At 42.5% G+C, this 1,086,594-nt stretch overlaps 2 protein-coding genes and 1 pseudogene across 7 annotated transcripts; 1 reads left to right on the forward strand and 2 right to left on the reverse strand.

Moving 5' to 3' along the window:
- Positions 1–13,482: 13,482 nt before the first annotated feature.
- On the forward strand, positions 13,483–76,296 carry GPR143 (G protein-coupled receptor 143). The gene is made up of 9 exons (XM_033948360.1): positions 13,483–13,803; positions 17,482–17,591; positions 19,619–19,713; positions 39,027–39,119; positions 41,165–41,274; positions 49,615–49,723; positions 55,616–55,733; positions 60,074–60,326; positions 75,260–76,296. The coding sequence occupies exons 1-9, from the start codon at positions 13,545–13,547 to the stop codon at positions 75,385–75,387; spliced, it is 1,275 nt and encodes a 424-aa protein (XP_033804251.1). The 5' UTR covers positions 13,483–13,544; the 3' UTR covers positions 75,388–76,296.
- Positions 76,297–90,272: 13,976 nt separating this feature from the next.
- TBL1X (transducin beta like 1 X-linked) lies at positions 90,273–589,971 on the reverse strand. Of its 6 annotated transcripts, XM_033949448.1 has the most exons (19): positions 589,510–589,971; positions 434,549–434,626; positions 395,944–396,032; positions 369,445–369,604; positions 283,019–283,071; positions 210,856–210,963; positions 162,734–162,879; positions 151,094–151,349; positions 150,569–150,701; positions 135,551–135,692; positions 134,674–134,737; positions 128,720–128,817; positions 125,257–125,317; positions 116,941–117,062; positions 110,246–110,320; positions 104,758–104,885; positions 96,215–96,380; positions 92,938–93,039; positions 90,273–91,403 (listed from the first exon to the last, which is right to left on the reverse strand). In XM_033949448.1, exons 6-19 carry the CDS (start codon positions 210,911–210,913, stop codon positions 91,377–91,379), a joined length of 1,578 nt encoding a protein of 525 aa, XP_033805339.1. In that variant the 5' UTR covers positions 210,914–210,963; positions 283,019–283,071; positions 369,445–369,604; positions 395,944–396,032; positions 434,549–434,626; positions 589,510–589,971; the 3' UTR covers positions 90,273–91,376. The 6 variants fall into 6 exon arrangements, with proteins under 6 accessions (XP_033805339.1, XP_033805338.1, XP_033805337.1 ...); XM_033949447.1 differs by lacking the exons at positions 369,445–369,604; positions 395,944–396,032 and adding an exon at positions 477,931–478,062; XM_033949446.1 differs by lacking the exons at positions 369,445–369,604; positions 395,944–396,032.
- A 189,589-nt stretch (positions 589,972–779,560) lies between these two features.
- On the reverse strand, positions 779,561–781,483 carry LOC117362925 (annotated as a pseudogene).
- Between the last annotated feature and the right edge of the window lie 305,111 nt (positions 781,484–1,086,594).

Here is a 1,086,594-nt window from a genome sequence, read left to right on the forward strand (position 1 = left end):
CTTCGGGGGGTGCAGACCTTCAAGGGGGGGACAGGCAGGCAGGCCTTCAAGGGGGGGACAGGCCTACAAGGGGAAGGGAAGGCCTTCAAGGGGGGTGCAGGCCTTCAAGGTGGGACAGGCAGACCTTTAAGGGGGGACAGGCCTTTGGGGGGGGGGGACCATGATTTAGAAGTACACGGAGGGAAGGGGGTGTTCAAAGAGACATGCATATGCCAAACTTTGGGGGGGGAAGAAATAATGGGTCTGAAAATAGAGGAGAGGGAGAGAGATGATGGACCATGGGATTTAGGGAGGGAAGGAACAGAAAGGGAGAGAAATTGGACACAAGGGATGGTGTGGAGGAGGGATAGAGATACTGGATAGGAGGGTAATTAGGAAAAGAAACGGAGAGATGGTGGACTCTGGGATGGTGGGGAAGGAGGGAGAGATGCCGGATGAAAGGGTATTTAAGAAAAGGTGGATCTGTGGAGGGAGATGAAAAAAAGGAAAGATACCAGACTTCCTGGGAAGGGAAGGGAAATGGAAAGGGAGGACAGAGTTGGCAGATGGATGGTTAGCATGCAGAAAGAAGGAGACCCTGGCAAGCAAGTTATCAGAAGAAAACCAGAGCCTTGGACCAACAAGATTTGAAATATAACCAGACAACAAAAGGTAGAAAAATTAATTTTATTTTCTGTTTTGTGATTATAACATGTCAGATTTGAAATGTGTATCCTGCCAGAGCTGGTGTTGGACTGCAAACGTGAGCTAGGATTTAACAGAAAGAGGAAAAGTCCTTTTTGTTTCTTTATTTTATTTACACCTCAGCGCCAGTGTGGTTAGGAGAAGCCAAAGGGGGTGAAAAAGCTATAAAACCCACCAGGAGTTTTGAAAAAAATCACCCAACTGGGCAGGAAAATCGAATTGAAAAACCAATTCAATAGGGCTGAATCGAATCAAAATTTTTTTTTCCTGTATCTGGCAGCATTAGTTTGCGCTACTGTCTTAGACTTTAGGACCTGGGATTGGGGAGAGATGGCATCCTCAGTACTTTATAATGCAAGTGAAACGAGGATTTGGTCAGACTTTTGAAGGGTCTGCAGAAAAAAAATATTGTATAGGCCGGGGACATGAGACAGCAGGAAATGGGAACTTTTCTTCCTTCTATTTTTGTGAATGGAAAGGCTGAGGATGTCAGAGAGGTCAGTTAAAATATGTGCTTTATAAGAAAATATAATAATGTGTTTTATAAAGTTTATAGCATAGCTGGCCTACCCAGTGAGGTGTTCCTAGTGGTGATGGTGGCAGCGTGTCAATGTGTTGAGAGGAAGAGGTGGTCTGGGAAATTCTGCTGAGCAAACTCCGGGCCCATTTCCACCCCCCAGTTAGTCCACTCCACTCAACTGATTCACACACTGAGTGGGTCTTTGGGTGTTGTTTTGGGATCTCTTCCAGTGGTTTATCTCCTTCTGGTCCAAGGAAGGAAACTTTGTTATCCTTAGCATTGACCTACAGAATATGTTTGTAACAGCGCTGCTTGTGTGGCATTAGGCTATGTAGTGATCGAAAGAAAAAAACAGACCTTTGCACATTTTTGCACTATATGGTGGGTGTATGAGGAGATTCACATTTCCTGCACAGCTAAGTCCATGTGAAGTTACCTTGTGCTGTATTTGACATCTAGCAAGGTTTGAAAGGAAAGATCTAAACTTAAAAATAAAGTGGCCAGAAGTTATGGTAAAAGCAGATAGTGTAGCTGGTTTTAAGAAAGATTTGGACAAATTCCTGGAGGAAAAGTCCATAATCTGTTATTAAGACATGGGGGAAGTGTCTGCTTGCCCTGGATCGGTAGCATGGAATGTTGCTACTCTTTGGGTTTTGACCAGGTATTAGTGTCCTGGATTGGCTACCATGAGAATGGGCTACTGGGCATGATGGACCATTGGTCTGACCCAGTTAGGCTATTCTTATGTTATGTTCTCATCTGTAGGGGCCTTTGTTTTCACTTCTTATTTTAATGTATTTTTTTTCTGGGAACTTATCAGTGTTTTTTATAATGGGAACAAAAATGGAAGAGAATTAATGTGTGTGGAATGGGGGGTAACTAATTTCTTCAGCTAAATAATTCAATCCACTTCAAACAGACATAGGAGAACTTGTGCACCATTCACACACCCTCCAACCAAAAACGTCAAAAGAAAAAAACTGTTCGACAACCTCCTAGCCATTCGAGCTGCAACACTCGACCCCCAACTCTACAACCAATTGATATCAACCACAGACTGCAAAACCTTCAAAAAGAAATAAAAACCCTTCTATTCAAAAAACACATAAAACCGAACTAACACAATCAGAACTGTCCCAAGCATCACCTGCAACTACTCCATATGTACTTCTAATGTCATGACAATTTAGACATAATTTATGTTATGTTATGTTTGGAATAATGGTTACATATATGAGGTTCAATAAAAGAAAATTTTCACTGCCTGTTTCTATTCTGACCATTTATTCCATTTCATGGTTATTGCAAAAAAAAAAAAAAAAAAAATTTTTTTTACATGGGGGGGGGGGGGAGGTGTCAAAAAATGATGGGCCCCGGGTGCCACATACCCTAGGTACGCCACTGCTCCCATCTCCAAGAATTTATTAAGTAAATCTTTAAGAGGACCTACCAGAACCTCACTGAGCTCCCTCATTTTGCTAGGCTGGATCTCATCTGGTCCCACATCTTTGTCCACTTTCAGTTTTTCAAGTTGTAGTGATAGGAGGGATGTAAATTGTGTTCTGAGGGTGTTAGATAGATCAAAAGAGGCAGGTAATTCTATTGGCTGGGAGAGAAAAAAGCCTCAAAGAGAATTGGACTCACTGGGACTTGTGGACCTCTGGAGAGAGCAGAATGAAGGACTGAGGATTTTTTCCCCCTGCAGAACATGAGTCCTACTCTAGATTGTTTGTCCTGGCTACATTGGTACCCCATAAGGAGGAAGTAGCCATTCACCCAATCTTGGTTTTGAATCATAGGATGGTCTCAGAATATTGGGTTGCACAGAGGTAGGGTTACCAGACGTCTGGAGAAACCCGGATATGTCATCTTTTTAGAGGACTGTCCGGGGTCCTGGATGGACTTTCTAAAACTGGCAGTTTGTCTGGGTTTTGGAAAGCCCCAAAAAGCTCCGGGTGCATATAGAGGGCGCTGAGCATGTGCGGATGACATCACACACATCAGCGCATGCTCCAGGCCCTCCAGATGCAGTCAGACCTTGTCAGGAAAGAAGCGAGGGGGTTGGAGGCTGAACTGTGAGGGGCAGAAAGAGGCAGCGTTGAAGGCAGAACTGGGTGGGTCCAGGGCGGAACAGGGCCATGTGTCTGGATTTTTGCAGGCCCGAAAAATAGTAACCCTATACAGAGGGGCAGTAGGCAGCAAAATACATAAATAGTGAGCTAATGTGAGCTTATTGCTGTGGCCATACATCTAGGAACTTTTGCAAAAATAACGACAGCAGTATATTTGTATTATTGATAATGGGGAAGTAGGACTGGAATATGTTTGGAACACAGGGAAGGCCTTCACGTGGAGTGTGCTCACCAAATTAGGCATGAAGGCAAAAGGAACTGAGAGCATCAGAAAGCCTAGTTTCTGACAGAAATTCATCCCTTTCATTCCAGGCCCTTCATGAGGCTAAAGGCAGCTGCAGGCCCAAAGAAGAAAACTAGGGGCTCCTTTTACGAAGGTGTGCACAAAATTACCAATCTACTGCTTCCTAAAAAGGAGGCGGTAGTGGCTATCACGCTCGGGTAGCGCTCTCGCGCTCAGGTAGCGCCCTTGGATAGTGGCTAGCGTGCTCGGGAATTTAACGTGCGCTATTGTGCGCGTTAAGGCCCTAGTGTACCTTTATAAAAGGAGCCCTAGATCTTAGACCAGTGTTTCTCAACTTCTTCAAGCCAAGTAAACCCTAAGCCTAACAAATATCAACTGAGTATCCCACCCAAGCTCCGCCTCCAGACCTGCTCAAGCTCTGCCCCTGACTCCACCCCCATAATTGTAATGCAATTTCTTCTATCCGTTTTTCATATACACACAATATAATCTTATTAATACATAATAGTAACCATAAAATTATAAAAAACACAAAGCACACTGTACACAGAGAAAATGTTAATTATAATTTATATTCTTTTTATTTCAAAGAGGTCAAGGCAGATGACTTTAAAATATGCAGTCACCTCAGTAATAACTATAGAAAAATAGACAAATATATTGCAAAATATAGACAGCAGATATAAATTCTCAAAACTGACATATTTCGATCACTAAATTGAAAATAAAATCATTTTTCCTACCTTTGCAGTCTGGTGATTTCATGAATCTCTGGTTGCACTTCCCTTTGACTGTGCATCCAATATTTCTTTCTTTCTGCCTCCTGCATGCTTCCTCTCCTCCAGACCTCATTACATTTCCCAACCAACATCTCTGTCCCTCCATGAGTTCAACTTTTTTCTTCCTCTCTTCTCTGCCCCCATTGGCAACATGTCTCCCTCTCTCTCTATCATTCCCTCTCCTGCTGCAAAGAGAGTAGGGAAAGAAAGAGAGAGATATCCAGGGTGCATCTCTCCCATTCCCTCTACTGCCACATCCAACATTTTCCCTCCTTTCCACCAGTCAAACATCTCTTTCTGTCTGCCTCCTGCATGCTTCCTCTCTTCCAGTCCTCATTCCCTCCCCCAATCAAAATCTCTCTACCTCCATGAGTTCAACTTTTTACTCTCTACCTTCTTCCCCTGAGTGTGACATTTCTCCTTCCCTCTCTCCCTCCCCATCCATCTCTCTCTTTCCATGAGTCCAACACTTTCTGCCTCTTGCATGCTTCTTCTCCTCCGGACCTCATTCCCTTCCGCAACCTTCCCTCCATGAGTTCAACTTTTCTTTATCTCTCCTCCACCCCTATTGGCCACAAATCTCCCTCTCTCTCTCTCACTGTCTATCTGTCTTGACAGATCCAGGCATCTCTCCCACCTCTTCTACTATCACATCCAACATTTCTCACTCTCATCTCTCAGATCATGTGCAGCATTTTTCACCACTGCCCATGAGCCCCATGCCCATTTCTCCTTCTATCACCCTTCTCCAGCACAATGCCACATCTCTCCCTCCATTACTATGTCCAACATTCCTCCCCTTTGCATCCCCTTCAATCTGTCCAAATTCAGGATTTCTCCCTTACTCCTTTCTACCTCTGTTGCATCTCTCCCTTTTTCTCCTCCACCCCATGTCCAACAATTCTTCCTCTCTCCTCTCCTCTTTCCTTCCATGTGCAGCTTTCCATCCCTCACATCCCCTAATCAGCAACTTTTCATCCCTCCATTCCATCATGCAGCAGATTTCCATCTCTCCTATTCCCCTGTGCAGCACTTCTAGACTGACCTTTCCTCCTTCGGGCCTCCTAAAATAGCAGAAGCGGTGGCAGTGGCCAGCTGGCAGATGCAGCACGGTGAACAGACTGTTCGCACACTGCCTTGCCAGGGCTTCACTGACACAGTAGAGGGTAGGCCCCAGCAGGGCAGGCCACGAGAAGCCTGTTCAGAGTGCTGCTTCTGCTGGCTGGCCACCACCATTGCTGCTGCTGCTTTAGGAGGCATGTGAGGACTCACTGAATTGGTGAGTCTGATTTTTTTTTTTTAGGAAACAAATCGATTCAAATTGGCAAATCAGGCAGCACTAGCTAATACATGCCAATATAGGCTAGTACATGACAGAGGCTATAAGGCCTTGAAAAGGACTGTACCAGATTGTCAAGGTTAATGTTAGACTATGAAACCTACTTGAGGAGATTCTGGAAATTGGGGGACAGGGGGAGAGAAGAGAAGGAAAACTGGGGGTGATGGCAGGTGGGTAACATTGTATCATTTTCAACTGAGGGGAAGAATTCAATAGGTATTATACTAAATCATGTTTAGGGATCCTTTTTCATGATGATATAACAGCTGTGTTGATTATCAGCTGCCTTTCTAAATAACTAATAAAGGCCCCATTTTATCAAACTGCACTAGGGTTTTTATTGACAGCCACTGCGGTAAAAGCTTTGATGCTCATAGAAATCCTATGAGTATTGGAGCTTTTACCGCAGTGGCCGGAGATTTATTTTAAAAAACCCTAACATGGCTTGATTAAAAGGGGGGTCTAAAAGAAATATTTTTTCCCAGCCCATTGTCTTCAACACATTGGCTTTCTTTTTGGATTTTCTCTTTCTCTCGTAGTGATTCTTCCTTTTTTTATATATATAAATTTATTAATTTGTTAGAAAATAACAACTTAGGCAATAAACAAATTCAAGAAGAATGCATCAAACTAAAAAAAAATTATTTTATCAAGTCATCGTTATTATGGGGGCTGATTGTCCTGTAGGAGTCTCCAAGAAAATAAGGAAAAAAGAAATAAGAAACAATATCTCATAACCTCCTAGGTCAGGCTGATAAACATTCTAATTTCACTCAATCTCAACCTCTGTATTCTTTACAGGCAATATGTCTAATTTAGGTTTATCTTGAAGAAAAGTTTCTAAATGAGCTGGATCAACAAAAATATATCTAGTATTCTGATATATCACCAAGCACTTACATGGGAACTTAAGAAAAAAAATAAAGCTCCCACAGCTAAGACGCGAGTCTTAAGTTGCAGAAACTGCTTTCTGCTATACTGTGTCTGTTTAGAGATGTCTGGAAAAATATTAATCTGTTGACCACAAAACAAGACATTTTTGTTTATAAAATACAATTTAAGAATAGCTTGTTTTTCTATTTCAGTCTTAAAGGTGACCAATAATGTTGCTCTCTTGGCTATAAAGTCTTTCGATGACTCTAAGAATTGAGAAATATTTAAACTTATCAGGTGACACCAATAGATCTTTTCCCCCCTCTTCTGAAAGCATTTTGGAACCACTAGGTATATAGTACAGATTATCCGAAGAAAAAGTTTCTAACTCAGTATAATAAAGTATATTCTTCAAATACAGTTTTAGTAATTCCAAAGGAGAAAGATAATGAGATATAGGAAAATTCAGAAATCTGAGGTTCCTAGACCTTATAGCATTTTCCATTTTCTCCATCAGTAAATTTAATTGAAACGTTTGCATGCCACTATAGTTTTTCTTCAAGAAACACATTTGCTTTCCAAACATGAATATCTGATGCACAATTCTAGATTTCCTACTATGTTTTTTGCTTCTAATGTGCGTGATGGGAAGAAAACTAGAGGGGTGGGTATTTTGCTCGCCTCTTCATTTCCTGGAGAGGTTCAAACAGTTATTCGGGACCCTGAAGGGCGTTATTTGCTATTAACTGTTTTAATGTGCGGGAAGGTTTATACTGTACGTTGTTGAATATTTACGCCCCTAATGTGGGTCAGGGCTCTTTTTTTGTAGGATTGAGTGATCTGTTGGGCCGCGTAGCAACGGGTCTCCTTCTGATAGGGAGGAATTTTAATGTTACTTTGGATGCGTCCTTGAACAACTCCTCTGTTCACAGGGAGAGGGAATATTTGCGGTCTCTGATTGCTAAATGGGGTTTGATCGACTTGTGGAGACAAACTCACACTGGAGATCAGGAGTATACTTATTGCTCTTCTTCCTGGGACAGTAGCTCTCGGATTGATATGTGGCTAGGTGACCGTTTTTGGTTAGCCCGCTTAGCCTCTTGCTCCATCCAATCTAGCTCGCTTTCTGATCATATGCCTGTTCGGGTTTCTTTGTGGGGCTTGTTGTCACACCCTCCTTGGAGCCCTTGGCGTTTCTCAGAGGCTTTATTATTGGAACCGGCCCATGGGGAAGTGATAGCTAATGCTATCACTTCCCCATGATATCTTGATTTTAATGATATCTTGATTTTAATGATATCGATAATGTTGCACCTTGTGTGCTATGGGAGGATCTTAAAGCTGTTTTAAGGGGCAGAATTATATCTTTACAGGCATATGTTCATAAATTGCAAAAGGCTCAGGAACAACAGTTGCGTAGTCAATTGGATGAGTTAGAATGGATGGAGCAGCGTTCCTTGGGCTCTGAGAGCTATCGGTCCCGGATTGCTCTCAAAGATTTGGAATTGGCAACGCTTAATATTGAGCTTCAGACGGTACAGCAGGAATACTATGAGTTTAATAATAAAGCTAGTCGACTTTTGGCGAATAAATTACGGAAGCAGAGGACACGGAATTATATTTCTCAGATTGTGACTCCGGATGGGCGGGATTGTCATACTATTGATGATATTGGGGAGGCTTTTCAAGAGTACTATCGGATTTTATATACGTCCCCCACTGGAGTTGATGGTTCTATCAGGCGACTTATTTATCTTTGCTTTCCCTGCCTACTCTGTCTGTGGGAGACTTGGGATTACTCTCTAGCCCTATTACTCAGCAAGAAATTTTGGATGTTATCAAAGGTATTCCCTTACTTACGGCCCCGGGACTTGATGGCTATACCAACAAGTTTTATAAGGCTTTTGGCCATCTTTTGGCCCCTCTGTTGGAGAGGGTATTTGCAACTTTGGATTCAGGGGCTCCTTTGCTGGAGTCTTGGCGGCTTGCAGCAGTCACTTTGATCCCCAAGCCGGGTAAGACGCCGACCTGTTGTAGTTCCTATCGTCCCATTTCATTGTTAAACACGGATTATAAGATCTTTACGAAGATTTTGGCTACTAGATTGCAGTTAGTTATTGATAAATTAATCCATGCTGATCAGGCTGGGTACATACATGATAGACAAACCTTTGATAATATTAAAGCAGCACTAAATTTGATGTGGTATGCTCAATGGGAGGGTTCCCCTACTTTGCTTGTGTCCCTTGATGCTAATAAGGCATTTGATAGGGTGGATTGGACTTTTCTTTTTCAGGTGATGGCTTACATGGGCTTTCAGGGTCGTTTTTTGCGTTGGGTTCAAGCTTTATATCGTTCCCCCTTAGCACGATTGAAAGTAAATGGGACTTATTTGGCGCCGTTGGAATTACATAGGGGTGTGCTTTATCTCCTTTATTATTTGCTTTCTCTATTGAACCGTTAGCCTATGCTAGCCATGCTCACGGTAATATCCGGGGTATTCCTATGGGCCCTCATGAATACAAATTGTTGCTCTATTGTGCTGCTGTTTTTGCAGAGTTCTGAGGTGTCTTTACGAGTGGTATCCCATTGTCTCCAATGGTATGGTAAAATGTCGGGTTTTATAGTTAGCATGGTTAAGTCTGAGATTCTTAATATTAATGTTCCTTCAGACACGGTTTTGGTGCTCCGTCGTGATTTTCCTTATCGTTGGGTTACTTCTTCGCTTAAATATTTGGGAGTGCGGCTTACGATTCATACTTCTCAGCTGTTTGCGGCTAATTTTCCTGAGCTTTTAAGTACTCATTTTAGAGATATGGATGGTTGGGAGGGGCTTACTTTAAGCTGGACTGGTCAGATAGCTGCGATGATACTTTTGCCATGATTGTTGTATTTGTTTATGGCTCTTCCGATTTGTTTTCCAGATTCTTTTTTTCGCCGCCTTAACCGTAAGGTTTTTGCCTTTATTTGGAATAAACATCCTACGAGGGTGCGGTGGACTGTTCTTTATCAATCTAAATTTTCTGGTGGGATGGGGGTCCCATATTTTTTGGGGTATTATCAGGCTGCACGGTTGCAAGAAATTGCCGCTTGGTGTTCCTATTTGGACCGCCCTTGGATTCGGATTGTTCAGTATAGTTTGCCTACTATTTCCTTATGGAAATTACCTTGGGCTCCCATGGTAATCTTATGGGGTAATATTTCAGATCCTAATCCATATTTGTATGGCACTTTACGGACTTGGTATCAGGTTTGGCGACAGTTGTTCCCAGAGCGGCTATTTTTTCATCAGACTCCTATATGCTTGACTCCAGGGTTTTTTCCCGGTGGTGCGGAACATTTTCGCAAGCTTTGGCCTCATACGGGCCTTTGCACATTGGGGCAAGTGTGGTTGGAGACTTATATGTGTTCTTTTGATCATTTAGAAGAGGAGTTTGGGCTTTTGGTGGTTGACTCTTTTCTCTATACACAATTGCGTTCCTTTCTTCTTAAACATGCTTTTTGGGATTTAAGTTTGAGTGAGACTAAGTTGGAACGGGCTCTTCGCATTGGCACAGGGTGGGGAGGAATTTCTCGATTATACCAGGCCCTGTTAGTGCGGTTCCCCCTGGATGATCCTTATAAACATTCGTGAGAGATTGATTTTGGGGAGTCTCTGCCTCCAAAAACTTGGCAACAGTGGCGTATCTAGCATATGTGACACACGGGGCCCATCATATTTTGGCACCCCCCTCCATCTGTACGAAAAACATGATTTTTAGTAACAAGCCACACGTCACACATGAGTACCTAGGAAAAGGCAGCATCTTACATATGCAGTGAGCAAGACAACATCAATACACCCATTTTAAAACTAAACAAGCCAGACTAGTACAGATCAATCCTACACCGTCAATCCTAACAGAAAACCATGTCTTTCGAATACACAGAACACAGAAAATACCTTTGCCTAGTATGGAATATGTCATCACAAATTAACCTCTCCCCCTTTTACAAAACTGTTGTGTGGATTTTAGCCACGGTGGTAACAGCTCTGACACTCATAGAATTCTGAGCATCAGAGCTGCTACCACCACGGCTGGCGCTAAAAAACGCTCCACAGTTTTGTAAAAGGGGGGATAAAATAGAAATACATAGACAAAGGTTAAATTGAACCAGCAAGAAGCTGAACTCTGCATACAATGCAACACCACAGAAACAGTGACACATGTCTCCTAAAGCAATAAATAAATAGAAAATTTTTGTTCTACCTTTGTCTTCTCTGGTTTCTGCTTTCCTCATCTTCTTGTTACTCTCTTCCTTCCATCCACTGTCTGCCATCTCTCTGGCATCTTCTCTCCTTCTATGCCCCTTCCAGAAACTGTATGCTTCCCCCTTCTATCTCTCCTTTCACCCCCATTGGTCTGGCATCTCTCTCTTCTCCTTCCCTCTCCCACACCTCCCTTCTGAAATCTCTTTCTTCCCTCATTTTCCTTTTCAATTTATTTTCTGCATCCATCTAGATTACATTCTTACTACCCTCTCATCAATTTCCTTTTTTACTGTCTACCTACAGCTCGCCACCTCTTTCCCTCACCCCCTCCAGTATTTCCCTAACTCAATCCTTTTCCCCCATCATGTGCCCTCCTTTTATTTATCCCCTCCTTCCATCATCTGCCCTCTTCTCTCTCTCCCTTCTCTCCACTTCCATCATCTGCCCCTTCTCTCTCTTTCACCCACTTCCATCATCTGCCCTCTTCTCTCTCCCCACTTCAATCATCTGCCCCTTCTCCCCACTTCCATCATCTGCCCCTTCTCTCTCTTCCCCCCTACTTCCATCATCTGTCCTCTTCTCTCTTCCTCTTTTCTCCACTTCCATCATCTTCCCCTTCTCTGTCTTCCCCCCCACTTCCATCATCTGCCCTCTTCTCTCTACCCCTTTTCTCCACTTCCATCATCTTCCTCTTCTCTCTCTTTCCCCTCCTTCCATCATCTGCCCCTTCTCCCCACTTCCATCATCTGCCCTCTTCTCTCTCCCCCTTCTCTCCACTTCCATCACCTGCCCCTTCTCTCTCTTCCCCCACTTCCATCATCTGCCCTCTTCTCTCTCCCCACTTCCATCATCTGCCCCTTCTCCCCACTTCCATCATCTGCCCCTTCTCTCTCTTTCCCCCACTTCCATCATCTGCCCTCTTCTCTCTCCCCCTTTTCTCCACTTCCATCATCTGCCCCTTCTCTCTCTTTCTCCCCACTTCCATCATCTGTCCCCTTCTCTCAATCTCTCCATCCACCACAGACCCATCTTTCTCCCTTCCTCACCTTTCCGATTTTGGCAACAAGATTGGCAAGGCCCCCCCCCCCCGTGACGGCACTGAGCGGCATCAGTGCCCTCCCCCTCTGCGACGGCACTGAGCGGCATCAGCGCCCCCCCCTCCACGATGGCACTGAGCGGCATCGGCGCCCTCCCTCTGCAACGGCACTCAGCGGCATCAGCGCCCCCCCTGCTCCGCGATAGCACTCAAGTTAGGCCTCCTTCTCCCGGCATCAACAGAACTTCAGATCAGCAACAGGTGCTCAGTCAAAAGCTTCCCCTGACTGAACTGCCTGGGCGAAAACAGGAAGCTGAATCAGGGGAAGCTTTTGATTGAGCACCTGTTGCCGATCTGAAGTTCTGCTGATGCTGGGAGAAGGAGGCCGAACTTGAGTGCTGTCGCAGGGCGGGGGGGCGCCGATGCCATTGAGTGCCGTTGCAGAGGGGGGGGGGCGCCAATGCTGCTGAGTGCCGTTGCGGAGGGGGGGCGCCGATGCCGCTGAGTGCCATCGCAGCCCAGGAATTTTCCGGACCTGTCCGGCTGTGCACCCCCCCTAAGGCTGCACTTGGGGCGGACCGCCCCCCTCTTGGTACGCCACTGCTTGGCAATATCTGTATAAGTGTTTGTTTACTACTGCTTTCCTAGAAAATAGCTACAAAATTTATTATCGTTGGTACTATACGCCGGTTAAATTGTACCAGATTTATAAGTCCAGTTCTGCGCTTTGTTGGTGTGGTTGTGGGCAGCGGGGTGATTTTGGCCATGTGTGGTGGGGTTGTCTTGCTGTGGTGTTATATCGGAGGGAGGTTGGTAAGCTTTTGGTTACTATATTGCGTAAACATTGCCCACTTCTGATGGCCTGTTTGTTGAACGCCCCTGTTCCGGGTTTTACGAAACCGGAACACAGATTTGCTATTTTTTTGTTTTCAGCTGCCCGTATTGAGTTGGCTGCTTGTTGGAAGAAGAAGTATTTGCCAGCTATGAGGCGCATCTGTATCCGCTTGGACTATTTGCATTTAATGTCGTCATACTTTGCCTTTCTATCATAAGGTTTGGGATGCTTATTTAACTTGGAAACAGTCAGTTTGAACGAACACCTTTTTTTTTTTTCTTAGGCTTTGTTTATACCTGAGAGTCCTTTCTTTTGCTTCTATTGTTCATCTGTGTGGGGGGGATGGGGGTGGGGGAGTAGCTCTGTAGGGGATTAGATTGTGATCACTTCACATGGGGGGGGGGGGGGTTCTTTTGTGCAGATATTTGGTGATTAGCTGTTTGGTGTGCTGTATTGTGACTTAATAATAAAATATATATATATATATAATATGCGGTGGATTTGCTTCTTACATTTTGACAGAAACAGGACTTGATCTCTTTGCATGTGGGATCGTTGCAATTCCTCCACTTCCCTTGCCGGAGAGCTCAAATGAATAAAATGGGAGGGGGGGGGATCAAGGTAAAGACCAGATCACCCGGATTTCATGTCTTTGCCCAATAGTAGAAAATGATCCACTCTTTTGCTCTGTGCGCTCCCTTCTCCACACTTAGAAGTAGGGCAGGAACAGTTTAGCTGGAGGGGATTTCGAGGCACATGATCAGCAGCCGCCCCGTGATCACACTGAAAGAATGTGAAAAGAGAGTCTCTTTTGCAGGCTCCCCACTGTCCTCTCTTCCCCAGCCCGGGCATGGCTTCGCCGAGGCTGGAGACCTTCTGCTGTCTTAACAGCGACAAGGTCACCCACTTTGTGCTGAGCTTCGAGCCGTGGCTCTTCAATGCCCTGTGTCTGGCCAGCGCCTCGCTCGGTCTGCTGCTCACCGTCTTGCAGCTGTGGCCCAAGAAGAGAGAGAGCTACAGGAAAGCGGGGTTGACCCCCTTCCCGAAACCTTCCTCCTCCTCCCGGATCCTGCTCATAATCTGCGCTTGCGACCTCCTGGGCTGCCTGGGTAAGATGCAAAACCCTCTTCTGCACAGGGTAACCCTGGTCGGGGATTAAAATTGCACTTAACTCTGGCTAAAGTTAGTCCATTTTGGAATAAAACAAACAAGGCATCATATTATTTTCCATTTTTAAAAAATCTATTACACTTAATTTGGGGGAAGGGGGAATTTAGCAACAGGGTCCAAGAAGGAAAGGGGGGGATATAATTTTGGGATTTGGTTTCATTGGTTCTTGAGAAAGATATTGGAAAAGGAGAAATGGGTGATTTTGCAGATTTTTTTTTTTTTTTAAATTTGATTTGATTCAGATGTGATTACATTGAAAAAATAATGAAAATAGACAATGCAAAAAAGAACTGGTGTTATACAATGCAAGACTGGTGGGCTGCAAGATTGAAACTTTGTATTTTAAAAAGTCAGCTTTATTGGAATCAATCTGTTTTTTTTTTATGTTTTCATTCTATTTGATATAATGCCCTTCTCCCTAACAACCAAATTAAAGCAGTTTATCCAAATGGTCCATCTTTAAATTAAAATGCACCAGTACATATAGATACTTATAAAACACACAAAAATGTTCCAATAATCCTAACTGCATTGCTTGAAACCTCTTTATGATCCTGAAAAATTTATCTAAGAAAGTAGCTTTTAAATCCCTCTTTTAAAAAGTGTTTCAATCGTATCTTGGGCAGCAAATCACGGGAAAATATTTCCACAATGGCGAAGCCTTAGAGCCTCTTTTACAAAGCCATGTAGCACGGGCTGCTGTGGTAACGACCCCGAAGCCCATAGAGATTTAAAGGGCTTTGGGGCTGTTGCTGTGTGGCTTTGTAAAAGAGGCCCTTAGTCTTACTAGTCCAGCTAATTACCCCCTCCTCCCCTTTTGCTAAACTGCCATAGCGGTTATTAGCGCAGGGAGCCGCGCTGAATGCTCCGCGCTGCTCCCATGCTCATGGAGCATTCAGTGCGATTCCCTGCGCTAATAACCGCTATGGCAGTTTAGTAAAAGGGGGGGAACTTTTAAAATATTTTATGTCGTTTGTAAAAAGACTGAAAGATATGTGCTCTTTTTTAATTTATGATCTGAATTGTGATTTTCCAAATTCCCATAATGAGACCACACTTTCTTTGCTGAAGTTGTAGCTGATGGTATGCTGAAACTCCCAACATACTTTTCTGTAGGGTGACAGGTGTGGTTAGTTGGATGAGTGTTTAATATCAATACTGTCTCCTCAGGAGTAAACTAAAAGTCAGAACAAACCAGTCAAGCAAAGAATGAGGAAGCATGGGGATGAGAAGGAGCCGGTGTGGGTTTATGAGGATTATGCTTGTGGCTGGACCCCCAATACTTTGGTTTGTACTCATTTGGAATGAAAAGGAAGGGGGATGGTTTCAATCAAAGTGGGTTACATAACATATACTTTAAATTGGGACTGGCCAACTACACTATGACAGCTCTATGATCATGCCTAAAGGTAGATGCACATTAATACCTTTTATATACGAGGGTCATTTCATAAATAATGCACACTATTTTAAAAAATTTCCTTTTTTTTTTTCCAAGTATTTCTTTACAATCCTTCAATATAGTCCCCCCTGCTTTGCAATGACCGAGTCACAACGTCCAGGAAGCTTCATTATTCCATCCAAAACACCGTTTTGTTCAGTTGCTGAATGGCTCGGGTACCGGTGGAAGAAAGCTCTTCCAGAGATGCAAAACGATGTCCATGTATAGGTTGCTTTGGAAAAAGGGCAAAGTCTGGTGGACTCATGTCTGGATTGTAGGGAGCATGAGGTAACACCTCCCAGCCGTATTCGCGTAGTTTTTCAATGACAAGTGGAGGGCTCTATCTTCTCCATGACCCAAAAAATTTTGATGAGCTCAATCAAAAGTCAAACAAAAGATGATTTTTGTTTATGATCATGAAGGCATCATCATCACAGACAAAGTTCCATGTGGAAGAAGTGTCACAGCAGTGTATTATCGTGAATTTTTTGCAAAAAATGCACAAAACCTGACCTCAGTTGCTCTTAGCTGGACCACTCATTCTTCACAACAATGCTCGCCTGCACATAGGGAATGTCATTGAAAAACTACACAAAAACGGCTGGGAGGTGTTACCTCATGCTCCCTACAGTCCAGACATGAGACCATCAGTCTTTGACCTTTATCCAAAGTTGAAACAACCTATGCGTGGACATTGTTTTACATCACTGGAAGAGCTTTCTTCTGCCGGTACCCAAGCCATTCGGCAACTGAATAAAACGGTGTCTTGGATGGAATAATGAAGCTTCCTGGATGTTGGGACTCGGTCATTGTAAAGCATGGAGACTATACCAATGCCCAGGTCAAAAAATGCTTTTACACCCTCTGGAAACTCCACACATTAAACATTACTTCGACTTCCCCTCCTTCAGACTGCTGGTCTAATCCCTAATCTTAAGAACCCTGGATTACTGTAATATCATATATTTGGGCTCCTACAAGAAAACCATCAAACGTCTGAGATTCATTCAAAATACCGCCGTCCGCCTCATCTATGGCCTCACAAAGTCAAACCATATCAGCCCTTACTACAGAAAACTTCACTGGTTGCCAATAGAAGTGAGAGTCATCTTCAAATTCACCTGCCTCTGCTTCAAAACTTTAACTGGCTTATCCCTGACATATCTGTCTCACCACTTTGCGTTCTCACCACTCGCATGCGCAATGCCTATCTGTTTACCTATCCATCCCCAAAGGGATGCACCTACAAAAAATTTCTTAATAGAACTCTCTCATTCCAAGCTGGCAGATGGACAGATTGCCTGACCACCCTCATCTCATCTGCCCCATCTTACTCATCCTTCAGGAAATCTCTAAAATCTTACCTCTATGATAAATTTCTCAAACTCCTCCCCTCCCAATAACCAAACTCTACCACCTCTCCTCTCCCCGATCTCTCCTTTCCTCCCCCTCAATCCAATACTTCCATCCTTCTTACTTACCCCTCCCCTCTCGGCACCCTCCCGTAATTGATACTTGTCATTTACCATTCTTTATCCTCGCTATATAGGTAACTATCTTTGCATAGTAAACCGCTTCAACCGCATTATACAGTCTCTTGCATTGTATCTTGCTCTATAAGTCTCTCGCACTGTATTTTCACTGTATAAATATCTCTGCTGTATATGTACAGTTTCTTGCATTGTAAATCTGCATTGTTTTTTCGCTGTATAAACACCTATGCTGAATATGTACAGTCCCCTGCACTGTAAACTGCTCTCAATTACATAGTACATTCCCTTACATTGTATCTTCGCTGTATATGTACAGTCTCTTACATTGTAAACCGCTCTGAACTGTTTATGGTATTGCATTATACAAAAATAAAGTTATTATTATTATTATATTGAAGGATTGTAAAGAAATACTTGGAAAAAACCCAACATGTAAAAAAAAAAAAAAAAATAGTGTGCATTATTTATGAAATGATCTTCATATTTTATCCAATGTTCCAATTGTTCGAAAGCATGAAAAGGAGATATTAAGTTGCTTTGGACCTAGCTTAACCATAAACTGATTTGTGTTTAAAAAAGTGTTGATAGTGTTTTGATGCCTCCCTTTTTCTTATTCAGCAGCTTTCATAGGACAAGACTGGAGTCGTGTGCTGCCATGTAAGACTGTGTTTGTTTCATTCTAGGTATAATTACACGATCTTCTGTGTGGCTAGGGGCCCCAGGCTTCACTAGCAACATCTCAGCTTCAAATGGGACAGACATGTGGCCTACCGTGTTTTGTGTGGGAAGTACGGTAGGTATAGTCATGTTCTTTCAATTTTCTGGTTTGTTGACCTCATGATAATGGCACCGAGAAGAGGCGGGAGAGTATAATACCTTTAATTCCAACCTCTTCTCTCTTCTTTTCCTTCTGTTGCTAATTGCTATGTATGAAGGGGTGATGAAAAGTTCTCAGCTCAGCCAAGAAGAGAATGACATGGATATGATTCAATAGTGATCTGAAACAATGTCAAAACATAGAATTTCATTTCTGCAAATTGGCACTTAATGAAATAAGATAACACTCTTTTCAGTTACAGTGGTAAAATAACTGCTGAGAGGATAGAATAGTTCTTTGTGGAGAGTATTGTACTAGAAGACTGTATAAGAAAGAAAGAAGGCCACTTGATAATATTTGATGGGAGAGAATGTTATATTTGAAGGGAATACGATAAGAAATGGGAAGGATGTGCTCTGCCTTAGGAAGAGGTGTGACACGATCAAATTTTGAACGACAATGAAGTAACTTGACTGCAGTGTTTTGAACTAATTGTAACCTATGTAGTTGATATTTTGGAGATCAATAAGGATGGAACTACAATAATTGAGCTTAGATAACACCATGGAATGTATGAAAATGCAAAGGGAGCTTTGATGGAGGAATGAACAAATAGATCGAATTTGACGTAGGACATAGAAGGAGGAAGATTAAAAATGTGAGAATGAAAGCTTAGGGTATTATTTATTACAACACCAAAAATTTTAATTGTTGATGAGAATTTCAGTGGGACTCTCTTCATGCTGAAAGTTAAAGGTTCTACTAGTGAATTTCTTGAAGAAAAAAGCATCACTGCAAGTTTTTGTGAGTTGACTTTAAGTTTATTGAGTGCAAGCCAATCTGCAATTTTATCCAGTTTTGCAGAAACAGATAAGTAAGTTGATAATGAGTGAGAATCAAGTGGTAAAATTAGCTGGATGTCGTCTGCATAGATAAAAATGTGAACCCTAAAGACTGTAAAAGAAGAGTAAGGGGTGCGAGGAAGATATTGAAAAGTATTGGTCCTAAAATGGAACCCTGTGGTACTCCCGACTGAAGTGGATGAGAACTTGAAAAAGTATTAGTGATTAACAGAATATTTACGTTCTGACAAATATGATTGGAACCATTGATGAGCATATTCTGATGTTTATTTTTTCCAAGCGGTCAAGAAGAATTTTGTGATCCACCAGATTGAAAGCTGCAGACGTGTCAAGAGAAAAAAGAACATTGCTATTCCTATCCAATATCTGCCTCGTATGATTTAGTAAACCTAGTAAAGTATGTTCAATAGAGTGGTGTGGACAAAATCCAGTCTGGTGAGGATGTAATACATTTGTTTTTGTTAGAAAATCTGATTATCTGATAATTGAATAGCTAGCTCCATAACTGCCATAAATGCATGTGCCTAAGCATATATGCATATCATATATACCTGGTTGCACTAGTGTTCTGTAATGAAAAATAGGTGTCTCTTTCCTTTATAGAATAGAGGCCCAATATTCAGGGGTGCCAGGTAGCTTGAAGTCCACCTGATGCCAGCGTTCAATGCTGGGCCATTTCTGATATCTGGCATTGAATATCCAATTTTCTTTTGGCTAGGTCTAACTTAATTGGCTAAGCAAATATTCAGCGCTGGCTGGTTAAGACAATAGCGGGCAAAGATAGGACAATTATTTATGAGGTCCTATTTGCCTGCTAAACTTAGCTACCCAGCACTTGAATATTTGCTGCTGGCCTCTAATCACAAACGATCAGTGGAGATGACCAGCTATTTCCCATTGACTATTAGCCAACCAAATGCTATTTAACTGGCCAGGAGCTGCCTTGGGTGAATCTCCTCATAAAAGCGGTAATAAATCCTAAGAAAGCAAGCTGAAAATTAGGGGGAAAGTAGGTGCCTAAGTATCGGTGTACATGTAAAGGAGTTGTGTGTTGGATATTTCATTGTTTGTTGCATACAGTAGCACTAATATATAACAACATATAATACCTTGAGGGTAACAATTTATTTTCTTTTGCAGGTGTGGATCCAATTGTTCTATAGTGCCAGTTTCTGGTGGCTGTTCTGTTATGCTATTGATGCCTATTTGGTGGTTCGAAGATCAGCAGGGTTAAGGTACAGTACCGATGTGGAAAATGCCCCTTCTTTCTTTTTTTCCCCATCTATGCATTTTTCCCTAGTTAAGATCTGATCGTAAACTTTTCTTTCTGAGAATGGTATGTGCTTTAACAATCACTGGTGATTAATCAGCTCTGCATTATTTGTAGCTGAAGCTGTTCACCAGGAAAGCTACGTATACATATTCCATCTCACCCTGGCAGACTAAACCCCTCATTTAATGTTATTCCTGCTGTGGGCAGCCATCTTAGAATAGGGAGACTAGGTGCAGAGTTGGATTACCAGCTTGGTTTTCCTGGTCCTCAGATATTCTGTGGCAAGAGATTCTGCAGAGGCTGCATTCAGTAAGGATGGGCTCTCATTTGAAATGACTATCATTTACCAATAATAACACACACTACTTGCAAATAGTGCTCTCTCTTTAATGAAAGTACACACTGTTGCCATGATTCTATACCTAGTGCACCCAGTTTTACACTTAGATGCTCGTTTCAAAGCAGGACACCTCAAAATGACCAACAAACCCCCTCCCCATCCATCTGCCGAAAATGTTCAAAAGTTGGAAAAACTGTGCGAGTTGAAGTTTTTCATAAGAAGAACATAAGAATAGCCTTACTGGGTCAGACCAATGGTCCATCAAGACCAATTGGTCCAGTAGCCCGTTCTCACGGTGGCCAATCCAGGTCCCTAGTACCTGGCCAAAACCCAAAGAGTAGCAACATTCCAGCATCTCAAAGAATAGCAAGATTCCAGAACACAAATGAGAGCAACATTCCAGAGCTGAGATTGTGATGTCATAATGCCTCAGTCCACAGTGCCTCAGAGCCAACCTCATCAGTGATGTTACAATGGCTTTATTGTCCTATGCTTACATAAGAACATAAGAATAGCCTTACTGGGTCAGACCAATGGTCCATCAAGCCCAGTAGCCCGTTCTCACGGTGGCCAATCCAGGTCACTAGTACCTGGCCAAAACCCAAGGTGTAGCAATATTCCATGCTACCAATGAATTTGATTGATTGTGCTTGATCAGAAAATAATTTTATAAAAATTTTGTATAGCCCATCTTGGGGTCGCTCAAAGCCACTGATTTACATAAAGCTCAGTTTTTCTTAAAACTTGCTATTGTTTTTGCTTAATGGAACAAATTTCTTGCCCCCCCCCTCCATTTTACAAAGCTGCACTAGCTGCTGCGTGGTCAAAGCCCTTTAAATCCCTATGGGCTTTAGGGCAATTACCGCAGCGGCCCTTGCTGTCGGACTTTGTGAAAGAGGGATTGGTATTATAGGTATAATTTTTTTTTGTTTTCATACTCAGCAATGAAATCTAGCAGTATTTTATTAAATGAACTTTCAATATCTACACTTTATTGTGGAAAATAACAGAAATGTAACAGATTTTACTAATAGCGAAACACGTACACTTTGGTTTAGTTATCTTCCATTGGTGTTCCAAAACACCCAAAAGAAGAAAGAAAGAAGACAAAAACTTGCCTTGAGAAAAAGTGAAATTATAGAACAAAAGAGGCAAGCAAGATGTCTAAACAACCACAACAGTTACATTTATTGTATTCAAGTCCATAAAATCCAGATATAATTGCTGAATTGGAAAACCAGTCTTTTGAAAACATGCATTGTTTTGTGGTGTCGTGAACGGTTGGTAAATTGCTACGTTTCCCCTGAGTAGCTCATTGAAGCAGCGAAACAGGATAACCTTTGTAGAACGCAAGTCTGGGAGAAGTATACCAGCTTATGAGATGAACATTTGAAGAATCAATTAAAATAAGTAAATCTTGTTAGTACACATTGGAAAATTCCTTATGAGAGTTTTTGGAGAATACTGCCACTTAGGGAGTTTTTTTTATTGTTCAGTCCTTCACATTTAGTTTATCATTGTGAACGTGTATTGGAGAATTATAAACCACACACTGAAGAAAAACACATTTGAATGTTGATTTTTCATTTTATGTGGAGTTTTTTTTTTTTTTTTTTTTTTACAGACCTATGATGATACAGGGTCTAAAGCAGGGATCTCAAAGTCCCTCCTTGAGGGCCGCAATCCAGTCGGGTTTTCAGGATTTCCCCATGAGATCTATGTGCATGCACTGCTTTCAATGCATATTCATTGGGGAAATCCTGAAAACTCGACTGGATTGCGGCCCTCAAGGAGGGACTTTGAGATCCCTGCTCTAAAGGATGCCTTATGAGTCCAGGAGCCAAGTTGAGGTCTGTTTTCCTCCACTTTTTGCATTATTATTTCTGTGTCTCAGTTGTGTATGCATGAATGGTGGTCCCAATAATACTTATACGGCAGCACGTTCATACTAAATAGACAAGATTCTAAACTGTCAGGGTGACAACTGAGTGGGATAATTTGGAGGAGATAGCTGGGTGCTGAAGCTGTCTCTGATTTTTAAAGGTGCAATTTGGTTAATTTTTATGAGGAGTAATTTTGTGATAGTTTAAATAGGGGTCCGCAGTGTGACTTGACCCTGGTTGTATGTCTGAGTTGATTTTGGTGTTTTTGTTCACTTTATATTTTGAGAGTCCTTTTACTAAGACATGCTAGCCGATTTAGCACACACGTAATATTTAGCATGCGCTAAATCGGCTAGTGTGTCTTAGTAAAAGAGGGGATTGGTGTAATGAACTCAGATATTACTGCAAAAGTAAATTGCTTAGATCAGGGGTGTCCAAAGTCCCTCCTCGAGGGCCGAATCCAGTCGGGTTTTCGGGATTTCCCCCAATGAATATGCATGAGATCTATGTGCATGTACTGCTTTCAATGCATATTCATTGGGGAAATCCCAAAAACCCGACTGGATTCGGTCCTCGAGGAGGGACTTTGGACACCTCTGGCTTAGATAGACACATTAAAGCAGGGATCTCAAAGTCCCTCCTTGAGGGCCGCAATCCAGTCGGGTTTTCAGGATTTCCCCAATGAATATGCATTGAAAGCAGTGTATGCACATAGATCTCATGCATATATTCATTGGGGAAATCCTGAAAACCTGATTGGATTGCGGCCCTCAAGGAGGGACTTTGAGATCCCTGCATTAAAGCCAGTCTGTTTATCTTTTGGTTACCACCAGTTCTTTGAATTGGATTAATGTGAGAAACTTGTAATTTTAATTATAGATGTTTCTTTCTGGTTTTAGACAGTAAAAGAGTAACCGCAGTATCAGATCTTATAGAGGAATTTCATTATAATTTCTCTTTATCCTCCAAATGCTGTGAAGCTGAAAATTGGAATTGACACTTATCTGCTGTTGCTGTCAACTGATGCTCTCAGCTCAATTTATTCTTTTGAAATTGAAGCTATTTTTAGCCATGGTAGCCAGTGCCTTACTTCAGGTTATTGTTGCTCAGAAGTTGATTAAAATTTATTAAAGTTCTATCAGGACAATATTAAGTTCTGTGGAGTGTAGTTTAAAGTTTAAACTATGGATTAATTTCATGGTTTGTATTAAAGTGTGGGATAGTTTTAGTTAGGGCTTCATCAATTATTCTTTCTTTTGGGGTAGCAGGTCACGGGAAAAAAAATTAACTTGTTGAGTTTTTAAAGTCAGGTCAGTAGGTAATTTAATAGATCTTCAATCAAGAGCAAGCTAATAAGGTACCCAATGAGCTGAGGAAGAGAACAGGAGAAGAAAAGGAAGAAAATCATACTTACCCTGGTTTCGTTGAGAGAAGGTCCTGGTGCATCTGTAAGACCCCCCCCCCCCCCACACACACACACACACACAAAGAATCAAAACTTGATAAAAGACTTGCGCTTAAACTTGACTTTAAATGTGTTTTTTTTAGTAAAGACTCAAAAAAGTTACACTTATCTGATAAGTCTTCTAGGGAATGGGTTGGATGTTGTAACTGTGAATATAAGGAAATTTAGAGAGGAAGAAAAAAAATCTTTGGTTAATTCTCTTATGCTACATTGAATGTGAAATTGTAAGAAAAGAACTAGCTTATGTTAAATGTTTCATATTTGAATGAAACAGTGAAGACCTTAAATTAGTGTTCAAAATAGATAATCCTAAAATAAACAAATGATGTAGAGGGTCTGTTTTCTTTCATTTTATGTTTAAATCTGTTTTTATTAACAAGAACAAACCGCACACCAACAAATGCAAAATGGCAGACAAGAATTAAAGTAAATAAGACAGGGCCTCCCCCCCCCAAGAGGACTGGACTCTGATGTCCTCCTAGGTTACAAAGCGCCCCAATCCCCCCTCCCCCAAGTAGACACCCCACACATCTCCACCCCCCCAACCCCTCCCTCCCCCTCCCCCCAAATCCAAGAACAAAATAAACCCAACAAGGTCAGACAGGTGGGGTAAGATACAATTGCAGCCTGTTCAAAATGCAACTATGAGTCCTTAATTCACCCTATTATTTGGGTGAGGTAAATTTTTATGTTAATCTGGCCTCCTCTTGAGGGGAATTATCATTAAAGAACCCTCGACTTCACGAGTACTAAGAAACAGGAATTCTACCAGATTTCATTTACATTTAAGTGCCGGATACAAGTCACTGCAATCTCAAGAGCAAGTCCTAAGGAAATCCTAAAAACTAAGGGGTAAAATATTCAGTTGGTGGTGATGAGCGATTTTTACCACTGGCTTTATGCCTGGATATTTAGGCCCCGATTCTGCAAAGTGCGCCTATCTGTAGGCATGCTTTAGGCTTCTTTTATATTTAGGTGCCATATAGGCGTCATATGGGCGTCCCCAATAATAGACGCGATTTTTTCTGTTCTAGGCGCCGGATAGATGTCCCTGCAATGTATTTAGTTATATGTAAAAATGTGTTTTTCTCTGATTTTTTTTTCTTCATTATTTCACAATTGTAAGCTTTAACATAATAAAAACAAAAAAAGTACCACAGTATGCCATAAGAACATAAGCAGTGCCTCTGCTGGGTCAGACCAGAGGTCCATCATGCCCAGCAGTCCACTCACGCGGCGGCCCATCAGGTCCAGGACCTGTATAGTAATCCTCTATCTATCCCCTTCTATCCCCTTTTCCTTCAGGAAATCATCTAATCCCTTCTTGAACCCCAATACCGTACTCTGTCCTATCATACCCTCTGGAAGCGCATTCCAGGTGTCCACCACCCTTTGGGTGAAGAAGAACTTCCTAGCATTGGTTCTGAATCTGTCCCCTCTTAATTTTTCCGAATGCCTTCTCATTCTTGTAGTTTTCAAAAGTTTGAAGAATCTATCCCTCTCCACTTTATCTATGCCCTTCATGATCTTGTAAGTCTCTATCATGTCCCCTCTAAGTCTTCGCCTTTCCAGGGAAAAGAGCCCCAGTTTCTCTAATCTTTCAGCATATGAAAGGTTTTCCATACCTTTTATTAATCGCATCTTCAAAAGGATATTTATGATATTTTTCTTTCAGTGAGAGGTACTGACTGGGAGTTGACAGTGTGGATCTTAAGTATCCTATATAATAAAACCCTAAGCGCACATGCGCACTTAGGATTTCGTGTTCCCTGCCGCTGTGGTGTGTGATCCATGGCCGTGTTCCAACCCAGCGGCAGGGAACATTCTGGCCACTCCCCTCCTCCCGCCCTCACTCACCAACCGTTGGAAGAAGCAGGCAAGCTCTCTCCCTGCCCGCCTCCCTGTCACTCCTCACACACGCATGTTTTTTTTTTGGGGGGGCATACCTTCTTTACCTGAGGCCTGGCGCACAGCTCCACCCGTGCAAGCACTCCTCCCCTCACTCACTAAGCGGCAGCATCCTCGCTCCGGGACCCACTGACATCATCAGTGACGCTTCACTGGCAGGAGAAAGCCGCGAAGCAGCCTGTTTAGCTTGCTGCTGCTGCCAACGCTGGAGGGAGGTTAGTTGTTAAGGTTATCTCGCTGGGAGGGTCGCATGGGAGGGAGAGATAGCAGGGTCAGCGGAGGTTGGGCTGGGAGGGGAGAGAAGCGCCGAAGCGGTCTGCCTCGGGTGCTTCAAGGCCTGGCTTCTTCGGGCAGCAGCAGCGTTTACAATTCGCTGCTGTTGCCGGCTTCAGGCCTTCCTCTCTGACGGGTCCTGCCTACTTCCTTTTTTCATGAAGACAGGACCCGATAGAGAGGAAGGCTTGAAGCCAGCAACAGCAATGAATTGTGAATGCTGCTGCCCAATGAAGTTCAAGGAGGAAAAGGAGCAGAGGGGGAGAGAATGGCTTGGAGGGAAGAAGAGATGGCAGGGCATGGAGGGAAGGAGGAAGGTATGCCAGACCAAGGGGAAAAGGAAAAGGGAAAGGAAGGAGGACATGCCATATGGAACAGAGAGAGAGAGGGAAGACACTGGATGGAAAGAGAAGAGAGGGCAGTGAATGGAAGGGGCAAGACAGAGGATGAAAAGTACACGGAAGGGGGAGAGAGAGAGGGAGAGAGACACTGAATGGAAGTCCGAGGGACAGGGGGAGCAGACATTGGAAGGAAGTGGGGAGGAGAAAGAAAAAAGGGCACATGCAGGATTGAGGGAAGAGGATAGAGATAGAAATAAAGATAGACAGACAGGGGGCCAGGGAGAGACACAGACAGAAAGAATGACAGACAGACAGCGTCCAAGAGAGAGAGACAAATAAAAAAAAACCCAGACAGACAGACATCGACGCTAGCACCCGTTATTGTAACGGGCTAAAACACTAGTGGTTGAATAAATGTGACACGGAGTCAAATACTGCTGTTTATATCAATTGCAAACTCAACTTTTGTAATGTATTGTTTCTAGTATTGCTAATGTTGTGCTATTTGAGATGGAAATTAGATTGGATTGGTCTGTAGTTTGTAATATTTATTAAAATGAGTATTGTGTGAGCTGAAGTACACCAACATTACATGCTAACCATTATTCTAACTGCTGTGCTACAGAATGAGCTATAAAATAATACTAATTCAGCTTTTATTATACTCTTCTGTGTGGGCATCATTATGGCTGTAGCATAGGTGTTCTTGCTGTGCCATATCGGAGCCCTATATTCCTTTTCTTCACTATTTCAAGATTGTAAGCTTTAACATAATAATTAAAAAAAACCTAATATACTATGCCATCTTTAAAAGGATATTTAAAATATTTTAGTTTTATTGAGATGCACTAACTGGGAGTTGAACTGGGAACATCAGTATAGAAGGGTGGAAGTTTAACCTATGTGCTACACAGGAAGCTGTATAGCAGTTGAAAAATTAGCTCCTACAAGGAATGTTTGAGCATTGTTTGGGTTTTAGATAGATGTGGTTTGGGCTTCAGAAAGACGTTAGTCTGATAGATGTGAGTTCTATGGATGGTATTTAGACAACCAAGTAAGTAAGTAAGCCCCCTGGTACCTTCCATATCACAGGGAACTAAAACAGAATTGTCGAGCCCTGGAACGGAAATGGAAAAAATCGAAATCCCCCTCAGACAAACAATCCTGACGAGACAACATCAAGTGCTATAACACAATACTAAAAAAAGCAAGAAAGAATTTCTATGGAGATAAAATCACCAGATCAAAAAATCAAAATAGTACTCTGTTTTACATCTGGCGAAACTTAACCTCAAAAAACGACTCCACCTCTCCCCTCTCCCCTCCTTCCGCAAACGACTTAGCCAAATTTTTCAATGAAAAGATTTCCACCATAAGGAGCTCTTTCCCCTCAGCAGTCTCTTACAATTCTCTTCCTCCCAATGACTCAAACCCTGGATCCTGGATGACATTTGAACCCATATCTGAACCCCAGATCTCTAAACTCTGTCTCAGACTGAAATCCTGCAAATGCATCTTAGATCCTTTCCCATCCCACCTTTATGAAAACATTCCTGCACAGGCCATCTCCTCCCTTACGAGGCTCATTAACTCTGCTCTACTATCAGGCTTGTTCTCCACAAAAATGGGCCACATTGCCTTGTTACCTATTCTGAAAAAAGCCGATCTCGACCCCTCCCTACCATCAAACTACCGTCCCATAGCAAATATCCCTCTACTTACCAAACTTCTAGAAACCATAGTTGCTACCCAGCTCTCCTCCTATCTCGAAAGATTCTCTATTCTTCACCCCTACCAACATGGCTTCAGACCCTGCTTTAGCACTGAATCCCTCCTAGTTTCCCTAATTTCAAAGGTACAACAACTACACTCACTTAACAAATTCGCTGTCCTACTACAATTCGATCTTTCCGCTGCTTTTGATGTCGTCCATCACGACATACTACTTTACCAACTTTCCGAGATTGGAATCGACTCCACCGTCCTAATGTGGTTCTCAAACTTCTTACGCTCCCGTTCCTACACCGTCAACACAAATGGCACCATGTCCACTCCTTGGACTCCATCTTGCGGTGTCCCTCAAGGATCACCCCTTTCCCCTATTCTCTTTAACATCTACATGTCCTCCCTGAAACTCTTTCAACTATCCCCCCTGGAAACAATCTACACTTATGCAGATAACATCCATGTCCTCCTTGAGACTGACTAGGACCTCACCAACCTCCACGAAAACATTACAGCTTGCATAATGAGACTCCGTGCTTGGTCCCTCTCGGTACAGATGAAACTAAACGAATCTAAAACAAAACTACTCTGGCTCGGCCCAAAATTCGAACACCTGCCCACACTTTTCATACTACCCACAGGCGATACACTACAGCTCGAGTTCTCATGCAAGGTCCTTGGTATCACTATCGATTCCTCTCTCTCCCTCAGTGACCACCTCAACTCCTTGGCAAAATCATGCTTTTTCAGCCTTCACATGCTGAGGAAAGCTAGATCCTACTTCAGCCAACAACACTTTGCCATCCTTGTCCAATCCATCATCCTCTCCAAACTAGATTACTGCAACGCCATCTACTTAAATCTATCAAAAAAAAGTATTCTAAGACTCCAGCTAATCCAGAATACTGCAGCCAAACTGATCTTTTCAAAACGCAAGTCTGACCATGCCTCCCCACTCCTTGCCAAACTTCATTGGCTCCCAATAATCTCCAGAATCCATTTCAAATGTTCCTGCCTGGCTTTCAAGATCATTCACGGAATCCTGCCTCCTCTTATCCCACTGTCTTTCAACTCCTCCAGTCCCGACTCCTCCAGAACTACCCAAAGGCTTAAACTAGCCTTCCCCTCTCCACGCGGCATCCACTATTCAGGCAAACTGGGAAAATCCCTTCTCTTCAAAATCACAGGTCTTTGGAACGACCTCACCACCCCGCTGCGGAACCTGAGCACCCTTCAGTTATTCCGCAAACTACTGAAAACCTGGCTTTTCAGCAAATTGTAGCTCTATCTTTCCCCCCTTTCTCTCCCCCCTTCTACACATAAGTTCATGTAATCCTTTTTCTTCTTCTCTACTCACTATTTTAAGTTCTTGTAAACCGTGTCGAGCTCCATTCTCATGGAGATGATGCGGTATATAAACTTAAGGTTTAGATTAGATTAGATTGTTTGGGCATCAGATAGACGTTATTTGATACATGTTTCTTTGAATGGGATTTAGGCAGATTTGGGACCTTTCCAAAGTGAACTTCAGGGATTTTATTTAGTGATCCAGCCACCATATAAACAGGACAGAGATCCTTATAAGCATATTGAATTTAAAACTGGCTAAAAAGCAATATTATTAGCTAATTACAGCACATGAAAATCACAGCTTTAGGGTTTCTTGCTCCAAATAACACTTTCTTTCTCACTAAACATTGCTCCAACTAGCTCATTCATCAAAGCAAAAAAAGCCCATAACTTCATTTGGCAAAGCTTAAAAACAGAATAAAACACATTACAGACCTGAATGTGGCTTCTAGTTCATTGCAAATGAAGGTGTCTAGTTGCACAATGATGATCTCATTGTGAGTTCATCAAGGTGCACCTGCAAGGTACAATGCCACAATTAAAAGATGGGCTTGGAGTTAAACTCACAACCTCTGCAAGATCAGCACACAGCTTTTACACATTGAGCTACATCAGCTTCCAACTAGGTGGCTCTGACTGCCCTGTCATATCATAGCTTACTGACCTGCCTATGTATCATCTGCTTAGGAATGATATCACAGTCACCACAAAGAAAGGATTTCTAGCTCACCAGATTAATGCACCTCCTGTATCCTCTCCAGGTCACCGGTTCAAATCCCACAGTCATCTTCACTAATTTTAACAACTTCTTAACAACTGGCTATTAGCTCTCTTAAGAGAGTCTGGAATTAGAACTTTTGTAATTTATTGTTTCTAGTATTGCAATGTTGTGATGTTTGAGATGAAAATTATATTCTTTGAGTTAAAATGAGTACTGTCTGAACTGAAGTACATGAGGGAGTTGAACCCATACTAGGCTTACACGCTAACCTTCATTGTAACCGCTGTGTTGGATAATGAGCCATAAAATAATAGTAATTCAGCTTTTATAATACTGTTCAGCATAAGCGTCGTTATGGCTGTAGGATCGGCACCGTATCCAAGCATGCCTAAAGGACTGCAGTTAATTCTGCTAGAATACATGCTAGGAGACAACCCAAGGTGGATCTCACTGCCCTGTAATATTATAGCTTACTGAGTCTAGATGGTGAACTTTGCCATTTTTCATCAGTACATTTCCCTTTCCAGGCAAACTTATTCTCACCTTTCACATGGCTAGTACATCCTAACCTGTCATAGTAGGAAACGTCTCCCCTGACTGAAAGAAGCCATTTCTGGTTCACCAAGTTAAGGCACCTTTGTCCATCTTCTTCGGCTCTCTGGTTGAAATCCCACCTTATTTACTTTCATATAATGCCATTTTCTCAAATATGCTGTTTGGAGGCTGTGAGGTAGTTTAGATATCTCATTGGACATCCTAGAAACATGTTTCTTTGAGTGTCATTAGTGTTTCTGCTTTTGAAGCTGATTGGGTGTACTTTGGATATAGTTTTATTAAAGTATTCACATGCAACAATGCTCCTAGAAGAAAATCAGATTTTATCTCAGCAGAGTGGTGGCAGACCACAGCATTATGAAAGCAGGGATGGTGGCCACAGGCTGTGTTCCTTAACCACTTCCTCAACTGATAGCTCCATACAACTAAAATGGGAGACATGCCAATCCATGCTGCCCCCCCCCAAATAAAACAAAACAAAACATAGCACAACATCCATGTTAACTTCTGTTGTCCCCATAACACACAGGGTTAGGGTTATCGCACTATTGTATCTGAATGGGCCCTGGCCTGCCTTTTATAAATAAGCACAAGGTCAAAAATGGTTTAAGATTTTTATTGTAGAATGTCATGTAACGTGCTAGCCACTCAAATCAAGAATTCTTGCACAATCCAGGAAAGCAGCATGAAAGTATAACACAATGCAACTGTAGTTTGCAGAGAGGGATCACAGATACACAAGTATGCAGAGTAAGCCACTCCTAGGTCTAAATCAAGTGCCAGCCTACAGGAGGAAGGGGAAAATTGTTAATGTGGAATATGAGCACAAAACTGTCCCCTCTTTTACACAAGCGCATTAAGTGAATGCACATGCTAACTGCTAAGGCGAACATAGGATAACATGCACGCAGTAACAAATAAGGCGTCCATATGCACGCAGTAACTGCTAAGGCATCCATAAGATAACATGCATGCAGTAACTGCTAAGGCGCCCATAGGATAACATGCACGCGCTAACTGCTAAGGCGTCCATAGGATAACATGCACGTGCTAACTGCTAAGGCGTCCATAGGATACAAGAACGCAGTAACAGATAAGGCATCCATAGGATAACACGCACTCAGTAATAGATAAGGTGTCCATAGGATAACATGCACGCAGTAACTGCTAAGGCGCCCATAGGATAACATGTACATGCTAAATGCTAAAGCGCCCATAGGATAACATGCACGCGCTAACTGCTAAGGCGTCCATAGGATAACATGCACGCAGTAACAGATAAGGTGTCCATAGGATAAAATGCACGCAATAACAGACCAAAACCAGAATCCATAGAAAACCTGACTAAAAAGACAATGCAGACAACTAGAAAGAAAATGGAGGAAAAACAGTCAAGACTCCACAAAAACAGCATTGAGAAAACTGAACCAAAAATACAAGCAAAAATTAATAGAAAAATGAAAAATATACTACACAAAGCAAATAGGAGAAGAATCCCTAGACATAAAAAAAACTATTCCAACTACTAAAAGAACTCACAGACACCAAACTCTATCAGACAAGCAACAACGCCCCCACAGCCACCCTCTTAGCGACATTCTTCAAAGACAAACTCACAATTATAAGATCCACCTTCTATGGAACACCTACGCACTTAGAAGAGATCACAACACCCTCCACAGAAGAAGAAGCAGTTGCAGTAGACAGAACATGGTCCCACTTCTCACCAATACAATGGTCAGACTTCAACAAACTCTACAACAAATACAGCCACGCATCTTGCGACCTTAACCACTGCCCCCCATACCTATTGAAAGCCTCCAGTACACTTGTACACATACCTATTGAAAGCCTCCAGTACACTTGTATTGGGAGCCAATCTGAGTCATGGTATGCCTCTGTGATGTGGCCGAATTTCTTCAGTGAGTAGACCACCCTACTCTTGCAATGGATACAAACCCTACTCACTGACGGCCTTTTCCCACAAGACCTCAGCAAAATCATCATCACTCCAATCCTGAAAGACCCCAAAGGAGAAATAGACCAACCATCCAACTACAGACCCATAACCTCAATACCACTTTATGTCAAGCTAATGGAAGGCCTCGTAGCCAAAGTCCTAAACTCATACCTAGAAAACCACAGCCTATTCTACTCAACACAATCAGGCTTCAGAACCAACCACAGCACTGAGATCCTACTAGGCGCACTCATGGACACCGCCAGACAACACCTCAGCATAGGCAAAAAAATGCTAATTATCCAACTTGATCTCTTGCAGCTTTTGACCTAGTAGATCATAACATCCTTCTAAAGATACTGGACTCAATAGGAGTCAGTGGTAAGGTACTATCATGGTTTAAACGGATTCCTACAATCCAGAACATACAGAGTTAAAACAAAGAAAAATCTGAGCCTTGGTCTAACCCCTGCGGAGTACCTCAAGGATCACCTCTTTCTCCCACACTCTTCAACCTATACATTGCCTCCCTCGGCTCCTACCTAGACAAACAAGATCTAACCTCTTACAGTTATGCAGACAACATCACCATTCTTCCTTTCGATCAACCAGCACCATCCATGGCAGACACAATACACAGAACACTTGAAACAGTGGCAGCATGGATGAAATTCCACAAATTGAAACTGAATCAGGACAAAACAAACTTCATCCTACTCGAAAATAACAAAACCCCAACCGTAACAAACCTTGTCATAAACTCTACAACATACCTCATACAACCCACTTTAAAACTCCTGGGAGTGCTAATAGACAGAGGCTGTACAATGCAGCCACAAATCAACAAAACAATAAAAAAATCATTCACAGTCATGAGAAACCTGAGGCAAGTCAGAAAATTCTTTGACAGAAAACAATTCCAACTCTTGGTTCAATCCTTAATCCTAGGTCTCATAGACTACTGCAACATACTATATCTCCCCTGCACAGCAACCATGATAAAACAACTACAAACAATACAAAACACAGCCCTAAGACTGGTCTACTCACTGAAGAAATTCGGCCACATCACAGAGACATACCATGACTCAGATTGGCTCCCAATACAAGTGAGAGTACACTTCAAATTTTACTGCCTACTATTTAAAGCAATAAACGGAGATAGCCCAGCTTATTGGAACAATCGATTAATTCAATACACCTCAATCAGACATAGGAGAACCCACGCACTATTCACACACCCTCCAACCAAAAACGTCAAAAGAAAAAAACTGTACAACAATCTCCTAGCCACTCAAGCTGCAACACTCTACCTCCAACTCTACAACCTGTTGACCTCAACCACAGACTATAAAACCTTCAAAAAAAAAATAAAAACCCTTCTATTTAAAAAACACATAAAACCGAACTAACTCAATGAGAAATGTCCCAAGCATCACCTGCAACTATTCCGTATGTACTTCTTTTTTTTTGAAAATATGTTTATTAAAGAATCAATGCATACGAGAAAATACAAAGTATGACCATACAAGAAGGACATCATGTACAATAATCAAGGGTGCAGATAAAGAATAAACAAACATAGATAAATCCACAGCATATCATCCCCCATGCAGATCCAATTTTTGAATGAAACCCTCCCCTCCACCCCCTCCCCCCCACCCTGTGCACCCATGATCTCTAACCAGCCCTAAAAGGAACTCCAATAATCCAAATAGGTCCTAGATTTCCAACTCGTAGCCCCCCGGCGATGCTGCCGCTCCCACCCAGCCATCAGAGACATATTAGCCCGCCACTGTTGCACTGTTGGCCGCGTGGTACCAACCCAGTGGCGAAGAATTAGTTTCTTTGTGATTCCTAAGGCCACTAAAAGAAAGCGCCTTCCAGGATCGCTAACACCCGCTTCCACCAGGGGACCTGTGACACCCAACAGCAACGTCTTATAAGACCAATCTATAGATAATCCTATAACGTTCTCCAGCTCCCAAAGCACAAAAATCCACAGGGGCCCTACCTGGGAACACTCCAAAAAGTGATGTACCAAGGTGTCCCGACGAGCCGGACAACGGGGGCAGCAGTCATCAGGCCATAACCCCATCGTTTGTCCCTTACTTCTCGTTAAATAAGATTGGTGCAGAATCTGCAGGTGTACTTCCCGCAAACTCACATTAGGGGAGGCTGAGGCGCATTCCTGAAAACACAAAACTAATTCATCAGCAGTGACCTGCTCTCCCAAAGCCGAAGTCCAATCCGTTGCCATAGCATCAAGAAACCTGTCAGATCGTCTTTCCCTCCCCACTCTATACCACTCCGAGAGCGTGTTAAGTTCCGATGGGGCGGACAAAAACTGTTGATCTAAGGAAGTGAAAGTGGGCAAGCTGCCTTCCGACGAACGGAGCGCCAAACAATAGCTACGCATCTGCAGGTACGCAAACATAGACCCTGCGGTCCAACCCCAGCGATCCCGACATGCCAGAAAAGAGGGGACCGATCCCGACCCCACCTCAACAACCTGCACCACAAAATGGCACCCAGACGTCCGGACTGAGGCAAAAAAGGCATGTAACGAACTAGCAGGAAACTTAGGGTTACCCACCAATTCCGTAAAAGGCGAAGGACCCACCGCGCCCCCCAAGGAAGACCACCACCAGCACCAGGCCATTCGTAAGGGTCGAAGCATAGAAGGGCAGGGTCCTGCCCCCTGCCACAGGAGGTTAAAAACTGACACCGGAGCTGAAAAAGGTACCAGAATCCAACCGGGGCGAACCTGGCAACTCCCGTATATAATTCATGCACCCATCTCAACAGTGCAGCAACATTGTAAAGACGCAAATCGGGCAAGTTCACACCTCCGTGCTCGCGCCCCCTAATCAGTTTGTTATAGCCAATTTTCACCCGACGAGAGCGCCATACAAAGGAGGAAACGACCCCCTATAAGCCTGCACATCTTTCTGTTTGATCCAAATGGGCACCATTTGTAGTGGATACAGGAGCTTCGGCAAGAGGACCATTTTAATAAGGGCAACGCGTCCCAGGAGCGAAAGGGGGAACTCCATCCACTTCTTACACAGAGCTCGGACTGCATCTAATTTATCAAGTACGTTCTTCCGGTAGACCACCCCCGGATCTGCATGCAGATATATTCCCAGATATTTGAGCGTGCCCTTAGACCATTGCAGCGGAAAGGAAGGATCATGCCATAGAGTACACGGGGGGCGGACCGCCAGAGCCTCTGACTTATCAAAGTTAATTCGCAACCCAGAAAAGGCTCCAAATCTCTGTATAAGATCTATTAATCGAGGAACCCCCTCTTCAGCATCTCCCAGAAAGATGAGCATGTCATCCGCAAACAAATTAATTTTAAATTCCTGGGAACCCAACCAGATACCATGCAAGTCGGTGCTCTGACGGAGCTTAGCCGCAAGAGGCTCTAGAGCCAAGACAAAAAGCATCGGGGAGAGGGGACAGCCCTGGCGCGTCCCCCTCTCGAGTTCAAAAGAAGAGGTAAGCTCTCCGTTAATCAGGATTTGGGCCGTAGGATGAGTGTATAATGATCGAATCCCAGTCAGAAAGCTCCCCATAATACCGAATTGTGGAAGAACCCAAAAAAGATAATCCCATAACACTTTATCGAATGCTTTTTCCGCGTCTAGACTAACTATAAGAGCGTTCTACTGTCCTGGGTGTTGCCCAACAAGTCCAGGATTCTGAAGCACCGAAAGCGCCCTCAGCACATTTGCAGACGAATAGCGGCCCGGCACAAAACCTGCCTGGTCCAAATGAATTAAATTGGGCAAAACCTGACCCAGGCGAGCCGCCATAATAGCAGCAAACAACTTGATATCTTGATTGAGCAGAGAAATAGGTCTATAGGATCCCAGCTGATCTTCCGCTCGACCCGGTTTCGGTAGAACCACAATATTGGCATGAGTTAGTCTATGCGGAGGCAGTTCACCTCTACTAAGAGCCCCGCATAGGGCTTGAAATGGGCCCACCACTCGTACCCCCAACAACTTATAATATTCAGAACCCAGTCCGTCAGGTCCAGGGGCTTTAGCCAATTTTAAGGCCCGAATAGCTTGTTGAATTTCCAACCCTCGCACCGGGGCATTTAACACCTCCCGCTGCTCATGTCCCAGGGACGGAAGCTGTAGGTCTTGGAAGAAAGTCGTCCTGTGACACAGGTCCCCTTATCATATAGCGCCCTATAGTAGTTAACAAAACTCTGCTGTATCCCAGCTTGGGCAGTTACCTCTCTACCATCAGGCGCCCGAATCCTTGAGATAATGCGCTTCGGAGCCCTTGAGGCAACCAAAGATGCAAGCAGTTTCCCGGCTTTGTTACCCCAGCGATGGAGGCGATATTTATACAATCTGATATCTCTAAGGGCTCTTTCTGCCAATAAATCATTAATTTGCCTACGAAGGTCAAAATATTGAGATCGAGCTGTCGTGACACCCGGAGCATGTAAACTCCCACGCAGCGCGGCCAGACGTTGTGTCAAATCCAACAGTGTCTTATCTTGGGCTCTGCGCTTGCGGGTAGTATACTCAATAATTTTACCACGCAAGACCGCCTTGCTCGCCTCCCAAAACACCACCTCTGATACATCAGAAGCAGGGTTTTCGTTCACAAAGAAATCCCATTGTTGTTCCAGGAAATCCTTAAACTCATCATCTTCGTATAGCGTGGGATTCATACGCCAACTAGTAGTCGACCCCTGGGACCCCGGCCTATCAATGAGCTCCAGCCAAACCAAGTGGTGATCTGACAAAACACCATCTTCAATCACCACTCGTGGAATACCCGCCAGCAGAGAAGGAGCCACCAGCAGGTAGTCCAAGCGACTGTGAACATCATGCACTTGAGAGTGAAAAGTGAAGTCAGATTCAGTAGGATGCAGTGTGCGCCAGACATCAATCAGACCCAGTTGGTGCAACACAAAGTTCACCCCCTTGTGATCGCCTCCTTTCAATCGAGGCTTAGGCGGCTTGCAATCAACAAGTGGGTCTGCAGTGATGTTAAAGTCCCCACCTAGTACCAATTGGTATTCAGAAAAAGGCGTCAAAGCCGCTACCAATACAGAAAAGAATCTATGAGAGTATACATTAGGTGCATAATGAGAACAAAACACATATTTCTTCCCCAAGAAAACTCCTGCCCAGATCACATATCTTGAATGTGAGAGAGAGTATTTTGAATGTGATCCGATGGGATAAAGGCAACCAGTGGGCCTTTTTCAGGCACTTACCCCCATTCATTAACAGATTGATAACTCCATATACAACCACCAGAACACTTCAGTCATCTTATCAATATCTCTTTGCACTTCCTTCTATTTGACAGTTATTGTACGATATGACTCGTAAAACAATTTTCTCAGTGGTAGCTCCCACTTTGTGGAACTCACTCCCTTCTAACCTGAGGCAAGAAACCGACTCAGCAAAATTCAAATCTGACCTAAAAACTTTTCTTTTCAAAGATTTAGACCTGGAGCCTGATTTAAGTAATTCAAGTTATTCCACATGCCCTTTTGTTTTTTTCCTCCCCCATTAATATTTTTTTAAAATTTTTAGCAATGTAATCCTATTCGTCTCCCTTTTGTATCTTGTGAAGTTATATCATATGTTCAATTTTATATTTTAATTGTATATGGCATATCAAGCTCAAATAAAACTTGAAAAAATAAATAAATAATAAAACTTGAAATAATAAATATTGATGATGTTCTTTTGGTACAAGAGTCCATGACCATTTTAGGTGTTAAGCTTGATTCTGGCCTAACAATGAAGTTGCAAGTAACCAAGACCATACAAGTATGTTTTGCATAAATGCATTTGTTATATTGATTAAAACCAATGTTAGCGCCATATGATTTCCGTACTGTAGTCCAGGCTATGGTTTTGTCAAGACTTGATTACTGCAATGCCCTGTACCTTGGAATAACAAAAGAAAAGTATAGAAAATTGCAGGTTATACAAAATGAAGCAGGAAGATTGATAATGCTAAAAATGCTACCGCAGCTTAGTAAAAGGATCCCAGTTATTTGTACATGCTTTTCTCTAGCCAATAAATATTCTCTCTGGCAGAGTGGATGATCTTTATTATGCAAAGCTACGGTTTTATTTTGTAGTCAAGATTTCTGAGGATTGTTTGTATGTTTATTTTATCATGTTTGTTTTAAAATTATGTATGCAAATTATGGGCTCCTTTAGCACACGCACCTTTTTAGCGTGCTAATCCTCGCGCTAGCCGAAAAACTACCGCCTGCTCAAGAGGAGGCGGTAGTGGCTAGCGCGGCCGGAAAATTAGCGTGCGCTATTACGCGCATTAAACCGCTAATGCGGCTTCATAAAAGGAGCCCTATGTAAACCGTTTAGTTTTAAACGATATAGAAAATTTTAAAATAAATAAATCAGTCAATAAAATAGTAGTAGTACTGGTTAAAGAGAATATTCCATGGCCTATCTGAATATCCCTGGATAGCTAGCACAATCAATTTAATTAGACAGGAGCTTCTCCTACCTGGTTAAAATTGCTTTAAATTTTGACTTCTAAATTTCAAACCTTAAAATTAATCATTTGTTCTATAGACAACCAGTGCAGTGCGCTTAAAACAAGACATATATGTAGGTATAGTTCGGGGCGGGCATGGGTGGGTGGTGCCCCTCCAAATGTTGCAGGTGCTAATGTTGAAACTCTGATACAATATTGTAGAAGATATTTATGCTTTATCTTTATTCTTTTGGTTCAGTACCATTGTGCTTTATCACATGATGACATGGGGTCTGACTATCCTGCTTTGTATGGAAGGTGTCGCTTTGCTTTACTACCCTTCAGTTTCCAAGTGAGTAGGAAGAATGAGAAATGTGATGTGTGATTAATTCAAGAATACTTACATGGGTACCACATAGATATTGTTCAGTAAATAAAATTGGTTACAGTTATGCCTTTTTTATACCGCTAATTCCTGTCAATGGTTCTAAGTGGATTACAAACAAGAAGACTAGATTCACGGGCCAACACTCATTTTGGCGCCTCAAATGTTAGACCTGTTTCTGGGTACATTTGACTTGCTGATTCCAAAAATGACACCGCTTTTCTCCTATCATCTCTAGTTTATGAGAGCAGAACATGTGCTATTATTTTATTTATTTATTTCGATTTCTATCCCGTTCTCCCAGAAGCTCAGAACAGGTTACAAGTAGACATTCACAATAGTTTGAAAACAGACTAGTCATATATCATATACCACTCTTCATTCTGTCACCCATTGAAAAGTCAGGATTTTTTTTTTTTTTACTTTATTTAGTTTTTAATGCCAACAAAAAGTGCTTAATGTAATGTTTAAATTAATATATTTTAAGCTTGAAGAAAACATATTAAACTCTACCATTATTCCAATCATTTATCCAAGGTATATAATGGAATTAGCATTTGCTAAATGCTAAGAAGCCTATAGGTATGAAATGGGCTTCTTAGCATGTAACGTGTGCTAAGCTTTAGTAAAAAGGCCCCTTAGTGAGTACAAAACCAGAGGACATAATTTGAGGTTGAGGGATGGTAGATTCAAGAGCAATGTTAGGAAATTCTACTTTACGGAGAGGGTTGGGGATGCCTGGAATGCACTCCCAAGAGAAATGGTGGAGAAGAAAATGATGACGGAGTTCAAAGAAGCGTGGGATAAACACAGAGGATCTAGAATCAGAAAATAATATTAAATATTGAACTAAGGCCAGTACTGGGCAAACTTGCACGGTCTGTATATGGCCATTTGGGGGAGGTTGGGCTGGTATAGATGGACTGGAGTAGGTTTTGACGGAGATTGTGGCAGTTGGAATCCAAGCACAGTACCAGGCAGAGCTTTGGATTCTTGCCCAGAAATAGCTAAGAAGAAAAAATAAAAAAAATTTAAATTGAATCAGATTGGGTAGACTGGATGGACCATTTGGGTCTTTATCTGCCGTCATCTACTACTATGAGAATTATGCTCATACAATTGATCTACACACACTAAAAAGTTCTGAGCCTTAATGTGTTTATTAAACCAAAGGTGTGAATCAAATGCAAAACTTTGAATATTGTATGCTATTAAAGTGCCCTGAACTGAAAATTAAAACAAAACCAATCCCACAATATGGGAAACTAAACCAGACTGTTCTATGTAGGCATCCATCACAGGAAACCAGAATGTTGAGCAGGCCTCAAACTCATTTACTTTTGATTTGTGTGTTGCCTCATTCAGAAGCAACACACAATAATTTTAAAAAAATAAAATAAAATGGTGAGTTTGATATTTAGAAGCACTTATCTGTATAGCAGCAGTATAAACAAGCACTTTATCTGCTAATATTCTGCAGCATTATCTGGATATTCTTAAAGACCTGGATAGTATCAAGTGGAACAAGACTAGGCCGTGGGCATTTCTTTTAACTCTAAGGTTAGCTGCTGACACTCATCCACTATCTGCAAGCTATGCAAATACAGTTAAGCCAGCAAAAAGGCTGTCCTAATTTAAACCACAAGGCTGAATGTTGCTTCTGTTCATAGATTAAGTACCAGACACTGCTAAATATGTATTTTCAGTGCCATTCACTGGGTAGTGATGCAGAGTAAATGGAAAAGATTTATATATCGTAGCTGACGTTTAAAATCACGTTGACCACAGCATGTGAATACCGATCCTGGTGTTTCTTCACTTGATAAAGCAACATAGGCCCAAGGTTTAGTTTAAGGCAGAATATATTCTCTGCCTTGATATGTTCAAAATAAGCCGTTCCCTATAATTCCTGATGCAAGACAGCAACATTGTACTAAAGTCATCACTGGCTGAGTTTTGCATGTCCTTTTTGAACAGGTTTATCTTTATATGTGTTTCTTTTGATGTTCTAGCTGTGAAGAAGGACTGGAGCATGCGATTCCACATTATGTCACAACCTATGCACCACTTCTACTAGTGCTGCTAGTCAATCCAGTCTTATTTAGGAGGACAGTAACAGCAGGTAGGAGACCATACAAAATTACCTTTTCAGTAAGTGGGAAACCCTCTCGCCCCCACCCCTACCCCTTAAATACATAAAACTGCTTAAGTCAGCCACAGCCTGATGTGCAGCCTAGTTCGTTCAAATGGCAAAAAAAGTCCTACTTTAGCTTAATGCTTCATTGCTGATCAAATGAAGGAAATGTTACATTACATTACTGATTTCTATTCCGCCTCAACCTTGCAGTTCTGGGCGGATTGCAAAAGAGACAACTGGACATTTCCAGGATAATTACAGAGAGAATTCTGGTCATTTCCAGGAGAAGTTACAAGAATAATGGAGCTGTATATTTCAAGAGCTACAAGATGCTGTACAAAGGGGAAATAGTGCAGATCCAGTATATATACCGTTAGGGAAGCAGTTGACATGCTTGAGGCTAAAGAGAAGGGAACTGGTGAAGGGGGGAGGAAGGGGGAATTGCGTTGAGGGGGGTCTGTTTGGGGTTAAGCCATCTGTATAAATTTTTTGAATAGGTGGGTTTTGATTTCTTTGTGAAAATATTTTGCACAATAGTCTAATAGTGTTTGGGGTAATTTTATATAGCATTTCCCACATGTAAAACATGAATTTATATGTGGGAAATGTTGGTTTAAAAAAAAAAAATTGCATGTTACCAGTATACATTCCAGTAAGAGCAAGTGTACTTTTAGGAAGACCATCAATGGGTGCTCCTAGAGCTGCAGCATACATATTTTGGTTTTTGATGCTAAAAATAAATAAATAAATTAAACCGTAAACCTGGAAATGCAGTGCCAGGTCATGGCCAGGTACCAGCATTGAATTTCTGGGTTTACGTAGGGTTACCATATGGCTCCAGAAAAAAGAAGAACAGATTGAGACATCTAATACCATTTAGTACAAAGCGATTTGCATCAAAGAGAAGCCGTAATAATTCTGTGGGAAAATACAATTCCTTGGATAAAAAGATGTCCTTATAATTCTTTAACTAAGGCCCTCTTTTACTAAGGCGCGCTAATCAATTTAATGGGCGCTAAACGCTAACACGTGCATGTTAGTCTATGGATGTGTTAGCATTTAACGTGCGTTAATTTGATTAGTACGCGCTAATCGATTAGCGCACCTTAGTTAAATTTGGGGTACAAGTATTGACTTTACATTTTATCTTATAAAAATGTTTTCAACAATCTATGAAATTTCCAGTAACTAACTTCTGGCCTTATTTGTATAGGTAAATTTATTTATTTATTTTTTAAATTTCTATAAATCATTTCAAATAACAATAGCAGCATATATAAAAGAAGATGTTTAATATGTATACCTCTAAAAGGGGATGACTGCAATAAAAATGTATTACTCAATCTATTAGATAAATAATGCAAATCTGAAAAGAACAAAGTGAAATGATTGGAAGCCTCTGCCTGTATAATATGTTGAATCAGACAGTTTTAAACTCTATGGGGCTCATAATCAAAAGAGAAAAACATCCAAAAACCGGCCTAAGTCGGCACTTGGACGAACATTTCACAGAAACGTCCAAGCGCCGATAATAAAACCGGGTATTGGACGTATTTAAAAAAGACCTAGGCCTTCATTGTGCCGCTCAACGTCCAAAGCTAAACAGGGCGTTTAAGGAGGTGTGTCGAAGGTGGGAGTTAGGTGGGACGTGGGCCGGCTTAGACTTAGTCGTACAGCATGTAAGACCGAAAGTTTTACAACAGAGCTTAGATGGAACTTGGACATTGTGACTTAGACCATGCAAAACATGGTCTAAGTCACAAAAACCCACCTAAACTCACCAGATAAGCACTTCAAACACATAACACAGACCCCCACACACTACCCCAGTGATCACCAAACCCCCCACCCCCATAAAAATTTTATTCACAACTTTAAATTTCAGCCTCCAGACCATCATCACCTGGCTGCCTGGTATAGGAAAGCCTAGTCGTCCAGCCCAGAGGCAGCTTAAGTCATCTTGGGAGTGGCTTAGGGACCCATAGAGAAGAGGACCCATGCCCATAATCCCCTATAATGACTACATTGATACTTAAACATGTGCCCTGCCCTATACACCTCCAAAACCCTTTTCTACTGGCATATAAGTGGCTCCTGAAGCCATACGGGCTATTGGGGTTGTAGATAAGTGGGTCTAGGGGATTCTGGAGATGGTTTGGGGGGCTCACCGTGACCTATAAGGGAGCTGTAGGGAGGAGAAGCCATGGCACCCTTTTTGTGAAGTTCACAGCAGAGCCCTATTTAGGTGGCATGTCTGGGTGTGCAGTCCATCACTTTGCAGACCCCTCCCACGTCCAATAGGGCTTGTTCTAGGCATTTTGGACTTGGATGGAAATGTGGTATAAAGATGGATGATTTAGCGGCTTGAACGATCAGATCGGCAGAACTTATAATTAGATGATTTTTGAAAGTAAAAAAAGTTGGACGTCTCTTTCAAAAATGTGTCTTAGGCTCTTTTTAACTTCGGACGACTTGCGAGATGGACGTAAATGGACTTAGACATCCCTTTCAATTATGCCCCTCTATATGTTTCTCTATAGGTAGCCAATGAAGTTTTTTAAAATAAAATATAGAAACCCTATTGTATCTCTTCAGACCATATATCAACCTCACTGCAGTATTTTGAATCAGTTGCAATTTTTTTTTTATACCATTTTTGAGTTTAAGATCAAATACAAAGAATTACAATAATCGAGTTGTGATAATATCAACATCTGAACCAACAATGTAAAATGATGTTAAAAAATGTAAGATTTCACCAATCTCAATTGTCTTATTACATAAATGGTTTTCTTCCATAAATTTGCGATATGATCCTTGTATGTCAAGGAGAGGTCCAAAATAATCCCTAATACTTTGGTTGTTTTTTCAACTTTAAGAGAAGTTCCAGATTTCAATGTGATCGATATAGGGACCAAAGATAACTGATTATTAAACCATAAAACTTATTTGTATTTAGTTTTAGTTTACAGGACACAGCCCATCTTTCAAGTTTTCCAATACAATCCCTGATCTTAATATTGACATTTCCAAAATCCCTGTCCACTAGAATTAACCCAAAATATCAGCAGCTTAAGAGTAAAAGACCTTCACCAAAACCAATGTCTGCACAGAACTCATAAAAATATTTAAAAGTACAGGAGGAATGGAAGAACAAAAATAGTTCCTCAAAGAGAGTTCTAACTTTTAGAGAACTCCATCCTTGATCACACAATAACTCAGATTTGTATGAAATTCCTTAAATCATTTAATAACTGATCCACAAAATAGAAGTAAAACCCATTCTCCATCCTCCATTTTCTGGAGCCATATGGTAACTCTAGGTTTACAGAGCTGGCTAACACATAGCCTGTTAAGTGTGATATTCACTTCCCCTCATTTTTGCTTTCCATCCTTTCACCCACACTCCTCTGTCCCTTTATCTTACTGTCCATCTGTCTCTTCTTTCTTTCCTCCACCCTCTCACCCCTCCTCTCCTATTGTCATACTCCTTCGCTTCCTATCCTTAACCCACCCCACACTCCCCTATCTAACCAATCCCTTCACTTTTCCTTCTTGTGTCCTTAACTTTCCTCATTCTGTGCATCACCTCTCATTCTCCTCTTTGTACCACACTTCCTTCTCTCTTTCCATTCTGCCTCAAACTAACTCAATCTCTCTTCCCCTTTTGCCACACTAAATTCTACACTTTGTACCCCCTTTTGCCTCTTTCCTTCTATCTTACCTTTCTAAGACCCAGCCCCACCCTGAACGCATCTCTTTATGCACTACTGCTCCAATCCCTTCTGTCTTTTTCATTTTGCTTCCTAAGCAATCTTCTCTATGCTTCCAACCTGAACAAGCAAAAAGAAAAAAAAAAAAAAAAAAAGGCGCATTGGACTTCTCCTACCCCCAACCTCTCATTATCTTCCTTGAATGACCTATGGAGGGGCTGGAGAAGGGGGGATGGAAGACTGTAAGGGAAATGCCTCCTGCTCAGTGGTGTAGTGAGGGTGAGAGATGTTTGGGGCGGTGGCGCCCCTCTCCCCCCCGCTCATTCCCCGATCCTTTCCTCATATATAGTGGTAGCACCAGGGAGGCAAGTAAAAAGGGAGGGGAGTGTGGTGCAGTGGTTAAAGCTACAGCCTCAGCACCCTGAGGGTGGTGGGATCAAACCCATGCTGTTCCTTGTGACCCTGGGCAAGTCACTTAATCTCCCCCATTGCCCCAGGTACATTAGATAGATTATGAGCCCACTGCAACAAATAGGGAAAATGTTTGAGTTCCTGAATACATTCATGTAAACCGTTCTGAGCTCCCCTGGGAGAACAGTATAGAAAATTGAATGAATGAATAAATAAATAAAACAATATTTTTGCGTAACCCTCTTTCCCCCTCCCGCCACACTTTTAAATTAGCATTATTATTGATGGTGTCATTCAAAAAATTTGGTATGGGAGTAAAGTCTGGATTCTCTACGCCCCATTTCTTTATCACAAACTTCATATATGATTTTACCCCCATCCTTCCTTTCTCTCACCCTCTAGTCCTTTTTACCTCTAATCTCCCTTTCTTCTCTCCAGAAATCTCATAGCTCCATCTGTCTTTATCCTTCCCCAACTTGCTATCCCACCTCTATCTTTCACCCACTTCCTAGGTCCCCTATTCCCAATCTCTTTAGTTACCCTCTCAGCCCTTAACTGCCCTCCACTGCCAATCATTCCCTCATCAGTCCCAGTTCCATGCCCATCTTGACTTTCTTCCTAGGCCTTCAGACCAATTCTGCCTCTTACCTTTTATCTCATTTCCCATTGCCTCTATTTGATTACATTAATTCCATTTTCATCCTCACTCAACCCCTTCAGATTACCCCCAAGTCCCGTTCCTCTGACGTCCTAGCTAGCGTTTCTCCATTCAAGGAGTATGTTCTGCATGGATTTCCGCTGCCGAGATGCATGACCTCGGCAGCGGAAATCCATGCAGAACATACTCCTTGAATGGAGAAACGCTAGCTAGGACGTCAGAGGAACGGGACTTGGGGGTAATCATCAGTGCAGACATGAAAGCTGCTAAACAAGTAGAGAAGGCCTCATCTAAGGCAAGGCAAATGATGGGATGTATCAATCGAAGCTTTGTCAGCCGCAAACCTGAAGTCATAATGCCACTCTACAGAACCATGGTGAGACCTCATCTGGAATACTGTGTGCAATTCTGGAGGCCACATTACCGGAAAGACGTGCTTCGAGCTGAATCGGTCCAGCGGATGGCCACCAGGATGGTCGCCGGACTCAAGGGTCTCTCATACGAAGAAAGACTGGGCAAACTGCAGCTCTATACCCTGGAGGAGCGCAGAGAACGGGGTGACATGATTGAGACATTTAAGTACGTCACTGGTCGCGTCGAGATGGAAAACGATATATTCTTTCCCAAGGGACCCTCGGTCACAAGGGGGCACCCCCTCAAACTCAGAGGGGGGAAATTTAGTGGTGACACAAGGAAGTATTTCTTCACGGAAAGGGTGGTAGATCACTGGAACAAACTTCCGGTGCAGGTGATCAAAGCCACCAGCGTGCTTGATTTTAAGAATAAATGGGACATACACGTGGGATCCCTACGAGGGTCAAGTTAAGGAACTGGGTCACTAGCACTCAATGGGGTGGGTCAATAGAGTGGGCAGACTTGATGGGCTGTAGCCCTTTTCTGCCGTCATCTTTCTATGTTTCTATGTTTCTATCTATACCTATCTCTTTCCTCTCTCATACTCTTCCTACACCTCATCCTGGTCTCAGTCACACATGCAGAACATAGATAACCCCTCTTCAAATACAGGTTAGGCAACCATGGACTAAAAGTACAGTCTTGAATTCCTGTTCAAAAGATATAGTCTTAACTGACAAAGCAGTTAAGTCTATATCTTTTGAACAGGAATTCAAGGCTGTGATAAACCACTTGCATTTGGGATACAGGAGTGTTCTCTGGACATTGGCTGTATGTATTTATGAGTAGCAACAATCACTGTAGTATGTTAATTATTTTATAAATTTAAGTATATTAAATTTTCACTATAAAAAATTTTGTGAGTTTACATTTTTACACAGACTGGTGTTGACAGAGAATTTGAGAAAGACTTTCCATGCAGGGCAGGATTAACCAATAGGCCAAGTAGGCACGTGCCTAGGGCCCGAAATGGTCAGGGGGGCCCGATGAAGGAGGGCATCAACATTGTTTTTTCCAAAAGGCAATGGGCCCCTCCAGCATTGATTGGCAACGCGGGCTCCCCCGATCTGCAACACGGGCCCCACCCCATCGACGGAAAGTAAAACAATCAAGCAACATGGGTAAGAAAGGCAACAGGAATTGTAATTGTAATTGTGCTTGCCCAAAGTTTCCCTCTGACGCAGCTTCCTGTTTCCGGCTGGGCACATGGTGGGATGGGGCGGGGCAGGGGGCCCAGTGTACTTGTGTGCCTAGGGCCCTCTACGAATTAATCCTGCCCTGTTTCCATGTTCTTGATTCTTGTTAAGACAGTTAATAGAACTGATTAACATAAGCAAATGCTTTTTTTTGTCATCAACACAACAATCCTCTGATGTGTTGATGACAAAAAAAAAGCGCATCCATTTATGTTAATTGGTTCTATTAACTGTCTTCACAAGAATCAAGAACATGGAAAATTTCTCTCTCAAATTCTCTGTCAATGCCAGTCTGTGTTTCGCTAAACAGTGTCTTCAGAAGTAGAGGACTAAGCAGGAGATTCTCAGGAACAAACTTAACCTTCCTAAAACATCAGATTAATTTGAATTAGTCAAATCTAGTTCAATTCTCTTTAAATATATTTTAAATAAATTTAATTTAACCAAATGTCACTAGAATACATTTAAATTATCAAAATCTCGTAGCTGTTTCTTATACATTATAAGCCACATGAAGACTGCAGCAAAGTGGGTTACAAAATCCAGATCAATTCACATAGTACATCAAAGACAAACCTATACACTTAGGACTAGATTCACTAAAGGATAGTGAGTCAATTGCAGTTGGCTGATTTTAAAACAGCGATTGATTCACTATCACGTTTGCATGCAAATCATTTGCATGCAAACTTCGACTCAAAAGCGATTGAGTCAGGGCAGAGCCCTGACAGTAGTGACAGGAGAAGCAGCATCCTGTCACTGCTGTCAGGGCTTCTGCTGGCTTAAAATTTTTTTTTTTTTAATCGGGCAGATATTTTGCATGTATTACACCACAAAACAACTGCTTGATTAAAAAAATGTAAAAAGCCCCCCCTCCGACAAAGTGCTTCCTTCCTCCCCGAACCCTCCAAAATGCCCCTCCACACACAAACGCGGCCCCACCATTGGGGCCGAAGCTGCCCACCCCTTCCACGCGTGCACACATAAATGAATATGGCAGGAGGGATGCCAGCTCCCTCATGGCATCGCATACCCGGCCGGGCCGGGCCCACCTCCCTCTCTATACCTTTAAAAAGTTGGGAGCAGGAGGGGTGCTCAGTCCCTCCTGCTCCAGGCCTCCTCCTCCGATGAACTAAGGCCGCAGTTTATAAGAGGAGGAGGCCTGGAGCAGGAGGGACTGAGCACCTCTCCTGCTCCCAACTTTTTAAAGGTAAGGGGAGAGGGTGGGCCCAGCCTGGTCATGCCGGGTTTGCAATGGCAGGAGGGAGTTTGCATCACTCCTGCCATATTCATTCGTGTGTGCAAATACGGGGAGGGGTTGGGTGGGCAGCGGCAGGCCCGATAGCGGTGGCGGGCATCAGTGCGGGGTGGGGGGGCATATTTTTGGGTTCGGGGAGGGGGGGAGCACTGTCGGGTTAAAACCACAGGCTTGCAATGTGTTTTGCAGAATATTTAAAAAAGGAAAAATTCCTTTTTTATATATTCTGCTAAAAGCATTGCGAGCCCCTGGTTTTAAAGGACAGAAGAGTCAGCAAGGATAGAAGCGACTGGTCTTCAATAGTCGCTTCTTTTCTGATCGGCAAGTCCAATCAGTGTTCCAGAAATTGTTTAGTGAATCGCTGCCTTCCAAAATTTGCATGCCATTTCCCTTATTTGCATGCGCTCATCGGATCGGGAGAAAAGTTAGTGATTTGGGTTGGGGAATAATCGGGCCTCAAAGTGGTCGGGACATGATCGGTGTCCTTTGTGAATCAAGCCCTTAAAAACCAAATATTTCTACACCTGATGGAACCACTGATTAAGTTTATATTCTTTATGATACTCACCATTGACTCATATTTTGTTTTGACTTCATTAGCTCACACGTTGGAATGAAGTTTATTCTTGCAAAGGAAAGGCATAATTACTCACCAGTCTATTCTGTGCTTTTCAGTTGCCACACTGCTCAAAGGAAGACAAGGGATCTATACAGAGAATGAAAGAAGGCTTGGGACTGAAATCCAAATTCGCTTTTTCAAGATCATGCTGGTGTTCTTTATTTGGTAACTTGTATTTGAGTGCATGTTTGAAAGTATGAGAGCAGAAGATGAAAACCCACTTGGGAGCATATATGTGTACATACATGTATCTGTTAGGGATGTGGATACATTTGAAAGAGCATTTACTATTTCATGTCATTTTTAACCAAAAGGACAGGTAGAAACCCAACAAATTTCTACAATTTTGTGTCATGTATTATAAAGGTCAATGCTTCTAATGCTCACAGGTTATCCATAGAGCGGAGTACTGCCAAATATTGCATACTGTTTATTAATAAGCACACTAGGGTACACTATGACACTGCCCCTGAAATGAAAGAAAAATGCAGGGAAACTCAACAAAACGAGCTTGGTCAATATTCAAAACAATTTAATCAACCAGAAACAGCCGTTGACCAGTTAAATCATTTATCCACTAATTTTCAGTGACACTTAACCGGCTATCACTGATGAAAATTAGCAATTAGGTCCATGTTTTCTAAACAGTGCCTTAGTTAAGTGAAAATACGCCATTTAAAATGGACTTGCAAGGAAATTCAAGGTGCTTACCAGCACCTAAAAAAATGGCACCAGAATCATACCTACATAGGTGCTTTCTGGCACCTAATGCCACTGTAGGCATGGGTCATGCCGGAAGTGGCATTAGGCATTAGAAAGCACCTCTGTAGATGTGATTCCCGCAAAGGTAGGCATCAGAAATGTAGGCCTTGAAAACTCATTGGCCTCCTCATTAGACCCGTAAATTTTAATTAATCAATTATTCAAAAGTGCTCAGTGCTCTATATTATATCAATTTCATTAAATAGCTATAATAAAAAGCTAAAACTTATCTTTTGTTTGTTGTTTTGTTCATATCGGGAAGGGACCTGTCACTTCGATCTGTTTCACCCGAAGGCTGTTTCAAGAAAAGTCCCCCTTCTATATTTTCTCTGCACCAAGAAGTAATAATTAACTCTTAGTTAGCCCACAATATTGGGAGATCAAGAAAAGAAATCAACTTCCAATCATTACTAAATAAACTATATTAGAGTAATGGCATTAGATACCCCGTCCTACAGCCGGATGGAAGGTCATATTTCATTAGACATGGTTACCAAACCTTCTTTTGACTCAATAGGATCGCTGACGTGTGTCTTATATTGCTGGTTCTTCCTCTAGAACAGGGGTGTCAAAGTCCCTCCTTGAAGGCCGCAATCCAGTCGGGTTTTTAGGATTTCCCCAATGAATATGCATGAGATCTATTAGCATACAATGAAAGCAGTGCATGCAAATAGATCTCATGCATATTCATTGGGGAAATCCTGAAAACCTGACTGGATTGTGGCCCTCGAGGAGGGACTTTGACACCTGTGCTCTAGAACTAAGACAAATAACATTTTTGTATTTAGGAAACAGCTTAAGACCTGCCTATTCCAATTACCATTTAGGGCTCCTTTTGCAAAGCCGCGCTAGGGTCTTAACGCGCGGAATAGCGCGTGCTAGATTGCCACACGTGCTAGCCGCTACCGCCTCCTTTTAAGCAGGCAGTAGATTTCCGGCTAGCGCACGTGCGATAAAACTGCTAGCGCGGCTTTGTAAAAGGACCCCTTAATGTTGATAGTATATTTATGAATCTGTACCGTGATTAAATCAGCTACTTGATGTTCTGCGATAAAAGACTTATTTTATGAATCTGAGATTTTTTTTATAGTTAGATTGCCAAAAAATGCAAAGTTATGCACCTGGGCAGCCAGAATCCATGCAAGTCTTATACCCTTAATGGCGAGATCCTAGCAAAAACGGTAGCAGAACGAGACTTGGGGGTAATCGTCAGTGAGGACATGAAGTCTGCCAATCAAGTGGAGCAGGCTTCGTCCAAGGCAAGACAAATCATGGGCTGCATACGAAGGGGTTTCGTCAGTCGTAAGTCATTATACCATTGTATAGATCCATGGTGAGGCCCCACCTGGAATACTGTGTGCAATTCTGGAGGCCGCATTATCGCAAGGATGTGCTGAGACTGGAGTCGGTGCAAAGAATGGCCACCCGGATGGTCTCGGAACTCAAGGATCTACCATACGAAAAACGGCTTGACAAATTACAGCTATACTCGCTCGAGGAGCGCAGAGAGAGGGGGGACATGATCGAGACGTTCAAGTATCTTACGGGCCGCATCGAGGCGGAGGAAGATATCTTCTTTTTCAAGGGTCCCACGACAACAAGAGGGCATCCGTTGAAAATCAGGGGCGGGAAACTACGAGGTGACACCAGGAAATTCTTTTTCACTGAAAGAGTGGTTGATCGCTGGAATAGTCTTCCACTACAGGTGATTGAGGCCAGCAGCGTGCCTGATTTTAAGGCCAAATGGGATCGGCACATGGGATCTATTCACAGGGCAAAGGTAGGGGAGGGACATTAAGATGGGCAGACTAGATGGGCCGTGGGCCCTTATCTGCCGTCTATTGCTATGTTTCTATGATTGTTTGCTTGTTTTTTAAACTTTTATTAGTTACATGTTTGTTATAGTTTTTAAGATTGCGAGTACATCACTTTCATAGGTAAATTTTCATAAGTAAATTATGGTATATTAGTTGTTTTTTGTAGTTTTAAGACTATGAGTGTTTTATTGTAACCCACTTAGATTTTTACATAATGTTGGCTATAAATATGATTGATAAATAAATGAGATCCTATTCTAAAAAGGCATCTGGGCACCAAAATTCCATTATAGAATACTAGGTATAATCTGGCATCCAGCATGCCTTACATTTACACACCCACAGTTATATCAGCCATAGACTAGGCATGACTGTGGTTGTGTAAATGCAGCAGGGGTGTGCATAGCTTACAGTAGCTTGTAAATTACATGCATAAGTGGAAGACATACCCATGCTACACTCACTTGTATTTTCATGCTATACTATTATGTGTGTTTTACAGCATAGTGTGTACTGTAAATATTAGGGTGACATATACATGGGTGGAACATGGGCAGAGCATTTAACTGTGAAAGTGTTAGTATTCCGTAAACTTATGCATGCAAGGGGCACATAATTGCGGACACCAAGTCATAGAATTACCCTTCACTGGACTAATATATACCCTACCATGGTCAGCTTTTATTTAAAACACTCGTTGAGGTAAGTTTTTTATGCCCAGATATTCAAAACTGGGTTACTCAAATTCCAGTGCTAAATATTCAGGTGTAAAGTGGCTGCTGGCACTTATCTGGGTGTTGGTGATATTCAGATATATAGCCTTTAAGCTTCCCTAACTTTATCTAGATAATTACTCATTTGCCCTCCTTGTACAAAGCCGTGGTATTGGCTGCCACCCGGCAAATGCTCCAATGCCCACTAAATCCCTATGGGCAATGGAATGATTACCGCAGCTTTGTGAAAGGAGCCTTTATTTATGTACTCACTCCCCTTTAACAAAGCTGCTGCTGCTGCTGTGCAGCAAATGCTCTGTCACTCCATTAAATCCCTATAGATGTCAGAGCAATTATCACAGAAGGAGCCACTACCATGCCTTTGTAAAAGAAACCATCAATTATTTAGCCCATCTTCCTGACAGTGCCCAGAGCAGGTTACATAATAACATTCATAATCATAAAAAATGAACAATTATCATAAGAACAAACAACATAATAACAATACAAAAAACATAAAACAGTTATAGCCTAATAATTTTGGATCAAAGTCAAAATACAAAATTGAAATAAATACGGTTTCACAGCTTTGTGGCATCCCAGCAGATCATTTATTGATCTCACAGAGAGAGAATTCCCATTCCACAATATTACATTGGTGTCTTCTATCCTGCCAATACCTTTCAGCTCTAGGCAGTTTATAAAAGAATTGGTCTGGGCTTTTCCAGGGAGATTACAAGGTTGATAGTTGGAAAATGCATTAGAATCTGGGGAGTCGAGAAGGTTTAGTTAGATCAGTTGACAAATTTCTTAAATAGCATGGTTTTCAATTCTTTCCTGAAGGTTTTGTAGTTGGGCATTGTGGTCATCAGACTGGAGAAGTGGTGATCTAGTCTTGCTGCTTGGGTTGCTAGTAGTAAGAACATAAGAAGTTGCCTTTGATGGGGCAGACCAGAGGTCCATCCTGCCCAGCGGTCCGCTCCCGCAATGGCCCATCAGGCCCACTGCCTGAACAGTGGTCTCTGACTAATTTTATAATTTACCTCTAATCCTGTCATATAGGTTTTTTTTTGCTTTGTATGCCTTTGACTGGGGGGTGGATAAAGTGTGCCTGTGTACTTGGTCTGAATGTGTTGTTCCTGATTAGGCGATTGTTTAGATAGACAGTCAAAACAGATCATTTATTGGTCTCTCAAAGGGAGAAATCCCATTCCACAACAGTCAAAACAGTTGAGAGTGAGCACATTCCAACAAAATAAATCTAACAGACGGCATGGGAAACATTGACGGCATGGGTTAAAGACTGGCTCAGCGGCAGACTTCAGAGGGTGGTGGTAAATGGTACTCCCTCCAAAACGTCAGAAGTGATCAGTGGAGTGCCGCAGGGCTCGGTTTTGGGTCCCATCCTATTTAATATCTTTGTATAGGACCTGCCTCACGGACTTCGAGGTAAAATTGCATTATTTGCCGACGATGCTATATATAGTGGGCAAAAGCACAATGCCCGACAGTATGACGCAAGACCTACTCTTACTGGAACAATGGCCCGCAACTTGGCAACTGAATTTTAATGCCAAAAAATGTAAGGTTATGCACCTTGGCAGCAGAAATCCATGCAGTACTTACACTTTGAATGGTGAGACCTTAACAAGAACTGCTGCAGAACGGGACCTAGAAGTAATCATTAGTGAAGATATGAAGACTGCCAATCAAATAGAGAAAGCTTTATCCAAGGCTAGGCAAATGTTGGGATGCATTCGAAGAAGTTTTGTCAGCCGGAAGCCCGAAGTTGTAATGCCATGGTACAGGTCCATGGTGAGACATCATCTTGAATATTGTGTTCAATTTTGGAGGCCACATTATCAAAAGGATGTGCTGAGAGTGGAGTCGGTTCAGCGAATGGCCACCAGGATGGTCTCGGGACTCAAGTATCTCCCATATGAAAAACGTCTAGGTAAGTTGCAGCTATATTCTCTCAAGGAACGCAGAGAGAGGGGAGATATGATAGAGACGTTCAAATATGTTACTGGCCATATTGAGGTAGAAGAAGATATCTTTTTCTTTACAGGACCTATGGCAACAAGAGGGCATCCGTTGAAACTCAGGGGTGGGAGATTTCATAGCAACACTAGGAAGTATTTCTTCACCTAAAGGGTAGTTGATCGTTGGAATGATCTTCCACTTCAGGAAACTGAGGCAAGCAACGTGCTTGATTTTAAGAAAAAATGGGATAAGCATGTGGGTTTACTTCGAGGAAGTGCTTATGGGGGAAGGGTCCTTAGAGTGGGCAGACTTGTTGGGCCGGTGGCCCTTTTCTGCCGTCATATTCTATGTTTCTAATATCACCACTAATCAGATAACTCCCAGCTCTGCCTTAACTCTGCTCATGGACTACATTGGAACTATCCAGATAGAACCAGGGTGGTCAGTAATGGTCTTCAGTAGCATTATCCATTTAATACTGCTGAAAATTACCAATTGGCCCTTGGTGGTTTTCAGCCACTGTTTTTATTTTATCCATTTAATACTGCTGAAAATTACCAGTTGTCTTCTTGGTGCTTTTCAGCCACTGTTTTTATTTTGGTATACATAATGAACCCAGGGTTTCTTACTGTTTCTGGCATGTGCTTAAAGCTTGTGAATTAGTGAGTTGTTTGATTTTATCATAAATAGTCCAATGACTAATAAGCCCTACTGTTGTAATACTGTTGTATTACTGGTAAAGGAGTCTAATTCTTTGAATCTATATGTCCCCTCTGCAACAGCTGGTCCTCAAACATCATCAATGAGGTCCTTTTGTTCTACCTTGAGCTGCAGCCACATATTACTGGTCAGGTCCTGAAAAATGTCAAGAATGCTGCGCTGATTACATGGTTCATAATGGTAAGTTAAGTTGGTCAACCATAAACCTACAACCCAACAGTTTGACCCTGGGCTTTATAAACTAGTCATTCATTCTCATGTGAAGTCTTGCATGTAATAACTATAGTAAGTTTATGTAATGACTTTCTGTCTGCAAATTTAAGATGATCAACTAAATAAGTTGGCACAAGATCAATGTCTTATAACAAATACAGCCAATTTAAAAAAGTATCCTTGCTTCAATTGGAAGCCAATGTAACATCCTATAATGTTTTGTCACATGATCAGATTTTTTCAAGTTAAAAATTAATCGAATTGCTGTGTTCTGAATGAGCTGTAAACTATTAATATTCTTATAAGAAGCTAAATAAATAATATTACAGTAATCTAGAAGACTTAGAATCAATGATTGTACAAGAAATCTGAAAGCTGAAAAATTAAAATGTGATTTGCTCGTCTGAAGACTCCATAACATAAAATAATTTTTCTTAACTAAAGCATTAATTTGTACATTGAATGATAAGTTATGATCCAAGTGGGCTCCTAAAATTTTAATAACAGAAATAATGGGATAAGTAATCCCATTCAGTTTTAGTGTGTCTTGTTTTTATCATATGGTGAGGCTAGAAAAAATTTAGTTTTTTCTGTGTAAGTTTCAATTTAAAATCTCTTATCCATGATTCTACAGTCTGTATTATTGTTGTTAAAAATTGCAAAGTGTCTAATGATATTGATGAAATAGGAACAAATAATATTTATATCATCTGCATAACTAGAACTGAATTCTGAAAGGAGCTAATCTATTTCCTGTAAGCAAGATTTAAATAAATACTCTGTACATGACAAATGGCATAATGAGGTGAGAAAGATATTTCTTTGAATTTACAGTATATTATCTAACGATGTTGATGTTGATAATATATGGAGCTTTAAGGAACTGGTTCAAAACCAGCCAACCATAACAGTGGATATTGTAGATGTGAGTTAAACTACTTGTAAAAGTAGTTCATATTTAAATATGTTCCTTTTGTATAAGCTTACCACAACTTCCCTCCCCCCACAAAACACAAAGAGAAACAAAAAGTATGTTTAGGTAAAAAAAGAACATTTCCCTGCATATGGTCATTAGTATCCAAAAACTGTAAGTCTCTCTTAGGTTGGTTCACAGTGTATTGACTCCAAAGACATAAAATACAGAGGGAATATTCAAATGCACTTATCAGGGTTGAAGTGCCGCCTACCCAGAGGTGAAAGGGATATTCAGTGGCTCCTATCAGTATTAGTGCTGGAGAGAGATAATCAGTGACTTTCAAGCAGATAGGTGCTGGTGAAAGGAACAGTGCTACTTGGATATGTGCCAGTGAGAGGGATATTCAGTGACACTAAGGCCTTACTGGCACCTAACTTAAGCTGAAAATGTCGTTTAAAAAGAAAAAAAGCATTTAAAAGAAAAAAAATGTAGGCACAAAAATGGTGCTAGAATTGCACCTACAGAGAAGCTTTATGTTGCAGCTTCTATCCCTCCCTTCCTCCCATCCCTTGTGCAGCAAAATCCTTGCAGATTCTATCCCTCCCTCATATCCCTCCCCTTGTAGCATCTTTCTATCCCCCCCACCAACCCATCTCTCCCTTTCATCTGAACTGTGAGACCAAAATAAATACCTTATAACAAACTGGCAGTGTCAGCAGCAATCTAGACAGCCTTCTTCGCGGCCTTCTATCACCCGGGGTTCCTCTGCTGTGTTGCTATGATGTAATCAGCAATGCGGCAGAGGAACCCTGAGTGATAGAAGGCCGCGAAGCTGCCTGTCTAGATTGCTGCCAATGCTGGTGGTTTGTTATAAGGTATTTATTTTGGTCTCGCAGTTCGGATGGGAGGGAGAAATGGGTCGGGGGTATACGCTGCCGGCGACTAGAGATTATTTTCGGGGGTAGAGCTTATATTAAGACCTACCCTGAAAATCATACTAGGGCTTATTTTCAGGGTAGGTCTTATTTTTGGGGAAACACAGTATAAAAGGTTCAAAGAGCAGCAGAAGGACCAAATTCTACATATGGTGGTGAAAAAAGTGAGCACTAAGTACGATTCTATAAACGGCTCTCTAAGTTGGGTACTGTGTATAGAACAGCTCCTAGTGCTAGAATCCATGCCTAACTTTTAGGCACAGGGATTTTCACTAACTGAACTCTGGTGTAAATTCCCACGCTCATCTGCCATATTCCATAACACTGTGTGCATATTTGTGGAATACCCCAACCCATACCCCTCCCATGCCCCTCCCATGGCCACACCCCCTTTTCAGATCCACACAAGAATTTACAGTATGTGCACATTTTTATCGAATAGCAGCTAGCAAGATGTGCACATCAATACTAATTATTGCTAAGTAGCACCAATAATTGATTATCAGCATCCAATTATTAGTGCTAATTGGTTCATTACTCAATTAACTTATGCACACACCTAAATTTGCATGGCAATTTTGTGCGCCATATATAAAATCCAGGGGTTAGTATAGAATACAATTAACTAGACTCTTGAAGTGCAGCTGACTGTTTTACATTATTTGCAATGGTAGCAATTAATATGCAGTAAAGATCTCCATGTTAAATGCAAGTCAAAATCGCCACACCTTCCCCCGAATACAGATTTTCACAGTTTTACATGGCTGTTGATGTTCTCTAACAGTTAATGTGGTGCTGCATTGTTTGCACACATGTAACCACTTTGGGCTGAAGTGGATCATAAGATGTTTAGGACTTTACTGAAGGCTTCTTTTTATGTGTTAGCCTATGGCCTCTGGGTCTATGAGCTTTAGGAGAGAAGGTTGCTGGACAGAAATGGCTGAGTGTGTAATATACATGGGGCTATGATATAATTTGATTGTGACAAATGCATAGTTGTGCTTTTGTCTGTCTATAGATAGTGAATGAATTTACTCTATGATAACTTAGGACAACATGGAGCTCTTTTAAAAAAAAAACCAAAAACCTGTCCAAAAAGTGGCATAAAGGGGCAGATAGACATTTTTTCGTCAAACCCAATTCACTATTTTTGAAACCTATTTTCTAGACGGATATCTATATTGTTTACAGTTTGTCTAAATCTGGTGGGATTAGGGTGAGTTTATGGCCTGGATGTTTTTCTGCCATCAAACTAACCAGATGACCACTAGAGGCATGTAAGCATGACTCACTCCTCACTCCCCCAGTGGTCACTGACCCCCCTCACTCCGCAAAGATGTAAATGAAACAGTACATACCTATCTGTATGCCAGCTGAAGATGTTATGGCAAGTCCTAGTAAAGCAACAAGCAGGTCTCCGGAGTAGCGTGGTGGTCAGTGCAGTGGACTGTAGAGAAGGGGACCCAGGCTCATATCCCACTCTAACTTCTACACTTGTGGTGGAGCATGTGAGCCAACTAAAATCTAATAGACCAGGGGTAGGCAATTCCGGTCCTCGAGAGCCACAGGCAGGTCAGGTTTTCAGAATATATACAATAAATATGCATGAGATAGATTTGCATCTCAAGGAGGCAGTGCATGCAAATCCATCTCATACATATTCATGGTGGATATCCTGAAAACCTGACCTTGCTCCGGCTCTCGAAGACCGGAATTGTCTACCCCTGTACTAGACCATCATATACAGTAGGTGACATCTTCAGGCGTATGGCTGTTATGGTGTACAGCTGAGTCCAGTATGGTTTGGAAGCCTCACAATACAATATAAGGGGGTTATGGTGAGATGTGTACCTGGGACCTTTTATGTGAAGTTCACTGCAGTGCTCCTTGTGGTGCCCCACTGCTCTCCTGGGAAGTCTGTATGGCCAGCCTACTACAAATGCTGGCCCCTCCTACATCTCAGTGGCTTGTTTTTTGCATTTTTCATTTGGACATGTTTTTTTTTCCCCAAAAATGGTTCAAAAAGATAGATGCATAGCTGAAAAATGGGCATTTTTGAAAAAAACAAGATGCACATTTTGCAGTTTTGAATATGGGCTTGTTTGGTACTGGATTTTTGTGCATCTTCTGCAAAACATCCAAACTTGGATTTGGATATATCAAAAATGGCCCTCCACATTCACTTATATCTGAAGCTTGAATGTGTGAGTTTAGGTCTTTCCTTATGTTTGTTGAAGTTCTTTTCCTTCTGCTTTTATTTATTTTGTAAACCACTTCAACATTATATATAAAGACTGTTGATAAAATGAAGTCCCAATAAACCATAAATCCATGTTAAACCCCTAACAAAGCTTAGTAATAGGTCACAAATGGTCTTAATAAATAGGGTTCCCAGAGAGATAAATTTTTCTATATAGGAAAGGATTTAAAATTGATCTCTTTGATTCTCCCTCCAGGGAATACTGAATCCAATGCAGGGTTTCCTGTTTACGTTAGCTTTCTATGGCTGGACAGGATGTGATGTAGACCTGAACCTCTGGAGGAGCGAAAGCCCATATGAATCTATTTCCACCTCAGCCTCTCCTGAAAACATCTACACATCACCAAATGAGTCTTCCCTTAACTATCCAAGCTACATGCAGGATGCCAAGAAGGCAGAGATTGGGAATAGCCAGCAGACCGATGAGGCCTTGAGTATTCTATCTGAAGGTAAAAGAGACATTGCTGCTTTGAATATAAGTAGGAACTCCCCTGTCTACCAAGGTTGGTAGTTTGCAGAATTGTACTGTGTAGCTACTCAGCCCTTATTTGTTAATGACTGTATCAAAACGACAATGATTAATTTAATGACCTATCTTTTTGGACCAGAAAACCCAGTATCATATTTGCTTACTATAAGATAAGCAAGGATTATAAGTGGAATGTAGTGCCTCTCCCTTTAAAGAAATAAATTATTTTCAAATTTCTAAAATGTGTCATGCATTTTATAGGTCAGTGCTTCTGGGGCTTACAGGTCAATGATTCCTTTCAGTGTGTCCACACCCTTTTCAATCCATGCAGAATATTTTGTGATGCAATCTGGTGCTGGCTTGTGGTTCTCTGTTATCTTTGCCTTATGTAACTGACAAGCCTAATTCCAAGACAGGAAGATAAAAGCTGGAAGCTATCTGAATGCCTGTTCTTCAAAAACAAAAAGATCAGATGCCTAGAGTTAATTAGTGCCAGGTGTTGTAGATGGTAATAGTACATTTTGTGATGTTGGTTACATATTCCTTGACTCTAAATTGAGACGCGGCAATAGAGGAACTTAAGGGGAATTTCCTTGACATAGCTTCAGTGAAACATAGTTCTATGTCGGAACATGATTCCCCTAGCCGCGTTGATACTAAAGATGAGTATTAACTCAAACTAATTTAAATTTATTAAATTATTAATAAAGTTTAAATATTTGAAGAGATTATAAAATATATTTGAAACTACAAGACCGATGACACAACTGGGTGTGAAAGTTAAATACACACAGCGGTTCACTTAAGGTATTAGTTTCTAGAGTTAATTAGTGCTAGGTGTTGTAGATGGTAATAGTTTATTTTGTGATGTTGGGTACATAGTTATCACAAAAATGTTCCAACAAAGCTGGTAAATCCAAAACAAAACAGAGAGGAACAAAAGTGTCTGGATGTAACAGGAACCGTTGGTAAATAAAAGGTTTATTCAAATTAGATATCCAAATATAAAAACATATATAATCATCAAAAGTCCATGTATTTAAAGTGAACACAAACCACTAATTGCTCATATAAATGGAAACATGTAAACATATATCTCAGCGTCTTTAGGAGCTTCACTACCTACACCCAAATATCTTGGTATTATCAGACAAGTCACTACCCACACCTAAACTTGGCTGTTCATCAGTTTCATCACAAGTCACTCTTTTTAACACCCATTTATTACACTCAATTGCTTGACGTTGGAATTTCAGTCATAATCAGGACCCCTGACGAAGGCAAACACGCCGAAATACGGACTGTTATGAGCAATTAGTGGTTTGTGTTCACTTTTGATACATAGTCTTTTGATGATTACATATGTTTTTATATTTGGATATCTAATTTAATAAATCTTTTATTTACCAACACTTCCTGTTACATCTAGATACTTTTGTTCCATTCTACTTTGTTTTGGGTACATAGTCATACCATGTAAATATGCATTCTGAAAATATTGTATAAGTAACAATACTTTTGCCACATGTTTATGAAAATCACCCTTTTGTCTCATAGGTATCCAGGACATTTGCACTTCCTTATATGTTTTTGATATTGAGATAATCTGTGAGATCATTGTTGAATCAGATACAATATCATTCCTAAGTATTTCCTAAGTATGGTTTGCCTGCTTAGTTTGAGGAAACAAGGGGAGGGACAGAGCCAGTAAAAGGATGGTGGGTGCACTAGGCCAGTGTTTCTCAACATGTGGTATATGCGACGCCGGATGATGTGTATCTCCCAACTTCCTTCTGCCGTCAGATATATGTGGCGCTGGTACTGTATGTCTATATTCCTTATGCCTTCACGTATCTCCTGCCTTCCTTGATTTCTCTCCATAGCCTCCCTCCCCCAAAAAGAGGAAGTTGCATCATTGGAGGTGGGCCGGCCTGATGGAATTGCCAGCTCAGAAGTACCTCTCCTCTCCCTAGTGGCAGTTCACTGCTTGCTTTTAACTTCCCCACACAGCTGCCACTAGCATCAGTTTAGCTGTGGTTCCATCAGGCAGCCTTGGGGCCTTTGCTAGGCCGGACCACCTCTGATAAAAGAGGGTTGCATCATCGGAGGCGGGCTGGCCTAGCAGAGGTCCCGAGGCTGCCTGATGGAACCGCGGCTAAACTAATGCTAGCAGCAGCTATGTGGGGAAGTTAAAAGCATGCAGTGAGCTGCCACTAGGGAGAAGAGAGGTACTGCTGGACAGGGAGAAGAGGTACTACTGGACATGGGGAAGGACTGTGGGAAGGGAGAAGGGGTATAGCTAGAAATGGGGAGAGGGAGAGGTCCTGCTGGCTAAGGGGGAGGGAAAGGGTAGGGAAAGAGGTGCTGCTGGACCTAGTAGAAGGGGAGGAAAATGGAAAGGTGCTGCTAGACTTGAAGGGGAAAGGAAAGGTGTTGCATGCTTGAGGGGAGGATGAGATGGTGCATGGGGAGAGAGCATATTAGTTGTGAGTGGGGTTAGGGGAGGGAAGGAAGGAAAATTGTTTCAGGATGAGTGAGAGAGGGAGAAATGGACATGGTGTGGAGGAGAGAGAGAAATGGGGCATGGGGAGAAAACATGTAAGTGGAGATGGAGAGATGGACGGGGAGGGCAGAAACAAGGGAAGGAGAAATGCTGCACTCAGGAGAAAGGGGGAGAGGGCAGAGAGTAAAAAAATTGGACTTATGGAGGGAGTAAGAGATGTTAGTTGAGGAACGAAATGACTGGAGAAGAGAAAGCGTGCAGGAAGGAGAGAGAAAGAAATGGGGCGCAGCATAGTTATATGGGGTGGCCTATATAAAAAATTTTAATCATCCCCCCACCCCTGGTACCCTTTTTCGGAGCCCCCTGGATGGTGGACAGCGAATCTCCAGCGGTTCAGGGCAGCCGCAATCTCTTCGGCATCCAGCCTGCCCTCGTACCGTTTGCTGAGTGACTAACGTCAGTTCTCACAAGTCCCACAAGAGCTGACGTTGGCCATTCAGCAGGCGGTGCAGAGGCAGGCCAGATGCTGAAGAGATCGCGGCTGCCCTGCACCACTGGAGATTCACTGTCCGCCGTCCAGGGGGGTCCGAAAAAGGTACTGGGGGGTGGGAGGGAACATTTTAAAAGGCAGAGGAGGTACCGGAAGATAAGCCGCAGCTAATTCCATGGGGCAGCTTATCTTCTGGTTTTCAAACATAGGCTGCCCTTTTCTACAGCCTATACATGGGTGTGGCTTATGCAGAGGGTGGCCTATATGCGGGGAAATACGGTAATCTACAGGGTCGGTTATTCCTGTTTCTTCTCTTTTATGTTTTATTCATGTATAGTATGGATATTAGCTTAATTTGCTCTTAATTGGAATTGATTTTGTGGTTTATTTATATAATCATATATGTATTTATTTTATTTGTGCTTTTTTTAATTAATATACTTATACTTTTGCTTTTTTAATTAATATACAGTATATACTTATATATTGTAAGTCAGGGGTGCCCACACTTTTTGGCTTGCGAGCTACTTTGAAAATAACCAAGTCAAAATGACCTACCAACAATAAAATTATCATTTATATTCGGGGGTGGGAGGGGGTTCCAAAGAGGTCAAGGTAGATGACTTTAAAATATGCAATGTTACCTCAGTAACAAATATACAAAAATGGACAAATATAACCCCTCCCCTTTTACTAAACTGCAATAGCGGTTTTTAGTACAGGGAGCTGCACTGAATGCCCCGTACTGTTCCCGACACTCATAGGCTCCTTGCGCTAAAAAAATCGCTATTGCGGTTTAGTAAAAGGGGGCTATAGTGGAAAATATAGACAGCAGATATAAATTCGGACACATTTTGATCACTAAATTTAAAATAAAATCATTTTTCCTACCTTTGCTGTCTGGTGATTTCATGATGCTGTCTGCTTTTCCTTCTTCTGACTGTAAATCCAATATTTCTTTCTTTCTTTCTGCCTCCTGCATGCTTCCTCTCCTCCAGACCTCATTCCATTCTCCAACCAACATCTCTTTCTGTCCCTCCATGAGTCCAACTTTTTCTTCCTCTCTCCCTGCCCCTTCCCTTTCTGTCTTTCTCTCTCCCTGTCCCAAGCCACCGCCGCCAATTTAAACCTGCTTCCCTGACGCTGCAAAAGCCAAGCCTGTGCAAGTGCTGGGCCCACAAGCCTTCCCCCTCCCCCTCACATTCTGACGCTAGAGAGGAAGTTCCGGACCAGCCAATCGCTGCCTGGCTGGCTCGGAACTTCCTCTCGGACGTCAGAATTGATGCTTGTGCACACCTGGCCTGGCGTTGGGGGAAGCAGGAAGAACAGAACGCAAAGGCAACACAAGTCTATCACAGAGCCCGGGATGGGCTCCGTGATTGACTCACGTTGCCTTTGCGATCTACTGGTCGATTGTGATCAACCTTTTGGCACCCCTGTTGTAAGTGATATCTGCTCTTTTATATATTTAATTATTTTTTGATGTTATGATTTTTATGTATTTTATTGTTAATGCTATGATCATTATTTTAATTTGTTATTAAATCTATATTTCATGTTATTTCCATGATACTGTTTTATTTGTATGTAGATATTATGATTCCTGATGCAAGCTTATGGTAGACATTGAGGGCCATATTCTGTAAACAGCACCGTAGGTTAGGCAGCAGTAGGCTTTAATTGCTTTAATTGGTACAGTAATTGACTGTACTGTTTAAAAGTCAATTAAAAATCCATTAAAAAAAGTAGGTACTGGCAAGTGCCTACCCTGATAGGCACCAGAGCCGCAGTTAAGTCATGGCATCTTAAGTTCAAAAGTAGGCATGGTTATGGCCTTAGGTTCCATTAGGAGTGACTCATTTTCAAATGTAGGTGCCGGTGGTTGAGCAGAGTACGATTTTGGGTTTCAAAAAGGAATTGGACGAGTTCCTGAAGGGAAAGGGGATCCAGGGGTATAATTAGAGGATTACTATACAATACAAAATGCCCTTGAGTAATAGATCACTACAGGTCCTTGACCTGGGGGGCCAGCGCGGGAGCGGACTGCTGGGCGTGATGGACCTATGGTCTGACTCGGCAGAGGCAATGCTTATGTTCTTATGTTCTATTTATTTATTTATATAATTTTCTATCATTTTCTCCCCCAAAGAGCTCAGAATAGGATAACAATAGGGGCTCCTTTTACAAAGGTGCACTAGCGGTTTTAGCGCACACGCTAAGCGCTACCGCCTCCTTTTAAGCAGGCAGTAATTTTTCAGCTAGTGCGCACTATAGCGCACGCTAATCTTGTGCGTGCCCTAAAAACGCTAGCGTACCTTTATAAAAGGAGCCCTAGGTTAACGTACATAACTTACAGTTAACAGGTTACAATTTTCAATATATGCTTTTATCCTAATTCAACATTTTCGAATAATTCCAATATACGTGGAGGGGCATAATCAAAAGATAGTCTAAGTCTGATTTGGACATAAGCCGTTAGTCGCCCAAAGTCGGCAGCAGCAAAATGTCCATTCTCAAAGTACATCCAAAATATTTTTTTTTCCCAAAATCATCTATCTGTATGTCCAGACGTTTGATTGTTCAGACCGCCACTACATCTATCTTTATACCACATTCTCGATCAAAAATTTGTCCAATCCCTAATGCCCCGAACAAAACCTTTTGGATGTGGGAGGGGCCAGCATTGTGATGGACTGGCCACCCAGACATGGGAACAGAGCAGTGGGGCACCTTTACAGGGCACTGCTGTGAACTTCACAAAAAGGGTGCCACATAAACATCTCACCAGAACGCCCATATAAGATATGGTGATTCCCCCAAAACCCACTATATCCACCTGTCTACAACCCTAAAAGCCCTTATGGCTGCAGGTGGCACCTATATAGCTGTAAACTGTTTGGGGGATTTCACATTTTCTACCTTGAATGTAGAGGATAGAGTGGCTTATGGGCCTGGGTCCTCCTCTCTATGGTTTACTATCTCACTCCCCATACTACTTAAGCCATCTCTGTGCAGCTCTACTAGGCTTTCCTATGCCAAGTGTTGATGTCCTAGAGGCAGGTATGTATGTTTTTATTCTGAACTTTGTGGGGGTGCGACGGGGTCAGTGAACATGGGGTGTGTGTGTGTGTGTCTTTACTTTGTCCCTGCAGTGGTTATCTGGTCACTTATACATGTCTTTACATCATCTAACTCACAACGTATAAGTTTCATCTAGACAGTCTTGTCAAACATTCAGTTATCACTGCAGGATGACTAAGTCCAGGTTGGCTCACATCCCGCCCTAACCACTCCTCCAAAAATGCCACTTTCACTTCTGGGCGCACAGTGGGATTCAGAGGCCTAAAATGTTCATAGCTACAGTACAAGATTTTTCAATACAACTTTTTATCTTAATGCGACACATACTGAGGATTTTGTATCAATATACTGTACATTTCTTTGGAATCTATTGGTTGTGGGCAGGGGAATTAGGTGAAGAGGTATGTTTTTATTGCTTTCCTACTGTTGAGGAGTCCTTCAAGGGATCTAATCTGTGGGTGCAATTGATTCCAGTGGCTTGCTATAAAGTGGGAGTAGGAATGTTGTTTGGCAGTATGCAGTTGAAGGGCACAACCAGAGGGTGTTTTGAGGCGTATTTCATCCTGGGAATGGAGGGACCTGTTCGGCATATACAGAGGAAGCTTGTTAGCTTGTTTGTCTTGTAGCTTGGCACCATGTCATGCAAGGATTTGAACAGGTGGCCATATCCAAAGGACGCTACTCCATCCTCATTCTCCTTGATCTATCTGCAGAACTTGATACCGTAGATCACCACCTACTCATTGAAATGCTGTCCTCACTTGGGTATCAGGGTTCTGTTATTTCATGGTTTTCTTCCTATCTCACCTTTAGCCTAAACTCTGAAGGATGCTCATCTGCTGCCATTCCACTATCGGTCAGCATACCTCAGGGATCTGTCCTGGGACCTCTTCTTTTCTCCATCTATACTTATTCTCTTGGTGCTCTAATCTTATCCCAAAGGTTCCAGAATCACCTCTATGCTGATGACTCACAAATCTAATCTAATCTTCTATTTTTGCGTTGCTCATACCTAGGCAGGCTCAAGACGACTTATAGAGAGGGGCAAGGATGGAGAAGGGGGGAGGAGGGAAGAGAGGATACAGGAGGGGGGTAGGGAGAGGGGTGGAGGGGGAAGGAGAGGTGATTAAGTGCCAAATAGATGAGTTTTCAGTTTCTTCCGGAATATGGCATGGTTAGATTCTGTTCTGGTCATTTCTGTAAGGTCATTCCAACTTTTTACTCCTAGAAAGCTGAGCATGGAGTGGAAAACATGTTTGTATTGAAGATTTTTTGTGGAAGAGATATTTAAAAGTATTCTGTTGAGGGTTCTGTGGGAAGTAGGCCATGCCTTGGAGAAGAGCTGGATGAGAGGAGCCGTGGAGTTTCCGTAAAGGTTGAGGTGAATGATGCATGAAGTTTTTGAAGGTTATTCGTGATGGGATGGGTAGCCAGTGCAGTTGCCTCTCCACACCTGAAATTTCTAGGGGAATCCAGGCCCAAGTCTTAGCCTGCTTCTCTGACATTGCTACCTGGATATGAACAAAAGATTGAAGCTGGTCCCTAGGCTTGCACTTCCAGTTCATTAACATGCCTTAAAATTAGTAAGCACAAATTGATTTAGCACACTTTAATCTAGAAATTAAAGCCCACAAACTCCATTTCCACATGTTTAATTTTATTTGTAAATAAAACTTTTTACCCCAAAGAATAGAAAAAATAGTCAAATATCAGAGGGAAAAAAGTCCAAAATGACTGTAAATTAACTCCCCGCCCCCCCTCCCATTTAAACAAAACTGTGCAAGTTTTTTTAGCGCTGGCTGGCACGCTGAATGCTGTGTGCTGCTCCGACGGTCATAGAGCTCCTATGAGCATCAGAGCAGGGCAGAGCATTCATTGCGATAGCCGGCGCTAAATAAACTCTTGTACGGCTTTTTAAAGGGGAGGGGTTTAAATTGTCTCTCTGTGTACATCCCTGCTTCATAAGAGCTCCAAGAAAAAGAGCAGAAACGGGTTGATTACGCTCATGTCTAGTATGTGCCAGGCACATCATCTGTGGTTAATTTTTATTTACACAAATTTGGAGCTCTGTAAGTAGTCAAATAGTTAACTAATGATTCGAGCAGTCAGGATAAAATGTTGGATTCATGTCCTAGTTCTTATACTGTCTGCTATTGCTTAAGTTACTACAAAAATGCACTTCAGTAATATTGTCATTGATCCTTTTCATCTGAGGAAGATTTTGCAGCTGAGCGCTGGCCTCTTCCCCTCAGGCAAGAAATGGTTTATGCTCCAGTGTTTGCATTGGAGGATTTGCCTCATGAGAACCATTTTGTGTAGCACTGGTAGACAACCATGTAGCAAATTTTAAAGAACAGGGAGGGAGAGTATGGCACTGTGGTTATAGCTACAGCCTTGGCACCCTGAGGTTGTGGGTTCAATCCCACGCTGTTCCTTGTGACCCCAGGGAAGTCACTTAATCTCCCCATTGCCCCAGGCACATTAGATAGATTGTGCCAGGACAGACAGGAAAAAATTCATGAGTACCCAAATAAATTCTGAGCTCCCCTGGAAGAACAGTTTTGAAAATTGAAATAATAAATAAACAAACAACTGTTTTCTACCAATCTTTCTGCAACTCCGACTTCCTGTTCTCCCTTCTTTGTCTAATCCTCCCCCCCTTTTTTTATCAAGCCGCATTAGGGTTTTTTATTGCCAGTCACTAAGGTAAAATCTCAAACACTCATAGGAATTCTGTGAGCGTCTGAGCTTTTACCAAAGCGACCAGCAATAGAAAACCCTAATGCAACTTGATAAAAGGGGGGGGGGGATTAGTTTTCTCTTATTTTTACTCATTCTACAGCTCTACATTTCTCCAATCTTTTTAATGTATTGTTAGACATTATGGCCGAAGCAGCTTTTGAGAATCGCACACGAGCATCCTATACAGAATTGCGCATAAGCCCGCCTAAAAAAAAAACAAAAACCCTGATTCTCTAACTGACGTCAATGTTACAGAATTAGAGAATCGGGTTGCTGCTGAGCTTATTGTAGCAAGGGATCTATCTGCCGTGATGTTTAGTGGCAACCCATTCCCACCCCCCACGAAGACTACCGGCAGGAGCGATGCCCAATTCCTCCTGCCAGGAACCCCCCCATACATCGCCAACAGGAGGGATGCCCAATCTCTACCGGATACCTCTCACCCCTCTGCAGGACCATATAGCCCACCCCCCCGGACCCACGTGAACTCCCCCACCCCCCAGAGGGATGCATTGTGGAATGCACCGTGGAGGGGCCTATGGCCTGATTGGCCCAGTCGCCTAAGCCCCACCCATAGAAAGGGCCTTAAGCACATGGGCCAACCTAAGATTCCGGTTGGCCCAGGTGCCTAAGGCCCTGCCCCAGTGCATCCCACAATGCACCTGGAAGGGACAGGCCGGAGGGAGCACCCGTCCATCCATCAAAAAAAGGTTAGAGGGGGTAAGAGGTGACCGGGGGAGGGGGGAGGATGTCCGGCAGGAGGAATTGGGCATTTCTCCTGCCAGCGATCTATCCGGGGGGGCGGGGGGGGGGAGGGGGGCGTTTCTGGCAGGAGGGATTAGGTGTTTTGTTGTTTGTTGTTATGATATGATAACATTCTAAATATCTTTTTATTTGTTAGGTGGTTTATAGGGCAACCAAACCTGAGTCAGCAGCTGAAATTTGCTGCTTGGTTTTGGCTGAAACTGAAAATGGCATTTCTCTCTCACCCCCTAGAAGAGAGAATGAGTCACCTAGGCTGCCACTCCCAATCCACAGCAAAGAGAGCAAGTCTACTGGGCCAAACCCTTCCTTCCCACTATCCAATGGCCCTCCCCAGGCCTACCTGATGGTTACGTGGTCTAGTGACCTCTTCCAGACAGAAGCTATCCCTGTCACTCCTGCCACCTCTGATTCCTCGGTCAAAATGGTTGCCAAGACTGCTGTGGGAAGTCCCAGCAGCCATTTTGAAAGTAGAACAAGCATGGGCAGGAGCAATTGGGCAGCTAGAACTAGCATGGGCAGCTCAATTATTGTCTTCAAGGCTGTTGCAGGGAGTCACAGCAACCATTTTGACTGAAGAACTAGTGGGGGCAGGAGCAACTTTGAATTATTCCTACCCAGTAAAGGCCACTAGACCACCAAGGAATTTAAAAGTAGGCCCAGGGAGGAATTTTAGGGTGATGGGAGGGTGGAGATGTTCTGGTCAGGGTGGCTAGCCCAGAACGGCGGGACCTGCTATCTGATGGTGATTATAAGTGGTGATGGTTGGGGGCAGGCAAAGAGTGGCTATGGGGGCAGGGTGTTCAATTTCAGACAAAAATATACTGACAAACTGAAGAATGACGAATTGGGCCAGTTTCAGTGCTGATGAGAAAACCAAAACTGAACCCCAAATTCAGTCAACCTCTAAGTTGGTTGGTTAGTTATGCAGGGATTTTTTTTTTTTAATTACTTCAAAATGTTCAGCAGTGGATAGAGTTTAGGTTGATTTTACTGAATTTACAAAGGGAGACTGCCTGGATGAAGAGAAGAAATACAAGGGATCAGTCCGAAGTTAGATTCTCTTCCCTGTGACCTTAGACTTAAGAGAATCTCTGAAAATTGAGTTTTCCTCGCTAATATTGGGTATTGTTATTGATTCATGTCTTACATTTAAGGATCGGCTAAATTCTCTTGTTAAAAAGTATTTCTTTAGCCCTCGTATCCTGAGAAGAGTGAGAACGCTCTTTCATCAGCATTCAGTCAATTATCTTATCAAGGTTGGATTATTGCAACTCAATGTACCTGGGTCTCTCAAAGGTCAGTCTGCACAGACTTCAATTGATATAGAGTACCGCTGCCAAGCTCATTTTTGGTAAGAGTAAATTCGATCACATAACCCCATTGCTCAAGGAATTACATTGACTTCCAATGTATCTTAGAATTCAATTTAAGTGTGTTTGTATTGCATTTAAAATTCTATTTGGCATTTTTATTACTTTGGCTCCTTTAGATTGGAATGCACACAGATCTTATCTTGTAGGAATTCAAATAAATTAAAACTTACATTTCCTTCCCTTAGGGGTAAAAATAGAACTTTCAGGAGATTCAGCCACTCTTTCATTTTCAAACTAACTGAGCTCTGGAATGAGCTACAGCTTTCACTTAGAAGTCTAGGCCCCTTCATTGCATTTTGGAAAGCTCTGAAAACGTTCTTGTTTACTAAACACTTTGGAAACTAAGCCATTCTAGATTGCATTCTTCTTCTATATTTATGTACTATCCTTGCATTATTGTAAACTGAGTTGAGCACCTTTTTGGTTGAAGAACCAGTCTATAAAATTAAAATTTAGTTTAGAAAGGCTGGATGGATAGTGTGAAGCCAGAAAAAAGGAAGACATTTGATATAAAGAGGGAAGAAAGGAGAAATGCTAGCTAGAAGGGAGAGAGAAAATGGAGGGTGGCTGGTGAGATCCTGCACTGCACAAAAAAAAGGTGAAGAAAGAGGGAGAGAGAGATGCCTGGGGAGGGGAAGGAGAGAGATGTTGGATGATAAAGGAAAGAGAGGAGAAATGCTGACTGGAAAGGAAATAACAGGGCAAGACAGTGGCTTGAAAAGGTAGGGGGAAAGGGGGATGCTGGAAGGAAAGGAGAGATGCTTCCTGGAAGGGGAGGAGAAGGTAGATGCTGGATGGAAGGAGAGAAAGAAAGAGGCAATACCAGATGGATTGGGAAGAGGTAAATTACTTTGGAAAAGAGAGGAAATGTCAGATGAAAGGAGGAAGAGAGGAGGAAATGGAAGAAAGAGGGGGGAATGCTTGGTGGGAGGGGATAGAGAGTGGGAGATGCCAGATGGAAACAATATAGAGAAAAGAATGGAAACACTGGATGAAGGAGGAGAGGACAGAGTTAATGTAAGACTGGGGAATAAGAGAAAGAGGAATCGGAGAGTTGGAGTGAAGGAAAAAGATGATAAATTGGTGGTAAATGTAAAAAGAGGCAGTCTTCGATAGTAAGGATGAATGAAATATGGACAGAGGCAGAAAAATAAATGGGACAAAAGCCAAATCCTAGTTCTGGTTGACCTCCAAGGTCTGCCAGTTATGTTCCTGTACCCAATCTGTGGCATGCCATTGGCTGACTTCATACACTTCAAATTCATGTTGCTCTCTTGCTTGCAAAAGAAGACTATTACACCTATTTAACTGATTTCATCAGATTCAACCCTTGCCATCTCTTTGCCACGCTCAACTCTCTACTAAAATTGCCCTTACCTCCAACTCCTACTTTGCTTTCTCACCAGACCGTGACTGAGTACTTCCTTGACTACGCCCACAAAATTACCCTCAAGTTCTTGACCAATCCGTCTCCACTTCCCCCTCCGGCCTGCCCTGCAAACCCTCCATCATCCCCTGCTGCCTTTTTCTCCTTCCCAGAAATCATTGAAGAGGAAATCGCATATCTTCTTTTCTCCTCCAAACTCACTACCTGTTCCTCAGATCCCATTCCCACCCATCTACTACTCACCATCTCCCCTATCTGCCACATCCTCAACTTATCACTCTCTATCTCAACTATACTCAATGCCTTCAAACATGCTGTAGTTACGCAGCTCCTGAAAAGGCTATCGCTGGACCCTACCTGCCCCTCCAATTATCACCCTATCTCCTTTCTACTACTAGAATGAGCTATCCACCACTGTCTTCTTGACTTCCTTTTGGCTCAAGCTGTCCTCGACCCTTCAATCAGGCTTCTGCCCCCTTCACTCCACGGAAACTGCCTTTGCTAAATGACCTGCTCCTGGCCAAATCTAAAGGACACTACTCCATCCTCATCCTCCTTGATCTATCTGCAGCATTTGACACTCATTGAAATGCTGTACTCATTTGGGTATCAAGGCTCTGTTATTTCATGTTTTTCTTCCTATCTTTCTTGTACCTTTAGCATAAGCTCTCAAGGATCCTCCTCTGCTGCCATTCTGCAATCAGTCAGCATACCTTAGGGATCTGACCTGGGACCTCTTCTTTTCTCCATTTACTCTTCTCTTGGTGTTCTAATCTCATCCCAAAGGTTCCAGTACCACCTCTATGCTGATGACTTGCAAATCTACCTCTCCACACCTGAAATTTCTACGGGAATCCAGGCCCGAGTCTCAGCCTGCCTCTCTGACATTGCTACCTGGATGTTTTGCCGCCATCTAAAATTAAAAATGGCCAAGACTGAACTCCTTATTTTTCCTATTAAACCTGCCTCTCCCCTTCCCTCAGTCTTTCCTATATTTCTGGAAAACACCCTCATCCTCTCTGTCTCGTTGGCTCACATCCTTGGGGTCATCTTTGACTCGTCGCTCTCCTTCTCCTCTCATATCCAACATTTTAGCATTATTATAGAGAAAGAAATGACAAGTTTTAGCAAGTTTAGCTAAAACTTGTCATTTCTTTCTCTATAATAATACTAAATAAAATCCATCCTTTCCTTTCTGAGCATGCTGCCAAGACCCTCATCCTTGCCTTTGTCACCTCTCGTCTGGATTACTGCAGTGTGCTTCTCACTGGTCTACAGCTAAGCCATATCTCTCCCCTTCAATCTGTTCAAAATACTGCTGTACGCCTCATATTCTGCCAGGGTTATTATAACCACATTATTCCTCGCAGGTCGCTTCACTAGCTCCCTGTCTGTACTGCATACAATTCAAACAACTCTTATTGACATTCAAGTGTACTTATTCTGCAGCTCCTCCTCTCTTGTTACTCCCTTCCAGAAACGCCACTCATCAGACAAGTCACTCCTGTTGGTATTCTTCTCCTCTACCACCAACTCCTATATCTGTCCTTTCTACCTTGCTGCACCACATGCTTGGAACAACCTTCCTGGCTCACTACATAAGGCTCCATCTCTGGCAGTATTCAAAGCCAGACTGAAAGCTCACTTATTTGAAACTGCATTTACATACTAACCCAACCAACATATCTTGTCCAATAGTGCCCTGCCACCAATGAAAAGGAAAGGAATTCCTGTCATGAGAGCTATGAGAAGACGTGAAAACAGAAACTAGACATGGATCCACACAATTAGAAAAATTAAATGGCAAGAGAACAACGGTAGAAAAAATGTTATTTTGAATGAAGTAGTATGGTAGTGGTGTTAGTTTTATTTATTAATCTTTAGAGATTAAAGCAAAGCCTGAAAACTGTGTAGTTATGTCCCCTCAAAATGGAAAGTAAAGAACAGTACAGAGAGGAAATAGCATATTTCTTTAGGAAAGACTATCCAGCTGTAAAAAGAAATTACAAATCTGTTAACTCGCATAAATTAGCACACAAATATCATGGAAGCATTTAGCTTTGGTTAAACAAATTTGTTTCCACTGTGCTCCAACATGCTCAACAGTTTAACATTGTTTGAAAAGACTTCTGTTTAGAAGTCATCTGGTGAAGTCCTAAGTCATGAGCTATCATGTGATGGGGCATACTTCATTCCTTTAAAAGAAAGAGGTTGCATTAATTATGCTGCTGTTTATTCTACTGAAGAACATACAAAAAAAGCCTTAAATACAAATACAAGAAATGTAAGAGAACTGCCAACTAGAAAATGGACATTCAGCTGGTAGAGTTTCACCAAAGTGGATCATAGTTTGTCAATAGCTGAGATGAAAAGGGAAATATATATGGTTTGAAAAATGCTGAAGTAGCCAGATAGGCGAGTCTGGCCAGTTGAGTCTTTTCCAGTGTCCATCTACTTAGGCAACAGAGGACAACTGAGAAGGTCCAGTTAGTTATGAAGGCCACTAGCAGCTTTATCATGACTTTGTTTCTGCTGAGAGTAACGTAACGTTGTTTCTCTTTTGCTTTCGTAGGTTCTGAAGGTAGCATACTTGAAACCCATACTTCCAGTGAGATGCATGACTTAGATGACATAGAAGCCAATATTGAAACTCTGGAAAATTGTAAAAGACCTAAAAGCACTGTTGAGATGAGCGGTTAGAGCGACAGAAGGATATATGGAAGCTGACTGCATGTTCTAAGTTATACAAGTCCACCCCTTTTCCTCAAAAATGCCTTAGAACTGAAATTTTTAGTTTTCTAACATTCCGTTTTGAAGTTTGCCTTTGTGTCCACTTCACAGATGTTGAACTACACATACTTCTTCAAAGCATTATACCAAAACAAACTTTTCAGCTAGCCAGTCACATATTGGTATCAACAGTAATTTGCGTATAGAAGGAAAAGAAAGTTGAGACCATCAGAATTTGATATGAGCCAACTTCAGACTCCTCGATTAATGGATTTTAGTGACTTCCCACAAATTAGGTAGATTATAAATATGAAATGATTGTGGGGAAAAGGCGGGGCAGTAGAGTGTTGGGTTGGTAAACTGAGTGGAGGAGCATGAGTGCTAGGTTATATAGCTGGATGGGCTGAGGAGGGTACATTAAAAAGTTAAAGCTTAGTAGGTGAGGAGTATGCAGGGGTGGGTTAAGATAATCCCTGAACCAGAAACAATAGAGTTATCTGTCTTAAGGACCAGGCCTTGGGTCTTTCAGAACTGGAAGTCCATAACTGGGTCCCCATCTATGTTCCCTCATATATTCTTGGAGTGTCACTCACAGATTTTACATGGTTGTTCATAAAAATACTTGAAAATCTGGAAAATTGTTGGGTTTTAGAATTTGTTGCTCGCACTAAAAAAAATTTTTGGGAACTTGTTGCTCACATGAGAAACACCCAGCTAATCCTTAGAGGAAGCATTGTTCCACTTGGGGAGCCCAGCTTTAGTAGGCAAAAATACATAAGAACATAAGAATTGCCGCTGCAGGGTCAGACCAGTGGTCCATCATGCCCAGGTCCGCACCCGCAGCGGCCCTTAGGTCAAAGACCAGTGCCGTAACTGAGCCTAGCCTTACCTGCGTACGTTCTGGTTTAGCAGGAACTTGTCTAACTTTTTCTTGAATCCCTGGAGGGTGTTTTCCCCTTTAACAGCCTCCGGAAGAGCATACCAGTTTTCCACCACTCTCTTGAGTGAAGAACTTCCTTATATTTGTACGGAATCTATCCCCTTTTAACTTTAGAGAGTGCCATCTCATTCTCCCTGCCTTGGAAAGGGTGAACAACCTGCCTTTATCTACTAAGTCTATTCCCTTCATTATCTTGAATGTTTCGATCCTCTTTTCAAATGAGAAGAGGCCCAGTTTCTCTAACCTCTCACGGTACGGTGACTCCTCTAGCCCCTTAACCATTTTAGTCTCTCTTCTCTATCTAACCAACTAAACAAACATCAATAGGTCACAGGAAAAATCAGAACAAAACAAAAGGCAGGTTAAAAAGACTCCTAATACTAACTCACATTACAGGCAAGACATACTATGATAGAACACCATGGAGTCAGCTGTCAAAAAACATAAGAAAAGCAATACTGAGACAGACCAGTGATCCATCTAGCTCAGTATCCTGCTTCTAGTAGTGGCCACAAATACCTGGAAGAATCAAAGATAGTAGCAAGATTCCGTTCTGATCCCAGGGACAGCAGTGGCTTTCCCCATTTGCATTAGAAGAACCTTCTTACACTGGAGAACCATTGTATGCAAATGTGTCATACATATATATTAAATGTGGCTAGCCTGAAAACCCAAATGACTACAGGATTACGTGGACTTGGAAGCCCTTTGTTAGGGACTGTCTTTTACATGTTTTGTGTACATCTGTAGCACTATAGAAATGCTAAGTAGTAGTTGTTTTCTTTTATATTTAGTCTTTTCCAAATGCTTGTTTTGTTTTTTTATCTCTGGGGTGTGGTGTTTTAATTTTATTTTTAATTATCATGAACAAGAAAAGCATAAAAAACACACAGTGGTCAGAGTTTTCTAATATCAAAATATAGCAATTTATTCAAGACACTGAATATGATCTGTTGATTCCCTCCTTGAAACAAATGAGCTACAGCACAATGTGATTTAAGAGAGGGGGTTGGGGTGGAGAGCAGAGGAGAAATTTTTTTAAAAAAGTCAGATGTTAACCTTAAACTGAATTTTGGAGATGCGGATGTGTGAACCAAGTCTGGCTGCAAGTCTGACACAGACAATAAAAACCTCAATAGCCAGAATTTATAACATCAGTGAACAGCTAAAGGACATTTCTGCAACTAACAAAGAAACGCAATTTAAAGTAAAAAGGCAAAACAAGGACAAAATACAAGGGCCCCTCACCACCCCCTCCAAAAAAAACCTACATATCCTTATGTTTGACAAAGTGCACTTCACTTGGTTCTAAAAATTAGCAATTAAAAGTTCAAGAAAGAAAATGCAAACATGAAACATGGGGTTAATGCTTTTAAAACCCTGTACATATGTCAGGACCTTTGACGTTCCATGTGGGTTCCAGCATTCGTTAAATTAAAGATGCAGTATCCTGCTGCCAAGACAGCATCTGAAACAAATTTCTGTCAGCTCATAATGGTTCACGCAAACAATTTTGGTGGTGAAGTTGTACAAATGCTATGTTGTTTTTTTTTTTGGAAGCTGTCTTCTTTCCAAAGGGTTGCCACCAAAAATTTGGAACAAAGCACTCTACAGTGATATGAAAAAGTTAATCCACCCTTGATTTCCCCTATTATTGCTCATATGTCACACTGAATGGTTCCTGATCAATATTATACAAAGGGAACCCTTATAAACATATAACATAATTTTAAAATTATTTTGTCATTTATTTAAGGAACAAAGTTATCAAACATCCATTCCTATGTGAAAAAGTAGCTACTACCATAGTCAATCAACCAACTGACCAAATTTAATTGATAATTATATTCATTGCAGTCAGCCCTGTTGATTCTGAATCTAAGTCTCGTTATATATTGAATCTAACCATAAGACTGAAGTAGTCTCCACAATGTTTCCATGAACATACTATGCTACGATCAAAGAAAATTCCAGAAGAGATGAGAGTCTGGTAAAGGTTACAGCCATTTTCTAAGCTCTGGGACTCCACTGAACCACAGTGAGAGACATTATCTCCAAATAGAAAAGATCTGGAACAGTGGTAAATCTTCCCAAGAGCGGCTTGGCCTATCAAAATTACTCCAAGTGTGCAGTAATAACTCATATGGAAAGTAAAAAAAGAAAAAAAGCTTCCCAACACATTATCTAAAAATCAGCAGGCCTCTCTATCTTCAGCTAACTTGAATGCTCATAACTCTACACTAACCCCCTCTTCTACGAAACTGCGATAGCAGTTTGTAGCGCAGTGAGCCGCGCTGAATGGCCTGCGCAGCTCCCGATGCTCATAGAGTTCCTATGAGCATTGGGAGCAGCGCAGTCCATTCAGCGTAGCTCTCTGCTCTACAAACTGCTAGCGCAGTTTAATAGAAGAAGAGGTAAGAAAGAGACTAGGCAAAAATACTCTTTTGTCCAAGAGTAACATCAATGCTCATCTCACTGCTGCAAAACGCACACACACACAGATGATCCCTAAAGCTTTTTGGGATAATGTTCTATGGACAAACAAGTCAAAAGTGAAATTCTTTGGATAACATAGGTCCCATTATGTTTAATATAAGGCAAAATACATTGTACAAAATGGTGGCAAGTAGCAAGATGGTGGGGGGGATGCTTTGCTGCCTCAGTAACTGGAAAACGTCTGATCATCTGTTTGTGAACTGAAGCTGAACTGTAATTGGGTTATGCAACAAGGCAATGATCCAAAACACAAAGGCCTAGATGCACTAAAGTCAGCGATTGTCTAACAATTGCCATTAAACCGGTTTTGACTGGATTAGAAATGATCACATTTGCCGACCTGATGCAGAAAATGGCTCACCGCATGGTTTTCTGCACGATCGCTCATCCTTCGATCTGGCCATGCAAATAAGGTCATTTATTTTGAAATGCCATGTAAACTAGCTGAGCGATTGATGCTCTAACATCACTTTGCAAAGCACAAAAAAAACCCCAAACACTTAGCAATCAAGTCTACATCTAAATGACTGAGAAGAAAGCAAATTAGAGTTTTGGAATGGCCCAACAGAGATATGGCAGGATATGAAACAAACATCTCAAGCATTAAAACACATGAATATCTCCGAATTAGAGCAGTTTTGCAAGGAAGAGTGAGCTAAGATTCCTCAACAGCTATGTAAAAGACTGGCATCTGGTAACAATTACTGCTGCTAAAGGTGGTTCAACCAGTAATTAAGCTTAGGGGGTACTAATTTATTCATATGAGTGATATTGGTGTTAGATAACTATGGAGCTATGTACTAAAGCTTAGCCTGTGCCAACGGAATTAGCATGCACTAAATGCTAAGAATCCCAGTTTATACCTATTGGCTTCTTAGCATTTAGTATGTGCTAATTCTGTTAGCGTGAACTAAGCACTTTTTTTTAGTTCAATAATTTTTCACTACGTTTCAAACCTCAGCATCTATACATACAAATTACACAGGACAGCATAACCTTCCTCCCCCTGCAGTAAAAGAGATGAACAGTAAATAGTAACCATAGAAGTGATCACCCTACAGTCTTAACATATTCATGTTGCAATCAGTCCTTTCTGCAAAGATTTAATTATATTTATAAATCATGCACAGTGTATTCCACCCAAAAGTCAAAATCAAAAAGCTTTGGTAAAATGGCCTTTATATTCCTTAAATAAATGAAGTAACAATTCAAAAAAAATGTGGCACATGTTTACTGAGGATCTCTTGGTGTAATATAACATTTTGTTTAAGGATCAGATACCATTCAGTGTGATATACTGTATAAACAATAATAGGGGAAATGAGGAGTAAACTGTTTTACATCACTGTATGTAATCTTGCTTATTAATGCCTGGTATGTATGTGTCTCTGCTTTCTTTATGCTAGAACCTATCCTTTTGGTTGAATGGATCGATTCATATTGTGATAGGCACGTAGGATCTCTTAAGAGAGAGGAAGAGATAATGGTTACTATGGATGGGCAGATTGGATGGACCATTTGACCTTTATCTGCCATCATGTTTCTATAATTATTCTTCAGAAGCAAAAAAAAAAAATCAATTAAAAAAACATTTAGAATGAAATTTTTGGGGTCACAACTTTTTGGAAAGGAAAACTGCCTCCAAAATATAATAGATCATTATATCATTCATACGATACATCGCTCACTCAGACTGTATTCACTAGGAAAGCTTGTGGCATCCAATTTTGTACATTGTCATTGTGTAAAGTGTTTTGAGTTCGTGTGTCTATGGGGCCCTTTTACTAAAAGGTTTGATCAAGCTTTGCATTTATCGTATATTCAATGCAAAAAAATAACACATAAGAACAAAGCTGGTGTGCTAGAGGTGTTTCAGACAGGGAATGGGACAATTCAGCATGGCCAGTTCAGCACAGCCATTTCAGTGCCACCAGTTCATCACGGCCCTTTCAGCGTGGGCTGTTTCATCTCTTAATATTGACACCCTCTTAAAGTCAACCTTTTACCCCAGAAGTCTTCCCTCTGGACAACTTTCTGTTCCAATATAAAGGGAAACCTTATGATGCACCTGATTGATCTGTGATAATGCCCCCCACTTCAAACCTTGAAGTCACTAGATGATGCAGAGGCAGGAGAAGACCACAGGTGAAGGGAAGTGAAAGAAGCACCAGTGTGGGGCAAAGGGGGGGCTATGACCCCCTCTTTCAAACCTTGAAGTTACCAGATGATGTGGAGGCAGAAGACCGCAGGTGGGTGAAGGGAAAGGAAAGAACCACCAATGGGGTAAGGGGGGTTGTTCCCCCCCTCTTTCAAACCTCGCAGCTTCAACAAGGTAAGCGCTCACCATTACAACAGCCATAATGAAACAGCTGTGGTTAAACACCCATGCTGAACCGGCCATGATGGACTGTCCTGTGCTGAAACGGCCGTGCTGAACTGGTGTGGGGAATTCTATAAATGCTGCTCAAAAATTGGCACTGGGAAAAAAACGCAGTAAGTGTGATTTTTATAAGCCCTTTATAGGATCACACTTAGCACCAACTCCTGCATTTAACGTTTGGTACCAGACTCCTGCTGAAACCTGGTATATATGCTGGCACCCAGGTTAGGTGTGCTGTGGAAGTATTCTTAAGAACACCTCGGAAACATCCATGCCTCATCATGGCCAAAGCTCCTTTTGAGTTACATGCTATCAGAGTTAGGCACTATGACCCAGATTCTATAAATGGCGCCGGAGGTTAGGCACCTAGATCAGCACGCCTAGCCCATCTAGGCACTTAATTTTTAAAAAAAAATTGGCTTAATCAGCGCTGATAATTGAAAGCGCCTTTAAAGAAAATTGAAAAATTAGCCAGTAGGCGCCTACCACTTTGAGGTTGGAATCTACATCAAGGCACCTACCATCAAGTAGGTGTGATTACGGACAGATTCAGGCGGAGTTTGGACGTGGATTGGCTTAGGTGCCGGTAGGTACCTAACTTAGATGCACTCGTTCAGGCCAAGAAAAGCCTGGCCTAAATGGCAGTGTGCCTAAAGATTCAATGCCTACTGGTGTCAAAGAATGCTTAGGCATGATTCTATAAAGGACACTTAGCAGTTGATTGACAACCTCCAAACAGCACCTAGGAGTTAGATGCCGTTTATAAAATCAGGGCCTAGACCTTTATAGAATAACACAGCCAAATGTGCACATAAATTTTAAAGGCTACCAATTAATATCAATAATTGGTTGGTAACACTCAATTGATGTTAATCGGCTTTTAGGCTTTGATTCTATAGCATTAGGCTTAATCAGGCTTAAGCATTGGCACTCAACGCCTCACAGTCAGCTTTAATTGAACTTAATTTAAAGTTAGGCAGCTAACGCAAAAAACTCAATTTCATAAAAGTAGGCGTCTAGCCCAAAGCACCTACACTACAAGTGGGCATTATTAGGGGTGGATCATGGGTGTGTTTTCAAGTTAGCTATCTCTTTGTGAATCAGGTGCCATTAGGCTCTGATATTGATGCCTAACTTTAGGCATAGAAAACCCTTGCCTAAATTGGGGATGCCTAAATGTTAAGATGCTGAGCGCCACCTAGGCATGCTTAGGCAACACTAAGCGTGATTTTATAATGGGTGCCTAAGTTTTAAAGTTTTATAACTTTAGGCAGGCTTTATAGAATCAGGGCCTGAATCTGCGCATCTTGGGAATGTGACCCAATTTTGGTTCTCAAATCTAGGTATCATAAACAGAATCTGGGGTTATTGCACCGGAATTTTATTTTATTTTTTAATGCATCTTAAGTGTACTCGCAGTGCAGATGCATTCACTGCTTCCAATTTAAGACATAAGGGCATCCACGCTAACTGCAGTAATTACAGCGCATGATATAATACCATGCGCTAACTGAAATGCGCAGGCCATGCCCATTCCCCACCCCTGTTATCCCATGAGTGTGCTGTTATCCCAGAGCGATAATAGCATACTCATGGGCTGTTACTTCCTGTTAATTCATATATTTACCGTATTTTCTCACATATAACGCGCGCGTTATACGTGGTTCTTACAAACCGCGCATACCCTTGCGCGTTATACGCATGAGCGCGTTGTACAAAATTTTTTTTACAATAGTTCACCCCCCCCCCCCGATTCATCACCCGGAAAGAGCGCTCGCACTCCCACCCTGAAGGACCGCTCGCACCCCCACCCGAAGGACCACTCGCACCCCCACAGCCTCCCCCCCTCCCCCAAGGAGAAGCTGTCTACCTTGTTTCCGGATGCCAGCCCAGCTGCTTCCTCTGCCGGCGGTCCTGCCCCTTCTCAGAGCCCTGTGGTGCGCTGCTTCCTCTTCAGGCGGTCCCGCCCTTTCTCTGATGTCAGAGAAAGGGCGGGACCGCCGGAAGAAAAAGCAGTGCAGCAGGGCTCAGAGAAGGGGCGGGACCGCCGGCAGAGGAAACAGCTGGGCTCGCTGGCATCCGGAAACAAGGTAGACAGCTTCTCCATGGGGGGGGAGGCTGTGGGGGTGCGAGCGGTCCTTCGGGTGGGGATGCGAGCGGTCCTTCGGGGTGGGAGTGCGAGCGGTCCTTCGGGGTGGGGGTGCGAGCGGTCCTTCAGGTTGGGGGTGCAGGTGCGTGCGAGTGTTCCTTCGGGGTGGGGGTGCGAGCGGTCCTGCGGGGGGGGGGGTGAATCGGACATCGGGGGGGGGGCATCAGGCTTTCAGGGTAGGGACAGGACTTCAAGGGGGAAAGGAGAGTCGGAGCGGGCGAAAAGAGAGTCGGGGTCTCCAGAGGAGAGTTGGGGCGGGCGAAAGGAGAGTTGGGCAGCATGCGCGGTATACGAGTGTGCGTGGTATATAAAAATTTCTGTACATAAATTTGTGTTTTTCGCGCGCTATACCCGTGTGCGCTTTTTACACGGGTGCGCGTTATCTATGTGAAAATACGGTACTTAACGCACTTTGGTAAAAAGACCATTAAGAGTTGACTGCTCTCATACTGGCGTAAATGCAATGGATAGAAAATAATTCTAGGTAATTTGATTTGCAGTGTTCACCCCGATAGCCATTAACTGATCACCTTTACCATTTTGATTTGAATTTAACTCCTGAGCAGCTACTACTATTTAAATTTTAGGAAGTATGAGTAAGTTGACTGGTATGTTGCTGCATTAATCTTAAGGCCCATATGCAGATAGCAGGCTGACACATGAAAACTAAATAGAGCATTATGAAATGAACAGCAGCCTTTACAAAGGCATTTTTCCCCATAAGCACAGAAGAGGAAGATCAAAAATAAATTATATTAAGACAAACATAAAAACAAAACAAAACTAATCCCGAAGAAAAACCTAGAACCAAGACTCGATGATGATGCAGTAAGCTCAACAAACCAGTATAGATTTTCTGAGGAATCTAATCAGTCCTGTTGAAACAAATATTTTTTACAGAATTTCCCAAATAACGAATATTTCTAAATTCAGATTTTTTGACCTCTAAAATTACCATACAGATTGAGTTGTATTGCACCCTTAATTGACATGAAGGCTGGACAATGAGGAGCAATGATGTTAATGTTATGAGTGACAGGTGTCAGCTCAAGTAAATTGCTGACATCTGCCTTATAGTAACCCCCCAAAAAAAAATTATTTCACTTGCCATACCTCAGGGAAACATCAAGCTGGGACTATTTTTCTTGCAACTTAAGTGGGTAGTGAGGCTGGCGTATGACAATTTTAGGAAAGAAGACTGCATTTAAGCCTTTAAGCCCAACCGGCAAAGCAGTGGAGGCCCTCACAGCATTAGCACAGGACTGTCTCTCTGACACATGACATGAGCAATGAGCCACTGAAGCAGGGTCTATACAGCAGCAGCATTTTGTTCAGGTCCTGGAAGTTCAGGCCCTCCAACTGAAAGGACTAAACCCTGTGTATCATGCTGTAGTATACAGGTCATATGCACACAACATCTCCTTAAACAATATAGTTTAAGGCTATTTTCAGGGATGGACGAGAGGGAGCATGAGAGAACTAAGGGGTAGAATCACAAACTTACTTTATTTAGTCCGTTCCTTTCCTTAATCAGTTTATGTGAATAAATTATTGTAACCAATCTTCATGTCCTTCCATAACAATAGCTATTAATCTTAAAATGTGTTGTGCCCTCCTCCCCCAAATATGAATCTATTCAACCTTGCCATCCCCAGCACTATCCTTCCCCTAACCTTTCCACCTTCCTACCTACAGGCACAAGGAAATCAACCTTACCTCATTATCTCCTGTGCCAACTTCAACAGGTAGCCTGAACCACACCAGGTTTGTGGGTTCCTCACAGCTATAGGTCTCTGCTCGGTTTAGACTTCAGACTGAAGCCAGCAGACGAGAAATCAGACACAGGTCAAAAAACACAGCTTTCTTCCTGGCTGCATCAATCTACATCCCACTCCCCCTACCCTCCCTAGGACAGTCCTATGGCTTCATTCTTAAAGGATGGCAGGAGGACAGAAATTTGCAGGTAGACTACAAAGACTAGACAGAGGACATAAGGAAAGAGTTGTCTAGTCTTTGTCTAAATTAAGCATAAACTAGAAATTGGAACCTCTTTACTTCTCTAAAATAAGAGAAAGGGTCAATTTGCTTTGTGTTATCTGTGAACAGATGCATAAAAAGCTTAAACAATTTGTAAAGTGCACACTTAAGGACTAAATTCTATAAATGTGTCGCAATCTAAGAAAAGGTACCAAGTCCTAGGGCTCCTTTTACTAATCTGCGGTAGCGTTTTAAACCCGCGCTGCAGATTAGCGTGCGCTAACCCCTGCGCTACACAGAAAGACTAATGCCAGCTCAATAGAGGCATTAGCTTCTAGCGCGCACGCGCGCTAAAACCGCTAGAACAGCTTTGTAAAAGGAGCCCTTAGTGCACGCTTACTTGAAAAACGAGGCAACAGTGTCAGTTGAGTTCTTTTTATCAGATACAACAATTTGCTAATTAAAACGGTATATCTCTGGCAAATGAAATGATAGAAAGATGTGGCTTCTTGCATTTGAATCAGCATCTTCTTGATTACTTAGCCAGCTGAATAACTCAATTTCTAAGACTTGGTCCCTCTTTTTGGATTATAACAAAAATGGTGCCTAAAAAAAAAAAAAATAGCGGACCGCTATTCTGTAAAGAACACTTAAAGTTAAGTGCCGTTTACAGAATAGCATTTAGCTTCAGGAACCATGCCTAACTTTAGGAGTGGTAATTTACACCCACTGAAACATGATGTAAATCAGGGAACTCAAAGTCCCTCCTTGAGGGTCGCAATCCAGTTGGGTTTTCAGGATTTCCCCAATGAATATGCATTGAAAGTAGTGCATGCACATAGATCTCATGCATATTCATTGGGAAAATCCTGAAAACCCGACTGGATTGCGGCCCTCAAGGAGGGACTTTGAGACCCCTGATGTAAATCCTCACACTTAAATTAGGCATGAAGCTCCCTCCCCCCCTTATTCAATAACTGTGTGCATAAATTGCAGCGGTTCCCAAACCACAAACCATGGACATCTGCACTGAATACTGACCAATTGTGTGAAGCTTGGGGGATAACATCATAAGCCATTTAACAGTATATCAGCAGATGAAAAGCCAAAGCAAGCTGAGACCTCTGGACAGAAAGTCATATGCCTTTCAACTCTCTCTGTCAGACTTCTCCTTTGTACAAATTATGGGCTCCTTTTACAAAGGTGCGTTAAGGCCTTAACGCATGGTAAAATGCCACTCGCGCTAGTCGCTACCGCCTCCTCTTCAGCAGGCAGTAGTTTTTTTAGGTAGCGCATGCTAATCCGGTGCATGTGCTAAAAACGCTAACGCACCTTTGTAAAAGGAGCCCTATATCTTTATTGGAACTTTATGGAAAGGCTGTAATTGTATTTAATTGGCTTTTAATATACAGCATATTGAATAAATAGTTTCAATTGAAAATGATTATAATTGTACAATTTCTTGATTTGGGGTATCCTTGTTGGGCAAGGGGTTCCAGCCTCACAATTATAATATGCGTGAGAGAAATCTGCACACAGTGAAAGCAGTGCACATAACTCAATCTCGTGAATATTCACTGCAGATATCCTGAATCCCTGACTAGCTGGGATTCCCTCAGGACAGAGTTGGGAGCCACTGCTATAACAGAATCTGGGCGCCCAGATGCCATTGTAGAATTTACGCTCAGTGCTCTGCGTTCTAGCACTCAAATTTAGGCACCCTTTATAGAATTATGCTGTCTGGGGGTAATTCTCTAGGTTCCAGGTTGATGTGCTAACCCCAAATTCTATAGTAACAGTTATGTGCACAGCTGCCATCATAGAATATTAGCCTAAGTCCACATTTATGCACCTAACTTTAGTGATAAGCAGTTAGGGGCTAGCTAATTCTATAAATACCCTTAATAATCTCAATAATTGGTAAAAAATTTTTAATTTTTTTTTGAGCAATAGGCACCTATCCAATTCTATAAAAGATAGGTGCCTATTGCATGGCGCTTAACGGTGCCTAAAACCTAAGTGGGTGTTTCTATGGACGGAGCATAACTTAGGCACCACTAAGTGTGATTCTCCCAAAACCTAGGCACCTAGGATTTAAACAGTATTTTAAAGCACTCCGAGGGGGGGGGGGGTTTGGGCGGGGAACCCCCATCCCACTTTACTAAGAACTGTTGGTGCTTCTGATGTGGGGGGTGTTGGAGGAGAACACCCCATTATAAAGGAAACAGCCTTTTTCCTCTGTAATGGGGCGTTTCCCCCCAACGCCCCCTCGGAGTGCTTTAAAATACTGTTTAAATCCAGCGTGCAGGAGTCCTGCTTATGATTGTCAGTGCTCCAATGTCCATGCGGCTTTGTCTCACACAGTTTTGACCCGTCACCCTATCCCATTAAGTGTCACTGAAAATGCCCAGTTAACATCCAACAAGTGATTTAAACAGCCAAGAGCCCATATTTTCTTCCCTCTCTTTGTATTTCCAGCTCAATCAGAATAGCACCGAGAGCCTTCATTTGTAATCTCCAGGGATTTTCCTCCTGCTTTTATTAAAATCACCCCAGTCATCACAGCAACAATCTTTGGTGAAAGGTCAAAAACTGTGTCTCTCCCTCCAGAACCTGTTAATGTAGACCTTCTCACCACTAGTGTTGCCAATAAGTATCAGCAGAATCTCCCTTCCTCCAGCTGGGCTACAAATACCTCTCTGTAGTTTCCCCAGTCTCTGGATGGCTCATGGAGCGCATCATTTGTGCCCCAGTTCCAGCAGAACTTCCTTAACCTTTTCCTATCGTAATAAATTTTACGTTACGCTGGTTCCAATCGTAATTATTTTAGCTAAGTTTTGTATTATTCACCGTTATAATTTACGGCTATTGTAAACATAATGTAAATAAGTCATAAGTCTGTAAATTCAAATATTTTGTGTTCCTGGCTCTTTATTGGTCCATACAGACTGTTTATCCACGATGGCAACATTTTTGGAATGTCCCGTCATCCGGGACACACGATAGGAAAAGGTTAAGCCCAAGTGAAGATATTTGACTTCCTGCAGCAGTTTGAGCTAAGGACAGTAGCATCATAATGCCCAGATCCATTATATTATTCATTCTGATCATGCCAATGTATGGGGCACACAAAAACACCTTCTTTTTGTCAGTAGAACATGGAAATTGCAAAATAATCTGAATGCTTTAGATATGTGACACTGCTTCAAAACCCAGGAGCCACTTGCTTAGCACATAGTCATCTAGGCCCAATTATATAAGGTGCTAGCTCCGCAGTATTTCAAATGCTGAAACAATATTCCCAACTGTTCAAAATTTATATTTATACAAAGACTTCTTGGCACCACACAAATTGATTACATCTATAACATCTGTGGGAGCAGTTCAAAACTCCCACAGATGTTATAGGTCCCCTCGACCCTGAAGAAAGTTTCTTTTAAACATGCATGTCGGGAGAGGTGGTAATTTGAAGATTTAATGCACCTGAAAAAAATTGCATAAGGTAAGTGATGCAGATGTTTTAATTTTTGCACAAAGAAAAGGAAATACACTTCTCCCTCGGTATTCACGGGGGATAGGGGCAGAGCTGGACCGCAAATTGAGAAAAAACACAAATATCTTCTCGTCCAGCTCTGACCCACTCCGCCTCCCTCCCAGCATCCCGGCCTTACCTGGTGGTCTAGCAGGCTTTCGGGGCAGGAGCGATCTTCCTACGCTCCTGCCCCATGCAGATCGCCAATAGGAAATGACTGCTGTGAGTTCCCGTAGTCTCTTGAGACTATGACGGGACCTCACGGCAGCCATTTCCTATTGGCAATCTACACGGGGCAGGAGCGTAGGAAGATCGCTCCTGCCCCGGAATCCTGCTAGACCACCAGGTAAGGCCGGGATGCCAGGAGGAAGGCTGGAGAGAGGCAGGAACGTGGTAAACTATGGGTTTCCCCACCAAAAAAAAATTGCGAATATGTGAAACCGTGAGTGTGGAAACCGCGAATGGGGAGGGGGAAATGTATATGTATAAAAAGAAAAAATTGTGATTAATAAGCACATTAATGGGATTGATGGAGACTAAAGCAATTGGGAGTATTTTATCCACGAAGGCGTTCTGAAGATCCGTACAAAAATTTAATAAATTTATGTGTGGTGCCAAGAAGCCTTTGTATAAATATACATTTTGAACAGTTGGGAATATTGTTTCAGCATTTGAAATACTGCAGAGCTAGCACCTTATATAATTGGACTTAGATATGTGACAATCATCCCTGTCAACTTCACAGCTCAGGACCTCAAACAGTTTTTCATGCATTTCATCCAAAGACTTTTTTTTAAACAGATGCATAAAATAATGGTATAAACTTGGCTTCTAAAGGCATGATTTAAAGACTGGGCAATCTCCCCATTCCCCCTTAAAAACCAGCCCCTCTCAGTAGCGAGTAATTTGTGAACTCTGCATATAAATTAAGGGCTCTTTTTCACGAAGGCGAGTTAGGGCCTTAACGCACAGAACAGCACGCGCTAAAATGCCGTGCATGCTAGCCGCAACCGCCTCCTCTTGAGCAGGCGGTAGTTTTTCGGCTAGCGCGCGCTAATCCGGTGTGTGCGCTAAAAATGCTAGCGCACCTTCGTAAAAAGAGCCCTAAATGTTGAAATTCTAAAATTAAAATAAAAACAATATCTGCAAAGCCTGCACAAATTTGACCTTGAGCATTTTTGGCAATGGTATAAATTTGGACCCCGGCAAGAAAAATGTTACATGAAAATAGAAGTATAAAAATCTATCCTTGAATCTATTCTAGCATTGACTTTTCTAGCAAGATAGGTTCATGCATCACAGATGTCGTTTCTGCTTTAGATACATTCACTCATTCCTATCTTCATTCTCCCCTTATGAGACTAAAAATGGAAAAAAAAGGTACAAGGATACTGCATCTTTAATGTAATGTACCTCACAAACCCCTCTGTCACAATTCTAACAATGCAGTCTCTGTTTGTCAGCCTTTACAGGCTTTTAGAATTGTGTTCTAAAATAAAAAATATTTTTTCCAAAAATACACTGGGTTCTCTCTCTGAATAATCATCTTTCTCTTGTAAAAATTGTCCCCGGCACATTAATCTTCTGTAAAGCATTTCTTGTTATGCCATTTACCAAACACGCTCTATAGATTCTAAGAAGCAAGAAAATTAGGGCAGGGGAGGCGGGGGGAGGGGGGAGGGAGAAAATTCTGGGAAAAGAGGAAAGAGAAAAGAGAAAAGAAAGACATGGAAGCAGTCAGTTTCTGTGGTTGTGACATCCACTCAGCTGCATCTATTGTGGACAGAAAACAAAACAAACAACCAAAAAAAAGAACAAAAAAAAAAAAACCCACAAAAAATAAAATTGAAAAGGAAAACGTTCCAAATCTATGTTTCTGATCCTCCAGGCTGTTTATAAGTCCAGCTGATAGGAAAAAAGTCATACTCTAAAAAATAGAAGGTACTGATTACAAATATGCACATTATCGTTACAAACTGGTCTTTGAACGTCCTTTGGGAGATCATTTGTAGTGTCCAAATTGGGAGGAAAATAAACTCAGACGGCAAGAGGAGTTTCGTTTTTCCTTTTGGTTCTAGCACAGCATTTGCTTTCTTTTACCATTTTTGTTTTGGCAAAACTGCTTCATCCGTCATGATAGGATGCCAGATGCAAAATCAAACAGTGCAGCATCTGAAGCAGAGGGCTTCGTGCTTCTAAGGCTGAAAAAAGAAAAGGTCAAGGTGGGAACCATCCCCTCTCTTTCTTTAATGTGGCATATTGTGTGTATTTCTTTCTTTTTTTTTTTTCTTGAAGGCTCCTTCATAAAGGCTGCAGAAAATACTTGGATCCCATGACCAGGGTCAAGTTGGTTTCTACATACTCACTTGATTCAGGCTCGTACAGTTTTGCTGTTCTTATTTTCATTCTAAGAACACTTAACCGAGCAGAAACACCACAGGTCCATTTAAAACTTTGTTTTTTTTTTGTCCCCAAGAAATATATTTTACTTCCGCAGATCTAGAACACAAACCTGAAGAAGAGAAGAAAGAAAAGTTAACTGGTCCATAAAACTGCTGGAATGGAAATCATGTGCCCTAAAGCCTAGCTTGAATATGGGCTTTTGATTTAAAAAATGAAAACTCTTTTATATGGAAAAAATTCATATTTTGTTTTATTAATTTTGATATAGAATTTTAGTTGTTTTTTTTTTATATGGTTGTTATTATTGATATTAGTCTTTGTAAATTCCCCTTATTTGTAAGGGTTTCTTTTTGTAAATCACCTTGAACCATTTTTAGTATTGGTATGATTAATAAATTGCACACTGGATTACCATATTTTCACGCATATAATGCGCGCGTTATACACGATTTTACTAACCGTGCATAACCATGCACGTTATACGTGTGAGCGCGTTGTACAAATTTTTTTTTTCATTCTGATCCGGCATTCCCCCTGCGAACCGGCATCCTCCCCCCCGCTCGCGTCACCCCCCCTCCCCCGCGATCCTACATCCCCCCCCCAGCACCGCAAAGACAACTCTTACCCGTTGGGCACCGGCACCGGCACCAGCACCAATGCACAGGATGTGCCAGTGCCCGAAGATCCTCCCTCGTTGGGTTGGGTTGGGCTGGGCTGGGCGGTGCGAGAGAGATCCTCCTTCTTCCTGTGCCGGGCTGGACTAGGCTTTGAGCATGACCAGCATGCGCAAATGCTCAAAGCCTAGTCCAGCCCGGCACAGGAAGAAAGAGGATCTCTCTCGCACCGCCCAGCCCAGCCCAGCCCAACCCAACGAGGGAGGATCTTCGGGCACTGGCACATGCTGTGCATTGGTGCTGGTGCCGGTGCCCAATCGGGTAAGAGTTGTCTTTGCGGTGCTGGGGGGGGGATGTAGGATCGCCGGGGGGGGGGAGAGGATGCTGGTTCGCAGGGGGAATGCCGGATCAGATTATCTCGGATCAGAGGGGGAGGGGGGGTGACGCGAGCGGGGGGGAGGATGCCGGTTCGGAGTAGGCGGGAGGAGGTTTTAGCATGCGCGGTATACGCGTGTGCGCGCTATATTTAAATTTTATTACATAAATTTCTGTTCCCCGCGCGCTATACCCGTGTGCGCGTTTTAGATGGGTGCGCGGTATATGATGAAAATACGGTAGATATCAAGGACATGGCTACTGCTGAAATTACTTCAGTGTACAAAATTGCCTCAAGGAGTACAAACTTAAATACAAAAACAACTCCTTACATGAAAAAAAGACTTCTTGGATTAGAAACAAGTCAAAAATTAGGCAGTGGTCATGAATTAAGCACAAATGCTCCATGCATTTGTGTATAATTCTTGACCACTACCTAATTTTTGACCATTTTGTTTAATCTAAGAAGTCTTTTTTTCAATATCTTTCTTATGCACTATTTAGTACTCAGGTAAAGAGTTGTTTTTGTACTGCTGAAATCAAACAGAGCACCCTCCATTTTCCTTCTGAATGAATTCATCTGTGATAATACAAAGTTCCTTTTACACAGCATGTCAAAGGTATCAATATCTAATTTTGACCGCCAATACTTACAGATCCATCTGATGCACTTGCCCCCACTTTGTCGCCTCTGGCATTCCAACAAACCTCAAAGATTCCCCCGGTGCCTCGATAGCTATGTACTAGAGCCCCATTCTGGAAAGAGAAGAGGTTTGGAAATAGAGGTTGACACAATTTCCATTTTGATTTTTTTTCCCTATTTGGTCACCTCTTCTTCCCAAGTGCTGGGCACACAAATGTTCTACTTGATTATGGAAGATTGAAGCTTTTAGCCAAATTTGTCTTTTAATGCCAAAAACAACAGGTGATATTTGCTTAAAGATAACCAGATAACTCATCTGGTTCTTGTTAAGTGATTGTGTAGATGACATATTTAGTAAAGTTAGACTGCTGAATTTTAAGCTAATAAGTTAAGAACATAATTGTTATACTGGGACAGACTGAAGGTCCATCAAGCCCAGTATCCTTTTTCCAAGCGTGGCCAACCCAGGTCAGAAGTACCTGGCAAGATCCCAAGGAGTAAAACAGATTTTATGCTGCTTATCCTAGGAATAAGCAGTGGATTTCCTCAAGTCCATCTTAATAATGGCTTATGGACTGTTTTTAATAAAGGAAATTATCCAACCCTTTTTAAAACCCTGCTAAGCTAACTGCTTTCATCACATTCTCTGGCAACAAATTTCAGAGTTTAATTATACGTTGAACTAAGAAATATTTTCTCCAGTTTTAAATTTACTACTTAGTAACTTAATTGCATGCCCCCTAGTCCTAGTATTTTGGGAAAGAATAAACAAGTGATTCACATCTACCTATTCCACTCCACTCAGTATTTTATCTATCATATCTCCACTGAACCATCTCTTCTCCAGGCTGAAGAGCCCTACCTGCTTTAGCATTTCCTCATAGGGAAGTTCTCCCATCCTTTTTATAATTTTTGTCACCCTTCTCTATATCTATCTAACTTTAGGACAGCTCTCTCTGTGGTCCTACTTAAATTTAACTTTAGCCCACACCCTTGCTCCTCCAAGACCTAAGCAGTTACATTTCAACCAGATAATGAACTGGATATGGTTTAAATGCTCACTGGCAGCTCATTAAAAAAAAAAAAAAAAAAAAAGTACACAGTTAATTCTTGAAGATAAGGAGGCCATTCTATGATTTGGTGCCTCAATTTAGACCAGTTCTATAACAGCTCTTAGGGTTGCCTAAGATACCCTAGCATACAAGCGTATATCTATATTGATGCATCAAAACTTTGTCACAATCCTTTTACACCATGTCAATAGCAGGTGTTAAGTGGTCCTGTCTAAATATGCCAAGTACTATGTGTGACCGAAAACGTGTGTTACATGCTCCTCTAATGTTTATACCAGCCGAGTTATAGGCTCTACTTTACAGAACAGAGCTTAGTGCACTTGTATCAAAGACTCCTTTAGTTAGCCTTTTTGGGCTTGATTCTCCAAACGTGCGTTCCAATTGCAGGTGGCGGTACACTGTAGGCATTTCTCACTGTAGGCATTTCTCACTGGTCTAGGAAGATGCCTAGGAACACTTAAGCTCGCCCAAGGTGGCACATGGGCGTGGCTTTGCCTAGAAGTGGCCTTGGGCAAATTTAAATGCCCTTACACGTCTATCTCAAGCCACGACAGGTCTGCAAAATACTGGCCTACATTTCAATTGGAAAAGTAGACGTGGCCGGCTGAGCTGATCGTGGCACAGGAATCCCTGATCAGCTGAGCTGCAAAGACTCCCCAAAAACGTGGCTTCGGGGAGTCTTGCAGGCTCAGCTGATCGTGGGGAAAATACCCCCTGCCACTCCTTTGGTATCTGGGCCAATCGGCATCTTAGGCCAATTCCAGTGCATCCCATGATGCACCGTGAATGAGGCCTAAAGCTCTGACTGACCCAGGTGCCTAAGGCCCAAACTATGGGAGATGTCTTAGGTATCTAGGCCAATCAGAGCTTTAGGCCACCTCCTCGAAGGGGAAATCCTGCTATTTTGGAAGAGGAGGACCTTCAGCGATCTTCTAAAGGTACTGGAGAGCGAGGGGGTCATTGGGTGAGGTGTCGGGGTATGGGTTTAGGGTGTTGGGGGATCAAGGGGGTCCAGCAGCAGAAGGGATTGGGCATCCTTCCTCCCAATCGCAGAGGAGAGTGTGTCAGGCAGGAGGGAGTGGGCATTCCTACTGTTTATTACAGATATTGGGAGGTGGGTGTTGGGGGCTCATCTGCCGCAGCCAGCTCAGCTAATTGTGGCAGGGGTATGTACCCCCAGTCAGCTGAGCTGGCAGAACTCCCTGAAGCCGCAGTTTGGGGGAGTCCTGCCAGCTTAGCTGATCAGGGATTCCCGTGCCACGATCAGCTGATAGCAAGGGATCCCTTGGCAAAAATAGGTGGCTAAGTTGCCTATCTTTGCGATCACGCAGGTGCAATTCTCTAACTGGCACTGGTTGACATGGGTGCCAGTTACAGAATCAGAGGGGGGGGGGGGTTAAGACGTCTATTCTTTAAGACAGATGCAATTCTGCATAGGACGCCAGTGTGCAATTCTCAGCCGCTTCTTAGGCGGCCACTGAGACCGGCGTTCTACACAGAATCAGGCCCTTTGTGCAAATGTAGTTCTAGGTATGAGATTAGAGAATTGACTTTAATTGCACCACTCTTCTGAAGATCAATCCCATCATGATTACTCTTTTTTAATTAAGGCTTTTATTAAAAATCAGCAATACGCCAGGAAAACAACAATAATTCAGCAAAGTACAAACCATTGATCTTATGGAAATCATGTGTATGAACAGCCAATCAAATAACAGCATCTGTAACCTCCGTTTTCATATAAATCAAAGTTTAGACAATTTAACACTAAGAACTTACCTTATCCACTATTCTGACCCCCCACTCAAACTACTCTTACACAGCAACCCCCAAACCCTCCCTCAGTCATCAGCACTAACCCCTAATCCTTCCCCCCTCGACAATCCCAAGCTGGTTCACACAAACAAAATTGTGATTTTTCAATGAACTTCAAACCTTTTCCCACTGTGGCAATGACTTTCGGTGAACGGCTGGCAATTTTTCCATGTGATAAATGTAACTCAACTTAGTTCACCAAAGCAGTAGTGAGGGAACTCCAAACGCCTTCCAAATGGCAGTCAAACAGTGCCTCACCAATTTAATTTGAGCCTGTTTCATGCCTGGAAGGTCTCTACTAAACAGTAACCCCAGTGTGATTAAACATTTGGATCTCCTTCCTGGTTTATCCTTGGGGTGTGTTCTGAAACTACTCTTATGAGCTTTAGCTGTAGCTTACCTGAGTGTTCCATATATGAACACATTTATCAAATGACCCACTGGCCAAATATTTTCCATCGGGGCTAAAGGCTACACTGTAAACAGGCTCCTGATGTTTGGTTAATGTATGGATACAAACACCTCGCTCCACATCCCAAAGCCGAACAGTAGAATCAAATGAAGCACTATGAAAACACCATAAGAAAATGCAATTAGATCAACGAACACACATTTATCCAGGTCCTTTTCATCTACCTCAAATTTTATGAGCTATTACTGTATATACTTGAATATAAGCCTATTCGAGTATAAGCCAAGTTAACAACTTTTCATTAAAAAAGGGGGAGAAACTTGAGTATAAGCCAGGACCGTTTATATTCAAGTATACTATAATTCTTCCTTCCCTGTAGTGTCCCTCATTTCTCCCTTTTCCATGGTGTACAGCATTTTTGCCCTCTTCCCACCACGCCTGCACTGCCTGAACTTGCTCCTCTCCCCCTGCAGCGACTGGCATCAGTGGTTTAACCTCAGGTCGGCCCAGGCCCACCCAGTAGCAACATACCTCTGATGTAGCTGGAGGGGATCCCCAGGCCTTTCCAGCTAAAACCTTCCATAAACCTCTGCCTCCCACTGTCCCCCATGGAGACTGGCACTTCAGTCTCTTTCCCCTTGTTCTGATCTTCGCTGGCAGTGAGCAGTGTGACTGATACACTGCTCATGCCGATCCTACAGCCCTTCCTTCTAATGCAACTTCCTGTTTCCGCATAGGTAGAGTACATCAGAAGGAAGGGTTATATGGCCTGTGCAAGCAGTATATTACTGCTAATAATCATTTCTTTTGAGCTACTAGGCACATGCAATACAATAGGCTTCCAATGGAAATGAGAATATATTTTAAACTGTATTTTTTGGTTTCTAAATACTTCAAGAGCTTGCCCTTCCTTATATAATCAGCCTTATTACAACTCTGGATTTAGGGCCTGTTTTACAAAGCTGCGCTAGTGGTAACGGTCCCGAAGCCCATAGAGATTTAAAGTACTTCGGGGCTGTTGCCGTGCGGCTTTGTAAAACAGGCCCTTAAGGTGTAGAATGAAGAACACACAGAAATTATTAACTTCATCTTGTAAGGGCTTAAAGTCTCTTAAAACTTTTTCTACTAATTTCTAAATTGTAGAATAGTTTATCTTCTTATGTATTCCGTCTGGGTAATTATGCTGCTTTTTGCACTGTAATTAAGACCATTTTATTTAAAATATATAAATTTTCTAAACAATAGGTTCGAATAATTTTTTAATGTCTACTTTGTTGTACTGTGCTTTTGTACTTCCTAATATATTGTTCTAGATTTCTTAATCTGCCTCAAATCCATTTTGGTATAGGCAGAATAAAAGTACTGGTTAATGCAATGTAACTCCACCTATTTCTAGTGGCTCTAGGCAGCATATGTTAAAACATAAGAAATAATAATCAAATATATCACAACTTATATAACAATACAAAATAGGTACAATGTACCACCGATTTTTGTTGTTCAGATAGTTTTTTGTGGAAAATACGTGTCAGTTCCCTTGGAAGATACAGGGGAAGGAGGGGAAAACAGGGAGGGGGGGCTTTGTGTATTGAATTCTAACATTGTAAAACAAAAAATTATTACTAACGCCGCTTTATACTTGGTTTATTATTGAAATTGCATAAATAAAACTTTTTTTTTTTAAATCATGTGTTGCTTTGAAAATCTAATTGACAAAGTCATACACTCCAAACAAGGAACAGCTCCCCCTACCTGCAGTTAAAATTCCCTGCACTGTGGAACAGCTTGCATATTTGTAGGCGGATGAAGGAGGGCAGTGTTCAGATGAGTGTTATTTCTTTAAGAGATTCATGATTCAGCAACAAAAGAAATTAGAATTGTGTGTGTGTGTGTGTGGGGGGGGGTGTTAGCTCAAGATCTGGGTGTACATCAAGGGCTCCTTTTACGAAGGTGCGTTAGGGCCTTAACGCGTGGAATATTGCACGCTAAAATGCCACGCATGCTACCCGCTACCGCCTCCTCTTGGACAGGCGGTAGTTTTTCGGCTAGTGCGTGCTAAAAATGCTAGTGCACTTTTTAAAAAGGAGCCCCTAAGTTTCAAATTTATTTAAAATTTTTTATACCGCCTAATCAGGCTTCTAAGCGCTGTACAATAATCATAAAAAAACATACATTGACTAAAAATACAGACTTAAAATTACAACTAGTACATTCAAAGACGTTTGAAACTTGGACAAACAGGAACAGAAGGAAAAAAGGGGAGAACTACAATATTCTGAGAAAAAGGAGACAGATAAGGGAAGTACATTAGGAAGGGTTGATTTGGACAAAAACTGCATGGGTTTGCCCTTATAAGGGCAGTTAGGTTTCAAAGGCATCAAAAAATAAAAATGTTTTTAGTTTTGGTTTAAATTGAATTAGCGATGATTCTTTGCGTAAATAAGTAGGGATAGAGGCCCATAAAGTGGGAGCAGTCACTGTAAAGATGATTGATCTCATTGTGTTGATGTGCTTCAATGACGGAATTGACAGAAGGTTCTGAGTCAAGGATCGACAAGTCTTGGTGGGGTTATATGGAATAAGAAAACTGTCAATGAATTTAGGTTGATTATTCTGTCTGGTTTTGAATGTTAGTAAAAGAGTTTTATAGCTGATTCTGTATTCTACCGGTAACCAGGGTTCTTTGTACATTATTACAAGTAGTACCTGTGCAGTAGTTTTCTTTCTATTTGGGGGTTTTTCCCTCTTATGTTCAAGTTTCTTTATCAAACCAAACTAATGACTCGGTAGTGCTGGCAATCTAATGGAAATTTAGGTGACCTTAAGTATATGATATATGATTGGCCAAATATTTAACCATTTTGGAGATCAGTATGGAAAACCATATGCACTATACTTCCTATTTCCTCTCAATTATCTTTTGATATTGTTCTCTTTCGATCTCTTGCTTTGTCTGATGTACTGGACAAATGGCATTCTAAGTTACTCGACACTCTTATGGCTATTACTTTGCAAATGATTCTCTCACACTGGAAGTCAGCTCAATTATTAAACACCTCTTTTTGGTGGGCTACGGTGGCGGCGAAAAGGGCAAACAGAATGCTAGGAATGATTAAGAAGGGGATCATGAATAGATCAGAGAAGGTTATCATGACGCTGTACCGGGCCATGGTGCGCCCTCACCTGGAGTACTGTGTCCAGCACTGGTCGCCATACATAATGAAAGACACGATACTACTCAAAAGGGTCCAGAGAAGAGTGACTAAAATGGTTAAGGGGCTGGAGGAGTTGCCGTACAGTGAGAGATTGGAGAAACTGGGCCTCTTCTACCTTGAAAACAGGAGACTGAGAGGGGACATGATCGAAACATTCAAAATACTAAAGGGAATAGACTTAGTAGAGAAAGACAGATTGTTCACCCTCTGCAAGGTAGGGAGAACGAAAGGGCACTCTCTAAAGTTGAAAGGGGGTAGATTCCATACAAACGTAAGGAAGTTCTTCTTCTGGACTCTGTTATAGGGGAAAACACCCTCCACGGATTCAAGACAAAGTTGGACAAGTTCCTGCTAAACTGGAGCTTACGCAGGTGAGGCTGGACTCATTTAGAGCACTGGTCTTTGACCAGGGGGTCACTGCGTGAGCACGATGGACCACTTGTCTGACCCAGCAGTGGCAATTCTTATGATGATTCATAAATATGAATGCAAAGCCAATTTCCTTACTAACAAGAGTTTTAAAACTAACAAAATATGGTCTTCAATAACAAAAGTGTCTTCTCACTCTTAAAGGAAATTGATACATTTCAGCTGGTAACTTTGGGTATAATTTCTTATCCTAGTGTTTTACCTATCGCTAGTTTTGCTAAATTTACTAAAGTGAGTTCTAATCTAATCTAATCGTTTGGTCTATATCTAATCATATGGCTACATATGTATATTTAAAGTATTCTACATAGATGCTCTGTAGTCTTCTCTGCATCTATGATTTGCATGTATAAACCATTTGTTCTGTAAAATCTCCTTGTATTTTATTTAATCACTTGTTATATGTTAAACTTATATAAAAAAAATAAATGAAAGTAGTTCTCTTTGTTTTGTAGTAGTTCCCCTCCCAGGTCTTTAAGTACAGATGACATATTTATTTCCCTAAAGATTTTACTAATTTAAGGTGCAGGAGGGGGGGGGGGGGATTTTATGATTACATGCTTTTTATGATAATGGAATATATGGGAAGGAGGGTTGGGATAGGGGAGGGGATAAGTATTTATGAAATGTATCAATGATTGTTTGTAAGTGATGTATTTATTGTTAATGTGAATGAGTATATTTTAACACTTAATGTAATCTTGAAAATGAATAAAGAATATTAAAAAAAAAAAAAAAGATTTTACAGTTCCAATGATTTTATCTCAGGAATCTGGTAGGAATTTTGAGGAACCTGCCTGTCTACTTGGTGGGAACATGAATAAGCGATAGTGTGGTATAACTTATCTCCGTGTCTCTCAAACTTTTTCAGCTCCGGGACACTAAACAGAGCAAATGCTTTTTTTTTTTTGGCAGCACATTAGAATTTTCAGCTCTCACAGAAATGATATCGACAAAAAGAGAACGACTGCCATTATCCATCAGACATTGTATCATGCTTCTCCAAAGATTTTACAAGAATTCTTTGAAATTTATAAACTGAAAAGAGAGCTTAGATCTGTAAATGGGATGAAATTAAGTTTAGAGGGAAGAATATTGATTATGCATGTTAGGATTGGAGCATCAATGATGGCTGTGGCTGGTGTATAATTGTGGAATGCCCTGCCTTGTATTCTAAAATTCTGTATTAGGAGGAAAAATTTTAAGAAAATGCTGAGAAAACACAATTATTTGCTAATGCCTTTCTATACTAATGCTTATTCCACCTGAAAATATCTTCTTCAGAATGCGCTGACAGTAATGTATAATTTAAAGCTTGTTTGCATTCTTGAATTATTGGAATTTGACTTGTTTTGCCTGTATATGTGGATTGGTTTTGTTACCTACCTTGAAATGGATCGTTTGATCTAATGCATTTTTGCTTTCTTAATTGTTGAAATTTGATTTAACTTGGTACACTGATATTTTATATTGGGGGGATATTAATAATGTTGTCTAGTTATGTCTGTTATATGTGGAAATCGCAGGGAAATAAGATTTTATGTATGTGATATGTAAACCACATAGTTGTATGTGGTATATAAATTTTTAAATACATAAATAATAAAAATAAATTAAATGTGTTTGCTTGTTGACTATCAAGCCGCATTTTGAGTTAATTTGCACTGAAAAACAAGCTCATCCATTGCATTGATTAGCAATTCTATTCTATCTACTTTAGTTTCACCATTGTTACAGTTACACATACATAGCTTAAAGAACTTTAAATAAATAACTCTCAAATTTTTTTAGTGGTTTTGCAATTGTATAATTTCAGTTATAATGTGCCACAAAAAACATTTGCTCCATTTAGTGTGCCAGAGCGAAAAAAAAAAGTTTGAGACACTGTTACACATGAATATCAGTGATTGATTGGTTACCAAACCTCTATTAATGTTCTGCATAGAGCAATTTTTAGCTTTATGGTGGTCTTTCCATGATGAATAGCACTGTCAGGGCTTCCATTCAACCTTAGGAAGGGCAAAGGGATCTCTAATTTCTAGTGAGACCTAGTGGAATTGTATCAACTTGGGTCATTCCTTCTGAGAAACAGCAATTTGTCTGAAATGTTGGGGAAGCCTTGATCCAGTCATCAAAGCAATCCATGGGTTGGGTTTAACCTTTGCATGGGATCAATAACAAAAGATATTTCTTGTTTTCACTTTTCCCTCCTTGCTCTGGTTTCTAGCAAGTTCTTTTATCTTTTCCATTACAACTTGGACTCTGTTCCATTTCAGATGACACAAAGGGTTTTTCATCCCTTTTATTGACTGCATTTAAGAAAAGAGACAGCAGATATTGGTATGTGGGGTCAAGAAATGAGTGCCACAAACTGTTTTGCATTCCTACAACAGAGCTATTGCTTGCAATTTGTTTCCTGACCTTTATTTCTTTGTGAAGTACAGCTGAGAATTTCGTAGAGCAGACGTGTCAAAACATAAGAGGTTACCATCCCTTCCTCTTAGATTTCCAACTGAAGAAGTTTGAACATTATAAGAAGCATGATTTTACACTGCTGTACAAAAACCTGGATGCATTTTAGAGAAGGTGGGGTTGCAATCTTAATAGCTTTTTTTTTTTTTTTTTAAATACTGGCAAACCTGCAGGGAAGCTGATGCTCAGAGCTTGGCAGTGGGAGACTAGTTTACAAGAGTTAAGGTAAAAATTTCCGAAAGCCCAAATGTCAGGCACCAGAATTCTCACTGCTCATGCACTTTCTATTCAGGAGAATCACTTGACAGGATGGGAAACTATGTAGGTACTGTGCTTTGGAGAGGCTTGAAATCAGGGCCAAGGTTAGGCGAAGTGCAACCAGGACAGTTGACCTGGGCCTCCCTTGAAAGAGTGGTTTCCAAAGAGAACAATGCTGCTCTACAGTCCTGTGTATTAATTGTGATTTGTACAATTCACCACAAGGGGGAGCCTGAAGACAATAAAGTCAAGGTCTTGGAACTTGCTCTCAGAAGCCTTATGTATACTGCAAAGTCGAGAATGACACGGGGAAAAAATTTATCACCGTTTCAGCCCTGTCCCCACGAGCTCAGTCCCCGTCCCTGTCCTGTCCCCATGAGCTCAGTCCCTATCCCCGCAAGCTCGGTACCCGTCCCTGCCCTGCAAACTGACAGATCCCACCCCATAAGCCTCGAATAGTTATGATTTTATACCAAACTTATTTTATTAAAGTATAAAAAGAGACTATTCTGTACAGTTGTCATTTTATAAATACAAATAATACAGAGCAAGGATCAACAAAACCCCTGTCTCCCCTCCCTTTCACAAATATCCCCTCCACTATTGTGAAAACTGAACAAACCAAATTACTACAGAATGCTGCATAGAAAAATCAAGCTAACAAAATACTTTAGTCACACATGGCAGGAATAGTGTTAGGTGGAGTACAACTAAGGCAACTGCCCCCTAATTAGAGAGAGCCCTAAGCCACCTGGAAGCTGAAGAAGCACAGCCTGGGCTTTGCAGTCTCCAGTTATGTCTAATACCAGCTCTAGCAGGATACATATTTCAATTCTGAAATATTCTAATCACAAAATATAAATTTTTGTTTCTATCTTTTGTTGTCTGTTAATTTTATTCTTCAAATCACATTGGTCTCAGGCTTTGGTTTTGGGTACCTTCTGTCTTCATCGTGGCATGGCTGGCTTCTGAAGGTAATATAGGCGCAAGAAGAGCTGGGGAGGAGTCTGACATGGGCACAATTTTTTTACCACAGGAGCAAGACTTTTCACCACTTCCACAGGGCAGTGAAAGGTCTTGTCCCCATTACTGCAGTATACCAGTCGCAAATGTCCCCATTCCTGCGGATTTACTGCAGTGACCACGGTTTACTGCAGTCGGTCCCCATGTCATTCTCTACTGTAAAGGTAAGACTTCACTAGGCCATTGTGCTATACATTTTGCCATCTAATCCATTTTTTTAATTACAGGGCAAAGCTGAATTAAAGACTACCTAAAAATGAAGACGACACAGCTTGTTAACTGGATTTGGACTCTTTGCATATGTTATGTTATTTGTGGTTTTATATCTCACCAAATCCTCCTAAGTGAAGATCGAAGAGTGTTACAATATTAGAACATTCATCAATGTAGTATGAATACTAAACTTGGTATTCATCCATCATTGCAGTTAATAATAATCGGTGTAGTAATAATAGGAAATCCATCAATGTAACAACATAGCGGTAGGACAGTGTAACAACACAATTATTGGACAATCAATGTAGCATCATCATTGTTTAAAGCAGCAATAATACTGGTCAGTGTAATATCAGTAGTACGGTATTAATTGTTATTATACATGTTTAAGTGTACACTGTGAGAATCAAGTTTGCTCTAGCATTTATTTCTGGTATGGTTGTTCACATCATAGTCGTGAGCGTCTCGTTCAGATTTGGATCTGGCTAGGCCAGGGGTAGGCAATTCCGGTCCTCGAGAGCCGGAGCCAGGTCAGGTTTTCAGGATATCCACAATAAATATGCATGAGATAGATTTGCATCTCAAGGAGGCAGTGCATGCAAATCCATCTCACACATATTCATTGTGGATATCCTGAAAATCTGACCTGGCTCCGGCTCTCGAGGACCGCAATTGCCTACCCCTGGGCTAGGCATATCTAACACTGGCCTGTACGAGACATGGGCTGCTGGCTAAGAGACACCGATGCTGCTACTTTGCTAGCTATCATTACAGCGCCCCTGACCATGCATTAAGCACAATGACAACTGTTCTGAGAAGGTTGCCAATGAGTGGTTGCTTCTAGAGCGTTGAAACCCCACAAAGCTTTTCCAGGTGTCTGTCAGCTTTCCTAAGGAGATACTCATTCTGTTTTAATACCTTGCTAACATGATGCTAGAATTTGGGTTACTGGTGCCAGGTCCTGTGGGGCTCCACTTGATGGTATAAATCTCTTTGCTGTGGGCCTGAAGGTCATGCACACACGTGTCTTGTTTCATACTCCAAATCTAGGGAAAATCAAGAAAGAAAAATAAGCACAGTCAGTAATTGCGCAGTTTCTTCCTTCGCCTAATGAATGAATGTAAGATAACCAATTGAACTAATTCAGAAACATGGCAGAATTCTAATAGCGATGACCACAATATGGGCTGGTAGCAGGAGGTTATTTCTATAAAGAGGCATCTAAATTTAGGCACTAGAAAAGTGCCTGTATGGAGCCTATTTTATAAAGAAAAACATGCACTTACTTTTCTGTACAGAATTCTAGACTAAGTCACTTCCTCTGGATTCTATACATGGTGCCCAGATTTGGGTGCCCTAATTTCAACATGGATTGAAGAAACAGGCATAAATTAATTAGCTAACAAGCCGTTAGCTAGCAATAAACTGATGTCATCAATTGTTGCAGTTGACAGATTTTGCCCGCACATATTTCTGCGTGCCTAAATCACCTAGCGCACAACTTAGATGAGGCATGGCCAGGGGGTGTTCCAAAAATTTGCACACAGAGTTGTAGAATACTACCATTCTCACGCCCAAATACAATGAGTTGGGCACCAGCATTTACACCAGGTTTCAGTTGGTGCCCAAATTTGGGTGCGGGAACGGGCTCTAAACGCTCTTCTATACAGCATGCTCAACTCAGGGGGCTCTTTACAGACTACACTCCATAACGATTTCTTCCAGTGCCCAAATCTGGGAATCATTTATTGAATCTTGTCCTTTGTGCACACCTGCTTTGCAGGCACTGTTTACATTAGCCACAGAGTCAGTAAATATACTCATGCCTAGACTGCAAAAGAACATACAAAGATATGATTTTATAGTTTACACGTATGTGTCCCATCCACATTCCACCCATGTGAATGCCTATCTGCAAAGCTCATATCATACATATTTCCAAAACACTGCATAGCTGGAAAATGGTCATTTATGCTTGTGTGTGCATACTGTGATAGGGGAAAAATGGGAAACCAGACAAATCCCTAGGTTTCAGCACAAGAATAAGAGAACCTGCCCATTGATGTAGTAAGGAGGGAGGGGCGGACCAGCCGGGGCAACATCTTGGAGGGGGCACTGGCACCTCTCCGTCCCCCCTGCCATGCTCGTGCCCTCCCCCCTCCCCCCAGTACCTCATTAAAATCTTCACCAGTGCAAGCAACTACTCTAGCCTGCTGCTCGTGCCGGCCTGGCTCCCTGTGAAATCATTTCTGGGTTGCGGGGCCAGGAAATGATATCAGAAGGAAAGCCAATGCTAGTGTGAGCAGAAGGCTGGAGAAGTTGCTCGCGATGATGAAGATTTACAGAGGTACAGGGGTGGGAACGGAGGCTGCAAGTGTGGTACGGAGGTGCGGAAGGAGCAGGGGGGTGCCACCGCCCCGGGTGTCTCCCACCCTAGCAAAACCACTGAACCTGCCCTGTCACACTAAAGTCAGTAGCAAACAGCTAAAACCAAAAGCTACAGGAAATAAAAGTATTTCTGCACCACATGATTATTCATCCTTGTCTGAGAATTCTGACAGTGTGAGACGGTTTCAGCAAAGGCAGATCTTGTCTGACGAACTTGCTGCACTTTTTCGAGGGAGTAAACAGGCAGATAGACAAGGGCGACCCGGTTGACATTGTATATCTGAATTTTCAGAAGGCGTTTGACAAGGTTCCGCATGAACGACTACTTCGGAAAATTGCGAATCATGGAATCGAGGGTGAAATACTCACGTGGATCAAACACTGGCTGGAGTGGGGGTAAATGGACAATACTCGGACTGGAAGAGCGTCACCAGTGGGGTGCCGCAGGGTGTTTGGACCAGTGCTCTTCAACATCTTAATAAATGATCTGGACATTGGTACGACAAGTGAGGTGATTAAATTTGCGGACGATATGAAGTTATTCAGAGTAGTAAAGACACAGGAGGATTGTAAAGATCTGCAACGTGACATAATCAAGCTTGAGAAATGGGCATCGACATGGCAAATGAGGTTCAACATGGATAAGTGATGCATGTTGGGAACAAAAACCTCATGCACGAATACAGGATGTCCGGGGCGGTACTTGGAGAGACCTCACAGGAAAGAAACTTCGGAGTCAATGAAGCCGTCTGCATAATGCGTGGTGGCGGCGGCATAAAGGGAAAACAGAATGCTAGGAATGATTAAGAAGGGGATCACAAACAGATCAGAGAAGGTTATCATGCCGCTGTACCGGGCCATGGTATGCCCTCACCTGGAATACTGGGTCCAGCACTGGTTGCCGTACATGAAGAAGGACATGGTACTCCTCGAAAGGGTCCAGAGAAGAGCGACTAAAATGGTTAAGGGGCTGGAGGAGTTGCCGTACAGTGAGAGATTGGAGAAACTGGGCCTCTTCTCCCTTGAAAAGAGGAGACTGAGAGGGGACTTGATCGAAACGTTAAAAATACTGAAGGGAATAGACTTAGTAGAGAAAGACAGACTGTTCACCCTCTCCAAGGTAGGGAGAATGAGAGGGCACTCTCTAAAGTTGAAAGGGGATAGATTCCGTACAAACATAAGGAAATTCTTATTCACTCAGAGAATGGTAGAAAGCTGGAACACCCTCCAGGGATTCAAGACAAAGTTGGACAAGTTCATGCTAAACTGGAATGTACGCAGGTGAGGCTGGACTCATTTAGAGCACTGGTCTTTGACCTGAAGGCCACCGCGTGAGCGGACTGCTGAGCAGGATGGACCACTGGTCTGACCCAGCAGCAGCATTTCTTATGTTCATATTCCACATTTCCTGCTCTAGCTAGAGAGAAGAGAGGGGGTAGGGTGGAGAAAGCATCCAAGGCAAAGCAACGGCAGAATGCTTTGAGACAGGCAGGCAAACAACCTTCAGCACCTTTCCCAAAGTGATGGTGGTGGTCACGCCATTGGATGGAACCACCTGGCTTCAAATTTGAAAAGAAGGCAGCTCCATTGCCACTGGAAGCTGCCTTGGTCTTGAAACTTTGGCGACCGGGAGCAGAGTAGCAGGCCGGCATGGGAGAATTGCTCTGCCCCCGAAGCTCTTTCAGCAACGTGCAATTGAATGGTGACCATCTGGCTCCAAATTTGAAAAACGTTTAGGAGTCTTAAACCTACATTTAGAAATACATGATGACCCCCAAACCTATAGCTTTAAAAACCTACTGGAACAACTCAACTTTACTACTTTTCCATGTGACCCTACCCATAACGGTGGGCACAGACTAGACTTATTAGCTGGTAAATCTAAAAATCCAAATTTTCCCTTGATAGACCATGTTACATGGGAACCCTTTATCTGGTCAGATTACTACCTATTAAATTTCTTCCTGAAACTGCCTATAACACATATACTGGAACCTTTGGTAGACACATCTAAGGTAAAGTGTGGCAAGATCCCAAGAGAAGAGTTCTGGAGTGCAATTAAGAACCATAGGCACAAACTTACCACATCAGTTTTAGAGGTATTAAATCAAAACGGAAAAGCAACCCATGGTTTTCAGAATCGCTAGCAGACTTAAGAACCAAAATAAGAAGACTAGAAAGGCTTTGGAGGAAAAATCAAACACAGGAGCACTATACTCCCTGGAGAAGGGAAATAAAACAATAAAAGCTTGCCACAACAGAACCAAAAGAGCATTATTACGATAACTTGATAGCTAGTTCAGGAAACACATCCAAGAACCTTTTTAAGGTTTTCACATCCTTGATCTCTATCAAAGATGTAACATCTAATACCAACTTACTTGAAACTGATGAAACCAATCTAGCAAAAGAAAAGATCAGGATAATAAGAGAGACATTTACCCACTCTCTGGTCAATAGTGTTGAACTGGAATGTCAATAAAGAAGAAAGAATAACAGTTGACAAATTGGAATGAATTCTCCCGTTAACCCTCCAAATATTTCAGATTTACTGAGACGCAACCAGTACATGAATTCATGGCTGAGAAGTCCATCCACGTCTATTTTTAGCAAAACTGAGGGGTTCTGAGGCAGAAAAGAAGTTGAAAAAAGGATCGATAAAAATCCAAGTTGGTCGCCGCTAGCAAAAATCGCACCAAAAAAAGCCCTTAGAGACTATTACAAAAAAATATAGGGGGCTCTGTGTTCCTCTGCTATATGGGAGGAACTGAAAACAATGTGCATGGTTTTCTGCAACACCCAGTTCGCGGGTACAGATGGAACACCTAGCTTACAGACTCCGGAGTGGATGTAACAGAATCTACTTTATAATGGGCATACTTTTTCAGGAAGTGAAGCTTGTCTTGATAAGAACGGTTTCCTACTCCTGTCTTTAGCCTTTTCTCTCCTTCTGCACTGTTTCTTCAAGTAAAGTATGCAGCTTCTACAGTCAGAAGGGCCTCCCGATCGCCCTCATTCATCTGTTTTTAGCCATATTCTGCTATTACTATATATAATTTCTGTAGTACTGCTAGACGAATGCAGTGCTATGCATTAACTAGTTCAAATCTAGGCACTCTTATTTTAGCTCAGAATTTACCTCTTTACCAACTTATATACCAACTATATTAGCAATATATACTCTTTATCCCATTAGCAAATATACTAATCTTCCAGAACCTCAGCGACACCACTTAAGGCTCAAGCTCGTCAGATCGTCATTGGTTCTAAACATTGGTGTTCATACTTTTTTAGATATATATTAGTTGACTTCTTAATATTTTATTTTATACTATTTTTATGTACTTAACTTTGTGGTTACGTGATCAGGAAATTCCCTGATCACGAAACATATAAGTTGGTGCTCTGCATTAAGACATTCAGGAGACAGTCCCTGCTCAGTATTTTATGAGAATTTTCCTTGTAAGTCTCTCTTTTTATGTACCACTGTGTTACCAGCTGAATATTTTACAGCTGCGAAAGGGATGCAGATCCTCTGCTGGACAGAAACTGAAGACGGCAAGTTTTGCCTTTCCATTCCCCATCGTGTCCTTGAGCAGCAGGCAGGTAACCAGTCATTCTGAGACTGAGCAGATAGTAGCATGAAATGTGGAGGAGTCCAGTTAGCTTTTTAAGTTGTAAAGCCATGGTGCTGTTGCTATGTTCTTATTGCATATGTTTAATAAATTAATATTCAAAAAAATGAACATTGATGAGCTATAAAAATACAACTACATGTTTAGCACACAGATGTGACAAAATAACCTGATGAGGCAGTGCGGGAACTAACTAGTCAAAACATGGCCTTTACACCTGAAATTGACTGAAAAGCAGATAAATTAGATTTCAGTGCAAAAGATAAGACTGCAGTGTCAAGTCATCAGCTCAAAGTGGATTTTTTCTTTTTTATTGGATGTAAACTGCCTATAAGTATGATATGGCGGTATAACAAATCTTTTAATAAACAATAAATGATTACCTTCAGTGTCATGTCATCAGAACAGGATGCTAGCAGCATACCAGAAGGGTCCCACTTAATTGCATTTACTTCATTCTGAAAAACAAAGATTTGTTTGCATACAGTTTGTATATGAATCCCTTGCAATATCTCTCATGCCCAGCAGGGGGCACTTGGATTTTACTTTTCTGTTATGACAGATTTAACAGACAAGAACAGGAGGTCTGTTTGCAGGTTATCCAGAAGCAAAAAGCCACTGGCAAAATATGCAAATAAATTTGTAAGAAAAAATGAATGTAGTAATTGAAGTATTACAGTGACCACAAATCTAAATCCTTGATTATATTACATTACATTACATTAGTGATTTCTATTCCGCCTGTGCCTTGCAGTTCTAAGCAGATTACAAAATTAGAAGAAATATGGACATTTCCAGGAAGTTTACATATCAAGTTTACATATCAGGTAAGAAGAGCAATACATTCAGGTTATAGAAGATTATTACATAACGTTGAGAGAAGAAATATTCTGGTTACAGATGGAGGTTGCTTGTTTAGGTTTCAGAATATAATTTTGGGGATATGGCTTGAAGAATTGGCTAGGAGATACTATAGGGGTGGTATTCATGAAGGAGTATGCGTGTGCGAGTAGGATGGAGGTTAGAATGATGGGAGGTGTTTTTTGAATAGAAGAGTTTTGATTTATTTTCGGAACACTTTAATGTCTGTTGTTTTGGTCAGCAGTTTGGAGACGGTTGGGTCAATTTTCGCTGCCTGTGTGGCCAGAAGGTTGTCGTAAAGTTTCTTGTGTCGAGTACCATTGAGAGGTGGGTAGGTGAATAGGCTTTGAGTTTTCCTTATTCTGTGTGTGAGGTTGCGGTATAGGCGGTTGTTTAGGTAACTTGGTGCAGCTCCATGGGTTACTTTAAATAGTAGACAGTAGAATTTGAATTGTGTTCTTGCTTTTATCGGTAGCCAGTGAGAGTCTAAGTATGCATTGGTGATGTGGTCAAATTTGCTAAGCGAGTAGATGAGTCTGAGGGCTGTGTTCTGAACGGTCTGTAGTTGTTTTATCATGTTGTTTGGGCATGGTAGGTAGAGGCTGTTGCTGTAGTCTACAATACTAAGCACAAGGGATTGGACAATGATTCTGTATTGATCTTTGTTAAAGAATTTTCTTATTTTTCTTAAGTTTCGTATGGTGAAGAAAGCTTTTTGGATGATTTTGTGGATTTGTGTCTGCATTGTGCAGCATCTGTCTAGTTGTATTCCCAGAATTTTGAGGGTGCTCTGTATTGGGTACTTGATTGCGTTTACTTCCAGTTCTGTAAAGGATGGTATTTTTTTCCTTCTCTAGTAGTAGGAATTTAGTTTTATCCGAGTTTAGCTTCAACTTATGGTTGGTCATCCAGTTTTCTACTGTTACCAGTGTTGTTTTCAGGCGGTCTGTGGAGATGGGGTCTTGGATGTCGAAGGGGAGGAGGATGGTTATGTCGTCCGCGTAGCTGAATGAGGTTATATTTAGGGCATCTAGAGTTGTGCCTAGGAAAGCTATGAAGAGGTTGAATAGTATGGGCGATAGTGGTGATCCTTGTGGTACTCCGCAGGGGTTAGACCATGAGTCGGATATAATATCTTTTGACTTAACTCTGTATGATCTTGTTTTAAGGAAACCTTGAAACCAATTATGAACTCTACCTGAGATTCCTATGGGTGGGAACTGACCTTCACTGAGAGCAGTTTGCAACCATAGCGTGAGATTAGCTTTGAATTTTGTGGATGCTGTAGCTAGTAGGTAAGGAGGACAGTTGTTCAAATCGCAAGAAGATTTGCTATATTTTTTGTAAAGTCGATCCAGGTCTGACCATTGTATTGTTGGGAAGTTTGTCCAGATCATATCTGCTGAGATGGCTTCGTCTATTGTGGAATTTATTAGTATCTCTTCTATGTTGTTTCGTGAGTTATTGAATGTGGATCTGATTGTGATGATTTAATGTTTGAAATGATCCGCTAATTGGTGAGCTGTTGGGGACTGGTTTCCTTGGGTGGCTAGGAAAGGTTTGGTATCAGTGAGATTTCTTACGAGGTTGAAAAGTTTTTTTGTGTCTGGTTTTTCGGTACCAATGAGTTTGGAGTAGTATTCTTTTCGTTTTTCCTTCAGTTTGATTTTGTATTGTTTGATTTGGATTCTCCATTCTGTTTTGGTGTGGTCTTGTTTCTGTTTTTTTCCATTATACGCATTTTACAGTTGAACACTTTTTGATTTTTATTCCTACAGCATGACGCAGATTGAATATTTTTCTATTTCAAGAAAATGATGGCGTTGCAGTGCTAGCAACAAAAAAGTAAATGGACAATCCAGTTGTAGTTAAGAAAACAATAACAATTTGATTTGCCAGCACTCTTTTTCAGACCTCAGTCTAGTTGACGGGATTTCTTCTGTGCTGATTGTAACCAGACCCTTAACCAGACTTCACAGTCCTGTGAAGAAAACTCAGATACCACACAAACAGCTTTACAGTACAACCCAGGAGAAAAGTTTCTAAAATAGAAAGCGTGGTCAAAATTAAAGAACATCCCTTCTTCCCCCTTCTCTCATCCCCGAGACAGTGCAAAAACATAACAGATATTTGCAGAATAGGACAGAGGAGAAAGAATATGAGCAAAAGAAGCCACCACTGAGGGAAAGTATGTATTCAGCCAGTACTGCCACTATACAATAACTGCAATACAGGATCTTATAAAAGTCTTCACACCCTTGTACTTTTTTCACATTCTGATGCCTAAAAAATACAATTCAAAATGCTTTAAAAGTACTCTGTATCACTGAGCCACACACTATATTCCACTCTTTAAAGGTAAAAGAACAATTGATTTGCACGAGTTTTCACATCCTTAGTCACAGCAAACCAAAGTGTTCTGTGTCTTGAGACATCGGAATCATCACTGTACAGTGGAAACCTTATGGCACTGCCAAGACACTCCTTTGATCAGGTTGACTCTCACAAGTCAGTAGCCAAGGAAAGTTGCTACGAGGCCTAAGATTTTAGAAGAACTACACTGGCTTTTGACTAAGAATGGGGAAAATGCTGACTGTTCAACGGGCTCAATATTCTTTCACACACATGGCCTATCTCGGTAGATGGCAAAAAGGAAGCCACTGCTATAGAAAAGCAAAATAATATGCTTCACTGGAACTTGCAAGCAAACATTTAGAAGACACTGCGCCGTGTGGGAGAACATTTTATGGCCTAATGATATCAAAATGGAACTTTCGGTTTCACTGCTAAGCAATAAGCATTGTTAAAACAAAACACAGCCTGCCATCCTGATAATGCCATCCCTACAGTGAAGCCTGGTAGTGGCAGAATTATGTTGTGGTAGGGTTACCAGACATCCGGATTTCCACAGATGGCTTTTCAAAACCTGGCACTCTGTCTGGGTTTTGAAAAGCTTCCAGCCTGCAGCAATGTCGGAACGGCATCTGCGTATGCAACGTGATGACATCCCATGCATGCGCGCATGTGTGTGATGTCATTGCATAACACCAGCATACGTGCAGATGCCCTCCCGACAAGCGAACAGGTTGAGGGGCAGGGCTGGGGGGGCGGAACAGGGCATGACTCGGGCAGAACTGGGCAGGCCTGTGGCCATGGGTCTGGATTTTCATTCCGGAAAATTTGGTAACCCTATGTTGTGGGGATTCTTTGCAGCATGAGGAAGATGGATGGTGCAAGGTACAGGTAGACTCTGGAGGAAAACCCGTTCGAGTCTGCCATGACCTGACATTGGGGAGAAGATTTACCTTCCAGCTGAAGGGTGATCTAAGTGCAAAGCAAAAAGCAGCAATGCAGTGGCTCATCAGTAAGAAAGTGAATGTTTTCAGCCAGCCAAATCAAAGCCCAGACCTTCTATCCAATAGGAAGAGTCTGAGCTATTCTGCCAAGAAGAATGAGCAAAACTGTCCCAGCTCTACTGTGCAAAGTTGGTAGTCACTTATTCTAAATGACTCATTGCTTTTATTGCTGAGAGGAAGGGGGAGGGTCCACTAAGAACTGGGATGTGAAATCAAGACTTTTTCATATTATTTAATTGCTTTCTGCTCTCAGATTTACACGCTAACTCACTTGTTCTTTCATAATGAATTTACAGAGCACGTTCAGTAGATCGATGAGTCAAACTACTACTTTAATGCATTTTGAATTATATCTTTAGTTAGAATATGAAAACCTATAGGAATGAATTCTACATACTGGCTCAGATTCTATAAATTGTGCCTGAAGTTAGATACCTAGATTGGCACACCTAATGTATTTAAGAAGCTTAATCAAAGCAATAACAAACAATTAGCAACTCATAATTGGCACAAATTCAAATGAATTGGATGGTAGGCACCTAACTTGGAAGACGCTTACCACTTTCAGGTAGGCGCTTAGGGCTAGATTCTCAAAACTTTGCTATACAAACCGAAGGCTGCTGTCGCAGCAGTTATTGTAGGGATTTCAAAAAAGCAAGTTATTCTCAAAAAAATGCACATTCAAATGAGGTTGGTGGAGAGTAGCAAAGGTTCGCGAAATTTACATGAGATGAGTTACTAGTGATAGTGATTGGCACATGCGCAGAATAAACCATGAAAGAGGTTTAAATGTGTGCATCGGACGAAAAGCAATGCCATATGCGGTGTGTCAATCATAGGCGAGCCAGAGCTATTGGATGAAGGGAAGGGAAGGGAGATGCAACGTTGGCTTTCAACAAGCGCGCATAGGACATGCCTTTTCTCCCCCCAAAAACTACTATAATTCATGTAAATGTTGTAATTTGTTTTAATGTCAAATTTTATCATGAACCACAGCCAGAAATACATAAGACACGGCTATAATATATGCGCTCAAGATGCGTGCTTTTGTCCAAATCCCCCCCACACCCCCAAATAAAAAGACTACAATTTATGTGAATCACACAATTTTTTTTTTCATGAGCCACAGTCAAAATATATGCTAGAGATGTGCTTTTCACAGTACCGGCACCCCCGGAGCAGTTGGTGATTTTTGGTCACCAAAAGCCAACAACACACTTGGAGACTCATTTGGCAAGGATGAAGAATGGCCTGGAGTGCTCATTTAAATATTCATGAGCCCATTTGCATGGCAGAATCGGAGATTGCTAGGAAGCTCAGAAAAGGTCACGGTAAGCCATTTCCATAATCCGCCGCTAAAATACATGCACGCTAAACCGTCTGGAACCGGTTTAGCGACTGTGTTAAAGGCAACCTTAAGTTTTGAGAATCTTCCCCTTAGTCTAAGGTGCCTACCAGAAAGTGGGCATGGTTGTGAGCAGTGTGTTGGCATGCTTTGTGTGTAGGCGCTTAAATTGGACTTAGGTGCTGGTATTTAGGCCAAGAAAACCCTGGATAAACAGGGGACGCTTAAGGTTTTGACACCTACCGGTGACTATGTCCAATTTAGTTGCCGCTAGGCGTAATTCTGTGGAGAGTGACTAACTTAATCTTGACATGCGCTATGCGACGCGTTCCTCGGCACCTATTTTTTTTAGGCGCCATTTATAGAATCAGGATCAATGTGCCTAAAAACCTCGCCATCCTTACATTAGGCACGTTTATAGGAGCCAAAGCTAATTTTAGGTGCAACCCTTTGCACAATGGAAATGTGGTGCAAAGCCTCGTGTCTAAATTTAGGTGCCAATGCCCCTTATTCTATAATTATGCGCATAACTTTGAGGAACGCCTCTGATCTGCCCACGACCCCTCCCATTCCTGCGTCCCCTTTTTGGCACCGCGTGTAAATTTTAGGCATGAATCCTGCACCTAAATTTATGAACATTCATTTATATTAAATCCAATTAATGCCAATAATTGCATGTTAAGAAACCAGCTATCAGTGCTAATTGGTTCATTATTCAATTAAGTTGCATGCACAAATTAGGCACGTACCCATATTTGCGTGCACAACTCAAAGTGCCATTTATAGAATTTGGGTGATACCATATATGCTATAACTGTACTATGGCTGACATTATAAGCCGTTCTTCTGGCCCTCTATTTTGCTCTTAAAGCCTCTCATTGAGCGTTTATTCACATTCATTATTTATCATTACAGAGACTGAATGATGTATGGGGCAGGACTTATTAAGGTTTTTTTAAACCTGGTGCAGGTCACCTATGAGCTTTCTCCTCTGGGCCATAAAAAGTTATTAATGTATTAAACTTAGGCCCGTACTGAAGTGGCTCATGTTTATTCATTCTTATTTATTTATAGCCAGTTGATGTTCTTTGAGAGCTCAATACAGGGCACTGCCAATGCCTTTTTGTTTTGTTATATTATAATTTTGGCAGGGTTTTGGTTTTTTTTTTTTTTTTTAAAGAGTTTTTGGTTGACATTATAAGTGCCAGAACTATATGAGAAAGATCGTGCAAGATGTGTTAAATAAAAACCCTTTCGTCCTCGCTCCCAAAAAACCCAAAAAGTTTAACTCAAACTGCTGGAAGGTATTTATTATTGAAGATGTACACACTGTTTTTAAATAAAGCTACCAGTCTTTTCTTAAAGGTAGAACCATGAAAAACTCTCTTCATCTAAAGCAGGTCCCTAACATTTTACGGTTGGTGGCTAAAATCCTTCCACTCATCCTGGAACCATGACAAAGCAACCTGTTGCTGGCAATAACCTGCTCTACCTGAAGCCGGGCACAGTGACTTACTGTGTGTCCTTGAAATGTTTTGACTGGGCGATCACAGCCGAGCCTGCACACGTGGATGCACATGTCAGTGCTACAGGAAGCAAACGTGGTATTGTTCTGCCAGTCTACATCCAGAGCAGGAGCTGTGAGGTAAGAATGGCAAGAAAAGGTCACATGAATTGTTATACAGCCGTCAACATACTATAATCCACCCTTTCGGGACCACAAAAAATGGATCACATTTGCCTGAGCTCACACTTGTTGTATGCTGCCATTATGGCCGACTGTATGTTAAAAGCAGAAATTTCAGAGACTCAGAGAGTTGCGACAGCAACTCAGAAGATATTCTACTCTGCTTTCTACATAAAGACAAGGCTGTTCACCCACCAACAGTAAAGGACTTTCATATAAGGTGTAAGGCACTACTACTACTAATTATTCCCATAGTGCTACTGGACATATGCAGCACTGTACAGAGTCACAAAAAAAGAAGACAGTCCCTGATCGAAAGAGCTTACAATCTGAACAGCCAAGACAGACAAACTGGATGTCATGGATACAGTTAAAGGGAACGGTTAATCAGCTGGCTAGATTGGAGGACAGAGGGAGTACAGGACAATCAAGCCATTTTGACATCACTGATGAGGTTGGCTCTTATTGGTGGAATGAGACATTATGACATCACAGTCTTAGCTCTGCTTCCCAAAGACTGAAACTCTTCACACTACTACTACTATGAATTATTTCTATAGTGCTACTGGACATACGCAGCGCTGTACAGAGTCACAAAAAAGAAGATAGTCCCTGCTCCAAAGAGCTTACAATCTACACGGTCAAGAAAGACAAACAGGATGTCATGGATACAGTAAAGGGGAACGGTTAATCAGTAAAGTGGGTTGCCAACCTGTTACCTTACACTCAGGCCTATTCTGCATGCATGAAAACCTCAAATTTCACATTTTACTTAGTCTTTGGAGTTTACACTTTCATTATTGTCTTCTACAGTGTTAGAGAACCCCATACCCAACCGGTGTAAGAAAATATGTTTCATTAGTCTCTGGATCCATTCTTTTGGTCACATGCCCAAGAATACCTTTTTTTTTTTTAGATGTCTTCCAGAAAAAGAGGGGTATATATAGCTAGTGTAGGAACTGTGAACGCAAGTGTTTTAAAGCAGCTAAATTATGCCAATTAATATATCTCATGGGGGAAATCCTGAAAACCAGGCATTTGCAGCATCTGCGGCCAGAGGTTTACTATTTTTGACCTAGAAAGACCAAGGGCTCCTTTTACAAAGGCGTGCTAGTGTTTTTAGTACGTGCTTAATGGGCGCTAAAATGCCCCATGCTCTATCCACTACCGCCTCCTCTTGAGCAGGTGGTAGTTTTTCAGGTAGCGTGCGCTAATCCGGTGCGTGCGCTAAAAACACTAGCGCACCTTTGTAAAAGGGGCCCAAGTACCCCCCCAAGGACACTAAAGAAATGTTGACTCAAGTCCTGTTTTTCTTGCAGGTTGCAGTCTTATTTTATCACAGCAAGGAAAAACTTAAAGCAATGGAATACTTTGAGATAAGTTAAACAAAAATAAAACCAAAAGATCAAGTAGTCAAGCTCAATCTGTCTCCATGAGCTCTAAACTTTGAAGGGGATCAACCCAAACGCACTTCCAACCACAACAACCTACAGATAACCCATGAGGTGAGATCGTACTTTTCTTCCACTTGCACACATACCCCCAAATTCTATATATGGTGCCCACATTTGGGTCCGCTGCTGAGATATGCAAACAAATTAATCGGTTAACAAGCTCTTAACCATCAATAATCGGGTGCCAAAAAACCCCAATTATTGAGGTTAATTGGCACTCTTTAAAATATGCATATGCATCTGATCGTGTGCTATTCTATAAGGCAGGGCAGCTAATGCCCATAGCACATATCTCAAAGAGGGTGTGGCCATTGGACGGGCATGAGCATGTTAGGAACATTCTGAAAACTTATGCTCACACTTACAAAATACTAAGTAAGCATGTCATGTTTCAGCAGGCATAAGTGTGGCGCCAAAAGTTAGGTGCAGTAATCAGAGCTATGTGCTTTACTAGAAAGGACACACGTCTTACAGACTAGCACCAATTTTTTTCAGTGCCCGTTTTATAGAATTTCCTCCACTTTTTAAGGGGTATTTTTATAAGGAACTGCCCCAGAAAGGTGTGTAAATAGCCCTATTCTAGTCAAGTGGCAACCTATGTACATACAAAACCTAAATAAAATATTCTGTACAAGACTGAGAAACCTTTAAAAACTGAACTCTTAGTTTCAGCAGGGGGAGGTCTTGTCTTCTCTAACACATGCATTTGTGCGTTAGGATGGCAACATCTCTCAAGGGGAACTTTGTTCTTCTGTCTCAGAGAAAATGCCCCCAATCTGTTTTGGGTTTTTTTTGTTCGTCTTTTTCGTTGTTTGTTTTGCCCTGTGCTATATGATTAGTGTTCTTCTCTATTTTGTATAACTTTTCTTCCTATCAGTGTGTATGAGAGCATACGCTAACCCTGAATAAAAGAGAGAAAAGAGAAAAAGGAAATTGAGTCTGTGCACAGATATGGTATGAGTGAGTTTTTTGGTATTGGGTGCATACGAAGTAATTGTTTGGGCATTTTTTTTCCTTTGGAGGATACTTTAGGTCCAAACATGTGCAACTCAAAAGGGGTGTGTGTACTTCAAAAGTCTACACATCCATAGCTAACAGTGAACGAGAAGGAAAGAACAAATTAGTGTTCAGAAATGGACAGCTCTTCTTGAAAACTTCTTACTTTTTTATTTCTATTTACAGAACTTGATTGTTGTACATTTGTCCACATTTAATAGAAAAATGATAATTTGGTCTTTAGGTCGATAACAAGGAATGGTTTCCAAGTCAGTCAATTTAGATATACAGAAATATAGGATCAACAATAAAGGTTGTAGGTGACATCTTTTTGTGGGTTTATCATCATAATTTGTAATTTGATCTTAAAAAGGCATTATTTGGGATAAAATGTGCAGGGGGAGAGGTCACAATGAAATACAGTGGTGCCTCGCATAACGGACGCCTCGCACAGCGAACGCTGCGCACAACGAACTTTATGTCTTGATCCGTACAACGAACTTCGTTTCACACAACGAAGTCGCCCGAGCTGCATCCTTCCGCGCAGGCACTGCGCTTAACTGCCCTCTCTCCGCCTGGTTCCCTCTTGCCCCCCCCCCCCCGACTCCCCGACACGATCGGGGCAAAAAGGATCCCAAGCCCTCTTGCCCCGCCGATTCCCCAACTCCCCACACAATATCGGGCCAGGAGGGAGCCCAAGTCCTCCTGGCCACGGCGACCCCCTAACCCCACCCTGCACTACATTACGGGCAGGAGGGATCCCAGGCCCTCCTGCCCTCGACGCAAACCCCCCCCCCCCAACGACCGCCCCCCCCCCAAGAACCTCCGACCGCCCCCCCAGCCGACCCGCGACCCCCCTGGCCGACCCCCACGACACCCCCAACCCCCTTCCCCGTACCTTTCTGTAGTTGGCCGGACAGACGGGAGCCAAACCCGCCTGTCCGGCAGGCAGCCAACGATGGAATGAGGCCGGATTGGCCCATCCGTCCCAAAGCTCCGCCTACTGGTGGGGCCTAAGGCGCCTGGGCCAATCAGAATAGGCCCGGGAGCCTTAGGTCCCTCCTGGGGGCGGGGCCTGAGGCACATGGGCCCAACCCGACCATGTGCCTCAGGCCCTGTCCCCAGGAGGGACCTAAGGCTCCCGGGCCTATTCTGATTGGCCCAGGCGCCTTAGGCCCCACCAGTAGGCGGAGCTTTGGGACGGATGGGCCAATCCGGCCTCATTCCGTCGATGGCTGCCTGCCGGACAGGCGGGTTTGGCTCCCGTCTGTCCGGCCAACTACAGAAAGGTACGGGGAAGGGGGTTGGGGGTGTCGTGGGGGTCGGCCAGGGGGGTCGCGGGTCGGCTGGGGGGGCGATCGGAGGTTCTTGGGGGGGGCGGTCGTTGGGGGGAGGGGGGGTTTGCGTCGAGGGCAGGAGGGCCTGGGATCCCTCCTGCCCGTAATGTAGTGCAGGGTGGGGTTAGGGGGTCGCCGTGGCCAGGAGGACTTGGGCTCCCTCCTGGCCCGATATTGTCGGGGAGTTGGGGAATCGGCGGGGCAAGAGGGCTTGGGCTCCCTTTTGCCCCGATCGTGTCGGGGAGTCGGGGGGGCAAGAGGGCTTGAGCTCCCTTTTGCCCCGATAGTGTCGAGGAGTCGGGGGGGCAAGACGGCTTGAGCTTCCTCTTGCCCCGATCGTGTCGGGGAGTCGGGGGGGCAAGAGGGCTTGAGCTCCCTCTTGCCCCGATCGTGTCGGGGAGTCGGGGGGGGGGGCAAGAGGGCTTGAGCTCCCTCTTGCCCCGATCGTGTCGGGGAGTCGGGGGGGGGGGCAAGAGGGCTTGAGCTCCCTCTTGCCCCGATCGTGTCGGGGAGTCGGGGGGGCAAGAGGGCTTGAGCTCCCTCTTGCCCCGATCGTGTCGGGGAGTCGGGGGGGCAAGAGGGCTTGAGCTCCCTCTTGCCCCGATCGTGTCGGGAGTGCCAGGGACCACACGGAGTCACCCACCGTACCACCCGATTCGGGTAAGCGCAGGTATCGGTGGGTGGCTTATTTGCGGGGGGTGCCTTATTTTACATTTTTTTCTAAAAAGGGGGGGCTGTCTTATTTGATGGCCCTGCCTTATCATCGGGGAAACACGGTAGAAAAAAAAAAAAAAAATGAACAGTTAAGTCCCAGTTTTTGCCGCTGAGACTCTGCCCTCTCACTGTAAAATTAGACTCTACTTAGTCTGTCTTTAAATTTAAAAAATGTGTGTTGTTTTAAAAAACAATTATGTTTTTAGATGTATCTAAATAAAAATAATAACCAAAAATTTATCTTTTTTTATGTCATCTTAGCATATTTTATGCTACAGAACGAATTATTTTTTTTAACATGTATTGTTATGGGAAAACGCGTTTCACACAACGAACGTTTCACATAACAAACTTGCTCCTGGAACGGATTAAGTTCGTTGTGTGAGGCACCACTGTACATGCATAAGCAAAATCACATACATTACAACAGATTAAACATCAATAAAACATCATAATAATAATAATGTAAAGCCTCGTAAAATTACAAAGAGGCTACCAGCGCCTCATATCAAAAAACTTGAAGGAAAGGTTGAAGGAAAGGGAAGAAAATGTGGCTTCAGACTCTAGTACAGGTTTGTCCAAGTCTGGTCCTTGAGATCTACTGGTAGGCCAGGTTTTCAGGATATCCACAATGAATATGCATGAGAGAGATTTGCCTGCACTGCCTTCTTGGTATGCAAATCTCTCTCATGCATATTCATTGTGAATATCCCAGTGGCGAACCAAGGGGGGGGGAGCGGGCCGCCCTGGGTGCAGTCTTAGGGGGGGTGCACAGCCGGCAAGGTCCAGAAAATTCCTGGGCTGCAACGGCGACGGCACTCAGTGGCATCGGTGCCTTTCCCCCTGGCGACGGCATCAATGGCATGAGCGTCCCCCCCTCCACGACGACACTCAGCGGCATCGGCGCCCCCCACAACAGCACTCAAGTTCGGCCTCCTTCTCCCGGCATCAACAGAACTTCAGATCGACAACAGGTGCTCAGTCAAAAACTTCCCCTGACTCATCTTCCTGTTTCCACCCAGGCAGTTCAGTCAGAGGGAAGCTTTGAATGAGCACCTGTTGCTGATCTGAAATTCTGTTGATGCCGGGAGAAGGAGGCTGAACTTGAGTGCTGTCATGGGGAGGGGGGTTGCCGATGCCGCTGAGTGTTGTCGTGGAGAGGGGTGGACCTTGCCGATCTTGTTGCCAAAATCAGAAAGGTGAGGAAGAGAGAAAGATGGGCCTGTGGTGGATGGAGAGATTGAGAGAAGGGGCAGATGATGGAAGTGGGGAGAGAAAAGAGGGCAAATGATGGAAGTGGGGGGAAAGAGAGAAGGATCAGATGATGGAAGTGGAGAGAAGGGGGAGAGAGAAGAGGGCAGATGATGGAAATGGGGGAAGAGAGAGAAGGGGCAGAGAATGGAAGTGGGGAGAAGGGGCAGGTGATGGAAGTGGGGAGAAGGGGCAGATGATGGAAGTGGGGAGAAGGGGCAGATAATGGAAGTGGGGAGAAGGGGCAGATGATGGAAGTGGGGAGAGAGAAGACGGCAGATGATGGAAGTGGGGAGAGAGAAGAGGGCAAATGATGGAAGTGGGGAGAAGGGAGAGCAAATGCTGAATGGAGGTGGAGAAAGAGAACACATACTGGATGGAAGGAGGGATAAAGAAAAAGGACATATGCTGGATGGGGGAAGAAGATAGAGTTAGTGAGATAGTGGAGGGGTGAAGGAAAAGGGGTGGCATGCAGTGGGTAGACATAGTGAAAAGAGGGAATTTGAGGACTGCATAGTAAGAACAAATTTAATTTAGATGGACACAGAAAATAAAGAAGGAAGACCAGAGAAGGAAAGGGGAGAGACACATAAGGGGGAAGGATACTGGATGGAATTGGATTGGAGGGAAAGAAAGGGAGCAGATGCTGATTGAAGAGGGGTGGATGGAGAGAGAAAGGGCAAACACTGGATGGTAGTGTGGCGGGTAGAGGGGGAGCCTATGCTGGATGGAAGTGCAGATGGGAGAGATAAGGGAGCAAATGCAGGAAGGAAATGGGAGGAGAGAAAGAGGGGAGCATACGATGGAAGTTGGCAGAGAGAGAAGGTACTAGATGGAAGGGGTAGAGAAAGAGGGCACATGATGGAAGGAGGGGATAAATAAAAGGAGGGCACATGATGGGGGAAAAGGACTGAGTTAGGAAAATCCTGGAGGGGGTGAGGGAAAGAGGTGGCGAGCTGTAGGTAGACAGTAAAAAAGGAAATTGATGAGAGGGTCTGGCATCTCTCTCCTCTCCTTCCCTCTCCCACACCTCTCTTCTGCAATCCCTTTCTTCCCTCATTTTCCTTTTCAATTTATTTTCTGCATCCATCTAACATAGAAACATAGAAATAGACGGCAGATAAGGTCCACGGCCCATCTAGTCTGCCCACCCCAATGACCCTCCCCTACCTTTCTCTGTGAATAGATCCCACGTGTCTATCCCATTTTAAGGCCAAATGGGATAGACACGTGGGATCTATTCACAGAGAAAGGTAGGGGAGGGTCATTGGGGTGGGCAGACTAGATGGGCCGTGGCCCTTATCTGCCGTCTATTTCTATGTTTCTATGTTAGATGGATGCAGAAAATAAATTGAAAAGGAAAACGAGGAAAGAAAGGGATTGCATAAGAGAGGTGTGGGAGAGGGAAGGAGAGGAGAGAGTTGCCAGACCAACGGGGGTGAAAGGAGAGATGGAAGGGGGAGGCATACAGTTTCTGGAAGGGGCATAGAAGGAGAAAAGATGCCATATAGGGGGCAGAGAGATGGCAGACAGTGGATGGAAGGAAGAGAGTAACAAGAAGATGAGGAAAGCAGAAACCAGAGAAGACAAAGGTATAAAAAAATTTTCTATTTATTTATTGCTTTAGGAGACATGTGTCACTGTTTCTGTGGTGTTGCATTGTATGCAGAGTCCAGCTTCTTGCTGGTTCAATTTAACCTTTGTCTATGTATTTCTATTTTATCCCCCCTTTTATAAAACTGTGGAGCTTTTTTTAGCGCCAGCCGTGGTGGTAGCAGCTCTAATGCTCAGAATTATATGAGAATCAGAGCTGTTACCACCATGGCTAAAATCCACACCACAATTTTGTAAAAGGGGGAGGGGTTAGTTTGTGATGACATATTCCATACTAGGCAAAGGTGTTTTCTGTGTTCTATGTATTCGAAAGACATGGCTTTCTGTTAGGATTGACGGTGTAGGATTGATCTGTACTAGTCTGGCTTGTTTAGTTTTACAGTGGGTGTATTGATGTTGTACTGCTCACTGCATATGTAAGATGCTGCCTTTTCCTAGGTACTCATGTGTGATGTGTGGCTTGTTACTAAAAATCATGTTTTTCGTACAGATGGGGGGGGGGGTTGCCGAAAAATGATGAGCCCCGGGTGTCACATATGCTAGGTACGCCACTGGAATATCCTGAAAACTTGGCCTGCCAGTAGATCTCGAGGACTGGACTTGGGCAGTCCTGTTCTAGTAGATAGGCTGGTGTGCAAACAACAGACATCATTTGCAACTTGTTGATCTTTACTTCTGTCTGTCTATAGCTGGAGATCTCTATAATTCAGATCTTTGATGAGTGCTTCATTCAAAATGTGCTATTCACAAAACATGTATTTTTTATCAGTTATAATTACCTGAGTGGAAAGGAAACTGCTGCTTGGCTTCTCCAGTATGAGCATCCCAGATTATTGTTGTCTAAGAATGGAAATAATTAAAGAAAAGTAACTTAATGTTGCAGTCTGACTGCAGCAAAACATAGGTGCCTGCTTCGGTGCTAGAGAATGACACAGGGACAAATTTTCCCGTCCCCGCAGGTTTTGTCGCTGTCTCTGCCCCCATTCCTTTAAGCTCTGCCTTAACCGCACAAACCTCAAACGCTTATGATTTTAAAGTGTTTGAGGCTTATGCAGATGAGGACAGAGCTTGCCGGGACGGGGCGGGGAAATGAGATTCCGTGGGGATGGGGAAAAATTTGTCCCTGTGTCATTCTCTACTCTGTGCCATGATAAAGAAAGCTCCCGTAGTCTCTCATAGAAATCTATACCTGTTCAGAAGGTACAGATGTGTGCGTGTACTCTCTGTGTGTACACATAAAGGGCAATTTTATAAAAGGTACCTAAAGTGAGGCACCTAGATAGGCGTGCCTGGTCGATCCAAGTTCTTAACTTATTTAATAGGCTTAATCGGCACCAATAACAAGCTTAATTGGCGTCTAGATTGGCGTGCCTGGTCGATCCAAGTTCTTAACTTATTTAATAGGCTTAATCGGCACCAATAACAAGCTTAATTGGCGCCTAGATTGGCGTGCCTGGTCGATCCAAGTTCTTAACTTATTTAATAGGCTTAATCGGCACCAATAACAAGCTTAATTGGCGCCTAGATTGGCGTGCCTGGTCGATCTAAGTTCTTAACTTATTTAATAGGCTTAATCGGCACCAATAACAAGCTTAATTGGCGCCTAGATTGGCGTGCCTGGTCAATCCAAGTTCTTAACTTATTTAATAGGCTTAATCGGCACCAATAACAAGCTTAATTGGCGCCTAGATTGGCGTGCCTGGTCGATCCAAGTTCTTAACTTATTTAATAGGCTTAATCGGCACCAATAACAAGCTTAATTGGCGCCTAGATTGGCGTGCCTGGTCGATCCAAGTTCTTAACTTATTTAATAGGCTTAACGGCACCAATAACAAGCTTAATTGGCCTAATTGGTAATAATTGGCTTAAGTTAAAATTAATTGCTTTCTAATTGCCTAACTCGGTAGGCATCTACCACTTTCAGCTAGGCGCCTAGTCTAAGGTGCCTACCAGAAAGTAGATGGTGAATTGTGGGCATAGTTTGTGTGTAGGCGCCGGTATTTTGGCCAAGAAAACCCTGACATAAAGAGGGGGCACCTAAGGTTTTGGCACCTAAGTCCAATTTAGGCGCTGCAAGGCACAATTCTATAAACGGTGCCTAACTCAAGATTGACCGGCCTATGTGCCACATTCCTCAACGCCTGCCTATGTTTTAGGCACTGTTTATAGAATTGGGGCCCAAGAGCATGGGTATGCTACAGATTAATAGCATTTATGTACATCAGACGCACCAGTAACTGGCAGTCACGTGAGTAAATGCTAGTTACTATTTTATAATATAGCTAAAATACTATCAGTTCCATATAGAGCATGATGTGCTTAGGTGTGCAAACTTACATAGTAACATAGTAAATGACGGCAGATAAACCTGCATGGTCCATCCAGTTTGCCCAACCATACTTGCTCCATAAATTAATTTAATTGAAATGGTTCTTTTTCTTAGATATTTCTGGCCAAAAACATCCAGAGCCCTGCCCGTTAGTGTGCTTAGGTTCTATCTACTGGAGTCTCCATCAAAGCCCATCTTACTCCAGCCCATCTTAACCAAGCCAGCCACTGACGCCCTCCCCAGCCCGTCATCAACTGAATGGCCCTATATGGGACACAGACCATGCAAGCCTTAGTTCCTTCAATGTATACCCATCATTTTCTGATTAAGAGATCCTCTGTGTTCATCCCACACTTGTTTACACCAGCCATTGACCCCTCAAATGGATGAAGATGGCTATGATGATTTGTTTTTGATGTTTGCACTTTTTTAAACATTTGTTAAGGACTTTCATTTATAGGGTATCCAGAGGAGGGATGAGTTCTCCCACAAAGAGAAGACTAAGCTACAAAGAAAGAGACTTAACAAGTGCCCGATTTCTGGCAAGGACTGTCCATAGCTGAGTACTGCAGCCTAACGTGGATTAATACAACGCACCAGGACTTTTCTTCATTGGCTACCGCAAAAGGACTGACTGCCCGATTTACTATTGCCACCAGGATCATCGGCCTAAAACGGACTTTGAAGTTTTAGTTTGATTTGTTTTGTTTTCTTTGCGTTAGTATTCGGTAACTTAGGTGAACCCTGAAGCCATTAAAGAATTGACGCTAAGGGTTCCTTTTACTAAGCTGCGCTAGCGTTTTTAGTGCGCGCTGCAGATTAGCACGTGCTGCCCCCCCCGCGCTGCGCATAAAAACTAACGCCAGCTCAACGGTGGCGTTAGCGTCTAGCATGCGCGGCAATGCAGCGCACACTAAAACCGCTAGCACAGCTTAGTAAAAGGAGCCCTTAGTGTGCCCCCCATTGTTGCACTTATATCTTGGCACCAAGTTCTAGTGCAGTGGTCTCAAACACGTGGCCCGGGGGCCACATGCGGCCCGCCAGGTACTATTTTGAGGCCCTCGGTATGTTTATCATAATCACAAAAGTAAAATTTAACAGTTTCTTGATCATATGTCTCTTTAGCTATAAATTACAATATTATTATTAAGACTTAGCCAAAAGGAAAGATTTATAAACCAAAAAGAGTTTTACCTCATGCAAAATTGTCATTTCTTTAATAAGACATTAAATATTTTTTTTTCTGCGGCCCTCCAAGTACCTACAAATCCAAAATATGGCCCCGCAAAGGGTTTAAGTTTGAGACCACTGTTCTAGTGCCTCAGTTATTTTATAACATGAGGGTATATTGCAGCTTTACCTCAACTCCACCCACACACCTCCAGGAATGCCTATGCACAGATCGAGTAAAAGGAGGCTCAGCCATTTGGTGCACCTACTTTTTATTGATATATAGCCCCCCCCCCCACACACAAAATTTTAGAAGATCCCTTTCACGTGGAATTTTTATAAAATTACCCTTTAGTTGTGCTGTGTTCTGTTATTTCTATTTTCAGGCAAACATGAGCCATTCCCATTCCTGTGGTCGCTGAAAAAAAAATATATATATACGGGTTCCAAAATCATAACCTTCTGTGGTCTTTACAAAATGTTCATTTCCAGTAGGCGGAGAAATGCAAACATTGCAGCTGGACTTCCAGGAAGGCTGCCAATTAGCTGTATGTAAATTTTCGATTTATTTGTTGATGCTGAATCACATAGTGAGAACAGATTTGTCTAGCAAGATCCAAGACCTCATGACCTCGGTAATCAAATTCACAGTAGCAATATCACTTCCAGGACCTGAAATAGTACAGTTTAATCTTCTAGAGAATTTCTACTGTCTAGAGAATTTCTACTTCCCCAATACTTACTTTATCAACACCGGCGCTCAGAATGTAATTCCCCTTCTTGTTCCATTTCAGAGCAAAGATGGGCCCCTTATGCTGACCTAAGGTGCTTGCAAGATTCCCTGTAACATGAAAATATGTATTGTAAATCACAAAATAAATCTTTATTTTCTGCTGCTCTTTTTATTCTACCCAGAGAAAAATGATCTATTTACCCACCTAATTAGGGTGGGCAGGTGGATAACTAACAGAGCTACTTGGATTATTTAAAAAAATAAAAATAAAAAAAAATCATCATCATCATTCAAAAACAGTCACACTTCTTCATCTTCAATGTCCCCACCCCAACTTGAAGGAGCTTTTCCATCTGATTACATAATATCCCTATTTAACATAAGTTACACTGTACCTCATGAAACAGCAAACACTAGCCACAGTTCTTACAGCTCAGAAATGAAACAAAGCCAAATAGGAAATGGAACTTCTTAATAATTTAGATTTATTCTAATTGCCTGATAAATTATTAAAAAATAAAATCCTGCTGGCAGTGCGATTGCTATAAAGGGATATTATTAGGTATAAATAGACAATTTTCTTAAAATTATTTTCTTGTAAAATACTGTATACTTTGCTCTTTAAAAAAAAAAAAAAAAAAAAATTATAAATATTTTCCCTTCCCACAGATGGCATATTAGGATGTCCAGTTTAGGGAGGCCAGGGGTGGACTCGGAGAGGGAAGCAAACATCTCTTCTCCCCGCCCCTTCCCCAGCTTCCCCCTCTCATCTTTGTTGGTAGTGAGGATGGCCAAGCCCTGCCAGCCGAAGAGATTTGCTGGCTGAGCCCCCGCCCATGCTGCCTCAGCTGCAAAGTTATCAATGGGATACTTCAGCTGCAGATGCCAGTACTTCCGTGCATTAAATACATTCCGTAAATAAATATCCGGGAAACACCGGGTGATCAGCTAGTCTGCTATATATGTAGGTATTTCTCCATAATATAAAGACTTTATAAATAAAAAACTCAAACTTTAAAAATATAAACTACCTTCAACTGGGAACCAATGTAATCTTAAGTTCCAAATTTTTATTAGAATTTGAATAAACAATAGCAAATCCAATAAGAGAAAATATATACTCCAGATTAGAGAATATATAGATAACAAAGGGATTTTTCCCCCTTTTTTTCTATATAGCTTCAGAAGGACGCCTCAGCCCCACCACTCCACCGCTAGATATCTCAAAATCGCAGGAAGAATTACATGGTGCCTCATCATTGGCTGCATGGGGAGGCTTGGGAAAGGGGGTACCTCTAGACACCAGGGGGTCGGGCTGGGAAGGAGGATGATAGTAGACACCAGAATATTTTTCTAATGTTGGGGGGAGAGAGGGAATCAGTCATGTTAAGGAATGGGGGTACACCAGACAGCAAATAAGGTTGTTGGGAGTTTTTTTAAGTTTGGTTATGGGGAGGGAGGGAGGCAGAGGAGCTACTAGACATTGGGGAATATATATTTTTAAAAATATCAAGCAGGGGGGTGGAAGTCAAGGTTTGGTGGGTGCCAGCCATGCAGTCATCGGTTTGGCGAGGGGGGGAGGATTGCTGCAGGAATATAACTTCTCTCTCTCCTCCCTCAGCTACCTAGGTATTCTGTAGGTGAACTCACTAGCTGGGACTTTGGGGGATGCAGGGGGCTTCAACTGATGCCAACTTTAATGGAGGCTCAACGTTCTTCTTACCTGACTTAATTTTATTGCATTTGGAGGGTAATGTGCAAGGTGAAGGGGATTGATTTAATTCACCAAATGAAGAGAAACTTTATGATTCCTGCTAACTTATTTCCTTGCACCCAGTTGGTATGGTCCCAGATTATTTCCCCGACTAGTTTGGCGGGAGGACAGAAACAGTAAGGGCATGGAGTGACTGCATAAGTATCTAAGTTTGTGCGCTATTTGGGGGTTTGGTATTGAATCATCACTTGTTAACAATTGATTACCACAGACTTTACTGTTCGGATGATGGTATTTATTTATCTGATATTGGTTTGGATATTTTCTTAAATACTATCCAGGACTCGTCAGAATCCATGTGGGAGTCCTGGTGGCCCACAGCTGAGTTTTTTGGGGATTGGTGATAAGCTTAGGCTGTCACCGCTGTGGCGGAAAAGGGGTTCTTCCAGATGGCCATTAATATAGTTCTGGTTGAAAAAGTATTTATGGATGCGATATACTTATGAGGCCAGGCAAGAATTTGGCTTAATATTGAGTGTGAAGAGAGTTGCTGGATTGGGATAGGCAGCTAGGTTGCTACGACTAGCTGAGAGAGTATGGGGTTGGAAGAGGACGCTCTGGAAGAATGGGAATAGTAAAGTTTAATTTCAATTTGTTGCAATTGATATTTGGTTGGAAGTGTTTAATAAAGCTACGACCAAAATTGTTTTATCCACATTTAAATTGTTGGTAATGTTATTAGAGGTGTGGCTGCTTATTCCATACAAGGCAAGTGTGCATCTGTGTTTTGTGTGTATGAAAAGAACATGGTTTTCTGTTCACATTGACTGTGCAGGATCGATCTTTATTAATCTGGCTTGTTTAGTTTTACAATAAAAATTGATTCAGCCTTAAACTTAAAAAGTGAATCGAATAAAAAAAAATAATCGATTCAATAGGTCAAATTGAATATAATAAATTTTCTCTGAATTGGGTAGCTCTAGTGTGAGGAAGTGTATAGAAGGTTACCAGTTCCAATTAACAACAGAGCTACTTTAAAGGGCACGGTCCAGGAAAGACTGAGCAGGGAAGGTATGGTTCTCTCGTGAACAGCGTTCACAGGCTCAAATCCCAGACTACCACCTAATTTTCTTTTTATTCTGTATATTAATATTCTTTCTATTCTTTAATAACTTTCTTAAAAATTCTCCATTATTTTAAAAAGGTAAGTAGTCCGGTCTTCTCATTAATCCACCAGCTGACTGTGCAAGTGGTAAGATCACCTCAAAAAATGTTTTGACCAGAATCGGCAACCATGACGCGGCCTGCATTTCGTGGGGCCGTATCTTCTCCCGCTGCGTCAGGGAACTCAGGCAAAGGTCTGTTGTGCTGGCTGTGCTAATTAAGCATGCCGATTCTGTCTAAACAGTAGGAGTGTCTTTCAGGTAGGCAGTTTTATCTTGGACTTTGAAAACACTACATAACCAATAAGTGTAACTTTCTAATTGCTCATGCCTAAAAAGTATAGAAAATGTCTTGTTATTTTCATAAAACTTTGCTTTTGCAATTTACCTATTTAAAACGTGAAAACACCAACGTCATCTTTCATTCTTATAACGTCATAAAAAGCAACATATGAATCATAATTAACATGTATTTATATTGAAGCTATACAAAGATTTGTGATTATATTGTAAGTCACTTTCACAAATCAGCCCCAGATGTCGTCTCCCATCATGTTCTCATTATATTGTCTTTGGTAGCGGTGTTCGAAGTCCAGTATATCCTGGTGGGCGTGCTTACCTTGCTCCCTTGAGTATTCTCAATAACAACCCCCTGACAAAGGAGTGTTTTCCAAAACGTGAACTGTGATGGGTCCTGTCTTTTAACAAATAAGAGCCACCATTTGGATAACAGTTTTTTATTAACTCCAATAAAGTTCTTGTGCCTTGTCCATCATCTCTGCAGGCCTTCCTTTTGTTTTTGTTGTACGATATTTCCTGCGGACTTGTTGGATTTTTTCTTTGTTTTGATTTTCCCTTGAGAATGATCCCATTTTCTCCTTGAATGTCTCAAGATGAGCATCAAGGACATGGACTTTGAGAGAGATGTTACAGACCATTTTATTGTAATTTTTCACCAGATTTTCAACCAACTCCACGTAATTTTCAGTCTTGTGATTGCCTAGAAAGACCCAAACCACTGTGACAAAGCTGTTCCAAACCGCTTTCTCCTTCTTAATTAATTTATTGGGAAATTCCTTACACTCCTCAATCTTCTTTATCTGTGATCCAAAAAAGACACCAGCTTTGACCTTTGCCTCAGACTGATTAGCAAAGATGTCTTGAAAGTACTTGAAGACTACTGATTCCTTTTCTAAAGTTCTGATAAATTGTTTTATTAGGCCCAATTTGATGTGCAGTAGTGGCACCTTCTGGGGGGGGGGTCTCCCAGTGGTTCCCATTTGATGTTGTTTCTTCCCACAGAGAACTCGGCTCTCTGTGGCCAGTTCTGCCTTTGTGTCCCTGCTGTCCCAAATGCAGAAATAAGGAAAATTGGTAAAACCGCCTTGAAGACCCATTAGGAATGCTACCATTTTGAAGTCTCTGATGGCCTCCCAGCCTAACTCATCATACTAATAAGGTCTTGATGCTGTTATAATCCTCTTTGAGGTGCCCTGAGTAAGCCAGTGGAAGAGACCGATACTTGTTCCCATTATGGAGCAGCACAACTTTAATGCTCCTGGATGAGCTGCCAATGAAGAGATGCCATTCTTTTGGGTTACAGGTGATTCTAACTGCCTTAGGCTGGCCACAAAGCCCATCTTGATGGGTGAAGAAGGTGGAACAAGCTTGGTGACATTTTCTCTGATCTGTGGCTTGCACAATTTCATCCAACAAGTTCCACTGTTTGAAGATAGACGTTAAAAGGGCCCCTAAGTTTACTCTGCTTGGAATCAATCTGGAATGTTCTGCAAAATGGTACATTTCAAAATATCAAGGTCATGGTCACAAAAGCAATGTTTGAGGGGAATGATAGCCATAATAACATAGTAACATAGTAGATGACGGCAGATAAAGACCCGAATGGACCATCCAGTCTGCCCAACCTGATTCAATTTAAATTTTTTTTTTATTTTTTTTATTTTTTTTCTTCTTAGCTATTTCTGGGCGAGAATCCAAAGCTTTACCCGGTACTATGCTTGGGTTCCAACTGCCGAAATCTCTGTTAAGACTTACTCCAGCCCATCTACACCCTCCCAGCCATTGAAGCCCTCCCCTGCCCATCCTCCACCAAACGGCCATACACAGACACTTTCTATACTTATCACCCAGGAACAAAAAATAAATAAAATTTTGTTACCTAGTGAAATAACTAATCCTTGAGCTTTAGACATAATCAGCCCTGCTTTTAGTTACTTGGGGAAACGAGTACACACCGAGACTGAATTCCCAAGAGGCTGTGACCCTTAATTTAATTATGCTGGAGAAAGGAACAGGTTTTACATTTCTGTTTGCACAAATAAAGTGTTTCTGTTTTACTTGAAACTGCCTGCGTGGCTTTGTTTGTTGAGGCGCTAGGCCTGGTTGCCACCCATGCTACCACAGCAAGTTTTTTTTTAGTTCATGCTGCATTAACATGAAAGTAAATTCAAATTTAATTTACCACTATCAGTGCTATACAAAACTAAGCAAACCTTTAACACAGTGTACTGCATTGGGAGTATTTCTATGTGTAGAGTCTATTTGAAGTAAGATTAGCTCATCAGTTTACTTTTGGCTTAGTGATGATTTTTTTGTCCTCTCCCTGCTAAATGGGAAGTAATTATACTTAATAAAACAATCCTCGCTTTGCTCTACTAGGTGTAATCCACTTCACTGAGTTTAGTGCAGAATATTATGTTGGCCTGAGCAGTAATAAAAATTTATTAGCAATTCATTTAGGAAGACGGACATTTTAAGCATGTGACTTTAGCTTTGTCACAAGTCAGTTATTTTATATTTTATGGATACAATCGCTTGCAAAACTTTCACTTTTATACTTTTTTCACATTATGTCGCCTAGGAAAATATAATTCAAAACGAATTAAGGGGTAGACTCTGTACAAGTTGCCTAAAGGACACTAATCATGAAACATGAATTCTATATCAGCAAATAAGTGTGTAATTACCGGTATACAATACAATATATAGGCCAGCATTTACACGCCAACAGTTTTAAGTGTGGCCACTTGCACCATGTCAATGGCTTGTGTTAATGTCATAACTCACCATCTTCTGTCCATATTCTAGCAAACCCATCATATGAGCCCGTGGCCAATAGCGTACCTTCACTCTGTGGAAGGCAAAAGGAGAATAAAACTGAGTCCAAGACTGTATTAAAGCAATCTGTTACTATATTTTTCAGTCAGAACTTCTCAGTCTATGAAGAAATATCACAAGGTTCAGTCAAAACAACGGAAGTGTTAATATCGCAAAACGCTAGGAGGTAATTTTTTTTATCATCAGCTTTAACATCTAAATTAATACATATACAGTATTCAAATGGCACCAAATTCATGGAAAATTCTATATGCGATGCCCTACCGGTGCCTAAGTTAAGAGAGAAAAGCCATTGGGTTATGCTCCTGCTTAGCACAATTTAACAAGAGACTTTTCCATGTGCGATGCCCAGGTTTAACGTGGCACTGTTTAGAATTTTATTTGTAGTTCATGAGCTAATATTGTCATTAGCATGAGAGCTGAAAAAAATGAACCTAGGAGCACCTAATGCTCCGGTGTTAAGTCTGCGTTGTCCGGTTAGCACAAGCTATTCATAATGCAGGAAATCCAGCACCAGCTGGATAAGGCAGGAAATGTCCACGCTCTGCCCCATGATATGCTCCCTTCCCAAAATAATTTTTTTAAAAAAGTTAACGTGTGGTTAGCAAAATTACCGCAAAATACTTTAACATGTTTTGAGATGAGCCTTTTCTTGCATGCTAAGCCGCATATTATGATTTAACGTCCTTTAGTAAAAAAGCACCTTTGTTAACCTTTATTTTTCATTGAACATAAAAAATGCCACTCTCTAATTTCAAATAATTTACTGTGTAATCAAAACTGAGCATTCAGAAGAAGCACATTATATGAAGTGGTGACCGCTTACATTCCAGTCTAATGAAGTCACATCCTTATTGCTGGGAACATCTTGTCCTCCTTCCCTTATACAGTGCCTTAGAACTAGTTGGGTGGAACTTCCATTGTTGTTTTCATTTAGATTCCAAATTCTTGCTGTAGAATCTCCAGAGCTATATATATATATATAAAAAAAAAAAAAGACAGACACACCAATGATGTCTTACTAAAAAAAAAAGTTAACTGCAGACAGAAGATGAAAGTTAAGAGTACAAAGATGTTATTCTTATGTATGGTTTTGTCTACTATACTTGAACTTCTTTCCATATCAAGCACAATCTTGTTTAAGTTCTGAAACCAAGTTCATAGAAAAAGTCTTTTTAAGCCTTCTTAAGCACGGCACCAAATTTTTTGCTGTGTTATTTAACACAACAATTTTGCAAATAGTGAAGCTTTTTCATATGTTATTCTGCCCTCCCCCCACCACACACAAAATTCAAAAGATTTAGGGGTTATTTTACAAAGATGCAGGAAAAAGTGGCCTTAGCATGCCCTTATGTAAGTCTTCCCTGTGCGCTAAGGTAATTTCTTTCCACAGTTAGAAAATGGTCACTTTCTGGAAATAATAGCCACTTATTAATGTTGACATTAGCCAATGGCCACTAAAAAAGATTAACGCATGGGTTCTTACTGACACCTATTTTTGTAGGCAATTAGGGCTTATGTGCTAATAACTGTAGAAAAGCCCACTCTCCACTTTCAACCATTTTTGCAGTGTATTTGTGTGCGTACAGAGTATAAAATTACCATGGGACACCCTCATCGCATCCCAAGGTAAGCTCTTTGAGGGTTCAGTGAACACACGTGGTAGCGCTTATTGTAACTTAGTAAAAAGGACCCCTTAATAGGTTTCCAAAACCTGCTGTGCTGCACCAATTCATAAGTACTCTCATGACGTACAACTTCACATAAGAAATTGAATTCCCCTGTATAATATGGTTAGATCATTTTGAGAGAGGACATATTTTATTTACTGCATTTTGGGGTACATTTACTAAGCTGTGGCACAAAGTGACTTCAATATGCCCTTGCATGAGTATGCCCATTAAAAAAAAAAAAAAGGGTATTTCCTTTAAACATATTTGTATATAGGATGTATTAAAATGATAAATAAATAAATTAAAAAAAAAATAATAATAAAAAAAGGCATGCCGGGACCTCGCCCCCACACACCCCAAATTAAAAAAAAAAATAAAAAAAATCAGCAGGAGGGATGTCCACTAGAGAGTTGCGCGTCCCCACCCGTCCCCGTCAAAGTCCCACCCGTCCCCGTGAGGAATCCCTCCATCCTCACCCGTCCCCACGAGGAATCTCCTCCGTCCCTGCCCATCCCTATAAACTTCAGAAATAGTTATTTCATTTAATTATGCTACTGAATTAAAGGCTCTGGTAGAAACCCATTTACAAATAAGCAAAGAGACTTTATTAATTTGGAAATATTAATTGGGAAGAATACAAACTTTGTAAATGGGTTTCTACCAGAGCCTCTAATGTTTATAAATTTTTATGAACACAACTAATATACTACTTTATCCTGAAGCAAAAAAAAAAAAGAAATATATTTTTTTTCTTACCTTTGTTGCCTGGTTTCTGCTTTCCTCATGTTCTCATTCAATTCCTTCCATCCACTATCTCTCTTCTCTCTGCGTCTTCCATTTGCTCTGTTACTGTGCCTCTCCCTTTCTCCCCCCTTCCAAATTGGTCTGGCACCCATCTCTTCCCTCCGCTCCCCCCATAGTCTGGCATCTCCGTCTTCTTCCCTGCCAGCGTCTTCGCCCCACTCTCTCTTCCCCATTTCCCTTCAGCGTGTTCTCCCCACTCTCTCTTCCCCATTTCCCTTAAGCATCTTCTCCCCACTCTCTCTTCCCCATTTCCTTTCAGCGTCCTTCTCCCCCATCTTCCCCATGTCCTGTCAGCATCCTTCTCCTCCCTCTGTCTTCCCCATGTGCTTTCAGTATCCTTCTCCCCCTCTGTCTTCCCCATGTCCTTTCAGCGTCCTTCCCCTCCGTCTTCCCCATGTCCTTTCAGCATCCTTCGCCCCACTCTGATCTCCCCATGTTCTTTCAGCGTCCTTCTCCCCCCTCTGTCTTCCCCAGTGCTTTCAACATCCTTCTCCTCCCTCAGTTTTACCCATTTCCCTTAAGCGTCTTTTCCTCTCCACTCCACCTTTCCTCCCTCTCTGCCCCTTATCTTCGTGGATCTTCCCCGCCCAACCGACAACAGAGCAGGCCTGGTCCGACAAACCTCCCTGCCCTGAATCCAGCTGCTGTAAGAAGGTAATTTAGATTTGCGGCTACAGGGCAGGGAGTTTTGTTGGACCGGGCCTGTTGTCGGTCGGTCGGGGGAAAGCGCCACGAAGGCAAGGGGATCTGGCCGGCTCTGCACACCCCCTAAGGCTGCCCCGGGGCGGACTGCCCCCCCTTGGTACGCCACTGCCTTGAATTTATCCTACCTGCCCTGCCGCAGCACACAGCCGACCGGAAGTCTTCCCAATGTCAGCGCTGACGTCGGAGGGAGGGAGGGCTTTGCTTAAGCCCTCCCTCTGACGTCAGCACTGACATCGTGGAAGACTTCTGGGTCGGCTGTGTGCTGCGGCAGGGCAGGTAGGGAAAAGAAGACGAGCCTCGCGGCTCGAGTGCATCCAACCTCTCAGGAACCCCGCGACCCTAGGGGGCATCCCCACGGGATCCCCACGACCCTAGGGGAGTCCTCATGGGATCCCCGCGACCCTAGGGGGCATCTTCACGGGATCCCCGTCATCCCCGTTCCCGGGCAGCTCTCTAATGTCCACTCCTTCCTGCCTTGGTCACCTGGACCCTCCCCCCAACTGACCTGCCCCTCCCTCATAACTTATTTAGACGACTAGCAGGAGGGATGTCCACTTCTGCCTCTTCAAAATGGCAGGCCTTCCCCTTCCTGGTGCATCCTGGATTGCACTGGGAGGGGCCTAAGATTGGTTTAGGAGTCTAAGATCAGCTCAGCTCAGCTGTTCAGCACTTTTTTAACACTATCAGAACCTCCAGACCTTTTAGTGATTTCGGAGCATTAAATCAAGCACTTCATTTTGTGCATCACCAAGACATTGCTCTGAGTGCTCGTTTAATATTAATGACCTCATTATATAATATTTGCATAGCAGAGTCATAAGCTGCTAGGAAGTATGGAAAAGACTGTGGGGAGCCATTATGTGCATCAGTAGGTAAAATACTTTGATGCTAAAACGGTTAAAACTGGGTTAGCATTGATCATTAAAGGCACGGTGAGTTTTTAGCGCACATACAAATAAATATATATACAAACACACACATGGATAGATAGAGATATAAAATTGGATAGTAACGGAATTTGTTACAGTTTTAGGGTGGAAGAGATACACCACAATCTCATCCGATTATTGTTTAAAAGTTCCTCCACTGTTAGCAAGCAAGAAATGAAGGTGACAGTAAAACAGTTGATTACAGGAAATTAACTCCATGACTTAATTTACTCTAGATGTGTCATGAATGCAATAATAGGGCATCAAGCCATATTAGGTTGGCTGAATCCTTAATGACCTTGTGTTCTATTTGGCACAATATGAAGTTTTATACTTTCATTCCCAAGGTCATAAAATACTAGAAAACCCACCCTGTCCAGCTGTATTTACACAGTTAAAGAAGGAGTTTGTCCCTGGCTGATGTACTTGGCTTTATGTTGCTATTTTCATCACCACTCGTAAGAACAGCTTAATTTTGGTGTCTGATTTGCGAATGGGGACAGTGGCACAAGAAAATGTGCAGGGGTTCTCGCTTCTGGGTCGAATTTGACAAGAGTTTAATTTTAGGATTGTGACACAAATAACTTGGGGTATCTTATCATTAATGAGTGGGTTAGAAATGTATAAATTCAACATAGTTGCCAAAGGATGTGTTAAGAGTGGTTAATGTAGCTGGTTTAAAAAAAGGTTTGGACAAGTTCTTGGAGGAAAAGTCCATAGTCTGCTGTTGAGACAGACAAACCACTTCTTGATCAGATCAGTGGCCCAGAATGCTGCTACTATTTGGGTTTTTGCCAGGTACTTGTGACTTGGATTGGCCTCTGTGAAGACGAATATTGGGCTAGATGGACCATTGGTCTGATTCAGTAAGGCTATTCTTATAGTAATAGATGGTAGATAAAGACCAGCATGGCTCATCTTGTTTGTCCAGTAAGGTAGCTAGATTTGTACCTGGCACTACATGCAGGTTATTCCCTTTTCACCTTTGATTAAGGTTGTATCTTCTGCTAAGTGCAGGTTACATCCTTCAACACCTTTTTTGAAGTGTGAAACATATTTAAGTTTTGCTTTGATTGTCTTCTCTTGCTATATAGGGATCTTATATAAGGGTGAAGGTCACATCTGTAGTAACATAACAAACAACAGCAGATGAAGACCAGCACTTGGGTCGAGTCAGGCGCTTGTTTATTAGGTTTTTATGTACTGCCTATCAAGGTTATCTAAGCAGTTTTACAATCAAGGTACTCGAGCATTTTCCCTATTTGTCCCGGTGGGCTCACAATCTAATGTATCTGGAGCTGTGGAGGACTGAGTGACTTGCCCAGGGTCACAAGGAGCAGCGTGGGGTTTGAACCCACAACCACAGGGTGCTGAGGCTGTAGCTCCAACCACTGCACCACTGTTGCTTGCTTAATAAATGCCATCTTGGATTACTTAGGTCTGCATCTTGGATTCTATACCCGTGGATCTTGCAGACAGACTGGCTGCATGGACTAAATCCATGATGACAGACACCCTTTGTATACAACCATGAGTAGTTAATCTATACATAGAGAAGCCAGGAGCAGCAGAAAGGAGGCAGACCCATGCAACAGGAAATCAGTGGTGACCGTAACTCCATCTCGTATTAGTCTGTAGTGCCACAGAGGCCTATAGAATAGGCCTTGTCCAGGAAACTCTGGGTTTCAGGATGGCATAGGATGGCTGGAAGAAAATCGCTTTGCTTCATGGAGAAAAGCAACATTTTTTGCATGGACTCATACTTATTGCCTTGATAAGTTTCTAAAAACAAAGGGGTCAATATTCAAAGCAATTTAACCGGCTTGTTGGATTGCTTATGTGAGGTATATCCACTGATGTTCAATGACACTTAACTAAATATCCCCACAGACCACTAAAGTAGAAACCAGCTATTTTGTGGGAAGTCCAGAGACGAGGCCGACACTTATGAGGTTAAGTGCCAATATTCGGCACTAAGGGCCACATTCCATAAACAGCATCTAGCAATGCCTATAGTGCTTAGGCATACTTAGGCATCCTGGAGGTAGGTGCCAGTATATTAGGCCAAGTTTTACAAGGACTAATTTATCGGTGCCTAACTCGAACACCTAGTGATGCCCAAGTCAACTATGCCTATTCTCCGCCCCCCTAACCATGCTTACGTTTTAGATATGTGTGTGTTTGTGGGGGGGGGGGGGTGAGGGGGCGCCTTGACTTAGGCATCGCTAAGGGTCCTAAGAGTTCAGCGCCAAACTGGCGCAGTCAATCATCATGCCAATTTTAAAAAAGGTTACGCTTGGATTCCTAAGTTAGGTATCGCTAGGCATCTTTGATTAGGGCACCTAACGGTGCCTAATGTAAGCGTCCTATATCTGACCCTAACTGCCTAAGTTAAACAGCCATATTGGACCACATAAAAGTCAATGCTATTTTCAGGTGGTACTGTTTAGGCGGTTAAGTGTTGAATATCACACATAACCATGTAAGAGAAAGCCAAGTGCTGGTGCCCGGATATGGTCTGGCTAAATTTTAAAAAACTATCCAAAGTAGCTCTGAAGCCCGGAAAAATGTGATAGTTTCCTAATGGACAAGCACGCTGAAAGTTGTAGCAGGGCACCTGAAGCGCATTGGCAAAGGATGGACTTGGTTGAAGAGTTTAAAAACAACCCCAAGGGTCCTCAAGTGATGTTGGTGTCTTTTTCTGCAGGCAGTGTGTTAGCTTAAACTTGATTGGCGGAAAACACCTATTTTTATTGCATATGCGCTGGAAACCTGCATTGGAAGGCCAAGCCTGTGACCGCATTTATTGGGGAGGACAGTTCGAGGATGTTGTGCTCCATAGGTTTGGGCGTGAGGGGACAGTTGAAGAAAAGTTTTCAGCACTGCAGGTGAAGGAGAAAGAATTGGCCTCACATAAGAGAGAATTTACTATAGGGACACGAAGAGACAATGGAGAGAGAAGAAAGCTGCATGTAATTATAAACAATGAAATGTCTGAAAAGTTCCAGGAAGTATTCATAGAATAGTAGAAAGCTTTTTATGCTGACAAAGGACAATAATGAAACATTTTTCAGTGGTTTGATTGTTGTCCCCTCTCTTCTTATAAGAGGTGAAAGCAGGCAGGATTACCTGCAAAAAGGGGATGTTTTCACAGTACATGTACATTTAAAACGTGTCCTCTTAAAATGTGTGTGCGCTGTGGATATAGAGATGGAAATAACAGCTTTTCTAAAATCAGAACAAGTGCCTGCCCATTTACACATAAATGATTTAAACATCCTTAGAATATAGATCAACATTAAATTATAGCACTGGACACTGACAGAACTGCCGCCGCCACTCGCTCCATTTAATTATCCCCCGCTTGCCACTGCTGCTCGCCGCCCACTCCATTTAATTATCCCCTGCCGCAACTCCGATAAGGGAAGGGGCAGGCGGCCCACAAGCCTTCCCCCCCGACTTCAATTCTGACGTTGGAGAGAAGGTCCAGGCCAACCATTCGCTGCTTGGCTGGCCCAGACCTTCTCTCAGAACTAATGTCGGGGGGAAGGCTTGTGGACCGCCTGGCCCTTCCCTTCCCGTCCGGAGTTGCAGCGGGGGATAATTAAATGCAGATGGCGGGGGTAGACCAGGAGGGAGAAGGAATCGGTGGCCCTCACTGCCTATGTCCCGAGTTCGTGCCCAGAAGGGAAAGCCCTCACTACCTTCCAGCCTTTGTCCTCCCTCCTTCCCTGCCGCGCCGAAGCCTGTCATTTTCAGATGGGCAGGTTAGCCACTTCATTCAAACAAAGATCTAAATGTAAAACTTCTTAAAAACATTTGTTTTTGTCTTTTCCTTAGAATACAGCCTTCAGTCAAGTAAACATCAATTAGCCAAGCGCTCTGCTTGCTAAACCAGTAATCAGCATGTCTCAGCTTTCAGAGTCTTCTATACTCAAAGGCAAACCAGGCTCCTCTGTTGTAATCCCAACAGTTAAAGATTCCTTTGGGAGTGTTGTCTTTAGCTTTCCAGACCACTTTGATGAGCTCCTCACCCATCTTTCCTTTCTCAAGTAGTCTGCAATCTACTTCGATCATTCCTCGGCTCTCCTTTGATGATTCTGATCCTCCTTTAGGAAGTGCTTGGTTGAGTTCTTTGCCCACTTCTATCCCAGTATTCTGCTCCATGGAACAATGGATTTATCCATTGGGTTTCTTGCTGGCCCAATAAACACATATTCTCCTTGTGTGCTCCACTACAAACTTTGACCAGTATTCATGGACTATAACATTGCTTGGAGATGATTTATCTTTATTTGGATCTTGTGGCCTTTCCAAAATATACCGTTATAAAATTTCCCTGAATTTTAACACAACAGCTTAATATTTTTATGGTGCTACTAATTCTAGGAGCCATTTCCAGGCTCTGCTTATTCAGTCACACTCCTCTCACTTCCAAGCTTCAACCCTTCTAGCTGCAGGCCATGAACTAACATCCCTAATAGAATGCCTCTCTCACGTACACTCTCCCTTTATCAGTACATCAAGAGATTTGAAAGCAACTCCAGGCTCCAATTGCAAGTTGTTGATCAATGATAGATGCTACAAATAGTAAGGGATTCTCTTCTTCCATGAATAGCAGATTATCTTTACATAGCAATAGCTTTTATTGAGCCAAAATGTTATAATGCATGAATTTGAACATCTCAAGAAGGGACTTTTGTGACTTGGGGTACCCCTAGTTATTACTTCATCTCTGGCTAATTCTTATTTATTTACACAGAATTTCATTTTCTATAGGATTAGGAGTGAGAACTCTCTGTGGATTCTGCAATGGCTGACTCCACAGATTTCCTGGACTATTCAGGCATTGGACATTGACTACACTCAGGCTGCTAGCTCAGCCCATCCACTTAGTAGAGCGTAATGTTGCTACTGACAGAGCATCTGGATGCCTGAAAATCTTCACACACTGTCTCTCAGGTTTGTCTGTGATGTAGGAACTCAATTTCCAAAGTCATTGAGACAAGTAGAATGCTGACAAGTGGTTTTACAGTTCATTTATCAACCACATAATTGAGATCAAGAATGTCTTCCTGACTGAAGGAGGAGAAGTGAGTAGGTTGTGCTGTGCCATGCTGACAATGGTTCATAGACAACGGTGCGAAAGACAAAGGCGCGCCCGGACAATTGAGCGCAGCGCGGAGGCGCACGCCACTCAAAATTACTGTTTTTAGGGGCTCCGACGGGGGTTTTTGTTGGGGAACCCCCCCACTTTACTTAATAGACATCGCGCCGGCGTTATGGGGGGGTTTGGGGGGTTGAAACCTCCAAATTTTACTGTAAACTTAACTTTTCCCCTAAAAACAGGGAAAAAGTGAAGTTTTCAGTAAAATGTGGGGGGTTACAACCCACCACAACGCCCCCACAACGCGGCGCGATGTCTATTAAGTAAAGTGGGGGGTTCCCCCCCCACAACCCCCCCGTCAGAGCCCTAAAAAGAGTAATTTTGAGCGGCGCGCGCCTCCGCGCTGTGCTCAATTGTCTGGGCGTGCCTTTGTCCCGGCGCACTTTTGACCTGACACCCATGACAATGCATGATCAGAAAGGGACTGGCGATGGTCCTGGAAAGCTTGTGCCTTGCCAGCCAATAAAGTTCAGGCATTTTAATACTTCATCTGAAACCTGCTTGTTAGCTCAGCCGAATATGCCTTTTCAAATTCCTTTGCTCTCACAGAAAGTCTTTACGTTTTACCTCTCAGGAATTCAGGGACATTTTTCTGAGACTGTTTTCCATCACCACTTTTTAGTACTTAAAACGGCATTTCAGGAACGACTTCAAAAACACTGCTCAGGCCTGGGCCTGCATTTTGCATTCAGTACACCACTCGACGGAGAGGTCTGGGCAGAGAGTAGCTTACTTCACCATACCAGATTGAAAGATGTCTCTTTTCTTTTACATTGATATGAGGGAATGCCAGCAGCGCCCACTTTTTATTATTCTAAATGATGCAGATAAATTTAGCAGATCAGAGGAAGGTTTTAGGCTGGCAGGTCCATAAGAGCAAGCAACAGCTATCTGCCTTTCCAAAATTTCTCCCCGCCTCCTTTCCTCCGTAAAGCAGATCTAGGCAATAACATCTGCACTGACATTTGTATGGTTTCCCATTCTGCTCATATTTTATAAAATGTTACAATTTCTGGAAAAAAGGTGAATAAAGAGACTCCAGAAACACACAAAAAAATGAGGTTTTAATGAATTCTGCTAAAGAAAACAACTTGAAATACACTTCTCCCTCCGTATTCGCTGTGATGGGGGATTAACAGACCCATGAATACAGAAAACCCGCAAATAACTTTTTCATGTGTTATTCGCTGTTTTCTATTAAAAAACCATCGTGAATATGGTGAAACCACAAACAACATGGTGGGAGACCTGGCCTGTTCCTGAAGGAGAGGCAAAACACAGTGAAGAAAGTGCTGGGAATCAGCAATTTTTCTCTGTAAAGGCTTGGAATTGGCGATTTCTCTATACTAGCTGAAGTAAACTAAAAACCGTGAATAATCAAAACCACGAATGCTGAAACCGTGAATACAGAGGGAGAAGTGTACAAGTCTAAAAAAACAAAAACCATCCTTGTATGTGAAAAAATAAATAAGTTATAGAAGTTCAAACTAGAGAGTTGCACGGGGACAGAAATCAAGCCCGTCCCTGCCCATCCCCAGTGGAATCAAATCTGTCCCTTCTGGAATTGAATCTGTCCCCCCCTGTCCTTATAAACTTCAGAAGTAGTTATTTCATTTAAGTATGCTACTGAATTAAAGGCTTTCGTAGAGATCCATTTACAAATAAGCAAAGACACTTTATTAATTTGGAAATATTAATTGGGAAGAATACATACTTTGTAAACGGGTCTCTGCCAGAGCCTCTAATGTAAATATAAATACTTCAGCTGATGAGGACCCCCATGTTAGGTCAGCTGAGGACTTCCTCTGCAGGTGTTGTTCCCTTTTGCCAAGCTTGGCAGACAGCAGTAGCGTCCCTTGAGTCACAGATGATGGTACCTCAGTGGCTCAGGGATGCTGCCAGTGACTGCTTTGCTTGGTGGAGGGGAGTTTTGGCTGTCTTTGGAGGAAGTTCCCAGCGGGTGGTGCTTGGGGATCCCCACCAGCCACAGCAAAAGTCAGCAAGTGTTTCAGCACTGTAGAAATGAAAACAAAAATGCATTTCTTTTCTTTTGAACATAGTATATAGACATCTGCTATACACATTTCCCAAAGCTAACATATTTCTGTCAATAAATTCCTTTTACCTTTGTTGTCTGGAGACTTATTTTTCCATCAAGTTGGTCCCAGTTTCTCTTTTTTCAAATTTCCTATCTTCTACAAATTCTTCTGTTGCTGTCCATTGGTTCCTCCTACCATAGTCCAGCATTTATCCCTCTCTCTCTTTCCTTCCTCCCATTGTATAGCATCCTTCTTCCTTTCTGTCCTGGATCAATCTCCCTCTTTTTTCCCCTCCTCACTCCTGCACAGCATTTCTTCCTCTCTCTTCCACCCCCATATGTAACATGTCATTCTCTCTCTCTTAATGTTCAACATCTCTCTTTCTCTCCCTTGCTGCAAAGGGAGCTGGGAAAGAGAGAGAAGGATCCAGGGTGCATCTCTCCCATCCCCTCTACTGCCTCATCCAACATTTTTCCCTATCTCATTCCCTGGACCATGTACAGCATCTTTCGTCCCTACCCACCAGCCCCATGTCCAACATTTCTCCTTCTAACACCCCTCTCCAGCACCATGGAACATCTCTCCCTCCACCACTATGTCCAACATTCCTCCATCTTGCATCCCTTTCAATCTGTTCCACTGTTCCATCTCTACCACATTTCTCCCTCTCATCTTTCTCTTCCCTATATATCTACACCTCACGCCTCTCGCTATGATCAAAAATTATCCTCTTTCTTCCATTCCCCGTGTACACCATCTCTCTTTCCCTCTCACTTACACACTCGCACCCAACAATTCTCCCTTTCTATTCCCTCCTCCACCTCAGCATCTCTTTCTATCCCTTCCTTCATCCTATGTCCTAAGTTCGTGCACCCCTTTTTCTCTCCCTTCTCTGTCCCAAGTTCATGCCCTCTTTATGTGTCCAGACGTGTTCCTACCCTCCCTTCTGTGTCCCAGGTTTGGGCCCCACCCATGTCCCAACACACTCCCTTCTTTGTCCCAAGTTCATGTCCCCTCTTTCTCCCTTCCTTGGTTCAACGCGCATGCGTGCACGCTTCTTCCCTCCTTTTATGTCCCCCTCCCGCAAGACTGTATCGGAACCGTCCAGGTTGGTTGCCTTCTTCCTGCCTTCCAGCTGCACTTTTTTGCAGGACCACAGGCCCTGCATGCTGCACATAGCTGACCGGAAGCTTTCCCTCCGACATCAGCTCTGATATCGGAGGGAAGGCTTCCTGGTTGACTATGGGTGGTGTGCTGGGAGCACTGCACACTTCTTTGTAGAGGAGCAAGTGCGGATGGAGGGCAGGAAAAGGAGGCGCACCAAGGTATTCGAGCCCCTTGAGCTGCCTCCAACATCGTGGGATCCCCACGAGGGGGTCCCCATGGGATCCCCGCAACACCAGGGGGAACCCCAAGGGATCCCCGCGGAATTCCTGTTGTCATCATTCCTGTGCAGCTCTCTAGTTCAAACATGAAACTTTTTGAAGACTACTTATGGACCCAAGACATGAAAAAATCAGCCATTCTCAACATTTTGGATCCGAGTCTTTAGTTACCTTTTCCCAGATACAGTCACAAACACATGCAAAACTCTGTCCCAAGCAGTGGCATAATAAGGGGGGGGGAGCGCGTCTTGCCCCCAGGAGCCATTTTCACTTGGGGGGGGGGGTCGTTTGCACCTCTCCTCCTTCTTTTCCCCCCTACCCCCACCCCAGCATACTTCTTGAAATCTTTGGGGCACAAGCAGCATCTTCCACTTGTTGCTTTCGCCGACCTCAGTTTTCTTCTGACCTCACGACCAGGATGTGACATCAGAAGGGAACCAAAGCCAGAATGAGCAGCAAGTGGAAGAAGCTGCTTGTGCCGGCAAACATTTCAAGAGATACATGGGTTGGGGGGGATGCACGGCACAGTGGGAAAGAGTGGGAGGCACATGACACGGTGATGTAGGGCAACTCTGCCCTGGGTGCCAACCTCCTTCGCTACGCCACTGGTCCCAGGAAACACCCACATGTATCACATAAAAGTAGGTGCTATACATATACAGTAACTAACTTTCCATGTATTTTCAAGTGTGTATTCACCAGACCAACTCTACCTGAGCACGTGAACTGCTGTCCTATGAGCTTAGATTGCATATATGATTAACCCCTCACAGTACAGGGTAAAGGCACTCTTTTAATACCCTTTACGTGCTCAAAACATACTGTCTCAGTACACAGAACATCCTCCTTAGTGCCTGAAGCTCCACACTGCTTGCCATTTAACTTGTAAACTAGGTAAAAGGTCAAACCTCCAAAAACTTGACTAAGAAGGATAATAGTGCACATTAAAGAGCATATATGTGAATTATTTACTCCTAACACATGCTTTTTGGCAGTGCAATAAACACATAATGATCAAAACGCCCCATTATAATGCATTTAACTTCATTAAATTCCATCGCATGATTTTCAACTGCAATCCAGTCTTGCCTTGGAGCTTCCTGATACATAGTATTTCAAGTCGACTTCCTGTTGGAAATTACTTTTTATGGGGTTGACCCCAAAATCTGGAATTCCCTTTCTAGGGATATAAGGAAAATTATGTAATGTTTTGGAAGAATTTGAAGACCTAGATGTTTGGTTAGACAGATGATTATTTATACATATGATTTGTTGTTTTATGGATGGTTTTATATAATTTTATGATTGTCACTGTCTGCTATATGAAAATTTCATCGTTGTAATCCATCTTGTACTAGTTTACCAGTTAGGACGAATTTAAGTGCAATATTAAGTTAAATGAAATTAAATTATTCCTGGAATAACAACACTAACTTTGAGCTGGTGCTATTTTTCCTCCCCAGGAGCACTGGGTTGCTAAGTATGCTCTGATGCTCCCAGTTAAAATATTAAAAAGACAAAGACTAATCATAATCACCCTAATACTTCCCCTGACATGGAAAGGCAAATACTCCAACTTCCCCACAGCAATCCTCCCCTAAACCTACTGGAGTTTCCATGGTTTCCAATAGGTGGAGCAGTAGCAATACCCTGTTGGTCTGCTCCATCAGGCACCTGGGTTCAGAATGACCCCGGTTGACCTCTTGCTGTACAGTGACTAGTGGTCAAGCTGCCAAATAAAGACTATATACTTAAAGCATGGGAAAGTTACCCCCATTGGTAGGTTTCTGGGGCAGAGTGGCAACACATGTATACTCTATAAAACACCAAGCAGATGAAGCTGGGTGATCCAATATACAAAGACCTTTATTGGGACCAAAAATAAATTATTAAACAAATAAAGAAAATAAAAGATATCCAGACTTGACACGGCCGTGTTTCGGCACTGTTGTTTCCATCAGGAGTCCTTTTGAAAGTATGTCGTTTTTACACTAGACTCTCACTTATCTGCATTTGAAAAGCAGCAAGAAGGTCTCTACAGTACATCTTGGGGAATGACATTGTATGTATTATAAGATCACCCAGCTTTGTCTGCTTGGTCGTTCCAACTATTATTTTTGTCCTTTCTGTCTTGTGGGATTATATTTGGTTTTCTCCTTTTTTTTATCATGTACTCTATAAAACATACACAAAGTTGCATAAAATAGAGTGGGAAACTTGTGCGTGGGTCAGAGCAGGTGTAAATGTCTGTGTCTGCCTTTGAGGGGTAATTTTATAAAGACACAAAGGTACCTATATTGCATTTATAAAATAGGCAAAACCCAGGCACCTCAGGTACAATTTATAAGATTAGCCCACTTGGGGAGAAATAACTTGTGTATCTGTTTTATTAATGAATTGAAAACTTGGTGGTGACAGTTTCACAAGTCGGGGGAAGCTCCTTGACACAGCGAGTAGCGAAACATGGATTCAGGACAGAACCCCTGAGCATTCTATTAAGATGAGTACTGACTTAAGTTTAATGGTTTGATAATAAAACTGATAGTTGATCAAAAAGGAACTATTAAATCTGAGTTAGACCGATGAGGAGGCAGTCTACAACATTTCAAGACTTAAGTTGTTGACAGTTTTGAATGTAGCTACTGAGGTCTTACCAGAAATCTATATGCGAGTGCTATAAGAATTTTATGAATGATGACTACTGCTTAAGTGAATAATAATGAAGAATTGACTGCAGAAATATTGTGGTGAAGCAGTTTGAAAGTTTTTGTGTTACTATTGGCTTCATCAGTGCTATTTAAATTAGCCACTCTAAGGGCTCCTTTCATAAAGGAGCGTTAGGGCCTTAACGCGCGGAATAGCGCACGCTAAAATACCGCACGCGCTAGCCGCTACCGCCTCCTCTTGAGCAGGCGGTAGTTTTTTGGGTAGCGCACACTAATCCGGTGCGTGCGCTAAAAACGCTAGCGCACCTTTGTAAAAGGAGCCCAAAGAATGATATCGGAAATAGTGAGCCACCATAAAGTTAGCAGCATGCACACAATAAAGATCAAGAATCAGTTTATATATATATATATATACACACACACACATAGATATTAATTCTACTCCAAAGTTTAAAAGTGTGCTGCCATGTCCTTACCCAGAAGCTAGTAGATCACTGACAGGATTCCAGGCACAAATGAACACCTCAGATTCATGACCTCTCAATACCGTTGCTTTGTTGGATGGAATGTCAACTTCTCCATCAACTTCCATGGGTTCTGAATGATTATCTACAAGAGACATCAGATAGTACAAGATCCTAGCTGCACCAACAAAACCCAGGTGTAATAGAGTCAGTAAATTGCTCTCTAGACCAACAAGTCTCAAAATATTTGCCACAAACGTAGTTTTACAAAATCAGTGAACTCCAACATCAGCTGCTCTATCCTCATGATGAGAACATTGCATCATCCTTCAAAATAAATGAAGGCAGATTACATGCAGTCTTTTTTTTTTTAACGTAACATTTTAAATGTTCACCCAATATCCCAGGCAAACTCTTTGGATGGCATAGGACTCTATGCACCCTTTAATTTTAGCATATAATAGAAATTTCGGATTAGTTAATATCATACAAATGAATATAAAATCTTTGTGAAAAAGATTTGCCAGGTCAGCGTACTTATAGGATGTGCTCCATTCTCCTCGCCATTCACAGTGGCTTCTCCATTCTTTGGTGTGTTCTGCTGTGATGCTGTCACTGGTACAGCCGCTGCTGGGACAGGAGTCACCGATGGTGCTGCTGGGGCTGCTGCACTGGCCTGCTGCTGCGCTAATTTTTCTCTGAATGCCTGCTGTCGTGTCTGGACAACATCAGGCATCACAGCATCTATCAGGGATAGTGATTCTATAGGTCTTCCATCAAATACCGTGCCATCCTAATGAAGAGAACAACCAAGAATGAACTGCTAGAGTATTTGGAGCTACAACAAGACAATGTTTTACTCTACTGTGGTGTGTGCCAAGCACTACAAAAGACCATCTCATGCTAGAAAACATGCCAAGATGATGACTGAATCCAAACATGTGATAATAAATTTACAAAAGCATATGGGCAATATCTGAAATAACTTTAACGAAAGCATATAACCAAATATAAACCAACCCAAATATAAATCGAGGTAACATTTTTTTTCTCCCCAAAAAGGGGAAGAAAAGGTTGCCTCAAATATAAATTGAGGGGGGGGGGAAGAGTTGTATTCAAGTGCCCTACCTTGCACCCAGTCCTCCTTTCCTGATGGTCCAGTGGTGAGCAGAGACAGGAGTGATCCTTTCCGCATCCTGTCCCAGCAGACTCTACACCACACCGCCTTCCTCCCATCTGCCTGATCTCTCTAGACCTTACCTTTAAAGCAGTGAGGCAGAGCAGGAGTGATCTTTCTACAATCTTGCCTCGTGATGAGCAATGATAAAATATGGCTGCAGTGAGTTCCCATAGCAGTATCTCAAGACTGCGGGAACTCATGAGACTGCTGTGGGAACTCGCGGCTCTTCATGGGGCAGGAGCATAGGAAGATCGCTCCACTTCACTGCTAGACCACCACGACTTTAAAGGTAAGGTCTAGACTAGGGTCGGGGAAGTAGGGTGGTTTAGAGTCAGCTGGGACAGGACACAGGAAGGATTGCTCCTGTCCCTGCTCACTGCTGGAAAACCAGGGTTTATGGAAGGCCTGTGGAAGGCCTGCAACGGGTCCAGGTTGGGGGGGGCACAGACCAATGGACTCGAATAAAAACAAAGACCTCCATTTTTGGGCCATTTTTTTGGACAAAGATCTGTCTATATTTGAATATATGCTCCCATAGTCCATTACTTTACCTACAATGGAGTGATAGGAGATGGAGTCAAACATGGCAGGTACAAATGGAAGGAGGATACCCAGTTATCCACAACTCAAGTTCTGATGGAGCATGAGGGGATACCAGTTAACCTTCTTATTCTACTGAGACGCTGATAATTTCTGATTTCACCCAAGCAAAAGAAAAATCTGAGGCTTCAGGTCACTTCAAATTTGGAACTTCATAATAGCTTGGGTCCAAGAAAGGTGGCCCTGCCCAGACCCAATAGAGGCCACTACAAAGGGCCAAAAGCCGACAATCGGTGAAGGGAGAGATGAAGAGAAAAATTATCTGGATTATGGTGAAGAATTGGTAATGAAGCTAGAGGCAGTGCAAGAGAGGTAAAGGCTGAAGGGAAAACTCAAGGGAAAGGAAGAGGAATGGTAAAATACAAAAGTAAATGTTAAAAAAAGCCAAAATTAAGAAAAGATCACAGTAGTGCGGTTCCCCCAAATGTTCATAAATCACAAAATTACAAACAGTCAAACACTGAGTCTATGGGAAATAGAGGTTAGGTTCCAGCAATACACCTTGTGCCTTACAACTGCATAACTGCAGAAAATGAACAATACCAGATCCTGTAGTAGGAAATAAGAGAGATAAGTAGCAAAATATGATTTTAAATTTTGTTTGTGCTTTTACCCCCTCCCCTTTTTACTAAACCGAGATTGCGGTTATTAGCGTAGGGATTCATGCTGTATGCTCCGAAGTGCTCCAGACGCTCATAGAGTTTCTATGAGCAGGTTGACTATCATGTGCCTGGACCAAAATTTATAACGTTTTCAGGCCAGTGTCCAAGGCTCATGCACCATCTTCCATAGTTGAAACCCTGTGCTCTAATTCAGTTGTGGGCTTCGTATTTTTAGCTTGCCAGGTCTCCAGATGTTTAATTTGGGTGTACATCTGATCGATCTCCAGACCCCGTGCTTGAACCACTGCTGTTTTTAACTCACTCAGTGCTACTTCAGTAAATTGGGAGATAGCTCAATGCACTGGCTCAGCCATTTTGTCATCCCCCAAGCTTAGCGCGTTAGTGATCTTTTTTTGGTAGTTTTAGAAGTGGCCATGTCTGTGGTACATGAAAGGACCTGGAAAATAGGTCCCGCAGAGAAGATCTACAACTTATGGGAACTCTGAGATGATTTCATTTGTGCATTTGCTGGCAGAGGAGCGATGGTTAGCAGAGGAGCTGCCATTAAAAGCACCATTGGGTCCCACATGTTTAGAATGTGAATATTGAATGGGTCCAAAGGCAGCTCGAAACCAGCGGTCTCATGATCACTAAGCTTAACAATTACCTCCATAAAGTGGAATAACTGGGCCAGCATTAAGGCAAATGAGATACCCTTCACTATGATGGCCACCTGGTTCATATCAGTCAGGATTATTCAAGCAACATTAATGGAGAGGCGCAGAAAATTCTATTCCATCTGCTCCTCATTGGTAGAACGCAAGCTGTAATTTATGTTCCTGTATCCTGCAGTGCTAAAGATCAATGTGGAAAACAAGTAGAAAAATTTTTATATGGCTGCAGCAGCTGGAGACTTTCTTAATACATAAGTCTCACCTACCCAGTCCTTTACCTAATGCTGTAGCTGGATACAAATTATGTTTTTTGTACTGTATTACTCCCATTCATTTGTACTTATACAGGCATACTATTTATATTTCTAGTGTAAATGCTTTATGTACATTGTGGACTGGAGGTGGAAACCCCGAGGCATCAAATGGTGATCCGCTGCCTATCTTTCCTTCACAGAAGAAAATGGCTACATTCAAAGGGATCAAAGAGGGAAGGGGGAGGTGGGGTTCTGGATGAGTGGCAGGGTTTTTCAGGGGATTGCAACTGATTGGTATGTTATTTCTTGACCTGTTGGTATAACTAATAAAACATGGTAAAAAGCAAGTGTCACGCATCCCAGGATGGGGGCTGGGCATCCAGGGATTTAAGTACAAGAAATATAAAATGTGCTACTATTTGGGTTTTTGCCAGGTACTAGTGACCTGGATTGACCACCGTGAGGATGGGCAACTAGGGTCAATAGCATGGAATGTTGTTACTTTTTGGGGTTTTGTCAGGTACTAGTAACCTGGATTGGTCACTGTGAGGATGGGCTTCTGGGCTGGAAAGTCTGATCCAGTAAGGCTATTCTTATGTTGTTACAATAAATCTTATTATAGATAGGTAGTAAACCTATACATATTATACCTTGGAATGTATCAGGTATAAAACGCACAAAAATATTGTTCCTCTTGAAACATTGCCAGGCAGATCTGGCATTTTACAGAAACTAAGCTCACAGATGCTGACCATGCCAAGCGTCACCGTGGTTGGGTAGGAGAGCCTTATATTCTTCAGCATCACATAAGAGTGTGGGGGGTGATGCTCCTGGCTTACCTGCATTGTGTTTTATCCAGGAATTCCCAAGGGCATATTTGCATGTTAATCTGCAGGGGACAGAATCTAATTTGTTGATAGTCTATACTCCTAACGTCTATGATCATAAGTTTTTCCACTCCTTGGTACAGTTGGCAGTCAAGGACTTAACCATTCCTTTAATATTGGCAGGTGATTTAAACCAAATCCTCATTCCAGAAATTGACAGATTAGCCCAGGTGCCTAGACCAGAGCTCAACCTGACTGGGGGGGGGGGTCCCTTATTTGTGTGAAGCCCTAGGCCTCCTTGATCCATGGCACATCCTGCATCTGGCAGAGCAAGATTACATTCATCAGTCTAGTGCAGTGTTTCTCAACTCAGTCCTGGAGTACTCCCTTGCTAGTCAGGTTTTCAGGATATCTACAATGAATACAATAAACTTGATTTGCATATATTCCATTATATGCATTATATGCAAATTTCTTTCATGCATTTTCGTTTGAGAGTACTGGAGATAATTGATGTTTATTTTCTGGATTGGTTCTAATTAAGCAGAAATCACTAGCGTTACTATTGAATCAGGATGTTAAGCATCAATGGATGGGCTAGTTTCCCTTGATATGGGCATCAGGCTCTCTAACTTATTTGGGAGTAAAATCCCCCAAGACATCTCTTTATTGTATACCATTAATATAGACCCTTATTGACTGTTACTCTAAATAAGCTGAAGGTATGGAGGACAATTGCATTATATAATTCGATGGTAGTGATGCAGTGGCCTTATGTGTTCTAGATGTTAAAAATTCTCTTATATGTTGAGTACGAAAGAGAACATCAAATTCTATATCTACGCAGATGACATCACCATAGTTCTTCCCCTCACAAACCTAACTTCAGAGGCAAAGAATCACCTGGCATTTGTCCAAAACAAATTGAATTATGGATGACAGAATTCAAACTGAAACTCAACTCAGATAAAACCAAATTTTTTCTCGCAACCCCTAACGATAAAATCAAAGATTCTAAAATCTCCTTGAAGGGTCAGGACTTTGATCATGTAACTCTCCTTCTTAGGAAGGCGCACTGGCTACCTGTATCTCACCGGAAAACATACAAATTATGCTTACTTACTTACAAATCCCTACTTTATAAAACCCCAGCATTTATTTTTAAATTATTAATTCCTTATACTTCTAACCGAACGTTACGATCGAATGAACAGCACTTGTTGACGATTCCATCCCTTAAGATCATTAATACAAGACGACAATTTATTTTTTCTGTTACGGCCCCTCAAGTCTGGAACTCTCTTCCTATCTATTTGAGAGAAGAGTGCAACCTTGATAAATTTAAGAGTAATTTAAAAACCTTTCTTTTCAAAGATGCTTTTGATAATTAATTATTTTGATAATTAATTATTTCTTTTTGATTTACTCTGTCTGTTGATTATGATTATGGAATATTTAGATCCCCTGCCTTATGTTTTTTCCTTGATTGTTCACTCCCCTTTTCCTTATATTTACTTGTTTGTTAAGTTTGTTAATAGTCCTTTCTGGACTTAATTTTTTGTTAAGTATTGCATTACTCCCTTAATACTGTAATTTTATTATTATGTTCATCGCTTTGAAATATGATTAAGCGATTAGTCAAAACATTATTAAACTTGAAATTTGAAACTATTGTCGATTCCATAAAAATTCTGGGAGTGACTCTCGACCGATACCTTACTTTAGACACTCACACGGATTTATTGACTAAAAAATGCTTCTCGACATTATGGAAACTAAGAACCATCAGAAAATACTTTGATGCAGCATCATTCCGTTTACTGGTGCAATCTTCTATTCTATGCATACTGGACTATTGCAACATCATCTATTTGGGAACTTTCAAGAAAACCCTTCACAGACTTCGAATTATTCAAAATTCGGCAGTACGCCTGATTTTCGATTTAAAAAAATGGGAACACATAAGTCCCTATTATCAAAAACTCCACTGGCTGCCCCTCGAAGCAAGAGTTTTGTTTAAATTTTCTTGTCTCTGCTTCAAATCAATCTTTGGTTTGGCCCCTTCATACCTGGTTTTCCACTTTAATCTGGGTTATACTACCAGGCCCACACGCAGAATCCATACATTTACCCACCCAACAATAAAGGCCTGCCGTTACAAAAGATTCCTGGACAGAACTCTAGCTTTTGAGGCAGGCAAACTGAACGATTGGCTGGGAAACATTATCACCCACTCCTCATCCTATTTTAGTTTTAGAAAATTAGTAAAAACGAAACTGTTCAACCGATTTGTTACCTAAGAATTTTGTCCGTTCACCATCTCTCCTTTTCTGTACACTGATAGTCATTGTAACCTTGTCACTGATTGTCCAGCTTTTTCTTATTGTATTTGCATTCTTTGTACTTGTATTCATTGATTCTTCATTGTAACTATGTCGCTGATTGTCCAGCTCTTCTTACTGTAAACCGCCTAGAACAGTGGTTCTTAACCTTGTTGGAGGTACTGAACCCCACCAGTTTCATATGCATGTTCACCGAACCCTTCTTTATTGGAAAAATAAAATATGATTTTTATAAATTCAAAACATAGGTATACAGTGAGGGAAAAAATAATATCAATTTTGAAAACAAAAAAGTTCTCCTATATTTCGAATAATAATAACATAACAATGAAATTTACTGCAAATCAGTGTGACTTCTGCTGTTGATTGATAGATCAAGAAACCGAGTACACGATCAGTCTTGATCAAAATCACTGAATAACTGATAGATGATTGAACGTGACCGAAGCGCTATTTGAGTCGGAGGTGTGTTTTGACCTCCGCCGAACCCGCGAGACTGACTCACCGAACCCCTGAGGTTCGGTCGAACCCAGGTTAAGAACCACTGGCCTAGAACTTCCATGGCTTTGGCGGTATATAAGAAATAAAATTATTATTATTATTAACATAAGAATAGCCTTACTGGGTCAGACCAGTGAGGCTATTTAGCCCAGTATCCCATCTTCACGGAGGCCAATCCAAGTCACAAATACCTGGCAAAACCCCAAATATTAGCAGCATTATGTAAGAACTTACTCAAATATTTGTGAAATGGTAGGAAAGCGAGACTTCTTCTTACTGCTGCTCTGCTCCCCAGGATTCTTTAAGTATTAGGCAGCTTGCACAAGCTTGCCAGATGAGACATATTAATGATTTGTTTCACTGTACTATTTAGTTTTCAGCTCCAGAAGTAGAAAAATTCATTTTTTTTTCTCCATACCATTTTAGTTACAAATAATATACTAAGAAAGTGCCTGAGGGGTTGACTGGCCTTAGGGAGGAGTTTGTAAATTATTTAAATTATCCTCTAAAAGTATCCCCATATTCGCCAATACATGGTAATAAAGATTTTTTTTGTCTGGCCACATTCATAAAACCTTTCATGACTGGTTGCTGAGAGGTTTGAATTATCTCTTTCAAGTAAGATGAAATCTTTTATAGACTTACAAACGAAGGAAGGCTTGACCCCCAAAAACAGGTATAGCTATCTTCAATTGCACTACTTTGTTTCATCTTTATCATCTTGTTCTCTAGCAGAGATTACACAGGAGATATTTATTGATGTTTTTTTGCCTGACAGCACAGGTGCAGACACCACTGCGATACTACCATAAATTTCTGCAGCAGTAGATAGGTGAGATAAATAAAAATGGGATGGGCCCCAAATGGGCACATGACTTACCATATTTTTCGCTTCATAAGATGCACTTTTTTCCACCCAAAATTGGGTGGAAATTTTGGTGCGTCTTATGAAGAGAAGATAACTTTTTTTTTAAAACACCCCCACCTACCCTGTCATACCTTTTTAAAATGTCCCACTCTTTGGATTTATCCTGATGTTAATAAAGAGACACAAGAGGGGAGAAAGCTGTTTCTTCTAATGAGACAAGAAACAAAAGATCTCGGAGCCATTTTCCAATTGACTTATCCCTGTAAATGTCTTATAAAATATTTAGGGACAAAATATACCTTTTTTGTTCCAGAACACCTCAGGAACTTTCTAGACTTGAAGAAGATCGTCAGGGAATAATGGGTATTGCAGTATGGGAGGAGTTATTCCGTAAAGCCAATTCTTGTTACTTTGCTTTATGAGTTAATTATAGAAGTCCTATAGTTTTGACAGACACTCACTGCCCTTTTGATTTTGGGGTCTAAGAAGAAGATGTCTCTGTATTTAACACTTCTTTATGAAATGATATTATTATTGTATAATTTTCTTCGTGTTTCCTAACCAAGTGTAAACTGCTTGATATTATTTTCAAAATGAATTAAAATGAAAAAAAAAAAGTCCCACTCGTTGGGGGTACGCGGGCTGACTGTTGCCCATCCCCGCCGCTACTCCCCGCCTGCCTGCCTATTTCACTGCACTTGATCACCGCCGTTGCTCCCTGCTCGCCGCCAGTTCTGACGTCAGGGGAAGGCTGACGACGACGACGACGACGTGTAATCGCTGCATGCTGGCCCTTCCCTTCCCAGAGTTGGGGCGCAGCAGTGGCGGTGGCAGACCAGAGGCAGAGGAGGAATTGGTGGCGGGTAGGCAGGCTTCGGTGAAGCAGGGAGGGAGGGAGGAAGGCAGGCTCCGGCATGGCAGGGAGGACGAAGGACAAAGGCTGGAAAGCAGTGAGGGGGAGGGGGCATGAACTTGGGACATGGGAGGGAGATAATAGAAAGGGATAATTGTTGGACCTGAATGAAGAAAGAAAGGAAGGAGACTCATGAAATCACCAGACAACAATGGTAGGAAAAATTATTTTATTTTCAATTTAGTGATCAAAATGTTTCCGTTTTGAGAATTTATATCTGCTGTGTGTATATGAAAAATGAAAGGAATAGCCTGGCAGGGAAGGGGAGACAGGGTGCAGAGCCTAGCAAGGAGTGTGGGGTTGGGTGCAGAGCCTGGCAGGGAGTGAGGGGGGCTGGGTGCAGAGCCTGGTATATCAGTACACAATTTGGTTCAGAATGTTTTTTTTCTTGTTCCTACTCTAAATCTAGGGTGCGTCTTATGGAGCGAAAAATAAGTTTGCAAAATACAGGGGGATGTACTTAACACTTGGAATGTTTCAGTATCAAAAACTTTCTCCCAATACTATAGATTATGAGATGAATTATACTGTAAATTTAACCTGTTCGTGCCTATAAGGAGAACATTTGTACTTCAGTATCAATGTCTTAAATGTCTCCAGCCTCATGTAACTCTTCGACATTTATTTTGGACATGTCCCAAGATTCGGTCGTTTTGGATGGCAATCTGCACCCATGTTTCAGCTATTTGGAGATGTGAATTGCACCTTCAACCTTGGTTACTATTTCTGGCTGTGTCTTTTGATCAACTAGTGCCAAAGGGAATTAGCACATGCTAATGTCTAAGTCCCATTTTATACCTATGGGCTTTTAGGAACTGATTCTATAAGTGGTGCCTAGAAAAATGGCATCTGCCCTGTTCCAATCATGTTCAGGTGACACTTTTACAAAGGTGTGCTAGCGTTTTTAGCGCGTGCTAGCCGAAAAACTACCGCCTGCTCAAGAGGAGGCAGTAGCGGCTAGCACGCGTGGCATTTTAGTGCACGCTATTCCGCGCGTTAAGGCCCTAACGCGCCTTCGTAAAAGGAGCCCTTAGAGAATCTTGGCTACCGATGCCTAATGATTCACTGGTAATGTAGGCCAGGGTTTTAAAGGCCTACATTTCCGGTGCCTAAGTTCATTGTAGAATGGTGGATAGCGGCGTTTAGCGATGCCTAAGGCCGACTCCACCCCTAAACACACCTACTTAGGTGTGTGGCACCACTGAGCGCCTGGGTGTTAGCTATCAGTCCTAGAAGGCACCTAGGTTTGTTTGGTTTTTTTTAAATTGGCTTTTAATGGCACAATCAATTATTGAGCCACTTAAGGCCAAGTAAAACAATTAAGTTGGGCGCCGGCAGGTGAGATCTAGGTGCCTACCGGCATCTAACTTTTTGACGGCTCTTACCAGAATTTCCCTCTTCGTGTATAACGCATGTTAACTGCCCCTATTTACCGAGCTGCAGCAGTGATGCTGCCGTGGTAAATGCCCCCGCCGATCAGATCCCTCGAAGGACTCCTCAGCCTTAGAAAAGCCATAAAATCATACCTCCTCACCTAAACCCCTACCCTTGACCAATAGACTACAAAGAGATGTACACTTTCCCCTCCCCATTCGCGGTTTCTGCACTCGTGATTTCACATAATCGCAATTTTTTTTCTGGGGAGGGGGAAAATTTAAAAAAACATATTTTTTACCTCCCTGCCTCCTTCCCGGCCTTACCTGGTGGTCTAGCAGGCTTTCGGGGCAGGAGCAATCTTCCTACGCTCCTGCCCCGTGCAGATCGCCATGAGGAAATGGCTGTGGGAGTTCCCGTCGTAGTCTCGAGAGACTACGGGAACTCACAGCAGCCATTTCCTCATGACGATATGCACGGGGCAGGAGCGTAGGAAGATCGCTCCTGCACCGAAAGCCTTCTAGACCACCAGGTAAGGCTGGGAAGGTGGCAGGGAAGTGGGGTGGGTCAGAGCCGGATAATCGCGGTTTTTCACCATTCGCAGTCTGGCTCTGCCCGAATCCCCCGCGAATAACGAGGGAGAAGTGTATACTGGTACCAGAACCAGTATGTGTCACATAAGGATAACTTGTATCTTATAACTGTAACTTTCTGTGTGTCAAATTAGGTATAACTGTTACTGGAAACTTTACATCATAAGGACAACCATAGCAAATTGTAACCAGTAAACTGGATTAGCCCCTAGCATGTATCAAGATAGGATAAAAACTTGTGTAGAAAACTTATACAGAAATTATGTATGTTAAACCTGTAACCCGTTCTGAGCTCTTTGGGGACAATGAGCTAGAAAACGAATTAAATAAATCAATAAAATAAGTTTTTATACTTTTGAAATACCAATGATAAAGTACGTGTAGTTAAATGTTTCCCACAACACTAATCAAAACATTTTGAGGAGCGATAAAAAGTTTACTTTTTTTCTTGGAAATTAGGCAGTTCTCGTTCTAGTTTTAAACCGGTTTGAGTCACTTTCATGATGTTATTTTCCGACTAGAGTTCCTTGTCACCAGTTTCATACAAAAGACTTATTCAAAATCTTTCTCCTATATACAGTATGCAAGGTCCAACCTGGACTGCATTTCAGGAGACAACCCCTGCTCCAGGGATCAACCAATCACGCTGATAAAAGAGAAACAGACATGACGCTTCCAAAATGGTGTTATTACAGCTTTAAATATTCATTCTGAAAGCATCCTTTGGAACTAGAACGTACGCAGGTAGGTCTAGTCTCAGTTAGGGAGCTGATCTTTGACCAGAGGGCCGCCACGTGAGCAGACTTGCTGTGCACGATGGACCCCGGGTCTGACCCAGCAGTGGCAATTCTTATGTTCTTATGGCTGGAACCGGCATAATGCATTGAATTTCTGGGTTTGTGAAGCTGGCTAAAAAATATCCAGTTAAATATGATAATCAGCACTTATCCGGCTAAGGAGCACCACATAAAGATTATCCTGGCCAAAGAAGTGCTGAATTTCAGCACTTAACTGGCCAAGTGCTGGCTGTACTCTAAAATAGCCAATTTAGCCATAGGCACTAACTGGAAATTTTCTGCAATACTAATCAGTTAAATACCATTGAAATTGACTATTTAGCCTTGAACAGGCTATTTAACTGGCCAAGAGCCAATCCTGGCTGGTTAAATCGCTTTAAACATTTGACTTGAACTTTTTTTTTTTTTTTTTTAGGAAAATGCTTTTGGATTTTCTACAGTAATTTAACAAAATCCTTTGGAGTCTTCAAAATAATCAGCCAACCTGGTGGTATCAACAAAGCTTCCTCCATTTTTATTTGCCATAGGAGCCAGCTTTGTTGATCCTAGTGGGTGCCGAGCACCCCTAATATCGGAAGGGGTAATTTGTACTGTGTTTGGCACCCCCGCTATTTTAGAACATTGGCAGCTATGGTGGCTACAAGGTACGTACTTCATTGATGCTGATCTCGGCCTCTACGTACTGTAGGCCTTTCTGGAGAATGGAAATCAGGGCAGCAGGTGGCACTAGTGTTCCGTTGATGTTGGACTGGCTGATGTGACTTTCAATACCGAATGTAAAGGCAGAATGAGTGAAACCTGGAAAACAAGAAGAGAGGCAGCCATGGATAGATACCTAGACTCTTATATTCTCAGCACCCATGTTAAATCAAGTGAGACCCAGATTGTAAGACCGGACCTTTTGTTCCATTTTTCGTTCTGTTTAAATATATAAATTTGATATACCGGAAATGCAGGGTAATTCAAATATTCCAATAGCACGGTAGGAAACTGAAAACATTTAAAAGATAATGATTATATTAAATCACACTTTTTCCCTTCTTTTCTTCCAAGTCCATACCCAGCTTTCCCAATGTTTAGCATTAGCCCTGCAAACATCCAGCACCCAACTCACATGTTGGCATTTGCAAAAGCAAATGAGGGGAGGGGGCAATTTTTAGTAGCCCATCTAAACACAGAGGGCAAGATTCCTAAAAGTTTAATGCTGTCGCTAAACTGTTTTCCGGCGGTTTAGCCTGTACGCAGCTTAGTGGTGGATTATCAAAATGGATTATCTCTGTCTTTAGCGAGGTTTCTAGCAGTCTCTGACACTGACATGCAAATGGGCTCGTCAACATTGAAATGAGCCTTCTGGTGGATTTTTTTAAAAAGCCGAGCCATTTTCAAAAAGCATATCAGCTTTTGGCGAGAAAAAAAGCGACTGGTCCAGGGTTACCGGTCAGTGTCAGAGACTGCTAGAAAGCCCTATGTTGTGATGGAGTGGGAGTGATGCCCACTCTTTCCTGCTTTACTAAATAAAAAAAAATCTAGCCACGACCTGACCCAAACACAGCCCCTCCCCTCCACCGGCAGCAGGAGAGATGCCCACCCTCTGTGGGCCTTAAACAACATGGGTCAATCAGAGCCTCAGGCCCCTCCCCGGATGCATTGGGAAGGGTCCTAAGGCTCTGATTGGACCTGATATCTAAGGCCCTGCCTATTGGGTATCTGGGCTAATAAGAGCCCTAGGACCCTACCCGATGCATCCGAGGAGGGGCCTGAGGCTCTGATTGGCCCAAGTTGTTTAAGGCCCTTCCCATAGGAGGAGCCTTAAACACCCTGGGCCAATCAGAACCTCAAGTCCCTTCCTAGTGCATCCCAAAATGCACTGGGGAGGGGAATACTCATTTTAGAAGTTGACCCAGCAACTGCGATGAGGATGTCCACCTCTGTCCGGCTCATCTGTTAAGTAAGGGGGAGGGGTGCGGTGGAGATGGGGTAGGGGGGTCACTACTAGTGGGGGAGCCGTTGGATCGGGTCGCAGAGAGTAGTTTAGTGCATCATGAGAGAGTGGAAATCTCTCCTGCTGCCAGTGGAGGGGGGGGGGGCCTGGTCGCAGCCGGATATTTTAATTTAGTGCAGCAAGAGAGACTGGGCACCTCTCTTGCTGCTGGAGGGGTGGTCAGGTCAGGTAATGTGCAGTAGGAGAGAGAGTGGGTATCTCTCCTGCTGCGGGTGGGGGGTGGTCAGTTTAGGGCAGGATTTCTTTTATTTAGTGCAGCAGGAGAGAGTGGGCATCAGCGATGGGCATATGCAAATGTAGGAAATCTTTGCTGCTGTCCGCCGATCTTATTTGCATGCATGATTTTTTAAGAATGATTTGACCATGTTTCCCCGCTTCTGTCAAAACTTCACTGGCTTTCAGTGATTTCTAGGATTCACTTTAAATGTACCTGCCTAATATTCAAGATCCTACATGGCATTCTTCCTCCCCTAATTCCACTATCCTGGAATTCTTCGAGACCTGACACTACCAGATACGCCCACAAACTCAAACTATCTTTCCCCTCGTTAAAGGCGTCATGTATGCAGGTAAATTAGGGAAATCCCTTTTCTTCAAATTCACTGAGATTTGGAATAACCTTCCTGCCCCGCTGCGGAACCTAGGCTCATTCCAATTATTCCGAAAGCATCAGAAAGCCTGGCTTTTCTCCAAAACGTAAAGCTATCTATTTAAAATGTAAAGCTAGCTATCCTCTTCATAACCTCTAATTTCATATTATGTCCTGCCCTCATTTATTGAATTTAATGTAAACTGTGCCAAGCTCTAACTTTATGGAGATGATGCGGTATACAAACTTAAGGTTTAGTTTAGTTTAGTTTAATGTCTCGGGTTTTTAGATTCGGTATCAAAACATCTGCATTAGCAGACCATCACTTTTTAATGTGGGTTTTTCCAAAATCCTGGCCAGAGTTTTCTGGTACTTTTGTGGCCACACACCAGTAGACTATTTTCAAAGGTTCAAAGAAAAATGACCAAAATGATAAAGGGAATAGAATTCCTCTTATTTGAGGAGAGACTAAAGAGGTTAGGGCTCTTCAACTTGAAAAAGAGGCAACTGAGGGGAAATGATTGAGGTCTGCAAAATTCTGAGTGGTATGGAATGGGTAAAAGTGAATTGATAATAACTTAACGATTATAACTTATACATCCAAGGGGTGGGAGGAAGGGGGGTTTCTTTGAGTTTTGCAGAAGTTAACGGGGGGGGGGGGAGGTTATTGATGGAATTTATAGTTAGTTATTTGGGTGGAAGGACGGGAGGGGTAAAAATGATTGCTTATGGTTTATCGAAAGTTGAAAGTGTTTTATCTGGATTTATCATATGTCCGTGTAATTGTAAATGCACTGTTGATAGTTTGGAAAAGCAATAATAAAGATATATATATATATATATATATCTTAAATAATAAAATGCTAGCCCGCGCATGTGCACTCGCGACGCGTGTTCCCTGATTCCTTTTCTGTCGGGATGTGGCCGCACGAGTGCGCATGCGCGCGTATTACCTCACAACAGCCTCCCTGCTCTCCACCTAGCGCTGCTTTCAAAGGGCCCGGTAAAGGTCAGAGAAGGCGGCGAGCACTGACACCAACAGCAGCGCCACTGCACACCCGCCGCCACCCCCTCCGGCAGCTCGCACGGCAGCTCCAGCTCCAAAATCCCCGATGATCCGTGTAGCCGCCCGCCTCACGTGCTCTGTTCAGCATTCGCCCTGCCCCCGCGAAGGGAGCCACCTCTCCATGAAGCATGCTGGGCACCTGGTAGCGGGGACGGCCGGGCTTACCTCCTCAAGGGGTGGATAGGGGTAGCGCCGCCTCTCACTCACCCACCGTTTCCCTTGAGCAAGGGTCTCCTGAAGCTCTTCGTTCCGCGCGGGAATTCCAGGCGCCCCGAGCAACGGCCGTGTCCATCGCGAGCCTTTAACCAGTGCGGGAGAGGTGCGAGTGCAGCCCCGCCCACCCCAGTGCCGCGAGGGACCTTACCCCCCTCTGCTCGTGCTGCGTGAGGTGATGGACGGCGTGGCTTTCGCTGAAAGGGGACCAGCAGCGGCTCAGGTAACGGAACGCGGGGTGTGGCATGGATCTCCACCCACTAACACCCCCCCCCCCTTCAATCCTTTGACTGACAGCTGAAGAATCCTCTCTGGACCCAGGGCAGTTGGTGGTACTCTTCCAACCACTAATATTGACAATCTTGCACATACTCAGTTCATGTACAGGGGCTGTCAGCATTGGTGGCTAGAAAGGTGCTACATTGCTACCAACTGCCCTAGGCCTGAAACAGTTCACTGTGGGCTGCTTACTCCATCCTCACACACAAAAAACACCTGTCTGCACAGACTGAACAGACATGTGGCTAATTAACTTAACTGTGTGAGGGAGAGAGGACAGGGAAGAACATGTGTCTCTTAATATCCAGGATGGCGTGGCTTTCACTGAAAGGGGACCAGCAGCGGATCAGATAACGGAACGCGAATGTGTGGGGGTGGGGGAGGGGGGATGGTCTCTCGAGGCCAGAGACCTTTCAAGGATGCCATTTCTTCTGGGTTGGTGCATTGGCTCTGGCTCAGGCTACGAATGACTCGGGGAACCGATTGTTTTTTTAAAAATTATTTTTATTACATTAGCAATAATGTATCATATCCACAGAAAACTTAAAAGGCCAGGCATAAGGTGCTTCTTTACTATGATCATCTGTTGCTATAGATCAGTGGTCTCAAACTCGCGACCCACCAGGTCTATTTTGAGGCTCTGTCTTTCTTTCTGTCTCTTTCCCTGGTCCCCTGTCTGTCTTTCTTTCTATTGCTCTCCCTTCCTTTCTTTCTTTCTCTCTCTCCCCCTGTATGTCTTTCTTTCTGTTGCTGCACTGACCGTGTGGAGCGTCCTAAGGAGTAGCACTACTGTACTACGTGAAAAGAGAAGAAAAAAATATTTTGCAAGAACTTCTAATACCAAAAATAGGAGAAGCATAGAAACTATTGTTTTGAAACAGTGGAAGAAAGACAGACAGGGGGCCAGGGAAAGAGACAGAAAGAAAGAAAGAAAGAAATGCCTAAGTCTACACATTTATTCTAGCACCCGTTAATGTAACGGGCTAAAAAACTAGTATATATATAAAAGTACAAAGACTAAGGGACACTTAATGAAGTTATTTTTATTTATTTTAAATATTTCTATACTGCTTTATATCAAAACGGTTTACAAAATGATTACTTAATGTTAAAACAAATCAGGACAATTAGAAACAGACAGAATTAATTCTTAATATGTATTTTTAAAACAAATAGGATTGTTTTTCACTTAACAAAGCTCTGAATTTTATTGCCAGAGGAAGTGGTAACAGTGGTTAGTGTAGCTGAGTTTAAAAAAAAGATTTGAACAAGTTCCTGGAGGAAGAGTCCATAGTCTCCTATTGAGATAAACATGAGGGAAGCCATTGCTTGCCTTGGGATTGATAGCATGGATGTTACTACTATTTGGGTTTTTGCCAGGTACTTGTGACCTGGATTGGCCACTATTGAAAACAGGATGCTGTGAGTATGGGGGTGGGGGGGAGACATAGGAGATGCAGATTAACTGAGAGTCATGCTTTTATTTAAATGGTCTCTGCTATAATGGAGTAGACTACAACAGAAGTATTTTCAACACAAACATATGTTATGTACGAGTGAAAATGAGTTAATTCTTGGTGCTACCAGTCCAGCTTTTCCTGCAAGTTTACCTATATGCCTGGGGTTTATGTTCCCCCTCTTTCTTTCTGCTTTCACTGTCCTGTTTGAACTACAATCTCTTCATCACAACCTTTAGTGACCCCCCTGCTGCATCTAAATAGGCCATTAAAGGAAGATGGTACTGTAGATTGTATGATCAAACTGCTCCAGAAGCATTAGAGGTTAAAAATAGCAACAGCAAAAGCAAACATTTTGTGGGTCAAAGAACAGGCAAACAAAAAGTAGCAACAGCAAAATTATTTCTTTAAGATCTATTTATTTCTCTTTCACCCATTCACAGCAATTGGTTATGTTATGATCACTTCATTTAAGAGATTATTGTCAAGATAGTATTTCGTCTTACAACTATATTTAAAACATGAGAGAAGGTACAATTATCCCTTACCTAATAACAACTGTTCCTTGAGTCCTGCCAGTGGGAATATAGCCTCCCTCCAGCATGGGAAGGCATGACAAATTCTTGCTCCATCCATTATACAGTATGTACTGGCACAGTATTACACTTTCCATGGCAAAGCCTTTTGTCTATTGTTGACATACAAACATTCCTTTTTTTATTCTAGAAAGTTATGCAACTTCTGTTCTCTTGGTCTCTCTCTCAAGAAATTTCTCAAGTGTGGTCTGAAGGGAATATATAGGCATTACCATACTGGGACAGATAAAAGGTCAATCAAGCTCAGTATTCTGTTTTCCAGCAATTGCCAATTGAGGTCACAAGTACCTGGCAAGATCCCAAAACAGTAATAGACAGTATTGCTTATCCTTGGAATAAGCAGTGGATTTCCCCCAATGATTTATAGACTTTTCTTCCAGGAATTTGTCCAAACTGTTTGTAAACGCTTCTACCACATTCTTTGGAAAAAAAATTCCAGAGCTTAGTTATATTTAAGTAGGCTTATGATAGGTCCAGGATGATTAAGAACTTTCCTGGCCAGACAGGCATCATAATTGAAACTTCAGAATGCTGACAGAAACATGAACTTTATTCAAGTCCAAGATGTGCTGAGAGGAGTCCTCCATGATATACAGGGAATATCTCCCCCTTCTTCTTTTGGACTCTGGCACTATTGCATGCAAATTGCAGAGACAAAAGGAGGGCCACCTGTGGTACTGCTACTTTTTCTGGAGTATTGCAGTGGGAAGCCAAGAACACTTTGTAGATTTGGGCCAACAGCTCAGAGGCATATTATTGGTCTCCAAAAATGTGAGGAAAGACCGAAGAAAACTGCCCGGATAACAGTCAACTGGCCCCAACATAAGCCCACTAGGGAGAGAGAATCTGGTTTTGGATCACTTTACTAAGTCACAAAAGAATTGTCCCCTTTCAAGGTATCTGCTTCTCTCTATGGGACTATTTGTCCCTGAGCATCCAAGATTGTTTTCTGGACTTTCCATCTGGCTCCCAGGATGTGCTGCCTAAGCCCTCTCAAGCCTTAAAATGTACTGGTATAAGTTTTTAACACCCATCCACCAATCGGCATCTTAGCCAAAGATCCTTCATCCAGTGACCACTTAGGCCATAATTCTGGCCACTAATGGAATTTGATCATATTGAGCATCTGTGGAAAATGCTACTACTGATTCCAGCTTGGGTCCTTATGAGAATCCTCTGGCCAGAGCCTGCTGAAATCAATGCTGCAGAACCCAGGCAATATAGTCTCCACAAATAGTTTGGTGGAAGTCAAGGCTTGTCTCCTCAATGATTGGTGACCATTTTAAAGCCTGTCTTCTATCATGAATATCCCTGAATATCTAGAGCAATGGTTACCAACTAGTGAAAGAAAATATTTTGTTGGTCGAGAAATGCTGACCAGAATGGGATTCTTCTGTCATAGAGATTCCTGTTTGTGCTTAAACAACCTCAGTATGGTCATCATTAACTTATTAATAAGATCATAGAACTCTTTTTTCCTCACGAGTCTAACTGAATAGTTGCCTTTCTTCTCCCTGTCATCACCAAGACCAGTTCCTCACTGTCAGCATTTGGCTTATCCTCATTGGTGCCAGAGGCCAGCTGAAAGGAGTTTGTTTGATTAGGGATGATTGCTGAGCTCCTTGTACAGCTGAAGCTGATTATGCCTTGGTCCCTGATCCCAAGACTGATAAGCCTGATATAGTCACATCAGGAAATCAGGAGAAACAAACCCCAAAGGAGATACTTCCACCATCAGAGCCACTTCGCCTCTCCATGGCCCAGAGTATTCCATAACATGGGACAGAAGATCCTGGAAAATCACCTTCCCACTGAATCCAAACTTCTCAAGTGGAAGGAGATAGCTGTTGACCCAGAGGCTGAGCTGGCAACAGTTCACCAGAGGTGACTAAGTCCTGAAAATCTACCTCAATCAAATGACGCTCACCACTAGGCTCTGTTTTCTGTCATCACAACTGGAACAGTGCCTGCTACTCTTGGAGTCTGGACATAAGATCTAGATATTGTTCATCTATGGCCCTGCCCAGTTTTGGTCATAGTTCAGGGAGACTAATGCTTGCAGTCAATCCTTCCCATTTCATTTTCTGACTTTTTTTCTGCAAAGCATCCCTCCTTAAGCCTTAATGCATGATAAGAAAAAGAGTGCATACTATCTACTCAGATATGCATGTCCTGAAAATAGTGCACATTAAACAATGCAGCATACATGAAGTGGAATACTTTGTGTTACGTACCAAGAGCAACACTGCTAAAGAAAACAAACAACTTGCCTGAGCATATACCCCTCAACATGGTATTACTGAAAAAAAACTTTCCTTAGGTGGTGCTTCTGGCCTGCCCATAAGCTTTTGTTCCAGGAAGGAGAGAGAGTAAGAGAGAAAAGCACCGACCAAGGGTTGTACAATTCACTTGCAATGTTGAGCGATCAGGGTAGAATCTGGCATCTTTCTCTGCCTTCAGTGAGGGGGAAGGTTGACGATAAGGAGCAGACTCTTGGGGGTCACTAGAGCTGCATCAGAATCTCTATGTGCTGCTTTCTTCCATTGCTTGTTTGTTTGTTTTCATGGCCCTGTCAAAAATTACAAAGACTAGGGAATAGTCAAAGAAGTTACAGGGAAATACTTTTAAAACTAATTGGGGGAAATTTTTTTTCACTCGGAGAATAGTTAAGCTCTGGAACGTGTTGCCAGAGGATATGGTAAGAGCGGATAGCGTAGCTGGTTTTAAGAAAGGTTTGGACAAGTTCCTGGAGGAAAAGTCCATAGTCTGTTATTGAGAAAGAGACGGGGGAAGCCACTGCTTGCCCTGTATCGGTAGCATGGAATATTGCTACAACTTGGGTTTTGGCCAGGTACTAATGACCTGGATTGGCCACTGTGAGAATGGGCTACTGGGCTTGATGGACCATTGGTCTGATCCAGTAAGGCTATTCTTATGCTCTTACGTTCTTAATTAATTTTAAATAAACATTACTACAAAGCCACTCTAGCCAAGAAGTCCTCAAAAAGGAAATTCTCGACAGGCCTAAAGGACATCCTCCAAAACTGGAGCAGGAAAACCAAGATTCCGATCCCACTGATATCAAATCACTTAATCCTATACTGTCTCAGATACAAAAGCTTAGATTGTAAGCCCTCCAGGGACAAGAAAATACCTAGTGCAGCTGAGCGTAACTCACTTTGAGATACAACTGAAAAAGGTATGCGCTAAATCCAAAAATCCCTTCCCTCTTCCCTTCCTCTCATCTCAAGCCTTTTTGAATTCCGTTACTGTTTTCATTCCCACCACCTTCAATGGGAACACATTCTAGGCATCCATTACCCTATCCATGAAAATGTTTCCCTCATTGCAATTTTATTTCATGTCCTCTCACTGTATAGCAGTGGTCTCAAACTCAAACCCTTTGCAGGGCCACATTTTGGATTTGTAGGTACTTGGAGGGCCTCAGAAAAATATAATTAATGTCTTATTAAAGAAATGAAACTTTTTGCATGAGGTAAAACTCTTTATAGTTTATAAATCTTTCTTTTCGGCTAAGTCTTAATAATAATATTGTCATTTATAGCTAAAGAGACATATGATCAAGAAACTTTTATTTTACTTTTGTGATTATGATAAACATACCGAGGGCCTCAAAATAGTACCTGTATGTGATCCCCGGGCCACGAGTTTGAGACCACTGCTGAATAGCTTCCTTTTTTTTTTGTTTTTTTTGTTAAGTTAAATAAATTTTTATTGAGTATTTTGAAAAATACAAAGAGCAATTCAAATACATAAGAATAAGATAACGTTTTGTATATATATATGTTCTATAAATATAAAATTAATTATAAAGGACCATAGTATTAAGAAAAGCTCAGAGTAATGGAGTTGTTTGTGAAGACTGTATGAGAAAAAGAAGACAGAGTAAAAATAAAAAGAGAAAGGAAAGAAAGAGGAAAGGTGGAGAAAAGGAAGGGAAGACAGGAGTGTCTACAAAGCAGAGCATACATATGAATCTAAAAATGACCAGGGTGATTTCTTGCTTTTTAAATTCATGGAGATTCGGAGTGTGATTTTACTCTCATATGCATATGATTCAAGTCTATGATACATACATAGTGAGTTCCACCAAAACGTATAATCTAATAACGAAAATGATTTCCAATTTTTTAGAATGTGCATGAGAGCAGTCACAATCATGGTATCAATGAGTTTAGGAGGACATTTTGATTGCGCGAAGCAGGGATGTTGAGATCGAAGGATTATAATGTCCATAGAAATTTCTTCTGAGCAGTTAGTGATAGATTGTATGGTATTCCAAATTTGGGTCCACAAAGAGCGGACTAAAGTACAATGAAAAAACATATGATCAAGAGTTCCCTCCTCTTTCAAGCAGTTCCAGCAAATAGAGTCAAGTTTTAAGTTGGCTTTCCACATGCGAAATGGGGTCCATATTGCATTCCACATAATAAAGAACATTGATTGTGAAACTCTAGAAGATCGAAGTGGGCGGTTTGTTGAAGACCAAATGAGTTCCCAATCAATGTCATATAGCGGAATGGTGAGTGTATTATCCCAGTGTTTCATAGATTGATATGAAAAAGTGAATAAATGATCTCTCAGAATATTATAGAAAAAAGATATAGCTTTTCCTTTTGATAGAGACCATAAAGACCAATGGTAGATAGTGTTTTTGGAAGACATGAAGTCATACCGTATATGCACAGAAGACAGCACTTCAATAAGTGAGATCCACTGTGAATAGGCAGAGGAAGGCAACAGGTATTTGGAGCAGAGTATATCAAAAGGAATTGACATAGTGAGAGTAGACAATTGATGAGCAAACCATATACCTGCTCGCTGCCACCGTTTCCATGAAAGGGATTTGCCATGGTTTTGGATTTTGGGATTATTCCAAAGAGACATGAGTGGGCTTACGCTAATTGAGATCTCAGCTATATTATCTAAATGATGGAGAGCATGCTGCGTTGAATTCAACAGAGAATACTTTCTCAAATGTCTAGGTATTGATATCGTTAGTAAGCAGGAGATGTGTAGAGGTTTGCATAGAAAACACTCCATTTCAAACCAAGTAGGAGGGTCTTAAGAAAAGGAGTCATTAACCCAGTAGGCTCCATATTTAGCTAATGAAGCAATATAATAATGATAGAAATCCGGGAAGTTAAGACCACCGTTAATTTTAGAGGCCTTCAGCTTGGCTAGAGCAATTCGAGGTTTTTTCTTGTTCCATATAAATTCAGATAGCTTCCTATTTAGCCAATGGAAAAATGATTTCTGGCATAAAAGAGGAAGCATAGAGAGAATGTAATTAATTTGAGGTGCTAGGGTCATTTTGATGGATGCTATCCTACCCCACCAAGACAAATAAAGTGGAGACCACCGAGATGTAGTGTTAAGAATTAAATTTTTGATTTTAGATATATTAAGATCTTGAGCGAGGACCGGATCCTTGTGTATTAAAATCCCCAAGTATTTCACAGCTTCATTAGACCATGTGAATGGAAAGTTAGCCAAATCTGATTGAAGAATGTTATTATTCAGAGGAAAGATTTCTGATTTCTCCCAATTGACAGAATATCCGTAAAATCGGGAGTATTGTTTGATGATATGTATAAGATGAGGAAGAGAAGATTGAGGGTTCCTAAGAAAAATTAAGACATCATCAGCATAGGCTGCTAATTTAAAGTTTCGATCAAAGGAGGGAATACCGTTAATTAAGGGGTTTTGTCGAATAGCAGAGAGAAGAGGCTGTATAGCTTCCTCATCTTTGAAAAAGATTCATAAATGCCTTTTAATAATCTTTATCATATCTCCTATCTGTTGGACCCCTTGAGACATGCTTTGACCAAAACACGGTCCATGTTGGGTCTGATTAATAAAATTTGATGAGTGTATGTTGGTTTCACCTCCAATGTTCTATGTACCAAAAAACTAACCCATAACCCCACCACCTTCACCCACTGCCCCACCCCATAACTACCATACTGCCCCCCCCCAAAATCAGCAACTACCCACCAACCCCACAAATCACCCTAATCCCTAACATCCCCATACAACTGTTTCACCAATTTACAAAATGATGCTCCTCCCCAAGAAAAAAAATAAACCCTACCCCAACTGTCCTACCATCCTACAATCTGTCCCCTCACCAAAAATATACCAATTGGTGCTTCCCTATCCCCAAAACTATTCCCCACACCATATGTTTGCACATGCCAGGGGGTTAGATAAAATTCCATAAGCTCTGTATGTGTACTGGATCTCCTGGCCTTGGGGAAATAGCTGGACCCTTGGAGAAATAGGAGACCCTTAAACTTGCAACAGATAGGGTATAGGACACAAAATATTGCTGAAGGTATGTTTAAAGTCACTGTACCACCAGGCTAGTATCCAACATCAAGTAAACAGGAACAAGATTCAGGTACCCAGTGGCATACCTAGGATATGTAACACCCGGGGCCCATCATTTTTTGACCCCCGCCCTTGGTACGCCACTGAATCAGGCTGGCCTTATATGGCTCTGCACAGATCTGAAATTATCTTTTTCTAGACAAAGGAAAAAAAAAAAGAGGGAGACTTGCTATATCAATAATAAACGAACACTGTTTTCTGCAAGCAAAATAACCAAGTAGTAGCAGTATCAACACAGATTGTACAGACCTGCCTTCTTTTTCACCCCAGACTTGGTCGAACGATTAAGAACAGATCAAAAATGTGTTTGCTTTTCCTGGAATATTTCTTGAATGTATCAGTTAAAGGAAGAAAATAAATTTGCAAAACATGCACATACACCCACAATAAGAAAAAAAAACAACCCAAACCTTTTAAAGTGAAAGAACTGCTTAGGGTTTCACGGTTTTCCCTGTTGCACCTGCCCCACCCCTTTTGGGAGGAAGGGGAGGGGGAGACAATGTTACTGCGATCACATGGCAGCTGTCAAACTCTACTATAAGTTACTCTGATTTTTACCATGTACGCCAGGGAGGCAAAACCAGGTCTTTTAGCGCCTGGCTCCTGCCAAACCCCTTCACCATTTTGACCGGTAAAGGACCTATTTTAACCTATTACAAGCTAAAGGGGGGAAGACAGTCAGTCTGAGATCAATACGACAACCGCCTCCCTCCCGCAACGGAAGCAGCATTTCAATCCTTCCCCTGCACTGGCCTCACCTGGCCGAGAACGCCGGTCCTTTGACGTCAGCCCCACTGGTAACCAATGGCTGAGAACGCTGTCCGGTGGTGTCACGAAGGGGGTGGGACAGAGCCAGATTGGGAGGGCGTTCCTTAAAGGGCACTTTCGCCACTCCCGCCAGCTTTTTAGCCTTTTTCTTGGCCGCAGAGGTGGACTGGCAGCCATGCTGAGGTGCAGGTCCCAGGAGGTTCCGGACCCTACTGGCTGTGCACCCCCCTAGGGCATACACTCGGGGCGGTCCATCCTTCCCCCCACCGGTACGCCACCTCAGATACCAAAGGTTGTCAGCTACTAGAATCCAGAGGCAAGCAGAAGCAAGGTAACTCTGGGTACAGATGGAGAAGCACAAGACACCAGATGACAAATCAGGAGCAGCAAGCCAAAACAACGACCCAGTGGAGGATAAGCCAAGGGGCAGTACATAAATACCAAAAGAACCAGATCTGATCAGAATCAAAACAGAGATCACAACTATTATAACCACTGTTAATGGAGAAAAAGACCTCAGAAACCCTTAGTGTAGAAGCTGAATTATACTTCACTCACAATCTTTAGGGTCCAAGTCTTTTTCATTGGTCTCAAAAACCTCTAATCTTGCATAATATATTTCTTTTTTAATGATCTCTTTTTCTTTCATATGCTTGTGTTGTTCAAGGATGTAACAAATTTCAACATGCATGCACTGACATTTGCAATAAGAACGCCATTTTTAGGATCCATGGTTCAGCGAGTAAATGCTGCAGAGCTGGGATTAGGTAAGATTCTAACAGTTGCTTTGGGGCTTTGTTTCCACTAAGATTTTACAGAATGACTTTTCTAGATGAAGAATGATTGCTGTTGCGCATCTGAACCACCCCTCCCTCCTCCCAAGAAGTTCTAGAAATATGGTCATACTAGGGCTTGGAGAGAGCAACATTTGAAAGAAGACAAAAAAAGCAATTCAATTATAGTGATAAGAATGTAGCATGGAGGTTTTTGAGACCAAAGAAAGAGAACTTGAACCCTAAAGATTGTGAGTGAAGTATAATTATTTTAGCTTCCTCACTAAGGATCTTCAAGATCTTTTCCTCCATTAACAATGGTTATAACGGTAGTTGTGATCTCCGATTTGTTTCTGTTCAGGTTCTTTTGAAAGTTGTAACATTGATCCCACTGGGCCAATCAAAGAACAAAGATGAGACTGACAGACGTACATACAGTACCTCTGTTACTGGGCTTACTGGACCTATACTGCCCTATATTCAGACTGTGGGAGACAGTCGGTTTTCTCCCATGGTCCGTGGCAAACCCAAAAATTCAATGCTGGCGTCGTATATGTAATGTAATGTAATGTAATTTATTTCTTGTATGGTGACCAGCATTGAATTTCCAGTCTTTTTGGGCCAACCAAGCCAACTGTCCATTGGCTGGCTTGTTAAGCCAGCATTTATTAGCTGGCCAGCTAAATCATAAAGGCCAATAATGGACCTGTTTTTAGGTGGATCTATTTATTTATTTATTTATAGTATTTATATACTACTTATAGCCTAAGTGGTTTACATTCAGGTACTCAAGCATTTTTCCCTATCTGTCCCAGTGGGCTCACGCTCTATCTCAGTGATTCCCAACCCTGTCCTGGAGGAACACCAGGCCAATCGGGTTTTCAGGCTAGCCCTAATGAATATGCATGAGAGAGATTTGCATATGATGGAAGTGATAGGCATGCAAATTTGCTTCATGCATATTCATTAGGGCTAGCCTGAAAACCCAATTGGCCTGGTGTTCCTCCAGGACAGGGTTGGGAACCACTGCTCTATCTAATATATCTGGGGCAATGGGGGATTGTGACTTGCCCAGGGTCATAAGGAGCAGCATGGGATTTTAACCCACAACCTCATGGTGCTGAGGCTGTAACTCTAGCCATTGTGCCACACACTCCCCTACCAACCTAAGTGGAACTAGTTTGAGAACCCCCTTCCACCCACGTTGACACATGCTTTCCACACTCTTTAGGGGTAATAAAGGTCACAAACTTATTACCTTGAAAAAGTGATGGCTCATTAAAATGACTCCTGCATTCTCCATGCCACAGCTCAACAGATCACATGCTCGTATAAGAGCTCCAGCACTGAAATTACATTTTACAGCACCAGACTATTCACTACATCTTATATAGATAGTTATATTGCAGATGGCACTGAGATCATCATCTATTCAGCAATTACAGCAATTGAGAAACATAACAGAACCACCTCTAGGTGCACGTCAATGCACATTACAATTTCTGAAGTAAGATTAAGAATCATAGTTCCCAAAAACTTTGAAACAAGAATCCGAAGAATGCTAAAAATGAATATAATTATTGTTACCCCGATTCTAGCTGGATAAACTAAAGTGTCTGAAGGCAAAGTAATTTGCCCAAAGGCTGTAGGGAGGCAGAACCATTGTTCATGGGCCCCGAGAGTTATCCAAGCCCACGCTGCTCTACCTGCTGGAAGAGGTTTTCTCTCCATCAATTCTTTTGACAGTGTTCTGAAGTAATTGTCATTATCTCTGACAGTCTGAAGATATTTTAACATGATCCTTTCATCTTTAGGATTGGCACAGTTCCTGACACTTGTAACTTGGCTAGTTCTCTTGCTAGCATACAATCTAAGGGCATACGGATGGGGACAAGAAGAAACTGCCTTTATTTTCCTTAAAAGGGCTCCCATAGAGATCTCAGGAGGGGGAGGAGAGACATTTGGCACAAGTGAACACATTCTTCTGAATTATGAGTTAGCTGAAAGAAAGTGGCATTCAAGAATATAAGGCAGTTCTCCACCCCCCACCAACCACCCACCAGAGCCCATCTGCAGCCATGCCATTTCACTGAACAATTTCAGCACTGCCAACACAACTGCTTAAATAGTCTGACAAAGAGCCAGATGCTGCTGCTGCTGGAAAAATATCTCCCACAGTTGACATCTGGATCTTAGGCTTCTATCTAGAGAGGAAGGGAAAGAAGAATGGTGTGATGTGATGTTTGCAACTGAATGGAGCCATGCCAGCCTACTGCAGTCACACACAAGATTAATAAACAGCATTTTTAAAAAGGTAGAACTCAGCTTCAATTCACAGTGAGGGATGGTCAGGCAGACATGCAGCTAAGAGGCCTTTTTACTAAAGCTTCGTTATGTGCTAATTCTGTAAGTGCATGCTAAATGCTAAGAAGCCCATAAGTATAAAACAGGCTTCTTAATATTTACCATGCACTAATTCTGTTAGTGTGTGCTATACTTTAGTAAAAGGTCCCTTAAGTCTTTCCACTTTTGAACTAGTGAGGGCTTTGAACAGGACCAGGAAGTGAGGTCAGAAGGGAGCCGAGGCCGGCGCAAGCAGTAAGTGGAAGATGCTGCTCGCACCAGAGAACATTTAAAGAGGTATGCGGAGGCAGAGAGGAGGAGAGGCGCTGGTGTCGGCACCCCTGCAAAGATGGTGCCTGGGGTGGTCCACCCCTCCCCGACAATGGAGGGCAGACAATTCAGCGCAAGACACCAGCACGCCGTGGGAAAACTTAGTTTTAAAGAGCTCCGAAGTGGGGTGTGAGTGGGGAACTCCCCCACTTTACTGCATAGTGTTCGAGCTGCTGTTGGGGGGGGGGGGGTTGGAACCCTCCATTATAGAGAAAACTGAACTTTTTCCAATTTTTTTCAGGAAAAGTTCCATTTTCTCTATAATGGGGGGTTGCACTCCCATACCCCCCAACGGCAGCGAACGGCAGCGCAAACAATATGCAGTAAAAGTGGGGGGTTCCCCCACACCCCCTGTCACAGCTCTTTAAAACTAAGTTTTCCCATGGCGCGCTTGTGTCTTGCGCTGAATTGTCAGCGCTCGAATGTCGGCGGGCTGGTGTCTGGCGCGCGATTGTCCCGTCACCTTATTATGCCACTGGGTGGCTGGGAGCAAAACAACTTTCAGAAAATTTAAAATTTAACAGAATGGGATTAAAGTCACATTTGGGAAAAACTGGTATAAAGACACATCAAATTTAAAAAAAGGGTAAAATTGAACAGGGGGGTTCCAGAGAAATAAGTTCCTCCCAAAATGGCCCAATTGATTTTTATAGGAGGCAGCTTTCCAACATCTATAACATCTATACAACCTGTTCTGCCCCCTTTTTATGTGGGCATTCACTCAGTTTCTTGTATAAGAACTATATTACATTACATTAGTGATTTCTATTCCGCCATTACCTTGCGGTTCAAGGCGGATTACAAAAGAGTTGTCAGGAAGTTACAAGAATTGTAACATTACATAAGAATTGTCGTAAGCATTACATAAGAATTGTCGAGAACTTAAGAATTACTTAAGAATTGTCGAGAACTCAAGGAGCAACATGTTGGGTAATAAGAAACATTTTAGATTAGATATGGGTGGAGTGTGTGGTAGGTGGAGTTAGGGAAGGAACTGGGCATGTTAAACAGGTTTTATGTGTTTTTGAAGAGTAGGGTTTTAGTTTCTTTTTTTAAAGGTTTTGTAGTCTAGGGTCGTAGATAGCAGATTGGTGATTTGGCTGTCTAGTTTAGTTGCTTTGGTGGCCATTAGGTTGTCATATAGTTTTCCTCTTTTGACATTTTTGGTTGGTGGGTGTGTGAGTGGGTTCTCCTGTGCCTGGTTGAGGTGGATTGGGTTAGTCGGTTGTTCCAGTAGGTTGGGCTTTCTCCATTAATAGCTTTGTATAGTAGTAGGCAGTCGAATTTGAAGTGTACTCTTGCTTGTATTGGGAGCCAGTGTGAGTCGTGGTATGCTTCTGTGTTGTGATCATATTTTGATCATAGTATAAGTGATTACGTTGAGATGTATAAGCAACGTATGGTCCGTGGACTTAAATCTCCAGAGAGCTTTGCTGCATCCATAGAGCTTAAGACCACCCTTCTTCTTCTGTCTGAGAGAGAATAGTTGCTATATTTGTAGACTGCATGGCTGTATGAGAATCTGAGTTTAGCATTGTTCTCCCACCAGGTTTTCATCCCTTATTTCTAGCACAGTTTAGTTTTATATTGAAGTGTGGAGAACAGTGTTATTTCCACAAGGTGTGGACACACTCCAAGCTACCTTTTTGGATACGGAAAGCTGGTAAAGTGAGAAGATTCTGTGACAGAGTTGAATTACCTTGAAGTCATCAATTGTGAGTGTTTATTCTTTACTTCATGTTATTAAAGAAAGTTGCTCAAGAACCACAGTCTGGCTGATAACACTGAGATTACAGAAGTAAGGGTTAACTGAATATGATGAGCCTCTTACAACTGCTAATATAACTCAGAGGAGCCCTTGCTTTCAGTACAAGGCCTGAGGAGACTTCAAAGTGAGGAAATCTACAAAGACTGTACAGTAAAACTGTAGCTGTATAGTGAGCTATAGTCAGCACACAACCCCCTAAAAGGAGGGGTTGCTAAGAAACTGGGGAGGGAGGATATCTTTGGTCACAGGAGTTTTAAAAGCAGATTTTCTGTGTCTGTATTGCACTGAGAAAATAAGAGAGGTTCTGACTGTCATTTTGGCTGAGCAGCAGCCTCTGCAGTAGAAACATATAATAAAGTTCATAAATGTTACATGGCTGCGCTGAGCAGAGAGAGAGGTGGACAGCACTTTGTTTTAATTATTCACCAAGAGACAAACAAACAGGTGAATGGAAGCTCTTTTACACATTTTGAGAAGATTAATTCAATGAAGGGAATACAGTTTCTGGGAATAAATGATGTACACACACTGACTGGAGAGAGATAGATCACAAGAGGGGACCTGGAAAACCTGCTCCCCATGAGTTTAAGAGAGAGGGAGATGGGTGAGCATCCTAGAGTTTTGAGTTCACTATAGGTGAACAGTATGACTCCTGCTGAGCCATATCTGATGGTTCTGGCAGAGATAGGAGATGGCCCTCTAGTGGGGAAACCCTTTTACTGGTGGCTGCAAAGCTATTATAAGGGCTGGTAATTCTGAGCTCCAACAGGTGAGTACTCTTAGAGACTCTGCTGAAGATAAGAGGAGCAGCAGCAGCCCTTGGGAGAACTGCTCAAGGCACAAAGGCTTTTGGGAGCAGCACAGCAGAATGTGAGCAGCTCAGAGCAGAAGGAAAAATGGCCTGCAGGGGCCCTATCAGTGCCTAGAGCTGGGGAGAACAGAAGTAGCCCACAAGTGGGGAACTTTGTCACTGGTGGTTGCAGAGCCATGCTAGGGCTGGTTATCCTAAGCCCCAGCAGGGAAATACTCAAGAGACTCCTCTTGAAAACCCAGCGAGGGACAAGACCTCCGGAGTGCTATCAACACTAGAGACCCCATAATGGAAAAAGCCTCTAGGGCAGTGATTCCCAACCCTGTCCTGGAGGAACACCAGGCCAATCGGGTTTTCAGGCTAGCCCTAATGAATATGCATGAGAGAGATTTGCATATGATGGAAGTGATAGGCATGCAAATTTGCTTCATGCATATTCATTAGGGCTAGCCTGAAAACCCAATTGGCCTGGTGTTCCTCCAGGACAGGGTTGGGAACCACTGCTCTAGGGTGCAATCAGTACTAGACATCTAGCAAAGGATAAGGCTCCCTAGGTATAACCAGTGAAGGAGGATAGCTCTTGTGAGGACAGTGGTCCTCAGAGCTCAGGGAAAGCTTCCAGGCGATTGCAGCAGAAATAGACCTAGCCAGCACAGAAATCCAGCCATCACCTGCCCAAGAGAACTCTGTCAGAGATCTGGAGACTGGGTAAGGGTGGAAAAGCAAGAGGCAGTGAAACCTAGACATTCAGCCACTCCAACTCACTGACTTAGCTAAGCAGCTAGGAGGAGCTTACAGTCACTACTTTGGAAATCAGTATTGAAATGATTTGGAAGAGGAAAAGGACTATAAGTTACTGCTTCTGAGTTACAGACTGACACTAGCAGTTTAAGTGTAAAATGTCTTGTTTAAGAGATTAAATACCAATACTACTGGAAATTATTTATGGAAACTAATTTAATGTGACAAGAGGTTCTAAATCCTTAGGTACATGAAAAAGCCTATGTATACAGTTTAAAAAAACCTGTTTAATTTATTAGCCCATCTTGTTCACAGCAGTCTTTTTTGATTTTTCCTGGAGGGAGAAAAAGGGTAATCCCACCTGCTCAGGGGTGATATGATAGAGGTCTGGAAGTGGAGTGGAAAGTGTAGATATGAATTGGTTGTTTACTCTTTCCAAAAATACTAGAACTAAGAGGCATGTGATGCAGCTACTAAGTAGTAGATTTTTAAAACAGATTGGAGAAAATATTTCTTCATACAACATAATTAAGCTCTGCAATTTGTTGCCGGAGAAAGTTGTGAATTCAGTTAGCAGGGCTTAAAAAAGGTATGGATAATTTCCTAAAAGAAAAGTCTATAGGTCATTATTGAGATGGCCTGGGGAAATCCACTGCTTATTCCTACGATAAGCTGCATAAAATCTGTTTTACTACTTGGGATCTAGCTAGGTGCTTGGGACCTGGGTTAGCCACTGCAGGGCTTGATGGATCTTTGGTCTGGCCCACTATGGCAATTCTTATGTTCTTGTATTCTAATCCCTCTTTTCCCCAGTTGGAGGCATTGAGTGCCAAATGAGTAAGGGACCAACAGAAACTGCTTTTGGGGAATTCCAGTCAGATTGGGTTTCAGACCCAGAGACGCCATAGGGGAGCATTATACATACAATGAAACAGCAGTTAGGGAATTCCTCCTTACAAACCGCTAGTGCTGCCCGATTCACGATTCGAATCAATTCACCGATTCACTTCGGGTGAATTGATTCAAATGGAATTAAAAAAAAAAAAAAAAATCGGCCTCCCGATTTGGTGTCTGACCCTTCCCCCTCGCCCCCTAAAGCAGGCTCGGCAGCGCTGCCTCTTGCTGGCCAGCCGCTGCCACTCTTGCTTTAGAGGGCAAGGGGAGGGTCAGTCAGGAAGTGCTGGTGTCCGGCTTCCCCCCTGGCCTCTTGCTGGTATCTATTTACCTAATTCCAGCAACAGAGCAGCCTGCAGAGAGGATCGCCGGTACTTTAGTGATCCTTGCAGGTTGCCATCAGCCTCTGGAGCTGTTTCCTCTGCCGCAATCCTGCCTCTGACATCAGAGGAGGAGCGGGACTGTGGCAGAGGGACGACAGCTCCAAATGCCTATGGCAACTTGCAAGGATCGCTAAAGTATCGGCGATCTTCTCTGCAAGCTGTTCCGCTGCTGGAATTAGGTAAATGGATTGGGGGGGAACACGCAGGCCTTCCGGGGGGGAGGGACAGGCCTTCGGGGGATGCAGTCCTTCGGGGGTGGTGGTACAGACCTTCAGGGGGGGAGGCAGGCCTTCAGGATAGGGTACAGGCCTTCAGGGGGGACAGGCCTTCAGGGAGGTGGTGCAGGACTTAGGAGGGGGGACAGGCCTTCAAGGGGTGGGGTGCAGGCCTTCAGGGGGGTGCAGTCCTTCAGGGGTGGTGGTGCAGGCTTTCAGGGAGGACAGGCAGGCTTTCAGGGGTGGGGTGCGGGCTTCAGGGGTGGGGGTGCAGGTCTTCGGGGGAGGGGGCCCTGGTGTGGAAGTACACGTAGGGAGGGAAAGGGGAGGTTCAAAAAGATGTGCATATGCCAGACTTTGGGGGGGGGGAAGAAATAATGGGTCTAAAAACAGAGGAGAGGAAGAGAGATGGTGGACAATGGGATTTAGAGAGGGAAGGAACAGAAAGGGAGAGATGTTGGACACAAGGGATGGTGTGGAGGGGGGTTAGAGATACTGGATAGGAGGGTAGTTGGGAAGAGAAAGGGAGCGATGGTAGATCCTGGGGTGGTGGAGAAGGAGGGATAGATACTGGTAGTTGAGAAAAGGTGGTTCTGGGGATGGAGATGAAAAAAAGGAAAGATGCCAGACCTCTAGAGGAGGGAAGGAAAACGGAAGGGGAGGACAGAGATAGGAGATGGATGGTTAACATGGAGAAAGAAGAAAGAAGGAGACCCTGGCAAGCAAATTATCAGAAGACAACCAGAGCCTGGGACCAAAAAGATCTGAATAATGACCAGACAACAAAAGGTAGAAAAATTAATTTTATGTTCTATTTTGTGATTACAATATGTCAGATTTGAAACGTGTATCCTGCCAGAGCTAGTGTTAGACCGCAAACGTGAGCTAGGATTTAACAGAGAGAGGATAAGTATTTTTTGTTTGTTTATTTTGTTTACATCACAGCATTAGTGTGGTTAGAAGAGGGCAAAGGGGGTGAAGAGGCTATAAAATAAACCCACCAGGATATTTGAAAAACACCCAATTGAGCAGGAAAATCAAATCAAATCAAATTTTTTTTCCTGAATCGGGCAGCACTACAAACTTCCTCTTCCTATTCTTAACTCTCCCAACCCCTCTGTACTGCCCCACCTCTAAAAACTCTTCCCCCACCAAAAAAATATACCTACTGCAACTGCACCACAAGCCCCATTTACCCCCTCCCCCCCATCAAATGCAACACAGAAACACCACACAGATACACGCACAGAGATGGTAAACAATTCCCTATTTTTAAAGTGCTTTTCAGTCATTCTGATCTATATTTCATTTTTCTTTGTCTTAATTCTATTGTGAAAATTACTCTCCAAATCAATCAGTTTTCTTATTAGTTGCTATGTGAACTGTCAACTAATAACTGTTATGTGGGCAAACTATGCACATACCTAGGGTTCAAAATCTTTGGGACCCTGTTAGAGATGCTCAGGAGGGGAGTGTAGCCTAGTGGTTACAGCCCGAGTTTGATCCCAGCCTGCTCCTAGTGATTCTGGACTTAAGTGTGATTGACACACGGCCGGCGCTATTTTTCTAGACACTAGCCAATTTAGGCACCGTTTATAGAATCAGACCCATACTGTTTCAAAATACACATACTTTTCCCCACCAAATAGAGGGCCATTTTTAATCCAATAAATTTTACCCAGTCAAGAAGCCGCACAGCGGTGAGCAGCGCATTGCTGCTCAGCAGCAGCAGAAACCGGATCTCGCGGCAGCCACCACTGACTGGGTTAGCAGTGTGACAGGAGCGTGGAAAACTTGCTCCTGCCTGCTGCACCTCTGGATCACCAGGGATCAGCAGAGGAGGTAGGAGGACATGGCAGGGAGGGGGCACTGGGTGCAGAGCCAGGGAGGGAGGGGAGCTGGGTGCAGAGTCTGATAGGGGAGGGAGGAATGGGGCTGGGTGAAGAGCCTGACAGGGGTTGGGAGGGAAAGGGGCTAGGTGCAATGCCTGACAGGGGAGGGAGGGAAGGGGGCTGGGTGCAGTGCCTGACAGGGGTTGGGAGGGAGGGGAGCTGGGTGCAGAGTCTGACAGGGGAGGGAGGAATGGGGCTGGGTGAAGAGCCTGACAGGGGTTGGGAGGGAAGGGGGCTGGGTGCAATGACCGACAGGGGAGTGAGTGAGTGAAGGAGGGAGGGAAGGTGGCTGGGTGCACTGCCTGACAGGGGAGGGAGGGAAGGGGGCTGGGTGTAGTCTGACAAGGAACGGCACTTGAATACTAAGCTGCCTAATATATTTGAGTCAACCATTTTTCTTCCTTTTGGGGGGGAAAATGAGGGTCTCAACTTATATTCGGATCGACTTATATTTGAGTATATACAGCATATAAAGGGCATCAAATATCAGTAGTGTAGAGCAGTAGTTTTAGTCAAAAAATGTTTTCAGGAAATCAGATCATCATCTGCTCTGAAATTAAGACTACTGTATCTTTACTATTTTATTTTTAATCTTAAATGGCTCTTTTTACAAAGCCGCGGTAGCAGCTTTAACGTGCGTGATTTTTCATCACTTGCTAACCCCTACGCTAGCCGGAAAACTACCACCTGCTCAAAAGGAGGCGGTAGCGAGTAGCACGGCCGGCGGTTTAGCGCGCGCTATTACGCACGTTAAACCGCTACCGTGCCTTCGTAAAAGAAGCCCAATGTCTTAGGAAATTTATTTATTTATTTAAAAATTTATAACCCTCAGAATTCCAAAATTCTGTGCAGGCTACATAAGAATACGCATAATAAAATTATAACAAACAGTTATCACAAAGAACATACAATAAAATAAAACTTCTATAAAATTCTCACTTAACTATTAATTTCTTGACAAAAAAAAAGCTTACATATATTCTCTCTCAAACAGCATTGTTTTTACACTTTTCTTAAATTGTAACACATTAGAGGCCCGCTTAATGTCCCCCACAACTGTGTTTCTCAACCCTCTTGTGGAGGAACATTTACCCAGTCAGGTTTTCAGCATTACCACAATGAATATGCATGATACAAATGTATATATATTAGAGACCAATTTTATGCAAGCATATCGCAAACTGTGTGTCATGGCAGATTTCAAATGTGCCGCGTGACACCGGCGAACAGGAGAGGCGCTGACACCTGCTTACAGGACGTGCCTTTCCTGTGTCGGACCTCTCTTCCTCTTCCTGCACCTCTCCTCCATCAGTACCCCCTACCAGCATAGAAATAGATTCATGGCTGCAGCTGATATGCGCAGATATCGACGTAATGACATCACATATGCGCATGATATTAGGATATACTCTTTTACAGAAAGAGTGGTAGATGCGTGGAACAGTCTCCCGGTAGAGGTGGTGGAGACAGAGATTGTGTCTGATTTCAAGAAAGCCTGGGATAGGCACATGGGATCTCACAGAGAGAAGAAGAAAAAATGGTTATTGCACATGGGCAGATTGGCTGGGCCATTTGGCCTTTATCTGTCATCATGTTTCTATCTTGTTTGCTTTTAAGCTGCCACTGCAAATTGGGCAGAAGTTTTCATCATATTGTCTACAATGACACCCAGATCTTTTTCTTGGGTGCTAACTCCCAAGGTGGACCCTAGCATCTGGTAATTGTGATTTGGGTTATTCTTCCCAATATGCATCACTTTACATTTGTCCACATTAAATTTCATCTGCCACTTGGACGCCCAGACTTCCAATTTCCTAAGGCCTGCCTGCAATGTTTTCACAATCTGCATGCATTTTAACAACTTTGAACAATTTAGTGTCATCTGCAAATTTAATCACCTCATTCGTTGTTTCCAGATCATTTATAAATAAGTTAAATAGCACCAGTCCCATATTTATTATTGCAATTCTGAAACCGTGACCGGCTAGGTGTGCCTCGAGGAAAGGATTGAGCAACATTGCCCTACAGTCACTGGAGAATCAGAGGAAAGAGCACTACATTACAAAGCTATGTTGGCTCCCCAAATTATAATATAGACCGCCATCTCATGAGTTTCTGGAAGCAATTACTTTACAAACTGTCAAGGTTCCACCCTTTTCCAGGACAACCGAACTGCATATTATGTGCCAAAAATTCAGATTCCATTTCTGCTGTCCAAAATTATGTTCCAATCTGGCAAAAAATAATTTTGACAAGAAGCTTTTTTTTTTTTTCCACTAAGGAAATAGAACATGCATTGAGAATGATTAACAAGCTGTAAGCTGGCTTGTGGCTTCATGGCCTCCAAGTTTCCAGTGGTTTTCAACTTAGTGTTCGAACACAATACACAGCGTAGATTGATTTTTCCTAACTGGGTTGATGCCAGCAGCTTCTTAGCGGCCAGGGCACCAAAAAGTCACCAGTTTTACTAGTTGTTTAGATAATTGCAAACTATGGACACACATTTGTTAATGTACATTTAGGGGGTCTTTTACTAAGATGTGCTAGCCGATTTAGGTCCATCATATTCTATGGATGCGTTAGCATTTAGCGCACGCTAAATCGGCTAGTGTGCCTTAGTAAAAGACCCCCTTAGTTCTTTAGTATACCTTTAAAAATATTAGTATGCAGTAAAGTGATACTCCTGGGGAAATTCTGCACAACTGTACGATGCAAAATTTGTGCAGAATCCCCCACCTGTGCAAAAAATACAGAATTCTGTACTTCCCATGCGGAATTCTGCACAGGCAGCTGTAACAGCTTGGCAGTGTGGCATGACTCAGCTTCTCTCACTGCCTTCCTCCCCAACGTGTTCAAGAAGAGATGGTGCACAGCTGTACATCAAGTCATTTCCTCCGCCTCTGCCCGCTTGTCTCCAACTGTTCCTCTAAACTGTGCAGCTGTATGGAAGTTCAAAAGGAACACAGGAACAGTCAGACCAGTGGTCTAGCAAAGGTGGATGGCACCCCCTGCCTTCTTCTCTAATCCCTGCTCCTTCCCCGCCCCTGTGCACACCCCTTCCCTTCCCCCGTATCTCTTTAACTTCCCCGATGCAAGCAGCATCTCCAACTTGTTGCCTGCTCAGGCCTTGGGTCTCCTTCTGATGTCACTTCCTGGATGCAGGACCAGGAAGTGATGTCAGAGGGAGAGCGAGGCTGGCATGAGCAGCAAGTTGCAGCTCACACCGGCAAACATCTAGAGGTATTGGGGGGGGAGTGAAGGTGCGCGCATGGTGGGGCAGGGGGGTATAGAGGAGGGGAGGTGCTGATGCCCCTACAAGGATAGCACACAGGGCGGTGTGCCCCCCTGCCTCCCTTTAATATACCACTGAGTCAGGCCATAGTCAATAAAAGAGGAGAACATGGTCTAATGTGCAGTTGTTCAGCTCCTACTCTTGTTGCACTGTCAAGGAGGGAAGAGTGACTGAATGAAAGAGGATGAGTGATGTGTGCTAAAGAATGTTGGAGAAAGATGAATGATGTGTGTATGTTCAATGGGAGGGAGTGGAGGGTTGGTGAAAAGATGGATGAGGTGCAGTGTACCATGGGAGGTGGGTAGTGGGGTGTGCCATGGTGGCTGGAGATAGTGGATGGGTTGGTGTGTATCATGGAGGGTTAGAGAAAGATGGATGGGGTAATGTGTGCTTTTGGGGGCCTAGAGAAAGGTGGATGAGATGAGAGTGTGTGTGTGTACCATTGAAGGGGATAGAGGGCTGCAGAAAGGTGAACAGGGTTATATATGCCATAAGCTGAGGTTCAGAGGGGGGGCTGGATCAACTTGGATGGCATGGTCTGTGCCATGGGGGAAGGGGCTGGGAAAAGGGACATGAGGTCCCTGTGTGTGTCATGGGAGTGGAAAGCCTAGATAAAAATAGGTGGAGTGGGACATGCCATGGGAGGCAATAGGGCTGGTGAAAGATTGATGGGTGAGAGCACCGTGGGCATTGGGGCTGAGAAAAGTAAAGTGGGGGTTTGCCTGGGGGAGGGGGAAAAGACCTTGAGGGTGGAGAGCTCTTGCTGGAAGTTAGGGAGAGAGAGCAGAGAGGGCAGTGAATACTGAGTAGTGTGAACTGTAGAAGGCAGAGGGATGCTAAATGGTAGAGAACAAGTGATCAAAAAGGGGATGAAGAGGATAGAAAATGGGAGGTGTTCACCCTGGAGAAGGAACATAGAATTCCTAGGAGCGTAGAAGCATTTACCTTGCCAGCCTGTGCTAAAAACCTCTAGCACACCTTGACAAAAGAGGGGGTTATGATGATAAAGAATATGAAAAAAAAAAACAATCAACAGAAATAGACATCTATAAGAAAGAATTCCTACAAGCAGTTAAGCTTTTTTTTATATATATATATAAATCTTTATTGATTTTCAAGTAGTAACAGTACAATACATATGAATCTGAATGTATAACAAATCAAGAAAAGCACTTTGAACTTATAAATATTTGAAAGTAATCTTTTCCCCCACCCCCTTTACTTAATCAATAATATAAATGCAATTATCCTTCCAATAACCCACTCTTATTTAAAGTAGTAATACATTTCCACCCTGGATGTGTAAGGAAATCAGACAAAAATTAAAGAGAAATGACAACTATACAGAAGCAATAAAACTTTTATAGCTGGCATGTGTCATTTGGTGCACTAGACAGGCCAACTGCCATCATCAAGTATGTTACTTTACGATGTAGTTGAACTTCTGGAATGACAGCCCAGCTCTAGCAAAAGTCACAAATTCCTATAGACAGTCATTTTTTTAAACAGGTCACCTAAGTAAAAGTGCAAATAGGTGCTTATGCTGGTGCCAACTTAGAATACAACATAAGCACTTTTGTCTCTTTATAAAATAGCGTCACAAAAATCATAGGGAAGTGCACCCACATACATTTATACCTGCACAGGAGACAGCATAAATTTATTAGTATAAAGTACTTTATCAAATGTGTGTGTATGTTGCACGTCCACTTATATACCACCCCAAATCCTCTCTAAACATGTTAACCCTCAGACTGCATAAAAGTTATGTGAACATCTTCCATGTCTACGTTATATGAGTTTAACATCTGGAGTAACTGTATAGCAGTCCTTCTCTTTGGGGAAAAATTGGATTTACCCATTAATTATCATCAGTGCCCACATAACTGCCAGCTCCCCCCCCTCCCACTTTGCCCATAGACCACCCCAGCATTAACTTCACAGTACAGCAGTGATCAAAGGGGATATTCAGTGACACTATGTAATTAAGTGCCATTGAATATCCAGGGATGGTCTATTGACTGAAGTGGGTATGAGCCTCTTCTGCCCACTTAAACCACATTAAATATCAACCACTTTGCTATTGATCTTGGTTGTGTTACTGGATTGTAGAACAATGATAGTGTTAGATTTGCCTTATTATGCTATTTGTAATGCTGATAGTTCTTCTAACTCAGTTATCTGGGGGATAAGCAAGTAGGGCACCATGCTTTAAGTCCTCAGCAATGTAGTTGGTCTAGAGAATGAGATTAGATGCTTAATTTCCCAGTGGTAGGAAAGACTTCTGTTTTGAATTGCTTTACAAGACTATATTTAAATGCAAGATCAGATAGAAGTCTTAGTTGATGTTTGACTTTTTGAAGACACAGAGGCCTGATATATATTTTATGTTACAAAAAAATGGCATACTGATACTGATCAGCTCTGTCCTCCATGGTACAGATAGGAACATCAGACAATTAATCAAAAGGGTGGAGGGTTGTGCTACTATTCAGCAAATTATTTGTTTGACATAAACTTTCACAATTCAATTGCAGTTTGGAGGAGACAATAATTCAGTTTGCTCATCCTTCCTCTTTTGTATCATCTCTTCGTGCAGAGACAGTTCAGAACAACTGTTTAACCGGCAGGGGTGTCAAAGTCCCTCCTCGAGGGCCGGAATCCAGTCGGGTTTTCAGGATTTCCCCAATGACTATGCATTGAAAGCAGTGCATGCAAATAGATCTCATGCAGATTCATTGGGGAAATCTTGAAAACCCGACTGGATTCTGGCCCTCGAGGACCGACTTTGACACCTGTTAACGGATGCTTTAAAAAAAAAAAATTCATTTAAAAAGAATGAACGTAAACCATTATGACCCTGTTTTTAAAACTGAAAATTAGGAGCATTTTCAGAGGTTGTCAACTTTTTGTACTTATTGCCATCAAGTTCTGGAGTAAAGAGGTTAGTTTCCCCAGATACAAAGATTAATGGTAGTGTAATTCTGTCTGCTGAATGGTCAGCACAGTTTTTTCAACAGATGATCTTAGGGCTGAATTCCCAGATGTTATCTCAACTGACCTGGTGCTTATTGCCCTCTGCCCCCAGACACTCACTTGCGTTGGGGTGATTTGGTTTCTCTTGATGAAATGTCATTGACTTTGTCAAATGTCCCAAGTACGAAATAATGGTTGTTGCCTTTCAAGTGATGCAAGAAATACCACCAGCCATACCAAGAGCTATCCAAAAGCTGTGCAGGTAAGAAGCAGCCACTAAAAAACTGCTCTCAAATTATACCACAGCTGGTCATCATGTTGACTCTTCGTTCCACTAGTTTCTAAACCAGTCAATCACTTTAGGCCTCATACCAAGGGTGTTCAGATTATTTATATCACCAATATGACTATGGGACACTCGATGAAGTTACAGGGAAATACTTTTAAAACCAATTGGAGGAAATTTTTTTCACTCAGAGAATAGTTAAGCTCTGGAACGCATTGCCAGAGGATGTGGTAAGAGCGGATAGCGTAGCTGTTTTTAAGAAAGGTTTGGACAAGTTCCTGGAGGAAAAGTCCATAGTCTGTTATTGAGAAAGATATGGGGGAAGCCACTGTATTGGTAGCATGAAATATTGCTACACCTTGGGTTTTGGTCAGATATTAGGGACCTAGATTGGCCACCGTGAGAACAGGCTACTGGGCTTGATGGACCACTGGCCTGACCCAGTAAGGCTATTCTTATGTTCTTATGAAAGACTATCTAATTGCATGATATTTGGAAACACATTCTCAATTCCAGGGCAAAAAAAGTGTGCAAGTATCAAATTGTAGAATAAAGAAATTTCTACCTGCATCATTCTTTTCTATGACGTAGTGCAACAGGCATATATTGAAGGACATTTCCTTAACTTCCAGCTGACGGGCAAAGGTTAAATCAAAATCCAGGCCACTGACTAGACTATTACCCTCTAGACTCTAGTCAGCTTCCAAACCAAACTTCCTTAAAGCTAGAAGACAGCCATTTGACATACTTTCTTTCTAGACTATTCTCATTTTTTCCGTTAAATATTTTCCACAGTTCCTTTACAGTAATCTTCTCCCAGATGCAGAGGAATCCATGCCTCTTGCAGATTACTTCTAATCTAAAGAGGAGACGCATTTGCTGTGTGCAGGATATGATTCCCTAATAGAGTCCCTAATCCATTTGGCTAAGGCTAAAACATGTCTTAAGCTCCTCTTCTCTATATGCTGAAAGTATAAATAATGATTCTGACTTCACAAACAATTGCATGCTATTAAGACATATTTCTGGACTCTACATGGTCCTAAGTTTCCTCTTTTTCAGGACACTAGTATTGTAATGATCTGGCAGGTGTGAAACCAAGAAAACACTTTTGAAAAACAAAGCAGCCTACATAGAGCATTCTCATGAGAAAAGAAAATACAGATATGATGCTGCTGCTAATTAGTCTACTAGTCTATTAGTCTCATTCCTACTTCGTTTCCCCCCCTGTTAGAGGTTGTAAACTGAAAAAAACACCATGAACACCTTCTTTCACATCAAGCAGCATTGTGGGGTAAAGACCTAGATCAACTGCTTTCGCCCACTACTTATGAGGAATTCAGAAAACGTCAAAAAACTCAACTGTTCCTAAAGTATCTAGACAACTGACCCACTCATCTTCTTTCTCCTCCATAGTGATTCCTCTGTCCTATTAATCTCTTTCTCCTCGACAACGCATTTCCGGTCCTATTAACTCTCCTCTTCCCCTCTTTTAAATTCAATCAATTTGTACCTCGCTTAATCTATTGTAATCCGCATAGAACTTAACGGTATTGCGGTATATAAACTGTTATTATTATTATTATTATAGTCTACTCTCATAACTGAATATACCAGGTAAAATGGCCATAAAGAAAGGGCTGAAATGCATTTTGGCTTGAAGTAATTTTGGGGTCCTTTCACCAAGGCCCGCAAGCTGTTTTAGCACGCGCTAAATGCCAACACGTCCATAGGATATAATGGACGCGTTAGTGTTTAGCGTGCGCTAAAACGGCTAGCACGCCTTAGTGACAGGACCCCTTAGAGACAAATTTACATGTCAATGATCTTTTGCTTTTTCCTTCAGTTTTGTACTTTTTGGGACTTAGTTTCACACATTTTGACGCACACAAATCAGCTCTATACATGTGAATTCATAGACTAACGTACACTAAAATTTTTAAGGGATGCTAACATATGGGCATTCCTTCAAGAGAAAGCTTTCAAGATAAAAAATAACATCTTTGTAAGTTAACTGAAGGGAACAACTGTATGTTAATTTAAAATGATCAAATTGTAGGCCAACTTTGACCCGCTGTATGTGTCAAACCAAGACGACCTAAGACTACCATACACATGTAGATTCACGATCTGTCTGCCTACGCATTATGTATGTTAATTTTGTAACCTGTTGGAGAGGACGGGGTAAAAAACGAATCAACCAAACCAACCATACCATACCCTTTCTGATACCCTATAGCAGGGGTGTCCAACCTTTTGGCTTCCCTGGGCCGCATTGGCTGAAAAAACTGTTTCTGGGGCCGCACAAACACGCAAACGCTGCAACAAGACAGAGGAGGGGGCTGGCAAGATGGTAAACACCCAGGGGCAGCAGAGGAAAACACTGCATCGCCTTTGACTGGGGCCGCACAAAATACTTCACAGGGCCGCATGCGGCCCTCGGGCCACAGGTTGGACACCCCTGCCCTAGAGGAATCATTTCATTCTTAGGCAGATTCATTAAGGTCTTTTCCACATAATTGGACATTTACCAACCGCCTTCCTGAAGCAAAGGTTCAGCTCAAGGCAATGCACAAAAATGATATACTGTACATGAAACAACACATACACACACACATAAAACCAAGACAGACAAAACTCAGCATAGCACTCTAATTTCATTATTAATGATTCACCACAGTTTTTTCACACCTATCACACTCCTAAATATTCCTCCTACTCCATCCACTCTGAGGGAACAGCCATGTTTTTGTCTATTTTGTTTATTTTTACTGAATTATCTTCTTGTCACACCTCTAACATCAGTGCTAGATTGCTGGGCTCTAGGCAAACGTATATTTCTGGGCCTTTCTATCATGAGAACATAAGAATAGCCTTACTGAGTCAGATCAATGGTCCATTAAGCCCAGTAGCCCATTCTCATGGTGGCCAATCCAGGTCACTAGTACCTGGCCAAAACCCAAGGAGTAGCAATATTCCATGCTACCGATACAGGGTAAGCAGTGGCTTCCCCCATGTCTTTCTTAATAAGAGACTATGGACTTTTCCTCCAGGAACTTGTCCAAACCTTTCTTAAACCAGCTATGCCATCCACTCTTACCACATCCTCTGGCAATACGTTCCAGAGCTTAACTATTCTCTGAGTGAAAAAAAATTTCCTCCTATTGGTTTTAAGAGTATTTCCCTATAACTTCATCGAGTGTCCTCTAGTCTTTCTAATTTTTGACTGAGTGAAAAATCGATCCACTTGTACTCATTCTACTCCACTCAGGATTTTGTAGATTTCAATCATATCTCCCTATGTATTTGTTTTCTCCCCTTCTCCCTCCTTACTATGGCTCTCTTCAGAGCTCTGTGCTGAACTCAATGCCTTTGTAACACAGTTTCTCCTTCCGATGGCTGGTGTAGTCTTCCAATTGACTAGACTCTACCAAAGTCTCTCCACAGGAGGGGAGAAAGATTGGAAGGTTATACAGAAAAAATTCTGAATAATATCTAGACACTTTAGCCATCCTTCTGGCTGCAACACAGTTAATTTAAAATCTGTAGAACTGTGCAAAAATCTTATCTCTTGGTTCCTGTGCACATTTGACAGGACCCCCAAGCCTTCTTTGCCTTAATTTAGCCCACTCTTTAACTAGTTTAGAACGCTCCACAGGAGATCCCATGGAAAAAGCCCCATACCCCCTTTGGTTTCTTACATCTGGCCCTGACAGCATCAGCTCGCATATTGGTGGGCGATTCTCCTAATTATACCTCGAAGCATATTCTCCTAATTATACCTCTTGAAGTATAAGTTTTTTTCTGGCAATAACTCTGCTTGCAAGCTTGAGCACAAATAGTGACAGTTTTAAGCCAGTGGCCATATAGCAGTACTCCTTATGGCCCCTGTGATCACAAGCAATGACGCTAGCCACCTAGAAAATGGCTATAACTGCCTCCTTCTTTGGGTTATGAATGTTGCTTTTACAGAATCCCCAGCACTTCGGGAGTAAAAGACTCGGGAATCAGACTGAAAGCTATCAATATGGCATTCACCAACACTGTGGGCAATGCCAATGGTGTGCCCAGGCACTAGTAGGCCCTGAATGGACTCACCCTGGTACTAATAAAACCTTTAAGTCGAAGATGAATACCTCCTGCACTAGTACTCATGTGATTTATGCGATTCAATGTCCGTGCGACTTGGTATATATAGGTAGGACAAGTCGGAAAATAATGATAAGACTTACTGAGCATAAATCTAAAATAAATACCGGGAGCCTCGAAGCACCTCTTGTGCAACACTGGCAAACTCAGAAACATAAAATCACTGATCTTAAATGGAGAATTATCGATCATGTTAATATAGGGTGGGAAGGGGGGAACTATAACGAACGTTTGAATTTCAAGGAACAACGAATGATCTATACTTTAAATACTGTTAAACCTAATGGTTTGAATGCAGAAGTAGAATGGATGACACTGGTTTAAATGACCCGGGGCTGATTCTGGAAGCTGATTGGGTACGTGTATACGAGATCATGACGTTTTATTTTGCATAAAAAACGCCGCGGCCATATTGTTCTGCCTAAACTAAACTACAATGATGGCAGTACGTGTGGAATCGGCATAACAAAGGTATTTACCAATTTTTAAGATATAACTGTAAACTTTTTTCAACTGCTCTATATGGGCTAGAAATGATACCCCTAGGAGCTGCTGATAAGAATTGTTGAATAGCTTTTTTAGACTAATAACTATGACATATTATCTCTCTCTCTTTTTTATCAGGGGATTACCTTGATAAAGCCCTAGCGGCGAAACATAGCCTATGTCGGTGAAGAACCCCTGCTATGCTCTGATAAAGAGATGAGTAACCTTTTCTAATCTATTTGAATAATAAACTAAAAAAATATATATAAAGTAAATAAATAAGATAGACCGATGAAGATTTTAGTACATACTATACTGTAAATGAAAATCTTCTCACAGTTTGTACTACTGAGGTCATAAAAGATAAAAGATAAAAGACTATGGAAACTATATAATTAAGGCTGTATGGAGTGAAGTTTTCTGATATCTAGCCTTAAAAAAAATCTTTACATTACCGCCTTTTATATTTGTCTATTTGTACAAAAAAAGAAATGGCAACTACTAAAGATCCCTTTGAGGGATACTCTGATGAGAAATTCCAACAGATTTTGCAACGGCCATGTCTGTTGGATGATATTGAAGATAATATACCTTCTACCTCCTGGTCAGATCTGGAATTAGCCTGGAAGAGATTGATTCGAGCTGAGTTACATGAAAGCACGTTGGTTCAGTACCTTAAACGAGCTATGATCCCTAGAGGCCTAAGAATCTTAAAAGAACCAAAGACTTTCTGTATGGATAAGTCTTTCATGGAAAAATGGACAGCTATTCTAAACAGATGTAGCCGCGATCTAATGATCCTGCTTGTAGAAACCACGGCAAACGTGGAAAATGAAATCAAGGAGCAAATTAAAACAATAGATAGTACAATCTCTCATGAACAACAGACAGCTGAAGATAACATACTAAAAAGAAAAACTCTGGATGACAACATCGCTAAATATAAAGAAACTCTAAAAATAGGCAAAATTAAGAAATTTAAGCGCGATGAACGCGATTACCAGCAAGATAGAGTTTATACTTGGATGAAAAAAACCATGAGTAAGACTGCCCCTTCTAAAGAGAAATGGACTGAAAAACCAATGAATAAACAAGTAGCTTTTGAAGAATCGTCAGGGACTTCTGATATAAGTAGTGAAGATGGGAGTGATTCATTACGGCCTCAAGGATCTATAGAAAATTTAAACAGTGTACAACGACAAGGAGAACAATCAAAAGGAAGAGGGAGACAGATGCAGAAACCAAAAGAGCCCCATGGACCAAATGTGCGAACGCGAACGAACCAGCGATACCAACAATAGTAATAAACATTTCATCTACTTCTCTTTCTATATCCCAGACCCAGGTCTTGCAGTATGGCCTAGGATTTATTCCCACTACTACATACGACCCGTTCCGTATGCGAATTGCTTTCTATAAATTCTTTCGAAAATTACAACTGAAAGTCTTTTTTGCTGAAAACCCTTCTACTATTGATACCTCAATTTTGAAAAATGAGTCTAGATGGTGTCCTCCGGGACCGATGCCGTCTTTCCTAACTACCTATCGAGATCTAGTGCTAAAAGATTTAGAACTAATGGAAAAAACCTACTATTCTACATATAGAGAATTTAATCTTTCAAAAAAAGAAGCTACTGCTCTAAAGGAATTACAAAACAATTCGGATATAATGATATTACGAGCAGACAAAGGAGGTGCGATTACTATCTGGGATCGATCTGACTACCATAGAGAAGCTATGAGACAATTAGATGATAATATAGCCTATTTAAAATCAAATGGGAATCCAGCTAATCATCTGAAAATGGAGATTAAAGAGATAGTGGAGGAAGGCTTGGAAAGAAAAATAATTACGAAGAAAGAAGCTCAGTTTCTTGTTGAACCCTACCCTTCTACTCCGAAGCTATATCTTCTCCCTAAAATCCATAAAGATATCTCTAGACCTCCAGGACGCCCGATTGTTTCTACTCGCCACTCTATTTTAGAACCATTATCTAAATTTGTAGATTATTTTTTGAAGTCAGAGGTAAAGAAAGCTCCCTCCTATTTAAAAGACTCAGCTCATTTACTGAGAATTTTAGATACAGTAACTAATGCTTCTGAAATTACATATATAGTGACGCTTGACATCGCCTCTCTATATACTCAAATCCCTCAAACTGCTGCACTACTGATAGTAGAGGAAACTCTAACTAATATGAATTTGGGTAGATTTAAGAAAGATTGGCTTATTAAACTCGCTACGCTGGTGGTTAAATCTAACTACTTTTGGTATCATGGTGATTTCTACTATCAAACGCAAGGGGTTGCGATGGGGGCGACTATGGCCCCCTCTGTAGCTAACTTATACGTCTCCAAGTTTGAAGCAGACTATATTTATCCATCAATGCACTTCCATAATGTTAAACTGTGGAAACGATACTTGGATGACATCTTGTTCTTTTGGGGCGGATCGTATGATGATTTGGAAAGTTTCCTTGGATGGATCAATACCCTAGACCCACACCTTACCTTCACCATGACAGCCCACCCCAGTAAGAATGTATATCTAGACCTGACGATAATGAAAGATCAATCCATCACAACCACTTTATACAGAAAAGATGTTGAACGAAATAATTTCTTACATTTTGCAAGCTATCATCCATATTTTCTGAAATTTAACATACCTGTGAGCCAGTTCCTGAGGATTCGACGGATCTGTTCAGACCATGAAGAATTTACAAAACAGGCAAAAATAATGTCCCAGAGGTTTTATGAAAAGCACTATCCTAAAAAATCTATTAAGAAAGCATACCTCCGTGCTAAGTATGCCCAACGATCTCTCTTGATTCAAGAAAAAAGAGCTACAGATATAGATGAAACTATGATATGTGTGCTTCCTTTTACTGACCTCAGCAGTAGATTGTTTCAAACTATTAAAATACACTGGTCAGTAGTTCAGCTCCATTCTTGTTTTGATGAATATCCTACTGTATCATATAAGAGAGGACAAACTATAGGGGAATTTCTATCCCTATATAAATTTGAGGATAAAAATAAAACTGCTGATACTGACCAACAATTTACTCATGAAACCTGTGGGCAATGCCAATGGTGTGCCCAGGCACTAGTAGGCCCTGAATGGACTCACCCTGGTACTAATAAAACCTTTAAGTCGAAGATGAATACCTCCTGCACTAGTACTCATGTGATTTATGCGATTCAATGTCCGTGCGACTTGGTATATATAGGTAGGACAAGTCGGAAAATAATGATAAGACTTACTGAGCATAAATCTAAAATAAATACCGGGAGCCTCGAAGCACCTCTTGTGCAACACTGGCAAACTCAGAAACATAAAATCACTGATCTTAAATGGAGAATTATCGATCATGTTAATATAGGGTGGGAAGGGGGGAACTATAACGAACGTTTGAATTTCAAGGAACAACGAATGATCTATACTTTAAATACTGTTAAACCTAATGGTTTGAATGCAGAAGTAGAATGGATGACACTGGTTTAAATGACCCGGGGCTGATTCTGGAAGCTGATTGGGTACGTGTATACGAGATCATGACGTTTTATTTTGCATAAAAAACGCCGCGGCCATATTGTTCTGCCTAAACTAAACTACAATGATGGCAGTACGTGTGGAATCGGCATAACAAAGGTATTTACCAATTTTTAAGATATAACTGTAAACTTTTTTCAACTGCTCTATATGGGCTAGAAATGATACCCCTAGGAGCTGCTGATAAGAATTGTTGAATAGCTTTTTTAGACTAATAACTATGACATATTATCTCTCTCTCTTTTTTATCAGGGGATTACCTTGATAAAGCCCTAGCGGCGAAACATAGCCTATGTCGGTGAAGAACCCCTGCTATGCTCTGATAAAGAGATGAGTAACCTTTTCTAATCTATTTGAATAATAAACTAAAAAAATATATATAAAGTAAATAAATAAGATAGACCGATGAAGATTTTAGTACATACTATACTGTAAATGAAAATCTTCTCACAGTTTGTACTACTGAGGTCATAAAAGATAAAAGATAAAAGACTATGGAAACTATATAATTAAGGCTGTATGGAGTGAAGTATTCACCAACACTGCCATCGAGCAACCAGGTCCATGAAAAACATATGTATATAATAAAGATTATTCTTCATGCCCTTTAAAAAAAAAAAAAAAAAAATTAACATATTGATAACAGAACAATATAAAGCAAATGGCACAGCCACAAATGCTAGGCTGCAAGTGATTTCTTTAATGCACCCCTTACAAAGCAGCTCAACAAAGGTTACTCAGAATAATGATCAACAACGTCCCTTCCCCCGCCTCACTCCCTCCTCCATTACAAACCCACCACCCCCAACCTCCTGCCCTTCCCCGTGTCCAAGAAATGAAGAAGAGCAAAAGAAGAGGTGATGATCAGAATGCACTCACAAGGCTAGAAGACACGAAGCAGATCAAATAGATTGAGAAGTGTGTGATTTATTAAACATAAACCCAACGTGGCCACTCAGTCACTAAGGGGAAGATTCTCAAAATCCACTGTGCCTTTAAGGATGGTCGCTATGGAAATAATAGATATGTTTTTACAGATCCTACTCATTTAGATACTTTTCTTTTGGATAAATCTGTTCTTTAAGATAATGTTACTTAGTAGTTTCTTCTGTGTTTTGGAGAAATAAAAGTACTTAGATATAAATAAAATCCTTGTTATAATTTTCCTTAATTCTTTTCTGAATCTCAAGTTTGGTTTTCAAATATGATCCCGAGATGTGGACTAAATGATTTACATTTTTCATTATGCAAAAGACCATTTTTCTCCTATATGATATTTGGATTGTTCTTGCAATAAGTTTTTCAGAAATTTTATAAAATAAAATAATAAAAACTTTAACAATATTTAGGGAGGAATTCATCAACGGGCGCTATGTAATTTGGCGCACGCTTAGGGCTCCTTTTACGAAGGTACGCTAGAGTTTTTATCGCACGCACCGGATTAGCGCGCGCTAGCCGAAAATCTACCGCCTGCTCAAAAGGAGGCGGTAGCGGCTAGCGCACGCGGCAATTTAGCACGCGCTATTCCGTGCATTAAGCCCCTGGCGCACCTTCGTAAAAGGAGCCCTTAGTGTTATAAGATGGCCATAAAAATGTTCATTGACAATGAAAAGTCAAATATTGATGACAATACAGCCAGGCTACATGCAGTTATGAATGTTGTTTAGGTTGAAACCGATGCTGCAGGATTATGATTTTCATACTGTAGTGCTGACGCTAATTTTAAGTAAGGTGGATTATTATAACACACTGTATTTGGGGACTGTGAAGGTGAAGATGAGGGCGTTGCAATTACTTTTTGAATCAGCAGTGTGCCTAGAATAGCTCATATAACACCGATTTTTAAACAACTGCACTGGCTACCGATTCGGCACAGAGTGCAATACAAAGTATTGTCAATAATGCATCAGGTATTATACCATGCTTCTCTCCCATTTTACTGCAGGGGTTGTTTGAAATTTATCGCCCACGAAGAAGTTTGCGGTCTGAAACAAGTATGAAATTAAATTTCAATAGGAATAGGTCAATTACACACTCTAGGATTAGGGATGCTATGTTGTTGGTAGGGGATGTGAAACTCTGGAACACTTTGGGCTCCTTTTACAAAGGTGAGTTAGGGCCTTAATGTGCGGAATAGCGCGCGCTAAATTGCCACACACGCTAGACCTTAACGCCAGCATTGAGCTGGTGTTATTCTAGAAGAATACCGCGCGGTAATTTCGTGCGTGCGCTAAAAACGCTAGTGCATCTTAGTAAAAGGAGCCCTTTGACTGGAGCCTTGCAGTTATGTGTATCCAGATCAGGCTTTAAAAAATTACTACAGGCCTATTTGTTTGTGAACGCATTGATGTAATCTGCTAAATTTGAGGTCACACAAAACATCATGGAGAAAACTAAACCAACAATACAAGCAAAAGCTAAAAGAAAAGAGAAGGACATACTACACCAACCAAATAGGCATAGAGGTTCAAAACACAAAAAAACTATTCCAATTACTAAAAGAACTCAGACACTAAACCCTTCCTGGCCAATAACATAACTCCACCCCCTTCAGCCACCCTTCTAGCCGAACACTTTAGAAACAAAATTACAATAGCCAGGACAACCTTCGCAGGAACCCCAATCCACCTTGATGAGATCACAAAGCTCCCCACAGAAAAAGAATCAGCTGCAGCAGACAGAACCTGGTCCAACTTCAACACAATACAATGGTCCGACCTAAACAGACTCTACAAAAAATACAGCCTTGCAGCCTGCGACCTCAACCATTGCCTTCCATACCTGTTAAAAGCCTCCAGCCCATAATTCTGCACTCTCCTCATACAATGGATACAATCCTTGCTCACAGAAGGCCTTTTCCCTCAAGACCTCAGTGAAATCATCATCACCCTGATCATAAAAGACCCAAAAGTAACAACAGATCTACAGACCCATAGCCTCAATACCATTATATGTCAAGATAATGGAAGGCCTCGTAGCTAAACACCTCACCAACTACCTAAAAAACCACAATTTACTCCACCCTACACAGTCTGGTTTCAGAACCAACTACTACTAGGGTCCCTCCTGGACACAGCAAAACACCTCAGCACAGGCAAAAAAATGCTGGTCATACAACTAGATCTCACCGCAGCATTTCAGCTGGTAGACCATGATACAAATCTACTACAAATACTAGAAGATGGGGGTGGTGTATGTAGAGACCACCCCCGGCAAAAGAAAAGATGTGATAGTAGTAAAGGCTGCAACAAAAGCAATATCAGCAACTCATTTCTTAGTATTGCAGCGGAAAGTGAAACGACACAAAAATCCATACGAAAAAGGAGATTATCGCTGAAAAATAGCTGGAAAGCGATGACCACAAATGCTCGCAGTCTAAGCAACAAAGTTCATGATCTGCAAGCCCTAATATTAGAGGCAGATCTAGATATTGTTGCTATCACAGAGACATGGTTCAGTGAATCACATGGATGGGATGCAAACATACCGGGATATAATCTTTTTAGGAAGGACAGAGATGGTCATAAAGGTGGAGGAGTAGCTCTCTATGTAAAGATCAATATCCAAGCGACCGAAATGCAAGGGACCTGGGGAGAGGAAGAAGCGATATGGATTGCTCTGAAAAGAGAAGATGGAACTTCTATCTACGTGGGTGTAGTCTACAGACCTCCGACTCAATCGCAGCAAATTGATAAGGATCTGATTGTGGATATCCAAAAGTTTGGAAGGAAAGAGGAGGTTCTGCTGTTGGGAGATTTCAACCTGCCGGATGCGGACTGGAATGTTCCGACTGCGGAATCGGAAAGAAGTAGGGAGATTGTGGATGCCTTTCAAGAGGCTCTGCTCAGACAAATGGTGACGGAACCCACAAGGGAAAAAGCGATATTGGATCTGGTCCTCACAAATGGAGAGAGTATATCTAATGTTCGAGTGGGTGCTCACCTGGGTAGTAGCGATCATCAAACGGTTTGGTTTGATATAACGGCTAAAGTGGAGAGCGGCCGCACGATACTTAAAGTCCTAGATTTCAAACGTACGGACTTTAATGCAATGGGAAAGTACCTGAAGAAAGAGCTGTTAGGATGGGAGGACATAAGAGAAGTGGAAAGACAGTGGTCTAAGCTGAAAGGAGCGATAAAAATGGCTACGGACCTTTATGTGAAGAAAATCAATAAAAACAAGAGAAAAAGGAAGCCGATATGGTTCTCCAACCTAGTGGCTGAGAAAATAAAGGCGAAAGAGTTGGCGTTCATGAAATATAAAAAAACCCAAGAAGAGGAGAGCAGAAAGGACTACAGGGTGAAACTGAAAGAAGCCAAGAGAGAGATACGTTTAGCGAAGGCACAGGCGGAAGAACAAATGGCTAAAAATGTAAAAAAGGGAGATAAAAATTTTTTCAGATATATTAGTGAAAGGAGGAAGATAAAAAATGGAATTGCTAGGCTAAAAGATGCTGGGAACAAATATGTGGAGAGTGATGAGGAGAAAGCAAATGTGCTAAACAAATACTTCTGTTCTGTGTTCACAGAAGAAAATCCTGGAGAAGGACCGAGATTGTCCGGCAAAGTTACACGAGAAAATGGAGTAGATTCTGCGCCGTTCACGGAGGAGGGTGTTTATGAGCAACTTGAAAAACTGAAGGTGGACAAAGCGATGGGACCAGACGGGATCCATCCCAGGATACTAAGGGAACTCAGAGAGGTTCTGGCGAGTCCTATTAAAGACTTGTTCAACAAATCTCTGGAGACGGGAGTGATTCCTGGGGATTGGAGGAGAGCGGATGTGGTCCCTATTCATAAAAGTGGTCACAGGGATGAAGCAGGAAACTACAGGCCGGTGAGCCTCACTTCAGTTGTTGGAAAAATAATGGAAGTGTTGCTGAAAGAAAGGATAGTGTATTTCCTTGAATCTAATGGGTTACAGGATCCGAGGCAACATGGCTTTACAAAAGGTAAATCGTGCCAAACGAACCTGATTGAATTTTTTGATTGGGTGACCAGAGAGCTGGATCAAGGACATATGCTAGATGTAATTTACTTGGATTTCAGCAAAGCCTTTGATACAGTTCCTCATAGGAGGCTGTTGAACAAACTTGAAGGGCTGAAGTTAGGACCCAAAGTGGTGAACTGGGTCAGAAACTGGCTATCGGACAGACGCCAGAGGGTGGTGGTTAATGGAAGTCGCTCGAAGGAAGGAAAGGTGACTAGTGGAGTCCCTCAGGGTTCGGTGCTGGGGCCAATCCTGTTCAATATGTATGTAAGTGACATTGCTGAAGGGCTAGAAGGAAAAGTGTGCCTTTTTGCAGATGATACCAAGATTTGTAACAGAGTAGACACCGAAGAGGGAGTGGAAAATATGAAAAAGGATCTGCAAAAGTTAGAGGAATGGTCTAATGCCTGGCAACTAAAATTCAATGCAAAGAAATGCAGAGTAATGCATTTGGGGATTAATAATAGGAAGGAACCGTATATGCTGGGAGGAGAGAAGCTGATATGCACGGACGGAGAGAGGGACCTTGGGGTGATAGTGTCCGAAGATCTAAAGGTGAAAAAACAGTGTGATAAGGCAGTGGCTGCTGCCAGAAGGATTCTGGGCTGTATAAAGAGAGGCGTAGTCAGTAGAAGGAAGAAGGTGTTGATGCCCCTGTACAGGTCATTGGTGAGGCCCCACTTGGAGTATTGTGTTCAGTTTTGGAGACCGTATCTGGCGAAAGACGTAAGAAGACTTGAGGCGGTCCAGAGGAGGGCGACGAAAATGATAGGAGGCTTGCGCCAGAAGACGTATGAGGAGAGACTGGAAGACCTGAATATGTATACCCTAGAGGAAAGGAGAGACAGGGGAGATATGATTCAGACGTTCAAATACTTAAAGGGTATTAACGTAGAACAAAATCTTTTCCAGAGAAAGGAAAATGGTAAAACCAGAGGACATAATTTGAGGTTGAGGGGTGGTAGATTCAGGGGCAATGTTAGGAAATTCTACTTTACGGAGAGGGTGGTGGATGCCTGGAATGCGCTCCCGAGAGAGGTGGTGGAGAGTAAAACTGTGACTGAGTTCAAAGAAGCGTGGGATGAACACAGAGGATTTAGAATCAGAAAATAATATTAAATATTGAACTAGGCCAGTAACTGGGCAGACTTGCACGGTCTGTGTCTGTGTATGGCCGTTTGGTGGAGGATGGGCTGGGGAGGGCTTCAATGGCTGGGAGGGTGTAGATGGGCTGGAGTGGGTCTTGACGGAGATTTTGGCAGTTGGAACTCAGGCACAGTACCGGGTAGAGCTTTGGATTCTCGCCCAGAAATAGCTAAGAAGGAAAAAAAAAAAAAAATTTAAATTGAATCAGGTTGGGCAGACTGGATGGACCATTCGGGTCTTTATCTGCCGTCATCTACTATGTTATGTTACTAGAAACAATAGAAATTACAGGAAAGGTGCACACCTGGTTTCAAGGATTCCTACAATCCAGGACCTACAGAGTAAAGACAAACAAAGAAAAATCAGAACCATGGTCCAACCCCTGCGGCGTACCCCAAGGGTCGCCTTTATCCCCAACCCTCTTCAATCTCTACATTGCATCCCTTGGCACCTGCCTAGACAAATTAGGCTTAACCTCTTATAGCTATGCAGATGACATCACCATCCTCCTTCTTTTTGACCAACCAACACAAACAAAATCTGAACCCAGACAAAACAAAATTTATACTTCACGAAAAAAAACAAAACCTCAACCATAACAAACTTAGTAATAAACTCAATCACATACCCCATTCAACCCACCCTATGACTTAGGGAAGACTTCTGGGAGTCATGATAGACAGAAGCTGTACCATGCAACCACAAATCAACAAAACAATACAGAAATCATTCGTGGTCATACGAAACTTAAGGCAAATCTGAAAATTCTTTGACAGAAATCAATTCCAGCTTGTGGTCCAATCCCTAGTCCTAGGACTTCTAGACTACTGCAACATCCTCTATCTCTCCTGCCCCGCAGTCATGATAAAACAAATACAAACAGTACAAAACACAGCCCTGAGACTGAGCTATTCGCTGAAGAAATACGACCACATCACCGCTGCATACCTCGACTCACACTGGCTCCCAATACAAGCAAGAATACAATTCAAATTTTACTGTCTACTGTTTAAAGCAATAAATGGAGACAGCCCAGCCTACTTCAACAACCGCCTTATCCAAACTGCCACAACCAGGCTAAGGAGAGCCCAGACACCATTCACGTACCCCCCAATCAGAAACATCAAACGCAAACAAATGTACGATGGCCTACTGGCCACGCAGGAAGCGAAACTTGACCACCAACAATCCAATCTACTGATCACGACACCAGATTGCACAACTTTCAGAAAAGAAATAAAAACCCTGCTATTCAAGAAATCCATCAAGAAAACTAACTCTACAGGAAGCAATCCCCCCAAATATCCTGCTCAACTATGTAACTCTTGTGGAATTGTCCAGATAACATCTTTTGTAATCCGCCTTGAACTGCAAGGTAATGGCGGAATAAAAGTCACTAATGTAATGTAATGATGTGAAGCTTTGTGACAATTTAGTGATTTGGATTTGTACATTCCGATGTTCTTATAATACTATGTAGAATTAGGTTTTATATAATTATGTTTGCACTGTCAAGTTTTTACGATGTTTCTATGTAAACCGCTTAGGTTGTATGCAGTATATAAATTTTTTAAATAAAAAAAAATAATGAGCATCTTAGCATTTAGCACGAGCTAAATTGTTTAGCATCATTTGATGAATTCCCCCTTAATGGTTGGGAAGGTTTTACACGCAGGGGATGGGTGGCTATTAGTTTGTTAGGCATTTTTGCTGTTTCTGGTTCTTCTAGAATTATTCATTTGTATTTCAAGTTTCCAAGTTTATTAGTTATATATATACTGCCTGTCAATGGAGTTTGTCTAAGCGGTTTTTATATTCATGTACTCAAGTGTTTCCCTATCTGTGCCAGTAGGTTCACAAATCTACCTAACGTACCTGGGGCAATGGAGAGTTAATTGACTTGCCCAGGGTCACAAGGGGCGAGCTTGAATCCACAGCCTTAGGATGCTGAGGCTATAGTTCTAACCACTAGGCCACTCCTACCAATATTATTCCTTTAAATAATTTTTTTTTTTTTAAAGGAGGTTATTGTACTCGTTATGTTCCCTATTTGATTTTCTTTCCTTTTTCTTTCTTTTTTACTACCTTTAAGTCAGGGGTCTCAAAGTCCCTCCTTGAGGGCCACAATCCAGTCGGGTTTTCAGGATTTCCCCAATGAATATGCATAAGATCTGTGTGCAAGCACTGCTTTCAATGCATATTCATCGTGGAAATCCTGAAAACCCGACTGGATTGCGGCCCTCGAGGAGGGACTTTGAGATCCCTGCTTTAAGTAGTATATTAATTTTATTTTGTTAGTATCTAAACATTTTTCAGTAAACACAGGGCCTGATGGTCAAAGCAATTTAACTGATTGGTTAAATCACATCTGACTGCTTAAGTGTAAAAATAGGTAAACCGTTTAGGTTTAAACGGTATAGAAATTTTTTAAATAAATAAATAATATTTAGTGGCAATGAATATCACCACAGACTGCTCTTGCACTGTGTTGTTAGTACCAGTGTGGTTGGTAGACAGAGCATGGGCGGAGCATGGGAGGAGTCGGGGCCTAACCGATTAGAAGTCTGGATATGTACACAAAGCTAATCGGGAACTGGTCTAAGTATTGGCTGGTGCCCAGTTAGCATTCAGATTGCAGTACTAGTTGTCCTACTGCTCTCTTCCCTCCCCTGTGACCCTTTCCCGCTCCCTCCTACTCTGTACATATTTAAGGGCTGACTGAAGCCTCATCACCATAGGCTCCTTCTAGGCCTACTTGTAAATACTTGGTGATCCAAAGGGGACATATAGGTAAGAACGATGCTCACTTCCTCCTGCCTGTCATGGCAGCCAGCATAAAATGCAAGCAGCGTGGTACTATCCCTTAAATATGTGTGGGGTGGAATGGAAGAAGGATTAGGGTCATGGGGAGGGAGGGTGGATTCATAGAAGCAGAGGGCACCTTATGCAGGTCCTTGATGCAAAGACACAGCAGCTTCCTTAAATTTATTTAGCTCAAGATATGACCCAGCATTCAATACCCAAGGTTAAATCTGCCCACAGCAGTCAGTGTTTAAAAAAAACGCTGATCTCCAAGGGCTGAATATTAGCCAGATATAATAATAAAAATGTACAGTAGAATCTCAGTTATCCGGCACTATGGGGCTTGGTGGGTGCCGGATAACTGTTTTTCTGGTTGATTGAGAGTGCTGTGTTAGAAACCTTGTCTAAACCAGATCTCAATTCCCCCCTCCTGCCCCGAAGCACCAGCCTGGCAGCAGTCTTGAGCTGCAAAGTCCAGAAGCAACCGAAGCAGGCAGTGGCCTTGAGCCTCAAACTCCTTGCTCCCTCCCTTCCTTACCCGACGCTAGTCAGCAGAAGGCAGCACTCAAAACAGGCTGCTCATGGCCAGTCCCGGCAGGGCCTTTCCTCTGACATGTCACTTCAGACATGTCAGAAGAAAAGCCCTGCTGAGGCTGGCCATGAGCAGCCTTTTTGTTTTTTTTAGTGCTGCCTCCTGCTGGCTGGCTGCTGTTTCAGGTAAGGAAGGGAGGGAGGGAGCGAGTGATGGGGTTTGTAGCCCAGGACCGCCACCTGCTTCTGCTACTTTGGAGCTTGAGGGAGGGAGGGAGAGGGAATTTACGGCTCAGGACCGCTGCCTTGCTGCTGCTTCAGGTCAGGAGGGAGGTGGAGTTTGCAGCTCAGGACTGCTGCCGCTTCTACTGCTTCAGGGCTTGAGGGAGGGAGGGGGGTTTGTGGCTCAGGACCTCTGCCACTGGTGCTTCGGGGGATGTTTTTTTCCCCAGTGATTTTTTTGCCGGTTGGGTGAGAGTGCCAGTTAACTAAATGCTGGTTAACTGAGATTCTACTGTACAGTGATACAAAAGAGGGCCTTGCTTCCCCTCTCAGGTAATGAAACCTAAATTCTGTTCAGGAAGGTGAGAGAGAAGCGAGATGGAAAAAAACGTCAGTATATCTCTGACAAACAAATGCATCTTTTGGTAGCTTAATAGGAATTTTCCCTCAGCTGTGAGTTGCACAATATTGTAGTGTCTGTGACATTTTGTTTGCAGCTAACTATAAAATTTTCACACAGCTTGACTTCACAGATAAGTGAACACAGTGCCCAGAGCTTACTGTGCGATAACGCTGTAAATACTCGCTAGCAGTTTGCATTCCAATTAAATAAGTAGTCTGTTGTCAGTTTCTCTCAAATCCCAAGTCCTCTTCAAAGATGCACATCTTAGTGATGAGGTACAACATAGCTTTTGTTAAGCAGCTATGAAATCACTAGATATTTTTTATACAACTGACGCATAGATGCCCCCTTTCATCCCTTGTTCTCATTTGCTGATAAGTCAGAAGAAAAGGAATAATTTACCTGACTCCTGGAGATAGCGATATACCAAGAAATTCACCTCGTCACTGGTTATGCTCATCTTAGCCCCACCTCAAAATGATGAGGTCTGCAAGAAGTGCAATTCCCACTCTGTACAGAAAAAAAAAAAAAAAAAAGATGTTGCGGATCAAAGGTTGAAACTGGGATTAGTCACTGCACATTGTTTTATGACTTCCAACATAGCGATCAAAGCAATTTTACATTATACAGAGTTTCATTCAGCAACTTATGAATGGCTTACAATTGTGATAAAGCGCTGTTCACTATTTGTCTTGTCTAAATAAGAGTTTTACTGCAGCACTTATGGGTCCTACCCTCTTGGGAACGTAAAAGGTACTTTAAGTTATTATAGACGAAAGTCAAAATGGAAATAAAACAAATCATTTCCTCCACACTATGACGTGTACTTCAATAGACACGAAGCAGAGGTCAACTGTTTTGAGACGACAGCCCAAGTGACTCATACAAACCAAGAATGCCTATTGCCCACAGGAGCAAAGCATGGAACACGTTTTGATTGGAGCAGCCAAATAAACCAGTCTCCAGGCCCAGGATGGGGCAAGTTATTTTGTAAAAATAATATATTACAGGTTTGTTTTAGTTACTTTTTTAAATTCTTGGATATATTTCCTGGGGCAAGTTATTTTGTAAAAATAATATATTGCAGGTTACTTTTAGTTACTTTCTAAATTCTTGGATATAAACAGTTGTTTTGACATTACATAAAATTAATTCTAGCAATTGGAAATTCATCCATTATGAAAAAATCATTTAAACAGAAAATGTTCAAGTCCTCAAATATAGAAATCCAATACAATTACATGATACAACATATTATAAACAACGTTGGTGATCTCAATAGAGTCATGCTTTAAATCCAAAGTATATTCTCTCTCTCTTTTTCATATAATTTTTTCATATAGGGGTCCTTTTACTAAGGTGCGCTAGCCGTTTTAGCGCACGCTACACGCTAACGCATCCATAGACTATAATGAGCGCGTGAGCTAAAATGAATAGTGTGCCTTAGTAAAAGTACACCATAATTTGTTATATGCTGTCATTACATATGGTAATTTTTTAATTTTAAAATTGTACTAATTTTAAAATTTTACGTCTCCAAAAAACTTTTTCAGAAGTACAAATGTCAAAACTTTTAAGAGTACTTTTGCCAAAATACATTCATATATATGTGTAATGTGTGGTCTGAAACATTTTTTTGCTGTCTTTAAAGATCTAAGTGGATATTGTTCTTTAATTTATGATCTATAAATGTATGTGTTCTCTAAGGATGTATGAAAATATTAATAATCCAAATCACTGCAATTTAAAGTAATGCTGGACATTCATTCATTAATAACCAAATATCTAACTTGTTCCACTTAGAACCCAGTAGTTAAGAACGTCAGCTAGATCCTCAGATGCACCACTCCACGTTCAAACAACTTTCATAACGTTAAACCACGTTTTGGTTACGTCCCACTCAGCTGTCCCGCTCTGGAAGTAATATAAAAGGGGAGTGTTATCAAACCGCCACCATCTTTATTCACATAGAAGCAGTGGTCGAGATTATGGTGTACAACGATTAGGTAAATACATTTTAAATCTTTACATACGCACTCTTGTTTTTGATTTAAAGTGTAAGATATTTTAGGCGATGTGTATTTGGTCTAAAATATGGTTGCTTTTGTATAGGGACCCAGCCTTGAAAAAGCTGGCTACAGAAAGTCCCTAGAAAAATGAGACCACGAACGTAAAAAGATAATTTATTATGTTGAATATAAAAGGTTGAAAATATTAGAAAAAAGAAAGTAAGAAAAAAAGAATTAAATTAAATAGAGTATTCATTAGAGTGATCTGGTGAAGATAATGTACAACAAGTTTAACGTTATGAAAGTTGTTTGAACGTGGAGTGGTGCATCTGAGGATCTAGCTGACGTTCTTAACTACTTGGTTTTAAGTGGAACAAGTTAGATATTTGAAAATATTAATAGTCATGTGTTTGCCATCATATTTATTTTGGTTTTTATTTTATTATTATATTTTCTCAACATTCCTAGGTCTCTATTATAATGGATGTTATAGATATTTTCAAATTAGTGTTTTATATTGATGTTCCATATCATGTATATTGATGGTGTGCATTATTTATGTAATTTTGAATTTTAAATATTTCTATATATACTTATGTTATTTTAATTATAGACTCCAGAGCAGGCCTTTTGGTGAAACACGTTTGTGTCATGTCACGACAAATATAGTAAAGAAATTGAACAACCCAGGTCATCTTTGCTGTATTTCTTGCCTTTCTATCTTGGGAAGGTGGTATCCCCTGTTTCTTTGTGGGGTCACCATGTTAGGACCTCATATGAATCAGAATGGATCAACCATACTAAGAGAGAAATGAATGTCTCCTTGACAAATAGTACAAAACAATCATCAGAGAAAGTCAGGAAAAGCACAATGCCTCAATCAGAAATGTTGAAGGAAAATTCTTCATTTTTGAATCACAACATTGAACTCTGGATTCAACATGGCCAGTGTTTCAGCACCAAGGCCCTGATTATGTAAACTGTGCCTAACTTTAGGTGTGGTTTAGTGAAACGACCAGGCCCCAATTTGTATTAGCCTGGTTCTGCTGTCCTGACTACAGATGCATCCGGGGACAGAAAACATACACACACGCACACACATGCAAATAGCCAAAGAGATGTGTTTTTTATTCAGAACAACTACACATAATTATAGTCCCCCCTTTTGTACATGCGCTAATAATGGGTGTAGCTTATAAGGAAAAATAAGTTTCGTTTCTCATGAAAACAGGGAGGGGGGTGGGAAATTCCACAGCCAGTAGTCATAGTTACAGATTACAAAAAGAGACAATGTTTTTGTGATTTCTGCATAGCAAAATAAACTTATAAAGAATATACCCTTACATTTAGGTGTTTGATTTAAGTGGTTAACGAACGATTTAGGGGTCTTAACAAGTGTTAATTGGGACTTAGACAGAGTTAGGCATCAGGTAGGCATTGTCAGGAGATAGACGCTAGGTACATTAGATAGATTGTGAGCCCACCGTGACAGACAAGGAAAAATTCTTGAGTACCTGAATAAATTCATGTAAACCGTTCTGAGCTCCCTTGGGAGAATGGTATAGAAAAATTGAATAAATAAATAGACGCGAGTTTTTGAAAAAGTCACGTCTAAGTATGTATACGTGGGCATAACGAGGGCGTAACCTGGGTGTGGTTAAGGATAGGCACCAGATAGACGCTAGTTGAGTGGCAGACCGTGTCTAAACATCGTGGAAATTGTAGACGAATGAAAAGCTGGTCTAAGTGTGGTTTCTGCTTGGGTTGAACTCGGGTTTCTATGGGTGGAACATAGACGTGCTTTGGGCTTCCGAAATGATATTTTCTGCATAGACTTCAGGAATCATTTTTTTCCTCTTTTTCCCCTCCTAATAGATTTAATAAGCCACCATATCAATAGGGATCATCAATATAAACATTAGCATGGAAAACATAGTACTTTTCTGCCTAAACAGTAATATTACATTATATTACATTACAGAATTCTATTCCGCCATTACCTTCCGGTTCAAAGCGGATTACAAAAAGAGTTATGGAAGAAGGGTTACAACGTTAGATCAGAGAAGGTTTCCAAGAGAGAGAAAAGTAGGATCTGGGGTTAGGGAGGGGATGGTAAGAGGAGGGTTAAGCTTTATCATGGTATTAAGCTTTATTAAGGGATTTTAATATTAATATGATTTACTCATTACACCACCTTTGGCTTTCCTGCTTAAAAAGAACCCCCTTTTTTCTCACCAAAAGTGCTGCAATCAGCTTTCTTGAGAGCAAAGAAAGAACATGAAAAAGATATCATTATTGCATACATTACTTAATTTCTCAGTGTTTAAAAATAGAAAAACCAGATACAGACCTTTACATGCATTTTCCTTCCTTGAAAATGGAGGTGTGCAACTGCACAAAGCTGACCTCATTGTGAGATCATCAAGGTGCACATGTGCTGGGTGTTGAACTCACAACCTCTGTATGATCAGCACAGGATTTTAACACATTGAGCTACATCAGCTTCTACTCAGGTGGATCTCACTGCCCTGTCATATCAGAGTTGACTGATCTGCCTATGTATCATATGCTTAGGAATGATATCACAGTCACCACAAAGAAAGCATTTGTGGTTCACCAAGTTAATGCGCCTTGTTGCACCTTGTTGCTCACTGGTTCAAGTCCCACCTTTACTAATTTTAACAGCTTCCTATTAGCTGTCATAAGAGGGTCTAGATGGTGGAATTTGCCATTTTATCAGCACGTTTCCCTATCCAGGCAAACATTTTCACCTGCCCATGGCTAGGACATCCTAAGCTGTCATGGGAGGAATCTTCTCCTCTGACAGAGCAAAGCCATTTGTGGCTCACCAAGTTAAAGTGCCTTGTTGCATCTTGTCTATCCTCTCCAGTTTACCGGTTCAAATCCTTCAGTAGTTATTGATGATTTTCTGAGAGAACAGGCAACTGGTGAGTTTTAGGCTCTCTTTTACAAAGGTGCGCTAAATCAACGCACACACACATTAACATTTACCACGCACTTAAAGCGGTGCCATTTAGAGTGCCATTAGCGTGTGCTAAATGTTAACACTTGCATATTGTCCTATGGACGCGTCAATAGTTAGCGCATGTATTGATTTAGCGCACTTTTGTAAAAGAGAGCCTAAAACTCACCAATAAACTCTTAATTTGTCTCAATCCATTTTCCTTTTTCTACAGCTTGCCTTCTCCTACCAGGAGCAGATTATGGGACCTTAACAATTATACCACAGTAACAACTTGGACCTAGGAGTGTCATTCATCTCATTGAACTACAATTGCCTGATATTACACTTGCATGCTGCTTTCCTAGACTGTGCAATAAAAATCTTAAACCATGATGTTTGCCCAAGGCGTCTTTTTCAACATAAAGTTTGTAGATCAAAGGATTCAGGCACTGCACACTGCACATAAAATCAATATAAAAAGCTTATCCTTCCGGCTTCCTGATGTAGCTTAGCGAAACACAGACTGTGTTGGAGCCGTGAACTGACCTTTTCAGATAAGTGGTCTACTGTTAAATAGCTTTTATAGAGCCATAACATTTGCCACTCCAGTAGAAGCAAGATTCCTTGCTCCATGCAATGTGTTATGATTAAAATTCAAGCACCTTTCCAGCGACGTTGTACCGCTGCTGTGGCGCCTTGCTGAAGAGCTTAAGAGCACATTTAAATATTTAAAAGCCTTTAAATGTTACATGATGTTATTATTTGAGAAACTTGCCCAGTATTGATGAGAGGGGGGTCTTTTGTGTTTTGTTCTATAAAGATGGATATAGGGCAGAAAGTGAAAAAGAAGAGAAAAACAGCAAATGGATAAGGTGGACCTGGAAACACAGATAAGAGCACAGACAGAAGGAAGTGCAACCAGAGACTGGGAAATGATAATTAGAAAAATAAAATCAACGGACAAAAAAAGGTAGGAAAAATTATTTTATTTTAGTGATTGAAATGTGTCAGTTTTGAGAAGTTATATCTGCTGTTTATATTTTGCACTGTTCAGGAAGAAAATTTATTTCTGTTTCTCTGGTGTTATACTGCATGTGGAGTATAGAATCTTAGTGATTAATTTGTGTATATTAGTACTTTTACTTTGTGGTCCTGTATTTGCATAGGGGTTATCTGTATTCTGCATATATGACCAAGACCAGATGTTCTGGTAGGAATGAATGTTGAGACAACTTCAAATCTCATACGTTCTGGATTAAAGTTAAAGCGGAATATCCAAGAGATCACCACAAAAACACTGAAAACCATGCTTCCATTTCCGACTTCCTATCTTTGTGAAGTGGGATTTTCTGCAGTGAAAGGAACCAAAATGAGATTATGGAATAGACTGAACATAAGGAACACACTTCGAGTGTCACCGTCTCCCATCACATTCCACTATCTAGTTGCAGGGAAACAAGGTCAGAGCTCCCACTGATTTTGCACTATGGTGAGTTGACCGTGCCATTAAAAATGCATTAATAAACAATTTTTTAAATTGATGATTTAGGTTGTGCCTGGATATCCAAGTGGTGCCTAGCGACACATAAATTGAGGTGCCCTCCAACTCCTACCTGAAAAGTAGGCATGGTTAGGGGCAGAGAATAGGCCTGGTAAACTTAGGCATTACTACTGTGTTTCCCCAAAAATAAGACCTAGTGCGTTTATTGGGCCCAAAATTAATATAAGATAGTGTCTTATTTTCGCGGGTAGGTCTTATTTTTTTCATGTACAATGATCATCTCTCCCTTCCTCTCCTCCACCCCAATTTTTCTTCTTTCCTTTCTCTCCCCCCACATGTGCAGCATCTTTTCTCCCCTCTCCTCTTGTGCCTTCCCTCTGCAGAATATTTCTATCCTTACCTCCTTCCCATCCCCCATGCAGAACCTTTGCACAGCATCTTTCTATCCTTCCCTCCCATCCCTTATACAGCACAACCCTTGTACAGCTTCTATCCCTCCCTTTCTCCCATTCCCCTGTGCAGCATCTTTCTATCCCTCCCTCCCATCTCACCCCCACCGTGCAGCCCGCTGACCCTTCCATCTCTCCCTCCTATCCGAAACCCGCCAATTGCGAGACCGACATACCTTCTTCCAAATGGCAGCATCGGTAGTACTCTAAACAGGCTGCTTTGTGGCCTTCTCCTGTCGGGACGTTCCATGTACCACGCTGCTGATGACATCATCAGTGATGCGGCAGAGAAATGCCCCAGCGAGAGAAGGCTGTGAAACAGCCACCGACACTGCCGTTTGGAAGGTGTGTTGGTCTCATGGTTGGCAGAGTTTGGATGGGAGGGAGAGATGGAAGGGTCAGCAGGGGTTCGGCACGTGGTGGGGGATGGGGGAAGCACTGCTGCCAGCGAATCCAGCACTGCTGCTGGCAAATTCAGTGCTTCAACTAGGGCTTATTTTTGCGGTAGGGCTTATATTAAGACCTATCCTGAAAATCACGCTAGGGCTTATTTTCAGGGAAACACCGTAGGTGTCTGTAGTAGATGCCAGCAAAATAGGCCAGGGAAAACCTGGCCCAATATACCGGCACCTACTTCTAGGACGCCTAGTAACACCTAAGTCTGCTTAGGCACCACTAGGCATGATTCTATAAACGGTGCCATGCGGTTGATTGATAACTACGCCGACTGGCACCTAGAAGTTAGATGCGGTTAGGCGCCGTTCATAAAATCAGGTCCCTTGAGTTATGGAATAACAGTCCGCCAGATGCGCGCGTAAATCCTAATTGGTGTCAATTAACATCAATAACTGGCAGGCAGCTAATTATTGCTTGTTAACAACTCATTAGCCAATTAAATTGTAAGCGCATTTCAGGCTCATACCCAAATCTGGGTACCATATACAGAATCAGGGGATAGCAACTACTGTAGCTGCAAACTACACTACTCTGCACAGCAACCCTTAAGAATGTTATATGGTCAACCACTATAATTTACAAAACAGAAAATGAAATAATCATCTGAATCCCGTAAGTGTAACTAGCAAGGACAGAGATGTAAGTTTCTATGCTGCAGAAGCTAGTGCTCCCCTGCGAATTTGCGGTCCAGGTCATTCGCGGTATTTTCTGACCGCGAATGACCGGGCAAGAGAGGGCAACCGGAAAGGTAGGAGAGGGCAGCCGGAGTGCCGGCGAGTGAAATAAATCACTCGCATATGCTCCAACCGCCTCTTCCTGTACTAAAGTCAGGCCTCATCAATCAGGAGCTGCTTTGACACGCAGCTCCAGATTGGTGAGGCCCGACTTTAGTACAGGAAGAGGCGATCGGAGCATACCGCGAGTGATTGTCTTTACTCGCCGACGCTCCAGCTACCCTCTCCTGTCTCTCCCTGCTAAAAACCATATTTGCGGTGTTTTAACATTCGCGGGGGTTCCTGGAACCGTGAATATCAGGGGAGTACTGTACATTGTGATTCTTTTAATAGTTTAAGTCTCTGGAACTCTTAGGGCTCCTTTTACTAAGGTGCACTAGCGTTTTTAGCGCACGTACAAAATTACTGCACGCTAAACCACGTGGTACACTTCTAGAATAATGCCAGCTCAATGCTGGCGTTAAGGTCTAGCACGCGCTATTCTGTGCGTTAAGGCCCTAATGCAGCTTAGTAAAAGGAGTCCTTAGTTTGAACCAGCTCATTTCAACTTTGATGTGTTTTATTTTTTCAACAGCTTTTACCCATGCCAAATTTTGATTCCGTTCTGTTAAAATTTTTGGAGAGTTATTTTCCAGACAGACAGACATTCTTGAACCCTCATGTATAAATTTTTTTTTTTAACATTTTGTTAGGTTTGGCAGAATACAAAGCAGATACTGAAATGCCTATATATAGCAAATACATATATTTTGCAAAAAAGCACAGTTACTTACCGTAACAGGTGTTATCCAGGGACAGCAGGCAGATATTCTTAACGTATGGGTGACGTCGCCGACGGAGCCCCGGTACGGACCTTTTTAACTAGAAAGTTCTAGTTGGCCGCACCGCGCATGCGCGAGTGCCTTCCCGCCCGACGGAGGAGTGCGTGGTCTCCAGTTAAGATAAGCCAGCTAAGAAGCCAACCCGGGGAGGTGGGAGGGTCGTAAGAATATCTGCCTGCTGTCCCTGGATAACACCTGTTACGGTAAGTAACTGTGCTTTATCCCAGGACAAGCAGGCAGCATATTCTTAACGTATGGGTGACCTCTAAGCTAACAGAGAGGGAGGAGGGATGGTTGGCCATTAGGAAAATAAATTTTGTAACACAGATTGACCAAAGTGTCCATCCCGTCTGGAGAAGGCATCCAGACAGTAGTGAGTAGTGAATGTGTGAACTGAAGACCAAGTGGCCGCCTTGCAGATTTCCTCAATAGGGGTGGAACGGAGGAAAGCCACAGAAGCAGCCATAGCTCTGACCCTGTGGGCCGTGACAGGTCCTTCCAGTGAGAGGCCGGCCCGAGCATAACAGAACGCAATACAGGCAGCAAGCCAATTGGACAGCGTTCGTTTAGATATAGGATGACCCAAACGATTAGGATCGAAGGTCAGAAAGAGTTGAGGAGAGGAGCGGTGAGCCCTGGTACGGTCGAGGTAGTACGCCAGGGCACGCTTACAATCCAGCGTGTGAAGAGCCTGTTCCCCAGGATGAGAATGGGGTTTAGGGACGAAAACAGGCAGCACTATGGACTGGTTGAGGTGAAAGGCTGAAACCACCTTAGGAAGGAATTTAGGATGGGTACGCAGAACCACCTTGTCATGGTGAAAAACAGTGAATGGTGGGTCGGCGACCAGTGCATGCAGCTCGCTAACCCTCCTGGCAGAGGTGATGGCAATGAGGAAAAGCACCTTCCATGTGAGAAGTTTGAGCGAGGTAGAAGCCAGAGGCTCAAAAGGAGGTTTCATGAGGGCTGACAAAACCACGTTGAGGTCCCAGACGACTGGGGGAGGCTGAAGAGGTGGTTTGATATTGAAGAGGCCCCTCATGAACCGGGAAACCAGGGGATGAGCCGTGAGGGGTTTTCCAAGGATAGGCTCATGAAACGCAGTGATGGCACTGAGGTGGACTCTGATTGAGGTCGATTTGAGGCCAGCGTCGGAGAGAGAGAGCAAATAGTCCAGTACGGTTTCCACCGCCAGAGAGGTGGGATTGTGATGATGAAGGAGACACCAAGTAGAGAACCGGGTCCACTTCTGATGGTAACATTGGAGTGTGGAGGGTTTCCTGGAGGCATCCAAAATGCGACGGACTGGCTGAGACAGGTTTTCAGGAGAAGTCAGCCCGAGAGAAACCAAGCTGTCAGGTGGAGCGAAGACAGATTGGGATGTAGTAGAGACTGCTGTTGCTGTGTAAGAAGAGTAGGAAACACAGGTAGAGGAATGGGATCCCTGGAGCTGAGCTGAAGCAGGAGGGAGAACCAATGTTGTCTGGGCCACCAAGGGGCGATGAGAATCATGGTGGCCCTGTCCTTGCGGAGCTTGAACAGAGTCCGCAACATCAAAGGAAGTGGAGGGAAGGCATAGAGGAACCGATCCGTCCAGTCTAGTAGGAAGGCATCCGGGGTCAGACGGTGTGGAGAGTAGAGTCTGGAGCAGAACTGGGGCAGCTGATGGTTGTGAGGAGCTGCAAAGAGGTCCACCTGAGGAGTGCCCCATTGAGCAAAGATGGAGTGGAGAGTGGGAGGATCCAGGGTCCACTCGTGAGGCTGAAGGATGCGGCTGAGTTGGTCGGCCAGGGAGTTCTGTTCGCCCTGGATATAGACCGCTTTGAGAAAAAGATTGTGGTCCGTGGCCCAGGTCCAGATTCGGAGGGCCTCCTGACAGAGGGGACGAGATCCAGTGCCGCCCTGCTTGTTGATGTAGTACATGGCGACCTGGTTGTCCGTGCATAGGAGGAGAACCTGAGGGCAGAGAAGGTGTTGGAAGGCCTTGAGAGCATAGAACATGGCTCTGAGCTCCAGGAAATTGATGTGATGTTGACGCTCCTGAGGGGTCCAAAGTCCCTGGGTGCGCAGATCCCCAACGTGAGCCCCCCATGCATAGGGGGAGGCGTCCGTGGTGATGATCATGGAATGAGGAGGTGGATGCAAAAGGAGGCCCCTGGAAAGATTTGCAGAGTTCAACCACCATTGAAGAGATTGTTGAAGAGATGATGTCACAGAGATGGGATGAGAAAGAGGGTCCCTGGTCTGTGACCATTGGTTGGCGAGGGTCCATTGCGGTATCCTGAGGTGGAGTCGCGCCAGAGGAACCACATGGACTGTGGAGGCCATGTGACCCAGAAGAATCATCATCTGGCGAGCTGGGATGGATGGTCGGAGGAGCACCTGCCGACAAAGGTGAAGTAGTGTCCGGTGCCGGTCGGCTGGAAGGAACGCTCTCATGGAGTTGGTATCGAGAAGTGCTCCGATGAACTGAAGGCGTTGTGTGGGAAGCAGATGCGACTTGGGATAATTGATCTCGAACCCCAAGAGATGGAGGAGAGAGATGGTGTGGTGAGTTGATTGTAGCACAAGAGGAGATGTTGCTGCTGTCACCAACCAGTCGTCTAAGTAGGGGAACACTTGTAGGTTGTGGGACCTGAGACAGGCCGCTACCACAATCAGGCACTTGGTGAACACCCTGGGTGATGATGCGAGACCAAAGGGTAGCACTTTGTACTGATAGTGGAGATTCAGTATCTGGAATCGGAGGTAGCGACGTGAAGCCTGATGAATTGGAATGTGAGTGTAGGCCTCCTTGAGGTCCAGGGAACATAGCCAGTCGTGTTGAGACAGAAGAGGATAAAGCGTGGCAAGGGAGAGCATCCTGAACTTTTCCTTGACCAAACATTTGTTGAGGTTCCTGAGGTCGAGGATAGGACGAAGATCCCCCGTTTTCTTGGGTACCAGGAAGTAGCGGGAGTAAAATCCCTGACCTCTTTGGTCTGGTGGAACTTCTTCGATGGCATTGAGAAGGAGGAGGGATTGGACCTCCCTGAGGAGGAGTGGAGTTTGGGAGGAGTGAGAAGCAGACTCTACGGGAGGATGATCTGCAGGAAGAGTCTGGAACCTTAGTGAGTATCCGTGACGGATGATGTTTAGAACCCACAGGTCTGATGTGATGGCCTCCCAGCGTTGTATGAAGATGGTGAGGCGGCCTCCTATAGGTTGAGGCAGAGGCAGCGAGGGTTGGAGACTGGCTATGCCCTGGAGAAAGGAGTCAAAAGGGCTGGGGAGGCTTGGTTTGAGGAAGAGGCTTAGCTGTCTGATGAGATTGTGAGCGAGCCTGGGAGTGTTGTTGTTGCTGTTGGCGAGGCCGACGAGATTGCTGTTGAGGCGGGTTAAGTGGCCTAGCAGAGAAACGACGCTGATAAGAAGACTGAGGTCTGTATGGGCGTGACGGCGGAGTCTTCTTCTTAGGCTTAATGAGGGTGTCCCATCTTGTCTCATGAGCCGAAAGTTTTTGGGTGGTGGTATCAAGAGACTCCCCAAAAAGTTCATCACCAAGACAGGGTGCGTTGGCAAGGCGGTCTTGGTGGTTCACATCCAGATCAGATACCCTCAGCCAGGCCAGGCGTCGCATGGCAATTGCCAGAGCGGAGGCTCGAGAAGAGAGCTCGAAGGAGTCATAGATTGAGCGCACCATGAACTTCCTAAGCTGAAGGAGAGTGGAAATTTGTTGCTGAAACAACGGAACCTTGCGTTCAGGAATGTACTTCTGCAGAGCTGAGAGTTGTTGTACCAGATGTTTCATGTAAAAGGAGAAATGAAAAGAGTAGTTGTTGGCTCTGCTAGCCAGCATGGCATTCTGGTACAGGCGTTTTCCAAATTTATCCATTGTCTTACCTTCTCTGCCAGGAGGGGTGGAGGCATAGACACTGGAACCATGAGATTTTTTGAGAGTGGACTCTACCAGTAGGCTCTCATGTGGCAACTGGGGTTTATCGAATCCCGGGATAGGGATAACGCGGTATAAACTGTCCAGTTTTTTAGGGGCACCTGGCACAGTAAGGGGGTTCTCTAAGTTCTTATAAAATGTCTCCCGTAGAATATCATGAACGGGGAGTTTGAGAAATTCCTTGGGAGGTTGATCGAAGTCCAAGGCTTCTAAAAATGCCTGGGACTTCTTGGAGTCGGACTCAAGTGGGATGGAAAGAGCCCCAGACATCTCCCTAAGGAATTTTGTAAATGAGGACTGCTCTGGTTTGGCGGTGGATTCAGCCATAGAGGGTTCCTCATCAGTGGAAGAGGCATCCTCCTCGGTACCGAGAGGGGATTGCTCCCATAGGTCAGGGTCTCTGACAGCCGGTTCCGCATGACGGGTCTTAGACAGGGATTTACCAGATCTCATTGATACGGTGCCGGGGGATGAAGACCGGTGCCGATCTCCATCCCTGGGGGAGTGGTGCCGATCCCGGTCCCGAGACGATCGGTGTCGATCCTGGGGTCGGGATGGGTCCTCAGCCGCGCAGGTTTGGAGCGTAGGCTGTGCCGATAAGACCGGCATCGAAGTATTCATCGGTACCGAGGGGGTGGCCACTGGCGTAGTGGTGCGGGGCTCGGGCCGGACCGGTACCGGAAGGAGCGGTGCCAGCAGGGTTGGAAGCAGTTCCTTAAGTTGGTGCTGGAGCTGTTCGTGTAATTTAGTCTGGAGGATGGCCGAGATACGGTCCTCCAATGGGGGCACCGGTACCGTTTTACTTTTCTTCGGTACCATCGGTGCTGCTCTACGCTCCGGTGATGAGGAGGCCGATGAAGAGGCACTCACCGATATCGGAGCGGAGCGTTTTCGAGATTTGCGGGACACCGGAAGGACTGGTGTCACCGCTGTAGCTGGAGGGCGCTCGAGGGAAGTGGGAGGCTTCTTAGCCGGCTTACCTGGCGCCATCGACCCCGTAGAAAGGTCAGGAGGTGTTGATGTTGACGGTGCCGATTTCGGCGGTGCCGTTGACGCCGGGGTCGGGTCCATAGCGGAAGCGGTGCCGAAGAGGAGATTCTGCTGTATTTGTCTGTTTTTAAGGGTGCGTTTTTTAAGAGTCGCGCAGCGGGTGCAGGTGTCAGCCCGATGTTCCGGACCCAAGCACTGTAGGCACCAATTGTGCGGGTCCGAAAGGGAAATCGGGCGTGCACACCGCTGGCACTTCTTAAAACCCGGCTGAGGGGGCATGAAGGGAAATACGGCCTCAGCGAAATCAAAGCCGGAGGCTTGTATGATGGCAACAGGCCCCGCCGGGGCCTGCTGAAAAATAAAGGAAAAAAGAAAGTTTTTTTTTTTTTTTTTTTTTGGATTAGAAAGAAAACAATAAACCCGAAGGAAAAAATAGAAATAAGTAAAAATAACGCGAGCGGGAAGGCAGAAAAGGAGTTTTCAACAGCCGTTGAAACCACATGCGTCTTCTTCGCTCCGCGGAAACGAAAAAAACTGGAGACCACGCACTCCTCCGTCGGGCGGGAAGGCACTCGCGCATGCGCGGTGCGGCCAACTAGAACTTTCTAGTTAAAAAGGTCCGTACCGGGGCTCCGTCGGCGACGTCACCCATACGTTAAGAATATGCTGCCTGCTTGTCCTGGGATAACTACATATATGGGAAACATACGAACATATGTAAAAACTTATATATAACAATATAAAAAGCAGAGGATTGAATAATTAGATAAGCTTCATTCTACAATTGCACTCCTACACATTCTGCATATATTAAATGAAAGCTGCCAGTTTTGTTATTAGAGAGGAAAAAAGATAAGATAATTTCTACATGAAGATTCAATTCAATTCTGTGCAGACATTCCTCCCACTATCCTTTGGTTTGGGGTCCATCAGAACAAAAATACTTCAGAATAATTCTAAATTTCTTTACACTTTTTTGCATTTGGGGATGTAGTTATCAACTTGGACACCACCAGTCCTAAGTAATGGGACCTGGTATAATTGAGCTGCATTTCAATTAAAATTTTAATTGTGATTAATTGTGTGATTAAAGATATGTTATTTTTTTTTTCCACTGCAGCTCCTTGTGATTCTGGGTAAGTCATTTAACCCTCCAATGCCCAGAGTCATTAAAAAAATGCAATGAGAAAACAATATATACTCTTAATTGTGCAATTAAAATTTTAATTGAAATGCATCCCTAAAATATTTGAGGATAAAAAGATAAGAAATTAAAAATCTAAAACAACATGTTGAATAGCTATAAACAGTCTTATAGTTTTTCACAGCCTACTTCAGAAAAGTAAGATATAACACTTAACAGTAGTCCATGCTAATAACTATGCTCTCAAATGCAAAATTAAAAAACAAAAAGATCACAAACATTCAAAAATCATCTAGGTTTCCATAAACTTGTTAAAAAAGTAGTGTTTTACATAGAATGGAAAAGACTGAGGGGGGGGGGCAGGTTATCACATACAAGTGGGGGAAGGAAAGCTCCAATGGATTATTAGAAAATACTATTTAATTGAGAGTGTGGTGGACCTTTTGGAACAGACTTTCAGTTATTAGGAGCCAAAACAATGGCAGAATTCAAGTTTTCAAGGGACACGTACAATGAGACCTTAGAGCAGTGGTCCCCTACCCTGTCCTGGTGGACCACCAGGCCAATCGGGTTTTCAGGCTACCCCTAATGAATGTGCATGGAGCAGATTTGCATGCCTGTCACTTCCATTAAATGCAAATCTCTCTCATGCATATTCATTAGGGCTAGCCTGAAAATCCAATTGGCCTGGTGGTCCCTCCAGGACAGGGTTGGGGGTCACTGTCTTAGAGGTAGCATGAATCAGCAGACCACAGATTAAGACCTGGGACAGCAGAGTGATCTGGAACAAACAGGCACACTCGATTGACTAAGTGGTTCTTTTTCTATTGATGTCTTCTAGTTTTCTCTATCTCATCATGCCCTTTATCGCCAAACATCTTGAGTGGATGCTTTCTTCAGTAAGGGTATAGAAAATTACAAGGAAAGCAAAATATAAATGATATGGGCTAGGAAACATGACAAGAGAGAGCCTGTGTTTGATGATAAATGAAAAAGAAGGTCTATAGAGCAAAAGATTGTGAGAAAGAAGCCATTATTCTAACCTGTCACTCTTTCATAGATTATAACACTTCATTTTAGGCTAGAATTCAAATGGAGTAATATCACTAATGGAGGTTATCATTCATGACAGATAGTTTAGAAACTGGTGCTTCAAAAACACTGCATAAACCCATCTGCTAAAAGAAACTATTATTTAAAGTACTAATTAAAATAATATTCTGCCAGCCCTAATTTTTGGGCTCAGAGGTTGCCACAACTCCTCCTCCATTTATCCAACGTAGTCTTTCACTGTTCAGGGTATTGAGCCCCACTTTCTATTCCTCTCCCTTCTTTATGTTAACTATCACGGTGTCAGTCCTTGGACCGGGATCCAACCACAATGCTCTTCAGAAAGGATGATTTGTTTATATTTATTTGTATTCTGCTTTAACCAAAGCAGATTACAAAAGTATAATATGCATAAATTAAAACTAATTTACCACACAGCACTGACTTTTATAATTGGATATTTATGCGAGGATCATCAACCAATATCCCACCAAATGTGCACCAGAATCAGTACAAATCGCCAACTCCTTACATTCAATATGTGCTACCCAGCTCCTCAGAAGTACCACCTGGACTCAACAATCTTCATTGCCCTAGGCTTTATGTACTACCTCCTCACTGCAGCCAATATCAAATTTTTATATTAAACTTTAATTATTATTAATTTAACACCCTCTCTAGCATACTTTATTCTTGAGGGTACTTAGCTTTTATTTGTGGTTTTCCTTTCAGGGATATAGGAGCCAACATGTTTCACCCATAGAAGGTTTTTTCAAGGCTTATCATCCCTTAACAAGCTTACACCATCATATCTGACCACTGAATGACGGTGTAAGCTTGTTAGTACATAAAGCCTAGGGCAGGGGTCCCCAGAATCCCTCCTTGAAGGCCGAATCCAGTCGGGTTTTCAGGATTTCCCCAATGAATATGCATTGAAAGCAGTGCATGCACATAGATCTCATGCATATTCATTGGGGAAATCCTGAAAACCCGACTGGATTCGGCCCTCAAGGAGGGACTTTGGGGACCCCTGGCCTAGGGCAATGAAGATTGTTGAGCCCAGATGGTATTTCTGAGGAGCTGGGTAGCACATATTGAATGTGAGGAGCTGGAGATTTGTACTGATTCCGGTGCACATTTGGTGAGATATAAATTAAAACCAAAACATAAATCTCCCTTTTACAAAACTGCACAAGAGGTTTTTAGCGCTGGCCGGCACGCTGAATACTCTGTGTTGCTCTGGCGGTCATAGAGTTCCTATGAGCGTCAGAGCAGCGCAGAGCATTCAGTTCACTGGCTGGTTCTAAAATCCTCTTGCACGGTTTTGTAAAAAGGGAGGGGGGGAATAAGATGTACATTTATCACAACACTTCTGTCATAATACCTTAATAATTTTCATACACTTCCCCTTGTGTTTTTAAAGATCCATTTAAAAAAAAAGAAATCTCAACCAGTCTCACTATCCACTGTGTTTTCCTGGGATAAATAGCATAAAATCTATTTTACTTTTTAGGGATCCTGCCAAGTATTTGTGATCTGATTTGGCCACTGCTGGAAACAGGGTACTTGGCTTGACGGGCCTTTGGTCTGTCCCAGTATGGAGATGCTTATGTACTTACGCAATAGAAAAGCTTAGTTCAGCAAAACTAACAGCAAAGTTTACATGCCAAAATCTGTTCTAAACAAATGGCACGATCCCTCTCTGGAAAAAATAAAAAAGAGAAAGAAAAACAAAAGAAAATTGCTTTTAAGATTTTTAAGTGCTTTGTGCACAGTTTTATCCTATTTTATGGGTTGAAGCTGTGCCCATCAAGAGTTTAGCTAAATGAATGTTTCTTCACAATTTGCAAAGGAAAGAAGTTTGGCCCCCTTTTATCAAGCCGTGTTAGGGTTTTCTATTGCCAGCCGCTGAGGTAAAAGCGCCGACGCTCATAGAATTCTATGTCTTCCATGCTGTTTCGTCATGCACGCTTGCCTTACCATTTTTGACAAGTCATGTCATACTATGTTAGCCATGTTTTCTAATATCATGTTTGCTGTGCAATGTTTTGCTATATATACTATGCTCCCTGATATGTCTCACCATACCATGTTTTGACATATTATGTTTTACCAGGCTTTGTTAACTATGTTTCGCCATCCCTGTCAGACAATGTTTGCCATGCTATCTTCTACCATTCTATGTCTGAGAGCGTGGCACAAGGGGGTTAGAGCTACAACTTCAACACCCTGAGGTTGAGGGTTCAAACCCATACTGCTCCTTGTGACCCCTGGGCATGTCAGAGCAGCCCCATTGCCCCAGGCATTTTAGATAGATTGCGAGCCCTCCGAGACAGACAGGGAAAAATGCTTGAATACCTGAATAAATCTATTGTAAACCATTCTGAGCTCCCTTGGGAGAACAGTATAGAAAATTAAATAAATAAATACTGCCCCTTTAAAGCACAAATTTATTTTGCATTTTAGTTGTATTTTTATCAAGTTCACAATGACCCTCTATGTTCCCCTCTCCCACTATGGAGGTATGCAGCAATTAGTGAGATCTGTACTATATGAGCCTATGAGGATATATTCATTTCTATTTTTTTCTATTTGTAAGACCTATCTGGGCCTTACAAGTGGGCCTTACAAGTTTTTCTATTTATTAATAGCCTGCTTTTGTGTGGTGTTTATGAGGTCTGCACAATAGGATCCTTACAAGCTGTACAGTATATAGTTAGGAAAAAGAGAAGGAAGGGATCCTCACGCAGGCATTGATATTGTCGAAACAATATGTGTGGCCATTAGACAATGCAAAAATAAAGCTATATTAGTTCAAGCCTTCATTGTGTATACTGTGATCAAGCTGTACATAGCAACAAAACTCCCTTGAGGTCTGTATCATATGACCCTCTGATTTCTAGTTTGTTTCTTTAGTGATATTGTAACTCTACTTAGAAATGTATGGATTTTAATGTTATCTTCCCTTCTAGCTCTGGCCGGCATTGGGAGCAGAACTCCAGTCTGAAAATCACAAGCTAGCCCATTTATGAACTTCAAATCAAAGGAAAACAAAAACCCAGGAAGTGCAAAAGTACTAATACTCCAGGTACCTCAGTACACAGGTAAGGCTAGTCTCAGTTAGGGCACTGGTCTTTGACCTAAGGACCGCCGCGCGTGAGTGGACTGCTGGCACGACAGACCACTGGTCTGACCCAGCAGCGACAATTCTTATGTTCACTTATATAATGCTGAGTAAGATTCAAAAGTTTTGTTAGGTTTCCCAATAGTCAGAGCCACCGGTTGATACCCATATAAACAAAGCACTGGGAACAGGGCCAAATATGAGATTCAACTACTGAATGACTGATTCCGCCAACCCACCTCCAACTACATTTATTGACTCAGAGAATGACATGGTGACAGAATTCATCACCATTCCTGTCCCCGCGGGAAACCATCCCATGCCATTTCTTAGTGTCTATCTCAACCTCAGTCCTTCTACACCAGCATTCTTCAATGCAAGGCTTGAGGGTCAGTGGTTGTGCCCATTCATACTCTGATTCTTCCTTCTCACCTTAAAGAATGACATGGGGATAGTTTCCCACGGTTATACGTGGGGATGGGAACAGTGATGAATTCTGTCATCGTGTTATTCTTTACAGGAAGTGAGTGAAGCCCATGGTTCCTCCAGATGTAAGACAGTTTTTAAAGGCCTGGAATCCTTAAATATAAGAGAAGTTTTATTTTAAGGCATTTTATTAGAATGGATGATCTTTGGAAAAGATTTGTGTGGCAGATTCCTTGCATTGTAGCCTTACTTCTTGTTTAAAGGATAGTTTGGCAGCTAACTATTCTGTAGTAGTTTTAATGTTTGTAATGTACTGATGTTTTATTGATATGATAAGTTATGTATGTTTTATTGTAATCCATTAAGATTTTAAGCAGAACAGAAAATTTTAAAATAAAAATAAATAAATAATGATGGCACTTGGAACTGCCGTGTATTATGTTACGTCTTGACTGACTCCAGAAGTGGTAGTAGGGAGAGTATGGGGGAGGGAGGGGTTGGAATCATTTGGGTGGTTGTAAGAACCAAGGCAACCTGAAGCAATAGATTTGGATATACAGTACTCCTCCAAAATTCGCAGGGGTTCCGTTTCAGGAACCCCCACAAATTTTGAAAAACCGTGAATATGGTTTTTCAGCTGATCAAAGGCAGGAGAGGGCAGCTGGGGCGCCAGTGGGTGCTTAATTTGTACTTATGAAGCCGGGCTTATTTTCTGACTGCCTCTTCCTGTTACTAAAATCATGGTTACACCAATCAGGAGCTGCTTTGATACCCTAGGTAGCGTGTCAAAGCAGCTCCTGATTGGTGTAACCATGACTTTAATACCAGGAAGAAAAGGTCGAAAAATACCGTGAATTACTGAGTCCACGATTTGTGAACCGCGAATTCACGGGGGGGTTTACTGTATTCTGAAATGTGATAGGACTGGGATAGGAGGAAGTGAGGGTTTTGGTTAAGGTGAGGGTTATTTCATCTTGTAAAAAATGTATTGCTTGTTTATATAGACCTGTACTATTCTCTTCTCTAAACGTGTACAAAATAGTTAGAGTGAGATATAAGAATAGAGAACCTTGGCAGACAGAGCAGCATCAGAAGAGTAAGATTGGTTACACCTGCATCAGAAGAACCTCTGCCTGTAGCCCTGGAAGAATCTCTGCTATGTGGAACTGGAATATAGTCAAAATCATCTAGAACCAGGAAAAGAAGAGCATCCTGAGCATCTAGAGGTTCTGGGCCTACTATCAGGCAGGGTAACTCGGCCAATGGTCCATCACACAAAACATGAGATCATCCAGGCCTTTCCAAGGAATAGGCGCCCCTATAAAGGGAGTCTAGCAGGAGTAGCTGTAGAGGTGGATCATCAGCCCATTGTTTGAACCAGAAAACTGTATTTTTTGCTCCATAAGACGCACCTGACCATAAGATGCACCCTAGATTTAGAGGAGGAAAATAAGGAAAAAAAACCCATTCTGAACCAAATTCTCCCTGCCAGGCTCTGCACCCAACCCCACACTCTTTGCCAGGCTTGTACCCTGTCCCCCCTCCCTGCCAGGCTCTGTATTCTGTCCCCCTCTGGTGGTCTTGTGGTAGGCCAGGACAGAGCACAGGGCGAGCAGGGACAGGGCACAGATGTCAAGGCAGATGACTTTTTAAAATATGCAATGTCACCTCAGTAATAGCTATAGAAAAATAGACAAATATAGTGCAAAATATAAATTCTCAAAACTGACACATTTTGATCACTAAATTGAAAATAAAATCATTTTTCCTACCTCTACTGTCTGGTTCTTTCTTTCCTTAGGCCCAACAATTGTCCCTTCCTCCCTCCCTCCTTCCTGTGTCCCCCTCAATGTCTTCCAGCTTTTGTCCTCTTCCTTCCCCTGTTGTCTGGTGATTTCTTTTTTTCTTTCCTTCCTCAGGCCTAACAATTGTCCCCCTTCCTCCCTCCCTCCCATGTTCTCCTCACTGCCTTCCAGCCTTTGTCTTCTCCCCCCCTCCCAGAACTCAGGCCCAACAATTGTCCCTTCCTCCCTTGTTACCCTCACTGCCTTCTAGCCTCTGTCCTCTTCCGCCCCCCCAAGCCTGCCTGCCTGATTTAATTACCTCCCACTGCTACCGCTGTGATGACACGTCAATGAAGCACCAGCGGGGGGGGGGAGGGGCAACGGGACTCCTGGCTCAGCAGCATGGCACCGGAACGGAAGAAATTGCTGGGAAAGGCCAGGTGGGTGCAGCGATTGCAGGCCGCCGGTCCGGAAGTCTTACCCCCAACGTCAATTCTGATGTCGGACAGAAGGTCCAGGCCTGCCAATGCAATTACTACACCCGCCTGGCCTTTCCCTTCCTGTACTTTCGGTGACAGCGAGCGAGCATCCAGCAGTAGCAGCGGCGGCGGGCAGTGATCTAAATAACGTAACGGGGGGGATTGGGGTATTCGCTCCATAGGACGCACCCTTTTATCACTCACTTTTTTGGGGGAAAAAGTGCGTCTTATGGAGCAAAAAATATGGTAATCTATAACAGAGTAAGATGTAAGAATAGAGAGGAATTATTGATTAATGATACAAGATGTTGTATGTGCATGGGGATTCTCCTACTTAGCAAAAGATATACAAAAGATAATTTGGACCGATTGGCACATTTTGGAGAACTAAAGCAAAGGGAAAAGGGTCCGCCGCACACAAACCGCCGCAGGCTCCAGTACCAACGTCAGGTTCACTGGTCTATAATTTTCTACACCATCTCCGGAACTCTTTTTTAAAAGCTGGAATTAAATTGGCCACCCTCCAATTTTCCAGTACCGTACTTGATTTTATATAATAGCCCTGCAACTTCATTTTTTAGTGCTATGAGTATTTTGGGATGTATACCATCTGGTCCAGGTGACTTGCTACTCTTTATTTTGGCAAATTGTCCCATTGCATCTTCCTCTGACCCATTATCATTAAATACAATTTCTGACACTGGTATTTCCCCCATATCTTTCTCAGTGAAGACTGAAGCAAAAAATTCATTTAGGGCTCCTTTTACTAAGGTGCACTAGCATTTTTAGCACACGCAGGATATTACCGCGCGCTACGCAGCTAGAACTAACACCAGCTCAATGCTGGCGTTAGCGTCTAGCGCGCGCGGCAATGTAGCACGTGCTAACCCCTGCGGCAAGCCAAAAAACTAACACCTCATCAATGGAGGCATTAGTGACTAGCGCGGCATGCGGTTGAACGCGCGGTATTCCGCGCGTTAACCACCTACAGCACCTTGATAAAAGGAGCCCTAAATTTACAGTATGCTGAGGTGAAGGGCCCGTTACAAGAGATTTGAATTTATGCTGGATATTTCATATGCAAGCACCAACTTGGATTTTATCCATCACAAAGAGGCAAGTTCATCTCTCCAAGCACAACCATGTAATTGAACTGCTTCATTCTTGAATCTTACATGAAATATTTTGGGCTGTAATGTAAAATAATGGAAGAAAATATCTTCATTTTACAGTGCATCTCAAATTGCAGAGCTGCCAAATTACCAGGTTCCATGTGAATTTCAACCACAAATCTTTTTCTGAGACATATGATAGGATAAAAAGATAAGGTTTCGGGGGGGAGCATGACAGTGATAAACATATGTATTTTAAACATACAAATTAATTTCTTCTAGTGAGCACCTTTGTAAAGTTTAAGGCTCCTTTTACTAAGGTGCGCTTGCGTTTTTAGCTCACGCAGATTAGCGCACGCTACGCGGCTAGAACTAACGCCAGCTCAATGCTGGCATTAGCATGTAGCGCACGCTATTCCGCGCGTTAATGCCCTAACGCAGCTTAGTAAAACGAGCCCTTAGTCTATAGTATTTCAAAGCTAACAAGTGTTCAACTCAAAGATCAAAATCCTGGTTGCCACCTCCTCCAGGAGAAACAGACGACTGTTCTTCTTAGAACACTACTAAGACACAACAGCAAAACTGAGTGGGGAATATTGTACAATAAACACAGTTACCGTAAGTAGTGTTGTTCTATGGAAAAAAAAAGGAGGTCTTTAATTCACTGCTTTAAAAAATTCTGGAATGCTATATCATTCAGTTATTTTTGAAGTCTTTAATTAGTAGATGTTTTTGATCTTTAATCTTTGGATTGTCAAACTAATAGACTTTCTTTGTTTTGAGAACTACACAAGATGAATCTTTGGAATCTAGGAAACAACTAAGCTCCTTTTGCAACAGCGGAGTTCAAAACGGATGCAATTATATGAAACCTTTCATCTTCTTTTGCCTGCATAAAATCTTTTTAATGTCAGTATCCTCCCTCCCCTTTTACAAATCGTGCTAGTGGCCTGTCGCAGGGCAATGGCACCAAAGCCCATTTATTCCCAATGGGCTTTGGTGCAATTACCGCAGGCCAAAGTGGTAATCGGCTTTCCCTCTCCTTTACAAAGCCGCGCTAGCGTTTTTAGCGCCAGCTGCCAGGGTAACAGCTCCGATGCTCAAAGAATTCCTATGAGCGACTGAGCTGTTACCACTGTGGCAGGCACTAAAAACACTAGCGCAGCTTTCTAGAGGGGGGTTTGTAAAAGAGGGCCTACATTTGTTTAAAAAAAAATACAAGAGAAAGATTTTGTTTTGCAGGATTTAAAAAATTTAAATGGTCCAAGCTAAAATGGCAGCTATATGTTTCTTCTTGCCAAGTGATATATGATAAGGCTTGTAGTCATATTAATAGCAGCAGTAGCCAACTTTTATTAATATTTATTTATTTGGGTTTCTTAACTGCCTTTACATGAAGAGATTCAACCAAAGCAGTTTGCAATACATTGAGTAGTAATCAGGTACTCGTAAGTATTTACCCTATCTGGCCCAGCAGATTCATAATCTAACTGTGGTATCTGGGGCAATGAAGTGCTAAGTACAGAGTCACAAGGAGCAGCTTGGAATCAAACTCAGAACCTCAGGGTGCTGAGGCAGCTCTAACCACTAGGCCACTCCTCCACTCTACTTGAAAACAGTGAACCCTCTTGTTTAATACTGAATCTATCCTCAAATATTTCCTGAGTGGTATAGAACAAGTACAAGTGAATCAATTTTTTTACTACAGCAAAAATTGCAAAGACTAGGGGGGGGCACTCAAATTTACAGGAAAACATTTTTAAAACTAATAGGAAGAAATATTTTTTCACTCAGAGAATAGTTAAGCTCTGCTATTGAGACAGACATAGGGGAAACCACTGCTTGCCCTGAGATCAGTAGCATAGAATGTTGCTACTATTTGGGTTTCTGCCAGGTACTTGTGACCTGGATTAGCCACTGTAGAAACAGGATACTGGACTAGATGGACTGCTGAGTCTGACACAGTATGGCAATTCTTATTTTTTACAGTCTCAAAAATTGTGCTGGTAGTAATTTTCTGCCAGGTGGCCGACTCCAAATCTCTTGCAACTGCACCCAATTTGTTTCTTGTATATTTGCTGTAGTTTAAGGCTCTAGTGGCAACTGAGAATTTTCAGGTGCAAAGCCTACTGAGCATTCATGAGAAACCTCTGGCTGCTGATCTCGTGCATCATGAGATCAACAGACACCAAGATGCCAACCCACAAGTTGGCACTGGTGAGTAAACTCTTCATCTGACTCTTTGGATGCCTGATATATAGCAAGTACAGTCACTTCACCAAGGGTCCACTGCCACAATTTGCATAGCTGGTTTAAAGAAAGGTTTGGACAAGTTCCTGGAGGAAAAAATCCATAGTCTGTTATTGAGAAAGACATGGGGGAAGCCACTGCTTGCCCTGTATCAGTAGCATGGAATATTGCTACTCCTTGGGTTTTGGCCAGGTACTAGTGACCTGGATTGGCCACCATGAGAACGGGCTTCTGGGCTTGATAGACTATTGGTCTGACCCAGTAAGGCTATTCTTATGTTCTTATATTCTTATTAAGGACAATTTGATGAAGAAAGCCTCCACAAAAAGCACTCTTAACTACAGAAAAAAAACACCTAAAAATGCTTGCAGCTGGTAAAACCCATCCTGCAGGCAGCTGAAGAAGACAGGAGACCCATGACAACTGGCAAAACCTGTATCACCAGCTGCCAAAAAGTGAAGGTGGTGCCCTATGGTATCCAGCAGAGCCTGTTCTATTAGACAGTACAGGAGGAATCCCATATGTCATTGTAGTTACTTGGGAGGGTAGACTATCCCTAGTTTATGATGATGAAATATATCTTTATCTACCTTTTGCATTGTCAATTCTTTTTTTAAAATTAATAATCATTTCATCTTTTACCTTTGAAACCACGCAGTTAATTATTCATTTGGCAAGCTGCAGAAATCATACATGTTAAGGCTATCTTCAAAATAAAGAACCTTCACACAAAAAAAGTCAAAAATCAACCAAAAAGTATACACTGACACCCGTGGGCACTTGAGGTCCGTTCTCCCCTGATCTGCTAATCTTTTGAAAATTTGATCATTTGAAAATTTGGATGTTATTCACATTTGCATTGCTTAGGTGTATGCATGTTAATGCTGACATTGAAGCATTGTGACCTCAAATCTGAAAATTGTCATTTACTTCTACTACTATTTATCATTTCTATAGCACTGAAAAACCTATGCTATGCTCTACAATCAACATGCAATAGACAGTGCCTGCTCGGAAGAGCTTACAATCTAACTGGACAGACAGACAGGACATATAGGGTTGGGGAGTTTCTTGCAGAGAATAATAGGATGGACATAGGGAATTTTATGGTGAGTGAGACTTAGGAGTTGAAGGCAGCATCGAAAAGTGTGCATTTAGCTTGGATTTGAACACTGCCAGAGATGATGCCTGACATAATAACACAGGCAGTTTGCTCCATGCATTCAGCGCAGCAAGATAGAAGGGACAGCTTCCTAGTAGTTACAGAATAACATCTCTCAAGATCCATTCATGACCTACCCAGAGATCATGCCTTAGTAAATAAAGGGCACCAGTTTCTCGCTCCCACATAACCCGCATTTATCAAAATCCCACTATCTGAATATACTGGAAAAGCAGTATTTTTACCATTACTCAGCCATCTGAAAAGGATATCCCTTTCTTTTCTACAGATAGAAATATCCTTGTGCTTTATTCCAGGGAATTAAGTTTCATCTTCACAGAATGAACATATCACAAACCAGGGATCAGTAGAACTGTTAAATTATGTTATTCACAATATTCTCTAGGTCAATGCCTCCACTGACATAAGAACGTGTCTGCACAAAGCACACAAGTCATGCACTTATTTCAAACCATCTGCTGTATGGAAGACACATTGTTCCCTTATGGCCTTTATGAATGCCTCTGATTCTATCGGGCCTGAGACTGGAGATAAAACTATATCAAGCAGAAAGGAAAAACAAGACGAAGGACAAAATTTTGGGGTTTTCAAAGATAAACAGTCAAGAAATACCACTCCTCTCTAGCGTGGCAAGTTTCTCATACCTATAGTTCATTGATTTATATCCTGCTTTATACAAAGCGGGTTCCAAAACGTACATACAGAATATTATCACATCACATACAATTAACAAATCTAACGAACAAAAGATTTCAACGACCAGCGCCTACAAATATATTAAAGCTTCAATTCCCATATTTCATCTTACAAAACAAATACTTTTTTCAGTAATTTCTTAAAATTGCATAAATTTCCCTGCTCCCGGATGTATAGAAGGATCTCATTCCATGCCTGTGGGCCTCTACACGAAAACATACCTGCCCTCGACACCTGAAAACGCAAGTGTTTAACAGGCGGAACAAACAAATTATCATGTTCCACAGAACGGAGATTTGGAAGGGGAACATATGGCAGAAAACTATCTACCAGATACCTTGGTGCTAGCCCACGTACACATAAGTATACCATAACCAGCAACTTGTAACTTATCCGGTAATCTAATTTCAGCCAATATAATTTAATATAGTATTCCGACACATGTTCCCACTTACTAAGTCTAAAAAGCGTCCGCACAACCAAATTTTGTGCAACCTGCAAAGCAGATAACGTCGAGGCTGGCATTCCCAAAAATACAAGGTTGCAATAATCAAAGTAGGGCAAAACTACGGTTTGACATATGGTCTATACTTGTATACTATACTACTACTCATCTATGAAGTCTACTGGTTGATAATGGATGAATGGATGGACGGACTTCGACTCATTCTGCCAGAATAAACTACCTTGCTATAAATAAAGTAAGCAGAATAAACTTTATGGGAATACAATGGTACCTTGGTTTGCGAGCATAATTCGTTCCAGGAGCATGTTTGTAATCCAAAGTACTCGTATATCAAAGCACATTTCCCCAAAGAAAACAATGGAAGCTCAGAAGATTCGTTCCACATCCCCAAAACTTGTACTGGTAGTAAGTAGACGCAGAAGATGGAGGGTTAAGTGACTTTGCCCAGAGTCACAAGGAGCTGCAGAGGAAATTAAACCCAATTCCTTAGCCAAGCCAAAAGGAGCCGGAACAAACGAGAAGACCGACTACTGTACCTCCCTCATCGCACAGCTCACCTTCTCCAGCATCGGGAGCACCACTATCACCTGTGAAGTCCTCCATCAAGAGTCACCCACTAGCATCTGCCTCTAACATCCACAGGTCCTCCAGCGGGGTCCTTTCTAGTCAGTGGTCACCTTTTTAGCAACCCAACGCCCGCCTGAGTTCGGGAAAACGAGTCGAGCGGAGGATTGCCCTTTTTATGGTGAAATGGTAGCAGCCCCGAGCTCGGTTTCAGTTGCTGGTGCCCCGCAGTTGGGCAGGAAGCGGAAGAATGGGCGTTCTCAGACTTCAGCGATGTTTGAGTTGGCAGCAGAGGCGGATGTGGTGCTGGTGTCTCCGCGTATACAGCCTTTGCCTTCTGTGCCCTGGTAGCGCAGCCTCGGGCTGGAGTTGCTGCAGACATAGAAAGGAAGAGAGACACCAATCGGCAGAGGCTTACAGGCGGCGCGGAAGTGCTCGTTTAACCGAGACAACACTCGGTTTGCAAGTCACAGTTTACTGGAGTGTTTTGCTCATCTTGCAAAACACTCGCAAACCGCGTTACTCACAAACCGAGGTTTGACTGTAATTTTATAAAGTCCCCTCCAAAAGTAAAGCATATTTTACATGAGGAAGATGGTTCTTCAAAAATTGTAGGGAAATGTACATATGTAAAAAGTGCACACATACATGAAGACTGCACATCTGTTTATGTGATCTATGCATAGGTATTTCTGCATGTGCAGTTAAAGTAAAGCTGTGATGTAAGCATGTAGGCCTGGATTCCCTAAACGGAGCTATTGTTGGTGGCTACATTAAAAGCGGCCGCCGATCGCGCGTCAATCACGTGACGGCGCTGTTTAGAATTGCGCCTTCGGGAAAGGTAGCCGCTGGAAATGTAGGCCAGGGTTTTCAAGGCCTACATTTCTGCTGCCTACCTGTGACATGAATCGTACCTATGGAGGCGCCTATTGGTACCTAACGCCACTTCTGGTGTTAGCCAAGCCTACAGTGGTGTTAGGCACTAGCAAGCGCCTCTGGAGGCTCGATTCTGGCAACATTTTTTTTAGATGCCAGTAGGCACCTGGAAATATCTTTTAAAAGACCTTTTAAACAGTGTTTCCCTCTTAATTTAGGCGCTAGTAATGTAATGTAATGTAATTTATTTCTTATATACCGCTAAACTCAGTTAGGATTCTAAGCGGTTTACAGAAAAATAGACAATAGGGTGCATTAAAATTATAAGTAAAATAGGTACTTAGAAATTCCCTTACTGTCCCGAAGGCTCACAATCTAACTAAAGTACCTGGAAAAATGACAATTAGTAGAGTAATGAAGAAATAAAATAGAGAATAGATGAGAAAAATAAGAAAATAAACATTCTAATAAGACTACAATGATCTAAAGGACTTTGAAAGGTTGAAAAAAGAGGGGAGATAAGAATAGATGCAGAGGGAGAACCGTTGAAGCAATAGAATTCTGGGGAAATTTAAATGAAATTTGAATGATAAAATAAAACAAAATAAGTGGTAAAACAATAAGTGAGATTAAAAAATATATCATAAACTAAAAAGAATTGAAAATAAAATCAAAACAGTCAAAACTGAAGTCCAGCTTGAATGGGCCCCCGAGCCAACCGTTGGTCCGATGGCCGGACTGCAGCCCTCCTCTGTCAGCTCTCCCCTGCTGGAATGAGGGAGGAGCGAAGACAGTGTCGGGTACCCCGCTGGAACGGGCCCCCAAGCCGACCGTTGGACCGATGGCCGGACTGCAGCCCTCCTCCGTCGGCTCTCCCCTGCTGGAATGGGGGAGGAGCGAAGACAGTGTCGGGTACCCCGCTGGAACGGGCCCCCAAGCCGACCGTTGGTCCGATGGCCAGACTGCAGCCCTCCTCCGTTGGCTCTCCCCTGCTGGAATGGGGGAGGAGCGAAGACTGTGTCGGGTGCCCCGCTGGAACGGGCCCCCAAGCCGACCATTGGACCGATGGCCGGACTGCAGCCCTCCTCCGTCGGCTCTCCCCTGCTGGAATGGGAGAGGAGCGAAAACAATGTCGGGTGCCCCACTGGAATGGGCCCCCGAGCCGACCGTTGATCCGATGGCCGGACTGCAGCCCTCCTCCGTCGTCCCTCCCCTGCTGGAATGGGGGAGGAGCGAAGACAGTGTCGGGTGCCCCACTGGAACGGGCCCCCGAGCCAACCGTTGGTCCAATGGCTGGACTGCAGCCCTCCTCCGTCGGCTCTCCCCTGCTGGAATGGGGGAGGAGCGAAGACAGTGTCGGGTGCCCCCCTGGAACGGGCCCCCGAGCCGACCGTTGGTCCGATGGCCGGACTGCAGCCCTCCTCCGTCGGCTCTCCCCTGCTGGAATGGGGGAGGAGCAAAAGACAGTGTCGGGTGCCCCGCTGGAACGGGCCCCCGAGCCGACCGTTGGTCCGATGGCCGGACTGCAGCCCTCCTCCGTCGGCTCTCCCCTGCTGGAATGGTGTTAGATGGTGTTACAGGGTTTGGTTTTGTTCTTTTACTTTTCCCATCTGTAGCAAATACAGTATCCAATGTAAGTTGTTTTCCTGAAGCCATTTGAAATCACTTTAGTTAAACTGAAGGGATTAAATAGTTATAAAATCTTTAGTGAGAATGTCCAGAGAGAGGAGCTCTGCACTCAAACTAGTAAAGTGCTGTTTATAGAATGTGGGCCATACTTTATAAAATATGAATGGGGATCATTTTAAAAATAATTATTTATGTATAAATCCTTTTATTTGGCATTGTTGCTCCGAAGCAACATGTGTCTTCTATGGCTCTTATGGGAGATCTGCATCTCCGAATGCCTGTTTACTTGCCACTGTTGCTCTCGTTCAACATCAAGTTACATAAGGCAGATGTTTCACCATTTGCCAATTAAAGGGTTAAATTCCAAACTATGAGACTTCATCATAAATATATATATGGGTAAAATACTGTTTTTCTTAGCAGATTGATTGGTTTTCTAAACGCTCAGAGATATGAAACTCTAATATGGAGCCGAAGCCCCCGAGGAGTTCACCTTCCAGTCAGTGTCATAAATTTTGTAATCAATCTCCGAGATAAAATAGTATATTCCCTATTTTTATTTTTCTTTACTTATACTTTTTTCTTTAACTTATGCATCTTCTTAATTCTTCTTACTCAATTGAAGTTGTAAGGTTATAAAAAATCAGATGATGATCATTAATCAAATTCAAATTCTCAACTTAACTTGAGTATAAAGGGTTAAAGCAACCCAAGGGTAGAGATATTTCAAGGAGAAATTTGGGTGGCATATGTGTAGTGTCATTAAGCCACATGCACATTTAGACTAGCTCCCAAGGGATGTGCCAGACACAAAAAAACATCCTCATACAAGTGGTGAATTTTTTTTTTTTCCATTAAAATACTATAAAAACCAAGCAAATAAAATAATTTATTAGCTGGAGCACTAAGAAAAAATAGTATTATAATGCTAGAAATAATACTTAAAAAGTATTTTTCCTTAAAGTAACCTTAACCATTGTTCTAGTGGAAGAAATATCACATGTAAATAAAATTGGCTACAAAAACAAAGAAACCATAGAATAAGAGTTCAACTTTTTCAAGCAGCAAAATATTGATTACATGATCACCAACTCTTTTACACTGTGTTTAATGGAAATGCAATTTTGTCTTGACATCAGAGAATTATGCTCAGGTCTTAGGAGACACCCGGCCAGTCAGGTTTTCTGGCTATTCACAATGAATATGCATGAGACAGCTTTGCATCTAACAGAGGCAGTGCATTCAAATCTCTCTTGTGTATATTTATTGTGGATTTCCAGTAAACCTGATTGGCTGGGTGTGTCCGAAGAAGTGGGTTATTTTTTATTATGTTTCATTTTTATCTTTCCCCTTAACTATAGATGTGGAGGGGCATTTTGAATATGACTTCTAAATCCAATTTTGGACATTCTTGGAAAAACAGAGAAAAAATCCAGTAGAGAAAATGGCCATTTTCAAAACAAAAAAGGTCCAACTTTTTGTTTCAGAAATGGCCATTTCCTAGATATGTTTGCATCTATCTCTTTGAAACATTTTCTGACCCCCCCCCCAAAAAAAAAAAAACCCCACCCACATGAAAAATGTAGAAAACCACGCATTGGGATGTAGGAGGGGGCCAGCATTCTTAGCAGACTGGCCACACAGTGAACTAGTTAGAATGGGATATGGGCCTGGGTCTCCTTCTCTGCAGTCCACTGTACTAACCACTAGGCTACTCCAGAGTATTGATCATAATATCAGAAGTGTTATATACTGTTTCACTCACATCTTTAGGGGTGGGAGATAGTCAGGGGGAAAGGGGGACTATGCCTCAGACTTCCAGTGGTCATCTGGTTAGTTTGGCAACCTTATGGGCACTTATTCATTATTGAAACAGGTCTACTACTACTACTACTACTATTTATCATTTCTATAGCGTTGAAGGTCTAGCCTCAAATGTCCAAGTTTTGCCCTGGACGTTTTCTGCAAATGTTCCATTATTGCAGAAAAATGTCCAAAACATAAATCTACCCTAATCCCGCCCAAAATAAACCCCAATATGCCCCCTTGAGATTTAGACGCACTGCAGTCAAACAGCATAGAAAACCATCTATAAAATGTATTTTAAAAATGGCAATTTGGACGTTTTAGCAAAAAAACAAACAAAAACAAAACACATCTAAATGGCTGCTGAGAGTTCCTGCTGTAGTCTCATGAGACCAAGAGAACTCACGGCAGCCATTTTTGTTGATGGCTCTGCACGAGGCAGAAGCATAGGAAGATCATTCCTGCCCCACTTTACCGCTAGGCCACCAAGTACAGTGAAGAGAGGTCTGGGAGGTAGGAGGGAGGCAGATTGGGTCAGAGTCAGCCCTAAGTTATTCACGATTTTTTCATATTCGCAAGGCGGCTATGCCCTTAACCCCCGTGAATATGGAGGGAGAAGTGTAAATTTAAAACAAAATGGATAAAATATTTCTTCACTCAGCATGTAATTAAATTCTGGAGAATGTGGTAAAAGCAGTTAGCTTAGCAAGGTTTAAAAAAGGTTTGGAGAATTTCCTAAAACAGAAGTCTATAAGTCTTTATTAAGTTGGACTTTGGGAAATCCACTGCTTATTCCTAGAATAAGCAACATAAAATCTGTTTTAGTCCTTGGGATCTTGCCAGGTAATTGTGATCTGGATTGGCACTGTTGGAAACATGATACTGGACTTGATGGACCTTTGGTCTATTGTAATATGGTAACTCATGTTCTCTTTTGAAAATGAGCCTCATAGTCACACATTATCACAAGGATGGGTACAAATGGAATGTTCTTTTAAAAACAAAAAGTCTATATCATTACTCATTTACTTAAGCCTTAGAGAAGTGGTCTCAAACTCGGGGCCCAGGGGCCCCATGTGGCCCTCCAGGTACTATTTTGAGGCCCTCGGAATGTTTATCATAATCCCAAAAGTAAAATAAAACAGTTTCTTGATCATATGTCTCTTTAGCTATAAATGACATTATTATTATTAAGACTTAGCCAAAAGGGAAGATTTATAAACTATAAAGAGTTTTACCTCATGCAAAATTGTCATTTCTTTAATAAGACATTTACTATTTTTTTCTGAGGCCCTCCAAGTACCTTCAAATCCAAAATGTGGCCCTGCAAAGGGTTTGAGTTTGAGACCACTGCCTTAGAGAGACCAACAGTTTTACAGTTTTAGAAAAAAAACAAAAACCCACAACCTTGTTCTTTCCCCAAGACTTTGCAAAATATAAAAAGGTTGCTTAAATATTATCCTAGCTTCCTATAGGTAAAGTAGACATATAATTTGTCCATTCTTGGCAATTAATGGGTTTTGCCCCCACCCCTACTCACACACACATTAGCTTTTGAGTTGTCCATCTAATTGTATTTAAAACTGTGTCACAAACGGAAAATTATTCAATGACTCTGAATCAAGCTTTTCATGAACTTGTGACAGCCTTCAACATTGAGAGTCCCTTCGTTCACTACAGTGAATAAAAAAAAAAAATGAGGCAGTTCAATTCAATGTGTGCACACTACTATGTCACCGATCATTTTCAAAGCTGCCTTGTCAAGTTAGGGCTTACACATGTGAAGTATATCAGCAGAATTATTCCTAGGAAATCATTCGCTTGTTTTTGATCTGCAGGTTCATTGGGTTTATAAATAGTTTTTCTTTCACCTTTTATGTAATTGCCAGATGGTTGACATTGCACATTCTTAAAGTCGGTTCTTGCCTATGATTAGCTGCTGGCACCATTTCTGGCCTAGTTTGCAACAGAAAAAAACCAACCCCTATTTAAATTGGGTATTGATTAGGAAAACAGAGAAAAACAAATTCTGTACAAATGAAGAAACGTTGGCATCAAGAAAATATGAACCTCTCCTGTTTGCTTGGCTAAAGAACAGTTGTCAGTTGCGAGGACAGTTAATGTGTGTGTGTTTTCATGTATAAAATTGGCAGGCTCATACTTTGAAGGACTATAGATACCATCATGCATTGCTGTGGAAATAGAAGGAGGGTGGGGGCAAAAATAAATCAAATAGGCCTAGAAAGTGAATGGTAACCAGATGAAGACCGAGTAATGAAATGGCTCAGTTATACCAGAAGGGTACTCCCACAACACCAATCCCTGAGGACAAACAGAAAAGGATGAATTGCACCATGCTAGTTTACATGCATTTCTGAAACACACAGCTTGCTCAAGTCCAAGCAACCTAATAGGATAAATGTTGTGGTATAAATAGATATAGAAAATTATAGCATCAGCAAAACTAGCCATTATATAAACACAGCTGGGAAGTAATGTTCAAGTTCCTTCAGTGCATAAACACAGTGATAGAAGATGATAACATTCAAAAACAAGATCTGTAATTAAAGTATCACAATGGGTCTTCTACCCTCCAGGAGGTATTTCATGCCTGAAACCCCCTTTATATAAATTTAACTTTAGGTTGCTTCTGAATTTAAAAGGTTCTCTAGGCCATACTGATCTCAAAATGGGAATGAAAGGCAGTGGAAAAAGTTGGTGCGTAGTGGCAAAATAACCGTTTGAGTCTTGCACCATGGACTAGGGCCTAGAAAACAACAAAGCTATTGGCTAACAAGATCCAACGCAGAGAAAATGAGAGCAGCAAGTCAAAAAGATACAAACTTATCTTTATTCAGTTACAGTATCTTGCTCCAGGATGTTATGAACAGATGTCTGACAAGGCCATGTTTCACCCAGGACTGATTCAGGGGTATTATAAAATACCAATTGGTGCTAAAGTCCAATTCTAATCAGCATCTCCAACCAGGGCTGTATGTAAAATCAAACAGCCATGGTGAAAGACATCCAGTTTTGTATTCTGGCTGAATTTACGAACATGGTGACGATAATGGATGCCATTCTATATACTACACTTAAATTCATTTACCATAATCACTAATGCAACAAATCATGCATATGTAGGAGATGCTTTGTTTTTCCAAACTTATTCAAATGGCTTCTGCGGCTGGCATCATGGTTGTTGCAGTTGCCCAGGTCTTGCCATGTCTGAATAGATAAAACCGATGTTTCAGCCATCCTACTATGGCTTTCTTCAGGGTGTGCTATGAGGTCTGCAGTTTGTCTTCATATATAGTGGGTCTTCAAACATGATTGGCTGGGGCTTGAGGTAATTGAGGCAGGGCCAATCAGGCACCTTCCCGTGCACTCTGGGATGACTAGAAGGGGCCTAATTTTCCCCTAATTTTATAACGCAGCATCTAGGTAGGAAAGGCACATAGATATTGTGCTTATTTTTATAAACACAGCATAGCTGCCCATGCGGATTTACAGAATTTCCATATCATTTAACACTGTTACAACAACCGAAGTAAAGCAAATAGTGAACAGACTATCTAATACAGGTTGCAATTAGATCTATGTCCACCCTATTTATATCAGTGCATGACAGATGATATACCAGAATGGCTGATGGATCTAATTAATACCACACTACTTCAAGATTGATTCTCAAAAGAGTTTGGCGAAATACTACACACAACCATCCCCAAAAGTGCAAACTTAGATCTATACCAAGCAGCAAACTACATACCGGTAGCCAGCATACCTTTCATGACAAACTGATGCATCCGTGGTCACCTCCCAGCTAAAAGATGCATTTCCACTCCTCTACTTATTCTAGGTATTAGATCTACTAGACATGTTTCTGTGCTGTGTGAGTTCCTAAATCCATGCTGTGAGGGTAGTAATTAAATCACAAAATGGAATCTATTACAATTTAATGTCTCAGCAGCATTTGACACAGTAATCCATAACCTATTACTATACAAGCTATCTAGGAATTTCAGGACTTGTATTACCATAGTTCCAAGACTTCCTAAGAAACAGATGATACCAAAGGATAACACAAAGACTACTGGTCCCTGCCATGTGGAGTACCCCAAGGATCCCCCATCTTGCCAATACTATATAACATCTATATGACCACATTAACCTCAATAGACTTGAATCCTGGAGAACGGCTCTCCTCCTATGTCGACAATGTCTTTCTACTAATCCCCGACGACCCAAACAGAAAAATCATGACCACCAAAAAAACTAGAGCAGGGATTTCAAAGTTCCTCCTCGAGGGCCGGAATCCAGTCGGGTTTTCAGGATCTCCCCCTGCTTTCATTGTATGCTAATAGATCTCATGCATATTCATTGGGGAAATCCTGAAAACCCAACTGGATTGCGGCCCTCGAGGAGGGACTTTGACACCCCTGAACTAGAGCAATAACTTGCTTTTGTGTGATTTTCATGTGGATGTCTTTATATTCGAGAATGGCTAAAAAAGATAGACATACTAAGGACCAAAATGTCTATACAGGTCATTTGAATAAATAAATAAATAAATAAATTGACGTCTTGCTGTTTTGAGAATGGACATTTTCTCTACTAGATTTCTGGACGTCTTTCCCAAAACATCCAAACTCAGATGTCCTTTTGAAAATGCCCCTTGAATGCATCTATGGCAACAATTGTAACCCGCCTAGAACTCCACTAAGTGAGGATTTAGCATGATATAAGTCCATACATAACTTATCAAAAAGTAAGCACAGGCATTTACACTTGCTGCAAAGTAGGCTTATTTGGGTATATGTGTCAGTAAGAATATATGACTAAGTGCAATTCCACTCCTGGTCCACCTATATTCTCTGTCTCTGCTATGTTTTTGTGCACCTGTATTATATGAGCAAAGATTCTTGTAAAGCCTTATACGAGACTACTTGTATGTGTGATATGCTATTATACACGCTCAAGCCCTTTATAAAATTACTGCCTTAATACTTAAGTGATTTGCATGTTAGCAATACAAGCCATTAATGCAAGACAACAAAAGTACTAATGCAGGTTTTTTGTGAGGGGGAGGTAACACAGGAAGTTACCAAGAGGATCTGCTGTTCCATTAGTAAGAAGCAGGTTGGAGCGATTAGCGAGGCCTGCCACAAAAGGAGGGGTCTCCTGGGTTGGGAAGGGAGGAGGAGCGGAGGGGAAGGAAGGAGCCAATAGAGAAGGAAGGGGGATGGGGCAAGGCGAGTGGCGGGCCTCATTCAAAGTGGGTCATCACCCAGCGCAGCCATCTTGTCAGCAGCGCACCGGGAAGAAGAGGACCCCGGAGGCCAAGCACCCGGGGAGGGGGGGGGGGTAGAGCATCAGGGCCACCGGGCATCAGGAAGATCGCAGCCAGGCTGGTTCCCCAGGGGACGGAGAGCTGCAACAGGAGTCATGGTTGTATGACTAATTATACCAAATGACAGTAAGAAGAAAGATTAGCACTTTCTGGAATTCAAAGAGGGTTGGTAGATTCAGTGGTGTAGTAAGGGGGAGGGGGTGATCCACCCTGGGCGCCTTCTTCCTCAGGGCGCTGGCACCCCTCCTCCTCTCTGCCCCCCTTTCCACTCCTTCCTCTGCCGTGCAAGTGCCCCTTCCTGTCTCCTATACCTTTTTTTTTTTTTTTTTTTTTTAAACTTAGGCGTGAGCAGCCACTGACTTACTGCCTGCGTCAGCTTCGGCACTCTCTCTGATGTCGATTCTGGGACTCAAGCCTAGGAAGTGACACCAGAGAGAGTGCCGAAGCTGACTCAGGCAGCAAGTCAGTGGCTGCACTCGCCCTAGTTAAAAAGGTATGGGGAAGGGGTGCATGGCAGTAGGGTGAGGGATGGGTGCCACTCACCCTCGCTACGCCACTGGGTAGATTTTTTATATTTGGGGGGATATCGCTCCAAAGCTTTGGACTTATGTACCGAAAATGAACAATTCATTTAACATAGACTTTTTAAAACAGAAAAGTTTTCTGTTGCTTATGAAACAAGAGTTATCTTAGATCCAAATATCCATAAGTAACAGATTCCACTATTTGGTAGAGTGATAAGAAAACCAAGTAGATTATATTGACTTGTATATTGTATTGTATTATATTTGATATACCGCTTGTACATGAGTATTAAGCAGTTTACAAAACTGGCATTTTGGACTTCACTCTCTGTCCCAAATGGGCTCACAATCTAAACCTATACTATTTCCCTTCAATTTGGATAGTTAAAAAATCTTGAATTCTCTTGAATGTAACACTGAGTTTCTGGAAGAGGGTGAGGGAGTGGTTAAAGTGACTAATTCTGATCCTTTGCCTGTTTGGAAATACTGGGCACTGGTTCCTTGCTTTTTGCTGTCATCTTTCTCATTCACAGCTTTGAATACTTCTGGATGAAAGTGCTATAAATGTATTTTTAGACTGCAAGTTCTCATAGTAGCACTTTTATCACTGCCTGATGTGCTGATCTTGGCTTCACAGCACTGGTCATCATCTGGGTCCGGTTTCAAACTGACACACAAAATATTTTCCAACTTGAGTTATGGTGAAATGTTCAAATATTGCAGACTTAATGAGAAGCTTCTTTGACGTTATGAATTTGTATTAAAAAATAAAGATTGTCAAACAAAATTTCAAACAAGTTTCCTTCCCTTTCTTTCAGTTACAAGTTGAAGAAACTAACAACAGACTGAGGTAGGTGAAGGTCTTAAATATCAGCCTTCAACCAATCAGAATGCATGTCACATTAAGTTTGTGCATTCCAATTGGTTAACAGTCCTGGAAAAAGTGAACTGACATTAGGTCTTAGGACCCTCTTTTACCAAACCGCGGTAGAGATTTCTAATGTGGCCCAGAGCATTAAATTCTATGAGCATCAGAGTAGTGTCAGAGCATATTGCGTTCCGTGCTGCGGTAGAAATCTCTACCATGGCTTAGTAAAAGGAGGGGAGGAGGTAAATTTTTTGTCTGGGATCTAAAGTAATCGTAAATATATCATTTTTACCAGTACTTCAAATCCAGGAAAAAAAAGGAATACCAAATGATAAATTTACTGTATAAGGTAAGTTTTTATTTTGAAGCTGGAGTTGGTACATTTATACTGACTCCAATTCCACCCAAAATTGCTTCTGACTCCGATTCTGACTCTACACCGGATGGCGAAACTGGAGGACTGATATCAAGCCTTGTTCCGCCAGCACCATTGGAGAATATAACACCCATTCATATATAGTTAGCACTAGATTTTTTCCCAAGGCAAGCATATTGTCAACTGAAACACAAATTAGATCACATTTTTTTCCACAGCTCATCGAAGCAAATTTTTAAAATGACTGCTCTGGATAATTGAATACACCCAGCTGTGACTGAAGAAAAATGGGGGGGGGAAAAAAAGCAAAACAGATTGTTTTAACTTTGCTTAATCAAGACTATACAGTCATATTAGAAGGGCTCACAAAATTGATTGTTCTGTGTATTAGGGCAGCAACGAGAATAGATCAAAAAGGAAATTAATTTGGACTTCAGCATGCATCAGCTGAACTGAGCTTATTTAAACTGATTTAGGACAACTATAAACACAAGCCATGTTTACAGTTTATTCTTGCCTTTTTTAATTCCCTGTTGGATATGTGATAATTGTAGTATGAACTTTTCCCCGCATTAACCCTGAAGCGAGTAATATAGCACATGCGGTGAAGGGGCTTATTGCTGATTCTTAGGGTAAACTGTTTGCACCGAAAAGCAGATGGCTGAAATAATGAGGATGAGGCTCATTATTCCCAGTGCTCTTGTCTCATCAAAAAACATGGTCTTTTCTATTACAGGTCCCTCACATTTCCTTGGTTCTCTGCATTGTTCAAGTGCTCCGAATCCTATTTCAGCCATTGTCCCTTATAAAACTATTGTCATCCCTTTGAGAAAGCTGCAGTTTTCCATGGAAATGGATTGGCACACACACACATAGGAGGGAATTCAGTAAATGGCTCCAAAAATCTTGTACTCTGAAAAACTCGAGTGCAAAATCCTATTCTATAACGGGAACAAACGAACATAAGAGTTGCCATACTGGGACATACCAAAGGTCCATTAAGTCCAGTATCCTGTTTTCCAATAGTGGCCAAACCAGGATAACAAGTACCCGGCAATATCCCAAAAGAGTAAAACAGATTTTATGCTGCTTATCCTAAAAATAATCAGTGGATTTTCCCAAGTCCATCTTAATAATAGCTTATGGACTTTTGTGTTTTCATCACATTCTCTGTCAACCAATTTCACAGTTTAATCACACATTGAGTGAATAAATATTTTCTCCAGTTTGTTTTAAATTTACTACTTAGTAGCACATTGCATGCCCCCTAGTCCTTGTATTTTTGGAAGGAGAACACAAACGATTCTACTCCACTCAGTATTTTATAGACGTCTATCATATCTCCCCTGAGCCGCCTCTTTTCCAAGCTGAAGAGCCCTAGCCACTTTAGTTTTTTTCTCATAGGGAAGTCATTTTCATTGCCCTTCTCTGTACCTTTTCTAAATCCCCCTATATCTTTTTTGAGATGCGGTGACCAGAGTTGCACACAGTATTCAAGGTGCGGCTGCACCATGGAGAGATACAAAAGCATTATAACATACCCATCTGTTTTCCATTCTTTTCCTGATACTTCCTGACATTCTATTTGCTTTCTTAGACGCTGCCGTTTCAACATATCACCAACGATGATACCTAAATTCTTTTCCTGGGTGGTGACCCCCTAACACAGAACTGTGCATCATGATATGATCAATGGCCACTGCTAGTTCTTGCCCTTACCGCTGCCCATAAAATATACTCGCCTATAAGAACCTTATGTCAATTCTTTCTGCCGTTAGCTGGGGCTTATAGCCAAGCTTACCTGCAATCGGTGCTAAGGAACTCACAAGCTTTCCCCTCCTACTCAGGCGCAGTTATACCTAAAGTGTATCTTGGCGCTACTGTTTCATATTCTTACTTTTCTTAGGAAAACTGAACACAGATGTTCATACATTAAGGTTTAGTCTGTCCAGATAAAGGGGATCAATTTGAAAGACTTATCACCAAGCAAATTAAATAAGAAAGTAACAGTTGATTACTAATGCCAACAGGACTCAAAGCAAAATGTAAAGCCTGTTGTGCCTCTGTTGAAAGCATTTGATTAATCAGGCCCAGAGGGTAAGACATGTGACAAATCTAATAACAAATGTCTCTATTGCATCCTATATTAACCAACATTTTACGTATTATCCTTTTGCAAATTAAAGAAGACTTCTACTTGCCAGGTTTCCCTCAAGGTTTCAAAAACAAAGTTGTAAGACGGAAGTAATAGCCTTATCAGATGATAAGCACATCATCTGAAGAAAGGTTTGTTAGTCAACCATAAATAGGAATCCTAAGGATGTTATTCAGGAATGTTATTTATTTATTCATTCATTCAGTTTTCTATGCCGTTCTCCCAGGGGAGCTCAGAATGGTTTACTTGAATTTATTCAGGTACTCAAACATTTTACCTTGTCTATCCCATCAGGCTCACAATCTAACTAATATACTTGGGGCAATGAGGGATTAACTTACTTGCCCAGGGTCACAAGGAGCAGCGTGGGTTTGAACCTACAACCTCAGGGTGCTGACGCTGTAGCTTTAACCACTGCGCCACAGAATAAGCAGCTGGGCATTCATTGGCCAACATCATCAGTCGTCATCTGGCAAAATTTATATCTGGTTTTCAACGCCTGGCTCTACTCATAAACCTTTAATACATGTGATGACTGACTACCCACATACTCTACACCTGGATTAGCTTGCTGCACACTCTATAACTTAGACCAGATGCTTGTGTCTTATTCAATTTGCCTCCAATCTAGCCAATTACCTAATTATCCTAATGATTTTATCCTATCCAGCTTGTCTGTCTATATGTCTGTGTCTCTACTGTATTTTCCTCTTCAGCTGCCCATTAAGATGTTTCATTGTATTGTACAAAAAGCATTAGCAGCATATCTATGTTCTTTGAATGTTCTAATGCAGGGATTCCCAAGTCAGTCCTGGAGTATCCTTTTTGCCAATCAGGTTTTCAGAATACCCTCAATGAATATACATCAGGGGTATCCAACCTTTTACATTACATTACATTATATTAGTGATTTTTATTCCGCTTGTACCTTGCGGTTCAAAGCGGATTACATAAGAAGAGAACTGGACATTTCCAGGAGGGTACATGACATTGGAGAATACAGGTTGAGGGTATAGACTTAATAACAGAATGAGTGTATAGACATAATAACATTGGAAGATAAAACAGGTTACATTACATTACATAGCAGATTGTCTGTTTCCATATGTTGGTAGGTAATCGGTTTCGGTAGGATGATTTAGGTTCCAGGTAGGTTTTATTTATTTATTTATTTATTTTATTGGTCGATTGAGGGTATGGTGCCAGGGGGTGCGCAGAACCTGGTCGGTGTAAGTGGAAGAGGAGAGGGAGATTAGGAAGATTGTAATGGTATTGAACAGTAGTGTTTTGATTTCTAGGGGAAGAGGAGAGGGAGATTAGGTAGATTGTATATACTTTTTGAATAGCAGCGTTTTGATTTCTTTACGGAATGCTTTGAAGTCAGATGTTGAGGTTAATAGTCTGGTGATGGAGGGTTCGAGTTTTGCTGCATGCGTTGCTATGAGGTTGTCATAGAGCTTTTTACGATGAGTGCCATTGAGTGGTGGGTATGAGAATGGTGTCAGAGTTCTTCTTGTTCTGGGTGGAAGGTTACAGTTTAGGCGATCGTTTAGATAGGCAGGTGCAGTACCGTTGATTACTTTGAAGATTAGACAGTATAGTTTGAATTGAATTCTGGCTCGAATCGGTAGCCAATGTGAGTCTAGGTAGGCATTGGTGATGTGATCAAATTTTCCGAGGGAGTAGATTAGTCTGAGGGCTGTGTTCTGAACGGTCTGTAGTTTTTTGATCATGTTTGTAGGGCATGGTAGATATAGGATATTGCAGTAGTCCACAAGACCTAGTACCAGGGATTGTACAATGATTCTGTAGTGTTCTTTGTCAAAGTATTTCCTTATTTTTCTTAAGTTGCGCATTATGAAGAATGCTTTTTGGGTAGTTTTGTTGATTTGAGTCTGCATAGTGCAGCATCTGTCTATCAGCACTCCCAGGATTTTGAGGGAGGTTTGGATTGGGTATTTGATTGCTTTAATTTCCAGGTCTGTTATGGATGGGTTTTTGTCCGTTTCAAGCATTAAGAATTTGGTTTTGTCCGAGTTTAGTTTTAATTTGTGGTTTGTCATCCATTTTTCTACTTCATCCAGTATTGTTTCCAGGTGTCCTGTTGAGGTGTGGTCTTGGGATTCGAGGGGGAAGAGAATAGTTATGTCGTCTGCGTAGCTGAATGATGTTACATTTAGGTTGTCTAGGGTGGTACCGAGGGAGGAGATGTAGAGATTGAATAGAATGGGTGAAAGTGGAGATCCCTGCGGGACTCTGCATGGATTTGACCATGGGTTAGATTTTGTATCATTTATCTTAACTCTGTATGTTCTTGTTTTAAGGAATTCTTGGAACCAGTTGTAAACCACCCCTGAGATCCCTATTGCATCAAGTATCTGGAGTAGTATGGTATGATCAACTAGATCGAAGGCGGCGGAAAGATCTAGTTGGATAATTAGGATCCGGTGTCCTTTACTGAGGTATTGTCGGGCTATGTCCAGTAGTGTTGCTAGTAGTGTTTCCGTGCTGTGGTAAGATCTAAATCCTGATTGAGATGAGTGAAGTATATTGTGGTCAGCTAGGTAGTTGGTGAGGTATTGAGCCACCAATCCTTCAATCAGCTTGACGTATAATGGGATCGAAGCGATAAGTCTATAGTTAGTAGGTGTGTCTATAGGACCTTTTTGGTCTTTCAGTAGAGGTGTGATTATAATCTCTCCAAGATGTTGCGGGAATTGGCCATCTATGAGAGTGCTTTGTATCCATTGCGTGAGGCTGGTTTTGAATTTAGGGGAGGCATTTGTATGTAGATACGATGGGCAGTAGTTCAAGTCGCATGAGGTGTGGCTGTATTTTTTGTATAGTCGGTTCAAGTCAGGCCATTGTAGAGTTGGGAAGGTGGACCATGTTCTGTCTGCAGTTATGGCTTCTTCCGTTGTGGGGGTTGTTATTAACTCATCGAGTGTGGTAGTTGAGTTGTTGAAGGTAGTTCTGATTTTGATGATCTTGTGTTTGAAATGGTCTGCTAGTTGGGAAGCTGTTGGTGTTTTATTGCCTTGAGTGGCAAGGAATGGGTTTGTGTCCGTAAGTTTTTTTACTAAGTTGAAGAGTGTTTTTGTGTCGGAGGTGTTTGTGCCAATTAGCTTAGTGTAGTATGTTTTGCGCTTTTCCTTGAGTTTGATGTTATATAGTTTGATTTGGGTTCTCCAAGCGGATTTGGTTTGGTCATTTCTCTTTTTACTCCAAGATCTTTCAAGTTGTCTGCAATGCCTTTTTAGTAGGAGGAGTTCGGAGTCGAACCATTTGTCTGAGGGTCTGCAGGTTCTGTGTTTGGTTTTTTCTGGGGCTAGCTCGTTCAAGGTTGTTTCACTCAGGGTGCGCCAGTGTTTTACGAAGTCTGTGTGGTCAGTGGGGACGATTGCAGGGTTCACTTTGTCCCGGAATGTGGCTGGTTCAATTTTCTGTCTAGATTTGAAGGTTGTTTTTTGTGGCTTAGATTTTATGTTATTTTGAGGCCAGTTGATTGTGAAAGTGTATTTGTGGTGGTCTGACCAAAGAGAGGGATGCCAGGTACCGTTGGCGATGTGAATATTTGGGGTGTGGAGGTTGTGAGACGTGAATGCTGCTATATCAAGTTGGTGGCCTTTTTCATGCGTGGGTTCAGGATTGAGGATCTGGGCCGCATAGGCCCAAAAAAATGTTTCTGGGGCCGAACAAATACGCAAATACTGCAGCAAGACACAGGAGGGAGCCGGCAAGACGGTAAACACCCGGGGGCAGTAGAGGAAAACACTGCATCGTCTTTGACCGGGGCCGCACAAAATACTTCATGGGGCCGCATGCGGCCCTCGGGCCACAGGTTGGACACCCCTGATATATATGAAAGAGATTTGCATACAATGGCAGCAGTGCATGCAAATCAATCTCATTGTGTATATCCTGAAGAGTACTCCAGGACAGACTTGGGAAACACCATTTATAATGCGTGCTTATTAAAGGTCTTTCATTTGCACTGTGCTGACATGTTTATCATATCTCTGTTACACAAATGTCCTTTCCATGCTGCCTATTATGGTATCATTTGAACCCCACTGATATTATATTTCTATTAAATGATTATTTTATTGTGCTGTTTAATGTGTTTATTTCTGACACTATGGGACTCATTTTCAAAAAAAGAAAAATATCTAAAATGTGACACAAAGGGGCAGATGGAGATTTTTCCTGCCAAACCTTTCCAATTTGCTATTTTTGAAAGCTGATTTCTAGACGGATTTCTATGGTGCTTGCCTACAGTGCATCTAAAGCTTAAGGAGGCGTGATTTATGCAGTGCTAGAGTAGGCTTATGTTTTGGACGTTTTTCTACAATAACACAAGGCCACAAAAAAAATTTCTAAATCAGTTTTCCACGCTGATTTCAGTTAAATTATTAGTTTTTTTTCAATCACGTAAACTTTTAAAGTTATGACTAATTTTAGTTTATAGCGTTTTAGCATATAGGGTTTTAAGAAATGCAGCCTCAACTTAGACATGTTGCAGTATCTTCGGTCAAATAAGCATAGCATAATTAGTGACTGTGTCACTTAGCAACCAATATTTCTTTAAAAATGCTTAGAGTATGATTTCTTTTTGTGAGTTGTGTCTGGATTGTCACGGCACAACATCCAGCAGTAGTCGACCCTCATACTCTCATTCCAGAAACCTTGGTAGCGATGCTTTATTAACTGGATGTCCTGGTGAAAACGTTCTCCTTGCTCATCACTCACCATACCAAGATTTTCCAGGGAAAAGTCACGATGTGAGTACAAAAAGTGTATTTTTAATGACATGTGACAACCAAGTTTCTGACATGAGTCAAAGAGATTCTCAACTCCATTGTTGTATGAAGGAGACTTATGGTTGCCCAGAAAGTTTTCCACAAACCACTTAAATGCCTCCCAAGCTTCAAGCTCAGCTGCTGAGAGCGACTACTTAAAATCTTCATCCTGCATAACGGACTTGATCTGTGGGCCTATAAATATCCCTTCCTTCAGTGTGCATCAGAGGGAAGGCTTCCAGATCAGCTGGCCGATCGCGGCTTCGCAAAGACCAGTGGACCTTGTGCAGAAGCCACTGCTCGTGGCTTTGCCAAGAGAAGTGCGGTTGGGAAGATGGAGCCGGCCAGAGGAGGTAAACACCCATGGGAGGCACAAATTTGGTATGCGGAATGGAGGGGGACAACGAGGGGCGAATTGAGACACGGAAGGGAAGAGGTGGGTCGCATTGGGCCAGGAAGGGAGGAAGAAGGGGCGACTGGCACAAGAAGGGAGAGGTAGTACCCTGGTTTATAAATACACGTTCGACGTAAGTCGTGCATTCTTAAAACCGGGGACTACTTGTACTACTATTTATTATTTCTACAGCAGTACTAGACACACAGTGCTGTACATAAAACACACAAGAGACAATCCCTGCTTGAAAGTGCTTACAATCTAATTATGAAAGACACACTGGACAAAAATGGTGAATCAATATATGCTGCTCAGGTTACATGTAACTCAGTTTGGGATAAGGTGTAATCTGAACCTCCCCTGGGTATCTTCTATATCAAAAATGCTTGTGAAGTGAATTCTGCAGGCCCTCGGAGGTGCCACCAGAAGCTCAATATACTTTCATGGCAACTGGCTTTATGCCCCCTATCGTCATCGGGTCACTGGTCTTTTCTAGTATAAGATGTGCTTAGCTCATAAATTTTTATATTTTTAATAAATAATTTAAATAGTTATAAATAAAGTGCTTAACTTAGCTTGGGTGGTTTAGCCAAGAGGGACAGAGCACGCCAACATGTTTCACCCTGTTCAGGTTTCCTCAGGGCACAATCCCTACGACAAAAAGCTAACTTTAATACTTAATATTATATAAAATCGCATGACATCAAACTACATTAACTAATGTCAATTGCTTACCTCAAAACTATGTTACTCTTTACGACGTGGCCACCCGAAATGTAATCTAAGATGGCCGCGGCGTGTACTGTAGCTCATTAAATATTCTACAGCCCAGGTGAGACTAACGTCATCGGGCCAACCCGGAAGTGCGGAGATAACTGCAGTCCCGGTAAAGCACCGCGCTGGAAAAACCTAGTGTGAAGCTATAAACACTCCTGTAGATATTGGAAAATTTTTGAAACAAATGTAGATACATGGGGATACAGTGAGACTTCACCAAAGGGATTGCCATTCAAGTTCCAAATTCAACCCGTGAGGTACTACTGTATTGAGTTGGTATTCAGGTGGCATATTATAGATACCATCGATAGCCAGGAAGCCGAAGGAAATTTGGAAGCGAAGTTAAACTTTCTTGAACAGAGGTGGATTTACCAACTCAATACAGTAGTACCTCACGGGTTGAATTTGGAACTTGAATGGCAATCCCTTTGGTGAGGTCTCACTGTATCCCCATGTATCTACATTTGTTTCAAAAATTTTCCAATATCTACAGGAGTGTTTATAGCTTCACACTAGGTTATTCCAGCGCGGTGCTTTACCGGGACTGCGGTTATCTCCGCACTTCCGGGTTGGCCCGATGACGTTAGTCTCAGCTGGGCTGTAGAATATTTAATGAGCTACAGTACACGCCGCGGCCATCTTAGATTACATTTCGGGTGGCCACGTCGTGAAGAGTAACATAGTTTTGAGGTAAGCAATTGACATTAGTTAATGTAGTTTGATGTCATGCGATTTTATATAATATTAAGTATTAAAGTTAGCTTTTTGTCGTAGGGATTGTGCCCTGAGGAAACCTGAACAGGGTGAAACATGTTGGCGTACTCTGTCCCTCTTGGCTAAACCACCCAAGCTAAGTTAAGCACTTTATTTATAACTATTTAAATTATTTATTAAAAATATAAAAATTTATGAGCTAAGCACATCTTATACTAGAAAAGACCAGTGACCCGATGACGATAGGGGGCATAAAGCCAGTTGCCATGAAAGTATATTGAGCTTCTGGTGGCACCTCTGAGAGCCTGCAGAATTCACTTCACAAGCATTTTTGATATAGAAGATACCCAGGGGAGGTTCAGATTACACCTTATCCCAAACGGAGTTATAGTTACAGTTTCTTCTATAAGTATTTTCATATTTGAGCCTTATACACGACGCTTAGGTTACATGTGCATTATAAAAATTCTAGGTCTGTTCCTTCTACTAGGAAGTACCTGTACTTCTGTGCAAACTTTTCAGAAGTTCAGGGTATTTGCTACCCCTGAATGTCAAACACTTCCATAAAGTAGTCTGATGTTCTTATGATCATTTTCAAACCAAGGACACATTAGTGGTATTCAAGACACTTCCTGAATTCTACATTTCTTGGGGAAAGTGATTAACAACTAACTTAAGAATGCTAGAACTGGCCCAATTTGGTTAAACAGAATAAAGAATCAATCACAGCTCTCCTGCCTGTTAGCACAGACCTCTGCTATGAATATATTGGGCAGTTTCAGCTACAAATAATATGAGAATGTAATTGTCATCTTTGCTCAATAACAGCCAACTTTTCATAGCCTTCATAACATTTTAAAGCAAGTGCTTTTCTGAATTATTCCTCTATTTTCACAAGCATTGGTATAAACAGAAACACACACACATACACAATTAAGTTACCTATTCTGAACTGCAACAGGAGACATATTTTGATCCTTTCCCTATGTTAAACTTCGTTTTTTTTGTTTTTAATAATGATTTTCTAGTAGGTTGAAGTAATGGCTTTAACTATCATCCGTACATAAAGGTCAGTCATTTATCAATTTATTATTTGCTGACAGACTTAATCTCACAAAATATAGCAGAAAAGGTAATGAATTCATGGGAGTTATTGCTATTGTTAAGAAAGCCAACCCTGTGGATAGGAGCATGAGGCAAACCAGCCTGAGTGAGGCCCCTTAACATTTTAATATCATTAAAAAGCCTATAACATTTTTTATAAACCTCTCCCCATACATGGGCTCCTTCTGTCACCTCACACTTATACAATGTTGAGAAACTCGCGCCTCAGCTGAAGAAGTTTATGAAATGCTGTGAATGTGGCTTTTGCGCTGACAGCATTTCATAAACTTCTTCAGATGAGACTCGAGTTTCTCAACATTGAACACCAGCGAACAACTCGATTGTTAAACACAGTGACATCAAAATTGAAATTTATTACAATGGTTTTATATGGTTATGGTTTATTTATTTATAATCTGCCTTTTTCTCAAGGCGAAGTACAACAGCACACACATAATAGCACTTCACAGACATCTTTCAAAAACAAAAAAAAAAAGATAAAAATATACATCATTTTCAGCATAAAATCAAAATCAAATATCTGCCTGACAATAATAGCAATACCAATCACTTTTCCTATACCAAGAATCAATCTCAAGCAACCTAATACAACTCAGATTTTCACCGACCAACATCTCATACTGTGTATTTCAACAAAACAGATGTCTTTTCAATGTGTTTCTTAAAGGCAACCACATTTTTTTGTTGTTTAATGTAAAAAGGGAGTCTATTCCACTCTTTTGGACCACAACATGAAAATGCCCCCACTCTCCCAGTCTGAAGGCTCAGCTCTTTTCTTGATGGAATCGCCAGGTCATGTTGCGTTGCCGAGCGCAGCTTTTGCAACCCGATGTAAGGAAATATACTGTCCATCAGATATCGCGGGGCACACCCTTTTATACTCAGGTAAACCAGTAGCACTAGTTTATACTTAATTCTGAACTCAATTTTCAGCCAAAAAAGCTTAATATAGTAATCTGTTACATGTTCATTTTTCTGGATCCGGAATAACACAATGCTAACAGAATTCTGTGCTATCTGTAACGATTTCAACATCACCCCCTGGAACACCTAACAGTACCACATTACAGTAATCAAATACAGACACTAGCACCTGAAGTATACTTTTGAAATCCCCCCATGACACATAATGGTACCGCTTATTTACTAAGTGCCACCACACAGATTATTGATTGTCTGTGATACATTTTAATTATCACTTTTCAATCAGACTCCTGAGACGGGTCTTTCAAGGCTGAAACACAATTGTGGGGCGTCATATAATACAATAAAGTGATTGAGCACCGAGGGTCTCCTTCGTTATGTCTTACTTTATATTCACTAACATCTGTTTCAAATGTTAAAATGGAGTTACACTGTATTAAAGTTTGGGAAAGACGGTCCTGAAAAAAAGCCCCAATTCTTACAGTTTAACTGCGGGGAAAAAACCTGCATAGTTTGTTCAAATTCAACCAATCCTTGAATAGCAAATAATGCCCATGGCTAGGTGGTCCACAAAATTATAGGTTAAAAAGTGATCCTTCAAAAGCAAAAGGACCAGATGATTTGGATGTTATTCCTTGCATAGATCATTTTTTTCCCATCCCACTGCCAATCAGAAAATGGCATAGGTTTAATTCATTCATTATTTCACAGCTCCATATGTGTAGTTCAGAATGCTTATTACATACTCGGAAATATGTCAGGCTGCTATTTGGTACAAATGTCACTGCAATGCATCACTGCCAGGCTTATAAATAGTTTTCTTAAAATATTCCCATTAGCTAAACAGACCCACTCACAGGTGATTTATCCCTTCATTTTTTAAAAAGCATGTTCATAAATCTTATTTAAAATAACAGCAACATAATTTTGGTATTTCTGTTCTTTTTAAAATTTTTGTAAGCAATATTGCTGAAGGCCTGTCAGGTAAGATTTGCTTTCGTCTGGATGATACAAAAATCTGCAATAGAGTAGACATCCCTGATGTTGTGAATTATATGAGAAAGGACCTAGCAAAGCTTGAAGAATGGCAGCTAAGATTTAATGCTAAGAAATGCAAGGTCATGAATTTAGGCTGCAGAAACCCGAGGGAACAGTTCAGTTTAGAGGGTGAAGGACTTTTTGTGCATGAAAGAGGAATATGACTTGGGTGTGATAGTATGTGATGATCTAAAGGTGGCCAAACAGTTTGAAAAGGCAATGGCATAAGCTAGAAGGATGCTAGGGTGCATAGGGAGAATAATGGCCTGTTGGAAAAAGGAGGTATTGATGTCCCTGTATAAGACTTTGGTGAGACCTCATTTAGAATATTGTGTCCAATTCTGGAGACCACATCTTTGAAATGGATGGAATTGGTCCAAAGGAAGATTACTAAAATGGTTGGTGGTCTTCATCTTAAGACATATGGGGACAGATATAAATATCTCAATATTACTTACCAGAGGTGAATTACACTCCAGAGATAAAGCACAGTTACTTACCGTAACAGGTGTTATCCAGGGACAGCAGGCATATATTCTCACATGTGGGTGACGTCATCTACGGAGCCCCGGCGCGGACAGCTTTTCAAGCAAACTTGCTAGAAGTTTCAAGTTTGCACACTGCACCACGCATGTGCGTGCCTTCTGCCCACTAGAGGGCGCATCCCACCTCGTGGTCCTCAGTTCCATAACTAGCTTAGAAGCCATCCCCGGGGAGGTGGGCGGGTTGTGAGAATATATGCCTGCTGTCCCTGGATAACACCTGTTACGGTAAGTAACTGTGCTTTATCCCAGGACAAGCAGGCATGATATTCTCACATGTGGGTGACCTCCAAGCCAAACCAAAAAGGGCAGGTGGGAGGATGGCACATTTAAGAAAACAGATTTTGTAAAACTGACTGGCCAAACCGGCCGTCATTCCTGGACAGAGTGTCCAGACAGTAGTGAGAGGTGAATGTATGAACCGAAGACCAAGTGGCAGCCTTACATATGTCTTCCATCGGGGTGGAACGGAGGAAGGCTATCGAAGCTGCCATTGCTCGGACCTTGTGCCCCGTGACTCGACCCGGGGGAGGAAGGCCAGCCTGAGTATAGCAAAGGGAAATGCACGCCGCCAACCAGTTAGACAGAGTGCGCTTGGAAACTGGGTGCCCTAATCGATTGGGATCGAAGGACAAGAATAATTGCGGGACCTTCCGATGGGACTTGGTGCGTTGAAGGTAAAATGCCAACGCCCTCTTACAGTCAAGCGTGTGAAGCGCCGTCTCGCCAGGATGGGAGTGGGGCTTAGGGAAGAACACAGGAAGGACAATGGACTGATTGAGGTGGAAATCAGAAACAACCTTCGGGACGAACTTAGGATGGGTGCGGAGGACCACCTTGTCATGATGGAATACGGTGAAGGGTGGGTCCGCAACCAAGGCTTGTAGTTCCCCAATCCGCCTAGCGGAGGTGAGGGCAATCAGAAACACCACCTTCCAAGTCAGAAATTTCAAGAGGGACTTGTTGAGTGGCTCAAAGGGTGGTTTCATCAGTTGAGCTAAAACCACATTCAAATTCCATACGACTGGGGGAGGTTTGAGCGGGGGACAAACCCTGAGTAATCCTTTCATGAAGCGTGTCACCAAGGGATGGAGAGACAGAGGGCGTCCATCCAGGTGTTGGTGGAAGGCGGAAATCGCACTAAGATGGACACGCACCGAAGTGGTTTTCAGGCCAGAGCGCGACAAATGGAATAAGTAGTCCAGAACCGAGGGTACCGGGGCCGATACCGGGTCCAGGAGGAAAGATGAGCACCAGGTGGAAAACCTGGTCCATTTCTGCGAATAGCAAAGCCTCGTCGAGATCTTGCGGGAGGCTTCCAGCACTTCCCTCACTGATTGAGACAGGTCCGGAGGGGTCAGGGAACAAGAAACCAAGCTGTCAGGTGCAATGACTGCAGATTGGGATGTAACATGGATCCTTGATTCTGAGATAGCAGAGAAGGACAGACAGGCAGAAGAAGGGGTTCCCTGGCGCTGAGTTGGAGCAGTAGGGAGAACCAGTTCTGACGCGGCCACCGAGGAGCTATGAGAATCATCGTGGCCGTGGACGATCTGAGATGTACCAACGTTCGCATGATCAGAGGGAAAGGAGGGAATGCATAGAGGAACTTCCCGTCCCAATCGAGAAGGAAGGCATCCGCCTCCAGACGATCCCGCGAGTACATCCGAGAGCAATACAGTGGTAGTTTGTGTGTCTCCGGAGAGGCGAACAGATCTACCTGTGGCGTTCCCCAGCGAGCGAAGACCTCGTGCAGAACTGCTGAGTGTAGAGTCCACTCGTGGGGTTGCAGGAGTCGACTGAGTTTGTCCGCCAGACAATTCAGTTCCCCCTGGATGTAGACCGCCCGGAGGAAGATGTTCCGGGAGGCCGCCCACTCCCAGAGGCGAAGGGCCTCGGAGCAGAGGGGCCACGACCCCGTTCCCCCCTGTTTGTTCACATAGTACATTGCTACTTGGTTGTCCGTGCGGACGAGGACCACCTGGTCCTGTACTACGTGAACGAAGGCTCGAAGTGCTAGGAAGATGGCCCGAAGCTCTAGCACGTTGATGTGACAGCGACGGTCCTCTGCCGACCACAGGCCCTGTGTGCGAAGACCGTCGAGGTGGGCTCCCCACGCGTAGTCCGAGGAGTCCGTGGTCAGAACCTTGCGAAATGGGGGAGTGCGAAACATTAGTCCCGTGGACAGATTTGAAGAGTCTGTCCACCAACTTAGCGATTTCCGCAAAAGCGGAGTCACCGAAATGAGGCGCGACTCCGGATCGCACTCCTGGCGCCATTGTGATGCGAGTGTATACTGAGGGATCCTCAGATGCAGCCTCGCAAATGGCGTGACGTGTACCGTCGAGGCCATATGGCCGAGCAGCATCATCATGCGCTTGGCCGACACCCTTGGTAGTTGAGAGACCTGGCGGCTCATCCGTACCAAGACTTCCAACCGTTGGGTCGGAAGGTAGGAGCGCAGGCGCACCGTGTCCAGCACCGCACCTATGAATTGAAGAGACTGAGCCGGCCTCAACTGAGACTTTGGAAAGTTTATCTCGAATCCGAGGGTTTGCAGGAAGGCAATAGACTGTCGGGTCGCTGAGATAACCTCCTCCCTGGTCGGGGCTTTGATGAGCCAGTCGTCCAGGTAAGGGAACACATGGAGCCCGCGAGACCTCAGGGCTGCCGCCACTACTACCATGCACTTCGTGAATACTCGTGGGGACGCGGCCAGGCCGAAGGGCAGGACTCTGTACTGGAGGTGTAGGTCTCCCACCTGGAATCGTAAGAATTTTCGGCAGGTGGGGTGCACCGGGACATGGGTATATGCTTCCTTCAAGTCGAGGGAGCACATCCAGTCCCCTTCCTCCAAAAGAGGATACAAGACCGGGAGAGATAGCATTCGAAATTTCTCCCTGGCCAGGCATTTGTTGAGCTTCCTGAGGTCGAGTATGGGGCGCATGTCCCCGGTCTTTTTTGGGACCAAAAAGTAACGGGAGTAAAATCCCGTCCCCCACTGGTCCTTGGGGACCGGCTCGACCGCCCGAAGCTTCAGGAGAGCTTTGGCTTCGGTCAGAAGGGTCGGTAGTTGCGACCGGTTGCACAAGGCTAAATTTGGGGGACTGTCCGGTGGCGAGGACACAAAATTGAGCGAGTAGCCTTCGGAGACGATCCGGAGCACCCAAGCGTCTGAGGTAATCGCGGTCCATGCCTTCCGGAAGGACCGAAGACGCCCCCCGATGGGAAGGGGTTCTGGTGAAGGTGCGGAGGGGAACCCGCCCCGTCCGCTCAGCCCGTCAAAAGGAAGGCGCGGGCTTAGAAGGGCCCTGCGCCGGGGCTTGGGTTTGTCCCCCTCTGCCTCGTTGAGACGGACGTCTCGGAGGCGGTCTTGAGAAAGACGGGGTCGACTTCTGGGGGTACCGGCGCGGCGGAGGCCGGAAAGGTTTCTGCGGCGGGGGCCTAGGTTTGGGGCGGACCAGGGATGCTAAAGAGCGTTCCTGTTCCGACAACCGCTTGGTCGCCGCCTCCAAAGACTCGTCAAATAACTCGGACCCCACACAGGGCAGGTCTGCAAGACGTTCCTGCAGGTTTGGGTCCATGTCGAGGGTGCGAAGCCAGGCCAAGCGGCGCATGGCCACTGCGAGGGCCGACACCCTCGAAACCAGCTCAAAGGTGTCGTACACTGAATGGAATAGGTACAACCGCAATTGAGACAGGTTGGACATAAACTTATCGAATCCTGCTCTTTGGGAGTCCGGTAACGAGTTCCGATATTGAGGAAGGTCCTTCACCATCCCACGCAAGTAGGAGGAAAAGGTGAAGGAGTAATTTAGAACTCTGGTGGCCATCAGAGTGTTTGAATAGAGGCGACGGCCAAACTTGTCCAGGGTCCGCCCCTCCCTGCCGGGTGGAACCGCCGCAGAAACCCGTGAGGGCTGTGATTTTTTAAGGGCAGATTCCACCAGGAGGGACTGGTGGGAGAGCTGCGCCTTATCAAACCCTTTCGGGGGAATCGTCCTATACTTTGATTCCATTTTTGACGGGACAGACGTGCCTGTAAGAGGGCTCGACAAGTTCTTCAGCCAGGTCTGCAGGAGGACACTGTTGAGAGGGAGTTTAGGTACCTCTCTAGGGGGAGTGGGAAGGTCCTGTTCCTCTAGAAATTCCTTGGAATATTTGGAACCTACCATCAGGTCAATCCCCAGGGCTTGGGCCATGTCCTGGACAAAAGATGAGAAGGAGGACGGCCTAGCCTGGGGGGACGGGGTTCTCGACCGTCCCGCCGAGGAGCGGGGGGAGGCCTCATGGGAATACTGAGGATTCCTAACCGATCCTGAATCCCAGGATCCTCTCTCCACGGCCCTCGAGGGGGAGGGTGAAATCATCCTCCTAGGGGAGTCCCTGGGGGAGGATCCCGGGGTCCGTGGGGTCCTCTCCCGTTTCCTCGGCGAGGCGGCACGGGAAGACTTTCCCCGGGGTGAGCGGAGGAGCCTCGGATTATCGAGGCGCAACTCCGACACCTGCAGCGCCTCGCCCCCGAACGACGAGGAACGATCGCGCCGAGGCGAGCCTCGGGGTCGCTTAGGCTTCCTCGATCGGCGCCTCGTCCGAGGTCGCCTCGAGGGCGAGGCGTCCGGGGAAGATCCCGAAGCCGAGGAGGAAAGTCGGCGCACTCTGCGGAACTTTTCTTTTGGGCGGACACTGCGCTCAGGAGGCTCCCCCGAGGTCGAGGTCCGGGGCGGGGCCGAGGCCGAGGTGGACGGGGCCGCAATACCCGAGACCGAGGTCGCCGAGGCCGGGGCTCCCGAGGTCGAGGGAGCCGAGACCGGGGCCTCCGAGGCCGGGGGCGCCCCGGCCGAGGTCGACGCCGCCGGGCCCGCAGCACGCTGCAGCACTTCCAGGGCTCCCGACAGCTCCGATGAGATCAAGGCTCGAAGGAGATCCTGGAAGGCCGGAATCCCCACGAAGGTGGGGAGTTCCGAGTCCGGGGCACACTCCCTGGAGGGCGACCTCGGTCTCGAGTATTCCCTCGGGGTGTGCGGAGTCGAGGTCCGATGCGGGGTCGGGGTCGACCCACCCGCTTTGGCCTGACTCGAGGATGGCTTCTTTGCTGAAGGGGATGGAACAGAGGACTTACCCGAAGTTGGCTTCGATGACGACGGCTTCGAAGATGAGGGCCGAGGCGACGCCGAGGCCCCCGAGGACGCCGAGGCCGAGGTCAAGGCCGGGGCCGAAGCCGAGGCCGACGTCGAGGCCTTGGGCGGTGCGTCGACGGCGAACAATTCCGCCATTCTGGCCTTACGGCGACGGAGGGCCCTGTTCTGGAAGGTAGCACAGCGATCACACGAGGCTGTTGGATGTTCGGGCCCAAGACAGACAATGCACCACCGGTGAGGGTCGGTGATGGAGAGTAGTCTCTCACACCGGCTGCATTTCTTGAATCCCGTAACAGGACGGGACATCGACGAGAAAAAGAAGAAGGCCGGGAACGACCGACGTTCCCCGGCTCAGGCTTCCGGGAGCCCCCGGAGCCCAACGAAAAACAATTATTATTATTTTTTTTTTTTTTTTTTTTTGTAAAACGGACGAAAAATAAAGCAGCACCGCGATTAATCCGATCAATAAACAAACTAAACGCGGCAGCTAGAAGGCAAAAACACTGGAGCTCAGATCCACAGGGCTTTCTTGCTCCGCGGAAAAATTTGAACTGAGGACCACGAGGTGGGATGCGCCCTCTAGTGGGCAGAAGGCACGCACATGCGTGGTGCAGTGTGCAAACTTGAAACTTCTAGCAAGTTTGCTTGAAAAGCTGTCCGCGCCGGGGCTCCGTAGATGACGTCACCCACATGTGAGAATATCATGCCTGCTTGTCCTGGGATAAGCATTAAATTAAAAAAGTGGAAAAAAAAGTCTCAATAACCTTTGTAAGGCAGCAATCAGAACTGATTTTAAGCTGCACACTATATCCTCATTAGCAAAAAAACTCCAACAGATTATGTACTTATCAACTCGACGTACCATCCACCACTGTGCACAGGGTATAAAACTCTCAAATAGATCAAAAAAGACAACTTAGCTTAAATATATGGCTTGATCTGAGTCCAAAGCCATTTTTCTTCAAGTGCACTGTTCTATTATGATGATTCCAACGACTCAGAGAAAACTGTAATCACAATCAACAAGCCAAATAACAAAAGGCTTTGTTTCACCGAAAGTCAGCTGCATTAGGGATTTAAAGAAGCTGAAGTTTCTAAACCTGGGCCAACCGGAGTCTTAGGCCTCTTTCCTAGTGTATTCTGGGATGCACTGGGAGTAACCTAAGACTCCGATTGGTCCAATTGTACAATGCTTTAATCTATAGATATATGCATGTACAAGCAATTTCCACACACTTTAAATTTTTAGGCAACCACTGCCCAGTGTGCCCTCATGATTATACATCCTTTGCAAACACTAAGAAAATGTGACAGGCATCTATGATCTAGGTGCTAACATTTGTGTGTCCATTGTATATGTAAATGTTTAGAAGACTATTTTATATATATATATATATATATATATGTATATATATATATATATATATATATATATAGTACACATACTTAGCAATATGCGACCTATATGCTATTCTGCAAATACTGGCTTAACTTTCAGAGCGTGTATTTGCAAGGAAGAGGGGTTACATAGTAACAAAGCACAGGCAAGTCCATAGGCAGGTCTCCCAGAATACTGTGGTTCATGCTCTGTGGCTCATATAAATGTTGTCATCTAAATGTTAAGTGAATCAATACCAGGTTACAACAGCATTCTGCAACAGAAGCTAGGAGCTTACGTTTTGTTACAGAACAGGATCCCAAAGGCTGCTCAAATGAAGGTGCTCAGAGATCATTATTATTATTATTGGGATATGTCAAACTTAACATCTTAGGTCCCCTATACAAGGTTTGATTCATAAGTAAAGGCAACTATTTTTTTTCTCTCAAAAATGCACCAACAGAGGAAATTTAAAATATACATTTGAAAGTGTGTGACATGAACTTCTTAATGTTGTCACCAGATGAAATATGAGTGCAGCGGTTTTGATTTGATTACAGCTCCAATGTAAATCTTCTGGTGACAGTGGTGCATAATGGAAGTAACTAAAGACAAACAACGTTCTTACGTCAAGATAGCATTTTAACAGCATTTTGGTGAGAGGTGGTACACATTAGCGAATCTAATGCAGCTGATGGTATTCACTGCCCCCTCGATGGCAACGAACTATGGACAACTAAGTTCATGTTGTATACTGTGTGCCATAATAAAATGATGATTTCAAAAGTCAAGATTTTTGCTTCTCCCCTACGTCTGCACTCATCTGTCTGTTCGCAACATAGAGTCAAATTTAACATCAATGTGGGCTGATGTCAGAAGCCAACAAAGAGATTGCAACAGTGGTATAGCTCTGTCAAATATGCATTTATAAAGATTTATCCTAGCTACCTTATTTTGAAGTAATTGTATTCTAGTCAATGAAGTCTTAGGAAGCCCCAAATACAAAGAATTACAGTAGTCCAATTGAGAAAAAATCATAGCCTAGGCGATTTACTTCATCATCCAAGGAAAAAATAAAATTTTATTTGACATAAATATGCAATTTAGAAATATGAAGGTTGATTCATAAGTCATGGCAACTATTTTTTTCTTTAGAAAATGCCCCAACACTGGAAATCTAATATACAGTATACCTTGCCAACAAACAGATGAGTGCAGACGTAGGGGAGAAGCAAAAATCTTGACTTTTGAAATCATCATTTGTGCCTGTGTCCATTCATACTCTGATTCTTCCCTCTCTCCTTAAAGAATAACATGGGGTTGGTTTCCAGCAGTTATCCACAGGGACATAGACAAATTCTGCCACCGTGATGCAAGATGAAGAATATTTATGTGCCTGGAGAGTTCTCAACCAACAAAAAAAACAATCAAAGAAACAACCCAAAACCAGAATCAGTGCCTATAAGCAAATAATATTACAATGCCAAAAGGAAGGATCTGAGTGAGAGCGAGAATACTAGAGTACTGGTGGGATCCTCCATCATCTTCAGAAAACTATGAGCACCACTTCCATGCACATAAATGATAGAGATTCCAGAGAGGTGAGGCAGCTTCAATGCAATGCCTCTGGAATGCACTTTTCAATTTGTTTCTTACTGAATTCATGGCTCCCAGTTTTCTTCCCTTTTGATTCCCTATTTCTGAACTGATATGAATATGATTTTTTTTTTATTATTATAATATAGGGGGCCTTTTATTACAGGGCAACAAGACCTTAACATGGTATTAGAATGAGAAAACAGTTCTCCTGACCTATTAACTATTTTTGAAAAGTATTTTTGTAGAGGGGGGCATGTCATGGGCAGAGTTAGGTATTCTTGTGCTATCCAGCTTGTGCATTCTGATTAGCGTGTATTACCCTGTTAACACAGGGTAATACACGCTAATGCCGTTTACAGAAGTTAGACAGTTCAAAGTATAATAGATGCTGGCAATTGTCATCTTGAAGTAGGGACACTGGATCATTTGTTGTTCTATTGTCCTTTGATACTCATCTTTTGGAAATCAATATGGAGACAAATTAATTTGATTTTGGAGTCTATGATTCTGTTATCGTATGAGGTGGTTATTTTTGGTACATTGTTATCACCTAAGCCTCCTTTAGACAAGTATAAAAGTAGATTATTTTCCATTATGACTGGGATAGCCATGCAAATAGTTACCAAAAACTGGAAAAACTGGGAGCGACTTAATTTCTCCTTTTGGTGGACTCTTTATGTTTATGCTACAAATATGAGAAAATGAATTCAGAATTGTTGTGTAATAATAAGTTATTTAAATTAACATGGAGTCTATTGACAAATTTTGTTAACAATGATTAGCTGGATTATTCTCCTGATTTCTTATTTGATTTACACATCCAGGGAGGGTGGGTGGGTGGGCGGAGGGGGTATTATATTTTGATGTTATCACTGTTCAATAAGTTCAATATGATTTTCATTATATGTCTGAAATAATGCATTTTGGGCTCCTTTTACAAAGGTACGTTAGGGCCTTAACACGCGGAATAGTGCGCACTAAAATGCCACGCATGCTAGCCGCTACCGCCTCCTCTTGAGCAGGCAACAGTTTTTCGGGTAGCGCATGCTAATCCGGTGCATGCGCTAAAAACGCTAGCGCACCTTTGTAAAAGGAGACCTTTGTTTTTGATCTTGTATTGGGGTAGGAGGGAGGGGGAAATGTTTTTGCAGTATTTCTTTGATTGATGTAAATGCAATTTTGAAGTTAATTATATGTATATTTAAATGCATTGGTTTTTAATGAAAAATTAATAAAGATTAAAAAAAACAAAAACATGGAAGCAATGAGAACTAGATTTTGTAATTGGTGCGCAGACATTCAATACTATTCTATAATGAGCACTCAAAGATGAATGCCAATTAAAGAATAGCACAGAATGCCAATTTGGGTGCTAGGACTTATGCCTACTGAAACATGCAATTCCTAATGCCCAATTTGGGTGCACATCTCCGGTATACTGTAAAACTGCACAAATTTTAGGAATGCCCCCTATCCACACCTCCTTATCCGCTTTGTGCTATGGGATTTGGGCACACATTTTTACAGAACAATGCTTAGCAAGATATGCACAAAAATTCAAACTGGTGCTAATTGGCTTGTAAGTCAAATTTAGTTGGGTGCACATCTTGAATCAGCACCCAAATATCAGTGTCCAATTTTGGGTGTTGATAGAATCCCAATTTTGGGTGCATATAGAATCCAGGGGTTAGAGTTCTTTCTAAATTGGAGGTGGCAAATGCTCCCACATTAATTTTTTCCAGGACTTGTGCACTTATAGCAACATTAGCCAGGATTTGCAAATTTTAAAAATGATCAAAACACAAAAACAAAACTAAACTAAAAAACCTTAAAAAGTGCCATGTTACATTTGTTTTTAGTGTTGGAAAATCTCGCAATTAGAATGCATTAAGACTAGATTATACGCACTTTAATAAAAAGGGCCTCATAGCTCACTCTTATTGTATTCTCTTGGACACTTTCATTGTCAAGATATGCAGAATGTGTTTTTATTTAAATGCATATGGAATATAGGTTGATATTTATTTATATGGACATTTATTACCAGCATCTGCGCTTTAACCAAACTCAGACTGTTGATGACAGATTTTAGAAAGGAAGCACAAATCAGAATTGAAATGTCCAGATCAGAACATGTCAGTTTCCATTAGCATTTTAGAATTGGTCTGTCAACACAGGAACGGATATCTGTGCACCAGTTATTTGAGGTGGGAGCATCCATTTCACAATATCAGTAGGATCAACACAGCAACATACACATCTGTGAGCCGAAACACAGGCGTTTTAGAAACCTATACATCTGTTTCACCAAGCTGTCACATTGCCAGATACCATTTGCAAGTATTGCTTGGTGGAAGAAGTCAAAAATATGGGGAGATTAAAATGGTGACTGCCCCATTCCCTCCAGTGGAATGCTGGACAAAATGAGCAATTTCCTATAACTTAGATGTCTTCAGGAGCAGATGTTTATGTTTACTGGTATTTGATTTATGAGGTCTGTTCAAAAAGTTCCAGGACAGTATGAATTGCACGCCAATGGGAAGTTCTTTTCAGATGCGTTAAATGGTGTTGAGTAGCTTGAAACCTCAAGAGTAACCTCCTTTTTTCCATTTGTTGATATCTGTTTTCATCTCCGAGCTTCAGCAGTTGTGAAAGTGTGTTTTCATGATCAGCTAATTTTCATCATGTGCGACCTCAATGAGCAGCACTACATTGGGTAAGACCAATGCAGAAACTTATGAAATGTTGAAAGTGGCTTATGGGGAACATGTCATGAATCATGGAAGGTATTTTGGAAGGTATTCATGCTTCAAAAGTGGTCATGTATCAGTGGAAGATGATTTCACAAACTGGAAGACCATCAACATCAACTGATGATGATCATGTTGATTAAGTGAGGGTTCTTGTGAGTGCTACTCGGCAATTAACTTTTAGAGAATTGGCAGAGGAAAGCAACATCTCCATCAACATTCTGACAGAGAAGTTGGGAATGTCTCACATTATGGCAAAATTTGTTCTACGGTTGATGACCGAGAACCAGAAGAACAACCGCAAAAAATGCGATGACAGTTCTTCCCCAGCCACCTTACTCTCCTGACTTGGCCCCTGTTGATTTCTTGTTTCCTAAACTTAAATCCATGTTGAAAAGAAAGCGACTCGACACCATTGAGGACATAAAGTAAAATTAGATGCAGCAACATCTGGCGATTCCTGAAGATGTGTTTCTGGACTGTTTCCAGAAGTGGAAACGACATTAGGAAAAGTGTATAGGTAGAGAAGGGGAGTACTTTGAAGGGGACCCAATGGAATAAGTTGTAAGATTATTTAATACATTTTTATAAAATCAATCTTGGAACTTTTTGAACAGACTTCATACTGCCCTAAGTTGGAAAAGGTTCAGGGCAATGTATAGTTTTTTCTATCAGGCAATCTAAGTAAATCCTAATGCTGATATTAGTGGAAATAAACATGCCTTCCTCTTCTGAAATGGGCAATGCACATGTATCTTTTCACCCCCAACTCTAGTCCCATTCAAAACATATCGACTATGCTCCTTTTTCCATATGCAAACAAACAATACATACATATAAATGGTGGCTTATGCATGTCAAACATGAATAGGGCTTCTAAAATGATCACCTTCACGTCTCCAACACCACTTATATACAGCACAGTAGATTCTCAGATTTGTGATGTCATCCATAGCAGGTTCAACATTTTTCAAATCAAAAGATATGAATATGACCAGAGAGACACAGTAAATGAAGATTTTGATTTTGCAAAGGTAGGAGCCTGACTTGGATTTTCAACTATTGGCATCATGCTTCTACTGCTGGCAGCAGAATTATCCAAGAAATGTGGAAACTACCATGCTGATGCGCTCACCAGCTTATGAACAGTTCCAGCAGCTCTGAGGCTCAATTTAAATGCCATCATAAATGTTCTTTTAAAGCTATGGATTTACTGCTGTTAGGACTATGTTTAGCAGTTTTTAGCCCATTTTAGCTTTGTTTATATCATTTTATTCGGCCTTCACAGCTTTGTATGGCCACCTAGAAACCTTTTTAAGGTGCAAAATATAAATGTCAAATTAAATTACAAATAAGCCTTGCAAAATAAAAGTTCATGTTTATGCTGAGCCTAGTTATTGCTATTGTAAGCTTAACATAAAGCGAAGTCTGTGGGTAGTCAATAAATACTTTATGAGATGCTGGAATTTCCATTTTTGGAAGTTTTTAAGTTTCTATTTCAGATTGCTGTAAGCAGATTCTACCTGTAGGTATAGTGTTTGATTAGATTGTAAGCTCCACTGAGCAGGGATTGTCTCTTGAATGTTTTAATGTACAGCGCTATATACTTCTAGCAGAGCTATAGAAATGATAAGTAGGTAATTGGTAATTAGACATTATCTTTTTTCTTTATTTTGTTTTCTCACTCATGATTGCATCTTAGATCTCTATATTTGGGACTTTAAAATGATTAAGTGAATAATTTTGCATCTAATTATTATTTTTCCTTTGGTTTATATCAATGATGTCTTAATCATATTCTGTACAAGAAGTTTATTCTTGATAATTTGTTTAAATAAAAATAAATAATAATAAAAAAAATAAAAGAATGATAAGTAGGAAAAGGAGGAGGGGCTTCCTTGTAAGAAAGGAGAAGGGCTAGAACAGTGGTTCTTAACCTGGTTCTCAAGGACCATTTGATCCTGGTTTTCAGACACCTACAATCAATATCAATATACAAGAAATACATTTGCATACAGTGGAGGCAGGGTTCACAAACATTCATCATCACTAACATTTATTCTAAACAGGGACAGGGACAGCATTGGTATAAGTTTCCCATATTACTCTATCCTGGACGGGTGACCATTTATAGAGGTAGCGGGTAATTTTCTATTCTTGGTCATCTGCTACAAGAACTCAATTCCCTATCAACATTAACAATTAAATGCAAATTGGAGAAGGGTACACATAAAGAGCAACTGTAAAAGCCAGGTGCCTAAGCATTTTCCTGCAAATATCTACTAAATTTACATACCGTGCATTTTCAAGGAGGCTCAGCATGGGTGGGATATGAGCAGAGCTCCCAATTACGTATCTAATTTGCAGAATACAATAAGTTATATGTATCTTTGCCTTTACTTTCACCGAGTCCTTGGTTGATGTAACTATGGGCAAGTAAATGTTAGGTGCTGATACTGGGTTACGCTTGCATTAAGAACATAAGAAGTTGCCTCCGCTGGGTCAGACCAAGAGGTCCATCGCGCCCAGCGGTCCGCTCCCACGGTGGCCCACCAGGTCCATGACCTTTAAGGAGATCCTTGTCTACACCCTTGTATCCCCTTTATCCTTACCCTTTTCATAAGCTGTCCCTACCTTTATCTGTATCCCTCAATCCCTGTATCCTTCAGGAATTTGTCCAATCCTTCTTTGAAGCCCCTTAGTGTACTCTGTCCTATCACAACCTCTGGAAGTGCATTCCAGGTGTCCACCACCCTCTGAGTGAGGGATGCCCAGGTTCTATTAAAGAATGGTTTCCTACTGCATGCCCCTAGACACCTAAATGGAGGCACCCGGTTGTAGAATTGCCCCATTCGAGCACTGCACAAAGTGAAAGGTTTCATAGTCTTTGTTTTAGGCCACAGTTCCCCTCTTCTTGCCAAATAAGGGATGGTCCTGTTCTCTCAGCACATGTGACCAAAATTTAGCAGGATTGTTAGCATCTCTGTAAAAGACTCTGCTAGCAAATTTCAGCTAAATCCACTCACAGAAAGGCAGACTAATAAGGACAGACAGACATGGCATCAACAATGGGCATTTTGAACAAAAAAAATCCACAGCGAAGAAAAAAGAAAAATTTAATGTGGAATCCAGTTAGGGGTTAGAACAGCGTCTCTCAAACTTTCTTTTAGTTCTGGCACACTAAACGAAGCAAATGTTTTTTGTGGCATATTTTACCGTAATTGAAATTATAAAATTGCAAAACCAACACATATTTAAATTTGAGAGTTATTTATTTAAAGATCTTTAAGCTATGTAACAACGGTGAAACTAAAGTAGATGGAATAGAATTGCTAATGAATGCAATGGATGTGCTTGTCTTTGAATGCAAATGAACTCAAAATGCAGCTCGATAGTCGACAAGCAAACACGCATTTCATCATCCACCATCTGCAGTTGTTCTCTTTTTTTCAATTTAATTTCTGTCAGAGCTGAAAATCCAAGTTTGCAAAGGTAAGAATATCTAAACGGTAACAAAGCTTTGATTGCTTTGTGCTCGAGTTAGGATAACTACTGCATAAAAAAATAAAAATAAAATTACTTGCTGTTCGTTTTCAAGGACTGATTACATCAAAGAATGATGCTTGTCTGGGAAGTTGTATCATAACATTGATAGAGTTTTACGCATAACATATGCAATGTACGTCAGCTATTCTAGTGTATACTTATGAAGGGAATTTTTAAAAATAAAGTAAAATTCTGGAATCTCTCATGGTACACCACTGTGTCATAGCACACAGTTTGAGATACACTGGGGTAGAATTTAACCCCTCATTCATTTGTAAATGCTCAGGCCTCTCTTCACCACCCCGCTCCTCATTAACATTACATTACATTAGTGACTTCTATTCCGCCTATACCTTGCAGTTCAAGGTAGATTACAAAAGAGCTAACTGGACATTTCCAGTAACGTTACAATTGTTTTTTGGTTACAAAAGAGGTAAGATAGCTGGATAATTTCCAGGAGAACTTGCAAATTGGATAGTAAAATGACTGGACATTTCTAGGTAATATTACAAATAAGTTACAAATAAGATTACATTACATTTTAGGGATTTGTATTCTTGGTTGGTATTTTGAGGAGGAAGAGATTACCAGAGTGGAGGCTTTGGGAGGGGAATTTACCAGGGAGGAGAGGGAAGAGGGGGAGGGTTCCTTAACTTGAATTGGAGCCACTTACACTGATATACAATCACCATCTCCAACCATGATTAATGCCACCCTCTCCAAGATTCATATTCTCTTCTCTTTTTTTTTTCCACCCGCTCCCCCAAGGAAAATTACACAAAATCTGTATGTATATCCAAATCTAGACAAAAGATTTCTCAATCTGAAAAAGCACATATCCATTAATTCTAAAGCTTGTGAATTCAGTTAGTCATTAGTAAGGCGTCTTTGAATAGGAAAGGTTCTGTTTCTTCCCATGCTAAGTTTCTCTGCTTTGAGATTCGGTAACAATTTATTTATTTATTCAAACATAAGAGTACTATACTGCCATGTGAGGTTACTGGACAGAAATACGGTAAATACCTGCCATAGAATGAATGTGCATGCTGGGACACAGATTAGGCTTAAAATCCCTGAACTGAGCATAATTCATTATTTCACCTGTTGTGTTTTGGAGTTTCCTTCCATTTTTATGGGAATCTTAATCCTCCTAATTTGGTTAGAGTACAAATGGTTTGTGTTTCCAGTGGCAGGCCATACATCTTTGATTGACGGTAGTAAAAAGACTTTGAAATATAAAGAATCTGTATCAAGACAGGGCGAGTTCTTTGGTTCCCCTCCCCAGAGAGATACGTTTATGAGCTAGAGACCACTTTTCACTTTTACTTTCTTCAGCTATTTGGAAAGGAGACAACTTGATGACGTGGGAATTATGCTTATATACATAATTAACTAGAACATCAAGCAATCTGCATGAATGCTTGCTCAGTTAAGCAAGGGAAGGAAAAACCTGGACTGGCTCAATCTGTCTTTCATGACCTGAAACCATTTGGAAACCATCTTAACTCAATTAAGTACATTCTAAATACAAGCCTTATGCTACTTAATAATGCAGCAAAGCCCCCCTAGCTTGTTATAGAACCATGGGGTGGAAGGAGACGTACATAGATGGATCAGAAACTGGTTGGCGGGTAGGAAACAGAGGGTAGGAGTGAAGGGCCACTACTCAGACTGGAGAAGGGTCACGAGTGGTGTTCCGCAGGGCTCGGTGCTTGGACCGCTGCTATTTAATTTAATATATTTATAAATGATCTAGAAACAGGGACGAAGTGCGAGATAATAAAATTTGCGGACGACACAAAATTATTTAGTGGAGCTCGGACTAAAGAGGACTGCGAAGAATTGCAAAGGGACTTGAACAAACTAGGAGAATGGGCGATGAGATGGCAGATTAAGTTCAACGTTGAAAAATGTAAAGTATTAAATGTGGGAAGCAGAAACTCGAGGTACAACTATACGATGAGAGGGATGTTATTGAATGAGAGTACCCAAGAAAGGGACTTGGGGGTAATGGTGGACATGACAATGAAGCCGATGGCACAGTGCGCAGCGGCCGCTAAGAGAGCGAATAGAATGCTAGGTATAATCAAGAAGGGTATTACAACCAGAACGAAAGAAGTTATCCTGCCGTTGTATCGGGCGATGGTGCGTCCGCATCTGGAGTACTGCGTCCAATATTGGTCGCCGTACCTTAAGAAGGATATGGCGTTACTCAAGAGCGTTCAGAGGAGAGCAACACGTCTGATAAGAGGGATGGAAAACCTTTCATATGCTGAGAGATTGGAGAAACTGGGTCTCTTTTCCCTGGAGAAGAGGAGACTTAGAGGGGATATGATAGAGACTTACAAGATCATGAAGGGCATAGAGAGAGTAGAGAGGGACAGATTCTTCATACTTTCAAAAAATAAAAGAACAAGAGGGCATTCGGAAAAGTTGAAAGGGGAAAGATTCAAAACGAATGCTAGGAAGTTCTTCTTTACCCAACGTGTGGTGGACACTTGGAATGCGCTTCCAGAGGACGTAATATGGCAGAGTACGGTACTGGGGTTTAAGAAAGGATTGGACAATTTCCTGCTGGAAAAGGGGATAGAGGGGTATAGATAGAGGATTACTGCACAGGTCCTGGACCTGTTTGGGCCGCCGCGTGAGCGGACTGCTGGGCGCGATGGACCTCGAGTCTGACCCAGTGGAGGCATTGCTTATGTTCTTATGTTCACTGGGTCCCCTCCATCATGCTGTAAATTTGTGGGAAGCATTGGGTATCAGAACAAGCACTTTCTCCCCTGATTGCAGAATTCTCCTGCGCATGGCCTGGTCATAGTAAAGCTTCTGCTTCTTTTGACTCTCTTGACAGGCGTTCTAACTTAGGCTAACAATTCCCCTTAATCTCCCCCTCATTTTGAGCATGACTTCTGGAGCATTCCACTTCTTCTGAACAACTTGACCCCTCAGCATCATCAGATTCACTTCCATCATCAGAACTTACAGATTTCTGCAGTTCTTCCAACCCTGACTAAATGAATTTCCTTTTCTTTGGCTTCATGCCTTTCAGCTCGGATACATTAGAGCGTGTTCGACCATTGCTTGAGTGCGGTGATACCATCTTGCTGGAAGATGCCTGCATACCTTTCAGAACAGAATCTTCTAAGCGTTCAGACATCTCGAGGTACTGATGTTGGTACTCAGGATTAGTGAAGCAATGTTTTGGCTCCGAATGTTTTTCCACTGTTCCCTCTGTGACCACTTTGGTCAATCTATATTCAACCTCAACCCGAAGAGACGAGGCTTGCTGGAGGAATGGGGCAGGGCTGGGGGCAGAACGAGGTGGGCCATGTGTCTGTCCTCTTTTTCCAGATGCATAATCTGGTAACCCTAGGTCTGGGGCCTACATAATACCAGCAGAGTCCAAGTTCAGAACAAAAGAAAAACTATTTATATCAACAAAAAATGTGCCTGGCTTAGCTTGCAGGCTCAAAACAGATGTATACGCATGCTGACTCCTTAGCGTTCCAGATAGGAACTTCCTGGAAACTCCCTTCTGGACCTAAATTATGATGCTCCTTTTCTGGGCCCACCCTTGCCTCTGGTCAACCTATGGCCTTGTTAAGATGAGCTGGATTTAAGGAAACATAGAATCTCTAATCCATAGACTCTTTCACATCCTTGTGCATGGCCCACAGCTCATTGTTGCTGCAGTGACTAAAGTGAGTTTAGAAAGGGATGTTAAAAAAAAAACACTGGTTCCTTAAAAACAAGAGCTCGTGGTGCTAGACTTCCTGTTAAGTACTGCTGAATATACCAGATAGTCCTGTCCTGTATTTTTTTCTCTTTATAACAAATTTTTTCTAATTTTATATTTTCCTATCATTTTCCTTGCCTTCATGGCCTTCTTTCTCTCTTTAGGAAGAAGGTGAAGAGATATTTGTTCTATCATGCATTCGGTACCAGCTAAGTATAAATGATGATGTGTTTATCAGATGACTGATAAAAGGAGATTGACATGACATGATAGATATGACTATCTTGATCCTGATTCTATGTTTTAATTGTTTTTATGTATGTTTATTGTACTCCATCTAGAACTGTGAATCATAGGCTATATTTTTAAAAATAAATTAAATAACCAGTCCGTCTATCATTTCTAAGCTCTCAATTCCTCCCCACAGGCCATCTCTGCCTATCACTACCTCTCATCTCCCACTTTCTCTTGCACTCTTCCCTTATCCATGTGACCATCTTTGGGAAAACACAATTAAAGTCACCAGAAACAGAACATGAGGTTTCAGTGAATTTTATTAGAGCAAACAATTTGTAATACAACAGTCCAAACCCCACTTGCGCAGAGTTACATCTTAGTTCAGACCCCTGATGAAGACAGTATTGTCAAAACACAGACCATGTTGGGTCCATATCCCCCAACGCCTTGAGTACTAGATATTTTTATGCGGATTATTAACCTGTGATTTTAATAAAGCCTTCGTAAAGGGGACCTATTTCTAAAAACAAACCATATACAATTAGTAAAGCAAAAATTAAAACAAGTAAACAGCTATATTCATTCAGGAAATGCATGAATAAAAAAAAAAAAAAGACCTGTGTAGTCGTCTCAAAAGCCTGCCCAACGGGGAAAGTCTAGACTAGCTTTTCATAAATTTATGCAGTGATGGTTCCTGAAAGAGATCTAGGGCCAAGGAGGTCTACCAGACTGGTATTAAGAGGAGGAGGGCCTGAGCAGAAACTTCAGCTCATCTACATTTGAGGATGGGGGAGGAGACAAAGGAAGAGAAATGTCAATGATAATTTTCATAGGGAAAGCACATGCATATTTTCTCTTTGAAAATCTGATACAAGGTTATGACTGTAGACCTTGCACCAGGACAAGTAGTTTGAAAACTCCCATGCTCCACCATGCATCTTGCAGATATAAAAACTGAAACTGTCAGTCTGCCATGGCCTACGTTGAACCCGGAAGTAACTTGAAAAGATTAGATGTGTTTTAGATTTCTTATCTGCTCTTATATTTTATGCTCCTACTGTTGCCTTAAAAGTACGCCAATCTAATTACTTCAATCATTCTTAGAGGTAATAAAAGTGCTTACACAACTACAGTACTTATACGTTCATTTCAGCTAAAATGGCTTCTTTGCAGTTCATCTCTTCCCTAAAACAGCAAGGCCACAGAGGTGTTACTTAGAGTGGTAAATCACAAACATAAAAGCAAGCCCCATGCCTTCCCCAAAATAATAATAATTTTAAAAAAGAATAATTAAAAAATAGCACTAATTGCTGGTTCTTTGATATCTTTCTACATTCTTTGGTTTCATATCATTACGTATAATCTTGGCTTGCATTAGATGTTGTCAAGCTTAACCTGCTTTAACAAGGAATGGTGTCTCCTTAAAAACAGATCTGAACTGAGATTTAGTTAAAATATTTGCTGTTGGCTCTTGTAGTGCAGAAAACATTACAGAGCCAGGAGCTGCTGAACCAGGAAATGGATCAGAGGCTAGCTAAAATGCCTGCTCATGTATTGATTTCCTCTCTCTCTCTGTTATGCCAGCTTCCTAGAATCCATCCAGTACAAAACATGAAAGGGTAATGAGTTTCTGAACACGCAGTCTAATGATGCATACTGCACCAAAGCTTTCAGTGGTTGCTTGGATGCTGCTTCCCAGCAGTACTAAACAACTTAAATATAATTAGTTAGAAGCCCTCTGGGCTACAGTGCCCCAATGGAACACCTCTTTCACTAATCCATTTATCAGGCTGACAGATGACTGAATCATTGGTACCGGGGGTCCCATTCCATTAATATTTCTGCAGTCAAAATGTCAGAGTGCTCCTGATACTGTAATCTTTAGAGAAAATTTGCATTTGGAAAAGGTGTGGCCACAGGCAATGTTCTCGTTATCAACATCGAAAAAATAAACATAGCATAGTTGATTGACTGGGAGGGTTGCATTCAATCTTTTTACTGCCTTGGTCTGAACAAAATTAGCAACAAGAAATTATTAGCTTTGAATTTTTATGTGCAAAGCTATAAGTGCAGCACTGCTGTTCACAAAAATGAGCATGTTATAAAAACAATTTAAGCCAATTGTTCAATAAACTCACCTATCGATTAAATAAATGAGCCTTTAGTCCTTAACCATGGCGGTCACAGTAATCTGAAATTTAAACAGAGACAATTGTGTCAAATGTTTTGTAAAATACTAGAATATTCTGCCAATATGTGACGAGGAATATGTTTATCATCGAAAGATTATGAGTCACCATCATAATGTTCTTTGTCCCTTCAAAAAAGCTGTAATTTCCATGTGAGAAGCTACTGCTACCTGCAACCTGCCAAATGTGATTAATCTATACATTTTAAATAGTAGGTTATATTCATCATATTTTATAATAATGAAAACAGACACAAAAAATAAAACAGATAAAGATCTCTTTTCCCCCTCTTCTACTAAGGCACGCTAGCTGATTCTGTGCGTACTAAACGCTAACGCGTCCACAGAATATAATGGACGCTTTAGCATTTAGCGCACACTAAATCTTCTAGAGCAGTGGTTCCCAACCCTGTCCTGGAGGACCACCAGGCCAATCGGGTTTTCAGGATCGTCCTAATGAATATGCATGGAGCAGATTTGCATATCTGTCACTTCCATTATATGCAAATCTCTCTCATGCATATTCATTAGGGCTAGCCTGAAAACTCGATTGGCCTGGTGGTCCTCCAGGACAGGGTTGGGAACCACTGTTCTAGAGCACCTTAGTAAAAGGATCCCTTTATTTGACAAATCTTTCAAAGGCTAGAACCTTCTTCTTCACCTAAGCCTTCAAAAGCTAGTCAAAAAATGAATTTAGTACAATAAAAATATATCTTTAAAAATATATATTTATTAAACAAATATCTATTCTGCACTATCGCTACAAGTTCTAGGCAGAGTACAAATAATTACATACATAATAAAATCGAACAAACATGATAAAAATGCAACACATAAAACAAACAATTAAAAATAACATAATCACACCACTCCTCAAAAAAAAATCTACCACCAACTCTGATTTAACTCACATTAATCAGGCTTATCAGCATTATTTACAGTCTCCACAGTTCCACCATAAAAATCTTCATTACTAAGGCCTAGATTCACTAACCTTCCGATCCTATCCAATCCGTGGGCGATCCATGGCAGGCCGACTGATCCACAACGCATCCTCATGCAAATGGGGGCAATCAGAGGCATGCCCCCCAACTGACAGCATGGATTGCTAGAGAGCGATCCTGATGCATGCATAGACCATCTTCTTTGCCTGTAGATGGTCTGCGCTTGCTATCCGTGCAAGGAAGAGCTGGAATTTTTTTTTAACAGAGCTGGAAACTTTACTTTTTCGTGAGCCCGTGGCTTTAACCCGGGGGTTTAAAGCGGGGCTGCGCTGCGACGTGTTCTGGAACTTAACAGAACATGCCTTAGTGCAGCCCTGCTTTAAACCCGTCGGTTAAAAACATGGAGTCGGGGCGGCAAGAGCAGGAGAGTTGGGGCAGAGAGTAGGGTTTTTGCACATGCTCAGCAGTTGCTTGTTTTTGGGTCAGCCAGCCCAGTCGGTGTGCCAGCATTTGTTTAGTGAATCGAGGCCCTTCCTACTTTGTATGCCGTTTCCCTTCATTTGCATGTGCAGATTGGATCAGAGGATGATCGACCACGAAGTTAGCAAATCGGGTCAGTACACGATCGCAAACACAATCGGTGGGCTTAGTGAATCTAGCCCTAAATCCCTTCATATGCTTGAACAAATAAGAGTTTTTAGTTCTCCTTTGAGCTCTCCAACGTTTTCCATTTGTTAATTTCAATAGGAAATGTCTTCTTTTATTTATATTTACTATCTTTAAGATGAATACAGCAAGCACACTATTTTACCCATAATAATGAAAGAAATAGTACAGATATAATCAGAACAAAGCACATCACAAAATTAAAAAAAACACACACAAATAAAAGTAAAATAAGGAGGCCTAAGCAGAAGCAAGAAATTTCACAAATAAAGGGCTCCTTTTACTAAGTGCGATAGCAGTTAGCCGCGTAGTACGGGTTTAGCGCGCACAGCAATTCAGCGCGCGCTAAAAACGCTATCGCGGTTTAGTAAAAGGAGCCCTAAAAGAACCTCAGTGTCAAAGATGCATATGTTATGTGGAAATCAAAACAGCAGCTCAGTCAAAATATAGTAACCAAGGACGGTTTACTGTAATGCAGACATAAAACACATATAAAAACCCGACAGCCACACTAAGGCCCAAATTCTGTAATTGGCGCCTAATGTTAGGCACCTATTTTGGAGGTGCCCAACTAAATAAGCACCTATCTAAATAGAATAACAAGCTCAAGTAAGCTTTTTAATCAGCAATAATTGAACCTTTGGCGCCTATCAAGAAAGAGCGATTCTGTAACAAGGCGCCTCTATAAATTTTAGGCAGCCTTCAAAAAAATAGGTGCTATGCTTGATAGGCGTGGGCGTGGCTTTATGTTAGGTGCCTTGTTGACCTGTACAATTCTTACTCCAAAAGAACTGTTAATCTATACGGTTCATAGACAAAACCGCCGAAGACAAAGGCGCGCGCCGACAACTGAGCGAAGAAGGAAGCGCGCGCCGAAGAAAAAGAGTGTTTATAGGGGCTCCAACGGGGGGTTTGTTGGGGAACCCCCCCCCCACTTTACTTAATACAGATCGCGGCGGCGTTGTGGGGGGTTGTAACCGCCCTCATTATACTGGAAACTTAACTGTTTCCCTGTTTTTTAGGAAAAAAGTGAAGTTTTCAGTAAAATGTGGGGGGTTACAACCCCCCAAACCCCCCCCAACGCCCCTACAACGCAGCGCAATCTGTATAAAGTAAAGTGGGGAGATTCCCCCACACACACACCCCGTCGAAGCCCTTTAAAACATTTTCTTTGGCGCGCACCTCCGCATTGCGCTCAGTTGTCTGCGCGCGCCTTTGTCCCGGTGCGCTTTTGACCTGACACAAATCTATACCTGTTAATCACTAGCTCTTAACTAGAGAGTTGCGCGGGGACAGAAATCCCACCCGTCCCCGCCAAAGTCCCACCCGTCCCCACCCGTCCCCGTGAGGACTCCCACCCGTCCCCACCCGTCCCCGCGAGGAATCCCTCCGTCCCCACCCGTCCCCGCCCGTCCCCACGAGGAATCCCCTACGTCCCCACCTGTCCCTATAAACTACAGAAATAGTTATTTCATTTAATTATGCTACTGAATTAAAGGCTCTGGTAGAAACCCATTTAAAAATAAGCAAAAAGACTTTATTAATTTGGAAATATTAATTGGGAAGAATACATACTTTATAAACGGGTTTCTACCAGAGCCTCTAATGTTTATAAATTTTTATCAACACAACTAATATACTACTTTATCCTTAAGCAAAAAAAAAAAAATAATAATAATAATTTTTTTCCTACCTTTATTGCCTGGTTTCTGCTTTCTTCATGTTCTCATTCAATTCCTTCCATCCACTGCCTCTCTTCTCTCTGTGTCTTCCATTTGCTCTATTACTGTGCCTCTCCCTTTCTCCCCCCTCCCAAATTGGTCTGGCACCCATCTTTTTCCCTCCGGTCCCCCCATAGTCTGGCACCTCTGTCTTCTTCCCTGCCAGCGTCTTCTTCCCATTCCCTCTTCCCCATTTCCTTTCAGTGTCCTTCTCCCCCACCATCTTCCCCATGTCCTGTCAGGCAGCATCCTTCTCCCCTCTCTGCCTTCCCCATGTCCTTTCAGCGGCCTTCTCCCCCCTCTGTCTTCCCCATGTCCTTTCAGTGGCATTCTCCACCCCTTTGTCTTCCCCAGTGCTTTCAGGGTCCTTCCCCCCCCTTCCTCCCGTTTACCCCATGTCCTTTCAGCGGCCTTCTCCACCCCTGTTTTCCCCATGTCCTTTCAGTGGCATTCTCCACCCCTTTGTCTTCCCCAGTGCTTTCAGGGTCCTTCCCCCCCCCTCATCTCCCGTTTACCCCATGTCCTTTCAGCGTTCTTTTCCACCCCTTTGTCTTCCCCAGTGCTTTCAGTGGCCTCTCCCCCCTTAAGCGTCTTTTCTTCTCCACTCCACCTTTCCTCCCTCCCTGCCTCCACCTTTGTGGCGCTTTTGCACCCGACCGACAACAGAACAGGCCCGGTCGGACAAATCTCCCTGTCCTGTAGCCGCGAATCTAAATTACCTTCTTACAGCAGCTGGAGTAGTGAAGCTGCTGTAAGAGGTAATTTAGATTTGAGGCTACAGGGCAGGGAGATTTGTCGGCCGGGCCTGTTGTCGGTCGATCGGGGGACCTGACCGGCTGTGCACATTCTTCGGGGCGGACCGCCCCCTCCCCCCTCTTTCGTTCGCCATTGCCTTCTCCCTACCTGCCCTGCCGCACACAGCCGACCGGAAGTCTTCCTGATGTCAGCGCTGACGTCGGAGGAAGGGAGGGCTTTGCTTAAGCCCTCCCTCCGACGTCAGCGCTGACATCGGGAAGATTTCCGTTCGGCTGTGTGCTGCGACAGGGCAGGTAAGGAGAAGGAGACTACCCTCGCGGCTCGACCAACCCCGCTGCGATCCAACCCCGCAGGAACCCCGCGACCCTCGGAGGCGTCCCCACGGGATCCCCGCGACCCTAGGGGGCGTCCCCATGGGATCCCCGTGACCCAAAGGGGGAACCCGCGGGATCCCCGCGGGTCCCGCGGGATTCCCGTCATCCCCGTTCCCGTGCAGCTCTCTACTCTTAACTCTGTTTATTCCACTCAAGTTGTGCCATCTTTTAATCATTGTAAACCGCATAGAACTTCACGGTCCTGCGGTATATAAATTGTTATTATTATTATTATTATTATTAAGTGTGCTTAAGCGCTCGCACGTCCGCCTAACTTTTAATTGTGCCTAGAGCTGACCTATTTATTGGGCGCCTCCAAAATAGGTGCCGCTCAGCGTGATTCACTAAACAGCACCCAATTTTATTTGACTCGCGCTGAACGGTGCTTATTTCGGCGGCCTAACCTTTGGGGCGTTTCTTATAGAATTTGCCCCTAAGGGCTGTATCAGGGGTTAGTAGAACTATAAAACAACAACAAAGTAGAATGATTGAAAAATAAAAAAAGAGCACAATTTAAACCAAATCAAAATTAAATGCAATTGTTCAAACCAAAATAATAAAGATCATATATGTAAAAGAAACATAGGGAGTACAACTAAAAGAGGACCATATAATGTGTAAAATGTGCACATAAAAACTACAATTAAAACATATTTAGAATAAAGGAGCAGGCATCTAAACATATTGATAGGCTAGCTGTGATAAAAATGATTCTTGCAAAGCAAAACAGCAACAAACCAAAGCCGGTAAAGTGGAGTTGATGAACTGGAAACTTCAAGGTACACTTCCTCCTCCCCATTCGCGATTTTCTTTTCTTGGGAGGGGGAAAATAAAAAAAAATGTAACAAAAATCCATCTTTTTTTCCTCCCTGCCGCCTTCCCGGCCTTACCTGGTGGTCTAGAGGGCTTTCGGGGCAGGAGCGATCTTTCTACGCTCCTGCTCCGTGCAGATCGCCATGAGGAAATGGCTGCTGGGAGTTCCCGTAGTCTCTCGAAACTACGTTGGGAACTCCCTACAGCCATTTCCTGATGGCGATCTGCACGTGGCAGGAGTGTAGGAAGATCGCTCCTGCCCCGAAAGCCCTCTAGACCACCAGGTAAGGCCGGGAAGGCAGCAGGGAGGTGGGGGAGGGTCAGAGCCGGATAATCGCGGTTTTTCGACATTCGCGGTCCAGCTCTGCCCTTATCCCCCGCGAATGACAAGGGAGAAGTGTATACTGATAACATAAAATACATAAACCAATAAAAACAGTTTCAGTTGGCAATGACAAGGCTGTGCTGCAAAGGGGTTGTGGTTACAACCAGAGCTTGATTCTGCTTGGGAGCCAGAATTGGGTGGTGCAGAAGATTGGAGCGGGAGCTAAGAGAAACATGACTGGTGAGAAAACCTTTAGCTAATGCAGCCCTACACAACATACAGCTCTCACTCCGCTCTCCTGCCTGTGTGTTCTCCCTAGCGTCTTTTAGATTCCTCATAGGCCTCCAAAACTAAGGGCTCCTTTTACAAAGGTGCATTAGGGCTTTAACACGCGGAATAGCGCACGCTCAATAGCTGCGCGCACTAGACCTTTATGCCAGCACTGAGCTAGCGTTAGTTCTAGAAGCGTAGCACGGGTTTAGCACGCGCTAAAATCCTGCATGCGCTAAAAACACTAGCGCACCTTAGTAAAAGGAGCCCTAAATATACAAACAAAAATAAGCAATACATTACATGAAAAAGACAGCAAATAAATTTGGAGCATGCAAAAGGCAAATCAAATCAATTTCCCTTAATTGCACCAAGGGGGGGTGGAGGAAAAGGACAAACATAAGAGATGATATATGCAAAAATAAATTTCATTTCTATACAAAGACATAGAGGAAATAGCCAAGTAAAGAATCTTTGTCAAATTTTTCATAAACTGGGTAATTCTATAAATCAGCATTCTCAGTCTGGGTAGCCTAATGCCATTCTCCGAGCATCAATTTTGTTACACTTCTCCCTCCGGATTCACGGGGGATAGGGGCAGAGCCAGACTGCGAATGGTGAAATACCGCGAATATCTTCTGGTCCGGCTCTGACCCACCCCCGCATCCCTCCTGCCTTCCCCCAGGCATCCTGGCCTTACCTGGTGGTCTAGCGGGCTTTCGGGGCAGGAGCGATCTTCCTACGCTCTTGCCCTGTGTAGATCGCCAATAGGAAATAGCTGCCATGAATTCCCGCAGTCTCTCGAGACTACGACGGGAACTCCCCACAGCCATTTCCTATTGGCGATCTACATGGGGCAGGAGTGTAGGAAGATCGCTCCTGCCCCGAAAGCCCGCTAGACCACCAGATAAGGCCGGGACGCCAGGGGGAAGCTAAACTGTGGGTTTTTTTCTTTTTTTCCCCTCCCCAAAAAATCGCGAATATGTGAAATCGCGATTGCCGAAACCGCGAACGGGGAGGGGGAAGTGTACTGTCATCTGGGTGCCAAGATTCTGTAATAGAATACAGTAAAAGCTTGGTTTGCAAACATAATTTGTTCTGGAAACATACTTGTAATCCAAAGCACTCGTATATCAAAGCGAATTTCCCCATAAAAAATAATGGAAACTCAAGACTATTCATTCCACATCCCAAAAACTTTAATAGAAAATACTGTACTGTAGTACATTTTAAACAGTCACTACACTCCCACGTCAGAGAAAGAAGAACTATCGGCTCAGTTGTGATGTGCGGATACAGTGTGTACTTGTATTGCAAAACCTTGCAGTGTCTTTGGCTCAGTTGTGATGACATGCCGAGACATATATGTGCTTGTATTATAAGACATCACTTGTAATATCACGCTCTTTCTGCTTCTGTCTCTCCCTTCCTTCCTATCCGCTTTAATAGTTCCTTTTTATCTGGGATAGATGGGCTGAGTTTTACTCGATGGGGAATGAAGGGCATTCATTATTTACTTCACTTGGTTGATGATGATGGGAACCCTAAATCCTTCGCTCGGCTGCGAGAAGAATTTGATCTTCCACAACAAGATTATTTTGCTTACATGCAAGTGCATCATTACATTTCTTCCCTGCCCTCTAATTCTTTAACAGCCTCCTGCCAGGATACATTGTCTATGGCTTTTACCATTGGTTCCCCCTTAAGTTCCATCATCGCCATTTGAAGGATGAGTCCCCTTTATTTGACCATTCTAAACGAGATGCTTGGTCTCGTGACCTTGCTGTTGAGATGCCCACTGATGTTCTTTTGTAGGCTGTCCATCGACTTCCTGCCTTTCGTAAATACACCACCTTTTGGGAACAACATTTTAAGTTGATTTTTCGTTTGTATATTTCTCCTAAGAGGGCCTATTTGTCACACTTCTGTGAGACTGCTGCTTGTCCTCGCTGTCAGGCTCCGGAAGCGGGCTTGGGACACATGTTCTGGTCTTGCCCCAATGTTCAAACCTTCTGGACTGCAATTTTTGTTTTTGTGGAGCGTATTTGGAACATTACTATTCGACGTTCCCCCTTGCTCTTATTTGGAACTGTTCCTCACTACTTCCCTCGGACGAAGGGAGCTGCAGCTTTTCTCAAGTGGACTATCCTGATTGCTTTGAAATGCATTTTGCTAAAATGGCTTGAGGCTGAGGCTCCGGATTATTCTCTTTGGCGTTGCCGTATGATTATTCTCCTACTGTGGGAAAGGAGGGACGTGACGGATCTTTCTTCTCTCCCAGGCCGCATCTTTCAGAGTACCTGGGAACCTTTTTGGACAACATTGACCCCTTTGGCTCGCAGCCGGGTGCTTAATTGTTGATTTTGTTTTGTGACTCACTTTGTATAAAATGGCATACCTCTTTTTGTTGTATTCTTGGTACTATATATTTGGATGGAGGACCGGGGTAGGGGGGGGGGGGTTGTCTGGGATGGTTTGGGGTGGGGAGGGGATGTTATTTTCAAACTTGTTGAGCTGCTTTGTATTTGTTACCTCTGATTTGTTGCTGTTTTGTTTGCTCAATAAAATATATTTGACTATAAGACATCACTCGTTTATCAAGTTAAAATTTAACAAAACATTTTGCTCATCTTGCAAAACACTCGCACACCAAGTTACTTGCAATCCAAGATTTTACTGTACTAGCATAAGTAGGTATTTAGGGGTGTGCGCTTTCGCCATGCCATGTCAATGGGAACATAAGTTGGAGTGTCTAGGTGTGCCAAGACACTAGGTGTGGTGTAGTGTCTAAGTGTGGTGTAGTAGTTAGAACTACATCCTCAGCACCCTGTGGTTGTGGGTTCAAATCCCTCACTTTTGCTTGTGACCCTGGGCAAGTCACTTAATACCCCATTGCCCTAGGTATTAAAATTAGGTAGAGCGTGAGACCACCAGGGCAGATAGGGAAAAATGCTTAAGTACCTGAATGAAAATGTAAATTGTAATTCCATCTATCTAAGTCTAACCAAGAAAAATCTTCAAAGACTTCAGTGGATCTAGAACACTGCGGCTAGGTTGATCTTCGCAAAAAGCAAATTCGATCATGTTTCCCCACTTCTGTCAAAACTTCACTGGATTCCGGTGATTTCTAGGATTCACTTTAAATGTACCTGCCTAATTTTCAAGATCCTGCATGGCATTCTTCCTCCCCTAATCCCACTATCATGGAATTATTCGAGACCTGACACTACCAGATCTGCCCACATACTCAAACTATCTTTCCCCTCATTAAAAGGTGTCACGTATGCAGGTAAATTAGGGAAATCCCTTTTCTTCAAATTCCCTCCCTGCCCCGCTGCGGAACCTAGGCTCATTCCAATTATTCTAAAAGCATCTGAAAACCTGGCTTTTCTCCAAAACGTAAAGCTATCTATTTAAAATGTAAAGCTAACTATCCTCTTTATAACCTCTAATTTCTTATTATGTCCTACCCTCATTTATTGAACTACCTGTAAACCGTGTTGAGCTCTATCTTTATGGAAATGATGCGGTATACAAACTTAAGGTTTTGTTTAGTTTAGTTTAAATCAATTAGGGCTATAAGTGGTAAATAAATACTAAATAAATGCGTAATGTAGTATTCTATAAACTACGCAAGTAATGGGGAAACACAATTATGGCCCACCTGTCCTCCACCCCCCTTGAATTAGGTTGGTTTGAACCAGGAAGGGAAAACGATGAAAAGAAAAATTCCACAAAAGAATCTTTCAGGGCCTGCAATTCTTGAATTTGAGATTTATCTGTAAACTTTACCAATCAGTAAGATAGCATCTGTATGCAAACATATGGCATAATCTCTTTGAGAGAGCCCAAAAACCAATTTCTCATTCAGGCACTTCTTGAAATGATTGAAATTAGAAACCATATTTCTTATAAAATTCTCTCCTCTTCCCTGGCCGCCTTCCCCCTAATTTGCCTCAGCTTTCACACACAGACAGGATTGAGAGCTGTACTATAGTGATTACTGCATGCAATGACCAAGTGAAGGGATATTATCAGAAACCATACTCAGTGTGCTGAAATTGTTCATATATTTCCAATGATAATTGCTGGTCCGCTGGTTTGTGAGAGATTAAGAAAAAGGAGACATTTAGGCATCTCTCCTGGGAGGGCTGGTAGAGTTTAGATATACAAAAAAACTCTTCTATTATGTAATAATGAACATGGCTACCACATGAATCATCTAAATTATGATGATAATTATTGTAATGACTACATGCACATACGCCAATGCACCACTATAAATGGGGAGGAAAAAAACCTCAGATGCCCACCTCCACCCTATAATTTTTTTATGGGTGGTAGGCATACAGGGTAAGGAGCCTCATAGGCATAAATAAAACCTCTCCCACCACAAAACGGTATAATGGCTCTGTGTGATGTGACTAGAGGATTGGAAACAAGTAAGCAAAGAGACGTCATTTTTTATTACATTACATTAGAGATTTTTATTCCGCCTGTGCCTTTCGGTTCTAAGCGGATGCTGTTGTAAAGGTCCAAGTGGAGAGTCTACACCCTGATGCAGCAGAAATTGTGAAACACTGGCCATCGGTAAGACGGACCTTTAGGATGAGATAAGCATTTCTGACATTTTTGTTTCCAATCCTCTAGCCGCATCGCACAGAGCCATTATACCGTTTTGTGGTGGGAAAGTAATTTATCTCTATGAGGTTCCCTTACCCTGTTATTTGGAATGACTAAGAAGGCTGGTACTGAGTAGGGATTGATGCCCCCAGCTGTAAACTATATTAATATTAGACCCTAGTATGTATCAAGTTAAGATAAAAACTTGTATTGTAAGTGGATAGCATTGCTGGTTTTAAGAAAGGTTTGGACAATTTCCTGGAGGAAAAGTCCATAGTCTGTCATTGTGAAAGACATGGGGAAAGCCATTGCTTGCCCTGGATCGGTAGCATGGAATGTTGCTACTCCTTGGGTTTTGGCCATGTATTAGGGATCTGGATTGGCCACCATGAGAACCATTGGGCTGATCCAGTAAGGCTATTCTTATGAAATGATGTATGTTTAACCTGTAGCCCATTCTGAGCTCTTGTAGAACAACGGGATAGAAAATGAATGAATTAAATAAATAAATGGATATAAGGAGTTTGTTGGGGACTGCTGAGAGATTGAATATTGGAAATGTTTAGTATTTAATTTTATGGCATTGTTAAAATAAAATGCATTACAAAATTAACAAGATGTGGGCAAAAAAAGTCTGTATCCAAGGCCACACATCTCAGAAAAGTTACTCTACCATGGTTTATTTTTAGCTCAAATTCATAATATACCTACTACAGGACAGCAGATGTGTTTGCTGTTGGAGATGAAACTAGAATCAGAAGTTTGGTACAACTCTTTCTGGCAGAATTGAAAGACAAAACTCTTTTATCAAAGAATGCCTAATGGAACGTTATCAGTCTGGATTGTAAATATGAGGAAGTGGATGCTATTAAGAGATGTAACATTCAACAGTTTAAAAGGGTGCGAGCATCATTGGATGCTTTTGGCCAACTTGTTGGGGTTTTTTTTAGTTCAATCTTTATTAAGTTTTAACATCTTACAAAGAAATGCAACACAAATATATTATAAACAAATGTAAACATATAGCAGTAAATTTTAACAGAGTCATGTCATTATCTATCCATCCCTGCCCCCACCCTACCACCTTCCCATTTGTCTGGCAGGTCAATCATACGACCACATATACTACTTAACAAAACCTTCTAATGGGCTCCAAATATCCTTATATGAGCCATATTCCCAGACCTTTCAGCTAAGTTCACTTCATATCTATAAAATAGACATACTGCCTCCCACCAAAAATAAAAATTCAAAAGTGTGAAGTCTTTCCAGTTCTTAACTATTGATTGTATTGCCTCTCCAGACAGTATCAAGAACAGCTTATTTTTATTAGCTGTCAGTAAAGTCCCTGAAGTAGCACATGTTCCACCTATTGCTATATCCAAAAAATCAAGAAAAGGATGCCCAAAATAAATCACAAAAAATTGCACCCTCCAAAATACAGGACAAAAAAGTCACCTTTCTTTACAAAAAGGGAGAAAAGACCTCAGTGTCTAATAGGGGCTCTTTAAGCTTCCCATATAGACAGGCTAGTTTTAAACAGAATTTAATCCTAGCAGACACATCCTTGGTCAGAAAAACTCCCAATTAGTAAGTGAACCTCTATTCTAATTTTCTAATAGTTTTATATATTTTCTTATAGTTTTATATATTTTTTAAAACTTTTCTTCAAACAACAATTATCAAAAATAGAAGTCACTTATCTGAGCACTTCGATATTCAGGTGTAGTCCTGGAGTAAAGCAAGCAGGAAAAACTGCTCTATGGAAAAAAGCTATCAGTCAAAACATTCTTCCAAAATATCCAACAGGGGCCCCTGTTTCGCAACAAAATGCTTCGTCAGGGATTTGCTGTAAAACATGAAAGACACATTGTAGAAAGTTTTCAAAGAACTTGAGAAAACAAGCAGAAAAAGGATAGCTATACCCACAGCGATCACACACCCGCTTCCACTCCTGTCATAAAATGGCCCCTCAGCGTTCTCCTTAAATAGGCACCTCCCAGTGACACCACGTCAAAGTGTGATGACATCATCTTTATGCAAATCATGCAAAAAACGTGGTGACATCATATTACTGCAATTCTTATTGTTCTCATTGCAGACTATCAAAACCAGGCTTTCCAATCCACCCCACTATTCAAACGTTCCCTTGGATTATATAGTGCCCTAGTATAGGCATTCTTCACACATTTCTCAGAGTACCCTCTGGCATATAGTTTTTGTTTTAACACCACTGACTGGCGCTTGAATTCATCCTTAGTCGAACAGATTCATCTATACCTCAAAAATTGAGAATGGGGTAAACTTTCTTTTAAATGTGTGGGATTTAAAAGAAAGTTTACCCCATTCTCAATTTTTGAGGTATAGACGAATCTGTTCGACTAAGGATGAATTCAAGCGCCAGTCAGTGGTGTTAAAACAAAAACTATATGCCAGAGGGTACTCTGAGAAATGTGTGAAGAATGCCTATACTAGGGCACTATATAATCCAAGGGAACGTCTGTTAGAATACTCTAAATCTAAAGATCTGGAATCTAAGATTACCTGTGTACTACCCTATTCCCAGCAGGGGAGTGCTTATGGTCGCAGTTTGAAGAAATATTGGGAGTGCTTGTCAGTGCACCCCTGTTTTCGTGACTGTACTATGATGTTTTCTTACTCACGAAACAAATCCATCCAACAGGAGCTTTGTCCCACGAGTAGTGTGGCAATTGTACCTGTGAATGAATGCACGAATGGGAGTATGGACATTGGACATGATAAATGTGGACATTGCTCTGTCTGTGATATTATGGAGGTGTGCACATCCTTTGTGAATCCAGCAAATCGTAAAGTGTATTATCTACATCATTTCTCTGATTGTGCCACTAGTGGAGTTATATATATTATCAAGTGCCCGTGTCAGCAATTGTATGTGGGTCAGACTTCAAGGGCTTTGAAAACACGCCTTATTGAACATCGCTCGTGCCTTGCACGAGAAAGGCTTGAGGCTCCCATGGTACAGCACTGTATGGACTGTAAACATGTTTTTGAAGATTTGCGCTGCTGGGTTTTGGAGAGAGTGTCACCGTCTGCACGGGGTGGTGATTTTAAACAAGTTTTATTGAAAAGGGAACAACGCTGGATATTTTCTTTGCAAACTTTTACCCCTATGGGTTTGAATAGTGGGGTGGATTGGAAAGCCTGGTTTTGATAGTCTGCAATGAGAACAATAAGAATTGCAGTAATATGATGTCACCACGTTTTTTGCATGATTTGCATAAAGATGATGTCATCACACTTTGACGTGGTGTCACTGGGAGGTGCCTATTTAAGGAGAACGCTGAGGGGCCATTTTATGACAGGAGTGGAAGCGGGTGTGTGATCGCTGTGGGTATAGCTATCCTTTTTCTGCTTGTTTTCTCAAGTTCTTTGAAAACTTTCTACAATGTGTCTTTCATGTTTTACAGCAAATCCCTGACGAAGCATTTTGTTGCGAAACAGGAGCCCCTGTTGGATATTTTGGAAGAATGTTTTGACTGATAGCTTTTTTCCATAGAACAGTTTTTCCTGCTTGCTTTACTCCAGGACTACACCTGAATATCGAAGTGCTCAGATAAGTGACTTCTATTTTTGACAATTGTTGTTTGAAGAAAAGTTTAAAAAAATATATAAAACTATAAGAAAATATATAAAACTATTAGAAAATTAGAATAGAGGTTCACTTACTAATTGGGAGTTTTTCTGACCAAGGATGTGTCTGCTAGGATTAAATTCTGTTTAAAACTAGCCTGTCTATATGGGAAGCTTAAAGAGCCCCTATTAGACACTGAGGTCTTTTCTCCCTTTTTGTAAAAGAAAGGTGACTTTTTTGTCCTGTATTTTGGAGGGTGCAATTTTTTGCCACCTATTGCTATGCCATATGAAAAAGGTATACAAATTTCCAATATATTCTGTATTTTATTCCACTCTTCTTTCCAGAATGTTTGAACCAGTGGGCAATAAAATGAAAGATGGTCAAATGTACCCACTTCCTAGCAGACATCCCCACAGACTTTTATTGTTCTAGGGACTTACTATAAATTCTACATGTATTGTGCTGGCTTATCCACAGACCCACACACATTCTTATCTCCACATCCATTCGCACACACACTATCCAAGACTATTTCACTATCCACATCAGAATCCACTTGCACACACACTATCAAAGCCTCAATTTCCAAATACCCCCTTCACTTTATGACTGGAGCATTGAACTGGACCTGCTCTCAGCCCCCATTGCCTTGGAAAGTATGGTGATACAGGCATAGACGGTCTGTATATGAGGCTTGGGGAGGATAAGCCTCACTATACCCAACCACTAATTTTCTCTTCCTGCCCGAGTCCATGGCAGGAAGAACAAACAGAAAAGGTAATATTCCCTTCCTTGCCGCTGTCTCTCCAACTCTGGAGGCTGCAAAGAAAATTAAATCATGTGAAAGGGGCAGAGCACTGTGCACACTGCTGTTGACTTTGCATGTCTCCCTCCTTCTCCTTCTCCTGTGATGTTAACTTCCTGTTTTGGGAAGGGAGGAGAAGGAAGGAGATGAGCAGAGTTGGCAGTGGCACCTACAGGGCTCTGCCTCTAAGCATGATTTATTTTTCTTTGCAGCTCTGGAATAGGAAAAGGAATATTACCCTGCCTATTTGTTCTCATCTTCGTTGAGTTCATACCTGCCTGAGTTAGTGAAAGAGTGAGGGAATGAAATGGGATAATGTTGAGGATTGGGACTCATGAGAAGAAAGAAAGGACTATTGAGGGGGGAGAAAAAGGAACAATGCACCCATACGATTTTAACTTGGGCCACCATACTCCATATCACGATGCCCTAGCCCCATCCCAGTCCATCATGTTTCTATGAGATAGTGGTTGTTGCGGATGGGCAGACTGGATGGGCCATTTGGCCTTTATCTGCCATCATGTTTCTATGACATAGGTGTTGCTGCGGATGGGCAGACTGGATGGGCCATTTGGCCTTTATCTGCCATCATGTTTCTATGTTTCCTGCTTTAACTTCCCCAAAAATAGTTACCAACTGCATCTATGGATTATAGAGGTCCATCTTAATCTTTCCCCTTGGGCTTGATTCACTCCTAGCTACATTACTATCTTTGAATTTTACACAGATGAAGTCAGTTGCAACATTAGACACAAAATAGATACCAAATAAGCAAATGACTTAAATGATTACTAGGCAATTACAATATATTATTATTTACATATACCATTCTATTAGTGCACTTCATATTAGAGGACTGAATACAAACAAATTATCACAGTTTATCTGAGTTGTAAACAGAATACCAACATAAAACAAAAAATAAAAAAGTTACATGAGAAAATGTAATATACAGCTTGGTTTACGAGAATAGTTTGTTCCAAAGCATGCTTGTAATCTAAAGCACTGGTTCCCAACCCTGTCCTGGAGGACCACCAGGCCAATCGGGTTTTCAGGCTAGCCCTAATGAATATGCATGAGAGAGATATGCATATAATGTAAGTGAGAGGCATGCAAATCTGCTCCATGCATATTCATTAGGGCTAGCCTGAAAACCCGATTGGCTTGATGGTCCTCCAGGACAGGGTTGGGAATCACTGATCTAAAGCACTCGTATATCAACGCAAATTTCTCCATAGAAAATAATGGAAACTCGGACGATTTGTGTAAAATCTTCTCATTAACTGGTCAAATTAATTACATTTTAGTGCAGGCTTTTAATACAACTGTTGATATGAAATAAATATTAAATAAGAAAAGAAAGAAAAACAAAACGAAAAAAAGAAAAAGAAACGAGGAGTTGAAATCAGTCATTAAGGTAGCTCAGCCACCATAACAGGACACAACCTTTGCAAGCAAGGGAAGGCGCCGTTGCCCAGCTCCAGGAGCAACCAAAAACAGCAGAGTCAGAAGGGAGAAGGCTGTCTGTCGGTTCATTAAAGCACAAGTCACAAAGCCAAAGGAAGCGGTCCGTGACAGAAGGCAGCAGGCCAAGGAGAGAAGGCAGGGCACAGAAGATCCATCGAGGCGAACCCACCACTGGCGATCACAGCTCCGGCATCCGCCCCAGATCCCCAACGCACAACCAGACTCCGAAGGCGTACCATAGCACCATCAATAAGCAGAGACGCCACGCCGAACCAATAAGCTGAGCCCCACCAATAAGCAGAGACACCACACCGATCTTGGAGTCCCGCAGCTGCCATTGAGGGAAAAGAGCCCCAAAGTCTATCACCCTCATCAGGGCAGATCCGGAATACAGCAGGTAGGAAGCGCACATTACCAATTAAGGCTAGGATCAAGTTTATGTGCTCATACTACAAGACAATGCTGGTTTTGCAAGTTACAATTTGCAGGAGTATTTTGCTTGCCTTGTAAAACACTCGCAAACCGAGGTTTGACTGCACTTGAAATAATAATTTTTAAAAACCTAGTACCATTTAATGAAAAAAATAGGTAACAATGAATTTTAAATGGAGTAATTGATTGCTGAAAAAAAAACAATTGCAGAGGTTGATTATTTCCTTAATAATTACTCTGTAATAATGATGCTAGTGTAGGGTCATGAAATGGTTAACTGTTGTTTAAAATATTGCTCTGGTCTACATAGCTGAAAACAGTGTATAATCTATTGACTTCATCTGCCTAAAATGTATGTCCCTACCTTACCACATTGTAAGCTGAATAGATAAGAGTTTGAGCCATGATGTACCCTGCCCTTCTGTACATTTAACTGTAAGAGTTAGATAAGTGTCCTGCTAGTGACCTGCTAGTGTGAGCTTAGAACCAATGAGTGTTAAGAAAAGTAACACGTGAAAAGCTTTTTCTAGAATTCAGTTGTATAGCCAGAAAAATGAATAAATATCTCTGTAACTTCCTGGTTTTGGCACTTCTGAGCCAGCTTGGAGCTCAGGGGTCCAGCATGCATGCTGTGAATAAAACTTGTACTTTCTTCACGCCTCTGACATTGTGTGTCCAAGTGACCTTTCACTAGGAAACACAATATAAAAGCAGAACTGGAAGTTCAGAAACCCAGGTGCAGATATTCAAAGTTTTTAAGAATGCAGAAAAGGCTTCTGCCCACTTACCCAATCCAGTGCCGCTGTATATCTCCTCCGACTACCACAGCACTGTCCGGTAAGTGTTGGGCGGTCTGGGGGCAGGCTATGATAGAAGCCAGCTGAAATTTTACGCTTACCGTATTTTCACTCATATACCGTGCACCCGTGTAAAACGCGCACATGGGTATAGCGTGCGGGAAACTGTAATTTATGTAAATAAATTTTTATATACCGCGCACATCAGTATACCGCGCATGCCGCCCCGATTCTCCCATCGCCACCCGACTCTCCTCTGGCCACCCCGACTCTCCTTTCGCCCGCCCCGACTCTCCTCTCCCCCTTGAAGTCCTGTCCCCACCCTGAAAGCCTGATGCCCCCCCCGACGTCCGATTCACCCCCCCCACAGGACCGCTCGCACCCCCACCCCGAAGGACCACTCGCACGCACTCGCACCTGCACCCCCACCCCGAAGGACTGCTCACACGCTCTCGCACCCGCACCCCCACCCCGAAGGACCGCTCGCACCCCCACAGCCTCCCGACCCCCCCCCCATCATGGAGAAGCTCCTACTGTTGTCCTGCTGCTTCCTCTGCCGGCGGTCCCGGCCCTTCTGTGAGCCCTGCGTCTGCCCTTTGGGGCGGGACCGCCGGAAGAGGAAGCAGCGCAGACGCAGGGCTCACAGAAGGGCCGGGACCGCCGGCAGAGGAAGCAGCAGGACAACAGTAGGAGCTTCTCCATGATGAGGGGGGTCGGGAGGCTGTGGGGGTGCGGGTGCGTGCGAGCGTTCCTTCAGGGTGGGGGTGCGAGCGGTCCTGCGGGGTGAATCGGAGGGAGGGGGGAGGGGAACTATGTAAAAAAAAAGTTGTAAAACGCGCTCACGCGTATAACGCGCATGGTTATGCACGGTTTGTAAAATCGTGTATAATGCGCGCGTTATATGCGTGAAAATACGGTACATTCGAGACACACCCTCCATGCTCTTCCCATATGTGCACCCCTTGTACTTAGACTGCTACTACTAATCATTTCTATAGTGCTATTATTTATTTATTTAAAAATTTATATACCGCATACAAACTATGCAGTTTACAAAATTACATGCATACATATTAAAATGCTAAACATGTTTAAACAAGACAAACGCAATAAACATTAGCTAACGATATTGTTATTAAAACCTTCTTTCAAATTCATCCTACAAGGTGGAAAGACAAAATCCCATAAAAACATTTACAGGACGGGAAAAGCATCAACAGAAAATAGCATTAGCACATAAAGGCATTGACAAATAATTGCGTTTTCAACATTTTCTTAAAGTTCAGTCTCCCATCACAGAATACCAGGCAGCGCATTCCAGAGCTACGCACCAACAGCAATGTTGCCCCAATCTTAACATGAGAGGCTAACATCTTACCTTCCAAACTCAACTTCATACTATTTTCAGATCTCAAACATATTCTGCAGCACTGTACATCAAAACATAGAAGAGACAGTCCTTGCTCCAAAGAGCTTACAAACAAATCAGACAGACATACTGGACACAGGTGGGGGAATTACACAGACAGATATTAATGCTTAGCAGGTAGAGCAGTGTGTTGCAAACTTTTTCCACCAAGGCATACTAAACTCAGGGCTCCCTCTACAGGTGTGTGGACATCGATCGGCGATGTCACCTGCATATGCGTGATGTCATCATGTCGACATCTACATATGCTCAGAGGCCCTCCAGACGCAGCCCTAAGCTTGGGGACTTTCCAAAACCTGGACAAACTGCCGGGTTTTGGAAATCCCTCCAGAAGGGCAGAGAGGAGGAGAGGCACTGGCGCCTGTGCTGGCAGTGACAGGCTCCTGGCTTACTGCAACACACCCAGAATCTCGCCACAACACACAACACACTGAAGTAGAGGCATTACCCCTTGCAGTTATAGGCTAAAGCAGTTATGCACTACCTTATAGAAAAGTGCATAGTTCACTTGTACACACAAACTATAACACACACACACCCAGTATCCATTTTGTTTAAACCCTCCCACCCCCCATTACTTACCGTATTTTCTCGCATATAACGCGCGCGTTAAACGTGGTTTTTACAAACCGCGCATAACCTTGCGCATTATACGCGTGAGCGCGTTGTACAAAATTTTTTTTACATAGTTTCCCCCCCCCCCCCCGACGCCCGATTCATCACCCGGAAGGAGCGCTCGCACTCCCACCCCGAAGGACCGCTCGCACCCCCACAGCCTCCCCCCTCCCCCATGGAGAAGCTGTCTACCTTGTTTCCGGATGCCAGCCCAGCTGCTTCCTCTGCCGGCGGTCCTGCCCCTTCTCAGAGCCCTGTGCTGCGCTGCTTCCTCTTCAGGTGGTCCCGCCCTTTCTCTGACATCAGAGAAAGGGCGGGACCGCCGGAAGAGGAAGCAGTGCAGCAGGGCTCAGAGAAGGGGCGGGACCGCCGGCAGAGGAAACAGCTGGGCTCGCTGGCATCCGGAAACAAGGTAGACAGCTTCTCCATGGGGGAGGGGGGGAGGCTGTGGAGGTGCGAGTGGTCCTTCGGGTGGGGGTGCGAGCGGTCCTTTGGGGTGGGATTGTGAGCGGTCCTTCGGGGTGGGGGTGCGAGCGGTCCTTCGGGGTGGGGGTGCGGGTGCGTACGAGCGGTCCTTCAGGGTTGGGGTGCGAGCGGTCCTGCGGGGGGGTGAATCGGACGTCGGGGGGCATCAGGCTTTCAGGGTAGGGACAGGACTTCAAGGGGGAAAGGAGAATCGGGGCGGGCGAAAAGAGTGTCGGGGTCTCCAGAGGAGAGTCGGGGCGGGCGAAAGGAGAGTCGGGCAGCATGCGCGGTATATAAAAATTTCTGTACATAAATTTGTGTTTTCCGCGCGCTATACCCGTGTGCGCGTTTTACACGGGTGCGCGTTATCTACGTGAAAATACGGTATATCCCCAAATACAAAAAATTGCACATTCGGCATTAACTTCTAACTAACCCGAATCCCACATGATTTGAAACCGACCAATCACACAAGTCTGATCATTTATGAAGTCCATTAATTCCACTACTACCATGCCATCTTACCTGATTACAAGTGGACTAAATACACTGAATCCTACAAGCGTATCAAAATGTCATATACCAATGCTTAGGATCCTACTAAAGTACTGTGATGTTTTGCAGTTACTGTATGTTTAAATTCCAACAGTAATATACAGAAATTACAAAATCTGTGTTTTAAATATTGGGGCCACCTATTAAGGTATTGTTAACTGCTCTTTGCTTTCTACCACGATAAAAAAAATTGTTGTGGGGAGAGTGTGGCACAGTGGCTAAAACTATAGCCTCAGCACCCTGAGGTTGTGGGTTCAAACCCACACTGCTCCTTGTGACCCTGGGCAAGTCACTTATTCCCCCTATTGCCCCAAGTACATTAGATAGACAGACAGTGCTGGGATAGATAGAAATGCTTGAGTGCCTGAATAAATTCATGTAAACCGTTCTGAGCTCCCCTGAGAGAATGGTATAGAAAATTGAATGAATAAAGACTTATAAAATCATGAAGGGCATAGAGAAGGTGGAGAGGGGCAGATTCTTTAGACTAGCAGGGACAACTAAAACAAGAGGTCATTCAGAAAAATTGAGAGGAGACAGATTCATAACGAATGCAAGGAAGTTCTTCTTCACTCAGCGGGTGGTAGACACCTGGAACGCACTTCCCGGAGAGGTGATAAGACAGAGTCCAATTCTGGGTTTCAAAAAGGGACTGGATGACTTCCTGGAAGCGAAGGGGATAACAGGGTACAGATAGAGGTTTACCTTACAGGACATTGAGCGAATAGGGTATGGACATTTTAAGTTAGGTAGGGAACACTTTCAGGTCATGGACCTGGAGGGCCGCCGCGGGAGCGGACTGCCGGGCGCGATGGACCCCTGGTCTGACACGGCAGAGGCCATTCTTATGTTCTTATGTTAAATAAATAAATTTCCACACATTATCCTTAAGGCACAGTATCCATTTGCTGCCCATTCTCCACCTTGTTCCATGTCACTATGCTGTTAGTCTTTGCAAATCTTTGTAAACAGGGCCCTTAGTTAAGCAAAATAATAATATGAATTCATTCTGAAGGAAGATGACAGTATGTTACACTTAAAATTATTTCAATATTCACTGCATTTGAGTAATTCTTCTTACTTCTGGTGACATAAACTTGCAATTTATCTATTTTGGTGTCTGAATGTTGTACTTTTACTGCATTTGTTATGCTGCTTTGCGAGTCCACCAGTTTTGCTGACTTCCATGCATAAGGGTCATGTACTAAAGGTCAGTGAATGCTAATGGTATTAGCTCACATGCTTTCTGCCAAAGTGCCTGTTTTACTTATGATTGTGACCTTTTGTCAACTGATGATTCTGCTATTAAATTATATTGGCTACCTATTACAGCCCAAACTTTGTATAATTAGAGGTTCATGATCCTTTATCCGAAATACTCGGGACCAAAGACATTTCGGATTTTAGAATTTTTCGGTCTTTGGAATGGTGTTACCAGTGGTTGTAGCGATTTATATTTGTTGCCTGCTGCAGTCCTGAAGTCTTCTCTCTGTCACCTCCTGCCTTGCTGACATCATTTCCTTTTTCCTTCCTGGTTGGACATGACAGAGAGAAGTATGCGGAGCCGCTGTAGGCAACAAATATGAATCACTGCGGCCACCAGCAACACCTCAGCTCACTAGCGTGAGGTAAAAGGAAACAAAATCTGAAAGTGAAGTTTTAAAGTGATTTTTGATGCTAAAAGTAATCTTTTTGTACAAATTAGTAAAGTAACAATGTTACAAAAAGAATTTTGGTTTTTAGAGCTTTTCAGTTTTTAGAATTTCAGATAAAGGATCTTGTAGTGTACCTGTATTTATAAAATATTGTGTGGTCTTCTTGCACACCTCTACGTGTTACCTTTTATCAATCTTCCATTGTGTAGAAATGCTTCTCTTCAAAACCAAACTTTTTATTTCAACTTCCTAATGTGAGGAATGTTAGAGTATTTAGGCAACTGTCATCCTCTATTCTACCAGGATTTATTTGTAATTTTCTGCCTATTTACATTAGTACGACAAAGGATTATAGGCAAATTAGGAACAGACTAAAGACTTACCTTTTTAGGACGTTTCTCTTACAATAATTCAAATTGTCAAACTATCTACTATAATAAAACCCTAAGTGCGCATGCGCACGCCCACCTGTGTGTTCCGTTTTCCGTGATCAGTAGGTCCCTGGAAGATAGGAGTGCGCATGTGCGCCTAGCTGTGCCAGTGGCCTCCCTGCTCTCCACCTCGCGCAGTCCTCCATTCCGGAAATACGGGCCTACAGCCCGAAATTTATTTTCAAGTCAAAAGATGCTGCGACGGCTCCTCCCACGAGCCGCTCCAGCGTCAGAGAAGGCTTCTGACACATGCGGCGATCGTGAGAGAAGCCGCCCGGCACCCTCAAACTCAAAAATAAACTCCGACCTAGGAAAGTTAAATGTATCAATGGGACAACGGGAAGAGAAGGGGGAGGGGGGGCGGCAAAGGACTAAGGGAGCTACGGCGCTATCCTGTCAGCTCCCAGACACAACCTACTCCTCCTGCGGCCTGGAACAACAACCCCGGACACTGAGCTCCACAGACGCAGTGTGGGCAAACCAGCTCCCCATGGCCCAGCAGAGGCCCCGCGCCAGAATGAGTTGGCAACCGATACACAAGTCAGCTCCCCCGGAGCCCAAATCCCACCAGCACCAGATGGAAATAGATAAAATGGGAAATGGGAGCCTGAATATGGTTAGGTAAAAGGAAGGGAGAAGGGCTACTGCTGGACAGGGAGAGCAGGGAAAGGGTACCACTGGACAGGGGGAGGTAAAAGCAAGGGAGAAGGGCTACTGCTGGATAGTGGGAGCAGGGAGAGGGTACTACTGGACAGGGGGAGGTAAAAGCAAGGGAGAAGGGCTACTGCTGGACAGGAAGAGAAGGGAAAGGGTACTACTGGACAGGGGGGAGATAAAAGCAATGGAGAAGGGCTAATGCTGGACATGGGGAGAAGAGAAGGGGTGCTGCTGGACGGTGGGGAGGAGACAGAAAAAAAAAGAAAAGAAAAGCCTGTCTACACATCTATTCTAGCACCCGTTAATGTAACGGCTAAAAAACTAGTATTTAATATAATACATTGTAATTCTTAGGTTATGGCTTAATTTCTTCTATTATTATCCACAGTGAACTTTATAGGTATCTTCAAAATATATGTTCTTAGGACTAAATTCTATACATGACATCCAAATTTGGGCACCGATAAAAATCAATGCTAGCACTATTCTATAAATGAGCACCATTTATAGGACAGAGTTTAGTGTCAGGGTCTGTGCCCAAATTGGATGCAAGTACTTATAATAACTGAACGCAGATGTAAATTCTCATGCATAATGCTGATTATTATAAAGCTGCACCCTCTCTTCTGATACATTTTACACACAGATCCCAATGCTTAAAAGGTACACGTATAAATTTAAATTAATTCCAATCAGTGCCAATATAGGGGAGATCGGGTGTGTATTACTACTCCATGAGAAGATCATCCCATTTGATTTTGACGGGTTTACGAATAGCATATTGCTAGTGAGCCATTGGTTCATCTTTTCAAGTTTTGGTCGGTGAGGTTGATTGGATGTAGTAGTTGAATGTCGTCAGCGTAAGTGTATATGGTGAACCCAACTGATTGTGCGAATGTAAGAAGTGGGGAGGTGAAGATATTGAAAAGAAGAGGGGAAGAGTATCAATCCTTGAGGCATACCATAGTCTTGTTTAAAGCACTCTGATGAAGATTGTCCGACAATGACTCTGGAATTACAGTTTGAAAAGAATGACAAAAATGTCTGTTATTCCTAATGCAGGCAAGTCTATTGAGAAGAAGTTGATGATCTATGATATCGAAGGCAGCTGAAAGGTCAAGTGATACCGCTAGAATGGTTTTCCTTTGGTCTAAGAAATTAAGGATTGATGTTGTAAGGCCTATCAGAGAGTGTTCTGTAGAGTATTATCTTTTAAACCCAGTTTGGTTAGGGTGAATAATGTTTGGGTTTTCTATGAAATCATAGAGTTGATTAAATACTATTTTTTCTGTGAGTTCAGCCAAGAAGGGGAAGTTTGTGATTGGGCAATAATTGGAGCATTCTGAGCTTGATAACTTGTAATCTTTGATCTTTGGATAAATTATTGCTGATTTCCAGTTGTCTGGTAATGAATCTTTCTCAACCTTATGCTTTCCCCCATATCTCTACTATTGTCTCCATTTGATACTAGGGCCAAGTTTTCTGTAGGCATGCTCAAGCTGGAAGTAATATCTACCTCCCTTGTCCCAGGTATTGGCATAAATATCCTGTACTAGTTTAAGCATGCCTTCATTCTCAGATCCTTCTATGATTTGTAAGATATTTCTTCTTAAGTGCTAGATTCCAAGTCAATTACATGCATATTAAGCTTTTGCAATTCCTAGGCCTTTTATTATATGCAAATGTCCGCATACACAATATTCTTCCACCTTAGTTACTGTTCTGTTTCTCCCAACACCCAATTGGCTTTTTGACAATCACTTTTCAACATAGTTGTTATCTTATTTTTAATATCTCCCTTGTCTAAGGGAATACTTTGATACATTTTTAATAATCTTTTTCTGTAACAAACCTTTTCATGTCCTGGGGCCTCCATACATTGCCATCTTGGCTTTTCAAACAGGCCAATCTGTCATCTTAGAACTTCTTGAATGTGTTCTCAGCCTCATGCCATATAGATACTATCACACATTATTCAGTTTTGTTTACTAAACTGTACCATCAGTTCTTTTGCTTCAAACAATGGCCAATCCATGCAACAGAAACCTGGAAGAAACCCAAGTAGTAGCAACATTCCATGCTACCAATCCCAGGGCAAGCAGTCCAAACCATTTTTAAACCCATCTATACTAATAATAATAATAATAATAATAATTTTATTCTTATATACCGCCATACCCGGAGAGTTCTAGGCGGTTTACATCAGTTACAGTAGTATCTGCGTTAACACGCAGGTTTACAAACAGTTTGAACAATTTTAAACAATTTATCAGCAGTACACAATTTATCAGGTAGAAACAAATGTAAGAGCGGGGTTTACAGCATTTTATCATGTAAAGACAATTTATCCGATGTAAATAGTTTATCGGATATAAGCAGTGTTAATCGAACTTAACAGAGGATGACTGGCGGAGGGGAGATGGGGGAGAGGGGAGCAATTAAGGGGGGGAAGAGCGGGGGTGGGTGGGGGGGGTGTAGTAATGTAAGCGGGGGGGGGGGGTTGTTAGGGGTCTTGTTTGCCGAATAGGTGGGTTTTGAGTGATTTTCTGAAGCCGAGGTAAGTGGGGGCCTCGAGTATCATTTGTGCAAGCCATGGGTTGAGCTTAGCTGCTTGGAAGGCGAAGGTTTTGTCTAGGAATCTTTTAAGGTGGCAGAGTTTTAGAGACGGGAAGGCGAACAGCTGAATTCTACGGGATTTCTTGTTTGTGTTGTAGAGGTTAAAGTGAGAATTGATGTAACTAGGTGCTGAACCATTTATCGATTTGTAGCAGAAGCATGCGAATTTAAAGAGGACTCTAGATTCAAATGGCAGCCAGTGAAGTTGGTGGTAGAAGGGGGTGATGTGTTCCCATTTCTTAAGGCCGAAGATGAGACGCACCGCGGTATTTTGGATTATTTTTAGTCTCATGGTGGTTTTCTTTGTGGCGTTGAGGTATATGATGTTGCAGTAGTCAAGGATGCTGAGGATGGAGGATTGTACAAGTAGGCGAAAAGAGGTGTCGTCAAAGTATTTTTTTATGGTGCGGAGTTTCCACAGTACGGAGAAGCTTTTCCTGACCATGAGATCGGTGTGGTTTTCTAAGGATAGATTTTTGTCCAGAGTGACTCCCAGTATCTTTAGCGTGGGCTCGAGGGGGAAAGTTTGTCCTTTTAGTTGAATTGAAGTGTCCTTGATTTTGTCCTTGGGGGTGGCTAGGAAGAATTTTGATTTGTCGGGATTGAGTTTCAGTCTAAAAGATAACATCCAGAGTTCGATCTGGTTGAGAATGTTTGTAATGTAGTTGAGTCGTTCTTGTGAGAAATTGGTTAGTGGGATGGCTATTGTGATGTCGTCTGCATAGATGAAAGATTTAAGTTTGAGGTTGTGTAGAAGGTTCCCTAGGGAGGCTAGGTAGATATTGAACAGGGTGGGTGACAGGGGGGAGCCCTGAGGGACCCCGCAGGTATTGTCCCAACTATATGAGAACAAGTTGTTCTTGAGCACCGTGTAGGATCTATTTCTTAGGAACCCCTGGAACCAGTTGAGGACCTGGTCGGAGATGCCGATGTGGGCCAGGCATTCAAGGAGAATGGAGTGGTCGACCAGGTCGAAGGCACTGCTCAGATCAAGTTGTATAATCAGGGCGCTTGAGCCCTGGCTAAAGAGGGTGTGGAGGTGGTCGAGAAGGGAGGCTATGATGGTTTCAGTGCTGTGGTCTGCGCGGAAACCTGATTGATTGTCGCTTAGGATGTTGAATTTTTCAAGATATGCAACGAGTTCCGCCTTTACCATCCCTTCTGCTATTTTGGTAAATAGGGGGATGCTAGCAATTGGTCTATAATTAGCAGGGGAGTTTGATGGTTCTTTCGCGTTTTTTATAATTGGGGTGATCATAATATGACCATGCTCTAACGGGAAGTTTCCTGTAGATAAAAGTGAATTGACCCAGATCATCATGTTTGCTTTGAAGTGGGGCGGGGCGGCTTTCATGATGTTTGGTGGGCATGTGTCCAGTTTGCAAAAGGAGTGTGTGTATTTGTTGTAGTAGGTATTAAATGTATGCCAGTCGATTGTTGCGAATTGTTTCCAGCTTAGGTCTGTTCTAGTTCCTGTGTCTGGGTTTGATATGTCCGGGTCCAGGAGAATGGGGAACAACTCGAGTGGGTTGGGCCTGGTAGGTAGTGTTAATCTTAATTTTTGAATCTTGGTGTTGAAGAAGTCGGCAAGGGTGTTGGCGGTTAAAGTGGATTCTTCTTGTGTGTTTGTGAAGGTCTCGATGTTATATAGGTCATTAACCAATTTAAAGAGGTTACTACTGTTGGTTTTTATGTTACCAATTTTGTGGGAGTAGAAGTTTTTTCTTTTTTCATTGATGAGGTTTTTGTAATTTTTTAGTTTTAGTCTCCAGGCCAGTCTGTGTTCTAGGGTACCAGATTTTTGCCATACTCTTTCTGCTTTTCTGAGGTCCTTCTTTAATAGCTGCAGTTCTGAGTCGAACCAGCCCTCTTTGTTTGAGGTTCTTATTCTGCGTGTTTTAATGGGGGCGATCTCGTTTAATATGTTGGTACTATCCTTGATCCAGGAGCTCATGAGCTGGTCCGTTTCTTCTGTTGGGTTGGTGTTGATTTCAAAACGGGACCAAAATTCAGTTGGGTCAATCTTTCCTCTGGTAGTGTGGGATATGGTAGCTCTGGTTTTGCTGTTTTGGGGGGGTTTATGTTGGCATCCTATGGTGAAGGTACATAGACGGTGGTCAGACCAAAGCGAGTCTGACCAGTTGCCTTGTTTCCAGTAGAAAGTGGGGTTGGTCTGATCCTTAGATGAGAGAGTCACCAGGTCTAACTGATGACCTCTTTGGTGGGTTTTGATGGGGGGGTGTTTGTCATAGCCTAGTTGGGTGAGGAGTGACCAAAAATCTAAGATTTCTGGTTGATCGGGTTGCTCGAGATGGATGTTAATGGGGAATGGGGCAATGGGGAATGGGCAATGGGGAATTAAGTGACTTGCCCAGGGTCAAAAGGAGCAGCGTGGGTTTAAACCCACAACCTCGGGATGCTGAGCATGTAGCTTTAACCACTGCGCCACACCCTCCCCACACAGAACTTCTCAGATTCTCCATTGATATTTTTCTTCTACATTGTTGGTTTCCTTTACAGACTTGCCACATTTTCTCCACTTAAGTTCTTACCTGCTCTCGCCCATTAAGATTTCAGCTTAGCTTAATCTATTCAGTGAGCATTCACAGTTCCAAGCTTCAGTATTAGGTGCTGTGTTCCTGTATCACATTGCTTGCCTCTGAATTAAAAGTCTGCATGGGAACGGGGATTGTGGGAATCCCACGGATCCCATGGGGACCCCTCAGGGATTCCCCCAGGTCTACGGGACTCCTAGAGGGAACCCCCAAGATCTATGAGACTCCTACGGGGATCCCCCCCAGGCTCACAAGACTCCCAAGGCCTGGAAAGAGAATTAGTAGAAGATAGACAAAAGCAGAAACTAGGACCAAGATGATGGAAAAACAAAATGTCCCACCAGCTATAGCAAGGAAGATGTTCAATTTGAGGGGGGCTAAGCTCAAAATGGGAGGCCCAGCCCCCTCTCATGGTTATGCCATCAATTGTGTTTACAAAATGAAGTACTTTCTGAGTTTGTTTTGGGGTTCCAGTTCAGTTTTGGCACATTTTTCTTATGCAACCATTGTCCTGAAAAGTGCCTCTCTCAATTCTGCTTTAAATGATTTTGATGCTGTATTGTTTGATTCTTTACTCACTGCTGCATTAAAAACCATTTGTGGATCTTGGAAGGGCCTCTCACAAGTTACCTAAGACAGATGGTGGAACCAAATTTTTTTTGCTCTACAGTTATGAGCTTTATATTGCCAAAAAATCCAACTCTTATTTCTTTTAACATGAAATGGTCGACCCTACAGTCACGTGACCTAATATCTATTCTAATTCTTTCCGGTGAGGTATGCATCTCTTATTTCTGTTCACTGTTATTTGTTTATATTGTATTTTATTGTTGGTTTAAATAAACTAAGACTTAAAAAAAATAAAATCAAAACTATCAGAAGTAATGGCTGCTTTTTATGGGGACAAGTAACTTTTATGGCGGAGACAGAGGGGATTCTTCGCGGGGATGGGCAAGGACAGGGAGGAGATTCTGGCGGAGACAGGCAGGATACTGGTGGGGACGGGCAGGATTTCTGTCCCCACTCAGCTCTTTTCTCTGAATCACCATTGCAAACATTTCTCACCTACCATTCTCACTCAGAAGAAACATTTTACAGGCCTCTGCAGTGTTGGATTTTCACCATTTCTTCTACAGCAGTTACAGCTGGTCCACACTTGTTCACAGGTCCTTCGTTAGTACTTCCCCTGCTTTGCTTACAGCCTCAGAGGCTCAGGCAACTCTTACAGCTGAATCTTCCCTATTTTAAAAATTGGAGTGAGAACCAATGATGTCATTTTATTTTCTCTACTCCCGTTTCAAAGTTTATATTTTAAATTTGTTAGTGCTTTGGAATAGGGAGAGTCTTGATTAAATTAGCTATTTTTCTAACAGCTTGTTGTGGAGGGTGGGATAAAATTTGCATCTTGAACAAATTCCAGAGAACTAGTTTGCCATGTGCACACACATAAATCAAAATCACTGGAACAATTCATTGTATTGAACAATAAAGACCTGTGTCATATTATGCAACAGTAATTTTAATTATTTTGCTCCATTTCTAAACAAGAACTTAAGAGGGAAGGGGCAACTGTGCCTAGCCCCCTAGCAGTGGCACCCCATTTTGGTGAGGGCTCCACCCCCCCACGCCGTGCATGTGTGCCCCGCCACTTCCCTTCCCCCGTACCTCTGTAACATTCCTTGCACGAGCAGCAACCCCTAACCTGCTGTCGCCCCAACATCAGTTCTTCCTCTGACATCACATCCTGGACCCGTGCCTAGAAAGTGACATCAGAGGAAGACCTGGTATGACAACAGCTTGGGGGGGTTGCTGTTCATGCCAGGAATGTTACAGAGGTACAGGGGAAGGGAAGCGGTGTGAGCTTTAAGGCGCTATTTTCTAAACACACTCTCAGTTGCATGTAGCATAAGAAATACCAATGGGAACCGTTTCGCCAATTAGGCTTCTTAAAAGTAGGTGCCAATAGGGTTCCTGTCGACACTTCCTTTTCTGCTTATACCTGAAGCAGAAACCATCGAAAATTGAAATTTTTCAAAAGGCAGAATTTGGACATTTAGTTCTGCAGTAAGGCCAAATACCAAAGGTGACTTGTTGGGGGGGAGGGTTTGGGGGGACTAGGGTAGGCCCAAATTAGGATGTTTTTCATTGTGATAGTAGAATAGAAAGAAATATCCAAAGCAACAAAGAAGGATGCTTTTATCTAGACCTACTTCAATCAACTCCAGGGTATAAAAAGGTGCCCTGATTGATCAGCTGACTACTAGAGGAAAGAAGGCACAAGTCTTCCTTAATCTCCCATTAGTTACTGATCTTTCCCACCCCCTAAGATGTGAAAATGATAGTGGATACTAGGCTTTATGACAGCTTCAGATATTATAGCCATTTGTAAAAGAACAAACAAGTGTAAGGAATAGCCTAGTGGACTTGATTGGACTAAATGTGTTAACACATCGTCTTCTACCATAATTTCAAGGTAGTCTACAATAAAACAATCATTTATGAAATACAATACATATGCTGCCAAAAATAATTCTTCAAACTGAAACTACATAAAATCAATAAACGAAAGCACGTGTTAATAAGAACTTTGAGAAAGCTACGTTTCCAGAACCTTGCAAAGTAATATGTAGAAATAAAACAAAACCATAAAGGAAAAAGAAATGCTTCTTATCGAGAGATGGAAATAGGGGAGACGAAAGAGGGAGGAGATGGTACACATGAATCGATGGGAAGGGAAGACATGGAAAAGTAGATAGATTTTGAGAAGAAAGCAGAAAAATGGAAGAAAGTTGAAAGTTAAAAGTTAATGCTAAAGTTGGATGTATGTTTGATCCAAACAGACCGGGGATTTTAAATTACAGTCCACTTGAGGGGGCAATACTTTCAAAATAGAACAACACATAAAAGACCCCCTCTCATCAATACTGGGCAAGTTTCTCAAATAATATGATCATACAACATTTAAAGGCTTTTAAATATTTAAATGTGCTCATAAGCTCTTTAGCAGCGGTACAATATCACTGGAAAGGTGCTTGAATTTTAATCATAACACATTGCATGGAGCAAGGATTCTCGCTTCTACTGGAGTGGCAAATGTTATGGCTCTACAAAAGTTGTTTAACAGTAGACCACTTATCTGAAAAGGTCAGTTTATGGCTCCAACACAGTCTGTGTTTCGCTACGCTACATCAGGAAGCCTGAAAGATGAGCTTTTTATATTGTTTTTATTTGTAGTGTGCAGTGCCTGAGCCCTTTGGTCTACACACTTTTTTGAAAGATGGATGTATGGCAGAAAGTGAAGGAGAGAAAAACAGCAAATGGATAAGGTGGCTCTGGATACACAGATAAGAGCACAGACAGAAGGAAGTGCAGCCATAGACTGGTAAAAGAAGGTTTGAAAACCAAAATCATCAGACACCAAAGGTATGGGAAATGATTTTATTTTCAATTTAGTGACTGAATTGTGTCAATTTTGAGAATTTACATCTGTTGTCTGTATTTTGCACTGTACAGGAAGAAATGCATTTGTTTCTATTTCTCAGGGGTTGTACTGCATGCAGAGTCTTGAATCTTAGGGTTTCCTTTGTATATATTAGTACTTTTAGTTTGTGGTCCCGTATTTGCATAGGGGTTATCTGTGTTCTGGTAGGAATGAATGTTGAGAAGCATACAGTGTGCTTTGTGTAGTTTAATTTTGTGGTTAACCATTATGTGTTGTTAATAAGATTATATTGTATATATATATATATGAAAAATGAATGGAAAAAATTGTATTACAATTAGTACTATTATGGGGGTGGGGTCTGGGGCAAAGATTGGGTAGGCCTGCAACATAGCCTGTGTTTTAGATTTCAGCCCTTTAATGTGACACCAGCTGCAACAAGTCATAAAAGACTCAAAGGTTTGTAAATAATAGGCTCCTCTTGCCAGCGGGGGAAGGCGCAGTAATAAAACTCATAGACTAAACGTCAATTGAGAAAAACCTGTACTACATCTGGAGACAGAGCAAAATAACGTTCTAAAGTTTCAAGTGACACACAGTGCACACTAAACGTAGGGAGAAGGAAAGCCTAAGGTCCTAATTAGCTCAGATGCCTAAAGCCCTCCTAGGAGGGCAGGTCTTAGGCATCTGAGCCAATGAGAGCCTTAGGCTCCTCCTTCTGTAATCCCAGGATGCACTGGAAAGGAGAAGGCCAGCCATGGCATCCCTCCTGCTATCAAATTTCAATTTACAGGGGAGGTTCGGGGGGGGGGGCATCAGGTGGCAGGAGGGACAGGGCATCCCTCCTGCCAATTTTTTTTTTTTTTATGAAGGGGAGCGGGAAAGAGGAGGGGATGATTCAGGGGGTCCTGGCATGGGGGGCAGCATCCAATGGTAGGATGGAGTGGGCATCCCTCCTACTAATTTTGGCTGGTGCGGGGGGGGGGGGGGTTTGCAGTGGCATGAGGAAGTGGGCATCACTCCTGCCGATTTTGACTGGTGCGGCATGTTCTTTTTTTCCACCTTGGATCATCGGAGAGGGCCATCAGGTATGGTATTTTTTTATGGGACAGACATTGTGCAAGTGTTACACACATACAACATCTATGCCCATAAAAAAATGGAAAAAAACCCAACAACCCCAAAACAAAAAACAGGCAGATCTGTCATTTTTTTCAGATCACTAGAGGTGATCGCTTTTTTTCTGCATGGCTGACCGATGTTAGAACATTGATCAGTAAGCTACTTTGCATGGCATTTTAATATTAACAACCTTATTGCATGGCCGGATTGGAAAATGAGCGATCGCGCGGAAAAGCATGTGGTGAGTCGTTTTGTGCATCGGGTCAGCAAATACGATCAGTCACTAAACTGGTCAAACTGGTTTAGCGACAATTGGAGGCTTTTTGTTCTTCTAGCTTGGAGTTCAGAGATACAAGGTAGCAGAAGTCAGGATTCTACAAGTAGGTCTCCTATGAGAAGGAGCTTTTAAAAAAATATCCAGGCTTTCTTCCCACAGAGTCCCTCTTCACACAAAGAACTGGCCATTTTGATCATATGTGTAGGATGTGTCTTTTCATCATAAACAAGGTATTTGCTCTTTGACAGTTTGATATCAGAAAGTGAACTGGGCATGAAACAGTTTTCTGTAATGATTAACCCTGTAACAGATGGTCCTGTTTTTCCATGTAAGCACACAGAACCATGGTAAGGTTCTCACCTCTTTAATAAAGCAGTAGTAATTTTTAACCTCCTGAAATTCCATTTCTGTCATAATGTACTTTATTACTTATGTTTCTAGAGAGTTTGTTGAATAAAAACAGATATCTATCTTTCATTGTCGTCCCCCCCCCCCCAATGCACACATAGTCTCAACTGATTTGAAATAAGCTTAAAAGATGGAGATCATCCTTTAGCAGTTCATTGTCATTTTCATATGCTATGTTTTGCAGCGGTGAAGGTATGAACAGGGGAACCAAATCCACAAACTCAAAGACGCAAAATAAGGGGTGTAATTGGACACAATCTATTACATAAATGTCCTTTTATTCATCCAATAACTCAATGACTCTTTTATTCATCCAATAATTCTATGACTCGACATGCACATGTTTTGGCCAAAAAGGCCTGCTTCAGGAGTCTTGAAAGTCTTCAGGGCAATATCAAATAATGTTTTTAAACGATTGAGTCTTCTGAAAGAAGTACAGGAGCCAAAAGGTGTCCTGGGCGTTCTTATTAATCAATGGAAGTGGCGCATACACGCGGTGGGGGAGAGGGGGGACAGAGAGTAAGATGTGTGCCTGCGCCCTCACCAAGGAAGCGCCCGGACAGATCGCCCCTCGCCGCCCCCCCCTTTACTATGCCAATGCCTTTGTTAAAAACGCCATCCAAATAGCATTTTTAATTGAGATTTGAGGCACATACTGGTGCCTAGAAAATCAGCACTGGCTTCAAACCTATGTAGGCGCTTTAGGCCGCCGAACACCAAAGTAGGCATGGCCAATGCTGGAAGTGGCGTTAGGCAGCCTAGATAGTCAAAAATCTCACAAAGATAGTCGCTGGAATTGTAGGCCTGGAAAACCCTGGCCTACATTTTTGGAGCCTATCGTTTGCGTTGGTGCAATCCGGAAACCAACACCAATGCATGATTGACACTGATCGGCAGCCGCCAATATCAACATCAGTTCAAGAATCCGGGCCTAACTGCAAAGTTAAATCCTCACCAATTCTCCACCCCTAACAGTGTTTAACATGGCAGTTTGCGTGTGGTATCAATTAATGCACCGTGATAAAGCCATGTTAAACATTTACTACTGTTTAGTAAACATGCCACACTGCTAGCTACAGATATCTGTAATACTTGCTACAATTTCCTCAGTAAAATTCAGTTGCTACCACAGCATTGCTAAATGTGCCTTTATTTAACTAAACCAACAGAGTCTCCTGATACAAACAAGAAATGATTTCCAAGGTCCTTGAAAAGCCTCCAAACCCAAATATGTGCTATGGAGAAACTCTCTCACATTGGGTTTCTTTTACTGAAGCATAAGAAGTAATAAATAGCTAACAAATTACTACCCACAGCAACATTTTGAAATAACTTTAAAAGGGGTTGATTATTTTGGACAGAAGGGAAATACAGAGTCCGTCCAGCTGCCTTTATTTTTGTAAAACTGAATTCTTTACTCACTGTATATCGTGTTTAATGAACATTCACTTAGGAGAAATCTCTATCATGGTTGACGTACTGAAATCTGTACCTATTCAGTGGATGCGATTGCTGCTATTATGTTTTATTTATTTATTTCATTAATGCTTTTTAGAGTATACTTCAAATATAACTAAGAATATAGAACTCAAAACAATTAAATAAACCAAAAATAAGGGAAAGAAAATTATATAGTTCAATATAGTTTGCAAGCAGAAGGACAAAGAAACCCAATACTGTATTAAGAACATAAGAATAGCCTTACTGGGTCAGACCAATGGTCCATCTAGTCCAATATCCCGTCTTTATGGTGACCAAGCCAGGTCACGAGTACCTGGCCAAAATTCAAATAGTAGCAAAATCCATGCTACCAATCCAGGGCAAGCAGTAGCATCCCCTATGTCTGTCTCAATAGCAGACTATGAGCTTTTCTTCTAGCAACTTGTCCAAACCCTTTTTAAAACCAGCTATGTTTACTGTTCTTACCACATCCTCCTCAGGCAATGTGTTCCAGAGCTTAACTATTCTCTGAGTGAAAAAATATTTCCTCCTATTGAATTTAAAAGTATTTCCCTATAACTTCATCCAGTGTCCCCCTAGGCTTTGTAATTTTTGATGGCGTAAAAAAAAAAATTAATGCACTTGTACCTATTCCACACCACTCAGGATTTTGTAGACTTCAATCATATATCCCTTCAGCCATCTCTTTTCCAAGTTGAAGAGCCCTAACTTCTTTATTCTTTCCTCATAAGAGAGGAGTTCCATCCCCTTTAGCATCTTGGTCGCTCTTTTTTGAACCTTTCCTAGTTCTGCTATATCTTTTTTGAGAATTGACTAGAATTGAACGCAATACTCAAGGTGAAGTCACATCATGGAACAATCCAGAGGCATTATAACATACTTAGTCTTGTTTACCATCCCTTTTCTAATAATTCCTAGCATTTTGTTTGCTTTTTTGCAAGCCGCCACACATTGGGCAGAAAGTAGATGAGTGGAATAGTCTTCCGGCAGAGGTGATGGAGATAAAGACTGTGTCTGAATTCAAGAAAACGTGGGACAGGATCTCTTAGGGAGAGGAGAAGATAGTGGATATTGTGGATGTGCAGACTGAATGGGCCATTTGCCCTTTATCTGCCATCATATTTCTGTTTCTAATGACCCCCAAGGTGGACCCTAGCATCTGGTAAGAAGAAGGTATAAAAAAAGATGAAATTAATAGCAAGAAGTGGCCTAATTGTTATGCCTTAACTAACAGAAGTGACTCAGTTTCCATATCTAGTAGATCCTTTACCTTCCAGGAAAAATTACAATTGAGAAGGTTCATAAAAGATGTATGAATGGTTATCAAAAAGAATCACACGTTTGCAGGAATATCTTAATTGGAACTTCACACCTACTTCCAAAACCTGTTGCCGGAGGTTAAGGAACTGCTTTTATCTACCTACATCAGGAAATATGGAAATCTTTCCTTCAAGAAAAGTAGAATCCTTTGATCTTTAAAGCATCTTTATCTTGATGAAAGATTAAAAAATCAGTACAAGAGTATCCTTGAAACAACCTCCTCTGAAGATTTTTTAAGAATACCAGTCAGTTTCAAGCTATCAGAAAAAAACTTGAACAACAGATTGATCTTTCAGAAAGATAAAATATCTTTGGGGGGCCTTCTTTATTATATTTGAACCCTTCTCTTAAAAATGTATAGAATAAATCTTTTGGTGTAGATATTGAGAACTTAAGGAAATTCAAAGTCACAAATTCAGTTGCCTAGTATTCTCCATTTTTCTATCTTGCATCATAGAAATATGAGACTGCTGTAATTGAACAGAATTTTCTTCAGCCTTTGTCCCATAAGACGCTAACATTGCCTCTAGTTTTTTAATTTTTAAAGCATTTTCTCCAGTAATCAATAGTATCAAGGAACAAAGGCCCAGATTCAATAAAGATAGGGAGTCAATCGTTGTTGGCCGATTTTAAAACAGCGATTGATTCACTATCTTCTTTGCATGCAAATGATTAGTACGGAGGTACAAATCCCCGACTCAAACCGATTGAGTCGGGGCAGAGCCCTGACAGTAGTGACAGGAGAAGAAGCCTCCTGTCACTGCTGTCAGGGCTTTGACGGATTTTATTTATTTATTTTTTTTAATCGGGCAGATATTTTGCATGTATTACACACGCAAAATATCAGCCCAATTTAAATTTTTTTTAAAAAAAGCCTCCCACCTCCTCTCAACAAGTGCCCCTTCCTCCCTCCCCAAACAAAAATAAAGTGCCCCTCCCCCATTATGGCAGGATGAAGTCCCACTCCCTCCTGCCATCGGTCCCACTCCTGACTTCCCCTCCCCAAAAAACAAACAAACGGCAGGAGGGATGCCAACTCCCTCCTGCCACCCACCGGACGCCCCCTCCCCGTTCACTTCAGATTGGCAAGCCCAATCAGTGTTTCTTCTTCTGTTTATTGAATCGAGGGCTTCCTACTTTTGCATGCCATTTCCCCTCATTTGCATGTGCGGATTGGATCAGATCGGAGATTGATCGTACCGCTGTTTAGTGAATCGGGTCGGGAAACGATCGCAAAACCATCGGTACACAATCAGTAAGTTTTGTGAATCTAGCCCAAACTTTATATAACGATTCCAAAGCTGATCATATGGAGTCTGCTGTTATATTTTAAAACAATAAAGGGTGTAACAATTTCAATCTAGCTTTATTAGTTACCTTAACCACTGCATATTGTTTTCACTATTGCTACAGAACCAAAATAAATAATTAAGCTCTGAAACTCGTTGTCAGAGGATATGGTAACAGCAGTTAACATATCTAAGTCTAAAAAGGTTTGGACAAGTTCCTGATGGAAAATTCCATAGCCTTCTATTGAGACAGATATGGGGGAAGCCACTGCTTGCCCTGGAATCTGTAGCATGGAATGTTGTACTATTTGGGTTTCTGCCAGGTACTTGTTACCTAGATTGGCCACTTTTGGAAGCAGGATACTGGGCTAGATGGACCACTGGTCTGACCCACTGATTTCTAGCACGTGATTTTCTATATGTGACAATATGCACATATAAAATGTTATAAAATTATCTCCCACATACAAGTATGCACAGTGGCAAGGTCAGGGAAAGATTAAGGAATAGGAAAACTAGGCCAAACATTTAGGAAGGGCCTTCTTGGATGTCTTAATTCAATGACTCCCAAGGTAAATTTTTCCTCTGTTAAGGCAGCTGCTGGCAAAAATGAGAATGAAGGGGGAAACCGTGCTACAAAATCCAAAAAAAGAATACTATTCTAAGCTAATTAATTCATCACAGAATCTTTTAAAACAACTGTTTAATCTTTATACTAGGTTTACACACTGGGGATCTCTCCCCATGAAGGTGACTCCGTCAGCAGATGTTTTGAGATAATATTTTTTTGAGAAAATTATTAAATTGGAATAATCATTTCCAGCCTTACAATATATTTTTTCTTCTGTTACATCACCTAAACGTTCAGGTCTGTATGGTCACAGTTCAATCTTAAGTCACTGAAAAAGCTAATCTCACCAGAGAACTTTGTTCCTCCATGTACAGATCAAGTTCCTCCCAACTGGTTAAATGTTTCCTCGTTAGGTCTCTCGCCAGAGGCTCTGCAAATAATCTCCCTCAGGTTCAGTACTAGTAACAGGGAAAACTGCATCTGACAGGCTTTTTTTTTTTTTTAAAACCTTCACATTACATCTTTCTCGATTAATTATCATCCAGTTTCTACTATTCCTTTACTCTCTAAAATGACAGAAAAAATGTTTTCAACAACTTGCTCATGTTGAGGCCATGCGCAACTTAGTGCTCCTTTTACAAAGGTGCGCTAATGTTTTTGACGCACGCACAAGATTGTGCGCACTAGCCAAAAAATTACCGCCTGATTCAAAGGAGGCGGTGGTGGCTAGCGCACACTAAAACCGCTAGCGCACCTTTGTAAAAGGAGCCCTCAGAGAATGACAAAGAGACAAATTTTTCCCCGCCCCAGAGGAACTCAATTTTCCCGTCCCGTCCCCGTGAGTTTTGTTGCTGTCCCTGTCCCATTCCTGTAAGTTCTGCATTAACCACACAAGCCATGAACTCTTATGATTTCAAAGTGTTTGAAGCTTGTGCAGATGAGGATGGAGCTTGCAGGAATGGGGCAGGGACAAGAAAAGAACTCACTGGGACGGGAAAATGAGTTCCCGTGGGGGCGGAGAAAAATTTATCCCTGTGTCTTTCTCTAGCGCACCTTATATCCAAGACAATAAGGATTCCATATAGGACATGGTACAGAGACTATTCTCACCTCCCTGTGAGTGAAATTCACAGAAATTTGGATAAAGATTCCGTTACCCTTCTGGTCTCATCAGATTTGTCAGCAGCTTTCGACTTAACCATTCTCTTTTACTCCAGAAACTGTCCAAGCTTAGTTATTTCTTTACTTCTTAACAAATGTTTACAGTAATACATGCAAGTGCAACATCTTCAGCATTTTCTCTCATGTATGGTTTCCCTCAAGGGTCTATTCTGTCCCTTTTTACTATTTAATATTTTCTTAAGTTCATTGGCAACCTTTATCCAGTCCTTTAATATCTCTACTTATATCTATGTGCATGACCTTCTTTTGGTGTATTACAATGATCCTACAGCTACTACCCTTAAATCCTTACAACTTTGTCTAGAGCAGGGGTGTCAAAGTCCCTCCTCGAGGGCCGCAATCCAGTCAGGTTTTCAGGATTTCCCCAATGAATATGCATGAGATCTATTAACATACAATGAAAGCAGTACATACAAATAGATCTCATGCATATTTATTGGGGAAATCCTGAAAAGCCGACTGGATTGTGGCCCTCGAGGAGGGACTTTGACACCCCTGGTCTAGAGGCTGTGGTCGGAAGACTTCGTGACAATCGTTCTGTTATTTCTATTCTTTTTGGTATACGCTAGCCACCAGCAAATTCTTTCAGGTATCTGGGAGTTATATTGACTCATGTTTGACCTCCGCTAAACAAATTTCCTCTGTTCTACGATCCGGTTTCCTTACACTGCATCGAGCTTTATTATATTCATCTTTGTCTTACGCTTCAGATTCTTTTTTTAAAAAAAAATTCTCTCTTGATTTTCCAACTATCAACAGTGCAATAAACAAGTAGATGTACATATAATAATTCAAGAAAAGCACATTCATCTTGCAGAAATACATGAGCAATCATTTTTACTCCTCCCACTCACCCAAATGACCCAATTTAAATTAATGGTATATCCCCACCCTGGATGTGTATACTCAAAGGGCTAAAATTAAAATCAATAGCCACTCCTTACAGAATTTTGTCAATGGTTCCCAGACAACCTTAAATTTCTTATAATGTCCCTTTTGTAGTGCATTCATACGTTCCAGTTTAAAAGCGTGGCATAAAGATGCCCACCAGAAATTATAATTTAAGCGGTCCCAGTTTTTCCTGTTCTTCAAAATAAGTTGTATGGCAATACCTGTCATGATAAAGAGAAGTTTGTTGTTATGGGAAGTTATTGGGCTTTTAGCCATTAATAACGTGCCAAATAGCACTGCATCATGTGTCAATTTCAATGGGACGTCCAGTATTCTATTAATTTGACCCCCAAATGGATCGCCAAAATCTAAGTATCAAGGGACAAAAGAAGAGCAGATGATCCAGTGTCCCTATATCGAGATGGCATTGCCAGCATCTATTTGCTTAGAACTATCTAATTTTTGAAATCTAACAGGGGGGGTCAAAAACTTCTATGCAACAAAAAAAAAAAAAGTTTTGCCTCATAGATGCTGATGCTGTACATCTCATCCTCCAAGTCCAAATCCGTGGCCATTGAGACTAAGAAATCTGTTGCTTAGTCTCAATGCTCCAAATGTCTTTAAGACCAGTTTTTGGTTTCCTATTCAAAAATTCAGATATTAATTTATACCATTTGGCTGCCTGATGCCTCAGGAAATCTGTCTGGAAGCACAGGCCCGGCAAGCTATATTGAGTTTTTAAGTTTTTCCATTCAGGAAACCCCTTCTGATGGCCTGCTTCAACTGCAACCACATATAACAGTGGTTCCCAAACCTGTCCTGGGGGACCCCCAGCCAGTCAGGTTTTCAAGATATCCCTAATATGCATGAGAGAGATTTGCATACCTGTCACTTCCATTATATGCAAATCTCTCTAATGCATATTCATTAGGGATATCTTGAAAACCTGACTGGCTGGGGGGTCCCCCAGGACAGGTTTGGGAACCACTGACTTATAACTTTGAGATTTAGCAATACCAAATGTTTGCTGCAGTCGTGAAAATTCAAGCAGTTTTCCATCTGATACTACATCATCCAGAGTACGTATGCCCGCCTGCAACTAATGCTTCCAGAGGATCTTAGACTCGCCAATTTGAATCTTGGGACTGACACATGGATTTATGAATCGGAATAGGGGTTAAATTATTAATAAATTTTAATGTCTGCCATGTGTCTAATAAAATTCTATTGTCCTTATACATCCTAGGTAACTTGATACTTAAAATGCGACACACTCTCAATGGAGACAGGAGTTGCCATTTCAACCTTAACCAGTCCGAAAGATTTTCCATGAGCTCGGGGAGGATCCAATACATACCCTGACGTATATAGTCCTGATGGTACCTATAAAAATTGGGAAAATTTACCCCACTCATCACAATTGGTTTTTGTAAAGATACTAAAGCAATTCAAGCAGCTTTAACCAGCCAAATAAATTTGGTGAAAATACTATTTAATTTCTTATAAAAAGACCCCTGAAAATAAACTGGCAACATACCCATTTAGTAGCAAACCACAGGCAAAATCATCATTTTAAACATTTGAACTCTCCCCCACCAAGACAGATGTAAAATGGGTTCCAGTGCTAACACATTTTTGAGACCTTTAGCAATAAGGATTTTTTGAATCCAAATACCTAAATATTTTATACTCTCTTCTTTCCAAAGAAAAGGGAATGAGTCAAATAATCCTTTTAGACAGTGTACATTTAGCGGAAGAACCTCCGATTTACTCCAATTTATTTTGTATTTAGATAATTTTCCAAATCTGTCAATCAAGTCTAGTAAATGCAGGATGATAGATTCAAGATTTCTCAAATAAAGCAAAATGCCATCTGCATAAGCAGAGACCTTATATTCCCGACCTGCATAAGGAATATCCTGAATCTCCTCTGCCTGTTGATTAGCCAATAGCAAGGGTTCAAGAACAATATCAAAAAGTAGAGGAGATAATGGACACCCTTGTCTAACTCCCCTCTCCAGACGAAAACGTTCTGAAAAAGTATTATTAATATATAATCTGGCAGAAGGGGAACTATACAAGGTTTGAATCATTTGTATAAATCCGGAACCAATACCAAACCAATCCATTCTACCCGATCAAAGGCCTTCTCTGCATCTAAACATACAGAGAAAGCTGGATCTTCCATGGCTTTTGTTAAATTTAACATATGAAAGGCCAGTCTGGTGTTGTTTGAAGAATGTCTTTGAGCAACGAAACCCATTTGGTGCTTACCAATAATATAAGGGAGAGCCTTGGCCAAGCGTAAAGCCAATAACTTAGCCAGAAGTTTTCCAACTACATTAATCAAAGAAATAGGCCTGTAATTTGAAACCAACATGGGATCTTTATTTGGTTTCGGTAAAACAATAGTTAAAGATTCTGCCATAGTACCTGAAATGCAACCCTTGGTTAGTTGAGCCTGATATAGATTTAAAAGATATGGTAATAATGTACGCTTCAGATACTTTACATACGCTCTGTCATGCTTTTGTGATCTTGTGTTTGGATTATTGCAATGTGATTTAATGCAGGATTACACCAATCAGCTATAAAGACTACAATTACTTCAAAATACTGCCTTACCCTTTCTTTCTTTTTTTTTTTTTTTATTTATTTATTTATTTGATTATTCATTACAATATCTTAGTAACAAACATTCATGCATGAATACAAAAACAAATGCAAATGCAAATTCCATACAAGGAACTACAAAATAACATTAAGAAATCAGTCAACCATATCCTAGTCCACATTATCGCTGATCGCCAGTGTTTTAAACTATAAACATCAAATCAAATCTATCTATCCACATTCTAAGAACAGGCAAATGGCCTTTATATATTTTTACACATCAACCTCCAAAAGTAAAATTAGTATTTGAAATTAAACTTTCAACAAAGGTTTTCCTTTAATAAAATCTTCCAACTGGACTGGATCAAAAAACACATATTTATCACTTTCATACGAAATCAGGCATTTGCATGGAAATTTCAAAAAGAAAGTGGCTCCAACTGCCAAAACCTTAGGCTTTAGCTGGAGGAACTGCTTCCTTTTAAATTGGGTTTGTCTAGAGACATCTGGGAAAATTATCACCCGTTGACCACAAAACATCTCTTGTTTTTTTAAGAAATATAATTTTAAGACATCTTGTTTTTCAAGCTCTGTCTTAAAGGTCACAAGGAGAGTTGCTCGCTTATCAATTATGTCTTTAGATGATTCCAAAAACTGTGATACATTCAAACTATCAGGTAACACTATTCTATCCATTCCACCTTCATTAACCCTTTCCTTATGGTCTCTTGAGATGTAATATAAATTATCAACCTCAAAGGTCTCCACTTTAGTATAATGTAATATCTCCTTCATATACATTCTCAAGAGCTCCATCGGGGAAAGGTAATGTGTGATTGGAAAATTTAACAAGCGAAGATTTTTAACTCTGATAGAATTTTCCAATTTTTCTAGTTTAGCATGTATCATCATACTATCCTTTATATTGGAAACAGCACTGGCTTGTAGAGTACCTACTGCCTGTTCTAACTTTTCAACCTTAACATCTGTTTCTCTATTTTTAATATCTTGTTATTTAATTTTCACAGTTACATCAGATGAAAATTGACACAAATTCAAAACGGTTTTTTGTAATGATGACTCTATTCTATTAATGCTAAGCCAAACATCATTTAAAGTGATCACTTTATCCCTGGGGAGAACGTCCGGACCTTGCCCAGTAACCATCTGTACCGGAGTTAGTTCTTTAGTTTGCCCCAAGGATTGACCTGAAACCTCCAGTCCAGACAATAAGGATAATTGAGGGGAAGAAGAAATTATTCCTTCCTTAAAAGGGGAAGGAGATTCTTCTAACCGTGAGGTATATAATGGTTGAGGAGGTGGTGTTGGTTCCCCAGAGGATAGAGAGACAGCTTGAATATTAGGAGTTACCTGTTCCTCAGCATGTGGCAAGATGGGAGCCATAAGATGGCGATCCATCGGGCCCGTTGTTCCAGCAGGTGGCGTTGCTTTGGCCTTCCTCTTGCCCATATTGAGGATTGATAGCCCTACTCCCTACTCCTCTTGGGCTCCGAAGGGGCTCAAAAGGGGCAAGCCCCTTTAGCCACGCCCCTTCAGCTCGCGACCCGAGGCTCACGACCGCGGGCCGCGTACCGCGGCTGGACTGCTGTTTAAAGGATCTCTTTGAAGGACCCTCTCAGCTGGTGAAAGTCGGGCAGCAGCGGGACTGCCTGTCCCGGTGGAAAACAGTGCTAAACAGCACTGGCGACAGCGCCTTACCCTTTCTTTATAATGTTATACATCATGATCACATTAATTCTCTGGAGTTCTTTTACTAAGGCGCACTAATCCACTTAGCGTGTGCTGATTTAATACGTGCTAACGATTAGCGCGTGCTAAATACTAAGGCGCCCATAGAAAATAATGGGTGCCTTAGTATTTAGCATGCGCTAATCTTTAGCATGCGCTAAATCGATTAGCGCGCCTTAGTAAAAGTACCCCTCTGTTTCCCTACTTGCACTAGCTACCTGCTTTCTTTAGAATACAGCTCAAACTCCTGCTCTGAACTTTTAGGTCTTTCCATGAAGGAGTTCCAGCCTAGTGTTATACTCATCTGCTCCAGTATGTTTCCTAAATCTTTGGGAGATTTACCAACCACCCCGTACACTGAGATCTGAGGGAGGGATGCGGCTGATTAATGTCAAGGAAAATAGAATACATTAGGTGAAAAACGAAGCATTCCATGGTTTCTATTGTTAAAGTAAAACCTTGGAATTTTCTTCCTGGGGCTCCGAGATTGTGTGAAAATTGTATGTGGCTTAAGAAACAATTATTTGTAGATGATTTTATGTGATGTTTATAGGGTTGTTGCTGCTTTTTCTTTTGGTTTGTTCTCTAGGGTTGAGAGACGCTGAGGATTAGCAGTATGTGATTATAATACTTTTAGGTTCAGTTGATGTTTTGTGAACTGCTATTTGTTTAAAATATTATGTAAGTTCCTTCTGTTCACCGCTTAGATTTTAAGTGGTTTATACATTTTTTAAATAAATATTTGTAAAATACTACTATACCTTATGTCCTCTCGCAGTTATTACATTCACTTGATAACCACCAATTTGTTCTCCCTTCCCTGTCATGCGTACATTGGGATTCCACATGAGCTAGTGCTTACTTTTCTCTAGCTCCATTTTTGGGGAATAAACTGCCCCTGGAGTTTCACTCTGGTATTTCCTATAAACATTTTAAACTAGGCCTCAAAATACTTTTTATTTTCAGTGGCGTTTAGTCCTTCCCAAATTAGTGCTGAGAGATAGAAAACTGGAGTGACCACTACATCTATTCCCCTTTCCTTCATGTTGAATTTGGTTTCTTCTCTTTGTTTAAATGAAATTATTTCCTATTTTTAACAGAGTTCCTTTCAGGTGGCTTTATGATTTTTTAATCTTTACATTGTTGAGATCTGGGGCTCCTTTTACTAAGCTGCTTTAGGGCTTTAACGTGCGGAATAGCGCGCACTACACTGCCGCACGCTCTAGACTAGGGGTGTCCAACCTGCAGCCCGAGGGCCACATGCGGCCCAGTGAAGTATTTTGTGCAGCTCCGGTCGAGGGCGATGCAGTGTTTTCCTCCGCTGCCCCCGGGTGTTTACCATCTTGCCGGCTCCCTCCTCTCTCTTGCTGCAGCGTTTTCGCATTTATGCGGCCCCAGAAACCTTTTTTTCGGCCAATGCGGCCCAGGGAAGCCAAAAGGTTGGACACCCCTGCTCTAGACCTTAACGCCAGCATTGAGCTGGCATTAGTTCTAGAAGCGTAGCGCGCTGTAATTTCCTGCGTGCGCTAAAAACGCTAGCGCACCTTAGTAAAAGGAGCCCTTGGCTAGTCCAAAAACTGGAAATCCATCAAGTATCGTAAGTAAACTAAAAAACACACAGCCACTATCACTCACTGAGGCCTGTATGGTCTCCTCACCCACCTGTGCATGTCCTACAGTGGGCAGGAGGAGTTAACAAGTAATGCTTTTTATTTGCCATTTTCTCCTCTGCCAGTTTTACTTTTCCATCAGGATCATTTGGGGGAGTTGTAGCATGAGTTTATATTTTGATGGGATCACAATGCATTTTTTTTGTTTGTTTGTATCTAGTATGAATGACTTTCCTATTATTAATTGGCTTTCTTTTATTAATCTGAGAGTATATTATGATTACAATTTATACCGCTTAGACCTCTGCTAGATTAGGTGGTACAGAACATTTTTAGTAAATATATAAAAGGGTTAATCCTGCCATAGACAAGGTCATTAGTACTCTATGTGCATCTGCCTCCTGAGCCACTGTAAATGTCTATCGCTTCACTTTAGATGCTTTACAGGGCAGTTTTAGGAAGACACATATGAGGAGGGCAGGATTAATTCGTCGAGGGTCCCTAGGCACACAAGTACACTAGCCCCTTGGCCCCGCCCCGCCCCACCATGCGCCCAGGCGGAAACAGGAAGCTGTGTCAGAGGGAAGCTTTGGGCAAGCAGCACCGCTTGCACAATTACAGTTCCCGTTGCCTTTCTTACCTGCGTTGCTTGCTTGTCTTACTTTCCGTTGATGGGGGGGCTGCGTTGCTGATGCTGGAGGGGTTCATCGCCGTTTGGAAAAAACAATGTTGATGCCCTCCATCATCAGGCCCCCCTGATCATTTCGGCCCCTAGGCACGTGCCTACTTGGCCTATTGGTTAATCCCGCCCTACATATGAGCCTCATAAAGCTGGCCCAAAATAGGTGCACACTTGACCTCTCAATCCAGGCGACCTGTTTTAAAATCGGAATTCATTGTGGTCATTTCAACACGGGAAGTTTCATGTCAAACAGCAGTGGTTGAGGTCTACTGGGGGGGAGGGGTTCCATTTTGTGTACGAATCACAGCTCCCTAACTCACGGCCACCATCACTTCCTCTCAGCCTCTGCCTTCTCCTTTGTATTAAGGTACATTAACTTTGGCATTTAAAGTACTACACAGTGGGCAACCTGGTTAACTTGCAAAATTGTTTGTTCAATATAAACCTAATTTACGTTCATCAACTACCAACAGATTAGCATTGCCACCAATTCATCTAGTTAAAGTCCACGTGTAATTCTGCCTTTTTTGCACCTGTTCTAAGGGCTCCTTTTACTAAGGTGTGTTAGGGCATTAACGTGCGGAATAGCGCGCGTTGAATTGCTGCGTGCGCTAGACCTTAACACCAGCATTGAGCTGGCGTTAGTTCTAGCTGCGTAGCACGCGGTAATATCCTGCGTGTGCTAAAAACGCTAGCGTACCTTAGTAAAAGGAGCCCTAAATCTATGGAACTCCCTTCCAAATGAGTTATGCTGCGAGCTTACAAATTCAAAATTTAGAGCCTCCTTAAAAGACTAACCTTTTTTGATTGGCATTTTTACAAATTTTTTTAGTGATTTTAGATTTTTATGTGATTTTGAATCTTACATTTCTTAATTTTAGGGTAACAAACTACACTGCGACTAAGACTATTAACTTTTTTTCTTATCTATTCTTTAAATATTGGCGTTTTTCTCCTTTTTAAATTGCTGTAAACCGCACTGATGTTGTAATGAAGAGCGGTATGTAAATACTAATAAACAAAGATTTAGCGCTGAGTATCGGCTAAGCGATTATTGGCTAGCCATCTTTTAAACACAGATATTCAATGCTTGTCTCTGTAAATGGCCCAGCACTAAATATGCATGGTTAACACCAGCAGTGGGCTTTAAGTGCGCTGCCCACTGCCCCTTAGTGTCCTGGTATCTACACGCTTAGTAAAATGGCCTCTTGGTGTTTTGAATTTCCTTTTTGATGTGATGGCTCAGATATTTTTTGATGGGATATATCCCCCCACTGTGTAATGTTAATAAATCTGTAGCCTATTGGCAATCTAAGACAGCCTCTATATTAATTTGTTTTAAGAGGGGGTGGAGCACAAATACCTTCATTTTATTATTTAGGTCTTGAGAAGGGGGAGGGGAAAGTCTTCAAATGGATATTATACTTGTTTTCACATATTCTCTCGGTTCTGAAGCTATTCTTTATGCCCACACTGCACTCTTTCCTGAAGGCTGTGTTTGTAAAGAAGCACCAGATCTTGTGTGAATGAAAATGAAAAAGTACATGTTACTGCTAGCACTGGAACCTTAAATAAACACTACCTCCAACCAGCAAAATTAATCATCTATAAAGTGGGAGGATCAAAAACCACATGTTCCACTTCCTTTCTGTTATGCCCTGGCTACTCAAGAGTCTCCTTAACCACGTGCAAGCAGCAGTCTGCAGCAAGACACACAAGTGGAAGAAAGACACCAGAGTTCAGACAGTGAGTTAATTTAACAGGAAGTTTTAATAGAATGGATGTCATCAGTTAAGTGGGCAGAAAGGAAGTGGATAGCATGGACAAACATAATCTAATCTAATCTCCTATTTCTGTGTCGCACTTACCTAATCAGGCTCAAGGCGACTTACAAAGAGAAGTGAGAGGAAGCGGAGAGAGGCAGGGAGAGAAGGGGAGGAGATATGGGGGAAACATTAGGGCAGGGGAAGATCTGAGATGTTCAAGTGTCAAACAGGTAGGTTTTCATATGAAAGGGGAGGGGATTTGATATACTGCCTTTCTGTGGTTACAAAATGGTTTACATATTATACAGGTACTTAATTTGTACCCAGGACAACGGAGGGTTAAGTGACTCGCCCAGAGTCACAAGGAGATGCAGTTCTCAAGCCGCTGCACTATTCATTAGGCTATTTCTCCACGCCAAAATACATTCAACAGTGCATAGTTATTCATTGTAGCCAGAAAAAAAAAAGATTCAGTCATACTAATTGATAGTAAACTAGTAGTAGGTGCACAGGGACAATCACCTTGTTTGTGGGCAAGCATTATGCAGAGAGAAGGGCAAAGTGGATTTGGGAAAAATTCCATCATAGGGCCACTACGACAGTAGAGAAAAATGCAAGAATTCTTGTACGCTGAAAAGCATCCAAGTGGGGCATAATTTCCTTACAACAGAGAGATAATCAAAAGGTGGGGGGGGGGGGATATATTTACACTATACAGCTATATCAACTACAGCCAAACCAAACAGAGACCCAGAAGCATGATGGCAAATAAAGGCCAAATGGCCATCCAGTCTGCCCAAATACAGGAACTATCCATTCAGACTGAGAAAGCAAATTGTTTCACATTTTAAAATTGGTGAATTCACAGACCAGTTTGCCCCCCAAAATAATCACAGCTCCAGCACAGTGATTTTTGGTTTGAAGGACAGCTACGATGAATAACACATAAAATAGTTATGCCTGCCCTATCTACTGATAGCAAAAACACAACTTGGATGCGGCACTAATCATAGTGACAAAAAGATTTGTAACACATTTAAATGCACATATATACTTGAGTGCTCAGAGAAATAGTTGTCAGACTGCAGGTCAAACCCGCGTGGTGGAGCATCTGAAGTGGTAATCTCTAATCATGGCATATAAAAAGTACATGGTGTATATATTTTTTTTATATTTTTATAACAATGCAAATCCAAAAAGTAACAAACTTATCTGAGAGATGAGCCTTAAGGGGTTCAGAAACACGTTTTAGGTTCTGATGTGTTTCGCCAAGGCTGCATCAAAGAACCCATACTGCAGCGCTCAGATGCAATTCTGCCGTGAACAGTTCTTTTAGTTAGTTTTTCAGCATCGTTGCACCTCTTATCTAATTTCTATATCTGCATTTCCCCAGCGTTTTGACTTTGCCAGTACTCCTGCCGGGTTTTGCTGTCCCTCATTCAGGGCAGAATTACATCTGAGCGCTGCAGTTCTTTGATAACAGCCTTGGTGAAACGCGTCAGAACCTAAAACGTATTTCTGAACCCCTTAAGGCTCACCTCTCAGATAAGTTTAGAATATTCAGTTCCAAACACTTTCCACATCCATTCTCTATCCATGCCCTGTTTACTTTCACACCCTTCCAAAAAAAAAAAAAAAAAGGCCTGTAACACGTTACTTATTGCCTGCTAACTGTAAATATACTGTGTTGGCTGTTAATGCACGCCAAACCAGGTATTAACAGCTTAATGCAATTTAGTAAAAGGGCTCCTTTGTTTATACAAACCTTACTTATGATCAAAACATTGCATCTGACCCATTTCAAAACCTGTTTTTTGTGTTTTGGTATGGGGAGGGATTTAAAGGAAAGAAGACCATGATCAAACTATAAAACCTATTCATAATTTTGCAGTAAATTACCTAAGCCCATACTCTTTTTTTTTTTTTTTTTTTTGTCTAGTTCTTGAACATTGAGACCAGGAATTACCCCATTCAGGGCTTATGAGAGAGAGCTTCTCTCTGGTTTGAATATGATTCATTTCTATACATGCATTCTGGATTTTTTTTTTTCTCTATAGTCTATTTTGGTTCCTGAGACAGAAACCTGTAAATTGAATTGAAGATCTGTCTCTTGAAAAAGCTTCTACAAACTCTTTCTACTCCTTTTCTGCATACTACTCACTAAAAGCTGCCTTGCTACATTATGCTAAAGCAAAATCATGGCCTATCTGGTTACTGGTTCACCTTCTCAGCTCTTTGTAACCAAAGAAAACTAGACTCATTTTTCATTCACAGTGAAACACTTGCTCTCATGACCTAAACATTTACTTGACAAAGTGGTGGACACGATACTTGTCCTGCAGAGTCGAGCACGCAGGAATGATTTTCGTAAGCACCAGTCTGTAGCTTATGATTTACAGTCATGCCACACGGTTTCCCTCCCTCCCAGTTTCTGCTAATGGACCTGTATTTCTGTGGACAAGCTTTTAGATTCCAAGTTTGTTCTCAGAAAAATAGATATTTCATAACATTCTGGTGTTCTGAAATCTACTTTTCATTACCAGATTTCTTTATTCTTGTTTTGGGTACAGGGTTAGAGTGCTGTTCCTCATTGGAAGTTTAATCTATTTTCATCTACACTTTTGTCTTTTTTTTATTCTTTCCAATCCAACAAAAGTTGGAAAGAATTATACAAAAAAGTTGAGAATTTCTGTCCATCTGGAGATCAAATAACTTATTTATAAATTAAAACAGGGACCCAAACAAGATTAGAAAAAATATATACTATGATGGAGAAAAAGACCTCAGTAAATCTTCATGGGTCAGAAAATACTACAATATAAATATCTCACTCACCAGAGATGGGTTACACACTCCCGATAAACATTTCATCAAAAAGTGGAGAAAAAGCCTCAAAATCGATATCAGCAGCCAACCATCTAAGAATTGATATATGTTCAAATCTGCTTTATTTACTATCATAGGCAAAATCTCCACCACCACCAAAATGTATTTATCAAAAGAGTGAAAAACCCATCACTGTGTACAGGAAAAGAAAAACTGAAAAGTTTAACTTAGCTTAGGATCCATGGTCACAACGCCGTGGCTGGAAACGTCTGGCCAGACAAACTGAAACACGGTGTTGACGAGATGAATAGTCCAAAGACCATGTCACCAATCCCAACAAGTGCCTTGTTTCACCCCAAAGGGGCTTCCTCAGGGAATAAATATCAACCGAAATGTTTTTGAGTTAATTTTTCACTCTGAATTCTTTATTTGTCTTTACTTGTCAGAAAATACTTCACCATATCCATCTCATTTATCCACATAGTATCAAGAAATGTTAATGTTCTTCAGCAGGGTTCATTCACTGTGTTCATAACAAGCAAAGACAAATGCAAACATTCTATGATCAGGCCGAGTGGTCATTATCCGTCACTTCTCCATCCCCAGACATTTCTGGTGTTTCATCCTTCTTAACTTCTTCAGGCTCTGTTAAAACAACACATACACATCATTCAAACATTTCTAAAAAACATGACCAGGTCCCTCCAGGCCCTTCCAATTCATCACTGGGTCCTTCCTAACCCTTCATTATTCTCCAGGTCTTTGAGCAGCTTCCGGTACCATTTACTGGTCTCTCCGCCGGTTGCCACTGGCCCTGGTCACTCGCCAGTTACCTCTGGCCAATGCTCTCAGGATCTACAGGCTGCTTCCTCTTGGGTCTACTGTCAGCTCCTGGAACCATTACTGGTCTCTCTGCCAGTCGACACTGGTCCTGCCAATCACTCACCAGTCCCCATCAGCTTTGGACCGCAAACTCCTCCAGCTCTTCTAGTTGCTTGTGGGGCCACCGCCGGTTCTCTGATCCCTGGCATTTTGGGTCTCCACAGGTCCTGGACATTTTTCACTGTTTCTCCGCTGGTTGTCAAACTTAAGCATCCTCTGGACTCCATGCTCTACCAGGCCCTCCAGCTACACCTTCTCCCAAGCACACTCCCAGTCCCTCAGTTGTCTTTTCCCAGATGCATGTCCTGAGGATTGCAGGTGCTCAGTATTCACTCTCTAAGGACTCATTCCAGTCCCTCAGTCACTCTCTGTGAGGACACTTCCAGTCACTCACTCTCCTTGTCACTACACCTTCTCCACCATGCTCTCTGTTGGTAATAAAGCTTGAGCTCCCTTTGGACTCCAAACTCTACCAGGCAGGCTGGTCTATCAGGCTTACCAAGGGTTAGGCTGAAGCCAGCATTCTTCCCATTGAGTGTTGCCTGGCTCCTAAAGAAGCTCCTGTTCTTCTCAGCACTCTGTGCTGGACCTCTCCTTTTCAGCAACCTACATCACTCAGAGTGAGTGGACTGCTCCCAGCAGCCTTTGCAAACTCTCTATGCAAATGTGTTCCACACACCACTCTTCAAGCTCCTTAATGACAGGAACTTCACCCTGTCACACATTCATATATTTTAAAGAAGAACTTAATCCATTTCAAAAGAACTTTAAGCCTTCATGCTTTGTCTCCCATAAAGGGTTACCACACCTTCTTCCTATTATTTGTAGTATGATCAAATAACTCCACATTCTATTTAAATTTTTGGAATGAAATATGACTTTTGCTAAAAATTAGTAAAAGGGCATACAGAGTTCAAAAATGTGCCAAATTGGACCAGAAGTAAGCTCTCCCCAAAGTTGCACAATATATTTCTATGGAAAATGGAGCTCCACCATCAACAACAGTGAAACAGATTAAAATGTAGCAGTTAGAGATCAGGAAATGGCAGCTGAAAAGATGTAATTCACTACTCTTCCAAATCCCCAATGTGCCACTCCCCCCTACACACCAAAAACTAACCTGTCTCACAATTGTCTCATTCCCAAACTGCACACACAGTCCACAAATACTACCACATACACCATCACACCACCCTGCAAACTACCCTTAACACCCCCAAAAAACAGCCCCTGCAAATGCTACACCACAACAACCCATGCAACTCCTTAAAACTATCTCCTGCAAATTACTCCAATCCAAAAAGCTACCTCAACTGCCCCACCACCCTGTAAACTGCCACACCCACCCCACTTGCCCCTGAAAAAATTAACACTCTATAAAAGTACCTTCCACCCAGAAAGAGCTCTAACTGCAACAGACAAAACTATTCCATTACAAATGACCTACCACTCCACAGAAAGACCCACCCCTAAAACTAGTCCTCTGTAACAAGACATATATAGTCTAAACCAGTGTTTTTCAACCTTTTTACACCTATGGACCGGCAGAAATAAAATATTTATTCTGCGGACCGGCATCAGTCCGTGGACCGGCGGTTGAAGAACATGGGGCTAAGTCATGGGCCAGACCCCGCCCATCTCTACCCAATCTCCACCCCAGACCCCGCCCCCCATAATAGTACTAATTGCACCTTCCACGTCCCGTGCCTCATCTGGAAGCCTTCCCTCTAACGTTGCAATGTCAGAGAGAAGACTTCCGGTTCAGGCGCAGGATGCCCGTAGAAGCCACTGCCCATGGCTTTGTGCACTGAATCAGTTAGGAAGAGGGAGCTGGCTCGAAGATAACACCGCATCAATCGCACTGTGGACCGGCGGTTAAAGAACACTGTTTTGGGCCTGATGCACGTGCTGGCCCTGTGGACCAGCAGGAAATTTCTGTGGACCGGCACTGGTCCATGGACCGATGGTTGAAGAACACTGGTCTAAAATACCCCCCTCTGCCTCAATCTTACCAACCCACATGTGTTCCCCTCTCAACTGCAGCTACATCCATCACAGGCAAAACACATTCCCAGCACACACACATATACCGTATTTTCGCGGATATAACGCGCGCGTTATACGTGATTTTACGTACCGCGCATACCCCTCGCGCGTTATATGCCTGAGCGCGGTATAGAAAAGTTTTTAAACATTTTCCCACCCCGCCCGACGCCCGATTCACCCCCCCAGCAGGACCGCTCGCACCCCCACCCCGAACGACCGCTCGCACGCGCTCCCACCCGCACCCGCATCCACGATCGGAGCAAGAGGGAGCCCAAGCCCTCTTGCCCGGCCGACTCCCCGACGTCCGATACATCCCCCCCCGGCAGGACCACTCGCACCCTCACCCCGAAGGACCGCCGACTCCCCAACAATATCGGGCCAGGAGGGAGCCCAAACCCTCCTGGCCACGGCGACCCCCTAACCCCACCCCGCACTACATTACGGGCAGGAGGGATCCCAGGCCCTCCTGCCCTCGACGCAAACCCCCTCCCCCCAACGACCGCCCCCCCCCAAGAACATCCGCCCGTCCCCCAGCCGACCCGCGACCCCCCTGGCCGACCCCCACGACACCCCCACCCGCCTTCCCCGTACCTTTGTGTAGTTGGGCCAGAAGGGAGCCCAAACCCTCCTGGCCACGGCGACCCCCTAACCCCACCCCGCACTACATTACGGGCAGGAGGGATCCCAGGCCCTCCTGCCCTCGACGCAAACCCCCCTCCCCCCCAGCCGACCCGCGACCCCCCTGGCCGACCCCCACGACCCCCCCACCCCCCTTCCCCGTACCGTTGGAAGTTGGCCGGACAGACGGGAGCCAAACCCGCCTGTCCAGCAGGCAGCCAACGAAGGAATGAGGCCGGATTGGCCCATCCGTCCTAAAGCTCCGCCTACTGGTGGGGCCTAAGGCGCGTGGGCCAATCAGAATAGGCCCTGGAGCCTTAGGTCCCACCTGGGGGCGAGGCCTGAGACACATGGTCGGGTTTGGCCCATGTGCCTCAGGCCGCGCCCCCAGGTGGGACCTAAGGCTCCAGGGCCTATTCTGATTGGCCCACGCGCCTTAGGCCCCACCAGTAGGCGGAGCTTTAGGACGGATGGGCCAATCCGGCCTCATTCCTTCGTTGGCTGCCTGCCGGACAGGCGGGTTTGGCTCCCGTCTGTCCGGCCAACTTCCAAAGGTACGGGGAAGGGGGGTGGGGGGGTCGTGGGGGTCGGCCAGGGGGGTCGCGGGTCGGCTGGGGGGGAGAGGGGTTTGCGTCGAGGGCAGGAGGGCCTGGGATCCCTCCTGCCTGTAATGTAGTGCGGGGTGGGGTTAGGGGGTCGCCGTGGCCAGGAGGGTTTGGGCTCCCTTCTGGCCCAACTACACAAAGGTACGGGGAAGGCGGGTGGGGGTGTCGTGGGGGTCGGCCAGGGGGGGGGCGGGTCGGCTGGGGGACGGGCGGATGTTCTTGGGGGGGGGCGGTCGTTGGGGGGAGGGGGTTTGCGTCGAGGGCAGGAGGGCCTGGGATCCCTCCTGCCCGTAATGTAGTGCGGGGTGGGGTTAGGGGGTCGCCGTGGCCAGGAGGGTTTGGGCTCCCTCCTGGCCCGATATTGTTGGGGAGTCGGCGGTCCTTCGGGGTGAGGGTGCGAGTGGTCCTGCCGGGGGGGGATGTATCGGACATCGGGGGGGGCATCAGGCTTTCAGGATGGGGACAGACCTTCAAGGGGGGACAGGACTTCAAGGGAGGACAGTGCACGGAAAGTCAGGGGGGGTGAACGGAGAGTCGGGACAGCGCACGGAAAGTCAGGGCGGGCGAAAGGAGAGTCGGGCAGCATGCGCGTTATATGCCTGAGCGCGGTATAGAAAAGTTTTTGTACATATCATTGTGATTTCTGCGCGCTATACCCCTGTGCGCGTTTTACAATGGTGCGCGTTATATCCGCGAAAATACGGTACATTTATTTATTTAATTTTCTATACTGTTCTCCCAGGGGAGCTCAAAATAGTTTACATGAATTTATTCAGGTACTCAAGCATTTTTCCCTGTCTCAGCGGGCTCACATTCTATCTAATGTACCTGGGGCAATGGGGGGATTAAGTGACTTGCCCAGGGTCACAAGGAGCAGCATGGGTTTGATCCCACAACTTTAGGGTGCTGAGGCTATAGCTTTAACCACTGTGCCACACTCTCCCAACACAGAGATATAAATGCATACACAAATACATGCACACAGTCCCTGCAGATGTGCACAGAGGCCTCTTTTTACTACAGAGAGCTAAGGTTTTATACTTCCTATGTGCTAGTAGACCAAACTACAGCATAGGAAGTGCAATGCCACTCTGGTAAATGCAGGGGGCATGCCCAGCATCTGTCCTACATTTACCACAGCCACAGCATAGGCTCTGTGACCACATGTGACATGGGAGCAGGCCAAGAAAGTAAAATAACAGCAAGCAGCCATTTCTGCAGCAAAGCACCTCCTCAACATCCACCAATGTTTCAAAAGTCGATCCCCAGCACCCCCTCCACATTCTGATCCCCACCTTCTCCAGACCCTCCTACCATGTCCTAATTCTGAATTCTATAGTATCCCCATATCCTCACCCCACTCTGTAATAAAAATCCTGCCCATTGATCCCCCCTCCACTACCTCCCTGCCCCCCACCCCGCCATGCCTGAGCCTGAACCTCCTGCTTCCATTATAACTAGTAGCAGAGACTATGTAGGATCCAGCCAGTGGGAAGGCAATGGATATAAAGGACCAGAAGGCAGCTCTGTCCACAGGAAGGGAGGAGGTGATATAGTTTATCTGCTCTAGAAGTGACATTTCAGCATTTGGCAGGAGGCAGAATATAAATGAACCCTCTTCAAAATAAAGCCATAATTAATTTCTATGTGAGAAGCAAGCCCAACATCTGCAGTATACGTAACATAGGAAGAACTGTACTATTCAAACTGCCTTCCGCTCTCATTTCTTCTCCTGATCATAGACTTACAGAAAGCATACACTCACACCCCAGCATACAAGCAGAGACATATAGCCTCACACACACCCATGTCCACCAATCCCACCAGTACACATGCATTTATATGCAGAGGGGTTGGCAAGAATTCCAAGGGCCATGCTATGCATGTTTTCCCCACTTGTTATTTTAAAATATTTATTTTGCAGAGGAGCAGCCTATAATTTTTAGGCTCTGCACTGTTTCCACACTGCCAAAACTAGGACCTGGACACTGATATTATGCCTGCATCCTCCTGCGTTTTGCAGCTGGCTGTTAAAACTGCAACCAAATTTTCCTCCTCTATCACATGCAAATACAGAAAGGGAAATTACAAGGCCAAGGTTTAATCATCCAAGTTTGTAAAGGAGCCTTCCAAACAAGTAACACTTTTCCTCCAGCAGATGTTTTATATTTATTTTGCATACATCCCTGAAAAGAGATGCCTTAGTCCTGACAGATGTCAGGCATCATCAAAGAACCATGACCTCTCTGTGGAATCTCTAGAAGGGTAAACTGTGCAAAGATTTATGAAGCAGTCTGATTGTAAGCATGAGAATCAGAAACCCTGAGGGAAAAAAAATGTTCTGCTAAGCACTGCTTGTCCTGCTTTGACCTGAAGAACATCCTTCACTTAAGCATACAGAAGTATGCACACAACCACTGCCCTTATAACACCTCCACTGTAACAAAATCAGAGCTTATATGAACTCATCTCGATGCCCTGGCTCATTAAACAGATTCCATGCTGGTGCACTTTAATTTTGCGTGTGTGTATGTGTCTGTGTGTTCTTAAAGACAGACTGCTACGTGACAGTTCAATGACCTCACCAGACTAACAGCAGTTTACAGATTATTTTGGCAGCTATGACTAGGCAGTGGCTGACCACAATAATAATTTCTAAAAACAGTTCAGGATGAATCCACATAAAATATTCCCACTATTATACAGCTAACATGTTCTTCTCCCTACAACCTTTTTATGTTGTACCTTTCATGATTTTTGACACTCTGTAAATCCGTCTTAACTGTATCCATGACATCTTGTTTGTCTGTCTTGCCTGTTTAGATTGTAAGCTCTTTCGAGCAGGGACTGTTTTCTTACTCTCTTTGTGACTCTGTACAGCGCTGCGTGCGTCTGGTAGCGCTATAGGAAATAATTAATAATAGTAGTAGTAGATAATCCAAGGAGGGAGTCTATATATTTACATCTATTTTCATGGTTTTTTTTAAACTTTGCATGTTGCCTAAATCTCTCATGGAACCAGGCAACAAGAAATATATAGTACTAGCTGATGCCCCGGCGTTGCACGGGTATTTAATTATAGCAATAACACTGTAAATGGATTCAAATAAAGATACTTTATAGTGGTGAATGAAATTATTTTTTTACAGCTTAATAAAAAGTACAATATTCAAATTATAATGTGAAATATTTGACAAAATGAATACAATACAACTAACGCAAAACGTGATTATAAACAACATTTTTAGTTTCACCTCCAGGAGCAAGAACATATAAATTGTTGGGTGAACCCACCCTTGAGCAAGCAACATAGAGTTGTGGGCCGCGAGACCCCCAGAACATATCACCCCAGGTAGTGAGGGATCTGCATACCAAGTTTCGTTCAAATCGGTCAAGCCGTTTTTGAATTACTGTGAGAATGGCAGCTTTTTACTTTTTTTCCATTGACATGAATGGGTGAAATCTGATGTTCTGTTTGTAGTTCCGCCCACGTGTGCAGGTGGGCTGCGAGACCCCCAGAACATATCACCCCAGGTAGTTGGAATTACTGTGAGAATGGCAGCTTTTTACATTTTTTTCCATTGACATGAATGGGTGAAATCTAATGTTCTGTTTGTAGCTCCGCCCACGTGTGCAGGTGGGCCGTGAGACCCCCCAGAACATATCACCCCAGGTAGTGAGGGATCTGCATACCAAGGTTCGTTCAAATCGGTCAAGCCGTTTTTGAATTACTGTGAGAATGGCAGCTTTTTACATTTTTTCAATTGACATGAATAGGTGAAATCTGATGTTCTGTTTGTAGCTCCGCCCACGTGTGCAGGTGGGCCGCGAGACCCGCAGAACATATCACCCCAGGTAGTGAGGGATCTGCATACCAAGGTAGGTTCAAATCGGTCAAGCCGTTTTTGAATTACTGTGAGAATGGCAGTTTTTTACATTTTTTCCATTGACATGAATGGGTGAAATCTGATGTTCTGTTTGTAGCTCCGCCCACGTGTACAGGTGGGCTGCGAGACCCCCAGAACATATCATCCCAGGTAGTGAGGGATCTGCATACCAAGTTTCGTTCAAATCGGTCAAGCCGTTTTTGCGTGATCGCGGCACATACACACACATACATACACACATACATACCTCCGATTTTATAAATATAGATAAAGAGTTTTACCTCATGCAAAATTGTCATTTCTTTAATAAGACATTAACTATTGTAGAAAGATTTATGGATGACTAATCAGTTACATAAACAAATATGTGCCTGTTTTAGTCAGATGCTAGGGAAAACCATAATCTCCTTACCCAAGGTTCATTATTTTGCCGGTTTATACTAGGAATAGAGACCAAGGATATGTGAAATACTTTTATTAGAAATAAAATATAATTCATAAGCCAGCATTAAATAATAAACTAATTATTTGTTCACAATTTCTCTGAATACATATATATATATATCTCATTACATAATTATCACACCACACTTGCTAGACAAATGAGTAAAACTAATTCTTACACTCTAAACCAGGGGTGCCCACACTTTTTGGGCTTGTGAGCTACTTTTAAAATGACCAAGTCAAAATGATCTACCAACAATAAAATTAAAAAACCCACAAAGCACACTGTACACTGAGAAAATGTTAATTATCATTCCTATTCCGGGGGTTTTTCAAAGAAGTCAAGGCAGATGACTTTATGCACTGTCACCTCAGTAACAACCATACAAAAATAGACAAATATATCCCCCCCCCCCTTTTTACTAAACCACAATAGCAGCTTTTAGCGCAGGGAGCTGCACTGAATGCCCAGCGCTGCTCTCAACGCTCATAGGCTCCCTGCGCTAAAAACCGCTATTGCGGTTTAGTAAAAGGGGGCCATAGTGAAAAATATAGACAGAAGATATAAATTCAGACACATTTTGATCACTAAATTTAAAATAAAATAATTTTTCCTACCTTGTTGTCTGGTGTTCATGAGTCTCTGGTTGCACTTTCTTCTTATGACTGTGCATCCAATCTTTCTTCCCTTCTTTCAGCCTGTATGATTCCTCTCCTCCAGACCTCATTCCCTCCCCCAACTTTTTCTTCCTCTCTCCCTTCCCTTTCTTTCTCCCTGCCTCCCTTTTTTTTCTCTCTTCATGCCCCATTTCTTTTTTTCTGTTTCCCTTCTTTCCTTCTGTCTCCCTGCCCTCCCCCAAACCACAGGGCACAGGGAAGGCAGGCAGACCTAGTGACAGGCAGGCCCCATACCCCTCTCGTACCCTAAACCATCCCCCTACATACCCCCAGTACCTTTTTTAATCATACCCCCTGTACTTTTTAAAATCCCTCCTTCCCTCCCTAGACGGCTAACCTGGTATTTTAAACATCTCCTCACCCTCAGTACCTTTTAAAATCCCTCCCTAGATGGCTATCCTGATATTTTAAACATCCCCTCACCCCCGGTACCTTGATGCAATCCTGGCGGTCCTGCGCTGCATCGGCAGCCTTCCCTGCTGGACAGCCGCCCAAGTCTCCATCTGCAGCGGCAGTAATAGGCAGGTGTGAGCCCCGAGCGTGCCTGCCTGGTCTCGTGCTGCCCGAATGGTGTCAGCTCGGCAGGCTCCCCCATCTGTGCCGGAAGTGAAATCCAGACGCGAGCCCCGAGCGCGTCTGCCTGGTCCTGCACCGCCGCTCGAATGGTGCAGTCAACTCCCGCGAGTCTCGCAAGAACCAACAGCACCATTTGGGCAGCGGCACAGACTAGGCAGGCGCGAGCCCCGAGCGCGGATTCGGGGAAAAGGAAGGGCAGGAGGACCCGGATCTGGCCGGCTGTGCACCCGGGGTGGACCGCCCCCCTCTTGGTACGCCACCGACCTTCACCCCGCCCTTCCAGCACTCTGATTGGCTGGCGTTCTTCAAGAGGCAGGCCAGTCAGGAGGAGATAAAAGAGAAGGAAAGAAAGGAACCCGCTCTGCGATCGACTGGGGTCACCTGAGCGAGCGACCTGTCGATCGCGATCAACGTATTGGGCACCCCTGCTCTAAACAATCTATATATATATAAAATCGTAGATATGTATGTGTGTATGTGTGTGTGTGTGTGTATGTGCCGCGATCACGCAAAACCGGCTTGACCGATTTGAACGAAACTTGGTATGCAGATCCCTCACTACCTGGGATGATATGTTCTGGGGGACTCGCGGCCCACCTGCACACGTGGGCGGAGCTACAAACAGAACATCAGATTTCACCCATTCACGTCAATGGAAAAAAAGTAAAAAGCTGCCATTCTCACAGTAATTCAAAAATGGCTTGACCGATTTGAACGAAACTTGGTATGCAGATCCCTCACTACCTGGGGTGATATGTTCTGGGGGTCTCGCGGCCCACCTGCACACGTGGGCGGAGCTACAAACAGAAAATCAGATTTCACCCATTCATGTCAATGGAAAAAATGTAAACAGCTGCCATTCTCACAGTACATCAAAAACGGCTTGACCGATTTGAACGAAACTTGGTATGCAGATCCCTCACTACCTGGGGTGATATGTTCTGGGGGTCTCTCGGCCCACAACTCTATGTTGCTTGCTCAAGGGTGGGTTCACCCAACAATTTATATGTTCTTGCTCCTGGAGGTGAAACTAAAAATGTTGTTTATAAACACGTTTTGCGTTAGTTGTATTGTATTCATTTTGTCAAATATTTCACATTATAATTTGAATATTGTACTTTTTATTAAGCTGTAAAAAAATAATTTCATTCACCACTATAAAGTATCTTTATTTGAATCCATTTACAGTGTAAGAATTTATATGTTCTTACTCCAGGAGGTGAAACTAAAATTGTTGTTTATAATCACGTTTTGCGTTAGTTGTATTGTATTCGTTTTGTCAAATATTTCACATTATAATTTGAATATTGTACTTTTTATTAAGCTGTAAAAAAATAATTTCATTCACCACTATAAAGTATCTTTATTTGAATCCATTTACAGTGTCATTGCTATAATTAAATACCCGTGCAACGCCGGGGCATCAGCTAGTTCCTTATAATAATAATTCCTGATTAGAAGCAATCTATTACAGTTTATCACCAAGAGTAACTTCACTTCCTTGTCCCAAAGACAATCGAATTATCTCTAACTCAGCTGAAAAGACATATAATTCCTTATTCTCACCATCCAATTAGGCCGTAGCACAGAATCAGGTGAAATGGAAGACGTCTTTCCTCCGCTTAGCAGATATAGAAATTCTTTTGTTTAGGAACAGTCCGTCAGCAATTGTAGAAGCTGTAAATTAGATTGACAGCAAAGGTTTCCTTTATGTGATGGAATCCAGATGTATAAAAATTCCGGTTCTCTCTCTCAGGCAGAGAGTCACAAGAGGTAACTTTTCAGGTCTTAATTATAGAAGATGTGCAGAAAACACCTATGATAAGATGCGAGCTCCATCACATCCTAACACAGACCAAATTAATAATTAGGCACATTCCACATGGTTCATCAGATGACCTCTCCGGACCAATCCAGAAACATAACTTAGATGAATAGCCTTTCTGTATAGAGTCTCGCTCAGGCCGTGAAACAGAGGTGCCTTCGTTAGATAAGACCAGCACATGAGCCATGACTCCCCCAAGAGTCACACAAGCTGAGCATGTAGGCATAGCTGGATGTCCTTGACTAGAATACACTTCTGGTTTATACCCAGAATGCATCAGGCATTATAATAGCAAAGATGTTTTCTTCTTTCTCTTCTTGCATGGTTCAGGCTGGAATGATTGCTTGCAAACAATGGTTCAGGCTTTATGACGTCAGAGAGGCTTAACCTTCAGATGCAAATAAGGAAACACCCCTACACTATTTTTTCTGAGGCCCTCCAACCACTGACAAATCCAAAATGTGGCCCTGCAAAGAGGGAGTGCCTAGCATTTCATGTGCAGGACTCATTTTAAAATACCCATCAAAATGTGGTACTCTGGTTGTAATTATTGTAGCGCAGTGGTTAAAGCCACAGCCTCAACACCCTGAGATTGTGGATTCAAACCCCATTCTGCTCCCTGTGACCCTGGGCAAGTCACTTAATCATCCAATGCCCCAGGCACGTTACATAGATTGTGAGGCCACTAGGACAGATAGGGAAAATGCTTTTGAAGTACAGTGCCTGTATGTAAACCGCTTTGAGTGTGGTTATATAACTACAAAAAGGTGATATACAAGTCCCAATCCCTACCCCTGGATCCACTATTGAGGTAGTGCTAAGTAGACTCACTCTAACTGCAGAATTGTTGTTAAGCACAGAGTGGAGTAGAGGAGGAGCCTAATGGTTAGTGCTGTGGATCTGAGAACGACTATTGTACTACTATTTATCACTTATATAGCACTGAAAGGCATACGCAGTGCTGTACATTTTGACATTTAATAGAAGGTCCCTTCTCAGAAGAGCTTACAATCTAACTTGGATAGACAAACACGACATATAGGGTTACGGATGCAGAACCCAAGGTGAGAGGAGTTAGGAGTTAAAAGCAGGTCAAAGAGGTGGGCTTTGTGACTCTGGGCATGTTACTGAACCCTCCATTCCCTCAGGCACAAATTAGTACCTGTATTTAATATGTAAATTGCTTTGACAGTAACCACAGAAAGGTGAGATATCAAATCCCATCTCCCTGCCCCTACCAGATGCTTGTAATACAGTTTGTCCACCCATGCCCCTAGTTACGCTCCTGACATAAAATGCCCTTAACGCTCAAATGAGCGCATGCTAATTTTAAAAATACTGCAAAAGCAGTTACTGTGTTTGTGAAGTGGAAGTCAACATGCACTAACTCATGCATTTCACTAAAGCTTAGTGCGTACTGCAGCCCTTATTCTATAAATAGTGTCTAATTGTAGGCTCAAAACAAACCAAAATAGAACAATATTCTCTGGATGTCACAGGAACCATTGGCCAATGGAAAGTTTATTTGAATCAAATATCCAAATACGAAATATCAAAATTAAATGTATCTGAAATACAAAAGATACCAATTGCTCATGAGAATAGCAACATATATCATGAAGGTAGAAACATATCTCAGACCCAACATGGTCTGTAATTTGGTGGGGGGGGTTTGCCTTCATCAGGGGTCCAATGCCACTGGGAGCACCATCACAAATTTTAAGTTGTTTAATATCTTCATTGCAGGCTACACTCCCTAGCATTCATAGTGCAATATCAGTGTGCAATTCAGTCACATTTCAGTCATATTGCACATTGTTTGCATCACAAGTCATACTTCATAGCATGATGTTTTCATTTTTGAATATTTGATTCAAATAAACTTTCTATTGACCAACGGCTCCTGTGACATCCAGAGAATATTGTTCCATTTTGTTTTGTTTTGGATTCACCAGTGTTCTTGGAACATAGGTCCTTTCTTTTGTGGTGTTGTTGCTTGTCTAACTGTAGGCGGTATTCAGCACAGCTGTTGATCATCAGCTAGACGCAGTCTACAGAATCACATCTAGCGGCGGCTAAGTGGTCTTAGGCGCCATAGGCTTTAAATCCTTAGGCACACCGCCATTTAGGCCAGGGTTTTCTTAGCCTACATAAGGGCACTTAAGGTAAGGAAAGGGATTAGGACTTGGATACCGCCTTTTTGTAGTTTTGCAACCACAGGTACTTCAAGTATTTTCCCTATCTGTCCCAGTGGGCTCACAATCCATGTACCTGGGACAGTGAAGGATTAAGAGTCTTGCTCAGGTTCTCAAGGAGCAGCACAGTGTTTGAACCCACAACCTCAGGGTGCAGAGGCTGTAGCTTTTAAGTAGGCGCCTAAGTCAAAGCATGACCAAAATCTACCTCAAATCCACCCCAAACCATTCCTGCTTTCTCATAGGCACCTTGGTGTAGATGCCTACCTGGAGGTTGTAGGTAACGTCGAGTTACGTACCCAGCAGAAATTTTTTTTTTTTTTTAATATCATTTTTATTGTAGAGGCAACAAGAGAAACAGGCAAAATCTAATTGGTTTTTAATGGCACTGTTCAATTATCAACACTGATTAAGCCACTTAAAAAAATTAAATTAGGTGCCTAACTTTAGGCATCTTTTATAGAATCATGGCCTAAATGCTAAGAACCCCATTTTATACCCAATTTTAGTATGCACTATTCTTCCATGTCATTAGCAAACAATTTTACCCAAGTTAAAACACTTATGGTGAAGTGATAAATTATAAAACTTCAACCATACCCCAAACACAAAAACAATATTTCAACTTTAAATTTTCAATTAGTGCATAAGTGGTCATATGTAAAAAGCTCCAACTCATCATCGGTCTCTCATCTTCACCGAGTTATTTAAATATTTTGAAAAACTTTTATAATTTTGCAATTTTCTTAATTTTAAAGAACACAAAACTTAGCTTAAATAAGTATGCTGTAATTAAACGGACTCTATGCTGATGCAGGAGGCGAAACACTGGTCGTGTCGGCAGTGGTCCGGTGATGTGGCAGTTATTTAAGCTAACCCCTCTTTTCTATTAAACTGCGCTAACAGTTTTTAGCGCAGAGAGTCGCACTGAATGGCCCGCGCTGCTCCTGACGCTCATAGGAACTCTATGAGCGTCGGGAGCAGCGCAGCTCCCCGCACTAGAAGCTGCTAGCGCAGTTTCGTAACAGGAGGCCTAAGTTTTGTGCTCTTTAAAATGAAGAAAATTACAAAACGATAAAAGTTTTTCAAAATATTTAAATAACTCGGTGAAGATGAGAGACCGATGATGAGTTGGGTCGTGGAGCTTTTTACAGCGGTTCCATATGACCAATGCAGAGGATCTCTAATCGCCATATCACTTATGTACTAACTGAACATTTAAAGTTAAAATATTGGTTTTGTTTTGGGGGTATGGTTGAAGCTCTGTTCTTCCATGTAGCATGAGTGCTGGGCAGCAATTATCTAAACCTGGTGGTACATATACACTTAAAAGGGTTTATAGCTTAATGCTGCTATAAACCCTGTATTTGAACTTTTTAGGAACAGTCAGACCTCAGTCTTTGCCACTGCCTTGCTTGTGCGATTGCCTGGGTAATTGTCTCTAAACATATGAGTGCATCATAAAACTAGATCCCCATTACAACCCACGTACTGTATACTGAATACAACTACACCACATGCTATATACACAGAGCTACGTTTGGAAAAGGAATCCTTTCTATATCACAGCAGTCACTTTTTAAAGTTCACGGCCAACTGCAAATGAGGAAAACAACTAGGTTGCAAAGACCAATTTAATGGCTGTCTACTTTGACACAAAGCCATTGTTACCCGTTAGGTTGCTTAGTTGCACATAACCCACAATTTACAAATTACTAAACGTGAAATACTGCACAGAGAATTCATAAACCTGCAGGTTTATTGCTTGGTGCCGAGTGTGGCTAACAGTTTCCTTATGTTTCTGAAGCAGCTTAGGGCAGGTCACTCTCCTGCAAACAATAGAAACCAATTTATCAAACACTCCCCTGGAATACAAAGTAGAAATTGATATTTCAAAGCCATTTAATGAAAAATGGTTTCTTCCATAGCTTCTAGCATGGTATTTCATATGGCCCAAAGGGAGACACTGACCCTGATTTTGTAGTGATAGTATTAGGTCTGTATTGATCTGGCAAAACTGGAAGCCATGGGTGGCCAGACACTTAATCAAGCCAGCATATCCATCAAGACACTATACAGAAAAGGCGCAGAGATGTAGGAGGCTGAATGTTTAGGGACGAGTCTCACTGCATCTAGCAACTGGGTTATTATAGATCTTGGTGGTTAAGACAAGGGGGTGGGGTTGGATAGTGGATTATACTAGGTAAATGATAGCAGATAAAGACTGTATGGTCCATGAAAGCAGCCAAAATTATACCTGCTGCTCTGTGCAGCAGAGGTGTAGCCAGAACTCATTTTGGGGAAGAGCCCGGGGGTGGCCAGGTGGAGTCAAATGATTCCTCTTATCCCCCCAGACCCCCTTGTGGTTGCACCACTGCTGTATAGCATACACCCCTCTATGCCAAATTTAAGGAATGCTCTTTCTATATAGGGACTCTATTTATCCCTAGACATTTTTGAATTTGGCCACTGTTTTTGTCCCCACCACCTCCCATGGAAGTATAATAGTAACATAGTAAATGATCTTTGATGTAAACCACCTAAATGTGTTCTTGTGCCTGAAGAGCAGTTAATCAAAATGTCATAAATAAGCATATTGTCACACATACAAGACGGTCGAGTCACGTCATTATGATCATCACCTACCTCTGACGTCAGGGATGTACAGTCAATGAACGAATGAACGTGTCACGCACAGACTTTGGGGATATATAAGATGGGATGTCAGTAAGTTGCCAATATAGCAACCATGGCAGTCATGGGGAAAAAGAGCGATTTATCAGATATTGAAAAAGGCATGATCATTGGCTACCGGGCCATGGGCGGTGGTGTCAGGCATGAAACCACCAAGAACAAACACCCAACAACCATTGTTGGATGTACACGAGCTGGTGGTGGCAGCGTTATAGTCTGGGGAATGTTCTCTTGGTATGGTCTGGTTCCCTTGATACCTCTGGAAGGCACACTCAACCGATATGGGTATCTCTCCATCCTTACCGATCAAGTACACCCATACATGTTGACAGTCTACCCTATGGCCGATGGAATCTTTCAGCAGAACAATTGTTTGCGAGTGGTTCGCAGAGTACAACCAAGACTTCCAGCTACTTCCCTTGCCTCCGAATTCCCCAGACCTTAACTCAATTGAGCACATTTGGGACCATCTCAATTGACATGTTGGATGACTGGATCCACCACCACCATGCACCCATCAGCAACTGTCGGACACACTACAGGCTGAATGGCTCCAGATACCTCTAGCTACCATCCAGCATCTTATTGAGTCACTCCCTTAGCATCTGGCTGCCGTCCATGCTCTCAGAGCCAGTTATTCTGGATATTAGCAGGTGGTCATAATAATGTGACTCAACCGTGTATAAACTAGGCACCCAATTGGTGCCAAAATTTAAGTGCCAGCTCATTGAATTGACTTTCACCTGTTCTCTAGGCAATGGGCAAACTTCTAAATACAAACCTGATGTGCTTGAGTGATACTCAGACTGCTACTTGCTTTTGAATTGCTAGCATGCTTTAAACTTGCATAGGTATAATCCATTATTGATGCTTTCTTTTTTCTAGTGAATGTTAATGCTCACAAAACATGCCAGATGGGAAGCATTGAAAACACAAGTTCTCTGGTTATCCTTAGAGCAAATAGCACTTGGGGGTAAAGGTGGCGCAGGCTTCTCCGTGTTGTTTTGCTACTAAATCTCAAGCATGTTCTAGAATGGCCATCATTTAGCAGTGAGAGCATGATTTCATTTTCCCTGGTCACTCTAGAATTGCTATACAATCGTTGGCCTCTCCGCTAAGGATGACAAGTGTTACTTGTTCCAAATATGCTTAAGGGAGTTGTGTGGCTTATTGTATGTTAAAAAGATTATTTTAAAGTAATACAGTAGGCAAAACACAAAACCAGTGAAACCTCTCTTTTCAGATGCTTATTTTTTTAAAAAGTGTAAGATTTTGAAAAAAAAAAAAAGCTGATTTGTAACAATTCAAGTTGCGCTTTATCCACTGTCATAATTCGTTTTTTTGCATTCCATCCACGTTTTGATAAATACTTCTGGTCATACAATTTGTGGTCTATGAACCAACAAACGTAACAAGACAGTGTTCTGTCCTTTTCATGGAAAGTATCCGGTTGCTAAGGAGTAAAGGTGATAACTTTTCTATTTAACTCTAAAGCACCTTCCTTATGGCTCAGTATTAAGGACTAGTGATCATATCATTAAGAGATCCAAGTTTATTAATTTCTTGTTATATCGTCTATCCCGACTATTCTAGATGGTTTACAGTAGATTAAGTAAAACAATAAAATATAATCTAATACATTGAGAAGGGGAGACAAACAGACATGACTGACAAAAGTCCAGGAGGGAAGCTGGGGGAGGGAGAGAGGGAGGGAGGTAAAATTACAATAAAAATTTGCTTTAGAAAAGGGTGTCAGGGAGGGAGAGTACAGTAGGTGAGGGAATCTCTTTATTGAGGTACTTTAAGCATACCGTAACATCACACTGGCTTCATCTGAGAATGGGGCAGAAAGAATCTAGTACATTAGATTTTACCACATTAGCGAATCATTAGATTATACCACATTGTATATACTATAGTATAGTGGCGCTTCTAATTGCAATCATTGACAGTTATGTGTAAAAGTGCTAGGTGCTAGAAACAGTCTGGCTGATGTTCAAAATAATTTATCTGGCCAAACACAGTCGCTGACTGGTTAACTCACTTATTGAGAGCTATCTGTTAATTTTCAGCAGAAGTGCTCAAGTGGTTAGTTGAAATTTTAAATTCTACTCGATGCAAGGATGGTTCTCAGAGGCATTTGGCGAATCTTACACCCAATCCAAAAGGAACAGACTTAGATCCATCTCAAGCTGCCATTTATAGGCCGATAGCAAGCATACCTTTTATGAAAAACTTGATAGAGTTTGTTGTTGCTTCCCAACGAAATATTATATGTTGAAATCTGTTGTTACCCTCCTAACATGGGTTCAGAAATTCACACAGCACAGAGACATGCTTAATCGATCTGGTGTCCAGAGTAAGACGGTCAGTCTAGAGGAGGTATGTAGGCAGATTGATATGCTTAAGAGCGATAAATCCCCGGGACAGGATAGCATCCATCCGAGGGTCATCAAGGAACTGAAAGGGACTATAGCTGGACCTCTTCAACTAAAAGCCAATCTGTCGATCAAATCAGGAAAGATTCTGGAAGACTGGAAGGTGGTGAATGTAACGCCGATCTTCAAGAAAAGTTCGAAGGGAGATCCGGGAAACTGACCTCAGTACCTGGAAAGATGGTAGAGGCGCTGATAAAGGACCGCATCATTGATCACCTTGATGGACACAGGCTGATGAGGACCAGTCAACACGGTTTCAGCAAAGGCAGATCATGTTTGACGAACTTGCTGCACTTCTTTGAGGGAGTAAACAGGCAGATAGTCAAGAGCGATCCGGTCGACATTGTATATCTGGATTTTCAGAAGGCATTTGACAAGGTTCCATATGAACAACTACTTCGGAAAATTGCAAGACATGGAATCAAGGGTGAAATACTCACGTGGATTAAAAACTGGCTGGAGCATAGGAAACAAAGAGTGGGGGTAAATGGACAATACTAGGACTGGAAGAGTGTCACCAGTGGGGTGCCGCAGGGCTCAGTGCTTGGACCCGTGCTCTTCAACATCTTTATAAATGATCTGGATATTGCCCCTGAATCTACCACCCCTCAACCCCAGAGGACATAATTTGAGGTTGAGGGGTGGTAGATTAAGGGGCAATGCTAGGAAATTCTACTTTACGGAGAGGGTAGTGGATGCCTGGAATGAGCTCCCGAGAGAGGTGGTGGAGAGTAAAACTGTGACTGAGTTCAAAGAAGCGTGGGATGAACACAGAGGATTTAGAATCAGAAAATAATATTAAATATTGAACTAAGGCCAGTACTGGGCAGACTTGAACGGTCTGTGTCTGTATATGGCCGTTTGGTGGAGGATGGGTTGGGGAGGGCTTCAATGGCTGGGATGGTGTAGATGGGCTGGAGTAAGTCTTAACAGAGATTTCGGCAGTTGGAACCCAAGCACAGTATAGGGTAAAGCTTTGGATTCTTGCCCAGAAATAGCTAAGAAGAAAAAATTAAAAAATTTAAATTGAATCAGGTTGGGCAGACTGGATGGACCATTCGGGTCTTTATCTGCCGTCATCTACTATGTTACTATGATGAGTGAGATGATTAAATTTGCAGACGATAGGAAGTTATTCAGAGTAGTGAAGACACAGTGGGATTGCGAAGATCTGCAACGTGACATAATCAAACTTGAGAAATGGGCATTGACATGGCAAATGAGGTTCAATATGGATAAGTGTAAAGTGATGCATGTCGGTAACAAAAATCTCATGCACGAATATAGGATGTCCGGAACGGTACTTGGAGAGACCTCCCAGGAAAGAGACTTGGGAGTTCTGATCGACAAGTCGATGAAGTTGTCTGCGCAATGCGGTGCAGTGAAAAAGGCAAACAGAATGCTAGGAATGATAAAGAAGGGGATCACAAACAGATTGGAAAAGGTTATCATGCCGCTGTACCGGGCCATGGTGCGCCCTCACCTAGAGTACTGCATCCAGCACTGGTCGCCGTACATGAAGAAGGACACGGTACTACTTGAAAGGTTCCAGAGAAGAGCGACTAAAATGGTTAAAGGGCTGCAGGAGTTGCCGTACAGTGAGTTATTGGAGAAACTGGGCCTCTTCTCCCTTGAAAAGAGGAGACTGAGAGGGGACATGATTGAAACATTCAAGATACTTAAGGGACTAGACTTAGTAGATAAAGGCAGACTGTTCACCCTCTCCAAGGTAGGGAGAACGAGAGGGCACTCCCTAAAGCTGAAAGGGGATAGATTCCGTACAAAACGTAAGGAAGTTCTTCTTCACCAGAGAGTGGTAGATAACAGGAACGCTCTTCTGGAGTCTGTTATAGAGGAAAACACCCTCCAGGGATTCAAGACAAAGTTGGACAAGTTCCTGCTAAACTGGAACGTACGCAGGTGAGGCTGGACTCATTTAGAGCACTGGTCTTTGACCTAGGGGCTGCCGCGTAAGCTGACTGCTGGTCAAGATGGACCACTGGTCTGACCCAGCAGCGGCAATTCTTGTGTTCTTATGTTCTTATTACAATTCGATGTCTCTGTGGCATTCGACACAGTAAATTATACTCTGTTAATAAATAGATTATCTGAACTAAGAATTTCAGGACTTGATCTATAATGGTTTCAAGGTTTCCTTGCAAATAGACAATACAACGTATTGAAAGACAAAGTCTACTCTGATCATTGGACCCTGCTATGCGGAGTACTGCAAGTACCTCTTATTGCATTGTTCCTATACAACATCTTTATGAACACTCTAAATTCAATTATCCTAAACCCTAGGGAATGGCTATTCTCATACACAGATGGTATTTTTCTCTTATTCCTGTGGATTTCAATTTAACAAATCTGTCTATGAAGCTGTCTAGAGTTCGAATTAGAGTGCAAGAAAGGTTGACAAAGCACCATCTTAAATTAAACACTGAAAAAAACTAAATTATGGTTCAGGCTACAGACACACTTGATTCTATCCGGTATCATACTGCCAAAAAAAAAAAAAAAAATGGAACTAGCTTCAATATGGAGATATCCTCCAGGGTTTTGGGAGTCAGTCTAGACAGCTGAGATTTGAAAATCATGTAAACAACTTAGTCCACAAGTCTTTTGTTGCATTACAACAGTTAAGAAGGGTTAGACCATTTTTTTTAATAAACAATATAAGATACTGGTCCAATCGACTATTCTGTCACTACTAGACTACTGTAATGCACTATGGGCAGACTAAATGGGCCATTTGGCCTTTATCTGCCATCATGTTTCTATGTTTTTTCAGGAATTTTGGTGAAATTAATGAAAAAAATCCCAGCTGATACAGAACACTGCAGCAAGACTTATATTTTATAAATCAAGATTTGATCACGTTGCACCATTGTTTATTGAGTTACATTGGCTCCCGGTAGACAAGTTGGTAGAATTTAAGTTATGCTGTTATTAAAGATCTTATATGGAGAGACTCCTGACAGTTTCCCCAGATTTAATGAACTACTAGATAGATCTGTTGAATATCGTAACTCAGATTATTTGATATTATCTGTTCAATCTCTGAAAGGTGTAAAATATAAAATGATTCACTGCAATTCATTTAATTATCAAACTGCAAGAGTTTGCAATTTACTATCCATAGAGATTCGTATTACTACTATGTATGCCAGGGGTCTCAAAGTTCCTCCGTGAGGGCCGCAATCCAGTCGGGTTTTCAGAATTTCCTCAATGAATATGCATGAGATCTATGTGCATGCACTGCTTTCAATGCATATTCATTGGGGAAATCCTGAAAACCCGACTGGATTGCGGCCCTCAAGGAGGGACTTTGAGATCCCTGATGTATGCTATATTTTGAAAAAAAATCTGAAAACATGGCTCTTCCAGAAATCTTGGTTAGGGGTTTAGCTTGAACCCGCTTTTGCACTGTGGCCCTGATTCTCCAAAAGTGCGTCCCGATTTTAGGCTGCTGTAGGCGTCCTACAGCTGTCTAATCAGCCAATCGGGATGCACGTTTTTTAAAAAAAAATGCTCCCCAGGCAGGCCTGAAGGCGCCTCCATGAGCCTAGGGAGACCCGCAAGACGCCTAAGCTCGCCTAAGGGCCTTAGGCGAACCTAGGTGGCCCTAGTAGAGGAAGAAACGCTTACAATGTAGGCCAGCAAAATGCTGGTCTACATTGTAAGTAGACGCAGCCGCTATACTTATTGCGGCAAGGGATCTCTCTGCCCTCCCCGGCGCTAACAACCCCCAAACTAACCTGTTCTTCAGGCCAGATGGTTCTTGCCTGTCCAGCTGGTAGGCCCGTCTCGTCGAAATGAGGCAGGCTCGCCCCTTCCCTGCCCATCCCGCCGAAGCCTAAGGCCTGATTGGCCCAGGCTCTAGAAGCCTGGACCAATCAGGCCTTAGACTTAGTGGGGATGGGCGGACCCGCTATGCCTAAGGCCTGATTGGTCCAGGCTTCTAGAGCCTGGGCCAATCAGGCCTTAGGCTTCAGCGGGATGGGCCGGGAAGGGGCGAGCCCGCCTCATTTCAACGAGGCAGGCCTACCAGCTGGACGGGCAAGAACCGTCTGGCCTGAAGAACAGGTTAGTTTGGGAGTTGTTAGCGCCGGGGGGGGGTGGGTGCGTCTTCGGGCAGGAGGGATTGGGCACCCTCCTGCCTGCGATCCATATTGTCGGGGGGGTGCGTCTTCAGGCAGGAGGGATTGGGCACCCTCCTGCCTGCGATCCATATTGTCGGGGGGGCATCTTCTGGCAGGAGGGAGATTGGCAATGTCGGGGGGGGGCGGTTGGTAGTGTCGGGGGGGGCGGTCGGTAGTGTCGGAGGGGGGGCATCCAATCGGACACGCCGCGGCCCGCTATACTTATAGCGGCAGAGAGATCCCTTGCCGTGATAAGTGTAGCGGGCCGTGTCTAATCTAACCCGATTCTCTAACCAGCGTCTGTAACATGGACGCCGGTTACAGATTCGGGGTTTTGGTGTAGGCCGATTCTGAATAGGACGCCTCTCCCGGGCGTCCTATACAGAATCAGGGCCCCAGGCAGGCCTTCAATATAGGCGGCCTGCCTGGGGAGCATTTAAAAAAAAAAAAGTGCATCCCGATTGGCTGATTAGACAGCTGTAGGACGCCTACAGCTGCCTAAAATCGGGACGCACTTTTGGAGAATCAGGGCCTGTATGTCTACCTTAGTAAAGTGAAAATGTTTTTTGTAAGCCACTGTATCAGAAGTCTTTGTTAGGAGTTTAATCTGATTCTAATCTGCACTGTATGTTTATTTCTGTATAGTGATAATGCTGTTGTAACCCTCCTCGAACTCCGCTTCGGAGGATTTGGCGGGATATAAGATCACATATAACATAGCATAACTTAAGCAGTTATCCACTGAAAATTGCAGTTAGTGACTAAGTGAAAACTGGCTATTTGGGGGGGCGTTTCAAGAGCAGAGTCAGCGCTTGGCCAGTTAAGTGCCAAGGTAATCAAATAAATAGGACCGCATAAAACACAGTCCCATCTCTATTTGGCAACCCGTGGCCATTTAAATTCTGAATATTCACTTAAGTGGCCATGTGTTTGCTGGCATGGACTAAACCGGATATTTAGTGCTAAAGTCCAGACACAGCCCAGTATTGAATATCTGGGAATAACACCAGCAGTAGTCAGTAACACATTCATAACTTCCAGCTGGATATTTATCCCAGTGTGCCTATCTCACTTAGCGCAGAACTGTAAGGGGATGTACATGGGGAGCAGGTCGTAGGTTTGTCCTACCTGTGTCGACGTGTGATGCGCAAAACTACGAGAATACTGTCAGTTGCTCTACGAACACCTACTTACACCAGCCATTGACCTGTTGTAAGTAGGTGCAGTTAACTTTAGCATGCTAATGTGGCTTTGCAGTAGCATTTTGTAACAACTTAGACTCAGTGTTAAGTCATTATAGAACTGGTAGCAAGCACTCCCCCTTGTGCCACCAATTTATAGAATTGCTACCACTGCAAATTAAGTATATAGAAAGAAGGAAAGGTCCCCACAGACTCAAACATAGTAGTTTTGTATTAACCTATTTGTCTGACACACCACAACCGAATTCCTCAGTGCATAACCAACTCAGAGGCTAGCAACCCTCCAATTTACTTTTCTTTTTCCAATTTTAAAATGCTAATGTGGCTACAAACAGATGAACCTATGCTGGCCATTAATATCATGGACACCCTCCAGATAATGGAATCACATCTATGGATTCCTTTCCAAAGTAGCAAAGTGAATATGCTTGTTTCACCTCAATAAAACACAGGACTTTCAAATAACCAGTTACCGTATTTTCACGCATATAACGCATGCGTTATACACGATTTTTACAAACCGTGCGCGTTATAGGTATGAGCGCGTTTTACAACTTTTTTTTTTCATTCTGATCCGGCATCCCCCCCTGCAAACCGGCATCCTCCCCCCGCTCGCGCCACTCCCCCTCCCCCGCCATCCTACAACCCCCCCAGCACCGCAAAACATCTCTTACCCGATTAGGCACCGGCACCAGCACCAATGCACAGAACGTGCCAGTGCCAGAAGATCCTCCCTCGTTGGGCTGGGCTGGGCTGTGCGGTGCAGGGAGATCCTCCTTCTTCCCTGTGCCGGGCTGGACTGGGCTTTGAGCATTTGCGCATGCTCAAAGCCTTCTGGTCTCGCTCTCTCCGAGATTCTCATGAGAATCTCGGAGAGAGCGAGACCAGAAGGCTTTGAGCATGCGCAAATGCTCAAAGCCCAGTCCAGCCCAGCACAGGGAAGAAGGAGGATCTCTCTGCACCGCACAGCCCAGCCCAGCCCAGCACAACGAGGGAGGATCATCGGGCACTGGCACGTCCTGTGCATTGGTGCTGGTGCCCAATCAGGTAAGAGATATTTTGCGGTGCTGGGGGGGTTGTAGGATCGCGGATGAGGGGGGGTGACGCGAGCAGGGGGGAGAAGGCGGTATACGCGCATGCGTGCTATATAAAAATTTTTTTACAGACATGCTTTGGACCCGCGCGCTATACGAGTATGCATGTTATACACGCATGCGCGTTATATGCATGAAAATACAGTAATTCTTTTGGTTGATTTGTAGGGACAAACAACCAGCTGCAATGATCTGCCAACATGAAGGTCAGTGTAATGCACTTTCAACTGATTGCACTGGACAACAAAGCTTTTGCTTCTTCAGCATTTGCGAGTGTGTCTTGCAGATTTTTGGCTGCTGATCATGAAAATCAAGTTTAAAATTACATATCACGTGCCGTACCATTTTAACAAAAAAGTACATTTTTACAATTTCTTGTTATACTTTCAGGCTAATGCAATTAAGAATTAATAACTGATGCCAAGATTAAGGAAGGCATTTTTTGTCAGTCCACAGATCATACACGTCATTAATTATGAGACATTTAAAGATCTGGTAGTCAGGCCCGAGAAAATTGTCTGGAAAGCATTCAAGGATGTCGTTGAGAATTTTCTTGGCAGTTACAGAGCACCAAACTATAAGTCAACTAGTTGACAAACTTTTTAGAGCATACAAAACTATGAAGTTCAACATGTCATGAAGATGCACTTTCTACATTCACACTTGGACTTCTTCCAAAATGATATACCGTATTTTCACGCATATAACGCGCGCGTTATACGCGTTTTTACCTACCGCGCATACCCCTCGCGCGTTATATGCGTGAGCGCGGTATACCAAAGTTTTAAAACATAGTTCCCACCCCGCCCGACGCCCGATTCACCCCCCCAGCAGGACCGCTCGCACCCCCACCCCGAACGACCGCTCGCACGCGCTCCCATCCGCACCCGCATCCACGATCGGAGCAAGAGGGAGCCCAAGCCCTCTTGCCCGGCCGACTCCCCGACGTCCGATACATCCCCCCCCCCCGGCAGGACCACTCGCACCCCCACCCCGAACGACCCGCTCGCACGCGCTCCCACCCACACCCGCATCCACGATCGGAGCAAGAGGGAGCCCAAGCCCTCTTGCCCGGCCGACTCCCCGACGTCCGATACATCCCCCCCCCCCCCGGCAGGACCACTCGCACCCCCACCCCGAACGACCGCCGACTTCCCGACAATATCGGGCCAGAAGGGAGCCCAAACCCTCCTGGCCACGGCGACCCCCTAACCCCACACCGCACTACATTACGGGCAGGAGGGATCCCAGGCCCTCCTGCCCTCGACGCAAACCCCCCTCCCCCCCAAGAACCTCCGACCGCCTCCCAGCCGACCCGCGATCCCCCTGGCGACCCCCACGACCCCCCCACCCCCCTTCCCCGTACCTTTGGTAGTTGGGCCAGAAGGGAGCCCAAACCCTCCTGGCCACGGCGACCCCCTAACCCCACCCCGCACTACATTACGGGCAGGAGGGATCCCAGGCCCTCCTGCCCTCGACGCAAACCCCCCTCCCCCCCCAAGAACCTCCGACCGCCCCCCAGCCGACCCGCGATCCCCCTGGCGACCCCCACGACCCCCCCACCCCCCAACCCAACCCGACCATGTGCCTCAGGCCGCGCCCCCAGGTGGGACCTAAGGCTCCAGGGCCTATTCTGATTGGCCCACGCGCCTTAGGCCCCACCAGTAGGCGGAGCTTTAGAATGGATGGGCCAATCCGGCCTCATTCCTTCGTTGGCTGCCTGCCGGACAGGCGGGTTTGGCTCCCGTCTGTCCGGCCAACTACTAAAGGTACGGGGAAGGGGGGTGGGGGGGTCGTGGGGGTCGCCAGGGGGATCGCGGGTCGGCTGGGGGGCGGTCGGAGGTTCTTGGGGGGGAGGGGGGTTTGCGTCGAGGGCAGGAGGGCCTGGGATCCCTCCTGCCCGTAATGTAGTGCGGGGTGGGGTTAGGGGGTCGCCGTGGCCAGGAGGATTTGGGCTCCCTCCTGGCCCGATATTGTTGGGGAGTCGGCGGTCCTTCGGGGGGGGGGGAGGGATGTATCGGACGTCGGGGGGGGGGGGCATCAGGCTTTCAGGATGGGGACAGACCTTCAAGGGGGGGCAGTGCACGGAAGTCAGGGGGGGTGAACGGAGAGTCGGGACAGCGCACGGAAAGTCAGGGCGGGCGAAAGGAGCGTCGGGCAGCATGCGCGGTATACCCGTGAGCGCGGTATATCAAAGTTTTTGTGCAAATCATCGTGATTTCTGCGCGCTATATCCGTGTGCGCGTTTTATACGGGTGCGTGTTATTTGCGTGAAAATACGGTAGTCAATTAAAAGATACCATCATGTTTCTCAAAATTCCTACATGATACAGTCAGTGGAAAATTATATTTATGTTTATTTTAAATAGGTCTATCATAATCACCAGTTTGTTTAAAGGAAGCAAAACTTTTGGAAAAATTTGTTGTCCAGTGTTATCTGGAAACATTCCCAATAAATTAAGAATTCACTGCCTTAAACACTATTCACTAATAAATTCCCCTGGATATTTTATGCATAATAAACTGCAATAATTATTTTTTTTAAACCAAAAACGTGGTCAGATCCTTTTAACACCTTTTTTATGGCATATGTTAAAATGTTCCTGCACCTTGAAAAATAAAATATAAAACATAACTAATACATGACAAATTTCCCTGCCAGTGCAAGACAATACAGTACAAATGCATAGATATTAAAAGTATTTGTGTGCGTGCGTGCAAGATAGTACAAATGCATAGATATTAAAAGTATGTGTGTACATGCAAAATAGTACAGTACAAATGCATAGATATTAAAAGTATTTGTGTGCGTGCGTGCAAGATAGTACAAATGCATAGATATTAAAAGTATGTGTGTACATGCAAAATAGTACAGTACAAATGCATAGATATTAAAAGTATTTGTGTGCGTGCGTGCAAGATAGTACAGTACAAATGCATAGATATTAAAAGTATATGGGTGTGTGCGTGCAAGATAGTACAAATGCATAGATATTAAAAGTATGTGTGTGTGCGTGCCAGACAGTACAGTACAAATGCATAAGTATTAAGTGTGTGTGCGTGCAAGACAATACAAATGCATAGATATTAAAAGTGTGTGTGTGCAAAATAGTACAAATGCATAGATATTAAAAGTATGTGTGTGCAAAATAGTACAAATGCATAGATATTAAAAGTATGTGTGTGTGTGCGCAAGACATTACAGTACAAATGAATAGATATTAAAAGTGTGTGTGTGTGTCTGTCTGTTTGTATGTCAAAAGTTTGAAATCAGATTGAAGTGTGAATGCAAACTAATCAACCATGCTATAAAACAACAAAACATAACTCCTGAGTTTGTAAAACCAACTCAGGAAGTAGAAAATGTTATCTTTCCATTACTGCAAAATACAGCTCAACTCTTAAAAGCTGCTATTCTGCACCTTGACAGAATGAAAGGACCTCTCCTGCAAAGGTCACAATTAGTTCTGTTCAGCACAGACACAGGGGATGTAGCTTTCATTTTCTTCAGGAATGCAACGTTGTCATTTTGAAGGAGATAGAGAAAGCTGACACTGCCAAACTACTTTCCAGATTCCAATCTAAAATTTGAATATTGGTTGTACAGTGCAGTGCCGCATGAACTGGTAAGCTTCGCCTGCATCATTACCTCCATCTATACACTTTAAGAGCCACAGATTAGTTTATCGTGCATTTGCTATAGAGAAACAGATTGCAAATCACAATGTCTTAACACACTCATGTACAACTCACACAAGCTTGCTAAGTCAGACTATCACAACAGCCTTCTTTGAATTTGAAAGTTTTGGAATTTGCTACAGCCACGCATCCCAATGCTGTAAAAGTGAATCTCTATGTCTCTCAACCTTTTCTAACTAAAGGCAAAGAATACGTTGCCAGTGTCCATGCATAAGGCAAAGAAGTTGAAGATCACATTTTGCTTTCAGGAAACAGTAGATAAAGCTGACCAGTGCATGAACATGAACAGCCATTTTGTAAGCACACTATAATTTTCTTTACCTTTCTCCTTCCCTATTTTGTTTGCTTTATCACCTACCTTTCAAAAGAACAGAATGATAATTTACTAATTTAAATAACCACATAGCACCATGTGGAGAAAATTAAATGAAAAAATAATAGGACATTTCAAGGGACATGGATTGGACGAGAAAGCACAGTTACTTACCTGTAATGGGTGTTATCTGATGAAGGCAGGCAAATAGTCTCATGTGTGGGTGACATCATCCGAAAGAACCCGGCACAGACAGTCCAAAGTGCTCTCTAACTTATTAAAAAAAAAGTCCTGAAACTGCTCGAACCGTGCGTGCATCCGTGCCCTCATATCCGCTGTTGGCCTGCAGGGCCCTCAGTTTGGTAGCAAGCTAAGAAGCCAATCCAGGGAGGTAGGAGGGTTGTGAGAATATCTGCCTGCTGTCTTTGGATAACATTCGTTACAGGTAAGTAACTGTGTTTTATCCCAGGACAAGCAGGCAGTATATTCTCATGTGTTGTCTCCCTAGCTGCTAGGATCATGCCTTTAAAAGGAGGGTTAGAGAAAAGTACCATGAGCCTGACAAAACACAGAGGGGTTGGAGGGAGAGTGAAGACTAAATTTTGAAGTGCTGCTTGGCCAAACCAACTATCTTGGCTGGAATACTTCTCCAGGCAATAGTGGTTTGTGAAGGTATGGACTGAAGACCAGGTGGCTACTTTGCAAATGCCTCAGAGTGAAATGTATATGAGCTACTCTGGTTGCCATGGCCTGGACCTTAAGTACTTTGACATGGCCTTCCAGCGACAGTCCAAACTCAGACAAATTGAGATGGTTCTTTTGGTGACAGAAGCTCTCAGTCTTTTTGAACTGAAGGATAGGAACAAGTGAGAGGAGGTTCTGTGAGCTTTGGTGGTGAGTTGTAGGAGGAGAGGGAATCATGGTTGACATGGCCATCGAGGTGCTATGAGGATCGTGGCAACTTGCTATTGGTGAAGTTTGAGTAGTTTTCCTGAGTAGAGGTATTGGAGAGAAAGTATACAGGAACTTGTTCCGCAAATTCAGGAGGGAGTATAGATCCTGGACCGGAAGAGTGGAAGTTTATGATTATAGGAGGAAGCTAAAAGATCTAATTCTAGGATCACCCAATCCGCAAAGACCCGATGGTGGAACTGAGTGACATTGGGAAAAATAATCTAAATCATAGTGACCTGATGCTAGGGTCCACCTTTGGAGTCAGCACCATGAAAAAGATTTAGGAATCCTCCTTTAGTATTCCTTTTGCCTCTTGATCATCCAACAGTCCCATAGATTCCCTCACAGGATTTCTGCTTCTGATGTATCTGAAAAAGCTGTTACTATGAGTTTTTGCCTCTTTGTCAAGTTTTTCTTTATATATATTTTTAGCTTTCTTTATCAATGCTTTGCATCTAACTTGGCAGTGCTTATGTCACTTCTTATTTTCTTAATTTGGATTATTTTTTCTTTTTTTTTTAAGGATGCTCTTTTGCCTTTAATAGCCTCTTTCACTTCACCTTTTAACCATAACAGCTCTCGTCTGGTTACCATATGTCAAAAAAGATAGAGCAGAATTAGAAAAGGTTCAAAGAAGAGTGACCAAAATGATAAAGGGGATGGCACTCCTCTCTTATGAGGAAAGGCTAGAGAGGTTAGGGCTCTTCAGCTTGGAGAAGAGATTGCCGAGGAGTGATATGACTGAGGTGTACAAAATCTTGAGCGATATACAATGGGTAAAAATGTCTGTCCTAGTATGGCAATACTTATGCACTTAGGACTGAGGTATCAAAAGCCCATTTGTAGCTTCTGAAACTACCACTGTGCCCTAACGAGTCATTTCTGCCCAATCACACACAGCCTCACAGCTTCACTCAATCATCTATTTGTTAACAGCAGACTTTAGTCTAAGTCAGGGGTGCCCACACTTTATGGGCTTGCGAGCTACTTTTATAATAACTACGGTAAGTCAAAATGATCTACCAACAATAAAATTTAAAAAAAACACAAAGCACACTGAAAGGCAGAGAAAATGTTAATTATTCATATTCCGGGTTTTTTCAAAGAGGTCACGGCAGATGACTCTATGCAATGTCACCTCAGTAACAAAATACAAAAATAGACAAATACACCCCCTCCCTTTTTACTAAACCACAATAGTAGGTTTTAGCACAGGGAGTTACGCTGAATGCCTCGTGCTGCTCTCAATGCTCATAGGCTCCCTGCGCTAAAAAACGCTATTGCGGTTTAGTAAAAGGGAGCCATAGTGCAAAATATAGACAGCAGATAAAAATTCTCAAAACCGACACATTTTGATCACTAAATTGAAAATAAAATCATTTTTCCTACCTTTGCTGTTTGGTGATTTCATGAGTCTCTGGTTGCACTTTCTTCTTCTGACTGTGCATCCAATCTTTCTTCCTTTCTTTCAGCCTCCTGTATGTTTCCTCTCCTCCAGACCTCATTCTCTCCCCCAACTTTTTCTTTCTGTCTCCCTGTTCCCCCTTCTTTCTGTCTCCCTGTCTGCCCCCTTTCTTTCTTTCTCCGTGCCCTCCCCCAAGCCACTCGGTTTGCTGCCACTGCCATCGGGGAACAGCCCCCAAGCCACCGCCGTCCCAAGCTTTCCCTGCAGAAGCGTCGCACTGACCAGCATTCCGCTCCCTGCCATCAATTCTGACGTAGGAGAGGAAGTTCCGGCCCAACAAGGCATTTCTCCTCATTCCATCCAGCCTGAGCCCCATCTCTCCTTGATCCAGCATTTCCCTTCTGTGTCTGTCAGAATTACCATTCCACTTATTTTCCAGTATCACCCTTCTTTGTGTCCATCTCACCTATATCCCTATCTCACCACTTTTTCAGAATCTTCATTTGTCTCTGTCCTTGTCTTTACCCCATGTTCACCATTTGCCCTTTCAGTGTCTTTATCTCCCCCCCCCCCCAACACTTTTTTATCATTACTTCTATGTCTCTATTTCACCTCCTCTTCGTGTCCCCTCTGTATCTCTATCCTTATTCAGTAGGTCCTGCTTACTCTTTCTCTTCTTTGTGTCACTATCTCCATTTTCAGCTTTCCCCCCTTTTCCTTTGTTAATGCACCCTGTAGCCAGAATCTTTCCACCCTCCCTCCACTCCGCACAGCCCAGTATGAAATATTTCCTTTTGTTTCCCTCCCCTCTCTCTTTCTCTCTCTCTTCTGCTCCCTCACCCGCGAGTCCTGCATCTGGCCCTCTCCCTTCTACCTGCACCTGGCAAAACCCCCCTGCTCCGCGGCTCTCTTAAGCAACTCGTCAGCAGCGGTGATCAAGACAAGCTGCCGCCATCGAGGCCTTCCCTCTACGAGTCCCGCCTTTGTGGAAAATGGAAGTTGAAACAAGCGTGACTCGCAGAGGGTAGGCCCCGACGTCAGAAGCTTGTGTCAATCGCTGCTGCTGAGTTGCCGAAGAGAGCCGCGGAGCAGGGGGTGTGGCCGGAAGCAGGTAGAAGGGAGAGGGCTGCTGGAAGAGGTAGAAGTTCCGGAGTATGACACCGACCCGGGCCAGGATGATTTCTTTTTCAGGCTGTTGCTGCTGCTGCCGCCGCCACGCCACCACGCCCCCCCCCCCCCCCCCCGAAATGACAAAAACAGCCTAATGCCCGTCGTCGGCGTCTTTGACGTCGGGGAGAGGAAGGCTGATAGGCCCAGTAGATCGGGACGGCAACACGAGTCTATCACAGAGCCCGGGATGGGCTCTGCGATCGACTCACGTTGCCTTCCTGAGCTATCGGTCGATCGCGATCGACGCGTTGGGCACCCCTGGTCTAAGTCTTCTCGATACTATACTAAACATTGCTCTGAAACTGAATCTTAAATATTTAACAGGCTGTTTATACCCAAACAGATTATTGATAAGTAGTTGATAATATCGGAGGCACTCTGATAGCTACAGCCAAATCAATACACAACAGGTTTGTTTTGTTTACAATTGTAATTTTAAAAAAACCCCAAACAGAATATCATATGAATAGCTATTAGATGCCGCATTAATTCTTACGAGAGGATAATTTTCCATAATCTATTTATTTATATATTTAAAACATTTATATACTGCCTAGAATCTAGGCAGTTTTCAGTATCAAAACATTCATAAAATTCTATAAAATCAACAAAGACAACATTCAATATCTGCATATCTGTAAAATCCAACAACATTCACTATTATTACTACTACTATTTATTATTATTTCTATAGTACTGAAAGGAGTACGCAGAGTTGTACATTATAACTTATAGTAGACAGTCCTTGCTCAGAAGAGCTTACATTTAGACAGGACACTATCTCTAGCCACATGACCAAATAAAAAATAGTAAGTATTCCTACATCTTACATATAGGCATCAACAAACAGTTGTGTCTTCAGTAATTTCTTGAAAGTGGCACTTTCTGTGCATAATCTCAAATGTCCAGGCAGATTGTTCCACTGATGTACACCAGCAAAACCAGGAAACTGGAAGGAAAAGACCTGCTCTCAATTCTGGGAACTATCTTAAACCAGCGAAACAAAACATTTTCGTTTTAGAAGTCACATATCGCACTTCCGTTTCCTTAATTGTTGTTAATCTCATCCCCCCTCCCCCCTCTGATCTTAGTGTTCTTCCAAGTTTATAGATCTCCCACAATGCATCAAAACATGCCAGGGCTGACCTATATAAAACCTTTGCCATATGTGATTTATGGAAATCCCAGCTTCTTAGCCAGCCAGAATAAAACATTTGTCTAATAGAAAACCAATATGCATGTCTACATGCACATGTCATATGGTATATGATATACATGGGGGTCAATTTGCAAGATAACGGATTAATGCATTTCTTAATCAGGCGAAATCCATCCTTATTTTCACAAAACTAGAACATGAAAAAGCTCTGTATCTAGTCCTTCCTTTAAACTGGAAGTCTTAAACAGTCTGGAAAAAACAGAATTAGAGAAACATTGAAAGCATATTTATAAATGCTAAATGGTGTGGCAAAACCAGTTTAAGATTTCTCAGGCATTAGCTCCTCATTTTCTCTTGCATGGTCATCTGAAGACAGCTTTGCAAAAACAAGGCAGCCATTTTCTCTCAAACTGTTACACTCAGCACATCCAGACTGAAGTGTTTGATAAACCGACCAGGGTTTCTCTAGTGTGCCGGCAGCAATCTATAGTTTAAGAAGGAGGGTTGGAAACAACCCGCAACCACAAACAGAGGACCATACTCATATCTACCTTTAAATGATGTATGACTCATATCTCCAAAACAGATTAGGCAAGGAGGAGTTCACTACAGTATACAAGAGCTGGGGAAGCCGTGGTATAATATAAATATGAGCACTCATGCATAACGCACTTTGCCAATTTTACACTTTATTCCTTCCAATAAGAATGCCTGAAAAGAAAAAAAAAAGTGAGGGCTTCGCCACTTTTAATGATTATAAACTAGAAATATATAATCCTTCTTAATGCATGCCTGTGTGCTTGCCCTCATTCTTTGTACAAATCTATACATACATATCCTCACATAAATTACTGTCCATTGTACAGACTATTATTAGTAGCATACATAAACCTTAAAAGGGTTTTTTTTTTTCACAGTAGAATTCTTTTCAGTTGTGCTTTGACTTTGCTGTAGATTAATAAAGCACAGCTGAAGGCTGTAATAATGAGCACATTACCAGTTTTACTGTTGTAACCACTAGTTACTGCAGGATAGCAGCATAAAATAATTCAGCTTCCCACCCCCCTAGCCTTTTGCACAAATACTTTCTAAACCTCGTGTCTAGACCACACAAACATTCCATAACGCTTCTTTTCCTGGAATGTTAGAAAGCAGAGGTCTAAACAGTACCAAGCCTCCAAATTACCACTGTTGCAGTATGTCAGACCACAGCTCCAGCAACCGTATCATACATACTGAAAATACATCAAGGAGCTTAAACAAGTAGGAAAAGCATGTGGAGCACAGCTCAGGGAATTTTTTTTTTTTTTTGCCAATCTCTCTTTTCATGGGTGTGGGTGTGTTCCATCAGAGGCAGCATTTCCAAGTGTGGGCATAGTAACTCCTGTGTTAAAAGAATAACACAATTTACAATCATGGCATAAGTTACATTATTCAGCTCCCTGGGAGCTGCTGGGTGTTGCTAATGCACAGTTAATGCCCCCAGAAATCCCTTCTCAAAGGGGCAAGTACTGTATTATAAAATTTTTTAAAAAGCATGGTCTATGTGTCCCACCTTCCACCCCCAGCAGAGGCATTCCCCAAAACATATCCAATACCCCCCCCCAACCAATACCCAGACTTTAGGCTCCAACATTTCAAAATAATTAGGGGGTGTCAAACACAATACAAGTTATCCCCCACTGCACCCAATGAAGGAGCTTGCTCAATACTGTGAATACTCAGTACCCAAAGTCACATTTGGTGTGCAGTGTTCAAACCCCCCACTGCCCTCCCCCTAAATGACCCCCCCCCAAAAAAAAAAACCAAAAACAAACCTACCCTACAGGCTTCATGCAAGCAGTGTTATTCTAGGGGTCAAAATAGTACCCACAATCCCTAGCAGTAATCTCACAGTACCACCACCACCGTCAGGTTGTTTGGGGATGAGCTAGCGAGTATTTTTGGAGGGAAGACGGGGACCCAGATTGCTTTAATTTTACAGTGCTAGAAAGGGCTCCCAGGCAAGAAAAACACACCAGCTCTTGAGTTGGTTTTATTTTTCCTGGAATTTATAGCTGTATTATTTGATTTACATCTTAGTTATGTATTATTTGATTTGCATCTCAGTTATGTAGCCCACAGTACCTTCTCTACATTGACTGGCTTTTTATTCAATGGATGCACTGAACTGGACTTCTCCATCTCATAACCAGGTCCATAGGACCCTTCTCCAATCTAGTAAGGACAAAGGATCCAACAAGCAGATGGTACTACCATATCATACAATGATGGATTACTACTTTTTCCATATGACATTAGTGAAATAGACTATCATAGTTAAGAACTGTGCTCTGATAAAACTTACAGATGCCAGAGGGTGGTGGTGAATGGAATTTGCTCAGAGGAAGGAAAGGCGAGTAGTGAAGTGCCTCAAGTATCGGTGCTGGAGCCAATTCTATTTAATTCAATATGTTTGTGAGTGACATTGCTTAAGGGTTAGAAAGTAAGGTTTGCCTTTTTTTGCGGTTGATACCAAGATTTGTAACAGAGTGGACACCCCCAGAGGATCTGCAAATGTTGGAAGAATGGTCTAATGTCTGGCAACTAAAATTCAATGCAAAGAAGTGCAGAGTGATGTATTTGAGGAATAGAAATCCAAGGGAGCCATAAGTGCTAGGAGGCAAGAGGCTCATATGCACAGATGGGGAGAAGGACTTTGGGATAGTGTCTGAGGATCTGAAGGTGACGAAACAGTGTGACAAGGCAGTGGCTGTAGCCAAAATGATGCTAGGCTGTATAGAGAGAGGCATAACCAGCAGAAGAAAGGTGGTGTTGATGCCTCGTACATATCATTGCTGAAGCACCACTTGAAATATGGTGTTTAGTTTTGGAGGTTGTCAAGCAGTCAAGAGGAAGACGACAAAAATAGTAGGGGTGTTGAAACAAAAGACATACAAAAAGAGACTGGAAGACCTAAACATGTATACTCTAGAGGAGGGGAGGGACAAAGGAAATGTGATACAAATGTTTAAATACTTGAAAAGTATTAACATAGAACCAAATCTTTTCCAGAAAAGGGAAACTGGTAAAACTAGAGAGCATACCTAATTTTAATCAGACCTTACATATAGATCGTAATCTTCTTTACCTTCTCCTCTAGGCTTAGCCATTTTTTCAAGATTATTCTTTGTTACACTCCAGATGTTTTTTCCCTAAATGTTTCTTTATTTTCTTTAATGACTGTAGTTCATCTCCCTCTCCTTTTGTATCGGTAATTATTTGTACGTATATACTGTACGTTTATTTGTATAAAATTGTTTTATTTTTTTGTCCCCTATTTTTAAATTGTCATACGCATTGAAGTACTTGACATTGCTTATACAACAAATTTTTAATAAACTTGAAACTTGAGCATAAATTGAGATTGTGGAGTGGTAGACTTAGGAATAATGTTAGGAACTTATTTTTTTCATGGAAAGGCTAGTGGATACCTGGAATGCCCTCCCAAGGGAAGTGGTGGAGAGGAAGGTAGTGACGGAATTCAAAAAAACGTAGTATGAACACAAAAGAACTCTAATTAGAATATGAATGGTATAAATTGAAGACTTGCACAGTCTGTGTCAGCATATGGCAATTTGGTTTAGGATGGGCTGGGGATGGCTTCAAAGGGAACACCAGCAATTTGGAACATAAGGATGGTGCTGGGCAGACTTTCACAGTCTGAATCTCACAAATGACGAGATGGTTTGCATAGGCTAGAGTTAGCTTCAACGGCAACTCCAGTACTTGGAACGAGAGAATGACACAAGGGACACATTTGATCCTGTCTCTACAGGATCTGTCTCCATCCCTGCCTGTTCCCATTCCTGCAAACTCTGTCCTCATCTGCACAAGTCTTAAATACTTTTAAAATAATGAGTTCAAGGCTTGGGCAGATGAAGACAGAGCTTGCAGGAATGGGACAGAACTCATGGGGACAGGATGGAAAAGGAAATAGATCTTGCAGGAATGGGGCAAATCTGTCCCCATGTCATTCTCTAGGTGGAACATAAGAATGGTACTGAGTGGACTGCTAAGGTCTATGGCCCAGAAATAACAGAAAAAAGACAATTTAATTTAATCATGAATTTGTAATGTGTGTAAATATAAGACAGACTGGAAGAACCATTCAGGTCTTTAACTGCTGTCATTTACTATGTTACCCACAATATCGCCAGAACATGGGCAATGATTTGGGCTGTGAACCATACTGACGTCTTTTGGGAAGTCTTGCACAGTTTCATTTGACTATAAAAATATCCAAAGGCAGTCAGCAATTCAACTTTGTAGGGAGGCTAAGGAGGGAAAGGGCTAAGGCAGGGTAGGATGATATGGTGGTGCAAGTTATAACCCTTATGGTAGAGAGGGGGGTCAATATCTATGTCAGTAGTAAAAGGACAGTAGAGGCAAAGTATCTTGAGGGGAGTATTGTCCAAATTCAGATCCAGAATTAGACTCCAGTCCTCCGAGTCTCTTTTGTGCATGATAAAGTATATGGAGTATCTGCCTAAGCCTGATTCTTTGTCCGGGACAGGCTCTATGGCTGCTGGATCTAGTTGCCTCTACTATTGCTTGGACTCTGATCGTTTTCTCTGGCTTTCCTGCTGGAGAATCCACAAAGAGGTCTGGAAGGGGCCAAAAGAACTAGAGCTTGTACCCCTCCTTTATAATTTCCAGTACCCATTGGTCTGAAACTATCCTTGCCCACATTTCCCAATAAGCCAACAGCCTCCCTCCTATCCTTGGAGGTACGGCTCTTGACCTAGCATCTTAACTGATTCTTGGAGGTTGCTGTGGGGTGAGATCCTGAGGACTGGGGATGCTTAGCACCCCCAAATCTCTGTCTTGAGCCTTGAAATAATCTCTGGACTGAAGTTCCCCCCCCCCCCCCGAGTATTGGCAAAAGTTTCTATAGCTATGAAAATTACCTTGACCTAACCCCCTAGGGGCCCTTGGCCTGCTGTCAGGTAAAGACTTTGGTTTACAATCCTGCATGTTGGCCATAAGATTGTCAAGCCCCTTACCAAAGAACAATTGACCTTTAAAAGGCAATTTGCTCAAAGTAGCCTTAGAGGATGAAACTCCCATCCATTGTCTGATCCAAATCATTCTAAAGGGAGAAATAGCATATGCAGAACCCATGCTCAGAAAACAGAACAGATCGTACAGAGCATATGCCACATATGCTGAGAAAAGAAATTGGGGATCCACATTGGCATCTGATCCCGGAGCATGATGTAACCTAAAGTGGCAAGCACGTGCGGTGAATGATGTCGCTGCCTTCAACCCCAATGCCGTGGCTTCAGTTTGCCTCCTAAGGACAAAATCAAGCCTAAGGTCCTGTGTATCTTTCAACACCGCTCCACCTACACTGAGGAGGGAGATACGCTTGGTAACCTGCACCACCAGGGAATTCACCTTTAGTGGAATAAACAGCTGATGAAAATCAGTGTCCATTGGGCAAAGCTTTGTCATGATCTTGGCCACCTGAAGGGGCCATTTCTCAGCTCCAGCCAGGATTTTTGACCTGGAACTCGTCATCTGGGACCTTATACCAGCAAAGGGCATAGAGGAGACTAAGCCAGGGGTTCCCCCTCCCTCTTCACATACCATATGGCACGTGGGAAACGGACGGGCCTCGGCCAGCCAGCCAGTAATCCTCAGTATCCTGACCTGAGGAGTTCATCTAGACCAATTGTGAGCCCTCTAGGTGTTTTGAGGCAGACAGAGGCTTTTATTCCAAGATCGGGAAATCCAAGATGGCCACCACAGCAGTGATTTTAGCATACAAAACGGCCCATGTGAGCAAAATAAGGGGTCAAATAATTTGATGAATAGGATTTTAGAGGCGGGGGGACCCTGTCTAGGTCCAGAAACTTTCAAAAACTACTTTTAGAGAAAACCTTCCACCCCACACACACACAATTTCTGTCATAGGCTATTACAGCCTGTACTCATTGTGCCATACAGATGCTAGGAGCTGCTTAGGCTGAAACTGTAGCCAGAGAACTTCTGCCTCAGACAAGCCTGGAAACCTGGATAGACTGATTCTATAGACTGCTCCTCAGTCCCAACAGCCAAACCGAGACCTCAAACCCTCACAGGAACTCGCACACGAAGTCAGGGGGAGGAAACACAGTCAGCACCCCATCCTGATGAAAAGCCGCCACGGGGCCACTCAACCTGTACTCAAGTTCTCTGCAGATAAAACCTGGAGCGAGCCTTGCTCTCAAGGGAACAGTCCCTGAGCTCCTGAACTAATGGTGCAGGCTGGCCAAGCATGTTCCCTGCAAAGCAGGCTGCCTCTTAGATTCTCTTGCAGCCAGAGATGTCTCGTAACTGGGATTCTCTTCAGCACCGAAAAGATGACCGGATAAAAATCCCAAAATTAAAGAAAAAATAAGTATGAGCAGAACAGACAGGCTCCTACCATCTCATGTGTAAAGACAGGACAGCCCAGATAGGAGGCGGAGCAGAATAATGTGAATGAGGATCTCTACACCAGATCTTACATCAGAGGTACACAACCCACAGGTTCAACAATGATGTGCCTACTGCACTAGAAGCTCGATTCTATAAACGATGCATAATTTTGGATGCATTTTATAGAATCACGCTAAGTGCCATCCTTTTCAGCGCTATATATAGAATATGGCTCAAAGTGTAAAATCAAAGACTAGAACTCAGAAGTCATAGAAAGCTGCACATGTATGATTGATAAAGCGACAACTGGCACAAGTGATGTATGTGATTAAATTTAAGTATCAGTTTTCATTTTTTATTATAGAACATGAAAAAAGCACTATTGTCTATAGCTCAGCATTGTATCAGAGTTCATTATAAGAAGATTAAATGTGCATTGAGGGTTATGCAGATTATTTTATCTACTACAGTGTGCTGATGAATAAAGAACCAAATCTAATTTTAGTAAGCAAACCAATACATCTCAGTATTCTAGTACTGAAAGGCGATACTAGGCTACATTTTATGGCATGCTGGGGAGGGGGGAAATCCACTGTCAGATGAGCGTGTTCCTGTTCTGGGGAAATTGGAAATATGATTGTTCTGCTGCGAAGAACTTGACATTTTCCATGCACTGAAAAGTCATACAGTTCAAGTAAATAATGTCCAAGCTCCCATTATCGATGCAAAACCTATTTAGTAGAAAAACGTAATTTAATGAGCCAACACACTTTCAACACACAACAATGGAGTCGTGAGGATAAGCCGTCAAGTAATCAGCTACGAGTATATCGTTTATAAAGTCACTTTATTGAAAAATATGCTACAAAAGCTCATAGACTTGACACTGGCAGTGTTTCAGCATCTGTGCCTTTATCAAGAGTCTGCCTTGAAGGTCTGGCACGTTGCACACGGTGAAACGTCTGTAGAAGCAACAAAATAAAAAGTGTCCAAAGCGAAGTCTTAAGGTTTGTCTGAATTTCTTCATATGTAATCTGCACTGAATTAAAAGGTTGCTGCAGAATATTAGAGCTCATCTGTATCAGTATGTGAATCACTTTGATTATAACCACTGAGAAGCGTCATATCAAATCCCATCCCCTTGTTTGTACTGCGTAAATGAGGAGCAAGAGTGAACACATTTACGGATAAAAGTTCCATTTCTCTCTCTCTACTTCTTTGCCCAATCTTGTATCCCTGTGTTTTGGGTTCTTCCCGTTCCCCTAAGATTTTATTGAAGATAGACATTTTTCTGCTAGGTCTCAGTTTAAATAATTATTTCAAAATTTTTTTGATACATTCAGTTTTATACCACCCATTTCAAGAGACTCAAGATGAATCCTAGGTTAATTCAATTTAAGATATCACAACCTGCAAACAAGTTTTATGAAACACCAATATGGCTCTTAAGCAGATACCCCCGGAAATAAACTGGGGGTGGCAAAACATGGCTGAGCTGCCCTAAACTGTCGGTGGTTGAAGAGGGACTTGGCAGCAAAAGGGGAGAAGGAGCGCGGGAAGCCACCTTTTTGATATAGCCTTCAATCCATAACCCTACTCTCCACTGCCGACCAACCCAGCCAGCAGATTAACCGTTCCCCTTAACTGTATCCATGACATCCTGTTTGTCTGTTTAGAATATAAGTTTTTTCAAGCAGGGACTGTCTTCTTTGTGACTCTGTACAGCATTGTGTACATCTGGTAGTACTATAGGGACTTAGTTGTGAGATGGAGAGAAAGGAAAAGGAACAGCTTAGCAGAGAAGGAAGCATAGGTACTAATTTCTGATTGGGGCTTAGAGTTCTAGGCACCAATCAGAAGGGCTCTGGGGAATTTGGAGCAGGAACTTTGGCAGGCTTAAGGGTCTTTTTACTAAGGCACGCTAGCCGATAAATGCTAACACGTCCATAGACTATAATGGATGCGTTAGCGTTTAGCGCATGCTAATATTTAGCATGCGCTAAATTGGCTAGCATGCCTTAGTAAAAGGACCCCTTAGTTTTCTTCAGGAGTCCAAGTGGTGAGGAGTTTTTCATCCCACCCACCTGATTATTTTAGCTTAACACGTGCTGGGGTGTTAGGTTGGGAGGGAAAGGAACTGTCCCCTACTTTAAGGCTGAATACTAGAATTCCTGATGGGATGAAAAATCTTAGCAATGGAGCAAGGGAACAGTTCATGTGCAGTATTGTCATAGACCTTGGATAAAAGGGGCATGGTTTGGCGTTATCACAGATGATGTTGGGATATATTATGTTTATGTTTATTAGTATTTATTGACCATTGTTCGATACGTCATCATAGCGGTTTACATAGTATAAAAGAAAAGAACTATCAACAATAGGAAAGTAAATATTCAGAAAAAAAAATAATGAATTACAGAATAAGATCCTAATTAAAATAAAAAAGAATTATTAAATAATTAAAATAATTATAAAAGCAGCAACTGCAAATCTCTCCCTCAATGTTCCTACCGATATGATACTAAGGGCTCCTTTTATCAAGCTGTGCTAGTGGGGTTAACGTTTGTGACTTTTCATCACGCACAGGCCAAAAACTACTGCGTAGTGGTTAGTGCAGCCGGCGGTTTAACGCACGTTATTACGAAATGGCTGCTGTGAGTTCCCGTAGTCTCTCGAGACTACGACGGGAACTCCCTACAGCTATTTCCTAATGGCGATCTGCACGGGGCAGGAGCGTAGGAAGATCACTCCTGCCCCAAAAGCCCGCTAGACCACCAGGTAAGGCCGAGATGCCGGGGGGAAGACTTAACGATGGGTTTTTTTTTCTTTTTTTCCCCTCCCCCAAAAATCGCGAATATGTGAAATTGCGATTAACGAAACCGCGAATGGGGAGGGGGAAGTGTATAGAAAATGATGTACACACATTCTGTAACAAAAAATCAAAACTATGCAAGAGGATGAAAGATTTGTAGATGCACATGATTTTATAAAGAAGGTGGTAGCAGAAGTGTAAACAGCATATGGGACAAATGTGTCAAATCTATGTGGGCTTAAATCAAATGCAGTTCTTGCTTTTTACAAATTATTTATTTAATTCGTTTTGTATCCAGTCTTCAAACTTTCAAAAACTACAAGAACGAGAGGGCATTTGGTAAAATTAGGAGGGGACAGATTCAGAACCAATACTAGGAAGTTCTTCTTCACCCAAAGGGTAGTGGACACCTGGAATGCGCTTCCGGAGGGTGTGATAGGACAGAGTACGGTATTCGGGTTCAAGAAGGGATTAGATAATTTCCTGAAGGAAAAGGGGATAGAAAGGTATAGATAGAGGATTGCTATACAGGTCCTGGACCTGATGGGCCACCGCGTGAGCGGACTGCTGGGCATGATGGACTTCTGGTCTGACCCAGCAAAGGCACTGCTTATGTTCTTAAGTTTTTATCCTAACTTGACACATACTAAGGGTTAATATCATCAATATACATAATATACAGTTTACAGGTTAAATTCGCCATAATTACATTGCAAGATTTTTTTAATACAATATTTATGCAAAGATCTCACACTAACCCCACCCCCTTTATTAAGTGTCGGAGTATTTACTACGCCAGCTTGTACTACATACCTTACATTATATTAGTGTTTTCTATCCCGCCAATACCTTTCAGTTCTAGGCGGTTTACCAAAAGGGTTGGCCTGGGCATTCCCAGGGAGCTTACAGAGTTGGTATAGAGTGAGCTTACACGAATTGAAGACTAGCATGGGCGATGGGTTTTGGGGGAGGGTTTATACAGTTTTTGATTAGCGCATTTGACAAATTTTTTTTGAAAAGTATAGTTTTCAGTTCTTTCCCGAATGCTCTGTAGTTGGTCGTCTTGGTTAGTAGCTTGGAGAGGTGGCAGTCTATTTTCGCTGCTCTGGTGGCTAGTAGTTCGTCATATAGTTTTTTGCTTTATATGCCTTTTGCTGGAGGATGGGTGAAGAGTGCCTGTGTTCTCCTTGGTTTTGATGTGTTATTTTTGATCAGGTGTTTGTTTAGGTAACTGGGACCAGGTCCATTTAGGGCTCTGAAGAGGGTGCAAAAAGAATTTATATTGTATGCATGCTTGTATTGGGAGCCAGTGTGAGTCTTGATAAGCAGAGGTAATGTGATCGTATTTTTTTCAATGAGTATATCAATCTGAGAGCTGTGTTTTGCACCATTTGTAATTGTTTTAAGGTATATGCGGGGCATGGCAGGTATAGGCTGTTACAGTAGTCCAGGAAACCCAGGATTAGCGCTTGGACCATGAGTCTGAATTGTTCTTTGTTGAAATATTTTCTGATTTTTCTTAGATTGTACATGGTTGCGAATGCCTTCTGGACTGTTTTGTTAATTTGAAGTTGCATGGTGCAGCTCTTGTCTATTATTATTCCCAGCAGTTTTAAGTTGGGTTGTTGGGGGTATAGGATGGAGTTTAATTCTAGATTTGTTATGGAGAGTGTTTTGTTTTTTTCTAGAAGTAGGAATTTGGTTTTGTCTTGGTTCAACTTTAGTTTGTGGTCTCTCATCCATTGTGATATTGTTTCTAGTGTTGTATGTATTTTGATTGTTGTGTCATTGGTGGATTGGTCAAAAGGCATGATGATGGTGATATCATCTGCGTATCTGTATGAGGTTATGTCTAATTTGTCTAGGCATGTGCCAAGTGTGGCTATGTAAAAGTTGAAGAGTGTTGGGGATAGTGGTGATAAGGACAGATTGTTCACCCTCTCCAAGGTGGGAAGAACGAGAGGGCACTCTCTAAAGTTAAAAGAGGATAGATTCCGTACAAACGTAAGGAAGTTCTTCTTCACCCAGAGAGTGGAGAACTGGAATGTTCTTCCGGAGTCTGTTATAGGGGAAAACACCCTCCAGGGATTCTAGACAAGGCTAGACAAGTTCTACTGAACCGGAATGTACACAGGTGAAGCTGGTCTTGGTTAGGGCACTGGTGTTTGACCTGGGGGCCACCGCGTGAGCGGACCATTGGGCGCGATGGACCACTGGTCTGACCCAGCAGCGGCAATTATTATGTTCTTATGTTCCTTGGGGAACTCTGCAGGGGTTGTTTCAGGTTTCAGATTGTTCTTTCTTTATTTTGACTCTGTATTCCCTTGAGCGGAGGAATCCTTTAAACCAGTTGTAGACTCTGCCTGTGATTCCTATTGCCTCCAGTGTTTGTAATAAGATGTCTACCAGGTCAAATGCTGTGGTGAGGTCTAGTTGAATGAGCAGCATTTTTTTTGCATTTGCTTAGGTGTTGTTTGGCTGTGTCTAGGAGAGAGAGTAGTAATGTTTCTGTACTGTGTTGGCCTCTGAAGCCTGATTGTGAGGGGTGGAGTAAATTGTGGTTTTTCTAGGTATTTGGAGAGGAATTTTGCTATGAAGCCTTCCATTATCTTGACGTATAGTGGTATTGAGGCCATGGGTCTGTAATTGGATGGTTGATCTGTGGCTCTCTTAGGGGCCCTAAATAAGCAAAAAATTCATTCCTAAAAAGCAAGGAATATGTGAAAACTGTATTGCAGCTTATTTGTCTTTTTGTGGTACTATATAGAAATAGATTTTTTTTAAAAAAAAGGAAATAAGGTATTACCTTTTTTTTTTGGGGGGGGGGACTAACAATGCATTTTATGATGAACTTTCGAAGGAAACCCTTCTTCTTCAGTGAAGAAGGGTTACCTTCGAAAGCTCATAATAAAATGCATCGAGTTAGGCCCAATAAAAAAGGTATTACCTTATTTCCCTTATTTTATCACTACACCATACTGTATGTCTCTTTGTGAAAGCTAAAACATGTGAAGGTGATGACAAGGGGGGCAAAAGGACTGCCACTGCTTTCTTGCTTTGCCCTTTGAACCCTGCCAGTATACCAGCAGGCTGACTGCTGATCCACAGGTCATCTGGTCTTCCTGTCAGTGCTGCATCAGCAGTTTGACCTGGCATCCAAGAAGATTCTCTCTCCGCCCTACTCAGTTCTCAGTCATTGATGAAAATGCAATTTAAAGTGATGTTTTTACATTCAGAAGATGTGTCTTTATTCTGTGAACAGCTGAAAAAATATGTACCCGTATTGACACTAGACTTGTTTTAATATACGCAGGCAAATCAAAAGTTAATGGCAATTGTTAAATTAAGTGATAACCGGAACAGAGTTAGTGAAATGCAACATATGTACTCTAGTCATGTGACAGCCATGAAGTCAGAAACATAGATGCTCTATTGCAAGATTGCACCATCGAGGAACAACATGAAACCTGTGAAAATTTACCATTAGATATTGACTCAGTATGGACATAGAATCATGAATCAACAAAAGATTTATGAGTGGGTAAAAAGGTTTAAAGCGGGAAGAACGGGTATAACCGACGAAGGTCGTTTTGATTGTCCATCAACATTGCACACACAAAAGCACATTCACAGGGCAGATGCTTTGATCAGAGATGACTGACGGAAAATGGTATCTCAACTGGCTGCAAATTTGGATTTTCAGCTGTGGATCTGCATTTGCTATAATGTATGATGACTTGGAATATAGGAAAATGTGCACACGATGAGTTCCCAAACAGCTTACCGATCTGTACAAGCAACAGTGTGTGGAGGCTGTGACCCAGTTCCTGAGATAGCATGATGAAGATCTGAGTATTCTGGAGAGAATTGTCACTAGTGATGAGACATGAATGCATCACTGCAACCCAAAGAGTGGAAGACAAAGCATGATGATGTAATGGAAGTGGTGCTCATCTGGCTTCAGGAGCAGCTGAAAACCTTCTTCTCTGTAGGATGCAGAAGCTAGTTGAATGATACAACAAATACATCATCTTGCATGGGAACTATGTAGAAAAGTGATTTTTTCAATTGCTCACAATTCTATTAAAGCCGGTAAATGGTTTTTGTCTTTACTTTTTGATTTACCCTCATATTTTTTTATATCTATGATGTTCTAAATCTGCAACTGTACAAGGAACCTGTCTTGAGTTTAGCCACCAATCTGTTTATCCCAACTGACTCTGTACTAACCATCTTGTCCCCTTCTATATATCTTGGCCTTTGGCTACATATTAACCTGTGTTATAGAAAAGCATTACCATCAAATCTGTTATTTGAATGTTTTATGTCTTCTTATTAAGTGTTTCATAAGTATTATTCTGCCATCATATTTTTTTGGGTCATTTTATAAATAATGCACACAATTTTTTTAAATTTACATGTTTGGCTAGGGAAAACTGCGAGAGTTGCTCTAGTATCTTTACAAAGACCAATTGCGGAGGATGGGGTAAATTTTCCCAACTTTTATAGGTACCATCAAGCCTATATCATGCACCAGGGTATGTATTGGATCCTCCCCGAGCTCATGGAAAATCTCCCGGACTGGTTATATTTAGAATGGAGATTGATGTCCCCAATGCGACTGTCTCATGTGTTAAGTATCAAGTTGCCTAGATGGGTTAAGGTCAATAGTATTATATTGGACACCTGGAAAACTTTGAAATTTATTAATAAATTAACAGATGTTCCAGTAGAGAATTCTACTTATCAGTCCCTTATGGTTAAACTTCAAGATTCAAATAGGCAGATCTCGGATAGTCTGGAAGCAATGGATGAAAGCAGGGATTCAAACACTTGATGATGTTATCTCAAATGTGAAAATGTTTGCGTTTTCACGACTACAACAAACATTTGGTATTGCTAATTCTCAAAATTATAAATGGTTGCAGTTGAAGCAGGCCATTCAGAAGGGGTTCCCTGACTGGCGAAATCTAAAAAATTATTATAGTTTGCAGATTCTTTCGTTCCAGATAGATTCGCTAGGACATCAGGCCACCTGATGGTATAAATTAATATCAGAGTTCTTGAATAAAAAACCCCAAAAATGGTCTTCATGACATTTGGAGCATCGAGATAAAGCAGTATATTGCTGCATCTCAATAGCCACGAATTTGGACTGGGAGATTGAAGACTAGGAGACACTTGATGAAGTTACAGAGTAATACTTTTAAAACCAATAGGAGGAAATATTTTTTCACTCAGAGAATAGTTATGCTCTGGAATGCATTACCAGAGGATGTGGTAAGAGCAGCTAATATAGCTGGTTTAAAAAAAAAGGTATGGACAAATTCCTGGAGGAAAAGTCCATAAACTGCTGTTGAGACAGACATAGGAGAAGCCACTGCTTGCCCTGGATCGGTAGTATGGATTGCTGCTATTATTTCGGTTTTTGCCAGGTACTTGTGACTTGGATACTGGGCTAGATGGACAATTGGTCTGATCCAGTAAGGCTATTATATGTTTAACAGCCCTACAGCCATTTTCCATTCCCTGGGAGTCCTCAGCAAAGCACCGACAAGAAAAAAACTCTAATACTCCATGCTGCCTGCTTTTCAGGTCTTCGAGCTTGTAGGGACCACAAGAACACAGAGTATACGCAGTGTTGCTGGTCTCCATGACCCCTTGCCCTCTGCTGTTGCACTTCCTGTTTTAAAGTGGAAGTAGGAGGTGTGTCATGAAGATCAGCAGCAGTACGCAAGCTCCGAATCTCCTTGGCCTACGCTGCTGGTTATGCTTATCAATGAAGGAGGAGGGAGAGAGATAGGAAAGAGGGGAAGAACAGAGATGAAATGATAAGAAAGGAATAAAAAAAGATGGAGAAATGAAGATGAGGCAGACAGCAATGGAAAAAGGGGAAAGCTAGGAGAGGAGAAGAAAGATAGGGATCAATCACAAAGGGTAGAAAGGCAAAAAGGGAAGATGTGAGCAGGGATGGGAAAAGACAACGGAAAAGAGATGAAAGGGAGAGTTGTTAAGGGAGGAAAGGAAAGAGCTGAAGAGTGAGATGAGAGAGTGATAAAGGAGAAAGAGGACAGTAAGCATTGACTCCCAGAGTGCAAAAGACCAACAGGACAGGTAAGAGAAGAGAGTAGCCTAATGATGTGTGTGCTAGGACAGTGTTTTCCAAGTCAGTCCTGGAGTAAATTTTCAGGATATCCACAATGAATATGCATGACAGAGATTTGCATATGATGGAGGCAGTGTATACAAACCAATTTCATACATATTCATTGTAGATATCCTATAAAACTTGACTGGCAAGGGGGTACCCCAGGACCGATTTGAAAAACATTGTGCTAGGAAAGGGGTAACAGAGACAGGAGGGAGAGAGTGGGCAGAGACAAAGAAAAAAGCACAGTACTGATGTTATCTTTCCTACTGGGGCTACTTCTGCAATTATTAAACATTTGGAGGCCTTGGTGACAGCACAGAGCACTTTATTTACTGAATGTCTAATACTGAAGGTTTTCTTTGATAGAGAGCATATTAAAAAAAAATTATTTTTTTAAAAAAAAGCCTATCTAAGCTTCCCGAAGCACTTTGCCTCATTACCCATAAGAAACCCAGCCAGATTCAAGATCTGGGAATCCATTAGGCTTATTTGTACGCAGCAGTTTGGGACAGCTCATCCCCATTTGAAAACTAAGAAGAGTATTTAATCTTTCCTCCCTCTGTTATCCAATTAATGCTAAGAAAGGGATAGTTTTAGAGATACTATCCCGTAAACTTTAATTTTCCTCCCCATTTGCCATTTTATAGCTGCTCATATACTTAAACAACAGACTGATGAAATGTCATGAGATATGCTAACACTATAAAGCTGACCTCTGGAAACTGGGGAACCGCAGGGAGTTTATTAAATAGAAAGGGGGGCAGGGGGGTGAGAGTCAGAAAATATTTGTCACTATTTAGAGCAAGGGTGTCAAAGTCGGTCCTCGAGGGCCGCAATCCAGTCTGGTTTTCAAGATTTCCCAAATGAATATGCATGAGATCTATTTGCATGCACTGTTTTCATTGTATGCTAATAGATCTCACGCATATTCAATGGAGAAATCCTGAAAACCCGACTAGATTGTAGCCCTCGAGGACCGACTTTGACACCTGTGATTTAGAGCAATGCACTTCTGCCCATTAGCTTATCAAGCATGAACTGGAAATTGGAGCATAGATGGCCTCACCCCCCTGGCACTGGACTAACAGAGAGCTACCACCTTCCAGTGGTGGCACTCCAGTTCCATCTTTAAGCCTTTTGAGACCACATTATTTTCTCAGCCTCCCTCCACCAAAACACTGATCCTGCTGCACGCTGACCCTGCTCTATAGAATAAGCACACTTATAATTTAGCTGTTTATTTTCCAGCTAATTAGGGATTCTATGAGAGTGCAAAAATGAATGTGGCTCAGATACTGTTGCTGGATATTTCATCCAGTCTAATTAAATACATACAAATTGTGCCAGCTGAGGAGTCATCAGTATAGAAAAGGTATAAGAACAGAGTGGAGGATCTAAGACAGCCAAGGCGGGGGGGGGGGGTTTGAGAGAAGATTTTTATTTTATATTGATCATTCAAGCATAACATTAGCTTTAACATCAGTGTATTGTAGAGGAAATACAGTATATACTTGAATATAAACCAAGGTAAACCTTTTTCTCCCAAAAAGTGGGAAAAAAAGGTTAACTTGAATATAAACCAAGGGTTTATATTCAAGTATAGGTAATCCTCTCTCTCTTTCCTCCCCTTCTCTGATTTTCACATTCCTGCCTTCCCTGAGGTGTGATGTCCTGTCCAGCCTGTGCCTGTCCTTCATGTCTCTGCACCCAGTCCCCTCCCTCTCGATGATCATTGCAAGCGTCTTTCTTGGCCTACCCTTAAATATTAAATCTTGGTGGTCCAGTGGTGAGCCGGGTCAGACGCAATCTCTTTTTGTCCTGTCCCAGCTAGCTTAACATCCAACCGCCCCTTCCTGGACCCATTGCCGGCCTTCCCCGGTCCTTCCTTGAGTCCGGTGGTCCAGCGGTGAGCCAGGATAGGAGCACCCTCTCCCTTGTCCTGTCCTAGCTGGCTCTGCATCACCCCACCTCCTGAACCTCACCTTTAACCTCCTTTAACGTCCTGCCTTTAACGTCCTGGTGGTCCAGCAGTGAATCGGGGCAGAAGCAATTCTCCTATACTCCTGCCCTGTGCAGACATGCTGTTGGAAATGGCTGCCAGAACTCCCACAGCAACTTCATGAGTGTGTGGTAATGTGAGCAAGGGCAGGCCTGAAGCCAGGGTAAACTGAAGTCACACAGCAGGTGTGACTAAAAGAAAATGTTATTTAAGTATCAAGTAGAGGTCCTGCTCCATTGATGGGAAGGGGAGAGAAAAACACAAAACTAGTCTGCTCTTGCAGGTCCACATTGAACCTCATTGTCCCCCTGTCTAGAAGAACGCTGCCCTGATTTCCCAGAGTTACCAATATAGTTTCTAGCAGTTACTTGGGTCAAAATCCAAAGTGGCAAGATTCCACATTGAACTTGGCCTACCTGGCTGTAGCAGTTGCAGTTTACATATAGGTTGTGGAGACAAATGCAGTTGGGTGTCACTGCTTCTCTTTGGGCCTTCCTAACCTAAATGTGTTCTGGGCTTTTATACATCCTGGATTATGCCCTCCTGGTTCCATCCCTTCCATGTCACCTTCCCCTTGGGGGGGGGGGGGGGGTAGAAGAATACAGGTGATGCAACATCTGTTTCCTCCCTCCATCCCATTGTTCTGCATCTCTCCCTCACTCAAAAATTTTCCCTTTCTCTTCCCCTTCTCCATCTTATCCCCAGGTCTACAATTCTCTCTTTTTCTTCCAGACTGCCCTCTCATCCAGTATTTTTCTCTCTCTCCATCATCCCAGGGTCTACCATTTCTCTCCCTTTCTTTTCCCAACTGCCCTCCCATCCCATATCATTTTTTCCCCACCATGTCTCCCTTTTTCTTCCCAACTGCCCTCCCATCCATTTATTCTAACCTCCCTCCCTCCAACTTCTCTCCCTTTCTTTTCCCTCTCTCCATCCTATTGTTCACCATCTATCTGTTTCGAGGCCCATTATTTTTTTCCATTCACCTACACACCTCCGTCTGGCATTTCCTTCCTCCCCATCTATTTCCAAAACAGCTACTCCAGGGGGACCCCATGTGCCAGCATACTTTCCCCTTGTCTCCACCCCATCCAATGCCCTCCATACCTTCCCTGTCTCTCATATGTACTTATGCTTCACAGAGAATTGCTGGTGATGCAGTAATTCTGACATGGCCTCCGCTGCGGTCCGCCCCAACTCTGACAACTTTCTGTTTCTGCCTGGGTGGACCACAGCGGAAGGAGGCCAGGGGCAGCCTGTTAGAATTGCTGCAGCACCGGTGATCCTCTGCAAAGCATAAGTACATTTGAAAGTTAGACCGGAAGGTAAGGGGGATGCTGGACAGGGTTATAAACAGGGGAAAGACATGCTGGCACACAGGGGCCCCCTAAAGCCACAGGGCCCAGGTCAACTGCTCTGTTTGACAACCACCCAAAACCGGACCTGGCCATATACATAGCATTAACTGAGGGTATCTAAATGCGACAAATGCACAAGCATATTATACCGTAAGTTGTGTGTGTATCTAAGAACCCGCCTATGCACCATCCATATATATATGCCTCCTTGTAAATACGCTAATGCACTTACATGCACCATTAAAGAATAGTGCTTGAGTATTTATGCATGCAAATGCACTAATATGAGCACCTACAGTAGTTATAGGACAGCCTTTCAGGGCCAAATGTGTCCATGATTTGCATACTTTCTATCACCATAAAACTGTAAAAAAAACAAGAAGAGAAATGGAATTGAGTTTCATTTAAATTAAAAATACCTGGTTTTGTGGAACTGACAGCAACATCAGTATGAAATGCAACAGTGAAATTTGAAGCATTTAGGTTAAACTTTGTTCCCCCTATGTATCCGCTATGGGGAATTGTATAAATGATGCTCAAAATTTGGTGCCAGAAAATAATTAGTACTAAGGTATGGATTCTATAAACAGCACCAGTATCGGCGGCTGCCTACAAATGGCTGCCAATCATGTGTCAATCATGCATCAGCAACATTTATAGAATCACAGCTGTTTTAAATATAGGCCAGCATTTTACAAGCCTAAATTTAAGGTGCCTGCCTTGTACCTAGGTAAGTACCTAGGGTCACCTAAGGCCATTTCCGGTGTAAACCATACCCACGCCAGCCTCAGGAGTCCTTAAGTATGCCTAGACACTTCTGAGGGCATGCAAACAGCGCCTTCAACGTAGGTGCCATATGCCTCATCGATTTTTTTAAAACACGTGCCTATAGCCACGACACTGTCACTAGAATCCAGGCCTAAGTGTTATTCTGTAAAAGGCGTGCACCCTTTAGATCAGTGTTTCTCAACTTGCGGTACACATACCTTAGGGACAGTACGGGCCGCCTGTTGGGGAGGGTATGTGAGCTGGCCACCGGGGATATCTCCCAGCCTCTCCCACATCCCCGCAACCGACCCCGCCATCCGACACACTCCCCCCCCTCCCAACGCTGACACAACACAAGCAGCTGGCCGACAAGCCTTCCTCCCTCCCCCCCCCCCCCCGACGTCAAATCTAATGTCAGAGAGGAAGTTCAGGGCCAACCAAATGCTGCATGGCTGGCCCAGAACTTCCTCTCCGATGTCAGAATTGATGTCAAGGGGAAGGCTTTTGGGCCGGCCGCTTATGCAGTTGCTGCGCACGCCTGCTGCGTTGGCATCGGGGGGAATGGAGTGGGGCGGGTGGGACGGGGAAGCAGGGAGAAATCAGCAGCGGTGGTGGTTTCAGGGGAGGGGGCAGGCAGGGAGAGAGGAAGGAAAAGTTTAAAGTTGGGGCAGGGAATAGAGTGTGTTGGATGGCAGGGGCAAGAAGGGAGAGAGGAAGAAAAAAGTTGGAGGGAATGGAGTATGGCAGGGGGCAGGCAGGGAGAGAAGAAGAAAAAGTTGGACTCATGGAGGGACAGAGAGAGATGTTGGTTGGGGAATGGAATTAGGGCTGGAGGAGAGGAAGCATACAGGAGGAAGAAAGAAAGAAAGAAATATTGGATGCACAGTCAGGAGGAAGTGCAACCAGAGACTCATGAAATCACTAGACAGCAAAGGTAGGAAAAATTATTTTATTTTCAATTTAGTGATCAAAATGTATCAGTTTTGAGAATTTATATCCGTCTTATGTTTTGCACTATATTTGACTATTTTTCTATAATTGTTACTGAGGTGACATTGCATATTTTAAAGTCATCTGTCTTTGACCTCTTTGAAAAAAACTCAAATATAAATAATAATTAACATTTTCTGTGCATACAGTGTGCTTTGTGTTTTTTTTAATTTTGTGGTTACCATTATGTATTAACTAGTCTTTAAGCCCGTTACATTAACGGGTGCTAGAATAGATGTGTCTGTCTGTGTTTCTTTATCTCTCTCTCCTTGGCGGCTGTCTGTATCGTTCTGTCTCCCCCTCCCCCCCCGAGCAAAGCTGTCTGTCCCCAGCACACCTCCCCCCAAAACAGCCCTCTTTCCCTATCTCTCCATGGCCCCTTCTGTCTCTCCCCCCAGCACACCCCTCCCCCAAAAGCAGCCCCCTTTCCCTCTCCCTGTCTCTCCATGGCCCCTTCTGTCTTCCCCCCCAGAGCAAAGCTGTTTGCCTCAAGCACACCCCTCCCCCCAAAGCAGCCCCCTTTTCCTCTCCCGCTGACTCTTTCTCTGGCCCCCTTTCTCTGTCTGTCTTTCTGGCCCTCTCCCTGCCCCTGTCTTTCTTTCTTTCTGTCTCCCTCCCTCCCGCTGTCTGTCTGTCTGTCATTTTTCCCCATTTCCCTGTGCAGCAGCATTTCCATCCCACTTCCCTATGCCGCAGCAACAGCATTTCCCTCCTATCTCCCCCCCCTTTCCTGTGCAGAAACAGTAGCAGCATTTTCCCCCATCCCCCTTTCCCTTCTCTTACCTTCTCTTCCCTGCTCCGTTCAGCCCCTCCCCCTTCTTTTACTGCCTTGTCCTGCTCGATCTGGCCTGCTCCTGCTCTCCCACCGCCGACAAACCTCAAGGCTCCAGCCGCGTAGGCAGCACTTTAAACACGCTGCTCTACGGCCTTCTACTGCCGATTTCCTCTGCCGCGTCTGTCTCCGATGATGTCATCAGAGACGACGGCAGAGGAAATCGGCAGTAGAAGGGCGAAGCAGCGTGTTTATAATGCTGCCTATGCCGCTGGAGCCGGGAAGTTTGTGGAGGGCCGCTGGAACCAGGTTTGGAGAGCACAGTCGCGCGCCTTCAGCCCCCACATGCGCCCTGAGGTTTAGAATGTTGCCACAGAAGCACACCTCAGGGCGCCAGCACTCACGAATTTTTAAGAGCGCATGCGCCTCTAGCTTTTTATTATTATTGATAAGATTATATTGTGTGCATATGATAAATGGATGGAAGAAATTGCATTACAATTAGTACTATTATTAGAGGGGTGTAGTCAGGGGCGGAGATTGGTTGGGTCTGGGGCGGAGCTTGGGTGGGGGTACTCGGTTGGTATTTGTTAGGTTTAGGGAGTACTTGGCTTGAAAAGGTTGAGAAATACTGCTTTAGATCACAGTGTTTAGAGTAGATTTTTATACCAGACTTATGCCTGGTAACCTAGGCACCCAAGTTGAGCGCAGATCCTGTTTAGTAATAAAGAGTGCAAAGAGGCCTATAGACAGTTAAGAAGGAAGAACGATAAAGAGGAACATTAATATGATGGGGTTTGAAGGCTATCATTAGAATCTTATGATCAATGCAGAATTTAATGGGTAACCAATGTTGGGCCTTCAGCAAGGGGAGTTGTATGATCACATTACAGAGCCTGGGTAAGTAATTGAACAGCAGTATTCCATACTAGTTGTAATTTCTTCAGGGCAAATAGGACAAGCCCTGTGTATATAACATTATAATAGTTCAGTTTTGATATGACCAAAGAGTAAAAGAGAATAGCATAGCATGTGTCACTAGTATATGGATGGATTGACCGGATTAAGCTAAGTGAATAGAAACAAACATAGAATCATGACAGCAGATAAATAATAATAACTGTTCTTCTATACCACCATAATCTGACGACTTCTAGGTGGTTCACACTGAAGAGAGCTGGACAGTCAACGAGTTACAAAATGCAAGTAGTGAAAGTACAACATGTTACTCAGAAAATCGACAGAATAAAATTATAAAGTTTAGTGTGACTTCTGTTTAGGGATAAATCTGTCAAACAGTACAGTTTTTATTTCTTTCCGAAAGGCGCCATAGGTCAGCCTGGCACCATTGATGTAGTTATCTAACCAAGATTGCTGTTTACTTGCTTGAAACTTAAAAGACCTATCCAAAAGGGAATTGTATTTACAACCAGTGATTCTTGGGTATGCAAATAAATTACAATTTCTGGTTGCCCTTGTAGGGCTATATAGCACGAAATGATGTAGAAGATAGGTAGAAGCTAGTCCCCAAATGCAACTAAAAACAAATGCAAGAAAATTTAAACATTATTCGTGTCTCCATTGGCAACCAGTACAGCAGTCTAGAGTAGGGATTAACATGGTTGCTTTTCTTCAATCCTAATATCAGGCGGATATCCATATTCTGTACTATTCTTAATTTTCTCAGTTTTTTTATGTATGCCCAAATAAACGATATTACAGTAGTCCAATGTTGATAGAACCAAATACTGTACCAATAATCTAAAACAGGTATGTCTAACCTGTGGCCCAAGGGCTGCATGCGGCCCCATGAAGTATTTTGTGTGGCCCGGTCGAGGGCAATGCAGTGTTTTCCTCTACTGCCCCCGGGTGTTTACCGTCTTGCCGGCTCCCTCCCCTGTCTTGCTGCAGTGTTTGCGCGGCCCCAGAAACATTTTTTTCAGCCAATGCGACCCAGGAAGCCAAAAAGTTGGACACCCCTGATCTAAAAGATAAAGGATCAAATTATTTTTTAATTGTCTTTAATTTCCATAGTGCATAAAAGCACTTCTTCACCACTATATTCATGTGTTCAACCATAGCCAAATGGCCCATCTAGTCTGCCCATCCACAGTAACCATTATCTCTTTCTCTCTCTGAGAGATCCTACGTGCCTATCCCAGGCCCTCTTGAGGGCAGAAAATAAATACAGTATCAATCAAGCATAGCATCCTATTCAATATAACCCTACCATCATGCTTTGGAAACCCCAAGTTTTCTCAAGTGTAAAACTGAATACAGAGGTCACCACCACTATTCAGTTGTTTTCTATATTATACTCTAATCTAATCTAATATTTGTGCTCCACGCAATCCATAAACAGGATAAGGCCACTTGCAGTGGGAAAAGGGTATCTTGGGGGCATAGAGGGAAGGAAGAGAAAAAGGAGAAAAAGAAAACAGGCCTAATTATACTAAGCATAAAAATTTGAAAGGTACATATAGTGAACATGTAGATATCAGTTATCAAAGAGTAAGGTTTTCAGTTTTTTCATATAAACTTGGGGCATGAATGATTCCTGTAATAATTATTAATTTTCCATGGGTCTGAATGACAATGAGTTCGGTCTGTGTTCGAAAGTGCTTTCTCTTTGTTCTACTTCCCAGAAGGCAAAAGACATTAGAATGCAAATCCTTCTCTCATCTGACTGACAAAGATCTGCAAACCAAATTTTATTTTGGTTCCATTTTCCAAACCAATCAATGATGCACTGAGGCAAAAGAAACTATACACTTTGGATACAGAAGCATGGAAAAATTCCTCTGTTGCTGAAAATTCAGTGACCCAGGTCACCTTCAATTGCATTCTGAGAAATGGGTATGATAAGAGATTTTGCTTGATTGTTTTATAATATGCATTATTGACAGGTTAATACTACTTTTAGAACCTATGTAATTTTATGATGACTTGAACAATTACAGGTGAGAATCAAATATTTCATTTTCTTTCCGTGAATGGGTTCTAAACGCTATTAATATTGTCAAAATCAAAAACAATCAAAGACTTCCACTGATTCAGTATGTTCATATATGTATATATACAGTATGTTCTTCATAACATGAGGCTAATGTATTAATGTGATCTACATTGGGCAGTTAATAACCAGTAATTGGCTCATGCTAAGGTCACATGCTAATGATATGCAAACTACTTTGACAATATTTTCCTGCATTATAGTTAATTGATGCAAATTAAATCTAAACTACACCTGCACAAAATGGTATTAAATTTCTTGGATTAAAAAAGTCTACATTAATATTTGCATGTTTTAATGGACATCATTGAAATATGAATTCACAGGAAATAATACAAGTCTCAGATTCAAGGACACATTCAAGCAGAACCTTAAAAGTGCAAGGTAAGTTTCAATAGTTGGGACATGTCCTTTGACAATGACAAGGAGAGGCAGAGTTGCCACTACTCCCCCAAAGACTGAAGTTAACTACAAGGATTTTTTTCTGCTGCATCACAAGTGGTCTCACTTGTGGGTCATGGATTGGACTTATATCACATCAACAGACTCGAACTTAAGTCAAAGGAAGTTGCTGAAAATACATGCACCTTCACTGAGACTCCTTCTTAGGTAATGAACTCATTTGCATACTTTTGCAAAACAATACTTATTTGTGTGTAAATTTTGCACTGGTGTTGCCAGGATTTACACTAGGTTTCACTAAAGAATATTAACTGTTTAAAACACTATTTATACCCGTTAGCATCTACTACTATTTATCATATTTATAGCAATACTATAGCATGGAGACTTTGCCTCTTTACTGTTGACACATGACCACTGTTTGCGCTTTGTGATGATTTGCATCGATATCTCAGGTGCATTCGATCCCCTTAATCACGCCACCCTCCAACACTGGTTTCCTTCCTTTGGTATCTCTGGTACTGTATTCTCATGGTTCTCTTCCTAACTTTCCAATCAAATGCCAGTAGATTTGTCTGGTTAGTTCCGACTCAACTCTTCCTACCTTACCAATGTGATTCCACAGAGATCTGTAGTATACTGTCTGCTTTGCTCATAAGAACATAAGAGAAGAGACAGGAGTGATATGATAGAGGTCTATAAATACTGAGCAGAATAGAAAGGGTAGATGTGTATTGCTTATTTACTCTTTCCAAAAATAAGAGGACTAGGAGGCTTGCATGAAGCATTAGTAGATTCAAAACAAATTGGAGAAAATATTTCTTCACTCAACACATAATTCAACTTTATACTTCATTGCTGGAAAATGTGGTGAAAGCAGTTTGAAGGGTTTAAAAAAAACCAAACGGTTTGGATAATTTCTAAAATAAAAGTCCATAAGCCATTATTGAGATGGCTTGGGGAAATCCACTGCTTATTCCTAGAATAAGCAGCTTAAAATCTCTTTTACTCCTTGGGATATTGCTAGGTACTTGGGACCTAGATTGGCTACTGTTGGTGACAGGATACTGAGCCTGATGGACCTTTGGTCTATCCCAGTATGGCAAATAGGTTATCTGATGAGTGGAGTGCAAAGGGGGGAGTGTGGAGAGAAATGAGAGAATAGAGATACTGAGGAGCTATGGAGCGAATACACTTGTAGGTCAGTAAGAGGAGTTTGTGGAAATTGTATAGGGAGCCAATGAAGTCACTTGAGGAGAGGGGTAATGTGGGCATAGCGACATGAGGCATGCAGCAGAGTTCTGAACAGATTGAAGGGGAGAGAAATGATTTAGTGGAAGGACAGTGAGAACCGGGTTGCAGTAGTCTAGGCGAAAGGCAATGAGGTCTTTCGGATATTTCTTCAAATCCTAGTTCTTACCAAACTGATTAATGTGCCTTCTCAGTCTTCCTCAGAAGTTGAGGGCAGTACAGCTTTTGCAAGATGTCTTTGCACGGATGTTGACAGTGATCCTTGCACCAATCATATCTCACTTTATCTTAGCTTCCTCATTGACTAGCTGTGAGTTAATGGATCAGATTTAAGAAACTAGTCTTAATACAAGGGCTGTACAATTAATGTGTTAATAAATTAACACAGTTAAAAAAATTTTTAACATGATTAATGCACCCGTCCCTCCTGCTCATGATCTGCATCTTTCTCTCTCTCTTATTTCTATGAGCGCCTCTTTATAATTCACCATGCACTCCAGCAGCTCCCTCTTTCCTGCCACTACTCTGAGCCTCTTGCAGCCATGGGAACTTGCTTCGATGAAGCAGTACCGAAGGCAGGCTGACGCTTTTTGTCCCGACGCCTTTCTCTCTCTCTCTCGTGTCAGAAATGGGAAGTTCTGCGAGGAGAGGAGATATCCATGGAGAGGAGATGAAGATACCCATGGAGAGGAAAGGATGGGAAGAGACGATGCCCATAGAGAGGAGAGGAAGGAAATTTGAATACATGGTATCCATGAAGGGAAGGGAAGGGAAATGGGAACAGATGGTGTCTAAGGGAAGGGGAGATAATTATAAAATAAAATAAATTTAGAATGAACAGCCCTACTAAAAATAGGGCTGTACATGCTAAATTTATTTCAACTCTTTTACATAGTGGATGCTGTGGATGGGCAGAATGGATGGGCCACATTGAGCCTTTATCTGCCTTCATGTTTTTCTGTTTCAATTTGGATCATGTGATTGTTCGTGTGATTAAAAATATTAATCAGCGTACAGAGCTACTTAATGCATAAGGCTCTGCAGCATGATGCACTCCATTATCTATCCTCTGTCCTACAAAAATACTGACCTCCCAGAGCGCTTGAGACTTTCTATGGCATCTCTTGCTATGGTCCACTTTGAAGAAAATAGATGATTTACATTCTCTACTGCCGGCTCCTACAAGTGAAACAGGCAGAAGCTGCTGAAGGTGTGGCTCTTTTGCAAACATTTAGGGCATATTTTACTAAGGCGCGCTAGCCGATTTAGCGCACTTTAAATGTTAACACGCCCATTATATTTTATGGACGCGTTAGCATTTAGCATGCGCTAAATCAGCTAGCATGCCTTAGTAAAAGACCCCCTCAGTGACTAGACAAAAATAGAGGTATAGTCAGCCTTCAAAATCATCCAGGAAACAAAACTTATTACAAAGATCAGAGCATGCTTGAAGGAGAAATCCAGTTCAGGAAACAAAATCCTAAGAGTACTACTAAATTAGCAAAAGAAAAGAGCTTTTGGATCGTCAATACTCTCTCCTTCATGTAATTCTAAGGAATTATTTGCTGTTGTCTCTAGAATGGTTTCAGGTCCTTCACTTTCACCAGTTGACTTGCTTATCTGTCAACAATTTGCTGATGGGTTTCAATAAAAGGTTTTTCCTACAGTAACATCATTTGACCCTTCTGTTTTGTCGAAAGTTAATGCTGATTTTGATGCAGATGGCAAATGGGATAGTTTTTCTAGTTTCAGTCTGTCAACTCTCTAAGGTACGAAGTTGTTGAATAATTCATCATGCATTTTAAATGTCTGTTGCACTGCAGTTATAAAATCACTTACAGAGGATATTTCTCCTTTAATTGCTATTCTTGCTAATAGTCATTTTGCAAATATATGTTGCCACCCTCTTTGAAACAAGCTATAGTTAAGGCCACAGTAAATTGGAACCAGGGAACCCAGATAATTATAGGCCCATTTCTTCTTTGCATTTTTAGTAAAGGTTATTGAGATGTTAGCACTGTCTCAGTTGCCAATATTTGAGGAAAAAGGTTTTAACAAATGTCAATTTGGTTTCCATTAGAAGTACAATATAGATACTTTGTTGATTTCTGTTTTGGATTCCATACACTGAGGCTTTGATCAGGAAGTCAAATTTCTTTTAGGTTAACCCTAGATATTTCTGTTGCTTTTAGTGCCATTAACAATTAACTATTGTTGAAGCATTTATTCATCTGTGAGGGAGTCTACCATAGTGCTGCCCGATTCGCCGATTCACTTCAGTTAATCGATTCGAATCGATTCATTCTGCAAAAAAAAAAAAAATCTGGCTCACCGATTCAGCGAGTAAGAGGGAGAAATCCTGAATATGGTAGAGAGGAGGGATACATGCATGGAGAAGAGAGGGAAATGTTAGAGATAGGGTGGAGGTCAGGGAGAGATGGTGCATGGGAAGAAAGGAAGAAATGTTGCACGTGATAATGGAGAGAAGGAGAGATGCTGCATGGGGAATAGAGAGTTTTGACCAAAGGTGAGAGAGAGCGAGATGGTAGACAATGAGAATAAAACAGAAATGTTGGATATGACAGTGGAAGGGAATGTACAGAGATGGTAGATGGATGGTAAGGGTGCAGGACACTTTGGCAAGCGAGTTAACAGAAGACAAACAGAGACCAGAGTCTGGGACCAACATGATTTGAATAATAAAATGATCAGACAATAAAAGGTAGAAAAAATAAATTTTATTTTCTATTTTGTGATTACGATGTCAGATTTGAAATGTGTATCCTACCAGAGCTGCTGTTAGATAGTGAGCATGAGCTAGGACCTAAAAGAGAGGAAAAGTCTATCTTGTTGGTTTATTTTGTTTACACCACAGTGCCGGCTTAGGATTGGTAAGGGCAAGGGTTGGGGAGAATGAAGAGGATACATAATAAACCTGCCAGGATGTTTAAAAAAAAAAAATTAAAAAAAAAAAAGTCCAATTGAGCGGGAAAAGCAAATCGAATCAAAAAATTGATTGAATAGACCAAATAGAATCAAATAATTATTTCCCTAAATCGGGCAGCACTAGTCTACAGCAGTTTTCTCAACATGCGGTACACATACCCTTGGGAGTACGCAAGCCGCTTGTTGGGGGGTACGCTGCACTGGCCACCGCCAAGGATATTGCCTGCCTGCCCGTCCACCGAAGCCACTCCTTCCTTCCTTCCTGCCCATCCATCCGCAGAAGCCACCCCCGGGGATCCCTCCCTCCTACCCGCCCCCTCTACTGAAGCTGCTGCCAGGGATCCCTCCTTCCTGCCCGCCCCCCTCCGCTGAAGCTACTGCCAGGGATCCCTCCTTCCTGCCCGCCCCCCTCCGCTGAAGCTACTGCCAGGGATCCCTACTTCCTGCCCATCAGATGAAAGCCTTATGGGTCAGCGGTGTGTGTGTGTGTGTGTCACCAGTTATCTCTTTCAGTGGCACTTGATGGGAGAGATACGCATGAAGTGGTTCATACGCTGCACGTAGCTGACCCAAAAATCTTCTCTCTAACGTCAGAACTAAAAGACAGGTCGTCCAAGTGCTGATAATCAAACCTATTTTTTGGACATATACAGTGACCTTTTAAGCCTCCGAATGCTTCTGTGCGCCCAGAGCTAAAAGGGGCATATCTGGAGAAGTGGTTAAGGCACAATGAGGGGGCCGACCTAGACTTAGTTGTCCTGCAGGGATAATTGAAGGTTTTATGAGACTTCCTGGACTGAACTTATATGTTGTGACTTAGACAATGTAAAAACTGGTATAAGTGCCCAAAAGGTATCCAAAGCGACCAGACAACCACTGCAGAGACAAAGTAAATACTCCCACACAATCCCTTAGTATTCACTGACCCCCTCACAACCCCGCAAAGATCGGAATAAAAACATACATACCTATCTCCAGAACATCAGCACCTAGTATAGGAAAGTCTAGTAGAACTGAACATAGGTCTCTTAAATAGCCTGGAGGTGGGCTAGTGGACCATAGGAGGACCCAGGCTCATAAGCCATTCTAACCACTACATTCATGGTGGAAAATGCGAACCCACCAATTCCCTCCCCCCCCAAAAAAAAACCCCTACTGTACTGCCATTTAGGTGCCACCTGCAGCCATAAGGGCTATTGGAGTTGTACTGTAGATAAATAGGTATAGTGTGTTTGGGAGGGCTCACATTCCATAAGGGAGTTCTGGCGAGATGTTTATGTAGCACCTTTTTAATGAAGTTCACAGCAGTGCCCCACTGCTTTGTTGCAATGTCTGGGTGGTCAGTCTATCACAATGCTGCCCCCCCCCCCCATGTTCAAATGGTCTTGTTTTGGGCGTTTGGGACTTAGATGATTTTTTGATCAAAAAAGTAGTATAAAGATAGGCGCATTGGCAGTCTGGACATCCAGATAGATGATTTTCGAGAAAAAAAAAATATATTTTCTAGACATATTTTTCTAGAATGGACATTTTACCACTGCCAACTTTGGGCATCTAGCGCTATACGTCCGAATCGGATTTAGACGTTTTTTTGATTAGGCCCCTCCACGTTATAAAGGACAAATAGGTTGTTTTTGGGGTTTTGTTTTTTTTTTTAACAAAATAAAAACATTCGGAAGCATTTGCATAAAACTGTTATAAAAATTAGCCCCTTATTCAAACCGATATCTCAAATTCAAGTTTGGCCATTATTCAGTATTATGCAAATGCTGCCTATCGAGTTGTATCAGGTTTTTTTTTTTGTACAGAAGCACTGAGACATATGTAACAGTAGATCAGAAAGATTACAGACTGTTACATCATCTTGGTCTGTCATGTATTCTTCCCTGCAGTTGACATGCCACACCCACACCTACATGGATGCTATGCTTTTTTGAACAAGAGATCTAGTTACATGATTTTTTTTATTTATTTTTTTTAATCTGTCAGATTTGAGAAATGATTGTGTGCTATCCTGTCCTTTAATGGTATTCTTTTCTTTTCTCTAGTCTATGTTAATTATTTGATATTATTATTACTTTGAATGCCGCTTTAACCTGTTTTCCAGAAATGGTGCTATATCAAGCGTTTCAATAAACATTAATTGGATTATAACACTGAGTTGACCATGACTCATGGCAACACACTCAGTGAGGAATCCACCCTGTGGTTTTTCATGACAGAGTACAGGAGTGGTTTACCATTGCCTTCTCCGTGCAGTATGTGGCTCCACTATGTCGCTGCTGCCGAATATACGGCCCCTCAGCTTACAGCACCTGGTATTCCCAACTGGTCTCCAATCCAAGTACTAGCCAGACCTGACACTGCTTAGCTTCCGATAGTAAGAACAGGCCTACTCAGGGCAGCCAGGCAAAGACATAATTATGATTCTCTTTTTTTTTTTTCTTTCCGTTAGATTCCTTTACACATCCAGGGAGGGTGGGAGGGTGCGGAGTGGAATATTTATTTGGAAGAGTAAAATTAATTCTTTTTTATTATATTGATAGTATAATATATAATTTTATTGTTTTTAATTAGGATAAGAAGGGGATAAAAATTGTTTAATGTAATAATTGTGATGATTACAATGTATTTTCATACAGGTTTTTTCTGATTCTTCAATTGTATACATTATAAAGTTTGAAATGTCAATAAAGATTTATAAAAGAAAAGAAAAGGCATATGGAACTGATATTATCCTAGGACAGGGGTCGGCAACCTGCGGCTCGCGAGCCACATGCGGCTCTTTCGCCACGTGGATGCGGCTCAGAACAGTGCTTCTGACGACCTCACACTGTTCAAAATTCCTCTTATTTTTTCACATCTTCCAGAATGACGCTGCTGCTTCCGACGTGGTACGCTCGGCTGAGGCGCGTGCTGTTGGCTGTGCAGGTCCTCTGCCCCCCTCTTAAGTCAATTCCTGTTCCGGGGCAGAGGACCAGCACAGCCAACAGCGCATGTCTCAGCAGCACGGTATCGCGCTGAAAGCAGCAGCGTCTTACTGGAAGATGTGAAAAATAAGAGGGATCTTGAACAGTGGGAGATATGGTTCAGAGTGTTGCAACTAAGAAACCAGTGATAGTTTTGTGCATCGGCCGCTTGAGGAGAAAGAAGGGCTGGGAAGAGCAAAACGGAGGTTTCCTGAGCCATTGGAGGCTTCTTCTGGATTGGGAAGAGCAGATAAGAAAGGCCCCAGCTCTGCCTGAGCTTGGGACCGGATTGGGCAACATCCGCTGACATCATCATATCTCAAACCCCCTTGTCTACCCATTGCGGCTCTTTGTAAATCTTGGGTCAAACATTTAGGAAAAAATGGCTCTTTGCTTTAAAAAGGTTGCTGACCCCTGTCCTAGGACAAGCAGGCAGCATATCCTCATATGTGGGTGATGTCATTCATGGAGCCCAGTATGGACAGTGAAAAGTGCACCCTCACTTTAAGCTTTGCGAAGCTTCAAGACTGCCCGCACCGCACATGCATGAGTGCCTTCCTGCCCGACATCGGCTCGCAGTTCCTCAGTTCTTCATTTTCCGTGGAGCAAAGAAGTTGGGTCAGACCAGTGGTCCATCGTGCCCAGCAGTCCGCTCCCGCAGCGGCTCTTAGGTCAAAGACCAGTGCCCTAACTGAGACTAGTCTTACCTGCATACATTCTGGTTCAGCAGGAACTTGTCTAACTTTGTCTTGAATCCCTGGAGGGTGTTTTCCCCTATAACAGCTTCTGGAAGAGCGTTCCATTTTTCTACCACTCTCTGGGTGAAGAAGAACTTCCTTGCGTTTGTACGGAATCTATCCCATTTTAACTTTAGAGAGTGCCCTCTCGTTCTCTCTACCTTGCCTTCCCATCAACGTTTCTTTTTGCCTTTTGGCTTTCTTTATCTCTTGTTTATAAGTTCTTCTTCGGTCTGGACAAACTAAAAACATATACATACATTTTTTTTAATTTTTGCTCCTCAGTCGGGCCTTCAGGCCCCTTTCTTCCTATCACTAGTTTTCCATCCTTGTTGTCCAGTCATTGAGTTTTTTGACTTCACCTCCAAAGTCTTCGAACAACTTCAAGAAATGATGTTGGTGCCAGCGGCCTATTTCCATCACTGACCCGCACAGCTGGAGTATGCAGTGTTTAGGGCCTGAGCATCAACTCCCTTGGTATAGGCAGCCTGAGCTTAGCACATCAAGGCCACTTGGTACCAAATTATTTCATTTCTCACTTCCTTTTCATCAATAGAAAATTAACCCTACGCAAGCTTACAACATTTGCATTGCCTTCAATTAAAGGTTGCGTCTATAAATGCTTTTTCCAAAGAATTTTAGCCTACCAGGTTGCATTATGGGAAAGGAATTTTGGTAAACTAATACAGGATTCTAGTTCTTATCAGGATTTTAGAAAGGCATTGAAGACTTATTTGTTTGATAAACTTTATAAATCAGTTTATAATCTGTTATGCCTGTATAACTTTCTTATATTGTAAACATTACATTACATTACATTACATTACATTAGTGATTTCTATTCCGCTTGTGCCTTGCGGTTCTAAGCGGATTACATTAGAAGATGGCTGGTCATTTCCAGGCGATGACATTACAATTATTTGTATAACTTTACAAACTTTGCATACCTAACTTTACATAACTTTTCGTACATAACTTTACATAACTTTACGTGGAGTTACTTTGCGTTACTTTACATTATCCTTACCGTGCTTGCATAACTTGCATTAAGTTTACATAATTTATCTTACATAATTTATCTTACATAACTTTACAAGACTTTACGTAGGGTTACTTTGTGTTATTTTACCTTATTATTCCAGTACATTGCATAACTTACATTACATAATATTACAAAGCATAACCTTATGTTATATTACAAAGCATAACCTTATGTTACATTACATAATATTACAAAGCATAATCTTATGTTACCAAAAAATCGTCTGTTCCTAGGTTGTTATATCTGATTTTTCGGTATTTGGGGAAACAGTGTTTCTGGATATGAGTTGGCTTATCGCCCGTTGCAACTAGATTAGATGTTGCCTATGGGGACGAAATTGCAGTTGGGTGTGAGTTGCAGGAGGTTATGAAGGGTGAGAAGATGAGGGTAGATTATAATATTGGGATGTGTTTTTTGAATAGTATAGTTTTTATATCTTTTCAAAACGCTTTGTAGTCCGTAGTTGTGGTCAGTAGCTTGGATATGATGGGGTCAATTTTCGCGGCCTGTGTAGCAAGTAGGTTGTCATATAGCTTTTTGCGTTTTGTGCCTTTGAGTGAGGGGTAGGTGAATGGGGTCTGGGTTCTCCTTACTCTAGTTGAGAGGTTTCGGATTAGGCGGCTGTTTAGGTAGAGAGGTGCTGTTCCGTTTAGTGCTTTGAATAATAGACAGTATAGTTTGAATTGAGTTCTTGCTTGTATTGGTAGCCAGTGTGAGTCGAGATAGGCATTAGTGATGTGATCGTATTTTCCTAGCGAGTAGATAAGTCTGAGTGCTGTGTTCTGTACTGTCTGTAATTGTTTGGTCATGTAAGCGGGGCAGGGTAGATAGAGGCTGTTGCAGTAGTCTACAAGTCCTAGTACAAGTGATTGGACTAAGATCCTGTATTGTAATTTGTCAAAGAATTTTCTTATTTTTCGCAGGTTGCGCATGGTGTAGAAGGCTTTTTGGATGGTTTTGTTAGTATGAGTCTGCATTGTGCATCTCCTGTCTATCGTTACTCCCAGGATTTTGAGTGCTGGCTGTATTGGGTATGTGATTGCATTTGTCATCAGATCAGTTAAGGTAGGTTCTTTTGTCTTTTTCTAGCAGCAGGAATTTGGTTTTATCCGTGTTCAGTTTCAGTTTGTGGTTGGTCATCCATGTTTCTACCGTTTCCAGAGTTTTTTTCAGTCGTCCTGATGAATTGGGGTCTTGGGTATTGAACTGACATAAGTGTATTTTTATGTTATGTTATCAGTACAGCAATGCTCTGCATTGAAGCATCGATGGATGTTGACATTCATGGTACCTATGCCCCCTCTTCTAGATCCAAGTGAGTATCACACAGTACCAGCTCTCCTTCCTTTCAATGTTGCTCAAGATCTACTCATTCTCAACGGTATAGACATTGTCAAAGGAGCACTTCTCGGCATTCTCATAGTCATTGAACTCCTCAATCCAGAAAACAGCCTTCCTCTCTGTCCTTCAGAGAATCTCCTGTGGTGCCAGATGTTGATACTGACCTATCTCAACACAATACTGATACTGACAATGAACCTATATTATCTGCTCCAGAGTCATATAGCATCCCTTCAAATCCATCTCCTCCTCCTACCAGACAAAGATCTTCTCCAGGCAGGCAGAAGGAAAAAGCTCTGCCTGTCAAATTGGAGTCAGACACTGAGCCCAGAGCATAGCTCCTTGAGGCTTTAGATTTTGATGAATCTTCTAAGGAGTTTCTTAAGTTGCCTCTTCACAATCTGCTTAAGGATGCTCTCTTTAAGAACTGGGAGATACCTCTCTCTACTACAATAGATCCTAGAAAGATTGACTCTCTTTACCGAATACAGTCTTGTCCTGGATTTGATAAACCACAATTGTCATATCAGTCTTTGCTGGTTGAATCCATTCTTAAGAAATCCTCCAGCTCCAGGGTCTATGCTACTGCACCATTAGGACATGAGGGCTGTACTATGGATAAGTTTGAGCACTGCCTTTACTAGAACTCTGTTAGCCAACAGAGTTCTCAATTAGAACTTATATGTTCTTTTATCTCAACCAGCTCAAAGATGTTGACTGATTTCGAGCAGTATATTCCATCTGACTGCCTGCTAGAGTTTCAGATTACTCATGCTGTACTTCAAATACAAAAGTTTATGGCAAGATCGGCATTTGATGTAACATCCAGAGTATCAGCAATGTCTATTGCTATGAGACGTTTTGCATGGCTGAGAGTCTCAGACATGGACATAAATGTTCAAGATCGTTTGCCAAACATCCCTTGTCTTGGTGAAGAACTCTTCAGAGACAAGGTTGAGGATGCCATTCAAAAACGTACCCGGCTAAGGCTCAATCATCTAAGCCTTCTCAAAGACCTACTTCTTTTTTGTACACGAGGCATTATCCAACAACATCCTCCTCTTCCAAACCTCCACCACAGAAAAGGCAGAAACAGCAGAAACCTCAGAAGCCTCAGACTTCAGCTCCTCAGAAACCAGCTGTCTTTTTGACATGATTAGAGAGCATAGCCCAAATACACCCATCTCAGCCTTCTCTCCAACCCATCAGAGGCTGACTTCTATTCTATCATCAGGGCTGGACTCTCATCACCACAGACAATCGGGTTCTCAAAGTCATATGTTAGCCAATATGGAGATCTAAGATAAATGAGTACAAAAGAATTACTAAGGAAAAATGGCGTACCTTCTACTCTAACAAAATAGGATCCTCCACAACTAATAGCAAAGAACTCTTCAGATTAATTAACACCCTATTTGAGATAGACCACCTCAAAAGATCCTCCTCCACCCAATTACCATCTTCAGAGAACTTTGCCTCTTACTTCAAAACAAAAGTCCTCAAACTTAGAACCGCTTTCCAAAATTCCCCACTAAACTACCCCCTATTGGCCATACCCATACACACAGAAACAACCCCAGCCATATAGCAGGGGCATTATAGGAAATTTAAGGATGTTTGGGAGCCATTAACAAAATTCTGTAAGGAATGATTATTATTATGTTTTCCCTTTGAACATACACGTCCAAGGTGGATGAGGGGTGGGGGCGGTAAATATTTTAATTTACTTATGGTTGAGTGCAACTGTTGGGTATATAGATGAGGGGGTTGATACATATATTTGATATTAAATATAATTTGATAACATTTAAGTGCTGTTAAAGTGTAAAATGTTGATATATTATGTTGCACTTATTGTTAGTTTTTTTTCTTTTACATTTTTTATTGATTTTCAAACTACAAATGTGTTTTAAATGAATGTACATTGTATAATAAGTGTTGCAAACTTTCAAATATTACTGCAACAAAGAAATTTCCCCCTCCCTACCAGCTAATATACAAACAAATAAATCAAACCTTCATGAAACCATTCATAAAATTCCATTCCCTTCCCTACCCGACTCCCCCAGGATGTGTACATTTGCTTGCTTATAAAATAAAATAAATTAATTATTCCTCTTTACAATATTTAGTCAATGGTTCCCACACCTCTATAAAATTCTTCAATCTTCCCTGCTGTATGGCCATACAACGCTCTATTTTATATGTATAACACATGTATGTATGCATATTGTTAGTTTTAAACTGAATAAAGATTTACAAAAAAAAGAAACAACCCCAGCAGACAGGTACTGGAATCACTTCGAAAACCCCAACTGGTTCCAATTTCTCAAGCTTTATAAAAATTATGTCAGTTCTTACTGCCTCCTAGACAACTGCCCACCCATAATCGTGAAATCAGCCCCCAGATCCTTCAAGGCCATGCTTTTTGACTGGATTTCACTTCTAATGTCTAACGGTGAATTTCCGACCGACCTAGGCCACATCCTCATCACACCCATCGTAAAAAAACATAAAAGATCCCATATTAACAATCATCAACTACAGACTCATAGCCAACATCCCCTTCTTTACCAAATTGATGGAAGGGCTGATTAACACTGATCTGACGACCTATCTGGAAAAATTCTCAATACTGCACGAATATCAATCAGGATTCCGTACACACTACAGCACCGAAACAGCCATAGCCTCCATTGTGGATTACATTTCCCACGTACTCAGCTCCGGGAATTTTGCACTAGTTCTCCAATTCGACCTGAGCAGTGCATTCAACCTAGTAAACCACGACATACTACTTAAACTGTCTAGATGCCATAGGCATCTCTGGTCATATGTTAAACTGGTTCAAAGGCTTCCTGAAAAACCGATCCTACCAAGTCATCAGTGAATAAGTCTACTCCCAATCATGGACCAACTCTTGTGGTGTCCCACAAGGCTCCCCACTATCACCAACCCTGTTCAATCTATACATGTCTTCACTAAGCCATGAACTATCCAAACTAAATCTCCAAATATACATATACATTGATGACATCACAATCATCATCCCCCTCCAGATAAGTAGATTTCTGATTTTTCCTAGTTTTCGGGTTTGACTTTCTTGTGTTGGGTACTTTCTTTTTCTGTGTTCTTGCTTGTAGAATCTCCTACTCCCTATCTATAAACAACCAAAAGGAAAGAAACCTCCCTCAAACTGAGCATAAATATTTCCCTAAACTAAACTAAACTTTTTTTTTTTTTTAAGATAATTCAATTTCCCTAAAACCAATCCCACCCACTTTTTATCAAACCAAGGTTTAATTAAAATGTAATACAATTTCTTTACAGGATCTATAAATATCCAATAGCAGTACACAGCCCTGCCAGAACTAGTGCCCAGTTCTATTTAGAATCTTCTACTCAAAACAGGTTTTCTTTATGAAGGCTTCAATCACATCAAACAATTTTTTTAAGTATCTTAAACAAAAAAGTGGCAAGTACAGCTCAAAATTCTTAAAGCTACAGGAACACCTTTTTTATTTTATTTATAACCTTGGTTACTCAGTACAAACCATTATAGCTGCTTCCAGAAAGCCTTCTACTCAGCAATGCTATCAACACAAGTGGGCATACTTCATTTCATAGCGTAAACTCCATAACCTGGATGCTTTCTCTTCTTCTCTTCCTTCAGTGTTGGACTATCTTCTCCATTTATCCAACTCTGGACTTAAGACTACTTCGGTCAGAGTTCACCTGAGTGCTATCAGTGCTTTCCATGCTCTTTTCAACAGTAAACCTCTAGCCACTCATCCGCTTGTTTCCTGATTTATGAAAGGACTTTTTAACTCCAAACCTCAGCTCAAGATACCTCCAGTTGTCTGGGATCTTAATGTGGTCCTAGCCAGTCTGATGAAGCTACCATTTGAACAACTAGCAACTACTCATCTTAAGTTTCTCACTTGGAAAGTGGTCTTCTTGATCTCTGTCACTTCTGCTCGAGTGACCCACCTTTTACAGTATTTCATCATGACAAGATGGTTCTCGGGACTCAACCTAAATTCCTCCCTAAAGTAGTCACAGGACTTTCACCTAAATCAGTGGTTCCCCAAACCCTGTCCTGGGGGATCCCCAGCCATTCGGGTTTTCAAGATATCCCTAATGAATATGCATGAGAGAGATTTGCATATAATGGAAGTGACAGGTATGCAAATCTCTCATGCATATTCATTAGGGATATCTTGAAAACCTGACTGGCTGGGGGTCCCCCAGGACAGGGTTTGGGAACCACTGACCTAAATCAATCCATTATGCTTCTAGTATTTTTCCCAAAGCCTCACTCTCACCCTGGAGAAATGTTCAGCTCTTCACACTTTGGACTGTAAACATGCCTTGGCTTACTATATACAAAGAACTAAGCCACACAAGTCTTCACTTCAACTGTCCATCTCCTTTGACCCTAATAGACTGGGCAAAACTTAAAGTGACGGTGCACTTTTCACTGTCTGTGCTGGGCTCCATGGATGACGTCACCCACATGTGAGAATATCTACCTGCTGTCCCCAGATAACACCTGCTACGGAAAGTAACTGCTTTTTTTCGTGTTTAAATAGTGTTATGTTTAGTTAATATAGACCAAATTCTGACTGTATAACATCTTCAGGAGATAAACAGGTAGAACAGAAAACATTCAGTTCTACAACCGGTTTGGTGGATGGCATTCAGTGTTTCAGTTTGTTATCCCTGTTCTTGGATGGTTACGTGATCATAAGCCCATTTGGCCAAACACTGTAGAGGCTTGCTGCTGTTTAGTGCAGCCCACAGCACTGTGGTCTTCTCTGGTGGTTTCCTCATCCGGGCCCTAGCCAGGCCTCACCCTGTTTAGCTTCTGAGAGCTAACAAGTTTGAGCTCTCCTGGGTCTGTGTTGTTAGAAGGCAGTATACGGGGAGGGGAGGGATGCAGAAGGTTGGTATTTCAATTTTTATGGGACATTTGTTCTCTCCTAAAACCATAGAATTGTCAGCTCAGATTTTGTACACACCTGACCATCACATGAATGTTCTCTCCCACTTCCAGGGCTCTGAAGTGCTGAAGGTGCCCATTTGCACAAAAGAGAAACTATTTAAATAGTCATCTGACCTTCCTTGTGATTATAAATGCCACACCAAACAGTTTTCTATATCTTTAAAAGAAATTACCAGTTCAATTACACTTCACCAGAAATTTTCAAATCCCTCACTGCCAAGTGCCTTCACTGCATCCTGCCACTGACAGACCATCTTTATTCCTGAACAGTAGGACCGTTGTTTTTATTAAAGTGTGTGTTTCTGTGAGATATCAACAGAGCCTTTTTCAATTCCCCTGTTCCGTACACTCCTCCTCCCAGGGCCAGCTTTAAGATTTATTTTTCATTTGACCTAGAAAATGCAAATGGTTATTCACGTTTGTGCACGTGCCCATGTATTACAAATTCTGTGCCTGAAAATCTAGTAACCACCAACTGCTAGAACTAAATGCGTTAGTAGCCAATTAGACAAGAGTTTTGGCAGCTCTGGTTACAATTGCGTAGGGTTTAATCATTACACCAAGAGAGAAGCCAAAGATTCCCTCTGAGGCCATGCTGCTAACTGCTTCTGTTTTATTGCCAGTTACTGAAAGAGCTGCTCATTGAAGATGGTTGCTAACTAGCAAATAGCCAAACACAAGAGGTCTGGCAGCTCCTCTCCCCCAAGCCCACTCATTCTCCCTTTTGCCTAAAATGTGCTGTGATTTTAAGATGGCAGAGAAACAACAGTAGTTGATATCTAGTTTCCTATTGTTTCCCACCTAAAATGGCACCCCCCCACACACATGTTGTTTTATATTTGCCCTTTTAGTGTAAACTAAAGTTATTTAACACACTTTAAACCATATGAAATGAAATATCTCTGCATAAATGTGTAGTAAGTGACCCTGGGTACAAAAACTTTAGACTATAATAATAATAATTTTATTTTTATATACAGTGTTCCCTCGGTGGTTCGCGGTCTCGGTCATTTGCGGTATTTTCTGACCGCGAACCGCCGACAAGGAGAGGGCAGCGGGAGAGGCAGGGGAGTGCAGGAAATCACTCGCAGTATGCTCCGACCGCCTTTTCCTGCACTAAGTCGGGCCTTATCTAATCAGGAGCTGCTTTGACACACAGCTCCTGATTGGATAAGGCCCGACTTCGTGCAGGAAGAGGCAGTCGGAGCGTACCGCGAATGATTTCCTGCACTCGTGGTGCTCTGGCTGCTCTCCTGCTGCCCTCTTCAGGCTCCCCCATGAAAAACCGTATTCGTGGTTTTTCGAGATTCACGGGGGTTCCTAGTACGGAACCCCTGCGAATCTCAGGGGAGTACTGTACCGCAATACCACAAACAGTTCATAGTGGAGAAGGAACTTGTATGTCATATGTAAACCACTTTGGTTAGACCACGTGACCTACCCTGAAAAAAAGCCTCTGCCTCAAAGCCAGTAGTGTTGGATTTTTCAGGGAGTCATGGAGATTTTATGCAAGTGGATAGAAGGGAGTAGTGGGTGGAGTTGGAAGCCACGCCCCCACCCTCTTCTCTACCCCCATGCCGTGCGCATGCACCCCTTTCCTTCCCCCCCCCCACCTCTTTAACTTTCCGAGCGCGAGCAGCATCACCAACCTGTTGCCCACGTCGGCTCTCCCTCCGACGTCGCTTCCTAGGCGTGGGACCCAGAAGTGATTTCAGAGGGAGAGCCGACGCGGGCGCGAGCAGCAGGCTGAAATAGCCACTCGTGCCAGGGAAGAGCTAGAGGTATGGTGGGGAGGAAGTGAAGGCATGTGTGCGTGCATGCGCACAGTGGGGGGAGGAGGGGTGCTGATGCCCCAAACCAAAGCGGTACCCAAGGCAAACCGCCTCCCCTCACCTTCTTACTACACCACTGGGAGGGGGGATGATATAAAAGGGAATGTGAGAGCAGATTCCTGGCTTCTGGGTATCCTATTCTCCTGCCAGAGCCCCGATGCTGAGGGAGACTCCTAGAGTACTGATTATCTGTGGGAAGAAAGGGAAGGGAAAAAGATTTTTACATACTACTTGGACAAGGTGCATTAAATGGTTTACAATTGGGTACTCAAACATGTTTCCCTATCTGTCCCAGTGGGCTCACAGTGGAGGATTAAGTGACTTACCTAGGGTCACAAGGAGTAGTGTGGGATTTGAGCCCACAACTTCAGGGTCCTAATCAGTGTTCCCGCTAAGCTGCGCTGGCGTGCGCTGGCACACAAAATATTACATCGCAGCGCACAAGTTTCACGTCACAGCGCACACTCGAGCGGAGGTGAGAGGAAGCGGCGGCGGTCTGCCCTGATCGCCTAAGATGCAGCAGCGGCGGCATCCCCGTAATTTACGGGGATCATGAAAGGAGCCGCCGCTGCTGCATCTTAGGCGATCAGAGCAGACCGCCGCTGCTTCCTCTCACCTCCGCTCGAGTGTGCGCTGTGACGTGAAACTTGTGCGCTGCGATGTAATATTTTGTGCGCCAGCGCACGCCAGCGCAGCTTAGCGGGAACACTGATAGAGTTTGCAGCAGAGGAAACAGCAAGGGAGAGGAGGAAAAGGGAACCTAAGAAGGTTCACAGCTGAAGAGATTGTTTTGGACTTTATACTCTGCCAGGGGATCCCAGGGGAGGACAGAGACTAAGAGAGACTGAGAGGTACAACTATCGTGAACTGAATGTGACTGGTGATTATTGAGAGGATGAAAGAGAAAGAACCTTTGAACCCGATGACTGCCAACACTAAGGGAAATTGTAAATAGTTGAATTTGACATCTGCAATCAAGTTAAATAAAGAGTTTCCAGTTTGTTTTAGTTACACCTTGGCTTCTGCCTGATTCTTTAAACCAAATTGGGGAGAGGCTGAGTGCAGTGACTGACCCCAGAATTGCCATCCTCCAGCCTACTGAATTTTTCCAGCCCCGGCCTAAGCACCAAGCTCAAGCGAGAGACTGTAAAACTGTGACCTATATAATCTGCTTACATCTTTTTGTGAGCCCTGGTCATGAGGCACCCAATCCCGAGGAGCTGGCCAGAGCAAGGGCTACACACAGAAAGGTGGTATATCAAGAATCGAACAGAGCCCGATATTCAAAAAATGCCCTCATTGCCACCTATTTTTTATGCTCCTAAATTTAAAAGTTTAGTGAAATTTAAAATGTATGCACTCAGCCCTAGCAAAGTTTTAAAGAGGCCAATTGATGAGCTTAACTTCGAATATCGGGACTACACTGTCTGCTTAGGATAGCTCTGTATACAAATCACCTCATATTTCTGTTTCCAGAAGACAATTAAGACATATTTCTTTTCCTTATAACTCTAGCCATCACATCTATCACTACTGATCTCTCTCACCTCATTCAACATTCCTAGCTGCATTCACGTTAGGAGCAGCACAGAGCATTCAGCACGCCAGCCTGTGCTAAAAAATGCTTTCGCGGTTTTGTAAAAGGGGGGTTTAATAATTTTCCAGTTTCCTACCAGAAGAGATGTCTCTTGTTATTCCTCTCTCTCACTCTTCTACCACATCCATGTCTTCGGGTCTAGTCTCCCAGGGTAAAGTACCGTATTTCCCCATGTATAGGCCGCCCCATGTATAGGCCACAGGAAATGCAAATTTAGGTTTTAAAACTCTTAGATAAGCTGCCCCATGTTACTAGTCGTGGCTTATCTAAGAAGTTTTAAACCTACATTGGCCGATACAATGGGGCGGCCTATACATCGTCCCCCCCCCTTAAATACCTCCCTCGCTGCCCTAACTGCCGGTAAATACCTCCTGGACAGCTGCCTCCTGCTTTGCAGGGCAGGAGCGATGTTTGCGATCTCAAGCCTTGCCCCGCACTACTTCCTGATTAGCTGCCTCAGTTCTCACGATGGCAGTCATTAAGGAAGCAGTACGGGGTGAGGCTTGAGATCGCAAACATCACTCCTGCCCTGAACAGCATGATTGGAGGAAGCAGCGCCTGCCAGCAGAGATGTCTTTGGAGTCGAACAGTGGCGCACGCAGAGGGGCCCGGGCCTAAGCTTGGCCACAACCTGACTCCAAGTGATGGGTCCGCGCCTTCCACCAGCATCCACAGTTTGATCAGGTATTTAAGGGGGATGATTTCTTCCACAGTTTGCTCAGGTATTTAAGGGGGATGATTTTTTAAAAAACGTTTAATTACGGTACTCCTCTAATGAGGCGGCTTATCTAACAGCAAGTTTTAATGTCTTTAGATAAGCTGCCCCATTTAAGCAAGCTGCACCCACTGCACAGATTTGTAAAACCCATGTATAGGCCGTGGCCTATACATGGGGAAATACAGTAGTTCTCTCCCTTTCTCTTTTCTCTTAGCAGTAATACTGGCAGCGGATGCAGCAAACAGGGCAAAGACAAAAACAAGTAGTTTGCAACCACTCCATGTCTGCTTCTGCTCTGCACCATTGTTGTCACTTCTTCCTGCTCCCAGAGCATGCTGGGAAAGCAAAGGGCACTGAAGCTCTGACACTGTTACATCATGGTATGACTTAAGATGGCTTTGGGAGGAAGTAGGCTGTAGCATCTTATTCTAAAGATATTTGCTCCTCTTCCCATGGACAAAAATTTAAAAAAAAAAAAAATTCTGTAGAGAATACTGGGAGCCATAATGGTGATTTGCAAAGGTTGCCTTTGCAGCTCCTAGTTCTAAAACTTTCAATTCTGTTGTACGTATTATTAGTATCTTTCAGATATGTAAATATCTATTGTATCTCCTGTCTTTTCTCACTTCTAAAAAATATATATTAGGATATTCAAGTACAATACCATATATTAAAATGTCTTGTATTCCACAAATACCTGTTGCAGCTCTCTGCAGATCACAAAAAAGTAGCTAGGTAGGCCTAGGAATTGTATAATAGATAAATAAATATAAGAAAGAATAAACATATCACTGATTCATAAGAAGCGCCATCTTCGGATCAGACGTTCGGTCTATCAAGTCCGGCGATCTGCACACGCGGAGGCCCAGCCAGGTGTACACCTGGCGTAATTTTTAGTCACCCATATCTCTCTATGCCTCTCGTAAGGAGATGTGCATCTAGTTTGCTTTTAAATCCTAGAATAGTGGATTCCGAAATAACCTCTCTGGGAGAGCAATCCAGGCTGCACCTGGGGCGGACCTCCCCCTTGATACGCCACTGGGTGTGAGCCTCCTAGGAGATTTAAACTGCAGAAATTTGGGGTGGGGCTTATACTTCATGGCATGGGGGAAGAATGTCGATGTATTCTTACACTTCCTGTTTTGACAGGCACATGCACACAGGAATTTTGCAGTAACCTCAACCCTTGCACTCATGCATCAGCATTGTTCCTCCCTCTTGCTTTCGCTTCACTAGAGCACATAAAATTTACAGCCCATTTGCTTTGGGCACTGTTGGGCTAGTTTTCTGTGCCATTCTGCTGTGGGATATGTGATCTTACCTCTAACGCCGGAGATCTGAACATCAAGCCCACTGACTTTCACGTCCTCCTTTTCAAAATAAGAATGCCAAAGAAATGCTACTATTTAATAGACTTGATAAGGTAAAACGCATAATATTCTTTTTAAGCAACTGCCACCCTTCATTTCTACTGTAACATCCAAATATTTAATTTAAAGTCCAGCAAGGCAGTGATAACCTACATCTTTTTAAGTAGAGATCAACCCAAGGAATTATTCACACTCTAAAGTACAGTATATCTTCAAATAGATAACTTCTGATTTAGGCAGCTGTATAAGGATTTAATTTTATGTGGGGTTGAACGATTCATATTTAGTCTGCCTTGGAGGATTTCCTTGTGCTACATCCATTCATTAGATATGGGAGATAAGCGCACTGATTTTGTTAAACGCAAGTCCTTTTGTAAAATAGATTTAGCTGTCCAGAAACAATTGGGAATGCTATTAACTATCACAAGCCAGTTTTATCTGATATAAAAGAAAAAAAGGTGGGCAATAAAGCCAGACTAGATAATGTTGTAATTAGTTTATTCAGCAGTCTGGATTGGCGAAAACCTAATTGATTTCACAGACCAAAAGCTTTGCAGGACAGATAAGAACTGACACATTTATTTATTTATTTATGTAAGCATTTCCTATACCGCTAAATCTGAGCAGGGAGAACTAAGCAGTTTACAGGCTAAAACAAAAGGAGAAAAGGAACGCCATCAAAATGATAGGAGAGATCTACAAGGAACAAAGGAAAAAACTGCAGGAATGGTGTACAAGACGCCAAGTCTTTAATGAATACACATTAAAAATGAACATCCAAAAAGGTTAGAGAACCCGGACCTGAAACGGTCCCGTGTTTCGAAGAAACACTCCTTCCTCAGGGGTCCAAAAAAGTGTGTCATGTACTGGGGAACCTTATGGATAACAACCGGAGACAACAATGTCTTAAAAAAACAGTGCAACTTTGACTGTCCTCACAGTGCAATTTTGACTGAATGAATGAGGAGGCAAATCCAGCGAACAACGGCGTGCAGAAGATAAACAATTGAGAACTGAGACAGATAAGAAGATTGGGCACTGAACATAGTGTTTTATTGAAGGGATGAACTTTTTATGAATTTTAACTTATTTAATGTGTTGGATAGAGTGGGAGGGCTTCACTGTTTGGGAGAATGATTGTGTGTATGTATTGTATGAAATAATGGTATAATATGGTTTAAAGATATATAATTATAATAAATGATGAATTATTTATAAGCACATAAAATAATGTGAGGTATAGCTCTTGTTTATGTATTTTGTTTATGCATATTCATTGGGGATATCTTGAAAACCCAACTGACTGGGGGGTCCCCCAGGACAGGGTTGGGAACCACTGGTTTACACAATCAAAGAGGTTTACATATTTTAGACAGGCACTTATTTTGTACCTGGGACAATGCAGTGTTAAGTGAATTGCCCAAATTCAAATTAGATGAGAAAATACTAGTAATCGACAGCCATCCTAATAGAGGGGTTGTGTTATAGAGTAACAAGGTGGAGTCAGACTAAACCGATGCTGGAGAATTAATCTCATGACTTAAGTTATAGGCCCGGGCAAAAAATATCCTTGAAAGAAGAGATGGTACGAATAAAGGGAGGTTGTTCCAGGTAGGTGGTGCTAGAAAATAGTCATGTACAATCACTAGGCCCACCAATACACACAATGGAAGCATGACCTGTGCGAATGTTCTGCCATATCGTACGAATGTTTAACAGCAAATATTCATATTCCACATTACGGGGTTAACTTTCTAATAGGGCATCAAGTTATAGAAGTAAAGACTTTAAGTATTTCTAACCTACAGTATTTTATGAAGGCAAAGGCACCTAAGCGTCTTTATAAACTACTAGCACAAATCCTGCAGAAATTGTGCTTAGATTGAAGGTGCAAACAGTTTATTAAAAGCATGATAAATCACCTATAAGTGGGAATTTATAAGCAGTGCACTATATTAAAAAAAACATAAGAGGAAGGAACTCCATTATAATACTGACCTTTGATACTGTTGATCACCACCTACTCCTCAACACGCTGTCCTCGTTGGGATTCCAGAATTCTATTCTCTCCTAGTTTTCTTCCTATCCTTCCCATTGTACTTTCAGTGTATGTTACAGTGGATCCTCCTCCACTGCCATCCCACTGTCTATCTCTGTCTTGGGCCCTCTCCTCTTCTCCATATATACCCACTCTCTCAGTACACTGATCTCCTCCCATAATTTTCAATATCACCTCTATGCTGATGACTCCCAGATCTACCTCTCCACACCAGATATCTCTATAGGAATTCAGGCCCAAATCTCAGCCTGCCTGTCCGACATTGCCGTCACCTCCTTCTCTATAATATTACCAAAATAAGATCTCTCCTCTGAGCACACTACCAAAACTCTTATCCATGCTCTCATCACCTCACGCTTAGACTACTGCAACACACTTCTCTCAGGTCTCCTGCTCATCCATTTCTCGCCCCTTCAATCCATTCAAAATGCTGCTGCACGACTCATATTCCATGAGATCTGCTCCTCTCCTCAAGTCACTTCATTGGCTCCCCATCCATTTCCGAATACAGTTCACACTTCTCTTACTGACTTACAAGTGAATTTACTCTATAGTCCCTCAATATCTCTCCTCACTTAACTACCCCTATGCTCCCCATCCCCCCAAACTCCTTTAATCGGGTTAAGTCCCTCTTATCTGTACCCTTCTCCTCTACCGCCAACTGCAGACTCAGTCCATTCTTTCTTGCTGTCCTGTATGCCTGGAACAGGCTACCAGAGTCAATACATCATGATCCATCTCTAGCAGTATTCAAATACAAGCAAAAAACCCGCTTTTTTGAAGCTGCTTTCAACTCTTAACTCCCACTCACTGTCAGATACTTTTACCCACTGTATCATTCCTTCTACCAGAAACTTCCCCAACCCTGAGATGTCCTGTCTGTCTGTCCAAATTAGATTGTAAGCTCTTCTGAGCAGGGACCGTCTATTGAATGTTAAATGTACAGTGCTGCATATGCCTTTCAGTGTCATAGAAATGATAAACAGTAGTAGTAGCAACATATAAGAAAGAGAAAACAAAAGAGAGAGAGAGAGAAATATCAATAACTAAAAGACAATAACCAGAACCAGCATTGTCATCAGCCAGTCTATTCCAGGCAAATTACTTTAGGGGGAGAAAGTGTTGGTAAATTTTTTAAAAAGTTTAAAATTTAGTCTTTTTTAAAAAAACTTTATTTAGTTTTTAATGCCAACAAAAAGTGCAATACAATTTATATACAAATAATGATAACCAACCAAGCACTTATAATCAATCAGTATCTATACAAAAGATAAAAATTCCCTCCCCCATCCATCATTACCATCAGGAATAATATCAAAACAAAAGATATAGCCCCATCCCGCTCCCACCTCCTCTGGAAGTGTGGGCGAAAAACAACGAAAAATAAAGATAAAGGACAAGTATAGCAAATCTACAAACGACGTCAATGGACCCCCAAATTAATTTGAATATCTTATTATGCCCCAGCATGTCAGCATTCATTTTCTCATATTTATAAGTTAAACATAAGCTCGCCCACCAAAAAGGAAAACTAAGGTGATCTCAATTCTTCCAATTTAGTTTTGAAATTTATTAGGGACTGTTCCAACCTGAGGTGAGGTAAGGCTTTCCATAAAGTGAAACAAATGACACTGAAAATTCTAGTAAGGATGAAGTTATAACAACGTTGTCAAAATGAAGGCCCAACTGATAAGTTTGCTTGGAAGGACCAGAGGGTTCTGGAAGGACAGTATGGAATGAGTGCTCAGAAAAGGTATAGAGAGGTTCCAGAATGATAAAATTTATACGCTATTGTCATGCCACATTCCAATACACATCCCAGAACATGCTAACACCATACATATATACTGTATTCTTTATACATGAGGTAGGTTTATAAAGATGCATTATATGCACGAAAATGACTTCAGAAAACTATCCACAATACGAAGGGGTGCTGAAAAGTTCTCAGTCCAACCAACTTCCTAAATTCTGAGTGCTATTTTGCCACTGTAGCTGAAAAGAGTGTTATTTTATTTTGCAAAATTGTAATGCTATGCGTTGACATTATTTCAGACCATTGAATGAATCATATCAATGAAAAGTGTAGAATTTTCAAGTGTAAAACTAACTCCAAGCCGTTATAAAGTTCCTATTCCTGCAGAAGAAATCTCCAAAAGAAATCCATGAATGTATGATGCATTGAGTGACAAATCCCCCATCATACTCCACAGTGAAGAAGTGGTGGGCAAACTTGTTGACCATGTCCATGACTTGATTTTGGCAGATCAGCAAATATCAGCTAAAATAATTTCTGAGACACTACAGATATCCAGGGAACGTGCTACGAGCAGCTGGGTATACAGACGCTGTCAGCCAAGTGGGTGTCCAAATGTTTGAATTCTGATGAGAAATGGCATTGAGTGGATACTTTAAAGTTGATTTTGCAGCATTTTCAGCGAGTTGGTGCCAACCTTTTGGAACTATTAGTTGCTGTTGAAGAAATTTGGTTACACCACTATGATCCTGAGACAAAACAGCAGTCCATGCAATGGGAGCACTCAGGTTTTCCAAGGCCAAGGCAATTCAAGACCATTGAAAGAAAAGGAAGCTCTGGAAAGGAGTTCTCTTTTTGCAAGACAATGTACCTGTTTCTTAAGGCTGGCAAAATGATGGATGTTTTGTTGCAGTTGGGGTTTCAGTGCATAGACCATCCAACCCTACTTATCACATCTTGTTCCATCTGACTATTTTCCGTTTCCAAACCTTAAAGAGAGTTTGAAACAGTGGCAATTTTTGAGTGATTCGGAAGTAAATGCAGCAGCAGAGCAGTATTTCAGGGACCAGACATTAGAGTATTTTTTTGGAAGGGTTAAGAAACTTCAGACACAATGTGCCAAGTGTGTTGAAAGTAGGGGTAAATATGTGGAATTACTTATAAGTTTCATGGTTCCATGTCATTCCCTTCTTGGTTGTGCTGAGAACTTTCCAACACCCCCTCGTATATGAGGATTATACTGTACATAGAGTCAAGAAGGAATCAGAGGTAAACCTATGGCGAGTTTGCTCTGGTACCAGCAGCAACTGCTCTCTATTTGCGCTGGTTTCACCAGCAGCAGGTTCCAAAGCTCAGGCCTCAGGATGAAAAAAGAGAGCATCAAATAATATCATGAAAAGAGGGAAAGAGAAGTTCTGCCTTTTTCTTCCCTCTCCCCTCCTCCCAATCATCAACAGAAGGTGCTAAAAACATGCAAAGGTATTATTTGTCTATGTGAGATTTTAATAGCCAAATTAAACATTACCTGTGGGAATAAAATGCATGAACAGAAGGTAGGTTAGAGATGGGAGCTGTGGGGGAGGAGTCGTCTACAAGCAAGTAATAAGCATGCATGTCTGTGCAATGTGTATGGATCTGAAAATGTGACTGCCTGGATAGTGAGTTATTGTGAGTTAGTATGCATCACTCTACTCCCGTTCCACCCTATTCTTCTTCTCATCTTCCCTGCTTCCCTCCCTTCCTTTCTTGGCTTGCTAATCCCTTCAGTCACATCAGGTACACAGTCACCAATACCCATGTTTCAATAGCATGACCTTTTAGTTTCAAAAACATATGTGCTTTTGAAACAAACTTCAAATGCAGAGAAGCAGATGATCATTGGCAAGCAGCCCTCATTCTAAGTGGCACATGCCTAAAATAGGACATCAGGCACAAAGGTTAATCCTATTATTGCAACCTGTGAGATGAATGTGGCCAGAGCCATCCCAGCCTTTTTTCCTTGGCTTCCTCTTTTTACAGACAAGCCATGCATTAGCAGGAAACATCAGAGCTGCAGAGAAACAAACTACTGTGTTCTTAAAGCAGACAGAGGAGAGCAGAGGTAGCTGACTCAAGAGGGAAGCCAGACTAAGACAGGGGGGGGAGGGGGGATACATTGGTTTGTATCTGTATCAATGAGAGAAGAACAGCTGGTGAAACCTGACTCAGCAGTTTAACCCCTACGGTAATTTTAAACCATGCTGTAATGTCTTATTTGTCTTTGGATAAAGTTCTGTGGTAGCCTTGTTAGCCCATTTTAAAGGCAATAAATAAAAATAAAACAAAAGCGGAAAATAAAGATAATACAGTACCTCAATAAAAATGGCTATTGCCTTATTTTGTTTTATATGCATTTATTATTCTCTTTGCTTAAGAAACATCAAAATCCCATTGAAATGGCAAATATTCTATTAGAAATACTCTACCAAGGACGTCTTCACTTCCATTTCATTCAGCAATCAAATATTATTGGCTGTAAATTAGTTTCTCAAGTCAGTATAAAATACACAGAGTTTCCATTATCTTCTCTTAACAGATACAGAATTCAGTTGACAGCCTGTTTTAGGAGGGTCTTCAATCCAGGTGTGGAGAAACACTGATAGCGGGGGAAGGGGGGAGGGGGAATGTCTTCTTGCTGAAACAAGGGGGCTCTCAAGTTTAGTCACAAATAGGTCATGTTTTCATAGTAACCCAGTTGTGCAGATTAACTTTGCTAATGAGACCCCCCTGGGTATTTGTTTCCATTAAAGGGGAAGCAACCAAAAATGTCTCTCTTCTATTGTATTATATATTCCATAGCTTTCAGAATTAATACTTTTTCTTGGCTACCATTTTCTCCATTTTGGCACTAATGCTGCCTAAAATCACACCAGGACGCCTTGTAGGAAGAGCTACAGTTCTGCAGGAAACAGATTCGCTATAACTAGGTCAGCGTGTTTAAGCAATCAGCAGTGCTGTCAACATTACTCCTGTGAACATATGATCATTTTGATCTAGCTTCAGCTCATTTTATTCTGCAGAACAAAAGCAGAATACACTGGAGTGAGAGCCAGTTAAGCAGAACCAGCTGGCTTTCTTTTCCTATTCTTTCCAACCCCACGGTTGCTGGAAATAAATCACACACAAGAGATTGAGTCTGTCTGGAGCAAAACAACTCTTCAAAAATTAACAGAACAAATCTGGTGTGTGGGGAAAGCTGGCAAGAAGAAAAATCAAGAATGGGCCAAAGTAGATGGGGGGGGGGGGGGCAGAGTTCAGAAAAATAAAAAAAAGTCACCCTTCCCCTCAGCTTAATGAATATAGTATCTATGGGAGAAGCAGCATTTAGGGAATTCTTTCATTCTTCTTCCCTTCTCTACAACTGCACACAAACGAGAGAGAGAAGAGAAAGTGAGAGAAAGAAAATTATTCTATCAGACATGCTCTCCTTGTTTTCCCTACTGTAGCACACCCCAATCCCTGCTAGACTTCCTCTGCGTGATTCAGATGTATATTTAATTTTTTTTGTTGTAAATTCTACTGTAAACCTGGTAACTGAATTGTACTTTTTTTTTTATTCTTTATTGATTTTTAATCAAAAAACAATGTCATACAAATGAAAGAACAATAGGTATTACATACATTACACTATTATCCGTATTGGTAACATAAATATCATTCAATAATTTCAATTTCTTACATATAATAATAGTAGAATAATCCTAATATCTAATATAAATGAAGACTAAAGTTATCCAAATGTCGCTATCAATATTTATTCCGTACCTTCCAATCCTCCACCCCCCTCCCTCTGGATGTGTAAAAATAAATGAACCAAAGAAAAGATATGATAAATATATATCATTATTACATTACATTACATTAGTGACTTCTATTCCACCTGTACCTTGCAGTTCTAGGCGGATTATTATATTTTTACAAATTGTACTTTTTTTAATAGTGGTGGAGTAGCATGGCAATATCACTTGCCAAGGCTAGAGTCGCTTTATTTTTAAACTGTAAAATCCATCCTTTGAAATCTAATGGTTTGATATATTATCACTCTTGGTATCATCTTTTTATTATTTTAAAAACCAATAGACTATTTGGGAACTGCCACCTTCTAATTGCTCCTTCCCTGTCCTCTCCAAATCTGGAAAACATATAACACAGACACATGCTGGAAAGAATTACATGAGTTCCCCTTGCCCTAAAGTCCTCAAGGGCTCCAAACAGACTGAGCTTTCAGGATACCTCTAATAAATATGAGATGCAATAGAAGTACTATTCATTTATTAACTCATTCATTCAATTTTCTACATTGTTCTTTCAGGAGAGCTCAGAACGGTATACATGAATTTATTCAAACATAGAAACATGATGGCAGATAAAGGCCAAATGGCCCATCTATTCTGCCCATCCACAGTAACCATTATCTCTTTCTTTCTCTCTGAGAGATCCCACGTGCCTATCCCAGGCCTTCTTGAATTCAGACAGTCTCTGTCTCCACCACCTCTTCTGGGAGACTGTTCCATGCATCTACCACCCTTTCTGTAAAAAAGTATTTGCTTAGATTACAATGGAGCCTATCACCTCTTAACTTCATCCTATGCGCTCTCATTGCAGTTTCCTTTCAAATGAAAGAGACTCGACTCATGCGCATTTACATTACGTAGGTATTTAAACGTCTCTATCATATCTCCTTTTCTCCCGCCTTTCCTCCAAAGTATACAGATTGAGATCTTTAAGTCTGTCCCTATATGCTAGGGATCTCAAAGTCCCTCCTTGAGGGCCGCAATCCAGTTGGGTTTTCAGGATTTCCCCAATGAATATGCATTGAAAGCAGTGCATGTACATAAATCTCATGCATATTCATTGGGGAAATCCTGAAAACCCGACTGGATTGCGGCCCTCAAGGAGGGACTTTGAGATCCCTGCTATATGCCTTATGATGAAGACCACCCACCATTTTAGTAGTCTTCTTCTGGACCGACTCCATCCTTTTTATATCTTTTTGAAGATGCGGCCTCCAGAATTGTACACAATATTCTAAATGAGGTCTCACCAGAGTCTTCTACATGGGCATCAACACCTCTTTTTTCCTACTTGTCATACCTCTCCCTATGCAGCCTAGCATCCTTCTAGCTTTCGCCGTCACCTTTTCAACCTGTTTGGCCCCCTTAAGATCATCACATACAATCACACCCAAGTCCCTCTCTTCTGTTGTGCACATAAGTTCTTCACCCCTAAACTGTACCGTTTTTGCAGCCCAAATGCATGACCTGGAATTTCTTAACATTAAATTTTAGCTGCCAAACTTCAGACCATTCTTCAAGCTTCGCCAGATCTTTCTTCTTGTTATTCACACCATCTGGTGTCATCTGCAAAGAGGCAAATCTTACCCGACATCTCAAGCATTTTTCCCTGTCTGTCTCGGTGGGCTCACAATCTATCTAATGCAACTGGGGCAATGGGGGGGATTAAGTGACTTGCCCAGGGTCACAAGGAGCAGTGTGGGTTTGAACCCACAACCTCAGGGTGCTGAGGCTATAGCTTTGACCACTGTGCCACACTCTCCCCTTCCCCTGCAGGAGCACATAGATCCCCAGGCAAAAACTTACACCTGCTCTAAAAGTATAGGCAGATACAATACCTTTACATTTGAGTGTAGATCAGTAAGATGCTGCGGGTGGCCTGGGGTATTATCAAGCAGGAGGATAATTTTAAAGGAAACACCCTTTTCCAGACAATAATGCTTGATCAAGGGTATAAAGCAGTTGATAAACTAATCCTCAAATAAAGCTTGCATCATCCATGCCTTGTTATTTGCATTATAGTAAATGGGCAACATGTGCTTACTAACCTGCTTCCATGCACGTGGGTTCTCAGAGCGATAGATGAGGAAAGGCTTTAATTTGAACCCAGAAAAATTTCCTCCCAACAACGTGACCCTGTCCTTAAAAGCCTTGAAACCGGACATTGTTTTAGCTTCTCTGTGTATAGATGTAGGACCTTTATGGCATTTTATTCCCCCCAAAAAGACTGGTTTCATTCACATTGAAGCCACCTCTCTCTTTCTCTCCCTTGCCCCCCCCCCCCCCCCCAGTGGGATTGTCAATCTCAATTCATTTCAATTAAGAAATGATTGGGTAAAACGGACTGACATTATGGAAAATTACTCTACAGCTTACCAGAGTTAGGCCAGTCCTGGCCCAGCGACCAGCTTGAAATTGAGAGACCAATGTTACACTTAGGGAAAACCTCTACAATGTCACGAAGCTACTACTGCAGTCAGAACAGACACACACACAAACAAACCCTCACAGCACAAATTGGTACTGTGGTACTTTTATATAGAAAGAAAAGTATGGAGACATCTAAAATAGGTGAGCCTGCTTAGCAACTCTGTTTCATATTATGTCTCTAAGGTCGCAGGAACATTTTTTTGATCCAGCGCTCCACACAGGCGCTATCCAGGTGTTTATAGTAATTGCGAAGCTTGTAAAAGCACAAGAGCATATGATGCAGCCCTACAAGAAAAATCCATAATAGGAAAGGCCAGTAAATTCCCCTAGGACTCAAAAGGCAGAAAACTCATAAGAAAAGCCATACTGGATCCATCTAGCTCAGTATCCTGTTTCCAACAGTGGCCAATCCCAAACCTAAACAGTAGCAACATTCCATGCTACTGATCCCAGGACAAGCAATGGCTTCCTCCATGTCTGTCTCAATGGCAAATTATGGAATTTTCCTTCAGGAACTTGTCCAAACCCAGACACACTAACTGCTGTTACTACATTCTCTGGCAACAAGGGCCAGAGCTCAACTATTCTTTGAGTGAAAAAAATCGAGTGTCCCCATGCCTTTGTAATTTTTGACAGAGTATAAAATATCAATTCACTTGTATCTCAATCACATCTACCCTCAGCCATCTCTTCTCCAAGCTGAAGAGCCCTAACCTCTTTAACCTTTCCTCATACATAAGGTGACCATACGTCCCGTTTGGGGACGGGACTGACAATTAATAGATGTCCCCTTTTGATGAAAAAAATTAATGGTCACGTTACTCATACAAGATGAGTTCAATCCACTTTTATCATATTGGTTGCTCCAAGCTGATGCCCATGGCCAAGAAAAGAAGGGTAAATTAAATGAATGGGAGACAAGGGGAATCCTTTTTAACAGTAAATATTTGTTATTTACCACAGGGTGAATCATATGCAAGGGCCCTCATGGTAGTGGCATTTATACATATTAAGTCAGTAAACGATCCCTTAAATATCACAAATGAGACCAAAATCAATATGAAATGCTAAGAAATAAGCCAGAAGTATAAAAGGAAGGATTGAGCTTAAATTTAAAAGTATTATTTTACTTAAAAAAAAAAAGTATTATTTTAAAAAATTTCCCCCCCCCCATCCCCCGTTATTCGTTGTTATTTAACGGCTAATATTCAGTGGGACATAGTTGGTTATCACCGCTGAATATTCTAGCCACTAAAGGGGAAATTCTTGAATATGCGCCGAAGGTTAGCCGGTGGCAGGGCACCGTACTGTTGGCTAACCAACCAATCCAGAAGAACGTTTTCTAAAAAAATAAATAATAGAGGCGCGAACAGCACCTTCATTTACGGCACCTGTGTTGCGTTTACATAAGTGCTTAGGGGCACGTAAGGACGCCTAAGGCTGGCGTAGGCATCGGAAGTGGCCTTCGGCATCCTTAGGCACTCCTAGGTGCTCCCTTAAGCGTGACACTGGCACCTTAAATGTAGGCTTCTAAAATGCTGCCCTACATTTAAGGCTCCGGTGTGAAAAACCAAAAAGCGAAATTCTATAATCGGAGCTAGTTCGTGATCGACACGCTCCGCTTCTAGGTGGCCACCTATATCAGCATCGATTATAGAATCCCCCCCCCCTCAAACTGGCTATGTTGCATGACTTAGCCGACTAGCTGCAAATATTTCTGGTCAGGAAATTTAGCCATGTAAATAGAAGTCCTATCTTTGCCCGCTATTAACTTAACCGGCCAGTGTTGAATATTCACTTAGTCGGTTAAGTTAGAACCAGCCAAAACACCCCCAGATGTTAAATGCTGTTCACCAGAAATAGCCCAGCATTAAATATCCCGGTTGAGTGCTGGCATTGGGCAGATTGCACGCTGCCTAGCGCTGACTGAAAATTGCCTGGTTTGAGTTTTATACCATCTAGTTTACATGAAGTCACAAATTGTAAATATTACGAGAAAGTGTTGAGTAAAAACCAGTCACTTCCAAGTCAGTAGGCTTTCTGCAGAGCAGACGTTTTTGCATTTTCTGTGCCACTGAGTCATAAGGCAGGTGCATGTGAGAAAGAGAAAACCCTTAAGTAGGTCAGAGTAAAACATTACTTGGCACATGGCTCAAAAGGTTCACAGAATGCAAACTTGGAATATGGCTTTGTTCAAAATAATGTGGATTTAGCTATCCTCTCAGCTCTCTCCATTAAAAGAAAAGCCTGCAATCTATACTTGTTTATTAGAATTTATTTACTGCCTTTTTGAAGAAGAAATCCATCCAAGGCAGTGTACAGTTTAAAGTGCCAAGCTCACAGAGAATTTGTTCTTTCACATTCTGAGATGTGAAGCAGTCTCAGAAATTGGGGTACAGGAGGCAGAGAGGCTTCAGAATGGCAAAATGTGGAACGTGTGCTTTAGGCTATGTCCAGGCAAGTATACTGGGGTGGGCAATACAAATTAGGGGGGGGGGGGTGGAGATATCCCTAGGAAGTTGTGAATAGAATCTCATGGCATCATATCCCATTCCTGATTCCAAAAGTGTTGGCAGCCTAAAGGGAACAGGAGGAAGAACATTATCTCATTGAGACAACTAATCCACAGGTGTTGATTTCTTTGCTCCTCGGTCTTTCTTCAAAGACAGCATATCCTCTAGTAACACTGAAAATGCAATGCTTGCTTAAAATGTTGCCACAGAATTCAGTTTGCAAGTGGAGAAGTAAAATTTACCCAATGTGAAACTGTATCAGTCCTTAGGAATCTAGACCAGAAAACCAGCAGGCACCTTTCCAAGTCAGTACTAATGAAAATAACTATTGCAAACTGGAATGAAAAGAAATTGCATGGTACTTTAGAGAATGATTGTAATCAAGGATGAGCTGCTTTTGCGTCTTACATTCCCAAAATATAATCCCTTTTAAGTAGTGAAGAAATGGTGCAGCCATTTGAAAGACCTTTGAGAACCTAGGTAGCATGAAAAAATGGAAGCAGCATTGTGGGCAATGTAACTGACAGTACATATGGCTCCTTGCCTTCATTATCAAAATACTTCCTTATGCATTCTTCTAGAATTAGAAACTCAATAAAAAGGCAAACAATTGTGATTAGAGAAGGAACAATTCCTGGATTGTGATGCCTGTGTTCTAAGCAGGGAGGTTTTGGGGTTCACCGCTTTGTTGCTTGTTTGATTGTGAACTGGCAAATGCAATATAAAATCACTCACATACAGTCAAAGTCAATTGTATAGAATCATCATCAACTTATATTGAAGCTTATGCTCAGAGACATGAAGGTAACAAACAAGGGACGAACCCCAAGACTGTCACCTCACCATCCAACCATTGCATGCTCAAGATAGTTTTGTTGATATCAAAAAATACTCAATGTGCTGTGTATCCACAGTCTACCACGTTTTGATGAGGTGAAAGGTTAAAAAATACAAAATTACAAACTTATCTTAGCTTGTAGGTTCCGACATGGCACGTTTCGATCCTGCGCCAGGGAACCGAAGGATAATTGAAAAAGTTGTAACTTGGCGGTGTAGTCTCAAAAAACAAGTTACAGAGCATTCCAGAACATGTAACCCACAGGTTTACTTCCTTTCCTTTGCTTTGCTTGCTTTGCTCTTTTTGGAGTATTGAACTTTAAGTCCCCATTGATCTACTTGTCTGATTGTGAACGGCAGTTAAGTGAATCTTTTAAGAAACTCAATTTGCCACAGAAGAATCTTGTATTAATACCAACAGAATGCAGTCAGATTTAGAGGTTACCATCTCAAAAGTGGGCCCCCTAGTGATGAGCTGTCGGCAGCACTATGTAACTCAGAGTGTCAGCAGTTTCGGCAGTAAGATGCTTTCAATTGAAAGGAAGTCAGCACCTCCAGTAGCTCAAAGCCACAATAGAGCTCAATGCTTTGCAAAACAACAACCAATGAAAACCACCAGCCCTATAAATAAAACTTTGCTACCATTGTATTTCAATGTTATGCTAATGAGAAGATGTACCAATTAGGTCAAGTATCAACTGCATAACCTGAAGACACAATATACACACATAGAAACAGCAGTTCCTAAATGGAAGCCCCCATTTATAGAGTTCTGAGGGTGCCCAGATTTCATCACACGATACTACAGTAATCCAGTATCAGCATGCCTTATATTTGGACGGTCACAATAGATCTACTGTACTTGTGGGCACATAAATAAATGCATTGAAGCAAAGATGTGTGATTATTCTTTAAGTTATATGTGTAACTGAAAGCCCCAAGCATGCTTGCATTTATATGCTATGTAAGTTACATGCACCCTTCCAGAATAGCGCTGGCACTTTTGTGGTTAAGTTTATACATATGCATATAAGTGTTAGTATTCTATACATTTGTGTGTGCAAGGGGTGAATTAATACGGGTACCTAGTTTACAGAATTGCTAAATCACAAGATCAGTTGGTTCATCCGGTCTGTCTAGCTATTCTTGTTAACATTGCTTAAAATACATTCCAACTTTCAGCCATACCACCTGCAGGATAGTCCTTCTCATTCAAGAGATTTTGTTGTTTTCTTGTATTGTACTCAGCCATTCTAACTAGTAGAGCATTCAACATTTCCTTTCTAAATTAAATTTTGTTCTTCCCTCCATTTCTAACAAGGTCCCACAAGAATCCAGCCACCCGAAAAAGCACAGCTAATCTCTAAATGCTCAGCCTCCTAAATTCTTGCAACTTTTCTAGACAATGCCCTACCCACTTGCTGCACCAATCCGATCTGCACAAACAGCCTGCAAGAGCGAGCCAGGCATGGAGGCACCTGCATTTCTACCAGGCCTTCTAGTTTCTACTGCACTTGGAAAAAAAAAAACCTAGACAGAATCTTTTGCACAACACAATAATCCCTTACCTGTCCTGGGGAAGCCCTCACAGTCAAATTTTCAGCCTATGCACAACAGTGGCGTAGCGAGGCTGACCGGCACCCGGGGTGGTGGCACTTCTCTCCTCACCACCCCCACCCCCACGCATGTGCCTGCACCCTTCCCCTTATCTTTTTAACTTCGGTGTGAGCAGTGAAGAACTTGCTGCCCGTGTCGGTTTCAGAGCTCCGACGTCACTTCCTCCCAGAAGTGACATCAGAGACAGTTCCGAAGCCAGCACAAGCAGCAAGTTCTTCGCTGCTGCTCGTGCCAAAGCTAAAAAGGGGAAGGCGCGCGGGCGAGGAAGGGGGAGAAGAGTGGGAAGGGGGGCGAAGAGAAGGAGGGGTGCCGGCGCCCCAAGGAAGACCAAACCCGGGCAGGATTGTCTCCCTCACAACCCCCCCCCCCCTTTACTGCGCCACTGATCCACAATGAGTATTCATGACATTGATTTGCGTGCACTGCTTAGTCAGGGTGGCTATTCAGAAACCCCAGGACAGGTTTGGGAACCACTATGTTAACATCAAAAAGCCCAAGGACTGCCGACTAGCTCCACATCACAAAGGACAGACTAAGTCAGACCAAGACTAAAAATGAAAGGACTTAATTTACTTAGGCCCACGTTACCTCTTGAGGGCTAAATTTTCAAAAGATGTAAAATTTGTAATTAGAGGGCTATAAACATATTTTGAGCTCCAGTTCTGCATTTACTTAGAGATGTTTATCTGAGATAGCCAGGTGACCAAAGTAGAGGTCTGCACGGGAACAGGGATCGCGGGAATCCTCCCCTAACCCACAGGACTCCCACGGGGACCCCCTCTAGCCAACGGGACTCCCACGGGAATGGAAGGCTTTGGAAGCAGGGTTCGTCCTTATAATATAATGGACACATCAGCCTTAGTAAAAGAGGGGGTTTATAAGTTAATTACCTGAACATAAAACAAAAAAAGGGTTCCACCAAAGAGATTACACAAGGAAAACAGCAGCGCAAACACAAAAGAAACTGTGGAATTGATGATCCTGTCAGAAGTAATTGCTGCTTTTTATGGGGACGGGCGGGGATGGAAATAATTCCTTGCAGGGATGGGTGGGGACAGAGAGGATCCTGATGGGGACGGGTGAGGACGGAAAGGATCCTGGCAGGGACAGGTGGGGATGGGTGGGATTTCTGTCTTCGTGCAACTCTCTAGACCAGAGTTATGACTTGACCTCAGCTATCCAGGTACAAGTTTGGAAAAGTTGAAAGTGTAAACATAAAGCTAGCTGTACATCTAATCCTGTATCAAGTGTTAAATGTATTATTTATTTTAAAAATTTCACACACTTAAAAACCTAAGCGGCACACATCATCATATTCATAATAAATCATAACACAAAATACATTTTAAAAAACCAATCAATAGCACATCAATATGCTTCCTGCTCAAAGATACATAAAATAGGCAGGAGGAGCTTCAGAGGGTGAACAAAACAGAACGCAAAGCCAAACCAGCTGTAGAATGCATAGTGGTAGACAAGTTAATTATGGGCCATTTTTAGGCTTTATTTTACATTAGGGGGTACTTTTATATAGGATGTCTATACGAGAAGGGAAGAAAGGGAAGGGGAATGGGACTTGTATAACACATTCAAAAAGTTTACATATATACAGGTACTTTTTTTGTACCTGGGGCAATGAAGGATTAAGGGCTAGATTCACAAAGCTTACCGATCATGTGCCGATCGGTTTGCGACCCCTTTGCAACCCCTACACGATTCACTAATCTCGTGGCCGATCCGATTCTGATCCATGCATGCAAATGAGGGAAAACGGCATGCAAAGCAGGAAGGGAGCAATTCACTAAACTTTTTCAGGAACACCTACTGGGCTGGCCGATCAAAAAAGAAGCGACTGGTGGGGACCAGTCGCTCACAACCTTTCCTGCTCTCTGCCAACCTGGCTTCTTCTGCCTTGCCGCCCTGCTCTCTGCCTCAAATCTGTCTTGCCGCCCCCAACTCTCCTGCCGTTACCCCGCAGTGTTTTTAACCCATGGGTATAAAGCGGGTTAAAACCATGGGCTCACAAGTATTAAAAAAGGAAAAAAAAGCAGCTCGCAGCTCTGTAAGCATGCGCAGACCATCTACCGAAAAAGAAGATGGTCTGCGCATGCTTCAGGATCACTCACTAGCGATCCGTGTGGTCGGTGGGGGTTCCTCCAATCGCCCCCATTTGCATGTTAACCCTTGGTGAATTTGTCGGCCTGCCGCAGATCGCCCACAGATCAGGCACGATCAGGCAGGTTAGTGATTCTAGCCCTAAGTGACTTGCCCAGGGTCACAAGGAGCAGCCCTGGGATTCGATCCCACAACCTTAGGGTGCTGAGGCAGCAGTACTACTACTACTACTAGGCCATTCCTAAGAAGTCCATTATAAGCACCTAATTCCATTTATAAACTAAGCACCCCAAACTACCCCATTGTATTTATTTACACCTATGCCAAATACATAAATTTCTGTGTGTACTCTTATCCATGCACCAGCATAGTTCATAAAATGTATGCATACAATTCAGAACATGACCATTCACTTAAAATATTCTCTGACTAAATATGACAGGGTCTCTCCTTTGTATTAAAATCTGATTGGCTTATAATTGAGGCTAGAGTAAAATTTAAGATGTGCTGGCTTAGATTTAAAATTCTCAAAGGGATGGCTTCTTTTTATATGAATGATTTGATAACATAACACAAGAACATAAGAAGCATTTTTCCCCCTTAGTATCTTCGCGGGATATCTTCTTCCGAATCGTTAACTCTTGGTCGACTGTCGGCTTTCCCCTTCTACTTAGTTTAAAGCCTGTTCTATTCCTCTCATGACGTTGTTAGCTAGAAGTCTAGTTCCCGCCGCACTCAGGTGCAGTCTATCTCTCCTGAAGAGCTTGCTCTTCAACCAAAACGTTGTCCAGTTCCTCACGAAGTGGAACCCCTCTTCTTCACACCATCTCCTCATCCATGCATTTATTGATTGTAGTTCCGTCTGCCTCTTCACATCTGCCCTCGGTACTGGTAGGATCTCTGAGAATGTTATCTTCTGGGTCCTCATCTTCAACTTCCTTCCCAGGATCTTGAACTGTTCTATCAGTGCACTTCTTCTGTAGTCTCTCCTGCCGACATCATTTGTCCCGATGTGGATCATTACTGCAGTCTCTGCCGTCTCTGCTCCTTCCAGGATCTCTCTAATTTTGTCCACGATGTCCTTTGTTCTCACTCCTGGGAGACAAGTCACTAGTCGATCCTCTCTCCCACCTGTTATATGGCTGTCTACATTCCTTAGGATTGAGTCTCCCACTAGGATCGCAGACTTTCCCTTCTTCAAGTCAAACTGATAAAAGGTCTTCTAGAAATCAGATAAAACTGACCTTTCCAAATCCAAGAATTAGGAGATATTTGAAGTTTTTTGCCTCTTACTTTTCATATCTGGCAGCAAAAACATGGAATGCTCTGTCTATGAAAATAATTTCTTGTACAAGTTATTTACTTTTTAGGAAGGAATTAAAAACAATTTTGATTCTGTAATGTAAAATTAAAAAAATATAATGATTTGTATTGGGTCTTTGAATTTGTCTTGCAGTTTCAAGGTAAATAGAAACATAGAAACATAGAAATAGACGGCAGATAAGGACCCACGGCCCATCTAGTCTGCCCACCTTAATGTCCCTCCCCTACCTTTGCCCTGTGAATAGATCCCATGTGCCGATCCCATTTGGCCTTAAAATCAGGCACGCTGCTGGCCTCAATCACCTGTAGTGGAAGACTATTCCAGCGATCAACCACTCTTTCAGTGAAAAAGAATTTCCTGGTGTCACCTCGTAGTTTCCCGCCTCTGATTTTCAACAGATGCCCTCTTGTTGTCGTGGGACCCTTGAAAAAGAAGATATCTTCCTCCGCCTCGATGCGGCCCGTAAGATACTTGAACGTCTCGATCATGTCCCCCCTCTTTCTGCGCTCCTCGAGCGAGTATAGCTGTAATTTGTCAAGCCGTTTTTCGTATGGTAGATCCTTGAGTCCCGAGACCATCTGGGTGGCCATTCTTTGCACCGACTCCAGTCTCAGCACATCCTTGCGATAATGCGGCCTCCAGAATTGCACACAGTATTCCAGGTGAGACCTCACCATGGATCTATACAATGGCATAATGACTTCCGCCTTACGACTGACGAAACCCCTTCGTATGCAGCCCATGATTTGTCTTGCCTTGGACGAAGCCTGCTCCACTTGATTGGCAGACTTCATGTCCTCACTGACGATTACCCCCAAGTCTCGTTCTGCTACCGTTTTTGCTAGGATCTCGCCATTAAGGGTATAAGACTTGCATGGATTCTGGCTGCCCAGGTGCATAACTTTGCATTTTTTGGCATTGAAGTTGAGTTGCCATGTCCTAGACCATCGCTCCAGCAGGAGTAGGTCGTGCATCATGTTGTCGGGCACTGAATCTTCGTCTGTTGTGCATTTGCCCACTACATTACTCAGTTTGGCGTCATTGGCGAATAATGTTATTTTACCTCGAAGCCCTTCTGCCAAGTCTCTTATAAAGATGTTGAATAGGATTGGGCCCAAGACTGAGCCCTGTGGTACTCCACTAATCACCTCCGTCATTTTGGAGGGGGTGCCGTTCACCACCACCCTTTGGAGCCTACCTCCAAGCCAGCTCCCAACCCATTTCGTCAATGTGTTACCTAATCCTATAGACCTTGCCGTTTTAGTCTGTGATCCACATTGAACTAGTTTATAGGTATATGTGGAATATACAAATTATATATTACTATTATTATTATTTAACTTGGCCCCTACTCCAAACTACACCTTGGAACATTTATGTGCAGTCAACAGAAATGCTTATGTTGTCTTTCAGCATATATGATTTTTATATTATGTATATGCAATTATAAGACCCGTATACTAAGTGTAAAACATTCCTTAGGCACTGAAAGCCATCCATAAAATTTCCCCATGTCTAAAATTCAAAGAAAACTTTGTGCAATTAAAATATTTGTCTCTTGAGTAATCATTACAGCTTCCACTGCATGAGCACACACACATAAAGGCACGTTCACAGTTAGTTCACACAAACTGAAATTTAAGCATTTACTTACACAGGACGAATGTAGTCAAAACCCTGGATTACCCCAGATTTTCTCTTCAGGCCAGGTCATTTTTTATTCCTCCGTCACCTTTAACAAGACACAAAAGACAAAGTTCATATAAGGTGATAAATATTATCACTTTGTCCCACACTTCCCTCCCCCCTTCTGACTCCTTCCCAATGAAACAAATTTGTGAGAAACAAACCATCAATACTAAAAATTCACAGGCATGTGCTATAATGCACTTCTTCTTTCAGAAAGGACTAAGGGCTAGATGTATAAAGCTCTGACACCATGGTCAAAAAAATACCGAGATGAGAACAATTTTTTTTTTTTTTTTGCTGGTGATGCTCAGCACAAATAGCAGGCAAATTATATGCATGCTATTCGTGCGGAGCAGCACCGGTTGAAGGGGGAGGAATGTGCCTGGCACCTGCTCTGAAGAACAATCGCTAGGCACAGCAACTCCCTCATCCCTCCTGTTAAAGTTTTTTGCTGCTGTCCCTTCTGGCCAATCAGCTGAGCCAGCAAGTTTCCCCCAATGCCGCCAATTGGCCCGAGCCACTTAAGAAATGCACACTGCTGCTTTAAGTGAAAGGCCGCAATTTTAAAGGAAAGCTCATTCTGAACTGGTTGGGGAGGACGAGATATATAACGAACCAAATAAATAAATAATAGTTACTCTATGCTAAAATATTAAGCAGGCTGGTGTAGCTATGTTAGTACATAAACGAGTTCCTTTAAAATGTGTCAATTTGACCCAGAAGGCAGGTATGACATAGTGAAATAGCATTATGCATGCCCCCAATGATTATGAACATAGGTTCTTGACCAAGCCAGTGAAAAATCTATATATCAATAAAAAGATACTCCAATGATACTATCACAAAGTAGATGTCACAGATTGAGAAACAGTAAATGCATTCCTTATTTGTTTAAGCATTTAGAGCCTGATTTGATATACGGTATGCTTTTCTTTCCTATCCAAGGCGATTTTGGGTGAGCACCTGAATGGCTACAGATGGTATTGACTGGGGTAAAAGAATGGATGGACTTTTACTTTTCTTTTAAATATTGTAGCTCGTCCCGCTTTCCTCCTGTTTTATTGTGCGTTATGTTTGTACGGTTTGTCTTACTGAATGGTTTGTTTGTATTGCTTTAATTTGACTCTGGATTGTTTCCCTGATTTAATGTAAAACGCTTAGAAGCCAAGATTGGCGTTTTATCAAAATTGTAATAAACTTGGAAACTTGGACTTTAATAGGTTAAAATTGAATGTCCAGAAGACAAAGGTGATGTGTTTTATGAGGAGTTTGGGGAATGATGTTCCTGACTCTATTGACCTTTAAGGAACACCCATAAAGATTTCAACTGAGATTAAGTGGATTCTCGGTTGACTTTTAGGGGGTATGTTCAAGCGATGGTCAGAAAGATATTTTTAAAGTTATGCCTATTAAACCAGTGGTTCCCAACCCAGTCCTGGAGGACCACCAGGCCAATCGGGTTTTCAGGCTAGCCCTAATGAATACGCATGGAGCAGATTTGCATGCCTGTCACTTCCATTATCTGTAAATCTCTCTCATGCGTATTCATTAGGGCTAGCCTGAAAACCCGATTGGCCTGGTGGTCCTCCAGGACTGGGTTGGGAACCACTGGTTTAAACAATCTCAGACCATATTTGTCAGGGAGTCATTTTAAGACTATTTTGCAGATAGTGGTTTTATCAAGCCTTGATTATTTTAATCTGGTCTTTTTGGGCATATCTGCGATGGCTATGTGTGCTTTGCAGGTTGCACAAAATTCAATTATTAGGACACTTTTTAAAGTGGGGAAGCGTGAACATGTGTCAGAATGCTACATAAAATTGTATTGGCTTAAACTGGAGTACAGGATATGTTACAAACTATTGCTGTGTGAATCAAATGGCACCAAGATACTTGGTGGATAGTATTCTGCCATACGTTCCGCTTCTAAAGTTGCATTTTGTTGATCGTGTTGATCTATATAATTCCACCAGTGAAACAGCTAAAGCTAAAAGTAACCAAAGCAAGCATGTTTTCCTGTACAGGTCCTCAAGAATGGACTGCAATTCCGCTGTCCATATGCCAGTAGAAAAATTTGAGTAATTTCAAATGATTATTAAAAAGGTACTTATTCTGCAGGATGAAATATGGGGCCTTGCTTGTTCTATCCTATAATTATTGTATTTCAATCCCTGTTCCCATTGTATCATGTTGGTCCATTTTGTGGTCTGATATATGTTATTAATTTGTAATATTGTACCCCAAATATTTAACTGTACATCACTTAGAAGTATTATAAGCGATACAAACAAGTTTTAAATAAACCTGAAAACCTGAAATCTGACCCGACTCTCCTGTTGTTTACTTGAGCGCTGGACACCAAGCGTTGCTCTTATCTGCTATTATATTATTGTGTATGTATTGTTGTTTTATTGTGTATGTATTTGTTGTGATCTGCTTTGTATTAGAGGTCTGCACGGGAACATGGATCGCGGGAATCCCGCGGAGAAACTTTAACTAGGACTTCAGCAGAACAAGATTTAGGAGTAATCATCAGTGCAGACATGAAAACTGCCAATCAAGTGGAGAAGGCTTCATCTAAGGCAAGGCAGATATTGGGTTGTATCAATAGAAGTTTCGTCAGCCGAAAGCCTGAAGTCATAATGCCGTTGTACAGGGCCATGGTGAGACCTCATCTGGAGTACTGTGTGCAATTCTGGAGGCCACATTACAGTAAAGATGTGCGCAGAATTGAATCGGTTCAACGGACGGCCACCAGGATGATCTCGGGGCTCAAGGGTCTCTCGTACGAAGAGAGACTGAACAAATTGCAGCTCTACACTCTTGAGGAACGTAGGAAGAGGGGAGACATGATCGAAACATTTAAGTACCTCACGGGACGTGTCGAAGTGGAAGATGATATTTTCTTTCTCAAGGGACCCTCGGCCACAAGAGGGCACCCGCTCAAACTCAGGGGCGGAAAATTTCATGGCGACACCAGAAAGTATTTCTTCACAGAGAGAGTGGTTGATCATTGGAACAAGCTTCCAGTGCAGGTGATCGAGGCAGACAGCGTGCCAGACTTTAAGAATAAATGGGATACCCATGTGGGATCCCTACGAGGGTCAAGATAAGGAAATTGGGTCATTAGGGCATAGACAGGGGGTGGGTAAGCAGAGTGGGCAGACTTGATGGGCTGTAGCCCTTTTCTGCCATCATCTTCTATGTTTCTATGTTTATGTCCCGCGGGGGTCCTGCAGAAATCCCCCCTAACCCACAGGACTCCCACGGGGACCCCCCCCTCTAGCCAATGGGACTCCCACGGGAATAGAAGGCTTTGGAAGCAGGGTTCGTCCATATAATATAATGGACACGTCAGCCTTAGTAAAAGAGGGGGTTTATAAGTTAATTACAAAAAAAGGGTTCCACCAAAGAGATTCCACAAGGAAAACAGCAGCGCAAACACAAAAGAAACTGTGGAATTGATGATCCTGTCAGAAGTAATTGCTGTTTTCTATGGGGACGGGCGGGGATGAGGTAATTCCTTGTGGGGATGGGTGGGGACGGAGAGGATCCTGACGGGGACGGGTGGGGACGGAGAGGATCCTGGCGGGGATGGGTGAGGACGGAGAGGATCCTGGCGGGGACGGGCAGGGATGGGTGGGATTTCTGTCCCCGTGTAACTCTCTACTTTGTATAAAGTGGGATACAAATGAATAAACTATGTTTCCTAAAAAAATCATTGCAGATTAGTGTGGCACTAGGCGCTCTGTATAGAATCACGCTTAGTGCCACCTAGGTGGCATTAGGCGTCACTATGCGTACTAACTTTTAGGCACATCCTATTTATGGCTTTCTTGGCTTAAATGCATGTGCCTAAGTTGTGAACAAAACGATGCTTATCAAAAACAGGTGCACAGCCGGAAAATATGCCCATGATACATCCCTGAACATGCCCACTTTTAGGCAGGTGCTTTGGACTAGACCAGGGGTAGGCAATTCTGGGCCTTGAGAACCGGAGCCAGGTCAGGTTTTCAGGATATCCACAATAAATATGCATGAGATAGATTTTCATCTCAAGGAGGCAGTGCATGCAAATCCATCTCATACATATTCATTGTGGATATCCTGAAAACCTGACCTGGCTCTGGCTCTCGCGAACCGGAATTGCCTTCCCCTGGACTAGACGCATACCACTTTGTGCTATGAGTCTGCCAAGCTGTGTGCCTAACTTTCAGTCAACGACAATCACAAGGGGTTAACTGCCAATTATTGGCGCTAATAAAGCCTATTCATTAAGTTAGATGCCTACATCGGCTCTGTATGAAATACTCTACATCTCCTAAGAGAATTTACATGTCTCTCCAGAGCACACTCTTCACAATTAAAATATCAATTATGTTCTCCTTTCAGAGAGTGCCTGTCTAGGACAGTGGTCTGTATCGCATGACCCCACATGCAGTCAAGTCCTCCATTGCGGCCCTCGAACAGTTGGCTGAAATGCTCTTTAAATCCTGTAAATCTGCTCAATTCAATCTTGACTACTTGATACAGTAACTGCAAGCAATCTTAAGTGCATTATTTGGGTGTCTCATTTATGAAATTTTCTACTGTTGATAATCCAAAATAAAGAAAGTTTTTAAAATATATCCTTGAAGTATTGTAGAATTAATATTAGTATTAATTTTTTATGCTTAATACCCTGTCTGAATAAGCAGGTCAAGTGGTTTACAATTTAGTAGTATGATAGGGGAATTTAGTATGTAGGATATGTGGGAGTGTGTGATGCAGTGGTTAGAGCTATAGCCTTGGCACCCTGAGGTTGTGGGTTCAAATCTCACACTGCTCCTTGTGACCCTGGGCAAATCATTTAATTCTCATTGCCCCAGGTACATTAGATGGAGTGGGAGCTCACAGGGACAGTTATGGGGAAAATGCTTGAGTATCTGAATAATTTGTAATCCGCATAGAATTGTAGGATATGTGGAATATAAATTATAAAAATAAATGTGTAAGTGTGAAATCTTTTGGTGGCCTTCAGAGCTTTCTCGTATTCACACTGTGGCCCTTTCAATGAAAAAGGCTGAAGACTGGGAGAGAGGAGAGTACTATGTGATAGCAGTGAGAGGGCTCTGAGGGAGAAAGTACATGACTGGAGCTTACTCCAGAATAGAACAGCTGAGTGACATCACTGAAGTTGAGTTCAAGAACAAATACTGTGAATGGTGCATGGTCATTGGAGCATGACCTAAGGGGCATTTCTTTAAACCTTGAGGATCGACTTTTATGAACTCTCCCTTGAGGTCTGCTTTTTTTAAAATTTGACTAAGGGTAAGTGGAAAGCTATGCTATGTAATATTCCAATCTCCTCATCCAAAGTATTAGACCCCCATGGATAAACATGTGATGGCATTAGCAGAGATTGTATCAAATTCCCCATTGTCTTCCCCAGAGCCCAGCCCTTCCCCGAATCCAGGGGGTAGATCCATTCTGCCTCAGACCGTGGTTACCCAGTCCTGGTTCAATATAGCTTTAGAGAATGGGAGTAACTTAGAATCCCTGGTGAAAGGATCCAAACTCAACTTGCAGTCCTCACAGTCTGGGTCTGCAGTACTGCCATTGCCTCAGCTCATTTCTTTTCCAAATACTAAAATTGCAGCTAAACAGTTAGACTCATATCTTTTTATGAGATTTATGAACCGTAGTTATCAGAAACGTATCTATCTGGAGCGGAACAGTCGAACAGTTGAGTTCTTTCATCAAGGTTACTGCAGATAAATTGGAAGAAATAGAGGTGAAGATTTCTCAGTTGGAAAAATCTATAGTATCTATAAACACTTGGATTAAAAAAAAAACTTTGAGCTCTACTGATGTGACTGCTATTAAAAGACAGTTTAGTAAATCACAGGAAACTTGAATCAATGGAAAATGCTCTCAGACCTAAAAATCTCAGATTTCTAAATTTTCCTATTACACACATTTTATCACCTGAGATTTTGCTTAGAAAATATTTATCTGAAATCTTGAAACCTCCAAATCTAAAGACATTGCTTTATCGAAGATATTTTATCTTCCTACTAATGTGTTACAGTTTGCTACAACAGAAGGGGCCACTGATATTTTAAGTGCCCCTGATAGGCCTAGTCTAACTGCATTTTTAGAAGATTCGAAGGATATCATCTCTTAGCGAGCATCATTGTTGGTGACATTCGTAGCAGATGAGGTTAAGAGCATTGTTATGAAATCATATTTCCAACATAAAGATTCTTCCTTTTTTGGGCCAAATGATTCAACTCTTTCCAGAAGTAACTCGTGCCGCACAGCTGAGACGGAAGGCCTTTTATCCTTGAAATCTTGACTTGTGGCATTGGGTGGAACTTTTTATTTGAAGTTCCCATGTAGATGTTTGGTTACTTTAGCAGGAAAGAATTATGTGCTCTTTGAGCCATCACAATGGGAAGATTTTATTTTTTATATTATTATTATTTATTTTTGGGGGGTAAATCTTCATTAATTTTCAAAACTGATACAAAGTGCAAACAATATACTTTCAGATAAAACATAAAACAGCACTTATAGTCGAACAAATATTAAAACAAAGTACCCTTCGCCCCCCCCTCTCTGGATGTGTGTAAAAATCATCTAGGAATTAGGGGTTTAATCAATTAGTCAGTCTTTTGTTTAACAAATTCCTCTAATGGACCCCATATTTCTTTAAACCTTTTATTAGTTCCCATTTGCTCTGCATTCATTCTTTTACTAAGTTGCGATAGCGATACCTGAATTGCCCCGCGTGCTAGACCTTAATGCCAGCATTGAGCTGACGTTAGTTCTGGCCGCGTAGTGTGGATTTAGCACGTACTAAAATCCTGCGTGCGCTAAAAACGCTATCGCAGCTTAGTAAAAGGAGCCCAAAGTGTTTCCCACCCAAAATAAAAATTTAAATTATCCCAGTTCTTCCAGTTTCTGGTTATCATTTGCATGGCCACCCCCGTCATAATCAGAAGAAGTCTATATTTATGTGTATCAATTGGACTCTTAGGGCCTGTTTTATAAAGCTGTGCTAGCGGCTGCGGCGCGGTAACGGCCCCGAAGCCCATAGAGATTTAAAGGGCTTCGGGGCTGTTGCCGCGCAGCAGTCGCTAGCATGGCTTTGTAAAACAGGCCCTAAGAGTCCAATTGATACACATAAATATAGACTTCTTCTGATTATGACGGGGGTGGCCATGCAAATGGCCCTCGTAGAATCGTACCTAGCATCACCTACACATCACTAAGCATCCCAACATTTAGGCACACCCTATTTGTGCCAGGGTTTACTTGTCCTAAATACTCGTGCCTAATTTGTGCACACAATGGCGCCTAACTCAAAACATGCCCATGATCCACCCCTAATCACACCCACTTTTAACTACACGCTTTGGACTACGAACATACTTTTTACCGAATTGCACTTTATGAGCTGTATACCTTTCAATTAAGTCCAATTAATTTCAATTGAGTTAATTGCCAATTATCTGTGCCAATTAAGCCCATTAATAATTAAGTTAGACATGCCAATATAGGTGCCCAACATTAGGTGGATTCATGCAGGACCCAGCAATGGCGTAGTAAGGGAAGTGGTAACCCCCCTGTAACCCCTGCACCTCCACTCCTTACCAACCCCCAATCCGCACTTGTGCTCTTCCTCCCTACTCACACATACCTCTAAATCACCAGCATGAGTGGCTTCGGCAGCATGCTCCTCACACCAGCGTTGGACTTCCCTCTGATGTCACTTCCTGGCTCCGTGACCCGGAAGTGACTCAGAGGGGAACCAGGCTGGTACGAGCAACAGGCAGAAGTTGCACGCACTAGCAAAGATAATAGAGAAGTACGGGGTGGGGGAGGAGGGATGGCAGTCTGAACAGCCTCCCTCCCCCACACTCCCTTATTATGCCACTGGGCCCCAGATACAAATGGCTGTTGCTTATACCTTTCCTCAGAGCAGGCAAAAAGTTATTTTCCAAAGAATGTATTATCATTGCAAATTTGGAAGTATACATACATAAATTTTCAGTCCCCTCTTATTTTTCATTCTGCCTGCAGAAAATGAGATGCAAGCAACCAAGCACACTGTGTACTCATAGCAAGTTCAAAGCAGAAGTATGTGCATACTTTTGGTACAGAGCCCACAGGTAGAAAGCACATGCAGTCTTTGTCCCAATAGAGTAAAATAAAAAAGAGACCAGTATTATTTTCAAAAGACTTTACTTAAAAAAAAAAAAAAAAAACAACTGAGTAAAATTAGGAGAAAGAACAAGACAATATCTTGAAAAGTTAATGGGAAGCAGGGAACACAGCCAGGACCACAGATGTGCAAACAGAGTTAAAAATAGCTGAGGCAGTCAAGCAGGGTGACAAGACATTTCAGATATGCTAGTGAAAGAAGGAAGTACAGAGTTGGGAACATAAGACAGAAAAAAAAAAAGCAAATGTGGAGAGCAACATTATAAAGCAAAAATACTAACCAAATACCATGTTTCCCCCCAAATAAGACAGTGTCTTTTATTAATTTGGGGACAAAAAATTGCTCTAGGGCTTATTTTTGGGGTAGGTCATCTCTCCCTTCCTCACCTTCACCCCAATTCTTCCTCTTTCCTTTCTCTACCCCACATGTGCAACATCTTTCCTCCCTTCTCACCCATCCCCTTGTGCCTTCCCTCTGCAGCATCTTTCCATCCCTCCCTCCCATCCCATCCCTCGTGCAACAGAACACTTGAGTAGCCCCCTGCCACGCAACCAAACCCCCGCTGACCCTTGCATCCTTCCATTTCTCCCTCCCATCCAAACCTGCTGACCGTGAGACCTACATACCTCCCCTCCAAAGAGCAGCATCAGCAGCACTCTAAACTGGTTGCTTCGCAGCCTTCTCCCGCCAGGGCCTTCCATGCGCCACGTTACTAATGACATCATCAGTGATGCGGCAGAGGGAATGCCCCGGAGGGAGAAGGCTGCGAAGCAGCCTATTTGAAGTGCTGCCGACGCTACTCTTTGTAGGTCTCGGGGTTGGAGGATCGACTGTGTGGCAGGGGCAAGGGGGGAAACGCTGCTGCCGGCGAATCCAGGAACATTTGGGCTTCCGGGGACTAGGGCTTACCTTTGGGGTAAGGGTAGGCCTCGCATGATTTTCGGGGTAGGTCTTTTTTCAGAGAAACATAGCACAGTGGAACCTTGGTTTACGAGCATAATTTGTTCCAGAAGCATGCTCGTAAACCAAAATGCTCGTATATTAAAGCGAGTTTCCCCATAGGAAATAAGGGAAACTCGCTTGATTCGTTCCCTCTCCCCCCCACCCCACCACCCCCGAGGCCACCGGCGCTGCTCCACCTCACCCCCCGGCCACGCTCCACCTCACCCTCTACCACCGAGGCCACTGGCGCGCTTCCATCCCCCCCCCCCCGAGAACCAGCACCACCCCCCACTCACTAATGCCCTTCCCCCCACGTAAACCGGCATCCCTCTGCCCGCCCAAACACAAGCCTTCGGGCACCGGCATGCAGCACCAACCCACAGGACGTGCCAGTGCCCGAAGATCCTGCCTCTTGCCTGGGCTGGGCCTTGAGCATTTGCGCATGCTCAAGGCCTTCTGGCTCTCTTGACAGCAGAAGCCAGAAGGCCTTGAGCATGCGCAGATGATCAAGGCCCAGCCCAGGCAAGAGGCAGAATCTTCGGGCACCGGCACGTCCTGTGGGTTAGTGCTGCGTGCTGGTGCCAGATCGGGGTAAGGGTTTATGTTTGGCCAGGAGATGCCAGTTAGCGAGCAGGGGAGGGGGGTGCGTTAGCGAGCGGGGGGTGATGCCGGTTCGCACGGGGGGGGGGGGGGGAGACTCGCAAATTGAGTCAATGCTCGGTTTGCGAGGCATGATTTGCTCGAGTGTTTTGCTCATCTTGCAAAACACTCACAAACCGCATTACTCGCAAACCAAGGTTTGACTGTACTTGTGTTTGGAGGCCAGCAAAGATGACACTGAAGGTGGTGTATAGGTAAATGGGTACTTATGATACTAAGATATGAATCAGAATGGACACTCCAGATGGAGTACAAAATGATGAGGGATCTAAGGAATCTTGAGAAATGGTCATGAGTTCTGCAACTATAATTCAATGAAAAAAAATACAGTAAATATATTTGTGGTGTAGAAAATCAACACAGGAATAAAGTGAAGGAATAGTTTAAGTTAGTACTGATTGGTAGTTTAAGTTAGTACTACTTGGTACTGAGAATTTATGCACCTAACTTTCTAAGCATATTCTATAAAGCAGTGTTTGTAAATTCTAGTGAGTGGACCTCAAAAGGGGTGTGGCCAGGGGAAGAGTGTGGGTGGGTCATGGATGTTACTAAAAATACACCCAATCCACGCACAACTTTGGTGCAGGCATTTAGACTTGGTTTTCAATGGCATGAATGCCTGCGCCTAAAGGTTAGTCACTTAGATGGAGATGGGCCTTACATGCGATTCTTTAAACTATGCTAAACTCCGGAGATGGTTTATAGAATAGTGTCAAGCACCAACTTTTTGGACTGATTTTTTTGGGCAACGTATATAGAATTTACTCCATAGTGCACAAAATTGTTCGCATAGGCTATAGAATATCTACACATACAATTTGACAGATTAGTCGCTAATTGGTGCTAACAACCAATTTTTAGCCAGATTTGGTGTTGAAGCTAAAGGATACTAATTCGCAGTTATGAGCACAACTGCACTTAGGGCTAGATTCACTAAGCAAACCGATCGTGTATGGGCTCTGCTTCTGCCATAATGTGACTACCCTGTGGCAATTGGAATCACCTGTAACCCAAAAGAGTGGTATCTCCTCATTGACAGCTCATCCAGGAGTATCCAAGCCATGCTGCTCCATAATGGGGACAAGTACCCATCTCTTTCACTAGATCACTCAGTGCACCTCAAAGAGGATTACAACAGCATGAAGACCTTACTAGGCACCTTGTAGTATGTCGAGTACAGTTGGAAGGTGTTCAGAGACTTCAAAATGGTGGCATTCTCAAAGGCGGTTTTACTATGTTTCCCTGCTATCTCTGCCTTTGGGACAGCAGGGACAGAAAGGTGCATTACTAACTCATACAATCTTAGTCCTCAACAAATGATTTCTAGAACTGTTAATTACTAAGTCTGAACTTTGTTTATTCCACTCAATCAGGAACATCTTTAATCTTTGTAAACCGCATAGAACTTCATGGTCCTGCGATATATATATTGTTATTATTATTATTATTATTATTAAAGGCAGGACTAGCCACTGTGAACCAAGTTCTCTGTGGGGAGAAACAATGTCAAATGGGAACCACTGGTGCTGATGTTACCACTGCACATCTAATTGGGCCTAATGACACAATCTGTCAGATCTCTATCTAAGGAGTCAGCAGCCTTCAAGTACCTGTCTGAGGCAAAAGCCAAAACTGGCATCTTCGTCAGACCACAGATAAAGAAGTTCCTGGAGTGCAAGGAATTTCCCAAGAAGCTAATTAGGAAAGAGAAAGTGGCTTGGAACAGCTTTGTTGCTGTGGTTCGGGGGTTCATAGGCAATCACAAGGCTAAAAACTATGTGGAGTTTTTGTTGAGAATCTGATGAATTGCAGTAAAATGGGCTTTAGGATGTCTATCAAAGTCCATGTCCGTGATGCTCATCTTCAGACATTTAAGGAGAACATGGGAGCATAATCAGAGGAATAAGGTGAGCGCTTCCACCAGGACATACTGGACTTCAAACATTACTACCAAAGACAATATAATGAGAACATGATGGGAGATGATATCTGGGGGCTGATTTGTGAATGTGACTTACAATATAATTGCAAATCTAGAAAAACTACTCACTTCTAAATCTTTTGTGGTCATCTTTGAATAGCTTCAATATAATTATGATCCTTATGTTGCTTTTTCTGACTTTTTAAGAATGAAAAGATGAAAATTTGGCGTTTTCACACTTTAAATCAGGGGTGTCAAAGTCCCTCCTTGAGGGCCGCAATCCCCAATAAATATGCATGAGATCTATTTGCATGCACTGCTTTCATTGTATGCCAATAGATCTCAGGCATATTCATTGGGGAAATCCTGAAAACCCAACTGGATTGCGGCCCTCAAGGGGAGACTTTAACACCACTGCTTTAAATAGATAAATTTTAAAAATCTGACTATCCTGGTCACAGCAGCAAAATTTTATGGAAATAACAGGCATTTTCTATACTTTTCAGGCATGATCATTTAGGAAATTACACTTACTGTCCAGGAACAAAAATCATGTTATATAGTGTTATGACTGTGTCTCAACACATTTTGAGCCTTCAGTGATGTTGTCATCAGGGCAGCCAAAAAACCAGCATCAGTGACATAGTAACATAGTAACATAGTAGATGACAGCAGATAAAGACCCGAATGGTCCATCCAGTCTGCCCAACCTGATTCAATTTAAATTTTTTTTCTTAGCTATTTCTGGGCAAGAATCCAAAGCTCTACCCAGTACTGTGCTTGGGTTCCTACTGCCGAAATCTCTGTTAAGACTTACTCCAGCCCATCTGCACCCTCCCAGCCATTGAAGCCCTCCCCAGCCCATCCTCCACCAAACGGCCATATACAGACACAGACCGTGCAAGGCTGCCCAGTACAATATTTAATATTATTTTCTGATTCTAGATCCTCTGTGTTCATTCCACGCTTCTTTGAACTCAGTCACAGTTTACTCTCCACCATCTCTCTCGGTAGCGCATTCCAGGCATCCACCACCCTCTCCGTAAAGTAGAACTTCCTAACATTGCCTTTGAATCTACCACCCCTCAACCTCAAATTATGTCCTCTGATTTTACCATTTTCCTTTCTCTGGAAAAGATTTTGTTCTATGTTAATACCCTTCAAGTATTTGAACGTCTGAATCATATCTCCCCTGTCCCTCCTTTCCTCTAGGGTATACATATTCAGGGCTTCCAGTCTCTCCTCATACGTCTTCTGGTGCAAGCCTCCTATCATTTTCGTCGCCCTCCTCTGGACTGCCTCAAGTCTTCTTATGTCCTTCACCAGATACGGTCTCCAAAACTGAACACAATACTCCAAGTGGGGCCTCAACACCTTCTTCCTTCTACTGACTATGCCTCTCTTTATACAGCCCAGCATCCTTCTGGCAGCAGCCACTGCCTTGTCACACTGTTTTTTCGCCTTTAGATCTCCGCAGTATCTCTTAATGAGCCATAATCTGCCCCAGATCCTATTTCATTTCATGGGAAGATTATGGCTCTCTCAACTTCAAAATACAGTTTTGAAAATTTTATTGTACTCATACTGGCCATCTGTAGAAATATGGGCTGTCTTCCAAGACAAAGAGCTCCTATTACAAAGCCACGTTAGTGGGTTTAATGCGTGTGACTCTTCATCACGCGCTAACCCCCGCGCTGGCCGAAAAACTACCGCCTGCTCAAGAGGAGGCGGTAGCAGCTAGCACGACCGGTGGTTTAGCGTGCGCTATTACGCATTAAACCGTTAGCGCGGCTTTGTAAAAGGAGCCCAGTCTCTCCTTTTAGTGCCTCATGATCCTCAGGAGACTGGCCGCTGTGTTGGGCAGCCAGTTTTTACTCTCTGCAGCCAAAATCCTTGATCTTTTCTTGCACACAAACTTACTAGAACACTGCTGCCTTAGGAGAGGCCAAGAAGATTCTCTCTAAATTGTTTTGATTGCCCAGTTCAAACTCTAGACCTTTCCAACAAGAAAGGGGATCTCTCAACATGGATCCACAGGACTTACCACTAAACAACCATAGGTTACACAACTTCTCCCTTCCAATACATACCATCATAGACACAGGAGAGGAATATGCTCCTCCTCCACTCTTTAGACTCAACAGCTGCACTGGTTTCATATTTTCCCCATTTCACAATCGCTGATGCAAGGCCTTGACAGTGACGTACAGGTAAATTGATATCCTAAATGGAATCTTGTATGTATTTTTCCATCTCAAGCATACAGTACTGGCAGCTACTGTGACTGACTACTGTACATTAGCTTGTGTACATTATGTAATGAAGACAGAGTGCTTACAAAATCCAGCCTACTGTATCATTGTCAGGCTCAACCAAGCAACTTTAATACGCAGTCTTGCAAAGAAATCTATGGCACTATAAATCTAACACAAAACACCACAGTCAGAGCAGCTCTACTTCTCAAATTCTGACATGCAAATGAGACTTAAAATCATGATTTGCATTACATCTGAATAGGAGTATTTTAGGTATATTTTGCAAAAAAAGGTTAGAAAGCCTATGGTTGAGAGCTCATCTGGCTGTCAGTTTAACCTCCCCCACCCCACCCCACACACAAATGTTTGCCCTAAGGTTACCAGATCTCCAGGAAAACCAAGAGATGTCTTCTTTTTCGAGGACTGTCCGGGTGCCTGGACAATTTTTTTTAAAAATGGGGGAGTGTAGGGTGTTTCCTTATTCACACCTGAAGGTTAGGCCTCTCTGATATCAAGCCTGAACCATTATTTGCAAGAAATCATTCCAACCTGAACCTAGCAAGAAGAGAAAGAAGAACACATCTTTGCTGTTTCTGCCTGATGCATTCTGGGTATGTACCAGAATTGTATTCTAGTCAAGGACATCCATCTATGCCTTCATGCTTAGCCTGTGTGAATCTTGGGGGAGGAATTGCTCCTATGTTTCTTATCTAACGTAGGCGCCTCTGTCTCCCAGATTGTACGAGACTCTATACAGAAAGGCTATTCATCTAAGTTCTGTTTCTGGATTGGTCCGGAGAGGTCATCTGACGAGATTCAAGTGAAAAGGTGCTAATTATAATTTAGTCTGTGTTAGGATGTGGGTGAACTCACATCTTATCATAGGTGTTCTCCATGCACTTCTTTTATAATAATTAAGACCTGAAAAGTTACCTCTTGTGATTAGCTCTCTTCCAGGGAGTGAAGGAACAGGACTTTTATCCAGACCTGGTTTTCATATCACTTAAGGAACTTTGCTGCCAACCTAAGTTACAGCTTCTCTGGTGGCTGACGAACTCTTGTTCTGGTACCAAAATAATTCTTATCTTCAGTGCTGAGTAGAAGACGTCTTCCCTTTCACCCGATATTGTGTCAAGGCCTAATTGGATGGTGAGAATACAGAATTCTATTATCTTATCAGCTGGGGTTAGATAAATGAATCCTATTGTGGTTCGGGATAAGGAGAAGTGAAGCTACTCTTGGTGATAATCTGTAATAGTTGCTGCTAATCAGGAATTATTATTATAAGGAATTATTTAGAGTGTAAGAATTAGTTTACTTTAAATTTAGGGTCTGCCCAAGTTTAGCTGGATTTCCCAACTCATCCCCCTACCTTCTCCCTGCTGTAATTGAATCCTCAGGCAGCCATCAGTGACAATGAGGTAAGCCTACCGCCGGCCTGCCCTGAAGCAGCCTCTCTACAGCAACTTCCTGTTCCTGCCTGTTCCTGAGTAGGTGAGATCTGCAGAGAGGCAGCTTTTCCAGGGCAGGCCGGAAGCAGCAGGCTTAAATCATTGTCGCTGTCAGCTGACCAAAGATTAAATTACAGTAGCCAGGCCCATGGAAGAGATAGGTGGGAGATTTGGGAGCTAGAGAGGTTGTGACCTGAAGAAGTATCAGAGGAGGGGAGAGGAGGACTAGAATGGAGGGAGGCTGGAGAAGATGCAAGAAGGGAGGGAAGGAGCTGGAGAAACAACAAGAAGGGAGAGTGAGGGGGCTGGAGAAACAGCATGGAAGAAGGAGGGAGGGGGCTGGAGAAACAGCATGGAGGGAGTGAAGGAGGATTGGAGAAACAGCATGGAAAAAGGAAGAGAGGGAGAAACAGCACTGAGGGAGGAAGGAGGGCTGGAGAAGCATTATGGAAAGGAGAAAGTGCTGGAGAAAAGAGCATGAAGTAGGGTAGTGCTGGATGGAAGGGGAAAGACAAACAGCAGGAGAGGAGATTGGAGGAAAGAGAGTGGCACCCAAGGGGGGGGGAAGGAGAAAGAAAGAAAGAAATCCACAGGAGAGGGGGTTGGAAGGAGAGCAACAGAGAAGCATCCATGGGGAGGAGTTCTGGAAGAAGTGAGAAAGAAAAAGAAAGAGAAAGAGAGAGAAAGAGAGAGAGAGAGAAGCACTAAAAGGGTACAGAAGATGGGAAGAGGGACCAGGGAAATGGGTGGGGCTATGGGTGGAGCTTATGGGAGGGGTTCTAATGTATAATGGGATATGATTTTGGATTAGTAGTGAGTTATTGTGATCGCTCCTGTTTATTTTTGGTAACTGAAATCACCCATTATTATACTACTGCTCAATTTGCCAGCTTTCCTATTGCCACAATACTTAGTTTTCAGCAGAGCAGTATTTGTAATGAGAAAACAGAGTATTTTTGGGAAGGGTTATAGAAACTTCACAATATGTGCCTAGAATATGTAGAATAATGTAATGTATGTAATGTAATGTATGTAATGTAATGTAATGTAATGTAGAATAATGTAATGTGAATATGTAGAATAACTTGTAAGTTTCAGGGCCCCACATTATTCCCTTCTTGGTTGGGCTGAGAACATTTCAGCACCCCCTCATATACCACCACCATGCTTTAGATTGAAGGCCTATGAGTGAGGTTTTTCTCATGGGACACAGCCATGTCGGACACCAATTCTGACAGATGCACATTCCAAAAACTGACAATGTAATCAATCAATAGAAATAAAATTCCTTTTTATCTTTGTTATCTGGTTCCAGTCTCTGGTTCCCGTTTTCCTTTGTCTTCTCAACTTCTTGTCTATTTGACATTTTTTCTCTTTGTCCATCATTTATCTTCCTCTGCATCTCTATCAGCTCTGTACAGCATCTCCCTCTGTATCCCTGCCCCTATCTTCTTGCCATGTTGAGCATCTTCCCTCTGTGCCATATTCCTCCTTCCGTTATCACCCTTCTGTGTTTCTATCCCACTCCTGTGTGCAGCATTGCCCCTATGTGTTTGTATCCCTCCTCCCCAACTTCAACATTGACCTTCCTGTCCAGCTTCTCTCCTCACCCTGGTCTTCCTCACACACAGCCCACCCCTCTTCCCAGGGCCAGCATCTGTTCATCTTTATCTTCCCTCCTCTCCCCATAATCAACGTCCATTTCTATTCTTTTCCTCCTGTTCACTTGCCCAAGGCCATCATTTCTCTTTCTTCCTTCCTGTCCCCCCCCCACTCTAGGCCAACATCTCTCCCTCTCTCTCTTCCCTTCCTCCTGGCTGCTTTCCCTGGGGAGTCCCTTAAGTGTCCCTTTCTCTTTCTTCCCTCATCCCAGTCCTTCCCAGTGGGTTCAAACTACCACCTTGTTCTCTTCCTGAAAGCCCTCCCACCCCGCCCCCCACACACACACATTTAGGGCTCCTTTTACAAAGGTACGCTAGCAGTTTTAGTGCACACAAAAATGCCGCGCGCGCAAGCCGCTACCGCCTCCTTTTAAGCAGGCGGTAATTTTTCACCTAGTGCATGCTATAGCACACTTTAATCTTGTGTGTGCGCTAAAAACGCTAGCACACCTTAGTAAAAGGAGCCCTTAGTGTTCTTATAACAGAATTTGTGCTTTTCTTGACTTTTAGGCAGATTGCCTAAAAGACTCTTTTTAATCTATCTTTTAACCTCTTCAGATAGGGCACTATGTTTTTAAAGTCATTCTTCTTTTTTACCCATCATTCCTTCAAAACATACAAAATTCCCCTAGGCAGACATCCATACATCAATTCAAATGAGAAGATCCCTTAAGAAGGCCCGATTGTTTTCCATGCATGCATACAAGACAAAACAAAGGAGCTGGTCTCAATCGTCACACTCCTTTAAGCCCTTCCTTAGCAAAGGTTTAGAATTTAGTTAAATTTCTTGACTAGTCCATTAGTCTAGGGATTCTAGACCAAAGTACATATGTGTTTTAAATCAAATGACTCCCATATCTGCTTTAAGGGGGGTCCAACATTAACAAGATATTTAAGTTTATTCAAGATTCAAGTTTATTAGGTTTTTATACACCGCCTATCAAGGTTATCTAAGTGATTTTACAATCAGGTACTCGATTATTTTTCCTGACAGGGGGATTTTATTTAAGGAAACCTATTTTACAAAACAATTTAACTCCCCGGCAATCACTTTAGAAGACATGCTTCTGAGAGGAAATGATAGGGAATTGGGTAGCTTGATCAGGAATAACAAGAATACAGTATACAAAAATCCCATGTTTGTTTTCAGCAGGAGTCCTGTGATATTCATGGCCAACACAGTAGCCAATATTTTTGTTGTTGGTGTTGAGTTTCTCTTTTTTTTTTTTTAATAACTGGCAAAGGTACTAAGTATGCCCGGGCCAGAAAGGTAGTGGCATTCTGGCAATGATATTTTGAACCATCTTAATGACCTGCCAATAGATGGTTACAAGTCATTTTCAATACAGTAGACCTAAAAGCTTAGAAGTTAACCAATTTTTTAAATTCCTGTTGCTATTAAGATATTTCAACAGTCATATTCTGGAAGATTGTAATAAGGTTCCTCTTGCCTGGATTACCCACTTGTCTCCCTACTGGCCTATTTCCTGTTTTTATATGTCTGTTGCTTAGCTTTACTACCTTGGATTATTGGTATGAAATAGTTGCTTTTCTTTTCATTTTTTAGTTCTTTATGGATTTATTTTAGAATGTACACCACTTTGTCAACTAACAGCAGTATAGTAAGTCTCAAATAAGTAAATGCAGCAGACCCTCAATATTCACGGGGGTTAGGGGCAGAGCCAGCCCGCGAATAGGGAAAACTGCGAATAATTTTTTTGGGCCGGCTCTGAGCCATCCCCGCCTCCCTCCTGCATCCCCGACCTTACCTGGTGATCTAGCGGTGAATTACATATCCAGAGGGATTACTTATTCTTCCAAAACAATTTCTATAAACAAAGACAAGGTGTAGCTATGGGAGCTTCTCTAGCCACTTCAATCGCAACATTGTATGTGACTGAATTTGAAGATAAATATATTTATGGACCCTATCTTATCATTCCATCATTTTCTAGAACAGATATTTAGATGATATCTTGTTTATATGGGCAGACATAGAAGATTAATTATGCCAAATTTTTTTGAATTGATAAATACATTGGACAGTCATTTTCAATTTACAATTACATATAATGAGACCTACATAGACTTCTTGGATGTACTACATCTAATTTGTGGTGATAATAAATTAATTTCTACATTGCTTCAGAAACCTGTAGCACAAATTCTTATCTACATTTTGCAAGTTTTCACCCATATCACCTGAGAGTTTGCCCATTAGTCAATTTTTGTGCATACAGCATATTTGTCCAACCTTGTAAGATTTAAGCACCATGCTCATCAACTACTATCGGATACATTTTTGAAATGGGGGGGTGGTTTCCTCCCCCCCCCCCCCGCAATTTGGCTAGTTAAAAAAAATTGGGGAAAGAGCTCTAGAAATGGCCAATGTTATGTATCCTGGGGTACCCCTCAAACCAAAACAAGTAGACAAAACACAGACCACAGGGCATAGACAAAACACAAAACACTAATTTTTCTTCCATCTGTCAAGTGTTCAGGGCTGAACTTATCTCTGGAAATAAACACATTGTTATAGAAAAACAAAACAGAGATGAAATGCATATCATAGCCATCTCATATTTAGAAAAGCTAATGTCTCTTTGGATCGTCTTTATCTCTGCAGTGACAAAGAGGATCCCTGGAAAACACCAGAAATATCCTAGTGCCAAAACTGGGATGGGCATGCATACATCCGAACCGCTGCTAAGAAAAAGAAAAGAAAAACACATTTTAATTTTGCAACATCCTAATTTCAGCTAAAACAATAGGAAGGAATTTTTTCCATTCACAAATCTGCCAGCTGTGGCTTTCCAGATTTTATCTTTAATAGTTCTGTTCATGCGTTCGACAATACCGAAACTCTGTGGGTGATATGGGAGATGAAATTTCCACTCAATGCGGAATGCGATAGCTAAATCTTTGCATACTCTGGCAGTGAAAGCAGGACCATTATCTGTTGATGTGTGTGGGACATCCCCACCTAGGGATGATTTCGCGAAGTAAAATGTTCACCATAGTCTGAGCAGTTTCATTTGTAGTGGGAAAAAACTTCAGGTTATCGGGAGAACATGTCAACAATAACAAGGGCAGCTGGTATACAGGGTTTCCCCTCTTTGCACCAAAGTCCGTCCGAAGGGCGGCTTTGGGCACCGGCCAGATGGGCATTGATTAAGCCAGTGACCAGGGTCTCCGCAATTAAAACATCCAGTACTTCTAGATGGATTATTACCATCTCAATCGGAGACAGGGGCCCGCCCGCTACGAAACCCGTGATCCCTTCTTCCGCGGGGAGCGGACAGGCGCGGTCCCCAGGTAGGTAGCTGGCCCTAATAATGCAGGATTTCCCAAGGCTTAGAGATCTCAAAGCGTAGGAGAGTGTTGCGTAGTGGTTAGCGCTACAGCCTAAGGAACCTGAGGCTTGGGGGTTCAAACCCTTCACTGCTCCTTTTTTCAATCTGAAATTATGCACGAGAACTAGTGGGCCATTCTGAGATCATTTGTTTGACCAGAATCTGCAAAGGAGAACGGAGGTTAGAAAGGAAAGTCTGAATAAGTAGGGAATCCATATTTGCATGGGCACTAAGACTCATTAAGCCTCTTCCACACCTATCAAGCTCTGTCTGCAATCCTAATCGAATCACTTTGGATTCCTGTTACTCATCGCATTACCTTTAAAATCCTACTTTTAGTTTTTAAAACACTGTCTTTGAATGAACCCCAATTCATTAATAACTATTTACTCCCCATAGTATATCACGTTCTTTAAGATCCATTAATCAAAAACTCTTAACAATTCCATCACTGAAAGTAAAATAGGTAGGTAAATTCATTCTGAATTAGTTCTCCCACTGAATTAGCTCTTGGCACCTGGCACTTTGGTCTGTAGGAAAATTTCTGTTTAGTTTCTGGACTTCCCTTCTATCTCAGGGGTGAGTGTGCCACTTTTCTCACCAAGATATAAACTTGTAGGATTAGAAACAATTATAAAAAATTATTGAAGAAGAAAATGACCTAAACCATTTTAAAAGCAATCTGAAGAGCTTCCTTTTTAAAGACGCCTTTAATTTATTTATTCCCTATTCCTATTGCCCTCACCATTCACGTCTTCCCTTGTGTTCTATTAATACAATTGTAGTTCTGCCCTTTCTTCCTTATGCATCTGTTAGTTTGTATGTCAATATGTCAGGCTCATGTAATTTACTATAAATAAGCATATGTGTACACCTTTTGTTTTTTTATGATCATATTAGCACTATAATTAAATCTACATTTTACAGATTACGTAGGATACGATCTATTGCAAAATTCCTATGTCCTAAATCAATAAACATTCTTATCCATTCTTTAGTGATTTCTAAATTGGACTATTGTAATGCCCTATTTAAGGGGATATCGCTAAACGAAATTAAGCGACTTCAAATTATTCAGAACATATCCATTAAACTCATCACTAAGTCTAGAAAATATGACCATGTTACACCCCTTTTGATAGATGCACATTGGCTTCCAGTTAATTTTGGATAACGTACAAACTCTGTCTGCTTGTTTTTAAATCTCTTCTTCATAAGACCCCAGCATTCATATTTAAACATTTAATTCCTTATCATTCAAACAGAACCCTGAGGTCTAATGAGCAAAACTTATTAACCATTTTATCACTTAAAATTATTAACACTAGACGTCAATTTATTTATTTTTATTTTTTTTTTTTTTTTCTGTAACTGCTCCTCAAACTTGGAACGATCTTCCCATTTATCTGCGGAATGAGCAGGATTTAGGAAAATTTATTTTACCCAATGTTATTATTTAAAGTTTGTTTTTGTATTGTATTGTCCTTATTTGACTATAGAATTTGATTAAGCGATTAATCAAGAAAAATAATAAACCTGAAACTTGAAACTTGATTTGTAAATCGCTTAGCAAATTAAATTAAGCTATTCAATAAGTTAAAAATAAACTTGAAATTTGAATCTCACAAATTTCCATATTTTTCTTGCTCTATCTGTAAAACTAATTCTGGCCCCTGTATTAATTAAAGTTAATTTATCCTGACCCTCTTTAAGACAATTGCCTCCAAATTATTCAGAATACTGCCATTAAAATCATTTCACCTTAAAAGCTCAAAAATTTGATCATGTCACACTACTTTTGATTAACTCCCATTGGCTTCCCATAGATCATTGATTTACTGATACATAAAACCATAGCTTCCGGTCTACCTGATTTCATCAACAGGTTATTAATCTCCCACAACCTGCATCGCACATTACATTCTTCTTATCAAAACCTGTTATCCATTCCCTCTTTAAAACACCTTGGCACCGTGCATACTAATAAAGTTCATCACTTGATAAATTTAAAACTAGCTTGAAGGCCTTTCTTTTTAAAGACGCATTTGGAGTATAATAGTCCTTTTAAGGACTGTAATGGGACTTTGCTCCTTGCTTTTCTTATTCACTTTAATCTTTTCCACAAAGTGCTAGACCATCTATTTCCTTGTTTCCTCCCCTTTGTTTCCATCCTTGCTTTTCTTTTTCATTATAATTTGCTCTGCTTTGCTTTTAAATATATGCCTTTCTGACTGTCCGTTTTAACAATTACACAAATGTATTTTCTACCCTTTTTCATTTTGTTTCGGTAAGTTCCCCAAACAAACCTGAAACCTACTGGCCTACAAACAGTGCTGAAAACTAGTCAGCCTGCTTGTCACTACAACAAAGGACAAAGACTGCCACAGAATCAGCTCTAGGACACCCACTGCAAAAACCAAACCTGATCCAATACATATTGTGACAGGGAAGTGCCTGTCAGCAGTTTAAACCCGGTTTTAAACCCTGCCTTGCAAAGGGCTGTCCCTATTCCTAAGCCCAGGAAACTGCCTAGTAACCCTGTGCCCATCACCAAGAGCCAACAGGTAGGGCAAGGCAGAGAGGCAAGGATAGAAACCATAGCGTTCTTTCTCCCTTAGTCTAACTGTGAACTAGTATGAATAAATTACTTAGAGCCTGAGAGGAAGAAGGAGGTGAGAACCTGTAATTAACCTCTCCCGAAAGCTTGCACGGAACTTAGAGTCCCGAGAATTCTTAACCCTTAAGAGCAGTCTGAAATGGTTGGGTAATAAAGTTCCCTAACCCCACCCTGGGAGCCCGGGGCAGTGGGGGCATTGGGCTTCAGGTGGGACAGTGCCAAAGTTTCCCAAAGATCTTTCAAACAGAAAAAGCAAAATCAGGAGAAAACGTTTTTGGTTTTATTTTTTGGCTTTTCTGCCTGGACAGCAGGCTGGACTGTATGAAAGTATGCTTTTGTCCAAGTCTCCTCAACACAGAGGGACTGCTGGAACCCCAGTGCTGCAAACTGAGGGAAATAAAGAAAAGCTGAACTTTACCACTAACGCAGCCTCCACTAATTATTTCACTGTTTCCCAGTGGGAATCCTCCTGGGAGCGCCTGGTCCCCACGCCTGGGGCGGGAGCTGGGTTGCCAGCGCTAGGCTTAACCCCGGCCCCGCCACAATATATGCAGACGACATCTCCATCCTAACAGCATAACAAATGAAATCTCAAAATACATTACTCATATAATGACTGAAATAGAACATTGGACAAGCAACTTCAAACTGAAACTTAACACAGAAAAAACAAAAATCTTCCTTGCAAGCCCAACGGATAAAATTACCAATTCAACGCTACATATAAAAGACCATGATTACCCAATTACCAACTATTGTAATATCGTTTATTTGGGTATCATTCAGAACTCAGCTGTCCGCTTGATATATGGATTAAAAAAGAATGACCATGTCATCTCCCATCACAAACCACTGCACTGGCTGTCAGTCGAGGCAAGAATATTATTCAAGTTCTCCTGCATATGTTTCTACAAACCCAAGCATAACCAATTGTAAATACAAAACCTTTCTGGACAGAACCTTCATGCTCCAAGCAAATAAACCACAGCATTGGCTAGACAGTCACATTAATAAAGCCGAACTGACCTACAATGCCTTTAGAAAACTCATAAAAACTACCCTATTTGACAGATACATCACCTAAACAGAACCTCACCAAGTACTCTTTTTTTTTTTTTTTTTTTTTCTTAGGAAAGCTGTGATTTTTCTTTACAGGTCAGCTCCGAAATTCTTAGCAAACATTATATTTTGTAATTTTGATTCCTAATAGTCTGTGTACTCTGTACTCCCTCTACATTTTGTAAATCGCTGAATGTTCAGCTCTCTTAAATGCAAACCGCCCAGAGTCGCAAGATTGTGGCGGTATAGAAGAACAAAGCCATTACCATTATTATTATTATTACTGAAGCGAACAAAGTCTCATCTGTCTAGGAGGTGGAAAATCCTAAGTGTCTTTATGACCCATTAGAAAAACAATATCACAATGCAGGAATTTTTTCAATAAAAAAAACAATGTAACAATGCAGAAATTTTCGCTTACCTTACCTTATAAGCGAGGTACATTAATAATATACAATATAATCTTATACTCTATAAAATCTTATCTAAGCAATAGACGAGAAAGCGCATGCAAAGAATAGCACAGATGACAGAATGCGCAGACGTTTCTATAAATCCACAATAGAGACTTTCCAAAAGTCTTCACTTAATTTCATTCTTCCCGAAAGAATGGATTTTCACGGCGGGAATTTACCGAAAACTCCACATTAATATTTGTCCTTACCAAAAAGACAATAACCGCGGCGGGTTTACCGAAAACCCTGCAATTTAAATAAAGGGTTGGAACGTGATGCCAATACCTGTGAGTATTAAAGAACAGAATTCAAAATTCAGAAATACTCACAAAATATTGGTAATGTCAAGTCCATCCCGGACGTAGCCCCCAAATTGAAACGGACAAGATTCGTTTCTAGGTCCCGAAATAACATTCTGTCATCTGGAGGCAATTCCCCCCAGAAAGAAAGATAGATAGCCAGTATTCTGAAGAGATTTTTGCCTGATTTATTATGAGTCTGCAAAACATTTATATATCTGTTACATATCAGTGGTAACCATCACAAGAAAAGGGGGATGGACAAGAGAGGGGAGGGGGTGCGTGAGCAGGATATGTACTTCATTGTTTAAATCTTAAAGGTGTTAAGAGCTGTGGGGGGTTGAGCCTTCCTGTCTCAGACAACTAACCTAGTTAACATAAATTAAATGACCTCTTCCCAAACCATTTAAGAGAGTAAGCACCCAACATTCTACATTTGATTACTTCCAAAATGGACAGAGACAGAAAACTTAAAATGTGTCCTTTCATAGACAGAGACAGAAAATCTATCCTTTCATTACACCCCCCGAGAAATTAAGAAAGCCTATGAGCTAGGTTTGCTAACAGGAAATTACTTCTTAACTACTTCATGATGATAAATTGGTGGCAATTTTTTCCAACTGTGCTAGGAGTTCATTGATCACATCTATAATCATTGGTCCATTTTCTTGATTTATGAGGAACCGAAAATTCCTCCTCCATTGGAATAAAACGTTAGGTAAAATTTTTATTTTTAAGCACTTGGATTACCTGAATGAAGAAATCCAATTAACTGGACATGCTAAATGTCAATGGTGTGAGGTACTAACAGTAGGATTCTTTTGAAAACTAATATTACATGTACATCAAGAAATGTGAGCTACGTGATAGCATGTCCATGTATGAAATTAAATATAAACAACCACACTCTCAAAATATTTGCAGCATAGTAGACACACACACCACGTGAATGCTAAGGAGTAATCCACAAATAGTCTCCCAAGAACCTGAGTAGAAACAAAATGGGGATTGGCAAGCACTAACCAACCGGCTTAATACTGTGAAAATTATCACGAGGTAGGAAAAAGCCTCATATCCCCTCCTCCAACCCAACAATATGTTAAAATTGTAGATAAATAGGAGGCTTTATGGGGGTTAATGTAATCACTGGCATAAAAAACCTCCTCTCTAATATTTCACTATGTAGAAGCCTTGTGCAATGCAATAGAATCCCTAAGTTGTTTATGCTGCATTGAGAGACTACAGAAATTATTAAGCAGCTAATGCTTCATCAGAGCAATACTGGTTATGTCTGAAAGAGACATACCACCCGTCGACGACGGCCAGTGTTTCGCTTCAAAAAAGCTGCCTCAGGACGTACAGGTAACCAATCTCTTAGTGAAGCTCCGAGTCAAAAAACATGGTGGCTTCACAGTATTAAGCCGGTTGGTTAGTGCTTGCCAATCCCCATTTTGTTTCTACTCAGGTTCTTGGGAGACTATTTGTGGATTACTCTTTAGCATTCACATGGTGTGTGTGTCTACTATGCTGCAAATATTTTGAGAGTGTGGTTGTTTGTGATTGTCTAATTTTTTCTCATATAGGCTTGTGTGTGTTGGGCTGAAATTAAATATAGGCATATCTACACGTCCAATTAAAACTTTATAGGCAAGAGTCTCTCTTCATAACTAGTCATCTAGGAGCCAACAAAAATTATTATTTATTACCGAATTTGACTACTAAACATCATACCCAACTTCCTTTCAGTTGTTGTTGTGGTGGGGGGAGACAAATATTTTAATGTCACATTCTCCAGACCTATTTCCCATATATTACAAAGTACTGCTTGCCAAAACAAAAACTGTGCAGCACAGCCTAAAAAACACCCAAGGTCAAACTATAATAAATCTAAAGACCTGCTTTCTTCATCCCCTTTAGGCTTAGACAGCCTTCTGACTCATTAAATGAGTGCAATAACATTAGGATGCAGAACTACACATCCCATTGTGTTCATGACCTGCTGATCTAAGCAGCTGCAGGGATAGATATATAACTAGCTTTTCAAGTTCCAAAATATGAAGGGATTTATGCATAAATGCACATAAGGACCTGTGAAAATCATGCTGTTTGAACTCGAGAGTCAGGCCCACTCTGCATGTACATTACTTGCCATAAGTCAAGAACTGAATCATTAGTTTTCTATGGAAAACCATCCTGTCTAAAGAAGAATTAAAATGTGGTAGTGCAAGATAACAACAACATTTAGGAACAGCATAATTCTGGAAGTTAAATAATGGCCTGTAACAAGAGCTGTGTTGGGAAATTGTGCTGCAGTGCCATGAAAAGCTGTTAAGAACTTGCTCCATTTAAAATTTCTACTGTTATAGTCTTGTACTAATTAATGAATTTTCAGTAATACTCTACTTTTTCAAGGCAAATTGTACCTCTCTCTTGGGATTATGTATAAAGCTACTGAACATCTACAATTAGGGTCATATGGCTCCAAATAAAGGAGGACGGATTGAGACATTCATATTTTACTTCCATTGAAAGTAATGGAAGTAAAACTCAGATGTCTCAATCCATCTTCATTTTTCTGGAGACATATGATAACCCTATCTACAGTATATACTCTTCCAAAGACTATTGGCAAATATTCAGAAAATACTGGGCTCCTAAATTTGTGACCTATTTTCAGCTGAAAGTTCATCTTAAATTTAGGAGCTTAAAGTTATGTTTATAAATTAGACCTTTAAGTCAATGATGTCTTCACCAACATCAAATTAAATTATATTAGTCCATATACACTCTGATAAGTTGTAATGATTATTCAATTGTGTGGACTTTCTGTCTGTAACTAGCTCCCACATACGTTTACCTCGACCCTGAAGAAAAGTTTCAATTTGAAACATGCATGTCAGGAGAGGTGAAAGAGGAACTGATCGCTACTAAGTTAAGTGACGCTCTTCTACTAGATAGTGTCAATATTAGAATTGGAAAATTATTATGTTCAAGAAGATAAATTGATAAAATATATAAATAAATAAAACTCACTAGAGATATTTTATTTTAAAAAAAAACACTTTAATAAAGATTGGACTGATGAAGAGTTTAGCAACCGGCAATATGGTGCCCGGATGCAGTCAGAAAGTCTACACAATTGAATAATCATTACAACTTATCAGAGTGTATATGGACTAATATAATTTAATTTGCTGTTGGTGAAGACATCATAGACTTAAAGCAACATAGCTGTTTGAGAAAACAACAGTTGACTTATACATTTGATTTCTATAAATTAGACCAGCCATACATCACCCTAGATTTATTAATCAAATTTATTAAAAATGTTTTATATCGCTCAATGAAATTTCTGAGCGGTGTACCAATAAGTACTAATAAGGAACAGACAATACAAACTTACATAAATGAACCTCATGGTGAATTTAACAAGACAAGTAATACACGAACTTTAAATGAATAGGAACAAGAGGAAGAAAAAAGGAAGGAACTACAATGGTTAAAGTAAAGTGAGCATAAAAGGTAAGGTACGATAGGAAGGTGATTTAAAAAATAAAACAAAATAAAATTTGGCCCTAATAAGGATAGTTAGGTGTCAAAGGCGTCTTGAAATAAGAATGTTTTTAACTTAATTTTAAATTGAGGAAGAGATATTTCTGAACGGAGATGATTAGAGGTAGAATTCCAAAGAGAAGAGGCGGTTACCGCAAAGTTATTGGATCTAATGGTGTTGATGTGCTTTAAAGAAGGGATCGTTAAGAAATTTTGAAATGTAGAACGAAGGGCTTCAGATGGACAGTAAGGTATGATTAGACTGTTGATAAATTCGGGTTGGTTGCTTAAACGGGTTTTAAAAAGTCAATAAAATAATTTTATAATTTATTCTGTGGTCAACAAGGAGCCAATGAGCTTTTTGAAGAAGGGGTGATATATGATCATATTTTTTGGTATTGAATATGGTTTTTACGGCAGTGTTCTGTATGATTTGTAGTTGCCTAATTTCCTTTTTTGTTATGCCCTTAAACAGAACGTTACAGTAATCTATACAAGATATTACTAGGGAGTGAATTAGAGCCTTTAAAGAAGCAGGTTCCAGGAGTTTGGATAACAATCTAATCATTCTTAGGTGATGGAAACAACGTTGAACTACCATGCTAATGTTTAAATGGTATGTAAATTTGCTGTCAAAAGTGACCTCTAACAGCATTAAAGAGCTAACAATTTTAATTGACAGAGAATTGAGTTTCAATGGCACCTGAATAGTTAAACCTTCCTTATATGGGAAAATCGTTAATTTTGATTTATCAACGTTTAATAATATCTGTTGTCATCTAGCCAGGATTTTATTTTTCTCTAATTTCAAGTTTATATAAGAAACTTCAGCTGGATTACTAAGATCTATTGGGTGGATTAATTGAACGTCATCCGCGTATGCGAATATCGTGAAACCTATAGTTTGTAAGCCTAATGCTGAAAATCAGTGCTAAATCTCTTAATTTCTTTTCCCTGGCCTAAATCTGCCCATTGACACCTACATTTTATGTTCCTAAATTTAAGTTTAGTGAAATTTTGAGTAAAGGTTTATATAATCAGCCCTAGTAAATTTTCAAAGCGGACCAATTTATGAGCACAACTCAGTCAGAAGAATTAATCCTTTGAAAAATCAGGCCCTATATTTATAATCTGAAGATCTACTTGTACTGATATATCTTTGCCAAGGAACCGAAAAAAAAAAAAAAGAACACAGCAAAATGGTTTTTGTTGCATCTTCCACAGAACTCAGCCGATTCTTATGAAATTTAGTGTGTCGTGTCCTAATAAGTTTATGTAAAATGTAAAATGTCCCACTGCACCTCAACACTACCTTATGAAAATGAATTGTTACTATGGGATGCGCGCAGAGGCAGATGATAGTTTGTAAATAGACTCTGTATTAAAATGGTTTTCACTGCAGAAGACCGAATTCTGATAAAGAACTTGGGCCCTGATTCACTAAAGTTAGCCATTGTTGCCAGGTTTAACGATCATCGTCAAGTTTAGCGACAATCGCTGCTAACTGACCCGATTCACAAAATGGCCCACCGCATGTTTTTACCCATTACCCATTTTCCAATTCAGCCATGCAAATTTGTAAAACCCTATGCAAAATAGCCAAGCGATTGATTCACTAACATTTGCTTGGCTATTTTGCATCGGGTTTTACAATCCTAAAACCCAATTGCTGTAGACCTGTCGGTAACTGTGTTACCAACAGGTCTGCCGGTTTTTTGTTTGAAAATCGGCCAGAGAAATGGCCAACAGTGATTGAGTCATTATTTTTAGTGAATCTGGGCCTTGGTACTGCTAAAAGATTACAGCAGTCAATGATTGTTTTAAAGAGTTCCCACAGAAGGATTATAACAAAAATGGCCTTGATGTGCTGCTATGCAAGATCCAAGCAATGGGCACTGTGGATCATAATCCAGGCAGCAGACGACTGCAATCGATTCACACTCAAGAGCACATTGACATTGTACACAATCTTGTACCAAGCCAGGAGGATGCACCGCAAACACACCAAACAACTCGACACATAGCAAGAGAAGCTGGAATAAGCCAGACAACTGTGGTTAGGATAATTCATGATATGAAATTAAAGTGTATAAAAAGTGTCGTGCCCAAGAGTTAACTTTACACAACAAAGACACATGCCTGAAACAGTGCAAGTAGCTTTTGACCAAGTACCCAGAACACAGCATCAGCTTCATCTGGTTTACAGATGAAAAAATATTTACAGTTGCTCCACCGATTAACACACAGAATGATCACCTGTACATGACTTCACCAACACTGAACGTCAAGAGAACCCAAAAACAAGGGAGAATACTAGTCAGGTAGAAAGGGCAGATCTCCCCAGCCCCCAAAAAAGAAAGGGTGAGGGGAAGAGACAGCCCCACTGCAAGCTGTGTAACTGAGGGCTTCCCTTTCACTTCCAACTAATTTTGTGTGGTAGTCCATTGTTTAGGCTGTCTCTTCCCCTCACCCCTTCTTTTTGGGGGACTGAGGAGATCTGCTCTTTCAACAACACTGAAGCATTAGGTTAATGCCAAACGCCTACTACGGACCTTCCCAATTAGCCAATTAGTCATAGTCTCAGTTGCATTCTCAAAACTCAGATTCACATCTCTGCTCTTTATCGATCTTGGGGTTAAGATCAACAATACATACTACCTGGAAATCCTCTTGATAAGGAAGCTGTCGTAAGTGATCCATCGCATGTCAAGAGACTACATTATCTTCCAACAGGACAATGCCCCAGCACATCAGGCAAAGGACACTGTAGAACTGCTACATCAAGAGACCCTAGATCAGGGCTGCCCAAGTCCAGTCCTCAAGAGCTACTGTCAGGCCAGGTTTTCAGGATATCCACAATGAACATGCATGAGAGAGATTTTCTAACCAAGAAGGCAGTGCAGGCAAATCTCTCTTACGCATATTCATTGTGGATATCCTGAAAACCTGGCCTGCCAGTAAATCTCGAGGACCGGACTTGGGCAGCCCTGCCCTAGACTTTATGAGTCCAGACCTCTGGCCTGCGAATTCACAAGACCAGTAATATCTGATGTTGAAAACTTTAAACAGTGCCTCATCTTTGTTTGAGCTGAGCTGAAGCAGTGTGTCATTAACAAGTCCATTGGGTCAGTGGTGGTCAAGGCTGAGGGCGTGCCTTCGTGCAAAGGGAGTGCACTGCTTAATTGAAACATTACTTTTTGACTTTACATTTTTCTGCAAGATACTCCATAAAACTTGATGTTTTTTTATTCAGTTCACAATTCATTTTCACAAGGTAATGCTGTGGTGCGGTGGGAAATATTTACATTTTACATCAACTTCATTCAGGACACAAATTGGCCAAGTTCTGTAGAAAATACGACAAAAAACACATTTGGGTTTTTTTTTTGTTCAGTGTGTGTGTATATACTGTATGTTCATTGCAGTGACATTTCTGGGCAGGGGACATGAGTTCTGGAAGGAGTCTGGTGCATGCAGCCCAGACCTGTCACCGCAATAACATTCTAATTATGTTTTTTTTGGGGGGTTGAATATAAAGTATGAGAAAAATTCCTCAGTAAGCTCATGACAATAAATCCCACCTCTGACTCCAAATGGACTAGAAATACATAAGTGGAGGGGGTCACGTGATGGCGGGTTCCTAAGCGGACGTCCGTGTGCAGAGCTCCGCTCCAACTTCCCGGCTTCTCCCCCCTAATCGCCGCCCATGCCGGGTGCACACTTCAACTTTTAAACGCCAGTGCAGGCGCTAGTACAGGGGCACTGTTTTGAGGTCCGGGGAGGCGCAGAATGCAGTTTTGGCCGCGGGGCATGCCGCCGAAAGTTTCTCGGCCGGCTAAGCAGTGTGGGAGCCCAGCGTGCAAGATGGCCGGCACGCAAACCGACGTCCCGACCGAGCGCTCCGACGATGTGCTGCAGGTGTCCATGAGGCATTTGTCGCAGTTGCTAGATGACAAACTAGCTAAACTGCATGCCTCCATGGATGAGCTGAAGGACACCATGGCGGGACAAGCTGCCCAGCTACAGCACGTGGAGCAGAGGATGTCGGCCCAGGAGGATCGTGCTGGGGTAGCAGACGGGAGGTTTGCTCTGCTGGAAACCCAAGTTGGTCAGCTCATGGAGAAAGTTGAAGATCAGGAAAATAGAGCCCGACGGAAGAATCTCCGGCTCATTGGAATTCCTGAGTCTGTTAAGGATCCTGAGCTCCTCCATATTGTGGAGCAGTGGCTGCCGAAGGAGCTGGGCCTCCCGGAGCATGTGGGCCCTGTGGTGGTGGAACGAGCCCACCGGGTGGGACAGCGACGGGAGCACGAGAGCGCTGGTAGACCGAGAGCTGTGCTGGCCCGATTTCATAATTATGCTATCAAAGCCCGTCTGCTTGAGCTATTTAAGAAGTCCCGACGTCTGGAATATGAGGGTGCCAAGATTTTGATTTTTCAAGATTTCTCTATTAAGGTGGCTGAACAGCGCAGAACCTTCACACCATATTGTTCGCAGCTGGTCGCAAGGGGAATCAAATTTGCTTTCTTATATCCTGCTAAGGTGCGTCTGACCCATGAAAATCGCACCTTCACTGTGTCCCAGGCGGAGGAACTTAAACGCTTCAACGAGAGCCTCCCCGCCCAGTAGGCCTCTTTTGAAGATCCCACTGATCCTTACTTGATAGATGACCTGGACCCGATAGAACTGCGTTGTTCCCTCTTCTTCTTTCAGTTCTACCTCGAGGGGAGGGGCCCCTTGGGGTCCCTGATGATGTCTCCAGGTTCCTGTGCGTGGGACTACTTGTGAGAGACTGTGTTTTTTCTTTCTTTTTTATTCTGTTTTTGGTTAGAGGGGTCCTTTCGGGGAGCATTAGTACCGGGGATTTATGCGGTAGGACTGCCTCCCCTCCCCGGGAACTTATTTTGGTTCTGAAGATGGCTATGTTGCTGTCCTTCCAGGTCTGCAGTTATATGTTTATAGTTCTTTGTCCATGCACATATTCTTGGGTTGTTTGTTCTTTTTCTCTCTTTGCAGGTTCTGGATAGTTTTGGTATAGGTTTCATGGTTATGGGGGTGGATGGGGGGGAGGGGGAGCTTTGGGGAGGGGAGTGAGAGTATCTGTGTTTGTTTGCTGCGGGGGTTGGTGTTATGAGTGAGTGGACGAGAGTGTGGCTATGGGATGGGGAGGAGTTACGGAAAGGGGGTCTGGATAAGGGGAATTTCTGGGGGGGTGGGGGGTTTATCTGAAGGAACAGGAAGTTTTGTTGGGGGAGGGGTGGGGGGGTGAGCTGTATAATGGGGGCACCCGGGGGTCTATGACCAGCTATGTTCTGATGATTCAGTGGGTGGCGTGCCGGTTTGGCTGGGAGGCCGGCGCTGCTGCCCCACAGGTCTGTTGTCTCGGGGGGACCTTCCTTCTTACTAACTGCTATAGTGAATTCTGTTAAGATTGCCAGCTTTAACATTGATGGCTTGCATTCCCCGGTGAAGCGCAACAAATTATTCCAATACTGTAAGAAATTAAAAGTTGATGTTTTGATGCTTCAGGAGACGCATCTCAGTGTGACAGAACATGTTAAGCTGAAGAGGGAGTGGGTAGGGGAAGTAGCTTTTGCTTCCTATAACTCCAGACAGCGAGGTGTTGCTCTACTCTTTCATAAAAAACATCCTTGTACTATGCACAAAATAATACAAGACCCTGAGGGGCGATATGTGATCTGGGCGGGTGATTTTCTGGGGAAGAAATATGTGTTCTGTTCTCTTTATGCACCTAATGTATACTCTCATAGATTTTTTTCTGTATTAGTAGCGGCTTTGACGCCTTTTTCTGAATACCAACTGGTACTAGGTGGGGACTTTAACATCACTGCAGACCCGCTTGTTGATTGCAAGCCGCCTAAGCCTCGAGTGAAAGGAGGCGAGCATAAGGGAGTGAACTTTGTGATGCACCAACTGGGTCTGCTAGATGTCTGGCGCACGCTGCATCCTACTGAATCTGACTTCACTTTTCACTCTCAAGCGCATGATGTTCATAGTCGTCTGGACTAGCTGTTGGTGGCTCCTTCTCTGCTGGCGGGTATTCCACGAGTGGTGATTGAAGACGGTGTTTTGTCAGATCACCACTTGGTTTGGCTGGAGCTCATTGATAGGCCGGGGCCCCGGGGGTCGACTACTAGGTGGCGTATGAATCCCACGTTATATGAAGATGCTGAGTTTAAGGATTTCCTGGAACAACAATGGGATTTCTTTGTGAACGAAAACCCTGCTTCTGATGTATCAGAGGTGGTGTTCTGGGAGGCGAGCAAAGCGGTCCTACGTGGTAAAATCATAGAGTACACTGCCCGCAAGCGCAGAGCCCAAGATAAGACACTGTTGGACTTAACACAACGTTTGGCCGTGATGCGTGGGAGTTTACATGCTCCGGGTGCCACGGCAGATCGATCACAATATTTTGATCTTCGTAGGCAAATTAATGATTTGTTGGCTGACAGAGCCCTTAGAGATATTAGATTGTACAAATATCGCCTCCACTGCTGGGGTAACAAAGCGGGGAAACTGCTTGCATCTCTGGTTACCTCCAGGGCTCCGAAGCAAATAATTTCAAAGATTCGGGCGCCTGATGGTAGAGAGATTACTGCCCAAGCTGGGATACAGCAGAGTTTTGTTGACTACTATAGGGCGCTATATGATAAGGGGACCTGTGACACGGAACAGAGGACGACTTTCTTTACGGACCTACAGCTTCCGTCCCTGGGTCCTGAGCAGCGGGAGGTGTTGAATGCCCCGGTGCGAGGGTTAGAGATCCAACAAGCTATTCGGGCCTTAAAATTGGCTAAAGCCCCTGGGCCTGACGGACTGGGTTCGGAATATTATAAGTTGTTGGGGATACGAGTGGTGGGCCCCTTTCAGGCCCTGTGTGGGGCTCTTAGCAGAGGTGAACTGCCTCCGCATAGACTAACTCATGCTAGTATTGTGGTTCTACCGAAACCAGGACGAGCGGAAGATCAGCTGGGATCTTATAGACCTATTTCTCTGCTCAATCAAGATATCAAGTTGTTTGCTGCTATTATGGCGGCTCGCCTGGATCAGGTTTTGCCCAATTTAATTCATTCGGACCAGGCAGGTTTTGTGCCGGGCCGCTATTCTTCTGCCAATGTGCTGAGGGCGCTTTCGGTGCTCCAGAATCCTGAACTTGTTGGGCAGCACCCGGGACAGAAGAATGCTCTTATAGTCAGTCTAGACGCGGAAAAAGCGTTCGATAAAGTGCTATGGGACTATCTTTTTTGGGTTCTTCCTCAGTTCGGCATTATGGGGAGCTTTCTGAATGGGATCCGATCGCTATACGCTCATCCTACGGCCCAAATCCTGATAAATGGGGAGCTTACCTCTTCTTTTGAACTCGAGAGGGGGACGCGACAGGGCTGTCCCCTCTCTCCGATGCTTTTTGTCTTGGCTCTAGAGCCTCTTGCGGCTAAGCTCCGTCAGAGCCCCGACTTGCGTGGCATTCGGTTGGGTTCTGAAGAATTTAAAATTAACTTGTTTGCAGATGACATGCTCATCTTTCTGGGCGATGCAGAAGAGGGGGTTCCTCGTTTAATTGATTTTATAAGGAGATTTGGAGCCTTTTCTGGGTTACGAATTAACTTTGATAAATCAGAGGCTCTGGCGGTACGTCCCCCGTGTGTTTTGCAGCATGATCCTTCCTTTAAGTTGCAATGGTCTAAGGGTACGCTCAAATATCTGGGAATTTATCTGAACGCGGACCCGGGGGTGGTATATCGGAAGAATGTACTTGATAAGTTAGATGCAGTCCGAGCTCTCTGTAGGAGATGGATGGAATTTCCCTTCTCGCCTCTGGGACGTGTTGCCCTTATTAAGATGGTCCTCTTGCCGAAACTCCTGTATCCACTACAAATGGTGCCCCTTTGGGTTAAACAAAAAGATGTGCAGACTTACAAGGGGGTTGTATCATCCTTTGTATGGCGCTCCCGTCGGGTAAAAATTGGCTATCACAAATTGGTTAGGGGGCGAGAGCAGGGTGGTGTGAACTTGCCCGACTTGCGTCTTTACAATGTGGCTGCTTTGATGAGATGGGTGCATGAATTATATACGGGAGTTGCCAGGTTTGCCCCGGCTGGATTCTGGTACATTTTGTCGGCTCCGGTGTCAGTTTTTAACCTCCTGTGGCATGGGGCGGGACCCTGCCCTTCGATGCTTAGACCCTTACGAATGGCCTGGAGCTGGTGGCGGTCTTCCTTGGGGGGCGCGGTGGGTCCTTCACCTTTTACAGAGCTGGTGGGTAACCCTAAATTTCCTGCTGGTTCGTTGCATGCATTTTTTGCCTCAGTGCGGGCGTCTGGGTGTCGCTTTGTGGGGCAGGTGGTTGAAGTAGGGTCAGGATCGGTTCCCTCCTTTTTGGCATGTCAGGACCGCTGGGGTTGGACCGCAGGGTCTATGCTAGCATACCTGCAGATGCGTAGTTATTGCCTGGCGCTCCGTTCGTCGGGGGGCGGCCTGCCCACTTTCACACCCTCGGACCGCCAGTTTTTGTCCACCCCAGCTGACCTTAACACGCTCTCGGAGTGGTATAAAATGGGGAGGGACAGACGGTCTGATAGGTTCATTGATGCCATGGCCACGGATTGGACTACAGCATTGGGAGAGCTTGGTGCGGTGTTTCCAGGAATGCGCCTCAGCCTCCCCCAATGTGAGCTTGAGGGAAGTGCATCTGCAGATTCTGCACCAATCTTATTTAACGAGATGTAAGGGACGGAGGATGGGGCTATGGTCGGATGACTGTTGCCCCAGATGTCCGGCTCGTCGGGACACCTTGGTACATCACTTTTTGGAATGCTCATATGTAGGGCCCCTGTGGATTTCAGTACTGCGGGAGCTGGAAAACGTTATAGGACTATCAATAGACTGGTCTTACAAGACGTTACTGTTGGGTGTCACAGGTCCCCTGGGGGAGGCGGGCGTTAGCGACCCTGAACGGCGCTTCCTTTTGGTGGCCCTGGGAATCACAAAGAAACTGATTCTTCGCCACTGGATTGGTACAACGCGACCAACGGTGCAACAGTGGAGAGCTCATATGTCTCTGATGGCTGGGTGGGAACGGCAGCATCGTAAGGGGGCAGCGAGCTGGAAATCTAGAACCTATTTGGATTATTGGAACTCCTATTAAGGCTGGTTAAGGATCCCGGGTGCGCGGGGTGGGGGGGGGAGGGGTGGGGAGGGGAGGTTTCATTTTAAAATTGGATCTGCATGGGAGTTGATATGTTGTGGATTCATTCATGTTTGTTTATTCTCTGCCTGCACCTTTGCTTATTGTACATGATGTCCCTATTGTATGGTCATGTTCTGTACATTCTCGTATGCTTTGATCCTTTAATAAACATATTTTCAAAAAAAAAGAAATACATAAGTGGAAGAAAGACTGATGAGACACGATAAAACAAATAGGGACTTTATTCTGTATATCTAGGAACTGTAGATGACAGTTATTTGCATATAATTCCTATTCACAATATTTTCCCCCTTCAGGCTATTTTATATTAGTATTTGTTATTACATTTATATTAACATCTTTCTAATATTTTGTAAACTGCTTTGATGATATAATACAAAAGAATCCATCACATATAATAAACCATTAAAAAGTTGGGTAGTTGGAAAAGGTGGCTTCTAGGTTCACAAACCCCGTAGAGAAGCAAGGGTTAATTTGTAAGCTAAAAGGTCTTTAAATATATTTATGTTTATTAAAATATTTGATATCCTGCCATTATAAAAAGATCAAAGTTGCTTACAATATAATATAAAATACTAATATTAATCAGATAAAGAATGCCAAATATTGATAAGAAAGAGAAAAAAATTATTCATTGCAAAGCCAAACATTCGATAAAACTTAGGGCTTTTACTAAGCTGCGCATTGCTTCCAGTTTAAATCAGCAGAGAACCAAAACTTAAAGAGTATAGAGTAGTTGTCGAGTGGTTAACCCTTTCAGGACCATAAGGATCGTAGGCCAATTTTTGTGGTTTTGACGACATTTTTATGGTAAAAAGGGCTTGCAGATGCCAAAAAATTGATTTTTTTTTTTAAATATCATTATTTTTATTTAAAAAAAATCACACTTCTGGCTTATGGACAGTGTGGCAAGTGAATCTTCTCGTCAATCTAGCAACGACGCTAATGAATGAATGTCGGAACCAGTTTGTTTACATAAAGGCAGTATCATATGGAATCCGTACATATCAAATTTAGAACTGTAGACTATCCCAATCAAAATTTATAGGATTTTAAAGTTATGGGACAAATATGTCCCTTGGTCCTGAAAGGGTTAAAGCACCTAGTTGACAACCGGGGAGACCACGTTCAAATCCTGCTGCTCTCCTTGTAATCTTGGGCAAGGCACCTAACCCTCCATTGCCTCAGGTACAAAATTAATTGAGCTAAATATCTAATTGAAATAACAAACTTCTATTTATAATGACAGGGGTTGCCATACAGCTCATTTTAAGGAATTGGAAGAATTGGGATCGATTAAGTTACAATTTTTGGTGGGAATCTCTGTGTTATATTTTTAAAATGGAACGTTTTATGGCCATACAGCAAGGGCGGTACAGAAAGTTTATGGATGTTTGGGAGCCATTGGCTAAATTTTGAAAGGAAGAATAATCGATTTTATTTTATAGACTTGTAAACATACACATCCAGGGTGGATTGGGGGGTGGGGGAAGGGAGTTGCATTGGAACTTGATTCAAGGTATATATTTTTTTTATTTACTTATTTTTTTTATTTATTCAATTTTCTATACCGTTCTCCCAGGGGAGCTCAGAACGGTTTACATGCATTTATTCAGGTACTCAAGCAGTTATCCCTCCATGTCCCAGCGGCCTCACAATCTATCTAACGTACCTGGGGCAATGGAGGGATTAAGTGACTTGCCCAGGGTCACAAGGAGCAGCGTGGGTTTGAACCCACAACCTCGCGGTGCTGAGGCTGTAGCTTTAACCACTGTGCCACACTCGCCCCATGGATAGTTTCTTGTGTGTTTTATTTTATTTGAGTATTGGGTGGGAGGGTGGGGAAAAATTTAATTGTCTATTAATATCTGAAAGTTCATTGTGCTTGTCTTGTGATATTTTATGTATTGAATTACTTGTTGCACAATTGTAGTTTGAAAATCTAATAAAGATATATTTTAAAAAATTAATTGTAAATCATGCTGAAGACAAGAAAATGCCTGAATGAGCAACTTCTTAAAAAAAAAATAAAAAAGGGGTGAGCTAAATGCAAATACAATAAATTACATTAAAAAGGAGGAAATTGTATATGTTATAGGAAGAGCAGTGTTGTACCTTTTCGCATGTCATGCGTGTGGTGTCATTGCATGACACCGGCGCATGATTGGAGGCCCTCCAAACATGGCTCTGAGCTCAAGGAGAAGAGGTTTGGGTGCAGGGCTGGGGCAGAACAGGGTATGACTCGGGAACAGGGCTGGGTAGAAGTGGGCGGAGCTGCAGTGGGATTTTACTGTTGTAAAATCTGGTATCCTTACCTACGCGATGTTGAGAGTGCAGTGCTTTTTGTCTGAAATACATGAAACTCAAGACTGTGTGTGCATTAGAGCCCACATGGGGACTTTGCCCTTGGTGTCTATATGCGTTACAACATGCAAATTAATAAAGATGGAAAATTTCAACTGGCAATATGTTTAAATCTGTTTTTTTAAAAATTTTGGGCTGGAAACCCAAAACAGCAAAAATAAATTGAAAACCTACTACTACCCCCAAAAAATCTAAAGGCACCATTTTAACACAGTTGTGTTTGTCTGCTTTTTGATTTGATTTGCTGAAAAAAACATGGTTTTACTAATTTTCTCTGTAAATTTTCTTCCCATCAGCCATGCCTTTTATTTTCACATATGCCTCAGGCAGGCCTCCTGCCATCAACTAAAAAAAAACCCACTGGCTGTTACTGGGTGGAAAGCGGGAGAAAAAAACACTGATTTGGCCTCTAACACCTACTAACAGCAAAGCACTGATTCACTCCCCTTGAACCATGGCAATGACTCAGACTGAGGCAGTGAGAAAAGAGTGCAGCAGACTGAAGACAATGCCAGTGGCAAAAGAAATGAATACTTACGTAGAAACAAGCCTCAATAAAACACAACCTTAAAGCTAGCGTATGCATTCAGTTTTGAATCTCAACAATGGCTTTTACAACAGATGAAAGCAGTCACTGATTTAAGAACCTAATCTCTCTTGTAGATAATACTCTGTCAGTTTGTAGAGTGATGGCAGGAATAAAAGGAGCCGCTGCCTCTTTAAACGTGGACTGGCATGACTCTAGAAAGCTTTGCCTTTCCTCCCTCCGTGTGGGTTACCAGCTGCTTTCCTTGTGACCTTAACTTGCTAATTTCGGAGCCACACTTCTTCCTGCTGTACTTTGACAGGAAGTAGCTATGTCAGAAATGCACTACAGACACACCAGCAAGTTTGCAAAAACTGTCAGTTATCTAAGGACTCAAAAAATCAAAGGGCAGCTGTGTGTGTGTGTATATGTACATATGTACATTTCATGGTGTCATCCTACACATTTCTGCTGCATGCCTACTCCCCACCCACCTTCTAAGTCTAAAATGTCACCAGGGAAAGCCTCCACAAATCATGCACATTTCATTCCTTTCTTTTAAAAGGGATATAACCAAGAAGAATAAGATGACATACCTACAAATTATATTGACGTATTCTTCTAGTTTTGTGGAATAGAATCATGCATTTCCTGTGCCTGCATTTCTCCCTTTATTTACATATTCAAAATTCTTGTATTCTCACAGGACTGACGGCAGCCATTCACGGAGCAAGACCAGGCAGGAATGCGAAAAACTTGTGACTGCCTCATGCTCCGCTCTGACACTACCACAAGAGTTTTGGAGTCAGCTGAGGGACGGGCAGGTGCGCTGAAAGCTCCTGCCGTACTGCACTGGATGGCAAGATTTTAAAAAGTGCTCCCCTCTGACGCTACCACAAGAGTTCGGGAGTCAGCTTGGAGGGAAGGGCAGGAGCGCTGAAAGTTCCTGCCATACAGCGCTGGATGGCAGAATTTTTAAAAATTGCTTGCCTCAGGGTGTGGGGCCCTATCTGCCAGCCACTAGCCCTGCCTGCCCTGTCCCTGCCTGCCAGCTACTAGTCCTGTCTGCCCTGTGCCCTGCTTGCCAGCTACTAGCCCTGCCTGCCCTGTGCCCTGTCTGCCAGCCACTAGCCCTGCCTGCCAGCCTCCCTCGGGGTGGGGGAGGCCCTGTCTGCCAGCCACTAGCCCTGTCTGCCAGCTACTAGCCCTGCCTGCCCTGTATTCTGCTTGATAGCTATTAGCCCTGCCTGCCCTGTGACCTGTCACTGCCTGCCAGCTACTAGCCCTGCCTGCCTGCCAGCCACTAGGCCTGCCTGCCCTGACCCTGCCTGCCAGCTACAAGCCCTGCCTGCCCTGTATCCTGCTTGACAGCTATTAGCCCTGCCTGCCCTGTGACCTGTCACTGCCTGTCAGCTACTAGCCCTGCCTGCCTGCCAGCCACTAGGCCTGCCAGCCTTTTGCCCTGTCCCGGCCTACCACTAGACCCCATCTAGTGTGGGGTTGGGTACAGAGCCTAGCAGGGAGAATTTGGTTCAGAATGGTTTTTTTCTTGTTTTCCTCCTCTAAATGTAGGGTGCGTCTTATGGTCAGGTAAGTCTTATGGAGTGAAAAATAAGGTAATAATCAGTTTACATACCGCAAGGTAATAAAGTTCTATGCAGTTTACAATAGTTAAAAAAAACAATAAAAGAAGTTGAATAGAACAAAAAAAAGAGTTAAAAGCCAATAATTAGAGACACTAAAATGATCAAAATAGTTCGTAATAAATTTTTTATAAATTAGCCACCTAAATACTTTGAAAACAGTTATGTTTTTAGATGTCTCCTAAATTCCCCATAAATGTCAGTAAACAAAAGCAATTGTTCTAAATCCTTACCCCATAACGCTGTTTGATATGAAAAAAAGATTTTGATGATGTTTTTTAAGTTTACATCCTCTAACAGGCGGAAAACCAAAATTCAGATGTGAGTTTCTCTTATGTCTGTTGGTTGCAAAAGAGAAAAGCTCAATTATATATTTGGGAGCTAAACCAAACAAAGCCTTAAAATATTAATAATAGCTTTATTTATATCCCGTCATACCTTTTCAGTTCAAGATGGTATACAGTAATGGAGAGATACAAAGTGAATATTGTAGGAACAGGTATCAATCTAGGTAAAGGGAGGGGGAGGGTTAATGGGAGAGAGAAGGGGGTGGAAAGGGAAGAGGAATGGGTGGGGAAGAGAAGCGGGAAGTAAAGGGAGGTGGAAAAAGGAGGAGTGGTAAGTGAGTTAGGGGTTTGGAAGCGTTGGCGATTCTCGGCGCATCGGATATTTTGGTTTATGATAGTTTATTCTACATTTTTTGTGGCATATTTCTCAATCCTTTTTTACCACGGACCCCTGACGAAGGTTTGTCCGAAACACGGACCGCGTTGGATCCCTTGTTTGGTAAAAAGGTTTTTATACATATATTCATATTTGTCACAATAAATTTTGCCTGCATCTTGTTCACATCTGCAGTTCGTTTTGTTTGTTCACAGTTATCATGAAGACCTCAATGACTGGAAAGAAGTTTTTCTCTAAGGCGGTGAAAGCAACTATGTAATATCCTCTCTGAGTATGTAGAGAAAAAAAAAACCCCATTACTCTTTAAAGCCATGCCAAACTACAAACCCAAAATGACAGCTGTATTCACGGCAGAACACCCTCCCTTCAGCAATTAATCTTTGTTTGGTGTACGTGAGTTAGTTTATTCTTTATTATAAAGTGACATGTTGCCCCCCGCAAATTGGTTGTTCTAGTGAAATGATTACCTTTTCACTTGACATATTAGAGAACTGTTAGTCACAATGTAAACTGGCTTCTGGCCAATAAAAAATGTACAACAAGACTAAACAGGAGCAAGAATCATCTGCAGAAATGCAAATTTGAAGTTGGCCATCATCCTGTTGCAAAAAAAAAAAAAAAAGTTAATCAAAATGATCTTCGGCAATGCGACCTACTAGATAAAGCACAGCCAAGGGCTTGATGCTCAGCTGGTTCAACTTGTATCTAAAGTAAGGCAGCAATGCTTAACTTTATTTGTATATTATGTAATCCGCCTTGAACCGCAAGGTAATGGCGGAATATAAATCACTAATGTAATGTATATTAGCAGAGCTAGGGTTACCAGACGTCCAGATTTTCCTGGCCATGTCCTCTTTTTACAGGACTGTCTGGATGACCGGATGGGTTTTCAAAACCAGGCAGTTTTGTCTGGGTTTTGAAAAACGACGGGAGCTCAGGGACGTGTTTCGAGGGCGTCTGCGCGGATATGACGCAATGACGTCACACGCCTGCACGCGACATTTTCGCATTGCATCTGCGCATGTGCGGATGCCCTCTTGACATGGCCCCCAAAGAGACAAAGTTTGTCTGGAACCAGGGTTGGGGGGCAGGAACGGAGCAGGGTCTGTGGGCAGTCCGGGGTGGGGCCACGTGTCCTCTTTTTGAGACGTAGAAATCTGTTAACCCCTTTTTGAGACACAGAAATCTGTTAACCCCTTTTTGAGACACAGAAATCTGTTAACCCTAAGCAGAGCACAGTTGAATGGTGACCCGTCAAATGCACGTAGGACAATAGCGCGCCAACAATCGCGCACTGGACATTTGCACGCCAGCACATACTGCACTGAGACCCAACAATTTTTTATTTTTGAGGGTTGCAAAGTAACCCCCCCCCCCCCCGCCACTACACTTAAATGTTTTATGTGTAGTGGTCGGGTCTCAGTGCGTGCTGGCACGCAAATGTCTGGCGCACCATTGACATATATACAGTTAGTCCCCGGATTAAGATTTCTTTTTGTGTACCAATCTTAAGACTTATGTGTACCATCTCACATCACTCAGATGGTGTCCACAACCATCCACGCCAGGTTTCGTACAATACTGTCACCACCTCCTATTCTCACCTCTTAATTGCATCATATCACCGACACCTTAGACCAGTGGTCTCAAACTCAAACCCTTTCCAGAGCCACATTTTGGATTTGTAGGTACTTGGAGGGCCTCAGAAAAAAAAAGTTAATGTTTTATTAAAGAAATGACAATTTTGCATGAGATAAAACTCTTTATAGTTTATAAATCTTTCCTTTTGGCTAAGTCTTAATAATAATATTGTCATTTATAGCTAAAGAGACATTTGATCAAGAAACTGCTTTATTTTACATTTGTGATTATGATCAACATACCGAGAGCCTCAAAATAGTACCTGCATGTGGCCCCTGGGCCGCGAGTTTGAGACCTTAAGATGGTGTCCACAATTATACTTTAGTATTGACGTCATACTTTGCATAGAGCAACAGAACCAAAAGAAGGGAGATCCAACCTCGTCTGCAGTAAAAAAAAACCAGCCAGGAACAAACAAACCAAAACTGCAGATATGTACAACGATGTAGGCGAATTTTATTGTGACAAGCAAACTATATATTAAAACCTTTTTACCAAACGGGGGACCCAACACGGTCCGTGTTTCGGACAACCTTCTAGCGATTTTTACTATTTGCAGAGACTCTCGGCATGACACATCATCTGTTTGGTTTTATATTATCTTTTTCAATATTTGTTGTGACATATGTTTTTTCCTTTATCTACCATGGACCCCTGATGAAGGTTGTCCTAAACACAGACCGTGTTGGGTCCCCCGTTTGGTAAAAAGGTTTTAATATATAGTTTGCTTGTCACAATAAAATTTGCCTACATCGTTGTACATATCTGCAGTTTTGGTTTGTTTGTCATACTTTGCATATACATTCATATCAGCACTATTGCGACATGGAGCATATCCTTTATGCACACTTCTTTTCCACACATTACATCAATTCAACATGTAATACTTCCTCTTTTCGCACTGGGACTCCTGAGGTAGATGTTTTAATCGAAATACGGACTGTGTTGGGTCCCAGTTTCTCTAGAACAAAGGTAGGATCATTTATAAAACAACATTTGATTGACTCAATAAAGTGCCTGCATCAAGTACATCTGTTCTGCAGTCTTCTTTTTGGTTTTCGTTTCTAGCAGCCAAATATCATCACTAAGTAGCAATTCGATTAAGTGGGTATCTTTTTGGCACTTCAATCTGTACAGTAAGAGGGGATGGTTGAAGGGGAAGGGGGTAGTGCATTAGTGTTAACTATGAACAAAATAGGGTCGCAATTTTGAAGCCCAGAATATCAGTTATGGACTTAGTATATTCTCAGAAATTTTCCAGCTCAAAAACTTAAGAGCTATTTTGACAACTTTCTGGTCCTCGCTCGTGTTTCCACCACAGTATCAGGAAATAAGGGGCATCTCCTCTGAGTTCTGCCAAAGCTCAATATGATATGACTTACTAAGGCTGTTTTCCCATTCTGTGTGAAAATAAACGTAGTAAATCCAGTCTTTAATGTGTATAATGCTGGCAAAAATCTCTATCCTTCATCCCCAAAGAATCCCATCAGCAATATACAATCCTCTCTAATAGCTGACCTGAGATGTTTGACTCATGCCTGACCTTGGCCCATTCCTCATCAGTGTGTCTGTAAGCCATGAGAGAGAAAAACACTGCCTTCAGTCAATCTCTCTCTCTCATTCATCACTGCTATCCCCCCAACCCTCTTCTCCCCCCTTCTTATCCAGCTCATCCCCAGCAATCTCAACCCCTTCATCCAGTCTGCATCTCACTAACCACCTGTTCCCATCCAGGTCATTTCCAGACGTCTCAACCCTTTCAGTCATTCTGCCTCTCTCTGTCTCATCCAATCTTCATTCAGCTTACCAGTTGCTCCCATTCAACCAGTTTTCCCTCCCCTCCTCTTCCCTTTACTTAGCTGTTTTGTTTTGTCAATCCTGGCTGAAGCCTTACCTACAGAAATGGCCTTTTCTTGCACCTACATTGTGCCAACGCTCAGCTGTCAGTGACTTTACAGATTATGGTTCGTTATACTTGATATATTGCCCTTCCTAGGATACATAAAATGATGTTTTACATACAAATGCTTTAAAGTCAGAAAGGAATGCCAGGCAGAATGATAGGAAAGAAAAGACAAAGAGCAGAATATTATTTATATTTATACAGGCAGTGGTTTGATGCCTTCAGACCACCACAGTGGACATAATCGAGAATCTGGGTGGACTCATCATCCGAGCATTGATTAGGGTAAACCATTTTAAAAACAAAAGTCTTCTAGGCCAATTTGAATTTGGAAAGGACTCTTCCATTGGAAGAGAAGTAGGCACTGAATTCCAACTGCCCAAAGGCTTAAATTAGCCTTCCCCTCTCCACGCGGCATCCACTATTCAGGCAAACTGGGAAAATCCCTTCTCTTCAAAATCACAGGTCTTTGGAACAACCTCACCACCCCGCTGCGGAACCTGAGCTCCCTTCAGTTATTCCGCAAACAACTGAAAACCTGGCTTTTCAGCAAATTGTAGCTTCCCCCCTTTCTCTTCCCCCTTCTACACATAAGTTCATGTAATCCTTTTTCTTCTTCTCTACCCACTATTTTAAGTTCTTGTAAACCGTGTCGAGCTCCATTCTCATGGAGATGATGCGGAATATAAACTTAAGGTTTAGATTAGATTAGATGCGTTAAACCTACATGAACCCGTTGGACTTGTGGTAAATAAAGACAACTGTCATGTAATGTTGTAATGATTGTAATGTTCTCTCTGAGAAGTACATGGAACAATCAATGAAGAGAGAAAGAAGAGAGTACTACTATATAAAACTATGGCCCTGATGCTCTAAACTTACTGTGCTTTTAACATTCAACATTATGTTCCAACCAGTTTAGCGTACAAGCATTTTAGCTTCCGATGAATAAAATGGCTCTGCGAGGTCTTTTCCATGCGTCGTTGCAGCCTCTGAGAATTGTATTACAATGAGCTCATTAATATTAAAATGAGCACTCCGGGTGATGCCCAGACATTGCAGGGTGATGCACGAAATGAAGTGCTGACTTTTAACATTTTTAGAATTGTAAACCAGCACTTTGGTTTTTAGTGGTTAAGTATTAAAATCAACTCAAAATTACCGTCAGGTCTGGAAGTCCCGGTAACATTGAACACAACATACATGTGTGCTGAAAGGGTGTCTCGGGTGCATGTGTTAAAAGGCGTGTCTCATGTGCGTTCGTTAAAAGTGTATACCCGCCAAAAGCAGTGTAGAAATAAAAGCATGGTTTGTTGGTAGTTCTCCACCCTCCCCCAACCCCCTTCATCTATGATGCATTACAATAAGACATGCTTATGATTCATGTTCATGCATATCTACAACATTGCTTTTCCTGGTGCATGTACATAGTTATTATACCTCTTTTCCATGAACTATTCTACACATGTGTCAGCTGCTTTCTCCAGTGACTGATCTGAAGGAATTTCCAGTAATTTCCCTGAACCTCATTTGCATGCAAATTTTAGAGCATTGCTCATCGTTTAGAACAGGGGTCTCAAAGTCCCTCCTTGAGGGCCGCAATCCGGTCGGGTTTTCAGGATTTCCCAATGAATCTGCATGAGATCTATGTGCATGCACTGCTTTCAATGCATATTCATTGGGGAAATCCTGAAAATCCGACTGGATTGCGGCCCTCAAGGAGGGACTTTGAGATCCCTGGTTTAGAAAATCATATATAGGCACTACAACGGCTCACAGGATTTTTATGGCAACTTTAGAGCAGGTGAGTTCGAGTGTAAGAATCTTATACTGAATTCAAACTGATAGTCAAGGATGTTCAATCAGAACTCATATTTCTTAGTGTGGCTTAAGATCTTATTTTATTATGCTTCTTACATCCCGCAACTACTTTTTCCAGGTTCTGTGTGGGTAGCAAACAAGAGAATTTGGACATTACCAAGGAAGTACAGCAAAATCTTTGCAAATCATAAACTAAAATGTAGCAATCACAAATACTTATAAACTAGATACATGAAACCTCTAAATTAAAACAGATATTTAAAATGTTCCTATAAAATGCATAATGATGCATCCTCCTCATCTCAAATGGAAGTGAATGCCGTACCACAGCTGAATGATATGAAAAGATTTTTAATGCTACGTTTTGAACTTCCTGCAGATAGAGCAGCAGTCCTGTGTAGACAATGTTACAGTAGTCAGTGGCAGTGCTCCTTCTAAGGATTGGTCGGGTGTATCCACATTTTTTCTCATGTGAACAACAAGTTCTAAAAACAAACAATTTTCCAGATTTGCAGGCGAGTGACCCATGTAAAATCTGTGAGCGACGCTCTTAGAATGTATGAGCTTAGAGCAGGGATCTCAAAGTCCCTCCTTGAGGGCCGCAATCCAGTCGGGTTTTCAGGATTTCCCCAATGAATATGCATTGAAAGCAGGGCATGCAAATAAATCTCATGCATATTCATTGGGGAAATCCTGAAAACCCGACTGGATTGCGGCCCTCAAGGAGGGACTTTGAGACCCCTGGCTTAGAGGGAACAAAGGTCAGGGGGCCACTAAGAGCATATAGTAAGTTTACCTGTAAGGGCAAGCCAAGATAAAAAAATATATATATCGAGTGAGAATGATGGAGAGCCCAGAAACATTTTTTCATTAGTACTAAAATCCAGACTACGAATTCAGTTGGCAATAAGTCAGAGTACACAAATATTTGAACTGAGTAACTTAAGCTCAGAGGATTGCCATTTATCACTGGGAGCAAAGTGGGATAGATCTGCCTATCAGTAAATCATATAGCAATTGTTTTAGTAGGGTTTAACGCAAGATGGCTTTCCAAAAGCCAAGTAGCCATGGCAATAATGCAAGACGGTTTTCCAAAAGCCAAGTATAAATGGCAATGAGGCAGTTTTGAAAGTTTGTTAAAAAAAATCAATCCGAGAGACTCAAAGTATAAGAACAATAAATCACCATCAGTATAATAAAAAAACAGAAATATTGTGACCATGAATGAGAACAGAAAGGGGACTCAAGTCTCATGATATTTGAAACCATAAGAATCGATCACCTCTTCCAGCACCGCACAGCTTGAATTCATTGAGAGCCCAGCTGTATAGTGTTGATCACAGCCTGTTTCTGTGAGGGAGGCAGCCAGAACTGGAGAACACAAAGTCTTGGGCACCAGAGTCTAATTTCTAGGCCCCCATGGCACCCAAGATTTGTTGAATTTCTGCTCTGCAGTCTTTAAATTGGCTAGAATAGATCACTGTTGACTCAATTTGGTCAACTATTGAAGCTCTATATAAGCTGTGTTCTGCCTTTAAAACTGTTTCATCGGGAACATATTTTCTATTAAATATCTGAATGCAAAGATGGAGACTTGGACGTCAAAGAAGATGAAAATAGAATCTACCAACTCCCAGAATAAAGATATTAGAGCAAATATGTCTCAAGATAGACTGGTTATTCCTCACAAGACTGAGAATTTTTTGCAAATTATGCTAGAAATCTGAACTTGAGTGTCAAGAGTATTTACCTCTCTGGCCCATGGTACAAACCTCTACCACGGCTTTGTAAGAGGAGCTCTAAATTTGCTCTATTACAGTATATTCTAAGTCTAAGACTAAAGATATTTTATGAGGTTAAAAAAAAAAAATACACCTTCAAAAATAAAGGCACACTAAATCCTTGCAAATATGCTTTAAGGGCCACAACAAAACTGTTTATCATAAAAGCTCCCTGACAATATTTTTTGATGGGCACCGAGGGAAAAAAAATCACCATACTCATCTGAAAAGAAAGTAAATAGGTAAAAAAAAAAAAAACAACATGGCTCACAATAATGGAGTAAATTAGGGAGCTCTGAATGGGTAAAGTCAACAACTCTTCCCTTCAAAAGTAGCATCAAAGCCCTGATTGAGCAAATAATTATTTAGTCTACTGTACATTCTACAGAAATCCAGGCTTTCTTTGTATTCCTACCAGCCCGCATTTATGTGGGTCAGATAAACAATGCACTGAATCTCCAATTTCATTTTATTCCCCCAGTGGAGATGAGAGAAACAGGAAGCAACCATTTACATGAAAGGACTTCATTCAAATCCACATTTCTGAAAGGTCAGATGAGCTGGTCAAATCCTTTGACCCACTTTTTCCTAAATTTTGCTATAAGACTTTAGTTTTAATTCACTCATGAAAAATTAGTTCACTCGTGAAAAAGATATTATATTAAAGTATGACAAGAACAAATAAAATTCCACCAAATTTTACTGACTCCACAGCAAAATTAGCTGCTTGGATATTATGCAGGACAGCGAAGGCTGGCTTCTGGTTTCTCTATCCCCCAAATGGAGAACATTTTTTTCCAATGAAAGCTTCTTAATAGGAGTGTTTTTAGAAGTTTGCAAATAAAATGTTAGTTCTCAGTAGTTCTTTCCTTCACCAGCAGCTTAAATAAAAGGGAAAGGTAAATATTAGAGTGTAAGCTCTTGTGAGCAGAGACGGTATATTGCATGTTGATTGTACAGTGCGGTGTACACTTTTCAGGGTTACAGATATGATAAGTAGTAGTAAGTAAGCAAGAGATGCATTTTCTTTACATTTTTGGATAGTTTTCTTATGCTAAAGGTTATAAGAGTAATTTTATACAGTAGGTTCTAGGGGCATTATTTTCTTTTTATTTCCTATTTATTTTCTCTTTTACAGTCTTTGGATGGTTCCTTTATGTTTTCAACGCAATGTTATTGTTGAATTTACTAGGTTCAAGACATTTGTGATTTTAATGTAATGTTTTTAGTATCGTTAACAGGCCTTGATGTGTGTTTATTCAGTACATATGTTTTATATTTTATGTATATGGTTTATGCATATTGAATTTATTTCTTTATGCAATTTGTCATTTGTAATTGGCTTATAGATTCCCTTTGGCCGAAACACATATATGTCGAGTTTTTACTACAATAAAAATACTGTATTGTGCATCACCTGGTCGCCTTCTCTGTTTCTTTGCATTAAAATCATGAGAACATTATTTAAAAGCTAAACATGCATATTGCCAACTTTGAAAATTCTTAACTGATGCCTTAAGACAGGGGTGTCCAATGTCGGTCCTCGAGGGCCGCAATCCAGTCGGGTTTTCAGGATTTCCCCAATGAATATGTATGAGATCTATTAGCATACAATGAAAGCAGTGCATGCAAATAGATCTCATGCATATTCATTGGGGAAATCCTGAAAACCCGACTGGATTGCGGCCCTCGAGGACTGACATTGGACACCCCTGCCTTAAGAAGATGAAAAATAAAAGATGGGATCTCAAAAAACAGCAACAGTTGGGTGCAATCAGAAGAAAAGCATTTTTGTAAGCAGCAATGAAGTGCCATTTTGTTAAAACTGAAAAATACAGAAATTATTTCTAAAGCGTAATTTAAGGATCCTTTTACTAAGGTGCGCTAGCCGTTTTTAGCGCGCACTAAATATTAGTGTGCACTAAATGCTAACGCGTCCATTATAGTCTATGGACACGTTAGCATTTATAGCACGCTAAAACGGCTAGTGCAAATTAGTAAAAGGACCCCTTACTTTCTTAGGGAAAAAAGAAGGGAGGCCTCTGGTAATTTCGTTTTCTTTAAATCTGTACATTCAAAAATGGAAATTTTGAATCTAAAGTTTCTCTGCTTCAAAAAAAAAAAAAAAAAGGACATTTTCTTACTAGAATGAGGGAAACAGAACTATAGATTTACAATTTACACCTGAATAATTTCTGAAAGGAAAAACTATATTGGTAAGGGATGGAAAAATCTCAAGAACTAGTGCCTTAAATTCAGTGTCTGGTACTCCATGAGGGAGGTGTGAGCAGGGCCTGAGCTAGAGAAGGGAAATCACAGCAGCAGCTGTCACAGCTTAGCCCAATTATTAGGGTTTCAGGAAAGAAAAATGGTGGAAGGAGGAAAAAAACAGGGGTGCGTAAGAATGACTGGAGTAAGGGAATGAGGATGAGGCTCAAGGACGTGTATAGATGGAAAATGGGCTACAGGTGTCTGGAGGGACAAATAAGTACAAATCAAAAGTAGTAAAGAAAATAGAGAAAAAAGAATAAAAAAGAATTATTTTTGGCTGGTGCCTACTTTTCTAAATAATGACCCTTTTGATCAAGCTGCGGGAGAGTGTTTTACTACGGGCCGGTGAAATAAATGCTCCAACACTCATAGAAATTGAATGAGCATCAGAGGGTTTACCTCGCCGGCCCGCAATAAGACGCTCTACCACAGCTTAATAAAAAGGGGCCAATATTTCTACCACTGGACAATGGAATGCCATCAGTAAAATAATGGTTCAGATTTGGATGAGAAGTCTTATTAGTAAAATTCTGACAGAATCTTATGCTCATCTCTGAGGGATCAGATATGATTTTTTTCCCCTAATATTCCCATGAATACCTATGTCTGTAGGAAAAAAACATTCTTCAATGTAGACAAGAGATTTTGGATCTGAGTAAACTAATCTGAACTTTCTTAAAAGTCTAAAATCAGATATCATGTTATGCAATATTCTTTTCTTTGGCACTGACGTATTGGCTGCTTATATCGGGGTTAAAACGTACTTGCTAATAGAAAGATTCACTTTTAGTTTAGGAAGTAGCACCAAAGTAATTTATTTTTTTATATACCACCTGCAAGCCTGAAATCAATCAAAGCGGTGTACATTCAGGTACAGTAGGTATTTTTCCATCATTGGAGCGCTCATAATCTGAGTTTGTAACTGAGGCAACGAAGAGTTAAGTGACGGCCAAGGTCACAAGCAGCTGCAGTGGGATTTGAACAGGGCTCCTCAGGTTCTCAGCCCCACTGCTCTAACCTTGAGACTGAAAAACTCAGAAAAATAAAAGGATAGGCTAAGCAACTGCAAAAATAATAGACTATTATATAATGGCATTTAAACAAATATTTGAAAGTCATTTTGACGGAATGTCAAGGAAAAGATGATTATCTTAAAACCATCTTGCTATCAGTTCTCCCAGAAAATGACATTTGTGTTCACTGCATTGATATTTCAATTACTACTGTATCAAACTACATTGTTCACTTGAAAAACAAGTTCAAAAAAAAGAAAGCAAACAAATCTCAGATTTCCACAACAGCTACGAGGTAGATTCCGCAGCAAGAGAAAACTGTGACAATTCTGCAACACATTTACGTATTGAATAAATCTGGGATCATTTTACTAAGGGCTCCTTTTACTAAGGTGTGCTAGCGTTTTAAGTGCACGCAGGATTTTAATGCGCGCTAAACCCATGCTATGCAGCTAGAACTAACACCAGCTCAATGCTGGCCTTAAGGTCTAGCGCGCGTGGCAATTCAGTGCACGCTATTCCACGCGTTAAAGCCCTAACACAGCTTTGTAAAAGGAGCCCTAAGTTGTGGTAAAAAGTGGCCTTAGTGCGACCTTGTACTAAGGCCATTTTCTATATTGGTGGCCATGCACTAATATTGCCAAAGTGAGATCCAAAGAAGGATTCCCGAGGAGACAAATTCTTAAAAACAGTCTCACTTTATTCTAAATGGTCAACAATATCAATCTCTTATTGTTCCAGAGAATGGAAATCTACATGCAAGCATCGGGAAGTGTGACTCGACATTAGAGCTGTCCAGAAAAACCTGAAGTTGGAGAAACTTTACTAATTGAAGTTTTTCCCATAAATTTTTGTATGTGCTTGATCACAAAATATTTTTGTTCAATTTTTAAGGTCCATCCTGGGGTTGCTCAAAGCCAATGAACATAAGCACCACCAAAATCCATTTCTTTCCCTTAAAATCAGCTGATAATTATGCACTAAAGAGGTGATAAACTATCCTTATGCTATGGATGTAGATCAAATGTGTAAATATACTTGTAAGTAAATCTGACATTAGACATATGTGAAAGAATTTCTGGGTTATAAAGAAATCAAACAGACATTCATAGAACAACTAAGGGCTCCTTTTACTAAGGTACGCTAGTGTTTTTAGCGCGCACACAAGATTAGCGCATGCTATATAGCGCGCGCTAGCTGAAAAACTACTGCCTGCTTAAAAGGAGGCGGTAGCAGCTAGTTTGCCTTTGTAAAAGGAGCCCTAAATGTTTGACTGTCACATGGCTGATTGGGCTTGTCCAGGCAAGTATGACATGAGCAGCTGATCTGCTGCCTGAAAAATGCTTACGAGCACCACCACCTTTACTCAAATATCAGTTGGTTCTACATTAGTTCTAGGCATGTTCTAAGCTTGTGTGGGCAAGAATGACTTGCTGCATCTAGTGCTAGCACCTATATAAACCCCATCACGAATTGAAACTCAACCCAGACAAAACAAAATTCATCCTCCTCGAAAATAACAAAGTCTCAACCATAACCAACATAGAAATCAACTACCCCATTCAAACCACCCTAAAACTACTAGGAATGACTATAGACAGATGCTGCACCATGCAGCCACAAATAGACAAAACAATACAGAAATCTTTCGCAGTTATGAGAAATTTAAGACAAGTACGAAAATTCTTCGAAAGACCACAATTCCAGCTCATAGTTCAATCCCTAATCCTAGGTCTACTGGATTACTGCTACATCCTCTACCTCCCTTGCCCTGCAACAATGACTAAACAACTACAAACAATACAAAATACAGCTCTGAGACTCATCTACTCACTGAAGAAACACGACCATATTACAGAGGCATACATCGACTCACACTACTAATTCAAGAAAGAATACTATTTAAATTCTACTGCACGCTATTTAAATCTTTAAACGGAGACAGCCCAATCTACCTAAACAAACGCCTCAACCAAACTATGTCAACCAGACATAGAAAAACACCCCCCCCCCAATCAAAAAAGTCAAATGGAAAAAACTGTATGACGGCCTCCTAGCAACACAAGCAGCAAAACTAGGTAACCAAATCTCCAACCTACTGATAACCACCCCCGACTACAAGATATTCAGAAAAGAAATAAAAACGATACTCTTCAAGAAATCACTGAAACACTCTTAACATCACAAATACCTTCCCTCCTCCCACCTTCTTCCCGCCCCACAGATACTACCTGTTCTTCTCCTTAATCTTCTCTTGAATTCACCAATGATCTTCCATTGTAACCCACCATTTATAACTCTTTTGTAATCCGCCTTGAACTGCAAGGTAATGGTGGAATAGAAATCTCTAATGTAATGTATTATCGGATAAGTGTATGTTCACTTTTATTGAAAGTAGTGTTTGAGTTTTGCTGTAGTACAGTGGTATATTTTTAAGTTTCTAAATGCATTAGTACATTTCATTATTAGCTGAGCATGCCAACTAGAAGTGGAAAAAACCTACAAAGCTAAAGCTGAATGTTCCTGATTTAGCAAGTCCATCATCTGAGAAATCTTCAAGGCCAGTTCCTAGAGCACTGAGTGAATTTTGGCTCACTGGACACTCATCATCTTTGATTACAGGGTCTAAGTTGTCTACCTGCAGACAAGTCATGAAGTATTTTTTGCATCTCCACCATGATTAGGAAAATATAAAAAAGAGCATGTCAAATGAAGAAATCGCATACAGTGTTGCTGACACTTTCATTCTATTTTGGCAAATGGCCTGCATCAAGACAAAGAACACCAGAATGGCTTACAGAGAAAAAATTGCTGAAGGTGTTATTGCCACTGTATGAGAGAAACCTCCACGCTATGCTGCTCTTCACTGGGATGGTAACGTGATTAGCAAACATCTCGTAGAGTCTTACGAACAACTTGCTGTGCTTGTAACCGGTGCTCCAGAATACACAGAAAGTAAACTACTGGGTGTGACTAACTTATCTGATGCTATAGGCATATCACAAGCAGAACCATCTTACAAGTTACTTGAACTATAGAAGCTGGTTGACATAGTGGCATTGGTCTTTGATACTACTGCTAGCAACAGTGACGTTAAGAAAAGTAAAGCAAAACTACTGGAAGACAAAATTGGTAAGAAGCTTCAAAATTTGGCCTGCAGGCATCATATCTTTGAAGTAGTTATTGGGGCAGTATGGAAGGGTCTGTTTGGTAAAGATAAAGGCCTAGAAAATGAACTGTTGTCAGATTTCAAGAAACTGTGGGACTAACTAGACAAGCAGGATGTGAAACTCTAACACTGAAAGTTGATGAACCTTAGGCCCCTCCCCAGATGCATCAGAGAGGAGTCTAAGGCTCTGATTAGCCCAGATGCCTAAGGCCGCCCATAGGAAAAGCCTTAAACAACCTGGGTCAATCAGAGCCTCGGGCCTCTCCCAAGTATATCTGAGGAGGGGCTTGAGGCTATGATTGCTCCAGATTTTTAAGGCCCCTCCTTAAGCAATCTGGGCCAAGCAGAACCTCAGGCCCCTCTCTAGAGCATCCGAGGATGCACTGGGGATACGCAGGCCCATTTTGAAGAGACAGGCTAGCTGGCCAGAGGGAGTAGGCATCCCTCCGGCCAGCCATCTAAAGAAAGTCATTGGAGGCATGGGGTCATTGAGTGTAGCATGATGGTGGGAGACCGTGGACATCTCTCCCACTGCCGAGGAGAGTTGGGGGGGTTGTATCCGTTGGCAGTGGAAGAGATTGGGCATCTCTCCCGCTGCAGGAGGGTTATGTCAGTTGGCAGCAGGAGAGAGTGGGCATCTTTCCCGCTGCTGAGGGGGGCTAGAATGCACTCGCTCAAGAAGTGTGCTTTTACTACTCCCACTAAAAAAAATTTTTAAAAACCTGTAATTTTTATTTTTTGTCATTAGCCACAGTTAAAATACACACTTAACAGAGCTGGCACTATACCAGCACCCCCGGACCAGTTGCTGATTTTTGTCGCTAAAAGTCGATGCCGTTCTTGGAGAATGGTTCAGCAATATTTAAGAATCCACCGGAGTGCTCGTTTGAATACTGAAAAGCCCATTTGCATGGCAGTGTTGGAGACTGCTAGAAAGTTTGCAAAAGATCCCATAATACAAAAGCTTCATGAAAATAAAAGTTTTAAGCATAGTCTTAAATGCTTTAAATTTTACTTCCAATCTCAAATCCCTCAGTAGAGGATTCCATAATAGTGGAGCACAAAAAAATAGAATGCTTTATTTCTAGTTGATTCCCATCTTGCCCTACTTGCTGAAAAAAGGACTACCGGTAGTCTGTTATCTTGGATTGATCTCAATGTTCTAACCAGCATATATGGAATTGTTGAAGTATGCAAATAATTTGGTTGTCAAAGATAAAACGTGTACGAATTACCCCCTTTTTCAAGAAGAACACCAGATTCATCTGGTGTGATATAACATTAGCTGAGCTGATGTCACCGGCTGGTAATATTTATTGAATGATGATGTGGGTAAAATGAGAGGGGGGACAGAGGGTAAGGGGAATATATGAGATGTTATCAAGGGTCTGTAGAATAAGGATTGACAATTTTATAAGAGGAAGTAAGAAAGGGTTAATAGACAGAGCTTGTAAGAAAGAAAAATGATTAGGGAGGTTTCTAAGGTGATGGGGTGGAGCAGTCACGTGATTGGTTGGATGTTGTGGCAGACTGGAGTGAACTCTGTGAGGAAGAGTAGTCTCTTCAGGAAAAGATTATCCCTCCCTCCCTCCCATTTGTGCTGGTGTTATGTTTTGTGTTAGTGTTGTGGGGTGGGGTGGGGGGTGTACATGTTATATGTCGACTTGGGTGGATTTGGTGAAGCTTATGGGGTTGGGGGAGGTGGTCGCAGCTTTGGGTGGGGCGGAAAATGGGGTTTGGCCCAGTTGGATCTGGGAGATGAGCAGTTAATAAATAAATAAATGTAACACTTGTATGCGATACCGCTGCGAGGGGAAGCATGGCCTTGCGTCACCGTGGATCATGTTTGGGGGGAGGAGAAGCATGACCTTGCGTCACCGTGGGTCATGTTTGGGGGGAGGGAGGGGAAGCATGGCCTTGCGTCACCATGGGCCATGTTTGTGGGAATGTTATAAATTTAAAGACTTAACGGGAGCTAGTTTCGACACCGAATAGCTCCCTGGGGATGTGTGAAATATGCATTGGGGGTTTGTTGGTTTTTGGACAGATTGTATTGTAAGTGAAGATAATATTCAGACAGATAATAAAGCTGCGGCCAAATATTTATTCCAATAAAACTGAGTTGTGTGATTATTGATTGATGGTGATTAGCTTTCAGTTGCAGGTGACGGGAATGCTAATGTTATGAATGCATAGCGCGGGTTTTAGCGCCGGCAGTGGCGGTAACTGCTCCCACGCTCAGTGTCGGAGCAGTTACAGCCGCTGCCGGCACTAAAACCCGCCCTATGCGCTCGTAAAAGAGGGGGGGGGGTTAGTGCTTTAAATAGAATTCTGTAAAAAAACAAAACAAAATTGGCAACCAATGAAATTGTAAATAGGGTCTTTCGCAGAGTAATCCTAAAAGATTACAAACTGTTCAAAATGTTGCTATTAAACTACTAGGATATAAAAGGAAATCAGAAAGACCCATATTAAGGCATGGCTTTCACTCCAATGTATAATCCAGCCTCAAGGAAAAGAGGAAACACTAGAGAAATCTCAGTAAGGAATCCTGAACTAATACATAGCCTTAAACCCTAATCTTCTTATAAAAGCTAATATTAGAATTGTAAGCTAGGAGTTCTTTTGGAAGCTGTCCAACTAGAAATTTAACATGAAATTACCGTGAAGAATGCCCGTATAAGAAAAGATTTTGCTTTTCCTATGAAATGCATTCCATTTCCCAAAGTTATTCTTTTTGAAAAGGCAACAACTATATTTAAAATGCCTTTGTTTCATTTCGATTAATTATATTTGGCACAAAGGTATTAATACAATACAATACTCATTGTCCAACATAATATATGCACATTATCATGACATCTAAAGCAGTGTTCTTCAACCGCCAGTCTGCAGAGTGGGGCCGGTCTGCAGAAATTTCCTGCCGGTCTACGGCCAGCATGTCCCTTGGGCCCAAGGAGATCAGTGCACAAAGCTGCGGGCGGCGGCTCCTACACGCGTCCTGCGCCTGAACCAGCAGCCTTCTCTCTGATGTCGCAACATCAGAGGGAAGTCTTCCGGATGAGGCGCGAGGAGTTGCCGCGCATAGCTTTGTGCAAACTGCGGCTTTGAGGAAGAGGGAGCCGGCCGCGGGCAGCATAAAACGGTCAGGTGGGAACACTGGTATGTTTACTGCAGAGGGGGAGGAAGGCAAGAGTGACACTTAGCCTCACCCAACTGCTGTGATAAAGGAATGGCACGTTGACAAGGAGGTCAGAGAACAGATGCGTGCAGAGGGAGGCATCTAATTGAGGCACAGCATGGAGTAAGGGAAGACAACAAAGGTAGGGGGAATTATTTTATTTTCAATTTAGTGATTGAATTGTGTCAGTTTTGAGAATTTTCATCTGCTATCTATATTTTGCACTGTTCAGGAAGAAATGCATTTGTTTCTTTTTCTCTGGGGTTGTACATTACATTACATTAGTGATTTCTATTCCGCCTTTACCTTGCAGTTCAAGGCGGATTACATACGATTGTCATGATAATACAGAATACATAAAGTGGATTCCATGAGAATTGTCAAGATAATTAGGAGATACATAAGGAGTGGTTTGAACATTTTTGATTTGCTAAGAAGTAGATTGTAACGTAGGTGATTCTTGGGAGGATCTGTGTTTGTTATATAGGTTTTATGTGTTTTTTGAAGAGTAGGGTTTTTGTTTCTGTTTTGAAGGTTTTGTAGTCTGTGTTTGAAAATAGCAGATCGGTGAACTGTCCAGTTTTGCTTCTCTGGTGGCGAGTAGGTTGTCATACATTTTTCTTCATTTGACATTTTTGGTTGGCGGGTGTATGAATGGTGTGTGGGTTCTCCTGTGGCTGGTTGAGGTGGATTGAGTTGGTCAGTTGTTCCAGTAGGTTGGACTGTCTCCGTTTATGGCTTTAAATAGTAGGCAGTGGAATTTGAAGTGTACTCTTGCTTGTATAGGGAGCCAATGAGAGTCGTGGCATGCCTCTCTGATGTGGTTGAATTTTTTCAGCAAGTAGATGAGTCTTAAGGCTGTGTTTTGTATTGTTTGCAGAGTCTTGAATCTTAGGGTTTCGTTTGAATATATTAGTAATTTTAGTTTGTGGTCCTGTATTTGCATAGGGGTAATATGTTCCGATAGGAATGAATGTTGAGAAGCATACAGTGTACTTTGTGTAATTTAATTTTGTGGTTAACCATTATGTGTTGTTAATAAGATTATATTGTGTGTCTATATATGAAAAATGAATGGAAGAAATAGTGTAACAATTAGTACTATTATGGGGCCGGAACTGGGGCAGAGATGGGCGGGGTCTGGCCCACATCTTAGCTCAGTGCTCTTCAACCGCTGGTCTGTGGACCGGTGCCGGTCCACAAAATAATTATTTTATTTCCGCCGGACCATAGGTGTAAAAAGGTTGAAGAACACTGATCTAAAGCAGTGGTTCCCAACCCTGTCCTGGAGGACCACCAGGCCAATCGGGTTTTCAGGCTAGCCCTAATGAATATGCATGAAGCATATTTGCATGCCTGTCACTTCCATTATATGCAAATCTCTCTCATGCATATTCATTAGGGCTAGCCTGAAAACCCGATTGGCCTGGTGGTCCTCCAGGACAGGGTTGGGAACCACTGATCTAAAGCAATAACCATCTCAAAAAACCTCTCAGCCTCTCACCATATTCTACCACCTATTCTAAAAGAACTCGTATCCCTTACTCCTGGGGGAATTCTCCACAAAGAGTTTTAACATTTTGCATTGTTTATCTGTAAATGTTTATGCACTGAACTTCCCCATCATAAGGCCTGAAATCCCCTCCTCCTTTCTCCTCAGTTCTATCTCCCAATCCAGCTGCAGTTCTCTATCCACATAAATCTCAGCATGATCCCTGAATTCTGTCTGCCCTCAAAATCCTCTCTCAGCCCCTCCCCCCAACACCTAGTACTGTATCTCTCCCCCATCCCGGCACATCTTCAACGTTGATCCTCCCCATACACCAATGGCACACACTCAGCTTGCTCCGACCTTACCCTTGAACCCCATAGCACACTCAGCTTACTCTGACTCCCCACTCCTCACGATATATGCGCACATTGTTCTGCCTCACACAATTCACCCAGCACACTTTCTTATTGCTCTTCCCCCTCCCCCAAAAAATTTATTCCTAAAACAAAATCTAAAATATTCAGAATTCTTTCTGATCTAGCTCCTTCAGATCTATACTGAGATCTGGTACTGTGAGCTTTCAATCACATTACATTACATTAGTGATTTCTATTCTGCCATTACCTTGCAGTTCAAGGCAGATTACATAAGATTACATTGTCGATAAATTAAGGTAATACATGTTGGGTATTTTGAACATTTTAGATTTGATAGGAGTAGACAGTGTGGTAGGTGGAGATTGGGAAGGAACTGGTCGTGTTAAATAGGTTTTATGTATTTTTTGAAGAGTAGAGTTTTTCTTTTTTGAAGGTTTTGTAGTCAGTGGTTGAAGACAGCAGATTGGTGATTTGTCTGTCTAGTTTTGCTGCTCTAGTGGCCATTAGGTTGTCATATCGTTTTCTTCGTTTGACATTTTTGGTTGGCGAGTGTATGAATAGTGAGTGGGTTCTTCTGTGTCTGGTTGAGGTGGCTTGAATTAGTCGGTTGTTCCAGTAGGTTGGGCTGTCTCCGTTAATAGCTTTGAATAGTAAGCAATAGAATTTGAAGTGTACTCTTGCTTGTATTGGGAGCCAGTGTGAGTCGTGGTATGTCTCTGTGATGTGGTCATATTTTTTCAATGAGTAGATGAGTCTTAGGGCTGTATTTTGTATTGTTTGTAGTTGCTTTATCATAGCCGCTGGCCAGGAGAGGTACAACATGTTGCAGTAGTCTATTAGTCTAAGGATAAGAGATTGTACCAAAAGTTGGAATTGTTTCCTGTCGAAGAATTTTCAAATTTGTCTTAGGTTTCTCATAGTTGCGAATGATGCTTTTATTATTTTGTTGATTTGTGGTTGCATGGTACACCCTCTATCAATCAGTACTCCAAGAAGTTTTAGCGTGGGAATATTTTCCCCTGTTTTTACATTACATCCTTCCCCTTTACCTCCCCCCCTCCAAAGCATGCTCAGCTTGGCCATTACAGAGGCCATCCGAGGCTGGGAAGCACGTAGCCTAGCTCACTTCAAAATCTTACAACCCAGCTCCGGCAATCTCTATGTCACATCCAAGAAATGATCATAAATCTCTCACCTCCAAATCTCCCCTTGCCCCCAAGAGCTACACTGAGAACTGCTTGTGCAATTTAACTGAGAGCCAGTTAGTACCAATAACTGGGGCTTAATTGGGATTCATTTAAATTTACATGTGCATATTTATAAGACTCCAGAAAGGGGGCAGGGCATGGGAGGGTCACAGTGGATCAGGGGCATTCCTGCAATTTATGTGCGCTGTTATAGAATAAGGGAAATCCACACCTTGAGTATTACATTCAGTTCTGGTTCCCTTATCTCAAAAAAAAAAAATAGCGGCATCAGAAAAGGTTTAAAGGACAGCGAACAAGATGATAAAGGGGATGAAATGTCTCTCGTATGAGGAAAGACGGCTCCTTTTACAAAGGTGCGTTAGAGCCTTAACGCGCGGAATACCGCGTGCTAGACCTTAACGCCAGCATTGAGCTGGCATTAGTTCTAGAAGCGTAGCATGGGTTTAGCACGCACTAAAATGCTGCGTGCACTAAAAACGCTAGCGCATCTTTGTAAAAGGAGCCCCAGAAGTTAGGGTTCTTCAGCTTGGAAAAGTGAGGGCTGAGGGAGATATGATTGAAGTCTACAAAATCCTGAATGGAGTAGAACGGGTACAAGTGGATCGATTTTTTATTGCATCAAGATTTACAAAACTAGGAAACACTCGAAGTTACAGAGTAATACTTTTAAAACCAATAGGAGGAAATATTTTTTTTTTCACTCAGAGAATAGTTAAGCTCTGGAACGGGTTGTCAGAGGATGTGGCAAGAGTAGTTCATGTAGCTGGTTTTTAAAAAAAGGTTTGGACAAGTTCCTGGAGGAAAAGTCCATAGTCCGGCTGTTGAGTCAGACATGGGTCGGTAGCTACTATTTAGGTTTTTGCCAGATACTTGCGACTTGGATTGGCCTCCGTGAAGATGAGATTCTGGGCTAGATGGACCATTGGTCTGACCCAGTAAGCAAAAAAAAAAAATTTAGACACAAGGATTTACACCAGGGTTCAGTTAGTGTAAATCCTCGCAGCCATTCTATAAGCAGTGCCTAACTTTGAATGCCATTTATAAAATAGTGCTTAGAACTATTTTGGGGGGCACCATTTACAGAATTTGATCCACAATGCCTCTGCCTCATCCTCAGTCCAGCCAACCCAGGAATCAAACAGGAACCCTACATGTGGTAGGTGCACAGCATTTGTCTTCTAGGCCACGCTGCCAGCCCATTTTCTCAGTAATTCTATGAACCTTGTGAGGGCAAGAAATGGTTAAATTACTTAAGCCATAGATGGCAGAAAGATCACTGTACGTCTTTTAACACATGATTTATTGAGATTAAGTGTGTGGGAGGCATGCAAAGCGGCATTAAAACCACTTAAGCTTTTTTTTTTTTTTTAACAGCTATTTTGAAAGGATGTTATAAACAGAGTTTAATACAACGGAACAAAATTTAACTTCTACAAAAGGATTTCACTTTCATCAAAGAACCAACATTTCCTGAAGCCAATATTGTTTGTCATACGATTAGCGCATGACCTTTACTAAAAATTAGCGCTTAAGCACCTTTCTGCCACCTATTTTGTAGGAGGTAAGGGCTCATGCATTGCCATGCTAGGTTTTGCCATACTATGCTCGTGCTCACCATGCTATGTCTCACCATACCACGCTTTGTCATATGTTTAACCATGATTTGTTAACTATGCCCCTCTTTTACAAAACAAAACCGCAATAGTGTTTTTTAGCACAGGTCGGCGTGCTAAATGCTCTGTAACAGCACCCACAGCATGGAACTCTTTACCTCCACATCTTCGTGAAGAAAGGAAAAACGCCCTATCCCCCACGTGGGGTGGGCGGCAGCAGTAAAATGGCTGAGGCCATGCTGACCCAAGGGGGGGTGTGGGTAGGCCAATGAGAAGCGGGAGGGGCGGGCGTGAGGAACAGCCGAGTGGAGGGCTCCTTCCCATGACTCCCTCTTTCGGCGAGCGCGGGTGGTCGCATTGCGATTACCTCTCCGTTTTCCTCCCCGGCAGGCTTCAGGTATACGCAGCCCGAGAGCGGCGGTTTGCCCCGCGGCAGGTTGCCCAGACTCTCGTGGGAGCAGTGCCATCGTGCTAGAAGTCATGCCATCGTGCCCCGTCTAGCCGAAACGTCCAGAGTCAGCTGTCCAATGAGAGCTGGAGGGACAGCGTGAGCAGCGTCGGTACAGCGTGGTGAGCAGTATCTGGTAAGCCTCATCGGCGTTAGCAACCCGGAGTACTCTCAGCGTGCAGTAAGCGGGGAGTGCTGCTACAGCACACAGCAGAGAGTGTAGCAGGGGGGAAAGGGCCTCAAGTGCCAGCATTCCAAAAGGCCGCGAGGGACGAGCGGAACCACGTGGTAGGGTTGGGTTGGAGGGGAGCATTCAGCATGCCAGCCTGCACTAAAAAATTATTTTTTCCGTAACAGCAGCCACAGCATAGAACTCTTTACCTCCACATCTTCGGGAAGAATTATCTTTGGATAAATCTAGAGTGAATCTAAAGACCTTTCTCTTTAAAGACGCCTATGACAAGTAAATATCAGGCCTTAGGAGAAGGAAGAGCTACTCTCCCCCCCCCTCCTCATGTACTAACCATTTGTCTCCCTTTCCTATCATAGAATGTACTTCTCCCCTTATCATTATGTTTCTATATGTCATTAACGTCTCTTAGTTTTAATGTTATCCCCTTGTTTTTAATAGTTATCACACTGTACACTCAGACAGTTTTTTTAAGCGGTATATCAAATTTTAAAAACTTGAAAACTTGTACGTCTTGCCATCTCTGTCGGACAATGTTTGCCACACCATCTTCTACCATACTATGTCAGAGTGCGGCGCAGGTGTTAGAGCCACAGCCTCAACACACTGAGGTTGAGGGTTCAAGTCCAAATTGCTCCTTGGGACCCTGGGCAAGTCACTTGGTCCCCCCATCGCCTGAGGTATATTAAATAGATTGTGAGCCCACTAGGACAGACAAGGGAAAATACTTGAGTACCTGAATAAATCCATGTAAACCATTCTGAGCTTCCCTGGGAGAGCGGTATAGAAAATTAAAATAAATGAATCGATACAATTAAACTGAATATTTAAACCAGATAAGCAATAGTGTGCTCATGATTTCAGAGTACTACTGACATTTCCAATCACAAACCTGAATCTCCCCGAGATAAAAATCAAAAAGTTGCATCCCTGATAGGATCTATAACAGCGGACCTATCACCTATCACCTCCCGGTCAAAGTAATTACAATTATTCTTACATTGGGTAATTTTCAGGAGTAAACTTCAGGATGCAAACCTAGAGATAAGAGAGCAGGTCTCTCTTTTATTTTTTTTAGGACCTATACTGTGGTGACCCCTCTCACGTGGGAACTCCAACCATTTGTGTTTTTTTTCAAGAGAAACTTTGCAGGTCATTCTTCCATCACAAAAGAGACCTGTTCTCTTATTCTAGATATGCACCCTGAAGTTTACTCCTGAGAATTACCCAATGTAAGAATAAGTGGGTTTAAATGATTCGTATAATTATGCACTAAAACACTATTTATCTCATTTATATTTTTTTGCACTATGAATTTGAGGTAATTTAACAAAATTGAACCGGAAGGTATTGAATGATGTTTGCGGGAAAACCCTATGGTGTACTCTGGGGTGCATGTAAATAGTGGATATATCCTGGTGAACCTTTAAATCAAGTAAAGCCACAGACTGAAAAAAACCTCCCGGTCAAAGTAATTACAATTATTCTTAAATTGGGTAATTTTCAGGAGTAAACTTCAGGATGCAAACCTAGAGATAAGAGAGCAGGTCTCTTTTTTTTTTTAGGACCTATACTGTGGTGACCCCTTTCAATTAGCACTAGCCTTTAACAAATTTTTTTATTCTTCCATCACAACCAGTGTGACCATAACAAACATCCAGCCTTTGAGGTCCTTTGCATAGGCCACCAGACCCAAATATGAGTATCTGTATTTTCACCAGGTTCACATTTTTTTGCAGGACTTGCAGCCTGCCAGTCAATGCTAGTCATCTGAAAACCTCCGTTATTGCTAAAATGTTGAACAACTTTGCCATACATTCTAGCAGTTCCAAGACAAATTGTTGCGTCAAGAAAGTACATGGCTATAAAGACTTGAAAACATGCTGCTAGGTCACACTTTCTGCTGTTCACTTTGAGAAACTAATGGTCCCTTGCGTTTACCCCATGCCTGTTTAGTTTTATGCTTTTATACCCTTCCAGTGAAAAAATATTTCCTCACATTGCTCCTCACTCCAATCTTTCAGATCATCATCTTATAGGAAAATCTTACAAACACAATTTAAGTCTTTTCTCAAATAATTCAGACAACACTTTTTCTTCCTTTGATTGCAGTAATAGTATATTAATTCCTCGACAGAGCATCAAATTATTCAATCCAAACTCCTTTTTCAAAGATGAATAACAGAAGGCATTCAAAGAACAGGCCTGTAACAGCCATCATTTGAACCAAATTACTCCCATATTACAGAAGTCTTTCAATTAATTCTTATGCTGTACGTATGTGACATTTTCAGTAACATTAAGTAGAAAGACGCCTACAGTTATTAACAAAAGCCCCTAGCAAGGAAGAACAACATATGCAGGGTCATTTTTAACTATGAAGAACTGCACTAAATTCTCCTTATTCGCCACCGAGAAAGAAAGGAACTATAAATTCTTATTGAGAGCTTACTGTGCACCAAACAGAGCTTTCCGGATGAAACTTTGTGCTGGAGACCGTTGTGTTAAATGTTATCAATCGCGGGACCATCTTGGCCATATGTTCTAGAATTGCCCTTTCATTCTCAGTTCTGGACACAACTTATGACCTATGTAGTGAACCTCTGGGACTGTTCTTGGCACCTTCACCCTAGTTTTCTTTTCATTCTGCAAGTCCAATTCCATCCTATTCGACCTGGTTGTACAGTATTCATTAGACGGACCGTGCTGATGGGACGGAAAAGCATCTTGATAGCTTGGCTCTCTATGGAACCTCCAACAATTTCTCACTGGAGATCTTTAATGATAAATCAAACATTTTTAGAGCGACGAGATGTTGCAGACTTGACCACTCATGCAGGCCAGCTATTCACGCAGTGTTGGACACCCTTCAGCACTACTCTAGCTCTTTTTCTTAGAGATAAACTTTAAAATTATGGTTGCTGACTCTGTATTTATGGTCATTTCACAGTGGACCATTGTGGTCAGTTGTAATGCCGCTGTTTCTCAGGGTGGGTGGTTGGGTGGGTGATGGGGGGAAGGGGGCTTGGTAGGGTTGGTAGATGTTGTTCCAGTTTAGCATTGAGGATGTATAAGTGATGCAAAGCATTGCTGTTTCTTGTTTGTGTGGAAACCTCAATAAAAATGATTTCAACATAAATTCTCCTTGTTCATCAATGTAGACAACAGAGTTAGAAACAATAAAACAGTGGTGTTCCCATTTTCCTTATGGTTGCTTTTGGTCTAAATAATCACTTCTGCTGTGACAAAGTAACTGCCAATAGAAAGTGCCACTTGAATAACCTTGAAAAAACCCCAACCCAAAACACCACCACTTTATCTGCTTATGTTAGCTTGCACAGACCCCCCCCAATCCAGTGGTGTAGCAAGGGTGAGAGGCACCTGGGGCAGTTACATCCCACCCCCTACTGCCATATGCGCCCCTTACCTTTCCCTGTACCTCTTTTAAAGTTCCTGGCATGAGCAGCAACCTCAACCTGCTGCTTGCACCAGTGTTGACTCTTCATCTGACATTACTTCCTAGGTGTGGGTCCAGGAAGTGATGTCAGAAGAAGTGCCAACACTGGCGCGAGCTGCTGCATGGACTGGGGGTGGAAAGGGAGGGAGAGAGAGAGGCTGCTGCATGAACTGGGGGGTGGGAGAGGAGGGAGAGAGAGGCTGCTGCATGGATTGGGGGGTGGGAAGGGAGGGAGGGGGAGAGAGAGGCTGCTGCATGGACTGGGGGGTTGGAAGGGAGGGAGGGAGGAGAGAGAAGCTGATACATGGACTGGGATGGGTAGGAAGGGAGGGAGGGGGAAAGAGAGGCTGCTGCATGAGTTAGAGCTTTATTGGCCTACATTGCAGACGTCTGCATTTTTTAGTGAATCATGCCTAATGGCACCTAAGTCCCATTCCGACCCTTACCACACCCACATTGTAGATGCCTCCTGGCGCCTACTTTTTTTAACGAGTTTTTAATCTGCTTTAAACAACGCAATCAATTCCCATACCGATTAAAGCCAATTAAAAGAATTAAGTTAAGTCGCGTTAGGGCATCTACTGTCGCCTAACTTACGTCGCCATCCATTTTGCAATTGCTAATAAATATAAATGCAAAAAAAAAAAAGAATATGGTCCTTAATACACAAGACAAACAGCTTCATACAAGACAGCATAGACTTCCTGAACAGATTTTTTTAAAACATCAAGCAGCTACCACTAGGTGTAAATCTAGTCACAATGGATGTAAAATACTATATGGCAACATCCCCCATGAAGATGGCATAGTTGCATGCGATAAATTCCTAAAACATCCACCCTAGACCACCAATACTCTGCGATGGGCACCAGGATGGCATCACAATATGCTAACCTCTTCTTGGCAGAACTGGAAGAGTCATTTTTTAAAAAATATCAGACTATACCCCTAAAATACTTAAGGTATACTGATGACATTTTTATGAATTGGACTGACTGAGGGAGAAGATACAAACACTTTTTCAGTTCTTTCAGTGCTTATCCTACAATCAAGTTCAAAATTGACTATTCCTCAGAAAAAAAGGCAACTTTCTAGACATAAGAACATAAGAATTGCCACTGCTGGGTCAGACCGGTGGTCCATCGCACCCAACAGTCCACTCATGTGGCGGCCCTCAGGTCAAAGACCAGTGCCCTAACCAAGACCAGCCTCACCAGCATACATTCTAATACAGCAGAAACTTGTCTAGCCTTGTCTTGAATCCCTGGAGGGTGTTTTCCCCTATAACAGACTACAGAAGAGCGTTCCAGTTCTCCACCACTATCTGGGTGAAGAAGAACTTCCTTACGTTTGTACGGAATCTATCCCCTTTTAACTTTAGAGAGTGCCCTCTGGTTTTCCCCACTTTGGAGAGGATGAACAACCTGTCCTTATCTATTCCCTTCATTATCTTGAATGTCTCGATCATGTCCCCTCTCAATCTCCTCTTTTCAAGGGAGAAGAGGCCCAGTTTACTAAATTTAAGAAGTATTTGCCCTCTTTCAAATGGTATAGAAGTTAAAAAAAGGGACAGGCGTTAATGAAGTCATTAGGTTCATTCTAGCCATTTATTTCTGCATGAATTTAAACAACTAAAAAAAAAGATAAATATAGCTCATCCAGTCATACAAGAAATGGCTCTACAGCAGGGGTGCCCACACTTTTTGGGCTTGCGAGCTAATTTTAAAATGACCAAGTCAAAATGATCTACCACAATAAAATTTTTTAAAAAACCACAAAGCACACTGTATGCAGAGAAAATGTTAATTATCATTTATATTCCGCGGGTTTTCAAAGAGGTCAAGTCAGACGATTCTATGCAATGTCACCTCAGGAACAACTATACAAAAATAGACAAATATACACCCTCCCTTTTTACTAAATCGCAATAGCGGTTTTTAGAACAGGGAGATGCACTGAATTCCCTGTACTGCTCTCGATGCTCATAGGCTCCCTGCGCTAAAAACCGCTATTGCAGATATAAATTCTCTAAACAGATATAAATTCTCTAAACATTTTGATCACTAAACTGAAAATAAAATCATTTTTCCTACCTTTTTGTCTGGTGATTTCATGAGTCTCTGTTTGCACTTCCTTCTTCTGACTATAAATCCAATATTTTTTCTTTCTGCCCCTCCCCTTTTCTTTCTGTCTCTCTTTCTTTCTTTCTCCCCCTGCCCCCCCCCCAAGCCATCGCGCCAATTTCTCCACTTCCCTGATTCTTTCCCTACCCTCTAAGCCACCATGCCGATTTCTCCCTGCTTCCACGAGCCAGGCCAGGAATGTACAAGCGCCGGACTCACAAGACTTCACCTCTGATGTCAATTCTAACGACGGAGAGGAAGTTCCAGGCCAGCCAGGCAGCGATTGGCTGGCCCAGAACTTCCTCTCTGACGTCAGAATTGACGTCGGAAGTGAAGTCTTGTGAGTCTGGCGCTTCTATGCGCCTGGCCTGGCTCAGGGAGGCAGGAAGAAAAAGATTGCCAAGGCAACGCGATCGACTCACATTGCCTTTGCGATCTACTGGTCAATCGCACTCGACCATTTGGGCACCCCTGCTGTTATGGTATCCTGTCCTGACCTGAGGAAAGGGGTTTAGTCCCCAAAAAACTGCCTTATTTCCATTTCCTATTTATAAACTTTAATCAATAGATACAATACTACTTGATTCTACGTAAAGCAACAAAACAATTTTTTCTACCTTTTGTCGTTTTTGCTTTAATCATCTTGTCTTCACTCTTCTTTCTAGCCAGCATCTGTCCTCTCTGTCTTCCATACAGCATCCACCCCTTCCATCCACTGTCCGCCCTCTCCCCGTTCCATATGGCATCTTCCCTCTTTTTATGCTCCTTCAATAAACTGTCTATCCTGTGCCCCTTCTCTTCTCCTTTGTACATGATTGATTTCAGCTCTGCCACCTCTCCATTTTTCTCTCTCTGTCACCACCCCGTCCCCTATGCTCTGGCATCTCTCTCTTCTCCTTTCTTTCCTTCGCACCCCACAGTCTGGTATCTTCCCTTCCCTGATTCTCTAGCATCTCACTCCTTTCCTTTTCTTCCATCTCTCCCTCCCCCTCCATGCTCTGACATCTCCTCCTTCCTTTCCCCCTTCCTTTTCCCTTGGTCTGGCATACTTCCCTCCATGCCCTGGCATCTCTTCCTCCCTCCCTTCCTTCCCTCCAATCCCTGGCATCTCATTTCATTCCCTCCCTCATCTTCTTTCTTCCTCCAGTTGGGTGCAGCAAGTCTCTCCCCTCTGCTCCCTTTCCTCCTACTGTCACCCATGACCTGGTGTCATGAACTTCTTCAGGCAGCAGCATTTACAATTTGCTGCTGTTGCCAGCTTCGGGCCTTCTTCTCTGTCGGGTCCTGCCTTCCTGGAAACAGAAGTAGGCAGGACCCGGCAGAGAGGAAGGCCTGAAGCTGGCAATAGCAGTGAATTGTAAATGCTGTTGCTAGCCGAAGAAGTTCATGACGCCAGGTCGAACACCCGGGGCAGACTGCTACTCTCCCCCCCACGACCCTCCTATCTCTCCCTCCCTCCCATCATGAGACTCTAAACAGCACTGCTCTACTCTAAGCAGGCTGCTTCAGGGCTTTCTCCTGCCGTGATTCCCTCTGGCACGTCACTGATGAGGGAAGGAGGGAGAGATAAGAGGGTTGGATCGGGTTGGGGGTCGCCCGGGATGATGATGAGGCTGCTGCTGCCAGTGAATCCAGCAAGGGTGAGGCCCCAAAGCACAGCACTGGAAGCCCCCCCTGACTATTTCGGGCCCTAGGCCTGTGCCTACTGGGCCTATCATTTAATCTGGCCCTGATTCCCCCCCCCCCCATAAGCTCTGACATCTCTCTCTTCCACTCCATGGTATGGTATCTCCTTTCCCTCCCTCCCATGGTCTTTGCATCTCTTTCCTCCTTTTCCTGATCTTCCTTCTCCCTCCTTCCCTCTCTCTCCCCAATTGGGTGCAGCAGTATTTCTCTTCCCCCTCCCCCCACTGGGTACAGCAGTATCATCAGCATTTCTCTTTCCCCCACCCCAATTGGATACAGCAGAAGCAGCATTTCTCTTCCCCCTTCTCCCTAATTGGGTGCAGCAGCATTACTCCTCCCATTCCCCCCCCCCCGTCTCACACACCCGGCAGATTCGCTACAGACAAAGGCAAGTTGCAAGTTTCCCTTGGTCGCTGATCTATCTCCCAAAGGGCAGCGACAGAGGGAAGTTTACAACTTGTTGCTCTTGCTTACTTCGGGCCTTTCTCGTTGCAGGGTCCTGCCTTCACGGAAACAGAAAGTAGGCAGGACCCGGCAGCGAGAAAGGCCCGAAGTAAGCAAGAGCAAGTAAGCTTCCCTCCGTGCCTGGCCTATCTCCCGCATGCTCCGGGGCTCTAATGGTCCGTGCCGGCTTCTCTTCTCTACCCCCCTCCCCCCCCCCCAACGTAACTTCCGGTTTCGGAGGGAAGCCAGGTTCAAGTCGCTTGCTGGGGGTTTTTTTTGTTTAAAGTCCGGCGGGTTTTTCGGCGGCTCTTCAGGCTGCGCATTAAGCAGTGGCGGCAGCAGGATTCGGCAGATGACAGCCGGGCAGGCATCTAAATTTGCAGGGCGTTGCACCCGGCTGAAAAGCGCTGGGGAGAACACTGGGGAGCCCGGGCCCCCTGTCAGCTCCGGGCCCCTGAATGCAGGACTGGTAGTACTGCCCTGATGGCAGCCCTGATGGCAACTCCTCCAGCCCCTTAACCATTTTAGTCACTCTTCTCTGGACCCTTTCGAGTAGTACTGTGTCTTTCTTCATGTATGGCAACCAGTGCAGGACGCAGTATTCCAAGTGAGGGCGTACCATGGCCCGGTATAGCGGCATGACAATCTTCTCTGATCTGTTCTTGATCCCCTTCTTAATCGTTCCTAGCATTCTGTTCGCCCTTTTCGCCGCTGCCGCACATTGTGCAGACGGCTTCATTGACTTGTCAACCAGTACTCCCAAATCTCTTTCCTGGGGGGTCTCTCCAAGTACCGCCCCGGACATCTTGTATTCGTGTGTGAGATACTTGTTACCCACATGCATCACCTTACACTTACCCACGTTGAACCTCATTTGCCATGTCGCTGCCCATTTCCCGAGCATGGTTATGTCGTGTTGCAGATCTTCACAATCCCCCTGTGTCTTCACTACTCTAAATAACTTTGCATCGTCTGCAAATTTAATCACCTCACTTGTCGTACCAATTTCCAGATCGTTTATGAATATGTTGAAGAGCACCACAGTTTCCATCAACAATGGCTATATACAAGCATCTATATACAGGAAAACTACAGACAGATGCAGCTACTTCCACAACTCCAGCTTCCACCCTTCACATTAACAAAAAAAAAAAAAACCCATTATACATTGCCAAGCCATTGCATCTGCTCTGACCCAAGAGACAGAAAAACATCATCAAACCCTAACTGAATACTTCAAACAAAAAGGATACAACCCCCAAATAATCGCCAATAATATTGCCTCCTCCCTTGAAATACCCAGGGAAAATCTACTGTAGTACATAGACATGAAAACCATAGAGAGAATCCCCCTGGTAGTGACATACAAGAGAAAAACTATAAAAGGTCTACAGCTACTACTCCAGGAGGATGAATTACTGAAATATTTTCAGCTTCACCTTTGCTAGCTTTCCTACAGCCAACTAATCTGAAACACAGACTAGTTAAAACCAAACTCCCAACAGAAGCTCACAAAGAAGAGAATGATATGCATCCTTGAAAAATACCAAGCTGCAAACTGTGCCAACACATTTCACAGGATCATACATTTAGGGCTACCATGTGTCCGGATCTCCCCGGACATGTCCTCCTTTTGAGGACATGTCCGGGGGCTCGTCCGGGTTTTGAAAAGTGTTGCAATGCACAAACAAGTTAAGGAGGCATAAAGTAGAGGCCAACCAATTTTTGGTTCACTGCCAAGACTAGCTCGAAATCCATATTCAGCTTTATTTCAGCTTTGGCCAAAAATGCTTCTGCATTCTCAGCTAGAACTGAAACTCGGAAAAAAGCCCCACTCCTTCCTGACTCCATCTCTTCCCAAATAAAAAAAGATACCTCCTCCTGATTTTCCCCCTCCCCCCCAAGCAGTAGACCCCTCTCAAACTCACCTTCTGCCAGCAGCCTCTTTTCATTGGTTGGTAGTGGGTGCAGGAGCTTTCCCTGCTCACATGGTCGGCTCTAGGTCAAATTACTTCCAGGCTGCCAGGGCCTCCAATGGCAATTTTGAGACTGGAACTGCCCGTTCAAGTTCCAGTTCAAAATGGCTGCTAGGACCTCCATCGTTCCTACCCGTATGATTTTTGCTGGAAGTCCTGGAAGCCATTTTGACCTGGAGCCAGCCATGCAAAGGAGTGGGGACACTCATGTTCCCACTACTCACCAATGACAAGACAGGCACAGGAGCGGGCTGCTGTCAGTGTGGTAGGTTTGGGGGGGAGGGGAGGACACACATTTTTGACTTTGGTTTCTGCTGAAATCAAGCAGCCCATTTTGATCACAGATTCTGTTTGGGCTAGGTTCCGACATCTGACAGTGTGAATTAAATTACCATACACTAACTAAAATGTGCAGTCCACAACCTGCCTAGTCACTATCCCATGTCAAGCTAAGCAGTTAGCACAAGATTTTTACCACATGGGTTGTTTTAGTACTTAGTAACCATTAGAGCAAGCTTGTGCTAGCAACATGCACTAAACCCACGCTAACGGCTTAATGTGCTTTAGAATGTTTATCAGACATATCTGGTAACTTGATTTCTTTTTTTTTAATCTGCATATTTTTCATTATTCCTGAAAAATCAGATAAGCGTCAGCCCTCCTAGACAGAATTTTTACACTCCGTCAAAAATGAAAAATGCAAAAAATATGAATGTCTTCCAAATACTGAGAAAAGATAGCTGTAGAAAAAAAAAAAAAAAAAAAATCAAAGTCCCTGAATGTTTCCAGCAGACATCTCAACAAAAATATCGATGTCTATTAGGCCATACAGTAATAGCAAATATATTTGAAATGAACTAAAATAGGCTTTAATATTGTGAAGTGAGCTCCATCTTGCACTTTCTCAAAAATAAGCATCAAAAGGTCTGGTTATATTTATTGCCACATACAGAATATGATTCAAATTCCTCTTACATAACCACTCTTCCAGTAAATGGACCTAAATGGAAGTGTGTTCACAATCACTGTAATATCCAAAAGAGTCTTTACGATGCGAGATTAATAACAGCATGTCTCAAAGATGGTACATTATCTAACTCTGTTAATGTCAACAAGCATTCAACACACGAACACAACAAAAGTGGCCTAATGCGGGACATGCCGCATTCTGAGTTAGGTCTGCCATCTGCATGTGCTACGAGAGTGCATGGTACTTTTTTTTCTTGGAGATGCCATGTAAGGAGCAGAGAATGAGTGTGAAATCACTAATCGGCAAATGCACAGACAACAGTGTGTCTATTACACAGGAACCCTTAGTGCCTCCTAGAAAGGAGGCAGTAAGAGGCAGATTCTGTATAAGATGCTGGACTCAGCGGCTGGCTAAGAGGTGTCTGAGATTCACACATTGGCGAACTATAGAGAATTGTGTCTGACCTAACCCCATGATTCTCTAACTGGCACCCATGTCACCGACACCAGTTAGAGAATCACGCCTGCCTGATTGAGGGATCCGCTGCATTCAGCTGATCGTGGTAAAGGAATCCCCAATCAGCTGAGTTGGTAGACTATGGCTTCGGGGAGGCCTGCTGGCTCAGCTGATCGGGGGAAAAGCACCCCTGCCGCTATCAGCTGAGCTTCCAATAGACAGGGAAAATGTAGCAAAAAGAGTCAGAAAAGAAGCTGAGCTGTAATTAAGAGACTGACTCAAGTCAATTAAACCAGCATATGAGAAGGACTCGTTATACTGTAACGTAGCTCAGAGACATATAACTCTGAAGGGGGGGAGGTAACCCCCTCTTAGGTTAAGAGTTTTTCATCCAATCATAGCATGATATTTAGTAAAAACGAGTCCAGCTCTTGAAGGTATAAGTTAATTAATAACTGTATTCAATACTTGAAATAAAACTGCTTGCAAAACTTTTAAAGAATACAAAAAAGTGATTGCATTCAGGTTGTACTGAAGGTGTGAAAATGTACTTAGCTGAGATACAACTTCTCAGGGTCCCGACGCGGCCCCGTTTCGGCGTCTGCTTCAGGAGACCCCGCCGAAGCAGACGCCGAAACGGGGCCGCGTCGGGACCCTGAGAAGTTGTATCTCAGCTAAGTACATTTTCACACCTTCAGTACAACCTGAATGCAATCACTTTTTTGTATTCTTTAAAAGTTTTGCAAGCAGTTTTATTTCAAGTATTGAATACAGTTATTAATTAACTTATACCTTCAAGAGTTGGACTCGTTTTTACTAAATATCATGCTATGATTGGATGAAAAACTCTTAACCTAAGAGGGGGTTACCTCCCCCCTTCAGAGTTATATGTCTCTGAGCTACGTTACAGTATAACGAGTCCTTCTCATATGCTGGTTTAATTGATTTGAGTCAGTCTCTTAATTACAGCTATCAGCTGAGCGGCTGAAGCAGGGAACCCCCAACATGTACAGCAAAATCAGCAGGAGGGATGCCCACTCCCTCCTGCCACCGACCACCCCCCTGAAGCGGGAGGAAGCAGGAGGCAGTGGGCATCCATTCTGCCATGCTGTTTTGGGGGGTGTCGGAGGTTTGGGGGTGTGGCAGCATGAGGTTGTGGGCATCCCTCCTGCTGGGCTGCTTCAGGGGAGATGTCGCCACTTCAAGGGGTGGAGGGGGCTCAGCGGCAGGAGGGAGTGGGCACTCCTCCTGACGATTTCACCATGTGTATCAGGGTTCCCCTGCCACATCTCAGCTGATCGAGGTAGGGGTATTCCCCCCCTCCCCCCGATCAGCTGAGCCAGCAGGTCTCCCCAAAGCTGTGGCTTCAGTAAGGCCTGCCAGCTCAGCTGATTGGTTGATTCCCTTGCCTGTAATCAGTTCAGTGGCCGCGTCTATTTGAAATGTAGGCCAGCATTTTTCCTCAGGTATCTGTGGCGGCCCCATGGAGATGCCTTGGGCCTCTCTTAAGCTCGCCCAAAGTCTGGTCATTTTGCTTTTTGTCCATTTTCTCTTTCTGATTTTGTCTATCTTCTAATTCTCTTTCCAATGTCTGCTGTCCATTTTTTTTCTCCTCTTCTCTCTTGCTCCAACATATTGAATTTTCCCTTTCAACTTTTCTCCTTTTTTCTTTTCTGCCTCTGTCCACTCAAATCTCGCCCTCTTTCTCATCCTTCTCCTTTTTAAATTTTCAGCTACCTATCAATTTTCCATCTCCAGATCCAACTTCTCTCCCTTTCTCTTCCCAACTGCCCCCATCCCATCTCTCCCCCTGTCTACCTGCCTCCCTCCCACCCCCCAGGTCCACCATGTCTCCCTTTCTCTTCCCCACAGTTCTCCCTTCAAGTATCTTTTCCCTCTTTCTCAATACTACCCCAGGTCCAACCTCTCTCCATTCATCTTACTCTCTTAACAGCCCAGCATGCTTTTCCCTCCAGCGCCGATCCCTCTCTCCTCACAGCCTGGCATCTTTCCCTCCACGCCGATCCGATGTCACCAAGCCAAGGAGTCTGCTGGCCTCAGCAATTCAGCAGTGTTGTAAATGGCTCCCCCTCCTGCTTTCACCAGCCACCTGTCTCCAATGAGGCGCAACTTCCTGTTTCCACCCAGGTTGGCCGCGGTGGACGGAAGGCAGGAGGGTGAGCCACGGATAACGCTGCCGAAGCCAGCAGACTTTCTGGTGCGATGACGATGTTGGACCGGCGCAGGAGGGAAGACACGCTGGACTGTGAGAAGGGGAAGTTTGGGAGCATTGCCGCGGGCCACATAAAAAGGCCAGGTGGGCCGGATTCACCCTTGTGTTTGACACATGTGATCTATAGGGATTTTTTCCTCCAGTGTTCTTGTCTTCATCATCACTACTATCTTCATGCATTTCTTTATTTAACACCAATTCAGCAATCTTGCCCTCACTGAAGGAATGCACAACAGGTGCATCTGTGTCAATATTCAGAACTTCATTAATATCAGCTGCCTCTAAACTTATTAACATTTTCAGATGATAGACTTCTGGCATAAGCAATGGGGTTTGATAGCATCACAGTTTCATCACTGACTTGGAAACCTTCAAAGTCTTCCTCTACAAATTAATTTTAATTGAATATTGTTGACGGTCAAAGTTTATGCCAAGCATTTTGTAATGATCTAGTTATATCTTTTCCAGGCATTGGCAAGTGCATAAATGGTATCCTTACGACGACTGAATTCCTTGAGAAAGTCTTGAATGCTTATGCCTCTGTTAATTGCATCAAGCATGCAATTTAGAAAACAGTCTTTATACTTGGTCTTCAAGGAAGGTAAAATTCCTTGGTCACAAGGCTGTAGTAAGAATGTCACATTGGATGGGAGGTAAATGGCAGAAACATTATTTTTCACAAGATGTTCTTGAAGTGGATATGCAGAGCAGTTGTCTAGAACAGTGTTTTTCAACCTTTTTTGGGCAAAGGCACACTTGTTTCATGAAAAAAATCACGAGGCACACCACCATTAGAAAATGTTAAAAAATTTAACTCTGTGCCTATATTGACTATATATAAAGTAATTCACTTGAGTGCCACCGCCGCCATCGGGAACAGGCCAGCGCCAAGTTCTCCCTGCTTCTCTTCCCCGCGGGGCCGACCAACTCTCGCCACCCGTCGTCAATTCTAACGTCGGAGAGGACGTTCTAGGCCAGCCAGGCAGCGATTGGCTGGCCCAGAACGTCCTCTCCGACGTCAGAATTGACGCGAGTGGCGAGAGTTGGCCAGCCCCACAGGGAAAAGCAGGGAGAACTTGGCACCGGCCTGTTCCCGATGGCGGCGGTGGCACTCAAGTGGCTAAAGAGCCGCAGTTTGCCGGCCTAGGGACAACACTGGAGGGTGGCCAGCTGTGCACCCCCTTGGGACGTAAACCCGGGGTGGGGCAGACCGCCCCCCCCACCCTGGTATGCCACTATCTGTACCTCACTCCCTCCCTATGACCAAAAATTCTCCTTTCTTCTATTCCCCGTGTACACAACCATCTCTTTCCCTCCCTTCCTCTCTCCAAAGTCCATGCCTTCTGTGTCCAAAAACGCATTCCTTCCCCCACCTCAGCATCTCTTTCCCTCCCTTCCTCTCTCCCAAGTCCATTTCTTCTGTGTCCAAAAACGCATTCCCTCCCCCACCTCAGCATCTCTTTCCCTCCCTTCCTCTCTCCCAAGTCCATGCCTTCTGTGTCCAAAAACCCATTCCCTCCCCCACCTCAGCATCTCTTTCCCTCCCTTCCTCTCTCCCAAGTTCATGCCTTGTGTCCAAAATGCACTCCCTCCCCCCTTTTGTGTTCCGTGTTTGCCTCCCAGCCCATCTTTGCAACTTTCTCAGCAAAACGAAGCTCAAGCCGCGAGGCTCGTCTTCTGCTTCCTGCCTGCCCTGCCGCGCACAAATAGCCGAACGGAAGTATTCTCCGACGTCAGCGCTGACGTCGGAGGGCAGGCTTTGCTTAAGCCCTCCCTCCGACTTCAGCGCTGACATCGGGGAACGCTTGCAATCGGCTATATGTTAGCTGCAGGGCAGGCAGGAACAGAAGACGAGCCTCGCGGCTCGAGATGTATTGAACTCCGCGGGTCCCCCGTCCAGCTCTCTCCTGTCCACGTGGGGCGGATCGCCCCTCTCCCTAGACTGTGGCCTAGGACCCTGGGGGAGCCCGGGCCCCCTGTCAGCTCCAGGCCCCTGAATGCAGGACTGGTGGTACTGCCCTGATGGCGGCCCTGACCATACGGCACACCAGGCAACATCTCGCGGCACACTAGTGTGTCGCGGAACAGCGGTTGAAAAACACTGCTCTAGAGCCAGTAAAACTTCACAGTTCTCTTCCAGTTCAGCCTCTCTACAATGAGCTCTTGCTACTACCACATCGTGGATGTTGGCTTTTTCCAATCACTGCTAACTTTAATTTTGTGTGCCTGCAGCATTGGTACATGCAAGAGCAGTTACCCTATCCTTGTATTCTTAAAACCAGATGGTGCTCTCCACTTTCCAGCTCTCTGAGCCTTGGAATCTGCAACTCTCTACTTTCCAGTCACTTACAAGTCCTCTGACCTTTTCTGCTTCTCACTGCTACCCTGGAATCAGCAAGTTTCAGGTTTCAGGTTTATTTAAAAATTTGATATACTGCCACTTTTCAGCACTCCAGCCTAAATTGTGTAGAGATCAGTAGAAATGCATGCACCTGCGTTAGTTTTAGTGTGTGTCACATCAGGAAAATTGACTACTTCTGGTTGAGTTACTCCTTACTTAATGACATAAGAACATAAGCAGTGCCTCCGCCGGGTCAGACCATAGGTCCATCCTGCCCAGCAGTCCGCTCCTGCGGCGGCCCAAACAGATCACGACCTGTCTGAATCACTAGAAGGGGCCCCCTTGCCACCTTGGTTTCCCATTGAGTCCTATCTTCCCATCGAAGTCCTAACCCTCCGGTCTTGCACATGCACGACCTGGTTGGGTTTCTATACTTATTACCTGGTTAGCTTTCTATACCTGTGTTACATCCCAGCACCTCTCTCAGTATCCCACGATCCCTTTATCCCTCAGGAATCCGTCCAATCCCTATTTGAATCCCTGTACCGTACTCTGCCTGATCACTTCCTCAGGTAGCGCATTCCAGGTGTCCACGACCCTTTGGGTGAAAAAAAACTTCCTTGCATTTGTTTTGTACCTATCTCCCTTCAGTTTCTCCGAATGCCCCCTCGTACCTGTTGTCCCTTTCAGCCTGAAGAATCTGTCTCTATCCACCCTCTCTATGCCCCTCATGATCCTGAAGGTCTCTATCATATCTCCCCTGAGCCTCCTTTTTTCCAGAGAGAAGAGCCCCAGCCTATCCAACCTCTCGGCATATGGGCAGTGTTCCAGCCCTCTTACCAGTTTCGTTGCTCTCCTTTGGACTCTCTCAAGTACTGCCATGTCCTTCTTGAGGTACGGCGACCAATATTGAACGCAGTATTCCAGATGTGGACGCACCATCGCTCGATACAATGGCATGATGACTTCCCGCGTCCTGGTTGTTATGCCCCTCTTTATGATGCCCAGCATCCTGTTGGCTTTTTTCAAGGCTGCTGCGCACTGCGCAGATGGCTTCAGTGATGCATCCACCAGCACACCCAAGTCTCTCTCTAGACTGCTGTCTCCCAGCAATCCCCCCCCCAATTTGTAGTTGAACAACGGGTTCTTTTTCCTTATATGCATGACCTTGCATTTTTCCACGTTAAAGCGCATTTGCCATTTGTTTGCCCAGTCTTCCAGCTTGTCCAGGTCCCTTTGCAGGTCCTCACACTCCTCCCTGGATCTAACTCTGCCGCACAGTTTGGTATCGTCTGCAAATTTTATAACCTCGCAGTTTGCCACCTTTTCCAGGTCATTGATAAATATGTTGAAGAGTAACGGCCCCAGCACCGATCCCTGTGGCACACCGCTCGTGACTCCCCGCCAGTCAGAATATTGTCCCTTTACTCCGACCCTCTGCAGTCTACCCGACAACCAGTGCTTGATCCATCTGTGCACATCCCCTCCCACCCCGTGGTTCCACAGCTTCCTAAGCAGCCTTTCATGTGGCACCTTGTCGAAAGCCTTTTGAAAATCGAGGTAAATGATGTCTATGGGTTCCCCATTGTCCACCTGACTGCTTATTCCCTCAAAGAAGTACAAAAGGTTCGTTAAGCATGACCTTCCCTTACAGAATCCGTGCTGGCTTGTTCTCAGTAGGCCATTTCTCTCGATGTGCTCGCAAATACCATCCTTGATCATAGCTTCCACCATCTTCCCTATAATTGAAGTCAGGCTCACCAGCCTGTAGTTCCCGGGGTCACCCCTCGATCCCTTCCTGAAGATAGGTGTGACCTATCTGTATAACGACCTTCTTGAAGATAGGTGTGACCTATCTGTATAACAACCGCCCGACCAGATCTCTGACCAGTGGCAAGCAGGGTAAGAGTGATCTTTCTACAGTCCTGCCTGTGAAAGCCGTGATTAAAAATGATTGTCATGAGTTCCCGCAGTCTCACAAGACTGCTGTAGGATCTTGCAGCAGCCATTTTTAATAATGGCTTTCACTAGTGCTGCCCGATTCAGGAAAAAAAATTTGATTCGATTCAGCCTATTGAATTGATTTTTCGATTCAATTTTCCTGCCCAAGTGGGTGTTTTTTTCAAACATCCTGGTGGGTTTATTTTATAGACTCTTCACCCCCTTTGCCCTCTCCTTCCCACACTGGCGCTGTGGTGTAAACAAAATAAACAAACAAAAAAGATTTTTCCTCTTTCTGTTAAATCCTAAGCTCAAGTTCACAGTCTATCACCACCTCTAGCAGAATATACATTTCAAATCTGACATATTATAATCAAAAAATAGAAAATAAAATTATTTTGTTGTCTGGCTATTATTCAAATCATTTTGGTCCCAGGCTCTGGTTGTCTTCTGATAACTTGCTTGCCAGGGTCTCCTGCCCATTTCTCGTTTTCTTCTTTCTCCGTGCTAACCATCCATCTCTGTCCTCCACTTCCGTTTCCCTTCCCTCCCACGGATGACTGGCATCTTTCCTTTTTTTCATCTCCATCCCCAGATCCACCTATTCTCAACTACCCTTTCATCCTTCATCTCTCCATCCAGACCCCAGAGTCTACCATCTCTCCCTTTCTCTTCCCACCTACCCTCCTATCCAGTACCTCTATCCCCCTCCACCCCTCCACACCATCCCTTGTGTCCAACTTCTCTCCCTTTCTGTTCATTCCCTCCCTAAATCCCATTTTCCACCATCTCTCTTCCACTCCTCTGTTTTTAGACCCATTATTTCTTCCCCCCCCCAAAGTCCGGCATATGCACATCTCTTTGAACCCCCTTCCCTCCATGTACTTCTACACCAGGGCCCCCCTCCCCGAAGGCCTGCACTGTCCCCCCTGAAGGCCTGTACCCAACCCTGAAGACATGTCCCCCCTGAAGGCCTGCACTAACCCTGAAGGCCTCTCTGTCCCCCCCTGAAGGCCTGCACCACCCCCCTCCCGGGGTGTAAGGTTTGGGGGGACAGAAGTGATTTTCAGACATGCTCACTTAACGACCAATTCACTTAATGACCTGGTTGTATGAACGGAACTCAATTTTCAGAAGTCAATTTTTGGTTGTTAAGTGAGACGTAGCTGTAGTAACTTATTTTGGTGACAGTCCATCTGTGTTCTGCCTGTGGGAATAAAGCCAGATGTTTTGTTAGCATGAAGTTTCTATGTAGGGCTGGCGTTAAGAAGATACAACTAGGGCAAATCATGGAATTACCCCCACTTCTTCAGGGCCATTTAAACAGTGAAAACATCTCGGAAGTGATCTCTGCCTCTTGCCAGTGCAACAGCGCATGCAAACTTGGTAGCGCATCGATCGCTGTTCCAAAATCGGCCTGGAATACCCGAGTGTGTTCATCAAGCCCCTACCCTTCCCTTGTTTAAAAGCAGACTAAAAAACCACCTTTTTGATATAGCTTTCAATCCTTAACCCTACTCTGCTGCCCTCCAATGCAGCCTGCTGATTACCGTTTCCTTTAACTGTATCCATGGCATCCTGTTTGTCTGTCTTGCCTGTTTAGATTGTAAGCTCTTTTGAGAAGGGAGTGTTTTCTTATTCTTTGTGACTCTGTGCAGCACTGCGTGCATCTGGTAGCGCTACAGAAATAATAGTAGTAGTAGTAGTAGAATTGGCCAACAGCAATCCAGTCGGTATCACCGACTGATTTTAGTGCATCTAGCCCAGGGGTGCCCACACTTTTTTGGCTTGCGAGCTACTTTTAAAATGACCAAGTCAAAATGATCTACCAACAATAAAAATACTAAATATATACCCCCTCTTTTACTATGGTGCACTAGCTGATTTAGCGCGCGCTAAGTGCGCCCATTATATTCTATGGACGCACCAGCTTTAGCGCACACTAAATCAGCTAGCGTGCCTTAGTAAAAGACCCCCATATTTATTTATATATATATATATATATATACACCGAGTGCACCTCTTCTGTCCTCCAGACATCGTTCCATTCCCCAACCAACATGTCTGTCCTTCCAGGAGTCCAGTTTTTCTTCCTCCCTCCTTCACCCCTACTGGCAACATGTCTCCCTCTCTCTCCCTCCTCTGTTATGATCTTCCATGTCTCTGTTCTTCCTCAGGGGCTCTCCCCCTCTGTCTCTTCTGTCTGCACCTCCCATAGTCCAACATCTGCCCCCCTCTCTTCTGCCTCCCCTTTGTTTCAGGTTTCTTCCTCTCTCTATCTTCCGTCTGCTAACATTTTGAGTCCTCCCTCCTTTGATTCAGGTCTTTGTCTCTCTAACTCTCTTTGTCTTCCCCCTCCCCAGGGCCTGGCATCTCTCTCTCCTCGGTTCAAGGTGTTTCCCCTCTTAAACCCCTCTAGTAGTCCAGGATCTGCCCTGTCTCTTCCTCCCCCCCCCAGATCCAGCGTCTCTAAGTAACCCCCATGCTATCGGGGCCCGTGTGACGGGCACAGTCTTACCCCAACGTGCGGGCCTACCTCCGCTACTTCCTGCACACAGTGACTGTCAGGACCTCAGATTGGATCATCATGCAGGATTGCAACTCAGTTCTCACCTCTGTTCTTCCCTCTGGGCCTAACTACCACATTTCAAAGTAATTACGGCAGCCTGCAGAGAAAATGTAGCAGGCTGCCATCGGTCTCTGTAGCATGTTCCCTCTGCCGTGGTCCCGCACCTCATCTGACATCAGGGGCGGGACCGCGGCAGAGGGAACGTGCTACAGAGGCTGATGGCAGCCTGCTACGTTCGCTCTGCAGGCTGCCGTAATTACTTTAAAGGTGAGACAGTGACCATGGGGGAATGCTAAAGATGCTGGGGAGAACACTGGCTCTGTGATCTACCGGCGTTGCCTGTGCGATCGACCGGTAGATCGCGATCGACCGTTTTGGGCACCCCTAATCTAGCCCTTAGTGCACACTAACAAATTAGTATGTGTTAAATGCCATGAAGCCTACAGGTATATAATGGGCTGCACAGCATTTAACTATGATAAATCCATTAGCACACTGTAGTAAAAGGATTCCTAAAGCCTCCTGTTTTTTATTTTGAGTGTTTGCTTTTTTTAATTTGTTGCTTTTCCTGTATGTTTCACTAGTTAAGGAGTAATTTTATAAAAATACGCTTAGGTGTGCATTTGAAATGAATGTGCATAAAACCACAAAGAAATTTAAAAAAACAAAACAAAAAACATACAAAACTCATTTTAAAAAATGTTTAAAACAAAGACCAACTATGACTCTAGACATCCCTAATATTTTTTACACTGCAACCTATGAAATAACTTGGCAGACTCAATGGATGGGATGGTCTTTCTGCCACTATCTACTATGCAAGAGTGGGGTCAATTTTCAAAGAGATTATCGTGTATCCCTTTAAAATTGACAAATCCTCTCCAGCTCTTATTACAACAGTGCTGCTAAATCCCCTTCACATTCAGGAGGTGAGAATTTGAATTTGTAGATGAAAACAATGCAGTGTGTATTTAATCGATTATATTTCTTTATTTTTGGTCCTGCAGTTTCCTCTCATTTCTTTGAGCTTCCAAATCAATTAGAACAAGGGCTGGGATCTGGCGCCAGGCACCTTCACGCACATCCTGGATTAAGCCGGGCCCAAGCTGCCAATATTACACAAGGATTGGGAGTTTCTTCCCACAGGGACTGTGAACCCCGTCTCCACAATATCATTAGCCCCCAGTAGATTCAGGGAACAGAGTCCAGGGCAATGTGCAGCACTGCCTCTGGATCTTCCATATTAGTCAGAAATAACCGAAATAGTTAAACATATATACTGTACATACACACCAGTTACTATTCTGAATCTTTAAAATCCTACTGCCAAGTTAATACACAAGAATGCTGAACATTGCCAATAATTTCTTGAAAGACAATTTGAGAACAGTAGTCCACCTTGTGATGTGGGCTGGCATAAAAACATGTTTGTACTATGAACTATGAAATTAAAAAAAGAACATAAACAAATGTGACCATGTTTTTAAATTTTATTCACAGAGGATTGACCCTGCAAAATATGCAGTTCCTACCAGCCACACACCAGCTGTTCTACTGCTGGGTAGGCCTGTGGCCACCCATGGCTATGCCTCTGGTATATGGGAATGTATACAGAACCAATGAATAAGGTTACATATTTGGCGATGGAAAAACCCAGATGCATGGCCCTGCCCTGTTCTACCTCCAGCCTTACCTTGTTCTGCCTTCAACCCTCCCCATTCTGCCTCCAGCCCCAGCCTCTCTCTTTTTTTTCCTGACCTCCAGGCCGCATCTGGAGTGCCTCCGGTATGTGCAGATGCGCATGACATCATCCATGCATGTTTGCTGAAGGCCCTCCAGATGCAGCCAGAGCTTAGGGCTTTCCAAAACCCGGAAATGTTTGGGTTTTCCCAGATGTCTGGTACCCCTACCATAAAGTAATTTCAGAAGAGTTGTCTCTTGAAGATACCCTAGTATGTGGAATTGGCAGCAATTTTTTATTATTATTATTATTATTATATTGTATAATGTTATCCTAGATTTGAGATCCAAAATCATTAGTTCAGATATACTGTAGAACAGAGCATATTTTGGAAAGTACAGTGCATTTTATCACTTAAAATGATGTTTTCTGAAGCATAATAAAATTTGTTCTACATAAAAATCAGACCACACAATATAATTCATATTCTGGTAGACAGAATGAGGCAACTACTTGTTTCCAAATCCATTTTCTTCTTTAACATCCACACACAAAGTCACCTCTAATGTGTTCCCCAAACTAGACACTGCTTTTCAGACTACCTAGAATGAATATTTACGAGATAGATAAGCATTATGTTAACCCACTATATTAATGTCTCTCTCATGTATGTGTGTCGTGGCTATCAAGAACATCCAAAAGATTAAGTTTATGTCTAGGAATGGGTGACCAACACTGTATTAATATAACTAGATAACCTGGACTTAAAAGCCTTTCTTTTTTCAATTTCTCAGTGGATTTCCCCAGGCCATCTTAATAATGGCTTCTCTTTTAGGAAATTAGCCAAGCCTTTTTAAAACCCAGCTAAGCTAACCGATTTCACCACATTTTTTGACAACGAATTCTAGAGTTTAATTCACTACATTTTACAATTGTGCTGAATTTTGATCCAGCTTTCCACAATGGCCCCCTAGGTCCGTCCAGCCCAATGTATGATATTCTACCACTACTTAGGTAACTAATGCACTGTTCAGTGAAAACTGGATTGGCTAGAAGAACTCTGCATCAGTTTATCTTGCCATTCTGAATGCTTAACCAATATCTAACCATCCCAAAAAGCATAAGGCTTCTTTGATTGGGAAACAATGCTTTTTATTACAATAGATATAGGCTGATCCTCCAACGCTAACTCAGTGGCACAACCACATGCACAAACTTCTATGAATGGAAAGATTGTTCATGGAGTTCCACGGTGGTAAAACAAAGAGGAGATTTCTTAAGTTGTGGACTCCATATATACATACTTTCTCATCTAGAGTGTGTTCTGCCGGTGACCCGTCAAAAACGTGATGGACATTGGCACGCCGACAGTTGCGCACAAGACGAATGTGTGCCGCCAGTCCTGCCGCTTTAAAGCCTTACCATTACCGCTGTGAGGGAGGGTGTGGGGGGAACCTAACAATATTTCAGTGACAGACATAAGAATAGCCTTACTGGGTCAGACCAATGGTCCATCGAGCCCATAGCCCATCTTCATGGTGGCCAATCCAGGTCACTAGTACCTGGCAAAAAACCAAATAGTAGCACAATGATTTTGGGTGCCAATGTTGCGGATACTACTTGATTTGGAGTTGTCAACACAGGGAGTTAAGATGGGTAGGATTTTGGAAGGGTAAAAAAAATCTGTTCAGAGCAGACATATTCAATTTTAAAGCCTAATGACTTTGTCCTTTGGTACTGTCTTATTTTATTTATTTGATTTTAAATCCTGTCCTCCCAAGGGAGCTCAAAATGGGTTACAAGTTTGGGCTAGATTCACTAACCTGACTTCCGTGGCCGATTCCAGAAGGCCCGACCAATTCACAACAGGACAAAATTCAAATGAGGGCGATTGGAGGAACGACCCCCCTCCATCCGCACGGATCGCTAGTGTGCGATCCTGACGCATGCGCAGACCATCTGCTTTCCCTGCAGATGGTCTGCGCATGCGTTTGATGCCCATGGTTTGTTTTTGTTTCTTTCGGGAGCCTGACGTCACGCTGGGCACAAGCTGCGAACTTCTACGCAGTTCGGTTCTCCTCCATCCCCTGCAACATGGAGTCAGCAGCACTCGCAAACTGGCATCTAATCCCGATGCTGTCCCTTCCCTTTTGCCTAAAAGAGTAGCGTGAAGCGCGGGCGAGGAGTCGGCTGCAACAAGTTCTCATCAGTGTGCAATATCACCTTATTGCAAAGCCCCGTGAAGTGGTCTGGGGCAAGAGACTTGGGGCAGAGATCGGGCCAGGAGAGTCCCCTTCGCCGACACAAGTTTACTGCCCTGGTGAGTCGCTGCCGTGAAGAGCCACAGCAGCTGTGGATTTTTAAAAGCAGGCAATTCTTCTCTCCTGCTCTCTGCCGCCCTTCCCCACAGTGCAGCTCCGTTTTAAAACCATGGGTTCGCATTGCGGGGAAGGACGGTAGAGAGCAGGAGAGTCAGGGCGGCAAGAGCAGGGCTCAGCTGGAAAGGGCAGACAGCAGAGATGGGCTGCAGGCTGTAGGAAGATATAGGGGAAGACTCACCGGATCACAGGCAAGACAGACCAAAAGGGACACAAGAGGGAAGGAAATGTAAGAAAGGAACAGGCCGCAAACTCAAGTGTATGTACATGAACGCAAGGAGCCTAAGGAATAAGATGGGTGAATTAGAAGCTATGGCACATAAAGATAACATCGACAACATCGGAATCATGGAAACATGGTGGACTGAGGAAAACGTCTGGGACACTGTGCTACCGGGATACAAGCTAAACCGCAGAGGCAGAGTGGCTCAAAAAAGTGGGGGCATTGCCATATACATCAAGGAAGGAGCTGAATCTACTAGAGAAAGCACACCACAACTGATGGATAAGTTAGAGTCCTTATGGGTCAAAATTCTGGGAACAAATGGACTAAAAATGAAGATCGGCATCTACTACCGACCCCCAGGTCAGTCTGAAGAAATTCATGGCGAAATGACAGACGAGATTAAACGCAACTGCAAGGGAGGCAACGCAGTTATCATGGGTGACTTCAACTATTCGGGGATAGACTGGAACCTATGCACGTCTGGCTGCACTAGGGAGACCAAGTTCCTGGATGCTGTAGGTGATTGCTTCCTGGAACAACCTGTAAAGAAAAATACAAGAGGAAATGCAATTCTGGACTTAATTCTGAATGGACTGCGAGGACCGGCACAATGTGTAGAAGTAGAGGGGACGCTGGGAAGCAGCGATCACAATATGATCCGCTTCGACCTGGACGCAGGGGAGAAACACCGGTCCAAAACAACAGCCATGGCGCTGAACTTCCGAAAGGGAAATTACGAAGGATGAGACTCATGGTAGGAAAGAAGATTAAGAAGAGGATAAGCACTGTAAAAACACTAGAGCAAGCTTGATCCCTTTCCAAGGACACAGTCACTGAGGCGCAAAATCTACATATACTGCATATCAACAAAGGATCCAAGAGGAAAAAGAATAAAGAATCGGCGTGGCTCACTGTAGAGGTGAAAGAAGCAGAGACAAGAAAACTTCATCTAAGGAATGGAAAAAGTCAAAACCGGACAAAAACTGGAATAAGCACAAACAACATCAATGCAGGTGTCATAAGGCAGTAAAAGGGGCCAAAAGAGACTACGAGGAAAAAATAGCCAAGGAGAAAAACTTGAAGCCGTTCTTTCGATACATTAAGGGGAAACGACCCACAAAGGAAGGTGGGACCGCTGGATGACCGCGGAATAAAGGGAGTGCTAAAGGAAGATAAAGAAATCGCCGACAAATTGAACACATTTTTTGCATCTGTATTTACCGAAGAGGATATACACAGCATACAGAATCCAACCGGCTCTATGCTGGAAATGAAGACGGGAAGCTGACAGGGCTGACAGTCAGTCTAGAAGAGGTATACAGACAGATTGATAGGCTAAAGAGCGATAAATCCACGGGACAGAATGGCATCCATCCGAGGGTCATCAAGGAACTGAAAGGGACTATAGCTGAACTGCTTCAACTAATAACCAATCTGTCAATCAAATCGGGAAAGATTCCGGAGGACTGGAAGATGGTGAATGTTACGCCGATCTTCAAAAAAAGGCTCAAGGGGAGATCCGGGAAACTACAGACTGGTGAATCTGACCTCAGTCCCGGGAAAGATGGTCGAGGCGCTGATAAAGGAATGCATCATTGATCACCTTGACAGACACGGTCTGATGAGGACCAGCCAGCACGGTTTCAGCAAAGGCAGATCTTGTCTGACGAACTTGCTGCACTTCTTCGAGGGAGTAAATAGGCAGATAGACAAGGGTGACACGGTCAACACTGTATATCTGGATTTTCAGAAGGCGTTCGACAAGGTTCCACATGAATGACTACTTCGGAAAATTGCGAGCCATGGAATCAAGGGTGAAATACTCACGTGGATTAAAAACTGGCTGATGCATAGGAAACAGAGAGTGGGGGTGAATGGACAATACTTGGACTGGAAGAGCGTCACCAGTGGGGTGCCACAGGGCTCGGTGCTTGGACCTGTGCTTTTCAACATCTTTATAAACAATCTGGACATAGGTATGACAAGTGAAGTGATTAAATTTGCGGACGATACAAAGTTATTCAGAATAGTAAAGACACAGGGGGATTGCGAAGATCTGCAACGTGACATAATCAGGCTCGAGGAATGGGCATAGACATGGCAGATGAGGTTCAACGTGGATAAGTGTAAAGTGATGCATTTTGGTAACAAAAATCTCATGCACGAATACAGGATGTCCGGGGCGGTATTTGGAGAGACCTCCCAGGAAAGAGACTTGAGAGTTCTGATCGACAAGTCGATGAAGCCGTCCGCGCAATGTGCTGTGGCGGCAAAAAGGGCGAACAGAATGCTAGGAATGATAAAGAAGGGGATCACAAACAGATCAGAGAAGGTTATCATGCTGTTGTACCGGGCCATGGTGTGCCCCCACCTGGAGTACTGTGTCCAGCAATGGTCGCTGTACATGAAGAAAGACACGGTACTACTCAAAAGGGTCCAGAGAAGAGCGACTAAGATGGTTAAGGGGCTGGAGGAGTTATCGTACAGTGAAAGATTAGAAAAACTGGGCCTCTTCTCCCTCGAACAGAGGAGATTGAGAGGGGACATGATCGAAACATTCAAGGTACTGCAGAGAATATACTTAGTAGATAAAGACTGGTTGTTCACCCTCTCCAAGGTAGAGAGAATGAGAGGGCATTCTCTAAAATTGAAAGGGGATAGATTCCATACGAACATTAGGAAGTTCTTCTTCACCCAGAGAGTGATAGAGAACTGGAACGCTCCACCGGAGTTTGTCATAGGGAAAACACCCTCCAGGGATGCGACAAAGTTAGAAAATTTCCTGCAGAAACGGAACGTACGCAGGTAGGGCTAGTCTCAGTTAGGGCACTAGTCTTTGACCTAAGGGCCGTCGCATGAGCTGACTGCTGGGCACGATGTACCACTGGTCTGATCCAACAGCGGCAGTTCTTATGTTCTTATTTCAGGCCAAGGACAGTCGGAAACTGGTCCCAGTTGCAACTGGTCCCAGTCACTTCTTGTGTTGATCGGCCAGCCCAGTCGGTTCCCAAGGTTTCTTTAGTGAATCGCGTCCCTGCCTACTTTGCATGCCATTCCCCTCATTTGCATGCACAGATTGGAATCAGATCGGAACAGAGGTAAGTGAATTGGGCCAGAGTAAAATCGGGTCACAAATCGATCAGTACACGATCGGTTTGCTTAGTGAATCTAGCCCTTTATCTTTTTCTCTGTTAATTATATATATTGTTGCATGGTGTTGTGTGTGACAAAGAATGTGGTTTTATTTTGAGTTGAAAATCTCAATAGAAATAATTACACAAACACCTAAAAGTCAAGGATAATAACTGAAGTGTCCACAATGTAATAGGAGATTTACTTTAGTCATCTAGTACATTGTTTTTCAACCGCTGTTCCGCGGCACAACGGTCAGGGCCGCCATCAGGGCAGTTCCACCAGTCTAGGGAGAGGGGCGGTCCGCCCCACGTGGACATGAGAGAGCTGGACGGGGGACTCGCGGAGTTCAATACATCTCGAGCCGCGAGGCTCGTCTTCTGTTCCTGCCTGCCTTGCAGCTAACATATAGCCGATCGCAAGCGTTCCCCGATGTCAGCGCTGACGTCGGAGGGAGGGCTTAAGCAAAGCCTGCCCTCCGACGTCAGCGCTGACGTCGGAGAATACTTCCGTTTGGCTATTTGTGCGCGGCAGGGCAGGCAGGAAGCAGAAGACAAGCCTCGCGGCTTGAGCTTCATTTTGCTGAGAAAGTTGCAAAGATGGGCTGGGAGGCAAACACGGAACACAAAAGGGGGGGGGAAGTGCGTTTTGGACACAAGGCATGAACTTGGGAGAGAGGAAGGGAGGGAAAGAGATGCTGAGGTGGGGGAGGGAATGCGTTTTTGGACACAGAAGAAATGGACTTGGGAGAGAGGAAGGGAGGGAAAGAGATGCTGAGGTGGGGGAGGGAATGCGTTTTTGGACACAGAAGAAATGGACTTGGGAGAGAGGAAGGGAGGGAAAGAGATGATGAGGTGGGGGAGGGAATAAGTGTTTGGACACAGAAGGCATGGACTTTGGAGAGAGGAAGGGAGGGAAAGAGATGGTTGTGTACACGGGGAATAGAAGAAAGGAGAATTTTTGGTCATAGGGAGGGAGTGAGGTACAGATAGTGGCATACCAGGGTGGGGGGGGGGCGGTCTGCCCCACCCCGGGTTTACGTCCCAAGGGGGTGCACAGCTGGCCACCCTCCAGTGTTGTCCCTAGGCCGGCAAACTGCGGCTCTTTAGCCACTTGAGTGCCACCGCCGCCATCGGGAACAGGCCGGTGCCAAGTTCTCCCTGCTTTTCCCTGTGGGGCCGGCCAACTCTCGCCACTCGCGTCAATTCTGACGTCGGAGAGGACGTTCTGGGCCAGCCAATCGCTGCCTGGCTGGCCTAGAACGTCCTCTCCGACGTTAGAATTGATGACGGGTGGCGAGAGTTGGTCGGCCCTGCGGGGAAGAGAAGCAGGGAGAACTCGGTGCCGGCCTGTTCCCGATGGCGGCAGTGGCAGCCTATTCTCCAGTGGCGGTGGCAGCATTATAAAATACTTTCTTTGTGTTTATTTGATTCCTATATATTTATATATAGTCAATATAGGCACAGCTAAATTTTTTAACTTTTTCTAATGGTGGTGTGCCTCGTGATTTTTTTCATGAAACAAGTGTGCCTTTGCCCAAAAAAGGTTGAAAAACACTGATCTAGTAGACCAAAATATCTATTCTGGAAAATGTATTGAAAGGGGGTATTTAACAGAGGAGATAAACTTTAAAAAATCTGTGTATATTCACTAACAAGATTTATTGTATTCAGTGTGTGGGGGGGAGGGGGTTAAGAGTTGTTGGCAGTCAATCTGATGCCGTCTTTCTCTATTTTAGTACAACTTTTAATCTGATACGCCAAGTAAAACACAATTTTCAAAATTAGAAAAGATAGAGGTTTAGATGTTTGCACATTAATAATAAAGTGACTAAAGAGTTAGAAATGGTTATTATGGCACATACCTCGTACTGTATTTCAATTTGAGCAAGCTATCAAAAGGTGTCTAAAGAAGTCTGCACTAGGCTATTTAATATTTTATTAATGATCCAGAACAAGGAGGGAACAGCTTTTTTCTTTCATGGCATCCTCTTCCTCACACTGAATTGTTGAGAGGATTCTACACATCCTAAGAGAAAGTACAGAAGGATCCAGTGCAAGCTAATAGCACCTCTGCAGGTACAAGTCTCATGCATTATGAACAAGTATCCTGCGATCAGAAGGCATCTCATTCTCAGAACAGTGAGCACCTCTTATGCCCTGAAGCCAAACTCTAATCTACTGTGCAACAGGGCAGAGTGTTTGAAAGGGAGAGGCAACAGTTTTTACCAGTTTCTAATACAGGTCATCTTCACATCCAACCGTATATGCCTCAGTTGCAAGTTTCTCGATTCCTGGAGCAGGTTCTCCAGCTGAAACACAGCTCGTGCCAAGTCATAGTCAAGTCTTTACTACTACACTTCCCCCTCCATATTCGCAAATTCCATATCTACGGATTCGCTTATTCGCAGTTTTAAACCAAAAAAATGTATTTAAATTTTTCAGGCTATTTTAAGCCCTGTAAGCCCCCCTTAAGCCTTATCTGGTGGTCTAGTGGTTTTTCGGGGAAGGAGCGATTTTCCCACGCTCCTGCCCCGTGCAGATCGCTCACAGGAAATGGCTCAAGAGACTACAGGAGCTCAAGGCAGCCATTTCCTGTGAGTAATCTGTTTTGTTTATTATTATTAATTACCTTATGGTGTACGATTTAAAAGCAGATTTCACATCTACACCAAGCATTTTTGGGCTCAGCTGTTGGAAAAAATCCCAAAAGTTATACAGTGCACCGGTTTGCGAGTGTTTTGCAAGACGAGCAAAACACTCAGCAAACTTTTGTCTCGTAAACCGAGCACTGCCCCGATAAACGAGCACTCAGCAATGGTGGCCCAGGGGTGAGTACTGCAGCGATTCCAAAATGGTGCCTTCCTTCCCTCGGGGTCCCCGTGCGGCTGTCCTCCCGCTTCAGCCAATGCCTCTGCCGTCGGTCAGCGCCTCCCGGCTCCCATCTAAGCCAGCCGCCATCCTGAATGATACTGTGATCTGTATATATGTCAAGTCTGGGTCTCACATTACTCCCGCTCTCTCCATCCCCTCTACCTCCAGGTCCAACATTGCTCCCTTTCTCTCTCTGTTTCCTAGAAGCATCTCTCCTGCCTGTCCCAGAGCCCGCAGCTTCACAGATTTCAACAGAGTCAGATCAGACTTAAAGCCAGAAGGAAACAGCTAAATTAAAATCATCAGATTTCAGTATATGAGGATTATACGAGTATATTTATCCTTCGCTGATCAGTCTCTCACACTAAACTTTAGTAGGTTCATTATAGCAAAATGTGTTTTCACAATTACTCATCCTTCCTATCCACAGAGAATGATTTATTCAGGTATAACTATTTCTCAGCACCCATACGCTCCCATTTTCTTTCACCAAAAATTAAAAAAGCAAACTGAATTTCACTCACCAATTCTTGCCACACATTTCAGCTAAACTTCCTCTTTGAATCTACTGCTTGAGTCATCAGCCAATCAAATGTGTTTTAGTTGTCACCTGAGAACTGTCATACAAACTTCCCTGCAGGTGTGCCCTCATCTCAATCTACATGATCAGCACAAACTTTCAACTAGCTAGAATATTTACAGATTTTAAACAATCACTATTATTTATATTTTTCACACACCAATTTCACTTGCCCATCTTCTCCAAACCTCATGTCTTTAAGTTGTACATTGTACAAGTTCACCCTGAATAAAGAGTTCTTCCCACATCAGGGACATATATAGTACTGGCTGTGTGCTCTCAAGCAACTTCAACACAGCCAGAGTCTGTGTACCATACTTGCAGAACTGGTGAGTTTTATCATATTTCTATACAACATATAGAAATAATCTCTTTTGGAGTCTATGGTGGAGTAATTTTTCTAGCCTTGTACTATGATTACTTATTTCTATAGCGCTGCTAAATATATACAGCGCTGTACATTAAAACATTCATGAGAAAGTCCCTGCTCAGTAGAGCTTACAATCTAAACAGACAACAGAACAACTAGGGGGCTAGGGAGTTTCTCAGACAAGGTTACTTTACAATGAGTGGGAGGCATTTGTGTAATAATATTTTTCATTTATTTTTCATACTTTTTTTCTGTTCTGTCAGCCCTGAAAGCTTAACTGCCTGTTCATAGTCTAAACAGTAAACTAAAATGCAAAAGCAGGGGGGGGGAAAGGTGGATAAATACAAATGGAAAACATTAAGGCCCCCCTTTTATCAAGCCACGTTAGGGTTTTTTTAATTTTCAATCAAATATCACAGCTCTAAATATTTAAATTATTCAATAAATAAATTAAATAATTGTGTAAAGTGCTCAGACCCTACAATCAAACCTGTTCAGTGTAATCACTAAACTATGGTTGCCAATGGGACCATCATTGCCTTTATTTTCCAATTCAAACACTACTGAATACAAGTAACTTATCTGAAATTGTGAACTGGAGGCCTCTTGATGGACGTAACGGCAGCCATTGAATAAAACCATGAAAGTGCTGGTGCTCCGTAAGTGCTTATGCTTAAAAACAGCTGAATACCATAATGAGAAACTGAGCCCCCCCCCCCCCACCCCGACTCGAGTTTCTCACACTCTTCCTCAGGAGGGGCTAAGCCAAGAGAAGTGATTCTCATTTGACCAATGATTGGGGCAGTATCTAGTGGTCATTGGAAATCCAATATATTGGGGTATTGAAGTTGTTCTTAGATTTGTTACCCCCCCCCCCTCCCACACACACACACGCACTTATTTATTTATTTATTGTCCTGTGCTGGACATATTAATAGGGAACTGGGCAACAAAATATGTTGAGCATGATTTTTGGTATTTGAAATTGCCATTACAGTATTGCCAAATTTGTTAGCTTCCCAAATTTCTTGACTAATCTTGACATGCTAATGTAATTTGAAAGTCTTTTTTGTAACATGTATACAGTCTCTTCCTCTGTAAACCACTCTGAACTGCTTGTTGTATTGCGGTATACAAAAATAAAATTATTATTATTATTAATATTTCATTAGCTGTTTGTTTTGGCTAGGTGGACAATTTTATATATCCCTTTGCTTGGGACCTGGGCTGGCCACTGTTTGAAACAGGATACTGGGCTTGACGGACTGTGGTCTGTCCCAGTATGACAGCTTTTATGCTCTTATGTACCACACCTGGAATTCCCCCAAAAGTAGTTTCAACATGAAGACTCTAACAGAGTTACTTAGGAGGAAGAGGTTCCAGAAAGAGCCAAAATAGATTATATAATAAGGAAACACACAATAACCTACATTTTAAGAGCTGGTGTATGCCGGTAAGGAGAACAGGGTGCGGTCAAACTAGAATCTGTGCTTGATAAAAGGTAAACATGAGGGTAGCCTGCTGAACGAGCAAAGGAATCGACATGGAATTAAACAAATTAATACAAAACAGAGAAATCATAATATTTGTGATTTTAACTACAGTGTAAAAGAATTGGCTAGTACCTTTGTAACCTTCTCATAGAGACAGTCCTTACAGCACATCCAGGCCATCTACTTTTCAGGATAGCCACAGTGGCTACACACGACACAAATAAGCATGAAGGCCTGGATTCTCTATACAGCGCCAATAATCAACAGCCAGCTAAAAAGTGGCTGCTGATCGTGTGTCAATCACGTGAATGCACCGTAGAGAGAAACGCATATCCGGGACAGATATGCACCGGAAACATAGGCCTACAATTCCTGCGCCTATCTACGCCATGAATCGTGCCTACGTAGTTGCTTTATGGCACCTAAACGCCACTTCCAGCATTAGCCACGCCCATAGTGGTGTTAAGCGCCTATACTGGCACGATTCTGGTGCCTTTTGTTTAGGCTTCGGTAGGTACTTTATTTTTACTATTTTTCAAAGTTTTAAACTGTTTCTCAATTAACTTAAGTGCCAGAATATCCCCTGAGCTGCCTCCACTGTACAGTATACAAACCCAGCTCATCCATAAGGATATTCTGGAAACTAGATTGTCTGATGTGTTGGGTTCAGAATCACTGTCCTAGGCATTTAAAAAAAAAAAAAAAAGAATTAAAACAGAGAAAGGGAAAGAGGATAAAAAGACAGAGTCTGAAGTTTTAGCAGACAAACCACACCCACTACTTTTGTAACACTTTAGCACTGCATGAGACTTCAAACATAAAAGCGATGATTGTGCCAAAAGCTTCACCCAAAGGCAGTTATAACCCAGAAAAAGTATTTGTGTTTTATTTAATGGAAACATTTGTATAGCCAAGAAAAATCTCTTTCTTTCTTTGCTTGTCTTCTTTCAAATCATTCTACCCTTTCAATAGCTTTAATATTTATGAATTCAGGCATCAGATTGTAATCGGAATCTTTTTAACTTCAATGCAAAATTTTTCCAGAACAGATAATAAAATGTTCAGAATAAGCCTCTATATTACAGAAGTTCTGCAATTCCTCTTTGACACCCAACAAGCTGCATAATTTATTACAAAGTGTACCGGGCATGAACAAGCTTTTGTGGTGCTGCCCGGCGCCGAGCCACTCGCTGAAAGGCTACCGCAAGTTCTCACGAGTCCAGCGGGAAAGCCTTTCAGCGAGTGGCTCAACACCAGGCAGAAGCGTGAAAGCTTGCTCATGCCCGGTACACTGGGCCACAAGAACTGAAGGTGGACATTCGGGGAGGGGCTCAGCATGGGGCAGGAGCACAGAAAGCACGCTCCTGCCCAGTACACTGCTGGACCACCAAGGATTCAAAAATGTATGTTGGGGGAGGCGGGAGGGAGTTTAAAAAAAAAAATTGGAAGAGTCGGCTGACAGGAGGGATCCCTCCTGTTCCGGCCCACCAGGTCATATGGTAGGCTCGGTGGAGAAAGGGAGGACAGGGACAGGGCAAAGGGGAGGGGGGCTGGGTGCAGAGCATGGCAGAGAGGAAGAGGGGAAAGGGTGGAGAGCCTGGCAGGACAGGGTGCAGATCCTAGTAGGGAGGGAGGGAGGGAGGATGACTGCAGAGCCTGGCAGGGGAGGGAGGAGGGGGCAACCTTTTTTCCTCATTTTTTTGGGGAAAAAGGGTACCTCATCTTATACTTGGATCGACTTATATTCAAGTATATACGGTAATATGATTAAACTTATTTTTCCCAGTTACCAAGCGTGCTGCAATATTCTTCACTATCTGAAGCATTTTTAGGCTGACCATGGTCAGCCACAGTCATTAGACAAAGTAGCCAGCCCCTGGGCAAGGGCATATCCCCTGAAAGGATGTGGACAGCCACTGAAGATATAAGAATAGCCTTACTGGGTCAGACCAATGGTCCATCAAGCCCAGTAGACCGTTCTCAGAGTGGCCGATCCAGGTCCCTAGTACCTAGCCAAAACCAAAAGAGTAGCAACATGCTACCGATCCAGGGCAAGCAGTGGCTTCCCCCATGTCTTTCACAATAACAGACCATTTGTTCTCATTCCGTGAGAATGGCAGCCAATCAGAGAGTGGCGCGGGGCTGAGCAGGGAGCACAAATAGCTCGGTCCTGTGGGGTGCGCCGCGACATCGGAGGCAGCGGCTCAGCATGGCGCAGGAACGCAGAAAGATCGCTCCTGCCCCATACATCGCTGAACCACCAGGGATTAAAACCGGCAAAAAAGGTATGCGCGTGTGGGCAGACAGGCGGGGGGGGGGGGGGGGGAGTTAAAAAAATTGTTAGGTGGCCGGGACAGATGAGTGATCCCTCTTGTTCCGGCCTACCAGAAGCCTGCATGAAATCCGGGAGGGGGTTGGGTGATGACCCAAATATAGGACGAGACCCCCATTTTTGGCCCATTTTTCAGTCCAAAAATCTTGTCCTGTATTCGAGTATATATGGTATTTCTCTGTAACTTCATCGAGTGTCCCCTAGTCTTTCTAATTTTTGACGGAGTGAAAAAATCAATCCACTTGTACCTGTTCTACTCCACTCAGGATTTTGTAGACGTCAATCATATCTCCCCTCAGCAAGCTGAAAAGCCCTAACCGTTTTAGTCTTTCTTCATATAAGAGGAGTTCCATCTCCTTTATCATCTTGGTCGCTCTTTTCTTAACCTTTTCTAGTGCCACTATATCTTTCTTGAGCTAAGGATACCAGAATTGAACGCAATACTCCAAGTGAGGTTGCACCATGGAACGATACAGGAGCATTATAACATTCTTAGTCTTGTTAACCATCACTTTTTTAATAATTCCTAACATCCTATTTACTTTTTTGGATGCCGCTGCACATTGAGCAGAAGGTTTCATTGTATTGTCTACATCGATGACACCCAGACCCTTTTCTAGGTGGTCCCTAGCATCTGGTAATTGTGATTTGGGTTATTCTTTCCAATGTGCATTACTTTGCATTTGTCCACATTAAATGTCATCTGCCACCCTGGACGCCCAGTCTTCCAGTGTCTAAAGTATGCCTTATAACCAAATTTTTCACAATCTGCATGCATTTTGACAACTTTGAACAGTTTAGTGTCATCTGCAAATTTAATCACCTCACTCATTATTCCAATTTCCAGATCGTTTATAAATAAGTTAAATAACACTGGTTACTTTACAGATTCCTTCGGCACTCCACTGTTTACTCTCCTCCATTGAGAAAAATGACCATGTAACCCTACCCTCTGTTTTCTATCCGATAACCAGTTTCTAATCCACAATTGAACTCTGCCAACTATCCCATGACTCTTCAATTTTCTCAGGAGCCTCTCATGAGGAACTTTGTCAAAAGCTTTCTGAAAATCTAGATACACTACTAGAGAATGACACGGGGAAAAAATCTGTCCCCGTCACCGCCCCGTCACCGTCCCACCATCCTCTGCACCGCCCCGTCACCGCCGTTCCCTTCACCGCCCCGTCACCGTCACCGCCATCCCTTTCACCGCCACTGCCATCCCATTCACCGCCCCGTCACCGTCCCCGCTGCATCCATATAAGCCTTAGTACTGTAATATTTAGCTTATTCCTTTCTTATAAATCAAAGTTCCTGCTGCTGAACTAGAGAAAGAGATGTTCAGCTGGCAGGGCTTTGTTTATAAATTTTTATCAACACAACTAATATACTATTTTATCCTAAAGCAAAAAATAAATAAATATAATTTTTTTTTCTACCTTTGTTGTCTGGTTTCTGCTTTCCACATCTTCTCATTGAATTCCTTCCATCCACTGTGTGTCTTCTCTCTGCGTCTTCCATTTGCTGTTACTGTGCCTCTCCCTTAAACCCCCCCCCCCCCAATTGGTCTAGCACCCATCTTCTTCCCTCCGTTCCCCCATAGTCTGGCATCTGTCTTCTTCCCATTCTGTCTTCCACATTTCCCTTCGGGGTCTGTTCCTCTCCACCCTCCTTCAATGTCTGTCCTATTCCTTTCCACCACCACCCTTCCCTCCCTCCTTTACCATCTGTTCCTTTCTACCACCCTTCAGCTTCTCTCGCGTGGCCTATCTATCTACCTTCCTCCCTCTTATTTTCATGGCACGTTACAATGTAATTTGTGCAAGCCACTGGAGCCTGCGAGCTCGGTCCCTGTCCCATCCCCACAAACCATCTCGCTTCTGTGCTCCTATTTTCCCCATTTCTAATATCTCCCATATGTATCTGCCATTGCCCCCCCGTGTCCATATACCATCCCCATGGCATGTCCCCTTTATGTCTCTGTCCCTATGCCCCATGCACATAATTTCCCCTCTTTCTAAAGTTCAAATATTTTTATTATATTTTCAATAAATGACAACCAAAATAGTAACAATAAGATCAGGCTTACATAAGGTAATGCATCTAGATATGAGTGATTGGAGAAATAAATTCTGAGTTCAGACATTGCATTACAACTAAGAGGAGTAATATGAAAGGAAACTAACATAAATAGTAAATCAATAGTAAAGAGAGAGAAATGAGAAAGAGAAAAAGAGAGAAAGAATGACTGCTTGGTTAGAATTCATAGGTATGAGGCATAGAATATATATCTTATAGTAAACAACATCACATCAATCGGAGCAATAGTCCAATAATGGTTTCCATATATTTTGTGTTTTGTACAGCGATCCTCTACGTTCAGCAGCAGCCAGTTCAATTCTTTCTGTTACCTTCCTGTGTCCAGATTTCCCCTATCTTCCTCTTCCATACCAGTGTGTCTCTTCTTTTCAACCCCATCTAGCTTTTTTCCCTCTTTCTTTCCCCCCCCCCCTGCTTCTAGCATCTGGCTCACCTGCCAGTCCTTCCCTTTCTTTCCTGCTGTGGGTTTTTCTTTCCGACTTCATCCCCTTTCCCTTTCACTCCCTCCTTCCAATTTGAGCCGGGAACACTAGCGATCGCACGGTCCCCGCAGCTCACACCCGCCTGCCCAATCGATTCTAGTGTTTAGCCAGCTCTCTCCCTTCTCCTCACCTTAGTTTGTAGATTTTCTTTTTCGGCGACCCGCACGCTATCAGAGAGCCTCGCACTCGCGGCTGCTCAGTGTTCAATCTTCTGCTCTGCTGCAACTTCCTGTTTCCGGTTGCGTCAGAGCAGAAGATTGAACACTGAGCAGCCGCGCGTGCGCGGCTCTCTGATAGCGTGCGGGTCGCCGAAAAAGAAAATCTACAAACTAAGGTGAGGAGAAGGGAGAGAGCTGGCTAAACACTAGAATCGATTGGGCAGGCGGGTGTGAGCTGCGGGGACCGCGCGATCCTTCATGCCTCACTGCGGGGACAAGACCATTCACCGCCCCGCGGGCGGTGAATGGCCTTGTCCCTGTCGCCGCAGCGACTGCTAGTTTTCTTCCCCGTTTTCGGCGGGTGACCCGCGGCTAAAATGCGGTGGCCGCGGGTAAACCGCCACCGTGTCATTCTCTATACACTACATCAACCTGCTCACCTTTATCTACATGTTTATTCACACCTTCAAAGAAGTCAAGCATATTGGTGAGGCAAGATCTCTATTGGCTGAACCCATGCTGACTCAGTCTCATTAAATCATGTTTGTTTACGTGTTCCACAATTTTATTTTTTTATTATAGTTTCCACTATTTTGCCCAGCACTGAAGTCAGGCTTACCGGTCTGTAATTTCCCGGATCTCTCCCTCGAATCCTTTTTTAAAAAAATTGGCGTAACATTGGCCACCCTCCAATCTTCAGGTACTACAGACGATTTTAGCGACAGGTTACAGATCACTAACAGCAGGCCAGCAATTTCATGTTTGAGTTCTTTTAGTACCCTGGGATGTATACCATCCAGTCCGGGTGAATTGTACATCTTCCAGATTCACAGAGATTTCTTTCAATTCTTCTGCATCATCACATTCAGAGCAACTCAGCTTTCCCACATTTATCAACACTTTGCTCTCTCTCTCTCTTTCTCCTCCAGCCTATCTCCGACAAAACAGTCTCTACTAGAGAGCTGCACGGGAACAGGGATGACGGGGATCCCGCGGGTTCCCCCTTTGGGTCACGGGGATCCCGTGGGGACGCCCCCTAGGGTCACGGGGATCCCGTGGGGACGCCTCCGAGGGTCACGGGGTTCCTGCGGGGTTGGATCGCAGCGGGGTTGGTCGAGCCGCGAGGGTAGTCTCCTTCTCCTTACCTGCCCTGTCGCAGCACACAGCCGAACGGAAATCTTCCCGATGTCAGCGCTGACGTCGGAGGGAGGGCTTAAGCAAAGCCCTCCCTTCCTCCGACGTCAGCGCTGACATCGGGAAAACTTCCGGTCGGCTGTGTGCGGCAGAGCAGGTAGGAAGAAGGCAATGGCGTACGAAAGAGGGGGGAGGGGGCGGACCGCCCCGGAGAATGTGCACAGCCGGTCAGATCCCCCGATCGACCGACAACAGGCCCGGCCGACAAATCTCCCTGCCCTGTAGCCGCGAATCTAAATTACCTCTTACAGCAGCTTCACTACTCCAGCTGCTGTAAGAAGGTAATTTAGATTCGCGGCTACAGGGCAGGGAGATTTGTCCGACCGGGCCTGTTCTGTTGTCGGTCGGGTGCAAAAGCGCCACAAAGGTGGAGGCAGGGAGGGAGGAAAGGTGGAGTGGAGAAGAAAAGACGCTTAAGGGGGGAGAAGGCCGCTGAAAGTACTGGGGAAGACAAAGGGGTGGAAAAGAACGCTGAAAGGACATGGGGTAAATGGGAGAAAGGGGGGGGAAGGACCCTGAAAGCACTGGGGAAGACAAAGGGGTGGAGAATGCCACTGAAAGGACATGGAGAAGACAGAGAGGGGAGAAGGATGCTGCCTGACAGGACATGGGAAAGATGGTGGGGGAGAAGGACACTGAAAGGAAATGGGGAAGAGGGAATGGGAAGAAGACGCTGGCAGGGAAGAAGACAGAGGTGCCAGACTATGGGGGGAGCGGAGGGAAAAAGATGGGTGCCAGACCAATTTGGGAGGGGGGAGAAAGGGAGAGGCACAGTAACAGAGCAAATGGAAGACACAGAGAGAAGAGAGGCAGTGGATGGAAGGAATTGAATGAGAACATGAAGAAAGCAGAAACCAGGCAATAAAGGTAGGAAAAAAATTATTATTATTTTTTTTTTTTGCTTAAGGATAAAGTAGTATATTAGTTGTGTTGATAAAAATTTATAAACATTAGAGGCTCTGGTAGAAACCCGTTTACAAAGTATGTATTCTTCCCAATTAATATTTCCAAATTAATAAAGTCTTTTTGCTTATTTTTAAATGGGTTTCTACCAGAGCCTTTAATTCAGTAGCATAATTAAATGAAATAACTATTTCTGTAGTTTATAGGGACAGGCGGGGACGTAGGGGATTCCTCGCGGGGACGGGTGGGGACGGAGGGGATTCCTCGCGGGGACGGGTGGGGACGGAGGGATTCCTCGCGGGGACGGGTGGGGACGGGTGGGAGTCCTCACGGGGACGGGTGGGGACGGGTGGGACTTTGGCAGGGACGGGTGGGGACGGGTGGGATTTCTGTCCCCGCGCAACTCTCTAGTCTCTACCCCTTACATTCAACATCAGGAACCCTCTAGTCCTCAAGGTCCTCAACCCAACCTGGTTTACAGGATTGTCACAAAAAATATGTAAGAGATTTGCATGCAATGGAAGTAATGAATACAAATAGATCTCATACATACTCTGTGAAAATCCTGAAAACCAAGTTGGGCTGTGAACCTAGAGGATTAGATTTGAGGATTTCTGCTCTACGCTAACCCTGCCACATCCTCAATCTCCACCCTCCTTTTTCCACACCATCCCTCCAAGCTGCCCTCTCCCCCTCCCTCCAAACTTCTCTGAAGACTTGCTGCAGGCATCACTTCCAGAAGAGTTGTTTTGTTTTCAAATTCCTGCACTGCCTCACGAAAAGAGTGAGAGGTCAGGCGTCGGGCAGTTCAAACTGCACTACAAGCAAAACTGAACAGAATGCATACCTTGAGGAAGAGAGCTAGGGAGTGTCACTTAGGTTCAATGGAAGCAAATAGCTGCCAGATCATGCAGTGCTGGACACTGTGCTAACTTGTCTGTTGATAAGGAACACCAAGATATTTTAATTTAGTCTTAGAGTAAGCTCCAGATCTTTGCAGGTATTCCACCATCAGTGGCCTTCAATCAGCTATTAACTAAAACAAATTTTCCAAGTTACTCAGATAAAATTCCATTTTGAGGCTTTTGATAGACAAACCCTGAAAACATACTTGGCAAACCTCATCATATTTTGCAGAAAACATGCCTGTTAATTTCAATTACTTGTTAACCAAAATGGAAAAAGATCATCAAGCACTAAAATCTTGAATTATTTCAGTCGCAGCTCTGAACCTGGGAATAAACACCCACCAGTTCCTCTACTCATTTTGGGCTAGATTCACTAAGCAAACTGATCATGTACCGATCGGTTTGCGAGCCCTTTACGACCAGATTTCCCTCCTGCACTATTCACTAACGCCCATAGCGATCCGATCTCGATCGTGCCATGCAAATTAGTCAAGCGACTGATTCACTAACAATTGCTTGGCTATTTTGAGTCGGGTTTTACTACTGACAAACCCGAGTGCTGCAGACTTGTCGGTAACTGTGTTACCGTCAGGTCTGCAGGCTTTTTGACAGGCCTGCCTGTTTTTTTATTCATTTTTTTCTATGACACAGATATTTTGCGTGTGTTACACACGCAAAATATCTGCCCCATTAAAAAAAAAAAAAATTAGGAACTTCCTAAGGCTCAGCCCTAAGGAAGTCCCTGATTGGCTCAGGCGTCCCAGGCCCCTCCCAAGGTGGGAGCCTGAGCCAATCAGGGCCTTAGGCTCCTCCCCGTGCATCACATGATGCAATGGGGCGGGGCCTAAGGTCTCAGAGTCATCGCTGGAATCATTGGAGCAGGAGGGGTTGAGCATCCCTCCTGCTCCGTTAAAAGTACAGGGAGGGGGTGTGGAATGGGTAGGGGGTGTCGGGGGGGGGGGCAGGAGGGAGTTGGCATCCCTCCTGGAGTTTGTTTATTGGTGGGTGGGCCCGGCCCGGCGGCCTGACTTTTGATTTTGAAACAGGGAGGAAGGTGGGCCCGGCCAGACCAGACCAGGGGGGGTAACATGGCAGGAGGGAGTTGGCAACCCTCCTGTCTTTTGTGGGGCATCGGCGCATGGGGGGGGGGGGCATCGTGACTTTAAAAAAAAATAAAAAAATTCTTTTTTTTTACTTTTTTGTCAGGCAGGGAGCCTGTGGTTTTAACCTGCTTTAATCAGCGAGTTAAAACCACGGGCTCCCAGTGCGCGAAGGGCAGGAGAGATTCAGGGCGAGAGCAGGGTGGCAGGAGAAATTCGGGGCACAGTTTTGAAGTTGTGAGTTTGATACCAGCCTGCTCGTTGTGACTCTGGACAAGTACTTAACTCGTGACGTACCAAGGGGGGGGGAGGTCCTCCCCGGGTGCACAGCTTGGGGGGGTGCACAGCCGGCCAGGTCCGGGTCCTCCTGCTCTTCCTTTCCCCCAGCCGCGCCGCTACAATCCTACCTTCCCCCGCCGACAAGAAGTCTTTGCGACGTCAATTCTGACGTCAGAGAGGATGTTCCGGGCCAGCCAGACGAGAGAAAGGGCAGACATTGGATGGTAGTGGGGAGCCTATGCTGGATGGAAGTGCAGATGGGAGAGATAAGGGAGCAAATGCAGGAAGGAAATGGGAGGAAAGAAAGGGGAGCAGATGCTGGATGGAAGTGGACAAAGAGAAGAGAAGGTACTAGATGGAAGGGTTGGAGAAAGAGGGTACATGATGGAAGGAGGGGATAAATAAAAGGAGGGCACATGATGGGGAGAAAAGGACTGAGTTAAGGAAACACTGGAGGGGTGAGGGAAAGAGGTGACAAGCTTTAGGTAGACAGTAAAAAAGGACATTGATCAGAGGGTAGTAAGAACGTAATCTAGACAGATGCAGAAAATAAATTGAAAAGGAAAATGAGGGAAAAAAGGGAAAGGGATTTCAGAGGAGAGGTGTGGGAGAGGGAAGGAGAAGAGAGAGATGCCAGACCAATGGGGGTGAAAGGAGAGATGGAAGGGGGAGGCATACAGTTTCTGGAAAGGGCATAGAAGGAGGGAAGATGCCATGTGGTGAAGAGAGACGGCAGATAGTGGAGGAAGGAAGAGAGTTACAAGATGAGGAAAGCAGAAACCACAGAAGACAAAGGTAGACAAAAATTTTCTATTTATTTATTGCTTTAGGAGACATGTGCACTGTATGCAGAGTCCAGCTTCTTACTGGTTCAATTTAACCTTTGTCTATGTATTTCTATTTTATCCCCCTTATACAAAACTGTGGAGCATTTTTGAGCGCCAGCCGTGGTGGTAGCAGCTCTGATGCTCTGAATTCTATGAGCATCAGAGTTGTTACCACCATGGCTAAAATTCACACTACAGTTTTGTAAAAGGGGGAAGGGTTAGTTTGTGATGACATATTCCATACTAGGTGAAGGTGTTTTATGTGTTCTGTGTGTTCGAAAGACATGTTTTTTTGTTAGGATTGACTGTAGGATTGATCTGTACTAGTCTGGCTTGTTTAGTTTTACAATGGGTGTATTGATGTTGTACTGCTCACTGCAGTATGTAAGATGCTGCCTTTTCCTAGGTACTCATGTGTGACATGTGGCTTGTTACTAAAAATCATGTTTTTTGTACAGATGGGGGGAGGGGTCAAAAAATGATGGGCCCCGGGTGTCACATATGCTAGGTACGCCACTGCTTAACTCACCATTGCCCCAGGCACTACAGTTAGATTGCGAGTCTGTCGGGACAGAGAGAGGGGAAATACCTAAGAGTACCCGATTATTATTCAATGTGTTGTAAACCGCTTTGGGTGAATCTCTTCAGGAAAAGGTGGTTAACAAATCCCAATAGACAAATACAGTACATGGAAACAGCTATTGGTGGCAAAGCATTTGCATGGTTCAAATCCTATCTATCAGGCAGACAACAATAAATTCTGTACTGCAGCAGCTTATCACCTTGGGCAATGAATTATGGGGTCACCTCAAGGATCCTACAGTCACCTCTAGGTGAGCTGCTTCAGTTGTATGGACATAAAATTCTATATCAATGCCAATGTTAAGCAGCTACTCAGACCCACTGAATCAGCTTCACCCACAGCTTTCAGTAAATTGACTTCGTAACAGCAACTCAGGAATGAGCAAAAAAAATAAAAACTCTGCCCAAACCCAAGTTAAAACAGAAATTCTGTAGATTCTTAAACACAAATTCTTAAAACACACAGAGCTTCAAAATCCTATTTGGGAAGTATGAACTCCCCCTAAAATCACAGGTCAAGAATTTTGGGATACTTCTAGGCATCACTTACTTTGATCACACAAATTCAAGTCACCTTTAAAAAATGAATTTATCACCTACAGAAGCTATGAAATCTCTTGATATATTGAAAAGACAATACATGATGGAGCCAGAAAGTATCCGAGACGTTACAGTTCAATTAGACAAAGAAGCTATCCCAGCCCCCCATGAGGAGAATATTAAATGGAATAGTGTTGTTTGATTGGTCCTTGATGAGAGAGCACCAGTACAGGAGAGAAAGATTCCTAGATCCTCAAATCCATTTCTCAGGTCCACAAACCAACCCAATTGTGCAGACTCCTTGAAAGAATTTGGTTAAAAAAAAAACCAAAACATGGAAACAACAAGCTAGAAAAAAATGCAGGTCACAAATTAGAAGCTATAAAAATATAATAAAGAAGGAGAAGCAAAAATATTATTCAGAGAAGACATTATTAAGTCCTCACGAGTCCTTTATCAATTAGTTAAATCATGGATGAAACTTCCTCAATTGGCAGCTGAAGCTATATTAACTTCAGATGTATTTGCTAGCTACTTTCAGTCTAAGCTAGTATTTATGGTCTATGAAGCATAGAGTCCCACAGAGTTCACCACTTTCCCCCATACTTTTTAACTTCTATATCAGGGTCATGGGAAAGGTTTTAGAATCTTTTGAAATTAGATATGTTTCTCTTATGCAGGTGATGTTCTCTTGGAATAATCTAATGTCAACCTGTGAACTACTGTCTGCCTCTGCCCACCCACCCTCCCCACAGTGAGGAAAGCAAAGATGCAAATGGAAGAAAAAAATAGCTGACACGGTAAAACGAGGAGACAAGGAATTTTTTTTTTTTTTAGATATATTAGTGATAGGAAGAAGTGCAAAAGTGGCATTGTGAGACTCAAAGGTGAAGGGGAGTAATATCTAGAAGCTGATAAAGAAAAGGCTGAATTGCTTAACAAATATTTCTGTTCTGTGTTCACAGCTGAAGCACCGGGAATGGGACCGCAGAAGACAAACGTGAATAGGAAGTGGTAGACCCAGATCGATTTTCAGAGGGTTGTCTTTGTGAGGAATTAGTTAAAATAAACATAGACAAAGCGATGTGGCCAGATGGTGCACATCCGAGGGTGCTGAAGGAACTTAGGGAGGTTCTGGTGGTTCCATTGACTGACCTTTTCAATCAGTCTCTAGAGTCAGGAATAGTAGTAGAGGATTGAAGAAGGGCGGATGTGGTCTCTCTCCACAAAAGTGGAAGTAAGGAAGAAGTAGGGAATTACAGGCCAGTAAGTCTGACTTCTGTGGTATTCAAATTAATGGAAACACTTTTAAAACAGAATGGTGAAGTTTCTGGATTCCTGTGGATTACAGGACCGGAGGCAACATGGATTCACTAGAGATAGGTCTTGTCAGCCAAATCTGATCAATTTCTTTGACTGGTGACCAGAGAATTGAATAGAGGGAGTACGCTAGATGTGATGCATTTAGATTTTAGCAAAGCCTTTGACAGTGTTCCACACAGACATCTAATAAATAAACTGAGTGCCTTCGGGATGGATCCCAAAGTGACGGGCTAGGCCAAGAACTGGTTGAGTGGAAAGTGACAGAGGGTAGTGATCATTGGAGATTGCTCTGAGGAAAGGGATGTTACCAATGGTGTGTGTTCTTGGGCCTGTTCTTTTTAACATTTTTATAAACGATATTGCTGAAGGGCTGTTGGGTAAGATTTGCCTCTTTGCAGATGATACCAAAATCTGAATAGAGTAGACACGCAGGATGGTGTGAATAACATGAAGAAAGATCTGGTGAAGATAGAAGAATGGTCTGAAATTTAGCAGCTAAAATTTAATGTTAAGAAATGCAAAGTCATGCATTTGGGCTGCAAAAATCTGAGGGAACAGTACAGTTTAGTGGGTGATGGGTATGATTGTATGTGATGATCTTAAGGTGGTCAAACAGGTTGAAAAGTTGACTGTGAAAGCTAGTAGGATGCTAGGGTGTATAGGGAGAGGTATGGCCAGTAGGAAAAAGGAGGAAGTCTACCACAATGGTACATCATAAGGAATATGGGGACAGACTTAAAGATCTCAATGTGTATACTTTGGAGGAAAGGCTGGAGAGGGGAGATATGATAGAGACATTTAAATACCTATGTGATGTAAATACACATTGCATTACATCACATTTATAGACTGCAAAACCTCACGAATCAATGCGGTTCACAAAAGACAAAATACTGGACATTTCCAGTGAACTACAGAATAATCGTTAATCATTTTAGTTCTCTAAAAATTTTGTGAATAAGAATGATTTTAATAACTTTCTGAAATGTGTGTAAGAGCAAGACCTTCCGAATAAAATGTGCATGAGTTGAGTCTTTTTCATTTGAAAGGAAGCCCTGGAATGAGAGGGTATAGGATGAAGTTAAGAGGTGACAGACTCAGGAGTAATCTAAGGCAGTGGTTCCCAACCCTGTCCTGGAGGAACACCAGGCCAATTGGGTTTTCAGGCTAGCCCTAATGAATATGCATGAAGCAAATTTGCATGCCTATCACTTCCATCATATGCAAATCTCTCTCATGCATATTCATTAGGGCTAGCCTGAAAACTCGATTGGCCTGGTGTTCCTCCAGGACAGGGTTGGGAATCACTGATCTAAGGAAATGCTTTTTTTACAGAAAGGGTGGCAGATGCATGGAATAGTCTCCCGGAAGAGGTGGTGGAGACAAAGACTGTCTGATTTCAAGAAAGCCTGGAATAGTCACGTTGAATCTCTTAGAGAGAGGAAAAGATAATGGTTACTGTAGATGGGCAGACTGGATGGGCCATTTGGCCTTTATCTGCCACCATGTTTCTATGTTTCAATTTACTCTCTTATTAAAGCGGGTTTTGATGTTCTCTCTGCTTGGTTTTGCTCCTTTAATTTGAAAATAAAACCGGATAAGACAAATATATTGTGGGTATGTATGCTTCACAAAGTATACTGAAATTACTCCCTAAGGCCCCCTTTTAAAAAAGTGACACTAGCCCCAAAACCCTTTAAATCCCTATGAACTTCGAGGCATTTACCACACTGGCCTGCGCGAAAACACTTTGTTTAGCCTAAGGGGGAGCCTAAGTTAGCAGAAGTTTAGCTACCTCTCAAGAAGGAAATCAAGTTATTCGGGGTTTGAATAGATTCAAGTATGTCAATGCTATCACAAATTATATCAACCAAAGAGGGTTCTTAGATCATTAAACGATAATAGAGCGATAATCCCTGCTGGATCGGTATGTCGCTTGAAAGAGACATTTAATACAACTATACTCGGAAGAAGAACTGAACTTTGGAATTCTTTACCTCTTGGAATTAGGACAACTATATGAGATTTTAACGATCAGTGAAAACTTGACTTTTTAAAAAATATTTAGGACACCGATTTTGTCCTTGAGAATTGAAATTTATTTCTTTTAATGTTATAAACTGAATTAATTGTATTTGGATTATGCAGAAATCTCAAGATTTGTTTTTTTTTTAGAATGATTGTTCTCTGCCTTGAACTCGATGGTAACGCGGATTATAAATGTTTAAATTAAAGTCATAGCTAGATTACTGTAATACACTGCCACAAAGAGTATGCACTAGAGTCTCCAACTAATTCAGGGTCCATATCGCACCCTTCCTGCAAAAACTGCAACAGCTACCAATAACTTACCCTGCACCCTCCTACCCTAGGAATCCCACCTATGTTCTTTTAAGCAGGAACTGTTTCTTCTGTGTTTTGATGTACAAAGCTGCGTTATGTCTAGTAGCACTATAGAAATAAGTAATAGTAGTTGTAAATTAAAACTCTATGTCTGGTTTTCAATGCCTTGTTTAGATCTGGGAGTTAAAAGTGATAAATAAAGACTATGTTTTCCATATGTTCTGCTTCTCTTCTGTTCTCCATTTCAGACAAAATAGGCCAGAGTACTTAAAGAATAAGTTGGCCTTCTTGATCCTCTCAAGGTATACCCTGGTCAAAGGGGAATAAAAAAAAGAATCACACAACGTAATACCCACCAGTAAATCTTCTCAGGAATAGCTTCCACACTCCTAGAAGGACTACACCATTCTCAAAGAGCACCTCTACTTTCAGGAAACATGTGAAAGCCTGGCTCTTGTCTTAAGCTATGGTTGTGATGACTGGCTGCTATCTATTCACTCGTCACCTGGACTAGCTTGTGGCCCTTCCTGTAACCAAGACCAATTCCACTTACCGTATATACTCTAATATCAACAGAGATTTTGGACAAAAAAGTGGCCCCAAAATCAGGGTCTCAGTTTATATTCCCATCCAGTCCCCCACCCCCACCCATTCAAACACACTGCAGGCCTTTCCCCAGGCTTATTTTACTGCCCTAGTGGTACAATGAACTGGAGTCTCCCTCCTCCCCCGACCTTCCTTCCTTGCAGTGTCCTGCCTGATAGCTCACCCCATCCCCAGGTCACCTTACTGCTAGCAGTGATGAACTGGGGCAGGAATGAACCTTCTATGCTCCTGTCTGTGCAGTCTCTGTAATAAAAAAAAATGACTGCTGTGAATTTTCAGTCTAACGAGCTGGCCATGGGAACTCTTGGTGGCCATTTTTTTTTTACTACAGAGACTGCATGGGCAGGAGCATAAAAGGATTGCTCCTGGCCCAGCTCACCGCTTGACCACCAAGGCAGTATTGTAGGCAGTAAGGTACGAATGTAAGGAAGTTCTTCTTCACTCAGAGAGTGGTAGAAAACTGGAACGCTCTTCCGGAGTCTTTCGTAGGGGAAAACACCCTCCAGGGTGATGGGACCTGGAAGGAAGAAGGGCGGGCGGATTGGCTGGCTGCAGAGCTGGCACACAGGACACCTCGGGGAAGGGAGGGATCACTCCTGCCCTAGTCCCTGAATACAAACCATCGATTTATATTAGAGTTAACATTTTCCCCCTAAAAAGAAGGGGAGGATGTTATCTCAGTTTCTATTCAGATGGTTTTATATTTAAGTAATACCGTACCTTATTCAACTGTACATAGGAACATAGGACCCAATATTTAACACATAAAAAGCGGAGCTCCTAAATTTATTCTCCTAGATTACACCCTTAAATTTGTGCCCTTTCCCAGCCAACCTGAGAACAAACTTTCAACTGAAACTTCATCTTAATTTAGGAGCTTAAAAGTTATGCTTATAATATTTAGGCCTGCCATTCAATTGCCTTGATTTAGGAGCCTAATTTAAGAAGCAAGTGCTGAAAATCAACACAGAGCTCCTTTTTACTCCCCATCCTAAATCCACCACTGTTGCCACCGACATTTTACAAGGTTCAGGGTTCAAAGATCTATTTTATGCAAGCAGCATAGGCACCTACAGACCTTTATAAAGTAAGTTCTTAGAACTATCCCTAAATAGTACACAGCTTAAAACCTGCCCTGAAGGAAAAATCAAACAGGTACATGCTCTTTCTGTGTATACACCTCTCCCTCCAAATCCGCAAGGGTTAGGGGCAGAGCCGACCCGCGCATAAAGAAAATCGCGGATAACTTTTAGGGCCGATTGACCCACCCCACCTCCCTCCTGCGTCCCGGACCTCCCAGACCTTACCTGGTAGTCTAGTGGTGGCACGGGGCAGGAGCAATCTTCCTATGCTCCTGCCCCATGCAGAGCTGTCTTCAGAAATGGCTGCCGTGAATTCCTGTTGTCTCATGAGACCACGGGAACTCACGGCAGCCATTTTTGATGATAGCTTTGCATGGGGCAGGAGCGTAGGAAGATTGCTTCTGCCCTGTGTCACTGCTAGACCACCAGGTAAGATCTGGGGAGGTCCGAGATGCAGTGATTCAATCTTTAAAACCTAGGGAGAGGTCCGGGCAAAAAATTGTGAATAATCGAATTTGCAGGTACTAAACCCGCGGATTTGGAGGGAGAAGTGTATGTGTATTTCATAAAATATACATGTCTATGGACTGATCATAAGAAAGTACATGGGAACTTGTTAATGAATAGGGGTCTTAGCTTATATTTGAGTCCCAAATATAAGCTAACTCTGCAACAGCAATTTTCCCATGTGTAAAATAAGCTTAAACAAAGAAAACATTTGTGATCACCTCTGGGAAAAGGTGATTAAAATAGTTGATCTTTTATGTCGTACATCCAGAAGCACTCTGAAAAGTTTAAAATATTTGAAATTCTGTAACTTTTCATATTTTCACAACAAAGGACGGGATTTGGACAAATTGTTTCCTTTAACAGAATTCATCAAAATCTCACTTTTTGTTTCTGGTGACTTTAGTCACTTCTATATAAAACTATACTTCTTAAAAATTCATAAAGAGCAGCAGGGGTAAACGGAGGATAACCATTAAAAAAAAAAAATCCTTGGCAAGTCTGTAAATCAGCAACTCAACAGCAGCAAGGCAGAAGCAGGAGGTCACAGAAAATCACTGAAGCACTGTCTCTGCAGAAATGCCTACCACCAATGAATGGTCTGCAAAGAGGGCCTCCGTGTCAATGGGTCCTAGCAGTAGAGAGGAAGAAAGACAAACAAGCTAGAAGAAGGCACCATGCAAGTATGGAAACTGCTCAGAACAGACCTCCTGTATACTCTTGATTACTGGCCTGTTCTAGAGACCTTAGGGAAATTCTTGCAAAATACAGAAAATTCCTCCCAGACTAAAACTCAACAGTCCACTGTACAAGCTCCATCTACTTTCTTTCATTTAGGACACTGTACAGTGGCTGAAGTCAATAACCTCCCCACAAAAAAATACATAAAGTGGTATCTTTATTTAAAGCTTAACCATTTCTTAACAATGTTTTGGGAATGAGACGTCCTTCATCAGGATAAACCTGATGAAGAGAAGATAGCCAAGAAAATCATTTAACCCAATGATTTCTTATTGATATAAGTGCTCTAGGGCAGTGTTCTTCAACCGCCGGTCCACGGACCGGTGCCGGTCCGCAGAAAATTCCTGCTGGTCCGCGCAGGGCGGGCGAGATTGGATTAGTTAAGTAGTATCTGGCGTGTCCCCAAACTTTACACTAGCTGTTCATTTAAGTGCTAAACTCTTACAAACATGCACTGTCTGTCAATTCTATCAACCAATTACAGTTAAGGGGGTGCAGATGAGCCTGTTCTTGCCACGTCTCCTCCTCCCCTTCCCAGTCTTTTGAGCTTTGAATCTAAAAGGAGCGACACGCTTACTTAAGCACAGCGTCTGCCTAGCCTGTCAGCCAGTCAAGGTAGAGGGGAGGGGCGGGTAAGCCTGTTCTTGCCACGCCTTTTCCTCCTCCTGGCATTTCGTAGCTATGACGTTATACACGTTGAGGTTTGAAGGACTGAATGTCGGGTACGTCAGACGGCCAAGATGGCGACCACCGGTGGGACTTGCAACTCGGCCGAAATGAAGAAGACTCATTTTGGGCATCTCCGAGGCGGTGTTTGTGGTGAGTGTGCTATGAGGGGACGTTCTTCTGGAAGGCTCAGTTGTCGGCCACCCCTCGCTCTCTCCCTTCCCCCCCCCCAGTCTGCCCTGGGGGTGGTAACCGCGTGGTTATCGAATGCCTTCATAAATAGCAGTTAGTTGCTGTGGCTCGGGCTGCTCGTGCGAGAGCTTAGATGCATTTGATAGACATTTCTCTTCTCTTCCTAAATGCGTCCCTGGCTCTGAGCACTTCCCATCTCCGGGAAATAGTATGTCCCACTTTGGCAGGTTGGGCAGGGAGTTGAGTGTTATTAAAAAAAATAAAAAATAAAAAAGCGGTCACTGAGAGGAAAGCTTGTGTCGTTTGTCCCCGTTAGTACGGCTGAGGTCGTAATTTCGATTGTCCTGGGATCTTTCAGCTTTGTAATTTAAAAAAAAAAAAGTATAAAGAAAACTAGTTCCTTCTAACGAGTGTAGTGTTTTGTTTCGCTTGTTCTCAGTTTACGTTTAATTTGCGAGAACCGAGCACACGGAGACGGGGCGGATATGGGGTTTTTTAAATTTCAGTCTTAGTAGTTTGCCGGTCCACAAAATAATTCTTTTATTTCTGCCGGTCCATGGGTGTAAAAAAGGTTGAAAAGCACTGCTCTAGGGCACTGGACGTTTGAATTTTAGCAGTTGAAAGCAGAACTGCTAAAAGGAAGATAAATAAAGGACAAAATGCAAAGAAAAAAAAAAAAAGTCACTTTCAACTTTGAATCCAATTTGCTTAGTTGGCCAGACACAGTGATCATGTTGCAACTTGGTCTATCATCCTTGTCAAAGCAGAAATGTTGGCAGGCAGGAATTTCAAGGTAGGAGATGCCACTTTCACATGGCATTTGCATAAACTCGTTTTGAAAAATAAAACATTGTTACACATGGATGACTCCCAGGTGTCATGTGTTAATTAGGAGTTTCCTCAGCTTCTGTAGAGAACAAAATCAAAATCCCAACCCATTTTGGCAAAAAGTCACAGCTATCATTCTGCTGCAAGACTGCAAGGATTACTAGACCAATGTTACACTATTTACAAGTCTTAAATCTCCCTAACTCGCACATAAAGCACCAGTTCAGCCTGCACTAGCCAAGTAGAAGGCAGCTGGTTAGGTTTAAATGCATAAAATAACCTACCAACCTCCAGCAATACAAGTAAAGATAGTACAAACAAAATCTCAAAACTTTTTTCATCAAATAAGGAAAAAGCCCCAGAGTCCTTACCGGACATAATTATTAAATACTGACATGGCTCAAAAACCTTCCAAATACCAGATTCAGTTTTAATGAATACTAAGTGCTAATATTCAAAATGATTTAAACAGCCAGGAGAGGCTCTAGGCTGTTTAAGGTACCTAACCAAGGTAAATCAGGCAAGTTCAGTGGCATTTAGCCATATAGTGCCACTGAAAATGCCCGGTTAGCGCCTAAGCTGAAACTAGCTGTTTTGCATAAAACTAGCATAAAAAGTGGTCCTATCTTTATGCAGTTGAATATCGCACTTAACCAGCTTTGAGTTAGCCAGCTCTCTGGACCCAGAAATTCAATGCCAGAGCCCAGACAAGGCCCCAGCACTGAATGTCTGTGTTTAACACCAGCGGCAAGCAGCAAAAACACTGAGGCTAAAAACGGTGCCTAACTTAATCGTTTAAGTGCCAATAATGAGTGATAATGAGCTCATAATTGGCAAACATTAAAATTGGGTGGTATGTGCCTACTGCTTTTGGGAAGGTGTCTACCAGAAAGTGGGCATGGTTAGGGGCGGATCTTGGGTGTGTTTTGCATGTAGGTGCCTAGATTGGACTTAGGCGCTATTATTTAGGCCAATAAAACCCTGGTTTTGGCGCTTACCTGTGCCTATGTTCAATTTAGACGCCACTAAGAACGATTCTTTTGTTTTTGTTTTGTTTTTTTATCTTTATTGATTTTTAATCTAAAAACAGTGCCAAACAAATAAAAGAATAGTAGATATTACATACATTGCACTATTATCTGTAGAGGTAACATATATATCATTCCAGATTTTCAGATTTCCTACATTTAATAATAACATAATATATAATATAAATGAAGAATAAAGTTACCTAAATGTCACCATCAAAATTTATTTCCCTCCCTCCAACCCCCTCCCCCATGGATGTGTAAAAGTACATGAACAGAAAGAAAGATAAAATAAATATACGTTATTATGATTCCACAAATTTAGTAAATGGGCTCCAAACTTTATTAAACACACCACTAAATCCCCTACATTCTGCATTAATTCTTTCATATCTATGTAGTGCATACATTCACCCACCAAAAAGTGTAACTTATTCTGTCTGGTTTTTCCAGTTACTCGTGATCAATTGAATGGCTATGCCTGTCATTATCATAAAAAGACGGCTCTTATATTTATCTAAAGATTCTATAAACAGCATTTAACTCATGACTGACATATGCTATGCGCTGCATTCCTCAGTGCCTATCTTTTAGATGCCATTTATAGAATCAGATCCCGATTGCCACCGGATGAATATCGAGCCTTAAATATTAAGTGAAAAAGTGTGAAAAATAAAATATAATAAAGGTTTCAAAAAAAAAACCAAAAACCAGCACCTAGCTTCAAAAAAACTTCTTGATACAGTTATCACAGTCCCATTGACTGCAATGCGATGCTTCAGGGATTCAGGACTGCCAAGTTTGAACATAAGAAGTTGCCTCCACTGGGTCAGACCAGAGGTCCATCTCGCCCAGCGGTCCGCTCCCGCGGCGGCCCATCAGGTCTGTGGCCTGTGAAGTGGTCTCTGACCACTTCTATAACCTACCTCAAGTTCTATTTGTACCCCTCTATCCCCTTATCCTCTAGGAACCTATCCAAACCCTCCTTGAACCCCTGTACAGAGTTCTGTCCTATCACATCCTCCGGAAGCGCGTTCCATGTGTCCACCACCCTCTGTGTAAAAAAGAACTTCCTAGCATTTGTTCTAAACCTATCCCCTTTCAATTTCTCCGAGTGACCCCTAGTGTTTGCATTTCTATAAAGATACAAACTGAATTTGGAAGGTATTTTGAGCCTGTGAATATTCCTCATGTCAATGTTTAAGAACTTGTATTCATAAATTGGTCACAAAATATGCTCAGAGACATGAAGGCTGAAGCGAGGGGCGAACCCCAAGCTAAAATGCCTCACCACCCAATCACTGCATATTATTAGACTTCTTTGTGAAAAACATTTTCTCTTCGCTACTTAAGCAGTCTAAACGATTAATAACTTGAAAAAAAATCCAAAACACTTATCTCGACGTGGCCCGTTTCGTTCCTGCGTCAGGGAACCAATATGCATATTTTAAAAGGTGGCGTCTGTCTCACAAAAACTTTAAACTGCTTCTTCAAAGAATGTCGGCTACTTTCTCCACACTAAAAACTTCAGTCTTCGCTTCAGCCTTCATGTCTCTGAGCATATTTTGTGACCAATTTATGAATATATATCCATTATTTAAAGAAGTTTAAATGTTTGCATAGGAGAGTGATTTTGATTTTCATACTTCCTTCCTTTTTTTACTCCCAGTGATTTTTTTACCAAGATTTTAGTTTCCCCATTTTTGTTTTGACAATGTTTAAGAACTAAACAGACCAGGGATTTTAAATTACAGTCCACTTGAGGGGGCAATACTTTCAACATCAAGTGTGTAGACCAAAGGACTCAGGCACTGCACACTGCAAATAAAATCAATATAAAAAGCTTATCCTTTTGGCTTCCTGATGTAGCATAGCGAAACACAGACTGTGTTGGAGCCATGAACTGACCTTTTCAGATAAGTGGGCTACTGTTAAACAACTTTTGTAGAATCATAACATGTGCCACTCCAGTAGAAGCAAGTATCCTTGCTCCATCCAATGTGTTATGATTAAAATTCAAGCACCTTTCCAGCGACAGTACCGCTGCTGTGGCGCCTTGCTGAAGAGCTTATGAGCACATTTAAATATTTAAAAGCCTTTAAATGTTATATGAAGATACTATTTGAGAAACTTGCCCAGTATTGATGAGAGGGTTTTTTTATGTTTTGTTCTATTTTAATGTTTAAGAATCTGAGACGCTCTCTTTCCTTGATGAAAAACGTTTCGATTTTGTTTCATGCTGTGTATTGTTGGAGTTTGGTAGGTTATTTTGTGTTTGATACTCCATTTTCCTGTTCTGTAGGTATAGGTTTAAATGCTTCCAAATGTATATCTTTCATAATTTTCTATGTGGTGTATTTTCAGGAATTATTTCTTCACTCTTCTACTGCTGTCCATAAAGCATGTACAACGGTCAGGTTTCCATGGCTGGTGGAAAGGTTATTAGGCAACTTAAGCAAAGTTTGGCTTTGTACCAACTCCCTCAACTATCAACTAGCTCCCTTTCCTTGTGACAGTTTAACTCAATGATGATCAACACAATGCCAATTTTCCAAGAATGATCTTGTAAAAAACCAGGGCTGTGGAGTCAAGTTGGAAGCAATTTGGGGTGCTGTCGGAGTCAGTAGAAATGTGCCAACTCTCACTCCATTATAATATACCAGTATGTCAATTTATTATTTTGTACTTACATATTATTTTGTCTTGGACCTAAAATATTGGTAAATATAAGTTAAATCCTGAAATTATTAAAGATGTTGCCCAGGAGTTACTGCTTTACCACCAACCCAACTCTGCTCTGAGAACAATTAGATCAGATTTGAGGGTATCAAAGGAGGAGGATTATTTTTTCAGAGGCAAAATTCTTCAAAGATTTATTTAGAATATTACAGGATCTTTTTAATAAAGTGTGCTAATGGATTTAGAGCAGGGATCTCAAAGCCCCTCCTTGAGGGCCGCAATCCAGTCAGGTTTTCAGGATTTCCCCAATGAATATGCATTGAAAGCAGTGCATGCGCTTAGAGCTCATGCATATTCATTGGGGAAATCCTGAAAACCTGACTGGATTGCGGCCCTCAAGGAGGGGCTTTGAGATCCCTGCTCTAAATCCATTAGCACATTTTGAGATCCTTGATTTAGAGCACGCCAATGATTACCACATCCTAAATGCCATGCAGCCCTTAGGAATGTAACGGGCTGCATGGAATTTAGCAGGCCTTTGTAAAGAGGACCCATAACCGTGCAACAGTGTATTGCATATTTTCATTTGACAGCAGTTTTTTTCAGGTTCATTGCAAATAAATATATTTTGTGGTCTATTATGTACATAAAGAAATATCCTACATTTTTTTAATATATATAATTAATCCAATTTCTGCCTAATTTAACACACACAGTAGGAGTAGAAACAGTATGGTAGTGTTTACATAGATCCTTATGTAATGTAATGTAATTTATTTCTTATATATCGCTACATCTGTTAGGTTCTAAGCGGTTTACAGAAAATATACATTAAGATTAGAAAGGTACTTGAAAAATTCCCTTACTGTCCCGAAGGCTCACAATCTAACTAAAGTACCTTATGTGCTGCACTTCCAACCGCCCACCCACCCCCAAGACCTTACCATATTTTACCCCTTCTTTACTGGCCAGTCACACTTCCTATCTTCTTCATGCACTTTATGCAACAAAGGAGCTAAAACAAATTTTTATAGTAGCAGGAATTGAAAATATTTTATATGCTATTGCAGAAACCTACACACTCAGGGGTACTACAGAACCCTTAACAGTTATGTAAGCTACAACTGTTCTCATTCCTTCTTGAACTCTCCTACTAGTGAAAGACAAACATCTACCAGCCTAAACTCAAAAGGCACATCCGAAATAGAAGCTGCTGCTAATCAAGGGGTGAGCAACCTTTTTACATGGAGGGCAGAATGTTTATGTGTTTATTGGCATTTGATATACTACCTTATCTTAGAGTAGTTCAAGGCAGTGTACATTTTTTTGTTCTATCAGGTACTCTTAAGTATTTTCCTTGTGTTCTTAGCAGTTAACTTTGTGTCGATGACATCCAGATTGTCTACTATAAGGCCATCTGGATCGCACACCATGCCTCCTTCCATCCTACTGAGATAGACTTTGGAAAGCCACTGCTTGTTCCTGGGATTGGTAGCATGGAATCTCGCTACTATTTGAGATTTTGCCAGGTACTAGAGACCTGGATCAGGCACTGTTGGAAGCAGGATACTGAGCTTGATGGACCTTTGGTCTAACCCAGCGGCACAGTGAGGGTGAGTGGTGCCCTCCTCCCCTGTCCTCTTCTCCGCCCCTCCATGTGTGCTCCTTCCCCGGCATGAACAGCATCTCCAACTTGCCACTCACGCCAGCCTTGGCTCTTCCTCTGACATCACTTTCCGCTCCCGTGGCTTGGAAGTGACGTCAGAGGGAGATCCAAGGCCGGTGTATGCACCAGGTTGGAGGTGCCGCTCGCGCTGGCGAAGAACTAGAGGTAAGGGATGGGGAAGTGAAGTTGCATGTGTGGTGGGGGAGGGGTGGGAAGGAGCAGGGGCGGTGCCAGCATCCCCACCAAGATGGTGCCCGAGGTGGTCCACCTTGCTTCACCCCCCCTCCCCACACAAGCAACAGGTTGCAGATGCTTCTCACACCAGCAAAGAGCTAGAGGTACTGGGAAGGGAAGGGAAGGTGCGCGGCAGGAAGGAGTAGGAGGAGTGGAGAAGTGCCAGCGCCCCCATCAATATGCCTGGGGTGATTCACATCCCCCCCTTTATTATGCCTTTGGTCTGATCCAATATGGCTATTCTTATGGGATTCGGATTGCTGGAAATGGATCTTTGTTTCTTTTCTCTTTAGCATGCTCGCTGTATGCCTTTCCCTTTATATTGCTGTTTACTGAGACTGTAACAAGGGCCAAAAGGTGGTATATTAAATGACCTAATAAACGTAACTAAATTTAGGAAGCGAGACCTTTCTAATAGCTTCATTGATTCAGACTCTAGCGAAGGTGGAAGGTTTGAAATTGAAAATTTTCTTATTTGCAGTCAGTAATCTTAGACTTAAATATAGCACATAAACAACACTCTTTGGTAAATACTTTCATAAAAAGGAATTAAGGGCTCCTTTTACGAAGTGGGGCAAAGCGCTAGCGCGTGCTTACCGCAGGTTAAAATGGCTTACTGTGAGACGCACTTAGGCATCCGGCAATACGTTTTGGATCTGCATGCACAAACCATGTGCTAATAAAACAGGTTTCTAATTTCTCAAGGGGGGGGGAGCATATCGAGGGAGGAGAGCGAATGTTTCTGTGCTAATCAGCACATCTACATTACTGCATGCTGACTAGCACAGGCTTTGTACATGAACCCTAACGCCCCGATTCTATAAATGATGCCTAAAACATAAGCGCTGAGGAACAAGGCACACAGCACATATCGATCTTAAGTTAGGTGCTGTTTATAGCATTGTGCCTAGCGGCGTCTGTTTTGGACTTAGGCGCACCTTAGGCAAACCTTAAGCACATCCTATTTTTTCAATTTACAATTAAGGAAAAAAATTTTCTTTATAATAAGTCCTGCTAATTTAATAGAAACATAGAAACATAGAAATAGACGGCAGATAAGAGCCAAGGCCCATCCAGTCTGCCCACCCTAATGAGCCTCCCCTGCCTTTACCCTATGAATAGATCCCACGTGTCGATCCCATTTGGCCTTAAAATCAGGCACGCTGCTGGCCTCAATCACTTGAAGTGGAAGACCATTCCAGCGATCAACCACCCTTTCAATGAAAAAGAATTTCCTGGTGTCCCCGTACAGTTTCCCGCCTCTGATTTTCCACGGATGCCCTCTTGTTGCCGTGGGACCCTTGAAAAAGAAGATATCCTCCTCCGCTTCGATGCGGCCCGTGAGATACTTGAACATCTCGATCATGTTTCCCCTCTCTCTGCGCTCCTCAAGCGAGTATAGCTGTAATTTATCTAACCGTTCTTCGTACATCCTTAAGGTAATGCGGCCTCCAGAATATAAATGTCAATTAATTATCTTCCACCATATGGTAAAAAGAGAGCTCAGCACCTTAAAATTCTCACACTGCAAACCAAAAGGATTCAGGAACCATCCTCGCAAAGCTTTTGTTCCTGTGCCACCACCACCAATACAATAAATATAAATGTCACTTATCTCATAGGAGGTCATAGACGCTTATTCAGTTATTTTCAAATCCACTTGCCAAGCCAAATTTTCTTATTTTTTTAACCTTTTTAAATATTTCAGCACAGTGAAATAATACCTATAATCTACTGATCATGGCTCCCTCAACTCAGATCTGGGTTTCGCCATTAAAGGCATCATCAGGAAAAGAAACCTTTACCCCTTCCACACTCAAACCCCCCCCCCCCAAAGGTGAACCCCTTTCACACTAAAAAAAAAAAAACCCCAGGGGTTTTTTTGGCTTAAATACTGGGGCCTAAGTCCAAAACAGGCACCTACACAAATAACATGCCCATGATCCACTCCTAATCATGTCTACTTTCTTGTAGGTACTTTGGATTAGGCACCCACCATACAATTTTAATTTTAGCCACTTATGAGATGCTAATTGCTTGTTATTAGCACCAGTTAAACTTTTTAAGTAATTAAGTTAGGCATCTAGATTGGCTAGGGGTACTGATCTAAACACCTAACTTTAGGTGGCTTTTATAGAATCTGCCAGTTACTGCCTAAAAATAGGTGTCAGTATGAGCTAACATCAGTGGGTAGTGAGGAGGGGCATACCACCCCGGGCGCTGTCTTGATGGGGATGCTGGCACTTCCTCTACTCCTTCCCACCCCTCCCCCACCACGTGCAAACTTTCACTTCCCCATCCTGTACCTCTAGTTCTTCGCCAGCACGAGCAGCACCTCCAACCTGATGCTCGCACTGGCCTTGGATCTCCCTCCAACATCACTTCCTGTCATGGGATCAGGAAGTGACATCAGAGGGAGAACTTAGGCTGGCATGTGCAGCAAGATGGAGATGCTGCTCATACCTGGGAAGTTAAACACATATGGGGGAAGAAGCAGGGAGGCGGAGAAGAGACCAGGGGTACCAGCGCTCCGGGCGCTTCCCACCCTCGCCACGCCACTGGCTAACATGCAAATTTTTTTTAATGGCCATGTGCTCTTGGTCATTAATTCAAAAAAAGGGAAAATCAGGCTAACGTGCAAATTTTTTTAATGTCATTAATTCAAAAAAAGGGAAAAATTAGCTATTTTCCAACAGTGCTAAAAAGCTTCCTTATTTTCCACACGCTATTTTATTACAGTTTACGAAAAGGTACCCTAAGAGCTGTGAAAATTTATGTTTATTCGGTGTCAGCAGCTGAACTTTTAAAATATGTGCTGGAAGGCCTACAGATTTCACCTTTCATTAAGGTTTATTTTATTCCTTAAAAAAATATCTGAAGTGCTATAATCCAATTTGGCTTAGCTAATGAGAATTTACTACAAGTATCTGTTTCAATGAATGAAAGATCTATATTGCCTTGCTCTGGAGTCTGACCAAAAGTAGATGTTGTAGAAATTGGTTCAGGGCCTAGTGTGGACCCTGTCCCCTGCACACCCTATCTTCAATATACGGTACTCTCCCGATATTCGTGGGGGTTCCGCTCCAGGAACCCCCGCGAATGTTGAAAAACCGCGAAAACAATTCTTAGCAGGGGAGACAGGAGAGGGCAGCCGGAGAGCCGGCGAGTGAAGGAAATCACTCATGGTATGCTCCAACCGCATCTTCCTATACTAAAGTCGGGCCTCACCAATCAGGTGCTGTGTGTCAAAGCAGCTCCAGATTGGTGAGGCCCGACTTTAGTACAGGAAGAGGCAGTCAGAGCATACTGCAAGTGATTTCCTTCACTCGCTGGCACTCCGGCTGATCTCTCCTGCCTCTCTAGCTGCCCTCTCCTGCCCAGTCATTCGTGGTCAGAAAATACCACGAATGCTTGGGACCGCGAATCATGGACCGCGAATTCGCGGGGGAGCACTGTATTTTAAAGAGAGGTCATGCTATTTGGTACAGTTCCTGATGGTTTCTTCTGGTCAGGGGGACGTAAATAGTTTCAGAGTCCTTGGGGACAGGATTCACGGTCACTTGACAAATCATTCTTCACACCAGGTATGTTCCAACAAAAAATAACTCTTAATGAAAAACTTGCTCAAGGGTAACACAGTGCACCTTTTCGGGGCATAAATCCATATAGTCATAAAGTAACAAAGCTTCAATTTGCTCTTAAAAATCCCCTGTTCGCACCAACAGTAAATTATTTCATTTTTAAACCTTTTTTATTAAATTTTCATAAAACCATACAAACAGAAAAAGAAGTAACTGATCATGAAACCGTAAATCATTGAGAAATGGACTCCAGGGATTCCTCTTTATGTAGGATTCCCTTGGGATCTGATTTCAACCATTTTAACCTCACAGACTTTTTGAATTCTCATTAGGCTACCTTTTCTCACTTCTCTTCCCCGGCAGCACCCAAGAGATACTTGCTTTTTAATCCCTTTGAGATTCAGCACCTGGGAAGTTCCAAGATGTCACCTGCAGAAGTCAACAAACTCCTTCTCTGCAAAATGTAGCAGAACATTTATATGGAAGCCAGTTCCAGGAAAATATTAAAAAGCTTGGTTTTATGAATCAGGTATGAAACCCAAGGGAGAGAAAACTGAAGGCTGTCCAATAAGATAAGCCTTTTCAATACACCCATGGCATAAAACTTAAAAAGAGAGCAAAGAGCTTGTTCTCTCTCTTGCTATACATATGTATGAAGAGAGATAGTAGAGGTCCATGGTCCACTACTGCCTCCAGAATTCTCTAGAAGCCAGTATGTCTTTATGAAGAGATTCACCCAATGCGGTGTACAGCAGGTATAATTCAACAAAAATTTACAATTTTGTTAACAGCATAACATAGGTAGAAAGACCAAATATAAATACAAAGAATGAGGTAAAGTTAAATTCAGTAAATTGAAAATACTGTAATAGGACTACCATGAAATAGTTTCAAAAATATACAGTACTTATTAACTGCACTGAAATTCAAATGAGAGAGATATAATACATACTAAAAGGGAGATGTAATACTTACAAAGCATCTAATAAGCACAAATCAGAACATTCAAATAATATAGATATGACACTAGTGCTTTTCTATAATACAACTTATCCTATAGCCAAGGGGTCGAATGAAGATGTTAGATTTGGACAAGATGGGTGGTACAGAGTGCGCTGGGATAAACAGATGGGAGACTAAAATCAAGGCAACTTGTTTATACAGTTAAACAAGGTATAAGGAACTGATTTAGTTAGTGTGGCTTGCTAGTCTCGGTACAGAATGAGTGTATAGTCAATCACACTATGTATTAAAGGCTTGGATGAAGTAGAGGTAGTCTGGAATAAGATGGGGCTGGTGGGCATCATAAACACCAGCGAGCCTTCTCATGCTACCCCATCACTTTTTTTTTGATGAAGGTACAGATAGTGATGCTCCTTGAGAGGACCTCAGAGGTCTCAACGGTGTATAAAGGGCTAGCTTGTCCTTTAAGTATTCTGACCCATTTTGTCCGAGGACCTTGACAATTAAACATAGAGATTTAAATTTAGCCCTATAAAAGTACTGGCAGCCAGTAAAGTTTGTGCACAAAGGGTGTGATGTGGTCACGCCTCTTGCAGCCTATCAGTCGTGCTGCAGCATTCTGAATTAGTTGCAGCTGATGCAAACTCTTTCTATTCTATAAAAGGTGCTCACAATTAAGTGCTGTTTACCGAATAGTACTTTGCGCCAGGATCTGAACCTAACTTAAGGCATAGAACCCCCTTATTCTATAAAAGCGTGCATAAATTGTAGGAATGTCCCGGATCCTCCCATGCCTGTGCCCCCTTTTGGGGAGGGCCGCACATCAAATTTACACACAGATCCCGGCGTATAAATTTTAATCAATGCCAGTTAGCACCAGTAGATGGAACTAAGCACACTACCGGGCAGGGCTCTGGGTTTCTGGCCCAAAAATATCTAAGAAAAAGGACCATTTAAACTAAATACAGTGGAACCTCGGTTTGCGAGTAACCCGGTTTGCGAGTGTTTTGCAAGATGAGCAAAACACTCAGCAAACTTTTGCCTCGCAAACCGAGCATGTTCTGGTGTACGAGCACCTCCACCCCGCTCTAAACGGCATCGCACCCCCCCGAACCGGCATCGCAACCCCCCCCCACAAGAACGCCCCCCGCGAGAACCACAAAGCACTCCCATGCTGAAAGCGGCATCCGCCCGCCCTTCCTCCCAAGCACGGTCCTTACCCCTTCTGCTCGTTGTAAGGGTGAATGCGAGCTCCCGCCTCTTGCCTGGGCTGGGCCTTGAGCATCTGCGCATGCTCAAGGCCTTCTGGCTCTCGTTCTCTCTGAGATCTCGCATTCACCCTTACAACGAGCAGAAGGGGTAAGGACCGTGCTCGGGAGGAAGGGCGGGCGGATGCCGCTTTCAGCACGGGGGTGCTTTGCGGTTCTTGGGGGGGGATTGCGAGGCCGGTTCGGGGGGGTGCGATGCTGGTTAGAGCGGGGGAAGGGGTGATGGAGCAGCGCCGGTAGCCTCGGGGGGGGGGGTTTGGTGGAACAAATTGTTCAAGTTTCCATTATTTTCTTTGGGGAAAGTTGCTTTGATATACGAGTGTTTTGGTTTAAGAGCATGCTTCTGGAACGAATTATGCTCTTAAACCAAAGTACCACTGTAATTAATTTATAGAGCATGTATGGTTGGGCAGACTGGATGGACCATTCGGGTCTTTATCTGCCATCATTTACTATGTTAGCACACAATTTCTGGTGCTATTTGGCTTGTTATTCAATTAAATTGTGCCTGTAAATTAGGCACACATCCAAATTCCGACATGCAATTTTTAGCACCATATATAGAATTAGGTCATTGGTCTCCTGGTAAGAATTTTGTGTTTCCTTTCACCAGACCTCTTTCTGGTTGCAATATTAGTCTCTGTCCAGGTGGCACCTATACTTTTCAGGAGAGGACATACGAGGGATGACCAAAAATTAAAGGCAATTGTTAAATTACATAACATCTGGAACAGAGCTAGCAAAATGCAACATCATTGCCTGTTGGATAATTCGTCCACACACAGTGCAGTGCTCATCCTTTAGTCGTGTGGCAGCCATGAGGTCGGAAACATGGATGCTCCATTGCAAGATTGTACAATCGAAGAGCAACATGCAGTAGTGCACTTTCTTTGGGCAGAGGGAGTGAAACCTGTGGAAATTCACCGTTGGATATTGACTCGGTATGTATAAATCAATGAAAGGTTTATGAGTGGGTAAAAAGGTTTAAAGTGGGAAGAACAGGTGTAACCGATGAAGGTCATTCTGGTCGTCCATCATCATCATGCACACATGAGAACATCGACAGGGCGGATGGATGCCTTAATTAGAGAAGACCGATGGATAACGGTGTCTCAGTTGGCTGCCAAGTTGGATATCAGCTATGGGTCTGCATTTGCCATAATGCATGATGACTTGGGATACAGGAAAATCTACGCACAATGGGTTCCCAAACAGCTTACTGATCTGCACAAGGAATAGTGTGTGGAGGTTGTAACCCAGTTCCTGAGATGGTATGAAAAAGATAAGAGTATCCTGGAGAGAATTTTCACTGGCAACGAGACATGGATGCATCACTGCAACCCGGAGAGCAAAAGGCAAAGCTTGATGAAGTAAAGGAAGTGGTGCTCACCTTGGCTTCAGGAATAGCCGAAAAACGTCTTCTCTGCAGGAATGCAGAAGCTAGTTGAACAATACAACAAATGCGTCATCTTGCATGGGGACAATATGGAAAAGTGATATATATGTTCAATTGCTCAGTTACTTCTATTAAAGCCATTACCGTATTTTTCAATCCATAAGACACACTTTTTCCAACCCCAAAAAGGGGGTGAAAAAGTAGGTGCGTCTTATGAAGCGAATATACCTCCCCCCATCCCAGGTACCTTTTTTTTTAACAGGCGGTGGTCCAGCGTGGTCTCCTGCTGGGCGGCTGCCTTTCAGTTGCAAAGTGGCAAACAATGCAGGAGTACGACCGTTGCACTTCCTGCCTAGTCCTGCACCGCTCTATGATTGGCTGCAGTCAGTTCTCGCAACGACAGTGGGTGGGTGGGTGTTTTAAAAGGTATGGCTACGGTGGCTACGGCAGGTGGTGGGCGTTTTAAAAGGTGAGGCAGCGGGGTGTTTAAAACGGTGCAGCGGGGGGGTTCAAAATTATACCTTTGCTCAATAAGATGAACCGAGATTTCCACCCACTTTTGGGTGGAAAAAAGTGCATCTTATGGAGCGAAAAATACAGTACATACATCCAAACTTCAATGGAATCAATGTCATCAATGTGTGAAAGTCTCTCTTTTCATATTACTAGAACTTTAAGGAAGACCCCTGCACCCTACTCCTAGTCCAAAGTTCAGAGGGTCTCCTCCATTCCCTCACCCCATGCCCTTTAGGCCAGTGTTCATCAACCTTTTGACACCTATGGACCGGCGGAAATAAAATAATTATTTTGTGGACCGGCACTAGTCCGTGGACCGGCAGTTGAAGAACACTGGGCTAAGTCACGCCCATCTCCACCCCAGACCCTGCCCCCATAATAGTACTAATTGTAACACCATTTTTTCCATTCATTTTTCATATATACACACAATATAATTGTATTAACAACACATAATGGCTAACCACAAAATTAAAATACACAAAGCACACTGTATGCTTCTCAACATTCATTCCTACCAGAAAACAGATAACCCCATACAAATGCAGGACCAAAAAACTAAAAGTACTAATATTTACAAACAAACCCTAACTCTGCAAGAAGTACATCCCCAGAGGAATAGAAACAAATGCATTTCTTCCTGAACAGACAGCAGATGAAAATCAATCACTGAATAAAAAAAAATAAAAGCATTCCCCCTACCGTTGTTGTCTCTCTCCCTCCATGCTGTGCTTTGCCTTCTGGCCTGCTCCCCCCCGGCCTCCCCCCTCCGGTGTTATCTTTGGGCCGGTCCACGGTGCGATCAATGCGGCGTCTTTGGGCCAGCTCCCTGAGTGCTGCATTGCATAAAGCTGTGAGCAGCGTCCCACACCTCATCTGGAAGCCTTCCCTCTGATGTTGTGACGTCAGAGAGAAGGCTTCCGGTTCAGGCGCAGGACGCGGGTAGGAGCCTTTTCCCACGGCTTTGTGCACTGCAGCAGTCAAGGAGCCGGCCCGAAGACGCCATGTTGCTCGCACCGTGGACCGGCGGCTGAAGAACGCTGTCTTGAGCCCGATGGACTTGCCAGCCCTGTGGAATGGCACCGGTACATGGGCCGGCGGTTGAAGAACACTAATCTGGGCGCATGTCCCAACATAGGGATCCAGAGCACGATGGGGAAGAGAAATCAATAAACCACCACAGACTGAATTACATTACATTACATTAGTGATTTCTATTCCGCCATTACCTTGCGGTTCAAGGCGGATTACATCCAAACTAAAAACAAGAATTACATTTCAACTTTGAAGTAATAGAATAAACGATGAGATAAATTGAACCAGTTCAAGCACCAGCACCAGCAAATATTTAAAGAAATAAAACATTAACATCCCTAATGCCATTATTCAGAATGGGGTTTGTTTGTTTTTTAATGGAGTTTGGTGATGGTTTACACAAATTTTTATTTTTTATGAACGGTTATGTACTACAATTTAGATTTCTCCCCCCCCCAAAAAAAAAAAATAAAACCTACTGTATATGTTTCACTGAATCCTTAAGGGAATAGAAGCTGGCATAACATCGTTGTGCACATTTTAATACATAATCATTATCTGTAGTCTTTTACATAATCAGAATGCAAAAACTGTGAATATGGCAGGTACAAAAGTTTGGACACCTTTCCGGTTAGTACTGTGCAATATTCCCTCTGGCAGAAAATAACAGCTTTCAAAAGCTTTTCAAAGCAAGCTATGAGTGTTTTGTTCTTGCTTTTAGAATTTTCCCCCACTTAACCTTGTAGAACTGTTTCCACTCAGAAACAGTCATGTCTCCTCACATGAACTGCAAGCTCGAGCTTTAACTGCCCACCACCACCACCTCCAGTTTGTTCAACAATATTAAAGTCTGGGGAATGTAAAAATTATTCCAAAACGTTCCTTTTATTTCACAATTGATTTTAGGATGTGTTTCAACAAGAAAGCAGTCCAAAACATCCAGCCTCTTTTCGGCTTTAATTTCTTCACCATATTCTATGATAAACTAAAATCACCTAAATATCAATGCTTCTACCCACACAGTACTTCCGGTGCTACTGGTTGCCAAACAACCCCAAAGCATCATAGGTTTACTGTCATGCTTTACAGCTAACAAAATGTTCCATTCCTTAAATGCTGCAGGGTTTTTTTTCTCCAAAATATATCTTGTGCAGTGGCTGCTACACAATTCAATTTTCATCAGTCTAAAGTACTTTACTCCAACACATGAATTGAACTAGAATATATGCAGCTGTTTGCTTCTGGTTTTGTGCCGATTTTGAGTGAACTACATTTGCTTTCAACCTCGCAAGTGATGTAGCACAGTGTTTTCTCAACCTTTTCAAGCCAAGCACCCCCTAAACCTAACAAATATCAACCGAGTACCCCCACCCAAACTCCGCCCCCGACTCCACCCCCTTAATAATAATACTAATTGTAATGCAATTTCTTCCATCCATTTTTCATATACACACAATATAATCTTATTAATACATAACTAGTCTTATAGCCCGTTACATTAACGGGTTCTAGAATGTGTGTGTGTGTCTCTCTTTATTTCTTTCTCTCTCTCTCCTTAGCCGCTTTCTTTCTTTCTGTCTTTTTTTTTTCCTTGGCTGTCCATCACCACCCCTTGCCTGCTCGCCCTGTCCATTCTCCCTTCCTTTTACCTCCCCTGTGTCCACCACCACCCCTTCACTGCTCTCCTTATGCAGCAGCAGCCCTTCTCCCTTTGTTTTACCTCCCCCCTGTCCATCAGCACCTCTTTCCTTCTCCCCCTGTCCAGCAGTAGACGTCCCTTCCTTTTTCTCCCACCCTCCTCCTTCTTATCCCTATGATACACTTACCTTGCTCTGCTCCTGATCAGAGGTTCCCGACAGTCGCCCAGTTGCACCCATTGGAAAAGTTCCTTCTGCCGCATCCCGCACCCCTCCTGACACGACTCCCGCTGTCTTTCTTTCTGTCTGTCTCTGTCCCTGGCCCCCTTTGTCTGTTTGTCTTTCTGTATATCTCCCTGCCCCTGTGTCTTTCTTCTTTTCTTTCTGTCTCCCTTCCTCCCTCTGTCTGTCTGTCCAAAGCAGCATTCCCTCCCCCTCCATTTCCCTTCCCCCACACCAGTTCCCTGTGCACCTGCCCCTGTGTCTTCTTTTCTTTCTCCCTTCCTCTGTCTGTCTGTCCGAAGCAGCATTCCCTCCCCCTCCATTTCCCTCCCCCCACACCAGTTCCCTGTGCACCTGCCCCTGTGTCTTTCTTCTTTTCTTTCTGTCTCCCTTCCTCCCTCTGTCTGTCTGTCCAAAGCAGCATTCCCTCCCACCACACCAGTTCCCTGTGCCTGCATTAGCGTTTCCTCTACCCCCTTTCCCTTCCCACATTCGCGACTACAAACGCGGGCCCGAGTCCTTTGCCGCCCCCCCCTTCCCTTCCCGCAGGCCCGACTACACATGGCGATTCAAGCAGCATGTGCAGCAGTCTTCACATGCTGCTTCAGGTGCTTCTACTGCCCTGATTTACTCTGGCACGTCCGGAGCAAATCAGGGCAGTAGAAGGGTCCGAAGCAGCGTGTGAAGACTGCTGGACACGCTGCTTAAATCACCAGTCGGGCCCGCGGTAAGGGAAGAGGGGGGGGCGGCAAATGAGTCGAGTCCCGGGCAGTGGAAAGTTGCTAGGCTCCTCGGTGGGGGCGCTGAGTGGCCGCGATCCCTCTCCTCCCAGACACCCCCCCCCCTCCGCTGGAGGAACGGATATCGGCGGTTACAGCCGCTGGCTTCGGCGTCTTCTATCCACTGCGGCCAACCCTAGCAGAAAGAGGAAGAAGTCAGAGAGGGCGGACAGAAGACAGCAAAGCCAGCATTCTCTTCATTTAAAAGCGGGTGAGCCGGCGAGAAGGAGGAGGTGGTGGTTTTGGCAGTGAGTGAGGGCGGGAAGGGGGAGTCGCCGGCTGTACTGTGCTTTCCTGATCGCAGTGGCACTGCTGTTGGTGTCAGAGCTCGCCGCCTTGGTGGAGAGTAGGGAGGCTGTTGTGAGGTAATACGCGCGCATGCGCACTCGTGGCGGCCACATCCCGACAGAAAAGAGATCAAGGAACACACTTGTCGCGAGTGCGCATGCGCGGGCTAGCATTTTATTATATAGATGGTAACCACAAAATTAAAAAAAAAACATAAAGCACACTGTACGCAGAGAAAATGTTAATTATCATTTATATTTGGGTGGGGTTTCAAAGATGTCAGGGCAGATGACTTTAAAATATGCAATGTCACCTCAGTAACAACTATAGAAAAATAAACAAATATAGACAGCAGATAAAAATTCTCAAAACTGACACATTTTGATCACTACACTGAAAATAAAATCATTCTTCCTACCTTTGTTGTCTAGTGATTTCATGAGTCTCTGGTTGCTCTTTCTGCTGACTGTGCATCCAATATTTCTTTATTTCTTTCTTTCTGCCTCCTACACGCATCCTCTCCTCCAGACCTCATTCCATTCCCCAGACAACATCTCTCTCTGTCCCTCCAGGAGTCCAACTTTTCTTCCTCTCTCATCCCACAGAGATCATGTGAAGCATTTTTCACCACTGCCCACCAGCCTCATGCCCATGTCTCCTTCTATCACCCCTTTCCAACACCATGCCACATCTCTCCCTCCATCACTATGCTCAACATTCCTCCCCTTTGCATCCCATTCAATCTATCCTTCTGTTCCCTCTCCACCACCATATCCAACATTTCTCCCTCTCATCCTTCTATTCCCCATGCATCCCTACCTCACTCCTCTCTATGCACAATTTTCCTCTTCCTTTCCCCATGTGCACCATCTCTTTCCCTCTCACTCACACACTCAGGCCCAACAATTGTCCAGTTCTATTCTCTCCCTCCCTCCTTCTTATTTCCCAAGTTAGTGCCCTCTTCCTCCCTGCCTTTTGTAAAATGGCCGCATTTACTGTTTTTCCTATTAATGCCCCCTCCCTTCCTTCTGTCCTATTAATGCCCCCCTTCCTTCTGTGTCCCGAGTTCGTGCCCCTATTAATGCTCCCTCCCTTCCCCTGTCCTATTAATGCCCCCTCCTTTCCTTCTGTGTCCCGAGTTCATGCCTCCTCCCCCTCACTGTCTTCCAGCTTTTGTCCCACCCCCTTCCTTCCTCCCAGCGATTGGCTGGCCTGGATCCTTCTCTCCAATGTCAGAATTAACATCAGGGGGGGAAGGCTTGTGGGCCGGTGGCGTGCAATCGCTGCACACACCTGGCTCTTCCCTGCCTGGAGTTGTGGCAGCGGCGAGTGATAATTAAATGGAGCTGGCGGGCGGCAGCAGGGAGGAAACAGCAGTCAGCCTACATACCCCCAGCATGCGGTCCATGTACCCTTCCACAAGTTGAAAAACGCTGATGTAGCACACACAACATCAGTGCTAAACATGACCTAAACTGCTGCACAATTACGTCAGTCTGTAAAGTGCAAAAGCAAACAAAATCAATGTAAAAGGATTTGGGAGGATGGAGTAGTATATATCTGGGCAAAGAGCAGGAATCTGGAAACATGAGATGGGATAGAGCAGCAAAACATATTGTAGCAATCATAAGGAATAAGGCCTGGAGCACTAAAGATAGTCGGTAATACTGACTGGATTGCTGTTGACTGATTCTCTGGCCGATTTTGAACTAGCGATCAATGCACTACCAAGTTTGCATCACGTGCTCAGTGAGCAATTGATACATGCGCAGAGCCCTAACAACAGCGACAGAGGAACCAGCCTCCTGTCACTGCTGAGACCCCCACCCCCCCATGGCAGTGAAAATGGCAGGAGAGAAGCTTACTCCTTCCTGCCAATTCGAGTCCACCCCCTCCCCCCGGCGGCAGCGATATGGCAGGAGGGATGCCCACTCCCTTATGCCAATGTGACTCCCCTCACGGCAGCAATATGGCAGGAGGGATGCCCATTCCCTCCTGCCACGGAAGGCCCACTCTCGCGCCAGGCCCACTCACTCCCACTTCCCCCCCACAACAAAAAAGGCAGGAGAGATGCCAACTCCCTCCCGGCCCCGCCATCCCTTGGCACCCCTGAATCCCCCCCCTTACCATCTCAGAGACAGAGCAGGACGGAAGCTGAGACCATTCTGCTCGTAGGCTTACCACTTCCGCATGGCAGGGCATTCCCTCCCTGGTACATCATGTGATGCAAGGAGAGGGGCCTAAGGTCCTGATTGGCTCAGATGTCTAAAGACCCTGCCCCTTTGGAGGGGGCCTTAGGCTCCTCCCTCTGTATCCCAGGATATAAGGGGAAGGAATCTAAGCCAATAAGGGGGGAGTTGCATTGGCAGGAGGGAGCGGACATCGCTCCTGCCAATTTTTTTACGAGGGGGGTTCAGCATGGCAGGAGGAAATAGGCATTCCTCCTGCCGTTTTCGCTAGCATGAGAGGCTATTTTGCGGTGCCAGTTTGTCCGAGAGGGCTGTTATTGGCGTGTGGTGAGATATTTTGCATATGTAACGCACAAAAAATATCTGTGCCATTGGAAAAAAACAAACAAAAAAAAAACCAGGCTGATCTGCGATATTGGTGCATCAATTGCTTGGCTACTTTGCATGGGGTTTTCGCTAATTTGCATGGCCGGATCAGAAAATGGGTGATTGAGGGGAAAAATATACAGTGAGCTGTTTTTTTGAATCGGGTTAGTAATAGCAATCATCCCTAAAGCTGTGAAAACAGATTTAGCAACGATTGCTGACTTTCGTGCATCTAGCCCTAAGTTTCTGAATGCACCCTTTATTTGTTTTGTTTGGAGGTTTGTTTGTTTTTTTAAGTTCAAAGATTTTTATTGGTTTTGTACAAAAATACAGCACACAAATGATAAGACATGATACAATGTTATTGTATAGGGAATGGGAGTAGTCATCTATAAAGTTATTGCTCCATAAATAACACAATAAGTTGAGCAATATCTATCTTATAACGAAAGAAACAAAAAAAAAACAGCACAAGTCCCAGCAATAAAGTCTAAATACAGTGTAGTGAAGTATAATAAATATGATATTTTGTTTGTTTAATTTATAATCTGCCTTTCACAAAGAAAGCAAAATATAATATATATAATAAAATCATCATACAACAATTAAAAGTTGCACATAGTCATATAACATAAAAATAAAGGCATAACAACAAATATTATACAGGTGTCAATCTTTCCTTACCAAAGCCTACCACATTGATCACATGGCAAAACAACTCCACTCCAACCACTCACTCAGCTCATATATTTCATAATACAGAGCATTTTAACAGTTTCTTAAAAGCACCCAAAAAGTTCTGCTTCCATTTTGCAAGCCCTTGAATACCAACTTTCCTTAATCATGACTCCTCTCCCTAAATTACCCTTGTGTATTTTGTGTACTATTCTGTAGGAATGCCACAAAGGAAACACACACACACAGTCTTAGAATCGGGATGGAGGCGCCCCAAATGAATGGTCTCTCCCCCTTTTATTGAGAATCATAGCTCCATTAATTACTTAGCTAAAGCTCTACAAGGTTATAATTTCATAATGCATTTACAGTGAGGATTAGACCAAGGTAACTTATTGTTTACCTATTTCATGTGCTTCTCAAAGCTACTATCACATTTGAACTTCGTTTCCCTCCCAGTTAGAAAATGTAAACTAAAAAAAACACCATGAATACCTTCTCTCACATCAGGCAGCATTATGGGGTAAAGATCTAGAACAATTGCTTATGCCCACTACTTATGAGGAATTCAGGAAGAGCCTAAAAACACATCTGTTCCTGAAGTATCTAGACAACTGACCCATACATCTCTCTCTCCTCAATAACGGTTCTCTTGACCTATCAACCACTTGCTTTCACCTCTTTTAAGTTCAATCAATTTGTACCTTCTTTTATTCTTTTGTAAACCGCATAGAACTGTATATAAACTGTTATTATTATTATTATTACTAGCTGATGACCCGGCGTTGCACGGGTATTTAATTATAGCAATAACACTGTAAATGGATTCAAATAAAGATACTTTATAGTGGTGAATGAAATTTTTTTTTTACAGCTTTATAAAAAGTACAATATTCAAATTATAATGTGAAATATTTGACAAAATGAATACAATACAACTAACACAAAACTTGATTAGAAACAACATTTTTAGTTTCACCTCCAGGAGCAAGAACATATAAATTCTTGGGTGAAGAGACCCCCAGAACATAGCACCCCAGGTAGTGAGGGATCTGCATACCAAGTTTCGTTCAAATCGGTCAAGCCGTTTTTGATGTACTGTGAGAATGGCAGCTGTTTACATTTTTTGCATTGACATGAATGGGTGAAATCTGATTTTCTGTTTGTAGCTCCGCCCACGTATGTAAGTGGGCCGCGAGACCCCCAGAACATATCACCCCAGGTAGTGAGAGATCTGCATACCAAGTTTCGTTCAAAGCGGTCAAGCCGTTTTTGAATTACTGAGAGAATGGCAGCTTTTTACTTTTTTTCCATTGACATGAATGGGTGAAATCTGATGTTCTGTTTGTAGCTCCGCCCACATGTGCAGGTGGGCCGCGAGACCCCCAGAACATATCACCCCAGGTAGTTGGAATTACTGTGAGAATGGCAGCTTTTTACATTTTTTCCATTGACATGAATGGGTGAAATCTGATTTTCTGTTTGTAGCTCCGCCCACGTGTGCAGGTGGGCCGCGAGACCCCCAGAACATATCACCCCAGGTAGTGAGGGATCTGCATACCAAGGTTCGTTCAAATCGGTCAAGCCGTTTTTGAATTACTGTGAGAATGGCAGCTTTTTACATTTTTTCCATTGACATGAATGGTTGAAATCTGATGTTATGTTTGTAGCTCCGCCCACGTGTGCAGGTGGGCCGCGAGACCCCCAGAACATATCACCCCAGGTAGTGAGGGATCAGCATACCAAGTTTCGTTCAAATCGGTCAAGCCGTTTTTGAATTAATGTGAGAATGGCAGCTTTTTACATTTTTTCCATTGACATGAATGGGTGAAATCTGATGTTCTGTTTGAAGCTCCGCCCACATGTGCAGGTGGGCCGCGAGACCCCCAGAACATATCACCCCAGGTAGTGAGGGATCTGCATACCAAGTTTCGTTCAAATCTGTCAAGCCGTTTTTGCGTGATCGCGGCACATACACACACACATACATACATACCTCCGATTTTATATATATAGAAGATTACTATCTGACGTGACATATGAATACATAATAAGTTACAATAAAGTGATTCCCAATGTGTACATTTCTGATATGTCTCAAATCTTACTATAGCATATGACAGTCCAATAGTTATAATGCATGCTTCTTAAGCTCTCTTGATTAGCCTTAAATCAGGGCCTGCTCAGGCAAAGTCTGACTGTTGCCCAAATAAGAGATGCTTAAACAAGATAAAAGATAAGGGTAAACCTGTATCAGGTTAATATGTGGCAAGAGTCTTGTGACAAAAGGTAGGGGGGAATGCCTCAGCATTCTGTCTCAAAGTGCAAACCTTTTCCCTTGCTTTTACAAGAGGGAAAGAGAAAGAATTCATACTTCTACACAAGGCCTCACAGGGCCTAGATCCGCACACAGAGCCTAGATCAGTGTGTCGACCTGGCCTGGTTCAGAACTGCCTGTGTGCTGACCTTGCCTGTGTTCTGATGCCCTGGATCAGAACTTATAAGATCTTCATCCCTACACTATTCTAGCTAAAAACAAACAAAACATATTTACATGCTCATTGCACTAAAGCAGGGTTGTCCAACGTCAGTACTCAAGGGCCGCAATCCAGTCGGGTTTTCAAGATTTAATTAGATTGTGAGTCTGTTCGGGACAAAGAGGGTAGCTCAAAATGCCAATGTATTAGTATTGCAAACCATTTAATACTTATGTTCAAGCGGTATATCAATTGCAATAAATCCAAGATTTCCACAGTGAATTTGCACTGCTTCTATTGCATGCAAATAGATAATTTGGGAAATTCTGAAAACCTGACCTGGCAAGGGCCAAGGTTGGACGCCCCTGCTTGATTAAAGAATCAATACTGCAATTGCGTTTTATCAGTTTTAGTAACTATGGTGATAAATCCAGAAGAGGAGCCAGGTTTTGATGTCAGGGGGAGCAAACCTTTTCTAATAGATGCTGGTGCAAGGCTACAGGCCTAATTTAGCCAGGATTTTATTTATATTTTAGCTGTTTGACTCCTGAATATGTGGTCTTCTTTTAAGGTCTTGTTTCTTATTTTGTCTTGATGTATTTAATTGTCACACTGGTTTGGAGTTTGTTTCTTGGATTTTTTTGCTTACTTATACTTCACCCCCATCGTGACTGCATGAGATTCCAATAATGATTATTACTGCAGCCCTTGATTAGCTTACACTTTTTTCATTAAGGTTATCCTGAAAAAAATCAAACCTGTTTGAGAGCCCGAAGCAGTGTAGCTGTGTATTCCTGGTTTAAACCTGTTATTCTCAAACTTGCCCACAGTGGAAATATTTTATTTATTTATTTGACTTTTTGAAGAAATTCATCCAAGGCAGCTTATAGCAAGAATAATCTAGACCAGGGGTGTCCAACCTTTTAGCTTCCCTGGGCCGCATTGGCTGGAAAAAATGTTTCTGGGGCCACACAAACGCGCAAACGTCGCAGCAAGACAGAGGAGGGAGCCAGCAAGACGGTAAACACCCAGGGGCAGCAGAGAAAAACACTTCATCGCCCTCAACTGGGGCCGCACAAAATAATTCACTGAGCCGCATGCCCTGATCTAGAAAGAGGCAATAGACAACTACAGTAGAAAAAAATATATATATCCCACAATATTTTTGTACAAATTGGGCCAATATTCTATATACGATACCTAAAAAAAATCTGTGCCAAAAAGGATGGTGCTTAGCGCAATTGTTTAAAACACTTTCAAAAGCACAGCACCCATCCACATGATTAACATTTAGGCAGAATCATTTATGCCAATGACAACCAGGCCTAAATATCTATGCTTAAGCTGTGCACAGATCAAGCATATTCTATAACAGTTTTAAGTTTTAGGAATGCCCACGACTTGCCTGTGCTTCTCCCCTGGTCACACCCCTTTTGAAATCCACACCCTAGAATTTACATGCGTCATTTTATAGAATACACTGAGAAAGTTGTGCGCATAAATTCTAATTAGGGCCAATTATTACTTGTTAATTGCCAATTATAGGTACCGAATGGCTTGTTAAACAAGTTGCACATGCAAATCAGCAATGCACACAGATTTGCACCTGCAACTTTGGTCATACTATACAGAATCTGACCTGTTGCCTTTAATGCATAAGAGATATGCATATTCATTGCAAACTAAAAGCAAAAAAAAGCACTCTGGAAAAGATGTTCCTGATACAGTAGTTTATTCGATCAATAAAATGTAACAATGGTATATCCAAAAAACAGAATCCACATATGAATGACATGAAGCGGACCCGACACACCTTCTTCAGGGGTCTGAGGTGATAAACTAATGTGGATGTAGCCTAAATAAATGGAACAAACTTATGGTGGAATATATGAGCCTTCCACAACCCATCCCAAATCCTACTGTATCTACATATAAGTGACATCTGCAGGTGTAAGGGCTATTGGTATGGTGTACCATTGGGTTCAGTAGGTTTTGGTTGATCAAGGTCACTGATCAAGGTCAAAGCAGTTAAGTACTCTAAGGGCTCCTTTTACAGGCGTGTTAGGGCCTTAACGCACGGAATAGCACGCGCTAAAAGGCTGCACGCGTTAGACGCTACCACCTCCTCTTGAGCAGGTGGTAGTTTTTCGACTAGCACGCACTAATCCAGTACATGCGCTAAAAACGCTAGCGCACCTTTGTAAAAGGAACCCTAAGTATATCCTTATCCATCCAGTGGACTCACAATCTGGTGTCAAAATGTGGAATGCCCTGGTGGGTCAATCGCGACTATGTGTAAACCGGTTTCAATTTAAGAAGCAGTTGAAAACTCAACTGTTTGTTAACTGGATGTTTGTGATTTATTAGTTGGCTTTTGAAGAAAAGAATCTGTTTTACCATGTTTGTTAGTATACTCGTGATTTTTTTAGTTGACATTTAAAGAGAAGAAATTGTAGATTTTATAATACGGTTTGTTTTTATCTTATGTATGTTTTAATTGATGTAAACCGTTTCAATTTTTGTAGATCATATAAAAAAACATTTTAAATAAAGAAATCTATAATGAGAGATGTGCACCTGGGACTTTTTATATGACGTTCACTGTAATGTCCCCTAGGATGCCCCACTGCTCGGCTGGGATGTCTATATGACCAGTCTACTAAAAATGATGCACCCCTACCTCCCGCCTACATTTTCTGCAAATTTCTTTTGGATGTTCAGTTTTCGAAAATGGTTCAAAAAAGATTGATGCACAGAGCACAAACTAATTACTAAATGGACATTTTCGAAAACCAAAAGATAAGATGTTTGGGGGGGGGGTTTCTGTTTTGAAAATGATCATGCTCGCTACTAGATTTTTGTGCGTGTTCCGCAAAATGTCCAATTTCAGATTTAGATGTCATAAAGAAAACGCTTCTCTACATGAGGCAAAAAAAGAGCCTTTCTAAAAATAAAAGTATTTGACAACTTGAGGTTGTCCCAGGATTATGAGAGGTGAAGGAAATGATGAGAAGGATATTAATCTGTAGAGATTATGTTGTACTTTGTGATAAATAATGATCACAGTAGTGGTATAAGATAGCATGAATTTAGTAGCCTTCCTTTGGGTGCTGATGGATTTTTCTTCTCCCTTTTAACTTATGTCAGTTTTGGTGTAGTGCTTCTAGAACTGCTACAGCTGTTTTGGCATTTTCTACTCCTAGCTGAACAAGCTTGCCTTTTTATTAACAAGTGCCTAGCTCAGGGGTAGGCAATTCCGGCCCTCGAGAGCCGGAGCCAGGTCAGGTTTTTAGGATAGCCACAATAAATGTGCATGAGATAGATTTGCATCTCCAGGAGGCAGTGCATGCAAATCCATCTCATACATATTCATTGTGGCTATCCTGAAAACCTGACCTAGCTCCGGCTCTCGAGGTCTGGAATTGCCTACCCCTGGCTAGCTCTTTGAAATTCTTCATGCAGAAAGTATTTTTGAGTGCACAAGCTCCTGTAATGACCTTAGGGCTAGTTAGACAGTAATTCTTACAGAATGCTATAAATAGTGAAAGGGGGGGGGACTAGATTGCACAATTATGGGTATGAATCAAAAATAGATATAGAAAACTGTTGGACACATCTAAATACACATACACTAAAAAATAAAAGAACGTATGTAAATTTCCCATACTTGGACCGAAGGCCCATCAAGACGAGTATCCTTGTTTACAAGTGTCCAATCCAGTAATTAGCAAGATCTCAAAAGAGTAAAACAGATTTTATGCTGCTTATCTTAAAAATAAGCAGTGGATTTTTCCAAGTCCATCTTAATAATGACTTTATGGACATTTCTTCTAGGAAATTATCCAAACCTTTTTTTTTTTTTTTAACTCTACTAAGCTGACTGCTTTTATCACATTCTCTGAAACAAATGCCAGAGTTAGCTTACATATAAAGTGAAGAAATATTTTCTACGATTTGTCTGTTTTAAATTTACTGCTTAGTAGCTTCATTGTGTGCCCCATAATCCTTGTATTTTTGGAAAGAGTAAACATGGAATTCACGTCAACCCATTCCACCCCACTCAGTATGATCTCTATCATACCTCCCCTTGGATCAAACTGAATCAAATAAGCAAGAATGATGGAGTAGAGGTAATTACTTAGGAGGGAATTAATCGATGAGCGCTAAGCAATTTAGTAAGCGCATTGATGAAGTCCCACCACCACAACCTTAAGGACCCTTTAGATAAGCTGCTTTAAAAAAGTGGCCTTAGCATGCACTTATGCAGGTTTGTCCTGTATTCTAAGGTAATTTTTACTGCAGCAATTGGCTCACGGTTATCAGAAAAATATTACCGTGTGAGCACTTAGTCCTAGATCAGGGATCTCAAAGTCCCTCCTTGAGGGCCGCAATCCAGTCGGGTTTTCAGGATTTCCCCAATGAATATGCATTGAAAGCAGTGCATGCACATAGATCTCATGCATATTCATTGGGGAAAACCTGAAAACTCGACTGGATTGCGGCCCTCAAGGAGGGACTTTTGAGACCCCTGTCCTAGATTATATGAACAGTATATAAATTGGCTGGCGCCTAGAAAAATGGTGCCAGCCACGTGCCAATTATGCTTAAGCGCCATTTAAAGAATCACACCTACCAGACGCCAGAGGCCAGTGAGTTAAAGGCCTAAATTTCAGGCACCTAAGGTTTTTGGAGAATTGTGCTTAGGGGCGCCTAAGACACACTCTCCCCATAAAAACAGCCACTAAGGCGTTAGGTGCCGCTAAGTGCCATGTGATAAGGCACCTACCTTTTATAGAATCAGGTAGTCACCTATCGCCCAATTCAATTTTTTTCCCCCAATTTGAACCTATTAAGAGGATTTTGCCAATTAACATCCCCCCCCTTCCTATTTTTTTTTTCCCTAAGCCACAGTAGAGGTTTCTACCACAGCCCAGGGCACTAAATGTTCCGATGTTGCTCCAGCGCTCACAGTAAAAGGGGTGGGTAAGTTAGGCGCCCTTTAGAGAATCTGGGTTCTTACCATCACCTGTTTTGTACGCAGTTAAGGGCTCGTAGTCGTATGTTAATCCTGCGCTATCAGTGTGCGGTAATGTAGATACACTGATTACTGTAAAAGCACCCACTGTACACCCTCATACATGCCCCCCCACTGTGCTAAAAATTAAATGTTTTTAGCACGTGGCTTGTGCATATAGCTTCAAAGGTTTACTAAAGAAGCTCTCCCCTTTTCTTTGCTCATGGTGAGTTGTATGTGATGCGCTAAGTATTTACCTATTGTACCTCCAGAGAGCTTTACAATCTAAGGGCCCCATTTACTAGTGTTCTTAATGTGCATTCAATTTGTGTGTCTTAGAAAAAATAAATAGTCTGCACTAAATTGATTTAACATACTTTGCCATTTTCCTCGAGGGTGACTAATTTATTTTTTGACTTACAATGTCAAAGCAATACACATTAAAACATCTTAATATATAGCAGAGTATATAAGCAGAGGTGCATATAGGGGCCCTTTCACTAAAGCTTAATATAAAGTGGAACACCGATTATCCTGACTAACCTCAGCAGAAGGTAGTCCAGATAATCAAAAATCCAGATGATTGGACATTAAGTTTTTTCTTTTGTTTTTAATAATTGTTATTTTAAAAAAATACCATCAGCGCACCCCCCACCCACCCCTGACAAGAAAAGGCAGCATTGCCTCTCCCTCCCTGAACAAGCACCATAAATCCCCTCCTGGACCCAGAGGAAAGACCCCCAGGCCTACCTTGTTTCCCTGGTGGTCTAGCGGCGCGCTGGGACAGGAGCGATACTACTCGCTCCTGCCCATGCTTTGTCAGCGACGAAAATAGCTGCCGAGACTTCCAGCGGCAGTTTCACGAGGTTATGATTGTGGCTGGAAAACTGCAAAAAGGCGGTACAGTAACCCCCCCCCCCCCCAATATTCACGGAGGTTCCAGTCCAGGAACCCCAGCAAATGTGAAAAATTGCAAATACGTTTTTTAGCAGGGGAGACAGGAGAGGGTAGCTGGAGCATTGGCGAGTGAAGGAAATCCACTCGCGGAATGCTCCGACCGCCTCTTCCTGTACTAAAGTCGGGCCTCACCAATCAGGAGCTGCGTGTCAAAGCAGCTCCTGATTGGTGAGGCCCGACTTTAGTGCAGGAAGAGGCGGTCAGAGCATACCGTGAGTGATTTCCTTCACTCGCCGGTGCTCCAGCTGCCCTCTGCTGCCCGGTCATTCGCGGTCAGAAAATACCGTGAATGACCGGGACTGCGAATCGCCGACCGCAAATGACCAAGGGAGCACTGTATACCAGTCTCACTCCTTTTCTCTTTAGTTTCACCTCCAGGTTCACCCTATCCTATAATATCTATTAAGATGTTTTAACGTGCATTAATTAACCCCCTCCTTTACAAAACCGTACTAGCGTTTTTTGCACCGGCCACGGAGGTAACAGCTCCAACACTCATAGAATTCCTATAAGCGCTGTTACCGACGCGGCCAGCGCTAAAAACACTAGCGCAACTTTGTAAAGGAGGGGGTAAGTTAACATTTTAAGTAGCATACTATGTTCATATAATGATTCAAAATGTTGTGTGATCGTGGCCCTCGTATAATTTGTTAACAAAGTAGCATACTATGCCATAATGTGTACAGTGGTGCCTCACACAACGGACGCCTCGCACAGCGCACGCTGCGCAGAACGAACTTTATGTCTTGATTCGTACAACGAACTTCGTTTCACACAACGAAGTCGCCCGAGCTGCATCCTTCCGCGCAGGCACTGCGCTTAACTGCCCTCTCTCCGCCTGGCTCCCTCTTGCCCCCCCGACTCCCCGACACGATCGGGGCAAAAAGGAGCCCAAGCCCTCTTGCCCCACCGATTCCCCAACTCCCCGACAATATCGGGCCAGGAGGGAGCCCAAGTCCTCCTGGCCACTGCGACCCCCTATCCCCACCCTGCACTACATTACGGGCAGGAGGGATCCCAGGCCCTCCTGCCCTCGACGCAAACCTCCCCTCCCCCCAACGACCGCCCCCCCCAAGAACCTCCGACCGCCCCCCCAGCCGACCCGCGACCCCCCTGGCCGACCCCCACGACACCCCCAACCCCCTTCCCCGTACCTTTCTGTAGTTGGCCGGACAGACGGGAGCCAAACCCGCCTGTCCGGCAGGCAGCCAACGACGGAATGGGCCGGATTGGCCCATCCGTCCCAAAGCTCCGCCTACTGGTGGGGCCTAAGGCGCCTGGGCCAATCAGAATAGGCCCAACCCGACCATGTGCCTCAGGCCCTGCCCCCAGGAGGGACCTAAGGCTCCCGGGCCTATTCTGATTGGCCCAGGCGCCTTAGGCCCCACCAGTAGGCGGAGCTTTGGGACGGATGGGCCAATCCGGCCTCATCCGACGATGGCTGCCTGCCGGACAGGCGGGTTTGGCTCCCGTCTGTCCGGCCAACTACAGAAAGGTACGGGGAAGGGGGTTGGGGGTGTCGTGGGGGTCGGCCAGGGGGGTCGCGGGTCGGCTGGGGGGGCGGTCGGAGGTTCTTGGGGGGGGCGGTCGTTGGGGGGAGGGGGGTTTGCATCGAGGGCAGGAGGGCCTGGGATCCCTCCTGCCCGTAATGTAGTGCAGGGTGGGGTTAGGGGGTCGCCGTGGCCAGGAGGACTTGGGCTCCCTCCTGGCCCGATATTGTCGGGGAGTTGGGGAATCGGCGGGGCAAGAGGGCTTGGGCTCCCTTTTGCCCCGATCGTGTCGGGGAGTCGGGGGGGGCAAGAGGGCTTGAGCTCCCTTTTGCCCCGATCGTGTCGGGGAGTCGGGGGGGCAAGAGGGCTTGAGCTCCCTCTTGCCCCGATCGTGTCGGGGAGTCGGGGGGGCAAGAGGGCTTGAGCTCCCTCTTGCCCCGATCGTGTCGGGGGTGCCAGGGACCACACGGAGTCACCCACCGTACCACCCGATTCGGGTAAGCGCAGGTATCGGTGGGTGGCTTATTTGCGGGGGGGGTGCCTTATTTTACATTTTTTTCTAAAAAGGGGGGGCTGTCTTATTTGATGGCCCTGCCTTATCATCGGGGAAACACGGTAGAAAAAAAAAAAAATGAACAGTTAAGTCCCAGTTTTTGCCGCTGAGACTCTGCCCTCTCTCACTGTAAAATTAGACTCTACTTAGTCTGTCTTTAAATTTAAAAAATGTGTGTTGTTTTAAAAAACAATTATGTTTTTAGATGTATCTAAATAAAAATAATAACCAAAAATTTATCTTTTTTTATGTCATCTTAGCATATTTTATGCTACAGAACGAATTATTTTTTTTAACATGTATTGTTATGGGAAAACGCGTTTCACATAACGAACTTTTCGCATAACAAACTTGCTCCTGGAACGAATTAAGTTCGTTGTGTGAGGCACCACTGTATTTGAATAGTGGTGCCTCACACAACGAACTTAATTGGTTCCAGGAGCAAGTTTGTTATGCGAAAAGTTCGTTATGTGAAACGCGTTTTCCCATAACAATACATGTTAAAAAAAATAATTCGTTCTGTAGCATAAAATATGCTAAGATGACATAAAAAAAGATAAATTTTTGGTTATTATTTTTATTTAGATACATCTAAAAACATACATCTCCCTGTCCTTTTACTTCCACTATCTTCCTATCCCATCTCTATTCCCTTTTGTCCCTCTCCCTATGATCAATCATCTCACCACCTCTCTCTTCCCTCACCCTCAGGGTTCAAGATTGCTTCCACTCTTTTTCCTGTTGTTCTCTCTGCCTGTCACCCTATGATTTAGCATCCCTTCTGCCCTTGTCCAATATTTCCCCTTCTCTCCCTCCCTCTCATCCCCTGCTCCAACATACCGTATTTCGACTGCCCTTCCATCCCCAGGCCTGCCAACTTCCACTCATTTACTGCTTTCTCCCACCTCTGCCAAAGCCCGCCCCCCCCCCCCCCCCGCAGTGATCGGCAACACCAGGCACCCCCCCTCAATCGGTGAAACAGGGCCCCCCCTCGATCGGCGAAACAGGGCCCCCCCTCGATCGGCGAAACAGGGCCCCCCCTCGATCGGCGAAACAGGGCCCCCCCCTCGATCGGCGAAACAGGGCCGGCGACTGCTTTCTCCCGCTGCTGTTGAAGTCTGTAAACAACTTTAACACAAGCCACGGGGCTCTAACAGTGCGTATGCTGCCAACGGCTTCCTTCCTCCTTCCTCTCCCCTCATGATGTAACTTCCCATTTGGTTGATGGAGGAGGAGGATGGTAGCCGGTAGCGTCACGCACACTGCGCGGAAGGATGCAGCTCGGGCGACTTCGTTGTGTGAAACGAAGTCCGTTGTACGAATCAAGACAAGAAGTTCGTTGTGCGCAGCGTTCGCTGTGCGAGGCGTCCGTTATGCGAGGCACCACTGTATTTTTTTCCGCTGTAATTTTCTTTTGCCAACATCTGGATTATTCTTGCTAAACATTTTCTTGGGTGAATTTCCTAAAAAGACAGTAATTACATCCTAATAAAATAATCAACTTAGCATGCCTTAATTTCTTAAAAGCATATTAAAGTTTAGTGTGCATGTGCACTAAAACCTCCCTATTTAAAACAAATGTTGAAATTGGAAAAACACCCAAAAATTAGAAATAATGTGTGGAAAAAAATAGGCCTCACTGAGAATACCAGAGCTTATATTATCTATTCTGCATTATTAAGATGCATCTACACCAATGGTCTCAAACTCGTAGGCTGGGGGCCACATGCGGCCCGCCAGGTACTATTTTGCGGCCCACAGTCTGTATTAGTGCTGTCTGTACTAGTGCTGCCCACTCTTTGCAGCATCCTCCAGCTTCCCCCCTGGCCTCCCGCTCTTACCTTCAGATAATTACCGCAACCTGCAGAGAGATTCGTCGGTGCTGTAGCGATCCTTGCAGGCTGCCGTCGTTCTCAGCAGCATGTTCCCTCTGCCGCGATCCTGACCCTGAAGTCAGAAGAGAGGCAGGACCGCGGCAGAGGGAATGTGCTGCGGAGGCCAATGGCAGCTTGCAAGGAACGTTACAGCACCGGCAATCTTCTCTGCAGGCTGCGGTAATTAGCTGAAACTAAGACCGGGAGGCCAGGGGGGAAGCTGGAGGACGCTGCAAAGAAGGGAGGAACATGCAGGCCTTCGGGGAGGGGGGAAGATTTATAAACTATAAAATTTTACCGCATGCAAAATTGTCATTTCTTTAATAAGACATTAACTATTTTTTCTGCGGCCCTCCAAGTACCTACAAATTCAAAATGTGGCCCTGCAAAGGGTTTGAGTTTGAGACCACTGATCTACACATATCAGCGAATAAGGATCTAAGTAAACCAGCAGCAATGGAGAGTAAACTAACTTGTCCAATGTTGTCAGAAGCATCCTCAGGATTCCAACCCTGGTTTCCTGATTCTCAGAATATCCATTACAGAATGGAAAACAAACTAGGCTTTGCCAAAATAATGGGGGGGAAAAACAACCCCTTTGAAAAAATAAAATGGAACATGGCAAAAATCACAACTTTTTAAAACAGCTCAAAGAAGACAACAGGCCTCAGAATGACAAGGTAGCCAAGAAGACAAAGCAGAGAGCTATGAATAAACCAACTTCTTAGGGGTAAACGTCTTGCCCAAAATTTCTCAAACACTGCCAGGCTAGGCCTAGAATATTATAACTGGATAAGAGTGCTCACCTCCAGGTACAAAGGTGGTTTTTCGATTTGGATTTAATTTATGTCTTTTGCAGTAGCAGGTGAATTACACTCATGTGCATTACACTCCTATCCCTGGAGGGCGCACAGTCTTATAGGCCGTTACCGCAACTTACTAAGCACTAAAGCGTGCTTACCGCAGGTTAAAAAGGCACTTCTGTGGGACACCCTCAAGTGTCCTGCAGTAGCTTCCCACATGCTATAAAATAGATTTCATTTTTTAGAATGGAGGGAGTGTTGGGGGCACAGAGTAGGTTTGCCCTGCGCTAATCCGTTAGCACAGCTACATTGCTGTGTGCTAACCAATTAGCATGTGGTTCATGCAAAAGTCCTGACCACCTAGAAAATAGGTCGCAGTAAGGTCTCATGAGCTAATGGCATAAGAACATAAGAATGGTCACACTGGGTCAGCCCAACAGTAGTCAGTCCAGGTCATAAGTATCTGGCAGAAATCCAAACAGTTGCAACATTCCATGCTACCAATCCCAAGACAAGCAGTGGCTTCCCCCAGACGTGGCTATAGTGGAGAGATAAGACCGATATTTATATCTCAGCGACAACAAGAGTGGCTTGTTTGTGGGTAAGGTCATTTGTGAGTGTCTGGCCACTACTCTGGGTTCTTCTCAGCCAGCAGGCACAAGAGGTTGGTCAGGAAAGCATGGGCTTCCTGCTTAGATCATCTGGCCACAGGATTGCCAGTTAGGCCTATCTTTTACCATATTTATTTATTTATCTATTTAATTCATTTTCCATCCCGTTTTCCCCAAAGAGCTGAGAACAGGTTACAGGTTAAACATACATAATTAACAGGTTATGATGCGACGGATTCAGTACTAAATTTACGATACAAGTTTTTATCCTAACTTGACACATACTAGGGATCTAATACCCATACACTTCTCCCTCCCGATTCGCGGTTTTAGGACTTGTGATTTCGATTATTCGCAATTTCCTAAAACCGGAATCACCCCCACCTCCCTCCCACCTCACCTGGTGGTCTAGCGGTCTTTCAGGACAGAAGCAATCTTCCTACACTCCTGCCCCGTGGAGATCACTCATACAAAATGGCTGCCGTGAGTTTTCGAGAGACTATGGGAACTCACGGCAGCCATTTTGTATGAGTGATCTGCACGGAGCAGGAGTGCAGGATGTTTGCTCCTGCCCCGAAAGACCGCTAGACCACCAGGTAAGGTCTGGGATGCCGGAGGGAAGGTGGGAGGGAGGCGGGGGTGTCAGAGCCGGCCCAAAAGTTATTCACGGGCCGGCTCTGCCCCTAAGCCCCGTAAATATTGAGGGAGGAGTGTATACAGTTCACAGGTTAAATTTTCCATAGTTAACAGTGCAAGATTTTTAATTACAACATGTTGTAAGATCTCACACTAAGCCCCCCCCCCCCCAATCTATTTATAAATTATTATGGTGATGTTTTTGTGACCACATTTAGGGCCACAACCAACAGTTTGGAAAACTGTTTAACTAAGTTACTACCTCATTCAAATAGCACCCATCTGATTCTTTAACACTCCTTGTCCTGTAATCGGGCCATTATTTAGAAATAAGCAACAGTAACTACTTGAAGCGCCAAATATCTGGAAGTATGGCCTGCTTCCATTTATTTTAGAGTTATGAGTGGATGTCGACATAGCATTCCGGCTCTAGAACCCCACTGTATGATTCTAATACTGGATACTATCATAGGGGAAAACACCCTTCAGGGATTCAAGACAAAGTTAGACAAATTCCTGCTGAACCAGAATGTACAGGTAGGGCTAGTCTCAGGGCACTGGTTTTTGACCAGAGGGCCCCCGCGTGAGTGGACTGCTGGGCATAATGGACCACTGGTCTGACCCAGCAGCGGCAATTCTTATGTTCTTAAAATCCTATCCTGCTTATAACCTGTTGTGTCTTTAAACCCTATTCTTATGACTTGGTCAACCACTCATTTCAACAATAACATACAGGAGAAATAACCTACACACCTTTGTATCTTGTACATACTCCTAGTAAATGCAATGAAAATTTCGGCCAGCCATATAAGTTTTCCTCAGTGTAGGGTTACCATATGGCTCCAGAAAGAGGACAGACAAATTGAGAGATCTGGATTTTACTTCCATTGAAAGCAACGGAAGTAAAACCCAGATATCTCAATCCACCCTCCTTTTTCTGGAGCCCTACGGTAACACTACCTCAATGTTACCCCCACATAGATCACAAAATCCTTAGCTGTAAGCAACTTATATATTAATAATACACACATAAATTGCATTGTCATACTACAGAAAGGCAGTATATGAAATCCATGACCTCTACCTTCAGACCTACAAGTGTGCCACGTTTTAAAAGCACGTGGTACATGTGAACAGCCACATATGAAAACCTGTGCATTTTTGTAAGGAGGGAGGCCCCTTTTCCAAGTCTGAAAAAAATAAAACAGAGATATTATTTTTCCGCCAAACACCTGACACACAGGAGAGATTTAACTAGAATGGCCATCTTCCAATAGGATGCTTTTGGATATTAAAACCTCCCCCTTCCCCCCATGTGACAAAAGATCTTGCAATTAAGGAGGCCAAACAGCATCAGCTGATTAGTGCCGCAATTACTAGTTAAGTGGGATAAAATCATATTCTAAAGAACTTAAATCAATATTAAATACTGTAACGACAAAAACATGAGAATTAAACTAACTGCATAATCTATCTGTTCTTGTAGCACACCACATCTGTGCCAAACACACTAGCTTTCTCTGACTCAGTTCTAGCACATGGTTTTTCTCATATTTATCTATATAGATATAGACATAAATATGTACATTCAAAAGTCCAGTAATGTTGTCTTATAGATTAATGCATTTAATGGAAACCACAATCTACCTCATGTTTTTAGTGCCTAAGAAGACTGTAAACTAAACATTATCCAATATAGCAGACAAAAGCAAAGCTACTATGTGCATAACCAAAACTTTTTGACAAGTGATTTCGGGGAGCCCCTGTAACTCTCAGTGTATCATATGGATGGATGAATGGGCTTCCCCTCCCCCACCCCTCTGGCTTGTGGAAACTTCACACTATTTGCAGCAAGAATGCCTGACATTTTTCCTCCCAGTTTTTCATTGCAAAACGAGGCGCTTTGGGCTAAAGTAGCCACTCAGTAGCCCCTCCAGTAAATACACAACGGGGGGGGGGATTTAAGCTGTTAAAAGAGAGATAAACATACATGCTCCTTGGTGGAAGCCGACACTTTGTGTTCTCATGCAGTTTCACAGAACCTTTGCCCGGCCCCTCCCCCCATCTAAATATAATTTTAAAACACAAATCCAGAAATCTCTCAATCCAACTCAGAAAGGTGGGAAGCATTAAGTCGCTCCCTGTAACATAACACTTGCAAAGTAGGAGCAAAAAACAAAAACAGAGACAAATCAAGCCAGCCATGATGATACTGGAGAGAGAGAGACCCACATACAAGGAAGTTTGTCCCAGCCGCCCGCAGGCCCTGCTTACAACTAAAGCCACAAGTGTCTGGAGTGGGGGAGGGGAAGAGAGAATCTCTCCCCCCCCCCCCCGGCTCCCAGGACACATACGACGTGTGTACAGCTCTGTACTCACCCCCACACTCCGCGTGGATTCAAGGCACAGCTTGTGCTGGGGAAAAATAGCCTCTTGCAGGAAACACACACATGCAACACACGAGGTGGGGGAGGGGGAAGGCACTTTCTTTTTCACTTGCGGTGCATGGCAGCTCTTCTCTCCTATATCCTTGGCCGACAACAACCAACAGGAGCCTTTACGAAAAGCTGTTAATGGCTATCCGTGATATCTTTGTCCCCTCCCCCAACAAACAAATTTTTTTTTAAAAAAATGCAAAATCCTGAAAAGTCCCACGGGTGGCCGGAAGAAGATGGAAAGTTTTGGTGTGGAATGGCGATCAGGAGGTGCCACTAACTAGTTCATTAGCAGAGTTAGCATATACGTGTATGAGAGTGAAGCTCCCAGAGACAGAAGCAGCAGCTGAGAAAGAAAGAGATCCACATACACACACACACACACACACACACACATACAGACCGAGACAGTCAGTGACCTCCTAGGGGAAAAAAGCAGCTACCGGCCAGAAATAAGAACGATCGCTTCTGGCTTTTTTTTCCCCTTTCCCCGACCCATCCCCCACCACTGCAAACTAAAATATCACATACATCATAACGAGCCTCGGTTACGCTCAGGGGTAAACATTTCAGCAACCTATTATTATGCACAGCTTTGTGATTTCGGTTTTTTGTTGTTGCTCTTTTGCTTTGGGAAATCCACTCTAAAACTCTCTGATTAACCTCATGGGATTCATATAACACTAGCGAGCATCCTAATAAAACAGATTATGACTATGGAGCTTTAGCGCTACTCTAAAAGTTTACATTAAAAAAATAAAATCCAGATCAATATCATCGCCAAGTTTTAGGCTGGAAAAATGTTTTCTAGGTCATCATCGCATATCCAAATCTATCAGTATAGACATAATAACCTTCATAAGCGTTTTCAAAGGGTGAATTAAAAAGGACAATTTACATTCCACTGTTTACTGTATTTGTCACAAGGCCACCTGAATGAACACACCCTGCAGGAAATGATATGATTATATTATTTAGGTAAACCACATCATTATATAAGCACCCGTTGTATATGGTGGTTTTTTTGTATAAGAATCCCAAACTTTTCCAATTAAACATTTATTGTAATTAAATACAATTGTAAATATGTTTATACGTGTGTGCATTTCTACATAATACACACTACTGCAATTACCTGAATACGACTGTGCTACATTATACCACTTTCAAAAACAAAACATTGAGTATGATCACTGACTGAAAACCACGAAACCTGTCCAAACTATACCCAAAATGTAAAACGACCCCCAACGCTCCTTGTAATACAAATCAAGCACTGATGAGTTCAGGCATTTCTAAAACAGTTTTAGTATACATAGCAAAAAAAAAAAAAAAAAAAGACTTACAGGATCTCCATAATTATGAATCAGCAGAATGGATTACACTGTGTCACTTTCAATTCAGTTCAGTACCATCATATTTTGACGCTGAGCATTCAGGACCCTACCCCCTTTTATCATTTTTTTCTCACTTGTTTTGCACGGATTAAATAATGCTGAAGTATTATATTTCGATCGAGGAAAAAAAAAGACGTCAAGAATGCAGAATACAAACCCTGTCTAAACAAATGATGCAACATTGCCCTGGTTCCATGTGCTTCCCTTCCCCCATCGCTTGCTGGTGGGAGTGCTGGGTTTTTTTCCGCCTGTAGGGTCACATTGCGGTTGATTGATTCTCCTTTCGCCTTGCTCAGTCATTCAGATTTGGAAAGTAAATAACAAGTTGACATCATTACAGCTCTCTGCATTACTGTGATACATTTCTGGGTTACCACGCTGCTTCTACTAGCTGCGCACTTTAAAAACCTTGCTATTATGTGTGGGGGTTGTGCTGCTAGCCAATTGTTAATAGCACATTCTTTTTTGGCTGGATAAATTAGCATTAAGAAACTAAATGGCATATGATATGAGCCTTAAGAATTTAAATTAATATGCCCCAGAGGAGAGTAAAGAAGGGGGTGCACATGGGGAGGGGGGTAGAGAGAAAGATGATAAATTTGTATGTCACACCTTTTATTAGTAGCTCAAGGTGAATTTCAGCACTTGTGCATTAATCCTACTGGACACACATGCGCACAAGGCTTTGCGCCAAGGGCAGTTAGTAATGTGTGCATGTCCAAGCAAAAATGTCTCACATAAAATTTTGGCAATGCTGATTTTTTTTTAACGCACAGAACAACATTCCAATACATTAGGGATCTCAAAGTCCCTCCTTGAGGGCCGCAATCCAGTCAGGTTTTCCCCAATGAATATAAGAACATAAGCAGTGCTTCTGCTGGGTCAGACCAGAGGTCCATCACGCCCAGCAGTCCGCTCATGCGGTGGCCCATCAGGTCCAGGACCTGTATAGTAATCCTCTCTATCTATACCCTTCTATCCCCTTTTCCTTCAGAAAATTGTCCAATCCCTTCTTGAACTCCAATACCGTACCCTGTCCTATCACGCCCTATGGAAGCGCATTCCAGGTGTCCACCACCCGTTGGGTGAGGAAGGACTTCCTGGCATTGGTTCTGAATCTGTCCCCTTTTAATTTTTCCGAATGCCCTCTCGTTCCTGTAGTTTTCGAAAGTTTGAAGAATCTGTCCCTCTCCACTTTCTCTATGCCCTTCATGATCTTGTAAGTGTCTATCATATCCCCTCTAAGTCTCCACTTCTCCAGGAAAAAGAGCCCCAGTTTCTCCAATCTTTCCAGCGTATGAAAGGTTTCCCATACCTTTTATCAAACGTGTTGCTCTCTGAACGTTCTCAAGTATCGCCATATCCTTCTTTAGGTACGGCGACCAATATTGGACGCAGTACTCCAGATGCAGGCACACCATCGCCCGATACAACAGCAGGATAACTTATTTCGTTCTGGTTGTAAAACTCTTCTTGATTATACCTAGCATTCTATTTGCTTTCTTACCAGCCGCTGCGCACTGTGCCGACGGCTTCATTGTCTTGTCCACTATTATCTCCAAGTCCCTTTCTTGGGTACTCTCACTCAATGACAGCCCTCCCATCGTGTAGCTGTACCTCGGGTTTTTATTTCCTACGTGCAAGACTTTACATTTCTCTACATTAAACTTCATCTGCCATCTCATCACCCATTCCCCTAGTTTGTTCAAGTCCCTTTGTAAATCTTCACAGTCTTCTTTAGTCCTAGCCCCATTAATTAGTTTGGTATCATCTGCAAATTTTATTACTACGCACTTCATCCCTGTTTCTAGATCATTTATAAATACATTGAATAGCAGCGGTCCAAGCACTGACCTCTGCCGAACACCACTCGTGACCCTCCTCCAGTCCGAGTAGTGGCCCTTCATTCCTACTGTCTGCTTCCTACACGCCAACCAATTCCGGATCCATCTGTGTACGTCCCCTTCCACCCCATGGTTCTTCAGTTTCCGAAGTAGGCGTTCATGGGGTACCTTGTCAAAGGCTTTTTGGAAGTCTAAGTATACGATGTCTATGGGGTCCCCTTTGTCCATCCGTTTGTTAATTCCTTCGAAGAAGTGCAATAAGTTCGTCAGGCACGATCTTCCCTTGCAGAAGCCATGTTGGCTTGTTATCATAAGTTTATTCCTTTCTAGATGCTCCTCGATGCTATCTTTTATCAGCGCTTCTGCCATTTTCCCCGTAACCGAGGTCAGACTCACCGGTCTGTAGTTCCCCGGGTCACCTCTTGATCCCTTTTTAAAGATGGGCGTAACATTGGCTATCTTCCAATCGTCTGGGATCACGCCTGTTTTCAGGGATAGATTACAGACTTGCTGTAGTAGTTCTGCTATTTCCTCCTTCAGTTCTTTCAGTACCCTAGGGTGGATTCCGTCCGGGCCCGGTGATTTGTCAGATTTTAATTTTTCTATCCGCCTGTGTATGTCTTCGAGGCTTAATGGATGTTAATTTTTCTGCTTGGTCTCCTTTGAAGATTTGTTCAGGTTCCGGTATGTTGGATGTGTCCTCTTTTGTAAATACTGACGAAAAGAACATGTTTAGTCTTTCCGCCATTTCTTTCTCCTCCTTCACCACTCCCTTCCTATCTCTGTCACATCCAGCGGTCCCACCTCCTCCCTAGCCAGCTACTTCCCTTTAACATATCTGAAGAACGGTTTGAAATTTCATGCTTCCCTGGCTAGCCTCTCTTCATATTCTCTTTTTGCTTTTCTAACCACGAGGTGACATTCTTTTTGATACTTCCTGTGTTCTTTCCAGTTCTCCTCGGTTTTGCCCTTTTTCCATTTCTTGAATGAATTCTTCTTATCACTTATCGTTTTCTTCACTTCTTTAGTTATCCACATCGGATCTTTTGTTTGGCTCTTTTTGCACCCTTTTTTGAATCTAGGGATATACCGGTACAGATTTTGTGCCTCGCTCACAGTGTCCTTGAATAAAGACCAGGCTTGCTCTACAGTCTGCCATTTCTTTGAGCTGTTTCTAAGTTTCTTCCTTACCATTTCCCTCATCGCTTTGTAGTTTCCTTTTTTGAAGTTAAAAGTTGTCACTGTGATTCTCTTTCCCTCTTTTCGCTATCTTTAGTGAATCTGGGCCAAAGTCTGGAATTGGCAGTGGAGGAGAAGGCCTTGTAAAGATAAAAACAGCTTATCTGAAGAATGGAGTTTTGGGGGAGGCGTATAAGGAGAGATACTGAGGGGCTGCGGCATGACCACACTTATAGGTTAGTGATTAGAGTTTGAACAGTATGTGGAAGCAGATAGGGAACCAGTGGAGTGAGATGAGTGTAGTGAGGTTGGCAGAAGATGTCATGCAGCTGAGTTTTCACCACTTGCATGGGGAAGAGGCGGTTCAGTGGGAGACCTGTTAGAAATAAATTGCAGTAGTCTAAGCATGAAGTTAAGAGAGTGTGTACAAGGGGAAGTGTGCTTAGAGGGGAAGGGGCAAATTTTGGTGTGTTGTAGAGATAAAAGCAACAGGCTTTAGTAGTCTGTTGGATGTGCATAGAAAATGAGAGGTCAGAGTCGAAGATGACTCCAGGGTTGCAAGCAGAGGAGACTGGAACGATAATAGTATCATTTACAGATATGGAGAACAGAGGGAGAGGAGCGGAGGGCTTAGGAGGAAAGAGAAGCAGCTCAATCTTGGATATGTTTAGTTTCAGATAGCAGCGAGACATCCACGCAGCAATGTCAGCCAAACAGGCTCCTTTTTATTGGTTTTTAGGTGAAATTTCAGTTGTAGAGAGGTAGATCTGGGAGTCATCAGCATATACTGTAGGTGACACTGGAAGCCATGGGAGGAGATCTAGGCCCCGAGAGAAGAGGTATAGTGAGAGAAAAGAAGAGGTCCTACTGTTCCCTCTAAGCTGAGCAGGTGTCCTCCAGCTGCATTGCTACCACTAGGGGGTGGAATATTTTCAGTCGCTAAGGACAGGTATGTTCCCTGGAGTCCTGCAGAACTTGCCTGTCCCTCACAATTGAAAAATGTGACAGTAAAACAGCACCCTCTATTGGTGAGACTGTGGGTGGAGGACTCCTGCTCAGCTTAGAGGGAACAGTGATTACAGTTGGAGTACACCAACTGCTAGCAGGATAGCGGTAGAGGAGGAACTGCCAATGTATACACTAAAGGTGCAATGGGAAAAGTATGAGGCAAATTAGGAAAGGACAGATTAGCAGAATCCAAGCGAGGAGAGCGTATCAAGAAGTAAGCAGTGATTAACAGTATCAAAGGCAGCAGACAGGTCAAGAAGGATGAGGAGGCTCATAAATAAACTTCATGGGCTCAAGTTATGGCCCAAAGTGGTGAACTGGATTAGAAACTGGTTGACAGTCAGATACCAGAGGGTAGTGGTAAATGGAATTTGCTCAGAGAAGGGGCAAGTGAGTAGTGCAATGCCTCAAGGATCGGTGCTGGGGCCGATTCTGTTCAATATGTTCGTGAGCGACATTACTGAAGGGTTAGAAGGTAAGGTAAGCCTTTTGCATATGATACCAAGATTTGTAACAGAGTGGACACCCCGGAGGGAGTAGAAAACATGAAAAAGAATCTGCAAAAGTTAGAAGAATGATCTAGCGTCTGGCAACTGAAATTCAATGCAAAGAAGTGCAGAGTGATGCATTTGGGGGGGGGGGGGGGGTAGAAATTCGAGGGAACCATATGTGCTGGGAGATGAGAGGCTGATAAGCACAGATGGAGAAAGAGACCTTGGGGTTATTGTGTCTGAGGATCTAAAGGCATTTAAACAGTGTGATAAGGCAGTGGCTGTAGCCAGAAGGATGCTAGACTGTATAGAAAGGGAGTAACCAGCAGAAGAAGGGAGGTGTTGATGCCCCTATATAGTATAGTTCATTGGTGAGGCCACACTTGAAATATTGTGTTCAGTTTTGGAGGCCATATCTGATGAAGGATATAAAAAGACTTGAAGTGGTCCAGAGGAAGGTGATGAAAAGGGTAAAGGGCTTGAACAAAAAGAAGTATAAGAAAAGACTCCGACAAGTTGACAGCCACATAGCGGGATGTAGACAGGATCGGCTGGTGACCTGCCTACCGGGAGTCAAAATAGAAAACATAGTGAGCCGCATCAAAAGGATCATCGACAGCGTGGAAGAGGAAGATACGGCGGTGGTGATCCACGGGGGGCCAAACAACGTGAGCAACAGGAACTACAGCAGGGAAGGACTGAAGGATCAGTTCCAGATGCTAGGAAGGAAATTGAAGACCAGAACACCGAGGGTAGCATCCTGCCATTACCCAGGGCCAATGAGAAGAGGCAGATGGAGCTGCAAGCAGTCAATGCATGGATGAGGCGCTGGTGTGAGGAAGAAGGATTCCACTTCGTGCGCAACTGGATGACGTTCTGGGGGAAGAGCAAGCTATACAGGAAGGATGGACTCCACCTCAGCGGAGACGAAACGAGGCTACTTGCAAGCAACATCAAGAGAGAAATTGAGAAGTTTAAAACTAGGAAGAAGGGGAAAGCCGACAGTTGACCATAAGTTGATAGTTCGGGAACCGGTATACCCAGAGGATACCATGCAGGAAGATAGCTGGGAAGACTCACCGGATCATAGGCAAGACAGAAATCCTGACGGATAGAAAGGGACACAAGAGGGAAGGAAATGCAAGGAAGTAAAAGGCCGCAAACTCAAGTGTATGTACATGAACGCAAGGAGCCTAAGGAATAAGATGGGGGAACTGGAAGCTATGAAACAAAAGGATAACCTTGACATCATTGGCATCATCACATCACGGAAACATGTTGGAACAAGGAACATGTCTGGGATACTGCTACCGGGATACAAGCTATACCGCAGGGTCAAAATTCTGGGAACAAATGGAATGGAAACGAAGATCAGCATATACTACCAACCCCCAGGGCAGTCCGAAGAAATTGATGGAGAAATGACGGACAAGATTAAACGCAACTGCAAGGGAGGCAACATAATTATCATGGGTGATTTCAATTATCTGGGGATAGACTGGAACCTAGGCACCTCCGGCTGCAGTAGGGAGACCAAGTTTCTGGATGCTGTAGGCGATTGATTCCTGGAACAACTTGTCAAGGAAAATGCGAGAGGAAATGCAATTCTGGACTTAATTCTAAATGGACTACGAGGACCGGCGCAAGGTGTAGAAGTAGAAGAGATGCTGGGAACTAGTGATCACAATATGATCCGCTTCAACCTGAACACAGGGGCAAAACATTGATTCAAAACGATGGCCATGGCACTGAACTTCCGAAAAGGGAATTACGAAGGGATGAGACTCATGGTGGGGAAGAAGATTAAGAAGAGGATAAGCACTCTCGAGAAATGGACCGTGACATGGCAAATGAGGTTCAACTTGGATAAGTGTAAGGTGATGCATATTGGTAACAAAAACCTTACACACGAATACAGGATGTCCGGTGTGGTACTTGGAGAGACTCCCCAGGAAAGAGACTTGGGAGTACTGGTTGACAAGTCGATGAAGCTGTCCGCTCAATGTGCGGCGATGGCGAAAAGGGCGAACAGAATGCTAGGAATGATTAAGAAGGGGATCACGAACAGATCGGAGAAGGTTATCATGCCACTGTACTGGGCCATGGTACACCCTTACCTGGAATATTGCGTGCAGCACTGGTTGCTGTAGGACATAGTACTACTCGAAAGGGTCCAGAGACAAGCAACTAAAATGGTTAAGGGGCTGGAGGAATTGCCGTACAGTGAGAGGGCACTGAGAGGGGACATGATCGAAATATTCAAGATAATGAAGGGAATAGACTTAGTAGATAAAGACAGGTTGTTCACCCTCTCCAAGGTAGAGAGAAAGAGAGGGCACTCTCTAAAGTTAAAAGGGGATAGATTCCATACAAACGTAAGGATATTCTTCTTCACCCAGAGAATGGTAGAAAACTGGAATGCTCTTCCGGAGGCTGTTATAGGGGAAAATACCCTCCAGGGATTCAAGATAAAGTTAGACAAGTTCCTGCTGAACCAGAACATACGCAGGTAAGGCTAATTTCAGTTAGGGCACTGGTCTTTGATCTAAGGGCTGCCGCATGAGCGGACTGCAGGGCACGATGGACCATTGGTCTAACCCAGCAGTGGCAATTCTTATGCTCTTATATTCTTATGTTCTCTGGAGGAGAGGAGTGACAAGGGACATATGATACAGATATTTAAATACTTGAAAGGTGTTAATATATAGAATCAAATATTTTGCAGAGAAGAAAAAATGGTAAAACTAGAGACCATAATTTGTGGTTACAGGGAGGAAGACTTAGGAGCAATATTAGGAAATTCTTCTTCATGGAGAGGGTGGTAGATGCCTGGAATGCCCTCCCAAGGGAAGTGGTGGAGAGGAAAACGGTGAAGGAATTCAAAAAAGCGTGGAATAAAAATAGAGGATCTCTAATTAGAAAACAAAGTATGTAAATTAAAGAAGTAAGGCCGGTATTGGACAGACTGTGTTCCATATATGGTGATTCTGTGTAGGATGGGCTGGGGTGAGCATTAATGGGAACTCCACTAACTTGGAACATGAGGATATTACTGGATAGACTTTACAGTAGATATCCTTTAAGCAATGGGATAGTTGGATAAGCTGGAGTGAGCTTGGACTACAACTTCAGCATTTGGAACCTAGGACAATACCAGACTTTACAGTTTATGGCCCAGAAATATCAAAGAAGAGACAAGCTAATTTAATCATGTATTTTTTAAGGGGTATAGTTTATGAACAGACTGGATGAACCGTTCACATCTGCCATCATTTACTTTGTTACTATATATATGTTACTATTAGTAAAGGCCCTTAGATCTGGTCAGAAATAGGTCACTACAGACTTTGGTGAGGGCAGTCTCTGTGGAGTGTTGAGGGTGAAAGACAGCTTGTAGAGGATTAAGAGTCTGTTGAGATGAAAGGAAGTCAAGGTAGTGATGGAGGATATCACGCTCGATTAGTTTGGATAGAAATGAAAGAAGGGAGACAGGGTGATGTTTGGATGGGCAGGAGGGGTACAGCAAGGTTTTTTTGAGAAAAAGCTTAACAGCTATTGGGGACAGTTGTAGTGGAAATGGATAGGATGAGGATATGGCAGTTGGGAGGAAATATGGGGGTCAAGTAGAAGGGTGGGAATAGGGTCTGAAAGATATGTAGTAGGCTTGGCTGAGGACAGAAGTTGTGCATTTTCTTCCTATGTGATTTCAGAGAAGGAAGAAAAGTCAGCGGTAGTTGAAGGAGGGTCAAGAGGGTGGGACCAGGCAAGGGGAGGATGTGCGGATGCATCTTGAGTTGTTTGGTCGAAGGAAGAAAGGATAGTGTGAGCATGAAGGTCAGGAGAGTGGTTGGTGGAAAGGGGAGAAGGATATGACTTTGCAACAAATTCAAGGTTGATCTTGTGAACTTTGTCATGGAAGTATTCAGCCATCTTCTGGGGAGAGAGAGATGGAGGGGTTGGAGGTGAGAGAACTTTGAGAAGGGAATTCAGCGTGACAAAGAAACGACAGGGGCTGGAAAAAAGGGAGTTAGTTAGCTGGATGTAGCAGTCTAGCTTGACCAGCAAAAGAGCAAAATTAAAGGAGGTCAGCATAAATTTAAAGTGAAAGAAATCAGCATGTATGCAAGATTTTAGCCAAGCACTCGGAAGAGTGGGTACAGGAACGTAAGTAGCAGATACAGGGAGTGAGCTGAGATTGAGGTTTGGTATGCCTGACATAGTGGGGAAGATGGGGAGCAAGGGGGTCCTGAGCAGAGGAGGGAATAGAGTTATATGATGAGACAGCCTCGTGGTCATACTTGGATAATATAGTGGAGGTGAGGATAAGTGAAAGTGGCTGAGAGTGTGGAAACATCAAGGGCTTGAAGATTTTGAAACCTGATGGTGATGACTGGGCGTGGCTGGGGGGGGAGTAATTGTGAAGGTTATTAGATGATGACCAAAGATGGGGAGCAATGAGGTAGAGAAGTTAGAGAGAGACAGCAGCTAGAGAAGAAGACAATATCAAGGCAGTGGCCATACCAGTGAGTGGAGGTAGTTGAGCATAGCTGGAGGTCAATTGAAGAGGTTAAGGCAAGAAACTTAATAATAATAATAATAACTTTATTTTTGTATACCGCAATACCGCAAACAGTTCAGAGCGGTTTACAATGCAAGAGACTGTACATATACAGCGAAGATACAATGCAAGAGAATGTACAGTGAAGATACAATGCAAGAGAATGTACAATGCAGTTGTGGGCAGTTTACAGTGTAAGAGACTGTACATATACAACGAAGATACAATGCATGAGAAAGTACAGTGCAGTTGAGAGCAGTTTACAATGCAAGAGACTGTACATATACAGCGAGGATACAATGTCAGAGAATGTACCATGCAGTTGAGAGCAGGCACTAAAGAAATGTATCAAAGAGGTAAGATTTGAGATATTTCCTGAAGGATGAGTAGGATGGAGCAGATGAGATGAGGGTAGTCAGGCAGTCAGTCCATCTGCCAGCTTGGAATGAGAAAGTTTTGTTAAGGAATTTTTTGTAGGTGTATCCCTTTGGGGATGGGTAGGTAAACAGATAGGCATTGCATGTGCGATTGGTACCTGGGAACGCAAAGTGATGTGACAGGCATATCGGGGACGAGCTGGTTAAGGTTTTGAAGCAGAGGCAGGCGAATATGAAGATGACTCTCGCTTCTATTGGTAACCAGTGAAGTTTTCTATAGTAAGGGCTAATATGGTCTGACTTTTTGAGGCCATAGATGAGGCAGACGGCGGCGTTTTGAATGAGTCTCAGACGTTTAATGGATTAGGGATTGGACTGCTGGTCCAATCCCTAATCTTAAGCACCCTTGATTACTGCAACCTCATGTTTTCTTGTAGGAGCCCAAATATATGAGGTTGCAGTAATCAAGGGTGCTTAAGATTAGGGATTGGACCAGCAGTCTGAAGGAGGGGAAGTCGAAGTAATGTTTGATGGTACGGAGTTTCCAGAGGGTGTAAAAACATTTAGAAGCATAAGTGTCAGAGGGACCGTCAGCATGAATGTTAAAATCCCCAAGAAGGAGGGAAAAGATGAATCAAGGAAGCCGGAAAGCCAGGAGTTAAATTTGGTGAGAAAGGAGGAAAGGGACTTGGCAGGAACATTCTCTCTCCCCTCACCCCACCCACTTTCTCTCCTACTCTCAGAATATAAGAATGGCCTTACTGGGTCAGACCAATGGTCCATCAAGCCCAGTAGCCCGTTCTAACAGTGGCAAATCCAGGTCCCTAGTACCTGGCCAAAACCCAAGGAGTATCGGTAGTAATATTCCACGCTACCGATCCAGGGTAAGCAGTGGCTTCCCCCATGTCTTTGCCTGGTTTTATCTGCAGCTCTCCCTTGGCCACCATGGACTGATTAAGCTATAGTGACTTTCTTCTGCATCCTACTGTTGCTGGCCTTGGTCTTCCAGATTCAGATTTCTCTATAAGGCATTCAGTTCTTTATCTTTAGTGGAAGCTTCTACACCGGTACGAATGACCGGGGAGTCAATTCAGAGCGGCTTTCAAAGACAGCTGTAACCGATTTTAAATACAGATGCAGATGGATTCCACTGTGATTGTTGTCGGCCTCCTAGCTGCTTGACTAAGGTATCATGTTTGTATTTGTATTGTTACACTATTATGTATGTACAGTATGATATGTTTACACAAGATTACAGTTAACCATTCTAACTTAGGGCTCCTTTTACTAAGCTGCGATAGCGGTTTTAGCGTGCGCTGAAAAATCCGCGCATGCTAGACCTTAATGCCAGCATTGAGCTGGTGTTAGTACTAGCCGTTTAGCACGTGCTAAAATCCTGCGTGCGCTAAAAACTCTATTGCAGCTTAGTAAAAAGAGTCCTTAGTATGCTATATTTATACCCTCCTAAATAGGTTAACCATTAGAATTAAGTAATCTATATTTACATGCATCCTAAATAGCTTTAGCAATGTGTACTATATTTGTCCATTTACTCTCATCCTGACCTAGATAATTCTAGTTAAACTCATCCTAATTTATTTTAGGTCTGTTTACTATATTCATCATATGTTAAACATTTCTGGAAAGATCTACTACGTGCATACATGTCATGTCATGTCCTCCTATCATTTTCCATATGTGTGTGGGGGGGGGGAGAAGCCTGCTATTTTCCTCTATTTCATTTTCTCCTTCTGTCGGCTCACAGTTTCAGTTGAAGTAGTCTGAGAAAAGGATAGTCTTTATTCCTTTCTTGAATTTTCTGGTGTCCTTTTCTAGCTTTAATTCCTTTGGTAGGGCATTCCAGCACATTGGAGCCATTACAGTGAACATTCTTACCCTTATGCTTTTGTAACTGATGCTTTTCAAAGAGGGTATTTGTAGTAGAGACCCTTGGCTCAAGCGTAGGGCGCGTGGTGGAGTATGGCTATGCAGTCTGGCCGCAAGATATTGCAGTTCTGAGAGGTGAATGGTTTTGCGTGTTAGCAATAAGATCTTGCATTTCACCCTGCTTTCAATTGGGAGCTAGTGTAACTCTTTCAGAAGTGGGGTGGCACTCGTCTGTCGTGATTTTCCTAGCAGAAACCCTTGCTGCAGCGTTCTGCACTGTTTGCATAGGCCTGATCATGTATTTCGGTAAACCCAGCAGGGTTGAATTGCAGTTCTGCCGCAGTAGGCTAAATGCTGCCGGAAGACAGGTCCAGGGAGCTCCAATGGCATGCATATGAAGTCCACACTGGGGTCCTTGTACTAAGGTGCGCTAACCAATTTAGCATGCACTAAAGATTAGCGCACGCTAAGGCACCCATAGAATATAATGGGCGCCATAGCATTTAGCGTGTGCTAAATCGGTTAGTGCACCGTAGAAAAGGACCCCTCTGTGACTGAAGATGCAGCGATGAAGTCAAAAAACTAAGGGGTCCTTTTGCTAAGGCGCGCTAACTGATTTAGCACATGCTAATCGTTAGCACGCACTACAATCGGTTAGCGCACACTAAATCAGTTAGCGTGCCTTAGTAAAAGAGGGGATAAGTGTGGGGCCTCATTGAATTCATGCCCCTTCTTTGGCACAAACCTCCTGTGTTAGTAACAGAAACTGTGCCAAAGGAGAGGATGGGAAGTTGTCAGGCAGATAATATGGCTAATTTTTTTTTTAACTTTATTGCTACATACTGAGCTGCTGGGGTTCTTCTTGCCTACATTCACGTTAATGTGAGGAGAGATGACAAAAAAGAAAGATAAGCTAGTATGAAAGAAGAATCCTTGTGTTGTCCTTGTCCTATAATCCATCCTGTTGTCTTTGCGTCCTTCTGACTGCATGGCACCCATGTATAGCCAGTATCTTCCTTCCAAACTGTGTGATTCTTGAGTGGGCCTGAATCCAACCTGGGTGGGCCAAAGCCCACTCAGCCCAACATATGGTTTTGCCTGAGGTTCAGTACCATTTTATTGTATCCATTTATTTATTTAAAAGACTTATAGCTCGCTTACACCTAATCAAATTCCAAAGGTCATACAAAATTATAACAAAACATAATTAAAACACATTAAAAAAAACATTAAAAGATACATCCTGCATTTTTTTCATCTCTTAACTGCTACTCCTTATAGAACTTAAAAAAAAAAGCATCTATGAAGAGATGTTTTTAGAAACTTCTTAAACTGTTGTACATCATTAATTAATAATAATAATAATAATTTTATTCTTATATACCGCCTTACCCAACGAGTTCTAGGCGGTTCACATCAATTATATTAGGATCCGCGTTTGCATGCAGATTTACAACAATATGTCAGAATTTACAACAAATTTAACCGAACTAATCAGATGAAGAAGGAAGAGGGTAGAAGTCTCAGCTGTCCAACCAAATTATTCCACAATTGCACCCTGCTACTGTCCCTAGTACTAGCATATTTTATGTGCTGTATTCCATCCATAGACAATCGCATTGCCCCCTCTGATCTCAAGGATCAACACGGATGATATAAGGTCATGGCATTTGACAAATACCATGATTCTCCTTGATGAATAGCATGAAAAATCGTACCAATACCTTAAATGTTCTACGAGATCTATTAAGTAACCGATGTAGCTGACGTAACAGAGGGGTAAAATGTTGAAACTTACTACCACCACAAATTAGACGTGCAGCGGCATTTTGATTTACCCGCAACTCTCTACATTTGGACGAGACCATCCCCAAATGTAGAGCATTACAGTTGTCCAACCTCTGCAACACCACACTTTGGACTACAAGCAGAAAATCGTAAGGTGTTAAAATCACCATTCATTCTTGGAAGCCTTTCCAGACATCCATCACCCTATCCACTAAAAAAAAAAAAATATTTCCTGTTACTGTTCTTGAATCTATCTCCTCAGAGCTGATATCATGACCTCTAGTTTTTACATCTTCTTTTCAACTGAGTAATATTTGCTCAATGTCAATGGAGTAGAGAAGTAGCCTAGTGATTAGAGCACTGGGCTAGTAACCGGGGAAGCCCAGTTCAAATACCACTGCTATTCCTCATGATCCAAGGCGACCTTTCACTGCCACCTTTTCACTGCCAACTTAAAGGTAGATGTGAAAAAGCTAGTGAGGGACCAAGTGCACAGTTCACAAGACATCTGTATGGAATTATATAGCTGCACAATGCAGAGAACTGTTTCACACAGAAGATAACACTGCACAAAGCAATGCATAGGAAACTGTCACACACTATATTAAAATCAATTCTAATAAGGTCATTAGCTATTTGGCCTTAATACAGAGAAGTATGCAGAAGACTTTAGAGTGAATTGACCAAACAGCACAATAGTTCAAGTTAAATTTTCTGTGAGAGTATAGCCCAAACTTCAGATTGGAAGGGTGTATATTCTCTTACCCCTCCTATCTCTCTTCACAGTAAACAGTGGCCAGGTACAGCGGTGTTAAGCTATAAAATGGGATATGGTGCCTTGATAAAACCCCTTCGGGTGAAACATGTTGGCAATATAAATCCCTGAAAGCATGACCACAAGTCTTAAGCTAAGTATTTAAACTATTTATACACTCACGGTGGAAAAAGTATTTATAAATTTAATAGCAAAGTATGGAAGATCCGGTGAGGAAGTAGTACATAAAGCCTGACACAATGAATTTGTATGAGTGCTAGGTGGTACTTCCGAGGATCTATAAACGTTGTATTATTTACTGTGAAGAGAGTTAGGAGGGGTAAGAGAATATACCCCCTTCCAATCTGAAGTGAAGACTTTAGGATGAGCATAACACTAGAACTTGGATGTCAGGTCTCACAAGGCGTAGGAGGGTCACAGTACAGTTCTCCCTCCATATCCGCGGTTTCTGTATCTGTGGATTCGCTTATTCGCGATTTTTTCAATGCAACTCAGCCCCCCCCAAATTATGTCATGATTAGTTTCTTTTCTTAATCAGAGAGCAATTAAAGAAAAAAACAGTGCCTTTTGGAGGGCTCACCTGACAGCAATAAGCGCATCATCTCCTCCGCCGGCCTCTCTCGCCTCTCACATCACAGAACTGAAGAAGACAGCACAGGCAACACAAGTGCCGAGCGCTTTGAAAACTGACACGCCCTTCACGCAGGCCCCCGCCCCCTCTCGTTGAGATACGGAAGCAGAGCCTGCATGAAGCCCAGCCAGCCCAACCAACGAGATCGAGAGAGATCGAGAGAGAGAGAGCTGCTCACGTACCAGGTATCTTTAGCTGCACAGTCTCTAGTTATTCGCGGTTTCAATAGCAAAAACACTGGCTGTTAAAAATAAAATGCGAATAACATATAAAAAGTTATTTGTGGATTTTCCGTAATCGCACCTATGGTCCGCCCGTATCCCCCGCGAATATGGAGGGATAAGTGTAGTTCATTTTCCTGCAGTAGGGTTTAATTTGACAATACCATGGTTTTCTCTTTACTGCAAGCATAGAAGCATCCACAACTTTTAAGACAAAAAGGGAGGTGATAAGAGCGGATAACATAAAGTCATGGGGGAAACCACTGCTTGCCCTGGATCGGTAGCATGGAAAGTTGCTACTCCTTGGGTTTTGGCCACGTACTAGTGACCTGGATTGGCCACCATGAGAACAGGCAACTGGGCTTGATGGACCATTGGTCTGACCCAGTAAGGTTTTTCTTATGTGATGGTTCTGTGCACAGGACTGAGCAGAAAAAAAAATGTTCTTATGTATGCAGTGACATAGCTAGGACTAAATGGGCCGCCTATAATACCATTGTTCCCATAGTAATGGGGACGGGATGGGTGGGGTGGGAGGATACACATTTGTCAAAGCTAACATAGTACAGTAGAAAAACTTTAATTGAAATGAACCACGTTTCGCCAAAGGCTGTGTCAGAGGCAAATAAAACTGAAAGGCAGAATAAACTCCAAATCATATTCTATGCAATTAAAATAATATACATACATAAGAACTTAAATAACAATGTCATATTTAAAACATCCATATGTAATATACTGAGTAAAAATTCATGTAACTCCTTCTTCATGTAATCTGCCACGTAGTATTCTAAAGAAGATAAAACATAAAAACATAAGAATAGCCTTACTGGGTCAGACCAATGGTCCATCAAGCCCAGTAGCCCGTTCTCACGGTGGCCAATCCAGGTTACTAGTACCTGGCCAAAACCCAAGGAGTAGCAATATTCCATGCTACCGATACAGGGCAAGCAGTGACTTCCCCTGTGTCTTTCTCAATAACAGACTATGGACTTTTCCTCCAGGAACTTGTCCAAACCTTTATTAAAACCAGCTACGCTATCCGCTCTTACCATATCTTCTGGCAAAGCATTCCAGAGCTTAACTATTCTCTGAGTGAAAATAAATTTCCTCCAATTGGTTTTAAAAGTATTTCCATGTAACTTCATCGAGGGTCCACTAGTCTTTGTAATTTTTGACGGAGAGAAAAATCGATCCACTTGTACCCATTCTACTCCACTCAGAATTTTGTAGACTTCAATCATATCTTCCCTCAGCCATCTCTTTTCCAAGCTGAAGAACCCTAACTGTTTTAGTCTTTCCTCATACGAGAGGAGTTCCATCCCCTTTACCATCTTGGTCGCTCTTCTTTGAACCTTTTCTAGCACCATTTTATTGAATCCTAATTAGAGGGGGGGGGGTTCTTTTACAGAGGCTACAGTAGCAGTGTTGTTTAATGGAGGTAACGATCCATTAGTTCAAAATTACAGACCTCTTTCCATTATTAATGTTGATGCAAAGAAGCTAAACTTCTGGCTAACAGCCTACAAAAAAATACTACCAAAGTTAATCTCTAAGGATCAAAATGGTTTAATGACTGGCAGAATCTCAAATGACAACACAAGACTATTCATTGATGTATTACATTCTGAAACAAATGAAAGTAAAACACATATTGCAATGGGATTAGGTACAGAAAAAGCATTTGATCGTGTTGAATGGCCCTTTCTCTTTCAAACTTCTGTGGTTTGGCTTCTTTCAGGGTGCTATCAACATGACAAATGCTCTTTACTCCACACGCTACAAGGATGCACATTAACAACAAATTTCCAGCACCTTTTTTCCCATACAGAGGTACAAGACAAGGGGGCCCAGTTTCACCGTTACTGTTCATTAATGCATCGGAACCATTGCTATTCGCATCTATACAAGGAGAGAGCTGTGGTGATAAAATTGCTACATATTCTGCTTGTACTGTATACAGTACTCCCCCGAAATTCGAGGGGGTTCCTGAATCTTGAAAAACCGCGAATATAGTTTTTTGTGGGGGAGACAGGAGAGGCAGGAGAGAGCAGCCGGAGCGCCGGCAAGTGAAGGAAATCACTCGCTGTATGCTCCTACCGCCTCTTCCTGCACTAAAGTCAGGCCTTACCAATCAGGAGCTGAGTGTCAAAGCAGTTCCTTATTGGTAAGGCCCGACTTTGGTGCAGGAAGAGGCGGTAGGAACATACAGCAAGTGATTTCCTTCACTCTCCGACACTCCGGCTGCTCTCTCCTGCTTCTCCAGCTGTCCTCTTCTGGTTGGCGGTCGAGGTCAGAAAATACCGCAAATGACTGGGACCCTGAACCGCCAACCGTGAATGACCAGGAGAACACTGTATAGAATTGCGCCTTCAGGAAAAGGAGGCACCGGAAATGTAGGAGAGAGATTTCAAGACCTACATTTCCGGCGCCTACCTGTCACATGAATTGCACCTGTGGAGGTGCTTTACAACGCCTAATACCACTTTTAGCATTAGCCATGCCTACAGTAACATTAGACATTGTAACACACCTCCATAGGCACGATGTAGGTACTGATTTTATGGGCACTAGTAGGCACCTAGATTTTTTTTAAAACCCATTTTAAATGGTGTTTTGCACTTAACTTAGGTACCAGTAGAGCACCAACCAGAATATGTGCCTTAATCAGAGTGGTGTAGTGGTTGGAGCTAAAGCCTTAGTACCCTGAGGTTGTGGGTTCAAATCCCATGCTGCTCCTTGTGACCCTGGGCAAGTCACATAATCCACCGTTGCCCCAGGTATATTAGATAGAGTGTGAGCCCACTGGGACAGATAGGAAAAACTCACAGATAAACAAAGGGAGCAATTTTGGATTTCCATCCTTAAATCATCTGCAATCAATATACTTCCTCCTCCACAAGGCAGTTTGGACTCCATATAAGCACTCAAAAATCAAATCTAATGAAAAAGGCTTACGTTAGTCATGTAATATAAAGAGAGGCGTAACCAGTAGAAGAATGAAGGTGTTGATGCCCCTGTACAGGTCATTGGTGAGACCCCACTTGGAGTATTGTGCTCAGTTTTTGAAGCCGTATCTGGCAAAGGATACAAAAAGGCTGGAAGCGGTCCAGAGGAGGGCGACGAAAATGATAGGAGGTTTGCACCAAAAGACATAAGAGGAGAGACTGGAAGCCCTGAATATATATACTATAGAGCAGGGATGTCAAAGTCCCGCCTCGAGAGCCGCAATCCAGTCGGGTTTTCAGGATTTCCCCAATGAATATGCATGAGATCTATTAGCATACAATGAAAGCAATGCATGAAAATAGATCTCATGTATATTCATTGGGGAAATCCTGAAAACCTGACTGGATTGCGGCCTTCAAGGAGGGACTTTGACACTCCTGCCTTAGAGGAAAGGAGGGACAGGGGAATATGATTCAGACGTTCAAATACTTGAAAGGTATTAACAAAATCTTTTCCAGAGAAAGGAATCTTTTCCAGAGAAAGGAAAATGGTAAAACAAAGAGGACATACTTTGAGGTTGAGGGGTAGTAGACTCAAGAGAAATGTAAGGAAATTCTTCTTTACGGAAAGGATGGTGGATGCCTGAAATCCGCTCACAAGAGAGGATTTTTTTATTTATTTTTTTTCTCTCCTTCTCTTCTCTCTCCTTCTCTCTTCTGTTCCTCTCTTATTTAACCAACCACTTTAAAAAAGCGACCCCACCCAATATGTTTTACCCCACTCCCACTTTCTCCTTCTCTTCTCAAAACATGTAATTTTTCCCCTCCTTTCCCTTTTACCCTCACTTTCATGTCTGTCCAGTTAATGTTTTTGATGTTCACTCTCATCATTTTTAAATATCTATGATTTTTTTTTCTCTTTTTAAAATTTTATTGTTAACCAGCCAGATACTTGTTGATGGTCGGTATATTAAAAAGATAATAAACTTGAAACTTAAACTTGTGGTGGAGATGAAAACAGTGACGGAGTTCAAAAAGTGTGGGATGAACACAGAGGATCTAGAATCAGAAAATAATTGTAAATATTGAAGAACTAAGGCCAGTACTGCACAGACTTGCACGGTCTATGTCTGTATAGGGTCATTTGGTGGAGGTGGGCTGGGGAGGGCTTCAATGGCTGGGAGGGTGTAGATGGACTGGATGAGCTTTGACGGAGACTTAAGTAGTTGGAACCTAAGAACAGTACTGGGCAGAGCCCAGAAATATATGAGAAGAAAAACAAACAAACAAATTTTTAGATTGAATCAGGTTGGGCAAACTAGATGGACCATTCGGGTCTTTATCTGCCGTCATCTACTATGTTACTATGTAATATGGATATCGGTAACTCGTATACTCACCCACTTGTTGTTTGTGTGCACAAATCTACAAGTATTTTGGCAGAAGATATGGCCCACTATTTGTTCTCTTCTGAAACATAAATAAATCTTTTACATTTCGAATAATCATATTGGGAGAATATGGTTTAAACAGTTTGCTCTCTGATAATAATGCTAAATTACTGAGGATTTTACTGAATTTGGCTTTTAAAACTCTTCTCTGTAAACGGAAAGGTACTTCAGCTATTGAGTATATTGCCTGGTGGAATACTGTTTGCACTACAGCCAAATTTGCAAGGGATGCAGCTGAAAGAAATAAAAGCCTTAATTCATTCAATAAAATATGGGAAACACTTTCACCATATATCTCAAAGGCCCTATTAACCGCTCATGTGACATTCAAATTAATTCACATGTTACAACTTGTTTTGTACATCCATGCTATTGCTGTTAATGTTATATGAAGTTAATTATACTTCTTATATTTTTATACAATGATTATTGTATCAATGACATCTTTATTACTGTATTATAATTAAATAAAAACTATTGAACATTAAAACAGGCATAAGGAGACCATGCATAAAAACAACCATGCATGCATAAAAACAACATGCATAAAAACAACCATGCATGCATAAAACCAACATGCATAAAAACAACCATGCATAAAAACAACATGCATAAAAACAACCATGCATAAAAACAACCATGCATAAAAACAACAAACAGAATGCAAACAAATTAATGTATTCATCTTATCCATGATCAGTGTGACAGAGTTGTATAAAGAAGTGGGCAGAATGTGGCATAATATGAAACTCAGCAGGGTAGTTTATCCACAGTGTTTCTATGCCCAAAATGCTTTAATAAATACATGCCCAGAGAGATCTAATTTTAAAAACGACCTCTCTCAATAGCAGTCAAAATTTGCCACCATTTTAAGGGCCCCTTTTATCAAGCTGTGCTAGAGGTTTTGAGCGCGAGTTGACGCGGTTAATGCTCAAGTTTATTAGGATTTTATATACCGCCTATCAAGGTTATCTAAGCGGTTTTTACAATCAGGTACTCAAGCATTTTTCCCTCTCTGTCCCGGTGGGCTCACAATCTATCTAACATACCTGGGGTTATGGAGGATTAAGTGACTTGCCCAGGGTCACAAGGAGCAGCGCGGGGTTTGAACCCACAACCCCAGGGTGCTGAGGCTGTAGATCCAACCACTGCGCCACACACGCCTCCAATGCTCCTAGAATTCCTATGAGCTTCAGAATAGAGAGTGACACGGGGACAGATTTGTCCCCGTCTCCATCCCCGTAGGAACTCAATTTCCCCGTCCCGGTGAGTTTTGTTGCTGTCCCTGTTCCATTCCTGTAAGCTCTGCCTTAACTGCACAAGTCTTGAACACTTATGATTTTTCACTTTCAATAAATAAACAATTACAAAAAAATAATAATAATAAAGTGTTTGAGGCTTGTGCAGATGAGGACAGAGCTTGCAGCGATGCAGCAGGGACAGGAAAAGAACTCGCAGGGATGGGAAAATGAGCTCCTGCAGGGACAGGGACACATTTGTCCCCCAGGTCATTCTCTACTTCAGAGCACTTACCTCGCCAGTCTATGCTAAAAACCTCTAGTGTAGAGAGTTGCGCGGGGACAGAAATCCCACCCACCCCCGCCCATCCCCGCCAGGATCCTCTCCATTCCCACCCGTCCCCATCAGGATCCTCTCCGTCCCCACCCATCCCCGCAAGGAATTACCTCCATCCCTGCCCGTCCCCCAAAAAAGCAGCAATTACTTCTGACAGGATCATCAATTCCACAATTTCTTTTGCTGTTTTCCTTGTGGAATCTCTTTGGTGGAACCCTTTTTTTGTTTTCTGTTCAGGTAATTAACTTATAAACCCCATCTTTTACTAAGGCTGATGTGTCCATTATATTATATGGACGAACCCTGCTTCCAAAGCCTTCCATCCCCGCGGGAGTCCCGTTGGCTAGAGGAGGGTCCCCGTGGGAGTCCCGTGGGCCAGAGGGGGATCCCCGTGGGAGTCCCGTGGGTTAGGGGGGATTCCCGCGGGAACCCTGCGGGACCCGTGGGATTCCCGCGATTCCCGTTCCTGTGCAGACCTCTACTCTAGTGTAGCTTGTAAAAAGGGGGTGAGGTGGGGGGGGGTTTGAAGTAAGGTAAGGTAATTCTAAAAACAGGCAACAAAAACCATTAGTCATTAGATACCAAAACTATGCAATAAGATCTTTATTTAAACCAGTGTGTGAGTAATTTAAACCTGTTTGTGAGTAAAGTACTTTGGAGTATGTCTCTCTAGGACTTGTTATTTTTAATATTGATTACTACAATTGATTTTTTAGGTTTGCCTTTGCTTTGTTAGTCCAGAGAGAAGTGAGTGTTGAACCTTTACCTTTCTGGGTATGTAGAATTGTTTGTTTTTCCCAAAACATCCAAAATCAGATTTAGATATCATAATGAAAATGTCCCTCCATATCAACACATTTTTGCAAGGAAAATGAAACACTAAAGACACTTGAGCTACACATTCCTTGTGCATAGTCAGAAATGTCTTTCTAGTACTAATATATACACAGACAAATTCACTGTTTGTACCTGTCAGTTATGTAAACACAGGTCATGAATTAAGCCCTGATCTTAAGAGAACACTGTATAGGTCTTTCAGTCTCATCCATTACAGATATACTGTAATATTAGTTTCCGCGGAGCTAAGAAGACGCGTTTTTCAACGGCCGTTGAAAATTTTTCTCCACGCCTTCCCGCTCGCGAAAACCCCCTTGGCTCTATTGCCTCTTTTCTTTTCTTTTTGTTAAAAAAAACAAAACTTGTATTTTTTCTTCATTTTTGGTTTTTCCCCGGCGGGGCCTTCTGCCACCATCGAGGCCTCGGCCTTCGATTTGGCGGAAGCTGTTTTTCCTTTCATGCCCCCTCAGCCAGGGTTCAAGAAGTGCCAGCGGTGTGCACGGCCTATCTCCCTTACGGACCCGCACAACTGGTGCCTAAGCTCCATTGGCTCCCAGTAATCCCCAGGATCCACTTCAAATGTGCGTGTCTGGCCTACAAGATCTTACATGGCATCCTTCCTGCCGTTATCCCTCTATCCTGGAACTCCCCAACCCCTACTTCCTCCAGATCCTCCCAAATTTTTAAACTATCCTTCCCTTCCATAAAAGGTATTTCCCATGTAGGCAAACTTGGGTCATCCCTCCCCTTTAGAATCACTGAGATCTGGAATAACCTCACCCTACCTCCCCTCTCCGAACCTCAAGCTCCCTCCAACTCTTCCGCAAACACCTAAAAATCTGGCTATTCTCAAAACTGTAACACTTCCCCCCTCTTAGGCCTCTCACCTTCCCCCTTTACACCTAACTCTTTAATCTCTCCACTGTAGTTCCTCTCTCATCTTTCTTCCTGTAAACCGTGCCGAGCTCCGCATTCGTGGAGATGGTGCGGTATATAAACCCAAGGTTTAGTTTAGTTTAGTATATAAAAACTAAGGGCCAGATTCTCAATGCTTTAACGCCATTGTTAAACTGCTTCTGACTGTTTAGCCCAGTGGTCTCAAACTCAGACCCTTTGCAGGGCCACATTTTGGATTTGTAGATACTTGGAGGGCCTGAGAAAAAATAGTTAATGTCTTATTAAAGAAATGACAATTTTGCATGAGGCAAAAAACTCTTTATAGTTTATAAATCTTTCCTTTTGGCTAAGTCTTAATAATAATATTGTAATTTATAGCTAAAGAGACATATGATCAAGAAACTTTTTTATTTTACTTTTGTGATTATGATAAACATACCGAGGGCATCAAAATAGTACCTGGCGGGCCACTTGTGGCCCCCAGGCCATGAGTATGAGACCACTGGTTAGCCTACACACATTTCAGCGTTAGATTATCAAAATGGATTCTAATCTAATCTAATTTCATTTAATCTTTGATTTTCTATACCGATTCATCCAAACAGGAGGGCTTGACTAAAATTATACAAGCGATTAGAACAGAAACTATCCCCCTCTTTTACAAAGGCGCATTAGCTGTTTTAGTGCGCGCTAATTGCTAACATGTCCATAGACTTATAATGGAATAAAAACATACATACCTGCCTCCAGAATATCAGCACCTGGCATAGCAAAGCCTAGTACAGCAGCACAGAGGTGGCTTAAGTAGTGTAGGGGTGGGCTACTGAACCATCGAAAGGAGGATCCAAGCCTATAAGCCACTCTAACCACTGTATTTATGGTGGAACATGTGCGCCCCCCAATACCTCCCCAAACCTTATTGTACTTCCATATGGGTGCCACCTGCAGCCGTTAGGACTATTGGGGTTGTAGACAGGTGGGTTTAGTAGGTTTTGGGGGGCTCACCATGACCTATAAGGGAGTTGTGGTGAGATGTGTATATGGCACCATTTTTGTGAAGTTCGCAGCAGTGCCCTTTAAGGTGCCCCACTACTGTGTTGCCATGTCTGGGTGTCCAGTCCATCACTTTGATGGCCCCTCCCACGTCCAAAAGGTCTTGTTCTAGCTGTTTCTGACTTGGACAAATTTTTGGACAAGAATGGGGTATAAAGATAGATGACTTAGTTGTCTGGGTGATCAAACGGCTGGACGTACAGTTAGATGATTCTCAAAAAAAAAAAAATTTGGATGTATTTTTCGAGAATGGACTTTAGGCACTGCCAACTTTGGGCAACTAGCGACTTAGGCCCAAAACGGACTTAGATGTTTCTTTCAATTATGCCCCTCTAATTATAGAAGGATTATCTCTATCTTTAGCGAGCTTTCTAGCAATCTGCGACAATGATATGCAAATAGTTTCTTCAACATTGAAATGAGCACTCTGGTGGATTATTGAAAATCGCCGAGCCATTTTCTAAGAGCGGCATTAGCTTCTGGTGATAAAAATCAGCGACTAGTCTGGGGGTGCCAGTACAGTGCCAGCACTGTTAAAAGTGCATCTTGTGGCGTGTGTTTTACATTGGCTAATGAAAAAAAAAAAAAAAAAGTTACATGATTCTCATAAACTGTAGTTATTTATTTTTTTTCGTGGGAGAGGTAATAACATTTTTCTTGAGCTCTTTTATGATACCCACGTCTTATGTGTTTCTGGCTGTGGTTCATAATAAAATTTTGCACTAAAAACAGATTACAAGATTTACCTGAATTATAGTAGTTTGTATGTGTGCTTGTTCAAAGCCGACGTTGCTTCTCTCCCCCTCTCCCTTCCTTTCTTGCTTTATTTTCACGATTGGCTTTGCAACATGAACTGCTCATGCTGTGGTTATTGCGTTGCATTGCTTTCCCGGCACATGCGCATTCTTTCGTGCACAGGAAAAGAAACAAAGTTGGGATAGAACAGCTGAAGCAATCGGACGGTAACTTTGCGGAATCAGATTCTGCCAAGGCAGAGCTACTAAACGAATACTTCTGTTCAGTCTTCACCTGTGAAGCGCCGGGAGCTGGTCCACAGCTTCAGACGGGAGATAACCTGGAAGACCCATTTCAAGATTTCGAGTTTACGCCCAGTAGCGTCTACGACGAACTATCAAGACTCAAAGTAAACAAAGCCATGGGATCGGACAACCTACACCCCAGGGTGCTCAAGGAGTTAAGTGAAGTCCTGGCAGAACCATTATCTGTGCTTTTCAATCTTTCCCTACGCACAGGAAGAGTCCCCTTGGACTGGAAAACCGCCAACGTAATCCCACTCCACAAAAAGGGCTGCAGGACAGAGACAGCAAACTACAGACCAGTGAGTCTCACATCTATAGTGTGTAAACTCATGGAAACACTGATCAAACGGAACCTTGACACAATTCTAGACGAGGAAAACCTACGTGACCCCCACCAACATGGGTTCACCCAGGGTAGATCCTGCCAATCTAATCTGATTAGCTTTTTTGTCTGGGTTACTAGACAACTGGATGCCGGAGAATCACTGGACGTGGTATATTTGGACTTCAGTAAAGCATTTGATAGCGTCCCACACCGAAGGCTTTTGAACAAGTTGAAATCGATAGGATTAGGAGACACTCTAACTGCATGGGTTGGGGATTGGCTGAGCGGTAGACTTCAGAAGGTGGTGGTGAACGGTACCCCATCTGAGCCGTCGGACGTAATCAGTGGGGTGCCACAGGGCTCAGTCCTGGGCCCGATTCTATTCAATTTATTCATAAGGGATATGACGCAAGGGCTTAAAGGAAGGGTAGCACTGTTCGCTGACGACGCCAAACTTTGCAACATAGTAGGCAAAAACTTATTACCTGATAATATGACACACGATCTACTGCTGCTGGAAAGATGGTCAACTACTTGGCAGCTAGGCTTCAATGCTAAAAAATGCAAGTTAATACACCTGGGTAGGAGAAAACCGCGTAGAACTTATGTTCTGAATGGTGAGACCTTGGTTAAGACCACGGCAGAAAGCGATCTAGGGGTGATCATTAGTGAGGACATGAAAGCTGCCAATCAAGTGGAGAAGGCTTCCTCCAGGGCAAGACAAATGATGGGTTGTATCCGTAGAGGTTTTGTCAGCAGGAGACCTGAAGTCATGCTGCCGTTGTACAGATCCATGGTGAGGCCTCACTTGGAGTACTGTGTTCAGTTCTGGAGACCACACTACCGTAAGGACATACTGAGGATCGAGTCAGTTCAGCGAATGGCGACCAGGATGGTCTTGGGGCTCAAGGATCTCACGTATGAAGAAAGACTAAAAAAACTGCGGCTGTACTCACTTGAGGAAAGAAGAGAACGGGGGGACATGATTGAAACGTATAAGTACATCACGGGACGTATTGAGTCGGAAGATGATATCTTCTGTCTCATGGGACCCTCAACCACCAGAGGGCATCCGCTGAAAATCAGGGGAGGAAAATTTCATAGCAACTCCAGAAAGTACTTCTTCACCGAGAGAGTGGTGGATCGATGGAACGGACTCCCACTGCAGGTGACTGAGGCCAGCAGCGTGACGGATTTTAAGAGGAAATGGGATACTCACATGGGATCTCTAAGGGTGTGAACTCTGGGGGGCGGGCACTTGGAATCGGCAGACTTGGTGGGCTATAGCCCTTTTCTGCCGTCATTTTCTATGTTTCTATGTTTCTATGTGCCAATCAGCAGCGACTTGCATGTACATTTAGCAAATTTTCGCTACTTTCTGCCAACCTCATTTACACGCGTGATTTTTTGAGAATGACTCGCACTTTTGAATTTGCTACAAGAACACCTGTGACAGCGCCCCGTCACCAGTTTTAACGCGTTTTTTTGAGAATCCTGTCCTAAGAGAAATCCAAACATTAATTAGCACCCATCACTAGGCCACAGACTCAGTTTACCAGTTGGAACAAGAAAAGGCCTATTAACTGGGAGCAATGCTTCTTCTGAAATGTTCAGAATTTCCTGTATTCAATTTTTGAAATCTACTGCAGCAAGCAAATAAATTGAAATGTCTCACAATGTTCTTCAAATTTTCAGCTGTGCTGCAGGAGGCTATTGTGCTCTGAATTAAGGTCATCTGAAGCTATGGAAATTTGGCTAGTACATTGCTTGAATCTTTCAACTTTTTTTTTTTTTTTTGTCTGAACAGACAGATTAATTTCCTGTGCCTGCATCTGATTATTTATATCAGTATTAATAGCTGCAAAAGAAGCAACACGTTCTTGCAATAAGGCTAAAACTTCCCAGAGGGATTATTGAGAGGGGGAGGGGGGAGTGAAGGACTTGCTAGTTGCCATCACTATGAAGCATTTCTTACTCCATAGGCAGAGCCATCACTTCATTCACTCAGCACCACCTCCAGGCCTCCTCCTGCTGCTCTGTCTCTGCAGACTGCAGGAACTCTTGACATAGGCAAGGTCTCAAGTCTCACAGGCAATGATGCTGGCATATCCAGGGTTTCATTTATGTTTACTATGGTCCCTAAGTTGTAATATTAAAGGAGCCCCCCCCCCCCCACACCTCGATTATGTAGGAAGTACATTTTTGGTTTAATAGTTTTCCATGCTGGCCTCTTATAATGTAAGGCCTTAAACTATAGCTTGTGTAGCTTATATATAAATCTGACCCTGCCTCCACCTGATCTCCTGAAAGCTATTGGCATGTTCATGCTTCCATCAGAGGTGCCAGAACAAGAATAATAAGAGGAGTGTGTGTGCAGTGGTTAAAATAAAGCCTCAGCACCCTCAGGTTGTGGGTTTAAACCCACACTGATCCTTGTGACCCTGGGCAAGTCACTTATTCCCCCCATTACTCCAGGTACATTGGATAGAATGTGAGCCTGCCAGGACAGATGGGAAAAAATGCTTGAGTACCTGAATAAATTCATATAACAAACCATTCTGAGCTCCCCTGGGAGAACAATATAGAAAATTGAATAAATAAATAACAATTCTATCAATGGAACCTGCAGATGTTTTGCCTTATAAGGAAATTGCAGGCAGTATACAAATATTTTCATACAACTGTGTTTGCAATTATAGTTCAATCACTTATATTTTCTTTGATGGATTATTGTAATATACAGTAGTATACCTGGGATGTGCAAAGGAGCTGTTGAAGAGACTACAGGCAGTATAGAGTACTGCAGTCAGGGTGATCTTTTTGATCTCTAAATATGACAGAATTACATCATATAGTATTAAATTACATTGGTTGTCAAGAATCAATTTTAAGCTTCGTGCGGCGGTCTTCAATATTTTATATGGTGAAGGACAATCATATCTGCTGGAATTAGTCTCTTTCCCCTCCTTTTTCAAAGCCGTGCTATTGGCTACCGCGCGGCAAAAGCCCCAAAGTCCTTGAAATCTCTATGAGTTTTGGGACAGTTACCGCAGCGGCAGCCGTTAGCATGGCTTTGTAAAAGAGGAGGTTTATTAGTGGGTAGATCAGGACATGCTTTAAGGAAGCAGTTTATCTTCAATTTCCTTTCCCAAAACAAATTGCATCAGTTACGGAATAGAATGCACCTTTTTATTATCAGACACCTCTAATTTGGAATGAATTGCCATTTTTAATTAGATCAGAAGTTTGTTGTATGGTTTTTAGGAAGCTTTAAAAATCATTTTCATTTAAGGAATTTTGATCTTGAAATTTATTATGATTTGTGTTTATTGTATTATATGGAAATTGGTATTATATTATGTTTAATTGGGCTTGTTTCCAGTATCTGAATTTATTGTAATCTACCATGAACTCATAAGGGATTTGGTGGAATACAAATAGTAGTGAATGTAATTAGACCACTGTCACTCCAACGACTTGCATCAAGAAATCCCAAGAGATATACCGTATATATTCGAATATAAACCGAGATTGTTAGGCAAAAAAATTGGCCGGTTTATATTCAGGTCAATGCCCCCTCCCAGAAATTTTTAAGGCTGCCGCCACCAGGCTCTGCCCCCCTCCTCCTCCCTGCCCTATCATACCTCTGACGATCCCTGGTGGAGGTGCAGCGGGTCTTCTGCCGATCGCTGGTGGAGGTGCAGCGAGCAGGAGCAAGCTTTCCAAACTCCTGCCCCGCTGCTAACCGGCTGCGCGATCCAATTTCTTCATCTGAGCTGCCTGAGCAGCAGCGCAATTTGGTGCTGCTTTTCAGCGCTGAGTGGCTTCTTTACTGGCTCCCGTGAAGTCTTGACATTTTTCCTCCTTATTGGGGGGGAAAGGGGGTCTTGAATTATATTCGGAATGACTTATAATCGAGTATATACAGTAAGCAATTTTAACAAACTGTCCATATGCATCACAGTGTTTTAGGATAATTTTCATGTGCTCATAGAGCTGTTATTCACTGGGCAACCATGCGGTAAATTCTCCTTTACTAGTGGTACAACTGATATTCTAACCACAGCGCATAGGCTTCACATACAAATACTGACATTGTTGAACAACTCTGCTATTAATACGTGTTTGCATTTATAAGAAAAATGACTTTAAACACTTATCTTGTTCCAAGTAGACTCCGGCCTTGACACGAGTCGTGTTTTGCAATTGCTACTTCAGGAAGCCACTCATAACATTATTTTTTCAAAGTTGCCTTAATTCCTTTGACTTGCCAGCTTAAAAAAAGTATACAAGTGAAAAGATGCCTAAAACATTGTGATGCATTCGGACAGTTTGTGAAAATTGCTTATATCTCTGGGGATTTCTTGATGTAAGGTTATTATCTTTCCCTCATTGATGTTTACATTTATTCAGTAATTCCCCTTTTGGTTTTGGAATATTCCGGTGACCTGAGCAGCATCACTTCTGTATGGGTCAGTTCTATTACTGGGTGCTGGTAGAAGTGTGACCTTTATCTTCTGTCATGTTTCTCTGTTTCCGTGTTTATTCTATAAAGCAGTGGTGTCCAAGGCAAGGCTCAGAGGCAAGTGGCAGCCCCCAGAGACCTCCATTGTGGCCCCCATTGGATTTCTGGGCTTCTTTTGCTACTCTGTCTCTCTACCTAGGCTCAGGACAGAGAGGGGAAGAGCCGCATTCTTGAAGGACAAGGCATTTCTCAATAAATAAAAGAGAATGCATTTGGAAATGCTCACAACCTCCAGAATACCCCCCCACCCACCCACCCACCCATGAAGTTTGAAGGTGGGTTGGTGAGGATGGATGTCAATAACACATATTGGTCAGCAGAGTCATGGCCCTTCACGGGAAGATATTTGGTGGCTCTCCTTCAGCTCATTAGAATCCAAAGTGGCCCCAACTTAAAAATGAATGAAAACCACTGCTATAAAGGAATGTAGGCACCTACTTTCCTTTATAGAAAACTAGCCTGAGTATGAACACACCAAACATTTAGATGCAATCACTCACGACAGCTATAGAACTGGTGTAAATGTTAGCCCTTCTGAGTTGAGGGGCTCTACAGAGGTCAGGAAATATCTTACCTGTGGTATGAGTGTGCAATGAGCACTACATACTTGTGTTGTTTTACAAGATTAACCCCCTCTTTTACTAAGGTGCGATATGTTTTGTAGCACACGCTAAACATGCGCTAAACGCTACCGCGTGCATGTTATCCTATGGATGCATTAGCGGTTAGCGCACATGTTGATTTAGCGCTCGCTAAACGCGCACTACAATGCTTAACGCACCTTAGTAAAAGAAGACCTAAGTTTACATTACAAAAAAAGGATAAAATGTATTCCATGTAAGTATCAGATCTAAAAAAAAAAAAAAAAGAAATATAATTGCTCTAATTTAAAAGCATAACAAGACAGTTATCTGGTCTTTTACTGGTAGCTATTTTCACTTGGAAGATATTAGCCATTGATTTAGCGTAGTCTGTAAATTAAGTGGAACATTTACTGATCTGTTTTCAGATGGTGTTACTACAAGCTGGAAAGATTCATTACCACGACACTTCCTGAAGAAAAGGAAATGGGCTGACTAAGAACGTTATGATCTTTGGGTGTTTAAAAAAAAAAAAAGATTTCATAAGGGTGACAGTAAGGTCATACAGCCCTGGGGACCTAATTGGAACCTTCAGTTCTGTGCAATCCTGAACTGTATACTAGACTGAATATAAGGATATATTTAACCTTTGAAATCTGATTTTAAATGTATAAACCCCCCACCCAATATATAATCAGTCTGACTTGTAGGAAATACTTTATGACTCTATAGTGAACAAAAAGAAATGATGGTTACAAAAATAATATAAGGGAAATTTATTTTAGTGTGCTGAAATAAACTACTTTTATTTTTACAATTTTCAGAGTACATATATATTTTCTGACATTTTTTGTAGTTTAGAAGATTCTGACTTCTTGTAACATATGTATTCACTTCTCTATAAATTATTTTGTGCAGGTCCAAACAGCTCCTCACTGGGCTAAATGGCACTCTGGGCAGTCACTCTGCTGTTGTAACTAGCCTAGGGCAAGGAAGGTATGTTGCCCTTGTGCAGCCTACTAGCTCTATTCTGAAAATGTGGCTGCATGGGAGTGGTCACGCATTGGATTACCGTTAAAGCTATAGTGGCAGTGAACCAGTCTGGCATACTAGACATGTACCTGTTTTGGTGGTGACGTGTTCTGCTGGGCTCCATAATAGCACTAGTGCCACCTAGTAGTAGTCTTCTAGAACTACCACTAGGGTCATCTTTCCATATAAAGGGTGAGGTCTTGATGGTAGGGAGGGATTGCATGGGGAACTAGGTGCTGCACCCTTTAAAAGACAGGCCAGAAGCATCAGGCTGCGGCTTGGCAGCCTGATGTTCTCAGGTGGTATAATTTTATCATAATTTATGAGTCATAATGTTATTTGTGATGGGCAGTGCTATTCACCACAAGTTGTGTTATATAATATAAATAGTAATTAGCTGCACTGGCATGTTTTTGCATCTCATTGCTATGTAATCTGTAGTGTCTTAAATTTTCATGAACACACAAGTGGAATGCCTAAATAATACTAATCCACCAACAGCATTCAAAATTTCTATAAAAGATACACAGGGAAAAAGAAAAGGATAGACTTCCAGTGGAGAAAAGATCTCAGTGTCTCTCAGGATACCACAAATTGAGTCTCCTAAGGACTTAACCTGCCTTCAAACTATTCAATTTGAAGGCAGGAGGCACATCCTTGGTCATAAAAACTCCACTGCATAGACCCCAATTCAAAATTTTCAGTTACAGTTATTGTATTCAAGTCCATAAGCAAAAATATATCAAAATAAAATCCAAATATAATTGCTCGATTGGAAAGCCAGTCTTTTCTGTTGAAGTCCCAACACCATTACTGAAGCCCAGGTATTGTAACATCTTTGCACCTCAGGTATAGTAACACTATTATCAAAGCTCATGAATCGTAATACCATTATAAAAGCTTATACATACCGCTCTGAATTGACTATCTAGTCATTAGTAGCAGTATAGAAGCTTTCAATAAACAATATTAGGCTTGCTAATAATAGATTACACTAGTATTCTATAAAAGAATCTGGGTGCCCAGATGCCATTTTAGAATAGGCTTTCATTGTGTGTCCTTGGAACACTCAAAAGTTGGTAGCCACTTATAGAATTGCCTCATTTGTGGGGGATGTTGCAGACAGTTTCTTCTCTCACATTATGTTTCAGAAGCATTGTTCTGTGGGATAGACATTACTGCAGACTACAGTTACGGCACCCAAATTTAAGGTTTTTTTATTGACATAGAGGTGCCTATTTATCTTTAAGTGTTTCCAGTTTTCCCTGAACTGTTGCCACAAGGCATTTCTGCTTCACAATATTCCCAGTTTTCTTACACACTTCCAATTAGGTGTAATCACTGTTATAAAAATTATTATTAAATGGATGGAACTTAACCAATAGAAAAATAAAAACTTGATGTCAGATAAAGGCCAAATGGCCCATCTAGTCTGCCCATCCACAGTAACCATTATCTCTTTCTCTCTCTGAGAGATCCCACATGCTTATCCCAGGCCCTTTTGAATTCAGACACAGTGTCTCTACCAACTCTTCTGGGAGACTGTTCCATGCATCTACCACTCTTTCTGTAAAAAAGTATTTCTGTAGATTACTCCTGAGCCTATCACCTCTTAAACTTCATCTTATGCCCTCTTATTTCAGAGTTTCCTTTCAAATTAAAGAGATTCGACTTGTGCACATTTACATTACGTAGATATTTAAACGTCTCTACACATCCCTCTCTGGCTTAGAGAAATATGTATTATAAAGAACTATTAATTTGGGGAAAGTTAGCTCGCTTGGTTAAAATTTAGCTCATTAAATATCAAGAACTAAGACCCAGAACATTTATAAGCAAACTGAAAATTTATTTAATGCATTTTTTTTGCTACTTCAGCTTGTCTGCGGTGTTCTTTGCTCACATGTTTAAAGACAATAGACTGTTTTCAGTCCAATTCTTTATATGTGAGGTTGCAAACCATTGGACCCCTGAGGAAGGCGTGTTCGCCGAAACATGGACCTTGTAGGGTCTGGTTGGATTTTTATCACAATATTATTTATCATTGTACTTTTTTAATTGAATTTTCATGGTTTTATATGTCAGTGTTTAATCATGGTTTTATATGTCAGTGTTTAATAAATTATCTCCAGAACATCTGTATCCACAGTTTTTTTTTTTTTATCATCGGTGGATTGTTTTCACTGTGGATCATTGGGTCTCCCCATTTTTCTTTGTTGTGCTGCTCTGTATCTCAATAACATCAAAGCGTAATCCCTAGGAATCTTCCATTTTGTTATTCTACAACTTGCCTTAATCACCTCACCTCAAAAGGATGAAATCTTGGGGCAGCTTTTTCATATATAGTATGGCTGGATGTGTTTTTGCATACAGTTCCCTCCAGCTCACATCTGGACCTTTATATTGCATAGTATGACCATGCAGTGGGTCAACAAGCACCCTGAGGCTGTGGGTTCAAATTCCATGTTGCTCCTTGTGACCCTGGGCAAGTAACTTAATCCTCCATTGCCCCAGGACAGATAGGGAAAAATGCTTGAGTACCTGAATGTGAACCACTTAGGCTATAAGTTGTATATAAATACTAAAATAAATAACTAATTTTGGATTTAAGCTCATACCTTTTTCAGTAGTAGCTCAAGTTACCTTTAGAAACAGTAGTTTCTTTCCTGTCCCTGAAGAGCTCACACTCTAAGGGCTCCTTTTACACATCTGCGGTAGTAGTTTCTACTGTGGGTCAGTGAGGTAAATGCTCCGACGCTCATAGGAATTGAGCGTCAGAGCATTTACCTCGCCAGCTTGCGGTAAAAACTTCTACTTTGGCTTTGTAAAAGTGGCCATAAAGTGAAAAGATATGTAAATGCACCACATCACAATGCCTAAACACACCTAAATCAAAGTGAATGCTATACCAACAACCATCACAGAAACACTCTAACTCTGTATTATAACACCTTTACAGAAGCTCATGTACTGTAACATCTGTGTGGAAGCTCATGAATTGTAACATCTGTGCAGAAGCTCATGAATTGTAACATCTGTGCAGAAGCTCATGTAGACAGCCTGAATTGACTTACCCAGTCATTAGTAGCAGTATAAAAACTTTTAATAAACAATAAGTTTATACCTGAGGCAATATGGAGTGACTTGTCCAAAATGACACACAGCAACAGGTCTTAAACTACTGCTGTGCTATTGCTTTAAGAGTGATATGCGTATCAAATGCTTGTAATGAATAGAGGTTCTAACCACTGACTTTGTAATGTTAAATTGAAAAGAGGGAATCTCTGAGCCTAAGTAAAAAAAAAAAAAAAAATCACAATTTTTTCTATTCTGTGTCCAGAGCCGGAAAGTTGATTTAAAATAGCTCTGTGTTCAATATCTCCTTTGAAAGATGGCCACCAATTGCTGTAGTCACCTTGTTATGCTATCCTGGGCATGAGACCAAGCCTTATGCTAAAACATTAACAACAGTGAAAAATCTGCAAAGTCTTTCGGAGAAAAAACAATATATATAAACAGTGCTTGTCAAAAAAAAATGAGAAAAAGCGGGGGGGGGGGGGGTAAAATATTCTTTTAGGAAAAGTACTATAAAATCAAATCCATCAAGAATGAACTAAATTGCTTTAAAAATAATCTGCAAAATGTCTGGTTCTGGTTAATTTTCCATGGTCTGTTTCCAGTAAACTTTTTTTTTTTTTTTTTTACAGTAGACACATTCTTTGGATTTCCTCTTGCTTGATAGTAAAGCCAGCAGTAATATAAATAGTGTGTTTACAGGAGACGAATCATCCTGGTTCAAAGCCAGATACAAGAAGGGAAGAGCTTTAACTCAATAGTTTATTTTAACTTCAGTCTGTTCGTATATGGCTTTACTACACAATGTTCAATGCTAGAAAATATGCTTGCATATTTGGTATGGTAGTCAATAGTTGCATTATGTACATTTGGGAGCAATGTTTATAAATGTTTGTCTGCAGGTAATCTGACAATTCTTAAAAGTGAACCCAAGACAAATCAACAAAATACCAAGTTTCCAGTGATGTGAAATATACTATTTAATGGGGTGTCAGAAAGACCTCTTGAAGTAAACAATACCTCAAAGATTCTTAAGATCTTCATTCATCCCCTATGGCTTTATAAATAGTCAATTAGATAATTTTTCACTCATTGATAATAAGTTATGTAGAAAAGATAATAACTTAGCTTTTTTTCATTTTTTTCTTTTTCTTTGTCTATTAATTATATTGCATCTGCTTTCTCTAGCTTTCTTAGAAGCCGCTGAATATAAAAGTTAGGAACATTTAATGATTCAGACCCCATGCCTTGACAAAGATAGGCGAAACGCGTCGGCAGGGGAGCGATTTATGCTGACCGCTAGAGAAAGCAGATGCAATATAATTAATAGACAAAGAAAAAGAAAAAAATGAAAAAAAGCTACGTTATTATCTTTTCTACATAACTTATTATCAATGAGTGAAAAATTATCTAATTGACTATTTATAAAGCCATAGGGGATGAATGAAGATCTTAAGAATCTTTGAGGTATTGTTTACTTCAAGAGGTCTTTCTGACACCCCATTAAATAGTATATTTCACATCACTGGAAACTTGGTATTTTGTCTGCAGGTAAAGCATATTTTGTACATAGAAACAGTTTCTTATAAGATTACATGAGTATACTGTACATGGGTTTTGTTTGTTTCTCACCCGCCCTTATCCAGGGCGAGTTACATATTAACATACAAAAAAAAAGATTTACATTTATCTTACAAAACACTTCAGAGACACACTATAACAAATTACATACCGACACATCAAATCAAACCACATATAGCATACAAGTCGTATCAACGACTTGTACACAAGCTTCATGTATGAGGGGTGCTGAAAAGTTCTAGCCTAACCAACCAACCTCCTAAATTCTGAGCGTTGTTTTGCCACGGTAGCGGAAAAGAGTGTTATCTTATTTCGTTAAGTGCTGATTTGCAGAAACAAAATTCTTGGTTTTGACATTGTTCCATATCATCGATTGAACCAAGTCATTCTCTTTTTGGCTGGGCTGAGAACTTTTAAGCACCTCCCTTGTAGGCATTCCCTGGGCTGTAATATATTATAAAATATGAATGTAATATGTTATAAAATATGAATGTATGGTATATAATTAGGGTTCACAGTCATAAGCACGCCGGACAAATGTGTGCCGACATTACAGAGCAGACAATTGAGTGCAAGATTTCAGTGCGCCGCCGTAAAAGTTTATTTTAAAGAGCTCCGAAGGGGGCTGTGAGGGAGGAACCCCTCAGTTTACTTAATAGTGTTCATGCTGCCGTGGGGGGAGGGGGGGTTGTGGGTTGGAACCCCCCATTATAGAGGAAACTTAACTATTTCCTATTTTTATAATGTGGGAGGTTATTCCCCCCACACTCCCCCAACAGCAGCACGAACACTATTAAGTAAAATCACTCCCCTCAGAGCTCTTTAAAATAAACTTTTACGGCAGCGCGTTACAGTCTTGCATTCAATTTTCTCCTCTGCAATGTCGGCGTGCCTATGTCCGGCGCGCTTTTGTCCTGTCATCCATAATTAGGAGATCATTTTATAAGAGGTCACTCAATTTGAATCAACATAAGAACATAAGAATAGCCTTACCGGGTCAGACCAATGGTCCATCAAGCCCAGTAGCCTATTCTTACGGTGGCCAATCCAGATCCCTAGTACCTGGCCAAAACCCAAAAAGTAGCAACATTTCATGTTACCGATCCAGGGCAAGCAGTGACTTTCTCCATGTCTCTCTCAATAACAAACTATGGACTTTTCCTCCAGGAAATTGTCCAAACCTTTCTTAAATTCAGCTACACTGGTTCCTCCTATAACTTCATTGAGTGTCCCATAGTCTTTGTAATTTTTGACAGAGTGAAAAATCGATCCACTTGTACCCGTTCTATTCCACTCATGATTTTGTAGACTCCAATCATATCTCCCCTCAGCCATCTCTTTTCTAAGCTGAAGAGCCCTAACCTCTCTAGTCTTTCCTCATTTTTCTTCCTTGCCCCAACCCTTTGGAATTCCTTACCATTTGTGCTATGTGCAGAACTCTCTTATGATGTTTTCAGTGGGCTACGGAGTAGCTAAGGTTTGTTGGATCTGATTGGAATACCTTCCCTTTTCCATATTTCTCTTTCTCTAACTCTTCCTGTCCTATAATGCAATTAGAGATCCGTTCTACCTGTATTTAGCCTATAAACCACCTTTCTGTAGCAATACCAAAGGCAGCATAGCAAGTTCTCAATAAGTTCTCAATAAAAGTTATTGGAGGGTGAACATAGAAGTCATCCGTCAGTCTTATCATTTTATTATTTTGTGTTATTTTATAATTTGTATTGTTTTAATTTTAACTTTGACAATGTATGTTATAAAATAAATCATAAATCCACTTCAACTAGCTAATATAAACAGTCCCTTAGAAACAGTAGGTCTTTATAAAAAAAAAAAAAATAATAATAATAAAGCCCCTTCACAGTTCTGCCTCTATTGAAAAAGTTTAAGCATCTCAAAAAGGAATTTTTACCTCTTCCGGGACCTCAGCGATGCCACCCTCAGCGACTTAAAACTTCATTGTCACCAGCCCTATCAGGTAGGGGACCTTCCTACCAGATTTGGGTTAATTGAAGATATTAATTGGATTCCACCTATCATAAGCAAGTTTCATTTAATTAATATCCCAAAATATCACATCATATAAGAAGAATTGAAGAAATGTGTGGAAGTTGTTAAAATAGCTATTATGAGGCTGGTGAAGAACTGGTGTTTAAATCTCCGGTGACGAAGAAATTTTGAGTGGCTGAGGGTGGCATCACTGAGGTCCTGGAAGAGATAAAAATTATTTTTTGAGATGATTAAACTTATTGAGGCAGAACAGTGAAGAGGCTTTCTTTTTTAAGAAAATAAATCAAAACCATATGGTGGTATTTTAGTCATTAGCATGCAGTGTTCGCATGAATAGCCTCTGATAGAATCCTAACCAGTGTAAAATATACACATTAACATGACAGGGGTATAATGTAATAGTGGGTGTGCTTATGGGCAAAGTTTGGACAGAGCATGGGCAGAACTCACAAGTACGCTTATAGATTACAAAACAAGGTAATTTATATGCCTTCATGTTTGAAGTACATTTATTTTATTTAAAAAATGTATATACCACCTAAAGTCTAGGCAGTTTAGAAAACAACATGCAAAATAAATAATAACAACACAGATTAAAATGCAATAAAATAAATAAAATACAACATAGGGCTCCTTTTACTAAGCTGTGATAATGGTTTTAGCGTGCACTTAGTGCACGCTAGACGCTAACGCCTCCATTGAGCTGGCATTAGTTTTTATTCATAGCGGGTTAGCGCGTGCTAAAAATGCTACCACAGCATAGTAAAAGGAGCCTATAGACTCATAGGGCTCCTTTTATCAAGCCGTGTTAGAGCCTTAACGCACGGAGTGCCATGTGTTACGGCCACGTTACATGGTGCGTGCGGCAAAATAGGCAGTAGTGTGCGGTATTCTAGCGTAGGCGCCTAGGTGTGCTAATTTCTTTAGCGCACCTTGATAAAAGGAGCCCATAGACTCTCCTACATCCTCCACTACAAACACACACATTTAATTCACATAAATGCATTGCCCTATAACTAAGGCCCTCTTTTACTAAGATGCACTAACCGATTAGCGCATGTGAATCGATTTAGCATGTGGTAAATGCATGTTAGTCTATGGACGCATTTAGTGTGTGCTAATTTGATTAGTGCACCTTATTAAGAGAGGAAGTAAATCTTCATGAGTTTTTAAAAGTATCACAGAAATTCTTACTAAATTTTTGTTCACATAAATACATCGACAAATATCTGTGTCTTCAAAAGTTTCTTAAAAGTATCTCTAGGTTTACATAATCGTAACTGACCAGTCAATGAGTTCCAAAATTTCATCCCTACTATTGAAAACATAGAATTACTGACCCTGGTATGTATCACATTTTTCTCTTTCATCAATGACAACCTCATTTCCTGTGCAGATCTTAATACCCTTCTTGGACAATACAACTCTAACAAATCTTTAAAAAATTCAGGGGCTGTATGATATAAAACCTGATGTACAATCAAGAGCACTTTATATTGGACTCTCTGTTATACAGGAAGCCAATGCAACTGCTTCAGAATTGGCATAATATGGTCAGGGCCGGATTTTCCTTTAGGCTAACTAGGCTTCAGCCTAGGGCCTCAAGATCAAGAGGGGCCTACATTCAAATTGTTAGCAAAATTAAAATTACACTATTCTAAAAACAGTGAACACTAAAACAATGAACCGAAAATAAGGAGAAATTCTACGCTTCAGGATCGGAACCGGCTCCGGCCGCAACGGGGTGCCGACTCGGCTTCTCCCTTTCTTTTTCTCGCCCTGGGAGGAGGATCGGGGAGGGAAAGACGTCAGTCCGGAAACAGCTGGGCAAAGCCCAGCCCCGCGGGGAGAGAGGCAAAACGTGGATCCGTCAGGAGAGGGCGGCCCAGACTGGCGTTGGGGGTGGGGTGGGGTGGGGGTTTCAGTGGAAGCGGGATGGGAGGCAGGCAGGCTGGCATCAAAGGGGAGTTGGGGGGTTTAATGGAAGCAGGCAGGCAAGATGGCATGGGGGGTGTTCAATGGAAGGGGGATGGGAGGCAGGCGGGCATCGGAGGGGGGGTGAGGTGAGGAAGGACGCACTGGGGGCACTATGGACATAGGAAGGGGCAATGTTGTGTGTTATGTTTGATTAGTTATTTTTACAAGTACTATATATGGTGCTGAGAATAAATGTCCAAATAAGTGTTCTCGACTTTTTTTTATTTGTTATCCGTGTCACATTTTTTATAAAGGTTAGTACCAATAACAACATGTTTCCTTTAACATATTGATATATATCACAGTAATGATGTATTTTATTATCTCTCATGTAATTTACAAACTTCAAAATGGGAGGTGAAAGGGCCTCATAAGTGGAATAGTTTAGGGCCTCTTTTCATCTAAATCCGGCCCTGAATATGGGCCATCTGTGAAGCAAACACAATCAATCTAGTAGCAGAATTCATCAAAACTTGCAATGCCCTACTTTTCGTTTTCACCATCCCCAAACAAAACACATTACAATAATCTAACCTTCCTAATATTAATGCTTGCATCACCGTACGAAAATCAAAAGGCATTAACATTGGCTTCAACCTGTGCAACTGCACATATCCCAATTGTATAGTTTCAATAACTGTTGTCCCAAAGCTAATGCTGAATCCAGCCAAACCCCCAACACCAACATCTCTTTTTTAAGTGGAAATGAACCTCCCCCCTCAATACATTTACACACTCAAAGTCTCTCTTCTCCTTATCATTCTCTACAATCATCACCTCTGTTTTGTTCACATTCAACTGCATTCCATGCAAAATCATCCATCTCATTATGTTCTCCATATAAATATTCAAACACTTCTCCGCTCCTTTATCATCTTTGCCTTGCTCGTGAGCAGGCATATTCTCTGACATTTACACCAGTACTCGTATAAAGAGAAGATGCCTACTCATCTATTTTTCTTTATAAAATACTCTATTTATTTTTTAAATTTATATCCCACATATACCCAGGCGGGTTACAGAATAAAACGTACATAAATCATCAATACATAGGCATAGTCTAAAAATGACAATGTTCCAAATCCACATTCATCATCTTAAATCAGAATAATATAAACGATGAAACCTTACCTAATAGTTGTGCTGCTTGGTCTTAATACATACACTGTTTGGCAGCTTATTCTGTAATCTTATAATATTTCTAATTTTGATTAGTTAATTTAGCATAACAAAAGCCTATATAAATAAATGAGTTTTAAGAATTCTATGAAACTGTTCAATGTTCTTACACAATCGTATGCTACCTGGTAACTTATTCCATAGACCCGCAGCAACCACTGAGAATGCAGAATAACTTGTTACAGCAAATCCAATAGAAAAAGAGCAGAGCGCGCCTTGTCTTTAAACCCACTTTATTAGCAATCAATAGTAAAATCCTTCCGCAAAGCAGTCTTATTGAACATAGATCATGAACGCATGTATTAAAGCAAGAACTTGACACAGTTCAAGTTTTGGCTAGATAGGCTGCATCAGGAGTCCCATTTAGATCAATGACAAACCAAATAGTGAGAATCAAATCCGTGAAGGTACAGCGTTGAAAATACCGCACTGTTTAGTGTTCCTAGTGGTTGAATAAAAACAAAAAACAAAAATGCAGTGGAGAAGATGATGTTCAAGATGCAGACTTTATTAAAAGTATCTAATATAATAAAAGACTAAGCCGCGCATGCGCACTCCCAACTGCATGCGTCCGTTTTCCGTGAGATGTAGGGCACCTCACATAGGAGTGCGCATGCGTGCGAATCTCTCTCTCCTGCCAAGGCGAACAGTAGGAGCAGCTAAGTTTTTAAAGTCGTGAAAAGCCGTAGGCCATGAAGTATGTAGGCGGCATACTTCACGACCGACGGCTTTTCAAACCCCCCCAGCACCGCCGTTGCTAAACCTTTGAAAACCCTCCACCCCCACCAGCACTGCCGGCTGCGGTTAAGGCGAGAGAGAAAATAAGAAAAGGTATGATAAGTCTTCTGTTGGTCACAAGACAAAGGGAAAGAGTTACCGAATCCTTTACCAACACAGAGGATGAGGTAGAGCAGTCCCATTCGGATATCCAGGTGGAAGAAAGCGATGTCGACTGTGGCGGCCGAGCATGGAGCCGGGCCGAAGTTTCTTTTTTAAAATTCAAAGACGCTGCAGCGGCTCCTCTCACGAGCCGCTCCTGCGTTGGAGAAGACGGCGATTGTGAGTGGAGCTGCAGGGAAGTTACACTGCTGGGGGCTCGGGCTGTTAGGTCCGTGCAGGCTCCTCTCGCGGTAAATGGAGGGAGAGGGAATGCTGCGGCTGCTGGACAGGGAAGTAGGGAAGGAGATAGGAAGAAAGACACAGGGGCAGGGAGAGAGACAGAAAGACAGACAGACAAAGGGGGCCAAGGAGGGAGAAAGACAGAAAGAAAGACAGACATATATTCTACCACCAGCGGGAGGAAGGGAGACAGAAAGAAAAGAAGAAAGATACAGGGACAGGGAGAGACACAGAAAGACAGACAGACAAAGGGGGCCAGGGAGAGAGACAGATAGAAAGAAAGACAGCAGGACAGAGAGAGAGAGACGGAAATAAATACAGACAGACATATATTCTAGCACCCGTTAATGTAACGGGATAAAATGCTTGTAGTCTAATAATCCACATGAGAAATGCCTAGGACCCAAATCATTGGAGACTTTGGACCCAATACGGTCTGTGTTTCGACAAAACTGTCTTCCTCAGGGGTCCTTACAAGTCCTGATACAAAGACTCATGGATCAAAGGCTAAATAATTTTTATCAGAAACTTCATTGATTACCGATAGAGTCTAGAATTTTGTTTAAATTCTCTTGTATTTGTTATAAATCAGTTTTTGGTATGTCACCTGGGTATCTTGTTCCTCACTTTTCTTTGAATCACTCTGACAAGAACACACGCAGAGTGCACCTGTTTACTTATCCCCATATAAAATCTTGTCGTTACAACAAGTGTTTTGAGAGAACTCTCTCATTTCAGGCCGCTAAACTGAATGTATGGCTTGGAAAAATTATGTTAGAGGTTTCTTCCTATTTTGATTTCAGAAAACTGTTAAAGATACAACTATTTGATAGGTTGGTATCTTAATGCATCCTGTTTTAACTCTATCAAGTTTTTTCTTATTTTAACCTGATGCATTTGGAGCAGAAGGGGGTATGTCTTTTGTTTTGGTATTATTCCTGATGGTAATGATGGATGGGAGAGGGAATTTTTATCTTTTGTATAGATACTGATTGATTATAAGTGCTTGGTTGATTATCATTATTTGTATATAAATTGTATTGCACTTTTTGTTGGCATTAAAAACTAAATAACGTTTAAAAAATAAAATTAATGTAAGAACCAACACCTTGAATTTAATTCTATAGTTTATTGGTAACCAGTGATTCTCACGAAACAATGAAGTAGTATGATCATTGATTTTGGTGGAACTAAGAAGGCTGATAGCAGTGTTCTGGAGCAGTTGCAGTTTTATAAGACTCATCTGTCAAACTCTATTACTGTATAAAGTGAACTACAATAATTGAAGCAACTGAAAACCAGTGTGTGAATCAAAGCGTGGATTGCATTCTTTTTCCAAAAAGAGCTGAAGAGATAGAGCCTGATGACAAGATTCTGTGGTTCAAAAGAAAGTTCAGAATCCATGGTAGTACCCAGAATTTAGTGTATTCTCAGGTGCTGGTATAAAAGTAAGTGGCTTCATTATACCCTCAATTTCTGTAGCTTTTTTTTAGGGCAGTTTTATGACAGAGCGGCATTTATGAAAGGACATCCAAGTCAGAATACCGACGTCCAAGACAAGTCAGAACATCCTAAATGGAAGTCCAAGTCACATGTATTTTCAAACAAGAAATATGTCAAGAATTCCTGTTCGAAAAAACATGTGATGGACATCCATACATAGGAAACATCTAGCATGAAATGTCTAAATTATAAACAGGGGAAACCAAGGGGTATGAATGTCTGTATAGCAGCATTATTTAAGTTCAGCTTTATCTAATATACTGTAAATAATACATGGTGTATCTGACTGAGTACAAAAAAAATGACCTTTTTACAATTGAAGAGATATGTGATTTGAAAGTAAGACAACTATCAACAATGACCCCCAAGAATTTTAATTTCATTTTTTAAGGTAGGACAGAAAAACTTAAAGTGACAAAAAGAATAGAGATACGTTTTTAGAGGGATTTAATTGATGCACAGAGAATCAATTAGCAATCAGGTTTAATTCATCTGAAATACTTGAGATGAGGGAAAAGATGTTGAATATCATCAGCATATAAGGCCTGACAATTAAGTTCATGAACTCATCCTAGAAAAATGTGCTACATACCTCATTGCTGAATATCACTAAGGTCACCTTCGAAGTACTCCCCTTGGGAAGCTATGCACTTATACAAGCGCCTAGTCCACCCTTCAAAACAGTTTTGGAACTTTTTTGGGAACAATTTTGGAATGTCCATCAGAGCTTTCATCTGTCCTCTCTTCAACTCCTTCTATTTCTGGAGTACCTGTGAGACATGACCCCCAATGACTTTTTTCTTTACCCGAAGATAAAGGAAATATTGAAAGAAGGACATTTTGATGTCTTGAATGTCCTTGCAATATTTCCTTTATCTTTGGGTAAAGAAAAAAGTCATTGGGGGTAAGATCAGGGAGAGGTAAGGGAGGGTGTTCCAATACAGTTATTTGTTTACTGGCTAAAAACCCCCTCACCGACAGTGCTGTGTGAGCTAGTGCATTGTCGTGATGTAAGAGCCACGAGGGACCATTTTTGCACACACCTTTCTCATGCCAAGATTTTCAGTTAAGATTTTCCTAACTCTTTCTCTATTGATGTTTACTTGGTCTGCTATGCTTCTCACATGCTAACGATTTTGACATACAATTTGAACAAACTTTGCAATGTTTTCATCAATTCTGCTCATTAATGGCCGCTCTGGATCTTCAGTGACACTTTTCTCTCCCCTCAGAAAAATGTTTAATCCATTTGTACACTGCTGTTTTCTTCATGCCATTAGCCCCATAAACTTGGACTAACATGTCCCTGATTTCACTTCCACTCTTGCCAAGTTTAACAAGAAATGCAATGTTTGTTCATTGCTCTACATCAAGCTCTGACATTCTCACAATGGCACACAAAAACATGCAACAATAGTGAACACCACTCAGCAAGACACCGCCACACATTGACACAAACACAGCTGTGAGACACTGATATACCAAGGTTATGAAACCTTACCAAGCTGTATGTACAGTGCTGCCAATGTAAGCACATGTTGGCAAGTTCATGAACCTAATTGGCAGACCTAATATATAATGTTCAAAGTTTGAAGCAACAGTGCTAACGGTGAGAGGAAAATATTAGCATATGGATCCCAAGACAGATCCTCGCAGAACACCACACAAGAGATTGCAAATGGATGAATATGAGTTGGTGCTGAAAAGTTCTCAGCCCAACCAAGAAGAAAATGACGTGGATGTGGTTCAATCAATGATACGAAACAATATCAAAACATAGAATTTTGCTTCTGCAAATTGGCACTTAACAAAATAAGATAACACTCTTTTCAGCTAAGGTGGCAAAATAATGCTCAGAATTTAGGAAGCTGGTAGGTTGGGATGAGAATTTTTCACCGCCCCCTCATAGTAAGCTGAATTTTCTATCTTGAAGTTAAGATTGAAACCAAGGAAAGGGAACATCTGTTATTCTGATCTCTTTAAGGTGGGAGAGAAGAATATCGTGATCAACTAAGTCAAACGCTGCACTGAGATCAAGGGAGATAAGAAATGCTTCTCTTCCGCCATCAAAGGCTCAATGGATAATGTCCATGAGAGCTAACATAGTCCCCTGATATTCAGCTGGCAGCAGTATTTTTCTAAATGCATGTACTTGACTGATGGGTATTTGACAATAAGCCTATTTATAAAGGCATATAAGCAAACGCCGCTCAATATTCAGTGCTATTTAACTGGCCAGGAACGGCTTCTGAATGGTTAATTAGAATATTTTGTGTGATACAGTGGTCTCTTGTTCTTAGTTGTATTTTTCTACTACATTTTGTTGATGTCTCTAGTATAATAGTAGGGATTCGTTAGATATTGTTGAGAAATAATTAGAATTTGGCCAGCTAAAAATTATTATGCAGAAGATAGCTGGCTATCTCTTGCTTAATATCCTGATTAGCGGCTAGTGGCTAGCGGGCTATATCTTAAAACTTAGATGGCTAATCAAGAATATTTACACACTGGCCGGATAAGTTTAGTACCTAAGACAGGCTGCTTAAATAGCTGGTCTATCTTTGGCTACTATCGCATAGCCAGACAACTTTTAGCGGTCAGAAAAGCCCTGGATATTCAATGTCAATTACTGGAAATGGCCTGGCATTGAATATCCGGGCTCAGTGCCGACTGTGGGAATTAGCCAGGTTGCCTTCCATGGCCTGAATATTGGCCCCCTAGTTGCCATTTTAAAAATAGGCACCTTTTTTGAAATTTTTACCTTTAGGATCTGCCAATGCACCCAGTGAAAGCTTACCTTTTTTTAAAAAGTTTTATTATTTAGCTTATGCCTTTCCAATAGTAGTTCAAGGTGAATTACATAGCCTAAAATTGTACTTGATGCAATAGAAGGTTAACTGACTTGCTCAAGACTACAAGGAGGGTCAATGGGATTGAAATATTGGACTCTTTGGGTCATAGTCTGCTGCTCTAACAACTAGGCTACTCTGCCACTACTTAGACTCAAGGGGGCTAATTCTACAAATGGCATCCTGATTGTAGGCATCCTACTGCTGTCTCACTAGGCAATTAGGATGCACGTTTAAAAAAAAAAGTATATGGTAAATTATGCCTATATTGCAGGCGTCTATCTTGCGCCTACGGAGATGCATTGGGATGCTTAAGAATGCCCAAGGCCAGTATGAGCGTGGTTTCCACCTGAAGTGGCCTTGGGGGTCCCTATGCATCTCCATAGGTGTGAGACAGATGCCTTAAATGTAGGCCTATAAAATGGTGGTCTACATTTAAGATGTTTGTTAGAACAAAAAAAAGACACAATTCTCTAGGACACCAGTACGTGATTGACATCTGATCGGTGGCCACTTCTTAGGTGTCTGCCGAGATCAGCGTCCTTTAGAGAATCAGGCCCTGATATTCAGTGCTATTCAACCAGCCAGCAATGGCTCCTAGCCAGTTAAATAGCATTTAGCCAGCTATCTCTGCTGAATATTATTGGTTAGTGGCTAAAACTTGGCCAGCTATATTGTGCAATAACCGCCAATTTTAAGTGCTGGCCAGCCAAGTTTAGCAGCCAAATCGGGCCATACAAATAACTGGTCTCTCTTTGGCTGCTATAACTTAGCTGGCAAGCACTTGAAATCAACTTAGCTGGTAAGTTGTAGCTGCCAAAAAATAGACTGGATATCGTTTATTGTGAGCTTCTATACCGCTACTAATGACTGGGGAGTCAATTCAGGGCGTTTTGCATGAGCTTCTGTTAAGGTGTTACAATACAAAGTTACAAAGAGCTTCTGCGAGGTGTTATAATATATAGGCTCTATACAAGGGCTCTATACAGAGTTACAGGGGCTTCTGTAGCGGTGTTACAATACAGAGTTATTAATACTGGCATAATTATACCATAATTAATCATCTTACTTATGTTATCGGCACATCAATCATCCCACTTATATATATACCTTTATACCAAATCAATCATTCTACGTCTATACACATATAATACTAGGTTTACTATTGCAGCTAAGTACACAATATTTACACACTTCTTAAGGAAGTTGGCCATTTCAACTAAATATAATCTATTTACATGTATCTGTATCATGTTTTATGTTCATCTTTGAAATATTATCTTCCTCAGAGTTTAGTTTTCTGGGCTTCTAGGCTTTGTCTATTTATATCCCAATTGTGTTCATCCTATTGTGTTACTGATTGGGGGGGGAGGACTAGCCAACTGTTTCCTCTAAGTTATTTTATTGGCTAAAGTAGTCTGTGAAGAGGATGGTCTTTATCCCTTTCTTGAACTTTCTGGCATCCTTTTCCAGTTTTAGTTCCTTCAGGAGGGTGTTCCATTACTGAGAACATCCTTTTCCTGCCGCTTTTGTATTTGATGTCTCTGAAGGAGGGAATTTCCAGCAGGTGATTTTGGCTCGAGCGTAGTGCACGTGTTGCGTGCTGATGTTGTCTGGCCGCTAGATACTGTAACTCTGAGAGATGAATGATTTTGTGTGTCAGCAGTAGGATCTTGAATTTCACCAGGGTAGTTCTTTCAGTAGCAGGGTGGCACTCATCTGCCTCGATCCTAGCAGAAATCATGCTGCTATGTTTTGTTATATTTGAATCACATATTTTGGAATGCCCAGTAGGATTGTATTGCAGTAGTCGAAGATTGAGAGTATCTAGGTTATTATTAGGTTGGACATTGCTTGACAGGTGAAGTCACCAGAAACAGCCTGGCATTGAATATCTGGGCCCAGTGCCAACCGCAGGAGTTAGCCGGCCTCCCACCCGTGGTCTCAATATTGGCCCCAAGGAATATATCACACATTAGTCTTTGCTTGGGAGATGAGTGCATTTTAGACTAGTTGCAAACATTCACCAAAGCTTAAAACCTTAGCAATATTGCTTCCTTCAGATTCCTTAAAATGTCTCTTCTTCATCTGAATGATATATTTAGCTATAGACAAAGCAAACATTTATCCTACCAAAAAATTCCATTTCAAGTTTTATTCACTTGTTTCTGTCCTCTTATAATTCAAGTCCTTGACAAACTAAAAGAACATTATGAAAATATTCAAGATGAAAATAAAAATAAAAGCAATTACAAGTTTGCTGTTCCATGATTGCTTTTGCCAACTTCAATTAAATTAGAAGACGTGAATCTTTCTTCTAGAGGAAACACGTCATTGAAGTTAAATGAATGGTTTTATAATAATAGCTGTTACTATAAGGACAAACAAAGAGCTTTCAATATCAAGTAATTTTAAAAAAGTTCCTTCAAGGCCACATTCTTCCTAATTCTTGACTTTCTGATCCATTTGAAACCACTTATCACTTAACATTTAAAGAAGATGTGTGTGTGTGAGAGAGAGAAAGAGAGGGGGATGTGGTCAAAATTCAGGCACTATGAGTCAATTTTGTAATAGTATGTCTTTTTTTAATGAATAATTTTTAATTACAATTCTTACTAAATAGCATACAGGAATTGGATACATGAATTAAGAGACAACAATAAACCTAACAAGTAATGGTGTGCCTTTTGATGTCTATTCTATAAATGAAAGTAGGCGTCTGCTTATCTTTATCAAATATTAGCTTAACAGGTTAAATAGGTGTACAGTACTTACAGCTTGTTTTGGTGCATTGTGGGAGATTTATAGAGCTGGTCGGACATTGAGATCTGAGGGAGCCATGAGATTAACAGCGGATAAGGAAAGAGGTGTACAATATGTACTTTCAAAAAGCACGAGTTTTGTTCAAGTTTTTCTGCCTTTGTTATAAATCAATTTTTGGCCTGGCCCCTACGTACCTGGTTTCTCAATTTAATCGGGACAGTCCTATTAGGCCCACACGCAGAATTCACATGCTCTCCTTCCCATCCTTAAAGGACTGCTGCTACAAAAGATTCCTGGACAGAATTCTTGCCTCCCAGGCAGGTAAATGGAATGACTGGCTGGGTAACATTATCATGCATTCCTCATCCTACTTCAATTTTAGAAAAGCAATAAAAACAAATTTGTTCAATCGATTGTAACCTAATTATCTTATAATGTATCACTGTACCTCAAATACGATGACTTTGTATTGTACCACTTCGCTGTTTGTCCAGCACCTCTTATTGTAAACTGCCTCGAACTATCATGGCTTTGGCGGTATATAAAAAAATAAATTATTATTATTATTACTTATGTCAACCGTAGAGTTGGTATAAATGTTTGCACCTAAGCTCCAGTGATAAAGAGCCTCTACAAAAATCAAGAAGCTGCAGTGAGAACAGAATATGGCAACACTGATTGGTTTCCAATAAAATATGGTGTCACGCCAGGATGCATCTTAGTCACCTTACCTGTTCAACCTTTACAGCAAAGCCATTTTCAGAAAAGCAAATTTGGAAGAAGAGAGCATTGGTTTCAAAGTTGGTGGCCAAAATATAAACAACCTGCGCTATGCAGATGATACAACATGCTGCATCTTCTGAGAAAAGTCAAAGCCGAAAGTCATAACATGGGATTAGAACTGAACATAAACAAGACGAAGATCATTAACATGGAAAATGATGAAGATTTTGAGCTTGAAGGCAATAGAGTAGAAGTTGTAAAGGATTTCAATCTCCGGGGCTCTTTTGTAGACAAAGAAGCAACTAGCAGGGAAGAAATACTCTGCAGAATAGCACTGGGTCACTCATCATTGAAGGCTCTTGACAAAGTATTCAAAGGGAAGGAAATTACACTCCAAATAAAGGTCAGACTTGTCCATGCACACATTTTCTCAGTGGTCAATTACAGATGCGAAAGCTGGACACTATCACGGAAACAAGACAGAAAGAAGATTGACTCATTTGAGCTTTGGTGCTGGAGAAGGAATTTATGCGTGCCTTGGACTGCCAGAACAACAAATTGATTCTGTAAGAGACCAAATCAGCTATGTCACTCGAATCCCAAATGATGAAGTTATAACTGTCTTATTTTGGTCACGCTGTCAGAAGAGAAAGATCATTGGAGAAGGACATTATGTTTGGGAAGATCGAAGGAGCCATGTGAATAGGGCGACCTGCAATCAGATGGCTGGACATGTTGAAAATAACCATGGGGATGATGCGGGAGGACCTTACTGGACTAGCACAAAACCAATCTCTTTTTAGATCTGCAATTCAACAAGTCACAAGGACTTGAACATAAGTCGATAGCATCTAACTAACTAAAACTCCAGTGATACACATGAAACTTGTAGTATGCTGTAAGTTTTTTGTGTACGAGGTCACAGCCCAACCAAGAAGAGAATGATGTGGATATGGTTCAAACAATGATCTGAAACAATGTCAAAACATAGAATTTCGTTTCTGCAAATTGGCACTTAACGGAATATGATAACACTCTTTTCAGCTACATTGGCAAAATGATGCTCAAAATTTAGGAAATTGGTTGGTTTGGCTGAGAACTTTTCAGTAACCCCTCCTACATTTTCAATAGTGAGGAATAGGCAAGCTCTGCAAAATTCCAGGAACCTGGCTGTTCCCAGTACTGAAATGCAGTTGTAGAACTCTTGCTCAACTTAAAGAGAACACTGAATAGTGCTTAAGTGGCACATTGGCATATACATAAACATGGTAGTTATCTAAACATTTATATTAGTGTCTGCTTTACAGAATTATCTCCTATAGGTCTGTATTTCTGTTTACCAAGATTTTTATCTCATATCTTTGATCCTTTTCACTTTTTCGAGCTTATCAATTACTAGTGCAGATATTTGAACCAATGACACTGTCCATAATTTCCTCTATGACTCAAGACAAATGCACCGGTAAGCCTGCCAATTGGCACAACTTTTCAGTGATGACTGCGATTTCCTCTTCAAGGAATGTAAAATACTACGTCTGTAAGCATCTTCAGGTCCTGCCAACCAGGGGCAACAACCGGGTTTGGAAATCACACATTTCATTGCAGTGGTTTACAAAGCATGTTCATAAATGACAAACCCACATACCCACAATATTTAACTATGTAAAATACAGAAATATATAAAACAGCATAAAAATAGACAATACGAGGGGGTGCTGAATAGTTCTCTGTCCCAACCAACCAAGTTCCTAAATTCTGAACATTACTCGAATTTTGCCACTGTAGCTGAAAACAGTATTATCTTATTTTATAGCAGAAACAAAATTCTATGTATTTGACATTGTTTCATATCATTGATTGAACCATATCCAGATCATTCTCTTCTTGGTTGGGATGAGAACACTTCAGCACCCCCTCATAATTTTGGGTGAAGAAGGCAAGTGCCATTGAGGCTTGTACTAGGTTTTTAAAAAATTATTCTTTGCTTGTTGCAGGTTTACAGGTCTCGCTGCATCTGATCAGGTGGAACTGATGTTTCAGCCATCATGCTTTGGCTTTCTTCAAGGTATGCTGTAAGGTCTGCAGTTTGTCTTTATATATAGTGTATCCTCAAACCCGATTGGCTGGGGCTTGAGGTGAATGAGGCAGGAAAGTCTGTTGGTCACCAATTTGAATTTTGGCAGGAAAATCCATTGATCTTTAGACTCACTAGAAAATGTTTCATTCTACACAGAAATCAGACAGTTACGTGGAGGGGCATAATAAAAAAAAACGTCTAAGTCCCTTTTTGGCCTAAGGCCTTAAACGTTGAAAGTAGAAGCAGGGAAAATGTCCATTATAAAAAAACGTCCAAAAGGAGGTTTTTTAAAATAATGGCCTGCCTCTATGTTCAGCTGTTTAAACGCCCAGATCACCACTACGTCTAAACTTACATCATATAATCAACCTAAAAAAAGCCTAAGCCCCAAATGTCCAAAACAAGAACTTTTAGGCGAAGAAGGAGCCAGTCCTTTGCCTAAAAGCTGGATTCTGTAACCAGTGTCTGTCAAAAACAACACCGGTTACAGAATCCACCCCCCCTACAATGATCTGGGCAAGAGGGAGCCCAAGCTCTCCTGCCCTGTCGAACCGCAATCCCCCCCGACAACATCGGGGCAAGAGGGAGCCCAAGCCCTCTTGCCCCACGATCCCCCCCCCGCCGAGTCCAATGGGGGCACACGATCCGGCCACACACGATCCCCCCCACACGATCCGGCCAGGAGGGAGTCCAAGCCCTCCTGGCCCGTGACACCCTCTAACCCTCACCCCCCACTAAAATACGGGCAGGAGGGATCCCAGGCCCTCCTGCCCTCGATGCAACCCCCCCATGATCGCTCCCTGAACCCACGATCGGCCCCCGATGACCCGTGACCCCCCCTGCCGACCCCACCACCCCACCACCCCCACCCCCTTCCCCGTACCTTAAAAAATGTTGGTCGGATGAATGGGTGTCAAGCCCGTCCATCCGACAGGCCAGCCATCTCGATTCCGGTTGGCCCAGGTGCCTCATGCCCCACCTGTGGGCGGGGTTTGAGCCACATGGGCCAATCAGGTCCTAAGACCAGCCATTCCCGAGTGGTTCGCCTGTCGGACAGATGGGCTTGGCACCCGTCCATCCAACCAACATTTTTTAAGGTACGGGGAAAGGGGTGGGGATGGGGGTTCATGGGGTCGCAGGTTGCCCTGGGGGCCGATCGGGGGTTCGGGGGGCTGGTCGTGGGGGCCTGGGATCCCTCCTGCCTGTATTTTAGTGAGGGGTGAAGGTTAGCGGGTGTCGCGGGCCAGGAGGGCTTGGGCTCCCTCCTGGCCGGATTATGTGTGGGGGAGAGATCACCGGGCCAGGAGGGTTTGGGCTCCCTCCTGGCCTGATCGTGTGTGGGGGGGGGAGGGGGGAGATCGCTGGGCCAGGAGGGCTTGGGCTTCCTCTTGGCCCCATCGGACTCGGTGGTGGTGGGGGGATTGCGGGGCAATAGGGCTTGGGCTCCCTCTTGCCCCGATGTCAGCGGGGGGTGTTGCGCTTCGCCAGGGCAGGAGGGCTTGGGCTCCCTCCTGCCCTGATCATGACGTGGGGGGTGGGGGGTGATGTATCACAGTAGGAGAGATTGCCCATCTCTCCTGCCGCGATGCGATCACTCCTCTACCCGAACTGCCACAATCCGAGTTCACACAGACGGGGCAGACACGGGGACACATTTTTTTCCCTGTGCCATTCTCTAATGTGCAGCCCTGCTCCTGTTTTACAAGAGGCTTTACATTTGTAGAGCTTCTAAAATAGCATGAGAATTCCTCACATTGTGACTCAGGCGTGTGAATTTTTTTTTTCCATGCCCTTTCTAAAATCTGCCTTCACATGCAACACAGCCAATGTAGTCAAGGCCTGTCATAATGATGTTCTCACCCTTGTCTTCTCCCAGTGGCTCCTCAACCAATAGACTGGATTATGTGCATATTGCGGATTCTTTTCCAATAGAGACATCAGTATTGATTCTGAGCTATGCCTTTTAGGGAATCAAGAGTAGGAGGTGGAAGCAGCCTCACTCGCTTTCCACAAAGTGAAGGAGCTTTTTATAGATCACCTTCTCTTTAAACATATTCAGAAAGGGAGGTTAGATTCTAGACAAGACTGAGAAAGAACTGCAGGGCCTAGTTTTGGCTTTTTAAAAAATGGGTTCACACGAGGAGAAGGAGACTAGTCCTTTGTTCTTGATGAAACAAAGCATGTTAACATTACAAAAAAAAAAAAAAAAAAAGACCCAACAGTGCTGTAGAACAGTGTTCTTCAACCACCGGTCCGTGGACCAGTGCCGGTCCACAGAAATTTCCTACCGGTCCACAGGGCCAGAACGTGCATCAGGCCCAAAACAGTGTTCTTCAACCGCTGGTCCAAGGTGCGATCAATGCGGCGTTATCTTCGAGCCCGCTCCCTCTTCCTCATTGATTCAGTGCACAAAGCCATGGGCAGTGGCTCCTACGCGCGTCCTGCGCCTGAACCGGAAGCCTTCTCTCTGACGTTGCAATGTCAGAGGGAAGGCTTCCAGATGAGGAATGGGACGCGCAAGGAGCTGCTGCCCACAGCTTTGTGCACTGCATCAGTGGGAAGAGGGAGCTGGCCTGAAGATAACACAGGCCAGAAAGTAAGGCATAGCATGGAGGGAGGGAGACAACAAAGGTAGGGGGGAATGATTTTATTTTTGAATTTAGTGATTGAATTATGTCAATTTTGAGAATTTACATCTGCTGTCAGTATGCTTTGTATAGTTTAATTTTGTGGTTAACCATTATGTGTTGTTAATAAGATTATATTGTGTATCTGTGAAAAATAAATGGAAAAAATAGTGTTACAATTAATACTATTATGGGGCGGGGTCTGGGGTGGAGATTGGGTAGAGATGGGCGGGGTCTGGCCCACGACTTAGCCCAGTGTTTTTAACCGCCGATCCATGGACTGATGCCGGTCAACAAAATAATTCTTTTATTTCTGCTGGTCCATAGGTGTAAAAAGGTTGAAGAACACTGCTGTAGAAGATATGTGAATAAAGTCCTGGGATTGCATATATATGAGGGAAATAAGATTCAACATGCAAGTGTTTGGCATCAGATCTTAGCTGTTCTTATTGAAAAGTGTATAATGGCCAATCCTATTTTTACAGAAAAAATTTAGCAGCAAAGAACGAAAAGAATAATGGAACATTACAGATACGAATAGCTTTGTTTATGAGTTTTGCTTTATTTTTGACCAACAAAGAATGAGCCACAAAGAAAAAAAAAAAGAGTAAGAAATTACATACTAGACACATTTCCTGGTTGCAAAATGGCTACTAGAATTGTGCCAGTCAACTAATTTTGTTCTTCCCATGGTACATGAACTTTTTTCTTTCTTGGGTTTTTTCTGTTTAACTTATAATGACGTCTGGGTCCTCTCACTGAGGCACTTGTCTTGTTCATGTTATCTTTCTTCCCAGCCTTGGTCTCTCAGTCTCTGCACATCTTTCATTGTTCCCGTTCCCACTTCTCACATTTCGGTTCTACAGGTTCTTGGCCTGTTTGCCAATCTCCCTGAGTCCCTATGGAGCAACCAATTAGCAGAATTTCTTTCTTTTCCTCTCTTGCTGTCTTGCTCTTTACTTTTATGTAATCACTTTTTGGCATTGCCATTCATGACATGGCAATGGCATCATGTAACTGGAGAAAGGGCGCTGTAAGGGGGCACACTAGGGAGGAATCATTTTTCTCAGGCTTCAAGCTACATAACATGTAATATAAATCTTATAGTGTCTGATATCCCATCCTTTCCAGAAAATGTTTTTAGCTTGCCACCCGTTTTTGAATTTCATTGTCTAATATCTCCTAGATCCCCTTTCAAGTGTCTGTAGGTAAAACAGCCAGAGGAAGCCAGCTGGATTGGCTGAATTTATTTTTCTTGCTACATAATATTGTTATGTACAAAATTTATTCTAAAAAGGGGTTGTCAGCTCAGCGTAATAATTTAAGTGCAGGAGTTATATACTATATATAGTGCAGAGATCTGAGACTGGTTTTTTAGCCAGTCTCAGATCTCTGCACTACATACCGGACAAATGTTCACCATAAGAGCAATTTTCAAAGGGTTCTAGGGGGCTGTTTAGTACGCCATGATAATGTGGCAATATGTATTAGATAAATGCCTAGCCAGGTATGAAAGCCAAACAGCTTATCATTCAGATATGCTAATATCTACTGTGTGATATAACCCACACAGGCTGCTTAACACTGCTTAGTAAAAGGGCCCTTTAATGCAGGTGGCTCCAGTATTGACTAGATAAGAGCTTTTTTCTTAAAATATTTTTGGTACTTAAATTAATAATTTGATCTGTTCAAGTTAATACATAGCCAAAGTTATCTATTTTAAGTGGGGTGTGTTTTGGGACTGTTTGTGGACAGAGTTAAAAGGTTGTCCAGTGAACAGTGATTCTTAGTCTGTCACAGCATAATTTATTCATCTAAACAGTACTGTAAAAATAGAAGGTATAACTTTAAAAAGAGAAAATATTCATTTAAAGATATGTATGTATTTTAAGTGGATAAAATTCATCTATTTAACTTTATGGATTTACAAACAAAACCTTTATACTAGAAATAAACCAAAATACAGGTGTCAAATGCAATCCTTGAGTGTAAAGCAAAGAACAGAGGTGACATAAATATAGATCACCACATTAAACAAATTGTCAAGCACACCAAGTTGTAATGCCACCAAACTTAAAGTGAGGAGGAAAAAGCCTCAGAACCCTATCCCCACCCTGTTAAAATTAGGTGAGAGTTGTATATGGGGTAACAAACCTCATTGATATACAAAAAACCTCCTTCACTAAAGTAACTTTGGTGGCTCTGTGCAATGCAAACAAACTTGAGAAACAAAACACAGTGCTTATCTGCAGCGGTAGATCAATCACACTAACTTTATGGATTTGCCATGTTGTTGAAAATTGACCTCCAGGTAATCAACTGATATCTCAATGATAATTTGTTATAAGGTAAATTTCTTTTGGAAGGGAGTTCCACAGAGTAAGAATAAAACCAGAAGTCTTCCCACTTGAGTTCTCAAGGTTTTACAAAGAGGGAACTACAAGAAGTAGCATATGAGCAGAACTCACATTGAGGCTTTCCATTATCAAGAGTTGCAGATGGATATTGCTTGCATAGAGCAGTGTTTCTCAAACTGTGTGCCACAGCACAGTGGTGTGCCTCAAAGTGATTCTGGGTGTGCCAAGAGGTACCAGAATTTTATTTTATTTAAAAAAAATTCCCTTCATAAGTATACACTAGAATAGATGACGTGTATGTCATGTACGCCAGAGTCTGTCAATGTTATGAGCATCTGTGTGCGTAAGGATACATCCGTCCAATCAAGCGTCGTTCTTTGATGTGATCGCAAAAAGTAAATTTGACCATGTCTCCCCACTCCTGTCCAAACTTCACTGGCTTCCAGTAGTCTCTAGGGTCCACTTTAAATGAGCTTGCCTAACTTTCAAGATCCTAAAGGGGGCATCCTTCCTCCCCTTATCCCTCTATCTTGGAACTCCTTGAATCCTAACATCACCAGAGCCACCCAACAATTCAAACTATCCTTCCCCTCTTTAAAAGGCATATCCCATCCTGGAAAACTAGGGTCATCCCTCTCCTTTAGAATCACTGAGCTCTAGAACAACCTTTCTACCCCACTTCGGAATCTGGGCACCCTCCAACTTTTCTGAAAACATCTGAAAACCTGGCTATTCTCAAAAATGTAATATGTCCTCCTCTTTGCTATACTAAGTCCCTCTAAACTTTCTCTTTACCCTCATTGGAGTTCCTTCTCTACACCTTTTCCTATAAACTGTGCCGAGCTCTACGATTGTGGAGATGATGCAGTTTAGTTTAGTTTAGTTTAGTTTATTGGTCCTTGAAAACTAAAGGCAAGTAATTTTAGTTTTATTTTTTATGCGGTAGCTATCCTAACTCAGCTGTCTCAAACTCATACCCTTTGCAGGGCCACATTTTGGATTTGTAGTTATTTGGAGGGTCGCAGAAAAAATAGTTAATGTCTTATTAAAGAAATAACAACTTTGCATGAGGTAAAACTTGTTATAGTTTCTAAATATTTCCTTAATTGCTTCTGATAATTTTAGCTATAGACAGCTGAAAGCAGTGCAATGTGCAGAAAGATGCAGGAAAGAGCTTGCGTGAGGTTACAGCAGTGAGGCGGGAAATGTTCCAGAACAATGGTAAGATACCGAGGGCCTCAAAATAGTACCTGGCGGGCCACATGTGGTCCCCGGGCTGCAAGTTTGAGTCCACTGTCCTAACTTGAGCAACAAAGCAATCAAGGCTTTGTTACTGTTTGGGTCTTTTCTTTGCAAACTTGAATTTCCAGCTTTGACAGAAATTAAATTTTTTAAAAAAGAGAATGAGTGCAGATGTCGACCATCGAGCCACATTTGGAGTTAATTTGCACTCAAAAACAACCACATCCATTGCATTGATTAGCAGTTCTATTCTATTTAAAGAACATTAAATAAATAACTCTCAAATTTAATTTTTGTTGGTTTTGCAATATTATATTTAATTAAATTTAATTAGAGGGCTCCTTTTACAAAGGTGCGCTAGGGCCTTAACGCGTGCAATAGCATGCGTTAAATTCCCAAGCGCACTAGCCACTACCACCTCCTTTTTAGGAGGCGGTAGATTTTCGGCTACTGCACACTATAGCGCACGATAATTTTGTGCGTGCGCTAAAAACCCTAGCGCACCTTCGTAAAAGGAGCCCATAATGTACCATGAAAAACATCAACAAAGGCTCTTGAAGATAAGTGAAATTCTTGTCAGATGGGGGTCTAAAGATCAAGAGATTTAAACGGAATCCTTGAGTCAATCAGTAATTGGTGTAATTTCATTAAAACAGGAGTTATGTTATCCAAGGTATCTACAGCCTAAGAGCCTCCCAGTATTTTTCAATGAGCTGTTGTCATATAAAGGGTGTTAGAATAGTCTGGCCATGACATGATCAAACCTTGAATCAGTCTACGAGGTTGATCTAAACAAGGGTGAAGTTAGCATGTCAACAGTCGCTGAGCAAAAACAATCTAAGTGACTTTAGAAATATTTATTTCTATATTCAGTCTTGAGTCTAATATAATCTCCAAGCTCTGAAGATGACTTTAAAAGAAAGGCAATACTATAAAAAAATGGAAGGAACGTGTAAGCTTTACAATGATTTCATACCCACATAAAAAGCCTCAATCTTTGTGGGATTACATTGATTTATTCTTAGTTATGAAGATCTGGATATTTTCTAAGGCTTGATTTACTAAACCCAATGTCTGGTCTAAAGGCTGACTGAGTTTTGGTTTTAGTTACAGTGCTGAAACTGGTCGAATATCCTTTCTCTGCTTGGTTTCTGTTTTGTCTATAAAGTTATTTTAATTTTCAGCCATATTTTCGGTTTTGGGGAAATAAAAAAAAATTGGGGAAATAGAGGCCTCCTCATAATGTTCAAATAATTCTTCTCTTTACAAAAACGAGACTGGTAACTGGAATGCAGCAGAAGACAAAATTACTAACCTGATCTCTCACTATCCCACCAATAACCCTAATCAGGTAGTCATAGGAGATTTAAATCTACATCTAGAAGTAAAAGATGATCCAAAAGTGTGCACGTTCCAAAGCTTAATGGGACAACTAGAACTCCACATCCCCACTGGTCCTTACTCACAAAGGCAGACACAGTCTAGATTTCATCTCACACAAAACAAATAGACCGAATCACAAGCTGGTTGATCATATGAAGTTGGAGCCAGTTATCTGGTCAGATCATCATCTCCTGAACTTTTACCTAAAAATATCTGGATTAACAGCACAAACAAAAAGAGAAACAAAATACATTGAAAAACATGGTAAAATCCCCACAGAGGAATTCTTAAAGGAAATTACTGAAAAACTAGAGCCAATGCACCAAGACACAGATGAAAGCATTACAGTCTTTCAAACTCTAGTATTGGGGTTCAAGAAGGGATTAGACAATTTCCTGAAGGAAAAGGGGATAGAAGGGTATAGATAGAGGGTTACTATACAGGTCATGGACCTGATGGGCCGCCACATGAGCGGACTGCTGGGCATGATGGACCTCTGGTCTAACCCAGCAGAGGCACTGCTTATGTTCTTATGTTAATGAAAAAATTCTTCTTTAAGATGAGACAACTGAGGATAATAAGACCAGTCCTAACTCTGTGTCCCTAAACCATACCTAGACTATTGTAACTCATTACATTGTGGCATTACAGAAAAAGAATGCAAGAGACTACAACTATTACAAAACATTGCTGTCAGCCTAATTTTCAGAAAGAATTGGTACGAGAGGGCAAGTCTGCTATTAGAACAACTGCACTGGCTGCCGCTGAAAAAGCGAATACAATTCAAGATAGCCTGCATGGTTCATAAAGCGATCTATGGTGAGACCTCGGACTCCTTCAAGTCATGAGAATTGCAATGGTTCAAATTATCCTTCCCATTGCCTCAACAAGTTTGGCAGAAGAAGATGTTCGAAGCTACTTTTGAATACCAAGGACCTCCTATTTGGAACAAACTGCCAACATACCTATGACAACCCACCACTTACCTCGACTTCCAATAAAAAAAACCTTAAAACATATCTCTTCTCTCTCTAGCCATTCTCCCACCCTTCACCTCTTCCCCCTAAGAACCACAAGATCAAGCTTAAAAATGTAACTTCAAGAACTTGATCTAACTCTTATTGTAAATCGCATAGAGTCCTTGTAGAGAATTGCAGTATATAAGACACTATGGGGTCCTTTTATCAAGCTGCGGTAGGGGTTTAACACACGTAATACCGCGCGTTAAACCGCTTGCCACGCTAGCCGCTAATGCCTGCATTTATAGCCAGCTGCGGGGGTTAGCGCGTGATGAAATGTCTGACGCGCTAACCCCGCTAGCGCGGCTTGATAAAAGGACCCCTATATTATATTGTATTGGTGTAGATGGGATGAGGGAAGAGAGGGACTGGTTGGAGAAAAGTGCTATGAATGGGCTTAAATGGAATGGGCTCAAGCTGTGAGGGGAGGTGGGAGAGTGACAGGACCCTAACTTTTGATATATCCACATTACATGCCCTGCTCTTGGTATTTAGATATTGGCTGGTCACTTCGTACCAGATGTATTTTGTTTTCCCTTTTTTTTTTTTCTTTCTGGATGAGGGGGAAATTTGTTGTGAGATATGAGTTGAGCACCCCCAATCATTTTCAAAAGTTGGTTCCTATGATGGCTGCCACGACAGGGGTATTGCTCCTGCCCTGTCTATACCACTAGGCCAGCAGGGATTGTAAGGTAGTCCTGGTGGGTGGAGGGAGAGGGCTATTCTTTGCATTTTTTATGTGTAATGTGATTGCCAGTAATGCAGTTATGATCTTGCACAATAGTGTATATGGTAAATAGATTACTCCAAATAAATGCTTTTAACAGCGGAAACATTCTTGGCAGCAACTACAGTAGAGCTGTGAATCTGTAGTGGTAGGCCCCTGCCAACTTTACGCACCTAAATTTGTCAGTATTTGACTACTCTGCTTTATAAAACTGTTCAAACTCTGTCAGGTTCCTTGGGGAACGTCGCTGTCTAGCAATCTTCAAGTCGTGCCATGAATTTTCAACTGGATTCAGAATGGAGCTCTGACTATGTAAATCAGTACAATTTAATGCATGCAGTACACATTCACTTGGGGGGGCCATTCTATAAGCGGGCGCCTCTTTTGGATGACCCAATGCTGCCTGGTGAGAGCCTACAAGTATTCTATAACAGCATCTGAGTGCCCAGTTTCCATTACCTGGCAGAGCTGCCCAGCTAAGCCAGTTAGTCCCGCAGAATATTGTGGCTAACTGGCCAATTAGGGGCCAGGAGCATAACATGAGTGGAGTGCCTACTTAGCGATTATTTCAGTCCACCAATCAGGTATGTAGCCACATAAAGTTAGGACAGCAAAAGACTCTCCTAACTTTCCCCTTCTTTTACTAAGGCACGCTAGCCGATCTAGCGCGCAATAATCGATTTAGCACACTAATGATTAGCACATGCTAAATGCTAACACACCCATTATATTCTATGGACGTGTTAGCATTTAGCATGCGCTAATCGTTAGCGTGCGCTAAATTGATTAGTGCGCGCTAAATCAGTTAGCGCGCCTTAGTAAAAGAAGGGGAAAGTAAACCAGACACGAGTATGAATATAGGCCAGTGCCCAGTTACCTTCTGGGTGACTACTGAAACCCAGATATCTGATTCCAGGAGCCACGCTTTGCCTGGCATCAAATGTTTTGGGTCAGTTCATCCTGCAGCACTGCAGCTTTTTATTCATCATCCAGAAGGGGACATACAGATAATGTATTTTCCAGTTTTTATAAAACAACTTCTGCGCGGTCTTCACTTAGTTCAAATGGGCAAGGGCAACGTGCTCTGGCTAGTTAGACTTTAACCAGGGCTCATATCCTATTGTTAAGGAGTAACTTGATGTCTACCCTTGGCACACTGAGTTGCTGTGGTCAGATGCTCAGGAAAATCAGGAAGGTCAGGCTTAAGTGGATTGAGCTGGCCTCTGACCCTCCAATAATATAATAGAGCTTTGTTGGGTGTATGCTTGCAGCCACAGAAGTCCATTTTGCTGTGAAAAACAAACAAACAAACATGTTTTGCCATAGCAGACAGTTTACGTTGAGAATCCTTATTCCTTGATATACCATGCCATTCATTTCTAACAGGTGGATGGTGTATTTCCTGGATTTCTGGAAGCAGTGCTGGTAGGGTTGCTGGAGGTGGGTAGAAGGATTAAGAGCATAAGAATAGCCTTACTGGGTCAGCCCAACGGTTCATCAAGCCCAGTGGCTCGTTCTCATGGTGGCCAATCCAGGTCACTAGTACCTGGCCAAAACCCAAAGAGTAACAACATTCCATGTTACCGATCCACTGATTTAACTGGCTTCAGTTCTATATGGGTGACAGTAACAGGCCATGCAGGTGAGATTGCAACTGCTGTGGTAGGTCTTGGAAAGGGCTTCAGTTTTGGGAGTCTGAAAGGTACATTGCGCCTTGGTACTGTTCTAACTAATATTGTATGATGTCTCTACCAGCTAACCCTGACTTTGGTATCATCCTTAACTAGGGCAATACCAAATATTCGTATTCGATCGATTTAGCCCTAGATAGTGCCCCAAACACATTACTCATATCGGCTGAATAGTGATTTAAATATGAATATGAATAATCCAAGACTCTAGTGTGCTAAATCCTACCGAAATAAACACTTCATATCTGATTTCACATTGCTTCTTTTCATGCTCATTATTTATATTTGGTCGAGTAATATTTTCATTGTTCACATTTGGCCCAGTAGTAAAATATGCTATTTGGTACAGCTCTTCCCTTAATTAGGGTTACCAGACATCCGGGAAAACCCAGACATGTCCTCTTTTTAGAGGACTGTCTGGGCTTCTGGATGGACTTTCCAAAAGCCGGCGTTTGCCTGGATTTTGGAAAGTCCCTACAACAGGTCGCGATCAACTAGTAGATCACGAAGGCAATGGGAGTCAATTGTGTTGCCTTCGCGTTCTACCTGCTTCCTGACGTCAATTCCAATCACTGCCTGGCTGGCCTGGAACTTCCTCTCTGACATCAAATTTGACGTCGGGGGTGAAAGCTGGTCACCCGGCGCTTCTGCGTTGGGAAGCAGGGAGAACTTGGGGCAGCGGTGGTTTGGAGACCTGTTTCCCGATAGTGGCAGTGGCTTGGGGGAGGGCAGGGAGACAGAAAGAAAGAAAGAGGGCATAGAGAGAGAAAGACAGACTGAAAGAAAGGGGGGCAGGGAAACAGAATGAAAGACATATAGAATGAAAGAAGGGGACAGGGAGAAAGAAAGGGAAGGGGGGCAGGGAGAGAGGAAGAAAAAGTTGGCGGAGGGAATGAGGTCTGGAAGCATACACAGGCTAAAAGAAGGGAAGAAATATTGGATGCACAGTCAGAAGAAGAAAGTGCAACCAGAGATTCATGAAATCACCAGACAACAAAGGTGGGAAAAATTATTTTATTTTTAATTTAGTTATCATAATGTGTCCGTTTTAAGAATTTATATCTGCTGTCTATATTTTGCACTATGGCACCTTTTTACTAAACCGCAATAGCATTTTATAGTGCAGGGAGCCTATGAGCATCGAGAGCAGCGCGGGGCATTCAGTGCAGCTCCCTGCGCTAAAAACCACTATCGCGGTTTAATAAAAAGGGAGGGGGTATATTTGTCTATTTTTGTATAGTTGTTACTGAGGTGACATTGCATAAAGTCATCTGCCTTGACCTCTGAAAAAACCCAAGAATTTAAATGATAATTCATATTTTCTCTACGTACAGTGTGCTTTGTGTTTTTTTTTAAATTTTATTTTTGGTAGATCATTTCGACTCGGTCATTTTAAAAGTAGCTCGCAAGCCCAAAAAGTGTGGGCACCCCTGCCCTACAAGATCCGGCCGCATCTGGAGGGCCTCTGAGCATGTGCACAGGACGTCACATGCATCTGTGCATGCTCCAGGCCCTCCAGACGTGGACGGAGCTCCTCGCAAAGAGAGGAGGCTTTCTGGGAGTGGGGCTGGAGGGCAGAATGGGGCGGGGCTAGATATAGAACTGGGCGTGACTGGAGGTGGAACCAGACTGGGTTGGGGCAGAACAGGGCGGGGCTGGAGGTAGAATGGGGCGGGGTTATGTGTCCGGGGGTTTTGTTTTTTAAATATGGTAACCCTACCCTTAATGGGAGTGTGTAGTGCTGGGGTTAGAGCTACAGCCTCAGCACCCTGAGGCTGTGGGTTCAAATCCTTCACTGCTCCTTGTGACCCTGGGCAAGTCACTTAATCCCCTCATTGCCCCAGGCACAGTAGAGTTTGAGCCCACTGGGACAGATAGGGAAATATGATAAAGTACCTGAATGTAAACCACTTAGGATATAAGTGTTATATAAATAATAAAATAAATAATAAATAATGCAACAGAGTGCATACCAGGAATTAAATGGAGTAATTTCTTTCATCAGCCTTGGCACTGCAATAAATTGGTCATGCTGGGTGTAGGCATTATATTTCCAGCGCTTTATCTGCACAATCCCATCCCTCTTCTGAGTATACTATGCCACGTGGACCATTGAGTTAGCAAGCCATGTCTGGGAAAGAAACCCTCTGCTTCAAGGCACAATGGAAAATCCAATATGATGTCAGAACGGGACGATTCATCACGGCCACTTCATCATGGGATGCTTCATTGCAGCCGTACTGAAATGGCCGCGCTGAATTGTCCCATTCCGCTGATTGGCTGAACTCTCTCAACGGCAGGACGCAGAAGACGGCATCTTCTGCAGGGTCCTGGGCTCCAATCCTGGCTGGAAGACAGTGGGGCTTAAGATTTGATTCAGGGGTGGAGGCATTGCACCCCCAAACAAGGCATGAATCATCCCATTCTGTGCTGGGGTATAGGATGAGTCATTATGGCCGATTCAACGTGCAAATGGCCGTGCTGAAACAGCCGCTATGAATTGTCCTAGCAGAATAATAATAATAACTTTATTTTTATATACCGCTATACCATAAGGCAGGGAAAGTGATTTTACATATGTAATTACATTGTAGCAGACAGCATGAAGTAACAGTGTCAATCACAAGCACAAGCGGAATGGGGCCTAACCTAGAGCCATTGATTAGGCCTCTACTAGCAAATTTGTGAATCCATATGAGCCTTCATTCTTTTTCTTTGGTGCCACTCTCTCTGGTTCTATGTTCACTTTCTCTGATTTTATCATGCGTTCTCTTACATGTACTCGTGTCTCTCCTTGGTTCTAGCTGGACCAGCATTTAGTGTCCTTTAATCCTCCATTCAGAATCCTTCACATCACCATCTTGTTTCCACCAACCAGCCCCTAGGGGAAGGGCCTTAGGCGCCTGAGCCTGAGCCATTTAGGGCCTTAGGCTCCTCCTAGTGCATTGGGAGGGGACTAAGGCCCTTTTGATCAGACCTAGGGGAGGGGCCTTCGGCTCCTGAGCCAATCAGGACCTTAGGCTCCTTCCAGTGCATCCAGGATTCACTGGGAGGGGGAAGGGCCACCATTTTGACAAGGCGGCCCTTCAAGGCAGGAGGAAGAAGGCGTTCTTCCTGCCTGATTTTTGATGAAAAGTATGGGGGGCAGTATCAGGGGTGGAAGATTTTCAAGCTGGGGAGGGTCTGATCTGAACCCCACCACCCACCCAGCCTACTAGACCACCAGGATTTTGTGGGAGGGGGAGGGGTGATAGAAAGGTGAGATGCGCTTGGCATTGGGGCGATGTCAAGGGGTCCTGGTTTTTGTGGTGGGGAGAAGGCGTGCGTGCACGGGGGGGGAGCACAGAAGTGCACCTCCAACCTGGGCGCCCCCTACCCTCGCTATGTCACTGTGCACATGAAACTGCACTATAAAGAATCAGAGCCTTAGTCAGTGCATACAAATGCCAATAGTGATGCAGAACATTTTAGCACATTCTACATTGTCATTTTTGCTACATTAGGCGTGTGTTAGCACCTAATGCAGCTTAATACAAGGACCCCCAGGAGCACTTACTGCCTCCTATTTATGTTAACCAGTGCTAATCAGGCAAGTGCTAATCAGAATGTGCTAGCTTGTTAACACAGACTTGCCCATTCTCCTCCCATGGCAGTCTACCTTCCACATAATATTTTGAAAATGTCATCAATACGCGCTTAGGTCCAGATTCTCTATCGGTGGTCACATAAGAATCGGTTGCTGATCGTGTGCCAATCACATGACAGCATCCTATAGAGAATTGTGCCTCCGTGAAAGATAGGCGCTGGAAATGTAGGCCAGGGTTTTCCAGGCCTACATTTCCTGGGCCTATCTTTGTTGTACCTATTGCCACTTTTGGCTTATGTATTTTAAAAGAGCCAAAAAATTATTACTTCTGGCATTAGCCACACCTTAAAGCGCCTACATAGGCATGATTCCAGTGCCTTTTATTTAGGCACTAGGAGGCATTTTAATTTTACCATTTTTCACCATTTTAAATGGTGTTTCTCGATTAACTTAGGCACCTAAGTTTCAGTGTTGTTCATAGAACATCCCCTTTAGTGCACAAAAAATATAAAATTTCCTCAAAATGCTTTAATGTGTGTTTTGCAGTAAGCATTTTCCCACGTGCTAAGCATGCATTAGGGTTCAACACCCTTTATTAAATGGCCCCCAAGTAACATTTTATGACAGTAACCTTTTTGAGTGGCATTTCACACAGTTTATTTGGTGCAAATCATTGGAGAACCAGAAAGCGTTTTCCCTGTTATTAACTGAGCACCATTTTGTCTAGTTAATGCCTTTTTTTTTTTTAAGTGGAATTTGTTTTCATGGAAGCAACAAGCTCTTCCCCTGAAAGTTTCATTTGATCCTGTAAGGGAACAGATAAGCTTTCCAAGAACTCTTCTGGAACAAGTTTATTTTTAGGATGAACCTTCCATTTCATTACATTTTTTTCTCTCTAGTTTGATATCCCTATTAATATACATTTAATTAAAGAAAGAGGGTAAATCAGTAACTCCTCAAATCCAGTTTCCTGATCTTGGTTTGTAAGCTCTTTGAGGCAGGGATATATTAAACTTGAATATGAATAAAAAATGTAAAAATGGCCTTAGTGCTCTTGAATGACCCACATAAGGGTGCACTAAGGCCACTTTTTAAATCACTGTTTGATAAAAGTCCCCCTTAGATTGTGAGCCTTCAGTTCATGTCTTTAGTCAGCAGTTCCTCCTTTCTCTTAGAATCCTTTTACTAAGCTGTGGTAAAAGTAGGCCATAGTAAGCCCTTATGTGGATCTTTCCAGTGATAAGGCCATGTTTGCTACATTGGTAAAACCCTCAGTTTGCTATTTTTTCCTTTAATAGTCATTCACTAAAGTTGGCATTAGCATGTGGCCATTATTTTTAAAAACACAACCCACTGACACCTATTTTGTATGTGGTAAGGGCTCCTGCATTATCCATGTGCTAACCCAGTTATATGGGTTAACTTGTTAGTACAGGAACGCTCACTCTCTGCTCCAACACCTCCCCCCCCCCTCAAAAATTACACAAAAATGATTTAGCATGGTGAGCTTGCGCATTTCCAAAAACTATTGCATGCTACTGTAGCACATTCTATAGTAGTCCATTCTTTGCGGTGCTGGCCACATGTTAGCACTTAATGAAGCTTAGTTAAAGGGTAGAAACATGATGGCAGATAAAGGCCAAATGGCCCATCCAGTCTGCCCATCCATCAGGCTTTCTTGAATTCAGACATAGTCTCTGTCATAGAAACATGATGGAAGATATTTTATTGCACCCTGCGCAGAATTGTTGGATGCTGCATGTAATAAACTTTTAAACAAATAACTAGTGTGATTGCTCTGTCAATCTATTTTAAAGGTTAATAAAATAAAGCAAAAATAAAAAACAAAAGAGGATTAATGGTAAATACGTTTTTGACTGGTGTTGCAGGATTTATAAACCAGTTGTAAAACCCCTTTCCAGGTCAAGATTTTGAGTCCCAGAAGCTAGTCAAAAGGGGGGGGGGGGGATTCTATAAATGGTTCTCAAAATGGGGGTTGGAAAAGATCAGCACTTAGTACTGTTCTGTTAAAGTCATGTGTCTTTTAAAGGATGGTGCTTAGTGACAATACTCTGGGCCTGCTGAAACCTGGTGTAAATACCGGTGCCCAACTGGGAACACTAACCCATTATTCTATAACAGTACACACAGCTTTTTGGAATGCCCTTGATCCACCCATGGCCACACCCCCTTTTAAGTTGCATGCTATGGAGTTTAGGCGACCAGTATTATAGAAAAGCACGCAGCAAGTTGCATGTATGAACTCTAATCAGTGCAAATTACCGTCAATAATTGGATGTTAGCATCAATGAAGTTGCATGTGCTTCTCCGGAATGCAATCAAACAGTAGTATAGTGAGGGAAGGAGGTGCCTGACATTGCCACACCATGTGTCCCTTCCCCACACTCTTCCCTTCCTTATCCCCCTGCCATGTACCTCTTCAAATCGTAACTGGCAGCAAGCAGCATCTCCTACCTACCTCCTACCACTCTCCCTCTGATGTCACTTCCTGGTCCTGTGACCAGGAAGTGGTGTCAGAAAGAGTGCTGAGGCCAGTGTGAGCAGCAGGTAGGAGATGCTGCTCGCTGCCGGTAAAGATTTGAAGAGGTGGGCGGAGAGAAGGAGAAGTGCCAGCTTCCCTGCCAAGATGATGCCAGGGGCTGTCCTCCCTCTGACCCCACATAGTACATCGCTGAACCCATATCTAGGTGGCATATATAGAAACTAGGGGAAAATGTACTGTTAGTGCAATAAAATGGTATCACCTTATATTTTTTTTATTTATAAACTTTCTAGTACAGCAACAGATCTTTTTCCCACAACCCTGTATCATGAGGTCTAAATCTAGCCACCACATGCTGCCTTTATTGAGAGCTGAGTATCCTTCTCCCCAGGAGGCTGCAGGTGCAACCTCCACCATATCCCCAGTCCTGGCTGACCAAAACCCAGCCCAAGAACTGACCTAGAGACTTTCGACTTGGTGGTCTTGCTCTGAGCCAGACCAGTTCTCTGTTAGGGTTAGATTCTCAAAACTTCACAGTAAAAACCAATGGGCCACTGTCGTAGCCGTTATTGTAGCAATTTCAAAAAGGTGAGTCATTCTTAAAACAACCATGCATGCAAATGAGGTTGGCGGAGAGTAGCGAAGGTTTGCTAAATTTACATGAGATGAGTTGCTGGTGAAAGAAATTGGCACATGCGCAGAATACGCCACAAAAGAGGCGTAAATGTGCGCATGTGCTCAGAAAAGAACCGCCATAAGCATAGGCGGGCCAGAGATACTGGATGAAGGGAAGGGAGGAGAGATGCAATGCCGGCTTTCAATAAGCGCGCACAAGACATGCCTTTTCTCTCAAAAAAAACTGCTATAATTTCTTGTAAATCTTGTAATTTGTTTTTAATGTCAAATTTTATCATGAACCACAGCCAGAAACACATAAGACTCGGCTATAATACACACGGTCAAGAAGTGTGCTTTTGTCGACTCTCCCCCCCCCCTCTCCTAAAAAGACTACTCTATAATTTATGTGAAACGTGTAGTTTTTAGTTTTGTTTTTTTTGAGACACAGTCACAACATACGCCAGTGATGCGCTTTTCACAGTACCGGCACCCCTGGACCAGTCGCTGATTTTTGGTTGTTGAAGAATCCAATGGAGTGCTCATTTAAATATTGATGAGCCCATTTGCACGGCAGAATCAGAGACTGCTAAGAAATTTTGAAAAGACCATGTTTTGATCTGCCGCTAAAATATATGCATGCTAAACTGGCTGGAACTGGTTTAGTGACCACGTTAATGGCAACCTTAAGTTTTGAGAATCTGGCCCTTAGTTTTTTAGTTATAGTTTTAGAGAAACAGGCATAAGAGCAGGTACAAAAAATATTGGGGGCTGGAAGAGAGGGGAAAGGATAATCCGTTGACCCAGATGATTATTGAAACACTGGTTCCCTAGATGATACTGCAATATGTTTTAAATGTAATGGTCTTATGCTTTTACAGTATTTCTGGTCTAAGGACTTATTAGTCGGCCTGATTTAGACCTGAAAGATTCTCAGCCCCAAAACAGTAGCTAAGGTTTGCTGTAGAAATAAAACTTCATGTTGTAGTTAATAATTCATCCATTTTTGCTTTAATACTTTATGTATTTCTGCTCTGTACCGTTTCCAGGGAACCCAGATTTATTGCACTTTCACACAGTTTACTTTCCTGTTTACTGACAGAGAAGCAGTGCAGTATTCAGCAAAGGCTAAGTCATTCCATCCTCACTTCAGCACAATTTCCTCAGACTCTAGCCAGAGATTTGAACGGTATGAGATCTTATTAGGAAAGGAATGGAGAGTAAAACAATGCCTCTCACCTTACGTAGTCTGATCACCACATCTCCAGAAACTGCAGTGGAATTAGAAAAGGTATAAAGGGCTAGATTCACTAACCCCCGATTCCGTGTCCGATCCGTTCCCGATTGCATGCAGGCCAACAAATTCACAAAAGGCCTGCATGCAAATGGGGGATGATCGTTGACACGCCCACCACCTATGGCACTGATCGCTAGAGAGCGATCCTTCAGCATGCGCAGACCCTGACAGTAGTGACAGGAGAAGCAGCCTCCTGTCACTGCTGTCAGGGCTTCTGCCGGCTTTTTTTTTTTTCTTCATTTTTTTAAATAGGCTGCAAAATATCAGGCCTATTAAAAAAAAAGCCTCCCGACCGGCATGGCACACCCCCCGACCGGCATGGCACCCCACCAGTGTTCCCGCTAAGCTGCGCTGGCGTGCGCTGGCGCACAAAATATTACATCGCAGCGCACAAGTTTCTCGTCACAGCGCACACACGTGCTTGCAGGCAGGCTCAGCTGGCCCCAGCGAGCTGGCAGTCCATGTAACGCGTCGCAAAGGTAAGGGGAGGCTGGGGGAGGAATCGGACGTCGGGGTGGGGGTGCGAGCAGGGAGGGGGGCGATCGGAAGAGGCGTACGGCAGATGGCAGGGCGGCGAGAGGAGAGTCGGGTGGGGGGGGGGAGTAACACCGGAAGAGAGCGGCAAATCCGGGCAAGGCAAGACTTGCAGAGGCGTACCTAGGGGGTGCGGGGGGTCGATCCCGACGGTCCGCTCAGCTCGCCAACAAGGAGAGGCAGCCGGACTCGCGTACGCTCCGACCGCCTCTTCTTGCAAGAAGCCGGGTCTTATTCAATCAGGAGCTGCTTTGACATGCAGCTCCTGATTGGATAAGGCCCGACTTCGTGCAGGAAGAGGCGGTCAGAGCAGACGCGAGTGATTTCCTGCACTAGGCACCACATGAAGTCACCTACCGTACCACTCGATTCGGGTAAGCGCAGGTATCGGTGGGTGGCTTATTTGCGGGGGTGCCTTATTTTATATTTTTGTCTAAAAAGGGGGGGCTGTCTTATTTGATGGCCCTGCCTTATCATCGGGGAAACACGGTACTACTACTAGTAAATTAGTAATGCGCTACAAAACTGAGGCCGCACGAGCGCCATTGTTTATCTATACATGCATGAAGCAAGTTCTTTTCAAGTTTCGATCGTTTGAAGTGTGTGCATAAACTTTCTTTTGCGATCTTCCATAGATTCAGTCAAATAATTTTTAAATCCATTCGAAAATGTCGAAGCGTAAAGAGAATGAAGAGTTTGGTAGCAGCACAAAGAAAAAGCGCAGCCAATTTAAGAAGGAATGGCTGACCGAGTTTTTGGTTGACACCACGTTGCCGCACGCGAGTGGACGGAAAACAGTGGCGATGAAAGAAATATTCGAATATAGCGACACGGACAACGCATTAATTTGCTCCCTATGCCGAAAAGCAGGTGTTAACGGAGAATGGAGCACAGGGAAGACTTGGTCTGAGTGGAAAATTGATTATTTAAAGCGTCATCTGAATCATAATTCTCATTTAGAAGCGGTTCAAAAGCTTCACAATCAAAGCCGAGGTTTTCTAATGAATTTCTTGAAAGAAACTCCCGATAGTCGGAACAACAGAATCGAATACATTTTAATTGATAATATATTGCTAGCGGTAAAGTTGAATTCGTCCATGCTATCCGTCCAGGAAATTCACAATCACATGGCTAAATACGTAAAAATACCTGATAGCTGGAGAAGCAAAAACTATGCTTTCGAGTTCCTTGACTGCATAAATGCCATTGTTAAACGGGAAACATTTACAGAAATCCAGAGGTCTCCTTTTCATACCCTAATAATTGATGAAAGTACTGATATTTCTGTTTCGAAAATGCTCATAATATACATTAAATTTAGAAGAAGTGGCAGCAACATTCATGAGACAGTTTTTGCTGGCATCAAACATCTAACTGCTTGTGACAGCACAGCTATAGTTGATGCTATAAAGCAGTTTTATAGTGAGAACGATTTAGATTTCAGTCGTATGGTCATGTTCACGTCCGATGGAGCATCAGTCATGCTTGGGAAGCATAATGGTGTAGCTGCAAAGTTACGTCAATCAGTTCCTCATCTTCTAGAGCAACACTGTGTAGCTCACCGCGAAGATCTAGGCATAGACGATGCATGGAAAACGATCCCATTCATGAAAGAGATCGAAACTCTAATACGCACCGTGTATACGATTTTCAGTAGATCGAGCGTACGAAAAGCCAAACTGGAGGATATTGCTAATGCTGCAGACTCAGATGTCATTTCATTTAAAGCTATACATGATGTTAGGTGGCTGTCTCGGCACTTTGCTGTAAGTGCAGTGGTTAGAAATTATGACATCCTGTTAGAATATTGTCAAGAACAGGTGGAAGAAGACAATGATCCCGTGCACAAATACTGCCTTACTAAATTGAGTAATCTGGAATTTAAAGTTGCGCTATTTATTCTCTGCGATGTTCTTGAGGAGCTTGGATCACTGTGTAAGCTTCTTCAGAAGAGTTGTTTGGCACCTTTGGATGCATTCCAGTTCACTAAAGCCAAATTAAGGAAACTCAGATCTCAATATCTGGGAGAAAAACCACATTTCAATGAAAATGTTGAAACTCTCATTTCATCTTGTAATTCTGTAATTAAAACAGATCATATTCTTACATTTATTACACAAACTTGTGATCATATGGACAAAAGAGTTCCTGACAATGAATTAGAGGACTGGCGTGTTTTCGACAAAGACTGTATCTCAAATCCGTCCAACTTAGAGGAATTTACATTTGGAAACGAACAATTTTCACGATTATCTAACCGTTATTTTCTGTTAATGAACAAAGATGATGAACATTGTTTCAAAAGGCAGCTTATTTCAGAATATTCGGAGTTCAAATATATTATTGCTGAAAAAGTAAAAGCAGGAGCTATACAAACGCTTCAGGAAATGTACAATTTTGCTCAGCAGCATAAACAGTTCAGTGGACTAAATGCTCTATTAGACGTGTGTGGCACCTTTCAGGCTTCAAGTGCCGATTGTGAGAGAGGATTTAGCTTGATGAATGCTATAAAGACAAAGACTCGTAATAAGTTAAGAGTAGAACATTTGGAATGCCTAATTAGAATCAAACTTTATTTAGCCACAGGAAATAATGTAAACATAGACAGTGTTTACAATTTTTGGAAATCAGAAAAAGGCAGAAGAGAACAATCTTAATAAAGAATTTTGTACTTTCAAGAATTAATGCGTTGTTTTGTGTTCTTAAAAATATTATTTAACGTTATTTAATTTAGCGTGTAGGCCTAAAATTCCTTTGAATACCTCGTCCTCATGTATCAGCAACTTTGACAACATATTTATTTGGCTCATAACTTGCTGGCGCCCGATATTTTTAGCTCATAGTGAAAAAAGTTTGCTCACAACACCCGCCCGCTTAGAGGGAACACTGCACCCCACCCCTCCTGACAACTTGGAGAAGAGGTGCAGAGGGGCAACATGAAGTGGAATGAATAAATGCAAATCAATTATTTGCTTTTTCAAAAAGTACAAAGCCTAGTGGAAGTTGTTCTCAACTGTCTCCCTGATATGCACTCTGCCTTCATTTATTTCTGAACTGATTGAGGGCAAGATGCACTAAGCTCTGACATCACGATACCAAATAATGTGGTGGGAGCGATTTTTCTTTTACTGATGATGCTCAGCACAATAGCATGCAGATTATATCCATGCTATTTATGTGGAGCAGCACCGGAAAAAGAGGGGAGGAACTGTGCCTGGCAGCTGCTCAGAAGAGCAATTGCTAGGCATAGCTCCTCCTCTTGCCTGCAGCTGCCTTTCTCCTTCCCTCTGCCCAGCCGTGATCAGTTGAGAGCCAGCAGAGGAGAGAGTGGTGACTGCGGGCTTTGAATCAAGACTTCTCCTGCCAACTCCTGCTTTGGATCCGGCAAGAAAATCCCAGAACAGATTAGTTTTTTTTAATGGGTGCAGCTGTTTTGCGTGTGCAACACACACACACACACACATACACACACACGAGCTAAGCCTATTAAAAAACCAATAACATATGCCTAACTTAAGCCTAACATAAGCCTATCGTAAGCAGGGCTGGATTTTCCTATAGGCTAACTAAGCTTCAGCCTAGGGCCTCAAGATCTGTGTCACATTTTTTATAAAGGTTAGTACCAATAACAACATGTTTCATTTAACATATTGATATATATCAGAGTAATGATGTATTTTATTATCTCTCATTTAATTTACAAACTTAAAAATGGGAGGTGAAAGGGCCTCATAAGTGGAATAGCCTAGGGCCTCTTTTCATCTAAATCCGGCCCTGAATGTAAGCCTAACTGAAGCCTAACATATGCCTAACTTAAGCCTAACGTAAAACTAACTAACTTAAGCCTATCTTAAACAAGACAGCTGATTTTTCTTCTCTTGCGGTGGGCTTTAAGCAGAACCCAGCGTCTGATGAGGTGCAGGGGTGTAGCAAGCTCACATGCCATTCATCAGCAAGAAAGTTGAAATTTTGAAAGTAAGCCTAACTTTAGCCTAACTTTAGCCTAACTTAAGCCTAACTTAAGCCTAACGTATGCCTAACTTATGCCTAACTTAATCTCCATTGAAATGAAGCAAAAACTACACTTAGACCAGCTTTTCGTACGCCTATATTTTCCACACTGTTTAGACGCCCTCTGTCGCCTAACTAGTGTCTATGTGGTGCCTATCCTTAACCATGCCCATGTTACGCCCAAGTCAACAAACTTAGACGCGACTATTCCCTAAATCTGCGTCTATCTCGCGCCTGTGCTTTAAGGACGCCTAAGTCCATCTAAGTTCCAATTAACGCTTGTTAAGACCCTTTAATCGCTCATTATCCACTTAAATCGGACGCCTAAAGCACGCCTAAAGTTAGGTGCACTTTACAGAATCTATGTCTAAGGGCTCCCTTGCTAATCAGTTAGCACGCAGCGATGTAACTCCGCTAATCAATTAGCACAGAACACGCCTATTTTCTACCCCCATACCTACCCCAGTGAGTGTACTCCGGGGGAGTGCAAGTGGTAAGCACTTATTGTAGCTTAGTAAAAGGAATAATTGTCATGTTTCCAAATTTTAAAAACCTCCCCAAAACATCAACACATTATAACAGACATGGGCAACTCCGGTCCTCGAGGGCCGGAATCCAATCGGGTTTTCAGGATTTCCCCAATGAATATGCATGAGATCTATTTGCATGCACTGCTTTCAATGCATATTCATTGGGGAAATCCTGAAAACCCGATTGGATTCCGGCCCTCGAGGACCGGAGTTGCCCAGAATTATGGAAGTAAAATACCCGTACTTTCTATTAATAATTTCTGGTAAAGATGCACGATTTGGTTGCGCCGTAAACTGAACTTCTTGTAAATCTTTTGGGAAAGAGATTCAGAGAATAAGAAAAGCCACGTTTTGATTGATAGTCCCTGTGTTGTGCGATGTAGGGGAAATACAAACCTTTGTTAGTCTGATTCTAATCTCCACATTTGCCCAGCAGCTTCGATCTGAGCTGACCAGTTTTGCTCCACAAGGTTCACAGCTTTTGTGCTTATGAGAGTGTGATTTTAAAAAAACGCACCCAACTTTGTATCTTTCAATTAGTTTACATTTGCTATAATTTGCATATAGAGTGCTGCTCACATCTGAACCTGACATTTCAGAGTCAATTTTAGCCACAGGTTCATGAATCTAAACCTAATCAGAGGAAGTTTGTGCAGCACTACATTTTATACATATTTTATAGGTCAGACTCTTCAAAGGAAGAACTGAAGCTCTGGCTTTAACAGAGTGCCCATAAATAAGCTTCATATTTAGAATCTAATCCCCCTTCTGCTTTTATAGGAGCACAATCTTCTAAAATAATGGTTCAGTCAATAGTGGTATATGATGTGAAATCAAGATATGGGTTATAATTTGCTACCATGAAGTAGATATACTCTAAATCAAAACATGGCCACATTGGGCCTCTCCTGATGGGCTATAACTCCTTTGGTTGTCTCTCTTGCCAGAAGCATCTACTTTAGCAAGGGCTCAGTAGAATCTGCAGTTTTGATTATCTAGGAATACCTTGAAGCCAGCCTAAGGGGTCACTATTCAGAGCAATTTATTTACTGCCTTTTCATGCAGAAATTCACCCAAAGCAGTTTACAATACACAGAATAGTAACCAGGTACTCCTACGTATTTTCCCTATCTATACCACCAAGCTCACAATCTAACTCTAGTAGGAGAGGAGGAGGGGTCTATCCTGAGGTTGTGAGTTTGATTTCCATTGCAGCTCCATGTGACTTCAAGGAAGTCATTTAACACTTTATTGTCCCATGTAAACTGCTTTGATTATGTAAACCAAGCAGAAAAAGTAAGGTTACTATACATTTGAGAAAACCGGTCGCTTTTTTAATTTTTTTTATGTCTGGGTTTTAAAAAAAGCAAGTCACCTGCAAGCCTGCCCATATGCTTTGGGCTCAGCATAAATTATGCATCCAACCTCTCCCCCCTTTCTGAAGTCTGGCTTGCCTCCCGGTTGTCCTGATCTTCCTCTCTAGTCCTTCCCCCTCCCCCCTCTGTGGTCTTCCAAGGTCTGTATTGGATGCTGCTGGCAGCATCAGTGATTGACACCCACTGCCAGGCGGCAGAGAAGGGGGGGCAGAGAGGAAAACAGGTACCGGTGCCCCGAGGAAGACCCCCTTTACTATGCCACTGTCTTTAGGTTACACCTGAGTCTATTTCCTTTCACTTTCATCCATGCCTCCTTATTCCTCATTACACTTCCTGTGCATTTAAGCCATGAAGGTATTTAAATGTCTCTACCATATCTCCCCATTTCTACCTCATATGCTTTATTCTGAAGAGTACTGACATTTTAGTATTCACCCTCTGGACTAACTCCATACTGTTTATATCTTTTTGAAGGTGCAGTCTCCAAAACTGTACACCACCTCCCGGTAGAGGTGGTAGATATCACCACCTCCCGGTAGAGGTGGTAGAGGCAAAGACTGTGTCTGAATTCAAGAAAGGGTGGGACAGGCATGTGGGATCTCTTAGGGAGAGGAGGAGATAGTGGATGCTACAAATGGGAAGATTGGATGGGTCATTTGGCTTTTATCTGTCATCATATTTCTATGTTTGCTATGTTTATACAAGTGTATTATCAACTCCTTTCTCCTGCTGGCCATTCCTCTCCCTATGCACCCAAGCATCCTTCTAGCTTTTGCTGTCACCTTTTCTACCTGTCTGACCACTTTAAGATCATATGATCAGACCCATATCCTGCTTCTCTTTCATGCACAAAAGTACTTCATCCACTAACTGTACCACTCCCTCGGGTTTTTGTAGTCCAAATGCAAGACCCTGCATTTTTTTTAGCATTACATCTTAGCTGCCAAATTCTGGATCGTTCTTTAAGCTGTACTAGGTCGCTCGTGCTATCCACACCATCAGGAATGTTTACGCTAGTGCAGATTTTGGTATTATCCACAAAGAGGCAAACCTTACCAGACAGCCCTTTGTTAATAAGAACATAAGAACATAATAATTTGCCTCCGCTGGGTCAGACCAGAGGTCCATCGTGCCCAGCAGTCTGCACCCACGGCGGCCCATCAGGTCCATGACCTGTCAGGTTATCTTGATTTAGCCCTATAGCCCCCTTGTTTTTATTTATACTCTTTCCATACTCTTATCTACCCCTATCTGTATCCCTCAATCCCCCTATCATTCAGGAATCCATCCAATCCCTCTTTGAATCCCCGTAGCGAACTCTGCCCGACCACTTGTGTGGTCCATGTGTCCACAACCCTCTGTGTGAAGAAGAACCTCCTGGCATTGGTTCTAAACTTGTCTCCTTCCAGTTTCTCCGAGTGCCCTCTTGTGCCTGTGGTTCCCCATAGTTTGAAGAATCTATCCTTGTCTACCTTCTCCATGCCCTTCATGATCTTGAAAGTTTCTATCATGTCTCTCCTAAGCCTCCTCTTTTCCAGGGAGAAGAGTGATACTCGTATCACTTAACATTTTTTAAATTTTCCTAGAGTATATAAGTGGTACAATATTTTCTGAAGATATTACTCTTGTTGGCTATCAACAGTTTGAAACAATCTGTGTGGACTGCTTTTGACTGCAAGGAGCTTGAGTTGTGAATAGATTTTGTGCCCGCCAGCCTTCTAGCTCTGCTAGTCCTGGTTCTGCCTTCAACCAGTCCAAAAAACAAATATATGTGTGTGGCCCATTAGAATAGAGAAGTGGTAGAGTGGTAGTTCTTCTTCACCCAGAGAGTGGTAGAGAACTGAAACGCTCTTCCGGAGTCTGTTATAGGGGAAAACACCCTCCAGGGATTCAAGACAAAGTTGGAAAGGTTCCTGCTGAACCGAAACGTACACAGGTAGGGCTGATCTCAGTTGAAGCGCTGATCTTTGATCTAGGGGCTGCCGCGTGAGCGGACTGCTGGGCACAATGGACCACTGGTCTGGCCCAGCAGCGGGAATTCTTATGTTTTAAATGCTTTACATCTAAAAAGGGTTACATTTAGATTGAAATTCAAGCTTGAATTCTAACTTTGTCACTTCTTACAATACCCCAAGGTGAATTACATCACCTTATGTGCTGATTATACCCTAGAAAACATGATATTCTATTACATAAGAATTATCCAGAAAACATGTCCACTGGGACAGCCATGAAGTGGTACTAATTACTAGCTTGCAGTCCAGAAGATTGAAATCATAGTCACAATTACCAAGGTTAGGATAAGAAGAAATAAAAATTGATGTTTCTCAATAGTCAAGGGGCTTAATACAAAGACCTTACTCAGCTTTATAATTATCTAAAAATTCAAGACCTTTTCATGAGAACATGTTCCATATTTGTTCTACTGGTAACTCATTCTCAGAAACTGTGTTTGTTCTACTGTTATCCACCCTGAGCTTTCTGGGAGGGTGGGTAATAAATTGAAATAAATAAATAAATACATTTACCCCCTCTTTTACAAAGGTGTGCTAAATACTAGTGCACGCTAAATACTAGTGCACGCTAAACACGCACTAAACGCTAATGCGTGCATGTTATCCTATGGACGTGTTAATGGTCAGCGCATGTGTTGATTTAGTGTGCGCTAAATCCACACTAAAACGCTTAGCACGCCTTTGTAAACATAAGAACATAAGAACTGCCATCTCCAAATCAGACCTTCGCACACGCGGAGGCCCAGCCAGGTGTACACCTGGCGTAATTTTAGTCACCCATATCCCTCTATGCCTCTCGTAAGATGTGAGGGCTTTAGTCAAGCTTTCCCGGAAGTAGGATAGTGCAGAATGGGGCCCAGGGGTAATTTAACAGCAAGTCTATCTGCTAACACTTTGAATTGTTTTGTTTTGTTTTTTTTAGTTTGTTTTATTGTGTTTATTTTTCTGTGTGATTTGTTCTTATCTTCTGTTGTTTTCTTTCCTTTTCTTTTCTGTTTAAAATTGGCGTTCTTTTCTATGTGTTACTTCGTAAATCGTTCCGATGGTATAATCGAAGGACAGTATATAAGTTTTTAATGAACAAAAACATACACATTACTTAGAAATAAAGATAACTTCCTAAGCCTAACTTGCACAATTAATTGCATAGAAATTATACATGACCAATAAAGTTCTGCTTATCATATTGTTTGTAGCAATAAAACTGAATGTTCGGTTAAAATTAAGCAGAGATCACATGTCATCTTTTCTGAAAGTAATCAATCTTCGGATTCATTTCTGGTATGGATCACATCTTTTGTGTCCCTGGCATAGAGGTACTCAGGTTCTGCTTTCTAAAAATGCATAGCACAGACTGACTTTACCAGTATAATTAACTGTAGTTATATACCACTGTACTTTTCAATTACATTTAATCTCAACTTGCTTCATGTTCCAATACTTCTTGGCATGCATGCAGCTGCCATTTTCTGATTCACAGTCCATGTTTGTATGACAAGCTCATTCCGCCTCCTCAATAAATGTCTTTCAAAGATTCATTCTCACTTTCCCTCTGTCCTGTTAACAGAACAAGATCCATTCAAATCTCATGAAGTTTACTTTCTAGAACAAATGTGTCAGAGTGAAAAAAATAAAACAAAACACATTTGAATAAAGTCCTCTGGTTCTCTCTCCCTCCCCTCCCCAAATTACTAAGGGAAAATGTACACATACACCCACTCATACACACACAGCAATCTCACGCTTTCTTTCCCTTTGAAAACACAGGCTAATAACAAGATAAATAAATTCTCGAGACGGTATTAACATAGTAAATGACGGCAGATAAAAACCTGTGTGGTCCATCCAGTCTGAAATATCGCAAGGAAAAATGAAAATGGAATAAACCGCCACAAACACTCAATACTCTACTAAGGTTTTCTTAGGCCTCCTTTTACAAAACTGCGATAGCAGTTTCTAGCGCGGGGAGCTGCGCTGAATGGCTCGCGCTGCTCCCGACGCTCATTGAGTTCCTATGAGCATCGGGAGCAGCGCGGGCCATTCAGCGTGGGTCCCCACACTAGAAACTGCTATCGCAGTTTTGTAAAAGAGGGGGTTAATTTCAGAAAGGCTAAAAAAAACTGAAGGAAAAGGATCTCAGAAATCCATGCCAAAGATCATTACAATCTAAAGGCTTAATCGTGGAAGGGGGTTTCATTCATCGATCCTAAAAAAACCTTCAGAATAACTAAATTGCATATTCAAATTGCAATCTTCTCTAAATTTTATTACTCTTGATACTTTTATTATTATTCAGATGATTTTTTTTCAATACTAGGGTATCCAAAAAATGTCATCATAAAAGCACGTCATTGAGCTAAGTTTATCAACAGAGACTTAGGGCCTGTTTTACAAAGCCACACGGCAACAGCCCTGAAGCCCTTTAAATCTCTATGGGCTTCGGGGCCGTTACCGTGCTGCAGCCTCTAGTGCGGCTTTGTAAAACAGGCCCTTATTGTTAAACAACACCAAAACTAACAGATTAGAGGGCAGCTTTGAAATCTGTGTGATGCGCTGTTCTTCAAACAGTCAGCCCATCATTGATATGCTAAGAAAGAACCGGGAACTGGTCAAAATGCACCCTGCTTTTGAAGATAAAAATCTTTGAATCGCTTTCTCCCGAAACATGAATCTTAAAGAGATTTTGAGTCCCTCTACTCCAGGGGTGTCAAACTCAATTACATTAAGGGGCCGAAATCCAAAACACAGGCTAAGTCGCGAGCCAGATCCTGCCCAATCTCCGCCCCAGACCCCGCCCCCATAATACTACTAATTATAACACCATTTTTTCCATTCATTTTTCATATAAACACACAATATAATCTTATTAACACATAATGGTAATGGTTAACCACAAAATTAAACTGCACAAAGCACACTGTATGCATCTCAACATTCATTCCTACCAGAACACAGATAACTCCGATGCAAATATGGGACCAAAAACCAAAAGTACTAATATAATTAAAAAAACACCCTAAGATTCAAGATTCTGCATGCAGTACAACCCCCAGAGAAAAAGAAACAAATGTATTTCTTCCTGAGCAGTGGAAAAGATAGACAGCAGATTAAAATGCTCAAAATTGACACAATTCAAACACTAACTTGAAAATAAAATCATTCCCCCTACCTTTTTGTCTCCCTCCCTCCATGCTGTGCCTCCCTCTGGCGGGTGTCTAACCTTCTGGCCGGCTCCAACCTAGCTGTTTTATGCGGCTCGCAGTCCGATGCCCCCCCCAGTGTTATCTTGTGGCCGGCTCCCTCCTCCTCACAGTTGTAGTGTGCACAAAGCCGCGTGCAGCATCTGCACGTGAACCGGAAGCCTTCTCTCTGACGTCACAACGTCAGAGGGAATGCTTCTGGATGAGGCATGGGACGCGTGAGGAGCCGCTGCGTGCAGCTCCGTGCACACTACGGCTATGAGGAGGAGTGAGCCGACCACAAGGTAACATTGGGGGCATTGGACTGCGGGCTGCATAAAATGACCAAGTGGGCCGGATTTGGCCTGCGGGCCTTGAGTTTGACACCTGTGCACTACTCCAAGAGCAATCCCCAATTATAACAAGGGCACAGTTTGTGGACATTATAGGTGTGGCACATGCAATATTTGTGCTGTTACCCTACAATACAAGGAGTTTATTGACCCATTAAATAAAGAAAAATATGTTTTGCGGCATTTTACCAACAGTAGAAGTTTTTTTTGTTATTTATGTGATTTGTTGTCCCTGCAACAAATTATATGTGGGTATGACTACCAGAGAACTCAGAATAAGGATGAGTGAAAATAAATTGAAGCTTAAATGGAATAGAAGTTCAGAAGTGATGGTTGAACACTGCATAGCCTTAAAACATACATTTATGAATTTAAGATGTTTTGTTATAGATGTGGAACCTTTAAGGGGCAGTGACAGAGAAAATAGATTTAAAGAAGGGAGGTGCATTGAATCAGTAGGCTAGGTTCTATGCATCCTAATGGGTTAAACAGTTTGTTGGACTGGTCCGTGTTTATTTGATTTTTTTCCCCAAATGATTTTTGCCAATTAAGTAAATTTCAAGAGTTTTTGCAGTATATGTGGATCTAAGATGGACAGAGGGTCAGTATCCTGAAATTTGAAATACAACGCATTAAGGGTGTTCCCTTTGGGGAGTTGTTGTCCTATGTATTTTGAAAAACTTAATAAACAATGGATTGTTCAGAAAATTGTTACAAGAAATGTGCTTGTCTTTCATTGGGCATTTTAGCCCATATAGTGACTTTATGCAGAGTGATTTTTGATCAATACATGTACGCTCAAGAACTGTGTTAAGTAGCGACACTATTTTGAAGTGAGTTAGCAAGCTAACCAATAACTTCGTATTAGAATTGTTAACTTTGTAAGAATCAATTATTTTTAAGAAATTGTGTTAAAATTATAAAGAGTGCAAACCAATCAGCAAGAGGGAAGGCTTCTGGGTCAGCCGCGGGCCACTTGTAGGAACTGCAGCTGCAGCTTTGTGAAGACAAGTGTGGCTGGGAGAGGAAGCTGCCAAAGGAGGTAAACCCCTGTGAAAGGGAGGGAGGCACGAATTTGGGAAACAGCACAGAGGGAGGGAAGGACAACAAGAGGCATGTTGGGACACGGAAGGGAGGAAGTTGGCACAGGAAGGGTGAAGCAGGATTGCATTGGGACATAGAAAGGAGGGAACACAAACTTCGGACAAAGGATGGAAGGAAAGAGATATGGAGCATGAACTTGAGACACAGAATGGAGGGAGGGAGGGGGAGCATGAACTTGAGACATAAGATGGAAGAATGGAGGGAGGGAGGGAAAAAGATGCTGAGGTGGTGGAGGGAATAGAAATGGATAATTGTTGGGCATGGGTGTCTGAGTGAGAGGAAAAGAGAGATGGCGCACATAGGGAAATGAAGAAAGATGTGAATCGGGCCTAGGGAGGGAGAGAGAAATATTGGACATGGTGGTGGGAGAGGTGTGAGGTACAGATGCATGGGGAAGAGAAAGATGAGAGGGAGAAATGTTGGATGTGGTGGTAGAGAGAGAATAGTGGGACAAATGAAGAATGAAAGTAAGTGTAAACATCCTATTTTTTCTTTTTATTTAAATTACTGTACTTTATTTTGAGGACTGTTTAATATTTCATGTTTTTATAGACTGCGTACTACACAGGATCCGAGTTACATACAAATTCAACTTAAGAGCGGTTTAAAAAATGGAACTCGTTCTTAACCCGGGGACTGCCTTTACAATGGCCAAAATGTTGACTGAAAAATGGTTCAGTGTATATGGAACTCCAGATAGACTGCACTCAGCAATGTCTCTCCTTGACAGTGCAACCATCCCCCAGTGATATAACTGCTTCCCTTTGAAACAATGTAAACTTCCTCTGCAATGTGATGTCACAATTTCCCCATGATGCTGCATGGGCCTCTTTAGTGCGATTATGAAATCCTGATTGGATTAGATTAAATTAGAATTTGCAGTTAGTGAGGCCATTATCCAAAATATTTGGCTGCTCCCTAATGCCACCTCGAAGCCTAAATCTTCTAGGAAACCTAATGCATTTGACTTTTGCTGTTAGGCTTTAAACTATGGCCCCTCTCTACAGGATACACTGGCCTTGCAAATCTGCTTCAGCCATTCTTCTGATGTTAGGCTTGTAACCACAGCTGCTCTGTGCAGATCACCCCAGACTAGGGTTACCAGATATCCAGGAAAACCTGGACATGTCCTCGTTTTAGAGGACTGTCGATGTGCCTGGATGGACTTTTCAAAACCCAGCATTTCTATGGGTTTTGGAAAGCTCAGGCCACTTGTGGAGGACCTCTGAGCAAGCATGGATGATATCACACACGTCCGTGCATGCTCGGAGTCCTCTGGACACGACCCGGAGGTCAGGAATAATGAGACAAGGCTTTTGGGGGCGGAGCTTGAGGCAGAACGGGGTCAGGCGTTCAGAATTTTGCCGAGAAAAATATGGTAAACCCTACTCCAGGCTTCTTGGAAGCTTGATACAGCAGTAATAGTATTTGATGAAAAGGACCATAGCAAGACAATTTTGCTCCATTTATGAAGATTGATAATGGAAAATCAAGTAGCCCATCTGACCAGGCAGTAAATGATATACCCTGAGATGGTCACACCTCAGTAAATAGTGATCAGCTTTTATCACATTGTTTTTTCATTACATTACATTACATTAGTGATTTCTATTCCGCTTGTGCCTTGCGGTTCTAAGCAGATTACAAATTAGAAGATATCTAGACATTACCGAGAGAATTATATAACAATGATTCATGTACATTCCATGATACAGTTGAGAATTACAAATTAGAAGATATCTGAATTTATTCGACGGAATTACATAGTAAAGATTCAAGTACTTACAGGATACAGTGAAGAATAACAATATATTCGGGTAACAGAAGAAGATTACCTAACATTGAAGGAAGAAGTTTATTGGATACATGTGGTAGATGCTTATTTAGGAATCTGGATATTTTTTGGTAGGTATGGTTCGAGGGATTGACTTATGTGTTATTCACGGGGGAGAAAGCATGTACGAGTGGGAGGAGATTAGTAAGTAAGGACGTGTTTTTTGAATAGAACTGTTTTGATTTCTTTTCGAAACACTTTGATGTCTGTTGTTTTGATCATCAGTTTGGGGATGGTGGGGTCAATTTTCGCTGCCTGTGTCGCTAGTAGGCTGTCGTAAAGTTTCTTCCATCGGGTACCATTATGAGGAGGGAAGGTGAATAGGTTCTGAGTTCTCCTTGATCTGGGTGAGCGGTAGCGGTATAGGCGGTTATTTAGGTAGCTGGGGGCAGTACCATGGGTTACTTTGAATAGTAGACAATAGAATTTGAACAGTATTAAGCTAAGAATGGTAAATTCTCCCTTGCCTTTTCTGAACTGTCATTTGCTGCCTATGCAATGGGCATATATATATATATATATATATAGGTGAATCCCAGAATATCAGCTTCTGTTTAAAAAAAACAAAACAAAATATGAAGAACTCAACAGGGAGGTCAACATTAAATTCAGCAAAGCTGGTGAACTGCTGTATATTTCAGAAGGGAAGGAAAAAAATGTTTCTCCCCAGACTTGCTGAGTACCTTCACATGGTGACCACATTGTATGAAATATTTACCAAATCTCATCAAGGAGACTCTACAATAGAAGTATGGTAGTTAGGTTAAAGGATACAGACTGCTTGCATGTTATTCAGAGTACAAAGGTGCCCACAGGAAGCTTATGCACTAGGGCTAAAGAGAGTGGCTGGCCGAGACAGACTGACCATTTGGGCAACCGGGCAGCTCCTGAGGGCCCAGTGCTTCCCGCCAGCATGCTGCTGAGCTCCCAGCCTGCCCTTACTTGCCCTGCCCCCTTCCAATGTAACTTCCTACTTCAGCAAAGGCGGGACAAAGCAGAGAGCAGGCCATGAGCCCGGCAGTAGACAGCTGAAGGGAATTTTTGCAGCTGCCTTTCTGCTACAGAAATAGGTATTAGAAGGGTGGGGGGGGGGGGGACCCAGGAGTTTTATTGCCCGTTGGCCCAGTTCCCTGTCAGTCTGCCCTTGGTGGCTGGGATAGTGCAAATCCGTCTGAAGATAGCATCCCTGCAACAACAATTGGTCACGGTGAACACATTCACATACCTGGTACAGTAGGAGATAAACCATAGAAACTAATGAAAATGCTAAAAAGACTAGAAACCATTAGGTAGACTTCTGAAGATAAAAAGCAGATTATATGCTGCTATTATTATGACACAAATCCTGTATTTGATTACAGAGGGTACTTAAAGAGAGCTTGCGGAAAAAAATTGAAGCAAAAGCTGCAACAGGCAACTGACCCAAATAGAAAATCTTTAACTAGACAGATTTTAAAAAGTACCTGGGTAGAAACATTTTTTTAATAGCTGAGCAATGATGCAGAAGGAGCAACAGAGAGAGAGGAAAGTGATTTGGAGAGGAGTGAACCTGAGTATTAGCAGGTGTCTGTAAAAAAAAATTGCCTAAAGACGAAGGAAATGTAGGAGTCCTTTTTACTAAAGCTTAGTACACACTATGGGCTCCTTTTACAAAGGTGCGCTAGCGTTTTTAACGCACGCACCGGATTAGCGCGTGCTCAAAAGGAGGAGGTAGCGGCTAGTGCGCGCTTTTCCGCACGTTAAGGCCCTAGTGTGCTTTTGTAAAAGGAGCCCTAAATGAGAAGAAGCCCATTCTATATCTACTTGTACGGGCTTCTTAACATTTAGCATTCAGAGGAAAGGCCCTGCCATGGCAGGCCATGAGCGCTGCCTCCTGCTGACCAGCTGCTGCTTCGGGGAAGGAAGGAAGGAAGGGAGGGAGCGAGGGGGTTCGCGACTCAGGGCCACCCTCTGCTTCTGCTGCTTCGGGGATTGAGGGAGGGAGGGGTCTTTGTGGCTCAGGACCGCTGCCACCCTACCCTGGTGCTTCGGGTCAGGAGCGAGGTGGACTGCCGTCGCCTCTGCTACTCCAAGGTTTGAGGGAGGGAGGAGGGTTTACAGCTCAGGACCACGCTGCTAGTGCTTTGGGGGATTTATTTATATTTTTCACCTGCGATTTTTTTTTTTGCTGGTTGGATGAGAGTGCTGGTTAACTGAGGACCGGTTAACTGAGATTCTACTGTACAAGTAGGTGCTATTTTTTATGCATGCACTTCATACGTGCATTGTGTGGTTCATAGACAACCCCGCGAATAACAAAGGCGCGTGCCGACAACTGAGCGCAAGACGGAGGCGCGCGCCGAAGAAAATTACAGTTTTTAGGGGCTCCGATGGGGGGGTTTGTTGGGGAGTCCCCCCAGTTTACTTAATAGAGATCGTGCCGGCATTGTGGGGGGTTTGGGGGGTTGTAACCCTCCACATTTTACTGTAAACTTAACTTTTTCCCTAAAAACAGGGAAAAAGTGAAGTTTTCAGTAAAATGTGGGGGGTTACAACCCCACAAACCCCCCCAATGCCCCCATAATGCGGCACAATCTCTATTAAGTAAAGTGGGGGGGTTCCCCCCACGCCCCCCCGTCGGAGCCCTACAAACAGTAATTTTCTGCGGCGCAAGCCTCCGTGCTGCGCTCAATTGTCTGCACACGCCTTTGTCCCGGCGCGCTTTTGACCTGACACCGCATTGTGTACCCCTGCACAGTTTCATATGCAAAACATTTCTATATGCAAAACATTAAAACACAAAGCAATTCAGAGGCAAAAAAAAAATGAACCACTTTCACAGGTCCCCACCCCAAAGGGTTTACAGTCCAGGTAACAGAAAGATCTGTGGGCCAATGGGAGCAAACAGAGGAGGAAATGGATTACTCAAGCTTCAAGAAAGCCATAGTGTGACAGCCTGTTTTGATGAAGCATTTGAAGACAGAATGAACATTAGCACACAGAAGAGAGAAATGGAATTAGATGGTTCTGCAACTAAATATAACTTCATCTGTGTTTCTTGACTGAATTACACTCGTCCTCCCTCCCCCATACATCCCTGTTTAGAAACCATTGAAATGATAGTCCTGCCAAAAATCAGCAGCTGGTTACCCAGTTCAGGTTTCAATTTCCTAAACAGAACGAGGGACCTACTTCCCAAGAAGGTTTTCCATGGGATCCCACTTTATAATGTTATGCTTTTACAAAATCAAGCTGTTTTGCTGAGCTATTCAGCTGTGCCTTCTGATGTGTTGTATTATTAAACTGGCTTATGGGATGAATAAGACACAAATATAGAAAAGTCTAACAAGAAACTGGGCTTGCTTTAGTGTCATATTAACAGAGGGGGGGGGGGGGGAGGAGAAGGGAGAAAATGGTCTTTGTTCCATGCAACATGAGTTTTCTGCTGATCTTGAGTAACTCCCTTTTTCCATTGGTCTCAGAAAGCTAAATTCATCATGGACCTTAATCGAACAATCATAAAACAAGCTCCTTGTTTAACCCAACAATACATGGACACCTCACACACTAGTGATGCTGCTGCTTGTACAACTAACAGAAAGACTAAATTTGTGTGAAGGACGCATTAAAAGGGGGAAATGAGACTTGTATACTGCCTTTTTTGTGGCTACACATTCAAGGTGGTTTACATATAAACAGGTACTTAATCCTCCATTGCCCCAGGTATAAAATAAGTGACTTGCCCAAGGTCACAAGGAATAGTGCTAGGATTCAATCCCACAACCTCAGGGTGCAGAGGCAGCAGCTCTACCACTAAGCCACTCCTCACCTTGGTATGAAATGGATTACGAAAGCAAAGAAATTTGATCATGTAACACCTCTGTTGATTAATGCACTCTGGCTTCCAATTTCACACAGGATTACTTATAAGATATTTCTTCAAAACTTTAAAGTACGAGCATCCAAATCTGCTGAATTCATAGATAGACATCTCATTTCTTATGCCCCCAACAAGATCACTGAGATCGAACATGCAATGTCTATTATCGATCCCCTCTCTAAGACATATTAACACGATGCACTCTAATATCTTCTCGGTAACAGCACCATTACTTTGGAACTCTATGCCGATCCATATATGAGAAGAAACATCTTTAGACCATTTCAAATCAAAATTAAAAAGTTTTTTTATCTTTTTTATCCAATTCTTTATTCATTTTAACAGCCAACACAAAGTGCTACAGATTAACCAACATTGGTACAAAAATAAAACAGCACTCATTACAATCAAATAATAAGATAAGTTCATATCCCCCCCTCCCTCCCACCCATCCACCCATCCTGGATGTGTATAACCTTCATTCAGAAATCAAAGGGTAATACTAATAATCAATTCTTACAAAATTTTGTTAATGGATCCCAAACCTCTTTAAATTTATTATAGTGTCCCAATTGTATGTTCAAACTTATAAGTTATAATTTAGCCTATCCCTAAGTTATAATTTAGCCAAAAGTTATAATTTAGCCTATCCCAATTTTTCCAGTTTTTCGTGATTAACTGCATAGCAACTCCTGTCATGATAAGAAGTAATCTATTCTTATTTGCATCAATTGGACTCTTGGGTATTAAAAGAGTTCCAAACAACATAATGTCATATGACAGTGGCAGTGAAACTTCCAATACCATATTGATTTGAGCCCATATGGATCTCTAAAATTTAAGTATCAAGGGACAATAGACCAGCAGATGATCCAGTGCCCCTATATCAAGATGACAGTGCCAGCATCTATTAGACTTAGAACTATCTAACTTTTGCAAATGAACAAGGGTCCAGAAAATTCTATATAACAAAAAAAACCAAGTCTATCTCAAAGATGCTGACACTGTACATCTCATTCTCCAAGACCAAATCTGTGGCCATTGAGTAGCAGAAATCTGTTGCTTAATCTCAATGCTCCAAATGTCTTTTAGACTAGTTTTAGGTTTCTTGTTCAAAAAGTCAGATATTAATTTATAACACTTGGCTGTCTGATGCCCTAGCATATCTGTCTAGAAGCACAGGCCTGGCAAGCTATACTGATTTTTAAAATTTTGCCAATCAGGGAACCCCTTCTGAATGGCCTGCTTGAACTGCAACCACTTATACGCTTGAGACTTTGAAATACCGAATGATTGTTGCAGTCGCAAAAAATCAAGAATTTTCCCACTTGATAAAACATCATCTAACGTGCGTGTACTTGCCTGCAGCCAATGCTTCTAGTATTGGTTTAAGTGTGGAAGTATTGGAAATGTTAAAAACTATTCTTGACAATTTATTTATGATTAGGCCTATATGTATAGTTCAAATAAATCAGTTTAATTTATTAGCCAACCATGTTCACAGAGGCTTTTTTGGATTTTTCCTGGGAAAGAGGGTTAGAGAATGACACGGTGACCTGTTACCATGGCTAGCCTTGGCTAACCGCAATAAACCCTCAGGAAGGGTAAAATTTATATCTGCTCACCACCGGTGTAGGAACAAAGCTTTTTACTGCCTTGTGGAGTGGTAAACAGTTTTGTTTCTGCGGGGAACCACACCCACCACAGCTCCCTGATATTCCACTATTTCTCCCCCCCATCGCAGATCTGGTAGCTCCAGGCCCTCCTCTTGCAGGTCTGATGGCTCCGGCCCCCCCTCACTCGTGGGTCCGGTGGCTCCAGCCGGCTTCCCTCCCTCCCTGCCGCTGGCACACGCTTTGCAGAGCGATCCGATCTCTACACAGGCTTGCTCGACAGTTCTCATGGCCTTCCCTTTTTCAGGCTCCAAAGACAGGAAGTTGCATCATAAGGAGGAACCCGGCAGAGGGAAGGCCATCAGCCTCATCTAGCAAGCCTGTGTAGAGATTGGCAGGGAAGGAGGGAAGCTGCCTGAACCCACCGGACCTGCGAGCAAATGGGGGAGCTAGAGCTGTTGACTCCACTGAAGAGATGGAGGAACTGGCCCAGAAGGGGGTTTGGGGCTGGACAAAAGGGCACATGTGGGGGGCTGGAGCTGAAGGTAAGGGAGTGAGAGGTGCTTCACCTATGGAGAGGAGGGCTGGAGCTGAAGGGAAGTGAGAGAGCTACATGACCTGGAGTGGGAGCTGGAGGGAAGGGGGAGAGATGCTGCACCTGTGGAAGGGTGGCTGCTGGAGGGAAGAGAATGGAAAAGGAAATGCCATACCAAGTGAATGAAGGAATAGGGAACAAAATACTAAACACAGCAGAGAGAGGGAGAGACACAGGGAGGTATCAGAAACAGAGGGGAAATAATGGGTATGGAGAGGAGAATAGGGATAGGGACACAAAAGGAGATGCTGCATGGGAATGGTACATGGACACAGAGAGGCAATACCAGACATGGGAAGGGGGTATATGGAAACAGAGGGAAAGTGCTAGATGTGGGAAAGAATAGAAACACAGAAGGGAGATGAGTAATGCAGGACGTAGAGTAGTGATGATAAATACAGGGAGATGGACACAGGGGAGATGCTAGACGGGGAGGTACAGGGGACCCAGAGAAGGGAAAGATAGGTTCACAAAGATGGAAGACGGATGGTAAGCGCGGAGAAGAAATGTCAAATGAGCAGGAGACCCTAGTGAGTTAAGTGATGACAGAGGGAAACAGAAACCATAGCCTGGGACCAACTGATGAGAACTGAAATATTTAACTTGTTGGTGCTGGGGTTAGACCCAGGGCAGAAATTTGGTAGGGGACCCAAAAGCCCACTACTAGCCTGTGCTATCTTCAGCTTCCAGCATGCTTAGGTCCTTCTCTAGTCAAAGGACAGGTGCCCTAATTTTATTTTTTTTATTGAATTTTCTATGCCGTTCTCCCAGGGAAGCTCAGAATTGTTTACATGAATTTATTCAGGTACTCAAGCATTTTTCCCTGTCTGTTCCAGCGGGCTCACAATCTACCTGGGGCAATGGGGGGTCACAAGGAGTAGCATGGGTTTGAACCCACAACCCCAGGGTGCTGAGGCGGTAGCTTTAACCACTGCACCACACACTCCTTGGTCTAACACCATCCCTGGCATGTGTCATCTTTATATTTTGCACAGTATAGGAGGACATGAATCTTTTTATTTCTTTGGTGGTGTACTATATGGAAGGTATGACTTCTTGGGATTTTGGTTTAATTTATATTTATCATTTTTGATCAGTTATTATGTATTTGGCATTTGTGTTCTGTGTGTGTGAGCCAGGTATTCAGTTAGGATGGATTTTCTATGTAGCATTCAGTTTTCCTGATAGTGGAGGGAGATGGGTTTTGTTGATCCTTTTTCTGTATTTGTGATTTATAAAATGACAGTTGTACAGCATATTGTTCATTTTTATACTTTAATACAATAATTTCAGTATAAAATAGCTATTCAAGACTTGTGCGGATGGGATCAGAGTCCACAGGGACAAATTGTTATTCTCTAACACTTCTTTTCCCCAGATGCAGGCACCGAGCACTAACCAAGTGAAGGACCCAAAGAGACTGCCTTTGGCGGGAGAGGGGGGTGGGGGGGGGGGGTAAGCGGGGAAGAACTCCAGCTAGGTTGGGTCCGGACCCAGAGCCACCCTGAATAGGGTAACCATATGGCTCCAGAAAAAGGAGGATGGATTGAGTCATCCGGGTTTTACTTCCATTGACAATGATGGAAGTAATGAGGACAGATAGAGACATCTGGGTTTTATTTCCATTGAAAAACAGTGGAAGTAAAACCTGGATGTCTCAATCCGTCCTCCTTTTTCTGGAGCCATATGGTAACCCTAACCCTGAAGGGGGGGGGGGGGGCGTTACATAAAGAGCCACTTCAATAAAGGCTTGTAATCACACACTGGCACAGCCTTTGTTGCCTAAGGACAGACAGAGGGATGAAAATGTGTTCCCCAACAGGTGTTTTTGCTGAAAAGCGACCTACCTAAAATCCCAGTATGTTTTTTTAATAGTGCACACATTGAAAGAGAAACCAGAACTTTACACTTCCTAGTACAAAAAATAAAATAACATAAATATACAGTGGGGGAAAAAAATGCTATTTGCATCATTATGAGCCTCTGGAATGCAGCCATCGGGATGGGGGGGGGGAATACACCCTCTCCTCCTCTCGGTCTCTCTCCAGCATTAGCTTGCAGTGCAGGGCCGCTGCTGGATTCCCCTCCCCCGCCATCACATAATACCATCCCCAGTCTGTGCTGTCTAGAAAGGTCATGTGACCCTCATCAGTCTCCCGGGCTGGAGGAGGGGAAGCAGAATGAACCTGTTCTTTGTTAAGAGGTCAGCGCTAGCTCCGGGAGCTGGAAGAGCATTACCGCCAACCTTCGAAAAGCCGAGCACTGCCCTGGAATGAAGGGATTTAGGGCGGCTGGTGGATTCCATTCGTGAGCTTCCCCCATGTCCCCATTCCCCTCACTACAGTAATAGATACAAAGACTAGCATTCTTTAAAAAACAGCAATTGTTTCGTGGGAAGGAAAGCCAACTATTTGTAAGGATGCCAATGATCCAGAAACGTTTTTTGGTACGAGGAAAACAGCCTTTAAAAAGATGACAACATATTTAACTTCTTTAGATTTAATTTCTTGCTTTTCCAATGCTGAGCTCGGGGCAAGTTTCATTTAAGTGCTGTAACATAAATAAATAGTATCAGTTACACAGGGCTTATAAATGAAGCTTGCAGGGCAGGGATGTCCAACCTTTTGGCTTCCCTGGGCCACATTGGCCGAAAAAAATGTTTCTGGGGCCGCACAAATACGCAAACGCAGCAGCAAGACAGAGGAGGGAGCCGGCAAGACGGTAAACACCCGGGGGGCAGCAGAGGAAAACACTGCATCGCCCTTGACCGGGGCCACACAAAATACATCACTGGGCCACATTGGACACCCCTGCTGTAGGGCCAGTTGGCATACTAGGCAAACCTTCAGCCTTACACCCCTCCCCCACTCTTACAATCTTTCAGCCCCTTTAGCTCCTCTTCCAAAACAACCTAGAACAATTCTATTTAAACACAGAACTGGAGCTTATAACTATTAAGCTTTGATTTTCAGGTTAAAGTACTTGTAGATAGTTTTGGGAATTTATGTGGCTGTCAGAATCTTGCTAACCCCTTAGCAGCTGCCATTCTAAACAACCACCAGGTCTTGGCTAATGGTTAAGGCCTTCCCTAGTCTGGGCCCCTTGCCGGGACTGCTTGCCCACTATTTCAATCAAGGAGCAGCACAGAACTGAATTCTGGCTTTCCTAGTTCCCAGGACACAGCTTCAGACACCAGACTGCTCAACATTAATATTTTTCTTAGGAAAGGCCGTGCTCACCCATGGAGCAAACCCGAGATCACGTTGTAAATATTTTGTATACTCTGCCATCAACATCTTGTATTTTTAAAGACTTTTCCTGTTTACGTTAATGGTAGTTATTGCTCTGCTTAGAAAAGTGAAGAGAGATGAAAGACATATTGTCTAAATAATCTAGGATTGTTAATTTGTTGTATAGATCCAAATGGAACGCTCGGCAGTGGAACTGAACGACCCGTTTAACTGTGTTTGTTCATTCCTGTCCCTACTGAACACAAGCCAAAGAAAGCGTTCTTCTATTTAACAATTTCATTGTCCTTAATGCTGTTTCTCAGAAACTTTGGAGCTGTTTTTTTAAAATTATTTTTAACTTTATTGATTTTAAAATATTAACAGTGCAATAAGATAACATTTTATACCTAAGCATGCAGAGTAGATTCAGCCCGTAGTAGTCGGCAGTTTTTAAGCCACTTACTACGACTAAATCATTCTTATAGTGCTGCTAGATTTATGCAGTGCTGTATGCCTTATATCCCTCTTTTACAAAGCCTGATAGCCTGGGCCGCTGCAGTAACTGCCCAGAAGCCCATAGGGATTTAAAGGACTTCCGGGCTTTTGCCATGTGGCAACTGCTAGCATTGCTTTGTTAAAATAAAAGGTGTGTGTGTGTCTATGCAGGTACATTCTCTGTCGGTTCATAGTCATTAGCGCGCAAGACAATATGTTCTTAAGACAAATGCGCGCGGTCAGATGCGAGCAGGACATTGTAGCGCAAGACAATAGCGTGCAAGTCATTATAGCGCAAGTGACATCCTTACATCTTGCGTGCGATTGTGTTGTAAAAATTTCCTGCGCATGTGTTTGTAGTTCGCTGTGCGCAATTGTCCTGAGCTAAGTTGTCATGAGCTCAGTTGTCATTGCGCTCAAGTGTCATTTGGCGCAATTGTCTTGCTCTCAGTTGTCTTCACGCAGTTGTCCGCGCGCTTTTGTCTTGCACACATTTGGCTTGCCGCCTTCTCTGTCAGTGCGCTCACAATCTGTTTTTATAATACTTGGGACAATGGAGAGTTAAGTGACTTGCCCAGGGTCACAAGGAGCTGCAGTTCCCCAGAATTACAGTTCACTGCACTAACCATTACACTCCTCCTCCACTACCTCCACTTCCAGTAATTATAGACCAGTGGTTCCCAAACTGAATCCCGACTGTGAATCATGAAGTAGTGAGTGTTGCTCAAGATACATAGCCAGTTGAATGTGAACCAGACCTTCCATGATTTTTACAAAGAAGGGAATCGTTGCTATTGGTCTATAACAGTGGTCCCCAAACCTGTCCTGGGGGACCCCCAGCCAGTCAGGTTTTCAAAATATCCCTAATGAATATGCATGAGAGAGATTTGCATATAATGGAAGTGACAGGTATGCAATTCTCTCTCATGCATATTCATTAGGGATATCTTGAAAACCTGACTGGCTGAGGGTCCCCCAGGACAGGTTTGGGGACCACTGTTATAGACCAATAGCAACGATCCCCTTCTTTGTAAAAATCATGGAAGGTCTGGTTCACATTCAACTGGCTATGTATCTTGAGCAACACTCACTACTTCATGATTCACAGTCGGGATTCAGATATCTTTCCAGTACTGAAACAGTAATAGCTACATTGTTGGATTATTTAAACTAGGGCTGCCCAAGTCCGGTTCTCGAGATCTACTGGCAGGCCAGGTTTTCAGGATATCCACAATGAATATGCATGAGAGAGATTTGCATACCAAGAAAGCAGTGCAGGCATATCTTTCTCATACATATTCATTGTGGAGATCCTGAAAACCTGGCCTACCAGTAGATCTCGAGGACCGGACTTGGGCAGCCCTGATTTAAACAGTCTATTAAGCAAGGGAAGTAGTGCACTGGTACTCCAATTTGATCTTAGTAATGCCTTCGATCTGGTAGACCATACTAATCTATTAATTTGCTTGGATGCTTTGGGTCTTCAAGGTAATGGTTATTCATGGTTCAAAGGATTTCTGGAAACCAGACTCTACCAGGTTAGGTTTAGGACTCAGCTTCTACCTGCGGTGTTTCCCAGGGATCTCCACTTTCACCCATGTTGTTTAATGTCTACCTTACATCGCTAGGCTCATGTTTGAGTAATCTGGATATGACTGTTTAGTTACGCTGATGACATCACAATTGTGATACCCTGTAACTCAGTTCTGTCGCAGATTACCACCAAAATTGAGACTGTAATGAAACAGATGAATTTCTGGATGTAGCAATTTAAACTTAAACTCAACTCTGATAAAACAAAGTTTTTGGGGCATCACCCAGTAAAATTTCTCCCGAACCCTCCATTAGAATAAATTCAACATTATACGTAATCCACCCAACGATTAAAATATTAGGAGTTGTTTTAGATCAGCATCTCACTATGAAACCCTAGATAGATGCAGTAGTAAGTAAAAGCTATTTTACCTTATGGAGACTACGAACAATCAGACCTTAATTTGAATTTGCTGCCTTTAGACTACTGGTTCAGTCATTATTACTGAGTCTTCTTGACTATTGTAACATTGTCTATCTGACAATCACCAAGAAAGAACTGGCGAGACTATTATTAACACAGTGGTTAAACTGATCTACAGTTTGAAGAAGTATGATCATATCACATCGTTCTTTTGTGAGCTGCACTGGCTACCCATGGAGGCTCAGGTATTGTTTAAGTTGGGTTGTTTCTGTTTTCCTTTGCAAGAGGTAATCAACAATTTAAACTATCGCTTCCCTCCAAGAAAGGGATAAAAGGAGCCAAGATTTTTACTCAATCTCTGATTTTTAAGCTCTCTCAACTCTGGAATGATCTTCCACTCCTTTTAAGGAGTTCCAGTTCACTCCAACATTTTTGTAAATCTTTAAAAACTATTTTATTTGCTAAACACTTTGAAAATTAATCTTCTGAAACTTAGTCTTATTCTTTATGGTTTATTTGTTAAGTTAATTATTGTAAACCGAGTCGAACTTTCTTGGACTGATGTTTCGGTATAAAAAGCCAAGCATTAGATTAGATTAGATTATAAGGCTTTATATGGTACAGCCCCCCCTCTATTTGGTTAATAGATTTTCCTTAGCTTCATAGAAACATAGTAGAAAATCCCATGCCCTGTTTAATTTCCCTTCTGTACAGGATTGCAAAAGCAAGAAATTCCTTAATCACACTTTAGCGTTTCAGGCAGCTTCTCACGAAGAGTTTTGAACACTGTTGCTCACAGTTTACTCTTACAAACATTTTAGAACACAGCTGAAGACTTATCTCTTTTCCAAGTATTTGACTAACTAACTTATTCTATTCCCTGGATCATGTTTACTGTTAATAACCTTTTGTAAACTGCGTTGAACTTATGGTTGTGCGGTTAACAAGCACAATGTTATGTTATGGGTTGAATTAATCCAAGATATTCAATGCCAAGCCACATCCAGGTTCCAAAATTGAATATCCGGGTATATGCTGTCACCAGGAAGTTAACCGGGCACCGCCCAGTATTCAGACTGGTGCCGATTAGCTCAGCAGCAAAACTTAGGTTAGCCTCATTTGCTCTTCTACCATTATCCACTTACTTATTTAGTTAGTGGACTAAATATCCCCAATAATCATGTTCCATTTCTGCCCCTGGACCACACCAGTGCTAATCGGGCAGTGCCTGGGTGGATAAAGGCAATATTTAGCACTTCTAACCATTTAAGTGCCCCTGAATATTGCCGGATAGCCAGCTCAGCTAGATTTAACCAGGCAGGAGCCTCTCCTACACAGTTAAACCCTTTTGAATACGAGACTCTGTATTCATAGACTTAGGGGCATTAAAGTTTGGCATTGCTGCTATGGGGGTTGACCCACTCAGTGGGAGTTTCAGGGTGGGCCACAGCCTGCCCTATCCCACCCGCTTATCGTTCCACCCAGCTCTGCTTATCTCTCTGCCCCTGGCTCAAGCAAATTGGTGGCCAGAGGCAAAAGGAATTGTCTCCCCATGCTGTGGCAGCAGGAAAGGCCTTCATAAAAGATCATTTCCTGCTATGACTTTTTATGAAGGCCTTTCCTGCTGCCATGGCAGGGGGCAGCAACTCAGCGGGAGATCCCAGCCCATCAGCAGGAGGGTAGGAAAAGACCCGCAATAGCGGAAGTCTCCCGCTGAAAGCAGGAGACTTGGCACGTCTGATGAGATAACTACTAAAAATGGGTAGTTGTATAAATACGTCTGATGAGATAACAGAATTAGAGTGTGCTAAGTGTTACGATGCCCTGCTTCTTAGTATTTACCCCTTCCCCCTTTTATGAAGCCACGTTAGGGTTTTTTTTATCACAGGCTGTGGTGGTAAAAGCTCCGATGCTCATAGGAATTCTATGAGCTTCAGATCTTTTACCGCTGTGGCCTGCAATGAAAAGCCCTAATGCAGCTTCATAAAAGGGGGGGGGGGGGGGTTGTGCGCTAATTCCATTGTAAAAGTGCTCCTTAGTTTGGAGGAGGAGCTAGTTCCCTGAAAGGTCAGCATCTAAACTGGGATTCTTTGACAAACTTTTAAGCAGCAATTATGTGCAGGGAGCAGCCATGTTTTGAACCTGATACAGAATGCAATGTGATAGTTTGGTGAAATGATGCTCTTTGTGACATCACAGGCAGTAAAGGTAACGTGATGTGTGACCCCTTAGCTGGCATGGCTGCTCCCACAGGATCAAAAGAACCACAGGGCAACTACTTAAAAGAACTAAGAAAATAAATAAATGACTGCAGGAAATCTTTGAACTAGTATTGGATGATTACTCCTGCTTTGTCATGTGTAATTTTGAAATACTGTACAGGACACAGAGCCTGTTTTTCTTTTACAGCAGAACACAATGACAAATTCCCTACTGCCATATTCGTTATTGTATTTTGTCACATCAGACATTTGCAATTAAGCTACAACACTAGGTTTTCTGTGCCCTCGAGACCACATCTTGTAGAACTGTACAAGAATAATTGCTCTCTTTCTGCACTGTGATCCCAAATATGATGATACATTTCTTTCCAGTTGTAAAATGTTCCTTGCCTGCATCAAAATCACTTTCTTGCATGATAGAGAGGGATCTGTTCCATGGTGCTTTCTGCTTCCAACTTCTATTTTCCCTAGGTTTAAGGTAGAAAATGTTCTGGATGTGGGAGGGCTCCGGAAAGGCTGCATAAATTTGCTGATGACACAAAGTTATTCAAAGTTGTTAAGTCGCAAGAGCATTGTGAAACATTGCAAGAGGACCTTGTGAAACTGGAAGACTGGGCGTCAAAATGGCAGATGACATTTAGACTCCTTTTACTACGGTGCGCTAGCGTTTTTAGCGCGCGCAAGCCATGCGCTAAATGAGAAATACTAATGCAAGCTCCTTTTAGCGCGCACGCTAAAACTGCTAGCGCACTTTAGTAAAAGGAGCCCTTAATGTGAGCAAGTGCAAAGTGATGCATGTGAGAAAAAGGAACCTGATCTATAGCTATGTGATGCTGGGTTCTGTGTTAGGAGTCACTGTCCAGGAAAAGGATTTAGGTGTCATTGTTGAGGATACATTGAAAACCTCACCTCAATGTGCAGTGGCTGCTAAGAAAGCAAATAGAATGTTAGGAATTATCAGGAAAGGAATGGAAAACAAAGATGAAAATGTTATAATGATCTTATATCGCTCTATGGTATGGCTTCACCTCAAATACTGTGTACAGTTCTGGTCACCATATCTAAGAAAAGATATAGCGGAATTAGAAAAGGTACAGAGAAGGGTGACAAAAAATGATAAAAGGGATGGGGCGACTTCCCTATGAGGAAAGGCTAAAACAACTAGGGCTCTTCAGCTTGGAGAAGAGACAGCTCAGGGGTGATATGATAGAGGTCTATAAAATACTGAGTGAAGTGGAAAGGGTAGATGTGAATCGTCTGTTTACTCTTTCCAAAAATGCTAGGACTAGGGGGCATGCAAAGAAGATACTAAGTAATAGATTTAAAACAAACTGGAGAAAATATTTCTTCACACAACATGTAGTTAAACTCTGGAATTCGTTGCTGGAGAATGTTGTGAAATCAGTTAGCTTAGCGGGGTTTAAAAAAGGCTTGGATAATTTCCTTAAAGCGAAGTCCATAGACCATTATTGAGATGGCTTGGGAAAATCCACTCCTTATTTCTAGGATAAGCACCATAAAATCTGTTTTACTACTTGGGATCTAACTACGGTAGTTACTTGGGACCTGTGTAGTCCACTGTTGGAAACAGGAAACTGGGCTTGATGGACCTTCGGTCTGTACCAGCATGGCAATTCTTATGTTTTTAATAATTGAGTGCCAATAAGCAATTATTGATATTAATTGACATTCATTAGAATTTGCATGCACATCTGGTCATGCTCTATTCCATTAGGTAGGGCACCTAACCCCCATTGGCATATCTTAAATGGGACATGGCCATGGGAGGGGTATACGTCAGGGGCAGGCATAAATCTGGTGGTGTAGCAATCGGTGCTACGTATAATTCTTTAATGGACTTGTGCTCTTTATAGGATCATGCATAGTGCTTAATGTCAGAGATCATTTATAGAATTCCCTCCTTAGTGTGTAGTGTCTAAAACGTCTGTTCTAATGTTCATATCCTGCTTGTCTGTAAGTCATGGCACCTTCAGCTAATTCCTCAATTTTTCAGTATCCTCAAAGACATTTACTAAATTGGTTGCTGCTGGTTACTGAATAAATAAAATGTGATTATTCATGAAATGTTAGTTGCTAATTTGACACGTAGATGATGTAATGAAATGATTTCATAGTCTACATTTTTCTATCCTTAACATGTAATTTTCCACTCTAATTCTATTTTTGGCCTGGAATCTCCTGTGGTATCTAATACATTTGTTCTAATTCAGCAATTCCAAGTATATTTATTACCCAACCCTGAGTTCATCTCATCCATTTAAACCGTTCTCTTGCTCATACTTCCGATCAAGGAATAATCTCTGCAGAACAACCTGTCTTGTCATATAATTTAAGAGTGTTAATCACATTTTAAGGAATTTTTATTTCTGCTTTCAGGCAATAGCATTCTTCATTTGTGAGGTTATGTTGCAACTGAAATTATTTTTCTTTCTTTGGGGCTAGCATCCAGTTGAGGACGTGCTCATTGTGCCTCTTATATCTCTTTTAGGTGCTGGTGATGTCTTAAATACAATGCTGCATACTGGGAAAGAAATAATGGCTTATGAATATGTTAACAAAATTCATAACGTGTTCTGCTACGAGGAGCTGCTGAAAAGTTCTCAGCCCAACCAAGAAGAGAATGATGTGGATCAGTGGCGTAATGAGAGTCAGAGGTGCCCCTCCCCCCCTCATCTCTGCCCCCCCGCCCCTTCCCTGATCCCACCTGCCACGTATGCCCCCTGCTCCTTCCCCGATCCTGCCTGCTGCACGCGCCTCCTTCCCTTCTCCCGTACCTCTAGTTGAAATTGTGCTCGTAGTGGTCAACAATGTGCTCCTCGTGACCCCGTTGGCTCTCCCTCTGACATCACTTCCTATGTGTGGCACCCAGAAGTGACATCAGTGAGAGAGCCAACAGGGTCACAAAGAGCACGTTGTTGACTGCCATGAACAATTTCAACTAGAGATATGGGGGAAGGGAAGGGGGCATGCGTGTGGAGGGGAGGAATGGGAAGAGGTGGGGGGGAGGGGGCGGCGGAGAGGAGGAAGCAAGCCCAATAACTGGTAAATGCAAGGTTCATAAACAACAAAGACATTATACTAAATGATCTCCTCGCAGACAATAACTGGATCATCTTCCTAATTACTGAAACCTGGCTTAAAGATAATAACGGAGCTACCTTGGATATGCTTTGCCCACCAGAGTACTAAGCAATAGCTTGCTCACAGGGGATCTGTGCCCCAAATGTAAAAAGGCACCTGGCACACTAGTTCATCTTTTTTTGGAATGCCCCACCACAGAATTATGGTTGTGGGTCCTTCCTCTGCTGGAGCAGATAATGCAGTATCCAGTATCTTGGGGGACCAGCGAGACATGATGAAAGCTGGGCTTTCTGCACCGCAGAGGAGGTTTCTCTATTTGGCAATTTTAGTGCTTAAGAGACTCCTGCAGCATTGGCTATTGGACCGGGCAGCGTCTTACTCTCAGTGACTTAATCAAATAGCGGAGACCGCCCGGTACAAGATCCAAAGGTACTCTTCCACTGTGTGGATAGAACATATATGCTATGTGGACCTTTGGAAAGAACTATTGCATAGTTGTCCAGGCCGTGGTCCATCTTAGGCCATATCAGGGTAGCAGAGGATTCTTTTGTTTCTGACAGTTGCTCCTGCAGAGTCTGGATGTCTGGGACAGGTAGGTAGTTGAGTGTGTGTATGTGTGTGTGTGTGTGGGGGGGGGGGGGGAGATGCGTGGGGGCTGTTTGGTGAGTTTGGAGTGGTGAGTTTGGGGGTTTGGCTGCATGAGAGATAGACAGATGGGGGGTGTGTCGGGGAATAAAATGAGGGTTGCGATTAGACTGTGGACCAGTTGATAGCTGCTCATTAGTGGTGATCTGTTGTTCTTAAGGCGAGTGGTCTGCTTCTTTTTTGATTGCTTTGTTCTACTCACGGTTGTATTGCTTGCTGGTTGTACTGTCTTTGTTGATATTTTCAGTAATTTTTTTTTTAAGCAATAGCTTGCTCACACACTAACACTAGAGCCACCATAATTAAGTCCAGCCTCAACCCAAGACTGATTAACGCCATCATACTAGACACGCTAAAGTGCCTCAACTACTCAGTGGGTCACAATGGAGACCTAACCTTTGCCATGATATACAGAGCACTGCACTTTCCAGTGTCTATCTTAGATGACCTGCTGTCGTCCTTAGCAAACTAGTCATCACATATAACCATACTTAGGGACTTTAACTATGCAAACTACCCAAATGAGGCTGGATCCCCAGCAGACTTCATCACTTCACTATCAAACCTAGGCTTCCAGCAAATAATCCTCTCACTGACTCACTCGGTGGGCCACATCCTAGAACTAATCATTATTCAAAAGATACTCTGCTCACCTTAGGAAAGCCTGGCTGCACCATCAAACCAGTACCCTGGTCTGATTACCATTTGATCACATTCAACCACACCTACACAACAAATTAACTATCAACCAGGAAGCAAACTCAACATAAGAAGATATACAACAACAATGCTTTCAGCTTAGAGGATCTCTCCGCAGGCCTTTCTAACCTAGTGTGAACATTAAAACGCAATTCAGAATCTGTTGACAAGGCTGCCGTGGACTGAGGTAAAAACCCTATATGAAGGGCTAGCTCCAGTCAAAGAGATAAAATACTATCCCCACAAATATCCCTCCTCCTGATTTACCAATGACTTAAGAACTAAGAAAAAAAAAAAAAGACTATCCAAAGAAAATGGTACAAATCCAGGCTTAACAGTGACAGGTCCAAATGGAGAGAACTGTATGAAGAATATAAAAAAGCCACCCTAGAGGCTAAAAAGATATACTACTCCCAACAACAGTTAAAGACCCCCGATAGATCAAAAAACTTTTTTAAACTAACAAAAAAGATACTCATAACATCGCAAGGAGACAACAAATGCGTTAACACCAAACTCGACAGCGAAACACTTTCAGATTACTTTGCTGACAAAGTAGACAACTCCACTGCACTACAGACATCATCCCTCCACAACTCAGACAAGATAATTAAAACTACAACTGGGAACCTAACTTACTTTGAAACTGCCTCCTATAACGACATCAGTAAGATACTAGATGCTATTCGCCCTTCTGGCTCCAACTTGGACCCCTTTCCACCATGCCTCCTAGTGGCCATGAAAGATGCATAGTGCCCACAAAATGGAAGTCAGCAATCATTAGACCAATCTTGAAAAAACCCACATTTGACCCTATCGTGCCCAGCGACTATAGACCTGTCTTCAACCTACCCTTCATCTCCAAGAGCTGAAAAAAAGTATTAAACCAATTACACTCTTTCACTGACAAAGAGCCCTATCCACTTTCCAATCGGGATTCAGGAAATTCCGCAGTACTGAAACTATCCTTCTCAACATCATTGATGACTGCTGGAAACTCATGGATAAGGGAAATCATGTCCTTCTGGTGCTACTACGTCTCAGTGCAGCGTTTGACACTTGACCATCCTCTCCTCATTGCATGGCTCTTTGTAATTGGAATCAGAGACATCACATTATGATAGTTCACCTCCTTCCTGAATAATAGATCCCAAAGTGTAGTGCTCAATGAAGCACTATTGAAACCAAAGCCAATCAAATATGGTGTTCCACAGGGGGCTCTACTATCCTCTTTATTATTCAATCTCTACGTTAGACCAGTCCTAGACATTGCCCACAAATACCAAATACAGATTTACTCCTTCTTGGATGACATCCAACTATACCTACCGCTAGGAGAAAAACCATAATGTCCAGACCGCAAAACTCCTAAATTGCCTCGGAAATCAAAAACTGAATGTCCATAAACAAATTACAACTAAACACCTCCAAAATGGAACTCCTTTGGATCCACAAAGAACATTGCAAACACACCCATCCCTCACTACACTGTACTCAACTACCATAACTGCAAAGGACCAAGCATGCATCCTAGGAATACTCCTTGACTCTAACCTATCGCTTTCCAACCATATCTCTCAGGTGATATCTTCCTCATTTTACTACCTACACCTTCGAAAAATATGGAACTACTTTTCTGAGTCTGACTTCAACCAACTAATCTATGTCTTAGTTTTCTTCCACATGGACTACTGCAGCACACTATTCAAAGGTTTCACAGGGAAGAACATACAACATCTCCAGCGTGTACAAAATGCAGCAATCAGACTTCTAAAAAACCTCCATGCCCACGACCCTCTTTCCCAGGCTGTATCATTGGTTCACTGACTGGCCATAGCCAAACGTGTCTTCAAGGGCCTGATGCTAGCATTCAAACTCTTGCATGACATGGCACCAGGCTACATGACAACCAAGCTTCCTCCATAAGTGCCGAACAGGTCCCTCCACTCCCAGGATGAAATACTCCTCAAAACGCCCCCCTGGTTGTGCACTTCAAATGCAAACCTCCAAGCATCATTCCTACTCCTACTTCATATCAAGTCACTGGAATCAACTGCCACCACAGATCAAATCCCTTAAAGGACTCCTCAACTGTAGGAAAGCAATATAACTCTCCTAGGCAATAAATTACAAGGAAATATAAATGTATATTGGTACTAGATCCTCGGTATGTGTCACATTAGGATAAAAACTTATATTGATAAATCTTGCACTGTAACTATGTCAAATTTAATCTGTAAACTATATATTATATATATTGGTATTAGATCCCCAGTATGTATCGAATTAATAATAATAATAATAATAATAATTTATTTCTTATATACCGCTATACCGTGAAATTCAAAGCGGTTAAGGATAAAAACTTATATATATACATATGTATATATCTGTATATATATATATGTATGTACACACACACACACACACACACACATATATATATATGTATGTACATACATATATACATATATATGTATGTACATACATATATATATGTATGTACATATATATATATATATATATGTATGTGTATGTATATAAGTTTTTATCCTTAACCGCTTTGAATTTCACAGTATATCGGTATATAAGAAATAAATTATTGTTATTATTAATTCAATATATACATATATATATATGTATTTATATTACTTATATATGCTTATATATATTTATTAATATATATATATATATTATATATAAGTATATATACTTATATATACTTATATTACTTATATATATTTATATATAAGTTTATATATAAGTTTATATATATATATATATATATATATATATATATGGGTTCTGCACATCAGCACCCTGATTTATTTTGATTCATTATAGTGGGAGGAAGTAAAATAGGAAGAGCTTAAATAATTTATCTTTGGTAGCTTAAACCCTTCTCCAAACAAATGAAGCACAGAGATCTCAGTGTTGTAGTTTTGTTTTAACTGCCGACTGAATAATTTAATACACTCTGCCTCTTCTGCTGCATAACATCATCATCTCAGAATGACCGTGTTGCATATGTTGAGCACTTTTAGACTGTAAATTGAGTCAAAATAGGAAAACATTTTTCAGCCATTAGGTTATAAGCATGCAACCACCTCCATGGTGGAAACCACAGGGAAATATTTAAATTTTACTGTATGTGAGCCATGAACTGAACTGAGATGAAGGAACAATGTTTTATTCAGCTTAGAAGGATCTAACATTTAATTATTTTGCTTCAAAATACTAAAACTACAAGAACTGTAGCTCTGAATTCTGTAGATTTGACAAAAAAATCATAAGAGGCTCTTAACTGTATATAATGGGGTAAATTCTGTATATGGTGCCTATAAAACTGGTGCTGAAAAAATTGCTAAGCTGTATTCTATAAGCTGTGCTTAAAGTTAGGCTTGGCTTATAGAATGGCGCTTACACCTGGGACCTGTGCTTAACTTTCTGCATCTCCATTTGCAGAAAATTAAATGTGATACAAATCCTTGTGCTTAACTTAGGTGTGAATGCACTTTATTCTATAATTACGTGCATAAATTTGAGGAATGCCCCCCAATCCGCCCATGACTCTCCCATTTCTGTGCCCCTTTTTGGTGCTACACATAAATTTTAGGCATAGATCCTATGCCTAAATTTATGTACATAAATTTAAACCCGATTAATTCTGATAATTGCTTGTTAAGCCAATTATCAGTGCTAATAAGCTCATCAATTAAGTTGCGCATACAAATCGGGTGCATACCTATCAGAAACTAGCTTTGCCACTTTGGCTGTGATTTGTGTAATATGAAACTGGTATGAATTTTCATTATTTATTTTTATTTATTTATTAGCTAAACATAGGCAACAGTCAAATATAGCAGTAAAATATTCAAATAACAGTACAGCATAGTATGTTACTTAGATTGGAAATACAGAGGGGTAAAGGGTCATGGATTTGAGCTACTGCCTTTCTACGGGTACAACATTATATGCAAGTACTTTTTCTGTCTCTACTAGGCTAACAATGTAAGTCTTGTATCTGGAACAATGGATGGTTGGATGACTTGCGCAGGGTCACAAGGAATTGTAGTAGGAATGGAACTCAGTTCCCCAGGCTCTCAGCCTACTACACTAACTGCTACTTTTCTTCCAATGTATAATAAAACATCTTAATAAACAGGATGGGATGTAAGAAAAGGTAGGAACACAGAGAGAAGATAGAATAACAGGAGTTAGAAATGAGGGAGTGGGGTAATTTAAAGAAAGTTGCATGTGAAGTCAGAAGGGTCCGGCGGCTGTCAAAGATCGAGGTTGGACACTTCTTTGCTAAACATTAGTGCAATACATACCCTTAACCAAGGTTAACATGTTCACTGTTTATGCTGAACAATGTCATATCTTGGTCTCTTTCAGAAAGTTACCAATAACATATGTTACTTCTCATTTTGACTTCTGTATTGCTACCCTCTTAAAAAAATCTATCCAGAGTTATACACAGACTGACATTATATGGTATAGAACTGCATAAGAACATAAGAATAGCCTTACTGGGTCAGACCAATGGTCCATCAAGCCCAGTAGCCCGTTCTCACGATGGCCAATCCAGGTCACTAGTACCTGGCAAAAACCCAAGGAGTAGCAATATTCCATGCTACTGATCCAGGGCAAGCAGTGGCTATCCCCTATGTCTTTCTCAATAACAGACTATGGACTTTTCTGATAAAGATGAATATTCTCATTACAATATAGTACTTGCCAACAAAACAATTCACCCTCTATTTTTATATCTTTATGATACTCTACTAGAGCAAACAAAGTAGAGATAATTGTATTTAAATAGGAGCCACAGAGTACGTTTTCCTTATCTATTTAGTTGAAAGACATGAAAATAGACCAGGCAAACCTAGATTTGTCTAGACTGGCAAGGTTTTACCATGTTACAGTCTCATAAATTCCAATTAAACAGATGTAGGTCATTTTCCAGCGCTAGATTTTTCTAGTATTGAGATATATATATATACTCATATATATATCTCAATACTAGATATATAGTGAATGCAAAAACTCCAAAAGGGCAAAGCTAAGCAATAGTCATTCTAACAATGCAACTTAAAAAAAATCATCTGAATTTTACTGGAAGTCTCATAACACTAATTCACTGAATATACCATCTAAAACTAGATTGGTGTTCTATTATACACTCTGCCTTAATGGCCCTAGTTATTTACTACCCTAACTAGTACAGGCTAAACAGGTGAAAAATGAAATCCTGAAAAAATGGATGTTAATTCGCTCAAATATCAAATCATATGTTTCTATCATTTGATAAAGTGTCATGTTTATACACAAACTTAAAATATTAAAAAAAGGGTAAACCTAAAACCTGGTTACAGGCAGTGAGGCAATAAAGCTGAACATGCAGACCGTTCTCTCAAGCAGTCTCATAGCAACCTAACTTCCTTTGAACTCCTCATAGCAGCCTAACTTCCTTCATTAGTTTCAAATTTCCAATTTGGCACTGGACATCAGAAGAGAAGGCTTGTGATCTGTAATAAACTGTCTTATCTTGCTGAGTCCCCACTTTTCCCTGTGCCTGCAAGAAGCATCCTGATGGTGGGGAGGTGCAGGAGTAAAGCAGGAAAACAAGAGGCCTTAATTTAGGCCCAAATCAGACCAAAAGGAGTAGGCAAGCATTGTTCACTGTCTTTAACTTTATCCAGATATTCTAAGTCCAGGTCAACAGCAGACAATACAGGAGGGGAGATCTGGGAAACTACAGACCAGTGAGTCTGATCTCGGTACCGGGAAAGATGGTAGAGGCGCTGATAAAGGACCGCATCATTGATCATCTTGATGGACACAATCTGAGGAGGACCAGCCAGCATGGCTTCATCAAGGGAAGATCTTGCTTGACGAACTTGCTGCACATCTTCGAGGGAATAAACAGGCAGATAGACAAGGGCGAGCCGGTCAACATTGTATATCTGGATTTTCAGAAGGCATTCGACAAGGTTTCACATGAACGACTGCTTCGAAAAATTCCGAGCCATGGAATTGAGGGTGAAATACTCATGTGGATTAAAAACTGGTTGGCAGATAGGAATCAAAGAGTGGGGGTAAATGGACAATACTCGGACTGGAAAAGCGTCACGAGTGGAGGGCCACAGGGTTTGGTGCTTGGACCCGTGCTCTTCAACATATTTATAAATGACCTGGAAATTGGTACGACGAGCGAAGTGATTAAATTTGCAGACGATACAAAGCTATTCAGAGTAGTGAAGATGCAGAAGGATTACGAAGACCTGCAATGTGACATACACACGCTCAAGAAATGGGCCACGACATGACAAATGAGGTTTAACGTGGATAAGTGTAAGATCTTATACACGAATACAGGATGTCTGGTGCGGTACTTGGAGAGACCCCCCCCAGGAAAGAGACTTGGGAGTACTGGTCGACAAATCAATGAAGCCGTCCGCTCAATGTGCGGCTGCTGTGAAAAGGGCGAACAGAATGCTAGGAATGATTAAGAAGGGGGATCACGAGCAGATCGGAGAAGGTTATCATGCCGCTGTACCAGGCCATAGTATGCCCCCACCTGGAATACTGCATCCAGCACTGGTAGCTATACATGAAGAAGGACACGATACTACTCGAAAGGATCCAGAGAAGAGCGACTAAAATGGTTAAGGGGCTGGAGGAGTTGCCATACAGTGAGAAATTAGAGAAACTGGGCCTCTTCTCCCTTTAAAAGAGGAGACTGAGAGGGGACATGATCGAAACATTCAAGATAATGAAGGGAATAGACTTAGATAGAGACAGGTTGTTCACCCTCTCCAAGGTAGAGAGAACAAGAGGGCACTCTCTAAAGCTAAAAGGGGATAGATTCCGTACAAACGTAAGGAAGTTCTTCTTCACCCAGAGAGTGGTGGAAAACTGGAACACTCATTCGGAGGCTGTTATAGAGGAATACACCCTCCAGGGATTCAAGACAAAGTTAGACAAGTTCATGCTGAACCAGAATGTACGCAGGTAAGGCTAGTCTCAGTTAGGGCACTGGTCTTTGACCTAAGGGCTGCCGCATGAGCGGACTGCTGGACAAGATGGACCACTGTTCTGACCCAGCAGCGGCAAGTCTTATGTTCTTATGCTCCACCTGAAGCAGCTGCAATGGCAACACTTTAGGTATCTGGCGTGTCTGCCTGCAACAGCAAGACACTTCCAGCTCCAGGTCGAGGGGGGGTGGGGTGAGGATCAGGGCTAAGAGCTGCACCAAAGATGCTATGCCTTTAGTCTCCTTTATCTAGTCGCACCTCCACATCAGAGGAGGGAGAAGGGAACTGGCCGGGGAATGGGGCGGAGTGAGATACTATTACTCCACTGAAGGCCCAACACGGCTTTAGGGCTGAGATTTTTCAAAGTCCCCAAATCACTTGAGGATGTTCCACTTTTGCTTCATGCAATTTGACTGATTAAGCAGCTGCCTGCTCAACCAAATTGCTTGAAGAAAAAGTGGCACCCCTACAGCTGGACTGGCTGGAGTGTTGGATTCTCTCTGATGTCATTTCCTGGCCCTATGACCTAGAAGTGATTCAGAGGAGAGCCAAGCTGGCGCGAGCAACAAGTAGAAGTTGCTCAACGCTAGTGAAGATAATACAGAGGGACATTCAATGCCAGAGTCAGGACATGGCCCAGAATTGAATTTTTGGGTTTAACACTAGCAGCGGTCAGCATAACACTGAGCGCCGTTGGCTGAATATCAGGCTCTCAGTGTATATGTAAATGCATACAGTACATTCCATGGAGAAATTTTCAAAATGGGCATACTTTTCATATTTGCAGGACTTATAAAATTATATGCAGAATGGTTTGCTTTGGAAAACTTTTGTATAAACCAAGGAACAGCCTGAGGATAGAGTCATTTCACACTGATCTTGAGGTTTCTTTTCTTTTGTGTAAAATAAAAATATTTACTGCTTGTATCCAACTTAAGAAGTGGAAAGGGCAGGGAACTAAATCTAATAGGCCATAAGAGGTAGACAGACAAACTATAAGCCTTTATTTGCAGCTAGCAGTGTAATCAAAGATGGAGGATGCACTTGGCTAACCTTGTACACATTCATTAAACAGCAGGAGGTTGCAGCGAGTGTTTATTTCAATAAAAACAATTAAGCATCTACATTTTGTTTGTTCAGTGTTAATGATTCCCTTTCGGCAGAGCTGAGCGGGGGAGTGCTGCTTAAGTTTCAAAAGCATGATTATTAAACAGAAACGACAGTGAGTCTCTGTAACGTGGGTGATTGCCAAGCGGTACAAAGGCGAAAGGAAAGAAGAGGGGAAAACAACAGGGATGATCATCATATGTGTTCTGATCGTTATGTTTTTTTTCCTGGTGGCACAACAAGCAGAGGGCACTGAGTCACTGTCATCTGCACATCTGCAAAGGTTTTCTATGTGTTTTGCTTATTGGTTTTTTTACAGTTTGATTCCCTGATCAATTAAGATTTATTCTTTTTATCCCTTAAAATGGGCTTCCTAAAGAGAGTATATGTAAAAGAAAAGACAATATATAAAAAAAAAAAATCTGAGGACACTGTGGCTCATTTTATCAGTGTCTGCCACTAGTTTGATGACATTTGATTGGCATGCGTGCATGTCTATCTATATGTGTATGCAATTATACCAATATCTACTATATCTATGAATATAGATACATACAAAGAAATAGAGATGTAAATAATAACGTGTGTGAAATGTATATAATTTAATTGTCCACCTAGAAACTGTTACTTCTTATTTACCACCATATAAATAACCTCAGGGCCAAGGCAGCAGAGACCGGAAAAATTATAGGTTTCCAGAGCAATTTTTTCCTTTAATCCCCAGCTGAGAGTCTGAACTCATCATCGCTGTAATATACAAAGTGCGGCTGTTTGGTTCAAGTGATATTTGCCTGTTTCACTGTCAGTCACAGCACATTCATGTCCTGTACATAGCTCCTAACCCTACATGCAAATTAACACAGTGGGGCAGACGATGGTCGAAATGTGGCTAGTGGGCACCCCAGGCACCAAAAGACACAAGCTCAAGACATTCTCTTGGCTGAACAGCTAATCTAGTGGACAGTGCCATCAAAACGTGGTAGTCTGCTCAGGAAGGGTGAGACAGTGTAATAGTGGGGTAAACAGCCCAAGATCCTGCAGGGAAGCAATCATTTGCATCATCTAGAAGTTCAGGCAGAGACAAAGCAAGAATATATATCTTGATGTGTACATGTTCATAATTCCTGATGGGACTTGTAGAGCTGTATCAAATATGAATAATGAAAAATAGTATTCTGCCAAATATAAATAACTAGCTGATCACCCGGATATCCCAATCTCAGCATCAAGGATGGCTCTCTCTATGGGGCTGAACTTGGACTTAAACGGCATCGGGAGTGTCTCAGCAAGCCCAAAAACTATGGATTAGACACTTTTCTTTCATATCCTGTAGTCGGGCCTTATACTGCTGGACTGTCTCTGAAGCTCTAGATCAGTGGTTCCCAAACCTGTCCTGGGGGACCCCCAGCCAGTCAGGTTTTCCAGATATCCCTAATGAATATGCATGAGAGAGATTTGCATATAATGGAAGTGACAGGTATGTAAATCTCTCTCATGCATATTCATTAGGGATATCTGGAAAACCTGACTGGCTGGGGGTTCCCCAGGACAGGTTTGGGAACCACAGCTCTAGATGCAGCTTTGATTGCACTTGGCCAATTACATTATGTTTCATTGGAGGCATTGTTACAGTAATGACAGCACAGCACAGTGTGACATCATTCCCCAAGCTTCACACAATTGGTCAAAGATATATCTGTCTTTTTCAATGATTCTTTACATGTCACCCCCTTCCCAACCCCATAGTATTTTTTCACAGATAGTAATTGATGTGTATACCAAGTTTGGTTGAAATCTGTCCATGCATTTTGGAGTTATGCTGGAATATACATACATACATCTGATTTTATATATATGTAAGATAGGCATTGAGCTTTAATATAACAAATATTAAAAGAAGCATTGTGAAATCAGAGATTAAGTGTTTATTTCAGTAGGATTTAGAACAGTAGAACCCCAGATTATTCATATTTGAATTTAAACCATTAGTTGGCCCAATACAAATGGGAGGCTATTTTCGAATAGGCTATTGTCCGACTTGGACAGTTCCTTCAAATATCCAAATTTAGAGGTGGGTAAACATTGTTTATGAAACTGCTGGACATCCAACATTTTTTGTTTGAAAATCATGTACTTGGACGTCTTGGCTGCCAGGATGTCCAATCATAGGATGCCTATCACTGGCCATGGTGGTATTAGCTCTGACGCTCATATGAGCATCGGAGCTAATACTACCAAGGCCAGCAATAAAAAAGCCTAATGTGGCTTCGTAGAAGGGGGGAGTGTTATTCAACATTCCAAACACCCCTGGTATTTATTCACTTGTTCCCTATCCAAAAGGAATTAAATTAAATTTTATATTTTATATTAAGATTTATATTCAGCTGAAAGGAAATCATAAGAAAGGGAGGAGAGAGCCTCAGACTCCAGCCTGCTGTTGCTCATTAGCTTTCAAGCAGGCTATATGTATGAGCTACCTCATTGGCTCAAAAAACCTCCTCCTCCTAATGATTTTCTATTAGTTTTTTAAATTAATATTATAATTTTTCATAAATATTTTTAAATTAATAATAATTTATTATATATTTTTAAATATGTTTTTATGTTAAAACTTCCTCATTTTCAACCACTGAAATGTCCAAGTTGAAAACATCAAAATCTTGGCCATGTGGACATGGGAGGGGCTAGCATTGTAATAGACTGGCCACACAGCCATGCCAGTAGAGCAGTGGGGCATCTTAGAGTACACTGCTGTGAACTTCATATCATTTATGGTGAGCCCTACAAAATTTACCCCAAACCTACTATTCCCAACTGTCTACCACCCCAATAGACCGCAATAAAAATTATCACAAGAATAATTCGATCATGTTACGCCCCTCTTAAAGAACGCCCACTGGTTACCCATAAATCATAGAATAACTTACAAAATAGCTTTAATAACATTTAAGGTACAAATGTTTAAAGCTCTATTATTCTTGGAAAGTGTACTTATTCTTTATATCCCCTCAAGAACACTAAATCAGAGGACAAAAATCAGTGTTTCTCAACTCGGTCTTGGAGTAACCCCTTGCCAGTCAGGTTTTCAGGATATCCACAATGAATACGCATGAAATAAATTTGCAAACAATGGAGGCAGTGTATGCAAATCAAGTTTACGCATATTCATTGAGGATATTCTGAAAACCTGTCTGGCAAGGGGGTACTGCAGGACTGAGTTGAGAAACACTGTTCTAGAGCAAAGATCTTCCATTGTTCTTATCTCGTTTTGGCGCTTAGTTAATGGACTGCCCCTAAATGGTGTATTCTGTCAGGCAGCTTCAAGTTTTTTGGACAACCAAGACAAATAATCAATCAAGATAAGTAATTTAGTTTTGAGTGTTGACTTTATTTTAGTGAAGTGGGAACTGATATAGTATTGAATTTTGCTGAAGTCGGGGTTATTTGAATGGATTGGACTGTATCTATTTGATAGCCATTCAACTTGCACTTTTTGCACAAATCAACAGTTAAAAAGCTCCTCCACATCACCAGACCTCTCTTTTAATGATTAGCTGTTAAGTTGGCACATTCATATACCAATGCTCCAGTAGCATTTTCCAATATAGCCCTTTAACTGAATATAAACCGCTTTATATAAGAAATTAAAATAAATAAAATATTTTAAGGATGTGCATGCTTTTCTATTTTTTTTTTTTCCTTAGTTACAGCCTGTTCTGTCATCTTGCTGCCCTGCCGGGTCCTGCCTATATTTCCTGCTTCTGCAGAAAGGAAGGCCTGACATTGGCACTGCCAAAAGGGGAAGTTCCTGGACCATGATTCCAATATTGGGAGCACCCCCTTATGGTCTGCAGCTGGGGCAGACCACCCCCTTCCCCCCTTGGTACGCCACTGTATGCAATATCTAAATTTTATCCATCGAACACTACATTTTTTGCTACAGTAGTAGTACACACCACAGTAACCAAAAATCTATGGCATGTGTACTTGCAGCCTGCCAAAATCCTCCATGCAAACTACAATGATACCTTGGAATCCGAACACCCCAGTACTCGAACAACTTGGAATCCGAACGAAAAATTCAAGCAAATCTTGCCCCAGAATCCAAACTCTGCTTTGGAATCCGAATGCCATGCACGCTGTTTGTGTGTGTTTGTGCCCTGGAATCCGAACACTGCTTTGGAATCTGAACGCCCTGCACGCTGTTTGTGTGTACGTTTCCTCAGCGCACATCGTTCAGTTCATTGTCGGAAGTTGTAGTGAAAGAATCTTGTGTGATTTTCACTTTTGTGTAGTGAGGAAAATACTGTATTGTATTATATTATTTGTTAATATTTTACTTTAAAATCCAGTGTATTTACTGTTAAAATTTGAGTTTGTGGGACCCAGGAATGGATTAATCCAGTTTCTATTATTTTATGTTCAAATCTGTTTTATTATGAATACAAAACAACAAACAACAAAGTCAAAGGAATTAACTTCCAACAATACAAAATTTGTCGTGTTGTTTTGGTAGAAAAAGAGTAGAAACCCCCCGCCCCCCGCCCCCTGTCCCCCGAACCCTACCTAAGCAGCAATAAACCCCCAAACAAAATCCTCCCCCCCTTTCCAATGAAGCGTACAGAAGTCAACCAACAAAACTCTAATATGCCAAAGGCCCATGTTCTGGTGGTCCTTGGCAGCCGCAGTAAGAAGCCCCCCCCCCCAACAAACAAAGAAACAAAAAAAAAAAAAAGAAAGTGCCTACGATGACCGATCCTGGGAGTGAGTGCGATGGACCTCAATAAGGCTAAACAAGAGGATTCAAAAGGAGACTGTGACCTCGAGGAGATAAGGAATCCAAATAGTCTCCCCACACAATGGGAAAAATTGTCTTGGAACTCGAACGATTTGGACTCAAACAGGGTTCTGGAACAGATTAAGTTCGGATTCCAAGGTATCACTGTATTCTAACATGAAAGAGCTGATTAAAAATGAGATTTCTCTCCTATCTCTCCCTTGATACAGTCTAAGTTTGGATTTGGGTTTTAAATTTGATTCCTCACCTTTTGCAAATCCAATGTTCGCCCACAGTCAATCATTGAGAAAGAATGCTGAGTGAGCTCAGAAGCTGGGAGCTTCTACCCTGAAGGTGACGGTAGCATAAACAAAATAAAGTTGGAGTTAAAATAGACACCTTGATTTTTGGATTAGAGATGAAACCTAGATGGATTGGTGCTGTATCAAAGTAAACTCACAAAAGCAGCCTGGGGAATCAAAATAGGTGCTGGCTTGGATTCCTGAACGCAGAGCGCTGGCTTCTTTTTAACTGTTTTACACTCACCACACCTCCACATTTAAGCCGATTAAGAGTATTTCTGCTCCTTGCAATCATAGCTGCATCTTTGAATTGCCATGTGTTTTACATATATATTGAGGATTAGGCAAGAAAATAATTCTACCAGTCTGTTAGATTTGGTGACTCATTGTAGACTGGAGGAAAAATGAAAGCAGGTACACATCAATGCCATTTATTAGCAGCACAGATTTAGTCATAAAGATTTGTTTCTGATCTGCTAGGCAGGCTTAATTCTAGAATCAAAGAGAGACCATATGGTACCTATTGTATAGAGAGGTGCTCTAATATAAAAATTTTCTCTTATATAGTGACCTTATCTCGAGTTTGCATTTTGTTCCAATAAACTCTACAGCAGCACAAAGTCCTGATGCATGGAAAATGGCTGGGGAGTCCAGTTGTTATAAAAATATTACCCTATGTGAAGTCTTGCCATCTGTTTTTCAGTCTAGCTAGAAAAGAAAAAAAAATAAAAAAGATCATTTCCATTTTAACAAAATATAAAATAAATACAGACAGTGTGCACTGGGCATGCTTTCCTCACTATTGTGATGCAAATTAACAGATACCATTCTCTTTTTTGATCTGAGGCTTGATTCATGTCTGAAGGGCAAATATTAAATGAAACCTGGAAAGCGTCTATCATAAAAACAGGCATTTGAAAGATATTCTGCAAAATTAAAAATATGTTCAACAATGCCTGAAAAATATTCCAGGTTCAAGAGCAGGAGTTGCTATAGACTCCATTGATAGTCATTTTTAAAGGTCTACTGATTTGCCCAAAGACAATTGTGAAGTGCATTTTACAAAACAGATTTTAACCTCCTGATTCTTTATCCAATTCTATTTAACATGTAGCTTCTCTCTCAGTTCTAGTTTTTGAGATCGGGGCTTCTCTCTCATCCTACTCTGAGTCAGTTATATTTTTTGAATAAAACTGTTTAAATAATGCAGTCCTAGGCAGCATGACCAGGCTGCACTGTAAATCTTCAACAGGCCCAAAATCTGGAAGGTGTTTCCTCTGGCTCATTAAGCAATTAAACTGCACTCACAATTTAGACAGTGCTATATACTCGTATATAGAGAGAAGATTGACTCATTTGAGCTTTGGTGTTGGAGAAGGATTTTATTCGTGCCAAATTGATTCTGGAAGAGATCAAACAGGCTATGTCACTAGAAGCCCAAACGATGAAGTTACGATTGTCTTATTTTGGTCATACTGTCAGAAGAGAAACTAAACTAAACTAAATCTTAAGTTTATATACCGTATCATCTCCACGGATGTTGTGGAGCTCGGCATGGTTTACAAGAACTTAAAATATAGGAAGAGAAGGAAAAAAAAAAAAAGGTTTACATGAACGTCTATATAGAAGAGAAGAGTAAAGCGGGATATAATTACATTTTAGTGAAAAGCCAGGTTTTCAGTTGCTTGCGGAATAATTGGAGGGAGCCCAGGTTCCGCAGCGGGGTAGTAAGGTCGTTCCAAAGACCTGTGATTCTGAAGAGAAGGGATTTTCCCAGTTTGCCTGCATAGCGAATACCGTGTAGAGAGGGGAAGGATAATTTATACCTTTGGGCGGGTCTGGTAGAGTCAGGACTCGAGGAGTTATAAGATAGTGGGATTAATGGAGGAAGGATGCCGTGAATGATCTTAAAAGCCAGGCAGGAGCATTTGAAATGGATTCTGGAAATCACTGGGAGCCAGTGAAGTTTGGCTAGGAGTGGGGAGACATGGTCAGACTTGCGTTTTGCAAAGATCAACTTGGCTGCAGTATTCTGGATTAGCTGGAGACTTTGAAGACTTTTTTTTTATAGGCTTAAGTAGATGGCATTGCAGTAGTCTAATTTGGAGAGGATGATGGATTGGACAAGGACGGCGAAATGTTGTTGGCGAAAATAGGATCTTACTTTCCTCAGCATGTGGAGACTGAAAAAGCATGATTTAGCCAAGGAGTTGAGGTGGTCATTGAGGGAGAATCGATAATGATGCCAAGGACCTTGCTTGAGAACTCAAGCTGCAGTGCAGCGCCTGAGGGTAATGCGAAGAGGGTAGGCAGGTGTTCTAATTTTGGGCCGAGCCAGAGTAATTTTGTTTTTGATTCATTCAATTTGATCTGTACCGAGAAGGACCAGGAATGGAGTCTCATTTCTATATCCGACGGCATCTGGAACCACGACATCTGGTCCGATCATTTCACCTATTACTTTAACTTAATCTGGAACCAACCAAAAGAAAAAACTCACCCAAAGATAAAAAAAGAACATTTCACAAGGGGCCACATCAACCCAGAGGAATACTGGGCTCATTACGAATCGCGAGAGGAGATAAACGAAGAGGATGAGTTCTGGGAACAGTGGACGAAAACAAGCATATCCATCTTAGACAAAATAGCCCCTAAACGAAACAGAACAAACCGCTCAAATAAATATAATAACTGGTTCGACTCCGAACTATTAAAAATGAAACAATCAATAAGACGACTAGAAAGGATCTGGAACAAAACAGGAGAAATAACAGACAGGAACAATTGGAGATCAAACATAAAGGACTACAAACAACTGATAAAAGAAAAAAGAAAAACATTCTACTCATCCAAAATACATACATCCAACACGAGTTCCAAAGGAATCAACACTCATGAATTGTTCAACCTGGTCAAAAATTTATTCGACACCACACGTCACAGTCAATCCATACACGAAATAAAACTTCCATCAGCAGACGATCTAGCACAACACTTCGACTCAAAAATTGTGAACCTAAGGAACAACTGCCCAACAAACAATACAGATGAACATCAAACAGCCAACATACATGAAAATGAAATACCAGTGGACATGTTTTGGAACTCCTTTCAGGATCTAGAATGGAATAACTTCACAAAACTTTACAACAAATATACTAAATCAAACTGCATTCTAGATCCCTGTCCCCCCAACATTATGAAAGCAGCCCCATTAGACTTTAAACTAACACTGTGGAGTCATATGTCCAATAATCTCAAAAACGGAAAATTCCTAACGAAAAACGGTCACATTATAATCACCCCAATTCCAAAAAATCGTAAACAACACCTAACATCAGTAACCAACTATAGACCGGTAGCATCCATTCCATTTTTCGTAAAAATAATGGAAGGTTTAGTACACACCCAACTGATGGACTACCTTGATCAATTCTCACTACTACATGAAACCCAGTCTGGCTTCAGACCTCTATTTAGTACTGAGACGGTGATTGCAGCGACCCTAGAATACTTACGCAACTTATTCAGCAAAGGCCATAACGCCTTAATCATGCAATTCGACATGAGCTCGGCCTTTGACTTGGTGGATCACGAAAATTGCTACAATGTCTAGACGCAATCGGCATCGGAGGTGAGGTACTTGACTGGTTCCGAGGATTCCTTACGACCCGCACCTATCAAGTACGCTTCAACTGCAACCTCTCTAAAATATGGAGAAACCCATCAGGCGTTCCACAGGGGTCCCCACTATCCCCACTACTCTTCAACGTCTATATATCTTCACTAGGCATGCAGCTGGCCCAGCGAGGTATAAAAGTATTCAGTTATGCAGATGACTTCACAATCATTATCCCGTTTAATGCATCTCCCTCCGAAATCACCCCCATAACAACAGAAGCGCTAAACCTGATGGAACAATGGACCACAGAATTCAAACTGAAGCTCAATTCAGACAAAACTAAATTCTTTATTCTCGCCACACACACATAATACGACAAAATCATTATGCATTAACAATCTTAACTACCCCATTCAACCAATGATGAAGGTTCTGGGGGTAATACTTGTATTACTATTTAAAAAGGCTTACCAAAGACCTTCAGTCACTTTCCGCACTGGACAGAATGCCAGGAAATCAAAATAGTATACAAATTAAGTTTTATTACATATATACAATATTTCTAGCCATAATCATTGATTAAGTACAGAGTTTGAATTAATACGTTACCGGTTATTACATCATTACTCTGTCGGGGGACCACGATCAGGAGGCTTACTCACAAAATGTCATCACACAGCTTAAATGTCCCTGTTCTTCTTTCTAGGGGAAGCAGTATTTATCCCCCTCTCCTTGTGGATTGAGCTAACTGAATGCCGGGGTGATGTTTACCAATCAGTATGTGTTAGAAACTCCTAGCCTGCCTCGTGAGCTAATTTCCCATCCCCTTCCTTGTGGAGGATGTTTACCAATCTGACTACACATCCCCCCCTTATGTATTGAGCTAACTGAATGCTTGTGGATTGAGCTAGAAACTCCTAGCCTGCCTGAGCTGATTTCCCATCCCCTTCCTTGTGGAGGATGTTTACCAATCAGTATGTGTTAGAAACTCCTAGCCTGTCTGAGCTGACAATGACCTGCTCTCATAATTATCAGCAGGTGCTGAAAACTCCTGGCCTTGCTCGTTCTCATAGTACTTGTGTTTCCCTGTAACAGCTATCATGGATCCTAGGCAGTGTCACTCAATATTAATAATTCTTTCATACCATCCGTTTCACATTCGTGTCACAATACTAGACCAAGGTCTAACTATGAAAGACCATGTGGACTCCCTAATCAAAAAAGGGTTTTTCACTCTCTGGAAACTTAGGTCCATTAGAGCATACTTCAACGCTTCAGCTTTCAGAATTCTAGTACAATCCCTAATACTAAACCACCTTGATTATTGCAACATTACCCATCTGGCAATCTCCCAGAAGCAAATGCAGAGACTACAACTAATACAAAACGCAGCAGTCAAGCTGATTTTCGGGCTGAAGAAGTCTGATCACATAACCCCTTCCTACCGACTCCTGCACTGGCTGCCAATGGAGGCACGAACGAAGTTCAAGCTGGGATGTCTCTGCTTCAAGGTATTACATGGTCTAGCCCCTAAATACATAACAGACCTCTTCTCATTCCCAACCAACAGACATGAGAGAAGAACACACCTGAAATTCGTCTCCCCACCGGCTAGAGGATGCAAATATAAGAGATACCATCAACAACTTCTATCGTATCAAGCAGCCTTATGGGGCAAAGACTTAGAAAAACTAATTACACACACAAACAAATATGGAGAATTTAGGAAACACCTAAAAACTTACCTGTTCTCAAAATACCTAGGGAACGAACCAGGACAATAGCCCCCCTTCGTAATACCATCCCAAAACCGAACTTGTAAACTGTTAACCCCTAATCACTAACTATGAATACTCCATTCAATTTACGGAATTTTTCTAATTCTTTGTAAGCCGCATGGCCCTGCAGCATACGAACTGTTGTTATCACGATTAATGTTGTTATAATCAGATGTACACTGCTATACTCTGTAATTCGCTGTCTGTACAGTTTCTCTTTATTGTAAACCACCTAGAAGTCGCAAGATTGTTGGCGGTATATAAGAATAAAGTTATTATTATTATTATGCAAGCTGTAATGTTCTCGTGGAGATTGGTGAGGTTCTGGTCTGTCTCAAGGAGGACAAGGATGTCATCAGCGTATGTGTACATTGTTTCAAGGGGGGATAATTGGAGAATTTTCAGGGAGGACATATAGATGTTAAAGAGAATAGGGGATAGGGGTGATCCCTGAGGGACACCGCAAGATGGTGTCCAAGGAACGGACATGGTGCCATTTGTGTTGACAGTGTAGGAGCGAGAGCATAGGAAGTTTGAGAACCACTTTAGGACGGTGGATTCAATTCCTATCTCGGAAAGTTGATAAAGTAGTATGTCGTAGTGGACAACATCGAAAGCTGCAGAGAGATTGAATTGTAATAGGACAGCGAATTTGTTACAAGAATATAGTTGTTGCACCTTAGAAATTAAGGAAACTAGGAGGGATTTGGTGCTGAAGCTGGATCTGAAGCCATATTGGTAGGGATGGAGGATGGAGAATCTCTCTAGGTAAGAAGAGAGCTGGGTGGCGACTATGGCCTCTAGCAGTTTAGTTAGGAGAGGGATATTTGCTATGGGGTTGTAGTTAGATGGTAAGGAAGGGTCGAGATCGGCTTTTTTCAGAAGAGGGGACAAGACAATGTGTCCCATTTCTATGGAGAACAGACCCGATAGTAAAGCAGAATTTATAAGCCTGGTAAGGGAGGAGATGGCCTGTGCGGGAATGTTTTCGTAAAGGTAGGAAGGGAAAGGATCCAGGATGCAATTGCAGGATTTCAGTTTGAGACAGAGTTTAGAGATCTGGGATTCGGATACAAGTTTAAAGGCAGTCCAGGATCTATCAGCAGGGAAAGGGTTGGAGTCGTTGGGAGGCAGAGAATTATAAGAGACTGCTGGGGGGAAAGAACTCCGTAAGGTAGTAATCTTTTCATTGAAAAATTTAGCTAGGTCGTTTCGGATGGAGGGAAAGGGGAAAGGTGGAGTCGTTTTTTGAGGTTAGGTTGCGCCAGATGTTGAACAGTGTACTATTTTGGATCATTGGAGAAGGACATCATGTTTGGGAAGATCAAAGGAACCAGACGAAGAGGGCAACCTGCAATCAGATGGCTGGACACATTGAAAACAACCATGGGGAAGATGCTGGAGGACCTTACCAGACTATCACAAAACCAATTTCTTTTTAGATATATAACTCATCAAGTCACGAAGACTTGGGCATGAAGATATATATAGAATTAGGGGAAATATGTAGAATACACTATTCGCCAGATTCTTTTTATGGCATCAATGGGCAGCAGTGACACGCCTCACTACACACTGCAGCCCATCGATCAGGCAAAAATTGTTGGGTTTATACATTTTTTACCACCATCTCTGGGACCCCTGATGAAGACGTGTTGATCGAAACACGGACTGTGTCGGGTCCTGTTACTCTTTCAAGATGGTTTATTTCTGCATAACAAATTATTTATTGGAATAAACATTGCCTGCATCTTGTAAATAAACCACAGCCAAGACTTCTATGGTTCCACTTTTTGATCATTGATCTTTCTTCCTCCTCCTTCCTACATCATTTCAAATTGATACTATTTATTCAATTTCTTCTTTAAGAATCCATTCGGTTTTACTTCTTTAACTTCAAACATATATTGAAGAAGGATATTAAGGGCTCCTTATACGAAGCCGTGTTAGCGGTTTAACGCACGTAATAGCGCACGCTAATTTTCCGGCCACGCTAGCCGCTACCGCCTCCTCTTGAGCAGGCGGTAGTTTTTCGGCTAGCGCAAGGGTTAGCGCGCACTAAAAAGTTGCGTGCGATAAAGCCGCTAATGTGGCTTCGTAAAAGGAGCCCTAATAACTTATCTTTCATATTATGATCTAGGCAGCCACAGCCCGCCGGGCCCATTTTGTCAAAAATTAAAGGCTTTATCAAGGGTTCATATTTTCTGCCACCTATATCCTGAACTGCTCCACTCCTTCATAGGGCTGTGGCTGCCTAGATCATCATATGAAAGATATGTTATTTAATATCCTTTCAATATATGTTTGAAGTTAAAGAAGTAAAACTGAATGGATTTTTAAAGAAGAATTTGAAGGAAGGAGGAGGAAGAAAGATCAATGATCAAAAAATGGAACCATAGAAGTCTTGGCTGTGGTTTATTTACCAAATACCAAGTTGATTTCTGAGATCTTTCCTCCCTATATCACACTCTATGTCCATATTGGTCCCGCTTACTATCTAGTTGATAAACAGTTTGGCTTTTTTTTTTTTTTTTAATGTCTTTATTCATTTTTAAGCCATACATATGTGCAACATATTATATAATCATATTGCACTTAAAATCAATCAAATTGTAATCTATGACAAATAGATATATCACCCCCCCCCCCATACTCATATTCAAAAATTGCACTCAAATTAAAGAATTTAAAGAATATTTTCCAACCCTGGACGTGCATGACCAAAGGGCAATATTAACATTATCTCTTTGCAAAATTTTGTCAATGGCTCCCAAATCTTCAGAAATTTTTTGTAAAGTCCCTGTTGTACATCCATAATACGTTCCATTTTAAAAACGTGACAGAGAGACTCAGTTGATAAACAGTTTGGTGCTGAAAAGTCCTCAGCCCACTCAAGAAGAGAATGACGTGCATATGGTTCAATCAATGATCTGAAACAATGTCAAAACATATCATTTTGTTGCTGCAAATTGGCACTTAAGGAAATAAGATAACACTCTTTTCAGCTACAGCGGCCAAATAACGCTCTGAATTTGAGAAGTTGGTTGGTTGGGCTGAGAACTTTTCAGCACCCCCTGGTATCTAACTCGTGTGCTGTCATTTACACCAGGTCTCAGCAGGAGTTAAGTCTGGCACCTAAAGTCAAGTGTTGGAATCGGCGCTGCACATGATTCTCTAAAGAGTATTCACCCTTTATAGAATTGCGCTTAGTTCAATTTTTTTTTTGACACCCAGTTTTCAGTGCCATTTCCTGAATCTGCTCCTGTTCCACTAATGAACCTGAAATTATACTTGCATCGAATCACAGCTATTGAGAGGAAAAAAAAAAAAAAGACTTTAGAAAGCACTATGAAAGACTTTACAATTGTCTTTCTCTGTTTTGTCAGTTTTTTAAAAGAACCCTTATTTTTTATAGTATGTTGCTGATGCAAACAACATGCGTAATAAAAAAATCTTTGCACTTACACTGCGCTTAAATTTACTTATCAAATTATAGCATTTAAATTCCACTTATGCAAAACGCACTCATTGAAGAAACACCAATCGGTATAAATGTACAACAGAGCACTTACCTCAAATAATCCCAATGGGGGGCCACCATTTTCCTAAAACTGCTGGCTTCCTTGGTGGGGGGAGTTCCAAACACATACAGCGTCTAACTTGTAGGTGCCATTGAGCGCAACTGTCAATCACCCACTATGTGCCCTTTATAGAATTTTAACTAAAACCGCCTATGCAGTCAGGCACCAGTGGGTGTTTGGTTTGGATTTATTGCACTCGATATACTGCTAGGACCAATCTATTTAGCAGTTTTCTTGGCCTAAATGAGTCAAACCATGTCAAACAATGTCCAATATCCACCCAGAATCTTCCCCTAACTATACCTACATAGTAACATAGTAGATGACGGCAGATAAAGACCCGAATGGTCCATCCAGTCTGCCCAACCTGATTCAATTTAAATTTTTTAAATTTAAATTATTTCTTCATAGCTATTTCTGGGCAAGAATCCAAAGCTCTACCAGGTACTGTGCTTGGGTTCCAACTGTCGAAGTCTCCGTCAAATCTCACTCCAGCCCATCTACACCCTCCAAGCATTGAATAATAATAATATAATAATAATAATAATAACTTTATTCTTATATACCGCCAACAATCTTGCGACTTCTAGGCGGTTTACAATAAAAGAAACTGTAAATACAATCAAGTGAAACTTTACGAACAGCTAATTAAAGAGTATAGCAGTGTATATTTCGTACAACGAATTAGAGAATATAGCAGTGTACATCTGATAACTTTAATAATGTTAACGTCAGTTTGTGTGGTGCAAGGCCAGGAAGTGCCAAGTTGTTTACACAGAAGTAGAGTATTCCGTAAGTTCATGAAGCCCTCCCCAGCCCATCCTCTCCCAAACGGCCATAAACAGATAGACACAGACCGTGCAAGTCTGCCCAGTACTGGCCTTAGTTCAAAATTTAATATTTTCTGATTCTATATCCTCTGTGTTCATCCCACGCTTCTTTGAACTCCGTCACTGTTTTCCTCTCCACCACCTCTCTCAGGAGCGCATTCCAGGTATCCACCACCCTCTCCGTAAAGTAGAATTTCCTAACATTGCTCTTGAATCTACCACCCCTCAACCTCAAATTATGTCCTCTGGTTTTACCATTTTCTTTTCTCTGGAAAAGATTTTGTTCTACGTTAGTACCCTTCAAGTATTTGAATGTCTGAATCATATCTCCCCCGTCCCTCCTTTCCTCTAAGGCAGGGGACCCCAAAGTCCCTCCTTGAGGACCGAATCCAGTCGGGTTTTCAGGATTTTCCGCAATGAATATGCATTGAAAGCAGTGCATGCTCATAGATCTCATGCATATTCATTGAGGAAATCCTGAAATTCTGACTGGATTCGGCCCTCAAGGAGGGACTTTGGGGACCCCCTGCTCTAGGGTATTCAGGACTTCCAGTCTTTCCTCATACATCTTCTGGCACAAACCTCCTATCATTTTGGTCACCCTCCTCTGGACTGCTTCAAGTCTTCTTATGTCTTTCACCAGATACGGTCTCCAAAGCTGAACAGAAGCCTCGGGGTAGATGCCTACCTCAATGTGGTAGGCACCTATCAAGGTAAGTGCCTACCGGCTAATTTTTTTCACTTTGAACTAATGGTGCTGATTAAACCTAATTAAATAATTAAGTTAGGCACTTAAATCGTCTAAGCACGCCGATCTAGGCAGCTAAATTCAGGCACAGTTTATAGAATCTGGGCCTTAGTGCTCCAATTTAACATGCTTCTTTAGCATAGCTCTACTCTCTGGGCTCCTTTTACCAAGCTGCGTTAGCGGCTTTAGCACGTGTGACTTTTAATCACGCGCTAACCCCCATGCTAGCCCAAAAACTACCACCTGCTCAAGAAGAGACGGTAGCGGCTAGCGCATCCGGCGGTTTAGCGCGCTTTAAACCGCTAATGCGGCTTCGTAAAAGGAGCCCTCTGTTTTTCCAAAATGGCAGGTTCTTAGAGATTATGGTACTCAACTTATCTCAAAACTTATCTCTGGATAAAGTGAAGGCATTTAAGAACATAAGAACATAAGCAATGCCTCCACTGGGTCAGACCTGGGGGTCTATCGTGCCCAGCAGCTCGCTCACGCGGCGGCCCAGCAGGTCCAGGACCTGTGCAGTAATCCTCTATCTATACCCTTCTATCCCCTTTTTCAGCAGGAAATTGTCCAATCCTTTCTTAAACCCCGGTACTGTAATCTGCCCTATTACATCCTCTGGAAGCGCATTCCAGGTGTCCACCACACGTTGGGTAAAGAAGAACTTCCTTGCATTCGTTTTGAATCTGTCCCCTTTCAATTTTTCCGAATGCCCTCTTGTTCTTTTATTATTTGAAAGTTTGAAGAATCTGTCCCTCTCCACTCTCTCTATGCCCTTGATGATTTTGTAAGTCTCTATCATATCCCCTCTAAGTCTCCTCTTCTCCAGGGAAAAGAGACCCAGTTTCTCCAATCTCTCAGCGTAAGAAAGGTTTTCCATCCTATTAATCAGACGTGTTAAACATTAATCATTTGCTGAATATTGGGGGTGCACCCCCCCCCCCCCTACAACAGCCACAGAGCTGCTTACCTGTTATCATTAAATCATTTGTTTCTGGGTTAGAATATATGTAAAGATATAATATTTTTTCAAAGAACAGAGATGGATATATAAGTTAAATTCAGTGAGTCCCTATGGACTGAATGCAGAATTAGAATGGATGACGTTGATTAAAACAAAACAAAACGCAGTGCCTGCTTTGCTTCTCTGGTTGATGAAATCGTGTGAGAATGACGTTTTTAAACTGAGAGCTGAGACACTGGCGCCATTACTAAAAAAAAAATGAAATACCACGGCGGCGTTCTCTAAGGTTAGTTGGTCTGATTGTGACTATTTAAGTATCTATTAAGGATTTATGTATAAATAAATGATTTTTGATACTTTTTTAGGGGAAGCTCCTTGGCAAAATGTGATCATGTTGGAGCTCCGAAGTCTAATTTATAAGATAAGTACTATTGGTGGATAAATTGATAAAGTATAAAGTTTAAAATAAGATTGAATTACTGATAAAATAATTTTTAAATATTGCGTTAATCTCTATGCAAATTAATAATGCTTTGGGGAGTAGCCGCTGAGGTCTTTAGTGAATTTTGTAGAAAAAAACAAGTGAATTATATCAAGAGTTTAATATATGCTATTAAAGGAGAAATCTTGCTATTTGATATATATATATTTTTTGTAAATCTTTATTGATTTTCAAACTTTGAAAGTGTAATACAAATGATCTTATCAGAAAAGCTGGACAAAAACACACTATTAACTATATAATTATTACATTAACAATCATTTCTTCCCCTTCTTAACTTATTATTTAATCACTAGCACGTATAAAATAATTTCAGTATTATAATGAAATAAATTAACTTTTCAAAATATATTTCCCACCCTCCCTGGATGTGCAAAGAATGCAATGAAAAAAAAGAAAGAAATATGACCTTAATTATAATACAATAAAATTAGTCAATGGACTCTATATCTCTTTAAAAGACTTATTATTCCCAAAACGTTCTGCCACCATCTTTTCATACTTATACATTGTACACACAATTACCCACCAAAAAGTAAAGTTAATCCTATCATAATTTTTCCAATTTTGAATAATCAATTTAACCTCTATTTCTGTTAAGATATTGATATTTTTTAAAAGAGTCACAAATATCTATTGAGGTAAGCAGTCAAATAGCAAAATTAGCATAAAATATAAAAATATCATGGCAAAATTTACATAGCTGAATTTCATTTGTACATTACAGACCCAATACTGGTTAAATCACACTGGCTGGCTCAGGAGCAGATATTTACTGGTACTTGATTGGATAGGACCACTGAATATCCCCTCTCATCATTACAACATGCTCCAGTTAGGGCCAGGGCAGGCCAATGCGGAGGCTGGGCAGAGCCAGGAGCTACCCAGTTAGTTCTCTAATCAGGGAACTAAAGAGTAAGTTTTGTAAAGCGCAACCAAATGTAGTGCACCTAGCGTGAATTATACAGTGGCCTTTGGGCGGCCAGATTCTATTATAGAATACTGGTATAAGTTGGCATTTACATGCTAACATTTAGGTAAGGCCACTTGTGCATGTACATGCAGATGCCTAAATGTAGCACTTTAGCATATAAATGCAAGTATCCATAACCTACATATGTAAATGTATGACATACCCATGTCACATCCTGTCCATGACCCTTGCATTTATGAGTTATTCCCAAATTCTGTATAGAATACCCTAATTTGGGCACAGATCCTAGATTTGCATGTAAACTAATTAGTCAGATGATAACAATCAATTATTGGAGTTAACAAGCACTTTGACAAGGTACCCCATGAATGCCTACTACGGAAACTGAAGAACCATGGGGTGGATGGAGAAGTACATAGATGGATCAAAAATTGGTTGGCGGGAAGAAAGCAAAGGGTAAGAGTGAAGGGCCACTACTCGGACTGGAGAAGGGTCACGAGTGGAGTTCCGCAGGGGTTGGTGCTAGGACCGCTGCTGTTCAATGTATTTATAAATGATCTAGAAACAGGGATGAAGTGCAAAGTTATAAAATTCGCAGACAACACCAAACTATTTAGTGGAGTTAGAACTAAAGAGGACTGTGAAGATTTACAAAGGGACCTGAACAAACTGGGAGAGTGGGCGAATAAATGGCAGATGAACTTTAACGTGGAGAAATGTAAAGTCTTGCATGTAGGAAACAGAAACCCGATGTACAGCTATACGATGGGAGGGCTGGTAATGGGTGAAAGTAACCTACAGAAGGACTTAGGGGTACTGGTGGACAAAACAATGAAGCCGTCGGCACAGTGCGCAGCGGCCTATAAGAAGGCGAACAGAATGCTAGGTATTATCAAGAAAGGTATTACATCCAGAATGAAGGAAGTTATCCTGCCGTTGTATCGGTGATGGTGCACCCGCATCTCGAGTACTGCATCCAATATTGATCGCCGTACCTTAAGAAGGATATGGTGATACTCGAGAGGGTACAGAAAAGAGCGACGAGATCAATAAAAGGTATGGAAAACCTTTCATATGCTGAAAGACTAGAGAAACTGGGGTTCTTTTCCCTAGAGAAGCGGAGGCGTAGAGGGAACATGATAGAGACTTACAAGATCATGAGGAGCATAGAGAAAGTGGGGAGGGACAGATTCTTCAAACTTTCGAATACTACAAGAATGAGAGGGCATTTGGAAAAGTTAAGAGGGGACAGATTCAGAACCAATGCTAGGAAGTTCTTTTTCACCCAAAGGGTGGTGGACACCTGGAATGCGCTTCCAGAAGGTGTGATAGGTCAGAGTACAGTATTGGGGTTCGAGAAGGGATTAGATGATTTCCTGAAGGAAAAGGGGATAGAGGGGTATAGATAGAGAATTACTATACAAGTCCTGGACCTGATGGGCCGCCGTGTGAGCAGACTGCTGGGCGTGATGGACCTCTGGTCTGACCCAGCAGAGGCACTGCTTATGTTCTTATGTTCTAATTGGCAGTAATTAGGACTTACATGCAGATCTGCCTTATGCCCTGTTCTATAACCAACATGCCTACATTTCATAACGAGCAACTCCAAAGTGGGTGTGGCCATGGGATGGGTGTTCCCAGAAATTAGGCACAATTTTATAGAGTAGTGTTTCCCAAGCTGGTCCCAGTCAGGTTTTCAGGATAACCAAAATGAATATGCATGAAAGAGATTTGCATATACATTCTAGTATTCTATAATCTTAGTGTGCAGATGGCGCTTACATTTAGGCATTAGGGGGAGGGCATTATCAAAACTTTAAAACGTCCAAAAAACCTGCCTAAGTTAGCATTTGGATGTCCTAATAGCAGGGATACCCAAATGCCGATAATCAAAACCAACTTTCTGGACGTGCAGCAGCACTTCTAAGCTGCTGTGCATCCAGAGCTCAAAGGGGTGTGTTGGGAGGTATGTTATGGGTGGGAATCAGGTGGGCTTAAACCTGCATCTAAGTGCTCCTTCCGCAACACACTTGCACCCTCTCTATGCACCCCCATACCTCTTTAAATCTTCGACAAAATAAAAATAATCTTCGACAGCGTGAGCTGCTTCTCCAGCCTGCTGCTCACACAGGCTTTCCTTCTAACATCACTTCCTGACCCCGTGACCCAGAAGAAATTTCATAAGGAGCCAGGCTGGCGTGACCAGCAGGCCAGAGTAGTTGCTCACGCTGGTGAAGATTTTAAAGAGGTAAGAGGGGCAGGGAAGGGAGGGCATGAGTATGGCATGGGTGGGCAGAGAGGTGGCAGTGCCCCCACCATGATGACACCCGGGGTGGACCACCCCTCCCCCTTTACTACATCACTGATTTTATGAATATTCATTATGTATCCCAAGGACTGGGTAAAGGGGAGTGTGTGGCACAGTGGTTAAAGCTACAGTCTCAGCACCCTGGGGTTGTGGGTTCAAACCCATGCTGCTCCTTGTGACCCCGGGCAAGTTACTTAATCCCACCATTTCCCCAGGTACATTAGATAGATTGTGAGCCCTCCGGGACAGACAGGGAAAAATGCTTTGGTACCTGAATAAATTCGTGCAAACTATTCTGAGCTCCCTTGCAAGAACAGTATAGAAAATTGAATGAATGAATAAATAAAGAACAAATGGTCTACAATATCTTTTGAGATTAAAAAATGTGTAACATTTATACTCAACCTAGGGTTACCAGATTTTACTTTAGCTATGTGATGCTGGGTTCTTTGTTAGGAGTCACTGCGGTGGCTGCTAAGAAAGCAAATAGAATGTTAAGAATTATCAGGAAAGGAATGGAAAGCATAGATGAAAATATTATAATGCCGTTGTATCGCTCTATAGTATGGCCACACCTCGAATACTGTGTGCAGTTCTGGTCGCCATATTTCAATAAAGATGTAGCTGAATCAGTGGCGTACCTAGGGTATGTGGCACCTGGGACCCATCATTTTTTGACACCCCCCCATGTAAAAAAATATTTTTTGTAATGACCATGAAATGGAATAAATAGCCAGAATAGAAACAGGCAGTGAAAATTTTCTTATATTCCAAACATAACATAACATAACATAAATTATGTCTGAATTGTCATGACATCAGAAGTACATATGGAGTAGTTGCAGGTGATGCTTGGGACAGTTCTGATTGTGTTAGTTCGGTTTTATGTGTTTTTTGAATAGAAGGGTTTTTATTTCTTTTTGAAGGTTTTGCAGTCTGTGGTTGATATCAATTGGTTGTAGAGTTGGGGGTCGAGTGTTGCAGCTCGAATGGCTAGGAGGTTGTCGAACAGTTTTTTTCTTTTGACGTTTTTGGTTGGAGGGTGTGTGAATGGTGCGTGAGTTCTCCTATGTCTGTTTGAAGTGGATTGAATTATTTAGCTGAAGAAATTAGTTACCCCCCCATTCCACACACATTAATTCTCTTCCATTTTTGTTCCCATTATAAAAAACACTGATAATTTCCCAGAAAAAAAATACATTAAAATAAGAAGTGAAAACAAAGGCCCCTACAGATGAGAACATAACATAAGAATAGCCTAACTGGGTCAGACCAATGGTCCATCATGCCCAGTAGCCCATTCTCATGGTAGCCAATCCAGGACACTAATACCTGGTCAAAACCCAAAGAGTAGCAACATTCCATGCTACAGATCCAGGGCAAGCAGACACTTCCCCCATGTCTTAATAACAGATTATGGACTTTTCCTCCAGGAATTTGTCCAAATCTTTCTTAAAACCAGCTACACTATCTGCTTTTACCATAACTTCTGGCCACTTCATTTTTAAGTTTAGATCTTTCCTTTCAAACAGAGACCTTGCTAGATGTCAAATACAGCACAAGGTAACTTCACATGGACTTAGCTGTGCAGGAAATGTGAATCTCCTCATACATCCACCATAATGTGCAAAGGTTTGGCTTTTTTTTTCTTTCGATCACTACATAGCCTAATGCCACACAAGCAGTGCTGTTACAAACATATTCTGTAGGTCAATGCTAAGGATAACAAAGTTTCCTTCCTTGGACCAGAAGGAGATACTGATAAACCACTGGAAGAGATCCCAAAACAACACCCAAAGACCCACTCAGTGTGTGAACCAGTTGAGTGGAGTGGACTAACTGGGGGGGTGGAAATGGGCCCGGAGTTTGCTCAGCAGAATTTCCCAGACCACCTCTTCCTCTCAACACATTGACACGCTGCCACCACCATCACTAGGAACACCTCACTGGGTAGGCCAGCTATGCTATAAACTTTATAAAACACATTATTATATTTTCTTATAAAGCACATATTTTAACTGAACTCTCTGACATCCTCAGCCTTTCCATTCACAAAAATAGAAGGAAGAAAAGTTCCCATTTACAGCTGTCTCATGTCCCCGGCCTATACAATATTTTTTTTCTGCAGACCCTTCAAAAGTCTGACCAAATCCTCGTTTCATTTGCATTATAAAGTACTGAGGATGCCATCTCTCCCCAATCCCAGGTCCTAAAGTCTAAGACAGTAGCGCAAACTAATGCTGCCAGATTCAGGAAAAAAAATTTCGATTCGATTCAGCCTATTGAATTGGTTTTTCAATTCGATTTTCCTGCCCAGTTGGGTGATTTTTTTCAAAACTCCTGGTGGGTTTTATAGCTTTTTCACCCCCTTTGGCTTCTCCTAACCACACTGGCGCTGTGGTGTAAATAAAATAAAGAAACAAAAAGGACTTTTCCTCTCTCTGTTAAATCCTAGCTCACGTTTGCAGTCCAACACCAGCTCTGGCAGGATACACATTTCAAATCTGACATATTATAATCACAAAACAGAAAATAAAATTAATTTTTCTACCTTTTGTTGTCTGGTTATATTTCAAATCTTGTTGGTCCAAGGCTCTGGTTTTCTTCTGATAACCTGCTTGCCAGGGTCTCCTTCTTCCTTCTTTTTTCTTTCTGCATGCTAACCATCCATCTGCCAACTCTGTCCTCCCTTTCCATTTCCCTTCCCTCCCAAGGAAGTCTGGTATCTTTTCTTTTTTTCATCTCCCTCCACAGATCCACCTTTTCTTAACTACCCTTTCATCCAGCATCTCTCCCTCCTTCCCCATCACCCCAGAGTCCACCATCTCTCCCTTTCTTTTCTCAATTACCCTCCTATCCAGTATCTCTATCCCTCCTCCACACCATCCCTTGTGTCCAATTTCTCTCCCTTTCTGTTCCTTCCCTCCCTAAATCCCATGGTCCATCATCTCTCTCCCTCTCCTCTATTTTCAGACCCATTATTTCGTCCCCCCCCAAAGTTTGGCATATGCACGTCTCTTTGAACACCCCCTTCCCTCCATGTACTTCTAAACCAAGGTCCCCCCCAAAGGCCTGTCCCCCCTTAAAGGTCTGCCTGTCCCCCCTTGTAGGCCTGTCCCCCCCTTGAAGGCCTGTCCCCCCCCTTGAAGGCCTGTCCCTCCCCTTAAAGGCCTGCACCCCCTTGAAGGTCTGTACCTCCCCTAAGGCCTGCACCCCCCCTGAAGGCCTGTCCCCCCCTTGAAGGACTGTCCCACCCCCTTGTAGGCCTGTTCCCCCCTTGAAGGCCTGCCTGCCCCCCTTGAAGGTCTGCACCCTCCGAAGGCCTGCACTCCCCCAAAGGTCTGTCCCCCCCGAAGGCCTGTCCCCCCTTGAAGGCCTGTCCCACCCCTTGTAGCCTGTCCCCCCCTTGTAGGCCTGTCCCCCCCTTGAAGGCCTGCACCCCCTTGAAGGCCTGTCCCACCCCCTTGTAGGCCTGTCCCCCCTTGTAGGCCTGTCCCCCCCTTGAAGGCCTTCCTGCCCCCCCTTGAAGGCCCGCCTGTCCCCCCCCCTTGAAGGCCTGCACCCCCTTGAAGGCCTGCACCCCCCCAAGGCATGTCCCCCCCTTGAAGGCCTGTCCCACCCCTTGTAGGTCTGTCCCATCCCCTTGTAGGCCTGCCTGCCCCCCCTTGAAGGCCTGCACCCCTTGAAGGTTTGCACCCCCCCCGAAGGCCTGTCCCCCCCTTGAAGGCCTGCCTGTACCCCCCCTTGAAGGCCTGTCCCCCCTTGAAAGCCTGCCTGCCTGCCCGCCCGCCCCACCCTGAAGGCCTGATGCCCCGACCCACCCCGAAGGACCGCTCACCCCTCTGGCCTCCCCGCACCACCTATGAAGCAGCCACAGCAGGATCGCGACGTCAGCGATCTCTGAGCTGCTTGGGTGCTGCTTCCTGCGCCGCGGTCCTGCCCCTCCTCTGACGTCAGAGGAGGGGCGGGACCGCGGCGCAGGAAGCAGCGCCCAAGCAGCTCAGAGATCGCTGACGTCGCGATCCTGCTGTGGCTGCTTCATAGGTGGTGCGGGGAGGCCAGAGGGGTGAGCGGTCCTTCGGGGTGGGTCGGGGCATCAGGCCTTCAGGGTGGGGCGGGCGGGCAGGCAGGCAGGCTTTCAAGGGGGGACAGGCCTTCAAGGGGGGGTACAGGCAGGCCTTCAAGGGGGGGACAGGCCTTCGGGGGGGGTGCAAACCTTCAAGGGGTGCTGATGTCGCGATCCTGCTGCAGGCTGCATCACAGGTGGTGCAGGAAGGTCAGTGGGGCGAGCGGTCCTTCGGGGGTGGGGGGGGGAATGAACGGCAAGGCCAGGAGCACCCCCTCAGGGCTGGCACCCGGGGCGGACCTCACCCCCCGCCCCCCCCTTGGTACGCCACTGAGCTGAATTTGAAAAAGTACAAAGAAGGGTGACAAAAATGATAAAAGGGATGGGATGACTTCCCTATGAGGAAAGGCTAAAGTGGCTAGGGCTCTTCAGATTAGAGAAGAGATGGCTCAGGGGTGATATGACAGTGATGGGCAACCTATGTCTGCTAGAGATGTCCCCAAAGTAGTGCACATGCTGGATCAAGAGAGGCAAATCATAGCACAGTTTAAACTTCATGCAGATAGGTTTGAGGATATTCCCACTGATTCCTCTAGAGGGAGTTTGAGTGGTGAGCAGACCTGCACTTTCTAGCACATGTCACTCTAGAACAGACGTGTCAAACTGTGGCCTGCGGGCCAAATCTGGCCTGCGGTGTCATACAATTTGGCCCACCAGACAATTAAACATTTGTAATTAAGCAGGCCCACCGGTAGGACGAGGCAGCTGGGAGGACTAGGCGGATCCGAATTGCGCTGGAAGCCGGGAGAGTGCAGGCGACCGCGAGCAGCAGTAAAGAGCATTTGGAACACAGCATCGCACAGTGTGGCCATGAGACTTGCCCGCCGGAAGGCATCAGCTGCAGATTCACATGCCAAGTTTGAGGCGCATAAATCTACAGCTGATGCTTTCCGGTGGGCAAGTCTCGTGGCTGCCTCGCTGTGCTCCCGATACTCTCTACTGCTGCTCGTGCTCCCAGTCTCCTATTTCCCATTATGGTCCAGCAATTCCTTGTCCCTTCTCCGTTTTCTTCCACCCCTATGGTGCAGCAGCATCCTATCCCCCCCTCCTATTTCTCCCTTCCTCAGCCCCCCAAAGATTGTAGCTTCAATGTTCAGCAGGACAGTGGCTCAGAGAGGATAGCCTACTTGGGAAAGTCAGCCTGCTCCTGGAGACATAGCTACAGAAATCCCAATGCTATGTGCCTTCCCAGATTGTGTAAGCAGCAAACTGCAGACCAGAAATAAAAGCCTGCTAAGTGTGTTGTACTACCATAAAGGAGCATGGAGACAAAAAAAGGAAAGATGCCAGACCTCCGGGGGAGGGAAGGGAAATGGAAGGAGAGGACAGAGATGAAAGATAGATGGTTAGCATGGAGAAAGAAGGAAATGACAAATGGGCAGGAGACCCTGGCAAGTGAGTTATTAGAAGACAACCAGAGCCTGGGACCATCAAAAGGTAGAAAAAATAATTTTATTTTCTGTTTTGTGATTACAATATGTCAGATTTGAAATGTGTATCCTGCAAGAGCTGGTGTTAGACAGCGAGCGTGAATTAGAATCTAACAGAGAGAGGAAAAGTCTTTTTTATTTATTCTGTTTACACTACAGAGCCGGTGTGGAGATATTGTAACCCTATACTTCTATTAAGACTAAGCCTTAGTCACTTAGGGGTCCTTTTATTAAGGTGCGCATTTAGCGCGCACTAAATCGGTTAGTGTACCTTAATAAAAGGACCCCCAAAGTATCTTAATTAAAAATTCGGCCCGCGACTTAGCCTTTTTTTCAGATTTCGGCCCCTTATGTGATTGAGTTTGACACTCCTGCTCTAGAGCTATTCCCTGCAATTACAGAGGGGGAGGGGGACAGGCATTTAGATCACCTGCAATACCTGAAGGTTTGGGGCGTGGCTGTGCCTTTTTACACAGGAAGGCAGAGTAGCTTGAGGAGAAGGAGAGGAATGCTAGACACTTGAGGCACACACAGTGCTCAGGGTTGAAGGTTCTACATGGACAGGAGAGGTCGGAGGCCATGGAATTGGAAGAGGTTGGTGATGGACTACCAGAACCTGAGAGCCAGTGGGACCAGGCCATGGAGACTCTGCGATATGAACAGCTGGAGTCAGCAGAGCAATCAATGGAAGTATGTTGGAATACTAAGGCAAGTGAGCTTTAATGCTCTGTAGGCTTATGAAGGTTTTTTTTTTTCCACAAGACTAGGGGCTCCTTTTACAAAGGTGTGCTAGTGGTTTTATCTCACGCTTAGCGCACGCTAAAATGCCGCGCACGCTAGCCGCTACCGCCTCCTTTTAAGCAGGTGGTAATTTTTTGGCTAGCGCACGCTAATCTTGTGCGTGCACTAAAAACGCTAGCGCACCTTTGTAAAAGGAGCCCTAGAGGTCTAAGCCAGGAACAAACTTACCTTTTTCTTTTCCCTGCTGCTGGTAATTCCTGAAAGGAGTGTGTGTTGTTTTCCTGTGTTTTCCTGCTTTTGAATGAAACTTTAAAGGACTGGGTTTTTTTCTCTGCTTGCTATGAGGACTGGACCAGAAGCAGAAGCTTTTTAATCACCTGTTTGCTCAGCACTGATTAGCTCACGTTGGCATTGATATATGAAATGTACAATGCGCAAGGAGAGCACAGGGTTAATCCACGATTTTCCCACCATGCGCATTACAAATCTGAGATTCACTCCCGCGCTCGCGATGCGCATTCCAAAAAAAAATCCAAAAAATATTTCTAACGCTTATGTACATGAAAGTCTACATATATTTAAAGTTTATATATATTTTGGATTTTTTGCGGGGTAGATATATATTTTTAATGGGATTCTTAACATGCATGTGGCAGTTGCTAGGCAGGAATAGTCAGCAAGGATGTAAAGCGACTGGTCCTCAGTAATCAAAACTTTTTGGAACGGAAAGGCCAGTCGGTTTGGACGAAATGATTTCATGAATCGATGCCTTAAAAAATATACATGCCTTTTTACTTATTTGCATGTGCAGATCGGATAGGGTGCGGATGGGGTCTGGAGGAAGGTTAGTGAATCGAGCCGTAGTAGGAAAGTGAGCGCAAACCGAGCGGTACACGATCGGTTTGCTTAGTGAATCTAGCCCAATGACTGCTGGAAGCCAGGACTGAGATAAGCTCACCCCAGCTGGGAAAGGAGTGAGACCAGTGTTTGCAGTAAAGCTTAAGTGCTGGAAATGGAAGTTATGCAGGATAGCACAAGTACTAACAATCCTGAAAGACTGTTTAAAGGTGTGTTTTTTTTCCTTTTCTGTGCCTGCTGAGGCACTCATATGTGGTGGAGCATTCTGACACTGTTTGAATCTTGTTTTTTGCTTGTTTTTCTTGTTTCACAAACTGCTTTTGGTTTTTGTTTCTAATGAATAGATTTTTTGAAAGGTCTCTGGTTGTGCAGTTTTATCTCTCTGGTCTCCCCAAATTCCCTGTGCGGCTCACAGTGGCCCACAGGAGCCAAATTCCTGTCACAGGTAGCTCAGAGCCCATTGCTCTGAAGGTGCCTATGACAATACTAGGCTTGACGGACCTTCAGTCTGTCACAATATGGCAATTCTTATGAATTACTTCCCATCTAGTTCTACCTACTGATGGCAGGACCAATATATTGTCTTGCAAAGATCTGTGTTCGGTTTGGAGTATATGGGATAGTCAGTGATTGCAAGTAGTGCTGCCCAATTCAGGAAAAAAAATTTTGATTCAATTCAGCCTATTGAATTGGTTTTTTTATTTGATTCAATTCAATACAATTTTCCTGCCCAATTGGGTGTTTTTTTTAAAACATCCTGGTGGGTTTATTTTATAGCCTCTTCACCCCCTTTGCCTTTTCCTAATCACACTGGCGCTGTGGTGTAAACAAAATAAACAAACAAAAAAGACTTTTCCTCTCTCTGTTAAATTCTAGCTCACGTTTGCGGTTTAACACCAGCTCTGGCAGGATACACGTTTCAAATCTGACATATTATAATCACAAAACAGAAAATAAAATTAGTTTTCTACCTTTTGTTGTCTGGTCATTATTCAAATCTTGTTGGTCCCAGGCTCTGGTTGTCTTCTGATAACTTGCTTGCCAGGATCTCCTTCTTCTTTCTCTGTGTTAACCATCCATCTTCCATCTCTGTCTTCCCCTTCTGTTTCCCTTCCCTCCCCCGGAGGTCTGGCATCTTTCCTTTTTTTTTTTTTTTGTCTCCCTCCACAGATCCACCTTTTCTTAACTACCCTTTCATCCAGCATCTCTCCCTCCTTCCCCACCACCCCAGGGCCCACCATCTCTCCCTTTCTTTTCCCAACTACCCTCCTATCCAGTATCTCTATCCCCCCCTCCACACCATCCCTTGTGTCCAACTTTTCTCCCTTTCTGTTCCTTCCCTCCCTAAATCCCATTGTCTATCATTTCTCTCCCTCTCCTCTATTTTCAGTCCCATTATTTCTTCCCCCCAAAATCTGGTATATGCACGGCTCTTTAAACCCCCCTTCCCTCCCTCTGTGTACTTCTACACCAGGGCCCCCCTCCCTGAAGCTCTGTTCCCCCTGAAGGTCTGTACCTCCCCCTGAAGGCCTGATCCCACCCCTAAAGAACATAAGAACATAACCAATGCCTCCGCTGGGTCAGACCTGAGGTCCATCACGCCCAGCAGTTCGCTCACGCAGTGGCCCAACAGGTCCATGACCTGTGCAGTAATCCTCTATCTATACCCCTCTATCCCCTTTTCCAGCAGGAAATTGTCCAATCCTTTCTTAAACCCCACTACTGTACGTTGCCCTATTACGTCCTCTGGAAGCGCATTCCACGTGTCCACCACACGTTGGGTAAAGAAGAACTTCCTAGCATTTGTTTTGATTCTGTCCCCTTTCAACTTCTCCGAATGCCCTCTTGTTCTTTTATTTTTTGAAAGTTTGAAGAATCTGTCCCTCTCTACTCTCTCTATGCCCTTCATGATCTTTTAAGTCTCTATCATATCCCCTCTAAGTCTCTTCTCCAGGGAAAAGAGACCCAGTTTCTCCAATCTCTCAGCGTATGAGAGGTTTTCCATCCCTTTTATCAGACGTGTCGCTCTCCTCTGAACCCTCTCGAGTAACGCCATATCCTTCTTAAGGTACGGCGACCAACATTGAACGCAGTATTCCAGATGCAGGTGCACCATCGCCCGATACAACGGCAGGATAACTTCTTTCGTTCTGGTTGTAATACCCTACTTGATTATACCTAGCATTCTATTTGCTCTCTTAGTGGCCGCTGCGCACTGTGCCATCGGCTTCATTGTCATGTCCACCATTTCCCCCAAGTCCCTTTCTTGGGTACTCTCATTCAATAACATCCCTCCCAACGTATAGTTGTACCTCGGGTTTCTGCTTCCCACATGCAAAACTTTACATTTCTCAACGTTGAACTTCATCTGCCATCTCGTCGCCCATTCCCTTAGTTTGTTCAAGTCCCTTTGCAATTCTTCGCAGTCCTCTTTAGTCCGAGCTCCACTAAATAGTTTGGTGTCGTCCGCAAATTTTATTATCTCACACTTCGTCCCTGTTTCTAGATCATTTATGAATATATTAAATAGCAGCGGCCCGAGCACCGAGCCCTGCGGAACACCACTCGTAACCCTCCTCCAGTCTGAGTGATGGCCCTAATCCCCTACCCTCTGTTTCCTACCCGCCAACCAATTCTGGATCCATCTATGTACGTCTCTGTCTATCCCATGGCTCTTCAGTTTCCGGAGTAGACGTTCATGAGGCACCTTGTCAAAGGCTTTTTGGAAATCTAAATATATGATGTCTATGGGTCTCCTCTGTCCATCCGTTTGTTAATTCCTTCGAAGAAGTGCAATAAGTTAGTTAGGCACAAGATCCCTTGGCTGAGGAAGGATATCATTTATTCAATTGCACTTCACTTTAATTTCCTTTCGTCCAGTCGAGTTCCTGCCAGAAAGGCTGTCAACTGGAATGGCTCAAAGAATATATATGTTTTCAGGGATAGGTTGCAAATTTGCTGCAGTAGTTCCGCTATCTCCTCCTTTAATTCCTTCAGAACCCTTGGATGGATTCCGTTCTTACCCGGGGATTTGTCAGTTTTTAGTTTTTCTATTTGCCTGCGCACATCTTCAAGGCTCACTTCCATGGATGTTAGTTTTTCTGCTTGATTTCCATTGAAGAATTGCTCAGGTTCCGGTATGTTGGTTGTGTCTTCGTTTGTAAATACAGACGAAAAGAACATGTTAAGACTTCTTTCTCCTCCTTCACCACTCCCTTCCTGTCTCTGTCATCCAGTGGTCCCACCTCCTCCCTAGCCGGGTGCTTCCCTTTAACATATCTAAAGAACGGTTTGAAATTTCATGCTTCCCTGGCTAGCCTCTCTTCATACTCTCTTTTGGTTTTTCGAACCACATGGTGACATTCTTTTTGATACTTCCTATGCTCTTTCCAGTTCCCCTCAGTTTTGTCCTTTTTCCATTTCCTGAATGAATTTTTCTTATTGCCTATCGCTTCCTTCACTATTTTAGTTATCCACGCCAGGTCTTTTGTTCGACTCCTTTTTCACCCCTTTCTGAATCTGGAGATATTCAGATTTTGCGCCTCGCTCACCGTGTCCTTGAAAAAAGACCAGGCATGTTCTACCGTTTGCCATTTTTTGGGAAGTGTTCCTAAGTTTCTTCCTTACCTCATTGCTTCGTAGTTGCCTTTCCTGAAGTTAAAAGTTGTCGCTATGGTTCTCTTTCCTTGAACTTGATCATATTATGATCGCTGTTTCCCAACGGTCCCACTACTTCCACTTCCTTTGCAGGCCCCCTTAACCCATTTAGGATTAGATCCAGAGTGGCATTTCCTCTCATTGGTTCTCTAACAAGCAATCTTGTGTAGCCTCCAGAAATTCTGTCTCCCTAGCGCATCTTGAGCTTCCAAGACTCCAATCTATCCCAGGGTAGTTGAAGTCTCCCATAATAACCGTGTTACCGCTTTTGGATTCTCGCTTCATCTCGGCTTCCATTTCTTCATTGATATCTCCGGTTTACCCGGGTGGACGATAGTATAGGCCCACCTTTATTTCATGTCCTTTCCTACCCGGTATTTTAACCCATAGCGATTCCAGCTTATTGGTCATCTCCGCTGTGTCCATTCTTGTCGATTGTATGCTTTCTTTTATGTATAGGGCTATTCCACCTCCTTTCTGTCCTGACCTATCCTGGCGATAGAACTTGTACCGCGGCAGTGCTGTATCCCATTTGCTTTCCTCATTCCACCATGTTTCAAAGATTCCAATGATGTCTATGTTCTCTGCATTGCCCATGGCTTCTAGTGCCCCCATTTTGTTTCTTAGGCTCCTTGCATTAGTATATATGCAATTTAGATCCTGGCATTTTGTTGTCTTCATTTCCTTTCCCTGTGCTTCGGTTTTTAGTGTCTTCTCTTCTCTTCTCCGAGCTCTACGCTTGCGGAGATGGCGCGGTATACAAACCTAAGGTTTAGTTTAGTTTAGTTTACAATCTCTCTAACCTCCTCTTCTGGGTTAGTTGACTCCTGTAATTTGTCCCTTGTTTCTTCCCAGCCTTGTTTCCCCTTAGTATCTTCTTCCAAATTGTCGACGCTAGGTCGACTGTCGGCTTTCCCTTTCTTCTTAGTTTAAAGCCTGTTCTATTCCTCTCTTGACGTTGTTTGCTAGAAGTCTAGTTCCCGCTGTGCTCAGGTGCAGTCCATCTCTCTTGTAGAGCTTGCTCTTGCCCCCTGAAGGCCTGTGCCACCATCCCTGAAGGCCTGTTTCCCCCTTGAAAGCTTGTCCCCCCCCCTTAAAGGCCTCTCCCCCCTTAAAGGCCTGTCCCCCCCCTTGAAGGCCTGTCCCCCCCTTTGAAGGCCTGTCTCCCCCCATTGAAGGCTTGCCCCCCCTTAAAGGCCTGCATCCCATCCCTGAAGGCCTGCCTGCCTGTCCCCCCCCTGAAGGCCTGCCTGCCTGTCCCCCCTGAAGGCCTGTCCCACCCCCCACCCCGAAGGACTGTTCACACCTTCCCCCCCAGAAGGCCTGCGTGTTTCCCTGGCCTCCCACTGGTGTCCGGCTTCCCCCCTGGCCTCCCTGCACCATTTACCTTTGAGGAGCAGCCTGCAGACAAGATTGCGGTGCTAGTGATCTTTGCACACTGCTTCGGAGCTGTTTCCTCCATCGCAGTCCTGTCCCTCCTCTGACATCAGAGGCAGAATCGTGGCAGAGGAAACAGCTCTGAAGCAGTTTGCAAAGATTGCTAGCATCGCGATCTTGTCTGCAGGATGCTCCTCAAAGGTAAACGGTGTGGGGCACATGGTGTGGGGAGGCCAGGGGGGGGAGAAGCGGGAGGCTAGGGGGGAAGCCGGATGCCATGTAGAATCTCACTAAGCACCATTCTAGTCGGCACCAATTTTTTAGATGCCATATATAGAATATGGACCTTAGTGTGCAATAATAACATTATTATCTGCCATAAATCTAAATTTTATGCAATAGGCTTTGAGGAAGATAATACACAATAACAGCATTATCGCACACTAACTGTTAGTACCTAGGCCTGAATGCTTTTGAGTATATTTAAAAGAAGTATCATAACATTTTAGTTATGGGTAAAAGTTTTAGCTTCTTTTTGTTAATTTAGACCAGTATCATATTCAGAACATTTCAGGAGTGACTGCATATTTAAAAATGGATGAGGCTGAGGCATGTTGCAATGAAGCTGATAATGTTTTATTCAGCTTCAAATGGGTGCTGTCCAAAAAATCCAATGCAAATGATATTTATTCAGATTTCCTGAAATAGCAGTGCTTCTGTACACTGTTTTGAATTTATTTCTCTTTGCCAACCTCAGTGAATGTATTTCTACTTAAAAGGTTCACAAATCTCTCCTGGGCTCAATCTAAAGTCCCTATTAAAAATGGTACCATATGTGTTCCTAGTCTAGGGCTTCCAAAACCGTTCTGGGAACTGGTCCAAAATAGAGGCAAAAGTACACCAATGGTGATCAAACAGAGGCCTGGTACAAGGAATCAGAAACACACTAAATTGCCATGTAGATATAGAAGTACCAGCTTGGCAATCAGACTCTGTACCACATATTCCTATTTGCCAACATTTGAATCAAGTTGTTCTCAAAGATGGGCCCTTATGTATCATTTTCCTGATGACATCATTGTTGAAACTGAGGATATTGTCCCAATATGAGAACTCCATGAAAGCCTACTTCTTTGTCTAGCATCTCTCATCTTTGTTCCCTCCAACTCCCCTTGCAATTAAACATCTCCCTTCTCCATCACTTCCTACCCCAATGTCAACTAACATCTCTTCCTCCACCATGTGGTCCATCATTACCTCTCTTTTCTTCTCTTCTCAAGCTCCAGAGCCTAATCTTCCAATCCCCTTGAGGTAAAACAACTCTCTTTCTCCCTGCCACACTTCCTCCTGCTCTTTATCAGGCAGTGGGCCAAGACAAGAAGACACAACATGTGATATCTCTGCTGGTAGAGTACAATCCAAAACAGGAACGCACAAAGCTGGGTCCATTACGGGAACTTTTTTCTGCTTGAGAGAGGTAGATCCTTCTAATGCACTTCTTTTACAGACAGGACATGTCAGAGGGTTGTACTGCTCTCAGGGCCAAAATATGTTCTGCAGCTGGCCTGGCTGTGCATGTTCCCATTATAGACTGTACTGGGCTACCGGCTCTATCGCACACTGTCTTCTTGCATTGGCCTGCTACATAAAGAGAAAGAAGAATTGCGGCAGGGGTTGGGGAGGGGGGAATGCTGGGTCATGCTCAATATTTTGGCATGGCACTTGTAACTCCTCCTGTCCCAACACCTAGGCTCTGGACTAGTCTCTACTTGGATATGCCGTTAGACATCATTAAACTACCAGGTACAATTAAAGAAAATTTAAGCATTGTGGTTCACGTGATTGATATTGGTACATGCCATGTGTACTTTTGGAATATTGCATAGTACACAAATGACATGATTTTTTCATCTTGTTGATTATTCAGCACAATATAGTTATTCTTGATTATTTAAAATGCAATGTTCAGTATCCATATTGTGGTGAAGTTTGTGGGTAGTTTTGAACCGATGGAGGGCTACAAGTAGTAAAATAACAGTAAATCAATGCATGTACATTTGAAAATGTATACATGTTGGATTGATTGTCACTCCTCATTTCCTGGCTAAATTTATTCATGCAAATAAAGATGGCACATACTTTTCTAGATGAAAACAAGAGAATTGACCCAATAATCTCCACAGACAAATCCAAGAAGAAACAAAAAACAATGTGGAGAAATGATGTTGCTGAGATGGACTTTATTAATATTAAAACTTGGCAAACCACATAAAAACCTCTAGGACATAGTCCGCTGAAAAGCTTTGGTCCCTGGACCTAACACAGTCCGTGTGTCGATAGAATGCCTTCTTCAGGGGTCCCTATGAAGTCCTATGGTAAAGATACATGGATAAAAATGCCAGTCGGAAATAAACTGATCCGTAAATGCTGTGTGGTAAACCTTTGCAGGTACCACTCAGTAATTGCCCAAAATGAATAAGTAGTAACTACAAAGCCTCTCTGTTAACTATTGGGGCATCCTCAGCATGTGCCCATTCAGTTTATAACAAATAAATTATCTTGGCATACAATAACCAAATTGCAGATCACACATATGCAGTTAGGGGCTGATTCTGTACAGGACGCTGGTCTCAGCAGCCACCTAAGAAGTGGCTGAGAATCACACACCAGCACCATATTCCGAATCATGTATGTCTTTAAAAACATATGCCTTGCTCCCCCTCCCCTCCCTGATTCTGAAACCGGCGTCCATGTCACCGACGCTGGTTACAGAATCACACCTGCCTGATCAAGGGATCCCTTGCCGTCAGCAGATTGCAGCAAGGGAATTTCCGAACAGTTGAGGTGGTCCCCTGCTGCAGCTGGTCATCTGATCGTGGAAGGGATTCCCTTGCTGCAATCAGCTCAGCCGACTGCATCTACTTTTAACTTTGGAAATGTAGGCCAACATTTTGCTGGCCTACATTTCAAGTGTCTGTCGCAGCCCTAGGGAGATGCCTAGGGCTGCTTAAGCTTGCCTAAGGCCACTTCTGGTCAAAACCATGCCCATGCCCAGCCTTGGGCGAGCTTGTGTTCTTAAGTGTTTCCCTAGACCCGCGACAAACGCCTACAGTGTAGACGTCCTGCCTTGAGGTTTAAAAAAAAAAAAAAAAAGTGCAACCCGATTGGCTGCCAGACGGTGGTAGAATGTCTACCAATGACTATAATCGGGACTCCCATTTATAGAATCTGCCCCTTAGGGGAAAATTCTATAATAATGAACCAATATATAGGCATCTGCCCCCAAAATGTAAGGTTGCAGCTCTACAATTCTTCAGAGGTTCTAGGTTCAGTGCCATCATGATTGACTTTGTATTGAAACAGGAAGTATGTAAAGCACGATCTTATGTTAAAGATAGTACCATAATGTACCCGAAGGATCATAAGAACATAAGAACATAAGAACTGCCATCTCCGGATCAGACCTTTGGTCCATCAAGTCCGGCGATCCGCGCACGCGGAGGCCCTGCCAGGTGTACCCTGGCGTAATTTATAGTCCATCATATCTTTATATGCCTCTCTTAAGGAGATATGCATCTAGTTTGCTCTTGAAGCCTAGGACGGTCGATTCCGCAATAATCTCCTCTGGGAGGGCATTCCAGGTGTCAACCACTCTCTGAGTGAAGCAGAACTTCCTGACATTAGTCCTGAACCTGTCCCCCCTTAGCTTCATTTCATGTCCTCTAGTCCGTGTCAAATTGGACAATGTAAATAATCTTCTCTGCTCTATTTTGTCGATTCCTTTCAGTATTTTGAAGGTCTCGATCATATCCCCACGCAGTCTCCTTTTCTCTAGGGAGAACAATCCTAGTGTTATAAGTCTATCCTCGTATTCCAGTTTCTCCATACCCTTCACCAGTTTTGTTGCTCGTCTCTGCACCCTCTCCAGCAGTACTAGTGACTTTGGATTTATCATCATTGTATACCAATATACCCCAGAGGGATGCTTTACAAGTGATATTGAGTCATTGTCAGTCTCTTCAGTTATCAGATCGGAGAATTCAGTTTCTTATGATAATAGCACAAATAGCTATGGAAAAGAACTATTTTTTAATTTGATGACAGGTTTTATTTTTAAACCAAAGGTATAGCCATGGGAGGCCACTATGGCTCCAACTGTAGCCTGTCTATACGTCACTGCTTTTGAGGAGAAATATCTTTATTCTTCAAGCTTCCATGCTATTTTAGTATGGAAAAAGGTTCATTGATGATGTTTTTATGGTATGGACAGGCTCTCAGGATTCTTTAAATTCTTTTTTGAGATGGCTTAACATTTGTGATGTCAATTTGCAGTTTGTAGCTTCTATGGATACCAACTCCATTGCCTTCCTGGACATTCAGATTACCAAGTGCGAAACGGGCTTTCCTACAACCCTGTTCCAAAAACCCACAGATTGGAATAATTTACTCTCATACACGTCTTTTCATCCTCGTCACCTCAAGGATAACCTACCTATCGGTCAGTTTTTTGCGCCTGAGGCGGTTGTGCACCACTATTGAGGAGTATAAAAATCGAGCAAGTGATATGTGAACACAATTTGAAGAACGGGGTTATTCTAAGTAGGTTATAAAAAAAAGCATTCAAGCGTGCTCTATATGCACAATGGCCTCTTCTACTTGCAATCTTCAGTTCAACAGCATAATCTTTCTCTAGTGTGTGTGTTGCGATATACTCAAAAAGCCTTTTGCATTAAGAAAATCATTACACAATGTTGGCATATTTTGCAAATTCATCCACACTTTGATGTTATGTCACGTTTTGCTTATGCCAGAGGCAAAAATTTGAAATATCTTTTAACTAGGTCTCAGTTCAGTAGGGGTATGAGACAAGGACGTGATATGCAGGGCAGACATGAAAGGTGTTGGTCAAGCTCTGTATGTTCTCATGCTTTGTTGACATCTCATGTTTATCACCCTGCTTGCATTATCAGCATGATTTGAGAGAGATTACCGTATTTTCACATAGATAACGTGCACCCGTGTAAAACGCGCACACGGGTATAGCGCGCGAAAAACACAAATTTATGTACTGAAATTTTTATATACTGCGCATGCTGCCCGACTCTCCTTTCGCCCGCCCCGACTCTCCTCTGGAGACCCCGACTCTCTTTTCGCCCGCCCCGACTCTCCTTTTCCCCTTGAAGTCCTGTCCCTACCCTGAAAGCCTGATGCCCCCCCGACGTCTGATTCATCCCCCGCAGGACCGCTCGCACCCCCACCCCGAAGGACCGCTCGCACGCACCCGCACCCCCACCCTGAAGGACCGCTCGCACCCCCACCCTGAAGGACCGCTCGCACCCCCACAGCCTCCCCCCCTCCCCCATGGAGAAGCTGTCTACCTTGTTTCCGGATGCCAGCGAGCCCAGCTGTGTCCTCTGCTGGCGGTCCCGCCCCTTCTCTGAGCCCTGCTGCGCTGCTTTTTCTTCCAGCGGTCCCGCCCTTTCTCTGACATATAACGCGCTCGGGTATGCGTGGTTTGTAAAAACCACATATAACGCGCGCATTATATGCGAGAAAATACGGTAAGTGTGAATTAGGCAGAAAGACAGAATTCAAGGGAGGAGGAAGCCAGAGAGTCCAGTGAGAGAGGGAGAGAGGAGGCTTTTATAGGTTGGAACCTTATTCCAAAAAAATAGAATCTATTGTGGTTAAGTACCCATTTCTTTCTGTAAAATATTTTAAACAATGGTAAGGAAGGTGTGTGGGCTGTGAACGACTGGAAGAGAAAAGAGAAAGATACTGTTCCTCATAGACTGGAGTTACTGCTATATTCCAATATCTCTTCTGTGACAAAGGCTCCTTAAGAACATGCAGCTGGGGACATTCTCTTCCTTAAGCACCGGACTTTAGCACATCTGTTGAACCTCAGGGCTGTGCCAAGGTCTTTTTTTACTCTTAAGCACTGATAATTTAGAAATAATTTAGGGCAATCTAAGGCTGATGGACTATCTGCACTGACATCTCCCAAGATCAGATATGTTTGATAGAATCTCCCATAGGCCTTTGCTGACATTGGTTAGACCAACGGAAGATTCTGACAGTTATCAGTGTAAGGCTAGGATGACAGCATCTACTTTCCTTTACAGAATTCTGGCATAACCAGTGAAATACACACCCAAAATTTAAGTGCAAGCTGGTAAAAAGCTTGTAAAAGTACTGGCACCTAAATGCCGGAGATATTTGTATAAATTATAGCATTCTAAAAGTTGTGTGCATAAGTGTGAGACCTGCACAGTCTTTGCCTGCCCAGAAATATGCACACACACATCCTTATATACAAGTATTCTAATCATTTACATAAATAGGACTAGATGCAGTATAAATGGTGCCCAGTGTTATTCAATAAATGGTGCTCTGGGATGAGCATAGGATAACATTGGGAGTCAAAGACTTATACCAGCTAAAATAAGGTGTAAATCCTAGCACACAAGTTGGTCACTCATTGCTTTAATAAAAACATAGAAACATGATGGCAGATAAAGGCCAAATGGTCCATCTAGTCTGCCCATCCCCAGTAACCATTATCTCTTTCTCTCTCTGAGAGATCCCACATGCTTATCATTGGCCCTCTTGAATTCAGACACAGTCTCTGTCTCACTACTTCTTCTGGGAGACTGTTCCATGCATCTACCACCCTTTCTGTAAAAAAGTATTTCTGTAGATTACTCCGGAGCCTATCACCTCTTAATTTCATCCTATGCCCTCTCATTGCAGAGTTTCCTTTCAAATGAGAGATTGCATTTACATTACGTAGATATTTAAATGTCTCTATCATATCTCCCCTCTCCCGTCTTTCCTCTAAAATATACAGATTAAGATCTTTAAGTCTGTTCCCATACACCTCATGATGAAGACCACGGACTATTTTAGTAGCCTTACTCTGGACCAACTCCATCCTTTTTATATCTTTTTGAAGGTGCGGCATCCAGAATTGTACACAATATTCTAAATGAGGTCTCATCAAAGTCTTATACAGGGGCAATACCTCCCTTTTTCCTACTGGCCATACCTCTCCCTATGCACCCTAGCATCCTTCTAGCTTTCGCCATCATCTTTTCAACCTGTTTGGCCACCTTAAGATCATCACATACAATCATAACCAAGTCCCGCTCTTCCGTCGTGCACATAAGTTCTTTACCCCCTAAACTGTACCGTTCCTTCGGGTTTATGCAGCCCAAATGCATTTATTAGCATTAAAATTTAGCTGCCAAATTTCAGACCATTCTTCAAGCTTCGCCAGGGCTTTCTTCATGTTATTCACACTATCTGGCGTGCCTACTCTATTGCAGATTTTGGTATCATGCGCAAAGAGGCAAATCATACCCGACAACCCTTCAGCGATATCGTTTCTAAAAATGTTTAAAAGAACAAGCCCAAGAACAGAACCTTGAGGCACACCACTGGTAACATCCCTTTCCTCCGAGCGATCTTCATTGATCACAATTTTCCAGAATGGCCCTGCCCTGCCCATATCTCTTCCATGGGAATACCCCTTTTGACTTAGGCACTATCCTGATCTGCTGTTTCAGCCACATTTTGGCACCTTGCATCTGTTGGAATGTATTTGCACACTGAAATTTGGGTGCTGAATTAGCCCAAAATGAGCAAGTAAATGTTGGCTCCTACTTTACAGCCCTACTGAACACCATTTTGAAGGGGGCATATGCCCAAGTAGACCCCCATGACTGCACCCTTGCTCTGAGCATATAAATACAGGTGCACTGTTACAGAATTACCCCTATTAAGTGTAAGGCACAGTCAGTGGCATAGCGGGGGTGAGAGATCCCTGGGGTGGTGGTGTCCCTTTCCCCACCCTCTTCTTCACCCCCTCCACCTCCACACGCTCCTTCCCCTCCCACTCCTGCTGTGTGCGCACCTGTGCACCGCTCCCTTCCCCCGTACATCTGTACCATTCCTGGCATGAGGAGAAACCGCCAAGTTGCTATCGCGCCAGCGTCAGCTCTTCCTCTGATGTCACTTCCTAGGCGTGGGTCCAGGAAGTGACATCAGAGGAAGAGCCGACACTGGCGCGATAGGAGGTTGGGGTTGCTTCCCACACCAGAAGTACGGGGGAAGGGAAGCGGTGCACACATGTGGCAGTGGGGGTAGGTGTGGAAGGAGTGTGTGTGTGTGTAGGGTGGGGGGGTCGGAGAGGAGGACAGGTGCCTGTGCCCTAACCAAGATGGTGTCCAGGTGGACCACCCCCCACCCCCACCCCGCTCCCTTACTACGCAACTGGGCACAGTTCCTACTCTTTCCCCACCCATTCCCTGCCCCATTTTGAATTTATCTTTCAATTTAGGAATTAACATATTATTTTGTTTAAATATTTATATATCACTTATAGCTTAAGTGGTTTACATGTGGGTTATGCTGTAATTGTTAGTGCAGGAATGCACTAACAGTAAAAGGCACTAATACACGTGCATCTTAGTTAAAGGGCTCTCAGTCATTCTGAGAAGGACAGTTTCACCCAGGGCAAATGCAGTATCTTGGTGATACTTGTCCCAGCAATCCTGATTTGTTTATGTCTCTCTGGTTAAGCCAGGCTTTGTGGACAGCATCACCCAGCTGCCAGGAGTCAGATGCTCAAGCTCTCAACAGGCAAAGGAAACACGAGAGCATTTACAGTGCCTGCAAACCACACATAAATAATGTGTATCATTTAAACATAAGCCTCAGTCCCAGTTTATGAAACCTAGTGAGACACTACTGCAATCTGCCTGAGGTAAATCACTCTGAAATTTGTCCTCTCGTGTGCTCAGTCTTGACAAGTCTATATAAATAATACCTGTTAATGAGCCTAGTACAAATGTTTTATTGCTTTAGAGAAACCAAGTGGGTGATATTTTCACATGCAAAGCCTGTGTTACCCATAGAAAAGTTCTATTATAATTGTGCAACGTTATCCCCCTAACTCTATACACTTGCACGCACATCTTTATGCTTAGTGAGCAAAGTTGCATGCATAAGTTATAGAGTTACGCATATAACTTGAATGACTAACAAGCTGATAATTGGCATTAACAACCAATTATTGACTATACTTAGAATCAATTGCCGCTAAATAGGTGTTACTAGGGTTGCCAGATTTTCTAATTGGAAAATCCAGACCCCTAGACTCACCCCAGTACCACCCCCGCTGCCTGCTTTTGTCCACCGCTCCCCGCTCTTGTCTGCAAATCACGTCGGGCAGGGAGGAAGTCCGTGCATGAGCGGATGCCACACTGCAAAACTGCCACCAAGGGTTACTTATGTGCGCATTTTGCACCTGGGACTAGAGGGGGACTGCTCTTATCCTATAACTCTAGACCACTAGAGATTATCCCCAGGTTGGGGATTGGGAATGGAGGGATGAGGTGATATGATGGAGAGGGTGGGGCTTTCATTCTTGTGCAATGATTTTTGGTGGGAGTTCATGCAAGAGGGGAGAACTGGAAAAAAAATTAGAAAGAAAGAAACTAGAAATGTAAACAACATTTAAAAACAATGTCTGGTTTAGCCCTGCTGTAAAGAAAAATCCTCCCAAACTTACTCCAGGCTCTTACCGCATTTTTATAATAAACAAGGGATAAGATTCCCAGTTGCTACTGTCCCATCAGAGCAGTAACAGTTAAGTTCCACTTTCTTCCTGCCTTCTAGAACATCACTAGGCAAACTCCCTTTGTCAGCACTTTATTGTTTTCTGCGCTTAGATGGGTTAAAAATGTTATGAGGGGAAAAAAAAATTTCCAAAAGTCTGATGGCACTACATCCTAACAAAATGTTGCCAGGTGCTCTAGGGGAGCGCTGGCTGAATCCCAACATCAGCATTTTAAAATCCAAGAAAAGCTAAAAACAGGCACAAAAGGGACTTAGCTTATAACCAATGTCCTAGTTCACACAGTTCTGTGGCCTGCACAGCTACCAAGCTTGGAACCTTGATCATCAGTGCTCACATTTCAAATTTGGGCGTATCCTGCCATTTTTCTGTGTGTGCTTCATGGATTCCATTTCACACAGAATGTTGAGACTGGCACTCAGACACCCAGATTGGGATGTGCTCAATTCCAGTGGTGTTTTAAAAAAGGGTCTGCCAAAACAGAGCCTTTTCTAAATACTAGCAGGAATGCATGTGTACTTATCGATATGTAGCAGGAGTAGCTATTTTACAAATACAGTGGTACCTTGGTTTACGAGCATAATTTATTCCAGAAGCATGCTCGTAATCCCAAGCACTTGTATATCAAAACAAAGTTCCCCATAGGCCATAATGCAAACTCAGACGATCCGTTCCACAACCAAGGTATGCTATGGTGGCCCAGGGGTGGGTACCTGCCTGTGGGTGCCACAGCCCCTTCAGCAGGGTGCCTCTGCCATCTGCCAGCGCCTCTCAGCTCCCGAATTAAGCCGTCCGCCGTCCCGATAATGCGCGCATCACGTGTAAGCACACTCAACGTCGCTGAGCGCAGAAGCGTTCATCGATGTTGTGCATGCTTACACGTAACACACGCATGATCAGGACGGCGGACGGCTTAATTCAGGAGCTGAGAGCTTGTTTTGCGAGGTAAGATTTGTGGGAGTGTTTTGCTCATCTTGTGAAACACTTGCAAACCACGTTACTCGCAAACCGAGGTTTGACTGTATATGAGTAACATAACATAAGAACATAAGAATTGCCGCTGCTGGGTCAGACCACTGGTCCATCGTGCCCAGCAGTCCGCTCACACGGCAGCCCCCAGGTCACAGACCAGTAATCTAAATGAGTCCAGCCTCACCTGCGTATGTTCCAGTTTAGCAGGAACTTGTCCAACTTTGTTTTGAATCCCTGGAGGGTGTTTTCCCCTATAACAGTACATTTGGAAAAATGAATGACATGGACCTTGCAGATTCACATGGAAGTGACAGCACTTAAATATGGAAATGAGGCTGTTATATCTTCCATAAGTGATACCTCTTCCATAGGGTTACCAGACATCTGAAAAAATCCAGATATGTTCTCTTTTTAGAGGACTATTCAGGTGCCTGGACAGATTTTTTTTTAAAAAGATATATTTTTATTCATTTTCAAACTTAAAACAGTGTATACATACAGAGATTCATACAGATTTTTTAAAAAGGGGGAGTCTGTCCAGTTTTTGCTGGTTCTCCTGACTCCCCTACTACCTCCTCCCCAGCTGCTGCAATGAATCTTCAAGTCGGCCAGCAGTAGCAATGAGGGAAGCCTGCTGCTGCTGGCTTTGACCCAAAATCCGCCGCTCTGCAGTGACTTCCTTTTCCTACATAGACGGGACTTGCAGAGGCGGCTTCCGGTGCAGGCAGGTGGCAACAGGCTTCCCTCATTGCCACTGCAGGCCTGTCCAAATATTCAATGCAGAAGCCGGGGAGGAGGTAAGTGAGGGAGTCGGGAGGATTCTGCTGGGAGTGGGGGTTTGAATTGGTGCAGGATCTGATGTTGGGGTATGGTTGGGTGAAGAGGGAGAGAGTGGCAGATGCTGGAATGGGAAGAGGGAGAATTACAATACCATGGGGAAGTGCAGGTGAGAGATTAGTCCTAGGGTGAGGTAAAGAAGGAAGAGAAGCTGGGTGGGGGTGAATATGGAGACAGGGATAGGGAAATGGCCTTGGAGGCAAGGGAAGGAAGGATAGATAGAGAGGGATGGACTGGGAATGAAAGGGTGATGAGATGCAGTGGAGGATAGATGAGGGCCAAAAGGGTACAGAAGATGGGAAGGGGAACTAAGGAGATGGGGTGTGGCAGGGTGGGTCTTTCTCTCTTTACCAGGAGTTAGGTTGAAACCAGCATTTCTCCTCCTGAGGGTCATCCACCTCCCGAAAGAACTTATGGTTGCCTCTGATTGGGACTTGTCCTTTTCAGCACCACTATTCCATCAGGATGAGCGAACAGCTCCCAGCAGTCCTTGAAGGAAGTATGCAGATGAGCTCTTTCTTTCAAGTACTTAGACTCCCTCTGCTGGCCTGGGAGAGGAACTTCACCCTATCACAGGGGCATTGGGATATAGAGGAGTGATACTGTCCACGGGGGGAGGGGATCATGTAATGGTGAGATGATGAAGGCAGGGAGATGGGCACAAGGGAAATACTAGAAAGAGACGTATAAGAGACATAGAAAAGGGAGTTGCTGAAAATGAGGAACAATACATACACAGAGATAAAAGATGAATGGTGAGCATGGAGAAAGAAGAAATGTCAAATGGTTAGGAGACCCTGGCAAGTGAGTTAAGAGAATACAAAAGAAAACAGAGACCAGTGCCTGAGACCAACATGATTTGAAGAATAAAATAACGAGACAACAAGATATAGAAAAAATAATTGTATTTTCTATTTTGTGATTAGAATATCAGATTTGAGATATGTATCCAGCTAGAGCTGGTATTAAACATAACTGGGGACTGCAAGACCTAGGCTGTGCTTCTTTAGCTTCCAGCTGGCTTAGGGCTCTCTCTGACTAGTGGGCAGTTGCCCTGGTTGCACTCCCCTAACACTATTCTTGCCATGTGTGAATGAAGTATTCTTTTAGCTTGTTCAGTTTTCTCAATAGTGGAGGGGATATTTGTGAAGGGGAGGGGAGACACGGGTTTTGTTGATCCTTGCTCTGTATTATTTGTGTTTATAAAATGACAATTGTATAGAATATTGTTTCTTTTTATACATTAATAAAATAAGTTCAATATAAAAACATAACTATTCGAGGCTTGTGTGGATGGGATCAGACAGTTTATGGGGACAGGGCAGGGATAGGGACACATTTTTCTGTGAGAAACTCCTCAATCCCTATATGCCCTCTTTGTCTGTCTAAATTATACTGTAAGCTCTTCTGAGCAGGGACCTTCAGTTACATTTTAAATGCATATGTACAGCTCTGTGTACACCTTTCAGCACTTTAGAAATGAAAAATAGTAGTAGTAGTAGTAGTAGTAGTAGTTACAGTATAAAAATATAAATCCCATTTCCATTCCAAAACATAGCACCATAGAACCCTCCATTTTAATAGAGGAGACACAATGATGTTTAGGGATATTATGGGCATTCTCTGAACAGCTGTTGTTTTAAAAATATGCCAAGAATTTCCCCCCACTCCAATTTCACAGCCCCATGTCTAGGCATAGTGCTAAGTATTTAATGTACATGTACAACCACATGAATGCCCCCCAAATCTGTTGTTCCCTGCCAAATGCACACAGCTTGTCTCTGCAGCTGTAAATGCTGATGAAGTCATTGCATTTACCCTGCCAGAACCATGTCTGCGTAGACCTTCTGCCCAAAACCTCCAGACAGCCCAAAACAGGAAAGGAAAATATGTGGGAAAGGTGATGTGAAGAAGTCTTTTTTTTCTCTCTTCAAAATATGATAATATTTATGAATTAGCCAATTCATAAGGGATTTGTAATGTGTAACTGTAACATTCATGGCAGATGTTGTGAGATATTTACCTACTAAAATTTGACTGGCTCCTATTCTAATTTTTTTTTCTGGAGTTTGAGCACTCAAGCCAGCATTTATGCACAGAAAAACTATATCAGCTCATTCTCTCTTCCTTTTAAATATCAGCGCGTGCTAAACGCTAACGCATCCATAGACTATAATGGACGCGTTAGCATTTAGCACGCGCTAAATCGGCTAGCGCACCTTAGTAAAAGGACCCCCATAGTTTGTAGAGTGCAACTTTATATAAAAGCTTGAATCACCAATTTACATTCATGATCCATAATATATTCAAAATATTCATTCATCTCCTGCCTCTATTTTCTGTCTTCTTTTTTCACCACATACAGTTACTAGAATCTCTAAAATTTATGAATGTAAGGGACCGTTGGATCTTTCTAGTTACTAAACCACTCTCAGTGTGGGACATACTGGAGATGGCAGAAGGGAAAGGAGAGGCATTTTCGATATAATGTCTAAATCTGGTTGTGGACGTTTTATGGAACACATCCAAAATCTAGTAGCGAACATGACAATTTTCAAAACAGGAAAACATCTATCTTTTTGTTTCAAAAATGGCCATTTCTTAGATGTTTGTGAGTTCAGTGCGCCTATTTTTTTTAACCATTTTGGGGGGGAAACCCCCCCATCCAAAAGAAAACACACACAATCAAACTATTAAGATATAGGAGGGGCCAGCATTCATAGTAGACTGGCCACATTGACATCCTAGCAGAGCAATGGGGCACCATAGGGAACACTGCAGTAAACTTCACATAAAAGATCCCAGGTACACATCTCACCAAATTTGCATTCTCCAGGGCCTCTAATCTCGGTGAGAAATTGAAATATAGACCAGCCATACAAGAAATTCATTCAGGACATCCACATAAAGCATGTGGAAAATGCAGGCTGTGTCAGTACGTATGGGATACTTCCCAGATCAATATTCCAGGGGTGATGTGCAATAATTTTAAACTTAAATCTGGTACTAACTGTGATTCTGCGGGAGTGGTTTATTGTATTAAATGTCCTTGTCACAAATTATACATTGGACAGACCTCCCGCAGAATCAAAGTCAGGATATCGGAACACATTAGTGGTATTCGTAATCAAAGAGTCTCTGCTCCCCTCACAGCGCATTGGTTGGAGAAATCTCATTCAATCCATGACTTGAGGTACACTGTGTTGATACACATTAGGAACTTTGAAGGGGATCTCCCAAAATGTTTACTCAGAAAAGAACAAAGGTTTATTTATGAATGGCATACTTTAATACCCAATGGATTGAATCACGAGATCGAGTGGTTGTCCCTGTAAACAACATAGCCTTTCCTTTTCTTTTCTTCCCTTCCCCCATGGTGACATCACTTCCGTTGTTGAAGGCGATGTCTTGCCTGTATGAAACCTATTTATGGTTTATCTCCCGTGGTCTGAGCTCACTCTAGCCTAGCTTTCGGTCCCAAGCCGATAAGTGGAGCCTGTAACAGGTATGAGAATGGTAATTAAGTAAAAATATAGTTTGGTATATATTCAAACAGTATGAGGTTCCCGTTCAGATTGGTTTTAAGATTTAGCATTTTTCAAAATTTCACATTGATTTACTTCACTATATGTTTGTTCCAATAGAGTCCTTCCCTGAAGAAGATTATCCTCGAAACTCGAGTCGGGGGGACAAGGATATAACATGGAACAGTAATGGTGTTTGTTTTTAGCACATTATAAGCACTAAACAGATTATGCACCGCTGAGGATCATTACAGACATCATACCATCCGATACACAGATAAGTGTTTTCAATTTTGATTTTTCTCATGCAAATACTAGTTGGATGGTAAGGGGACAGTGAAAAACGATGATGGTCCCCCAATGAACCCCAGTTCGGTGTCATCACCAGTCACGGGTTTTGGGTCTGAGCTTTTCACAATTCTTAATAAGATATTATTGTAAGTTGAACTGTGATTATAGAAGTTATAAGTTCAAATTGAGTATCACAGTGTAGTAATTATTATATCTCTCCATATTAAAGTGACTGATGGGTGAGTCCAAATACTATTTGAGTCAGGCTGTAAACTCTCCAGAGGGAGAAGTGCAAGAGAAGCAGATGTCCATTTGTTTAGAGGGGAATACCAATGCAACTGAGGAATTAGAACCCGTGGACTGTGGAAGTACTTACCTTGAAAGTTCAGCAGTAGAAGAAATGCTTTTGTGACTCCAGTGTTTAAAGTGAATTGAGAGTTGCAGCTATGTTGTGAGTAATAGGCTTCCTAAGCTAAGGATGTGTTCTGAGCTAAAGAGCTGTAGAGTAACATGCAGAAAGTGGGAATGCTTACAGCAGTGGTTCCCAACCCTGTCCTGGAGGAACACCAGGCCAATTGGGTTTTCAGGCTAGCCCTAATGAATATGCATGAAGCAAATTTGCATGTCTATCACTTCCATCATATGCAAATCTCTCTCATGCATATTCGTTAGGGCTAGCCTGAAAACCCGATTGGCCTGGTGTTCCTCCAGGACAGGGTTGGGAATCACTGGCTTACAGCATATATGAGACTTACAAACATAATGATATTTGCATGATTTGATGAGACTTTAAAGCCATTTCTTCAAACAGAGGAGCTTAATTTTCAAACCCTATGAATTTAGACCAAATAGAAACTTGACAAGATATAACCCACAAAGGGGGAATTTTGGGAAGGATTTTTAAAACCAGCTTTAAGGGTGGTTAGTTTTCCTCCCCGCACAAAGCAAAGAAAACTGGTCTTGGAACTGAGAAAGGCTTGAGAGCGTCAGAAGCCTTTCGGCCCATTCAAGGCCCTATGTTTGGACATTGTGGGGTTTTTTTTCTTTTTGATAGAGCTCTGGCAAGAAAACTGAACTGCGGCTATAACTGAAGGGTGTTTGCTTGTGCTGAAAGCGCCTGAGAATTTTCTGTCTGTTGGCATGAAAGCTTTATTTTTATTTCTTAAGCACCAGAGAAATGTCGGGGTTTTGAAGGCACTGCTATGAACTACATGGTGAAGTTCTAACCATAGAAATAAATCTCTTTTGGAAAGGAGATGTGTTGCCAGTGATTGAGAACATTTATCTTTTGTGTTGCCCATTAGCCACTCCAGACTCTGCTCGGTCGGGCACAGTATTCAAGGACTCAAATTTGGGAATGAGGACTTCTACCGACTGAAACTAGTGGCGCAGTGAGGGTGAGTGATGCGTTGGGCGGTAGCATCCCTATACTGTCCTCTTCTCCGCCCCCCCTCCCACCACACATACGCCCCCTTCCCCGTACCTCAGTATCATGAACTTGCTGCCCGCCTCATGCCAAATCTCCCTCTGACGTCACTTCCTAGGAGCGAGATACTGCTTGTGCCGGGAAAATGAAAGAGGTACGCGGGAAGGGGTGCATATGTGCTGCAGGGGGGGGTCGAGAATGAGCAGGGGGCAGAGAGGAGAATTGGTAGGGGCCCCCTACCAAGACAGCGCCCGGGACGGACCACCCTCCCACCCCTCTTTACTACGCCACTGACTGAAACCTGGTTCTGGTACACAACTTCGCTGCACAGCCTTCATATTCTATAATGTTTTGGAATGCCCCTGACCTGCTTTGCTCCTCCCACAGCCACACCCTTTTCTGGGGGTTGCATGCAAGAGGATTTTGGCTTAGATCTTTATAAAATCATGTGCAGCCAGATCTGTGCATAAATCCAAATTAGAGCCAATTAACAACAATGATTAATAGTTAGCAGCCAATGATTGATTGCTAATGGCTCATTAACTAATTTATTTGCTGGTGGATCTGAGGATCACACACAATTTTAGGCACCCAAATTTAGCACTATATATAGAATCGTGATGGGGTCAAAAGTGTAATTTATTTTTCCTTTTTAATGAAATTTTATTAATACAACCAAATAATAATTATCTTAAAGAAATCCATAGAAACATTTAGAAAGGGAACAAGGAAAACTTATAAGCTAGAAAAATAGGATTATACTGAAGTCCATGACAACTTGGGGAGTAAAGGCAAGAGGAAATGGAAAGAAAAATTGCATAACACAATATATTAGATACTACAGCATGACACTCCAGAATATTCTGCATATGTGGATATCAAACAGCTGCTCTCTGGTGATCTGGAAACAATAATTCTGCTATTAATGAAAGCCAAGAGCTAAGAGGGCTCAAAGAACACATATCTCATAACTGATTTCAATTTTAAAATACATTCATAAGGATATTTAAGAAAGAAGAATGCTCCTAACTGAAGTCTTGATGGTTGTAGCCAGTCTTACCTGTAAAGCAGTTTCGATTTCAGTGCTCAAAAGGGCTCTCAATTTTTTTTTAATCAATCACGGTAACAGCCACCGATAACCCCATGCAAATGCATCACAAGGAGTTCATGAGTATTAAAATGGGCACTCCTTGTGATGCACAGAAGGGAACGTCCATCTCTTAACAGGTGGTGAGTCTGGTATGCGAGTGTATATCCCAAGTGGGACATGCACTCACATAACAGATGTGTTCAAATCACTCTAAAATAAAATACCAATTACCACAGCTCTTCTATAAATCATAAAATACTGTACCACCTTACACTATAGATAATCAACCACAGAATTTTTTGTGAAATACTCAAACCCTACACCCCGTGTTTAGTGATAACTCCAAACTGGGGTTCAAAAGGGGACCATCATGGCATTCACCGTCCCCATACACCAACCATTCCAAACAGACTTCGTTCTGTGCTAATTGCTTAACACATTAAGGTAATACTAGTGAAAATAAATTTTCAATGACTTATCTGGAAATGGTGGTGTTGATGATTATTATGAACCCCAGACCACTTTAAAAAGACTTCTCCATTCAAAATCTTCTCTGTCTTTCTTTTTTTCTCTTCTTTTTTTCTTTATTCGTATAAAACTGTGCTGATATCCCCGTCCCCCCGACTCGAGTTTCGCGTCTTCATCAGGGAAGGACACTGAATTAGCTCTCCATATATCGAAGCCCTGCTTCTGATGCCCTTTCGATATATGGAGAGCTAATTCAGTGTCCTTCCCTGATGAAGACGCGAAACTCGAGTCGGGGGGACGGGGATATCAGCACAGTTTTATACGAATAAAGAAAAAAAGAAGAGAAAAAAAGAAAGACAGAGAAGATTTTGAATGGAGAAGTCTTTTTAAAGTGGTTCTGTGGTTGATTATCTATAGTGTAAGGTGGTACAGTATTTTATGATTTATAGAAGAGCTGTGGTAATTGGTATCCTTTCGCCCGCCCCGACTCTCCTCTGGAGACCCCGACTCTTTTTTCGCCCGCCCCGACTCTCCTTTCCCCCTTGAAGTCCTGTCCCTACCCTGAAAGCCTGATGCCCCCCCGACGTCCGATTTACCCCCCCGCAGGACCGCTCGCACCCCCACCCCGAAGGACCGCTCGCACGCACCCGCACCCCCACCCTGAAGGACCACTCGCACCCCCACCCCGAAGGAGCGCTCGCATTTCCACCCCGAAGGACCGCTCGCACCCCCACCCGAAGGACCACTCGCACCCCCACAGCCTCCCCCCCTCCCCCATGGAGAAGCTGTCTACCTTGTTTCCGGATGCCAGCGAGCCCAGCTGTTTCCTCTGCCGGCGGTCCCGCCCCTTCTCTGAGCCCTGCTGCGCTGCTTCCTCTTCCGGCGGTCCCGCCCTTTCTCTGATGTCAGAGAAAGGGCGGGTCCGCCTGAAGAGGAAGCAGCGCAGCACAGGCTCTGAGAAGGGGCAGGACCGCCGGCAGAGGAAGCAGCTGGGCTGGCATCCGGAAACAAGGTAGACAGCTTCTCCATGGGGGAGGGGGGGAGGGGGGAGGCTGTGGAGGTGCGAGCGGTCCTTCGGGTGGGGGTGCGAGCGGTCCTTCGGGGTGGGAGTGCGAGCGCTCCTTCCGGGTGATGAATCGGGCGTCAGGGGGGGGGAACTATGTAAAAAAAATTTTGTACAACGTGCTCAAGCGTATAACGCACAAGGGTATGCGCGGTCTGTAAAAACCACGTATAACGTGCGCGTTATCTACGTGAAAATACGGTAATCCTCCACTGTTCCAGGTACATTAGATATATTGTGAGCCCATCAGGACAGATAAAGAAAATGCTTTAAGTACCTGTATGTAAACCACTTTGAGTGTGGTTGTAGAACTACAAAAAGGCAGTATACAAGTCCCAATCTTTGAGTTTTTGTGGCTTGTAGGACCTGTTATTTAGTTCTGACTGCAGCTGTATATTTGCCACCCTTTTCCCCCCCCAGATTTTGACACCCTACAATAGGTTACTACCTAGTCTTTTTAATGGTTAAGCCAGTTTTGGCAGGCATAGATGGACCAAGCTGTTCATAATGCCTTCTAGATTTACTAGGAATAAAGGTCAGATTTTAACTGGTAGATTTGGGGGGAAAGAGAGAAAAAAGCAAAAAGTTCTGCTTTTGGATTTTTTTTGTTTTTAAGAACGAAAGCATTCTTAAAACCATTAGCGTCCAAGCAATTTATGGAACCTTTTAAACTCTTTCCAGAATTATCAAATTTATTGAGAAACCTGTTTTTGTAAACGTTTGCACATCTCTAGTTACAAACTCCTCTGTTGCTCAGTTATTGTTTTTTGGGGTTTTTAAATATATTTTGTTTGTCCTAAACTTTTGTGATGTATGTGCTGGTTTCTTTGTTACTTATTAAAGAAATCTTATTGCATTATTATAGCCTATTTTGTGAGATGGCTTTTGTTTTCTTGTTATGCTGTTGATTGCACTAACATTAAAAATTATTATAAAAAAAAAATACTTGCCCAAGCTTGGCATGAGAGCTTTGCTGAAGATATAGGAGGTAGTTTTATAAGTGGGTGGGAAAAGTCTATAACTGGTGTACAAAAATAGGTGCTGAAAAAAAAAAAAATCAGAGCTAAATACAATTCTATAAAGGGTGAACACCTTTTATGGAATAGTGCATAGCGCAGATTCCCATGTCTAACTGTAAGTGCCAGACTTATGCCCAGTGGCGTAGTAAGGGGGGAGGGGGGACCCTGGGTACCATGTTGGTGGGGGCACCAGCACCCGTCCTCCTCTCTGGCCCGCCTCGCCTCACCATGCGCACACCTCCCTTCCCTTCCCCGTACCTCTAGTTGTTCACTGCAACAACTTTAACATGCTCCTTGCGACCGCATCGTCTCTCCCACTTCCGGGTGCGCCCATAGGAAGTGATGTCAGTGGTAGAGATGGCGGGGTTGTGAGGAGCATGCTGAAGTTCTTGTTGCTCACGGTGGCATCTCTAAATGCCTTTTACTTGGCACTAAGAACATAAGAACATAAGCAGTGCCTCTGCCGGTCAGACCATAGGTCCATCCTGCCCAGCAATCCGCTCCCGCGGCGGCCCAAACAGGTCACGACCTGTCTGAATCACCAGAAGGGGCTCCCTTGCCACCTTGTTATCTCGTTTAAGTCCTGCCTTCCTATCGAAGTCCTAGCCCTCCAGTCTTGCACATGCACGACCTGGTTGGTTTATACTCATTACCTGGTTAACATTCTATACTTGTGTTACATCCCAGCTCCTCCCTCAGTATCCCACGATCCCTTTATCCGTCAGGAATCTGTCCAATCCCTGTTTGAATCCTTGGACCGTACTCTGCTTGATCACTTCCTCCGGTAGTGCATTCCAAGTGTCCACGACCCTCTGGGTGAAAAAAAACTTCCTTGCATTTGTTTTGAACCTATCTCCCTTCAGTTTCTCAGAATGCCCCCTTGTATTTGCTGTCCCCTTTAGTCTGAAGAATCTGTCCCTATCCACCCTCTCTATGCCCCTCATGATCTTGAAGGTCTCTATCATATCTCCCCTGAGCCTCCTTTTCTCCAGAGAGAAGAGCCCCAGCCTTTCCAGCCTCTCGGCGTATGAGCAGTGTTCCAGCCCTCTTACCATTCTCGTTGCTCTCCTTTGGACTCTCTCAAGTACCGCCATGTCCTTCTTGAGGTGTGGCGACCAATACTGAACGCAGTATTCCAGATGCGGACGCACCATCGCTCGATACAATGGCATGATGACTTCCCGTGTTCTGGTTGTTATGCCCTTCTTTATGATGCCCAGCATCCTGTTGGCTTTTTTCTACTAGAGAATGACACGGTGGCGGTTTACCCGCAGCCACCGCATTTTAGCCGCGGGTCACCCACCGAAAACGGGGAAGAAAACTAGCAGTCGCTGCGGCGACGGGGACAAGGCCATTCACCGCCCGCGGGGCGGTGAATGGTCTTGTCCCCCGCAGTGAGGCATGAAGGATCGCGCGGTCCCCGCAGCTCACACCCGCCCGCCCAATCGATTCCAGTGTCCAGCCAGCTCTCTCCCCTCTCCTCACCCCAGTCCGCAGATCCTCCTCCTCGGCGACCCGCACGCTACCAGAGAGCCGCGCACACCCGCCGCTGCTCAGCCTCGATCTTCTGCTCTGACGCAACCGGAAACAGGAAGTTGCAGCAGAGCAGAAGATCGAACACTGAGCAGCCGCGCGTGTGCGGCTCCCTGGGAAAGCGCGCAGGTTGCCGAAAAAGAAAACCCACAAACCAAGGTGAGGAGAAGGGAGAGAGCCGGCCAAACACCAGGATCGACCGGGCAGGCAGGTAGTGGCCGCGGGGACCGTGCAATCGCTAGTGTTCCCGGCTCAAATTGGAAGGAGGGAGTGAAAGGAAAAAGGCTTATATGGATGCAGCGGGGACGGTGATGGGGCGGTGAATGGGATGGCAGTGGCGGTGACGGGGCGGTGAAAGGGATGGCGGTGACGGTGACGGGGCAGTGAAGGGATCGGCGGTGACGGGGCGGTGCAGAGGATGGTGGGCCGGTGACGGGGCGGTGACGGGGACAGATTTTTTCCACGTGTCATTCTCTACTTGGCACTATTGCTCTCGTTCAACATCAAGTTACGTAAAGCAGCCGTTTCAACATCTGCCAATTAAAGGATTAATATATACCATGCATATTTTATAGAATTTCATCAGTTGTGCACATTGCATGGCTCACACCTGTGTGCCCACTTACACCAGCCATTGACCTGGCATAAGAGATTGCGCCTAACTTTTGGTGCATCAGAATAAGTTTACACTGGAGGAGTCGCCTAATGGTTCGTGCTGTGGCTTGAGAACCAAATTTGATTCCCATTGTGGTTCCTTCTCTGATTCTGGGCAAGCCATTTAACCCTCCATTGCTCCAGGTACAAAATAAGTATCTGTATATAATATGAAAACCATTTTCATTGTAACCACATAAAGGCAGTATATCAAATCCCACCCTCTTTCCTTTTAACGTAAGCCTATTTTTTAAAAGTACTTATGTGGTTCACTGGCTATTGAAGCCTAAATGTGTGCACAAGCATCCTCCTCTTTATTCAGGTTGAAGGCCTTTCCCACTCTAGTTGTTGAAGCTCAAGGCAAGGTGTTCATCCATTCTCATGGTTCCAGAAGCTCTCTACTCCCCTTCTGAAGCTCAGATGGTATTATTTCTCTCTGAGAGGAATCCCCATTACCAGCTATAGAAGCCCTTGGATTTCTGTATGTTCTAACATTTTTTTCCTCTCTGATAAGTCTCTGCATTCTAGCCACATGAGTGCACAGAGAGCACTCTGTTTCTACTAACTGTGACAGTAGAGACCTCTAGCGTTCCTACTAAGTAAAATCATTTCTATTATTCAAAGGGTTCTCCTTTTTTTGTGAGGTATGGATAGGAGGAGACCTTGGATTGTAGGACAAACTGATATAGATATTTAGCCCAAAGACAGCTTCCTGTCTTCAGCTAGCAAGCCACTGCACCACAAGGGCTTAAATGTGAGTGGTTAAGTCAATACCCTATTGCAGTAGTTTCCAAACCTAGTCTTGGAGACACCCCAGTCAGTCAGGTTTTTAGGATATCCACAATGAGTATTCATAAGAGAGACGTGCATGCACTACTTCCACTGCATGCAAATCTCTTTCATGAATATTCATTGAGTTATCCTAAAAACCTGACTGGCTGGGGTTCTTCTCTATGGAATACGAGGTGCTACCCAAAAGTTCGGGAAATGTGAACAGCGCTCACAAACTGGAAATAATATGCCCTTCCGCTTCTAGAGGTGTCTAGCAGTATGCTTTGTGAATCAGTGTGCCAACGGGCGTGCAGCTGAGTGGTCGCATTGTTTTGTTCTGTGCGATTTTGTAAGGTTGTGTTTTAGTGACTTGGCGGATTTTGATATGACGGATTTTACTGAACAAAGAATATGCATCAAATTTTGTTTCAAACTTTAAAAAACTGCTGCAGAAACCCATCATATGCTCCAGGAAGCCTTTGGAGCTAATGCCATGTGCCAAAGCAAAACCTTTCTTTGGTACAAACACTTCAGGGACGGACAAACATCTGCCCTTGACGATGACCGTTCCAGACAACCGTCAACAAGCACAATACCGGAAACCATAGCAAAAGTTCGTGAGACTATTCTTGAAGATCATAGGCAAACTAGCCACAATGTTTGTGAGATAGTAGGACAGTCATACAGGACAGTTCAATGAATTTTGTCGGATGAATTGAACTTGAGACGTATTGATTACTCCACCATGGCAACGTACCCACACATCACTCGTTGTTTGACGATTCCTGACTTCCAGAAACATTACAGTGATTACGCACCCTCCCTATTTGCCTGACCTTGCCCCCTGTGATCTTTTTCCTATTCCCCCAAATGAAATTACGATGAAAGAGATTGAAGAGATCCAGGCAGAATCGCATGAGATCATCAAGGCATTCACCCAAGATGACTTCCATAGATGCATGGACTTGGGGGAAAAATGCCGGGATCGCTGCACACATTCTCAAGGGGACTACTTTGAAGGAGATGATGGAAACTAGGAGTTTCAGTAAGCAATTTTAAATTTTGGATCTGGGAAAGCCAGGACTCGAGGGAAGAAATGCTTATAAAGAAATGTAGAGAGGAAAGGGGGGGGGGGGATACTGGGTACTCTCTGTACAAAGGAGAATGCTAGTGAGGAAGGTGAATTGTGACTTTTACTCTTTTACTGTATACTGTACAAATCCATTTTTGTGCTTTACCACTAAAGAGTTTCAATAAACTGTAACAAACTTCAGAACAAAACTGAACTGGATTGCACAGCATAACATTTCCGGACTCATACACTTAAATAAATACACCACACAACTGAATGGCAGAAAATTGGCCGCAGCTCTATTTAATTCAAACAAGTCAAACCACAAATTTTACAAATAACATTAAGCATCCTTGCCAGATGGCCTTAATAATCCATTTAATCTTTAATTTTAAAGGCTCGTCAGTGATCACCTAACCCCATCACTCCCAGCCCCATCACTTCTACCTTAACTTTATTTAAATATATCAATTCAATACATACTGTACATCAATGGAGAAATAAAACGAGTTTTGTGGTGATGCTAAGACTTGCCTCGACTCGAAGTGTTGTCACACATGAGCCTTTTACCATCACACCGAATCAATTTATTTCAGTCCTTTTATCGCCAACCTATTGGCCACCTGGCTTCTTCCCCTTTACACATGCACAGCTTGACCCCCCCCCTCAATCCCTTCACCAGCAACAGTCCCAACAAAACCCCAAAAACATATCTTTCAATACACATACTATACATTCCCCCACCCTCACTGTCCCTAGGGTGGGCCAGAGGGAAAACCTAATTTCTTCCTGCTGTTTCTCAAACCACCATCCACTCTCTTCCCCACCAACTGCCTGCTCTTCTTGCTCCCAACCAATCACCATCCTCCAAAACCTCTTATGCCCACAAACTATCAAGCAACACTCATTCCTTTTCTTCCCTTCAATTACAATAACTTGTCTTGCAGCCTTTACCCTTAACCTTCAAATAACTCCTTTTCTATTAACTCCTCTTTGCCCAACCCTTTTCCACCCAACCTTTCCCCCCCCAAACTCCCTTCCCCCCCTTTGCTCCCTATACTTAACACCTCCTGATTGATGTGGCTCTGCGAAGGTTAACAGGCCCCTGTTGATTCAGGGGTCTTCATAAACAAATGCATATGTGGCCAGTCCAGGTCACAAGTCCCTGGCAGATCACCAAAAATAGATGCAGGACAGACTTGTATGGTTTGTGTTCTGCATGTGGCAAGAGAAAAAGAAAATCCAGCATGGAAGAGTAAAGCCAGATGCTGGACAAACTTGTATGATCTGTGTCCCGCACATGGCGAGAGACCAAGAAGAGTGGCTAAAGCCAGCATGGGGGAGCAGAGCCCGATGTTAGACAGACTTGTACATTTTGTATCCCATACAGGGTGAGCGATCAAGAAGAATGGCCAAATCTAGTATAGGGGAGCAGAGCTGATACTGGACAGATTTGTATGGTCTGTGTCCTGCATGTGGCGAGAGACAGGTGAAAGTTTGACAACTCCAGTGTGTTAGTTATTTTATTGTTATATACCTCGAGTGGGGGAACTGTGCAGCTTTGGAGGGAGGGAAAGGCATTTTGACTGGTAAGTTGAATACTATTAGTAATACACTACATATCATCCCCATGATGCTTGGCATGGTGACTTCACAACCAACATGCAAACATGGGTGACCCAAGCCGACATAGAGTGGTGGGCGAGCTCTGGTCATTTTGTTGGGCAGACTAGATGAGTCATGGGGTCTTTTTCTGCCGTCATTTACTGGGTTACTGTGTAACTCATTTCCAGGGATGAGTAATGGCTTTCCAATTCTACTTGGCTAATAATTTGTTATGGGCTTTTCTTTTGGGAATTTTTTTCAAACCTCTTTGAACCCCACTATGTTTATCACCTCATGTGATAGATTAGGCCACACAATCCTGACAATACAACCCTGCCTGCACTAGAGTATCACATCTACTAGTTGAAGTGTGGGATCATATTATTATTTCTCATTGCTCTGCTTTATACAATATCTAATATAATCTAATATTTGGGTAAACAACTAAAGCTTGTAAATCATTACATCAAATAATTAAAGAGCAGTAGAATGATGAAATTTTGACTCCTCTATATTTATATCTTTTAAATATAATATATCATCTACCAATTTATTCTTCTGAGAAGAATATCAGAGTTATCTAAATGCTGTTCAAGGTTATCGAGCTTCTTATGGGACATCCCATTACAAGTCTCAACCTTTGGTCTTACACAGATAATTTACTATTCTGGATTTTTATAATTGCAAATATTCTTTTTCACCAAACTCATCAAACACCATGATATGTGATCACTAGAGCACTTAGCTTGAATCGTGCAGCAGCTGCCAAATTCATTCTTTATATTACTCAACACCCAAATGCAAAAGGCCCAGCATTAGCTGCCATCACGGCATTTTGGCAGTCTCTGTCTCCTTGCTTCTAGAATTTGCTGCCTTTCCTTCAGATCACATTAAATATATGGCCACAATCAGGTCTACTGGCATCACCTGATATTGATCTTTAAGTAAGGCCACTTTTAACATGCACACTTTAATTTTCAGAGAAGCTTGCCACATTCTTGCTCTTCGAAAATAATTTTATAGCAGATCACCTAGGTGGGAAATCCAGGTAGGCATTTAGGGGTCCTTTTACTAAGGCGTGCTTACCAATTTAGCATGCGCTTACCGAGTTTTAGAGTGTGCTAATCAATTTAGCGCATGCTAACAATTAGCATGCATTAAATCAGCTAGCGTGCCTTAGTACAAGGACCCCTTATTTAGAGGCACAGAACCTGCACAGTTAAAATGCACCTGCATACATTTATGTCTGCTTGGAAACAAATGTAAATGTACCTGGCGATGTATGCACAAAGTTGTGTATTTAATAATCTATGCACATAATTCAGGACTCCACTCTGGCTCTGTCCAAACTAGACCCCACTCTTACACACATGTCATATATCCTCCTTCTTGTCACTGCATGTTCTTTTAAACAGGTAATTCATGGGGTGATTTTATGATTTTTTTTACACACAAAGGCCCCCTTTTATCAAGCAGCGCTAAGGTTTTTTATCGCAGGCTGCGGCAGTAAAAGCTCCGACCCGCATAGAAATTCTATGAGTGTCGGAGCTTTTACCGCAACGACCCGTGATAAAAACCCCTAATGCAGCTTGATTAAAGGAAGCAACAGAGGCTTTATAAGTAAAAAAAAAATCTTTCATAAAATTGTCCCCGAAGGTTCCCATCCAGAAGCATGAAAGGCAAAAATAAATGTATTCTCCAATATTAACAGAGATGATGAATAATGTCTTAAAATTGAAAAAGATGTAGTACTTTTCCCTTCAAGCAGCTCCTCTTACTGTCTTTTAAAATGCTACTTCATTAATCTCTTTACACTGCTAATGGTAGGTAGTGTGCTCAAATTATAATTTGAAAGGGAATTTCTTTAAACTACAATAGGACTTAATTGGCTCAGTCTTATGCACCACTGCTTTTTCCAGTACAGCATTATTGGCACCTTTTTTCCCTATGGACAAAATGCTAATTCATATGACCCAATCAAACTTGCTAAAAGAAAGAAAATGGCAATAGAGTTTCAAAAGCCAGGAGAATTTGCATAGATGCAAAAACTTAGCTAAATGTGTGTGTGTGTGTAGGTTTGTGTAAGAACATCCTAGCTCATTCAAAATGATTTAATCAGCTGGAAACAGTCTTCGACTGGTTAAATTGCTTGTCCACAGCTATCTGGTTATGTTGTCTCCACTGCCAATGACCAGTTAGTACTGAATTCAAAAGCAGATAACTTGTAGACATTCCAGAGATGGAGTCAGATTATGTGCCAATATTCAGCTCCTCAACTTTAAGTGGTTTAGCATATGCAGTCAAGAGCTGAATATTAACTTAACTAGCTATGTGTCAACCAGCTCAAAAAAAAAGAAGAATATTTGGCGCTGAAGCCCAGACAGGGCCTGACATTGAATATTCAGGAATAATGCCAGTGGTGGATAGGGAAATGCACACAGCCACTGGTGGAATATTAGGGGGGGGGGGAGGGGGAGAATTATTATTTGGAATCCCTGCTCATAAATATTATGTGTTCCTCAAAAGATCCTTTATTCAAAATCCTTCGGACCAGACATATTTTGTTTTTTTGGAACTTTTTGGATTTGGGAATGGTAATGTTAAGTCAGAAAGCCGATTGCGGAGGGTGGGGTAAATTTTCCCAATTTTTAGAGATACCATCAGGCCTATATTATGCGCCAGGGAATGTATTGGATCCTCCCCGAGCTCATGGAGCATTTGCCAGACTGGCTACACCTGGAATGGAAAATTATGTCCCCAATGCGACTTTCTCATGTATTAAGTATCAGATTACCTAGCTATGCTAGGGACAACATAATTTTATTGGATACATGGAAAACAATTAAATTTATTGATAAACTAACAGATGTTCCTATATTGAAATCTACTTTACAGTCCTTATGGTTAAACTCCAAGATTCAAGTGTGCGGTGCTGGGATCGCCTGGAAGAATTGGATGCAGGCAGGCATTCGGACATTGGATGATGTTATATCCAATGAGAATGCTGGAATTTTCATGGCTGCAACAATCATTTGGCATTTTAAAATCTCAACAGTATAGGTGGTTGCAGTTGAAGCAGGCCATTCGGAGTGGGTTCCCTGAATGGAAAAATTTTAAGAATTATTATAGCTTGCAGATCCATTGCTACCAGACAGATTTAGTAGGACATCAGGCTGCCCAGTGGTATAAATTAATTTCAGAATTTATGAATAAAAAAATCTAAAAATAGTCTCAGAGATATTTGGAGCATCGAGATTAAACAGTATATTTCTGTATCTCATTGGACACGAATTTGGACTTGGAGGCTGAAATGTACAGCGTCAGCATCTATGAGGCAAACATGGTTATTTTTATTACATAGTATTTTTTGGACCCTAGTTCGTTTGCAAAAATTAGATAGTTCCAAATTTAATAGATGCTGGCACTGTCATGCTGATATAGGGACTTTAGATCATCTGTTATTTGTTTGTCCACTGATATTTAATTTCTGGAAGTCAATTTGGGGACAAATAAATATTGTTTTAGAATCGGATATTCCCTTAACATATGAAGCCATAATTTGTGGTACTATGTTTCACGTTAAACCTCCCTATTGATAAATATAAAAGCCGTCTTTTCCTGGTTTTGACTGGAATAGCTGTTCAATCGATCACGAAAAATTGGAAGCCATGATAGATTAAACTACACATTTTGGTGGACAAATGTATGTAATACATACAAATATGAGAGAATGAATGCAGAATGTTTGGGGTCAAGTGTTTCATTTAACAAAGTATGGAGTCCATTGGCTTTATTTGCTGCTTCATATTAATGGTTTATGCATTCTTCTTTAAGTTTTTCCTTACACATCCGGGGTGGGGGTGGGGTGGGGAGGGAGAGGTAATTGAGAAATTGATATTAATTCTTCATATCAATGTAATAAATAAAGTTGTCTTGTATTATTAATAATTGATAGATGGGTGGGTGGGTAAAGTTATGGTTCTATATACTAAGGGGCTTATAATTGAAAGAGAAAAACGTCCAAAAACCAGCCTAAGTCAGCACTTGGACGAACATTTCTCAAAAACATCCAAGTGCTTATAATAAAAGGGTTTTGGATGTATTTCTAAACGACTTAGGCCTTCATAGTGCCGCTGAACGACCAAAGCTAAATGGGACATTTCGGGAGGAGTGTCGAGGGCGGGAGTTGAGCAGGACATGGGCCGGCTTAGACTTAGTTGTACAGCACGTATAACCAAAAGTTTTACAACAGAGCATGTAAAACATGGTCTAAGTCACAAAAACCCACCTAAAGTCACCAGATAAGCACTGCAAACAAATAAAACAGACACCCACACACTACCCCAGTGATCACCAACCCCCCCACCCCTCATAAAAATTTTAATCATAACTTTAAAATTAAGCCTCCAGACCATCATCACCTGGCCGCCTGGTATAGGAAAGCCTAGTTGTCCAGCCCAGAGGCAGCTTAAGTCATCTTTGGGGTGGGTTAGGGACTTATGGAGAGGAGGACCCATGCTCATAAGCCCCTGTAATCACTGCATTGATACTTAAACATGTGCACTCCCCTATACACCCCCAAAACCCTTTTACACTGGCATATAACCCTTTTACACTCATACAAGTGGCTCCTGCTGCCATAAGGGCTATAGGGGTGGTAGATAAGTGGGTCTAGGGGATTCTGGAGGTGGTTTGGGGGGTTCACTGTAACCTATAAGGGAGCTGTAGGGAGGAGAAGACATGGTACCCTTTTTGTGAAGTTCACAGCAGTGCCCTGTAAGGTACCCCACTATTTAGGTGGCATGGCTGGGTGTGCAGTCCATCACTTTGCAGACCCCTCCCACGTCCAACAGGGCTTGTTCTAGGCGGTTTGGACTTGGACGGAAAGTTGGACGAAAATGTGGTATAAAGATAGACGATTTAGTGGCTTGGACGATCAGATCAGCACGACGTATAATTAGACGATTTTCGAAACGAAAAAAAAGTTGGACATATCTTTTGAAAATGTGTCTTAAGCTGTTTTTTACTTTGGACGACTTGCGAGATGGACATAAACAGACTTAGACGCCCCTTTCGATTATGCCCCTCCACTTGTATAAAATGGTGTAATCTCTGTAATATTTTTCTGTATTCAATCAAATGTACTACACTGTTGTAGTTTTTAAAATAATAACATTTTTACAAAAAAAAAAGACCATAAAATTGCCACCAGACTTTTTATTTCAAAATAAAGCAAATATGAAACACTTCAAGAACTTCAAAACTTCCAGAACTTCAAACACAAACATGTTCCAAACTATGGGACTTGAGCAATACTTTCAAACATAAATGAAGTGTCAAAATTTGGTTTTAGGAGCTTTTTGGCTTTCAGAATTACAGATAAAGGATCTTGTACCTGAATGTAAAACCCCCTAGTGGTGATGTGATGCAATTAAATGTATGAGATGTTATAATCACAGTCAGATGTTTCAATAGGTTTCCCCTTCAATTCACATCTACACAGAGGTTAAACATTTACATATTTGTATTTATTTGTTGCAACTAAAAAAATGCTAACAATTGAGGGTGAAAGAAAACTAATTAAGTATGTCGAACAATTGTTGTTATCAAATGTTGTTTAAACAAGGTAAATTAAATTAAAATATAAATGAATAGCAAAGTTAATTTACCATTCACATGTGATCAAGTTTGCATTGATAACACTATTATAATTTGTGATAATATTGAAACCTCAAACAAGCATGTCATGCCTTTCAACTTACTACCAGAACTACAGGTAAGTATTTGACTAGGTGACTCTTTTAAAACCAGAGTGTTTCTCAGTCCCAAAATTCAATAAAATACAAAAAAAAGTATATATGTATGTGCACAAAAATAAAGTATTTAAAAAATACTTATTTTCATCAGTATCACTGCTTTGTTGCATTGGGTACCACTGACCTGTTGTCCTGCCACCTGTCAGGAACCAGCAGCTCCTCTGAAGATCCGAATGGTTGCTACTATCCTACTTATAAACAAATGAAAGGGAGCATACCCTATCCTCCCTAGATAAATGTAGCCTAGAGTCAGTGTCTACTTAGGCTAAGACCATGTATTTCTAACTACATGTACAAAAGAACAGATAATTCTTTTATTCCTAAGCTGGCCCTCCCAGGACCCCTCCGCCCCCAAAAATGCTTCTGATATGAAATCAGCAAAGAGTTTCAACACACATCTGAGGTACCTCAGTTTTATCTGAATATCCAAGTATCTTTGATTGAGAAATAATGAAACTCCTCAATAATTACCTCACAGTCTCACAGTTTCCTCACACACAGTATATCATAAATACTGACTAGAAACAGCTCTGCACCACAGAACCTCCTAGAATTACAAGACAAGACATCTCTCTTAAGGTTTTGGACCTTCAGTTCTCCAAAAGAACATTTAGCTTTCAAAAATAGTTTCACACTTTCCAAGCTTCACACATTGGTTAAGGTCTCAGCAGATTAGTAATCAGAAAAGACTGCAGGAATGCACTCCAGCAGAAAAACAGCTGAATACTAAATTAAATATAAAACATCTGCTTTAAACATCAACAATATTAGGCAATCTGAGTTGAATCAGTGGTCTTACACAGTGAAGAGATTAAAATTAACACTTCTTTTTAGCAACAGGAGTCACAAAAATCCAGTTTAAATTCTACATACACTTTAAAGTTCTTATCAATTTTCCTTTTAAATATAACTCCAAACTTGATTTAGAAATCTCAATAAATCATGAGAACCAGCAGGTATCAGAAAGGTTCTTGATCTACAACTCACAAAATCTCAGCTGTATTCTGTTTTTACAGCTTTCTCAGTACACACCATAGCTCAACAGCTCATAAACAGGTTTATTCTGCAGCATAAAATCAAACATTTACTGGAAATTAATTTTCAAAAATATCCTTTCCTTCAACACACAAACTCCAGAGCAGACGTAGAAATTTTCACTTAGTGGATCCACAATTTCCTCACCAATCCCTGGTACTGCCTAATGCTCTCTGCTTTTCTCTAACTCACAATAAGGGTTCTGGGGCTCTTAATGATAGAGACTATTATGGGCAGCTTCCTGCTGGAGACTCTCTGTCTCTCATCTCTATGATCTCCCTGCAGCTCACAGGCTCTATACATGAGTCCATCACAGGAGCAGCCCTCATCATTTCCGTCTCCTCCTTCCCTTCCACGAATTTGGCTTTTAGCTCTTACCAGTATATAGATGCTCACTTAAAAGAATAGGGCACTATGCATTTTTGATGTCTCAGGGCTCCTTGTGGCTGAATTTGGAATCTATGCGTACAGCTCCTACTTGGTTACCTTTGGAGTTTTCTATAGTAGATTCTTATATTTTGCATCATGCTCCTGCTATTCCTCTTCCCCAGTTGGCTCAACCATATTGACTCCCTCTCAAACAAGAAATTGACAGACTCAGTATTTGCACCAATCTGGCATAACCTTAAACTTAGGATAGACAATGCGGTGATCATATGGAAAACTTGGCATCAGCATGGAATTTGGCATATTTCCCATCTATTGCATAATGACAAATGGATCACCTTTTCAGATATCATGGCCAAATTTAATATTCCTCCTTCTCAATATTTTAAATGGATTCAACTCCACCATTGTCTTACTGCGAGGTACCCTTCCCCAGCATCTCTTCATACCACCTCAGAATTACACTCTCTGGCTCTTTCCTTCACTGCCTCTAAATGCATTCTAAATGTTTCTCTGCAATCCCAGCTTCCCTGACTAAATGGGATATGGTGTTGCAGTCTCCATTAACTGATCGTATTTGGAAGGAACTGTGGACCAGAATTTTTAAATCGCTCCACTCTGCCTCCCATAGACAATCCGTGATTTTTCTATACCATCGAGCCTTCTGGACTCCTTCCAAAACAGCCAAAATTAAGAGGTCCTCAGATAGCTCCTGTTGGACTTGTAAATCCTCAGAAGACTTTCTACGACATATGATATACGATTGTCCCCATTTACAGATTTTTTGGTCCTCTATTTGGAATGTGATTACCAAAATTTTTCTTATTAATGACCCCTTTACATTAGATGTGTTAATTCTGGGATCCTCAACACTATCCTCACCTTTATCTTTGTGTCATGACCGCCTTTTGACCCTTTTGTTATTTCTAGCTATTCAATTAATTTTGCAAAATTGGAAAGACTTTTCTAATCTCAGCTTCACTCATTGGTGGAATTCGGTTTGTCTCCATGTTAAATATGAACGACATTTGGCAGAACGCTCTAAATCACTATCCACTTTATAATGTTTATATATTTATATATAAACTGTATATTTATAATAAAACATGGTCGATACTATTGGAGTACTGCACTCAAGACCTTTGAACTAATATCTATTAGACCTTTACCTGCATAATATCATTCGTCTAATTGATTTACTCACTTGCATTTCTAATTGGTGTTTACTATCTATTGCATTCTCAGGACTCATTAGTGACCCCTTCAACATTTATGATAATTGGTTTTACATAGCTTTTGTAGCTATATGTTTTCTATATTTGCTTAAATTATGGTTTCCTATGCACATCCATTGCCCTACTAACTTCTCTGTCTTGCTATTTATTGTGGCTAGAAGACTGTATTGTATTATTTGATGCTTATATGTTTGTTACCAATATATTATCTTATTGTGGTGATGTACTTGAAAGGAACCGTCACTTCTTTTTCTTGTTGGGCTTTCTCGGATGCCTATTGTTGTTTATTTTATACCTATAAAATCAATAAAAATATTTTGAACTAAAAAAAAAAAGAATGGGGCATAAGATCAATCCTTGATCCTCTCCACATTTTCCTAAGCAATATTGTAGAAGATACCAAAATCTGCAACAAAGTAAATATCCTGGAAGAGGGATAATAAAATGTGAGGGCTGGGCCCTTTATGAAGAAGTATGCCTGGAAGGGGAGGGGGGCTATACTAAGTACCTGTGTTCTCTCGAAGATAGAAATTTCTGATGGTTAGGGATACCAGATTTTACATATGTAAAATTTGGACCCCTCTAGACCCACTCCAAGGCCCACCCAGTTCCACCCATCCAGAAGCCCAGACATGCCCTCTAAAATGAGGACATGTCTGGGTAAATCTGGATGTCTGGTTTAAGGCGAAGTTAAAGACATTTTTATTCCTTGATGCTTTTGTAACTTAAACTGTCCTTCTATGGACGACTTAGATTCAGGAAAGGTTTCTACCTTCAGTTCACCCTCCCTTTGTTCTTTCCCTTGAATACTCTCTTTCTTTCTATCAATTGTAGTTCCAACCCTTCTTCCCTTTTGTTCCGGTTCATCAATGTCTTTATAAATTGTCATTTCCCCTGGTTTGTCTTTGTTCGTATTGTATTTTAATTGGCGCATTGTTTTGGTGTTTTTTTGTACATCGCCTAAAAGGCTTGATTAGGCGGTATAACAAATTTTAAATAAACTTGAAACTTGATGGTGAATCTTTATCTCTCTGATGACCTTAGGTGTTGGAAAGGGGGCGTACCAAATAGGCCCTGGCCCTACCAAAACTTTCCTGTCAACTGCCACCTTAACTTATAGAGTCACAGGAGCTCAGGACTAGCCCTCCACCTAGGGCAGCCTAATACTGTTGGTAGCACCTATATAATCTCCAGCATTTCTCTCCTCCTCCCCCCCTACCAAGTCTCCAAAATCTCTTTCCTCCTTACTCACCCCCTATGCACCTTTGAAGTATATGGGGTAAAGTTTCCCTTTCATACTACTGATCTGCTGCCCACTTTTCATGGAGAGTTATTTATTATTCAAAAACAGCTTGCAAACTCATGGGCCTTAGCACAGAAGATAAAAATGTGAAAACTAATACAGGTATATAGGTTCAGTCACCAGAGGTCATATGGCCAGCACAGTCTCCCATCAAGGTTCTCTTTAGGAGATTCCATTTCGCTTCTCAAACTTATCCTTTACATTCACTCATTTTTCAACCAGAATATTGTGTTCTTTTTTTTAGAGTATAGCTCAGTACATTTTCCTTCCTTCTTTGAGCTGCTTTACAGTTCTTTCCATTTATTTGTCCATTAGCAATGTGCAGTATTTTTTCATGTTCTACTTCTCCGAATAATTAATTCAATTCACATTGATTCTGGATGCCCAGAGAGCAGAAATATTGTATTTCATTTCCAACTTAATGTTCTGTGACCTCATCTTCTTCAAATTACCACTTCTTACTCCATTTTTAATATTTTTTATGTATTAAATGTTAGCATTGTTTGTTTTCCAATTATAGGTAATTAAACATTTTTTTCTTCAGATGAGAGTATCTACTTATACCTATAGAAGAAGAAGATGACGGCAGAAAAGGACTACAGCCCATCAAGTCTGCCCACTCTGCTTACCCTCCCCCTGTCTAAGCCCTAATGATCCAGTTTCCTTATCTTGACCCTCGTAGGGATCCCACATAGGTATCCCATTTATTCTTAAAGTCTGGCACCCTGTTTGCCTCGATCACCTGTTCTGGAAGCTTGTTCCAATGATCAACCACTCTCTCTGTGAAGAAATACTTTCTGGTGTTGCCATGAAATTTTCCGCCCCTGAATTTGAGCGGGTGCCCTCTTGTGGCCGAGGGTCCCCTGAGAAGGAAAATATCATCTTCCACTTCGACACGTCCCGTGAGGTACTTAAATGTTTTGATCATGTCTCCCCTCTCCCTTCGTTCCTCGAGAGTGTAGAGCTGCAATTTGTTCATTCTCTCTTCGTACGAGAGACCCTTGAGCCCTGCGATCATCCTGGTGGCCGTCCGCTGAACTGATTCAATTCTGCGCACATCTTTACTGTAATGTGGCCTCCAGAATTGCACACAGTATTCCAGATGAGGTCTCACCATGGCCCTGTACAACGGCATTATGACTTCAGGCTTTCGGCTGACGAAACTTCTATTGATACAACCCAATATCTGCCTTGCCTTAGATGAAGCCTTCTCCACTTGATTGGCAGTTTTCATGTCTGCACTGATGATTACTCCTAAATCTCGTTCTGCTGAAGTTCTAGTTAAAGTTTCTCTGTTCAAGAAGTACGTCCTGCATGGATTTCCGCTTCCGAGGTGCATGACCTTACATTTCTTAGCATTGAAGCCTAGCTGCCATGTTGAGGACCAACTTTCCAATGTAATCAGGTCCTGCGCCATATAATTCTGTAAACTGCATTCACTTACTATAATACATAGTTTGGTGTCATCGGCAAATAGTGTTATTTTACCTTGAAGCCCTTGAGTCAGATCCCCTATGAATATGTTGAAAAGGAGTGGACCCAGGACTGAGCCCTGCGGTACTCCACTGATCACCTCTGATGTTTTAGAGAGGGTACCATTAACCACCACCCTCTGAAGTCTGCCACTCAGCCAATCTTTGACCTATGCAGTTAGTGTCTCTCCTAACCCCATCGATTTCATCTTGCTTAGCAGTCTGCGGTGTGGGACGCTGTCAAAAGCTTTACTGAAGTCCAGGTACACGACATCCAAAGACTCTCCCAAGTCCAACTTTCTTGTTACCCAGTCAAAAAAGCTGATGAGATTGGATTGGCAGGACCTACCCTTGGTGAATCCATGCTCACTAGGATCCCGAAGATTCCCTTCATTCAAGATCGTGTCCAATTTGCTTTTAATTAGTGTTTCCATGAGTTTGCATACTATTGATGTGAGACTCACTGGTCTATAATTTGCAGCCTCTGCCCTGCAACCCTTTTTATGCAGAGGAACGACGTTAGCTAATTTCCAGTCCAGGGGACCTTTCCCCTTACTTAGGGAGAGATTAATAGCACAGCCAACAGTTTTGCCAGGACCTTGCTCAATTCTCTGAGCACTCTTGGGTGCAAATTGTCTGGTCCCATGGCTTTGTTCATCTTGAGTCTTGCCAGTTCACTGTAAACATCACCTGGTGTGAACTCAAAATTCTGAAACAGGTCTTCTGTGCTTTGTGCTGCCTTCAACTGCGGCCCGTGTCCTGGTGCCTCACAGGTGAAGACCGAGCAGAAGTATTCATTCAGTAGTTCGGCTTTATCGGAATCTGCTTCTACGTAACGTCTGTCCGGTCTTCTAAGGTGTACTATCTCGCCTGTGTTTCTTTTTCTGTCACTAATATACTTGAAGAAGGATTTGTCCCCCCTTTTAATGTTTTTTACCAGATTTTCTTCCACTCGAAGTTTTGCCTCCCTAACTGCCATTTTGACCGCTGTAGACCTGGTCCTATATTCTACTTTTGCCTCTCTTTTCTCCATGCGCTTGTAGGAGAGAAACACTTTTTTCTTCTCCTTAATGAGGTGCGAGATCTCCGCGGTGAACCATTGGGGTTTATTGTTTCTTTGTCGTTTATTTACTAATTTTATGAAGCGGCTAGTTGCTTCATGTATGGTTGATTTCAGTGTTAACCACTTAGCTTCTACATCATCGGTCTCCATTTGGTCCTGCAGCGTCCGATGGACGAAATCTCCCATGCGTGCGAAGTCAGTGCCTCGGAAATTGAGTACCTTTGTTTTCGTGTTTGATCTAGGGAAGCCTTTCCTAAGGTTGAACCATACTATGTTGTGGTCGCTGGAGGCTAGTGTATCTCCTACTGAGACTTCTGAGACGCTTTCCCCGTTGGCGAGTACCAGGTCGAGGATCGCCTGGCCCCTAGTGGGCTCCGTTACCATTTGTTTGAGACGTGCTCCCTTTATGGAGGTTAAGAGCCTCCTGCTGCCGCTGGTTGTCGCTGAAAATTAGTTCCAGTCTGCATCAGGCATATTGAAGTCCCCTAGCAGTACAGCTTCTCCTCGTAGAGTGATATTCTCTAAGTCTTCAATTAATTCTGCGTCCATGTCTTTCAGTTGTCTTGGGGGTCTGTATACCACACCTAGATACAGGCATTTTTCTCTGCCTCTTGCCAGGTTTACCCAGAGGGACTCCCCGGTGTACTTGATATCTGTGATCCTGGTGGTTTTGATGTCCTCTTTAATGTATAGAGCTACCCCCCTCCTAACCTGCCCTCTCTGTCCTGACGAAGTAGATTGTAGCCCGATATGGCCATATCCCACCCATGTGAGTCCGTGAACCAAGTTTCAGATATCGCAACCACATCTAGGTCGGCATTCCTTATTTCAGCCTCAATTCTAGAATTTTGTTGCCTAAATTGTGTGCATTGACATACATGGCCCTCCATATCTTGTGTTTGCTATGTCCCTGTGAGGCGTATCCTACTCGAGTCGGTGTGACTCCTAAAGAACTGTTTGCAATGTGGGTACTTACCTTGGACATGGAAGCGGAGTTTCGACTCACCTGATCAGGATAATTCCTTTCTGCACTAATATGTGAATGGGTACCCTCCCCTGACTTACCTAGTTTAAAGCCCTTTGAAGCAGGCGGGCTAGTCGGTGTCCGAAGACGTTCTTACCCCTACTGGTCAGATGGAGTCTGTCTGGTCCCTTAAGTCCTTGTAGCGCTTCCCCATGGTTTAGGAATCCGAAGTTCATATCCCGGCACCATCCCTGGAGCCACTCGTTCGTCCTCAGGATATGTTCATCTCTGGCTCTTCCCTTGCCTCTAAGTGGGAGGATCGATGAGAAAACCACCTGTGCTCCTGTCCGCTTCAGCCTCTCACCCAGTGCTCCAAAGTCTCTGGTGATGGTCTCCGGTGTGTTCCTGGCAGTATCATTGGTTCCTATCTGGATAAGAAGCATAGGAAAGTGGCCTCGGGGCGTGAGTAGTCTATCCAGACTGGCGGTGACATCTCGGATCCTGGGTCCAGGCAGACAGCAGACCTCCCTAGATTGCATATTCGGTCTGCAAATTGGTCCCTCGGTGCCCCTCAGAATGAAATCCCCGATGACTATTACTCTGCGCTTCTTTGGGGGGAGCCAGTCATACAATACCAATACTTGCACAGTAATGGAAAGATAAAGCTGGTTTTATCCCTTTGCATTGAATCTGTAGAAGAAATATTTTGAGAAAGATTTTTGCTTAAACCATTATAAAAAAAAACTCTAGAAAGATAGCCTTTTGATCTTAACATTAATACCTTAAGCAAAACACCAGAAAACATTGAACAAATGGTTCTATGAACACCACGAAGGTCTTAAAAATAAGTTTCAAAGTAATATTTTTTTTCTTCCTCGGTTCTCAAAATATTGTGGGAGATTGAATAATACGTAAATATAATAAACAATGAGGAAATATCTGACACAATAACTGGAAAAATACCGTACAATCAAAGTTGTCTTTTAGATGTTAATATTAAAATTGATCTAAATAAAAAAAAATACAAGAGAAAAGATTGATGTGGATCTGGGGGAGCTAACGGAAAGAATAACTAACTCTGAAATAGCTATATTTCTTTCTGTTGAAAATTTGTGCTAGGGATAGCCATTTGTGTGAGTCTTTATAGCCACTAATGGTTTAGCCTTCAAAAAAGACTGAGATGACTATGAAAAGCATGTATCCATGGCATCTCAAGTACCAAAGAGTTGGCTATGGATTTGAAGAGATGAGCTATAAAAATCAGTTGTCAAGACCCAAGGAGCCTACGAAGAAAGAGAAACAAAGACAATGTTGGCACATAAGAGCCTCTTGGTCTTCCCAGTCTTCCCATTTCTACCTGGCTATAGTTATGTTATAGCTCTTATTTGATCTTTTGTCATCCATTATTCCTTCTAAACTCAGCAGAATCCTTTCAACTGCATTGCTGCTAGTGGGATGTGTGTGTGTTTTCAATCTGTAGGGACAGGCAGGCCCTCTGAAATCCTTTCCCTCACTATTGAAAATATGATAGTGAAACAGCACCCCCTACTTGCAGGACTGTTGGTGGAGGACTCCTGCTCAGCTTATAGGGAATAGTGGTCTTAGTTCTCCCTAACACCACTGAGGTCCAATTAAGGGCAACTCTATAAACTGGGTGCTTACATTTTTGTGGAGTTTGGCATGTAAATATACAGAATACTGACATATATATGCATATGTCATTAATCTGCCTAAGCACTATCTTGTAAATACTCATGTAAATCACATAGCAATAATTTACTTTTTATTGCACTTAATTTTACATCAAAGATTACACTTTGAGTGAAGGAAATATAGTATTCTGTTACAGAAGAAAACAAAAAACATAATAGGAGGACAGAGCTTGCAGGGATGTCATTCTCTACCTTGATATTCAGGTTCTGTATAGACTAGGCTCCTACCGCATGGCAATGGAGCACTTAAATGGAGACTCCCAGTTTTAGAATCACCCCCTTTATGACTGTCCCAGATATGTTCAAATTCTTCCAATGCTTTGATTTTGTTTAGGGTGGAGGAGTAACATAGTAGTTACAGCAGCCGGTTTCAGAATTGCGGCTTTGTGGAGTCCCTGATGCTCAGCTGATGGGTGATGGGGGAATTCCCCTGCCGCAATAATCTGAGAGTGGCCGCAGCAAGGAATCCCTGAACCCCACTGCAAATCAGCGGCAGGAGAGATGCCTGCTTCCTCCTGATGGCACACCCTCTCCCCGCTGACATCCCCTGCATGAGAGATGCCCAATCCCTCCTGCCGCCAACTCCCGCTAATGTCCCTGGAAGGAGAGATGCCCAGTCCCTCCTGCCGGCACCTCTCCCGAACATCCCCGACAGGAGGGATGCCCAATTGCTCCTACCGGCATCCCCAAACACCCCACCCACCCCAAAACCCACCTGGACCCTCCATGCACCTTTTTCTGGAAGGCTGGCTGGAGGGATGCCCACTCCCTCTGGCCAGCAGACCTGTCTCTTCCAAATGGTGGGCCTTCCCATTCCCGGTGCATCCTGAGATGCATTGGGGAGGGGGTCTAAGGTCTTGATTGGCCCCAGAGTCTTAGGCCTCCTTCCCATTGCATTCTGGGATGCACTGGGAGTGGTCTAAAACTCAGATTGATCATCACCAACTTTTGGAAAGCCAAAAGGAAGGTTAGACTCAGGAAAAGGGGGTTGAGGCAGAGGGAGGGGGGGGGGGGGGGGAGAAATGCCAGACTGTAGGGATGAGCCAGTGGAGGGATGAGCAAGATAAAAAGGTGCTGGCACAAAAAAAGTCCTGTAGTTTGGTATACCGGCAGCCCAACATCCATAAAAAAGATTCTGCTTTGCCTGAATTTCAAATGTTTATTATAACATAAGTATGAACAATTTATTTACCTCCTGTAAAAGCTGAAACTAGAATGAGAACTAACGATATAGATGAAAAAATCTTCCAGCTCTGAAAGTGTCTTTTTGCTTAGTTCTATGTGTATTTTGGAACAATGATCAAGGACTGTAAAATGAATACCAGCTCCCAAAAGAAAAATGATATAGTTTCATTTGTTACCGTAAGGACTAACTGGAGTATAAGGTATTGTAATTTCAGCACAGTTTTGACCTACAGGATAAATTGGAATACAGAGAGCAGAACATATTGTGAAGTCGGGACCTTGTTTTTAAAGTAGATTTCTACTTTATTCCTGGAATTTATAAGCCTGTACAAGTAAATATTTATTATGATTGCTGAAAAGCATTCAGTCAGATATAATTTGCCAAATGCACACTCTCATCTTCATTCTAGCTCTCAGCTACCTGAATAAAATGTTCTTGGTCCCAAATAAACAGAGAAATTACATTTCTTCTGCTACATAGCCCTTAAGTTAACAGGCATTAATGTTTAGCCCTGAAATGAAAAAACAGAAATCAGTAAATAAAAATTCAGACACACAATTTTCAGATAAATGTTTATTTTTATTCTTTGCAACCCAATGGATTTTGGAAATAATTATACAAAAGAGGTCGAGAATGGCTATGTACATATTTGATTGGGGCAAAATAACTCTCAGAAAATTAAACGGAATGGAATAAAACTTGGCATGAGGGGAAAACTGGTAAAACGACAGAAAATGGGCCAAGTCAGGCAGGCATTATAGAAAAAATGAGCCCCCTTCCCCCTCATCACCAATAAAATGGCCCAGTTCATTTCTATGACGGAAAGAATTCCAGCTTATGTAGCATAGCATAGCACCCAACTATTCTCAACGGCCTGGTCTACCTCCAGGAGACTCATAAACATTAGTATCTACTAGTTCCTTGATATATTTGTCCCGTTGTCTCAGGTTGGCCTTTGGAAATTAGTTCAAACTATAGGACACTCATGCTCTCCTTTTGTTGGAGCACTGGTATGGATTTTGAAAAATTGGTCTGAAATGGTACCACCAATTTTTCTAGATTTGATTAACTTAAGTATTGTTTCTGCTATAGTACCCGATGCTTGGAAAAGCTTGTTATTCACATCAAACCCCCCCCCCCCACCCCCATTAGCTGCACCCCTTTGATCTAATTATCAGCCAATAGCAAATATCCCTTTTCTGGCAAACGTAACAAGTTCTGACGTATTGGGACTGCCAATAGTTTTCATTCAAGACAGACTGGCTTTCATGAAGGTCACAATACTGAAACTACATTAATATCAATAATAAATTGTATTATTTGTTTTAGGTCTCTAGGAGGGATGCTCTTTTGATTCAATTAAATCTCACTTCTGCGTTTGATATGGAAGACCATTCCCTTCTCCTGGCCTGTCTAGAGGAGGCAAGAATTAAAGGTACTCATTTAAATTGGTTCCGATCATGTTTTCCTTTCGCATTTTTTTTTTAGGTTGTTTATGGGGATCATTTTTCTTCATCTTTCCCACTACTTGAAGGAGTCCCACAAGGTCCAATTCTTGCACCTGTTCTTTTTAATGTATTCCTTGCAGCTCTAGCTATTGTATATAGTTTTGCATTTTGTATATGCTCTTTTTCCAGTGAATTGTTTGGCTTGTGATCTTGTGTGAAGAAATGAACTTTCTTGCTCCTCCAAAACAAACTTTTTGAATCTCCACAGTCGATAAAATAAATGTGCTAGGGGAGCAATCATAAGGAATATAGAATACCTTTCCAACTTTGAAGGGTTGTACTTATAAGAGATGCTTAGATAGGACATTATAATTTCAAGCTGGTAAATGGAACAAATGTCTAAGGGCTCCTTTTACAAAGGTGCGCTAGCGTTTTTAGCGCATGCACCGGATTAGCGTGCGCTAGCTGAAAAACTACCACCTGCTCAAGAGGAGGTGGTAGCGGCTAGCGTGCGCGGCATTTTAGCGTGCGCTATTCCGCGCGTTAAGGCTCTAACCCACCTTTGTAAAAGGAGCCCTAAGTGTCTGGGGGAGCATACTGATATGCTTGATATTTCTTTGCATTACGGAAGTTGTGTTCCATCAAAAAATACTTTGACCCAACTTCTTTCAGATTACTAGTTCAAGCATTAATTTTATCTATTCTTGACTATTGCAATATAATCTATTTGGGAACTTATAAAACCGTTTTAGGAAGCTTAAGGATAATCCAAAATACAGCGGTCCGTTGAATTTTCGGATTAAAAAAACAGGAAAATGTCAGGCCTTACTACCGTCAGCTGCACTACTTGCCAATGGAAGCAAGAGTACTTTTCAAATTTGCTTGTATTTGCTATAAGATGTTATATGGATTTGCTCCACTATATCTCCTCTCTCATTTTGAATGGTACTGTTCGACTAGGCCTCGAACAGTACCAAGTAAATTAACCAGTACTCGGCATACTGGTTAATTTACTTTTCCTAATCCCCAAAATTGCCATTATAAAAAATATTTTGATTGATCTTTGGCTTATCAAGCAAGTAAAGTTCAAGTATGGTTAGATGACCTGATTCAACAATCTGCACCTTATTGCACCTTTAGAAAATTGGTTAAGACTTATTTGTTCAAAAAATTTGTTACTTGATTGATGACTATGTCATAGTTTCTTATTGTATTTTTCACTATTGCAATATTGTACTGCTTTTCTGTGTGCTTTGTATCATCACTGGAATGTCCAGTCCTCTTAGTCTGTGAACCGCCTAGAACTTTTTGGGTGTATAGAAAAATAAAGTTATTATTACAGTTATTATTAAATGCATTTTCTTACCAAACTTTTAGAAAATAAGTTAAAACGTATCTTTTTGATAAATTTATTTGATTGTATACCCTTGCTGATGTAATTCTGAATGCTTTCTATAATATCGCTGCCAGTATGCAGTCTCTTTTCTATTGTAAACCGCTCTGAACTGTTTGTAGTACTGCAGCATATACAAATAAAGTTATTATTATAACACCTACAGCTGTTGACCCACTTCTCTCTGCACTGCGTTTCTTCTCTGAAAGTACTCTCGTGTGTGCATCAATCTATAGAAAACGTGTTCTGATTCCACTCTTTACATTTTCCTCTCTGAGCTGTCCATCAGATCTTTTAAAATCCTGGTTCCTTTTGATGTGGTCCAGCAAAAGCTTACAGCAGTATCTGGCAACCTGGCATCCAGCATGCTCATCAAATACAGCAAAGAATGACCATCCATTGAGTCCATTTGGTAGACCAAAAACAGCTGTATGTAATAATAATAATAATTTTATTTCTTATGTATGTTCATCTTCCATCTCTACTCTCTAACCTTGCATACTACGTAACCCTTAATACAGCCCATTACCATGCCCTTGGACTTTATGCTTCTCCATCTTTGGCTTGTCTAAAAATGCTCCCATTTTGTCTTGCTTCTTCAGGTCTAGAGAGATATCCTCTTCTCTCAGGCCTCCTCCCAGGAGGATGCTTCAACAAGTATAGAATGTGTCCTAATTCTCTTGGGAACCATTTTGCCACAGATAATATAGGCTTAAAATTTTTTTTTTTTTTACAAGATCTAGGTTTTTTATTTTATACGCATTTATGCTGATAGAAGAACACACGTCGGGATGCTGTGGAGCAAAACAAAAGGGGGGACCCCTTTCTTGAAAAAGCCTTTGGGCGAAACTGGTTGAACCTTAAGGTCCTTCCCGAGGTTTAAAAAAAGAATGAAGAAATAGGTAAAGCTAAGTATAAAAGTTTTAAAGTTGCATGAGAAAAGTTTATCGATTTGCACAAAACATAGAATATAGAGCACAAGCACTTTTAAAAAAACTAAGGTCTGATGATGAATAAAAGCCAGAAAGAAAAACAAGCCTTCAAATAATTTGGCTGGAACTGAAGACCATAGAGGTACTTAGAAAGGTATTATCTGAAAAAAAAAAAAGATCACTTAGAAATTAGGCACTTTGAAGTTTATTATATGCTGTTGTGGATTGATGGTGTATATTACATAGACAACGTCGTAAACAACATTGGGCTATTTTAATACATCAGATGAGCTATTGCTGGCACACATCACATGGGACCCAACCTTTTCAGATAGTTTATAGTAGCTTCTAACTTAATACATGCTACTTCTTAGATCTCTAATAGTAAATTGAAGCTATGGGCTCCTTTTACTAAGCTGCGATAGTGTTTTTAGCGCATGCTGAATTGCCTCGCGCACTAAACCCGCGCTACGTGGCTAGAACTAACGCCAGCTCAATGCTGGCGTTAGCGTCTAGCGCGCGCTAAAACCGCTATCGCAGCTTAGTAAAAGGAGCCCTAAATCATACTGTCTGAAACTTTCTGGTTTCCAGTCCAGCCATTAATAAACCAACCTCCTCTTAAATTTTGTACAGTACTACAATTCAATTCTGAGGGACTGTCTTTGATAGTTCCCTGTCTTGTAATCTATATAGTCTACTTCTCAAATAAAAACATTCCTATGTCCTTTGGAAAATTAGATACATTTGGTCTTATTCAGACAACAACATGCTTATGGGCCTTAGGCACATGGGCTAACTTAAGATTCTGCTTGGACCAGATGCCTAAGGCCCCTCCTAAGGTCTTAGGTGCCTGGGCCAATCAGGCCCTTAGGCCCCTCCCCGGTGCATCCCACAATGCACCGGGAAGGGGAAGGCCTACCTCATTCAAATGGAGGCGGGCCTGCTGGCCAGACAGAGGAAAGACCCATCTGGCCGGCCTTCCTACAAGGTTAGGGGGGTCCAGGGGGGTTTGGGTGGGGTGGGGGGCAGTGGTGGCACAATCTATAGGGTAGGGTGGGGGGATTCCAGCAGTAGGGATTGGCCATCCCTCCTGCTGCGATCCCCTGGGGGGGGGGGTTACGGGCAGCCGCTTTTGTTCGGTGCATCCCTTCTACTGTGTTCATTTGTGGGGGGGGGGAAAGAGAGAGACTGGCATGCACAATACAGTATAAGTAATGAGCCAGTGTAAGTAATTGGGAGCTAACCATTATTGGTGCCAATTAAGAGCAAATTCAAATTGTTAGCTGCTATTCTATAAAGATGCACGTGTAAATATTTTAGTGTGCAAAGGAGGAGTGGGCATGGGTGGAGCAGGGGCATTCACTAAAGATGTGTACAGTATTACAGAATACAGGATATCTGCACCTAACCAGGTTTCATGGGTATAAATACTTGCTCCCAAAAGTGGGTACAGAGCCTGGTGCTAAGCTCTATGCTATAAACAGCACCCAGTTCAAAGCGCCGTATATAGAACAGCGATCGCTTTTTATGGCACCCAAATTTGAGCGCCATTTACTGAATCTAGTCCAATATGTGTACATTTGCATCTGATTCCAAGCAGGTGTAAACGTCCACAGGTGCATTTTAGCTGCAATTTCTATTGCTGACGTGAGGCTATTTTATAATGAAACACAGGTGCTTATGCTCTCTTTATATAATAGTTCTGAAATAGATGACTACTGTAATTTGCTTTTCAATCTAGGTAACCTGTAAAGAAAAATACCTTCCACATTATTACAAACTGATTTCTTTTAATTTTTTTTTTTTTTAGCTTTTGTTAAGTGCACTTTTAATTTGGAGATTTCACCACAATAAAGCTGAACTTTTATTTAAAAATATACACCTGACTGCGCATTTGTTTGTCAGGGGAGTGGAAGGTATTTGCCAAAGTTGACCATGAGGCATTTTACATCCATCAGAACCCAATTACTTAGCTAAACAAATTATCTCCTTAGGGCTGGCAACTGAGAAACCCTAGTGGACCCAGGCTACATATGTTTATGGCAAAATTATGACGAAAGTACTGATAAAATATTATGCATTTCTATTCCACTCTCACCTCAAGAGCTAATTGTGGTTTATAGAAATTACGAGATTGAACAATACCCAGGAATTATAATACAGTATATACTTGCATACAGCCCTCATTCAATTCTAGTTTACTACCTACAAGAAAACTCTAGAACTTTGACATTTCCACATACCGAGCGAAGGAAAGATTGAGAGGATTAAGAACTGGAATGAACTGAGGTTGAGGTTCTACTGGCCTCTAGTGGGAAATCCTTTGTCATTACCAATGACAGTCAACTACTAGGCTGAAGTTAAAAAGTGAATTGTACTTAATAATTGCCTACCTGAGAAAAATGCTTAGGTCTGGGAATTTACAAAAATAAATCAGGGAACTGAATTATCTGTACAGTGTACTGGACAATTGCACAAACTTGCACGCTCAGAAAACATCATAATTTGAACATTCCATAGTGAGTATTTGCAAGGGAGTGGAAAATGAGTGGCATATAGGCAGGGTCTCACTTATGTGTGAAACGTACAAAATACTCTTAACTTATGTGCACCACTCTTTGCTCTATAGCTAGTCTAAGCATAGGCACCTAAATATTTGAAGCATTATTACTGGCTTACACTAGCATTTTATGATGAAGCATTAGTGCCTAAGCTCTGTTATTGAATATGTTCCACCATGTACATTCAGGGTGCCTAAATGGAGCCGCCTAGTTATAAATTGTCTCAGTACCGACTAAATACATCCTAATGGCTTACCGAAAGATTTTTTAGAAAGGTGAAAAAGTGAGTCAAAGGTCAATATGCAGGGATCTGGGAAAGGGCATCCAAGAAAGCAATAGGATAACTAGAAAAAGTGCATTTACAGCTCCTAACAGCAATGAGCCAACAGCACTGGGCTTCTGTGAAGGCTGGGCACCTGCCTAGAGGAACAATGGTTATAAACCTACAATTCAGACTTTAATGAACAATTATTTCAGTTCATTTTCATCTAATGTATTACATTTGATGTACTATATTTACAAGAACAACTGCACCAAGGTGGTTTATATAAAATTAAAATGGGATATACAATAAAATGCATATCAACACACAAAAAATATACCACCTAAGCAAAACCCAAACAAAATCCTTATTCCTGAAAACCACATACAGCCAATCATGCTTTCAAGCATTTTCTAAAACGGAGATAATCTCTGCAAGCAATTCAACAAACAGACTTCTAACTTTTGTAGCTATGCAAAAATGATCATAAAATAGGATATTGAGCCTGAATGCTGGCATAATGTTGGCGTACTGGTTTTCAAAGAAGCAAAGATGAAAACGGCATCATGGCAGATTTAGACATGTTTGGGACAGATATGAAGGGTCTTGTTAAGCAAAGAGTTAAGAGGTGAGGTAAAAGACCTGAAACGGGGTTGCTGGTGTTGAGTTCCACATGAGAATTTGTATGCTTTTCTGTCCAGTTGACACATCTCAGTGGCTAGAATGGATAGAACCAGTGGCGTACCTATGGTATGTGGCACCCGGGGCCCATCATTTTTTGACCCCCCCCTATGTAAAAAAATATTTTTTGTAATGACCATGAAACGGAATAAATGGTCAGAATAGAAACAGGCAGTGAAAATTTTCTTATATTCCAAACATAACATAACATAAATTATGTCTGAATTGTCATGACATCAGAAGTATATATGGAGTAGTTGCAGGTGATGCTTGGGACAGTTCTGATTGTGTTAGTTCGGTTTTATGTGTTTTTTGAATAGAAGGGTTTTTATTTCTTTTTGAAGGTTTTGCAGTCTGTGGTTGATGTCAATTGGTTGTAGAGTTGGGGGTCGAGTGTTGCAGCTCGAATGGCTAGGAGGTTGTCGAACAGTTTTTTTCTTTTGACGTTTTTAGTTGGAGGGTGTGTGAATGGTATGTGAGTTCTCCTATGTCTGTTTGAAGTGGATTGAATTATTTAGCTGAAGAAATTAGTTACCCCCTCATCCCACACACATTAATTCGCTTCCATTTTTGTTCCCATTATAAAAAACACTGATAAGTTCCCAGAAAAAAAATACATTAAAATAAGAAGTGAAAACAAAGGCCCCTACAGATGAGAACATAACATAAGAATAGCCTAACTGGGTCAGACCAATGGTCCATCATGCCCAGTAGCCCATTCTCATGGTAGCCAATCCAGGACACTAATACCTGGTCAAAACCCAAAGAGTAGCAACATTCCATGCTACCGATCCAGGGCAAGCAGACACTTCCCCCATGTCTTAATAACAGATTATGGACTTTTCCTCCAGGAATTTGTCCAAATCTTTCTTAAAACCAGCTACACTATCTTGCTTTTACCATAACTTCTGGCCACTTCATTTTTAAGTTTAGATCTTTCCTTTCAAACAGAGACCTTGCTAGATGTCAAATACAGCACAAGGTAACTTCACATGGACTTAGCTGTGCAGGAAATGTGAATCTCCTCATACACCCACCATATAGTGCAAAAATGTGCAAAGGTCTGTTTTTTTTCTTTCGATCACTACATAGCCTAATGCCACACAAGCAGCGCTGTTACAAACATATTCTGTAGGTCAATGCTAAGGATAACAAAGTTTCCTTCCTTGGACCAGAAGGAGATAAACCACTGGAAGAGATCCCAAAACAACACCCAAAGACCCACTCAGTGTGTGAACCAGTTGAGTGGAGTGGACTAACTGGGGGGTGGAAATGGGCCCGGAGTTTGCTCAGCAGAATTTCCCAGACCACCTCTTCCTCTCAACACATTGACACGCTGCCACCATCACCACTAGGAACACCTCACTGGGTAGGCCAGCTATGCTATAAACTTTATAAAACACATTATTATATTTTCTTATAAAGCACATATTTTAACTGAACTCTCTGACATCCTCAGCCTTTCCATTCACAAAAATAGAAGGAAGAAAAGTTCCCATTTCCTGCTGTCTCATGTCCCCGGCCTATACAATATTTTTTTTCTGCAGACCCTTCAAAAGTCTGACCAAATCCTCGTTTCACTTGCATTATAAAGTACTGAGGATGCCATCTCTCCCCAATCCCAGGTCCTAAAGTCTAAGACAGTAGCGCAAACTAATACTGCCAGATTCAGGAAAAAAATTTTTGATTCGATTCAGCCTATTGCAGGGGTGTCCAATGTCGGTCCTCGAGGGCCGCAATCCAGTCGGGTTTTCAGGATTTCCCCAATGAATATGCATTGAAAGCAGTGCATGCACACAGATCTCATGCATATTCATTGGGGAAATCCTGAAAACCCGACTGGATTGCGGCCCTAGAGGACCGACATTGGACACCCCTGGCCTATTGAATTGGTTTTTCAATTCGATTTTCTTGCCCAGTTGGGTGATTTTTTTCAAAACTCCTGGTGGGTTTCATAGCTTTTTCACCCCCTTTGGCTTCTCCTAACCACAATGGCACTGTGGTGTAAATAAAATAAAGAAACAAAAAGGACTTTTCCTCTCTCTGTTAAATCCTAGCTCACGTTTGCAGTCCAACACCAGCTCTGGCAGGATACACATTTCAAATCTGACATATTATAATCACAAAACAGAAAATAAAATTAATTTTTCTACCTTTTGTTGTCTGGTTATATTTCAAATCTTGTTGGTCCAAGGCTCTGGTTTTCTTCTGATAACTTGCTTGCCAGGGTCTCCTTCTTTCTGCATGCTAACCATCCATCTGCCAACTCTGTCCTCCCTTCCCTTCCCAGGAAGTCTGGTATCTTTCCTTTTTTTCATCTCCCTCCACAGATCCACCTTTTCTTAAATACCCTTTCATCCGGCATCTCTCCCTCCTTCCCCACCACCCCAGAGTCCACCATCTCTCCCTTTCTTTTCCTAATTACCCTCCTATCCAGTATCTCTATCCCTCCTCCACACCATCCCTTGTGTCCAATTTCTCTCCCTTTCTGTTCCTTCCCTCCCTAAATCCCATGGTCCATCATCTCTCTCCCTCTCCTCTATTTTCAGACCCATTATTTCTTCCCCCCCCCAAAGTTTGGCATATGCACGTCTCTTTGAACACCCCCTTCCCTCCGTGTACTTCTAAATCATGGTCCCCCCCAAAGGCCTGTCCCCCCTTAAAGGTATGCCTGTCCCCCCTTGAAGGCCTGCACCCCCTTGAAGGCCTGTCCCAGCCCCTTGTAGGCCTGTCCCCCCCTTGAAGGCCTGCCTGCCTGTCCCCCCCTTGAAGGTCTGCACCCCCCCGAAGGCCTTTCCCCCACTTGAAGGCCTGTCCCACCCCCTTGTAGCTTTTCCCCCCCTTGTAGGCCTGTCCCCCCTTGAAGGCCTGCCTGCCTGCCTTTCCCCCCCTTGAAGGCCTGTCCCCCCTTGAAGGCCTGCACCCCCTTGAAGGCCTGCACCCCCTGAAGGCCTGCACTCCCTTGAAGGTCTGCACCCCCCCGAAGGCCTGTTCCCCCCCTTGAAGGCCTGTCCCACCCCCTTGTAGGCCTGTCCCCCCCTTGTAGGCCTGTCCCCCCTTGAAGGCCTGCCTGCCTGCCTTTCCCCCCCTTGAAAGCCTGTCTCCCCCTTGAAGGCTTGCACCCCCCCTTGAAGGCCTGCACCCCCCTTGAAGGCCTGCACTCCCTTGAAGGTCTGCACCCCCCCGAAGGCCTGCCCCCCCTTGAAGGCCTGTCCCCCCCTTGAAGGCCTGCCAGCCTTTCCCCCCTTGAAGGCCTGTCCCCCCCCCTTGAAGGCCTGCACCCCCTTGAAGGTCTGCACCCCCCCAAAGGCCTACCCCCCCCCGAAGGCCTGCACCCCCCTGAAGGCCTGCCTGCCCCCCCTTGAAGGCCTGCACCCCTTGAAGGTCTGCACCCCCCCCGAAGGCCTGTCCCCCCTTGAAGGCCTGCCTGCCTGCCTGCCTGCCTGTCACCCCCTCCCCCTTGAAAGCCTGCCTGCCTGCCCGCCCGCCCGCCCCACCCTGAAGGCCTGATGCCCCGACCCACCCCGAAGGACCGCTCGCCCCCCTGGCCTCCCCGCACCACCTATGAAGCAGCCGCAGCAGGATCGCGAAGTCAGCGTCAGCGATCCCTGCGCTGCTTCCTGCGCCACGGTCCCGCCCCTCCTCTGACATCAGAGGAGGGGCAGGATTGCGGCGCAGGAAGCAGCGCCTAAGCAGCGCAGGGATCGCTGACGCTGACTTCGCGATCCTGCTGCGGGCTGCTTCACAGGTGGTGCAGGAAGGTCAGTGGGGCGAGCGGTCCTTCTGGGGTGGGGGGGGACTGAACGGCAAGGCCGGGAGCACCCCTTTAGGGCTGGCACCCGGGGCGCACCGCCCCCCCGCCTTCCCCTTGGTATGCAGAACATTTGGGTTATCTGTGATCATTTATTTTGTTACTATGAAAAGAACAGGTTTCTGAAGGGGTAGATATGGGGAAGGTGTAAAACGTGGACCTGACGGACCTCGAGGATCTAAAACCACACGTCCTTAAAAATCTGAGGTCCGTGCCACTTTTAGTCTCTGACAGACCTCGATGACATTTTAGTACTGACGGATCCTAATACTTTTCCCTCCCTATGTTGAGACGGATCCGTCAGAGCTCAATTGTCATCGAGGTCTCTCAGAGCCAGAAACTACAAGTGGCATGGACCTCAGATTTTTAAGGACGTGCAATTTTAGATCCGTGAGGTCCGTGTTTTACCCCTTCCCCTATGTATGGGTTGAGGATGTGGAGAGAAAGGGATGATGAGGAGCTGGGTAGAGAGTAAAAAAACAGGGCTGGAGAGGCAGGTGAAAGTTGATGATTGTTGGAAAGAAGAAGAATACAGAAACTGGAAACAGGAAATCAGGATATGTGGAGGAAAGATAAAAGTGGAAAGAGGACACTGGGCTATGAGAGAGACAGAGGGGAAATGGGAGGACAGGTGAAGCAGCAGGAGCAGGGAGATGGCCTGAGAATAGGAAATGGAAAACTAGTATCGGTAGGTAGGTGAGAGATAAAGAAATTGGAAGATGACATGGGTGAATAAGGAGAGATGTATTATAAAAAAAAGAGTCCTGTGTTTCCTTATTTTCTCTCATTTTGATAATTATTACAGAGGAGAAAAAGACTTCAAGCATTCCTCGATGGAAAATAATAAATCCTATATCCAGCGTATGAAGCTATCATTAGTCAGAAAAACATCCTCTTATTTACTCTATTGTTTTTAAATTATTTCATCGGTTTTAATGAGTACTTTTTAATAAAAGTTGCTATTTAACTTAAGTATCTAAACACGGTGTCCAAATATGTTCTAAGGAGCTTCCCTGTTTCACAAAATGTTTCATCAGGAATTTGCACCATAATATGTTTAATGTTGTGACTACTAATTGAATACCAAAGAGCAATGCCTTTCTATTAGGTTCTGCACTGATTGTATGTTATTAAAGCTTCAAGTGAAAACAAGGTTTGAAGCTAAAGCAAAATAATATATTCTTGCTCACTTCAGTTAGCACCATGATCATCTGTTGCTGATGTCTATGCTCCAAAACGGTGTCATGCTGATTGACTGTATTTATACGTCAATCCCGTGAGTTAATTATTCAAATAATTTAATAAAAATAATTGATTTAACGTTTAATAAAACTTATATCCATCTCCCAATCCAATCCAGGTCATCAACTCCATTTTTCCAAAATTAAAAATACCTCCCCCTCCCCATAAAACCGTGGTAGAGGTTTCTAAATACTTCAATGCTGCTCCAATGCTCACAGAATTCCTAGGAGCATCAGAGTAGTGTGGAAGTGTTTAGCATCCTGAACCGTGGTAGAAACTTCTATTGTGGCTTAGTAAAAGGGAGGAAAAATATTAGAGCTCCACACAGTTTTCTCCCCCCAATAAACTAAATTTGACTGAAAACCACAGATGTGACCCTAGAAAAATTAAGGCCTTCTTTTACTAAGCTTTAGAAGAGGTTTACACCATGGCCCGGGGCTGCTAAATGTTCCGATACTGCAACAATGCTCACAGTAATTCTATGAGCATCAGAGCAAAGTCGAACATTTAGTGCTGTGGTAGAAATCTCTACCGTGGCTTAGTAAAAGGGGGTGGGGTAAATGCAGTCCCTGCCACATCTTTCATTGATGGGAGTGCAAAATAAATGCATGGAAATCCTTTTTTCTCCAGTTCAAAAGCGACAATCTGGAATTAAAGCAACAAAATAAGGGCTTCTTTTACAATGCCATAGTAGAGGTTTCTACCATGGGCCGGCAAGGTAGATGCTCCAAAGCAAATGAAAGGTCACTTGGACACACAAAGTCAGAGGCGTGAAGAAAGTACAAGAGGTTTATTTACAGCCTGCTTACAAGAGTGTCAGAAACAGGAAATGCACGGACTTTTACGCCCTTTTCACAAACTAATATATGCAAAATCTACAACTTCTCATTTGTTACTTCTATAACTTTTCTACAATAATTATTGGTCCTAAGCCAGCACTTGCGATAGGTTCAGGGGTACAACTTATAGTCCTATAGGAAGCTAGTTCATTTACCTGCTTATCTAAGCCTTGCAGTTCTAACTGTTACATGTTCAGGAGGGCAGAGTACATCATGGCTCAAACTCTTATCTATTTAGCTTACAATGTGGTAAGGCAGGGACATACATTTCAAGCAGATGATGTCAGCAGCTTGTACACTGTTCCCAGCTATGTAGGCCAGAGCAGTATTTCAAACAACAGTTAACTATTTCATGACCCTACAGTAGATGCTCCAATGCTCATAGGAATTCTATGAGCATCAGAGCATTTACCTCATTGGCCCATAGTGCGCGCTAAAAGCCAGCATAAATTTTTAAGGAACTGGGCCACTTAGCCCACTTACCAGAGATCTAAAAAAATATCCAACCACAAAAAAACAATTTTTAAAAACTGTTCCATGGAACCCAGTGCAGACAAATCTAAAACAGTATTTAAAAATCAAAATAGTTTAAACAGGGACCCATAGACATTCTTACCTTGCTCCTAAAATGGCCCTTTGCCAATCTCCATCCATTGTAGCAGTAGTAGGCCATGATTTACTACTTTGCACCTTTAAAACTGAGGCCCTGGCTTCATTTTAGGCCTAGTCACAGCTTTAGTGGTAATTTCTGGATCTTCCGGATCTTCACACATGCACCAAATCAAACTATGGTCTCAAGTAGGCCATTTTCCTGCTGTTCTCCTGCCACAGAAACCTAATTTTTCATCAGGACAGCTTTGCAGCAGGATGCATCTGCCATGGGTCCAGCCCTTGGACCCTCAGGCACTATCTAGACCCTGGAAAGGATCAGCACTGGCCATTAGTGCAGAATAGGACACTCTCAGAATGTCTAATGTGACAAGGATCCCGCTAGCCCTATCTTGGATCCAGGGGAAAAGCAAGTTAGCACCAATACCCCTCTCATGTTACTTCATATATGTAAATTAGCTTAGAATTATGAAGAATTCTCTTCTCTTCATTAAATGTCTCAAATTAATTACAGTTTCTAGTTAAAGGGGGAAAGATCCCAGTGTGCTGTAAGTACAAAACTGAACAGACACACTAGAAAGAGTAACTACCGCATTGGCTCAAAACTCCTGTTCCGTCCAATGTCTGTAAAATTCAACCTATATGTGCCAAAAATTCTGATTTACTTATTCAAAGCACTGTGCAAAATAAAATGCAAATGCTTAGCTTGGTCGGGACTCCAATGTTATGCGTAGGTGTTGTGCTCTCCTGCTGTAGGCTGTCTTTGCCGGGCCCTTCTTGCCGATGTTAGCTAGCTAGCGTTTTGCTTTATAGCTGTGTCAAGGCAATGGGCCATTTCCGTAAAGAGAAGCAAAGAAACTCAGCAGAGATAAGGACAGTTAGTGAAGAGAACGCTTCACCTCTTCTCAAGCTTACCTCCGGCATTATTTTCTCCACACGTCGGAGTTGTTACCGCTCGGCCGGCACTAAAAACTGTGTTTCAGTTTTGTAAAAGGGGGGTGGAGTAAATGTCACTGGACTGACATCAACTAACCTGAATGGAGAACCACTATTTAGAAATCAGCAAACAGACCTTCCACACAGCATCACCTTGGGGAAACCACAGCAATGTCTGGAATGTCGGTTAAGCAAACTTGGACACATCACCATTTGGGCAGCTACGAGAACTGGGATCCTAGAAGTTTCTGGATTGTTCCATATGCATCATAGATTATCAGCTCTGAGTTTAATTACATTTGAGGTATGATTGTTTAGGAGTTAGCATCATATTTTATATATTTTAAGTTTATTTTTTTGGTCATAATATTACTGCACTTATTTGTTTGGTCAGTGTTTTAGTGTGCATGTTTTGTGTTACCTTGATCAGAATTGTTGATGATGTCAGTTAGAAATAGTTTTAAAGAGATTACTAAATATGGGGTCCTTTTACTAAGGCGCGCTAACTATTTTAGCATGCACTAACCGATTTAGCGCAGGCTAATCAATTTAGTGCACGCTAAATGCTAACACGTCCATAGAATATAATGGGTGCGTTAGCATTTAGCACACGCTAATCATTAGCACACATCTTAGTAAAAGAGGGGGTATATTAATAAAAATAAACCCCATTTTACAAAACTAACACATTTTTTAGCACTGTCCGCGGAGGAGACAGCTCCGATGCTTATAGAATTCATATGAGCGTCAGAGCTGTTATCACCGTGGCCTGCACTAAAAACCATGCTACGGTTTTATAAAGGGGGAGGGAAGGCAGGAGAAATGAAAGGATCTGGGGATGAGTGTCAGAGAAAAGTAAATGTAAGGTGGTGAAGAGATGAGAGGATGAAAGAAAGGCAAGGGGTAAATAGGTGGGTATAAATGGGAAGCTCTCAGACTGGGAGAAAGTGACTAGCAGTGTGCCACAGGGCTCGGTTCTTGGGCCCATCTTATTTAATATTTTCATCAATGACCTAGAAGAAGGAGCGTCCAGTGAGATCATCAAGTTTGCAGATGACACGAAGTTATGTCGGGCAATCAGATCACAAAAGGACAGCGAAGAACTACAGAGAGATGGGCAGAGAAATGGCAGATGAAGTTTAATGTGGAAAAATGCAAGGTAATGCATTTGGGCAGAAAGAACAAGGAGCACTATAGCACGTCAGGTGAAACCCTGGGTAAAAGCGAACAACAAAAGGACCTGATAGATAAGACCCTGAAACCGTCAGCACAATGTGCGGCGGCGGCAGAGAAAGCAAATAGAATGTTGGGCATGATAAAGAAGGGAATCACGAGTAGATCGGAGAGGGTCATAATGCCGCTTTATAGAGCAATGGTTAGACCACACTTGGAATACTGTGTCCAACACTGGTCTCCTATCTAAAGAAGGATGTAAAACTGCTGGAGGGTGCAGAGGCGAGCAACGAAGCTGGTAAAAGGTGTGGAGAACTTGAACTACAAAGAACGACTTAGAAAACTGGGACTGTTCTCCCTTGAGAAGAGGAGACTGCGAGGGGATCTGATTGAGACTTTTAAAATAATAAAAGGAATCAATAAGATAGAGCAGAATAAAAAGTTATTTACGATGTCAAATGTGACTAGGACAAGAGGTCATGGACTGAAGCTGAGGGGGGACAAGCCCAGGACAAATGCCAAGAAGTTCTACTTCACACAGCGAGTGGTGGACACCTGGAACGCTCTCCCGGTGGAGATTGTTGCGGAACCCACCGTTCTAGGATTTAAGGGAAAGTTAGATGCACATCTCCTCGAAAGATGCATAGAAGGATTCGGGTGACTAAGTTTTCGCCAGGTTACACCTGGATGGGCCTCCGCATAAGCAGATCACCGGACTTGATGGACCTAAGGTCTGATCCGGAGATGGTAGTTCTGATGTTCTTATGTTTACACAGCATAATTTAAACACAGGCAAACTGGGCTTGTGCCTATGGGTGTGTGTGCATATATCAAAGCCACTGTTGCTTGCAGAAGTCTATTTTGCTCTCCCCACTCCCTCAGCATTGCCCTCCAGTTAGCAGGAAGAGTCGGCAAGAAGTGCTTCCTTCTCTTTCAGTTTTCATCTGCAGTAAGAATATGGGACCCCCCATTTGTGGGAGATTTAAAACGTATTCATATTAGGATTAGGGGCCCAGTGCTTTTGCTTCCCTAAGGCATAGAGGAGGGTTAATCTTGCCTTGCTAGTGCAAAGTCTTTTGTTATTTTTAAAATTCATCAGTTTCTGCACAGGAGAAAGTACACAAGTACTATTTATGCATGTGCTTAGTTATAAAATTACCTTTTTAAAGTCTTAGCCACAGAGGCTGAAATTCAAGCTGGTAGTTGTTTCTTAGATCAGTGATAATAATCACTTGCTGGCAATTCCAGCTAATTAGGAAAGAAACATCCTAATTTACAGGGGGAAAGATGGTTGTCTTGAGAATAATTAATGGTTGCTATGAAAAATGCATTTATTAGTAAAGGTGCCTTCACAAATTAATTATCTCATTTGAATAAATATCTTCTGAAATGTGGCATTCTTCAAAATTTAATTAAGACAACACATTTCAAATCAAAAGTTATCAGTATGATGGAATGAAGCCAAATTTTGAAATTACTGAAAAACTTTTGCAAAGTTTTACATATCTTAAAAAAGACATTTAGGGCTCCTTTTATAAGCTACGATAGTGATTTTAGCGCTTGCTGAATTACCGCGTGCGCTAGATACTAATGCCAGTATTGAGCGGGCATTAGTTCTAGCCACGTAGCGTGGGTTTAGTGTGCGCAACAATTCAGCGCACGGTAAAAACACTATCGCAGCTTAGTAAAAGGAGCCCTTAGGTGTGGAAGGTTCAGAATGACAGCAAAGTTTGTTTATAGAAATAGCAGGCCTAAAATTTTTAGGCAAAGCTATCTGGATATCTTTATTCAGCTGTATTTATGTGTACTACTAGTTTATTCAGATATGTTTGAAATATCTGGCTTGAAAATAAATAATTAAAAAATGTTGATATAAATTTTCCAAATATCTTTATTTGGATGGTTGTTTTTAGCTGTGTTGGCTCCTCAATTTTCAAAAGCATACACGTTTCTAAAATATTGAAACATTCCCAGTATAGCTAAATGGTCTCAAACCTTTACTTTCTAGCACAGTAACATCAGGAAATGATTTATTCTACCTAGATACACCCTCCAGTTCCTTATGAGATCATTAGATGTATATAACAGCTCTAGCATAACCCTCATCTTTCTCTCTCTAACTAGCAATTTTCCATATATCGGGCCTGTCTTTTTATGGCTTGGCCAATACATGTCCTGGTGGGTATCACAATAAGCAATGATTTGATGACTGACCGCAGATTAGGTATTGAAAAATGTGACGTCTTTGGATGTCTTGTGCTTTTGGCTGGGGTATTTTTTTTTTTTTGCAGTGTTTTATAGTGTAGTGTTTTGTAGGGCTAAGCAGTTGTTGTTCAGTAGTAATTGAAAGAGCTTCTATCTTGGTAGCATAGTCCTGGTCTTTCACTGGAATTGGGAATGCATTACTCAATCAAGTATGTCTAAGGGCTCCTTTTACAAAGCCGCGGTAGCGGTTTAACACGGGTAATAGCGTGCGCTAAACTGCCAGCCACGCTAGCCGCTACCGCCTCCTCTTGAGCAGGCGGTAGTTTTTTGGCTAGCGCAGGGGTTAAAAGTCACGCACGTTTAAAAGTCAAGCACGTTAAAGCTGCTACCACGGCTTCGTAAAAGGAGCCCTAAATGTTGGTCTCCACACTGACCCATCCTCAGTCTAGACCAAGATCAAGTAATGTGAAAGTTGTTTGGTAACCTTTGCCTTCCTGTCATTGTTCTTACCAATTTTGACCCAGATAGCCTTCTTTTGGGACTGGCCTTTCACTAGCCCTCCTCTTATAATAGGTATATTTATCCTTAGCTGCCTCTAGGAGATGATGAATCATCAGTGATGATGGTATCTCAAGAAGAGCATTCATAGACAGAATAATCCTGATCCATTGCCAAACATGATTTAAGCTATAGATTGGCCTAATGCCTCAGATGGTGTATTTCCCTAATCCAGTAGGCACAGGAATAGATCAACTTGGGCTTCAGAGGCTTTCTGTAAAATGTGCTTTGTTTGGATGGTATTTTTTGCATCTCAACTGAGAATATCTGAGAGAGGACATTATGGGGCTCATTTTCTAAAGAGAAAAAAAATCCCAAAAAGGGGCCGATAGACATCTTTCTCACCAAGCCCTTCCAATTCGCTATTCTTGAAACTTCTATTCTAGATGGATATCTATGCTATTCATCCACAGTTCATCTAAATCTCAAGGGGGGCATGCTAGAGGCATGGTTAGGGTGAGCTTATGACTTGGATGTTTTCTGCTTTCTGTTTTTTCAGTATGCTTCACAGCAATTAGTGGTTTTCCAAATTGATATTTCTTGCTGGCTACTTTTCTGTAAAGTCCTTACCTGCTACAGTTAACCAGAAGCAAAAGGTTTTTTTGCCTATGGTGCTTGGGTGTTAGAGTGTGGGTTCACCTCTCCGATTGTCTGAGGCTTTTTCTTTTGCGGGTTAACATTGTTTTGCGGCGTGTAAGCGTTTTTCATTAATGGAGTGAGGTTTTTTTGCAATTTTTCTGTGTTTTCTCTTCATTCCCTAATTCAACAGTATTCTGCCATAATCAAACACAAACACATTTGAAAGGAGATGGTTCGGAAATTATAACACCTTACCTTACACAGACCTGTTATTGATGACTGGCAAAATGCTCAAACTGGAACAGTCCTCAAAGGTCCTAGATGTGATCCTCAACTCAGATCTCACCTGCACAGACCACATAAACTCCTTAGTCAGGAAATTTTTCTTCAGGCTCAGGTAGCTGAGAGCAATCAGACCACTATTGAGCTAATCCAACTTCAGAACAACCACTCAGGCGGTCCTCTTCCCCTTCCTAGAATGCTGCAACTCCTTATATGCAGGCATTGCAGAATATGATTACAAAAGATTACAACTGCTCTAGAACACAGCAGTAAGACTGATTTTCCAAAAGGGCAAATATGAAAGCATCTCTCCATTCCTGAAGGAGTTACACTGGCTCCCTGTGAAGAGAAGAATACAGTACAAGACAGCTTGCATGGTACACAAAGCCATCCTCATGGAGATCTCCACAGGACTTGATGCAGACATCAGAGTCAAACATGCCTTCAAAAAGGCAAGAACACTCCAACAGTACAAACTCCCCCCTCCCCCGCCCTATTCAGGCGTATATAGGAAGAAGCTGCACAACTCAACACTTGCATACCAGGGACCTATGACATGGAATGGTCTTCCCCTTCACCTTTGACAACAATGCCAGTACAAAACCTTCAGAAAGAATCTTAAGACCCATCTTTTCTCCTTGGACCTATCGCAAAATCCCAGGAGCCTACCCCCCTGCTCTTTCCTTATGTCCAGTCCCTAAATCATGTTGTAACCCTTTGATTACCCCAATTCAATATCCAATATACATGTACTGATCTTAAATCTGTTGTAAACCGCAGTGAATCCTAATGGAAAATTGTGGTATAGAAGAAAATGTATGGTATGGTATGATATTACTACTATTAATTATTTCTATAGTGTTACCAGATGTATACAGCACTGTACAGAGTCACGAAGGAGACAGTCCTTGCTCAAAGGAGCTTACAATTTAAAAAGACAAGACAGACAAACAAACAGGAAGCCATGGATACAGTTAGGGGGAATGGTTAATCTGCTGGTTAGGGCAGTGGAGAGTAGGGTTATGGACTGAAGGCTCCATCAAAATGACTTTTAAGGCAATGTCTTTGCAGTCCTTGAATTGAGATGTTGATTTTCACCTTTTGCCATGGACTAGTAGGTGCCAAGTGAGGGTAAAGAGATACTTGAGTAGTGTCTGACTGGATCTCAGTACATATGTAGCAATTTTTGCCAAAGTTCTTAATTTCACAAGATTCATGGACAGGTAAAAAATTACCTTTGTAATTGCTCATCAACAAAAGCGTGGAAGAGGTTTTTAGCTAGGCAAGGAATAAGATAACATACAAAGTAAAATACATAAAACATAAACAAAATAAAACATATTACAAATCATATATCAAACCTAGTTCTAAAAATAAATACAGAATGGTATATCCTTTTACAGATCTTGATATAACAGCATCATAGAACTACTTCAAGACCTCTTATTCCATTAAATCTTGAACAAACAAATGGTTTTCAACCTTCTCTTAAATTCAGTAACAGATGTTAACATCTGAATACTTCCTAGGAGCTTGTTTGATAAGCCCAGGCCAGCTAGAGAAAAACACAATCACAAGTGTCAGCATATTGAATCTTCACTAAAGAAGGCTGTACCAACAGCTGGGTTCCTGTTGACCTCAGGGGACAAACTGGTTCATAGAGCTTCAGAATAGTCTTCAAATATTCATGACTATGTTTTCCTCAATATCAAACTGTTAAATTTGTGTATTGTTATGTAACCAGGACTTCACAGGAAATAATATTTCAGGCATTACTAAATAAACCAGTGAAATGGTGTGGCGGCCATGTTAGTCCACTTTCCAAGCTAAAAATAGAAATAAACAAAAAAACAGAGTAAATAAGGTAATACCTTCTTTATTTGACTAACTCAATTCATTTTATGATGAGCTTTTGAAGATAATCCTTCTTCAGATTAGAAATGTATTTATTTTATTTTATTTCATTTCTTCCATTTGCGCATCGCACATACCTATACAATCTCTAGGCGACATTACAGAGGAAGGGGTTAGAAGAGGATAGGGAGGACTATGGAGGGCAGGAAGGAATGGAGAGAAGAGAAGAATATAGAATATTTCATAGAAATTCCTAACTTTACAGATAGGAGCACCATCTATGTAAATGATATCTAAATGAATTAAAGTAATATGTTAAAAGCAATAGAAGGGAAGAACCGTTAAACAATATAGGGGTAAAAACAATGGAATAAAATTTAAAATAATTCATAAACTGGGGAAAAAAAATCAGATAAGTCTGACAGAAGTCCAATTTCCTGAAGCAGCTCTGTTGCCTCAGCATATTTTAAATAATCCCAATGGCAAAAGTCCAGATGGGACAGATATCAGCTCGGGCTTTCCAGCAGCTGCAGCCCTGACTCATCGCTTCCAGGCAGAAGATGCACAGAGATAGAACAATCCAGCTCTCGGTGGGCGGCGGATGCTCATGGGCAGCTCCTGAAGAATACAGCACTCTGCCTCCATCGGTGGACAACTGGGAGGAGGAGTCCATGGCACAGCCTCACTCCATGGATCCAGAGACACCTCCAGCCCCTCCCCAATGAGAGAGCAGACACTGCCCCATCCTATGCAACAACCAGCAGCGATCAACCATGCCTCCACTGGTCCTGCCTCCAGCAACGATCTCTCCGCAGCAATCTCCAGTCACCACACGCAGGTAGGAAGGGCTTCTGCTAAAAATTAACCATTCCAGGCCTTTAGGTTAGTAGACAGTTATGCTGTGATTCTATAACTGTCAAACTCCTCCTATCCAAGATGTTGTCTGATTCGCCTGAGTGAAAATTAAAAGAAAAAAGTATAGAACCCTGTAAAACTATGAATAAGGTAGATGAAAGGAACAACTTAAAGTAGAAACCAACTAAATAAAACTAAATATAACTAAAAACTTAAAAATTCTGATCTGAAGAAGAGTTACATAAAAACAGTGATGTAGCGAGTGTGAGAGGCGCCCGGGGCGGTGGTGACCCTCCCCATCCTCATCTCCGCCCCCTCCTTGCCCGATCCCGCCTTCCGCCTGCGCCTCCTGCTCCTTCCTTGATCTTGCCTGCCGTGTGTGCACCCCCTTCCCTTTAGTTGAAATTGTTGCTCGTGGTGGTCAACAATGTGCTCCTCGGACGTGACCCCATCGGCTCTGCCTCTGAAATCACTTCCTATGTGCGGAACCTGGAAATGACGTCAGTGGGAGAGTCGACAGGATCATGGTGAGCATGTTGTTGACCTGCGCGAACAACAACTTCAACTAGAGGTATGGGGAAGGGAAGGGGGTATGCGTGTGGAGGGGAGGAATGGGAAGAGGCAGGGGGCAGAGAGGAGGAGGGGTGCCAGCGCCCCCACCAACATGGCGCCCAGGGTGGACCGCCCCCTCACTACGCCACTGCATAAGAACTTAAGAGCACAAGAATTGCCATACTGGGACAGACCGAAGGTCCATCAAGCCCAGTATCCTGTTTCCAACAGTGGCCAACCCAGGACCCAAGTATGTAGCTAGATCACAAGTAGCAAAACAGATTCTATGCTGCTTATCATAGGAATAAGCAGTGGATTTTTCTAAGCCATCGTAATATGGATTTCTCTTTTAGGAAGTTATCCAAACCTTTTTTAAACTCTGCAAGCTAACTGATTTAATCATATTCTCTGGCAACGAATTCCAGAGTTAGTCCAATAAAAAAAGATATTACATTTCCTCTGTTTATTTGTTTTATTTCTATATATTACCTAAATAAACCAAAAAAAAGGAAAAGGGGCCCTACAAAATCAAATACCATAAAAAAAGTAGGGGTGGACCCAAAGAATTTCCAGAATGCAGGGATGAAAAACTTTGTAACGATAAAGAACCAACTTAATTTATTAATAAAATGAACTTAAAAAAAGATCTGACACCAGCATGTGTTTCAGCAGGAATGCCACCTGCTCAGGGGTCAAGCACATTCTGTTTGGTGTATTATAACTATATAAGGTGTAATTGTGACATAGAAACATGATGGCAGATAAAGAGATGGGGTAGGGAAGAAAAAAGGACAGATGCTAGTCCTGAAATAAGGATGGAAGAGAAAGAGAAGAGAGGGGAAGGAGCCATACATGAGGAAGCATATGGACACAGAGGGGTGATGCTCTTCACATGGGAAGAATAGGGGACAAAGAGGTTAAGGTGCTGAACATTAGGGAGAGGATAGGAACAAGGACACATACACATATAGGCATAGAGGGAATGAGGATGGGCATGGAGAGATAAGAAAGTCAAATAGACCAGATACCCTGGAAAGAGCAGAAGATGGATGGGAACCAGGGGGTGGGGGAATAGAGCAGAAGATTAGAAAGGTAGAGAGGGCATTTTGAAGGGGTAGTAAAGATATGGCAATTGGTAGGTATGAATGGTTGTGTTTTGTTGGGTTGGGAGAATGAGTAAAATGGAGTGGGGGGGAGAGTAAGATAAAGTGATAAAGTGTGTGGAAAGACTGAGACATAATATAGATAACCTGGAAGACTGTAGAGAGAATGAAGTATTGAAAAGTTATGGGGGAACTGAAGAGGAAGGGGACAGATCTCTAAAGGAGGTGAGTGAGGGTAGAAATGTGGTTAAAAGATGGGAGATGGGGTAGAGGGTAATAAGAAAGAAGGGGATGAGGCTGAGGCTCGTGAGGGCATGAGAGGTAGTGGAGGGTAGGTGAGGACTGTTAGAATGAGGTCAGAGGATAGGAATGGAGGACTAGGGTGTGGGTGAAAGATGGGACAGGAACCAGGAGATTGGGAAAGGAGAGGGGGCAATAGGTATAATGGAACAGGGATGAGAGGAAGATGAGAAAAGCCAGTAGTCTCCTCCTTTTCACCTCTCATCTACATAGAGGGTAAAAGAGAGAGTGAGAGAGAATTAGGATAAAATCAAATGGATGGATAAAAATGCAGAGAAAAGAAATGTAAAAGAAAACAGTGGTAGACAGATATAGACATCTGTCTTCAACTTGCCAGTATTAAGGAGGAGCTCTGCAAACTTAAACAGGAATTGAATACAATTAAAGCGGCTTCCATCACTCCACAAAATCATACCAACTTACCACCTCTACCTCAAAGAATAAAACAGCCCAGGAATAAATGGGTCACAGTAGGCTCAGGAAGACTGCGACATGTAACACAGAAACATCCACCTTCACTAATATTACCTCTACAGAATTCCTTCGCTCCACTAGTGCACTGCGATACTCAGGAAAACAGAAGGGAGGTGGGACTGGAACCATTGAAGGTAACTCAAGAGAACAAGCGCACCCTAAGTACAAATAAAAAAGCCAAAAACAGAAAACTATTACTGTTGGGGGATTCCATCATCAGAGGCATTAACCTTGGAACACAGGGCGAGGAGACCAAAATAGTGAAATGTCTTCCAGGATCCTCAGCTACCAGGAGCTCCAGGCAAATACTTACTATAATTAAGGAAGAAACTAAGGATTTTAACACTGATGTTGTTATCCTTCTGGGAACAAATGACCTGGCCAACAACTCCACACTTGCAGCACAGAAAGCTTTTTGGGAGCTTGGTGAGGGTGTGAAACCTTTTGTAAAGACTTTAGCTTTTTCTGAAATACTGCCTGCATATGGAAAGGGAGAGCAAAGAGTGAAAAACACAGAGGACTTTAATAGATGGCTCAGAGCCTGGTGTCATCAAGAAGGCTTCAGGTACATAGGAGGATAGGGAAATACATGGAAGGACAAGAAGCTATATTGCACTGATGGGCTACATATTACTACAGCAGGAAAAAGAAACCTTGCAGAGAAATTTAGACAATATTTTTCTAGGCATTTAAACTAGAAGGTGGGGGTGGTGTATGTACGAAGGACAATTATAGAGACCACCCCCAGCAAAAGAAAAGATGTGATAGTAGTAAAGGCTGCAACATAAGCAATATCAGCAACTCATTTCTTAGTATTGCAACGGAAAGTGAAACGACACAAAAAATCCATACGAAAAAGGAGATTATCGCTGAAAAATAGATGGAAAGCGATGACCACAAATGCTCGCAGTCTAAGCAACAAAGTTCATGATCTGCAAGCCCTGATATTAGAGGCAGATCTAGATATTGTTGCTATCACAGAGACATGGTTCAGTGAATCACATGTATGGGATGCAAACATACCGGGATATAATCTTTTTAGGAAGGACAGAGATGGTCATAAAGGTCGAGGAGTAGCTCTCTATGTAAAGATCAATATCCAAGCGACCGAAATGCAAGGGACCTGGGGAGAGGAAGAAGCGATATGGATTGCTCTGAAAAGAGAAGATGGAACTTCTATCTACGTGGGTGTAGTCTACAGACCTCCGACTCAATCGCAGCAAATTGATAAGGACCTGATTGTGGATATCCAAAAGTTTGAAAGGAAAGAGGAGGTTCTGCTGTTGGGAGATTTCAAACTGCCGGATGCGGACTGGAATGTTCCATCTGCGGAATCGGAAAGAAGTAGGGAGATTGTGGATGCCTTTCAAGAGGCTCTGCTCAGACAAATGGTGACGGAACCCACAAGGGAAAAAGCGATATTGGATATGGTCCTCACAAATGGAGAGAGTATCTCTAATGTTCGAGTGGGTGCTCACCTGGGTAGTAGCGATCATCAAACGGTTTGGTTTGATATAACGGCTAAAGTGGAGAGCGGCCGCACGATACTTAAAGTCCTAGATTTCAAACGTACGGACTTTAATGCAATGGGAAAGTACCTGAAGAAAGAGTTGTTAGGATGGGAGGACATAAGAGAAGTGGAAAGACAGTGGTCTAAGCTGAAAGGAGCGATAAAAATGGCTACGGACCTTTATGTGAAGAAAATCAATAAAAACAAGAGAAAAAGGAAGCCGATATGGTTCTCCAACCTAGTGGCTGAGAAAATAAAGGCGAAAGAGTTGGCGTTCATGAAATATAAAAAAACCTAAGAAGAGGAGAGCAGAAAGGACTACAGGGTGAAACTGAAAGAAGCCAAGAGAGAGATACGTTTGGCGAAGGCACAGGCGGAAGAACAAATGGCTAAAAATGTAAAAAAGGGAGATAAAATTTTTTTCAGATATATTAGTGAAAGGAGGAAGATAAAAAATGGAATTGCTAGGCTAAAAGATGCTGTGAACAAATATGTGGAGAGTGATGAGGAGAAAGCAAATGTGCTAAACAAATACTTCTGTGTTCACAGAAGAAAATCCTGGAGAAGGACCGAGATTGTCTGGCAAAGTTACACGAGAAAATGGAGTAGATTCTGCGCCGTTCACGGAGGAGGGTGTTTATGAGCAACTTGAAAAACTGAAGGTGGACAAAGCGATGGGACCAGACGGGATCCATCCCAGGATACTAAGGGAGCTCAGAGAGGTTCTGGCGAGTCCTATTAAAGACTTGTTCAACAAATCTCTGGAGACGGGAGTGATTCCTGGGGATTGGAGGAGAGCGGATGTGGTCCCTATTCATAAAAGTGGTCACAGGGATGAAGCAGGAAACTACAGGCCGGTAAGCCTCACTTCAGTTGTTGGAAAAATAATGGAAGTGTTGCTGAAAGAAAGGATAGTGTACTTCCTTGAATCTAATGGGTTACAGGATCTGAGGCAACATGGCTTTACAAAAGGTAAATCGTGCCAAACGAACCTGATTGAATTTTTTGATTGGGTGACCAGAGAGCTGGATCGAGGACATATGCTAGATGTAATTAACTTGGATTTCAGCAAAGCCTTTGATACAGTTCCTCATAGGAGGCTGTTGAACAAACTTGAAGGGCTGAAGTTAGGACCCAAAGTGGTGAACTGGGTCAGAAACTGGCTGTCGGACAGACGCCAGAGGGTGGTGGTTAATGGAAGTTGCTCGAAGGAAGGAAAGGTGACTAGTGGAGTCCCTCAGGGTTCGGTGCTGGGACCAATCCTGTTCAATATGTATGTAAGTGACATTGCTGAAGGGTTAGAAGGAAAAGTGTGCCTTTTTGCAGATGATACCAAGATTTGTAACAGAGTAGACACCGAAGAGGGAGTAGAAAATATGAAAAAGGATCTGCAAAAGTTAGAGGAATGGTCTAATGCCTGGCAACTAAAATTCAATGCAAAGAAATGCAGAGTAATGCATTTGGGGATTAATAATAGGAAGGAACCATATATGCTGGGAGGAGAGAAGCTGATATGCACGGACGGGGAGAGGGACCTTGGGGTGATAGTGTCCGAAGACCTAAAGGCGAAAAAACAGTGTGACAAGGCAGTGGCTGCTGCCAGAAGAATGCTGGGCTGTATAAAGAGAGGCATAGTCAGTAGAAGGAAGAAGGTGTTGCTCCTGTACAGGTCATTGGTGAGGCCCCACTTGGAGTACTGTGTTCAGTTTTGGAGACCGTATCTGGTGAAAGACATAGGAAGACTTGAGGCGGTCCAGAGGAGGGCGACGAAAATGATAGGAGGCTTGCGCCAGAAGACGTATGAGGAGAGACTGGAAGCCCTGAATATGTATACCCTGCCTAGAGGAAAGGAGAGAAAGGGAAAATATGATTCAGACGTTCAAATACCTGAAGGGTATTAACGTAGAACAAAATCTTTTCCAGAGAAAGGAAAATGGTAAAACCAGAGGACATAATTTGAGGTTGAGGGGTGGTAGATTCAGGGGCAATGTTAGGAAATTCTACTTTACGGAGAGGGTAGTGGATGCCTGGAATGCGCTCCCGAGAGAGGTGGTGGAGAGTAAAACTGTGACTGAGTTCAAAGAAGCGTGGGATGAACACAGAAGATTTAGAATCAGAAAATAATATTAAATATTGAACTAGGCCAGTTACTGGGCAGACTTGCACGGTCTGTGTCTGTGTATGGCCGTTTGGTGGAGGATGGGCAGGGGAGGGCTTCAATGGCTGGGAGGGTGTAGATGGGCTGGAGTAAGTCTTAACAGAGATTTTGGCAGTTGGAACCTAAGCACAGTACCGGGTAAAGCTTTGGAGTCTTGCCCAGAAATAGCTAAGAAGAAAAAAAAAAAAAAAAAATTTAAATTGAATCAGGTTGGGCAGACTGGATGGACCATTCGAGTCTTTATCTGCCGTCATCTACTATGTTACTATGTTACAAGAAAAGGAGACAAGAGGAGAGAGAAGAAATGAAAAGGCCAACCTGGAAAATAATTTAAGAGACCAACACAAAAGTGGAACAGACAGATCGGACCCATTTCGGGACGTGGAATTTACCGCGAGCGACATTTACCATAAGCTATCAAAACTAAAAGTGAACAAAGCTATGGGCCCGGATAATCTGCACCCCAGAGTACTTCGAGAATTGAGAGATGTCCTAGTAAATGGGCATAAGTTTAGGGAAACCAAGCCATTGGCATCACCGATGAAGTTGGCTCTTAGGCACTGATGGAATGAGGCATTATGACATCACAATATAAGGGGCTGCTCAAAAGTTCTCAGCCCAACCAAGAAGAGAATGATGTGGAGCCATGAAACTTATGTTATTCCACATTTTTCACTTCAATGATATGGAATGAAACAAAAAGAGTCAAGAAAAGTGCATGGCTCCACATCATTCTCTTCTTGGTTGGGCTGAGAACTTTTCAGTGGCCCCTTATAACCAAACGAAAATGAATAGAAACATGGGAAACAATACAACACAAACACTTTTGGCTGCCCATCCCTAGTGGGCCTTGCGTTTTGCAATATACGTAACAGATATTCATTCCGCAGGAAGCCTGAAGCAAGTATTTATTGCTTGCTCTTATGTTTTGTTCTCATTGACTTCTTGTATAACTTTTTCAGACAAAGAACTCCGGTAATCATCTTATCTTTGCCATCACTAGCTATTTTGTGTGGGCACTGGGCTGTGTGACCTAATTAAAAGCGCTTTTTCACTAAGTGATTCTGTCTTTCCAGTATGTGAAATACTTTTCTTGCCTTTTCTAATAATCATATTGCTTTCTCTGAGGCAAAGAATTCAATTCCTACTGAATGTTTACAATACTGTTTAGCATAAATAATCCATATGTACTTTTAATGTCAGATCGCATAGCTAATTAATTTCCTAGCCTGATACTTTGCATTCTGTTAATGGCTTCAGCTGTATTGTGTGGGTGTTTGATTTAAAGGCTCTAACTCTTTTTTTCTTCATTTCCTCCTTCTTTTGCTAGTAGTATGGGCCCCTTTTGTCAAGTTGCGCTAGAGGTTTTAAGCGTGAGCCAGTGGAGCACTTACCTCGCCGGCCCATGCTAGAAACCTCCAGTGCAGCTTGATAAAAAGGGGTGGGGGGAGGAATGTTTTTATCCTTCCCAATAACGTTTATTTTTTACAATTATAATCCACATCTTCAGTTCACAAAAATATACAGTACCTAAAAATAAAAAATCCAAATGCCACATGATAACAAATAGAAAACTCATCAGTCCCATAGCATATTATACCAAGAGAGTACCACACAGTAAGCATGTTTAAAATGTACCAAGTCTATTCCCTTCAGTATCTCGAATGTTTCGATCATGTCCCCTCTCAGTCTCCTCTTTTCAAGGGAGAAGAGGCCCAGTTTTTCTAATCTCACTGTACGGCAACTCTTCCAGCCCCTTAACCATTTTTAGTTGCTCTTTTCTGGACCCTTTCGAGAAGTACCGTGGAGACCTTTAGGACATTTTTGCTCTATTTTGGCTGCAACATTAGGGACAAAAGTACAAACTTAATGCAAAGTTGGACACACTTCAGTTGCTATTAGAAGGGGAACATGTTAAGACGTGCATATTACAGTGTAAGTTAATGCAGACATTGAATAGAACAAGATAAGTACACCTCTCTGATATGTTGTTAAGTGTTTTGCATTAATAGTTGTGTGTTACATTTTGTGTATTTTAACATATGTTATTTTTCATTACTTTAATAAGCAATGAATGAACTCTTTAGCATATTTTTGCAACTCATTAGTTCTCTTTTAGATTTTCTAGTGATGCAAGTTCAAGCTAGTTAATGCATGTTTGTAGTACTGTCAACACATTTTAAATACTTGCATTAGATCATGCAAAGATTTAGAGATTAATTTTATAACGAGGTGCTTATGATACGAGGGTGCAGTAGATGCTAAGAAAGCAAATAGAATGCTAGGAATTATCAGCAAAGGAATGGAAAACAAAGATGAGAATGTTATAGTGCCTTTGTATTGCACCTCGAATACTGTGTGCAGTTCTGGTCACCGCATCTCAAAAAAGATATAGCAGAATTAGAAAAGGGACAAAAATGATAAAGGGCATGTCATGACTTCCCTATGGGGAAAGGCTAAAGTGGCTAGGGCTCGTCAGCTTGGAGAAGAGACAACTAAAGGAAGATATGATAGAAGACTATACAATACATAGTGGAGTGGAATGGGTAGACGTGAATCGCCTGTTTACCCTTTTAAAAGATGTAAAGACTAAGGGCTCCTTTTACTAAGCTGTGCTAGAGGTTTTAGTGTGTGCTTAGCGCGCGTTAGTGGCATTAGTTTTTCTGCATAGCGCGGGGGTTAGCGCGCGCTAAAAACGCTACCGCAGCTTAGTAAAAGGAGCCCTAAGGGGCATGCAATGAAGCTACTAAGTAGTAAATTTAAAAGAAATCAGAGAAAATATTTCTTCACTCAACATGCAATTAAACTCTGGAATTAAAGGCTAGACATTGTGCACTTGGATTTTAGCGAAGCCTCTGACATGGTTCTGCGTAGGCGGCTGAGAAACTGAGTACCCTCAGTATGCCCCGTAAAGTGACTGGGTTAAAAACTGGTTAAGTGGAAGAATACAGAGGGTAGTGTTTAATGGAGTTGGTTCAGAGGAAGAGGGTGTTATAAGTGGAGTGCCACAAGGATTTGTGTTTGGGTCGGCTCTTTTTACCATCTTTGTGATATTGCGGAAGATCTGTCTGGTAAAGTTTGTCTTTTTGTGGATGATATCAAACTCTGTAATAGATTAGACACCTCTGATGCCATCAATAATATGAAAAGGATCTAGTAAAGCTTGAAGAGTGGTTCAGAAATTGGCAACTAAGATTGAATATTTAAAAAAATGCAGGGTTATGCACTTGGGCTGCAAAAATCCAAGGGAATGGTATAGTATAGGAGGTGAAATACTTCTGTGCGTGAAAGACAAACAGGACTTGGGGGTGATCATATCTGATAATCATAGAATGGCAAAGCAGGTTGAAAAGGTGACAGTTAAAAGCCAGAAAGATGCTTGGGTGCATAGTGAGAGGAATGGCCAATAGGAAAAAAGAAATGCTAATGTCACTGTATAAGTTTCTGGTAATTCCCCATTTAGAATACTGTGTGCAATTCTGGAGAATGCACATTGAAAATATATAAATAGGATGGAAACCCCCTCCCCCCTCACCGGCAGGAACATAGATGGAAGGCTCTTGCACACACTTTTTTGGCCCACACTTTTTGGCTTGTGAGCTACTTTTAAAATAACCAAGTCAAAATGATCTACCAACAATAAAATTTTAAAAAGCACAAAGCACACTGTACGCAGAGAAAATGTATCATTTGTATCTGGTTTTTTTTTTCAGAGGTCAAGGTAGATTACTTTAAAATATGCAATATCACCTCAGTAACAACTATACAAAAATAGACAAATATACCCCCTCCCCTTTTACTAAACCACAACAGTGGTTTTTAGCACAGGGAGCTGTGCTGAATGCTCCTCACAGCTCTTGACGCTCATAGGCTCCCTGCGCTAAAAACCACTATCGCAGTTTAATAAAATGGGGCCGTAGTGCAAAATATAGACAGCAGATATAAATTTTCAAAACAGACACATTTTGGTCACTAAATTGAAAATAAAATCATTTTCCTACCTTTTTGTCTGGTGATTTCATGAGTCTCTGGTTGCACTTCCTTCTACTGTAAATCCAATATTTATTTATTTCTTCCCCTCCCCTTTTCTTTCTGTCTCTTTCTTTCTCTCTCCCCCTGCCTGCCTGTCTTTCTTTCTCTCTCCCCCTGGCCCCCCAAAAGCATTGCGCCGATTTCTCCACTTCCCCGATTCTTTCCCTACACCCCCTCAAGCCAATTTCTCTCTGTTGCTTCCCCCGAGCCAGGCCTGGCGTGTACAAGCACCGGGCCCACAAGACTTCACCTCCGATGGCAATTCTAACATCGTAGAGGAAGTTCCAGGCCAGCCAGGCAGCGATTGGCTGGCCCAGAACTTCCTCTCCAATGTCAGAATTGACATCGGAGGTGAAGTCTTGTGAGTCCAGCACTTGTACGTGCCTGGCCTGGCACAAGGAAGCAGCAGGGAGAAAAAGATCGCAAAGACCTTTGTGATCTACTGATCAATTGCGATCAACCATTTGGGCACCCCTGGCCTAGAAGGTATTTGATAGGCGATTCTTGAATGATAAAGAATAGTTTGGGTGGGAGGATTATTGGTCTGTAAGAATATTGTAATATTTTAAGTGATGTCTATAGTGTAAATATTTTAATTATTGTTCTTCACTTATTGAAATTATTTTAAAATGAATAAAGATTATTAAAAAAATAATAATAATAAATTAATACAGATGTGTCTATTCCTTATTTATTTAAACATTTGTTACTCGTGCCATCCTCTTATTCTTTGCGAGTTACATAAATTACACTCATAATTAAAATGCAAACAACACAATCTTTCCCATACTATACAGCATATATAAAAATATTAACTGCTTGCTACTCACACTTGTCATGATATAAAACTCATGAAGAAAAATAGTGTCTAAATAACTTTGTCTTCAATAATTTCTTAAAATTTTTTAAAGTTGATGCCTTCTTTACTTCAAGTGGTAGAGTATTCTACAACATTGTTCCCTGAACTGCTATCATAACTAGCTTATGGTATCATAACCAGGGCAAGATTAATTTGTCAAGGGCCCCCATAGGCACACAAGTACACTGGGCCCCCTGCCCCGCCCCACCCCACCATGCGCCCAGGCAGAAACAGGAAGCTGCTTCAGAGGGAAGCTTTGGGCAAGCAGCACCACTTGCACAATTACAGTTCTCGTTATCTTTCTTACCCGCGTTGCTTGCTTGTCTTACTTTCCATCAATGGGGGGAGGCGCGTTGCCCATTGGGGTGGGGCTCGCGTTGTCGATCAGGTGGGGGGGGGGGCGTGTTGCCCTTCGATGCTGGAGGGGCCCATCGCCATTTGGAAAAAACAATGTTGATGCCCTCCTTCATCGGGCCCCCCTGACCATTTCGGGCCCTAGGCACGTGCCTACTTGGCCTATTGTTTAATCCTGCCCTGATCATAACTAACATATACTAGCATAACTGGGTATATACACATGAATGCACAGGTGCCAGCTTTAGAGTTGATGTAAATATGGAAGCCTAATAGCCATATAACTTGTAGTGTTGTGTGTAAATTTATTTATTTAGATTTTTATACCGTCCTCCCAGTAGCTCAGAACGGTTTACAAGTAAACATTCACAATGGAGTGAATTGGACATACAAGATTATACAGTAGATTTAAATACTTGGACATACAAGACTGTGCAGCAGTTTAGATATAGGGACTATACAGCAAATTAAGACCAGTAGTTTAAATATAAGTAGTTTAGTTTAGATACAAGTTATTTGAGTATAGGCTGAGAGTGGACTATACAGAAATTTAGGCAGAAGATTAGAATGGAGAAAGAAGGGTAGAGGTGGGGTTTAAGGGGGTTGGGTGTAGACTGAGGGTGACCTTTAGTTGAAGAGGAGGGTCTTTACCATTTTCCGGAATGTCATTAGTGAGTTCTGTAGTCTGAGTTGAGGGGGAAGTTGGTTCCAGAGTTGGAGAATGAAGTGGCTGTAGGAGCGTTTGCGGGCGGTTTCTGAGAGGAGGGACCTTCTGGGGGGAATGCATAGGCGTATCTCCATTTCTGAGCAGAGAGTGCGGGTGGGGATGTAGATGGGTAGCTTGGATTTTATGTAGGAGGGGGTGGTGGCATAAATTCTTTTGTGTGCTATTGCCAGGGCCTTGAATGCACAGCGTTGGTTAATTGGGAGCCAGTGTTCAGCGCAGAGTGCTGGGGAGATGGGTCATGGTAGTTGAGGCTGTGTAGGAGGCGGATAGCTGCATTTTGGACCCATTGGAGGCGCTTGAGATCTTTTTTGGTTATTCCATTAAATAGGGAGTTGCAGTAATCCATTCTGGAGAGGACATATGCGTAGAGGAGTTGGGCTAGGTCAGGTGTGGAGATGTAGGGTTTGATCCTTCTCAGTTGGCGGAGGTAGTAGAAGGAGGTAGAGACTACTTGGGATATGTGGGTGGATAGGGATAGGTGTCCGTCTAAGGTTACTCCTAGGCTGCTTACTTGATCTGTTGCCGTTAGTAGAGTGGAGTCCCATGATAGTATTGGGCATGTGTATTTGGTGTTTTTTTTCCTGATCCATAAGAATTCGGTCTTAGAGGCATTCAGTTGTAGTTTGTTGTTTGTCATCCAGGTTTTCATGTCAGAGGTTGGAGGTTAGCAATTTGGGACGATCGGTTTTCGCCTAGAGGGAGGAGCAGCTGGATGTCATCGGCATAAATGTGCACCCTACCCAAGCTCTGCATGAAGTTTATCCTTGTACACACCCATTTGTTTATTCATATATCTTTATTAAATTTTCAGGTCTTACAAAAAGTGCATCATAACATACATGTCACAACCATAACAATTAAGCGCTTGTAAACCTTCAGAAACAGTTTATCAATACCCCCCAAAATCCCCCCTCCCTTCCCAACCATCAAAGAAAAGAACAAAGAATCATATAAACATAACCCCCCCTCCCGCCCCTGGATGTGCAAATACTATATCAGCAAAATAAAACTACAACAGATCTACAAAAGACGCCAATGGACCCCACACTAATTTGAATATTTTTGTGTTCCCTGACAAATCAGCATTCATTTTTTCATATTTATACACTAAACATAGATTTGCCCACCAGAATGTGAAATTAAGACGGTCCCAATTTTGCCAGTTACATGTGATCAACTGCATAGCTGTACCCATCATAATTAAGAAGAGTCGGCCTTTATATCTATCCATCGGGGGCTTAACATGCAGCACAGTTCCGCAAATCACTACCTCATACGTCAGAGGGATCACAGACTCCAAAATATTATTAATAAGTCCCCAAATCGACTTTCAAAAACTCAGTATCATAGGACAATAAAACAGTAAATGATCCAGTGTTCCTATATCTAGATGACAGTGCCAGCATCTATTAGACCTAGAACTACCCAACGTATTCATCCTAACTGGGGTCCAAAAAGAACGGTGTAATTAAAAAAAAAACATGTTTGTCTCATAGATGCTGACACTGTACATCTCATCCTCCAAGACCAAATACGTGGCCATCGCGATGCAGAAATATACTGCTTAATCTCAATGCTCCAAATATCTCTAAGAGCGTTTTTGGGTTTCTTATTTAGAAGTTCAGATATTAATTTATACCCCCTGGCAGCCTGATGCCCTAGCAAATCTGTCTGGAAACAGAGGAACTGCAAGCTGTAGTGATTTTTAAAATTTCGCCAATCAGGGAACCCTTTCTGAATGGCCTGCTTCAGCTGCAACCATTTATAAAATTAAGATTTTGAAATACCAAAAGATTGTTGCAACCGTGAAAAGTCAAGCAGTTTTCCATTTAATATCACATCATCTAATGTTCGTATACCTGCCTGCATCCACTCCTTCCAGGCAATTTTAGACCCGCCAATTTGAATCTTGTAAAATACAAGCTATGTAATAAATCCCAGGTTCTATATATGGAGCCCAAATTTGGGCACCTAAATTTGGATGTGATCCCGAGATGCACTTGCACCTTAATTGGTTAATGAGCCCTTAATGAGGACTAATTGGCTGCTAACCATCAATTATTGACATCAATTAGGAATTCTGCTTACAACTGAATGAAAGCTATTCTATAAAGGCTTGGCACCTGAAACCCATAGCATGCAACTCAAAAGGGGGTGTGATCATTAATGCTACTTTATAGAAATATCCTTGTGCATAATGTTACGCAAAGGAAATATGGGTTAGTTTTTAAAATCAGTCATTTCAATATCACTTGTGAAACACACTATTCCCTTCCAGAAAAGACTGATGTTAGACCTAAAAGATTCATACACTTACTTTAAATTAAATTGAATATATTTGTTGGAATAGGAACTCAAGCGCTCGCAGTCACAGGCTAACAGAACTAGTCTTGGCGTGTGACTGTTTCGCGAGCTATCATCGGTCCTTGTATATTTTTTTATTCAATTTAAAGTGTATGATTTATTTAATACCATTAATTAAGATGATTTTTTCCTTATTTCAATTTTATAATGTAGTATAAATATGGTGATACTTAGCTCGGGTGTGTTCTTTTGTACCCGGCCCTCTGACTACAGTAGTGTCGCTACATTATAAAATTGAAATAAGGAAAAAATCATCTTAATTAATGGTATTAAATAAATCATACACTTTAAATTGAATAAAAGAATATACAAGGACCGATGATAGCTTGCGAAATAGTCACACGCCAAGACTAGTTCTGTTAGCCTGTGACTGCGAGCGCTTGAGTTCCTATTCCAACAAATATATTCAATTTAATTTAAAGTAAGTGTATGAATCTTTTAGGTCTAACATCAGTCTTTTCTGGAAGGGAATAGTTAGTTTTTAAAATGTCATTCCCTTATATCGGTGTGTCGCAAACTTTTTAAGCTATAGCACACTAATCTCGGGGCAGCAGCTGGAGGGCACCTGGAAATGCATGGATGCTGACGCGATGATGCCATGCACATCTCTGACATCATCATGTCGATGTCTGCACATACGCAGATGTCTTCCAGCTGTGGCTCTGAGGCTCCTATTACCGCAGGTGAGGGGATGCTGCAGAAGGAGAGGTGTGGAGAAGAAGCAGAGGCACCGGTGAGGGAGAGAGGCACTGGTTGACTGACTACAGGATGTGCCTCCTCGCTGCGAGAGGCACATCCTGTAAGCAGTCAGCTGGCACCAGCGCCTCTCCTCCTCGCTGGCATCTCGCGGCACATCTGGAATCTGCCAGAACACACGAATCAATGTGCTGTGGCATACAGTTTGCGATACACAGTCTTACATAAATGACACAGAGATGCTTTAAAAATTGTAAGCACTGAAATTTGCCTCCTATATACTTCAGCTGCTATTTGGGCTGTTTACACCAACGCTTCTCAACTCAGTCCTGGAGTACCCCCTTGCCAGTCAGGTTTTCAGGATATCAAGTTTCAAGTTTATTAGGATTTTATATACCACCTATCAAGGTTATCTAAGCGGTTTTACAATCAGGTACTCAAGCATTTTTCCTATCTGTCCCGGTGGGCTCACAATCTATCTAATGTACCTGGGGCTATGGAGGATTAAGTGACTTGCCCAGGATCACAAGGAGCAGTGCAGGATTTGAACCCACAACCCCAGGGTGCTGAGGCTGTAGCTTCAACCTCCGCGCCACACACTCCTCCTCCACAATGAATATGCATGAAAGGAATTTGCATATAATGGAGGCAGTATATGCAAATCAAGTTTATGCATATTCATTGTGGATATCCTGAAAAACATAACAGCAAAGGCAGTGCTCTAGGGCCGAGTTGAGAAAAACTGGTTTACACTAATCACTCATGGAAAATGAATTCATTAGACGCATTCAATAAATAAAAGCACAATAGGTTTTCATTCCCTTTTTTTAACATGGCTTTTGTAGTTGAATTGCATTCACTAAATTTCTTCGCTTCTGCATGCAGCGTAATCTTTGACTGCCTAGACCCTCATTTCCTTCATCTGCAATTCCCGAAGCAGCTAGGAACATATTCAGTCTAGCCGTGAAAGAGTAAAGGTGGCAAAAGGAGGTGAGAGAGAAAAAGAGAGAGAGATTCCTTTGTACACAGTCCCTGAGATAGAGTGAGCATCTTTAATATCTTTTGTGCTCAAGTGAAAATTAAATTTGCTCTGTGGCATGATACTGAACAGCACATAACTGATAGAGGCAGTGCCATAAAAACATGAAGAATCAATTTAATAAATTTTTGATGAATGTAGTCCATGGATTTCTAAACTGTGCTCTGTCAGTTATGCGTCCTCCCCCACACCCAACAAATGAAACACAGTTCATGAAAGTAACATTTAGTGGAAAATGAAAAGAATCTTGATGCAGACTTTTCCGATGACGAGTCACGTTGTGAGACATGTGACAGGGGTTTGAGCGGGAGGCAGATGCTTAAACACGGTGGTGTACTATTTCAGGTCACTCTGCATGCTGCCCCTTTCAAGTAAGGTAATGACCTTTTTTTTTTCCCAAAAAGTTGGTCAGAGCTCCAGTTTTTAATGATAGTTTTCAAAATTGTTTCAAATCAAATCCAGGATGAATGAAATAAAATTTTAAGTATGGATTTATTTATTTAGATTTATATCCCACCAAAGACTAGGGACACTCGATGAAGTTAGAGTAAAACTTTTAAAACCAATAGGAGGACATATTTTTTCAATAAGAGAATAATTAAGCTCTGGAACGTGTTGCTAGACGATGTTGTAAAAGCTGCTAATGTAGCTGGTTTAAAAAAAAGTTTGGACAAGTTCCTGGAGGAAAAGTCCATAGTCTGTTGTTGAAACAGACATGGGACGGTAGCATGGAATGCTGCTACTATTTGGGTTTTTGCCAGGTACTTGCGACTTGATTTGACCTCTGCGAAGATGGGATACTGGGCTAGATGGACTATTAGTCTGATCCAGTAAGGCTATTGTTATGTTTTCCCCAGAGAGCTCAGAACAGGTCACAGGTTAACATTCATAACCCTGTGTAATGTCACAATATCACATTACACAGGGTTACAGTTAACACTCATAGGGTTACAATAATAGTACATAGGGTTACCGTTCAGCAGTGCATAGTGTCATGACTTTACAATCAGGGTGCACAGTGTGTGATTTCTATCTGATAATACAATCTAACACAAATGTTCTATAGAAGCTTAACTGGGTTAGGAGAACATGACAGACGTGACTGATATTTTTAGCTACTGTGATGTACAATCTAAAAACAGCATATTATCTGTTTGGCTTGGATTGTAGCTGTTTTGAAATCTTGGTTGAGTCACTTAGGGGTCAATTCTATATAGGGTGCTATAAATTATCTGCCAAAAAGCTGAGCACTAAGCTAGTATTCTGTAGGTGGAGGAATAGCCAAATGGTTCGTGAAGTGGCCTGAAAACCAGGTTCAATTCCCACTACAGCAACTTGTGATTCTGTGCAAGTCAGTTAGACCTTTATTGCCCCAGGTACAAAATAAGTACTTGGGGCTGATTTTCAGACCATGGAGGGCACGGAACCCAGCGAAACTGGGAGGCTGGACATCAAAATGCTAGATGATTTAATGTGAGCAAGAGCAAAATGATGAATGTGGGAACGAGGAACCCGAAATATAGCTAGGTGATGCAAGGTTCCATGTTAGAAGTCACTGCCCAGCAAAAAGGATCTACCGTGTTCCCCCCCAAATAAGACCTACCCTGAAAATAAGCCCTAGCATGATTTGGGAGATAGGTCTTAATATAAGCCCTACCCCCAAAATAAGCCCTAGTCCCTGGTTTCGCTGGCAGTGCTTCCCCCTGACCCCCTGCTGTGCAGGCAAACTGCTGAACCCCCCACTGATCTTCCATCCTTCCTTCCCATCTGAACCCTGTCAATCGCGAGTGATAAATACCTTCCTACAGAGCAGCGTCGGGCCAGCAGCACTCTAAACAGGCTGCTTCGCGGCCTTCTTGCTGGGGAATTCCCTCTGCTGCGTCAGTGATGACGTCATCAGTAATGTGGCACATGGAAGGCCCCGACAAGAAAGCCATGAAGCAGCTTGTTTAGAGTGCTGCTGGCCCAATGTTGCTCTGGAGGAAGGCATTTATGGCTTGCGGTCAGCGGGGTTTGGATGGGAGGGAAGGATAGAGGGTCAGCGGGGGTTCGGCTGCGCAGCGGCGGTGGGGGCAGGTGCTCAAGGGTTCTGCTGCATGAGGGATGGGAGGGAAGAATAGAAGCTGGGCAAGGGTTCTGCTGCACAAAGGATGGGAGGGAGGGAAGGATGGAGGCTGGGCAAGGATTCTGCTGCATGAGGGGATGGAAGGGATGGACAGATAGAAAGATGCTGCAGAGGGAAGGCACAAGGGGATGAGTGAAAAGGGAGTGAATAGGGATGTATTTGCGGGGGAGAGAAAGAAAAGAGGAAGAAATGAGGTGAAGAAGAAGAAGGGATAGAAGATCATGTACATGAAAAAAATAAGCCCCAGTTAAAAATAAGATCTAGTGTGTTTTTTGGGCCCAAAATGAATATAAGACACTGTCTTATTTGGGGGCAAACACGGTAGGTGTCATTGTTGAGGATACATTGAAACTCTCAGCTTAATGTACAGCAGCAGCTAAGAAAGGAAATGCACCTTAAGGATATTTTGCAATTAACTCTGAAGGTTACTGATAAAAAGACTTTATATTAATTCCCTAAGGAGGTCCAGGTTAATCAAGAGGGAGACTTTGATAATTTGAATTCACCAGACACTCTTAACCATACAAAATTCTTAGAGTCATCTAAGGATGGTGTACTCTAGATAAAAGAGCTACTTTGTTAGCAACTGTTTTTTTTTTAATTTAGATAAAAAGATGTTGGTTCTGAAGACATACTCATATTTGCAGAAAAAGTGTACCTTTTAGTGGGCAAACTATACAACAATATAATATCATGGCAGGATAACAAAATATATGTAATAGTAGGGTGAAGAGAAACCTACAGGAAAAGGAAAAGAAATCTGAGGTAAAAATTAAAGCACAACCAAAAATAAACAAAGCACTGAAAAGGAGAGCAAGATAACTGCCAGTGAGGAAATATGTGGGCCTCACTACTTTCTCACTACCATGTCATAAAACCCTAGACAGATGGACGTGGTTTTAAGTCATGTGCAAGTTTATAGAATATGTGTCGATGTGCGCTCAACTTAGCTGCAGGCATTTAGGCCTGGTTTTTGCTGGCCTAAAAGTGTGTACCTAAAAGTTATTGTGCATAAGTGGTGCTAAGCACTAGTCAGCTCCAATTTTTAGGCATGATGTATAAATCAGGCTCTCTATGTTCTGCTAGGCTGCTCTGAGAGAAGGTAGTATAGAATCAGAAATCACACTTAGTCTGGTGCAACATACAAACAATCCTGCTTTACCTAGACCAGCAAAAGTGTATATGCTACTGAAAGTAGTGCAAGAATGTATTTCATCATTGGCAGTTGGGGAAAGTACTCTGACTTCATCGGATGAATCCAGAGAAGTTTTACAGCAACTTAGCAGGGGAGCTGTTCTCTTTTTGGGACTTCCAAGCTTATCTAGCCTGTTGCAGGTGAGGGAGGCTGGTGCAGAAGGAGCCTCAGATTTTGGCAAGAAAGTTGCTTCAAACATAGCTCAATCCAGGTTGCCTAAATCTTCTGTGGTCACTTTGGAATCCATTTGGTAGACAACTGAAGCTTCACAGAGTGCTATTAAGAGGTTTGATGATCTTACATATCTTACAAAGGAATTGATGATGAAATCTGCGAGGTATGTGATAACACATTGGTGGACCATGCTTTGAAAATTCAGTTGCTTGAAAAACAATGGACTTTTCAAATTTATCCCGTTTGATTAACTACGCTTGAAAATGTAGAGATGCCACACTACTGACCAGTGATTGTCAATGAAATTTATCCCCAACTGTCTGCCTTCAAAATTTTCATTGGGGTATTCAGCAGGTGGGAATTGCAAAATACATTTTGTTTGTCTATTGAGAAATGCTTTGTCTTAAAGCATGCAGCTCTTCTCCCCATCCCCCCCCCCTTTTTGAGTAGAGAGATCGTGAAGGCTGCTTCAGAGGTCTCCAGGGGATGCCATTGACTCCCTGGCCTTGCACTGAAGAATACTGATTTATATGGAATTCTTCATTGTAGGAGTTGAGTGAGATGGACGGTCTCTTATAGTTTTGAGAACTGAAGATTTTTGTTTTATAGTGTGTTCCTTTAGTTCTTTAGTTACAATCTTTACAATGATGAAGTAACTTATATTTTATGGTTGTACTGTATGATGTTTTAACTTTTAAATTGTATTTTTGTCATAATATATTTTTTATTGTTCTTTTTCTATGATTTTTGTTATTGCACTTGTATTCTATAGGTCACTACATTTAACCGTGTCAGAAATGTGAAAACCAATCCATCTCATGCAGCACTCGAGATCGCTCCCCTACCACACCAATATGTAGCAATAAAGGTCCCTTGCCCCCCCCCCCAATGACACAGATACTTGCACTTGAGCAGGCTTCCCCCCATCAAGACCCCTCATCTGATCTCTGCCTGACTGTTGCCCAACTCTTCCCCTGGATCCTCTAGGACCTATCCAGGGACCATCCATGGTGCACTAGTGGGTGCAGGAAGGAATGCTCCCCCCTTCACTCCTGCCTGATCTGGCTCTGGGTTCAAACTGTCAGCTTCTAACCGCTAGAGGTTGTCTTGAAAATTGCTCTTAAATGGAAGTCTGACCTCTAATGATAGTACTACAAGACTTACGCTATGAATTAGCAACCAGCAGGGATTTTTTTTTTTTAAATATAGCGAGTTGGGAGGTTAGGGAGGGGACAGAAGAGCACCCTAGACACAGGAAATGTTTTCTTTATGTAGTGGGGAGAGACGTTTGGTAGGTGAAGGTTTGGGGTCTCTAAGATACCAGGGATTGTTTTAAGTATTGGGGAGGAGGGGTCAGGTCTGGGGGGAGTATGCTAGACACTAGAGATCATTTGGAGGGAGTGAATCGGGGATAAGAGGACCATCTTGGGTTAGGAGCGGGATTGGGATGCTGACACTTTCTGGGGGGGGCCTATTAGCTATTCTGCTCTGATGAATTGGGCAAGCCAATCCTTCTATGCTACCTCTGACCTGCCATTAAAATTCTCATGTTATGCTTGCTTTAAAATCAGCTGTCTACATCTTTGCCTTAGGACGGAATAGCATCTTTAGTATCCACTTATATCTGTTTTGTTTGAGTGTCTCCCCCAACCAAAGTAAAGAAACAATGGTCCAACTGTCTGCAGTGAAAAACAATCCAGAGCAAGCAAAACAAAAAACTGCAGACTTTGTACACGATGCAGGCAGACTTTATTTATAACAAGTAAAACATTAGATTAAAAACCTTTTACCAGGCAAGGGACCCAACACGGTCCGTGTTTCGTATAATCTTCATCAGGGGTCCTAATAAGTACAAGTACAATATTAAAACCAAGATATTTAAAAAGATAATTTTAAAGAATAATAATAATAATAATAATCATCAAATAAATATCGAGATGATTCAAATTTTACAATACAGGGGTAGAGGTGTAGAAAGTAAAAAATAAAACACAAAAATAAAAATAAATAAAAAATAATTAATAAATAAATAGAAGGAACTTGAAGGGAAAAAATGAAAAAAGAGAAGAATAGAAAGGAAAGAAGCCTTTATTTATATATTTTTTAAAAAAAATTTTTTTAAATCCATTTTTAATTAATTGTATCTAATAAGTGTTTCAATATGACCATAAAAAGTCCAAAAGTTATATATATAAACCATAAGAACTAAAAAATTAATTAATTAGAAAATGTGAATTAGTAATAGGTAAAAAAGAATTACATCAATCAAAAGAATAGAATCAATCAAAAGAATAGCCTTGGACAAATAGCTATCAAGAGACATAGAAAAAAACATATAGGTTTGAGAAATGTAATTCTAAAAAAATATATATATGAGACTTGCTTTCACATTATTGGAACTCATTTTCCTTTCCCAGTTAGTCAATATGCTCTCTTGCAAAGTATCTAGTTTTAGCTGTAATCAAGGCAATGAAAAACGCTTTAAGATGCCTTTTTTAACATTTCTATTATTATTCTTTAAAATTATCTTTTTAAATATCTTGGTTTTAATATTGTACTTGTACTTATTAGGACCCCTGATGAAGATTATACGAAACACGGACCGTGTTGGGTCCCTTGCCTGGTAAAAGGTTTTTAATCTAATGTTTTACTTGTTATAAATAAAGTCTGCCTGCATTGTTTGAGTGTCTACCATAAGGGTTTGCTTCAGCACAAAGTCTGTTTTTGAATGGGGGGGGGGGGTGGTTTACTTGCTCACAAACCTCTCTCTAACGGCATGTATTTGCCTGCAATACGTAGCTTTCTGCATCCATAGTGCATATTTGTAAAAGGAATAAACACATTGGTGAACCTCAGATAAAGCAAGCACAGGATTCACCCTTATGTTTGTAACTTATAGATTATTTACGTGTATATCTGCAGCATTTAATCAATAACACATCAGTTGGTATAAATGGTTGCCCCCTCTCCCCATTTTATAGACCGCACCATCCTCTGAACTAGGCAGTTAATAATAATTATGTAGATAGATACATAAAATATTCACTAAAACAAATATTCTTCTCCCTCCAACAACAATTATTTAATCAGGCTGAACTTTCAAGTGCATACATTCAGACTGGCAGACTGTATTAATATTGGAAACTAGGTACCTGCAGTGGTGTGGCTAGGGTGAGAGGTGCCCGGGGTGGTGGTGCCCTTTCCCTGCCCTCTTTTCTGCATGTTTCATCTCCATCTGCTCCTTCCCCGCCCCCTCCTGCCACACATGCACACCCCCTCCCTTCCCTTTTACCTCTTTAATGTTCCTGGCATGAGCAGCAACCTGCTGCTCGTGCCAGCGTCAGCTCTTCCTCTGATGTCACTTCCTAGGCGTGGGTCCAGGAAGTGACGTCAGAGGAAGAGCTATCGCTGGTGTTATTTATAGAATAGTGCTTAGTGTCAACTGATAGTATCTTGATGTGCATAAGTGCACCTCTAGGTACCAGCTCATACAATTGCCCTATATGTGTTCACATATGCATACAAATGGTACCACACCAAGGTACAGGCATTTTTCTCCGCCTCTGGGTAAACCTGGCCAGAGGCGGAGAAAAATGCCTGTACCTTGGTGTGGTATACAGACCTCCAAGACAATCGGAGGACAAGGACGCAGAATTAATTGAAGACATTGAGAATATCACCTTACGGGGTGTTGAAGTCTGTTAGGAGACTTCAACATGCCTGATGTAGACTGGAACACACTCTCAGCGACAACTTGTGATAGCAGGAGGATATTGACGTCCATGAAGGGAGTACGGCTCAAACAAATGGTACTAGAACCCACTAGGGCCCAGGCCATCCTGGATCTGGTACTTACGAACGGGGAAAGCGTCTCAGAGGTCTCGGTGGGAGAAACGCTAGCCACCAGTGACCATAACATGGTATGGTTTAACCTTAAGAAAGGCTTCACTAGATCACAAACAAAAACAAAGGTACTCAATTTCCGGGGCACTGACTTCGCACGCATGGGAGACTTCATCCATCAGAAGCTGCAGGTTCAAGAAGTAACTGATAATGTGGAAGCTATGTGGTCAACCTTGAAATCGACCCTTCATGAGGCAACTATCCGCTACATAAAATCGGTAACTAAACAACAAAGAAAAAAGAAACCCCAATGGTTCACTGATGAGGTCTTGTACCTCGTCAAGGAGAAGAAAAGAACATTTCTCTCACACAAACGCACGGGGGAAAAAGAAGCAAACATTGAATACAGGACAAAGTCTGCAGCGGTCAAAACAGCAGTCAGGGAGGCCAAGCTTCGAATGGAAGAAACTCTTGCGAAGAACATTAAGAAAGGGGACAAATCCTTCTTCAGGTACATTAGCGACAGGAAAAAGAACACAAACGGGATAGTACGCCTTAGAACGCCAGACGGGAATTATGTGGAAACAGATTCCGATAAAGCCAAACTACTGAATGATTACTTCTGTTCAGTCTTTACCTGCGAGGCACCAGGGCACGGGCCATGGCTGGAAACAAAGCAAAGCATGGAAGACCCATTTCAGAATTTTGAGTTCACAACAGCAGATGTTTACAGAGAACTGTCAAGACTCAAGGTGAACAAAGCCATGGGACCGGACAATTTGCACCCAAGAGTGCTCAGAGAGCTGTGCGATGTTCTGGCGGAACCGCTAGCCATGCTCTTCAATCTCTCCCTAAGTACGGGGAGAGTCCCCCTGGACTGGAAAACAGCTAACGTCGTTCTCTGCACAAAAAGGGTTGCAGAGCAGAGGCTGCGAATTACAGACCAGTGAGTCTCACATCAATAGTGTGTAAACTCATGGAAACTCTACTTAAAGGTAAATTAGACACGATATTGGATGAGGGGAATCTAGGGATCCCTGTCAACATGGATTCACTAGGGGCAGGTCATGCCAATCCAATCTTATCAGCTTCTTTGATTGGGTGACAGGAAAGCTAGACTCGGGAGAGTCTCTGGACATAGTGTACTTGGATTTCAGTAAAGCTTTTGACAGTGTCCCACACCGTAGACTATTAAACAAGATGAAATCGATGGGGTTAGGTGAGAAACTAACTGCATGGGTCAATGATTGGCTGAGTGGAAGACTTCAGAGGGTGATGGTCAATGGCACCCTCTCTGAGACATCGGAGGTGACTAGCGGAGTGCCGCAGGGCTCAGTCCTGGGACCATCCCTTTTCAACATATTCATAAGGGACTTGACCCGAGGGATTCAGGGTAAAGTAGCACTTTTCGCCGACGACGCCAAACTGTGTAATACAGTAAGCGAAAGCAATCTCAAGGATAGTATGACGCAGGATCTGATCACGTTGGAAAACTGGTACTCGACATGGCAGCTGGGCTTCAACGCTAAGAAGTGCAAGGTCATGCATCTCGGCAGCAGAAATCCATGCAGAACATACACCTTGAATGGAGAAACACTAGCTAGGACTTCAGAAGAACGGGAATTGGGAGTAATCATCAGTGCAGACATGAAGGCTGCCAAACAAGTAGAGAAGGCCTCATCCAAGGCAAGGCAAATGATGGGATGTATCAATAGAAGCTTCGTCAGCCGCAAATCTGAAGTCATAATGCCACTTTACAGAACCATGGTGAGACCTCATCTGGAATACTGTGTGCAATTCTGGAGGCCACATTACCGTAAAGATGTGCTTCGAGCTGAGTCGGTCCAGCGGATGGCCACTAGGATGGTCTCCGGACTCAAGGGTCTCTCATACGAAGAAAGACTGGGCAAATTGCAGCTCTATACTCTAGAGAAGCGCAGGGAAAGGGGTGACATGATTGAGACATTTAAGTACGTCACAGGTCGTGTCGAGGTGGAAAATGACATATTCTTTCCCAAGGGACCCTCGGTCACAAGGGGGCACCCGCTCAAACTCAGAGGAGGGAAATTTAGTGGTGACACCAGGAAGAATTTCTTCACAGAAAGGGTGGTGGATCACTGGAACAAACTTCCGGTGCAGGTGATCAAGGCCACCAGCGTGCTCGACTTTAAGAATAAATGGGACATCCAGTGGGATCCCTACAAGGGTCGAGTTAAGGAACTAGGTCATTAGCACTCAGACTTAATGAGGTGGGTCATTGGAGTGGGCAGACTTGATGGGCTGTAGCCCTTTTCTGCCGTCATCTTTCTATGTTTCTATGACTAGAATGCCAGAATTTACTTGTGTACATATAAACTAATAAATGATATTACATTACACTTGATTTAAGGTAATATGTGGTATAATTTTTTTTTTTTTTTTGCCATTTGGCATACCCTAAGAGTTCTGAAAAACAGTGTTGTGTGTATTTAATAGTTAGAGCACAAAACTTAAACCAGAAGTGTTAAATCCAAAGGCCCTTCTACTATTAATTACGAGGATAAATTATGCTGCCTCCAACACAAAGCTGGATTAACGTGATCAACCCAAAGAGCAGCTGCTGTTACATGAGACGGGGCTTTTTGTGTTCTCTGAATGGGGATCAATTTCCTGTTAGAAGGTGGGATGTGGAGAGAATTATAATGAGAACAAAGAATCTGGTTGAGTTCTCTGAAAAACACTTCCTAGACAACTAGGAAAGAAATGGTTTAATTAGGAAGTTCAAAGCAATCCCTTGGTCTAGATTGCTTAAAATAATCACGTTGAACAAATGTTTTTTAGCATAGCTTGTGGCTAGGGACAAACCCACAGTGCTGTTCCATGGAAAATCAAATTACAAAGCAAGGACTAGGTAGTGTGTTCTCTCTTGCTACAAAATGACCTTTTTTTAGCCTAATGTCTCAGAAAAATACAACCATTTGTCTGTGTTTTTTCCAAATTGAAGACATTTTTTTAAATTGCTAAATGTTACATAGCAGCTGATACTGTGCAATAAACCATCTTGCTGCTTTTTATCTTTTTCCCTAGTCTTTTTTATTTGCTCTTGCAATATTTTCATAGAGTTTTGCGCTTTTTCTGCAATAATAAAGGTATATTATTGTAATATTTCTATATTTAAACAGTTGCCTACTCAGTTTAGTATATATCAACATGATGACTGACAAATGTCCAGGTCAGCAGTTTGTTGATTTTCATTAATGCTTCCTAAAGGGAATATGTGAGGAGGAAGAAATGTCAAAATCTGAAAATCTAATATCACACATAATTCACAGTGAACATTGAGGCTCTTTCGTGTATTTATTTATTAAGATCTATTTACCACCTTTTTGAAGGAATTCACTCAGCAAGAATAAGTCAAACATACACAATAGACAATTACACAGCAGTAAGAATATTCCAAACAGTACAAGGTATGGCATAGTACGCCTCATTGAACACAGGAGTAGGATCAACACCCAATCTATGAGCTCTCCCATGGTCCCCCATTGTGTCCAATACCATCACTCCTTTGTATACTTACGCTGGGGCATCATAGAGCAGATTTCTGAGAGCTTTGAAGGTAACAAATCGATTTATTTGCAGCGAAGGGAACAATACTGGATTTTCGAGCTTCACACTTTATATCCATTAGGACTCAACGAGTTTATTGAATTGCACTGTGCTATCTGAATGTTTTTTGTCAGGGTTATTCTCCATATGTTATCATCTTATTGAGTGTTTTTTTACCCCAGAGCGTTTTCAAATTTTCCCGGGGTTCACATCATGTGGTCTGTTTACGTTTTTTACGTCAGACGCTCTGCAGTTATTTGTTTGGAGGCGTTCCTCTCTGACCAGCGCCATTTTCAATCTGGACTTTCCATTCTCTGGCTGGTTACTTGAGAGCATTTCGATTCACAACTGGTTCCTGAGGAAGGGGGCCCCGTTGGACGGGTTCATTCCAAGCTGATTACCCTGTACTCTGGTTTTTCATGGAGAAGCTAAGTACTTTCAATTATTATTTTTGACGTGCTCGCGATTGAGACAGCCCGGCTGATTTTGGACGCCACTTGACCTCCGGATGGGGGACAGAGACAGTTGAACCAATTCACAGTATTTTTTGTTATATTATTGATATTTATTTCACTTTTCACTTTTCGCACACTTGTGCACTAGTTTAATTCAATTGGGCAGCCCAGGGATGTTTTGCAGATAATATCCTTTTGGGTATATGATTGTGACAGCTGGTATCAAGATTCAGTAAGGTACATTACAGATTGTAGAGGTCACGTGTCACCTAGATAGGAATTTAAATAATGCTGGGGAGGAGCTTGATATCTTAATACATGTAGGTTCCAATAGAAACATAGAAATAGACGGCAGATAAGGGCCACGGCCCATCTAGTCTGCCCACCCCAATGACCCTCCCCTACCTATCTCTGTGAATAGATCCCACATGTCTATCCCATTTGTCCTTAAAATCAGGCACGCTGCTGGCCTCAATGACCTGAAGTGGAAGACTATTCCAGCGATCAACCACCCTTTCAGTGAAAAAGAATTTCCTGATGTCACCGTGCAGATTCCCGCTCCTGATTTTCCACGGATGCCCCCTTGTTGCCGTGGGACTCTTGAAAAAGAAGATATCCTCTTCCACCTTGATGCGGCCCATGAGATACTTGAACATCTCAATCATGTCTCCCCTCTTTCTGCATTCCTCGAGTGAGTAGAGCTGCAACTTCTCCAGCCGCTCCTCGTACGGGAGATCCTTGAGTGCCGAGACCATCCGGGTGCCCATTCTCTGGACCGACTCTTGTCTCAGCACATCCTTACAGTAATGCGGTCTCCAGAATTGCACACAGTACTCCAGGTGTGGTCTCACCATGGATATATACAATGGCATAATGACTTCAGGTTTACGGCTGACGAAACTCCTGCGTATGCAACCTATGATCTGCCTTGCTTTGGAGGAAGCTTGCTCCACTTGATTGGCAGTCTTCATGTCCTCACTGACGATCACCCCCAAGTCTCGTTCTGCTACAGTTCTTGCTAGGATCTCGCCATTAAGGGTGTAAGTCTTGCATGGATTTTGGCTGCCCAGGTGCATGACTTTGCATTTTTTGGCATTGAAGCTGAGTTGCCAGGACCTAGCCCAGCGCTCCAGTAGAAATAGGTCGTGTATCATGTTGTCGGGCATCGATTTTTCGTCTGTTGTGCTTTTGCCCACAACATTGCTTAGTTTGGCATCATCGGCGAATAATGTTATTTTACCTCGGAGCCCTTCTGCCAAGTCTCTTATATAGATGTTGAACAGGATCGGGCCCAGGACGGAGCCCTGCGGCACTCCACTGATCACCTCCATCATTTTGGAGGGGGTGCCGTTCACCACCACTCTCTGAAGCCTACCTCCAAGCCAGTTCTCAATCCATTTTGTCAATGTGTTGCCCAATCCTATAGAACTCATCTTGCTCAGCAACCTGCGGTGTGGTACGCTATGAAATGCTTTGCTGAAGTCCAGGTAAACGATGTCCAGGGACTCCCCAACATCCAGCTTCCTCGTCACCCAGTCAAAGAAGCTGATCAGGTTGGATTGGCAGGATCTCCCCTTAGTAAATCGATATTGATGGGGATCCCGTAGATTCTCCTCATTCATGATCGTATCCAATTGGCGTTTGATTAGAGTTTCCATTAGTTTGCTCACTATTGATGTGAGACTCACTGGTCTGTAGTTTGCTATCTCCGTCTTGGAGCCTTTCTTGTGGAGTGGAATGACGTTAGCCGTCTTCCAGTCCAACGGGACGTTACCTGTACTAAGGGAGAGATTGAAGAGCGTGGATAGCGGTTCCGCCAAGACATCACACAACAACCTGAGCACCCTGGGGTGTAGGTTGTCAGGCCCTATCGCCTTGTTAACCTTGAGCTTTGACAGCTCGCAGTAGACACTGCAGGGTGTAAACTCGAAATTACTAAATGGGTCAACTGATTCAACACTTGTCTGTAGCTAAGGGCCGAGTCCCGGCGCCTCACGGGTGAAGACTGAGCAGAAGTATTCATTTAACAGTTGGGCTTTTTCCGAGTCCGTTTCTACATAGTCTCCATCTGGTTTTCTGAGACGTACTATCCCGCCTGAGTTCTTATTTCTGTCACTGATATAAGTGAAGAAGGATTTATCTCCTTTCTGGATGTTCTTTGGTAAAGACTCCTCCATGCGGAATTTGGCCTCCCTAACTGCTGTTTTGACGGCTTTTGACTTGGCCAGATAGTCTACTCTACAGTCTTTTTTCCCTGATTGTTTGTAAAAGATGAATGCTTTTTCTTCTCCTTGATGAGGTCCGAGATCTCCGCAGAGAACCACTGTGGCTTATTGTTCCTACTCCGTTTACTTACTGATTTAACATAGTGGTTTGTTGCTTCCTGTATGGTGGCTTTCAAAGTCGACCACATTTCTTCCACGTTATCGGTTTCTGCTTGGCTTTGTAGCGCCTGGTGAACGAAGTCTCCCATGTCTTGCAAGTTTGTGTCCTTGAATTTGAGGACCTTGGTAAGTGTGGTAGATTTAATGAAACCTTTCTTGAGATTGAACCATACCATGATGTGGTCACTGGAGGCCAATGTGTCGCCCACCGAGACCTCTGTGACACTTTCTCCATTGGTAAGTATCAGGTCCAGTATTGCCTGATCCCTTGTTGGTTCCAACACCAGTTGCCTGAGTTTTGCTCCCTTCAAAGAGTTTAATAGCTTCCTGCTGCTGCCGGAAGCAGAGGAAAGTGTGACCCAATCCACATCAGGCATGTTGAAGTCACCTAACAATACTGTGTCCCCACGCAAGGTGATATTCTCTATATCTCTGATTAATTCCATATCTAGGACATCCTGTTGTCTTGGGGGTCTGTATACTACGCTAAGAGACAGGCATTTGTCCTTCCCTCTGGCCAAATTTACCCAAAGGGATTCCCCAGTGTACTGTACATCTGTGATTCTGGTGACCTTAATTTTTTTTTTTTTAATTTAATTTTATTTCTTATATACCGCTATACCGTGAGGTTCAAAGTGGTTTACAATGAAGATAGATTAATGTCATCTTTAGTATATAATGCTACACCTCCTCCCATTTTGCCCTCCCTGTCCCTATGAAGCAAGTTGTAAAATGTGAGAGGGAGGTTCTGGAAGCCAAATTTAGGCCAAAGAAGGACTATAAACTCTTCCTATCCAACCTATATAGGTTGAGCCCTTCTGTTAGCTATGTGAGCTGCTAAAGGCTGTACTACCAATTACAAAGGAGAAAGAGGGCAGCCCTGACATGTGCCTCTGTTTAATAGAAATTCCCATTTTTATGTGTAAAAGGCAGAAAATGCCTTATGAAAAGAAAAATGCCTGAATGTAGGGTGCTTGAGCTGTCACAAAAACATGTGATAACATTTTATTCTGCAATATGCAGGCAAAATAAGTCAATGGATTATGGAATCTCTGGTGGCATGGTTCAGTATTAACCGTATATAGGAATCTGATCTGTTAAGAAAAAAAATAGATTACCTTTTGTATAATTTAATGATGATGAGGATATTGGAAACAATTATTTGTGTCTCTTGGGATACAACAATTGTGCTAAAGGGCAGTTGGGTATTTATAAATTAAAATATACCAGATTTGTGTCTAATGATATTTGTATTGATTATGACATGTATCAGCCTTGCCATACTGGATAATATCAGCAGCTTACTTGAAGTATCTGTTATCTTGCAAAACATCCTAAGATCTGAGTCCACAATCCCAATGAAAGCATCTTAATAGGGTAATTATAATATAAAACCTTTAGGGCACTGCACACTCTCTGGAGTGAACTAGAGGAGATTAAAATGACCTCAGAGTAAGACCTCATTTGAGTTACAAGACATTTTCTTCTTTTCAGTGAAGCCTGCGTAATAATTTTGAATCCTGCATTAGCAGGGTTATACTTACTAATATCGAAATCAGCGATCCTGAGTTGGCATTAATTACTTTGATGCTATTATTATAATTAGTAACAATTTTGGGGTCTGGTTGACTATTGCTCCGGAGTATGAAACATTTCATGCAAAATGTAAAGGCCTATTTATTAATTGGTGGTATTTTGTGTGCTGCTTTTGATAGGAAAATTCACTGCAGGATTTGCTATTTTAGTTAGTTATTTATTTAAAATTATTTATAACCCGCCTATCCACAAATCTAAGCGGGGACCATACAAAATCACACTAACTACTACAAACAAGGAAAAAACCAGCAAAAGAGAAACAGCATTAAAAAAAGAGCTACCCTAGCTCAAACTGTCAGAGGGCTCACACCAAAGAAGCGCTCAAACAACACAGTTTTCACCTCCTTTCTAAAATGCCAGAGCATGTTAGATTGGCGCAAAGACAGAGCTAAAGCATTGCACATCGCCGGGCCCTGCACAGAGAGCATGGACTTACGGTTCTCAACAAGCCTCACAACTTCTAATAACGGAACTTCTTAACTCGAGCTATCTGAAGACCGTAGCTCTTGCAAAGGGTAATGCCACTCAGTGGCGTACCTAGGGGGGGGCGGGGGGGGGGGGGCGGGCCGCCCCGGGTACCAGCCCTAAGGGGGTGTTCCCGGCCTTGCCGTTCAGTCCCCCGCCACCCCCGAAGGACCACTCGCCCCCCTGGCCTCCCCGCACCACCTATGAACAGCCGCAGCAGGATCGCGAAGTCAGCGTCAGCATCCCTGCGCTGCTTCCTACGACGCGATCCCGCCCCTCCTCTGACGTCAGAGGAGGGGCGGGACCGTGGCGCAGGAAGCAGCAGGGATCGCTGACGCTGACTTCGCGATCCTGCTGCGGCTGTTCATAGGTGGTGCGGGGAGGCCAGGGGGGCGAGCGGTCCTTCGGGGGTGGCGGGGGACTGAACGGCAAGGCCGGGAACACCCCCTTAGGGCTGGTACCCGACGCTGACTTCGCGATCCTGCTGCGGCTGTTCATAGGTGGTGCGGGGAGGCCAGGGGGGCGAGCGGTCCTTCGGGGTGGGTCGGGGCATCAGGCCTTCAGGGTGGGGCGGGCGGGCAGGCAAGCAGGCTTTCAAGGGGGAGGGGGGTGACAGGCAGGCAGGCAGGCCTTCAAGGGGGGACAGGCCTTCGGGGGGGGGGTGCAGACATTCAAGGGGTGCAGGCCTTCAAGGGGGGCAGGCAGGCCTTCAGGGGGGTGCAGACCTTCGGGGGGGGGGGTGTAGGCCTTTGGGGGGGTGCAGACCTTCAAGGGGGTGCAGGCCTTCAAGGGGGGAAAGGCAGGCAGGCCTTCAAGGGGGGGACAGGCCTACAAGGGGGTGGGACAGGCCTTCAAGGGGGGGACAGGCCTTCGGGGGGGTGCAGACCTTCAAGGGAGTGCAGGCCTTCGGGGGGGGGGGTGCAGTCCTTCAGGGGTGGGGTTTAGGCCTTCAGAGGGGGACAGACCTTCGGGTGGGAGGTAAAGTCCTTCGGGGGGTGCAGGTCTTCAGGGGTGGGGTGTAGCCCTTCGGAGGGGGGACAGACCTTCGGGGGAGGGGGGTCCTGGTGTAAAAGTACACAGAGGGAGAGAGGGAAGGGGGGGTTCAAAGATACATGCATATGCCAGACTTTGGGGGTTAGAAATAATGGGTCTAAAAACAGAGGAGTGGGAGAGAGATGGTGCATAATGGGATTTAGGGAGGGAAGGAACAGAAAGGGAGAGAACTTGGAAACAGGGGATGGTGTGGAGGGGGGATAGAGATACTGGATAGGAGGATAGTTGGGAACAGAAAGGGAGAGATGGTGGATCCTGGGGTGGTGGGGAGTTGAGAAAAGGTGAATCTGTGGATGGAGACAAAAAAAAGGAAAGATGCCAGATCTCCGGGAGAGGGAAGGGAAACGGAAGGGGAGAACAGAGATGGCAGACGGATGGTTAGCACGGAGAAAGGAGACCCTGGCAAGCAAGACAACAAGAGCCTGGGACCAACAAGATTTGAATATTGATCAGAGAACAAAAGGTAGAAAAAATAATTTTATTTTCTGTTTTGTGATTACAATATGTTAGATTTGAAAAGTGTACATGAGACAGCTTGAAATGGGAACTTTTCTATTTTTGTGAATGGCAAGGCTGAGTTCAGTTAAAATATATGCTTTATAAGAAAATATAATAATGTGTTTTATAAAGTTTATAAGCATTGCTGGCATACTCGGTGAGGTGTTCCTAGTGTTGGTGGTGGTGGTAGCATGTCAGTGTGTTGAGAGGAAGAGGTAGTCTGGGAAATTCTGCTGAGCAAACTCTGGGCCCATTTCCACCCCCAGTTAGTCCACTCCACTCAACTGGTTCACACACTGAGTGGGTCTTTGGGTGTTATTTCTGGGTAGTTGTTTTAGAATCTCTTCCAGTGGTTTGTCAGTATCTCCTTCTGGTCCAAGGAAGGAAACTTTGTCAACCTTAGCATTGACCTTCAGAATATGTTTGTAACAGCGCTGCTTGTGTGGCATTAGGCTATGTAGTGATCGAAAGAAAAAAAACAGACCTTTGCACATTTTTGCACTATATGGTGGGTGTATGAGGAGATTCATTTCCTGCACAGTTAAGTCCATTTTTTCTACTGAATAATAGTATAGGTACAATGAAAGTAAATAGCAAAAATGTTTGAGTAGATAATTAAGGAAATCTTTTTCATATTGCTTGCTTATGGACTGGGAAAAAAGACTGTTCAAGCAAATGTCTCCAGAACTGCTTTAATGGAAAAATGTGATTTTTTTTTTTTTAAGTACTTTGTGAAATTTATTGTTGTTGTGAAATTTATTGTTATACTTTGTTTAAACTTAAAAAGCGGTGTCATTAACAGTGAATCTAATCGAAAAATCGATTCAACAGGGTGAATCGGATCGAATGAAATATTTTTCTCTGAATCGGGCAGCACTATTGGCTACCATGAGAATGGGCTACTGGGCATGATGGACCATTGGTGTGACCCAGTTAGGCTATTCTTATGTTATGTTCTCATCTGTAGGGGCCTTTGTTTTCACTTCTTATTTTAATGTATTTTTTTCCTGGGAACTTATCAGTGTTTTTTTATAATGGGAACAAAAATGGAAGAGAATTAATGTGTGTGGAATGGGGGGGGGGTAACTAATTTCTTCAGCTAAATAATTCAATCCACTTCAAACAGACATAGGAGAACTCACGCACCATTCACACACCCTCCAACCAAAAACGTCAAAAGAAAAAAAACTGTTCGACAACCTCCTAGCCATTCGAGCTGCAACACTTGACCCCCAACTCTACAACCTATTGACCTCGACCACAAACTACAAAACCTTAAAAAAAGAAATAAAAACCCTTCTATTAAAAAAACACATAAAACCAAACTAACATAATCAGAACTGTCCCAAGCATCACCTGCAACTACTCCATATGTACTTCTGATGTCATGACAATTCAGACATAATTTATGTTATGTTATGTTTGGAATAATGGTTACATAAATGAGGTTCAATAAAAGAAAATTTTCTGTGGGAGCATTTGTTGGAACTTCTGTTATCCTGATTTCTTCTATCTGTGGGCTTTCTTTAGCTAACCTACTTATCTGGGGCTTTCCACTTCTGCAGCTGCCCTTTTCACGGTCCACTTTGCGCTTGCACTCTCTGGGGAGGGGGGGTTGGGTCTGGGCTTGGTGGGGTAGGTGTGTCTGGTAGTTTTGTCTGGGTGGTGGCTGGGTGTTTCTTGGGTGCTTGTTGTGCGGATTGGTGTGTCTGGTGAGCGGTCTGGGTGTTGTTGCTTGTGGGGGTTTTTTTCATTATAAAATATGGCTGAGGGTCTAGTCCGGCTTATTATTCTTGTGGGTTCTGGGGTGGGATTTGTTTGCTTGCCCCAAGTTTTGGCCTTTTGTTGTGTATTGCTATGCCTCTCATTGGCAATTTTCTCTTGGGAGAGGCTTGTTCATGCTTGTTGTTGCTGTTACTCTCATTCTGTGTTCTTTTTGATAATGTATAAGTTTCTGTACAGACCATGGTTGCTTGTCTGGACCTTTTGCCATTCTCAATAAAAATACTTTGGAAAAAAAAAAAAAAGAAAAAAGAAAATTTTCACTGCCTGTTTCTATTCTGACCATTTATTCCATTTCATGGTTATTGCAAAAAAAAAAAAAAAATAATAATTTTACATGAGGGGGGGGGGGGGGTGTCAAAAAATGATGGGCCCCGGGTGCCACATACCCTAGGTACGCCACTGATGCCACTGCTGAAGAGAGTGGACATTCGACGGACAATTATGCTGAAGCGCCTTAAATATCACACAGAGAACCTTAAATTTGACCCGCATGCCAATTGCATGCTATCTCAGGGTTACCTCAGTACAAAGATTGAGCAAATCCTACAGTAAATGTAGCTTAGAGTTGTGGTGGCCAGATATATTGAGAAAACAGTGGAGATGTCCAAAAACCACTTATTCACTGAATCAGGCACATTAAAAAAAAACAAAAAACTGCCTTTTTCTATGTGCCTGGATTAGTGAATAAGAAGATCTTGAGAATATGTGCTAGTTTCAAAGAATGGACTAATTTGTATCTCCATGTGCATATTCCATGTTTATTGACACTGCAGACATTTGGTTGTCGTATCACAGTCGTTTAGTTTTTTTCAGGACTCCTGAGGCAGGCCGTTTGAGCCGAAACATGTTGAGTTATTGAATAAATAAAGCATTGTTTCGAAATAGATATGCACATTTGTGGTTTTTGGCCATCTCCACTGTTTGCTCGTTTGCTACTGAGTTGTGGAGGTGATTCTCCCATTTCTTAAGGCCAGATCTATTGATACATTCCTTTATTTTGCAACCTAATTTCAGCAGTGGTACTATGATACTGCTGCTAAAAGCCTAAAGCCATTATTTGTAAAGCAGCACGTTTAGGGTCAGGAGTAGTCGGGATTTGCTCCTGTCCTCACTACCCACTAGGGATTCAGAGGTAAATGCCAGAGTCAAGTGCTGGGGTCAGAGAGAATCTAAATTTTACAATGGAATCAGGGTGGGGGTGGGGGGTTAGGGGTGCACTGTTTTTATTATTTCAGGTTTGGGACATGTGATTAGAGGTCTGTCTCCCTAGCAAGACATACAAGTCCAAGTCCCTCTGAAAGAGGCTGAATTGTGGATGGCATTAAGCCACATGTAGCAGCCCAGGATTCACAGGCTTCTGGTGTGACAAAATCCACTGAAGTTTATGTATCAGAGGAGATCAATAACCACTGAGCATCATAAGGAAAAAGACCTTTGAAAGAGTTCAAAGGAGGTATGAAGTCATATTATTAGATATAAATGGACTAGGTCCATGCAGTATATACTCGGAGTGGTAGATTTTATCCTCTAATTGTCCCTAGGCAGTTGCTTATGCTCCACCCTTGCAATCCCTTGGAGGGATTGGAATGCTTCTGTCTAGGTTCCAAAAGATGTGCAAAGTATAAGCAGTCCAAGGCACCAAGAGAAGGGCACAGCAACATGACAGCTCTAAGCAAACAAACAAACTGGGCCCAACCCCCTTGGCCCCAGCACTACCCTACACACCCCAGCTCAACATCTTCCTTTCCTGTTATATTCTTTCCCCTTCTCCTGATACAACATCTGTTTTCTTTTTTCCTTTCACCCCTAGCCGCAGACCAGAATCTCCCTTTTCTCTTCTCTTTCTACCTTAAGGCATTTCACTTTTTTATTCTCCCCTCCTCCCAAGTCCAGCATCCCTCTTTCCTGTTCTCGTCTCTCCTCTCCACTCTCAGTCCACCTTGGAGTGAGACTTACTAGCTTTGTTTCTTGTTAGCTATATTTTTGTTCTTCGTGAACAAAGGGAAAGAAGAAACAGAAAATGTTATATCACATATGCTTCTTTCCTTGGTGACCATGGGTGAAATGATAGCCAGCTCTGAGTAACAGCTACCCACTGTACCTTACTCCTTAATGCGATAGCTCTGTTTGTGGCTTGTGGTGATGGCTTTCAGGGGATTCAGTGAATCCCCAGCTCTACAGCCCTGCTTTTTTTTGTTGTTTGTTTGTTTATTTTTTGCTTGATACAGTTTGATTTGTTGAGTAGGCAGGGCTCTTGGGCTGGGGATTCTTTGAACCCCTTGAAGGCCCTGATAAGTTCTAACCTGAATTTCATTGGCTGAGCAGCATCTCTGCCTGTTGCCTGCTCGAACAATCAAATTCAGAGCAGTGCCCTCAGGGCCTTTAGGGGGTGGGGCAAGTCCCCTGAAGGCCCTGAATACACGCCACTGAGTGGTGGCTGCCTCTTCTAGGTTGTGCACTTGAGGAAGAGCACTTGATGAAGTCCCATTATAGCAGGGGTCTCAAAGTCCCTCTTTGAGGGCCGCAATCCAGTCAGGTTTTCAGGATTTCCCCAATTAATATGCATGAGATCTATGTGCATGCACTGCTTTTAATGCATATTCATTGGTCACATTGCCACAATGGGGTGTCCATGTCACTACAAAGTGAAGTCATCAACTATGTGAATAACTTACCATTCACAAAGTAGCCACCACTAGAGCTGTTGCTTTGGAGAGTCTGAAAGGTAGCTGTTGCTCTGGGTTTGTTTTAGATTGAGTTACCTGTTTACAGATTGGGCTGGGGGGGGGGGGGGATCGGATTTAGGATGTGGTGATATAGAAATCCTTTCTAGTGCAACACAGATATCCAAATAAGGAATTAAAATCCATCAAAGACTATATACTAGATGAGATCAATAGAATGTACAAGGAGGGAATTTGAAAAGATCTTTTGACGAGAATTCTACATGACATGTAATCATATTCCTAGTGGAACGTGGAGAAAGTCTTGGGTAAGGTTCAGGCAGTGATTAAAACTATAACCTCTGCATCCTGAGGTTGTGAGTTCAAATCCATGCTTCTCCTTGTGACCCTGGGCATTTCACTTAATCCCCCCATTACCCCAGGTACATTAGATAGATTGTGAGCCTGCCTAGACAGACAGGAAAAAATGCTTGAGTACCTGAATATTATGGAAACTATTTTAAGCTCCCCTGGGAGAATGGTATATAGAAAATTGAATAAATAAATAAAAATATTGGCAAAAGTTTCTGACTGTTTCTGGGCAGCTATCTACTCTCCCTTTCAGGAAGCCTACCTCTACAGAAGATTCATCCCAAAGATATGTTAGTGGAACATCTTTAACCTAGAATAGTAGTATCAAACTCAAACCCTATGCAGGGACACATTTTGATTTGTAGGTACTTGGAGGGTCTCAGAAAAAAATAGTTAATGTCTTATTAAAGAAATGACAATTTAGCATAAAGTGCAACTCTTTATAGTTTATAAATCTTTCCTTTTGGCTAAGTCTTAATAATAATAATAATATTGTAATTTATAGCTAAAGAGACATATGATCAAGAAACTGTTTTATTTTACTTTTGTGATTATGATAAACATACTGAGGGGCTCAAAACAGTACCTGGCGAGCAGCAAGTTTGAGACCACTGACCTAGAAGGCCCAAACACACCGAACTCTGTCTCTGCCTTACCTCCCTGACTGTTGATACTGTGTGGGGCAAAAGTTTGGCAGTGTTATCATCCCTGTGTCCCACCCTGTTCTGCTGCCTATGCCAAAGCATGCTATAAACGACCACCGCACGTTATGGTATATCTTATTCTATTTACTGGTATATGTTTTATAACCCTGAGCCTCTTTGAATAAGACAGTGAATAAACAAATAAATAAATAAACTTTCAGGGAGAGGTTGAGGCATGCAGTACACTAAAAGATCAAAACTGTTAAGGATGTTTTGGTAAGGAAAACATGAATTATCTGCATGAACATAAATGCTGAACACAGTTCATTAGGCTTTAATAAAGTCAGTACACTTGCATCATTATCTCAAGGACAGACACTGGGAAAACTCCACCAAAGAAAATAAATAAATGAGAGCTGCTGAAACAGAGTGACTGAGATGGGTTTGCTTTCAGTTTATTATAGTCACAAATGTGCAGGAAGGAAACCACTAGCGGTTCAATTAAGACTTTAGTGCCTAGAAGAAATATAGTTTGAAATGGCATAAACAGAGTATTTGAGAATTTCATCAATTTCTATGCTAAACCAGAGCTGTAATGAATCATGATATCTCAGTGAGACATAACGTTGACATATTATTGGAAGTAGCCATGAGTTTGAATATTAATGTCTTTTCAACTCTTTTTTTTTTTCCCCGTCTCACCTTCTTTTAGATCAATTTGGCCCTGTTCCAGTCTGTCAGTGTAGTTATGAGGAGAAAGGCTAAGAAACCATTGCAAACTAGAAAGAGCCAAAATGTATTATAAAACTGGATTGCTGCGCCGTATGCCTAGAACAGGGATGGGCAGCTCCGGTCCTCGAGGGCCGGAATCCAGTTGGGTTTTCAGGATTTCCCCAATGAATATACCTGCATTGAAGTATATGATATTGCGTATACAACAAACCTTAATAAAACTTGAAACTTTGCATGCTCTTCTTTCAATGTATATTCATTGGGGAAATCCTGAAAACCCAACTGGATTCTGGCCCTCGAGGACTGAAGATGCCCAACCCTGGCCTAGAACAACTTACCCGACTTAGTACGCCAGGCTCCATCTCTGGTGCGATTCAAGTCCAGGCTGAAAGCTCCTTTTTTGAAACTGCATTTAAGTCTTAACTCAACCAATTTGTAAAGCACCACATTTGTTTGCCATTCCCTCTGTAGCCCCTGAAGACCACCTGTTATTAGGCCTTCACCTAATGACCACATGACAACTCAATGTGCTGGTATAAGTAATATATATTTTATTAATAATCAATAGCAGCTTACAGAATAAGTCTCAGCCAATTGAGTTAACAGAGAGTATATACAGAATGCTAGCCTTCTGAATACCTAGTGTCTGTCCTCCCTAAGCCATCAAAAGACTGCCTTTTTATACATTCTTGACAGCCTGAGACGTTAGTACATATTACGTTCCTAATTTCTATTGGCTATCCATTTCTCTTATCAGTTCATTGATTGGTTAACATTTATACTTTTCTGAGTCATATTGAGTGTGAAGTCTTGTTTATCAAAAAACTCACCTAATTTCCCGACATATGCCATTTTAATATCAAGAATTATCAATTTCCAAGCAAGGGCTTATATTATTTCTCTTTATTTCTCTGCATAGTTTGTCAATTTCATATCCTTGTGGTTGATCTTTTTTTCTGGTAAATCAACTTAACCTAGGTTACAGAGATGTGTTAATTTCCTTTTGATGTCAGTAATTTTTCCTTTTTCTCACAAACTTCTTGTTTTCCATGGTCAGCTAGTTTGTTGTGATAGATGTTAGCAGAGAAATGTAACAGCTTGTTCAGGGTGTTTTCAGGCCTGTAATGGTATTGTCATATTTCTGTTAATCTGGGGATCACAGGGGTCTCTATCTTCACCTCCAGTTTCAAGGACTTAAGTCTTCACCTATACACATACCTGTACAGGTCTTTCCCTTTCCCTTCGCCTTCCTCACCCCCGACCCTCTCTACCTCTTCTCCCTTTGTATTTCCCCACATGAACAGCATATATTGATTTACCATTTTTTGTCCAGTGTGTCTTTCATAATTAGACTGTAAGCTCTTTCAAGCAGGGACTGTCTCTTGTATGTGTAGTGTACAGTGCTGCGTGTGTCTGGTAGTGCTATAGAAATAATAAATAGTAAGGTGGAAGGAGAGAGATCAGTATAAGCAGGCTGCTAGGTCTCTAAGCAGTTTGTCTCTTTATCAATCATTTAGCTCTAATTTCCTTCAGCCAATAAATGATAAAAGCATATCTCAGTGCAATTAAAGGTCATTTCAAAAATGCTGCCTTAATCATTTTCTTACTTTTTCTAATAACCTTTCATTTAATTGCTACTAAAATATCACTTAGCATAGCATCTTATGGGCTGCTGTTAAGATCTATGGCTTGCCCTTCAGATTGTCTTAGAATTATTTTTCCCATATCAAATGGAGACTCAAGTTGAATCCCAACATTAGCCAATGTTTTGGCAGATTCCTGTGACAGGGAACAAAATGTTAGAATGCTCAGGGTGTATTTGCATAACAGCTACTCCGATTTGCCAGTTTCTAAGAAGCCTATTCTATAAATTGGTGGCTTCATTTAGGTACACTGATGCTCTGTAAAGGGGATGGAACTTTCTATGTGTGGTTACAATTAAAGTGGTTTTATATATTTTAGACAGGTAGTTATTTTATACCTGGGGCAATTAAGTGTTAAGAGACTTGCAATGGGAACAGGCGTGGCTCACTGTATTGATGAAGGAAGCGATCAGAGACAAGAAGACTTCATTATAGGAATGGAAAAGGTCAAAAATGGACAAAAACTGGAAAAAGCACAAACAGCATCAAAGCAGGTGCCATAAGGCAGTAAGAGGGGCCAAAAGAGACTTCGAGGAAAAAATAGCCAAGGAGGAAAAAAACTTCAAGCTGTTCTTTCAATATATTAAGGGGAAATGACCTGCGAAGGAAGCAGTGGGGCCGTTGGATGACCATAGAATATACAGAGTGCTAAAGGAGGACAAAACCATCGCCGACAAACTGAACACATTTTTTGCATCTGTGTTTACCGAAGAGGATATACACAACATACCAGAAGCCGACAGGCTATACGCAGGAAACAAAGACGGGAAACTGACAGACTTGACGGTCAGTCTAGAAGAGGTATGCAGGCAGATTGATAGGCTTAAAAATTATAAATCCCTGGGACCAGATGGCATCCTTCCGAGGGTAATCAAGAAACTGAAAGGGGCTATAGCTGAACTGCTTCAACTAATAGTCAATCTGTCGATCAAATCAGGAAGGATTCCGGAAGACTGGAAGGTGGCGAATGTTACGCCGATCTTCAAGAAAGGTTCAAGGGGTGATCCAGGAAACTACAGACTGGTGAGTCTGACCTCGGTACCACGAAAGATGGTAGAGGCGCTGATAATGGACTGCATCATTGAGCACCTTGACGGACACAATCTGATGAGAACCAGCCAGAGCAGCTTCAGCAAAGGAAGATCTTGCTTTACAAACTTGCTGCACTTCTTCGATGGAGTAAATAGGCAGATAGACAAAGGCGACCCGGTCAACATTGTATATCTGAATTTCCAGAAGGCGTTTGACAAGGTTCCACATGAACGACTACTTCGAAAAATTGCAAGCCATGGAATTGAGAGTGAAATACTCATGTGGATTAAAAACTGGCTGGTGGAAAGGAAACAGAGAGTGAGGGTAAATGGACAATACTTGGACTGGAAAAGCCTCACCAGTGAAGTGCTGCAGGGTTCGGTGCTTGGACCTGTGCCCTTCAATATATTTATAAATGATCTGGAAATTGGTACGATGAGTGAGGTGATTAAATTTGCAGACAATGCTAAGTTATTCAGAGTAGTGAAGACGCAGGAGGATTGCGAAGATCTGCAATGTGACATAAACTTGCTCGAGAAATGGGCCGCAACATGGCAAATGAAGTTCAATGTGGATAAGCGTAAGGTGAAGCATGTCGGTAACAAACATCTTATACACGAATACAGGATGTCTGGGGAGGTACTTGGAGAGATCCCCCAGGAAAGAGACTTGGGAATACTGGTCGAAAAATCGATGAAGCCAACCGCGCAATGTGTGGCGGCGACGAAAAGGGCGAACAAAATGCTAGGAATGATTAAGAAGGAGATCACGAACAGATCGGAGAAGGTTATCATGCTGCTGTACCGGGCCATGATACGCCCTCTCCTGGAATACTGCTTCCAGCACTGGTCGCCGTACATGAAGAAGGACACGGTACTACTCGAAAGGGTCCTGAGAAGAGCGACTAAAATAGTTAAGGGGCTGGAGGAGTTGCCATACAGCGAGAGATTAGAGAAACTGGGCCTCTTCTCCCCTGAAAAGAGGAGACTGAGAGGGGACATGATTGAAACATTCAAGATACTGAATGGAATAGACTTAGTAGATAAAGACAGGTTGTTCACCCTCTCCAAGGTAGGGAGAACGAGAGGGCACTCTCTAAAGTTAAAAGGGGATAGATTCCGTTCAAATGTAAGGAATTTCTTCTTCACCCAGAGAGTGGTGGAAAACTGGAATGCTCTTCTGGAGTCTGTTATAGGGGAAAACACCCTCCAGGGGTTCAAGACAAAGTTAGACAAGTTCCTGCTGAACCAGAATGTATTCAGGTAAGGCTAGTCTCAGTTAGGGCACTGGTCTTTGACCTATGGGCCACCTTGTGAGCGGACTGCTGGGCATGATGGACCACTGGTCTGACCCAGCAGCGGCAATTCTCATGTTTTTATGTTTTTAACTCACAACCTCAGGGGCTGAGGAAGCTGCTCTAACCACTAGGCCACACCTCCATTCTAATTCTATGATGGCATCTGCTTACCAAGATCTTGGTATAGAAAGTAGCTTAATCAGCATGGACACGCCTAAGTCTTATTCTTCAATCTTGTTCTCCCCTCCTCAAATTGCATTTAGATGTGATGTAAGATATGTGTGTGTGTGTGGGGGGGGGGGGGGTCAGAATATTAATAGCACTTAAGCAGAATATTAGCATAAAGACATACATATAGGCATGCAGTATATTCTATTATTCTAATCATTCATGCACATATTCAATGCATAAATGATAGTGTTCTAAATATGTGCTCATTGGCTAAGTGGAGATTTCACCTGCCAATGATTCTCATACAAATCAAGTAGAGATGGATTTATGAACTTGGCATATAGACTTCTATAGGTCTGAGTGCTGAATAGAATGACACAGGGACAATTTTTGTCCCCATCCCCGCAAGCTCTGTCCCTGTCCCTGCAGACTCTGTCCTCATTTGCACAAGCCATAAACACTTATGATTTTATATTTAAACCTTTTTATTAAAGTATAAAAAGGGACAATATTCTGTACAACTGTTTATATATCATAAATAAAGCCTTCCACGTTGATCTGGTTTTGGTACAATCTTCCTAAAGATTCAGCTGCTAAATCTACAGGATGCTCTGACACACATATGAGTTTTCAGAGATTTCATAAAAGACTTCAGATTTTGTCACAGCCTTAATGTACCATTCAGAGCATTCCATTTAGGCATGAGTGCTTACATTAGTTCTATGGCTGACATAAGTGCTCATACCTAAATTATAGGTACATATTTTTGCTTTTATATTAAGCCTTCTGTAAAGCAAAGTAGCTCTTGCTGTCCTTTATAGAATAGGTACCACATAGGTGCCCTCTAGTTGCCTAAATATAGAATTACTCTCCGAATGCAAGCAATTGGTGTAATACAATAATACATCAAACAATTATAAAGCTTAAAATACAATTACAATAGCAAAACTCACCTCAACCAAATGTATGATACAAAGTAATTCCAAAAATTGCATATCGTCCAGATACAGACTAAAAGAACTAAATTTTAATATATTTTCTAAAACCTAATAAATTAATTAGCTCAGTTTCTAATGGCAATTGATTTTCAAGGATCCTTACTCAAAAAGGTCTGCTTACACATATGCACCAAACAAGCAGCCTTTAGGAATGAACCATAAGGTAAAGTTGAGAGGAACAAAGTAATCTCTCAGGATCATATTGCTTTTATCCAAGAACAAGCAGGCAGACCTTCTTACCTGTGGGTCAGAAGAGTTAGTTATTTCTGCCCCAACATGGAAGATCCAAAGTGTACTTTCACTTTAAGAGTTCTGGGACTGCCAAAGCCGTGCGTGTGCTGGTGCACCCATTTCCAACTCGTGGCACCTACAGTTCTTTTCATTCCGTGGAGCAAAGAAGAGACAATTTTGCATGCGTTTCACTTCAGCATTTCTTTTGCTTTTGACTTTTTAAGTGTGTTCTATTTCCAGGCCAGCTGGGCCTACAGGGCCCTAGCATCCCTTACAGGAGTCTAGTCCCACGATCTCCCTGGATTGTAATACTCTCATTCCTTTCAAGTCAGAGAGTCCTCTGGAGACGCCCATGGCCTGTAGCAATGGAGAGTCCTGCATGGTCGGTGCAGTGCCTTCCTGAATGCAATGCATCAGCTGCCTACTTTGCTTCATGGCTCATCAGAGGCTGTATACCCACCAGGAAGTAAGGTGCATGCAGCAGTCTGGTACCAGAGCAGATGCTATGCCAGGAAACTCTGATGCTGCTCCATCACCACTGATGTTGGCCTTCTTGGTGCTACCTCCCTTGGGGGAGCTCTGGAAGTGGAAAGGATGTAGAATTATGGCACCCCCTCCAGGGCATCATCTCAGTCATCTCTACAAAACATGATAGTGCTATAATAAAAGCCAAATGCTCCTTTCTTATACGTATATATGGATTGAATACAAATGTTGAATGAAGATATTAAAGAGAAAATGAAGCAAAATATTCTTGAGGATTATGAGATACACTAGTAAAAACATAAGAAAAAAGGATCGGGTTGTTTGGACCTGTGATAACTGGGAGCTGTGCCAGCGCCATTAGAAACACTGTGTTTATTATCAGATGGTCCAACTAATCCTAATAATAAACCTAGGGCTTTTGTGATATCTTTATTGCTTTTCATGGATTTAATTTCCTTGTGAGGCTCAGCATTGATACCACAGCATTTTATAATATGGACATTCCTCTGCTGTTACACAGCTGCCCATGTCCATTATTTTGTCCCATTCACAGTTTGGACTTTTCAGTTTGTAAAATAGATGTTCATGCTGGATCAGTGGCGTACCTAGGGTATGTGGCACCCGGGGCCCATCATTTTTTGACACCCCCCCCCCCCCATGTAAAATTTTTTTTTTTTTTTTTTTTTTTGCAATAACCATGAAATGGAATAAATGGTCAGAATAGAAACAGGCAGTGAAAATTTTCTTTTATTGAACCTCATATATGTAACCATTATTCCAAACATAACAAAACATAAATTATGTCTAAATTGTCATGACATTAGAAGTACATATGGAGTAGTTGCAGGCAGTGGCGTACTTAGGGTATGTGGCACCCAGGGCCCATCATTTTTTGACACCCCCCCCATCTATATGAAAAATATGATTTTTAGTACCAATCTACATATCGCACCACAAGAGTGTACCTAGGAAAAGGCTGCATCTTAAACACTGCAGTGAGCACTAGAACACCAACACATACATTGTAAAACTAAACAAGCCAGATCCCGCACAGTCAATTGGTCCTGTAGTCAATGCCAACTGAAAACTATGTCTTTTTCATACACACAGAACAGAGATACACCCTCGCCCAAAATGGAATAATCACAAACTAAAAATAGAAATATGTAGACAAAAGTTAAACTGATCCGCCAAGAAACCAGACCCTGGATACAATGCAACACCACAAAAAACAGTAACACATGTCCTCTAAAACAGTGCAAAATATAAAGACAGTAGATGTAAATTTGAAAAAACTGATACATAACAATCACCACTTTATAAATTAACAAATAAAAATAAAACAAATAATGAGATATAAAAAAATACAATTTTATTGGACTAATCCCCGTAAGCTCGGTCCCCATCCCCGCAAACCACCTGATTCCATCCACACAAGCCTTGAATTGTTTATATTAAAGTATAAAAAGAAACAATATTCTGTACAATTGTCAATTTATAAATCAGCGTCTTCTCCCCACTCTCTTCCCCATTTCCCTTCAGCATCCTCAGCCCACTCTCTCTCCACTTTCCTTCAGCGCACGCACATAAAAACAAGCAAGTAATTTTATATCATTTTCATTCTATTCATTCATAGAAATTAAAGTCTAGATAATGCCAGTCACATAACAAAACATGATTTTACAAAAATAATTCCCTGCAGTCAAGCCTGCAAGGATTATTAGATGTCTTTCAGCAGTTCCCCTCCCTCCCTCCCCCTTACCTTTGTGGCCAAGTCAAAATGATCTACCAACAATAAAATTTTAAAAACACAAAGCACGCTGTACGCAGAGAAAATGTTAATTATCATTTATATTCCGCGGGTTTTCAAAGAGGTCAAGGCAGATGACTTTATGCAATGTCACCTCAGTAACAACTATACAAAAATAGACAAATATTCCCCCTCCCTTTTTACTAAACTGCGATAGCGGTTTTTAGCGTAGGGAGCTGCGCTGAATGCCCCACGCTGCTCTCGACGCTCATAGGCTCCCTGCGCTAAAAAACTCTATTGCGGTTTAGTAAAAGGGGGCCATAGTGCAAAATATAGACAGCAGATATAAATTTTCAAAACGGACACATTTTGATCACTAAGTTGAAAATAAAATCATTTTTCCTACTTTTTTGTCTGGTGATTTCATGAGTCTCTGGTCCTTCTTCTGATCCTTCTTCTTTCTCTCTCCCCCTGGCTCCCCTCTTTATTTCTGCCTTTCTTTCTCTCTCCTCCTGGCCCCCCTCTTTCTTTCTGCCTTTCTTTCTCTCCCCCTTGACCCCCTCTTTATTTCTGCCTTTCTTTCTCTCCCCTTGGTCCCCCTCTTTATTTCTGCCTTTCTTTCTCTCCCCTTGGTCCCCCTCTTTCTTTCTGCCTTTCTTTCTCTCTCCCCCTGGCCCCCCCTCTTTATTTTTTCCTTTCTTTCTCTCTCCCCCTAGCCTGCACAAAGCCATCGTGCCGATTTCTCCACTTCCACGATTCTTTCCCTACCCTCACCCCCAAGCCAGCAGCCGATTTCTCCCTGCTCCTTCCCCGATGTCCTGATGTCCTGAACTTCATCGGGCAGCAGCAGCATTCACAATTCACTGATGTTGCCCGCTTCAGGCCTTCCTCTCTGTCGGGTCCTGTCTTCATGAAAACTGGAAGTAGGCAGGACCCGGCAGAGAACAAGGCCTGAAGCCGGCAACAGCAGCGAATTGTAAACGCTGCTGCTGCCCGAAGAAGGTAATGGAGCACCGAGGCAGTCCGCTTCTCCCCCCTCCCAGCCGAACCCCCGCTGACCCTCCTATCTCCCCCCCCCCCGTGAACCTTTCCGACCTTCCCAGCGAGAGCAGCAAACCTCCTTCGCGGCTTTCTCCTCCCTCTGCCGCGTTACTGATGACGTCATCAGTGATGCGGCAGAGGGAGGATAAAGCCGACGCTACTGGAGGGAGGTTTGCTGCTTTCGCTGGGAGGGTCAGAAAGGTTCACTTGGGGGGGGGGGAGAGAGATAGGATGGTCAGCGGGGTTTCGGCTGGGAGGGGGGAGAAGCGGTCTGCCTTGGTGCTCCAAGGCCTGGCGCCATTACCTTTTTCGATAATGGCGCCGATGCTGCTTTCGCTGGGAGGGTAGGAGCGCGATAGGGACCGGGCCAGCTGTGCACCCCCCCCTAAGGCGGCACCCGGGATGGACCTCCCCCTCGCCCCCCTTGGTACGCTACTGCCCTGGGGAAACAGCCTGCAACAAGATCGCGCGATGCCAGAGATTTTTGCCTGCTTCGGCTGTTTCCTCCGCCGCGGTCCCGCCCCTCCTCTGACATCAGAGGAGGGGCAGGACCGTGGCGGAGGAAACAGTCGAAGCAGGCAAAGATCTCTGGCATCGCGATCTTGCTGCAGGCTGTTTCCAGACGCGACACCCGGCGCAGGGGGGGGTAACTGGACCGGACCGGGAGCACCCCCTCAGGGCTTGGTACCCGGGGCGGACCGCCCCCCCCGCCCCTCCCTTGGTACGCCACTGTGCTGGATATAGCCAGAACTTGACATTCATTTCTTAAGTATGCACTGTGGTGGCGAAAAGGGCAAACAGAATGCTAGGAATGATTAAGAAGGGGATCATGAACAGATAGGAGAAGGTTATCATGCCGCTTTACGCCCTCACCTGGAATACTGCTTCCAGCACTGGTCGCCGTACATGAAGAAGGACATGGTACTACTTGAAAGGGTCCAGAAAAGAGTGACTAAAATGGTTAAGGGGATGGAGGAGTTGCCGTACAGTGAGAGATTGGAGAAGCTGGGCCTCTCCTCCCTTGAAAAGAGGAGACTGCGAGGGGACATGATTGAAACATTCAAAATACTGAAGGTAATAGTAGAGAAAGACAGACTGTTCACCCTCTCCAAGGTAGGGAGAATGAGAGGGCACTCTCTAAAGTTGAAAGGGGATAGATTCCGTACAAATGTAAGGAGATTCTTCTTCACCCAGAGAGTGGTAGAAAACTGGAAAGCTATTCCGGAGTCTGTTATAGGGGAAAACATCCTCCAGGTTTTCAAGACAAAGTTGGACAAGTTCATGCTAAACTGATGAGACTGGACTCATTTGGAGCACTGGTCTTGACCTTGGGGCTGGCGCGTGAGTGGACTGCTGGGCAGGATGGACCATTGGTCTGACCCAGCAGCGGCAATTCTTATGTTATGTTCACCCTGCCAAATTATTTGGCCAAATGCTTGACTTTGTACAGCCCACCGAGAACACTGAAAATCATTGGTTACTTGATACAAGGAAAACGAAGAGTGTCTGATATGTGCGAACTAAAAAAATCTTGCTTCTCGACTGCTGGGCCAGTTTTATGGAATGCCATGACTGGCACTTTGAGGTTTTGTAGAAATTTGCTGAAATTTAGAAAATTGCTCAAAATTTATCTTTATGTTCAGGCCTTCCATAGTTAGCACTTTGCCTCTCTGAAAGTGACACCTCTCTGAAAATGATGATGTTTACCTCTTTTAAGACCGTTATAATGTAATATTAGTAATTCTGATCCCTAATGTTCATCTGCTTGTATGTGGATCTTTTAAAATGTATGTGTTTAAAAGAGTGGTCCCCAACCCTGTCCTGGAGGACTACCAGCCAGTCAGGTTTTCAGGATAGCCCTAATGAATATGCATGGGGCAGATTTGCATGTCTGTCACCTCCATTATACATAAATCTCTCTCATGCATATTCATTACAGCTATCCTGAAAACCTGACTGACTGGTGGTCCTCCAGGACAAGATTGGGAGCCACTGGTCTAAAACTATGTATGTTAAGCTGTGAGTCACCTTTGGATAAAAGCGGATTTTAAACGTTTTAAATAAATAAATAAACAGGCTGTATGTTGGCAGATCCTGTTCTAAAATATATGAAGAATGAACGTCTATATTCGAAGTACAAACTTGAATGTCCATATCGTAGGCATTCACACACATTCCCACTCACTCCCTATCACACACACTCCCGCTCACTCCCTATCACATCCATTAACACCCATATATAGGGTTACCAGAGGTCCGGATATCCCCGGACATGTCCTCCTTTTCAAAACCTGCGTGGATGTCATCCGTGTGTGTGACATCATTGCGTAACATCCACGCATGTGTGGACTTCCTCCCTGCCCAATGCAATTTGTGGACAGGGAGTGGGGGGCAGACAAGAGCAGGCAGAGGAGGGTGAGACAAGGGACCAATTTCTATCAAATCCTTACCACTACAAATGGTTACCAAAGTAAAATTACTAGGTGTTATCTTCGATAGAGAGCTTACATTTCGTGATCACATAAGTTCAGTCGTAAAAATTTGCTTCTTTAAATTACGTATCATTCGTTCACTCAGTTCTATTTTAGATACCGACTCAATTAATATCCTTATTCACTCCCTAGTTATTTCCCACTTAGACTACTGTAACTCTCTTTTTAATGGATTACCCCAAAAAGAACTTCGACGTCTACAACTTATACAAAATACGGCAAAAAAACTTGTTTACAAAAAAGGTAAATTCGAACACGTCACCCCTCTTCTCAAAGAGGCTCATTGGCTCCCTATCACCCACCGCATTATCTATAAAATTATCCTGCTCTCCTTCAAAATTAAACTTTCTCATTTGCCTTTATTTCTTGACAAATTACTAATACCTCAAAGTTCCCCCCGTTTTCTAAGATCAACCGACCAAAAACTTATTTTCATTCCATCCTTAAAAGAATACTATTATACTCGTAAAACCAACTTTGCAATAACTGCACCCACATTATGGAATTCTCTTCCTCAATTTCTCCGCGACGAACTTCAATTACCCAAATTCAAGACTAAGCTTAAAACTTTCCTATTTCAAGATGCCTTTGATAAATCATAATCTAAACATTTTTTTTTTTTTTAATATATTTTTCTCAGCCTTATCCTCATCAACCATGCACCCTTACCCTTCTCGTTCTATCCTCCCCCCTCTATCTCATTTCTTCTAAATTATGTAACTTTTCCCTTCCTCCCCATTTATCCTCACTTTCCAGTTTGTCAGTTTACGTCATTTACGTTCACTTCATTTACTTTTGTGCACTTACTATTATTTCTTTCTAATTTTTTCTCTCTTTTAAATTTTATTGTTAACCGGTCAGATATTTGTTTTATGATCGGGATATTAAAAACTAATAAACTTGGAAACTTGGCAGGCCTGGAGGTGGGATTAAGGCGGGGATGGGTGGAACTGGGCAGGCCTGGGGGCTGGTCTAGGGGTCTGGATTTTCTGATTGGAAAATCTGGCAACCCTACCCATATACCAAGTCTTGGTGGCATGAACATGACCACAACTTTATTAATTTAGTAACATACCAACAGCATATATCAAACATCAAAATTATAACACCTAGCATATCATAAATAATTTCATATCCTTTGTAATTCCTAAGCTAGACAGTGTCGTACTAGCTTTTATGGTCTTCAACTCCCTGTAGGTTCACGGTACTGCAGAACCCAAAAACCCAAATCTCTCGAGGTGGTGATGCACTCAAGCAAACCATATCTTTTTGTCATCAAAATAATTGCCCTCACACCTCAAAACCACTTCCATTACCACCAAAGCTGTGACAGAATTGCACAGGCTACCCCCGCAGCTGGCGAGCCTACAAAGCTGGGAAGGATGGGCAGGAACTTTTCTCCCACCCTTTCCCACACTCCCTTCCTTCCCCCTCTTCTACACAATAAAAGCCTACCAAAAACCTCTGTACTAACATTCCATAGCGAACTCCTCCCTTCCTTCCTCCAGCACCAATTCCCATTCTCCCAGCCCTTTCATAGCAACATCACCCACCTTTAACTCCTTACCCAACCAGCTATTACTCTCCCCCACCACCCCTCATTTGTATTCGGTCAAGTTAATGTGCCCATAGTCGAGCCCATGAGACTTTCTATTCTGAGCTGGACATCCTTTCTAAAATTCCACTCTTTGTGTCCTGGTGGACAGGAGGAGATAGAGCTGAAGAATTAAACTGAAGCACATAAAAAGAAACAAAAAGCAAATTTGGCACCAGATTATTGTAAGTGAAAAACATCATTATTAGGCAATTTCCCAATTGTTATTTATAGTCCTTTAAATAAGGCAAATCTGTGTAGAAGATACAATAAAAGTGGTTTATCAAGGTCCTTGGACATGAAATTCTGCTTACACTCTCTCTTTATTCTCATGCCAGTCCTTCTCTACACATCAGAGACATGGACATTGCAAGCCAAGGTCTCACATAAGTTGGAAGCTTTCCAGATGAAATGATTGTGCATTATATTGAATTTTGGAATTTATTTGAAAGGTGACCTTCTTCCTTGAAGCAGAGCTATCAAAACATGATTCATGTTGGTAGCTAATTCCTGAATCTTCAGTTGAGTTTTTTAAAGATTTTTTTTAAGAAAGTAGATTTTCTGATTATGCAAGCTTTGAAAGTTTTGCAATTGATGCATTAAAGATTACATAGTATATAAAAAAACATTGGACTGATGATGATTTATGGTGATAGACATGTTTTTGGTGTGAATATGCTCTGCAAAATTATACAGTGGAAATATGCTGTGTTTGAAAAGATTATAATCATCTTTAGACATTTGTATGTCTGTACATAATTCTTGTCATCTCACTGCTTGACTGCTGATGCAATGAAGCCATTTGAGAAATTTGCAACAAATAATCTACAATGGAAGAAAAGATGACAATCATGCCTAGCTAAAATAAAGGTAGATAGAGCGATGGGGCTGGATGGTATACATCTGAGGATGCTGAAAGAACTTAGGGAAGTTCTGGTGGCTCCACAGGCTGACCTTTTCAATGAGTCTCTAGAGTTGGGAGTGTTACCAGAGGACTGTAGAAGGGTGGATGTGGTCCCGCTACACAAAAGTGGAAGGAAGAAGTAGGGAATTACAGGCTGATAAGCCTGACTTCTGTGGTAAGCAAATTAATGGAAACACTTTTAAAACTGAGAATGGTGATGTTTCTGGAATCCTATGGATTATAGGACTGGAGGCAACATGGATTCACTAGAGGTAGGTCTTGTCAGACATATCTAATCTATTTCTTTATCTGGGTGACCAGAGAATTGGATAGAGGAAGTGTGCTAGGTGTGGAGTATTTAGATTTTAGCAAAGCTTGTAACAGTTTTCCACACAGTCTAATAAATACACTGAGTGCCCTTGGGATGATTCCCAAAGTGACAGGCTGGATCACGAACTAGTTGAGTGGAAGGTGACAGAGGGTAGTGATCAATGGAGATTGCTCTGAATAAAGGGATGTTACCAGTGGTGTGCCTCAAGGTTCTGCTCTTGGGCCTATTCTTTTTAACATTTTTATAAACGATTGTTGCTAACGGGTAAGATTTGCCTCTTTGTGGATGACACAAAAATCTGCAATAGAGCAGACACTCAGGATAGTGTGAATAACATGAGAAAGACCTGGCAAAGATTGAAGAATGGTCTGAAATTTGGCAGCTAAAATTTAATGCTAAGAAATGCAAAGTCATGCATTTGGGCTACAAAAACCCGAGGGAACAGTACAGCTTAGGGAGTGAAAAACTTAAGTGCATGACAGAAGAGCGGGACTTGGGTGTGAATGTATGTGATGATCTTAAGGTGGCCAAACAGGTTGGGTAAGTGATGGCGAAAGCTAGAAGGATGCTAGGTTGCATATGGAGAGGTATGACAAGTAGGAAAAAAGAGGTATTGATGCCCATGTAGAAGACTCTGGTGAGACCTCATTTAGAATATTGTGTACAATTCTGGAGGCTACACCTTCAAAAAGATATAAAAAGGATGGAGTCGGTCCAGAGTAAGTTCTACTAAAATGGTGTGTAGTCTTTGTCATAAGGCGTATGGGGACAGACTTAAAGATCTCAATTTCTATACTTTTGAGGAAAGGTGGGAGAGGGAAGATATTATATAGACGTTTAAATACCTATGTGATGTAAATGTGCATGAGTTATTTGAAAGGAAGCTCTGGAATGAAAGGGCATAGGATGAAGTTAAGAGGTAATAGGGTCCGGAGTACTCTAAGAAAATACTTTTTTCCAGAAAGGGTGGTAGATGCATGGAACAGTCTCCCAGTAGAGGTGGTGGAGACAGAGACTGTGTCTGATTTCAAGAAAGCCTGCAATAGTCAGTGGGATCTCTTAGAGAGAGGAAGAGATAAGGGTTACTGTGGATGGGTAGACTAGATGGGCCATTTGGCTTTATGTGCCATCATGTTTCTATGTAATTATGCTGTGGCCTACAATAAACTTCTCTTAGTGGAAAATTTGCCATGGATTCAGACTGCAGTTTGTCAGGAGGGAAAATGGTATGGGTGTGGGAAGGGGTAGGAAGCCTCCCCAATTTTGTGGCCAGGAACAGGTCACTGTGAGGACTGTGAAGCTATCCTCTATGTAGAGTGTAGGGACGAAAGCCAAATTGTAGAGGGTAAGAGTCTGTTGAGATGAAAGGAAGTCAAGGCAGTAACGTAGGACAGAACACTCTAGTAGCTTGGATAGGCATGGAAGAAGGGAGACAGGGTGATAGTTGGATGGGCAGGTAGGGTCCAACAAGGGTTTTTTGAGAAGTGACTTAACCAGATGCACTGGGGAGAGGAAGGCACACCATTTTGAATAGACGGGTCTATTCCCTCCAGCCAGCCATCATTAACAAGGTAACATAGAAACAAAGAAAAGTGACAGCAGAAAAGGGCCAAGGCCCATCAAGTCTGCCCACCCTATTGACCCACCCACCCTCCTAACTACCCTGTGAGAGATCACACTCTGATGTCCCATTCCCTCTTAGAGATCCAACATGAGCATCCCATCTGTTCTTAAAATCTGGCACGCTACTGGCCTCGATAACCTGTGCTGGAAGCTCATTCCAATTGCCAACCACTCTTTCAGTGAAGAAGTACTTCCTGGTATCGCCATGAAACTTCCTGCCCTTTATTTTCAACGAGTGCCCTCTTGTGGTCGAAGGTCCTCTCAGAAAGAAAATATAATCTTCTACCGCATTACGACCAGTGATATACTTAAATGTCTCAATCATGTCTCCCCTCTCCCTACGTTCTTCGAGAGAGTATAGCCACAATTTGTTTAGCCTTTCTTCGTACGATAGATCTTTGAGTCCCGAGACCATCCTGGTGGCCATTCGCTGAACCGACTCAACCTTCAGCACATCCTTACGGTAATGTGGCCTCCAGAATTGTACGCAGTACTCCAGATGAGGCCTCACCATGGTTCTGTACAATGGCATTATGACATTGGGCTTCCGACTAACAAAGCTTCTCCAGATACAACCCAGCATTTGCCTGGCCTTGGATGAAGCCTTCTCCACTTGATTTGGAGTTTTCATGTCTTCACTAATGATTACTCCAAAATCTCGTTCTGCTTCAGTCCTTGCCAAGATTTCTCCATTCAATGTGTACATTCTGCACGGATTATTTTTTAGCGTTAAAACTAAACTGCCAGGTCGAGGACCAATGTTCCAATAAAAGCAGGTCTAGCGTCATGCTGTCAGACAAATTGCTGTCACTTACAATGTTACATAGTTTGGCATCATCAGCGAATAAAGTTATTTTACCTTGAAGCCCCTGAGTCATGTCTCTTAGAAATATGTTGAAAAGGATCGGGCCCAAGACCGAGCCCTGCGGCACACCACTGGTCACCTCCGATGTTTTAGAGAGGATACCATTAACCACCACTCTCTGAAGTCTACCACTCAGCCAATCTTTGACCCATGCGGTTAGTGTATCACCTAATCCCATCGATTTCATTTTGCTCAATAACCTGCGGTGGGGGACGCTATCAAAAGCTTTGCTGAAGTCCAAATATACTACGTCCAGGGATTCACCCAGATCCAATTTTCTTGTTACCCAGTCAAAGAAACTGATGAGGTTGGATTGGCAGGACCTATCCTTGGTGAACCCATGTTGGTGGGGATCATGTAGATTCTTCTCATCCAGGATCGTGTCTAGCTTGCGTTTGATTAGTGTTTCCATGATTTTACACACTATCGATGTGAGACTCACCGGTCTGTAATTCGCAGCCTCCGTCCTGCAACCCTTTTTGTGCAGAGGAATGACATTAGCTATTTTCCAGTCCAAGGGGACTCTTCCCGTACTCAGGGAGAGATTGAAGAGTACGGATAACGGTTCCGCTAGGACATCTCTGAGCTCATTGAGCACTCTCGGATGTAGATTGTCTGGGCCCATTGCTTTGTTCACCTTGAGTCTTGATAATTCGTTGTAGACATCTCCGGAAGTAAACTCAAAATTCCGAAACGGGTCTTCTGAACATTGCTTTGCCTGCAACTGTGGACCGGACCCCAATGCCTCGCAGGTGAAGACCGAGCAGAAGTATTCATTTAGTAGTTCGGCTTTGTCTGAATCTGATTCTACATAATTCCCGTCTGGTTTCCTTAGGCGCACTAATATACCTGAAGAAGGATTTATCCCCTTTTTTAATGTTCCTTGCAAGGTTTACTTCAACTCGATGCTTGGCCTCTCTGACTGCCGCTTTCACCACTGTAGACTTAGCCTTGTATTCTAGTTTAGCCTCCCTTGTCTCCAAATTTTTGTAGGAAATGAATGCTTGTTTCTTTTCTTTAATGAGGTCTGAGATCTCTGCGGTGAACCATTGGGGTCTATTGTTTCTTCGCCGTTTGCTTGCTGATTTTATGTAGTGGTTCGTTGCTACGTGTAAGGTAGATTTCAAGGTTGACCACATAGCTTCCGTATTATCGGCCACAACTTTGTTTTGCAGTGCTTGATGGACAAAATCTCCCATGCATTTAAAGTCAGCACCACGAAAGTTGAGTACTTTTGTTGTCGTGCTTGATCTAGTGAAATCTTTCCTGAGTTTGAACCATACCATGTTGTGGTCGCTGGAGGCCAACTTATCGCCTACCGAGACCTCCGAGATGCTTTCTCCATTGGTGAGTACCAGGTCCAGTATCACCTGGGCCCTGGTGGGTTCCAATACCAGTTGTTTGAGTTGTGCTCCTTTGATAGCGGATAATAGCCTTCTGCTGCCACTGGTCGTCGCCGAGAGTGTGTTCCAATCTGCATCGGGCATGTTGAAGTCCTCTAGCAGTACAGTGTCCCCCCTTAAAGTGATATTCTCTATGTCTTTGTTTCCGGCTGTCTAGGAGGTCTGTAAATTACACCAAGATATAGGCATTTTTCGTTGCCTCTGGCTAGGTTTACCCAGAGGGATTCCCCGGTGTACTTGACGTCTATGATTCTCGTAGTTTTAATGTCATCTCTAGTGTATAGTGCTACCCCTCCCCCTAACTTGCCCTCTCTGTCCTGACGAAGTAAGTTGTAACCCGGTATAGCCATATCCCACCCATGAGAGTCCGTGAACCAAGTTTCGGAAATCGCCACCACATCTAGGTCAGCATTTATTATTTCGGTCTCCAGTTCCAGAATTTTATTGCCTAAACTGTGTGCATTAACATACATAGCCCTCCATACCTTGTGATTGCTAGGACCCTGTGGGGAGTTTCCCATCTGAGTTAGTGTGGCCCCTAATGTATTGTTTGCAGAAGTGGGGCTGTGACTCTTCTCCTCAGGATAGTTACCTAATGCACTGGTCCCCTCCCCCGACTTACCTAGTTTAAAGCCCTGCGAAGCAGACGGGCTAGTCGGTGTCCGAAGATGTTCTTACCCCTGCTGGTTAGATGGAGTCCGTCTGGTCCCTGAAGGGGAGGTGCAGGGGATGTTGGGGTGTGTGTGGCAGTGGGAGGAAGTGGGAATCTCTTCTGCTGCTGCTGCTGGGGGGGTGTTATTGGGGGCATTGCTTGCCAGCGGGAAGGAGTGGGCATCTCTCCCGCTGCTGGGGGGTGTCGTGGGGGGGCATTGCTTGGTGGTGGGACAGAGTGGGCATTTCTCCCATTACTGGTGTGTGTGTGTGTCATGGGGAGGTAGGGTTGCTTGGCAGCAGGAAGGATTGGGCATCTTTCCTGCAGCGGGGGGTGGGGAGGTTATCAATGTCAGATGAATGTGCGACGCAGCAGGTGAGAGTGGGCAATCTTCAATTTGTTTTTTTTTCTTATTTTATTTTAATTTGCGTGGGGGGGTGGAGTGGGGGGGGGGGGTCTGAGCTGTCAAATCTTGCTTTCCTGTTTCAATTCAGACTTAGACGTCATATCAAAAATGCTCCTGCATATGTAAAGTTGGGTGCCCAACTTTATTGAATTTGGGGGTAGCTTGCAATTTTACACATCCATTTATAAGGTACACTCCACAGCAACACAACATGACAATTATGCATGTTGAAATTGTCAAGCTAATATGTATTTACTGTTGATTACACAGAGCCCTAAGTACTTAGTTATTATACCTTTCTGTCATATTGGTCCCATCATTTGTAAGAACCAGTCCAGCCATATTGCTTTCTGATCTGAACAGCGTAATATGCTAGTTTTTCCATTGTTCACATCCATACTGAATATTAAGTGTTCTTTTCTTACCTGTCTCAGTTTGTAGAGTAAAATGGTTTCAAGCTCTTGTAATTAGAATGAATTTCAAAGAAATTCAGTTTGTGGCAAGAAACCTTTAACACCTCCAACTACATGAAAAGCTGATTGCTATACTGCCTCCGGGACGTTTCTAATTGCTTCCCTAACAATCACATTACTTTCTTCCTCTGGCAGTGTTGCTGTTTTATAGTTTCTTTGCTATTCAGGCTCTCTCCTCTTTTCATTACCTTGCGTTAGAACTGGACACATCACCACCTATCATTAGCAGAAGAAAAATGGTATACAGTCAAGACAGCTCATAGCAATCTGGCTGCGTGCACTTCTTGTACCCTGTACTTTAATTCTACTAAAGTCTGTTTGATTCTTAGGTTGAAATGCTATATTTTGTGATAAACCAACCGCTAGAGAACGAGGTAGTGATTTTAATTGAAGTAAAAGCCTCTAGTGCACGCTTTTGCAGTTGAAATAATCTGAATTTAATGGCTTGCTCTTGCCTTATTAATTGATTCATTATTTGTTTAAGTGTTTGAATGAGTTCAGTTTGGTTCTCAAGCCCATCCTGGAGAAATCCCAGTTCATCTGGCTCTCAGGATATTTGCAATGTATTTGCATGCGATAGGTTTGCATGCAGTGGAGGTAGGGTATTCAGGTCTTATTCAAACCTATTCACTATGGGGTATATATTCAAAATGATTTAACCAGTCAGAAATGGCTCCTGGCTGGTTAAATCGCTTGTTCGGGGATAGATGCCAGCTAAGTTGTTAGTGCTGCTGAAAAAAGTCGGTTATATACGTGGAGGGTCGTTTTCAAAAAGGACGTCTAAGTCCAATTTGGATGTTTCTAGTTAAACGTCCAAAGTCGGAAACACAAATACGTCCATTTTCAAAAGCCAAGCCACTAAATGACCAACACTTTTATTTTTGAAAATCATCTATTTGGATGTCTAGGCCAATAGGGCATTCAACCCATAGGACACCTAACTTTATATCCCATTTGTGACCATCTTTAAAAACATTTAAACCCAGACCATTTGGACATGGGAATGGCCATCAATATGATGGACTGGCAACACAGACATGTCAATTGAGTAGTAGGACACCTTAGAGGGCAATGCTGTGAACTTCACATGAAGAGTGTCAGAAGTACATCTCACCATATACCCCATATAATTTATGCTGAGCCTTTCAAAAATCCCTTAAAACCTATTAGACCCACCTGTCTACTACCTCAAAAGCCCTCATGGCTACAGGTGACACCTATATGGCAGTAGGGTAAACTTTTAGTGGGTTTTAGTGGGCTAACATTTTCCACCATAAATGTAGTAGCTAGAGTTGCTTATGGGCTTAGGTCCCTTTCTCTATGATTCATCAGCCCAAGTGCTGCTGTTCTAGAGGCAGGTATGTACTATTTCATTCAGATTTTTGGGAGGTGAGAGGGAGTTAGTGAGCCGTGGTGGAGTGTGGGGGATCATACATTAATGTATCCAGTGGTCATCTGTTCAGTTTGGCTCCCTTTGTGACACTTAGATGCTTCTAAAATAGGTCTGGCTCTGAACGTCTAAGTTCCATCCAGGACATCTTGTTAAAGGTTTGATTATCATGCAAGACGTCCATGTTAAGCACAACCAAAGCCCACCCAAAACACACCCATAACATGCCTCCCAGAATGCTCCCTAGAACACTGTATGCACAGCGGGAGAAACATCTCGCTAGAAGTCCAGGAAAAGGGTTTTGATTATCGGCACTTGGACGTCCTGGTGATTAGAACAGCCAAGTGCTGACTTAGGTGGTTATTTTGGACTTTTTAGTTTTTTGATTATGAGTCCCATAGTAACATGAGGAACATTTTCAATATGATGTCCAAGTCCAATTTTGCTAAAAACATCCAAAAATCAAGTGAACCAGAAAAACATCTATCTTTTTGTTTCAAAAATTGCCATGTTTTAAAGATGTTTTTGTTCTCAATGTACCATTTTTGAACAAAAACAAGTCATAGGTAAAAACGCACAAAAATAAGTCATTGAGATGTCTGGGGATTCTTAGCTGACTGACTACACAGACATCCCAGCAGAGCAGTGGGGCAGCCTAGGGAACACTACAGTGAACTTCACATAAAAGGTCCCAGGTACACATTGCACCATAACCCCCTTATATTTCCTCCAGGATTAGCAAAAATATATTATACCCAACTATACAGCACTACAATAGTCTTTTAGCCAGCTGGTGTCACTTTATATATAGCTACAGTAGGCATTTTGTGGTTTTTGGAGGGATCTCATTCTCTACCACAAGTGTACCAGATAGAGTAGGATATGGAAATGGATCCCCTTCTCTACAATCCACTGCACCAGTCACTAGGCTACCACAAAGGACCTGCTTGCTGGTCTAAGAGGAATTCCTATTATATTTATATTTGTTAGATTTGTTATTGCCACACATTCCAAGACAGAGTCTAAGCAATGTACAATAAAAATTAAAATAAAAACAGGAAAGAAATCCATTTGAGAAAAGAAAGAAATTACGCATACACCAAGATACAATCACAGCATTCAAAATTCAGGCATAAGAACATAAGAATTGTCGCTTCTGGGTCAGACCAGTGATCCATCGTGCCCAGCAGTCTGCTCACGCAGCAGCCCTTAGGTCAAAGACCAGTGCCTTAACTAAGACTAGCCTTATCTGCGTACGTTCTGGTTCAGCAGGAACTTGTCTAACTTTGTCTTGAATTCCTGGAGGGTGTTTTCCCCTATAACAGCTTCCGGAAGAGCGTTCCAGTTCCAGTTTTCTATCACTCTCTGGGTGAAGAAGAACTTCCTTACATTTGTAGGGGAGTGAAAGAAGGTCAGTGACCACTAGGAAATTAAAAATGGTGGTGGTGGTGGTAGTGGTGGTGGGGGGTAGGGGGAGTCAAGCTTTCATCCCTCCAGTGATTATCTGGTCATTTTGGACACCTTTCTAGCACTTACATTTTTGAAACAGGTCTAGATAAAAACTTGCTGTTTTTTTTTGGCCTGGACCTTTTCTCTATGTTTCATTATCACAGAAAAATGTCCAAATAGTAAGTCCTCCCTTCTCCCTCCCAAAACGTTCCTCCAATATGCTCAAGGCACTTCCTGTCCCTAGGTTGACAGATTAATACAGTATGAGGCAGAGGCGTAGTTAGGAGGGGGTGGACCATCCCAGGTGCCATCTTTATGGGGGCGCCGGTGCCTCTCCTCCTCTCTGCCCCCCTGCTTACTTCTTTAAATGTTCCCTGGCTCGAGCAACATCTTCTACTTGCTTCTCACACCGGGTTGGCTCCCTTATGATGTCACATCCTGGTCATAGGACCAGGAGTGACATCAGAAGGGATCCGATGCTAATGCGAGCAGCAAATAGGAGATGCTGTTGAGGTGGTGAACATTTCAATAGGTATGTAGGGGTGGGGGTCTCAAGTGGCCGTGAAGAGTTAGGGTATGCCCAAGCAGCAGGGAACATTGGGGAGGTGGGAAAGAGTGTGTGTATGTGTGTGGGGCACACGGTACGGTGATGAGAGGCACCACCACCCCAGATGTCTGAGGAGGGGAGAGTAATGTTGGTAAAACTGGGCAGACAGCAGTAGCACAAGCTCAGACAGATTTTAGCAAGTGCAGGACAGAAATGTAACTTGCCCTATAGTGAAAAGAAGCCCCAACTCTAACTAGCTCTGGAGTTAACAGAGAGGCAGAATAGGTGGCTGTTGGCACTTCCTCATCCCTGGGTCCATGCAGACTATGAGTGCCAGTTTATTAACTTAAACAGACAAGGAGCTTGTGAGAAGGAGCTTAAAAACGCTGCTATATATATTTGCACTCCCCAGGGTCACTAAGCCCCAGATTCTATATATGGCGCCCAGATTTGCATGTCAAAATTTGGATGTGTCCCTAAGATATGTGTACAAATTAATTGGCTAATGAACTAATTGATGTCAATAATTGGGTGCTAACCAATTATTAATGTTAATTGACACACATAAAATTTGCCTGTACATCTAGCTGCACACTTTTCCATATGGTATGGTGCCTTACCCTAATAGCGCATAACTCAAAAGAGGGAGTGGCCATAGGAGGGGCATGGGTGTGTCAGGGACATTCCGAAAAGTTATCTGCTTTCTTACAGAATGCTGCCTCAGTGTGCCTAACTTGGGTGCCATCATTTACACCAGGTTTCAGCAGGCTTAAGTGTGGCCAGTGGCATAGTAAAGGGTGTGTGTATGTGGGGGTGGGGGATGGGAGGGGGTGGTCTGCCACAGGCGCAGCACCCCTCCTCCTCTCCACCCCCACCTCATTTTTCTCCTTGCTGCGCACATGCTCCCCTTTGCCTTCACCATTTTTACTTCCCTGGCGCAAGGTTGCTGCCATCGTCGGCATCAGCGTTCTCTCTGTCATCACTTCTGGGACCCACGCCTAGGAAGTGACATCATAGGGTGAGCTGACACTGACGTGGATATGTTGCTCACGCAGTAGAAGTTAAAAAGATACGGGGAAAGGGAAGGGGGCTCTTATGTGGCAGGGAGGCCGGGAGAGGGGTGCCATCGCCCCAAGCGCCCCTCACCCTTACTACCCCACTGAGACTGGCACCTAAAGTTATGCATGGCAATCGGCTCTAAGCATGATTCTTTACAGAGCATGCACGCTTAAAGAATTTCATCTTGTACTGATTTTGTTCTATGTTGAAATCGGAGCGCCCTTTATAGAATTTAAGTGCCCTAATGTAAAGCAATACTTGGTAAATTCACCTATGTCTGCATAGTTTGGGTGTATTAATCATTGTGGCTTGGATACTTCTTTTCTGAGTCCTTGTATAATGGTATAACCGCTGAGGAATTTTCTTATTTTTTGATCTGATAGGGAAGGGAATAACCTAGAACTGCAGTAGAGTTAATAAAGTAGAAAGTTTTGGAGAGAAACTTATTCTCTTCTATTTTCATTTTCTGCTTCTCTTAGGCAGGTTGAGTGGATGGATCCCACCATTAATCCAGTTTTGGAATAAATTTTGAAAAGAGCACTTTGGGGGGATTTAAGAGCATTGTTAGTAAAATATGGGTTTATTCTTTCTTTCAACCTTTCTGCCAAGCTGACTTAAGGAATTCAAAGCCTTCCCTAGTGCTGTCTAAGGCCCAGGAAAAGAGAAAAGAAGGGCTGTTTCCAGTCACTGAGGCCAGGTTTCTCAAAAACCTGCGTTAAAAAGTGACGGTCTGCTTACGCATCCGTTTTGATACTGAATCTAAAAACTCGAGACATTCTTAAAAAAATCGTGCATGCAAATAAGATCGGCAGACAGCAGCAAGGATTTCCTACATGTGCATGTGCCCATCGCTGATAGGCACATGCACAGAAAAAAACGCTGTAAACCCCCCCCCCACACACACACACACACTCTCCCTCTGCCAGTAGGAGAAACTTTTATCAACTGCGCATAAAACATGCCTTTTTCTCCAAAGAAACTACTATAATTCAGGTAAATCTTGTAATTAGTTTTTAATGTAAAATTTATCAAGACCCAGAAACACACAAGACAAGGGTATCATATACACATTCAAGAAGAAATGTTGGCTTTTAACAAGCACGCATAAAACATGCTTTTCTTTTCCCCAAAAAACCTACTATAATTCAGGTAAATCTTGTAATTTGTTTTTTATGTAAGATTTAATCAAGACCCACAGCCAGGGTATTATACACATGCTCAAGAAGAAACATTGGCTTTTAACAGGCGCACATTAAACATGCCTGTCTCTCCCCAAAACTCAAAAGAAACGTGATTTTCTACCCTCCACTTTAAAAATATTAGATGCACTTTTTTTTTCATTAGCCATAGCCAAAACACAAATGATGGCACTGTAACAGCACCCCCAGAGCAGTTGCTGCTTTTTGTCACCAAAAGCCAATGCCGCTCTTCGAAAATGCCTCAGCAATTTTTAAGAATCCACCAGAGGGCGCATTACAATGCTAGAGAGCACATTTGCATGCCATTGTCGGAGACTGCTATAAACCTCACTAAAGACAGAGCTAATCCGCCGCTAAAATGCGTACAGGCTAAACCGACAGAAAACAGTTATCGACGGCGTTAAAGTTTTGAGAATCGTGTCCTGAGTTCCTGCTCTGCTTAAATCTAAAGCCTAGAATCACTAAACGGACCTATCGATCTGATCCGGGTCCGATCTGGGTCCGGGGGGCTGATTCACGACACGTCCTCATGCAAATGAGGACGCAAGGAATCATGCCCCCAATCAACTGCAGGGATCGCTGAATAGCGATCCCCAAGCGTGCACAGACCATCTATAGATGGTCTGCGCATGCTTACAGAGCCGCAACCTTTTATTTTTTACTTTTCTTTTTCTTTGCGAGCCTGTGGGTTTAACCCGCTTTAAACCCACGTGTTAAAACCATGGGCTCACAGTGTGGGGAAAGGCAGGAGAGTTAGGGAGTAGAGAGATTTGGGGTGGCAGGAGAGATTCGTGGCAAGAGAAGGGCAGCAGGAGAGATTCGAGATGGCAGGAAAGATTTGGGGCAAGAGAAGGGCAGCAGGAGAGATTCAGGATGGCAGGAGAGATTCGGGGCAAGAGCAGGGCGGCAGGAGAGATTCGGGGCAGAGAGCAGGGTGGCAAGTCAGGGCAGAGAGTAGGTCGGTGAAAGGAAAGTCGGGGCAGGAGAGCAGGAGATGCAGTCGGAAAGCAGCGAGTGATGGTCCTCAGCAGTCGCTTCTTTTGTTGATCGGTCAGCCCAGTCGGTGTTCCAGATTTGTTTAGTGAATCGCTGCCTGCCTACATTTGAATGCCGTTCCCCCTCATTTGCATGCGCGGATCAGAGGATGATCGGGACACAGGTTGGTGAATTGGGTCGGAGGAAAATCGGGTCGCAAAGGGGTTGCTAAGTGGTCGGGACTTGATCGGTGGGCTTAGTGAATCTAGCCCTAAGTGGTTTACAGTAGAACTCACATAATATTAAAACAAACAACATAACTAAATAACAGCATGAAATCACTCTCATTCTTAACAGTTCTCATTACAAAATTGCCTGTTTGATAACAATATTCCACTTCATATATCACATGAAGGCATCCACAAATAACTGGGTTTTCAAACATCTCTTAAAGATCAAACGGTCTGTACATAATCTTAATGTCCCTGTGAGTAGTAAGAACTGCATTGGAAATATATAATCAGATGGAAGAGCTGAGGAAAGAATTAGCAGTCAGATATTGATCGCTAGAAAAACCTTGACCACTTAGTTTTTTAAAATCACTATTTATAGGAAAAGTGGTGACAGAGATACCATGATACAATATGACAGTTTCCTATCGTTATCGATGAAAATAATCTGCTTTATCATACAGAACTATCTTGTTTGGTACCTCATTCATGACTAAATACTCACTTAAATAGCATAGGGACAATCTCTTTCTAATTATGACTGGTACTGCCTTACAAATGATTATGAGGAATTGGAAGCAATGGGATCGATTAAATTTACCTTTTTGGTGGGAGTCTCTTTGTCTATATTACCGATATGAGAAAATACTAGGAGAGGAATTAGGTAACCCCCAAAAATTTAAGGAGGTTTGGGGACCATTGGAGTCTTATATTAAAGATCTCTAATAAGGTTTTACATGATGGTAGAGTTACATTGAATGGGATGCTATGCTTGATTGATACTGTGTTTACTTTCTGCCCTCAAGAGGGCCTGGGATAAGCATGTAGGATCTCTCAGAGAGAGAAAGAGATAATGGTTACTGTGGATGGGCAGACTAGATGGGCCATTTGGCCTTTATGTGCCGTCATGTTTCTATGTTCCTGTCAGCTTTGAAATTCCAATGTCATATCCAGACTAGGGGATAGAGGGTGGGGTTGGGGGGAGGTATATTTATATTTCTGGTTTTATAGTTAGAGTATAAGTGCTTTTATGTATTTATTGCAATATATTTTCTTGCACTTTCTGTATGTTGTTTATAAAATTAATAAAAAATGTTGAAACAAGAAAATAATCTGCTGATGTTCCCAGTTTTTGAATTACAGGCAGATTTGTTTGACAACAGAATATTTTAAAAACCCCAACAAATTGGACAGTTAGATGGCAATTAAAAGAATGAGGTTATCCCCACAAAGATAATTAATATAGAATATAAAAGAGCTCTATTCTCAAATAAGAATTTTATTATTGGCAATTAATAATAGGCATGATGACACATCAGAAGCACTGACATGTAACAAGATATTCACGGATGTTCCCAAAAGTGAAGAAAATTCTCAGAAGACATTAGTTATATCTTCATATATACAGTTGTTTTGAATCTACATCTTTAAGGGTAGCATATTCTCAGGATATGACTTTAAAAGAAAAGTTAAACCCTTTAGATTAAACAAACAAGATTAGTACCACACATAGAGCCTTAGATGGATCTGATTTAAAAGGACATTTTTAAATGTAATTGATGCCTTACATGTAATATTACTGTACAATTGAAAGAATTTAGGAATTTAGGTGGAATGTATTTATCAATGTGGGCTACTATTAAAACATGCTATGTTAGTGTTGACCCCAGTTACTGTATATACTTGAATATAAACCAAGATTTTGGGGCCAAAAAATAACCTAAAAATGAGGGTCTTGGTTTATATTCAGGTCAGCTTTGACCTATTCTCCTCCCAAACCTGTTTGCAGGCCTCTGCCAGGCCTGCCATGAGACCTGGTGGTCCATTGGTGGCCAGGACAGGAAGGATCCCTCCCGCCTCCTGTCCCAGCCAATTCTAATTATTTTTATCTCTCCCGCCTCCCCCAAGTAGTTGAAGTATCCCTGGTGGTCCAGCAGTGAATTTTGGCAGGAGTGACCTTCCTTCATTCCTGCCTATGTAGAACCACTAGCTAATTGGCTGCCATGAGTTCTCACGGGACCACGAGAACTCGTGGCAGCCAATTAGCTAGCGGCTCTGCATGGTAGGAGCGAAGGAAGGTCGCTCCTTCTAATGCAGAGCCACTAGCTGATTGGCTGCCGTGAACTCACATTGATGTCATATGCTTATGTGAGAAGATGTATGTGTGGAAGATGAATACAGCTTTAAGAATTAGAATGGTCAAGCATCATAGTCCATTTGATATTCAGTGCTATTTTACCAGCCAGGAATGGCCTGGACAGTTAAATCACATTTGGCCGGCTAACTTCTAATATCCAGTAAGAGATAGCCTGTTATCTCTGCTGAATATTAGCGGTTAGCAGCTATCTCTGCTGAATATTAGCAGTTAGTGGCTTAAACTTGGCCAGTTATATTGTGCGATAGCCACCAATTTTAAGTGCTAACCAGCCATGTTTAGTGGCCAAATTAGGCCATGCAAAAAACATGTCTATCTTTGGCCACTATAACTTAGCCAGCCAGCACTTAAAATTGACTTAGCAAGCTAAGTTTGACCCTGCCAAAGATAGACTGGATATTCAATGCCAGTCACCAAAAATGGCCCAGAATTGAATATTAGTGATCAACGCAGAGGGAGCTAGCTGGCCTCCCTCTCATGGTTTCAATATCAGCCCCAGTAGCTTTAAACTGAGAAGACATATTATGCCTTTCTTGAACATTGTGAAACTGAGAACCCATTCATTTAATTCCATGTTTCCTCATTGTCTCCAAACACAACGAGAGAGACATTGTGGATTGATATTATGTTAATTCAACTAAAATGGATATTCATGCTTAACAGAGTTTATCCAGTTGAGTTGAATGCTGCCATTGAATGGAAACATTTTACATTCATTACAGAAGCAAGAGAAGATTTTCCCCTTTCATGATTTTATGATTGGCTATTGTAGTTATTTGGCTGGGCATTAACGTGACTCTTCGAAATATAAAGTTGAAACAGTAGTTTAAGCCATGGAATGAAATATTCAGTAGAGTGGCTGGCTAATTTAAACATGTGATTGTTAAGACGTCACTTTAAATAGTTAAGGCACCATTTTTTTTAAAAAGGTGGTGGATGAAAGAAATCCAGTAATTAGAATGCTCAATTTTAAGAGTAAGATATATAATGCACTAAATAGACCTAAGGAATTATTTCAGACAGTAAGATTTCTAGTCAATAGCTATGCTGATAGGGAATTGGGACCTGATGCCGATGCATTTGCTGACTATTGTTTGCAAAAGATGGAAAATTTTGAGAGAACTCTGTATGCTGAGGTGGACATAGAGAGATATGGTGTTAATGGTATAGCAGAGAATGTATTGTTAGACTTTCCACTGACAACTGCAGATGAGGCAATAGGTAATGCTTTTGAAAGCCATGGATGTTCCATTTTGCACAGGGATCTCATGTGGAAAAAGAAATGTCCAGGTTGGCATATTCATATTTTTAAAAAGGATATACAGTACAGTAAAACCTTGGTTTGTAAGCATAATTCGTTCCAGAAACATGCTTGTAATCTAAAGCACTCGTATATCAAAGCAAATTTCCTCATAAGAAATAATGGAAACTCAGACGATTAGTTCCACAACCCAAGAACTTTAATAGAAAATACTGTACTGTAGTACATCCTTGTATTGCAAGACCTCGCAGTGTCAGAGAGAGAAGAACCATCGGCTCAGTTGTGACGCATGTACCGGTAAATGCACTTGTATTGCAAGACATCGCTCGTTTATCAAGTTAAAATTTAATAAAATATTTTGCTCGTCTTGCAAAACACTCACACACCAAGTTACTCTCAATCCAAGGTTTTACTGTATTTAAAATACATATAAAGACACCAGCAAATACACATGAATTTGCTGCCACATGCAGTAGATGCAGAGATTTTAAAACACTACATGTAGGAAAAAAGAGCAGCATCTCTTGGCAGCCTCCATGTGTAAGTGCTGGTATTTATACATAGAGGTGGAAATTTTACAACTTAAAAAAAAAATTGTATTTATTTATTGGTAGCTTAATTGAACACTCAAGTAATAATTTCTTGAAAAGAAAAACTGACTCAACACAAAGGGCTCCTTTTACAGAGGTGCTTTAGGGCTTTAACGCTCGGAATAGCGCGCGCTAAATTGCCACGCGCGCTAGCTGCTACTGTCTCCTTTTAAGCAGGCGGTAATTTTTTGGCTAGCGCACGCCATAGTGTGCACTAATCTTGTGCGTGCGCTAAAAACGCTAGCGCACCTTGGTAAAAGGAGCCCAAAAGCAACTTTCACATACAAGAGTTGCAATGTAAGGATAGTGCCGGGTATACTTCTAAGGTCTATGTCTCAGAAATGCCCCCCCAAAAAGAAGACAATGTAATCATGAATTAATAATGAGTGTGACTGTTGAGCATACTTGATGGACCACTCCGATCTTTATCTGCCATATGTACTATGTAAGAGGGCAATTTTATAACTGGGTACCTATATATAGGCACCCGGATAGCACTTGGTAGGAACTTATTCTATAAAGGAATGTAGATGCTCACTTTCTTTTACAGAATACCAATGCAATCATGTATATGTACTTGTCCGGTCGTTGAAATGTTTTATTGAAGAAATAAAGGACATTTGTGAAATACATTTGAGTTCACAGTCTCCTTTGGACCATTCCACCCCTTTGCGGTTTGAGTCCCATTCATGCTCCACACTAGAGAGTGACAAGGTAACCATTACTGCAGTAATAAAGCAGTTACCGTGGTAATTACAGCGGTAATGGGGATCGTGTCCAAAGAATGACTGGTATTACTGCAGTACTGGTAGACCATTCTACGTTATTACCACATTAATCCCATGGTAATTGGGAACAGGCCACCCACCCCACATGTATCTTAAAAACCTGGTGGTCTTTTGGCCTCTTTGGGGGCAGGAAAGATCAGCAGTATTTCCTGCCCTCTACTGCCGCTGCACCCATTGCTAATAGTTTCAAAATGGCTGCCAAGACTTAATGCAGAAGCCTCACAAAACTTCCATGAATCAAACGATGCTGCTATATGAAGTCTCAACAGTCATTTTGAAACTCTATTAGCAGTGGATACAGCAGTGGTAGAGGGCAGGAAAGACTGGGGACCTTTCCTGCCCCTAAAGAGGCCACTAGACCACCAGGTTTTTAAGGTATGTCTGGGGAAGGGGGAAGGAAAGGGGAAGAAGAGATGTCAGACAAGTAGAGTGGAAAGGAGAGAACAGATGCCAGACTAGACAAGGGGAGAAGAATCTAAGAATTGCCACTGTTGGGTCAGACCAGTGGTCCATCCTGCCCAGAAGTCCGCTCACGTGGTGGCCCCCAGGTCAAAGACCAATGATCTAAATGTCCAGCCTCACCTGCATACGTTCCAGTTTAGCAGGAACTTGTCCAGCTTAGTCTTGAAACCCTGGAGGGTGTTTTCCCCTACAACAGACTCCGGAAGAGCATTCCAGCTCTCCACCACTCTCTGGTGAAGAACTTCCTTACGTTTGTACAGAATCTATCCCCTTTCAACTTTAGAGAGTACCCTCTCGTTCTCCCTACCTTGGAGAGTGTGAACAGTCTGTCTTTATCTACTAAGTCTATTCCCTTCAGTATTTTGAATGTTTCGATCATGTCTCCTCTCAGTCTCCTCTTTTCAAGGGAGAAGAGGCCCAATTTCTCCAATCTCTCACTGTACGGCAACTCCTCCAGCCCATAACCATTTTAGTTGCTCTTCTCTGGATCCTTTCAAGTAGTACCGTGTCCTTCTTCATGTACGGCGACCAGTGCTGGAAGCAGTACTCCAGGTGAGGGCGCACCATGGCCTAGTACAGCGGCATGATAACCTTCTCCGAACTGTTCGTGATCCCCTTCTTTATCATTCCTAGCATTCTGTTCACCCTTTTTGCTGCTACAGCGCATTGTGTAAATGGCTTCATCGACCTGTTGAACAGAACTCCAAGGTCTCTTTCCTGGGAGGTCTCTCCAAGTATCGCCCTGGACATCCTGTATTTGTGCATGAGATTTTTGTTACTGACATGCATCATTTTGTACTTATCCACGTTGAACCTCATTTGCCATGTCGATGCCCATTTCTCAAGCTTGATTATGTCACTTTGTAGATCTTCGCAATCCCCCTGTGTCTTCACAGAGTGGGGGGACAGAAGAGGAGAGGAGATAGACCAGGGAGAGGAGAGGGGGAGGGGTGGGACAGGAGATGCCGGACCAGGGAAGGGGAGAGGATGGGATGGGAGATGCTGGCCCAGGGAAGGGAAGAGGACAGGAAATACCATACTGTGGGAAGGAGAGAAGAAAGATGAAAGACCATAGCAGGGACATAGAGGAAGACAGAGATGTTAGAACACAGGAAGAGAGAGAGAGTTAAGAGATGGTACAAAGTAATGGAAGGGAAAGGAGTAGAGAGAGGGAGGAGATGGTGTACGGGGATGGGCAGGGAAAGGAAAAGAGATCAAAGAAATGCCATTTATGGATAGATGGGAATAGGGGAGATGAAAGAGGGAGAAGATGGTACACAGGGATGGGCAGAGGAGTGGAAGGGAAGGGCAGAGGGAGGGAGGAGATGGTGCACATCGATAGATGGGAATGGAAGGGAAGACCTGAGAAAATGGAAGAAAGTTGAATGTTAATGCCAAAGATGGTTGTAGACTTAGGGCTCCTTTTACTAAGGTATGCTAGCGTTTTTAGTGCATGCAGGATATTACCGCACACTACACCGCATGCTATTCCACTAAAACTAACGCCAGCTCAATGCTGGCGTTAAGGTCTAGCATGCAGGGCAATTCAGAGTGCACTATTCCATGCATTAATGCCCTAACACACCTTAGTAAAAGGAACCCTTAGTCAACAGTTCAAAAACAAGGTAATATGTATGAAACAAAGGAGATGAGAAACAGTATACTTTTGCGTATACCAATCAATCTAATTATATATCACTAGCTGATGCCCCGGCGTTGCACGGGTATTTAATTATAGCAATAACACTGTAAATGGATTCAAATAAAGATACTTTATAGTGGTGAATGAAATTATTTTTTAACAGCTTTATAAAAAGTACAATATTCAAATTATAATGTGAAATATTTGACAAAATGAATACAATACAACTAACACAAAACTTGATTATAAACAACATTTTTAGTTTCACCTCCAGGAGCAAGAACATATAAATTCTTGGGTGAACCCACCCTTGAGCAAGCAACATAGAGTTGTCCATGGGAAAAACAGGGGGATCTTAAATCCACTCCACAGTATGTAATAGTCTGTCCCTGTGATTTGTTGATTGTGATAGAGAATGCAAGTCTCACTGGAATTTGCAATCTCTTAAACTGAAAAGGAAGATCTGTTGGAATAAGTGGCATCCAAAAGTTTCAGTATTGATTTAAACAACTCAATATGTGGAAACTCAGGTTGAAAAGAAACTCCATGCAGTTTTTTCCCGGTTCAGAATGGAACCTGTGTTCCTAGTTCAGCATATGTGAGTACTCATGTAATGTAATAACATTATGAACTGGGGTGCATGAAGGAAACAGTTACAAACACAGTTAGAACATACAAACTCTATATGTATGGTGTCCATGGTAGAATAGAAACGATGTCTCTAGTGGTTATAGTGTCATAGAAAGTGTTTTATAGTTGGAATTACTGTGAGAATGGCAGCTTTTTACATCCTTTCCATTGACATGAATGGGTGAAATCTCAGTTTCTGTTTGTAGTTCCGCCCACGTGTGCAGGTGGGCCGCGAGACCCCCAGAACATATCACCCCAGGTAGTGAGGGATCAGCATACCAAGTTTTGTTGTAATTGGTCAAGCCGTTTTTGAAGTACTGTGAGAATGGCAGCGTTTTACAATTTTAGCATTGACATGAATGGGTGAAATCTGATGTTCTGTTTGTAGCTCCACCCACGTGTGCAGGTGGGCCGCGAGACCCCCAGAACATATCACCCCAGGTAGTTGGAATTACTGTGAGAATGGCAGCTTTTTACATTTTTTCCATTGACATGAATGGGTGAAATCTGATTTTATGTTAGTAGCTCCGCCCATGTGTGCAGGTGGGCCGCGAGACCCCCAGAACATATCACCCCAGGTAGTGAGGGATCAGCATACCAAGTTTTGTTGTAATCGGTCAAGCCGTTTTTGAAGTACTGTGAGAATGGCAGCGTTTTACAATTTTAGCATTGACATGAATGGATGAAATCTGATGTTCTGTTTGTAGCTCCGCCCACGTGTGCAGGTGGGCCGCGAGACCCCCAGAACATATCACCCCAGGTAGTTGGAATTACTTTGAGAATGGCAGCTTTTTACATTTTTTCCATTGACATGAATGGGTGAAATCTGATTTTATGTTAGTAGCTCCGCCCACGTGTGCAGGTGGGCCGCGAGACCCCCAGAACATATCACCCCAGATAGTGAGGGATCAGCATACCAAGTTTCGTTGTAATCGGTCAAGCCGTTTTTGAATTACTGTGAGAATGGCAGCTTTTTACATTTTTTCCATTGACATGAATGGGTGAAATCTGATGTTCTGTTTGTAGCTCCGCCCACATGTGCAGGTGGGCCGCGAGACCCCCAGAACATATCACCCCAGGTAGTGAGGGATCTGCATACCAAGTTTCGTTCAAATCGGTCAAGCCGTTTTTTGCGTGATCGCGGCACATACATACATACACACATACATACCTCCAATTTTATATATATAGATATCTCCTACTCAAGATGTAGTGTAAAAAAACAGTCAAAAATTGACAATGCTTCTGTATGCATACAGAAGCATTGTCAATTTGTGACTGTTTTCTACACTACATCTTGAGTAGGAGATATGTTATATAACTAGGAAGATGGTTGTAGGGCAGAAAGTAAAGAAAGAGAGAAAAACAACAAATGGATAAGAAGACCCTGGAAACAGAGTTTAAGAGCACAGACAGAAGGAAGTGCAACCAGAGACTGGGAAAAGCTGATTAGAAAAATAAAATCACCAAATAAGGGTAGGAAAAATGATTTTATTTTCAATTTAGTGATTGAAATTTGTCATTTTTGAGAATTTACATCTGAAGTCTATATTTTCCACTGTTACATTACATTTAATAATAATAATAATTTATTTTTATATACCGTCATACCTAAGAGTTCTAGGCAGTTTTCAACACTCAATTGTAGTACAAATCATGCAGTAGATACAATACAAATGCATGTATCGGATTAAAATCTTCTAAAGATTCTGCATGATAAAATGTTAATTATTGACTTCTATTCCTCCTTAGCCTTTCCGATCTAGGCAGATTACAAAAAAAGGCATCTGGACATTTCCAGGGAATTACATTTCAAAGCTTATTATTAAACAGACATTTGTTTCTATTTCTCTGGTGTTTTACTGTATGCAGAGTCTGTCATCTTCGGGTTTTGCTTGTGTACATTAGTTTGTAGTCTTGTATTTGCATAGGGTTTATCTGTGTTCTTCATGTGTGACCAAGGCCAGGCGTTCTGGTAGAAATGAAGGTTGACAAGCGTTTTTGGTGCCATGGCCCCAAGTAGGAAGATATTTGTCTGTTCCTTCAGCCTCCTTAGACCCAGAATGTCCTTTACTTAAAAATTAGCAGCTACCACTGCCCTAGGGTTACCATATGGCTCCAGAAAAAGGAGGACGGATTGAGACATCTGAGTGTTACTTCCGTTGCTTTCAATGGAAGTAATATTTGGATATCTCAATCCATCTTCCTTTCTTTCTGAAGTGCTTCCTGTTTGGTTTCTCGCTGAATAGGCAATAAGTCAAGTATTATTGGTTAATGTTAAGAATTGCCTGTTTAGGTTTCAAAGTTCATGGAAATAACTGGGAGAAAACCACTAATGTTACTGTATTTACATATGATATTCTGAGAGTTCTACTTGACTGATTTTTTTTTTCTTTATTTGTTGGCTTTGTTTTGTTGCTCAGAAATGGATATTGCCTTTGTTGTTTGCCTTCACACTGAGAAAAGCATTAAGCCATATGCTATTGGTTTGCTTTTACGATGGATAAAAAGCACTAAAGGTTCCTTTTACAAAGCTGTGGTAGAGGTTTCTACTGTGGATCGCCAAGGTAAATGCTCCAACGCTCATAGGAAGTCGCTACCCCCGTCTGTGAGTGCCGGATCCAAAAGACTGATTTCCCTTCCACCTTCTGCTATCCTTTCTCCTCTTCCTTGATTGGCCCTTCTCACTGTCCCTCCCCTATCCTTGCCTGCCCTTCTCTGCCGCTCCCTAACCCTTCTTCCTACACCCCCCTCGCAACGGCTTCAGCTGATTTGGCCGCGCTCCCCCTAAACGGGATGGGAGCTTGTTTTTTACCTTGCCAGCCCGAGGTAGAAACCTCTACTGCAGCTTTGTAAAATCCAGTGCAAGTTATTTATGTGTGATATTCTGAGGGCTGTTCTTGATATGTTTTGTGCATGAATAATTAAAACTAAAATTAATGTCTGGACTTAAATATCATTGGTATTGAGCTGATGTTTGACTTTCTTTGCACAATGCAGAACCCAGCATGCCTCACAAGTTGTACTTTTATTGATGTTCTTTAAATAAAAATACAAATTAGAAAAAAAACAACACAACTACAGGCTTAAGGCCCATATTCTATAAATAGCACCTTAAGTTAGGCATCTAATTTAAGTGGAAAAAGCAGTTTAGAAACAATGAATATTATTTTTAAAAAATGTAGGCACCTGCATCATGACTACAAAGGTGCTATAGTGACTAACGCCACTGTAGGTGCGGATGACGCCAAAAGTGGGGCTAGGCATCATAAAGTGCCTCTGTAGCCATGATCCACGTGAAAGTCACCTAATGGAAATATAGGTCTTTAAAACCCTACATTTCCGGCACCTACCTTTCATGAAGCTGCAGTTCCATAAATGGTGCTGTTACATGATTGTTTGTTTATTTCTCACCTGCCCTTATCTAGGGTGAATTACATATTAACATACAAATTAAAACATTTACATTTGTCGTACAAAACACTTCAAGGACACACTATAACAAATTGCATACTTACATATCAAATCAAATTACATATAACATACACATTGCATCAGCGACGAATATAATTTAAGGCCGCAACTGGCCAAACCCACACATACATCAAAATATAAAATTCCATAAGTCATACAAGATGCCTCAATAACAGACATCATCAAACCAAATAAAACAAACCAGACCATCGAACGCCTCCCTGACCAGCACTCAACAGTCATCACTCCTTCTCCCTCAGCCAAACTCAGACCCTATATTTCATTTCACAGAACAGATGTCTTTTCAGCAGTTTCCTAAAGTTCTGTACATTTTGCTGCTGGCGAATGTAACCTGGAAGATTGTTCCATTCCCAGGGGTCAATGCAGTGAAAGACACTGTTTCAGGAAGAGGTAAGCCTTAACGCCCGCACAGATGGTACAGACAGATCACTAAGCAGAGCAGTCGAGCCGGCACACAATCGATGGCAGCTTTTTAGACGGCAGCAGCTGATAGTGCCGTTTACAGAATCCAGCCCAAAATGTTTATTTGCAATGCCTTAGGCCCATAAATTGCATAAAATCATCTTTTTTGCTTTGAGAAGGGACATGCGAAGTTGAAAATTAAGACTGCGGGGACGTTGTGGGGGATAGGGACGAATAGTGCAGGGATGGAGAGGGAGTGGGGATGAAAAAGGTGCTTCACTGCGGGGACAGCGAAGGGCTTAGAGATTAAAATGCGGGGACAGGGATAAATCTTTGTCCCCACGTAATTCTCTAACCTCTAACTCATTAAGTACTGACTATTGGACTTAATTGGCTATGCATTAGCTGGCTTCACAAAACCGAATATTAAATGCCGTAGCCCTGACATTGTCTTGCATTGAATATCTGGGTCAGCAAAACACTGATTGTTGCCAGCTGGATTTTTTTTTTTTTTAGATTTGATTTATTTTTCCGCTTTTTATCCTTTTTTGTGTTCCATAAGATTGTCTATTATTATTGTTGCGCTATTACATTCCTGTCCTGTTTTTAAATTGTGCGTGCATTGTGTTGATTGCTGGCACAAAAAAAAGTTAAAGATATACAGGTGGTACAGTTGAGTATATTGTATTGCAATGTTCACAGCTGCGTTGGCTTGCCTCTGTATTTCTTGTATGCCCTTTGTTCCTCTGGTTGACCTCAATAAATATGATTAAAAAAAAAAAAAAAAAAGATGTACAGGTGGCTGCAATATTTGGCAATGGCTCCTGCTTAGTTAAGCAACCCAAATTAGGAGAGCCTTTGAGCTAAATATTGCCAGTACCTGCATACCTGCTGACCCCTCCTCAACGCCACTGCCAGTATCATCCCTGACCTGCCCATTTTTTTCATGAGTGCTCACAGCCGATATTTAGCTGGTTTAGTGCAATTTAATATTTCGAATTAGGTGGCCACAGGCAATTTAAATGGGCAGGAGCTTTTCCTGCCTGCTTAAGTCACTTTGAATATCAGGCCCTATATATTTAAGCATACAAGAGGAATGTACGAGGGATCTTCGAAAAGTTTCCGCACTTTTATTTTTTTAAACACTGTTTATTAAATATCTCAAAAGCAAATTACATCACTTTTCTACATAATCGACTGATCACATGACATTCTACGACACACCCTCTTATCACTTCTCCTGCCCCAAGTATTTCCCGCGTAAATATGAAAGTACAGAAACTTTTGAAGAACCCTTGTATATGTACGCTTCTAATTTACGGAATTACTCTTACACTCATGCTGAATATTGACCCCATTACTTTCAAAGGCAAGTATTGAGCAAAACTGCCAAGATTCCTGAGCTGTAATTTTCAAACTTACTTCAAAATTGCTCACTGGGTATGTCTAATAGTGCTTTAGAAATGATAAGAAATATGAAAATCCTTTTATTTTGTAACTTGGAGGGACACAAAGAGCCAGGTTGCCTAAAGTTAGATGCCTCATAAATGCCTAACTTATCCCCTTCTTTGCAAAGCCGTGCTGGCATTTTTTGCGCCAGCTGTGGTGGTAAGAACTCCAATGCTCATTCCACTTTAGAAAAAAGCTCAAAACTCTACTTTTCAATGAACCAAATCCTTAATGCTCCCCTCTTCCACCTTAACGCTCCCCCTCTCCTCATTAGTAAACAGATCGAACTATCTTCTCTGCATCAGACCAATTCCTTCTCTCCCCCCCTCAACACGGCCCACCTTTCTTTACTTTTTCCCCCTCCTCCTCCCCCTCCCAATGATCCCTGCCCCCTCCTCTCATACAATATGCTTTGCTCCCCCTTCTCTCAAATTCAACTGTACTCTTTTACGGTAAATACCGTTTATGCTCTGTATTAGTCCTTCCTTACTTAAATTGTCAATGTAAACTAGTTTGACCCTTTGATTGTCTTGTTATGTTCTTCTTTTTCAACTGCACTGTATGTAACTCATCTATTTGTTGTGAACCGCCTAGAACTCCCTGGGTATGGCGGTATACAAAAATAAATTATTATTATTATTAAAAACACTAGTGCCGGTTTGTTCAAGAGGGCTTTAAAATACCCTTAATAGGCTCAATAATTGCTAACAAAAAATTTTAATTGGACAATAGGCTTCTATCCAATTCTATATAAGACAGGTGCCAATCGCATGGAGCTTAGTGGTGCCTAGGTGGGTGTTTCTATGGGCGGAACATGACAGGCATTGCTAAGCATGATTCTCCAAAATCTTAGGGGTCCTTTTACAAAGGCACAGTAGTGGTTTAACATGCATTAAACTGCCTGCCGCGCTAGTACCTAATGCCTCCATTGACCAGGCGTTAGGATTTTAGGCTGCCGCGGGGGTTAGCGCGTGATGAAATGTCCGAGGCGCTAACCCCCGTAGCGCGCCTTGATAAAAGGAGCCCTTAGGCACCTGAAATGTAGGCCTTTAAAACCCTCACCTTTATTTCAGATGCCTAAGTTTTTCATAGGCGCCACTAGCCACAATTCTGTAAACAGTGCCTAAGTATCATTAACATGCAGCTGGCACCATTTTTTTTAGGTGCCAGCTGATTTAGGCACTGTTTATGGAATCATCCACAAAGGATATTCAGTAATATTTACAGCCATCCACAACTAGGGGCTTCTTTTACTAAGTGCACTAGCATTTTTAGCGCACGCAGGATATTACCGCGTGCTACACCACGCACTACATGGCTAGAACTAATGCCAGCTCAATGCTGGCGTTAGCGTCTGGCACATGGAGCAATGTAGTGCGTGCTATTCCGCGCGTTAATGCCCTAACGCAGCTTCGTTAAAGGAGCCCTAGGTCTTCCATGACTGTGAGAAAACCCCCCAAACAATAGCATTGAATTTAAAACATTATTTAATATTTAAAGCTTGTTATCAGGAGCCTTAAGCACTATGGTAAAAGTACCGGTACACTCTGTTTTAACAGAGGAGAGATTTTATTTTCCAAAAGTCAGGGATGCTGAGACCTGTGTTGCAAGGTAAGAGAACATTTATGATTACCACCTCCCTCCCCTCCCTCCACCTACAGAATAAGCAGTGGGAGATGTAAAAGCAATTAAATCTCACGAGATAGACACAGAGTGTGCCAGTGAGTGCTGAGGACATGCCAGGTTTAATAATGGTGAAAAATGTGACTTGAAATGAGCTGACTTTTCCACTTAAAATGTGTGGTTTAACCTTGAAGGTGGCATATTACAGAACTGAGCCCTCATTTTTCAAAGTGTTCTTTCCTGAGTGATGAATGAGGGAAAGGGGAGGGAGGGGAAGATTACATGTTGGGAAAGAAGAAGAGAGAATGAAGATAACAGAAAATATGTTGTCCTCAATGATAAAATAATGTAGACTCTAATCTGAGATGGTTCTGATTCTTTAGGGGACAATAATTTATCCTGGTGCAGTCCTTTAAACAGCAGAATATTTCTATGGTTGACATATTTGCTGAGGAGTCTCTCACAGGCTCCAGGATTTACAGACCAATTATTATAAGAGGGGGTTCTTCTTAGTTCCTATTGGGGAGCCAGAGTAAAGATACCTAATTATTTCCACTCCCAGAGTTGTGTTCTGCGATGGATTAGTATAGGGTTACCATATTTTGAGCCACAAAACTCCAGACATATGGCTCCTCCCTGTGCCGGCACATTCTACCTCCGGCCCCACCCAGTCCGGCCCCATTCTGCCCCCAACTCTGCCACCACAGACCCTCTTCTCTTCCTCCTCGAGAAGCTCCACCCACATCTGGAGAGCCTGGAACATGTGCGGATGTGTTTGACATCATCTGCGCATGCTCAGAGGCCCTCCAGATGTGGCCCGAGCTTGTTGGGGCTTTCCAAAACCCGGAAAAAACTGTCAGGTTTTAGGAAGTCTGTTCTCTATAAATAGGATATGTCCGGGTTTTCCCGGATGTCTGGTAACCCTAGATTAGTATAATGTGTGCTTTTCACACATGTAAACAATGCCTACCCCTTCTGAAATGACCTCCTGTGTCAAATGACCTCCTGTGCTGCACATATAATTGCTCTGTCTGTATATTTTCAAAAAGTATACGGATAACATCAGGGAATTTAGATTCCACATATGAATGGAACCGGTTACGGAAGGAGTGAATGAGGCCCAAATATTCAGCCACTATCTGGATAAATAATACGATTAGCTTAGGTATACCAAATTGGAGGCCTAAAATTTAAGGATTTCCCCGGACATGTCCTCCTTTTCGAGGTCATGTCCGGGGGAGTCTGGACAGCTTTGCAAAACCCGGTACTTTGTCCAGGTTTTGAAAAGCTTTCCAGGTAGCAGCAACTTCGGGACAGCATCTGCACATGCGCAGATGCAACGTGGTGACATCATGCGTACGTGCGATGCCATTGCATCATACCAGCGCATGTGCAGTTGCCCTCTCAACAAGCGACCAGGTTGAGGAGGGCGGGGCTAGAGACAGGGCTGGGGGGCGGAATGGGGCATGACTTGGGCGGAATGAGGCATGACTCAGGCGGAACGCGGAGAGCTGGGAGGGGGGGGGGGGAGCAGGGCCATGAGTCTGGATTTTCATTCCCTATAATCTGGTAACCCTACTAAAATTGGTAGTAGAGGTACAAGATCCTTTAGCTGAAATTCCAAAAACCAAAACGCTCCGAAAGTCAAAATTTGATGCTTCATTTATGTTTGAAGGTATTGCTCTAATCCCATAGTTTGGAACATATTTGTGTTTAAAGTGCTTGACGTGTTTAATGTTTGCCTTATTTTGAAATAAAAAAAGGTCTGATGGCAATTTTCTGTTTTTTTCTGACTTAGCATTATCATTCCAAAATTCAAAAAGTTTCAACCTTCCCCCCCCCCCCCCCAAATATGCCTGGTCCCAAGGATTTTGGTTAAAAGATCTTGTATCTGTACCAGCATGGTGACCACACTATTTATATATTCAGTGCTTCTACCTATATGGATAGTAATACTGAATAAATGGATTACTTTAAGTGCTAGTTCTGGCTTATAACTGAAGCTGGCCACATGCTAGCTAAATATAGGCCCTTATAGGAGTAGTTCTATAACTGTGGACTTAAATATAGACACCCAAAGTACGCCTGATTGACACATTCTACTGTATAATAGAAAGTAGGCACCTATTTTCCTTTATAGACTCCTAATGTAAGCAAGAATAGGTGTGAGCACATATGCCACCCACAGAGCTGGCATGTGTGCACCTGTGTTCAATGGCATAGTAAGGAGGGGGGACTGCCCCAGGTGCCATTTTGGTGGGGGTGCTGGCACCTGGGGCAGTCATGCCATGTTCACGCTCTCCTTCCATAACATAACAATCAGCTTATATACCACTCTATGCGATTTACAAAAGATGAGATGTACAATTGAATAAACAGAATTAGTTACCCAGGTACTTAACAAACAAATATGTTTATAGATGTCCCCTAAATTCTGAGTAAATACTAGAAGTCACAATCCTATACCTCTTTAAATCTTCACCAGCGTGAGCAACTTCTCCAGCCTGGCTCCTCTCTGAAATCACTTCCGGGTCGCAGGGCCCAAGCAAAGATTTAAAGAAGTATGGAGGGAGGGGAAGGGAGGGCATAAGTGTGGCGTTGCGGGCACAGAAGGAGCCAGTGGGGCAGAGAAGAGAGCACAGGGGTTGGGCGAAATGGAAGTAAAACCCGGATGTCTCAAACCATCCTCCTTTTCCTGGAGCCTCTCTATATGTGTACAGAGCCACCAAGTTACCCAGTTCCAGGTTGAAGACTTTTTGGACAGTCTTGGTTTTGAACTTATAGCTGACGGCAGTATGGGTTTGTAGTACCTGATCCAGCCCATTGAAATAAGTGCTGCAAGTACCATAATGCACCAGGATTTGGAGGTCAAAAGTCCAGGACTGTATCAAACTCTCCAGCCTGGAACAGAGTAAATTTGCATCTCTGCATGTAGGTGTGATGGAAGAGAAAGTAATGCCTCTTTTCTAAGTGGGAGAGAGATTAGTAAAAAAAAACAAAAAAAACCTTCATCTTTACAAGAATGCAGCCTTCATGACAGTTCAAAACAGTCTGGCATCTTACCTTGGAAACACTGCTAGTACCAAGTTGGAGTTAGGTTCTTATTTCAAAGCTAGTTCCTTTATCTGCACAGGGCCCTAAATATCAACGATTAGCTGTTTCCATGGAGATCCCTCTGAGTTCCACAAACACAGGCACATTATATACACCCACGTTCTCCAGGATAAATGATAAAGGCAATGTGTTCTCTCCTGTGTCCTATCGTCTCTAAAGCGAGTGATGCAGGTGGACTCTGAAACCTGCTATCACTGAGCACTAACAAATTTTGGTTTTACAAACTACACCTGCATCAGATACCACAAACGCTGTGTATTATATTCACTCAAGAAAGCAGAGACTTCTATGCATGAGGAAAGTGTATTTAATTTTGTACAGAACATGATGTAGATGGAGTGTATTACATCTAATTTTTAAATGAAAACCATAGGTAATCAGTAAATAAAATCAAATTTATTTGGAACCTCTGCTATTGTTTTGCTGGGCAATTGCTTTCTCAGCTGCAGGGAATTGAAGGACTCTCTACTAGTCTACTGCATTGTACTACCCCTCAGTAATATACCAGTATACTAAGAGTATTATGGCATTTGAAAAAAAAAAAAAAAAAAAGGGTGAATCATTTTGCTGCATCTTCCTTTCAAACAGTACTGATTTTCATCTTGCTACAGGAGTGGGAATAACTAGCTCATATTTTTACATTTCTTTTCATGCTATAAAGAACAGAGCAATGCTTCAAAGTAGATTATTGTGTTAGCTAAAACGCAGGGATGTCAAAGTCCCTCCTCGAAGACCACAATCCAGTCGAGTTTTCAGGATTTCCCCAATGAATATGCATGGTATCTATTTGCATGCAATGCTTTCATTGTATGCTAATAGATCTCATGCATATTCATTGGGGAAATCCTGAAAACCCGACTGGATTGTGGCCCTCAAGGACCGACTTGAACACCTGTGCTTCAGAGATATAGCACTAAGCATTAGTGCATTTTATGTTCCCCGATAAAAACCATGAATTCAGCACTCTGTGTGCATCATGTTTTGAGTGCTCCAACTGACCATGGTGGAACCAGCCTGTTTCTTGCAATTGAAAGGTGAAATTGAAGTGCCAACCCACACTGGCAGGACCAGGCCTGGAGAAGTCTCGCATAGCTTAGAAGGAATGTTGGGAGTGTGAAAGATTCCTGACTTACTGGTTTTAACAAGGAGTGTGATTAGCTTTCAAGAGCAAATACAAGTTCTTTTGGTATATACCAAGGTTTATATTTGTTTGAGGCAGTGGCATAGCCCGGGGGGGGGGGGGGGGGTGGAGGGGGGGAGAAAGGGGGGGGGGGCAAGGACCCATACAGTTCCTGTTCAGGCTCAACCAGCAGCAGTGCACATCATTAATGTAGCTGCCAGCTAAAGAGTCCTCTCTAGAGCTTCTCCAAACTCTCTTAACTTCACTCCACAAGCAACAGGATAATGGGTCCTAAGGGGAGGGGAGGAGGAGAGAATTATCTCCAAACACAATCAGGGCACAGACTGCAGAAGTCTGCCTGGCAGTGTCTTTGGAAATTTGGAGACATTACAGTCCAATGGCAGTGGGTTGTGCTCCCGAGTCTTCCCGTGAGGAAGGTCACAAAACGAGGTACTCTTTAGACCGCATGCGCTAGCCGCTACCGCCTCCTTTTGAACAGGCGGTAGATTTCCAGCTAGCTCGCACTAATCCTGTGCATGCGTTAAAAACAGCTAGCGCAGCATTGTAAAAAGAGCTCTTAATAAAAGGAGCACCAAGTTTATTAAAACAATATGGGGCTCATAATAATAATAATAAAAAGTCTAAAAAAGTGGACTAAATGGGTACTTGGATGATCAAAAAGCCTGATCATCCAAGCACCCATAACCAAAGCTGGTTTTAGAGGTATTGAAAACCACCTTAGGCCTTTCCCCTGCCTCTAATTGCATAGAGCGAAAAGAGGCGTTTTTAGAGGAGGGGAAAGGGAGGATGGGAGGTGGGCCGACCTAGACCTAGGTGTCCAGCAGGTGTAAACAAAACGTTAGGCAGGTTGCCTAGTCGGCACTTATACGTTTTGACTTAGACCAAGTCAAAACAGGTCTAAGTGCCAAAAAAGGGCCCGCTGAGCTGATGGCGGCTTCCGCGATCAGCTCAGCGGCCCAGCAACCTACCCCCCCCCAGCAATTATTGAGGCAGGAGAGATGGCTCATCTCCCCTGCCGTGATGGTGTTCATCCCTCTACCTAAACTGTTGTGACTCGCGGCAGGAGAGATGCCCAATCTCTCCTGCCGCAGTATGTGGCAGTTCGGGTAGCAGAGTGATCGCATCGCGGCAGGGGAGATAGCCAATCTCTCCTGCTGTGATGCATCACCTCCCCCTACAAGATCGGGCAGGAGGGAGCTCAACCCCTTCTTCTGGGCGAACCCTCACCCCTTCCTGGCAACAAGATCCGGGCAGGAGGGAACCCAAGCCCTCCTGCCCAGGCGACCCCCTACCCCCCACTAAGACCTGGGCAGGAGGGATCCCAGGCCCTTCTGCCCTCGGCGCACCTCCCCTTGCACGATCGCTCCCCCCGAACCCCTGGTTGCCCCCCCCATCCACTGACCCCATGACCCCTGCCGACCCCTCAATCCCCCCTAATCCCTCTCCCCTTACCTGTAAAAACTGACGGATGGGGCCCAAGCCTGTCCGTCCAGCAGGCCCGCCATCCATTGAATGGCTGGCCTTAGGGCCTGATTGGCCCAAGCGCCTCAAACCCTGCCCACAGGTGGGGCCTGAGGCGCCTGGGCCGACCGGAATTGGCCCAGTAGCCTTAGGCCCCTTCTGTGGGCGTAGCCATAGGCACATGGGCCCAACCCAGCCCTGCAAGCCAGAGTTTAGTATTTTTATCGTAATGAATGTTTTACATACATTTGCATGTTTTTCATCTCATTACTATGTAACCTGCAAGTAACTTAAATAGTATTATTTTAGGGCAAGGCAACCAGTGTAAGTGTGCTTTAAGTCATGTTAAGGGGCAAAGAACAGGGTTATTGACCTAACAGAATTTGATAACTTCTCACGCTAGTGACATCCTGGCTACATATTATAGAGAAGATGTTTTAATAACTGTTGTTTCAAATAGCTTATTGGCACTACAATATAGTGGCACTATAATTCCTCTGTTTTCTCGAGTACAAAAATCTTAGACTGTAAACCCTTTTGGACAATGAAATATCAATACGTAACTCAATTCGAGATTGGATTTGAAAAGGTGATTAAGTAGAGGTAACAAAATAGTTAGAGCAGTGGGCTGAGAACCAGGGGATCCAAGTATAAATCTCACTGTAATTCTCTAGGATTTTGGGCAAATCACTTAACTGGACATTGCCTCACCTGCAAACTTACTCCCCCCCATCCCCTTTTATAAAGCTGCCATGTGGCATGTGGCAATTGGCGTACATACTCACAAATTCCCATATACGAGTAATTTATCATTTACTTATTTATTTTCAAAATTTATAAACCACTTTAATCTAAGCGGTTTACAAAATATCATACATGCACAAATTATAAACACAAACAAAACATTATAAAATAATACAATAGAATCAACTTACCCCTTCTTCTACGAAACCGCGCTAGCAGTTTTTAGCACAGAGAGCCATGCTGAATGGCCTGCGCTGCTCCCGACACTCATTGAATTTCTATTAGCGTCGGGAGCAGTGTGGGCCATTCAGCACGGCTCCCCGTGCTAAAAACCGCTAGGGCGGTTTCATAGAATAGGGGGGTTAATCTTTCTAATTTCCCTTAATATCCAACTTTGCTGAAATCCCCAAAAAAGCAGCCCACTGAATTTAGAGAAAGGCGTCTACGAATAGTTGCGTTTTAAACAATTTTTTATTGATTATAAGTGCTTATTATGATTATTATTATATGTATATATATTGTTTTGCACTTTTGTTAGCTTTGGAAAATTAATAAAGATTAAAAAAAAAAAAAAATTTTAATGACGTATGATCGTTGTTCCTAGGATGGAATTCCAGAGGTTTTTCCGAGCAATGGAAAAATGTACATGCAGCCTGGATTGGTTATCTATTCTCAAATGAATCCTTACTTGAAAACAAGAACCCCCCCAACCTAAAATTATGTATGCTTCTGTATGTCCTAAGAGTATTTTTCCTTGAGGTTTGTTTAGGAGCAAATAAATATATACATGCATAAATAGACACGGATTGGTACTCATGGCATAAATCTGTGATATTGATTGAATCTTTCAAAGAGGTCAGAAGCAATTTCTTATGTTCTTAGTAAATCACATCCAAACCAGAAGATTGTTAGCACTGGGTCCTCTTGGGGGCAACATAATTGACAGTGAGCATCGCTGTGCATGGATTTATATCAGAGGGAATTAGACGTAGTCAGAGATGTCTTTGGCATTCCTGAATTTTAGACTAGTTTAGCTAGCTTTTAAAAAAACTTCTTTAGTTGACTGTGATTTCTAGGGAAATCTATGAAAATTCAAAAACGTCACAAAATCCATTTTTGATACAGTATATTGTAAAAGCACACATGTGGAGATTTCCTCAGAGGGTGTTCTTCAGTTTGATGTCTCTGAGAAATATCCTTAAGAACTTTGGATCTGCAGAGTAAAATAAAGAACGCCTTTGTGATAGAAAAAATATCGCTGTACCCTGTAAAAATGTTAAGTTCCACATACCTCAATCAAATGAATGACATGATTTTCAGCTTTGCTAATTTAGATGCCACTGTTTTCATGAAGGAAATTCTTCATAAAATTGGAAACATTTTCAGCTCCTTCTGGAAAAAATTATAAACATGGGCTACCATTAAATTGGGTTATTTTACCACAAGTTCTGTTATTTTAATAATAATAATAATATAACAGTTTATATACCGCAGTACCGTGAAGTTCTATGCGGTTTACAATAATTAGAAGATGTTACAGTTTGAATGGATTTAGCAATGTTCTGCCGGTTAAAATTGATAGAAAGATGCTACAAGTTGAGTGGAATTAGCAAAGTTAGAAAATAGTGATTAACAACTCTAGGGATCAGTTATTGTGGGATGAGGTTAGTTGCCTAAGTACTTTAGGAACAGATATGTTTTTAGGCGTTTCCTAAATTCCCCATAAGTAGTAGACGTAAGCAATTGGTCTAGATCTTTACTCCATAATGCTGCCTGGTGTGAAAGGAGATGTTGATGATGTCTTTTGAATTTACATCCTCTAACCGGTGGGGAAACAAAATTTAAGTGTGAGCTTTTCTTATGTCTGTAGGCTGAGAAAGAGAAAAGGTCAGTTATGTATTTAGGGGCTAAACCGAATAGTACCTTGTAACAGAAACAACCAAACTTGAACTTCACACGTGCCTCCATCGGCAGCCAGTGCAGAAGTCGATAGGAAGGATTAACTTCTTCAACCCGAGGATCAGCCTGATCGCTGTATTTTGCACTAATTGTGGTCGCCGTGTATTCTTTAAGGAAATTTCCAAGTAGGCGATGTTACAGTAATCAAGTTGGCTCGGTATGAGGGATTGTACCAGAATTCTGAATGATGACACATCAAAATATGCTCTAATGGATCGAAGCATGCAGAGAGTGAAGAAACCCTTTCTGATTTTGGAGTCCACCTGGTCTTTCATAGTTAGGCTCTGGTCCTGTGTTACACCCAGTATCACTGTGTAACACTGCATAAAATGAGACCCAGTGCTAAAATAGGACAACTTGTGGTATGAGAATAATCCAACCTAGGGGGAAATTATCAATAGTTGTAACTATGGAAGTTAAGGTCCATTCATTCTTATTTTGAACCTTATTTGTTTCAACTATTGTAATCTCTTTTATTAAGTATCCTAGATTATTGCAATATAATATACTTAGCGGGTTCCTATAAAAAGTCCCCTCAAAGTTACAAATTATCCAAAAATCTGCACTCCATATGATATGAGGGGCCACTGAAAAGTTCTCAGCCCAACTAACAAAGCTGGGGCAGTCTCCATTGAGGGCTATATACTTTTTTTACTAAGGTGCGCTAGCGTTTTTAGCACAAGCAGGATATTACTGCGCGCTACACCGCGTGCTACATGGCTAGAACTAACGCCAACTCAATGCTGGTGTTAAGGTCTAGCATGCGCGGCAGTTCAGCGTGCAATATTCCATGTGCTAATGCCCTAATGCGCCTTAGTAAAAGGAGCCTTTAGGGCTCCTTTTACAAAGGCGCGCTAAACATTTTAGCATGCGCTAAGTGTGTTAGTGCACGCTAACCACGCGCTAAATGCTAACACGTGCATGTTAGTCTATGGACGCATTAGCATTTAGTGTGCGCGTATATTTAGCGTGCGCTAAAATGGCTAATGCGCCTTTGTAAAAGAGGGGGTTAGTTCAATGATTGTAAGGAAGTCATCCCAAATCTTTTATCATTTTCATCGCCCTTCTCTGTACCTTTTCTAATTCTGCTATAACTTTTTTGAGATATGGCGACCAGAACTGCACACAGTATTCAAGGTGCGGCTGAACCATAGAATGATATAAGAGCATTATAACTTTTTCATCTTTGTTTTCCGTGTTTGGTTTAGTTCCTTCTTACATATATGTTCATCTTTCATTTTCCATACCAAAACGATCTTTGCAAAATATTACTTATTCCGCTTTTCCATCAGTAAAAGAGTGCAAGTATAAAAGATATATAACCAATCTACTTTCCTGCCAAGTGGCTAAATGGGAGTCTATAATTTAACTATTAATTTCACTATCATTCTCTTACATGCAGTTTAAAAAATTAATGAAAACTTACTTGTTTAGTAAATTCGGAAAATGGTTATTGTATGGCTTTAATTGATTGTAAATTCAGCAGTTAATGTGCTGGTTTTATCTTTTCTAAATCGCATAGGACCGCAAGGTTTCTGTGATTCATAAGTAAAATTTTATGTTATGTTAGGTTTTACCATAAGTTAGATTATTTCACCACAGCATTCCAGTTTAAGTTATGAGACCCTGTACTAAAATAACCCAACTTGCAAAATAACCTAACTTAACAGTAGCCCACATTGTTAACTTTCCCCCTTAATGGTAGCCTACGTTGATAGTTTCCTTACTCAGTGGTATGTTTCTACTAGAGCTTTCTTTTTTCTGTTGTGAGAAATTCAAGTGGTTTCTACACTTTTTGGTAGATCTCCCATTCTTAAAAAAAAATTTATATTTAAATATGAAATATAAAGTTAATTATACATTATTATGGTTTAATTAATGTTTATCAAACAAACAATAAATATGAGGAACTGGAGTAAATAAACGTGACGATTAGGAAGAAAGAGTTTCAGCGTCTACAAGGGAAATCTCCCTACTGTAGCAGTGAAAAAGTATACCTGTCTTGTTTGTCTCACATATTTTAACTATGAAAAGTCCCCCTTTTTATTTTCTTTATTTTATCCATACTTTTAAAAGAAATTTAGTATTGTAAACCGTCTTGGTATACTTTGACAGACGGTATATCAAGTACAAAATAAACTTGAAACTTGTAACTTGGAGCTATGAAACTGGCTCACTTTAAACTGAAAACCGTTTAGCCAAATGATCTCAATTCAGCAATAGACTGGGTTTATTTTTATTAAGTGATATTTTTCGGTATTCTGTTCATTATCTGATTTTTGTAAATGAGGGATTTTCATTTACTTTGGGTTTTTAAAAAAGTACATTTTGGGCTTTTCAGGTTGGATGTTCTTATGTCCAATCATATTGCTGCAAAACTATGATTGGTTCGCATAATTTTTATGCATGAATGCTGAAGCACCATTTATTGCCTGGTCTGGACAGTCATATGAGCAGTTCACTGTAGTTCACAGTTCTAGAACTCTGAATCAGGGTCAGTTATGTTGTAAAACATTGGTCATCAATGACAAAAGTGATACATTGCTGAGCTCAGAATCTTTTTTTTGTTGTTTTTTTTCTGTTTAGCAAAAACAAAAGCATAACGAGCATTGAATAACTCCTGTCCACCCAGAACACGAACTGCAAGGCACAGCATAACACAGATAAGAATTATTTTTTATACTTTGATGTCAATAAGTGTCTATGAACAGGAGGTTTAAAAAAAAAAAAAATCATGATAGAAGTGTGAAAGTGAGCTAGTTTCATAACTCTACATCTCACTGCTACAGTAGGGAGATTTCCCTCATAGCCTCTTTTTCCTCATGATGGTCACAGATGATATCTAAGGTTTATGGCAAGTTATTTGGTATGATTAACTGGCTTGCTAATTAATTTACTTACATAGAACATACTATTCCTTGAAGCATCAAAATACACCAAAACTGACAGACATAAAATGAAGATTATCGTTGTATGTGAACTGTTTTTATATAGCCTTTTCAGGCAGCATATATCAAGCCAATGTACAAGCATACCCAGGCATGTCCAGACTGCATAATTTCCATGGACGTTATGCAACCTGCCTGAATGTACACTTGGACATGCCCACACTATATCCAGGAAGATATAACGTGAGCAATAGGCCTATATTAAGAATTAGGCTAAGAATTAATTGCACTAGCCTGAAAGTGTAGCAAGAAATTGTAAAAATGTACTTTTTTGTTAAAATGGTATGTGATACATAATTGTAATCATAATTTCCATGACCATCAGCCAAAAATCTGTAAGATATACCCAAAAGTGTTCAAGAAGCAAAAACTTTGTTGTCTGGTGTAATTTATACTAGAAGTGAATTTATATATCGATTTGTTAATTGAAGTTTATACATTATCCTCCAGATCTGGTATAGGCCATCCAAAGTTGGGCACATAAAATTAACCAATAAAGTGCTAGCAATTAATAATTGGTGTTAACAAGCACGTAATTGGTGGTGATTTGGACTTATGCATGGATCTATCCTATGCCTGGCTTAGTAACATGAATGCCCAAATGTCACAGCATGCAACTCAAAACGGGGTATGACCATAGGAGGGGCATTGGCGGGTCAGAGGCACTCCTAGAAGTTGGTTGGGATGTTACAGAATATCTGCATTTGTGTGCCTGTCATCATTTGGGGATGAGCATTTACACCAACATTTGGTTAGGTACAAAAGCCCGGATTCTCTATATGTTGCCTTATCTTAAGCACCATTAGGTACCTAAAATTAAGTGAAATAACTCCATTTAAAATGCTACTTTAAAAAATTTCAAGGTACCAGAATTGCACTTCCGATAACACCTTCGGGTACCTAACACCACTGTAGGCGTGGCTAACACTGGAAGTGGCATTAGGCACTGGTAGGCATCTCTGGAGGCATGATTCATGTCAAATATAGGTGCCGGAAATGTAGGCCTTGAAAACCCTGGCCTACTTTTCTGTCACCTATCTTTGCTGAAGGTGTGATACATGATCGGCGGCCACTTTTTAGCGCAGCTGCTGACAATGGCACCATTTAGAGAATCCGGTACAAAGAAGTGCTAAAAATTGCATGCCGAAGTTTGGGTGCACATCCAGTTTCCAAGCACAATTTTTAACTGAATAACAAGCCAATTTGGTATTTGCAGGTATTCAAAACTGGGTCCTGTCTGGGCTTTGACTTTGAATATATGGTTATATTTGAGCTAGCTAAGAAATAGCCGCTTAAGTTAATATTCAGTATCTAAGTGACCATAATCTAACAACCCCATTTACTAAGCTTTTTCCTTGGAGAAAATGTTTTTTTCTTTTTTCTTATACCGCTTGCAAATCCAAAAAATACTGAGGAAGTGCATTCAGGTACAATAGGTTTTTTTTTTTTGGGGGGGGGGAAGTAGAAATATTTAGGGCTCCTTTACCTAAGGTATACTAGCGGTTTTAGCACGCGCTACAATGCCACACACATTAAATGCTAACGCCTCATAGAGCTTGCATTAGTATTTTTCGTTTAGCGCATGCTTAGCACACGCTAAAAACGCTAGTGCCCCTTAAGAAAAGGAACCCTTAGTAACTATCTTTCTACGGGAGTGTCCTAAGTTTTTATTTTTTAGTCTTCACTTATTTATTGAGAATTATATAATGAGAAGTGCCATAAGAGCAATTAGGTTGAGAAGATAAATAACACTTCAAAGCAGACCATTTTTTATCAAAATTTTTAGAAGAATTATTTTTTTTTTAGCAATGTAACTAGCATTCATATCAAAAAGTTAGACAACTTATGATAGATTGTGGAATTAACTTATCTTAGACAGATCTTTCCAAGAGGTACAGACAATTTTTATAGCAATTACAAGAAGGGAGTCTAGTACTAAACAATTACATGTATTTTCTGTCATGGTGGAATGAAAGTTTTTACCTGAAGTAAGAAAAGGTGATGTGATTTGCCCAACACACTGGAGTAGTAAGGAGAGAGAGTGTGTGTGTGTGTGTGGAAGGAGAGGGGGGGGGGGTCCACCCCGGGTGTGGTCCTTGTAAAGCAGTGGTCTCAAACTCAAACCCTTTGCAGGGCCACATTTTGGATTTGTAGGTACTTGGAGGGCCTCAGAAAAAAATAGTTAATGTCTTATTAAAAAAATGACAATTTTGCATGAGGTAAAACTCTTTATAGTTTATAAATCTTTCCTTTTGGCTAAGTCTTAATAATAATGTTGTAATTTATAGCTAAAGAGACATATGATCAAGAAACTGTTTTACTTTACTTTTGTGATTATGACAAACATACCGAGGGCCTCAAAATAGTACCTGGTGGACTGCATATGGCTTCCGGGCCACAAGTTTGAAACCACTGTTGTAAAGGGTGAAGGCACCCATTCTCCTCTCTGCCGCGCGTGTGCACCCCTTCCCTCATACCTCTTTAATTTTTCCTGTGCGAGCTTGCTGCTCGCATTGGTGTCACCTCTCTCTGACGTCATGTTTGGGCCCTGCACCAGAGGGATAGCCGAAACGACATGGGCAGCAAGTTTTTGCTGTTGCCTGGAAAATTAAAAAGATACAAGGGAAGGGAAGAGAAGTGTATTAGTGGCAAAGGGGATTGGGAAGGAGCGGGGAGGGGGGAGGGCAGAAAAGAGGGCGGGTGAGAGGTGCCACTGCCTCAGGCGCCACGTATCCTTGCTATGCCACTGCCCAAGGTAACAAGATGCAACAATGAGAGAAGCAAGATTTAAACTGTAGGTTTCCTAGATTTCAGCCTGCTGCTCTAACTACTGAGATACTCCTAGATGAGGCTTAAGGGTTGTAGACTTAAATGTTATACAGCATAAAGAAACATTTCTTTCTCAGAAAAGATGGTGAAATAGCTTCCCAACAGAGATTGTGGAGACCAAAACAGTAACAGAATTTAAGTTGTGTGTAGTAGTCATTGAGGACCCTTTATTCTGCTCCCACAGTGTGTGTGTGCATTTAATTATTTTCTATTTGTTGTTTTACCACATAATCTGCAGTTACTGATAGTTATAATTCTGAATTTCACAGGTCATCTTGTTGCAGGTGACTACTTCTCTCCTCTATGGGAGAGCCCTAACTGGGTCTGCCTCAGTCCTTGGTCAGATGTCCTTTTTCTCATTGGTCCAGGCCTATGTATTTTTGCCTTCTGGGTAGGCCTGCATTCCCCCTTTATGTACAGGGAAAAATCTCCATCTTTTCCTTAATCTTTCAAGCAAGTTCCTCTCTACGTCCTGCAATTGCATTGCCTTTTCAGCGCTCATGTATCATTTACCACTGTTCAGTAGCTAACTCGACAGCCCCTCTGGTCTTAGGGTACTGAACTGAGACAATTCAGACAGAACTCCTCTGGTTCAGCTTCACATTTATGCAGTAAGGATGCAATTTCATACTGGACCATTACCATTTAGGCACAAGAATAACACAGGTAGTGGGCCTACTCTCTAAGGACACTTACACAAATAGCTGCTAATGTTTACAACAGCTCTATGGCTTATGAAGTGGTGGAGCAACAGCATTTTGTGAGAAATCCCATGAGCCCGGGGCTTGATAACGTCATGACGACTTAAAAATCAGACATGGTGTATAAGGTTTGCAGCTGGCACAAAAATATCATGCTGTGCAGGCAACCTCTTCTTTCTGGAGGGCAAGTCAGAGGGAGAGCAAATGAACCAATGAGATGCTGCTTTCCTTGCCTAGGAGTGGCCAAAGGGGCCATGAGCAAGAAGAAGCATTCCCAGAAATTACTGTAGGTGCCGTACTAGAGAATACTTGAGTTTAGATGCCCAGCTGCCAACCATTGGGTGCAAGGATTTACACCAGGTATAGATACTCATGCTTAAAGATGGGCATGGTAATTCATTCTAAGCACTATTCTATAAGAACAAAAGAATAGCCTTACTGGGTCAGACCAATAGACCATCAAGCCCAGAAGCCCGTTCTCATGGTGGCAAATCCAGATCACTAGTACCTGGTCAAAATCCAAGGAGTAGCAATATTCCATGCTACCGATACAGGGCAAGAAATAACAGACTATAGACTTTTCCTCCAAGAACTTGTCCCAACCTTCCTTAAAACCAGCTATACTATTTGCTCTTACCACATCCTCTGGTAAAGCGTTCCAGAGCTTAACTATTCTCTGAGTGAAAAATATTTTCCTCCTATTGGTTTTAAAAGTATTTCCATGTAACTTCATCGAGTGTCCCCTAGTCTTAGTACCCATTCTACTCCACTCAGGATTTTTTAGACTTCAGTCATTTCTCCCCTTAGTCATCTCTTTTCCAAGCTGAAGAACCCTAACCATTTTAGTCTTTCCTCATATGAGAGGAGTTCCATCCCCTTTACCATCTTGGTCGCTCTTCTTTGAACCTTTTCTAGCGCCACTATATCTTTCTTGAGATAAGGAGACCCGAATTGAACACATTTTGGACAGAAGGTTTCATCGTATTGTCTATGATGATACCCAGATCCTTTTCTTGGGCGCTAATCCCCAAGGTGGATCCTAACACTTTGCATTTGTCCATATTAAATGTCATCTGCCATTTGGATGCCCAGTCTTCCAATTTCCTAAGGTCCGCCTGAAATTTTTCACAATCCGCATGCGTTTTTAACAACTATGAACAGTTTAGTGTCATCTGCAAATTTAATCATCTCACTCGTCGTTCCAATTTCCAGATCATTTATAAATAAGTTAAATAGCACCGATCCTATAAAGGTTGTGTAGTGGTAATCGACCTCTATAGAACTGGTACTTAGGCCCAAATTCTATAAACAGCACTGCAGTTTGCAGCTGCCCACAAAAGCGGTGTCTATTACATGTTAATCATGCAACGGCGCTGTTTATAGAACCACAATTATATCATAGATAAGCGCTGGAAATGTAGGCCAAAGTTTTCAAGGCCTACATTTCCGTCTCCTATCTGTGATGAGAATCGTGACTACAGAGGTACCTACTAACGCATAAGGGTACTTCCGACGTTAAGCATGCCTATTTTACCCTTAGGCACTGGTAGGCTAGTAGGCACTTCCATAGTCACAGTTCTGGCACTGTTTGTGGAGGTGCTGTCTTTTTTATAATGAGATTTTAATTGCTTTTAAATGATGCAATCAATTATTGTTTCAATTACAAGCAATTAAACTAATTAAAAATGGCGCCCACTAGTGGCTCCATTTGTAGAATTTGGGCCTTAGTGCAGATCTTAATGGCATCTAACTTCAGACACCAATTTCTGAATCTGGCCCTCAACGCCTGTTGTGAATGACAGTACACATATGGAAAGCAGCAGAGACATATGCGCATAAAAGAATGGAGATCATATGTGTGTACCTAGAGTTAGGGGATAGAAGATGAAGCACTGTTTAACGCTGTGTGGATAGGGTAAAGAAAGAAAGGAAGAGCAGTGAAAAAGGCAATTACAGTACATAATGCATGAAATGAAAAAGGCATTGACCGGGAAAAGAGCTGAGCTTGGAGACAGAAAGGGATAAATAATTAATGAGAACTAACCCTGGCTCTGACAAAACCAGTTTTCTGTGTGTCTTTAAATGAGGGTGCAATTTGCCAACTAGAGAAGCAAAACAGGGGATGATTTTCACCCTGCTAACACTTTGAAAGAAACACACCCATGTCATTGAATTAATATTTAAAGCCATCGCCCCTACCTCAGCATTTTTTATTTGCTCAATGACTTTGAAATGATGTTTTGCTTTGCTTGCATATCATCAACTTGCTAAAAAAAAAAAAAATCATACTAGCCTTGCTTAGACACGTCTTAAGATGCAACCATGAGGAAAAGAGTATTTCTGTCTGTAGGATTTCTGGCCGGGTTTTCCAATAAATCTTGTGCACTCACACACATATGAACAGTCTGGACACTCTTGAAAGGTATTCTGAAAAGTTTTTATTTGTTCAAATACATGAGCCTGTTTCCTCACAGGCTCTCGGAAAGCAAAGATATATTTTTAAGTTTTATATCTTAGTCCAGTTCAGCAGGCTTTATTCTTAAGACAAGTCTTTATTTCTTTTCAGACTTGAACCTAGGGTTACCATATTTCACTGTGTAAAATCCCAGATACATGGCCACATCCTGTTCTGCCCTAGCACCAACCTGATCCAACTCTAGCCCTGCTCCCCAGAAAGTTCGTCTTTTCATTTCTGACCTCCGGGCCACATCCGAGGGCCTCCGAGCAAGAGTGGAACCATGTGACATCATCCGCACACATGCTCAGAGTACATCCAAACATAGAAACATGACAGCAGATAAAGGACAAATGGCCCATCTAGTCTACCCATCCACAGTAACCATTATCTCTTTCTCTCTCTGAGAGATCCCACGTGCCTATCCCAGGCCCTCTTGGATTCAGTCTTCCGAGAGACTGTTCCACACATCTACCACCCTTTCCGTATAAAAGTATTTCCTCAGATTACTCCGGAGCCTATCACCTCTTAACTTCATCCTATGCCCTCTCACTGCAGTTTCCTTTCAAATGAAAGAGACTTGACTCATGCACATTTATATTATGCAGGTATTTAAACGACTCTATCATATCTCCCCTCTCCCGCCTTTCCTCCAAACTATACCAATTGAGATCTTTAAGTCTGTCCCCATACGCCTTATCATGAAGACCACACACCATTTTAGAAGCCTTCCTCTGGACCGACTCCATCCTTTTTATATCTTTTTGAAGGTGCGGCCTCCAGAATTGTAAATGAGGTCTCACCGGAGTCTTATACAGAGGCATCAATAACTCCTTTTTCCTACTGGCCATACCTCTCCCTATGCAACCTAGCATCCTTCTAGCTTTCACTGTCACTTTTCAACCTCTTTGGCCACCTTAAGATCATCACATACAATCACACCCAAGTCCCGCTCTTTCGTTGTGCACATAAGTTCTTCACCCCCTAAACTGTACCGTTCCCTCGGGTTTTTGCAGCCCAAATGCACGACCTTGCATTTCATAGCATTAAATTTTAGCTGCCAAATTTCAGACCATTCTTCAAGCTTCACCAGGTCTTTCTTCACTGGCTCAGTTGATGGTAGCTCAGTGATGGCTCAGCTGATCACAGCTCTTCTCGTCTCCCTTGCATGTTCAGCTGATTGTGGGCAGGGGAGAAGAGTTTTGTTTTTTTTGCAACAGGCTTGACAGGTGGGGCACAGTTCATCCACTTTTCCTGGGGCTACTTTACACAAATAATATGCATATAATTTGCATGCTATTGAGTTAAGCATCATCTAGTAAATTAAAATCCCACCACAGTATTAATTACGGTGTTGTCAGCGCTTTGTGCATCCTGCTCTGGTAGTCTCATTAGATCCAGTGCTTAATATAAAGGAGCATATATCTTATGTATTGACGAAAAGATTTTTATAAACTGAGGATAATAAAGCCTTTAAAATACTGTTGTCAGCTGACAACTTTTGAATTGTCATTCAGATTATTATTATACCACATTTTGATTATTGTAATTCATTATTAGCAGGGGTGTCAAAGAAGTATCTGAGGTCTCTTTAATCTGCTGAAAACACTGTGGCTGGGATAGTGAATGGAATAACTAGGTATGAATATATTACACCAATTTTGATGACTCTTCATTGGTTACCAGTGGCGCATTATTTTCATTATAAAATACTGGAGTTAGTATTTGAAGTCTTAGTTGGAAAGGTGTCTTCTATGTTAGTTGCATCTTTGCATAGTCATCAACCTGTAAGACCATTACTATCCTCCAGGCCTAACATTTTTCATGCCTCCTCCTTCTGCTTGATTCATTTAGAAAAATGTAGAAATTTCGTCTTTTTTGTTAGGGGAACCCCGATGTGGAATATGCTTCCTGTACAGAGAATAATAAAGAATTTAAAAACTTTCAAAGCAGTGTTGAAAACATTTTTATTTAAGGATGTATTTAAACTTTGATCAATTGAGACTCAAATCTTTTTATGATTATGGTCAGTGACGTAGTGAGGGTAGCGGGTTCCCAGGGCAGTTGTGCCCTGATCTCTTCTCTGCCCTCCCCACTCCTTCCACACCCCTGACTGTGCACACCTTCCCTTACCCCCATATCTCTTTAACTTCGCCAGCGCGAGCAGCATCTCCAACCTGCTGCATCCACTGGCTTGACTCTCCCTCTGATATCACTTCCTGGTCTCCAGGTTGGAGATTCTGCTTGCACTGGTGAAGAGTTAGAGGTACAGTGGATAAGGGAAGGTGCACATATGATGGGGAAAGGGGGGGGGCATAGATGTGCCGGTGTCCCCACTAAGATGGTGCCCAGGGTGGTCCATCCCCAAAATCCCCTTCTACAACACCGGTTATGGTAGATTAGATGGAAAAGCCTTTAATCCTTTATTTGGCATTGTTACTCAGAAGCAACATGTCTTCTATGGCTCTTAAGGGAGATCTGCATCTCCAAATGCCTGTTTGCATTACATTACATTAGTGATTTTTATTCCGCCATTACCTTGCGGTTCAAGGCGGATTACAGAAGAGGATTTCTGGACATGTCCAGAAGTGTTACAGAGTAAAGCGGGTTACTTCAGAGGATTGAAATGTTTCATACGGTGTTAGTTAGTCTTCATGGATTTCTTGAATAGAAGGGTTTTTATTTATTTTCTGAAAGTTTTGTAGTCTGGGGTCGCAATTAGTAGATTGGAGAGTTGGTTGTCTAGTTTTGCTGCCTGTGTGGCTAGAAGACAAAGTACAGTTTTTTTCCATTTGATGTCTTTGATTGGAGGGTATAGAAACATAGAAGCATAGAAATAGACGGCAGATAAGGGCCCACGGCCCATCTAGTCTGCCCACCTTAATGTCCCTCCCCTACCTTTGCCCTGTGAATAGATCCCATGTGCCGATCCCATTTGGCCTTAAAATCAGGCACGCTGCTGGCCTCAATCACCTGTAGTGGAAGACTATTCCAGCGATCAACCACTCTTTCAGTGAAAAAGAATTTCCTGGTGTCACCTCGTAGTTTCCCGCCCCTGATTTTCAACGGATGCCCTCTTGTTGTCGTGGGACCCTTGAAAAAGAAGATATCTTCCTCCGCCTTGATGCGGCCCGTAAGATACTTGAACGTCTCGATCATGTCCCCCCTCTCTCTGCGCTCCTCGAGCGAGTATAGCTGTAATTTGTCAGGCCGTTTTTCGTATGGTAGATCCTTGAGTCCCGAGACCATCCGGGTGGCCATTCTTTGCACCGACTCCAGTCTCAGCACATCCTTGCGATAATGCGGCCTCCAGAATTGCACACAGTATTCCAGGTGGGGCCTCACCATGGATCTATACAATGGCATAATGACTTCCGCCTTACGACTGACGAAACCCCTTCATATGCAGCCCATGATTTGTCTTGCCTTGGACGAAGCCTGCTCCACTTGATTGGCAGACTTCATGTCCTCACTGACGATTACCCCCAAGTCTCGTTCTGCTACCGTTTTTGCTAGGATCTCGCCCTTAAGGGTATAAGACTTGCATGGATTCTGGCTGCCCAGGTGCATAACTTTGCATTTTTTGGCATTGAAGTTGAGTTGCCATGTCCTAGACCATCGCTCCAGTAGGAGTAGGTCGTGCATCATGTTGTCGGGCACTGAATCTTCGTCTGTTGTGCATTTGCCCACTACATTACTCAGTTTGGCGTCATCGGCGAATAATGTTATTTTACCTCGAAGCCCTTCTGCCAAGTCTCTTATAAAGATGTTGAATAGGATTGGGCCCAAGACTGAGCCCTGTGGTACTCCACTAATCACCTCTGTCATTTCGGAGGGGGTGCCGTTCACCACCACCCTTTGGAGCCTACCTCCAAGCCAGCTCCCAACCCATTTCGTCAATGTGTTACCTAATCCTATAGAACTCATCTTGCTCAGTAACCTGCGGTGTGGTACGCTATCGAATGCTTTGCTAAAGTCCAGGTACACGATGTCCAGGGACTCCCCAATATCCAGCTTCCCCGTTACCCAGTCAAAGAAGCTGATCAGGTTGGATTGGCAGGATCTCCCCTTAGTAAATCCATGTTGTCGGGGATCCTGTATGTGAATGGTGTCTGGGTTCTCCTGTGTCTGGTTGTGGTAGTTTGGATTAGGTGGTTTTCAAGTAGGCTGGGCTGTCGCCATTTATGGATTTAAATAGTAGACAGTAGAATTTAAATAGTATTCTTGCTTGAATTGGGAGCCAGTGTGAGTCAAGGTATGCCTCGGTGATGTGGTCGTGTTTTCTTAGTAAATATATTAGTCGCAGGGTTGTGTTTTGTACTGTTTGTAGTTTACTTGGCACTGTTGTTCTCGTTCAACATCAAGTTACATAAAGCAGCCGTTTCACCTTCTACCAATTAAAGGGTTAAGATGTGACAACTAGTGGGAAAGTGATATAGTTCTATGTTATGATTTTATGTTGTTGTCTAAAAGTTTATTATATTATTATGATTATGTATGTTTAATTGTAATCTGCCTAGAAATGAGTTGACAGAGCAGACAAGACATGTAATAAATAAATACATTTAGAAAATGATACAAAATGACCAGAGGATATGTTATTACCCGAACACATTTCTGTCATTAGAAACAAAACAGGTACATATGTGTATCACAAACACTAATACAGGGGTCACAACAAATGCCCAGAGAAACAGAGCAACCATTAAAATGAAAAATAAGGAGGAAAAAGCCTCCACCATACATAGACAGGTGACAGGTATAGTAGGGTAAACTTCACAGGCATATAAAAACCTCCTCATATACTAATTTAAAAAAAAAAACTTTATTGATTTTCCATATATCAACAGTGCAATACAGAAGTATATCTTCTATAATAAAATCCTAAGCGCGCATGTGCACTTAGGACATAGTGTTCCCTGACAGCCTGATGTATCCCTCCGTGCCAAATACCATTTTCGAACACGGAGGCAGGGAACACGCCGACGCCTCCCGCCCTCACTCACCGACAGACAAACTGCTGCCGCCGCTACTCCTCTTCAAAGCAGCCTGCCACATCTACTTCTCACCCTCCTCCCTCTCGCCTGCTCACCCGCCCGCCATGTTTAGCTTCTTAGAAAAGCGCTGCACCATGCTGCCGCTGGCCTAACCATCTTCTCTCCACTGTGACCTGCCCTCTCTGACAACTTCCTGTTTCCGCTAGGGCTGGCCACAGTAGACAGAAGACGCCGAGGCCAGCAACAGCATGACGCAGTGCTTTTCTATGAAGTTAAACATGGCGGGCGGATGATCAGGCGAGAGGGAGGATGGGGAGGAGTAGATGCCGGCAGGGGTGCAAGCACTCTGGCAGATAGCTAGGTATAGAAGGGAGGAGTATATGGGACTGGGGGAAGGGAGAGATATGGACAGAGGAAGTAAGAGAGGGAGAGATGGACATGAGGGAAGCGGAGGGAAGGGAGAAATGGATGTGGAGGAGGCAAGATGGGGAGAGGGAGAGAGATTTAGGGGGGAGACTTAAGGGGGAGGGAGAGATATGGACAGAGGAAATAAGAGAGGGAGAGATGGACATGAGGTTCGTGCCGGTGGGCCAGAAGGGGTGCTGCTGGACAGGGGGAGCAGGGAAGATGTGCTGCTGAACAGGGGGGGATATAACAGGAAGGGAGAAGGCCTACTGCTGGATAGGGGGAACAGGGAAGAGGTGCTGCTGGACAGGGGGGAGGTAACAGGAAGGGATAAGGCCTACTGCTGGACAGGGGGAGCAGGGAAGAGGTGCTGCTGGCTGGGGAGGGTGGTAGGTAATAGGAAGGGAGAAGGCCTACTGCTGGACAGGGGGAGCAGGGAAGAGGTGCTGCTGGACAGGGGGGAGGTAAAACAAAGGGAGAGGGGCTGCTGCTGGACAGGGGGAGCAGTGAAGGGGTGCTGTTGGACAGGGGAGACATAAAACGAAGGGAGAAGGGCTGCTGCTGGGATAGGGAGAGCAGGGAAGGGGTGCTGCTGGACACGGGGGGAGGTAAAAGAAAGGGAGAACGGCTACTGCTAGACAGGGGGAGCACAGTGGCGTACCAAGGGGGGGGGGCGAGGGGGGCGGTCCGCCCCGGGTACCAAGCCCTGATGGGGTGCTCCCGGTCCGGTCCCCCCCCTTGCGCCGGGTGCCGCGTCTGGAAACAGCCTGCAGCAAGATCGCGATGCCAGAGATCTTTGCCTGCTTCGACTGTTTCCTCCGCCACGGTCCTGCCCCTCCTCTGATGTCAGAGGAGGGGCGGGACCGCGGCGGAGGAAACAGCCGAAGCAGGCAAAGATCTCTGGCATCGCGCGATCTTGTTGCAGGCTGTTTCCCCAGGGCAGTAGCGTACCAAGGGGGACGAGGGGGAGGTCCATCCCGGGTGCCGCCTTAGGGGGGGGGGTGCACAGCTGGCCCGGTCCCTATCGCGCTCCTACCCTCCCAGCGAAAGCAGCATCGGCGCCATTATCGAAAAAGGTAATGGCGCCAGGCCTTGGAGCACCAAGGCAGACCGCTTCTCCCCCCTCCCAGCCGAAACCCCGCTGACCATCCTATCTCTCCCCACCCCCCAAGTGAACCTTTCCGACCCTCCCAGCGAAAGCAGCAAACCTCCCTCCAATAGCGTCGGCTTTATCCTCCCTCTGCCGCATCACTGATGACGTCATCAGTAACGCGGCAGAGGGAGGAGAAAGCCGCGAAGGAGGTTTGCTGCTCTCGCTGGGAAGGTCGGAAAGGTTCACGGGGGGGAGAGATAGGAGGGTCAGCGGGGGTTCGGCTGGGAGGGGGGTAGAAGCGGACTGCCTCGGTGCTCCATTACCTTCTTCGGGCAGCAGCAGCGTTTACAATTCGCTGCTGTTGCCGGCTTCAGGCCTTGTTCTCTGCCGGGTCCTGCCTACTTCCAGTTTTCATGAAGACAGGACCCGACAGAGAGGAAGGCCTGAAGCGGGCAACAGCAGTGAATTGTGAATGCTGCTGCTGCCCGATGAAGTTCAGGACATCAGGACATCGGGGAAGGAGCAGGGAGAAATCGGCTGCTGGCTTGGGGGTGAGGGTAGGGAAAGAATCGTGGAAGTGGAGAAATCGGCACGATGGCTTTGTGCGGGCTAGGGGGAGAGAGAAAGAAAGGAAAAAATAAAGAGGGGGCCAGGGGGAGAGAGAAAGAAAGGCAGAAAGAAAGAGGGGTCAGGGGGAGAGAGAAAGAAAGGCAGAAAGAAAGAGGGGGACCAAGGGGAGAGAAAGAAAGGCAGAAATAAAGAGGGGGTCAAGGGGGAGAGAAAGAAAGGCAGAAAGAAAGAGGGGGGCCAGGAGGAGAGAGAAAGAAAGGCAGAAATAAAGAGGGGAGCCAGGGGGAGAGAGAAAGAAGAAGGACCAGAAGAAGGACCAGAGACTCATGAAATCACCAGACAAAAAAGTAGGAAAAATGATTTTATTTTCAACTTAGTGATCAAAATGTGTCCGTTTTGAAAATTTATATCTGCTGTCTATATTTTGCACTATGGCCCCCTTTTACTAAACCGCAATAGAGTTTTTTAGCGCAGGGAGCCTATGAGCGTCGAGAGCAGCGTGGGGCATTCAGCGCAGCTCCCTACGCTAAAAACCGCAATCGCAGTTTAGTAAAAAGGGAGGGGGAATATTTGTCTATTTTTGTATAGTTGTTACTGAGGTGACATTGCATAAAGTCATCTGCCTTGACCTCTTTGAAAACCCACGGAATATAAATGATAATTAACATTTTCTCTGCGTACAGCGTGCTTTGTGTTTTTAAAATTTTATTGTTGGTAGATCATTTTGACTTGGCCACAAAGGTAAGGGGGAGGGAGGGGAACTGCTGAAAGACATCTAGTAATCCTTGCAGGCTTGACTGCAGGGAATTATTTTTGTAAAATCATGTTTTGTTATGTGACTGGCATTATCTAGACTTTAATTTCTATGAATGAATAGAATGAAAATGATATAAAATTACTTGCTTGTTTTTATGTGCATGCACTGAAGGAAAGTGGAGAGAGAGTGGGCTGAGGATGCTGAAGGGAAATGGGGAAGAAAGTGGGGAGAAGACGCTGATTTATAAATTGACAATTGTACAGAATATTGTTTCTTTTTATACTTTAATATAAACAATTCAAGGCTTGTGTGGATGGAATCAGGTGGTTTGCGGGGATGGGGACCGAGCTTACGGGGATTAGTCCAATAAAATGGTATTTTTATATTTCTCATTATTTGTTTTATTTTTATTTGTTAATTTATAAAGTGGTGATTGTTATGTATCAGGTTTTTCAAATTTACATCTACTGTCTTTATATTTTGCACTGTATTAGAGGACATGTGTTACTGTTTTTTGTGGTGTTGCATTGTATCCAGGGTCTGGTTTCTTGGCGGATCAGTTTAACTTTTGTCTACATATTTCTATTTTTAGTTTGTGATTATTCCATTTTGGGCGAGGGTGTATCTCTGTTCTGTGTGTTCTGAAAAAGACATAGTTTTCAGTTGGCATTGACTACAGGACCAATTGACTGTGCGGGATCTGGCTTGTTTAGTTTTACAATGTATGTGTTGGTGTTCTAGTGCTCACTGCAGTGTTTAAGATGCAGCCTTTTCCTAGGTACACTCTTGTGGTGCGATATGTAGATTGGTACTAAAAATCATATTTTTCATATAGATGGGGGGGGGGGTGTCAAAAAATGATGGGCCCCGGGTGCCACATACCCTAGGTACGCCACTGGGGGAGCAGGCAAGGGGTGGTGATGGACAGCCGAGGAAAGAGAGAGACAGAAAGAAAGAAAGACAAACAGACAGAAAGTGGCCAAGGAGAGAGAGAGAAAGAAAGACAGACACACACATCTATTCTAGCACCCGTTAATGTAACGGGCTTAAAGACTAGTAAACATATAATAAATTAAGAAAAGCACATTTATCTTACAGACATACATGAGCATTTAAACCAACCCACCCATAAACAAATTAAATTAGTGCTCTATGCAATGCAAGTAAATCCACTGAAATTTCAAAGGTTTATCTACGTTAGGAAAGGTCTGTCACACTGAAGATGGCCAGCGTTTCACATTCATGGTTGCTTCAGGGTCCGAACACACCGAACAGACCTAGCAGCAAAGACATAAGTACTGAAAATATATTAACTGTATTGTGTAAAGAGAAGAATAATGAAATGTACCTGTGTTATCAGACCCCCACCTCAGTGGTATCTTGCTGCTTCACAAATGTGGCTACAAGATGCCATCCAGGACTAAAAAACGGAAAGGGAAAGGGAAGAATTGATGTCATATTTTCATTTCTCAAAATGTACCTTCTTAAAGGCAAATGTTAAACAGAAATATAGCTGGAAGCTGCCTCAATTCCCTGGACTGAATGCTGATCCCAGCAAAGAAAAACTCCATACCAGCTTTTGATTTACACCATCAAATATCTTTCAGGCAAGGAAAAAAAAATTCTGCTTTCTTTTGTATTGGTTTCTGCTAGGTTAGAGATTTAAGACTGGTCATAGCTTCACACACCTGGCAAAGTGATTTTTGTTTCACCTCAGATTTCATTTCAGCCTTGTTATAGATACCTATTTTTCAAATAGCAGACGCTCAAAATTAAGCAGCACCACTTGACTGATTTTAATATTCCTAAAACATTAATTAGGGCTACTTTGATATGGAGTGGCTATGTTAGAATACTGCAAGAAAGAGGAACCCTGCTTTGTTTGGCGGGGGAGGGGGTGTCCAGGAGCTCCATCCTAGCACACAACCTCTTGGCAGTTCCCGAGCCCCCCCCCTCCCCACACTTCCTTCCGGCGCTATAGTTTTAAATCATTGGGCAGCCGTCGTGCAGCAACTACGAGCAGTCCTGCCCATGGAGGTAGAATGAAGGGTTCATGGGCAGGCCTGCTGTGCGGCGGATGCCTGAAGATTTAAAATCATAACATCGGGAGACGGGAGGGGAGGGTGGACAACAATCAGTGACTGAAAATTTCTGGGGAGGCTATGGATCTTGTGGCCCCCTCCACATGTTCCGACGCCTATGAAGAATATATTTCCAGGGGTTTGTGGATTATAACCTTCCCACTACCACCACCATGTTCTTGGATGATAAGGAATTTCTTACTAAATGGGCAGCAATCCGACCATGTGCCTCAGGCCACGCCCCCAGGTGGGACCTAAGGCTCCAGGGCCTATTCTGATTGGCCCACGCGCCTTAGGCCCCACCAGTAGGCGGAGCTTTAGGATGGATGGGCCAATCCGGCCTCATTCCTTCATTGGCTGCCTGCCGGACAGGTGGGTTTGGCTCCCGTCTGTCCGGCCAACTACCAAAGGTACGGGGAAGGGGGGTGGGGGGGTCGTGGGGGTCACCAGGGGGATCGCGGGTCGGCTGGGGGGGCGGTCGGAGGTTCTTGGGGGGGGCGGTCGTTGGGGGGGAGGGGGGTTTGCATCGAGGGCAGGAGGGCCTGGGATCCCTCCTGCCCGTAATGTAGTGCGGGGTGGGGTTAGGGGGTCGCCGTGGCCAGGAGGATTTGGGCTCCCTCCTGGCCCGATATTGTCGGGGAGTCGGCGGTCCTTCGGGGTGGGGGTGCGAGTGGTCCTGCCGAGGGGGGAGAAGAATCGGACGTCGAGGGGGGGCATCAGGCTTTCAGGATGGGGACAGACCTTCAAGGGGGGACAGGACTTCAAGGGGGACAGGCAGACCTTCAAGGGGGACAGCATGCGCGGTATACCCATGAGCGCTGTATACAAAAGTTTCCGTACATACAAGTGTGGTTTCTGCGCGCTATACCCGTGTGCACGTTTTACACGGGTGCGCATTATATCCGCGAAAATACGGTAATATGATAATGGTAGTGATCAAATCCAGAGGTATGGGAAGTTGAATGGGGAGAAACAGAATTTCTTTGAAATATGGAGATAATACTTTTGTAGACATCACTGGTGAAACTTCACTTAGAATACTGTATTCACTTGTGGAGGTCATATCTCTAAACTAGTAGTCTCAAATTCACGGCCTGGGGACCACATGCGGCTCGCCAGGTACTATTTTGAGCCCCTCAGTATGTTTATCATAATCACAAAAGTAAAATAAAACAGTTTCTTGATCATATGTCTCTTTAGCTATAAATGACAATATTATTATTAAGACAGCCAAAAGGAAAGATTTATAAACTATAAAGAGTTTTACCTCATGCAAAATTGTCATTTCTTTAATAAGACATTAACTATTTTCTCTGAGGCCTTCCAAGTACCTACCAATCCAAAATGTGGCCCTGCAAAGGATTTGAGTTTGAGACCACTGCTCTAAACAGAAGCAAGATAGAGACATCTAGAGAAAGATGATCAAATAATGCAGGGTCCGACCCAAAAGCCATATGGACTCATGTCACTACTAGGCTATCTGTACTGCATGCCTGAAGAATAAAAATAAATCTGGGGTGGGGGAAGGGTGGGAGGATATTATTAATCTGAATAGGGTAAGGTTATTGGGTAAATCTATGTTTCTGTGTTTTATTGATTAATCATTGGGTGGGTGGGGATAAAATGGTTGGTTATGTATATTTGTAAGTTGAATGTGCTTTTACTGACTTATTATATGTTATATATTTGTGTTTTGCACTATTGACGTTTGGAAAATTAATAAAGAATTAAAAAAAAAATCTTTTAATGATTTATTTATTTTAAAATATTTATGGTAAATGCATCCTTTAGGAACAGCAATTTGTAGCATTTCTGTGGCAAGAGTACGATGTCAAATATATTTTATACAATTTGTCACCATAAAACCCCTTCGTTATATTGAAGATGTCTAGTAAGCCAATAGGGATAGGTGGGTTGCAATGATAAAATGAACAATTGGGCACTATTAACTTGTCCAGACCTCTAGCATAACTTTATACATCCTATATAAGAAAACCCTAAGCGCGCATGAGCGCTTAGGGTTTCGTGATCCCTGCCAACGTGCTGTGTGCCTCTGTGCTGAATTCGATTAGTGGCACATGAGGCGGCTCGCGACAGCTTGCGGCACGTGGAGAGATATGAGTGGCGGTGGCGATTTGACTCCTGCGCTGCCACTGCTGGGATGCCTCTTCTCACCCCCTGACTAGCAAACGCAGCAGCAGCGGGGCATTTGCTAGGCTGGCCCACTTCAATAATGTGAGGTGGGCCGGCCTAGCAAAAGCCCCGAGGCTGCCCGGGCTAGCGGATGCTGGACAGGGGGAGCAGGGAAAGGAGAAGGGGTCCTACTTGACAGGCGGATCAGGTAAGGGGTGCTGCTGGACAGGAGGAGAGGTAAAAGGAAGGGAGAAAGCCTACTGCTGGACAGGGGGAGCAGGGAAGAGGTGCTGCTGGACAGGGGAGAGGTATAAGGAAGGGAGAAGGCCTACTGCTGGACAGGGGGAGCAGGGAAGAGGTGCTGCTGGACAGGGGTGAAGTAAAACGAAGGGAGAAGGGCTGCTGCTGGACACGGGGAGCAGTGAAGGGGTGCTGCTGGACAGGGGGGTGGTAAAAGGAAGGGAGGAGGCCTACTGCTGGACAGGGGGAGCAGGGAAGAAGTGCTGCTGGACAGGGGGGAGGTAAAAGGAAAGGAGAAGGGCTGCTGCTGGGAAAGGGGGAGCAGGGAAGAGGTGATGGTGGACAGCTGAGTTAAGAGAGAGGCAGAAAGAAAGACAGACACACATATCTATTCTAGCACCCGTTAATGTAACGGGCTTAAAGACTAGTTTGTAATATTCACAATGAGTGACAGATTTACAAAACAGAAGCCAAACTGATGATAGTTAGTAACAATTTATTGGCTCTCATATTTTTATAACAACTGAGAGGTTTGCATGCCAAATCAGATTTATTATCCTGTAATGTGCCAGCTAGGCATTTTGCCCATAGTGGCAAGTGCTGGCTTATTGCATATAATGATGATTCTGACTGGTTTTGATGATTGTGCCATTAGTCAATACATGCATAATATTTTTCATCCTAACGACTTGATCTCAAGGTAGCATTTCACAATGCAGAAGATCAACCCTTTTTATCCTCACGTGCCCACAGTGCCATTGATCATGTTCTGCCCAGATTTTCCTGTTGTGTGATAATAATTTTCAAGCTCTTTATACTTCATAACCATCTGTGCTTTTTCTGTCGGAGTTCCCAATTTTTTTTTTTTGTTCCTAGCCAATATGTTAATGCTCTTATTTCTACCCATTTATCATCTCTTGACATCATATTTGGGAAGATCAAAGGAACCAGGCGAAGAGGGCGACCTGCAATTAGATGGGTGGACACGCTGAAAACAACCAAGGGGATGATGTTGGAGGACCTTTCTGGACTAGCACAAAACTGATTTCGTTTTTAGCTGCGCAGTTCATCAAGTTGCTATGACTCGAGCACGAGTCGATGGCATCTAACAACAACACCCATGTACACTCCCTCACATTTACATGCTAAGGAAAAATTCCATACATAGCACTGAAAATTAGGGTCCAATAAAATTTTGTGCTCGTCACTAAAAAGTGCTTCAGGATGAGCACTCAGAACCAAATTCTGCACTCAACTTTGGGCACAAGGACTTACACCAGCTGAAACCTGGTTTAAATCATGGCATGCACATTGGGTTTGGATCCCCACTATTCAGTAACTCTGTGCACATCTGTTTTGAATGCCCTTAACCTATCTATGCCCCTCCCACAGCCACGCCCCTCTTGAGGTATGTGAAAACCAATGTATTTATTGATTTATTCCATTTTCTATACTGTTCTCACAGAAGAGTTTAGAACGGTTTACATGAATTTATTCAGGTACTCAAACATTTTTCCCTGTCTATTCTGGTGAGCTCACATTCTATCTAATGTACCTGGGGCAACGTAGGGATTAAGTGACTTGCCCAGGGTCACAAGGAGCAGTGTGGGTTTGAACCCACAACTCAGGATGCTGAGGCTATAGCTTTAACCACTGCACCACTCTAGAAATTAAAATGTAGCAAAAGTGAGCCAAGTATTGGACAACCAAGCTATTGTGACATCACTGATGAGGCTGCTCTTAGGCATTGGTGGAAGGAGGCATTATGATGTCACAATACCAGCTCTGGTTATCAGAGGCTGAAACCTTTCACACTATTTATTCAATTTTCTATACTGTTCTCCTAGGGGAGCTCAGAATGGTTTACATGAATTTATTCAGGTACTCAATCATTTTTCCGTGTCTATTCTGGTGAGCTCACAATCTATCTAATGTACCTGGGGCAATGGGGGGATTAAGTGACTTACCCAGGGTCACAAGAAGCAGTGTGGTTTAAATCCACAACCTTAGGGTGCTGAGGCTGTAGCTTTAACCATTGCGCCACATTCTCCCATTACAGAATAGCAAGCAGACAGGTCAGCACCCAAATCATAATTAGTGCCAACTAAAGGGAGAATTCATCAGTGGGTGCCTTTAGTACATGCTAATCATTGGCAGTAGCGTCCATTGATGAAGTTTCCCCTAAATGTTTGATAACTCCAATAATTAAATAATTGGAGCCCATTAACTAATTATTTAGGGCAACGATATGGGTTCTGTACCCAATTTTGAGCGAGCTATATAGAATCTGGGGGTAAGTTAATTGCATACTATAGTTATAGGATAGCAAATTACAAATTATTCATTACAAAGGGAACTTATTTCCCACATATACCATGAAGTTCAGTGCAGGTAATTCAGCTGGATAATGATTCCAGGAATATGCAATCCACAAATGCTATAGAATAATCATGTTTAGTACTTTATAAAACTAAATTACAGCGTAATTCCTAGCTAAAACAAACTTATAGAATAAAAAAGTTTTCAAAAGCCTCCTAAACTGAAAATAATCTTGAACCATTCTGACCGTAAACAGCAAATCAAGGCAGTCCGATAGGGCAGAGACACTGCAAGCATGAGTTTTCTAGTTTTATAAGTGAAATAAGATGAAATAAGTGAGAGATATTTAGTGAGGAGCAAAACCATAAAGAGATTTAAAAACTAGGATGCAGATTTTAAATTGCTCCCGGCCTCAATTGGCAGCCAATGCAATTGCAAACAACATGGGGAGATGGAATATAACACCCAACTAGCACTTCTATGCATGTCTGTAATAGCCTCTCGCATTAACTTCTATAACTTACATGCATCTAACCTTCGGTCTGTTACAAAATGAAGGGGTTTAAGTCAAAATCAGTAGTATAGTAATAATAATAATAACAGTTTATATACCACAGGACCGTGAAGTTCTATGCGGTTTACAATGATTAGAAATGTTACAGATTGAGTGAATAAACAAAGTTACAGATTGAATGATTAAACAAAGTACAGATTTAGCGACAGGTGGTTCTTGCGCTCGGTTGTTAAGGACTAAGATTGAATAGGTTGGTTTCCTAAGTATTTCAGGAATAGATGTGTTTTCAGGCGTTTCCTGAATTCTCCATAGGTAGTAGGCACTAGCAATTGTTCAAGGTCTTTACCCCATAATGCTGCTTGATGTGTGAGAAGATGTTGATGATGACTTTTAAATTTACAACCTCTAACCGGTGGAGAAACGAAGTTCAGGTGCGAGCTTCACTTGTGTCTGTTGGTTGAGAAAGAGAAAAGGTCTGTTATGTATTTAGGGGCTAAGCCATAGAGTACCTTGAAGCAAAAACAACCAAACTTGAATTTCACACGTGCCTCCAGTGTAAAAGTCGATAGGAAGGTGTCACATGATCAAACTTCTTCAGTCCACAAAGTAGTCTAACCACTGTATTTTGAACTAGTTGCAATCGCCGCATGTACTTCTGGGGGAGTGCCAAGTAGGCGATGTTACAATAATCGAGTTGACTCAGAATAAGGGATTGTACTAGAATTCGAAATGATGAGGCATCGAAGTAAGCTCTGATGGACCAAAGTTTCCAGAGGGTGTGAAAGATTTTTCTGATCAAGGAGTCTACCTGATATTTCATGGTCAGGTTCTGGTCCAGTGTTACACCCAATATCTTCATTGTGGGTCGAATGGGATAACTAAGGTTGTTGATGCACATTGGTGCCTTAGTGTCGACTGGGTATGGCGCTGTTATGAAAAATTTTGTTTTCTCTGAATTTAGTTTTAGTTTGAATTCGGTCATTCATTGCTCCATCCGATTTAATACTTCTGTTGCTTTGGGGGTGACTTCTGAGACAGAGTTGGTGAATGGGATAATTATCGTGAAGTCGTCAGCGTAGCTAAATAGTTTTATCCCCAGCTGGGATAGTTGTGCACCCAATGAGGACATGTAAACATTGAAGAGCAAAGGGGAAAGCGGTGATCCTTGTGGCACGCAAGATGGATTGCTCCATGTATCTGAGAGATCGTGATTAAAACGGACTTGGTATGTGCGTGATATAAGGAAACCTAGAAACCAGTTTAGTACTTCTCCTCTGATTCCGATTGCGTCTAGGCATTATAACAGTTTTCTATGGTCCACCAAGTCAAAGGCGGAACTCATGTCAAATTGCATGATTAGGGCGTTGAGGCCCTTACTGAACAAGTAGCGCAAATTGTCCAGAATGGCCGCAATTACTGTTTCAGTGCTAAATAGAGGCCTAAAACCAGATTGAGTTTCATGCAGGAGGGAGAATTGGTCAAGATATTCTATTAGTTGGGTGCGTACCAATCCTTCCATGATTTTTACCATAAATGGAATAGATGCTACAGGTCTATAGTTGGTTATTGATGTTGCTGATTCTTTACAATTTTTTGGGATTGGGGTTATTAAAATATGACCATAGTTATGCTAGATTTTTAAAAATATATATATTGCTAAATGCTATTCACTAAACCTACTTTTCATTGGTGCAAGGGGAGAGCTTATGAAAATAATAACTACATTCTAACAAAGGAATAAAAGGGTGTGCAGCCATCGACCTACTGCTTTACCATTAATGAACATACATTAATAGTCATTTACTTGTTTAAGAGTCAGGAACAAGCAGTGCACAAGAGCTGGGAAATGTCTTGATTTTGCTTTTTGAAATGAACATTTGATTGACCTCTTACCAAATAAGGGCTGAGACATATAGTTAAGCTGGAACAAATTATAGAATTCATTCTGCAGCTTAGCGATATACTGTTTAATGCCTGCCTGTATTTTCTCTGAGAAAATCATTTTTTTCCCATACATAAATCACATAACAATGCCATCTTGAGTATCAGTCATAAATCACTAGAGACACTCCAAAGAATTATAGGGGATGAGGGAGGGAAAAAGCTGTAGAAACTGAAACTGAAGCATGCTCTGATAGCAGAATTAATTTTAGGCGATTATTTACTATGAATTATCATACCACAATCAAAACAGCACTATCAAGCCACAACATTTGTGAATCCCATATTGCAAGTGGTGGTGGAATGAGGGGAAGAGGATCAGGATTTTTCAATTATGATTGCAGCTCCATCTTGAACAGTGGAAGAGGGAAAACAGGAACATGCCAGCAATTTTTTTTTTAAATGAGGATTATACTGTATGCTTTTGAATTATTGAATGAGAGAGAAAGAAGAGAGGGATCTGAGCTAAAAATATATGGCTAGGGTTACCAGACATCCGGATTTCCCCGGACATGTCTGGGGCTCCGGATGGCTTTTGAAAACACGGCACTACGTCAGTGTTTTGAAAAGCCTCCTCTCAATCGCATCGGGTAGGAGGCAATCCACGCATGTGTGGATTGCCTCCTGCCCGACCAAAGGAGGCAGCGTGGAGCTGAGCTAGGGTGGGAATGGGGCGGAGATGGGCGGGCCTGGGAACGGGTCTAGGGTGTCTGGATTTTACAATTGTAAAATCTGGCAACCCTGTATCTTGCCCCCTTTTATCAAGCTGCATTAAGGTTTTATTAAATCACTGGCTGCTGCGGTAAAAGCTCTGACACTCATAGAATTCCTATGAGCGTCAGAGCTTTTACCGCAGCGGCTGGCGATAAAATATACTGATATAAGCACAAGAAAAACTAACCCTCAGGACTTGACAGTTGCCAATAAGTCCAAAATATAAATAAGTCAATAATTGGCTTAACTGAATAGGTTCCCCCGGGAGAGTGTTTAAACTTGAGGAAATGTAACAATGACACAATCTATAAGGAAAGTGGAATTGATAAATTTATAAAGTTGTTAAATTATAAATTTAGTAGGCCTCAGTATGAGTTCTTGGAGTACCAGCGGAGAATATTGAGCTCGGGCATCTCGGGAGTGTAAGAACGCCATCATTATTTTCCGCAGCGATAGTTCTCAATGTTTCCATGCTTCGGAATTTTGAACCGACAGCAGCAAAGAATCTCCTGTCGGCAGCAATTTCAACACTTTCCGCTCCTGATGAAGAGAATGAAACGGAGCTCTGTCGAGTGTTAGTACTTTTCCATCCTCCGGTTCATCAAGTACTCCTCGAGTATTAGTAGTTTTTTCCACAGTTTCATTATGGTGCTATTTGAAGTAAAGTGACTTTATGATGTTATGAACAGCTAACCATTATATGCATTATTATTATTCTTGACTCGAAATATTCATTTATAGGGTTAGCTTTTTTCAATGTTTTCTTATTCATGTCTTGTAGCGTTATTCATTTATTTATGTTGGTTTAACAATGTATGCATGCACTTTATAGCTTTTTAGAAGAGATTTTTCCATTATAAATAACACACTGTTGGATTATATGCTTTTAGTAATTTATTTATTTATTGAAATATCTCTAACCACTGAGGGGGCTTGACACCAGGTTATTTATTCATTATCTCATTTTTTCTTAGATTGCATTTTTGTGGACCAAGTATTTATCTAGCATTTGCACTTTATTCTTAGACACTAGGTAGTTATTTTTAGACCCCCATGTAGCATCTTGGGAGTCTTTATATAGTTTTTGTTATAGTTTACTTCCCAGGGATGACTGTTTAACTTGATCTTTTCTTGCACTTTATTCCTAGCGTGGTTTGCACATTAAGGGCCTAATGATGTATGAGGCGGTGCTCATTTAGACTTCGGTCTGATGCTGGTCATCCATGAGTCACTGCCCGAGCTCAATATTCTCCGTTGGTATGCCAAGAGCTCATACTGAGGCCTACTAAATTTATAATTTATAAATTTATCAATTCCACTTTCCTTATAGATTGTGTCATTGTTACATTTCCTCAAGTTTAAACACTCTCCCGGGGGAACCTATTCAGTTAAGCCAATTATTGACTTATTGATAAAATACACTAACATGGTTTAATAAAACCCCCTATGTTTTATTAATCAATCTTACAGTGGTCTGCACTCGTGGAGGGGCAGGAACATCTAAATCCGTTTTCGTCTAAGTTGCAAGTCGTCCAAAGTAAAAAAACAGCTTAGGACACATTTTTGAAAAATATGTTCAAATTCTTTTTTGTTTTGATCATCCTGCCGATCTAATCGTCCAAGTCTATCTTTATACTACATTTTCGTCCAACTTTTCATCCAAGTCAAAAATGCTTAGAACAAGCCCTGTTGGACGTGGGAGGGGTATGAAAAGTGATGGACTGAACACCCAGACATGGCACCTAATTAGTGGGGTACCTTACAGGGCACTGCTGTGAACTTCACAAAAAGGGTGCCATGTCTTCATCTCACTACAGCTCCCTTATAGGGCATGGTGAGGACACCAAACCACCTCCAGAATCTTCTAGACCCACTTATCTACCACCCCAATAGCCCTTATGGCTGCAGGAGTCACTTATATGCCAGTAAAAAAGGTTTTGAGGGTGTATAGGGGAGTGCACATGTTTCAATATCATTGCAGTCATTACAGGGGCTTATGGGCAGGGTCCTCCTCTCCATGCGTCCCTAACCCACCCTCAAGACGGCTTAAAAAGTCTCTGTGCAGCACGACTAGGCTTTCCTATGCCAGGCTTTCAGGTGATGATGTTTTGGAGGCACAATTATCAAGTTGTGATTAATATTTTTATGGGGGGGGGGGTCGCTGATCACTGGGGTAGTGTGTGTGGGGGGGTCTGTATTATGTGTTTGCAGTGCTTATCTGGTCATTTTAGGTGGTTTTTTTGTGACTTAGACCATGTTTTAAATGGTCTAAGTCACAACGTCCAAGTTCCGTCGATCCTGTGCTGTATAACTTTCAGTTATACATGCAGTACGACTAAGGGCTTCTTTTACTAAGCTGCGATAGTGGTTTTAGCGCACGCTTAGTGCGTGCAGAATTGCCACGCATGCTAGATGCTAATGCCAACATTGAGCTGGTGTTCGTTCTAGCTGCGTAGCGTGGGTTTATAACACGCTAAAATTCTGACCACGCTAAAAACGCTATCGCAGCTTAGTAAAAGTCTAAGCCTGCCCACATCCCGCCCAAATCCCGCCCTCGACACTTCTCCTGAAACGCCCCGTTTAGCTATGATTGTTGAGCGGCACTGTGAAGGCCTAGGTCTTTTTTAAATACGTCCAAAACCTGGTTTTATTATTGGCACTTGGACGTTTTTGACTGATGATCGTCCAAGTGCCTACTTAGGCCAGTTTTTGGACGTTTTTCTCTTTCAATTATGAGCCCCATAGCCTTCAATTTGCCAAAAACTTCATATGTGAAATTCTTGCTTTTAACATAAGAGGAAATATGCAGAATAAGGACACGATGGATAAGTACAGAATATGAATGTCTGAACTTCTTTAGAAGAGGTTTATGACCAATATAATGAACTGGAGGCAGATAATTTGTTGAATGGATTTTGAAGCTCTTTTCAGGTAAAACATCTTTTTCTCCCATATAAACACTGCTCACTCTCTTCCCTTTCTCTAACGTACCAAGCCATGGCATAGCTAGGAATGCATGGACCCCTGGTGGAAACATTAAAATGGTTCCTATAACACCATTTCTCCCAAGATAGGGGGGGACAAGGGGCAGGAGGTTGGGGAGGGAGAGGAGGAGGAGCTCTTTTAGAGTTACCATAAACAAATCCTGCAAAAAAGCAAACACATTCCAAATTGGTATTGAAACCTGTCATAGTAATAGAAACAGAATTCAACATGCAAGTTATCAGAGATGCACAATTCACAAAGCTTACCTATTTACAATTTGTTGTCTGAGCATTGGTTTAATCCCAATGCCTCTTTTCTGCTTTTCTATGTGTGTTTTTTCTTAATTCTCATTCTAGGGTCTCCTGTCCTTATGGTATTTCTTCTCTCTCTATGACCACCATCCATATTTCCTCTGCATCTCTATACATCCTGCCTAGCATCTTCCTTATGTGTCTCTGTTCCTATCCCCCCATATTCACTCTCTCTCCTCTGTATCTATCTTACTCCGTCCAGTATCCTCCCTCTTTATCCCTATCCCTCCCCTCTGTCCAGCATCATCTCTGTGTTCTTGTCCCTATGCTTTCTCCATTCCCAGCATAATTTGAGTCCTTGTCTTATAACAAACATCTCCAGTTTCTCCTGTCTCTCTTTCCCATACCGCTGCCCCCTCTCCGTGGTCCAGCATCTCTCTCTCTCCTCCTCTGTTGGTCCAGTATCTTCCCCTCTCTGTTTTGGTTCCCTCCACACCACTCAGTCTAACATCTTTCCCCTTCCTTTTTATTCCTTATCTCTTTCTTCTCACTCTCCCTCCATTTCCCTTCCCCTCAGGTCTAACATCTCTCCTTCTTTCTTCCCCTTTGCTCCGGGTCTCTCTCTCTCATCTCTCTGTTCTTCCAGGTGCAGTATTTCTCCCCCTCCCCTGCAGACTTTTCATCTTTAAATCTCCTCACCTATGTGGATTCAGTAGTTCTCCAGCAGTCTTCCAAATAGCCAACAGAAGCAGTAATGTAAACAGCCTGCATCTAGCCAGCCCCCCCAAACTTTTCTTCTGCTGAATCCAAACCAAAGAAAATTGCATGAGAGAGGTAGGATGCAGCAGAGGGAAGACACTAACAAGGATTAGAATGGGCGGCTCAGCATTTAGCTTGTACTGCTTGGCTGCACTGCTTGATAAAAGTGGAGGTACGGCAGGAAACTAATGGCATGCAAATTACCACAACGTTAAAGAATGTGCAACAACAAATAACACAGCAAACACTGTGCTAATTTCTGCACTGGATGAAATGTTTTCCTTCTTCTTTCCTGTCAGTTCATGATCCAGTCTCCATTTATGCAATGAGAGGATTAAGGGAATTCAGGCCCAGGCTGGGGCCTCTGATATTTCTGTTGCAAGATCTCAGGATATGGACCACATTAAGGGGCTTTTTTTTTTTTTTACTAAGCTGTGATAAAATCTGGGTTTAGCATATTCTTTTGCAGGACTTAAAACTGGGCATTTTCTTTTCTTTTTTTTTTTGTACGTCATGCCTCCATTCTCCACCCATGGCACACCCTCTCTAAAAAATATATATATTTTAAAAACAGTTAATGTACGTTAAGGTGCTTAACAGTAGATGCTGCTTCTGTGCTGAATTTTCAGCGCAAGAAAACATTCTAACAGTTGCAAGGGACCGAAACAGGGCAGAAATGGCAGATCCACACGAAAACATACATGTGCCTATTTATAGACTAGTGTGGATCTGCAAAGAAAGTGTGGCCATGAAAAGGGTATAGAACAGGGATGTCAAAGTCCCTCCTTGAGAGCCGCAATCCAGTCGGGTTTTCAGGATTTACCCAATGAATATGCATTGAAAGAAGGCATGCACATAGATATTATGCATATTCATTGGGGAAATCATGAAAACCCGACTGGATTGCGGCCCTCAAGGAGGGACTTTGAGACCCCTGGTATAGAAGGACCAGCAGCATTCCCTTAAAATGTGCACAATGTTATAGAATTCGGAAGATCTGTACCCAACTTGCACGCAGGATTTACACTTGGTTTCAGCTGGAGTAACTTCTCACACCCAAAGTTAAGCATGAATCCTGGTGCAACATGCTATTCTATAACAGGTGTGGATTACAGAACATCTGTTACATAGGAGCCAGCTCTGTGGGTACTGTAGGTGCTTGAACACCCCCAATATTGAGCAAACTCTTTGACATTGTCCAAGGAGAGGCAAATTCCATTGAGTTTAGTATCCCAAACCATTCTGAAAACAGTTTAATGGATTTTGCAGAAGCCTGCCTTTACTGCACCTTTACTGCACTAAGGCCCAGGTTCTGTAACCAGTGCCAATGTCGACGGCCACCTTAAAAGCGTTTTCTTGGCCTACATTTCCGGCACCTACCTATGATGTGAATCGGACCTCCATAGGCGCTTCAGGTCATCTGATGTAATATCCGGTGTTAGCCATGCCCACAGTGGCATTAGGCGGCCTGAAGCACCTACAAAGGGGCGATTCCAGTGCTGATTTTTTAGGTGCCAGTAGGCGCATTAAAACTCAGTTAAAAACATCATTTCAATGGTATATTTTACTGAGTTTGGAATGAAGAGATGCCGACACGTTCATAATTGTCCCCTGAGGAAGGCAATGGTATCGCCGAAACTCAGATCCCAGTTGGGATTTTGACTTTGGAACTTTGACTTTTGGCATTTTGCTTGTTTTTAAACTTTCGATACAAACTGCTAATAAAGGAATTCTGACCACTCGGTTGGATTTGACATCTCCAGTGCCTCTTGTCGGATTTGCTTTGCTTTGAGGCTTACATAACATAAGAACATAAGCAGTGCCTCCGCCGGGTCAGACCATAGATCCATCCTGCCCAGCAGTCCGCTCTCGCGGCGGCCCAAACAGGTCACGACCTGTCTGAATAACCAGAAGGGGCCCCCTTGCCACCTTGGTTTCCCATTGAAGTCCTATCTTCCCATCGAAGTCCTAATCCTCCGGTCTTGCACATTCACGACTTGGTTGGGTTTCCATACTTATTACCTGATTAGTTTTCTATACTTGTATTACATCCCAGCACCTCTCTCAGTATCCCACGATCCCTTTATCCCTCAGGAATCCGTCCAATGCTTGATACCTTTTTTTCCTTTCCCCATATAAAATTGGTGCCATTTAGAGAATCTGGGCCTAAATGCGTATTAGGGCTTAATGCCCTTTAGTAAAAGGGCCTCTAAGTACAATAATAAAATTACTTCATTCGAAACATAAAAAGCCACTTCATTCATTGAGTGAGGAATCAGTTTAGATGCCTTGTAGCTTTACTAAGGTCTTGCTTAAGGTATGAAAAATAGGTTGCTTTTCACTTATACCAGGTTGCTAGACCTTAACATAATTTCAATTCATATAAATGCAAAATGCATCCAAATGAATGGAAATAAATTTACATAATAAGGTTTTGTCCAATTCTACCATCCATCTATTCCTAAAACTGCAATTTATCCAGATGTGAAATCATATATATAAATGTAATGCTTTTTATCCCCGGGTAAAGGTACCTTGGTAGGCTGATTGGGAAAACCATGGTGCTTCTCAATCATCCTTCTTGTAACCCAGCAGACTGATTGGAAATCAAGGGGCCACTCAACTCTCTTGCCGATTGCTATTGACAGATTACTCAATGTAAGATAAGGATGGGTGGAAGCTTCTCAAGCCAGGGGTACATCCTATCTCTTGCTCCTTCTATTTTCTTTCTGCTTCTTCTCTCTAAGGAAATGGGACCCTTTAATACATTAGTCTGAATTTCTGCCTGAGCACTGAAGCTGCAATCTCTCAGTATTAGGTAAAAACACTTAGCGATTGTCTTGCCAGGCTCCAAAGGGCAATAATTTCTCTTTAATGAATTATGCAACATGATCTGTATTAGCAGATACGCATAACAAGACTTTTAACTACAATATAATGCATGTAGTTGCAGTACATTCAAGAATTGTCTAATAAGGCATGAAAAAGGGAATGACTAAGAGTGACATTACATTGGTGGTTAGGTGATCTCATTTTCACAAATTGAAGAGATGGTGCACACTCAAATTAAGCTGTGATTAAATAAACTCTCTATACTACTCCTTGATCCCTTATTAGTCTTGTTTGTCATGGATAGATTGTAAGTTCTGTTCAGAAGGGACTGCCTTTTATATGCTTCTGATGGCAAGAGTTTGGGGAGGGTTGGCTGGGTCCAGCACGGGGGCACTAGGGCTGGTGCCGGACAGACTTCTACAGTCTTGTGGCTCACAAATGGCAAGAGACTGGAAGGATATTAGCCAAATTCAGTGAGGGAGAACTGAGGCCAATGCCTTCTGTCTGTGTCCTGCAGGTAGCAGGAGATGGAAGATGATTGGCTGGATCCAGCATGGGTGAACTGGGCCAGTGCTGTACAGACTGTGTCTCACATGTGGCAGGTGGGGTTTTGGCACCTCTGGGGATTTGGATCATTTTGTTGTGTGCTGTAAATGGGGATGCTGGATATTGTTGTGTGCTAGGCCAGTAGACAGCACTAGCAGCGACTGTCTCAGATCTAGGCATGACTCCCCTAGGGAAAAGGGAACCTTTCAGGTAGTCACCAACTAGGCATAAAAAAAACAAAACACAGCAGCAAATTTCAGTTCTGCAACTTTTATTGCAGACCACTGTATGGTCTCAGTTCAGTAAATCCAACCCACTCTAAGCAGGAAAAAAGAAGAAAGAAAACAATACTTGGACTGGAAGAGCGTCACCAGTGGGGTGCCGTAGGACTCGGTGCTTGGACCTGTGTTCTTCAACATCTTTATAAACGATCTGGACATAGGTACGACGAGCGAGGTGATTAAATTTGCAGACGATAGAAAGTTATTCAGAGTAGTGAAGACGCAGGGGACTGTGAAAATCTGCAACATCACATAATCAGGCTTGAGGAATGGGCATCGACATGGCAGATGTGGTTCAACGTGGACAAGTGTAAAGTGATACATGTCGGTAACAAAAATCTCATGCACGAATACAGGATGTCCGGGGCGGTACTTGGAGAGACCTCCTAGGAAAGGGACTTGGGAGTTATGATCGACAAATCGATGAAGCCGTCCACGCAATGTGCAGCGGCGGCGAAAAGGGCGAGCAGAATGCTAGGAATGATAAAGAAGGGGATCACAAACAGATCGGAGAAGTTTATCATGCCGCTGTACTGGGTCATGGTGCGCCCTCACCTGGAGTACTGCGTACAGCAATGGTCTCCTTACATGAAAAAGTACAAGGTATTACTCGAAAAGGTCCAGAGAAGAGCGACTAAGATGCTAAGGGGTTGGAGGAACTGCCGTACAGTGAAAGATTAGAAAAACTGGGCCTCTTCTCCCTCGAACAGAGGAGATTGAGAGGGGACATGATTGAAACATTCAAGGTACTGAAGGGGATAGACTTAGAAGATAAGGACAGGTTGTTCACCCTCTCCAAGGTAGGGAGAACGAGAGGGCACTCTCTAAAGTTGAAAGGGATAGATTCCATATAAGCGTAAGGAAGTTATTCTTCACCCAGAGAGTGGTAGAAAACTGGAACGCTCTTCCAGTGTCTGTCATAGGGGATTACACCCTCCAGGGATTCAAGACAAAGTTAGACAAGTTCCTGCTGAACAAGGATGTACGCTAATAGGGCTAGTCTCGGTTAGGGCGCTGGTCTTTGACTGGAGGGCCACCGCATGAGCGGACTGGGTATGACGGACCACTGGTCTGACCCAGCAGCGGCAATTCTTATGTTCTTAAAACACACTTCTCCCCCCTGTTTATTCACAGTAGGCTTTAACTCTCTTTCTGGCTCTAAAGTCCAAGTCCTCTTCACCAGGGCACTGTGTAATATAACTGCAGTTTTAAAGTCCAAAAAACTTTGCATCACCACGAAACAACAGCAAAAATAATTATGAAAGCTTTTTTTCGCTCTCCTCAAAGTATGTTTATGGGTCAAAAAATCTGGATTTTTCCCCGATGTTACAAAGTTAACCCAAGACCGCAGAAAATTATTTCTAGCTATGCGGGAAGAAATAGTAAAAATGGGTGCTCATTTCTTATTAAACTATCCTTGTAAATGCCAAATAAAATATGCTGGGATGAAATACGTGTTTTTTGCTCCAGAGCAGCATTGAAATTTTTTGGACACAAAGAAAGCAATGAAAGTATGAAACTTGGGCTGTTAAGAAATAGGCTGGTATGAATTATGTTAAACCTTTTCCTAAATGTAATCTTTATTGTTAATAAGAGATCTCCCCAGTGGCGTACCAAGGGGGGGCGGTGGGGTGGTTCGTCCCGGGTGCAAGCCATGAGGGGTGTGCTCCCGGCCTTGGAGTCATGGCTCGGGAACTTCCCTTCTCATGGCCCTATCCCAAGGCTTTCGTGCCTCCCTTTACCTGATTGTGTCAGAGAGCAGCCTGCAGAAAGGATCGCGAGTACTTTAGCGATCCATGCAGGTTGCCATAGCCTCCGGAGATGTTGTCCCTCTGTCGCAATCCTGCCTCTGACGTCAGAGAAGGGTCGAGACCGTGGCAGAAGGTCTTCTGGGGGGAAACAGTCCTTCGGGGGGAGGTACAGTCCTTCAGGGGGGTACAGGCCTTCAGGGGTGTGGTGTAGGCCTTTGGGGGAGGGGGTGCAGGCCTTCAGGGGTTTAGGGAGGGACAGGCCTTCAGGGGGGGACAGACCTTCATGGGAGGGCTCCTGGTGTAGAAGTACACAGAGGGAGGGAGGGAAAGGAGGGGGTTCATAGGCATGTGCATATGCCGGACTTGGGAGGGGGGAAAGAAATAATGGGTCTAAAAACAGAGGAGTGGGAGAAAGATGGTGGATAATGGGATTTAGGGAGGGAAGGAACAGAAAGGGAGAGAAGTTGGACACAAGGGATGGTATGGAGGGGGGATAGAGATACTGGATAGGAGGATAGTTGGGAAGAGAAAGGGAGAGATGGTGGACCCTGGAGAGATGGTGGGGAAGGAAGGAGAGATGTTGGATGAAAGGGTAGTTGAGAAAAGGTGGATCTGTGGATGGAGACAAAAAAAAAAAGGAAAGATGCCAGACCTCCGGGGGAGGGAAGGGAAACAGAAGGGGAGGACAGAGATGGCAGATGGATGGTTAGCACGGAGAAAGAAGAAAGAAGGAGACCCTAGCAAGCAAGACAACCAGAGCATGGGACCAACAAGAGCCTGGAACCAACAAGATTTGAATATTAACCAGCCAACAAAAGGTAGAAAAAATAATTTTATTTTCTGTTTTGTGATTACAATATGTCAGATTTGAAAAGTGTATCCTGTCAGAGCTGGCGTTAGACCGCAAACGTGAGCTAGGATTTAACAGAGAGAGAGGAAAGTCATTTTTGTTTCTTTATTTTGTTTACACAACAGTGTCAGTGTGGTTAGGAGAAGCCAAAGGGGGTGAAAAAGCTATAAAATAAACCTACCAGGATGTTTGTAAAAAACACCCAATTGGGCAGGAAAATCAAATTGAATCGAAAAACCAATTCAATAGGCTGAATCGAATCAAATTTTTTTTCCTGAATTGGGCAGCACTAGTTTGCGCTACTGTCTTAGACTTTAGGACCTGGGAATGGGGAGAGATGGCATCCTCAGTACTTTATAATGCAGGTGAAATGAGGATTTGGTCAGATTTTTGAAGGGTCTTCAGAAGAAAAATATTGTATAGGCCGGGGGACATGAGATAGCAGGAAATGGGAACTTTTCTTCCTTCCATTTTTGTGAATGGCAAGGCTGAGGATGTCAGAGAGTTCAGTTAAAATATGTGCTTTATAAGAAAATATAATAATGTGTTTTATAAAGTTTATAAGCATTGCTGGCCTACCCGGTGACGTGTTCCTAGTGGTGGTGGTAGCGTATCAATGTGTTGAGAGGAAGAGGTGGTCTGGAAAATTCTGCTGAGCAAACTCCGGGCCCATTTTCACCCCCCAGTTAGTCCACTCCACTCAACTGGTTCACACACTGAGTGGGTTTTTGGGTGTTGTGCCTGGGTAGCTGTTTTGGGATCTCTTCCAGTGGTTTGTCAGTATCTCCTTGTGGTCCAAGGAAGGAAACTTTGTTAACCTTAGCATTGACCTTCAGAATATGTTTATAACAGCGCTGCTTGTGTGGCATTAGGCTATATAGTGATCGAAAGACAAAACCAGACCTTTGCACATTTTTGCACTATATGGTGGGTGTATGAGGAGATTCACATTTCCTGCACAGCTTAGTCCATGTGAAGTTACCTTGTGCTGTATTTGACATCTAGCAAGGTCTCTGTTTGGAAGGAAAGATCTAAGCTTAAAAATGAAGTGGCCAGAAGTTATGGTAAAAGCAGATAGCGTAGCTCAATGCTGGCGTTAGCGTCTAGCGCACACAGCAATTTAGCATGTGCTAAAACCACTATCGCAGCTTTGTAAAAGGAGCCCTTAGTGTATGATACTCTGATTTGCTGTACCAAGTGGATTCTTGTAAATTGTTTTTAAAATATAAATAAATAAATTTTAAAAACCAACTAATTATAATTGTAAGACTGCTGCACGCAATCAGCTGCTGGATCATTTAAAAGACTGCAATGTCAAGCGCACCTTTCAAGTACAATCTGAAATGCCATCAGTGGTAACTAAAAATAGAATGGAGGTCAGGGGGAAACCACTGAACACTCATGAGTTCTTGGCACAACCTTGGAATCATAAGCAACTTACTTTAAGTGAACATAAAACCACAGAATAGTTGCAAGATAACATAAATTTATTTATTTATTCAATTCTCTATACCTTTCTCCTAGGGGAACTCAAAACGGTTTACATGCATTTATTCAGGTACTCAAGCAGTTTTCCCTGTCTGTCCCGTTGGGCTCACAATCTATCTATCGTACCTGGGACAGTGGGGGAATTAAGTAACTTGCCCAGGGTCACAAGGAACAGTGTGGGTTTGAACTCACAACCTCAGGGTGCTGAGACTGTAGCTTTAACCACTGCGCCACACTCTAATTGTGATAAATAACCTGATACATATAGATCATTTACACTGTCCTTGTGCCTGCAAAGAACCCCCTCCTCCCATTCATTTGACTGTCATAAACGATTCCTTGATTAATTAATCATCCTTGATCATCTTCGGTTCAAGATTATAAAGGAAACTCTAATGTTAAACTGCTGATCTGCATGCTTTGCATTTTTTTTAATGGCTTGTTTGCTTCCAGATTTCGCACATGTAGGAATGGAATAATTGTAGCGATTCATGAGAAATAAAATTAGTTCTATCATTGACAAATGTGACATCCAGTAGGAAAGATGACATACCAGGCTGCAACATTTACTGCTGCTCCCTTTTGATGGATTAAAAATGTGTTTCCTCGGTAAGATTAAAGACCACAGATTAGAAACATCTCCCTCAGAACTAGGTAGCCCTATTATGGTTAGTTTGTTTTGCTTTTCCTGTGGCTCTGTCTTGCATGGATAAGGAAGCAGTTCCTGGAGGTGAGGGTTCAAATTGAGAGTCTTAGCAAAGATCCTACTGGTTTGAATCCTCTATCATGTTTAACCAGTGTTATTCACCAGGTCACTGGGATGACTCTTTTCAGTAGGGTGCCTATGCAGTTAGATGCCCATGTACCTCTGGGCAATTATTATTATTATTATTCTCGAGACCAATATTCAAAACAATTTAAATGACCAGAAGAGGCTCCTGGATGTTTAACTCTCCAGATCAGGGTTAACTGAGCGTTTTTGGCAGCACTTAACCAGATAGTGCAAATGAAATTGCCCAGTTCATGCTCAAGCCAAAACCGGTTAAATTGGCGATGTTCTGGTGACAGAATCACCACTTAGTCGGTTATGGGCTGATTTTTTTTTTTAGCAATTAAGGGCCGGATTCTCTAAACGGTGCCATTGCCAGTGAATGCCTTAAAAGTGGCCCACTGTCACATGTCAATCACACAACTGCACTGTTTAATGAATCACGCCTCCGTCAAAAGTAGGCACCTACTGGCGCCTAATTCCACTTCTAGAATTAGCCACGCCTACATTGGCATTAGGCGCCAGTAGGCACCTCCGGAGCCATGATTCTGGTGCCATTTTTTTAGGTGCTAGTAGATGCCTTGAAATGTTTGTTAAGTAGCATTTTAAACAGCGTTTTCTTCACTTAACTTTGGCGCTGTTTATAGATTCCGGGCCAAACTGGCTAAGATAACAACATAAATCGTTCAAAACTCAGTCCTGTCTGTAGAGCTCTTCATAGCCGGTTAAGTGCTGAATATTGCACCTCACTGGCTCTGTACAATATATCCAGAAATTCAATGCCAGAGCCCAATCAGGACCCGGTATTGAAATTTCCAGGAATAAAGCCAGCAGCGGTCAACAAAAGGCTGATCGCTGCCAGCTGAATATTGGGCTCGATTTTGTTATTATTGGAGTCAGTATTCAAAAGGATTTAAACAGACAGGAGACGGCTTCTGCCACTTAAACCCCCAAAGATAATAGTTCACATTTAAAAACATTTCATAGCATCTTAAAAATTAGTACCAGAAGGTTAAATCTAATGCCAGAGCTAATCAGCCAGTGCAGTGCCACAAAACTAGCGGAGATATGTTTGTGTTGCTCCTACTCCACCACTAAAACCCAGCCCTATTTTAAGCTAACAGTAAGGCTTTAATGCTAGCTGCTGACAAGTCCATTAGCAACGAATTACAGTAATCAAAGCCAGCATAGATCTATGAAAGCCTAATTTCAATGAAAATGGTTTCACTCTGTGAATATATGAATACCTTTAGCCAATGCGCAAATTTTAGATACAGTGTCAATCTTGAATCAAGAGACACCTCGAGGTATTACACCCCTGAATTCTTGGTATTCATATCCCTTAAAACCAGCAACAGGAACAGAAAATCCCTACAACATAACTGGACTTCAATCTTAACATTTAAAGCCAGACTGCTGTTTGTAGTATATTATTTTCTTTAGTAACATTGATTTTGAACATTATTTGCCTCATGGCAACTTAGTAAATTGGCCCGTTAATGAGGTACTGTGGTTCATCATTTCACCATCCGTAAAATTTTGGTGTGTAGAATTTTAATTAGTTTAATTAGTTTACTTCACACCCTGTTGCTTTTGGTTACAGAGCACAGAAAATGTTAGTAAATGTGTGTAGTCTGATTTTTGTTCTTGTAGCCTTTGCAATACAAAAAATCTTCATGTTAACAGTTTAATTCATGTTGATGTAAAATTCAGTAAGGATAATATTGCCAGTTGACTGGCACAGCTTAAGCCTGCCTGCCGTAAATCTTCCTAGTCATAGCCTACATCATCCTAGTCATAGACTACAACAGGAGCTCAAGGCAGCCATTTTGGTGATAGGGCAGGAGCGTAAGATGATCGATCCTGCCCTGCATTGCTGCTAGAGCACCAGGTAAGGTCTGAGGTAGGTATGGGACAAAGGAGGGAGGTGGGGGTGGGTCAGAGCCGGCCCTGAAAGTTATCCGTGATATTTCAATATACATGGGCCAGCTCTGCCCCTAACCCCTGCGAATATTGAGGGTCTGCTGTACTTCTATCTATGAAAGTGCAAAGTGCATTGCTACTAAGTTTTCCTTGGCTATCCAATTACCCTCCCTAATTCTAATCCCCCCCTGTTTTACTAAAAACACAATAGCGGTTATTAGCGCATTGAGCCGCGCTGCTCCTGATGTACATAGGAACTCTATGAGCATTGGGAGCAGCGCAGAGCATTCAGCGCTGCTCCTTGCGTTAATAACCACTATAATGAAAAATAAAATAAATTAGAATAAAATAAAATTAGAATTAAAATAAAATTAGAATTAAATTAAAATAACATTAGAATTAAAATATTTTATTTTTCATTATAGTTTAATCTCCTCATGAGGAAGCCCTTTTCAGGTGAAACTTGGGTTCAGTAAAGCACATTTTATGAGCACGCATGAACTACTTTGAAGCACAATAGAAAAGATTCAAAAAAAGAAAAATTCCCTGCTAGGCCGCTACATAGATACACAAAAAGAATAAGATCAGTTATTTCAAATACAAGTTAAGTGCTATTATTTTTCAATTATATTAATTAAGGTAGATAGAATAGTAACAGTATAGTAGCTGTTGCAGTAACATTTCTGTATTGGGACGGAGGAGTGTTATGATGGTCCCAGACTTGTTCTCTTAGTGGCACCGTATGAGCAGGAGTCAAAGGACACTGAGCGCTTTTCACATTATATATTTAATATTCTAGGTAATTTTTATTTTTGATACTATTTTGTATATTTTACAAAACATATGCTAATATTTTGATAATTATACTTTGAATAGCATATTAATTAATCTTTTATATTCCTATTGGTCTTTAATATCATTAAAAAGGCCTGACAAAATAAATAAGTCTTTAATTGCTTCTTAAAAGTAGACAAAGAAGAAATTTGTTGCACATGGTGTGCCCAGGGATAAAACAACCCGTAAAAATAATTCTCCTCTAGGACAGGGTTTCTCAACCTGCGGTACGCGGACCCTAGGGAGTACGCGGACCACCTGTTGGGGGTACGCGGGCTGACCGCCACCCACCGCCTGCCACTGCTGCTTGCTGCCCACCACCCGCTTGCTCCATTTAATTCCCCTCCTCCTGCTGTCGCAACTACAAAAGGGCCAGGCACGTGTAGCGATTGCTTGCTGCCGGTCCATAAGCCTTCCCCGATGTCAATTCTGATGTCGTAGAGAAGGTCCAGGCCAGCCTTGCACTACAAACTGCTTATGCGGTTTTGTAGAAAAGGGGGGGAGGGTGTAAAACATAATTTGCTCCCCAACTCTCCTAATTTCGTCCTATCTCCCCCGCAGAAATTTACTGTGTACTCCTAAACCCATCTCTGTCGCCTTCTCTCCCCTTGCTCTAGCTCATCTCCCACCTCTATTTTCACCTTGTAATAATAATAATTATTATAGTGATGATAATCATAATAACAATAATCCTAACGATAAATAATAATGGTACCTCACAGATTATTAAGCACTACGTTCATGATTCCCAAGCCCTTGGATAGGGATTGAATCATGATGAAGGGAACTGGTGAACATGGGCTATGATAGCATTATTTGTGAATTGTAAATAATAATAATAATAATTTAATATTGTCTGTTCTAATTTGAAAGTTTCATGGGTCAATCACTTTAGATGTTCTGTGAGTGTAAGGTGCCCATTTGTTTCCTGTCTCTCTTCTTTTCTCCATTAACCTAGGTCTGCAACATTATCCCAGGGGATTTCTTTTATGCTGCCAGTTAAATATGGAACTATCATGCAGAGATGTGTAAGCACCGAGACATTTACTGAGAAATTATCTAAGCTGAAGTTTCCTGATTTATCAGGCTAAAACATTTCTATTAATAGCGTGCCTTTGTTAACTGCAATGCATGCTTCCCATATAAAATGCATATCTATAGCTATTGTACATTTTTGAGGGAAATCAACAGAATAGATTGTTTTTTCCACTTATGCCTCTTGACCACGGGGTATATGGGCTCTGCTAAATTTTCATTTCTTATCCAACTGACAGGTCTCACATGAAAGAAAAATAGCTGGGGTCTTCCATCTCAAGGAAATAAGGCTCCTTGTTAATGCAATCATTTTTGAATTGCAAAGAGGTATAGTAGGCATTCACCATGTATTAGAATGAGACATCTCTTTGCAAGATAGATTACCAAGAGCAACGGAGCAATTGCAAGGCATTCTGCTCCTACCAGAAATTGCCATTAGAATTTAGCATCAGTTCCTCTGATAGCCTGCATTATAAGGGGTACAGAACAGTGCCATCTAGTGTATTTGCACAGTGAATGGATAGAAAAAGCAATAGCAGAAGGGGGAATCTTCTGACAGAGAATGACAAGGGGACATATTTGTCCCCATCCCTGCAGGATCTATCAAGTTTCAAGTTTCAAGTTTATTAGGATTTTATATACCGCCTATCAAGGTTATCTAAGCGGTTTTTTACAATCAGGTACTCAAGCATTTTCCCTATCTGTCCCGGTGGGCTCACAATCTATCTAACGTACCTGGGGCTATGGAGGATTAAGTGACTTGCCCAGGGTCACAAGGAGCAGCGGCGGGGTTTGAACCCTCAACCGCAGGGTGCTGAGGCTGTAGATCCAACCACTGCGCCACACACTCCCCATTTCATCCCCGCGAGTTCTGTTCCTGTCCTTGCCCCATCCATGCAAGCTCCGTCCTCATCTGCATAAGCCTAAAACACTTTAAAATAAATAAATAAATCATAAGTGCTTGAGGCTTGTGCAGATGTGGACAAAGTTTGCAAGGATAGGGTAGGAACAGGCACAGAACTTGCAGGGATGGGACAGAGATGAAGATCGATCCCTTGGGGACAGGGACAAATTTGTCCCCTTGCCATTCTGTACAGTTCTCAACATGCATGTTTCTGTCAAAGAAAACTACATAGAAACATAGAAACTGACGGAAGAAAAGGGCCACGGCCCATCTAGTCTGCCCACACTAATGATCCACCCCCTAACTTCCTCCGTGAACAGATCCCACATGCCAATCCCATTTTTTCTTAAAATCTGGCACGCTGCTGGCCTCAATTACCTGTAATGGAAGACTATTCCAGCGATCAACCACTGTATTTATCATACAGTCTCTGCCACCCTATGGGGCTCATAATCGAAATGGAAATACGTCTAAAAACCCGCCCATGTCGGCACTTGGATCACCTAAAAGGCAGGTTGTCCAAATGCAGATAATCTAAATAGCTTTATAGACGTATCCAGGGACATTTTAGGCCTCTGAATACCGCTGTGCACCCAGGGCTGAAAGGGGCATTTTGGAGGAGTGGTGGGGCAGGATTTGGGTGGGACATGGGCCAACCTAGACTTAGTCATACTGCAGGGATAATCAAAAGTTTTACTAGGCTGCCTGGATGGAACTTATACGTTGTGACTTAGGCGATCTAAAAACAAGTCTAAGTGCCCAGAAGGTATCCAAAGTGACCAGATAAACACTGCAGACACAAGTACAGACCCATACACACTCCCCCAGTGATCACTGACCCCTCACACTGCCATAAAAATCAGAATAAAAACGTACATACCTGTCTCCAGAACATCAACACCTGCTATATAAAAGCCTAGTAGAACTGCACAGAGGCCTCTTAAGTAGCCTGGGGGGTGGGCTAGCGAACCATAGAGAGGAGGACCCAGGCCCATAGGCCATTCTAACCACTACAATCATGGTGGAAAATGTGAGCCCACCAAAAAAACTCCAAACCCTACTGTACTGCCATATAGGTACCACCTGCAGCCATAAGGGCTATTGGGGTTGTAGACAGGTGGGTATAGTGGGTTTTGGTGTTGGGGGGGGCTCAACATTACTTATATGGGAGTTCTGGTAAGTGGCACCATTTTTGTGAAGGTCCTTGAGTGCCCTGAAAGGTGCCCCACTACTCTGTTGCCATGTCTGGGTGGCCAGTCCATCACAATGCTGACCTCTCCCACATCCAAAAGATCTTGATCTGGGCATTTGGGTCTTGGACAAGAATGTGCCATAAAGAAAGATGTACTAGTGGTCTGGATGTACAGATGGATGATTTTTAAAAAAAATTATATTTTAGATGTATTTTTCGAGATTGGACATTTGTGCCCTGCCGACTTTGGGTGACTAGCGCCCTACTCCAAATTGGACTTAGATGTATGTTTTGATTATGCCCCTCCACGTCTGCCATGGTACGATCTCTCATGCCATGCTTGCCGCACAATGTTTGCCGCTTCATGTCTTTCATGCAATATTTCGTCATGCATAATTGCATTGCCATTTTGCCAAGTCGTGTCATACTATATTAATCATGCTTCATAATACTATGTTTGCCGTGCTATGTTTTACTGAACTATACTTGCCATGCTATGCCTCATCACAGTGTTCTCCCCAGAAATTTTTTCCAGCCAGTTGGCATGAAAAAGTAGTTGGGTGGGGCGGGATGGGGAAATGTGGTGGTGGGGAAAATTAACCCCCTCTTTTACTCAGGTGCGCTAACATTTTTAGCACGCGCAAACTCCCACACTACGTGGGAAAACTAACGCCAGCTCAGTGCTGGCATTAGCATCTAGCACATGTGGTAATTCTGTGCGCGCTAAGTACACGCTAAAACCATTTTTGCAACTTAGTAAAAAGAGCCCTAAATGTGTACTATTTTTATTAGTTAATTATTATTATTTTCTAATGCTCAATATGATTTCCTTTTTTAAGGTTTAACACTTGTGCCAGAATATTTTTACTAAATTTAAGAAGCATCCAATGCTAGAAGGGAATAATTAGATATTTGCCCTCTTTCAAATGGTATAGAGGTTTAAAAAAGGGAAAGGTGTTAATGAAGTTATTAGGTTCAATCTAGCCATTTATTTCTGCATGAATTTAAACATCTAAAAAAAAAAAAAAGATAAATATAGCTCATCCAGTCATACAAGAATGGCTCTACAGCAGGAGTGCCCACACTTTTTGGGCTTGCAAGCTACTTTTAAAATGACCAAGTCAAAATGATTTACCAACAATAAAATTTTAAAAAACACAAAGCACACTGTACGCAGAGAAAATGTTAATTATCATTTATATTCCGCGGGTTTTCAAAGAGGTCAAGGCAGATGACTTTATGCAATGTCACCTCAGGGGGAGAGAGAAACAGGCAGTCAGGGGAAGAGAGAAAGAAAAGGGAAATGGCAGAAAGAAAGAAATATTGGATTTACAGTCAGAAGAAGGAAGTGCAACCAGAGACTCATGAAATCATCAGACAAAAAAGTAGGAAAAATGATTTTATTTTCAATTTAGTGATCAAAATGTGTCTGTTTTGAGAATTTATATCTGCTGTCTATATTTTGCACTATGGCCCCCTTTTACTAAACCACAATAGCTTTTTTTAGTGCAGGGAGATGTGCTGAATGCCCTGCGCTGCTCTCGATGCTCATAGGCTCCCTGCGCTAAAAACCGCTATTGTGGTTTAGTAAAAGGGGGCCATAGTGCAAAATATAGACAGCAGATATAAATTCTCAAAACAGACACATTTTGATCACTAAATTGAAAATAAAATCATTTTTCCTACTTTTTTGTCTGATGATTTCATGAGTCTCTGGTTGCACTTCCTTCTTCTGACTGTAAATCCAATATTTCTTTCTTTCTGCCATTTCCCTTTTCTTTCTCTCTTCCCCTGACTGCCTGTTTCTCTCTCCCCCTGCCCCCTCTTTATTTCTGCCTTTCTTTCTTTCTCTCTCCCCCTGCCTGTCTTTCTTTCTCTCTCCCCCTATCCTCCCAAGCCATTATGCCAATTTCTCCACTTCCCTGATTCTTTCCCTACCCCCTAAGCCACCACGCCGATTTCTCCCTGCTGCTTCCCTGAGCTAGGCCAGGCACGTACAAGCGCTGGACTCACAAAACTTCACCTCTGACGTCAATTCTAACGTCGGAGAGGAAGTTCCAGGCCAGGGGAGGCAGGAAGAAAAAGATTGCAAAAGCATCGCAATCGACTCACATTGCCTTTGCGATCTACTGGTCGATTGCGATCGACCGTTTGGGCACCCCTGCTGTTATGGTATCCTGTCCTGACCTGAGGAAAGGGGTTTGGTCCCAAAAAAACTGCCTTATTTTAATTTCCTATTTATAAACTTTAATTAATACAGTTACAATACTACTTGATTCTATGTAAAGCAACAAAAAATTTTTTTCTACCTTTTGTCGTTTTTGCTTTAATTATCTTCTCTTCGCTCTCTTCTTTCTATTCAGCGTTTGAACTCACTGCCTTCCATGCAACATCTGTCCTCTCTTTGCCCCTTCCACCCAGCCTCTGCCCTCTCTCTCTCTCTACCCCTTACATCTACTGTCTACCTTCTCTCTGCCCCTTGCATCCACTGTCCACCCTCTCTGCCCTTTCCATCCAGTGTCCGCCCTTTCTCTGTTCCATATGGCATCTTCCCTCTTTCTATGTCCCTTCAATAAACTGTATATCCTGTGCCCTTTCTCTCCTTTGAACATGATTCATTTCAGCTTCATCCCCCTCCCCTATGCTCTGGCATCTCTCTCTTCTCCTTTCCTTCCTTCCTTCCTTCCTTCCCACTCCACCCCATGGTCTGGCATCTCTATCATCTTCCCTTATCTCCCCCATGCCCTGGCATCTCCCTCCTCCCCCTCCCCCCATATGTGTTGACATCTCTCCCCCCCTCCATGGCCTGGTAGCTCCTTTCCTTTCCCTCCCTCCCATAGTCTTGGTGTCTCTTGCCTCTCCTCTCCCTTACCTGGTCTTCCTTCTCCCCTCTCTCTCCCCAATTGGGTGCTGCTGCAGCACTTAATATCCCCCTCCCCCTCCCCAATTGGGTGCAGCAGCAGCACTTCTCTTACCCTCCCCCATTGGGTGCACCAGCAACATTTCTCTTCCCTTCCCCCCAAAATGGGTGTAGCAGCAGAATACTTCTCTTCCCTCTCCCCTCCCCTATTCAGTACAGCAGCAGCATTTCTCTTCCCATCCCTCCCAGCTCAAAAACCCTTCGGTAGGCTCGCTAGGGAAGTTGTAAGCTTCCCTCCATCATTGACCTATCTTTCATAGGTCAGCGACGGAGGGAAGCTTACAACTTGCAGCTTTTACTTGCTTCGGGCCTTCCTCGTTGCCGGGTCCTGCCTACTTTGTTTCAATGGCTGGGAGGATGTAGATGGGCTGGAGTAGGTTTTAACCGAGATTTCGGCAGTAGGAACCCAAGCACAGTACCAGGTAGAGTTTTGGATTCTTGCCCAGAAATAGCTAGGAAGAAAAAAAATTTAAATTGAATCAGGTTGGGCAGACTGGATGGACCATTTGGGTCTTTATCTGCCGTCATCTACTATGTTACTATGTTTATGTTTCTAAATGGCTTGAGTAAATGCTTGTGCCTAACTGTAGATAGAGAAGAAAAACTGAATTTTGCTGAGAAGATGGATTTATTATCTAAATACAGTTTTAGCAAATGGATTAAATCTGGAGCTTGAATGGGCCACTTTGATCTGAGGGGTTGAAATGGGGAGGTTATCCTTGGACTTTCAGAAAGCGTTTGACAAGGTTCCACATGAAAGACTTCACAAGAAACTACAAAGCCATGGAATAGAGGGAGATATACTAAGATGGATAGGCAAATGGCTGGAGAACAGAAAGCAAAGAGTGGGCATAAATGGGAAGTTCTCAGACTGGGAGAAAGTGACTAGCGGTGTGCCCCAGGGCTCGGTTCTTGGGCCCATCTTATTTAATATTTTCATCAATGACCTAGAAGAAGGAACATCCAGTGAGATCATCAAGCTTGCAGATGACACAAAGCTATGCCGGGCAATCAGATCGCAGAAGGATAGCGAGGAATTCCAGAGTGACTTGTGTCAGTTATAGAAATGGGTGGAGAAATGGCAGATGAAGTTTAATGTGGAAAAGTGCAAAGTAATGCATTTAGGCAGAAAGAACAAGGAACACGAGTATAGAATGTCAGGTGCAACTCTGGGTAAGAGCAAACAAGAAAAGGACCTGGGTGTACTGATAGATAGGACCCTGAAACCGTTGGCACAATGTACGGTAGCAACAAAGAAAGCAAATAGAATGTTAGGCATGATAAAGAAAGGAATCACGAGTAGATCGGAGAAAGTTATAATGCTGCTTTATTGTGTCCAACATTGGTCTCCCAACCTAAAGAAAGATAAAAAACTGCTGGAGAGGGTCCAGAGATGAACAATGAAGCTAATAAAAGGTATGGAGAACTTGGAATACGAGGAATGACTTAAGAGACTGGGATTGTTCTCCCTTGAGAAAAGGAGACTGCGAGGGGATATGATCAAGACTTTCAAAATACTGAAAGGAATTGACAAAATAGAGGAGGAAAAAAATTATTTACAATGTTCAATGTGACACGGACAAGAGGACATGGACTGAAGCTAAGGGGGGACAAGTCCAGGACAAATATCAGGAAGTTCTGCTTCACGCAACGAGTGGTGGACACCTGGAATGCCCTTCCAGAGGAGGTTATTGCAGAATCCATCATTCTAGGATTTAAAAGCAAACTAGATGCACATCTCCTTACGAGAGGCATAGAGGGATATGGGTGACTAAAATTACGCCATGTGTACACTTGGCTGGGCTTCCGTGTGTGCGGATTGCCGGACTTGATGGACCGAAGGTCTGATCCAGAGATGGCAGTTCTTATGTTAAAAAACCAGTTCACTAGAACTTTTTTCAAAGTAATGGTAATTTTAACCTAGTCCCTTTACAGCCTCCCAGGCCCATAATGCTGTAGTAGATAATGCTGATGCAACTGTCAGCTGACCGGTCCTGGTGGGTATATACAAGGGAGAAGAAGAAGCCGTGGCATTTTGAATCAACATTCAACATATGTCAGTGTAAAGCTTGCTAAGGTAAGAGAGATGTTTTTAGTAAAACATATATTTTCTAACACTGCTACCATGAGGAGTGAGTTATTAGATAGATAGTAGTATATTAAATGTTTTAGAAATAAATTAAACACTTTTGTTTTTTAATTAGGGATAATAAGCCTTGAATAAACCTTCTGTAGGTGAAACATGTTGGCTCCTATTTCCCTCAAAAGAAGACCACAATTAAAAGCTAAGTACTCTTGAAATATGCTAGAAGGGTTGTTAAATAAAAATTAAAAAATAAAGTTTGTGAGTAAAAATTGATAACGGATCCAGTAAGGAGATAGTACATAAAGCCTAGGGCTGTGAAAGCTTTTGAGCCCAGGTGGTACTTCTGAGGAGCTAGGGATTATACATTAGAGGTAAGGAGTTTGATATATATATATTGAGCTTGATATATATCTTGAGAGTTTAACTGTAGATAGATGCATAAATGTAAATATTTTATAACTCAGGAATGTAACAACTAGGTATGCCTCTGACCTACCCAGGCTTCCCTTGCAGTTTCACACTCCAGAACAACCATTCCCAACTCAGTCCTCAGGGCACACCTAGTCCCATCAGGTTTTCAGGATATCCACAATGTATGTGTATGAGATAGTTGCATGCACTGTCTCAATTGCATGAAAATATGACTCATGCATATTCATTGTGGATATCCTGAAAACCCGATGGCACTACCCATGGTCCAAGGACTGAGTTGGGAATGGCTGCTCTGGAATTTGCACACAAGTTATAGAAGCCATTCCCGCAGTCGGCGGTGATCCTAGATATTCAATGCTGGGGTCACCGGCATTAAATATCCAGGGCAGAGGTTGGCAGCTTGCACTTTGCTGGCCAAAGATAAGCCAGCCTTTTAGGTATGTCTATCTGGCCACAAGCTTTATGTTTATTGGTATTTGATATACTTCTTATCTTGGAGAAATTCAGGGCAGTGTACAATTTTTTTCTATCAGGTATTTTAACTATTTTCCCTACCTGAGCCAGCAGGCTCACAATCTAACTATGATACCTCGGGCAGTGGAGAGTTAAGTATCTTGCCCAGTGTCACAAGCTGCAGCACTGTGATTGAAACCATGACTTCAGGGTGCTGAGGCAGCTCTAACCACCAGGCCACTCCTCCACTGAAAACACTGCACAACAATTTTTTGGTTAAGTCTTGATTCCTGAAAAGTTTTTGGTGATTATGACAGGTACCAACTTGGTATGCTCAAATATGGTTTTGGTTTTACTGCATCACGTAAGAACTATGAGAAATAGACATTTTTATGTTTACTGACAATAAAATATATAGTCAAGTTTACGTTTCGCACAAGCGACTAAATGAAACAGAATTAAAAGTGTTTTGCTCCCGAGTTTCTTTTATATTCAGTGTCTGGTGCATCACGTTGTAGCATCCAACAATAGTCGGCAAGCATTGACGGATTCCAATTGCCCTGGTATCGTTTCTCCATCGTAGCTATGTCTTGATGAAACCTTTCACCGTGCTCGTCACTCACAGCACCGAGATTTGCGGGGAAGAAGTCCAAGTGTGAATGGAGGAAATGAATCTTGAGTGACATATTGCACTTCATTCTCTTGTATGCTTTGAGAAGTTTGTCTACCAGCTGAATGTAGTTTGGGGCTCTGTAATTGCCCAGAAAATTGTCAACAACGTCTTTCAAGGCTTTCCAGCCAATTTTTTCCGGCCCAACTAACAGATCTTCAAATCGCTTGTCACTCATAACATGTCTGATCTGGGGGCCAACAAAAATACCCTCTTTGATCTTGGCATCAGTTATTCTTGGGAACATCTGTCTTAAATAACGAAAACCTTCCCCTTCCTTGTTCATTGCTTTCACAAAATTCTTCATGAGTCCCAGTTTAATGTGAAGAGGAGGCAAAAATATCTTTGTCGGGTCAACAAGCGATTCATGTGCTACATTTTTCTGTCCTGGAACTAACTTTTTACGGAGTGGCCAGTTCTTTCTAGAATAGTGCGACTCTCTGTCTCGGCTGTCCCATTCGCAGATGAAACAGCAGTACTTTGTATAGCCAAGCTGCAGTCCTAGTAACAGAGCAACGACTTTGAGGTCTCCACAGATATTCCAGTTATACCTGGTATACTGGACATACTTTAGTAACATTTCCATATTCTCATATGTTTCTTTCATATGTGCTGCATAGCCAACAGGTACTGAAGGATAAACGTTGCCATTGTGCAACAGAACAGCTTTCAGGCTTAACATTGACGAATCAATGAAAAGACGCCACTCTTCCGGGTTGTGATCACAACCAAAGACCGAGAACAATCCTTCAATGTCACAACAGAAACAGAGACTGTCGACTTGTGCAAAAAATTTGGTTATATCATGATGCCGGTCTCGAAACACAGAAATTTTCGTACCTGGTGATAGCAAACACCATTCCTGCAGTCTCGAACCTAGCAGCTCAGCTTTTGCTTTTGACAGACCCAAATCTCTGACCAAATCGTTCAATTCGGACTGTGTTATCAGATGTGGATCGCCTGATGAGGATGGTTCAAAATCCGGGTCAATGTCACTGTTAGAACCCTGCACTGCAGTTTCTTCATCTGGTTCGTCTAAGGTCCAATCCTCTGGTGGTTTCGGAACTGGAAGACTGTCATCATGTGGCATGGGTCTCATTGCTGAAGGCAGATTAGGATATTCAATTGACTTCTTGTTTTTGGCAGAGAAACCAGACACATTAGTCAAACAGAAATAACAGTCCGTCACATGGTCTTTCTGTTCTCGCCATATCATCGGAACAGCAAATGGCATCGTCTTTCGAGTACCTCTGAGCCAGGCTCTCAGACTAACAGCACATGTCGCACAGCAAATGTGAGGCGCCCATTGCTTGTCTTGATCACCTATTTTGCAGCCAAAATACAGATGATAGGCTTTCTTTACAAGGGCAGTCATCGAACGTCTCTGAGGCGTAAGTGTATATTCCCCACAGATATAGCAGAATGTGTCGCGGCTGTTACGACACCGACGAGACATATTGCCCGACACCAAAACGTCTATAGCATCAAGCTTACTTACTGTTATATTGCTACAGCTACTATACTACTATACTTTACTATACTGATACTATATACACACACGGACTATCTATATTAACCAAATGAGCAGGATCGGTGTATGGAAGCCACCATTATAGCATGGTGAGACAGCGCAAGCTCGTTCAGACCTGCCCAGACATGCCCAGGATGTCATCTTCCATAAAACAGCTTCCAACCTGGCTAGATTTTATGCATGGACATACCCAGGCGGCACAAACCGTTGTTGATAAGACACTTATGGGAGAAAAAATTGTTTGCATCCAAATATAAGAAAAAATCACGACAAAATTGAAGATTTCTCTGAAATGGTACGTGATGGGTAATTTTTGATGTAATATTCATGATCAGCACCCAAAATTCTATAAGAAACACCCAGCAGTGTTCAGGAAGCAAAAACTTTGTTGTGCAGTGAAATTGGTCGTGACCTGCTATGTTGTGTGAATAGTCAGTCACTGTGCTGGCCGACAAGCCCAATATTCAATGGGGGATGGCTGGCTATCTTCTGTTGAATATCGGTGGATAGCCTGCTAAACAAGACTTAGCAGGCTGGGGGCTGTTCCCAGCTGGCTAAGTCCTGTTGAATATCGAGGAGTAAAGACTTGAGGCGGTCCAGAAGAAGGCAACAAAAATGGTACAAAGTTTATACTATAAGACACAAGAAGAGACTGGAAGACCTGAATATTTTATGTTATGCTATTTGTGGACTTATATCCTGCCAAATCCTCCAAAGTGGAGTTCAAAGCAGGTTACAACAGTGATCAGTGCAATATAAACATCACAATATCATTCATTGTAATAACAGTAATCAATGTAACATGGCCATTGCAATATGAACAGTGCAACACAAACATTACCTCAGCATCAATGCAATAGCAGTAATCAGTGGAATAGTAATAGCAATCCATCCTTGTAACAACAATAGCTATCAATATGACATTAGCTGTGATATATGCAACATGAAGAATGTAATATAAACAATGCAACTTGAGCAATGCAACATGAACAATACAATGGGGGCAGCTCAAGTTTAGGCTGGGTCAAGCTTGGGTCAGGCTAAGTTTACAGCCAGGATTTTGGGATGAGCCATGTTTTTAAGGATTTACAGAACAAGGCATACATGGAGGTAGTGTGGGTCTCTGTGGGTACTGGGTTCCACATTTTTGTAACTTGATTGCTAAATAAGTTACTGTGTAGCCTCATGTACCTTATTTCCTTCATAGATGGAAAGGATAATATTAGGCGGTTAGTGTTACGATGTTCGGCAGATCTTCCTAGTATTTCAGCAAATTTGGTGAAGCTATCGAGGGACGTACCATGTAGGATCTTGAAAGCAGCAAAGTTTGAATTCTATTCGCTTGACAACTGGAAGCCAATGTAATTTCATCAGTAGTGGTGTGACATGGTCAAATCTCAGTTTGTATAATGTTAGTCTTGCTGCTGTGCTCTGTATCAGTTGGAGTTTTCTCGTTAGTTTCTTTGATAGTCCTGAGAGAAGTGCATTGCTGTAGTCTAGTTGTGTCAGGATAATTGACTAGATGAGTATCCTGTAGTGTTGGCGGAGAAAATAGGGTCTAATTCTTCTCAACTGTTGTATTGTGGCATATGACTTTTGGAATAGGTTGTTGGCATGATTTTCAAATGTCAATGAGTTGTCTAGGGTAACTCAGAACCTTGGTGAACTTCTTGATATTGAGGTTGGTTCTGCTTGTTAGTGTGATGTAGGAAGGGATCAAGTGTGTCTGTAGTCCGAACCATAGTAGCTCAGGGTTTTTTTTTTGTTTTTTTTTTGGCATTTAGTTTAAGATGGTGTCTTATTTCCCATTCTTGTACTCTGCTTATGGCTTGGGATAACTTGGTAGTGACGTTATTTGGATTTAGGTCTATGGGGATTAGCAGAAGGATGTCATCTGCATATGAAAATAACCATTCCCCAAGATTTAGTTTGATTCTGTTTAGTCATGAATATGTTATACAGTAGAGGTGAAATGGGGGATCCTCATGATGCTCCATATTGTGGGGGTCTAGTAGGCAGAGAAGATTTCATCTTTCAGAACTCTATCATCTGTTAGTGAGGAACCCTTGAAACCATTGTAGGACAAGTCCTGTGATTCCTAATTTGGATAAACTATTTAATAAAAGATTGTGATTTACCATGTTGAAAGCTGCTGAGATATCAAATTGCACTAGTAGGATTTGCCTACTTTTAAATAGTACCAATCTTACTCTAGACGCCAGGTCTATTAGACAGGTCTCTGTACTGTTTGAGTTTCTGAACCTGTGTTGGGAAGGTAACAGCAGGTTCCAATGTATAGTGTAGTCTTTTAGTTGGGTTGCAACTACAAATTCAATCAATTTAGTTATGAAAGGTATACTGGTGATTGGTCTGTAACTTGTAATTTAAGATGTGTCTAATCTGATCCTTTTGTGATGGGGTAAGATTTTGCCAAATGCTTCTGAAAACCCTTGTGCCAGGGTTGAGCTCATCATCTTAGTTAACCATGTAAGCATATCTTCTAGCATGTTGTAGTATAAATGTGGTAGGCATAGATCTAGTTTGCAGCCTATTCTAGATCTGTGAACAATGGGTCTCATTTCCTTAGTTGTAACTGTGTTGAAAGTTATCCATGTTCTGTTTATTGGAATGTTGATTAGGTTGCTCTCAATAGTGGTTTCATTTGATAGGTTGTCTTGTATTATTGTCCATATTATTGCCGAATATCTTAAAATATTTTTTCAATTTTGGTTGAGAAATACTGGGCTAGTGTGCTAGATTTTGGGGAGTTCATATTTGAGGAGTTTGTAGGGGAGAAGTCGGTTAGTTCTTTCAGTAATCAGAAAAATTTTCTTAAACTTGATTTGTCTACTATCATTTCAGAGTAATATTTGTGTTTAAACTGTTTGATCTGAAAGTTGTATTGTAAGTATGTTTTTCTCCATTTTTTAAAAGCTGTTGATCACCTGATTTTCTCCAGGACCATTCTAGTTTTTGGCATTCTCTGTTCTTTTTGTTCAGTTCTGAGGTGAACCAAGGGATTATTTTCCTTTCTAGATATTTTTCTTTCAGTTAATGTGACTATGGAGTTTAATGTGGTCTCAACATATTTCAGACATTCTGTGTGATTTAGGACAGGTTTGTGATTTGGTGTCTGTAGTAATGTTCTTATTCTTTCCCAAAACAGTTGGGTATCAATCTTTTCTCGAGCTTTGATTGTCATTCTTTTTGATCTTGAATTTGAGCAGGAGGGTCTGCAGTTTAGAGTGAAGTTGCATAAGTGGCGATCTGACCAGATCAAAGGTGTCCATTTGATAAATGATAGTATGTTAGATTTGTTTGCTGTAATCATATCCAATGTGGGTCCCCTTTCATGAGTTAGGCATGTTATTGTGTGTGAAAAGGAAAAATTATCAAGGAATTGTCTAAGATCATAAGTGTCTTAATCTACATTATTTTTCAGTGGTAGGTTGAAGCCACCTAGTAAAATCAGAGAGATATATGAAAGTATGGCATTGGATATGAATTCAAACTTTGGAGCACATTAGGACCAGGGACCAGGGGGTCTGTAGCAAAGTATAAACCTAGAGGCTATTGTGTAGGGTCATGTTTTAGTTGGTAGAGTAGGATCTCTATGTCTGACACAGAACATATGTTAACATATGTTAACTTTTTTGTTTCCAACAAGTTTTTGTATATTAAAGCTATACCCTTCTTTTTCCTTTTGTCTGTTTAATTGAATCATTTTATAGCCTTCTGGGCAGATTTCCAAGATTAAGAGGTCTGATTTGTCCTTTAGCAAAGAAAAACAATTCCAAGATCAGATTCTACTATCATGTCTCTTATTAAGGTGGTTTTGTTACATACAGACCTCAAGTTTACATAGCAGCAGGGTTGCAATGCTAGGTGATGCTCAGATCTTTCATACTTCATAGGTTTCAAAGTGTGTACTACTGTGATTTCTATGCCAAGGTTTCCCAGTATATGAAGTAATTGCTTCTATGTTATATAGTGCCTTTGTCAGTACAAGATAAAACACAGAGGGTGTAGCCTAAATGCACCTTCAAAATATTAAATTTTGGTTATAATTTAACCTTGAGTAATTTTAATATTATATGATAAAGGGTCCTCAGTGTGAGGTCATGAACTCAAAAGAGCATGCTCCGAAGGAGCAACAAGCTCTACTCCTTTCTTGCTGGTCTCAGTAACACAATGAAATAATTTTTAATTATTGCTAGCCACACACCATCAAAGGATCCCTTGTGTGTGATATAAACCATAGGTGAAACTGATGCATAATACAAATAATTATAAGTGATCAATATATTTCCTTATGTGAATGAGAGACTACACTCCACATGAATATTGTATAAATAATAAATCAGCCAGTGGGGGCGGTCCAACATGGTGGTGTGAACTGGAGTGTCGCTGGCGAGTTTCTGTCTTTTTCCTCTAAGTATGACGCACACTAAAAGAAAGGGGCAAGTCCGTCCATTCCCCCATTGGCTGGAACTTCAACGTCGATGAGGCAGACCTTGTTAGACTTCACCCTCAGGACTCCTCCACAGGTCGGAGTGCGAGGCTCATTGGAGTTAGCGTCCCAGGACTTGGGCGTCTCTCCTGAGCCGGAAGTTTCTCTTTCGCCTCCCAACTATGCAGCACCTCTGTGCCCGGCAGCTAATCCGGCCCTGCTAGAGGGAATTTCTGATGCCGAAGTGGCTGCGGAAACGACCTCTTCTGAGGGGAGCAGGACGGAGGGAGAAGAAGCAGCCTGGAGCTTAAAAGAAGCAAGGGAAGAAGTTAGCCTTTCGGCTTTCTCGACTCCCGCGGAGGTGATCCTGCTTGTTGTCTGGAAAGCAATCCAGAGAATGGATGGAACCGTGCGAAGCACTGCAGATGAAACGGCTTCATTGATAAAAAAAAAGGTAGATTCTTTGACTAAAACAGTAGAGGACTTCAAAAATGAAAATGAATCTAAACTCCAACTCGTAAATGAAGAACTTAATACTTTAAAAACTGTGAATGCTAGATTGATAAAAGATAAATTGCTGGTACTATGAAAGATAGAGCAATTAGAGAACTATAATTCGATAGTAGTATAATGGGTACACCTCATGTCAAAATGATTGACAGCTGTCAGAGATAAGGATCGACCAATCAGCGTTCACTTCTGGGTTAAGCCCCACCCATTGTCCCGCCTTAGTCTCCGCCCATGCCCCGCCCCTCCCATAGGAATGAATGGTGGTAGCCCCGCCCATGGCCCCACCCCACCCATGGCCCCACCCCACTCTTCACCTAAGCCCCACCCCTCCCATAGGAATGAATGGTGGTAGCCCCGCCCATGACCCCCGCCCCACCCATGGACCCTCCCCTCAAGCCCCGCCCCTCCCATTGCCCTGCCCCCTCATGTCCCGCCCCGGAAATACACTTTTTGATGACATCACCGGAAATGGGGGCGTGTTTGACCCCGGAAATACGCTTTCTGATGACATCACCGGAAATGTCTGCTTTAACATCATTATGTGTCACAAAATGGCTAACACCTTTTTGTTTTAATAAATTCTTCAGAGACTTATTTAAAAATTATTTACCCTTGTCTGTTTGAAGTTTTTCAGGTGTACGCCCTAAATTAAATATTGTTTCAAAGGCTTCGGTGACTTCATGACCGGTTTTGTTTTTAAAGAAACGACCCATGCATATTTTGACAGGATATCTATTACCGTTAAGATGTATTTGTAACCGTTGTTATAATGGGCAAAGGCTGACATGTCGACTAAGTCACTTTGCCACTGTCTGTCAACTTCCGACACAATTGTTTTATTTCTTTTAAAATGGATTCTAGCCGGTCTATGTATATTGTATGCGTTTTGACCGGTGATCCAATCCACCACATCTTTTCTCCGGACTGTTATATCACTCTTTTTAGCCGCTTGAAGTAGAGGGGTAATGCTTCCATAGCTTCCTGCCGCGTATGGATCATAATAAATTTGCTTCAATAAAGAATCTTTCATAGCTCTGCCTTTTTAACAGAGCCCTTTTAGGTGACAGCTGCTTTTGTTTTTTTTTTTTTTCAGATTGTTAAGACAACAGTAGGGGGCCGGGACAAGTTCAGACATGTTTAAACACACCTCCACCTCTCTCCCCCTTGGCTTTATCAGGGGAGGGGTGCTGCAAGGGGCTTATCAGCTGTTACCATGACAATAGGGGAGCTGGCCCATTAACCATTAGCTCAGAATTCCTACTGAAAAGTGTGTTAAAAGCAAATGCAACCTTTTCTCGTTTGTTTCTGCCCCTGCTCTGTTTTAAAAGCAGGAAAGATTTTGTGAATGCCTTTTGTTTTGTGATCTGCTCTATCCGTGAGCTCTTAAACCCTGTCTTTTAACTAAAAACTGTTAAAATAAAGACGCTTCTTTTCTGGCCACATCATTTCCGGGTGGGGGTTTTGATTAAGTCTGTTTCCCCTATTTCCGCCTACGTGGTCAGAAAAGCACATTTCCGCCGTGTCATTTACCCTATTTTTGCCTACGTGGTCAGAAAAGCGCATTTCCGGTAGGGGCAGGCACTCCCATTTCCGGTGATGTCATCAGAAAGCGTATTTCCGGGGTCAAACACGCCCCCATTTCCGGTGATGTCATCAAAAAGTGCATTTCCGGGGCGGGACATGAGGGGGGGGCGGGGCAATGGGAGGGGCGGGGCTTGAGGGGAGGGTCCATGGGCGGGGGCGGGGGGTCATGGGCGGGGCTACCACCATTCATTCCTATGGGAGGGGCGGGGCTTAGGTGAAGAGTGGGGCGGGGCCATGGGTGGGGGTGGGGCCATGGGCAGAGCTACCACCATTCATTCCTATGGGAGGGGTGGGGCATGGGCGGAGACTAAGGTGGGACAATGGGCGGGGCTTAACCCGGAAGTGAACGCTGATTGGTCGATCCTTATCTCTGACAGCTGTCAATCATTTTGACATGAGGTGTACCCATTATACTACTGACGATTAAATTTGAGATTACTGAATTTTCCAAAAACGCCAGAAATTTTGTCCGTTTAACTATTTAAGACTTATCTGGTTCAAATCTTGGGATTTGCCCCCGATCTTATTCCTCCTTTGAACAAAATTTATTATATACCTGCAGCTATAAAGAAGACAGGGAGCGAAAATCCAGGAGCAACTCAGATTCCTGATGTGGGGAATATATCAGAAATATTGGAATCTTCTATAACAAGAATTGCGGAAAGAGCTACTTTACTTATTTCATTTGTATTCTAAGACCTCAATGTGGTATTAAAGTTCTATTTTCGTAAAACACAGGCTCTGTTTATGGGACAGCGTATTTGGATCTATCCGGACGTTAATAAAGAGACACAAGAGAGGAGAAAGTTGTTTCTTTTAATGAGACAAGAAGCAAAAGATCTTGGATCTACTTTTCAATTGGTTTACCCTTGTAAATGTCTTATTAAATACTGTGGCCGGGCCCGTCCCCGAGTACATGGGAAAACTAGGCTCGGACCACAGGTAAGATTTTGTTGCGCCTTTTATGTGGTTGGTTGAAAGGAAAACCTGGATATGGATTTTGGGAATAAAACTCCACCAGGTTTAATGATGCAAAAAACCCCAGAAACTTTCAAACTGAGTTATTAGGACACTCTGTGGTCCCTTATGCAAGTTTACGTACTTCAGTCCAGGGGCTTTGTTTCAGGAACCGGACAGTCCTTATTAACAAAAAGCCTTAATCAAAAAAAAAACCTCAGGTTTCTTCAGTTCATTTACTGTTCAACATTCCTGGTATCACAGCTGAGCACAGCCAGTGTCAGCTATTTTAGGCTTCACACATCTCTTCAATAAGAGTAGAAACAAAACTAATATCTTTTCTTTTCCTATTTTCTTCTATGTCACGCTGTCCTCTTGAAGGATGTTCACAGCCCCGCCTGACAGGCTGTGCAGGGTAAGCCTCCCTTTTCTTAAGGTCTTCAGACCCTCCCGATTATGCCCCTATCCTCTTCTGGAGTCTTGACAAAAGGTTGTTTAAAGAAGCATTTCTCCTTAATTAAGCAGTGCTGCCTCAGCAGTGCTCATAGCTCTTCTCTGGTTCAAGTATAGACTGTTTCTATACAGGATAGGCTGAAACCCTTATACACTGTTCCCTCCCAAGTCCATGTCCTCATCACACATACTTTCCTCAGGGTCACTACACATTTCCCATTCAGCATTTAAGGAACCCTGGCTTTCCCTCCATACATTCCTCTCAGGCTTTACCTCCCATTCCCCTCTCTGTATGCCTGCCAGCTCTCCTGAAACATTTTCATTAGGGTCACCTACCAGCCCTTCCCTCCAAGGCTTAATAGGCAAGGCACTATACCTCCCGGGAATTAAACTTCCTCTCCTTGTGGGCTGGCCTTCTGTAAACCTTCCTTGCTGGGGATTAGGAGCAGTGTGGAAGCTACGATCTCTGCATGTGGCTTGGCTCTCCCAATCAGAGCCAGCTGAGCTCCCCTGATTCCTCTGCTGGTTTCCCCTTTGAGGCTTCTCAGCCTGCAAACTACGGGGGCTGACTCCACCCCTTTTTAAGTTGGTTTCAGGTTTTTCCCTAGCTCTGGGAAAGGAGTAAGAGGGGAGATTTTCTGTTTTCATTGCCCTCCCTACCTGATTTCTGGGCTGTGTCACAACATGTCTTTTTTCTTTCTTTCTGGGCTGAGCTAGACTACGGTTGTCAGCAGGATGTTCTTGCCTTATCCTAGTGCCTGCAGGTTTGGGAACTTCACTATGGGCTGGTCTAGCCGCCTTTTGGACCATGACAGGAGCTTAAAATATACCCTTTTTGTTCCAGAACATCTTATGAACTTTCTAGACTTGAAGAAGATTATCAGGGAATAATGGGTTATGTAATAAAGGAGGAGTTAATCCGTTAAGCCATTTCTTGCTATTTTGATTTATGTATTCAACTATAGAGGTCCTATATCTTTAGACCGTCACTCATTGCTTTGGTTTGGGGGTCTAAGAAGAAGATGTTTCATTATTTAATATTTTTTTCATGGAATGATGTTATTATTGTATAACTCTCTTTGTGTTTCGTAAACAAGTGTAAATTGCTTGATATTATCTTAAATGGAATAAAAAATGAAATAATAATAAAAAAAATAAATCAGCCCATGTAAATTACGCTAATATAATAACAGAAAAAGTGAGAGCCAGTGCGGCACTTATCTTAGTACTTGTTGCATGTTGAAATACTTCAAAAAGTTATCAAAAGTTCCGATAGTGAAGAGATCCACTTTAAGTAAATCAATATGGGGTTCATAATCAAAACAAAAATACATCTAAAAACCCACCCAAGTCAGCACTTGGACAACCTAAGACAGGTTGTCCAAGTGCTGATAATCAAAATGGGTTTTTAGACATATCCAGATACTTTTTAGGCCTCTGAATGCTGCTGTGTGCCCAGAGGTGAAAGGGGCATTTTTGAAGGAATGGTAAGGGTGAGATTTGTGCGGGACGTGGGCCGACTTAGACTTAGTCATACTGCAGGGATAATCAAACGTTTTATGAGGCTGCCTGGACAGAACTTATACGTTGTGACTTAGATGATGTAACACTATGTCTACGAGCCAGATTCTGTATAGGTCGGGTTGCCGCTGAGCTGATCGCGGTAAAGGAATCTCCCTACCACAATCACTTTAGCAGTTGTGGCAGGTAACCCGTCCTCCCCCATGAAGACTACTAGCAGAAGGAATGCCCAGTTTCTCCTGCTTGAACCCACAAAGCCACTCCCTACCCCAAATGTCCGCAGCAGGAGGAATGCTGAATACGCTTAGAAAATTGTGCATGTAAATTCTAATTAGTGCTGATAATTGCGGGGCAGAGCATATGTGTATCACTAAGCGATGGTATGCAATCTATAGAATATAATCAGTTGTGTTTATTGCATAGTGCACTTAGGCACGCCCACTTATGCAAGCCTTTTACCTGTCATAATTAGGTACACTTAACTTTTGGTGTGCCAATGCAACTTTGCAGTAGTATTCTAGAACGGCTTAGGTGCGTTCTTAAGTCATTATAGACTTGGTGCTAAGTGTGCCCGTTTGTCACCTATGTGTAGCATTACCACCTTAGTTTGCATAATACCCCAAATAATATGGAAGAAATATATTTCCATGCACTGTTTGCATTGTGTGCAACTATTTGTCATGCAAGGTGTGAATGTATTGAAATTGCTTTCTAGTAATGCTTCTTTGAATTCAGCTGAAACAGAAAATCCATTACACTAGATAATATAACTAAAGAACTTTAGAAATACAGAGGCATCTACCTTACATAAAGATGATTGAATTTGCTAAATCTCTGCTGGAAGCAATATAAAGAACCAATGAGATGAAGGAAGACTGGAGTAATCTCTTTATTCAAGAAAAGAAATTGAAGTTCCTGCAAAATTTATAGAAGCATTAGCTGACTAGATACAGCTTACAATATATATAATGTATATGTGTGCCTCAACCTTGGCTTTTCAATGATTAGAAAAATAAGACAGCTGTAGATGAGCATGCTTTCATACAGACATTTTTTAAAAATCAAATAAAGAAAATGTAAACTGGAAATGCATCCCTTCAAGTTGTAAAAAGTGATATAAATAGATAAATAAATGAGTGTGATGGTGTTAGTATCCTATGATCAGCGTGTGAGGGACATAAAAGGAAAACACGTGAAGGACAATTCTGTAATACAGGATGCCCACATTTCTGCTCCCCTTGTGCATATTAATATACTATATATGTAGCCCTGGCTTCCGCCTGCCAGTGCCACATGGTGAGCTCCAGCCAGCTCTATGGGTCAGGGGGAAACCCGCCCAATGCTAGGGCTCAGAAAAATATAAAACAGTTCTCAATTTTTCTCACACAGTTCTTGATTTTACTCAACAATTCTCGTTTTTACTCCTCTTCCTGCTCACAGTTTTTACAGGAGCTTGGGTGCAGGCCGGGACCGGATAATTCCAGTAGGCCAGAGGATTGGCAACTCTGGGTTTCACTCACCCCACTCAAACTCCTCACCCTCCCTTCCAATGAAGGAAAGCTCAGTCCAAGGTGTAAGTGAAAACAACTGAAACGTTTATTAAACTTTATTGCAGAATGGCCTTTATTTATTTACAGTCTCTATCAGTATCAGTACTATCAGGTCCGCCATCAGAAATTTCTGGGCCCCTTACTGAGCAATCCTATTGGGCCCCCCCCACGCACCCCTTCCGCCCCACTTTTGTCCGGGGGAGTGCTATCAGGAAATCGGCAGGGTTTCAAAAAAAAGTATGACAGCAGTGTTTATTGTTTATTGTTGTGCACAGCAGAAGCATAATACAGGAATTTGTGCTATGGTGGCCTAGGACCAATGTTTCCTCTAAGGATTGATGAGGTGTGTGCAAAAAAAATATATGCATGAGCGACAAGTTACATACTCCACAAATTTATGAGCAGGCGCGGAGGACGCATTTTTAAACAAATGTAGTTTATCCTTGTACGCCTTATGTATTTTTAATCATCTATGGATATGTTTGTATGTTTATTGTTCAAATGGTTTTATTTATTTCCCCAAATTTATTTTTGTTATACGCATTGAAAATATTTGATATTGCGTTTAAATCAAAATTTCAATAAACTTGAAACTTGAAACGAGTGCCTGTGAGATTGTGGGAGGGTTAAATACTCAAAACTTAGAAGAATAACAATTTACTTAAAGTTTTTGCTACGCCAGCTTTCTGGTATCTTTACATACAGTGGCGTACCTAGCATATGTAACACCCGGGGCCCATCATTTTTTGGCACCCCCCCATCTGTAAGAAAAACATGATTTTTACTAACAAGCCACGTCACACATGAGTACCTAGGAAAAGGCAGCATCTTACATATTGCAGTGAGCAGTACATCAATACACCCATTGTAAAACTAAACAAGCCAGACCAGCACAGATCAATCCTACATCGTCAATCCTAACAGAAAACCATATCTTTCGAACACACAGAACACAGAAAACACCTTCGCCTAGTATGGAATATGTCATCACAAACTAACCCCTCCCCCTTTTACAAAACTGTAGTATGGATTTTAGCCACAGTGGTAACAGCCCTGACACTCATAGAATTCTGAGCATCAGAGCTGCTACCACCACGGCTGGCTCTAAAAAACGCCCCACAGTTTTGTAAAAGGGGGGATAAAATAGAAATACACAGTTTCAACGCTCCAGCTCAGAGATGCCCAAACTTTTTGGGCTTGCGAGCTACTTTAAAATGACCAAGTCAAAATGATCTACCAAAAATAAAATTAAAAAACACAAAGTACACTATACGCTGAGAAAATGTTAATTATCATTCCTAATCTGGGTTTTTTAAAGAGGTCAAGGCAGATGACTGTATGCATTGTCACCTCAGTAACAACCATACAAAAATAGACAAATATACCCCCCATCCTTTTTATTAAACTACAATAGCAGTTTTTAGTGCAGGGAACTCCGCTAAATGCCCAGCGCTGTTCTCGATGCTCATAGGCTCCCAGCACTAAAAAACTGATGAACGGCATGTGAGATTGCACCTCATCAGATGCTGGGCTCTGCTTAAATCCCAGCGCGGGAGAAGAAAGTTCAGCTGTCTTGCTTCAGATAGGCTTAATTTCAAAATTTCAACTTTCTGGCTGCTGAACAGCATGTGAGATTGCTCCGCCCCTGCACCTCGCCAGACACTGGCTTCAGTTAGGCTAAAGATAGGCTTCAGTGAGGCTAAAGATAGGCTTCACTTAGGTAGAAGATAGGCTAAAGATAGGCTAAGTATAGGCTTCACTTAGGCTAAAGATAGGCTTCAGTTAGGCTAAAGATAGGCTTCAGTGAGGCATCAGATAGGCTAAAGATAGGCTTCAGTTAGGCATCAGTTAGGCTAAAGATAGGCTTCAGTTAGGCTAAAGATAGGCTTCAGTTAGGCATCAGTTAGGCTAAAGATAGGCTTCAGTTAGGCTAAAGATAGGCTTCAGATAGGCTAAAGATAGGCTTCAGTTAAGCTAAAGATAGGCATCAGTTAAGCTAAAGATAGGCATCAGTTAGGCTAAAGATAGGCTAAAGATAGGCTTCAGTTAGGCTAAAGTTAGGCTTCAGATAGGCTTCAGATAGGCTAAAGTTAGGCTAAAGTTAGGCTAAAGATAGGCTTCACTTAGGCTAAAGATAGGCTTCAGTTAGGCTAAAGTTAGGCTAAAGTTAGGCTAAAGATAGGCTAAAGATAGGCTAAAGATAGGCTTCAGTTAGGCTAAAGATAGGCTTCAGTTAGGCTAAAGATAGGCTTCACTTAGGCTAAAGATAGGCTTCAGTTAGGCTTCAGATAGGCTAAAGATAGGTTTCAGATAGGCTAAAGATAGGTTTCAGTTAGGCTTCAGTTAGGCTAAAGATAGGCTTCAGTTAAGCTAAAGATAGGCTTCAGTTAAGCTAAAGATAGGCTTCAGTTAGGCTTCAGTTAGGCTAAAGATAGGCTTCAGTTAGGCTAAAGATAGGCTAAATATAGGCTTCAGTTAGGCTTCAGTTAGGCATCAGTTAGGCTAAAGATAGGCATCAGTTAGGCTAAAGATAGGCTTCAGTTAGGCATCAGTTAGGCTAAAGATAGGCTAAAGATAGGCTTCAGTTAGGCATCAGTTAGGCTAAAGATAGGCTTCAGTTAGGCTAAAGATAGGGTTCAGTTAGGCTAAAGATAGGCTTCAGTTAGGCATCAGTTAGGCTAAAGATAGGCTAAAGATAGGCTTCAGTTAGGCTAAAGATAGGCTTCAGTTAGGCATCAGTTAGGCTAAAGATAGGCTTCAGTTAAGCTAAATTTAGGCTAAAGTTAGGCTAAAGATAGGCTAAATATAGGCTTCACTTAGGCTAAAGATAGGCTTCAGTTAGGCTAAAGATAGGCTTCAGTTAGGCATCAGTTAGGCTAAAGATAGGCTTCAGTTAGGCTAAAGAAAGGCTTCAGTTAGGCATCAGTTAGGCTAAAGATAGGCTTCAGTTAGGCATCAGTTAGGCTAAAGATAGGCTTCAGTTAGGCTAAAGATAGGCTTCAGTTAGGCATCAGTTAGGCTAAAGATAGGCTTCAGTTAAGCTAATGTTAGGCTTGAGTTAGGCTAAAGATAGACTTCATTTAGGCTAAAGATAGGCTTCAGTTAAGCTAATGTTAGGCTTCAGTTAGGCTAAAGATAGGCTTCAGTTAGGCTAAAGATAGGCTTCAGTTAAGCTAAAGATAGGCTTCAGTTAGGCTAAAGATAGGCTTCAGTTAAGCTAATGTTAGGCTTCAGTTAGGCTAAAGATAGGCTTCAGTTAGGCTAAAGATAGGCTTCAGTTAGGCATCAGTTAGTCTAAAGATAGGCTTCAGTTAAGCTAAAGATAGGCTTCAGTTAGGCTAAAGATAGGCTTAAGTTTGTCATCAGTTAAGCTAAAGATAGGCTTCAGTTAAGCTAAAGATAGGCTAAAGATAGACTTCAGTTAGGCTTCAGTTAGGCTTAATTTAGGCTAAAGATAGGCTTCAGTTATACTTCACTTAGGCTAAAGATAGGCTTCAGTTAGGCTAAAGTTAGGCTTCACTTAGGCTAAAGATAGGCTTCAGTTATGCTAAAGATAGGCTTCACTTAGGCTAAAGATAGGCTTCAGTTAGGCTTCAGATAGGCTAAAGATAGGCTTCAGATAGGCTAAAGATAGGTTTCAGTTAAGCTAAAGATAGGCTTCAGTTAGGCTTCAGTTAGGCTAAAGATAGGCTTAAGTTAGGCTAAAGATAGGCTTAAGTTAGTCATCAGTTAAGCTAAAGATAGGCTTCAGTTAAGCTAAAGATAGGCTAAAGATTGGCTTAAGTTAGTCATCAGTTAAGCTAAAGATAGGCTTCAGTTAAGCTAAAGATAGGCTTCAGTTAGGCTAAAGATAGGCTTAAGTTTGTCATCATTTAAGCTAAAGATAGGCTTCAGTTAAGCTAAAGATAGGCTAAAGATAGACTTCAGTTAGGCTTAAGTTAGGCTAAAGATAGGCTTCAGTTAGGCTAAAGATAGGCTTCAGTTAGGCTAAAGATAGGCTTCAGTTAGGCTAAAGAACATAAGAACATAAGCAATGCCTCTGCTGGGTCAGACCAGAGGTCCATCGTGCCCAGCAGTCCGCACACGCGGTGGCCCAACAGGTCCAGGACCTGTGCAGTAATCCTCTATCTATACCCTTCTATCCCCTTTTCCAGCAGGAAAATGTCCAATCCTTTCTTAAACCCCTGTACTGTACTCTGCCCTATTACGCCCTCTGGAAGCGCATTCCAGGTGTCCACCACTCGTTGGGTAAAGAAGAACTTCCTAGCATTCGTTTTAAATCTGTCCCCTTTCAACTTTTCCAAGTGTCCTCTTGTTCTTTTATTTTTCGAAAGTTTGAAGAATCTGTCCTTCTCTACTCTCTCTATGCCCTTCATGATCTTATAAGTCTCTATCATATCCCCTCTAAGTCTCCTCTTCTCCAGGGAAAAGAGACCCAGTTTCTCCAATCTCTCAGCGTATGAGAGGTTTTCCATCCCTTTTATCAAGCGTGTCGCTCTCCTCTGAACCCTCTCGAGTAACGCCATATCCTTCCTAAGGTACGGAGACCAATATTGGACGCAGTATTCCAGATGCGGGCGCACCATCACCCGATACAATGGCAGGATAACTTCTTTTGTCCTTGTTGTAATACCCTTCTTGATTATGCCTAGCATTCTATTTGCTTTCTTAGCGGCTGTTGCGCACTGTGCCGTCGGCTTCATTGTCATGTCCACCATTACCCCCAAGTCCCTTTCTTGGTTGCTCTCATTCAATAATATCCCTCCCATCGTATAGTTGTACCTCGGGTTTCTGTTTCCAACATGCAATACTTTACATTTCTCAACGTTGAACTTCATCTGCCATCTCGCCGCCCATTCCCCCAATTTGTTCAAGTCCCTTTGCAATTCTTCACATTCCTCTTTAGTCCCAGCTCCACTAAATAGTTTTGTATCGTCCGCAAATTTTATTATCTCACACTTCGTGCCTGTTTCTAGATCATTTATGAATATATTAAATAACAGCGGCCCGAGCACTGAGCCCTGCGGAACACCACTCGTGACCCTCATCCAGTCCGAGTAGTGGCCTTTCACCCCTACCCTCTGTTTCCTACCCGCCAACCAGTTTCTGATCCATCTATGTACGTCTCCGTCCACTCCATGGTTCTTCAGTTTCCGGAGTAGACGTTCGTGAGGCACCTTGTCAAAGGCTTTTTGGAAATCAAGGTATATAATGTCTATGGGGTCTCCTCTGTCCATCCGTTTGTTAATACCTTCGAAGAAGTGCAATAAGTTCGTTAGGCACGATCTCCCCCTGCAGAAACCATGTTGGGTTGTTTTCAAAAGTTCGTTTCTTTCCAGATGTTCATCGATGTGTTCTTTAATCAGTGTTTCCGCCAGTTTCCCCGGAACCGAGGTCAAACTCACTGGTCTGTAGTTTCCCGGGTCACCTCTTGATCCCTTTTTAAAGATGGGCGTGACATTGGCTATCTTCCAATCCTCCGGGATCATGCCTGTTTTCAAGGATAGGTTGCAAATTTGCTGCAGTAGTTTCGCTATCTCCTCCTTTAATTCCTTCAGAACCCTGGGATGGATTCCGTCCGGACCCGGGGATTTGTCAGTTTTAAGTTTTTCTATCTGCCTATGTACATCATCAAGGCTCACTTCCATGGATGTTAATTTTTCTGCTTGATTTCCATTGAAGATTTGTTCAGGTTCCGGTATGTAGGTTGTGTCTTCGTTTGTAAATACAGACGAGAAGAACATGTTGAGTCTTTCTGCGACTTCTTTCTCCTCCTTCACCGCTCCCTTCTTGTCTCCTTCGTCCAGCGGTCCCACCTCCTCCCTAGCTGGCTGTTTCCCTTTAACATATCTGAAGAACGGTTTGAAATGTCGTGCCTCCCTGGCTAGCCTCTCTTCATACTCTCTTTTGGCTTTTCGAACCACACGGTGACATTCTTTTTGATACTTCCTGTGCTCCTTATGGTTCCCTTCAGTTTTGTCCTTTTTCCATTTCCTGAATGAATTTTTCTTATTGCCTATCGCTTCCTTCACTATTTTAGTCATCCATACTGGGTCTTTTGTTCGACCCTTTTTGCACCCCTTTCTGAATCTGGGGATGTGCAGATTTTGTGCCTCGCTCACCGTGTCTTTGAAAAAAGACCAGGCATGTTCTACTGTTTGCCATTTTTTGGAAGTGTTCCTAAGTTTCTTCCTTACCATTTCCCTCATTGCTTCATAGTTTCCTTTCCTGAAGTTGAAAGATGTCGCTATGGTTCTCTTTCCGTTCGGTATGCCTACTTCAACCTTGAACTTGATCATATTATGATCACTGTTTCCCAACGGTCCCACTACTTTCACTTCCTTTGCAGGTCCCCTTAGTCCATTTAGGATTAAATCCAGAGTGGCATTTCCTCTCGTCGGTTCTCTAACAAGCTGCTCCATGAAGCAATCTTGTATAGCCTCCAGGAATTCTGTCTCCCTAGCGCATCTTGAGCTTCCAAGACTCCAGTCTATCCCAGGATAGTTGAAGTCTCCCATAACAACTGTGTAACCGCTTTTGCATTCTCGCTTCATCTCGGCATCCATTTCTTTTATCGCTATCTCCGGTTTGCCCGGGTGGACGATAGTATAGGCCCATCTTTATTTCATGCCCTTTCCTACCCGGTATTTTAACCCATAGCGATTCCAGTTTGTTGATCATCTCCGCTGTGTCCATTCTTGTCGATTGTATGCTTTCTTTTACGTATAGGGCTATTCCTCCTCCTTTCTGACCTGACCTATCCCGGCGATAGAGCTTGTACCCCGGCAGTGCTGTATCCCATTTGTTTTCCTCATTCCACCACGTTTCAGAGATTCCAATGATGTCTATGTCCTCTGCATTGGCCATGGCTTCTAGTTCCCCTATTTTGTTACTTAAACTCCTTGCATTAGTATATAAGCAGTTTAGATCCTGGCATTTTGTTGTCTTCATTTCTTTTCCCTGTGCTTCAGTCTTTGGTGTCTTCTCTTTTGCTACAATCTTTCTAACCTCCTCTTCTGGGTTAGTTGACTCCTGTAATTTGTCTCTTGTTTCTTCCCTGTCTTTTTTCCCCTCAGTATCTTCACGGGATACCTTCTTCCGAATCATCGACGCTAGGTCGACTGTCGGCTTTCCCCTTTCTCTTAGTTTAAAGCCTGTTCTATTCCTCTCTTGACGTTATTTGCTAGAAGTCTTGTTCCCGCCGTGCTCAGGTGTAGTCCATCTCTCCTGTAGAGCTTGCTCTTGCCCCAGAACGTTGTCCAGTTTCTTACGAAAAGGAATCCTTCTTCCTCACACCATCTCCTCATCCACGCATTTATTGATTGTAGTTCTTCCTGCCTTTTCACATCTGCCCTCGGTACCGGTAGGATCTCTGAGAATACTATCTTCTGGGCCCTCATCTTCAGCTTCCTTCCCAGAATCTTGAACTGTTCTATCAGCGTGCCTCTTCTGTAGTCTCTCCTGCTGACATCATTCGTCCCAATGTGGATCATTACTGCGGTCTCTTCCGTCTCCGCTCCATCCAGGATCATCCCAATTTTGTCCACGATGTCCTTGGTTCTCGCTCCTGGGAGACAGGTCACCAGTCGATCCTCTCTCCCACCTGCTATGTGGCTGTCCACATGCCTCAGTATCGAGTCTCCCACCAGGATCGTTGACTTTCCCTTCTTCAATTTTCTTTTCGGTCTCAGGTCAATGTCCTCAGCGTGCTTCACTCTCTCTTCTTCTGGGCATCGACTAGCCAATTCTTCCCCCTCGTGCGGTATTCTTCTGTGGGTGTCTTCTATGTGGTCACCTGCTTCTTGCTCCCCCTTCCATGTTGGTGTCGGGGTGACTTCTTCTTTCATACGAAGTTCGTTCTCTTCCACCCTCTTCCTGTATGCTTCCTCAATGAATTTCTCTAGTTCCCTGACTTCCTCCTCAATGTGTCTCTCTCTCGTGAAGACTTCAGCTGTCTTGATTGGGTCCTCCATGGTGTAAAGTCCTTCTAGTTCCTGTATCTTGTCCTCCAGTCTCTTGACTTCCTTCTTTAAGCTTTTCAGCTCCTGACACCGACCGCATACATATGACTGTCTCCCCGAGGGGAGGTAGTCATACATATGACAGTCCGTGCAGAACACTGGAAAGCTCATCTTCTGGTTTCCCTCTGCTTCCATTGGTGTCCTCTCTCTCTCTCTACCTGTTGCTGGTGTCCTCTCTCTCTCTGCCTGCTGCTGGTGTCCTCTGTCTCTCTTTCTCTACTTGTTGCTGGTGTCTTCTCTTGCTCTCTCTGCCTACTGCTGGAGTCCCCTCTCTCTCTCTGCCTGCTTGATGCCTCCTCAGTAACCTTGTGTGAAAGACTTGGCCCTTCTTGAGGCCCTTCGCAAAGGCGCTCGCTAAGGCGAGCGCCTTTGCCGCTCGCCTTCGCCGCGCGCCGAACGGCTGTGCGCCGTTGGCTCGACTCCTGTTATGGAGGAGCCCGGTCGATCTTCGATGACGCGGTGGGGGTGGGCGGAGCTACTCTCGCCGCTGCCCCGACAGTATTTTCACCTGCTCCTGCTTCCTTGTCTCTCCCCTGCCTCTCCTTCTCTCTTTCTCGCTTCTCCTTCTCTCCCCCTTGCTTCTCCTTCGCTCACACTGTTCTCTGCCGCTGACTCGACTCCTGTTATGGAGGAGCCCGGTCGATCTTCGATGACGCGGTGGGGGTGGGCGGAGCTACTCTCGCCGCTGCCCCGACAGTATTTTCACCTGCTCCTGCTTCCTTGTCTCTCCCCTGCCTCTCCTTCTCTCTTTCTCGCTTCTCCTTCTCTCCCCCTTGCTTCTCCTTCGCTCACACTGTTCTCTGCCGCTGACTCGACTCCTGTTATGGAGGAGCCCGGTCGATCTTCGATGACGCGGTGGGGGTGGGCGGAGCTACTCTCGCCGCTGCCCCGACAGTATTTTCACCTGCTCCTGCTTCCTTGTCTCTCCCCTGCCTCTCCTTCTCTCTTTCTCGCTTCTCCTTCTCTCCCCCTTGCTTCTCCTTCGCTCACACTAAAGATAGGCTAAAGATAGGCTTCAGTTAAGCTAAAGATAGGCTTCAGTTAGGCTAAAGATAGGCTTCAGTTAGGCTAAAGATAGGCTAAAGATAGGCTTCAGTTAAGCTAAAGATAGGCTTCAGTTAAGCTAAAGATAGGCTTCAGTTAAGCTAAAGATAGGCTTCAGTTAAGCTAAAGATAGGCTAAAGATAGACTTCAGTTAGGCTAAAGATAGGCTTAAGTTAGTCATCAGTTAAGCTAAAGATAGGCTTCAGTTAAGCTAAAGATAGGCTAAAGATAGACTTCAGTTAGGGTTAAGTTAGGCTAAAGATAGGCTTACTTTTAAAATTTCAACTTTCTGGCTGCTGAATGGCATAAGAGCTTGCTCCGCCACTGCACCTCATGAGACACTGGCCTCATGAGACACTGTTTAAAGCCCAGCACGGGAGAAGAAAAATCAGCTGTCTTGCTTAAGATAGGCATACATTAGGCATAAGATATGGTTCAGATAGGCTTCAGAAAGGCTTAAGCTAGGCTTACTTTCAAAATTTCAACTTTGTGGCTGTTGAACGTCATATGAGCTTGCTCCTCCCCTGCACCTTGTCAGACGCTAGGCTATACTTAAAGCCCAGCGCGGGAGAAGAAAAATCAGCTGTCTTGCAGAAGTTAGGTATAAGTTAGGCATACTTTCAAAATTTCAACTATCTGGCTAATGAATGGCATGTGAGCTTGCTCCGCATCTGCACCACGTCAGATGCTGGGCTCTGCTTCAATCCCAGCATGGTAAAAGAAACATCAGCTGTCCTGCTTAAATGCCCAGAAAGTATCCAAAGTGACCAGATAACAACTGTAGAGATCCCCACACACTCCCCCAGTGATAACTGACACCCCCCCACCGTCATAAAAATCGTAATAAAAACTTTACATATCTGCCTCTAGAACATCAGCACCTGGCATAAGAAATCCTAGAAAACAACAAAACCCTGAGAGATCAAAGAAAGAAAAAATGAGGGGCTAAACTAATACAACAAATGCAAACACCCCCTCAATGAATCAAATCAAACATACAAATTGGTAAAAATGCAAATCTTGGAATTACTCAATCAAATAAATATGTCACAAACTTTATTAGTATCATAGCATTTATAATTTAACCACAGCAAAAATGTATAAAAAGCATTTAGCATAAATATATAGACATACCAGACAAACGCACATACAACAATGACAATCACAACAGCAACAGCAATCTGGAGAACGTGTGGAAAGAAAAATACATTATGACCCTGAAAATAGCTTGAAGAATAACTCGCAAGAAAATTCTTTGAGAAAATCCAAAAGAGACGTGAACCAGCTGAAGCACTCTCAAAAAGTCCCAAATAGCAAACAAGCACCGAGGTGTCTTAAGTAGTCTGGGTGGTTGGTTAGTGAACCATAGAGAGGAGGACCGAGATCCATAAGCTACTAACTATGGTTAAAAATGTGCACCCCCCCCAAAACTCTACTATACTGCCATCCAGGTGGCACTTGCAGCCAAAAGGCTATTGGGGTGGTAGATAGGAAGCTATAGTAGATTTTGGAGGTGTTTGGGGGGCTCACCATGACCTATAAAGGGAGTTGTGGTGAGATGTTTATATGGCACCCTTTTTGTGAAGTTTGCAGCAGTGCCCTGTAAGGTGCCCCACTACTCTGTCGCTATATCTGGGTGTACAGTCCATCACTTTGCTGGCCTCTCCCATGTCCAAAAGATCTGGTTCTAGGCGTTAAACGAACAAATTTTTGGACGAGAATGGGGTATAAAGATAAATGACCTAGTGGTCTGGTCAATAAAATGGCTGGATGTATAATTAGACAATTTAAAAAAATATATTTTGGACATATTTTTCGGGAATGGACTTTATGCACTGCCAACTTTGGATGACTAGTGATTTAGGCCCAAAACAGACTTAGACATATCTTTTGATATGCCCCTCCATGGACTGTATTCAGAAATGGATGGGAAACCAATGAAGTGACTTGAGATGAGGGGTAATATGAGTATGGTGGATCTTGCAGAATAAAAATCATGCAGTAGAATTTTGCACTGATTGAAGGGGAGAGTGATGGTTGAGCGGAAGACCTGAGAGAAGCAAGTTGAAGTAATCTGAACAAGAGGTGATAAAAGTGTGGAAAGGGTTTTGGTAGTGTGCTTGGAAAGGAGAGGTCGGATTTTGGTAATATTATAGAGGAAGAAATGACAGGCTTTAGCAGTTTGTTGGATCTAAGTGGAGAAGGAAAGAGGAGTCAAAGATGAACCCAAGGTTGGAAGCCAATTAAACAAGAAGGAGTAGAATATTGTCCATAGAAATAGAGAATAGGGCGGAGGGGAGTTTAAGTGGAAAGATAAGGAGCTTGGTCTTAGCCATATTCAGTTTTAGATAGTGGAGAAATCCAGACAGCAATTTCAGATAACCAGGCTAAGACTCAGGCCTGGATTCCTGTACAGATATCCAATTTGGGGAGGTAGATCTGGGAGTCATCAGCATAGAGGTGATACTAAAAGCCATGCAAGGAGATCAGTGCAGAGGGAGTAGGTATATATGGAGAAAAGGAGAGGGTCCAAGACGGAGCCTTGAGGTACACTGATTGACAGTGGGATAGCAGTGGAGGAGGATCCACCATTGCATAAACTGAAAGTGCAATGGGAGAGATAGGAAGAAAACCAGGAGAGAACAGAGTCCTGGAATCCCAGTGAGGACAGCTTATCGAGGAGTAGGTGGCAATCAAAAATATCGAAGGCAGCAGATAGATCAAGAAGGATGATGCTAAAGTAGAGGTCCTTGAATCTGGCTCAATAACAGGTCATTAGAGACTTTAGCAAGAGCAGTTTCCATGGAATGGAGTAGGCAAAAGCCCAATTGAAGTGGGTAAAGAATAGCTTGAGATGAAAAGAAGTCCAGGCAATGGCATTCAAGTTCAAGTACGTTAAGCCTAACCCTCAGTTAGCATATTCAAGTAGCTTAGATAAGATGGGGAGGAGAGTGATGGGGTGATAGTTGGACAATGAATCATGGTCTACATTACCAGCGCCTAAGTTCATCATTAGGGACCAGTAGCTGCAATTCTCTAAGTGGCAACTGAACATGATTGACATGCAGCTGCAGCCATTTGTCTAGGCTTATAGAATCAGCCCTATTGAGCTTACCAACATTTATTACAGACTGTATTGATATAAGGGAGCTTTTTTGACCGATGATTGAAAATAGTGGATAATCAACTATATGTTGGTTATAGGACATACTGGTTCTGCTGAGGCATTTTTTCTCTCATTTGAAAAATAAAAAAAGAAGACGTAGAGAAAAATTATAGTTTAGATTATATATTTTTGATTTATAATGTGGGCAGATATTTGTGTTTAGATATTGGGTGTATTGTGTAGTGTGAGTTTTTTTCATCGTGTTTAGATTTTTTTTTTTTCTTTTTGAATAGCAACAGTATATTTTTAAAAATATAAAGCAAGATTTATGGAATTTATTTCAGGAGACAGATAACAAGTGAGATTTATTCATCTTTAAACCAAATATACTTGAGTATAGGTGTCAACTTTTTTATTGATTGGAGAAGAAAATTTCCTATATAATCCCTAAATCTTACAGTTTCTTTTGCACTGTTTCCATCACATCCAGTAAATCTGACTAGAAAATAAAAAATTTTCATAACAAAAATAGAAGAAAGATCTATAATAGATTACAGTTTTTCTGGTGTAAGCAAACACCTTCAATAACTTTATGTAATGACTACATTTTCATAATTGGGAAGAAAAAATTATCATTTGTACTCACAAAATGATTGTGGTAAGCTAGCTGTGTGCCAGCAAGATTCATATTGATCACACCGTCCCAGCTGGAGTACAGCATTCAATTTTGCAGGTTACGCTTTTGTAAGAACAGTCAAAGTTCAAAGGAGGGTTATCAAATAAAGGCACAGAACCTGCAACACAAATTCTACAGAGAGAAAGCATTTAGAATGTACTTTCTACAAGAAAATAGTCTAGAAAGGATTATTCTACCTGTCTGTCTTCTATATAGCACAAGAAGGTAATATTGTGTATTGAAGATGAAGTCTAGGTCAAGGGCACATGTTACAAAGTGGGAAGAAAGTATGCTGAGAGGAAATGGAAGAAAATACCATAGTTCTTTATAGAGATAATTCAGTATTAGATGACTGGAATTGCTTTAGACTGGAGGAGTAGAAATCAAAACAGTGATAAGATTCAAGAATATTCTGGTGATAGATACTGGAAGGATTTTGCTTGTTGCTGCAGAATTGGCTATAAATGTAGTGTGTATGTGTGTGGGGGGGGGGGGGGGGGGGAGGGGAGGGGTTCACCTTCTCTTGGATTGTGATGTACAAAGAATTAGGAGAGAATCAAAAGGAGCTTAAGGAGCTTCTGAATTTCTTGCAGCCTTAGCCAGATGTCTTAACCAAGTTCTCAGTATGCAAATCTAACTCATCCATATTTATTGTAGGCATCCTGAAGACCACATAACTACGTCCCAAGAACTGGTTGAAAATCACTGACCCAAGCAAATGTGATGAATATTGGAAAGAAATATTTGGACAGATATGGAAGGCAATTTTAAAAGGTGCTTCAGAGGGTGAAATGGTATTTTGTGTTTTTCTGACATATGGGTAACCTTGTTTCCATAAAATCTGAGTATAGGCAATCCTGAGGGCAGGGTTAGCGCTTCATCATACTTTTTAGCAGTAATTCTCCAAACTTGTTCTGGGGAATTCCAGCCAGTCAGGGTTCCAAGATATCCACAATGAATAGTCATGAGATATATTTGCATACACTGCCTGCTTGGTATGCAAATCGTAGATATCATGAAAACCTGACTGGCTAGGGTTCCTCCAGGACAAGTTTGTGAATCATTGCTTTATAGGATACTGTACATGTATAAGCCAATTAGCTTGGTAAGTTTGGGCATTTTTTGCTTTACAAAGAACAAGTATAAATAGATGTACATAATTTATTTTTTTTTTATTTTCATTAAATTTTCAAAGCCAACAACGGTGCAAAACAATATACATACATATAATAATCATAATAAGCACTTATAATCAATCAATAACAATACAGAAAAATAAACCCCTATTCCCATCCAATTATTCCATTAGGGAACAAAAACAACCCCTCCCTCCCTCTTACCCTCCCCTGGATGTGTGTGAGCTAAACATCGAAAAATAAAAACAACTATAATGAAGCCACAGAAGACGTCAATGAACCCCACACTAATTTAAATAACTTATTATGCCCCAGCATATCAGTGTTCATCTTTTCATACTTATAACATAAGCATAGATTTGCCCACCAAAAAGTAAAACTAAGGCGATCACAGTTTTTTCAATTGCGCCTAACCATTTGCATGGCTATCCTGGTCATAATAAGGAAAAGCCGACATTTATATCGGTCCAATGGGGGTTTAATATGCAATATCATCCCACATATGACTACATCATATGTCAATGGGATTGATGACTCCAGTATGGTATTAATCTGTCCCCATATTGACCTCCAAAAGTTGAGTATTAAAGGACAATAAAACAACAAATGATTCAACAAATGATTCAGTGTCCCTATGTTTAGATGACAGTGCCAGCATCTATTAGACCAGTGGTTCTCAAACCCTGTCTTGGGGGACCCCCAGCCAGTCGGGTTTTCAAGATATCCCTAATGAATATGCATGAGAGAGATTTGCATACCTGTCACTTCCATTATATGCAAATCTCTCTCATGCATATTCATTAGGGATATCTTAAAAACCCGACTGGCTGGGGGTCCCCCAGGACAGGGTGTGGGAACCATTGTATTAGACTTAGAACTATCTAATTTCTGCAAACAAACAGGAGTCCAGAAACTTCTATGTAACAAAAAACCATGTTTGTCTCATAGATGCTGACGCTGTACACCTCATCCTCCAAGTCCAAATTCGTGGCCATTGAGAAGCAGGAATCTGTTGCTTAATCTCAATGCTCCAAATGTCTCTCAGCCTAGTTTTTGTTTTTTTGTTCAAATATTCCGATATTAATTTATACCACTTGGCGGCCTGATGTCAATCTGGAAGCATAGGCCTGGCAAACTATACTGATCCTTTAAATTTTGCCAATCAGGGAACCCCTTCTGAATGGTCTGCTTCAACTGCATCCATCTTGAGAGGAGCTTGTTCTACTAATTTGTTATGTGGGAGCGTTTGGAAAGAATATTATTTAGATGATTACAGAGCTTTTTTCCCCTGAAGTAGCCTTGTAAGGCGAAAGGGAAATGGAACATTGGATAAAAGAACATTGGATAAAAGAATGATTGCTGCTATTTAAGATAAGTTTTTCCAAGTTTGCACATTCTTTACTACGTTACTACATTATTGAAACTTCTATATTTGTACCAGGCTGTAGCCACTATAACCAGTTTTAGGCAGATTGGATCTCTGCTCATACATAATAATGAATGAGACAAAAAATAAATTTTGAAAAATAAGTTTTTGAACTGAATGAAAGTTTATTTATATATTTATGTACAGAGTTTTTTTCAAACCAGTGATGATATAGGTGGCTTAGGGTACCTGTATAGTCCTGGCTGCCTGTGTATGAGGTTTGTTTTTCTCCGTTTTTGTATTTATCATTTTTTGTCCATTTTTTGCATTTTGATTTGGTATGAATGAAGTCCTTCTGCTAAACTAATTATACAGTATGTCTTTTTGACATATATTTCTTGATATATACGACTGTACCCTTATTTATTAGATTTATCACTGCTTCAACTGCAACCATTTATAAACTTTAGATTTTGCTATGCCAAATGATTGTTGCAGTTGTGAAAAATCAAGCATTCTCCCTTTTGATATCACATCATCTAAAGTACGTATACCTGCCTGCATCCAATCCTTCCAGATGATCTTAAACTTGCCAATTTGAATCTTGGAATTTAACCATATAGATTGACACGTGGATTGTTGTATTGGTATAGATGCTAGATTATCAATAAATTGTAATGTTTTCCATGTATCATATAAAGCCTTATAAAGCCTTGGCATCTTAATACTCAAAATATGACATAATTGCAATGGGACATGAGTTGCTATTCTAAATAAAGCCAATCTGGAAGATGCTCCAAGACTTCCAGAAGGATCCAATACATACCCTGATGCAGAATAAAAGCTTGATGGTATTTATAAAAATTTGGAAAATTTACCCCACCCACCACAATTGGTTTTTGTAAAGATACTAAAGCAATTCTAGCAATTTTACCCAGCCAGATACATTTAGTAAGAATACCATTTAATTTTTTATAGAAAGACCCTTGAAAATAAACCGTCAACATACTCATTTGGTAGCAAACTACAGGCAAAATCATCATCTTTACAGTTTGGACCCTCCCCCACAAAGAAAGATGTAAAGGGTTCAAATGCTCACACATTTCTTTCACTTTCAGCAATAAAGACTTCGTTTACTGTCACTGTGTCTTCCAACGTTCTTTGAATCATAATACCCAAATATTTTATTCCCTCTTCCTTGCAAAGGAAAGGGAATGGATCAAGTAATCCTTTTTGCACAATGTATGTTTAACAGAAGAATCTCTGATTTACTCTAATTTATTTTGTATCCAGAGAATTTACCAAACCGATCTATCAATTCCAATAAATGCAGAACAATGGATTTGAGATTCCTCAAATGAAGCAAGATATCATCTGCATAAGCAGAGATCTTATATTCCTGACCTGCATAAGGAATCCCCTGTATCCCCTTTGCCTGCTGTATCGCCAGCAACAAGGGTTCAAGAACAATGTCAAAAAGCAAAGGAGATAAGGGACACCCTTGTCTAACTCCCCTCTTCAGACAAAAACGTTCAAAAAATGTATTATTAATATATAGCCTAGCTGAGGGGGAACTATACAAGGTTTGGATCATTTGAATAAATCCAGATCCTATTCCGAACCAATCCATTGCTTGATACACAAAAGTCCATTCCACATGATCAAAGGCCTTCTTGCATCCAAAGAGACAGAGAAGGCTGGATCATCCATAGTTTTTGCTAAATTTAGCAAATGAAATGCCAATCTTGTATTATTGGAAGAATGTCTTTGAGCAACAAAACCAGTTTGGTGCATACCAATCATATAAGGGAGAGTCTTGGCTAATCTTAGAGCCAATAGCTTAGCCAGGAGTTTTCCATCAACATTAATTAAAGAAATAGGCCTGTAGTTCGAAACCAAAAGGGGATCTTTATTTGGCTTTGGCAAAACAATGGTTAAAGACTCTGCCATAGTACCTGAAATACAACCTTTAGTTAGTTGTGCTTGATATAAATTTAGAAGATGAGGTAAAAGAATAATTTGAAATGATTTGAAAAACTCCACCGTAAAACCATTACCACCCGGAGAGTTTCCAAATCTGAGGGACTTCAACTCTGTCTGGAGTTCCTTAAGCGATATAGGTTCCTCAAGATTTTTCCTTATATGCTCTGGAACTTTTGGCCCCTTAATTAACTTTAAAAATTCTGACCCTTCAAGTTCTTTATCTGAATAAAGCTCAGAAGAATACAAAGCCTTATAAAATTCTAAAAATTGTTTAAAAATATTCCCAATTTGAATATGTTTTTTTACCTTTTTCATCTGTAATGACCACAATTTTAACTTTCCTCTTTTTTGCTTTAAGGCAGGGGTGTCCAACCTGTGGCCCGAGGACCACATGCAGCCCTGTAAAGTATTTTGTGTGGCCGCGTTCAAGGGTGATGCATTGTTTTCCTCTGTTGCCCACAGGTGTTTACCGTCTTGCCAGCTCCCTCTTCTGTCTTGCTGCAGCGTTTGCTCATTTGTGCGGCCCCAGAAAATTTTTTTCGGCCAATGCGACCCAGGGAAGCCAAAAGATTGGACACCCCTGCTTTAAGGTAATTAGCTAATAATCTTTCCGCTTTTATTTTTTTATTTTAAAGCATAATTCTTGATTTAAACATGGGAAATTACATTACATAAATTTTGGAGGGAGCTTACTTTATTTGGGGATTTCCTTTGGGACATATTTTGTTCTTAGATTTATAGCTGGATTATTATAGAGTATATGGTATTATAAAAGGTATTAGCTTAAGTGGTTGATAAATTTTTATTTATTTATTTATTGTAAAGGAATGTTAAATGAATATATTCTTTTATTATATGAGTTTAAATTATAAAATGTCAAAAGAAAATGTAGATGCAATATTTTTATGAATTTATATTTTTATGTATTGATGTTTTATTATATAGTTATCCATATCTGAAAGGGGAGGTTTAACATTTCATCATTTCTGAAATTAATTTATCTAGGTATCTTATGATATATAATAAAATATTGAAGAGTATTAAAATTGGGTTAATTATAAGGTAATAGAATTACTTGTTTGTTTCGTTGGTTTTGGTATAGGTAATTTCTATCAATTGGGAATTTTAATTATTGGCTATGGGAATACAATCACTATAAAATTGATGTTGGGTTAGGTTTGGATTAATTGTAAGGCATGATGGAGGGCTTGGGCAATGTTAATCCAACGCTTGCATCCAAGTCTTTGAATTATTTAAAGGGAAGGGGTGGGGGAAGGGGGTTATTGGTTAGGGCCTTGGATGAGTATGGAAATTTTAAGGAGATATCTGATTAATTTGAAATTGAGGTTTTACTTTTTATCAGGTGTTAATTAAATCAAATGCCTTTAAAAAAAATTTCTTTAAAAGTTAATGGACTCAATCACCCTATCAAGAGGAAAAAAGTTCTAAATTCTTTGAAGCAGCAGAAGGCAGATGTCTATTTTTTGCAAGAGACACACCTTTCACAAATGGAAGCTGCTAAATTGGTAGGGGGGATGGGTTAAGTATTGTTTTTGTGCTTCTGCAGTAGCAAAGTAGGCTGGCATGGTTATCCTGGTTAATAAAAGATGTTCTGCTATGTTTGGTAATGTCCAAGCTGATCCGTTGGGCAGATGGCTTCATGTGGATATGACTTCAGGTAATGATATCCTGACAATTTTTAATATTTATGCCCCTAATTCAAATCAGGCCGACTTCTTCAAAAACTCCAACTAATAATCTTATCATTGGCTACCTCTAATCTAATCATTGCTGGAGATTTCAATGCTGTCATGGATCCATTATTAGATAAGCAGCCTAGTAGGCAGATGAGATCATTGGGCTTAGATTACCTGGTTCAAGCCAGTGGATTGAAAGATATATGGTGTATTTTTCATTTTAATGCTCGTGAATTTTCTTTTTGCTCACATGTTCATAAATCATTTTCACGTATTGATTACATTTTTGTGTCAGATCCGTTAATTCAACAGGTTGTAAAAGCCAGTATAGACCCAATCCTTTTGATGGATCATGCTGGAATTTGGATAGAGTTTCAGTTTATCAAAAAAGATTTTAGATGTACATAGATTAACTACAATAATTTTTTAAGTGAAAATATACGGTATGCATAATTTTAAAATTTCCTCTAACACTGGGCAAGAGATCCATTGCGACAACCTTTAACTTCAGGAAAGGAAACTATGAAGCAATGAGGGAATTGGTAAGGAAGAAACTTAGGAACACTTCCAAAACATGGCTAACGGTAAATCATAATAAAGACCCCTAATTTCCCACAAGATATGAAAGAGTGCAACGAATATCTGTAACTAGCTGGAAGGGCCTCAGTCAACGAGCCTACGCAAGTCATAGACTCTGACCTTACAAGTCTGCGTACATTCCTGGCTCTTTAGCTCTAATCATCGGCAACCTTCCAGTCCCTAACCTCAACTAAAAAAATTTTTTAATTTTATTCCAAGTTCTTTTCTAGAAAATTTTTAATAATTTATTCTAAAAATATCAGCTTATTGAAAATCTTGTTTCTTTAAATCACTGCACTTTTTCTTAATAGGAGACTTAGTTAAATATCCAATGTTCAGTGTCCATTAAAGTTACTTAGCTTTCGAATAACGCTCCAGCAAACTGCTTCAGACCATGCCAACGTGGCCAACGTTTCGTGGTAATTTAATTAAACCCACTGCTTCAGGGCCAGTTAGTCTAGCATGCTCCTAAAATATAATGACACGGATCTAGTCTCTGAACCGTGTCATTATATTTTAGGAGCATGCTAGACTAACTGGCCCTGAAGCAGTGGGTTTAATTAAATTACCACGAAACGTTGGCCACGTTGGCATGGTCTGAAGCAGTTTGCTGGAGCGTTATTCGAAAGCTAAGTAACTTTAATGGACACTGAACATTGGATATTTAACTAAGTCTCCTATTAAGAAAAAGTGCAGTGATTTAAAGAAACGAGATTTTCAATAAGCTGATATTTTTAGAATAAATTATTAAAAATTTTCTAGAAAAGAACTTGGAATAAAATTAAAAAATTTTTTTAGTTGAGGTTAGGGACTGGAAGGTTGCCGATGATTAGAGCTAAAGAGCCAGGAATGTACGCAGACTTGTAAGGTCAGAGTCTATGACTTGCGTAGGCTCGTTGACTGAGGCCCTTCCAGCTAGTTACAGATATTCGTTGCACTCTTTCATATCTTGTGGGAAATTAGGGGTCTTTATTATTGTTATTATTATTCCCACGTAGGGATTTGAGTTTAACGGTAAATCATGCCTGGTCCTTCTTCAGGGACATGGTGAGCGAGGTGCAAAATCTGTATATCCCCAGATTCAGGAAGGGGTGCAAAAAAAATTGAACAAAAGACCCGGCGTGGATAACCAAAACAGTGAAGGAAGCGATAGGCAATAAGAAAAATTCATTCAAGAAATGGAAAAAGGACAAAACTGAGGGGAACTGGAAAGAGCACAAGAAGCATCAAAAAGAATGTCACCGTGAGGTTCGGAAAGCCAAAAGAGAGTATGAAGAGAGGCTAGCCAGGGAAGCAAGAAATTTCAAACCATTCTTCAGATATGTTAAAGGGAAGCAGCCGGCTAGAGAGGAAGTGGGACCGCTGGACGATGGAGACAGGAAGGGAGTGGTGAAGGAGGAGAAGGTAGTGGTAGAAAGGCTTAACATGTTCTTCTCGTCTGTATTTACAAACGAAAACACGTCCAACATACCGGAACCTGAGCAATTCTTCAATGGAAATCAGGCAGAAAAATTAACATCCATAGAAGTGAGCCTTGAGGACGTTCGTAGGCAGATAGAAAAACTAAAAACTGACAAATCCCCGGGTCCAGATGGCATACATCCTAGGGTTCTGAAGGAATTAAAGGAGGAGATAGCGGAACTACTGCAGCAAATTTGCAACTTATCCCTGAAAACAGGCGAGATCCCGGAAGATTGGAAGATAGCCAACGTTATGCCCATCTTTAAAAAGGGATCAAGAGGTGACCCGGGAAACTACAGGCCAGTGAGCCTGACTTCGGTTCCGGGGAAAATGGCAGAAGCACTGATAAAAGAAAACATCGATCAACATTTTGAAAAACATGAACTTCTGATAACCAGCCAGCATGGTTTCTGCAAGGGAAGATCGTGCCTAATGAACTTATTGCACTTCTTCGAAGGGATCAACAAACGGATGGACAAAGGAGACCCCATAGACATCACATATCTAGATTTCCAAAAAGCCTTTGACAAGGTGCCCCATGAACGTCTACTTCGGAAACTGAAGAACCATGGGGTGGAAGGAGATGTACATAGATGGATCAGAAACTGGTTGGAGGGTAGAAAACAAAGGGTAGGAGTGAAGGGTCACTACTCCGACTGGAGGAGGGTCACGAGTGGTGTCCCGCAGGGCTCGGTGCTCGGGCCGCTGCTATTTAATATCTTCATAAATGATCTAGAAACAGGGACGAAGTGTGAGATAATAAAATTTGCGGACGACACCAAACTATTTAATGGAGCTTGGACTACAGAGGACTGCGAAGAATTGCAAAGGGACTTGAACAAACTAGAAGAATGGGCGGCGAAATGGCAGATGAAGTTCAACATTGAGAAATGTAAAGTATTACATGTGGGGAGCAGAAACTCGAGGTACAACTATACAATGGGAGGGATGTTATTGAATAAGAGTACCCAGGAAAGGGACTTGGGGGTTATGGTGGACATGACAATGAAGCCGTCGGCACAGTGTGCAGCGGCCACTAAGAGAGCGAATAGAATGCTTGGTATAATCAAAAAGGGTATTACAACCAGAACGAAAGAAGTTATCCTGCCGTTGTATCGGGCGATGGTGCGCCCGCATTTGGAGTATTGCGTCCAATATTGGTTGCCATACCTTAAGAAGGATATGGCGTTAGTCGAGAGGGTTCAGAGGAGAGCGACACGTCTGATAAAAGGTATGGAAAACCTGTCATATTCTGAGAGATTGGAGAAGCTGGGTCTCTTTACCCTGGAGAAGAGGAGACTTAGAGGAGATATGATAGAGACTTATAAGATCATGAAGGGCATAGAGAGAGTAAAGAGGGACAGATTCTTCAAACTTTCTAATAACAAAAGAACAAGAGGGCATTCGGAAAAGCTGATAGGAGACAGATTCAAAACAAATGCTAGGAAGTTCTTCTTAACCCAACGTGTGGTGGACACCTGGAATACGCTTCCAGAGGACGTAATAGGGCAGAGTACGGTACTGGGGTTCAAGAAAGGATTGGATAAATTCCTACTGGAAATGGGGATAGAGGGGTATAGATAGAAGATTACTACACAGGTCCTGGACCTGTTGGGCCACCGCGTGAGCGGACTGCTGGGCATGATGGACCTCGGGTCTGACCCAGCAGAGGCATTTCTTATGTTCTTATGTTCTTATGTTATGGGAAATGTGTTTAGTCTTAAGACAGACATGAGGGAAGCCACTTCTTGCTCTGTATCAGTGGCATGGACTACTACTATTATTTGAGTTTTTGCCAGGTACTTGTGACTTGGATTGGTCTCCGTGAAGATGGGATACATGGCTAGATGGACCATTGGTTTATCCCAGTAAGACTATTCTTATGTTCTTATGTTTAGTGATAATTTTGGTACAGATTCTGCAATTGGATGCCTAAAAAGATAGGCACCTATTTCATGGCAATCACACTTAGGCGCCCATTACAGAATATTGCCTAATGGTACAGTTTAGAGGTTGAGGAAGGAATAGTATAGTTTAAGGCAGGGGTGCCCATACTTTTTTGGCTTGCGAGCTACTTTTAAACTGACCAAGTCAAAATGATCTACCAACAATAAAATTTAAATAAACAAAAAGCACACTGTACACAGAGAAAATGTTAATTATAATTTATATTCGGGGGTTTTCTTTCAAAGTGGTCAAGGCAGATGACTTTAAAATATGCAATGCCACTTCAGTAACAACTATAGAAAAATAAACAAATATACCCCCTCCCTTTTTACTAAACCGCGATAGCGGTTTTTAGCAAAGGGAGCTGCGCTGAATACACCATGCTGCTCCCAATACTCATAGGCTCCCTGTGCTAAAAACCGCTATTGTGGTTTAGTAAAAGGGGGCCATGGTGCAAAATATAGACAACAGATATAAATTCTCAAAATGGACACATTTTGATCACTAAATTGAAAATAAAATCATTTTTCCTACCTTTGTTGTCTGGTGATTTCATGAGTCTCTGGTTGCACTTCCTTCTGACTGTGCATCCAGTATATTTTCCCTTCTTTCTGCCTCTTGCATGCTTCCTCTCCTCCAGACCTCAATGCATTCCCCACCCAACATCTCTGTCCCTCCATGAGTCCAACTTTTTCTTCCTCTCTCCCTGCCTGCCCCCTGTCACCCAACACACTCCATTCCCTCCCCCAACTTTTTCTTCCTCTCTCCCTGCCCCCTCCCCTTTTCTTTCTTTCTCTCTCCATGCCCCCTTCTTTCTTTCTGCCTGTTTGTCTTTCTATCATTCTCTCTCCCTGTCCCCCCTTTCTTTCTGTCTCTTTCTTTTTTCTCCGTGCCCCCTTTCTTTCTTTCTCTCACCCTGTCCCATCTCCCCAAGTCACCGCTGCAGATTTCTCCCTGCTTCCCTGATACCGCACAAGCCAGGCCTATGCAGCCACTGCACAAGTGCCGGGCCTACAAGCCCTCCCCCCCCTTTCCTGACATCAATTCAGACATTGGAGTGGAAGTTCCAGGCCAGTCAGGCAGCGACCAAATAGAGCAGGATAAAAAACTATTTACAATGTCCAATGTGACAAGGACAAGAGGACATGGACTAAAGCTAAGGGGGGACAGGTTCAGGACAAATATCAGGAAGTTCTGCTTCACGCAACGAGTGGTGGAATTCTGGAATGCTCTCCCAGAAGAGGTAATTGCATAATTGCGGAATCCACCGTTCTAGGGTTTAAGGGTAAGTTAGATGTACACCTCCTTATGAGTGGCTTAAGGTGACATAGGTAAGGGTAAGCTAGATGTGCATCTCTTATGAGAAGCTTAGAGTGATATGGGGACTAATACTATGCCAGGGTACACCTGGCGGGGCCTCCGCGTGTGTGGATCGCCGGACTTGATGGACTAGGGTCTGTTCCGAAGATGGCACTTCTTATGTTCTTATGTGGGCAGGTTTTATATATAGGAGGAAATATTTTTTCACTCAGAAAATAGTTAAGCTCTGGAACACATTGCCAGAGGTTGTGGTACGAGCAGATAGTGTAGCTGGTTTTAAAGAGGATTTGGATAATTTCCCGGAGGAAAAGTCCATAGTCTGTTATTGAGAAAGACATGGGGGAAGCTACTGCTTTCCCTGGATCGGAAGCATGAAATGTTGCTATTATTTGTGTTTTGGCCAGGTACTAGTGACCTGGATTGGCCTCCATGAGAACAGGTTACTGGGCTTGATGGACCGTTGTTCTGACCCAGTAAGGCTAGACTTATGTTCTTATGTACGCCGGCCTTAAGCATCCATAGGCATGCATAGGTGCTTCCATAGGCATGAGTCAGACACCTGCATTGTAGGCATAATTTGCCGCATTGATTTAAAAACAAACAAACGTTTCCTGATTGGGCCATTAGACAGTGGTAGAACATTTACCGCCACCTAAAATCAGGATGCTGTATTGAGAATCAGGCCCTATGTGCAGAGGAAGAGTTAAGAAACAGAACTGTTGATAAATTACTGTTTGCATACTTGTCACTAATAATTGTTTCATTTATTATCCAGTTTGTAAATCTTTAAATATAGTGTTTATAATTAAGCTTTTTTTTTTTTTTTTTGGTTTGCAGACTGCAGTTCACGCCATACTCCATACTCCATTCCACTTTCCACAGTCCATGCCAGCACCAGTGCTAATTCATTTTATCAAACACAAGCCACAAGTTAACATATTATAAATCAGAACATTTACAATTACTGACTAATTAATGTAATTATTTCCTCAGCTGCTGTAGAAAAGTGTGTGCTCTTTCCTTAAGCACATCTAGTTCTCTATGCTAATAGGATCTGCCTACCAGCAATGTTTAATTTTCTAGTAAAATGAGAAATTCACATTGCCATAGGAGCAGTATCATTGGATTAAGTGTTATTAGCTTTCATAGTAGACTACTGGCAAACTGAAAATTTGTTTCTAAGACATGTACTTCGAGATGATAAATTTGCTGTATCGGAGGAAATTATTGTATTTGGAAATGCTCACCGATTAACTGTGGAAAGGTTAAATACCTGAACAAAAGTAACATAGTGGAATAGATGTTCTTGATGTAAACGTTTATTTGAATCCAGCAAATAAAACCTATTTAGGCAATGTACCGTATTTTCTCGCATATAACGCGCGCGTTATACGGGTTTTTACAAACCGTGCATACCCTTGTGTGTTATACGCGTGAGCGCGTTGTACAAAATTTTTTTTACATAGTTTCCCCCCCCAACGCCCGATTCATCACCCGGAAGGAGCGCTCGCACTCCCACCCCGAAGGACCGCTCGCACCCCCACAGCCTCCCCCCTTCCCCATGGAGAAGCTGTCTACCTTGTTTCCGGATGCCAGCCCAGCTGCTTCCTCTGCCGGCGTCCTGCCCCTTCTCAGAGCCCTGTGCTGCGCTGCTTCCTCTTCAGGCGGTCCCACCCTTTCTCTGATGTCAGAGAAAGGGCGGGACCGCCGGAAGAAAAAGCAGCACAGCAGGGCTCAGAGAAGGGGCGGGACCATCAGCAGAGGAAACAGCTGGGCTCGCTGGCATCCGGAAACAAGGTAGATAGCTTCTCCATGGGGGAGGGGGGGAGGCTGTGGGGGTGCGAGCGGTTCTTTGGGTGGGGGTACGAGCGGTCCTTCGGGGTGGGAGTGCGAGCGCTCCTTCGGGGTGGGGGTGCGAGCGGTCCTTCGGGGTGGGGGTGTGAGCGGTCCTGCGGGGGGGGGGGGGTGAATCGGATGTCGGGGGGGGCATCAGGCTTTCAGGGTAGGGACAGGACTTCAAGGAGGAAAGGAGAGTCGGGGCGGGCGAAAACAGAGTCAGGGTCTCCAGAGGAGAGTCGGGGCAGGCGAAAGGAGAGTCGGGCAGCATGCGCGGTATACAGGTGTGTGCGGTATATAAAAATTTATGTACATAAATATGTGTTTTTTGCGCGCTATACCCGTGTGCGCGTTTTACACGGGTGCGCGTTATCTATGTGAAAATGCGGTACATGAATTCCAAAAAATAATATGGACCCGAGCTGTTCATGTAATGTACAGGAAGTCCATGAATGATGCAGTTAAATACTTGAGCATTCTTTTGCTGAATTATTTTCACTTCCTTATAACTCAAATGCTGTTAACCAGAATCTGGAATATGGTACTTAGCCTCACCAGTCATGAATTATTGAACAAGGCCATGGCTTCTGTGCAGATAGTGGAAATGCCTACTTCTGTGGAAGGTCATTTCCTTGATTTAATGCTCTTTCCTTCAGCTGCCACAGAGAAAGTGGCAGTGAAAGTAATCTCATGATCTGAGTAATGCTTACATCTCCGTTTTTTTTTTAGTAGAAAGGCAGAAAAATGTTGATTCTTACTTTGATTAAAAAAAGAGAGTTGACCCTGCTGTGTGTAAACAGTGACAGCTAGCATTTTGGAATAACACATAAAGCCCCATTTTAGATAGAAAACAGAAATAAGAATGAGACATCCAGGGCAGGATGAGGAATTCTGTTAGTATTTTAGAAAAAGATCTGCCAAAAAAGAGCCTTTCTAAAGTACATGCAGGAATGTACCAGCTACATCCTGTGAGATCAATCATTTTTTATATGTCTCTGTTTAAGATGTCAAAAGGAAACAACTCAGCAACTTAGATGAGTTGTCGGCCATTTTGAAAATTTACTGTACATATCTAAATGCTTCAAATTTACAGAGGCTGTAATCATGGGGCACCACTGATTGGGGAGGAGGATAATACATAATTAATGAGCTGATTCCCCAACTCAATAATTTTTTCAAAATCTATACATATGAGGAGCAGCTGTAAATTCCAATGCCAATCTCTGTGTTCATAGATTTGCATTCTCCTTCTGAAATGGGAAATAGAGATGTATTTTTTGGCAATGCCCTAGACCCACTCAAACACTACTCCCTTGCCATGGGCACAGAGTTCAGATTTACACTGGGTTTTTCACTTTTATTTGGATATACATTTAAAAAATAAAAATACTACATGGTTTAGCACATGATAGCGGGAAAGTACCACACAAAATTTTAACAAGTTTATGCAGTAGCCAATTCTTACATGCTAACTATGGGCCTCTATTATATGTGTTTTTTTTCTTCTTATGCTTTTTTTACTGATTCTTCCACAACTATGTATGCTTGTATATTATTTTAAAATGTATAAACATAATAAAATTACATCTATACACTGTGGTATGCAGCCTATGCCTGCTAGGAGTGGCCCTAGAGCAGTGCATAGTTTAGGCAAACCCTTTTCTTACTGACCCATTTAAACCTCCATCTGATTCATTAGGTGACTTTTCCTCCTTGACCCATAGAGGGAGCCAGAGAGCAGGAGTACAGCTGGCCCATCCCCCACTCAATCCTAAGTTAACTCACAGGAAATCCTTTTCACCTGAGGTACTGCTTGCTCACAGAACTAAGCTTCTAGAGAGTCAGAGGGGGAGGGAGAGAAGGAGGAAAGGCAGCAGCACTCGGGGCTGAGAGCTCTAGATAACGGTCAACTGCCAGAATGCATGGAGCTGACAGAGGCTGGAGAAGAGGCACCTTCCTGTATGACTGAAGAGCCTCATCAAGTTTCAAGTTTCAAGTTTATTAAAAGATTTTTTTTAGATCGGCTATTCAAATTTCTAAGCGGTTTACAAAATAAAATTATGTAAAAACGGATTCTAAAATTACATAAAAACACGTAAAATGGGGGATACTAAATAACAACCAAACATAACAAACAGTTTTAATCTGAACATGGTACTTAGACAGGATAGTGGGGAAGAACTACAATAATTATAGAAAAGATAAACATAAAAGGGTAAAACAATAGGTTAGGATTAAAAAGGCAGTAGTTTAAATTTTAAGATTTAGATTTAGCCCTTAGAAGGACAATTATTAACCAAAGGCGTCTTTAAACAAAAATGTCTTTAGTTTAGCTTTAAATTGTTTTATATCGGATTCATAGCACAGGTAATTAGGCAACGAGTTCCATAGAGTGGGGGCAGTAATGGCAAAGTTATTAGAGCGTAATGTATTAATCGATTTTAAAGATGGTACAACTAAGAGATTCTGAGAAGTTGAACGAAGAGTTTTTGATGTGTTGTACGGAATTAGAAGTCTGTTGATAAAATTTGGTTGATTATTTAGTTTCGTTGTGAGTGTTAGAAGTAAAATTTTGTAGCTAATTCTGTGTTCTACTGGTAACCAATGTACGTTAAACAAAAGGGGAGAAACGTGTTCGTATTTTTTTGCACCGCAAATGATCTTAATAGCCATGTTTTGCACGATCTGAAGTCATCAAATTTCTTTATTTGTGATGCCCTTGTAGAGGGCGTTACAGTAATCTATGCAGGAGATTACCAAGGAATAAATTAATGTATTAAGGGAGGCTGGTTCAAGTAGCTTGGCGGTATCATTCTTAGCCAAAAGAAGCATTTCTGAACAACTGTACTAATATGAGGATGATAAGAAAATTTATTGTCAAGAGTGACTCCTAATAGTTTTAAAGTTGGAACAATTTTGATAAGAAGTGATTCAAGCATCAAAGGAGATTGAAGTGTTGTTCCTTCTTTAAACGGGAAGACCAAGAGTTTTGATTATTAATATTGAGAGACAATTTGTTCAAGTCTAGCCAAGATTTGATTTCCCCTAATTTATGGTTAATAGAGACTACTTCCTCCTTATTGTTAAGATTGATAGAGTGGAGAAGTTGAACATCGTCCGCATAAGCAAATGCGGTAAAACCAATGGATTGGGCAACCGTCAAGAGAGGTGAAAGGAAAATATTAAATAACAATGGTGAGAGGATAGATCCCTGCGGTATACCGTATTTTGTAGAAAAAGATTCAGATGAGGTACCATTAAATATGACTTTTGAGGATCTATCTGTGAAATAGGATACAAACCAGTCTATGACCTGGTCAGATATGCCTATTTCTTGAAGTCGTAGTAAAAGCTATGATCAATGGTGTTGAATGCGGATGAAAGGTCTAAAAAAATAAGCAGTACAGATTGATGGTGGTCAAGATGGTATAATATTTTAGTGGTAAGTCCTAACAAAGAAAGTTCTGTGGAATGACATTGACTGAAGCCAGTTTGATTGGGATGTAAAACGTTAGTTTTCTCAACAAAATAAGAAAGTTGGTGAAAGACTATTTTTTTGGTTAGTTTGGCCAAAAATGGTATATTTGCTATGGGACTGTAGTTGGATAGATCTTGAATACTGATGTTTTGGTCTTTGATAATTGGATTAGATTACAGATTGTTTCCAAGTCTTGGGTAAAGATCCAGAAGACAAACTTGAATTGACCAAGTCTTTTATATATGGACCGAACATGAGAAAAAATCATTTCAAAAAAAAGGGGGGGAATGACTTCTGTATTAGACCCTTTTAAATTAAGCAAGTTAATACATCTTTGTATTTCTTCCAAGTTGGGGAGGGAGAAGTGAGAGCATTTAGAATAAGATAGAATATTGGAGTTGCTAGAACCTATGTCATCTTCGAAAGAACATGAAGTATCAGTAGACTGAAAAGTGTCTCTGATTTTCTGAACTTTATCAATAAAGAATGTGGCGAGGGCTTGTGTGGAGGGAGTGGGACTTGATATGTTTGTTTCCTTTTTCTTTGTAGTTAGGGATTTAACAATTGCATAGAGAGTGGAGGGATTTTTAGCTGTTTTGATTTGTTTGGTGTAGTAGTCTTTTTTGGTTCTATTGATTTCAGATCTGTAGTACGCGGCATGTTCCTTGAATTTGTTGTAATTGAATTGAGTTTTGTCGTGTCTCCATTTTCGTTCTAAGGAACGCAGTTGTCTTTTTAGTAGATTTAAATTTGTAGAATACCAAGGATTTTTTTGTTTACAAGGTGGGATGGTAAGAGTGACTGCTGGTGCAATTGAATTTAGAAGATTGGTAATAGATTGATTCCATGTCTATACTTTTTCGTCGACAGTAGACCTAGGTAACTGCTCGAGGGAAAGGCAGAAGTTAGAAGAAATATCAACAGCTTCTAGCTTATTATAGTTCCTAGTAGTAATTATTTTGGGTTTTAATTTACTTTGGTAGTTAGCATTTATAGCTAGAGCATTGAAACTGTGTATTTCTATTTTATCCCCCCTTTTACAAAACTGTGGAGCGTTTTTTAGCGCCAGCCGTGGTGGTAGCAGCTCTGATGCTCAGAATTCTATGAGCGTCAGGGCTGTTACCACTGTGGCTAAAATCCACACTACAGTTTTGTAAAAGAGTGAGGGGTTAGTTTGTGATGACATATTCCATACTAGGCGAAGGTGTTTTCTGTGTTCTGTGTGTTCAAAAGACATGGTTTTCTTTTAGGATTGACGGTGTAGGATTGATTGGTCTGGCTTGTTTAGTTTTACAATGGGTGTATTGATGTACTGCTCACTGCAATATGTAAGATGCTGCCTTTTCCTAGGTACTCATATGTGACGTGTGGTTTGTTACTAAAAATCATGTTTTTCTTACAGATGGGGGGGGCAAAAAATGATGGGCCCCGGGTGTTACATATGCTACGTACGCCACTGTATGTAAAGATACCAGAAAGCTGGCGTAGCAAAAACTTTAAGTAAATTGTTATTCTTCTAAGTTTTGAGTATTTAACCCTCCCACAATCTCACGGGCACTCGTTTCAAGTTTCAAGTTTATTGAGATTTTGATTTAAACGCAATATCAAATATTTTCAATGCGTATAACAAAAATAAATTTGGGGAAATAAATAAAACGATTTGAACAATAAACATACAAACATATCCATAGATGATTAAAATTACATAAGGAGTACAAGGATAAACTACATTTGTTTAAAAATGCGTTCTCCGCGCCTGCTCATAAATTTGTTGACTGGAAGGATCCAGCAATGTGGCCAGATGCCATTCAGGACAAAGACAGAGAAAGAATTGTGCAATTTGGATTAATGATGGAAGATGATTTAAAGCAAATGGCACAGTCTATGAGTAAAGATCTTGACAGACGTTCTTTTTATGAATATCTCCTCTATGCCAAATCACCCAATGGACGTGAGAAGATTTTACGGGACTGGCTTAGGTGGAGCATTAGCAGAAAAGTATGTGTGTATTCGGCCAATGGAAGAAGGGGGGGTTGGGGGGGAAGGGGTGCGTGGGGGGGCCCAATAGGATTGCTCAGTAAGGGGCCCAGAAATTTCTGATGGCGGCCCTGCTTGGGACTATTCCTATAAGCAGAAAACATCCTGACAAATTTTATGTTTATTTTGAGTGAAGTAATAAAACCCAAGTTTTTGACAAGAAACCTTACTTACCCAGTGTTGCAGTGTTTCTCTTCATTTCTTTTCCTTGTGCTGCCCGCAGTGGCACACAAGAGTAATTCTTGTCCCAGTGGCTCAGGGCCCATTGTCCTGAGACGGCTGGTGACAACACGCACCCACAAAATAACACTATAAAGGAATTTGTGTGTGTGTATGCATGAAACTATGAAGGAATTTTGTCCTATTTATTTCTAATGGGGAGCATATTTCACGTGAAGGCACATTTTCAATATGACATGCAAATCTGAATTTGGACATTTTGCAGAACACACACAAAAATCCAGTAGCAAACATGACCATTTCTGAAACAGAAAAATGTCTTTTGGTTTCAAAAATGGCCAATTCTCAGATGTGCTAGTTCTCAGTGCATCTATATTTTTGAACCATTTTTGAAATAGGCATGTCCAAAAGAAAAACACACAAAACAAGCCATTGGGATTTAGGAAGCGCCAGCATTTGTAGTAGACTGGCCACACAGACATCCTGCAGAGTAGTGGGGGCACCTTAGGGGGCAATGCAGTGAACTTCACATAAAAAGGCCCAGGTACACATTTCACCAAGTAAGGATGAACAGTGTAAGGGTGAGCCCTTCAAAACCCACCCAAAACCTACTGGACCCAACTAGACCACACCAATAACCCTTATGCTTGCAGGTGTCACCTATATGTAGGTACAGTGGGATTTGGGTGGGTTATGGAAGACTCACATATTCCACTATATGTGTAGAAGTTAGAGTGGGATATGAGCCTGAGTCCCCCATCTATATGATTGGCTACACCATCCACTACCCCAGGAACCTATTGCTGCTCTACTAGGCCATAACGTCTGAAGCTATCATAAAGGCAGGTATGTACTATTTCATTCACATCTTTGGGGGGTGGGGTTTCATGCCTTTATCCCTACAGTGCTCATCTGGTTAGCTTGGGTATCTTTATGGCACTTATTTGTTGTTAAAACAGATCTAGCTCCAAATGCCTAAATTGTGCCCTGGTTTTTAAAATGTTCGATTATTACAGAAAAATGCCCAAAACATAAGCCCACTCTAGTCCCATCCAAACCACACGCCCAACACCCCCCCTTGAGATTTAGATGCACTGTGGACAACCACCAAAGAAATACATCTAGAAAATGGGTTTAAAAATAGCAAATTCGAAAGGTTTGGTGAGAAATACGTCCATCTGCCCCTTTCTGACATTTTTTTGGCCATTTTTTTTTTTTTATAAATGAGCTCCTTAATCACTTCAGCTTTACACATGAATATAGGCATCCCTGAAATTACCTTGGGAAATGTTCCAGCTGCAGCAACAATAATAATTAGTAAGGGATTTTTTCATACCCTATAAACACAACTTTTTAAAGTCTTTTGTTTGCTTTTTTTTGTCTCCAATAGCAACTAAAGACTACCACACCAATTTGATTTTAAGAGCATTTTATTTATTTTGAATTTTGCACCATTATCAGAAGAAAAGGAGAAGGGTACATTAAAAAGGCAAGGAAGTGGAGAATTTGCGCAGAAGAAGGAGAGGCAAATAGGGAGATCATGCATCTCATTGGTTGGGGCAGACACAACTATTGCTGGTGTGCTTTACTCAAGAATTAAACATCTGCTTATTGGAGCTGACGCTAGAGAACTGTAGTGCATGCTAATCACACATTATTATTTTTTTTTTTTCTTTTCAGGCATGGAAGCTTTATCCAGTTGGTGCGTTCACTTTAACACATACTAACTGCATAAAACATTGGCAACTTTTAATTAGGAAGTGATAAGTGCTCCTGTATGAATTTTTGCAAATCCTACGTGTTAACAAAAAAAATGAGCACAGGACCTGCAAAAAAAAAATATGAATTTAGTGCATGGAAAAGTCCTGCGTTAAAATGTACTAAACTCATATTTTAGAAATAGAGAAACATATAAACATGATAGCAGATAAAGGCCAAATGGCCATTCAGTCTGCCTATCCATAACATCCACTATCTCCTCCTCTCCCTAAGAGATTCCACATGCCTGTCCCATGCTAGCTTGAATTCAGATACAGTCTTAATTTCCACCACTTCCTCTGGGAAACTATTCCACGCATCTACCACCCTTTCAGTAAAGAAGTATTTAGTAAAAGGGTCCCTAACTGAGATATTCAAGAAAATTCTGTAAGGTTTCATAGCCTGCAAAGAACCCAGTTCTCGTCATGATCACATCTGAAGAAGGGATCGATGTAGCCTCAAGAAAACTTAGGTGTGACATTTTAGTATAATTAAGGCTCTCGCCTGAATCAAGGGGAGAGTGTGGTGCAGTATAGAGAATGACACGGTGACGGTTTACCCGCGGCCACCGCATTTTAGCCGCGGGTCACCGCCGAAAACGGGGAAGAAAACTAGCAGTCGCTGCGGCGACGGGGACAAGGCCATTCACCGCCCGCGGGGCGGTGAATGGGTCTTGTCCCCGCAGTGAGGCATGAAGGATCGCGCGGTCCCTGCAGCTTACACCCGCCTGCCCAATCGATTCTAGTGTTTAGCCAGCTCTCTCCCTTCTCCTCACCTTAGTTTGTAGATTTTCTTTTTCGGCGACCCGCACGCTATCAAAGAGCCGCTGCTGCTCAGTTTCGATCTTCTGCTCTGATGCAACCGGAAACAGGAAGTTGCAGCAGAGCAGAAGATTGAACACTGAGCAGCCGCGCGTGTGCGGCTCTTTGGGAAAGCGTGCAGGTCGCTGAAAAAGAAAGCCTGCAAATTAAGGTGAGGAGAAGGGAGAGAGCTGGCTAAACACTAGGATCGATTGGGCAGGCGGGTGGGGGCTGCGAGGACCGTGCGATCACCCGTGTTCCCGGCTCAGACTGTAAGGAGGGAGTGAAAGGGAAAAGGATTCTGGGCCAAGGGGATGAAAACGGAAAGAAAAACCCACAGCAGGAAAGAAAGGGAAGGACAGGCAGGTGAGCCAGATGCTAGAAGCAGGGGGGGGGGAAGAAAGAGGGAAAAAAGCTAGATGGGGTTGAAAAGAAGAGACACACTGGTATGGAAGAGGAAGATAGGGGAAATCTGGACACAGGAAGGTAACAGAAAGAGAGGAAATTATGTGCATGGGGCATAGGGACAGAGACAAAAAGGGGACATGCCATGGGGATGGTATATGGACACAGGGGGGGGCAATGGCAGATACATAGGGGAGATATTAGAAATGGAGAAAATAGGAGCACAGAAGCGAGATGGTTTGTGGGGATGGGATAGGGATCGATCTCGCAGGCTCCAGTGGCTTGCACAAATTACATTGTAACGTGTCATGAAAATAAGAGGGAGGAAGGTAGATAGATAGGCCACGCGAGAGGAGCTGAAGGGTAGTAGAAAGGAACAGATGGTAAAGGAGGGAGGGAAGGGTGGTGGTGGAAAGGAATAGGACAGACATTGAAGGAGGGTGGAGAGGAACAGACCCTGAAGGGAAATGTGGAAGACAGAATGGGAAGAAGACAGATGCCAGACTATGAGGGAGCGGAGGGAAGAAGATGGGTGCTAGACCAATTTGGGGGGGGTGAAGGGAGAGGCACAGTATCAGCAAATGGAAGACGCAGAGAGAAGACACACAGTGGATGGAAGGAATTCAATGAGAAGATGTGGAAAGCAGAAACCAGACAACAAAGGTAATATTTAACTAAGTTTTAAAGTTTTAAAGAATGTTTCCTTTATACGTAAATAAAGAAAAGTATATAAAATCGTACCCGTTTGAGGCTTTTATGTATGCAGCGGTGACGGTGACGGGGCGGTGAATGGGGTTGCAGTGGCGGTGATGGGGCGGTGAATGGGGTGGCAGTGGCGGTGACGGGGCGGTGAAGGGAATGGCGGTGACGGGGCGGTGCAGAGGATGGTGAGACGGGGACGGGGCGGTGACGGGGACCAATTTTTTCACCGTGTCATTCTCTAGTGCAGTAGTTAAAGCTACAGCCTTAGCACCCTGAGTTTGTGGGTTTAAACCCACACTGATCCTTGTGACCCTGGGCAAGTCACATAGGCCCAAATTCTGTAACCAACGCCTAAAGTTAGGCACCTATTTCGGAGGCGCCCAACTAGTTAGGCGCCTGCCTAAATTGAATAACAAGCTCAATTAAGCTTTTTAATCAGCACTGATTGAAACATGGGCGCCTATCAAGAAAGCGCGATTCTGTCACAAGGCACCTCTAAAAATTTAGGCGGCCTTCAAAAAAATAGGCGCTATGCCTGTTAGGTGTGGGCGTGGCTACGTGTTAGGCGCCTTGTTGCAGAATCACTGCTCTTAAGCGTGCTTAAGCGCTCAGCTAGGCGCCTAACTTTTAGTTGTGCCTAGAGCTGGACTATGACTTGGGCGTCTCCAAAAAAAAGGTTCTGCTAGTGTGATTCATTAAACAGCACCTAATTTTACTTGAATCGCGCTGAACAGTGCCTACTTAGGCACCTAACTTTTGGGCGCTTCTTATAAAATTTGCCCTTTAATCCCCCCATTGCTCCATGTACAGTAGATAGATTGTGAGCTTGCCAGGACAGACAGAAAAATGCTTGAGTACTTGAATAAATTAATGTAAACCATTCTGAACTCCCTGAGGAGAACGGTATAGAAAGCTGAATAAATCAATATGACTAATACAACTCTGTAAATTAGGACAACAATCAATCAGGTAAAATTAATTGAGACATCATTTCCTATACTTTTAATATCAAAATAGTTGTTAGCTACAAAACCAAGAGCTAGGTTATATCAGATTAACTGTGCTACAGTAATTTCTTAGTATACTTTATTATATGTTTAGTGAGCTAATGAAGAAACCCATAACATGTTTGCAATTGATACAGGGAAAAAAGCCTTTGGAAAATCCATTAGAAATCTGGCAAGCAGAACCTGAACAGCAGCGAAATATTTGGATAGGGATAATGAGGCCGATTTGCTCATTGAAAAGCTGTAGTGAATAGCTATTCAGAGGGCTGCATGAATGTCGTATATTATCCTGAGCCTGAAAATTGACTCCTGGGAACCCAAATAATAGCAAATATGTTGAAAACGATCAGTTATTAAGGGATTTGATGCAGATCCTCTTTGATGTACAGAATACATATTTTATGTGCCAGCTCCCTAGCGAGGAGAGAGAGGGTTGGAATATAGTAGAGATTTTTATACTGATCTCTTTTTAACATTATCTTGATATTTGTTATGGAGTCCTTTTTAAATGAAATTTTGTTATTAGGTGCATCATAGAAGTGTGTGGCGCAGGGGTTAAAGCTACAGCCTCAGCACCCTGAGGCTGTGGGTTCAAATTCCTCACTGTTCCTTGTGACCCTGGGCATGACACTTAATCCCCTCATTGCCCCAGGTACACTAGATAGAGTTTGAGCCCACTGGGAAAGATAGGGAAATATGAATGCAAACCAATTAGGATATAAGTGGTATCCATTATAATAAAACCCATAGCACGCATACGCACTTCAATCTGCTTGTCTCCATGCCTCCGTGATCCGTGACTCTGTGCTGTCGCATGCGCAGTAGGAGCCTGCGGCAGTTTGGTTCTCATGCGCATACGCAGCAATGGCTTCCCCTCTCCCACACCCCAGCCAGCCTGCATCTCAATGAAAGGCAAATGTCCAGGCCTCTAGGGGGTCAAGGCACCGCTGCCAGGTGCACAGACAGCGTATAGGAACATGACCTCGGCTTTTTGGCGTTGTGAAGGATCTGGAGGTAAAAGGGAGGAGAGCATGCCTGAGAGAGACAGGGAGGAGGTAAAAATAAGGGGTTAGGGCTACTGCTGGACAGGGGAGCAGGGAAGGGGTGCTGCTGGACAGGGGGGAGGTAAAAGTAAGGGAGAAGGGCTACTGCTGGATAGGGGGAGCAGGGAAGGGTGATGTTAGACAGGGGGGAGGTGACATCTAGGCCATGCTCCCTTGAAATTGCTGCATCCCGGGGAAGCACTGACTGACCAAGATGGCGGCGATGTAGAGGAGCTGCGAGAGACGCTGATAACAAGCTCCTAGCCTGTATTTTCTATACCTGATATTGATGCCTTCTAAGAGGAAAGGGGTGCTTAGGGTCTTTGCCTCGTCGGCCCTGACGTCCACCCCGATTCAACAGACGATGGATCGTTTCTTCGCGCCTTCTCCGGCGCCCACACAAGCTGGAGTGGAGAGCTCGGCGTTGGGCGGTGACGGGAGGGAGTCACTGGCCCTTTCGGGCACTGAAACATCGCTGTCTCCTTCGGCTCCCATGACGCCTCCGTGTCCGGCAACAGCCGAAACGCTGTGGCGAGAGACACACGCTTCCGGAAGTGAAAGCGTGGGGTCTCCCGGCGAGGGCACAGCGTTGTCGGCGGAACGGCAGATGGAAACAACAACAGCAGAGAGAGGGGATTTTTCTCTCTCCCAGACGGAGGTTTCCATGAATAGCATCTGGCAATTGCTTCAGAGGATGGAAGGGAAAATTGAAAAATCAACTGAAGAGGTAACAAAATTAAATGAAAAATTGGAATTATTGACTGGGTCAGTTGAATCTATGAAGTTAGAATATACAGGCCAAGCCAAGCAAATGCAGGTGGATATACAACAATTGCAACAATTCAAATTGGCTTCAATTAAAGATAGCTCCACCATTCATAAGAAACTAGAACAATTTGAAAATTTTAATAGGCGTTTGAACCTCCGCTTTCTAAATTTTCCTCAAACTTCAGGAATGTTACCTATAGATTTGTTGAAAAGATACTTCATTGAGAATTTGGAAATTTTTTCTAACTGTATTCCTCCAATTAATAAAATTTATTACCTACCAGATAAAAAGATGACTGATGGAAATGGAAAGGCAAATGGAAATGAGATTGGGAAAGTAAGAGAAGGAGAGACGAATGTGATAGATTTTGCAAATGTGACGGCTTTATTGGAACAAACGATAACATCTGAAATGGACAGAGCAACATTATTAGTATCATTTGTTTTTGAACAGGATGTGAATATGATTATGAAATTGTTTTTCAAAAATTCCCAAAAATTATTTGGGGGTCGGAAAATATGGATATATCCTGATGTAGCTAAGACTACACAAGAAAGGAGGAAAGAATTTCTTGCAATGCGACAACAGACTATAAATATTGGAGCAACATTCTTATTGGTGTATCCCTGCAAATGCATGGTTAGGTACTTAGGTGTTAAATATGTTTTTTTCTCTCCTAACCATCTGAAGGAATTTCTAGATGTTAAGCAGATCATTAAGGATTAAGGATTAAGGGATAATAACAGTAATGGGCGCTAGATACATTATGCCTTTCTTCTTTATACTATTCCTCTAAATTTCTCTCAAATTTTAGTTTTGGTCACCCCCTGTTTATTGTGGTCTAAGAAGGGGTTTATCATTATGATGATTGTTGTAAAAGTAATATTGTGTTAAAATTTTCTTCCCTGTATTCAATGTAACAAGAATTAATTCTTGTAAAATAAGACTGTATAATTATAAATAAAAAATAATATAAAAAAAAAAAGACAGGGGGGAGGTAAAAGGAAGGGAGAAGGGCTACTGTTGGACAGGGGGAGCAGGAGGAGGTGCTGCTGGACAGGGGGTGAGAGACAGAAAGAAAGAAAGACAGAGCGACAGCAGGTAGGGAGAGAGACAGAAAGAAAGAAACAAATGCCTAAGTCTACACATCTAGTCTAGCACCCGTTAATGTAACGGGCTAAAAAACTAGTAAAAATAATAAAATAAATAAAGTGAGTTAATTGAAATTACATTACATTAAGGGGCCCTTCTACTAAGAGGGGCTAAGCACTTACCCCTGGATTCTGTAATTAATGCCCAAGTCAGCAGCTGCCTTAAAAGCGACCGCTGATCATGTATCAATCACATGACAGCGCCAGTTACAGAATCGTGCCTAAAAAGCTAAGATAGGAAACTGAAAAGAAGGCCCGGAAAACCCTGGCCTACATTTTAGTCGCCTATCTATGCTGTGGGATCCTAAAGCCAGCCTGCAGCTTCCATAAGCTGATCGCAGCAGGGAAATTTATCTCCAATCAGCTGAGTCGGAAGGTCTCTCTGAAGCCTAAGGCTCTGATTGGTGGTCAGATGGGAGGGGCCTTAGGCGCCTGGGTCAATCAGAGTCTTAGGCCCCTTGGATGCACTGAGCCTAAGTTGAACTTAGCTGGCCAGTGCATCCAATATTCAGTGGATAACTGGCTATCTCCCACTGAATATTAGTGTTTAGCCAGCCAATCGACATTTAACTGGCTAGGAGTCATTTATGGCTAGTTAAATAGCACTGAATACTGGTGGGGTGGGGTGTGTGTGTGTGTGTGTGTGTGTGTTGGTTTAGACTCTTGACAAGTCTATCTCAATGAAGTATGCAAGTTACAATGATATGTCACAGGGTACTGTGCAATACTCCAAAATTTTCATCTTCCTATGTTACTCTTTTGCTGCCATTGTTCACAGTGTCCACCAAACAGGGCTACTGCTTTTCTCTTCCCATCACTTGATTTTCTGGTCTACGCCTTGTGCTCTCTGCATGTCCCCAAAACACCTCCTAGTGATCCCCACATTTTGTCAGTTTCTTATTTTCTGGATACATTTCAGGACTCCATGTTCAGTGTTATAGGCCCCACCTTATGGAACAAACTTCTTTCACCACTACTCCGTGAGGCCTACCATCAGAAATTTAAAACTTTACTGAAGACTTCTCTCTTTCAAAAGGCATCTGAATGCTAATGTTCATTCACCTTCCCCCAGCTTGAGTGAGGGGTGTACAGTCTTGGATTTTGGCAGCATCATGACTTTCTGTTCTTTCATTCCTTTAAAATAGGATAATTGCATTTCACCTCTTTTCATGTCTACCTTTCACTGTCTATAATTTTATTGCACTGTAAATGGCCAGAATGGTTCATATGTAGAGCAGTATAATCAAATAAAGAAAAACTTGAAACTTGAACATGATAAACTACGATATGTTAAGTGGTTGCCGAACATGGACTGAGAAATGATTTTAGTGTCCTTGAAGTTTGAATTTACCTTTTAAAGTGTATCAAGATGAATCTAATTGAAATGCTTTTGGCTGGTTTTCATTCCACATGTGAACAGGCAGAGCGCCAAGGGAAGAGAAGCTCATCTTATGGCCTTAGTTCAATATTCAGTCATGACTGACGGGGCCTGTTTGTAAGTGAATGAATGCCACAGCACAATGGAAGTCTTTCATGCCGAATTTCCATTCACTGTACAGAAAATAAGAGCTTTTTATTATCTGCAAAAGCAAGTTTCCCATCATTCGTACCTGAAGCATAAAAAAATAGCGTGATTATACTCGTAAAACGTTGCAGTGAATAAAGTTCGGAGACGTGGAATTTTGTTCAAGAGAAGAATTCTAGTTCCATACCTAGAACTGTTCCTGAGCCATCGGAGAAAGTCAGGCTCTGAAATGTGTCACTGATCATTTCAGGAAGCCAGAACCAGCTTTTTTTTTTTGTAATTCTTTATTTAAACACTGCGCACTCATGAACCAGATTAATAGTTTTTGGCTATTCTATAAACAGGCATGTAAGTGCTTTCACACAGATATGCCATTTCTGCTCCATTTTGGCAGTAACTGCTCATGTGATTTTTTTTTTTTTTTAATACAGCTGCACGCTAATTCTAACATTAGTGCATAACTATTAACAAAAATATTTGGAGCCTCACAAACCCATACATATGGCCCTGCCCCATTCTGCCCCATCACATCTTGTTCCGCCTCCAGCCCTGCCCTGTTCTGCCCCCAGCCCCAGCCTCTCAAAGCGTTGTCTTCTTCTCCGACAAGCTCTGGCCGAGTCTGGAGGGCCTCGAGCATGCGCAGATGTGTGTAACATAATCCACACATTCAGAGGCCCTTCAGATGCGGCCGGAGCTCGTTGGGGCTTTCTAAAATCTGGACAAACCGCTGGGTTTTGGAAAGTCTCTAAAAAGAAGACATGTCCGGGTTTTCCCAGACATCTGGTAACCCTTCCCAAGACCAGCCCATGCAGTTTCCTTGGGCTGTTTTCTGTTGTAAATTTGTTTATTGATAAAATTTTTCAAATATAGAAAACAAAAACACAGAGGTTCAGCAAATAGAAATCCACAATGACACAATCTCTCCAACCCCTTACCCCCAAATTAGTGTAAAGATAAAGTTGTACTATAATCTTCAGTACAATGCAGAAATCCTTGGGCTGTTTTGGAGAAATGAATGTGGAGAAGAGGGGCTAAGGAGGGAGAGAAGGTCTGTGTAAGAAGGAAATGAGAGGGAGTAGAGACAGGCACACAGTGAGGGAGATTCTGTTCATTATTGCTTTTTATTAATTAAAACTTCAGCTTAGCAGACCTACTCTTGACTCAGGTTTCCCACATCAGTCAAGATGTTACCGTGCTTATGTAGGAGATTGACTGTGCAAGTAGAGAATGACATGGGAACAAATTTTTCCCTGTCCCATCCCGGAGAGTTTTTTTCCTGTCCCTGCCCCTTTCCTGCAAGCTCTGTCCTCATCTGCACAAGCCTCAAACACTAAAATCATAAGTGTTTGAGGCTTGTATGGTTAAGGAAGAGCTTGCAGGGACAGCGACAAAACTCGTGGGGACGGGATGGGGAAATTGAGTTTCTGCAGGAATGTGAAATAATTTGTCCCTGGGGCATTCTTTATTTGCAAGCTCCTTTTTTGCTTTTGGACCTTAGTTTGCTAGGCCTTAAGTCTGCCTTGAGGACAGGGTTAAAACTCCTATTATAATTTTTTTTAAAAAATTAGTGCAATTCCAAATTAATGAGATTTGTATATACAGTAGCTGAAATTTGGCTAACCTAAAGTTCCTGTTCTTATTTGTTTTAAGTCTGCAATCTAGTTAATGTATCACTATTTGCTGTATCTATCAAAAACTGTGTAGGAGCATTAAACTCTGACTCAGTTAGTGATTTTCTGCTAAATGGATCTGGCAAGCTTTGTAATCCTAAAAAACACCTCTGGTAAGGAGACCACATTAGTGCTGCTGATAATAAAACATTACAGGACAACATGATCTGTAATTGATATGATTTCCAGAAGTAACTGGAAAAATTTCAAACTCATCTATGATTGGATATACCTCCATCTCATCATTATGCATAGAGCAGGGATTGCCAAATTTAACCCTGACTATCTATTCCTCCAATTGTGTGCACATTTCTTTCATGCATATTCACTGTGAGAATCCTGAAAACCCAACTGGATAGGTGTGCTGCCACGAGATGGCTGAGATTCATTAGTCTAAAATATCAACATCACCATATGTATGTCTGCCATTGTAGAAACCCTACATGTCTTTGTTACTACTTATCACTTATATAGCACTGAAAGGCATATGCAGCGCTGTACATTTTGACATTTATAGATAGTCTCTGCTCGGAAGAGCTTACAATCTAACTTGGACAGACAGACACAACATATAGGGTTGGGGATGCAGAACCCAAGGTGAAAGGAGTTAGGAGTTGAACACACTCAGAAAGAGGTGGGCTTTTAACTGGGCCTTGAACACTGCCAGAGATGGAGCCTGCCGTAGAGATTCAGGCAGCTTGTTCCAAGCATATAGGAGGGACTTACCAGCTGAACGAAGCACATGGGGAGGAGGTGGGGAATCATAGTGGGAGAAAAGTGAAGAGAGATAGTGAGGGGCAGCTGAGTGAGTGCATTTGTAGCTCAGTAATAGGAATTTGAATTGTAGTCTGAAATGAATGAGAAGCCAATGAAGTGACTTTAGGAGAGGGGTAACGTGAGTATAGCAGCTCTCCTGTAATATAAGTTGTGTAGATGAATTCGGGACAGATTGGAGGGGAGCGAGATGGCTAAGTGGAAGGCCTGAGAGTAGTGAGTTGCAGTAATCTAAGCATGAGGTGATGAGGGTGTGGACAAGTATTTTGGTAGTGTGCTCAAAAAGGAAGGGTCGGAGTTTGGTAATATTATAGAGGAAGAAGTGACAGGTTTTAGCAATATGTTGTATCTAGGTGTTGAAGGAGAGAGAGGAGTCAAAGATGACCCAAAGATCATGAGTAGACAAAACAGGAAGGATGAAAGTGTTGTCCACAGAGACTGAGAATGAGGGAAGCGGAAAGGTGGGTTTAGGTGGGAAGATGAGCAGCTCTATTTTAGCCCATATTCAATTTTAGATGGTGGCGAGACATCCAGGTGGCAAAGTTGGACAGGCAGGCTGAGACTCTGGTCTGGGTTTCAGTAGAGATATTTGGCGCAGAGAGGTAGCTCTGAGAGTTGTCAGCATAGAGGTGATACTGAAAGCCTAAGCTATCACAGAGCTATCATTTGCCATCATCTCCCATTATCAAAAAGTACATTGGCTCCCTGTAGAAATGAGAACTTTGTTTAAACCATTGTGTTTTCTCTACATTCTCAGTTTAGCACCAAGTCATTTTTATGAACATTTTAATTTAGCAAAAGGAACTACGAACTATAGGGAATCAAATAATAATTTATTTTGTTTTCCTTCTCCCAAAGGTGTGAAAAGATTTAAATTATTTGAACATACTCTTGCTTTTAAAGTTGCTACATTAGAAAAGGAGATCTCCATTATAATAAGATCTTCTACTACTAATACAATTATTTAGCAACATATTAAGGGGGAGGGAATGGGACTTGAATCCTGTCTTTTGTGGTTACATATTCAAAGTGGTTTACATATATACAAGTACAGTATAATCTCATTATAACGGACCGGACTCACTTATAACGGAACCTCGCCTATAGTGGACGAGGTCCGCTGGTCCCGGCTGTGCGCCTTTATAAACATACAGAAAATCATTGCATATAGCGGACTCGCATATAACGGAGTTTTGGCTATAACGGACAATTTGGCTATAACGGACAATTTGGTCCCCAGAGCTGCTTTTAGCTCTGTTCGGCTATAATAGACATGCAGTTTTGTTCAGCTATAATGGACATGCAGGCTCTCCCTACAAGGCGCATGGCGTAATGGTGATATAGTATCAAAATGCAGCCCAGAAGAAAATGACATTATTTTTCTTTCCAGTATAGTACGACATAATGCTTTAGAACAGGGGTGAAGTATTTTGTGCGGCCCCGGTCGAGGGCGATGCAGTGTTTTCCTCTGCTGCCCCCGGGTGTTTACCGTCTTGTCGGCTCCCTCCTCTGTCTTGCTGCAGCATTTCCGCATATGTGTGGCTCCAGAAACATTTTTTTCGACCAATGCGGCCCAGGGAAGCCAAAAGGTTGGACACCCCTGCTTTAGAACATCTTTTAGTGTTCTGATTTTGCAATGATTTCATGCCATACCAATGTTTTGCTGAGTTTTGTTATTGATGTTGCTGATATGCTTGTGCAGTGACTGTTGTTCATTGATTGTACGTTGTTTCAAGTTGACCTAAATAAAGTTTTTAAAAAATGCAACTCTGGATATAATGGACTCTGGATATAAAGGACTGTTTTTCCATGTCCCTTGCAGTCCGTTATAACGAGATTATACTGTACTGATAGGCAGGAAGTTGCTGTTGCAGGAAGAGTTCCGGGGCAGGCTAAGGTTAGAAGTCTCCTTCGATTAATACAGTGCCGCGGCTGCCATAAAGTTTAAAATAATAGCAATCGTGGGGAGGGGGGGGAGGGAGCAGGTGTAGGGAAGGCCGGAGCTGCAGGGCCGGCGTTAGAGGCAGTGAGAACAGCCAGCTGTGCACCCCCCCAAGACGTACACCCGGGGTGGACCACCCCCCCCCGCACCCCCATTGGTACGCTACTGACTATATTACTTGTAAAAGTAATATATTACTTTTACTATAATACTTGTAAAAGTAATATATTACTTACTAAGATATTACACCCAACTCTGTGCTCTTCTAATAAGTACACTTGGGCTCATATTCAGTCATGTTATTCTATGGATAGGAGCGACAATCTTGAAGCACGTTAATTAAAAGTGGAAGCCTCAACCCTGACGAAAAATATTTGAAACATGTGCGTGTTGGTAGAGGCGCTCCAACTTAACTATTATATTGATCAAGATAAGTATTTCTAAGATTAATTTAAATTGAAAATTTACAAAGAAAAAGATATATATATAAAAATTACATAATATTTGATCCTATGACGATCGGGTGATTGTGATAAGCTTCACAAATACCAAATGGGCAGTTGTAGCCCTCTGAGGATCATGAGTATATAAAATCTATATATATAAAATCGGAGGTATGCATGTGTGTATGTATGTATGTGCCGCGATCACGCAAAAACGGCTTGACCGATTTGAACGAAACTTGGTATGCAGATCCCTCACTACCTGGGGTGATATGTTCTGGGGGTCTCGCGGCCCACCTGCACACGTGGGCGGAGCTACAAACAGAACATCAGATTTCACCCATTCATGTCAATGGAAAAAATGTAAAAAGCTGCCATTCTCACATTAATTTGAAAAACGGCTTGATCGATTTGAACGAAACTTGGTTTGCAGATCCCTCACTACCTGGGGTGATATGTTCTGGGGGTCTCGCGGCCCACAACTCTATGTTGCTTGCTCAAGGGTGGGTTCACCCAAGATTTTATATGTTCTTGCTCCTGGAGGTGAAACTAAAAATGTTGTTTATAATCAAGTTTTGCGTTAGTTGTATTGTATTCATTTTGTCAAATATTTCACATTATAATTTGAATATATGTGTGTGTGTGTATGTATGTATGTTCCAGCATAACTCTTCAATGCATGGACAGATTTCAACCAAACTTGACATACACATTACTTACTATCTGAGGACAAACACTGTGGGGGTGGGAAGGGGGGGATATGTAAAAATGATTGAAAATGACAGATTTTAGTATCTACCCCATAGTGTTTTCGGGCTCACAGATGAAAACTCAGCATAACTCTGAAACGCATGGAGAGATTTCAACCAAACTTGGTACACATATGACTTACTATCTGGGAAAAATATTGTGCAGGTGGGACGGGGTAAAATACTGTGGGGGTGGGAAGGGGTGATATGTTAAAATTATCAAAAGCGACAGATATTAATGTCCAATAGTTTTCGGGCTCGCAGAGATGAATACCGATACTCCCGATGCCGTTTACGTCTAAGTTCAGCCCCATAGAGAGGGACATTCCTTTGGGACATGTGGAGGGTAGGGGGTTGGGACATGGGGGTGGGGCATATGGGACATGTGGGGGGGGGGGGGTAACGTGGGGGGTGGGACATGTGGGACATAGCGGGGTGGGACATGTAGGGGGTTGGACATTTTGGGATAAATAAATATCCGGACAACACCGGGTAATCAGCTAGTATAATATAAAAGAAGAAACTTTGATGACTGGCTACATTGGTGTGTAACTATTTAAAACCAGTCTATGAATAGCCGGTGACATTGGCCTAATTTTGAATGACATGCTGTAGGTGTTGTTTTCCTTGGCACCTATCAAGTTAGGTGCTGTTTATAGAAAAATGGCCCTATTTCACTGCAGCAGCAGTGGGAAAGTCCTACATCAGGGCTCACTAAGTCCAGATTATGCTGTAGCATAGTAAAAGGGCCTCAATATTAATGTTAACAACCCCCTCATCATAGTCTACTACCTAAGTTAAATTAGTCTTCCTGTGTTCCTTGCTGCATGAACTGCTGAGCATTTTTGCTCTGCTCTATTTTTGTGCCCAAGTCAGGATTTCATCTGCATACTTCTGACATTTTAGCAATATCTTATTTAAAATAGCACCAAAGTGAACATTTTCTCAGTCTAAAATCCTATATATTGCTCTTTTTTGATACTTCAAAGAATGGCATTGATTGTAGTCAAACTGCAGGAGTTCAACAGTAAAATCCACTGACAATAATGAGTGTTCCCAGGTACCTGGAACATTGTGTACATACAGAAATAGTGACTGAAACGATACTTTCAAGCACCTATATTGCCATCTTCTGGGTAAAAACAGGTAATGCAGTGCTAGAAAAGGCTATGGAGCTTGGACTGGAGAACCAGGGAAAGAACGTCAGGCAGAAAATACATGAGCAAGAAACAGCCTCTTCCTCAGTTCATATGTCACACAGACTTTTAAAAACTGAATTTCCATGCTCTGCAAAGATGAGCTGCCATTTATGATTTCCATGGAACTAATAATTGTGGGAAATAATAGTACCCAATGTATTAAATAAATAATACGTTATTTATTAGGGGTTTCGTTTTTACTATCTTTTTGAAGACGTTCAACCAAGACATTGTACAGCAAAAGCAATGTAGGCATAGACAATAGATAATTTCAACAGAAAAATGTCCACATAACAGTGCATATTATGGAATAGTATGTTACTTATAATAATGAGCTGTATTCAGTAAATAACAATCAAAATTCAGCACTGAAAATATATATATATTTTTTTTTGGGGGGGGGGAATTCATCAAGGTATAGTACCTGTGCAGGTTGCTGAATCCTTCTTCAACAGGAATAACGCTGCCCTCGAGCCACCTTGCAAGCAGCATTATTCCTGTGGTCCAGGAGCATGGGCTGTTCAAAGCCATGGCCTGATGATCCTGGGCAGTGGTGGTGAATTCCCCCTGGGCCCAATTCCCTATATATATGACTCCCCTAGTGATTACCTATCAACTTATTGGGGGTCCAGAAGAGTCCAGGGTGCATCCGGTGGGTTCCTGGGGCATCAGCTAGGAGTGATGCCCAATCGCTCCAGGCCATATTGGACTTCAAAATGGCACCCCTAGTGGCAGTCTCATGTAACTACTGATAGGGGTCATATTTCCATATAACGACTACCAATAAGTTGGCAGGTAGCCACTGGGGCTTGGGCAGGCCAGGATGGCCATATATAGGAGGTAAGATCTGAGGGTAACTCATCTCCTCCCTGGACTACCAATGAATTGGCAGGCAGCCACTAGGGGGGTTGGGCAGGCTGGGAGGGGTGTGCCTACTTGGGGGTTGGATCCAGGGCGGGAACTCACTGCTGCAGCCCAGGAGTATCAGGCCATAGCTTTGTGTGGCCTGATGGTCCAGGATGGTAAAACTACCCCACCAAAAAGCTATGGTTTTTGGCTCCTAATGTGACTTGCATAGTAATGAGATGCATAGTAATGAGATGCAAAACATACATTTGAATGCTCATTACTCCCTAATAAGAACATAAGAGTTGCTGCTGCTGGGTCAGACCAGTAGTCCATCATGCCCAGCAGTCCACTCATGCGGCGGCCCTCCGGTCAAAGACCAGCGCCCTAACTGAGACTAGCCCTACCAGCGTGCGTCCTTATTTAGCAGAATCTTGTCTAACTTTGCCTTGAATCCCTGGAGGGTGTTTTCCTCTATGAGAGACTCCGGAAGAGCGTTCCAGTCTTCTACCACTCTCTGGGTGAAGAAGAACTTTCTTACGTTTGTACGGAATTTATCTCCTTTCAACTTTAGAGAGTGCCCTCTCGTTCTCTTAACCTTGGAGAGGGTGAACAACCTTTCCTTATCTACTAAGTCTATCCCCTTTAGTACCTTGCATGTTTTGATCATGTCCCCTCTCAATCTCCTCTGTTCGAGGGAGAAGAGGCCCAATTTCTCTAATCTTTCGTTGTAAGGCAGTTCCTCCAACCCTTTAACCATCTTAGTTGCTCTTCTCTGGACCCTTTCGACTAGTACCGTGTCCTTCTTCATGTACAGTGACCAGTGCTGTATGCAGTACTCCAGGTGAGGGCGCACCATGGCCCGGTACAGCGGCAAGATAACCTTCTCTGATCTGTTTGTAATCCCCTTCTTTATCATTCCTAGCATTCTGTTTGCCCTTTTCGCCGCCACCGCACATTGCGCGGATGGCTTCATCAACTTGTCGATCAGAACTCAGTGACTTAGATTTTGCCACACTATTTTTAGAACAGCAGCATTAGGACTGTTTAAGTCGCATCAAGGGTCATTTAATGCGACTTATACCCTGAATACCCTTTGATGAATTCCCCCTTGTGTGATTCTATAAAGGGCATGCGCCCTTTATACCAGTGTATCACAAACCATGTGCCGTGGTACACTAGTGTGCCGCAGTGAGATTCCCAGTGTGCCGCGAGATGCCAGCGAGGAGGAGAGGCACCGGATGACTGCCTACAGGACATGCCTCTCACGGTGAGAGGCACGTGCTGTAGGCAGTTAGCACTCCTCGCCGGCACTTCTCCTCTCCACGCCTCTCCTCTTCCAGCAGCCCCCCACTGCCAGCTCAGGACCCCGTCTGGAGGGCCTTCGCGCAAGCGCTGCTATCCACGCATTTTCAGATGCCCTTCAGCTGTGGTCTGGAGATTAATGTGCCACGGCTCTGGAGAGTTTTTGAGGCACTGCTTTATACAGTCGAACTCTGCTTAGCACTGACTCCCACGCCTAACTTTAGGTACCAGACTTATGCCTGCTGAAACCTGGTATAAATGCTGGCACCCAAGTTAGGCATGCTGAGGCTTATTCTAGAATTCTACTTGCAACTTTTTGGAATGCCCCTGACATGCTCCTGGCCACACCCACTTTTGTGCTACTTGCTAGTTGAGCCTTGTAGAATAGCGCACAGCCAGATGCATGCGCAGATTTTTAATGAATGTCAATTAACATCAATAATTGGTTGTCAGCACCTAATTATTGATATTAATTGACTCATTATTTAATTAAATTTTACACGCATCTTGGGCTCCTGCCCAAATTTGGGCACCAAATATAGAATCTGGGGGAATTCACATTAAAATATATTTAAAACAGAGCACAGGGTGTAACAAAAACTGAAACATATAGACCAGGGGTGGTCTACCTCAGTCCTCGAGGGCCAAACCTGATAGAGTTTTTAGGATTTTCTTAATAGGCCTCTTACATATTCATTGTGGAAATCCTGAAAATCCAACAGGTTATGGTCCTCGAGGACTGAACTTGCCCACCCCTGATATAGAAAGATAAGATACAGTAACTGGAGTTAGAAAATAAAGGTGCCCAACTTAAAGAAAACTGCATACTCTTGAATATGATCTCAGCTAGGGTATATAATTCAACATTCTAATATTGCACTCATGAAAGACTTTGTAGGACTCTACATGAAAGCCAAAACTTCCATAAAGATATAATCATTAATAAAAATAAAAATAAAAACTTTGTTAATTTTTATATAATTATGGTCACAGTCAAATCAGTGCTTTAAAGAATGCTCAACAGAAACTCTTTTAAATGGTGCTGCTTTCATATCCAGGCTCGAGATGAAGCTTTGGATGTCATGAGAGCACTGCAGCCCTGAGTAGGTGGGAGAGACCATTTCAAGTACCCACTGAGTTCATCAGGAGTTTAGACTTGTTAACTTTAAAAAGATGTGCATATTTCTGGAATAGTTTTGGTGTTATCATGGTTCCTAAACTCCTGATGAACTCAGTGGGTACTTGAAATGGTCTCTCCCACCTACTCAGGGCTGCAGTGCTCTGACGACATCCAGAGCTTCATCTCGAACCTGGATATGAAAGCAGCACTATTTAAGAGAGTGGATAGTAACTAAGAAATTCTTTTATTCTACAAAAATAAAAGAGAAAAGGGAAAGGAAATTGAGGGAGGGGGAGGGAAACCATTTAAAAAAAAACACAAAAAGAAAGAAGACTTTTATAATTGCAATAAGGTCATTATGAGATCTGTCTTTATTTACATTGGATTATATAGATCAGCTTTTTTTAAATATTTAGTCTTAGGCTCCTATGTTTGCCTGAAAATTTAGTAGCTCAGGTTTTTTTTTTTTTGAGAAAGCATCTATTGAGCGTTTACCTTTCATAAATTATGTTGTTTTATGGAAGAGATATCAATAATGATTTTGTTTGAGCCTCCTCTGAAATTATGGCAGCCATGGAATGGCTAATTGGGATGCTCAAACCCCACTAGCTGAAAAGATCCACTGCCCTTGCCCTCTGCTGTGCTTCCTGAGCAGTGAAGAAGCCAGCTGTGTATTTCAGTCTCTGATACAGGCACTCCAGCACATGCTCAGTTCAGTAGCATGAGCTAAAGCATATATGGAGGTGCCAGCATCACTGGCTGAAGCACACCACTGACTTCCTCGCTGCTTAAACACTATGGGTATAGGAGGGGGCTTGAGAAGTTTAGCTGGGTTTTGGAAAGTCTGTCTGGGAGTCCAGACAGTCCTCTTACAAGAGGACATGTCCGGGTTTTCCTGGACGTCTTGTAACCCTAAACACAGGTAGCCAAGAAATATGTTCTGTCAGGGTTTCCGCAGTTGGCATCATGCTTGTTGCAGGTTTCCGGGTCTCGCTGCATCTTGTCAAGTAGAACCAATGTTTTTGCCATCATGCTGTAGCTTTCTTCAGGATGTGCTGTGAGGTCTGCAGCTTGTCTTTATATAGTAGGCCCTTAAGCCCAATTGGTTGGGGCTTCAGGTGAATGAAGCAGGAAAGTCTGTTGGCCACCAATTTGAATTCTGGTGGGAAAATCAGTGTGTCTCTTTTTCCCATAGAATGGAAAAGTCTCTGGTGAGTTTGAGGATGCTTTCCCCGTGAAGCTGGGATTAATGTGCTTTCAGGGTCTCTGCAGCTGGTATCATACTTGTTGCAGGTTTCCAGGTCTCACTGTATCTTTACCTTTATTGGAATTATAATGATTGTTAATGACCCTTTTATAGCTATATATGGGAAATCCATAGAAACATACATTTTGATTGCTGTCATCCAAAACGCCTGAATGAAAATCATCCTATTTGCCAGTTTCAAAGTTCAGAAACATGTAATGCATAATGTGACCATTTATTTTTTTCATCAAAACGGGACATCTATTAATTGTCAGTCCTGCCCCCAATCCTGTTCTAGCTCCGCACCCAATCCTGCCCCCAATTTCTTCCATTCATTTTTCATGTACACAGAATATCTTATTAATTCATAATTGTAACCATAAAATTAAAAAAAAAACTACAAAGCACACTGTACGTAGAGAAAATGTTAATTATCATTTATGTTTGGGGAGGTTTCAAAGATGTCAAGGCAGATGACTTTAAAATATGCAATGTCACCTCAGTAACTATAGAAAAATAGACAAATATAGTGCAAAATATAGACAGCAGATATAAATTCTCAAAACTGACACATTTTGATCACTAAATTGAAAATAAAACCATTTTTCCTACCTTTGCTGTTTGGTGATTTCATGAGTCTCTGGTTGAGTCTCCTTCTGACTGTGCATCCTTTTTTTCTTTCTGCACTCAGGCCCAACAATTGTCCCTTTCTATTCCCTCCCTCCTTCCTTCCTATGTCCTTAGTGCCCCAGTGCCTCCTTCCCATGTCCTTAGTGCCCCTTCCTATGTCCTTAGTACCCTCAGTACCTCCTTCCCATGTCCTTAGTGCCCCTTCCTATATCCTTAGTGGTTTCAGTGCCTCCTTCCTATATCCTTAGTGCCCTTTCCTATATCCTTAGTGGTCTCAGTGCCTCCTATATCCTTAGTGGTCTCAGTGGCCTCAGTGCCTCCTATATCCTTAGTGCCCTGTTTCCTTCCCATGTCCTTAGTGCTCCCAGTGTCTCCTTCCCATGTCCTTAGTGCCCCTTCCTATATCCTTAGTGCCCTCAGTGTTTCCTTCCCATGTCCTTAGAGCCCCTTCCTGTGACCTTAGTGCCCCCAGTGCCTCCTTCCCATGTCCTTAGTTCCCCTTCCTATGTCCTTAGTGCCCCCAGTGCCTCCTTCCTATGTCCCCCTTACTGCCTTCCAGACTTTGTCCCACCCCCACCCCCGAAGCCAGCCTGCCTGCTTGCCTGCCTACCTCCTTCCCTCCCTGCCGCGCGCAAAAAAAAAGTGTCCCTCCTTCCTTCCCCCCAGTCCTCTACTGCAGCTGCTGATTGCCAGCCTCTCTCCTTACCTCCCTCCAGCGCCGATTCAAACCCACCATCAATGCTGCTAATTGCCGCCCAGAAGCCTTCTTCCCGACGTCAATTCTGGCATTGAAGAGAAAGTTCAGGGCCAGCCAATCACTACCTGGCTGGTCCGTAACGTCCTCTCTGACGTCAGAATTGATGTCAGGAAGAAGGCTTCTGGGTGGCAATTAGCAACAGCAGTGGTGGGCTTGAATCGGCGCTAGAGGGAGATTTTTTTTTTTGTGCGGCAGGGAGGAACAAGAATGTAATGTAATGTAATTTATTTCTTATATACCGCTACATCCGTTAGGTTCTAAGCGGTTTACAGAAAATATACATTAAGATTAGAAATAAGAAAGGTACTTGAAAAATTCCCTTACTGTCCCGAAGGCTCACAATCTAACTAAAGTACCTGGAGGGTAATAGAGAAGTGAAAAGTAGAGTTAGAGGAAAAATAAAAATAAAATAAACATTTTAACAAGACAGCATTGATCTAAATACTTTGGAAGGTAGAAGAGAGGAGAGAAAGGAATAGAAGCAGAAGGGGGAGCCGTTGAACAGTAGAATTCTGGAGAAATTTAAATGATAGAAATAGAACAAAACAAAGACAAAAGGCAAAACAATAGATAAGAAGCGATCACCTGTCCCGTTGTCCCCACACACAGCTTCGGGATGCTGTTCCTGAAAACAGGACATTTCGGCGTCCCAAAGCTGCGTGTGGGGACAACGGACAGTGGATCTAAAAACGGGACGGTCTTTGTTCAAAACGGGACGTATGGTCACCTTAGCAATGCAGTACAGGGTTTTCATTGTGTGGATATCCTGGAAAATGCATTAAAAATTAATTTGCAGATAGACATTTGTTCTTGAATTTACTCCCATTTCTTACATTTTTACCTTTATGGCTACTGATATTAAAAAAGAAGCTGCTTCAAATGCTCAAGAAATCTGAGGAGAGAAAAAGTCATTGTAAGATTCACAAAGGGCAGAAATATGAAAGACAGGATTGCTTCATTTGCATTGCATTCACCAAAGAACACGTCATTACAGAACAAAGGTGGACACTTTAGATGCAGGAAACGTAGCATTTGCTCACAAACCTAGCAAATTCATGCCTTCAGACATCCAGAGATATAAAACAGTTCTAAGTTTAAAAAAAATAAGTCACCAGTTGTAATGAGGAGGAAGGAATGGCCTGAGGTTGTGGGTTTAAGCCCCACGCTGCACTCTGTGACCCTGGGCAAGTCACTCAATCCTCCATTGCCATTAGATAGATTGTGAGCTCACCAGGATAGATAGAGATAAATGACTTAAGTACCTGAATGTAAATCACTTAGTCAGTTAATAGGCAATATAAAAATAAATACTGATAATATTGACTTTATCCAGTGTCTCCATAACTTAGAGGACATTTGTACATAAAGGCAGCCTTAAAATGCATCAGCAGTAACATGTTGCAGTCTAGTTATATTTTTGCTGAATTAATAATATGTGTTTTCCAAAAGGTGACACAAAAGGTGATAATATTTACTGGCTGATTATGGGCCATAGTAACATAGTAAATGACGGCAGATAAAGACCCAAATGGTCCATCCATACATGCTCTTGGATGACTTCTTAAAGGAGAAAGGGATTACAGGGTATAGATAGATGGGTACTATACAGGGTGCTTTAGGATTAGGGCATAAACAATTCAGGTGGTGGGAACTTACAGGTCAAGGAACTGGAGGGCCGCCACGGGAGCGGGCTGCTGGGCACGATGGACCCCTGGTCCGACCCGGCAGAGGCAATACTTATATTCTTATGTTCTTAATTATTTAGTTTAAATGGTCCTTTTTCTTAGATATTTCTGGGCCAGAAACCTAGAGCCCTACCTGGTAGTGTGCTTAGGTTCTATCTACTGGAGTCTCTGTCAAAGCTCACTCCAGCCCATCATCCTAGCCATCGAAGCCTTCCCCAGCCCATCCTCAACTGAATGTCCATATACGGGACACAGGCCGTGCAAGTCTGCCCAGTACTAACCTTGGTTCCGTCAATGTATACCAATTATTTTCTGATTAGAGATCCTCTGTGTTCATCCCATGCTTGTTTGAACTCTGTCACCATTTTCTTATCCGCCACCTCCTTTGGGAGCGCATTCCACGCATCAACCACGTTCTTCGTAAAGAAGAATTTCCTAACATTATTCTTGAATCTACCACCCCCCAAAAAGAAAATTGTCGATCAACTCTATTCTATACAGGGTACTCCAAGGCCCTCTTTTACTAAGGTGCGCTAACCGATTAGCACGAACTAATCGATTTAGCATGCTAAACGCTAACGTGTGCATGTTAGTCTATGGACGCGTTAGCGTTTAGCGTGCGCTAATTCTTTAGCACACCTTAGTAAAATAGGGGGCAAGTTTCCAAGTTTTATTAAAATTTGTTGAAATGCCTATCATGAATTCTAAGCATTTTACAGTGTTAAAAACAAGAGAGAGACTTACAAGGACATATCAACAAGACAAATTAAGAATTTAAAGTAAAAACAATAGGTAAGATTTGGTGAAATACAGTATTTACAGGAAAAGCGGACATAAAAGGGAAAAAATCATGGGGACGGGGAGGGAGAAGGTCCTCTTTGAGAAAAAAAAGAGGCAGGAAGTAGAGAGAGTGTACAAAAAGGAAGAGGTAAAAGGAATACAAGTAGCACTGAATGCCGAATTTGGCGCTCAACTGTGGACATGAAGGTTTACACCAGCTGAAACCTGGTGTACTGTAACTCCTGGGGTGCAAACTGGGCATGGATCCCCACTATTCTGTGACATTGCGTACATCTTTTGGGAATACTCTGACCCACCCATGCCTCTTCCATAGCCATGCCATCTCTTCAGTTGTGCACGATCCAATTTAGGCACCCATTGTTACAGAATAGCTCATCGCCAGATCAGAACCCAAATCTGGCTAGGCAATTACATCAACAGAGCCAGGTTGACCTACGGCGCATTTCGGAAAGAAATTAAGACAGCACTATTCGATAGATTTATCTCCTAATCAGATACCATTTTAAAACTATTAACATCATGCTGATAACTTTGAGAAATATGTATATTTTTTACTAATTGTATTCTGTAATTCGCTGATTGTCCAGCTCTCTTCACTGTAAACCGCCTAGAAGTTGCAAGATTGTGGTGGTATGGAAAAAAGAAAGTTATTATTATTAGTATCTCTCCTTTCCTTCCCTCCATTATCATGTACAACATTTCTTTCTCTCTCCCCATGCACCATCTCTCCCTGCCCTCAACCCTTTGTCCAACATTTCTCCCTCTCTCTTCTCCATGCATATCTTCCTCCCCTCCACCATATGAAGGATTTTTCCCTCTCACTCCTTTCTACCGCTTTGTTTCACCTCTCCCTTCCTTTCCTCCACCCCAAGTATTCTTCCTCTCTCCTTTCTCCCCCATGTGCAGCAGCTTTCCTTCCCTCCTCCTGAGCAGCAGCTTTCCTTCTCTCCCACCCACCCCTGTGTGCAGCAGCACCCCACCGATCCTTCCACCGTGAAACTTGACATACCTCCAAGACCTCCTAAAGCAGCAGCAGCGACAGCACTCTGAACGGGCTGTTTCATGACCTGCTCCACTAGGGCTTCTCTTTGACGCATCACCCATGATGTCATCAATGATGTGGCAGAGGGAAGGCTCTGGCAGGGAAGGCCGCAAAGCAGCTGTTTAGAGTGCTGCTGCTGCTATTTTAGGAGGCCTTGGATGTATGTCAAGTCTCACCAGGGAGGGGGGGGAGGGTCGCTGAATCGGTTAATCCAATTTTCTCAGACAACAAATTGATTTGAATCGATTCAATAAGAACATAAGAAATGCCTCCGCTGGGTCAGACCTGAGGTCCATCGCGCCCAGCAGTCCGTTCACGCGGCGGCCCAACAGGTCCAGGACCTGTGCAGTAAATTTTTATCTATACCCCTCTATCCCCTTTTCCAGCAGGAATTTGTCCAATCCTTTTTTAAATCCCAGTACAGTACTCTGCCCTATAACGTCCTCTGGAATTGCATTCCAGGTGTCCACCACACGCTGTGTAAAGAAGAACTTCCTAGCATTTGTTTTGAATTTGTCCCCTTTCAACTTTTCCGAATGCCCTCTTGTATTTTTATTTTCTGAAAGTTTGAAGAATCTGTCCCTCTCTACTCTCTCTATGCCCTTCATGATCTTGTAAGTCTCTATCATATCCCCTCTTAATCTTCTCTTTTCCAGGGAAAAGAGTCCCAGTTTTTCCAATCTCTCAGCGTATGAAAGGCTTTCCATCCCCTTAATCAGTCGTGTCGCTCTCCTCTGAACTCTGAATTGGAAAATTGATTCGAATCAGTGAATTGGGCAGCACTAGTAAGTACATGAATGTTTACAATGATGGCGCATAGATGCATAAATACCAAAACTCTACTTAAGTGCTGTTCTTTAAGTACCTGCTCAAGTTAAATAGCATTTTTTTGTAAGGGGGCGTGCACATATGAGTGGAGTCTGGACAAAGCATGCATGGGGCTCATTTATGCACAAAATATACAGTAGAGAATACTGTAAGTCATGCCTAACTTTTAAGCAGCTATATACCTGGTATGTTAGTTCAGTGTAGATTCATTTATTTATTTATTCATCCATTCATTAATTTATTTAATTCATTTTCTATCCTGTTCTCCTCAATGAGCTTAGAACAGTAGATATATACAGATACTGTAGACCAGGGCTGCCCAAGTCCGGTCCTTGAGATCTACTAGCAGGCCAGGTTTTCAGGATATCCACAATGAATATGCATGAGAAAGATTTGCCTGCACTGCCTTCTTGGTATGCAAATCTCCCTCATGCATAATCATTGTGGATATCCTGCAAAGTAGATCTCGAGGACCAGACTTGGGCACCCCTGCTGTAGACTTTATTTAGACAATGCAAATGTTAATATGATACAGACTTGTATATGAAATGCTCCCATTACTTCCACTGTTGAGGCACAAGAGAACTGCATTCCAAGCTGTACATCCAAGGCTGGTCCAACCATTAGGTAAGACTAGGTGATCACCTAGAGCAGCAGCGTCTGAGGGGACAGCACAGGGCAGCTGCTATCTAACACAATAGATCCTGACAGCCACACAAACTGAAAAGGTCCTTGCAGGAAGGCTAATTTTCAAACAGTTCATTCACCTAGATCAGTGACTTTGGGAAATTGCCCTCACTCTTTGTGTGTGTGATACACACATATATGAAACTATGATATCTTGGAGGGTGGGACGGGGAGTTAAGAGCTTGAAAACGAATTGAAAGGGTGTAAGGCTGAGGGTTTGTCTAGTGCTCAAGACCCTGCACCAGCCATGTGCACATCCTTTAATATTCTGCATAGCATTCAATTCTTATAAACATTGGGGGGTGATATAATTTATGCCATCCTTTAGCAATTTTCCTGTGCTAATCTTACTACAGATGTAGTATATTTTAGCACTAGAAAATTAAAAATAAAAAACTGTAAAAGGTTAGAAGGCATGCAGAATGCATGTAAAAAAAAAGCCAAATTCATAATTGTTTCCAATATAACCTCCTCCCCCCCCCTGAAAATTTAGGCATTGCTTTTTACTATTTTTGTAGGTCTAAAACTTTACTCTAGGTCTAGAATAAGTGAAAATGCAGTGCGGGACCAAGGGTCATTCAAGATGAAATACAGCACTTCACCTCACATGACCTGTTTAGGCAAGACCCCCTGAAGCGACTGCCCAATGCCTGAAGTCGTTCTACATGGGAGAAAAAAAGGATTCCTCTCTTCTTGAGCTATCTGGTCTAGAGATCCTCACCCAGCACAAGAGCATTCTTGTCAGGGCCTCTATTGCTACACCATCCCCTCCCATTGACCAAAGTTTTCACCTGTGGTGTTTTTTTGTTTTTTTTTGGGGGGGGGGGGGAGATATACAGCAGCTTCATGTTCATGACACTGTCTTGCAAAATGGAGGCACCTGACCTCTAACAGCATGTTGGGATGCACAAATAAAGAAGTCAAGTCTGCCAAATAAAGAAGAGATTTCATTTATTTGACAGTTTTGGCAGACTGACTTCTAGAAGTGCATCCTGACAAATCACTAGAGGGGATAGCTTTACAGAGGGAAAATGTGTTTTGATTTTTTCCCCCCTTTTGTCTGTGGTGAGCCAGTCAAAGTCATTAAACAAAGATTGGCTGACACATTGACACATTGATGGGAAAGGGGAAAGAAAACATATTTGCTTGTTGCATATTATGGCAGCATATGACTAGGGCGGTGAGTACTGATTGCTCTATCAGCACTCAGTTTTTAATGGTGTAGTAGCTTGATTGCCATCAGTTTATTGCATTGGGAGGTAAAGTTTTTTTCAGTGTATGCATTAGAACTCCGTATGCTGAAGCTCAGTGAACTGTTCTAACACATGGATAATTACATCTGCTCTGTTATTTGCATTCTTTAATCAGATCTATAGAAGTATGCAATAGTGAGGCTGGTTTTTCTGGTATATTCCACTGTTGAGTTGAGTTGAGTTGATATACCGCAAATATACACAAAAGTAAAATCTACATGATTTATAATTTAAAATTAAGGGAAAACAACCAAAACAACAACTGTCAAACAAGCACAAACAAACAAGACTTACAGGCAAATAAGGAAAAATGGTAAGGAAAGAGCTATAAAGTAATAGGATAAGCACGTAATGGGAAATTCAAGTGGTAAAAGGGAAGTTCTCTGCATAGGGGGAGATGATTCCTGCTCCAGAAATGCAAAGCTAATTCAGTTCTAAGGTTATCAGAAAGTAAATTGAAAGCAAGTGCAAAATAATAGGCTTTTAATTGGGACTTAGAAATGTTATAAGATTGTTCAGATCTTAGGTAGAGCGGAAGGGAATTTCATATTATGGGGGCCAACACAGAAAATCTTGTGCTATAGTTTAGTGCTTTACCTGGGTTTAATAGTTACCTCTAGCAATCTAAAAAAATACCATGGAGTGACGATGTTCCTGAGATGGACTTTATTGAAAATATCAAAGTTCCAAAGATACAATTAAGCAATCCACATGAAAATAAAATGATCCACATGAAAACCTAAAGGACCTAGTCCGCTGAAAGCATAGGACCCAACGCGATCCGCGTTTTGACAAGATAGTCTTCTTCAGGGATCTCTGAAAGTCCTATGGTGGTAGATAACGTGGAAAAACTGATATGTGAAGAGTCGTAAGGAGAGCGCAATAAGCTTTGGTTTCAAGCTTTAGATTTTTATGTGAATCATTTTATTTTCATGTGGATTGCTTAATTGTACCTTTGGAACTTTGATATTTTCAATAAAGTCCATCTCAGGAACATCGTCACTCCACAGTGTTTTTTTGGTTCAAGAGAACCAAAGTCTTACCTAATGGTTGCACCTAGTCTTACCTAATGGTTGGACCAGCCTTGGATGTACAGCTTGGAATGCAGTTCTCTTGTGACTTTTTTCTCTGTGGATTCCTTGGGGTCAATTCTCTCTGGTTTTACCTCTAGCAATCTTCCATACGTAATACCACTTAATTCAGTTATTTATACCCTGTAGTAGGAGAGTAGCCAGATCTCAATTTTTGGGTGGGCCTGGGAATGGACTGGGTGGGCATAACGCACACATTTTCATTCTGCTCCCCCAACCATCACTTCTTTGACTGGCATAGATCCCTGGGCCACACCAAATGAAGAGTCCTTTTTGGAATCCCCTGAGCAGACTCATCCTTGCGACAGCAGAACATTTTTAGCTGCCAACACCAGCCCTCCTCCCCCTCCCCCACCCCATCACATATTCAGTGCTATTTAACCAATCAGGAACAGCTCCCGGACAGTTAACTAGCACTTAACTGGCTAAGTGCTACTATTCAGCATGAGATGGCTGCTGATATTAGCGCTTAGCCGCCTATGTCGTGTGACTTGGCTGGCTATCCACAAAATTTAAAGCGCTAGCCGGCTAAGTTTAGCAACCAAATCAGGCCGCTTAAATAGCTGGTCTATCTTTGGCTGCTGTAAACTTTGGCCCAAATTCTCTATAGGGCGCTGATATCGGCAGCCACCTAAAAAGCGGCCTCCGATCATGTGTCAATCCTGCGATGGGACCCTACACAGAATCGTGGCTATACAAAAGATAGGTGCTGGAAATATAGCCCAGGGTTTTCCGGACCTACATTTCCAATTCCTATCTATTGGCAAAATACTGATTATCACAGTTATTATAGCTTTAAGTAAATATAAATTTATAATAGTGATGTGCTCAGACCTTAAACCCATTAAATAGTGAAGTCACTACTTAGAGTTCAACAAGGGGGACCATCATCGCACTCACTAGTCCCCGACCCTCCCTACGTGAACATATTCAGATACTTGATAAGTACCATCAAGTATCTGAATATGTTCACGTAGGGAGGGTCGGGGACTAGTGAGTGCGATGATGGTCCCCCTTGTTGAACTCTAAGTAGTGACTTCACTATTTAATGGGTTTAAGGTCTGAGCACATCACTATTATAAATTTATATTTACTTAAAGCTATAATAACTGTGATAATCAGTATTTTGCCAACTAATAGAATCACAGAGTAACATTGTATATTTCCCCATTGTTTCAGTATCAATTCCTATCTATGCCATGAATCGTGCTTATGTAGGCACTTAAGGTTACTTAACACCACTTCCAGTGTTAGCCATGCCCATAGAGGTGTTCGGCAACCTTAAGTACCTACATAGGTGTGATTCCGGTGCATATTAGGCACCGGTAGGCACTTTAACGGTGCCATTTTTTGACTTTTTAAATGCCATTTTTTACTTAGGCACCTAAATATAGGCGCTGTTTCTAGAATTTCCCTCTTTGTGCTGAGTGTCGTCTTGGCTGGCTAATCTCCCCTTTAATCAAACTACGTTAGAGGTTTTTAGCGTGGGCTGGTGAGGTAAGTGCTCCAATACTCATAGGAATTCTATGAGCGTCGGAGCATTTAGCATGTCAGCTCATGCTAAAAACCTCTAGCACAGCTTGATAAAAGGGGTCCTAAATTTATAGCAGCTAAAAATAAACTGAATAGTCAATGCTGGTCACCAGAAACAGCCTGTTACTGAATATCCTGGCTGAACGTAAACTGCGGGAGTCAGTCCAGCTAGCTCCCATAGTCTGAATATCGGCCTCATAGAGGCCATTTTTCTAAATTTAGTGCAAGCTTAGCATGTACTTAAGGACATTACCATGTGCTAACAAGCCTATTATATACTATGGGCTTCTTAGAATTTAGTGCATGCTAATTCTATTAATGTGCTAAGGTTTAGTAAATGAGACCTATAGTTATATGGCTTAATTATAGAACAGGATGTTGTTCTTCCTCACATTTTTGACTTAAGACCGCCCCCAATACCTACTCTAGAGATCTGCTTATTTTGTTAAGAGTTCTGCATTTTTGCAATGTGTTATATGTAGGTATATTTATGACTTTGTATAAGAAGCTCTAAATTATCAAGAATGAATTAGCTAGAATGTTGCTGGAGGGACTTCTCTGGGAAAGTGCTAGACCCCTTCTCTACCAACTCATACATTGGCTTCCTATGAAAGAAAGAGCCCAGTTTAAATTGTTAATAGATTTCCTATATACTTACTAGATCATTGCAATCTAATCAAGGAAATTTGCTTTCTATTCCTGATATATATGTTAAGAGAAGAGTAGACTAGCATTCAAAAGCTTTCCAGGTTATTAGGCCAGAATTCTGGAACAAATTTCCCTCAGATTTGGGATTAGAGAGGAATCTTATATTATTTAGAAGGAAGCTAAAAACAGTTTTTGTTCCCCCAATGATTTGACTTTTACCCCCATTTTTATGAAACTGCGATAACAGTTTCTAGCGCGAGGAGCTGCGCTGAATGGTCCACGCTGCTCCCGATGCTCATAGGAACTCAATGAGCATCGGAAGCAGTGTGGGCCATTCAGCGCGGCTCCCCACACTAGAAACTGCTATCGCAGTTTCGTAAAAGGAGGCCTTAGAATGTTATTTTTATTATTTCTTTTCTGTAACTTTTATTTCTTTGTATTGGATGTTATTGTTTTATATGCTTGTGAACAATTTCGAATGATCTATTGTGATAACATATCATAACAATCCACTTGTATACAGCTATACTTTTCAGTTCTAAGTGGTTCACAAGAATCAAAGAAACTGAACTACAAGCTCCGATATTACAATTTATCAAATAAATATGCCTTCCACATCTTTCTAAAAGCTTGATAAGAACTAGAACCTAATGGTATATAAGTACAAGTGGTGTATGGTGTATATTCTTCAAAACATCATCATCCTACACACATAATCCACAGAAACTCAGCCACTCCTCTCACCCAACTATTCTCAACGGCCTGGTCTACCTCCAGGAGACTCATAAAATGAATACAGTTGGATCTATCTTCCATGAAAAAATCTCCATTACAGGCATTTATTCCACTCCACGTTTACATTCATAGGAATAAAAACATGGACTAACCTGCCATAAATGATCCGAAAAGAAACTAAACATATAACATTCTGGGAAAAACTGAAAACCTTCTTCTTTGACAGCTGAACCTACTTGACTTCTCAGAAATGAATCTTTCCACCTATTTCGCTAGATAAGCTCCTAGACAACTATGATTTCATGCCCCCCTCATACCTTCCCCCCCCTTTTAGTCCCTCCTCCTGATCCCCTTTCAACCCCTCTCTGAATGTCGCCTAGACCTGAATAGGTATGTGCGACACACAAATTGATTAGACTAGATAAGTGCAAGTTAAATAAATAACTCTTCTGGCTACCAAATCTGTAGTAGAGATTCTTTTTGTGAGGTCTGTGGTGTTTATCTGCATTTTGTTAAGGCTGGATATATACACATGCCTTTTATAAATGGTGCAAAGCCAATTAACATTTACCATTTCATATTCCCAAATAATTCCAATAAATAAGACCCTCTTTTACTAAGCCATGATAGAGGTTTCTCCCGGGGCCCAGGGCTCTAAATGCTCCGACACTGTTCCAACGCTCATAGGAATTCTATGAAAGTCAGAGCATTTAGCGCTCTGGGCTGTTGTAGAAACCTCTATCACGTCTTAGGAAAAGGGGGGGGGGGGTGTAAATAAATTTCCATGCTACAGCAGAATGGCTTGAGTGCAGTCCCTCTCTATGTTGTGGGCTTGAGGTTTGTTTGGAGACATCTGACTTTTACCCCTGTGCAGGGTCCCCAAGTTGGAAATTTGGAAGATCTCTTTGCATCTTTCACCACTCATTATTGTTGCCTGTGCTGCTCTGGATTTTCTTGTTGTAGAGGTGGCAGGTTGATTGCATCATAGCAGCAGTGTTATAACAAATGGGCACAGTATGTACTGCATCTGAAATGTTGCAGGCTAATGGTTATTGATGAGGAGCCTAGCTGAACTCCTCAGAGCCATGTACTAACTGTTGGCTTGAATCAAATCCAATTTAAAGGCTTGTCTGTAATTTTTATTTCTAGGCAACAGTTGCTGAACAAATGATAGAGCTGACTTGAAGAATAAACCTTGTTTCATATATGTCTAATATCTTCTGAAAACTGCTTAATCTCCGTGGAGCCGATATTGGTATAATTTGAAGGTCATAAATGTAATTTACGAGAATAGATTCAAAGGTAATCTCCCTAATAACCTGATGAGAAGGACTAATTAGGATAGTTTTAATTTTGATTATTCAGGGTGTCCACAAAAACACTCCTTGATTTTAAATAGTTACAAAACCAAAATTTATTGGAATATTCTTTCACCTTTGAGGCTACAGTTTCATCAACTCATAAAGTTTCATATGGTATCTGTTGATTACATACACTCGATGTGCGCCCCACCTGTTACTCACAAACATCGATGCGATAATTGAGCTCGAACCAGACTCTCCAAAGCATAGGATTGCGTTTATAGCTTCAGTGATACTTTCCTGCAGATCATCCATAGTTGTGGTTAGTAGAGGTACGTACACTCTGTCTTTCATGTACCCCCAAAGAAAAAAGTCAGAAACAATAATGACCGGTGTTCTCGGGGGCCACTTGAGGAATACCTGGTCATTTTGTCGTGTTGCATTATCCGAAGGTTATAACTAATTGCACCAATTGCAGCTTATAAGGGTAAAAGTGCAAGCGATTGTGTAAGATCTTGCTAACTGTGCTATTTGGGACTTAGATTTGCTGTCATCTTATTTATAAACATATTCCAATAAGTTTTCATTTTGTAACCATTTAAAATCAAGGAGTGTTTTTGTTGGCACCCTGTATTATAGATTAGAATTCAGCTAAATTATCTGAATATATGAGTAATTATAGCCATTGGGATTAGGTGCAGGTCTGAGTTAACTGCTATGGGAGACAACATTTTGGGCTCCTTTTACTAAGGTGCGCGAGCGTTTTTAGCGCACGCAGCAGATTAGCGTGTGCTAACCCCGCGCTACGTGGCTAGAACTAACACCAACTCAATGCTGGCGTTAGCGTCTAGCGTGCGTGGCTATTCTGCGCGTTAATGCCCTAATGCAGCTTAGTAAAAGGAGCCCTTTGAGTCTTACACTATACGTCCTGTTTCAATATAAACTATTTCAAGAGATGAGAGTTCAGAAAGAATGTGAACAAAGTTCTAACATGCCTGAAAGAATGGCAGATATTTTGAACTAGGGGTATGCGGAAGGCAACATTTTTCTATTTGTTTTCAATTCATTTCAGTTCTTCCTGATTTTTGGACTTTTTGATTTGCTCCTTACATTTTCTGTAATGAAAAAAAAAAATAAAAAATGGCATGTTAGAACTTTTTAATGTGCATGAGCACCAGGATTCTATATATGGCATCCCAAAATGTGTGAGTGGATGGGCATTTTAATTAACACGCCAATAACTAGCAATAATTGGGTGCCAACAACCAGTTCTTGAAGTTAATTGGTTCCAAGTAGAAGGGACACATGTTTTGCCCTAGGTGTTATTCTATAAAGTTCCATGCACAAATCTTTTAGCATGTAACTGAAAAGGAGGAGTGGCCATGGGGGTATGGGTAGATCTGTGGTGTTCACTTAGGCCCTGATTCTATATATGTCGCCTAATAATTAGGCACTGACAAGCTCAACTCAATTCTATAAAAGGTGCTAAGCTCAATTCTATAAAAGATAGGCACTAGGCAACATTAGGTGTCACTAGGCATCCTACTTATAGGCGTACCATACTTATGCCAAGGTTTTCATGGCCTGAATGCATGCACCTAACTTAGGCGCACAATGGCACCTAAGTCAAGAACAGGTGTTTAACTCCAAAACATACCCACAATCTGCCCTAAACATTCCCATGTTTAGGTAGGTGTTTCAGAAATGATGCCTAACATTTAGAGAACTATGCCTTTGAATTTGGGCACCTGTCAATTAATTCCAATTATTGTCACTTATTAGGTGTTAAGTGCCAATTCTCAGAGCTGATTAAGTCTAATAATTAAGTTAGGTGCTCTTATCGACTAGGCATGCTGATATAGGTGCCTAACTTGAGGTGTACTTTATAGAATTACATCTAGTATCTTCACATGTAGAGGTCTTTTCTTTCTATATTGTTACAAATTGAAAAATCATAATTGTATTTTTTAGAAAACTGAAGGCAGATAAATACCATGTCCAGTCTGCTCATCCATGCCACCTACTCTCCCTTTCACTCCTTTAGAGATCTTATGTACTTGCTCTAAGTTTTCATGAATTCAGATACTGTTTTTCTCTCCACCACCTCCACCAGAAGGATGTTCCACACATTTACTACCCTTTCTGTGAAGTATTTCCACAGTTTACTTCTGAGTCTATTCTCTTTCACTTCCATCCTATGCTCCTTCATTCCAGAGCTTCTTTTCAACTAAGAGAAGCTTGCCTCCTTTGCATTTATGCCATGGAGGTATTTAAATGTCGATGAAAACAAAAACAAAAACTGTCGATACAGATGTTCTGGAGATAATTTATTAAACACTGACATATAAAACCATGAAAATTCAATTAAAAAAGTACAATGATAGAAAATACTGTGATAAAAATCCAACCGGACCCTACACAGTCCGTGTTTCGGCGAACACACCTTCCTCAGGGGTCCAATGGTTTGCAAACTCACATATAAAGAATTGGACTGAAAACAGTCTATTGTCTTTAAACATGTGAGCAAAGAACACCGCAGACAAGCTGAAGTAGCAAAAAAATGTTAAGGTATTTAAATGTCTGTATCTCCTGCCTTTCTTCCAAAGTATACATATTGAAATCTTCAAGTATGACCCCCATATACTTTAATGAAGACTACCAACATTTTGGTAGCCACCCATTGGACCAACTCCGTCCTGTTTATATCTTTTTCTACTCCTTAGAATCAGTGATGAAAAAGGGGCTGGCCTAGCTTATTGAAATGTACCTTACACAATGTTGAAATTGCTAAAAATGCAGCATCCTCAGATCACAAAGATCAAGGGGGAGGGGTTCATATATTTTCTAAACACTGGCGATGCAAGAGGGGTTATGAAGATTCCGAGGATTCTGCTAAAGGCCTCCACACCATTTTTTATTTAAATATTAGCAAGATTAAGATCAGCTTATTGCCTTAGGATACATTACCAATTGCTTCATCTAAGACAGGGGTAGGGAACTCCGGTCCTCCAGAGCCATATTCCAGTCGGATTTTCAGGATTTCCCCAATGAATATGCATGAGATCTATTTGCATGCACTGCTTTCAATGCATATTCATTGGGGAAATCCTGAAAACCCGACTGGAATATGGCTCTCGAGGACCGGAGTTCCCTACCCCTGATCTAAGAGCTTTAGGACAAGATGGATTGAAAAGATTCAACATAAGCAATGAATAATCTGGTTCTCTGAGGATTCTGTTACTTTGAAAATGATTCCTTTAGAAAAATGATGAGACCAATAGATTTTCTAAACAGCTGATATGTAAAGAAATGTTTCAGGAAAACCTCTTCTGGCTGCGCATGAAAAGAGGGTCTGATGTATTTTGTGACTTACTGATTTTATGTTCCACAACTGTGCCACTAGAGCAGTGGTTCCCAACCCTGTCCTGGAGGAACACCAGGCCAATTGGGTTTTCAGGCTAGCCCTAATGAATATGCATGAAGCAAATTTGCATGCCTATCACTTCCATCATATGCAAATCTCTCTCATGCATATTCATTAGGGCTAGCCTGAAAACCCGATTGGCCTGGTGTTCCTCCAGGACAGGGTTGGGAATCACTGCACTAGAGGACACCACAGACTTCAAAAAGAAGACGTTAAGCTGGATCAAATCAGTCGAAAAGCGTTAGCATGATTGTAGTAGCAGTACCTGACTCTGGAGACTTCACAGCCCAGTACTCAAGCAGCTGAGCAGGGAATGTGTGTTCTTGCAAATGTTGCTGCAAAAACAATTTTGTCGAGCCAGATGCACAAGTGATGAAATAGAATATTAATTTAGTTTCTCAGCCAAACTGCATAGTAATGAAGAATTTCAACCTAGGCTGCTTAAACATTAGTTACCCTGAAATGACTTACATGGTTTTCAACAGAGCATTTATGCCTATTTACTTGCAATAAAAACAGGGATGATTTCATAAAACTTTGTCCATGCATTTCTGCAGAGGATGGCCCTTTTAAAACGGTACGTAGGTATGCATATGTAAAAATGGAGGCATACAGCAAGATGGGGTTTAGATCCACACAATCTTAATTTAGATATTCTAAGGGGAGAAGTTTAGATGGAGCTAGGTCAGAGTTGTGATTATACAGGCAGTCCTCGGGTTAAGAACGAGTTACGTTCTTAAGTGATATTTCAATGTAACTCAGAACACGTAGATTTTAAGATTTTTGCTGCTTACCTCTGCTCCCAGCCACTGGCATAGTAAGGGTGAGTGGCGCCCAGGGCGGTGAGGCCCCTCTCCCACCCCATGCCGCGTGCGTGCCCCCTTTCCCGTATTTGCAGTGATATGTCAAATAGCAAATAACAAAGAAAACAGCAGAAATGATGTATAACATGCCAAGTCTTTAATCGATGAACGATACTTTATCAACAGTTTATATCCAAAATATATGGTCCAAATGGGTTATAAATTGGGACCCGAAATGGACCATGTTTCGAAAAACACTCCTTCCTCAGGGGTCCTAAGTATTAAAACTACATACTGGGAAAAAGCAATTTAGTAGACTGAAAAACGAGTCAGATTTGCTCCTATGAAGTGCAATATATAAAGCACAATTTGTCCCTATCTCCATCCCATCCCCGTGAGCTTGGTCCCTGTCCCCGCCCCATCCCCACAAACTCGGTCCCTATCCCTGCGAGCTTGGTTCACATCTCTGCCCCCTCTCTGCATCTCCGCAAATCATCTGATCCCATCCGCATATGCCTCAAATAGTTATGATTTTATATTGAACTTATTTTATTAAAGTATAAAAAGAAACAATATTCTGTACAATTGTCATTTTATAAACACAAATAATACAGAGCAAGGATTAACAAAACCCCTGTCTCCCCTCCCCTTCACATATATCCCCTCCACTATAGAGAAAACTGAATAAATCAAATTATTACAGCATGCTAAAGAGAAATATCATGCTAACAGAATATCACAGTCACACATGACAGGAATAGTTTTAGGGGAGTGCAATTAGGGCAACTGCCCCCTGATCAGAGAGAGCCCTAAGCCAGCTGGAAGCTAAAGAAGCACTGCCTGGGCTTTGTGGTCCTCAGTTATGTCTAACACCAGCTCTAGCTGGACACATATTTCAAATCTGATATATTCTAATCACAAAATAGAAAATAAAATTATTTTTTCTACCTTTTGTTATCTTGTCATTTTATTCTTCAAATCATGCTGGTCTCAGGCACTGGTCTGTTTTGTTTTGTTTTCTCTTAACTCACTTGCCAGGGTTTCCTGACCCATTTGACATTTCTTTTTTCTCCATGCTCACCATCCATCTTCTATGTCTGTGTATGTATTGTTCCCCATGTTCAGCATCTCCCATCTCTATGTCTCCTAAACACTTTTCCCTCCGTATTTGCAGTTTCAGCAATAGCGGTTTCGATTATTTGTGGTTTTTAGCTTGCTAGCTCCTCTCCCAAATTATATCAGCTTGCATAGAGAAATCACTGATTCCAAGCATTTATAGAGAAAATTGCCGATTCCCAGCACTTTCTTCAACATGTTTTGCCTCTCCTTCAGAAACAGGCCAGGTCTCCCATCATGTTATTGGTGGTTTCACCATATTCACAATGTTTTTTTAAATAGAAAACAGCGAATAATATATGAAAAAATGATTTGCGGTTTTTCTATATTCACGGGTCTGATAATCTCCTATCACAGCAAATACGGAAGGAGAAGTGTACATCCATTTCTAGTATTTCCCCTGTGCTCATCTCCCTGCCTTCATCATCTCACCATTCTATGATCCCCTCCTCCTGTGTACAGGGCGTGGGAAAAGAGAGAGAGAGAGAGAGATCCAGGGTGCATCTCTCCCACTCCCTCTACTGCCACATCCAACATTTCTCCCTCTCTCATCACCTGGATCATGTGCAGCATTTTCCACCATTGCCCACCAGCCCCATGTCCAACATTTCTCATTCTATCACCCCTTTCCAGCACCATGCCACACCTCTTCCTCCATCACTATGTCCAACATTCTTACCCCTTGTATCTCCTTAAATCTGTCCCTCTGTTCCTGCTCCACCACCATATCCAACATTTCTCCCTCTCATCCTTCCCCATGTATCTCTACCTCACTCCCCTCTCTCTCTCTCTATGCCCAACAATTTTCCGCTTTCTTCTTTTCCCCATGTGCACCATCTCTTTCCCACTCACTTACACACTCATACCCAACAATTCTCCCTTTCTATTCCCTCCCTCCTGTCCCAAGTTCATGCCCCTCCCTTCCTTCTGTGTCCCGAGTTCGTGTTCCCTCCCTGCTTTCCAGCCTTTGTCCAAAATTCGTGATCCTCCCATGTCCCAAAGAGCTCCTTCCCCCCCTCCTTTTTCCCTTTGTCCCACATTATCCCCTCTCTCCCTTACTTGTTCCCTCGGGGCTGTCCAGCTTCATGGGGTGGTGAATGGCCTTGTCCCTGTACTCGTGGCAACCAGTTGATTGTTTCTCCACATTCCGGCGGGTTACCATGTCATTCTCTAGTCCTGCTGCAATACTCCTTCATCCACTCTGAATTGTTTGGTATGCTGTTATTTTAGAACAGTGTCTCGCAAACTTTGCGAGCCAGTGGCACATTAAATTGGGGGCTGTGACTCGAGGGCATCTGGAAGTGCATGGACGTTGACATGATGATGTCAGGCACATGCGTGGTGTAATCATGTCAATATCCATGCATGTGCGGAGGCCCTCCAGACGAGGACATAAGATGCCAGTGGGGAGGGAGGGGTGATGAAAAAGAAAAGGCGCGTAGAGGAGGAGAGATGCCGGGGAGGAGGAGAGGCCCGGTGCCGGCTACCTATAGGATGTGCCTCTCACAGCGCATCTCCTCCTACCCAGTGTCTGGTGACACACCTAGAACCTCGTGTGGCACACAGTTTGCAATACACTGCACTAGAGAGACATTTGCTGGAACTTGTCTAACTTTGTCTTGAATCCCTGGAGGGTGTTTTCCCCTATGACAGACTCCGGAAGAGTGTTCCAGTTTTCTACCACTCTCTGGGTGAAGAAGAACTTCCTTACGTTTGTACGGAATCTATCCCCTTTCACCTTTAGAGAGTGCCCTCTCGTTCTCCCTACCGTGGAGAGGGTGAACAACCTGCCCTTATCTACTAGCCAACAGGATGCTGGGCATCATAAAGAGGGGCATAACAACCAGGACGCGGGAAGTCATCATGCCATTGTATCGAGCGATGGTGCATCCACATCTGGAATACTGCGTTCAATATTGGTCGCCGTACCTCAAGAAGGACATGGCAGTACTTGAGAGAGTCCAAAGGAGAGCAACGAAACTGGTAAGAGGGCTGGAACACTGCCCATACGCCGAGAGGTTGGATAGGCTGGGGCTCTTCTCTCTGGAAAAAAGGAGGCTCAGGGGAGATATGATAGAGACCTTCAGGATCATGAGGGGCATAGAGAGGGTGGATAGGGACAGATTCTTCAGGCTGAAGGGGACAACAGGTACGAGGGGGCATTCGGAGAAACTGAAGGGAGATAGGTTCAAAACAAATGCAAGGAAGTTTTTTTTCACCCAAAGGGTCGTGGACACCTGGAATGCTCTACCGGAGGAAGTGATCAGGCAGAGTACGGTACAGGGATTCAAATAGGGATTGGACGGATTCCTGAGGGATAAGGGGATCGTGGGATACTGAGAGAGGTGCTGGGATGTAACACAGGTATAGAAAGCTAACCAGGTAATAAGTATAGAAACCCAACCAGGTCGTGCACGTGCAAGACCGGAGGGTTAGGACTTCGATGGGAAGATAGGACTCAATGGGAAACCAAGGTGGCAAGGGGGCCCCTTCTGGTGATTCAGACAGGTCGTGACCTGTTTGGGCCGCCGCGGGAGCGGACTGCTGGGCAGGATGGACCTATGGTCTGACCCGGCGGAGGCACTGCTTATGTTCTTATGTTCTTATGTACTAAGTCTATTCCCTTCAGTATCTTGAATGTCTTGATCATGTCCCCTCTCAATCTTCTTTGTTCGAGGGAGAAGAGGCCCAGTTTCTCTAATCTTTCGCTGTACGGTAGCCCCTTAACCATCTTAGTCGCTCTTCTCTGGACACTTTCGAGTAGTACCGTGTCCTTCTTCATGTATGGCATGTAGTTTGCCTCTGACGCAATCCTCGGGCGAAATGTCACCATGTCAGGCACATATTACAATAAGTTCCTTTTTGCTCCATATACTCATTAAAGAGGCTTACCATGGGACATGCACTGGCATCCCATGGTAAATTTGCTAATTTGGGCATGCACACCGCATGCTAAAAATATATATATTTTAAATTTTCTAGAAAGGGAGTGTTTAGGAGTAGAGAGCGGGTGCGACAGAACTAATCATATAGCGTGGGAGGCATTGCCACATGCAACTTGATTAGCATGGGGTTAACGCAGGAGCCTTTATCGCCTACAAAACAGGGGCCATAGGTGCTTACACGGAAAGTTTTTTAAATGGCCACGTGCTGATGTCAAAATTAGTGTGTGGCCATTAATTCAGAAAATGGGAAAATCAGCTATTTTCCTGCCATGGCAACGGTGGCCTTAGCACGTGTGAAACACCCATGTATGGGCCACGCTAAGGCCAGTTTTGCCCCAGCATTAGTGAAAGGGACCCACAGTGTTTTGTCAATTTTCTTTGAAAAACTAATGATCAGATTTAAATGAATGATGCTGCATTTCCATTTATATTACAGCATGACACCTGCCCGCCCACCATCCCCAAAATGTAAATATTCAATTGAAGACCATAAAATGTCTTGTAGCAGAGAAAGCAAACACCTGAGACTCCCTGAAGGCTAATTAATTTCCCTATCATAATTCTTAGATAAGACAGGGTTTGAAGAATGAATCAGTGATGATGTTACAAAATTAATCCACAGTCCTCCCTGTTTGTCAACTTGTCCTTGGTGCAACAGCTGTGTTGTACAGCTTAGCCCTACAACTGTGAATTATGTATTTTTCTTCTAAACAATATGTTTAGTTTCAAGCTGCCATATGGACATTTAGCAATTTATGTATAGTTTATTAGTGTTGAACTACAAGCTAATCCAGAATGATCCACATTTCTAACGATGAATTTTCTACATCAAGGTCTCTGGAGGATCATAAATGAAAACTATTAAATAGTAACAGTTACATGGTGGCTAACGTATGAAATAACTGTCATTGAACACTAGATAGCATTCCCAAAAGAAGGGCCAAAAATTAAATGGGCTTGAAAACTAAGCACAATATTCTTGTTGCAGGTTTCCGGGTCTCGCTACGCCTTTGTCAGGTAGAAACCAATGTTTCAGCCACCATGCTGTGGCTTTCTTCAGGGTATGCTCTAAAATGTGCAGTGTGACTTTGGAAATAATGGGTTCACTGGCATGATTGGGAACAAGGCAGTCCACTAATTTGAAATTGGGCGGGAAATTCAGTTGGTCGGAAATTTGAATTTTGTTGTGAAAGTCCATAGAATGGAAAAAGTCTCTGGTAGGTTTAAAGATGTTCTCTCCGTGGAGCTGGGTTAGATGTTCTCTCAGGGTTTCCAAAGCTGGCATTGTGCTTGTTGCAGGTTTCTGGGTCTTGCTGTGGAAACCCTTAGAGAACATCTAACCCAGCTTTATGTTATCTGGCTTCAGAAACCTGGAAATTCAATGCCAAAGTCATACATGGCCTAGCATTGAATTTCCAGGATAAATGCCACTGACATTGCTATGCAAAAAAATTACTTTCAATATGCTGGAGAATTTTACCAACAAAGTTTTGGGGTTGCCATGGCAGTCACTATGCCCCCCCCCCCACCTTAGTAGCTAATCTCTTCATGGCTCATTTTGAAAAGAAATGTCCTCTCTTCTAAGTCAAAGAACAAAAGCAAAAACTGCAATGTTGGTGAACAGGACGCCAAAGTCTTTATTGGACAAACATAAGAATAAAATCATAAAACAGTTTGTATCCAGCTATTACACTGGTCATGGTATTTATTTATTTATTTTAAAATTGTCTTCCCCACTTAACACTTAAGCGGATTACAGTAGAAAACATACATATTCAGGACATACTCAAACATGTTATAGTATATGCATCTTATATTCTTCCACATATAATAGCTGAAACTAGCATAATACTTCCACATATAATTGCTAAAACTAGCAAAATGCATGTAAATATGTTCATCCTCTATGAACATAAAATAAAATATTATACAGAGCTAACAAAAAGCATAGAAGACCTGTTTTTTATACAGATAGGTTCCTATTTACTGATCTGTGACATTCATAGAGAGACTTTTTAGACATGATGAATATAATACCATAGACTTTTTATGGAAACTTGTTATTAATAAAATAACTTTGGTTGTTTATGAACATCTCGTCTGCCTCGCCTTGTTTGTATTGCTATATTTTTGAGGCAGATTGCTTCTTTCTTTTTTTATGGCTAAATAACCATCACCCTAAGGTGAAATTTGATATGACCTGCAGTAAAACATCTACTTCTTTCCTGGATGTACAAGTGATTCGTCTACAGAACAAATTGGAAACAACTGTATACAGAGAGGATACAGGTAGGAATATGTTTTTGCATTTCAACTGTTTTATTTATTTTAAAATCTTTATTGATTTTCCAAGTATTAACAGTGCAATACACATATATCTGAATGTAAAACAAATCAAGAAAAGCACATTTAACTTACAGATATTCAAAGTAATCATTTTCTCCCCACCCCCTTTGCTTAATCAATGATATAAATCCACTATATTCTTCTAATAACCTACTCTTATTTAAAGTAGTAATACATTCCCACCCTGGATGTGTAAGGAAATCAAAGAGAAATCAAAGAGGAATGACAACTATATAGAAGCAATAAAAGAAGTCAACCGGCCCCACACCAATTTAAATACCTTATTATGCCCCAACATATCAGCATTCATTTTTTCATACTTGTAGCTGGAGCATAAGTTCGCCCACCAAAAAGGAAACAGTTTTCATCCTGAACATCTCAAAACAAATTTGCCAATTTTTAAGATTTCACAGAATTTGTTAAAAAATAGATGTGCTGGGGAACTCAGTGCTATATTAAAAAGCAAGGTTATCCCACCTCAGTTATCAAGAAGGCATATAAAAGAGTGCTATATGTTTTTCGGGATCTTTTGTTTCAACAATCAAATCACAGGACAGATGTTATAGGCTAAGTTGCCACCTGTCCTGTGTTAAGTCCCAACAAATAGCCAGAATTTTACATAAACATTGGCACAAGGTTGCCTTGCTACCTGTTTTTCAGGATGCCAGGTTGCAAATTGCCTTCATATGTGGTTTGAATATTAAACAGCGCATAAGCCTAGCTGTTTTAAGATCGTCAGTTCTAGATAGCACAACCATATTAAGAGGTCGAACAGGATGGTGGTGACCTTATAGGGGAAAGCGACAGCGAAACATGTTAACCATGACTCTCTGATAAGATAAGTGTACTTATGAAATTAAATTATGGTATAAAGTTTTTAAACTATTAAAAAAATATATTTGAAATAATTTACCATTCAAAATTACAAATAAGTGAAGTAGGGGGCATTGAATCTATGACGAACTGACATGTGAATCTCAAGTCAATGAAATGCTTGAGCCTTGAGTGGTGTGTCTGAGGTTTGGAAGACTTTTTAAAAAGTTTTTGACTTGAGGTATTCTGTTGGTGAAAGTCTATAATATTTAATTACCTTGAGAAGAACTCATTTGCCAAAGTTATTATGTTAATTGTGAAATTGGAAGGATGGTTAAGAGAGGCATTAACAGAAGTTTGATCTGTTCTTTTTTTTTTTTTTTTTTTTTAAATATTTTTTATTAAAGGATCATTGCATAAGAGAGAATACAAAACGCAACCAACAGAGAAAACATCAAAATACAAAATACAAAGGCTCAGACAAGATACAGCTATAAAATAGTCAAACCATCAGCAAAGCAGCTCCCATGCAAAATCCACTTTTGAATAGAAAAGCAAACAAACCTCCCCCCCTCCCCCCGCCTCATGCATCCCAGGACTCCGACCCGCACTAAAAAGAACTCCAGCAATCCAGATAGGCTGCAGACTTCCAACTAGATGCCCCTCTTCGATGCTGTCTCTCCCAGCTAGCCATCTGAGACATAGAGGCTCGCCACTGTTGGACTGTGGGTAGCGTGCTTCCAACCCAATGTCGAAGGATAAGTTTTTTAGGGAGTCCCAAAGCCACTAACAGAAAACGCCTCCCAGGCTCGGAAATACCAGCCTCCACCAGGGGACTCGTGACACCCAACAACAACGTCTTGTAAAACCAGTCCAAGGACTTTCCAAGAATACTCTCCAGCTCCCGAAGCCACAGATATACACAAGGGCCCCACATTAGAACACTCCAAAAAATGATGTCCTAAAGTATCTCCCTGCACCATCTGAAGCTTTTTCCTTTTAAAATTTATAGATATACTAGTCTTTAAGCCCATTACATTAACGGGTGCTAGAATAGATGTGTCTGTCTGTCTTTCTTTCTGTCTCTCTGTCTCCTTAGCTGCTGTCTGCCTATCTTTCTTTCTTTCTTTCTCTCTCCTTGGCCACTGTCTGTCTGTCTGTCTGTCTGTCTGGCCCCCTGTCTGTTTGTCATTCTATCTGTCTGTGTCTCTCCCTGGCTCCTTGTCTGTCTGTCTTTCTCTCTCCCTGGCCCCCTGCCTTTCTCTCTCTGGCCCCCTGAGCAAACCAAGATTGCTGCCTGCCCCCTCCCCTCAAAGCAGCCCCTTTTCCCTCTCCCCCTCCACTTCCCTTTGCAGCAGTAGCAACCGGACGCCTCACAGCACCTCGAAGGACACAATCCCGCTGTTGCTTTCACCTTCGCACGCACCGCAAGCCGCCACGCACCGCGAATGGAACATGGCACGGAAGCACAAATCACAGCGGCAGAGATCACACCGTTTCAACTGTGCATGCGCGGGTAAGGGTTTTATTATAGAGGATGCTTTATTTTAGTGTAATAAGGTTATCTTTTCCTCCAGTCCCTCTTGAGGATTTTTTTTTTGTAGTACAATGTTATCCTCATACTAGCTGGTCACCCAATTACGACCTCCTCAACCTACTGGGATCATTCTTTATTCATGGTGCCTGCTGAACGGCTTCTATTGATTTAGCTTTGTGCTGATAAGGGGTGAGACAACAGAATAATTCTACTAAATTAACACTTCTTTGAACACCATAAACCTTTTAAAATTATTAGTCTTTCCAATGAAACATTAGCGGTGTCTTTCAGAGGCCACATGCATCAGTATGATTTCCTTAACCAGGCATTAAAGGGCTCTTGAGAGTTTAGCCTTTAATTATAGATTAGAACAGGTATTGCAAAGTAATCCTGCAGTGGTTAAGATAATACAATGTGGGACTTTTTTTGTTCAGCCTGTTAAGAAAGATTCATACTCTAGGCGCTATGTGGATAAAAGGCAAATGGATCTGGTAACCTTTGCTGTCATTCAGTAATGGATGAAGATCCATAATCTCTGACTGCCCAGAATTCAAGTATCTGCAGTCAAAGTTAGGTTGCACATTGTCAATATAAGTGAGGCACTTAATCCTTGTCAACAGCCATGGTGGTCACATTAGGTACTTCCTTACATAATGGTTAAGCATCACAGGATGACACAAACAATTCAAAATCCATGATGGAAGATTACTGACCTAAGGTTTTTCTTTTCTTTGCTCTTTAATTTTGTGAAGGAGAAGGAAAGTAGAAAAGGGTTTGATTGACTTTCTCTTAATTGTGAACAGAAAAATTGAGATCTTCAAGGTTAAAAATGAAGCTACAAAACTGTTTGCAACCTCACCCTATAAAATTTAACTGAAAGGTTGTTGAAAATCAGCTTCAAATTCTTTTTCCTGAAAGATTTAAAATGACTTAGGACTCCTTTTACGAAGGTGCGCTAACGTTTTTAGCATGTGTTTAGCCGAGGCCTGCCTGCTGCCTACCTGGGGGTAGGGAGGGAGGATGGAGAGGCTGGGGCCTGCCTGCTACCTGCCTGGAGGGTAGGGAGGGAGGAGGGAGAGGCTGGGGCCTGCCTGCTACCTGCCTGGAGGGTAGGGAGGGAGGAGGGAGAGGCTGGGGCCTGCCTGCTACCTGCCTGGAGGGTAGGGAGGGAGGATGGAGAGGCTGGGGCCTGCCTGCTACCTGCCTGGAGGGTAGGGAGGGAGGAGGGAGAGGCCGGGGCCTGCTGATACCTGCCTGGGGGGTAAGGAGGGAGGAGGGAGAGGCCGGGGCCTGTCTGCTTCCTGCCTGGGGGGGGGGGAAGATCTGCCTGTCTACCTACCTACCCACCCTGTTTCCTGTCCCTACCTGCCTGCCCTGTCCCTACCTGCCTGCCAGCCAATAGGTCTGCCAGCCCTGTGCCCTGTCCCGGCCTACCACTAGACTACCAGAGGGGAGACAGGGTATAGAGCCTTGCAGGGAGGGGGACAGGGTGCAGAGCTTGGCAAGGAGTGTGGGGTTGGGTGCAGAGCCTGGCAGGGATAATTTGGTTCAGAATGTTTTTTTTCTTGTTTTCCTCCTTTAAATCTAGGGTGCATTTTATGGTCAAGTGCATCTAATGGAGCGAAAAATACGGTAAGCTCTGGAACGCATTGCCAGAGTTTGTGTTAAGGATCAGATAGTGTAGCTGGTTTTAATAAAGGTTTGGACAAATTCCTGGAGGAAAAGTCCATAGTCTGTTACTGAGAAAGACATGGGGAAAGCCACTTCTTGCCCTGGATCGGTAGCATGGAATATTGCTACTCCTTGGGTTTTGGCCAGGTACTAGTGACCTGGATTGGCCACTGTGAGAACAGGCTACTGGGCTTGATGGACCTTTGGTCTGACCCAGTAAGGCTATTCTTATGTTCTTATGCAGCATCATGTGGAAAAGGTTACATCATGTCATAGAGGAAGGACACACTGTTACAATAGGGGAAAAAGTTATAATACGTTATAGAGAAAGGAGGAAGGTTACATTGTTGAAAGAGGGGAGGAAAGTACAGTACGAAGACTTGTTAGTGTCATGGATAGAGGGCAGAGTTACTGAGCTGAAAATAATTTATCAAATAGGTACATTTTCAGTCCTTTCCTTAAGGTGCGATAGTTCAGTTCTGTTCTCATGGATGTTGGAAGGGCGTTCCAGATTCTTGAAGTGACGTACATGAAAAGGGTGTTGAATGTTTGCTTGTATTTCACTCCCTTGGATGAGGATATGATCAGCTGGTGGGTTGTTGTTGTACTTGGTTGAGGTGATGAGGGAATTAAAGAACAAGTGGGTTATTTGCTCTTTTGAGTTGCGCACAATGAAATTTAGGCATGGATGTTGCGGAATGCCGAATAGGACTATGTGCATGCAAATCCAAACTGCTGTCAATTAACTCCAATGATTGTTGATACTTTATTAACTCATTAATTTGCACACGTATCTGGCCTGTACACCCATATTTGCACCCTCAATTTTGGCCAACCTATAAATAACCCAGGAGAATATGCCTAAATATATTTAGGCAAGGGGTTCAAACTCCAGTCATTGAAAACCCTAAATTAGTCAATTTTTCAAGATACCCCTAATGAATATGCAAGAGAGGGATTTTCATATAGTAGAGGAAGTAGGCATACAAATCTTTATCACACTTTGCCTTTTGGATATCCTGAAAACCTGACTTTGAGGCTTTTTATTTATTTATTTGCAACAATATATCCTCCATTATCTCAATGAATTAGGCCACATATAATCAAGGTTAAAAGCAGAATAGTAAAATACCAGATATGAAAAGATTAAAATAGTTTCTTTTAGGTTCCAAGTAGGGACTATTTGAAATAACAGGTTCACAGACTGCTTTCACCACAAGAATTCATACTCAAGCACAAGGTCCAACACAGCATGGAATGGGGATGGTGCACAGTCACTTCATAACTGTTTCTACAAAGGACTTCCACCTAGTCGGAGATTTCAGTTTTTTCTTAACCAGACATAAGTCAGTTTGGTTCATAGTACAATACCCTGGGACCAATGCAATCTCTGATGCTGCCCTCTAGTGCATCAGAAGATAAAGCACCAGCCTCCCAGTCAACTAGAACATCTATTCATACTAGTGGCATATTCACAGGAGGCACTGGTGAGCCTAGGATTCCCCATTTGGGTTCAGTCCTCCTAAAAAAGAAGCTCTGTCGGTAGAAGTTCTCCTCCAGCTGAAGCCTGGTAGCTGGTAGTGCTTTTCCTGGGCTGCTCCCAATCCCCTCCTATAAAGCACTGTACAAAATGAGCCCTTTTACAAAACCTATGTATACCAAGTAGAAGCTGTACATCCTGATGTTGATCTCTTTGATCACAGATGTAAATTATTTTCTGAAATGGGGAATACACATGTATTTTTTGGTCCCACCCTAGTGCCCACCCAAACTACACCCCTTGTCATGTGCACATAATTCAGATTTATATGTACAAGGGATCTTCAAACAGTTTCTGCACTTTTATTTTTTAAAACACTATTTATTAAATAGCTCAAAAGAAAATTACATCACTTTTCAATATAATCACCGTTTTGCGATACACCAAACTAAGGGCTCCTTTTATGAAGGTGCGTTAGGGCCTTAACGCATGGAATAGCTTGCGCTAAAACGCTAGCCGCTACCACCTCCTCTTGAGCGGGCAGTAGTTTTTCAGGTAGCGCGCACTATAATATGCGCTAATCCAGTGCATGCGCTAAAAACGCTAGCGCACCTTCGTAAAAGGAGCCCTAAATATCTGAGATTTAAGTAGGGCAAACCTCCTTCAAACTTAGTGAGTAACGATGTTCTAAACATGTGCACCTGATGTGATACACTTGTGTGTGATTTGAGCCACTTTAAGTGGGAGGATATGTGGAGGGCATACTAATTTACGCCGACTTTAAATCCTTCAAAAAAAATTTTCTAAAGACCTGCCTATTTGAGAGAATTTTTCTTACTTGATCGTTATGAAATCAGTAGATGAGAAGAACATTGCTATGTGATAAGGATACAAGATGATGGTTCTTAATAAGTGTTTTTATTTGATAATGTATTAATGGATGTGTAAAGTTTGTTATTTTTTATGTATGTACCAACTGTTAAGAACATAAGAACATAAGAAATGCCTTCTCCGGATCAGACCTAAGTCCATCTAGTCTGGCGATCCGCACACGCGGAGGCCCATTTAGGTACTCCTTTATGGAGACCCAGTTTTCCCGTATCCCTCAATATGATTAGCAAGAAGGTATGCATCCAACTTGCGTTTGAAACCCAGAACAGTAGTCTCCATCACAACCTCTTCCAGGAGAGTATTCCAAGTGCCCACCACTCGTTGTACGAAACAGAACTTTCCTACGTTAGTCCTGAAACTGCTGCTGCTCAGTTTCAGGCTATGACCTCTTGTCCGTGTCACATCTGAAAATGTTAGTAATGCTGATTCCTGATCTATTTTGTCAAATCCTTTTAATATTTTAAAAGTCTCTATCATATCTCCTCGCAGTCTTCTCTTCTCGAGGGTGAACAGTCCCAGTTTCTCGAGGCGTTCTCTGTACCCGCTTAGTAGATAAGCGGGATAGAAAAATTTAAAAATAAATAAATAAGGCCCTCTGATCTTTGTTGTCAGTGTACATAGAGCCAGTTTGAGTAAAAGTCACTTAAAAGTTGGCATGGGGAAAAAATGCTTTTAAGTACTATTTTATAAAGGATGCTCCTCTTAGACATTAATGTTCCATTGTTGGAGGAAGATATAACCTGAACACAATACACCAATTTCTAGCAATGCTTAAATCCTTCCTTCCTTTTCTCAAATGATACCAGATGTAGCCCAATATGTTTCTGAAACCATGATTCATTTACAGCGTTTCTTTGCCTACAGGCTGCAACACTCAGAAAATTACACTGGAGCATTTCACAATCCTTGCTGTGGGTATTTGACACGACCCATGCAATCAGTAAGATCAATTCATCATGTTTTAAAAGCACACCATTTTTCTACAAAAAAAAATAAAAAATCCCCAGGTTTTCCTTTTTTCTAGTTATAAAACAACTTTTGGGCTTGCTATACATAAACTTATGCTTCCAGAAAAAAGCACAGATGTTATATTCCATTAAAAATAGAGAGTGAATGGCTCCCAGATGCCAACCTTAGTTTGTATATCTAATCTAATCTTCTATTTGTGTGTCGTTCATACCTATACAGGCTCAAGGCGATTATAAAGAGAGGTAAGAGGGGAGAGAAAAAGAAGGGAGAGAGGAGGAAGGGAAAGGGAGAGAAGAGAGGGTAAAGGAGATTAAGTATATATTTCCACTGGTTACACAGGTACGAGGGGAGTGCTGAAAAGTTCTCAGCCCATCCAAAACGAGAATGATGTGGGTATGGTTCAATCAATGATCTGAAACAATGTCAAATTGGCACTTCACGGAATAAGATAACACTCTTTTCAGCTACAGTGGCAAAATAACGCCCAGAATTTACGAAGTTGGTTAGTGGGTTGAGAACATTTCAGCACCCCCTTGTATATCAGAGTGCTCATGCTCGTATGTACCTGAAGGTGGAGCAGGAACAGCACGTTTCAAAAAATGAATGGCACAGGCTCAGAATGTAACACATCTAAGTGTCAGTACCTACAAGTGGAAGTTGTGATTTTGCAATTTATACATATAGGTTCCTCATTCACAAACCTACACATATGCCACCAGTGAGGGCATTGTTCTAGCACGGAAGTGGATGAATACTGCCTGAGTGAGGGAGATTGGCTCCTTTAATTGCTCATGTAAAGCCCTGGCCAAAATTATCACTTTTGTTATAGTATGTGGGAGTTATAAAAACTGACATGTTGCTATATTATCCCAAGACATGCGTATTCCCTTTGTGAAATGGAAAATGCATGTGTAGATTTTGGTTGCTTTGTATTGGGTTTCCCTCTTTATTCTTGTCGATTTTGGTTCTGCCATGTCTCGCACAAACCACACCCTCCTCTTGCCTCCTATGCAATCTGCGAAGCCTTCTGTAAGTACGATAATGGTATATTTAAATGTACACTCAAATGTTTACTTTTCTTTTAGATTTATTTAATTCTTTTCATTTTTTTTTTTAAATTATTATTTCAAATGTGACTAAATTGTAAACTGCAAACCTATTTAAAAGTTACACATAGTGGGGGCAATCCAATAAATGATGCTCAAACGCAGGCACTGGGATGATTCACTCTAAGCTAGTATTTTGCAAAGGGTGCTTTGCATGGAATACTATCGTTGGGTGTCAGGTCAAAAGCGCGCCGGGACAAAGGCGCGCCCAGACAATTGAGCGCAGCGTGCGCCACCGCGCCACTCTAAATTACTGTTTTTAGTGCTCCGACGGGGGTGTGTGTGGGGGGGAACCACCCCACTTTACTTAATAGACATCGCACCACGTTGTGGGGGTGTTGTGGGGGTTGTGGGGGGTTGTAACCCCCCATATTTTACTGAAAACTTCACTTTTTCCCTGTTTTTAGGGAAAAAGTTCAGTTTACAGTAAAATGTGGAGGGTTACAACCTCTCAAACCCCCCATAATGCCGGCGCAATGTCTATTAAGTAAACTGGGGGGGTTCCCCAACAAAACCCCCCGTCGGAGCCCCTAAAAACTGTAATTTAGAGCGGCGCGGCAGCGTGCGCTACGCTCAATTGTCGGCGCGCACTTTTGTCTTTCGCGCCGTTGTCTATGAACCCTATCATTGGGCACAAGTAGTTATGCCTGACAAAGATTGGTGTAAATGTTTGTGTCCAATTAGTGGGAGTTACAGGCTAACAGTTTTAGTTATTTAATATTCTGCATTATTACACAAGGTAAATGCAGTGGTGAACAATTAAAACATTAATAAATCTAAAAGAATTTATAGGAAAGAACCCCCCTTAACCCGCCCCCCCCAACTAAAACATTATAAAATGTAACATTCATTCCACATTCAAACAATTGAGACATGATTTCTCCACTCCATAGTATAACAAACTCTAACCTAATGCTGATTCTTTCCCAAAGGCTTGTTGAAACAAAAATGGCTTCAGCCCTTTTTAAAAAATGAGTTAAAAACAGTTCCTCTCTTAATTCTTTGGGGAATGGAATTGCACAATACTGATGCCTGATAGAAAAAGGCTCACTTCTGTGTAACTTCAAACCTAGCATTCTTAACAGTGGGAACCTGGAGAAGGGAGGCTTGACTGGATCGTAATTCTAGAGAAGGGGTACATGGCTTTATATAACGTAAACAATGTACTTGGATACCCAGAATGTACAGTTTTAAATACAACTGCCAATATTTTAAATCAAATTTGGTAATAAACTGGTAACCAATGACTTTGTATCAACAATGGTGGGGAGAGTGTGGCGCAGTGGTTAAAGCTACAACCTGAGCACCGTAGGATTGTAGGTTCAAACCCACGCTACTCCTTGTGACCCTGGGTAAGTCACTTAATCCCCACAATTACATTGAAAATTTCATTAGCATCAAAGTTCATTAAATATGATAAATAAGGGGAGAGGCTCAGATCCCCGTGCATGACTGTTAGTAGCTATCGCACTGAAAAGGGAAAAAGTTCTTCACTTGCTCTTGATTCCCCTCCTACCCACAGGATGTAATTTCAATTTTTTTCAAAAAATATATCCAAACTACTTAGCTGTAGGTGGAGTAGTAGATGTGATATTTAAATGTCACTGTATCCCTGCCAGTCCTCGCCGACGGACATCAAGCTAGCTGCTGTTTCACCCAGAAGCTGCGTTAGGGCTCCAGACCGATGTCTAGAAAAAGAAATAAAAATAGTGGCAGAGATCCTGTCTGAGTGCAAAAAACACATTTCAATGTTGTAGCTTACAGCAGCATTCTGATTAACACGCTTACTAGGACAGAAACCACCCCTTATTTATCATATTTAACGAGCTTTGATGCGAATGAAATTTTCAATGTAACTGTGGTGAAGTTTAATTTTAAAAAAAAATTTTTTTTGAGTATAACAGTGAGAAAGTTATTGGATATAGAATTTGATTTCTTTTCTCATCTCTGTATATGAGTTTTTTAAGCCACTTAATCCCCCCATTGCCCCAGGTGCATTAGATTGTGAGCTCCCTGGGACAGACAGGGAAAAAATGCTTGAGTACCTGAATAAATTCATGTAAACCACAGGTGTCAAAGTCGGTCCTCGAGGGCCGCAATCCAGTCGGGTTTTCAGGATTTCCCCAATGAATATGCATGAGATCTATTAGCATACAATGAAAGCAGTGCTTGCAAATAGATCTCATGCATACTCATTGGGGAAATCCTGAAAACCCGACTGGATTGCGGCCCTCGAGGAGGGACTTTGACATCCCTAATGTAAACTGTTCTGAGCTCTCCTGGGAGAATGGATAGATTAATAAATATGTTCATATCAACCATACCCTTAATTGAATGGCCACATTCTGGAGAATTTGAAGCTCTTTTAAATTCCTACTTGTAAGTCCAGATAAAAAGTACATTCCCATAATCTAATTTTGTCATGAACAATGAATGGATTAATACCAAAAAGGATGAATTATCCATTAGGCCTCATACTGCACACAACTTGCTTTAATACCCCAAATCCCTGCTTAGCTACCTGTCCGACAAGAGGTGCAAATGGTAATGTTGCATTAATAAGGACTCCAAAATATTTAAAAAGAGGACATTTTATTTTGCTAGGTGCCAATTCGCTGAAACAAAATTCTAGGCTTTGACAGTGTTTCAGATCATGGATTGAACCATATCCATGTCGTTCTCTTCTTGGTTGGGCGAGAACTTCTCGGCACCTCTCACCTATTTTAGAAAAGACTGCACATTAGCAAATCCTTTTCATGCATACCACCAGAATTGTGCATTTCCCAACTAATGTCTCAGTTCTGAGCTCTATAGTCCATCTAAAATGGGCCTTGAAAAGAATCCAGTGGTGATTTTGTAACGCACAGCATAATATTCATTGTTTAGTTGAAGTTCAAGGCTTTGAGATGACGACTACTACTACTACTATTTATCATTTCTATAGCACTGAAAGGTATACACAGCACTGTACATTCAACAGGTAATAGATGATCCTTGCTATGAAGAGTTTACAGAACAGAATAAGTCATTTCTATACCACATAACTGGGGAAGGGGTAAAAGGCGGACCTCACGGACCTGACAGACCTCGCGGATCTAAACCCGTACGGCCTTAAAAATCTGAGGTCCGTGTCAGTCCGTGTCCCTGCCGCTTGTAGTTTCTGTCGCTGACAGATCTTGATTGAGATTTGAGCGCTGACGGATCCGTCTCAGCATAGGGAGGGAAAAGTGTTAGGATCCGTCAGCGCTAAAAATCTCTTCGAGGTCTGTCAGAGCCAGAGACTAGTGCTGGAGTTTGGAGACTTCTTTTCCCCGCTCTCTTGGCTTCTGCTCTGCCGCTCCAGCACTAGTCTCTGGCTCTGAAAGACCTCGAAGAGATTTTAGCGCTGACGGATCCTAACACTTTCCCCTCCCTATGCTGAAACGGATCCGTCAGCGCTAAAATCTCATCAAGGTCTGTCAGCGACAGAAACTACAAGCGGCACGGACACCGGACCGACACGGACCGGTAAGTTCGATGCAGTTTACAAAGTTTAACAAATAATACAAACTAGAGAGAACTGATTCATTTGCAAACAAATGTGTCTTCAATTGCTTCTGAAAATGATTGTAAGACATGGAACTTAATAACAAAGGTTTCAGTCCCTTGTCCCAGAAAGTCACCTGATAAGAAAGCGAAGATTGGTGGTATTTTGTATAACGACAGCCTTTGACAGAAAGAAAAGTAAAACGGCTGTTTACAATCTAATTAGGACAGACAGACAGAACAAATGGGACAGATAGGGGTTGGAGAGTTTCTTGCAGAGAGAATGATAAGATGAACGTGAGGTATCTTATGATGAGTAGAAGTTGAAAACAGCCGTGAAACTGGGCTTTTAACTTGGATTTGAATACTGCTAGAGACCATATACAAGACAAAGTCAGCTTGAACAAAAAAAAAAAAGAAGATGAAGATCCCTACTATTCTGGACATTTGTTGCAATCCAACAGAGAACCATTTTGGGGAAACTCTTGTCTTTAAAATCTGTTAAGTGTGTTGCAGTGTGAGTTTACTTGTTTAAGTCTGCTACTCCTGAAACATCAAACAAGCTGCCACAGTCTGTACATGTGGCTAAAAACTTGATAGCTTTCAGGAAATTACTCAGACCATGTCTTTTTCAATGAGGCTAAAAAGGGTGATTTGTATATGGCTTTTGCCAGACTCTTTCTGTGTCTCATGATTAGTTCTGCTGTTCTTTGAACTGAGAAAATCAGACTTTTGTGTATAGAGACTGTTGGGGGGGGGGGGGGTGCTTTATGCGTTATTAATGAACTTACTGTATTTTATTGTAACTCTACCCTGGGCAAACACCTACATAAAATACGTAAACTGCTTTGGTTATGCCACAGAAAGGCAGTATATCCAATCCATGACTCTTTCACACACACACCCCCATCATAAGGACAAGCTATATAACAGATTTAGAGGTGCAATTACTATAAAACATTAAAGGCTATATTCTATATATGGTGCCAAAAAAATCTGTGCTGATATGGATGGTGCATAGCGTGATTCCACATAATTACCGTATTTTCACGTAGATAACGCACACCCGTGTAAAACGCGCACACGGGTATAGCGCGCAGGAAACCGACATATATGTAAAAAAAATTTAATATACCGCGCACACCCATATACCGCGCATGCTGCCCCGACTCTCCCGTTGCTGCCCGACTCTCCTTTTGCCCGCCCCGACTCTCCTATCCCCCTTGAAGTCCTGTCCCCACCCTGAAAGCCTGATGCCCTCTCCGACGTCCGATTCACCCACCCGCAGGACCGCTCGCACCCCACCCCGAAGGACCACTCGCACGCACCCACACCCGCACCCCCACCCCGAAGGACCGCTCGCACGCACTCCCACCCGCACCCACACCCCAACCCTGAAGAACCGCTCGCACCCCCACAGCCTCCCGAACTCCCCCCTCATCATGTAGAAGCTCCTACCGGTGTCCTGCTGCTTCCTCTTGGTGGTCCCGGCCCTTCTGTGAGCCCTGCATCTGCGCTGCTTCGTCTTCCGGCGGTCCCGCCCTTTCTCTGAAAGACGAAGCGGAAGACGAAGCAGCGCAGACGCAGGGCTCACAGAAGGGCCGGGACCGCCAAGAGGAAGCAGCAGGACACCGGTAGGAGCTTCTACATGATGGGGGGGGGGTCGGGAGGCTGTGGGGGTGCGAGCGGTCCTTCAGGGTGGGGGTGCGGGTGGGAGTGCGAGCGAGCGGTCCTTCGGGGTGGGGGTGGGGGTGCATGCGAGCGGTCCTTCGGGGTGGGGGTGCAAGCGGTCCTGCGGGGGGGTGAATCGGACGTCGGGGAGGGAACTATGTAAAAAAAAATTTGTAAAATGCGCTCACGCGTATAATGCGTAAGGTTATGCACGGTTTGTAAAAACCGTGTATAACGCGCGCGTTATATGCGTGAAAATACGGTAATGCACAATGTATAGAATTGCACTTAGCAGCCTTATGCATCACTAACTTTTATGCACACTGATTTAGGCCAATGAAAATCAAGCCTATATACCTACACATAAGTTTTATGCAGTTTGGTGCAAATTTACAGCCTCCCGATTGTAAGCAGCGGAGTAAGCATCACACTGGCCGGCCAACTCAATATGGTACTTGGGGGTGTGTGGGTGGGCATCTGGCAACCCTAGGATTTAAAAAAAAAAAACAACAAGGAGTGGGGAAACGACACAGGTCAAACCACTATGTGGACAAGTATGTTAAATTTCAGATAAAATCACACAAATAAATATATAAAATGTAGCAGGCATATAAAGTCCTCTGTAATAAAACATATACTGGACCCCAACACGGTCCGTGTTTCGGCCACAACAGCCTTCCTCAGGGTGCAAAAGGTAGCCTAAGGAAACAGAACAGCAATAAATGAAGGTACATGTAAATGTACAACTGTACTGAATACATAAAAATGTGCATTTAAAGGACATTGTATAAATTATGTATCAACTAAGAACATGAAAACATTGTAAAACAATAAAAGCATGAAACCCTCAGCAGGATTGAGCATTGTGAAACAACGAATCAAAGAGCAGTAAATCAACACCAATAGGATTATGAAGAATAAAAGCCATGAATATAAGAAAAAAGCCATGAATTTAAAAAAAAAACAATATTATAAATATGCACGAACACTGTGAACAAATAAAACATGCAAAGAGAGACCAGCAAACATAAATGGAGCATACATGTTTGCTGGTCTCTCTTTGCATGTTTTCATCCATTTGCAATTTGTTCACACTGCTCCTTGCCTCTCTGTCTCTTTATTTGGACATATCATTTTGTTTATGTATTTACGGTGCTATACTCCGTAACACATGTCTCATTCCTTATGGTTTTTATTTAAGTTAACTATTGTAAACTGAGTCGAGATTTCTTGGACTGATGTTTCGGTATATAAAGCCAAGCCTTAGATTAGATAAGATGTCTCTATCTTTGTTTTGTTCGTTCACAATGTTTGTGCATATTTATAATATCGTTGTTTTTATTCATGGGTAGCACCCCAGAAAATAATTTGTCTAATGATTTTTTACAGATTCCATCGAAAACGGGAGGCAAGACATTACAAGGTATAGTAAAAGGAACCAGGATGCACCGGCAAGCAAATAACTAATTAATATTATTAATTTATCTGACAGAAGCTTAACAGGGGTAGAGCAATCGGTCCTTGAATTTGGTCTTTCTTTCATTCCTTATTCTCCTTGTGATGCGTTCTCCAATAGAATCAGTTTATACCAATTTTTTAAGAAAACTTCGGCTCAGTGTATATTTTGGCTAACAGGATCAGGGACAGTGTGGAGATAATGAAGATGAGTGTGACAGGTGGATTTTTTTCTGATAAATATAAGATTAAATCTTATATTATATCCCCCTGGGCATAATGATCCGGCAGTGCAGACTTTTCAGCAACTTGTATTACAAGGTTTAGATCAGGTTGACACATGGGTGATCCCAGAGTATCATAATTTGTCAAGAAAATAGGTTAAAGCTCTTAATGATTTGAGAGTGTATCAGTCTATTGTGATAACTAGGGTTGATAAAGGGGGAGCAGTAGTATTGCTGAATACGGATGATTATGGAAAGGAAACATTGAGACAGTTACATGACTGTGAATATTATTTAAATTTGGGAATGAGGGACCCTACCAGTGAATATTGGCATAAGGTAAATGAGTATCTTAATGATGCTAAAGCCAATCGAATTATTACTTTTAAAGAATATCGTATAGCCTCGCCACACCCACCTGTCACTACAACACCACTACGCATTAACAATCTCAACTACCCTATTCAACCTACAATGAAGGTTCTGGGGGTAATACTGGACCAAGGTCTAACCATGAAAGACAATGTGGACTCCCTAGTCAGAAAGGGGTTTTTTACTCTCTGGAAACTTAGGTCCATTAGAGCATACTTTGACGCTTCAGCATTCAGAATTCTGGTACAATCCCTAATACTAAGCCACCTTGATTATTGTAACATTGCCCATCTGGCAATCTCCTGGAAGCAAATGCAGAGACTACAACTGATACAAAATGCAGCAGTCAGGTTGATCTTCGGGTTGAAGAAGTCCGATCACATAACCCCTTCCTACCGACTCATGCACTGGCTGCCAATGGAGGCACGTGCGAAGTTCAAGCTGGGATGTCTCTGCTTCAAGGTACTATCTGGTCTAGCCCCTAAATATATGACTGACCTCTTCTCCTTCTCAACCAATAGACATAAGAGAAGAACACACCTGAAGTTCATTTCCCCACCGGCTAGAGGATGCAAATTTAAGAGACATCATCAACAACTTCTATCGTATCAAGCAGCCTTATGGGGCAAAGACCTGGAAAAACTAATTACACACACAAACAACTATGGTGAATTTAGGAAACACCTAAAAACATACCTGTTCTCGAAATACCTAGGTAACGAATCTGGACAATAGACCCCATCACAATCCCACCCCCAAATCTGATCTTGTAAACTGTTAACCACTAATCTCTAACTATGAATGTTCCATTCAATTTGTAGAATCTTTCTAATTCATTGTAAACCGCATAGAACTTCACGGTCCTGCGGTATATAAACTGTTGTTATTATTATTATTATTTATTTACTTTGCCCCAAAGTGCATAAGAGTCTCCGATCTCTCACAGAACGCCCAATAGTTTCTAGTAATGGCTCCCTATTTCAACCTTTAACATAGTATCTTGATTTCCATCTGCAAGACTTTTTACATCATATTCCATCCTTCATTGAAGACTCTAATCATTTAATCCAGGAACTGGACACTATAATAGTTGATCATCCTATTATATTGGTTATGTTGGACGTTACGGCGTTGTACACGAACATCCCCCAACAGCAGGCTATTGAATTACTTGATGAATTAATTCAGTCGTTGGATAGATCTTCAGGTCAGAAAGAACTATTGAAGGAATTCAGTAGAATGGTAATTAAATGTAACTATTTTAGTTATGCTGATCATTATTATTTACAGGTGAAGGGGATAGCGATGGGGGCCACGGTGGCCCCCTCCATGGCGTGCCTGTACATGGCATGCTTTGAACAATTGTTTGTGTATGACAGCCAGTTCAATGGGGGTATTGTTCCTGGAAACAATTTATTGATGACATCCTGTTGGTATGGTCTGGAGTGAAGATTCTTTGCATTTTTTTTTTACAATATTTTAATAGTTGTGATGTGAATATATCTTTCCAGGCAACGATATCCCATACTAGTGTTCAGTTTCTGGATATATAGATTGAGTACTCCGCGAATAAGTTTACCACTTCCATTTTTAGAAAATCCACTGACCGGAACACTATCCTTCATTATAATAGTTATCATCCTAAGGGCATGAAGGACAGTGTTCCAGTTGGTCAGTTTCTTAGGGTTAAACAGTTATGTAGTAAATCAGCTGAATTTCAAGTGCAAGCCTGTAGTATGACGGAGCGGTTTAGTCAAAAGGGTTATCCCATGAAAGCCATTAAACGGGCGTATAAAAGAGCAAAATATGCTGACAGAAGTTGGTAAATGCTGAATAAACAGAGAAAGAGGGAAATGATAACCAGTTAACTTGTATATTACCTTATTCTGTTCAATCCAATCCAATTAAGGCAAGTGATACGGCAGAACTGGCACATTCTAAAGCTTCATAATGGGCTGCAGGATTTGCCTAGATTCGCCTACACTCTGGGATGCAATTTTCAGGAAATCCTGTCTAAGAAGAATACAGGTAATAGAGTTGAGGGGGTGGGCATCATAGATGCAATGGATGTGTTTACTGTAAACTGGCGCTTGAGGTTGATAGGGTTAATATTCCTAATAGTGGCAATATATTTTACTTGCGTGATCATACTGATTGTAATACCTGTCAAGTGGTATATGGGATTTTCTGCCTGTGTGAAAAATGGTATTTAGGCCAGACTAAAAGAAAAATCAAGCAGTGCATTGCGCAGCATGTGGCTAGAGAAGATTGATCTCCCCTGGTGGCTCATTGGGTTCAAAATAATCATGAAGTCAATGATTTAAGATTTGTAGTGTTGATCACAGTTCAATTGTCTAATGGTGGTAATATCTCTGAAATTTTGTTGAGAAAAGATCAGAGATTAATTTATTCCTGGGGGACGGTGGATCCTTTAGGGCTAAATAAGGAAACAGAGTGGCACCTACTGTGATTTTGAGCTGCTGTGTGAGGATGATAAGTAAGAAGAGGAAATGAGTTTGAAAATATGAAGTTGGTCCCGCTAGCGATCTATTGGAGTGAGGTTGTGTTTTGATTTTCCTGCTCCTGTATGCTGTATAATGAGAAAAGAAGTAATGAGGGTGAAATAATAATATACATCCGTTAAAAAAAAATTTTACTCATAAGTTTTGTAAATGATTGCTTAAAATGACATGAGAATTATAGTTAGTAGTGCTGTTTGATTCAGGAAAAAAAATTTCAATTCGATTCGATTTGCCTATCCTATTGGGTTTTTTTTTTTCAAACATCCTGGTGGGTTTATTTTATAGCCTCTTCACCCCCTTTGCCTTCTCCTAACCACATTGGCGCTGTGGTGTAAACAAAATAAACAAACAAAAAATAATTTTCCTCTCTCTCTTAAATCCTAGCTCACGTTTGCGGTCTAACACCAGCTCTGGCAGGATACACATTTCAAATCTGACATATTGTAATCACAAAATGAAAAATAAAATTAGTTTTTCTACCTTTTGTTATCTGGTCATTATTCAAATCTTGTTGGTCCCAGGCTCTGGTTGTCTTCTGATAATTTTCTTGCCAGGGTCTCCTTCTTTCTTCTTTTTCCGTTCTAACCATCCATCTGCCATCTCTGTCTTCCTCTTCCGTTTCCCTTCCCTCCCTCGGAGATCTGGCATCTTTCTTTTTTTTCATCTCCATCCACAGATAAACCTTTTCTTAACTACCCTTTCATCCAGCATCTCTCTCTCCTTCCCCACCTCACCAAGGTCCACCATCTCTCCCTTTCTTTTCCCAACTACCCTCCTATCCAGTATCTCTATCCCCCTCCACACCATCCCTTGTGTCCAACTTCTCTCCCTTTCTGTTCCTTCCCTCCCTAAATCCCATTGTCCATCATCTCTTTTCTTCTCCTCTATTTTCAGACCCATTATTTCTTCCCCCCAAAGTCCAGCATATGCATGTCTCTTTGAACCACCCCTTCCCTCCCTCCTTCCCTCCGTGTACTTCTACACCAGGGCCCCTCTCCCCGGTCTGTCCCCCCCCCCCTTGAAGGCCTGCACCTCCCCCTGAAGGCCTGTCCCCCCCTTTGAAGGCCTGTATCTCCCCATAGGCCTGCCTGCCTGTCCCCCCTGAAGGCCTGTCCCCCCCCTTTGAAGGCAAGCATTCCCCCCCGAAGGCCTGCCTGCCTGTCCCCCCCCTTTGAAGGCCTGCATCTCTCCCGAAGGCTAGCCTGCCTATCTCCTCTGAAGGCCTGTACCCCCCTCCCCGGAAGGCTGCACACCCTCCACCGGAAGGCCTGTGTGTTCCCCCTGGCCTCCCGGAATGAATTTTCCTAATTTCAGCAGCCTGCAATAAGATCGCCAGCGCTAGCGATCTGTGCAAACTGCTGTACGGCTTCGGAGCTCTCTTCTCTCTGCCGTGGTCCCGCCCCTTCTCTGATGTCAGAAAAGGGGTGGGACCATAGCAGAGAGAAGAGAGCTCCGAAGCTGTACAGCAGCTTGCAAAGATCGCTAGTGCTGGCGATTTAATTGAAGGCTGCTGAAATTAGGAAAATTCATTCCGGGAGGCCAGTGGGGAAGACAGACAGGACAGCACAGCAGCAGGAGGCCAGTGGGTAAGCCACTTTCCGAATGACCCTCCCCACTTGCCTTCTAAAGCAGGAGCAGCAGGCCAGCAAAAGGCAGCGCTGCCGCTCCTACTTTAGAGGGTGAGTGGGGAGGGTCAGTCAATGAATCGGGAGGCCAATTTTTTGTCGGGGTAAATCGATTCAAATCAATTCACCCGAAATGAATCGGTGAATTGATTCGAATTGTGAATTGGGCAGCTCTAATAGTATTAGTGAGGAGAGAGCAGCAGCGGCTGGGGAGGCAGGCTTGGAAGGGAGGAAGCAGGGGATAGCGGCGGCGAGGAGCGGGTAGCGGCGAGAGTTAGCTCCGCCCACCCGCGCCGCGTCATCAGCAGTGCCGGAGCCCTGGACTCCCCCTTAAAAGGGGGTGATTTTTACAAGCCAGGTCCTCTGCAGCCGCATGGAGGAGAGAGTAGCAGCGGCTGGGGAGGCAGGCTTGGAAGGGAGGAAGCAGGGGATAGCGGCGGCGAGGAGCGGGTAGCGGCGAGAGTTAGCTCCGCCCACCCGCGCCGCATCATCAGCAGCGCCGGAGCCCGGACTCCCCCTTAAAAGGGGGCGTGCCAACGGCGCACAGCCGTTCGGCGAGCGGCAAAGGCGCTCGCCTTAGCGAGAGCGCCTTCGCGAAGGGCCTTGAGAAGGGCCTAATCTAAACTCTTCATTCCACTCAATCAATCACACTCTTCCTCTTCCTTCTTCTCACACCCATACACTTTCTTCTCACACCCATACACTTCTCACACCCATACACTTTCTTGCACTTTTAGCTTGATAGTTAGTCCTCACTTGAACCTCTCAGACCCTATATATATTTTATTTAAAAAAAAAAAAAAACTCTCTCTCTCTCTATCTTCATCCTTCTCCTCACATACTCTCTGACATCTCAACCTTTCTCTTTACAGAAATAAATCTTGGAAATGGCAGGAAGGACACGGAGTACCAAAGCTACAATCAAGATCGACACTCCAGCATCCGGAGGGACCCTGGGGATGGTCGAGGTCTGTACACAGAAGGCAGAGAGCAACATGGATCAGAGGGCAGAGGTCTCAGTGCAGACCGAGACCTTCCCCCCCCTCTCAAAGTGCACTACAGTCTCTACACAGACAGAGGAGCTGGGAAGCTTAGGCGAGGATATCTTACAGGAACTACTGAGCCTCAGGGAGGAGGTAAAGCGCCTGAGGAGCATAAGGGATGATGAGGCCTTCATCGACGACGCCATCCTGGAACTGTCGCACCTCACAGAGAGAGCCCACAACAGGTCCATCCTCGACACGCCCAAACCTACAGCGCTAAACACAACGATTGGAATACAGGAGATGATTGGAGAAGCAGGCCCCTGGCAGCTAGTAACCTCCTCTACAGGCAAGCGAAATAAACCCACCTCATTCTCACTCTCTTCTTCTTTTTCTCTTCAACAGGATAGCAGTTCATCACTACCACAGCAACTCTGAGAAATAGATTTCAGATCCTACAGGAAGGAGCCACCGAGGAAATATCAGAAGAGGCTCAAGAGGATGCCCAGCTCACAACATCATTTCCAGAGCACGCGGACCAGCCCCGTCGGAAGGAACGAAGAGTGGTAGTCATTGGTGACTCCATGCTAAGGGGCACCGAGGGAACAATATGCAGGCCTAATTTGCAGTCAAGAGAGGTCTGCTGTCTCCCTGGAGCCAAGATCCAGGATATTACCACTAACCTAGACAAAATTCTAAAACCTAATGATCATTTTCCCATGTTTCTCATCCATGTAGGCACAAACGACACTGCGAGAAATACCACAGAGAACATACCCAGAGATTTTGGAGCGCTGGGAAAGAAGTTGAAGCAGATAGGAGCACAGGTGGTCTTTTCATCAATTCTTCCAGTAAGAAACAAAGGCAGAGATAGAGAAGAGCGTATTCAATGGACTAACGAATGGCTCCGAGAATGGTGCAGAGAAATGAACTTTGGATTCCTAAACCACGGCGAGACGCTCCAGGGACTACAAGGACCAGATGGACTCCACCTAACCAGAAGAGGTAGAAACGTATTTGGACATCGATTGGCCCGCCTACTCCATAGGGCTTTAAACTAGGTAAGTTGGGGGAGGGTACATACTTATATCCCAGAGCAGTAAGAAACCACCCTGAAGAGGCAAGTCACACTCACACTACCAAGTCTAAGATAAGTACCAATGACATCCACATTAATTCAGGGAGAAATATCACTGATAATTTAGGAGCCACACTAACTCATAAAGTAAACTCTTCACAGAAATGGAGGGCCATGTATGTTAATGCGCACAGCTTGGGCAATAAGATTCTAGAATTAGAGACTGAAATAACAAATGCCGATCTTGACGTGATAGCGATATCTGAAACCTGGTTCACGGAATCGCATGGGTTGGATATGGTTATACCAGGGTACAACCTACTTCGCTGCGACCGAGTGGGTAAATTGGGAGGAGGAGTAGCGCTATACACTAAGGAAAGCATCAAAACCACCAGAATCACAGATGTTAGATACACTGGGGAATCCCTCTGGGTGAACCTGGCCAGAGGGAATGAAAGATGCCTATACCTTGGTGTGATATATAGACCTCCCAGGCAACAGGAGGACAAAGACATGGAATTAATCGAGGACATAGAGAATATCACACTGCGCGGGGACTCTGTAATGCTAGGAGACTTCAACATGCCAGATGCAGATTGGGACACACTCTCCGCGACTACGGGTAGCACCAGAAGAATATTAAACTCCATAAAGGGCGCACGTCTCAAGCAATTGGTATTGAAACCCACCAGGGACAAGGCGTTACTAGACCTGGTTCTCACCAATGGAGATAGCGTCACGGAAGTCTCAGTAGGAGAAACACTGGCCTCCAGCGACCATAATATGGTTTGGCTCAACCTCAAGAAAGGATTCCCGAAAACAAACACAGCAACAAGGGTTCTCAACTTTAGAGGCACAGACTTCAACCGCATGGGAGATTTCGTCCATGAATAGCTACATAAACAAGCAAAAACTGATAATATGGAGGATATGTGGTCGTCTCTGAAGTCCATACTACACGAAGCAACAGACCGATACATAAAGACTGTAAGTAAACGCAGGAGAAACAAAAGACCCCAATGGTTCAGTAAAGAAATTTCAGACCTAGTTAAACAGAAAAGAGACGCTTTTATCGCCTACAAACATTTAGGCAGAGAGGGGGCAAAAGAGGACTATCTAGACAGATCTAAAGCTGTCAAAACAGCAGTCAGAGAGGCCAAACTCCGAATGGAGGAAGAGCTAGCACGGAAAATTAAGAAAGGGGATAAATCTTTCTTCAGCTATATTAGCGACAGAAAAAGAAACAAAGATGGGATAGTACGCCTGAAGCAATCGGACGGTAACTTTGCAGAATCAGACTCTGTGAAGGCAGAATTACTAAACCAATACTTCTGTTCAGTGTTCACCCGCGAAGCGCCGGGAGCTGGTCCACAGCTGCAGACGGGAGATAACCGGAAAGACCCGTTTCAAGATTTTGAATTTACGCCCAGTAGTGTCTACGGCGAACTTTCAAGACTCAAAATAAACAAAGCCATGGGACCAGATAACCTACACCCCAGAATGCTCAGGGAGTTAAGGGAAGTCCTGGCTGAACCATTATCTGTTCTTTTCAATCTTTCCCTAAGCACAGGAAGGGTCCCATTAGACTGGAAAACAGCCAACGTAATCCCACTCCACAAAAAGGGCTGCAGGACAGAGACAGCAAACTACAGACCAGTGAGTCTCACGTCTATAGTATGTAAACTCATGGAAACACTGATCAAACAGAATATTGACACAATCCTAGATGAAGAAAAACTGCGTGATCCACACCAACATGGGTTCACCCGGGGTAGATCCTGCCAATCTAATCTGATTAGCTTTTTTGACTGGGTTACCAGACAACTGGACGCCGGAGAGTCACTGGACGTGGTATACTTGGACTTCAGTAAAGCATTTGATAGTGTCCCTCATCGAAGATTACTGAACAAGCTGAAATCGATGGGATTAGAAGACATTCTAACTACATGGGTTGGGGATTGGCTGAGCGGTAGACTTCAGAAGGTGGTGGTAAACGGTACCCCATCCAAAGCATCGGACGTGATCAGTGGAGTGCCGCAGGGATCGGTCCTGGGTCCGATCCTATTCAATTTATTCATAAGAGATATGACGAAAGGACTTAGAGGAAGGGTATCACTGTTCGCCGACGATGCCAAACTTTGTAACATAGTAGGCAGATGCTTATTACCTGATAATATGACACACGACCTACTGCTGCTGGAACAATGGTCAAAAACTTGGCAGCTAGGCTTCAATGCTAAAAAATGCAAGATAATGCACTTGGGCAGGAGAAACCCCCGTAGAACTTATGTACTAAATGGTGAGACCTTGGTTAGAACTACGGCGGAACAGCGATCTAGGAGTGATCATTAGCTGAGGATATGAAGGTTGCCAATCAAGTGGAGAAGGCTTCCTCCAGGGCAAGACAAATGATGGGGTGTATCCGTAGAGGTTTCGTCAGCAGGAGACCTGAGGTTATGATGCCTGTTGTACAGAGCCATGGTGAGGCCTCACTTAGAGTACTGTGTTCAGTTTTGGAGCCCACACTACCGAAAGGACGTGCTGAGGATCGAGTTCGGTTCAGTGAACGGCCACCAGGATGGTCATGGGGCTCAAGGATCTCACGTATGAAGAAAGACTAAAGAAGTTGCGGCTGTACTCACTTGAGGAAAGAAGAGAACGGGGAGATATGATTGAAACGTATAAGTACATCACGGGAAGCATCGAGTCAGAAGATGATATCTTCTGGCTCATGGGACCCTCAACCACCAGAGGGCATCCGCTGAAAATCAGGGGAGGGAAGTTTCATGGCGATCCCAGGAAGTACTTCTTCACCGAAAGAGTGGTGGATCATTGGAACAGACTCCCACCCCAGGTGATAAAGGCCAGTAGCGTAACGGATTTTAAGAAAAAATGGGATACTCACGTGGGATCTTTAAGGGAGTAAATTCAGGGGGGGGGATACTTGGAATGGGCAGACTTGATGGGCTATAGCCCTTTTCTGCCGCTTTTTCTATGTTTCTATGTTTCTATATTATGTGTTATAGAAATTTTGAGATGGGAGGGGGCCATTTCCAGTTGAAGTTCCTGAAGAAGCCGAGAGGCAAAACACAGAAATGTGTCAGGCTTTGGATGTGTCAGCCAGGGTGGCAACTCATGTAGGAAATGATATCTTGAAGCGTTGAAAAAAGTTTGATTGGCAACATTGCATTGACGATCCTAACTAATTGGCTACCAGGAGAGTGACTGTATTTTTGGGGAGATTTGTGGACATTTCATAAATTTTAGATGAATTGGGTCAACTGGGATGGTTCTCAAGATGTTTGGTATGATGGATGTTTTTATAGGGTGAATGTTAAATTGATGTGTTGTTTATGAGGTTCTGTGATATATTTATAAAGCATTTATATGATAATAAGAATTAAATTAAAATAAAAACAAAAATAAAAATTCAATAAAGATGGTTTAGTAGGTGTAGCTTCTGCTGTATGATATAGAAATAAATATACATGAGATTTATTTGCATGCATTGCCTCCAATGTATGCAACTAGATCTTATGCATATTCATTAGGGAAATCCTGAAACCCTGACTAGATTGTGGCCAAGGTTGCTCAGCCCTGCTATACATAAACATTAAGATTTACATATTATTATATTTATTATATATGTTTATTATAAATTATTTATTTATTTATTACATATTATTATATTTATTACATTTAATAAATATAATAATGTGTAATATATTTATTATATATGTTATAATACAGCACCTTCTAAATGATGAGTATCAGATCATACTAACCTATAATATTATTCTATACATTTCTCCCTTCAACCACAGAATTAGCTCTTTTTAAAAGCAACAGTTTCATATCTTAGTAAATGTGAAAATAATTGAATGTGAAAAAGCATTGGAAAGCCTGAGAGGTAAGGAGCTGTTCTCTTCTAGTTTCAGAACTCATTTTGCCTTCCTAGAGGAGAAACCCATAAAACTGTTCCTGGCACTTAAGCTCTGCAATTCCTGCTTCTGCTTAATTGCCACCATTTTTCACTCTAACAGTTTCTTTGTTATTTAGGTTGAAGGACAGGCTGTATAAACAATTGGCTCTCGAGAGTATTTCAAAACATTTACAGGTCTCAGCCTAATTCCAGGGAAGGATTAATAAAAGGTGACACTTTTTTTTGGATACTATGCTTTAACCCTAGAGAGTTTGATAATATGCATTGAAATACTGAACGCACAAGTATAATATACCTGCTTATCAAGTTCTCATATTGGATTTTCTCAAGATAAATATGTATATTGATGCATATAGACTCTTTACACTTGATTTTTATTCTTAATCATGACCTTCTATCATCTCCATTGGACAACAGGCTAATAACCACTTGCAATTAGGGTCATAGGTAATCTGTTGGTTTAGTAGATGCATATCAGGCTGAGACCTACAGCACCTAACGTCACAGTTTTAGCATTACCAATCCTAAAGTTGGAAAAGATTGAAATAATGCTGCTGTGGTCATAAACTCTACATCTGTCAACAGATCAGTATGGCATCACAAATAAGTGACGAAGATGATTTTTTTTGGGGGGTAGACTGGGGTGGGATGGGGAGGCAAGAGATAGAAACAGCAATGAGAAAGGGGAAGGGAGTGAGACAAAATAACTATAAATGAGGGTTGCATTAGGGAAGAAAGGACAGACAATATATAAGGGGATAAGTGGTTACTAGGCAGTATATTGCCCACAATAGAAGCACATCTGAATAGACTAGGAAGAAGGATAGAGGGTAGGGCCAGGTGAAGGTAACTGAGGAATAAAAAGTAAATTTAGCAGCACTAGGATTACCAGACGTCCGAAAAAACCCAAACATGTCATCTTTTCTGAGAACTATCTGGGTGCCCGGAGGGATTTTCAAAACCTGGCAGTTTGTCTGGGTTTTGGAAGTCCCTAATTTCAGGGCCATGTCTGGAGGGCATCTGCACATGAGCGGATGTCGACACAATGATGTCTTATGCATGCATGGATGTACTTAACGTCATTGTCCACGCATGTGCAAACATGGGCTCGAGCTCAGGGAGATTCATGTGGAGGCGGGGTGAGGGCAGAATGGGGTAGGGCTGGGGGGCGGGACTACTACTACTATCATTTCTATAGTGCTGAAAAGCATCCACAGTGCGTAAATTTAATATTCAATAAACAGTTCCTCACTCATTATTTTCATTCCCTTCTATAAAGGGATGTAAATATAAGAAATTTCAGGAACAATTGCTATCTTTTCAGGTAGCCTTATGGACTAGGGATTTAACTCCTATATTCATATTCCCAAATTCGTATCAACAGTTTCGACGTGCCTTAAAAACGTATCTTTTTAGGGAATCTTTCGGAAGTTAGATACTGGATGTTTATTCATTTGTATTACTAGTCTTTGTGAAATGCATAAAACTTAATGGTATTTGCGGTATACAAGTGAATTTTATGTTATGTTAGTCTTACAATCTAATTTGGACAGACATGACATCTCAGGGTTGGGGAGTTTCTGGTAGAAGGAATGATACAATGGGAGTGAGTGGGAGTTAAGAGTTGAAAGCAGCTTCAAAGAAGTGGGCTTTTAGTTTGGATTTGAATACTGCTAGAGACGGAGTATGACGTATTGACCCTAGCAGCCTGTTCCAGGCATACGGCGTGGCAAGAAAGAAGGGATAGAGTCTAGAGGTGGCGGTGGAAGTAAAGGATATGAGGGAATTATCCAATCAACGGACTTCATGAGGGGGGGAGCATAGGAGGAGACGAGTGAGGAGAGATATTTAGGGGCTACAGAGTGAATGCACTTGTAAGTCAGTAAGAGGAGTTTGAATTGTATTCAGAAGCGGATGGGGAGCCAATGAAGTGATTTGAGGAGGGGGGTAATGTGAACATGGTGGCTCTCACAGAAGATGAGTTGTGCAGCAGCATTTTTGAACAGACTGAAAGGGTAAGAGACAGATGAGCGGGAGACCTGAGAGAAGTCTTTGGACCGGTGGCGCTCTAAGAGCATCAGGGGCAGGAAAGAGTCAGGCTCATTCCTGCTCCTGAAGAAGCCAGTAGACCACCAGGGATGATAAGGTATGGCACGGAGTCAGGGCTGACATTAGGAGAGGGAAAACAGGGCAGCTGCCCTGGGTTCCACAGCTCCAGGGGGACCCACAGACTGGGCATCTCTTCCCTTTATTGGGCCATCTTCCTCCCTTCCCCTCACCTTTGTGGACATTTTTCCAAACCAAAGTTTTCTCTCTCAGAGGGACCCTGACCCGACAGCCGTTTTCACTAGTTGCACATGGCTGCCCTGAAGCTTTTCCTCTGATGCAACTACCTGTTTCCGCCAGATCACATAAGAGGAGAAGCTTCAGGGCAGCTGTGTACTGCTAGTGAGAATGGTTGCTGTATCAGGGCCCTTCTGAGAGAAAAAACTTTGGTTTGGTAAAATGTCCACAAAGGTGAGGGGAAGAGAGGGAGATGGCATGACAAGGAGAAGAGGTTGAGTGGCGCTTTAGGTTTATTGTGTGAAGATAGACGCTGGATGGAAGGGAGGTGAGAGAGGGGAGCAGACACTGGAATGTCAGAGCATTGGAGGAGGAGAAGGATACCATATCTGGGGGTAGGGAAGGAGGAGAAAGAAATACTAAAATCTGTTGGGGGGGAGGGCAGGAGGGTGGGAGGGAGAGATGGAAGGAAAGAAGACAGATGCTACATCATGGGGGGAGCAGAGGGAAGAAGATGGATGCCAGACCAATGGTTGGGTGAAGGAGAGATGGAAGGGAGAGGCAGACAGTTTTTCGAAGGAGCATAGAAAGAGAGCAGATGCCATATGGAAGAGGCAGAGATAGGGCAGACAGTGGAAGGAAGGAAGAGAATGGTGAGAAGATGAGGAAAGCAGAAACCAGACAACAAAGGTAGAAAAAACATTCTATTTCTTTTATTTATTTATTTTTACTTTAGGATAAAGTAGTATTGTAGCTGTGTTAATAAATGTTTATAAATAGAAAATGGCAATAAAGTAATCCTTTTTATTGGACTAATTTTAATACATTTTTGACTAACTATAACTATACTGTATATTACCACAAATAGACAAGTACACTGCAATACAGTTTTCATATATTCCTTGTTTTTAGGAATTATTTTTTTTGCTTATTTAGGGCCACTTTTATCAAGTTGTGCTAGAGGTTTGCAGTGTGAGCTGGTGTAGTAAATGCTCCAACACTTGATAAAAGGGGGGGGAGGGGTTAATATGAGATCTTTGCATAAATATTGCATTAAAAAAATCTTGCACTGTAATTATAGCAAATTTAACCTGTAAACTGTATATTTTTTTAAAAAAAAAATCTTTATTCATTTTTAAACTTTCAACAAGTACATAATAATACCATCATATTCACTTTAATATAACTTATTAATCTTACATATATTGAAATCATAATACTATTTCTCCCTCCCTCCATTATATTCTTATAATTTCAGATAATTTAAAATTAATCCCACCCTCCCCCACCCTATGCTTCAATAAATAAAGGGGAATAAATAAATTATTAATTATAAACAATCCTTACAATAATTTGTTAATGGCTCCCAAACATCAATGAATTTTTTATAACGTCCCTGCTGAATAGCTAATATCCTCTCCATTTTGAAAATATGACATAGTGAATTCCACCAAAAACTGTAACTTAATCTATCATAATTTTTCCAATTTCTTGTAATTTGTTGAATGGCAACTCCTGTCATTATAAGTAAAAGTTTATTATTTTTGAAGGAAATTTGACTCTTTTTCCTCATTGATGTACCAAATAATATTGTATCATATGAAAGTGCTACTGGGTTCTCAAGTAATTTATTAATTTGACTCCAAATAGATTTCCAAAAATTATAAATTAGAGGACAAAAAAACAATAAATGATCCAATGTACCAGCTTCAAGATGAGTGTCAACATCTATTAGACTTAGAGCTATCTAAGTTTTGTAAACGTACCGGGGTCCAAAATGCTCTATGCAACATAAAAAACCAAGTTTGCCTCATAGATGCAGACACTGTACGTCTCATTCTCCAAGACCAAATTCGTGGCCATTGAGACGCATTAATTTGATGCTTAATCTCAATGCTCCAAATGTCTCATAGACCAGTCTTTGGTTTTTTATTCATAAATCCAGATATTAATTTGTACCACTGAGCAGCCTGGTGTCCCAAGGCTGGGCCTTGAGCATCTGTGCATGCTCAAGGCCTGCGAGTTCACGTTCTCTCTGAGATCTTCGAGAATCTCGGAGAGAGCGTGAACTCGCAGGCCTTGAGCATGCGCAGATGCTCAAGGCCCAGCAAGAAGAGGAGGCCGATCTTTGGGCACCGGCACCAACGCACAGGACATGCCGGTGCCGGTGCCCAGATGACAATAAGAAGTGGCGGGGGGTGCCCAATCGCGGCGGGAGGGTGCACAATCACGGCGGGAGGGTGCCCAATCGCGGGGGGGGAGGGTGCCAGATTGCGGGGGGGGAGGGTGCTGGATCGCGGGGGGCGCCGCTCGCAAATCGAGGCACACTCGGTTTCCGAGGCGCCGATTTTGCGAATGTTTTGCTCATCTTGCAAAACACTCGCAAACCGGTGCACTCGTAAACCGAGGTACCACTGTATTAAGAATTGAGAAATGTACACTGCCTACACTGAGCCGCATGTAGGCAGCAGCGAAGATCACTGAGCCGCGTGCAGGCAGCGGCGAAGAGAGAGAGAGTAGTCCGAAGAGGGGAGAAGGAGAACAGCAGAGCAGAGCGGGTAGCGGCGAGAGGAGGCTCCGCCCACCCCACCGCGTCGGCGCAGCGTCATCGGCCGGGCTCCTCCTTAAGAGGAAGGGAGCTGCGGCGCTTGAAGACCACTGAGCCGCGTGTAGGCAGCGGCGAAGATCACTGAGCCGCGTGCAGGCAGCGGCGAAGAGAGAGAGAGTAGTCTGAAGAGGGGAAAAGGAGAACAGCGGAGCAGAGCGGGTAGCGGCGAGAGGAGGCTCGGCCCACCCCACTGCGTCGGCGCAGCGTCATCGGCTGGGCTCCTCCTTAAGAGGAAGGGAGCCAGTGGCGCCCGCCGTTCGGTGCGCGGCGAAGGCGCGCAGCAAAGGTGCGCGCCTTAGCGAGAGCGCCTTTGCGAAGGGCCTTAAGAAGAGCCAGGTCACCACATCTAAGGACCCCAAGATAAGACAATCAAGGTAAGGACACATCCGCATACAAACAAGAAAGGCGTAGGGTTAACAAACACAGAACAAAAGGCAGAGTAGGCCCAGGGAGGACCACATATATAGGGAAACGACAGGCAAGGAAGGCACCGAAGAATAGAAACAGGGGCAGAGGACAAGAAGCACGGGCAGAAGATAAAGTAGAGGCAGGCCAAACAGGTAGCACACCGGCGAACATACACAAAGACAGCAACAAGCACAGCAGAATAAGATAAGGCGGAATCAAGGAAAAACACAAATACACGAGCAAGCGGAGAAGGCAAACAAAAGGCAAACATACACACACGCATAAGCAAAGTGGAGCAGAAGACGAAGAAGGTAAGGAAGAACCAGGCGCAGGGGTGAACATACTAGCATCGGGACTCCTAAAGGGCAGACAAGAATGCAGGCTGAAGGAACACAGAGGATGAGCTTCCCAGTGTACTGCACGGACTGCCACATGTACGACTACCTCCCCTCTGGGTTGCAGTCATACGTGTGCGGCCATTGTCAGGAACTGAAGAGCTTGAGGAGTGAAGTCAGTCACCTGAAGTTGAGGATCCAGGAACTAGAGGGACTCTACATCTCAGAAGACCCCTTCCAGACAGCCGAAGATCTCACGTGAGAGGGGCGCATCGAGGAGCAGGTCAGGGAGCTCGAGAAGTTCATTGAAGATGCCTACAGGAGAGTAGAAGAGCAGGAACACGAGAAATGGAGAGATGAGGAGGACACACAGAGCAGAAGACAAGAAGCATCTGACACCAAGGTAGAGGATACCCAAGGAGGAAGTTTACTGATGGAAGAGGAGAGGCACCCTCAGTATCTAGAGCAAGAAGAAATGAGGAACACCAGGGACACAGACCTGCGACCGCAACGGAGGCTGAAAAAGGGGAAATCTGCAATCCTGGTGGGAGACTCAATCCTAAGGCAAGTAGACAGTCCTTAGCAGGAGGGAGAGAGGATCGGCTAGTGACATGTCTCCCAGGAGCAAGAACGACGGACATCGTCGACAAAATTGAAAGAATCTTGGAGGGAGCAGAGACGGAAGAGACAGCAGTGATAGTCCACTCGGGACGAACGATGTCACCAGGAGAGATTACAGCAAGAATGCACTGACTGAGCAGTTCAAGATCCTAGGAAGGAAACTGAAGATGAGGACACAGAGGATAGCCTTCTCAGAGATCCTGCCAGTACCGAGGGCAGAAACGAAGAGGCAGACGGAACTACAATCAATAAATGCGTGGATGAGGAGATGGTGTGAGGAAGAGGGATTTCTCTTCGTGAGGAACTGGACAGCGTTCTGGGGAAAGAACAAGCTCTACAAGAAGGATGGTCTACACCTGAGCACAGCAGGAACTAGACAACTAGAAAATAACATCAGAAGAGCGATAGAACAAGCTTTAAACTAAACAGAAGGGGAAAGCCGACAGTCGACCTGATATCGACGGTTCGGGAGACAGTACACAGTGAAGGTACTGAGGGGGAAAAATGCTGGGCAGACACATGTGGACAGCAACAGGTTATGGAAAAACAAGGGAGACAAAAGAAGAGAGAGGAGGACATGATAAACATACTACAAGGGGAAGTCAAAAAGGAACGGGAAGATGGGAAGGCACAGGAAGAAGAAAATACAAACATGCCACATGGGCAAGGCAATAGAAACATACCACAAAGGGAGGATAAAGGAGATAAAATGCAGAAGTTGGCTGGCCAGGAAGAGAATAGAAAGAAGACTGAAGCACATGGGGAAACAGCCAGGGAAAACTAAATGCCAGGACTTGAACTGCATGTACACTAATGCAAGGAGTCTAAGAAACAAAATGGGGGAATTGGAAGTCATGGCCAAAAATGAGAACCTAGACATCATAGGGATCACGGAAACATGGTGGAACGAGGAAAACAAATGGGACATAGTACTGCCAGGGTATAAACTCTACCGAAAAGATAGGACTTATCAAAAAGGAGGAGGAATAGCACTGTACATAAGGGAAACCATCTACTCAACCAGTGTGGATACAGCAGCAGCAAATGAACAACTAGAGTCATTGTGGGTTAAAATACCAGGAAAAAACAGATCTGAGATAAAGATGGGACTGATCTACCGTCCACCTGGGCAATCTGAAGCAGTGGAAACAGAAATGGTAGCTGAGCTGAGGAGGGAATGCAAGAACGCTAACACTATAGTTATGGGAGATTTCAAATATCCCGGGATAGACTGGCATCTTGGAAATTCAAAATGTACGAAGGAAACGGAGTTCCTGGAAACCGTCCAAGACTGTTTCATGGAACAACTTGTCCAGACTCCAACAAGAGGGGCAGCGATCCTGGATCTGATCCTCAACGGGCTTAAAGGACCTGCAAAGGGAGTGGAAGTAATGGGACCGCTAGGAAACAGTGACCACAACATGATTCTGTTCCAAGTGGAAGTAGGATTACCAAAGGGGAAGAGATCAAAGGGAACAGCGTTTAACTTCAGGAAAGGGAACTATGATGCCATGAGACAAATGGTGAGGAAGAAGCTCAGAAACAGCTCCAAGAAAGCTCTGTCTGTGGAGCAAGCCTGGTCCCTATTCAAGGACACGGTAAGCGAGGCACAAAACCTATATGTACCCAAATTTAGGAAAGGATGCAAAAAGAATCAGACTAAAGACCCAGCATGGATAAACAATGAAGTAAAGACAGTAATAGGAGCCAAGAAAACATCATTTCGGAAGTGGAAGAAGGACAAAACTGAAGGAAATTGGAAAGAGCACAGGAAGCATCAGAAAGAATGTCACCGAGTGGTCAGAAAAGCCAAGAAAGAATACGAGGAGAGACTAGCCAAGGAAGCACGAAATTTTAAACTATTTTTCAGATATGTAAAAGGGAAACAGCCAGCGAGGGAGGAGGTGGGACCTCTGGATGAGGGAGACAAGAAAGGAGTGGTGAAGGAAGAAAAAGAGGTGGCTGATAGACTAAACAAGTTCTTTGCGTCGGTCTTTACAAAAGAAGACACATCCAGCGTGCCGGAACCGGAAAAAATCTTCAAGGGGGATCAGGAGGGTATATTATCATGCATGGAGGTAAGCCTCGAAGACGTTCTAAGGCAGATAGATAGATTAAAAATTGACAAATCTCCTGGCCCAGATGGGATCCACCCGAGAATACTGAAAGAGCTCAGAGACGAAATAGCGGAGTTACTCAGGCATATTTGCAACCTATCCTTGAGAACAGGGATAATCCCGGAAGATTGGAAGATAGCAAATGTTACACCAATCTTCAAAAAAGGATCGAGAGGCGACCCAGAGAACTATAGACCGGTGAGCTTGACCTCAGATCCCGGGAAGATGGTCAATTCACTGATCAGGGAAGGTGTCAATGAGCATATAGAAAAAAATAAACTGATGAGAACAAGCCAGCACGGTTTCTATAAAGGACGATCGTGCCAAACGAATCTACTACATTTCTTTGAGGGGATAAGCAAACATTTGGACCAAGGTAACCCCATTGACATAGTTTATCTGGATTTCCAAAAAGCCTTCGACAAGGTACCCCATGAGCGCCTGCTGAAGAAACTGTGGAACCAAGGGGTGGAAGGGGACGTCCACAGATGGATCCAAAATTGGCTGGCGGATAGGAAGCAGAGGGTAGTAGTAAAAGGACACTACTCTGACTGGAAAGGGGTCACGAGTGGTGTCCCGCAGGGGTCAGTGCTGGGACCGCTGCTGTTCAATATATTCATTAACGATCTGGAAATGGGCACGAAGTGCGAAGTTATCAAGTTCGCGGATGATACAAAACTCTCCAACAGGGTCAAAACTGTTGAGGAATGCAAAGAACTACAGAGCGACCTGAACAAACTGTGTGAGTGGGCAAAAAGATGGCAGATGAGCTTTAATCCCGAGTCCGGGATTTTTTCAAGAATCGCTCCATCGGGAGCCATTGCCAGCCCAGCCTGCACGAGGCGCGCATGTGAGCCCCGCTCCGCCCCTCCCCCGAGTCTGGGATTTTTTCAAGAATCGCTCCATCGGGAGCCATTGCCAGCCCAGCCTGCACGAGGCGCGCGTGTGAGCCCCGCTCCGCCCCTCCCCCGAGTCCGGGATTTTTTCAAGAATCGCTCCATCGGGAGCCATTGCCAGCCCAGCCTGCACGAGGCGCGCGTGTGAGCCCCGCTCCGCCCCTCCCCCGAGTCCGGGATTTTTTCAAGAATCGCTCCATCGGGAGCCATTGCCAGCCCAGCCTGCACGAGGCGCGCGTGTGAGCCCCGCTCCGCCCCTCCCCCAAGTCCGGGATTTTTTCAAGAATCGCTCCATCGGGAGCCATTGCCAGCCCAGCCTGCACGAGGCGCGCGTGTGAGCCCCGCTCCGCCCCTCCCCCGAGTCCAGGATTTTTTCAAGAATCGCTTCAACGGCGCGCAGCCGTTCGGCGCGCCGGCTAAGGCGCTCGGCAAAGGTGCGTGCGCCTTAGCACGCGCCTTTGCAAAGCACCTAAGCGAGGTGCCTTAAGCGAAAGCACCACGCCCCAACACAGCACAGCCCCTCAACAGACAGAACCATAGACCTCCACCAAGAATTCCTCCAAGAACTCTAACCTGATAAGTATTCCAATTGTACACTAGCATGCCACATCTGATAAGTATTTCAATTGTACACTAGCATGCCACATCTTCTTTACAACTCGTAACTCTTTTTTTAGCATTCACAGCCTCTGTACCAACCTCTAGAACCGATTTAACAGCATAAAACATCATGTAACATCTTTATTCTTGCAGCCTTCATCTTGTAACAGCATATAACTGTTTGTTATAACCCTACAGCATTCCTAAGCATTTGTACCAATCCTCAACAACTATATAACAGCACGTAACAGCTTTCCCAGCCGGTAAGCAACCCTGCTGTTCCTCCTGCCTCCTTCAGCCTTGCAATTCCTTTCAACCCAACCAAGCCGTACAATTAAAAAAAAAAAAAAAAAAAATTAAGCGCACCGATATGGCCTGGCCAAACCTTCACCTATGTGCCACACTGCTCACACTGTACCTCATCACCATCAGGATCTGCACACCCGACCCAATATACTACACTCACATCCCAGTCCACTACTCCTCATACCGCACGATAAAATCCAAATTTCACACACCCACACTCCACTCGCCACACGACTTCACAAACTTAAGCCCACCCCCTAACCCCCCACCACCCCACAAACCAACCAAACCTCGCTTAATAAAACACAGATCACTGAAAAAACTAGCCTACTCCCACTACTCTCCAATCGACCCTACTACCTTCCAGAACCTTCAAGGTTTCTACCTAAATATAAGATCGATGAGAAATAAATCCATTCTTATTAAAGATTGGGTCACTGAAACCAACCCCGACTTCGTTCTACTCACCAAAACCTGGTTGCTATTAGACACAGACATCATTATCAAAGACTGTCTTCCCCCAGGCTTCAAGATTTTGTCCCTAGCCAGAACCCGGGGAAGAGGAGGCGGATTAGCAATAATCTTCAAAGACCACCTAAATTGCACCACACTCAACACCAAATCCTCCCCCAATCTAGAAATGCTAGCCGCCTCCCTAACCTCAAAATCCTTAGCCTCATCCCTAACAATTACGCTGTGTTACATCCCTCCAAAAAAATGGACCCTAGCCAAGGAGGACTTCGCTGACTTCCTACTTTCCAACTCCTTAGCTAGTCCATACAACCTTCTATGTGGAGACATCAAAATTCACCTAGAGCAAACAGACCTTCCAGACATATCCGACTTTTGGCTACTAATCTCGCAACTAGGCTACTTCAAGCCCCTGCCCATCACAACCCATCAAAGAGGCCATCAGTTAGACCTAGTGACATTCTCCGCCAAAGAACCATCCACCCTAAATTCTATTGGAAACACGACACCTGGACAGACTCCCTATGGTCCGACCACAAATTATGCCAATTCTCCATCCAATGCCAACAAAAAGCCACAAAAAACAGAATATCAAAAAACACCAAAACTCATACCACTAGAGGTAAAATCGACCCAACTGAATTCTGGCCCCTCTACGAATCCCTCTCTAATCAAAACGAAGCAACGGACCAAATCATGACCTCTTGGACCAAAGTCAGCACAAATATCTTAGATGAAATTGCCCCCTTAAAAACTCGCAGAATCAGATCTCCAATCCAGGACGGATGGTTTGATTCGGAGTTACTACAGGCAAAAAGAGAGCTAAGAAGATCAGAAAGACAATGGATTAAATCTGGCACCCAAGAACATAGAGCTACATGGAGACTTAACCTAAAAAACTACAAAAACCTCACCAAGGACAAACAAAAAAATTTTTACGCCCACAAAATCGGAAATGTTACAAACAACAGCAGCTCCCTTTTCAAACTGGTCAACGACCTCTACAACCTAGAAACTCTCATCAACACCTGCGTTAACGAATCCACCTTAACCGCTAACACCCTTGCAGACTTCTTTAACACAAAGATACTAAAATTAAGATCATCGATACCTGCCCCAGCCAACCCCCACGGGGACTTCCCAATCCTTCTAATCTCAGACAAGCCCAAACCAGACCCAGGATCCAGAACAGACCTAAGCTGGAATCAATTCTCAAATATCGACTGGCCAACCTTCAACACATATTTTAACAAATACTCCAATTCCTTCTGCAGACTGGATACCTGCCCCCCTAACGTTATGAAAACTGCTCCAATCCATTTTAAAGCCAATATGTTAGCATGGGTAAATCTTTTACTAACCACGGGCAGTTTCCCAGCAGAACAAGGCCACATTTCAATAACTCCCATCATAAAAAACAAGAAAGAACCATCAAGCACCCCTTCCAATTACAGACCTATCGCAAGTATCCCGCTATTCACCAAAATAGCAGAAGGGGTGGTAAATGCCGAACTTACCACATATCTAGAAAAATTCAATATCCTAAATGACAACCAATCAGGCTTTCGCTCCAACCACAGCACCGAAACCATCATAGCCTCCCTCCTTGACCACATACACACACTCTTTAGCCTGGGATCTAGTGCCCTGATTTTACAACTGGACCTGAGTAGTGCTTTCGATCTTGTCGACCACGACATTCTCCTAGACTGCCTTGCCTACATTGGCATCTCCGGCCAGGTCCTTAACTGGTTCAACGGGTTCCTACGGAACAGATCTTACAGAGTACTTAAAAACGATTCTCTCTCCTACTCCTGGGATAACTCCTGCGGGGTGCCACAGGGCTCCCCACTGTCCCCCACCCTGTTCAACATCTACCTCACCTCCCTAGGAAACCTTCTGCATAGCCTCAAGCTAAAATTCTTTATCTACGCGGACGACATTACCATAGTCATCCCTCTAACCAGTTTCACCCAAGAACTCCTTAACTCCCTCACAAGCATACTTAGTCAGATAGAACTCTGGATGCTATCCTATAGATTAAAACTAAACCCAGACAAAACAAAATTCTTCCTAGTAACCCCCAAAGACAAAATCAAAGATACCTCTATTCAAGTAAAAGGATCCACTTTCCCCCTCGAACAAACTTTAAAAGTACTGGGTGTAACACTGGACAAACATCTATCCCTCGAGAAACACATTGATATCACAGTCAGGAAAAGTATCTCGACACTCTGGAAACTCCGCACCATAAAAAAATACTTCGACGACTCCTCATTCCGCCTCTTAGTACAATCCTCTATCTTCAGCATACTGGACTACTGCAACATCATCTACTAGAGCTCCTCAAAGAAAACCATCAGGAGACTAAGGATGATCCAGAACACCGCAGTCCGCCTCATATTTGACCTGAAAAAATGGGACCATATCACCCCTTTCTACCACAAACTCCACTGGCTCCCTCTAGAATCCAGAATCATGTTCAAATTCACCTGTTTTTGCTACAAAACAATATTTGGTTTATCCCCAAGCTACATCACCCCCCATTTCACCCTCAACCACAACTACAAGAACTCACGTATAATTCAACTCTTCACCTTCCCCTCCCTAAAACTATGCCACTCAAAAAAATTCCTCGACAAAACCTATGCCTTCCAAGCCGCCAAAATAAACCCTTGGCTAGCCCAAATGGCCCTCAAGGCCTACAACTACCTCGACTTTAGAAAACTGCTCAAAACTCACCTATTTCAAAACCAAGACCCTTAATGCCCCTTTAATAGCCCCCCCGTCTGATCTTCTCCCCTCCACCTCCCCCTCCTCTCCTCCCTACTTCTCTCCTTGCTGTTCGTAACCCTACGATCATTTTGATATGTAACCTCTTGTAACTACTCCCTCCTTACTGTTTGCAACGCTATGTTCAATTTGATATGTTACCACTTGTAACCACTTGTTCAATTTGATATGTAACCACTTGTAATCTTTGTCTAACTAATGTGAACTGCCTAGAACTCTTCGGGGTATGGCGGTATACAAAAATAAAGTTATTATTATTATTATTATTATTATTAATGTGGAGAAATGTAAGGTTTTGCACATGGGGAAAGGGAACCCTATGTACAGCTATACGATGGGAGGGAGGGTGATGGGGAAAGGCACCCTGGAAAAAGACCTGGGGGTTTTGGTGGATACAACAATGAAGCCAGCGGCGCAATGTGCAGCGGCCTCAAAGAAAGCGAACAGAATGCTGGGCATTATCAAAAAAGGTATCACTACCAGAACGAAGGAGGTTATCCTGCCATTGTATCGAGCAATGGTGCGACCACATCTGGAATACTGTGTCCAATACTGGTCACCGTACCTTAAAAAAGACATGGCGATACTTGAGAGGGTTCAGAGGAGAGCAACTAGGATGATAAAAGGAATGGAGAACCTTTCATATGCCGAAAGGTTAGACAAACTGGGGCTCTTTACCCTGGAAAAGCGGAGACTGAGAGGAGACATGATACAGACATATAAAATCATGAGAGGCATAGAGAGGGTGGAGAGGGACAGATTCTTCAGACTAGCAGGGACAGCAAAAACAAGAGGTCACTCGGAAAAACTGAGAGGAGACGGATTCAAAACGAATGCAAGGAAGTTTTTCTTCACTCAGAGGGTGGTGGACACCTGGAACGCGCTTCCAAAGGAGGTAATAGGACAGAGTACAATACTGGGTTTTAAAAATGGACTGGATGACTTCCTGGAAGCGAAGGGGATTGCAGGGTATAGATAGAAGGTTACTCTACAGGACAAAATCGAAAAGTGTATGTGAGTTTTAGGGTAGGAGCACTATCAGGTCCTGGACCTGAGGGGCCGCCGCGTGAGCGGACTGCCAGGCACGATGGACCTCCGGTCTGACCCGACAGAGGCAAATCTTATGTTCTTATGTATTAGTCTAATAAAATGGTGGGCATTACATTTTCATCCCACCATGCCCCTTGCCGCCTACCCAAAATATAAATACCTAAGTTAGTGGGCTTCCCAAAGCCCTGCTGACTGAAGATCTCTTCCTCTAGTTTGGCGGCCAGAATTCTTCAAGGTCTGCAGCTGGTGGCAGCTGAGAGACACTGCCGCTAGCTGCAGAGCTTGGAGATTACTGGCTGCCAGACTAGAGGAGGTGGTCTTCAACAGGCAGAGTTTTGGAATCCCCACCAGCCACAGCAAGAAAAATAGCTAAATTTTGGTGGACCTGGGCCTGGGATCCTTGTGTGTTCAGAACAGAAAGAAGTGCATATCTGTTTTTATTTCTCCAGTGTTGTAGTTAAATTTCTTGGGGTTCCCCATTAAATTTCTATTTGTGATCCTTTGGTAAAGGTCTGTCTGTGTTTTGTGTGTAAAGAAGTCATTTAAAGTTGTTTTATGTATGGTAATATTGGTAGGTGGGAACTATCTAATTTTTGCAAATGAACAGGGGTCCAAAAAATCCTTTATAACAGAAAAAAACAGGTTTGTCTCATAGATGCTGATGCTGTACATCTCATGCTCCAAATCCATGGTCATTGAGTAGCAAAAATCTCTTGCTTTACCTCAATGCTTCAAATATCCCTTAGACTCGTTTTTTCAAATATTCCGATATTAATTTATACCACTTGGTGGCCTGATGCCCTAGGAAATCTGTCTGGAAACATAGGGCTCCTTTTACTAAGCCGCGCTTGCGGGGTTAACGCGCATGACTTTTCATCACGCACTAACCCCTGCGCTGGCCAAAAACTACCACCTGCTCAAGAGGAGGTGGTAGCAACTAGCACATCCCGTGGTTTTTATTACACGTGTTAAACCGCTAATGTGGCTTAGTAAAAGGAGCCCATAGGCTCGGTAAGCTATACTGATTATTTAAATTTCACCAGTCAGGGAACCCTTTCTGAATGGCCTGCTTCAACTGCAACCATTTATATGCTTGAGACCAAATGATTGTTACAGTTGTGAAAAATCAAGCATTTTTCCATTTGATAATACATCATCCAATGTACGTATACCTGCCTGCAACCAATGTTTCCAGAGGATCTTAGACTCACCAATTTGAATCTTGGAGTTCAACCACAAGGACCAGTGGCGTACCTAGGGGGGGCGTGGGGGCGATCCGCCCCAGGTGCACGCCCCAAGAGGGTGCAAAGGAGAGAGCTGGACGGGGGACCCGCGGAGTTAAATACATCTCGAGCCGCGAGGTTCGTCTTCTATTGCTACCTGACCTGCCGCTCACATATAGCCGATCGGAAGTCTTCCCCGATGTCAGCGCTGATGTCGGAGGGAGGGCTTAAGCAAAGCCTGCCCTCCGACGTCAGCGCTGACGTCGGAGAATACTTCCGGTCGGCTATTTGTGCGGGGCAGGGCAGGCAGGAAACAGAAGACAAGCCTCGCGGCTCGAGCTCCGTTTTGCTGAGAAAGTTGCAAATATGGGCTGGGAGGCAAACGCGGAACACAAAAGGGGGGAGGGAGTGTGTTTTGGACACAAGGCATGAACTTGGGAGAGAGGAAGGGAGGGAAAGAGATGCTGAGGTGGGGGATGGAATGGGTTTTTGGACACAGAAGGCATGGGCTTGGGAGAGAAGAAGGGAGGGAAAGAGATGCTGAGGTGGGGGAGGGAATGGGTTTTTGGATACAGAAGGCATGGACTTGGGAGAGAGGAAGGGAGGGAAAGAGATGCTGAGGTGGGGGAGGGAATGGGTTTTTGGACACATAAGACATGGACTTGGGAGAGAGGAAGGGAGGGAAAGAGATGCTGAGGTGGGGGAGGGAATGGGTTTTTGGACACAGAAGGCATGGACGGGAGAGAGGAAGTGAGGGAAAGAGATGCTGAGGTGGGGGAGGGAATGTGTTTTTTGGATACAGAAGGCATGGACTTGGGAGAGAGGAAGGAAGGGAAAGAGATGGTTGTGTACACGGGGAATAGAAGAAAGGAGAATTTTTGGTCATAGGGAGGGAGTGAGGTACAGATAGTGGCATACCAAGGTGGGGCGGGGGGCAGTCCACCCCGGGTTTACGTCCCAAGGGGGTGCACAGCTGGCCACCCTCCAGTGTTCTCCCTAGGCCGGCAAACTGTGGCTCTTTAGCCACTTGAGTGCCACCGCCGCCATCGGGAACAGGTCGGCGCCAAGTTCTCCCTGCTTTTCCCTGTGGGGCCGACCAACTCTCGCCACCCGCATCAATTCTGATGTCGGAGAGGACGTTCTGGGCCAGCCAATCGCTGCCTGGCTGGCCTAGAACGTCCTCTCTGACGTTAGAATTGACGTCGGGTGGCGAGAGTTGGTCGGCCCCGCGGGGAAGAGAAACAGGGCGAACTCGGCCTCATCCCGATGGCGGCAGTGGCAGCCTATTCCCCAGTGGTGGTGGCAGCATTTTCCCAATGGTGGTGGCATAGGGGAGGGCAGAGAGAAAGAAAGAAAGGGGGGGACAGGGAGCCAGAAAGAAAGAAAGGGGGTAGGGTGAAACAAAGAAAAATGGGGCACGGAGAGAGAGAGAAAGACAGACATACAGAACGAAAGAGGGTATGGAGAGAGAAAGAAAGAAGGGGGCAGGGTGAAACAAAGAAAGAAATGTGGCACGTAGAGAGAGAAAAACAGACATACAGAAAGAAAGGGGGTATGGAGAGAGAGAAAAAGAAAGAAGGGGCAGGGTGAAACAAAGAAAAAGTTTGGGGAGGGAATGAGGTCTGGAGGAGAGGAAGCATACAGGAGGCTGAAAGAAGGGAAGAAATATTGGATGCACAGTCAGAAGAATAAAGTGCAACCAGAGACTGATGAAATTACCAAAGGTAGGAAAAATGATTTTATTTTCAATTTAGTGATCAAAATGTGTCTGCTTTGAGAATTTATATATGCTGTCTATATTTTGCACTATGGCCCCCTTTTACTAAACCGCAATAGCGTTTTTTAGCGCAGGGAGCCTATGAGCGTTGAGAGCAGTATGGGGCATTCAGCGCAGCTCCCTGCGCTAAAAACCACTATCGCATTTTAGTAAAAAGGGAGGGGGAATATTTGTCTATTTTTGTATAGTTGTTACTGAGGTGACATTGCATAAAGTCATTGCATAAAGCCTTGCATAAAGTCATTGCATAAAGCCTTGATCTCTTTGAAAATTTGCGGAATATAAATGAAAATTAACATTTTCTCTGCGTACAGCGTGCTTTGTGTTTTTAAAATTTTATTGTTGGTAGATCATTTTGACTTGGCCACAAAGGTAAGGGGGAGGGAGGGAGGGGAGCTGCTGAAAGACATCTAGTAATCCTTGCAGGCTTGACTGTGCAGGGAATTATTTTTGTAAAATCATATTTTGTTATGTGACTGGCATTATTTAGACTTTAATTTCTATGAATGAATAGAATGAAAATGATATAAATTACTTGCTTGTTTTTATGTGCGTGCGCTGAAGGAAAGTGGAGAGAGAGTGGGCTGAGGACGCTGAAGGGAAATGGGGAAGAGAGAGTGGGGAGAAGACGCTGATTTATAAATTGACAATTGTCCAGAATATTGTTTCTTTTTATACTTTAATATAAACAATTCAAGGCTTGTGTGGGTGGGTATTACGACCAGGACGAAGGAAGTCATCATGCCGCTGTATCGTGCAATGGTGCGGCCGCATCTGGAGTACTGTGTCCAGTACTGGTCGCCGTACCTCAAGAAGGACATGGCAGTACTTGAGGGAGTACAGAGAAGAGCAACTAAACTGATAAAGGGAATGGAAAATCTCCCATATACCGACAGGTTGAAGCAGTTGGGACTTTTCTCACTGGAAAAGCGGAGACTTAGAGGAGACATGATAGAAACCTTCAAGATCCTGAAGGGCATAGAAAAAGTAGACAGGGACAGATTTTTCAAATTAAGGACCACCACAAGCACAAGGGGGCACTCGGAGAAATTGAAAGGGGACAGGTTTAGAACAAACGCTAGGAAGTTCTTTTTCACTCAGAGGGTGGTGGATACATGGAACGTGCTTCCAGAGGCTGTTGTAGACAAGAAAACATTAAATGGTTTCAAAGAAAGTTTGGATAGATTCCTAGAAGAAAAAGGGATTGAAGGGTATAGATAGATATAGACCACTACTCAGGCGATGGGCCTGATGGGCCGCCGCGGGAGCGGACCGCTGGGCAGGATGGACCTATGGTCTGCCTCAGCGGAGGCAACTTCTTATGTTCTTATGTTCTTATGAATCAGGTGGTTTGCGGGGATGGGGACCGAGCTTACGGGGATTAGTCCAATAAAATGGTATTTTTTTATTTCTTATTATTTGTTTTATTTTTATTTGTTAATTTGTAAAGTGGTGATTGTTATGTATCAGTTTTTTCAAATTTGCATCTACTGTCTTTATATTTTGCACTGTATTAGAGGACACGTGTTACTGTTTTTGTGGTGTTGCATTGTATCCAGGGTCTGGTTTCTTGGCGGTTCAGTTTAACTTTTGTCTAATATTTCTATTTTTAGTTTGTGATTATTCCATATTGGGCGAGGGTGTATCTCTGTTCTGTGTGTATGAAAAGAACATAGTTTTCAGTTGGCATTGACTACAGGATCAATTGACTGTGTGGGATCTGGCTTGTTTAGTTTTACAATGTATGTGTTGGTGTTCTAGTGCTCACTGCAGTGTTTAAGATGCTGCCTTTTCCTAGGTACACTCTTGTTATGCGATATGTGGATTGTTACTAAAAATCATATTTTTCATATAGATGGGGGGGGGGTTGTCAAAAAATGATGGGCCCCGGGTACGCCACTGACAAGGACTGACACGTGGATTGTTGCACTGGTACAGGTGTTAGATTGTTAACGAATTATAATGTTTTCCATGTGGCAGAAGAATACTATTATCCTTATAAATACGGCGTAACTTAATACTCAAAATATGGCTTAACCGTAGTGGGGACATAAGTTGCCATTCTTAAATCAGCCAATCCGGAAGATGCTCCAAGACTTCAGGAAGGATCCAGTACATACCATCATGTAGAATAAATGCTTGATGATATCTATAAAAATTTGGGAAATTTACCCAACCCACCACAATTTGTTTTTGCAAAGATACTAAGGGGCACATAATCGAAAGAGAAAAACATTCAAAAACTGGCCTAAGTTGGCACTTGGATGATCATAAACGAAAGATGTCCAAGTGCCAATAATAAAAATGGGTTTTGGACGTATTTCTAAACGACCTAGGCCTCCATAGTGCCACTGAATGACCATCGCTAAATGGGGTGGTTCAGGAGGAGTGTCGAGGGCGGGAGTTGGGCGGGACATGGGCCGGCTTAGATTTAGTTGTACAACATGTATAACCAAAAGTTATACAGCCCAGGATCGACGGAACTTGGACGTTGTGACTTAGACCATTTAAAACATGGTCTAATTCACAAAAACCCACCTAACGTCACCAGATAAGCACTGCAAACACATAATACAGACCCCCACACACTACCCAAGTGATCACCGCCCCCCCCCTAAAAATTGTAATCACACCTTTAAAATTCAGCCTCTAGACCAGTGGTTCCCAACCCTGTCCTGGAGGAACACCAGGCCAATTGGGTTTTTAGGCTAGCCCTAATGAATATGCATGAAGCAAATTTGCATGCCTATCACTTCCATCATATGCAAATCTCTCTCATGCATATTCATTAGGGCTAGCCTGAAAACCCGATTGGCCTGGTGTTCCTCCAGGACAGGGTTGGGAATCACTGCTCTAGACCATCATCACCTTGCAGCCTGACATAGGAAAACCTAGTCGTCCAGCACAGAGGTGGCTTAAGCCGTCTTGGGGGTGGGTTAGGGATTCATGCCCATAAGCCCCTGTAATCACTGCATTGATACTTAAACATGTGCACTCCTTTATACACCCCAAAACCCTTTTTTACTGGCATATAAGTGGCTCCTGCAGCCATAAGGGCTATTAGGGTTGTAGATAAGTGGGTCTAGGGGATTCTGGAGGTAGTTTGGGGGGCTTACATGACCTATAAGGGAGCTGTAGTGAGGAGAAGACATGGCACTTTTTTTGTGAAGTTCACAGCAGCGCCCTGTAAGGTACCCCACTATTTAGGTGCCATGTCTGGGTGTTCAGCCCATCACTTTGCAGACCCTCCCACTTCCAACATGGCTTGTTCTAGGCGTTTTTGACTTGGATGAAAAGTTGGACAAAATGTGGTATAAAGATAGATGATTTAGCAGTTTGGACGATTAGATCAGCAGGATGTATAGTTAGACGATTTTCGAAACAAAAAAAATTTTGGACGTATTTTTTGAAAATGTGTCCTAGGCTGTTTTTTACTTTGGATGACTTAAACGAAAATGGACTTAGACATTCCTTTCGATTCCTCCACGGCTATTCTAGTAGTTTTACCCAGTCAAATAAATTTAGTGAGAATTCCATTCAATTTTTTATAAAAGGTCCCTTGAAAATAAACTGGCAACATACTCATTTGGTAGCAAACTACAGGCAAAATCATCATTTTAATAGTCTGGACTTTCCCCCACCAAGAAAGATATAATGGGTTTCAATGTTCACACATTTCTTTGACTTTCAGCAATAAAGATTTTTCATTTAATGTCATTTTGTCTTCCAAAGTTTTTTGTATCATGATACCTAAATATTTTATGCCCTCCTCCTCCCTTTATACAATGCACATTTAACAGAAGAACCTCCAATTTGCTCCAATTTATTTTGTACCCAGAAAATTTACCAAATCTATCAATCAATGCCAGTAAACGCGGGATGGTAGGCTCAGGATTCTTCACACGAAGCAAGACTTATCTGCAACTTTCGATACAGTATTGCATGGAAAATTGCTTGAGTTACTTAAAGAAGAGGAGTTGGGGTCCACTGTGTTGGCTTAGTATGATTCATATTTGAAAGATAGGTGTCAAATGGTCAAATGGAATGTGCAAATGGACAGAGGGGTTACCCAAGGATCATCATTGTCACCAACATTATTTAATTTGTATTTGGCACAATTAGCTGCAATGATGGAAAGTTGGAATGAAGAGTTCCACTTACAGAATTTGCTGATGATATTCAGTTGATATTTTTTGCAAAGGAGAATCAAGAAATTTTATTGAAAAATGGAAATGAGATATTGGAGATGTTGAGTGAGTGATTTGATATTGGTGCTAAGGGCTCCTTTTACAAAATCGTGCTAGGGCCTTAACACGAGGAATAGTGTGCGCTAAATTGCCGCGCACCCTAGCCGCTACCACCTCCTTTTGAGCAGGCGGTAGATTTTTGGATAGCGCGCACGCTAATCCGGTGCGTGCGCTAAAACGCTTAGCGCACCTTCGTAAAAGGAGACCTAATGTGAAAGCATTAGCTGCAATGTGGATAGAAACAAAGAAACATAGAAACATGATGGCAGATTAAGGCCAAATGTCCCATCCAATCTGCCCATCCACAGTAACCATTCTCTCTTCCTCTCTCTAAGAGATCCCAAATGCCTATCTCATGCCTTCTTGAATTTAGACACAGTCTCTGTTTCCACCAGTTCCTACGGGAAACTGTTCCACACATCTACCACCCTTTCTGTAAAAAAGTATTTCCTTAGATTATTCCTGAGCCAATCACTTCTTAACTTCATCCTAAACCCTCTCATTCCAGAGATTCCTTTCAAATGAAAGAGACTCGACTCATGCGCATTTATACCTCGTAGGCATTTGAATGTCTCTATCATATCTCCCCTCTCCCACTTAGATGGTCTGATCCAGTAGGGCTATTCATATGTTCTTATGGGATTAGGACCTTGGGGATTTACTATGATCAGTCTTTAGACTTTAAATCTCAAATTTGTAAAGTGGTAAAAACCTTGGGTTTTTTTCAGTTGTGGCTAATTAAACAGCTAAGACCATTTGTGACTAAATGTAATTCGATGAAGATTGTTCACGCTTTAATAACTAGTGGGCTAGATTATTGTAATTCTTTGTTTAATGGACTGAGTAAAAATTATCTAACCATATTATAGTTGGTGCAAAATACCACTATGGAATTGATTCCTGGGAAGATAAAATTTGACCATGTAACACCCATTTTGGTTGACTTACATTGGTTGCCTGTCACAGCACAAATTTCTTTTAAACTTTTGTATTTAGTGTATAAAGCTTTTCAATAGAATGTCCCAAAATATCTATCAGATAAATTGAGTATATATAATCCAGCTCATTTCCTGCATTCATCTCAGAAGAACTTGCTCCAATTTCCATTGTTGGATAAAATGAAATTGACTGGAAAAAGGAAAAGAGCATTTTGTTATACAGGACCATATCTGTGAAATAAGTTGCCAAGTGAATTGTAATCCATAAACTGCTATTTAAGCTTTCAAAATCTTGTTTTTAATGAGAATTTTTATTCTGCCTAAATGAGTAGATTATGTATGATGACGGGGGATCGGGGATTGGGACCATTGGGGGCTTGTGGTTTAGTTGTTGGGTTTTAATCTTACTATATACAGTATACATTTTTTATTGCATGATGGACGTGTTTGTTGGAATTGTAAACCACTCAACATTGAGTCATATGTCAAGCATTAAAATCAAATCAAACTTAGTGGTCAATAAAGCGGACTTCACATTAAAGGACCCAGGTGCAAATTCCACCTAATCCCCTTCATATTGTGTGGTGAGCCCTCCAGGAATAGTGAAAACCTAGTGGACCTAAAGGCCCACCACTACAATAGCCTTCAGTCTTGCAGGTCACTTAGTGCAAGAGGTATTTCTATATTCTAAAAGAGCTCACATATTTGTATTAAAATGAAAGAGTTAAAGTGAGAATTGAATCTGGTCCCATTGTTCAGTGTCCTCTGCACTGACCACTAGGCTACTCAATCCACTTGCCTGCTGCTTTCTTAGGAATGACCATCATATCTAGAGATGTCACAGAGCCTAGTATCTACTGTCACTGTCACATCTTTGGGAGATGGAAGGGGGGTCGGTAACCACTGGGGGATTAAATAGGGAGGGGGGTTATGCCTAGACATGCCTGTTCAGCAAGTCAATTAGACTAAAGCACCTTAACTGACTAAGGGGAGAATTTATCAAAAGGCACTAAGCATGATGGCATGCACAATTGTGTTTACATGTATGAACATATTAGTGTGCACAAACCACAACAAATACCCATTATATTGAGCATCTTTAGTGGTTAGCATGTGCTAACACATTAATTCCCCCCTTAGTTGTGAATGAAATAGGACCAGATAAAAACATACGTCTTTTCTGCTCTGGACCTTTTTTTTCTGTTCAATTATCACAGAAAAACTTCCAGATTGTAAGCCCACCCAAGTCTCACCCAAAACACACCTCCAAAATGTCCCTTTGCAATTTTGATACATTCAGTGAAAAATGTCCCAATTCTGCTTTGTGCCACTTTTGAGACATTTTCTCTTTAAAAAGGAGCAGCACAGAAATTAAAATTGACTTTTTTCCAAAACTGTTCTCATAGTTGTGGTCTGAATCCTCCTGTTTTCTTGGGGATAAGGAAATATCAAGTGTAGAATCCTTGGTTCATCTCCTTTGGAGGCCCTTGCTTGCTGGAAGGACATTAAACAATCAGTCCACGAGGCTCTTTGAGGATGAGAGATGTCAAGAGCTTTGGTATTTTGTGTTGTTGAGGGGGCTGGCGTGGAGGGAAGTGGCTGAATCTGATGTGATATCCACGTTGGATTGTGCTGAAAGCCCATTGTCTGATATTAACTGCTCCCTGTTCTTGGCGAAGAGGGAGAGTCTTCCCCCCACTGGTGGTGTCCCTTCTGGTCACAAGACAAAAACTGGGGCCTGATTTTGGTGGAAAAGGAAGTGTGGACTTTTGGTGCTTAAGCTCTCTGGGACGCTGCCTTTGCTGATAGGGAGCACCGTAAGGCTGCTGTTTCTGACAGTGGGCCTGCTATTTTGAGGGGCTGTCATATTGTCTTGATGTATGATGGTGTCTGAGATACTGGCTGGACTGTTGTCTTCTTGATATGATGAACCACACCAGACCATCTAAAAAGAGGGTTTGTAAAATTATGCAGTGGTCTTTCAATGTATTAACTGTTTCTTCGACCTTGTCTCCAAATAGATTCTCTCCTAAGCAGGGTACATCTGCCAGGTATTTGTGCTTGCCTTCCCAAAGTCCTGATACTTTTAGCCATGGCCATATGGGCAGAGCTCTGGAATGCATCGAAGGTGACTCTAATCATGAGTTTTCCACATTCCTCCATGTCTCTGAGAATAGGTGTCAGGAGAGCTTTACTCTCTGGTGGGAGAGGGGCCAGGGCCACTGTATGCGAGAGTGACAATGCATTGGACATCTTTTGTATGAATTTTGGATATGTCAAGTCATCCAGCGGGGGGACGGTTGTAGGGTTGAGGTTGCTGATTCTGTGAACCTGCTTGAGAAGTCCAGCAGAGTTGCTTGAGGGTCCTCTGCATCCGAAGCTAAGTTCTCCCTGAGGGCTTCGCTCTCCTGTCCTGAGATGTAGCCCTCCCTTTTCCTGACCCTGATCCATGGAGTAGATGCATCATAGTGAGGTATAGTTGAATGACTGAACTTTTCTTTCCTAGTTTCTGCGGTGTTCACAATCCCCCTTGTCTAAGTTGAGTGCTACTCACCTTCCCTCCTTCTTTACAGCCATGTGGATCAGAATTCTGGAGCACTCTTACCCCTGTATTTATGGATTACTGAGCTTTCCAGGGGAAGCTACATTGCCTTGTTCAGGCTGGATGTAGCTGCTGTCCACAAACACAATGAGTCGGTATCAGCACAGAGCATTCACTGAGCCTGCTGGACTTCCAGGTGTCTCAGCTTGCACCTCACTCGCATCTTTACCTTCTTCAAGCACTTCTGATCACCGCTGCCTCCTCACAGGATGCAAGGCGTCAGCAAACTCTCTTCACTCACCAGTGGCCTCTAAGTTCCGCTTAAAATTTGCTGACTGGTTACCTGTGTTACAATAATCACCACCTTATAACTTGTTATATTGCTTTTCTGATTAGTACGGTGCTCCTGGCTTGGATGCCAGAGAAACCTTGTAATTTACTTGTGGTTTTAGTAAATTCAAACCTAGCTGATGGGTGCAGGTGTACTGCTTTGTGCTTGGATCTGGTTTCCTTTCCTTTTGAAGTGCTTTGATGTCTATCTGTCCTTGAGAATGATGTGATTACAGCCCCGTCTGTGAGTGTAAATTCAGAACAGTCCTATATTTTCCCACGATACGTTTGGTGTGTTGCCTGTTCAGTAATGTAATTTAGAGCTAGTCCCGAATACAGTTTCAGGGCAAAACTGAGGCATCACATTAATTTAGAGCAGATCTTGATTTGGAACCTAATTTTTTTGTGTGTGCTATTTCATTTTATATCCTTCTCTGGCTCTTTGAAACAGCATTGGTCATGGCAAGGCAATTTTGTCATCTTTTAATATCAGCTCGAATTAGATAGGGGAAAAAAGTGACTGCCTGATATTTGCAAAAAGTAATTTGGCATTTATGTGTGCAAAGAACTGATTAATAAAAGAGATTAGAAAGATGCTTTCCTTGAAGTGGTCAGGAATAATAAAGTGAGGTGCTGTGGATTAAAATGTCCCTGCACTCTTCCAAGGAAATCATATCTCCTGGAAGTTATTCCACCAAAGTTTTTGTTAGCCAAAAGATCACATCTGTCAGAATGTATTATTTCCAACACTGTAGCAACTAGAAACTAAAATTACTTTTCTATAAAGTATAACACCTGGATCTAGAATGGCCCAGGTGAACTCGGACCAACATCCTCCCCCTTTCTTGTTATCCTTCAATTACTTCACTTCCATCTACCTTAACATCATGGAAACATTTGCATACCTGTACCGTAGAGATTATAATACTGTTAGTTTTGGGATACCTAGATAAACAAATGACAGTCAACCAGGAGCAACTGGCTCCACCATGCAATAGAACCTCATACACCCACACCTTATGTCAGCTATCCAGCTATCCTTCGACTGCCACCACAGCCCCCCTTCTCATTTAATATGCTCACTTTCCACTCCAGGCCTTAAATGAATGTAATCTCTGTAAGCCTGGGAGGCCCATCTCCCCAGACTCTGTATACCCTCGTATGATATCCCTGCAGCCCTTGTACTGGTGGCTGAACCTATACGGAATGAGTGTGTTCTGAATCTGGAAAGATCCTCACCACTCAACAGCAAGGCCTCTCGCATGACAGCCAGAAACTGATATCTTGTTATGGTGGCCCCATCCTCATGGATCAGGACTGGATCAGTATGAGGTAGACTCTCAAGATAGGCCGCCAGCAAGGACACAGGACAAGAGGCACTTCCAGGGACCTTTTGCAAAATGACTGACTGACTCTGACCCAACTAGTCTGTTTTAGACAGAGCCAGGAGAACTCTCAATATGTTACCATCTAGCTGAACATGTTACAATAATAAACTCCTCGAGACTTGGGCATCAGATAGCTGGATCAACAGTTCTCCCACTCTTAGTGCGCTGAAGAATGCCAATGAAAATGCTGCCTTAAACAATTTATCCTTGAATGGAGAGTTGACCATGGAAGCAAGAACCTGCAATATCTTTACCAAAATATCATGAATGATAGACAATCTGCTATCTGGCTGACCAGGACTGATCCTTCCCATCACTGCTTGCATTCTACTCAGTAGAAAACTAGATGTCTGGCTGCCCCAACCAAATACTTTGCAGAAGAAATTAAAACCAGTCAACTGACCCACTACTGATCTCCTTGAAGACTCCTGCAGTTGGATACCATGACATATTCTGCCAGCAAAGCATCTGGCACAAGCCTGGGTGATCAGCCCAATATTCTTGCAAAGTCTACGTTGTGGTGAGACAAAGTAGAAGGGGGGCTACAGAATATCTTAACATCTCCCAAACTGAGTCAACGCCATCTGCCACAAATAACTTGGCATCTCCAGTCCTTCGTTCATTGCTTCTGACAACAATCGATGAAACTGCAAGAATTGGAAGCAGTATAGAGCATCAGCAATGCTATTATTAATACCCAATACATGTTTTCATTAATAAACAGGTTAAGGCATAGGCATTGCAACACCAATTCTCTAATCAATGCATTCTTCTGAATACACTTGGCTACCTGTTTGTTCACTACCTCAACCACCCCCCTGTTGTCATACCAGAATATTATCCTTCTATCCTGCAGTTTATAGGACCAGAGTTCACATGGTACTATAAATGGGAACAGCTTGAGAAAGGTGATATTCTTGGTCCTCCAGTCATTTTGCAGTAAACCATTTGCCCTGGCAATACAGGCCGAAACCCAGATCACCTGCAGCATCTGAGAACATAGAAACATAGAAGATGACGGCAGATAAGGGCCATAGCCCATCAGGTCTGCCCACTCTACTGACCCATCCCCAAGTCTATTATCCTAGGAATCCCACTCCTGGTGACAGGTTCCCTTGGCTTAACCCTCTAAGGTATCCCACATGGGCATCCCATTTGCTCTTAAATCCTTGCACGCTGCTTGCCTTGATCACCTGCACTGGGAGCTCGTTCCAAGGATCAACCACTTTCTCGGTAAAGAAATATTTCCTGGTGTCGCCATGAAATTTCCCGCCCCTGAGTTTGAGCGGATGCCCTCTTGTGGCTGAGGGTCCTTTGAGAAAGAGAATCTCTTCTTCCATCTCGATACGTCTCGATCATGTCTCCTCTCTCCCTACATTCCTCGAGTAAGTACAGCCGCAAATTTTTTAAGCCTTTCCTTGTATGATAGATCCTTGAGCCCCGAGACCACCCTGGTGGCCATCCATTGCACCGACTCTACTCTCAGCACATCTTTTTGGTAGTGTGGCCTCCAGAATTGTACACAATATTCCAAATGAGGTCTCACCATGGTTATGTATAATGGCATTATGACTTCAGGCTTCTGGCTGACGAAACTCCTGCGGATGCAACCTAACAACTGTCTTGCCTTAGATGAAGCCTTCTCCACATGATCAGCAGTTTTCATGTCTGCGCTGATGATCACTCCCAAGTCTCGTTCTGTTGAAGTTCTAGCTAAGGTCTCACCATTCAAGGTGTAAGTTCTGCATGGATTTCTGCTGCCGAGGTGCTTGATCTTGCATTTCTTAGCGTTGAAGCCCAGCTGCCAGGTCGAGGACCAAAGCTCCAACAAATGTAGGTCCTGTGTCATACTATCGGGTGAATTGCTGTCTCTCACTATATTGCATAGTTTGACGTCGTCAGCGAATAACGTTATCTTACTTTGAAGCCCCTGAGTTAGGTCCCCTATGAATATGTTGAAAAGAAGTGGGCCCAAGACTGAGCCCTGCGGTACTCCACTGGTCACTTCCGATGTTTTAGAGAGGGTACCGTTAACTACCACCCTCTGAAGTCTGCCACTCAGCCAGTCATTGACCCATGTAGTTAGTGTTTCTCCCAGCCCCATTGATTTTATCTTGCTCAACAGCCTGCGATGCGGGACACTATCGAAAGCTTTGCTGAAGTCTAGGTATACGATGTCCACGGATTCTCCCAAGTCTAACTGTTTTGTTACCCAGTCAAAGAAGCTGATGAGATTGGATTGGCAGGACTTACCCTTGGTGAATCCATGTTGACTGGGATCCCGTAGATTCTCCTCATCCAAGATTGCGTCTAATTTACATTTGATTAGTGTTTCCATGAGTTTGCATACTATTGATGTGAGACTCACCAGTCTGTAGTTTGCAGCCTCTGCCCTGCAACCATTTTTGTGCAGTGGAACGACGTTAGCTGTTTTCCAGTCTGTTTCTATGTTTCTATGATGTAGAAGAATTAGAGGAGGGAGAAGATGAAGCACACCCCCACTTCCTATGTTTTCCTGTCCCTTATTCTTGGTCCCCTTAGTCCCAGACATATTACTCAAAACCACAGAACCTCTAGATCCTGCCACACCACTGTCTGCTGAGAAATTGGCACCTTTGCTAGCTGCTACCATGTCTGCTGTCCACCTCCACCTACTGCTCACTACTTCTTTTCTTGAACCAGCCACCACTGACGTGCCAGTGGATTGCTGAGAAGTTTGTGCTGCGATGTTTCCTGCAGTTGTTTACCTTCCTTCCACAACAGTCCCATCTTTTTGCTCCTGCAATAAAACAGCAGAGAGATGAGCAGCAACTGGGATAGCACTCTTCAGTAAGGGCTCACGAGGTATGCATAGTTTGTAAGCACCTGCCCCTCCTGGACCCAATCCCACTCTCTACCTCTCTACTCCTCCATGGATCCAGTGAGGCTACATCACTATGTAGGGAAGGAGACCATAAATGGGGGCCAACTTCTTGGTCCCCAACCTAATCCCTACAGCCCTGGAAACCATAATTACATGGGTTTTTCTGTGCTGCTGGCTGTGAAGAAGCTGCAGGTACATGGAAGTCCTGTGCCTCAGCCAGAGCATACATGAGATTCCCCCTAAGGCCTTCCCTGAATTAAACCCAGCCCAAATCTTCCATGGGGTCTACTCTGCAGGGGCTCCCTACTGCCGTTAGGTCTGAGGCTGCATTCACCAGGAGAACAGCATGTGGGGTTTAGTCTTTCTTGGGATATACAGTACTCCCTCGATATTCACGGGGTTCTGTTCCAGGAACCCCCGCAAATCTTGAAAAACCACGAATGTTTTTTCAAGGAGGGAGACTGAAGAGGGCAGCAGGAGAGCAGCCGGAACGCCGCGAATGCAGGAAATCACTCGCTGTATGCTCCAACCGCCTCTTCCTGCACTAAGTCGGGCCTTATCCAATCAGCAGCTGAGTTTTGGCGGTCACAACTTTTATACTCCCACCCATAACCCCTTGCTTTCCTGCTTCTGCCCAATCAGATTAAAGCTTGCCAGATGGGAAGCAACGTCTCCCTATGGCTTTTCCCCTCCTATGCTTGCACTCCCCATCCCCATTTCTCTGCTCTTGCACTGACCAGTACAGTTAGTGTACAGTCACCCTCCCCTCCTCCCCAAAGACTTTTCTAGAAAGGTCTCAACTGCTCACCAACTCAGGCCATCCAGACAATTATTAAAGTCGCACATCGAGACCAGCTCTCGGGCTTAGCATTCCTATCATAGAGCACACACAGCATGTAGGCTGTCAAGGCATGTGTGTGGTGCTTTCTTGGGATATACAGCATATTATTTAGAAACATCCATCAAGGAAGGCAGAGCAATTCAATGCTCCCCCATGAGCTTGCCCCTTAACAAAGAGTGCTGTTTTCTAAAGAATTAGAGAAATGATCGGTTGTACTTCATTTCATGTTTGAATTTAAAGCCCTCACTCCTTCCCTAAGAACCTGATCCTACCTGGAAAGGGAAGATTGGCACTGTATATTTAGTTGTTGTTAAGTAAATGAAGCCGATGTCCTGCTGTTCAGACATTAATATGGTGTATTACCACAACCATAAGTAAACTTGGGAAGGTGGGGAGAGAAAAGCTTAGTTACATCATTGCTTGCTAGAGACGGAAATTTGACAGGATGGTCTTTGTTGTATTTGTTAATTCTTTGCTAGTTAAAGTCATATTGAACTTTGCTGAGGGGGGAACTCACATCAGAAAAAAGGAAATAAATTGAGAAAAAAGAGGGTGGATAGGAAAACAGTATGGGCTCCTTTTACTATGCTGCGGTAGCGCTTTTAGCGCACGCTGCAGTGCAGATTAGCGCGCGTTAACCGCCGTGCTACGCGGAAAAACTGACACCAGCTCTATGGAGGCGTTAGCGTCTAGCGCCCGCGCGCTAAAACCACTAGCGCAGCTTAGTAAACAGAGCCCTATGTTGCACTAACTGCCA

The sequence above is a fragment of the Geotrypetes seraphini genome, chromosome 6 (genome assembly GCF_902459505.1).
Source record: "Geotrypetes seraphini chromosome 6, aGeoSer1.1, whole genome shotgun sequence".
In the NCBI taxonomy this organism is placed as follows: domain Eukaryota; kingdom Metazoa; phylum Chordata; class Amphibia; order Gymnophiona; family Dermophiidae; genus Geotrypetes; species Geotrypetes seraphini.

What these genes read in the sequence shown, in the direction of transcription:
- GPR143 (XM_033948360.1), top strand. Translation starts at nt 13,545, where the DNA reads ATGGCTTCGCCGAGGCTGGAGACCTTCTGCTGTCTTAACAGCGACAAG. An exon ending in CGACCTCCTGGGCTGCCTGG is followed by an intron (nt 13,804 to 17,481) that starts GTAAGATGCAAA and finishes GTTTCATTCTAG; the next exon opens with GTATAATTACACGATCTTCT. An exon ending in TAGGAGGACAGTAACAGCAG is followed by an intron (nt 41,275 to 49,614) that starts GTAGGAGACCAT and finishes TGTGCTTTTCAG; the next exon opens with TTGCCACACTGCTCAAAGGA.
- TBL1X (XM_033949446.1), bottom strand. Translation starts at nt 210,913, where the DNA reads ATGAGCATAACCAGTGACGAGGTGAATTTCTTGGTATATCGCTATCTC. An exon ending in TCGCTATCTCCAGGAGTCAG is followed by an intron (nt 162,880 to 210,855) that starts GTAAATTATTCC and finishes CTTGTTTTCCAG; the next exon opens with GTTTCACTCATTCTGCCTTT. An exon ending in CAAGTGCATCAGATGGATCT is followed by an intron (nt 91,404 to 92,937) that starts GTAAGTATTGGC and finishes TCTCTTCTTCAG; the next exon opens with GTTTGTGTTCTAGATCTGCG.